The sequence below is a fragment of the Solenopsis invicta genome, chromosome 7 (assembly GCF_016802725.1).
Source record: "Solenopsis invicta isolate M01_SB chromosome 7, UNIL_Sinv_3.0, whole genome shotgun sequence".
Classification (NCBI taxonomy): Eukaryota; Metazoa; Arthropoda; class Insecta; order Hymenoptera; family Formicidae; genus Solenopsis; species Solenopsis invicta.
In genome coordinates, this window is record NC_052670.1 from 3,724,618 (window position 1) to 4,710,663 (window position 986,046).

A 986,046-nucleotide genomic window follows, 5' to 3' on the forward strand; every position below is an offset into this window, starting at 1 on the left:
ACAATGGGCCTGATCGATGAGAAAGTAGAAAAATATAGAAAATAAACATTTAAGATATCGAGTGTAATCTTCAACGTTTCTCAAAGTGTTATTTAAAATTTACTTTAATACATTTTGAGACTATATTTTTTATTCAAATCTTTCATACAGACGATTAATTTCGTGTTTCGATTCTTTTAGGATCTGTTACAATTAAAAATGTATAATGGGAAAAAGTAATTATATTTTATACTTAGACATGCAGCCAATTTTTTTAAAAAAACTTTTAATTAATACTAGTTAAAGAAAATGCAAACGGACTGTTTACTTTTTATATATAAAAGTAAAAGCTAATTTATACTTTATTTTATAGATAACAAAGAAAATTATTCTTCTAAACAATCGCCAATTCTAACATTAACGGATTCTTCGTGTTCTAACAAATCTTCGGTTTTAATTAAACTCGAAGAAAGACGAATGATAGTCTTCTACCGGTTGTAACTCTCTCCCTCTTCCTCCCTCTTCACGGAAATGAATTAAGACTTAATTAAAGTCGTTCTTTGATATGTTAATTTCTTTGCAAATATGTATTACTTTCTCCGTGGGAATTAAAATTTTCACGATATACATCTCGGATCGATGCGCTACTAGCGTATGAAAAATGCAATCTAATAAATATTAGCAGTGCTATAATAAATTACAGAAAGTCTTTCGATTGAGATGAGTAATAATAATAAATAAATAAAAATAATGAATGGATGATTTTTTAAGATCTAAGACTGGTAATTGTTAAAAATGTTTAATAAAAGATATTTTATCAAATTAAAACGCTGCAAGAAATATATTTTTTTCAATGTTATGGAATTTGTAAATTATATATCTATAAAACCATTACGCATTGAGATAAAATTATTTGAAAGTCTCGTAAACTTTGAAGTTTCATTATTTTTGATACTTACAATTAACTTTGGATAAACGAATTTATCTCTTTCGTACATGAAGGAACGTGTCTTGGATTTGAGGAGAGGATCTTGACGGTGAGAAGATAGTAAAGTATTTGCCCTTCCATTTTAATATATTATCATCGTTTGTATTTTTATTTCAATAAAGGAGGCCCTGTCTTCAAACGATATGGTACGATTAAATATGTACATCGAATTTTATTCTGTCACGAGCGGGTATATATACAAATAGACGTCCGGGAAGTGACTAACTACGTTTCTTCGTTCTCTACGAGTGTCTCGTTTGCGGACCGCGGAGGCTGATCGTCGCGAACGATCAGAATGCAAACATCCGTGAAACACGGTCTGCAAAATCGTAAGTGAGTCAAAATCGCTAATAACTACGCAAGATACATTGAATTACACAAGGAAGAGACTTATATATTTCACCAAAAATCTTTGTTACGAAAGATATGCGAAACGCACTCCTAATATAACTCACGGCGAGAGCTCAAGATTTCGAAAGAATGATACTTTATATCTTACGATTTTGCACATCGCGAATGGAATTTCACATCAGTCGTTAAACAATATGTTGGTCGGAAATGGCGTGGCGAGTCGTCCTCCGCGCTCTCTCCTGGAATTTACATACCACGATGGCGTCTAGATAATATGCACAATTCTTTTCCTTAACGTATTAATACTGCAGAATATTGTTTATGTCAAAATTCACTTTTCTCGCCTCCGCCTGCGCCTTTACCCTATATTCTACAAGAGATATTTCGCTAGTTCGCCGATCGACGATTGACGACCGCCGCCGTCGGGTTCGTGAGCGTCGCCGCCGATTCGGGAGATTTTCAGAAAACCGACCGACATCCGATTTACGCTTAACGATTTACGTTTAACCAAACGCATCGGCCACGCGTATTCTATTATGTAGGTTCGTACGCAACTTGCCTCGAGTTGCGAAGGGATATTCGGCCGACGAGCGCGAATTGGACTTCGTGAGGCGAAGTGAGTTACTCGATTTGATCGGATTTATTGATCGTTTAAGGTATCCGTGTATTCCTCTTCGCACATCACTTCGTACCGATGTCGCCTGTTACCGAGCATCCAGTATACTTACTGCTGTACACAGGATATTCGATGATAGGCATAATTGTTCAGTAAATCGACATTTCTTGTCACAAATTGGAATAAATTTGTTTTTTTTTTTATTTCTTCCTCTTTTATTGCGATATATGGTCAGAGTAACGCAGAGCGCAAGAGACAGATAAGAGACTCAATTAAAATTCCGTTTTCAATGCGGATTTAAATGTTTAGCGTACACACAGAAAAACATTGCCAAGTAAAGCGAATATTCAACTTTCTTTCTTCCGGCAAGTAATGATTATCTTTAATAAAGAATATCCTTTTTTGATAATCGTCTTGAAATGTATTCATCACAAATTTTAGAAAAAAACTCATCACTTTATTAAAAAAGAAATTTATACTGTTTCGGAGAATATTGTAAAATTGTACCAGAGAAAAATCAGAATAACAAGCAAATTAAATTTTTGTTCCAACTTTATATTTTTGATTGAAATATTAAATGAAAAGGATTTAGAATATTTCTGAATAAATTTGTGATAAGTTTGCATTTATATAAACTTATAAATTATTTTAAGTATGTAAGTAATATTTACTTATAATTCAAGTATATATTTTTCTGTGTGTACATTATATTCATTTTAAATAAATAATACTTATTGCTTGTTTCAAGTAAATGATGCATGTATTTTAAAACTATTATAAAAAAAATATTTTTTGCAAAAACTATTATCAGAAAAAAACTAAATATTAAATAAACGCTTTTCTCAGCACGAAAATGATATTTTTCTGTGTACTAGAATATCTGAATTATCACTTTATACGCACGTGGTCTAAATAAATAATTGATAAAAAGCTGTCGATTATTTCTCTAAATGGCCTACGTACGTAAGTGATAATTTAAATGTCCCACACGTAAATCAATACTAGTTCATTGACGTTTGTTCACGTATATTCGATGACCGTAAAACAATATAATTATTTTATGAAAGGTATCGTCGGCTAGTTCCCTAATTATCGCGTAGCATCGAGTAATACGGGAATGTGTTTATATGTTATGGAATATTTCACGCGGTATATACTGCTTCTCGAAATTGACACCTTGCAGTTTTACAAATTTAATCACATATTAGTAAATTAATGAAAAGTTAATAACTTATTTAGAAATAAATTAAAAAATTTGTTACACATTTACCGTTTCATGACGGTTGTCACCAGTACATTTGCACCTGCGTTATATTGCTTTATAAAATTAAATAATGTACACCTCGATCTTTTTTTTAACTATAGAGTCATGGCTATGTATACATAATTATCGACTTCGAGCCAAATCTTTGCGGTATTTAAAAATTACTTGCGTTACTTTTATGGCAATGTATATACGTCATTTTCTATTCACGGTTTAAAAAATAATTTAGTGTGAGACTCGACACACAAGTGTTTGCGATAAATGTCGTGAATAATAATGGCGAGTTGATCAAGTTGATCTTCTTTGCCTTCACTTCAGCTATGCAACAAGTTTGCGCAACACAATTCCTTTTGTCTATTGCACAATGCCGACTTGGAGCGAGTCCCGAGCAAATTTTTCACACGAGAGCAATCCGCTCGAAAATTTATCATCAGATTAAAAACGCGAGTTTTTATCCGTCAGTTGGCTATTTGGTTGCTGTCGTGGTTATTATTATCGAAAGCGTCACAAATAACACAAATGTCTAAGAAACGCCTTAATTTTATAGACGTTTTCTAGGCATATTTTATGCTTTCCGTGCTGTGTTTCAGATAAAAACTCTATTTCCGAGATTGACACCGTTTTCATAGGATTGACCTCAATAGTTAGCCCATTCTCAATCATGAACACATGCTCATTGATCATAGATACCTGCCAATTATCACATTGATAGTCTCTATAATCATCGAAAATATACCCACCGATCCGTTGACTGTTGCAATATTAATCTCTTTGATTTAACACGACACCAATGTATAATACATTAGATCGTCCATTGGTAACTGTTGATACCAAGAACAAGATCCCTTTACAATCAGGTTCACTTCCCATCACACATAAACGGACGATCGCTCGAACGGATTTTTTTTTCGCTTGCCTAGCTTCTTGTACTTTCGTCAACACACGTCCAGCACCGTCGGTGATCTTTCCCCTCTATCACGAAACGAACTCTCTCGCTCTCGTCGGTCGATGTACCGTTCGCGCTGCTCAGGCGGCGACTTCTTGCGATCCGGAGTGTCTTTGGGCGAAGGGTTGCTCGCCTGCTCGTCACGCCGACACAAGTGCGAGGTTGGCGCGGCTGGCAGCGATGCGCGCCCTTGGCGTATCATCAGTTAACCTTCAGACCATCTGCAGACCTTTAGTGATGCTCTCGACGTGCTCCTTGGCCCGCATCCTGAGCGCTTGAATGCTCGAGGTGCGAGGATCATGTCCCGGCGGACTTGGCGGCGGTGGTTGCACGTGACCGCCGGCACTTATGCTTGCCATACTGCTGGCTAGCGATCCTGCGAACAGTGCAATTTCTACTACTCGTTGGTATGCTCGTTAATCATGATGAACGCAGATGGTTAGCTCGTTAAGAATGTCTTGCATTGAGAAAATTATCGTGTACCCTTTGATATCAAAGTTTAATTTTCAATAAATACTTTTTTTTTTATTATACTTTAATTTTATGTTCTCAAGTATGTAATGTATATGTATAATATGTTATTGGTACTTTTATTATATATTATACATATTAAATTAACTCCGTTATGCTTGTCAAAAAAAGCGAGATGTATTAGAAATAATTGTTACCTGGATTGGCGCCGACATTTGGCGGTGATGGTAATCGCCTAGGAGACGTCAGATAACTAGGATATCCTGTGTGAGGCGCAGCGAGGAAACCAGGAAGCGCGCTGAGCAATCCTGGCGGCGCGAGCCAAGGATCCCCTGGCAGACCTAGTGCCGGACCGGCAACGTTCCTGAAACGTCACATCTCCATACTATTACATATTCAGTATATTATGAGGTTTTCATCATGAGAGTGGCTCTATTAATGCATCCAGACTAACCTCATATTAGCAGCGTGATGATACTCGCTCAAGCCTAGTCTCGCAGCTTCCATTTTCTCCTGCCTACGCCACTTGGCTCGCCTGTTCTGAAACCACACCTGAAACACAAGGACAATTTGTCATTATTTGATTGGAATAACTTAGAGAGAGGGGGAGACATAAATAATAAAACGAACGTACATGTGTTTCAACAGAAATTTATGATATACTTTTCAAGCTTAACCGAAGTTATCTATCGCTCTTCCAATCTTTAACTGATAAGTGACAATATTAGCTGTATTTAATATTTCGTGAACTTAATTTCGCAAATTCATTAAGCTTGCTACGACGTTTGGCTCGACGTAAATCGGGAATAATGGCGACACAAACTCTCATTAGCTGTTGAGACGCGATAATGGTAACGTGTCACTACCGTATACTTGAGGAAGAGGGCACCCTCCTTTCTTCTCATTCTTCCCGCCCTGATCTCAACACCAGACTCGATGTATCGCTTTTGACTTTGTAAAATGTTCGATCTCTGTTACATTATTAAGACTGATTTTCTTATATTACTATTGTAATCGTAGTTTTTTAAGATAAAATAATAGCTGTGATTGTTAAAACTCTTTTAACCTTTAATTAATTCCATTTTCACATGTCTGTTTCTATTTTTTTATTATAATCTTGTTTAGAAAAATTTTTATTTATGTAGCTATTCTTTAAATATTTGATTATTTTAACAGGAAGAAAGAGCTCGCAAAAAGTAGAATAATGAAAAATTTATATTGCAGAATTATTTAAAATACTTAGTGAGAAAGAGTTTTAATCTTTTTATTTTTATCGACATTAGCGTTTTTATCGTATAAATATCATTAATACAAGCGTTAAAGATTATATATAATTTTTATTAAACTGCGTTAAATTATAAATAATTTCTAAAAAAGAGTTTAGATCAATCATTCTGCAATTATTCGCATATTAATAAAGGAAAAGAAAACTTTGCACATTAAATTTTCTTATTAAAAAATGGATTTTGCCACTGCGTCTGCCATTCACAATCGTTAGAATTTTCTACTAACTTTAATATCGAAAACATAAATATGATTGATTCGGAAGAATTTCTCGAGCAAAGGTCCGCATTGCGGATTTACTCTATACATTTCTGAGGTTGACACTTTTAGTTGTATTGGACGAATTTTGGCTTAAGAAGAGCCACACTTGTTTTTTCGACAGAGACTAGTCGTCTGCAAAAATCTAACCTCAGAGAAAGCAGACGGAAATGAGCAAGATAGTAACACAGTAAGTCAGATCAAAAGTGAAAAAAGAGCGGTAAGGGAAGAGAGGAGAGATTTAGTGGGTTTGATAGAAAATGGAGTTCCTTTGGCGGGGTGCGATCATGCGGAGGGCGAGAAAAGTGGTTGCCAAGACTTTCTCCCTTTTCTACTCTCTCTTTCTCTCTCTCTCTCTCTCTCTCTCCCCTCGTCTAACTTTCTCACTCTTTCTCGCTATATCTCTCGACTTCTGCTCTAAAAGGAGGGTTGCAGAAATGTCTCTTTGGGCGGGTCTCCTAGGTCCAACCCTGAAAGCGACGTTGGCTAAGAAAAGGAGGGGGCCAAGAAGAGGGTCGGTCGGTGAGAGATCGGAGGGTGTGAGAGGAGGTCCACCCTTCCATCGGCATTAAGAGGGTAACGAGCCCGTGGGGCGAAATCGAAAGTGAACGAGCGACGCGACGTGACGCGACGCGGTGCGCCTCCAAGGTGGACCCAAGGAGGGAAGGAAACGCCGGAGGGGGCACCCCTGCTCGCCGTGACGGCTCTCGGCCATGTTGATTTCTTTATTGTAACATGGCTGCTGTTGGCAGCTCGCTTAAGTCTATTGCGTTAAGAGCCGATGCTATCGGGGTCTCGGCTTATGAATTATTCAGTCCCGATCGAGACGCGCCCGGGTATAAGGCCCACCGGACGGGTGCCCCGTCCGTGACGAATTCACACGCGGCGGTGAGACGAGCGTGAACCGTCCAGGCCGGGATCCATCGGCGATCGATGAATCTTGATTTTTACTTCGGCAGCTTTAAGATCGGATAAGTAACGCTGAGCAATCAATTCTCTACGGTAGCTGACAACGAATGTGGATAATTGTTCGTTCGTGAATCGCTCGGTTTTCCTGCTATGGTTCATCATCGATAAAGTCCCAAGGGAGTTACGAATCTAAAAATGGAAACGCATCTTAACAATGAATTAATGTCTTAACCAAGACATTTGGAAGATTACAGTTCAAACGCGCATAAGAAATAAACGTATTACTATCTAAGATCTTTTAACAGTAATAACATGGAGGTAATATAGCCATGTATCGCCGCGCACACTTTCGAGATCAGCTCGTCGCAAATTTGTTTATTATTAGACGACGCAAAAATTCTTTTGGCGCCTCCGAAATAATCGGTGACAGGATGAAGCGTCGCGTTCGAATAACGAGGCGACTAGTAAATTGAATATTACTGTCAGGAATGAGTGGCGGTGAATCGTCAGGAGAAGAAAAAGAGAGAGAGAGAGAGGAAGCAAAAGAAAGCAAGAGAGAAACACAGAGAAAAACGCGGAAACGAAGTGAAACGAAGACGGGGTTAAACGTCGGAGGCATCACCCGAGGTTTGGAGCTCAATGCAGAAGAAGGGTGGGGAGGGGGGGAAGAGGAAAGAGGGATGCGGGGGGAGTGGATATCGGAGCATTCCCGGGCTCATCAGGACGATATTCCGCTCTCGAGAACGAGAAGCAATTTTCTTTCCTGGCTCCGTGGATGAGAAAAGGCTACGGACAAGATGCCACGCCGAAATGATGGGAAAATAAGCGAATTTCCCTTCGTATCTCTTATATATCCTTTTCCATCTCGTTCCATCTTGCCTCCCTTTCCCTCCCTTTTCGTCAAGTCTCCCTCTCCCATTTTCTCCTTCTCTCTTTCTCTTTCTCTGCATCCTATGCTTCACCATAACGGTCTCTCTCCGTCTCGTTCATCGAGGACCGACTCGCGTTTAGCGGCGAGAGAACGCGGCGCGCTCTCTCGTTCTCGCTCCTCTCGCGGAAATATAAAGAACAGGGCTAACGCGGCTTAATCTTTTTAGGTCGTAAATTTATTAGAGCAGGTACTTCCACCTTTTCCGCCCGTCTCCGCCGACGTCCTCCTTCTTATCCCTTTCTCTCTCTCTCTCTCTCTTTCTCGGTTCTCTTCCTACCCGACCCGACCAGCCGGCGACGATCCTCGGCAATGATATTGCGAAGGTAAACTCGCTTAGACGGTTTAAATGCAAGAAAATTGAAATAAAATGGAAGTAATTCCGAGATTAAAATTGGACGTCGTTCCGTTGTCGCTGAGAAGCGGCGACACTTTTTCGTGATCTCTTCTCCCCCCCGACTATGCCCCGCTTCCTCCTTGGCGTGTTAGTCTCTGTGAGATTTTACCTGGCACACTCTCGCTCGAGAAACTTCGTGATGCCGGAGTTGCATAATTTGCAAGATTTTGCTGGAAGGTTGACGCGCGGATAAGAGCGCTAATTATCATTATCGCGTTAATGCACAAGTAACGTAACAGAATAACAGTTCTGACTCTTTCGCATAGAATCGTTGAATCCGATGTAATCGGTGAAGAATGCGACTGATAAACGTCAGCTGATAAAGCGCAATTTATTAAAACAGTAAATTATAAATGATACATTGCAAAAGTTATGACTGCAGTATGGAAATCTTTTCTGGAGAATGGAAAGAAAGATAATAATCTTGTCGACCCATCATAGCATCTTATAAAACGATTCCTAAAACAATCTTTAATTTAAATATATAAATAGATAAATTATTTTACAACTGCTCGCGTAGACGCCCTTTTCGTTACATAGAATTTTCTCGAAGAATTTATCAAAATTATAATAGTCTGGAACAACATGGGACTTCAAAGAATTTTACTACAATTTCAATAAAATTTAGCAAAATTTTAGCAAAGTTTAAACAAATTATTTTATATTGTGTTATATACTTTATTATTTTATATAATTATTTTATATGTTATTATTATTTCATGTAATTATTTCATATTATATAGAGATGTGAGACTTAAGCATTTGTGAGGTCGAATCTAATCGAATCGAATCTTTGATAATGTTCGAAATCAAATTGAATGGAATGTAAAATTTTCACGTTGAATCGCATTGAATCGAATCGATCTCTTTGATTCAAATACGAATTAAATTTGAATCAAATTTTCTCAGATTTACATTACATGTTAATTTAAAAATAACAAAGTATTTTCAATGACGTTGCAGATTCTTTTTAACAGATGAAAAATATAATCGCCAAAATATTAGAAAATATAATTCCACAAAATATGTGTTAAGTAAAAATTTATAACAGATACTATAGATGATAAGTGTGAGTGTATTATACCAAGCAATTTTTGTTTTAATTTTGTTCTAAATTCTATAAAATTATACAATCCTATAAAATATTGAAATAAATTTAGGAAGACGATTGTTTATCGTGTACACAAATTTTTAAATCAGTTTATAAGATTTAGAAAAATTTCAAAAATCGACAAATCAGGCACGAGAATTAGTAGGTACAAGATTGCATGGAGATGTAACTAAAACGAACAAAATACATTAACTTTTTAGAATTAAATCACGATTCGAAATTCTTGAACTATTCGCATACTTAATATAATATTTTAGGATAATTTAGTTAAATTTAATTAAAAGTATAGTAAAATTCTTCAAAGTTTATGTTGTTCCATGACGTAATTTTGAGGGTAAATTCCAAGAGAAAATTCTCTCCACGTACCAGATTGCCTAGGTGAATACTAAGTGATATCTAACATGCGATAGATGAATGTATGGATGATGTTTCCAATGACTGGACGCAACAACAGCTCTCGTTCTCTTTGGTAACATACGGTGACGAGCACTCGACGAGCAAGAAGCATATCGCGCCGAAAATCACTCCCGAACTCTATCTATCGTACGAGCTTTTTTTCTCCCCCACACATGTACCTACACGCATACGATCGCCTCTCATCCTGTCTTTCTTTTTCTCCCTGACTCTCTCTCTCTCTCTCTCTCTTTTCCGTCTCTCTGAGTGAAACGCATCGTTCCGGGACGATGGTCGCTTTATACTCGACGGCGGCTCTCGTCGAATTCGGATTAGCGCCGGCAAAAAGGTATTCGAGGTGTTCACGCCACGTCGAGTTCATTGTTGCCGACTGGAGTATTAACAGATTTCGGGCATTGTTCCCCCGTGGCGGTGGCGGCCTGTGAGGCCTCCGACAGAGTTGCGTGGACGCGCGCGAAGACGTCGCGGTTATGTCTATCTCTAGCGACGCAATGAGAATTTTCGGAGAAACGCAGATCGCGTTCAAACATTTTTCTTTCTGTAACAAATCTTTTGAAAAATCTGTCAAAGAGATTTATAAATCACATGCCATTCTTTAAAAAAAAAAATGCAATAACGCATTGTAACTAATTTTTAAAAAAAAGTAATTTGTAAAAAAAAAGAAATCTATCAATAACTGATACTGAAATATCATTAGTTACTGATATAATAATCAGGTTATTGAAACATTATATCAGTTCTTTTTTTAAGAGATATATCTGGGACTAGGAAATTGGTATTAAAACGGTAAATTTAGAACGCGTGAAAAAGCAGAATTTGAAAGAAATTTCGTTTCACAAACAAAGCTATTTATTAAATAAGAGATTAAAAGATTCATAAATTATATCAATACGTTAATCAGTAGTAAGAACAATAGATGCACGCTAATTTGTTAACATGTACAAAATATGAAGATCTTTTTCTTCTCGTAGCTAATTATCTTGTATTTTGCGTCTCTTGCTCATACGAGATCGCGGCTCGATAAAAGTCGAATGGGGTCCAAGTCGTGCGAGATGGTTATTAAAACCTTTACGATGGAGGAGATTAATGTGTCTTCCTATTAGTGCTTTGCGCAAAATCGGGATGACGTTGACGTTGATATCGACGTCTTTCCTATAGGATGCCGACAGTTCACGAACGTTTTACGGGCGCAGTGTGGGGCGGTGCCAAACATGCATGAATTATTTATTTTCTCGCACCATGGCGCGTCACGCGAGAAACTTAATTAAATTGACAATACTTCAGTGTATCAGCAAAATCATTTTCCGCGATGAGGGAGTAGTTGTTAACTTTTTCATTGAGAAAATAACATAATTTGATTTTCGGTTTTCCAAACTCATATTAAATGTTGAATTAGGTATAATAATTTGTGGAATTTTTTTTATTGAAAACGAATTATCCAACTGCATTCGATAATTTGTCATTTTCGGCGAAGAGAGATTATTAGAACGATTTTTATTATCTTTTGATCATTTTCACAGTCATTTAATGCTCATTAATATTTTCTGCCTGGAGTTTGTCAAGCAGATCAAATAAACTAGTTTCAAGAAGCTAATGTGTGTATGTGTGTGCGATGTTCATACGTGTAAAGTAATAGACATCATTATAAATGTCAACAATAGATATAGTCAGAAATATTAAGTATTCACATCGTTCTACAAAGTGACTGCTGTACATTTTATTTTATATATAAACGATATTTTAAATGTACATTTAAAACATCGTTTGTATATAAAAATTACTTGCAACGATAATTTTTTATGAAACTCGTTACGAGATGAGATGATGCGTGAAATTAGTCTCTTAATTTAACGTATATTCACAAATCTTCTTCAGAAAATATATTATTTATGAATAAAATTGTCATCGCTGTTAACTAAATTTTAACTAAAGATAAAGCGGTGTAAAAAAATGGAACTTTTATCTTAAGTTTAAAATATCTGTTGCATATGCATGTAATTATTCTTAGACATCGCAGATGTAAATGCGATTTAATTATTTTACTTGTTTTTATGGCTCTATTAGAGAGAAATAAAACTCCAGTTAAATTCCAGTTAGTTAACATTTCGCAACTGTTCCGTAGCCGATTATTTCCCATTATTCCGATTACCTTCTACCTCGTTCGAGGAATTATTCCTGGCTCTTAAAGACAACAGGCTGATAGTGGTTCGATTGTTACGCGTGCGGCACGATAGCCGCGCGTTCAACAACCGTAATCATCGATGTTAATAGCCCTAGCTAAAAAGACCAACGCTACCATTAATTCGCGAACAAGGAAAAAGACGGATGAGGTTATTTTTCTTCCGGATGTATTACAAGTCTATCAAAGCCCTATCGTCGTACACTACGACAATCGTGGATAAAGGGAGAAAGACGGAGGGGGGGAGGGGTGTAAAAAGAGCGAGAGAGAGAGAGAGAAAGAGAGAAGGAAGAGGGGACACGTTTCGAATATAAGCCTAGATTCCGGTCCATGGTACCGCGGTATGCATAGAGAAGGGAGATGTTTGGAGAGGGTTGAAGTCTATTATTCACCGCGCTTTTTATGCCCTTCATCTCCCTCTTTGCCCCTCTCTCTCTTTCCCTGTGCTATTTCCCCTTCTCTGCTTTAGCCCTGTCAAACTGTCGGCCAAATTCAATCCTATGCAGTTGTTCTCATTTCGCTCTTCTTCTTATGTGCGTAGATTCGTCCGCATTGTGGTTGAATCGTCGCTAATTGATAGTCTTACATTAACGTTAATTATGTCGGTTTACACAAATGTGAATTATGCGAAATTAATTTGCACGTTTTTTATTTTAATGTTTCCTTTTGTACACAATCTTATCGTACTCGAGCATATGAATGCTATAATATGCACACGCATAAGAATGATTGTTTTTTTTTTAATCAATACTTAAATTAAAAATAAAACTGAAAAAAAAGAAATTAATAAATATTTAATTTTTGTTGTAAATCAAATAATTGCAAGAAAGCAAGAAAAAAATATTATAAATATTACAATAGGGATCGAAAAAGTATAAAAAAATTGAGTCAATGTGAAAAAATTATTGTAATTGAAAAATTAAATCATTATTTAACTTTAACAGAAATTGTTTACGAAACAATTTCTTTTTATTTAATAATAATTTATGTATATTTATGAAATTATATTATGTATAACAATTGAAAAAACTGATGTACGGCTGAATATTGCTCGATAATTTAATTTCTTTTCAAGTGATTAAGCTGCGATTTCACACCAGGTGTATCCATTCTTATAAGTTTCAGAGAACTTTCAAGTATGATACAAGTGAGCACCGCTGACGGCATCCTCCAATAAAGCCACCCCTGTCGTTGCGTGTAATCACCCTTAAACACTCCAACGCCCCGGCCTAACCCCGTCGTACTGCGATACAATACTAATGTGTTACAAATAACATCCCAAACACGAGGCGATTTCACTTTTACAATGCGACTAAACGGCTCGTCGTAACGCCGTACACGAATCCGCTACGGATCGTTCGTTTGTTGTTCTCGAGTGGTACCTCGCGTCGCACAATGATTCGTTGGATGATCCTTAGATCACGAGAACTACGAGAGTTTTTGTCACGAAGTCACGGAAATTTCAATCATTTTCTTATTCCATACATTATATATTTGACAAATAACTGCATAGCAAAATAAAGAAATAGTATAATGCCAAGTTAGCTTTACTTAAAATTTACATGTGTAACCATAAATAACCATTAATTAATAATCATAAAAAATATTAGAGTTGGGTAATCATTTAGCGTGACACAGAATTTTATAATAAAACATTATATATCGCAATTATTAAAATCCGAGTCTTAAAGCGTCATTATAAAATTCTAATTATTTTATAAGATTCCCGTTGCAGATATTAAAAAATTCCTAATTAGCACTGCATTTCTTTAGATGAAAAATCAAGAATTTATTTTATTTTAATGAACAATGAAAAAATTTTCAAACACAACGAATTTTTCCTTTGAATTCAGGTTTGCAACAAAGTTCCAATTGTTTTAACCTATAAACTGGAGCGCGTTCACCATTTTGCAATTCTCAAAAAATTATTTACAATGCGCAGTATGCGAACAACGTACTTTCGAGCAGCGCGTGCGATCGGGAGGGTGGCGTGAATGAGAGACCGCGCAGAAATTCGACAAATTAGCCGTATGGCCCGCGTATTTTGACACCGTGCCCACATTGTCTGGCCCGGTCGTTGTATTTCCTCGCTATACACTCGCTCTCGCGGCGACGAGATCGGCTCCGAGTGAATGCATCCTTTGTGCAGGAAGCTATTTACCAGACAATATGTTTGCGCCGAAAACGAGGCTTTCAAACAGATCTCTCTGCGTATGTGCGCGAGCTTTTGTCACTTGTGCATAGTTCGGAGGAAAGCTCTGTGAAGTCGCCGATCGGAACGATGACTTTTCAGATCCTTTTTTTCTCCCGTATCCGGAATACCGCAGATACACAAATTGCATCCTTTTTAATTCCGCTGAACCAAATCCATCATTCCTACATACGTCTGCTACGTCCAATTTGCGTCGCATTTCTTTCCTTGCCGTCATATAAATTGTTGGAGTTTACGTCGTAACACGATAAATATGCATATAGCATAGGGCAAACGCGATAGTAAGAAAAGAAACATTTAGTTAACTTTGGTTAGCGTTAAGAGGGAAGTCGAAGGAATTAGACTCGAGAGAGAATTAGACCCGGGAACTCTGGATCGCGGCGCGCGCGAGCATTTAACACCATTAAGTCACGTCTGTGCATTCGAAATTACGCTGCGACGTGCATTCACAGTAGCAACGCCGTCGTTTCGCGTTTCATGGCTGTGTGTTCTGCCGCATACAATCCTGGTGACTGTACCGCAATTAAGACTGCTCGTTTATAGAGATACTCATCAGAGTCTGGCCAATGCGCCACTTTCAGCGAACCCCTCTCTCTCTCCCCTCTTTCTCACTCACCTTCTCTCTCTCTTTCTCTTTCTGTGGATTACTTTCAGTTAAATGAAATTAACATAAAATACCATTTGTACTGGATTGCAAACAACTAAATAGAATAAAATCTCGTACCTGCTATTAACTTTACCACAAGTGTAATATTTATTATTCTCTTATTGTCAGTGGCTCGGATATAACAGTGCCAATAAATAGAGCAGCAAAGACGAATGCACATGTCGCAGTAATCATTAAATTGTTAATATTTACTTTCGCGTGTGTCGTTCCCTTACAACTGTACTATATTTCTTTCAAGTTAATCTCTTGTCAGTGCAATTTTATTTTTTTCTAATAAAGTTTAGTGTTTTACGCTGCTTTGAAAAAATACCGTTTTATGACATTTGTGGCAAATGGCTCTAATTTTCATCGCCGCTTCCTTCGAAACGGGAAACAGCGGGGAAAAGCGAATTCGTGAAAACACGAGGAAGAGAGAGAGAGAGAGCGAGAGAGAAAAAAAGTCTGTCGGCGGTGGAAAAAAAAGCGAGCGAGATATAAAAGAAACACGCTCGCGACCGTAAGTGCGCTGCACGTGAAAATCCGTCGCCGATGTAATAACTCTAATAACTCGTAATAAAGCCCGGGTGGAGTCGTATTAGCGTCAGGAGCACGCGTGGGCGCACAAAGGGCGGCCGCCCTCGACAAACACTGTGACTTTTGATGATTATTAACTTCATGGGCCAGCCACGGTCGACCGGGAGATGGGTATGCAGAGGAGGAAAGGACCGGGAGTGGTGGAAAAGGACGGGAGACGGGGTGGAGGCGAAGGGTGTAGGCCGTAGACAGTAATCTGTTGCCCCGGAGGCTTTCTGGTCCTGGTTGAAGCCTCCCCTCTTTCTGTCGCTCTCTCTCCCTCCACAGCCCTTCCTTCCACCTTCCACGTGCCCGCCCTTCGTGGCTCTTCGCTCGTACTTCTGCCCCTACCTCTGGTCGACGCCTGGGAACCAAATTAATAGTTGGTTCTGCCTGGATATATCTCGAATTCGTTGTATTCCCCGGCGAGAGAGTGACCCCGAGCTTCCCTTCCTTCCTTCCTTCTCTTTACGTGAATACACGTCGCGCGTGGGCACACTGCCTGTACGTGTGTACGTGTGTGTGTTTACGTGTGCGTTTGTCGGTCTCTTCTCCGGCTGCGTTTGACATCGGTTACTCGTTAAAGGGCCGCGAGATGCCTCGATAAAGCCGGGGCTCTTTCGTAGTCGAATGGCTTTAATCAAACGGGATTTGGAAATTGATAATTGGCACGATCTCTCTACGTCAGGGTCGTTTCAGAGAGAACTTTTAACGGGATCGCGGACGCTCCGATCGCGGGCGCTCCATACCCCGAGATACAACCTTGCACCTTTCGAAGAATCGTGTGGCATGGTTACACAGTTCGTATTGAATCTACTTCGTAGATTCGCTTTCCGACGAATGTAACATAGATTATTCACGTGACAATCGACAATTTTTATTAATCGCGATCAAATTACTTGCGACTGATCGACTAAATGACAATACGAAATTACTAAAAAGAAAAATCTTCCCGAGAACCCGCTTTCTATGTCATTCTTCTAAATTTATCGTATTCCTGGCACTTTTATCTTGACAATTTCACCGTTTATAAATTGCCATTTTCCATTCTTTCGCTTCCTATCGAATCGGTAGTAGGAAGCGTCGTATCATTAATCCCTGTTTCGACGCCAGACGTGGCAACGATAAACGACGTCGAGGAACGATCCGAGATGGACATGTTTATCCGCCGGACAATTCGTCTCGTCTTTATCGCAGTATCTCCGCGCGAACACGGCAGTTTAACGTTACTAATCCCAATACGACCCAAGCGCGCTATTGCTGCGCCCGCCGTGCACGCGTGGAGGTGCACCAGGGGGACAGAGATACCTGCGAGATCCTCCACGAGACTCGAAATCTCAAACTGTTGAAACGGATATATTTTCACGGGGTGACATTCATCCCCGCCCTATGCAGAGGCTCGCCCGGGCTGCCTTTGTAAGGGATCTCACCACGGCTGCATTCTGCATCTACGCGCATGCAGCGGCGAGAAATCCGATCTTAAAGCACCGTGGAAAAAAAGAGAGACGAGCCAATAAGGTCCCCGTTGATATCCCGCCCGGGGGCGAGCGGCAAGGAGAATGCCGCCGGCTCTGAAGGTACCCGGTGGAACTGAATACGTTTGTACCTGGGCCCGCGACAATGGCCGCCGTAATTCGATTACAAGGACCGCCAGCTAATTGTTAATTGCCGGCCTCAGGACCGATAGAACGCCGACAACGGCTTCATAATGTTATACGCGATATTAAAACGAGCAGGCACGTACCGAATGTACCGTGTGTCCTATATGGAAGCTCCTCCGCCCGCTCGTGACGCAGAAAGAGTCGGCGAGTAGTCAAGGAAGCCCCTCCATGGGAAATCCTTTGCTATTTTTCTGTCTTATTAATCCTCAATTAGCGTAGTACGTCTTTCGCTACTGACGGCGCTTTTACGTCTATCCAAATCTAAAGAATTAATTGTTCTTCTCGGCAGATGCGTTTTTTTTTTTTATTTTGAATGATGCAAAAGAATGATGTAAAAGAATATATGTGCATCGTTTTTCAGTATACACTGAATTTTTAATTAGTGAGAATACCCTTCTTTTAATCGAAATGTCTGAAAGACAGTGAATGAATGATCACTGATGATTATAGTTATAAGTATAGCATTGCAAATTAGAGTGAATAGCACACTGATTCCAATTTAGAGACTACGTTTCTCAAAAATATTACATCGTATATTAATTCTAGAGCTGAATTTTCACCCAAGTGCTTATTCAAGCTTAGTATAGTTTTTGTTATTAAAATTTTAATAATTTAAAGTTTAAAATAATATTTAATAAGATTTTTTTACATTAAAATAATGTTAGTTCAGTTAGTTTAACACTTTACAATTTATAAAGAATAAAATATTTAACAAGATTCTTAAAACTTTCAAAAAATTTTTAGTTGAATATATAGATAAATTTTTACGCAAAATATTATAATTAACATAAAAAAAATATGATTTGCGCTAATTCAAGCTTAGTACAGGTTTTGTTATTAAAGTTTTGATAGTTTAAAGTTTAAAATAATATTTAACAAGATTTTTTTTATTAAAATAATGTTAGTTCAGTTAGTTTAACACCTTGCAATTTATAAAGTAGAAAATATTTAACAAGATTCTTAAAAGTTTAAAAAAATTCTTAATTAAATATATAGATAAATTTTCATCCAAAGCATTATAATATCAACATCAGAAAAATATGATTACGTTCTAGGGTAAATGTAAATTACAAAGACAATTGGTGAAAATGATGAGAGATCGATGGTGTAGCATTTATAAGAGCAAGCAGAAATTAACAATGTAATATTATGACGTCACCTATAAAGACGGTATAAAATTAACAAAGAGATAATACGTCATCTCCTTGACAAATATTCTCGATTAGATCCTTGTTCTAATCGTTTTAGTAATTTGTGCGAACAAATTGTACGGGGACCAACACGCTTTTCTCTCCAGACACTTTTCGTGCTTATCGGCGATAGCTACGGCGCGTGCACCCTTAGTGTTTAACAGCTAATCTGCCAAATGAAGTGTTTTTGTGTTTGAGCACAACACTTCGTCTCAATAGAGGAGCAAAACCGCCCTCGGGAAAAGGGTTGCTCCGACATGATTGATGCTCGAGGGGGCAGGGCGAGGGTCTCCCAACCCTTTTTAGTCAAGCGCTAAACGGAGTGCTTAATTGAGCCACAGACCTCAGAACCTTGGACAGCTAATCTCCCGAAGACATCTACGGGAACGACGGACTCCGTCTTCCGTGCCGTCGACTAACCTTCGGCTTTATTTGCCGCGAACGTTTTAAGTTTTTTGTCAAATGATCGAAAGTCGAAACACCGAAACCTCATTTGATTTTGCCGATCACCGAATACTTGATTTCGCCGATTAAACCAGCATTTCTTTTTCTATTAGTTAAGCTACTAATAAAAATTAAATAATGCGGTTTAAATATTTTTTATATGTGTGCGTGCTTTTCTTTTCTAAAATTTTTTATTTCTATATTTTTGTTTCTATATTTTAAATTACATTTGTATTAGAGACTTGTGAATCAAAGTTTTTTAACGCCAAATCAAATCGAAATGAACTAAATTAAATTGAATCGTTGAAATATAAATTTTAATTAGCAGCACAATTATTATTAAATTAAATATTATAGAGATAATAACAAAAGTTTTATATATTGTAAGAAAAATAATATAATTGTTTGTACAACATAAAGTCATTTCTAATATAATTTGATAAAATTGATAATATACTCTCTAAAATCTTTGGAGTGGAATCCCACTCTAAAAGTGTGAAAATTCTGCCAGTCTTGATAAAGAGTGGCAGGATTTTCATTCTTTTAGAGTGAAATTCCACTCTTTTAGATAAAATTCCACTCCAAAAAATTTAGAGAGTATGTAATTTGTATTCAAACTTTTTAGATGTGAAATTTTTGATTAATTCAGATTTGAATTAAAAAAATAATGTAATACAAAAAATTAAAAAAAATGCATTTCTCGGTCAAAGCTAATCGTAATAATATTTTCATATCAATTATAAAATATATTTTTCAGTTCTAGAGACTACATATGATTCTATAAACTAATATGATTTGTCAGATTTAAAATACAGTCGCAAACTGAAGCTAGAAATAATATTTCAAATTAATTTAATCGTCAAGTTTTAAATAACGATGCTATAAGCGGTTTAAAAAGATTGTAAAGAATTTATTGAGAAAAATAGCTTCCAACTAGGGTACGAACTTGGAATTCTCTTATTTCGTGACGAGTGACATACTAATTTGACTACCGTGACATGTGGTGATATTCATCGCAACAACTAGTATTAATTTGAGAGAACGTCTTTCTTTCAAGTGACGTGTACAAACAATAATAAGTTGAATATTAGATCAAGAATTAAATCCGAACCGAATCGATTGTGTATACGTACAGTTTGCGAGTGACATTTCTAATTTGTACATGTCTTGATAATTGTTATACATTTTTTTAACGTTTATATTAAAAAGTGATAATTTTATTTATTTTGTTTATAGTAATTAACAGAAAGTTGATGGAAAGCTGTTCCTCGAGACATTATATACGTGACAAACTACAGTAGCAAGTCTCACGACATTCAATCTCAGATTTCATATTACTCGCTATCTAATTTCGTCTGTGTTCCCAGATAGATTTTTCATCGCGTGTACCCTTCCCGATTGAAACCGCCCTTCGCGTCAGGCCGCAACAAGGTGGTGTGTGTACGCGCGCGCGTATGTATGTTGTGTGTGTGTGTGTGTATGCGTTGGTGTGTGTGGGCGCGTATGTATGTTGTGTGTGTGTGTGTGTATGCGTTTGTGTTTGTGTGTGTGTATGTGTATATGTATGCGAGGAACGAAAGGACGAACACTGGCCCGTAATGGAGTTTCCAAATATTCGGGGAGCCCTCGCTCAATTTCGAACAATTTGCATTTAGGGTGAAGTGCAATTAATAGAAGCGGGGTGTTGTCCCGCGCCATTCCACGCCTATTAACACTATATTCCGCGGGAGTTTAGCATATCGAGGGTGCAATATTGAGTTACGCGACAGTAATTATAATACTCGTTAGACGGCGCTGCGACAGAGTTCGTTCTCTCCGCGGTCTCTCCAAGAATCGAAGGACGCGTTTCGTCCTCCGGCTGAAGGCTTCCGACAGTCTGCTACGTAAGTCACAAACGACGCGCGCCATATTTTGTCGGCTGTACTAACGATTTCTATTTAATTACAGTCAATGTCAATACTGCGCTGCTAGCATTGTTGTTGTGCCTGTAATTCTTGTTGACACATTCTCAACTGTTGCTAAATTTCAGGGGGATTTTTGTGGTATGTCTAACAAAAATATTTATTAGCTCTATCAAAATCCATCGTCGAATTCGTTTCGCTTCTCTCATCTTCCTCCTCGAATGATAAAAATGGAAAGAATTACATCGCACTTCAATGAGAGATAATAAAAATTTTTAATACGAAATGTTCGTTTTGATTGCTATTAACTGCAACTTTAATTTTGCACGATCCACACACACGCGATAAAATTATGAAAACAATAGCGTCGTCGCTAAAGTAATTCAGCTAATTCTGATCGGATCGGCATAGCGACAGCAATCGACTGGATTAATTCGGGCTATAGATCTGTACAATTTCTGGAGCCGTCCGCAATTTCGCCCCGTCCGCCTCGGAAGCCAATCGTTTCCCGCCGTCTGATTTATTCTCACGCGTTTGTCACGGTGACTCGATTACGCGATCGCGCGACATTTCTACCGTGTGTTCCTCATCCCCGCCTCCCACCCTGCCGGGGTCCCGCCCGAAGGAACGCGCCCGTCCCTTTATTTTTTTTTCCTCTCCTTGCAGGCGCGCCCTCCGTCGTGCGCGGGGCAGGTGCCGTCGCTCCCACGATCTTCGCTATTTCCCGCCGGGCCATTTTCCCCGCTCGCGGGCTTTTCGCGCCTAGCGCCGGGCCATTATCTTATTTTCCGCCTGGAAACATCGCACCCACAAGAAAAACGATCCCGAGCGGGAGGCCGAGGGGCGCGGGGCGGACGGAAAGGCGGCCATCGGACCGGGGGAGATTGGGGGAAGTGCTTTCGCGTAATAACATTTGTATCCGCGAGCGCCTTTCCTCTCTTGATATCGAGCCGGGCGTTTTATCCCCGGCTAACGCGAGAATTCTCCCTGACCCGACCGACGCCTCGGAATTCCCCGTGTCGAGAATTAGAAAGCGCGTTATTGGCGCCATTACTAGCCCCGTCGGGCAAGAAGCAAGTCCGCCTGTCGGCCAGGCGCGATAAGGGGAGGGCGATAAAACGGGAGGCACGCTGCTTGTAACCTTTGTTGATGTAATTAGCGATGAGCACTACGAGGCTTTACGATTCCATTTCACACGTACATTCTCTCTCTCGGTGACTCTCACTTTTTTATTCAACAATTATATAACTTTTTTTTCATATATTAGAATGAGACTCGTAACTTCCTACAGTTTTTGTGAACGCTGAATGTGAATCTGGTTTTCAAATTGCTCCGTCATAGTTTTGAGAAATTTGAAATTAAAATTGCAAAAAAGGATTATTTTCACGTATTTTGTTAAGTCATCTACGATATGTGGCGTGCTAGAGAAGTTTCATTGCAATTAAATTAAGTATGTTAGGATTTTCAGTCTTAAAAAATTTTTTGTGTCGGCTATGATTAAGATATTCATGGTATGAAAAATCTCTATATAAATTTTTTAATAAAATTGAACCATAATTTAATTTTTATCGGCTATACTAACTCAATTATTTTAATTTTTAATTTGTACTCATTGTCAGTAGCATGAAGGTCTTTATAAATAAATTTTTGCGAAATTTTCAACTTTTTTAAGTTTTAACATTCGCCATATTGAATCTACTGAATTTGTCAAAATTGACAAATTCAATAAATCATTCAATTTTAACAAATTCAATAGAGTCGATATGGCGAATGTTAAAACTTTAAAAATTCCGAATTCGTGCGTAGCTTAAAAACTTTTAAATTTAAATATAGTTAGAAGAGTATTTGGTGAATCATCAATGATTTAAATTCACAGATTTTCCGCAATAAATTTTATGACTATAAATACTTTATTAATTATGGCCAGTACAAAAAATTACTTTTAATGGTTGAAAGTTCTAACAATATACTTTGATTGCAATAAAGCTTTTTCAGCACTTCGCATATTGCAATTACAATATGACAAAACGTGGAAATAGCTCTTTTTCGCAACTCTAATTGCAAATTTCTCAGAATTATGATGGAACAATTTGAAATTCGTATTTTGCACTCAAAAAATTCCAGAAAATGTTTAATCCTGTTCTGATGTTTTTTTTTGGAGTCTGCAATTATTGAAAGACAGAATTGAATTAATAATTGCGCCAACCGTTCTATTATAATTTTTGAGATGTCTGAGAAGATATTTCTATATAGTTTTTTAATGATTTTTTTTTAAAGGAAATGTTTCTTAACAATGTATTAAGCTCTTTTTATATTAATCTTTAATGCCTGCTATACATGTGATAAGAAATCGCGATTGAAAGATACGTAAAGCACATATTTCGTTTGTGTGTATTACACTTATGTTGAAAAAAGGGACAATATTTGTCTACTTTGAGCGATATGTTTGGAGATTATTGACCGGCGCGTTTACGCGAACATTAGTTTGATTTATGTATTATGGCCGGCAACAGATTCAGGTGTCATTAGTCGACCGTGACCTCGTGCGAGAATTCTCACTGCGTGCTCTGCGTGGTAAACAGGTTTATGGCGCTCACATATGGGTATTAATAACGCGGCGAAAGCTCACGGGTCTCGGTTGGTTGACTGGGCGAGGGGTACGTGAGAATCGCGCCCCCCTCCCTCCCCTCCATGTAAACCGTGGGGGATTACTTAATCCGCTTGGCGGGGTTCTCGCGAAAATTGCGGCGATTCGCTCGGAAGAGTCGGCTGTGCGCGATTCATACTGAAGTAAACGAACGGGATTCGATCAATTAAAATGTTATGAAGTTTAACGCGTTAGAGTGTGTAATAAAAATTAGCAAACAGATCGAATAAAAAAAAAAAAAAAAAAACAATAGCAACACATACGAACAATGCACGCGCGCGTCGCTTTTCGTCTTTTTTTGCCGCGTCCAATCGAAAGTAAAAGAAAAACAAATGGAGGAGAGATATCTCTCACTGCGCAAGACTTAACATTTATCGAATAACGTCAGTGATCACCGCATTTGATTTGCCAGACACGATTCTTTCCAAGCACATCGGCGTGTGTGCGTTGTTAACGTCATCGGCGCCGATAAATTCGCCATGCGGAAAAAGCGCGAGCAAACGCAAATTATTACTCGATTTTGCGAGCGCGGAGCGACAAAAAGTTTTAATTTTCATGAGGTGACATTTAACGTGGAAAAAAAAAACTAAATAAATAAGCGATCCGCCCGTCAATTTTTTAATTCTCCTCCACTCCCTCGTTCGCGGCATGTTGCATACGCAATTGCGCTCTCGCTGCGTCGCCGCGTCGCGTCGCGTCGCGTCGCGTCCCGTTACGTTGCACTGCGTTGCGTCGCGTCGCGTCGCGTCGCGCAGAGAAATTCGCGGCAGTAGCCATGGTTACGCCCGTTCGCCGACGGGTTGGGCGGAGGCGGCGTGCGTGACTAATTTGACACCCCATAGATATAGGTGCGCCCCAGACAGTCACCTGCGATTCGTGCCGGGCTCGTGTCAGCGCTAACGATCACGATTCGGCCCCTAATAATCCCGAATTAAACGCTCCGATAAGCGCTTTCGCTATCGACCGCCGGGAAAAGGATGCCGCCGAATCCGCCGCAAGATCCCGGTAGCCGTGCGAACAATCAGTTGCGCCGGTTACCTTTTAGATACTGCCACGGGTCAAATGCCAATTAATTAGCCTGCCTGTGGAAAGTAAAAATGAGACAGTCCCGAAATACTGAAGGCTGTAAAAAAGTAAAGCTGTATTTTGTACGTTCGACATTTTTGTGTCAATTATACGTATTTGAGATGCTGCTCAATTTTGATCAGTTGTTTTAGCGATTAATGCTTTCTGTCAACACAATATCTGAAATAGAAATTAATGAGATTAAAAATTTTGAGAGGATAGGTTTTCACCAATTATGACGAGCTGCATCTAAAAATAATGTCGACAACGGATAGTGAAGTTTTGTTTAAATAATAATTATATTGCGAGTGTAGGGAAAATCCTTAATTTTTGAGTAGGTGTTTGCGTTAAGTGCCGCTACATATTGCAGCATTAAACAATTTATTTGTCGAGCGTTTGTTTAGCGCAGATGCGAACGCGTGCGTCTTCGAGCGAGGTTTCCATGCCGACATGCCGGTAAATAATGTTAAACAGCGCCGTGTGAAGGGGTATATTCCATCTGCACCCCTTTATTACGTCGGCATTGCCTTGCCGTGGTATCATTTTTCTGTCGCGAGAAACCCTGGCACATTGTAACCCGCACGAGGAGCTGATGGTCACCGCCTTTGAGATACGCAGAATGCTGAAAAAGATACGCACACACACACACACACACACACCTAACCAAGCCGCAAAGAGAAAATGAGCGAGATTCTATAATGCAAATGAATAGCTTGTTTCTAAATCGAGCGAAATTACAATGTAGTTAATAACTAGACTTTACGTGTTCATTTTTGAGCAAAGTCTTCAGTCTTATTCGGTAGACGATCGTTTCGACGTCGCGTGGACATAACCAGCGGGTCGCTTAAATTATCGCATCGAGGAGAGATATTAGCAATGCTCGCGCGTTTATTGATGAAAAAACAGCGCGGTGCAACCGACACGGCCCGAATTTCCTTCCGAATAACGCAGGAAGGAACGGAAGATCGTTTTTTTAATTGCGCTTTTGAAAGCTGTTAGAAGGCCATCGGCACAACCCCGATATCAGCCTCGCGACCTCTCTTCGAGCCCGGGATTGCTATAGTTTCGCCGTCCCGCCGAATCGTTTTAAATTTTTCCGCGCCGTTGTGTGGGGCCATCGAAAAAAATTGTAATCGAATTGGAGTATTTTTCCAATTGGCAATCGTCGAGCGGCCGGACATGGAACGATGGGCATCCAACCGCGTCCTCTCTCGCTCAGCCACTCGCTTTATTCACCCTCCCCCTACCCCCTTTCCGCGACCTCCCCGCGTCCCTCCACCCCTCCCTCCTTGCTCAGTACCGAATTAGTTGGCCTACCGCGAAAAATCAATCTCTCCGTTTTTTCCGCCTGCCCGGTAGATTCGTCGACAACACCACCGTCGATTCCACTGTCCGCAGTCAAAGCAAAAATTTACAGATACCATCGACCCCCTCTCCTTCCAACCGTACGGACATATCGTCGCGTTTTACTCCCACAAAGTGTTTGGTAGCTTTACACGTTAATTTTTAGAACGATATTGTTCATAGCGATTCACGAAACTGATTAAATATGCTACACTATTATCTACAAATGATTCGGCGAAGGCAATTGACGAAAATTATCTTTTAATATCAATCCTATGACATATAAACAAATAACTATCTGTATTCTTGGAGTAGAGATTTTCGTTGGTGAATTTGAAAAAAAAATGGTGACAATGACACGATATGATTTTTAAGTTTTGCCAGTTATTGTATATATAGTAACAAAAATTTTTTATTTATTATATATACATTGAGAAAAACAAATTTTTAATGAAAAGAAACACGTTTTTTAAAAACCGTATATTCTGACGCAGGCATTTGTTTATTTAGTTTAAGTAAATATATTTTTCTTATGTGTAAAATAGACATATTATCTTAAGTGTGTAACTTTATATTTGTATATTTTTTTATATTTAAATAATGATTTTACAAATAAACTAACAATATCATTAAACTTAATTGTTTTCTTAGATTAAAAAATCTGATTATCTTGAATACAAAAGCAGTCTAAGAGTAAATATATTTTAAACTGCCAGAAAAAATAATTCATTAAAAATTATTTTTTTATTTTATTTACATAAATATTTTAATTAAAAAATGTTTTAATTGACTGCAAATAAATAACCTATTTGAATAAATAATTTTTTTGTTTTTATCTCTTAGTGTAATATAAATATTTATAATAAATCACACACAGAATACACACACACACACACACACACACACACACACACACACACACACACAAATGAGATGGACATTTAATTTTCTTTAAATTTTCTTGATTTTCAAACTTTTATTACATCAATCGACTCGTTTAGAAAGTTACAAATGTGCATTTGCGCTTTCTTCTCAATGGTACACGAGGAAATGAGAAAAAAAGCGGGATAGTCGAACGTTAAAAATAACGTTCTCCGTTGAAGAAACTCGTTATACCAATACCGAGCCGCAGGACTGTTCTTTTAAACTTCTAAAGTCTTGCGGCTGTAAGACGATAAAGCGCGGATGTCGTATTTATCAAAACGCATGCGGAACACGAATTACCAGCCGAAATAAAGTCGACACTGGCACGCGAGGTAATAATTTTCCGGTGAGAGCCGGTGCCGCTAAAGTGCAATCGACTTCATGCAATGGAAACAAAATTCTGTTTTCATTGAAAACGTCGGCAGTAAGTTTTCACCGGTGTGCACCGAGGAAAGTGCGGCTGATTTTTTCTCCTCTCTTTTTAATGCCATTAAAAAATCCTCGAGATAAAACATTATTGCGTGTAAAAAACAAAACGAAAAAAAAAGAAAAGATCTTATTTAGACGGCTATTGTTTTCCATTCGCAACAGCATTTTAATTTGTCTAGTGTAATGCACTGTACTCTATTAGTAAATAACTATAAATTAAAAAAAAACCATTTGCTAAAGTACGATCGATAATTAGGATTTTAAATGTGCACGTTCAGATCGCTTATTGGTGGAACCGTCGTTACTCCATCGACATCGCGCTCCCGCGCGTTACGTGACAAACTTTTAAAAGGTCTGCAGGTGTGCTTCCTGCCGGGGTTAATTCTGGTAAGTGTTTCCACCGAAACGCCCGGGCTCGGTATCGATTTCGGGCAAGTCGCCCGGCCGGCAAATCGCCGAATTAGTCGGCTATCGTTTATTTTTTCGACGTGGCTCTCTCGCGATCGCGTGACAGGCGAGTAATGCGCGCGGGCTCGCCCCGACAATGGGTCCATAATAATATAATAGATCGCCGTGTAGTTTCGCCGGCGTTTTGGCACACGAAAACCGATAAAAAGCGAGACTCGAAACGGAAATGACTTTTAGTGCTACGCTGAAATTAGATTATCATCGAACGAGGAGACATTATGGCTAAGGGAATATGAACGCCAGTTTCGACATTACTAACGCATCACGAGGGAAGAAAATATCACGAAATATTGAATATTAAATTAAGTCTCTTTAATTTTAACACAACGTGATAACAAAAGAATATTCCGTTTCAAAAAGAATATTCCGTTGTTGGACTTCTGTTTCCAGATCAATAAGCCAGAAAGGTCGGTGGTTAATTTTTCGCAAATCCGTCAACCATATTATTACCCTAACTGTTTCTTTCAGATTTTCGATATTTTCAATTTTGATTTTATGTAGAGAGCACAATTGCCGAGAATATAGAGGATAATGCCCGAGAATATCGTTGGCCGGATTTTATTTCGTAGAATCTACGTAAGCCACCTCGCGGGAGAGAGCGAGAGAGAGAGAGAGAGAGAGAGAGAGAGAGAGAGAGAGAGAGAGAGAGATGCTCTTTGATAAACGATCGTGACGTAAGATGTCGTGCAAGCGCAGGATTCCGGAATGAAATTTTTATTGTCGCGATAAAAGTGGAAAAGAGGTATAAGAGGCCCGTGAAGCTACGTAAACGCGGGGACTCGCCGAGGTCGTAGGGCATCGGCGGGCGCGCAGTCGAAGAATCGAAGCTACAAAACGGTTAGTAATTTACGAGCGAGCCCACGCTCGTAAATCTAACCGAGTGAAGTTGCATTACCCAATTCCATTTATCTCTTTGAAAAGATGCGGCTTCCCGTATGATTCCCCGAGCTTTTATTCCCTTTTACATTTTCTGCAATCTATTTTTCGATTTAGTACGCAAACAAACATTACGCGCGATTTAAAGCTAAACCATTTGCCTGCCCATTAATTGATTCGGGCGAAATATTTTTGTCGCAGCGTATAAAATAATGTGCTTTTAACGAATAACAAACACAGCAGGTGTTTAAACCCGTGCGCGTTACATTCTTTTAAAATCCGCCGTCCCCGTTCCATCGTGCAAAATTGAAATAAAAGCAGATCCCATTACAAATTCTACAAAAAAAAAAATGCTGGCTAAAATGTCATGCAGCAAACATATAATAATAATTGTTATTAAAGTTTTATTACACGCTGGTATATTACGTGCTGCTGTAAAACAACTTTTGTTCCAAAATCGTACGCTCTACAAGCGGTGCGCGAAGCGAGTAAGATTTTTTATCCACCGCGCGCGATAATTTAGAGACGTCGAAAATCTATCGATCCAAGATTAATTGATTGACGAGTTGTTCGCGATTCAATCTTCATAACGCTTCCGCGGGCAACGCAATTTTGCGCGTATCCCGAAAAGCGATGACGATCGTCGAGGGCGGCGTTAACTTTACGCGTGACCTGCTCGCGCACACGTGTGCATCGGATCGGGAAAAGCTGGAAAACGCGCGGCGCTTTTCCGATGACAATCAGACCGCAGCGACCGCCGACGGAATCCCGTCCGCGTTCCGCCACGCCCAATAAAAACCCCCCTTCTCCCTCCTAAATCCCGTTTTCTACCCCTGCCCTATCCCTCGTCCCTTCGAAACCATCTCGTCGAGCGGCCTAATAAATCCGACAGACGGGATTGGCGTGCGCTATCAATTAAAAATGATGAAACCGAACGGCGCGGCGCGGCGCGCGGCTCGCCGCGACCGGGCGAGCGGGCGAGCGGGCGAGCGGATAGAGCCAACCCCGCTTGCATCGCGAGCAAAGCTGATTCCACAACCGCCTTGTCCGCTCTGGCGTAATAAGCTTAAGCGATTAGGTATACCTCGGGGGCGGCCCGAGACGGTTGCGGTGCCACGGTTAGCGAGAGAGACTCGGGGGTGGTGAAAATAAATAGAGAGAACAAGACGCGCGCGGACCGGCGCGGCGGTGACGGCGGCGGCGTACGAAAAAACTGGGAAAAAGCGCTTTGCGCGAGAAGAGAGGAGCGGGACGTACGGCGCGCGAGAAGAAGACGGCGCCGGCAGCTCACGGCAGGTTTTAAACGCAATTTAAATTTTTAATTGCGAGTCCGTCGACCCCGAGGAGCGACGCCTCTCTCGTCCTCACGCGGCACGCTGACGTTTTATTCCAAAGCGCGGACCCGTGTGTTTGCTTAAAACTTTCTTTTTTTTTTCCCCTCCCGAATCTTCTTGACACTGACTGGACGCACGTCTATTCCTCTACGTACAGCGAGAGACTCGTCTATGAATGTATTTTGACGCACGACCATTAATTACGTCAATTACAACTTAATTTTTACATCGATATGCCTGTCGTTAGCGGCGAGATGAAAAGATTAGGGGTATTCTCACGAGTACATTTATTCCGATAACGCACTGCTGTTTACTGTGCACTTTTGCTGGAATAATGATTTTTTTCGAATTAACTCGTACACGGAAGGAACAATTTTATTGTATAGTATTAAAAAACTTAGCTGGATACAGATCTGTAAATAATTTCATGTTGAACTATCAAGTTAATTGTATAAAACGTTCAAGGATAATGACGCTGTTGCGAACAACTTTAATATTTTAGCATCCGGCTTAAATCCCGATATAAATTTTCCAATATAAATTTTCAACATAATCATTTTCGGATCTGTATTTCAGCAAAACTGTTCTTTCTGTGTAGAAAAGATATACTTTGCGCACACATACGCATTGTTTCTTTTTCTTCGGTATCTTTTGCTGCTGTAATTACGTCTATGTCATCTCGCTAGCACGAAATAATTTACAAAATAATTTTATCCTTATAATAAACCTTCACATTATAATTAGTCCCTTGTGTAATTTTTCCCCTGCTAATTATCTACCTATTATCTATGCGACGCAGGAAGAGTATGGGGGAGATAAATTATAGGGCAACTTTATTACTGGGGCGATGTGTACTTATCTCGCAATATAAACTGCTTGTTAATTGCGACAATGAAAGCCCTAACTTTCTAAAGAGACAGACGATTCATACCTCGGCTATTGCCGCCGTTACACCTCTTCTTGAGGCCCCATCTATAATCCACTTAAGGTGCGAAGATAATTCCTACGTTTCTCGTATTGCGTGTTTAATGGTAGCTCTAACGAGCCGAATGCCCACGACGCTACGAATTAGCGTGGTCGCCTCGATAAAACCCTAATTGCAATCGACGCGTAATCTTAACCATCGCCGGCAGGCGAGGGCCCTTCGCGGCAATGGAAACTTTAAGACGGACGCCCGGTAAAAATCAATTCCGCGTTCGAGGAGGTGGTAAGAAAAAAGCAGGTGCTCGGCTAAGGCTGCCGGCCGGAGTTATTATCCCATGTTGCCGAAAGCCCCGCCCAATAGCGTAACAAAGTGGCGATGCTAAAACGAGGCCTGTACCGAGATCTCCTCTTTTTCTGGTCTTCATCTTTTGAGCTCTTTGCCTCTTTGCACCGAAAAGAAGTCAGGAATTTGTAAAGTTATTGTTATTACTGTCTTATTGCGATTTGTAGATGTGCTAATCTGTAAATCGATTGTTCTGAGATATAGTACACGTAAGGATGTTTTGGCTGTACAGTTAAAAGTTATCAAAATTTAAAGACTGAAGACTTCTCTAGGTTTATTTTTTTTTCATAATCAACAATAAAAACTTTTAATTATGAATGTCCGAATTTTGGCCCTGAAACTAGCTAAATATAAAAAAATTGATTTATAATGGTTTTGCAACGAAAATTACTATATTTTGCTGCAGTTTTGAATAAATAACTTTTAAGCGAGTAAGCGGATCTAAATAAATTTTGGCACGAACATTTATTAAGGTTATATTAGTATATAATAATTTTGATTTAATTGGTAATGTTAAACTTCCCCATTAAATTTGCAAATAAACATTGCAAACGTAATTTTACGTAAGAATCAAAAGTAAACAAAAAATTAATCAACTTTTGAACCAATAACTGAACTTAAATTTCACACAAATTTTCAAACGTAACTATAATATTCTACAAAATTTTTGTATTTCTGGTAATGTTTTGAGATGTGACCTATCTTCAACAATTTATCTCCTTCTTCATTACTTCATACTATTTGATTATTTTCACATTACGTACAACGCGGATCTTCCAAGCTTCGCTTTTACTCGAGAGTAGGTATCTAAATTTCCGCGCAAAATTAGAGGAAAGAAGCGAGCTTAAGTAAGCAACTTGGGGATTCGCAGGATGTCTTTCGAAATTCGGACGTGATGGTCCCGTCGAATGATCGGAAGCACGGTAGCTGCGCCACTGGCCCCGGCGCGGCGTGTACACGCCGCCCGCTCGGCAAGCGTGCCCCCGGGAGCCTAATCGATGCGTCGTCGCACGCGACTGCGTGCTTTTATCGTTGTCACGCACATAATTAATTTAATTTAGTCTAATACGTCGGGCCAGCGCGCCAGGCAGCGATTGTCGTTCCGATTGTTTGCACGGAAACGCCAGCGTTAACTCCGCGGCCGGGGCTCGCCGAACACGATATTCATATCCGTCAAATTTCGGCTGAGGAAGAATAAATCCTGCTGTATCGTGCTGCGGCTCGCACGCGCGAATTTATATACTCGCCTCTGCAACTAAGTACAAGAAAAATGTTCGTACCAACGTACTTTACACTAGATTATTTGCCTACTTAATCGTAATAAATTTTCTGATATCTCGAGAGCCTTGCTTTTATATCAAAATGTATACTTTGTGTGCTATGTTTTATTGGACTACGATCTGAGATCCAACTTTTTCGCAACATTATACAAATATTTTATTATTAATTGCAGATGGGATAAAAGTGATCGTTTTAATATTAAAACTTTAAATAGGGGTTCGTTTTTGTGCGTGTACGTGAGCAGTCTATGTAAGTCCATCGAATATTCTAGGGAGGATGTAAAAAGACTTTTCACTCCACAAAAAGGAAAGATATTTTCCAATTTAAGTGTCTAAAGACCGCTTTCTCCACTCTCGGCACGTACGTTAGAAATCAGTGCGAAAGGAACTGCACGTGCTTCGATCCGCGAATTCGTTCGGCGAATGACTCACCTGAACACGAACTTCCGGGAGGTTGACCTTCATGGCGAGCTCCTCCCTGGAGTAGACGTCCGGGTAGTGGGACTTCTCGAACGCTCTCTCGAGCTCGTGCAGCTGGTAGGTCGTGAAGGTTGTCCGGTTGCGACGGTGCTTCTTCTTGCCCCCGTTGCCGTTTATGTCCTCCCCGCAGCCCGCGCCGAGCTCCTCGTCGCTGCCGCCACCGGTGGAGTTGCAGCTGTTCTCACCTGGAAGCCGCGACAGAGAGAGCGATCAGGTCTCCTCGGAAACGGTCGTTACGGGTAATAGGAGCGGTAATGGTGATCGATTTATCCGGAGTCGCAGCTATTACCCCCATTATGCGCGCATAATAGTAGCTATTAGAAGTGCTGCAACGCGTGGCCGCGCGGAATTGCGTGCCCGTGTGCGTGCGTGCGTGCGTGCGTGCGTGCGCACGGAAATGCGTTGCGTATAATGTATGAGTGAATTCGGTCGCGCACTTTAAAGCGCCATTCGCGCCTGGATTTCTTCTCTTTCTTTTTGTTTTCTTTCTTTTGCGTTTCGTGACCGAGCAAGCGCGAAATACGACGCGTTACGCTTCGTTGAATGTAAAAGAGACAACGAGGATTAATTAGAGTATTTGACGTTTAATGTATGCGATGCTTAAGGGGAACGGAAGGACGCCGGTTATGGTTCGACGGGTGGATTACTTTTCTCGGCGAGCGAGAACATATATAAAGTATCGGTTGTCACATTTCCTTTACACATAAAGGTACAATATAATCTCGCAGTGAGTTTGCAAAAATAAAATCAACGTTAACAGCACGGTGCACCATTATAGAAGCTAATAAACGTTCTTCCCATATGATTTCGCCAGATAACGAAGCGAACGAACTAAATTGCTATTTTTTCTTTCGTCAATAATTTGAAACAAATAAGAGAGAGAGAGAGAGAGAGAGAGAGAGAGAGAGAGAGAGAAACATTTCTTTTTCTTTATGATATTAATGCGAAAGTGGAAGATTGGATATTGGTTATCGAGAATAAAGTCGCCGGGAAATAATCACTTACGTCTCCAGAAATATTTATAAAGCGTAATAAAACGTTACGCGTAATTGGAAGTAGTAGCGGAAAACTGTCTTTTCCCTCTAATGGTTTTTTCAATATCAAATTAGATTTCTCAAATATCTTTTTTTTGAAACAGATGCGTGACAATACGTGGTATCTAATGAGAAAAATTATACATATGCAGTATGTGAAAGATAATGAAAAAGCAGTACGTTTTTTTTTTAAATTATAATTGTATTTAATACGATTAATATAAAACAGTTTATTAAAATGATTTATTAGAGTTTTATATTTTGCGTATGGAAATAGGTCTGCAGGATAAGTATACGTTAATGATTAAGCTATAAAGCGAGTAGTGTACGTAAGTTAAGTCGGAAACTTATATACTACTTCTCATTTCCAAGTGTTCGAAGGAAGAATGTCCCGAAGGAATCATCTAATCGTTCGCGAGACAAACGAGAGCATCGGCGTAAGTGCGCGTTGGCACGCACCCCTTTTTATACCGAGTGACATGTTGTATTTGTGTAACTAGGCTCTATCGTTTCGTCGCTCCGCTTATCCGGCGGTTTATTAAGGCGACGGCCACATCGCCGCGTCGTTATCGTCGTTAACGAAAGGGTCAACGCAACGAAAGCGACGGGGATTTATTTACGCTGCCGAACAATCACGCGATCATTTTCATTGCAAATAACGACGACGCATTCCGCCGTATTTGTGTATTTAGAAACGTGGCCACGGGTATATATTCGTGCCCGGTATTCCGGTCGAGGTCTAATCGATTTAAGCGCGGAATTAATTGTCCGACCGACTACGATATGCCGTGCCGGGCGCGCGCACTGTGCTTAATTGTTTCACTGTCAAAGCGCAGGTGCATTGTAATGAGATTTGCATTGGCGATGACAGCGCTGGCGATGACATCGTGTTTGCCGTAGTCTTGGAAAGTATAAACTTTTTTTGATACGATGCCGCATATCTTTATTTGATTTATTTAACGCAGTAAAGTAGACGTGTAATTATTTACGACTTAAACGAGTTGCACATATTTACGTAGCTAATTTAAAAATAAATTACGAAAATTTTACGAGTGGATTTTAAACTTGATTACAATAAAAAGACACATCGAAGACGGTTGCTTTATAACGTTAACTTTAAATCCATATCTACTTTTAACACGACAGAAATCTGATTTCTTCGCTCAATTACGTGGCATTCGGTTTTAAATTCAATTTTCATTTCAGTTTTGTCTCACTAGATAAAATTTTCTTCTAAAAACGAATGTTACGAGAGAAAGAAGAAAAAATAAAAATGTTGCTCGCGTGCGTTGCACGCGGTTTGGAAGATCCGTTGCTTCGAAAAGAAATGCTACTACTGTGTTCTTACACCGTGCACTTTTACCTACTTTCGTATAAATTACAATTTTCTTCGTAAATTACACGATCGTCGCCAGACCGTGCAATTTCGCGGATTAAATCATTAAGTGAGTAATCACTAGGTAATTTTCGAGCACTTTGCGTCGCTGTGAGAGAACTTAAGGCGCGTCAACACGCGGCACTTCCACCGAGCTATTACGCTATCTCTTTCGTTGGAAATTACACCTTTCGTTGAGGTTGATGATTGCTCGCGTCTGAACGCCCAATCAGGATTCACATTATTTTCATTTTCGACGTAATATCGTTCCGAAAAACGGAATTTCTCCACAATTTCCTTGTGTATTGGGTTGCTAAATAAATTTCAATCGTGCAAGGGATTTTTTTGTTATTACACCTATTAAACATGTATTATGTTAATTTGGTAAACGTTAACTGCGTATTAAGGATTTGTGCGGCATGTAAGGCGCACAGATGTCTGCGATGGACTTTATATAAGAGCTTTGAATAAAAATTGTGTGGCGAGCAATTAAGTGAAACGAATAAAAAATAAATTTGAATCTTTCGTTTCGCGGTCCCGTTTTGCAGGACAGTTCTTGATTCCGTTAAGATTAATACGACTGTACTATTACACAATGCGGAACGCGTTGAGCTCGCTGGGCGAACTATTACGCGATCATTTTCCCTGCAAATTACATCCATCCCGGGTGCTGCGGTTACTCGTCGACGAACGCCCGATCAAACCTCGCATTATTCCCGTCCCCGAGTGTAATATCGTCCAAGAAACCGAACGGTACCACCGACGAAGAGATTGATCCTGCGGGACCGCGGCAGCAAATAGGTATTTTCCATCGTGCACCCTCTCCCTCCGCCGCCGCGCCGTTCTCCCTTACTTTCGCCCTCCGCGCGTCCGCTCCCGCCGTAAATCCTAACTTCATCCCGATCCGTCCTGTAGACGTAGCGATCAAGGCAAGTTTCTCTTTCGGGCAGTACCTCCGGTGAGACTTCCCCTCCAACGTTTATATATCTATACATAACGCGGATATACATGTATCCAGGTACTCTCTCATTAACTGCATAATTAACCTTCTCTCGCGTCGCAGCGCAGCGCGTTAGATCGAATTGTGGGGGAGGGTGATCGGGTGGCTCGATGGCGGCGTTCCGCGCGCACTCGCGCGAGCGCGCGCAACCGCTCCGCACCGGCACGCATCCCACGATCAGCGCGCACGCATCTACGCCTAGCGACCACGCATTCTCGCGAGAAGCTTCGCCCGGCACCAACCAACAACCTAATAACCTCGCCTTGGCTGGCGATTGACGTGCGCTTGTACCGGCTAATTATCAACAACAATCGATAATGGTCCCCTCTCCCTCCCTCCCTGAAGAGTGCCGACGCTACCATCCCGCCTCCCCCCCCCCTATTCCTCTTCATTTTCCTCCTCTTCTTCGACCTCAGTCTCCTTCCAATCCTTTCCGTCCTCTTCGCGATTCCAACCCACGCTACCTTCTTCGACATGTATCCGCGCTTTCTTTCTTCAAGAACGATATTTATGGAACCAACGAATCATAAATTAAAGAGGACGCTCAGGCGCTGCCGCGGGATAATTTTGCATAGAAATATTTACTTGGTTCTTAAGAAGAATTTTACTTAGAGATTATTAGATATCAATAGTTTCAAGCCCGGAAGCATCGTCGCTTTTTCTCCACTTGACGGAGATTTCTATAAAGAAGTATCGCAAGTGTTGATTTTTTTTTAGATTTTAGCAGGGTTATTCAGCAAAAGAAATGTTTACTCTACTTTTCATATTTTTACTTAATTGCTTAATGCAAATTTTATATTTTCATGTGAAAGTGTTTAGAGGCTTTAAATGCAAGCGATTTCCAAACCCGAATTAATTTGTTATTTAATTTAATTAACTGCTTCGTAGAAAACGCGCTGTAATTTGATATAAGAAACTTAACAACATTATCGCGATTTTAAACTTCTCGGTAAATTTTAATTATCCAATCCGAGATTGCAAGGTAGAAATTGCGAATGTTTGCAGATTCGTGGCGGTTGAAGGTTATTAACTAATTTAATTCAGCTTTTCGAAAGACGTGCAGCCATGCGTGCACGCCAGAAGTTTATTCGTGCATCATGCTCCATGAAGTTTCGCCCGACACCCGATAGAAGTTGGAAATTTACACCTGGAAGTTGCGTGTCGTCATTCTCACTCTTAGGCATTCTCTAACAAAGATTAGTTTTAAATAAAAACATTAAAAAAAAAATTGAAATAGATTGCATCAAGTAATTTTGCAATTTATCCACATCGACCTAGGTTATTCATTATACACTGTAACAAAATATATATATAACGCGAATTAAAGATTGCTATCGATTCCTCGTAATTATTTAATATCTGCAAATAAATGAACGACATGGCACGCGAGGTGCGCCAGCCCAAGCGATTTTGTCTCAATTATTTATCTGTACATATCGAAAAATCATTAGGGGGGCGGGGAATAAGTACGAATCATCCCCACACTCGTGTTGTTTGCGCGCGACGATTGCTCCGTACGGATATTCACAGAAGCGGATTTCTGTGATACACGGGGGTAGGCATGTACACGTCTGAATAACTGGATGCCCCGTGTGTATGTGCGCGGATACGTCTGCGCAATAATTGGTTTCGGTCGGGACAGAGTAACCATCGTGATTAAATCCTACGAGGCAGCTGCAGGGTGGCGGAGCGCCGTCGCTCTTACTACTTGCCCGCCCTGTTATATCGAGGAGCACATCCCCGAGAAACGACCTGCATTTTCGTGCATTAAACGCGACACTATGCCCGGAAAGCGAAAGTTTATCACATTATCCGAGAGTCGAGATCAGAATTGGCTGAAGGCGGTTAAGAATCGAGGAGCGTCGCGCCACGAACATTTACAAAAACAAATTTGTATTATAATTTTGCGAACTTGAGTCCAAAAAAAAGTTGAGATTTGACCGGTCTATTTTTATAATACATTTTATGATATTTGTAATAAAAATTAAATTTTTTAAAAGGGAATAAATAAGACACGTACGAAAATTTGTTTTTCCTAACGCATTATAATAGATAAAGTCAATTCGTAATGATGCCAGAATTTTATGTTATGTGAAAAAATATATTTATATATGTAAGATGTAAATAAAAAAAAAATGATTCTGCTAATGTATCTAAAAATTTAGCTGATATAAATTTGAAAATAATGTTTTGTCACACCACAAATTAGTTGTGCAGAACGCTCAAGCTCATTACTAGAATGTTAACATTTTTTTGCAGCATCGTTTATCACGTTTGAACGTTCTACACAATTATATTTGGCTGTTCAACAAAATTTTCAAATACATATCTAGCTAAATTTTTAAATACTTGAACCCAAGAACCCTTCTTTTCGCGTATATAAATCATGTCGGAGCTTGTTATAAAAGAGATCCATTCGGAGCAACTGGTTATTCACATCGCTGTAAATCACAGGAATTGCACTAATGCAGTTCTCATGTTGCTTTTTATCGGATCCTTATTCTGCTACAGTGCGTGTTTCAGAGCTCGTGGAACAACGGGAACGTTTTACGTTTCCTGCGTTCTCATCGGTGCGAATATAGGTACACGTCCCGATGAGCAATTTTGTGACACGATCTCGGAGAGGGATGAACGAGACAGTCGCCGGGGTATTTCGCGGTCACGAGCGACGGGGAAGATGGTATCGCGCGGATGCAAAGCGGTCCTAGTCGGTTCTCTAGCTACTTAAGAGATTGACACGGCGAGATAGTATAATGGACGGAGCGGCCGGAGAGAGAAGAGATTCGTAGCTTCGCTCCCCGGACCGGTCACCACCGGCTCTAATGGGCCAACACTGATCGCTGATAAATTTCAAAACGCCGTGGGGGCCTTTTGATTCTTCTCGGCGGCTTAATCGAGTTAAGGCGTCGATTGAGGAGCGCGTTAGCGGCGAGTTAATGCGCCGCGCGTCATTCCCCGGAGAACGATAGCACACGCAATCGTGCCTGCGAGCGCGATATAAAATGCATGAATCGGAGCTGTGCAAGTGGCTAACGATGCTTTCACGTAGGACGATGTATCGCTTACTTATCCGAAGTTGCGTTAATAAAAATTGTTTTCGAGATTCGTGACTGTCATACATAATTTGTCTTTCCTTCAGAGATTACGCTTTGCGTGGAAATAGCGTAAATAATTAATCCCTTTGTGAAGAAGTTTTCAGTAGTGTTTCGCATCTACCAAAATGTATGTTCTAACTGTGATAGACAGCATTTTCATAAATATCCGCAGTATGAAGTTTAATATCGATATTTGGGCGAGCAAATCGCGTAACCGTGATGGAAATTAAAATTTTTCGCTCTCTGAAATTTAGCGACGCGGTCGAGCGGAAACGGGTCTTGAAAAAATCAACAGATATGTCAAAAGTTATGCATTGTTAGGTGCTTATTAAAAGCGGCTAGCTCGGGTAGTTCAGTTCGTTTCCCTGTTTGTAGTGTAAACCGCATATATCCCAAAGCGCGCGCATTTAATATATTTGAGAGCAAATGTCGCGAATGATGAATTAGAGGTAAACGAATTGATTTCAACAAATATACGAGCTTTCGCGGATCAGTCGCGGATGATGATATCTGACTGCCGGTCAAATTAATTAATGTCCCGTTGGCATTTTGTTAAAGGAAAGTCGTACTTTAGCGCATATAACGAGAAGCCGGTCAACCGCCAATCAAGTGTCAAGATGGTTGCAAACCGATGGTTGAAACCGATGAACTTTTGCGTTTTTTTAGACATCCATAATCCAATATTATTTCGCAATGACAATTTTTCCGCGCGGGTTATTAGATCAGGCAGCTGAATACGGCATCTCGAGAGATAACGATTTCGTAAAAATTTGAAATTTTTGTAATGCTGTTATATCGATAAAAATCGCTTCACGTATTCGTCGCTCTTATACGACTCGCATATCCTGAATTTGCGATCGTGAAAACGGTTAATAATATATATATACATATAAGATTGAGCGGATGATGAAAATTAATAGCCGATGGGAAAATTTTGAGCGACATGAGCGACATAAAGAAGGATAGATGCGCGATGATTTTGTAAACTCGGCGATGCCGCGCGGAATGTGTACATTAAACTCGTGCCGCGTATTTAATTGAATTTCCTGTCCAATATTGATACGACTAACGCGGTATCCATAATCAAAAACTAGATGCCCAAAATGATTAATATTTCCGATCTCGGTGGTATTTTAGTTAACTCGCCTGAGAAGAGGTGATAATCAGGATCGTTTAATCCAGCGCTAATACACCTCTAATGACCGAACACTTAATTTAAATATCACATTTTTAAAACGTAATATCTCATTCAACCCCCTACGATGCGGTTATTTATCTCGCTTATTACAAGCCTTTTTTGTCTAACAAAAGATAAAATTTGTAATCACTGAAAATGACGTTTTCTTTGTTGCTTCTCCCTGTTGATATACATAATCTCTCTCTATTTATCTGACATTCTATTACGCTAAACAAATTCCGTTTATTACGGAAAACTTTGCTATGCAGGTATTTTATTTTTTTTCTTTTTTTTTTTTTCTTTTTGATCGCTGTTGTACTCAATTGTGAATTTCTGTTACGTCTCATTGAGATGATACTTTTATTGCCAAGTAAGTTATACAAACGTCTCTTGCGTTTCTCGACACGCGCAAAATTTCTTTCGAAAAAATAGAGAGGGGAAAAAAACGAGATTTCTTTGCGGATACTGCTCGATATTCGATGCAGGATACACCACGCCGTCGTTTGTACTTAAGCACGGCTGTCGATTCGGAATCTAATTTCCTTGATCGGCGTGGGAGGAGACGGTGGCGAGATAAGGAGAGACGGAACGGGGGAGGAAATAAGAGAAAGAGGAAAGGTATGCCGTCACACAGAGGGCTTAGCTCGCCGACCAAAGAGGATTACAGAATTTGTCTTCTCGTGGACCATCACCGGTGTCGTTCCTTCACCCTCCTCTCACCCCGCTGTCTTCTGTCTTCCTCTCTTTCGGTCCCCCTCCTCCCGTCCTCCGCTCTCCCTCCCGACTCTTTCAGTTTTTATCTCCGGAACGAAACGCAATGGCCACTTTGCGCGGCACAAAGTTTCGACGGAAATTTCTTCGTAAAAGCCACTGTCACCTGTCGCGCTCTTTAATCCGACGCACGTATCGATCCTCGGGAGAGAAGTGTCTCCGCCCGCGTGCGACACGGTATCCTTTTTTGCTCGCCCGAGACACAGCGGGCGAGTGTTTTTATTACAGCAGTAGTACTTAATGCCGGCCAATACCACCCAGCAAATTTAATTTATTTAAAGCACTCACAGTCGGATCATCGGGAGCTGTTAGTCGAGTTAATTGACGGGGGATTAATAAAGCGAGCGAGAAAGGGAAAGAGCGAGTAAATTAGCGAACTGGTTTCCGATCGATATCTCCGGCGAGGTTTTTCTTCGTCGGGGTAAGCGAATGTAAAACGCGTTATCTCTCCTCCGCGAGATCGGGCCGGGTTACATTAGTACTCCCCGGTTTGCGATAAATTAAATTTCTGGATGACCGATGCCGATGCAGCGAGATAACGGTCGCGTTAATCGATAACCGAGTTAACAAAACGGCGAGTGAGTAAATTACTTCGTAAGTTGGCGCAAGTAATCGCGACAATCCTTTTTTTCGCCCTCCTCGTTGCTGTGCTGTAACACGTACATTTACACACACACACACGTACGCCATCAACTGTTCACGAAGAAAGGGCAGGCGAGCTCGCACGCGCGCGCGCGCGTTTAATCTTTATAAGATGAATATCGGGTTCGTCGATTATTCGTGTATGAGAATTATTAATTCGTCAGGCGAGCGCGCACATGTATCGCAACAACGCTCAAGGTAATGTTCTTAAGCTGTCATCGGGTTTTTGTCGCGGGGATAGAGTTTCTACCCTAAGCGAGTCAACGTGTCCGTCGGATAGAAAACTCTGAAACGACATCCAGTAAAACGCATCCGTGGAACAGTCTCGAAACGAAGCTCCAGAATGGCCGCGTACGGCATTCGGAAACATTTTTAGAGAACATCGTTAAGAATATTATATTTCAAGCGTAAATCAATCGCAAAGTGAAATTATGAAACCACGTTTGCGTTCACGGGAAGAACAATTTTACTGCAGTATCTAAAAATTTATCTTGAACGCTCAACATGCGGAATTTGCATCAAGCGTTCAAGATCACGGTGATACATCTAAAGATAATGTTAAACGTTGTCATTTTATTTTAATGTATGACCGTCGGATGGATTTTACGTTTATTTTTAGCTTCTTTTTTTTTGCACATTGAAGAAGTCTGAAACGTATACATGTATTAATATATGTATTGGAAAGAATTGAGAGTTTCTTTGCTGACTTCTCAATGCTTCTGTGTAATGAAAGAATTTACTGTTCCACCTAGAATTACAAGGCTCGTTTGTTCGGATCATTTCCTCTTTTTTGAATTGCTTTTGCACATTACGAGCTTAAAAAATTTTCAAATTGGTACATAAAACAATAAATCTTATTTTTTCTTGATTTCTGCCTCGAGTATTTAACCTAAATCTCCGTCAGATGCGTCCAATTAATTCTCAGCATTAGACAACCGCACTTGATCGACGACGTTCGTCTAATTGAGAACGAGAACGGGCGCAACGTCGGCGACCATCTGCCCGATGATGGGCGCACATCTGGGTTTTTCGATATTCCGTGGCATGCGTCGACCCGGTAATACCCGGCGAAGTTGAAATTCCGCAATTACCGCGTGCACACGGAGCACACGCAAATCTTCTCCGCCGTGACGTTATAACCCGCGCAAAATTCGCGCGATCGACCTCGCGAGACTCTCGGAGGGGGGTAGGACGCGTCGTTTCCGGATTCACGATTGCGTAGAGGTCAAGGTGGACGATGACGAGGGGGTAGAAGGTACGATTTATTTTGTTTACGTACCTTTCGCGTGGTTTATACCTCGTGACGGCGTGGGGCCTTCGTTATAATAGTAATCAACGGGCAGGCGGGCGGCCCCTCGTTATCGTTACTAGTTAATAATTTAATTGTTCGGTGGCGTGCGGGCTTTATTGGGATATCTCTGCCGACATCGCGCGCAACGCGGCGCGAGAACGTGGGCGTATACGTGTCTGCGTGCCGCTTTATGAGCCAGTCGAAAGGCCGTGCGGCTCGCGAACGCGGGCTGCACGCGTGTGATGTGCGCACGTGCACGCACGCAAGCACGCAGGCAGGCACGCACGCACGCACGCACGTATGCACGCATCGCATGTACGCACGCACGTACGCAGGCGAGCAGGTAGGTCTGGCAGGCAGGCAGGCAAGCAGGCAAGCGGAGTGACTGACTGACGGCTTGCACATACACACACACACACACATACACACACGCGCCCTGAATTATCCAGGCGTCAATATTAATCGTGGTAATGACGTACCGATTGCTAATCGCTGCACAAATTACGCCAATACTGTACCGCGCGAGCGTCTCTACTTCCGCCGTGTCTGCCAGTACATATACCCGATGCCTGCGCATCCCCCGCTCGCCGCCACCCTTCCACGTTGCTCGCTCGCCCTCTCCGTCTGCCGACGTATCCTCCTCTATATCTATGCCGATATATGCAGACTTCCGTCTCGGCGTAGTCGGCTATCGATCACGAGGCATTTCGGCATCCGAGTGCAGTAAAATAGATTCCGCGATGCCCGGTGTACGATTGATCGGCGACACACGCGCGCCAATTACCACTTGCAAGCCTTGATCGCAACGGTAATCCGGTTAAACTGGCGCGCGGAACGGCATGGTGCCGGCGCCGCGCGTTTCCATCCGCTCGCCGCTCTCGCGCAAAAGAGAATTCGTGTGTATCTAATCGTCGCTGAAATCTCGATTAGGTCAATCAGCCTTGCGACAGTTATTTCTGCGAAAATTGCATTTACGAGGCAAACAGCAAAAACATTAATTAAAACGTGTATAGAGAGGTGCGAATAATTCGAATTCGAATCGAATCACGGTGGTTTCGATTCGATTCGTTTTTCAAATCCGAATGGCTCGAATAGCTCGAGAATCCCGAATCATCGGTCATCCCGTTTCGAATCGATCTTGTATTTCTTTTTATTTTATTTATATTTCCAGCGCGACCAATCTTGTATCAGCGTGTACCAATTCTCGTGTCTGATTGTTGATTTCGAAAACTTTTCTAAATTTGTTTCTAAATCTCATACACTCGTACAAAAATTTGCGTATGCGACGGGCAATCGTCTTCGTAAATTTGTTTCAACGTTTTATTGGTTTGTTTCATGATTTTATTGAATTTAGAACAAAATTTGAAAAAAAATTTGATCCATTATATTTTTCTAATGAAGCACGCTAGAGTACTATTACTTTTCGATAGTAACATTGTAAATTATACGATGTATTCAATGCTCATTTTATCAGTATAATACCCTCACATTTATTATTTATATAGTATCTATTGGGTTATAAATGCTTACTTAGCACATCACTTTTTTGTAATTATTTTGTGAAATTCTTGCGATTAATTTTCTATTCGTCCATTAAAAAGAATCTCCAACGCCATTGAAAACACTTTATTACACTTAAATTAGCATATAATGTAAATCCGGGAAATTTGATTTGTACTCGAATCAAAGAGATTTGATTCGATTCGATTCGATTCGACGTGAAAATTTCAGATTCGATTCAATTCGATTTCGAGCACGTTATTAAAGATTCAATTTGATCTCACAAATGCTTGATTCGCACGCCTCTAAACGTGAATTAAACAATAAATTCCGCAAGAAATTTATCTAGCTGGATATTTCTTGTTGCGAAAGAAAACATTAGAGATGAAGATTATATTCAGAGAGAAATTAGTATTCGTCAGTGACTAACTGTTACATTTATTTCGCATGAACGCACTTCATCTCGGCATTAGATTGATATTTATTTATTCCATGCCTTTCAGTTTTGAAAGGATTTGCAATTCCAACAATACAGTATTCTGCACCAAGATCCTCTATCACTATAACCCAATCTGAAGTATAACAATGCTGTTTTAAACTTTTTAAACTTTAACCTACGTAATGTCTTGGATTCTCATTCTAGAAAAATTCTTTAAACTTCTTTGATTTTCTCTCTGATCTTTATTTTAATAATTTTCTTCATCCAGCTGAGATTCATTGTCCCTTCTTCGCCAGTAATTGCGCCATTTTCAGAAATAAGAAGCTGCTTCTTACGTCTATAATACAGCTGCAGTACAGTAATTCTGTAATACAGTTACAAGGTGTTCTTAGCCTTTTTATGTGACGTAGCTTATAAAGATTTTTCTCCTGTCCTCGTCAGAATTTTCTACTAACTTCCTCATTTCTGCGTTTAAATCTTGCAAATTTCTGATCATCTTTCTTTTGTTTTCTTAAATTTCAATATCCCTATTTCTTGTTATGACATCAATTACGTGCATTTGCTATTGAGAAAATTTATTTAACTTGCTGTTTATCCAGTGTCCGTAATACCGCACGATTACGTACCGAAGAGAGAAAATAGCACCGACGCGAATCTAGCGCGGTGGAGGTCAACGATTGAGTTGAACCTGTCCATTTCTTGCACGGCTGCGTCCAATTTGCGATCGGGCCGTAAGTGCGAAAAGTTTGCTGCCGAAAAAACAACGAGACCCTAGCAATAAATGGGTATAAAATTACACGTAATCGCCGATGCCCTCCTATACTCACGGTCGTACTCCCGCGTGGTGTCACGCGATCGAAATTGCTCCCCCTAACAAAGCGGCTTTTACGTGCGGCGCTCCGGCCCGACGCGACGTGACGCGATCCGCGACGCCCTTACGTTACGTCCGTAGAACCGTGATACTTTTTGCAACACGGACAGTATGCATAAGACTTGGATGCTTGAGATACGTAAATAATTTTGTTGAGACATTATCTTATAGCCATAAAAATTTTTAACGGACAGCTTCGAGAGATATTCGACACATTCGCTTGGAAAAACAGAAGATAAAGTATTAAAAAATATACAAAGAAATTGCGAAGGTTTACTTTTTTAAGACTCTTTTCTCTTCGGAGAACGTATAATAAAAGCTTACGATACTCGAATAAATGTGTAACGTTGCAAATGAGTATACATATTGATTCGTATTGTGGACGCGCTTACTGCAAAATGTAGATGTTGCATTTTAAGTTGCAGTTGTACGCTGATAAGTGCGAGTAGGTCGTATATCAGGGCCTGCGATCAGATTAGCGTCAATTTAGCGGTAAAAGCTAGGTCGTAAATATTTCCTACAAACTCGAATCAGATGGCGCGGGGTAATGCACGTACTCACACGCGCAAGTAATGAAATTGTGATAACGCGAGTCATGCCAGCCAAGAAAAGTATGCATTTTTCAAAAGGGACAGGTAAAATAAAGCAAAATGTTTATTTATTTAGTTGCGAGATAATTATTTTGCCAAAGTGTACGCATAACTTAATACTCATTTATTTCATATAATGGATACCAACGATTGTTGTCGTGACAGCAGCTTCGAACATTTATCGAAGAGTCATACAATTTGATTGTTAAACGATTGTTAAACGATTAATACTTCACTTCGAAAAGAAGCTATTTATCTTCTTACGCTGCAAGTACGTACTTAGCGTTATTTTGTTAAATTTAAAACAATAATTTATTTTCTTTTTTGAATGTTGATTAAGCTTTTTTTTTTTTAGAGGTAGTCAGTTTCGCGAACCATTTCGTGAAATAATTTATTTACCGCGAATAAAACTAGCACGTTCGAGATCGTTGCCGATGATTTGTCGTGGTAGTTTATTGTAATTAGCATGGATATTATCAGTCGCGCGCACGATTAATTATGGCTCCGTTCTCGGAAAGATGACTTGGTATCGGGGAATTGAATTAGACGGAATAATTGTGAAACTTGCGAGGCAGATGATGAAATTATGAAGCGGAAAGTTAACGACGTTAGCGCGGCGTTAAAAGGAATTAGACAATCGCTGGGGAACTCGTAACACGACGAAGAATTAATTCGAAGTGTGTTAACGTCGCCGTTCACATATGTCGCCGGATTGATCTCGCGTTCTGAAAGCGTTTTCGCATTTGTTCGACTAATACGTTGTTTAATCGGCTTATCCCGCCATTATCCATCTTACGCTTTCTATCCTTTCCATCGGTCGGGGCAATAAGCGCAAGTTGCAATATATCTTTCCAATACCGCAATATTAACGATTACGATGAATTACACGGTAAAGGCAGAGAATTATTTGCGAACAGTGAGCGCTCTGTGATTTAAATTAAAAAAAAAGGCAAGGCAATACCTCTCGCGCGTGGCAGTAATATTTGATTAACAGTTGTTGTATCACAGTGTAAATATTTTATTACACATTTCTCTTTATTCTAAGAACAATTGTTAGCTGCATACGGCATTTATCGAAATAAAGATGTGAAATATTAGTTCACAATAAACGAAAATACAGGTTATCATTATGAGAGAAAGATCGTGAAACACTGTACGAATATAGATAAATGGAGAATGTCAATTTCCGGCCAAATTTGCGTCAGTAATTTTATAAAAGACAATATTTGTTAAATATTTATGTATCGATATATTAGTTATTGTCTGTCACAAATGAGATGCGAAAAAACCCAGTTGTACAGCTCACAGAGCGCATCATATATATGAGGATAATATAGTAGCAATCATCTTGCATCAATAAATCCCGTCCGTTTCGCCGTCTAATTTCGGGGGCAATTTATGCTTAACACGATTTGATTTTATTTCGGGAGACCGGTAGCTAAAACGGTGGACTGACAAATAACCAAATTCACAAGGTAGCACGGTGACACGTGTACAAATAACGCGTATCGCGTTGGCGCGCACGACGCGACAACGGTCATTCGTTGTTCCAGCGAGTTAATTTCGATCAATCGCGGCCGCACGGTAGACGACCGATTCTCGCTGAGGATAACAGACCTGTTACCCCGTATTAAAACTACAAGAGCGATAGAAGAGGAGGACGAGGAGGAAGAAACGCGAGGAGAAAAGACGACGAGGCAGGCACGATCCATTAGTAGGCACGTCAATTCACCTCTTAAGAAGCGACTTAAAGCCGCTTCCACCTATCTCTCTCCTCTCTCCCTTCCTCATTTTTTTTTCTCCCTTTTTCTTCGTCTTTCTCGTGCTCCTCGTTTCCTCTGCTCTCCTTCGTGCTTATTAGTGGCGGCTGGCCCTCGCCTTTTACCTTTCCTTTCTTTCCGCGCGTACGGTATCATAATTAATGATAATTCGATTAGCGGGACAAGATTGGGTCTCGGCTAAGCAGCCTCCGTCTTTTTCTCAGCGCATTTCTCTCGCGGTTGGTCCATCTGGCCGTAATTTCCTTCGAAAACGATCAACGTAAATCCTCGAGAATAAACGCCGACAATTAATCCTGCGTTGAACATATTAAGCTTGACAGGCTTATTCAGCCTTGTTATAGTTTGAAATCAGATAAGAGTGACTTTATTCTATATACGTTTATTTTCCAATTCGACGTAATTTTTTTTTTATCGACGTTTTCCGATAAGATTACGAGTCATTTGCTTTATGAAATTTAATGAAAATTATTTTCTAAATAGAAATATATTCCCCGAAAAGCGAGACAATAAGCTTTTCATCGATCGAGACTGCATTATGATATTTATTAAATCATCCTCATTATATTTTGCAAAATTAAGAATTAATTATTACTTTTATCAAAATACGTTTTTAATGCAATTACGTTAAAATGTATCGCAATATGAAATTCTCTCAAACATAAAATTTTTTTGGTCAACCTTATTAATCACAAACGAGGTAAAATTATGTTAAAAGTACCGTGACGGTTGTGGCCTCGGTTATTTTAAGGCTATGACGTAAAAACGAACAACGTTCTTAGCACAATATCAATATATTTCAGTTTTTTACATTCCAAAATTTTTTTCAAGCGAGCTTATAAGCGAGCAATTTGCGATCGATTGATACGCGCTAATCGTTTTGGTATATAGCATGCGCTATGATATTCATGTCATTGTTAGTCGAAACAGAAGCTATTTTCATCGTGAGAAACAATATAACGCATCGTTGAAAATTAAGCATGGCAACAATATCGATCCACGTGGTGCTCTTGGCTATGGAAACACGAATGTGACGCTCCGCGATGACGCTAATTTATATCACTTACGGTGGTAATATCCGATAGCTGTTTGCCCATTTTTTTCGTCCGCGCACCGTACCAATAATGGTAGCGCCGGCACAAAATTGTTTTGTCGATTCCGACCCTTCCGCCGAAAGTGTTGCGTCGATAACTCGCGCTCTCGCCCCCGTTGTGTGTGCGCGCACTTTCAGAATGACACGAACGACAGTTCGCGGGCAGCGTAGGCGAGCCGAGACGAAAGTGTCTCGAAACAGGAATTATCGGATATACGTTTCATCGAGCGGAGACACGCTCTACCCCTACACGCCGACCGACCGCTCGGATCGTCACATTCGATCGCACGATTCGGTTTCGACGCTGAATTAGCGTGTCTGCCTAGTTTGGAGAACGAGATCTACGTCGCGATACTAACGATTTTCCAATTATACGCTAACGCTGCCGACGAGACGTCCATGTCGAACGCCGCCGTGTGTCGTGGAATCACACGTACAAGACAGGTGTGTAGGATCGGTTCCGCGCGGGAAATTGACGCCAAGATCTCTGTGCAATCTTAGAACGACTGGACTTTGAGCAATGTATCCTGCGGGCTTTCCAAGGCTTTATCTATTTTAATAAAACTATGATAATTGTTATTTATATTCTAATGCATTGTTGGATGAAATTGATTTCAATCCCTACAATGCCTTACCATTCTGGTATCTTGATACCTTGAACTCTGTTCAGTTTTTCACCTATTTAAAATGGTTAAAAAAATCTCATCTACATTCAGTTTTCTAGAATAAACGTTGAAACTTCACTTTAGAAAATAATAAAATTTATATTTACAGTATTAAATGTATAATTATAGTATTACAATATATAAGTATAGTAATTTAATAAGCCATCGAACTTGCGAGAAACTTGCACGAACAAGAATTGGTCATAAAATAAAACAAGAATTGGACATAAAATACCCAAGATAGTAGGGAAAGGGTTAATTTTGTGTTATATTGTTCAGATTGTACGATTTTATCGAAATATAATTATCTCGTTATAATTTAGAAAGACAAATTTTTAACAATAGTCTGTTTTAATGATTATTGTGTAATTTGTTCCTATTTTTAATTTAGTTATTTAATAAAAGATACTTTTCTCTTTTTTCTTTTGCACGTAATTATTTCAGTACTAAATAGAATAATAATAATGAAATACGTAGGACCTTACTACATTTTATGGATCGGATTTAAATGTATTAATCATTGGCCGCTATGATTAATATCATTGCGGCCAGTTATTTTCGGAAACATGTGGTTTATCAATCATCGAAATATGGATCACGGGAGATATGGTGACGCGATATAGAATTAGTTCGTTGTGACAAAAATAAGGTAACGAATGCATTGTTAGAATAAATTTTTATCATTCGCGAAAAATATAGCGTACAAATTAAATAATACGACGCATAAACGTCTCGCGAGAAGGTGAAAAAGTAGTGTGCGGTAAGTTGATTTCATCAGTACGGTAGAAAATCACGCGACGATCGTAATTATTATCTACATCTATACATACCTATCATTACACATTATTTCTTTGGATTATCCAATTTTCGTTATATATGTAAAGTGCACGTGTATAAGTGTTACATTAAAATTTTCTATTTTGGTTCGAGAAAATAACGTGCAATTAGTAATATTTCTTTTCGCTCTTACTAGAAAAGCAGTTGGTATGGAAATACTTCAGTCCCCCAAACAAAAAAATGTTGAAAGTTGTAAAACTGTTTAATGATAAACTAGTTTTACATTGTATATGAGATAAAGCATGGCAGAGGCGCTTAATTCAACAAAGCAGCGCAATGATTTTCCAATGTTAAAATCTATAATTACGCTTTTATATAAATAATATTCTAATGATTATTTAATTTTCATTGCTTTATGATAAATTGATAATCGTTGTTAATTTCATTATTGAACAATTATTGCATTGCGTCACTTATTCGAGCGACCCAAATTAACCCAATCACTTTCTTAATTTCATTACGTATACTTCTCAATTATTTTTCTTAAATTTTGCCCTCGGGCGTACAGAGGACATGTACATCGATCCCAGCGATAATTAATCGAAACTCGATCAAACTGCATTACTGGCCGTAACGCAGCTGCCAGACAGGATAGCAAAGCGAACTCACGGCGCTTGATCGTGTCTGTCCAGCAGGATGCAAGATTCAACAGACAGACAGCGAAACGGTTTAGTCTGCTAATCGAATTAGTCCGTAAATGCGAAAAAATTATCGAAGCTGGTGGAAAAAAACTACATGGGGGCCGTCGGTCAAAATTTGGGTAGGTTTTCTATCAATTACGCTATTAACGCGCTATTGATTTTTCGTTTTGGGGCAGTGATACCACAAGTTTGTATCTCAATATATCCGACTGCACATACACGTTACTTTGAAGCTTCCATTCTTAAACGCATCAAAAATTATGCAATTTTCGAGTGCTCATAAATTAAAAATTAATTTAATTAATAATTAATGAACAGATTGTAAACTGCATAATGAAATTTTAATTAAAAGCCAAGAACACGATAATGAACCGGTGATTAATGATGTGACGGCAGCTAACAAACCATAGACGGATAGTAGCGAAGAAAGTAATTGGACGGGATGGACGACCGAAGCTGCATCGCTAATGCATTTCGAAAGCATTTGTAATGGATTTTAATAGCGGAAGGTGTTTTGTAATTTAGAAATCGATGCTTTGCATGCCTCACGAGAAGAATTCGTGGGCTTAGGAAGCTAATATGAGGATTAACTCCTGCGTGCATCAATCCGACGGCTCGGGAACGCGACGAAACAAATTTGCGTCGCGGTAGTTCAAAAACTTTGGCAGAAAAAAACCGTTTTTTTTTTTTATTAATGTTATTTTTCTTATTAACGTTAGATTTGCTGAGCGATTTACGCGTATTGAATGTATGCAGTATTAGCTAGTTTTATCTCAAATTTTGTCAAATCACAAGGACATTTTCAATAGGTCTACATTTCAGTTTAAACAACGTTCATTTCATTACGAAATTTTGAAATATTGAAACACGTCGTAAATTAAAAAAAAGAGACTACTATTATTATTAGATTTTGAAGAAGAAAAATAAAAATTTAAATTAGATTCTTAGCTTCGCGTCTTTTACAAAGATATTTTCCTTGTGAAGATCAATCCTAAGGAAATATAAAAATTATTTCAGGTACCACTAATGTCATGTAATAAGATTATAATAGGAGTAAAATTGGTACCGGTATTTTCCTGCGTGTCGCGACTGGTGTCCTCCATTTCCTGATGAGTCCTTTTATGGCTGGCCAATCCTAGGATCGCGTCGATGCTGTGTCGTGGCGTACTACTGGCCGGTTTCGGTAAAACGATGTCTTGACTGTTCTGCGAGGCTGTGTCGACGAGCTGCTGGGAATCCATTGTCAGAAACTCGCACGGTGGACTCTTCCCGGAGATTGCTCTGAGTCGGATCACCACCCTCGCTGGGACGAAGATTTCGCGAGTGACTCTGCGGATGCACTAAAGCTCGACGATCGCACGGCAAAACTCTTTGGCACACGTGTCTTTCACCGTGAAGTGCATTTCGGACAACTTCACGCACTGCTTGAGAAATTTCATTCAGTCAATTCCAGATTCCAGAGCAATGTTTATAAAACTTTGAGTACCTTCGTATATCCGATTTCAACCCTACAGATTAAAATCTTCGGTACTACGGTAGTTGCCGAAGTTGACGTTTGGCCTATGTCAATCAATTAACGAGAACATGTCATCGGCTTGAACAACCACGAGATTAAATTTGATTTTAGATTCATCCCAGTGTTCAATCTCTCTCTTGCAAAATTGAACGAAACTTATTCGATATGCGAGGTTAAATTTTATTATGAGTTTTCATAGTCACATGTCACCTCTTCACAAATCATGGTACGAATCATGGCACTTTCTTCAACATCTTCTGTCGACACAGATCTGTCTCTTTTAACGATCATTTAGACAACGATAAAAGACGAATGTTCTCTCATAGAAATTTTCCAAAATGTGTGTACATCACCAATAATAATTGTCAAGAGTAATACCTTTTTATTGTTTACCAACACCAGACTATGCCGTCTAAGATCCGAGTTTCTTTAACGATTCCTTGATCCTCTTTCACCGCGATCACCTACTTAGCTCAGGAAAAGTGAAATCGTTTATGAGAGGAAGCGTATCCTCCGATTTCTCGACAGGACGTCCGACTTCGTCCTCGCTCATTCACTTTCGTAGGCGCCAGATGGCTAGATGGAATCTTTCCCGTGTTAAGGTCGAAGCTCTTGAGCGTGCGTCGTGTCAACGAGGACTAGCCGGCCGTCGTCTACCGGGGTGGCCTTTGTTGCAGCTGTACACAACTACTCCCGAAGACTACTCGCCGGTGAAAGAGGTGGTCCGGGCATGAGCCGCGCGGAGGCGTGGCCTAGATCGGCGAATTGGTGACGCCGTTCGTCGGATTCGCGACCAATCGCGGCAGGGATCCGGGAACATGGCGAGATCAGTGGTGCTCAACCGACGGGGGTTTCAGAGGTAACCCTCTCTCTTGGACGGGATAGCAGCCGCAGGGGTTGAGGAGGGCGGACGGGCTCCCATGACGCCGTACGCGCGTCTCGTCCCCACCGAAGTGTATGTACGTGTGAGCGTCACGAGGGTGCTGTTGTGTGCGCGCGTGTTCCTACGTGTGTACGAGCGAGTACGTGTAAGGGACGAACACAGGACGAGCGAGTCCGCGCGCACACGCGCACCGCGAAGGGGTGGTTCACCTAAACAGAGGTGGATGGTACACACACGCGGCCGGAGTGGGTTGATTCTTGCGGCGGATTCTGGCATCCCCTGTAATTGCCAGAAATGAGGTAAAGCTTACCGCTTACGCCAAGCCTCCTACGCTTCTGGATGCCCCGCGGATCCGCGGGACCTTACGCGCCGCTTTTGTCTGCGCGATTCACCTATGCACCTACTTGCACCGGGACAGTCGTTTCGGCTCGTAGCGACTCGTTTCTCCTCCACGAATTAAAATTGTCATGTAAATTGCAAATTTAATGAATTTAAATTTCGATGTTGGCGCATGAAAAATCAATGTTTACTCGTGACATTAGAAACCCGAGACTTTATTGAAGTTTTTGCGGGCTTTAAGCGAGGCCGAGAAAGATTCACCACGTTCGAAATGACTTTTCCGGCATCAAAGTATTTATTTCGAAACTGTTTACCGCAGTGAATTAACAAACAAAAATATTATTCCTGCGTAGATATTATTTAAAATTTAGTGCGATAGAATAAAATAAAGTCTCGTTTATTTTATTAGCTGCAGTCAGTGTGTTAGTACATTTACGTAATATCATGCATTATATTGATGATCATGTATGTATTATATATTATAACATTACACGTATACACACAATCCCAACGGCGGCTCTCACGGAAATGTCACAAGTTCAAATAAATTCTCTCGTTTAAAAACAAATATCGTGTTGGTAGATTCACAATTATTATCAGAGCCAGTGGTATTCTTATCAATTCTACAATTCAACGTTTTTATTGCTCATGATGTTAACTGTCAAAGCTATCTTGGGCCAATCTCAAACGGTCGCGTTCAATATTGTCGCAAAAAAATCGCTCGTACGATAAGACGGGAATTTATTTTTGCGAAAACAGTTTTATAGCGTTTTGAAGCGGTTTTTTTTCCGTTTTACCGTTATTTCCTTCCGCAAACTCTCGAAATTAGCTTCGCGACAAAGAGACGAGAAGTGGACGTTTTCCGGTTACCAGAATGGCGGATCCGGGTTGGAAATTGTTTCTTTTTTTTTTCGAGCGGCGTGCCGGCCGAAAACCGTGCGCACAAAACGAATCCCCGTTTCCCATTCCACGTTCGATTCCGCGTATCGTCGTTACCATTTGGCGTTTTAGCCCGGGGGGAAGTGTACGCCCACAAAACCGCGCCACAAAAGATATCCGCCTGTAGCGAAACAGTAGCTACTCAAAATCGATCCGGCTAAATCGAGGCAAATTATACGTTGCGGAGACGAGAGTGCTCGCGCCCGCGTTTTCTCTCTTCCGTTATAGAAAAGTCCCCCGCGTGCTCGTTCGCGCGCGGCTCCTGGCAGCCTCGCCGAAAATGCGCCACCGCTGTAATCGGATTGTGCATGTATGCATCGCACCTCGCGAAAAAGAACCACTCGGCGCGAGAATAAATCACAACGGTGACGGTATCGATATTGCGTTTACTCATCATTCACGGGATTACAATCACGCGTGACTTTGGAAAAAAGAAGAGAATAACTTGTGAAATGTTAAAAAATATTTATATAAAAACTCCAATTATTTCAGTGATAAAGATGTCTTTTGTCTTTTTTCTCTTCTTTTTCCTTCCCTTTCTGCGCCTTCAACAAGATCTATATTTATCTCTATCTGTATTTAATAAACAACAGGAAGAAAAAATTTTTTCCTTTATCTCGGAATTATTGTATTATAACAAAGTGACTTTTGAAAATTAAAGTTGTACTGTAATTTTAAATATGCGTAATCGTCAACTTAACTATTTAGTTGTACTTAATATATCGAAACTTCTTTGTCTTTTTTTTTATTAAATCTTACATGTAGTCAAAATCTCGCTTTGAAAAAAATTACATTGATTTATCATTAATACCGATATAGTACTGGTAACATTTTCTCAAAAATGTCCCTCCAAAAATTGAGCATGAATGAAATAGATTGGAAAGAGAAACTTGAGAAGATCGACAGATTGAGATAAATTTAATTAATTGTCGCAAATACGTCTATTCGCCTCGCGTTCCGAAGATATTCCCACGTGCTTTCTCGGGCGCATTGTGTTAGCACACGCGCGCGAATATCCCGCGAACAATTTCAACAATGTCATTTTCATCGGCGTTTAATCTCCGCTACGAATCTGTCTCGCGGCCCCTTTCGTGGGGCCCGGTCGGTCAGGCGGGCGAGGAAAGCTTTTAGGTCCCGCAGAAATCAGATCACGAGTTGCATTTAACCGGATCCCATTTACCGCGATAAATATCTCGACGAAGGAGAGCGAGGGATCGGCCCGTGTTGGATCGACGCGTTTACTCCGTGGCCGTTCTGTCCCGGCTCCCTCTTCCCCGATGCACTTAGCTCCAGTTTTAGCTAATTTTCCAGACAAAGAAAGACAGCGATCTCCTCTCCCGGTGAACTCTTAAGAGGTTCCCCGAGGTAAAGCCAGGTAGCTACACCCGTCCGTTAAACGTTTCGACTTAACCGAAGGACTGACGGCTGACTAACGATTTTTCGAAAAGAAAAACGGGAGCTGCAGCGCGTATAATTTCATGTTACAGAGAGATACAAAAGACTTTCAATCATTGAGATTTTTAAAAAGCGAGACATTTTTAATGTTTCGGTAGCGGACGTAATGTGGGAAAATCTTGCGATACCATCGGATTATATATTATAAACATCAGATCGATGTATTTTATGCTTTAAGGGGGCAGGATCTTTTGGAGGGTCAAAAAAATCGATTTTTTTAAAATTGCATTTTATGAAAGTAAATACTTTTAAGAATCAAAACCCCTATATTTTTATCAAAAAAATTGAAAAATTATAGAAGTTGTAACATTTTTTTTAAAGCGGAAAAATTTTTACATGTATTTTTTTTATTTTATTTTCCAATTAATTAATCGTTATTTTCCAATGTAATAAATACACTTTACTTTAAAGTGTCTGATTAGCAATGCTTCTATCCAGAAATTACAGAAAACTAATTTGTAAAATAATTTCTCCGCTTTCCTAAAACATAAATAACTTAAGGGGACTCTTTGGAGGATTAAAAGAAGCCTATTTTTATGAATTGTTTTACAAAAATTATATGAGCGATTGATTTGAAATTTTGCACATATATTTATCTATATTTTATTGTTAAGCAGGAATTTTTCCAAGTAAAAATAATGAAAATTGTAATAATTATACTATTGTTCGCGCGACGTGCCAGAGCGCGCATCGTCTCATGGTGACCATAAAATCGTGACACAGTTATCTTAGACAACAAATAGAAAAGGATTCTTAATCTACAGATTGATTATCGTTGGAACCAGAATTATTAAAATTGAACTATTTTTAAAATAATTATTGTGTATGTGAAAATAAATTTTAAAAAATTACTCAAAATTTTGAAAGTTTAATGTAAAAAAAATGAACCCAGTAATATAATTTAATTTCGCTAGTTCCAACGATAAAAAAAGTGTTTCGAATATATAGGTAAAAGACGAATTCAATCGGTTTATTAGTTTGTCTGAAATCATGGCCACTAGTTTGAAAAACATAGTTTTGAAAAAATGCGTTTAAAGTTTTGAGTACAATTTACTCGTATATTTTTAGTATTTAAACTTTGAGAACAATATATCCATATAATTTACTGTGATCAGTACCTTTTAAATGTTAATGACTTCTTTGTAGCATACACACTTTATATATTTCTTATAAATAATTAAAAAAAAAGATGAAAAAATTATACACGGAAAGAACGATTTTGCTGAAGTATCTAAAAATTTAGCACAGATTTGAATATAATTTTGTTGAACCATCAAAAGAATTATGCAGGACGCTCAAACACAATGAGCGAGTTTGCAAAAAGTTCTGATATTCCAGCAATTAATTTGAGTATCAATAAATACGCTAATTAAAATAAAAGTGATATAAATTTGTTAAGAAAAATTTTTTAACTTTTTGAATAAAATACATTGTAAAGATAAATTTTTGTGTATAACATTATTCATAAAGTTGCAATTAAATTTAATTTTATTCATGAAGATTAATAAATCTCTTGTTTACATTTTTTTATAATCACGTAACTTAATCAAACTTTTTTTGTAAGTCAGGCAATTATTAAGCAATTAAATTGAGTGATTACTTGATATTTTCATGTCGTCGACGGAAATCTCGTCTGCATGAGTACACAATCTTCAGAATAAAGGACACTCGACACCATGTCAAAGCGACGTTTGAAATTGTATAAAAACTCGCTATTCTCCTCCCATCATCCTCGGTCCATCGGAAGCGGATCGTACCGAAATTACCGTAAATTCGGCTTCTGTGTATCCAGATTTTCCCATTTGATACTCCTCAACTATGTCATTGTGGCGTGTCCTTAGATCCGCCATCGGCTCCTATCGGTCGTTCACAATGGCGCGTGTCCGGCCGTCGAAAGGAGCAACGTCGTGGCCTCGAATGCACGCTTCTTTCGAACTGTTTGCAAATCTGACGCGAGTGCACGGAGCGACGGAGCCACAAAGGAAGGACCGCTCCTCGTGTTCATTCTTCAACTACCGCGAGTGCAGCTGTCCGCACGGACCCGCGATGATCGAGATAAGTCTAATTTCGTTTCGGCGGCTCAAGCTTGAAAATCCGCTCCAATTTTCTCTCTTGAGATCTTCCTTTCCTCTTCGCCTCCCCCTCACCCCCACCTCCCTCTCTAGTAAAGACTCTCCTCGGAGGTGCGAATCGAGACAGAGCGCGGAATAAAAGATGAGAGACTCCAGGGTGCGGATTCGTTTCTGGAGCGAACCCCACCACAGGATTCACGGGATCTTGTCGATTCGACACGAGAGCTTGTTTGGTAGGCCACAGTAGCCGTTTTCGCTTCTATTATAAAGCGGTCAGACGGATTTCACGACAGGTTTTGGGAAAACTCGCAGCGGGTGGGCGCTCTTTGAGGTCGGATCTGCGGATTACTACCGCCTAATCCGTTGTGTACAACGGGCGCACAAGTGAGGTGCACGCTGTGCGAAGGTCTATTCGAAGATTGGCTCGTGCACGGCCTCGTCTTCGAAGGAGAGAGAGAGGCTGCTTGCTTTCCCGAAGCGAGTTGTCTTGAAAATGATTTCCCAGAGAATTGAGTAATACGCGACAATTAACACACGTATCGCGTGCAAAAGCGATTCTAGCGTTAGTTAGCTCTAGGCGCTTTTCTTTCCTCTCTATTAAGCCAAGTGTCTCGCGGCACGTACGCCCGTTCAATTACCCGAATTTCTATCGACACAAAGGGAAAATTTTGACAACTGCGTCCTATACGCCAAAAAAAAAAAGAAAAAGCGAAATATCAAATATCGCGGTGTGACAAGCAGCGTTATTATCAGCCACGGTGAGAACCGCTGGGACTGCATATCCAGAGAGCAAATTACGTTTGCAGCCCACAGGACAGAGCGGCGCATCCCTCTGTCCCTCTCTCCTTGCAGCGCGCATTTGCTTCGTCCGACCTCCGTTTTCCTCTCTCTATCTCTTTCTCTTTCTCTCTTCTTCTTTCCGTCTCTGTTCAACTTCGCTTGCTCTGCTTCCCTCTCGCTCTGCTTTCCATCCGAGCAGCTCTTCCTCCTGCTTCGTTCCTCCCTTCTCTCTCTCTCTCTCTTTCTCTCATCAATTTTCTCTCTCTTTCCTTCTCTCTCTCTCTCTCTCTCATCTATCTATCTATCTATCTCTGTCTGACTAGATTCCTCCCGCTCCTCCTCCAGCGGCTCCGCCGTGGTACTCCAGCTTAATTAACTGTGTATACACTGCAGTCAACTCCTACCGTTGTCTTGCTCCCGCCAATTGGAGCTCGGGCCCGAGTCCTCTCGTGCCTCCACACGCCCGCAACGCCGACACACGCCGGGGGTATCCTCCGTTTAATTCTCGCGGCATGATTTCATCAAGTCAACCATCTCTGTGCCATCTCGCTCGCTCCTTTTCTCTCTGTTCTTCTCCTCTCTCTCTCTCTCTCTCTCTCTCTCTCTCTTTTTCTCATCCTCCGTTTCTCCTCCTCTCCATTTCTCATTCGCACAGTAACTTCTCATTTTAGGAGCACCTCACGGCCTTCGCAGCCGTGACGAAGATTATCGTTACCGTAACGAGATAATCCAATGTGCAATTTAGCGTCGATTATTGTACATTTTATCGGCTCGCACGTGAATTAATATCTACGAAGCGACGGGGATAAATCGCAAGGACGAATGCAGCAGTCTAGAAATTTTATTAGCTCTTATACGAGTGATATACACAATTCTATCATTGGTTAGATCGACGCAGCGATCTTTTGTCCGTCGAATTAGCAGGGCTCACGAGTGAAACGGAGTGCTTGAATTTTCAATGAGCGCGGGATGTGAATTGGAATTGCGAAATTCATTGAATAAAGCCTCTACATTTCTCATTAGAGTCGTCTATGTAGATCAAAGCTTCGTTATTCCCAATTAAACAGTGGCGAATTTGTGGATAAGCGGTCTGAGAATGGGCGCGTTTACAGTCTCTATTATTATGAGAGATTCTCAAATTCTGTGAAATTAGTTTCTCGTTTCTTCTGTAAAAATTTATCGTTATCGCGCAAATTTTTGCCGATAGCAGACGGCACGGGGAATATTTTTCACAATCAAGCGAGTTAGCATAATGTGGATCAAGGGCAGAATAAAAATGGAAGCATTAAGCGCGCTCCGATTGTAACATTTAACTCTAACTAACTTTCTTTATGAGTATACGACACACAAGAGTTAATTACGGCGTCACGATCGCTGTAATGAAATATGACGTTAAAGACATTGTTATTCGAAATTGGATTATTATTTTTTAGCGATTTTTTTCAGCGATTGTTTGATTCTACAACGCGTCCTGCGAACGCGAGACGCGTTTTTAATGCCGCCTAATGAAATGTGAGTAACAACAACAAATTCGCGAACTTGGCTCGTGAAGACCCGAAGTGGGCCTAAGCGAGAAAACGGCGAGCTCCTGGCTGTCGCGAGCGAGACGCACGCGAGATGCGTGCGTGGACAGGTATTTCGGCGCACCCTGCGCCGAATTGTGCGAAGCAACGTAAAATAAATTCGCGTTAAACGACGTGGAAGCCACCACGTTGCTTCTGCGCTCTATGCCATCCTGACGCTCCATGAAAGCGCGGTGAAATCTCTTCGACGCCGGCGTCGCTCGCCCACCTCCCTGCCCTCGGTCGTTTCGTCGCGATGAAGACAGGGAGGACGCGCGGAGGTGGCGCGCGGGCACGGGAGAGAGGACGATTTGGCGTGTACAAAAAGCACAAAATTAAATTTCGCTCCCCTCGCGTACGCAATATACGAGCCTTGGTTATACGCCGGCCGGGATGGGGGGACGTGAGGTCTCTCCTCTCCAATGGCGTTTAGCGGTACGTTAACTATCATTCGGTCTCGCCCTGGGGCCAATTCGCTAACCCGTGTTTACCGATGCCCAGGGCGCTGTTAAATAAACTACGGGGACCGTGGTCCTGGGGTCAGGCAGCCGTACGCGCGATTAAAAGCGTAGCTGTCAAGAGAAAGTAATGCCGGGTGAACGGCCAAGTCGAAAGCTTGAAGAACGATCGGGGGAGAACGACCGGCAGAGATGTTCGATCATCTAAAGTCGCGAGCGCCCTGAAACTCTGAATTTACAAAAGTCTTATTTTCGGAAAGGTCGTTTTTATTAGATTAGATTAGAGTTAAATTACAAGTTTACGTGTAACACGTATTATAAGCTTGCCAAATTAATTGATGAAAGGGAAGAACGTGTCGACGTCATAAAAATGCGTTTTTCATTATACTTATAAATGCTATAATATTTATAGCAGCCGGATATGAGAAATAGAATATTTAAAAAATATAATTGCAAGGGGGTATGAAATGCAGACACCAGCAAAGCTGTTGGATATAAAGAAATCTACGTGCGCGTAGACGTTATCAGATTTAAAATCGATTACGGCTAGCCTTTATCTTAAAATCGGATCGCTGCAGATGGACCACCCTTGCGTCCTGCTGCGTACATATGCCCAGGATACATGGCAGAACTAGGTGAGGCGTGCATTGGAAGTTGCGACGTATTTATCTCTGTTGGATACCTTTGTAGCCGATACGGGAGTACCCTTTCGGGCCATGTGTCCCGTTTACTAACTTTCCTCTCACTTTCTCTCTTTCTCTCTCTCTCTCTCTCTCTCTCTCTCTTTAGCCAAAGACGTTGCTAATAACATATTAATCCCAGTCCAGAAATTAATTGCATTAGACAATGCGCTCGCAAATATTAAAAATGACTAAAAATTATATAAAATATTTCTTATTGATTAAAAAAAATGTTTGTATAATTATTGCAAAATTTTTGTGTGGGTTAATTTAAACTATAACTATTTAAAAAAATAAATTGCTTCATCAAAATAACATCAAAGGAATTTTTGTCAATCTGAACAATTCTATAATAACATTAATATCTAATAAAATATTAGATATCAAAAAAAACCTCAAACGCGTTTAATTAAAATCTATTACATATACATCGTGTTATCAGAGAAATATCGAAATATAATTTAATGTATGTTAAATGTTTAATATTAAATGTATACATCATATAATTTTATTACGTTGAAATATTCTTACATTTACTGTTAATGATTTAACTTGTAAAAGTTTCGTTTGTTCGTTATAAAAGTTTTCGAAATAAAATATTGTGTCACGCGGACCATATTGTTTCGCAATATCGAGTATTGCACAACAGTTAACTAGTAATTTAAAGTTAGTGGCTTCAACGAGGACCAATGTTTCCTCTTCAAATGACTCCTGCCTCTCAACCAAGTGTGAAAACTTCACCCCGCGGTTAGTAGTCGCTCCATCTTTTCCTTTTCCTCCCTCAATCCCCGTCGTCGCCGAGGACTCCCATCTTAAAACCCCTTTATCCAGGATACGTGGTGCATGGCTGACTCAAATCCCGGCGCAGTTGTGTATCGGGATTCGCGAAAGGTAAGACGAGGTGAGACGAGCGAGCGAGCGGGCGAGCGAGCGAGCGAGCGGGCGAGCGCCCTACGCCAGCCATGTTTGCGGGTTTATAAATTGGGTTCGGCGCTGGGGATTTTTCTATTAGGACAAAATTGGTTCTTTCAACCGCCACCAGAGCGGTCGGCCCTCCCCCGATCCCTCCCTTCCATCGATCCATGCTCTTCCATACTCGCGGCGACTCGTCGATCCTCCCTCTTTTTCCCTCTTTCTCACCCTCTCTCCCTCTCGCCCCATTCCTCCTTTTCTTCTCTCTTTCCCGATCCCGAGCACTTCCATCTTCGTCCTCCCTGTCACGTCCTCTTCGTCTCTTTTGCGCGACCGAGAACCAGGGGGATGATGGGTGATTTGCCAGGGGCTGGTGCACCGGTCCGGGAGAAGGGCAGGATACGCGGGAGGGCAGGACGCGCTACGGGGGAGGGATGCTCGTGGCAGCTCTCAAAAGTCGATATTTCCGTCACCGGTGTTATCGATGTTTCCTACATTCTGTGTCCAGCGTCACCATAAACGAGGTTACCGATCAAAGTGGTGCCGGCGTCGTCGCCATGGCGTTTCTCTTAGGTGTGCGCGGATGTTGTTACGGCGGCGACTTCGCCTCGTCGGAATTGGGATAACGCGGCACATGGATTATGTTATCTGGCTATGGTTTATGTTATCGGAACTAATAGTTCCTTCGCTCTAAAACGCAAATGCAATTTTAAAGCGCGTCGTCGTGAACGCATTAGAGGCTTCTATTCGTTACTCTGCGTTAGGCATACGCAATCAAGCGTACTAATTCATGAAATCCGATGATTAATCCGATATCGGTGATTTCGATAAGAAAGGAATCTTTTTTTGTATCTTATGTTATATACGGAAAAAATCACTTTTGACTTGCTGTCTCGTCTCGAAAAATATAAAAAATGAATAATAGGAAATGTATATCAGCTATATCAGAAGCGTCGTGGAACGACAATCTACCTCACAATGACAAATTACGCTTGAAGTATCTATAATTGGTACATTCGCGATTCTGTCAACGCGAAGAAATTTAGAATCGCAGCAGCTTAAACAACGTGTCTCGTTAATTTCGTCGCTCACACTTAGCACGAGCAGTTTCCAATAAGAAAATTTAATTAACCACGCACTCCGCTCGGGCAGGAATTAATTAGATCTCGTCGTGCAATTAATGGGACGCGATTGTTCGCGATACTCGAGCTTAAGTGACGCCTGCCACTATCCCTCTCTGTCCTCCTCGCTCGTCCCGGGGCTCTAATTAGCCATCGCCATTTTTCCATCGGGCACCCCATTATCGGCCATTGAGGCAAGAGCGGGGCAAGCCGGAATAGAAGTTTAATGAAGTTTACCGCGGCAACGAGATGATTTCACGAATACCCCCGAAATGGGAACACACCCATTTCGCGATGTCATAAACCCGATGTGACGTGCAACGACGGCCGAATCGACCGCATTTATCTCCGTAATCGGTAAAACGATTGGCGGGTCTCCGCGTAAATCACGCTCGTGTTTTCTCGAAACGATTCTTCCCAGGTAGCATTTTGCGAGCGGGTAATAACGATTCTGGTAATAGCGGTCGTCGCGGTTCCATTTGCTTCTCGTCGCGAAATTTGCGTTTGCAATTTTATCGCGCCAACGTTATATTTTTGCTTGTCCCTTTTTGCATAATTCCACGTCTTTACATATATGTCCTCTCATACTGAATACTGTATTATCTTGCATTTCTACCGCATTACGTGCATATAAATTGTACTACGATTAATTAATAAAAAAAAAACTATGGCGCGCGCTAAAACTAATAATTATTACAAAAATTATTTTATTTCATTCCAAAATTTTCACGAAGTATGAGTAAACTATTATTAAATTATTACATACAACTCTTTAAAATTTTGTAAAAAAGAAAAAAAAGAAAAACTATACATATTTAAAAGTTGCAATAGTGTAACAATTGTAAGTGAATATAAGTAAACAAGCGAACGTAAATGAAGATATTACAAACACAAATCCATAAATAAAGTTAAAGGTGAGTAAGAATGGCAATAACAAAATCAATCTATAATAGAGGGGAGAGTGGTGGTTAGCGGGAGAAGAAGAAAAGATATTCCGCGTCTATTGATGAAAATATCTATTAATTCGCCCGGAACTCGATAAGCTCCTGTAATCTCGAAAAGTTGGAGAGATCCCTGATTTTTCCGCGTCCTTCGATGCCCATACTGCTCTTTGTTCTCAACAGAGCGAGCGTAATGCGCGCGATATGCGACAGGCAGACTAAACGAAAGCGAACGATTGCGAGCTCTCCCAGGGTGAAATTATTCGATTTGCCGCGACAGCGCAGCACGAGATGTACATACGCGGTAGTATATACGTCCCGCGTTGACGAGCGGAGGGCCGCCATAAGAGGGCGACGCGGCTTGGTCATTTGGCTTGACTTCATAAGTCATTAGAATCAGCCCCGAAACGAGTCGTTTGCAGCAAAACACCCAGTACGCGCCACGGGAAGTAACGTATGCGTACTGGGTGCCCCGGAAGAACGGATCGAATTCCGACGAGAGACGATTCAAAGTCCATTACGTTTATCCATCTTCGTAAATTCGCTGTTTTTGATAAACACATTAAGATTTTAATTAGAATAATGATCTCTCGTGATTACGCGAGGCATAAAGGTAGCTGACTTTTGCGGTATGTAATGTGACTTCAGTTACTCACACGTTAAAGAATCTCGACGTCTTTTGATATTTAATTAAGCAAATATCTATCTGCAATACTGATAAAAAAAGTTCGGCTTAGAGCATCATTTGGAAGTTCCAGGACACCTTGTACAACTGGCGAAGTTTAGGCAGGAGAGGAACGCGGGGTTCGCCTAACCAAATTACATCAATCCCATTTCACATCGTTTTGACATGGCAATTGAATTGAGTCTCGCGCAACTGTTGTGTTTTTGGTCGTGCGGAGAAGAGGCTCCGAGGACAAGGGGGGGTTTGACGGGGTAGGAAAAATAGAAGGAAGCGGTAGACGTGATGTCGATTCCTTAATAAAGTGCAACTAATGATCAAATATACGGATACGTCTCTCTTTGTTTGTTTTTATTGCACATATTATATTAAATAAAATGGCACGATAAATTGCTCGTAATAACATTAGATCCAAGTTACAGGAACATTTTACAATTTATATTTATATAAATTTTTTATGTGCACTGTTAAAAATAGGCAGTAAAATTCAATGTAATGTAACAGGAGCAAATTTCAAGCAGGTTGTATTAAAAACATTTAATGTTGTCAAACGTGCATTAAATTTCATGTACATACTTTTCAGTTATAGACACATCAAATTTAATATACTTGCGCAACTTAAAAATACATTGAGTTTTTATGACATTTTTAACAATGTACATAAGCTTTTTTTACAGAACTAATATTTAAGAATTTAATACAGATGATGTTTATCCAGGATTTCTGAATATACCGAATGTAAATCGCATTTATAAACGTCTACACGGATAGAATGGCTTTGAAATAAGTTTGAAAATTTAGCTAAATGCAAATTTGAAAATAATTTTGTTGGACCATCGAAATAATTATATAGAATGCTCAAACGTGATGAACAAGGCTGCAAAAAATTTGCTACGTTCTAGCAACCAATTTGAGTGTTCTACACAATTATTTTGGTAACCCAATAAAATTACTTTTAGATCTGTACAACTAAATTTTTAGATTTTAGTAAAATTGTTCTTTTATTTTAAATGCATATCTTTGGCGTGTAAATTTTGGTAAACTGATAAATGTGTGAGCAACATATAGTCGAGCAGACTATATAAAGTGTTGCAGCAATTACTATGTAACATTAAAAATTTTAAAACAACAAGGGCTTTTTGTTCGTTATTAAAAAAATTAAAAACAAACAGTAAAATAATGAGAGGTCAAAACGAGTTGAATTGGTTATAAAAAAAATTATTTTAGTACAGCAAACATCCTGTCGACGGGACGTTTCGGCCTAACTTGATCTTTTTCAACCGTCAATAATTACAACTTTAAATTTAATTACAATTTTTTTTTTATCTAATACATTATTAAAATTTTCATCACGATCACGCATGAACATATTTACCAGGCGTCGAAATTTGACAAAGAACCTTCCTACGGTTTCCGGTGCCTCGCTACAGGTCTGAGCATCGCGCATCTTTCCTTCCTTCCTTCCGTCTTTCCGTCCTTCTTTCCGCACCCTCAACAGGGGACGACGAATAACGGCGTGCGAGGGCGAATAGTATTCGCGTATTCACCCCGGCTTCTCCGAGCCGTTACGGAGGGGGCGGCCGGTTCGGTGGATAATGGTGGCGCGAGGCAAGTGCCTTAACTTTTCCTTATCGAAAATAAGTCGTTAGCCGGCCTTTCATCTTTAAACGAGTTTTCGCGGCGCGCTGAGTTTTTACCCGACCCGAACCCTCCGTCTCTCCCCTCTCCGTGCCCGTTCCACGGCGTGCGACCCTCCTGTCGGCACTTTCGCGCACGTTGCCTCGGTTTAAGGGATTTTTCAATTTCGCCACGGCAAGCTAATTTAATTTCTGGCTGTGGCCTGCGCACCGTAAAGAGGCGGTTATTATACGCGACGTTTGCTCCGGGCCAGCATGGCCGATTGTTTTTCTCTTCCTTTTTTTCTTCTTTTTTTTATCGGCTTAATTGCTGCGGTAAACCTTCTCGAATGGACGGTTACGTAAATTTTCCAGCCGAGAAAAGAGAATTTAATTTTAATGGCGGATTGGCGGTTTAAATAATACACTGATGTTATTGGGCGGTATTGTTGTCGATTGATTACATTATTATTTCTATTACCCCGTCACTTGAACGCATCCAAGCGTAAACGTCGACAAAGATGAGAGAGAACATCGCGGATAAGAAAAATTGCATATACCGGAGTAACAATTAAAAATGCAAGTGCGTGCATAAGTATATATTATTTCTGTTGTAAACTCAATGTTTCATAGAAGCATCGCATCGCAAAGAGAGTTTATTTTGCAAAGAAAAAGTCTTTCTCGTTTTTCCTCAAATGCTCTTTGTTTCGACACTTATATACTTTTTGCTGATACCTGAAATTCGCTGCGGCAAGCACACGCCGAGGGAGATAACGAGAAACATCGCAGAGTTATCAAATAAATTAAGTAGACTGGTATCAGCAGTTTCTCGCGAATGGCAGGCTTCATCGACTGTCGTCTCTCAATGAAAGAAAAATACTCCTCTTCTGAGAGAAAATCGAGTTCGGGAGACGGGTAAGCAGGACGTTCCGGGAGCGCGTTGCTTCATTGTTACCGTCGGTTACTATACAGGGGAAGCGAGAAGTAACGGTCCCCTTCTCTTGCCGTTGTTGGTCTCGTGGTGTGGCTTAGAGGAGCACAATGCTGCAAAACCGCCGGCAATCCGCTTACAAAGTGACATCTTTACGCAATTACTAGTAATTGGTCGCTCTAGTCGTGGCAAATCCTCGTAAACCTAATTAGGATAAAGAATGCAATCGGAGACTGCTTCAAGGGGAGAACTCCGCTCCTTTCGTCATGTTTTCGCAACGGCGGGAATTTGTTTGCGTAAAAAAATATGCAAGGATCTGGGAAATCTTATTACGAATAACGAATGCGCGGACACTTGAAATTCTTAGCATTGATCGCGTAAATGCTAAATATAAGCGGAAAGATTTACATACCTTTACGAAAAGTACACCCAACTAGTGTCCCAAATAAACCTCCAACTTGAGAGTTAACACTCAATTGAGTGACATTTCGGACACTATAAGTTGGGTGTATTTCTCATAAGGGTAGTATCGTGGATTATAAATTACATTATATATACAATTATTATATTACACAATTTACAAAAAATATTATCGCACGAAGTAGTAATTGAAGAGAAATTGCGAGTATAAAAAAGTTATTGCGTTTTGATAACAATTTAATTTGTTATGTCCATCATGTTTTAACAATTTTTAGATATTTAGGATTAAATAAAATCTATCAAATGGAGTATTGCTTACAACCGCCAATGACGAAATAATAAAACAATGTAGTCAACTTGCTGGCAAAATGTGTTTATTAATAAAATGAATTCACGACGTGTCGATCTTAGATTTAGATTCTTTTCAGGTGAGTCGGTTGCAAATTAAAATAAATTTTTTAATAAAATCTCTTTGTTGTAAAAACATTGCTTTTAATGAATTGTTGGGTTTAAGACATTGGAGTTTTATAGAGCTATTAAGAAAATGTTGAATTATCTGAATTACAGGTATTATGTTGTAGCGAAACCCCATATTTTATACGATACTTTTGAATGCTGCAGTCATTTGAAGATGTAATCTAGTAATTCCGAGGAAACGAAAACGCAATCGATTTACGCTACGAACGTGATAATCGCGTTATCGAAATCGAGTAATAATCAAATGAAAGCATTTCGCCCCGACCCAGATGAGCGTCTTAACGAAGTTCATCCGAATTATCAGCAATTATCGGGCCTTCAATGTAATTCCGTTAGCGACACTGTGAAGTTGGAAAAGGCGCCGCTAAAAGCACTCCCCCCGAAAGGTCAAATCAGATTGTTGAACTGCTGACAGAAATCATTTCGAACGCAATTATATAACTTACTTCTCGAAATACGTAGCGAATAAATCTTGTCGTGAGGATCGCGATTGTAAGATTGCCGAAGATTCCGAATAACGACAGCGTGACAGTGGAATTACGGTGCAACGAGTTTGAAATTTTCAATGTAACCATTTACATAAAACAAAAATGATAGTTTGACTGATATGTGTACACTCGTGTGTGATTGCAAACAATGTAATATTAAAAAAATAAATGTTTAAACGTTTCGAATGCTTATTGTATAAATTGGTACAATCTCGGAGGTAGAGACACAAGTGGCGCGTCAATGATTCGCTCGAATAAGAAATCTCGGAACGGGGCGTCTCGTGTCTCCTGAGCTGGTGACAAAATTGCCCTCCTTCGCCTCCCTTTCTTCGAATTCGACGAACGGCAAACGGTGTTACGGCAAAATTGTCACTTATACGCCAACTTCGGAGAAGAGATAAAGAGAAAACGAGGGTGAGGGCAGGAGCACGATCGCGGATTGGGACGGGAGAGGGAGAGAGAGAGAGAGAGAGAAAGGAAGAAGAGGGAGATGAGAGGAGCGAGACGAGAATTTACCCTATACGCGAGTACACATGTTGTCGCGCATCGGGGAGGCACTTCTGGCGCAGGGTCTTTTTCTGAGGCGGCTTATACGGCGCGCCAGAACCGCCAGGTCACGGAAAACGTCTTTTACTTCTCGAAACGCGACGTGTGGCGACAATTCCATTGTGCATTTCATTCGGTCGGCCGCTTTGAGATACAAGCACGCATACCCTTTGTTCCGGAGCAGCGCGGGGATAAAGGTGGCGACGGTAGGAGAAGGGGTGGGTGAGGGGACGTACGGGGCGAGAGGCAAGAAGGGAGATTCTCTGTATAGGTGCCGGGAGGATTACGAGAGGTGAAAAAGTATTTTGACACCCCGTATAATGGACCGGCCACGGGGTGTACCCAATTAGGTGTCGTTGGGGCGTGAACGAGCGGCGCGGTTGGGAGCACGGAAAAGATACAAGACTGTCTTGTAAGTGGTTACGCGGGATCAATGGCTGTGAAGTTTGGAGCCCCCGAGTTGTGCCCCGCGTTGCGAGAATACGATCTCCGCTCGGTTTGGCTTGGACGTAGCACGAAGGAGACGAGAGCTTCGCGATTCTTGTAGTATCCTTTTGAAACGTGGCTTTTGTTCCTTCGGGAGGACGGGAGGAGGAGGGGGAGACTTGGTGAGAGAAAAACGAGTCTTATGATTCTCACATAATGGTAGTATCGCGTCTGTCTGCGCAAATGCGTCGTAGTTTGTTCAATGAAATAAGGCGAAAACGCACGGCGAAGGTCCTCCCGGGCACGCACGCCGTCAAATGGGCCGCATTTAACAGAGGAGTTCAACAGAAAGAAGTTCACAATCCGAGATTAATAAATAATTGAAGGGTGTCTTGCGAAAATCAAACAAGTTTATTTTGGTCAAAATCTGGGTTATGGCGGCGCCATATTATTCTCCGTCAGTAGCGTCACGTCGTACGAACAACTTTGTTCCGGCGAAGATCAAAGAGGAATCAAACGAAAAATATAAATGGGTAGTAAATATTGAGTTTTTTTACAAGAACTCCAGACAAATCCAAAGGTTTTTTGTTTATTTATTTTTTTTTAATAGATTTTTTTTACATATTAATTATAAATCTTTCGTACATCTATTACATTACGTTTGCAGAAAAATTACCATATTTGTACAAAGAGAAATATAAAAGGGTGTTTTTATTAACTTGTAAAATTTTGTAAATAAAAAATAAAAAATTGTTGCTTTATATTTTAAACATATATACATCCGGAGAAAAATTTGATATAATAAACGGTCTAAGAATGAGAAATTTCTTTCGTTTCCTGGAAAAATTTAACTTTCTAGACTTATTTGATTTTTATAGGAAGACTCCTCCAATTGTAATAATTATCCAAAGTGCTATAGTTAACGCGCGAATTCGATCGGATGTTAAATACGCGAACGGGAAGGAGCGCACGGAGGTATGCGCGGCGTAAAATTTCGTTCGACCTTTCGCTCGCGAGTATTCCCGGCGATAATCTCACCCTCCGGAAATTTCCCCGCACCGTATAAGACGTAAGTCCGCCGTCCGCCAGCGGGAAAATAATGAAATTTCGAAGGCTAACTGGTAGGCAATTCATAATCGCTGAATGATTTCTATTTAACGGTAACGACAGTCGAAGACGCTAAGAGAAACCACCAGAGAAATTATAGGAAGGCAATCTCCCGTGAGGAGATGGGCCGTTTTTTCTCGCCGCCGCGCCGCCGCCGCCGCCGCTGCCGTTGACGCTCGTCTCTCCGCTCCGCCGCAGAACGCGATGATCTATTTCCTATCGAACTCTTTCCTTTTTTCGCTCCGAGAAACTAACTCACCTACGACGCGGTATCTCGTCCGCCCGATCCCGCCCGTTAATTCGCCTCCGCCGTTCTTCTCCTCCGTTTCACCTGTGGGACCCGAGAGGGCTTGAAGCCTACTGTGACAAGCGGAACCAGCAAGTGGGTGGTGGAGAGGAAGGGAGCGGGGGGTGACGAAGGGGTGATTTTAGGTCGGCTAATGTCGTTTCGCTTTTAATGAACTTCTCCGTTCGTTAAGTACGTTTCTCCATCTCCGACTTGCTGCCCGCCGAATGGCACCTCCGTCGGAGATAGAGAGAACTAGAGAGAGAGAAAGAGAGAGAGAGAGAGAGAAAGACATTTTCCACTTACGATCATTTGCGTCCGTCTTTTCTGAACCGGAACTTCGTACCTTCGTGTCGCCCACGCGCGGCGCTTACGGAATAATCGCAGCTAAGATAAAACTTTACGTCAGTGTTGCGCATACACTATTTTTTACGTAACTTCGTTCTCTCTATGTTTCTCTGCTGTCACTGTTCTTATCTTTAACGAGCATATTGCACTAATAAATGTAAAAAATAACAAATGTAAAATACCTTATTATTCTATTACTTTAGACTATTTTTTTTAACGTTTTTTTTAATACTTGCATTATATGTTTCAAAAAAATGACAGTATTACATATTTTAAAATAATCGAAAAACAACAAATACAGCTTGTTTTAGCATAAGTTTATTATTTTTTTTTACAATTTTTTGTATCGCTATGTAGATATCGTCAGCACGAGAATATTTTTTTTGAAATATAATCTGAAATAAACGAAATAAAGTAAAATAAATTAACTAATTAAAGAAGATTATAGTTTCATCGGTTATGGATCTTGGTACTAATATTTATTACGTAATTTTATATACATTTTCAAGTTTTTATCAAATTGCGAATAACTTTTTCAATCTTGAAACGCAGTTGAATAATAACACAATATTAAATCGATACTTAATTTAATAATAATGATGCTAACGAGTATTTAATATTGCAATTATGATAATAAGAACAAAAATAAATTAAATAAAAACAAAATATTCTGCTATTGCAATAAAAGCAACTATCTTGTCAAAAAAACATAAAACTGTAATAAAAAACATATATTCGTGTATCATATTTACATTATCGCTTTCTTCACATTCATCTCCTTCGATGTATTCATATTTGCAAAATTTAAGGAAGAAGAGGAAAATATATTATTATTATTTTTCATGTTTATTTAATCGTAAGATTTTTCGCGACGTTGTCGAAAATATAATTTACAATGTTAGAGGAGGAGAATAATACGCGATATTATTTGCGTGACCTACGACGCATTACTCTTAATGCAATTTCTCCGTAATAGCAACTACGTTGAGGCATCTGAGGAACTTTCGTTGCATCTCGATATTACTCTACCCCACAATATTATTCTACAAGCACCGATTAACTACGTCACGACTACATCGTTACCTCGTTGTTATAGGCATACCAGCTTGTCAGCTTATACAAAATGAGTTCGGATAACCTTTGAGCACCCGTATATTAACGATTATACCCTTTCGTGCGTTTTAATTTTAATTGTTCCCGAGCATCTTTTTTTGTAACGATAAATTGTACGAACGAAATGTTTGTAAAAGTTATGAGTAATGGCAATGATAATATCTATAAACGGATACATTCAGAAGTGAAGGTTCGAAACTGTTGTGTATTCCTTAGCATTACAAATTATGATCAAATTAATTAATTCGAGAAAAACTTATTTTTAATCGAATAATTTCCCTTTGTCTTACTTGAATAAAGTTTGATTGAATAAAGACGGAGGTCGAATTTACCGTTTAGATTAAGTGAAACGGAGAAACCGACGTTGGTGATCGAAATAGAACAGAGAAGGAGAGAAAGAGGGATCTGTCGATATCTATTCGATCATGCGGAAGCAATGCGCTCGTTTAATAAAAAAAATTTTATTTCTTCAGTTGAAGCTATTGTGAGGAATTGTAAAGAACTGCAAACGTTGCAGCGTGAAAAAGGCAAACATTATAGGTAACAGCTGTGAAAATAAGAAATTAATTAATTACTAAAACGGTATTACAAACAGATGTTGGTAGAGCGATAGGGCAAATTTGCTTGATTTAGCGATTCGACACCGGGCACAAATTTCGATTTTGGAATAGGCATTTTGCATGTAACTCCGGAACGGATTAACTGTTTGTTTCTCGATTTTCTTAGTTGTGCCATATCGCTCACGTTCGTAGAAAATTTGTTGTGAAGTGGAGATAAATGAATTACACGCTCAAGATAGGATAATGAGAGCGAAAGATTCATATTTCGTGCGTAATCAGACGGTCGACTTATATTGATAGTGCGAAACAGAACTTTGTTAAGTTTTGACATTTAGATATCTCAGCACGGAGATTATTGACATTCAGATCCGACATATATAGAATCATTTAAATCGTGCAACAATGACAGATCCGAAAGAATTCCGGTGCGATTAAAGGAAATCAAATTTTCCTGGAGCGAGAGGAAAAAAAACGGTTTAATTTCGACGCGGTCAGATTTCTATAATTATCCTATAAAATATGTCTTAATCATAGTCATTATCTTTGCATATTCATAGCGTTGACAAATCAGTTCTCATTAATAAACGTCATGAGTACTTTCGAGTTTTCATTCTTAGTTTTCTTTAATATTATTGTTAAATCGTCCGTGTGTGTGCACGCGTGTGCACCGTGTCGGTTTTCATTAATTAAAGGTACCCCGTATTTTTTTTGCACACGAGCCAAAGTCTCGTTTTACGTAATTGAAAGTATCCGCTTACGTACGATATGTAGATTTTCGTAAAGAAAGCCGATAACATTATCTTTGCGCACATTCGCGATTTATCTTGTCGGTATCGAAAGGGGCGTGGTGTAAACAGTCTGTGACAATATTATATCAGTGTAAGGACGATAATTTAGTATTATTTATAAATATCGTTACTATCCCAAGACCTGATATAGTTCCCAATCGCTGGCCGCGAAGGAACGTGATAACCCGCGAAGCACTGTTATTGTCGCAGTTTCGCGTGAGAAGAAAAGTCAAACTTATTATTCCGGCACTTATCGGCGCTGACGTCTTGCTAAGTTCCGCTCAATAAAAGCAAAAAGATCGTGATGGGGTGCGAGAAAAATCACGTTTATCACATTCGCTGCTTCAATCCGTAAACGAGCTACGCTTATCAAATACTTCGAACAGCGTAAAAAAAAAAAAAATATTTAACAAGTCTCCGTCGTGTCTCATGCCGAAAGCGGAAACGCAAATTCAGATGTATTGACTTGTAAATTAGTATGCTACTATAACGGTTATGCGTAAGTAAGCCTAGGAATAGCGGCGTAAAGCACACTGGAGTAAAAATTGATAAATTTTTTTGCGTACGTACATTGTGCACAATTAATTTGTCATTGATGCATTGTTAAAAACTTTTACATGTTTATTTTTAAAATTCCTTATTGTTTTTTAAATTTCTTTGTTTTAAAATATAAACGTTCAAGTTATATACAAATTGTTACATAATAATAAATTTAAATATACAAGTTATATACAAATTGTTAATATACAAAAATATCATGAAAACATCTGTATAAATTTTATCATGAAAACATCTGTATAAATTTACAGGCCGTAATTAATGATATAACGCGCGGCCGGTTTTGTGAAAGAAGCGACGACCTGTTCGACTTGTGTTCGCGAGTTAAAATGATCCGACGAATCAGGAATTTATTATGTTTTTTTTTTTGTTTTTGTTTTGCTACACTGTTTCTGCTGTCCGGTTTCTACTGCTTTAATGCCCTCGAGGCGATACGCGAAAGACATGAAAACTTTAAGACATGTAACAAAACTGAGGTCAAGAGCTATCTAAGAGCGAAGACACCATTTTATTCGCATATCAATAATTCAATACAATAATACTATTTAAGACGTTCCTCACAATGCAGTTATCTATAACAACGATATTATGCAAAGATTGCACAAGTGGTTTAATCTATCAATATTTTCTTTAAACGAAACATAATAAAAGTTATAAAAGTATGATTTCAAATTTAACTTGTTTTGCAGAATATTTTAACAAAAATAATGGCAAGCGTATCAGAGTTGATATATTCTCCTTCGTCTCTAGTTCAAGGCAGATCTATGCAATGTCAAGTTAAATTTTAATACTTATTACAATCGGATAAAATTGATTTTTAGAAAAATAAAATCTTTTTCATAAAATTTTATTTTTCTTTTGCACGGAGCGATCACTTTTTTTAATATAACTGAAAAGACGTTTCGTCATTCTTCTGATAAGATTTTGACAATGATCCGCAACCACGCACAATCGACAGAACGTTTAAATTAATGCGGGTTCAATTTTGAATTTTCGGCGCTGCACCGGCTCGATCGTCACATCTCATACCCAAATATTCAACGCCGTTTCGTCATCTGGCTGGATGCTGCTGTTGGTTTGATGTATTGCCGTTATCGGACTTTCCAACGATTTTGCAATTGCTCGATGTCAGTTATTAACGACCGATTACGCGTGCAAACAGACGCATATCGCGTGTGTGAATACATGTCCACATTCATGCGTGGCGCACGCCTATGATTTGGGTAAGTTACATCGCTCTCGTCAATGATAAACATGTGGGAGGAGACAATCGCGAATTTCAATATCAATAATTCTAAATCGTATCAAATTATATATATAATTCTCGTTTCATCGATTGTGTATGCATTTAATAAATTGTTTTAATTAATAGAAATATTCTTATCTTTTCAATCAATGTGTGTTGCACTATTTTTGCAAACTTTGGCATCGTTGTAACAACATGTGAAAAACAATTAAAAGAGATTTAATTGAACGCAATATTTGAAATTACGCGATATATGTAATAAATATTTATGTACGTAATTATGTTATCTTAATGCGTCATGTGATCTGACGTATATACTGGAAATTAGTTACTTGAAAAAGTTTTGCGTCAAAATAGACTATTACACGCAAGAATCATTGCGATAAACATATTTTGCTTTCATCATTCTTCTCGGTTCCTCATCGTTGTATCTCAAAGTGAAAGTGACGAAGTAAATCTTAGTCGATCGTTGCATCAGAATACAGCTGATGAAATTTGAAATCATCATGAAACAACCGGGAAAGTGGTGGGGGCGAGAGTTCTTTTAAAAGATAAAACTTAGACGGAGTGGCGCAATTGAAATTTAAATAAAAATATGTAAAAGTTTGCATTTCGTATCTTATACGTCAGAGAAATTATTGCGCAAAAATAATGAAAGATCACATCTGATTGCAACATCGTTACATATTTTTTTCAAGCATGTCATAAAATGGTTAATAACGTTAAAATTTTACTTACCGAAGATACATTCTTCATGTTTAAAAAAATTACTTAAATTCTTATGATGACATCTAGCAAGACACTCGTGCTGTTTTACATCTAATGCATAAAGATAACAATGCTATGTGCATTTTTTCTCACTGACATATGGCTGGCTGGCGAATTTTGCTTGTGACAGTAGGAGAGTTTCGCTGTCGCGGGAGAAGATAAAACATTAACTTCGTAAGAGTGTCATTTGTTAGTAAATAATCCTTTCCGTAGTACGCGAGATGAGGTCGATCCCCCACGATAGCGTCTAATGACAAACTCATGAGATTGTCAACATACGGTTTCTTCATTCATTCACGTAACTAGTCATTCGATTACATCATAGTTGATTCAAGTGCACTATTGGGAAAAAATATGAGAATGTGCCGCGGCAATAATTATCACTTATTATCTTTTAATAACTTCTGATTCAGGTTATCATTGTTTTTAGCTCACATTTCGTTCGCTAGCTTAAGAATAAAATTTTATAGATAGGTATATATTTTTATTTTCTAAAAATACAATATAGACATTTTTTAATATATTTATCGTTTATAAGAATTTTTTGAATAAATCCTATCTTTATCTACCTAGAAATAGTTTATCTATTTGAAGATTTCTTTTATCGATTTTAAGATATTGTACTTGCTAGAGCGATTTTAAAAATCTTGTTTAGAAACGTATAGTAATGTTTCATTTTTATTCGATGAGAAACGAGTATGAGTATGAGAAGATTCGATGACAGATGAGAGCGATACATCAAATACAAGATAAAAAAACATTGATTTTGGCATTGATGTTAATATTGAAGAAAGTGATATTAACAAGCACATCGATTAGATACAACAAACTGTCGATGTAATTATTACAGAAAAGACACATGTATTCAGATGTTATATTGATTGATATGTTTATGTTTCTTAATTCTGTGAGTTTCATCTATGTTTGAAGATTGTCGTTTTATTGGCGCGAGGTTAAAATACTCTAGAGAAATCACGAAAACAAAGCGAATTAGGACGGAAAAGTGCGTGGTGAGAAAATTTCTAGAAAAATGTGCAATTTTCAAGTATAATCTTTATTGTACTGTTTTGCACCAATAATTTTGGTTGCGTTTGCTTAAAAGTCACAGAAGGTCGAAAAAAACTTTCAAAAACTTTTGAAAAACACTGGTAAAAGTTAAACAGAAAATAGAGAATAATTAAAATAAAAAATAGTATACAAAAAAAAATGTAAATTGTAATTTTATTATTATTTATTAATAATGTCAAACGTATTTTTAAATGCTTAAGAATTGTAAAATAAGGTATCTGAGCCAAAAAATCCAGCAGTAAGTAAAACACCCATTTTTAGATGTATCACTTAAAAATGCGCTTCACACCAAGAGCATATGGTTAAAAGATGTGACATAGTAATTAGAGGATTTAACAATAAAGAGGATTTAATTATAGAGAAATCCTATGGATTTCGTTTTCGTGATTATTATTTTAAAATTGATTTAAAAGATAACATTTAGTTTCTTTATTATTTTTAAGTTATTATTTATTTGGGCCTTATTATATTCATAAGCATATAAAACACAATAATAAAACTGAATATTAGAGTTTGAAGGAACTTTTTTTTGTTTATTTATAAATATTTTGTATGGCAGATATATTTTTATTTTTGTAAGTGATAGAAATAAAGATTTTATTTTTACTAATTTATTTTAACACTTTTATAAATAGAGCTGTTAAAAAAGAAAATTAATTAAGTGAACGTTATTCGATTCGGGATACCTTAATTCATATCTTGATATAAAAAATTGTAAAATTTTAAAAATAAATTACTGAAAAATTCATAAAAAAGAAAAATGACATAGGAACGACTGAATTGCAAAATTCAATATAATTCCTGCAATTTGTACATAGACGCAAATAAAAAAAAAAAGATAAGCAAAATGGATTTCAACATGTCAAATATAATGTTTCAATAAGTTTTAAGATTCATAAATGCATATTGTCAAAGAGTAAAGCAATTCTTTATCATGTTTTCCTCTCTATCGTATCATATAAGAAGACATTACAGATGTTTTTCCCCCATTTTCTGAATTTTTCTCAGAATTCTGCATGTTTATGGTGATTTCTCGTAATGATTAAAGCACGTGATTCCAGATATACTTCATCGTCATGGTTAAATTTACATAGTCATTTCCAATCAATAACAGGATGATCGCCACCAATCGGTAAATATAATCGGGAAGAACTATTAGCAACATTCTACTACATATAAGTTGTATTCTTTTTTTTTGTATATGGAGTGGTTTTCTGACGCAATAAACGTGTTATCGCTAAATATAAAAGCAGGCATAGCCGAGAGCGCTGTCAGTGTTGTTGAGGGTAACAGAAGCGTTCACTTTGGAAGGAGGTGTTCTTGACGAGTCTGTCTGGCCCGTGTGTTTGCTTTCCGAGAAACGATATTAATACAGAGAGAAGACGAGAGCTACGGACAAAGTGGCCATTTAGACCTTCCAAATTGTGGTTAATATCGCTGATAAATAACAACCAATTTGTTATTAATAGTACTGTGTTTAACTGTGATTTTGTGTCGGAAAGTAAACAGCAACGTCTTTGAATTTACGCGGGTGATCGATAATTCATTAATTCGAAGCTATAGATTTATCGAAGATTTATCTGACGAGTGCATACGTTAGAGCAGAAAAATGGATTATTCTTATTTTATTTCGGAAGTCGCTAAACGTAGACGACCTGCCACAACGCGGGAATTAAGTAAGTATTTTTTTTATTAATGTAAAATTTAAACATAATAATCACTAATAAACAAAGAATAAATCAATAAACGATTCGATTATCTAATCAACAATAATTACTAAGTCTTTCTTTTACAGTAGATTAATATAAAATTACCGAGCTTTTTTTTACGATAATTTACTAAAATTATTAACATAAATATTTACTCACTTAATTTGTAAGTTAACTTTATGATAATCCCATAATTAATTGCAAATATATCGATAACGGAACGTTCTGCACCGATAAGCATTAAGAGAGCATTTTATAATTAATTAAACAAATGATCGACAACGAAGATATTTCATCTGTTCTAGCTAAAATAGCGTACTCCGCGCCAAAAGACACTATTTCCTTAGCAGAAGGAATGCCGAATGAACAAATGTTCCCATTCATAGAAATCTCGACGACGCTCAGCGATGGTTCCTCTTTCGCTCTCGATAAGGACGAGTTAGCTGCTGCTCTCCAGTATATACCCACGCAAGGCTACCCTCCTCTTTTGCAGGTAGAAAAATTTCTTCATTTAATGTGATCTTTCTTCAAAAATGTCCCAGAAATTTTGAAAATAACGTATTTCTCAAAGTGCTTAAATTAATACTCACATTTCACTCTTCTGCAAGGAAAATAATAGAAAACTATATATATATATATATATATATATATATATATATATATATATATATATATATATATGTATGTATGTATGTATGTATGTATAGAGTAAATAAAGATAAGAGAAAGCGGAAGAGCGAAAAGATTTCGACGATAAGCCATTAAATTATAACGCTGTTTTGATTATGTCACATGTATACATTGTTTACGCGAGATTGCTCCTCATGTAATCGACCGTGTCGTTACACCCGAAATCTTTCATTCCCGAGATAAGGGAATCGGCTACAATGTGTCTAACAACGTCGGACATCAAATTGGTTTCAGGCCCTGAGGGAATTCCAGAGAAGGGCACACGCGCCACCCTTATGGGAGAGCCGCGACATAGTCATCGTTTCGGGGTCTCAGGACGGGCTTAGTAAGGTTCTGGAGGCTATAATCGGCATTGGTGATCCGCTTTTAGTCCCCGACCCCTTCTATCCTGGCGTCGAAGTTGTGGTTAGTGAATATAGATATGCTTTCATTAAAAAAAGAAATTTGAGAAGAACCTTTCCGGTACACGTCGCGTCGTTTTAATCCTTTTAGAGGATCGTACACCAAGTGTACGATAAATAATATAATTTGTACGATAACAGTTATAGATTTTTCTGGAAAATCTGGTAATGTCATTTTATTCATTTTTATTAGAATGATATTTTCATAGAAAATCGGCATAATAGATAGAAATGAATATCTTTTATTTTTTATATATGTACAAAAATGTTTAATATATCTTATATTTATATTAAACATATATTTATATTAGTATAATAACACTATGTTACATCTGAGTACAATTTATTTTAAAAATAAACTTGTTCTTTCTCCAAAATTATATCAAAATGCTTAGCGATTTATCTGTTACTTCAAATTTTTGTTACCCACGGTATGTGTATGTCGTTGACTTCGATTGCAGGTAGCACCTCACAAAGCGGAGCTTATAGCGATCCCGCAAGACGACGATGGCCCTATCCCGGAAATACTCCGGGAAATTTTGAGAAACCGGCTCCTTTCCGGTCAAAAAATGCCGAAAATAATGTATATAAATGCTACCGGCACGAACCCTACTGGCATCATTATTCCCCTGGAAAGACGAAAAGAGATCTACAGGATAGCCTGTGAATATAATTTCTTGATCCTTGATGACGATCCCTATCATTTCATGCATTTCGACAAGGTGAGTCACATTCATGTGCGACAAACAAATGCGTTATTTAACAGCATGTAAAGAAATTATAAGTCGACCATATAAATATGAACGCACGTTAATAAACGTATTAATAGATGTATAAATATACATGCGTTAATATTTACTACGCAAATAATTATACCGAAAATTACTTAAAAAATGGAACTCTGCAAAACGCAATAGTATTTTATAAACGGACCCGCAGAGATTACAGTGCAAATTAGATAATGTTTACTGTATGACATATCTTTGACATAATTTCGACATAATTTTGTATAAATGTAAATTAAATTTTGAATGACCCGCGCGATAACAGAAAATTTTATATCTTTTAAAAGCTGTTGTAAAATACAGTGGCCAAATATTCCAAACAAATAAAGATATCTTTTAATTATAATATACATTAAGTATTGTACTATTTAATGCAATCACGAGAAAGGTAAATTATTACAGATATTATTAAAAATTCATGCAGTAACGAATTCGCGTATCATAAATATCTTTCATCACATCCTTCATCAACATTTGAGATAGAACGCAATCTATATTTGAATTTATAATATAACTGATATATTATGCAAAATTATATATATTTATAGAATTATAAATATATATATATATATATATATATATATATATATATATATATATATAATATTTATGAAATTATACATAAAAAATAAATATTATTGAGGAGATTTCCATCATCGTAAGAATAAAAAAAAATATATAATTACTTTTAAGATAACTTGCATTTTTTTCTTAGGAAGAGCCCAAGTCCTTTTTATCGCTTGATACGGAAGGTCGAGTAATTAGGTTGGATTCATTCTCAAAAGTGATCAGTAGTGGCCTCAGAGTAGGTTTTATGACTGCCGCGGCTCCACTGGTAGCCTGCGTAGAACTCCATTTACAGAGCAGTCACCTCCATGCTCCTACTTTATCGCAGGTTGGTAGAGCTATCCTTACCCTTCGTAACTGCAGTTCACTACCCTTATTTTTTCCTGTCGCTGGTAATTGATATAAAAAAAATTATTCTCGAATATTATTTAAATTCAAACCAATATGGGAAATTTTTGTGAACCTTTTTTAATAACATTTTATTAGTTTTTTACATAAGCATCAGCAAAACAATTGAATATGTCCTCAATAAATGTTTGAACGTTTGCATTTGAATGCAAAGCGAAAGAATGGATTTATTATACTTTTTATACGTATGTGAGAAAGGGTGACAACCGTAAATCAGTATTGTTATCTGAAATAATGAAACATCTTAAAGCGTCATCGACGCACGCTTAATCAGTGCTCATAAATCAAACCGATGGTGGCGCGTGTCGGTTTCTTATCAAAATCGTAAACACTTGCCATTTTATCAGAAAAAAATTGTCTAAGTAATGGCTTTGATGCCTTCTTAGGTGATGATATACATGCTGTTGAAAACTTGGGGTTACGACGGCCTGATGAGCCATTTCACGAGATTAAGACGCTTCTATAAGAAACGAAGGGATTTTATCTCAAAGTTGGCACGCGAGCATTTGAACGGTAGGTAATAATTGCTCTCGGTATACACCTGATGATAATTTATTTTTAGTTTTATTACAACTTCTTATCTAATTAACGAATAATTTCTTATTTTAGAATACGTGTGTGTTTCATATGTTTTGCGAAAAAATATATAACAAAAAAATTATTTTACACATAAAAGAAAATAAATAATTAGTGAAGCCTGCGAGGCTCGAAATTACACAATAATTTTGCACAAAGTACATACTTTAGCTGTTGCAATTATACATATACATGTAGTACTTTATGTAACAAAAAAATTATATCAATATATTTAAAAATGTTTTACGCATAGTTGGTAAGTTGCCACAATTAAAAGATTAAAAGATACGAGTTGTTTTATAGGTCTGGTGGAATTTAGTGTACCAAGGGGTGGATTCTTTTTATGGATCAAAGTACCGGAAATCAAAAACACATGGAAGATGATAATGCAGCGGGGCATAATAGAAGGTGTTATTATGACGCCAGGAGCTGCATTTATGGTAGATCCCACGAAACCCTGTAACGCCATCAGGGCAAGTTTCACCAAAGCTTCCTACGAGGAAATGGAACTGGTATTCTTTTATATATTTTTACATATATTAAATATATTAATTTATTATACATATTATATGTTTTTATTACATATACGATAATTAATATTTTAATATAATTAATCTTCTAAAATATAAAATTAGCGAAAAATGAATAGATTTAAATTATGAAGATAAATATAATCTCAAAATAATTTAATCATAAAATTTAAAGTAAACGTTTTAAAGTCATATGTTAAAACATATCAAATTTAGTCGATTCAAATTATTGTTATTTTATCAGCATCTAATATATCGACGGTGAATAAAGTTTCATCGAAATGCTCGTCTATCGCCATACTACAAAACGAGTCAACTCTCGCATATTTACGTCTACTTCTATTTCAGGCAATGAAACGATTGGCTCAACTGATCCGGGCTGAGTTAGATCTCGAAAACTACATTGAAAATGTTGACACGTGATAGTATATATGTACATATATTATTAACAAAATAATATGTTTGTACATGACTACACGGTTCACATACTGCAGCTAACGGATATCAGTTAGTAGTAAAATAGAGAGATAAATCTGGAAAGATATTATCAATTAAGTGAAGTATTAATGCTATAAAAGAAGATCGAACAAAATATCGATAGAATTGGGCAAGTTATGTTAGATCAAAATAAATTTTATGTACCTTCATCGTTCATAGAACGTAGAACGTAGAACGTAGTCTCGAGTTTTGATAACAGAGGACATTGCATCACTAAAATACTAGTTACTTTGCGAATTAAGTTTTAATAGCAGTTAAAATTTTAAAAACTTGTAATTTTTATATAACTAGTTTTTAGAAGATATTGATATTTATAGGCATATTTTATTTTTACTGATGATAAAAAGAATGTTTCCCACGTTTTTTTTATAACAACATGCACGGTTGTAACATGGTGTGACAATAGCTCGACAGCGTGGCATTAATCTCATGAAATTTTGACAAATGCGCATTATTAAGTATATTAAATTAAAAAAATCAACGGATTAATTTAATACATTAAATCCTCTTAAATTTCTAGTACGTTGTATCGCCACATTCACAGTAAATTGCTTTTATCTTTCTATTTAAATTTTTGTAGTGAAACGAAACTAATTATTTAATAATATCTTTTGTTAATTTTTTAAACATTTTATTGTACATTAAATTTTTTCTCTCCTCAACACAAATGTGTTAATTTATTTTGTTAAGTACTAACATAAAATGTAATTGCTTAATTGGAAAACATTACTTTGTTTTTATTATTTAGAAAGACTACATAGGCTATTTAAACATTTTAAATTTGAAACTTAACTTTATTTTATAAAATATTGTACTTAAAACTCTAAATAGTGCTTGTACACATGTTTATTACATATGAATAAAAGTTCTTTTTAATTACAACCTTATTATTTACTATAATTGAAACTGAGGAAATATGCAAAATAAAAATTTAATTTACCTTTAGAAAAACTATGCATGTGATTTATTTAAATGATGAAATTGTATTTATCTGAAAGTATTAAAAGCTCGATATTAACTTTTTTTTAAATATTAAGTCATTTTTTTAAATAATAGTTTGAAAAATGTCTTTATAGACTGAATATTACTTTTATTTTTTGAATTTTTTCTAATAAAATGTAATTTGATTTTAGAATTTAATTCTATATTATCTCAAAGAAAAAAGAAATAAAACAAATTAAGGAGTAGAAAAGGGAATTGAGAAAAAGTGCAAAGGTGAACGCAGGAGTTGCACGATAAGGAATAGCAGGATAAGATTAGACAGTAAAAGTAGAAGAGAAAGGGGGAAAACTCTCACTTAACGCTAAACATTTTAACTACCAATTAATTTGCCAGAATTAATTAAATCTGTTGCAATATAAGAAGAGATCCGTTCTGCGGTTCGTTTACTTTTAGCACTTTTCTTGGCCTTTTCATTTGTTGTAGTCATATATAAGAAATCTTTTGGACACCTGCATTCTCTAATCCCGACGGTCTCATAGCTCGAATAATATCTCGCCGTTTATTTAGTTAATTAGGATACTAATAGCGCGCAACTTGTGCCGTGTAAGCATCTTATATATGATGCGTATATTCCTTAGAAGTACCTATCAAGTTTAATGAATCAAGCTAACAAGTAAAACTAGACATGCAAGAAATGTAATAGTAATTACGATTATTTTGAAAGAGACACATGGGAACATTCGTCCTTTTCCAACATTTAAAACGAAGAATTTAAATGCCAATTGCAATTAATAAATCCAGATTATAACTTTAACTATTAAGTTGTTTAACATTTATTTTATTTCTCTCGATCTCTCTATCACTTTCTCTTTTTCTTTTTCATAAACTTTTATTAAGTTTAATAATTTACCAGTTTCAATATAATTTTATTTCTTAAAAACTAATAAACTCAAGCGAATACGCGTTTATACTGTATGTGTAAGATGATTTTCACGACTGATTCGAGGGAACAAGCTCGTATCAAAACACAAATCGGTTTCTTCGTATGGTGGAAGACCATGAGGATGAACACACAGTCCCCCGAAGATATAGTGTATATTAAAAGACGTTTTGCGGCGCTGCTGGGGAGCTGCACGGATATAGCCGATCATACGAATGGCCACATTTTCGCGAGAGTGGGATTTGTGGAAAAAAAAAGAACTGGAAAATACACTTTCGTTTTTCGTACTGGCGAATCGCAGCATATTCAACGTGCTGTAATTTCCGTCGATTAACATGATCAAACTAATTTTCCTCTCTCTCGCAAATTTTTTTATAAAAATTAAATTACTCGCGATGATCATTCAGTTATGCGCAAGCACCTTTTCGTCGGCCGGATGCCTATGTTTATGCAGAGACATTTTTTTTCTATAAATTATAATAAACATGGTTGTTCAAAAATTACTTGGAAATTTTTTAATACCGTAGTGCTTTATAAACGCGAGGAAAATCTAATCTAAATTTACTTCACATAAATTTCTATTAATATATTATATAAGAATATTCCTTAACCAAAAAAAGATTAGAGCACTTTTGTTCTTTATTTATTTTTTCAAAATTTAATTGTCTTAATTACTTGTCAGGTGAACGCAACAATTAAAATATTAACAAAATAATTTCTTAATATTTTATAATTTAATTGAATAAACTTAATAAGATGTTTAAGAGCCTTCGCACATGAACTTTCGCAAGACGTTACATATTAGACTTGCGTGATGGATTGCTCTGTGCATTGGCCTAAGTTTATTTATAAGTACGGACACACAAGTTTATAATCCATACTTATTGTAACGTAACATCTTACAGATGTTTTCGTGCGAAGGCTCTAAACAACTTTGTCAAGATAAAAGTTTCACATGAAATGATATTTACATGTTAGGCTGATACTTATAGTTATAAATAGTTTTTAAACTCCGATTAAAAACGTAACAGATTTATTCATTTTTTTTTCTTTCAATCAAAGATTGATAATTATCATTTACGACTATGATCAATATAACGACGTAGGGCGACGGTGTCTCATACTGCACTATCAAGGTGTCTTTGTTACTTTCCTCTGAAAAGAGTGAGTATTTAATCAGCGGATCGTTCAAAGCACGCCTTCTTAAGTAGACTGTACTTGGTCTGTAGTGTTCACAAAGACAGCGGTCCGATGTAATGGTCCGCTATGGCAAAAAGATAGAGGCTCGGGAGCGAAGGAAGAAGGCGAGCAGAGGGCGAGAAAGAATTCTCCGGCAGCGGATCCGGCAGCGCGCCCTTAGTCGCAGCGAGTGCTCGTGGGAGCCGCTATCGTTTCCGTCTCACCGAGGTTCGCCGGCGGCGCGGCGCTCACCGCGGGAGCCGCCGCCGTCGAGGGGGTTATTCCCTGGGGGTGGGTGAGATCGGTGAGGTGACTCGGGCGGAGGCGGGAGAGAAAGCGCACCAGACTCGTGGGTCGGTCGGAGGGATCTCGTGGGGCTAGGGAGGGGCGAGAGGGTGAGAGAAACGGAGGGACGGTGAAAGAACCGGGAGAAACGGACGGGGTGGCGTGCCAGGGGGGGTGTGAGAGCAAGACGGGAGCGAGGAGGGGTCGGTAAGGGTGCGCGAGGGGTAGTGCAGTTTCGTGTTGGCATTACTCTTGATTTCCGTGGTGACGTCGCTACCTCGCCAGCCCTCTCCCTCCCTCCCTCCCTCCCTCCCTCCCGCCCGCCACCCCTTTCGCCCCGTCGCTACCCTCCTCATCCTCCTTCTCTCCTCCACCTTCGGCGGCCTCCAACTCCACCTCCCCCTCCCGCATCTCCGTGTCTTGTGTTTTGCCATTTCAGCGCGCGAAGGCCACCCACCCCTCGTACTACAGGGAAAGAGCACCCAGACTATCTGGGAGAGATAGATCCTTCCGCGCGCACGCTACCCTATATACCGTCCATGGTACGAACATATCGCGCGTCGGATGATATTTCTCCTTCTCTTGCCTTCTGCCCCGACGTGGCCGTTCGCCGACGGCCAGCCTCATGGAGGAGGACGGGCATTATGTCACGCCAAACATTCTCTCTTTCTCGGCCATTATCGGAATAATAAAAAATTAAGTGCACATCCTACGTATACCTCGAGCATGTTCAGGATTTAAGCGAGATTTAGATCGATATTGAGAAATGGAAAAAATTTAATCTCTGCGTTAATATCAAAGTTATCTCAATATTATCTCTTCCCTAGATCTCGAGTGCTTCTGATCGAAACGTAATTCTTTTCTAACAATTGCATTTATAACGATTTTGGTCCGGTCGATGCAGCGTAAACACAAAATTAAAGTAATAGTCATTCGTACTATAAGAGCAATCTTATTAAAATCTATTTAATTTCAAACAATTAAATCATTCATCGTTCAACAGTTAAATCACTTCGCTTCATTTTCATAATGTTCTTCGAATATCTCATTGAACCGTGTTAATATATATTTATATCAAATTGAAATATCTATTATTTTTTATCCGCGATCGAGAGAGATTACTTTGTGTGATTTTGACGCTCGAGTCTATGGAAGTCCACGATCGAGCAATCCCGAAGTCAGACTCGCTCGTAGGAAACAAGCGGCTGTTTTAACTTGGCGGAGACACCGCCGATATCTCACGAGCATGCGGTTTTTATTGTCCCCGGCTGGTACCTCCGTCGGCGACGTCGGCCACCGGCAGGAGGAAACCTGCATTATATCACGCCCATTATATCACGCGTAAAAATTCCTGCTTTACGAAGGCGGGAAAAGGATAACCCATCCTCGGACCGTCGTCGTCGTCGCGCGTCCCTAGAAACAACGAAGGGTGGTAGGGTACCGTACCTCTCTACCTACGAGCCCCTATCTCTTGTCCGCCACCGTCGTTCGTTTTCCTAACGTCGGCCGGAGAGGGCGGACGCGTGCTGCGAAGCTCGCTTGTTTGTCTCTCGCGGTTACATACGGTCTTCCTGTTTTTAAATCGTAGCCGATGTACGACAACGTCGGTGTCTACGCCGATTTATGCGCGGCGTGTGATCCTCCCTTCCGCCGAGATACATTGATTGGGATATAGCCTTCGAATTACCGCGCGTAAACTCGCGATAGGATATCTATCTAAGCTCGCAGTTTGACTTTGAATAAATAAATGGTACTAAACTCGTATTGGACTACGCGTTAGAAATTGAGGATTACAAATTAGAATTTGACTAGTTAGATAATTTTAGTTTTAATTCATTTCGTTCTGATTGAATTCTGGTCTCCAATGCGTAGTCCAATACCTGTTTTACAGTTTGTGCATTCGAAAATTGAAAAATGACATCAATAAACGAGATTAGAATTCTATTTCGTGCAAAAGAGTTGCAAATAGTTCAACGCGCTTGATTTTTGGGTTGTTTCTGAGTTTGTACCTTACGTAATTATTTTGATGTGATCTAATACAATTATTTTCAGATCTGTATTTAGAAAAATTTTTAGATGCTTCAACAAAACCGTTCTTTTCGTGTAAATCCGCTCTACGGATTCGAAGTAACAAAATAAATCAACACGTAATGCGTCAGTGTTTATTCATCACCCGATGACAGGGATCTTATAACGGATTATTTGTATCAGTTTTATTTTATAACTGTTAATGGACTTTGTACAGGAATATGTACGGGAACTATGCGAGATGAACGGTACGGACATGTGCATATTTTATCGAACTATCTCGCGGTCGACACTACTATACAATATGATGAAAATATCGAAGTACGAGAATTAGGATAAAACAAGCTCCGACTCGCCTAGTGTAGAACGCATTATTGGACAGAATAACGATGACACGCAATTTCGCTCGTTTTGAGAAACAAAAGGCAAGTTTATACGGGAGTCTAATTTTACATTTAATATCCAACTATTTTACCGCGCTGTGCTTCTCGCGAGATACGGTAAAAACTCGATACTTATTTTAGTCATTACATCAAACAGTCAAACGTGTGCAAACTGGCATACGTCAAATTTTATTTTTGCTGACTCTTATTGCGAAGCTGTCGAAAGACTTAATTATGTGTTGCGAGCGTCATTTGCCTCATTCTTCCTCGCGAGAGTACCTCAATGCTAGTCGACGGATTTATATCTCCCGTCCTAAAAAAGAAACCTCGATCCTGTGGATTCTCGCCGCCGGCGCAGCGGAGAGAGCGAAGTCACGGCCCTTCACTTATTCAGCGAGCTGGTAAATAAAAAAAAAAAAAAAAAAAAAAAACTCGCTGCAGCGCGCGGCGAGTGCATAAAACATTGAAACCGCTTGAAATCGATTGCGTTTCATTACATCGCCGCGAAACCACGTCACTCGGAGATTTTTTTACTTTCGCGAAGATACCGTTTTAGGTTGATTCCCGCGGGGTTCGTTGACCCGCGAGAATTCAGTCGTCATCGGAGGCCCTGCGAGAGATACGTAAAATGCGACGCCGCTTTTCATCGTTATAAATAAAACGATTGGGAACGATTAATATATATTTAAAGCGCGATGTGCAATACCAGCGCGCGCGGTGACGGTACCGCTGATGCTGCTGGTCCTTTTGGGCATCGACCCTGGAAAAACAAAATAACATGGGCCGTCGTGGAAAACGTGTAAATAGAAAAGATGAACTGCTGCGGTGAGTTATAAATTTTAATACGGGGAAAAAGTAGATATTTTCATGATCAATTCGAATTATATCGAATTATATCTCTATACGCGGCCTGCCTTATATACAACCGGTCAATATTTTATGGACTTAACTAATAGCTAAGAATGCGAATCAAACTTGTCACATTGACATCGAGTAATTGATTCGGCTATAAATGAACCAGCTATACAAGGTTCAATGAATTCTTTACATAACCGAATCAGCTACTTCTAATCCTGTGGCATCGTTACTAATGTACCATGTCCATTATCGAATAAACTTTTTGTACGTTTGGATAAAGTGGTTTTTATACATTCTAGTAGATTAAAAATAAATCGTTTTTTCAATCTGCACAATTTTTATATTCTCACTTTTTCCAGGTAAATTTTAAAATTTTTTCATTCGATCGCGTTGCTCGTAAGGCGGTCACGCGGTTCAATAGAGACACCGTGGGGATCTCTCGCGTGAGTCTTTTGTTGCCCGAGAGTCTATGAGGCCCCAATTGGGAAGCGATCAAGAAGCCCGAACTCGGAACGCCAAGAGAAGGAGGATGACGCCGTACGGTGTGGAAAGGGGTTGCTCGAGAGGGGCCGAAGGGGCGGAGGAGAGGGGGGGGGACAGAGGGGTGCAATATAGCCCAGCGATTGCCCAGTAAATATCGGGGCGAGGTTATAGCCGGCTCCGCGGCCCGTAAACCAAGACATTAAATTTTATAATATTGCGTCCCGTCTCTCGCATCCCGTCCCTCCTCGACATCCCCTTCGTTTTGTTCCCTCCCCGTCCACCCTTCCTGCTACGGCCGCCCACGCTGGTAGCCTCTCCTCGACCCATCCTTCTCTCGAACGTTGCGTGTGCGCGCGAGCGCGCACATGCCGTGCTTTTATTGGCTATTTACAGAGGAAATGGCCTCTAAATTAACTGCAGACTGCCGGATTGCTACCTATATCGAGCGGCCTCGTATAACGCCTCGTCGGTCGCGCCCGTTAAGATCGAAATCGAAGTGACAGCGCATCGGAGAACGATTAATCCCGCGTGCGCGCCGAAATGCCGCTATCGTGTGTCCCCGCGCGACGAGAGCCCACTGATGCGACGACTCCTTAATTGCGGTGCGAACCAATGCTTCGCTCTAGAGAAAATTCTAAAGTAAGAGACGGAAGAACATCTATACTTTTTTCTTCAGTATTTGATTCAGCTGCGCTTATTGAACTCGCAACGGTACTTGAACAACTTTTTATATATTATAATTAGATTTCCATACAGAGCACAGCGTAGAAAAAGCATCGCGAAATATTGCTACAATGTTTCAGCAACATTGCAGTAACATATATGTAGAATATTGTATTAACGTTGCTGCAACATTACGTATCAATATTTCTGAAGCGGACATTTTAGCGTTGCTGCAATATTGCTGAAATGTTGTAACAATGTTTTGCAATGTCCTTTCTATTCTATGCTGTACGAGTTAATAATGACTCTGTATCTTCGCGATAAAGTGTAATTCTTTCATTTCTTTTAAAGAAAAACATAAAGATGTCTCGACACTATTTATTAACATATTATTTATACCATTTACAAGATGTATGAGGAATTAAATTGAGATGATTGCGATAATGAGATAAATGCGCAATATCGCAGTATATTTGAAAATAAAATACGATATTATGGCGATCGCAAATAGCTATTGTAAAATTGAACACAACGCTCGCCCACTTGCACAAAAATATACACTTTCCATCCAAATCATAGCGATTCAATTATCTTCGACATCTAATTTCTTAGTACTTATCAGGGAACAAAGGCTGTTAATTTTATTGTTGGGAAATATCCGAACGTCATATTTGATTGATACTGTACTCATTTTACTAATTAAGCTTACCGAAAATATCAGTTCCCTGTAAAGCTTATTTCTACGCTCTCTCAATGGCAAGAATAACTTATCAATACCCATTATATTTTTAAAAATATTAGTGTTTTTGACGAGAGAGGAAATAGAAACATTATATATTATACATATATAGCGAAAGAATATGTATCATTTTGTAAGCTAATATTATCTTATAACATACATATTATATATCCAATTACATAATAAAGCAAAATTATTTCGAATGCGAGAATACTTGTTTTAGCGACATTTATTCGCCGTGCAATCTTTGTCGACTCGAAGACGATGATCGGTTCCGACCTGTGTGAGCGCCAAATAAATTTCATGTCTCAATTAATTCTTGGGGCACGTGTCGCCACGTGGCCGCCGTCAGTCCCGCTCTGCTCGTCCTCTTTCTTCATTTTCTCGCTCGGCTACAGCAGCCGTCCCGTAGACAGGACGGGGACAGGGCGTAATACAAGCGCAAGTATATTAAGTGTTGTACGCGCCACGACTTCATTTATAATGCTTGTTTATTTGAAACGGACGATATGCATCTTTCATATGATCATAAACTTGTTGACGAAATCATAACCGACAGGATGAACACGATATCGTTGATACACGCGCAAAACACATTGTTTCTTATACTCGGTCATTGTTGCGCGATCAGGTGTTCCAACAATAATCTTGAATGAAATGATGTCAATTAATGGCGTAATTGAATTAGTAGCTTAATTGTGAAAACATAGTCGCGAAGAATTTAGAAACCGCGCAACAAGTACAGCGTTCGTTTTGCCTACCGTATAATCGCGTGAACTATTCATTATAATTGATTCTACCAATAATGATCTATTTTGAGTATCCTATTGGTCATTTTTTTGGTAGAAGTAAAAACAATATTTGATCGATGAGGTAATTAATTGATTGGTGAAATCAGCTATTAAAATTAATAATTATAGTTTTATAATGTGAGAGAAGTGATTGCAGGGTCTTTATTCTTGTGAAAATTTTATACACGCAATTAAAGTTATATAAGTTTTAACAGCACCTATATACCGACCAAGCGACCATTTATCTTCAGGAAATGAAAGGGCAATCTATTCAGCTAACAACATTTGTCTGGATTTATTGTAGTCTGCGCAACGACACTATAATCTAATGCGCTTCGTCTTATTTGTACGGCGCCGCACATCTCTTATGAGGAGTCGTATTAAATCTCTGCCGTGATTATTTATCTGGAATTGATATTTCCTTTTTTATGCTGAAAAGATAAGGAGGAAGCATAAAAAAATTATTCTAATACGAGCGCTTTATATTCATCTCACTTTCGATTTGATTATCGATTTTATTCTTCTGTTAACGTATTTACAGAATATCAACAAAATGCGTTCTAATGAAGGTACATAATAGTCACAGGAAATTTAAGATATTTATGTTTTACGCTTTTTCCATACGTGAAATAGGATAATGAAAATATTCAAAATGATTTCTTTTTCTTATTTCCTTAATTAATTGTCTTCATTTATCATATTATAACAAATTATAATTATTACATGCAGATATTAAATAATAGATTTAATTAATAATTAATGGTTTTAATAAATTCTCATGTGCGAGCGATGACATGTTGCTTTTTAAATTATTTTACGTTTTTTTTTTCTTTGATTCTTTTGCAGTAAAATTCGTAGAAGTGTGTAATTGTTTGCCGTGATACTAAACCGTTTCTATTAACGGCAAGTCGAAAGGCACCGGAACATTTTAAATCAAATAAGATCTGACTTGTCCGCAAAACCATCGTCTGCATCAACACGATCATGAACGACATATGTTTGAACAGCGTGGTAATATATACATAGTTCCTCCTCGGACACATCCTCGTACAACATATTAACAGCTTAGCGAGTAAGCCTTTTATATTACATTTTTCCCTCTATGGGGTCTCCTAATCCAATGGGGTAGCTCGCCGCCCTGTAATACTAAGGGTGCACATAGCGAATTCGACCTTGCCCAATGCTTAGCCTCGCGCACGTCGAAATCAGACGACTGAAGATTGTCGAGTTAAAAGAATCTATTGGGAAAGCAATTTGCGAATAAAGGATTCGTTATTTGAAAAAATAATTATCCACACGGGGATTAAACTCACGCTGAAATACGTGCAATTTTAATTGCAAATCATTAAGACTTTAATTGAGCGCGGAAGGTACCTAATTTAAAGTATTAAAAATAGGTACTTAATTGAAGTAATAAAAATTTGGGAATTAGAGGAATTTAATGCGGAGGATATCATCTGTGTATTCTTTCATTGAAAGTTTGAAGCGTATATAAAATTTTGCAATATAAAAAGAATGCTTCAAATTTTTCACTTGCATATTTTCCTTTCTACACATGTAGAAAAACGTACAGTAATTGGTATCCAGATATTTCGTTATTCCACGGTTCTTTTATAAAAATCCGTTTGCCCTTTTCAAAATAGGAAAAATATGACACTGTCACGTGAAAGCGTCTGTGGCAAAGGTAGGAAGCGCCGTCATAAATAATATGCGGTGGACATTTCGCGTGAATGAATCGCGGGGTGAAAACTTGTAAATAGGATGCGCGCGGCCGCCGCTACCCCTAATGCTACTCCGCTTGCATTATTCGGGGCCGATATCCCATCGCGTTGCTTTCCCATGCGCACAACCGAGCCGAACGCAATGCCTCGTGCGATCCGGCGAATCGTTTTGGGCCGATAACTGCTTCCTCTGACTTGACTTTGTGAGCATTTCACGCCCGCAGCTCCAATTAACTAGAATGACTGACCGCGCTGCGCCGTCGTAAATCTGTTGCCCCGTCGATGCGCGCCGAAAGCGCATTAACGGAACGGACATAAGTTTAGCGGCAGGTTCGTGTTTGCCAGGGGCGCACCCTGACTGGGGTCGGCCCATTGTTTGCCCCGAAACGCACGCAACACGGAATCATCCCTTGACGCGTGACTTACGTGCCCGTAAAGCCAAACACAGCAGGATATATATGTGCGCGCGCGCACATATAACACCCCCCCCACACACACACACACACACACGTGCATGAGGGGGAGTGTATTTTTACCGATCGTGGAATCGTGGAGAGAACGGATTCACGGCGCCTTCCGAATTCCACCGATGGAACTTTCAGCGAAAATTTGGTCCGGGCGGTCGATCACTCGGTGCCATCGTCCGCGATTTTTTGTCCTAATCGAGGACAATATGAAAATATAACGTTTTAATCGAGAGCAACAGTTGGCGAAACGCTTATGGATTAGCGAAACTTTGTTGTCACGCATATACGTTCCCAGAGATAGCACGTGTTAGTTTACGTACGTTTTATGCACGTCTTTCGTAATGCGTGTATACTGTCGTGTATATGTTTTAGGGCTGCTTAAGAAACGTGTACGTACCTATAAATTATAAAAACTAACACGGGCTACTTGGGTTAATAAATATTATTGATGCAATAAATTTTAAACATCGATAAACTTGGATTGCAGCACGACTACATATTACATATATTTTGCTCGAACGATCGTGAAATATTTCTGATGAAAATTCAATGAGTCCCGAATCTCCCGTGAAGGGTCAGCTGTATTTTTGATCAGGGAAACGTTTATACTTTCGAGGAACATCAGAATGCAGAGCATTACATCGACGCGCTGGGATAGCAAAGACTTTGAAGATATGAAAGGGCGGTATAAATCTTTAGTCGGGACTTAAGTTCCGGAGTAAATCTTGCCACGTTTTAGCAGTAAGTCCAGAGCTCACTGCGAAAAAGGATCAAGCATACCGACTTGCCGGATAACGTCCTGCATGGCGTCCTCGTCGCCGTTACGGGCGGCTGCGTAGTCCACAAAAGGTGCTAAATCCACTTGCGACAAGTTTAAAATCGACTCTTCCGCCCATACTGATGTGTTTCGCTTTAATCCGCAAAAAATCTCAGCGGTTCACCGCGAGATTACCGTGAATTCCGATAATCTACTCGATAACTATAATTTTACGAATTATTACACTTGTGTTTAGTGTATCCTCATCTACGTGCGCCAATTTTATTTTCCTTGCTTTTTGCGTTGAGCATAGTTTTAAACATTCAAGAGTATTAGCTTCGATTAAAGATTGTATTTTCATTATTTATTATTACGTATATTATGTATGCGTTACTTATTATTATTCACGTAAAGAGACTCACGTAAATGTGGCACAAAATAATTTATCATTAATTAATTATTTGCAACGTAAATAAAAATTGAAAATTTACGAGTAACTTTCGTCTCTCTCTCTCTCTCTCTCTCTCTCTCTCTCTCTCTCTCTCTCTCGTCGTATTATGGCGGTAAACATTTGGCAAGAAAGATGCGTAAAAATATACGAGTGTTCAATAGGAAGTTGCGTGAGAGTGTCTGATGGACGGAGGGAGAGAAACTTCGGCCGGACTAGAAGAGAGAGCGGCATGATTTAGATATCGCCTTCTTGTGGTAATCAATTTCCATTAACAAAGTCTCAGCACAGTTAGAGAGAACGAGGACTGCAGGTGAGGGAATTCGAGAAGCAGAGTCTGAAAACGAAGGGAAAGAAAGCATGGGAATAAAAGACGGAATCTCGTACTATATATATATATATATATATATATATATATATATATATATAAAATGAGGTCTTGTAAATTTTTATCTTAAGAAATCATTGCCGGCAGAGAAACGGAAATTCTTTTCTTTAAATACCCTGTCAGTTTCAGTAATTGCAAGCCGTAACGAAGCAATCGCGCAACTCCACGAACAAAGGACTTGAAAGGGAATGCAGCAAGAGTGTAACAATTCTTTTAAAGATGATAAATAAAATATATAATGTCTAGGATGTTACAATGTATTTTTATATTATATGAATTATTATTGTGCAAGAGACGAGCACGTATAGTTATTGCACTGAATTTGACGTCTATGGAATAAGTCACGACAGATTTATTTATTACATTCTTTTGTTAATGGCGTTTAAAATTATATTCCATTAATGTTCTATTAAATGCTCATGCGTAATTTTTTTTTCTAAATAGCAATAAACAAATCTTAGATAAAGAAAGTGCCGGCGCGTCCCCAAGCTTTCCAAGATAAGTTCGTGAGCCGGGAAAATTGAAAAACTTCTCGATAAAATTGTCCCGCTACGACTTGCACTAAACTTAACCACCTCGTGCTCAATACATTCCAAAAACTAATTAAACTTTGGACATATACACAAGGAGTCTCCAGCGTAAGTTTCATCTGACCAATTCTGCGAGGTGGATTAAGCAACAGCGTCTTTCAAAACTAAATGCACGATAATAAATACACAAAAGAACATTGAGAAAAGTGAAGTATTGAATAATTCATTAAATAGAAACTTTTATAAGATTTGATTTAATTTGCATCAAACTTTTGATAGGGCAACTCTTGATTGTGATTTTCGTCTGATTTAAAATAAAGAACCGTCGAATAATCAAATTTATTCGACGTTAAAAACGCTAGATACGTAATGAACAAATGTCAAATAATTCCAAGAAACTGATTGATTCACACAAGTCCGATATGACAATTAGTCGTTTCGGTACGAGTCATCTTTAAATATTATTTCATAAATATTTATAAATTTATAAAAAATTATCTCTTTCTCTGTACTATGTGAGACTAAACGAGACGATACGAGAAATACATTACTCTTACGGATGAAGAAGCGAAGCAGACAGGATAAATCGGCCGAAATTCGTGGATCGCTTCGCATCGCCGGTTCGACAATTAAGCGAAAGCCGAACAGGTATCGAGTGGCAAAATATTTGCAGAAATGTGGCATCGCCGATAACGGTTGGTAACTCGTTGGCAGGCGTACTAGGAATGTGAGATATGGGTGGAACTCGATCGACATCCAAATGAAGCATGCTACAGAGTCGGCAAGTGCCTGGCTGGATATTATAGACCTGTGAACGAGGCTGAGGGGTGGTTTCGCGCTAAATTGAAACGCTCGAAGGTAACGTCTAATGAAAGCACAAGCGCGGGAGCTAATATCCACCCCACTAGAATGTAATAATTTCAGAATGGTACTTCAGAGAGAGCTGTACTTGTGCAACAAAGGTTAACCACGCGAACAGCTATTCGCGATCGCGTAGCGAGAAATCGCCGAGTCCGGCGTGGAAAAGTACCGAGGCCAGGTGCGCGATTTATCACGAGTTACCGAGCTGGATGATCCGTGTGCGCATTACGTCAGATACCTTGCCGGAAATAAGGATCATTGAGATTGGACCGGAAGATGAACTCTCGTGACCTTTGATATTAGCCATGGAGTCCTGGAGAGCGAGATAGCTGGCGAGCTGAAAGGCAAAACTCGTCAAAACTTTTAGGACGTATTACAAAACGAATGACAAACTACAAACTCTATGATCATTCAGCGTTAGCTGAATGAAACAATTTACGATGTGTCTCTAGTCAAAGAAATAATGTTTAATATATTGAGGGTTTTTATTTTATCTATATTAGCGATACTTGATTAAGATCGGAATTCAGAGTTTGCGTCATAATTGCAATTTAATTAAAATCAAGGCAAGAAACATTTCAAAATTATATTGTGTTAGAGAAAATATTTTATTAATGTATCGCAGCATATTACAATGCCACTGTTTGTGAAAGAAACAAATATTTAAAAGAAGAAAAAATTACACGCATTTAGCGGTTATTTTGTTGGATGTACAATATCATTTATTCAGAAAAAATCGAGACGTCTCCATTGCATCGAGCTCCATTGGCTCGGAAGAAAAAGCGGATTATATGATGTAACACGATGAGATTTTCAAGGAGATACTTCTTTACTTTAAATTAAAGATGTACTGAAAAACATCAAGATATATTTCTCCGGTATATATCTCTCTATCACATACACACGTATCATACACATCTACGACATTCTTCTAGGTGCAGGTAATTGCCTGGAGCGCGTGAAGAGGTTGCTTAAAACAAAAAAAAAAAAAAAAGTTGTTAGCAAATACAATGCGCCTGTTTGCAGCTGATGCAAAATTATTTACGATAAATACGTAATTTAATTATCACTTAAAAATTGTATTCTATCGCAAGTATTATATTCTATCGCAAAATTCATTACGATACAAATTTGAAGTATCGATTAATTAATTCAATCAATTGCCAACAATAAATGTAACAACGAGTTAGCGGTGCCCTCCCCGCATCGTTGCATTTTAGAAATTAAAATTTAAATATCACTTTTTACATTAGCATTAGCCGCCTGCGCGAAACAGCAAATATTAGTTAGAGCTATTACGGTACAATCAAACGGAGCTTACTCTTTTTTTGCATCGTAATATTTCATTGCAGTTAGCAATGAAGTTTTACGAGTATAGCTGCCGGATAAACCTTGATAACTGACAGTAATCTACTCTAGACGGGTCGATAGCTACGAAAGCCCGGTATAAAAATAATATCGAAGAGTCCGGCGTGTGTAAGTGCATCCGTAAAATGAATTTTGTTGGAGGACCATCTCTCTCGTAAGCGTAAACGCTTGCGCGTGCGTGCGTTGACGGGGGCGGAGGGGACGTGAGAGCATGTAGGTGCTGTAAGCACAAATTGCCACAAATTGGAGAAAATTGAATGAAGCTTACAGCTTAACGAAGGCACTAAACCCTTGCGGAACGACCTATCTCAACATGCAGCCCATTTTCGTGATAAGTGAGGAGATGTCGTGCGTTTAAAACACTCTAACCGGGACAACGCTGCGACGCTGATATTTCTACCGCAAATATTTCCCAAAGATTTCCCCCGTTTGTCGTAACGATGGCTCCTACTTGCAAGGAGATGTAGAATCGTGCGTTCGTTTCAATCACATCATGGCGCTGGATAAGAGATAATATACTTTCCACATTTTCTTGAAAAACAGAAAGTAAAATATTTAATTAGATATCTGCCTATGTATCTTACTACGATGTTTTTTATCAATAAAATTAAAAATTCTTCATTGCTTACTTGTAATTGTTATATAAAGAATTTAATTTATTATTATAATTCCCTTTGTTTTTACTTTTATATTACCATTATGTTTAATTTTTACAGTATTTTATTTGTTTGAGATATTTTGATAAAAATATATTAAAGAAATATTTGAAATTTTTTACATTTTATTCAGTATATAAAATGTAGTTGCAAAAGTAACTTTATAAACGTATTATTATGTAATTTTTTTATTTAAACTTATTTTATTTCAAGCATTCTATTATAAATTTCATATTTCATATTGTAATGTAGAATAAAGATCCGTTTTTCTTTTTTTCCATAATTAGAATTTTAAATTACAATCATAATATCGGTAAAAAAAATATATATTATTTTTGCAGTCGATAAAATTGTTCTGCCGACACTCATCGTTAGCCGATTACAAGGAGCCGTAGTCCGAACATTGAAAAGAACGAACACACTTACCCCAAACGACAAAAGATTTTGATTTTCCGATAGAAAAAGGTCGTTATTGAAGTACTTCGCCGCCGCTGAAGAACTCCGAAACGACCGTAACCGGTGGAAACTGGGAGGGAGGGTTCCAGGCACAGAACAACGAGAGAAAAAGAGACGGGATGAGGTATAGGGAGGGAAGAGAAGGACGGAAGAGGGCGAGGTTGAAGGAAAAAGAGTGGAAAAAGAGGAGGACGGCATGGCGGTTTGCAGCAAACAGAGGACAGTGACTAGAGCGAGAGGCGTGCGAGACGTGGAATATGTCTGGCGTATGTGGAGAAGCTTGTACACTCCCCCGGGATCGTTATGGGGGCATTCCGGCTTCTGGTATGTAATATCAGAAATTCCTGTCTACCTGTGTGTCGCCTGTTGCCCGTGCGCGATGTTCCAATTGGAGCGGGCGAAACGCGCGCTCGTGCGATGCGAAAGTGGTATTACTTGTGCCGGAGGTAGGGCAGGACGTAGGGCTGGCTCACCCCGACGCTCAGGAGGATAAAATTATTCCACGCGTTGAAAATTAGCTGCGCGGGAGAGTTCGATAGGAGCTACTGTTGTCTGCGTGTTTTGGCTCTCGAAATGAATACTTATCGGTGAGAGGAATATGTAACGTATATAATATTATGGATCGCGCTTAACGTACAACATTAAGAGCATCTTTTCGTTCTATGCTCTTTTGACATGGAACTAATTACAATTTTATGTACCTTTTTATTAGATTTCAAAAAAGTATATATTTTATAATCTGCCTATAAAAATGTGAGTGATAAATATTTTATTTGTTCTAATATTGTTATCAATAATTATTCTATATTATTTTAATTATATATATAATTTATAATTAATAACATTTTTTTATCAAAATACAAGCATACCATGCGTTTATATATTTATATTAATTTAAAGTAAATTAAATACTTTAACTCCTACAAACTTATGGACGGATCTTTGAAGATACACTGCAACCTTTCGAGGGTTGCAATGCATTCGAGTACATAGAGAGGATTTTGGTTTCGCAGCGTGGTAGGGTAGTTTTAGCCAGCGGCATCGGTTGTCTGCATTCGACACATTGTCAATTTGCCGCTGCTCGTCGCGTCTGTTTAAAATCGATCGTGCCAGGGCACACATACCTGCCTACCAAATACATTTTCGGTTTACGAGTGCCGTAGACGTCACTCCCGTTCTCTAACAATGCGCTAAAAAAATAGTCGCTTTGTCCGATTCCTGCCCGCCGCCAACACGTTTGGGGTCATATGTATTAATGTCTCCAATGATTTTCAAAAAATATACATATAGCGATTTCAATCCAAGTTATTTTCATCACTTTCGTGTTTATTTTATTTCATATTTTGCAGTTACGGACAAATAACTCCTTTCGCCACTGATTTCATCGACGCTTACTGATTTTCTTGAGCATATTTTCATAATGAATTTTTGTTTAATAGTAATATATGGAAGTAATTAAAACTAACTATAATAATAACAAAATCCTTGTTATTATAATAATATTGTTTAACACATATTACGTTGATTTTATTTTATTTAAAAAAAAAAGCACGAGAAGATAGAAATATTATCTATTTTTTACTTTCTTTATCAACACATGATGTTATCCGATTTTGGTTAAGCTGTTATTATAATATATATTATAATAAATTCTAAATAACTGATTTATTTTACAATTCATGGAATTTTTTTCTTCGAATTAAAACAATAAGATTGAACGATAGGAAATGATAGTAAAAGTTGAAATTTAATTTGTGCACTGCCGATAGTCAGCGATCTTGCTAGTCTGAATATCGTGATGATATCGAAAATGAGAACCACAAACGCGGTATATTTGAAGTATGATGTGACTGAGAATTCCGTACGGGCGAGCAGCGCATTCCGCGTGATATCTATTTCATTATGGGTGAGATTCCACAGTATTTTTGCAATTATATGCAGCGATCATCGCCACTGGTTACACAGGTTATACCGTTCATATTGTGTTTGCGAATATTGTCGCAATATAGTCGAAATTTCTCGGGGACGACCCTGTGATCGAATACTCGGACCAGCGACGTTAATTATCTTTAATCCAATTAGCTATGTATTTGCATATGCCGACTACGATGTTTTTGAGCATTGCCGTCTGCACTTATTAGCGCGGTGGATGCGTTCGCAAATAAACAAAAAATTTGTCCGCGCAAGAGGTGCGCATGACGCGCGCTACCTGAAAAGTATAATTAAAAATTACATCGCCATCGTATTTGCGATGCTTCTTTGCACTCTCGATAAATTGGCTTTGTATAAGCCTACTTTTGCAAATTGTCACGAATTGTTTGTTCTTCATAATTTTTCTAATTATTCAATAGCGAAGCACATAATATACATATTTGGCCGTAAATAAAAATAAGTGAAATAAAAACATTGCAAAGAATGAGACGGAAAAACTCAACAATGTGGAATAAGAAAATGTCGAATTCTATAATACAAACGTAATCTTTCTAATTAAAAGACGTGAAGCATACGCATAAGAATATTAAATTTTGTCAATTAAAATGGTGGCGCGTCAATTATGTCTAAATTAATGAGAGATCTTGAGTAGCAAAGCTACTTTATCGTGTTTATTAAATTTTTTTATTATCCTTTTGTCCCCTCTTTCGCGCAAAAAAAACTGGTGTCTATGTGACACGCGTGTCTCTTACGAACAATATAACATAAGAATATGCATATACTTCTTACAGAAATTTCTACTGACGATATTAAATTGGCCAGAAATTAACTATTCATTTTGTGACTATTAAAGTACTAACAATAGCACTTTTAATACCCAAAATAAGTAATTAATTACTGGCCAATTTTTTTAAAATACTGTCAGTATTAAATTTCTAAATAAACAGTCTATTACTCTTCCCATTACTTGTTCGTATTTTCAAAAGTGCAAAAAAAGGATACGTTTAACCAGGTACATCTCTCTGTAACAAATTTTAATAATGTTATTCTCCTACGTTTAATAACAGAACCATTTAGAATGGTTTAAAAAGATATGTTATAAGATGTTCGTTTATTTTGTCTAAAACAGCAAAAAATTTTGCGAAAGAATTTAATACAGACTATTAATTACTGTGTATATATAAATGTGTGAACACAATATATACATACATGTATAAATATTAGAAATAATATATGCGTATGTTATTCATACTACATTTTATAAAAAGAGAAATTTAAAGGTTATTAAACTACATGATTTATACATAGCATTTTAAATTTTATTTTAGATTTTTAATAAATTATTTTAATAAATTATAGAAATTATTGATATAATAAATAATAAAATAATTGCTATAATTTATTATAAAAGTTATTTTTGTTATTTGTATTTAATATTACTTTAGCAATTTATATGCTCGTTATTTTCTCTCTAGTCCTTTAGCTTTCGTCAGAGCATAGTGACCCTTCAACGTATTTCTGTGGTGTACGCTTTTTACAATTTACACAAATATGCTCGTTGCAGCGATACATTTAAAAAAAAAAACAAAGTTACCTAACTTGAGATTTCTCCTATTTGTAAAGAGTAATAATTATTACACTAGAATAACGAATTACAATACAATATTGATTGAATATTAATATATTAGCTTTGTTGTTTACAAATTGCTAATGTACATGGTGATTTGTACGAATTACTGATGAAAATGCGACTTCAAATTCATGAAAGAATTTATAATTAAAATTTGATTTAAATGAAATACTCTGTATATTAATTTGTGATATTAATAATCAATTTAATGTATATGCACTGAAAGCAGAATAGTTCACATTCATCTATGAATGTTAGTCACTTTAATAGAACTACGAAAAATATTAATGACATGGATCCACATTACAAGAAAGTTCAATTAATTAACCTTATGGAGATAAAATTAGCCAAATTTAGAGAATATATTTAGAATACGTGTTTAAACATCGAAAGTATGTATCAAAATATATCATTGAAAAGTATTAATTTTGAAAATAAATAATAATTAATTGGATGGAAAATTATATATATATATATATGTGTATATATATATATATATATATATATATATATATATATATATAAGTTAGGTAACATTATACTTTAAGTGACATTATGTATAAGCATAATATATATTAAACAGTAGTTGTTTTAGATCCAAGCGAATTTAATAATAAGTCATACGTTTTTTATACGGTGTTAATAAATAGTTGAGGCTAATATAAAATGTAACCGTTTTTATCTGCTTTTCATGAGAACTGAAAAGCAAATGTGACGACTTCGAGCGAATCTGAGATTTTAATAAAAAATTAACATGAACATTATCCGGCGTAATTACAAAACTACCGCGTTACATGCATCCCTTGTGATCGTCACAAATGGGATGGAATGCCGTTCATGTAGGATCGCGGGAATCGCGCGTTGGCGGGTCAAGCAAAGCGTTAGGAGCCATCGCGACTTTCGTTCGCGCTGCACGGGGCTGCCGCGTTATAAAAAGGGGTAGCTATTGAATTAAAAGGACGTAGAGCGAGTAAGGCGGGCCGCAGCGCGAGAAAGCGAGATCGAGACCGGCCGCGGCGCGTGGCGGCGGCGCGGGCGAGATTCCGGCGAGAGAGCGAGCGCGAGAGCGCGCGAGGGTGGAAAAGCGTGGCGCGGCAAGCGAGAGGACGCGAAACAGCGCGATGAGGGGTGCGAAGGGGGTGTGGGACGACGGGAACGGAGATAGAGTGAAACGCTCGGGTTCGGGAAGGGGGAAGAAAGGCGGAGGAAATGAGAAGAAGAGGGCTCTCTCTCGTCTCCTTCGGCCGGTCGTCTGCTCGCATCTCTCCTCTCTCCCTCGCAACGCCGCGCCGCGCCACGCCGAGCGCCCGCGCGCGCTCTTGCCGGCCATAAAAATAAAATTTCAATAAATCTCCGCCGCGCGAAAACTAGTGGGGCATCCAGAGGGCGGGCTACCCGCTCATTGGAGCTGCGTTCGCGGCGGTTACCGCCTACCACAAAGCGGAGACGGCGAAAGAGACGGTAACCTGGATAGAGTTTACCTCGGGATATGGGCAACCCTCGCATGGCTACCAACCATTGCGGCCCGGCGACGGAAAATCCGACGACGGGGTACCTCCGGCTACGTGGTTCCTCGTTGCTTCCTGAGTCCATCTCCACCTTACCTCTTTTTATTCTGACTCTTCCGAAGCTATCGTCTCGGCCTGTCTCGTCACCCCCGTGTCCTATTCGAGCGCGCACTCACTTGATCCTACCGATTAGTGACCGCGTGGTTCGGTTTAACTTTCCTACTACCGCCGATATGATCGTGGCAATTCTCAACGTAGTTCAATGAATTTACTACGAGCAAACGGCAAAAGAAGATATATAAATGTAGCAGCCTCTTCTCGAAGGAGTAAATTAATTCCGCATCATCCGAGATTCGAAATTCCACCTTATTAGCATGATCGCTATTTTTTTTTTTTTTTTTTTTTTTTTACTAGAATAGATAGTGAGCATTTCTAGAGTTCACAGTAATTTAGTATTTTGATAATTAACACTTTCTCTTGAAAATAAAGGAAGGAATAAAACTTGGCTCGCTAAGAGCGAGATATCGCAGAAAGGCGCTGTCGCGGCTAGCTACCTTCCTGAGTCCTGGTGTTGGATCTGAAGGATAGGAGCCATTTAATATCACGCCCACCAGCGGAGAACGCGAGGTGGTAGGGACACCCGCGAGCCGGTGGCGGAAGCGAGAGATCGACGGTGCGCGCTTTGACGCGAACGGGACGCCGATATGCCCGCCAAGCCGGCGTGAGTGGGGGAGTTCGGATATGGCAGTCGGCCAGTTCGCTGTTTGCCTTCCTGAGGCACGGGCCGGTCCTCAGGCTCGTCTGTACACCCAAATACTCATCCAGGAAGGCCCCGTGCGTCGCGCCGCCAGTCACAATTTTTTTTCTCGTCCTCGTGGTTCCTCGAGAGTTGAGGGTGAGGTGCTCGCGGTGTCGCGCGGATTTCCGCTTCCGCGTGCTGTATCGGAGCTACGCTCCCGCGGTTGAGCGGCATGCTCAACAATATCACCGCCGGCGGTTCCGTACACGGTATCTCCGGTAAGTACCGTACACACTTGAGTCAGAAATCCCATCCGGTACGTTGGTGTGTGTCGAGGAAACTGTGCCCGAATTAGAATTTAGCGATCTCAATAATATCTGCCGCGATTTGAAGTAACGCGCTTAGTTATGGTTAGGTCTAAACTCGAATTAGAATCCCGAAGCTGGCTGAGATTCGCAGTATTCATCGCCTTCGTTCCGCCCTACAAATCGAAGCTCTCCGATTTAAATGTCCGATTTAAATCCTTAAACTATGCTGAGAATGACACATGTTTATCAGGATAATTAAGTGTGTATTCTGAATCGATTCCAAATACAAAAGAGCGGGTGGTTAGCACGAAATTTTGGATCGTATTATTATAACACGCCTATTTTTAACTGTGAATTAAAGTCGATAAGTGCTCATCGTCCAGTACACCGTATCGATTGTTATAATTATATTTTTAGCATTGCAGAAATTAGTCACGTTTTAGTTAACCGATACGTCACTAGTGATCATGCGGACCACGCGGTATCTAATGAGTGAAACGCCATTGTCTGACTAGTTGTCAGTCACATGTAGCAAATGTATTCGATCAGAAGCATTAAGTAACTTGCAACCGGAGTTCTTCGGAAGCCATCAGATGTTTCGCCGACGGTACCACGCGAGTCGCTTCCGATTTACAATCCAGTGTTATCGAGTCTTTTTTTTTAAACCAATGTGAAAGACATCGTGAAGTGTTGGGCAGTCTGATGATCGGATCAGGTACACGTCTCCCTCAGGATTAAGTGTCAGTCACAGTCATCAATCACTCATTAATTTAATAGCAACAAACAATTTCACCTACGTCAACAGCGGTACCGGCGAAGCTACTCACTTTTTCTAATTACAATAGAAGAGTCGGGAAGAAATGTGAAAGGTTAAATAATAATAGTTATTTGATCTGTGATCGCCGCTGTCGTCGACAAGTATATTAATTATTAGCGTATGTCATCGCTCTGTCGATATTAAATGAAATATTAAAATGTCATGCTAAAATCGCTTCTGCTAATCTCGCTTTTATATCTAATGTAGAATGTGAAATGACAATAATAGCGTGATAATCATATAATAATAAATGTTAAACTTTGATACTACAGTCAAGCGCGGCGCCAAGTACCGCTGTAGCATCAGGTGTCCCATAAGAAGTGTGTTTCTTCATAGCTTTTATAGTGCGCGAGCCAGTTTATTTTAAGTTTAGCGTGTCAGCTTTTTGTTGAATCGTAACGCGGCATTACCATGTCGGTCTACCGCAATTAAAAATCACAATTGAAAGTGACGTTAATTAATCAGACATTATTACGAGTACTACGAGTATTTCCGGTCTAGCTGTAAGTGCTATTAGTATAAGATATTCAAGATGAAGTCAAATCGGTCGAAAAGAAATATCGAGCTTAATTAAATCTTTATTTAAATAGATTCGGTTATAAATTTAGTTATATATAATTTTAGATACTCCTAAATCTTTCACGTGCATTATTATAGGTCACATAGCTTCGTTAAAGTTAATTGCGTACCATTTATGGTGAAATTTATAAGAGAAATATATATATATATTATATCACGAGATGGTAATTACAACGCTAAAAGAAAGTGACATTTAAATGGCAATTACTGATAGTAAAATCGGAATCTTCAGGGCAAGATGTCTCCTGTGTAAAACAGGCGAATTATAATTTGCCATTGAATATAATTGTTATTAAAATTTGACGATTATATTTTACGCCACTTAAAACGCCGCGAACTTTGTGTTTATTCGCGAATTTCATGAAACTACTTTTTTAAAGCTTATTTTCTAATCGTATTGACATGCGATTTCGCATGTTTACAAGAAAGATAAATTCTGAATCCGGATTCCTCTTAATTTGACCCTTTCATCACCCGTCGGTTGGTGTAGGGCCTACGCGTTTTGTTCTGGCTAATCCACTGTGAATAAACTCGTCGTAACTGTAGATTACAATTAGTATAATTCACTACGAAATGTTTATTGCACTGATTGATATTCATAAAATTATATTTTTTATATCGGTATTTTATTTATTTTTGCGCATCGATGTACAATTTAATACTTCTTTAATTCATTTTCATATAAAAGATGTTTATCATTATTTTCATTTTCGTTCTCTCGGTATTCGCATGACAAAGTTATAATATAGAAATTTGCCGTAAATCTTTTACGAAGATTGTTTATTGTGTAATTAATAAAATTATTTAACTTTTACCTTCTACGTGCAAAAAATCAAGTAATTTTGTTAATTGCGTGACTTTTATTTTCTACATGGTTTTGTACTGTTTTTTTTGTACTGTTTTATTATAATAAAATCGTTAATCATGCCACTTTAGGTTTTCTCAAGTAAAGAAAATTTTTCTTTTGCAACAGATTTATTTTCTAAAATTATAAATAGAAAAATCGACATTGAACGAAATCCAGAATAAAAAATTACACGAAAGAATAGTGAGATGTGCCGGTAACACGTGACGTTGCACGTCTTCGATCTCCTCCATCTCAAGAAAGCCGCTTCTCGAGTTTGATGATCTTAATTACCTCAACACTGATTACATTACGCGAGAAGTTGAGGAACGGTTTAGAGAGTTAGAATGTTGCAGGTGGCGAGAACTGAGTAAAGCGCTACACGTTAACCGGATTAAAAGAAAGTTATAGCTCCATTTTTTTTCGCGTTAAGCGTTAAACGTTGATTTTTCTTCGTCATATTTACTCTGTCACCATGCAGTTTATACACTTGTTTCTCGTTTAATTTCGGATTAACATTATTGCGATTATCGAACATGAATTCAACACCTATGGCGATGCATACAAATGGCGAAAGGATTTTTCAAAATTATTCAGCTTCGTTAAGATCTCGATTTCATTCAAACAATTGTAATCGTCGCATGCCGTCTGCAGTGATTACATCTGAGTTTACGCGAACGTGATAGACGTCACACCGACGTCACGCTTGTTTCTCATAAATTGCACTTATCTGTCTTCCGTCAAATAAGATCAAACACATACTTAGGGCCGATCGATTCGCGACTGCATCTCGATATGTCTTCAATTATTACCCTTCAATTTATTAAAAAATGAGATTTGGCCCCCCTCGGAAAAGTTGCGCACATCTCGCCGTACTTAAAGTGTGTCTGTTAAAATTTTTTATGATATACGTTAATTGCATTTGGTGCATCGGCCATCCATTGAGACAAGGCGGGCACAGCTCGCGAACGTGACACGCGAATAAATACGTCTGTCACGACATTTCCGGATAGTAATGTGATTTATGACTTTATTATTCAGACGTTTCAAGCGCGGGCGGCTGTCAATCACGAGGTTTTCAAATGTCGATAAACGCGCGGCTGTTATAAAAATTCTGTTTTTTTTTCTACAGCCGCTTCACGCATCCTGAATTACCGCGGTACTCCATGAGCAAAAAAATATATATATATACACGTGTAGAACGAATGCCTAGCGGCATCCCACGCGATCCTTTAGTGATTAGCGTTTTAATTTGATTATGATCTTCGATAATCCGGTCAATTAATGCGGAATTAAATAATCATTCCCAATCTTTAACAAGAGGGAAAGTAGTATCTCGAAGTAATACTGATGTAATTATGCAAAGTAAATGTTAGAGAAGAAATTTCCCTTTTCGATTTTCTTCTAGGAAATGTAATATAGCACTGCGATTGTTCGAATGCGATTTTTACATCATAAAGTTTGTTATCGCTATGTGCAAAAGAATTATTACTATTATAATTATTAATTCTTTAATAATAGGAATTTCAACGTGGAAATGAAGAATCCACGTAAGAGAATCCGAATTCTCATTAAATAAAAAAAACTCATAAATATTTCTAAATTTTACAATAAAATAAAATCGCTAAAATTTTATAAATAGAAAGACGTCGTGAAATTCATTCATCTAGATATTCATTCAGTTAAGTTTTCCTACACAATAGTCCGATAAAGTTTAATATTGATTTTCGGTATCTTTCTTTATAACTTTACGATCACAAACAAAACTAGAGAATATTCAACGTAAGCTGCATTTCATTTTATTATTAGAAGTATACATATTTAAATAAAATTGTGAAATAATAAATTTTTAAAATGCAGCAAATAAATTTGTCAGGAAATCTCTTTCATACAAATAAATACCCCTGTCACGATGCTTCCGGATAATAAATAAAAATAATAAAATTAGTAAATAAAAATAGTAAATAAAAATAATACGTTTTAAATACTTAAAAGAATCTTAATTTGAATATAGAAATTTAGAAAATAAGACTTTAGGATCTTTTTGACAATGGGACAATGGTCTTTGCGCCAAATATTTAGTTTTACGAAAAATGAATCATCCTTATAAATGTCAATATTTATGTTAAAATTACTAATAACCCTTACATGGGAGTTAATTTCACGTTATTTCACTTTTCCTATTTTTCGCGCAGCTCCATCGCATTTATTCTATCGCGTAGTCGGATTACGCAGGTGGAAACTTTTAACGAATACTCTTTTCCTCCTTGGTGACGCAAAAGATGCGTCCACGTCGCGGTCGTACCTGACTAAACTAGTTTACCTCATTACGTAAGCATCTTTGACAATGCACAACGACGTGCGATACCTGCGATCTGACACACAGAGTAGTGTAGGCGTACTGATCTGAGATGGACACCCTCCGCGATACAACGATACATTCACGTATGCACATAACGTACACGATGCCACACGCTCATATACAAAAACACAAGATACGTATGTACATGTGTATACGTACACATATATGCATATACCTACTTGTGGACGAGTGCGTGGAATATCGGGACGTGTGTTTGCGCGCCTAGAAGTTCAGAGTATACGGTGACGATTCTCGCACCTCCTCGCTAAGTGGTCCGTACACCCCTCGGCCAGCTTCTGCTCCTATACAAATTTAAACTACGTAGAGCGGGCGCGTGGGGCGGGCGAGCGAGAGGCATGTGCGGAGCACGAGGAAGCCCGGCGAAAAGAAAAAAGATGGGAGAAAACTGAAGCGGCACGTCTTCTTTTTTTCTCTGCCTCTTACCTACCTCGTCGCTGCACGCACGTAGGAGCGAAGGATGCGCAAGATCTGAAGCGGTACGACAAGGAGCACGGCGTGCTGGGTGTGAATCTGGGCTCTGGTCTTTCCGCGGGTGGTGGCCTCACGCTTCATCAGGAATTGATCATGACTATGCCCGGCACAGGTACGTATGAGCTACGCCCTGAAACGTTCGCTTTCGTTGGTCGAGAATCATTGAGGAAAGGGGGCGCGGAAAACGACTAACCACGCGCAAGCTTAATCCACCATCTCTTAATCTATTACACGCATTTTACTCTAAAACGCATTTCAGGTTATCAAAAGGAGAGTGATTATATAGAAGTAGAAGAAATTCGACGATCGAGAATTCAATCGTCCCATTTTATAGGTGCTCCTTTTATTTACATTTCTAAGATAGTATTGCGAAATTGTGAACGATTTGTGATGGAATGAATGACAGATTTTATCTGTTCACTATATTGCTGGATGAGGGTAAAATGGAAAGATAAATCGCATCGATTTTCCACGAATATTACGTGAGCAATGAGCGTATGATATATTCCCTGAACGGATTGCGCGATGTTTTTCAATATGAATAAGAAGCAGACGAAATCATTTTGTTGCAAGTGTGCACTAGCGTATTTCTATATTGTTTGTGAGAAAAGTTTAAACGTGTTTAAAAATATATAAAGTGGATATCGACTTATATTTTGCAATTAATAAATTACAATAGATTGTAATAAGTGAGAATATATAGAAACCTCATGATATAAATTTGATATAATTTCAGTGGAATTAAATTAATTAATAATTTATGAATATTTAAGGCTAAAATGCAATTTTGCAAAAATATGTTTAAGAAATCTTAGTAATAAAAACTAGAACGGCATTTTTAAGATTATTGATTTTTGAAATTTTTGCTCTGGATTTAATATTAAATTGGTCACGTCATTTTTACACGTCACGTTCATATTGAAGTTACATAAATAAAATGTAAAAGCGTGCATATTAACCGTATTGCGAGTCTTTAAATTTAACTGTTGAACGATGTGCAGCACAAGTTATGGTTACAATCTATATAATTATGAAGTATTTTAATAGATAGAGATTGTCAGATATTAATATTGTATTGAAATACAAGATATTAATTTTTTTTTATTTTATTTATTTATAAACTGTACTAATTTATTAACAATCATAATTAATAAAATTGATAACTGTTGACTTGATGAGTATCTCGAGATTATACGAAGAACTTTATCAATACTATACTTGTTCTAATCGATTTCACACTTTTTCATATTCTTTTTCAATATCGATAATTTTAAATGAGTAGATTGTATATTACACGTATTTAATTTTCTATTTCTTAAAATGTGGAAAATGCGGCAGAGAATACATGACTTTTAGCTCCTAATTAGCCTTTCGATTAGCAATTCGTTTTAGAACGAAAGATAATCGATATCGGTGAAAATGCAACGCTTTACGTTTATACTATTTAACTATGGTTTTGCATTTTAGGTAGCGCGTCGGGGATCGGGCAAGGCGATGACAAGCCTGCGAAGCAAAAGCGGCATCGGACGCGTTTCACACCGGCTCAGCTTAACGAACTGGAAAGGTGTTTCGGCAAAACTCACTATCCGGACATCTTCCTGAGGGAGGAAATAGCACTAAGGATTGGCCTCACGGAAAGTCGCGTTCAGGTAGGTGTGGTCAAAATGTACACATTGCCGTTGGCACGAAATGATTAATTTCAGCGTGAGCCAGAGAACTTATCGCGTGATCTCGCGTTTATCGTTGTGCCAGAATTACATGCATGCATGTTAAAATAAAAATTGCAATTTTGAATCATTGGTTTCAACGTTTATTTAAATCGATCGCTGTGTAAAAATACAACATTGCGCAATTCGACTCTTTTTTTTTACGATTTGACTTATAAGGAAGAGTTATTAGAATTATCTGTTCCCCAGAAAATCAGATTTAATTTTTCGTAATGCGTGCACTTTTTGCAACGACCAATTTATTTGTATAATTATCTTGATTATTGTGTGGTGATTTATTATCGTTGTAAATCTTATCGTATAAATATGGAGAGGATGAAGCTCTGATACGATACATGAGTGACATAATAATATGTCAGATAACACGCAAGGTTGTATAAGAATAGACGTTTATAAAAATTTATAAATACGAAAAGATAATGTCACTGATGTGTAAAAATTTGATGGCATGTATTTGAGTGATGTTAAGACATTACGTGGTAGCATAAATTGTCGTGTGGTGACCTCTCGGTTATCCTCAGAAACGTATACCCTGACTAGTACCGGAACTCCAGCGAAATCAATTGTGTCGGCCTACCGTGGCTTTTTGGATTAAAGTGAAACTTGGAGCAGTAGCTAAGCCCTTACCCTGCGGGGTTCCGAATTTTGGTGAGTTCCACTTGGTTGTGAGGCGACCGCGAAACTTTGCGGAAGCTCGCAAGTCCTGCCTCTGGCATCAGGAATTCCGGGATCAAAGATCCAGAAATCTCGACCGCGTTTCCCCCGAAAGCTGCCCTTCGATTCTATCGATCCTTCAACAGCTGCTGTTACCGATCTTTGAAATTTTTATGTGAAGATACACGGAAAGAATGATTTTGGTAAAATATTTAAAAAAATTAAACTGCACAGATCTGAAAATATAATTTTGTTGCTCAACCTCGGTTGCGAATATCAAAACTTTTTATAGCCTTACTCATCATGCTTGAACGTCCTTCATAAGTATTTCAACGGTCCAACAAAATTATTTTCAGACCCGCATTTGGTTAAATTTTTAGAGATACTTCAGTAAACTCGTTCTTTCAGCGTATACAATTTATATTAGATTTATTATCAATTGGGATAATTATAATTCAAACTTGTGCTTACTCTGCTCAATTACCCAACATATGATCGAGGAAAAAGTTTTATTTTACAGGGAAAATATATAGAGGAATGACTTAAGAGAGGACTAATTATGTTGTATTAATACAGAGATGTAATGGATCAAAAATAGCGTATATTATTAACGACGAACATTAAAAATAGACGCGTCAACAATAAACGTCGGATCAAATTAAAAAAGACACGGTAAATCGAGGCATCTTGCGCATTATAATTTAACGAGCATAATGTGTTTTTGACAGCAAGAATACACTCGTGATTTCCGCGGTTTATCTAAATACAGAACTGACGGAAATCTCAGAATTCATGAAACGAAAAGGCTTGAATTTTCCTGTCCTATTCATCTAAGAGTTTATCGACCTTTCCGTTTGATCGCCGAACGCATTATTGGCACGTATTTCATTGAAAAATTAACTAAGGATACTTATATTCGGCTTCAATGAAAAGTTTCATGCAATGATGAAATTCGAAACGATGACGAGTGATCACTTATGTAAAGACGAGGCGCTCAAACACAAGCGCTCAACAGAGTGCGATAATAAAATTAAGATTCTGATTCCGTTATAACATACTTGCAATCCGCATCGATATTATTCCGCTTGATTGGGAAGACAGAGATTTCTCTGTATTACGTTAAAACTGATTTAAAAACGAGCTAATTAAGCTAACTTAAAAAAAAATATTGGTTTCTTAATTACACACTCTTAATCTTTACATCTCTCGACGATAATTTTACACGTCGAACTATAATATTCGAAATCAAGCCACACGAAGCAACTGAAAGTTTGTCTTTTCGATCGGATTTGACCATCGCGAAAGGGTGATTTCGGCCTCCCCGCGGGCTCTCAGCTGACAGAACTTTTTTAAGTCTCCGGGGCACGTCTAGAAAAACGGAGTTAATAGAAATTCATGAAAATTTTATTCGCAACTTGGAGGCGTCAGTCAAGCCGGGCGTTGTGCCGCATACCAAGCAGCCATGCTCCGTCCCTCTCGCGCGCGTATATAAATTCGCACATACGCCGTATTTGTTCGTTACGTAATAAAATGACTCTCCGCACTCCGCGAGAACAGCTATCCGGATATTGATGATTACATTATAATCTTCTTTCTTAATCGCGTGATAAAAAAAGGAAAACTTTTATAGAAACAACCGAGATACACTCCAGGATTCGCGGCCATTCGTGAATTTTAATTTCGTTCGCTCGTGAATTGTTTCTTTACACGTTCCATTTCGAAAGCGTTTTTTTTTTTTTTTTGATACGAATACTTTTTCCATGATATATATTTTTAAGAAGTTGATACTCCGCGATATTATCGCAACGTTTGCTGCGATTTCTGATTTTCATCGCGCGACACATTGACTCCCGGCTCGCGTCTTTCGATTGTTTAACAAGTCAGCGGTTTCAAAGTCACCAGGGGTGACATTTTTGCGTTGCACCCCGCAGTAGCGTGTGCTTGTTTCAGCGAAACGGGAAACGACGGGAGAAAGTAAAAAAAAAACACACACACAAAAAAGGAAAAGAGAAAGACGAGAGAAGAAAGAGAGGAAGAAAAGAGAACGGGAGAGAAAACGGATCGGGATTCGTGGGTCTGTCGGGCGGCAGGCTGCCTAATTGAAAGAGGTTTTCTGTGGGCGAGGGTAGACATCAGCGTGAACGAAGCGTTTCCAAGGAAACCCGGCGGCGGGCACTCGTGTGGAGAGGGCCTTCGGCACCAATGGGGCTGCGAGGGAAAGGCGCCGGCGCTCAGCATCGCTATACTATCGAGCGTCGCTATCAAAGGTTTCTTGACTTGCCATGGCGGATCCATCGTATGTGTTTTAAGGACGGCCGGAGTAATCTCTTTTTATTTTTTTTCTTTTCTTCAATTACTTCCGCGTTGCTCGGCGGTTACAGCGCCGATCGTTCGCGGTAATGAACTTGAATGGAAAAGATCCCGGATGCGCCCCCGTGCCGTAGCATGCATGCGCCACCCCCGTCATATTTCGCGGTCTCCGGAATACCAAAAATAGAATTTCGCGTTTCTCCCTAATTACGAATTTGATTACAAGTTCCGAGTATACGGCGCGCACGCGTGTCGAACTACAAATCACTGGGGACTCGAAAATCGGACTGTTTTATAAGACGCGTCTTTATTAATATTTTTTCAAGATCGTCTTACGATGATGAATATTCGCGAGAAATTAAATTTGGAATCAGAGATCGGGAGAAATCCGTTCACGAGTGATTTCACTCGTTTTTATAATCTACGCTGCATCGCAACATAAATTATGACACTCCGCATCATTGATACAGTAAGCGTAATAGCTCTGTTGTATAATCGTTGCATTAATGGGTAGAAAATTGCTCGCTACGAGTGCGTAGCACATAATAACGTGGTAGCTCATTCCTTCTCTGTTCCTCTGATAACTGTGATAGTTACAGAATTGCTCCGCTCGCTAGTCGATACACGTCGCTTATATAATCATCTTTGATCATCTCACACGTTCGCTTTTCTTATTACAACAGTTTTTTGTTAAATAATTTTTTGTCAAGTAATCTTTTACTGAATAATCCTCAAGTCTGGACACACTTTTTTTGTTCGAAAACGTCAAAATGTCAGGTGGCTCGACGTTTGCTTTATTATTAACGATAATTGAAGCATATTTCTCATTGTTATTACACAGAATGCTTTTGTATTAATTTACAAACGAAAAGAAAACTATTTGTCGTTATAACTCGTTGCACTCAAAATTCGATCGATACCGCGTGCAATAGAGATATTTCGAATGCAATCGGCGCACACGTATACGCACACGCCGCCGTACAGAGCGAACGGTCGCATGGAGAGATTAATCAGTCACCATTTTTCCCGATCGAGCACAATGCGGCGGAACAATGGGAAGCATCCCTGATTAGCAACAAAATACTTGGAATAGCGTAATGAAATATTACGGTTCATCGATTTGTAATTTATTATCGCTCGAAGAGAGGCGTAATTGCTGCTCCATCTCTAATTCCCGTTAATGAACAACTATTAAATTGCACAGGTAACGCATCGTGAGAACTGCTGTACAAACAACAATTACTTCGAAGTGGCATTATGCAGCTATTTGAAATTATGTGTAACATTTAATTAACGTCTTAATGCGATTATTGTTCCGTTGCGAACTCGTTAGCGCGACGATACGTATTGTCCTAAGATGCGTATCAGAAGGCTACGCGTTCATTTCCGTGATAGAGAACCGCGAGATTTTCACGTGTGTGTGTATAAAATATAGGGAATTACCGGTCAGCGCGTTCGCCCGAAATAAAATAATTAAGAGCCGCCGACTTTATCGCTGAAAAATGCACGGGTTTTTGGTGAGTGTTCGCTCCGCTTAATTAGCCGTAATGGACATAATGAATTTTACATTAGACCGAGTTTTATCATTTTCGAAAAAAAAAGGGGTACTCACGTACTCTCCATACAGCCCGGCGCGGCGCTCTACTCGGTTTGCGGAGCGGTGTTGCTAAGCGTAATCAACTTCACGGCTGCATCGAAATAGTTGTGTACTGTCACATTTGACGTGCGACGATCGACTGTATTTTCCATAAGCGCGGAAGCGGCATTTCAGTACCTTACGGTTAACATGATTTTTATTCTGCATCGAGAATGCAGTTACAAGCGGCAAGAGCTGCAGGGCATTCTCATAGTGTGTAAAACCTTGCAAAGTTTCAGGTATATTTTTTAATAAAATTTTTCGGGACTTCACGATGCGTTGAGAGCCTGCGGCTCGCAGTTTAAATTTTCTGTGATAGATTTCCCGGTGTAAACGGGAGAGAAGAAAAGAAAAAGAAGTATATACAAGACGTCAATGGAAATGAACAAAAAGCATTTGTTTGTTTCGCAGATCTTCCCGTCCCTCAGAGCCTCGCGATAATATTTGGAATATTATTCCTCAATGAAAGCGTCGCTCGATGGTTATGCATTATTTCGCGCGGTGGTAGCTACCACCGGGCGAAATAATGCGGGACCGCCGCAGGCCGCTCGCGGCGGGAATTCGCGATTGACGCACGGGGTCAACGGCTTTTTTTCATGCGATGTGCACGCTTTTAGAACGCGCGCGCGGCGCGTTATTCCTTACCGTCAATCATGTCCCGAATATTAATTCGCCGCGCTCGATGCTTCAAATAAAGTTTAATCATTCGAGAGACCGCTCGCGAGAGAGTTTGAGACAAAAGCTTTTTTCAGCCGGACGTTTATTACTAAGCCGACAGTTTATTTCGGGCGGCGTATCGGCACTTTACGGTTTTAATTACGCGTATTTTAATCCGCCCAGGAGACATTTTCTGTTTCGAGAGAACGGCACCGAGTAGAACGAGCTTTATTAGACTGCACACGGTCGATTTAAATTTAATCATAATGAAGAGGCGATTAAAATTGCAATCGTCCACGGAATAGAACCCATAGCGCCGGGCAGTTAACGTCTGCTAACAGGCATTTAACTTAACTGCCTCACGTAACTGCTCGTTTCTAGGCTGAAGGGTCCTTTCGATTGCCCACTGCCGGAAATTTTATGGGCCACGACCTTTCGTCGATGAGCGCGAACTTTCGGGGACCCGCAAAAAAGGACAACTTGTTTCCGCGCGCGTGATCGTTTCGTGGATTACCGTCGTTCAGCCATATCGTGTACCGCCACGTACGTCGCCGTCGAGCCGACAAACTTATCCTTCGATTCTCTCAGCTCCGCGAATCGCGATGTAAAATCATTAATGCGGAAATGGCCAGTTTCTCTAGAAACATTATGTTTTTTTATTTTTTTTTAATAATGCCGCTTTATTAACAAAAATGGAAGAAGAACAAAAATGTTTTCGGGGCGTACCGAATTCCTGACGTGAATTCCGGGATGCGCCGCGAAAATCCTGTAGCCAAACGAACCAAAATCTCATCTATCTCGCGTGCATTTTTATGATATTTATCGAATTATCAGCGTAATTAAAAGTGATTGTACAATATAAGAGCAATATGAATTTTGCACGCGTTTCTATTAGATAATCATAATTAAGAGACGAGCTATTTACATAAGATTGTAATAAATTTTCGCTAATTATATTATTATAAATTATAATTAATAAGAGACTAGGAACGAGAGAGAGGAGCGATGAATCACGATAACCGCGAGAGTCCGGATCTCTCGGAGAAGTCGATGGATAAGCGCGTGACTCTTCTCGCCTCGATATATCGCGAGTTGCAGAAGTCACATATGCCACGAGAGAGATGGTGGCTCGTCCAGCGCGGTAGCGGGTGCTAGAGTATTGCTTTCAAAGTATCCCCCGGGAACCGGATGAATGGCGATGTCATTCGGCCGTCCTTTGGGATAAGCAAGTGACTGCAGCGAGGATAAATGTAGTTCGTTATTGTCTTGCCCCGAGAAATGGGAAATGTGGTTTCGTTGCTCGCTGCGAAACGTGACGGAGAACTTACCGCGCGGCTTTTTTCGAACTTAAGAGCAACGTTTCCATATTCGCGAGTTTTATAATTATCGATAGATATCGATTTTTTAATCGTTATTATTAGATAATTGTGATGAATCGCGATTAATTATTAATTATGTACAAGCTGGCGCGATTTCTTCGTCTATTCCATTTGAGCGTGCGATTCAATAGGAGAGAAGCTTCAATGAAGCTGAATATCTCAGAAGTTGACAGCTCGATTGGAAAAGTGTTCCTTCGAAAATGTTAATTATTTATCAGGATAGACCATCCTTGTCATATCGCACGTCACTATCGATAAGCTTTTATGAAAGAGAAATTACACCCTGGAAAATATCCGATTCGAGTAATATCGTCCCGCGAAGAGTCGATAATTCCGCCGGTCGGCTGTGCGCGCGAAGGAAGCGCGAGTCCGAAGAGGTTTATTGCAAAATCAATACCTTTAACGCGGAGTTACGGTATCGCGCGTGGCGGTATCGAAAGTCGAATATGATCGAGATGCGATATTGAGCTGTAAAATTTGCGCGCGATAAACTATCACCGGTCGCATTTGCGAATGGATACACACATTCGGCGTATGGCCGGACATGTGTACGCGGCAATCGAGTGTTTTACGACGATGCATCAAACATTCGTGCGTCAAGTTACTATGCCGCGAATCACTCTCGATCATGAATGAGCGTCGCGTTAAATCATTGTCACGCTCTCGCGTGATTACGTGTCTTTTTCTAGCAACTTTTATCTCCTTTCTTCCTGTAAAAAAAAAAAAAAACAAAATTGCAACAAACATTGCGCCGAAAATCCTCGCAACTGATTAAACAGATTGTTATAGATATAAAATAAATTTATTACAACCGTCTACTGTGTTTTTTTGTCCGACATAAAATGAAATAATTCGTATTGGCATCGTAATGATATCAGTTAGAAATTGTTTGTATCGTATGATCCATTTTCGTTACACGATCCATTTTATAGCTTCGTGTTTTCAAAGTATCTCAAGCAAAGGCTGCGTCAAAATAAAATTGTAAAAATTTGGTTTTAGATTCGCTCTTTGTTAACATGATGGTAAAAATTTGAAACATTTTATGAGCGCGATGACGTTCGTAAAATTCACATCGATAAACCGATTTCATTCTTCCTTGCGTGAAATGGAACTTCGGCGAGCGATGAAAAAGCGTAAAACGCGTGCGCGAATCTCGCTTCGCCGCCGCCGCCGCTGCCGCTTCTGCCGCTTCTGCGTCGCGCTGCGAAGATCCAGCGCCTCTGCTATGCAGTGGTCTATGCATTTTAAGGGAGGGGTGATTTTTAATGCCGTATAAATATGCATAGGCCGCGATATTAGCTCTTACGTGTCGCCGCCCGAAAAATATCGCGTGTAGGGTACGGCACGAACCACGTTACACGCATACGGATGCGCGCGTGTGTAACAAGGCCGGGGAGAAAAGCATCCCCGTGTAGACGTGCGAGGTAACAGGGCCGCGGAAGGGCATTAGGGTTCTCGATGGATAAATTGTGTCGCCGCGATGACCCGAGGGAGCATCATCTAACGCCCATTTTGTTATGACGTCTGCAGCACTGAATAATTTCGAAGCAGCGAAAGTCCATTGGTTCTCTCGATTAATTAAAGAACTGAGAATTAGATGTACATACCTGAGGTACATAAAGTTCATTCTATGGGTTATTGAGAAAATGTTAAATAATTATATAGTTTGATATAGAAGAATTTGCATTATCGAGAGTAACGATACGATACGTAGCAATAATATTATTTTATTATATAATATTTTTTATTATATTTTATATATATAATATTATATTATTGCTAATAATATTACAAAGAAATTGCATACATAATTTTTAATATCCGATGATAAGAACGAAAATTATTACATTAGAGGCATATAAAATAGTTCTTGTAAAGAAACTGATTAAGGACATATTTCTGGAATAGCAGCATCGCTTGTTATCCTGTGAGAAACGAGAACAATATGAGAAGATAAGCAATTTGATATACAGTTTTAATATATTCGTTGACGAGGGAGATTATGAATGTATCTGCGAAGGATGCGATTCTGGAAAACGATTGGTATGTTGCATTTTCGTAAACGTATGGTGCCATATAGACTTTTGCGAGCGAGTTTATCCCAACAAGTAAATCCAGTTCCACGAGCAATTCGAGCTAATTTCACGACAGGTATCGTAAGCCGGCGATATTGCGCCCGTGAAATAATAATAAAGTATAAATGGATCAAGTTTATGGCCGAGGTGCATGTGAGAGCACCGAGTATGCATTTTATCGTCGTGTTTCGCGTCAAACCCTTTATGAGATTATGTGCTCTAGAGGAAACTGCCTCTGTTTCTCTTCTTGATACCATAAATTTTTCGAATCTTCTATTAAAGTTACCCCACCCTCCCGCTATTTGTGCTGATGAAACAGTTATTATTTTCTCGTTAATAATACTCGAAGTGTAAAATGTATTGTTGTTTTTACAAAATCTGCATATCTAAAATTTCCTATGAAGATGATGATAATCTTCGTATAAAGATTTAATTTGCCCGATGTATAATAGTCACATTCAATAGTCGTATGACATGATAGATTATGATAATGTAACATACCATAATGATACATCAAAGCTACTGATTTTTAATTCTACGTTAGAAGTCAGGCGATTCACTAATGGCGTAGCGAAAATCTCTCCTGACGGCGCAACGCAACATGAAACAGTGGGCGGTCCGGGTAATGCGTCTTGCCACCCTCAGACTGTCTCCCAACCACCGTCATCAATCAGGGTCACATTCTGCAAACACAACTTATGTAGTATTTATTTTCATTAAATTTATCACCACCTGGACCAGCGTGCGTTCCTTCGTTGACTCACGGGTGCACGTTGTAAAAAAAAAAAAAAAAAAATGAGAGTAATGCAAAGGAATAAAATATCCTCAATTTGAGTGTATTGACGCTCAATCAATAATTTTGCAAAGTTAAAATAATTAAAAATATATAGAAAGTATAATGAAATATATTTATTGTTGGCACAAATAAGTCTCGTACTTATATTATTAATTTTAATTTGAAAGATACCTCAATGTTAATTTTTTTATCAATCATTGATTTAAATTACATTTTTTTTTTTTTTATCAAACTCTTAATTCTCTATCAAATATATTTCACATTTGATAAAGATTGCAATTGATTATCTTTATTAAAAAAAAATAATGTACTGTAATTGTAAATTAAAAATTTGAATACTTAATTAATCAAATATTTAATTTGTGATTATATAGTTTTATCGGATTCAGGACTATTAGCTTCTTGTACCATTGCAAAATATTAATCCGGTAAATCGTCTATTTGAAACAGTGAATCAAGATTTCATCGTGGAAAGCTTTTCCCATCCCGAGCAGAATCAAGAAAGAGAAACGTTATCTCGTTTTGTGGCGATTCGAGGCGTTTTTCCGCGAAGTGAGTCGGACTATTCTTCAATGGCGTGCTGAAAGCTACTCCTATATATCTTGTGGCCTCGGGCAGATCCCGCCGCTTGCCTTGATGGCAAGCTCAATTTATATCAGCGCCTGCTGAAACCCCCTTTACGAGGTCTCGCCACCCCTTCCCTGCCCCCTAAACCTCACCCTAACCTCAAACCACCCCTGCCTGGCCAATGCTCGCTTCTTGCCACCTTTCTTGCCTCCCCTTGAAGACTCGAGGGCTCCTCCGGAGTTAAACTAAGCCATTCGCGATCGACGAAAAGAAATAGAAAAGGTCCTGAAAATCGCGATCTTCACCGTCTTCTATGATCCTTTGTCGTTGCGGAAATGCTTCTGGGAAGTATTATAGTTTGATTTGCTGAAACTACTCCCAGCCGAGACGTATGGAACATTTCAAGCATCTATTGTTCAATGAAATTGATTGTTATATGTGCAATCGTTCGAAAATTATTATTTTAAAGATATAAAATAGAAATGTTATCAATTATTAATTTTAATTAAGTAAGTTGAAATAAAATTACAAACTCTTATAAATATAATTGATAATGTCATTAATAAAAAAGCGATAAATAAAGGAACGATAAAAAAACAATCATTTATGGATTACTGATAAAAAACCACAAGTTTTTTTTTAATTTTGCAATTCTGTTGGAAATACATACGATTTGATAATGTATTATCATTATTGAAATATCGATCGTGTGTACCACCATCACATTCCAAATACGCGTTCAACGATGGAAAATAATTCATTTAACGAACGGAATTACTTTATTCCGAAATTAATGAACAGTGAATTATAAATGTAAATAGTCTGTCATGTAAATTTTGCGTAAGCCTCTCGTGTAAAAATGTTGGCGGATAAATTTATGGCAATTTTTACCATGCAAGAGCAAATGTGCACTAAACAAATAAGTGTATCGCATTCTTTCTTGATATACGTACTAAGATATTAAGATATTCTTATATTAAATATATTTCATATGAATAAAATAATATGAAAATATTTTATTTGAAATTTTTATATGATAAATTGACATATAAATAATATAATTAAATATAAGTTGGCGTTTGTATAAGAAAATATTCTTTCTTCAACAGAAAAGTAAATAATTCTTAACTTTCTTTTACTTTGAACTCATTTACTTAAATTAAATTAATTTAATTTATTCTCAATTACTAAGAGACTGTTTTCTTTTGCGATTGTTATTTTTATTTATAAAACTTTACAAAGAGTAGATTTTATGAAAAAATGAAAGAAAGCTTAGCTGTTATATGTTTCTGCGACATTACTGGAACACACGTTCGGAATGTTATTAAAACCGTATTTCGCGATACAACTAGTACAACTTGAAATGCGTCCACGATCTCGAGCAGCCGGATTACTAGGAGAGTCGATGTCGATTTTATGAAACCAGCAACGTCCGTATCCACCCTCATCCTGATCCCAGGTGCTTCCTGGGAACAGCTGCCACGGCGCACGCGCCCCCGCGCCGACGAAGCAGTGATTGATCAATTTTTAAAAAGCAATGTTCCTAATTGACCCGCCGCGCCGGTTCGCTTCTCGCCAGAGCGTTTATATCTTACGAAAAGGCGTCAGTCAGGGCATCTTAGTCATCGAAAGGTGTGTTCAACTACGATTCATGCCAGTTGTTCTTCCTCGAATACCCCTCTCGGAATATTCGCTCGTTAACAATGAAGCAGCGATATCGTCTATCATTCATCGACAAAACATCATTCATTAGCACACGAATAAGAAATATTTGAATTTATACCTTTCTTATGATGTATAAAATATTAATATTAATACTCTTGTGAAACGCTATCGTAAACAAAATTTTAATAAATTTTTTTAATAAAATTCTGGATATTCTAGCTAGTGTCATTAAAACGGGCATTGTGATATAAAGTAAACGTCCCAGTGACCGGACGTGGACCTTTATCTGGACAACCACTTATATCAATCTCAAATGCCGTCTTTATTAAGTCTTTATCTTAAATATTTAAATATTACAATTAAGCTTTAATATTATAATAAAAAAGAAATTTAAGATTAACATATCATAAGTTTTTTCGTGATTGTCTGGTTATAGGTACACGTCCGGTCACTAGAACGTTTATCTTAATTAATATAAAAAAATTAGAGCAATTGCGTTTTTATTAGTTCTAAATTTTGAAATTTCATTAATGACGTTATGAAATGAATTCGACTTATCTTTATATTATTTTAATTACATCGATTAATAGTTTTAATATAAAGCTTTCAATTTGTTGATTCCAAAAAGGAACTGTATTTGAAGCATGAACGTTCGACTGATTACAATTATAAAGATTTTATGTATTTTTGAATGCCATGATTTTTCATTTTGTTATCAATATTTCTATTGTTTTGCATCTGTTGCATTGAAATAATATTTTAATTTATCTATGGAATTGCTGCGGTATTAATTAGACATTAATAATTAATTACAAATGTAAATTTGAGCCTCTGAACACGCTCTATGACATTTTCGCATACAAACGTTCTTTGGCATGAATCTTTGATTTAGACATGAATAAAGAACTCATCGATTGCTCGGCTTTTCGGTATTAGACGCGCGCGTTGAAAGCACTCGTCCGCGCGTTGTTATTTCGTAACAGAAGTCATTAGCATCCGCCTGCGTTAATTAACGGAAGTTCTGCCATACATGTGTAGTCTCGATGCACCTGCGCACCGGATAGAAGTGTACGTGATAATGCGCGATTTGCGCATAGGCAGTCTCTCGTGCTTTTTCCCTCTTCTGGACTATATATCGGCGCGTAACGGCGGATTATCCACGGGCTTTTAGTCGCGGTTTCATCGTAATTCTACCGTGAAATCGACGTGTCGAGAGACGATTCGTCGACGGCGCGAAGACGTGGTAGCCCGGAAAAGGGCAGCTAAAAGCCTACCTTCGCCGCACGTCACGGTTGCTTTAAAATAAAATAATGGGCATATTGACGAGGAAAAAAAAATTCCATATTTTGCGAAAATTAGAAAATTTGCGGGACATCTGAGAAACAAAATATCGAAAATGTATTTGAAAGCGAAAATATTTTTCTGATATTTGTAATATTACAATATCCTCGATGATTGTATTGTCTGAAGAGATGTTATGCGTAAGTTAATTGAGAAGAAATTAACGTATTCAATTCACTTAACATTTATTAACATTTTAATTAGAAATATAAATTGAAATAACATTTTATTCAAATATGTGAATTTTTATTTACACATTCAACCTATTTATTTGATAACGAGATATACATTTTGTATACAGATAAATGGAAGAATTAAAGTAGACAAACTGAAATCTTTTTTTTTATTGTACAGAAGAAATGTTCTAAAATGAGTAAAAATAAAAAAAAAATTAAAAGTTAAATTGAAAAAACGTTTTGTATAATATATAATAGTAATTAGCAGACATAAACTTTGAATTTTAATTAGCGTAAGTGAAAATATTGAACGATTAAATAAACAACAGTAAAATTGATATTAACGACAGTAAAATTTGGTAAAATGACAAATTGAGCATGCGATCGAGTATTTATTAATTACATATTAATTAAATACGTTATATTGTATTATACAATTCTACAAATACTCGAAAACTTAAATTATCTTAGATGTTTAACAATTTTATGAGTTTTTTATCCTTATATTTGCATTTGAAGTAACAAATCCGATATCGGTGAAGAGAAATGCGCATTCACGTATGCAGAATCGTAGATATATCCACCTTTATAAGGTTGTAGTGAATTTTATGGAGATGGAGGAGAGCAGTATTCGATTCTACGCCACTGACTGATATATAGACGCTGATTCGGTCCCAATGCACTTAACACCACCCAGCTCTAATGCCATTCTCTCGTCACGAGCGTCCATCCTTGAGAGTCAAGAGACCCGCCAGCTGTTACGAACCTCCGACAAATATCACGGGACGATAAACGTTAATTTAGCCAAAAATGACATCATTGTTCGTATTCAATTAAAAATTAAGAAAGATAAGTTTATAAGGAAGGATTAAAAATAAAGATGGAGCAATAAGATTTCACATCGAGTTACTTAAAATCATCATAATCACCTAATTCCACGTAGTCGTTTATTATGTACGATGCTACGGAATTGAGTTATTATCTTACATATGTGCATAATCGCTCCGATAAAAATTAAAAAATAATAGCGAACGATTCATTTATGAACACATCAACGGCCATGAAGCTATATGACATATGTAAAGTTAATGAGTTTTATCAGTTTCGATAAGACTCGAGAGACAGTAGATGACAACAGGAGACAAGTTAAAGACACCTACATCCGGTTCATGAATCCGATCCGATTTCAAAATCTTGTGTCAAATATTAATGGACCTTTGAGCGCATAAGAATGCAACGATCGCTTCATTGCAATACCTGAGGTGTATACTGGAGCGTGTAAATCCCATATATCCAATTAGATTCGTATAATCCTCGTATGTTAGCGTAGGGTGTTCCTACCCCTCGAACCGCCACCCCTCTCGGTCTTCGCCGTGCTACTCTTCTCCGTGTGTGTCCTGTTTCTGTACGTGTGTGGTCGTATGTACGGTGCGTACGGTGGCGCAAGCGCGCATCCCGCGCTCTAATGCTAAAGTACTAATTTATGGGCACATATGAGATGGCTATAGTGCTAGCTGCCGTGCCAGAAAAGGGACTATAGTCTGCGGAGAAGGATAGGAGCAAGAGAGAGAGAGAGAGAGAAAGTGAGATAGACTGGTAGAGTAGTGGTGGTGCGCTGGTGTTGGTGGTGGTGGTGGCGAGATAGGGCGAGGGTAGGTATATCGGAGAACACAGAGGCGGGCTTTGCATGCGATATCAATAAATCAAGTCCCCGGGACCCCGGCAGCTTAGGGGGCCACTACGTGGCCAGAATCAACAGCTCATAACGTCGGCTAATAGCTACCCGCGGTGGGGTCGAAGATATTGTCGTAACACCGAGGGACATCTTACCGTCGCAATGGTTGGATTTGGTTGCGTCCTATTGAGGAAAAAAATGTTATCGCGGGAAAAAGGGCGGGCAAAGAAATGATCGGATATGCTATTTTCGATTTCGTTAGAAACAGAAAAAGAATGTCCAGTGGTAAAGATAATAGTTGGCTCGATGACTTTTTTATGCTCATCGATGATTGAGCCCTATTAATTTCTAATTACTTTTAATTTAACAAGTTAGTAAAAAATGCAAAAAGCTAAAAAGTATCGAATGAGTAATAAAAATGTAAGAATGCTTACATTACAAATGAATTTAACAAAAAGTATAAGATAATCGTAATATTTTTTTTCTTAAGATTTTAAGAATTCTTATTGTCTTTTCATCGGATTGCCGATAACGATTCTCTTACCGTGTGTCTGTAGGTATGGTTTCAAAATCGACGAGCAAAGTGGAAGAAACGCAAGAAGACGACCAATGTGTTCCGGTCCTCGGGATCGCTGCTACCGTCGCACGGCTTGCCTCCCTTCGGACCGATGACCTCCGACTTGTGCACTGGAATGTTTCATACTCCTGCGGACAGATGGGGAATGGGAACAGGTCAGATATCAATAGCTTTTATCACTATCTGTAACCAAGAAACGCAAGATAAAAAAAAAATGAAAGAAATTATCCATTTGCTTACGTTGACCAGGACAGGAAACGCGCTTTCGATTGCCTGTATTATTACTCACAAAGACTCGATATTTGTCACCGTGCATGTTTAAAAACGAGATTTATATATCAGAATTTCCTGAAATCCTTTAAAAAACCGTCTTCTCCGACAGTTATTTCCGTAGCAGCTATCAATTTCATATGTCACAATGGATCATTGATAAAATATCGATGGTACTCCGTAATGCATATAATATATATCGCAGTTTCAATACATATTGCGACTTATAGAAATATATGAAGTATTTAACTATATCAATTTTAAATGGTTTATATATTTATATAAAATTGTGTATCTCTTTTACGTTGTGTTTCTTTTTTTTTTGCCATATTTACAGATCCAGAATCATAAAAACGATGTTACATAAGCATCGGATTTCTCTAGTATAAAAAAAAACATAATATTTTAGTCTGCTTACGTATTCTTCTTATTTCTTCATTAATTTTCTAATTAGACATCTTAAATTGATCCGCTGTCTTATGAAATACTTATACAATCTATTTTGATAATACAGAAAATTATGAGGAAAGAAGCAAATCTAGTAAAGTCAATACTTACACTTTTGCAATTTAATCTCTTTCATTTTTATAAATCAAACAGTTTCGAGAGAGCATGAACATTTAATAAATAAATGGCGTAAATAAATGATTATGTTCAAGCGTCAAGTAACTTCACTTTTTCACATCGATGGTGAATGAAATTAGTGATTTTAAATTTTCTTGAAATGTTAATGACGTATATCCGAAATTCGTGATTATTTTATATAATATAATTTTATATAATCCGTACAATATTTTAACAATAATTAATCTGAATCTGTAGATTTTAGTCTCGTTGCTTTACAAACATTTATTTCTTCATATGTACGTCCGAATAAAATTAATTTTGTTTTAAAAGATAAAGCAAGTCGAGATTAGAACGCGAATGTAACGAGAACAAGGAAATTCTCAAAGAAGTAGGCGCTCTTGTTTGCGATTTAATCGAAGCGTATTATCCGTGTCTATGCAAATTGCACACAATTCGTCATGTCATTTAATGCGCGATATGATTAGCATCTCGTTCACGCGCTAACCGGAGAAGAAGCAACATGAGAAGGAAACACCAATCTCGTAGACGAAGTCGCGACGATGCTCGCCTCCTAATTTAATTTCGCCCGTCCACTGGCTGAGACAGCTGAAATTACTTACTGCGTATTATCGGTCCTACGGTTGTTCACCGATGGTTGTATCGACAATGACACCGATAACCAAACGATCCTTCCCATTTCTTTTGCGAATTTCCCCACATCACCGTAATCTTACATTAATTGCATCTCGCATATTTTAACCGCGCTCATCTGCTCCGTAGGTCTTGGACAGTTGCAAAGTGGCATGACGATGAGTGGCTTTGGGCAACTCGGTCAACAAAGCACGGGAAGTTTAGGTTCCAGCCTTAGTCTCGGCAATTCCGGACTCCCGATCAACAGCCCGTCGCAATCCGTCTATCATACCAATTATGGACTCAATTCTATCGGTAAGTTGTGAGGCGTACTAGCGAGAAACGTATACATGCCTATAGGCCAAAGTTTATTGTAGCAGATATCTGATGAACAAAATATGATTTGGTAAAATATCACTGTTCTCTATTATAATTAAGTAAAAAATAAATCGATACTTTATTGAATTGAGATCATACATACATCTTATTAGGCTTATTGTTCTCGGTGTTAGTTTGCTCATCACTGTTGTATCCCACGTCGTCTACGGTCCTCGTAAAAATAAGTTTCGGAATATGCATATTGAAAGATTGTCTGGACACGAAAAGCGTTTTACAATCGTACTTCGCTACTCCAGACGACCCGAGTGAACATAACGTTCCGACGTTTTTCATCGTTGCTTATTCAAGTAGCGTGGACCGTCACCGAGTTGGCGACATGTGCGAACGCGAATAGACACACCCAGAAGAATCTTAACGTTCGCGTCAATCCGGCCGCTTATACGTGTGCCGATAATCGTCTTGCCAAACTTTTGGAACCGTGGTCCTCTAAAAGACGACGTGCAAACAGCACCATGGAAGTCTCTTTGACGAAGTCGTTAAACGTTACGGTGCATTAAGGTTCGAAGGGGTTATGCGCCTGCACGTAAGGAATTTGAGACAGAAACATAAACCCCGTCCTCCTGTCTATTTACGCAGGCAAACTCCAAGCCCGATCTCGCACCTAGGTGCGAGATCTTTCGCTGTATGTTTACCATAACATCTCGATGCAACCTGTCTTGGTTGAGTTACGTTTTACCTCACCCGGGGACCTTGTATCCTCAAAGATATTATACTCAAGGGGATAAATCGCGTGTGAAATTTCTTCTTTCACGGAGATTGCTATTCAACGCATTCCATACCAAGATTTTATGTTAAAATGTAAAAGCGGAGATTTCATTCATAAATGCAAACATCATTTGCGAAGTATAACGCGACGTACAAAATTGTGGCGTACTCTTCAATAATCTAAAACGAATTTTAAAGGAATCTTAATACTGAGATCCGAAAAGTCTTAGCTGATAGCTATTATGATACTGTATTTTACAATATTCTGTACAATATTTGTTGTTATACGAGTAAAGTGTATTTATTGTTGAAACTCAGAATATCTACGTCGGATTGAAACATAAATCAGAGCTTCGGATAATAACCTGGCAATCTGTCTTAGATAAATCGAACCTCCAGTGCTCATGAAATGTAAGGAATAATAGATTTGCGAGATATGGGTAATAAGAAAGCCGATAATAGAGAAAAAGAAATTTTCATCCTTTTGTCTCACACAATTTTTTTTTATCTTTCTCTTCTCTTATTTTTCAGCAATTTGCAAATTACATTAAAAAAACAAAATGCTACAATGCAACACCGTTTTTACGAAATATAATTAACACACTTTATAGATTCATTCGTTTTGGTATTTGCTAAGATACATTGATACAGGTCATTAACCCAGTAGATGAATTTATTAACGCGATTACGAATTCTGTTCAGACGAGCTTATCAAAATCTTTTAACAGATAGATCATTCATGCGCGAAGGAAAAGACGAGATCTTGAAATTAATATCAAATATCCAAATTTACCAGCAAAAATTGTGTTACCACGAACTGAAATTCCTCTCTTAAAATGATATCGGATGCATTAATTATTACGTAGTTAAAAGATTTGATGCACAAATCGCAAAAGTCTGACGCCAAATCGGACTTACCCGAAGCTTACGTTAAAAATCCGGCGTAGCACAATTTCGCAAGTTAACTGTGCAGTCGCATATTTGTGCGTATGCATGCACGTAACGTTTATACGGTGCCAATTACCGAGCGTTATCGCTCGGTAGCGTTACTTGAAAAAGAAAAAAAAATCGACGTTCCACGTACGTCCTAGTGTGCGAACGCGGCCTTAAGGTGAACCCGTCCAGTCTCGGCTCGTAGCCATACGCTTTTATCCGTAGATAATACTTAGAGCAAATAGCTTTTAGACTAGAACGTTATTTTTCGGTTACCAATGATGATTAGCACCGCAATGTAACTCAACAGCGTGGTGCGGTTCCTAGTCGATCGGGGAAGTTCCATTTGCCGTCTCTCTCGCGACGATCACGCCAGACTGGCGCGAACTGGCCTCCGTAATGCGTAAATTATTACGTTTCAAAGTACTCGATTTTTAACTCGCGCGAGCGATGCGCAAGCTACGTGACAAAAAATAACACGAAAATAAAAAAATAAAAAAACGGCGTGGCTTGTGCAAAAAAAGTTGAAAGTTTTTAGTCTGATACACGCCGCGCCAATGATTTCGGTATTTATTCTCGAAAATGGAAATACACGTGTCAAATTACGCACGTTTAGTTTCATTTGGCACGGTTGTTCGTTTTGTGCATTCACAGAATCAAACTTTCATTGATCGTGCGCGGTGAATTGCGGTGGATACGCTCTTTGGCAGCACGAATCACCGACAATGGTCATAAAATCACGTACATCGTCGCCATTAGACGTTCATTCTTCCGAATGGCTTTTCAAAAGCGGCCGCTGCCATAGTCCTCTGCAAATTTGTGCTCGGCGCAGCACCGCCATAAAAAAAAAGCCCCTTTTCCTGCGTTGTCTTTCGAAGCCCACCAGCGTGGCGCGCGAGAGGAGGCGGAAACGACTTTACGACGGCCGGTAGCGCACCCCACGCGCTTTTGTCAGCCTACCGTATTAATATCCTCAGCGGAGAAACGAAAAATGTTCGCTCCCGCACCTGTGCATGGTGCCGCGCACCTGTAAATTGCCTCTCTTCTCTACCTGAGTCGTCTCGGGGATGCATTGCCTCATCCGCAGTAGTAGAGTTTGTGCTTGACTATGCGAACGATAATAAATATTTATCCTTTGTTATTTACTATTTATCAAAATACATTTATCGCTTAGCAATCATTGCAAACTGTCAGGAAACGTATCCTTACAAAGTCACGCTGGGATAGTTTGCGCCCTCGACAGCCGAGAGTCTTAAATGACTGTTTGAGTCGTCAGTAAATTCGCACCGATGTAAATAACCGAATGAAGAGAGTTTCACGTGAAGAGAAACACTCATCAGCCGATTCTCTTCTATTTATCAGGTGGTGTTCACGTGTCGGCGTCCCGAGGTTCGCCACCGGGCGGTCAGACCGGGATGGGCTCGGGTTTGAACTGCGGTCAGGGCTCACCGGGCACGACTTCCGGTGGCAGCGGCAGCGGTGGTGGCGGAGGTGGTGGCGTTTCCTGTGTAGCCGACGTGACCGCGAACGAGGGATCGGACTGGAGAGGCGCTCACAGCATCGCGGCGCTTAGGCGTCGCGCCTCGGACGCCTCGCAACAGTACAGTCCACAGCCACCGCCGCCTGGACCACCTCAGTATGGCCACGACATGGAGTACAGTCCTGTTTATCAAGGCGTCGTCTGAACCGTCTTTCCGACGTTCGGTTCCACGGAGGAAAAAACTGCCGGCCGGTAGAAGCTTACCATAATCCATGGAACGAGTACTCCTCTCTGTTCTGTCAATGGCAACCGTAAGATAGACTGCGTTTCCGCGACTGATTCTGCGAAAGAGTGAGGGACTGAGGAAGCGCGACCGACGAGATTTATCTAGTTGGCTATTGTAATTTAATGTCAAAGCTAATGTAACGAGGTCAAGATCGATGATATTAGAACGATTTATTCTAAATTCGACAAAGGTCCAAAATCGTTCACCCTTTTGAATTTAATATAAAGCCAATAAAGCATAGCAAATAACGACAGAATTAGAATGGTCAGGTAATTTTGGGTGCTTCGGCACTGAAAAAATTTAACGGAACGATAACAAGTCTTATCGATGATTATAGAAATTTAATATAACGCGCTGTATTTCTAGCATGTTTTTTTTCATGTGAACTTTTCGTTCCATCGAAAGAAACAATTATCAGGATTGTACGGAGAATCTACGAAAGGAGTACTCTTCTATAAATTAGCGCTGAGGGTAAAATCAGGGTAGAGGATCGAAATTGCTGGCATTATCGACAGTAACAATTTGCGCAATACAGATTCTCATCATCATAGCCTTCCCAGGACCATTGTGACACATGTATAACGTAGACTACGGTTTCTGCAAGTGTGTGTCCTGCTGATGCCGGGCCAACCATCGACTTGATGCCATAAATGTAAAAAAGATTGATGTATATGACGGAGCAATTAAAATTGCACGTTCGAGATTTCCTAATTAGGAACGTAATGGGTAAATATTTCCAACGTATAGTGTCTAGTCAAATACGTCTTAAATGGCAAGAGACGTAAGCGTCATTTGATATTTTGTGGAGAAAACTGAATCATTGGCATAAACCTTTTAGCTGCGCAAATCATTCATATCAGTGAATTTTTTTTTATTTACGTGATTCTCCAAGAGCTAGTTGAAAAAGTTTTGGTTCTAAATGGATTTTCAAAGTTTTACAGTATTTCAGTTAACGATGAATTATTCAGTAAAACGAAAATGGATTTTGCTCAGTATCGTTAAAAATTTATCGTATAATCATGACAGCTCCAAATATTTAATAACGGCAATGACCGATGTTTTTTATAATACCGGTTTCATTATAATATCAAGAACTTCAGTCACTAAAAACCCGTTACAATTATTATGAGTCCGAGTATTTCCGAATGTCAATGATTAAAATATGATCCGTCATAGTATGGGGGCTGTTTTTACGAGCGATGGAACGCTCTGTCCTAGTAATCTCACCGCGAGCTGTCGATAAAGGAAGGAACGAATTGTGATTTGTGCAGATTAATGATTTTCGTGACACGAAGAGTCTTAAAGAGAGAAAAATTAATAAATATGATCAGCTTCGCGAGAAAACTCTTGGGTTGGCGTTGGTAAAAAAAAGAAAATCGGGATGGTTTATTTTAAGTACGCATATATTAATGTAATTACGTCCGCGTCGGTCATTCGATCGATCCTATGTAACTGTACGCGCGTTAATTTATTTTCTTCCAAGTGAGATCAGTGAAACAATTCGATTCGATTGTCACGTTGCAGGAGTGGGGAGGGACGATTTGTCGCGGCTAAAATGCAGTCGTTAAACTCTGCTCGTTTTGCCCTCGTTAGAGGCATTTCGAGTGTCTGCGCTCGTGCTAAAGAAACGTCGATGAGATTAAGGCCTCGCTAATTGTAAATTATTTAACTGCGTTCCGATGAGGGTGACAAACTGATTAGGGCGTGGCTTTCCGCCACGTGATTTTTATTTACACCTGTCTCTTCTGCCGCCGGGGTGAACTTCCCGCTCGACGGTGAAACGCAGGGAAAAATGCACGTTGTATTTTCGAGTCATGGAGGTCAGAGAGCGGAAGGCGTGGCGAGGTGCAATGAGATGTATACGACAAGTTATCTTAGTATTATATATACACGGCATTGTGTAAATATAGTAAAAATATTGACGTGATAGGGTATATTATTGTATTATTACTGCAATTATCATTATTCGAATCGCAATTGCGACGGAGCTATCGACCGCTCTTGTTCGCAGGTCGTTCGACTTGCAACGCGTCGCAATTGCGTTTATCTGAGACTGTGCACGCAGGGGTTCATAGTTTTGCTTCGAAAACGGTATTTTTTTAAAAATAAAACTTACGGCGTTTACGTTTTCCTTCGACAGAGTTTTAAGTTTGCCCAAAAAACCGGTTTCCAAGAGTCGCGATAGGATCCTTGCGTCGCATGTTTGTCCACACTAAAACAATCGAGAAAGAATGTCTGTTTGAAAGACATAACTTTTTATCTTCTGTGCGATGGGAGATGGAAATTGCTTTTAAAATGAGCATAAATGCTGATCCCTTTCACGATGTGCATCGTTAATAACTCAATTAAAAATTCGTACAAATTTAACTCGCGGACAAAAAAAGAATTACACGATTAAAATTCGTTTGGATTTTCCGGTAATAAGACGGTGACAGAGCGACCCAATGATTCTGTTGCGGAGCAAAGAGCTACATGTTAATATGCGCAACGAAAAGCTAGTCTTTCTTGTATCGATTTTACGTTTCGGACGGAGATCATACGTGATCTCGTGTGCAGAAACGGACGTTCGTCGTAATAAATATAACAAATATAATACATATAATAATTTCTTTCGTGGGAGTGCGTTGAACGATCTTCCTTTGCTTCTTTTAATAAGTATTTAAGATAATAGGGCACATCATTCGTCGCGTTTCTCTCGATGGTAAACGTTTCGATGATGAATGCAGATTAGCATACATTCGTGTATTACATTCCTGAGGAATTTTATGGCACGCTATAAGTATACACATTGTTCCGTTGTTGTCATCGAAACGTAAGTTTTGTAAATAAAGTATACGTCTAATAACAATAATAACAATAATAATAACAATAATTATAATAATAATGATTATTATACAACGATAATAATAATATTAATATTAATAATAACAATAATAATGTAATAAGTATGATGACATCAACATTACGATCGAACGTGAGTATACATGGACATTGTGATATATTTCGGGGTGGCCGTTCACTTTTCTCTGACGGCGACATTGGTCCGCGAAAGATATTCCAAAGCGGCACCGGTGGTAGATTGCGAGCGGCTGCGAAAAGTCGACTATTCTAGTTACGAATTTACGGTAGACCTAGGTAAACCTAAACGATAAATATGGAATAACAGATAGGCAATTGTCGATGTATCACTACGAACGTATACGATTTTTAATGTACAAAAAAAAAAAATACGGGCGGTTGGTGTGGAGACGTCCCTTCTCGATTTCGTCCTGTCGTCGACGTGGGACGGAAGCAAGACCTTAAACGATGTTCGTCGGAGTGTTTGTGGTTCCTTATTTTACGAATGCTTCGTGCAATACCTCGTCGTCGAGCATGCATTCTTTTAGCGCGTAAAAGGAGAACTGTTCTATTCGGTATATTTTTATCTTGTTGCATGATTAAATTGACATATTGCTAATAATTACTGAGGTATTTGTATGAATGAATCGACAATTATAATTGGAGTTCAACTTATTTGATTATTCCTACGTAGATGTCATTCGGATAAATTATAGAAATATAAGATAGAAATTTCGGACATTACACTTCTTAATTTTCTCTCAATAAAAACGTGAAATGGTTGACGTAATTTGCGCATTTGTATAAAATATGTGTAAAATTTAAAATGAAATACATATAATATGAGAATATACTATATGGAATATATCAAGCATTCAGTTTTCATTTTAAATTTGGATCAAAAACTGAATATTTTATAAGCCAGTATTCTCCGCTAGCAATACGCCAATTTATGTTCATGCAGCCAACTGGAACGTTCCTCCCCGTTCTTAGCTCGGATCCAAATGGTACGAGAACTCCGATCGGTGTCCTTGGTGATCGTGATACCTCCCTTTAAGAACAATTCCTGTATTTATTTAATTTATCATGCGTGTGTAGATAGATTTCCGCGAGTGAAGGTTGACGTCCTTTTGATTTGTGGCAGGTGTGGACGTCACTCTTTGCAAGTGATTTGTAACATATACGACCTCTGCTGATCGTACGTTTAGATATTTCGCGCAGAAGTTAATTCGAATCGTACTGTCCGCAGACGTCACCCGATTCTTCAGATTCGCGTGAATCGGAAGAGAATCGACTGACTTTATTGCATCTCTATCACAAGTCATTATTGTCGATGACCTTAATTAGCGGTAAATAGACAGAATTTTAATTTTCATCGTTGTATAGTTGTGTATAGAGGTCAACTAAGTGTGTAAAAAATAAATCATTATCAAAATATCGAACGGTTTTGTCTTACGTCTATTATTGACCATTCCTATCGAGAAAAATTTCATAAATCTTGATTTTGACGGATCAAAATTATAAATTTTGGTCTGTGAAACAAATCTTTTCGTTGATAATTATTTATACAATAAACTAATACACTCAGTTCTATTTGAAAATATAGGTTTTTATATTTATAGATACATGATTACATATGTTCTTATCGTACAGAGGATGTTGCATTATTTCCAAAGAAAATCTGTATTAATAATTAATATTATACAATACTGAATTTATTATACATTACTAAATTTTCATTCATGGCAAAAGCAAAAATAGAAGTATATATTTTATTCGCGACTTGTAAATAATACTATGACAATGACGTTAAATTAATAAGCTATTGAAAAACAAATAAGCTTAATTTTGTAAAATGACATAGCACATATTTCAAAGATTGAAATTATTTCAGACAGTTCTTAACTTAGATTGTTTTAAGATGCACTGCCAGTATTGAAAAATCTATAGCTAACATTATGTATACTATAAATTTTTAGTACTGGTAGTGAATATTGGAATGGACATGACCTTAACAGGCTTAAATATTATTATAACAATATACTTTAAACATATAAACGTGATTAATGAAAAAGAAAAGAAAAGAAAGAGAAAGAGTTAATTAAACAGATGAAAAAATTTTTCTTGTAATATAAGCTCTCTTTCTCGCACAATTCTGTTCCTAGATTAAATATTAATATTCCGTGATATGTTGCTCCAATATATACATAAAGCATAATATAATAATCCAACATAATTTAAATTGACGTAATACAAATTAATGGATAATTTAGTCACGTTGTACATTTTATTCATTATAATCTTTGATATTAGATAAAATAATAATATGATATATTTTTACATATTTTTGCGCCATATTATAGAAAAACAATACGGAGTAATTTTTGTTAAATAAAAACTTTTGTTTTTTATTCAATAAAATATTAATTTTTGAAATTATATTGAGTTATATCTAAATTTTGATTATTTAATTTAATGTAATGTTAAACTTTCTAATTTCAATTCAACGTTTTATTATCATTACAAACAGTTTTAATAAAAGTATTCTTTTTAATTTTACAAGACATTCAATTCGTAAAAAAAACTATTTTTAAACGCTACAATTACTTAATTTGTGTTAATAAATACAATATATTGGAGTTATAGTTTCATTCAAGCTATTAATCATGATCATTACAAATATATTTTACAAATAAAATTTATTAACAATGAGAAAATAATTCCTAGAAATATAAATTGAATTAATTAATAAAAAAAGGAATCTAACGTCATTATATAATTTGTAGCGTCTAATCTCGTTATAACAAACATGTATTATTTTTTTTCTCCTGCTGTTTCCTGTTTGTATTGCCTTGCCATGAAGTTCATAGTAAAATACAATAATAATATGTTTTTAAATTACTACAATTAATTATTAATTTAAGAAACAAATTTTGCTTTTAAAATGTAATTTTACATTTAAAATATACCGTAAATAATTAACTTTTAATTGTTACTAATATAACTGTAATTAAATGTTTGTTTTTATTAATTCAAAGAATTATAGCATTATTAAATATTTGTTAATTATTAACTTGAAAGGGATAATCTCAGATACATATCTTTTTTTAGATTTATAAATCTATCGATTATATAGTTGCAATATGTAAATACGTATTTCCTGGTTGTTTGTAAAACTTTGCGAATGCAAAAATGCATTTTGGTATCAATCTTACGTATCAATCTATTTTATCAAAGTTCCATGAGTTCTAGATGTTAATTATACTCAAGATAAACAAAGCAAGATAAAGTTTACCATTTTCATACCTGATTATTATGTTACATAATTGTAACTTTTTGAATATATAAGTAATAATATTGTTAACGCTAATATTAATTTGTATGAAAATATTGATATAAATTTTATTATAATAAAATTAATTATCAAAAATTGTTTTCTTAACTGATTTTTTAAAAGATATTTTTTCTTGCATTGATTCTCTTGAGTATAAAAGATACAGTGTCACGGTGAACTTATAAGATGGTCATTAAAAATGTTGGTTGTTTAAAATTTCAATATAATAGGAATGTGTCACAGTTCATGTGGTCATTATTCCAGCAAACTTATCATTCATTGTCAATTGTTTTCAACGAATTATTTGGTGAATTAAATAGAGCTACTTCGCTTGAGCCAAACATGATCATGAACAATGCTTTGGATCAAAATGTTTAGATTTAAAAAATTTATACGCGCTTATGCATGTCGCAAACTGTACAATTTGAAGATTCAAGGTACATTGTTAACGTCGATTATCTCGATTAAAATTTCGAAAATTACGAAAATTATAGTTTAAGAAAAGCGTTCAGTGAACTTATTATTTCTTCTAAAAGCGGTCGATAAGTCCCTTGCAATTTATCTGTCTACGCAAAATCCGAGTTGAAGATGACATCTGAATTAATAATTATTTTTAGACTGATTTGTCTTTTCTTTAACAGAAAAATCTACGTAGATTTAAAATTTATGATGTTCAAAAACTAACAAGTGGTTGAAGACTGAATCTCTTTCTTTTTAACTGGATCACTTTCCAGTAAAATAAGTTTAGCTTTGTATTTTTTGGAAGGCAGAAATTATATAGGAACATTAGTATATATGCATAAGTACGGCTAACAATTATGAATCTAGTTTGTTCCTATCGCACACGAATTCTAAAAACTATTATCGTGAGTAACGACTAGTTTTTGACTAGATTATGATGACATCACTCGAAACTTAGTTTGGATCAATGATCGAGCACAAGAATATGATTTTACCTTACAAAATATATTCAAGCCCCATTAACATTACCATTTTATTCATTATCCAAAAGCGTCTTGTATAAGCAGTTTTTCAGACTTTTGTACGTTTTTTTTTATTTGATGTGCGATATTGATATTACGTAATGTGTCATTATTAAAATTTTAAATGATTTTGGAAAAATGCGAAACGACGCAATTGAACTCTTAATTGCGAGAGTTTCCGAGTACAATAAATTCGAATTAAATTTTCGATTTCTAAATTAAGTAAAAGAAATTTAATATGAGTTTGCTTTACACACTATGGCCATAATTGAGACATTTAACTATTGGAAACGTACACCGAAAAAAAACTTTTTTTGTGTTAAATATATTTATTTTATCCATCATTTCTTTTATTTAAATAAATACGAACTAATATAAAATAAATACTAAAGTATTTATTTTTAAACTTAGAAAATATTGCTTTTAGTTAAAGAAATGATGTTAAAATAAATACTTGAACATAAAAAAAATTTTTTTTTCAGAGTGTACAGTGAAGTGAGTGATTCAATGAAATCAATATTCCATTGCAGTTCGAGTTGCATATTTGACTTTATGTTAACACTTAACACACACCTTCGTTTTTCGGACGCTACTACACATGTCAGATTGTTCATGTCCATTATTAATTTTCATCATTTTTACAATATATACAAATTATTAAGTGACTCTTAGATATACTTTAGAAAATATTTCTACAGCTGTGTACTTTTAAAAATTGTATATAATTGTTATATGCAATTATAAATGTATATGAATATACAGTTCGTACGTATAATTATAAATGTATATGAATGTTACATACATTATAAATAATTGTAGCCGGCAAGATATTTTGAAGAAAAGAAATACGTAGGACACAATTGTCCCAAGGTGTGCATTAAGTATTGTAACATGGCAAGTATAGTATGGCACTTTATTTTCTTTGTTTTTTTTCTCTTTTTACTAAGTTCTCTCTATTTCAATTAGAAGACAATGTTTTCTAAATGTTTTAAAAATATTCATACTTCATTATATTTAAAAAACATTTAAGACATTGTCTGTGGATTATTTACGTATTGTTTACGTTATGTTCACATGAATCTTTTTCATATAGACAATATAATAAATGCAAATTATTAAATTGTATAACACAATACAAAAAATAAATAAATTGTAAGATTGTTAATATATCTGATTTGAGTATTAATAAAATAAAAATATATTAAAAATAAAAGAATTAAATAATTAAATATAACCTTACTACTTCTAAAAATAAAAAAATAAAAAAAACGGAATTTTCTATGATCTATAGGTAATTGTTTACATAGATGACACGTAAAATATAGTTTACGTAGTCTACGTTGTATACACGTAATATAGATTATTTATAATATACGCGTAAATGCCCAAACCTGATTAGAATGCAGATAAATGGTAATGTCAAGCAGCTGTATATTCAGTAGTCGGCAAGGTGACGACGCGACGCCATCGCGCGCGCATACCGTCGATCAAGGTTCGAGTCGATTCGGTGGCGCTCGTCAGCGCGAATATTCAGGGAATTCGAACGGATGCGCGGCATAGTTCACGTCTATCGCGCGATGCGCGTCGTGTGTCGGTGGGCAATTCGCGGCGTGACATTTTTTCCATTTCGTCTTCGTAATACTGTTTGCACGACGCCACGGCGATAGCCGGTGGCGCCTTTAGATCACTCGTGCGAGGCTGTTCTCGGGATGCTCGTCCTCCGACGTCTCCGGCTCCGTGCTCAATTTGCTGAAATCACGCGAGTTCGGCCGCTTCTCCAGGAACTTGAAGCCTCTGCCGCGGCGGTTCTCTAGCAGGCTCGACAGCTTGAAGTTCTCCCGCCTCTCGGCCTCCCAACGCATCCTCTTGCGCACCGTGATCAGGCATCCTGTATGACCAGAACGTAAAGTACATTCGATTAATTTTGTATGCGAAGGTATGGAAAACAGCAGCGGAAATCTTTCGGCCGAGCCGGTTGGGCAAGCGCCATTTTAATGTCGTTGTTAACTTTGGTTTGTCACACGTCCGTTTCTACCAATGTGTGTGTACGTTGATTTTAATCTCGACTTAATTGATCTCCTTCATAGCAAAAAGCACAACATGTGACACAACAGCATCATTGCAACACCATGGTGACGTTTTTGCTATGGGGGTCTTTATCTCTTTCTAATTCTTAGAACTAAAGAAAAGATAAAAAGTAAGTTAAACCGAAATTAAAATTAATTTATTTTGATGGAAACAGACGTATATTCCCAAAAGAGCGTTATCTTATTTTTAAATCATTAATTGAACATGCATTCTTCAACTCTAAAATTATCTTCCACGTTGATATTAATTTTCTTTGGAGCGAAATGAATAACTTATAAATTACGGAGGAATAGCCTTTTAATTTTGTTTATCTCAGTTCAAATTGATTTGATAAGGGAGATATAATTTGTCTAGATGACTAATAATTCTATACTGATCAATACTGTAATTTATTCTGTTTATACTATATTTATTCTATATAGTGATCTAATGATCAATAACAGTGGTTTAAACGATACATTAAGAAAAAGATAAAATAATTACAATCAAAATTTAAAAAAATATAATTACAAACTCTCTAAACTTTTTTAGTTAATTTCATATTTTCTAAACAAATAATTTACCGAAGTTATTCATTCAACTTCAAAAAGAAATCATATACAGCATTTTAATTATTGACACAAAGTTTTATGAAGATTTAAAAAGCTACATCAGATTAAGTATACAACAGGTATAAGTCCAAATAAAAAAAAAGAAAACAATTGGGAGAAATAGTATATAATAATTAAAGTATTAGGATAACATATATCTCTTTATCTACAAATATGAAAGTAAGTACATAAATAACAAAATAGAGAAAAAAAGATTAAGAGTACAATACATTAGAAAATTAAATATAATAATGGATAGAAGATTTGAGATAAAAAATCAAAATCCATAATATTTACAATAAAAAGCAGGCAATATGTGTGTGAGTGTGCGTGTATAAAAAATGCAAATTCATAAAATGCATGGTACTTCCTATTTAAGATGTATATAAAAAACAAAAAAATTAAAGCTTAAAAAAACTTAAATAGATAGCCTTAGATAAGTAAGCACAATTCGTATATACATAAAATAGGAACAAAATTGAAACATTACTTTACTTTTATAGATTATTTTTAACTTTTAGCAAATCACGTGAGGTATGCTAGATTCAAAATTTATTAAAGTATCAACGCTGCATTTTCGTATGGCAATAAAAAGAAAAAAAAAACAATATTGCATTTATACTGAATGTAAAGGGTTTTTATTTTAGAGTCTCATGGACTCTACGTGATTAATCTTTTGACTTTTATCCACATGTCTTGCGAAAAGTTAATGATTGAAATTTGAGATTTATAATTATTGCACGATAATAGCAATTCAATAAATTAATGATAAATATAATAGTTACTTCATCTCAAATTGCTGTTATCATGTAATAATTATTATTTCTAAATTTCAATTATTACGAATAATCTAGAATTGTAAAATAATGTTTAATAAACATAGAAAATAAATTAACACACAAGTGCACACAACAATACGGCTACAACAAAAAACAATCACAATAGAAAAAATATATTTTTTTATTCTACTAATTTAGAGAATTCAACAGCCGGTTCATCATAATGTCTTGTTCTTCTACCTCGTTTTTGACATCTCGCTACAATGGCAGCGATTGCAATGCATATTGTAATGAAAGAAACGGCCGCTGAGCCAAGGCTTAAGATCAATTTTGTCACATTAGTCTTTTCAATATCAGTATCTTGAGTATCAGGATGTATTAAGATCTTAGATTGATGCCGTTTAGCAGACTGAGAATTGTTTACTCCTAAAAAAAAGAAATTAGTACATTTAAATGAGATATCGTTGAATTATAAGTCTAAATATAAAACACAATGTTGTACCTTGTAGAAATCTATAAACTTTCCTATTATTTAATTCTACTACATATATTTCGGAACCATCTTCCGTCACATGTAGATTATGTGGGTTATCCATATTTTTCTTGGGTTCAAACATTGATAATAATTTTCCGGAATGAATATCAAGTACAAAGCCTCTCACTGGTACTGGATTATTTATAAATGGATCAGGTCCATTAATTAGATATAGTTTTTCTTGAGCGTAGGCAACGCTGTAAATTTTTGTACCAATAGCAGGATGTCTATATTCCTTATGGAATGTGCCATTGTTGGCAAAGAAGCACAATACCCTGCCATTTTCTCTATCAGCGAGATAAATAAAATTTAATTCATTTGCAAGTGCTAAAGCATGCGCGATGAGAAACGCATTTGGTGGTGGATACTGTGAATAGACAGATTCTAAAATAAAGAACGAGACTTAGTTTAGTATTTATTTAAATACTGTTCTTCGTTATTGATATCAATTGTGTTGTTATTATTACCTCTAGCACCCCAATGTCGTCCCCATTGTAAAATAAATTCACCATTTTTATTATATTTTATTATTCTAGAATTGCAATATCCATCACTGACAAAAAAGTCACCATTACTATGTACAGCAACATCAGTTGGTTTACAAAATCTCGTCTTGTCATTACCAGGGACAAAAGCCTCTCCCAAAGTTATGGATGGCTTTAGCATGCTGTTTTCAGATAATGCACTGACATGATCGTTAGGCGTATTTGTCTCTGAGCTAATCCGTGCACGTTTCAATTCTTCCATGTATCTCTTTACATCTTGAGCATCATATTTGAATACCTGATGCATCGCTACATCAGTAATCCAATAATTGCCTTGCTGATCGATAGTCAAACCATGTGGGAGATAAAACATGTTCTTCCCCCACTTCGATATCACTTTTCCACTTTTATCCAGGAGGATTATTGTATTTTGTGCTATTGGCCCATTATTTGGATCAAATCTGTTTTCATTATCAAAACTATCAGGGCCCCAAACACGATCTCCTCTGTGAAACACAGCAATATTGCCATCTGGATCCATGGAAACTGCTGATGCTTGAGTGAGTTTCAGTTGCGCACCCCATCGTGCGTCCCATACTATATCTGAAAAGTATGTAATAAATATAACAAAATATTAAAATCACAGATTTCTGAATATACGGTGCTTACTTTTATTCAAAAGATCTGATACTGCTTCCTCTCTGCCAATGCTATCAGTTTTTAAATATAAATGACCTCCTATATTTTGGTTATTTGGTTGTACTAAGGATCCTCTATCTCTATTATCGATATCAGAATATTCTTTATCATCATCAGAATACTCATTTGGACTAAACTTAGTATCCGGTAAATGCTGTAACACAAGGAATTTCTTTCACATTCATATACATTCATATACATAATTTATTAAATAATTTAAATAACGTGCAATATAAACAATGTATATAATATTTTAGTATTTATCATTTAAAAATATATAATTAACATCTTGAGTATTAAGTTTTTTCGTTTTATCCTATGAAATATCTGCATGTAATTACCTGAGTATTTAAAATATCTCTCAATGCTGCACTAGTATGTACTAAAATATGGATCAAAATTAAAATGCAACAGATAGTGTCATATCGAAGAGTCGTCATTTCGCAAAATCGTCATTAGGTGTTTCCGTAGTTCCAGTTTAACTCATCAGTATTCGAAACACCAGCGGCGTTTTGTGTTGGATATCGAAGATTTTTGTAACTTTACGAGATCACTAAAATATTTTTATAAATCAATAGAATTTTGCAAGAATTCACGTTTTACGTCACACTTCGAAGCCACGTATGATAAACTAATTTTTCTTACGTAAGCATCACTCAAAGTAGCATGCCGACTTAACGACATCTAAAACATTCGTTTGTCGCATGTATTATTGCGAAACAGTTTTGAGCACATATGTCGGCGCGTCAGGAGAACGCACATTTCCAACAAGTGGCGTTAGACATGACGCCATAATGTTTTGGAGTGTTTTATCAAAGAGAAGCCTGAAAGCTGGCCACGGCCACGGTCACGATTTAACTGTGACTTCATTTTAAAGCGCCTCTACGTTCATAAAATGTAGACCTTGAACTACGTAGTTAAAACATCGAATTTCTTGTAGAATTCTACAGGTAATGTTCACAATTTGTGGTTCTCTTCCATGCTGAATCAGGAGTGAGGTGAGTTTAATAGATGTATTCTTCAGACGTCTTTATCTATTCAATTTATCTCACTTCTTGCTTATCTGCATTGTCCTAAAGAGCCCACGTTGAAAAATTAGATGTTTTTTTTTTTTGAAAAAATATGTTTATAAAAATTATAATAACTTGTGTACTCTATTTTGATTATGTAATAGTTATTGTAAATAGTTATTTTAAAAGCTATTTTAAAACTAATTATTATGTCAATCTTGCATTGCATAATAAGATTTTGCAATCAAAGTGACAGAGTTATGCAGAAATTGGGCAAATAAAAATAGGAATATAATTGTTTAAAAATATTGTCTGTTACGTATACTATGCATTTGGTTACAGAGAATTCACTGGGGATCCAAATGTGTTCGTGAATTTACTGCGATGTTATTTATTACACATTATAACTTTTAAGTGGCTTTTTTTGAAGACTGTATTATATAGTTGGAATTTGAGGAAAATATGAATAAGCAATCTTTTCTGCTTTTACTGAAGAATATTATTGCAATGGAATATATATTTTATAAATTCTTAAACTTTACGTTTTACATTTTCCAAATTATAAATTAAATGTTCCAAATTAAATGTTAGTTTTTACTTTAGTTTTAACTAAAATTTAATCCGGTAACAACTTGTAGAGACCCTTCGTCACCCTGACTTTAATCGGCGTTCTCTTTTTATTAATGTGATATGCTTTTTTATTATTCATCATTTCTTATTATGCATAATCTAAAATAAATAATACAATTATTTAAAACAATGCATATATAACACATTTACTTTAATTATTTATATAACAATTAATAAAACAATATAATAATATATTTTTTATATTACAAAATGTACAATACAAAATTATGAAATATATTATAATTAAGTTTATACATATCTTACTAATTACTATATTACACGAAGGCCTAAATAAGCACAATGACATAAAATTTACTAATTTTTGACAAGACATCTATAATAGATTTCAAAAAATGACCTTATAAAATCATTTTATAAAGTCTTTATGTTTTGACACCTAATAAAATTTGTATTAATAAAAAGTGACAATTGCTGAAATGTGGAATTCTAAATTAATAATAATAAAATTAATAAAAATAATAATAATAAGTGCTGAATTTTCAAAGAACTATATAATAATAGATATTTATTAAATTTGTTAATTTAGTGAATTTTGTATTATTATACATATGTCGATTTGGTATAATATATGTGGCATTAATATTATATATTTTTATACAATTTTCTTACATAAATTTTTATTATAATAATTTTGTTATCATTACAATTAAAATGAACTAATATTACATAATTTTTATTTATATAATGCACATATAATTACACATATGCAAATTGTACATGGTTGTGATTTATATTTTCGAATTAGAGTACAATCTCTTATCATACCTATTATTTCTGAATATCGACATATTTCTATACCTACATATATTTTTATGTGTCTAATTACATTCGTATAAATAGTCACGATAGATTTCTTTAATAGAACTTTATTATTAATTACTAATTATTCGGCACGCATATACCGGCATAAGAATTCGGACTGCAGTGTGACGCAGACAAGACAATCAGTGTGGAAGCTGATTGAATGCAGTGCTGAAGCGCACATGGTACCGATGCACGTGTAACAGCTACCATGTCGAGACCGCACGTACAGGTCAATTTATTATCACTTGAAAATATGTCATCTTAAGAAATAAGAGAATTTATTATTCAGAAATAATACCGCGTGTTAAATCATACAAAATGTACAGTTGAAAGACACGAAATATTCAGAACAGTTTAATATAATATTTTAACATGCATTTTAACTCCAAACCCAAAAGATTTATTAATGTGAATTTATCACGAAATATTATTCGGAACAATTTAATATAACATTTTCACATTTTCACAAATGTATTTTCATATTTTATTCTGCGATTTATTTGTTGCAAATTCTTGATCACTTTGAAGCACATTGCTAAGTACACTTACAGAACACATTTCATGAAAAATATTCATGTAAATACTGATCCGTGTAATAAATTCCAATCTTAAAAGATTCTTTTAATAAATTTTAGTATCAATTATACTTTATTATTAATTACTCGGCACGCATACATAGATTTAACAAATACAAGAATTCGGAGCGCGATGCGACGCAAGTGAATCTCGCTAGCGATCGCTAGCGAGAAAGTTCATTCACCACGCTGAAGCGTAGTACGCACACGTGGCACATGCCGCGCACGCTGCCGACGACACGGGTCTTTGACCGCGCGTAGTAGGAGTACCCCCACCACGGTCGGTAGACATGCCGTAGACCGAGGGGTCTTTGACCGCCGCACGTGGAACGTCTCTACGCTGTCTGGCCCGCTCGACCATCTCCGCCGTGGCTCGACAATAATCGCCGAGCGCAGGCGCACCCGGTACCGTTGCGCCATCGCTGCTATGGCCGCATTGTTGGTTGTCGTTTCGGCGGTGGTCGGAAGCGTCGAACGCTACGTGTGTTCCAAGTTCGAGTTATACGGAGATACGATGTACCGAATATACAATAGTGGTGCACGGTACCGTCTTAACATGTGAGTGATTGTATCTGTATCGTATCTAGAAATACTCCTTTGTGATGCACGGCATCACATGCTTGTCGTGTTGCTCTAAGTTTACGCGCGCGCGTATTTGCTAGAATATCTCGAAAGGATGCAAGGGGAGGTTTTATCCTCGCAAAAAAGAGTCGTCGTTTCATGTGTGTGTGTCCGTTGTGTTTATGTAAACATTGATTCAAATGGCTCTTGTCGTTGTCTCAGACTGTGTCGCAATGCATCACATAACCTTTACGTCAGTCACTCCTACCGAGAGATTTGTTGTCGCGCTATGTTTATTTTTAATCCCCCGCTGGCCGAATGCGCCGTACTTTTCGTGTTTTTCAAATGCAAATTGTGAACAGATACGATGTCGAAAGTGGCAAGCGAATGATCGTCTTAAGTCACAACTCGTGCGTTGCGATGCGTGAAGTAATCGTGTTTGCAAGATAGTTTTTCATGCAACGTACCTGTTGCGTCGCGATAAAGTTCCTCTTGCGCATGATTCACGTTTATTTAAATTTCGTGTGTGACATGTTATTCGCGCAACGAAATTTGGGAGTGTCGAATAAAGTGTCGAACGTCATAGTGATTCGAGAACAGTAGAACGAGATGTCAGCAGTTTTTTTAGAAAAAAGACTGCAAACGTGGAGCAACTCATTGTCAATAAGCATAATTATTTTATCAAGTCTTATCATGTATTTCTTTGCGTGTTTTTGTATTCATATTTTCGCATTTTGAGTGTAAAACTAAAAATACATTTTGATTACTTTATATAAAACTTCTATTTTACGTAAAATATACAATTGCAGATGTTTCAACTTTCAACGAAGTCATCGGTGTATAGACCAATGGACAGTGAGGAATCAAGTGGTTTGTACCAGTCTCTTCTCATTGGTATTATGTCATGTCATTAAATTTTACATATGATGTAAAATTGTTATAGTATAATGTGAAGTTCTAATTGACTTCTTCATTCTGGAAGATGTTTAAGTGTGGTTGACAATTGCACATTGACAAAGTAATAGAACCAAAAATAAATAAAAAATTACTTTCAGAATGAAGGAAAGTCAGTTAAAACTTTATGTTATACCAGGACAATTTTACAACCTTCGGGAAAGTCGAAATGTCTGCAACTTTATATTTTATGTTAAATAGAAGTTTTGTATAAAGTAATTGCACTGTAATCCAGTGTGGCTTGTTAAATTCTTATTCTTTGTCATTTAATTTTGAATCTGCCAAGCCAATAATATTACTATTCTTAATTTTAGAAATACATTTTTATTTCTAAGTTTGAAAATTTATAAAATATAATATATATTTATGTAAAAATAATTCTGATGATAAGATTACAATTGCATGAGATTACGGTTGAAGTTATTGTATATATAAAATATTTTAATTAAATATGTTTATTTTTTGCTACTATAGTAATTTCTTTGGTACATTCTACATTTTAAAAAATGTTTAAAATATTTAATGTTTTAAAACTAAGAGAATACAATAAATCTATATTATATAAAAATATTTATTATTAATTCTACGCTTATAAATAAAATAAAATGGTAGCTTAATAAAAAATATTTTGTTTATGAATAATTATAATTATTATATTTTCAGAATTAATCAGAAAGGGAATGCAGTAACAATAGCAGCGGTAGCAGCAGCAGTAGCAGCATTAGCAACAGAAGCAGCAGCAACAATTGGTGAGTAAATTAATTAGACAATCTGTTTACATATAATTAACAAACTAACTGAAGTAGATATCCGTTTTAGTTACATACATAACTCAATGTCTACACGAAAAAATGATTTTGCTGAAGTACCTAGATATTTATCTGGATTCATATCTGAAAATAATTTTGTTGGTCCAAAATAATTATGACGGATGTTTAAGCATGATGAGCAATGCTGTAACAAATTTTAACATTTTAGTAATCAGTTTGAAAGTTCAACATAATTATTTATAAATATTTATCTAGATACAGAACTGAAAATAATTTTGTTGGTCTAAAATAATTATGGCGGATGCTCAAGCATGATGAGATGAGTAATACTGTAAAAAATTTTAACATTCCAGTAATCAGTTTGAAAGTCAAACATAATTATTTTAATAGTTTACAAAATTATTTTCAGATTTGTATTCAGTTAAATTTTTTACATTTTTTTAAATTTTGAAATTTATGGTATAATCCTTGGTTCTTGATCATACGAAAAAACCTACAAAATTGTGAACATTACGTGCTGGTTTCACAAAATTTTAAACAAAAACATTGTGTTTAACAGACATTGACTAATTCAATATCCACAATTTATAAATATAGAAGCGTTCCAAAATCATGACTAAATCGTACTCGTGGCTGCTCTTAGACTTTTCTCTGGTTTTTACCTATACCTCTAGCGTGTATTCTTAACTTCGATCGATAGTACAGGCTAAAACAGATTCACTACACTTGCGTATAAGGGCGCTACGTGTATCGTTTTGTCAGTTTCCGTTAACAAAGAATATAATTCTTATTGATTATTTAGTTTCTCTCTGATTATAATTTTCTAAAAGAAATTTAATAAATTGTTTTCATAATCATGGAACTTTTAGCATTTAGTATTTTTTTTATTTATTTTTAATTAAATTTTTATAAAAAAGGTAAAACAAACTCCGGTTTGAAATATTATGAAAAAACAATACTATTATTTACGTTTTTTATTATTTACATTTCATTATTCAGGTTTATAGTTATTCTTTTAAATAAAAGAGGGAAAATAATATTTGTTGTTATTATTTTACTTTATGTATTGATGTTATTCTTTGATATTATGTATTACAAATTTTTTTACAAGATAATCAATATTAGATAATTCTCGTATTTTATAGACGTTTAGGTCAAAACAGTTTGAAAAGAAAGAGATTTATAAATTGAAATAAATTTTTTATCAAAGTAGTTTTTAGTTTATAATAATTAATAGCAATATTTATTCACATAGTCATTATTTATCATTCAATTATAGATAGCTATTATAGATAATATATTTTTTGGATAAAAAGTAGAAGAGTTTATTGCTGTTATAATCTTGCATATATTATGAATCTTCTACATAGATGATCAATATTAAATAATTTTTATATTTTATGGAGATAATTCAGAAACGGTGTAAAAGAATAAAGATCCCTAAATATTGTAGGCACTATCGCTTGGTGCCTACACAAAAACTTAATTTTTGTGTAAATTTTATATTATTCAAAGAACATTTTCATTGAGATTGGAGAAATTATTATTCATGCAATTTCTCGTACTCTTACATAAAGTTATTTTATTTTATTTATAAAACTTTGCGAAAACGCAGAAAGATAACTTTCTGTTACAATCAAGGTTAAGTCAATAAAAGTTATTATAATTATTTTTGTTAGTGGTTTCTAACAGTTATTTCAATTAATTAAAATTTGTATCAAGTTTCTGTTAGTATCAAGTTTCTATTAGTTGTTTCTAATAATTGTTTCTATTAATTAAAATTTACATAAAATAACATGAAAGATTCTACATTTCAATGAGTTTAAATCACGTTTTTAAACTTTAAACGAGTATTTTAATACATTGTCGAATAATGTTTAAAAGATAATACATTATTAACCACAATTTTCTCTTTTGGCCTCTTTTTTAAATACAATTTGGACTCCAAGGTTTAGGTTCTATTAGTTTCCAATTTATTCCTGTAATTTATTTCCCCCATCTCGCAAGCTAATCCTTATACGAATGAAAAGCTTCATCGGTTGAATATTTCGAAATCCAATAGTCTGTTCGGCAGACGATGTCGCCGGAATTCGTCACGAGGATTTCTCGGCATGATCTCGTCTGGAAGGGTTGAGTTTATACTGGAATCAATGCAGTCTCGTTCGAGCATGGTTTGCATTCCTTGTCCAATCTTCTCTTCTTGCATTCCTTGTCGCTTGAATTATCTTATGACCATCCGGCTTTATTTTCATAATGCATGAGATTAAACTCGCGATTAAACTTTTTTGTCTTTAATGTGCCAAGAGTTGAAGAAGAAACTTTCTCGAATATGGTCGGAGCGGAACTTTCAAATTGCCGAGGTATCTGCAAACGAGAAAAAGCATTTTGCAGTAATGAAATGTATCCAGACTAATTAGGAAACGTGAGTTTTATTTTATTGTGTGCTGTAATGAAGCAATTAAATTTCACAGTCAATTCTTATCGATTAATTTAAATAAAAATGTAATCGATTTAAATTATTGTGGTTTAAATAAAAATTTTCGATTTTTATTTAAGCAACAATAATTTAAATCGATTACATTTTTATTTAAATTAATTAATTGATAAGAATCGACAAAGCGAACGCCGCTGTATCGCTTCATTTATTTAGTTTTATTTAAAGGTGCATTATTTCGCGCAAATGACGCAACGTCCCAAACAATTTGGTTATCGTTGAATGGTGCGTGTGTGTTGCGTGCGCCCCATTATTCATTGTACTATTCCTGTCATTTCGCGAAGTATACGTGCGCGATGCGTTCGAGTACTATCGAGGCCCAACAATAGTGGCGTCCATCCTTTCGTTAAACAGAAAGCGTCGATTTCGCATTCATCGCGTTGTCTGCATCGACGCTGAGTTTTCATCTTAAACTGCAGACGACAGTGAGTTCTTTACTATCGTGAAAGAGAGCGCGAATGTCATACGCAAATAAACATAAAGAGATGTAGGACCTTCGATGTTCCGCTGAAAAACCATGCTCGACAAGCGACGTTACGAGCCCTTCTCGTCGTAGCACGAAAGGATTTGACAATCGTTTTGTTCTTCACTTTTTTCGCTTTTGCTTCATCCCTCTCGCTTTCGTTCTCTCTCTCTCTCTCTTTATTTCGCTCTCTCTATCTTTCTCTCGCCTTTTTCTATCCGTGATTCATTTATCTTCTTTTGGGGAATACACAACAACGGGAGGGAAACTAAGCTTGTAAATCCATTTAGTGTGGTCTTCGGGAAATAAAAAAGTTTGACTGTCTCTATTTCTATGCTAAGCAGTTAGGCGTGCTATGCAAGCGTAGTCGCAACAAATTTTATACCGTGATTATATCTTGTGGTCCTTCCTTTTTTTTATTAATTTTTGTTACATCGTCTTGTGTTTTTTAAATTAAACTATATAAGTCTTTTAACCAGAGATACATAAAAAGAGATCTCTTTTTATTGAGATTTTTAATTTAAAAATATTTTTAGTGATTTTTTACTGCTAATAAATTTTATGGAATCTTTAAATTCAATAATGTAAAAGATGAGTGATTAAAAAAATAACAAAATAAAAATTAAGATTTTTTCTTTTTTTGTTAAATAATTATTCTTTATAAAGAGATATATTAAAATTATATTAATGAATAATATTAATATATTAATGGATAATCTCGTGGATAATGTTTATTTAATCATTCATGTATAATCAATCATTGTTATTGAGTATTTTTTGATTAATAAAATGAGTAAAAAATTTATAAATTCTATTTTTTATAAATATACTAACTTATAACATATCAATTCTCTCTAAAAATTAAATATTGCACAAACAAACATAGTTATTCAATTTGTATTGATACAGCAACGGTTAAAATATTTCTCTCTATTACTTTAAACATAGTTATGTATAAAAAATTACATTGATATAACTAGTTGGACTGCACAGCGTAGATACGCAGATTCTTTGACATGTTGCCGAATATCGTTATCACTTTTAACTATCTCGGTGATCTGCAAACGTCCGGATTTTGTCGATTGGCAAGAAAAATCGCCAACGAAAATGCAAACGTGCACTCGGATGCAATCCGCGGAGATTCTTTAATCTCGCCAGCCGCGTATCTGTGATGGTCGCTCGCACAGATACCGCTGCCGCGTATCGAGTTCGGTTTCACGCGCTTTAGCGTTTAAATTGCGAAGTCGGCGCCTGCCTTTGATAGTTGTGGAGGATAAACGGGACATATATGTATGTGCAACGACACGCGGGAAAGGACGAGCGGAAAATAGCAGGATGCGATTCCGCGCGTCACGGAGATGACTGGCGTTCATCAGATTGTGCATGTAAAGACCCGGAGACACACGAAGTTAACCTTTCATTTCCCGAATTTCGGCATAACCCCGATGGAGCTCTACCTTTTCGTCGAAAAACTTCGGAAATAATCTAATTTCTTTCAAAAAAAAAAGTTCTGGCAGATAAACGTAAAAAAAAATAGATTTTTGTAGATATGAAATATTAACTTTTTACATTTTCATCACATCTAGAAATTTTTAATAGAACATTTGGAACATTCTTAAAGACGAGCGTTAGATTTCCGAGAAAGATCAATCAATAACAGATCACAAAATGCACATTGAAATGCATCCGAGAGAATTAAAAGATCGCTACAGAACTCTCGCGGTACTTCTGCAACGCATTTGTATGCTACTGCATGTGATGTATGTGATCTATCATTGCGCGTGCCGAAAGGTGAGAAGATATTAAAAGAAGATTAAAAACCGAGAGAGACGGTATTATGTACATATATAGATGTATACGTATATCGAAACTCGCTGCAATCTTGGTCGACAAATTTTATTGTCGGTTTTCTGTCAAGAAAATAAGCACGCCAGATAAGTTCCAGTCTGTACTGTTAAAAGCACTACCGATCGATAACACATATAGGCGCTCGTAATAATAAATTACCTAGACGCGGAGAGCGATCAGACTGGATAACGTCAGCGGATTCGAACATTTCAAGATTGTCAAATGATTTCTATCACATATTTGATTCTTGTTCCAAGTGTTTTTATACTAATGTCCCGCATGAAACATATTTTATGTTTAAACACATTTTATGTATGCAGATTCTTATCAACTTATACGAAAGTTTAAGGGCATTTTACGTTTAGGCTCATATTCAAAATGCGCTTATAAAGAGCTTAGCTTAGCGCGCTTTTTCATCATTCTATCTTTATCGTTCATTAGATGTAAAACGAATAGAGTGACAGGAAAAGTGCGCCAACATCTTTATAAGCACGTTTTGAATACGGGCCATGGTGTCTTTTAATATTTAGTTTTATCACTGTTTCAAACTCACTGCTATTTACGCGTTGCCTGAAATCTGTTTTCTCTCTTAATAAATTACGCTGTAATACGTTTAATTGAATGCGTTAATTAAAAAAAGCTACAACATGTATCATTTGTGAAACTTGTAAATAGGAAAAAGGGGACAAAAAAAAAGACAAATTTGAGAATTATCATGGATAATCCACTAAACTTTCTACTGTACTTTCGCGCGTAAGCGTTAACGCAGATAATAAAATGTAAGCAAGGACAAAGAGTAGTGCGAACCCAAGCTAGCGTGATAACTGTGAAGGTCAGAATTTCTCCCCCGTAGGGAGATTAACAAGGTGTGCTCTTGTACCGGCGGTTATTATGTTGCGCCGTGCCGCGAAAATTAATTACAAACTCCCGTGCCCTGTTCCGCAAGGGCATGGGAAAGCGGTGAGGTGGAAGACAGAAAAAAAAGTATTATTGCGCCCGAGAAACTCTTTGCATCTGCATATGCGCGCGCATCGGAAACACCGTTGCATTGTCAGCATTGAGGTGTATTTACGGGACGGAGAGGGTTAAGGGCTTTACGCCACAACTTTTACAGCCCTATTCTTGGCTATAGCTTGTATCATTCTCTCGCGCTGCGCTGAGACTTCGATGAATAATTTGTAGACATCCCGACGGGTTTCATTCGCATCGCAGTTTACGCGTTCAGTGCAAATAAAAGTTTCAACCTGCCAAATCTTCTACTATTTTCACCACGACTGTTTACAGACAGTTTGCATTACTAATTTAATTTAAGTCTCGGTATTGTAATTATGACGATAATTATGGGCACCGTGAGTTAAAAGAAACGCAAAAGCGCATCTTCGGGTCAAATTTATTGATATGTTTTACGAGATGTAAAGATGTAAAGATATTATCAAGAACTTTTTAGTTAAGACGTAATTAAGTGAAGGTTAAATTTTATTACTCAATATGATTTGGTCAAAAAACGATCCAGTTTAAGCGAATTGTTTTAAAAAGTCGAAAAGAAATATAAAATCAATTGCAGGATGTTTGCCTTGGAATTTACATTAAGAGTTATTTTTCCCGAGCTTCTACATCTTGTTGAATACTTTTTTAACAACTTAGCAAGTTTGAAGTGGAATTAAGACAAAACTGATGCTTTGATTCAATTGTTCGTTTACAATCTTTCATATTTATTGCTCCAATAGTTACTTTTTTGTATTCTTTATATTATTACGTACAAAAAAACTTTCGACGATTTTTCTTTCTGATATCTGTAACTTTTATTGAGATGCATGTAAAGTAATATCTTGAAAGATTATATTAGCTTTTTCTTTCCCCATACATCCTATCGCGTCGTAGTGGCGAAGTAGCTGCAGAAAGGATGGTAAATGCGAGCGCGTATAGGAACGGAGAGCCCTGGCAGGAGATGCACTCTTTGTTAAATAGCTTGGCTATTAGGTTGTATTCTGTTCTGAAACAAATCGCGCACGTTTAAGAGATAGATCGCGATTACTCGGCACATTCGCTTGTGCGTTTAACGTCTCATTTAACTCTCTCAAATGCACTCGCGGGACTTTGAAAGTAACACCAGTTCATGGGAAATAAAGTAGTATTTTCTGTGCATCGATAATCACAACGAATATATTATAACTTGGAAACATACATCGTATATTTTATGCACAGCCGAGCGTGAATCTTGTGAAAGAAACGAAACGAACCATTAAACAATTGCCCGAGGATGTTTACAACTTGCGAATAAAAATGTTAGCATAGAAAAATGAAATTGATAAAAAAAAATCTGTGCTATTTTTTTTTTTTTTTTTAAATAAATTGTTTGCAAAAGTCTAATTATGACGTATATCTATTTTGTTTGACGATTCCTCTTTCACTTCGTTTCTTGAAAGTGTTTTTACCCGAGTTTGAATATCACGTGAGATATTTTCGGTGCTCCGGCGTGCAGAATTTTCGACAAATCCGCACACAATGAGGAGAGAATTCCGCAGGTACTTCTAATCAGCCTTGTGATGCTCTCTGTAACTAGATGTTACTAGGTGAGATAACATTGAACGCGTCTTGCGAGTGACACTCGCGTCAAGCGGCGACGACCGTGGAAAATGTAACATTCCGGAATGTGGGCTGTGCACTCCTATTCCCAGCGCGTCTCACCTCGGCACGCTGCAGACGTAATAGAGAGTGGCCAGGCCCGGATGAAGCTGCAGATCGTATTCATTCGTCGTCACTCAGAGACGAACCAACGGCGCGGCGGCGATCACGTTCCCGCAAACCAACCGGCGCGTGAGTAATATCATACCGAATAATATCGGTTTGGTAAAAACAATGCAATACGGGAATCTCGGACGTCAGCGCACAACGGTGAGCGATAATAAACCCGACAAATGTGATTGATTTCAAAAGGCAATCTTCACTCGCCGAGTCAGTGACAGAGAAATCGCATGGAAATTTGTATCTTCTATTTGACATTAAAATACATTTCATGACGATGCTTTCATGAAACATATTAATTAATGTTTTACGTGGTTTTATTTGTCAAGGTGATAACAAAACAAATGGGATTGAGACGTCCCGTTCTGTTAAACAATTTTGCATCTTTCTTTATGTGTTGATCGTAATATTTTTTATTTAAACTTGTATTTATATAAAATTTATATAAAAATTTATATTTATATAAAAATGTTATAAAAGTATAATGAAAAATTACGTAATATTGTGCGACAAATTGTCATAACAGCAGTAAGTTTTTCTTCGTTTGAACTTAGCAGAGCGTTAAAGTTCTATTCCTAATCCGCAAATTTCGTAATTCATTATTTTGCTAATTGCATATCTCGTGATGCAATTGTGCTACTATATTCTGACAATAAGGGAAAGTTAATTAAAGCCAGCACAATTCCGGCAAGATTATGCTCCAAATCGGGAACTTTGATCAGTGTACCTGAGAATCTTTCTCTATCCAAACTTTTCTCGACATTATGAACTATGATGCCTTTCTTCTTGGTGCGCATCGCTACATTAAATGCTCACAAGGCTCTTTATAAGACATCTTTATAAAACGTCTATATATAGATGATGATAATTTAAACCAAAGTTTATTCACAGTTCTGTAAGTTTATAGTTTGTCATACGAAAGGGGTATCTTAGACTTGCTTAATTTGATGATGTTTCTTCGTGTGTTTTTTTTTTTGGTTTTTTGTTCTTTATTTTTTAATCAATTATTGACATTTATTATTTATGTGTGTGTTCATATAAACCAAAGTGTTCAGTGTTTACCTCAATGATAATTGATGATATCATTAAAAAACAAAAGATTGTGCAAGATATACAATAATTGATTTCTTACTTAATATTTATATAATCATATTTATAAAATAAAGTATAAACTTATTTATTTAGAATATTTGTGAACTATCAAATGTATTTGTTTGAATATAAGTAGATGTTTTAAATCACACATATTTTGAAATATAATAATAATAATAATAATAATAAATCAACATTTTACGTATAGTTGATTTTGTTTTAATTATTCACTTGTAAAAAATTTGCATAAAAGAATTAAAAGAAAAATGTGGAAACGCGGATATAAATACGTTAAAATAAATACATGCTATAATGCAGATTATGTATTATATTACAATCGGACATTGACGTTGCAGTCAGTCTGCTGTGGTTCACGCTACTAAACCCTTCCGCAGGCAAAATTATTCATTAGCCATTTGCATCCTGTGTCGAGAGATAGACTCGATGGCTTATGATAATCCTGTATATATATTTTCTCAAAGACCTGAAACAATCCGTGATTATACTGTGTCAATATTATTTTTCAACCATTACCAAGGGCTATAAATGACACAAAGTTGTCAATATGTAAAATAACATCAATAACATCAAAGTAAAAGTATTTAATATTGACCGAAGCCTCGGTATTATTTTGTTCGTAAAAGGTATGCGCGATCGTACACGTGTCACGATTTCGTACAGCGTTTCCTACAATATGTTTTTCCAACCGGAAGTAACATTATGCCGAAATGTGGGTTACAGTCTCGTAAGTACAGACCATAATGCTTCACAGTCGTATTAGAACGCCCAAGGGCAACTGATGTAGGTATGGATGCTGGGATGATGGCATAGATCGGAGAGTCCATGGGACTCGCGGATAAAGGGGTGGTTTGTGAAACGTAGATGTGAGGATGGTATAGATAGAGATGGAGACGAGATCGCAGAAAAGGGAATGGCGATGGAGGAACGACTATGCCGACTATGGGATAGTGTGTCTGTATGTGTGTGTGTGTGTGTGTGTGTGTGTGTATTATATGTATATATAATACATATGCATTTGTATGTGTATATATGTATATGTGTGTATGTGTATATATACATACATACATATACATATATGTAGGAAACGACGATATGTCTGCCACCGGCTGGAGCCACGCTGTCGCTGCTGTGGCATCGATCCACCACTCGCAACGACTTTTTGTCGCGGCTCGCGCACCGAACGAGATCTTTAACCTGAAAGCTGCTACGCTATAACTGGCTTTCGGTTCAGAACGGTGAGAAATCATCTCGCTTGGATCATCCTTCGTACATCGGCGAGGCCCGAGGGCAGTCGAATTGCATGTCTGAAGGATGTCGGATAAGCTTTCGATTTTACGATTTAAATCGTGTCCTGGTGTGGGTACCGTACGTACGACACGTAAAATTCCCGAATGTGAAAATAATTTATTTTATTTATGGTACCATCGCGTAACGATGCGCCAATGGTATCGACACAATTATCAGAACAAATAATATACAAAATAAGGAATTATGCAAACAAAATTCAAGGCGAAATTGATATATACGTTTAATTATGAGTTACAACAATTACCACTGGACAAAATTGCATTATTACTTGTTATGAAATGCATTATCATCTATAACATTGTAAATATAAAAGATAATTACAGTACATTTTAAAATGATATTTGCATTGCAACATACGTGACAAAATAAATTCAAGTATTTCTTTTGCATTCCAAAAAATCTGAACATGATATACCTGCGTAATGAATCTGTATGAAAAGATCGGTAAGATAAGAATAAAATGAATGATATGCGATTCGTTTACCTGCTTAAATCAGATTATGCAGGAACATCACCGTTGGTCCCAAAACTTGATTCACTGGGTGCCATGATTGGTTCGTGCTTTGACTTCCGAGTTTACGAGACGCACGAGAGAAGCTGCTAGCTCGTACAGCGTAATGTAACACGATCCCATTTCTAGTTTATACCTGGGATTAAATGAGCTTTGATACCTAAAATGCATTTTCGATCGAAATTTATACACCGAGTTACGATTTCTTCTGATACATTAACGTTTTACCACCTATTCTTGAAAATCAGTATTTGTTTGCAATTTTTTATGTTAAAGTAAGGCATTTTTGTGTGAACAAATTAAAAGTAAATTATTTATACACAGTAAATTTTGTTTAGAATTATAGCAATTATTTATCGCGAATAATTGTTGTAATTCTAAAGGAAATTTTACTTTGCTGTTTTAATTGCCATTTATATATTTAGATTGTGTTTTCACATCTTTTATTACGCATCTTTTATCTTCTCGTGTCGTTCACTGCGGTACTTTCAGTAATAAAATTTCTCGTTGAATCCTGAGTGGTACTCCATTTTCGTGCAGGATAATTTGTCACTGGGAACTTTGTGGGGAAGTTGGAAATTAGTCCAAGACGGTGTAACCTACCGAACTTTTTGAAGTTTCCCAAAGATTTTTGTAAGTTTGCTTCATTTTATAACTTGGACACCTTTAGTAAAAATGCAATGTCAGAAGGTATTTAATATACTTATAACACCGAGTCGTTTAATATTAAAATCAAATCCCTGAAACTGCTGCAGCAATATTTAAATATCTAAAGAAATGTTAATATTGAAACGTATCGTGCTTTGGATTTTAAACATATTTATAACATTCTCCGTCGTAAGGTTCTAGAAAATCTAGATTTCAAAATTATGTTAATTTTTTACGAATTCTTCATTCGAAATAAAAAAAAGTTTTATTGTAAAAGGTATAATATTTTTATTTAATAACAACGTCTTTATCTCTCTCTTTCTCTCTCTTTCTCTCTCTCTATAAATGAATAACTAACTTGAAATAAAAAGTAAGATTTAAACAATATATATAATAGTAAGCAAATTCTGTTTAACTTAAAAAAAAAAAAATAAAATTTAAACATCCCAACTACAATTTTAATCTTTATTTGACACGCTATATTGGATTCGATGTTTTGCCACACATGGGTGTATGTCACGCGATCGTTTTCAATTGCGTATATCTTGATACGTGATAGAATTTGAATAATTTTTTTTTTTAATTGATACGCCAGAAGGTCAAGAAGAAGATTAAATAGGTGCTAAAAAAATCGAGAAGTCGAATATATTTGAAATATTTAGAAGAAAAGGAGCAAACGATTTATGAATACCAAACATTTTTGTAAACAGCCCGGGTGTACGACACCCAGTGTGTCAGCTGAGGGTTAAAAATGTATGGGGAGCTACATGCACGATTTGCTGTTCCGATCACATACACGTTACATCATGTCTGTGACGTCATTCGTTTTCGTCGAAACGCAAAATTTTCAAGTACTGTCAGCAATAATGGACACGGTCCTCATGAGAGGGTGTAGTCTGAGGAGTGACATCGCGACATCGACTGCGTTAATTAGCGAACTTCAATGTCCGCGTCCTGGTTCCTCGTTCGCGGAAAAGTCTAATCGAGAGAATGCTTTCGAGCAAAAAAAAAAATGGATGTCCTTTATTATAAACGGGTTTGCTAATGAGTCCGAGGACAGAGCAAATCCGAGGTTTGTGCCATAAATACACCGGCGTGTTACCAGGAATATTCATCTTTCTCTTTATCCAATTTTACTTTGTCGATATCGAACATTATGTGCGTCATTCGAGTAGCACTTTATGAATCAGGGTCTCGTTAACATCCCTCTATAATATAGATGCGTATAAATGCGTGATACTAAATATGGCCTTGTTCTCGTGTTTTATTTTTAAAATTTTACAATCAAATATAGAAATAAAATTTTTTGGTACTTTTATGAGTACACCTTGTTGTGAATTAATATACTTATAAAGGTATAAAATAGATGTGTTATGTAAAAAAATTAATTATAGATTTTATTGAACTTACAGAATATTTGATAAATTGCTTTAATCACTATGAAATCAGACACGTTATTTAAGTTAGCAGATTACGTTGATCGACGCCATGTAAAACGGTAATTTGAAATTCTGGATTACGTTAGGCTACGAGGAAATATTACATAATTAACTCAAGATACCTACGCGTTTGATCGCATATTACGTGTAGAACTCCCACTTTATTAACCACGAAGCGTATGTTAAATATAGACTACATACTAGTCGCTCTTCAAGGAAAATTCGCTGTGGCGAAACTTTACGAGGAACAAATTTGTCTTCTTTCTGAACTAATATTTGGCAGTTTGAATGTAACTAACTTTTGTAAAAACGCAAGACCGTTTATGCTACCTTTCATTTTAAGCGAAACGTTTTGTAAACGTCAGAAATGACCCTAGAGCTGTTACTATTCGTGGCCTCTTACGTTTCCACGTTCGCGCTATTTTTCCGGTAGAAGATAAAAGCGTGTAAAGTGGAGAGACAAAGGTGGTTGTCATTTTTACAGAGAAATTGCTTTGAATGCTTTAAAAATCTCAGTTTGTTTTATATTCGCGATGTTTTTACGCACTGAGGAAAAAAGTTATTAACTTGACTAAATTTTTCAACTTGATTAAATTTCTTCAGCTCAACTATTTGTGTATTTAACTTAAATACTTGTACTGAAGAAATTAAATCAAATTGAAATTTTGGTCAAGTTAACAACTTTTTTCTCCGTGCTTTGTTTTGTATAACCAATAAAGCCTCAATAATAAAGTTTGCGCAATATCATTGTCCTAGGGAACATTTGCAAATTTGAATACAAACATTTGCAAATTTGATTGCAAATTTGTAGAAACACATTGGGCACACGCTTTACAAAGACGTTCTACGTTTACATCGAAAAATTATCTTTTTGCATTATTATTTCTTACAATTTCTCGTAATTTCTGTAATACATATACGTTATGAGAAAGGGGTCAAGTTAATAAAAGGGACCCAATAACCGCGTTAATTTTTTCAAGGTCTCGGCTTTGCGCGAGGGTTTCTCGAAAGCCTCGTAATCTTCGAATGAGTTTACCGGCGGAAATTCACTTATCCTGCTCGTCTATGAGAAATCCGGCGCGTGCTGTCAGCAAGATACGACGAACAATAGAGTCCCTCTTCGTGTTATCCGACTGCGCGCGGTTGTACGTCGCGCGGCCGGCGTGAAGCTTCACCTATGCCGCGCGACGGGCGCACGTGCACGTCTTGTTGCACACACCGGGACACACGTTTGCGCATATAATGCCGCCGTTTATGCCGCGCACGTGTGCGGAACAGCTGCATTTTAAAATCACGGATTTCGCCGCGCGATTTGTCAGGAAACACGCGCGCGACAAGTCACCTTACCTACGCGCGCGTCGCCGACACGAATCCAAAATGTCTCCATCACATTCCCCCCGTATGTTCCGCCTCCATTGACAGCATCAATTTTATCCCGCGAGGCCAATCAATTCTTTGCATCCACCATTTTATATAAAAAAAAACTTGCTTCGGAACCAGCAGAGAGATTCGAATTGTAGATATTTGATTTATTAACTCTTTTGATGCGATTCATGCTTTGAATATATTGATTTCTAAATTTAAAATGTTATTTTTTCTCCTTCTCTTTTTCGTTGATTTGTTTTTTAAAATCCTCAGACATGCATCTATTTCTAGAGATAGACGTGTTTCATAATTATACAAATTTATCTAATAATAATAAATAAAGTTATTTTACTATGACTTTGCGATATTATAAATGTGCATTTATGAAAAATATAAATAAATTGCATATTTTTTTGCTATTTTATATAATATAAAAACCCTAAAAATTGCTGTGATTTTTAGAGCTATAGTTTCCATTGGAATGAATAATAGCAGACAATTCTCTTTTGAATGACCTACATAGAATTAAAACTGGATGATATTATGCGAAAATATGTTAAATTATTTCCAAGTGCCACTATAAATATCGCTCGATTGGCAAGAGCAGGGATTTATAAATTATGTATTACTAATTTTGCATCTCCCGCTGTAAATACAACTCGTAAGAATTCTCACCTGGGCCACTTCACGATTATTGCCTGAAGTTAAAGCTTGTCAGACCTAGCTACATTCTCGAGTGCTTGAACGTCCTCTTTAAACCGTAAACTTTTATTTGCGCATAATGTATGTCAGTGTAAACTCTGAGCGACCCATGTTTTCTTACAGATCCACTCGGCTGAATACACGCCTAAATAAGAAAGCTGTGCCAAATGCTTGTGTACCTGGTCGAGAAGATAGAATAAAGCAGGACGAATAGGTGCTCGAATATAGGAGCTTGGAGGATTGCGCTGTTAAATAGAGAGCTCATTGGTAACATGCGCTTATAAGGTAAGTCCTCCCATTTAATGTTCGTATTCAGTAGCAATGCTTTGCGTTACCGGCCAAAGATTCGGAATTTGCTCCAAGTGGAAAGCACCTTAGAGTACATCGCAATAACATGTAATCCTCTTCAATATACATATAAAGTAATTTAATCACATCGAATATTGCAACGTGCAGTCTTTGTGAATTTTAAGCTCATGATATTTATACCGATTATCGTTCTAATAGATAATATCTGACCTATGTTGGAAAATAGAAACGAGCTATTTTTACACATAAATTCAAATATCCTTTCATATATCATTTGCGAATAATTAGCGTAATCGATCGCGTGCATCTCAAGTAGACGGAATATTCCGGTATTTTTTATTTTTGAATGATAAGAATATAAAGTTGATTATATAACGCTTCTTTTACTCTACGATCGAAGTATTTCGCAATCTACGACTCATCATCATTCTTAAATAAATGGAAGGCTCTCCGCCGAACGATTTTGACGTTCTTTGAACATCCGTCGTCGGGATTTAACACAGTTGTCTCGTTTTTTCCATTCTGCTGGCGCGCGACAAACGAGTGGGTACGCCTCCATTCTGATGCTTTCCGACTTTTTGTTTCCATAAAGCGCGCTCGTCACCGTAATGCACGAGCCGTTACCGCGAGGCCTTTCATCGAAATAAATATACCGGAAGCAGCGAGACGGTTTTATACAGAATTGGCATAGGCTCCTTTTCGACTTATACCCGGCATTTATTTCACCCCTATAGTGGAGAATAGCTTGGTCTGAGAGCTTTAAGGACGTCAAAGACCTTAAAACGTTTCGATTTTTATACGTCTTCTTGCGTACGTGCAACGTGCCTTTAAAAGTTAGATAAATTCGTCCATACAGCTCTTCCCTTCATTAGGATTACGTTTGTTTATAATGATAATAGTATTTTTTATTTAACTTATATATGAATCTTTAACCACTTATTGAAACACTTTTTGTAAAAATTTGAATTATAATTATGCGCTAATGAACGTATCGATTAAACAAATAAAGAACTGAATTTCTAGTCATAACATTCAAAGATAACAATTTTTTAATAATATTTATGCGTCATTTTGTTAAAAATTACCATAATGCTCAATTGCATTATTACATATTCATATAATAAATTCATTAAAAAATATCTTTTGATCATGAAAATCCGCCGAAGGAATATTCTTTTTGAACTTATTGAAAACCATTTACTATCATTTTATATAGCAAATATTAACATGCTTACATATGCTTCTATAAAATATTACAGTATTAATTAGTGTAGGAGCAAGTGCGCATGTCAAATTTTTATATGAATGCATAAATCAAGTTTGTGCAATAAGTCTGTGAATAACAAGATTTATCTCTTATCTTGAATTTTAATAAAGCGATGCATGAATGATATTGAAAACATGTTTTCTTCGAGTATTATGCTTAAAAATATAATTATCTGAAATATATATAATTTTTTAAATGTCTGAAATATATTTAAATATATATATATAAAATTGTCTGAATGAAATAATTTTATTCATAAGCGGCGCATATTATAGCGGTAATATAAAGTATACATTAGTTGCGTAAAATAGATTTTCTTACTTCTTTGGAGAAAAGCTATTTAGCCAGTGGTTATAGTGCTTGTTTTGAAGGGTTAGAGAGTTAAAGGGTTAAAAGGTTAAAAGGATTATAATTTTGTTATAACAAAGTTTATGTAATTTTGTAAAAGCAGATAGAAAAGGGAGGAAACTTTTGAAAAAGATAAAAATGAAAATTTTATTACCACTATTTAATTCTGCACAATAAAATTGCTTTTAATCTGACATAAATCTTATATTAAGTTTATATAAATTTTATTATTACTATTTACTTCTAAAATAGAAGCAAATTTTTTTACAATAATAAAACGAGTTTATTCTTTTATTTTTATGTTTGCTATTTTATTACTTACGTTAGAGTATATAGTACTGTCCACAAGTATCTTTACGAGAGATTATTTGCTATGGAGAATGTACTGATCGAATACGTATACACTGATAGATTGGGTCAACACACATTCGATTCAACATTTCGATTAACATTCATCAAACATGAAGCACGCAGCACGCAACGCAATAACAATCCCTTGTGTCGCTTATTTTTGACATGTTGGCAACTTTTCGGATAATTGTTGTCGTTAGTTGTAGTGCGGTGGTGAATTTTCAACATCGATAAATTTCGTCCTCGTGACACGAATCCATTCGCTATTAAGCTGAGAATAAAATCCTCTCTAAAAATCGGGAATTTGGGTGCTTCAAAGTATCATATATTTATTTCATCGGGTATATTTTTCCTAATACGATAATCAGCTATGCTTACTTTTCTCAGTTGCGATGAATTTTTATAGCTATCAAGTATAAAATGTATTTTTTTTGTGAAGGCTAATAATAATAACAATAGAACTGAGGGGGCGGTCCTCACAGCTGAAGATCCGTCTGTGGCGCAGACTACAGTCCATTGTGCGTGATTTGTGAAAGCTAAGAAATTTATATATTTTTAGAACATCACAGTTTTGTCCTCGTGGATTTGTATAATTATACATTAAATGAAAAAAGTGATTAAAAACTTGGAGCTTTCAAATAGACATTTAATAAAAGATAAATATAACTTTATACGTTTGCATAATTTGAATGTCTATTTAGATATGCTTGCATTAATGTCATTACTAAATAAAATAATATTAATATATTAATAATTAATATTAATATTAATAATAAATAATAATTATTATAATTTAACAATGAAAGTATATGTAATATTTGTACATATTTAATATGAAGAAATTAATTTACTCCAATAAACGAATGTTTTACGAAATTGTGCAAAAAACTAGAATATACAAACAATTTGAATTTATTGAACAAATTTCGAAAATATACAAAATTCACATTAATTGATTGATGCAATTTTATAGTTAGTATAACTCGTTTATTTTCACCGCAATTTTTCGCTAAAATGGCAACTAAAAAAGTTTTAATATCTATTACATTTTTACTAAATCTAAATATTTTCAATGTATTGACTTACTCGCTCTCTGGTCAACGTGTTTTTATCTACCTGTTAGTGGATAAAATTTTGTGTACAGCAGTTTTTCGTTTCAAAACAGGAAAAGGAGGTTAAGGGACTAGAAAACAGTACACATATGAAATAAAATAACGTTATTTGGGATATTTTCCGCTATGGACACTTTATAAAGCTGACGAGGAACAAACCTGTCGAGAAGCATTTTCAACGCGATGTAATTTTTGTCCCTTTGCATATGTGCTTTCTGTCATACATTTATATAACATAACATAAAACAATTTTTAATATATTTAATTTTAATAAGAATTTAAGGAAGGAAATAGTATAAATTATATATTTTATACAAGTAACTTATACGTAAATACAAATACATGTAGATCTATTGCTCGCAAGAAGAAAGGTGATTTCGTTCTAATTTTCTTATTAGAGATACAAGTAAATTATAAACTGACAATAAAACGAGATTTTGTTTTTCCTCCTTTTATCTTATTTAACTTTAGACTCTACAGCGTTTCTTATTTATACCATTTTGTTTCCAACAATAAGTCTATTTAATAAGAATTAATTACGAGGAATGATTCATGTGGACATACATAGTCGCTAAAAACAATCCTTGAGATAAGTTAACCCTCCTCTTGCTGGTTTTGAAATGTACACGCGTACACATAAAGTGGACTTGAGGTTCAACCGCAATGACCGCAGGGTGATTTCGCGAACTCGCAACGCGAGCCTTCTGACGTCATAACATTCCCAATTTTCATATTTCTGGTCGTTTTGCGTATTAGTAACGTATAGTACTCACAATGTCATCCCCGAACATTGTTATACGAGGAAAGTTTGGAATATTGCCACGCTTTGAGGTTTTATTATTATAAAAGCAAACGGCATAAAGGCCGTTATTAATTATAATATATGTTGGAATGCGCGCAAAACGAAATATATAAAACAGGTATCAATAATGAGCCTTTAAGGCTCACTTTTAATCTTTTATGTTTTTTGTTTGTTAAATTTTATTATTGTATATAAAATGTATGGATAACAGCAGAGCTAAATATATTAAAGATAAAAAAAAACAGGAATATGAAAAATAAAAACAAGTACTTATTTAGATTTTATTTGTAATGTTATTTTAAAATATGATATGGCATCCATTAAAAATTTAATGTCAAAACGTAATCTCTGACTTTAAAAAATATAAAAATTTTATATATATTTACTATTTACCAATCCGCATTGCGGAAAAACAACAACAATAATTTCGATATATTCTTTACATGCTTTTTTTCAGAAAGGATTTTAATCGTCCATTCAAATTTAAATAATTATTAATTATTTTGATTGCTGCCATAATTTTTGTTATATTTGTATGTTACAGAGTTACAGGATCTGAGAGGAGGAGGAGGCCTGGGAGAGAGGCATCTGGTTTCGGCGGAGCAACTTTGGGGTAAATATTTCTTAATTATATAAAATTAATAGGTTTTTTTATTCGATTTTGTCTCAAGAAATTAAAAAATACTTAAAGGAAAAGAATTATACATAATTTTATAAAAATTGAATTTTGTGAAAGTATTTTTCGAATATGATTAAATTATTAAATATGTAATAAAGTTAATTAAAAGTTAAATTTAAAAGTTCGATATGCTTGTCACAATTATCTTTTGAAATATTGGTTATTTTAAGCGCAGTTTTAATTTTTAAATCTTATGTTTGTGTGTTACAGTAATCACCGCAGCTTCGTAGTTGATTAACTCCGCTCGTTGCGCACCTGGTCGGTGAGTCAAAAATCAATTTTTTAATTATATTTTAACGATGTGCAAATGTCCCGCGCGGGATTAAAGCTATAAATATAAGTTTAGTAAAACATAACATTAACATTTAATCTTTTAAGATCAAAAAATATAACGATTATTTTTATTTCTCTATATCTTCGTATTATATTTTATGCCCCTATGTCTAAAAATGTGGATCTCTTATGAAATAATTATAAAAGCCTCAAACACACCGCGCTTCCAATAGTTGGTTAGACAGCAAAACCACGAAAGAAACATGGTTTGCAAGCCATGACAGACGTAAATCAAATTACGTATAGAATGACGGATGATCCCAGAGTCCTTGCTGCGATTCCCGCAGAACGGGAACGGGGTGGGGAGGGGGGTATATGAAACATCACCACCAGGAAACATCGTTCGTAGCCGCAAACTGTATGCGCGATTATCATTTGATTTTATCAACAATTATCATATTTTCTTTCCACTTCTCTTGAAGGAAAAAAAAACATAAATCAGGATAGTCAAAGTATAAAAAGAGATAGCCTAGCGCATAAAAGAAAAAAAAAGCAAATTTGACGCTTGTTTGATCGTTGCAACTTTGCGGATTATACTTTCTCTTCTAGTCTCCGTCTTTTACCCCTTCGTACACTGTTCCTTCTCCTCCTCTTCCCCTCACGTCCCTTTTGCGTCGTCGCGCGGCCTTACCATCCCTCCGGGCGGCACTTTATTCCACTCTCGCCCCGACGTGAAGTGGGTGGTCGCGGGGTCGATGGGTGCACAGGGGCGAGCGCGGTGGGATGCGGTGGAACCGTGGGAGCTGAGTGTGGCGTTCTCCACGGGGGTGGCGTGGGTGGTCGCGGATAGGAAGGGAGAATGGAGACGGGAGGGGTAGCCGATCATCTCCCCTCTGCATCCCCCACCTTGCATCACGCCGCACGGGCGCCAACGTCAAGCGCTTTCGAGACGTTAAGGCCGACACTCGCGTCGCGCACCTCGGTCCGACGACATCGAACGGAAACGCAGGGACACACGTGTGGTCGAGGCGTTCTACGATTAGGCACCTCCAGAGCGAAGTGGTCACCGTTTCCGTGGACCACGCGAGCCTTTGACAATCGCCATCGAAACTTCTTTCGCCCAGATCACGTTTCGGTATCGCGTACGACTTGAACTCGTTCGTCGTTGAACCGCGCATCGCGAATCGTTTGCGACACGTGCTTCGCGTGATAGTTGTTATGTGCGTATCGCGGCGGGAAGAAGGGTGAAGTGTTCAGATAAGTATTCATAAGTGAAAGAAAGAAAAGAATTCGTAATCTGTCTCGCGGCCTGACAGGTTCCTCGATGCACCTTTTGTCAGGGGGTGATAGTTGCACGTGGTGGGAACTCGACGATCTCTGACAACAGCCCCGCGGTGAGCACAAGGAGTTGCATTTGTCAATTAACAAGTGAGAAAAGAGGGATCCGTCGTTGCCGAGGGTTCTTGCCAAGATCGTCAGGACCATGAAGAAATCTTATTTCGTCTTCGTGAGTACTAAATTCTTCATTACATCGCTCGACGCACCCGCATAGATTACGATTGTCTTTCGGTGACGAGACTTCTCTTGGCTACTTGAGCCTCTTTTTTCCTCTTTTTTCCTTTCTGTTTTCTGATCGTCGTCACTTGAGAGATGACGGCAAAACAGGTCGGACCTCCTGGGACGTATTTTATGACTCCCATCCTGACTCTTGCTTGTTTCGCGATGAAGATCAAAGGCTACGAGCATCACTTTAATCTGCCGGTGGTTGGCAGTATCTTTCTCATTTCCCTTCGGATAGCCGAACTTTTGAATGTGGTCTCCGAGAGCTAGGGCCTTCGTGTCCTTTCGGTGCGCCACCCTCGTCCTCTTCAGTCCGAGAACGGCAAAATTAACGACGTGACCACGTGACTCTCCCTCCCCCTGTCTGGGGGTTGAAGGGGAACGAGGTCAGTCGGTGCACGCGAGTCGACTAATGTCGGTTTCCAGGCTTTTCGGAGCCTTGAGATATAGAGCTACATTGGCTGCGGTTAATTTTACGAGATTTATAGATTTTGCTTCGTCTGCACGTCTCTAAAATGTTACATTTCGAAGTTATTGACGAGATTGAATTCGGAGAGTGAACATTTAAGATCGTAACTGCATATATAATTGAGAGATAATGAATGTCGCCTCATATGTGCTTTGTCAATAATTTTGGAGAAATGATTTATATTCGCATTTATTTAGATTTAATAGAAAAAAAAGTAAGAAGGCAAATTACCAGATAAAGATATTACAATATATATGTTTTTATTCATCAGTTTACAAATAAAAAATGTAATATTTTTTTTTTTAATGTTTGTCATTTATAGAGAGAGGAGATATTTTTATATTGTCTTCAAATTATTTAAGTCATTATTGTAGATATCCAAGTACAATCAACTATAGTATCTTTTGGTTATAGGTGGAAAGTAGAAATTATTTAAATAAATGAATATTTAATACATGAATACGTGTATACTAAAGTAGAAATACACCTTCTCCCCTTATTTACTTTTTGTACAATAATTTTGTTAATAATTATTATTTTAAAATGAATACTTAACAATTGCATCCGTCAATGCGTTGTTCAATCGATTCCAGATGTTATGAAATATTTAGAACGTTATTTATAAAAATATGGCGAAGTTACGTAATAAGTTAAAGAGAAACAGGGGTAATAATGGGACTCCGCACAAAAATAGATTTTAAAAATTGGTTTTCTTAAAAAAAAGAAAAAAAAAACAACGTTTTGTTATAAAATCGTATATTCATTTAAAACAAAGAAAAAATATTGCAGAATATAGGACGTATGTAAATATACATATATACACAAACTTTTCCACATATAGACTACAGTTATACTGTAAAATCCATAATACGTGTAAACTATGGATTAGTAGAAGAACTATAATAAACTTATTGAATAACTTCTTTGACTTGAAAACTTCGAGAAAAAGGCCTTTAAGCGTCAGCATGTTTAAGAAACTACATTAGCAAAATTCCATTTTGTTTAACTTTGCGTAATTTGAAATGTGTTCAACCAAAAAGACAAAGAAAATTGAATAACAAAAAGAAGCAATCAAGTGCATATGTTCATATGACAGTAAGTCCAAATTAAAAAAAATGAAGAAGTATATGTAATTAAATGCTAAAATAAACTTTGAAAAACTTTTGAAATGCAAATGTAAAAATATCTTGTAATAAATGTAAGATATTGTGTATTAGCGATGGCTAATACACAATATAACGATTATAACGATGGCTTACTAAACAAATGATTCCATAAGTAACGACTAAAATTCGTCATTTAATAATGAAGATATTACAAATAGCCATTATAACTACAAAGGCCATTATACCACTATCTCATTTTACTATTGATTAAAGTATTAATGTATACGTGTTGCGAAGGATCATATATAATAATTGATTCTAACGCGATGGCACTTTGGTAGAAATCTGTCGGGACCTATAAAGATTTCGATCGCTGTCAACAAATTCGCTGCTTGACAAAAGATAGCTTTTCCACGGGGTTCCACGAATTTTGGGGCATCCTTGTTTGATATAGCAGAAACTTTGTCGAAACTTACGAGCATGCTGCGTTGCGTACAATACAAACGAGGAGCTTCCGCGCTTCTTCAACAGCATCTCGAAAGAACTCAGAAGAGAGCGCAGAACTAAAGTAAGGAAAGCAACGGCCATATACTCGGTCGTATTTTTGGTGTTCGCGAGTTTCAGAGCAGAAGATTTATCGGGATATGCGATGCACCCATTGTTGGTTCACGGATTTATTCACGGAGCTCGTTAAATGTTTTGAACGCAACTTCTGTTTCGATTTTTTAACTATTGATAGATATTTTATTCTTATATAAATATTGTACAGATTTTCTCATTAATTATCAGCACGAATGTATATATATATATATATATATATATGTATATATATATATATATATATATATATATATATATGCATGTATGTACACACACACACACACACACACATTACATATATCAAAATAAACGTCATAACGTATTTTTTAACTGTACATTTGGCATGAAGGATTAAATCCTGCACAAAAACTTCTACATTTTCAATGAAATATTCAAAATATTGCTGCGAAATATATAACGATGATTCCCATCAACGGGAGATTTGATCAATCGCGTAGAGAAAAATCGTGTCCTTTGATCTCTGAAATCACTATTTCCACTTTTTATTTCTCACGAAAAAAGAGCAACTACTACTCCGCTTTTAAAGGAGCTCACGAGCGTTCCGTAATTCTTGAATATTTTTCTCGTGTATTTTGCATTTTTACAGGGGTCTTGTCGCGCCTCGTACAAAATTTTTCACCCTGTTTCGAGACGCGAGTAACCCGCTGAGGGAATGAAACGGAGCTTGTAATCTACGAGGTACAATGCTCGAGATCTCTTGTCATGATCTGCTCCCTCTGTCGCCAAGATCGCCTTTTCTCACCTGTCGAGAGAGATAAAGAAAAAAGGAACGATCGGGCGATCTTTCGGTATGCCTTGAATTTGCTTTATTACCTGTCGATTATACGTGGCCACCCTAAGAGCTGTTGTTATTTTGGATCCATTGTCGAATCCCGCCGCCTGGGACTTGTCGCAGTCTATCTTTCTATGTTTCTGCTCGCTTCTCTGGCTTTATACCTGTAAAGGATCTAGAAAAGACCCAAGTCAGCAAACAATGCTGGCGGGATCAGTACAAGCCAAGTACCTACAAATCTTCGTGAAAGATGGTGTTGGGAGGAGATTGGAATTATGTGGGCGCCAACATCAACAGACTAAGAGAAGATAATTATTAGAATATATTTAGCAGAATCATGAATGAGCAAAATAAATAAGAAAATATAGAAAATATTTTTCATTATTCCACTTTCAGAAATGCGTGAAACATTTATAAGTTGAATTGCATACTAAATTACGCCAATTGTCATAAGATAAATTTTAATTTTTCGATTGCACACTACATAATAATTTAAAAATTTTTTAATACCATTGTTAATTCTTGCCTGAGGAATTTTTTGTAAAAACTTTTTATATATAGCTATTTTGCACAACTCTCTTTCGCAAAATTAGCAAATTACACTTTCCGCTACAGGCTTAGAACTTTAATATTTCTGTCTACGTGGGAACCCGTGTTAGTTCTAGAATTCGCAATTCCAAGGCAGGCAGTATACTATATAAAGGAAAGGGACGATGAATATAACAGGCTACGTAATACACGTTTACGCGATACATTTCCGGCGTATTTAAAATAAAGCGCATTTACGTTTCTGTGCAATATACTTATTATATTAGTTTGCTCTTCAGCAAAACAGGTATGACAGAACAGATTTTCACAAGGCAGCTGATACGGTAATAATAAGATTAATATCCTTTTCCTGCAATTTCTATTATGAAAAAGGAATTTTCAAATTAGAGGAATTCTGAAGTGACACATCAATATGATTTAATTATTTTAAATGGCAATTTGCAGTTTGTGCGTAATGCATCGAGAAATTTTATAAAATTAGGTAAACATTGTTGAAAATATTTACAATAGAATAGAAAGAGATTTAAAGTACAGTATGAATTAATTTAATAAAAATTGCTAATTAAAATTTAAAAAAGCCTGGCTTACATTTTCTAAAAAAGGTTTCTTTGTAAACTTATTCGAATTCGTGGATTTCCATAAAGTTTCGACATCAATAATAAGCAGCTTAAATTTCATACGTTTGGAAGATTACAACTTTTTGATGAAATAGCGGCGCGCTGTAAAAACATACCACTGTTTTACCGTGCGAAGAAACAGAGAAAGAATCTATCGCGGGGATGAAAGGACAATGTACCAATAAGTGTTTAAAATGAGATAACTGAAAATAAAAATATCTTCATGTTTTATTGATGTATTTGATTCATTTTGTGGTTGCCATGTGTGTCAAATATACTGTATTAAAATTATTTATATGTTAATACTAAAATAGTACAATTAAAATGGTTTTTACATGGTATTGATTGCTTAACTGATTTCGCTTTGTTTTACAAATATGCTTTTACTACGTATACTGTGGCAGTCAACTGATAAATTAATAAGTTGATTATAAATGAACTGCAAACTGTTTAAAAAAACTAAAGAGAGGTAAAAAATCGATAATTAATTATCTTTTTCAGAAGAGAATTATTAAATATAATTATTAATTATTTAATATAAAATGTAAAAATTTAAAAGATAAAATTTATCCTTGTTTTCATTGGAAAATTAATTTATTATTACTATACATACGCATGTATTGTATTATGTTTCAAGAAGAGTGAAATTGTAATCGTGATTTCATAAATCAAGAAACTGGGTCACGTTTTTTTGCGCTAAATTAATTTTTCTGATTTATCAAAATCGCGCACATTTACATAGAGCGAATTTGATTCTTCTCGGAATATAAAAATTTGAAAAAGTAATAATAGCAAATTAAATTAGATAAGTTCTTTTTCCATCAAAGTACGGTAAAATTTTATTATATTCAAACGTTAGATTTAATACCCATTCATCAAAATTAATTTGAAATGCAAGCAACAGAATATTCGGCATAAATTTAATTTTCAGTACGTTAAATATTTCACAGTGACAAATTGACTGGCACACAGTACTTGGCGTTCTTTTTTTGTGTAAGCTTACAACATGTATATGTGTTAATTTTACTACTACTACAACGTCGGAAACGGTACATCGTTACATTAAATCGCGCGATCGCAATTCAAAATACTGAGAGACGTGACTTTCTGGGCAATTAGCGATTAATACTTGGCGCAGATAATTAATTTTCAAGGAATCATATTGAGACAACAGTTATTTATCGAGATCGCGAAGTACATAGATGTTTCGCGTGATTTATTTTCAATTGAATTGGGAATCGAAACGAGATAGGGAACGAGAATTACAAATTATTATTTTATGATATTAATGAAAAGTAATTGTTTCTTTAGCGATCTGAATCGGTATCTCTCGTGTCGTGTCGTGCTTTAAATTTTTTGTTGATTCGAATAAATTCGCTCACCGTTTACGGATTGAGTTTGCGGATACATGAATTACCGAATTGAATAAATTAAATGACGAAAAGCCGCGTAGATATTTTTATACGTTCAACGTTTACTAATAATTAATGCGCAATGTTAAGAATATAGAATATTCGCAATATCGTTATTCTACAATTTTTTAAGCTTTTGGAACGGCAATGTGTATCGACTCATAGCCTTGGTGACTGTACACGATGTATAACGTACTATGCTTACACAAGGTCGCCGCGTTATCATTCGTAACAGTGAGGCTCGAGCGGGCAGGTCGCGGTATAAATCGCTCCGCATGTTGTCTCATTATCCCACGCAATACGATCAGGTGTATCAGGAGATGCTAAATGAGATCGCTCGTTACGAAGACTCGGTTCATGAGGATATCGTGCAAAATGTTACGAAATCGTTATACTCTGGTAATTAATTCAAATTACCATCAAGCGTATTCGGTGTCCGATCGATTTTTAGTCATGGAAGTTTCTTAAAATCTCCGAGTCTTACGCTCCTTATGCTTTTCTAAAAAAAGAATTTGTCGTGGGGAAGACTCTGTGTGATGAGGCGATCAAGGTTGTCAATTTCGTGAATAAGGTCTATCAAGTTTATTTTTGAGTTGGACATCAAAGACTGATGCTTGTACTTAACGTGTCCTTTTTGTGAACAGGGAAAATTTTGTATGTATACTTTTTGAAGAATTTGGATGTCTTATATTTTCTTCAAAGCATTAAATGATATAAATAAATATTTAGCATTTTACCCGATATTAAAAAGACATTTGAAAAGAGAAAATGAACACATTTAGGTATTAACAATTTTTTCTGCAGTTTTATAGATAATAATTTATTTTTATTCAATATAAATCCGTATAATATTGGAACGTCTTCTTCAATTTTCATTTCTAAATCCTACAGTCATTTTTTTATATGCGTTTATTATAAAAATTACAATTTTTTAAAATCAAATAACTCTTCCACCTAATTTGTTATTTGTTTTTGATATAATTAAATTATACTTTACATTTTATTTTCGTCCAAAATAAAGTGACGTTAATTCTAAAAATGTGAAAATATGTTCACATGAGTTTTTAGAGATTTTCTTAAATCACTTTAAATAAATGAAAAACTGGACGGACGCGAGATATCCATGACGGTGACAAGAATATACTTTTTTCACATCTTAAGGGTTAATGCACGCGCGAGTGAATTTTCACGAGTGAGTGTTATGCTACGAAGAAGCAGCAGAAATGGAATACGAGAAGCGGAAAACGCTCGTGGAGGCATCGTGCGACGGCGGAGCAACCTAAAAGTCATTTATTAATTTTTGTTTACGTTACCTGCAATATTAATTGTTTATAATTATTTTCTGCATAATAATTATTTTCTGCAATATTAATTATTAATTATTTTGGACTTTGTTATAATTTAGGTACATTTTGTGTTTTACAGATCAACGTAAATTGCTGTGCAATAAATTGTATCGGTATTTCAATCAAATTATTTTTATTTTAATCTGAAGTAATTGATCTGTTAAAATTGTGTACCAGAAACTTTTTAAGAATATTTAACATAATATCTCTTACGGATCTATTACTTGAGATAAGTTAATATCATATAAAGTTTAATTACATAATATAAAGTTGTTATTATTAATTTTTTTTCATGACGTTCAAAAATGAAAGTTGAAGAAGACGTTTCGATATTATACGTATTTATATTGAATAGAAATAAATTATTACTTACAAAACTGCAGAAAAAACTGCTGATATCTAGGTGTGTTTATTTTCCTCTTTCAAATAACTTTTTATATCGATTAAAATGCTAATATAGAAATTTATTTACTATATATAATTTAATTTAAAGTTTTTCGCTGAAACTCTTATTCTCAAAAAAAGTTAGACGTTTCTGTAACTTATTATTTAAATACTTCAAACGCGTTGTTATAGAATTATTTAAATTCATTCGCATCGATTCGCATTGGCGGGCATTTTTTGCCTGTGAGATATCATGCACGCAAATATTAACGCGCTTGAAAACGAATCCCTTCGCGCTCTTCGAAACGTACAACGGCGAAGGTCGATTCTAATGGCACGTTTTAAACGGTCTCCCGGACGCGACCGCAAACGGCGGGCTAGACGCGGGGAACGTGCAAGCCGCACGGAAGTGTTTATGATCTATGGGCGGAGTGCCTGGAATTATGTACGAGGGAAGATTGTGCAAAGTGGATTAGTGGGATATTAGTGGCGGTCAAGCGTGCTGGCGCTTTCAAGATAAATACTTTGGCACGATATAGGCCCCGTGTCGTGTTACAAAGCGCTCGGGAATCGTTAGCCGCGTCTGCGCGTCGCGTGATTGAGTTCCGAGGTAGCTCAGGTTCAGATGGGGTATGCGTGGCCGAAGCGAAACGCTTTTAGACTCCTATTAGAAGCTGAACACGGAGAGGCATTCCTTAACACCTCGTTAATATCGCCCTGTCGTTTTAAGAATTTATCTTCGATCGGCGGCGGAGATTAAATCTGCTTTGCTGGCTACGCGATTTGGAATGGTATATAGTTGTTCTTGTTACATCGTGTTAGCTGCGAGGCGATGTAATCGAAGAAGCAGAAATAGATAAATATTCTTTCAAATGCATTTTATTTCGTTTTTTAACGCACTTATTCGCTTCTTTATTTTTCCCGTACACGGTCCTTTTTGCTGATTTATGCTCCTTCATCTAACTCGCATTGCATTCTATTTTTCTCACCGAATTTTCTTTTACATAGTGAGCCATATTTTTAACGCGAAATATCGTGTGCATATGTATGTCAACAAAACCGTTTACATATGTGGGTACATTTTACGTATTCACAAGTCCAAAGTTAGCGATGTGCTTATTAAAATAATGGAACGCGACAGATATGCAAGATGTAATTCTATGAGAATACGAGAATTGGACATTTAACAGACGTTTCATCAGTGGTCTGACACTTTAAATACAGACATTGCTGGTCATTTTTTAACTTTTGTATTAAATATCTGAGTACTGTCTCGTCTCAGTTCTGTTAAAACAAAATTTTATTATAAACTAGATTAAACAAGGTAATACTCGTATAATCGTTTGATGTTAATTAAAATAAACTAAACTGGTAACAAGTAAACAAAACGAGATTTGATTGCAATTTCGGATTTGAAAGCTTAATTAAACTCTTGTCATTCATAATTATTCGTAGATTTAAAAGTGTCCATTAAAAGGTGAAATGCATTAACTGTTAAATAAATTTTTTTATAAATTAATTTTACCAAAACAAGACGATGCGAAAGCATCGAATGATTGAAATAAATTCAGCATGTTCACGAATTAAAGGATAGCTTTACGAAAATGCATCTCGTGATGCAATTTGTACACGAAATAATAGTTTTTATTTAAAATAAAGTTTGATTATTCGAACGATAATGCGAATAACGAAACGAACTATACATTTATATGTAAAACTTTAATATTTTCGCGCAACGCCTCGGGCAATGAAAAAGAAAACTGCAAATATGCTCGAGAAAGTTTGTTCATGATCGTAACCCGGCGTACTATGTGCGGATTCGTACATTTTTAGACTGCCTGTTGTAGCGTGTAACATGCCATAATCGCGTTAGTGGTGTTGATCGCACACGTATTCACAATTTCGACGAGGCTTTCTTTAAGGGACTCGCCACTGGGTAACTTTCTCTCAACCGAGTCTCTGTCAAATAAGTTGTGCCTCATTCTCTAACGAGTGGTAAATTAGCGCTGCACGTGGTAGCGCGAACTAGTTCATACGACCTCAGTCGTCAGTTAGTAAATAATACGTAATTACAGGGCGCGATGAAATATAGTCTGTTAGTCCAGTTACTCCCAGAGATCAATATTACCTAGACTTTACCGTTGCTAAAACGGTTAACGCGTCTTGTGTGCGCTTTCATAATTATATCGATCGCTTTTAATCATAATATTTAATGTACAAACATAAAATTGAGTAAATTACTGTAACGTATTTATAATACGGCGCGATAATTATTACAAACATAAGATATTTTTGCGTCAGTGGAGCGGATAAATTAAATTATCTATCCGCACGCGCGTATTGTTAGAATGCTGGTGACAAGTTCCAAACGTATTGTTAAATTGCTCGATGATCGACGATCTATGTCGACAAAGAATCCGTTCTATTCATCCATCTATCTGTCCGTTTATCCAGTTCTATTTTGTCAGAGACTGAAATAGCTCGTAACCATTGCACATGATACTTTAAAATTGACTACTGCAAATTCAAAAGCTTTGATATCAATGAGATGTCATATTTATGGATGTCAGATTATTAAATGAGATGTCAGATTATTAAATGGCACTTTTATATACGTTAAATTTAAATGTATTTCTGATATGGAAATATGGAAGATATTTTTTTTCCACTTTTAGTACCTATGCTCGTCCTTTTATTACTAGCTGATAGAAAACTATATCATACAAGTGACTTTTAGATCACTGTAGAAATGATAATTATATCGACGACATAATGTTGTTGGTCAAAGTACGATAAAATTTCACGAGCTAACTTATCCTTAAAAGACGGGAAACTCGGTTTGCTCATGGGAAATCTGAGCGAGCGTACTAGTATGCACTGGGTTCGGGATCGCTTACAGAAGGATACAGAAACGCATGGATACTCGTGCGAGTAGTTGGTGTGAGAGTTCGGTAACGCTGTGAGAATTTCCGAGAGTCTCGCCAGATTATCGAGCTAGCCGTTCTCCCGCGCGCAGTTGATCCCAAATGCACTGCGGCCGCATCCCTTAGCTGATCGGACCTTTTGATTAAATCATTACGTGAATATAATTTTCGCGGATAATTATTTCGGCCGTTGATAATCACAATAGACGATCTCGCTGTGAGAATAATCGAATCCGGCAAATCTGAATCATAAAGTCATATTCTCGTACATATAACTGTGAATATGTATTTACAATCCTCATCTTTTCAGGGACTGGAACACGTGTGTTTCAGTTTTTCTGTAATTCTAATATTGCTGACAAAAGAAAAACGAATAATATTAGCAAATACTATTCGTTTTATTACTATTCGTGGTTACCGGAAAAATCTCCGACAAAAGGAAAAAAAATTCGTTATATCATGGCAGATATAACATTTATGTTATTTGAAATTGCGTGGTACTGAAATATTATTTTTTTAATTAAAAATTTTTTCTAGAAAATGATAAATTTTTGGTAAATCGTGCCACATGAAATTATTCATCTTGTACACGCTTTAAAAAAGTCACAATTTGTAAATATTTTCCTAATATTGCTTTTTCTGATTTTACGAATAAAATTATTTTGTTTTAATTAAAAAAGAAACTAACAATTGGTACAAATTGGCAATAGCATCGCGAATATATGACTTATTTGACTTGTAAACTCATTATAAATATTAAACTTGTTGAGAGCTCTGAAAACGAATTAAAATAAAATTTCTAAGCTTGATTATTCTTCATGGAAGTATCGTTTAAACAGTAATGCAATATTTTATCGTTAGCGAAATCGTGAAACATGATATGCATATCAGGCAGACTTATTGGCTGTAACTTCCCTCTACTTCGAATACCGCGGGATGTTTGGAGTGAAACGCGTTTAGGCACGAATCGAGGTTATTGGACGAATTTCGTGCACATTTGCGATAAAAGATGCGCTCATTACTGTAGCCGTCCTCGAGGCAATGACCGGCCCATTTCGACCGATCGGTCTTCGCTCGATCGCGGCATCGAGTTCCTCCGTTAATGGGTTAAAAGAGGCGCTCCGTTCCGGCTCTTGCAAGGCACTTTATAGATTGCCCCTCGAAGTAGTAAGCCGTTAAGTCCCGTGCTGTACTGAAAATGTTTTAAGAACTTAAGGGCTGTGGCCGGCCTAAAAGGATTATGACCGAGCCGCCAGCGTGACCACGCGCGCGAGGACTTTTAAAAGTAGAAGCGTTCGCGCTTATCTCAATAACGACCGCTCTCAGGTTTTACGGATTCCCCATTCTCCCCGCCAATCGACCAATTGGTAGTTGGTGCGCGTGCTGTCGTTGCTGCAGCCAGGAACGATCGGGAATTCGAGGATTACGGCTCGCGCATATATACGCGTCGAGCGATCGGGCAAGGTGGCGACGACACGATGTCGTTTGGACCGCTCGAGATGTCAAATACCATCCGCTCCTCGTAAATTCTTCAGCAACGTCCGGGGTATTTCGATCTCTTCGCATGTTGGACTCGCCTGGATATGGATATGTAAATGCGGACGCGCGCTGCGACGAGCATAAAAAAAAAAGTACTTTGCCTGATGGCAACGTTAGTTTCGCGTTTTACGATTTTCCGTCGCTCGCCGATTCCGTTATATATGCTCGCGAGCACGACGACGGGGAGTATCGCGACCCTTTCACGCATCGCTGTGACCATAGATAATTTTTATATCGCCCGTTACGTTGCCTCGGTAACACTCTCGGAAGTCCATTTTTAACCTAGAAGCGAAATTATCTGGTTATTTATAAGGCATTAATGATGGATAAACGTCTATCGCCTGTAGCATAACTCCGCTAATGCGGCTGGAACGGGTATTCTATCGAAAACGACAAATTACAGAGGCACGACATTGATGACGGTAGTAGTGCTGGTAGTGGTCGCCTTGTTTTACGAATTTCTCTCCGGCCAATCGATATGAGCAAGACGTTTGAGAAATTGAAGACTACTGAACCGCGTACGTCCAGTTGCTAGTCGGGATAATAGTTGTGCCAGGCACCTTTCATCATCGGGAGGCGGTAATGGACCGATACCTTCGGGATCCTTGGTACTATGTTTCCAATTCCACAGGCTTTCTACTTCGGCGATAATTTGGCATCTGGTATATACTGGAAAATTCCAAGGCACACGTAGCGCGCATCGTCGATTATTTCAGCTCCCAAAAGAGAAACGGCATGTCTTAAATAGAAAAATATGAAGAAGCGTGTCCGGTTTACCGATTTTTACAATAAGCTCTACTGACAATGATGCCAAATATTTGGACAGAATAATGTTGACGAGAGAGATTGTTCTTCTGGAAGTTATTTGTAATTTTGCTGCTTGTCAAAGTTCTGATTTTAATCAATAGTAAATATTAGCTTTCTTAAATATTAAAGAATAAATATTGAATTTAAATTTCTATTTTAATGTCGTTATAAAAATAATAGAATTATGAGAGAGAGAAAGAGAGAGAGAGAGAGAGAACAAAGAATTAAACACCTGATAATTGAATTTAATTTTGTTTCAGCTTTTTATTTCATATTGATTTATTCTAAAATAATTTTAACTTTCTCTCTTTCCCTTTGAATATTTATTTATTAATCTATTTAATACGTTTGCACATATTCTTTTCTTTTATTCTCTTAATATTATAAGTATAATAAAATTTATAAAATTAGTAATATTGCTTTTTCTATCCGTGATATGTCTATAAATTCAGTATGGATTTATGCTCAAGAATATTTCGGTAATTCTCTCGTACTATTCAAAAAACTATCTATTTGATAAGAGCGCACAAGCGTGCCAGAAAAGCAATTACTCGCTTAAACGTCGATGAGGTATCGATTGGCAGGGAGAGATGTAGCTTCAGTTACGAGCTTCTTCTAATGCGATTGATGTTCGCTTGGTTACGTTATTCGTTTGAAGCATTTCGCTTAGGTCTTACATTTTTAATTATGGGCAATTTCATTTATTAATAATATATAGAAAGCTTCTCGTGTGTCCAAAAATTTTATGATCAAATAAGATTTTGTACATATTTTGTACGATTCTAAAATTCTGAAAAAGTTTAAAAACATTAAGCAATTTATAATATAACGAAGTTATAACTACATTTTGCAATATTTATATATATATATATATATATATATATAATGTTAAAATGAAATACAGGATTTTAATAAAATTTTAATAACAATTACCTTTAGAATATTTATATTCAAAAAGCAAAACGAAATTAAATGTGAAAGTAGGAATCAATATATTTAACACTGGAATAATTTATCCCTATTATCTTTAATTTCAATCATAATCTAACTTTAGAGTAATTAAATTAAATGGCAGATACATAGTTGCTTGATAATATACATATAAATCTCGAATTTTTCCAAACAAAATATATCATATGTCTTCACAAATCTTTTCGCAATATTCGATTGTCGATGATCGATTTCGGGATGATCGGAATTGGGAATTCCATCTCACGCGACTGGTAACGAGAATGACGAGATTAGATATCGATTACGTTCGCGTCACGCGTCACGAGGAGAAACGATTTTTCGCCAAGTCGATGAGCAATTCTCGATAGAAACGGAATACTTCAAGGAACGATATGGTAATTCTCTATGCTGGATATCGGTTTTGAAGATATGCTATTTTTCAATCGATAGAAGTTCATAGGTATTATCTCGCGAAACTAAATCAAATTACATTGGATCATATTTATTTAGTTTATATGACAAGAATAAAAATATTTTTATGCACATATCAAAAATAGATATAAAAATAGGAATAATATTCACGATAAAAGTATTTGACTTGAACTTTCTGAAATCAAATAAATAATGATGATAATTAATCATGTCAACTAAAGCGAAAATTATATTATTGTGAGAGACAAAACCTTTTATTAAAAATTTTAAAATAATAGAAAAAGAGCTACGTGAACACGAGGAAAGTACTTTTTTTTAATATTATTAACAAATATTATATAACGAAATTATATCATTTATTAGGTAAAAGTTGATAGAAATTCATATCTCAATAAAAATTTCATATGTTTTTTACTATTTTTAAAATTCTCGGAAATGTGAAAATTTAATATTTGAAAAACACGCATATTTAATGATCAAGTTAGTGTATTTGCATAATGGAAACGTGATGTATCTTCAGTAAATACCACAGAAGGAATCTGCACCAAAATGACGGACAAAATGAAACAACAAATCGATAATGAATCTCAGCGAGAAATAGAAGGTGAATAGTCTTCCGTGAAACGAGGCATGTGCATGTTCAAACGTTTTCGATGACCTGGAAATTAACGGAAACCGTTAAAATCGACTTTCGTTACGCGAGCTAATTTCGAGGATTCCTCGGGGTATCGACACTAGTGAACAACGTGTGTACAGAACTTTGGAGTGTCTCTCTCTCCATTCATGTTTCAGTAGAATTGCTTCCACGAGGTACATGAACTCACTTACATTAATAACGTTAACTTAAACGTCATCGACACAATTACTTTTGGATAAATTAATTTCTTTTACTATTTAAAAATATTTTGTCACTAAAAGAAGAATAAAAAAAAAATGATGTGTAAGATATTCTGTTGTAATAGAAAATGTTTATATCTCAGAAACATCGTTCCTATCGTTGTAATCTTAACAATTAAAATTGTTGTTTCATTTATGTCATTTTCGAACTGTCGATCGATACAGTTATTTCCTTGACCATTTAAAAGAAACGTCGTTTCGCTTGTTACGCGTATTGAATCGGAAAGTCATTTCTTCGGCGTAGCTCTCGACGGTGTTTGTAACACACATATATATAGAGGGGGGAGGGAGAAGGGGCGAGACATTCAACGCGCCGTCATTAACGCTCGCCACGGGAGAGTGCGACGACCCGGGTCGCAATTAGTTCACGTACCCGGTCCGTGAACCTGGCGAAGAAACGAAATACCGCGCGCAAAGCGCATTGCGCGACCGCGCAGTCACGTCTCTTTCGTATCGTCGTGGGACGAATGTACGTATGCAGGTGCAGCATGGCCGTGCGCTAAAATGCAACACCGCGTACGCAATTATGTGGGAAACATGCAAACCCATTGACATGCCTACGCGCACGCTGTTTTCTCTACTTAGGATGCGCAATTTTCTTTTTCGTCGCGGTTCTCGCTTCTCGGTTCTCGTCGGGGGTTGTAAATATCGTTTGTGCGCGTGACTTGACACGCGCACATACGCTCTCGCACGTTTATTTACTTAGTTATTAATGATGTTTTCTCTGCAACGAAAAAAGGTATATAAAAACGAAGATATTTATAGACTAACATGTGAGTAAAACTCTCCTAATAGCAGTCAGTAATTAGTGAGCGAAAAAAATTTGGAAGAAATATGTAACAAAATTAGCATTTCAAATGATCGTGAACAAGAGAGTTGGTCTTCAGTAACAATCAAAAATAAAACATTTTTATTTATATTTTTTCGACATTTTTAATTAACGTCACTATGCTGAAAGGAGTATATGTAATAATTAATATAGCACGTACGCAGATGCACTTATATATTTATTATGCTTTCTAATATATTTTCTTAATATATATTAGCTATTATACATATATTTACCTACATACATATTTATACAAATTTATACAAATTTATATATAGTGTCCGAGCATACATATGCGCACGCTGTGGTCATTATTAATCGCGACATCGTTAACGATGCAAAAGCTTTCGTCTCTGTTGGATTTGTTTTTTCGAATTAATGCTGAGGATATCTTTAGAATCGTAAAGAACATTACAAGCTAAAGTACTGTCACAAATAGTGATTATTTATTTTATACGTGATTCAATCTTGAATTAGATCGAAAAATATATAACAGAAATCTAAGTTAAAAATAATTTTTGTTACTATCTTCTTTGCACAGTTCAGTGAAAAAATTACAAGAATATAGAAGAAATATATATTAAGTAACAGAGACGAAAAGTAATGCAAATTAAAATTTAAATGCATTTGGATGTGATTAATGTTTTTTATATTTTTTTTATAGTTATTTCTTTTTTTATATAATATTATGTTCTTTGTCAAAATATTGCCGCGATAAAAGTTCGTAACTGGTAACCGGACAATATTTTGCACGTCATCAGAACACCGTGGAAGCTGTGCTGTAGAAAATCGTCGGCTCTGTCATTGCGCGTCCATACGATAGGAAACATGAAACTATTTCCGACTCACAGTTAAGTAATATCATCGGAAAGATGAGAATGCGCTTTTAAGAGAAAACATTTTTCATGAAATAAGGCATCGTGAAATTGTGTATGTTCATTTACGATAATGTTGCGTAAAATTTTTGTTATTATAATCTTGATTTTCGAACGCTGTTCTTGTTTGGAGTACAGAATAAAAATTTAAATAAAAGTTCTAGCTTAAATAAGAAGCTTAATTGAATGTAAGATACACAAAACAATTTACATATAAATTTAATTATTTAATAACATTTTCAGACGAAATCTGTATTATACTTGATACTTCTATTTAAAAATATGTTGAAAGATACATTTTATTATTTGAAGCTGCATTTTGCTCTTTCTTTATAAAATTATAAATTTATTTATTGAATAATTTAATACTAGACTTTTGAAAAGACCATTATGTCGTATAAAAATAAAAATATAAAAATCATTTAAAGAATATAAAAAGTTGAGATTACAAGCATAGATCATCCCTTAAGATAGTGCTAAAGGATGAATAAACGTATATAGCGAATAAAATTGGATCAGGTTGTGTAAAAGCGCATTAATATATCATAAAATGAATGCTCAATCAAAACTTCCCTATAAAAATTTTATAACCCACTTCAACGCACTTGATGTCCTTGCTATACTTTCCGCCCGTGTTGTACCGTGTAATCAAGTACTGGAAGGGGCCGATCAATGAAGCTTACAAAGACCGTTCGGGAAATATTCTGGAATATTACTTAATGTATAAGGCGCATGTCGTAATTATAAGGGAAATGCCGACATTCAGCCGAACGGTGCGGCGTGAAAATATCCTAACGATTCCTTGACGCTGAATAGCAAAAAATTGAAATCTATTCCGCGGAAGACAGTGGTAGAAAGTAATTAGAAAGAGCGAGCGATTATCGCGATTAAAATCCGCCGGGTAATCTCGCGATTTAACGCGACGAGAGGTCGATTTGCATAATCCACCGTAGACAGCGAGCTAAATTCGACGTTGAGTTATTCCATCCGCCTCTGTAACAATGTAATCTTCGCGTTATTCGATCGTTTAAGAGCTCTTCCCACCAGTAATTTAGATTTAAGACTAGCGATTTTTGTTCTTTTTAAATTATTGCTTACTTTTATTACGGTTGTTAAAGTTATCTCAAGTTTCATTGATTTTGCATATATCTTATTACTTCCGTTTCTAAGAAACATAGAATTAAATGCAGCTGGTATATGTACATACGACTTTAATAATTAATTGCGAAAGAAATTTTTTAAGCGATTGTGGTAATACAGAAACAGGAAGAAAATGTGTTTCTTTGACTAAAATTAACGGTATCAGTACAATATATATTTTGAAATACAAACGAACTTCTCAAACGATTACACAATTACGTTAATTTACCCATGTTTAAGTGACAGAATATATCCTTAAACTTGTTTTTGCGATTATTTAAGGACGAAGAATTTAGTGTGACGTAATGAAAGCGATGGACAAATAATCGATTGGTCGATACTGACCTAAGGACCACGCTAAAAGACGTCCGGTGGCTTGTCGATTTTCTCACTGCGTGATGAGCAAGCCAAGTAGAAAGAAATTTCCACCCACGACTTGGTCGCAATATCGCGTTTTTATCCCTTGAAACAGAAATGACCAATCCTATGTACCGGAGCTCGAAATCGCTCGGAGAAAGAGCGAGATTGGCTTCGACCGTTTGATCGGGCCAATCTCCGCGCGAGTGTCGAAAAGATTCCCTATTCTCCACTGCCTTCTTGCGAGGCAAAATCTTCCTTGGTCATAGCCATCGCCAATATAATTTCAACTTGCACAAATTTCTCCGATATTCTTTGAGCTGATCGTCCGAGCAATTCGTACTTTTTCAGTTGAATAAAATCGAACGTGTACATAGACAGAAAGATATGGTGTGTAAAGTTGCTAAATGCTGTACAAATACGTTTCAACGTACCCACGATATTATCGTATATTCAGAAACGTACTATTAGCGTATTATTTGCCAAAGATTGATCATACATGATGCTAATGATAATGGATATGACTTGTGTTGATGTAGTAGGACTTTACCAAGAACTCGTTACTTCTTATGTTAATTTTTACAAGCTTTCATTGAGAAATAAGCGAAAGACATGAAATGTAGCTATTATTCTCACTGTACTTTATAATATGAAGATAATTTATGTGTAAACGTGCGAAATGATTGTGAGAGACATTGAAGGCACTATAAATATATAGACTTCACTCGTACATTGTCCAAGTTAGTTCGCACGGAACTCGAAATTCGGACACGTCTGGGTACGTTTGACAAATTGACGCGAACTTCAGCGAGTGACTTTTAGCTTGATGTAAGACGAGTTCTGGTTTAAGTTTGAGCGTCAAATTTATTTTCACCGCATGGATAGATGAGTGAAGTAGTTTCCCCGAAAGGCAATGTCGATTAATAACGCAGATACGAAAATACTATTTCCCTTTTATTTCCGAACCGGATGAGATCTAACACTATGTCAAAATATCCAATTTCATAACATAAATAATTCAAAGAACCCTTGTTGTTCGTGAATGTTTCTGCGTGAATCAACTGTGAAAAAAAACATTGGAGAAAAATAATAGCAAAATTCAATAAAAAATAGTTTTGATTTGGTTCTGTTAACATTTTGTGTGCGCAACTGGTCAGACAACAGCATCCGGTGTTTTAGTTCTGGAAGAAAACAAAGTATTTTACGTTATTCTTAATTGAAAACGAATACTTTAAACGTATTTTGCTCAAAAGCCGTGTATGAGCTTTTTCTGGCATCTGTGTTTTCAATTCTAGATCGTTCTTAAGAAAATCGCTCTTCAAGACCTAGGTCGTCGATTCAATTTCTCACGCGCGAGCGACAGCTCGTGATAGCTCGAACGGAACGCGGAATCGGATACGTTTCGGTACGTTTGACAAATCGACGGAAGCGAGCTCGCGGAAGTTTTTTCTGTGACGCGAAAACTCGCCGCGCCACTTTGAGCGAGTTTTTTTGATAGGGCACATGGTCGCGTCCCTTGCTCGAAAGCTCCTCAGTTATTTTTCCGCGGAAGATCGTTTCCAGTTTTTCCCGCGGCGCATAAAACAACTGAGAGAAACTAAAACTTTCTCGAGTTTTGTTTACGTTTTATTTTTTTACTTATTAAAATTTCCTTCAATTTTGATCACTCTTCATCACGATGGTTTCGTATCATAAAACGATTAAAATATTAAAATTAATCAGATAATTCATACACGATGTTCTTTCTTTTTTTTTTTAATATAAATTTATCACTTAGATATCTATTTTTAATTACATATTTTTAATCAATAAGATCAATAATTGGTCAATAATTAAAATGTTAAGGCAGTAAGAGGTTGTGATATTAATTGAGAGAGAACAATGTCATTTGATATCTTATTTTTCATACAATTATTCGGCGAAATAAATGTAAAAAATATAAATCCGCAATTGCAATTGTATTAAACGATCATAAGAGCACGGGTGAAGTAATTAAAATTGTGTATGCACAAAGTCTCGCAATGAACGTGAAATTTGAACCGATTTGGTAATATATGTGAAATGGAATTAACATTTGAGTTATGCGATTGCTAATAATTTCGGTAAATAGATTTTTGATTAATTAGAGAATTTGACAAATTTAAATGTGCTAATGTACGATGTAAAATGATGAGCATATATTAACATGTGGCACCGAAAATTACTGTAATAGTCATCATGTAATGAAAAAATATTTTTGTTATGATATGCATTTCAATAAATTTTCAAATATAATATTTGAAGTTGTGATGAAGTATTATTACATAATTGATACGAGAATATGTAAACATTTATATGATTATTAATTCTTCTATCTTGATACGTCAGAAAGAAAATTTAAACAAATTAAACGCGTTTTACACTTCATTTTATTGCGGAATGTTTAAAACGTTGCTTGTTATATTTCCGAAATTAATCGTCCATGATCAACGCAGAATATCATAATATTTTTGATAAAATTTGGTTCGCTACGTATGGTAAAATAGAGCGAGATGCGTCTCGTATTTCATTTCTCTTTTTACCGCATGCCTACGCTTTCAATCATTGTAGGTATAATGTGAATCGCGCACGCAGGTTCATAGGGTTCGGTTGAAAGTGAATGCTTTAACGTACGCACCTGCATTACAGGCCACGACATATGATGTTTCTTATTGCCAATAAATCTTATTTTCCTTTTATGCAGTTTCTGAAACATCGTTTTACAATTTTATTGCTGTTTTTCTCAATTTTTAGAATACGTAAAACATTCTCTATATTTTCTGTGTATATCTTTATTTTAATTTTTAATTGGCGTTTTGCTTACACGTAATAATTAAAATTTAATATTAGTAAAATATTTCATGTTTGTGTGTTCATGTATTAAAAAAAATATTAATAAAATATTTATACGAAAATTTTAATGAGGAAATTATCTCAGTTATCTTCGCATTCTCGTAATACTACATTTTTCGTGTATTTATTGATAATTATGAAAACATCTATATCTTCATGTCGATTTTATAGTACGAGGTGCTACTAATGGTATAATTTTTTGTTGCACATTTACTCGTGAGTTAAATTAATCGCATACATGCTGTAATATCGAATCATTAGCGTTGTTTCTCGAATAATGTGCACTATAACTTTCATATGTAGTAGACAAGGAAACCGTGAACAAAACATAATCATGTACGACGCGCTTAAATTCCGTACATGTATACGTATATATATACGTAGATAATAAAGTAGGCACTGCGATTCGTGTGTAGCGCGTATTTATATGGTAGGAGTAAATTTTCTATAGCAAATCTTTCTCAGAATTTGCGAGAAAATCGAGAGATCTGTAACGAGATACAAAGAACTGTAAGAGAAAAGATTAGTACTCTCGTCGAAAGTTAACAAAGAGTTATTAACCGAATACCTTGAATTGAAAATTTTGATGTAACAAAGTTTTTAGATTATGCTAATCCCGAAGATTTCCATATAGTTATAGATATTGAGATTTTTAATAATAAAAATTTATCTAATTGAAGTCATATGGATACACAATTAACATTCAAAGAGTTTTTCGTAAATAGTTTCAATACAAACGATATTAACTTATTACAGTTTTCATCAAATTTAATTTGTTATCAAAAGTTCAATGTGATCAAATCTGTAACACTTTTATTGCATATTCGACATTAAGCGTGCTAAAGATTTTATTTTTATATATATAATGTGAGGTGTGTTTTGCATTATATTATTATTAGACGAATTTTCTTTAAAATTAGTCATATTTACATTATCTGTATTATCGAAAGCAATTACATATTTTAATCGAATTAGCTACGACATAAAAAAATTATACTTTTTTGAAAACTTTAACGCATTAACGACTTGCTAATAGATATTGGTAATACGACTTGCTGTAGGTATGAATTATCGATAGTTTATTAAATTTAAATATTCTGCGTCGATATAATCCATGCATACTGATGACGTTTTAAATTCGGCCGCGAGCTTGGCGAAATGTTAACCCGACGAGAGAACAGGATTTATTGATCAGCCGCTATAAGCGCGTGAATACTCTCCTTCCCTCTCTCCGCGGGGGATTATAAACGGATCGCGAAGTTTCGCTGTTCCATCCTTCGCGAATTTTGCGCACGGTATTACGCAAACCAGGCTGCAACGTCTTGAATTACGCGCGAGCGCCTTCTTCTGCATGCAGACGCGGCGCGCGCCTCCGCGAACGTCTTTAATGGTACATTAACTGCTGCGGTTCTCCTAAATTATTGATATTTACTTGGTACAACCGGAGTATGCACGAACATGTTTTCTCAGTCGAGCACGTTCCTCATCGGGAAAGAGGTATCCACGTTCGCGCGAACGATTAAATTTTATATGCTCGGCTACGAGACACTTTCTCGAATTCCTTCGACAGCTTGTTAAATCATATAGAGCGCGCTTCAGACGCGATATAAATATAATTTTCTTATCTCTTTGGTGTTTTTATACGCGCAACTATTGCTCCAATTTCTGTTTATTGTATTTGAAATTTAAAAATATGTAGTAGTTTTTGTATGCGCGTTATATATCTACACGAATTTGTGTTTTTAATTTTTTAATTGAAATTCGGAAATATTCAAATAAATATTACGATAGTTGCAATGTAATAAATACAATTACTATAAAAGTACTTTAATTATTCTACATTGTAATGTAATATATTTAAAATATATCTCCGAAAAAATTGGATGAAGCAATGTAAGGAGCAAGTAGACCAGAAAACGGACAAATAGAGCGTATGTTTAAAAATAAATTTATCAACACGAACATTGCGTTAGAATGTTGTGGAATGTTTCGGCTTTATTTAGATTTTCTCAGTAATTTCAACCGTAATAAATAATAGTGATGTATAACTAAAAAAAAAATATCAATCTTGTCACGTTTCGATAGAAAACCCGTGGAATTACGTAGAGAGATTGCTAAACGCAAATAAAATTCTAAACTTATATGACAGTTGTGTTGATAGGAACACAGTTTTAGTTACCGATAACGACTGAATTTATTTTTTTATTTCTCACTTTTGCAGTTGGCTATCGCGTAGTTAAAAGCGCATGAACCGTTCCGCGCAATCTAACTCGGGATTTTTATTTGTCACTCGTTCTCTTCTCTACATCGTGAAAATAGTTTTGCGTCATGTCAATCACGTGTCGCGAGCTATGCCTTTTATAAGAGATATCGCGTCATTGACTCTTTACGTCGATATTTTTATGTTTGTTTCACCACGAGAAACATCTTCAAGACCATTTCCAGTTTCTAGATCGAGACAACTAAAATAACGACGCTTTTTCCTCAGTCGTGTTTGTTTGCTGTGTTTGAAACGTAATTGCGGATTGCTTCATCCGATAAGTTGTCTTAACCCATAAATTTGTCTGGAGCAAGATTATGGTACGAAGATGCAAATGCAATTTCGTTCGTTGATTGACGTCGCTACGGCAACCGGGACGCAGGCAGACTGACGTCATTTTAATGCTTTTTTTTGCTCGTTGGAATAAATTGCCTAGTTTGTGCAATTGTATTTTACACGTTTAAATTGAGATGAATTTTTTGCACGAATCGATACGCGAATATTTCAAGATGAATGTTTGTTCGATTAACAATCACTTCCAACGAGCGATAAGTCGACTAAACAAATTTACTTAAGGTTGTATCAATCTTGATACATAACAATATATTTCAATAATGTGTAATTCACGATTTTTAAAAGATTTTACGATTTGTTTCCGCGGAATATTTTACAAACTTTTATATTTGAAACGTCCTGTTTTCTTGCACTCTTACAATCGCTTCGGCTGTTATCTGGGATACGTTTAAAAATACTTTTCTAAATTTTTTACATGCTGCACGGTAAAAGCACATGCAATCAAAAAATTTAACAATCATGAGGGGAAAATGCAACGTGTTACATTAGCACAGCTGCCGACAGACAAAACATTCGCCAACTGACGACATTACCTACGCAAATTTGAACTAAAACGCAGTGATTTCGCTTCACATTTATTCGCGTAACCGTACACTTGCAACATGTATTTGCTCGAGCAGACGCGGAAACGAATGTTGATTCATTCAATAGAGCGTAGATACTCTACAGCGCTTCGGACTGATCGATACTTTCGCCTTTTCTCTTTCGAGCACGTTTCTTCTCTGCGATAAATCGGTAAGACTATTTTATTATTCATCACGCTAAAGAAAATTTAAACGTAGAGAAGCGAGATAAAATAATTACCTGTACACGGCGATTGTTATGGGCGATTTTATTGCTGACGGTTGTTTTCTTTCTTTCACGATTGTTTCGTCCAAAGTAGCTTCTCGCCCAACAATCGCGTTTAGTCTCTTTTCACCAGGCATTTTTTCGTCTTCGATTGCTCGTTCGCATTCTGATCGTGTTTGCAAATTCTGGTTCCACGTTGAGGCGTGCGGTAGACCGCGGAATTCAAATAAACCGTAGAATATCGATTTTTCTTCCCTTTCTTTGCGGTATGTGTGGCGCGGAACCGCTGATTTTTCGCTCTGGCTTTTACTGCGAAAAGTTGCCTTAATGTCATCCCCTAACACAAATTTGTACAACCAAAGTTCCCGTACATCAAATTTACACGTGACTCGGAATTTTTATTATTGTGACTACTTTTTCGACTGTCTGTATTTTTGAATAATACTTGCTAATAAAATATCAACCGAATACATAATTTATTAATTGTCGTAACAATTAAATGGAATATAATAATTTTAATTGATCTTTCAAATTAATTGAGACACAATCTGACGAGTCACGTAATTTGGCGCGCGTATGTAATTATTTGCGTATGTTATTCTTAAATGTGCTTCAAATCAAAAAACGTGAATCTTAAAATGTATCGGTGACGATCGGCGGATGTGCCAAGCGAGGTGGTTGAATTTACGGCCTGCGGATATACCGTGGCAGATACTCGCGGAAATTAACACGTTTCGGAGCCGTTGATTGACGCGCGGGATTGCACGTCGCGACAGCAGGAATTGCGTAAGTGTTATCGCCGAACCGTGAAGGATCGGAGGGGGAAGAGGGGTTGTTAAATGCGCGAGGACGGCGCTACAGGGGCGCCGACGAGGGATGGCAGGCAGCGTGGCGCGACGCAGCCGTGTAGGCACCCACACACCAAACTCAATTCTCACTCCCATATTTCTGGCTTGCGCCGAACTGGAAGATACATCTAGATAAATGCGGCGAAACGTGCCGCCGGCGGCGTACCGCGGCGAAAGTTTTGTCGACGCGGCACGAAATCGGCCGCGGCTTTCCCGGGGACAGGACTTTTCGGTATGAGATTTACCGCCGCGACGCCCTTCGACGTCGTATGAGTGTCGGGCGGTCTTCTATCAGGTGAGACTGGAGGTACGAGCTGCCGTAATGTCGGTTTTTCTATCGCGTCGAGGACGGTTTCTAACAATGGAAGTTTTTCGGCGAATTTCTTTGCGGAACGTCTCTCCGTCTCTTGAGTCATATGATTTCTTACGTTGGCTCATTTTTTTTTCTTCCTTTTCTGTTTCTTTTTCTTGCGCAACCTTTCTTATATCGCGCTTATCGCGGAGGCAAAATAACTTTTCCGGCGAGACACGCATTCGGCTTATATCACAAATTTCTTTCTGTAGTGATATACGTTTGTTTTATATAACGCAATTTTGTTTCCATTGTTAGATTATACTCTTTTAATAACAAGATTATTTACAATTATATTTATGTAGTCACGTAATGCCTTGCTGCGATAAAAGCGAATAAACTCTATTATAAAAATCTTCTAACATTCTCTGAAGATAAATCCATTATTTTTTTACTAAATTAAGAAAAAATACTGTCTTTCACTTATTTCTCTTAATTGCTATGAATAATTTTCCGATGTGATATCAAATGTTGATTCTTTAAATATATTTTAGTTTGCAGTGCTTTATTTGTTTGGAAAAATATGTATCTGAATCTTTTGATTATTAGAAACATGTAATTTAAAAAAAAATCTGGCAATATTCTTTAAAAACAGCGTAAACGCAACAGCAGATAAAGTGCAGACGAAATACGAAATCTCTTATATTGACGTAATTACATAAAAAAATAACAGCGTTTTTGAGCTTTGATATTTTTATAACAAGTACGAAAGCAGCAATACGGTTTTATTTTTATTGATATCGTATAAGTAGCGACTGGCTGTCGTGATATTGTGCATCCATCTTTATTGTCTCGAGACGGGTAAACGGGCAACAGTTTTCAGAGCGTGACCTGCCTAAAGGGTTGGAAAACAAGATAGGACGTGCGCGAATGTAAGCCCAATTTTTTCCTCCAGAAAATTCGATCTAGCGTTTACGGTCGTACTGCTCAAGGACTTTATCTCGACACCGGCTCTGAGGTTTTCGTTCTTTTTCTAGAACAGCAGACATCATATTTTTTATCGTCGTGAGAAATCTAATTTCGCTGCAAATTCGATCGCGCGCGTGGAGGCAACGTCCACGACTGGAAATTCAGTTTAATGCACGCACGTAATTTTGCCGAGTAGTTTAAACCAGGGGTGAGAAACGCTAAATATAATTTGCGAGAAATTGTCTCGAACTCAACCACGTACCGTATCCGTACTTTAAAATGAATGGAATACAAATATGCATGCTATCCGAAATAAATACACAATCCGAATGCAAACGGAACGTTTGCCGTTTGTACATCAGATTTTAATTATAAGTTCTAGATCCTTTGAATCTGTAATGGTCAATTTTTTTATTGATGTAATTATGACAGTTTTTGTAATATATTTCGTTTAGAAAAAAAAGTTTGTTTTGCATGAATTAAGTTTGGGAAATGATTAAAATGAATAAGTGATAGATAAATAATAGAGTCTTGCCTTTTATTTAATTTCAGTAGATTTTTTAAATAATTTATTTATTTTTTTATTTTTTGATGATATATTACAAAGGTACTTATTATATTAAAAGTATGAAAAAATTGAAATAACTAATGTATCAATTTTTGTATTTTGGATTTATCCATTCTATGCGCCGAGAGATCTCTCGCACATAATTTATATCTATTGTAGCAATGTGATATTCTCTATGTAACTTAAAATACGACTTATTATCAAAACAGTAAAAATACAGTTAGCATTGTTTCTCTTTATCCCAACGCGAATGGTAGTTGAATTGAAATGTCAAGAGACATTGCGTATTCATCTTTCGGTTGTCCCATTCGTTTCATCAGATTGCTGCGTTTGCTCCATTCGTTATTCGAAAACGCGAGAGAACGATGTTAGCGCAACACACATCGGCGCGAGCTTTTTCAGAACATTCAGGCCGTTCGTGGTTTGCAATATGTATCTGCGAAGCTGATAATAGCAACAACCGTAGGATGACAGAAAACAATCGAGAAATTTCCTTAACAAAATATATGTATTAAAAAAAAAACGTATCGCTATCTCCGTGATATGTATTGCCTAGAAATAAAAAGTTTTAATCGATTTTGTTCGACTATCTCGGCGCTTGTATATTTGTGTATCATATCGAACAAAAATTGTTCTTTTATAATGCGTGCCCTTTGACCTATATTTTGTCGATTTCATTTTACGTTAATCATCGTGAGTTGCATTCAATCGATGCGCAGTTCATTACTTTCAACAATGAATATTAACGATTTGTATTTTAATCGGATTTATTTTATGATCGATGAAGATTTATGTAACGGATTTATGGACAGATTTCACCTTCACGCGCTAACGATATTAACAAAGAAATACAATATCTTAAAATATTTTCTCTATCGTTGAATTTTTCTAAGAGAATTGTCGAGGAAAAGTGAAAAAAGTTGCACGTAATATTATACTAATTATATATTTGCACTATCGATTTTAAAAAGACTACTTTATATCGCGCGAGAACACTTCATGCAGTTTTTTCATAGAGTACCTGAAGAAATATTTGTTCTGATAGTACACTCTCTTTACAAATGAATTATTCATTTTCACAGTTAAAGTACCTTCATCGATGAATCACCATTCACTCATAAACATAACATTTACTCTCCTACGAAAACTTTCTATTATAACAGAGATGCTAATTTAAACATTAAATGCCGTCACCTTCTTGAACTATTCGTGAAAATCACTGTGACTCGAGGCAGAGGAGATTACGGGATATTTTGGATACATCGATAGTTGAAGTGCCATATGTGCCGTAATTCAATCTAAAGATGATGAAAGAGGCGCCGAAAGACCTGGGCTAGGTGAAAGCTTCACTCGGAAAGACACGCCGCGACGTCAAAGGAGCCGCCTTCGCCGTGAATTCCACGTGCGCATTTTCGATACGCTTCTCCGAAACGAGAAGTCCCCCCCCCTCCTCTTAATTTCGGAATGCATCGCACAGTACGCGTGGCACAGAATTCGCGGATGTTGACGAAGCACTTACCAGTTCGTGTCACGTTCTCCCTCGTAGCAACTTCTTCGGGGGACGTAACGGCAGTTTCGAACGTCGCGTTGCATCTTCCTCGTGCAGTAGTCTCTGATGAACCCGGCGAGAGTGCTCGTATCTGGTGGCCAATCTGCATGCCCGTCACCCGATACGAAGAAGTGCTCGATCCAATACCAAGTTCAGAGCTAGGTGACTAACCGCTATCTTTTAGAAGTTTTAGGTAATCCCAAAAGCTCCCTGTGCTTTACGCACTGCAACATCTTAAAAACTTGTTAAACAAAAATATGTCAACGATATTACAGGGAATATTAGGAATATATTAGGGAATGTAATATACGTAAATTCGAAAAACATTACGTTGCGACGAAGTGTACAGTGATTAATAAAACAGCTAATTTGCGGTAGCAGGAACATAATTGAGGCCTATGTCGTAAACTGTCTTCATACGTAAACGAATATCTTCCGCATACTCGTGTACGCATGTTCGTTTACTTAGAAAATTTACAGATGCTTGCGGAGAGTTAGTGAGAAATACAAGTCATTAACGTCAGCAGTCGCATCGATCACGTCGCGTTTCGTCGAATAAACGGCACTTTTTCTCTTTCCCTCTTTCTTCTCCCGATCCTTCTCCACCTTCGCAAGGTAACAACGGAATGAATACGGCGGATCCATTAAATAAGCTTTATCGTTTGTCCTTAATGAGAATTAAACCGGAAACGCCGGTCCTTCATTACTTACCTCCAGAAGGATTGACATTAGGATGAGCACTGAAGACTCTTCGATGGCCAACCGAATCCTAAGAGGCAACCTCGCCTCCAAGAAATATCGTCCGTTAACTGTTTTCTCGGCAGTTAAGAGGCTCCTCTCTCTCTCTCTCTTTTTTTCTTTCTCCCAGCGAGTCGAGGTCTATTGATTTCCTTGAGTATGATTACGCAGCAATAAGAACGCTGATTTATTTTGCGAGAGAAATTGAACCCGTTAAAAGGTCAGAACAAATCGAAGGATATGACGAAATGAGCTAACTTTTCCGTTACCATTATATATACGTACCCACTAGCACGTAATTAAGAGGTCGGCATAATTCTTGAGACACTCGCACACTTTTGTAGGAATAAGAAACTTATCTGGAAGGGATCCAGAATCTTTAAGAGTCGGGAAAACTTTAGAATCGTTTCACATTTTAGCTGAACCGGGCACATTTTCGACAAACGTAATTGCTGTCAAAAATCAATCTAATCCATAAATTGGAAATCCTTTTTTTTTTTTTTTAATACTGTCGTTGCGTAAACTCTTTGTCACGTGAATTAATGGTCATATCGGATTTCCTTCGCTAAATTGTGGCGGAAGAAATTGTCGATGTACATCGGCACGTGTCCCGTGCGAATTGGATCAGATACTTTCCATCTATAATGTATTCCTTCCATCGTCCTGCGCCTGAAACTCACTTAAACACGACAGCGCCGTATATTTGCGCCGATATATACGCGAAGCTACCTGTACCTTGATTATCGAATTATCTCCCGCGTTTCTGCTCCCTGTAGACGCAATCCGATGTTCGTCGCTGAATACATTCGCCGTCTCGCTGCCGGGATATCCGTGATTGGATGCTTTCGACTAGGAGTTCCGCCATGGTGCATTAAAAAAAAAAAAAGCACGCGAAAGAATACAGCGGAGTAACATATCGATCGAATTCAAGAAAAATACCGGTGGATGAAAACCGTGAAAATTGTCAAATATGTAGGAGTTAATAGAACACTATTTTAATGTATAAGCATCTCGCTCGCACGCGCGAGTGATTTATGTAATTCTTATGTAATTTTTCTCCCATTTTCCTGTAATTGCTTTTGCAAATTTCCGTTACTTCAATATCGCAGAATTATGAAATGGAAAACTTTTTTGTTGATTTTCACTTAGTCGCGACAATCGTGGAAGGTTTCATAATTTATATAGCAAGTTTTGCATCGCAAGTTTTTTTTTTTATTATTTGGATCTGGCGTCAGCTTTTATCTTGCAACACAAATTTGCCTCTTTTCAAACGGACTCCGGCCGTCCCTTTAAAGCGTGGTTAAAAAGCTTGCACACAATTTGTGCGCTTTTGTCAAGGAAACCTACTGGATCAAACCCAATAAACTCGAGAAAAGCGATAAAGCGGTTAAATCGACGGCGCGTTAACGGGAAGCCCCGATCATTGTTTCGCGAAACCCGACGGGAAAAGCGTGGCTCGTCGAAGGAGCGATGGCGCCATTGGCGGGAGTGGCGCGGTGCAGTATTGGGAAGACGTATACACTTGTGTTTCCTTCCCTTCGTGTTGCTTTTATTAGACTGAGAGGTAAATCGTCATCGATTAAGGTAATGGGTAACGACGGATACAGACAACGAAACCTGCCAAGTTTTCCATTTTGTAGATTTGGACTTTGAGAAGGAGAGAGAGAGAGAGACAATGAGTGTGTGTATATATGTGTGCCAGAGAGAGGAGCAAGTGATTACCATTACCGTTTAGTTTATCTAGCACGATATCGAGCGGCGCAGACAGCTCTCAATTTTGCATTCACTACGGCGGAAGACTCTCTAGAAAATACTCCATTTCCGCTGGGATCAGGCCGTCGGGTAATTGATGAAAAGCAAATAACGAGCTTAAAATAGTGCGCGGTCGCGCGGTTGTATGGATCCGTCTAATTGGGGGTGGTTCATCTTAATTCCGGTTGCACGAGAAGGACGCCTCTTGAGAGGCCTTTCCTAAACGTTCGACCGAGCGAGGGCCAAGTTTTCAGATGGTTAGTGGTGTGGCGTTACGGTTTCGTTTTTCAGCGCTAATGGCTTTACGTGTCCGCGTGATTGAAGTAAATGCACCGCGATAAATGGATAGTTACCGGTGATAAACGAGCCGCGGAGGGCGAAGATATTTTTTACAGCTAAAGGTATCTTCTTGGGCGCACATTACTTACCCGCAAAAATGAAGCAAACGCGGTTAAGGAAGTTTGAAATAATTAAGGGAGTGGAGATGAAGTGTTGATGAAGTTCAAGATTGATAACGGTTAGATTGGAAGCAAATTTAAACAGTGATTTCCTTGATACGGGAGCAAGCCTTCTTTGCAAATTTAAAGAATTCGTACATTACAATACCGAATCCAGTTTTTATTTCACTTTTGCTATTAAGAACGTTATTACGCGACGTGTTCTAATCAAATATAGTTCTGCTTGCACCGCGTAATCATTCTAGTTTTTTTTTCTTTTTTTTTAAGAATTCCATCTTTGCTTCTCTTGGTAGCCAATTTTTGCTCTTTCAGTAGTAATAATATCAACGTTACAGAATCTTCCTCTTCTGCTTCCCGATAATGTCGTTAATGCGTACGAATATAATTATCTTGACTTTTATTAGCAGCGTCTAATTTAATATTTCGCGAATAAATCGTAAATGGGATCGTTACGCTACGAGATAATCTTACAGCTAGTTTAATAGAGTCCTTTAATGATTTTGCTACGTTGCTTCTAATCTGTGCTTCGTAAACAGATTAACTGAATCGAGGCGTAAAAAAAAAAATCCCTCGTTAAGCTCGAACGCGTTTAGATACGAAATTATGGAATCCGTGTCAAGCGGCGAAATTAACGTTCCTGAGGAAGGCTCGCCGATTAAGGGAAGAAGATCGATTGGTGAGTAACCGGCCAGTAGATTGCGAGCGCCTCGATATTACCACGAATTCCTGAGCTACCTGATTTCATACCGTTGCTGACGTGGTGTATGCACATTTATCTTTACCGCGTAGAATTGCTGTTTCGGTTCAAGTTACGAGTCTGCAGGATCTGCAGGATGCACTGCAAATTTGACATTGCAATGTTCGCATTATCGCGCGGCAATTCATCTACGATCGTTCGAGAAATAATATTATGTAGAAAAGAAGACAGCGCAGAAACTCTTATAATTAAGAGTTAATTGCTGATCTAACGACATACGTCGTCCGCGTAGAGAAAAGCGGCAATGGTAAAGCCAGCTTCGGCGATGGCAGTGCAAAATGCAGTTCGATTCGACTTGGTTTCGAATCGAGTCGTTATTGTTTGCGTTTCGATTGAGTCATTGTAACGGTCTAAATTGACATCAGAACTATGCAACGCGATCTGAAAGCCGCGGCCGTAGCTTTTGTAGACCTAGTCATCCCCGATCGTCACATTCGCGTAACATGGCTTCAAGCATTTGTGTAGCCATGAATTGCTTGCGACCCCGTATACTGGCAATTCTACTGGTAGTGCTTCAAAATAGGAATTTTGATTGTCACCGGTTACTGATAAATTCTTTCATATTTTACAACAGAGTTTAAAAATCTTTCAAAAATTATATTGTATATATGTATGTATGTTATTATTTCACGCATTGCTTTAGCAATAAATGAAAAATATTTTGTAGAATCGTTGAAATTAAATTTAAATCCTTTAGAGAAGTATTGTCACACTTAAAAATAATTATTATACACATAAAAAATGTGTTATATAATTTTATTTTATAAAAATATAATTATTGTCTTTTTATCGTAAAGAATCATAAAATGAGAATTTTAGGCAATTTATTTCGACGATTTATCTCGTCATGAAAATTCGAATTAAATTTGTATTATATTTTCTCGATGTCTTTGCATCTCGCAAAGACAGTGGAGAAGATAGGTAGAACGTGGGGGAAGGCATCCAACAAGATGGATGGATGGGCAGATGTCCATCACTTCTGGATGCCAGCGGAAACTAGACACAAGGGACGAACCACGTTTCGAGTCGCTCAAAGGATCACAGGAATACCAAATTCAATCACGAAGTGTTGTTTATAGCATGTGAACTATTCCTATATTTTCTAGTGAATAATTCATTGTTTCGGTTTTAATTTATCTATTTATTGTAAAGTAATATTAGATTACGAATCGGATGGAAGAGTATAGATATCCCTTATATACTTAAATATTTAAATATTTTATTTATTTTCAGGGAAAAGACTGTATAATAAGTCAGCCGTACTTCAGTAGATTTAGTTCAATTCGCGAATCAATACGTTCCTAAAGTAATATTGCTAAAATAGCTTAACATTTTATTTTTCTTCCGCGTTCCATAGATCGAATATCTTGAATTTTTGTGGAAAAAGCAATTAACAACCGAAGTAACAATAGCGAGCATTGGTAAGAATGTTTTCTAGTGTCTTAAATTTGAAAAATTTCTTTCGTGGCGCACGTCTTTTTTCAACGACTTCTTCATTTTTATAGTTTATTGAAAAACCCAATTATATACTGCAGTTTTCGCTGTGTCAATATTTGAGTCTCTTGCCTTATAAAATTTAATAGAGTGGTTGCAAGGCTCTTTATTGCTAGCCTTTCTTTGATCGTGATTTGTATTTGATGCCATAGTTGCATTCTTTTTCCTCAACGTCGTCCTCGTTTCTGGATCAAATATGGCAATATCGATATCATCTCTCTTTTCCATTCCATCCCTCTATGTTACTGTATATTTTTGCCTCCCTTATTACCTATTCTCTCGATGCAGAACATTTGCCTTTGACATTCGTGCGTGTTGCATCGCGACTACAGCCATTATAATACATATCTCACGATTTCCGAATATACAATCTGCAGTTTTCTTCGATTTGACTCCTGAAATTTACAGGCATCTTTTTTTCAACTTTGTCGTTACAGTTGTTACGCGATTGAATTAGCCAGCTATAATCTGTGAGCAATTAGTTAAAGCATGTTCGCGTTGGAACTGTCTCAAGTTTTTACATCGTTTTACAAAGTTTTACAAAGAACGAGAAAAAAAAAGAAAAGAACAATTTTATACGAATTTACAGGACGTTACGCGATTATCATTCTTCTCTCGCTCAATAAGTATAACGGCCGAAACTAAATGCAGACGATTATTTTGTCAGAATTACATAAGTAATTGCGAGTCTTGACTCACCTTCATCACGAAAATATCTTTTCAATTTCGCAACTGTAATATTGCGTAATTCGTCGCTCTTATTGCCGTTCCGATATAATTGAATTCCGCGTGATCTAATCGTTTCGCTAATGGCATTGGTAAGTCGCTCGTGCCCTTGGTTTTTATTTCCGGCGGAAAGCGCTAATAAAAACGAAGCGAGACTCGTTGTCTCCGTTTCCTCTTTTTTTTTCCCTCTCTGCCCGTGGCAGTGCCTCAGAGCGACCCTTTAATTCATCTCCCCGCAGATCTACCCACCGCTCTTCCCTCCTACTTTCCCTCCTAGAGATTCTCCAGGGACGGGCCACCATCATAACAGCGTTTTCTCGCGTGCACATGGAATACAAAGCGTCGTCGAATCTACGACTCCCAAGAGCTACGACACGACTTCGTCCTACTCGAACAGGATAGTCGAGGTGCCCTATGACGATAGAGAGTTACCGCGACATGAAAAGGGCAGTAACAGCTCAATACCATCATTCGCATCGCGTTTTTGGAATGTTTCTAATCTGTCATTGTTTGCAACATATTTGTACATATTGAATTCATAGACCTATCAATGACATTTGAGAATTGAAATTGATTATAACTTCGATAATTTAGTTATCGACGCTACACTTTTAATTTTTTATTTTAAGATAATATATATTTATTATTAAACTACTTTAAGAAATGTTATATGTTATAAGCGATAAATTTGCGATGAGTTAGAATGAAAGGAACATGTCGATAATAACGTTAATAATATATTACTTTTATTATACGTTTTATATGAAACGCATTCTTCTAAAAGATTATAAGTAACTATTTGAAAAGACATTTCTCATTTATTTTAAGCTTGGAAGATTCTGGTAATAAGAAAAATTGGTTGTGAATATCCTGTACGATATATTTGTCTTTGAATTAACAATGGGGAATAGTTAGGCACGTGTATATATGTACAAGACAACATACAAGAAAGACGGAATTCATCTGACGCTATTTGTCACGCCTGAGTGTAAAGCCGACCTAAATATTTCCTTATACACATATGGTTCACCACCAAGTAATCACACTTGCGCATGCATCTTAATCTTTGCCTCTCTTGGTCTTTGACTTGACTCTCATCTATGATATTTTACGCGTCCTACCTCTGCTTCATTTAGGATCGAATATAGTAAATTCGGTGTAATTTCGTGTACCAGAGATTTATTACGGATAGTTTTTATCGCAAGATTTAAATTTTGAGCTCGTCATTGGAAATTCTTTCACGTCGCATGGTCTGTTGAAAGATTTACGCGACAGTCTATATATTTTTCTCTCTTTTTTTTTTAATAGTATTTTTGTAACAAAAATTGTTTGTGTTTGCAATTGCACATAGTGGTACCCGGACGTGCAGACTTTCAAGCGAAATTTATTTCTCGTTATTGACACGTGGAATATTTTTCTCGTTATAAGCCTGCCCGTTGCGTAGATAACACCATCGAAGATGACCGTTGTGATAGTGTCACGCGTACGATATTGGCGGCTTTTATTCGGGATTTTATTCCGGAATGCACGCGTGACTTACATCCTGCCAAGATAAGCATTCGGAAACTAGTGAAATGAAAATTGGGCTTTGTTTTGTATCCGATATCGACATGACCGATCCACAAGTCTGTCAGCCGTCAAAGTGGAATAATAACTAATGCAACATTCTTCTCAAAAACTTTTCATGCCAGTATACAACGTAACTGTATCAATTCTATTAATTGTGAAATTTTTTGAAAATATAACAACGTATAATTAAAAATAATTAATTTTGTAGGATAATAAATATTAATTTCTTAAAGAGATAAACAGGCAATAATATTTTATATATCGTTATGTATGATATTTAAATTTTGTTACTGATTCCTGCATCAATAATATTCGACCCTTTGTCTGTCAACTATAACTTCTCCTTTCTCTTTTGTAAAATTTTCGCAACATTAAAGACCAGCCTCCGTAAAATGAACATGAAAGACCGTGTCGATAACACGTCCTAGCCTTAATTAATTCGCATGATCCACAATTTGCGAAGGGAAGGTTCTTCGGTAGCCTTGAGCCATTTTTTTATCTACTGCGCGCCAAACTCAACCAACCAACCTTTTTCGAAACACCGAACTCGATTAAGCTTCTTGTTTGGGCACGCTGCGCGCGATTATTCCCAGTCAGAAATGCCAAACTAATTTAAAACTGTTTATCATTAGAAGGTATGAATGGAAGAATGTTTCTGGCAGTTTAATTTGAAGTAAAAATGGCCATTGCGGAATTTTCAATTTGGAGGTAATTAACAAACTGCGTACATTCGTCACTGCACTTGCGTGTTCATTGCAACGTACAAATAAATGAAAGTTCTCAGTAATCGCCGTCCACAATCAAGTTCTCATTAATTGAGAGATTTAAGATTTAAAAGTAATATTTTGTGTGTTCAATGAAATACAGGATAAATATTACAAATTTTTCTACACATTTGTTCTTTTAGCCAATAAGAACTATTTATCATAAAAATTATATTTGTCAACATTTTTTTTTCCTCAACAAACGCAATTTATACGTGTGTACATACACACATCGCATATATACTGACGATTTTTTTTTCTTTTGAAGAAACTTCCCATTAACATATAGAAAAATGGGAATTACTTTTTATTTAGTTTGTGTTATCTATTTAATTTTGAAAGGTAATTTGAATTGAAATGCCGGAAGCGAGTTGCGGCGGTGTCTTCATCCTCATCTCGGCCTTTTTCCGGGTAATCTGTACCAGCATCGGTGTCGAGCAGAACTGTTCAAGATGTAGGTGTGATAACGAACTAATACGGGTTACGATGTAATCTGCATAATAATGCGCGGGCGTTATTGGTCCGTGGATTTCTCTTCGGCTGCATACAGATTCAAAATTACTGAGACGCTTTCGAGCTTCTCGTCGTACACGTGATGATAGAAGTTGAATCAGTGCGCTCGGAATTTCAGGCTTCTTTCCCTACCGTCGTGGATTGCCGCTGAATTTTAATGGCTCCTAAAGACACCGGGACTTCTCCGTGGCTTTAAATTTATTCCGCCTGTTTTCTCTCGCCAGCATTACTTACAATTTAATTATGATATGTACCGAAGAAACCCCGCTAACGTTGAGTTATTTCTTCACGATCGAAAAACCGTTGGCTCAGTGCCCTCGGTAGCGACCGAAAAGATCTTGCCTAATTAAACACTAAAAATTTATTGTCAGAAAGACAATATTTTAACATCTTAATAAATTTTGAACACTTTGATTCGTACGCACAGTTACGGATCGGATTAATAATTAGAAACTTCCTCCTATTATCTACTTTCTCTATTTTAACCCACTCTACTGGCTATATCTTAGTTTTGCTATAAAGTAGTTACTCTTATGCCTCATCAATTTACTTTTCCTGCAACGTGAGCTCTCAACTTCAATCCCATTTATCATCCAATTCTATTCACCTGCCGTTCCTATATATTTATTAACTTTACTGTGAAGTATCGCATAAAGTAATTATTAAACTTAAATAGACATCATGGAAAATCAGGTTGTTCCCGAGAAAACTTACCGCCGAGATCGATTTTAATATCCTTCAGATATCGCAACTGGAATTTCCGAAGTATGCGCCAATGTGCTAGACAAACTTTATTACAAAGTTATGTCATATTCTCTATATACGGTTGAATAATTTTAATTATCAATCTGCTGAATTTCTATCATCTCATTGGGATACGGGCCGGAATATTTCGATCCGTTATTAAACGCTTTTCATCATCTGCCGCGTCGCAACGAAACGTGGCACCATACGTCAACGATTTTTTTTCAGCCAGGTTAAGCCCATTGTAGATTTACGGCAGTGCGCTAATACCACTTTGAATGTCTGATACGTTGTAATTCCAGAAACTCCGCGGTCGAGCTCCCACTTCCGTTAGCCGTTGAGAACTTTGCCGATAACACTATGTTGCGGGGAGACAACCCAACCCGACCGTCTCGACGACCATTTGATTTGCGTTTAATTTCTAGATGCTATTTCGGTTTTTACTCGATCGTCCAATACGATAAAGCTCGTGCACCGTTGCATCATGGATCAGTCCTTAATTTGCCACAGTTGTGGTATTTGTTAACTACGAGCTTTACCGTAAATTGGATTTGCCTCCGTTGCAGTTACAGACGTTTTTTTTTTCTATTTCACTATAAATAAACATGCACATTACTTTACACGCTCGAGTTACGAGAACTCAATTTCATAATTTAAAAGAAATAGAAAGACATTTATTTTTTACATACTATATTCAAAAATTCTGTACTATATGTCATGTGTGTATATTGTATTTTAATCTAGTTTGAATATTTAATTTAATCGAATGTAGTTTAATGCTTTCTCTTTGACATGTTCATTTTTCACTCAAAAAACCAAAACAGCTGGAACTTTTTAGCGTTGAAAATGTTTGTTGTTTCAACGATTATATTGCATAAAATTTTATTTCCATTATATTACTTTGTTATTACTTAAAAATTATAAGAACTGGCTTAATTTTTTATACCTTTTCATCTGCTTAATGGTACTTAAAGTTATCATACTATTATTAAGGATGCCTTCGCACTATGTAGGTGGATCTAAATGACCAGATGCTATTCTAAATTGTAATGATGATATTTTCAGCTGATTTCTTACTTTATCCTTTTGTATGTGACACGTGTAATTCGATATGTCAAGCGGATATCATGCCCACGAGTGATTAAATTTTTATCTTATCCTATTCCAAAAATATTCTTTGATCTGCGTCCATGTGTGAATACAGATATGACCGCGCGTACGATCAATCACTGTATATACAATCGCGTGTATAATCAATCACTTTATTCTCTTCTCTTTCCCTCTCCCGTGTATAAAATATAATTAAAATACATACATGAGAGAGATATTCTAATTTTACTATTGATACATAAGAGATGATACCAAAATATATGTTATAAATAATTAAACCATTTAAATCTCACTTTTCAGACGACTTCTATTTTTTATTTTATAAAATTGTGAAAACTTATGATATCGTACAGGATAAAATAGCTGGGTTTTGTTTTTAGGGGAACTTTCATAAATCTTTGACTCATTTTCAAAGTTTAATTTTTACAGTTTAATTTTTAAAGTCTTATACAAAGTTTGTATACAAAGCATTATCGGCATAGTGGACTGCCGAAAAAAGTAAGCAGTGACCTATAATATTGACGGCATTGTCGTCAGTGGTTGGGGAGTGGTGAGCTCACTTCAGAGTCGATCATGGGGTTGAGCACAAAAATTTTTGAATACTTCGGGAAAGCTTTAGAATTCTTGTGCAGGCATTGGCGTATGATAATGGGCACGCGGTAGTGTTCATAATTGCATGGCATTGCCTTAATTTTAATATAGGATTGACGGCATTGTAGGCATTGACTAACAATAAGCATTGTCGGCAGTGTACAAAAATGTCGGCAGTGTTTTACAGCAATGCCAAAAATCGGCATTGGTGTACAAAATTTTGGGTTGTGAATTCCCCCTCGATTTTAATTAATTTACAGTTTAATTTTTAAAGTCTTATACAAAGTTTTATACAAAGCTTTATCCATATTTAACTGTTATATCAATATAAATATTTTGGGAAAATTTTTTACAAAACTTCTTGTAAAATTGTAGAACATATTCGTACATACGCTTATGACATTTAAAATATCATGGAGAATATCGAAGTCATAAAAGATAGCAGAATGAATTGCTTAGTAGTTCTTGAAAAGTTTAAACCCATCGTTCGTAAAGGTTCAAACGATTAAATTTATACTATGCCATTTTTATTTTACAAGAAGATTTCTCATTGGACTGCTATTTGAAGATGCACATTTAGTTTATGCTTTGTATAAAAAGTTGATAAAAACCGTGGCGCGTAATATCAGTTTCATAATGCCAAGAAATGGCAAAAGTTAAGAAATCCGAGATCATCTGTGGAGCGAAGCGATAATACACATCCGTTCCAATACTATCTCTAGATGAATCTACAGGGTGATTATTAATGAATGTCTCCACTTTTTACCATAGGAGCGCGCATTTGTAATTTATAATATAATAATATGTTAAAAATACGTATCCGTCGGTAAATCATGCACCTATGGTAAAAAGTGGGGACATTTATTAATAATCACCCTGTATATGTGTATACGAATTTATTATTTTATTTGGTAGCAAATATAAATATAAAACAATTTGTAAAATATGTATTTTTGTATACAGAATTAGTATAAGAGAAAATATAAACTTTATATTTTAATTTTAACTTTTTTAATGTATAGTATAAATTTGCTTACATATTTTGAATATTATTGATGTTTACATTTTGCACATTTTTATCGTTTTGCTCATTTACAAATTTAAAATACTGCACTATAAAAACAAATGAACAATAAGAATCATTACACACATACATTTATTATATTTATACTTTATTAAGTTTTGATTAGATATAAATACCGGCATTTATCGGCATGAAATTAATTATTTGCGCGTTGTACGAGTAAAATATTATCCGTCAATTCTTATAAAAAAAATCCCTAAAGTATAGAAATATATTTGTTCCGCTATACATTGTACACAATACTATTGAAATGCTGCGGTATCGCGGAGGCTTGTCGACTATCGGTTATCGTTAACTCCCTTTCTCCAAAATAAACTACGTTACCCTATTTTAGAAGGATCATGCTGTCGGATTACCAATTTAATTATACAGACAAGGATCCGAAATTATTAACGAATAGAATAGTATATATCATGAAATTGAACTTTGTGTATTCAGCAGTGCAAAATCTTTCAGACATTCGCAAATTGCAATTTATAAAGTCATGCAGTCACTATTTTTTATATCTCTCATTTAACGATTTTATTTGTACATGTTATCTTGATATTATCTCAAATTTATAAGTGCATATATAATAAAATTATTAATGAGATATCTCATTTATTAACATTTGTTATTTATATGCTAATTCCATTTAATTAATAACTGATCAATTAAAAACTATTTTAATAATATTAACACCAAATATTATTAAAAGGTATATTCTATATTGTTCAATATATAATTTATATTATATATACACATTTATATTTAATATTTTCTCGGGAGGGGAGAGAGGGGAAATGGACGAGGTACACAGAGAATCGGAAAAGTCTATTGCATCGAGAATCATATTTTTACCGCAATAAGAAAGAAAGATTCTGCGGAATCTCGGGTATTCCCAAAAGCTTACCTCCAAGACTTATGATATTTAATTAAGGCCAAGCTCAAGCTGATGCAGTTCCTGCAGAGTACGGTCTCTGTTTATTGCAAGTCAGCCTAGGTATTCTCATACAGCAGCTCACGTAGCGGTCATGTAAAGAGAACACAGGTACAAAGTGATGAAAGAAAGTGCTCTCGACTGTGGAGACGCTTATTTTAACAAGTATTCGCGATAAAGTCTACCAAGATTCAACGCGATGAAGTTCCATGGTAATTCAAGTACGAACTCTATAGAGGGTAATTTATATTACGCGTGCACTATCTGCGTTTTATCTCTGTTTGTAGCCGGTTTTTTCAGCCGTTATCATCGTGTCTACCGCCTGCATCTATTGGTCGAATTTACTGACACGTTCTTGACGTATTCGTGCGTATGCGCAGATAGGATGCAGAGCTGTGCGCTAATTAAACGTCACGTAGCTTGTAAAAAGGGTCGAGAATCGCAGGGAACGCACGTGAGATGGCTTTGATTATACTTATTACGACAGCAGGTTGTGGTAGAGACAAGCCGAATGACCGGGTATTTCATCGATTTACGTGTTCAATAATTCATAATTTGCACGCTTCTCGAGCAGTACCGTTATTATTTTGAAAGCTGAAGTGGGAGTAGAGTCGCATTTCTAATTATTTTATAATTATATCGCACTATATAATTTACCATACGACGTTAGTTACATTGGTTCAGAGCAGTTATTACGCAACATCGTTAAACCAGTAATTTTTAAATCAAAATGTGGCTAGTTATTATTTTAAGAAGCAATACTCCATTTTCCATTGATTAAATATTTTATTTATATAAACATAACATTGTGTGTATAATATTGTTTATACAAACATTTTTAATATAAATATTTGAAAACTTATACTTTAAAATATAGTTACAGTAAGATGTAGAGGGTGATTGCAATTTCGAATATTATGATAGGATTTTGAATAATGAAACTGTATTGGCACACGATTGAACTGGAACAATGTGCCTCGATATAATACCATGGTAATGATACATAATTTAATGTTATAATTCGCTGGCCAATTATGGTACTGTATTAATAGTAAAATTCAATAGAACGCCGCGACAAAGTGACTTGTAATTCGCTATTATAATTTAATTCTGAGGTAACAAACGCGAATGCATGGACCTGTTAAAATCGTCTTGTGGTGTATGCAAATTAAGCAAATTTATTATTATTTAGCAATGTTAACACGAGCAAATTAATTATACAATAATTAATATAAAATTAATATATCTGTTAGTATTATCAAAAATCTCTGTATGTGAGTGATTCCATCTAATCACAGTTTACATATTTATAAGGAATATGAGGCACGTATGTCGCAATTTGTCAATTCTAGCGTTACAGAAAAAATTTGCAAGATTAATAATATGCAAGATTAATAATCAATGAATAATTTATTGGCTATTTTTTCACTGTCACATTCTTTTGTTCTATCCGTATCAGAAGTGACACGTGATAAATACATTGAATAACTTTGATATTTAAACATTACGCGCTTTTACAATTCATTACTTTTGAATTGATCACGTTGAAGAATTAATAATATCGCATAAAAATATTAGCATTAAATATATGTGTAGCATTACGTATTGATTTGATACATCACATCCACGAACGTAACAAATTTACTTTGCATCATAGATAAATGACAGATATCTAGAACCCGTTGCATGGCTACGCAACCGTGAGATTTATATACGTGGTTATTCAACTCTCACGTGCGTATGTTTACGCTTTAATGCCATCCGCGCTGCTAAATAAAATCGATTGCGTCCACAGCGCTGATTGCGCTGCGACGCGCCGTGGTTTACATTTACGGATGTACATATCATAATTAAGCTCGCAATTCTAACGCGTTCTGATGTAAGTTTAGGCTTGGCGCCGCGTGTACTCACCGGAACAGAAGATGAAGCGAGCAAATGTGCTACGTGCAATCTGTACAAACGCATGCCGCCCGTGCCCTCCCCATTCGGATTTACTGTTCGCTGTTGCTACGCACTTTTCAAAAATCGTTTTACCGAATATAACACGCGGAAATATTATAAAAAATGGAGAAACGTAAAGGTGAGAAATGCAGAGAGTTTTACACCATTTGGAATATGGAAAAAAAAAAATTGCGATCCATCTTTTATCGAAGTAATTTTTAATTGATAAATTACCATAGGGCAAACTCGAATTTTTCCATCATTAATATAAAGCCTGATAACGATTATTAAAATTACTTTTTTTTTAATAAATATATGAAAATGCAGTTTCTTTAAATTATTTAATTATTTCTATTCAATTTTTTTTTTTTTTTTTGAATAATGTGAATTACGTAACCTTGCGGGTAAATTTAGTAAAAATGACTGTTGCAAAATGGATGACCTCCCCATCATGTGACGCAGGGTCTTACCTTGCTACGTTGTTACCCTGAAAGGATATTTATAATGTAATAAAAACTATCATAAGAAGGTAAAAAATACGCGACGGGAAAAGAGTAGGAGGACTATTTTCGTTTTTCTCAGCATCTATTCACCTCGACCCACTTCCAGATGACTTTCCGATCTGGCCGTTATTTATATTTTCCGCTCTGACGCACCGGCTGTGTCCAAGGACCTGGCCGGTCCTTGCATCTAGGCGCAACCCTTTTGCGGAAGCACCGTCCATTCGTCCTCGTTTCTTTCCACGGCCACGGCGGGGTTAGACGGTATAAACACGTATGCGCGATCAACCCCAACCCCGTTGCTAAAAGAAAACTGCTACAACTGACACCGTAACCTTTGGAGATTCCCTATTGATTTGCCTACAAAGAAAAAGATATTAAACATTGATACACTTTTTATAATGCAGAATGTGCGTCATCATCTGTTTATGCATATCGAGTTTATGCATTTTTTTTCTGGAAGATCTTTATACCGAACGTTATCTTTTGCATTATTATAGGAAATAAACTTGCGGGAACATATTTTTTTTATCCGATTCTTTGATCATGCTATATGTAAAATACGTATGAAAGATTTCGTAATTATCGCCAATCATTAATGTTGTATTTTCCATCCGATAAATCCGATAGTAGTACCGCGCATATTAGAGTAATTCAATTAATTCTTCATGCGATAATGTTTACTCTGACAACTATGAGGTAGCTGCTTCCATTCGCGTTAATTGGCCTCGCAGCCAGTCTTTGATTGTTTGCATAGAATGGTTATATCTCTGTTCTAGTATTCCAGTATTATTCCATAATATTAACTTAACGTACAAGTCTTAGCCAACCAAACGGCTTTCTTTTTTTTTTCTGTATATCCCACGCCTTCGCGGTAGGTCTATTTGACCCGATGTCCTACATACATCCTTCGCGTCGCCCCGGGGGCATCTTAAATTTCCGAAGATATTCTCTCAGAATTTGCCGCGGATTTTTATGCGACCGGATATATTTGACACCAAGACACCATATCGTGCTACGTTTCTACGTGATACCTTTTTCACAAGCTACCGCTGTATATTTTCCTGCCTTTGCGAGGCACATTAGGAAGGTGAAAGCTTTTTGGGATGAAAATACACTGCCTAGAGAGTTAACTTTTGTTTTTCCAAACTGCTCGACTTTATAAATTAATTTTACGAAATCGCCTTTCAATTTGCGCAGATTGACAGAGTGAAAGTGATTATTAGTTATATTATCTTTGTCAAGTGAAGAGAATAGTATACAAATTAAAGTCTAAAAGTTAAAACTCAATATTCAAATAATATCGGTATATCGTATTACGATTATTCTCATACAAATGTACATACAATTTCTTTATTTCACTTACTGCTTAATATGATCTTGAAGTTTTTTTTCACGTTTTACGAAGATAAAGAATTAAAAATTGCTGTTTTACGATCCTTTTTTCAAAAAAATGGGATCTACACACCCGTCTGTTCAAAAACGAGAAATCCGGGTTTTAGGATCTAGAATTTGCTAGCTCAGATTGCAACGAGAACTTCTTGTTTTTCTTACGCGACGTAGATTTACACTTACGTGTCTGTTTGACCGCGTTATACTCACAATCAGAGCAATGTTCCACGTTGCGGACACTGCGGCAGCTTCCGGCTTAACTTTCCTTGAGTTATAATCATTTCAAGTGAAATTCAGAATTGAAGAAAGTTTTTCCTACGTATTGGCGAGATTTATCTTTCTAATTTAATATTGTTACAGTCGTATAAATCGATCGTATTAAAATGAAACTTTATCAGTAACTTACAGATAAAAGCACTATCTGTTCTTGCGTTTCTTTTCGCAAAATCGTAGAACATTTTTATTGGCATATTACAAACATGTTAATATTACTTACGCGCTTTATTATGTTCGCTATATAATACACGTGAGAGATTATTCTGTGTAGATTAATCACCTCAGTTCCGAACTTACGTGAGTATATTAGGATTATTCTAACGTAGCTTATTGTGTCTTAGTTACACAGATTACAATGATGTGGTACGGGTTTAATCTCCGGCGATTGAATTTAACGAAGCTAGAGATAGTCGTAGAATATTCGAAGTCGCAGTTATTTATATCGTATCGATTCGCTTCGATTACTATATGCGCTTGAATCAAGATGCGAGTTTGAAGCTTTTCTATTTAATTATTAAGAAATTTTCTTTTTTTAAATGATGGATACATCAATAAAAGTATATTTGAAGAGAAGAATTAATGAGAACGACATCTAAAAATTGCGATGTGAATACTCTGATATAAATGTTTGTTTAAAAATAAATCATTATTAGAACACAAACTTACACTGAAAAAATATTTCCTGATGTAAATATGATATTTATTTTAGTATTATTTTTTATATTTAAATAAATATTAACAAGTATAAAATAATTTTTTTTAAAACTTATAAATTATTTTTTTCATTAAAAAATAAATATTTTTACTTAATTATAAAAAATTTTTTTTCTCTATTTTTGGGACTTTAACTATGTTTCCGTCTCAGTAAAGATATTCCACGTCTATGTTCATACTACACACTCATATTTGAGAATATTCTTATTGAGGCGGCCATAGTTAAAATCTCAATGGTGCGGTTAAAAAATAAAACAAAATAATAGAATTATTTAATTATTGCTAATATCGAAACAACTGAAAGTAGACATTAAAATTTTTGCGCGTAATTTAGTTACGTGTGCAGGATGAAACTTCCATTCTTCTCCTTCAGTTCGGATCCGTGTCTTCATCCATATCTTCCCTCCATGAATCTCTACGCTTCTCTACTCCCCTAGGAAACCTGTGGCGAGTCTCGCAGCTATTATCCTTTAGGCGGTTTTCTACTTAGTTACCGCTTGCACACGAGCAGGCGGGAACGTGGAAAGTGGAAAGAAGCATCGAGCAGAACAAAGAGCAGGACACGCAAACTCTGATAAAGTCGCAAAGCGAAGAGAGGTATCCATGTCTTTGCCCTCTGGGACTGCGCGCAACGTCGAGAGGAGATGACTCCTTTCTTCCCCTCTTTTTTTTCTTTCTTTTCGCTCCGTGCTCCTCCCTCTTCAGGTCGTAATTGAGCGGACGATCTTAACGCTCGAACGGCCACGAATGGTTCACCCTGCCGGTACCTAACCGTTCGTCGTAGAAGTGTTTCACGAGCCTCGACGGGACGGCGCTTCGCAGTTTGTGGTCTGCGCGCGAGCACCAGTTTCTGGAATCTTGATAGTTCTTTCTCCGCCGACGTGACTGTCCTGGGACGCGTGTGTGGGCGAGGAATGTCCCCATTTGAGAATTCTGATACCTCACTACCAATAACTATATAAATATTACCACTAACTCAATAATCTTTGGAAACGCTACAATGTTTTGCTGTTGAAACTTTGGCGTTTAAAAGTGATCTTTTTCTTGCTATGGAAAGAAATTTTTAAGCTTTTTGTATTTTGAACACTCAGACGAAAGACGAAAGTTTCCGAGAAGTTTCTCGGTCACACACTCGGTTTTAATGATCAGCGGTGCTGAAACGACAAAACAGAAGGCAAGAGCTAAGATTTACCTATGAAAATCGAATAAAATTTAAAAAGCGGAGTTATTTTTGCGCTTTCTTTTTCCTCTTATTATTTCGAGTTTTGTGCTGACTGAAAGCTGCTGTTTTAAGATAAATTCTTTTGATCACGAGAACCGGGAGCAGTCAAATATAGCTTAGGCGGACTTGCACAATCGAAAACTTCCGTAAAAGAACTTCCCGAAAATCGGAGCTTGGAAAGATTCACGATACCGCCACGAGGATAGTTTCTTAATCGACCAAAAGAAGCCTTTCAATGAGTCGTGGAATAAAAGGACAATGGCGCGGATGGAGGTAAAGAGAACGGAAACGAGAAGCGTAGGAAGAGCCGGGATAGTCCGAGCGGGAAAGGACTCGCGGCTTGTACGACACAAATTCTGTAACCGAGACTAACTCTTTTAATAGTTCGCTGGTCGCGCTAACTTCCTTTTTTAGCGTCGTGTTCTCGTTTTCCGTTCTTGCGCCACCCGCATTAGCGAGGGAGGACGATCGCCAAACAGCTATACAGAGAAACGAGGAAGCCAGAGGGCTCCAGTAAACTCCAACTTTCCTACCGACAGCTAACTTCGATGCAGTGAACTACGTCAAGGACCAAGTTCCACCTTGGGTTCTTTTACGAACTTCGTCTTCGCCCTCATCCTGGAAGAATTCTAGGCCATCCGTGGATCCCCCGAGAGAGTCATGTAACGATTAACCATGATCTTAATTAGTGAATGCATTTAGAATCAAAATATATTTCTAGCTCATTTTGATAGACTTGGAACAAAATATTTCTGAAAACTTTACAGCTAACGATTTTTACTAATGCTTATAATATACGTAATATAATAATTGTGACTATCGGATGAAGTTGCTGACATTCTATTGAAATGAATCAAAAGCAAAGATATCGTCACTTCTGTTGAATAACTGCACTTTTCATACGTCACTTTTGTTGAATAACTACAATTTTCACTTTACTCTATACATTACAAGTAATTTTTACATAGATGTAGAAATTTCTGTAGCTAGACATTTCCGTTTAAATATTAAACTGATTATATTTATTTGATGCAGTTGTGCTTATAAAAGATATACAAATTTTTTGTTTATTCTTTTTTATGATAAATTTCAGATTCGGTAGATTTTGTTTTTCAGAGTAAATTTTCTGGAAATACTCTCCAATTAGGTACATAGAATTTTTTGAAAATCAGTCCATATACCTATTGATCTATTACTCGCTAACGTGGACTTTTTTTCATCGCCAAATTGGTCTCGCGGCTGGTAACGAAACTTCGTTAAAGCACGACGTTAATTGCATTCAAAACGTTTCCACCCGCAGATTGTCACTGCAATTGCGGTAGTTCGCGGACAACCACCGTTTAATTACAACTTGCCGAAGAATACGCCGTTCCGTAAGAGCGAGAGAAAGAGAACGAGAGACAGAGGAGGGAACGGAGGAAATGGAAATTATAATTATTAAATTCACCATCCACAAAGTTCAGAAAGAGAAATAGAAATCGAATTTCCATTTCGAAGTTTGTCGTAAAAATATAATAACTAGATTGCAGGTCAATTGTCGGTCTGGACGAATTAAAAATATCTCGTGAATCGGTTCAAATTCTTACTAATATTTCATATTTGTAGCGATACCTTTAAAAAATAGGAGGTATAATATTTTTGAATATGCAGGTGTGAATCTAACAAGACGGACGGCTTCAATTGCATGAGTTTATTTTAGCTTAATAGTTAGTCTTGTTAAACTTTTTTGACATCTAGCTTTTTATTAACTTCTTTGGTAGCCGAGGTAATGCTTCACATCTATAAATAATAAATGTTATGATTTATATAAGAACAGTTCTGCAATTATACTTTGCAAAGCGGAAAAAAGTAAGAGAATGAGAGAGAAAGAGGGAAAAGGATAGAGAGAAGAAAGTTAATTTAAAAATACCTTATAACGTAAAATTTACTTGAACAAGTTTGATACTCTTAATGGAACTAATTTCTTACGCGTCACTAAAAGAGCATTTCGGAAACACGATCTTCGCATACCACAAGGTACATAAATAAACTTTCGCGAGTTTCTTTCTTGCTTCTACTCTCTGGTTGTACATCAAAGGGAAGGTCCCTTTTGAAGTTTGAGAACGTTTCTTATCGGAGTGAGAGCGATCTCTCTTCTTCCGTGCGGAAGTCATCTGGACACATGAGCGCGGTAAAGTTGGGACTTTGATCGTAAGACGGCACCGGCGCGATCATCCGCGCGCGGATGGAAGAAAGCGACACGGCATCAATAAAGAAATGCAATTTGCAAGCAATCAGCGCCGAGAGGCAGCTAAAACTAGGTAGATACGTCCTGGAAGTTGCTCGCAAACCCGCGAATCGACCGTCGTAGTTCAGGCAAGACTGAATATCTCCTAAGGGACGCGCTGCTCGCGTCTTTACTCATGCCTGGAACTTTGCTCAGGTCTGTTCCTAATCCCCTCTTACGTCCCTTTCCTGGATTCATGTCTCTTTATTCATCCTGCAGCTCTTATCCGTACTAAAACTTGCCTCAACTCCGGGTCATTATTTCATTCCTAACGAGCTCCGATATTCTCGCTTTGTTTTGAACGATAAACTACTTTTTTTAAGAGAGTGATCGGGATAATAATAATTTAATTTTCATATTAGTATTATAATAATTCTTATTTCGGAGTTTTAGCAGCAGAAATTATTTAATCTGCCAACACGTCTTAATTTAATTGATTTGTCGATCGTAATTTAAAATTAATCGTAAACAAATTTGCCTTTGTATAAGTCATTCACATGTAGCTAAACTTGTATGGACAAAATTATTTTGAGTTACAAATAATTAAATATAAGAAGAGCTTTCCAGATCGATCATTCGGTATGCGAAAACTCAAATATTCGATACATCATGTTTCATTAAATCAAAATTAATACGTTGCAAATTATTACTTTGATATTAAGTGGGTCGCGATGACGTAACTCCACAGTTGGTACGTAGTGGAGTGCTTGTTGAGTTTCCCGCTATTTGTTTCAAAGTTGCAAGTACATTACTCAGTAGTGGCAGTTGAGAAGTAAGACTGTGTTTTGCACCTTCAGTGGGGTTTGTATTTCATTGATAACGATAGATTTCAAAGTAAATCGCACATTATAAACTTCCTTCCTTTACCTTGAAATATAAATATCGTAAAATAAAAGACGGAACTAAAATAATATAATAACGAATTAACCAATATGTAATTTATTAAATTAGTAAGATAAACGATCGTAAATTTAGGATTTATAATAGAGTTAACAATGGCACAATTTTGCTGACGGCTTCTCTATTATGTAAAATCATGCATATGCAATCAAAACTTTGTTGATAATTTCATTGTCTTATAATATGACAGTGTAAATTCATAAATTAATAAAACAATGAATATTATCGCTGCTTGAAATAAAATATTTTTAATTCTAATAATAGTTCAATTTTTTAATTGAATGTAGCACACGAGTAGGACATGTATAGGTCGGTAGGTTAATTCGTTTATTCTCCACGGGTCTCATTCGATTTCTTCAACTATTCCTGGATCATTTAGTCCCTCCTCGCTTACATTGCGACACCACTCCGTTAGGTACTTGGCACTTCCGTTACATTCGACGACGACCGCCTCTACAAAGTCAGATCGTCCCGCGGAATACTAAGCGCCATCATTTGGCACGCCGACTACGGATGCATCCAAGTTTCCTTTACCTCGTATGTACCCCTTTCAGCCCGCCCCATTCCCCTCGCGCTTTTTCTGTTTCTGTCTTTTGGCTCGAATATTTTATTTGCTCTGCAGATCTCCGAGAGGATCGGCCGCCTTCCTCTTCGCAATATTGATTTCGCGTCTTTTTGGAATTCGTGCCAGTTTCCTACCGGCGACACTGTCCCACGCTTCTCTTTCGCATTCAATTTTACAGCATCGGTTTTTAATTTAAATGAGATTTATGTTTATTCATTTTAGTACATTTTAATCATAAAACGCGACCTCTGAATTTATTAAGCGTTTATGTAGATAAGCGTTTAATAATAATTTTTTAATAAAATAATAAAATAAAGTTTGCGCATGTGTTATTTTTAAATTTTCCTAACGCATTGAAATTTTCAATCTATATTGGCACGTGATGATGAAAAATATTTTAATATATTAATTTGCGTTTAATTTAGTTGTGCTTAACATAATTGTCAAGCGCAATCGACTAAAAATTATTACAAAAATAATTTCACGGAAGCATAAAATATATGTAGTCGAGAGTGCTCGGCAACTAACCTTATCAAATTAAATTAAATATAGGTAGACATTGACTATTGATTGTGCATTTCATTAACACTGTTTGTTTGTTCTTTCTATTCTCGAAATTTCGTTATTTGTCGAGTTGATAATCAATCCTTTTATATTAACACGCGCGCTCTTACAAGTTGCGTAAGTTTTCACACTTGTATCTTGTACGGTACACGAGCTTACAATTAGTCTTTATGTTCCAATACCGCGATTACTGCTCCCTGTTGCCGCTGTGTAAGAACCACGCGTATAGGGTCGCGAGTTCATAGAGAGTTTCCGTGCTCTTAGCGCGTAAGTGTCCATGTCATTCGACGCGAAGCAACTTGAACACGGCTTTATGATCCCGCCGCGACTCTTTCCGGGAGCCACTCGAAGCACGAACGCTGCGGCGGTCCTTCGGCAAAGGCAGCTTTCTGAAACACTTACTAAGCACGACGAAATACCCCGTGTCCCTTCTGCAGTTCAATAATCTACAGTAACACGATTGTGCCTCGCGTCTCGTGCCTCCTGTCGGACATGATCGATAATTCCGGAGCGGAAAAATCGACGAGGCTCTACGACGGCGAACGCGTCGTTCTTTCTTCCCGGTTACTTTCACGATATTATTCTTTGGGATTTGTTCGCCGTAAAGTCTTTATTAAAAGTCAGGATCTCGACAGCCGCGGCAAAGTTTCAAGTTGATTTTTTCCGATATCTTCCTCATCCATTACCAACTTCCGCGTGTTACACTATACTTTTCCCCTGTGATCTGTTTCATGTTTTTTTATGCGTTTCCTCCTCCTTGTTTCCGATCCTTAAAACAATTTTAGAAATTTTATATCAAAACCTAGAGTACTGAGGGGACAACAAAACTAGAATGTTATGAGACACAAGCATCTCACGAGTAATGAAACTTTATCAAATTGCCACGCTTAAAAATTTTTATTACATTAATATTAGTGTATGTAGTTGATATTTTACTACGTAACAACAGTATTTTATGTGCGCTCAAAATTATTTTAAAAATTTACATAATTATATTAGAGAGAAAGGGAAAGAATTTATATACGTACGTATAAATTTTTGCGTTTAATTTTGATTAAAATTATGTTTGTTAATTATGAATCACTATTACTCGTAATTTACATTTTAATTACGTTTCTAGGAACAATACATGTTTGACCTTTCTTGACTGCACGTTTAAATATAATTGGATATTTGTGATCCGTCAGTAATAGTAAATGTATATTCTCGCGAACATGTTTGAATCAATAGTTGGGTTATGGTATTTAATAATAATAAGTATTGTTAATAATAATAATAAATTTTAAACGTTACGTATTTGACAATACATTTGATTACATATTACATTTTTAAATAAATAGCATTATGATTACGAACGAAGGATGAACATCAAAGTTATTTCTTCATTAAAGAAAATGTAGAAAGACAATTTAGAACATATGTTTGTTGGATTTCATCGGATATTTTTCGGCTATTTTTCGCTGTACTATTTTTCGCTGTAACCTAACTTTGGTAAGCTCCCGGCCCCAGTTTTGGCTTCCATTCTATATTCTCATTTTGTCGTTCTAGATCCTTTCTACTACTTTACGACAATCTCGGTCGAAATCTTCGAAACTTTGTGCCGGTATACGGTCGGCCACGCGAACATGAGCGGCTGCTAGTATTTTCCGCGATTATTGTTCCTATCTTTCTTTCGTCTCGTTTTCCTCTAGCACTCGCAAGTATCCGGTAACATGTGGCATCGCCATTCCCTTAACTTTGCAATAATATCGTAGTTCTCGTAATTTTATCTTAATTAAGAAGTTCTTGCGGAGAATTTAGAAAGATTGATAATTTATATGGATATATCAGTGACGCAAATCTTAGATGTCAATGCCGGAAAAGTTACGTAGTTACTTTGAATTTTAGAATATTTATTTAAAAATTTAGATTGATATTTCGGTAATATTAGTTATTATGCAAATTATTATTATTTATTATTCAATTTAATTAAGTTAAAAATTTAATAATCTTGTATTTTATAAATAATTTTATGAGTACATAATTTTTAAAAAGTGAAACGAGAGGAGGGAATACTTTGATATCGAAATATTAATTACAGAATTACTTTAAACTAAACTATATATTCAGCTTATTAAGTAATTTCATTATGGACATTATTCGCATTTTTTAAACATTATCGATGTGAAAGAGGCATTTAATTAAGTATTAAATTAAGCCGACCATATTTATGTAAAGCACTCAAATCATTAAAGTACTTTGTTTTATCAAAAAGCGTTAAAATACTTATTTAAATCTTTTTGTGTGACCAAATTATTACATTGTTGAGCATTCTTTTAGTGAGTATGCTTTATGGCTACTTGATAAAACTTTTAAGATTGCGCATGATAACTAAGGCGAATTATGAAGCTGGAAATTTGTATCTTTATTCATTTTTATGCAAGTAAATTATAAGTTTGCAGTAGCTCGTTTTGTTTGAATTATGATTACAAATTTTGTATTTTGTATTTTTTTTATTTTATTGTGTGATTTTCTACTTTACGTGTCATTAACGATTAATATTAACATTTTGTTCAAATTATTAAGTAACGATTAAAATTATTTAGACTTAATTTAATTTTTGTTTTCTTTTTATATGTACTTGATTTTTAATGAAAACGTTAATTTTGAATAACAGGTGGTATGATTGTCCGATTAATCATTATATAGAGAGCAGCTTTATTTGTAAATACACTGAATGCTTTCGAAAACCACTGCGTTGGTTTCAATCGTCGACACACACGGTAGTAACGAAGCCATATTCGTAATTATATTGCATTCATACAGGAAGCTTAATACGCTGGCATAGTTTGGCAATTTACTGACCGCTAATTGGATAATGAAGGTCTGAACTCCGTTCTTGGGAACTTTGAATGGAATAGTGCATTTGCACGTATTGGAGAAATAGAATTCAATGTTATTTTTAGTTCAGTTTTTTTCCATTATTTGCATAGTATCTATATCTTCCGTTTATTATTTTGTAAATTACGCCTTTTCTGTTACGATTGTTGTGATTGTTATTTCCATGGCACAGTATGAAAATAGCACTTTCTTTCTCTCTCTCTCTTTCTCTCTCTCTTTCTCTCTTCCCTTTCTCATATCGATTATTTTTAAATCTTTTTCACTGGTCGTTTATTTAAACTCGATTTAAAATTGGAGATGAACTGGGTATAAAACAAATTGGATATAAAAATTGGAGAAATTTTTTGAATTGGCAAATTATTCGGATGACACATTTCCTCGAGAGAAATTATTTTACAAGATTACTTTATGTGACAAGTGATTTATTCACATTGAAATTTATTTAAATTTATTTAATTATTTTGTTTATCGCACGATAAACGTTTATCGTAATTCGTGTGCTTTAATATGTTACGTCACAAAACGCACGCCGTAAATTGCCAATGCGTAATCCGTGTTTCCTTTATCATGATATTTCGAAATTATTAGGAGACACGTATAGGAATCGCTGATCCATATTATCGCGATTTTGTAATCGATATCGAAGTCATTATTCGCCAGTTTCCAAACCATAGCACGCTGCATTAAAGGGAGTTAACGCGCGCTCCAATGTAATGGCAACGTATTGGATTTGCTCCTCTCAATGCGTTGCGCGTCATTATCAGTGGTAGCGAACAGTGATAGAACCTACCGGGAGAAAATGCACAACATCATGTTACACCCGCACTTCTTGCAATCTATCAATTAGGTAATGGATATAGATCCCATTGTGAAAATTACTCGTGTAACGTGGACAGATTTGATCGATGTGTCGTTATACAGCAGCCATGCGGAAAATGTTGGCGTACATATGAAATGTCTCTCTCTATGATGAAAATTTTTCCGAGCGATAGCTCGTACCTCCGATGTGGTTCGGACCATCGGTTATTATTATTAAAAGGCATCAAACGTTTCTACTTGAATTTTGTAAAGAGCGAAGCCGGTCGTTTTCTGGCGTAATTAAAAGAGGGAGAAATTGTCGTTTCTCGTTATGGCGCACCGTTATTTAGCGCTATGTAGTTTTAATTAGATGTGAACAATAGATATTGCAAATTGCAAATGCGTACTATTAATGACAGCGAGCAGGAGAAACACGCACACACACATTTGCATTTCTTGTATATAATACATATACACACACATTTGGACGCCTGTATGTGCAGCGCTACACGTGCATATTGTGCATTTGTATTCATACAGTTTATTCCAGGCCGAGAGCATAAAACTCCGATGTACGTCTGGCGATACAAGCGGCGGGCGTTAATTAACTAACTTTCTGCGAATACACACAGCTGCAGCGGCTCCTCCTTGATGTTCGCGCTTTTATCGCAATTGGCATTTAACTCGCTTATTAGTTCATGGAGTCACGTGTGACGCGGGAAACTTGCGCGGCGCCGATCAGTGTGAAAGAAAACATTTATAACTCCGCTCGATTGACGATGCGAGCGATGCATCGATCGTTCTACAATGCATCCGTAATTTTCATGTAAATATAATAGAAGTTGCAGCCGTCCTGCTAACTAGCGCTATTCATGCTACGATTCGCATTAAACTTCGATTTTATGTTTCCCTTGCAGATTTATTTTATTGCGGCTGCCGGCGATGCAGTTAAAAATAGTTCGTCTTCTAACGTCGCGACATGTAATCTGCCGAATTAGTCTTTCAACCACAAGAACTAGACTTGCCAAATATCAAAATTATAAGTTGCATCGATAAAAAAATCTAATTTAATATTTAAAAAACTGAAGAGAACTTTTCTTTAAAGCTTTATTTCATCAAGATATTAGAAATGAATAGAACTAAAATTATAATTTTTTATAACGTATATGTTTCTATTAACATAATGAGAAAATTTTTCTCTCGAATTATCATAAAACTTATAATAAATATTGCGTTATTCATTGATTTTATTAAATTTGTAAATAATATCATATTTTCACCTGGTTATTTGGAATTCCAATTTGTTACGAGTTTTTTTTATAAAAAATGGCAAACCGTGATAGTCAAAATGAAATAATTCGTAGCTAAGAAAAATTTTGCGAATCATACACTCATATATTATTCAATTAAAATTACATCATCATTTATATGCTGTTATTTTAAGCGACGTTACGACACATTTTACGATTTGACGTTTCGAGCAACTGCAAACGATGAAAAAAATTGGTAATATCATCTCTTTATGCTTCATGCGTTTCAGTTTGCGCGACAATACGTATTTATGCGCGACTGTTAATTAAATGTGCCAAAGAACAAATTCCGTGGACGTTTTCCCTTATTCTCATCGTGCTCACCGAAACGTCGCGCGTCGGAAGCGAGGCGAAAAGGAAGCGATAAATTACCATGACCCGAGCGAATTCGATTTACGTGTCAGCCGTGCTTTCTTAAGCCAGGCACAACATCTGCTACCCCATTGTAGAAACGTCGCCTTTGTAGATGTCATTTCTCCTAGCTTGCGTAGAGATAGCGAAAGAAAGAAAGAGTTAGAGTGCGCGGGTGGATGGATTAAAACAATTTTATTATCGAGAACTGATCTTCACCGATTTTCATTTAAAAATAAGCACGTGAGTAACGGATTCTGTTAAAATAAATACTATCGTTCTTTCGACGGACATCCTTTAAAGAGTACTCGAGATCGATCGATATTATTCCCCTGAGATTGAAAAACCGCGAGAAATAATGATAGCTCCCTCAAAAGTATAGAGCCAATGAAGGATTTTGTATCGCGAAAACCACGATAGATTATTAACGATGATTTATTTGCACCGAAAAAAAAGAGTCCGGTAATAGCTATCAAGTTTCGAGTGAAATAACACCAATTAAATATTTGGTTAATATAATCAAAAATTACTTTTCTAAATATTTAGCATTGCCAAATTTAGTTTACGCTTAAAATTAAAATTGAGAGGTAAAATTATTTTGGTTATATTAAGCAAATATTTAATTGGCATTATTACACTCAACATTTGGTAGCTGTTACCAAACTTTTTTTCAGTGTCATTTGTTTAAAGTTGTTCGAGTGCATGCTTGATAGAAATGTAGGATTGTTTTCCACATCTTATTCGTTGGAGATTAATGTGCAAACGCTGTTGTTGCGGTTGGCGTTACATACGTGACAATCGATTTCATCGCACGCACGTAACTCCCACCGCGACTCATTCGTTTACATGCTTATTCTCCAACTAAATAATTAACGGCTTGTTATTGATTAATTAAGCTTTTCAGTGCATTCATACGTGTACACATTCTAATGTCAACCGTTGCACCAAATACTTTCCTACGTGAAGTTTCCGCGTATAATTTCGCGCTAATAAGTTTTTTATTATTCGATAAAATACCGTGGAAACAGGAGTGCAAGCAAAGTAAACTGTTGAGCATAAATAAAATTCAATTTGGCGATTGTATTAGTTTTTGGAATTCTGAGGGAAAAGTCCATTAACAAGAGAGTGTCGAACAAACAATACCGGACATCAGTCAAGTGGTTTCCCGGTAAACTCAGATGAATTAAATGTAGTGTAGAGAGGGGCGAGAGGGAGAGGGAGGGAGAGAGAGAGAGAGAGAGAGGAGCCTGTGGGAAAGAGAGAGAGAAGAAATAGAAACAGAGAGCTGAAACTGGAAAATTTGCACGATATCTGGTTTACGCAGTTCAGCTTCGGGCTACTCGCGAGTTTTGTATATCGCAACCGAGTTCTCGAACTGTTTCCTATAATTTTGTTTTAACAATTTATATACAAACTTTATTAATTTCTCATTATACTGTGCGCGTGCAGAAATTTCTACAAAAATTATGAACACGGTGGAGCACGGGTGAAATAGCGGGTATGCCAAACATCAGGGAATTAAAATTTTGAATTGAATTCAGCGCATGAAAAACACATTATAATAAAAATACATCGATAACAGTTAGCTGCCATTTGACCTATTCTACACAACGTGCCATGATAGCAGGCAATGATAAATTTAATATTCATACCAACCGACAATTCCTGCTGTTGAAAGTGGATTGTTGAATTAAGTAGCATGCTCTTTACACCTGATTAACTATAGATAGTTCATATGATGACTGTTAGTATTTTGGGATTTTTTGCCTTCGTGGCTATGAGTGTTGAACTAACATTTTTGTCAAAGTTTTATTTTTGGAAGAGAGAGAAAAGGTAAAGAACTCTCGCAGTACTTATTCAGGATCCTGTTCCCGATTCACTAATAATTGATCATCATAGATATTCTTATCGTTACACTCATTATTTCGAACCTCTGTTTCAGTTTATAATCCGTTTTACCGATTAAACAGAGTTCACTGAATTCAACATATACATTCTGAGATTCTCTTTCTTTTTCTCTTTGTTTCCATTTCCTTCTCTCATCCGGGAGAAATTCCAATAAATCTGACAAAACAATCCTTTCAAACGCGCTGCCTTAATCCAGTACCTAAATCAAAACGTAAATCACGATTGTCCTCGTGGGCCGTTGTCGCAAGGAACGAGAGATAAGATGGACCGTGCATTTGAGATTACAAAGTTTACAGGAAACTTTGCTTTTTAGGGTAAACGGTCCCATGACGCACGCTATTGAGTGATTATATAGACGTGATTGTATGAAACATTTTGGCATGTCTCTTATAAGAGTGTAACGCAAAATATTAACGAATCGTTATCAAATATAGAATTTTTTAAAATCTTGATTACTATTATATATTCCTTAAATTTTCATTGCTTCGATTTATATTTAGGAAACCCTTCATCTAATAAAGGAAGATATGCATCTTGCGGATTTTGGAAAGCTCTATATTAAGATAATAGAATTTGATATCACGAAAATATCATGTAACATTCAGGTGCTTAATACGAGTAGATCAAAGAGTTGGGGTTACCTTTTTTTTTCTTTACATTGATAAATATTTTTTTTCCTTAATATATTTTTTCTCGTGTTCTTTGTTTTATAATTATGAACGAAACATTTTTTTAAATTTATTTAAAAAATAAAATGGAATAAATTATTTAAAAACATGTTAAATTATTTTTGAAATATACTGTTTGAAAAGAACGAGTTCAAGAAAATTAGCACTTGGGCACTATGGCTAAACTGATTCTACATAAATCTTTGCTGTGATGTTTGTTTATTGTCCGTCATACTTGCAGTCATTCCAAAAAATCTTTAAAATCTTATAACTTTAACTCTTTGATCCATCAACGCCTGAATGTTACATATTGCTTTTACGACATCAAACTCTACATCATAATATTGAATTTTCCAAAACGCACGAGTACATATACAGCGATTTACAAATATACACTTTTTTAATGATCGATGATACATTTATTATAATTTATTCGTCGTCATTGTGCGTCACAAATATAGAAGCTAGCTTTTTTGCGATAATCGCATTAAGGAACAATTGGGGACGTCACCGATGTATATCTGATGATGTAACCGACCTCAGCCTTCACCCCAGACTACGTCGGCGTCAGAGCGCTCTTTTAGGCGCCACGATGGCTACCCTCGGGTTACACGACCTCGCAAGAAAGGTCGATATCTCTCGTTTCATAAAGCTTTATAAATAAGGGACATACATTTAAAAGATCTGTATGATTAACAATTGACAGTGCAAAATTACTAGTTGATATCAGTACAATAAATTGATTGTACGTTTCTCGATCGTAATTTATTTGTAACATGATATCGCAATGTAATATATTAATAACATACGGTATGTGAGATGTATGAATAATGATAGTCATATCGATGTGATTGTACAATTTGTTTATCAATGCGGGTTTTGGTATCATCAACGATAGCGGCGATAATGATTTCTGGAAATTGCAGTAATTGCGCGACGGAAATAACAATAATGACCGTAGCGCGGCACGTGCTATCAGTAGTTTTACTATTTTGCATAAAGAGAACGCGTGCGTATATATGGGCGTCGTGCATTCGACCGTTCCGTTAAACGTATCGTGAGCGATGGATTACGTGGGTGGTACATGTCAATGTAACGAAACGAGCATCAGCGGACATCGCGAAAAATGTTCGCGCGCTATACGGGGACATGAATATTCGCGTTTGCATATCGTGTGGCACATCTATCAGGCTATCTACCGGCACAAAAAGCGCTTTCACGCTGACGAATTGCGCCTGAGAAATTGTAAGCGATTCTCAGTCGTGATACGACAGGAGGCCGCTATTGAATATATAGAAATATACTTTCTTGCTATTGACTTGTCATCCTCCGCAATTCAATACTTATGTAATATATATCGAACTGTTTATTTGATTTTTATGATCTCACCTTGCCTCGATGTGCACGAAATAATTTAACAATCGCGATGAATGTTCTTTGTACGCTACTTAATTTTTTAAAAGCTACGTGGTTCTCGTGAAATCTCCTTTTAACACGGTGCGAAATGATTTCTGCTGACGTGTGATTTAATCATGTAATAATTCAGAACATCGTAATAATCTCGTAAAATAAAAGTCACATCGACAGATATGCTGTCGCTGTATCTCTCTCTCGTGTATGAAAATGGCACGGATAAGCTGCTGGCACGTCGTTCGCGTATTCATCTCGTTCGATCGGACACGTCGCCGTCGACGTGCCTCGTCGACGTCGTCGTCGTTGTGGTTCACGTGGGTGACACAACGGGTGAAGTAGATGAGGCGTTAGGTAGCCGCCAGCCAACCGCGCCGAAAGTGTGCGAGTAGTAATACCCGGCGATTTGTCACCGGGACGATTTGTAATCGTTTGTCAGTCCCGCTTTCTCTCTCTCTCTCTCTCTTTCTCTCTGTATACGGTAAACACAACTAACTGCCGTCTTATTCAAATGAGGAGACGAAGGCGCGCCTCTCGCACGACAATTTTCGATGCCTGTTCGCCTCGTTGTCGTTTCTTAATGCCGCTCTCGCTCCTTCGCCATCGCTCGCTCGCGACGCGACGCCCCGAAGATTCCGTACTGCATATTGTACACCACGAAAATCGTGACCCGCTCCATTAATCACGCGGTATAATTCCCGCCGCCCTTTTTTTGCACCGCGCACCGCGGCCTCGTGCACCTCGCTGCACGACGACGAACGGCCGCTTCCTTGTCGAAACGATGTAGGTCGGGACAATTACTTTCGAGATTGGCTGAGCAGCGCGGCTGGCCTTTTGAAAAAAAATTCGGTGAATTTCGTTTCTTAAATTACGACGATCGTGGAATGCGCGGATGCACATAAATCGCAAGGGTTCTCTCGAAATTTTACACGAAAAACAGTTATTTCGACTACACAATTACTTTGTAATGTAAAGAGCAAAATTAATAATTTCTCGCGGAAACGATGTATTTCCGCGTCATGCAGATTATGTAATTACTGTGATTATATTACATGCATTATTGATTCCTTGGTCGACAGAAGTAAAAGCAGATTTATCGGATGTACGCTGGTTATCGCGAATATCTACACTAATCCGGCATTATTTTATCATTCTGCGGTGTGATTTGGAGTCAGGTTGCAGTGTTGCAAAATGCATAAATATGACATTATCGGAAAAGTCTTTATCACTACAAATCGTCGATAAATGATTTCGGTCTGATATTGAGTTTCATTACCTTTCATATCTCTTCCGTGTGTTAAAACCGATTTGTATATAATCTTGTGTGACCAAACTAGTCTTTGATAGCTTCACTTTCTTAACAATAGAGTAAATTCAATATGAATAATTAGACGGAATAATTTGCCATCGAATAATCTCACGATACAGATGATTTAAAAAAAAAAAGGGAATTTGCGAAGAGAACGATAGAAATGACAACGGTGCGTTATAGTGCTTTCACGTTCGTCATCCGAGTGCTATCTCTTACGATGATGACCGTCCGTTATTTGCTGGGACAAACGGAATCTCTTTCGCGACGGCGTTTGCATTTTACAAGTTATAGACATTCCGATGTCTGGAGCACGGGACAGGGAGGAGATAGATGTAGTGTAATCGCGAGGTTAAAATTCCTGGCCGTTTGTCTTCGACGCGATTGCTCAGCATCCCGCGAGTTTATGGAAGGACAACTCCGCGCGCGCGCCGCGCACGGCCATATATAACTATATCTGCCCGAAGTCTGGCGCCGGAGCGTCTCGTCTTCGAGAGGATTGCTCCACTCCGCGGCGTGGTAGAAATAGGGAGAAAACGGAACGGAGGAATGTCACGGCGTCACGCATTCCCTGTGTTCCACTCGCGAGAGCAGGGAAAAACAATTATGCTCGGTCCGCATCTAGACGTTGAATAAAGCGAAGTGACTTGACGATTATCCGCGGGATCTGCGGCGACAGGGATCAAAAACTTATATTGTTTACGTCCAGGAGATCGTGGCTCTGATTTTAGTAATCTTGAACAGACTTTTATAAAAAGATTAATTAAAAGAACGAAAACGAGCACCGAGAGAAAAAAAAATTATAATCGATACTTTAATTCATAGTCATGTTACGGTGCAATCTATAGCTCTTAGAGTTACTACGTAATATAATACGCGAAAAATGTAAAAGAAATAGTTATAGTATTCTCTATGATCGTGATTGCATTTGCTATTAAAATGTTTGATTTATTTTTACTAATTATATCTTTTTTTTATGATAATAATAAAATTATAATTTATAGTAAAAGTTTTTTGTACTTGGTAGAAGTATAAACATAATATTATTATTACGAATAATAACTGTAAAAATATAGCTTCTAATTTATTATAATTATACACCAAACACTTTTCGCTCAGTGAGACGTATAATTTCACTGGATTGATTTTATATCAATCACATAATTAAAGTCTGCGTTCCAACGAAGCGCGTACATAAGTTGAGCGTTTTTTTTTTACAAATAAACAGATCAACATCATTAGAAGCAGAGAAGAGCAGTCGTGTAGCAATAGATGCACAACGGCGCGAATCAATACGGATTCGAGTTGCCATGCCGATAATGAGTTGGCGCTGATAATGTACATTGTCGGTCGACTTATTGCGATCTCAGTTTCCTCCCCTGGCAGGTTCAGCGACTCGAGTGAAACTCGGGGGCAAGCAACGTCTCGTAATTCAAGCACGTAGAAACGGGCTAGATTCCCTTCGTACGTGCTTTTTAAGTTGCATCGCAGTAAAAGTAGCGACGCGTCAAGAACAGCGCCGGTGTTTTTCGCGCGGAGCGAAAAACACGAACTTTCTCTCAACGGGAATGTGATGCATTTGCAGAATTGATTGTTTCTCGCCTTTGAAGCCTGCCGTTGTGCATGGAGCAATTTTACTATTTGTTGATTTATTTATCCCCTTAAATAATTTTAACTGGTATGATAAAATATTAAGGTTAAAAGACAAGTGCCTTGAGCTACTGTATCTGTCTTATAACCATTAAAACATCCGTAATTTAACATTTACTTTATCAAATAAATGTTGCCAGTTTATACGCATATTATGCTAACCTGTTTGTAAAATAATTATTTTTATTTTGTTAGTTTTATGCAAATTTATTGGAGAAAAATTATTTTAATAATAATTGCAACAATACATAAATTATGCATATTTGCACGCTATTGTTGCACGTCATTCTTTCTCATTCTGAATCGTTACTGGGAAAGCTCATCATATAAGTTTAACGTTTCAGTCTTATGTTGATCGATCCCTCTATTAGTCAATAATGACTTTCAATTAATTAACGGACAAAGGTTTCGTCTGCAGCCGTGTGACATGTGTCGGTGCGTTAATCATTCATCGATCGTTGTCGGTGCACTGAACGTCGATAGAGTCTGCTCTTAGCAGACGTCGTCTTCTGGCGATTTGAGCCTGTAGCTAATCGTGCGTTTAATTCCTGGCTGCCGTCGGTCAGTTGTGAACAGCCATGTCGCTTGTGTCACGTCTTGTTTATTACCCATTCTTGCTCGTTCTCCATATAAGATCGAGATAACGAATTTTATCCCGTTTAAATCTTTTTTATCTTTTTTTTTTAAATTATTTAAACTGAAATCATATCACGCACTTTATAAATATAAAGAAAATGATTTTCTGTTGCCTTATCGATGTCACTTCAATTTGTACAAAAGCAATTCAAGAAAATTAATCGAGTAAAATGAAGAGAGTAAAATTTGTAGATACTTTCAGGCACTAGACAAAGCATGAAAGCTCTGGTTATATGACAAACTAAAGCGTATCATTCTCTCTGCTTTGCTCTCTCTCTCTCTCTCTCTCTCTCTCTCTCTCTCTCTCTATCATTTTCTATTACTCGACGTTGGCGGGATACGCTAACTAACCGCCAGCATCTCCTGTCAATTCGGCTTTACGGATTATTGCAGCACGATTGCGTACAACCGTTTGCGCACGACGTGTCGCTAGGTACGGGGCGAGGAACGGAGGCGTTGGCACCAAGGAGCGCGACGTCTGCCGGAAATTGTAGACGTCGTCGAATCGCGTGCAGCCGGAAGGTGCGACTGACAGTGCTCGGACCCATAATACGGCGGAGGTTCCGCTGTCTTTCATGTCGTGGTTACGAACTTACGTTTCGCTTTGTATTTTCCGCGCAAACTGTGCTAGACTGTTAGTCCGAAGTTCGAAAATTGCGTGTAATTATCTTTCGAGCAATTGAGAGAATGTCTACGTTTACGAGAACCATGTAACGAATCACGATAAGGAAAAAAATAGGAAGAAACGGTGGAATGAAATAACTTTAAAGAAAAAAAAAATGATCTCATTTGGGTTTGCATATATGTATTTTGTGTGTTTTTGCTTTATATTATATTCTCAAACGCACGCATATATATATTTTTTTTTATGAATATTGGGATACTTCTGTATCTTACTTTAACTGCTGAAAGTAGTACGTGTTTTATGAAAGGCTTTTTATACGCTAGGAATTTTGCCCTGTTAGTAAGCCAGGCTATCGCGATATTAGCCTGAGGGTTGAACGAGGTGTTACGTAGCATATGCAACGGAAATTGCTATTGGCAATATTTTGATAGTACTAGAAATCGTTGTTAATACTTTTATATTCACGAAAACGTTGCCGGAACGGCGCAGTAATGATATTGGATCGGAATAATTTCGGTTGTAATAAGGAAATAGGAGAGAATAATTGATTTGCATTAAGCAGCTGGAAACACACACATACAATAGCCATCGCAATGAATTGCCGAACACAAACAGTAGCTTTATCAGCTGTATAAATATAATGCTATAATAGCTTAAATAGAATAGTTTAATTAGTAGATCCATTCCGACGAGCGATTTAATTAAGTGACGCATTTGGACAGGCGCTTTGAAATTTTTTTTATTGATTCGACACACCGACGGCGACGGTGTGTCGGTGTGACACGAGGATAGGAACTGCTCGCTGGCATAGTGTATAGACACAAATGCGTTTTATATCGCTATTTTCTAAAATTTATAAGCACGCACTCAAATCTCTGTGGAAACGTTCGTTTTCGTTTGCGCAGTAAGTAAACGTCCCCGGAGTACCATGGATCTGAAACGGTGACCTGCACATGAGTTAACAACGCGATGCATTATGGTCCACCAGTATTGTGAGAACTATTACGCGGTCCTGTATTATTACGCTTGATCAATGTCCAGGCGTATGAAAGGCCGATAGTACAATCGAGGAGCTTTGTAATTTCTACGGTTATATTATGCAATTTGGAAGAAGATATCACGTATTTTTCCTTTGCTTCGTGAATTACTGGAAACATTTGCTGCAAAATAACCAAATCATTATTTGGCTGCAAATAACAAATAATATCTAACTATTAGAGAATTATATAAAGAGAACATTCCGAGAGTAAACCGTAATAACTTTCCAAAGTCTTCAAAGAAAATTAAATAGACATATTATATTTATACGTATATACATTTATTCCAGAAACATTTTGAATATTACAATTGCGAATTGGATTTAAACGTAAAGTCCTTCCAATTTTCTTTGAATTCTATTGCGGTATTGCGGTGGCAGTGTTACAAAGAACGATATTTGCAATTTACGCTACGCTATAGCGACCGCATCATTATTATCGTCGATCGTATCATTTAATTTGAAGAGATCGAGTCGGTTTAGACTCCAAGCTACGTGGAGAAAATTTTCTCTTGTGCTAACGTACCGTCGAATTATCGGAATTGACGATCGCTTTAATAGTACGCGGCAACCTATCATTATTGGCGGTCCTCGTTATCGGCGTCGTATTTACGCCCTCGACGTGTCACTGCGACGTAAAAGCGTCTTCCAAGAGGGTGCGGGCATCTCGATACTCTCGTGTCAGGATACCGCAAATACTTGTCTACACACGACAACATGAACATTCATCCTGCCGGCTATGTAAGTCAAGTCTGAAACACGCGTGAACATCGATTCCTCCGATCGCCTCCTGGTACCAGACACCGAAACACCCTATCACGTGACCGCATGTCAGACAAGGTGAACCGAGCAATTTCCATAGCCCTCTTGATAGGCGTTCACCAATCGCCTGACTGTTTCGCGTAATAGCGTCTCTACGATATTCGATCTCTAATTTGCTCCATCCTTCCGCGACACCTGCCACAGATCTATGCATTGTAATTGTCAATCTGTACCTTTCATCTCAAAGAGAAGCACGAGAATTTTTATATGAGATGCAATGAACTACTTTATCGGGACGTACCTTTAAACTTTATCCGAGAAAAAATTATAATACCTATTTTTTTTGTCCTTGAATAATTTATTAATTTATTAATAACCTGTTAACTTTTATTTTTTTTTTTTTTACTAATATTTGAATATTAGTAAAAATATTATTATAATAAAATGTTCTGACTTATTAGTCGTACAGGTAATCGCCGAGAGTGAAATACCGTCCGGGAAATTTCGTTTTCGGGACTCCCCTCAAACAACTCGAACATCGGGCGTATCCTTGTTCGGGTACGACGGATGTACGCGGCCAACCACGGAATTACTCTGCGCGCCGTATCAGACGAACTGTCGTCGAGGGGGCAAGATCGTTGTCGTCATATGGCGGAAGGGTCACAGCCCCCAAAAGCTACCGGGATCGTTGTCGTGCGCCACCGAGGGTCGTGACACCCGAAAGAGCGTTACGACCCTTGACCGACGTACATACCGCAGATGGCTAGTCGTAGTGCTCACGCTCTTCTTCGTCCAGACCGAATTCATCCAATATCCATCTGTCTGCGAACTTGAGTCAGATTTATTTCGGTACGTCTGCGTGAAGTCATCATAAAAGTGACAGAAATAATTAAATATAATAAAATAAATAGAATGATAAGATAAAACGAAACAAAAGAAGGAATGACAAAATGTATACATCACATTTTACATAATAAATTAATAGTGTTTTTTTTTTTCGATGTCTGTGATCTGTGCTCGCGTGATTGATGTGTTACGGTAATGACGGTTTCTCTTTTGTTCTCTCTAATGGTGTTTCGAACCGTATTCTCGTCAAATGCGGCGTTTAATAGTATGAAAATTGTTTTCGTTAATGATAAAAATAGTTTCGACTGCAGAACCGTTAAATGCAGCATTTAAAGCCGCTCGAGCTCGAAATCGTCCATTAGGGCGGTATTTGCTTCCACTTCGTAGGTCGGACCGATGCCGATGTAGGGAAAGTGGTGACGTTACCCTGGCACGCTTGCCAAAGTTTAATGCACCTTCGGCTTTTGGTGGCAGCGCACGGAGGAAGTCGCCGTCGTGGCGCCGGGTATCTGTTTCTTCTTGCTATGCTCCTACCGCCTCCCACTTTCCGCTATCTTCTCATCTAGACTCCGCCACTTTTATACCTTGACGGTTCCGACATCGTCGTGCTTCTTTTGTGTCCTCCTATTCTTTTTCCTTTCGATTCGTTAGCCCGACGTTTTATCAGTTAAAGGAGTACGCATAGAGCGTAACGGATCACTCGATATCTGTTCAACGAAAAAAAATAGGATGGTCGATTGCACACTTTTAGAAGTTATTTCTATTTTGTGTGCTCTGCGATGCTTCTAGACAAATCCATATTTTTGATTATTCAAGAGTAGATGCTGAATTTGCTCAAATGCTAAAAATTGCAAAAAAAAGGAGAAATATTTTATGTATCTCGTTTGCGTCAGTTCTTATTAATCTAACGTTATTAATTACATTTAACGTTCAACAAATCGACTTTTGATGTTCTCCTCGTCAGTTATAAAGACATGCAAGGTAACAATTAGAAACCTCCATGGCTAACAAGATAACATTATTACGAAACCTTACATACTCGTAAACGCAGTGTGCGCAAGATAAAATGATTAATAATCGTTGAAAAAAAAAAAAATTGTTGGAACGAATGTAAAATGAATGATCCAGAACGATGACCCGGAATCGATTAGAAAAGTAAAGCTAGCGGCCAGTTCGCGGCAGACATGATGAATTAGTCACTTTATATGCAAATCTATTTTCCTTGCATCGCGAACGAGCTGTGTAAGCGTAATGATATGTCCAGTGGACCAAAAAGATTGTTCGCGTCCGGACAATTGGGTAGCGACTCGCGGTCGATTGCCTACCTCGACGAGAATGACCATCCTCGTTTCCTGCACCGTATTCTGTATAATACGCGTTTTATGCACCTGACGGATGACGCATAAAATTTCCTTTTCTCAACGATAGGAGGTACACACAAACGAGAAGGAAAATGGAGCTAATTAATATTCAGCTATCTTGGGAGAGCATCATAACGACGTCGAGCAATTTTATCTTTGACAAAGCTCACTCGGTCGTGTAAATAGAGTCTCATAATGTTAATTGCACATCATTTCTCGCTGTTAATTGCTTGGAAATACGGTATCCGTATACTTACGAGACGTCGGTATTTAACTCGTCACACCATTATCGTGTACATCAATGTCATGTATAATAAATCGCGAAAATATGAAGTTACGCTGATCTAAATTGGATGATTGATGCAATAACGATAACAGAATTAATCCATTAAGAAAATAAAATATTGCAAGTTTCGCTAAAGTGGCTAATTAATTATATGGACTTAATTTCCTTCTTGACTCCTAATTTTCCAGGAAACTATAAGTGAACGACTTCACGATAAACCGCTGTGTAGTACATAACATTTACGTATCAAGAACTGTCATGTCGAGTTTGTTGCACTTATGTGAGTCGTTATTTTAATTGGATTTTAATTTTCGTATTAAAGATAATACAGCAATAAAAATTATTATTAAAATTTCATTATATCTATCAGACTTAATCCAATCAATTCAATATTACATTCTGTAAGTTAGTTTTATTACATCACAAAAGAACGGAGAATCTTAAATTTTATACGCTACACACACACACACACACACACACACACACACACACACACACACACACACACACACACACACACACACACACACACTGAAAAGCGGTAGCGTTCAATAATATTTTCGCTAAGAAGTAGCCGATTCTAAATTAGTCGTGCAAATTCACTATGTAAAGCAGAAACGTACGCAACGTATGACGTCCACTGCATTTGGGTCAGCAGATAGGCTCGCGGAAACGAGTTTGTCGTGTTGAAGACCTTTCGATCCAATTGCTATCCCTTGCACACGACCTGCTCGAACGTGCATTATACGAGTGCGACATAAATAAATGATGCCATCGCGGGGGGGCAGTGGCGCGCAACGCCGCTATAACGTCGTCGGCGAGACTGGCGCAAATTCAATTGCACGCCGTAACGCGTAACGCCGGTGTGCGGAAGGTATTTCGATTGGATTCATTAAAAAATGTCGAACGATCGGGAATCTGTCATTCGATTACCAGTAGATTTATTCCGGTATCCGGCAAAGCACGGGAGATCTAGGGGGGATTTAATTTTGCCCGAGCGTCCGCCCGCGGCTGTAACAATCGGGGGAAATAAGAGGAAGGAAATGGAGAAGAAAGAAATTTCGAGGATACAGCGCTACGGGATTGCGCGCCAAGGAGTAAGGATTGTGAAGCGGATCGGCCGCGGATACTTCCGCACGTCCGCTTTAAAGGATTGACCACGGAAGCAAAGTTATCGAGGGGCTTATCCTTGTCCGTGTTCAGGGTCGTCTTCGAAATCTCGGGGAGGGTCGTGGCCTCGATACGAAAAGATCATCGTGATGATTGTGCTAGCGAAAAAAAGCTGAGGGTGCAGTGTTTAGACTGGCACGGAGGAGACTTCATTTCGTAGATGTTCAATGATAAGAGAAATTGAAACTGAAATTTCTTTTCCTACAGCGTAAATTCTTGAACTCTTGAAGTAAACTCCAGTAAGCGCCATTTATTCCATTTTTACAAAACTAATTCCGATTTCATTTTATTGTTTAAGACGGGTAATTTAATCAAAAGTTTCTGGACATTTAATAGAAACACAAATTTATTTCTAAATTTTTATTTTATTTTTTTATTTTATTTTTTGTTTTATATTTCTTTTCTTTTTGTCGTTAATCGTTCTTGTCGGACGAAGCTTTAACAATTAAGATTCAGTTAGTTATCGTTATCAAAAGCTAGTTTACTTGCATGAATGAAGAAATAATAATTGACTTGTTACTAGTAATGTAATAGTAGTTATAAATGGCCGATTACATGCAAAATTAACAGATTTTAAAATAATTGAAGGTTTCACGATCGGCCGCTTGTATGGCGCTCATGCGTAACACGGCTATATTCAAATCGACTTATCGATTCGACCTCCGGTCGACAACCGTTTCCTAGAACGACCCATTCATGTAAGCGTAGTGTTATGCTTGTATCGTAATCAGGGTCGAGCACCTACCCACCCACGCAAAATTGTTTTCCGACAAGCTAGGCTGAAGATAAACCTCAGTTTATTACACTCATTCTTCTTCCATGCTCCGTAACACGCGTGCGAGAATAAATTTCTTATTTTAATCAAAGAGGGAAAAGTGTGTTATTAATATCTCATATTCGCACGATATTATACGACATCAGGAATCTAACGTGTAATTCGTAATATATTCTCTACTGTATTTTTAATTCTGTTGCGTACTAAAGTTGTTTGTAAGAAGTAGAAAAAGATATACTGTTTACATTTGTTTTTAGAAATTTAGAAAATACGAATGATTTGTAATTTCTATTTCTCTCTTTTTCTCTTTCTCGTATTATTCATTTCAATATTCACGATCCTCTTTTTGTATTAGGTCAAAATTTTATAATCCATCGACAAAATTTATTTAATGCATCGTATTATGACCTGCAGCGATTTCGAGGATGAATTGTTAATATTTTTGTGTATATATTTATACGTATCAAAAGACTAACTTCTACATGGTTCTTTTTAATAAATTACATCGTCCGGCGACAAAAATAATAATAGTCGATCTATATTTTGTTGACCTTTCATTAACGTTAGTGTAACGCTATGTAATATAAACTTACGTCTTATAATATAAACTCATTTAAGTACTGCTAAATTCACGAGATTTATCATATCACGTTGATTTACGTTGAGTTGCGAGTATAATATAATGTATCTTCTTAAACATTTTTATCGTATAAATATATAAATGTAATGAGAACAAGACATTTATAAATTAGTATAAAAAAAAATATTTAAAAAATATGTCATCGTGTCTATCAGTTACAAATTTACAAATTACGAAACTCGTGTTTTAATAACAGCTGATTTTACAGATGCAAAACAGATAAAAATGTTCTTTTCGATCTTTCTCATCCGATATTTTACAACGAATTAATAAATCGATATCAATGACTATCCTTAATTATTCCAACCTTTAGTGCTCAAAGCCGTATACGAAGCTTACAACTGCACCGAATCGAACAGTTTGGAGGCATGTATACGTCTACTTTGAAAGTACTCTACGAGCGTACTACTATTCATGACTTTGAGAAGAGGTTACTTTGAACATCTAATGTATTCAAACGATATTAAATTTGACACGAGATTCGTCTCTTAGTAAATACCGGGGGCTTTATCAATTTCATCTTTCTGCATTGAACTTTGTAGCTTGTGAGTAAATTTTCATTTTCCTATTCCGCACTTGTGTTTATTTTGCTTTCGAAAATATTATCACACGTTTATAATTCCTACGTTTAATCAATATAAATCCCATTAAAAATGTCAAAAATTTGAATACACCGACGTGTACACAGATCTTCTTTTTTATTATTTTCTTCTTTCACTATGTTGAATTTGTCAGAATAGTACTTAACTCCTTTTTTTTTAAATGTGTGCTAATATATGTGTTAATTGGATATATTTTTTGTTATAATTATAATCGAATAAGACTCGGATAAGACTCAAATCAAAACTTCACTTAAACCGTATTAATTTTTTTACGCATAACCTATTTAAAGAATTTATCAACGAAAATGTAAAAACATGCATTTTCTTGATGCGTGACATAATTCAAAACAACTCGCGATGAATTTATTCGATAAAATTATTTTTCTCTTATGGATTGATGTCAGCATCGAAAATATATGACGGGGAGAGAAAAATATGTGAATTGCTATATGTTGTTGTCGAGATACATTGATGCGACGCACTGTATAAATAACGCGCTCTGAATGTACATTGGAAATAATATCGTAAACGCTTCATCTGAACGGCAGGGCCGTCTCCTTGATGTCTATTTGTTTTATATCCGTTGTTTCTTTGGCGTACGCGAAATCATCGCGCATCGTTTACCAATAACAGTAACTACCCGCGCGGGATTGGATTTTCAGCGTATTCATCGTGTTCGTATCGGTACAAAAAGAAGAGCCGTGTTTTGATTAGTGCATGGGACAATAACTCAATGGATGTGAGATTGCCTTTGGGACCAGAACAAGATGTTCATTTTAACGTAAAATTGACACGAAAATAATCTGTCGCTCTGACTGTTGATTTCAAAAATGATTCTTAATAGTTAAATTTGAACATTTCACGTGTTCTTGTCATTTTTTTATTTTTTTCATTCAATTTACGAATGTATTTAAGGCAAACATGTAAGATCCCAGTCTTTTATATTTAAAAAGTTTAAATGGCACTTAATGTTAAGTTGAATTAATTTTGGAGACGATCAATGACACTTTAGACTCTAATTTCGGTAAACTAATGCTAGTTTTAATAATTCCAACGCGTAACGACGTTTTAATGCGAAATTACCGCGAAAAGAATCTGTCGCTCTGATGTATAATTTCAAAAGTGGTTCGTAATCGTTAACTTGAACATTTCACCTGTTCTTATTTTTTCATTTAATTTGTCATTTACGAGTATATTTAAGACGCAAATATAAAATCCCAGTCGTATCTTTTATTTTTAAGAAATTTGAACGGCGCTTAATGTTAAATTGAATCTTGAATTAATTTCTGGAAACGATCGATGACGCTTTACTCTCTAATTTTCGGCAACTAACGCTGGTCGTGATAATTCCAACGCCGAGTAAGAACAGTTTAATCGCGGCGCGTTGGAAATGCTATCGAGACTACCGCGAAACCTAATTGTGAGATCAGGGAAACTCCTCTGTAGCCCTGGAAAATTTGTTTTCCTGGTAGGGGCATTAATTTGCAGAACACTGCAAACCGGCTTTCTTGCGCGCCGTCGTCTGGTTACGCACCATGTACAGCGCGATACAGCGTGTGCAGGCTCGTACAGCTAGATAAGAACTTCTCGAATTACTCAAAGTTAATGCTAACATAAACGCGGGAACTTTTAGTGTTATTGCAAGGTTCGCGGAAGCGCGCGCATGCGGCCCGCCGCACGCCGCGAAGATTTGCTGTGGCACGAAAAGATTTGTACGGTTCTTACATTTATTCATGTCTGGTACGCTCTTCCTTTTGCCCCGGGATAGAAAAATGGCATGCCCCTTACTAAATTATTGGGATTTGGTGAAATAAAACTCGGCCGGGAGTCTCCTAGATGGAATCGATTTTCCTGCGATTCGATAATCTTTTGCTAATTCACAATACAAGTTCGCGTACACTAACTGTAACGTGCTCTGAGTTTTCGGTTTTTACTTTTTTTTCTTTTTTTGCAATTGAATTGATTCGACGTTGATGTTGATCGCCTGCCGATAGCTTCATTGAATCTTCTCTGCAAATTGATTATGCTAAGCTACGTTTGATGAGCTTCCGCAGCACAGAATATTAAATTCTTCACCGCGCGTTAGTTGTAAACGTTTCTATCTCATGCTTTTCCGATCAATAACGATTAATATATGGAATTATTATCTTTGAGTCAAATTTAACGGCGTGTGATTAATTATGATCTCTAATTCGCATTCAGAGATTATGAGATCGGAGAGTTCTTGCTGTGTTTATGAAAATGTATGTTTGCTTTTAAATCGATGTTTTGTTCGGCGTATTTATTTGTGCGGTACCTCTCGCAGTTGTGACCATGATATGCAATGCTAAAATCGATGTTGGATTATTTTAGGGAGTATTATGGCAATTGCAATTAAATGTTTCAATAATAAATATTAATGGATGTACATATATTTTATCTGATATTTTAATAACATATTACGCAATGTATTTACGATGAATAATTTTCTTAATGGAATTGCAAAATGTTATTTCAACATGATTACATAATATTTAGGATTATTTAAAACATTATTGAATTATTTATTTTTTTATCAAATTTAGATTTTTTGCGTTATTTTTATTAATTGTATAAAAATGGAAGAAGAAAAAGAGAGAGAGGAATTTGTTTAAAAATTTTAGTGGAAAATATTTTATAAAATTTTATATATTTTAAAAGTACAATTTAGTATCGAAGTTATTCTTTTATTGAGCAATTTATTTAAAGGCATCTTTTTTTAAAATTATAATCTGTAGTAATATAAATAATAATCTGTATTAAAATAATAATCTGTAGCAATATAAATAGCTATTTGATATAGAGCAAAATTTCGGATAAATCTAGCACAAAAGGGCACATCACTTACACATCACCGTCAGACTTCGTTTTCTTTTTCTTTTCTTTGTTTGTCATGATTTGCGATCCCGCAGGGATGACTGATTTGTACAATTTGGCTTTAGCAAACTCACGGACCCGAGTTGGATACATTGCAGACATTTATACATTGCGTACACCCACATATGTACGTTTTTGTAAGCGATAGGAAGCAATGAACATTTGAGGAAAAATGAAAGCAAATTATAGCTCAATTTAAGAATAATGAGAAAAATGAAAATAATAAAATCTATATATGCATTTGATATAAGCTGAGCATGATAGCAAAGCAAGAAAGCTAAAATTCTAATGTGACCAGATATTTGCTAATTCAAAGTAACTTTGTCGTCGTTTAAGCATTTTAATTTTATCGAAATAATTTGACAAAATTTACAAAAAATTTTATTATAGAAATGTTTTGCTAAAACCGAGATATTTAATGTTTTTTTTTTTAGGGATTATGGAATGATCATTTCAAAAAAATGGAACGTCGCGTTATTTATCTCTTTTAATTAAAAAAATAATAATTTGTACTCTTTTGCTACTACAGATGCTTACCACCGCTTAACTCTTTAACGTGTTCATTCCGTATTGATCATATGGAATCCTACATATTACTAGTTATAAAATATACCTCATCATAAATTCTGATGAACCGATATGTTATATGATAATAATAAAAAAAAAAGATTTTTATGTTAGTTTCATTGTCAGAAAGGAAAACATCACATTATCAGTAAAATAAAACCATATAATAATGCTTAATTGCATTTAATAATTGAATAATGATAATAGAATAATAGGATAATTTAATTAGATAATTTAATTAATAGGATGATAATTTAATTTAACAGAAATAGAAATTTATTAAGAGATCATTGCGTAACGTTCGGCCTACGTTTTATTGGTTCGAAATTAGATTGAAGGTTGTGGTTTCACTCTAAGGAGGCCAGAGCTGCTATTAGCAACTATCCTCTTTATTTCCACTCGATTCTTCTTCTCAATCCCTCTTCTCGTGCTGTTCCCTTATCCCATTGTATCCTTAACACGCGTTTTCACGAAGGAAAGGGTCAGATGCAAATTCCCTCATTTCTCTTCCTGGAGATTCCTCCACCCACTCAAGCAACCGTGCTGGCGCCAGTTAATTCACGTAAAAAGCCTTCGGCGACTCGATGGCGATTTTGTTTTTCAGATTTACGTATCGACAGACTTCAAGCTTCGTAACGAAAGCATAGAACCTTTGAATCGCGGCTCATTAGTCCTTCTGTAAAATATGTGTTGTTCTCACGAAATACAATTGTAACTAGTAAAGATTGTTTGAATTGAAAGGAATTTTTTAGTTTCCACAAAAATATGTAAAAGTCACTTTGAATTAATTAAATGCTATCTTTTGTATATGCACAGTATAATATTTAAAACAATATATAAATAAAATTTTGGCTTACGTGAAAATAAAATAAATTTGATCCCTTATAATACTTTTTGTTATAGCATCATAGCATTCATTATTTCATAGAAGAAAAAATATAAAAGAAATAATTTTAATAAAGTTAGTCTTGATGTAAAAAGAGAAAAGTAAATGCAATATAAAAGCTAAAATAAAAATTTTTTAAAGTGGTAAATAATTTACGTTGATAAATAATATATTAAAAATAATTTATAAGATTGCCCTTAAATGGATGAGGAGAAAGAATGAGAAAATTTATGATATTAAGTCGTGCAATGTACAATATTTGTTAAATGTGACAGAATCTGTCTGTTTTCTCCCCATTACGCAAAATATCGCATTTGTACCTTCTCTCACGGACATTTACGATAATTGTATCAATAATCAGATCAGGTCAATTATCAGCGTTATCGGGAGAGGAATACGTGTGTACACCAAATTCCTTCCTAATTTATTCGCGTAACTACTTGGCACCGCGTACATAGGGCTTAATCTAATCAGACACCGTCCTCATCCGTGCTGTCGTTCGTGTCGATCGAATCGACACACACACAACCATTTGCTGTCGTACGTGAATCGTTCGTCCACGATTTCAATCTAGCCGCTCGTGCTGCCGTTCTAGGGATATCGAGCAGAGGAAAAAAGGAAGAGGTAGGTGGAAGAGAATGAAAAGACGAAAGAAAATTCGCATGCATGCTGCTCTGCATGGAAACGTCTAAATTCCGTGGACCACACGTGCTTGGAAAAATCCAAATGGTGGAGTTAACGAAATCTTGCGTTTTGACAAACCTACGGGAAAATTGTACGACTCACATAAGTAGTAAATAAAATTGTTTTGTCTCTTTTTTTTCTAAATTCACATATCAAGTTTATCTAAAAAAATTAGTAAAGGTTTTAGAATATTTTCTCTAAACAAGTGAATCTTTAAGAAATACTAACATTTTTTTTATATGTTGATTAATTCTTTTACAAAAGATTCGGAACATGGCAGTAACGGAAAAATTATGTTAATGAGAAATAATTATTTTTATTGCGATTTTATACTTTGTTCGGTGAAGCTAGAATAAAACATTTTTTTGCATTTTTTCCAACTACAACAAATATTTCTTTTTACTAGAAGTACTACATACGGCCGTTTGCATTTACATTCGACAAATGAGAACGAAAATCCTAATCGCTAGTCTCTACATCCTTTGAACTCGTTAGCTCGCTCCCTTAAACATTCCACTCGCTGCGAATGCAAGGCAACGGCGAGAAATTCCAACCTGTGGAATTTTATTTGCTACCATGAGCTACTATGTTCTAGCCGAGAATATTTGTTCGGACAGCGGTATTTAATTTAGGCACAAAGACAAGTGTATAAGTCCAAAGATATAATCTTCAACCCACGCGACATCGGTCATAGAGCGTTCTTTCACTACTGTGTTCGTAGAAAAAAAAGTTTGGATCTTTTTTTCGAAGATATTGAATCCTACCTCATCAAACTTTTTCCAAGAATAATTTTAATCTGTATTAAAAATTATTTATGGTTGGTGGTAATATCCAAACTCGCCGGAACGAGATTTAAAAATTTATATACCCTTCCAAATATGCATACTCTCGTCGTCAAACAGACGACTGCGAGGCGAACTTCTAAAGATAACGAAATAACTCGTTTTCGGGGGTGGCATTTAAACGTCCTCATTTTCAAAAGTCTTTTCCTCTCGACCCGACGGCGGGTTTGAACATTTCTACATCGCGGAGCTTACTCTCTTCTTTTATCTGTCTATTCGGCAGTCTTTTTATTTTTACATTGCTTTTTATGTATTGCTTTTTATTTCCATTTATTTGTTTCTTTTTTTTTGAATATCTATTGAAATATGTCTTATTTGTTTTTCGTGGATAAAAATTCAATTATGTGTAATATAATTGTTCATCATTTTTATCGTATTTTATTTTGTATTCATGACACTTTGTTACACGAACGACTATGAACATAATATCTGTATAAAAGTAATATATATCCAACAAAGAAAACTCGCAGTGATTTATTTTTACTTTATAAGGGGACAAAAGAAAAATGTAACAATCTTCATCGTTTTATGATTTGTTGTATTTTTAAAGTGGATATTCGAAGATGTTACAAGTCATCTTATAGTTGTTTTTTTTTAGTGCTAACAATGTGCCATTCTTCAAGCTATTACGTAAAGTTTTTTTTATTAGATGCAATAAATTGTATTTTGTCACTTGTTTATACTTCACGATAGCGGGCTCATCCATGATTCGTGATGCATATTATCGCAACAGCTTGTAGCTAGGATCATACGGGCCGACAAGCCCGTGGATAAATCAAGATATCTATCTAGCTAATCATGAGTAGTGCTTAACTTGACTCCGTGGAGCATTCTCTGCTAGCTCGCCACTTTTGCTTAGAAGCAATCCAATCTGTTCCAAACAGAGATAGAACAAGATAGAGAAAGAGAGGGTAGAGAAGACAGAAAGAGGCCGATCCGATCAACGGACGAGAGATTGCCGACCCCTCGTTTATGTTGCTCTCTCAACGTTTTGTTGGGCAAACTAACACTCTGATCGACTCGAGATTCTAGAGCTATAAGAACGCACGTGTCGAAAAAAGGATCTGGTACGAAGAAAGAATTCGGTCGATGGGAAAGAACTCGAGATGGGAATAGAAATGGACACGTTTGTAACAGAAGTCTCATTGTGTTCGCGAAACTGCTGAGTAGACGTGAAACGTTAATTGACTCTAGCAATTCAACCCAGCTGGGCGTTAAAGGTAATTATTTAGCAAATCGAAACCGATCTTGTTTCCGCTGTTTCAAAGGTCGATGCTGCCTAATGACACGTGAAAATTTTCTTTTTTGTTGCGTTATGCTATATGTGAAATCTAGCACATCAAAAAAAGATTAAATGGTTTACAAATTTTTAACGCGAATCCAAAAATTTAAAACTATTAATTTATCAGAAGGAAAAGAACAAATGATTAAGAGCGATACAATAAGAATGCAAGATTTGTGTTTAATCTGTACGTTTTCGATGTGAAGATTAAATAAAATAATTAGGGTTAATGAAATGGATGAGACAATGTAATTTTTTAACAGGGACAGAGCAAACAATTATATTAACAATATGCGTATTAACAATAATACTTGTGTCTCTATTATATAAAAAATTATAATTATAATTGCTTATTACAATTATAGAATTGTAATAAGCAATTATAATTTATAATTTTTTATATAATAGAGACACAAGTATTATTGTTAATACGTATATTGTTAATATAATTGTAATTTAATATAATAAAGACGTATATTATTGTTACATTTAATTTAAATTTAATTCAATTTTTAACACAAATAGACACGCATGCATTTAATAAGTGTAGAAAAAATGATGAAAAAATATTATTAAAACTATTAATTTTTGGAACATTTAAATTGTACTAAATCAAAAGATTAAAATTATTCTACTAATTCTGTGCATTTCATTATGTTTATCAGTGTCTGTGTTTTTGTGCACGTTTCTACTATACGTGTCCACCGTCCTACGTGCAACATCTGCTTTGCACTCCTCATACCCCTTTTACACGCTTTGAAAAGGATGTTAATCGTGGTCCGAAACCGGAGCCGTGTGCAATTCAATTGCAGGAGAGGTCAAGCGCGACAAACCGTCAGTGAATGTATGAGAGTACTAGAAAATCCCCCCCCCCTCTCTCTCTCTTTCTCTCTGTCTCTCTGTAAAAGAAATCTAAGGAGCCTGCGAGTTACTGCATATGCAGGTGCAACAATACGCCCGTACGTGTGTTCCTCTAAATAAGGACGTTAAGGGATGTTTCAGCCTTTGAGAGATGTGACATACATTCAGGATGCTGTACGTTGTTTTAGATGTGATTCAAAATTAGATTGTCCGCAATTAAATAATTATTTTGCATTAAAATTTAGATACGAATAATGCAGTGAATAAAAACGCAGTAAATAAATTACCTATCTTAAAGAATAATAAATAAGAGATAAATTATTAAATATTATTAATACATTCCTTCTTGTAGCATTCAGTTATTAGCTCGTACCTTATTTTCTCAATTATAACAACTTATCAATTGTAGCAATGTTGGAAGACTACGGCTATAAATCACTTTTCAATCGATATTTCGTTTCAAGCAGATAGCAACTTTACATCGGAAAAAAAAGCTGACACAATCCACTTTCACCAAAACTTTGCCAAATTCGATTTTAACGCGTGCTAGTTTTATCGGAGCGTGAAGAAAGAAACGAATTTACTATCGTCGTCTTTGCATATACACCCTCGCTGAGGCTTTCTCGGAACAGGCCAGCTCATCTTACCAGATTTCCCTGATGTCTTTTCCTTTTCACCGTTTACCATTCCGACTTCGTTCAACGGTGATGGAGTCGTTCAAAGGTTTCCACGGTAACTGAAGATCCTTGAAGACCCTGTATCGTACAAGATTGTATATAACCGCGAGAAAAACATTGGACAAAATTTTTCAAATTGTCGCTTTACATAAAGGAAATACTATAAGAAAAACATTCTAGGTTCACGTCAAGTACATACGTCAAATAATTGTTTTTATTTTACTTTATATAAAATTACACCTCTAACGTGTAAGAGAAATGGCTTTATATAAACAATATTTGTACGTTGTGTCGCAAATGTTCGATTAGAATTATGTCGACTAGATTTCTACGTTGTTACATTGCAATATTTTTTCGGAGCTTTTTGATATTTATTTTGTTGTTTCTCGAATAAAATCAAGTTCAGAAAGCATTGAAACCTCGAGATAAACTTAACGTTACAAGATAAGCTTCCGCGACGACGATGCATTTTTACGATAAAATCTCAATGTAGTGTACGCGAGCAAGCTCGCGTAGCGGTGGCACCCGCGATTTTTACGAGTGGTCGGACATTGTCTCGGATTTACACAAAATCGATAAAAATATAGAGCGTCTACGGCCGAGACGAGTCGAGTAGGTACCGACTTTTGCGGCACGGAGGGAGCATTGCGCCTTCCTATTATTCCAGTTTCTCGTGTGATGCACGTGCTCCCACGGTTATCCGCTTCGGTTGTGCATATGTGCACATGTGCGCACACACGGTCGCCGTCTGAGGGTACACACCGGCGCAGTTATCAATGCGAGATTATGCATATATATAGACCGCGTGTCATGATTATTGCGATAGGATATGCTCGCCGAATGCGAATCCCCGCAGTCGACTCCTCCCGTAGGTAGATATAACTTCCCGATTAATACAGAACAGCTTGCGCGCTGATTAAAAGCGCTCGCATTTGTTTTCATTTGGCAGGAATATTTTGGCGGGAAATCGCGATTTCAACGACAGCCCGAATGATTAAAATTGCAGGCTGCGGAATGCACTGAATGAACGATTAGTTCTCTAATTCCAATTATCTCATTTCGCGCTGCTTTATGTGATGAAGTACTACGTCGGTCTTTTCCAGATGTTATGCTTTATTCACAATCGGTCGAATCGCCAGTGACTAGCATTGCGAAAGATGTTTATTGCGTATTGATAACTTACGCAATAATTAGCGTTGCTACCTGCACGCCATTAACAAAAATCGTAACGCGACGATTAAGATGCGTCGTAAGGCACGCATTTACGAATAATAACGCGCGACACAAATTTTATGAGAGTTACGAAACGATCTCCGCGTCTTGACTCATTCGTACGTATCGCCAAGCCATTTCAATTTCACTGATTCTTGCACATATCTGTGCAAGTATGGCAAATCTGCGGATATACCGATATAACTCGGGGAAAACTCGCGTCGCGCAGCATTTGCCTGATTGGGTGAATTGGCTCGTATTATATCCTTCGTGAATTTGCTATCGCAATTGCACGAAACTTCTTCCTTTTCCCGTCTTCCCGTTCCACTTGTAATGCGTTCTCGAGTATACTCGCGCAATACACATGCACGCAGAATAACTGAAAAAAACCGACCAATATTTCCTTAAGTTACGAGTTCCACGATAAATTTGAAGCAGACTTTCTTTTACTCTCGGAAATTTTGTGAGCGCGCGCTACTTGTTTCAAATTTTTTCGTCTTAAGTATATCTTTACATAATTAAATCTGTTTATAATTTAACGGATATATATTTAAAACAAACAGTACGCGCTCACAAAATTTCCGAGTAATAAGAAGTCGGCTTCAAATTTATCGCGGAAATGTATAATTTCGTTTTGACGAAAAAACGAAGATTAGATAAAATTAGCAAAATTTTTGCGATCCGTTTATCGCGACTTAACTTGTTCTTTATCTTCAATTTTCAATTTGAAATGATTCGAACTATCGATTTTTCTCGTGATTGCGACACTCGTCATTTTTCCCCGGTTCATTTTCTGGTCTTCATTGAAAATTTACTTTCGACGATTTCGGTACATTTTGTACACGGAATGGAAACCCGCGCTCATCGACGAGTATCGAGCAATGGCGCGCGAGCGAATACGCGGATGGAATTTTGCCTCGATTTCTTAAAAATTATATTCGGCCCAATTTTCCGGAATTGCTGTCTTCTTCCCTCGCGCGCGCGTCGACGTACTCGCTTTACTTACGCGAGCCAGATGGTGTATTCTCGTGAGCGAAACGATTCGCAAGCTTTCGAGATTCCGGACGGCTTCCCGCCCGTCCGTTCTTTCGCCCTCGTCATTGCCGTCGCCTCTGTCGATTCTATCCGGACCGGAAATGTGCAGAACGGTGAAACGGTTGTCCTACGTGAACGATTTCCCAAATGCGCGTATGGGTTAATTTACGGCATCCTTCGACTGCTCTCCGGAGATTTTCGCCGAGATCTTCCACGTGAATGCAAGGGATTACGGAGATACGATTACTGTAAATCGCACAGGATACGCTGTAATCTCGCATTCTGTCCTCTCCCTACGCTGATACGATCTGCCATTTTCCACTATTTTTGCAAATTTTCTCACGTTAACTTCATTCGAGCACTGTACAATTTCATTTATTTTGTTGAATTATTACACGTAAGCAATAATACATGTTTACCTTGTCTTTTTATATCGATAATATATGACACGGCCAAAATCAATATTTGTTAGGCATAGATGCACGAAATATCTTTTTTTTTTAGATTTTTTTATTGTATTTGTACGTAAATTCCAATTTAGTTGCTGATTTCTTTCTCCAGGAAGGAATGCAATTCTATGAAATATTATGTTATTATTGTGGAAATAACTATTTCTATTTTGTAAGCGAGTAATTGCTTGCATTATTCTTTTCCTTATTACTTTATTATTATTATTATTTTATTATTACTAAACACGCAGCACTCGCTAGCACAAGTTAGCTATTCGTGACTTACAATATTGTGCTTGGATTTATATTCGTTACACGGATTTCCTACCAAATACGTATTCGTATACGTTTTCTCCTCCTTGGAAGAGATCTCATTTCTGATTAGATCACTAATCGAACCGGAGTTATTCACTCCAACGAGTTACTTGTAACGAAAAAGCGACCGGAACTAGATGAAAAAGTGAGAAGTCATTGCTCGAAGAACTTCGACCGCAGCAAATCTCATTATAGCTGGCGCCGTTTCAAGTAGTATTTCTAACAAGATACATGACGACAGGCGAATCTATGATCCCCAAATGCAATACGTTTATTGTTCTTTCCTTCGCTTTTCCCTTTATTCCTACTTAAAAGGGCGCCTAAAGATTTTATTTTGCTAGATACTCCTTTATATCATTACGATAAAAAGGTTTGTGATCCTAGTCGAGGTAAAGGATGAAACAACCAGTACCGAGTCTCTCGCAAAATTTAGATTCCACCCGCTTTTACGTAACTCAGCATCGTACGTTGCATAAGGGATTTCAATTTACGTTACGCTTTTTAAAAAATTGTATTAATTTTTTTTTTATCCCGTCGGATAAATAACAGCTCTTACTCAATCTCTGCTAATGATAATCGTAAAACGGGATAAATATAATCCAGCCCCCGATGGCGGCTGCGAGCTGTTTACCGCTAATTGATAATTCACACAGGGTAATGCGACGTATAAACATAATATCATGCGAAATTATTATAAATGAGTTATATAACGAGACGTCGATATGTGCTATCACCCGCGTGACCCGATTTCCGGGCGTTAATATTTTGCGCGCGCGAATACCCGCTTTCCCGGAAACATAAATACGTAACGTGCTTTCGAGTGTACTGGATGGTATCCCCCGCGCGTTTGCAAACGTTAAATCATACCCATCAACGCGACACCGCTGCCCGGATACACGCGTTCTGTAAAAAACATCTTACTGTCGTTCACCCTCGGCTCCACTTCGCAAATTGTCAACGGACAAATAAAGTAACATATTATCCGGTGCATGAAGTATTATTTTCCTCTTTCGCGTAAATGAAATGGATGTTGGCCGTAAAATTAAAATGTCCGAGTTTACGGATCCGAGCATAAATATCACGGCGAGTCGACATAAATATCTCATGCTCTTTCTTAAATTCGCATTCTCGTAATGATGAATCACGTCCGACGTTATTCCGACGCGAGAGAGAGAGAGAGAGAGAGAGAGAGAGAGAGACAGAGTTCTTTGTTTCCTCCCAACGGACGCGGGACAAGACGAAATGCAGGAGGATTAAAGACTGGTTATTGCGGAATGTACATCGTGCTTTGCACGATGTACACGTTATTGCACGGATCAACATCGATATTGGTACGCTCTTCCTCCCGTGATTCCCGTGATTAACGCGAGATCAACCCTTTCGTCACCGGGGCGCTCTTGCGTTCGGCTTAATATCAAATTTGAAACGTGTAATCGGTCAAAGCTCTTTTCGAATGCGACGATCGGAGATTCGAGCTGCTGGACGTAAGCCGCAAAGCGGGGCGCACTGATGCGATGGGAGGGAGATGTCATTATGCAAAATCGGCTGCTGTCGACGACTATCGGCGTATTAAATAGAAAAGCTGTTAGTCGCCAGCAATACCGGCAAGCCGGCGAGATCTGCCATTCATAAAGCGCGTGGAAAAAAAGAGAATTAGTTGCTTCGGTAAGCCCGAAGTCGAGACTGCATTATGCATGCCGCGCGTGCAATGTTGCCCGCCGCGCCGTTCGGACAAGCGCCACAACGACATCGCTCGTTCCGAAGCCCGCGGAATTATTCGCGTCGCCATTACCCTCTGTTGCGGCACGTAACTTTTTTATCGGTGCCATTATTTTCGGCCGAGCGAGATGAAGTGGAATCGCATATATGCGCACGTATCTCTTGTAAATTCGACAAACTCGACAAATGTATAGAATATTGACGTCGCGTTGATCATACGGCATTAGTAGAAATATTACTGAAAAGCCGCGAGTAAATGATTCAAGTTTCGATGAAACTGGCAGACTAGAATTTTAATACTGATAGACATGTGTGACCCGTTTTCTGATCTGCATTATTTCATATCGTCGAAACAAGTGACATTTATAATGATATCGCCATTTCGAGATAAATCTGTTGATACGGTTATGTCGATTATGATTACTCAATGCATTCAACTTTTTTATTCACATTTCCAGCGGATGTAAGATGATATAATTATGATTATACGATTGCGCATATGATAGCGCATATAATTATGATTATACATTCTTTAAATGATGTATTTTATATATTTTATTAAAGTTAGTAAAGTTGTATTTTTTAAAAATATTACTTGTTAGTATTACTCGTTATCGAGACGAAAAAGTAACTAGTTACTGTTACTATAATAATTACTAATTCTAAAAAGTTGTTATTTAAAAAGTAACGATACGTTAACTTTTTGTTACTCTTTTAATTAATTAAAGTGGCTAAAACAAAATCAAATTAAACATAACATTTACTATTCTCATATTTTTTGTTAAAACATTAATGAAAACAATATTATTTTGTAGTTTAAATTTGTAAGACCGCAAAAAATTTAAACAAAGATTTCAAAATGCAAATTGAAGAATTTAGGTTCTTATTAAATACATATAAATATATAACCAAATTTATACATTTCAGTTTATTAAAAATTTTAACACGATAATTTTAAACTCGAAATTATTCACAATTATTCAACATTATATATGTAGCGATATAATTCGCTTATGATATCTTAAAATGGCTGACATATTTAAGATTTTAAACAGATTACTAAGAGACTGCAAATTAAATATACATTCATAATGGAAGTTGTCACAAATAAATTCAAAGTATAAAAAGTAAGATAAAAATAACTGTTAATTAGTTATTGAAATAACGTTACTACATTTTTTTTTTTTTAAAGTAACGTCGTTAGCCATTTGTTACTAAAAAAAAGGTATCTGTGATGTTAATATCATTACATGTAAAGCGTTACTTCCCAACTCTGCATTTTATACGACATACATAACATATATTTTATACATGCTGTTGCGCTTTCATTTTTAATACGAATCGACGTGTAATGTAAATTTAGAAATTTTATATATTTGTGAGAAGATTGATATATTTGTGCAATATATACACGTACATACATACCACATTTTTCTTCATAAATATACATACATCTTGGATTTCTTATATTTAGTAATAAAAATGTTAAACGGAATAGTGGCTTGATTAAACGAACGTGAGCATTTATTGGGTATACATCGGATTGTGCGATCCAATTAAAAGCTAAAAATTGCCTCAACTTGTTTTCATCGCACAGATTGCACAAACATTACTATTTTTGCTTGCTATATGCCCTACGTTTCAACAAGAAAGCTTCAACCATCGCTCGTCCATTGTCGAGCGAAATGTCATCTAAATTAGGGCATCCAATTTTTTCATTTTAATTATTTTTCTCGTTAAACTTCAGACTGTTACTTTTTGGTACTTGTGTTTTTTTTTCCATAAAATTAATTCACGGTAATCACATGTGTCACAAAACTAGCGAGATTATCGTATGTTAAAGTAAAGAAATGTTTAAGCATTAAAATCACGTTTCTATTTTTAAATTTTATCAAAATTACAAGTAATGAGAATATTTGCTATGCTTATAATAAGTAATTTTAATCAAAAGAAGAAAAAAATATGCAATATGTTTTAGCTAAAAATACATACTGTAACTGAATAGAAATTACACGAAATCCGGTACAAAACAGTATGAACAAAACTGTCTAATGTGTCACAATTTTTCTATCCACGATGTAAAGTCGATTTGTCAATCTCAAAGTTTTGTGGCCACCTGCATCAGCACGTTTTGGGACGGTGTGTACTATAAATCAATAAGTCGATTTTTCAACACGATGAAAACCGTATAGAGACAAAACGAAGCTATCGAATCAATCGGGTAACAAAACTAGAAACAAATAATACAGTTGCGAGAACGTTTTATATTAAAGCTTTCGCAAGTAAAATATGTGTGAATTGTTTAACATTTAATGCACTTTATTATTAGTACCTTGTGGAAAGGGCATAATTATTTTATTAAAAAACAATTTATTAAAGTTGTAAAATAAAGTATGTAATTTACTATTTATATGCTTTCTTGCGTTTTTAATCTTTAAAAAAACGTAATAGCTTATTTAAATCATTAAATACTATTAGCATAAATATTAGTATATGAGTAAGTAAATACGAAAATCGATCTTTACTTACCGTAAGTTCTTTTCACTTCAATGATTATTTAATTAAGAATTTAATTAGTAATGTATGCATTTAAAAAATTCAGAAGTTACGAACTTAGCATCGAGCTCCGACATAAATTTTCGCGGAGTAAAAACGAACTCCGAATTTATCAAGAAATCACAATCTATTTATACATTCTTGCGGTCAAAAAAAATCGAGTATAATTAATTAATAAAGCAGATGTTCGAGAAAGAACGACGTTTTATCATAGCGTACTGTGGGAATAGGAGATAGAAAACTTTCAGCTTTTAAGAGGCTTTATATACATGCACCATCTACGAGGCTCTTGTGAAAGGTAGATTTTGTGGAATCTTCGAGATCGTTAAGACTTTCGACGAGCCTGTATTACGCTGCTCTTACCGAGAACTTTGCGAACGAAGGTAAAAAGGAAAAGTACAGAACAGTTGCTACAGCTGTGAGATTCTCTATAGAGAATTTTTTATGATAAAGTGATTGCTGCCCGTGGGTTACACTTTTTCTCCGTTTTTTTTAACTGTACTGGACAAAACATTGAGCTTATCTGGAATCCGATTTGAAAAATATTACACTGTTTATGTGTGTGTATGTAAGGCAGAAATGGAATGCTAAAATAATTTCGCTAACAATTCTGTACCGATGTGTCGTTTATTTCTATAAAACTAGTGGTAAAAATATTTTTTTAATTAATTGTCGACAAATATATTAAGCGTTTAATTATTATTTCAAGCACAACGTAACAGGGAAAACTGATATTGATAATAAATTTATTTTCCCATTTTCATATTGTATTTAAATGGAAAAAAATGCAAAATAATATTTAAAACATGATATTTAAAAATTTCTATAACTTATTAATATTTATGCTAAGATTACTTTTCGGCAAAAGATTTTATTTTTTTTACGTTGCCGAAAAATAATTTTTTAAATTAATTACGTAATTAAATCGATATCGAACTAATATCTGTTTTAGAGAGCTCGTTAGGTAGGTCCCACATTTCGCACACTTTTCAATCTTTCGACGATCGATACGCAATTAAAATGTTCGCTAATCTCGTAAATGTATCCGGTAGTAATATCGACAGTTCGCGCAGATGTAATTACGCTGCCGTGTCGAAACAAGCGATCCAAACGAGGATAAAGTGCTCCAACTTTTTCAGGGTTGTATTTGTGATTAATATATACCTAAATTAATAAATTTTGAGCTTTGGGTTGCCGGCAGAAAACATTGCAAAACAATTTGAGGTCCTGTTTTAATTTGCGAATATTTCTTACTTTCCTAAAATGACGTATAATAAAACAAAAAACTTGAAACAGAATAGAACTCACGTACTTTAATACCAACTCGCTTGTTTAATCTTAATTCTGTTACATTAGCGCGATATCCTTAGGAATTATTAGCTTTAGGTTCGAAAAGCCGTAATTCAGTCTCGTTTACGATTGTGACGCAAACATGGGGGGTTACGTCTTTACCGACGAATTTATTCGGGGAGAATTATCCACAATGACGCTCACAGGTGGGCCATATCGTATATGATGCATCCAAATAGTATAACACATGTGTCTACACCGCTCGACGCTTGTACATGTGTATCCGCCAGCTCCCGAAGGAGGCGTTAACGCAATCCACACAGTCCCGATCCCTCGTAAACGCGCGACGCCGTCGAGGCGATATCCTCGGATGCAATTTCAACTATTAGTATAACTTAACACCATTGCGATAGAGTATGCGAAATAATGCAGCGGGTTGGTGATGCGAGCGTAAAGTGAATATTGTACTGATACGACGCCTGATGTACCGAAATGATACTAAGGCGCAATGTATGAAGAAGGAGAACTCGTAGTGAAAGTTGAGAATATTTTACGAGTTAAGAAAACACATGAAGTATTCCTTATCTCCCCCAAGCGGACTTGAACAGAATATTAATTTTAGACTTAGCCAGTAAAGAGACATTTAATGTAAAACGTTAAAACGTGAGAAGGGGACGGTCCTATCAGAGGGATCTTTTATAAGAAAAAATCGACTCGAAATTGGTCAAAGAGTTGGTGGATGAAAGAAAGTACCCGGAGCACCCTGTATATCTTCAATAAATCACCTCTTAGTCTCAATTTCCCGTCATTCAACGTCCCCGTAGCCTCTCGCCCCGGCCCAATTAGATTGAGATCACTTCGTCAAGAATCGCGACTTTCCCCGGTGCTGCATTGCACGCGCCGCGCCGCGATCAAGATCGTCGGGCGGTGAACCCGTTCGTGCGAATATCTCACTATTCGCAAAGTCCGTTACAGGGACGGTTAACCAGGTCGAAGGGAATCAATTGCGTGTAATCGATCTGTGCGAGGCACCAAATCATCATTTGGGTTCGCCAGTGGGCCATGAGAAAAAGGGGAAAAAAAGAAATTGGACTGGGGGCAGGGGAAAAAAGCAGAAACCAACCGCAGCGAGTTCTCTAATCATGCGAGACGAGGTTGAGTAGGTGAATAGACGAGGATACACCGGGGAGGCGTGGGTCGTTGTCGCTATCGCGCGCTCGAATCGGAAACCAATTTGAAAGCAATACCGCGCTCATCGTCGCGGCTTATCTGATGAAGGGAGTTCGAACAAAACGCTCTCGGATCCTACCCCGATGATTCCGGCCGGGCCTATATACCTGACGACTTAAGCGACTTTAACGCCTCTCGGTATTTAAATCGGTTTCTCCTCTCCGACGAACCATTTCGTGACTCTCATCGTTCGCCGCCGATGATTCGCTCGTTAGGCGGTTGCGCTGCTGATGCCAAACGTTTCGAGATGATGAAACTTTCGTCCGTCATTTCTCTTGATCGGAAACTCATTTGTAAGCGATCCAATAAATTATCTTCCTCGCGGCAAGATTATTTTTTTCAAAATAATCGAAGACGGCGGTAAATTTGATCTGTGCTTCCGGCCTGCGATTTCGGCGTTAGAAACGCTTCGACGGGCGAACGCTCGCGCGGGTATCGAGGTTCAAGAATTCCCTGGGATTCGGATGAAAAGTGACAAACGAGTGGGTTATAAATTCCGAGGTCCTTTATTAACCGCTATATGGGTTTATTCGAGGAGGTTTTTTTTCCACGTACCACGCCCTCGACTCTGCCTCCCAAGAAGTTGTAAACGAAAGATGTAATGTCGTGCCCACGCGATCGTACGACTTCACACCGCCGATAAATCCGTGAAAACAAGGGAGAGGAAGTTCCACCCCGTCCGTGGCAAAGCCGAGAAAGGGAAAGAGATAGCGGCGATCAGGTTAAAAATTTGCCTAATTGGATAGTGAAACTTTTTTTTTTTTTTTTATCGAGACGAAACATCCTCTCGGAAAAACATGTACCGTTTAATTTACGAGTAGCCACTGACCGCTTTTTAGATATTAAAAATTTACGATCCTTAAATACATTCTGGACCCTTCGCTTCACGCAGCTGCTGGCCCGCAACACTCGCTCCATTATATCCTATTATTAGTGAATCGATCCCATCGGGGAATTTCTGAGCGTCCATGTGTATCCCTTACAGACGCTCCCCCCCCTCCCCTCCCCACCTAGCCCCTGCGAACTTTTACTTTACTTTTTTCCCTTCAAACTCCGAGGTAATTCAATTTGCGGGGATCTACCGTGATTAAACGGAACGCTTTCCTTTCATATCCGCGGTCAATTGCGAACACGCGCGTAGACTAGGGATGATTAAGGACCCAGGAAATATTCTTCGTGAAATGCAATCTCTCTACTCAGTCTTTGACGATCGTAAATAAGACAACTGTAAAAAGTGTCGGCCGACTGTGCCTGCCGAGCGTAATGAGTCCCTCTTATATAATCAAGCGGATTTCAATATTTTCAGAAAACTTTTTAAGTTTTATGTCAGTGCATCTCAGTACGTTGACGAATCTGAATGCAATTTTTCATTTTTACTCTTGATCACGAAGGGCATATTTGCGAAAATGAAGAAAAAAAAAGTTTTTCGATCGTCCCTAGCGCCGACATGTTTGCGCGGAAATAGCCGACTGACAGGTTGAAGGTTTGAAAAATGTGAGCGGAGGAGCAAATCGACCAGCAAGGAGCGACGAAGACACGATGTTAGCCAGCCGGTGAAATAATTTACCGTGGAAACCGCGTTCCTTCTTTTTTCGTTTTGCACGCCGCGTGAAAGAGAAACGTCGCGTTGTTGAGGAGGAAGACGAAAACAATTCGCGCGCGTTAAAAGGAATGTTGAAAGAAATGTTTAAAAAAATGTTTAAATCGTTAATGTTTCCACGGAATATCGTTGGATCTTGAACAGATCGAAGGAGTTGAAAAGATAAGATCTTATCCTGCGGAAGACATGTGTCAACCTCCCTGGATTATTTCTTTTGATCCATTCAAGATTATCCGTTGTTTTCATTCGAAATCAGATTTAAAACTTGTATAAACTCTCATTATTAATCATGATTTTATTAACAAATCTAGATTTAATAAAAAAGCAATCCATCATCAAATTATATATTAATCAAGTATTATTAAAAATTTTTTCATCCTGCAATTGTAAAGAAACAATAAAAAGCGGGCACGTGTATTATAGATAAAAAGTAGTATCGTTCTTATGCCCTTTTATTCTCGAATAACGAAGAATTTATTTGTATTCATCAAAGCATGCTTGCTATATTGCTGATAAAACGTATATCCGTGTCCAATTCCCACTATGATATATGGTTGTCAAAGGCCTTTTCCACCCTGATTTTTCATTATTACGCTTTGATATTGGACGCTTTTTCCAGTATTTTTCAAGAAAATCCAGTTTCCGAATTTTATTTCGATGCCCGGCTGTGCGCGCACTATTACACGTTCAACTCTCGTTGCACTTTCCGCGCATAACATGTACTTCTTTTGATGCCTGGCAAACGAGGATTTGCCAAACACATCGCCCCCATACGAGCGCGATACGAGCGTCGTGAACGTTAACTTCAATATCGAGAAGTTGTCAGATGTTTCCTCTTCTTTTCGTACAGCGGAGGAACGTCGTTACTAGTCATACCCAACCCTACTTCCTAACATTTTTCCATAAAGCTCGGTCGAACGTAGCCGCGGCTCGCGGCGGTTTCGTGCGGTGCGTGCAACGGCAACTATTCGCCGTACGCGAAATAAATTTTACATCAGCACGATTCCGAGAACATTGATCTAACATTAAACATATCGAACACGGCTGCTTCCAGTGGATCCAGACGCTGGAATTGTGCGAAGTTTGACAGTGAACTGACAGCGAGCCTCTACGATGCATTATTCACGTCGATCTGGGTTGCCTGACTGGAAAATTTCCGGATAGTCTGATTGCGATAGAGTTTGAAGGCAAGCGATGCTAAGCCGTGGCGTTGAACGACGACGTTGACTATTCTAACTGATTATACATGATCACACTCACGTAGTTTCGTCGCGCTGTAATGAATCTCATTATTTTTCAATCCACTTCACAATCGAATGAAAAATTCAAATAAAAAAAAGATAAAACTAACATATCGGAAAGTAATAAACTCAAAGGTTAAAATTAATGAAAATGTTTGCAAAATCTTAAAACATGAAAAAAAAAAAAATGTATTGACGGAAATTAATTGTAATCAGTGCGGAAGGAAACTTCAAACCTAGTTAAATATGAAGCGCAGTACGAAAACGGTGTCCTTTGGTGCAGGACGAATTGCGAATCGTATTCGCCAGAGAGGTTCAATTTCGTTTAATGAGTGGGTGGTGCTCTCAGATTTGCAGAGAACCATGCGAGAAAGTTTCGCGCGTACCGGTCGTAGACGAGAGAAAAACAGGGAGGTCCATAGAGATTTTATCGTCTAACCATTGGACGGTTACAGCACACGAACACCGGGTAATTCACCGTATATTAAATTAGCAGATTCGATATACCCAAGTTTTCAACTAAGCAAATTATCCGGAATAAAAAGTGACACTTTATGTCTGTAAAAATATTCGTCTCGATTCCTTCCCTAATTGTTTGCAAAAATTTAGCAGAGTTTTGCCTCAGGCAGCTTATAATTTTGCGCTGAGAAATTAATTTGCCATTAATCAGATGCCGAGAAAACGTTTTTGTGACAATCGACTTTAACTGTGCAAAAAATAAAGTTCTCAACGATATAATATTTCGATATAAAATAAATCATATATCTAAATTTTTTTTTCTTTTAATACTTCGTGTGCAATTCCTCTCGCGAATTGCACGAATTCGTCTTGGATTTCTTAAGCATATCGACAAAACTGCCAAAAAATAAAAGCTGCTGTCAATAAAATTATTAAATACTGCGCAGAACAACGCAGTCGAGGAAAAATATCTTTATAAATAATTCAACGAAATGTCTATAAATGTTCTCATGAGTTGTGAAATCGAATGATTTGACAGATATAGTATAAAGAACATATATAGCGTTTTAGAAATACTTTATACGGTGACGCTTCGAATTGGATAGAATAGAACTACAAATATTTTTATGGGATATTCCTGTATTTTGCTTGACTATGTTTGATAATTTCCGATCGCGATTGGGCACGGTTTACTGAGGTTTCTCTAAACTCGATTTAACGAGATAGGAGGAAAAAAATGCCGCGTTACCATCGTTATTCTTGCGCAATAAAATCTTGTCCTCTCTTCGATTAAACGTTCGTGCTACGTCTGATCCGTCCTGAACGATTTTCCGATTATATAGCGTCTAAACAGACTGTCGTGCCCACAGGCCATCGAAGGGCTTGACTCATGGCTTTGCTGGACTATCAGAAGCGAAGTATGATTTATGGACGCTCGTAGTCGTCGCCATAAAATCGAACTTTGTCCCAGAGCGCAGTTTGCACGTAATATCGCGATTTCGATCGTGATCGTTGATCTTATTCTACCTTTTGGTTATCTTCCCCTTCCTAGATTGAACAGTAGCGCGAAACTTTTGAGCAAATCTAGATCTTGTAATACTTTAACTAAAAAAACAGCTGCTATTTCAAGAAGTTTAACTACCTGTATTTATAATCGATAAAATTACATGACATAGATGAAAGGCAATTTATTTCTAGGATCTTCTTATACTTGGAAATTTAACTGTAGCTTTTTATAGTATAATTTAAGAATATATTTAGTAGAAAATACAAATGAGTTGAAATAAGACATTCTATATACATGAAATAATAATTTGCGTCAGACAGTAAAACCAGTAAAATCAAAGGCTTGTAATATGCAAAGGAAAATGATCGTAACATCTTATCGTATCCACTTTATCTGAAACATCGGAAAACTTTACGCATATATATTATGTATGTATAGAAAGCGACTGCATCTTCCATCCAGGATGGTTTGATCGACCCGTAACCGCCACTTTTGTCGAAACTCCTGAATAATATACCGTGTTAGGGTCCCGAAGTGCTTCTTCGAGCTAGCCGATATTGGCGAGCCCGCTTTTAAAGAACAATCTTCTTGCGAAAAGTTCTTCCGAAAATCTTTATAACGCACCATAACGATTCTAAGATTATTGGTCTACGACGATGGATTTCCATTTGCTTAAAAATTTCATCCCGACACGTGTCACTCGCTACTCCAGTGTTTGGGCTGATTATCCTCGACAGATTATTGGAATAATTCTTATCGATTTATATTTTATTATCTAATTATGTTTATTATCTAATTTACCTAGCAGTATGTGAATATTATATAAGTAAATAATATTTTGTATAATATTACAAGAATAAATAGTAAAAATAGAAACAATATAAAAATATAATTAGTTAAAAATTAAGATCGTAAAATTAAAATATAAATTAGAATGATATATCTTTTTGGAATTACTAAGCAACAAAAAAGCTTACATTTTTAAATATTTATAAATAAAACACGCACAGAATCCATGTAACTCATTAAATAATGAGAAAGTAAAAACATTGTATATATGAAAAATATCAATAATATGATGCGGTATAAATCTCTCGTACCATTCATTACCTGTATCCTACGATTCTCGAGACAGTGCGTGTTTAATGGAGATACTGTCGTGCACATTTTGAATACATATGCACGATCAATACAAAGCCTCAAGTATAAATATTCCAAGTAAATCTAGAAAATACATCGAAAGGGGAAACGAAGGGATCATTTTTCCTGACGTTCTGACTGCTTCTTTCAATTCTCGAAAACGATACAAGAACCTTGATTGTACTAAACGAACAAGTGGCTTTATAACGATTGCATTATATATTAAGATGCATTGTATGCTATCGTCGGCCGCAGGAGATTAAGGTGCTGCCTGCTCTGATCCATTTCTCATATCCGTGCTCGCGCTGTTTTCCGACATTGAACAAGTTCTGTACGTGATTACGTATGCTAGCATATTTCTTGTTATTATGCAAGTCGCAACGATAAACGTGCAACGATACACGGTAACTATAAACTAACGTCGTTCGCTGTAAACTCGTTTTACTGTCGCGTTTAACTTTTATACATTTTCCAAGATCTCTCTAAAATATTTAAAAAAAGAAGTTATTTTTTAGCCTGTAGAACATGTATGAATGTATGTAGATAGTGATATCTATAATAGTACTCGTTTAATGATCGAGTTTAGTTTTCATCAAAATTAATTTTATCAGGATAGGTGCATAATTTCACACGATAAATGCTTTATTATCATTATTATATTACGATTAACAAAAAATTTTAATAATGTAGTATGATTTTCGCAGCTGAATTTAAAATAGCAGAGAGAGAGAGAGAGAGAGAGAGAGAGAAAATGTGTAATATTTTTACAAATAGTGAAAAATATATCTACGATTTTTAACGAAAAAATTTTACTTTTTAGCAACAAAAGTGAATTCACATGAAACAGTTATGATTGATTACAACTATTATTATTAAAAATTCGTAAAGTATGTCACATTTCTTGCATTTGTATATGCACAAAATTAGAGATTTATAAAGTTTTTTTATCAGAGAAATTGAATTTTAAAATTAAATAAAACTGTTTGATGGAAGTTAAATAATAACGGAACACGAGAAAACGCCTTTCAGACGATATATCTTTTTGCTCTTAAATATGAATTTTAATTTGAGGACTTTTAAATATTTGATTTCGAATATCTGAACGCGTGAATGCACGCGCGCCGCACGCGTTACGCGTTCCCTCATAAATAAATACAGTATACTCAGATTAGGTAGGCGGAGGGTCTAATCTCGAAACACGACGGTCCTTTTAATGCAGCTTCTCGATACTCCGCCACGTGCCTTTGAAACACCTTTGTATAGTTGCGCCCGGATGCGATTTCAGTCGAAAATTAATTTTATTCACACCGTGACGTAAAGTACAATTCCGTGTTCTCCCCCTGTAAGTAGAAGCACATTCCTCTTCTTTTCATGCAGTGATGCCAAAAGGTCACGGACGAGAATAGAAATTTCTTGATAACCGGTAGACAAGGCGCGCTCGTGAATCCATTTCTCTCGGGTGATCTTAAGAGCTCGTTTGCGAGGAGATAAATATATCATAAAGAAATCTGAAATGTATACTTCCCGATTAAAAAGCTTTATACACGTAATCAGAGCTCGTAATCAGAACTCGTAATCAGAACGCGTAATCAGAACGGAATAGATATTTCACCATTAATCAGAATTAAAAATCGTTGTGTCGAATGATCAGTTTTAATTGCCATGCGATGTCGAAATGTATCTTCTGATACTATGCAATTCAGCACTAATTGCCGTATCATAAATCGTATGCGCATGTAAATTACAATGCATCGTTAAGCTGAACAGTTTACATAACAGTTTACGTATAATACGAATACTGTGTACATTACTGAAACAAGAAGCATCTAAGCAATAATTGTGCGAAACACGTTCAATTCAATTGTTCAATTGAAATAAAATTTGAATTAGTTGTAAATTATTTTTCAGAAAGAACGAATTTTTGTTTAAGTATTCTAGGTCGATAAACTTACTAGGTCGACAAAATTTTCAAATTGATCGAATCAGATTAACAGAATTACGATTGATGTCACATCAATTAAATTTACTGAATTAAATCGTAATTTCTTACTTAACATATAGAGTGTATGATATCGCGATTGCGTGTAATATTACATGTTATTTGATTAGATTATATGGTTATTACATGATTATATGATTGGACGCTGCATGGTCTAATCCTGACATATTAATTTCAGTAATTTATTCCACCAAAAGGAAATGGGCGAGAAATGAAGAAGAAATTGGTATTCTCGTTACAACGCCTCTTTAGTTGCATTATCGAGAACGTGCTAGTTTACGGTTTCGATCTTGAAGGGCTAGCCCACGTCGAACTTCCGTCGAGCGTAAGCGGGGCTAAGTTAATTACTGGTATTAATGTGGTCCGACGGCGTTAATCCGCGCGCGGCACGCGAGCCAATCAAGAGGTCAGATAAGAATTAAATGGCATCGGACCGACGCCTCGTTAGCCGCCCCGTGTCCAACATAAATTTTACGCTAAGCCCGGTTCACCGTTCGACCGAGTTCACGCCGACAGAAGAGAATCTCATGTTCACGATCGCTCCACTACAAATTGGCTACGCGTTCTTGTGCATGTGCACTGTTACTTGTGCGACTAGCGTACGTTATACAAGATGGTTTGGATTTAACGTCCATCTTTTCAGTTTTTGAAGATGCATAAGAAAATGAATGAACCGAATTGCAACGATTCCTCAATTCCTTTTTAATGAGTATTTATTAATCTCTCCAATCGATCGATTTAATGTATACGTACCGTATCGATAGATTATTTTTAGAACTTTTTTCACTTATATTTTATGTGGTAAATATAATTTGATGTTTACAAAAAATGAGAACTTAATTATATAATATTAAATAATTTTGGTACTTTAGATTAGAAAAGTATCTTTCTCAATTATTTAAATATGTACATATCTTTCGCAAGTTTCTATATTTCTCGACGAGTTCAAACGTATCGAATAAGTTTATATATCGTTAAATGTAAATTATGTCAGTGGTTAGGTTCAATATCAATTACCGTGAATTCGATCGTTGCGATTAATCCGTTCGACCGCCTTACGCCCGATCACTATAATTTTCTCGCTGTCGAGGCCATAAGAGGGACTTTGATTGCGGAGGAGCGATATAGGTGGTCGACTGAGAGGCTCGATAATTATAATTTTCCTAAGTGATAGTTAATCACATCGTGGTTTTAAAATATAGCTGTTGATTACATAACGGTTATATGTCGTCGACGCGAAAGTGATAATTACTAAAGATTTAATCGGCGGTGTAATCTTTAATAATGTTACATATTTCTCTCTACTGATATTATTATTTTTGTATTTTTATTTACCTTTTACCAGAAATAAATCCGACTAGAAAAAAATTCGAGACTTTGTAGAAAAATTTTACTGTCAACTACCAAGTTATATCTGAATGTTGAAATATTTTTTAAACGTAAAAAGTAGAAACGAGTTTTGTAAAAATAAATTGACAAATAGTTTGTATATGTATGCGCGCGTGTGTGTAGATAAATAAAAGATCAATTCCGTGTATTTTCTTCCCATACTAATTGATAATAAATATAAATTGAGAATCGTAATACAAAAGGATACGAAATCATAATGAACGGGTTTAACCCGCGATTCGATGATATCGATACGACGTTATTACAATATACGTATAATTTGACTTATGACTTTCGATTATCTTCCGTTTGTTTCAACATTTTAGTTGGAGTCGCTTAATAATGGCCAGAAAAGCATACGTTTCCGAGTACAAGGACCCGCGACGGATGATCACGCTTTCGTGTATTTCTCCGTTAATCCCGAATCTGTACGAGTTTATTTTCTAGGGACCCGAGATGCCGACCGTTTACCTTTAATTATAGGGCGGCTCAAGCCTCTAAATTTATCGCTAATAACGTTGCAGCGGACGTTAAACTCCATCGTCGACGGATCTTTACGGGTATGCACTGTGCGTATGTCACGCGCCGACACGTTAAACGAATGCGCGGCGGCGCGAATATATTCGTTCGCAGGACGTGTGCGCGAACGGTCAAATATACACATCGGTTGATTACGTCGACGATCCTTCCCTTTCGCGCGCGAAACTTTAATGAAGCACGCCGGGGAGAGAAAGTTAGCGTAACCATAAAATATATCAACGCGCTCTCGTCGTGCTGGAATCTCTTTGTGTGAGTCACGAAGGAACCGAGTATCCTAAATATCTGGGCAGCATGACGTTCTTGACATTCAATGCGTCTCGAGCAATGAGAAGAAGAAGATAGTAGCAGATGAATTTAGCGTATAAATATTCCCCACAATAAACAATAAAAATATTGTTAATTATTATGGATCTTAATACTGGTCTTGAAAAAGAGGAAATAAAATTTTTCAAAATTAATATTTTTTTATGTCTACATTTATTTTAAATATTAAAAAGAATTTCTTTATGATTGTTACGAATATTCTCGCTCTTTGAATTGATTCTGTTTGTAAAGTACGTTTTATCTCCTTTGAAACGCGATTATTGGTAGAGCGTGATCCTATGTAGTCGGAACTCAACGAGATTGAATCGTTATACGTTTTGCGAGCCCTCTCATGACTAATGCTGCTTCCGCGGCAGACAGCCGATTGTTTCAACAAAAATGTATTATGCACCGGCGGCAGCGGAGACCCCACCGTCGTAAAATATGAATCCCTCCGGTTGGGAAATTTCACCGGAACGAGCGCTACGTGCGGCTGGAAAAGGACGGTCGTTGGGACGCGCGAGTGCACGGTGGCCTGTTATAAAAGTTCCTCCTTGTACCGTAATACCAGAAAGTGGATATCCGTTTTCGGGCGGAACTCCGGCCACAATTAAATTGCTTCTTCTTGCGCGCACTCTTTTGTCTCGGCGACGACCGACCGACCGACCAGATTTACTTTGCCGTATCTCGCCGCGGCGGCGAATCGGCTCGCGGAAACGGATGGCGTCTTCCAACGATGGCCGCGCGAGCGTGCGACCCGCGCGTTTCTCTGCCGCTGCAGCTTCCGCACGAATACACGGATGGTCCAAACGACGTCCGGATTCGGCGACTAATATCCGTTTGGTATTCACCGTTTGATATTACCGCGCGCATTGGACTACGTGGCTATTTTCTCTTTCCCTCGTGCTGAAAATGCACGCCGCTTGTATTTTCTATTCGGGCTACAATCGAGATGCTGCTTTTTAACGATTACTTTTAAGAAATCACTTAATTTCCGAGATAGCTTAATTACAGAGCGATTCAACAAATGAAACGGGGTAACGCGCACATTTGCGCACACTAGTTTTGCAGTAGTTGAACACGTACGCGCTTCATCTTTTTGACGTTACAACACGTGTCGTTCTCCGACACGTGTTGTTAACCCGACTTCCTGATCTCGTGTATTATTCGAGACCACGACGACATCTGAAACCGCGGAACTTCTCATCCCTTCGGCAATCCCTGACATTAATTTTCTACGGAGTCAAGACACTCCATTGTTATATATTGTAAGAGCCGAAGCACTATATCTTATTGAGCAGAACAAATCACCGTGTTTTGTGCTCCCATTGCTCATTGAGCATGAAATATAATGGACGTCATAATATAATATTTATCTTGAGCTTCAATAATAATAATTTTAATTCAAGCGACTTTCGACGATTCTGTTGCAGATATGCCTGCTGGGCCTCGTCGTGAGCGACAACAGCACGATCGGCGACCATTCGATCACGGAGGACACTTCAGAGATCAGCAATACCAGCAACAATCTCGCGGTCGACGCCGTAGATCAGGTAAAACCTTTTTCTCCTCACCTTCACTCTTTACCGATCGCAATCGCCTCACTTCGCGGTGACGTATGCGATCGGATTTTCGAAACCGGTCCGGAAGGTAATCCTTCGTTTCCTATTGGATCGGAAACTTGAAGAATCACGGCCATGGTTCACACAGGCCAGGAGCGGTGAAAAGGGGGCAAAATGGCTCGCCCGCCGCCGCGCTCTCGATCTCGCGATCCGAATAAACGTGTTCTTACTATAGAGTGTACAAGTGCCAACCGCACGTAGGATAGAGGCGACGCGAAATTCGCGCAGGAATGAGGAATAGAAAGAGAATGGGGAAAGAGAGCCGAGGGGAAAATGTCACCGAAAGCTCCGGGAAGAATAAACATCTTTATTCACGTCGGCCGCGGACGGAAATGGGTCGCAGAAATCGGACAACTGTGTTGTCGCGCGTTCGCAAAGCATGCTTTTGCTTCGCCTCTGGGTGACTCGCCGAAGAGTTTTATGCGGTGCCTCTCCGGTGCTGCACAGTTCCGTGAGAGGAATGTTTTAAGTATTTACTATCTCCCCCGGACGTCACTGGATCTCCTTCCGATATGTCCTCGCGATATTTTTCTCGGCCTGCATTTAAATACCGATCGACGCGCGGGAGATGCGCCGATTCCTGTTGTTTCCATTGTAAGTTACTGCTATTACGCATGACGTGACATCCGGGTCGCGTGTGAATACTATGGCGAAAGACTTTCCGCTGAAATTTATGACCACAACTCTGCGAGACTGCGGTCAAACGTCTCTTTCTTTAGAATTTAACGCTCTACATAGCATCGAAAATTCTTTCCGCTGAATTTAATCCTTTTCGCAGGAGTGCCAAAAGTGACAAATACTTACAGTCGGTGAATGTCCAAGGGTCAGCATCCGTGACCGAATACATTTAACATAAAAGATTATTTTGACATCGAATTCCTCAATTCAAATCGAACAGATATCAAAATGCGAATTGCTAAAAGTTTCAAATTTTACCTGAGAATTATTAGATCTATGAATAATTTTTCTATGTTGTATAAGTTTTTACGCGATAGATAAAACAAAAGTTTTTATAAATTTTTCACGTTCTAGATAAAACATAAAACGAATAAGTTACACTTCTCTGAAATTACGGAAAAGATTTATACACCGGAAGAATAACAAAGTTAAAACATTATCTTGACAGAAAAATCATAAAATTTTTGTAGCATTCTCATTCGAGAACTTCGTGCACCAGAAGTTTCACTGTTTTATTATTAAGAGGAACAATGAAATTACCTCCCCAGAACAGTTTTCTTACTGTATTTTAATCCCTAGTAATCTTTGTTGTCATTTCATTTATTGAGACGTATCCGTTTCGGACATGTATAGAGAGTGTAATGAAAGTCGCTCGCTTAATATTATTAAAGTCGAAAAATTGCCTTCAATCCCAGTTTTGCTACGTCTCTCGGTACTGGAATGATTGATACGGGTCACGCTTTTTCGACTCTGAACCGTTCAATTAGCTCGGATCGCACGTGTCTCCTATGATGAGTCGTTTGTTGTGGATCCTCCGGTAATAGTTAAATAGCGTTTCGTCCAGTACTTTTCCTGGACAGTACTTTTCCGACGTATTCACGCGCAGATTAGCTTGAAATGTACATCGCAGTCATTCTGTTTCTCTCCACATGAAATCGTCGTCGCACTTTCACGTATGCGTATTTTATAGACATCTTTATCGCCGCCAGCGAAACTGCAAGATATCAAAATAATGTTAGCCGATCGTGTATTATCTGATTATCTTGACAGGAAGCTGATAAAACACCTGTCGAATAAATGTCGAATAAAAATGGAAAATATCAAACCGTTAATTATTTTTCAGAAAAGAAGAGAGAGAGAGAGAAAGAGAAATCTTCATATTTAAATGTATCTACAAGAGCAATCATATATCTATTATATAATCGAGCTCTCTTTAACGTAAAATCTAAAGTTTAATACAAAACTAAATCTAAAATATCGATTAGAGCGAAACGATGGCTTCTACAGTCACATATACTATGTACATTAACTGTAAATGTACTCGGTGTTCACCGGGCGAATTCTAGTCGAAACTGCCGGCGCTGTCGCGGTCTCGCTCTTTTCCCGTCGGAAGAAATAAGATTTTACCTTTCTTAAGTAGCCCGAGAGAGAGTGGAAGAGAGAACATTATTGGCGCACTTTTCGACCGTGGTAACGTGCGGCAAGAACAACGTGTGGTATCGAGCTATATACGTAGAGCTCCCTGTCCGCTAGAATCCAACCCATTCGGTGGATACGCTTAGGCGACGTTAGAGCCATACTTGCATGGATGCACTCGCGCCGTTTTCCGACGTTAAATCACTTCTACACGCGATTATATGAGCGCGCTGTATACAAGCCGACGCTGTAGTCTGGCGGAACTGCAAAGTACATGTAAATTGCCTGACGCACTTCGTAAATTCCGCTGTCTTGCGCAGTAATCGCAATCTTCCCGGAAAGCCGGGAAGGATAACGCGAAACGGGAAAGTATCTCGCTGAATCTCGTCGCGGGCCTCGAGGTAAAAGAGAAATATCTTTCATCCCCACGCCTCGCGCGTTACACCGCGCTGTAGAACTTATAGCGTACGTACGAACTGTAACTTTAAAGTTCGAAGCGATTTTCGAGCGAGCTGTTACGCTACGTTTGTAATGATTCTTCGAGGCTTTCCTCTCTGCGCGCGAAGGCTCGAATGCTTGCGTTCGAGTAACTTTATCACCGACGGTTGTTACGAAGAAAAATTCTTTTTTGCGATCACCGATGGTGATCGCAATGTACTTTGCTACGATATTACAACTTTTGGGGAAACTCTTTGAGTTTAACTTCGTTATAAACGAACATTAGATTTTCTCAAGATATAGGAATGATAGAATTATTATAAGAGCGAAAATTCTTAGAAGCTCATTATAATTGAACTATATAAATAATTTGATTGATGTAAAATCTTCAATTTTGCGAGAGATGCAAAAGTTTTCTGTGCTTGTAGCGAAGAATATCGATTCGTCGAAATCTTTTCGATCTTCATCGGTATGCTTAAAATGATCCTTTATACCCAACTGTTCCTGGCGTTTTAGCGGCGCGCGAAACGACTCTCTGTACGATTAAACCGACAAATTTCGCGCAGCCCATAATTCAAACCAGAAGGAGACTGTGCCGCAGAATGTAGCGCAAGTCCGTAAAATACAGTCGCGCGACTCGAGACGACGGAAAAATATGTGATCAGTTTTACGGCACGATCGCTGGCACTGCGATACTGGCGTACCTGAAACGCGACCGGTTGCCACCGGGTGAGAACCAACGTTTTCCCTCTCGGATGTCATTCTATTCCCGACAACCGGAAGCCGCCTGTCGCGCATAAAACTTGCAGAACTGCCAGAGGTTTCTCGTTATTCGCAACTTCCATCCCGAACAGTTTCGCACTCTTGCCGAAGCGCTTTGCGCTTCGAATAGGCTGAGAGCCGCTGATCGCTCACGTACGACAATGTCGATTCTGTGTGTTCTACCTCTCATTTTTACGATTATTTCCTTTTTCCTCGCGGGTGCGCAAACCGCGTCTTGCGAAGAGTTGAGGGATGATCGGACAAACTAATGGCTCGTTCGAATGAAAAGGGTTCTATGGGAGAATCGCTTTCTCCCAGCAAAGTGCGTTACACCTTGCGAAATTGAGTAGCTTACACTTTAAGATAAATGATTATGGATCGGCCCCTTATAAAAGTGCCATCTCGACGAAAGTATCGCGTGTAAGTGATAGACGTGGCGGTAATGAACACTTTGATTACGTAATCACTTCGAACAAAAACGCCCAGAGATTTTTCGCGCCACTGTAAAATGCACGTACTTAAATATGTATATATTTTATCGAATGAATTGAACTTGAAAAGTATCGAAAAGATGGTATAACTTTTCAGTTCTTAATTGGAGTCCTTAGAAAATCTTACAGCAAAATATTGAGGTGAAACTTTGAAAAAGCTGTTTTCTACTCAAACTTCTATATTTTCTCCCAAGATACTGCTACGCGAAAAGAACGATTTTGCTGAAATGTCTAAAAATTTAGTTGAATAGATATCAGAAAATAATTTAATTGGATCACTAAAATAATTACGAGAGGTGTTTAAGCGGAACGAGCAACGCTAAAAGAAGTTCAAGTGGTCTGGCAACCAGCTCGAGCGACATAATTATTTTAATAATTTAACCAAATTATTTTCAGATCTGCATCCAGGTAAATTTTTAGATACTATAGGTAAAACTGTTCTTTCCATGCAGCGACTCGGATGCAAAATACAAACTTATCATTTTCACGTACAAATCCATTCGATCGCATATTCGGCGATTAACGATAACTCTGTACTCTTTTGTGAGATATTCGCGATAACCGAAGCTACATCGGATAAGGAAAATAAGGTCGTATTCCGTATAGGAAATTGTGCACGATGCATACATCGTATGTACTTCCACGGGATATTTCACTGTTTCTCAGTGATTGCATTGCGGCAGCGAAACATAAAACTAACTTTGCGAATACGCCACGGCGTAGATTCCGCGTATAAGGCGGATTTGAAAAGCGAATTAGGATGTCGTGGCGGTATCGAAATATCGTTTGTTTTCGGCGTATATACGTATCGCTTGTTTTCAGGAGTTCCTCCGCATATATCTCGCGAATACTCAATGCACGTCCCGCGAAGTTTTGTCGAGCGCGGTAAAATTTGACAATAACACAGGGACCCTACCCCGGCATAATTCTCGCGAAACGGGAGAGCTTTGGGAGAGCCAGTGCCAGTAAACCGAATTATCTCGCAGAAACGGTAATGACACCGATTACAGACATTTATACGGTCGATTGGTGAATCCATTTGGCCGCCGTTATTTCCGATTGTTATATTTGCGCAGAATTCCGGCGTTGATATTGACGGGCGTGGAATTGATTCCATGTTGAAAATTAAAAAAAAAAAACAAAAAAAACATTTCACAAGTTCGACCATTTGCTGATTAGTTTAGACGAGTGCAAAAAAAAAGGGAAGGAACGAGAAGTACTCGCATCGGAGTCCGTGCCGAATAGCGACTTTCCAAGATTTTCTCGTCTCTCAAGGCGCACGAAGTTCATTGTGCGCTCGGTAGACAACGCCATTCAGTCTGTACCCGAAACCCGTGCCAACCCTTTATCTTCTAAGGAGAATAGTCGAGCTTTTATAAGAAAACGCGGAATAACCCGCGGAACGTGCTTGCCCGCACATATACGAGCGTGACCTACAGACTTCATGAATTCCTCTTCACACGCGGCCTGAAATGCAACAGTCCCGAGGACGCGTGTGCGATTTGAATCGAGAAACCTTTTATAGAATACGTTTAAATAAAAAATTAATCGAAAAGAGTATATTTCTACACGGCTTTATTTTCGCGGGTGATTAAAAATGGTAAATTGAAAATAGATTGCAACTGATAAATTTGCAGCCAGTTTCCAAGATAGACAATTTTGTACGAGTAATTGGCTGAAAAAAATCCAGTTTAATTTAAAATAAAAAATGTGTATATCTATTATATCTAGTTTTAAAATGGAGAACACATATATTCCGACATATATCTGGTCATGATGTACGTTGTTTTTATTTGTTTTTCAAACTGCGATTAATTTTACGCTGTCTTCGTGAAACGTTATGCGTTATGAAGGCGTTTACGTAAAAATAAATCGAGTAATGTTCTCTGATGATCATTTGGCGTTATAAAAAGCTCATTTGGAAAAGCATCATAAATCTTTAGAACGATAATTACCGCACCAATTAAATTTTCTTGGATGTATTAATAATTAATGCGATTTGTTCGATTATCACAGATCATAGCAGCTATGTGTAATCGACTGATAATAAATTATTTTTGGCGTCATATTGTGGATTGCCCGCGGTTATTCCCTTATATTTGTGATCCATTTTTGAACGGATGTAAATAGTCCGCTGCTATCAAATCAATTAATCAATTTATTTCGTATAATTTTAAACACATATTATTAAGCAAATTTCCTGGCTAACGTTTTATGCAAATTAGTGATCCTGCTATTTGATAAGGTTTTCGTAATACTGTTGCAATAATTTTGCTATTTATTTATACCGACACGCCACTATAAAAAAAAGGGGGAGAAGTGACATTATTGTCTACAATACAACAAATGATGCAACTTGTTTTTATTTTAAAATAATATTGACATTTTTTTATATCAAGTATTTGTATATACTTTTTTGTTTTACATGAACAAAACGATTCCAAGTACTTGAATGTGAATATAAAACTATGTAAAATGTGTACATACTATAGCAAAAAATGTATATTGTTTGAATACAAACAACGTAGGGCTTCGTAATGCGAAGCGATCGCTCGATGCTTGGCCGTGCGTGTCGTTACAATGAGCATCCGAATCTCTTTCTTCGTGCTATGGCACGGAACGTCGCCGCTCATGCCCTTCTAGTGGCACTCGCCGAGTATGAAGAGGGTAGAAAACTGTCGACGGGGCACTCGCAAGTCTACTACGCTTTAACAGCCTAATTGCATTTAACGGGTGCTCGGTTTCGAAAGTATTCTATCGCGGCTATACACGTTACGAGCGACTTAACGGACTGTCTTCGAAACGATGGTACTTGACGGCGCGCGTTTGAAACGAACTTGAGAAAGTAATATGGTTCACAATCATCGTAACTGATACTAATGACGTTACGAGCAGGTCGTGTAAGGCACGATTTCTCAGCACGTATCCGCAAGATGTTGCTCGATGAAACATGAAATATTCATGCAGGAATATATGAGCTCGTAATATCGCGGAAAGGAACCTGCGAGCTTGTGCTTTGTGTATGCATTAACTGGATAAAGATACTGATCAAAGAGCTCTATAGACTATTTTCTATCTATTTTACCCCTTGATAAATAAATAAATAAATAAATAAATATATAGTATCGATAGGATGATGGACAATTATTATAGCCACGATTATTAAGAATCAGAAATTAATCAGAAATCTTCAATTTGTTTTTATTCTATCTGTCATAAATGTTTTATAAAAATAATATTTCAGGTATTTCTCATACTCTGAATCACCGGGAAAATCATTTTTTTTAAAAACAATTTGCAAAAATTCTGTTAAAAAAAATTACTAAAAATGTGCCAATTGTTGATTTAAAAGCTCTCATACCTCAGATATACCTTTTTCATTTGAAAAGCGGTAGAAGACATGTTTTCCATCAAATCATGACCTTCGAGTAATTGGAGACATTGGAGTATTCCCGCCGCAAGATGCGCGACAAGATCGCCCGGCATACGTATCTACGGAACGCCAAGAGACATTAAAGAAGATAAACAGGCGAGAACTTGGCCTCATTCATAATTCATGCCGCTAATTTCTCAAGGTGGCGTGCAGTCCGCGTTATTGCATTATCCGGAAAATCCTTGAATAATTCTCATCCGACGAACTCGCGGCGCGAACTTTTGCCCGGTTACCGCTTTATCCGTCATCGCCCCGTAAAGCCGTCTCGTTCCGATTGCCACCGCGCGAATGCGTTTCGCGTTCCGTCTGTCACCTCGAGTCGGATCCTAGTCAATTAAACCAAATTATTTTCCAAAATCAAAACGTTATTCTGGCTAGAGCATGCTACATTAGGTTTTTTTAACTCGATGAACGGAACATGACGTTTGATAACATCGCGAAACTAGCTACCAAAATATTTAAGAATCATAAGCCCAATCAAGTCCGAAAGAAAGAAGCTGGAGAATAGTACAAGTGAAAATGTTCGTCGAGTTCCGCTTCGCTAAAACGATTGTAAATTGCCTTTACGGACCAAGAAAATGAAGTTTATTTTTTGACCGTCGCGTTTCGTAAATTTTACAAAACTTTTTTGCACTTGGGTTGTCGACATTTTCTCTTCCTTTTCTCTTCCTTAAATTTTTATAAAAATACCTGAGATCTTTCTAAATCCGTAATGGATTCGTAAACCATATTATGTCTACAATATCTAAACAGAGAAATGAGGTTGGCAATGATATATTTCGTGATTAGTCTGAAAATTTTCATCAATGACATCCAACTGGTTAATGATATTTCGACGCCGCGGCGGCAGTTATTGCTACATCCCCGCAATCTAATAATTTCATGAATCATACGGTGGTTCATACGGTGGTCGTGCCATGGACAGAATAATTGAAATTCCGCTCCAGATACTCGTATCAATTGGATGCGCATTTGTTAATTTAACGCCACTCCCCGCGAACGTCGATCTGCACACTACGATATCCGTTTTCCTTCTATTTACTGGCCAGCGACGAGCTCCGTCTAAGGTCTGAATAAATATTTCCCGTTTTGCAATCTAGCCAATATCCGTTAATCGAAGACCGATACTATTATCTGTTCTCGCGCGAGATTGATTGCGATACTAGGCAAACGAGAGCGTTGTGCTTTACAGAGGATTTTGTCTCTGTATATATAGACAGGTACATCACCGCGTTTACGATCGTTGTAATATTCATGCAGATGTTTTAATGTGGATTACGTTGTTTATTACCGAGTTGCCGTTAATACTCGACAGTCATGCAACGAGTTCCGTTTCGTTTACGTACGTATTTGATTAAAGTTAACAAAATGCTCGAGACTTATTTAATGAAATTATTCGTTGAAATTCTGGGGGAGAGAGAGGGAAAACTTTACTCAGTTTCTATTAAATTATACGATGAATTTCTTCTTTTTTTACTTTCAGCATAAAATGACGTAGCACAAAAACAATTTTTTACAAAAAAATATACTGAATGTACATTTTGATACAGGAGCAACTCTCTAAGGCTCTTTCCGAGCTTCAAATAAAATTACAACTCTCTTCCGTTACAATAGAATACATTATGCACTCGGCCCATTTGCAGTTATTAACTTATTGCAAATGTTATTTAATAGTTCATCTTATGTTACACAGGCTTTACTCGGCATGTGCCCCAGTTTTTTAAATACAATGAATGTAAAATTATAAATCATATAAATATGATGAATATTTTCGAGGCTGAAAGAACTATTGTTAATTCTAGCATTCAGCGTAGAATCACCACGTGACCACAAACAGAGAGTAACGCTTAGACAAATTAACAATCTACTTTCTGCACTGGAAAAAAAAAGACTGGTAATAACTAACAAATGTATAGTGAAATAGTATCAATTAAATATCTGATCAATGTAAGCGAAAATAATTTTCTTTTTCTAATTATTTAGTAACTTATACCAGATTTGATAATACTAAACATTTAGAAAAATAAAATTATTTTTGGTTATATTGACAAAATGTTTAATTGACGCTGTTTCAGTACGCATTTGGTGGTTGTAAACAGACTTTTTTTCACTGTGCAAAGCCCCTTAGGCAATTATTTATCAAAACGGTCTTGCGCAAAATTAAATTTCCGCTGTTTCTAATCATCCCGCAATTTCTTAGTCAGCTGGATAATCGCGGGTGGATCGTACCCCCTGGTCGTTCGTACCGGGGTTAGAAATCGGAGTACTTTGTTTCGCACGGTGCAATATAGCCGCTTGCGAGTCGGCTCGCGCAATAACAAAGCCCCGGCCATAAGTCGCGCGGGACGTAATCGCGCGAGGATCGTTGTGTCTTATAAAACTTTTGCAATTTTGAGGGAGGTGTGACTGACGTGTAATAACCTCCGTGCTGCCGCCGGCGATGGCTCCGGACGCGATTCCGGCCCCGATGCACCCCTCCCGGATTCGTCGCCGCCACCGCCACCGCCGCCGCCGCCGCCGCCGCGGATTTCATAGCCCCATATCGATTCGCGAGTTTCGTTCACAAATTAACTCGAAGTGGAATCCGTTCTTTTTTTCCTCACATCCGCGGACAAGTTAAATTAGCCATTCTGCCATTTTTCTTTTTTTTCTTTTTGCTTCATCGTTTCATCTGATACGAAAATTACGTCGGCACGCGAAAATAATATTTAGCCGCTCAACGTATCAGATTCACGTATTGAATACGAGGTTATAATTAGATAGGGATTAAGTTTATGAATAGCACTGAAGGGATGTATGTCGGAAACTCTGAATATATCTCCAAAAAGTAATAGTACAAGATCGGTTCGCGATGAAATTATATTTAACTTATTAAAATTGCAAGTTTTATATATATTACGTATTTATATTTGAACATACACCGTGGTCCGATTCACGCTCAAAGCGCTGTTTTATTTTTATCATTTTACTAAATTTGAAATAAAGGTGGAATAACGCAACAGCGCTTCACACGTGAATCGGACCGCAACCACAGAATTGTACATAATGTCTGCTTCGTTAAAAAATTCAAAGTTAATATTGATTATATAACTGTAACAAAATATTTAACCGGTTCGCGATTTCTGCTAAACTCGTGAATCCATTTTACTTCGCGCTTAGATTCTACTTGTGGAAAAAAAAAAAAAATCTGCTATTGTTCCTGCTTCCATATCCTTTTTGTCGATATTACGAGCGAGTTCTCCTATATGTGAACGAACGACGAATCTAGCACACGCGGGAATAGAAAAGTTCATTATGTTTCGTTTGGGCTAATGAATTTCCGGGAAATTAAACCCTGCGCTTTTACCCAACGTAGTAGACGTTTTGATATTTATCACGGGCACGTCGCGAAACTCGCTTAGCCATTTTAACAGCGGCGGTAACGACGGCGAAAATGTATCGAAACGGTGATTGCATTTCGTGCTGAGCTTTGATACCGTGTGCGCCATCACGGAACTATTGAAGTACTACTAATTTCGAGATGTAATACGAGTTTCCCATCGCACATAGCACAGTGAAACAGTACATACGAATACATATACGCTCGATTATGTTTTGCATGCGTCAATTGCGGCAAGTTTTTTGAAATTCTAAATCAGTTTGCTATTGATCATAACTTGAAGTGTACTCGTATACGTTCCGATGTCTATTATTAATATCACTTGTGAACGTGAAACGTTAATTATTTTACGTTACACTCGCAGATTTTATCATATTTATTTCACTTTTTTGTGTCCAAAAGTTTGTACGAAAATAATAATATGTCGACTATAACAAAAGAACTTATATGGACCAAGCCAAATACATATCTAATCGTGTTGCACAATAAAATTATCGATTATGCTAATTATAATTAAATAATCATATCGACATTACTGACCCAATTAGTAACGTATACGAGCCTCGGTAAGTATAATGCGAATGTAATGGAACTTTACAATCAAGAATTACAAAGCCTGTAAAAAATTGATGAAAGCGATTAAAATAAAAATTCTGGAATATATCACAGCGTATCTCGGCGATTGCGGAAGAGGCGAGTGTTTCTATTTAAATTTAATTTTAGAAGAAGTTATTTTCTTGTATCTCTAAAAATTTCTCCCTCGTAACATCGTTAATTCTTTAATCTTTGCAAATTATCGGGCGACAAGGTTAATGAAATCACAGGTAGAACCAAAACTCGCCGGGAGGCCGCGAATAATCATAAATATATGAAGCAATTCTTTGCCCCTCCCGCGTTATCGGAGGATATTAGAAGCCCCGATTCGCGAGTATAACGATTCCCCTCCTGGTTTTATCGTTCCATAAAGCGATTCGCCGGGGTATCATTCTGTATTTAACGTACACTCGAACGAGCCACTCGTGTTCGGTAATGCTCTGTTACGGCGAATAAAAATTTGTATTTTACGCACGGCGCACCGGCGGAAGGTGATTTCGCGATGGGCGAAACGCGAAACGCGCGGCACGCTAGACTCTCGATAGTCATTACATGCTGATTTTATCGGTTGTCGAAATGGCCGTACGGGACGATCCCGTCGGCATCGAAGACTATCACCGTGGCGCCCGCCGTGTAATACCACCGTAATTGTACGTAACGGGTATCATGATTAACAGCGACACACTCCCTTGATCGCCCGGCTTAATTAATTGCTCGCGTCGGTAATTGTTGAGTACCTCTTACTTCGCCGCAAGACGAAAATTCTGATCTCGAGGTCCCGAATTCGCGGGACGTGAGTTATCGAGCTTGATCCTTTTTCCGTCGCCAACTTGCGTTTAATTTCGTGTAATTACAACCCGACCGTAAATCTTCAGACTGCTAAGATAGTAAATCTGTTGGGACGTTAATGTTTAGAAGAGAATTCTCACTTCTGTTTTAGATGTACGGCGTCTCGCGAAAGTATTCAAATGCTGCACCGATAAACTGAATATTTTCAGTTGATACGCTTTCGTATATCATTGTATGTTCTCATATTATTGATTTTATGAATATTTACGGTTTGTATAAGATTATTGCGAACAGAACTGTATGTACAAGCCAAAATCATTAAACTTTATGACTGTGCTCTCACTCAATATACGTCAAGAGATATTAATTATAGAATAAAAAAAGACACGTGTGTGCCTTTACGCAAATATTCGTAAAATCAATAATATGAGAATATACAATGGTATACGAAAGCGTATCAATTCAAAATATTCAGTTTATCGGTGCAGCGCGCAGCGTTTGAATACTTCCGCGAGACGTCATACATCTAGAACAGAAATGAGAATTCTCTTTTAAACATTAACGTCTCAACAGATTTACCATCCTAGCAGTCTGAAAATTTTTTAATATCATGAGAAAAATGTTTATTTTTTTATACAGGAATATATATTTTTAATATAATAATAACAATGTTATTCACATTTTAAAAATAAAATTACGCATAATATAATTGACATGATAAAAAGCAAAATCCCTAACATATCGATAACTTGCTAGACTTTTCTCAGCTGTGCCATCACCGTTCTCTCAAAATGGACAGGCAACAGAGATTAATCGCATCTCGCAGCGAGCGACGCGCGACGTGGTATTAAGTGAGTGCCATTCTCAATCGAAATCTTTCCGAAAACAACGAGGGAAGGCGATTATTGGGAATGCTCGGTGACGCGCCACGAAGATACCTCTCTAAGATGCGTATCTAAGATTCGGTTGAAGTGGTTCTGGGTCTTCCATTAACAATGAGAGTAGGGAGTTTGTCAGGTAGGGGGTTTGGATTTCGAAGGAAGGGTGACAAAGGCGGACGGAGAAAGAGGGTGACCGAAGATGCGTCGTGCGACGGAGATAGAAACTGTCCCCCGCTGTTGCTTTCGATAATTTGGGAGTCTAATGTTTCGTCCTCTCTCGGCATTCGGGAGAAGCGTTTCGGGGATCCGGTTGCGGTAAGGGAGGACGAGAGGGGGAGGAAAGGCTGACGAAACGGGGCGAGAAGACGCGTAAGAGAGCGAGAGAGAGAAGACAAATTGACACCTGCACGCGAGAAGGGAATCTCGGGGCTGTGACGGGGACGAAAGCACCGCCGGAGGCGATGGTAGAGACGATTGAATAATGCAGGCGAGAAGTGAGGAATCTACTTAAAAGTCCGATCATCCACAGTCTGCGTTCCCCACAGTCAATTGTTCCTTGTTGCCTACGAGAAGGAAGATAGCCGACAATATTATCAGCGAGTACTGCGGTTGGCCGAAAATATTAAGGTATAATAAAAATTCTATTTTTTTGCGAATCTCGCGGTCACATGGGTAATTTACGACGTCGTTGAATTAGAACGCATGAGAGGAATGAGGCACGCCATACACACACCCTTAATAATAATTTCCTCTAATATGAACTTCCAGTGCACGAAGAGAAGTTTACATATTGAAGTGATTTGAGAGGCACTTATGGCACATCTCACTTATTATCGAAACATTAAAGATAATAATTCTTGATATCACTGTAATATTCATAAAAGATATATGATAACATTTTAACAGGATCTAATATGAAATTAACACTACACTTGCGGAAATACAAGTCGGATTGAATCTCTATATTATTTATATAATTATTGCGAAGGGAAATTCATCAGCATAGATAGATACGTCGAGAAATTTTATTCATAAACAAGGCCGACTGGTTACACTGATTATTATTACAGAAGTTACTTTCCATTTGTCGGTTTCCTCATTTGTGGGACGCAGATAGATTCTCGCCATGAATAAATCTCCCTTAAGTATCTATGCGCTATTCTTCGAAGGGAGTTACTATCTCACCAGTTGCAGTTTATTGTGCAAGTAGAGATTCATTAACGCCGCCGTAGTATATTATGCTGATACCGCGAAACATCTCATTTCGAGATACGGCACTTTTGCTCAGTCCCCGAGTGGAATTCCACGAGATTTATTTCGACGGGTTGCTTCTTATCCCACTTAAGACATCAGTCTTTCTAAGCCTATTACGCGGCTCTTTTAATACCATATTCCTCTTTCCTTTTGGTCGCGACGTCTCGCAGACCCGTCGGCGTTAACATATAAACGACGAAATCCGATGGCAGCTCCGTATATCATAATTTGCCGCCATAAACTTCACTTTGAAAATAGCTTTCAAATGATGTACGCACGCGAATCGGTTTATCTCGAGAACGTACTCTCCACGTTTGGAGAGCGACGCCGACTGTCGCGCATACGACACAATATAACGATAAGTAAATCTGCGATTTAACCCGCTGTCACGTCACTGGCAGCATCTCATTTCGTAAATCCTTTCACTTATTATATATTATTGCATTCACACATTGAATAAATTAAGTACAGGTTAATTCCCTTTCTCAAACGACTCAGTTATTTTAATACCTATGCGAACTGCGTTAAATCATGAGCTTTGAGGGATGTACGCATTAATGGATTATATACATTAATGGTTTATATATATTTTTTTATAATACATAGGACTATGTAATATCGACGGAAACTTTTTGTCATAAAACGCATTGCGCAATTAAAATCATAATTATTGTTTCATGCTGGAAAATTGGTTTATATAGACTGAAAAAGAATGCTGTAACACATTAAAATTAAAACGCGTAGTTTAATTCAATTAAACATCGAATTACTAATATATGCAGTTGATTCAATTACATTTTTTTTATTTAACTGTATTTGTTATTGTCTTTAATTTTTTAATTCTTTTGTTTCATTCAGTATTGTTAATTCAATACTGTTATTGAATTAACAAGATTCCAATTATATCGATGCTGTTTTTTTTTTTTCAGCAACATTTGTTCTCTGTGTAGGTATTTTTCTCGAGAAGTGAGATCCCACTTGCTAAAAATTCCGAACGAAAAATCCGGACGAAACTTGTTAATTTATATATCAACAGTAAGTCAAACTGTTAGACTAAACTGTCTTCGTCTAAAAGACGCGTCGAATGAGAGTACGTGCTTAAATGCTGTTGCTCTGGCATAACAACGTCACGGGCGACCGTCATACATCGTCCTCTCGAGCAAGAGACGCAACGAGCTCGATGCACTCCAACACCTCGCGTAAAATGATGGGCACGAAAGGCGCCGAGGCATTCATTATGCGATGCTCTTGCATACGCGCGTATGAGCGAGTTTATACGCGCGGCCTTGTTTGCGTTGCGCTCAGGGCGAGGGAAATTAAGAGACTGGGTCGCTGGTACGCGCAAGGATTACGGGGGCAGAAAATGGCGAAGCGGCACAGCGCAGCCGGGAGTTTACGGCTGTTTACGGTTGTTTCCGGGGCTGTTTACGTAGCGTCCGAAATTGAGAAAATCAAGAGGCTCCGTCAGCAGAGCTGGAAACGCCCGCCGAGAAAACTGTAGATTCTCGCGAGTGGTGCTCGATGAAAGGTGACCGACATCGACGGGTGTGCCTTGAGAAAATCAACTGCGCTAAACCGAAATCCGTGAATATCTCGTTCAGTTCTTGAGGGAAAACTAGAAAGGCGTTCCCTTTTACTGGAAATTCTATGAGGACTGACGGTAGATATTGACGTCAGCAGCAGCATAAATCAAATGCCATCGGGAAATGACTGGAAAGGCAAATGAACGGGTGAAAGAAACAATCGAACAATTCTGCGGTGAAAAAATACTCAATAGGAAATGTTCAGTAGCTATCAAGATACAAGAAAGTAATAAGAAACTTATTTATCAGAGATTTTATTAAAATATTTGTTAGATTTTTTAAAATATAAATTGCTTTTGTTTTATATTTTGATATTTTATTTTCATTTTTATTATTTTATTTGTATACACAAGCATTATTTTTAATGTTTCTCGATAAAGTACAGATCTAAGCAAAAATAATTTTTTATTTTTATTATTTTAACCTATTTTTCTGCATGCACATATTTGTATTTCCATCCTATTGAATATTGTTATTCATTTTGCATAGCTTGTTTTATATTACAATATATCGATTTACTTTTCCGTAATTTTCTGAAATTTAAAAATTTTTAACAAGATATTAAAAATTGTTTTGATTTTATCAGAGTAATTTTTTTTTAAGTTAAATAAATGAGCTATTTTTTCATTCTTATTAAATTGCATTAATTTTCGATTCGCGAAAGAGACGCGACGTAAGCTATCGAGGACAACTTGAAATTTAGGTTTGAATAAAGATAGAATAAATGAACGCGTTTAGATGTGTCTGATTTCGAAATCGAAGCAGCTGCTGGAGAAGAAAACAGCAATGTTGCGGTCGAAAAAAATCGGAACGCGAAGGCGAAACGTTCCGTGGATCACCGTGGGACGATAATGGATGAAACGTCGACAGAGAGAAGGTGAAACGTAGAAACGAAGGATTGGCGTTGGGGAAAGACAGAAGGGTGCTCCTTGGAGGGTGCTCGCGAGGCTGCCTAGTTCGACGATAGAGTTTGAATAATGCAGACTTGCACAACGCTGCTTAAAAGTGATCGGTCCACCCCCTTCCCCTCTGCTCCTTCCGTCGACCCCCTTTATCCTCTCTTCTCGTCGATTCCTTTAGAATCTCGCTCTCGGTTCGTCTAAGAGTACGAACTAAGATTGATTTTGGATTGGATGGGAATTGGGAATAGTGAGCCTGTTACTCTCTAGCTCTCTCTCTCTCTCTTTCTCTCTCTCTCTCTCTCTCTCTCGTTCCCCTCCTTCGTCGTGCCGGTCTAATTTTCTTTGCTTTTCTCTGTTTTCTTTCGATATACACATGCATTTACATAGCCGAGCACAATATATTTGTATAACTAGAGATACTGTATATTTGCAATTCCAGTTGAAATTTATTACCTTAACGATTAGAGAGAGAGTCAGGTACCATTAATTTTCGGATTATTCCGAAAACGTTCCGAAATTACTAATCACGCTATATAATTTTACGTTGCAAGGATTTTACGTTGTATCCACGGTGATGCTTTATATACATAGTTGATGATCTCGCTGCAATTTACCATTTTATTTATTTACTACTGTTTTGTATTTTTTCGCGTCGCATTTAAGAATTGTACAATGGATATTAACATTTTCATCGTCGCATTCATTTCGTATTCGCGGCTATCGCTCGCTTTCACGCTCAATTTACATATTTCGCTGCGTCTGTAATCACCGCCGGCACCGATGGAATTATGGAAAGGACGTCCTTTGTGGACGTGACCGTATATAAAAGCCTGGTCTCTGGGCGAGATTTATCCTGCCGACGATCAACCCTCCCTGGGGAGTATAAAAGTGCCAAATTAGAGTGGTACAGCGACTGGGCCAGTGCCGTGCCTATATAGGGCACGGCGAAAGCCCGCATTGCGGAATGAGAGATCGCCTATCGGGCTATCACCGCTCCCCTACTCTTCGCGATGCCAATTTGCGAGAGATCTCAATTCCAGATGATGCAAGAACATGCGAATCAAAAAAACGGTCATTTAAATTCTCATTTTAATTTCGCTCCTCATAGAACTCATTACGTTATTTTCTCAATGTCTAATATTGACGCGTCCGTCGTTCAACAAAATATGTATACCATGTTCTCGCTTATTATCCCCATTTTCCGCTTTCTCCCAGAAAAGTTCTACGTAGCGAATTTCAGCAACGGAAGTTAGTTGACAACAAAAATATCTTAAGCAGTCCGTAGTACATTCACCAGACTGTGACATGCATTTTCCAAAGACTTGGCGTTCCATGATTATTTTAAATCAAGCGCATTTCGTCTCCGTCTACTCATTTATTATTAGTGCCGTGCTACTTAAGGTAAAGTTGCATTGTCTTTCAATAATTTCACGAGAATAATCTTTTCCCGACGGTACGTTTCAAAACTCGTAAAATTAGACGCGCCTTGAACGCGCTGCGCAGAAGTAAATGTAAAATTCAACTAAAATTTTTGAATTATTTTACCTAACGTCTGCCAATGTTTACTGCCGGAGAAACCAGAACGGCGGAGAATAAATATACGATATTGATGTATCGTTGTACATACATACCACACCGTAACCGGCGATGACACCCGGGTCAGCAGCGGCGCCGGCCTGAACACCGCATTGCAGACACCCCTTCGAGACAACGCCGGTATCGGTTCTACCTTTTTTCCCGCTCGCAGACATTGCTTGTATTCGCGAAATTTACAGAACCTTACAAAATTTTTGTACCTCAGTACCTAGTATTTAATTTTTCAGAAAAATAAAATTGAGCGCAAAAATCCAGGTTTTTCCATTTTTTTTCTGAAAAATACAAGTAAAAAACGGTTGTAATAATGAGATACTAGTGTTTTTAATTTTCTGTAAAAATAAAATTAAAGAAGATAATTCTGTTTTTTTTCCAAAAAAATGCAGAAAAATACGACTGTGATAATGACAACAGACTTTATCGATGAATTACTTATAAAAGCTTTTAAATATGAAAAAATCTTAAAACCATTGACGTAGAGAACAAAGGCGACATTATCTCAAAAGAAAAGAAAAAAGAAGAATGGAAAAATACAGCGAGAAATAAATTGAAAAAGCCATTTTTTTTTTTTTTTTCAAAATTTGATCAGTAATTCTTCCAAGTTAATAACACTACGCCTTCAGAATTGTTTACTGCACAAGCCTCTTTCATTCTAAAACTTCATTTTTCATTTTCTCCTGTCATTATTTTATTTACAATATCTATTATTATCTCCTTTATTATTTTTTTAGCGATTGCACTGACATTAAATATAATATATAAATGACACTACACAAATGTCAAGCTAACTTTTAAGCGATCATTTCGCTTGTGATAATGTAACTCTTTACAAAGGAAAGTGATGCAGGAACGACGAGCGATAACGATGCTTCTATGAGATTGTTATTTTCCTGATCGATTGTTACGACTCCATCGCGAGGGCGCAACTATTTGATCGCAGATGAAAATTGTCGTGTCTCCGAGCCGGCGCAGCGGAGATAAACGGGATAACGGCCGGATAGTCTGCATTTTGAAAGTGATTCGCGCACAGCAGTGTGCGAGCGGTAATGCTATATCGAATCGGCTTCCGCGAGATCGATGCGTCAATAATTTCCTACGACGATCGTAGCTCGTTCGACTCGCCGACATTATTCATCGTGAGAAATTCCGAATAAAACAACCGATGGCGGAATCACGTTAAAAGCTTTCTGGCTTTTTCCGCCAAAACGGATTCCACGTTTCCTCTTGGATGCTATCCGTACGTCTCTCTATCTCTCTTTCTCTCTCTTCCTATTCTTATCGTCATTCTGCTCTTTCGCGCACCATCTACTCTCTTTCTCTATCCTCGTTCTTATACCCATCACTTTGGTCTCCTGTAGTCTAGTTGAAAAGAAGAAAAAACGCGAGCGTGAGCGCAACGAAAGGGATAGTGAAAGAAGGGCAAACGGATGAAACAGAAAGAAGCATCGTGGAAATAAATTTCACGGCACAGTTCATGAAGAGTGCCGGCAACCGTTAACGTAACACATCGAAATGCTCTCTCGTTCCTTCCGTGTGTGATAGTGCAGCAGAAGCTAGCACATAGGGAAGAGGGGGAGCGGGGAAGAGTAGTGTTCTCGGATAAAAAGGATTAATTGCTCCCGCTATCGTTATATCCTTTTTCTCGGCAAAAAACCGATACAACGGCTCATTATTGGGGACTTTAGGTAAGAAACGGGCGCGAATCGAGGCGGGATCGATCGAGAGAAATATTTCTGCTCATATCGCACGCTATTCCGAGGGGCAATACGTTAACGTTCGCGGTTGATATAGCCTTCTATAAATTTTAAAATTTTTAGCTCGCTCACGGTGTCCCGTACGCGTGAGGACGTTAACTGTCTCTCGGGCGTGGAAAAAGTTGAAAAATGTGAATTAGATACATTTACATATTAATATACAGCCGTTTACCCTTTCCCATAAATATAGTATTTATGCTCTCGATTTACTTCGAAAACATGGAAGCATATTATTTACTCTTATAATCTAAAAATGTGTGAATTATTACGTTTTTTAAAATTATTATGGTAAATACAATATATTGTGCACTAACGCAAGAAAGTTATCAGAAAGTGATCGAATATAATAATTGTATTCGTAACATCACGTATTGCATCACGTATTGATCTCGGGCAATTCTCTTCCCATCAAAAGTTCCGCCTATCTATAATTTTTCAGATAGTGATCGAAATCAACGTACGCGTACCATCGATTGCTTATCATAAAACGTCAGAACACGGATTCGCCGCGACGGCGACGGCTCCACGTGAGCGAAAGTGAATTTTTGAAATCTGCTTGATTCAGACGCGAAAACGTGCCGAGAATCCCGATGACTGGCTGTTGCTGGTCAAATTTTTATCACGTTTATTCGCGAACTTACTGGCCAGAATGAGACGATCGATGCACATAGGCGTCACGGCGTCTGAAACGCGTTTTACGTTGCAGAGAGAAGACCATTACAGACGCCGATTACTGCTACTAGTCGGCTCGGATGACACATTTACGAGCGAAATAAAAGTCTGACAATAGCGGACAGAGGGTTGTAATGGGGGAGGGGGACGGGGGCAATGGCACCGTGCGTTAGGAGACGAGTCAAGCTCGCGGAATAATGTCTCGTCGACAAAACGTCGTTATGAAGAAAAATCGTTTTAATATTCATTGAGATAATCGAGATAATCGAGGTCGCGCGAAAATGAGCGTACTAACGACCAAGACACGATGTACATTTTAGATAAGTAAAAGCAGGCTGTTGGAACCTGTTCTCTTTCTCTCTCTCTCTCTCTCTCTCTCTCTTTCTTTTAACTTAACTTGTTTGTCTTTCTTTTATTTACATCATGGACATGTAATAATCCAAGTCTAATATTTCTCTTGTTATATTTCAGAACGCTGGTTGGGGAGAATGGTCACCATGGTCGAAGTGGTCGCCATGTACGAGGTGAGTCATTAATCACGAAATTAATTATGAATGTTTTAATTTTATAAATTGTCAAAATGTGTCTCAGTAAATTTTATTGAATTATTATTATATAATAATCCTTTAATTATTCTCGCCGTGACTAAAAGCGAATTACGAGAATGTCGCGAATGTCGCGAATGGCAATTGCATATTCAGTTCGAGGAGACGCTAAGAAAATGATTCTTATTCGAGAACTTCCGTCCCACCATCCAACAACATTTCTTTCACGCTAACGTGTTTTGTAATAACATGCACGCGCGTTTCTGTACACATGCGAGACAAAAGTTTTTATTTCTCGATGAAGAAATTGTATTCTAGATCAAACTCTAGGACACGGAGAATGGCACATCCGGCGCACACATATTGTTTGGTGGTCGTGCGACAAAAGGACGAGCTCGGCGGTGGTCTGGCCTCCTCCGCATGCAAGGCATGATCCAATCCCGCGATTTCTCATCGCCTGTTTCGTGCGGTTCTAATATTGAGTCCTACCGGTAACACAACCAGAATGTTAAGCGTCCCGGAACTCATTTTGGCGGCCACCACCGGCAATAAGTTTGTTCTCGACTCACCCCGCTCGTTTTTCAGTTATACAGAAGTGGCCAGAACTAGGAGACGTAGCAATTTATGGCACTTACAACTTGCGAACTGCACTTGGTCGAGAAAGCTTATTGTGTGATCTACAGCACTCTACTTATTGATGTTTCTACGCCATCTGCACGTTCGCGAGCTTCCGTCTCTATTACAATTTCGACAAATTAATAAGATAGCGTGATAATAATAATTATTGACGTTACAATTGATTATTACGTTGCGTTTTATTTATTATTGTAAATAATAATACCATCCATGGGAACGGTGATTACGTAACGATATCGTCTTTATTAATTCAATTAGTGCAAAATTAATAGTATTAAACGATAGAGAATAGACTTATTGCACATTGTGTGTATTATTTATGGACGATTTAAAAATTAATCTAGCCGCAATATTATTTACGTAATTACAAAGCATCGTAATTGGGATTAATCTGTACGCATAATGTATGCTACGTATTATTATTCCAATTAACTAATTGTTTGTGCGCCGGTTATTGTTCAAAGCAGATAATTACTATCCGTGTAGAATAATGCAATCGATACCGACTTCTCTAAAATTGGAACCAAGTCGTGATCAATTCAATCGGCAGCCCATTTAATAACGATGGTTACCACGTAAATACTCAGCTAATGCGATATTTGTTTCAACGCACGAGCAAGATTCACATATATGTATGGTTAGAAATCGAGAGGGAAATAGAGAGTGAGAGACAGAGAGAGAATAACAAAGATAATTAGAATACAAATTACTTCGTAACCATTGATATTATTTGCGTAGCTTTATATCAAGGTACTCAGTTAGTTTATGCTCATTTCTCCATATTTAACAACCGTTCTTCCATTAGCTTTATTTTCTCTTATTTCTCGAGTCGTTTTAAAAACTTTCCTGGCACACACGACACATTTCAACTGTTTTTTTTATTTTATTTTATTTTAAGAATTTAATGAACAGCTCTATTTAAAGTTTTCAGAAGATCTCATACTATTTATGAGAAATATATAATTTAAAGAGTATAATTCCGAAAATGTTTATGTAAAAAGTACGTATTTTCGAACTGCACATATGGTTGAATACAAATATAAAGCTACAGTTGTCACTCAATTTTAAATTTAATAAGAAGAAATAGTTACGAATAGCTCACAAAAATCTTGCGAACTCAGCTTTCGTCGACATATTTAACGCTATTTGAGTAGAGGGCTTATATAATATATGATCATAATTGGCAAGAACACTTCATAAATGACAGTCCTATTTAAGCGTGCGAATGTATTTTGCACTCTCCCAACTTATACTTGTTGAAGTAATGCAATTTCCAGCGAATAAAGATCGCTCATGAAATTAGCGTGAAGTAGTAAATTGAATTAACTAACTGCGTCGTGACGGCACGCGGTTGGTGAAATGCAATTAAACTCTTGACGATTTCAGCGCGCCTTGATTATGAAAAGTTCATTCAATAAGCGTGCCTGGGAAAGACATCCTGGCGGGACGCGTTCGAAAAAAAAGTCATTATACTAAATTTACTGATAAATTTCCTCGCTCTTTTAGGACGTGCGGTGGCGGAATCTCGCGTCAACAGCGTCGATGCAGGCGTAGACCGTGCAAGGGGAAGGTCTGGACTACCAGATACAAAATCTGCAATCCGAAGGTGAGTATTTCCACGTCTAATTTACTCAAGTACTTATCGCGTCTTGTTTCCTGTATCACGTGAAAGGCAAATTCTCAGCTCCGTTGCACCTCCTTTTTACGTAATAAATCTTGTCACCTTGACTAAATTTATTCCGAAATAACGAATGAAATTAACAAGTGAATAACGTGAACTACTACGATATAAAAAAAAGAAAAACAGCTGTAAATAAATTTTAGTGAGCGATTATTCGAGAACTAAATTGTTTTGTCACAAACAGAACCTTGAACTAAATAGAGCAAGCAAAAGAAACAAATAGTGATAAAATATAATGTTTAGTACAATTACAAATGCACGGACGTAATCAGAGAAGATTCGACGAGTGATTCCAACAATGAAGTTAATTGCCTCTTTTTCTTAAATCAACAATTTTGTACGGTATCCGACGGTATCTTTTTAACATAAAACACGCTCGGTTCTTTAACGTGACGTGGAATATATCAGAAATATATAAAGGAAACAGCGTTTCGCTTTATACTACGTATTAGCGCATTCAAAGCGAATGTTACGGAGCAATAAAGTAGCAAACCGCTATTGATTTTCCGTTATGCAAATGTATAGGGTGTATCTTAGATCTATCTAGCCTTTTATTTAGGTATTCTTCTATACGTGGCACGTCGAAGCGCGCAGGCATAACCGACAGTATCTAAAATTCAAAATAACACGTCTACGCAGTAAAGCATCGTCGACGTAATCGCGCGTGTATATCGGAATATACATATGGAGGCGTATAATTTATAACTTCAGCCACTCTCGCGTATTAATTGCGTGTTCAATCGCGTTACGCTTAACAGTGACATCGCTGTTTTACGCTCATTACGAGTGATTACTGAAAATACCGTGGAGAGCTGATGCAGCCGCGATGATGAGCAATAATGCAAACGGATCGCGCGCCGCGATTGCGAATTAAATGACATTTATTGTCGTAAATCGTTCTTAAATATTTTAGCCCGCGCTGAACATCCTGCACCTGCATCAATGTTATACCAACCGAGATGTAAATTGGATACACGATGAATTCGATATTGGTGCATAACAGCCGACAGCGTTTCTCGTGTGTAAGCACGTTCTGCACCGCGGCTAAAACCAATACGCACGCTCTGCAGCTATCCGGGGTACCTCCAATGTTACGGTATAGATGCAGGTGACCCGACCTATATCAGTATCTGGGGCAAGTTTCGGAGAGAATGCGGCTATACGTATTAAACAGCTCCACTTTAACGCGTGTCTCGTCAGATCGATATCGCCTCTCCCCCCCCTCCCCTCCAAGTCGATATTCTTCGGTATTCTCAACTCCATTTAACTCGAATGGATTACAGCAGAGAGGCGTACTTGGAAGAATCGATATTAGTCACGAAAATCGACTGGTAACCCGATCAAGAGGTTTAACGACCTCTATCGTTATTAATTCGCGAGAAAGCAATTATGCTCGTAATCGCATAACCATATTTGCGTGCCTGTTAATAGCGTCGTTGTAAATTTCATCATATTTAGTGGCGCTGCATTTTCACGTGCGCATGTTTGCATTGTCTGTTCCCGTTTCGTTTTATTATTTAATATTTCACGTCAGGAAATACGATTTTTTACGTCCGATACTTTCAGCATCGCATTTTACATTTTTTAATTGTCAGGATAATTAAATTTGGCTTGACCTAAATTGACACAATTGAGCGGGGGGAAAAAAAACAAGAGATTGTGTCGTTGCTCCTAAGCTATTCAATTTCAGGCGAGATACCGTTCGCATCGCTCGAAATTTCGAATAAATTAAACGTCGGTCGGGGCTGACGTCAAAATCGATCGAAGATAGCACCGGCGAACTTCATTTCGCGCGTGACCATGACGTGATGGCACGGCGCGGCGACGCATCTTCCTCGGCGAGTGCATTTCAGCTTTGCGCATTAGTTTCCGCGTCACGTATCAATCAATTGCTGGAACAACGATTCAATAATACGCGTATGCAGCTATATATGTATATATAAAAAAACAAAAACAAAATCATTTTTGATAAAGTTTTCCCGCAGCGTAAGAGAAATCAAACTGTAAATTGGGACTTCCAGGCGATTTACCGCGATAAAGCAGTAAACCGCGTTAAAAAAATCGCGTTCGCGTATTGAAGTTCCCCGCCATTAGAGAGAAACCGCTCTGTATATTAAAGTTCCAGATTCATCAGAGAGCGATTAGCGACGCCACTTTTCAGACCGATTAACACGCTTGTCGCATTAACGCGACGACGCTCGACCCAAATTGACGTCGTTAACCGACTCGTTCAGCACAACGGCGCGGATCTCTCGAGAGATCGTATCCGGAGTTCCCGAGAAAGTAAAATCGTAAAAGTGCAAAGCACCGTCGGTCCCAGATGGGAAACGCCTTTGTCGCCGGGCGGCCGGGCGGCCGGGCGACCGACACGACGCGACGTGACATTCCGCCCGCGGGGCGATGTTCGCCCGACACTCTTGCATCGCGCGAGAAAATGCACTCGCCGGTGTTCGTACATGCACGGCGCGCAGCAAAGTTATCGGTGGCCGTCTGCAAAACCGCGTCAATCGTACCCGATCCTCGCGCGCGGTTTTTTCTCACCTCTTCGCACTTACTCCGCATACGTAACGCGTAATGCCTCTTCGGCACTTTAATCGGACTGACATCGCGTTTTATCGGCCCTCGCCGGCGGCGACGAGACTTTACTCATAGATTTATATTTCCGGATAACATGGAGATATCCGCGCATCGCTGCTGTAGTTCTAGGATTACGTTGGATTATATTTAGTACACGTACGTTAAACTGTTTAGTAATAGTAAACCAATTCGTTATATGGTTTTTCGTAGCGTGCTGCGAAAGATTGTGCCATTAAATATTGCTTATATTGAGTAAAAATGTAAAATATTAAAGAGGTACGTATTCAGCAACTCCTTCCTTACGTGTTGTCGCTTCTTTTCATTTTATTATTTTTCATCTCATGCGTTTTGAAAAAAAATGTTCAACAAGAATAATGCTTCATGATGTTTTTGCTGTAGCTCGCTTTATTGAGAATGTACATATAATACATACATCATGCGATAATAATAGCGTGTTTTGCTATAAAAAATTGGCACGTACATAGTGATGGCTACAATTATGCAAGAGTTTACGACACGCAATGTTATTATGCGCATGTATATATATTGTGCAATCATAAATACATCATGCGATGTACTGCAAGACAAACTTGTTGACAAATTTGCATCTCCGGCTTTGCGCGGGTATAAGAGCAGCTGCGGAAGTGACGAAGGACGAGAAGAAAAACGTGAGTCCCGGCTTCGTCAGGTATTCCGTTCGCACGATGAACGTTAGCGGCAGTAGGTTTGAGCAGATTCCACGAAATATTCTTCGCTTGCTGCATTAATCTTTCAGGATTATCCCTATGAAATGCGATAGCCTCGTAATTTTCTTACATTTCACACCGGTCCTCTGGATTTCTTGCAGCAATAACGAAGCATTTGCGAGTCCTACGCGTTTGCGTATATTTCCCTTTTTTTGTTGTTTTTTTTTTATTAAAATATATTTAAATGTGTAATATGTATTTATGATATACATTTTTTTCTGTTATTAACAAAAATAAAAATTTTTGGAACGATGCAAACAAAAAAACATTTAATTATTTTGTTTTTAATATCGTCATTTTTCTCCCGCGAATAGATGAAATTTGTTGCAAGGGTGAGATTTTTCCCGACATGTTCCTAAAATTTGTCGCATTTTTTTCCCGCGTTAAAATGACGTGGATTTTGTTCCCATCCGTGAGGCATCTCTCATTCAGGTTGATGGACAATTTTCCGTGAGCCATAAGTGCTGCCTCGCTTCTGTGCTTTTTATGATGTCACATCCAATCGACATCCATGATTGGTCAATAGCGCGCGACCCTCTGTATAAATGACCGTTCGTGATCCCGACAATTCTGATATTATCGGTGCCTTGCAGCTATTGCTATCGAAAAAGATTTGATTTATTATTGCCAGTGGCAATTTTCCACTGCAAAAGCAAAGAAACTTATGCTTACGGACGAACGAAAAAACGATTACGAGAGGAACGTTTGGGAACTTAGGCAGTGTTTGATGTTATATTATAAAAGAAATATGCGCTTCCTTCTCTCGTAGCATTAATTTACACTTTACGGAGGCTCGAAAATATTTCTCGCGCAAATTTTTGTCTCGCGCTGCTCTTAACAAAATTACTTCTTTTTTAAATTTAAAAAGTTTTTATCATTCAAGGAGCTTTTCATGTGAAACTCCCAATGGACTTTATCGGAGGCATAAGCGAAATTGCATTATTGATATAATCAGGATAAACACAGTTACCAATCCCTCGTGTATTTCAAACTTTTATCGTGATTACGTACACAACCGCGCGACGATCACGAATAGTCATATTTGCATTACCAGTGCAATTCCAGATGTATCTGCTGATTTATCGTCGATAGATGGCAAGGTAAAACTTTTAAATCGATCGTTCGCAGGTCGCGATTGTGACCCACCAGACGGTCGAGGGGGGAAATTGATAGGTTTCGTCACGGAACAAGTCTTTTCCAAGGGGTCTCTTCGCAAAGTAATCGAAGGTTACCGCGGCGAAATATTAATTGCTCGGCTCAGAGGTCTTTGCTTAACGTGCGGTCCTCGGAGAGTGGTCGGGGACAATAATTTAGAGACGGAATGTTGTAAATTTCAAGTTAAGGTCCAACTGGGAAGGAATTTACATCCGCGGAATACCTTTCCTCAACCCTTACAACCATTTATCGCAGCTTCTTTCATTTTCTCTCTGCGTACAGTGGTAGAAAAAAAAAGCGCCAAGCGAGAGCGCATACAAATGTGGATTTAAAGATTCAGTACTTCGTAAAGAGCGCTACGTAATTATTTCGTTCGTAATCAACGGTTCCCTTTGCGCGTATAAATGTTGTAATTTTTCGTACATACAATAATTACCATCGAGTAACTATACAATTTTTGGCAAGATTTATTTAATTTTGCACTAAAGCGAAGACTATCATCAAGTTTATATTACACGTTAACTATTCTCTGTTTTTCCCTTTAAAGCTGTTAATTAGAAACTAAACTGTTTCTTCTACTTACGCTTAATATGACTTAATACAAGATGAATCTGTAGAAAAAAATTTCTATTTTAAATAAATAAAGCTAATTTATGTATTATATTAATCTCAAAATTGATTAAAAAACATATAATAATTATTATATGATAATTTAAGTTATGGACTCAGATGTGTTTCTTAATAAAACGCGCTTATACCGCGAGATAAATGTATAAGCTCTTCCTGTAATATATCAAGTTTTATTTTCCCTTATAATTAACCGCATAATTTAAAACGTGTTAAATTAATCACTAGCTCTTACGTACACGATACGCGCGCGCGCATATACACACCCAAAAAGAGTTGTTTTGTACGAACGCATTATTCTAGATGGTGATTTCTATAGTGTTTGTATGTATGTATATATGGTATATATATGTATTTATATACATGTATGTATGTGTATATATATATATATATATATATATATATATATATATATATATATATATATATATTTATATATGTATGAATGTATGTATGTATGTATGTATGTATGTATGTATGTATGTATGTATGTATGTATGTATGTATGTATGTATGTATGTATGTATGTATGTATGTATGTATGTATTCTCTAAATCTGGTAGTAACTCGGATACTTTTTCAGCGAGCACCAAATAGCAGAAGCCAGAGTTCAATTTAGTTTCAACGATCAAACATGTGCTTTGACCAAGTGTATAGTGTTGCTAAATGTATCATTGTTTGCACCTGAATATCAGGATACCACGAAAAATACTGAATATTTTCATAGCTGACTGCTTAAAGTGAAATTTTTTTTTTATGTGTTTTCCAGTGTACGCCAATAGTAACATAACGTCAACGTTACACTGAGAAAAAAAATTTGTTGAAAAACTAAAATATTTAGTCCGATACGTTCAATTAAATATTGAATTAATTTTTAATTAAGAAATGTTAATGATTAACACAAATGCACTTTTTTGTACAATTGATTAATTATTGAATCAACTTAATATTTTGTTGGACGTTTGTGGCTAAATATTTTAGTTTTTTAACCATTTTTTTTCTCAGTAATTTCACCTTCGATAATGTAACTATATGTATACAGCTTGTGTTATATTACATTTATATTGTTGAATCTTTAAAATTATAACATTGATATTTACTATTAATTAGTGTTTATTAGATTAAATACCAAGAAACGCTGCTATAAGAACAAAAGAAAATAATTAATTATATAATTAATTACGATAGAATTAATTTCACATATACGTCCAGTTAAGACTAGCTAAAATAATAGTTGGATATAGATAAAAATAATTATATATTAGCAGAAACACTTTAGAACTGAACATATTTATTGTCTTTCAAAAATATAGAATAAGCAATTAATAACTATAATTGTCTCCAAATATTTTAATGAAATAAAATAAAATTAAATCCTAAATTGTATTTTTTTCAAAGTGCATACTGACGTGTATCTTCTTCAATCAATGTTTGAAACTATTTGTTGTTATAATCTGTATTGCTATGTATTGTGTATTTGCATATGTATAAAAAATAACAATTCTTACAACATGTTTGTTGAAACTTCAAATTCACTAGTTAATAAAAAGTAAAGATTAACGTTACTCTTTAGTATATTACATAAGACAATTATAAAATAATATAAGAAATATTTTAAATAGTAAATAATTTTAAAACAATGTTTTTTTTCTGAAATCAACGATCAAGAGAATTTTTATTGCTTTTAACTGTGCAAAGAATATAGATATATAATCCTATAAAAATTTCATTATATTTTCATTTAGAAGAACACGCGATGTTAAATTATATTTCCATAACTCATCTCTTAAGCTTCATTATTTTTCAAAATGTGAAAGTTCTGATATTTTTATTAGAAATAATAAATGTAGGGAATACTTGTGAAAGATAATCAGACTCGCTTTGTTCGTAGCATTTATGCGGATACATATGCGCATGGGAAAATGAAGCAATATTATTTTCAGTGAAATATTCTGAAAAGAGGCACAGCCGTAAGTTTTATAATGAAAGCTTCTGTGTTACATCTTCCAACATCTACTGCATAGAAATTGTATCTCGATGAATATAGTAAAATTAAATAGCGTACAAAAGTCTCTATCCCAAGAGAAATCGTGTACATCTCGCGCATTCTGTTCTCCATTCTAGCTACGAATTTGGAATATCATTACATATGACACTATACTTTTAAATATCATATTAAATGTGGCAGCGCACTTTTAAACATTGTCTTTCAATATTTGCGGGAAATTCTGGGAAATGGCAACTGATAGTCCGTATGTAATGACGACAATTCGCGGTTCAGGGTAAACAGAAAAGTGAATAAACCGTGAAACCGAAACGTGATTTACTCGCGACGTAGATGCGCGATCGTGTCCAAATCAGATCCGCAATGGTTAGCGCGCGCTCGCTCGCCTGCATATATTCGGATAATACAGACGGATAAAACCACATAACGCGCGTCGCACGAAAACGATACGGTTGTAACTTTTATTAGAATCACCATGACCGTAACTTTACAGAGATATTAATGTCGCGTTTGGCGTGAGTCACGCCGCGCGCCGCCCGTTGGTTACTCGTTACGCGAGATTTTTACGCGGAAACGGGACACCGGATTAATGCATAATGCGTTACAACATACATTTGTAATGTATCCCGGAAGCGACGTACTTGCCTTTTGTTTCCTTTCTGATTCGGGGACAGGCAAACTCTGAATTTGTGATAATCCTTTACGTGCTAAAAATACACAGAAATATCAAATTTTACATAGACATTCTTAATTCCGGATGCATTAGGATAGGTAATGTATCATTAATCTTTAACAGAATATTAAATTATTACTTTTCTCCAATATATTATATTGGGTTTTGATTTCATTTTGATTAATGACGATATTAATAGTCTTCAATTTATTTGATTTACTCATAGTTATAGAAAGATTTTTCTTCTTTTTTTATGTGACTTCTCGAACTGAAATATTGCGCACTATATAAAATATTATTAAATGGCAAATACGAATAACACGTGCAAAGTTTGCTTGCTGCGGATGCTAAGAAAATCCATATAAGTCGAGAAACCGGATGAGCAATCATATTGAAATATCTTGATCGTTTGCGGGGGTATTTGCTTATGCAGTCGGCGCCGTCGCAACTTTTATTGGATGCGCTCTGTAACTGCAGTTTTACAAGGCTATTAATATCGCGTTTAGTGCAAGCAGGCCAATGATGAATCCTGTTACGGCGCCGCGAAGATAAATAATAGAACTTCCTTACGAAGCTAAATACGCCGGACTCGTGCATAATGCATTACTTGCAATTCCACGATGCGCAAGTAATTGCGGACGACAGGAGTTAGGTGAATTATTATTCTCGAGATAGTGGCCGCGCCACTAGAAACTATTGACGACAGCGTTGTGAATGTTCACAGCAACAATTAACTAGTTTATATCGCAGTTACATAAATTCTTACGTGTTCGTATGCACGTCTGTACGTAAATGTAGATTTGACAGCTAAAATATCACAGTGAAACATATCTCTGACAAAATTGTCTTCCAATGTTTTCTTTATTAGGTCACGCTATAGTCTTTCACTGTTATCTCGCACCTAATGGATATGATTTTTATTAAACATTATTGTGGCTTGTTCGGAATGCGCTTCTTCTATCTTTATCGTTCAGACAACAAAGATAGATAAAGAAATAATAATATAAAAGCGCATCTCTTTATAAATGTGTTCTGAATACGAGTCTACCGTCTGTCCTTCGAATGACATACATTTCTTTTGATCGAAAATATCTTTTGGACTCTCATTTTTTTTCTATAAGTGTTTCGTTCCTTAGTTGCGATAGCTATAACAAATATTTTCAGGAACACGAAACGATATTTCATACACAGTAAAAAATAAAATGACCCAGAAAGTCCACTCAAAATTTTAAGTTAAAATAGCTCAAAAGTTAAATTAAAATAACTCTTATTTTAAGTTATTAAGTTAAAATAAGAGTTACTTTCTGGGACATACAAAAGTGTTAAATTAGCATTTTATTTTTTACAGTGTATAGTCACGGTGTAAATTAAAAAAAAAAATAAATGTTTACGATCCTAATTAAGCCGTCGCATACTTAAAACGGTTGGTAGATGACACTCGCCTTTTCGAACGTTATCGACATCGAACTCGTTAATTCGTCGCGCAATACCGTTCTCTGAATATCGGGGACCATCGTTAGTTACTCCAGCTTTTGCCGCGTTTTATTTATCGAAACTCGAAAGTTGAACGATACACAGTCGACGTTGGATTGAATTACATGTGACTGACATGTCCCAGTGGCACGACAATTCTGACACTCAGCGTTCGCTGTAGTTTGTGATGCATGCATCGCTGCGACAAGCATATGGCACGGCCAAATGGTTCCCTTTTAGGGTCACAGCGTGTAATTCACTGTACGCGGTTGCGCGACCTGACAATTCGGGAAAAATAACGATTGCACGGCGGGAGAGGCGACATGATCTCCAGATAATTAACAAATTACAAATTGTTGCATTTACTCTAGTTGACATCCACTTCCGCAAAAACCTTGTTAATCGTGAAGCGTTGCATCACTCTGCGTTTCACAATTACGCGACAATCCAAAGCGAGATTTCTCGAGTGACTTTTGACTACCGATTTTCTAATCGTTTAAAAAAGAATACAAGCTTACTTTAAACTATTGTGAAAGATTGCCATGTATTTTTACTAACAATTATTCGCGAAAGCTTCAAGTATTTATGTTAAACAAATTTTAAATAATACATTGAACATTGAAATTGAGATCTAAGCAAAGAGGTATCATAATCGTAGTTACTGTTAAGATGTATAGAGAAGGTGATATCATGGTCCTTGTAGATATAATGGTCACTCGTAATATTTCCATTATTAGATGACGAATTTTAATCAACGACATATATACATACAATAAGCTTTTCTATGTTTTTCAGTAGTGGGAGATGAAGCTGCAAATTGACAGTTTAAGTGACCGTTGAGGGTTCGTGCTATCTCATTCTAGCTCGCAGTGTATTCTTTTCAGTTGAATTTCTTACTCCGTTTACCTACTCTTGTGACTGTCAAGAGTATTTCTCGCTCTCAAAAAAGAAAGAGACGCAATGCGTCCCCTGCGACTCCTGTTAAAACTGCCACTTCCGACTTCAAGCTATGGACTGTTTGGTTTCTACGTATGTATGTCGTTGATTTTAATGATTACTTATGTAATTATTTATTTAACACGCCGTTGCGTTGTTAATAGCTATATAATATATTAAAATAATCAGTAGCTATAATACCCGGCATTTTTACTTTTTAAGCATTTCGAAACTTTTCATTCAAAGTATACACTTGAGCACGTTAACATGCAAATATATGTACATTTTTATTGTTTTTTTTTGTTATTTAATATTTTATTTTGCTATGTACAGTTGCTTAAGCATGTTGATGCCTCAACAAGCTTACGACTGACTTTTTAAAGTTTTCATATTCGAAATAGTGGTTTGATAAAATGATAGTTCCATTGTTAACTACTGTATAGTAGTTTACATTACATGTATTATAGATTTTCAATACTGTAGTCTGTATAGGAAAGAGTGTGTACGTACATACATTTGCATATAGTCTGCAGTATTTTTTCTGTATTTTGAATAAATATAAAATTTTATAACAAAAAACTGTATTTTTTAAAAAACAAAACTAATTTTTTTAAACCTAGTTTTGTGGGAGGACCATATTGCCATCTCTCTCTCTCTCTCTCTCTCTCTCTCTCTCTCTCTCTCTCTCTCTCTCTCTCTCTCTCTCTCCTCTCTCTCTCTCTCTCTCTCTCTCTCTCTCTCTCTCTCTCTCTCTCTCTGTTTTTCTTCGATCCATTATCGTCACATTTTTTTAAATAACATTCTAAGTAATAAATATTTCACAACTTTGAGTCTAAAATCGATCGAGTAACATATTGATGAATGTAATCGTGAAGTTCTCCCAATTTAAAATATATTAATTATTAACAAAGTTATTGTATAAATTGCAAACAGAGGTACCATAATGAGTATCATAACACCACCTTCTCCTCTACGATCGATTCTACGATGCAATACGATTATTTATTTACTGTCTCATTAGCGTAATTGATGTTCTAAATTAAAATAGACGCGCCAGCGATGTCAAGAACGAGTTTGCACAATTAGAAGCGATGCGAACCTCGTGCTACACACAAAATGACTCCGTGCCATATCTCAAAGAAATTACCTCTAGGTACAATCTAAAGAAGAGGTGCATACGTAGGAAACGAACCTCGTCACCCTGAGCAAATTTCTTTCCGACGTTAATTTTGCTCTCTCGCCCTCTGCGCATGCATCCAGATGTCTCGGCTAACCGCGAGCTAAAAAAATGCGCAATGCAAACGACGGGAATTGCGACGGTCCGAAGGAAGTTCGTCAACGCGCGGCCAGTTACGCGAATTACGCCGGAGCAAGCCAGCTCCGCCGATTGCGGCGGCCGGAAAGAATCACGGTGAATAAAATGAGCGAAGAAAAGGGAACACAACACCATTAGTATAACGAAACGGGGAAGCGTGCACTGAATTCAGATTCCAGTCTTCCCCCGACTGCCGTCCTCCTTCCACCGTTTACTTCGTCGGTCTCTCTGCCTGGTCCTCTTTGGTTTCCCTCGGCGCGCTCTGTTAACACTCATAATGGCACGGTGTGTATTTCACCGGGGTTGTACCCTCTACGTTTTACCAGCGACGAAAACAGAGAATTCATTTGCGGAAGCGAGACGAAAATTTCGCCGCTGTCGTCACTGCGACGCGATAACGCGGCGAGAGCTTTCGCGCCTGGTCGATAAGACGGCCGTGCCAAGTGATTAAAATTAATTTAGGGTTTCAGGATTCCAAAGGACGGAAGGAGACTAATGAAGTTGAAGTTGAGCCGTGATCTGCCATTCACGAGGCTTGAATAATTTCACAAATGTGAACACTTGTAGACGAATGGCTATAAATAAAGTTAATATAAATATAAGAGAACACATGTTTTATTTGGATTGAGCTGAGAGAGCTTGGAAATATATCTTTCATACGGAAACTTTCATATAGTTTTAAATAATTTTGATATTTTAATTAGATTTTGGAATTGGAACATGTTATGATTATACAATTTGTGTTGGGTTTATTGAATGAGAAGTATATACATTTTTTTAATAACTAACTCGATAAATTTTTGAAATTTTACAATGCGATATGATTAATAAACTTAAATTTGGGTTGAAATATATTATAAATAGATTAGATAAATTATTTATCATAAATTAGATTGCGTCAAATAATAATTTTATCTTACGTATTTTATTCATTTATATTTGTCAAGAATTCAGAAAATGTGCCAACGACGATAATACATCTCTAAATTAAAAATGATAATTTGGCAAATAATAGTTACTGATTAAAATTAAATCTACGTTTGATTTACGTAAATCAACCGTGTTTGTTTTTTGATTAAGGCAGTTTAGAAATTCTAATACAAATTTAAATTTAATTTGTTTTATTTTGATTATCTTCTATTTAATTTCAGAGGTTCGAGAAAATATAACTACATAACATAGTACAGTTATAATTTGCAAAAATATTCAAATAACCTGCGGATTTATTGAAAAGATCTTGCGCGAAATTTTAATACAAATTAAAAATATATTCCATCGTTATTAGCATAAATCAATAAATGGGAATAATGGATGTTCGTCAGCAAATATTAATGCAGAAATAGCATTGAGAATTTTCAACTTTCAGAAACAATCGTGATTGAATTTAACTAATCTCTCAAATTGACAAGTATTAAATCATTAATATAATCATCTGTATATTTTAAGCAAATTATTTTAACTTGTTTCTTTAATACGCACCCGGAGTGGATTGTAAAGTTGATTTAAATTTACATAGAGCATTATATTTCTAATGTACTTTGTAGTACAAAGAGAGTATACATTCTTTTAATAATTGTTTAACAAACATTTGATTTTCCGCTGCATTCTGCAGTGAATTAAAGTGAAGTTTGTATCTCCCCGAAAGTAATAGTTCTGTTGTCGCAAGATTACGTGGCTATAGGTATCTCAAAATCTCCATTGTGGTCCGCGACAGTTAGGAATTAAATTTAATTAATTGCATTTAATAGTCTTTTGTGTATAATATAGTGCGAAATAAATTCTGAAAGGCTGTGGCGTAACGCATCGCATAACCACGCGGTATGTTACATACATTTCCATGACTGGAACGCACACTTGTAATCTCCGTGTGTATTTATTCGAAACCTCAATGTGCTAACATAAAGCAGTCGCAAATCTCACGCAAAACAACAGCAAAATTAAATCTATGCGATTTATATAACTCCAAGTGTTTTACACACTTTGTGCTATGTCGTTTGCTTACATCGAACGAGTTTCACATTTTTTTAATTGAAAAAAATTACACAGCCCGGGAAAATTCATGAAAATTTCGACGCGTAAAATGATATTAATGCTGTCGTAATAATTCATTTGCTGCATGATATACGTCTCGTATTTAGTATTAACACGCGAGTAATTTATTCGCCAATCGTTTCATAGTGACAATATTTACCGGCTTCATTGTGATGACACGGGACGAACTTGGAGCCGGATCGACAGTTAATAATAAACTGCGATAAACATATTGATCCGCGCAACCAGTTATAATAAACGACGTGATCGTATCAACATTCCATTTACATTTCGCCGATCATTTTATTAAGCCAATTAGCGCATATTTCGTCACTTTTATCGTTAATCAATGGCCGTCTCTGATAATAACAAAGTATATTATGATACCTAAATTATCAGATTGCTTATCTTGTAGTCAATTAAAAGTTGCAATCATCGCACCGAGGGTGCGCCAACAATGAAAGCGTGTCTAAATTATCGCTAATTACTAACTTTGTTTCGCGATGATAATAATTACGATGACAAAAGAATGTTTTTGTTATACACATTGTGTATTTTATGTGAAAGGGGTATCCCCTTTCTTTTCAATGGAGCGACGTTGGCGCGCGAGCTGATACACTGGTGTCTAAATTAGCAGTTAGAATAATGGTCCAAAGCCGGAACTGTCGAGAAAAATCCGGACATGTATTCGTAATTGATGGATGCGAATGTGTTCGTTGCGTAAATAAATAAAACTAATGAATGCGATTCGCTCAAACGTAACCGATCACTCATGCTGTCTCACACTTTTTATTAAAAAAAAAAAAAAAAAGTAGTAGACGCGTGTATCGCAACATACACGTGTGAAGTACACGAGCGCAAGCAAGATGGACCATCTTGCGCGTATTGGGATATCCGCTGATAACAACATTTACGCGAACGATAAAAGGGCGGGACTGCATTCTGCGCAAGACGAGGGTAATAAAAGTGTGTAGCGTTGGCTCGGGTATTCCAGGTCGTCGCCGCGCTCTCTGCCTCAATATAGTAGAACGAAATCATTGCCAAATCCGCTGCGCGTTCGTGTTCCAGCCAGTGCATATCGTTACGTCAAGATGGAACGAAAATACGAAGCGCAGGAAACTCGGATATTGGGCGTATACGGGCGTATACAGATTTGCGTGCCTGAGGTTCGGGGAATTATCATTAAAATTTTGTTTTCTAACGAATGTCTTCGTTCGTCTTGAAACAAGAAAGATGTCGATTCTCTGGAGAAAAAGATAGGGAATTTCGATTGTACACGTTACGCGACTTTTTTCTCTTCTTTCTGTTATATGTCGTTAAAATATCCACTGCGTTGGACCAAATTTGAACTCACCGATAGTAGTCGAGAATTAATTAAGCTGCCAGAGTAGTCGCGTACAGTTTCAGAGATCGGAGCGACGCTAACTTTGTACGTAATTCGATGACCATACAGGGAACGACATTGCGCTCCGCTTTGCATTTATTTTAAAAACGATCTCAATAACACCGTTGTACAATAACAGAATACAATTTAAAATGTAAAATACTATTTTAAGAATAATTTACTAGGTTAACCTTCTTTCTATCATTGTTCGTCTAACGTATATTATACATCTATGCAGTTCTTGATATTTAAAGATAGCTGTTTCAATATCTCGTTTTTCAAATCTATTAAGAATTAGTTTTTTTTTAAACTTAAATAGAAGTGAGATAAAAGGTGAGAAAAAAATTGGTCTAATAAATCGTTCTTAAAATAGTATTTACATGTTATTATATTTTTAATTATATTTTATTATATTTTATTATATTATATTATTATTATATTTTTATTATATCTTACTAATATAAAAGATGCTGATAAAATTTCGCAAGTTTTTCTCCATGCGATATGTTATGATATTCCCTACGAATAACGTTTGTTTATATCCGTTAAAACTTAATAGAACCATTTGCTACAATAAATTAATTAAATCAAAACTGTTTACGCAATATATACAATTCGTAGATATTTAATATTAATGGAACAGTAATGATTTCGCTACGAATTGCATTAAATTGCTTCGAGATCGGCGCAGCCAAAATAGAGGACGTTTGTTATCGGAGCCACATAATTGGAATCACGAATTAAATTAAATACTAAATAAAATAAATTACGAGTTAAATATTTTAAATATTGAACAAACTAAATAAATTACTAAAAACAATTGTGTTAAATAAAATTTGATGCGATTCAATATTTAGGAGCGTTTCGAAAATTGATGGATTAATTCCGGAAAGAAGGCAATAATCTTGAATGCATTATTAATCAGGCGAATATATCATTATGTATTTCAGATCTAAACTCGTATGACTTTGGTCGTGATATAATTTACAACTGTCTCTCTATACTATTGTACCAACGAAGTCGATAGTAGCACGTTACCGAAACGTGAGATTATGATGGTTGTTACAATTATCCCTATCTTGTTCTATTATCATTAGGTTTGTATTCGGAGGAAACTTTAGACCTAAACTTAAACACAGGGGGAGAGTAGATGAATAAACCGATGACAGTTAAAAAGCAGGCCATTATCTCGTATTCTTCATATAATATCGCCTTTTGGGGCGCAAAAGAGAAAGAAAGCGAATTGACGTTAGAGTTATAAAATTCCGCGAAAATCAAGAATGTTTTCCGAACTGTAAGTTCCGTAAATCCTCAAACACCAATGCATTCAATACTCTCTAAATCTGAACAAGTGGAATCTTATTGATTTGCAGTGCTATACTTATAACTGATCATCTCTCAGCAATTATTCACTGTCCTTCAATTTTAGTTCTGATCAAGAGAGAGGGAGGGAAGAGGAGATGGGGCGTTCTCATTGATATTAGAATCACTGAAGGACAGTGCATATATCACTAATTAATTTAGTTATAAGTTTAACACTGAAATCAAGATATTCATTGTCTTTGAATGAATAATACTCTAATAGCGATGTAAAAAATAAATGAGTCTTTAAAGGGACTGTAAGATTAGACTCTCTTGCATCTGCAAGCGCGAATTCTGTCATTGAAAACGCTTATAACGAGTAATAATTGTAGAAGTGCATTCTGTCGTCCGTCGTGCAGTTTCCGCTTCAGTGAAGAACGATGCATACGTACGATACACGCGTGCACGTAACGGATGCACACTGGAAGATCGTACGCTGTCAGTGGATAATGACAATCTATGCACGAAACTGGGTCAAATTCGACGCTCGGATCAGCTAGACTAATTAGTGCAACCATGTAATGCATTATAAATTCGGATTGTAAATTACGTAGCACGTGTACAGTAAGTTATGTAGGCTTGTCTTTTGATTAGGTGCAGTAGTATGTGAGGTACGATGGAGATAACGCATGTCGTAATATCGATCTTACGTCATAATTCAAAACTCGTACTTAAATTTGAAATAAGATAATTAATAAGTAGCGTGAACGTTTTAATTGCTTTCTAAATTGGAGTCGGTGTATTTTTTTAAAGACATTAAAAAACTGAATAGCCTGATTTCACTATTATACTTATAACAAAAGTAATTTTATTATTTAAATTTTACATTGAATAGGGAATTAGAAATTGTTATGTGAATATAATTGAGATTTTTGAATCCCGTTTCACGAATGAAACTTTTATATCACAAAAGTACTTTTAACGATAATTATAATAATAATTTTAAAACATTATAATAATATTAATGACAATTATAATAATAGGTATAAAGTAATATATTTTTAAATTAAAATTTAATGATTAAATTTTTTATTGATTGCTCATTTTGCAGTCTAACGTTTTTCTAATATTTTTCTAATAAAACGTTATACAACGTATACAAGATTTTATATTGCATAATTTATTATATAAAACTAATATATCTTGCAGATAAAGAAAAAATTATATAAATAAAAAAATTTCTTAAATTTATTGTAATCGTTCTCGAATGAGCTTAGTTTCAAAGAACGCGAGTCTAATCCCGGCGAGATGCGAGATAATACCCTCAGCTTTATTCATGCGTAAGAGTGCGGCGGAAGTGGTATGAAAGCGAAAAGGTCGCTAACTGTGACAAAATTTGATGCACTTTTAGCTGGTATCAACAAAGGGAAGTTACATTCCGTGCTAGTAGCTCACATTTACGTTCGATAAACGCGTGTCAGTGCGCAGTATGCGTAATGTAACGATTGCGTAACGAAAGGCTATCTGATGCTTGCACCTGACGAAGAGAGCCATGCGAAATCAGGGCAAATTTGACGAAACCGTGGGTGATTACGACGCGGTTAGTGCCGGAGTTACACATCGTCACGTTGCAACATCTATATACCACGGTAATCCCTAAATCCACCAAGCGAGCGATATTGCTAACGAAGCTGCGATTCAATATCGGGTAGGAGAAATAGTACCCATTAAATTCGTTATAAGAATATGGAATAAATATCCTAGTTGCTTCTCGAGTGTCCTCGAGTGTAATCTATTATAAAATTCTAATTTAAATTCTAATCCTTCTATTCTGAAAATTACTTCTGGCATGATTTTGTGATAGGCCACTTGCAAGAAAAAGGAATGATTAAAACAATAAAATAAAAGAATTTAATTGGCTGTAATTAATTAATGCCTATATGTCACAAGGCAAAATTGTATCATGTGGAATATATTATTAGTTAGTTTAGGGTACATTAATTTCGGAACAAATAAATAAACTATATATGATTATGTAAATTTCTTGTGAGCATATGGATTACAATTGCATTACAATTGGATTTACAATTAGTAGCGAAAGATAAGAGAAATCTTGAACAAAATCAGATATTATATTCAATAAAACTATTACGACACGATTCGGAATGGAGTTGGATGTGTTTGCGCTGCGGTAGCTGAATACTCGCAGGAATAGGATCGAGTGAAATTTAGGTTCTGTGGAATTAAAACAGTGGAAATCTCTCTCTCCGAGCGTATTCGAAGTATGCCAACTCGTATGCGGTAACATTGGTGATTCTAGTTGTCCAAAAGATCGGTCGCTTGGATTAATGCAATTGTTTCATTAAGCGAGCGCTTAGAGAGAAAGAAAAGAATATTTATAAATTTTTTTTTATAGAAAAGGAGAAAAAGAATATCTCTATTTTATTATCGAAACTTATAACTGCGAGCGTTCAAGTATTCACTGTCTACCTGCGATTTGGATATTTATACACTGACGCTGTTTTAATCGCGTATAATAAAAGAAAAGATTTTGGCTTAAAATTCATTCTCTCTCTCTCTCTCTCTCTCTCTCGCAGAGCAAAATCCTTTCATAACTGAAAAATTATTTATACCCCGAGATTAATGTTAGAACGGGTATTTTTAATCGATTATAGTGGCACGATGAGCTATTCTGTGGAATATGAATAGTTAATCAGTCAGAAGATATTGTCTGACTCGATCCGGAATGAATTATTTGGGAACATCCCGTTCGAGTATCGTATTCGTATTCGGGAGGGGAACGTACCACTTGGTACGTAATATCGAAAATGCAAAAGGACGGAACATTAGATTCTGATCGATAGTACAGTCTCATTCTACGAAATTACACGACGCTATAAACATGTTTTCTCGTTATCTCCGATCCATTCTTTCTTAAATTCTCTGTTTTTACATTTCCAGGTTACAAAAACAATGCATATATTGCAAATATTATTGTACTATCAAATCGATACGTACATACATTTAAAAGTTACATTGTATAATTATTACATACCGTGTGGGCGTATTGAAGTAAACAATGTATCAAATCGGAAATTGCGAAATTTTGATGAATAACTTATCAAACAATGTGTTATCAAATACGCCTTCAGATATACTAATTCTAATTGAATCAACTAAAAATACGCTCAGGCGTAAACCTATGTTCAAAATAAATTGTTTTTATTATTATATACCGTAATCTCTCTTTTCAGAATTTCATTTCATTGATACCGTCGTACATGATTTAATTATTTCAACTGATCGTTTGCTTTTTGTCTGAAGAATTGCTTTGGGTTTCTCTTTGTTGTAGCAATTTCGCAACATTTCTGCAATATTGTTCCGTGCTGTACGGGAATGTTATCTGGTAACAAATGTTAAGGATAATGAAAGATGATTGCGCAATTTATTTTCGAGAGAATATTAATTATTACTCGCGCCTCGGCGCGAGCGTGATGCATTTTCACGTGGTACTCAAGAGTTCGTCTTTTCGCATGTGTAGCGTGCTCAATTAAAGCCGGTCTCCCCCCCCTCTCCCCCCCCGTTTCCACCCTCGAGAAGCAGGAAATTCGGAGTGACAGGTTTAGACGTTTGGGCGTGATCGTGGGATCCGCAAGCGCGGCTTGCTCGCTGTTTGAAGAGTCTCGCACCTGCCTCGGGCTCCATTTGACTGCATTGACGATTCGCGCGGTGTAGTTTATCGGGGTAAGTTTCCGCCCGCGCGCGCGATGTGAAACTTTCGTCGAGTAATCCGTTACGAAAGTTATCGGGCGTAACGTGCGCGGAATTTCCGTAAATACGGATAATCGAGAAACGTGCCAGCTACCGCCGCTGTTTCTCTTTCTCTCTATGCGCGCTGCATCCAGGCCTCTGCCTCGCAGCTCGCTCGCAGACGCGTTCGGGATCGAGCCACCCCTCTCAGGCCGGTCGATGCCACACGACTGCCAGTAACGATTGGCGCACGCAGAAACGCTCCGACCGATGTTGTGCGGTACGTCGCAAAATAAAATTTCACGGGGCGTTTGTCCACGAATCCGATAGGCGTTTTGTTGACTGCAGGGACTTAAAAGTGAAACGTGGCGCGAGAAACCAGGTTAACTGAAAAAAATCGGGAAACGACGCAAAGCGGTGTCGAACTTTTTCGATTTTTTTTTTAAATATTTGGTTGATATTAGTGATACGGATAAAGAGCAACATTTTTATTTGTGATGTCGATTTGCAATGTGTTATTTGTCTGAACGAGTTTTCTTGTGCATTATGTGAAAGAGTACATATTACAGACACGGGAAAAAAAGAGTTACATGCAATATAAGAGAATTAAACTCGTAGAAATATACAAATTAAGAAACGCATAGATAATTTGCTTTTTGTTACCTTAATGTATAGACATAACAACTACAAATGATCAGTTCAGCGGGTAGTAATCGTGAAATGATCTATTAAAGGATTGCGTTTAATGAATTGTCATAAGAAGAAATCGTGTGTGTTTCATTTCTCGTGCTATTCAAGTCGTTAAAGTCGTACTTAGCGAATAGGTACAATTTTAATTAAACATCGCACACGGTGCCCATCGCGCGCGCATTGTCTCGCGAGAGATACTATTCCCCTCGGAGCAGAGAACAGCCTCTCGTCCTAGACACGTTTCAGAATGTTATTTTCGCAAGCACATTTTGCTCGCGCACCTCCTCGAGCCCCTCTGTACTTCCGGTGCTCTCTCGTCCTTACCGGAATTCTTACCGGGGGGAAAAGGCCGGCGTGTTATCGTAACCGTCGACACGGTGGAAAAAGGTACCGTTGTGTTTTCCTTTATTCCGTCCACAAGGAGACGTCACTTCGCGGAAAGATGAAGAAAATGGGCTCACGTCGTTTTCGCTCGTATTACTTCTTCAAGCCGTATTCCGCGCGTCGCGACCATTACGCCACGCGGTTGTTACCCTTTTTCCCGGCCTCCCTTATCCACGGCCTCAATGAGGGGCTATTCATAGGATATTCTAACGGAGCGCGACGAATGGGACTTCTTTCAAAATCCGACCCCGAAAATGGGCGGAACGGGCAACGCATTCGCCGGCGGCACATCAAACATCAAACTCACTGTTTAGCGTTTATTACGGACAGATATTTGAGAAATGCCTCGAATAAATCACTCTGAAAATGGGAATGGAACTATATTAAAATGAAATTCTTTAACAGCATGAATTTGTTCCTCTCCGAAACTGACAAATCTTTGTTTTCACATGCACAATAATAGAATATTTATTATTTATTTACGTATTGACTATAGGCATGTACTCGTATAATGCTATTTAAGAATAAAAATGATTTTACCAAGTTTATGCAGAATCCATTGTTTAAATTATTAATGATCCTACTCATCTTTAATGCAATCAATGTTTATTATTATCGGCAAATAAATGAGCATTGATAAATTAAAATTGATACGTGCCTTCATATGTACGCTTTTACAATAATTGGACACCGACGCAATGAAAATTGCAGCATGTATATAACTATGATAAACGGATGAATTTCAATTAGAATAAATGTGATTCGGAAAAATTTATGCAATGGTATATTGTTATGCATATTTGGTAACAAGAAAAAAGAAATTTTTTTTTTAATTTGCTAATTTCACATATTCTCATTTCTTCGAAAACTTTTTATTGTGTAAAAAACAAATAACGTCCAAACAAAGAACGTCGTTAACAGCTAATTTTTTGAAGTGGATATGCAATTTATAATTATTTTAAAATATTTTATTAATAAAAAAAATTAATTTTAAATATTTCATTAACGAATATTGTAAAATAGTAGAAAAAATAATGATTGTTACATACACAGACGTACATAATAAACAGTCTCAATTTGTATCGAGATAAATTTATTTTAAACAGCAATATTTATTAAAATTATTAACAACGTATTGACGAATAATTTCGAAGGTATCTAATATCGTTCTTTTGTACCGAGTATTGAAAAAGCGCAAATAAATCAATAAATGCGCGCTTATTATACCTTCGATTATCGTGTATATCTAAGCGTAATAAATTCCAGTTAAAATAATCAACTGCTCAATTAAACATTTATGAATTGTTTTAATATTCGTTCGTGTGGACTTTTACGGACTATAATATCAACGAAAATAAACGGACAGATCGCATGCGACAAATAACATGGCACATGCACCTGTTCGTGGTTCCACGCAATTTTTATACGTTGAATAGAAACAGAACGAAAAATTCAGATAAATATAATTTAATAAATATTCATCAACTATTTGAATTACCAAATGTGCTGACTTCATATAACAAACAGGCGGTACGTCGCCCGTTCGATTTGTATATGGTTTATCGGCGCGCCGGTAAATTGGTATATTTTGTAAACATCAAAAATCGGATAATGAAATTTGTATAACCGTACGCAACGCACATACGCTCCACGCATTCTTGAATTCCTTCCAATAAAATATTGTTTGCGTTAGTAATAGACACAATGTGACACGGTGCGAAGTATATTGTGCACACATACACACGCACCGTACATTGTTTTTTTTTTATTATTCAGCGAAATGCATAAATAAGTGTGCCAGTAACTGTAGAGATTAAAATACTTTCCACAAATTGAAAAAAAATTTGATCAGCGATTAATTCACGAGTAAATTAATTAATAAACTTTATTATCAAGTAAATAAGTAGCTTTTGAAAAAAAATGAGCCTGAGACATCATTTATTATTATCATAACATTCAAATGCCAATATATACGGCACAAACTAATCCTCTCTCGAACTTAAAACTTGAAATGTTAGAGCTTTTACCGCATCCGCTCTTGTATCATCAATTTAAGGACGAAGTAAGTTGTCGCTGTGGTGTCGCGCGAAAGGTATTATCCATTGTTCCTGGAGTGCACGGGGTTTCGTAATCGGCTGAAACGTCTGGCAAATGCCCCATGGGTATCCCATCGGCACAAGAGTGTTGGATGTAGAAACGCTTTTGCGTAATGAGTAGTTGAGATTCCTTGTTAAGGAGCGCTCGAACTCCGTGCTGCGGCTTCCGCGGTTCCTAACAGATTTCGGCGCTTCGCCGAGTTTCTTCCTCCAGTCCTACTTCGTAGCCGATCCCGCGAAGGATGCATTCCGCATTGCACTCCGGAGAGCGAGTCGATTTTGGTACATGTTATTTCGAGAAGCCAACCGCGTAATTACTCCACGAATCTCCTTTCCAAGTTTAAAATCATAATACGTACATTTCTGTCTGGCATTTGAAATAATTACCAGTGTTTTAATTGAAGAATTTCATTAAATCCCCGCAGACAGCGTGTGAAACGGCGTTGTTTTGAAAAAATTCTTAAGCTTAAACTCTTATACTTTCTAAAAAAAGAAAAAAAGAATGAAATGTATGACATAATTTGAGAAGAAATATCTTTTAAGTGCGAAACTGAAAAAAAAACAATGAGAAATAAAATTGTTATTTTGTATTTTAAAAATTGTTTAAATGCATTCACCAATGCTTTAACCTCGAATATTCTTGTATCTGTTGAAGATATGATTTTATAAACAAATTAAAAATATTCTTTTCATAAGATCTAGAATATGAAAAAATAAATTTTTTTTCTGTAATAGCAAGTTAATTAAAATTATTTCGCGTAAACTAACGTTTTCTTCTAAAAGATAAAAGGAGATGTGGTTTGGGAAAATATTTTACAAGTAAAACTCTGTAAAAAAAATGATTGTTTATAATTCAATAATATTCTGGGAATATTTTGAAGATATTTAATGTTATTAACATAAACTCAAATATATTTATTTTAAGAATATCCACATTTCTATCTTTCTCTCTCATGCGTTAATGAATATATAATAATATCTGTACCCTTTATCCTCTTCCGGCTATCTCATATCGGGCAAGCTTCTGTGAATGAATAATTCGACAGAAAATTAATAATTCAGAATGCCCGGAGGTCGTGTTTACACTTGTATAGTGGAATGATGCTACTCTATGTATATTTGCGCCAGAAAAAAGATGATTAATTGCTTGGTATTATCGCTTATTCATGAGAAAGAGAGAGAGAAAAGAAAATATGAATGGAGACAATTTTTCCAGCTAAAAATATATTTAAAGTGCATTTCGCGCTCTCTTTTACTTTCCCTTTCAATAAATTATACATTCGATTGCGCATCGCACATGCAGCGAAACAAATGTTCTGTTCCACAGATTTCTCTTTTACTCTATAATACAACACCATTTTTTTGTCACTCTTTTTATCGACTGTTTTTTGGGATTATCCAAAAGTACCTCGAATACAAATCTATGTTGATCCGTGCGTATTTTCAACGCGAAACGCGATGTGCGAGCAGCTTTATGCTTAAAACGAAATTAAGCTTACTTTTTTTTTATAGACTTTTATCTTTATTATTTATATAACAATACCTAAAATAATTTCTTCAATTTAATAGATCTTTTTGTCGACAATAAAAACAATTTATACACACGTAATATATGTAATTATACCAAAAGTCATAACGACAGCTGTAATAATAAGAATGGAGCTGTCTTAGGAGGATATCCATTACTGTAAACTATTTTATAGTTTATCTCTCTATAACATGGTAAACTAAACTCGGCAAGTTGCGGAATCGTCACGTTCGTGCGAGCTAGTAGTAATCAAGACCGAAGGAAACAGTAGTAGTAATAATAGCGACAGTCTGAAATGTCTTTAGATCTCTCTTTGCGCAACATAATTTCCTGATCTGCAAGAATTCGAATTGCTGCGAATATTAATTTCACAAAATTAAATTCACGGAAGATTCTTCCGCTCCCACGTGGAACACTTAATTGTATCTGATATCGATATCATCGATAAATTAAAGAGATGAAGTTAAATATAAGTAATTGTTAAAATACTAATACATACATTGCTAGAAAGCGTTCGAAAGAGAGCATCTTATTCCGATTGCGCGAAGCCATGAAAACAATTCATCGAGTTCATTGAGTAGGTATCTTGTAGAAGCGATTACAATATGCTGCGCGTAAACTCAACATATATCGTCAGAATATACGTCGGTCGACCCAATTGAAACTGAACTCTGCGGCCGGCCGATCCGCGCTAATTAATTACTGCGCTGCCGGCAAATTCATTACAACAAACACTGTTCCTAACAATAGTAGCGGCGAATGTTTAGCTACATTATCCTCGCCGTCCGTGTCGCTCGGCTGGAGCTGCCGCTGCTGCTGCTGCTGCTGCCGGTCATATCGAACCGTACGTGCAAATTTCGCGTGGTCGGCACGCCATGCGTATTTCGCACCTGCATATTTTCCATCGAATTTGATAATTACCGCGGACAGAGTTGACGCGCCGTATGACGCTGCGAATAATTATCATACATGGCGCAGCGAAATGCGATTCGACGTTGTTTACCAAACGTTTGTCCCTGCATGTAACTGACCGCAATTAATTCTCTCGCTGAGAAGCAAAGTTAAACGCGATTATATACCCCGTAATCCTTATTCGAATATAATCTTCAGATTATTTTGAATAATGGATATCTAGAATACGAATTAAACAACAATGTAATCCTATTATTCTATGTTTCTTCATTTTCTTAAAAGATATATGATTACCGAAAAATCTTGACAAGGCTTTAGGTAAGAATTTAATTTTATAACCATCAATTTTCTACTTTATTTTCTGACGTTTTAGTGCACAAGCCGCTAAGCACAAGAATAATATATCTAATGCATAATCCGTCATTGGTCACACGTATAAACTGGCGATGCACTTTAGTATAAAAATTATTTACGTTATATTACATGAACATTATGTAACATAATTTTTGCTGTAATAATAGATATTATGTTACGATGTATCGATAATGAGTTACAGTTATGTTACAAACATGATAAATCGTGGAATAATAAAATAATTGCAGTAAAATGATATTTCGTCGTACATTCGAATTTCGTTGAATCGAATTTCGAAAATTGTATTTTTGTCACAGTGACGAAAAGCACGACGCGAATAAGATAAGTAAGAAGGCAGGGAGTTGGAGGATAATAAACGTTTCTCCATGGCGAACTTACATTGCTCGTTAACTTTACGAGAAGTGAGGTAAACTCGCGGAGGCGAAAATGTCGATAGAAATACCCCGGAGATATCGCGGTCCAACTATAGAATGGTTAATTATAACGATAATTAGCGGGCACTTTTGCGATGGTAACTTTTGGCTCTCAGGCGTCGATCCTTCACTTTGGATTCGCTATCTCAAGCTCGAGTTCGAGAAGTATAAATGGAATATGATTTTGCTCTAATTAGCTAGCCCTGGAATTGAGAAACTTTGTTCTCCATGCACTTCGATGTGAACCCATGTAACAAGATACTTTTACTATATATTAATAGAATTATCACTCGCGGCATGAGACAACATCTTTCCCCTCCTTTTTTTTGTAATGGAAAAAACTTCAGCGAAGGGCAGGGATTGAATTGGAAAGCGAATTTATTGTAATCGAAATTTTATAGGCATTATTTTGGAAATGTTGCGACAAGTTTTATTTTATATCTGAAAAACTGACAGCATGCCACATCTAGAAGAGGCAATTGCAGACACCAAATTATCTATGAACCGAGCTTGAAGCTTAAGAGCAGTATGAACAATTGAGTCTTGATGTTGAAAATTTAGATCGTTGTTTGCTGCCACAAAGCGACGGTTTCTCGCAGACATTTATAGCGACCTAACGACGTCGTAGATCGAAACGTTTAATGAGCCCGCCTGACAACGGTTTCTCTTTTCTGTGATTTCAGCCCTGTGAGAAATCGGACGATTTTCGCGCGGCACAATGCGCCGCCTTCAACAATGTGCCATACAGCGGGCAACTTCTCAAATGGTATCCCCATTACGACCCAGCTAGGCCGTGCGCTTTGATCTGCCGCGGTGAACAGACCCTCGAGAACGGCGCTACACGGTTGCGACAGGAAGTGCCGTTGGGCGAGAAGACGATGCCGCGCGATTCCACGGATAGCCTGCAATTCGACAGCGACGAGACGATAGTGGTGCAATTAGCGGATAAAGTGGAGGACGGCACGATATGTTACGCGGAGGGCACGGACGTGTGCATAAACGGCGAATGCATGGTGAGTGCGCCTTTCTTCGTATCAAGACGACTTTTGTCGAGGGATAAGTACGTCTTATAAGTTAGCGGAACAAAGTGAGCAGAATCAATTCAAACTAATTTTTGTATTTGTTGCTCATTTGCTGCTAAAAGTTGCCAAAGAAAAAAATTTGTGTGTTGCTCTATTAATTAATTTTTTTTTTTTAAATGTTTTGCTAAAGAAGTTAGCGGGACAATATCTTTATATCGCAAAAATCACACGCAAAAGCAAAATTTGTTGCTAATTTGTTGCTCACAAACTATGCTACTCTCGATATTGTTATTTACAAAATAAGTACCAATAACAATAAACAATCAAAATTAAAACTATCCCCAAAATAATCGACATGTAAAAAGTTACTTTTTATACACCCAAAAACAGATCTCTTTGAATCAAAAAACATTTGTGTAACTCAAAGAAATTTGTGTAGTGCTATACTGTTAAAAAAATTTCTTTGATTCAAAGAAATTTTATGATTGTTCCTTTTATTAGAATTAAAGAAATAGTTTGCGTTTCGATGTTACAATATCTGAGAATAAAAGGTTTTGGTGCCATAATCATGAGAGCAACAGATTATTTTCTGATTGTTATTCTTTATCTATCTGCTGAGGAGTTTTCCGCTGTCGTGTATACTTGTTGAACGATTAACGAAATCGAAACTAACATATTTTATGAGCAACAAATTTGGATGTTATTTTTATATTCAATTTCATTATTATACATATATTGTCCCGCTAACTTAATCTTCCGTTAACGGAACATTATTTAAAAAAAAAAACTAACAAAGCAACAAATTTTTTTTGGCAACTTTTTAGCAACAAATAAGCAACAAATAAAAAAAAATAGTTTCAATTGATTCTGCTCACTTTGTTTCGCTAAACTTATAAGACGTGAGATAAGTTAGTGACGTTTCATGAATTTTTGACAAGTTGTCGCAAAAATTAATAAGCAATACTCATAATTAAATATTAATCGGCATTTCTCGAGATTCTCCTCAAATAAAACGTTATCAGCACTCTAAAAGTTTGTCGGTAGTTTGAATACAATTCTGCGATAGATTGACATCAATCGCGTCTGTATTGAACTCATGTTCTGCCAACGCAGTCTGTCGACGTAATCCGACAGCAGATTGCCAACAGAAACTAAGTAAAATAGTATTTATTTAAATGAAATGTTTGCACAAAGTATTATTGAAACAATTACGAAATGACGATTTTTATAGTCAATCTGTCATAATATTCTGCTATCAAATTCTGTTGCGTTTTTATTAACAAAATATTCGCACATTTTGCAAAATTTCTTGTTAGAAGATTTGACTATATGAGATTGAATAAGAACAATTTAGAGCCGCGGATAATAGATACGTCAAGAAATCAAGATAATTAAACTTTTTTTATTTATAAAATGTATATACTTTTTATTTTTGAGTTTAATAAATTTTTTTGTTGTATTGATTAAATAATAGTAAAAAATTCAAACAGAGCGGGATTAACTAAAATAAAAATAAAAATGACGGAAATTGAAATCACCTTTTTGTGATCTATACTTTAGCATAGACAGGTGGATTGAATTGGGACCGTGACGTCAGTATTCTGCGCTTATTGTGACCCGTCATTGATCTGACGCTTGAAAACCATACTCGACTCTTTATCCCAATGCCCTCGAACGTTCATCACAATGCGGTATTATGTGGGGAAAGAGAATATAGCATCTATATATACACACTTCATAAATGGCATCGTATATTAAAGTATAAATTAGACGTATATATTCTTCTAATAAATACTATTATTACGACAAGAATAATAAAAAAAACGAGAACCTTGATAATCATATTTATTATATATTATATTGATATAAAATTAACATTAAATTATATGTATTATTATTATATTAAGATTAATTATATATTATATTAATTATATTATTTATTATTTTTTAAAACAATTTTCAAATTGAATTTCTTTAATTTACGGATAGAGTCTGAATTGTAAAAAAATTTAATACACATGAAAAGATATATATAATAATGATTTGCACCGAATACAAAAAAAGAGTAGTTAGTAATTAAGTAGTGAGTAGTAAGAGTAGTGAGTAATTAAATTATATTGGAAATTAATCTCTCTTACACTTAAAAAGAAGTTTAATTTTAATTTATTAAAATTTTTCTATTTTTATTTTTTAAATACTTAGCAATGTTTTGGTTTTAAACGGTGTTTGGATTTAAAACACTAAATGTTTAAGTCTGTTAAAAATTTCAGTTTTAAATGTTGTAGTGTTTCAAATATAAACACCGTTTAAAATTAAAAGATTTCAATATTTTATAATTAAACAGTTGTTTTTCGAGTGTAATATATCGTTCTCATTTTTTAATGTTCCAGAAGTATATTATAGTTGAAATTAGTTGAACATTACTCATAAAAGTTAATATCAAATGTGATTATCTATTCTTTGACTCTTTTGATTTTGATAAGAGAATAATTATCGATTCTTAACCGCGGCATTATCGGAAACCATGGATCTGTCATATGCAGACCGCAGTATATTAGATGCGAGGAACATTAAGCGATAGGTACAGTGCACCGCTTGTCAGTCACTATAAATTGTCGGTCGATCAACACATGAGGGCCTTTACTCGTTAATTATCTAAATATATATAGCGATACTTACATTCCATTAATTTAACCGCAATTTAGCCGTTAACGAGGTACGTTAAGGCAAGTAATTTCGATGTGATTGTTTGTATTTTTGTACACATTATTTATGTTTTATATAGGAAAGTTTTTCGGTTAATTATTGAAAAAACGATTGATTGTTAAAAATGCATATTTGCAAATAAAAAGTATAAAAGTTTGGAAAGAGTTTCAATTACTGAAAAACATCATTATGTTTTTCCACGTGTAAATGTCGAGTAGTTCGAATCGATTATTTAAATATACGGAAATGCATCCGAAACTGTGTAAATAATTCAAAATAATGATTTGACTCAAAATAACATTTTGATTTATTAATCCATTTAACTATTCGTTTGCATTGTTAAATCGATGAATCGCGATTTGCCTAGTACCTTGGGAATTTACATATTAAATTCACTATTGGTTTGGTCACCGCGTTTTGAACATCGATATAATCCGATCTGTAATTTTGATCGAATAATTACTCAATTAATTAATCAAGAGTCGCGTGTGAGCTGAGCAATATCCCCGAAACGTTGCCTGAAACAATAAATGAGAGTAGCCTTTACATGCGTATAAAAGTCATATTTGAAATTAATTATATTAACGTGAATGCAAATTATATTAAATTATTGGTAATGTTTAAAGTGAAAAGTTGATTTTAAATTAATCAAAGATCAGAGAAGCTAAAAGCAACGAGTGATAATATTGGAGAAGTTCCTACAATTCCCGGAACAATACTCGTACAAAATAAGTGGTACGTAATGCTTTCGATTTTTCCGTAATATTTTTTTTTCTTCAGCTAACTAGCTGAATATGTAGGATTGCAGAAGAATTTGACAAATTATTAATTAAGTAGATAAAAGCAGTGTTCTTAAATACTTTGACGGAGCTAGCCTTAAGCTCTGGATTAAACTAAAGGCGTTACTTAAGAATTTAACCGCAATTGCCACGTCTCTTGTCGAAACTTTGTAAGATGAAACTTCTGGAGTTAGCAGAGAGAAACTCCGGGGTCGGAGAAGAGATTCGCGCGGATGTCGGCGCGTATAGGCACATGTACCAAGGTAGTACCTTAAACGTATTCGCAACTCGTTGCTTTCTAGCATCGCTACGCCAGCACGTTTCGCGTCGTGTTGAGAAAACGCAACCTAACGAAGCTGCCAGGTCAGTCTTCTGCTAATATTTAACATGGGCGCGTCGAGAAGCCCGATCTCATCGTCCATTAACTTAATTTGATCAACGTCACATGTGTATATGCATATGGTGTATGTATGCAAACCCGTATATTACAGAAGCGTAATGTGAGATGATCATCCAGTATTATTATACAATAACGTTGCGTGTTCTCCATCAGCTCGTCTTATCTAATGCTCTAAGACGTACATAATTTTTAATAATTATTAATGAGATACCTTTTTAATGAAATGAAAAAGGTATCTTAAATGTAATATACTTGTTACTTAATTTGTACGTCCATAATTTGTACGTTTATGATTATATTATTATTATTACGCTAAGGTGTAACTTTTAAAATTATTTAATCTATCGTGTAAATTTAAATCTCGTAAAGCAAGTATACATTTTACACTTTTCTAAATTTTATGCATTTAAGAAGTAGAGCTCGTCTTGCCGCGCAAATACAGCGCGCATCCTCGACCCAGTATTAAAATCTTAATTCTTTGATCCTAAATTAAATGAGACTCGTGATACCACAAAACAACCAGAAAGAAATAGGATTAACAATAACGCTGGGAAAAAGCTCGCGCTCTCGCGGCATGCCGGGAAATAATTAACGAATTCTCATAATAGCAACGCCCGCGACGCGGTCGCGGGGACAATATCTAATCAGCAGAGAAGTCCACGTAATTAAGCATTAAGCAAACTCCGGTGAACGCAAACTGGCTTTGCGTTATTAAAAGTGCCGAGTCCCGTTTTCGTTATGGGCACGCCCGATGGACGCGTCGAGCTTTTTCATTACGTCGCGCACTCGTTAAAATGTATCTTCCGGGCGAAAAAAATTATTACGCCATTCCCCGTTGTGGTGGGAATTTTGAGAAATTACATCAATCGGAAATTGCGGCGATGACATTAGCGTTTCTCTTCCAATGTGTTTCAGGAAAACACTTATTGACACTTTGCGAGCGTCCTCCCCTTCGACATTTTTCGTCAAGTCTAAATTAAAATCTTCTCCTACAGTTTTTATTCTCGCTACAAGCAAATTTTAACTCTAATCAACTGCACAATATTTACTTGGGATTATATATATTTATTCATTGTCCATGAAATAAACAAATATTACGCACTGTAAGTTGGAGAAGATAGCCATTCTAGAAACGAGTAGCACGCAATTTTGTTGTTCTTATTAAATTGCGAAAGAAGAGAATATTTTGAACAAATAACAAAAAATGTTTTTTTTAATGCGGGAGTATCTTATTAAAGTTTGTTCTTAACTTTTGGTTAAAGTGCTATTTTCTGAAAAGATTTTGACTATGATTAATGCCGCAGAATAAAAAAAAGAAAGAGAAGAAAGTAACCATACGAGGCAAAAATTTGCTTCCCGGAGTTCTCACCCATTTCTTTCTACTTCACTTCCCAGTTTTCGCCCAGTTCCTTCTTTTCCCTTAAAACCTAATTCTCCATTTTCAGTTGCTTATCTCTGAAGTAATTGATGTTCTAAAATTGAAACGAGCCCTTTTCCTCCGGATTACCGTCGGCTATCTAAAGTTGGAAAAGAAAATGCACATTGTACAAAAGAAAATAGATGTATGATAAGTACATGTTGAATTCGAGCCGGTGTAGTTCCGGACAGGTACACAATAAATTTCATCGTGCCAGTGAAAACACGAAGGCGAATAAAGTGCCCGGGGGTTAAGCATCCCTTCCTCCACTCTGTAAATCCTATTCTCGAGAAAACTATGTTAAAAGGTAGAAACGAGTGCAAAGGAAAGGAAGGTGAGACACGATGGCGGGGAAATGTCGCTGGTGCGAGGCTAGTGGAAAAGGCTAGGTGTATCCTAATGAGATAGCGACAGTACGGGGGTGCTAAAGACCGGAAAGGTACATGGAGCATCGAATAGAATCTCGAGGGCAAATAATTGAATGCCAGTCAAATTTGCGTAACGAAATCGCTACGATATTGAAAATCGCGAGACATTAGCAATTATCGTCCGTATTACTCTCTGTGATATTTCAAGTGGAATAGAGTGTTTTGGCTCAGTAATCGATTTCAGAATAGAAGTATTTGGAGAAGTATTATCTTTTTTTTTGTGCAAATCTCTATCTTGAAAAAATTTCTTTGACGGACTTTAACGCGAGAGCAAAAGATTTTTTCTGTTCCGTCACGTTAACGTATGAAATAACTTGAATACGTTATTATCAAATGTCTGGACGATAACAGCCCACATATATGCCATGTATTTATGTAGTAATCAACTAGTGTTTAGTATACGTTTATTTCGGAAATAATAAAAGTAATAACATTAATATTTAATAACATACATGAACGCGTCAAAAAACGAAGTCTAACTATGACGGAACTGATTTTGTAAATTTTTTTACGGAAAAATAAAAAGAGAAGAGTCGGGTTTCGTTGAAAAAAATTGTTTTATTTTCTGTTTGTCATATAAATTTTATTAAGAAATAATTATAAATGACGCCGTTATTAAAGTCCTTGTGAAGCTTGTTTTTAAAAACATGGTTTGCGATTACCATTACCGTTCTCACGAAACTCATTTGAAAGCAACGACAAAAGCTTTATAAAGTTGAAACAAACCTAGTATTTGACGTAGCCGTTTTTTCGAAATATTACATTTGAACAAAATGGCAGTTGGTCAAAATCAAATAATTTACTTTTCATCAAAAATTTTGTTGGTTTTCCGGCTGCGAAAAGACAAACGAAATATTGAGAAAAAAATTCTATGTTAAAAACTAATTTTTAGTGTTCAGAAACAGTGTGTAAACTTACAAATCGATTAGTGAAGGTATCTTCAAGATATAATGGTTACGCTTTTTGAACACAAACTTTATAAGGATTTTATTAGCAATGCCATTTTTAATTATTTGTTAAAATTTATATGACAAACAGAGAAAAATACAATTTTTACAATAAAACAAACTGGATTTCTCTAACTCTTCCCATTTTCCCATAAAAAAAATTTACAAAATTAGATTTTGTTTTAAACTTCTAGGTAGTATATCCATTAAATATTATAATAATATTGATTCTCAATGAAAAATTCAATACATACCAATACAAATAATACGGTTTATGCAATTGTAATTTCTGTTTTATTTTATCCACCATTGTGAAGATAATTCATGAGAAAGAAGGAAAAGCTGGAGGAAGGGAGGATAAACGTTTACCGGATAGGACAGCTGTCATCCGGTAGACCTGGGATTTGTCGAAATTTAATTTTATATGAAAATGAATTTGTTTCGCACTTTCTCCCCGTTGTATATGATAGAAGTGTTTTAGACACATGCGTCTCTTTATACGAAAGACACGGCATGCGGGTGCGCCGACCGGATTAGGTTTACTTTGTCGCGAAAGTGGAAATCAATGATGGGATCCGATAATTGAAAGATAAGGCCATCGCAGCAACCCGTTATTTCTGTAGGTAAACAAGACGGAAGAAAACGAGAATTCCTCTGGGCGTGAGAAATGAAATATCGTGGGACTTAACGGTACTCCGCGACCCTTTTCTGGTTCCGCACAAATAACCGCTGTAATACGTGACGGCGAAAAATAATAAATGCGTTAGAGTTATTGACACTATCATTATTACGTATACAAATTGGTATTAATAGCATGTGCTATTATTCGATATTATATTGTATCTAATGTCAACGATAGAGAGTCTAATTTTAGAAGAATATTTTTAGATCACAACACTATATGAAATGAAAAGGCAATTACAATTGTATACACATTATTTTCTTTTTTTGCTATATATTGAATTTTCCATCGAAAATCAGTATTATTATATTTTGTAATATTATTTTATTCTTATTATTTCAGAAGCAATCGTGTATTAAAGACTGATTAACTAGGACACATACAGCTATCTTAAGGAAAAAAAAACATTCTCATAATTATCTTTGAAAATCGGGATACACAATAGTGTCTTGTGACAATTCTAACGTTAAAATAAATTTAAATTAGATATTACGTCAACGTATTTCTTTTATTTATGCTAGCCAGAGAATATGTCTCTCAATTTGCTTTGTCTCGGCGCCTACATGCCCTCAAAGTTTTGTTCTAGCTTTAGTGTAGCGCTTTTGATGCGTGAAGCTAGTTGCAGAACCGTGACTGTTGCAGAACCGAATCTCTCGTTTCGAAAAGCGCAGAAATAAAGTATCTACCTAAACTGACTTCTGCATTGATGCACGGAATAAAACTGCGCTCGTAACGGCCGCAATTCGCCGAATGACGATCACCGATGTTTAATGGAAGTATTTCGCAGAACGTTTGAAACTTGAACGATAATCGAGCCCGATTTCGATTCTGCAGCCAAATCGAACGGTCAATTGGCTCGGAATGGAGACCGTCGCGCCGCGTGCATGCCGTGCTGAATTTAGCGTACAATTTTCGTTTGGCAATGTCTAGCTTTCATTAAACGACACCGTTACGTATGAAATCGTAAAAGAAAATATGAATGGGTAATAGCGAATGGATAATTTTTGCGATTCGAGATTGTAACAAGCGGAATTTGTATTTCGTATGATTGTAAAAACTAAACGAAAGAAGCATGTGATTGCATCATAATACATCGATTAATTAAACAGTAAAATATCATCGTTGTTCAAGTTTAAAATTATTGTATTGATGCGCGCAAATAAATAAATTAAATCAAGATGTCAAAATAACAGAAATATAATGACTATTTGCAGACATTCGGGCGTTAGGGCAAACGGCAATCATGAATCACGCTCCGAGTTGACTTTACTATTTTCTCGTTTTCCACTCACGCGCCTCGTCGAACAGACGCACGTCTTCAGATTTGCCGACTTCCGAGGCTTAAGCTTTAAGTGTGCGTAGGTAATTGGAACGAACGATTTATTTGCGTCGCAGGTCACTACGACGAAATCTCGGATTATCTCGGCGCCACCGCAGTTGATCGTACGAGGAAGATCCCTCGTTAGGCTCACGTCTCTCTCCTTTTTACTCCCGTTCTCGCCCGTTGCTTTCTCCCAGCATCACCGAGGCGCGCCCCACTTCGCTCGCGCCTTCGGCTCTCAGTTTGCTTCCCTCTTCTCGCCCAGGATAAGGGATGAATAATGTACTCCCCGACCTCCGAGCAAACCTCCATGCAACCTGAATGACAAATCAGTTTGCCGTCCGAGCCAGGTCACGAATCGACGTGCTCTCGCCTCCTTCAGCTTTCCCAGCACCATCTTCTCCTCCTCAAAGATTCCTGAATTTTCGCGGGACGTTTCTCGTTCTCGCATGAATCCCGATGGCACGCCAGCATTCGTCAACGTTCTTAATGTACCCGGGATGCCGCCGATACTGCAAAATTCTTTCTCCGAAGCCGAAACAGAAAAATTTCCCCTCACGTAAACAGTAAATTGATATGAGTGCTACGTGACCTCTGAATCAACAATAAAATTCTGTCAAATTTTTGTATTCAGCACCGAACGTTAATTTGTTAATACTTGGAAACTTTAGCCAAAGAATTCTCTCTCTCTCTCTCTCTCTCTCTCTCTCCCCTTGTATCATCAAATTTTTATCTATGAATATTTTTTTAATTCATGGATAATAATTTTGATTTATTAATTTTTATTCCGTTTAAAATTTATCTACATTTTTAATTGCCATCGCTATGCTATTTTATCAATGACGTATCGCAAAATAACACAACAGAAATGAACGTATTTTTTAACGATTTCTAAGGCAGGATTACTTGTTTCTGACAATGTGTTAGGAAGTAATAACGACAACCGCGGCTGAAATCTATTATATGGAAGACGTGTTTCATTAATCGAGCGTGGATTTCTGTTGCAGAAGGTTGGTTGCGACCTTCGAGTTGGTAGTAACAAGAACACAGATGCGTGTGGCGTGTGCGGAGGGAATGGATCAAGCTGTCAATCGCGATACTCCTGGAGTTTGGAATCGATATCCGCCTGTTCCAAGTCCTGCGGTGGAGGTAATTACTGAATTAATTTAGCCATATTTCCCTGTATACAAACAGTTCCATGAACAAAGTAGCTTAGTGCTTATGCGAAACTTTATCGATCGTCAAAATATTATTATATCGTTGAAATATCTGCATTTATCTGTGGATCATATTGTATATAAAAATACGTTAATTTGAAAAATTGTTCTTCATGCCTTTGAAATTTTGCTCGCTATGTTCAATGATTTAAACATGTATTACGTAACGATTTATTAAACCGGCACATCGTTGTGCAAGAAGATAACGAGTGGAATTCACGAGCATCGCGGCATTATTTGCATGAAGGTCCGCCATCAAATTGGAGGGCTAATTTGCCGGTCACGTTTTTGCGCTAATAGGTTTCAAGATAGGGATGGCGGTGTGCAAATCGGCCGACGAGAGCGTTGTGGAGGACAGCTATTGCGATGCAAACAGCAAGCCTTCGGTGAAGTCCTTAATGCCGTGCAACACGCACCCCTGCACAACCAAGTGAGTACTTTCGGACAGACTGAACTATCTACGGTAGAACTGCATGCACGTTCTACGTCAAAGAAACGTCACGCCACTCTCGCGTGTGCAATTGAGAGGTACATTATAGGTATAGATATTATAGAGGGGTGCCTCACCCCGCGAATCGCACGCGCACACGATTTCGCCAGCCGAACGATAAAATATTCACAATAACAGGGGAAATTATCAATTATAAATTGCAAATGGAGAGGAGTTGCAAATAAAATATCTACTCCACTTGAGTTTAAAATGTTACCTTCTCGTATTTCATATTAATTCGCGAATAAATCGCGTATCTCGTACGAGCGATGTTTCGGGATTTTCGAGGAAGTGAGCGAGGGGCGAGCGGAAAATTGGGGAGTGTGGGAGCACTCGGTACGAAAGCGATCTTTGTTTCTACAACAATATTTCTCTTCCGTCTCGCAGAGAAGGGTTGCAAGGCAGCGGTTTAAAACCAGTTCTCGCGATGGGAATCGTCCAACAAACGACGATATACTCCATCGTCGACGGGGACTCGGACAAAAACTCCCGCCAACTATTCTCTCCGGATCCATCGGGCACGTTGGAAAGTCGTGGAATAGCGTTGAAAGTTTACCGTCCGATATACAGAATCTCTCTTCTTTGTGTTCGAATTCACGGCTCGATGTTTACGGGGTAACTGGCGACGGTCCTTGCCGATTGTCTTTCGCCGATGTACCGCAAACGACCGAGGATTACTTTTGGTTGCGACTAAAAAGTAAAGTAGAGTAACGGAGAGCATTGCTCTTTTAACAATCATCGGCCCGCGAATCTCTACTCGACAAGAAATTAGTGAGTGCTGGTACTGTAATAAGCGCCAGTTACACATTGTAAAATTGCGTTTGGGGAAAGGTATCAGGTATCGTTTCGCTGAGCGAGAACCGTTCGCCCTGTAATATATCTCACTCGATCTATTTCACGTCACTCGATCAATCGATTGGCGAGGACGCAAGAAAATTGGGATACGCGTGCCTGCGACGGCGGTGCCACTAATCGGTATCGGAATCGTATCGTTTAACGATCAAGATGGGCGGCTTGACCTCCCCCTCTGTAGCGTGACACGACGATATCGCGGACTTGCGATTACGAGCCGTTGATGAATTAGCAGTGGCATCGATTGCGCAGCAAATCGATCAATGGCTAATTAGAGTGGCCGCGAGTTTAGTTAGAATTTAGTTCGGTTTGACCGCGCGATTAAACGGTCCACCTTTCCTTCCCCAGAGAGGAACGGGACTCTCCGACCGACGTGAAAAGCCGCAACCGCGCTTTGAAGCAGCAATCCGGAAGTTATGATTTAATCGCACATTATGACTTACCCCTTAGTTATTCACCGCTAAGGTTTAAATAATCTCTATATATCCGACAGGGACTCATGACTGGTTATCAAATTTTAACTATCTCGGCTGACATTTAATCGGGAGACATTACGCGATAGCTCAGACCTCGTGCATTAAAAAAATATTACATATTACAAAAATAGTAAATAGAGATCGATTTTTACTTGTCACGTTTGCTTGTGAATAATAGAGCGCGCAGTGTAATGTATTTATGTTAAAAGACGCTAAGAGACGTGCTGTGTAATGAGTTTCATAAGCAAGCACTACGACGGCGGATGGCTTATCGGGAAAATCTGCAAGATACGGTCATGTTGACACATACATTATGGATTCATCGCAGATACTGGTAACACGTGTTAGACCGTGATTCACATGATAAAATCAAAACTAACGCGTCGAGATACGACATGGTAATTTGACGTCGAGAGCGATTTTGAAGAAAAGTATACGCGCTGTACAAGGGAAATTGATAAGACTGGAAGTAATTAATTTCAAATATCGGGAACCACTTGATGGCTTCTACCGAACCTAACCGCTCTTATGTACCCTAATGCGCGCCATTTCGCCGTCGGAAATTGAACGCATCAAAGATGACTTTGAAGATCACGTGAAAAGAATGCTGGGGGCTGCGAGATCGGCAAGGTCGGCGGTAATCGATGATCGATATCCTGCACGTAAACCCAGACACGGAGCTTGGGAGTTTACCGTTTCACTTTGTCATTTAGCGCAATCGCTCGTACACGGAACATTTTTACGGCGTCGTGCATGAAAAATACCGAGAGTGACTTTGACAGTTTCATAAAAAGCCTGTTACATCGATGGAAGGCACTCCACCCAGTTACTTGGTAAATGCCCAGCAAATCGGTATCTTCTCTCCCACACGGCTATGCGCCCGATAACGTTGGGACTGGAAATCGTCAAAGATATCGGTCGAAAGTTTTAATAGAGAAACGCTTTGGCATTTAGATTCGAAATAGCGACGTATCAAAAGCGAAGCTATTTCTATCTCTCATCCGATTAATGTGTTGATATATAAATTTTCGCAACGTATGTCAAAAATATTTCCAGTGCAATGAAAGAAACGCAAAAGTTACTTGCAGAAAAAGAGATTGAACATTTTTTGGGATAGATGTTTTCATTTTTTTTTTTTTTAATAGAAAATATAAATCTTGTAAAAACCATCTTTTATATAGACATTAAAAAATTCTTCGTTTTGTCCTCTTGTTCGGCGTATGTAAAATTAATATTGCGTCATATTGCAGAAGAAACGATTTTGCGTCGTCGAAATGTCCCCAATTTCCATGCGGAATCTGCATGGAAAATAGGAGCGAAAACTGCGCAAGATTTTGGCAATCCGCATGCAGGTCCTATTTCATGTTTTGGAACTCGACGACCCCGTGTTTCACGGAAAACCCCGAACATGAAAAATGAACGTATCCACCGTATGTAAAAGAACGAGAAACGTATCGATGAGAACGCTCGCCGCATTTTAAACGCGTTTCAAGCGGCATGTCGCACATCCCCAGATCATAAACTTTTACATCGTGGATGTTGACGGCACGTTCATTTTTTACACGGACTTTAAATAACGTAAAGGCACGCCGCCGTTTGCGACTTTTGCCACCGGCGAAGGTGGAATGTTAACGCTTTCATTAGCGCATGCAACTTTGTGCTACATGCGAACGCGACTGGAAGTAACTCTACAACAAACTTAATCTTGATATATTCCTGTGATACCACCGGCACCTTGAGCAAGCTTCCTTTCTCTATCTTTTCAGGTGGATGAACGGGGACTGGAGTGCGTGCAGCGCGAGCTGCGGTGGTGGTTCGCGAACGAGGTCCGTCTTCTGTACCGAGGAGAACGGAAACGAAACCACGAAGGTAAATTCGAGAGAAAGGCTCTTTAATAATAAAATTTTCGTTTAGTCGAGTTTTCTCCTCGGCTCTATGGATCTCGGTGGAGTTAGAGAAATTACTTATCTCTTAATAACGCGAAACGAATGGCTCAACCGCGTTTCGATATTTCATATCGTGGAACAGTCCTGGCTGTCGATATCATTGATATTTCTTATCTTAAACGTAATACACTGTCATTGTTACTTTTTTTTATTTTATTTAATGAACATTATTAGTCATCCAGTTTCTAATTAATAAAGAGTCTGTTATCGGTAGAAAGGATGAGACTTATCGTAAGATATTTACGTTCATATAAAGCATTCCAGTTTGACATATCATGATTAAATTATTTGAATTTGTTTAACGACGAGAGAAATCAATACGGTCGTGCCGGCGATAACGCGGATTTCGAAAACTCTGCGGAGTGTGTTCGCGTTTGCTTTCGGAGAGACATGTCAACGCGACTTTTTACGATGTAAAGACAAATAAATCTTTCTGGAATAAATCTGCCAAGCGCGACGGAATCAGCGTTACGCGTGCACACGATAAAACGCCACATTTTTCACATTTCGCCACTGACGTTAGACACGGCCGTAATTCCGCCGCGCTTCCGCGCGGACGGAACGTTAACCATTCCTCTCATCTCAGGGAATTTTATGCCGTACTTTCGTACTTGTCTGCGAGTCGCATTTACATACGCAGTCCTGTCCCGCTTCTCGTGACGGTCTTGGAAGATCCCACGATCCCTAACCCAGTTCGGTTCGTTTAAACTCGAGGAGCTGCTTCGCGAGTAGCAGTCGCTCACCGTAAAACCTCCCCGTCCGACATCTCCCACGCACACGTACATACATATACCCGTACGTAGGCAGTGTACGTTCATATTTCATATATGCAGGATGTCCTGCGCAGCCTACAGCCCTAGACATCTTTCGAGAATTTATGCAGCATATTTACTGACTGATTTTCCCTAACAAAATTTTTTTGTCGCAATTTTTCTAAAAATTGATATTGAAGTGTCTTGATTTTTGAAATTAAATTTCTGTCGCTGAACGATTAACTCAATTCTCTATTTATTAATTAGTGAAGACTCTTTAGTGTTGAATAATTTTGTAATCGACAATGCCCCGCCGTTCAATCACACTTCATTTTATTGACTTGCCGTTTAATATTCACGGTGAGAAAAATATCTTGAAAATTCTTGGAATGTTTCATTACTCCTTCGCGTCTAATTATTATTATTATAATATTAATGATATTAATGTAACAATGAAATATAATTAAAATATTATAATTATAATATAAATAATTATAATTATAATAATATTAATTATCAAATCTTGTAATTTCTATTTAATATAAGACATCTAAAAAAAGGAAGAGAGGGAACAAACTTTTGAACTTTTTCGGGCTTCTAATTTCCTTCCTTTCCTCGAAAGTTTCATTAGTATTTAATTTTTAGGAACAAGTTTACTCTAGCTTGTTGCCCAAACAAAATTTTAATATTAATACGAAATTCTTGTTGTTACAGCTACCCGATCACAAGTGTAGTGGCACGCATAAGCCGCGCACTCAGGAGACCTGCAACACCGTATCCTGCCCGATGTGGGAGACCGATAAATGGAGCGAGGTGAGAGTGCATGCACGATTCTACTCTCAGCAAGTAAAACTTCCTGGAATACAGGCAGAGACACGGCGGTGCCTCGCTCGTATCATTTAAGAGCGAAAACGTTAAGCCTTCCCGCCACAATCACGGATTTAGGTGCACTCGCAGGGTCCAGTCGCAAACACATAATCACACACGTACCTCAGCCACCCAGGCATACAGGCGCACACGTACAGAGAACACAACACGGTACAGCTTGCTATCTCAACTGCGAGTTTTACTACAAAACGTACTGCCTAGATGGGAAACAGGGTTAATGGTTGTGCGCGATTTGCACGCTCCCTTTACCCTCCGCGTAAATGGCTGTTACGCATATAAAATTACCAATTCGGATAACTTGTGCCTGGCAAAATGTTATGTTTTTAAATTTACCATCTGCTTGATCAATTATTACTTGCTAAAAATGTGAATTGAAAACTAGAGATGAATCACAGTTTTTTGACGCAAAACTAAATCGAATTGTCATAATTTTTTATTCCGAATTGAATCCGTTCATACTTTTTCACTCATAATTTTTAATCAATAACGTTATTGTTACACTGACTATTAGTACATAGATAATAATAACAAAATTTTTCAACATTATAAGAAAAGTTATACTGATTATATTATATAAAGTTATTTTAAATATGTTTTTAAATAGGAGAAAGGATACATTTTAAATAGGACTGTCGATGCATGTCGATACATGTGATTCGGATTCATAGAGATTCAAATCCGAATCGATTCGAACCAGATAAAATTTGATTCGATTCGTATTTGAATAGTTCACCACACATTTCTATTGAAAACTGTTTTACGTATTTAAAGTACGCAAGATTAAATCCCGAGACATTCAAGTCCAAACTTAACGAAAAAGAATTAAAAAATTATCAATGTCATATATCATTTTTATATAATTTATAAGTTGAATATCTCGAGACTTATTCTTGTATGTACATTAAATAAGTAAAAGAGTTTTCAATTTTGCAAAACCACTTCGAAGGGAAAAAAAAGTTCGAATTTATAATGTCAATAATTACACTCTAGCATCCTTTTAAGAAGTTATAATTATCGATACATTCGATTTCATCAATATACGATTTCATCAATGTTACCAATCTTTAATAATAACAAAAGTGTCAGAATGTTTTAATCTAATCATATAAGTATAATTAATATCTAATTCCGTGAAAAGGATCATTTCAGCTTCAATCTGATAATTTATCGATTTCTAAAAATAGAGGTAGCAGTGGACCGAAATAGCTTTAAACTAATAATGATGAAACCTCTAAGCAACGGCACAGTTAGCTTGAATCTAAACGATAACATTGAAGATATATTCAAAGATCTCACAATTAGCAGGTCCGATTAAAGGTACCTCGAATAATCTCGGTGGTGAGCGCGTTACTCAAAGCACGCGTTAATTTATCTGTAAATCTAGATTGTGGCATTATTACACGTTTGGGCACAAACGCGCGCAGAGGAAGGAAGCCTCTAATTATAAAACTCTGTTTCCATCCGTTGCCCTTTTCGACAAGTTACAACGTACCCGTAGCATTTAAGGGTAAAGCAAATTAACAACTGCGCGCGATTTGCACGATGTGCGTTTGTGGCGACGGATATGTCAACGCGAATTACATGAGAACGCGGCCCTCTCCTCTCTCTCTCTCTCTCTCTCTCTCTCTCTCTCTCTCTCTCTCTCTCTCTCGGCAATCGCGATTTCGCGTCCGTCGGTTTCTCTACGGAGAGAATGCGATTTTCTCGAAAAGCCGCGTGTACAACCGTCGTAATTGCACATGGGCGATGCGGACGAACCGACTAGAGATGGGTTGCGTCTGATGAGGATGATGCTCGCAAAGATCTTTATAGATAACGGTAGCAGAATTTTTCAAGTTAACTCTGTGTACGAAAAGAATGGTTCTGCTGAGGTATTTAAAACTTTAGCTGGATACCGATTTGAAAATAATTTATAATTTTATTGGACTATCAAAATAATTCTAAGGAACGAACGAAAAGCTTTTGACATTTTAATAATCAACTTAAGCGTTCTACATAATCATTTTGATAAATGATAATAAAATTATTTTCAGATATCTGTAGCCAGCTAAATTTTCAGATATCAGATACATTAGTAAAACCGTTCTCTCTGTTTATGAAAACATCATGTTTGATATTTTTGTTGCTCTTCTTCTTACTGTTCGCGATGGATCGATTAATCGTGTTGTACGAGCAAACGATCTGTTTTTGTTTCTACCAGGAATAAATTTCACCTAACATACATAATGAACTTCCATTCTTCCTCTTCATTAGGCATCGAGAAAAAACTTGATTGTTTTTAACGACTTTAAATTGCTTTAAAGCTAGTCGAAGAGTCATAAAAGTCCAAAACATTTTCGCGAAATGGTCGTTAATTATAGCGATATAATCTCTAAATAATCTGATATAGTTTTCGATATTTAATTATATTAAATAAAAATGACGGAGCAGCATGGAAATTGGATCCGAATGGAATCGGATTTAAGTATGTTATTCAAGCGTGAATTATGGATCAACTCGCAAATAATCTAGTTTACGTTTAATTCTGAGCAAACAACTCGTTTGCGTAGCATGGAATGCGATAAATTTCTCATTCTTGATTAAGGCAATTTGTTTGTTTCTACTGCTTTACGCGTCAGAGAGATGCCTTCGTTAAAATATATTTTAATCCTTTACCGACCCGCCGAAAGTTTCCACTTGTAACGCATGGATTCCTCAGCTAGATAAATTGAAATAGAGTTTCGCGAGTTGTACATACATTCCGTTACTACGTATTTTTTATTTTCTTTTTTCTGCAACATTTAAAACAAATATACGTCATTACACATGTGTGTCAAAATTAATAATATGCAATATATCAAATAACTTTGTTTGGTTTTGCTTTATATATTTGTATATTTGGTTGGCTTTAAACAAACGGAAGCAGATATTGCGATTCCAAATATCATAACACAATCCTTTAATTTGAAGCAAAGTCCTTACAATATCTTCGTAAAATAGAGGCGAAATATCTGTAAAATATATATTGGTGTCCGAGCACTAGAAAAACTATTAACTCGGCAGGAACGACTCTAATATCCGACCAAGGTGCTTTTAAAAGGAGCATCGTGACTCAATAACTGGCTCGTTACTTTTACTCCGCGCGGAGAAAATAGAAAAAGCATTTGCTCTTTTTCAAGCATAGATGGTTGTATCATGCGGCAGACGAGCTTGGATAAAACGGTACTCTCATTCGCACTGCGAATCGCCCGTCGTCATCCGCCCGACGACTAAATCGGATTTCCTCGAAGCCGAGGAATCGCGAATCGCCCGAGCGGAACATCGTCGTCCCCGTTGCCGCAGCGGCAGTGACGAATTCTCTTTCTCTCTCTCTCTCTCTCTCTCTCTCTCTCTCTCTCTCTTTCCCTCTTTCACCGATATGAAAGAGAATACTGTAACGTTCTTGCTCTCGGGGATATGGCGTAAAAATGAAGGCAGACTGTAAACTGCCTCAATTTCCACTGTATGTACGAATTACGTCTAAACCGCGCGAGTAGACGAACATACGCGAGGCTCGTCGTCTTTTTTCCCCTGCACGCGAAATGTGTCTTCTCCGAGCTACCATCGCCCAGCCCATCCAGCCATATTCTTCCTCGCGGAGCTCTTTGACGATGCTCTAGGTCACATCAGACACCAACATCAAACAGGACAATTTAGTCGCCAAATAACCGTCTCTCCGTACTCCTCGTCCTATCCCTTTTCCGACCATCCTGTGCCCCACCAAAATCCTCGGCTGGCATGGTGTGTCGCAAAGGCGACCGCGTTGCCCTTCTTTCCATAGCAAAGCCAAAGTTAACAGGGAAAGAAGGGAGATGTTGTACCGGCATGAAGAGCTTTCTTACCGTCTTGAAGGGGAAATTGAGACACTGTGATAGATGGAGAGATACAAGCAGATGTAACAAACATGGAAGATCATATAAACAGATATAGAGGTTCACACATTCATCCGGAAAAAATACTCGTCCCAGATGCAGAAACAATTTGCAAATGATTTAAAACAATTACTATTTTTATTTAAAGATACTACGTGTACAATTTATTTACTAGAGATAAATTTTTTCCGCGTTGTTTGCAGAGAAGCAAAGTACTTTTTTTTTTTTTTTTTTTTTTCGAGAATGATAACGAGAAGCGAATAACGACATTACTCGCAGATTTTAGATGAGAAAAGTGTGTGACACAGTTACTTGAGCAATTCCTTGCTTTATACTTTAACGTCGTAATACGAAGAAACAGAAAAGAGAAATAAATCGATAAATCCTCTTTTCCATATTGTTCTTCATCTAGTTCGTCGCCCTTTAAATTCTGTGTTACACGGATACAATAAAATTACCATTTTCAAGAAAGACAATATAACAAGTAACGAGTACGCACATTTGCCGACAGCATTTCTTCGAGAGCTTCTATCTTTTCGAGCGTGGCTTTGAAGAGAGACAGGGAGGAAAACGGACAGAAGAGGCACGAGAAAGCTAGAGGGAGAGGAAAAAAAAAGGAAGGTATATAACGTTTTGCCAAGAAAAAGCTCACGTGGCTCAACGAAGTTACTTGCGAAACATGCGCACGTGCATTTATAGCGTGTGTGAATGGTACACACGCTCGCGATCGACGTGGGCTCGATATCCTCGTCGATATGAGTGTCACATCGCGGATAGGTCAACGCCACCGTTGCACAGCTCGTACGCAAGAGCGAATTCGACGCCGTCTCCGAAAGCGTGCTAACGTTGCACATCGCTCGGATCTTCGTAACGAATGCGATTCAGATATCGGGGCTGCAGCACGATGCGACGTACGACTCCGCGGCGCCTATACGAACATTTCGACGCTTTTCGGTCCCTGGCACGATGTTCAGCGGACTTCAGTGGTTTCTTGCACCTACGACTGGCCGAAAATCGAGATAGTTTCTGGAGATATTCCAGAATTCGATTTCGGCGCACTCGAGATTTAACGCGCGCCCATTGCGTCTTTCGTGGTGGTCAATAACGAAATTGCGAACGCCTCTGCTCTTACGCCCGATTTGAATTTGAAATAGTTTCCACAAAGACATAAGAAATTTAAATGAAGTAACAAGAGATTTATGTTTTAGTCTATTTTTTTTTTATTTGTTAAAATTCATTTTTGTCGTTTTCTCGTCTTTCAAACGTACGAGTGTATTTTTCGTATCCACTTTTACTCTAACAAGGAACGTTTGGCAACTCGCATATTCAAAAAAAATTTTGAAACTTTGTGTACAAATAGAAGAATTGTATTCTTCCGTAATACAAAAATATTTTTTCTTTGTGTCCGTTTTTAGTTTTAGGGGGTGAAACACCCTTTTGAAAAAAATCGGTTTTTTTTCTTTCCAAGCGAATATCGTCGAAACTATAAGAGATAGAAAAAAATGTTCTTAATAAAAGTTGAATGGCTCGAAGAGTACTTTATAACAATAATTTAAACAATTTTTTTTTAATTATTGTTTATTATTATAAATCAAACAAAAATTTTTTTTTAAATTATTGTTATAAAGTACTCTTCGAGCCATTCAACTTTTATTCAGAACATTTTTTCTATCTCTTATAGTTTCGACGATATTCGCTTGGAAGGAAAAAAACTGATTTATTTCAAAAGGGTTTCACCCTCTAAAACTGAAAACGGGCACGAACAAAAAATATTTTTGTGTTACGGAAAAACTCCTCTATTTGTGAACAACGTATCAAAATTGTTTGAATATGCGGGTTGCCAAACGTTTCTTATAAGTATAAAAAACATGAAAACAAATGTTCTTATTATATAAAAGTAAAAGAGAATCAATTTGATTTAGGATTAAATTAGAGAGATTAGCAACTAGAACTATTTATCCGAAACTCGATCTATCTTATTACGGTCTGTTTCCGCGAACGAGCGGAATATATTTTCCTTGCTTTGACCTGAAAATCAGAATTAACATTGTTTTAATTGAAAAGATAATATTTCATGTCTATCAACCGCGGAATGCAGCCGGTCGGTCAGATTATGAAATACGTTCGAAGTAGAACATAAGAAAAGAGCAATGGAGAGCAGATGTGCCAGAGTCATCATAAAACGTTTACATAAAATATCGGAAGCTCGGATAAATTTATGCGGCGGTAACCGGAATGCACATATATGTTTCGTGTAGCAATGTTTCGTCGCAGCCTGCGTACGAACGCATGCAATTTAAACGGGCACGTATTGTACGCAGCGTATACGTGTATGCGATACGTATTTGAACGGGTCGGTGATGTCTATGCAAGTTTTCCGACATACTTTCTGGCATAACGATCGACAGATCGCTCTTTCTCTCTCTCTCTTTCTTCCTCTTTCTGATCCAGTTTCTTGTCGAGGTAGACACTTACTTCCTCCCCGTTCCTTGAAAATCGATACATTGCCTGGAAGCTTTCCAGAATTTTCATTGTACGAATCGTCGCGCCGTTAGTTCCTCCCAAGAGTCGCTCTGATTGCCTCAAAGTTTGCTCCGTGAAATAACCAATAGCAACGAACGCGATTCTCAAATTGAAAGAAAATCTCGTCGAAAATTAGAACGTGAAAGCTAACATTGAAAACTACATACGTTTGCTTTGTGCCACGTTTTGTAACAAACGTGAATCACGGATTAAAAACCGAACGATCTCACGACGGATGCGGGCGCTTTGGTATCTAAAACAAACTTCCCCTGTGAAGATACTTTTTGAATTGCTATCAAACGTTTTTTTTTTCACTTTCATAGAATGTTATTCAAATTTATTCCACAATAAAAAGTGTCGCGCGTCTTTACACGTCTGACAACGCGCGGTACTTATCTACTTGGAATTCGTCCAACCGTAGATGGTTGAGTGCACCTTTCGGTCCTTGAATCGCGGTGCTTTGCACGAAAAGATTCAGTTCGAGAATCGAGGTCTTTCCCAAAATGTCTTTGTTGTTTTCCAGATCGTTTACAGTTCACATTATATGAGGGCGGAATTTTTCCAAAACCGCTCACGTTGTCTGCGTTAAATTAGTGCGTAATTTTATATGTTGCTGATATATCGATAGTATTTTTAACTGTTAGAAAATATAGAAAAAGTATAAAAGAGCGCAAATGTAGGAGTATGAAAAGTCAGAAAGAAGAAAAATATTTATTTATGAAGACAAATATCTCTGTGTTAGAAGATCTCCACGAATTGTAAACTATTCGCGTCCAGTTACATATAGTATTGCGAATTCTTGCTGTGGGCAAAATAGCCTCTCATGATCTTCGAGAATGCAATCTTGTTGCATAAATAAGGACATGACGATGAACGTCCTGGAAGATAACAGTAAAGAATGGCGTTCGTACAAGTTTTCGTGAACGTTTCCCGTCTCTTGAGCGAACTAAAGTTTCTTGGCAGATACGTGAAAGGAAAAATCTCCGCAACTTCCCTGCGGAATGTAGACGTCATGCTTTATTCATGAGGTCGCTAAATGCGGCCCGTTGCACTAGATGTGTATTTATTGCGGTATCCTGCAAGACACAATATTTTACTGATCGTGTATTATACTAATATTAAATTGTTTCATGTATGAGATCTCTCCAAATTGGTTCTTCTTTTTTTTTCTCTTCGCTCTGTTTACGCAGAATAAATTTTCAAATATTCCAGAAAGTACAATGATAAATCTTCAAATCTTACTCAAATTAATTATGATATTGTTTCGTTAGAATATGCAACATATATTTTACAAGATTTATATCTACAAATTTATATTTGCAATTTATACATATATAGGTATCTACTATAGGTAAATTTTATCATACAATAATAAAATTTATCTATAATAAAAAACCTTTAACACAAAAATATATATTTGCATTTTTAATAAATCTAAGATATCGACTCTGTTTATTTGAAACTATGAGATCTTGGCCAATGTTTTTTTTTTTTTTTAAGAATACTTAGAATCAATGCGTACTCCAATGAGTATATTTGTATAATTGATATAAACGTATCGCGGCATCATATATCTCTATCTTTCGAATAATGTTGTTTGTCTCGCGCGAACAACGACTCGCTATCCCATTAAGTTCATTCGCACACAGAGCAATGAGTGCAGAATAGCAGGTAAAGTGAGCAAATTTTCCCAGTCATGTGCACGCAAAAGTGTGCGCGGTCCATGATTTACGGCACTTCATTTGTGATCGATACACAATACAGTCCGTCTCCGTCCACTCCGTCGAGAACCGAACAGCATCCCGGAATGGTGGCGCTCTTTCTGGTAGCGATACATAAAGGTTCCATGCCCGTCAGCGTGGCACGGTAATGATTTCATCCGAAGCTGCGGAGGGCGGGGAAGCGCCACTAGAAGACAGGAATTGATAGATTTCTCTCTTTTGTGAGCACCCGGGAGCCATGCAAATATTGAACTGAAAGCACAAGGCTCCTTAAAGCACTCCCCCTCGCTATCGAGACTCTTTCCAAGTTATATGGCTCCGACCGTGAAAAGCAAAGACAGACGGAGGGAGATGAAGGATGAAGAAGGGTAAAGAGCCTAGAATGAGGAACGGGATAAGAGGGGAAGAGTACGGCACCTAAGTCGAGTAGGTTTCCGTTTTTCCTTTCGTGTCACCTTTTCACCTTCCTGAACGATAGCTCTCACGTTCGAGCTCCTTCTTCATTGTCTTTCTCATCTTCGTCTTTCTCTTTCTCTGTCTTTCCTTCTTTCTAGGTTCCTTTTCTTCGATCCGTCTCTCTCGTTACTTTCTTCTTATTCCTTTCCTGCCTTTCTTTGCAGCTCTCATTGCGATCAAGAAACTTCGAGGACGAAACATGCTTCGAACGAGACTTTTCGACTTTGCTGAAATGAGAACCGAAAATGGCAATCCGGAATTTTAAATTGGGCCGCGCCTCGACATTAGCCCGCCCTGGAATGTGGTGTTTCGTGCGAAATTGCCCGTCGTTAATACACCGCGGATAGTTTCGATTGCATCTTTCCTCACTTTCGGAGTAAAGCGCAGTCTCGAATTTCTCCCTCTGATTTATCCTTGTCAAACGGACTTTTAGTACCTTATTTTTTCACCAAATCGCAGGAAACCCCAACTTACAGGAATTTACAAATTATAAAAATTTCTTATTTCGTATCTTTTATTAAATCAGAAAAAAATATTGATGAAGAATGAGTTTTAATGCAGCAACAGACAAAAATGTTTCATGTTTATATTGTTTTCACACATAACTCATTTTTTTAAATTACAATTATAATACATATTTTATATTATTACATAATAATATAATATTATTATATTATAAATTATTTCTATCAGCCCAGTCAAATAGACGTGATTGTTTAATATGTAACTTGTCCCTTCAAGTGTGAATTTCACTACTACAGTTTTCATAAGCCACGTGCATTATTCCTCGCTTTTTATCGGCCCACATTGCATCTTATTACAATTCTACGCGAAGTGTGCATTTTAACTTTTTATTTATGCAGTGCTCCGTGACCTGTGGCACCGGAATACGGACGAGGACGATCGAATGCAGAGACGGTGTTGGTGCCATCTCCAGGGACTGCGACCCCGCGGAACGCCCTCATACCGAGCAGGAATGCAAGACGAACGTCGCATGTCCCACATGTAATTGCATTATCTCCAAGTTAACTCATATTGAATCGAACGACAATTGAACGTGCTTCAAGTGACGATCTCAAAATTCATATACGCAATGTTTCCTAAACGGATTACATGAAATTACAGGCAATTCTGAAATTTAAGCTACTTTGTTAGATCGCGTAACCAAGCTAACAAACATTTTTATTTATTATACGTGATTTTTGAAAGGGATATATCATTTTTGATTATTTTGTTTTTTATACTTCAAAATAAACAAATTCAGAGTTTCAATTTTCATTTGAGTTTCCGCGGAATGGAATACTAATTTCTAAAAAATTTTTCAACATCATAATAGTTATAAAAATATTTTTTTTATTGACAACAGTTTTTTAAATTGCATTTTTAAAAAGCCTCGACATTTTGCATATATGTATTATTATAATATCTCTTTTTAAATATAGATATATTAGCAAATAAATAAAAAATCTAATTAAAAAAAATTATTTAGAATCGTTTTGGAAAGATGAAACAGTTAAAAGATTAGATTTACATGCTCTGCAAAATTTGCAAAATTCTAGAGCTTTTCGTGTTATGGAAAGTAAGTCTCCTATGTAAGATTCGACGCGCTTCATTGCGCGAAAGAAACTTGAGAAATAAAGTCCCGGCCAAACTTGAGAAATTATTGAAACACGGAGGCTGCATCTTGTGCAAAGGGAATATGCAAAAATATAGAAAATGAGATGGCATATGAAATGTTATTTAGATGGAGACGGTATGACACAACCCCTGGTGCAACCGTATCCACTATCTCCAGTGTCAGAGAAATTGATGGACCAACCGATACCTTCTGAATCGACGTAAGTACCGCTCTCATGTATCTTGTAATACATATACTGCCTATGTCTATTAGTGTCTTTAACTCGCGCCGATATATTTTACAATCGACGTTACAGATCTTGTAAATCTCATTTTAAATAATTGCAGTGTATACAATAAAAATCTGATGTAGCTTAATAATTTAATGTAATGATAACTCAATCATATATACAAAAATAAATGGAAAGAAAGTAATATATAATTAGATTAATGTAGTTAATGTCAATGTAGATATTAACTATAGCTAAATTAGAACGTAATATACACATAATAAATATAGCAGCTTTCTCTTTTATTTATAATTATATAATTGCAATTTGAAGTATTCAATTATCGATGAAATTCTATCTCAAATTTGAGGTAAATTCTCTAAAATAAGTTTGATGTGTATGCTACAAAATTATTGTACTTTCTTCCCAGATTCTCTGATAACTTTAGCACTAAATGTTTTAATCATAGCATTAACCAATAATAAAATCGATCATATGTCGGTATAATGTAATTCCTTATTTATGAACGTCCAAAATAGTATTGGCATTTCACGAATTTATCTTGATGGATACAGATAGATAATACACTTGTATTTTATTTTGCCGTGTAATCTGTGGAAAATGTAAAGAAACAAATAACTATATCTTGTTTGATCTAATTTAAAATCCAATTTAGGTAGTCCGCGAGGCGGCCACCAAACGATTAATTCATCAAGTTCTCGGCTCGTATAAACTTTCCGTTTCGCTACAATCCTCGCGGGATATGTAACATCGATCGCAATTCGAGAACAATGGCAGCGGCTTTAGAACAGCCATTACCATCGTAGCGAAATTCCATAAGATGTTAGACCTAGATTCCCTTCAGTCAGCGTTTATAACTTTCTCTCTGTGTGGTATTACCTGACAATTTTCCCGTATCTTTAACGTTCATAACGCGTTATTCTACCCTTCCGTTATCACAACGATTTCATCTGCCACAGATTTATTTTGTATTTACGAGGATAAATGAGAACAAAAATAAAATTGCGCTTACTTACACATAGTCATGATAGTCGCAATCCTCATTTAAAGAACAAAATCATAATTATATTCAATATCGAGTATTTAATTTAATTGATAAAAAAAAACAAATTTAAATTAAAAATTTACTTGATATTCAATATTAAATTTAATATATTTATTTATTGAAACTTTACCGCATTTCAAACAGTTTTTGTTTCACTTTGTTGTGAAATGTGTTTTAAATTGTTTTATGACTTATAATAGTAGGGAAAATTTAATCTTATGATTCTCACGCGAAATAACATTGTCAACGAGAGATATTAAAATCCATTTTCTAGCATTAATGAAACATTTGATTGAATTTGTGTCTAACAAATTATTAATTAACGTGAAAAATTATCTTGAAATTAATTACAATATTTGCATATTATCTGCAAAAACAACAACTAATATTATTGTATAATTAAATAATATTTATTTAATTTTGTTGACGATTGGAAGTACTTTTCAAATAAATAAAAACGTTGAAATAATAAGAATAGATTTAATTAAATAGAAATAGATTTAATTAATAAACTTTATTAATTAAATCTCCACATTCATCTGGATAATGTTAAAAAAATTTCTTTGTTATTATAGTTTTTCTCAACGAAAAAAATATTAACATATATCTAAATATTTTATTTAATCTTATTGAATGTCATCAAATATTTATCAATTAATTATAAGACTAATGTATGAATGTCTATCATATCTCTTCATTTCATTGCTTTAGTATGAATATACATATTAAATTTGATAAAATATATGTATATTGTATATTTATAAATAATACAAAATTTATATTAACTTTGGATCATTCAGCGTTCACTGAACATGGAGACAGAAAATATGTTTTTAATAAAAAGAACTTAGGCTTTTTTTACAATTGTATATCTATAAAAAAAGCTTATACATTTTAAATTTCTCTCTAGTGCGCATACTGAAAATGTATGATCAAATCTTAGGCGTCCATCGCATTTTTCTTCCGTGACCCCAAATCCCAGTTACCAGAGTTTCTGGTCGAGAGAAAGAACTCGCCTTCGCCCACCCTATTATCTTACGCGAATTCAGGATATGTTAATCGTGGGACTTGGATTTTTAGGTTTATCGCCGAGGAATGGTCCCCCTGCAGCGTTACTTGCGGCGAGGGAGTCAGGCATAGGGAGGTGCGCTGTAAAATATTCCTCGAGTTCAGCAAAACCATCGCCAAGCTACCGGACAGCCAGTGTTCTGGTCCGAAGCCGGTCGAAACGGAAAAGTGCACGATGGAGCCGTGCGGTCTGCTGGAAAACAGCCTGTCCTACAGAATCGACACGGTCGGCGATAGCGGATACGCCGAGCCAAGCCTGACGGATTCGTACAGTAGATCATCGTCCGGTAGTTCCGGCGGAAGCGGCTACGACAGCGGCATCAAGGTCGCCCCGGGTAGCGACGTTCAAACTACGTACTCGTGGAAGGAAACTGGCTACACCCCCTGCAGCGCGACTTGCTTAGGAGGTAACGGATCGGAAGACCATTGTACAGCCAAGATTGCTTTTGATAATATAAGGACGCACGGATAAGAGGCTGGGCTTTACTACATGGGCGGTCCGGGGTTTCAGGTTTCCAATCCGTCACATATGAATTTTAAATGATGAATTGCTGCCAGTGAAATTCACCTTTGATACTTGACTTTACGCTAATGAATAAATATTTTGAGAAATCATAGAATTAATTCTGGAAGTATTCTGTCGCTTTAATAACTTCTTGTTATTTATTTTTTTCAATTTTCTCCATAATATGTAAACGAGAGCGTTACAAGCAGCCTGTGCAAAGCCGATATTAATCGTTTATTGAATAGGATTAGAGAAATGAATTTAGTTCGTTGTAGCCCTTAATTAGCCTGACAAAATCATGCCGATGTCATTGTGCAATTAGCAGTGCTTAGATATAATCGTATTAAGATTATTCTGTCGATTGGTCCGATACAAAGGAGCAAAGCGTACGCTCCAGGCGGATTATCTATCGTTTATATGACAAATCGCGTACGTCGATTATACACGTACTAACTCTTTGCCTAGGTGTTCAAGATCTTATTATAAACTGTGTGCGAGACGACACCGGGAAAACGGTGATGCCGCTTTTATGCTCCGCGGAAACGAAGCCGGAAGCGAGGATAAGAGTCTGTAACGACCATCCATGTCCTCCGAGGTAAAGCGACTCTCTGATATCGATTAGTTTAATGCCTAAATTTAGAAGGATTTCACGTTACATAATGTGCGATTTGCTTAATCGCTAAGTATTCTGGGACTGCCATAGTATCTTGGTAACAGTGATGTCATTAAAACAAATATATCGTCAAATATGACGATTTGTAATTATGAGATCAAACATGTCGATTTTAATATTCTCTCGTAATAAACATTTTTCTCGTTAAATTAAACAAAATACAATGTAAATGTGTGCAATAATACGTTATAGTTATAAACACAGATTTTGGAAAAAAATTGATCGTTTTATTTGAACAGATGAAACTATTGGCTTAGCCTTTAATTCTTGTTTTTTTCTAAGCTTTGTGTTTATAATTATATTTAGAAAAATTATATTTCTAATCATGCTTAGAAAATACTTGAATAATCCGTTTATCATATCGTGTTGCACATGATTCTGATAGAATTTTGTGATTGCATATGCAAGCAATTGAGAAAGGTTTTAATTAATGTTACGACGCGAGTCTCTGTGCGATCTTTCTTGATAAATGCGTCATCGTGTGCGCCCGCAGGTGGAATTATAGCGAATTCTCCAATTGCATGAGCCCTTGCGGTATTGGTATACAGACACGTGACGTTACCTGTATCCACGAGGTGACACACGGCACCGGCAAAGCAGTGCCCGTTCCAAATTACATGTGTCCGCAACCACCACCCGCCGACAGACGATACTGCAATGTACTGGATTGTCCTGTCAAATGGAGCACGGGGGAATGGGGAAAGGTACACGTTTGTATAAGGCATCAACAATCTCGCTCTTTGTTATACACAAATTGCAAATGAGGGCAGTGTGATGTAAATCATTTTCCTCATTCGGTACAAATAACAGAAAAATCTATTTAAAGCAAAGAGCCCAAAATTTCTTATATATTTTTATAGAAAAAAAAAATAATCTCATAAAACTGAATTGTCGTTCCTGAGATATTATACATGAGCATGTATTATTGAAAGATTCAGATATTATTTTTATTAACTTTTACATTTCTTTTTTATTAATATTGTTCACAAGCGGAACAAAAAGTTATCACGACATCAAAATGGCTCTAAAATGATTATTAAAAGTCGACTAATCATGATCGATTCATTTTGACGTTATCGTGACTCGTTGTTCTGCTTGAATATATATTAAAGCTGTCCGCTTATAAAATTCCAGAATTTAAACTATAGTAGCAATAGTTTCCTAAATAACTTGATTTATATATCTATTATATTTTAGAAAGCATATTCTAATATTCCTTGAATTTCCCCGAAGGTCTGAACTAAATAACTTAATAATTCTAGTGCTCGCGAACATGCGGCGGCGGTGTGAAGAAGCGAGACGTGGTTTGCGAACAGATAATGGCGCAAGGCCGCAAGCAGAGTCGCGAGGAACGCGAATGCCCAGCTCAAAAGCCAGCTAGCGAGAAACCCTGTAACACCAGAGCTTGTCACGACTCAGATTCCCAGAGCCCTAACGTGCCGCCGATCATCACCAGCTTAAACTCTACGTACAATCAAACGGATATCAATGCGAAGGTGGACTTGAAAATTGGCGGAATTGCCAAGATTTTTCAAGGAACACCTTCCATCAAAATTCGCTGTCCCGTTCGGAAGTTTGACAAGTAAGTACAGACGCAAAATGTTTTTTTTTTTGTACAACTGCAAATAATCGGAGAAGATAATTATTCGAATCAATATTGTTCAATTATTATCAGAGCGCAGATCTTATGGACAAAAGATAAGAAGGAAATACGGAAATCAAGAAAATATAAGATCAGCAGGAAAGGAGCTTTGAAGATAATCGATATAGTTTCCTCGGACGCAGGAGTCTACGCTTGTATTGGTAAGCGATCTGTCTCGCCTGCCACACGCTCCATACTTTATCCGTATTTCGACATGTTGCTATGAAAAATGTGTTGATAATTTTTTTTAGCGGGAAATTCGCACGCAGAGACACAGTTGATAGTGAAATTTCGTTCCAAAGAGCAGATAAGTAGCGAAGAATATTTACGACTCGGCAATTCCGTTCATCTACAACGAAACGCGAATCTCGACTCTGCACCGGCGAATTCTGGCGAAAGTCCATACACTGATCATGCAGGTAAGCGTTTTTTTTATTAAAAAAGAAGTTACTTCTCGCGCAGTCTCGTTTGTAAATAATTATTATGATAAAAAACTATAAATAAATTTTTTCTACCTCAAAATATTATTTGACAAATAAAAAGTCTCGAAAACTATATGCATGAAGTTTCTTATTAACAAAATTATCAATAACATCTAATATTTAAAAATAGAATTGTAATTTTAGAATTAAAAATTCTGATAGATTTCTAATAAAATCTAATAGATATTTAACAGATTTTAAATTTCTAATTACAAAATTTTATTTTAATTAAATTTATTTGATTTTTTTAATTCTAAAATTACAAAGGCTAGATTATACAAATAATAAATGTTATTAATGATTTTTAGCTTCACACGCAACTTTGATTCTTTTTTGTAGCAGCCTACGGAAACCGTTTTGATAGCGAGGACTTCAGCCATGAACGTGCGTTTCCAAGCAAACCAACGAGAAAACCACATCAAAAGAAACAAAAGACCAGTCCTACTCCGTCAGACGCCACGATGATGCACAAAGAGCATACTGTTACTTCTCTCAACCAGGTACGCGAAAAAGCGTTTTATTGTCAAGATTGTCTCTCGCTACAATAATTCGTTGCGTATATCTTGACATTGCTTAACAAATGGTATGTGCATGAATTTCGTCAAACTAATTCTCTGGTGATGGTTCTTGTATTTCGCTTTGCACTCCTGGACTAACTTTCCTCGGTGTCGGTTATTCCATATTTCTGACTATCAATCAGCCGGGATATCACGAATCCGTGGAATCACCCGCTCCATCAAGTGCTTCTACTCTTGTACCGCACTTGAGCTACTTGATATCGAATTTGAAGGTAAGACATTAATTTGTGAATAAACTTGACGAAGTTACATAACGCGCGCCTGTCTGCCTGTAGCGTAGTTCAATTTTCAACAATTTATTCAACATAGTGTTACATGTTATAAAATCTAAATGTTACTATTATTAACGCGCTTTATGACAGGCCTATTGGCCGTTTCACAGCGAAATAACTACGAGTGATAATCGTAAAACTGCCTCCACGTCATTTGTCGAGGATGGACATAAAAAGGCCGCGACGACGAAGCATAAAATGTCTAACAGGGAAACCGACTTCATGTATCAAAGTATAGAGAATAGCTTTGACAATCTATATCGTAACACAATCATCCCGGATGAGACTTTCGGCCCAGATGAGGAACGGATATTTATCGATGTTGATCCGTACGAACTAGACGAATCTGTATTCGGGCTACAGCACGGCGGTGGCGGCGGCGGCGGCGGCGGCATCAAGTCAAACATAATGAAGAAAGTTGATACCAAGCTTACCACGAAGGCTGATATCGATTATATCGAGGAGTCGTTAAAAAATGTGAAACGACAATGGCAAGAGTCGAGAAACGAGCATCGAGATCAGTGGAGTACCACGCGCAAAAGTCACGTCCAAAGCAGAGTCACGACGGAATCTATCACGTCTTCACAAAACGATGGAATGGACGTGTATTATGTTGAAGACACGAACACAAAAAAGGAAATACTCGAGGAGGCAGGCAGTTTTACCGACGATAGTGATAAGTCCATCAATCATGGCGTTTATGGGAACTTGAGAACTGAAGATCCATCGACCGTCGCCACGACAATGATGTCTAAAAGTCTTGAAGATCGATTAAGGATACCAGAATCGGATCATCGTAGTTTGAGCCACGCGAACAGGACAATCGAGTACAGCGATGCGTTCGAGGAGGAATTGGATAAGCGGAAAATCGTGCCGTATGTGGAAAATCACACGGCGGATTATACAATCGCGCGATTTCCGACTACTAGAGACCTGGAAAATAGAGCGAGGGAAGACTCGACGTTGATAGATGATCGGAGGTCGAGCGCTGTTGGGGAGAATCCTGACGAGAACGTAAGAAACTTATCTCGAAATCGAGAGGATCACACTGGCTCCATAGAAAAGGCCTTCTCAGTTAATCTAAAAGAGGTGTTTAGAGAGGGGCAACGTTCAACCGATGGAGATAAGCCCATGAACGTTATGACCTCCACTGTAACGGGAGAGGACGAAACGACAAAGGATCCCGCTGCAGAATCACTCTCTGTCTTAGGTAAGACTGTATTCGATAATTTACATTGTCTTGATAATGTTTGAGCGGTTCAATAATTAAACAAAGGACTTATAATGCAGCTGCGGATAATGTTCTGGTGTTCGAGTGGGTTACGACCGATTGGTCGAAGTGTTCTCAAACATGCGGAGGAAGTGGATTCCAGGTAAGACCATTATTTCTGTGATTAGCTTGAATTTAGAAAATTTTCAATTTTTTTCAAGTTAATTCGACAAAAAGAATATTTTATAATTATTATCATTGTTAAGCAATTGTCTAAGAAATGTTTGAAGAAACTTTAGAAGACTTGAACGTATGCTTGATGATATATAATTGTATTCATTCATTCACTTCATCTTGATTCATTCATTTACATGATCTATTTGCTGTCATTTAAAATGTTATAAATTTTATCAGTATGAATTTATATGAAAAACAAATTAAAGAGATCGCGACACATTTTAATAAAGATATTTAAAAGACAAAATATTCTCTCTCTTTTTCATTCAATCTCATATCGAAATATATATTCTTAATAAAATATATTTCAAAATAATTATATTGTGAATTATTCGTTGCCATAGATGCGAGGTGCACAGTGTACAGTACGATCAACGAAAATGGATGGCAATTCTACGCGCGTTACGCCGAGGACGGTCATCGGTCAGACACTATGCGAGGACGCTGGATATCCGGTACCACAGAAGGTGAGACCCTGCGGAACGGGCAAGTGTCCTCAGTGGCACGCCACGGAATGGACTCCGTGCGAAACGTCAAGATGCTTCAATTGGAAGACAGCGATGCAGAAGCGGGACATTAGCTGTCGTTTGGTAAACGACGTGGAGGATGGTCGCGAGAATATCACGCTACTGGACACAAGCAAGTGCGACGAGGCCACGAAACCTCTGCAAAGACAGGAATGCTACAACGACGCCTGCAAAGGCGTCTGGAGGGTCGGCGAATGGACGGAGGTATGAATGAGCCGATTAGAAATTTTACGTGGCAATGATAGTATTTACGCTAAAGTAACACATTTTTAATACGCAGTGCACCGCGTCTTGCGAGGAAGATGGTATCAAATATAGGATTTTACAATGCGTCTGGTTTGGCACGAAGAAGCCAGCGGGAAACGCTTGTAGAGATATACCACGACCTCCTGTTATGAAAACATGCAGGGGTCCGCCTTGTCCTCTGTCTACTGGTAAGTTTTTGCGAGAGAAAGATCGTACTTGATTTTAAGTCTTTATATGCAAACTGAAACATCATAATTATTAATATGTTTCATTATTAATTCTCTCATGTAGAATAGAGCCTTATGATTAACAATAATACTTTTATTATAGCATTTGCAGAAGATTGCAAGGACCATTCGCAACTGTGCAGCAGAGTGAAAACAATGAACATATGTAAGGTGCCGCTGTACAAGAAACAGTGCTGCGCATCTTGTCGCTAGATTCAAGATATTGATTGACTCATTGAGTGACTCGTTGTGAGGATTAAACAAAATGAGCGATAATGAAGAGTGCGCGTGAGACAGAGTAAATCGTGTAAATCGTGATTAGTCGAACAATTACTTCGTGACATATATAAACGCACCCGGGATGCCTGTTGTTAGTAAATTACATAACGCACGCGGAAGACGCGTGCTCACTGTGGAATAAAATTGCACAGTATTGTACGATGTCCGATTTATAGATAAAAAAAAAATTATCCAAGAAAGGAGTTGACCAAAATCACTTCGCTGTAATAGTTTCCTCGTCGTATCTTCGCGAGAGCCGGTTTATACCTCCTCGCCTCAAGCGATTCCTCGTGTAATAAAGAAAAACCCGCCAATCTTAACAATTTCTAATTACTTAAACTATAATTTTCTAACGTATGTCACGCGTAGTTTGGCGCGATTCTTGTAAATTGCGCACGCTCATATTGCCTGTAGTTCAAAAGGAAAGAGGAAGGAAAATGTGGAAATTCGGCATTTCGTCCAAAAAAGTTAAGAGCGTTATATTGTTATAGAGTTTGATGAAAGGAAAGTAGAAATTTATTACTACGTCCTGGGAAGAAATCGTTATTGCGACATGCCGTTGAAATCGACACGTTATTAAATGTTGTCAATGTTGGTGCTTTAAGTCGCACGGAAAATGGCTTTAAACAGAATGATATTCAAATTTTAATTTAAAAAAAAAAACGCTAAGTCTGGAAAGTTGAGAAACATACGTTGTCGCAAAGCACATTAGAAAACTTTTTTTCTTAACGCTTATTTTTTTTATATCTATTTCCCGTCACGTGGTAAATACAGCAGTCTTTGTCTATTTTTGAAGCAAAAGAAAGTCATCCTTTTAAGACTGAAATGCTCTTCGATATCACTATTCTTGGGCATTAATGTAAAAAGAGATTTGTTACATTCCAAAGAATCATTTGACATTCCGTTGTAAACAGGATGAAATTATCTTCGTTTTGTATGAACGTATATTTATTGATGTTATCTCTCCCTCTCTCCTTTATGTTTATAGATTCTGATAAGTTATTACAAATGTAAAATATAAAGTTATTTAAGAATATAAGTTATCAATGAATTATTGCGCGCCTATAAGAGTCCTGTCGGGCGATCTTAAGCCAATAGATATCCAATAAGCAATAAAAAAAATACATAAGTATTGTAATATAATATTTTGTTAATAATCTCTGGCGAAAATTCGTGAACATGACCATTTCGTTGTTGGTTGAAGGGCCCGACTTTACTTATGTGCCTCTAATCACTTCTTACACTACCTAGATATTACTAGTAGTTATGAATATATTCATTTTTCGCGTATTCACTCGTAGAACTCATCTACTAGAATTCAGTGTTTTCAGTAAGAGCGAATCCCTCACGCAGATGTTGATTGTACGTGAAATGAGGATTTGGCCCTCTTGATTAATATTAAACATTTAATTATAATCATAGGCGCTGCCGAAATTCATAGGAGACATGCACACCAATGGAAATATTTTTAAAAATCTATTAAGGTGTGTATGTATGTATGTATGTGTGTATATATATATATATATATATATATATATATATATATATAAGAATATCTTTAACTCTCCTACGATTATTGTATAGTCAGTATATACAGACGGCAGATTATTATACAAATGTGTGAATGCATTCACACATTTCACATCTACAACGCGGCGCCTATGTGAATTATATGATTTGATAAGATTGTGAACAGATTTTCGCTATCAACGAATTTGCCTCGACACAGCTAAGCGGTTTGCCAAAAACGAGCTGACGTAAATGAAAAAGTAAGATATAAATTAGAATACTATTAAAGACGAAAGATAAAAAGGTATATTACGAGCTATCATAAATTACTGAGGTGCACGCATATACTTTATATGTTGGTATGAGAAAGACTAAAAAATATACAATGAATATACTGGACGCATCGAAAGCAGAGACTTTCCTTAGGTTCATTCCTTAATTGAGGAAAGATATTCGCAGCTTTCAATACATCCTATATATGATTACAGAGCTAGCAACGCGATAATATGTAACTGCCATTGGCGCGTCATGTATACTGTGTCACACATTTCAGTAAGTATTTAATCGATACTTACTTTGTAATGATATGACCCTGGCATGTTATTGATCAATGCGGTATCAAGAAACAAATTATTTTCCAATTAATTAACATGATAACACAATTCTTGAAAGGAAAACGAGTTCTGACACATACGATTTTTGTATATATCATGATGTAGGTATGTAAAATGGCTCCACACTTAGTACTGTACGTAAGCATTACTGTTCATGATATCTATGTACATATGTAACTGCCTAAATGCGAATAAAACAAGAGAATATATCACTGCACAATATCGCAGTTATTTTTCTTACAATTTTTATTTAGCAGGATTTTAATTACAAACTTCCTAATATACACATGTCGCCATCTAATTAGAAAAACATTTTTGATTACTAAAACTAATATTTTATTTGTTGAGACCATATCATATAATACCAACAAGTATTTAATAGACTCTATTAAAAGTATCACTTGTGCGAATTGAATGATTACAAAAAAACAATATCTTTTCAAGTCTTAATTACATTTTTCAGATATATCTTACACATTATTATTATGCATATAATTGAAAATATGTTATAGAATTATTGCACTCGTAATTGACCATTATCTTAGGCGACGTTTTAAAAAGACAACGTGCATAAGCAACTATAAATTCACACGTAATATAATGCTATCAAATCAAGGTAACTGCAAAATTATAGCTTTCCAAAAACAAGTAGAATTACCGTTTTTGAATTGATTTGACAGATCACAAAATCCTTTTGTAGAATAAAAATACGCACCAAGAAAAACTTGGACAAGATAGATTTTACGAGAAAATCGAAAGAAAAAAAGAAAAAGCCTAGCTAAGAGTGACCATGCCACAATTTGGATTTTAACTGATACGATTTTTCGTGATGCCATCATTGCCATCTCTACAACGTGGACATACACTACGATGCCAATATATAGGTTAGACTTCGGAAAGCACGTCACCCGCGACTGTTGGCATACCTGGCGAAAAGAGCGCCAAGTGTGCATACGCACACTTCAAATTTTTTCCTATACTAACGACTTTCGCGCAATTCATTGAGTCGTCTTGTCGCGATTTATGCGAGCGCAATCAGAACAAGACGCGAATATACTGAAATGTGAAGGCAAATAAACAGTAGATACGAATGAATTGACTCACCGTTCGCCGCTGATCACTCCATCCACCGTCCAGCTCCGTCTCGGTCGCAGCTCTCGAACGTTCGAGATCCAAGATCCTCCTCACGACGATTCGCCTTTACACTTGTCATGAACACGCGACTCTTCGTTTTCGGCACTCTCGAAACACTCCCGGTACTCGCGCGAGTCGAAAACTCGGGATACAAGGCAATGGAGAAGATGCGAAACACGGTTGAACGCGACACGACTTCGCTCTATCCATCGTATCCGACACAAGTCAACACGACGCAACGGATGCTGGCACGAATGCCCGACATCACTTCGCTTTCGACACTGCACGGCAGTCTCGAAACACTCGCTCGCGTCAACATCTCATACGGGACGACGAGGATGCGAGTTAAAAGGCGCCGCGACGCACCGCGACCTTCCGCCGTCCTGCCTAACTGCCTAACCGACTGACACTGCGTAGCACTGCGTAGCGGCGTGACGCGCGACTCACGTGACTGGCGCCTACGCGCCGCTGCGCTGCTCTACCGCCGCTACGCAGTAGCAGCAGACGGTCAGTTAGACAGGGCGGCGGAAGATCGCGGCGCGTCGTGACGCATTTCAACTCGTATTCTCGTTGTCCCGTACGAGTTTTTGACGCGAGCGAGTGTTTCGAGAGTGTCGAAAGCGAAATGGTGTCGGGCGTTTGTGCCAACATCCGTCGTATACGATGCATGGTGCGAAATCGCGTTCAATCGTGTCTGCAACTTCCCCGTGGCCTCGTATTTCGAGTTTTCTACGAGCGTGAGTACCAGGAGTGTTTCGAGAGTGCCAAAACCGAAGAATCACGCATTCATGTCGAGTGTGAATGAAGACGAATCATCGTGAGAAGGATCTTGGACGAACTCGAACGTTCGAGAACTGCGGTCGAGCCAGAGCTGGACGGATCGAGCGATCAGTGGCGAACGGTAAGTCAACCGCTTATTCGCCCCTATATTTCAGTATTTGCGCTTCGTCTCAATTGCGCTCGCATAAATCGCGACAAGACGACAAAAGAATAGGAAAAATTTGAAGTTTGTGTACGCGCATTCCAGCGCTCCGTTTGCCAGGTGTACCAACAGTCGCGGGTAATATGCATTCCGAGGTCTAACCTGTATATACATTGGCATCGTAGTGTATGTCCATGTTGTAGAGATGGCGTCTCGAAAAATCAGCTAAAATCCAAATCGTAGACATGGGCCACAGCTAGGCTTTTTCCTTTACTTCTTTTATTTCTTTATCTTCGACTTTCTTGTAAAATCTATCCTATTCAAGTTTGGTGCGTACCTTTATCCTGTAAAAAGATTTTGTGATCTGTCAAATCAATTCGAAAATTAATTTGTTTTATAATGCGATCGATATTTAAAATTCTCTTAAGAGGACAAGTAAATAATTAATCTTTTGAAAATATCTAACAATGCAGTTACTTATCAATCTAATGAAAATTATATAATTGATATATTTGATACCTCTGTTTCTTTCAATCCAATCTAATAATGACTTTATCTACTCTATCCAATTATTTGTCACAAAAACAATATAATTATTTCCAAGAATTATTACTTGTAAAAAAAGTCTATATAATAAAACATAAATACATATAATTATGTATTAAATATGCCAATGCATACGTTTTCTTTCTATTGTAATGTCTGTTATAAATGAGCAAAATAGTAAAAAGAATTTGAAAATAATTAGTTAAATAATTTTAATATTGTTTTTTTTTATAAAAAGTAAAGTTTGAAGAAATTAGAACAAATTTCCCATGTATTATAATATAAAATTGTATATATAATTATTGTATAATGTAATCGTAATTTTGAAAATATTTTTATTATTTTTTCTATATGAATACAGATAATATAAAAGAAAGAAAATATATGCTATATATATATTTAAAAAAATATATTTTTTAAATATGTATACCATATATATATATATATATATATATATATAAAACATATAGACTTCTTTTGCCAAGTAAATGAATCAATATTTATATAAAATATTTATACAAAAATGTATAATCAACGTAGTGAATAATCTACGTTATTTACTTAACTCGACAAATTGATTATTTAGGGAACAGTCAATCCCCAGGCTTGCATCACAGCCTCTTGACTCATGGGCCATAATCTTTTCAATAACAACCATCCGGTTTTTTGTGTGCTTAGCAAATACTGATTTTCGGGATCATGCAGATGCGAATAAGCGCCCATTACAAGACTCTGGCATATCCTAGCACATACACTGATTTTGAGAATTTTTTTCTCCATTTCGGTCAATTTCTTGATTTTCTCGTAACCCTCCACGACATATCTACCCATTCCAACGTCGGCTGTTTGTAAAATCATGTAGCAAAGAACTATAGCTAGTTCGAAAATGCGACAAGTCCTGTGAGAGTCACCAAAATCGATCACGGCAGCAATGTCTTTACCATCAGGAGTTACAATAATATTGTGCTCATTCAGATCACCATGTATGACCGTTTGTTCCAATTGATCTGTGACTGGCAATACCTTCTTCTGGAAATTAACGATCACATCATGCACCAACTGCTTATCGAACGAGCTTTTAATTGCATACGTGAATTGCTGCACTTGCGGCACCGAAGTCAACATCCACAGTGATTTGTGATTGTCATAGGCGGGATGATTGAAGCCCATAAGAATCTCATCGATTCTGGCAGTGAAACTGCCAAGTTTGCATAACAACTCATCGGTTATTTTCACACGAGATAGTAGCTCACCAGGACGATAAACTAGTAGTCTCACAGCGTACTTCTCCATAGTATTCTCGCTCTTTAAAGTTTCCAGAGAAAAGTATGCGCCACTCACATTCTTGACCGGTAACGAGCAGCAGATGTTTTGCTGATTAAGAAAAATCATTAGCTCTGTTTGCGCCTCAATTACGTCGGTCTTGCGAGATTCCAAAGAGTTGATCACCTTGAGGACATAACTGGTATTTTCCAAATTGATCGCGTGTGGATTTGTAGTCGTCCCGCCACACACCACGTGGTAATTGCGGTCATCATAAGCGTTCAGTTCACGCACGCTCGTCGCTCTCATCCCATAGAGTCGCTCCAGCAGAGCGATTGCCGTTTCCTCGGTCACGGGCGGACGTATATGCTGGCCTGGGATGAGCAGCGTGTCGTTGTACTCCATGCTGCCGCGTTGCACGGCGCAAAAATAGCCGCGAGTTATTAAGGGGGAAGCCGGGTCGATGAAAAAGAGAAATATATGTCCCCTGCAGAGCGAAGAGAGAGCGCGAGGGGAAGAGCGTTTGGAACGGTGAGTAAAGCCGTCGCTGGAATATCTTCTTTGTTCTCTTGTTGATTAATCGTTAAACTGTACAGATACAAGAGATATACAGTTATAGAATTCTGCATATTAGTGTGAGAGCAATTTATCAATTGATTGGGACGTCAGCAGGATAAGAAGACAAAGTGTAATTAATAAAAGTTATATCAAAGCTGATATTGTTGAAATTACAAAATAACAAAGCCCGCTATATATATTTATTTCTTCACAAGTAATAATTGGATTGTATTATTATTTTATTTTACTTACAATATATATATTAGTGTACACACACACATACACACAGATATATATATATATATATATATATATATATATATATATATATATATATATATATATACACTTTAATAATTTATAATTTTAAGTATTGAGCAAATAAAAAATTCATTAGAAAGAAATAATAAAATATTTCTACATATATATTTTACAAACTAAAATAAAAGAAAGCATTTTTTCATATGTAATTGGTTTAACAATGACAATAATAAAAAATTTTAAGTCGCTTAAACAAGAACCTGCATTATAAGCACATGCGATAGTAAGCGGATATTCGCGGTCACGAATATATATGTAAATATATCGACTCACCCGACTGAAGGACGTGTTTATTCGACCGAAGGAAGCGGCAAACTAAGTTCTCAGACGGGGACGGAGCAGTTTGCCGAGCTAGGCGAGCGATGGTGTGCGCAGCGAGCGTAGACCACGCTCAATCATCGTTGACATTCAGCACAACTGGAGGGTACAAACGCGCAATGATATTTACATCAAGAGTAATTGGGCATACAACACGATACAGCGTATTGCAGTAACTAAATGAGTCATTCAATCTTATCGAGACTGATAAAACGCCAGAGATAGCGTTTGTGGATCCAGTTATTACCTTTTGAGATTTATTAAACCCAGTGAGAGAATTTGATTTAGGAAACATTAATGGAACTGACTGCCGCTCTTTCGCAAAGGGATTGATAAGATACAAGAATACACAGAATACACATTTGTTAGATAATTGTAAATTTTTTCAAATTCATTCTTATTTCTTATAACATAATTTGTATTTATATATTTACAAATAAATTTTTTTTATTTATATATACACACATATATATATATACACATGTATATACAAAAGAGATATAAATCTTTTAAAATGTCACAGAAAGCTTTACTGCTGGACAAAAATTTAAAATAATTTCACTTTTTTTTACGTTTTTTGTTCTAAGGTGAAATGATATGGAACTTTATAAGAACTTTAAATTCTATATCGCATGCACATCTTTTAACAATTTTTGTACAGAATAAAAAAAACTACTTATAAATACCTTTTTTGTAACTTTTTTTTATATTTTCAATGCATCAGAGCTTTTCTTTACCTTTGGAATAAATTCATTCTTGCATTAGTAACTGAAAACAAGTATCAAATGTGCACAAGGTCGACGGTATTCTCTTCATTAATTTTATAATGTGCAAAGCTTCTAGTATATATTTTTGTTTTCTTAACTCGTGTACGAGTGTTTTTGCATTTTCTTCAATGCCGGTTAAAGATTCATTTATAAAAACATGTTCGATTATCTGTTTATATACAGTATGATCTGGATTGAACAATGCTGTTAAATTATTTAGGAAGAGTTTCTCCAGTACTAACGGTGGTAGCACAGTAGCCTAGAAAAATTGAATGAAAGAAAAATTATTGCGTTATATGTTTCAGGAACTATTCACATGCAAAACTAGATAGGCGATGCTGACCTGTTGTTCTTTAATGAGACTTACTGCCTCTTCATGCATCAATACGTCCTGAGAGCATAATCGAATGTAAAGGCTTTGTACAAAATTAATGTGACCTCGTTCGAGTTCCAAAAATTGTTTGAGGATCTGTATTGTAAAAGTATTTAGACAATATTTAATATAATTTAAATTATATAATATTAAATGCAACATTAATCCATAATAAAAAAAGATTATAATGTAATTAAAAATAAAAATAGAAAAAACAATGCAATTTATTACAATACCTCCTCAGACGTTAATAATCCAATGAGTTCTTCATGTTCCTGTAATACCCTTTTTTCAAAGTCAGTCATATTCGTTTTTGCAAGTTCAACTATCACTTTCATCATTTTTAAAACTGGATGATTATCTATCATAATATGATCTGGCATATTAAATTTCGGCCATTGAGATATCATTCTTTTCACTTCTTGATATTGCTCTAAGTTGTTGATTTGATTAAACAGTTTCTGAAATAATTTAAATCGATCTTTCTCCGTCGTATTTTCAGTAATGGTGTGATCGAGAGAAAGAATGGTTTCTTCTTGTGAAATTTCTTCGGACCTAATTTTGTTCTTATCACTATTTACTTCTATGTTATCATCGGAAAAATCACCCCAATCATCTGTCCACTCCACGGCATCAATATTATCTGAGATAGTCATTTTTAGATCCTCATCTGCTTTAGAATTTGATAGGATATCATTAGTATCGACACATTTTGCAGATTCTTGTTCTTCGTTTATAGTTTTTGAAATTTTCACAGAATGTACATGAGTACTACTTTGTCCCAGTTCAAACGGGCTTATATCTTTCATTTGATTTATATTAATAATTTGTGCTCCGCCGAGTAGATAACTTTGCCAATATTGTAATGCTTTAACAATGTCACATTCTTCAGACTTTTGTGCTGCAATTATCATGGTTTTCATTAAGTCCAATGGACTGTTTAAGTATAACTTTTCACAATCAGTGTACAATTTCTTATATAATTCTAATGAATAATAATAAAGCGCGGTTTGCATATACAATTCAAATTGCGGTAAATTTACAAAGATTGTTTGAGCATCCAAGATGCGATCTCTATTTAAACTCAATAGATACGCCATACCAAGTAACCAATCATCTGATATAGTGTGCTTTGCACATTCTAGAAGCACTGAAATTAAAAAAATACTTTTGTAATTTTTATTACGTATTAACGTAATTCATTTACGTATTAACGTAATTCATTTACGATTAAATTTTTGTTAAATATTTTTGATACGATACTTACAATGATTAATATCACTTATTTCTAGCCCATAGCTAGAGGATTCACTCAGTATAGTTATTCTTAAAAGCGCTCGGCAACATTTTAATTTTGTATTTTCTAAGTCTGTCATAGAATATTTATTATATCTTGTTTCGTTAACACTTATCCGACATAGTTCGTGTAAGGACTCATAATAGCATGGAAAACTTTGAAGATTAGCATCTTCCTCGTTTTGTTTCATTTCCGATTCATGTTCCGCATTAGTTTCTAAATCGTTTTTAAAATTAAGGTTTAGTCTAGATTTCCAAAAATTTGTATTACTGATATTTCTTATCAAGTTGAATGTAGATTCCTTCATGATATTAGCTGAACTTTTAACAATTCCGGTTGAAGTTTCCAACATTTTTGGAACAAATTCTTTCACTTCTATTTGTGGCTGTAAATTATATAATAACAGTTTATATTTTTTACTTTATAATTTACATTTTTATTTTATATTTTGTTATATTTTTTATCTTGCATTTTACATAAGAAAAGTATTAACGTTAATTCATTGAAATAAATTTCTTTTACCGTTGTCATAGCATCTGTAAAATCATCTTCGCTCGTATCACTTTCTTCATCCTTCAAACTTTCAAATTCCGCAGAAGGCATCCACAATTCCAAATCCTTATGTAACATTTGTATTCTTAACAAATGTGTATGTTCTAAAGCATTACCTAATATATCATTAGGGCCATTATTTATTGCGAACCATAGACACTTTTGCCTAATTTTTAAATCCTGATAATTATCACAACACCCCAAATTTAAACAAATTTCCCAAGCAGGAAGATAATTATTTTCCGCTAATTGGATACATATCGTGGCACATGTATTGTAATCTTCAGTCTGTGGAATAAAAAAATACAATAATTATACGTATTATTAATCTTTACGTTCTACTTTTCAAAACTCTGAAAAAAATGGGTTACAAAAAATTCACATAGAAAAGATATATGTATAGATATCTTACCTCGAGTGCTTTTTTAGCTATTAATTCCAAAATTTTTCCCTCGCGAAGTCTACTGTTATTTCCTTCAATTCGTAAATAAATTGCTAACGTTAACAATTTTTGTCTATTTTTATAAGCATCCCTTTGGTTATTTAAACAGTACTCGATCAAGGTTAATTTATCTACTGTTAATCTAACTTGAAGTGGTAATATATCGACATTGAATTCATTCAATATTTGGAGCGATTTAATAAGATCATATTCTTCTTTAATTTTCGTGTTATCATCTTCGATGAGATCGAGGCAAGTTCTGCAACAATTATTTATATATGTTTTAGAATAAGTTATTATATACAATTATTATGTTAATAAGTTACTTACTTAGCTAATTCCATATGTGGATCAGTAAGCGTTCTAGAACCGTTAAAATATTCTTTGGATGCTTCTAATATAAGATTAACTGCTTTCTCATAAGATACTTTTAACAAAGATTTCTCATTTCTCTTGGTTTCTATTAAAGTGGTACAATTACGGATAGTACATTTAATTCTCGAAAGTAAACGGGCTGAAACGCATATTTCGAAACAGGTTTCAACAGCAATACATGAAAAAATTAGTCCATGTATATCTAACAGATCGTTTAATAATTGCGCCCATTCTCTTTCATCTGGAGGTATCAAACTGAAATTATAAACATATCATCTCGTATGTCTATTACAAAAAATCGTTCAATTTATAAAAATTATACCTTTTATTTAAACTTCTTGCCATTTGTGTTAAAAGCGATTTAGCGATGTCAGGATCGTTTCTGTTTTTTCGTATAAAGTTTAACGTTGTTTTTACACCATATTTGCTTAAAAGTTTGACGCAGTCAAGTTCTCCTTCAGATTCTTCTAACAAGTTGCATATTGCATTTGTTCTTTTACCATCATAATCTTCTGATATCGAATCTAAAATATCTTTAGCCTTTTCATACATGTCAAGATCGTCACAGGCATATATACAATCTAAAGCTAAAGTAGCAACATCATCTATTAATTCAATTATTTCCATGTCCTGCGTCTGTTTTAAATAGTCAAAAAATTTAACCGGGAATGTCAAATCATCTTTGCTTAGAGAAATTAGATAATCACTTAGTAAGCATTTTTGAAGATCTCCACCCTATAATTTTAAACATTATTATTATGCGTATACGTATATAATTTTAGTGACTTAAAGAAGCTATACATACCAAGTATTGGTGTCTTCGTTTAATAAAAGGTAACAAAAGATTCTTTATGTTTTCAACAAAATTAACTTTATTTGATGTACTCATCAAAAGTTTGATCTTTTCCATATTACTCAATTTCTCTAATTTGTCTAATGGCATATCCTCCAAATGTACTGTATACACAAGATCATCTAAAGTTTCCAATTCTAATAACAAATCTTCTAGGCCATTAATATTATGAGACTTTCCAATTTTAATTAATTGCAAAGCATTATCTACTAAAGAGCTATTTTTTTCAATTTCATAAGCACGTGTCTTATACCATTTTTGTAATAAATCTGAAGTAAGTTGTGTATTTCTGAAAACAAAATAACAATGTGATTAGATAATATAAATACTTTAAAATGCAAATAATAATGTAACAAAGTTCTTACCTATATACTGACAACGAGGGATCCTGTTCATACAGTATTTTTGATGGATCTTCTAAATCAACACTTATTATTTCATTAAACTCATATTTTTCTGACCAATCTTTTTGTCGTAATTCACGTTGATCCAACAAAAATAATTGCCCTTCTGAATCACATTGTGGTAGCAGTTTTTGGTAATCTAATGTATTCAAAGTTTCTGGAAAGAAGCTGATAATTGCTAGCCAATGAGGTAGCAAACTTTCTCCATAATAGGTAAACATAATTTCAACAGCTCGGTAATCACTATTTTTGGCAAATCTATAATTATAAAATATTCATAACAAGATAAAAATACACATTTCATAAATTGGTAACAAAATATGTAAGTATATTAATACCTGATTGCATTTTCAATAGGTGATAACCTTCGAAACTCTTCGTAAAATTCTTTTTTATATTTGAGTGGTGACTCTAATATAATTTCATACGTAAGCAATTTATCTAAATGATTTAGAAACTTCCTCCGATACTTAATTAAATCTTTTTGAGCCTCAGATAAATTTTTTATATCTATTTTTTCAAGCATTTCATTAACTTTCTGCACCTATTAATTTGATTTCTAAATTAAATTAAGTGTACAATTTATTTGTGTATAATTTGATTTAATAATATAATGCAATACTGTGCATTTTTTATTAGATATATTGTCATAGTTGATTTTGCTTACCTGTTTTAAACTTACAGTCATTTGGTCTAGTATTTGCCAATCGTCATCTATATCGGGATTTACAAATTTGTCATTGTCGCAGATATCGATAGCTATTAAAGTTTCTAGGTTTGCGCCTCTTAATCCAAAATTCAATAATTCCCTTGCAGCTTCCAGAGTATCGGGAACGCGTACAACACATTCATTTAAAACCCAAGATCTTTTACTTATTTTACTTAAGTGTTCTGTAATAGCATTCAAAGATAATTCTGACTTTCTCCACTGTGTTTGATACACTAGATCTGTGTCCAAATTATACGTGTTCGCTAAAGCTAACGCTTCCTCATATTCCTAAAATAACCCCATAAAGCCGTTTAGTTGTTTAACATACAAAATTTCTAATTAAATTCAATAAAAATTATTTATACATACCTCAATATCTATTTTCCTGGAATAGAGCTCTTCCGGAGTCGTTCTTTTTAAGTTCAAAATTCTATACGTTCGATGTAATATTTTTGATTTTTTTCTCTTTGGTTGAAATCTTTCAATATCGGTTATTGAATACAGCGTGCTTTGAACCAAATTCGTAGTATAACTTAATATAGTAACAGGTTCCAACTCATCGTCATCCTTTTCGCTTTCAGACGATGCTTCTTCATCATAAAATAAAAACAATACTTTTATTTTTTACACATATGATAATACCTTTATTATTAATGCAGAAAGACTATATATGAAGTACAGCTAATAAATTATATATCATATATAAGACAGTTATACACAAACAAAAAAATTAATGAACTATAAACATGCCATAAACAAACCTGACAAGTGACCATCACTGGATTCTCTACTTCGTTTTTTACTTGTAATAAAGGTTTCGCAATCTAAACATAAGAATCCTTTCTCTAAATCAAGCTCGCATACTTGTGGTTGTCCTGCTAGAAATTCTGGACTAACACCTAATAGATTTTTTAAATTCCATGTGGAACAGACTGAAGTGGAGCCTGAATATCGAGCTATTATGATAGCCTGAAAAAAGAACATTTAAAAGATGTTTAACTTGTAACATCTTTTAAGTAATGCCAATTTTTTATAAAAGTAATAATATTTTTAAATGTTCATTTATAAATGATCAAGATATGTTACCTGATCAGACCACCAACCAATATCTATTGGATGGAATTCTGTAAAGCCTGGTGGAAATTTTTTAAATTTTGTTATTCCCAAAGGATTAGGTATGTTATATTCTGGCTGTTCAGACAACTTCCATTTTTTTTGTAGTATTAAATTTGGCAAACCCCATAATGAAACTGAACCATCCGTATGCAAGCATACCAGAAACTCGCCATTTGGTGAAATTTTTATTGAAAATATAATTGACTCTGATTGAAAACTAAAGATGGGAATTAAATTCCATACAGAAAACCGTGAATTACTGGTAGCGGAATCTTCAAATGTAAATGATAATTTACAGTATGGATAATCATTCAAAAGTCGCCACGAAGTTAATCCAGATTCAGACGCAGTGGACTGAAATAATATGTAAGTATATTATATTACATATGTATGATTACACAATCATGCATGTAGTTATATATATTTACCATTAATTTTTGTGTTATCATATTTCCAGCAACATAAAACAAGCTACGTTTTTCATCATAAGCTACAACGTTGATACCATTTTTGTAAAAATTGCCAAAAGAAAAGTCATAATTGGCACTAAAACCACTTGTAGAAATATAATAAGACCTGAGCAACCCACTGTATGAAATTAAAATAAACTCATAGGCCCATTTCTCACTTGTTAGCCTTGGCTTGAGGAAGAGCATGGACGCTATAGCGTCACCAGCTTCGAGAATATGAGGATTTTGTGAAATTGTCTTTGGATTTATATTAAAGATATTATTTCCTAGTGCGTTGTAAAAGGAGGTATAACCACTACTAGATGCTAATATCAAAATCATTCCATCAGGACTCCAAGCAAGCTTACGCCATTGAGGAAAAGCATCCTTTGGAGCTAGAAAATACGTCAAGACAGAACTTTATATATGAGACACAACAAAGAGGAATGAGTAACATTTATAATGTAATATCAACAGTAAATATTTTTGCGTTATTTACCAGATGCCTTCCCTACTATGGAAGAATATTCATCTTTAGCCTTTCGTATTTCAATGATATTTTCCTGTAAGATAGCAAGTACCCGACCATGATCTCCGACAGCAAACTTCCACGGTAGTGTAAGACTGATTTGCTGCGAGATACTTTCAGGTAGGGAGTACCTGTTGTTAAGGTACCTGAGAGCATTTTTTATAGTGCCAGTAGATGGGAGGATAGCTGCGTCATTCTTGCATTTCTAAAATATAGAAATATGGAACATTTTTTAGATACAGTTATGACAATGTCTCTTAACTCAGCGATTGTTCTAATAGCATGTCCTCAATGTGATATCTTGGACTTACGATCAATTCTGGTTCCTGCTTGCGTACGAAATACTCCAATAGTTCGTATAGTATAGGCTCGTTTGACGTTTCGTCCACGTTGCTCATCTTGTCACGAACACACACATAACCTAACCTAACACACTCTGAGAGACGTGACTGACATAAAAGCTCACTTCTACTGCCTGGACCCAGCTAGCAAACCTAAACGCCTAACGCCTCAATGTATACAAAACGTGCGTATTGAACTACGTAGCTATATCCACGAATATTTCCAATGGATAACACGTATATTCTTCGGTTCTACTGCACAACACAACATGGCACAATAGCGCCTCGAAAGTCGAATAGTTAAATGATTAATCGAATCGATCGATGTCAAATAGGAAGAAAATTTAACTCATATTTTAATTTATTTATATTTTTATCATTATTTAGAAGTAATTATAATCTGAGACATGTTTAAACATAAAATAATAATTTGTATCATAATGCGAAAAATAAACGCAAAGTTAAGCGCGGGACACGTGTAGTGTCGATCTTGGCGCGTGAAGTTGTCCGCGCGCGGGATCGAGACGAAGCCGCCGCTTCTCACCGTCTTTTCACTGATGGAACGCGGCGAATGCTGCACGCATCCTGCCGCGAGCGGCATTGCGACTTGTTTAATAGGTATACGAGATCGTTATTAATCTCTTAATAGTTGTTGTCGATATTGCCAGTAACGCGCTCGGCTCTGGTCACATTAATACGCCTATTCCAATCGAAACTATAAGCACGGCCGCGATGCGTAAAGTTATCCGCGCGGAAAACAAAGCCGGTTCGCCATTTTAACCTGCATTCACGTCTGATTACGGAAGACAGCAGACGCGATGCAGATCGAAACGGGAGCGAGTAGCGTTGCAAACTCGTTAATAGGTAAATCTCGCGATAATTTTAAGTTTGCTACTCGATAATATGTTGCGGAAAATGCTAATTGTAAGTTGACAAGGTAGCGTTGTCGCGGTGGCGCGAACGCAGCGTCGTGTCGCGTTGCGTCACGTCGCGTCGGTCTTGCCGCGTGAAGTTGACCGCGCGGAAACGAAGCCGCTTCGCGCCACCTTCAGTTGCATTCACGTTTCTTTTACAGAACGCAACGGACGCGGGATGGACGGGCCCCGGAACGGAGACGTTATCGCGGCTCGTTTAATAGGTGAGCGAAACCTCGCATTAATAGTCATTGCCAAAAGTTAATCCTCGCGTAACGTAGATTCGATATTCGTATGTTGCGCGGCCGCGGCGTGAACGCAGCGTCAATCTTGACGCGTAAAGTTGACCGTGCGCGAGGGAACGAAGTTCGGCTCGCCATCTTGATTCACATTTACATGTCTGATTGCAGAACGCGGCGGGTGGTGGATGGATTGGAACTGGAGCGAGGGGCGTCGCGATTCGTTTAACAAATATGCGAAATCAATCTCAATCTCAATCGCGTCAATACTATCAGTTTAACCATCGCGTAATACAAATTCTATACTCATATTGGTGATTCGTACAAACGCATATTTCGCGATAATCACTTGGTCAAAGGTATATCGCTCTACCTGTTAACGACGATACATATATTATCGGATTGCAAGTAACACGCGCGGATGTCGAGCTTATAATATTAAAATGCTTCTAACGTATAATATGAAATAACAATCGTCATAAAAGACAACATAAATTTGTTGCTTGAGACGCGGACCAGTGCATGAATATGAAGTTAAGAGCGGGATGAGTAGCGTCACTACGTCACAAATACGGCGTCGCTATGAAGTTGTCCGCGCGGGAAATGAAACCGTTTCGTCTTCTTAATTGCATTTAAGTACTTTTTATTTGCAGAACGCGGCGTATGCAAAAAGGATTAACTCCGAAACGAATGGCGTTGCGATTCATCTAATTAGTAAGCAAAGTTTACATTAACCATGCATTTATTATTAAACAACGCCTAATTATTGGTTAAAAAATAGATTTTATATTCGTTTGCGACATAGCGCGCGATTCTTGTATTTTAATAATATATTTTCATTAAAACTTTATCCTTTTATTACATATATCTATCAACATTATAAATAAAAAACGATACTTGCATGCAAGAATAATTTTTCCTTATATTTATTTTCAAAATTATTTCTATTTGAACATTTTTTTGTATTTGAATACTTTTTTGTGTTACAGATTGTATAGTATCGTATGTACTACAATTCTATTATTGCACATTGTGGGATCTGACAACTCGAAAATAAATTAGACTTAAAGGAGGTATCGGGTTTCGATGGGCAAACTTTGCGGTAAGTATTATTGCTTACATATCTACGTAAAATTAATTGTTTATTTCAATTTTTAAAAAATAATAATTAAAAGAAAAAATATTTTAATATAAATCTTTATAAATTTATTTTTATAAAGTTATTTTTTTTAAGAATGCATAATTATAATATTTTAATTTAAAAGCAATTAAAAAATTCTGCCTGTAAAAATTGTTTTTTGAATCGTTAATTATTTTAAGAGCTACTTTAATAAGAATCTTATATCTATACATATGTTACAGATTCATCATAGTGACGTGTCTGTTAACTCCACAGTTCCGTATTAATTGGTGAGTTATAAAAAAATTTATAAAAGAGGTAACAAAACTATGAATTATCGCAAGCCACTTTACTTTTTAATAATATGAAAGAAACGTTCTCTAACAAAAATGTTTAAAATAAATTGTCTCAAAAAATTGAGTTTAAATAAATAAAATTGTATTGCATCTATTATTTTAATTAATGGAATTATTATTATGTCCAGACATAACAGAATATGTAATATTTATTATGGCCATAAAATTAATTCTGTCAAGACACAACTTTAAATAGATGAATTAAAATTATGTTATGACATAACAATAATTCTATGTATTAAAATTATGTTGTGACATAATAAAAATTTTAAGAATTTAAATTATGGCGGGACATAATAATAATTCCGAATTAATATTATGTAGTGACATAATTTTAATTGAATAAATTAAAATTATTTTAAGACGTAATAATAAATTTGAATTTTTATCGTGTTTTATATATAATAATAATTTAATGAATAAAAATTGTGTTTATCAAAATGACTAGTGACAAATTGAATAATATTGAATTGAAAAAATATAAAGCTTTAGTACACACAGTATAGGTATTTTAAATAAACAGAAATAAAAAGAATTAACGCAAACATACAATTTGTTAAGCTCATTTTAAATAACCATGATATTAAAAATTTGTTTCCCTGTTTCATCCGGAATTCATGTTAGAGAATAGATGAATTGCCCACAAATGATTTATACCATAAAATATATAAATTCTAACCAGAGAGGCTATTCATGTTTCTTATTAGAACATATTAGAATCCAAATAGAAATGTACAATTAGTATTAAATTTTGTAAAGAAATATAATAGACTTGAATAAACATACTAATTGTAAGATATTTATTTGCACTTTAATAAACAAAACAATAAATTGTATTAATTTGATATAGATAATAAATAAAAATCTAATATTTAGATATAACCAAAATCAACAAAATAAAAGGAAAATTCTGCTTTTGGATTTACCAGAAACTCTCAATCATATAAGTTTTGTTAATATAGATCATTTTTTTAGAGTAAGAAAGAATATAAAATTTTTTTGAAAGATTTTATAATTTTAAACAGACATAATTTGCATTAATAAAAAATATTTTTTCTTTATGTAAGCAAATTATGTCTGTTTATAAGTTCTTCCAAATAGATTTTATATTCTCACTTATATATGAAATAATAAATTGTTAATTTGAAAATTTTAATTTTTTTTCTGTATGAATGCGTTTTGATGAAATTAGATTTTTCTGATAATTATAATAGAACTCGATATCTTATAATGAAAATGTTTTATAGACTTTATTTTAACCTGGTAATTTCTATAATACACACACACACACACACACACACACACACACACACACACACACACACACACACACACACACACACACACACACACACACACATATATATATATATATATATACACAATATATACACATATATATCTGATTTGTTCATTTTTAAACAAACATACTGGTTAACATTAAAAAAATATTTAAACAACGCAACAAGACCTTATTTTTCTAATGCATTTATATTTCTATTTAATCTTTTTCGTAGTATGCGTGCAATGCACTACGACCAATCAAAAATAATTTTCGCGTTCGATTGGGCACATGTATTATTAAAGGGTACGATTCGGTATCGGAGATCGTTGCAATGTACACTCTCTCTTTTCGTCACGTTATCGGTTCAATGAGACCATGTCTCAGTGAACTTAGCATCTAACCGGCCGATCAGCTGGATCAACCACGATTTGTGAGCATGTCGCGGGTTGACAAAGCACCCCAGAAAGTGCGTCTCCTTTAAGTGACTTGCTGCCTGCGACTATGGCTTGTAACAAATACAGGTGTCGTATGAATCGTGGTTGAGAAAACTTAGTCGACGTTAGACGTGTGTTAAACGTGGCACAAAAGGGAGAACTCATTCGCAACGAGTTCACTATCGATTCCGTATCCAACGCGTTCGAATTATTAAATCGTTCTTTTGCGAATCGCGTACAAGCAATATTTCTGCGCGTGCCACAAAGTAGATGATCACAGAAATATGAAATAATTTGTTAAAAGTAGAAATTCTTTGATTATTGGGGTATAATTTTTTTTTTTTTTTTTTTTTTTTTTAGGTTTTTGTGTACTGGGAAAAAAATTATTAAATTCTCCAAAATATTTAGTAAAATTTAGCAATTTTCTTCTATTAGCGTGGTAACTGCATTAAACATCATGATTTGTCCAAAAATTAATTTTTGCATTCGATTGGGCACATGTATTATTAAGGGGTACGATTTGATATCGGAGATCGTTGCAATGTACACTCTCTCTTCTCGTCACGTTATCGGTTCAATGAGACCATGTCTCAGTGAACTTAGCGTCTAACCGGCCGATCAGCTGGATCAACCACGATTTGTGAGCATGTCGCGGGTTGACAAAGCACCCCAGAAAGTGCGTCTCCTTTAAGTGACTTGCTGCCTGCGACTATGGCTTGTAACAAATACAGGTGTCGTATGAATCGTGGTTGAGAAAACTTAGTCGACGTTAGACGTGTGTTAAACGTGGCACAAAAGGGAGAACTCATTCGCAACGAGCTCACTATCAATCCCGTATCCAACGCGTTCGAATTATTAAATCGTTCTTTTGCGAATCGCGTACAAGCAATGTCTTTGCACGTGCCATGAAGTAGACGATCGCAGAAATATGAAATAATTTGTTAAAATTAGAAATTCTTTGATTATTAGAAATTCTTTGATAATTTTTTGTTTTTTTTTTTAGTTTTTTGTGTACTGGGAGAAAAATTATTAAATTCTCCAAAATATTTAGTAAAATTTAGCAATTTTCTTTTATCAGCGTGGTAAGTGCATTAAACATCGTGATTTGTCCAAAAATTAATTTTCGCGTTTGATTGGGCACATGTATTATTAAGGGGTACGATTCGGTATTGGAGATTTTTGCAATGTACACTCTCTTCTCGTCACGTTATCGGTTCAATGAGACCATGTCTCAGTGAACTTAGCATCTAACCGGCCGATCAGCTGGATCAACCACGATTTGTGAGCATGTCGCGGGTTGACAAAGCACCCCAGAAAGTGCGTCTCCTTTAAGTGACTTGCTGCCTGCGACTATGGCTTGTAACAAATACAGGTGTCGTATGAATCGTGGTTGAGAAAACTTAGTCGACGTTAGACGTGTGTTAAACGTGGCACAAAAGGGAGAACTCATTCGCAACGAGTTCACTATCGATTCCGTATCCAACGCGTTCGAATTATTAAATCGTTCTTTTGCGAATCGCGTACAAGCAATATTTCTGCGCGTGCCACAAAGTAGATGATCACAGAAATATGAAATAATTTGTTAAAAGTAGAAATTCTTTGATTATTGGGGTATAATTTTTTCTTTTTTTTTTTAGGTTTTTGTGTACTGGGAAAAAAATTATTAAATTCTCCAAAATATTTAGTAAAATTTAGCAATTTTCTTCTATTAGCGTGGTAACTGCATTAAACATCGTGATTTGTCCAAAAATTAATTTTTGCGTTCGATTGGGCACATGTATTATTAAGGGGTACGATTCGGTATCGGAGATCGTTGAAATGTACACTTTCTCTTCTCGTCACGTTATCGATTCAATGAGACCATGTCTCAGTGAACTTAGCGTCTAACCGGCCGATCAGCTGGATCAACCACGATTTGTGAGCATGTCGCGGGTTGACAAAGCACCCCAGAAAGTGCGTCTCCTTTAAGTGACTTGCTGCCTGCGACTATGGCTTGTAACAAATACAGGTGTCGTATGAATCGTGGTTGAGAAAACTTAGTCGACGTTAGACGTGTGTTAAACGTGGCACAAAAGGGAGAACTCATTCGCAACGAGCTCACTATCAATCCCGTATCCAACGCGTTCGAATTATTAAATCGTTCTTTTGCGAATCGCGTACAAGCAATGTTTTTGCACGTGCCATGAAGTAGACGATCGCAGAAATATGAAATAATTTGTTAAAATTAGAAATTCTTTGATTATTAGAAATTCTTTGATATATTTTTTTTTTTTTTTTTTTTTTTAGTTTTTTGTGTACTGGAAGAAAAATTATTAAATTCTCCAAAATATTTAGTAAAATTTAGCAATTTTCTTTTATCAGCGTGGTAAGTGCATTAAACATCGTGATTTGTCCAAAAATTAATTTTTGCGTTCGATTGAGCACATGTATTATTAAGGGGTACGAGTCGGTATCGGAGATTGTTGCAATGTACACTCTCTCTTCTTGTCACGTTATCGGTTCAATGAGACCATGTCTCATTGGACTTAGCGTCTAACCGGTCTATCAGCTGGATCAACCACGATTTGTGAGCATGTCGCGGGTTGACAAAGCACCCCAGAAAGTGCGTCTCCTTTAAGTGACTTGCTGCCTGCGACTATGGCTTGTAACAAATACAGGTGTCGTATGAATCGTGGTTGAGAAAGCTTAGTCGACGTTAGACGTGCGTTAAACGTGACACAAAGGAGGGTACTCATTCGCATCGAGCTTACTATCGATCCTGTATCTAACGCGTCCAAACTGTTAAATCGTTTTTTCGTGAATCGCATAACAAGCAATCTATTTCGTACGTGCCACAAAAAAGTTGCTTTAGATCTAAAGTTTATGGGTAATATCAGAAATTTGCCGAAGATGTACGGTAGAATACTAATCTTGTTATGATTTTACAGCTCAATAGTAAAAAATTAAAATTTAGTAATATAAATACAGATTATTATTACAGCTTGGTAGAGATACAGCAATATTAATAAGAAGAACATGGAAGAGATTTATTGATAATTAGTTTTTATGTAAAATTAAGAAACTTTTATTTTAAGTTGATGCTAAGAATTTTGGAATTACACGCTCAATTATTGAAAGGAATTTTAAATATGTATTGGAAATTGTAGTGCGTGCATAATCGGTTTGTAGAATATATTATCAGTATATAATTTTGGAATTTACTCTATATTTGTATTTATTATTAACTTTATCTAATTTTTAGTTATTTTTATTGTGAATATTAATAGTAATAAAAGTGAGCAAAAATTGCACTATAAAAATTATGATTATTAAATTTGTTTTTTGCGTTTGTTGGCCACTAATTTATTTGATTTAGACACACATGTTAATTTGACATTATAATTTAGTTTTACGTAAAATTTTATTTATTTTATTATGTATTGTGTATCATAATCATTTATCTAATTGTGAATATTTCTTTTTAATTTAAACTTCCAGTGTATCATATCCTTATAGGCTAGAAGTATGAATAGCTGGTCTGGTTTCACTTTTAGATATTATATAGTTCTCGGGAGAGCAGATTCCCGTACTGATTAACATGAAATTCTGAGGAAATAAATAATTGAATGAGTACTTTAAAAATCATATTTAAATTATTAATTATATCATTAAACTTAATTTTTGTAATTTTCTTTCTAGAATACACACATCTCCACAATAAATGTATTTAAAAATTTGAATTTTTTAAATTCAATCCTATTTGATTTGTTTTTAGTCGAATTATCTGGTTGACATACAGCCAGAATAGATTTGAGACAACAAAAGGTAAGACCAATCTGGTTAGAAGAAAAAAAGTAATCTATTAAAGGTAGTCGATATTGATCAAAAATTAGAGAGTCTGCATAAATACATGTATGTAAGTACACGGTTTCTTTCATATTTACATATTTTGAGTGTATACATAATTAGAAACAGAAATGCACCCGCGTAGAAACGTCATAAAAAATTAAATTGTGATTAGGATACATTTTCTTTCAAATCTCGGGTGATTGTTGGTGAAGTATTTTGTTGGAACAATCGGCAAGTAGATCTATTGTTAATTGCGGTTAATAATAACAATGATTTAGCCAATAAAAAAAAGTAAGAAAAGTGAGAAAAGTAAAAGTAAGAAAATTGAGTAATCGCATTTTCTTGCAGAATTGGTTTTATTTTGTAGATATAACGTACAAATTGTTATATTTTAAATATAACAATATTTAAATATACTATAACAGTATATTTTAAATATACTGTTTTTAAATATACACATTTAATCTATTTTTATATGCTTCAGCAAACTTATCCATGTATAAAGTTGACATACTCTCGTCGCCGATTTTAATTGAAAATAAACGAATCGTAGCCGGTTCGTCGCGTCGCGCGTTTTATATCGGTAGTGCCGTTCAAGTTATCGGATTAAAACTCTTTAAATAATTAGTCCGCGCGCGATTGTAGTATATTATCGCGAGTGTTTTTCGCGAGTGTACAACAGTAAAAAGAGGAGGAGGAGGAGGAGATCTAACAATCTGAGAGGAGGAGGAGGCCTGAGAGGCATCAGGCTCCAGAGGAGCAACTCTTGGGGTAAATATAATTTCTTATACAAAATTGATATTCTTTTTTCCTTTTATTTGATTTCATCTCAACAAATTAAAAAAAAATATTTAAATAAAATTAATATAAAATTTTATATAAATTGAATTTTGCAAAGATATTTTTCGGATATGATTATATTATTAAATATCTAATTAAAAGTCGCATTTTAAAAGTTTAATGTGCTTGTAAGAATTAACTTTTAAAATAATAGTTATTTTGATCACAGTTTTAATTATCTCTGTATGTTTTTGTATTACAGTATCATCGCAGCTTCGTGGCAGAATTACTCCTCTCGTTGCGCATCGGGTCGGTAAGTCATAAATCAATTTTATTATTTCAGTGCTGTGCAAATATTTGCCTATGCAATATATCCTATGCAAGATCAAAGAAAAGGTCACTGAAAAAAAGTTTGGTAATAGCTACCAAATGTTGGATGAAATAAAGTTAAATAATTAAATATTTGGTTACAATGTAATAAAAAATAATTTTTTTTTTTTTTTTAGTATTAAGTGTAAATGTTACTAAATTTGATAATGCTTGCTAAATATTTAGAAAAGTAAAATTATTTTTGCTTATATAATATTAATCAAATGTTTAATTGGCATTATTTTATTCAACATTTGGTAGCTATTACCAAACACGTTTTTGCAGTGGATTTAGACAATTTATCCCCTTAATTTTAAGGGGAAACCAAATACGGTTATAATCGGTCCGGGAGTGCCGTGTAAAATATCATCACGCGGTCGTAAGGTGAGTGAGTGAATGTAACGAATTGTGATGATTTAAGTGGAAAAAGAAAAGGCCTGGGAGGCATCCTTGAGGTAAGTTAAAATATTTGCAACATATACAGGATTATAATAACGTATTTAGTCTATAAATCAATGGATATTTAATTGTATATGTTAAACTTATTGATTTGATTTAAATTAGAAATTTTTATTAAAAAAAATTTATAAATTAAGAAAGCAAATTTCGCAAATTTCTTTAATTAAGAAATTTGCGAACATTTATAATGATTTCGGCTGGGACGTACCGATCGCATTAATTTAAATTAAATGAAGTCGATAAGTTAGACATCTACTATTACCTACCGAATTAATTCACTTCATTGTACATAGAGGCGACAGTGAATGGATTCCATCTAACAATAAAACGCGGGTACGTCCTACTCCAGGGAGGGCTTCTCTCTGGTATTAATGCAAAGACGGATTTCAAACATTTCAAAATACGCTGTGCTCGTACATAACCGTCGTTATTTGTGGAAAACCGTGTAAAAACCGTGCTAACATTGGCCGAGAGGAGCCCGCAAAATGTCAGACGGTGAGGATGATTTCATGTGCGAAGAGGAAGAGGATTACGGATTGGTAAGTTTTTCTACGGAGACTTACGGGACTGTCTTACAAAACGTTTCTTCCGGCTCGCAGTGAGGTTAGAATTCCTAAAGCTGTCGTGTACAGCATTTAAAAATAATCCGTAGAATACCTCGAAAGATGCTCCTCGAACGGCCCTGTCAAATCTATCGTAATTCGCGTAATAAGTCGTTCGTCCAATTAGGTTATGTTTAACAACTTGCGGTGCTGATTTAAGCGTTTTATCCTTCCGACTGGTTCTGCATCCCTAATCGTTAAATTGTTTTAGGAGTATTCTGAGGATTCCAATTCTGAACCAGACGTCGATCTAGAAAATCAATATTATAATAGTAAAGCTCTCAAAGAGGATGACCCAAAAGCTGCTTTACAAAGTTTTCAGAAAGTACTGGATCTGGAGGGTGGTGAGAAGGGAGAGTGGGGTTTTAAGGCTTTGAAACAGATGATCAAAATTAATTTTAAACTGGTACATGAAAAATCTACATTATTATACTTAAATTTGGTTAAATTTAAAGTTAAATATGACGTTTTCTTTTTAGTCAAATTATAAAGAAATGATGTCGAGGTATAAACAATTGTTAACATATATTAAAAGTGCAGTTACTAGAAATCACTCAGAAAAATCAATAAATTCCATATTGGACTATATTAGTACATCAAAGAATGTAAGTACATTCAGTGAATAAGTTATATTTAGTATCTCGATACAAATTGTTTTGTTCTTAATTTTTCTTAAGCACATTTCTTTGATATTTGAAAAAAAGTAACGTATTTTTTTCTAAAGATGGAGTTATTACAAGATTTCTATGAAACCACTTTAGATGCATTAAAAGATGCAAAGAATGATAGGTTATGGTTTAAAACAAATACAAAATTGGGAAAGTTATATTACGATCGTTCGGATTTTAATAAATTGGCAAAAATATTGAAACAGCTTCATCAAAGTTGTCAAGTGCGTATTGTGTACATACATACAATTGAATATTATTTGTGTATATGTTATTATTTAACTTGTGTATATATTTTTAGACTGATGATGGAGAAGATGATCTGAAAAAAGGAACGCAATTACTGGAAATTTATGCCTTAGAGATACAGATGTATACAGCACAAAAAAATAATAAGAAATTGAAAACGCTTTATGAACAGAGTCTTCATATTAAAAGTGCTATTCCCCATCCATTAATTATGGGTGTTATCCGAGGTAATAACTCGTTTTTCAGAAGCAGCAATATTTGTATCATTTTATGTTGTTGCAATAACAATATATATATTTAGAAAAGCAAAGTGACGAAAGTGCTTGTACTTTTTTCAGAATGTGGAGGTAAAATGCATTTAAGAGAAGGTGAGTTTGAAAGAGCCCACACTGACTTTTTCGAAGCCTTTAAAAATTATGACGAATCTGGCTCACCAAGGCGTACAACGTGTTTAAAGTACTTAGTTTTGGCCAACATGTAAGTGTGATTATCTGTTCTCTAATATTATGATTATTATCTACATTATACTAATATTAATATACACATATATGCAATTACATTACTAGGTTAATGAAGTCTGGTATTAATCCATTTGATTCACAAGAGGCAAAACCTTACAAGAATGATCCTGAAATTTTAGCAATGACGAATTTAGTTGTCAGCTATCAGAATAATGATATTAATCAGTTTGAATTAATTCTGAAACAAAATAGGAACAATATTATGGATGATCCCTTTATTAGAGAACACATTGAGGATTTATTACGGAACATACGTACACAGGTATATCTTCTACAGTTATTTATGTTAATGTTAATATTATCGCTACAAAATTTTTATTTCGTAATTTACTAAAATATTTTGAGATAATATAAACTGATATGCTATGTTTATACAGCGTATTACGATATTTTAATAATGCACATAATATATGCATTGTTTTAGGTTCTAATTAAGCTGATAAGACCATATACTAGAATTTATATCCCTTTCATAAGTAAGGAATTGAACATTGACGTTTCGGAAGTCGAAAGTCTCTTGGTATCTTGTATTTTGGACAATACTATTCACGGTCGTATAGATCAGGTGATATTTTTAGACAATTTGGAACTATGTACGCGTTCTGTACAAAATATAACTTCCTAAATTCTTTGCAGGTAAATCAGGTTCTTGAATTGGATAAGAAATCGGTATGCGCCACACGTTACAATGCTCTTGATAAATGGGCAGGTCAATTGCAGTCCTTGCATACAGCCATTGTGAACAAAATGTCTTGAATGGCATGTGTGGGGTATGCACGTGTTTCTGCAATAAAAATGATTAATTTCACTCTGTGTATAGTATATCATAAAATTCCTATACAAATATGTGAAGAAATGAAATCTATTGTGATATAATAAATTTAGCATTTTAGCACAATTTTTTAAATTTCTATTAAATAAACTTTGTTCCAAATAAATCAAAGTAGAAATCGTATTTAAAAAATATATATTTTTTAAATACGATATATATTTTTTAAATACGATTCCTATGATAATCTAAATATATCTTGATGTCTTAATCTTTGTATACATATAAAGATTAAATTGCCAGGATATTTTTAGATTAACAAATAACAACGTGAGCAAATAACTTTTTTTATTTGCTAAATTTAGCGTGGTTTCTAATATATATTACTTTTAATGTGACATTTTGAAACAATGTCTTTCAGCATACAACATTGACAATGGAATCTTGGTAATCTGGAATCCATGATTGTTGTTTATATATACGTAGATTTGTTTAAAAATTTCCGAGCAGAATCTTTTCTTTGATTTGCATAGGAAATTTTAAAATTTTAGCATAATCCATTTTTATAAATAATATAAGTATTAGAATCATGAGTTTTTAAATGAATAGATAAAATGTTTGATTTGATTAAGATGTAATCCGACTTTCTATTCATGAGATTATAATTTCTAAATTGACAATAACATATAATGAAATGGAAGGTCTCCCTTTGGACCAGATACTCTTATTGGATATCGTCTATCATCACAATTTTACGTTAAATTAACATTTTTATGCGTGTCTAAAAAGCAGTTATAAATATTTATTACTATAAAACTCTATTATACTACATTTATTTTTATTCTTCGAAATTTGGATCTAATAGAAACAGAGTTATCAAAACAACAGTGATTTTTTACTATTATTTGACAAATTAAATCGGATAACAAAAATAAAAATTTAAATAACCAGTATATTTACACAAATCACATTATAAAATTTTATATCAAGTTTGATTAAAACTAACATTTCAATATAGGATGATAATAATAAATGATAGAAAAAGAATCGATTAAACTGTTAAATATTTAGAAATATCTATTTAAAAAATATATTGCGTTTAAAACTAATTTAATAACAATTTGTATGATAAATTTTTATGTTAATTTTAATATAATTTCATCATTTTTTAATCGTATTAATAGTTAAAAATAGATATAATATATTGAAGTAAATAACGGGACAATGTTCCAAACTAACAAAGAAAAGAGTTTTTAATACAATCTCTTAAGAGATTCGAAAGAAAATAGAATTTCGAATAATAATGGAAATTATGCGTAAACGTCCATTAGATAAACGGCATTCAGTAGTCCACAAATTTTGCGAGGCATATATGTATAGAGTTTGGGCAATATCGACAATTATCAGAACTTTTGGCATGGGTGCCTCTGCTGTCATCGCAAAATTATGGGAAGTCGAGCTTGGCTTCGACTCGAGCGGGACATGGCTCGATTCAGTCGGGACAATTTAACTGACGGCGAGAATGTAGACGCTGCAGAATCCCCTGCAGAGAGAAGGATATCGTGTGAGCAGGAGGGAAGATGGGATGTATGCGAGATACCGTTGTTCTATGTTTCCCTCCTCCCTCTTCTCGTGCTCTGTCTGCCACGGTGCTGCTCGTTACCACTTCTCGCACGTTCGTACGCTTAAGTAAATCCCGAGGGAAACTAACAAACCTTGGCCCAGACGCGCGATGTATATGTATCCTTCGCAGAGTAATTCCACGCTTGGTTATCGGTGACTCGATTGCGGAACGCGACCGTAATGACGGCAATAGAATTGATTTTGAATTAAAAATACGCGATTGTATTGATGTAAGTTGTGCACAGTTAATAATAATTAAAAATAATTGAAACTTCAAAGAATATCTCTGCGAACATTTATTTTATCTGAATATTAACGATAAACACGTTTTCCTGTTTCTTTTCTTTTTTATTTTTTTTTTTTTTATAATATTTACAATTCTCACATTACATATCACAAGATTCGATTTTATTATTCTATTAAAACTTTATATTATATTTGAGACACGAGCATGTACAATATACAAAGTGTGTCTATAAAGTCTGTTCTCATTTTTTATATTACGGAAACATTTCAAAATTATGAAAAACTGCGAAAAACGATCATTTTGAAAGGTTGCTTTTTTATGAGGATTGGAGACGGAGAGTCCCTTGAAATAATCAAATATGTATTTCGCAGTTTTTCATCACCTTAAACCGTTTTCGAAATATAGGTAGCGGAAACAGACATCCTGTATAATGCAAATTATTATTTCTGACAAGAAATGTCTAACGGTAACGTTAATTCGATCACAGTTCACAATTAAGATTTCTAGTTGAGATGGCTATATAGAAGTATTTTTACACACTCAAATATAATATGAATTGCAATTTATCATCATTCACTTTATTTAATTTTTTTTTGTACGATTTGATAATTTGATATATGCGAATACCTTTGATGGTGATTTTAATAATAATTTTCATTCAATCAACCGAATAATGCAACAGTTTGTTTTGTCAATTCTGTATCAAACTTGATTTCGATTCTTATGTTTCTCGCGTCGTGTCATTGCTTTGTTTTCGAATTTGCAGTATATTCGCTGTTCGAAAACGCACGATAACTTGGTATGTACATACAATTATGCATTATTTTAAGCAAGAAATTAATTATTTGGTCAAGGAAATCTAAATGTACAGAAAATAAAATAGTAAAAATTTTGAAGAGAAATTAATTTCAAAGATTAAAATTCATACAAATTCTAATAAATTTTGTCTCTTATACATTGATTGCCAACATTTATGTAATATATTTCAAGAAATCAGTGTGTGATAAAGATATTAGCAATATAAAAGTAATTACTCAAGTTTCTAATAACAAAAATCTCAATAATTAATAAATACACACATTAAACTTTTATATTCAATCATTTTTCTCTTATAGAGTCACAATCGATAAAAGAAAGAAAACGAATTATTATATATTTCTTTATTTTGTTTTTATCATCTTTATTTGTATTCATTTATTTTTATTTCGTTATACAAGAGAGAGATCACCCTTTTAAAATTATAATTATATTACAATTTACAGCTACACGATGTAAATATAAATCATTGTTAGTGAATGGATTAGTATACATTCTTATTACATTTTAAATTACAAACTTAAAACTTAAAAGTAAATTGTGCACATTTTGTAGAAAGAAAGACGGAAAAAGTGAAAAAATTTAGACAATCTGTGCGTCATCCCAGCGTCCCCGCGTTTGTTTTGAAAGTCACACAAAACAGCAGGCAGATTAATTCCATTTTGCAAAACTCGATCGTACAACATGTGCAATCCACACATCTAAAGACGATGTCGCAAGCGAATACGGGTGGCATACGGGGCCCGCTATGAATATCGCAAAATCAGGCTATTTTGCGCTGAGCATCAGAACTGCCGACGGTGCTTCTTGCACGCACCATGTGGTGCTTAAGTGAGGGTTTACTCGCACAACCACCTCCTCTCCATATAAGTATTTTTCCAACAACCCTCCTGTACGTGCAGCCTATACTTACTTTGGTGCGCGCAAATTGTTAATTACCGACCATTAGCCTATTACAGGCGCGTTCGATTTAATTAGCTTGAGACTAATTTTATTGCTCTCTCGTTAGCATGCCGCGGTCGTATGAGGTCGACCCTTTTTCACTGCAGACCCGACCACGTACGTGCATATTACGCACGTGACGCGTGGAAGCGCGCCGTACACTCGCTAATTTATGTTGCTGCAAAACATTAAATTTCATTACATTCCTCCGTGCCGTTAGAATCTTTTTTGCATTAAATTTTCGACACAGAACGCGCCATGCGTAATTATTTTCTTTTATTTCCCGGGAATTAACGCGGGACGGAACAGCTCGTCCGAGAATTTCTCACGTCCCAATTTCCCGATTATGTAAGCCCTGCAGTTGATGCGCGTCCAGTTTTATAACGTAGATATATATATAGACCATGTAAAATTAAATGTATTTGATTTTTAATTAAATCTTGTACTTTTTCCCCGCAATTTAGTCGAATATTTTTCGTATCGAGATCGTATTCGAAATCATCTATATTTGCATTTGTATCGGCACATGCGAATATATGGTCGTTTCGCTGTAATTAAGTGCCAATCTTGAAATGGGTTTGCAATCAAGTATATTCATATAGGTTTCGCGGACAATTGTCAATGCTCGTAAACTACCTGCTAAATTTGTTTACGCCAGTCACAAATTATTTATTGCCGTTAGTTACTTTATCAAGCTCGACAGAATCGCTAACCCAAATACAGAGGATATATTCTGGCAAATAATGACACCGGCACGAGCCAAAAACGAACTAAAATGCGCATGTACAAATTATTAAATTTGTCCAAATTGACGCTTATCGGCTGAATAATAAATATCCGTTTCTGTTACTGGCAATATCATCGATACAATAGCAATTATTCAAACGACGATACGCGGGTATAATTTAATTACTGCATACGCCGGAATTAAAACAATTTTTTAACAAACATGTGATAATTAAAAAGAACAACATGAATACGGACGCTTATTGGAATATACATATCAATAAAACGTACAATATGTTAAAACAAATATAACGGATAGTGTACAAATTTTGTTAAAATCAAAATATGGAAAACAGAGAATCTTTTAGGAAAATTTGAAATTGATTTTTCTTCCACAAAAACACTGAAAGTTTAAATTATAAATAAGTAAAAATATTAAATTGGAGCTTTTAAATATAATATTTAGTTATAAAATAAAATAATATTTTTTAGTTATTTAGTTATTTTATAAATTTATAGCAACATTGAAAATTTTTGAAAATACCTTTTCGCTTAAATTGCATTTCTACATAAACATCTAAATTTAATTTCTCAAATATTTTCACTATAGTACAGTGTTGATTAAAGAATTCAAACAAACTGGAAACATAATAATAATTCGGAGATAGCCAGTGTGCAAAAATATTTTTTATTTGAAATTTACAGCACAGATTATAATATTAGTATTTAATGTGCAATGGTATATAAAGATAAAATATAGATAGAAATGTTTACTATATCCTTTACTTTCTTAAAGTCGAAAATATGATCAAAATTATATACTCAAAGAATGTAAATGAAATTATCTATTCTTCATGGACACACTGTAAATCCTGCACCTAAGCGCAGATACATACGACCGCCCTGTAGAATAGTACGGCTGGTTTCGGCTCCATTTCAAGCATTGTTATTCAGTCTACGTTTACGCCTATGTAAATGTTGGTTAAGCCCACGCAGGCTGGCAGAGTCCCTCAGGCTCGTCCTATATCATGACTGTGTGGGAGACTATAATCCCACAGCCTACGAGTAGTTTCCTCCTTGCTCATGCCACGTTTAAGACGATATCTTCCGAAGAGAGCTCACTGTCCATCTTCTTCGAAAGCTCATTTGTAGTAATGTAGAATTAAGCTTAATGCATTTAGATACACTTTGATAGTTTCTGCCATTACTAACTTAATAACAATAATCATTATATAATTAATAATAAAGATATTATAATTCGAATATGGGTGAAAAGTTAATATTTCTGAAGTAATAATTAAAATTCGTAAAATTAACTGTTTGAATTCTATATAGAGAGTAGCGTGTCCAACTTTCTAGTTATTTTACGACGCTTATATTTTTTTATTTAACTGAGCACTTCTTTAACCAAATTTTTTTTTATATAAAAAATATTCTCTCTCGTTTGGAAGTTTCTTCTTTGGGACAGAAGAAAAATAACCACACTGTTGATACGGTCTCCGTTAAAGATACTTTGAGAAGAAAAACACATTTAAGTACGAATGTAAATAATGCAACTATACATGTACTAATTAATTAATTAAAACATAGAGAAACTATACATCAAATAAGGGCAGAAAGGACGTTAAAACAAAGTTGCAACTGTCTGTAACAGTGGTGAAAAGAGCGAAATAAACCGTAACTGTGAGGTAACCTCAGGACATTTTGCATAATGGCAAAATTACGAAGGGAATACGTGGCCTTCGTCAGAGAAAGAGAAAAAGAGAAAGAGTCAGGCGAAGTCAAGCGAGAAAAAATCAAGAATATACTTAACATCTACGAAACTTCTTTCTGTCCCCCCCCCCCCTCTCTCTCTCTCTCTCTCTCTCTCTCTCTCTCTCTCTGTATACGCGCTTTCTTTCTGTCTCAATGATCCCTGCGGCTGCATCATCCAGCAAGTATACATGAAAAACGCCGCTTCACTCGGCGCAGTCGTGTTAATTTAAGAGCGAATTTTATTTTCCACGTCCCCGCTGCTGAAGCGTAGGTCCTAACTTGATGGAAAGTAGTACGGGTTAAAAAATGAAATCTCGTACTCCAAAGTTTTAAATCTTTTATGGTAGCTCGACACTGTATGTGGGTAGATAGAAAGGTCCGGTAAACACAAACAAAAAATGAGACGCTCCTTTTTGCGATGTGTTTTCTGTTTTAACGTGCCATCATGAAAAAGTATCTCGTTACAAAATTAATAAAAATTATTTCTTTGTACATACATACGTGAATTATCAAATAAAACAACAAACGATTATTTCTGCACTTGACGTACAGAAAATCAAAATGAACAATATAAAAAAACAAAGTGAAAGATATAACGTGTATATGATATATTATTGCTATTTAAAATTCAAATGAGAGAAATTTATTGTTATTACAAATAATTGAATTATTTGTTTCATTAATCTTCTCGCTCGGTTAACGAGATAATATCATCTTATATCAATCGTCTATTATCGCATTGGTATTATCTGGAAAGGAACGTACGTCCCTCAGTGGTTCGAGCAAACCGAACGATCGAGATTAATTCCGTTAATTAATCGCCGAAGAAACGTGGCGAAATGAAAAGCGTCCATTATTCGCGACAAGATCGGTGACCGGACGAGGCCGCTGCTCTCTCGCCACTCCTTCCAGTCTATAGCTCCGCCAGAGCTTCATTCATCTCAGAAAATCCCCCCGAAGTGGCCTTCTTTAAATTGAAACTCAAATACACACCCTTAAAGAGCGAGCGAAAGAGCCCTTGAGGCGCCGTTGAGCCCATTCGAGACGGTTATTTTTCACGTCGTGTGGTCGGAAAAGACTCGTCGTACCACGCTGGTGGGTGCCGCTGTACGATAAGGCAAGATAACTGTTACGGGAAATCAATTCTGCTCGCCGTTAATCGCAATAAATACGTGTAGCGTGGTTAATCACGCTCGGTGGACTGTCACTCGGGGCAACCGTACAGAATTATTTGCCTGCATGGATGTAGTTATAGATACGTAATTACAATATATTGTAAATTGTATTAAAAGAGAGAATTCGAGTAGATTTTAATTATCGTAGTTTACAATAGCATGCGAAAGCGCAGCTTTCAGGGTTATTGAGAATGATTTACGAAATAAGAAATTACTACTTCTTTATGAAATCGCAATATCTGGAACTGGCTTTCCGCTTTACGAGACAGGTTTATTACTATTGTTATTTATTACGACACGAGCGGATCATGCGCGGCATTTTTACTGACTTCTTCATATTGTTATTACCCACAAGTATTACACCCAACGGCGGGAAACGCCGCCGTCGCGCCACTCGCTCTCGTGATCCTCTTTCGTCCTATTACTTCTGATGCCTGTTTATACGAAACCCGCGACCAAGGCCCCCGCGTAATTAGGATATACCTCTCGGAAGACGTTTCACCTCTATGGCGCACCGTGAAAAATACACAGCGCATCGCCGACGATGTTCCGCCGACCTGCGCCGACCTGCACCGACCGTGGACAAAATTTTGTCACCTTAAGTGAGTTATACCTCACGTCCCCGTTTTTCCCTTAGTTTCCCTTATTTATCGTCCCACGTATCGTTACGCCTTTATTTATTTGACCGTAATGCCGGAAAACGGATGCACGCGCTCGAAACTTTCCAACCACGCGCCGCGCATGTGTGTGTGTGTGTGCCCCGTAGTGGACGTGCATAATCTGAAATTCAAATCGAGATCGACCGCCCGATCCGAGAGATGTTGTCCTTCCGATTTTTACGACGCCCGCATTCGTTCGGCGCTCGTTCATACGCCGCGCCGCGTCGCGCCGACAGCGTTGCCTGCTCTCGAATCCGATTACCGCGTTTAAGTCTCGCGCTTCGAGATACCTGCGAGATCTGCCACACCCCCGCCTTTAACGTTCATTACGCCTTGATTGCACGGTAGACGCGATGAAGCGTGTGATCAACCACGCGATGAGATTACTCGTCGGATTATGCGAATGCGACAGCGCGGCAATATGCGCGCATTAATATGTTTTGCAAAATAAACGTTCTACCTCGATAACGATGTAACACGCGAATAATATTCCGCGGCACTCGCCTGATCAACAATACCGTCAATGCTTTGCTGACGTGCACCCGGGTAAAAACTAGTCCCACAGTCTCTCGCGATACATGGGACGTTGCACCGTTGTCTTCTCATTCGACAAGTTGTCAAAGAGAGTCCCTCATCATCTCTTAAATTATATATCTTCGTCTTCGAAATTATACATCTCTATGAGATGTAATTATTTGTAAATTGTGTAAAGGGCTTTAGAGTGACTGAATTATCCAGGGCGAAATATTAATTCGTAAGAAATTAATGAACATGCTTATACAGCGAATTCGTTCTTCCCATCACCACAAGAGAAAAATATTTCTACTGAAATACAGACCTGAATATAATTATGCTGTTTAAAAAATTGTATAGGATGTTTAACTTGATTGTTAAAACATCAAAACTGCACAGAAAAAAATTAATATCAAATCACATGGTTTCATATATAAGCAAGAATATGAATTGTTGGATGAATTTGTAATCTTAAATAGACATAATTTGCTTACATGGAAAAAAATGTTTCTCTTTATGTGAGCAAATTATGTCTGTTTAACATTATAAATTCTTCCAAGAAGATTTTATATTGCAATGCTTATGTATGAAATAATGAATTATTGATACTAATTTTTTTCTGTGTGTTTACAGCAACATTATCACGCTTAGGCGTTCTACGCAATTATTTTAATGGTCCAACATAAAATTATTTTCTGAAATTTTTAAACTGCAATAGAATTGTTCTTTCCATATGGTTCTTTTCCTCCTTTCTTTTTACAACTCGCAATTTTTAAAAGACTATTAGTCTATAAAAGTACCCACGTTCTTTTAAATCTTACAACTTTACAATTTATGGCGGCAAAGTATTTTTTTTTCCTTTTTGTATCCATCGCATTCAATCGAACTCACGGAAGTTGTAACAATTTCGACTGCGGGCCCCGATAAGGGGACACAGATCAAGTTTTACCTATCCGTCGCGCGAATGTAATTTTCGCGCTACGTGAATGTAGGCCGAGGGGCTTAATTCTCTTTACGTTACAGTGAATTATTTCGAACGTGTTCTCCTCGCGTCGCCACAATAAGACGCGGATGGAATCTCTTTTGGGAGAATTATTGTCGCAGCCGCGTGGAAGCGTGCGGTCGGCAGCGCGATGACAAAGAGCGCGCTCGTTTTTCCGCTCGGCGTGACGACGCGTCGCCTAAGCGTATAATCTCTCAAGTATTGTTCGCATCTTCCGTCGATTTATCCAACTGCTAAGGTGGAAAGGTGCGCGCACGCCACCCCGTTGTCGTCCGTTTCGTACCTGAGGGTGGGAGTGTCGCACGAGGAACGAAAACACATCTGCCAGTTTTTAGCGGCTGCACCATATATCATAAATGCGAGTAAAACGTTAAGGGCGCGAGAGGGTCACCGTCTGGACCATCTATCTTGTACGACTTAACTCGGGAACGTCCGATACGTACAGGGTGTCTCGTAATACGCGACGGTCCACGTATCCGGCAGATTGGGTTGGAATGGAGGGTTGGAGGGGGAGGCGGAGGGGCAAAACGACCAACGAAGTTTCTACGGACGTACGTAACATTCTCCGGATCGGAGAACGTACCTTTGTTTCTGAGTTACCGAGCACGTTTTACGGAAGTTGGCAAGCAAGTCGACAGGAAACTTGACGACCTTCTGACTATTCATAGACACTCTCGGTTGGTACGAACCATCGAATAGTCAATTGTTTCCCCGCGCTTTGCGTATTGATTAACATCAACGCTCCTCTCGGGATAAAACAATAGCAACTGTTACTATGTATGCAATACTGGTCACTTTTTTTTGATAAATCAATATGAAATCACAAATAGAGACCTGAAGAATTTTCCAACCGTTATGAAATGGTTGTAAAATTTGTCATGCAATGTATTAAAAAATATTTTACATAATTAAATTATTTTGCACGTATAAATGTAGAGTACGTACATCGTTTGTGTGAATTTTTTTCCATTAATTCTATGGACGACCGGTCCAGGGAACACCGTGTTCAAGTACACAAAACAGTGAACGTATACATAGAAATTCAGGTAAGCGAGCGCACGTACTCGTGTTCTACGAACGTACGTACATATATCGGATACACAGATACCGCATGTTCCAATATTAAAGCCGCGACGTAACGCAATAATGTCTCGACAACGCTGATCCAAGGTGGGAGCAGTTTTTCTTGGTTACGTCGACGCGAAGGTGTTCCATCTATCCCCGCATACGAAGGTGCCGCGGCGAGCTTTGTCCCCCGACGACGACGAATCATCCGGAGATAAACGACTCTGCGCCGTCGATTTTGGCAGATCGTCTGGAAATTCGTTTTCTGAGAAAATGTTAAACGATTCATCATAAAGCTACATCGACCATCCCTTGTGACGAAAGATTAACACAATGTTAAAATGACAAATCTTTACAGAAAATTATAAAAAAAAATATATATATATATATATTAAAGAGAGAGAGAAGAGAGATAAAGAGAAATACAGAGAGAATTTTCTCGTTTAATTAGGTATTAAACAGTATTGAGTATTAAGTTAGATTAAGTATTAAACAGTATTGATCGTTCTTGCTCTCGAAGAATCAAGCCATAAAGATTGTCGGACAGAAAATTAATTGACTGTTTTTATAGTCGAATCAAATGTCTATTGTGTACACTCACTGGTTTATTGTTGTATACAAATAGGTAAGTGTATTAATTGAGCAACGCTGAGTACATACGAGGGTATCACGCTTTTTCAGAAAAAGCTATTGGTGACTGACACCGACACCGGGATTCTTCGCTTCCGCCCACGTGGACAGAAATTTTAATTTCAGGATAACACACGTCCGCGAGAGCGGAAAACGAATGGATGGCGAATTAATCCAGCCGTGAATGCGCGGCGCGGATGAAAGAGCCCCGGCGCGTATTGGTAAATTGAGAGATTCTCGTCGAGGATCGCGCGGAATTCTCGACATTTACATTTTATGATATTTGTCGAGTCCTTCGACCTTGCTCGGCCTCTCGCGCGCGAAGGGAATGGGGGAAAGATAAGAAGGAGGCGGAGGAGCGTACGAGAGCTTTAAGCCAAACCATCCCTCCGTTCCCACACAAATATTCTTACCGGGACGTTTTCTCCCTCTCCATCTCTCTGACATCCCACTGTATATTATCCGTGTGATATATGTGCCGTGAAAAAAAGTTACGAGATGCTCATTACCGAGATAAAAACCCGGCGAGGCGCATTTTCAAAATCCGCCCGTGTTTCATTTTATCCTTTGAAGCCGAGCGCGCGACTTGTACGTGGAGCTGTCGGCGGGAACATTTCACTTTTCTGTCTTAGTGTTTATTTAGACTCGTAATCTATTGTGGCGAGTATCCATTTGGAAAATTGTAGGGAATTTGTATTTCTTATTTTTTCTAAAAAAAAAAAAAAATAAATAAACGTTTAAAGCGTTCCGACATTGGTGAAGCAAATCGCAAGGAAGATTATCGTTTCGATGTAGATTAATGAAGATTCTCTGATTTTTTATTTTATTTGTAAAATATTAAATTATCTTTTGTGCTATCATTTAATGAATATTTTTCCACGAATGTTAACAGTGTACTTTTTACAATATGTACATGAAACGAACGTTTTTGCTGAAATATTTATAAATTTGGACACAGATAATCTAAAAATAATTTTATTGGATTATTAAAATAATTATGATGGATGTTCAAGCATGATACCATTTTGTAATACTGCAAATAATTTTAACATTTTAACAACTAGTCTGAACATTCTACAATTATTTTAACGATCTAACAAAATTATTGTCAGATCTGTCAGACCTAGTTAAATTTTTAGATACTTTAGCAAAACCATTCTTTCCCTGTACAATGTAGTGTAATCCTTATATTAAAAAATTTGAATTTTCATACAAATAATTAACATTTGAAGGCCGCGTTTTGTATATAACACAATTAAAGACGAGATAGGCTTATATATATATATATATATATGTATAGTACTGGAATAATATTCTTTGTGTGATTTTACATACAATATAATTTTTGATTCTTTTGAACTGTGTGTCGTTAATTTTGATCTAAAACACAGCTGTTAGGTTGAATAAGTAATATTACAGTACAGAGTTACAGTACAGACAAAAGTCAATTTATATTACTGATGCTAATATAGCTTCATTAATATGAAGATTTTCCCACTCTGAAAAAAATAAAAAAAATCTGCGAAGAATATTACCTTGGTCAGATTGAACCTGGATATCCCTATATTTCGTTCAACCACCGAGGCAATTTTTATATATGAAATATATATGATGTATATTTATATATATATGAATTTTTATATATGAAAAATTAAAATTCTGCTCTTTTCTCTGAGACCGTAATATCGTGCACAACGCTTTTTTTTCGTAAGAAGATTTTTGTGATTTGTTTACGTAATGATGTATTTCACTATAATGATATATTTACATAACTAATGCAATTGCAAAAATTTACTTAGAGAATTCGCAAGTTTGCGATGTAGTCTTTTGTAATTTAAAATATATATTAAATTGCTATCATGTCAAGCTCCCGTTAACGGGGACGGGATCGAAAATAACCAATACGGGCGAAAAAGGTCGAGATAAAATCGTTTTTTTCCCGTACACTTCGTTGAACGGGCTTCACGCGCAGCTGCGACTTTTCATTTGTTTCTCATTCAAAAGTTAAATATTATTACAAATCCAATGAAATACCGTTTCCGATATGAAAACCCGCCTTCGTCGGACTGGTCCTTTTTCCACATTCCGAATCCCCCGTAGCCGAGGCAATCCCCGCTATGACACCCCGCGACACACTCGCAAATCAAATACGACCCAATTCTGTCAGTCGCGGGGTCGAAAGTATTCGCCGTTCATGTCCAAGGGTTAATACCGAAAACCCCGGGGATGCCGGTGGACCCGTCTGGATGATAACCGATAGAGCCGAGTGAAATTCTAATCGAGCGCGGCCGCATACCGAATCGGAACGACAATTAACCGGCCTCGTCCTGAACATTCTCGCGGCGGTTTCCTTTTTTCGTTCTATCGCCCAGAATATTTCGTATCCGGACGAGAGTACGTTTGCTACCTGGCCCCATTAATCCCAAAATAATTATGCGCGCGCGCGCGCGCGCGGGCGAGAGCAAGTGGTCGTGCGCGCACGATACCGCAGTACCGGTTATTGTTCCTCTGGATATCTGGATCGCATAAATACCGCTATCCGTTGCATTCATTCGTGCCGTTATCGTTGCAACGGCGGGCATTTATTACGTCGCTGACCGAAAGGGCCGACCGTTCGCGTGGTTAATTCCATAATTGAATGGCGCCGATACACGTCCATCCTGTATGCCGCTTGTTGCAAGATTATGACACCCTCCGTGTTGCGTAATTCTGGGAAACCATTCCATCTGACGATTCGGATCTTCCTAGCCCGCCGGGCCATAAAAAAAAAAAAGAAACAGATCGAAAACGTTTTTAATAAAGCATTTTAAATATAACTCTTTCGCGTCCCACCGTTGTTTCATATAACGTAAATTTCATTAGTTCGAAAACGCGCGCTGTAAAACTCATTTTTCCTTCCGCAGTCAGATAACGCAGCGGATAAAACTGGACCTCGTGTGCCGATAACATAAATTTCCCGAAAAATCTCACAATACTAATGCAACTTCCGACGAGAGCCATACTGTAGCATCGATTGAACTGTTTTTATGTAATGGAGATCGATTGCGAGCTTAATATTTTACAGATATTTCGGCAGGAATTTCCGTATCATAAAAACACGCGTAGTACGTAAAAATTAAGCGTTATCTATTTTTATTACATAATAGTGTATACAATTAAAAGTATTAATTTTTATACTGGCCGAACAACAAACTAATTTCACGCTTCGAATTACGCGCACGCAAATTATCCTCGCGGTACAAAACACCGTAAATTTTTTTGCCCTCGGAAACATCTAGAATTTTTTTTCTATTTTTGACGTAAAAGCGCGCCGTTTTATACGCACAAAATCGTGTAAATTCTGCTACGCGCGATGCGTTAATACAACGTGTACATATTCCGAAGTGTAAACCCCTGTAGACCCGACGCGTCAACGGGAGTTTCTTTTTCGTTCAGGTCGCGCAAGAAATCGACTCGCACAGGTAGCTCGTCCTCGTTAATCCCGTTGTTAAGTCGGCAGAGCGCGAGGGACACGAAATGTCGCGCGGGGGAAGGACGTAAAGTGCGGATGATGCTTCTCCCGGTAACGAGGCGCCAGGCACGTTTTAATCATCTCCGTTTTAATAACCATCGAAGACCGCCGCGCACCGCCGAGGCGAGGCGGAGCATCGTCACTTCTATCTCCCCCCCGTGCCCAGTCTCGGTACACAGATGGACGTCCTTGCCGCGATCGTGGGAATCTCGTTCCGCTCTGGCGAACAAACTACACCGGCCGAAACGAATTTCTCATTTGCACCGGCCGGATTGACACAGCGTGCCGGACAATAACCGATTCAGCGGACTCATTTAAGGTAAACTCGACCTGCGAATCGATCCGATACGTGATTTCGGTACGGTTCGCTCAGGTTCCGAACGGGACGAATGTACACAGACGGATTATTATGAAATTATACGCGGATCAAGCGACGGCCGGTGGTGCACGACGAATTCGAAGAGCGGCCTGATAGATAATTTCAACGTCAGCGGATTCTCTCTCTTTGGCGGCAGACGCCGGCCGTGTGATGTTTCGCCCGTCCGATAATTGAAGCAGGTATGATCTCGAAATTCGCCTGGTCTGTTGATCTACGAGTATATCCGGCGAGCTTTAACGAAAATTTAAATATTATGCGATGGAACTCTACCAAACTGATCCATGTTAACGGATATTGCACGGGTGAATTAATATTACTTAGAAAATATCGAAATATTGTAGATAGCATGTCTGGCTATTTGATAATTTCATTAAATAAAAAAGGTTATACCGTATTTAATTTGCTTGATTTTATTAAAAAGTTGAATTTATATATATTTTTATGCAATCAAAAAATTTCTTTTATCCCCTTTTACTTTTCTATTAAAAATTCTATCAAAGGTGATTTTTTTAACATGTCACACAAATAATACCTATGTATAAACAATTTATTTGTTTACAAAATTTTTATCGAGGTTTTGGCAGATACACATTTTATAAGATATAGCCATCGAGCTATTTGTCTATTTCTGGATGTTTGCAGATTGTACCGTTTTAATCGAATACGAACGTGCAGGTAGAAATTATAATGAGATTATACGCGGATTAACGTCGCGGCGACACTGCTATGTGACGATTGCGAAAAGCGTTTCATAATTTCATATCGATTATTCCGGATTCGCTCGTCGCGCACGACGTTACATCCATTCGCGATAATTAACTCAATTATTAACGGGCACTGCCGTGGAAAATGATTTTTGCCACATCGGTCGCACTTTAATCTGTGGTTTTTAAAAACGTTTGCCGCTTTTGCGTCGCACAAACTTCGGAAGTGTAGCAGAATGTAGAAGGAGAATTATACCAGTGTTATTCACTTTAATCTTTTTAATCTAAACTTTGGTTTATTAAGACAACAATCTAAATTATGCATTAGTTACTTTAGCGCATAATAATAAATAGTGCTATAGGAAGTACTACACCGAGGAAAAAAATTTGTTAAAAAAAAATAAAATATTTAGTTCGATACGATCAACTAACATTGGTTTGATTTAACAGTTATTATTTAGTTGCACAAAAAAGATATAGTTTATTCATTTCAACCCCATTCAAATTTTTTAATCAATACTTAATTAAACCAACTCAATATTTAGTTGCACGTATCGGACTAAATATTTTAGTTTTTCAACAATTTTTTTTTCAATGTAAAAAGTTTTTAGATGAATCAGTTTTTAGATCTTACCTTGTATTAATTATAAATTGATCCCTATATTTTATAAATTATAAATTATAAATAACGATATTTAAAAAATTAATTAACACTTAATATTAAAAGACGCTGTGTTTGTAACGTTATGTTAGCAGAAAGTTGCCTCTAAACGTATCTCTCTATTTTTTCTTTAAAATTACGATGCATTACGGCACGAAAATTCTTGTAATGAATAAAACCAGTTGTGTTACATACAATAATTTAATAAAATTAACGATTGTAATGTAGCGGTAATAATTTTAATAATTACAATTATTAGTAATAATAACGAGAATAATAACGAACGATAATCACTTTCCACCATTCTCGTGCATCGATTTGTTCCTTATTGAAACCTTTAACATCCTACTGTCTCACATTCGCAACTCTCGAGATTGCAGGTCTTATCGCCGATATTCACGTCGTCGGGCGCAATATCGCGATGTAGGTAGTTCAGCTGCGTAACAGTTTGGTATTCGCGCCAGGTGTTAATTACGTTAAGGGTGTAGATAAGTCCGTTTACGCTAGTTCGTCCTATCACGGTTAGACGAACGTTAATCAATTACTTTAATTAGATTCACAGAATGGATCGCGCGCAAAAAGTAAGCGCCGTCGTCGTCATTGTCGTCGTCGTCGTCGTCGTCGTCGTCGTCGTCGTCGTCGTCGTCGTCGTCGTCGTCGTTGATATTACTCTGTGAATTAACTGCAGAGTGATAATTGCAGCTGCCACCACGTCCAGCCGACGACGCTACTTTAACGGTTTTGCTTGTGATTATAGAATTACGAGTATCATAAAATTGATCTAATTTAATTTTATACTTTTAAAACAAGGATTTAAGGATTTAGATAATAATAACTTGAAGATTAGCTGAAGTTTAAGAAGGCAGTTACAAGCAGGATAATAGCTTTTCTACATAACAATTAATAAGATTACGATTATCTATTTTGCCGATGCCTTGCACGATCCTCTTCCAAGATTTAACCGCGTCGCTCCTTGATGTTAGCGTGGAAATGTTGATGAACGTGTTGATCTAGACCGGTACACCTAGAAAGATGTTAATTAGCCAGCGCCAACTAACATTTCGCTCATTACATTACCCGCGTAGCAAGTGCAAAGCGGTCACGCTTTTACGTATGCTTTGACATCAATATTTTACTCTGACAGTTTCCGCTATTTATTATCCTGTTTGCTGTCCCTCGGCAAGAGCTTGGAAACATTCAAGAATATCAATTATAATATAATTAATGTTTTATGGCGACGTTAATCGGCAATATATGTGTAAAGTAGAGAAATGACTAATGATTCGTTCGTTTAATTCAATGTATAATTGACGAACACATAAATCCAAGCAATTGCTGGATAATTAACGAACAACAGAATACGTTTGAAAATGTTTATTAATGTCAAAGGTACTTTTGAATGCAAATTTTTAAGAACATTTTTAACATTTCTAGTTTTTTTTACATTGTAACATACAATTGTTTGTAATAACTTTTATATCACTATTTTTTTAGATAGAAAAGAAAATTGATAAAATAAAATGCAAATCGCTCGAGGATTAGTGTACATCTTATTGTGTTGAAATAATTATGGTAATTAGTAATACTGAAATTAATAATTGCAATCAATGTGAGATGAGTCTAAAATAGAATTTTAAATCCTTCACGCCGATGCTATTTCATTTGGATTATACGTGTTTATTTGGTACTAAGTGGATTTATTATCAATCCAGTCATATTTCCAGTTGCATGGCAAATTTTATTAATACCGGCCTAATAAAGATGAAATAAAATCTACAAACGATACGCGCCCGTAGGATCGTTTGGTGTCGCCGATAATTGATAATTTGTGTGTTTGCAGTGTTTGCACGACGTAATAGCGCGAAATTTGCGGCCCGACTTCGGACACCGTCGTTGATTGCCATTGAATATTACAACCCGCCGCTACGTAAGCTGACAGATTGCAGCTAGCTCATTGAACATTGTAATAAGTGGTAATCTCCTAATTTCGCTTCGTTATAGACAGTTCGATTATGCTCGCGTCCCGTTAATTTGACTGCAGGCAGCTCGGGAAACTGCATTCACATTAACTGCTTTGGAGTGCAGTGATGCTGCGTGACATCATATCCTACCTCTAAGCACAATCAAATTATCACTGCACACGTGACAAAACAGCCGATGCTCCCTCGCTACGACAAAACAACGACCGTCCCTGTTGGCCGTCCTCTGCTCTGCGCCTCTTGTGTCGACTAAATTAACTACTTAATTAAACTAGCAGGCAAGCGCGTGCTGCCTACTTCCAGGCTGTATACTTTTGCGTGTTGCAACGAACCGATGCAATCATACAAGTATATCTGGTATCTTTGTCAAGAGATAAACGAACTACTGCAGTAATTATGCTTCTTCCATCCTGAAAAAACAAAAAGATTTGCAGAGATATTTGAAAATGTTCTATTTTTTTTGTATTTATAATTGGAGAAATTGCAAAGGGAAAACTTTAAAATTTTACATTAAAAGTTACATATCGGGCTTCCTTTAAAATGCATAAAGTACATTAAGTACTTGCTGATTTATATTACCTCATCCGGTCTTTCCTGAAAGAAAAGGAAGAATCCGACGATGGTGGACTTATTAGTTAATTAGTGAGAATACAAAATCATAGAATTAAAATATTACGCAGCCATTGGCTTATGGAGAATTTAATGAAATACTTGTTAAAACTTTCGCATTCGAACTTAACTAGGAAGGATTCCGCGTCTCTCCATCGTCTTGACTTCTAATTAAGGGATGAACATTTCCGCGAATGAGTCGGTAATTCACGTTGATATTACCAAGGAGAAAATCCGGGATATATGAAAATATTTCGGGGATGATGTCTATGAAGTTCGTAATTATACTTGCGGAATATATTAAACGGATGCTGATCATTCACGTATCATTTTCCAACGCATATTTAAATTGCGCGGCGAGGTTCCCTTCTTTGTTTTACTAGGCTAACGAACGACAAACTACTACAATAACTAAATGCAAACGTTGGCATGCAGCAGGTGTAATTCCACATACGTATGTTGTTAAGATATTCAAGAGACGCGATTCGTTATGCAATTCATGATCGTGCATTACGCTCGCTCCGAAATTTCAAAGAAAGTCGAACGACACTCTGCTCATTGATATGAGCCGAACCAAATCTCATCCATATTTATATCTCGTTTTTTCCCCGAAATAATAATACCCTCTACCTGTCAAAATTTACATGAAGTGATCGCGTATCGCGCGGAGTTGCGATATACAAATACATTTGGTGTATAAGCTTTCATCATGAATATCGATCTTCCGACATTTTCGTTAAAATGGTTTCGATGTTTTGATAAGGAATATCATTGCTGTTCACCAATTCACCGAACGTGTAATATTCGTTTTCGCTTTGACATCGCGCGGAGGGGAGAGGGAGGGAGGGAGATTATCGCGAGCTACGTGCGCACAAAATCGCGTATCGCGAGCGGAATGAAAGAAGCGGAAAGTGCCGTGTAATGTATCGCGCGTGTAGCGGGTGAGAGAAGGAGAGGAATAAGAATGCGCGTGGGTTTTCAAAGAAGGTTTCCATGGCGGTCCCATGGGGATAACGACTACGCCATGGCGATTCCGTGGGGGCTGCGGGATATTTCAGGGCGGACCGGCGCCGCCGTTGAATCGTGCATTTTACGACGGCTCCTCACGGGCCCTACCCGGCACGCCCCTACCCGGCACGCCGATATCCTTTTTGCTGGTGGTACTCCTTGCTCGTGTCCTTTTAACATGCAGCCTGCACCATCGAGGGACGCGAACAATACAGAGCGTATATATCTGGAGCATGTATATCTTAGGAAATTTCTGGTGCGCTGGGAAAAAATGTTTGGTCTTAAGTGATGAACTTAGAACGCCGCGATATTTTGCGCTAAAAATTTTTGACAGTGGACAATCCAAAGTTTTGAGTAGTTTTAATAATTAAGCACAAGAGTTAAGCGTGCTTCTTGTAGTCATATAAAATATTTCGTTATAATTAATAAAGCTAGATAATTTTTTTTGTTAAATTTAATTTATTTAGAAACATTTTTTAATGAAAAATTAGAGAATCTCAAATATTTCTATTTGCAGATCACTTTTTGTTATAAATATTATGTAAGAAAATATATATTATTATTTGCAATATTTAATATCATTTAATATCTGATTAAAGATACAGAATATATTATAATAATATACTGTAAGAATTGAGAAATGGAAAATGTTATTTTATGAAATTTACAATAATTTCGTGTTTACTGTCTCCAAATGTGATCATTGGATTTTGAATTAGTAAAATTTGGCGTGTGAAACATGTGACTCGTTATTACCGAACGTGTCAAAGATGATTTATTAAGCTCCATTAGAGGTGGCTTGGTTTAACGAGAGTAGAACACGTCCGCCACGCTTTTCCAGCACTGACGAGGATGAATTACAAATCTCAATTGAGGACAGATCTCTGCCAAAGATTAACAGAAATTACGAGAAATCAGAAACCCGCCGAAGATATTCCACATAGCGGTAGTTTCGATTTGTCACCCGACGGAACTCACTTTTACATCATTAAGATAAATTACTGTTGAGTTCACCCACACACACACACACACACACACACACACACACACACACACACACACACACACACACACACACACACACACAAAGCATCCGTCAAACTATAAGGGAACAATTGGATCAAGGAAAAACATAAATGATAAGTTCCGAATTTTTACGGAGAGATAACAAAACGATTTTTGGGGAAGAAATGTCATTATACATATAATTCAAGAATAGGAAAATATAAAAACTTTTTATGTTTGAAATGTACCCCTGTAATAATAATTATTTTAACATTATTAATTTCAATAAACTTGGTAAAATATTAGCCATAATTATAATAAAGCTATGATTATACAATTATATAATTATACTATAATATTTTTCATGATCTGTTAAATATAAATCTTTTGTATTTAATTTATTTGGAAATATGATGTTTTTATTAAAAATTAAAGATTTTAACTTTACGGTATATTAAAATAATAACATTTTAATTAAATATAAAATGTAACGACGAAAGCAAATGCTATCCTTATATTAATTTCGTTCTCGTAAAAGCCTTATATTAATATGATAGAATAAATCTAAATGTGTGGTAGCTATTGTATCGCCGTGCTTGAATCGTGAATCATTTAGACGTCTTGCGTGCAAACTTACGTACCGAGCTCTTTGCATCTGCGAATTGTACATCTCAAAATAGGAGACAGTGACGAAGATACGTACATGGGGGTTGTAGGCTCTTGTACCGAGGTCCTCGATTGATGCTCGCATGAACACGCGTCGCTGAAAATTGTCTACACACACACACACACACACACGCACACACACACACACACACACACACACACACACACACACACATACACACACGCACGCACGCACGCACACACACACGAGCACGCACACGCACACACACACGTTCTCCTACACATGCACACAGACGTCATACACACATGTGGCCGGCACGAGCAATGTCCAACGCGAGTAACAACATCGCCGATATCGATGAAGACCACTACCACGCTGAAAACGATCGTTACCACGAGCGCAGGGGATTGTACCCGTGATTCGCTCCACAGACTATCCGGCAAGTGTATACTCGCCATATGACGACGACGCAGCCGTGTAACGGATATAAGTCGTGCGGAGGATGCGCGGGTTGTTGTACGTGCTGGGTGGACGTGTTATTAGATACGGGAAGTAATGAGCCCTTGGGTATAATTAATTATGCAATATTGTGAGCGCGCGCGCTGCATTACAACGCCCGTTCGTTCATGCGCGTTGAGGATACGCGCGCGTACACTTCACTTGTGATTTATACGAATATCCTGCCTTTTATCCATTTTCGTTCGCGCGGCGCGATGTAATTCACTTACGTTCCTCGCATGTGGAATACGAACGCATATAAATACACTTTCCCCTTATTTACATATATCCGTTAAAATGATTTACATGCTCTGTAGAATCAGATAGAATCTCGAATGCTTCTTAATAGTAAACTCGTAAATTGGACGATAAGATTTGGAAGACGCCGACCGCTCGCGTCTCCACCTGCTTACTTGTTAAGCAGACTTTATAATTCAATCGCGCGGAACTAATGCCCAAAGCTCTTTCTTTCTCGGCGGTATTTGCTGCGCACGCCCGCCAATAGCTGTCGACTCTACATTCGTGAGTAGCATAAGTGACATCTCCAACACAGGCGCGAACGAGTCTCCCGGCTGACCGCTCGCGCCGTATGTGTGCCTCAGGATCACCAAATATCAGCGTGTACGTGCGGCACAGGGCTTGGCGCGTCTCTGTAACAGAAGTCGTGCAGGTCGTACATGTCCAGCATACGGGGTTACCTCCCTACGTTCATGGCCTCTACCCTCTAGATTCTGGTCCTTCCTCCCCTGCCCTTCCCGCCAGTCTTCGTCGCCGTTCGCTCCCCGACGTCGGCGAATCTATTTAATATTGCAGCGAATCGCGCGTTACCGCTAGTTTCCGTTGCACCTAGGGATGCTTACGGAGTATCGAGTAGGCGTATCGAACTTGTTTGCAGCGAAAATTTACTCGTTACTAAATATCGACATTTGGTATCGATAGGGTGGTATCGAATGTAGAATACGGATACTTTTCAAATTAAACAAGGACCTCCAAAACACGCGTTACATTTAATAATTATTTGAATTTTTATTAATTTATTTTTGCGGTTTTTTCCCTTCTTTTTCATTTTACTTGTCTTTCTTCTTACAATTAGTTGTGTAGCATAACTGGTCACGCAACTGATTATTTTTAGAATTTATTTATTTGATTTTTCTGCATTCTGTATCGGCGGTGATTTGAAATGCATTACGATGTCCGTTCGCGTATCGGCCATTTTTTAAACTGATATAAGTAATTTAATATTTACAAGAGCGCACGTTCTGCCAGTTGTTGTTTACGATGTAAACGTTATTGCATCCATTATTTTTAATGCATTTATATAACATTTATATGCCTAATTATGTATTAGTACATTACACAGTGCAAATATTGTCTTTCATGAAATAATCAAAAATGTAGTATGATCATGAAAATGTAATAAATAAAATATGTGATTACATTAAAGAATAACGTTACTAAATATAATATATGACAACATAGATTTAATAAGTTAAATTACGTATTATTTATTATAGTTATTATAATTATAATAAATAATATGTAATTTAATCTATAATAATAAATATAATATATAATTGCATTTTAAAATATATTTATAAAAAAAACACTAACAAAAAACATGAAAATGATAAAATATTTTGAATTCTCCGTTTAATTCAGTGATACAAATACAAATTACAACTTGTTATATATTTTTACTTATTTCTGGAAAAAGTTACAAAATTAGAATATTAATATTTTGTGCTATATATTTTTAATTATTAAATATATAAAATCAATTATTTATTGCCGCGTAACATATTTATATAATATATTTTGCATTCTTAACAAATAAATGACAGAAACAAAAAATATCTTTTCTCTCTCTATCTACGTATAAATCTATCTTTTCTCTCTTATCATCTCGCTTATAGGGACCCTCACAATTCATCATACATTATGTGTACACTCGATAACACTTCATAAGCTTCATTAATTCATTGATCTTCATTTACGCGATTTAGCTCGAGTCCCGGCGTCTCCGGTGTTATTGATCGAAAGTGCAGCGATTAAATTCTCCAGAGTACCGAAATGTTGCGAATGAACTGTTCCGCCGAGTAGTATTTGCTCGGTCAGAAATGATTACGAACGGAATCGCGCTACTCTGGGGTAAACGTTGACGGTACAATATTGCGATATGTCGGCCGGCGCGCCGTCGCTGAAATATCGCCGAGCGTGCAATACCGTCAACTTTTCTCTGACTGCGCGGCGCAGCGAGGTCGATCGATTATCGGTCGACCGAATTTCTTCGCGATTCAGCGAATTTACTATTGTAATTCGATGTTGCGCAGAATCCGTTCTGTTGGCGAGGCTGAAAATTTTAAAGTTGCCGTCCCGCTTCGGCAAAGTTTCAATTTTATATGAAAAACTTTGTCCTAATTTACCTTGAGAAAAGTGAAGGTTAATTAGTCTTTGTTTATTTGCCAACGTTGTAATAATCGGATATATTACGTGTATTCAATTTTATATGAATTTATGATACATAAACGTTTGAAGGAAAACGCTCGGTAGCGTAAAATTGTGCGGCTCAGAAGTAGAAACGGAATAAGGTAGACATTTCGCGTCTAAATGTAGATGGTTGCCGTAATTCGGCATCATAACATTCTTTGTATTTCTCGGCTAACGAATATTACATTTTACATTTTACGCTATATTATGCATTGTAAAACTCTTTGCGAGGGACAACTCGCTGCGTGCGGCTTACCGATTTTTCCCTCGCGATTGTACCGTGCAGTTACGATTCCGTAACACCTGCCTACAGGCCACGTACGACGTCGACGCGGAATATTCAAAAAGCGATCTACTGAGCCGAATAAAAAGCAGGTCGCGTCTGCGGCATGGACGACTTTTTACGACGGTATGCCGGCACACATACGTAATCGGGCGGATATGTAAGTACCTATCCTTCGCACGAGCACATACGGCGGAATGAATATCCCGGGCTCGGAATCTTGGATCTCGGTGGTGTAGATATTGAATATTAAACGTGTGCTACGCGCGTGTGGGGCGTGTATTCTCGAAGATGATACCTATGTCACACAGGCAACGTCCGGAAGCGCGTCGGCAAGCAGGCAGGAAGAGTCGCTTCGGTGACACGAATTTTACAAGCTTTTTTTTCACGTGTCTACCTTTTTTCCGTAGAATCGCTTAAAAATATTTTACAGTGGCGTGAATAAGAGATGAATAAATAATTAGGGGCGGTTAAATAATAAACGAGCAAAAATTCAATTTTCACGAGTTTTGGAATGGCATGTGAAAGTTCTATATTTTTCGAGAGCTAACATTTTGCACGAATGTAACCGAAGAAACGGTTTTCAAAATAATTGGAGTTAACTTCTCCTTTTACAAAACATCTGCGGTTAAAATTGCAATCAGCCGCGATGGGGCAACATCGATCTCGATAAATTGTTGGTATCGATGTCGCCCCGCGGTATTATTGAACGAGAGATAATTCTTACAATGATGTGAAATATCATGCATAATTACAATCGTATTAATTCCGCACTCATTTATTGGTAATACAATGACACATTGTTTCCCGCGTAACATTGCTTGCATTCTATGAAGCTACGGATACGAATAAAATTTTATTCTACTTGCGTTACTGAATTATCACACTGAAAAACATTATTACATTAATCAAGATTATTGACGGTTTATTCTGGAATTATACAATAAATATTGCGTTAATTCATAACGATTGGTGCCGTAAAAATCATTGTTAATTGAGAGTGCAGATACTCTAAATTTAAATTCTTTTTTAATTTAAAAAATTAATTTTGAAAAATGTGTCGTTTTAAATCTTTTTCTTTCAAACTGAATCTATTAATTTTAAAAGTTACAGAGTTTTGTTTATGAGTTACATCAGTTTATTAGTTATTGGGAAAGAAACGATTTTGCCTTTTTTTATATTGTACATGTTTGTACATGTATCTATATTTTTATTTATAAAAGATATTAGTTTATTATTCTTTTTTTGTTTATTTTTTTTGAAAAAATAATATTTTAAATAAATTAGTTGTATTGATGTTAAAAAATATTTTCGTCAAACTGTGAAAATTTTCAAAAGATTAGAGACCGAAAATATTAACTTTCGTAAACTTTATTACATAGATTATATAGATATTTTGTATATTTGTAGCCTCTAAAAAATCTGCAATTGTCTTGTCGCGTTCCATATCGCAAAACACTATGGAGTATCAGTAAAGAACAGTTACACAATTTTCATCGTTTGACCATCGCGACTGAAATCAGCAAAATCGCCTAGAACCGCTATTAGAGTTGGCAAGTGTTTAATGGCACGATGTCGGCGTGCTGGTCGTTATAGCCACCCATAGCTATATGATTGCTCGTGATTCTCCGCTATCAAAAAATAACTCGTAACAATAATAGTGTAGAACCTTCACGAAGTTAAAAAAATTTTTTTTTAACAAACCGATTATAGTAAAATAAATTGTAGAATTTAAGTAGCAAAAATAGGAGACAACAAATAATCTGAAAGTTATGTTTAATGACATTTAAATTTAATGACACAACAAATATATATTATTACAAATTTGCAAAATACAAATTAGAAAGAAATTTTATTGAAATATTGTGTAAAATTTATTTTGCATACTATTTTTAATAAATTTTAGTAGATCAAATTGTGTTTTAAGGGGTAATTTTTAAATGTATAATTTTGTAATGATTTATTGATCAGATATTAATGTTCTTATTCGATAAAGATATATTTACTCTATGTCTTTCAATTTTTTAAAAGCTAACTCAACTTGTCACAATTTAAGAAAAATTTTCCTAAACTGTGCTATATTTCTGTCCAAGGTTGCAATTAATTGAATATAAATTCGTCTAATATAAATTGTAGATCCGCAGCATCACGAGCATCTGTAACTTCGCTCTTTCCAGTGATATGCAATTCCCAATGAAGACTTTGAACGGTTCGAGCTGCACAGCTATGCAGCTGGACATCTGAATTTATTTCGTGTACGACCGGATTTTATAGTTAATCCGCCTTTTTTTGCCGGATTCCAGGCAAATGGCCGCAATCGTGCCGGGCGTAACGGGTGTTCGGCTATCACGCATGCGGCATTATTGCGATTTAATGGTACCGTCGGCAAGCGCGATCGTTTATTATGCCACGCTACGTGTTGCTGCTTGCTGCGCCGTCGCCTATCTCGTCGGTCGCGCCTGTAAAAGCAACGGGTTATGGAGTAATAACTCGACGCTATATGACGCCGCGCCGCCGTGTAGCGACGTATTCCCGGTAAGCCAAACAACGCAAGCCGCCGCGACGCCTACGTTGGCACAAGCGTCGTCGCGGGATGGCTCTTGGTCTCTTGGCCTCTTCTCGCATAAACGCCAGTCTATCTGATGTCCCTCGCGCGCCATTTAACATTTAATGGACGGCACGCTGTCCGAAAAGTGCCGTTTATCATCCCGGCAGGCTCCAACGCGCGGTTGCCGGGAAGACAACGGCGCGGTAACTACTGATCGACGATATAGCGCGGCGGCTTTTTTCTACGGGAGAAAAAAAATATATGTATGTACAATATATATATATACGGCACGTTCGTGATGACTTTTAGGAACCTACATTGTTGAAAGATTCAAAATTGACTTCGACAGGAATGACGGTCTGAATTTTCGTCTTAACGACCCGAAAAGCATTTCATTATGGAAACGTCACTCAGCCATAAAATATTTTCGAATCAAATGAAGATTAAGCTCGAATTTAGAAATTTAATTTTACGCTAAGAATTGCAGTTAACACTAATCGACTTTTCTTATTACAACGTTAAAATTATCAAGAATATACTTTTTCAATTACCTAAGATTCCGAAATCTCACCTCGTCCCAGAACAGAAATAGATATTGGCAAATTGTATTTTGTCAGGGAGCTTAATTAACTTTGCAAAGTTCAGTGAATCGACAAAGCGTGTAGGTGCACGCGTTACAACAGTCGCCGCGCCACGCCGCGCCACGCCGATGGGCCATCGATGAGGGCGAAATGACGGGCGGCTGTAATACAGACCGTCGCTATATTTCGATGGTCCTCCTTTCGCTCTCTCCGCACGAGCACCCTCGTTAAGCGTCTACGTGTTCGCGATTCTCAATCGGTTGATCCTGGCATACCGACATTATTTTTAGACGATTGATCGGTCACGGTTTCATCGAACTCCGCCTTTAATCTTTCCGGTTTTATATCCTCGTGAGTTTTAAAGGGCGCAAGAAGTATACGTCACAGTGTCACGTAAGATTCATTATCTACGTCATGATCATCCCCCTGATTTATGTGCGATCACAAAAGGACCTGGCACATCCTTGATACAGATTTTTTGACGTTTCTTTCTCTTTCGAAGAAGAATCACTGAGTAATGAAAAAAGAAAACGATGGATATCGGAAAATCCACGACTCACCTCGCGCCGTGCACACACACGCGCGCGCGCGCGCACACACACACACACACACACACATTCATTTTTTACACACGCACAGAATGACGTGTATATGTGTCTAGCCACGCTATCGTAACCTCCGTAGATGTACGTGCCTACGACTGCCAAGAGTCACAAGAAGAGACCAACGAAAAGCGAGCGGCCGGGCTAGGTAGCTATGTACGTCACGTCTGGGTTCTGGATTACATTTATATCCCCATGCCTCGCCATGCCCGGCGAGCCCAGGGGGCCGATGCGCCAATACGTGCCTATAATCTTCCGCCTCATACTCTTTCACTCACTCGCTCGATCGGCGAAAGCCGCTCTTCATCCTCCCTCTACGGACCACGGGTCTGCCCTCCATCTCACCTAAATCGTCCGTGTGGCCGTGCACACACGTGCGAATCTTCATGCGTCCGTGTGCACGCGTTGCATAAAAGACTACCGAGTATACGTATGTGCGAGTAGTCTCGGGCAATTGCTGGCGAATAGTAACTCGCGATGGTGACTACGTTGCCGGTAGTAGATCTCCCAGCTATTACACCTGCGGGACACTTTATGTCTGAACGATGTCTCGGCCATGACTCGAAAATCCTTATCCGGCGATTTCGCGGTGCTCCGACGATGTCGGGTAACTCAGAGAATCGAAAAAGGAAACGCGTCGATGGACGTTCGATATTGACGGAGGCTCAACGAGGCTTAAGGTCGTTAAATTGTTACGACGGATGTTACGAGAGTTTGACGGAGAAATCTGGCCTTTATTCATGGTCGTATTGTTCCGAAGGATCGAATGCCAAAGAAGTTCATTTAAAATATACTACTGTTCTTGTTAAAATCACACACTTGAAAATTCTATATTTGATATATTATATTATATAAAAAAAAGATGAAGGAACTGCATTGATTTTTTCAAAAATATACTTATCAAATTTTAATTTTAAAATTCCGAGATTATAACAATAATTATCGTTAATGCTATTACTGCAGTTAATATTACGTAATGCGGTAAATTTATGCATTTGCTAATACATGGATTTGATGGTTCTGCTTTCTGAGTTTCTCTCCAATAGTATTCAATCGCTTTAAATAAAATAGAAACGATACGAGCGTTTCTCGTTATAAAAAATATCAAGCGTTTTCAAGGTACAAAAAACTTTTTATGAAGTGCTTTGTACATAAAAGAGATCGAAGGGCATAATGCGCGCTTCGGATGGTGCCTGAACGTGAAAATATTCAGTATCGATAAGCCTCAGGGAGAAAAAGCGTTCTTCAGCTTTCTTTTCTGAGGTCCGACTCGTATTCGTCGGTGGTCCTCTTTCGCTCCTACTTTTTCCCCCCCTCCTCTTTATCCCGTACAGGGGTGATTTACGAGGAAGGCTTAACACAAGCTGGTTTGTTTTTATCAATAGTTAATTCGCAATTTACATCCGTTTAAATATTCATACCGCCGTCGCCGCGAAAACCCGGAGCTTTCGGTCCCCCGCATACTTATTCACGAATCCTCGGCTTCCCCTTCTCCCTCTTTCTCTCTTTTCCTCTTTAGTATCTGTTATATCTCTGTTCTTCTTTGTTTCGCCCCTTTCTTTCTCTCTCTCTCTTTCTCATTCTCACTTTTTCTCACCTTCAACGCTTTTACAGAGAACGACAAAACCCAGTGGAATACGTTCGAATGCTTCTGCAAGCCGAAACCTCCCACGCATTAAATTCTAAAGCTGCTTTCTAGTTTCGTGACCTATCCTCTTTCTCGCGCATGATGACTTTGCAAACGAGCTTCCCGTGTCGTCAAACTTTGTCCCGGAAACATTGTGATTGCGATTACATCGGCGTTGTGATCCCGGTCGTTCTCCGCACCGTGTTGAAAAGAAAACGAAAGATACGCAGTAACTACTAGTCGTGAGTGAATTTGTGACAGTTACGAGTGATATTACAATGTAGATCTAATTAATTAAGCCCGATGTTATACCCTGGTAATTTAGATTAAATTTGCTTACCATATATGCTAAACCTAGATAGAAGCTGGTTAATTATGCGAGTGTATTTCATAAAGAGAACTATATGAAAAATAAACATTTTTAATTTACAATGAGTGATATACATGCAATGCATATGTAAAATTAATTAAAAAGGCGACGGTGCTTTTATCTAATATATTTAAATACAAAGGTTATTTTAGACCATAAATATAATTTATTAAAATGCGAAGAATTTTTGTAGTAACGTAAACGTAATATGTTTACACGAGGGGATCAGGAATTCGCAGATTAATTTAAGAAGTATATTTTAAGCCTTTTCGTCTGGCTTAAAGCTGATTTATAGTTGACGGCGTTCTAACGAAACGTGAAATACATTTCTGCATGTACGCGTTTTATAGCGTCCACGAAAACGGGGGCTCCAACTTTGTGAGTAAACACGTATATCGTACTGAATGAATAATAATTCCTGGAAATGAAATATCACAGTTGCGCATCCCCTGACGCTTGAAAACAATTCTCATTCAACACATTTGATAATTCACTTATATTTAATAAAATGTTGACGTAAAAGTCCTCGCGACGAGTCCGCGTCTGGCCCGACCAAACTTTTCTCTCAACTTGATATTGCCAGCGCATCCGGAACAATGCGCAGTGTAACCAAAGTTACCGAAACGCGTTGCTAAAGCTCCCCCCTCCCCTTCCTCTTTCTCTCTCTTTCTCTGTGAAAATCGACAGACTCGATGTCAAATTTGCAAAAGTACCATCCACGTCTCGGTTGAAACTTTGTTTTTATTCGGTTCTCAGGGCGGAATATATGCGGCATATACCGGTGGGGCCGACCTCTCCCGGTTCACATTCACGGAACCATCCTTTTTCCGAAACTTGTCAGTACGCACGCATATTTGCGTGTTTTATTCATGAAATACGTGGCTGTCTATCGTATCGGCGTGATAAGATCCGGAAATTGCATGTACGATGTTCCGCCGCGTAATCTTGTCGCCTTCGAAACGAGGCACCCTGGCAACGAAACGACGCAAACGCGACGTGTAGAATTTATCTGGCCTTGATATGACTGCTCCTCCACGATGGAAAGTTAGCTATTTTCCGCCCAGATACTGAGACCGAAGCTGTATGAAGTATCTTAGGCATTCTCCTCGCGCTCCTCAAATTTTTTCCAAATATGTATAAAATGAAAGCATCAATAACTTGCGAAGGCGTTGAAAATTTAATGATTTGAAAATTAATTGTTGAGTAAACGTAAAACTGGTACCAAAGTTAACAATTATTCTGATTGTATAATATTATTTTTCTTATATGATACTATTTAGGTGTATTGCGAAAATTTCAGTATTATATAAAATCGCTGCTTTGTAATAAAAATATACAAACTCCACATAGCACAATTATCTTACATTTGTTCGCTAAAAGAGATATACGAATTATAAAGAACAGCTTAAAAAAGCGTTACACTTTATTTGTATTAAATTTCAATTTTTCTGATAAATCGAGAATAGTGAGCAGTCGTACGGGGAAATCACGAACACTTTGATTATTATGGTTATCACAATGCGGCTCGACGGTGTAGCACATGCAGTGTAAACACCGGCTGGCAGCGTTATACGATCGCTGCAGGTGCAAGTTAAATGCTCGCTGATGCGTTTAGTTAAAGCTTATGAAGTTTATGCTCGTCATCGATGGTGACCTAGACACTTTCAGTGAGATGATCGGGTTTAATAATTGATAGGTTTACGAGAATCATTAAACTCTCGATTCTGAGAGAGCAGCCGTTCATAAAGGTGCACGCTTATTTTTCCATTTTTCACAAAATATCCATTTACTAACTAAATTGTGATAAATTAACTAACAATCATCTATTACGTATTTACGTGAAAATAGACAATAATAAATTTACCTAAAAACTTAAATAAATAATTTAATCTACGAAATGTTTAAACATAATTAAATGTAACTGAATAACAATTTGTAAAATGTTATCATAGTAGATAGTTTTCTTTTTACGCGTCTTACGTAACGTGAAAATTTCTAGGATCGCCACAGAGCAATCCGCTTTTTGATATAATGTTAGTACATAAATTGGCATCAATCAACACCGCGCACTTGGACGACGTATATGTTTATATATACGCGTACACGTCGGCGCGTGTCCGCGCGGACAATGTCACGCTCTCGTGTCCTCGCTGCTAATGACTCATTATCACGAGCAATCGCCCCCTTATACAACGGCGTCGCCGCTCTCGTCTCCTATCACGTTAAAGCGCCCTTGTCGAGCCTATCTTTCGCTCTGCCTGTGCCGCATCCGCGTCCGCTGCATACATATTCAATCCGTCACGCGATCAATTGTTAATCAATTAATTAACAGCGCGAGCGGCGCTTTAATGACAGCGCACGATACTACCACGCCTCACGAGACTCATTTAAGCACTCTGTTCATTATCCGCGCAAACGTAAACGTGCGTAATTCCCCGATAACGATGTTCCACGACAAATATTCGCGACTTCTGCGAATTTAGATATTAATTCAGAATATCCAAAATCGGGCCAATTAGCGAAGTGTGTGCTAAAAATAATTTATAATCTAAATATTATATGTATATAACACTTGTAGCATAGTTATTATTACCTTTGAGAATATTTTTTACATTTAGAAATATCTCAGCTTGTACCTTATTTTATAAATAAGCATTCTCATAAATTTGTTATAAACGATTTATTCACGAAGATTCTAAAATTAGTTTAGATATAATGATTTACAATATTATTCGCTATTAATTGCATCTTTATTCTTTATTCATTTATTATATTTGAATTTGAATAAGCATTAAAACAAAGAGATTTTTACTTGCTTTTTATGCTTAAAAGAAGGAGATTTTGAAAAATTAAATTTTACTCTATTTAATGTACAAATAAAATTTTATGAGCGAGATGATTATTTTTTAAAATATTAATTATTTTGAGCGCTGCTATAATTTTTTCTTTACTTGTATGTTACAGATTAAATCGCAGGATCTGAGAGAAGGTGACCGAGTAACTCTGCTCATAGCGCATCGGATCGGTGAGTCAAAAAACAATTCATGTTTTCTTATTTTAATACTTAAATATCCTGCGCAGGACAAAAAAGGACACCGAAAGAAAGAGTTTGATAATAGCTATCAAATGTTGGGTGAAATAAATTTAAATAATTATATGTATATTTGATTAATACAATAAAAAATAATTTTACTTTTTTAAAATATTTAGCAAGTATTATCCAATTTTAGTAATGTTTACAAAAAATTTAGAAAAGTAAAATTATTTTTGGTAATATTAAATGTTTAATTGACACTATTTCACTCAACATTTGGTAGTATTACTGACATATTACTGAACTCTTTTCTTCAGTGGATCCGAACAATTTCGAAGGGGAAACCGAGTACCCAACCGCGCGCGATCGGTCCTCGGGAGTGCCGTGTAAAGTACACTGAAAATAAAGTCTTATAATAACTACCAAATGTATAACGAAATAGTATTAATTAAATACTTGGTCAATGTAACTAAAAATAATTTTACTTTTCTAACTACTTAGTATAATTATACTAGATTTGGTAATACTTACTAAACATCAAAAAAATAAAATTATTTTTGGACATAATGACAAAATATTTAATTGATACTATTTCACTATACATTTGATAGTTGTTACCAGATTTTGTTTCAGTGTATCTTCGCGCGATCGTAACCGTATTTTCGCGAGTGAGTGAGTACGAATCCTGCTGATGATCTCGGAGGAAGAGGATGAGGCTTATGAAGCAATCTTGAGGTGAGTTCAAATATACATGACATATACACATTGAAAAGAAAGTCTGGTAATAACTACCACACGTATAGTGAAATGGTATCAATTAAATGTTTTGTGAATATAACTAAAAATAATTGTATTTTTCTAAACGTTTCGCAAGTATTATCAAATCTGATATAAGTTTACCAAATATTTAGAAAAGAAAAATTATTTTTGGTTACAATGACGATATTTAATTGATAATTATTTAATATACATTTGGTAATTATTATCAGTCTTTTCTTTCAGGGTTATAACATATCTAGCTTATCTAACAAATAAATATTATATGTTACAGATATTCCTCGAGGTAAAAAGCGCGACGAGAAGAGGACAACACCCATCGTCGCCGATTTATAATATAATAAAATAAACGAACCGCAGCCGGTTCGTCGCGTCGCGTGTTTATTCCGGGAGTGCCGTTAAATACTTATTGGAGTAAATAGACTTTTTCCATAACTCCCATTTGATAGACTCCTAGTTAGAGGGCCGGGAATCGCACCCCCGCTGCTTGGCAGTGGACATCTCCTCACTGAGGCGTTGCCGCGACGTCTCATGCCGAGTGCCCTAAGGCTTTCTTAGATCCTTGATACCTTTTTTGGATTCTTTGGATTTGGGGTTCGAGCTAGATGAATCACGTTTCATCTGACTATGCACGAGGTAATGCCGGGTCGCATGTACGACATGTTTCCTCCGTGTGCATGTTGCGCGACTGTCTGGTTGTGTGAGGCTAACACGCTCTGTCTCTGGCGATTGGTTCGGTCCTAAGCGGTAGGAGTTCGGATCGGTTGCCTTGGATTCGCGCGTTTCTCTTGCTCTCGTCCACCATCCTAAGACTTTCTTAGATCCTTGATACCCTTTTTGGATTCTTTGGATCTGGGGTTCGAGTCAGTGAATCACGTTTAATCTGACTATAAGTCAGAACTTAGTCTTGGCCGTCCAACGTGTTGAGAGGTTGGCTCTCATTTCCTGATTCGTCTATTAGAATGTTAGACGTCGGCGATGAGTACCTTCTTTTTCGTCACGTCTAAATGTCGTTGACATCGCTCGTCGTATAGACGTCTCCGGAGATTAGCTATGTCACGAGTGGTGTCACCTGGCCGCCGCTGGCTTGGCGTATGACTGAGTCAATTTTAGACGTGATTTTTGCGAAACAAGAGGGGTCGGATTCAATGCCATTGATTTCGTTTTTCTCCGCGTGGGGCTTACCCTTGTCCGGGGCGGGTACGCGTGCGTTCTACTCGTCGACTCGGGGTGCTGAATCCACGGGAATCCCTCTGAATGGGAACTCATATCATGGGTTTTATGAACCCGAAGTGCCGCAGTATTGCGCGAAAAACTTTATGGATAATTAGTCCGCGCGCATAAATTTAATATATTATTTGCGAGTGTTCCGTGTGTACAACGAGAGAAAGAGGACAACCTAGAGGACACTGAGAGGAAGAGGAGGCATCAGGCCTCAGCGGAGCAACCTTGGGGTAAACTTTTATTTATATAGATTTAATAGTCTTTCTCCCTTTTATTTGATCTTATTGCAATAAATTTAAAAAAAAGCTATTTAAAGAAAGAAAATTAATATAAAATTTTATACACACCCAGAGAAAAGTTATGTTTAAATAGATAAAATTGTTTCTTTAACATAGTTTTTTTAAGTTTAAATGAAAATATCTTTGCGGAGAATAAAAATTTATTTGATTTTATAAAATAACGTTATTAACCTTTTTAAATAAATTATTTGTTCAAATTATTTGTTTGATTCAAAACAAATAACTATTTAATCGAAAAATTTCTTCAAGTAAAAAAAATTCTTTTTAACCGTATAGCATTGTACAAATTTCATTGAGTCAAACAAATATTTTTTAACTCAAAGAAACCTTTCTTATATTGTATAAGAATTAACTTTTGAAATATTAAAATATAATTATTTTGAGCGCAGTTTTAATTTTTAAATCTTATGTTTGTGTGTGTTACAGTAATCACCGTAGCTTCGTAGCTGAGTAACTCCGCTCGTTGCGCATCGGATTGGTGAGTCAGAAATCAATTTTCCTATTATAATTCATTATTTTGCAAATGTCCTGCGCAGGATCCAAGGAAAATGTACGGAAAGAAATAGTTTTGATAAAAATTTTTATACATATTTGATAAAAATTTCTAAAAAATCTTGGAATTTTCAGAGAATGCATTTATAAATTTTTAAAGGACACTTTGTACATCTTTCTTTATTAATCTGCGAGCTGATTATATTGCACCATTAGCTGATCAAATCGTGATGCGTCCCGCACGCAATGCCTTCAGCGTTCTTCAGTATTTTGTTGAATTGAATTGGAAAAGGACCGTAATTTGATCGCTCTCACCCCAAAGATCAATCGAATAATGAAGGGACGCAAGAAGCGTTCCAGACCGTCTTTCGCGGTGAAACGTTTTTTCCCCGAAGTACGGGAACCGATACCCACGTACTCCGTACACGTATTCTCCGTACACGTATTCGCGGCCGTATCCCGGAAGGTTAAGCCGTGGATAGAAACTCCGCGATGGTCGTTTTTTCTCGCGACCTCGGAAAAACGCTCCCAGGGAAAATAAGGCCGCGCGGCGGCGCCTAGCCTGGCAACGGATTAAAACGGAGCCCTGTAAAGCGCGTGCCTGTAAAACATACCCCGTGCCCCCGCTTCCACTACCCCTTTCTCGGCCCGTCAACTCCTGCGTTGATATATCTCGAGTTTGTAGTTTGCACTACCGCTACTAAAAATACCTTATTTCTAGCTGTGTGTCGCGAAAACTAACGGGGAGGTAAGAGGGCCAGCGGCTGCTGTTGCTGCTGCTGCTGCAGCAGCAGGGTCAGACGAAACGCGCGGAGCGCGAAAGAGGTCATCGCGCGCGCACCATCTGCACCCTTCCCACGGCTTTAGCCCGTAGCGCCAGCTAGACCGACAATAAGCTGATAATTGAGCTTTTGAATAATTCCAGCTATTTAATCCGGGGTTTAATAAAGCTTCGCCCTTTCCGCCCCCTTCCCCCCTCCTCCCCCTCCCTCCTCCCCCTCCCCCTCCTCCCGTCCTACCCCACAGTCTCCCCACGAACGCCGTTTTGCCGTTTCGAAACACTCGTGAATTTCATTAGGGGCTCATCAGCGAGGGCTTGCGACATTAATGTGAGCAATTTCGTCGTAGCCTTTTTTTCTCTCGCAAGCGGGCGCCGAAAAAGACCGCGCGTAGTAGGCAAGCAATTCAGGAGGAAAGCCAAGTGGGGAAAACGTTTTCCGCTTTAGCTGCAAAGAGTCGGTACCACGTAACACACGTTTTGTTAAAGAAATTTTGCAAAAGCGCATTTTATACATGGTGAACGTTAATACAAACTCACGTACGTATAAACACGAAAATTAATCAGAAGTGAACAATTACATTTGATACATTTTTTTTTCCTTGATATTAGATGCAAGGTAATCAAATTGCATACACGTTCAGCAAACGCAGCGTGAAAACTGTTATTCTATCATTTTTTCTCAGCATTCTGTACTGCGTTAATGTTTACTCGTATATTTGAAACATCGACGCTGGATCGCGATGCCGGTCTATGCGAGGACGAGTGTTTAGTATCGCGGGATTCTTTCATCGGTAGATTAGTTAATTTCGGTACTGCTCTGCCGTGGTCCCCGGATCCCCGATGTAATTAGCTGTACAATAGGAAACAGCAGTTTCCCGTGCTCTCTATCGCATCGACGATGTAACGTCTAAACCAATCTCCGGCAGCAGACAATTATTACACCCGCATTTCGTACGTATAATTCTCCTCCTCTCGTTTCCCTGGAGGCTATGTTGCGGACAAAAGTATTCCCCAAGGTTAATGCAAACTGCATTAGGCAAGTGCCAACCGCACGTACTTCCACAAATGGTCAGTTTCAATGGTCAAACGCATTCCCTTAACGAGCGTTCATCGCACGATGCTTCTTTTTGTCTGACATTTTCATTCTGACACTTTCAAAACAATTTCATAGATTATTTTTACATTTATTGTAGACTAAATGTACCATTAGACATTTATTATAAGCTAACTCAGATAAATTAAATATATGATTTAAAAACTCTTTATAAAAGTTTACATTTATGAAATGACCTATTTGAAAGAGTTTTCAAGAATGGTAGGTGTTTTTTTTGATGATAAAACTATTTTTAAGTTAAGAATTTAAATCTTTTAGAAGATTAATTTTTAAGTACATATTATACATAATATAATGATTTTACAAGACTAAAAAGATATAAATTATAATGCAAGTATCAAATTATCAATTATTTAAATTGTTAAACACTATTATGATCTCGGTCAGTAATTAGCGGTATCATCTTACATTTTGCTGATTAGACATTGCTAGTGTAATCAAAAATATTTAATTAATCTGGTATTATTGGAATATAATCATAGGTCTAATAACAAGTGATTCTAGTAATGGGTAATTTAATAATACCACAAATCAGCAATCATCAAAACCAGGAATCTGATCGAAATTATAAATAGGCAAATAGAATAGGTTATTTGCAAAACTTCTTGTTTATTGCAAAATTCTATTATTAACATACATAAAATATCATTATGTTTCATTATTTGTAAATATTCTGTCAAAAACAGATTTTTCGATCATTTTAATTAATTTAAGAACAGATTTTGAAATTAAAGTATGTTTTACAAATCGAAAATCATATTAAAATACAATTATAGTGCCACTTGAGTTTTAAAGAAATTAAAGATACTACCACTTGGGTTCAACCCACTATCTTTTTATAAATATTTTATATTCTATTATTGAATTCCAAAAATTTGAGCATTGCAAAAATTTGAGCATTGCAAAAATTTGAGCATTGCAAAAATTCAGGCATTGCAAAAATTCGAGCATTGCAAAAATTCGGGCATTGTTACATTTATTGCATTCTTTCTTATTTCAATTGTTTTCATTGCTTTTCTTATTTAGCAGCGCTAAGTTTTTGTATATTACAAATTTTCTATTTTAATAAAATTTTCTCATTTCTGTTTCCTCTTTAATTCTTTGAGATTAAATGCTACATATTCCATTGAAACGTTTTTAAATAGAATACATCCGCTTGGATCGAAACAGAAACTAAATAATTGAACACAAATAATAAACGCGTGTAATTACAACTGATTATAAATATCTTATTAAATATAAATATTTAAACAGCAGTTTTATAAATATTGTTTATTCTGAAATATCGCGCTGTTGGTTTTTCTGATTCAAAGCTGTCTTAAACGATGAGCTTATGCTTGCTCGAGCACATGCTTGCCAAACATCGTGAATCGGTAATAGGCGCCACTTCCTCGAGTAGTCGCGGTCAGTTTATGTAGAGACTTCATGCTTCCGTAGACGGAGCACACACGCATACATTTTCACGCGTGCACACACCGGTACGCACACGTAGGACGTACGCCCCAATCTAACGTGATCATGTATGGGGGTAGCACAATCGGTTAACACAACGCCACCGTCCAATACCGATATATATAGGCATCAAAGGGAATTCCCACCTTGTGACACACAGGGCTCTCCGCAGACTCCTTGACTGTTGGCATAGTTAAAATGTCATCGTGGATGCGGTTACTGGAGCGTCGCCGCATGAGGGCTGCTTTTGATCATTCCGCTTATTGTCGATTTGTTGAACAGATAGAGATACGCGGCGATAGCGAAATGATCTCACGGATTATTCATCGACAATCCACGCTGCCAATTATAGAGTTAATATTCAAGATGAATAGACCCAGCACGTGCACATTTTTAATGATGGATGAAAAATATCTTGGATTAAGATCTTTTTTAGTCTAGATTTATTACAATATGAAGGATCATAACGAATGCGATAATACACTACGATCCATTCACAATTCGGGGTCAAACAGGACAGTTGAAAAGAAGTTAATGAGACATCGCGCAACAATTGCGCAACATAGTTACATTTTCAATGATACGATAAAAATAAATACGCTAAAAACAAAAATGTCTCAGGTATGTCCTTAGAAGGGCGAAAGGAAAGGAAGGTGGAGGGTCCTATTCCCTCCACTGTCGCCTGTCCTCTTGGTAGGAGATATAAGATTCATGAGATGTTCCATGGAAGAATACAATTTTTATGAACTAACAGAACGAGAGAGCAAGCGCTTGCATTTATATCAACGTCCTCTTTCGTTTCTTTTTTTTTCACCTCCGGATCCGTCAATCACGAATAATTGATGAAAAAAGAATGAAGTAAATTTGCGAATAGCATACGCATTTAGAATACAACGCACGTATGTATGTTATGGACAAATCATTTTTTATTTAGTTAGAAGTTGTTTTTATTCGATTACGTCACATTTGACACACATATAAAAATAGTATGTCACATAAAATGGAAAGGGAAAATAGACAAATGTGAAAGACAAAAGGACAAGAATAAGAGATCAGAATATACATACATATATAACAAGCATAACAAAACTTCAATAAAAAAACGAAAAAATATAGCACAAATAGAACATCAAATTTTATATATAATAATCTGTACATAAAAAAATATACTTCTTGTAAATTTGAGGCATCATTCATTATTAAAATATTTACACGTTAAAATAAATATTTCTCAACACAGAAATTCTTTCAAAGTTTACTAATTTCTTTAATTTAACAGTAATAATCTCTATTACATCAGTTTCATAATTTTCTCTATAATTGAAAAATTAGTTAAACGATTAATTAAACGTTTTTATTTAAAATTTATTGCTTTTTAAGATTGCTTATCTGCCAAATACTTTTTTTAACGCTTCAAGCACTTCTGAAATCTAAATTAACAACTGATGAATAATAATTGAAAGAATTAGCTCTTTAAATTAACTGTTAAGGTCTTAAAACATTATCAAAAATATAAAAATTTTATAGAATATTCTAATATTACGTTTGAGTATTTGTAAAATTTGAACGTAACTCACTTATTGATTTAAAAGTTATTTCATTTTTTGTTTACTCTCGATTCTTATGTAAAATCGCAATTTGATGGAGAAATAATATTATCAATTAAATCAAAAATTTTATATATATTAATAAAACTCTCTAATAAATATTTGTGTAAACTGATAAATATTTGTGCAAAAGTTTATTTAGATCCACTTACCGGTTTAAAAATTATTTATTTAAAACTGCAGCAAAACGTAATAATTTTCGTTGCAAAAATCATTATAAATCAAATTTTGCATTGTTTTTTTTTGCAACTAGTTTCAGAATCAAAATTTGGACATTCACGATCAAATTTTTTTTGTTAATCAAGAAAGAAAAGAATAGACCTAAAGAAGCCTTCAGTTTTTAAATTTCGATGATTTTTGGTTCGTATTGTATAGTCTAAACGTCCTTAAATAGAACAATGAATGAGGAGTTTAAGTGTCTGTGTATATACCGCATCACATATACATGTCGCTCTTATTTTACAAACGGTTCTTTTCAGGTTGATATCAGAGGCTGAAACGTTACATCTCTGTGCCATTGTTGCATCTTGTGCCGCAATGAAATGGCGGGGATGGGAAGGTGGAGGTACACGGCGCGGTTGTCGCTTATTCGATAATGCCACTGCGTCGTATCGCCCTTTTAATGTAGTGCTCGCGATAGTAAAGTTTATCCACGGCAATGTGGAAAATTACTAACTTCTTGCTTGCTCTGGTAATTCTCGTCGCGTCCCCGTTCCCATTCGCGATCTCCCTATTCGTTTCCTCGCGCTCCTTTCTCCCTTTTATCGCGGTGCCGCGTCTTCGCGGGCTCGCCGAATGCGAACGACTTAAAGCCCGTGTTAGCGTTAAACTTCGCGACGACCGTGGAACATTAAGCTCGTCCTACGCTACACACGCATGCACATTAGTGTGAGTGCGCATTAGTTTAGTAGCATGTATTTTAATGCGTCGGCATACATTTCGCGCCTACGCGTGTCAGTGCTGTAACTACTGTATATATTTTAAAGTTGCTCTTTCTCTCTCCCTTTCCTTTCCTTCCACCTCTTCTCGCTCCCTGTCTATCGGCCGATTGACGCCGATACATCCTTTATGACTGTTGGGCCATGATTATTTCAGCCGTTTAATTGATATAAACACCGAGTCGATAATTATTAATTTCATGAAATATTACTACTCCATGTACGTCCGCTTTAAATATCCAGCCGTCCACGAATAGATAATCGTCCAGTTTGAAGCGCTGCTATTACGTTACAAATACAATTTCGCATTTCTACGATGCGGGTTACAAAAAGAAATAGCCATTATTTTCTAGGTAAATTTAAATCGGTGTCTAAAAATAAGTCCAACAATGTTTAATTTTACTATCTTTGTTATCAACGATGTAACATTTTGTAGCTATTGACAAATTATATATCAATTATTACATGATAAATTTGTTATTTTCTTTTTCTATGCATACAAATGTATGTATAAAATTATAAAGTGTTCTGTTTTCAATTGAAAGAAATAAGAAAAAATTCCGTTTTTTTTGTTTGATGTCTAAGAAATCGAGCCTTGTATATTGAGAAAAAAATTAAATATTCATTAAATTTTAATAAATATTTGAATAGTTGCAATGAAATATCTACTTACGATACATAAATATTTACTTAGTAAAAAAATAGTAGTTAAATTAAATTAGTGGTTTTTGTGCTAAATAAATATTTATTTACATTTAGTAAATATTTTATAGCGACCATTCATACAAATATTTATTAAAATTTAGTAATTTTTTCTCTCGATGTATACGTAAACCAAAAAAAAAAAAAAAAATCAATTTCCTCGAATTTGACCTTTGATCAAAAATAAGTAAAAAAATGAGTCAATTATATAGAAAGATAGAAACATTCTTCTCCTTCTCCCTGTGTAATCGATACAACATATACTTTTCATTTGGCGTCCCACTTTAACTTGCCGATCGAATTTCAATTTGATTAGATATTCCGGCATCTCGGCAGGGATATATTCGCGAGGTCGTTTGATATTCAATGCCATCGAGTCTAAACGCGTATCGACGCTTAACGACATAATTCACGCGGTCCCTCGACGTCCCGAAATGTAGCCCGATTTATTCCGATCGCGCGGTTTATCATGCGATGTATTGCATTCGGTCCACCATGTCTGACGCTCATGTTATTGCTAACGCGCCATTTGAGATGAGACCGTTCCGCGAGAATGTGCCATTTGCAGCCATCGTTGCTATAGGTATGTATAGTATGTGTGTCACACGACGCGACGCCGGCAAAATAGATATAAATAGCGGTGCTCGCGGGGGTAGAACACGGGGCGCTGTCTCTCAAAACGTCTCGAAGAGTGTGCGTGACGGCGCGGCGATGGGACAAGGGACGAAGAAGAAAACGACGTCGGCACCCACGAGGACACGCCGACACGCATTTTGCATTCTCCCTTATGAATATGTTATCAGGACGTCTCTTGATGGGTTTCGCTTGCGCCGGTCACGCGCGGACAAATTTACTGTCAATATTTGTTCACCTCCATGATCTCCGGGAGAGAGAGCTCTCGGTTGAAATCTCGCACCGCGCGAAACGCACGTATATCCCGGCGCGCTCAGCGCGATGAGCCTCGCGGGACACATCGCACACACGCTCCGTCATCGGACTGTTCGCATGCGTGTCTCCAGCTCCGATTTTATTATCCGAAGCTCCAGGAGTGACGGATAGGGATAATGTCGGTGGTGTCCGCGCGCGGAATATTTCGCAGAGGAGTAGAGTAAAGTAGACGCTTAGTGCACTTGACTGTTACCAAGGCGTCTCGCAAGTATATACATCCGCGTATTTGCGATACATTTTACGCAAGAGAATATTAAACCGCGCGAACGTCGCATTAAATTTTAACGCATTCGCGGTGCCGTCGCAGGGTTGATATTTCATGTATTGTGGTTCACAGCTTAGCAAACGCTCCCCGCCTATGATGCCTCGGTATACTCAGAAAGCTTCTCAAAATCCGTCGTACACTCGCACACACGTACACCCCCCCCCACACATACACACACATATAGAATTTGTATGTATAAATAAATAAATATATATACGTATATATATGTAAAGTAGTTACAAGTCAAATATATTTATACATCTCTCGCGTGCGCATAAAGTAGCGCGAGTCGCGGTTAAAGCGACGTGTTTGGCGGTAGAAATACCGTAGAACTGCACTTGACACCTGTGCCCCGAATTCGGGATTTTCCTCCTCCCCCTTCGCTTCCGGCACCCTTCTCCCGCTGGTCCCTCCATCGCTCCTCCCGCTGCACCCTCTTGTCAACCCCACGCAGCTGGCCGGAGCCCGCGCTCGACGTTCAACCCCATTCGCCACTTTGATTCCTGCAACTGGCCCTCTGCAAAATTACCTACCTACGGCGAACTCGCGTTGAGGTTTTGCGGTGCGGCCGGCCGCGCGGTATATCAACGTTACTGCTGCAACGGCGACGTTTGCAGTGTGTTTGCTTGCGTGCGCGCGCGCGCGTGCGGCCGACTCGGCCCAATTTTACATGCAATTTCGCGGCGGTGGGCGGCGGGTTTCGTCGAGAACGCCGAGGTTTTTAATTATATCTACCTGGTCGAGCCGCTCGGCGGGATATTAACCGGAAATCACTTCGGCCGCTGCAGCGGGCCGCTCTGCTATCGACATTGTATAAACCGGCCTGTACACCCGGCAGGCTGGAACAGGACGCAGGGACAAAAATGGAACTATCCGGGTAATCATTACGAATCGTTACGAATTGTCGCGGATCTGTTTCTGTGGATAATCCAGACGAACGGAATATTTTGATGCGAACGCGTTAATCGTTATTGGTTTTAAATTTTTATACCCGCGGAACGCGAGAATCATGCGTGTTTTGAAAAAAAAAAAGATCGGTTAAGACAATTGCATTACGGGAGAAGAGAAACAAGGGACACAAAGTGCATTTTCATTCTTTCCAAACGGTAAATTAATATTATTTGTCTATTTAGTTAATATATCGTTATTCAAAAGTAAAATATCGCAAATGGATCATCCAGATTTGTTATTGTTTTCGGGAATGTGCACCTCTTCCCTCTTTATTATATTAATTCTATTATATTATTCTAGTAACTTGTGTCACGTATTTCATTGTTTTTCTTTTCAGTTGTTGCTTATATACATCGACGAAGCATAAAATAAATAATACTACAAAAGTAATTCTTTAAATCTTTAAACAAGAAAGCGCGTTTGCACATTCGCGTACAGTGGCAAAGATATTTTATTTCGGGCGCACTTGGACCGCGGCATCAGGCGCAGATGACCGTTTTGCAAGAGTATACGTTTCTCAGCGTTATGATTTATCATTGCGCGTCCGCCTGCTGCACACAGACTACGGTCCCGCGAATGTCATTAAGCGCGAATGATATCGAGACCTCAGCGTGGCTATCGTTACCGAACGCGGGACGTTTCCATTAAGTGCATCGCGGAATGAATGCGGGCGCGCGGGCGATGAGAATATGCTCTCGCCCCAAATCGTATTTCTGCCATTAACATGGCCCATTTTAAAGGAGATGCCGGCAATATGCGAAAGTGCGCGCAGTCCTTCAGCGAATAATAATTCTCGCGAGACTCTTTTTCGAATGGAAATACGACGGGCTGCTGCGAACACCATGACGCTCGAAAGCACGAGGAACATTTTTATCTTTGAAGTCCGGCTCTCTCTCGCTCTCTCCCTCTCTCTCTCTCCGGCTGCAGAGACGGCGGAAATTTATATCGCGATTCATATAAAAATTTCTCATCCAAAGAAATTTTATTTTGATCGATCGCTGCAACGCGACGCAGTATACTATATAAATAATAATTATCGCTAAATACGCATGCAGAAGTGTCTCGGTATATGAAGCACGCGCGTGCGGCGCAGCGGTATATGAAAACCCGCTGTTAACCCCATGATTAATATCGGTGACAAAAAATGCATCCACTTGGACGAAGCGACAAGCGAGCACTCAAGCTGCCACTACTCGGCTTCAACGTTGTCATAGATCCCGACAGTGGCATGTATGTGGCTCGCTCGCCGAGAGACCCTCCTCGAACGTCGCTGATATCGACAGATATCGACCGAAGTGCGCGAAGAAAAAATATTTCCGACGTTTCGTTCACGCTTCTTCCACTTCACACACGCACCCGCAAATGTCCACTCGTCCCCGGGCTCGAATCGTCCGAGCTTTTATATACGTGCCACGCGCGCGTCCAACGACCGGCGCGGCGACCGACAACGACGGCACATCAAACGCAGCCGCGAAGAAATACGTCCCGTGAATGTGATTTGTTGTCGCGTTCTCTCACACAGAGTGCATCTTCCACGTGCGCGATGGCAGAAAGGAGTAGATCGTTGAAGATTCTCCTGACCAGATTCTCGTGCAGCGAATGGTGCGCGTAAAACTAGATTTCCATTTGCCAAATATGTAATCGTTAAAATACAAAATTACTTACTATATTTATTAGCGCTAATTACTTTAATTCGTTTTAATCGAAGGCGCGGTACCCATAAAATTATTCTTACGGTATTAGCCTCGTTATCTATATCGCTCTCTGTCCGTCTTAATATAAAAAATATACACCTATAAAAATAATCAAACGTAAAAATATAGAAATAATAAAAAAGCAATAAAGTACGCGCGCGTGATGTTGATATTGAAAACCGAATAATGCAATTTATCTGGCAGCTATATAGCCGCGCCGGGAAAGGCTGGCGTTAAGCGCAATATGCGCGCAAACTTCATTCGAGGCCCGCAAGTTTCGTTCCAGATTCATGGCGTGTTGTACATACACGCGACCATGCGCGGGCTCGTTAAAAGTACGATTCGTTTCCATTAAGTGCACCAGGGGATGATCACCCCGGGGGAATCGCCCGCCTAGCTTCGTGTACGTAGCGAATTAAGTCGTTAATGTCAAACACCTTGGCCGCCGGTCGTCCGAAATTTTGGAAATTACGAAGTTTGGTTACACACCGGATGCCCGGGAGAATGGGAAGAGCTGATCCTCAGGAGCCTGCTTACGTATTCCGCTGGTAATTAGATTTGACAGCCGAATTTGCGGACGCACGTTTACCGTCCTGCAGGCAGCAACGTGCACGCTCCTGCATTACTTCGGATTGTCCTTGTGAATGGCTGCGCGAAATTGTTGCTGCCAGACATCGCAGCAGAGTTTCGCGCGCGAGTAATGCACAACGTCAGCTTTGTGTTCTCTCGACTAACCGAGGATATTTTATATTGAAAATGCCTCGGAGATGTTTCTTAGACGCGGACAATGCACTTACGCGATCTTATTCGCAAACGGTATTTTGCTTTCTTTAAATTCCATTCAGCGATCTCTGACCTGATAAAAGATTACCTGAATTGCTGCGTTTTAGTATTCACTGACGCGTTATAAATCTGGAAAATTGTCGCATTAGGCAAAGTAAACGAAAAACTTTACACTCAAAATTTTCAGTCTAAAAAACAACAGCTACTTAAAATCTGTACGTTTAGTCGAGAACGTGCTTTTTGTGATTCTAAACAAGCATATAAATGTAAAGAAGATTTCACTGACTAATTGATGTTGCATCGACTAACTCTCAGAGATAGAGTCTTCATCATTCAACAAACACACAACTCCGTAACATTTGCATTCTTTTTCTCAATAGATTTTAGTAATCGAATTATCTTAATATACTTTATACCTTTTTTTTGCAGACGTGAATCTGTGTTTTGAATAAAAATTGTTTTACAAAAAAAAAACGTGAAATTAAATTTGGCTGCGATAGCAGCATGTAAATTGGTGGCAAAAAAATGTAAAACTAAAAATATTCTGTGCGAGATGGCAACTCTTGTTATCAGTAGTTTATTATTAGTAGTTGTCAATGTATTTTTAATTGCATAACGTGTTTTTTATTACGTTTTTTTTACGCGTCGGCCATGCAAATCGCGCAGTCGTAAAATTGTTCGCGAGAGAAATGCGTTACCGCTAAAACATTTCAACCGCTTTACCGTAGTGCGGGTCAAAGTGCAGCAATGATTATCATTATCATGGCTTAGTTAATATTTAACAATATATATTTTGAGATTTACAATATTTATTTTCGTCAATTATTTTGGTCGGCATACGAGATAATCTCCTCTTTAATTTATTTTCATCAATTATTTTGAAATTTAAAATATTATTTATTGTCAATTTATATAAAATTTATAGTATTTATTTATTATCAATGCTCGTTCTCCATTTCATTGAGAAGAGAGATATTCTGACTTTATATCGCGAACGAAAAATTTTTAACGATGATGTAACGATATATCGCGAGATGTATGGCTACAATGGCTACTGTGCAACGTGAATATATTTTTAAACGTATTTTTCATGCGACCACTTTTGGTCCCGTCGAAATTGGTAATTCCTTTGAGCTACACTCTTGGAAGCGGAAGTGGAAGGAACTACCCGGAACATTATCATTTATATGAAATCCTTTGCGCGTCCTTATGCATAGTCATTATCCCGTCGCTTTTTATCGCCATCCCTTCCAAGAGGAGCTTGCGGGAGCGACAAAAACAAGAGTAGTTCGATACACGTACACGCTCGTCGAAAGGCGACAATCTTAATTAAAGGTCGCTGACTGGCCCCTGCAATTTTATTCGGCATTAATTTGAGCCAAGTTCAATTACATGCGCTTTAAGGCGACCCAGGCTTTCCGCAGTTTAACGCTTACGAGCAAATTGATTAAAAAGCTCGACTCGAAAATTGCATGTCAATTGACGCAATTTCTAATTAAACCCTGGCAAAACAATACAAAATGGATGATTCTTATGCCTGTCTTTTTTAAATAAATCGCCTTTTGCGAGCTGCAGTTCGTACGAAACTTATTCTTTGGAACTTTAACTACGTGATAATGTGCACGCGAATGAAAAATATTGCGCGTGTGTATTATCGACGCTTTATCGCACAATAATAATATTCAGTTCTCGCGGATAAAATTCGTTCACGGGAAAGATCGTATTTGGAAAAATGTAAATAAACTTGGAGTATGTTTCTAAATATATATATATACATATACTTTGCGTGCGTTTCTGTAAACATGAATATTTATGGTGAAATATAAAAATTCAGGACGCACGTGGAAAAGCGTTGAAAAATTGTAAATATGATACAACGTAATTTATAATGTTTCATTTAACGAAGAAGTATTTCGCTAATACTAAATATTATCATGTTTTCTCAGTGATAGATCTCAATTGAATAGCTGTACAAATAACACAGATATGTAAATAGTTTTTTTCCCTAGCGGGGAAAATAGCACATTTACCGATATTCCCGTAAAATATTCGCGAAACGCATCAGAGGCGCAACGCTTTATTGTAGTATAACAGCCGGACGTGAGGATAAAATTTTTCGCGAGCTTTTCTTTATTTAAGGCAACGGAAATATACTTTCTCCGGGAGAGGCTTTAATGCAACACGTAAGTATGACGACGATTTACTTCTTTCCCCGTTATATTTTTCTGCCTCGAAAGACAAAGCGCCGGTGTGAAATCTGAATATCTGAGGGTACGGAGCATAGCGTTATACGCGACGGCAGCAGCGACGGCGGCGAACGTGGGGTTATTGCATATATGAGGGGTACGCGGTGTGCTTCATCATTCTCGATCTCGTATGTAAAGCGCATGTACGGGCTATACTTACACGGAATATCCGCCTGTAATACCGAGACTTCTGCGGGAGGTACAAAGAGCGGCGCGCGTCTACGGACGGATAAGTGTATCTACGTAAGGACTTCGATCCGCGATCGTGCCGTGTAACGCGGGATAATTTCAGAGATATCAAATCGGAGCAATGGAAATGCGATATCGCGGCGGATTTGCGATCGAGCGAAATTCTGCGGCGAAAGAATGGATTTATCGCGCGCGCCTCGACAGTCGGATGGGTTCCTATTTCGCGGTAATTCGAGAACTTGGTCAAGCAACATCGGCGCACGTTGAGACGAAAATAAAAGAAAAACCGAGAGATGTGTAGCGCGCTCACGGATAATAGATTCCCACCGAGTCCCCGCTGATGCGGCTGCTATTCAGAAATAGCCTTGTATAATGCTACGTAGATTGTAAATCTAATTTCGGTGGAATATTATTCGCGCGGAGCGCTTAAAATCGGGGGAGAATTGTGGCACCCGCGAGAAATAAGTGATGAAAGCCTGTTATATTACTTGCATCGGTTGTACTTTCACGGATCGATAAACGACTTTTCATATGAATATAATTCCATTTCCCATATTTAATACCCGTATTAAAATTAATTGACATCGAAATCGTGTCAAGATGCAAATGGGTCCGCGTGCTGTTTACTTGAATAAAACCGTTGTCAAACGAGGATTTGTTCGATTAACTTATAAAATATTCCGAATAATTTTAACGGAAAGTGGATTAATTAAACGAAGAAAGTGCCGCTGTGCAGATGCTGATTAATAACAATATTCGCGATAAAGTGCATCGTGCATCGTTGATCTCCATCGAATTCATATGTGTCGAAGGCCGTTGATTTGGAGGATGTCATCGTTTCTCATTTAATGAAAATCATTGACGAGCGAAAATCGTCGATTCGACCACTGGTTGGATTGTATAAATCGACTGCGAGCCGGCGCGGCAGCGTATGATGAAGAACTCTCTATCGACCGCTCTCACGCACGCTGCGCGAGACGCGAGAGAATAATCGAGGTGCCGTAAAGGCGATTGGCAGCGATGTCTGGCGCGAGAAGACGGAAAACGAGTGAGTAGCAGTAGCTTGAGTGCGAAGAAAGCTCGGAGAGCAAGTGAAGATAGAGGAGCAGGTGGAGGAGGGGAACGATATTATTCAGATCCTTGGAAGCCGCCGTTGGGAATACCGCAACCGCCTTCAAACCAACCGGCCTCTTTAAGGTTCCCCAGACTCGTTTCGCGACGACTTCTCAAACGCGGCGCAGTCTTCTGTGTGTGCGACGAAAAAAAAGGAGCAAGCACAGCGGCTGCAGTGGGACGGAGATGGGCAAGGCGGGTAAGATGCTGGAGAGACTTGCGGTGATATAGATATATATGAACGGGATCCGTCGCGATTGAGGTGAGTCTTGCGCGACGAGGGAACGTTCGCTAAGGAGAGACAGTGGCTCCCTGTGGTACACAGGAAGGATCCTTGAATCCATTACGGCGGAAGCGGAAGACGGTGTATCTGCGATGGATCCGCGGCGGTGTATCGCGTCAAATGGAATCGGACGGCTTGATCTGGTTACCCAATGTCGAGCGTCGTGCGCGCGCGAAGAGAGGATTATACGCGATGAAGTCAATAACACGGCGCTGCGCCTATACGTCCGGTGACAAATTCAGAGCGTTTATCATGGTGTCGGCAAAACCGACATCCATCTCGGATTCATTGCAGAAAATGAAAAATCAATCGGATGAAAGTCGCACGTGTATTCGAATGACTTTCAATCGTGCGACTAAAACTAGCGCGTTAATTTAAGTTACTTTACTCGTATGTGAATGAGAATTTTTGGTTTGCAATGCGCGTCAATCTTATAACTTATAATTTGCGTTCAAAGTAGAGAATTAATTAAAAGCATCACGATACCCCGTGCCTGTAATACAACAACTTCAATATCCATTATTTTTATATTTGTCCTCGTTGGAAATTTGGTTAAAAAGGTATTTGATATCGAAACAATAACTTAAAATTATTTTACGATACTGAGTTTGTTGCATTTTGTTAAAAATATTCAACTAAATGTGATTCTTGTACAAACCTGCAAAATATGATAGTACAAATAAATAATGCAAAACGCATTCACAATGTTGTGAATTGTACAAAATAACAATGAAACAGATATTAACAAAGAGGAGCGTTTACAAATATTTTTAATCATAAATATATTTGATACGTAATCACATTTACGTATTAGTTACATTTAAACACAGTTATAATTTCATTCATAAGCATTATGCACTCTATTAGCGACAATGTCAATAATAAAGAAAAAAATATGAGCTGCATCATTATCCGGAACAGATTTAATGTTATTTAATATTCATGTTTTGCATTAATCTTGAAATAGTAATTATACATAGTTACATTTATTAAAAAGTTTATCAAAAACAGACAAACGCGCTCACCATTCGACTGATAAATATCTCGCGTAAGAGCTTAAGATATAGGTATGAGCGAAAACAGATGAGGTAACAATCGCTGCTGGAGACACAGAATTGATATGCACGTTACACGTGAAATTCAGTTTGTGGTACAAACTGGCGATTTATTAGCGGAGCATTAAATCGAGAGCGCACACCTAGTGCATTTTCACCGTTCTCGTGCTCCTCGTCTCGCCGGTGCACCCACTTGTTTTTTACGTTTCGGTATCACCCTCGCGATCCGGCGCTTCTCCAACCATTTTTATTTGTTTCGCCGTTCAAAAATTATACGTACGCGCCTGCAAATGAAATGCCATAGCCGGTACGCGGTGTGCGCTCACAGAAAGTGCCTGTGACGGTTTTGCACGGGCAGTTTGCTGGCGTAATTAGACTTTATTGCACTCACGGTAAACTGAATTAATTGGAAATGCCTGCGCGCTTTACAGCGCGATATTCGTGAGATATCGCGGCGATGATTGGCCGAATTAAAAGATTGAAAATCTCGCCACGGCGAGAAATACCTCACGCGAAGTAGAGAAAGAAAAATAAAGAAGAGATCAGCGTCGAGTCCTTTTAAATGGCATATTTTAATAGAGATACCAATAAATGCTGAAATTGAGAATATTGATCGAGTAATTATTTGCAATTAAACGTGTATTGTATTGTGTGTGTGTGTGTGTGTGTGTGTGTGTGTGTGTGTGTGTGTGTGTACACGTACATAATATAATTTTATAAATAAATTTTATATATATATAATTTATTTTATAAAATATATAATTTAAAAAATTAAAACCATAATATGCTTATTTAAGTTATGTAAGGACATAGATTAACAGACCAATACATACTTCTCTCCTTTTATTCGTACACTTCAGTTTAGATAATTTATCACAATAAGAGAAATATATCAACCATACGACGTGACGTGGATCTGACGAAAACGTATCTTTCCGAACCGAAAGTGTGGTGAGAGGGGAGAACGAGATTTAAGTAGTTATATAACTGGATTTTATTCTTAATTGACAATATTCTTTCCAAGTGATAAATGAAAGTTTCTTCGCCGTTCTGTTTTTTTTTACAAGTTAAAACACAATCTATACTTACATATTAAATGTAGCAACATTTAGATTAACACTACGTAGCGAGTTATGATGCACATTAAAAGCGAATTGCTGCTCTCACATTTCATGTGCCCTGCTTTGTTAATCCCGCCGATATAAAGGAGGGCGACTGCGATTACAACTCTGCCGTGGTTGTAATTGCAATCGTATTCGCCTTACATCTTCCCTTCGCTCGCCGAATATCAATTAGCAAACTTCAGCACTTTTTCCAAGATCTTTGTGTGATTGAATCGCGTCGAAGTAATTTTAGCATTTTCTCCTTAACTTTGTAGCGATATAACTACAAAAAAAAAAACGTGTCGTTTTCCATAGTAAAGTATATTTTTTGTTGATAACTACGTTACGAAAAGTGCGAATTTTTATTTTATTATACTCATTTAGCGCAAAACGCAGCAACATCTGGTCCAAAATTAGATTTGATAATAAAAATGTAAGTGAATACGAGGTGTTAATCGAACAGTTGCATTTAGCGCAAAATGTGCAGCGAGAGGGTACGAATCCGCGCGAGTTCACAATTCGCTTCTGTTAGAAGCGTGTCAATGAAAGTTTTTGCAACGAAACTGTGTGACAGAGTTGCTGAATGCGCACTTGGTACACCAAAACGTGATACTGCTACTAAAAATGTAAAGTTTCTCAACTACGCGGAAACTGAATGATAATGGAAACTGAACAGAGTATCGCGTCGACTGTCAGTGGACGAAGTACACCGTTTTATTATCATTCGTGTGTTAATATCGTGTTAAAGAATATTTTGGAAATTAAGAAGAAAATGCCAACGTTTCGGACAAGTGACAGACGCACGCGTAAAAGTAGCAAAACTTTTTGAAAATCGAGAAAGCAATTGTTCACTTCGCGTTTTACCTTAAGTTGAAATACGTAGAAGAGAAGAAGAAGAAGAAGAAGAAGAAGAGAGGATAGGCTGCCGCCATGTGCGAGACCTTCTTTCCTTCCGATAAATGATATTATACCTCCAATATCGATCTAAGCGGATTACACCTTCGTTTATGTATACAACTATGTACAAGAACAAAATGAGGACCGCTCAGCCGGGCCACAAAAGAAACCGGCCCCGCCAGAATCAATCGACCACTCTAATATTCTCCTTTAGTCTTTCTAATCGCGTTCAACAGTAACAATTAATAATAATATCCGCGCGCGACGCGGCCGGCTTTTGTGGCGAGCGTGCAACGGGATTTCGCTACGAGATATACGAGACTTACGACGGCGTGATAATTATTGTTTACCCCCTTACAAGCTAGGTCCTTTGTGTGAGTTTGTGTCGCTCGAGCATCGTCATTATCAGGGCTGTGAGTCGAGTCAGGGCGGTACAGAGAGAGGTTGGCATCTCGGCGAGAGGTGTATTCGCTTCCTCTCTCCACTGGATGTCTCCTTTTATGCTAAAAATGTAGGATTTTGCACGCAATGCAGCTGGAATGTAGTTTTATGTTAGGAATTTTTAACGGTATTTTTTTTTATTTTTCAACGACAAGGTTCAGCTCCGTAGAGAAAAGAATGAAGTGTCAAGATAAAAGAGAGTACATAGCAGCCATACGCCTGAATTATGCAGCTCAGGATAGCTTTATCCTATTCACGGTGACAAATCTTGCGACCCCTTTTCTTTATTTATAATCGAATCTCTCGTAACTGAAGGTCAGCAAGGCAATATGAATTACGTATGTGCGACGAATATATTTAAGGAACGATATTTTACTCAACGTCGGAAAAAAACAAACGTCTATATAATATTTATATTCCAAAGGATCCTGAAACGATTACATTATCCGCTTTTTACTTTATTTATCTCTCCCGGGAAATATGTGTGCGCGAGGATAAATGCATCCCTCTAACGCTCGTGGTATCATCGCAATAATGCATTCGCGCGTGCTAAAGCCTTTTGGCACGAAGCACCGAGTTTTAATCCACCCTGACTTTTCTACGACTACAAAATTCGACATTATCGACTAGATCCGCTGAGTAGTTAAGCGCTTCACGCTCGTCCCAAATGAGAAGCACACTGATACGCCTCTAATTCCGTTACGAGTTAATTAATAGTTTTACTGTAATTCTCTATCAATGTGTTATGCGTCCTACGATCGGTCTGCTTGTGCATGGACGAGGCGCAAACGCGAGGCGCAAGGACTTACAATTTTACACAGTTGAACCGTTTTCGTCCATCGGAATCGCGAAACGTTTTATCAAATCAAACCAACTTGCGTTTCGGTGATGCATTCGACAATGCCTTGATAATGTCAAGTCAATCGCGTCAACGTTTTGCAAAATTTACGCTCTACATTTCAATAGCGCGATTGCAGCAAGTTCGCCGCCGGTCATCGGTAAATGTGGCCGCGATTTATTCGGAATTATTATTTGGATTCAATTTCGGTATCGCTGGTACCGGTAGAGATTTCAACTCTAATTATAAAAACTCATGCGCGCGCGCGCTACGCTTTCGGAATCGAATTCGGGTATAACGTACATTAATTGTCGAATGTTGTGATTCCGCTCGGAACGTTTCTGCTAATACAAATTTGCGCGTAAATTCCGTGTCTGCGATCAATTATTTATATCTTATCACGCATACGCGGCATAATCAACGAGCGCAGTCACGTCGTAGCGTCGAGAGCGCATCCCCATGCACGCGTATTCACACTCGCACAAGCACGCACACGCATTATACATACCGACGCGCACGTACGCGTATTCATAAATTTGGCACTTATTACGCGATAAATTATGTACATGAATTTATTTCTAATCGGGAGTGAAGCACCTCTCGAGGATAGGTGATCATCGCCGAACGTCGATCGCATCGCAGGCGATCGACGCCGCGCGGATGTGCTTGAAAATGTTTATACAAATAACCGAAATGAAGATTTATACATTGAGCTATGTACACGTTGTCTCGCGGATCCTGCGCGCCGAATTTTCTCTCGTTTAATCGCTCGTAGAGGCGAAGCGTAGACGCAATCGAGATCGGGGGCAAATTCGGCGCGCGCGGTCGCGAATTAATATTAAAATTTATAAATCTTTCTCACTTTTTCTTTGAGCACCGAAAATGTTTTTATCCCATGCAATCCTTACGTAAACACTCGATACAATAATACATTAAAGTATAAGCAATAATACTTTCAACGTGTTTCACGATTCGCGCGTCGCATATACGGGCAGTGTCTGTACGCCGGATATTTGCCTTTGGCAAGTATCGTCGCGGAATCGCGCCCTTTGCGGAATTCGAGTCGATGCGGATTAGTCCCCTTGCAAAAACGTTCAAGTTCGTTGTTCCGTATTTTACGGGCTTCCGTTCTCACTGATTTCCCCTTTGAAGAACCTGCCGACAACGGTCCTCCTCTTTCGTCGATTTATCCTAATGAATCTCTTTATCTTGATATGATTTATTCAAGCTGATTTATTAATATTCAATTGTAATTAACAACGCATTCAAAGTTCTCCAATTAATATTACACTTTGTACCCAAAATTAATGATTTACTCAAGATCTTTACGCACTATTGCGCGAAAGCATCGACGAACATTTAATAAATATCGATAAGATGTTCTTTCTGTTAATGGGTAATTTAATTTTACGTCACGATATTTATGTGGGTCATAATCGCCTAATTTGTTTGAGTCACACAAGCGAGACCCGCAACTCAAGTAGAAACGATCTACGTAAAATACAACACACAGCCCCCAGATTTACATAGGAAAACACGCGGCGCGTGATACATAGGGGAGATTACGTTTTCTAAACTGCTGATAATCATCGCGCACGTCCGTTATCTCGCATACCTATAGACAGATCGATATTACGGTCGGTTAACATTTCGACCAAATCGTCCCGTGTACACATGCACGTATCTCTTGTTTTGTAGTACATGAAATTTACGCGAAAACCCGAGACAGAGCATCGAGAGTGGCTGAATTCTCTGCTCTTTAAAATCCGAAACACTTTGGTAGCAACGCTGCCACTGAACTTGTCGGTGCAACGACAAGTTACCTTGGAGGGACGACTGCGTAGGAAAGTCCGAAATTCGTCTTCGTCCGCACTTTCCGCGCTTCACCAAGACCACGATTAATTGGCATTTCCGCGCGGCATTCAACAAGGTAGTCTCGCGCTCGGCGCGTCGCGCCGTGGTGACGGCGCAATAATACTACCGCGTATCAGTATGCGATTTAATATCCACGACAAAGTACCGAGTGCCGCGAAATTTATAGCGGCATTTCCCGATAGTTGTCCGAACGGAATGACTGGGCCGACCAATTTTGTCGTACCAATCTGGCGATTATGAGGCGCCGCGGGTCGTAAAAGTGTGGACCACGGCCGCCGGGCGGCCCGCGCCTCGTGATTCAGGACAATAGGTGCCCGTCCCAGGGGGGTAGACGAAGGGGATGAGAGAAACGGGAACGCGACGCTAAATCGGGGGTCGGACAATGTTTGGCCGGCTAGGTGGTGCGCGCGGCGCGATAACCGGCAATACTTTCGCGGCCGTCATCCCATTATGAATGGGCCGTGTTAAACGAGGCGGGAAAAGCTCGCAAGTACATCGCAAAGTGATGATACAGGCTGTGTATAACAGGATCCCCTGTATATATATAACAACGCCTCGTTTCTCTCTCTCTCTCTCTCTCTCGCTCTCTCTATCTCTCTCTTGCCCTTTCCGCTTCGCCCCCTCTCGCGCTCGCCCTCTCTCTCTCTTTCACGCGACGTAACTAGCTTCCCCCGTTATTTCTCGCGCTCTCCCTGTTGCACCTGCGGTATTCTACGGTTTCACGTGCGTTGCAAGAGCGCGCGCGTTGAAGCAGCACTCTCGCTTGTGTCGCGTGGAAAATAAACACGCACGCGAAAACGGTGCACAGATAAAGATCCAGTTTAGGGGTGGGATGTTACCCGTAAGAGCGAACGATTCGCACGTGTCATCATTGTTCTATCGTTCTATCTGTTTGATGATGTACTGAAAATATCCAAATTTTGCCATGCAATAATTTAAAATAAACTTTTGTTAGCGAGAAAGTCGTTGAGACGATACGTCTTACAGATTGAACTTGTAATTATTGATTGTTACGTAGGGTCACTGCACCAGTCAACGAACAAACATAAAGTAACTTCATACAATTACATTTTCAAATAAAAAAATTATATTTTAATAAAATCTCCACGAAAATTAGATTTCAACAATATCAATTAATTGTGCGGTTTATTATTTTGAAGTCTTATTATTTTAATAGTTTTTCCAAACAGTCATTTATTGGCGACTGTTCAGCGACTGAACAGCAACGATCCTATTATAATAAACTTGAGAATACATGTTAATTCAGTTAGCAAAAAGCGATATTTTCAAAAATTAACGCAAGACTTATTCGCGTGAAATCAACATAAACTTCGGGAGATCTTGTACAACGTCTCGGTGAAAAGGAAGACTAAACAAAAGGGGAGTGAAATGCAACAGATTGCGTTCGTTTAAGGGACAACACTTTGGTGCCTTCACCCTATTACGAATGGCTTGCATTAAATGAGGCGGTGAGAGAGCCCGGCAACTACACGGCAAAGCGAAGACGCGCGCCGCGTGTAACAGGATTTTCTATTTCGTCCCCCCCTTTCGCGCGCACCCTCCTCTCCGTTATCTCAGTGTTATTCTATGATTTTGCGTGCATTGTGCTCGTTGGGTGGGGAGTAACATTGCGAAAATACGTCACGCGCCTTATACGTTGTAGATAAAAAAAAAAAAATTCAGCCTGGCAACCAATTTCACGTAGCGGCGTCGTATCACACAACCGGCGCACGTCAGCAAATTTAAGGGGCGTCTGAATCGTAAGAAATTCGGTATAACCGGTCGGGAAAACGCTACCGTATCTCGTAGCAATCACGTGAACACAATAACGTGATATCATGATACGGTCCAGTATATAGTCCAGCAAATGATCAATAAATCTATGCTTACACATTTATGACACATATAAAAACATATATAAAACTAACGTTTCTAAAAAAAAAATAAAAAAAAATAAAAATAAAAAAGCACGTAAGAATAGGTCCCTGAGAATATTTATATTTATGCATTAATCCTCCAGCGGCGTATTTGCAACGTTCACACGTAAATTTGCATTCTTATGAATATGTCAGTGAATAGTTTAATTACATTTAAAAATAGGAACATGGAAATATATGTGGCATTAATTACAAAAATATAGTGCTTTTTATTACTAAAGGGACTAGACATGAAAAGATCAAAATAAAAAAAAAATAAAAAAAAATAAAATCGATAGATTTTTTTATTTACAAGCTGTTTTTGAGTGAAATAAAACAAAAGTTTTAATGTCAACAAGACAATGCGACCACTAAAAGGTTAATATTTAAATAACGTTGGCGAGAACTGTTAGTAAAGTGGAATAGATTAAACCGATGTATGTATGATGTAAATGCTGGTAAAATCTATCTGGCTTACTGAGTTGTTATTCTCGTCACTTATAAAATATCTTACACACGCGAATTTTGTGGGTTCGCGCGAACTAGCAACACTTACAGTCAAATTTTCTGATAATAGCTTCGATAATACAGACAAACTTTCGCGTCGGCACAGTTAATCGTTCTCGAATCGTGATCGCTTTTCACGCGGAAAATTGCACTTCCGCGCGACGAACGGAGCCGTTAAAGCAGGAACAAAAGAAAATGAAAACAAAATACCAGCAGATTGAATTCATTCGGAGACAATACTTAGGCGGTCGTAACCCGTTACGGACGGATCGTAGTAAACTGGGCGTGAAATGCTTTGAGAGTGCGGAGAATTGGAATTACATTTTATCGCAGCTACGCAAATCGATATAGAGAACGTCAATCTACTGAAAATAAATATCGCTAAAGTATGAATAGATGTTGTTTTATATATACATATATGTCTAATGTCACAAACGCGATTCGTGTTGTCCGAATTTCGATATCGCGGCGCGAATACATCGGGATAAAAATGGGGGAGAGGGAGGAGTAAATGGCGCGAAGAGAGTTTTCGCTGAGCGGAACAAATATTGCAAGACGCGCGCGAGTCGTCACGGCAGAAATTACAACGTAAAGGTACTTTTACGTAATGCAGAATAAATGTTTTCGTTGGGACGAAAGGTAAATCTTCGCGGTCGCATTCGGGCAATATCGCAGGGGACGAGCTTTTCTCATGGAAATATAATACATTCCACGTTGTCGCATGTTGGATACGACGACAATCGTTTAAGCTACATTAATAGTGCCCGACGGAAGCACTGTGCATTGTGGTGAATACAACGGAGATGTTTAAAATAGCTTTAACATCCCAACAAGCAGCTGATACGTCGAAAAATTGTAACAGCGTATCAACAACGGATATGATAACGATGGTTAGGCCGGTGATTCGATAATGGTGATATGTAGTCGATAGAAAATTAATGGTGTTTAACTTTTCGATGCGCGCAATTAATCCTGCGACAAGATATTATTTGCGTTAAAGCTTGTGAGTTTTGAATATCGTTAATACGTTACGTAAATCATTTCTCTCCCGAGTGATTCGAGAATTAAAAATACCTGATGCTAATGCCGCGGTATATTAAACCCATTTGTGAACATTACTTTTCTTCGCCATTGCATAATTGCGTAATAAGGAGGATACGAAGTACATCGTAAAGTCCAACATTCGCTATTACCTTTCTTCGTTCGCTCTTTGTTCTAACAGGAAAATGTACGCGGAATAAGCTCTACATTAAGGAAAATAGATTCTAATGTCTATAATTAAAGGGAAATTAGGACATCACGAAAAAACGTGATTACATATAGAATATATGGGATATAAATTCTGGTATAGAGAGAACAGAATTAATTTAGTTTTATAAGCTCAAAAAAATTGATAAGAATTAATGTCTAATTTTTTGCTGTACGACATGATCACAATATAACAAAAATAGAAGTAAAATTTAAAAATACATTAAAACAGACGTGCGCGCAGAAATCCAGAAATCAATATTTAAATTCTGCTTGAAAAAATATCAAAGTTGATGTTCTTATTTAAACTTATTATTTCGAAATTCTACAAATACATCCAATTTCAATTAATATTATTCGAATAACAATTTCTCGTTTTAATTTGCATTATAGAATCAGTGCTTTATCGTTATTTATGAAAATGTAACTGCAATATTATTAACAGTATTAAAAGAAATATCTTAAAATATTTAAAAAATATATAAAAAATTTTTAATAAAAATAAATACGTGTTTATTAAAAATTTCTTTAATTAGAAATAGTTAGCATTATTTTTCAGTTTATTTCAACAAAGTTTAAATAATGTAATTAGAAATGTAATTAGAATTCTAATTATTTCTAACGTAAAATTGTGAAAAGTTAATTAAATTGTAACGGATGGAAATATTGTAAGAAGTTACAACCTTAATATATTAATTTTTGCTCAAATCTTGGGTAAGTTGATTCAATATATTTTTATTCCATATACTTCTGAAAATTTATAACGTTATATTCACATTGTACTTTTCTTGGAATTTATTTTGGATAAATACGTGTTTCGATCAAGAAACGTTTCAGAATTGCAAGTATAATTAAATATTGCAACGCAAGATAATGCATCGATATTTTATGCGTAGAAATATCCTGATGCGTCTTTTTTGCATAAAACGATTTCATGTATATTTCAAATTCTTTGGAACGGTTTTGATCAAGTACGGTAGGCTCTTTAGAGAAAAATTCGTATACACAGCAGCTTTTAGAAAATGATCTCACAGACCCGGGATTTTATTGCTGTCCTCTCTTGAACGAGCGAGGCTCCTTACAGGAACGTCTTTTTACTGTTGCTATAATGAATACGGACATAAATTTCCGAACGATACGGATGGCGTACCAAGCTTTCCGATTTAATACTTAACAGCCTCATAAAATGTACCTCGCTTTAAATTTGAGCAAACCTCCATAACGCAAATGCAAGCTGGTCTGAGATTCGAGGACGTTGCTTTTCTATAAAACAAGATATTGATTTATACCATTTCTAATTATAAATAGGACGTATATAGTATATAATAAAAAAATAAATAAATAAATAAGACAGATATATACATAATTTATAAATGAGACACAAGTACAAAAAAAAGTATGTATCGATAAAAAAGACGTAAGAAAATAAAGTTTTATTTACAAACGCAATCTTTGAGAGCATTCATTAATTGGAACTTTTTAAATAACATATACGTCCCAAAAGAAAATTATTAACGCAATACGTGATTGAATTAGGTACGATAACATACGTAAACCGTCAGTCGACGATTTATCTTTCATAAAAAATAAATAAATGTGCAGTAAAGACATCACCTTTTAACGGCAATTAACTTTTAACACGCTGAAAAAGTAAAATCCCGATGGAATACATCCGCGACGTGGAGCGAACACGCGGACACGCGACTCACTAACGCAGGATGGATTGTTCGCGTTGCGATTTGTTCGTGGGAAAAAAAAATCCTGTTTAACCATATCCAACCTTGCGACGAATCGCACGGGTATGCGCATCGGGATTGTCGTTTCGCGAACCGTAATATACCGCTCCAAAAACGTGTCATTCGGAATGCATACACGATGCTCGATTGTTGACAATCGACGTGGAGAACGAAAAACCGTTATATTTTCTGCTAATTAATCAATACCGTGCCCTCACGATTAATTCAGTTATTTATCTAGAGATGAGCATTTCAAACTAATACGATATTGAAACTTTAAATACTTTGAATAATATATCTTCGCTAAGGTTTGCCATTACGTTTTAGTAATGACCTGAATTCAAATTTCTTTTGAACATCATAAATCTTTAACGCATAAATCCGTATATTTGAAATGAAGAACTGAATATTACTTAAATGTCACGCGGCTAATCATAACCATTAATTATTTAATTCGAAGTCGATTTATTTTCCAAACTCCAACTTGACATTTAAATGCCAATTAAACCAAGAACTAATTTCTTGAACATTTTGGAATTGGAATTTTGGAACTTTACATCTCTCTCGACAGTGCTAACAATTCAGCAGGTGCTCGATCAATATTATCCTACAAAACGATCACTTGCAAACCACGGATCTCAAACTCAAGTTTCATTGGTATCTGGACAGATCTATCCCTGGGGACGCGTCCCTTCTGCAGACCGCGATCGCCACCACCGCGTAATGCGTCGCGCGCGCGCGTATCGTCCACGATATACAAATATACAATGCATTGGGCCATATATATATATATATATATATATATATATATATATATATATATATACCTGTGTGCGATACATAATCGCAGAGTGCGTACATAGGCGGGAGGAGAAGCGCCGCGCGTGTGCGCGAGTGTAACGACGTCACCGAGCAGTATCTCTGTTACGCCTGGATTGCCGTGGACTGTGGCCGCGCTCACGCATCGCTTAACATAATCCCCCATTCGACCGGGACTACATAGATTACGGAATGATACCTCCGACGGGCGCTGTACAATTATATCGGCGCGATATTGTATATTCCGGCGTCGCGATGCACGCGAGTTTCGCGCCACGCGCGCGTGCATTTCCGGAGAGGAATCGCGGGAATGGTAAAGGGATGGTCAAGATGTTTCGAAATCCAGATAATCCAGAAGCGAAATCCAGACGGTTCTGTTACCGGGGCGAGAAAAGGGGGGAGGGGCGGAAAATGGAGGGGCTGTTGTCGAGAGAGAAAGATCGGAATGTGTCAATGGCCTCCGTTCATACTTTCAAACCAGATCGATGGCCCATTCGACAATGAGGGCCATATTGCTACAGCAATTTCCCAAGGAAAGAAAATATGCCGTCGCGCCGCTCACATTTATTATCAGGAGAAAATGCCTTTTTTATCTTGGGAATTAAGCGTCAGGAACGCGAACCCAGTATTCTGTTAAAATACCATCGGGATCGTGCAGCCTCGCGATTCACATTCCGTTTTTCCGTGAAGGCATTCGTCGGTCGTATACACAGCCGGAGTCTTTTTTTTTAGTTTGAAATTAACACGAAATTTCCCAGCCAAATAATATTCGTCATATATATTAATCTTATTTTAAAGCTTATTATGTTCCATTTAAATGTGAATTAAATGTAATTAGTAGCTTCTGTTCGGAAAATATCGCAATTTCTAACTCCCTCATAATTGTTACACGAAAAAAAATTTGCTATACGCAATCAAAATTTAACTGAAACGTTTTAAATAAAAAAAACTGGAATTTTAAATGGCTCTAGCATAAAACAGCTACTAATGATAACTGGAATAACAATTAGCGTAAAGTACCGGAAGAACGTTGAGGTTTTGATATGTACAATGGTGCGTGTAAAGAGTAATGAATGAGAAAAGCGGAAGGCAAATTAACTGCCGCGCGGAGACTTCCGGCCAGAGAGAAATGCTATTGCGCTTCACATGTTCGTTTCTTTGTACATAACGTAATTCAATTTTACACCCGTATTAATTTAATTCCTTATTGTTGCTGCGATAGAAACCGTGTGCCTCGAGCGCGATTGTAATTGCATGAAACGATTCTTTTGTATCTATGATGATCGAAATCGTCTCGTTAACGAGTATATGGCATCCAAATGAGACTTATAATTCTTGCATAAGCAAGAAGAATCATATAAATCGCGACTTGTGATTTCAACCTCTTCGAATCTGTACACGCGAGAGTTATCTTACGCTATAATTTTTAATCCGAATCAGTTCTGTGCGTAGCATCCGTATTAAGCGGCGGCAGTGGAAATCGTTACAGGTAACATCGATATTGAGAGCGGAAGAATTTTGCAGAACATTTAATTGGCGAATAATAATGTCCCGAAGTACGATAATTAAAAATTGCCACCAACGTTTTAACAGCAAAATATATATATGTACATATATATACATATATAGATACCCTTAATTAAACGAGGAACACTTTTAATGAATATAGAGTATTCGTAAATTTTCACGAGGCAATAATATGTCGTCACGATGGATCGGATATACGAAGTTGATATAAATTTTATCGGACAATAATGTGCCCCCTGATCTGCAATAAATTTAATTTTGGTCCATATAACTGACAACACATATGCGCGCAATAAAATTCGTACAAAAGGAGCGCCCTGTTTCTTGTCATCTGTGTGACAAAAGTTCCACTTTCATAAAATGTCTGTGTGTTTTCAGGAATGCGCTGCAACGCGTGACACCTACATATTTATTTGCGCGCACGCAGCGCGATTGAGATACTTCTCAATCCTGACAAGGCATTTCACACCTCGTAATTCCACTACAATTTTATTAAAGTTTTTAATGAATTTTTGTCGAAGGCATGCGAGATTATACGCGATTTTTTTTCGGTCCACAAAAAATTCTCGATGACTCTTACGTCATTGTCGCGCTCGCTATTTCGAGGAGTCTGCAACCGCGCCCGCGTTTCATTTTTCACGTGCCGAGGCATTAATCAAATCCCCCCTTAGTTCTCTGGAGAGATGCTTGGACGCCTCTTCATTGCGTATAAACGTGTTGGTCTCTGCGTTGATTTATACGTAAATCTATACACGTTGAGAAAACGTACAATTTTGTTTGATTCAACTTTATTCTTCTTTATTATTTTCATATTACGGAACAACGATCCTTGAAATTAAAAAAAAAAAATTGTATTTATCTTGATTTTATTGGACACAGGCAATATCACGGATCTGTCGGAAACTTATTCTACGGCAAGTAATTAAACGATCTCCGTGATTTTCGAATCATATCACATGCGACATGCCTATTATATGTACTGTACATCGCGTTAATTATAAAAGAAAAGTATTTCGTGGAATCGCAAAAGATAATGACATTATATAACTCAACAAGTAAAATTTACTCGAATATTATATCATCTTTGTTTAAAATTATCTCAAATACTTTCAAATGTATCCACGCAGCCTGTCATGGTACATTAATATTTAGTTTATTGGTCGCGGCTTACCGATTAATATTATGTCGGTATCGTCCGCTCTTTCTAGCTGTCCATTTAAATTTTAAACCTTGTAGCTGAAAGCGGAGCACGGTGGCTTATCGATCCCCGCGTGTGAAAATGATTTTACAGAGAATTACACGACATCCGTAACGAAGAAGAGAACTTTATCGAGCACAGCCAGGATATTCCAGTGTATCCTCGGCGGGAGGATCATTTAATAAGAATAAAATTACGCGAAACTTCGCTGTCGCGGTAAAAATCTCTCGATCCGATTCGCGACGATCGACCATTCGATCGACGATTGGTGCATAAAACAAAATCGGAATCCATTTCAGATTGGAATAGATTAGTGTCTATCGGTCGTAAACCAGTTACCCGTTCGCGAGCACATTTCCTGTCCATCAGTGCTCCATAATCCATGCGCTCGACGCGGCTCCGCAAAAAAGCACGCTCACCGCGAAAGATACACGACGATATACTTTTAGGAACCATCGTTCCCCGTCTCCTCTCCTCGTGTCGCGGAACGTTCACTACCCTTTCCTCGGGTGAACGGCGCGACGGTGGTTCTTTTCCGGCGACGGACGTCTTAATTCGCTGTCTGCGGTACGTAGGGGGGCATGTAGGGCCCCGTGAGAATGTACTGCACCGCCACGACCATCAACTGCGGCGCACTCCATCTGATGATGTATGCGCTTCCTGAAACAGAAATGCATTTCGCGTGTTACTCGCCGTTATGCACGAGGCTTCTACGTGCGCGAGTTTATATATACGGGGTGACCCAGGTGCGCCGCGGTTCCTTTTACATGAAATGTCTCTGATTAATGTGAAGCTCGTATTTTTTTTTAATTAGGCTCGTCGGTGCGACTGTGAGTACAAATTTACGAATTCTGACGAGTTGAGTTTCAGTGCTGTTTGGTTTAAAAGACATGGTTTTTGTAAAAAAAAGAAAAAAATAAATGAATAAAAATAAAATGAGAGAAAGAACTGTTCTCAAGTCGCCATGAAATTCATGGTACTGTGATAAGGGCATCTTGCGAAGACACCCTGTATATATTAGATGATCCACCTGAGGCTGCCACCATTCTTCTTCACGCAAAGAGGAAAGCGTTGGGTGGGTCCCTATGGAAATGCCGTTTCGACCGTTTAACGCTCTCGCTCGTACGTTTCTTTCCGCCTATCTACTTTAAATCGAGAGTCCCCCCGAGCTTTTTACGTCATTTTTCAAAACAGTGCCTTCTTTATTGCAATTTTCGTGTGACAGAAATGTTTCTGCTTTCCTTCGATTCAATTTGAATTTCTGATCAGGAACTCGCTACCCGCCGAATTGGGAATCGCCAATATTCTTTATCGATCGTTCCATTTTTGCCATACGGGGAGAGGGGGGGATTCAATATAACGACACCTTCAGAGATCTATAATTCTATGACTAAAAGATGACAAGAGGAATTTTTTAGTATATCGATACCACTTTCTAACATACTGACACGTACAGGAGGGTAAGAGTAGTACGGAATACTGAACACATAACAACGATAAAGTCAATATCTATTCCTTTATATTTTTTTTATATTATAATTCCCCCCTGACGTCAAAGATTTATAAAAAGCTCACGACAACGTACGCTGTATAAGTCGACGGAATTGAGGTAATGAAGAAATATTAAATTTTAGTGATACATCTCCGATACCAATATATATTTATACGTTACAATGAATCATTCATCTTTATTAGAGGCGTTATCGGGATGTTTTGTCGTAAAGTCATCTACCCTTACTTCTATTTTCAAAACCAACTGAACGAAAATGTCATCCGCGCAAACACATCATGCCGCGTACTTGCAAAATATGTTGGCTGTAGAATACGTCGGTGTCACTCGCCGTGTACGATTTGCATATCTCTCTCTACATTCATTTACATGCTGAACGCACGAAAAGACTGTTCCTCGCTTCCCATAATATCATAATATTAACGCTTCGTGTAACATTTTAACGCGATTCGAAAAGCGTATATAACAACCGTATCGCGGGATCGGTTGGGAACGCGCACCGTAAAATATTTTCAAGACGATGCCTGAATCTACGACGTTAATTTCTACGGAGACTACGATCAGACTGTAAAATAACGAGCAATTGCGAAGGCGTACTATTAAGGTGGCGAATAATTTATACCGTGAACGCTCGGGAAATCAGTAGGGCGTCGCTAATAGCTCGCAGTTCCCGAGGGAGCTTACGATTAATCAGATTAATCAGCTCGATATGTGTCGATAATTAATCACACGCTACGTAGGATTAGATGTTTGGGTTAGATATTCTTAATGTATAGACCCCCTTAGATTGTTGAACATAGTAATCCGGACGTTCTTTTTTTCCCCAATGATTCTCGAAAATTTATCTTTCGGTAATTAATCTCTCTCTCTTTCTCCAAAGTGCATCACATGTTTTGCAAATAGGATGGGTCAAAGCATTGAAATCTCTTAAAGTGTATGGCACAAATACCGATCTTCAACCGCGTCCATACATCTCGTTTTAAAACCGTTACACTTGGTAAATTTGACTTACACCACTTGCAGAGTAAACGGCTCGCTTAATCTCTTTTTCCAGAATTCTGACCGTTTTACAAAGCTCGTTATCTCGGTAATTACGTGCGGCTGGGTTAAACGGCGGTTAGAAATTGGCCGTGCGAAACTTTAAATCCCGTTCAGAAATTTCACGGTCTATATTTTCGCAATACCTTTCGACCGGATCGACGCGCGTGTGCGAGTTCGTGAGAGAAAACTATATGCAGCTTGACTCTGCGCGTGCTACGAAAAGCGGCTGGGGTCGCGCGGCGCGCGGCATGCGGGGAAAAGAGGATGGCTGAAGGCTTCTGGATAAGCGAGAGAGACCGGAGTTTCTAGCGGAACTTTTCGTCCCAAAATCCCCCGGGTGTGTCTCGAGTGCCATCCCTGATCCTGGCCTCAGCCAAGCGAAACTACAGCGGAGAGATCTCTTTGCTTTTTCGATAGACATGCGCCATCGGGATGCACCGATGCGTTCGCCGGAATATTGCGCAACGCTCTGTCCCGGATTATCTGAGATGCTTTTCGAGTTCCAGACATAATTCTCGCGCGATTAATTGTGAAGAATCAGGACCTCCTGCGTGCGGCCTGTTTTCAGATTTAACGCTTCCATTGCATCGGGAAATATCTCTTAAATTAATTATAACTGCAAAAGAAACGAAGATGAGTTTTGTCGTTTGATCATCCCAAGTTTTACAAAGACAGAGACGTTCGCATGAATCAAATAATAACGAGGCGCTTGTAACAACACGAAATAAAGGTTATTATGTCAATAATTAAAGAAGATGTGCAAACGCGTAATTCGCGTACGGCCGATTTATCACACGACTTCACGTTCGATTCCAATTTTGGAGAATTGCTCCTGGTCAAATCAAATTTTACGACATGAAATCGTGGAGTACACACGCCGTATAAGTAAAGCAGCACATGACGCACAAAATGTATTTTATATCTGTCTCAGCTGTCTCTGCGCAATATCGACAAGAATTTTTTCCCAACTAGCGTTGCTTACGCATTTATTCGCAGGAGTGTCATATACCGTCATACATGTATCGCGTTCTCATTGTTATCACTCCCCCAAGTCAATAATAGTTCTCCGGAACAAGCTGTGCCGTGCGGATAATCTCAAATTGGCCACGAGGAAAAAAAAGGAAGGAACGGAAAAGCCGTGCGTCCCCCTTTACCCCGGAATGTTTCCATAAGATTTTATTTACGTTGCGGTCTCTGATTTATCGCCGATCCGGCCCACGCATTCGCGTTCGCGCTCCGCGCCACTATATTTCCCCGTACGAATCTGTACGGAAGTGTATGCCGGGAAATATATCGGTCGTTCCAGCGCGCCGTAGATGCAACAGGGGAGAGGGGATGGACGGAGGGTGCCGCCTGCAGGCTTCTATCGCGGACACAGGGCGGTATAACAGATTACTCCCTATCACGTCCAATATGTCAAGCCGCGCGGACGACGAGGAGTCAAGCATTATATTGCAAAATAAAATGGCATCCCCGTGCATACACGCAACGTGCCCGGCGTGAAATATCGTGGTGCACCGGTCAGGAACATGATGTGCGTATTATTGGCACTTCCGTCGAAGAATTATGTATTTTTTTTTTTTTTTTTTTTCATACGGCGACGCATCGTCAAGGGCAGAACAAGATACTGCGCGCAAATATCGCAACGCCGCCGTCGCCATCGATCGACCGTAACCAGTCGATATTTGGCGTGGTCTCGAAGATTCGACTGAATTCAAGGGCACACACGAGCGACGGTGAATTTTAACGCGGTGCGCGCGACATATTGACAGGTGTCGCGAGCTGAGCAAAGACATGGAATATCTTAAGCGATACGTTTTTGGATACATAAGACTGATCGGAGTGAAGTGTTGTCTTTCGGGCAATCGCTCAGTAAATTCGCTTGCCGATAAAGTGATACGTTCGCAGATCGAGAGACTGAACGGACAGACTTAGTGCATTAATCTAATATTAAAACGTAACGCTGCAAAACACTTCGACATTCGAGACAATATAATTGATTGTAAAATATATATTCGTGTAATAAATAAACGGCGGGCATGCAAGAGTTGTCAAAAGTATCGTTTTCCATTCGCCGAATAATGAAATATAGCCCTGTCATGGCTTAACGTCGACAATATTTATATTCATAGTGTTGCAAAACGCAACATTGTAGCACGAAAAGGTGAAATGTTTCCGTCTATAACGCCCTTTCGTCATTTCGCATCGTTAAGTTGGCGCGCGACGCGCCTTCGCACGTTGCCGCGTTATCATTTTTCTCGGCGCCGCCGCCGTCGGGCCATCAGCTTTAAGAGACGTGCCAGGGGCCGGTATAACGTTCGACGGGCGCGGAAATGAGGTCGAAGGGAATAAGGGGGTTATTGAGTTAGCGGTGTATATCGCGCGCTGAGAAGAGCTCCCCGTGAAGAGTGCTGTGATAGTCTCGTGGAATTTGCGACAGTTAAAGTTGTCGCCGACGTGGCCCATTTTCAGGACGGTTCGTATCCACACGGCGCGCATTCGCGAGAACTTGACGTACAGAAGGCTATAAAACGAAAAATTTTTATATCGGAAAAAAAATTCTATGCCCGAAGGCCCATCGATAGCGTGAAAAATGACTGTGAGAAAAATGACTGTGAGTGCCACTTACTCCGGGCACTTACGACGTTACACATTCGATTATTATTGACGTATGCCATACTTTTGACTGTTATTTATTCTCCTTTTGTTCGGGTTTTTTTTTTAAAAAGGTGCATTCACAGCTTCGAGCGATTCATCCGTGTAATTCAGCGTGTAATAAGCGAGTAAACAAGCCGTGGCGCGGCAACGGTGAATACAGAGCAATGACAATAAAATTAACAAACGGAAAACAGGCGGCATCAATTTTCAATTTAATCACGAGCCATTAAATTAATGTTGCTCGACGAGTAATGAAATAGCCCGAGGGACTGGGTCGGGTTTCGCGGAACTGTACTTTCGAGCGTTCGTCGAACGCGGATGAGACGAATTTACTCGTTGCAAATTAAGGCAGAGATAGGTTGGATGTTACGTGCAATCGACGATACACAGGAACGTCTTTGTCCTCCCGGATGCTCGAGATCAAGATATATTCGGCCTGCTTCTTCGTCTTTTCGCTTTTCCGCATCCCCTAAGGTGTCTTTAGTCTTTTCCCCGGGCGTGGCGTCGCGTTCCTCCTCACGTATCAACCGCGCATTCATTTATCAACCCGAAACCTTGTCGTCCCCTCTGTCCGCATGCGGGTGTGTACGTTTATATACTGCCGGGTCTAAAGGCGGCATTTGTATGTGGGCCGACTAAGCTCGACCCCGTGCACGCGGAGGTTAAGACCATTTGCGTCTTGGGAAATCGGAGTGAAGATACTCGACGGTTCTGTCGACTGACCCTTCTACAACGGGAACAAATTACCGGAAAGTAGAGCGGCGCGTCACTATTTTCGGCGTATCGCGTGAAAGGAGGATACATATATAACACTCTAACGATAATTGCTTGTAACAAATTACTTGTGTAAAAGAAATGAAAAAAAAATACTTGATGAATAAACTTAATAATATATATTAATTGAACAATAAATTTTGTAATGTTACTATTTCCGGCGTATCGCATGAAAGGAGGATACACATATAATACTTTAACGATAATTGCTTATAACAAATTAGCTGTGTAAAAGAAATGAAAAAAAAATACTTGATGAATAAACTTAATAATATATAGGTACTAATTGAACAATAAATTTTGTAACGTCACTATTTTCGGCGTATCGCATGAAAAGAGAATACATATATAACACTCTAATGATAATTGCTTATATCTAATTACGTGCGTAAAAGAAATTTTAAAAAAATACTTGAATAAATTTAATAATATGTACTCATTGAACAATAAATTTTGTAATGTCAATTGATATTTTACAATAATATTAATAATATTAACAGCGGGACAGCAGGAACACTTGAGAAGATTATAAAATATAGAGGAAAATTGTTAATCCATTTAGTGGTTGATCCATATTTTAAATGTATTATCGGTTTTTCGTTTATTGCAAATTTTTGTCCCGATTTTCATGCTACCGCAACGTTTCGACGTCCGCATTTTGCTTGTGGCCACTTTGCCTTTGCGCACGCAGGTAAATCCAATAATATCGTTACGTTTAATCCAATGTGACAGAAGCAATGTAACTAAATTTCGCCCAAAACAACGTCATGTAGCCTCGTTGAAAAAAAATATTGCTGCAAGAACGTGTGTGCCATACAGTCAGTGCGACTTCATTACGCGTGTGAGATGCCTTAGTGATGGGAGATTAGTTTTATGACATTTCGGGTATATAAGCGCAAACGATGTGATATATCCTGTGTGGCGTATAAGCGCTAACGCTGTCGGGATCACGGAGAGAACTGTACCTTAACAAATTTTATTCGTGATAATTTGCGACAAGGAAGACTAATATCTTGCACTTATGCGCTGGCCACACGTTCATTTATCACGCGCAACGCGACCGTATGAGTGACTAAGTGTGGCATTTGTACAGCATAAACGACCCATTATGATTAGATGAAAGAACAAATGTTTCTATCTGTTAAATGGCTATTCTTGGATGAACTTGAACCGTTCCATGTTATTCGAATAATTTGAATAATGCGGTGTATCAGAATATGTGAATAATGCGAATTGTAATATTTCGATATTTTTTCCTTAGGAATACTTTTAAAATATTTGTTCTTCCGTCAGAAGTGAGTTGCTCAAATTCGATATTCATGTCGTTTCTCGAATAGAATATATTTTTCGCTCATATTAGTTTACATTATAATCTTTTGTTATAAATTTGAGAAAAATTTAAATTTAATAAATCTAGATAATATCGTCAATTTTAAATTTTGCGGATATGAAAATAATGTACTTATTTTCTTAGTCTGCTCCTAGTGTGCCCTGAAGGGTCTGAAGACAGTATATTATATCGCGACTCGCGTCAATACAGATACATCGGATGAATAAAAAAATTTCTTCTTTTTCTCGGCTGCCCGCGCATTCTTCGCACGCAGTCGCGTGTCAAGAATCGGCAGACGACGCCGCTAAAACGTCAGAAGCCGGAAAATTTCACCGCAGCATTTTTTCGTTCTTGATCATCACTTTAAGGCCGAAAAAAAAAAAATCTTGCGGCGGGAAAACATTTTTCCGCCTTGTTGAGAGCAAACTGGGAAGGCAGAATGCGGTGGTGGGAAAGGAAAATGCAGACGAGCCAGGTAACGGGAGGAGGGTAAATCATCGTCGCATGTATGTTTCTACTCGCTCGCTTCACGCTGCGATTATTCACAAAGTGCACTTAGCTTGAGACGAACGAACGGACATGGAACGAGCAATCCTGCACTGTTGTACCACTTGACTGCCTCTAGAAGGCTAAACATCGAGGTACCATTTTCATGTGCAAGGCACGATGGTATAATGCGTATATACCTACACAGGGTGGTTGTTGAGTACTCTAAAATATTTTAAGTGGTGATTCCTCATACTAATTTAAGACGAAAGCTTCTCTCTGTTTCATATGCTCCGAAACGGCTTAGTTTCAAAGATACAGATATTTTAATGAAATTTTATGTAAGTTTGAAGGATTTGATAATCCGAATGGTTTTCGAAATTTTTGGGAAAAATCACACTTTTCCTTGAACTTGGTACCATAAATATTTTTTAAATTAAGCCATTTCAGACAGATGATCATACAAATTTTTTATCTTGAATTAGTGTGAAGAATCATCTTCTAAAATGTTTTTAGAGAACTTTAGTGACTACCCTGCATGCAGACTAAAAAAATCTTTTCTTGTTTCATTTTGATTTTTTACATTTATTATTTTATTTTTATTATTTTTTATTTATTTTTACGTAAATTCTAGAATTCTTCGCCGAGAAGAGACCTCCAATTTGATAAATGTTATTTTAAGACGTTACTTTAAAAATATCTAGGTTACACAAATTATGAAAAATTATATTTTTACAAGGAGAAATGCGTTACACAGTGAAAAGAGCTGAAATAAAAAGACAAATGTAAAACTCGCGATACACCGGTTTTGCTCGAGTAATTTTTTATAAAAATATCTCATAATAAATAAGCTTTCGCAGTTTACATCGAGATACGAATCGATGCCTCGACAACCTGAAGATACGTTTCATCTTCGCTGCACACTACCCTGATACGTGCTTACAAACTTGCGACGGCATGTAACAAAATTTGCTTCCTCGTTTCTTCGAGCGGACGACGACGCGGCTCGTTTGCCGTTACGCTCTCGTTGCCGTACCGCGTAATTCTTGTTTGATGCGGAAACGCGATCCTTCAACGAAGACCGCTTGAAACCGCTCGGTTGCGTCGTGCATTGCATACGCGCTGCGCAAATATGCAAGCGCATTATGACCGGTGATATCAGTGCGATACTATCAATCCTCTCCCTTCCTCTCTTCTTCTCTATCTTGTCTTTCTGCACTTCCTATCTCGTGCTCTCAGAATACCGCTCTTACTCGTTAGGAAATTCCGCTCATGAACAATGTAAAAGATACAAGAATAGCAGTGTGATGATGGAAAGAAGAATTGTTTTACAACCTACTTTAAAATCTGATTAATCTTTCGTTCTCAAATATAACGCTGGCATATTACCGAGCAGTTTTGGTTTAATAAAGCACTGATGCGCTCGATTAATTCTTAAATTGTACGTAATTTTGTTTTATCAACTTGTCGGCCGATACTCGCTATCGTCTCTCGCAATAGACAGTGATACGATATGGCGAGCCATCGGAAACTCTATAATTTTACGCATCGGCATCGAATTTCTTCATAGTGCTATCGCGTTTCTTGTAATAATTATTTAAATTTTACATTTTGCCCGTGTACTCCACACCTTCAAACATGATCGCGATGTAATATTTAGCGATTGAAATAACATGTTTGTAACATTTATGGTAATCATTATGACCATTTTATCACCTTTCAATGCTAACTAATTAATTGCAATTATCTGTCAATCTCGGTCGGCGAGAAAAGGTCGTTATTAATGCAATAACAGTAACGGAAAAAACGTTAATAGAGTAGTTTACGTAAGCTACCCCGGACTTGTTTAATCACCACGCCGCGCGAACGTTTCAATTGCACTCAGATGCGATGGGTCGGATGCGCGATCTTAATGCCTCGGCAAGAGCTTCATTACGAGGAAGAGTGATTTATTATCGCAACAGACGCCGTAATCCTTAACGAGGTGCGTTTATAACGCGACCGTTCGACCGCTTCGACAATCGGCCGCCGCGCCGCGAAATGGACATCGTTGATGCAAATCGCGCCGCTATTGCAGCAATCATCGACGGCGGCGATGACTGGGCGTGAGTTCGACGCGATATGCAACGGGCGCGATGCCGAGGGTAATGTAGCGTAATGCTTCACCACTCGCGAGAGTTATTGTAATCGACGTGCACGCCCATACCTGACTGCAAAGACGCGTCTTTTACGGGCACCCGCGTGCATTAACGGCCATCAAGTACTTCCCTGTAAACGTCTCATCGAAATAGCTTCCGTGCAAGTGTAAAGATTTAAAAGTCGAACGACGAACGCTATATGGAAAAGTGCTCGGTAATATTCAGCGCGTAGGAAACGAAGGTTTTTCCAAACATTCGCATAATACACGCGTATCTTACGCGATGTGATATTTATATAAAATTCTTATGTTCGATTGTGTAAAATCCAAAACATATCTTCTCAGATAGAGCCAACGTGTTATTTACTAAACTAAATCATTTTTGACACGTTTATTGCGTATATCAAACAAGAAAAATATATCACGTCTCGACCATTATTTAAGTGTACGATTCTTATGGCTTTTCGACTCATAGAATCACAGTTGGAAAATTTAAAAAAATTTTTAAATTTTAATAAATATTTATTCGAATAGTACTAATAAAATATTTATTCTATAAGAAAAAAATTATGTAATTAAATAAGTGGTTCTTGTATCGAATAAATATATAAGTATTTACATTTAGTAAATATTTCATGAGTGCTGTTCGAATAAATATTAAGGTTTAATAATTTTTTCCTCAGTGTACAAGACTTTATCATACTGCGATGATTTTTTTATTTCGCTAATATTTTTTCTATAATTACATCCCATAAATTGAAGAAAATCTGATATGTGAAGCCGCCACGCCGCGCGCCGCAGGCATTTGCTTGTAAGTAACTTCTCGATGATACGCCCATCAATTAACATCGCATCCGGGCGACCTGGAAACTTGCCGGGCGACGACGCGGCGTACCGCGGAAAAGCCGTTCGTTGCCGCACAGCTACATGAGTCACGTAACGGCCGAGGGCCTCCTCGCTCTATCATAAACAGAACCATCCCGAGAACTTTCCGCGCCCGGGGACCGTCTTCGTAAGTAAGGACATTAGCATAGCATTCACTACATTGCAGCTTACTGCATTAAGCGCATGCTGGAGCGACAGGATGCGCGAGTGGCAACGAGACCGAGACGCATTTATGCCAGGGGACCAGAAACTTAAACCCCTCCCTACCTCAGTTTTTCGAGACCCGTGCGGCAACCTCGCGTACTTGAATAATTAATATTCCCGCCTCTCGCTTCGACCGTCAAGTCCGAATCGATACGTTATTTAGTGCGCCAGAAACCTAAGTGGCAAGATTTTTTAATTTGAAAATGTCAGATTGACAGTTTAAAATCAACGTGGTCAAAGCTAAGTGTGTCTCAGTTTCAATTACCGTTATAATGCAGTCGACAGTAATTAAACGTACCGAGCGTGACGCGAATAGACTTTGGAATTTTGTAATTGTGCAATATGATAATGTAAGAATGAAAATAATGTAAAAATGGTTAACTTAACAAAAATATTTTAAAGATAAAAAAAATCTTACTCTAATTCAGTAATAATCAACTGCACAAAATGTTTATCTTGATGCATAAAATTACGTCACTTTTTAAAATTATTTACGTAATAACCGTAATCAAATAATAACACAATCAAATATGGATTTATATTATTAAGTACGCCAATAATATCGGTATTATGATTGGTCAAAGCGTTGTTTGTTATACTCAATTAGGATATTATTTATAATGTCATTATTGCTGTCAGTAATAAGCTCAATAATGCGAAATGTGAATTTACCCATTTTTGGACCGGTCGGTTTACGTTGTAACGTAAAATGCAATTTTTTTCTTTTTACATCGGATTTAAGATTACACCGTAAAGTTTTTTTCATCTCCGTTATTATCGATTACTTCTGGATGCAGTAAGCGACGAAAACAATAACGTTGACAATTATATCGGGCAGACGCTATAAACGAACGTTGGCATTGCATGAATGTAACTCGGTCAATCGGTGCCCATCGTTTACCGCGCAGACCCTACAGTTATCTGTTTGAGCTGCAAGATATATCGCCGGGGAAAAACCATCGCGTTTTCCGATCAGAAATGATTTTGCATTAACGCGATTGGAACGTTAATATTTCATGAAAGGCGCAAGCGGGATTCTGAAATTCTGCATAATTGAGAATCCAGCATCGTGCCGTAACTACGTTGTAGATCGGTTTGCGCGCGAGGCGTGCACACGTATTCATATCGATCGAGGCGAAAAATCGGTCGGCGCGTCTCGATCAATGGGGGCATTACGCTGCCGCCGAATTTCCCCGCGCTCTCTATTTTACGTTTTCCGCGGTGCATCTGTGAATGCGTCATTCGTTTCGGAGTATCGCGTCAGAAATTTTCTTGTCACTCTCCGCAAATTTTCACAAGCACATATAGTTACTTAATTAGTTAATATATTGACAATTTTAAGAAAAGTATTTTTAATTGTATTTTTAATTGTATATTATAAGTCATATAAGTATAAAAAATATTCCTATATTTTTTCAAAAAATGATCAATAACTATAATATAACAACTTCTTTTCGTTCATGCATGGAAAAAAAATTGCAGCGCTTTTATCGTATCATAAATCGTTCCGATACAATAAATATTATATTTTCTTTACGAAAAAAAATATATATTTAAAAAATGGTACATCCGATACACAATTTATAAAGAATTTTATCACATATCCTGTATAATCACAAATATATCGTAAAGTTAGTATCAGCCGTACGAACATTTTGTACATATTGATGTATAACGTTTTAGAATTTTCCGATTTTGTTTTGCAGTTCTAAAAAAAAAAAAAAAAACATACCAACCCGATATCAGTATCAAAAAAGATGTACGATGCTGATACGGCTATTCATGGATAGCGGTCGAGCGAATGATATTTTACAACTTTTCCCCGTCCAAAAGAAGCATGAACTCGAAATTCAACAAATTTGATGAGATCAAATTTTTTTTATGCCGCATTCGGCGTCATGCACGATGAAATATCTATAAAAACGAAGATAAGGTATCCAAAGCGCGGCCGTACGTGAAGCGATGGCACAGAGACGAGCGAAATATATGAAGCACGCGATGAGAATGATATACGTAGGATATGCTGTAATCCCTGATTTTAATTTCAATACGAGAATTTTTTTGGAATTGAGTTTTACCCGATTTAAATATCGTGACTGAAGTGATGTAGTCGTTCGTTCGACACATGGCGATGCAATGAGCTCGTAGCTCTTACGAACCTTGGAAAATTTTACAAATTTTCCTACCTTTCCTTCTATATATAAAGCTTACTCTTTGCGGTATATAAGTCTACGTCATTTCTGGCTTTATGAGCTTTTCAATCCAGCAGCCTTGCTGCAAACGTAATGCAAAAATCCGGGCTGCCGATAGTCACGGTGGGCATTTCTTTGACGAGATCAAAAGCGGTCGAGCGGAAGGAAAGAAAATGATCGGTCGGAAGAAAGAAAGAAAGAAAGAAAGAAAGACAGAAGGAAAGAGAGAGAGAGAGGGAGAGAGAAAGTCCCGTCGTATGGTTTTCTACTACATTTACCTTTTCCCGATCTCGTCCTCTTCCGAGCCCATTGATTTTATTCCGGGCTTCCGTACGCTTTTCCCTCATATTGACGTATTCGTAGAACAACCAGAACGTTTCACGGGGAAATTGCATGCGAGGCACGACAGTCGAAATATCCAGGGAGCGTGGCTGTGACATTGCGAGAGAGAGAGAGAGAGAGGGGGGGGGGGGGGGGGGAGGGGAAAGGTGAGAGGGGATGATGAAGTCGTCGTTTATGCTTTATATCCTATGCATGAAAATTTCGGATCCCCGAGAGTCGCTGTTATTGCGCCGGGCGAAGGAAGGAAGATCCTCGGCTCTTGGCTAGTGTGCGAGCTTACATTCTTTATGGATACAGATAGCACCGGAACCCCGGAAACCGCGGCATACCCGCGGTATGCGGCTTACATCGTGTTAAGCTCGCGCGGAAAGGACGGAGGAGGAGGATTTCAGGGCGAGGGAAGCCGAACGTAACGTTTCACGCGCGCGCCAGCGTATGTAAAGCGTAGATGCGAAGGAGGGAAAAAAAAGAGGAAGAGCCAACTGCGAGGCACAGACGAAGATGTATGTCTCGCAGACGGTTGCTCTTGGCGACACTCGGCGTATTGTGTGATTTGCGTACGAATCTGAACACGCTTGAGGTATTGTCGAATAGAATGCAAGGGCCTTTATCATCTTGTAGAAAAATGGGACTCGATTACCTCAAGAATAATGTAAATTGGCGTGATAAATCTCACGTTTCTCTGAAGATACGAGAGATATATAGAAACCATTTCGCGGGATTTAGTTACGTAGCCGACGTTCTACATAAGTTTTACATTCTAAATAAGATCGAGATTTTAAATAAGTATGTAAAACGTATGACACCGTGGAATATTAAAGAATCACCTTTTGAGAGAAAATTTTCTTCTAATTTCGCTAAAGAATATTTGGTTAACGTAAAACTCGGATATTATTATAGAATACTATCTAAACAGTACTCGATGGGTGGCTAATTAAATAAAATATCTCGTGTATTTGTAATTTATGTATTTTTTTTTCTACGTAATTCGAATTTATATTTTTTTTCGGCAGTGACCGTTTGAACTTCAAGCTGCGGAAAACAAAAATAAAATAGTACTTTTAACATATTTCGGAGGCAAATGCAGTTAATACATAATGTACGGCCGAAATGTGAATGACGGCTGCAAATCCGCGCATTTCTGTTTCAAAAGAGCAAATATCAACACATATGACTTTGTAATTTATTGTTTAGCGGAGACAACACAAATATTCCTATTGTTCTCATTATTTAATCAACAAATTGCTAAAATTTAGTTGCCATTTTAGTCAAATTGGGGCGCACCCTATTTACCATAATGATCATAATGCATTCGTAATAGGCAGAGCCACGCTCCAAGCGAAAAAACCGATACAGCATAAAAATAGCTGGTAGAAAGAGAATCCGAGAAACTTTTCGGACCATTTAGCTGTATTTTCGCTTCGCTGCGAATAACATTACCTACGTCATTTCTCGGATCCCGGTGCAAATAGGAATTCTGTTCGAATGACGGGGCCAATACCTACTATTACATTATGTAACATTCGATTCGATGGTCACGCAAGAGCGCACCAAGCGCGCGCGGGCGGGCTTCCGTGTTTCTACACCTTACCAATGTTATCGTTTACGACGCATATGATGCGTACATAGGTACGCCGCTTATTCACGATAACGCCTGTGCCTGAAATGGGGGTCCTTTTGAAAGCGTTTGGCGCCACGCCGGATATTACGTGCCGACTCAACTGTGTTACATCGCGGATTACGCTTTCGTATTTTTAGCCATTTGGTTCCCCGCCCGAAACGACATGCAATCTCGTTCGATGGATGGAAGTAGGCCGACGGAAAAACAGGATTTTAACTTTCAAACATATACCAGATATCCGTAAGATAAAAGTGTAATGTCGCGCGGCGGTACGTTCATCAAAGATGAATATCGTGTCCCAATCAGGTCAGATGTGTGGAGCCGGACTATTTAAATTAATTCCCGCGCACGAGAAGAAATTAGATCTCGCTGGTGAAAGATGATATCTTCTTTCATGCAGATTTCGTCATTAAGAAATAAACGCGCAGAGGCCGAGATGATACACGCGCGGATATATGCATTCCGGGCGCACGGATCGACACGTGTAAGTCGCATTACGAAAATTCATCTGTGTGACGTCTATGTCGTCTATGACTTAATGAGTTGCATGTTGCAGCGTTCCAAAACGACGGGCGTTAGTACTATTCCTAATTACATTTCGCGACATATGGCCTCTCACGTGTCGACACGAAAGGAACTCTGTACGTTAGACAAATGACAAAAATAAATGCGCCGGAGCGTGATGGTGATGGAGGGAAAGAGGAAGGGAGGGAGAAAGAGAAAAGTAGAAAGAGAGGGAGATTTTCTTCCTTTTTTTTAGTCTCTTATGTGTAATTGCACGCGAAGCGGCGCCGTAACACGTGGGACAAGAAGAAGAGTAATGGAGCGTTTGTGTCGCCGTTTTTACAGGCTTGACTCGTACACATAGCTCGTAAACAAAAAGGACAGCGAGACGAAAAAACGAGGCGGACTGGCGCGCGTTGGAAAAGGTACGCCCGCATCGTGACGTCAAGCTTAAGCTCCCTTACCGAATGCCGGCAGAGTGACACGGGAAGGAAAAAAAAAACATTTTTAGTTGCACGCGGACCGTGCTATCGCGAGACTGAATTTCTGATTAAATCGCATTACCAGCAAGACAGAAATATTCGGATGCGCGGATGAGCGGCGCAAAAATGACGCGTCGATTTATTCGAGGAACGAAAAAAAAAGAAAAAAAAAAGAATGCATCGCGATCGCCCAGCGAACGTTCGCGCAGCGAGAAAAATAATTCGTAAACGATAATCCGGTAAAGTGCAAATTAAAATTTCCAGTTTATTAATCTACGCATTAATTAATCTTGTTCAAAATTCAAACGTACATCCGCAGCAAATTATGCGTGTATATGTTCGCTATTAAACTAAAATTTACTCTACAGTTGTCGTGCATCTCCTGTAAAAGCGAATTGATTTGCGCTAAATTATTATACGACTACCGGAAATTCTGTAACATTCAGCTTAGACCAGCTTGTAACATCGATCGCTGTAATCCGATTATCATCATGTATTTATATTCTATGAACAGAACTATGTATAATATATACGTAATGCGTAAAAATTAATAAACCGAATCGTTAAATCTGATTTAAACAATTCGAATTGTCCCTTTGATCCGGTTCAATATTAACTGGTTACGATTACAATATTCTTTTTGCGTACACGTACAATTGCTCGCGCGTACAAGCGTGCATTTGAAAAATGTGCCATATTATTTCCGTTGCAGTCGTATCGGTATTTTTAACGATATGCGAATATTGATATTATTTTCCAGGCCTTCTTTATGCGTCGCTCGAGCGGATTGTCGATAAGCCTATCGACGATACCGCGCAACAGGTGTATTCTTCTTCGTTTGTTGCGAAAGATGATACCGCGAAGTTCAGCGGTAACATATTTTTGATAGCGCAGGCTCACAGACGCGCTTCGAACTTGTACCGCCGACGGATATTACAAACGCGCGGTGATGATAATTAAATACATTTAGCGAATTTGTTCAATGTATCGCGCGCACCAGCAAAGCGCGTGCGCTACTTTCGACGCAATTATTTCTATTTCGGAATGCTTTTTCAATTTATCGTCTGGGATTCATCATCTGGGATAAAACATTTCTATTATTGAACATTGTTTATATGAAACTTAAAGGCAGTTGAAAATCGTTGCGTGCAGTCTCGAAAAACTACAATTCGATGTTTCGATGAATGAAGTTGTTTTATAAGTAAAATATAATGCGTTTTTCGTTTGTATTCGCCGTTCGCAGCTCGAAGCGAGACAGCGGATATCTGTCTCCAGGCGGTTAGGTAACTTTATCAAGCAACAGGTATTGCATTCTTTTTCCGTCTCACTTAAATCGTGTTTGGTAAATCGAGTGAACGCGCGACGATCGATGATTCATATTGCGAGTGCGGTGTTTGCGAGAGGGGGAAAAAAAGCGCAACGGTTCAGCTGACAAAAATTGTCGAACGTTTATGGGCGCATATTAATTAGCAGCATGGGGAAGAGGCATCTATTAAGTTATTTCGCGTCATTTCAAAGTCATAGAAAATGTTATCAGTACGATTCTGTGTGCGTGCGCCGCGTGGCTGGTTTTAATTCACGTATTAATGGAACCGAATGGGAAATACCGGAAGTAATTCCGCAGCGTAGGACTTGGGCGCATCAGAAAACGTTTTAAATCGCGGTTAAATATTCCATTATCCATCCATCAGCGATCATTCTCATTCCGATCCGACGATTCGATAACAAATGCATTCACGCGTACCGTCAATACAGACGTCGAAGTTTTACGGTCTATAACCTGTGTTTGTATGAAGTATTAGCGCGCACGCGTTGTTGATCGATATATATGCGCATAATTTAGCTGTCGGACGGCGCAGCAGATTTTATGGGCCGCGTAAAGTTCCACGATGGAAGGTTAAAAGCGTTCCATCCAATTTTTAGGCATCGATCGGAGCGGATGACTTATGCATTTGCTATAACAAAAGATGTAATGGCGCATGGTTAACGGCACTCTACGGAATGTCCAAAAAGTCTTTTAAGTAAAACTCCAAAAAATTATTGCTCGATTAGAAGGCACATTACTCGTTATATAGCTTCAAAACTAATATCATAAATCTTCAATAAATGATTCTTATTATTCAAAACAAATTTAGGTTTAAAAAGATTAAGTGTCACTTCTATCTGCTGCAGACAATTATCATTCTCGAAATCAATGTATTGTTTGCTCATGTGTAATGCTACACTTATGACTGTAATCATCAGTGAGCGTTCACTGTCTTTTCAATTAAGAAGGAATTGCTCCGATAGGTATCAGTGTATTATCGTTGAAAGATAGTACATATATCAGTGATTGACATAGTTACAAGTATAGCACTGAAATCAATAAAATTTCACTGATTCCGATTTAAGAGAGAAGAGCTTCCAATTCTACGACAAATTTAAATAAGACAAATTTTCCTATATATATATTTATAAAATGGCACTAGCCCGAAAAGTAAAATTTGCCCTCAATACTTGATTTAATAGGCTTTAGACTGACGTTAAGTCTTGACGATTAGCTACACGGTAGGGCGGAGTTTAGAAACAAAGTTGAGTCCTTTGGGATAGCAAAGGATTTCCCAGGACTTTGGTCGTTTCATGGTATCAGCTTCGTTGATCGAAGATTGTTTAAACTCTCAACTCCACACCTTGTCTTTACGAGGTACGATCAGCTTTCTAAGTGTGAGAATGTCAAAAGGTATTTAATATTCACGAAAACACTCTATTATTTGTAATTTTAGTCACATGAGAAAGTTGAGAATTATTTTTCTTATATTATTTCTCGCTTATTAAATAGAAGAGAAGGTGACATTACGGACCCCATTTACATTTTGCACTTTAATATTAATAATTAATAATTAATATTTTAAATTGACAACTTAACGATTACATTCCTTAATATGTTGTTCAATTGACTGAAAATTAAATTCAAAATTATGAAATAAATATATTTATTACTTAAGATGTTAGGTATGAAAATGCGACGACACTACGTAATTAAAAGGATTAAAAAGAAATAAAAGTGATAATGTGAGTCTCCCATAAAAATAGATTTTACAAGTTGGTTTTTGTTTTAAAAATACAATATTTTGTTATAAAAAATTAGATGTTTCTTATAAAATAAAGAAAAAATAGAATATATGCAAATATATGTACGCGCACGTATACATTTAACTTGCAATACTAAGTCTGTAGTGTATGTAATGTAAAATATAAATGCAGAAAAATTACAATTAACTTATTAAATAATTATTTCAATATAAAAATTTTGCAAAAGAAGCGGTACTATGTTTTCAAGTATTATCATCTTAAACGACTGCATTAGAAAAATTCCATGCTATTGTTGAATTTTGTATAACTAAAAATACATAACGGCCATGAAATAAAATGTAACAAAAGTAAAATATAATAAAAGTTAACAAAAGAAGTACTCAAATGTATGTACATACATTTAATACGCTCAAGTTTAAAAAGAATAAGGAAGTATGTGTAATTAAATGCTAAAATGTATCTTGAAAAAGTTTAAAATATGCTCAAAAAGTAAAAATGCCTTGTAACAAATATCGGCTATTGTATAATGGCTTATTAGCACTATTGCACAAGCGATATATGTTTTTAAGTGATAATGCATGGATTCCGAACAATAAAACTACCTCTTAATCGGAATCAGTAAAAAATAATAATTAATCGCCGATAATCACAGTTATAAATACTGCAACTCTACATAAGAAAGAAAGAAAAAGTAAATCTACTTATTAAATTGTTTTTGCGCAAACAAACGCAAAGAATAATTAAAAATAGAAATCGTAGAGGAGAATGCATAATTAATTTCACGGCAAGCTGCGTAATAAAACGGATTATTATTGTATAATATATAGCGGCCTGATTAACGGGCGTTATTAAGTAGCGTCCTGTTGGCACACATTTGCAAAACAGTAATGGCGACGCGTTACGGATAATTAAATTTCGCAAAAACATAGCCACGAGATATTCCTATGTTTCTCGATTTTGCACGAGTCGGGATACGCGCTGCTTCGACCCGTGACGGTCCCCAGGAAACCTTTCGAATTACGCGAGAGATAAAGAAAGTGACAATTGGGAAATATGATGGAACGCAAGTGCAGCGTGAAACGCAGTCGAAACGATCCGGAGCTTTAATGTTTTTCGCGCTAAGCCAATTAATATTAATTGCTTATCGAACGATCTTGCCAATAACATCACACAAATATTCATACGATGAGAAATAAAAATTTAATTGCACACATTTAGAATAACATACCCGTGTTCGTTTTTTTTTTCTACATGTAATACGCTATCGTTGAGAGTGTAAGGATTGAAACGATCAAATATATATGTACGTATGAAGTTTTACTAAAAAAAAATCACCGAGATTAATGATAATATTAATAAATAATGACTTTAATGAAATGTAAATAAAAATTGAAATATATCAAGTGTTATTTGGTCGGAATATACTTTTGGAGTAAATATATGCATAAACACGTGCAGAAGCGCGTTTTAAAAGGCTATTCATGCAAACGGCGGGTATAACGGAATTCCTCGGAATCGGGAGAAACAATGTGGGACTGCTATTAACGGCATAAACTGCTCGTCAAACGGCGTTATCGAGAGAACTACAGGCGGGAATTGGAACGAAACTGTATTCGCTAGGAATGCGAGAAAATATATGCCATGCATGCGTTCGCAGCGTCCTTAATGGCTCGCTGTTTCTAAATGCAGAAATATCAAAGTTATTAGGCACAAAGCACGTCGTAATTGCAGAACTTTTAGAAACGGGCAAGAAGTATAATTAGATTTCATTTGTTCTCCCTGTATGCAACGCCGTCGTTTATTGGCGTATGGGACCGTGCGCTAGGGAAGCGCACGAAAATTTCCCGTTCTTTATGGAAAACGAGAGGAAATTTTAAGATGCAAACGCCAAGAAACGATTTTATTCGTCGTTCACGCGACTGCAGTCCCGAGGAATAATATTTTCGCGGTCGTTTCTCCGTCGTGTGCGAACAGTACTTGCGCCGGCAATACGCCTCGCGAGTCGTTTAAACAAAAGCCATTTAAATAAAATGGTTCTAATGCAAGCCATTTGTCCTTGGAGAAGCGCTTTTATCTCCCCTTTCGTTCAGTTCCCGCGCGACCCTGTTTCGCAGAGTAAAAGCTCATGACACGCATCGCACATTTAGTCCCGTTTTATGCAGCCAGACTTGACGTTGCTAAATCGTCCAATCTGCACGACGTTATTTAGAGACTTCCTGCACGAAACTACTTAATTAAAGTCTTCCTTAAAGGATGCTTTGCGTGTACGCGGAGATCCTAGATTAAGGCACGGTCGGTGCCATGCGAGCAATCTCTTTTGAACTTTCTGTCTGTGTGTATGACAAAAAAATATGTCTCGTTATTTTAACGATCAAAGATTAATTAATCAAACAAAATTTCGACGTCTCTTATCCAAGTTAATTGCAACAATTATTAAATCATTATCTTATTAAAGTTAGATTCATAAAGAAATCTCTCTTGTTTTTCATTTTTATTAAATGATATCAAAAGAATTACTAAAATAGCATTTTAAAACGGATCTTACCGCTTTTACGTTCGGTTGTGTAAAATTTGTAAAATAGTGTAGTTAAAATCATTTGCTACGGTCATAACAGCTAGGTGAGTTAACGGATGAAATTACCGAGAACTAAATACCACCGAGACACACCCAGCTCGCAGTTGTAGAAATTTCTCGGAATTCATTATCGTTTTAATAACACGTTTACAGACCTTCGTACTCGACACGTGTTGTTAATTTTTCTGAAATGCTAATGATCTTAATTTAAAGCCACGGACAGTTGCAATTTTACATTACTACGTTATATAATCATCAATTGAAACAATTTTAAACATTATGTTAAAAATTATCACCGAGAAGAATATAACATATTCGCGGAAACCGTGCAGATAAAAAAAAACTCCAACCATGCTTATTATTAAAGCTCGGTTAATTAGTGATAATTTATGGAGCATAAAATTTCATACATTAAAGGAAAATATTTTCAAAAATAAAAATTATTCTGCGAGATTCCTCGATAGCTGAACAGTAATCAAACTTAAATTTTTTTCTCGTGTACATATGGATCGTTTATGCCTGACGAACTCTCGTGCGTATCTTTGTGTGCTGGGGCGCGCTAAGCTAAAAGCACGACTACTGGCAGGTGGCTACACCCGGTAGTATGTAGTACCTGAGGATAATGCTGGGGAGGCGTGCTTAATATTAACAGGATGCTATAGAGACCGCGCGTGTTGTTCCTACGTAATTTCCTCCTAAACGTACTAAGGGATGCCCATGCATATTTCAGAACGGCAGATACGAGAGCACGAATGCGTATCCTTGTGCGAGCGTGTTGTACACAGGGTGCCCCAAGTTCTACCTTGTTTTCCACCACTTAGGCTTCCTTTCCCCTAATTACGAGTTCTGTATTTCTCGGAAACGATATTTCGTGGCTTATAAATTACTGGAAGTCTGAAGAATTTTATTTTTTTTTAATTTTATTTGGACGAATAAATAACAAAAGTTTAGTATCAAATAAGCTACTGTGAATTTGAATTTTGGAACTCGATATAAGTTAAGAACGTAATTTAAGTTATAGAGAGAGACATTTAATCGAAATATTGGTCAATAACCTTCGCTAAAGCAATATACAAAGATCTAAATTGTAGCCAGGATAATCAAAGGAAATACGTCTGGTAATCACGGCACACCCTGTAGATGACACAACGACGTCGTTAGACGACGTCGATATTGCGAGTAGATGCTTTGCTAATCACCACGAACAGTCTGATATCAGCATTTATTCAGGCTGAAATCAGAATTCCACATTCCACATCTCTGTATTTACATGTCTCTTGTCGCAAATACAGTTATTTTATTTACGATGCATATTGACGATTGACAACTGATTGGTAATTGCTTATTAGATATTGTTCGAATATTTGAATACATGTAAGAGAAGAGATCGTTTTACAGCTATAGTTCAAACAAAATCAATAAGTCAAAACATTTCGCGCGCGCAAAGCTCTCTTTAATTATATCAATGTAAAAAATTTTCTCTAAATAAAAATATAATGATAAGTACAAATAATTCTAATGTGACGAAAATCTGAGATAATATTTTTCGCAATAATTTCTTTACAGTTTTTACAGGGGTTGGGGGAGGAGGGATAATAGAGATGCGTACAAGCATAAAAAAATAATTAAATTGATTAGTAATTTAATTTCGTGATATTCAAGGTTGTTTTTGAAAATCTGTGTTTTAAGTCCGGAAAAACTATTTGGTGCGCAGTTTGAGGAATCTTGTTAGCAAATTCACATAGAAAAATGTTGAGCAATAAGAACTGCTTGTCGGTATGCTAAACTCCGGTATGCTGTTTGTCGTTAATTAAAGCAACAATAAATAGTAATATAATGATAAAGAAGTAACATACAAAGTTTTTATATTATATAAAATTTATTAAAAATTAATTATTAAAAAATAATTTATTAAAAATTACTATATAAAATTTATTATATTGAATTAATTTAAAATCACGTGTATGTTTATGTGTGTGGGTATGTTTCACATGATTTTATGTAATTGCCATAATAAATACAGATAAAATTTTCAATAGAATTTAATTATTACCTTTACCCTGAACTTTGAAATACCTTTACCCTGAACTTTGAAATACTAAAATATAGCATTATTATATGTCATTATCTCTCTGCAAGAGCATTTTACTGTAATATACATTGCACATAAATTCACATTAATTCCTGTATGAATAAAATCAGATATTAATTAATTGAGCGCCATGAATTAGTATTAAAAACTGACCCGTTCGAATTATATTATTAATAAACGATTCGTAAGACGGGTCTGGCGGAATACGGATTTTCCCGTAAAACTTCCGATACGGAATAATACTCTTACGTACGCCACGGCAAGGCATGCCGCAGTTGCAGCTGCAGCCGGTCGTAAGGAAACTGGCGCACGTGTTCCGCGGTGCTTCTGGTGTGCGGACTTATTTCACTATTTTATTAGATTAAATATTCACGACGGACGCGATAGCAACAACGGCGAGCCGTAGAAAAACACAGTGAAATACGGCGCGGGCCTCCGGCTGCGAGGGTGCGGCGTTATCGTGTAAAGAATACAGGTCATTGTTGCATCTTTAATGCGTTGTACAAAAGCGGCGCATGAATAAGTTGAACTTCGTCGCTTCAGCGTGAAACCACAGCAGCGGGGCGTTTTTATCGCTGGCATTTCTCTTTCGAATGCATCACGCGCATCGACGAATGCATCTTGATTGCAACGTTTTTATATTTATGATCGAACATAAGGATTTTTATATTGTGTTTCGCGCATTATCCTGCTAGGATTCATCGATTTTTAGCAAAGTATAGATAGTTTTACAATATTTTATATATATCTTTTTTATAATGGACCCCGTTATTATTGGAAGATTTGAAAAATGAGCGTAAAAATAATTAATACAGAGATAAAGTACATTTGAAAATTATAAACTCTCCGTTTATAAAAAAATTACTTTTTGCGTTGATTTCATATTCTTGATGTGAATATGATGTTATCTATTTGCTGTACACTTAATTTTTCCACTCCTCTGCGGTTTATCAATTCATGAACTTTGTCGAAAAAACATTTCGAAAAAAAAGAACAGCTTGCATATTCTCTAGCTAACAGAATATATTAGCCAATCACTCTAACAAATTCAAATCAACTGTCTTGTAACTTTTATGTACGAATTTTCCTGTAGGATTAAATTATGATTTTCATAACTTTACAAATTATATTTCTGGAACTTTTATATAAAGCAATATGGTTTTAAAATAATCATAAATTTTGTGCTATTATTACATAGTAAACCATGATCCATAATAAGAATCAAACAAATCAAGTTGAAACTTCCAGTTTCTCTATAATTTAAAAGAGATATATAAATTATATAATAGAGTAAAAGATAGTAATCATGCAGCTTACTACGGTGATTATATAACATTTTGATGATACTGTTGATCTTAGAAAAGTTACGACTCTTACGTCGAGATTTTTATGATTTAGCGTTTAGCCCTTGTCTTGATGCAGTAAAATATTACACCGCTAACAACCTGTAATGAATGAAAACAGATGGCAGACACACATGCAATACTTCACAGTTGACACGCATTTGCCATATAATAACACCCTACAGATTTTGTTATGGATGATGCATGCGTGGCCGTCCGTATTGCAATAACAAAGTAACAAATGTTTCAATGAAAATTGACGTTCGTTACTTGGCTTAATATATCTGCGCACGTGACGACACGTACTGCACCGCTGAATTCCGTATTGCGTGAAATCATTTTTTTTTTGCATTCACGAAATTAACTTGACGCAATTTATTTGAAAGCGTAATTAATCTCACCGAATTTAACGCAAACAACCCGTAGCGATTCTATTATAGAAATGTAAATTCGACTCGGTCTATGAATTCGTGAAGTCTTCAATTTACTCGAAGAATTATGTAAAACAGAAGAAATGAAAAAGAATTGTTTACGAAACTACTCTGCACTTTTAAAGTTATACTCGTAAAAATCGAATTGCCATAATTCTGCATTGCTTGCGCTCATTGTGATCTTATATATGAAATTATCTTATAAACAATTCTGCTTCATGAAAGAGAGAGAGAGAGAGAGAGAGAGAGAGAGAGAGAGAGAGAGTGAGAGAAAAAGTGATAAGAATAATTCTAAACAAAAGAGAATAAAATTGGGCAAATAAGCAAATTATAAGAACTGAATGTAGCGCTTTATTTACTGCTGGTTAGTATAATCACGATGCCTACATTAGTCATTAAAGAGTAAACATCTTATTAAGGGTTCCGTCCTGGCACGCTACGCTTCCAGCCTGAATTTAATAGCGGCGGAACGAAATGGCTTTTCAGGCCATTTCGCTAAAGCTCGTTATCACGTTAACGATCGGAGCGCCTATTCGTATATTTCGAGCTTTGTCACGACTGCATCTTATCACAACACCGAGAAAAGCAGAGAGAGGAAGATATATATACGGTGATAATTACTTTATGGATCTCGAATCTTTAAATGGATCTTTTGATTAGAAAGTCTTATAGATTCTACATTGTCCGAAGTATGTCGCAGCTCCATTTTTAGATGCATGAGACCTTAATTCCCTAAACACAAAAATCCTTTCATTTTTCATAGTAAATATTGTAATTTATGCTAAAAATTTGGACTACGATCGCTTTCAGATATCCAGTTTGATAAATTTGCTTTTAAAATATTTTTCTGTATATCTGGGACATCCCTATATCTCGCCAGTGTACATAAAGTGCAGTCAATATTGTCGGACAGAGATATATCTCTTTTTCAGCCCTACGAATATGGCGGACATGCACATATGAAGTAACTGCATCCTAAAAAAAAGGGCAAAGATATATCTCTATCTCTTCTTAAGCAAAGACAGATATATTTCTGTCGCAGCTACGAATTTTTCTCTGTTCGTGTTTATAATGTATTAATATTACAATCATTCTCGTTATTTCCGACATTGATAAATTTTGTGCGCTGCTCTAACGAGGTGATTTATCTCGGAATACACGTGCGGTTTATGATTTTTGCGACGGCCTGCATGTCCGGGTGCATGGTGCAGAATAGCGCATGATATCGCTTACATCTTATTTCTGAAACCAGGTTGGTGCCGCGAAAGCAGGAGGAGGTCGAATGATGCTAGGACGCGAACGAAAGAGGCGCTTAAAAGGGGCAGCCATAATTAGAAGAAGAAACGGGAAAGCAGGGAGGGCCTGGTGAGAGAATGCAAGCCTCACCTGTACTTTCGCCACCACGTAGCTTCTGCTCGGGCCTCTCGACCCTCTCCTCACTCGGTTGAGGTGGTCTCTCTGTCCTTTTCGGATAGTAGGGGTTGTACGACGAGGGCCACACGGTGGTCAGCCTTTTTGCTGGCGGTGGCGTGCTCGGTCGTCCTGAAAATAGATTAGGACCTTTCTCATCTAACCCAGGCACTCTCCTGTTTGCCTCCTTTTTTTTTACATTCGCCAATAATCCAGTCCAGTTCGTCTCCACTCTTTCTCTTTCTTCCGTGTTCCCCGTTCCTGCATTTGATTTTATCGCGTATGTGAAATATTATGCGCACTATTCTACACCATACAAGGCCGCAGTATCAAAACGCGGAATTTGACAGAAATTTTGCCGATGCGGTGTAACGCGAATTATGTATTACAAGTGAGCATAGATGTTACATAGGTTCAAACTTTTTAGACTTTAGATTAGGGTTTTAAAACTAATTCTTTTCTGTATCTCTTCATATTCTACATTTATGACCTTAAGTGCTCCATTTATATTTTTAAGTAAGTTATCACTGTGAAATACATACTTAGTTAATGTTGAATAATAAACATAAGAACTTTGAAAATAAACATATAAATTAAAACAGCCAAACTATTAACGTCTAATTACATTAACATTTACTAAAATTCTAATTTGTAATACATTTCTTCTTTCTACACGTTTATAACAAGATAGAGGAATAAAATGATCGATGTCTCCTCGATCATTTTATCCCTGTATACATGTATACGGTTGCTTCACGCTTTTTATTATTGCCACATGGTAGCTGTGCTCCTGGCCGATCCGTCATTTCTAACAAGCTAAATTTAATTTATAATAGATGCGGCAGAAAACATATGCGCGCGAGCACGTTTGATGAATTCTACGGGCTTCTTTGAAAACGAGCCAAGTTCAACTTGTTGCGTTCGATGTCGACGGACGTTCCGTTGAACAAAATGCCTTCTCACGAGAGAATCTCGCAAAAACAAGATCGTGGAAAATGCCTGTAATCTTCTACGCGTCTACTTTAACCAGTTACCGTTTAACACGGAGTTTCATTCAATCTAAATACGATTATTATATGACTCTTAAGAGTAATTTATAATATTTTTACAAGCAGATCAATTTTTTTTACTTTTGATGTTGACAGTTGCAATAATCATCTGACTTGAGCTGTTACTTCTTGAGTAAGTTTTAAGTAAATAAAAAAAAGAGATTATTTCATGGAGTAAAGTAAAGTTCGTCGACAAAATTGTAACCTGACAAAAAACGTAACAATGATACTTTCCGTTCTCAAATATTGACGTTATATTGTTAGAAGTGACAAATATTTAATTAAGATATAAACAATTGCGAACGAACCGTTACAAATTAGGACAAAAGGTATGGCTGCCGTTAATTTATTTTAGTTGTAATTACTTTGCTAAGTAATATGATTATACTTCCTTGGCGGCATAATCACATGTTTAACAAACTTCTTCCCATAAGACATTGCGTCTGCCACGTCTAATTCGATTATATTGTCAACAATATAAGATTATACTCGACGCGCCAGCGTCTTATCTTTGTAAATATGAAAGTACATCCCGGGAGAGTCGCATCCTTTGCTGGTAGTAGATTGAAACTTTACTTACACGATAATTCTGTACAATGCGTATCAACCCGGGGTGTAATTCAAGTTGATATTCACCACGGGGCCTGTATACTTCTACTGCGCGGAGACCCGTTCTCTGCGACTTAGTAGCAAGATGCTTTGACGCTTATTTCGTTCCTCATAATCGTGGAAGATTATTCAAACTACCATCGTTCGCGGTCCCATGCGCGTCGTTCTTCGATATGATCTTGAAAACTATGGCGCGAAGTCATTCGAAGTATATGAATTACATTCACGCGATTCCGGCTACTAGAAAAATTTGAGAATGTTCGATTTAGCCTCAAGTTTCATCATAAATTGTTATAAAAGTATTAATTTTACAATTTTCTTTTTTGAGACAATAATACAGATTGTTGAATAAAAATTTTATATAACGAAAACAGTAATAATTAAATATTCTCGGTATTTGTTTTATGAGATTGCGATAGTTTTGGCTACGTGGTGATACGAAACATCTCAGAAGTGTAAAAATTAGTAAGAAAAAATTAGAGGTACTAAGAAAACTGTTTAAACTCTCGGCCCGCGTACGAACGTTTCTTAATTAATTCCCTCGAGCTCTGCCTATTCTTGAGTCGCTTTCACTCGACTGAATTCTGCATTCTACTGCTACGGCGGTTAGGCTGATAATGTACCCTCCATGCACAATCCTATCTCTCCTCCACCCCCCACCCAACAGTTCTCCGTTCTCTCTCTTTCTTTCTTCGTTAAACCCTACAGTCTTTCTGGTTTGCAAACAAGCGACCTTTTAACCCAGCCAGTCTCTAAGTTGGGCACTAAAAAGTTTTCGAATAAAAGTTTAAATACGCCTCGAACAAACTTCGCTTCGCAGCTTCTTCACGACCCCGCAACAATATGGTAGCTTCTAGGTCACCTGCCGCGAAAGCACGTGGGTGCATCCTTATATTTACGTCTACGTACCGCCGCGCAATGTCCTACGAATATCTACACCCGTTAACATTCTCTTTTCCGCCGGCGAAGCAATCACAACGGGGCTCATATTTCATTCGGCCTAGCGTCCTTTTGTTGCCCTTTCGTGCGTCGCGGGCTTGTTTAGAAAGTTTCGAAATAACTCGTTGAAAATTTAAGAGTCTCTCGCGACACCTCCAAAGTGCCGCGGCAAGCGTCAAGAGAAATTTGTTTCGCGAAGACAGAAAACAGGCGAAAAGAAAGGATGGGCAGAGGAAGAAGACAGGTAAACAGATTCGCCAGTGCAGTTGAGAAAAGTAGAATGCCGAGATGGCGATATTAATAGTTTTGATCCTCGATTTATCAAAGTCGCAGTTGCACGGTTTCCTACACGTTTTCCAGAAATGACATTGCTCGTTAAATATTTTTAGAAGAATCGCATTTTTTTTCAATTGAGGAATCCTTTGCAAAATGCACTTAAAATAAAAAATAGTTGGAAGTCTTTACAACTTTGGTAAAAAGATATTTTTCTTCTTTATATATAATTTTATCTATTTTGAATTTGAAGATTTATATCGAAACGACAAAAAATCTATAACGAAGCTTTAATTAAAACATTCTCTTTGTAACTCTGCTTAACAGAGTTTGATCTGCAAATTTAATATATAAATTGTTTGTGGTACACAAAGAAATTTTCTATGACTCGATAATAAAATCGAAAGAGAAGAATTTAAAATCTATAAACAATTATATATTTTTTAATTAAAGCGTTCTCTTTGTAATTTTGCTTAACAGAGTTTGATCTGCAATTTTAATCTATAAACTGATTGTGATATACAAAGAAATTTTTTATGACTCGATAATAAATTTGAGATCTGTAAATAATTTTATTTTTTGAAATAAAACATTCTCTTTGTAACTCTGCTTAATAGAGATTGATCTGCAGTTTTAATATACAAATTGCGATACACAAAGAAATTTTCTATGATTTGATAATAAAATGGAAAAAGAAAAATTTGAGATCTGTAAATAATTTCCCTTTTTTCAATTAGATATATATCTAAATAATATATCGATATATGTACAAAATAAATTTTACCCAGAAATTTATGTTTAATAAGGAATAATTGGAAATAATTGAGGAATAATTATTTTACATTTATTTAACAAAATATAAAATTTTCTAAACATTATAAAAATATTAATAACTTCGTTCAAAAATATAATAATTTCGTAAGATATACTTTAAAATCGTATTTAAAATATATCAAAATGTATCATAACTTGCGAATTCATTATGTTCTTTTTACGATAGACATTATTTTAAAAACACCTTAAAGGAAAAGAACAAGTGACAAATTTATAATTTGTATAATACATTTTAGTATATTTTGTCTCTCAATAACCAAAAAGTGGAATTTTTATCTTTGCCTTTTTCTGAATACGATATTAACGTTTAATGCATGCAATAGTTAATTGTATTTTTTAACGGTGATCTCGTATGTAAAATATCTCATACCAAAGTGTAATACGACGTAATAATGCCAGAAATAATTTTGGTCTTACCGATCTTTAATTAATTACAATTGGCTGGATCGATAAGTGACATGTAGGTAAGATAACTGGTATACAGGAATTATTAAACATTGCATATATTCTCCATGAACTAACTTTGAACTTTTTGTTACAAGACTTATTTAATCCGAGAACAAAGGATAAGATAATTTCATATCTATTTGACATTCAACCAAGGTTACTTTAACTCGAGATGCAGATGGCTCATTATTAATTTATAAAATCAAGTCGCTTTCTCCCCTCTCTCTCTCTTTCTCTCTCTTTTTCTTTCTCTCTTTTTTTCTCTCTCTCTCTCTCTTAACGGAAATTTTCTTTATTTCCGGTACGCAAACAGAAAATGCAAAACAATATGTTGCTCAGCATTAAAATTGATAAAAAATTTTCAATATTTATTTTTATTAAAATACTAACTGTGATATTTTAACTTGTTTTCTTGCGAATATAAATTTATTTTGCGCATACGTTTTTTAAATTGTGTTTAAAAAATAAAAAAGATAAAACTAAAGATTATAAAAAGTTGCGCTTGAAGAGATCATATATACAAATAATATTACTTAATACATTTCTTGATATATCAGAAAAAAGGGATCGTATAAAAGACAATTATACTCATCAGCAGAAATAAGACTCTAAGAATCTTGAAAAGAAGTTTCGAATCGCAAATGAAAATTGTGCACCTAACAGACTGTTCAAGTGCTTTTTGGAAAATTAGATTCTTGGTATAATTTCGCGATCTTCTCTTTTTTGAGAACGGTAATGCTACTCTAGTATCTAGATCGTACCACCGCCAACAATGCAATCTCACTCTGTGCTGTGTGCATCCCACCTAGTACCTCGCAGCGACGTCAGTAATTGAATTTTAAATGCGCTTAATTAGGTCACTGGTTAAGCCACCGATGTAATATTGCAATATAAAATTAAAATCTGCGTTCTCTGATTTGAACAAGCTAGAAAAGTAAATCTTGATTTATGCCGCATATAAACGTAATGAAAATCTTGGCATAGATCAACATAATTTTTCATAATAAAATCAAATTAGTTGTATACACCGTTTAATGGTTTAATTTACTGAAAAACGCGACAAACGATTTTATAAGAGTTATTACGCTTTTCGTAAAATATTTATTGACTCCCTTATTATTTTCACTTCCCTTTTATCTACGTCTTTTACGCAAAATTACTTTTTCACTGGAATCGAATATTCAGTTCATCACCTTTTTCTCCCTCTCAGATGACTTTTGATACGTCGTCGCGTGCATTTTGCATTTCGAATCGCGGATCGTTCCGTCCAAATGGCGTAATCTTATCTGCGCAGATAAGACGAACGGCAGTCCCATTGGAAACTGCTAGGCATTTAACGTCGTGTTCGTGAGTTATTGCATACCTCGACTAGGTCATTAATAACCCCGTAGTATTAAGATTGATTCGGAGACGCGCGCGAGAGGGAGAGAGACAGAGAGAGAGAGAGAGAGAGAGAGAGAAGGGGAGAGAGAGACGCGTCCCTTGCCGATTTCGCCAAAGTTTCTCGTAATATTTAATCAGTAGTCGAGGCCATACATTATAGTGGAGGCGCTGTCTCGTCTCGCTCGCGCGAAGTATGTGCATCTACGGCTGAGAGTCGTTAATACGGTAAATTGCATTAGCCGGAGAAAATGGATACGTCGGAGTTACGACGACGCTTCCACTCGCGCGGCGAGACGTCTCCATCGGAAGAAGCGTTTTCGATTACCATTATTTGCACGTACGGTCGCGCCGCGCCCGCGCGCCGGCTCCGCAAAGAAATCGCGCGTCGGACTTACGCCTTCAACGCTCGTAAATCTCAGTTACGATCTTCCAAGCTTTTACGATCGTTGAGTCGCGAGAAAATTCAGCCGTGGCGACATCAATATCGGGAAACCGAGCAACACCGCGCCTCCTGCTCACGCGAAAATTCGCGAATAACAGTTATTCATTCGTACACGGTCAGCTTCTCCCCGTAGACGCTTCGAAATAACGATAATCCACCTAGCGGCCGGCGGTGCCGGTACGGTAAAATTGCGAAGCTTAATGGCGGTAATACCGTCGTGGCCGAGCCTTGTATGGCGTTAATAATGCAGTATATTGAGATTGGTTTCGCGAGGTTGAGAAGGGGAGGGTGGAGAACAGCGAGGCAGCAGAACCACAGGGACCTGACCTAGGCATCTGCCCAAGTTATTCGCCCCGCTTTAATAATACATAGACGCGCCAATGCGCGCCCTCTGCGAGCCTAATATAAAGGACTGTAACTCTAGAAACATTGTACTTTATTCGTATGATGCGAAACACCCGAGCAAATTCTTCGAAGAACACGATCCCTATTGCTCGACCTAAGCCTCTCAAATACATTCTTCAGGAAAATTTAAAAGGAAGATAAATATTCTCGAGTTACCGTTCTCTCAACGTATATTTAAACGATAACGTCAAAGTTCAAAGAAGTGACTTATTATTTATTCGTTACGTGATACGTCGCTTCAATTTAGATCGCCCTTTTTTCGCATCCGGTTTCCCTGGTTTACGTTACTCTTTTCTTTTTTGCAAGGTAGACGCATCCGTGGCGTCGCTTTTTCGTACGCGATTGAATATAACGAAGGAGGTGAGAAAGCACTCTAAGATTCTACGATTTGGGAATAAAATGTGGATAATGAGTTTGCCTTCGCGCGTGGGAATTGTTAGAAGATCGTCCGCCGGTAACTATCGATTTTCGAGTCGTCAGAATGCATATATTCAATAAGATTCTCTCACCTTCATTGTTGGCGCTGCTCTTGATCTCCGTTGCCTTCGGTGCTGCCGATGGCTTCGGAATAGCTGAAATAAAAATCGTTCGTCTTTAATGACGTCGTATAACTTCTTAAATATCGGCCAATAAATTTGACTCGAACTCCGCCGCCTTATTCATATTTTAACTGGGGTCATCTTATCTCCGAGCGGCGGGAATTGCACGGGGCCGGCGCGGATATAACGGGAGGATGGGCATGAGACATTTCCTCTCTCGGCGATTTAACCGTGCCGATTTACTGCTAACATCGACTCTCGGCTTTAAATAAATCTTCGACTCGGGCGAAATTAAACAAAGGCTTGAGGAATTCACGATTTATGAAAGTCGTTTCACTTTTAAATTATTCACGTCGCGAACCACGTCCGCGTCGCGCTATAATATCCCCGTATAGCAAACACAACCGTGGCGGTAGATGCATAACGATAGCGGTCAGAAAAAAATTGTTTGTCCAGACACGAACGGGGCTAGAAAATGCACGTCAGCTTACGGTATAATCTGATGGATCCCTCCGTCTCGCCGAGCGAGTTTTTGCTAATGCACCGGTAGCTACCGAAGTCACTCGCTGTCAAGTTCCTGATGGTGAGTCTCATGTGCGCGCGGTAGCTGTTCTCCATGATATTCGTGGAGTACTTCTCGTTGGAGAGAATCATCTCATCTCCCAGAAACCAGTAACTCATGGCACGGGGATAAGCTTCTGTGTGACAGTCGATCGTTACGTTGGTGCCAGTTGGCGCACCGACAAGCTGATTCGGCACGAAGATCATTGGAGAAAAGATCATTGGAGAAACTGAAACACATTAAAGAAAGATTTATTACATTTTGTTTTACGTCGGTTTTATTTATCAGTGAAAAAAATTCAAATCGATTTTCTATCCGTATTATCGTCCCATTTGAGCAAGTGTTAAAATGCATACAAAAAAGATTGTCTATTAAAAGGGTCTTAATCGATTTTAATCGTGAAAAAGATGCATTATATTATTTGTAAAAAAAGAAATAAAAAACCTAACAAATTGTATGCGAGAAACACGTAACTTTATAACAAGATGCATATACATATTTAGACATCACCGACATGAGAAATTTTGTTATTTTAAATCATTGCTACAAATACTCCCAAAAGAATAATTTTGGTAAAGCTTCTAAAAATTTAACCGAATACAGATCTAAAAATAATTATGTGGGACGATGTCAAGCTGACTGCGAGAATGTCGAAACTTTTTATGCCGTCTAAATCGGAATCGATGCACTATTCAGTTACATTTTCAGGTATTTTAGCAAAACTGTTCTTTGCGTGTATGTATAAAATATATGTGACAATCGCGTGATAATGAAACATACGCGTCTGGGTACGTAGTTTCTTAATTATTCGCAATCGTTGTGCGATGAAATTAAAGATTCCGCGATGTAACATCGAGTTTTCGCGTAATACAGACATGACGGATCAAGTTTGTACTTTCCAGGATGGCGTTCCGCAAAATGCGTCGCGGGAAAACGAGTTGGGAACAAAGTCTATTATGGTTACAAGTCTAACGCTGGCGTTAAGGTTACGCAATGAAGAGTTAAGGCCGCGCGAGACGACGACGTCGCTGCGCGATGTCGCAGCGGTTCCGTCTTTACACCCTTCGTATTCCTCGCTCGCACTGCGCGGGACCCCACCGCTCCATTCCGGACGAACAATTTTCTAACTCAGCAACTAAACCAGAAACGGCTTCTTCTTCGTTTCGAATTAATCCAACGTTGGATGCGCGCTCGTATACGCGACGACGTTGGTGGCAGGCGTGCGCTTTGGTAACGGGTTAAATTAAAGTTGCAAACTCCGCCAGCGGGTTGTATGATACAATAAGGGAATAATAATGCGTTCATAGACGGGCGTCGGTGTAAAACGACACCGAGTGTCGAGAGCTCGTTATACCCTCTAACGAGGAGAGCCATATCCAATGTGTTCCGGATAAGCCGACGATATATCGTGAATTCTTTTCGATTTTCGCCTTCTTCCTTCGCCACAGAAGATCGGCCACAGCGATCTTCGTCGAGGAAGGAAAACATTGTCGTCGAGATCGAAAGAATGTTGAACTTGGAGTTCAACTCGTACAATGCGTACGAGTGGATAACAATTTTAATAAATACTTTTAATGAAGCGACATTCGCAATTAAACCTTCCACGCTGGCCGCACTCTCCATCTGTGGACAACGCAAGGCAGAGAGATACATAGAAGCGTAACGCAGCTGAATCTGAATACGGCAGATGTAGGCGTAATCGATGGTAGGAAATAGGGAGAAGTGTGCATTAATTAAAGTCAACGGTGGCAATTTGTGGATTTGTGGTAAGCCGGGATGCAACGCCGCGGACTACGCTGATGTACAGGCATGGTCAGGTGATCATGACTCTACGAATGTACATTGTTCATCGTGCGCATCGTTGCTCGTCATCCTGCCAGGCACTTTTTGTCACTATCAATTAGACCAAGAAAGGCATTGCATATTTCAAGTTCGTGCGGAAAGCACAAACCACACCTGTGCCTCTGTTGAATATAATATTATGTAAAAAAAAAATGTTACGCATAAAATTAACTCTGCAATAAAATTGAAACAGAAAGAGATTTCTAAAATTCAACTGGAAGAAAAAAGACTGCGATTACATTTTGTCGTAATGTGATAATGAGCTTTTATTCGGCAGCCAAACAATCTTGTTTAAAAATCAAAATCATTTCTGTGCAATCTCAATCGAGTTATTGTCCATTACGATTCTCAAAGTGTTCTCGTAAATTAACTTATAATATAAAATGTTTCTCTCGAACCTTTATTAACGGGAGCAAAATTGCACAGTTTACATTTCGCGGCCATTTATTATTGCCGTACTTCGAATGCACGCAGCTTTTTATAATAGATGCAAATAGCGGGCCGTCAATTATGCTCCTATCGCGGGATCTCATCGTGACTCAGCCGCGACTCGTACTCGTAATTACACGGTCAATTGAAAAAGAAAGGATATCATATTCTCATTGCGGCAAGCGGCAGGCGCTCCCGAGTCGCTTATCACGCTCGCGCACCGGCGTGAATTGTCGCGTGTACCGAAACCGCAACGTAGGCAGAGTGAAAATGTAGGGAGTAAAAAAGTCAACTCGCTAAATCGTGCACGTCTCATCAACATGCCTGATGAAGTAGGTTACTACTTGCAGAGATGACGCATGGAAGCTCCCTGCCGCCGGTTGCAACATGCCAGCCGAATTATGTTCCCGTATCCGCAGCGTTTTCCTCCTCCCGCCGCGCCGCCCCACTATGCTTTATGCAGCGGCACAATTTTGCTCGCGTTGCAACGACCGGCACGCTGAAAACGGGCATGTGACATACGAGCCGTGTACTACACAACTGTCCGATTGTCGGCGAAAGTTTAAAAAGATCGTTGTGTCAACACGACGTCGTTGTCGCTAGATTGAATATACAGTGCCCGGGACCGTCGGGTTTATCGTCAGCGAACTCTCTTTTGAAAACTCGGAGTAAATTCTTTCCCATAGTCCCATAAACGTGAGGCTTGACCCGAGCTAAATAAGCGTTTACAGATAAAGTGCAATTTGCGAGCTGAGTTCGTGGGATATAATTTTATTGGCTCACGCAGATTTCATTTCTGTGTATATTGCGTAATCGAACTAATGAACTGCAGTATAATGATTCATATTATATACGTTAAAGCACAAATATACTCGATGTATAAATTCAGTTTGTTATCTCTTGCTCATTACGCCGCTGTTTATTTCATTTTATAATGAGCAACGTAGAAAACTGGGTAAGTGGGTATAATGTTCGACTGGTTGGAATTTATACGATGTCTCCGTCGAGAGTTTACAACGTGTTACGGCAAGTAGTTGTTAGACTTCCGATTCCGGAAAAGAACCTTGACGTATTACACTGATCGAGCGCTCTTCCCGTTTCCCCCCCCCCTCTCTCTCTCTCTCTCTCTCTCTCTTTTCTCCCTTGAAGAAAATACTTGCTTCTGAAACTCTATGCATTCTTTTCACATTACAAGAGATAAATACAAAATTTAAATGCGTAACTTATGTCGCATTCGTATATATGATAATCTTTTAATATTTAATTTTAATTGTAATTCTGGAGAGAGAAGAATAAAATTGCGGAATGTTTAATGTAACTAAACAAACAAGTGGAGCAGAAATAGGAAAATGTAGGAGAACCTCTGTATGAGAATAAGTAATGAGCACACACCACATACGGCTTTTCAACTCGAAGTAAAGTCATAATAATACTCTACATTGATTTTAAAGCATTATTCTAATATATAAAATGTACATACATATTATATAATTTCCAGATATATAAGTAATGTATACACACTACAATAGTTCTATGATAGTTCCAATTACATTTACAGATTACATTTCAATAAATAATTCCCAATATTAAATATGTCTTCAAAATGTATTCGCGTCGTATTTTCTTATTATCTTGTTTATTTAGAAGAGAAACGTGCGCAGATTTTTTTTCATAGCTATACCTATTGCAAAATCATGTAATGATTATAAACTAAAAATGAGTCCCGCGTGTATAAATTATAAGGCGCTTTTGAACAAAAAAAGAAAAGATTAATAAATCAAAGTGACAGCATCAATACAATTGATGCAACGTAGAACTATATACGTATAACTAGCGTGTACCGTGTGTGACAGTTTAAAAAATTAATATACCATCATAGATCACTCTATCATTATTGCAGGTGTATGCATATGTATAATGCTGACGGAGGTAGTGACAAAAAAAAAAAACTGTAACGTTCGCGTACCATCGATCGTTCCGGCCACAACACAAGGGGGAAAGCGAAAGAATTATGCCGTCAATCAGATCGCGTTGAAGAATTTTCCCCGTACACACTCATTACGCACGTTAAAACTTTTACAAAGCGATGCGGTGTCCCGCAAATCCCTACACACGTGTGTGACGCGGGAGAGAGGGAGAAGGCAGGAACGCTGTTGAGGGCGCAGGAAGACGATCTCTGAAGCGTCCGCTATGACCCGGAACGCGGCGCATTCGCGCGCAGAAAACCGATGTTTTATCTCGCTCGTCTAAATAAAATATGTCCCCCGCCTCCTAAATATTCACGAGATACCACCCGGGCTGCGCCGTACGTAACGTACCGTTCCTTCTTCCCTCAACAACGATGCGGGTTCAGCCCGCGCGCACGCACACCGACGTGCAGCAGCACGCGGATGCAGGCATACGAAGTGACACGAACGAATGAAACGCATAAAAGGGAAAAATGACCAGGGCCGACGGGACGGCTTGCGCGCGGCTTCCAGTATTTCCCCGGGGGCTTTCCCGACGGCGTTTTTCCCCCCGACGCCCCGCGGATCCCGCGGATCTACCCTTCCTTGCCTCTAGTTGTCTGATACGTGTATTCGGTGCAGAGCACGTGCGCCGCTGCACAGAGCGGCGGCGGCAACGTGTGCACGCGCACGTGTGCTCGCGTTGTGCAATTCGTGAAATGAAATTTAAACAATACAAGACCGACCCCCGCCGTCGGAGATCGCGTATAACGGCGCGTTTAAAATTTATTCGATAAATCGCTGTTGGATGCGGTCCAGCCGTCTGCCAGCGGAGAACCTTAATTTTCGCGGTGTCTCCGACTCGAGGAAGTAGGCGAGCACGCGCGCGCCGGTATTTATCGTATATTTTACACGTGAACAAGCTGGAAAATTAGGATACTTTATGAACATTTCGAGCTGACAATCACAGTAGTTTGCCGCATCCAATTAACATAATTTATTACAGTAATTAAGTTTCTGGAACACCTGCATTGCTCTATATTTTACGATATCGTTATCTCATAATCTTTTTAACGTTGTATTATCGCGTATACTCTTAACGTAAAACATATTATTAATTTGTCAGCATCATCACCGACACGCCACCGCGATAGTTGCATCATTAAAACCGGCGCAGGCGGAAAATAATATTATTGCAAGACCTCGCGCATTCCGACTAAACCCTTGAATTAAATATCCACATTATTAAGCGTTTATTACCGATCTAGCATGTAGCACACCGTGAAATTATAATTATCGCGTCACATTGTATCCCTCGCATTGCTGGCTGCATGCCATTCATCATGAATATGTACATATCTCATATTTGTTACGTACAAATGCGATAATAATGTGCGGTATGCTTGCAACAAACTCACATTCGACATCCACGGTGATCCTCTTGCTGACCGTGGGCGGCACACCATTGGTCGCGATGCAGAGGTAAGCGCCCATTTCGCTGCGTGTGATCCTCGTCAAGTTTAATTGCTCGCCATCATACAGGGGCACTGAAACCAGAAGCGGGAATTGATTCAGCTTGGTCGAGGGCGCAAATACAGTTCACGGAAACGGGCAGGTATGTACAGGTCCGCGTAAGCAACATTTCATCCTTGTTATCTCGTGAGCGAAACGAGGGAGACAGTTATGCAAATAGTTCGGTTTGAAATTTAGCAAGCCACAGCTTTACGCTACGCGTACAGACAGCCCTTAACGTTTAGAGTTAAAATTTGACACGCAAAGATCAAATACCTCACGACAGATGGAGTATCAAAATTTCAACTGACGATGTAATTGCTAAAAGACCCCATTACGCAAATTGAGTGCAGATGTATCGATCCCTAGCGAAATTTAATACTACGACGAAGCGATGAAGAATCCAGAATACGTTTTTATTGCTGCATGATTTATGCCCTCAAATATCTATGTTAGGCTGATACAAAGGTTTGCAGCAAGATTTGTATTTTATAAGACTGTAGTAAAATTATAAGTCACGAAATGAGAGAAATGGAGAATTAGTACTAGGAGTCTTCTCCCATTTTCTTCAAACTTATTCGCCTGTGAAGATTTTTTTTCCATTAAATTTTTTTTTTTTTTTTTTTCCCCGTTAGACCGAGTTCGTGCAAAATCGCCATGTAACTGTCGCAAATAGCCCGCGGCTATTAGGACTCGACTCGCGTGATCAGGATTTTCGATGTCATTATCGGTGAAGATGTATGTATTGACTTCGTGTCTACGTTACATCAAACAACGATTTACGAGGAAACTTCCGCTGGCTCTTTATTACAGGAGAAACAACTGGTAGAAGTTAATAGAGGACAGAGGGAAGAGAAAAAGTAAAACGATCGGCACTCCGTGACAAGAAATTGGCGGTATAAAGCTACTGTTATTACCGTTATAAGACAAAATAAATCGTTTGCATCTCGAGAAATGCTAATAAATGCAAATTAATTCGACATTATTGCTAGAGTAATAATGTTATGCGACAAACAAAAAGTTTTAATTTAAAATTTTTATTGATATGCGACATGTCTTCGTAAAATTAATAATTTAAAAAAAAGCGAATCAAACGCGAGCTTTCGCAGCTTGTGAAAATTATAATAATGATCATATTTTATCTTTGCGCGCGATAAAATTTTGTTAAATTGATGCGTGCAATCCGTAAATCCATACGCGAGATCAATAATGATATTCTATCAATGTACGCGTTGACAGGTAAACTCTGAAATGATTTACGACACTTGGTACAAGTTTCATTCGAAACACTAATCGCATTACGTAGTAAAATGCACGTAGCCCGCGTAGATTGCATCTAAGGAGGATTACTTTTTTGGTAATAAATTACTGACCGATAATGCAATTGATGGGAGAACGAAATTCGATAGACTAAGAAAGAAGTTTCCTTCCGACAGGAATCCGATAGAAAGAAGAAGAGTCCCTTCTGCTTGTTTAGACATGATATTTACTTCTTTGTATAACGTAATATTTCCTGCTAATAAATCTCAATCTCAATACGGTTTTTCTTGAAGATCGGCAACAATATGCGAATAAATAAACTTTATTTCAACAATCCGTGAAACAATTTGAGAGCCATATTATTGCAGCATAGTTTTGCTCAACTATACGTATATATCCTTCCTTTACGACTATACTTAATCTCGGGCCTCGGATTATCGCAAAAGCAATCAACGTCAATCGTACAGGCTTGGCGAATCTCCATAATGACAATTAACGAAACAGATGCAAGCCATAAGAATAGATTTGAGCCACGTGAATCGTCGGCAGCGGTATACCTCCCTCGGCGGGTGGGGGGCGCTCATAAATCTTTACCCCGGTTTACTTCGGCTTTGCTTGTCTCCTAGTCCGCGATTAACCAAGCCCCGACCATTAGAGCGGGCGGCGATGTTTCTTTCACGAGACACATGCCCTGCCAGCTCTACCTTGCCACGTGCTGCATTCACTGTAGGTCGAACGCAGCGTGCAACACCGTCGATTGGCAGGAGGGGAGCAAGGCACAGCCGATCGATCGGCGCGAATAATTGAGAGAATGCGCGAAATCCGAGAGCGGCGCGGCGGCGTGGTCCCGTGGATGCCAAGTGACATGATAACACCCGTCCGATAAACCGCCGTTGTTGCGCCGTGAGGCAAACGATCGCCACAGAGTGGCCGGATATCCGTGTGCGCGTAAAAGCGAAAAAAATATTGACGAAGGACGTAAAAACATATTTCTTTGAGTGCGATTTTCTCGCGGTTATCACGGCTACGGTAATCGCGAATCCTTATCACTTTCGTTTAATCGCTTCGGCAATTAATTACGGCATATGACCGCTGCTGCTACTGAGATGCGCGTCAAGAATCGACGTTTAATCGGATGTACGAAGAGGTCAAACTTTAGGTAGAAATAATATTATTTAATATCGCAGCACACTTTAATTCGGGAAAAATTCATAAATTTTATTTCGTTTCTTTCGACGTGGCATTTTACCTCAATTCAGCCGAGAAATTTCTCACGAAATAGCTTTTTTGTATTCTGAATTTTAATCAATGCTTTTAATCAATGGATTTAATCAATGTATCAAAAATAATTTCGCTGCTTACACCTACGCACCAACGCGTTTTAATCATGTTAAATAATTGGATACGTTCATTGTCGAAGTATTATTATACATATATACACGTACATAATACCCTCGTATTACTCGGCAAACTCGGAAAAAACAATTATGTGCAAAAAATTTTCAGAGAATAATATATATTGTATATGTAAAAAAAATTGTGTACATTCTACGCTGATTTACTGATATACAGCTGTAATGTTGAAAGCAAAAATCAGAAATACAATTTAATAATAAATTCTGAAATCGTAAAGAGAAACAAAAAAAGTGAGAAAAAAGAAGAGAAAGCGGGAGGGAAGAAATCATAAAAAACTCGATGATGATTTTATAGTTCACCAAACGTAGGAATGAAAATAAAACACGGATCAATTGATGCGCCTCAAGCAAGCCTCTTTTAGATCCCTCGGATGCAATATGTTGGATAAAATATTTGCAATGAGTTTTTGATCGTGGTGGCACCGGTCCTTTCGATACAAGTTCATTTCGCCATCAACTCATCCGATATTAATGTATTCCGCCGTTCTTCGACGAGTCCGGGAATATTTAGATAGCGGGTAGCTCAAAGCCCGGATGCAAATCGATACATCGGATTGAGCAAACACTGATAGTTATTTTTAAGGACGATTCGCAATGAAACTTTCACTCGGCCGTATAAAAGCTCGCCTACAGAGGCAGAGCATGCGAGGGGTATAAATATGTGGACTCTTGCCGATATTAATTATTGGAGGCATCTGAAAAATATTTTTTTTTGCGACACACACGCAACAGTTTCGACGGAAACTGAAATCTATCGGAATCGCCAGGCTCTGTGAAATAATATACGCCAGCGTGTATGAAAAAAAACGGTCAAAGGATTTAATAATATATAATAAAAAGTTGACGCACACGGACAGCCAAAGAATGCTTTGAATATCCGAATGCACGACTGCTCTGATCGTGTATGAAATATAGTAGTCAACTTGTGCGATACATAACGATGAAGTTCAAAGTACGACATTACCGATAAGCCATTCATTTAAATATATTTCGTCACGAAAATAATAGTAACAGACCAGGAATCGTTAAAAAACAAGAGATATGCATCTCTGAGACCGCGCGATACGCGCTTTTTGTCTCGCACTTTCCCACGCATATTTTAGAGCCCCTCGTGATACATCAGAATGTTCAAGACATAAATATTCATGGCTAAATTAGTTCTATAGTTATCACACTTTCCGCACCTGATTTCGACGCGCGAGCGCGCGTGTATGTTTCGTTAGGTAAATTTCTATTTGTTTGCTATTATAAATTTTACGTTACATTACATTTTATTTCCATGCATCTTCTCTCTATTTGCAAATATTTGCAACTATTAAAGATCTCGAGTCGTGAAAGAATCATGGAAGTACGCTGTAAAGACCGGCTTCATATTCATGTATGTCGGAATGCAATTTTATTTTCAATCACTGCAACGAGATTACACTTTGCAAGATGTATTTCTCCGCATTCGCATTCTCTTCGGTAATCGGCTTATAAGTCAGCCTTAACAACTCCATTCATCGCGGTTTATCTCCATTCAACGTCTTTCCATTCCAGGGGGTTCGCCCCTTGACACTCGACCATCGACCACGGCAACTAACGTTTCTCGTTTCTCTTGCCCAGTGCAGCAAAGTACCGGAAGCGGTCGCACGGGAAACGACGATATGACACGTATTAATAAAACGCCGAAACTAATCCGCAAAATTTTGTCACTATACCCGCGCTGATGCGAAGCGCGCAAAGGGTATTAAATAATATTACGAACTATACCAGGGCTGTGGATACGTATGCACGTGCATGCATATGTACCTACCTACCCTGCCGAAAACTTGGAGGATAGTGCGGGCGTGCGAGCGGTCCCGGTGCTCCGTCATGAATTTGTATGAAGCTTTAGAGGGGCTCAGATGCCCCGGAGCGCGGCTTTGCAGATGTTTGAACAGAAATTCCGGCCTTTTACGATCCTGTGCGGTACAGCGGTGGGAGCGGGACGACAGCCATGGACGAGCACGGGAAAAGGTGAGAAGGCGCACCGTGCGCGGAGAGGGCGCAGATGGGAGGGATATATGAAAGGCTCTCAAGTGGCCAGACCAGACGAAGACGATGTGATGAAACTGCGTGTAACAAAATAGTTAGACGGGAACATTGCGCGAGATACTCCGGGATTATGGAGTAGGCCGTGCTCTCCGACGCATGTTTGCGTTGACGCATGAGGAGTTAAGGTCCACGATTTAGGATGGAACTGAAAATATTAGCTGTTAAAGCGCACGTACCGACTAACCTGCGGATAAATGTTGGATTCTTTTTTTATTTAACTAAAATGCGGGAAATTGCATCCACTGCAATATTGAAAATGAACAAATTGCGCAACTGAGCGTAGTTTTATTTTTGTGGTTATTCGGTACAAGACATAAAATGCAATTGTTAATTCAAAATCAATGTAATATCTGCATGTATCCTCCGCTTGTAACCAATTGCATTAATTACAATTTCGAATAATGGGCCTCGCTCTCTTTGCTTGTGTTATTATTGTTATTTATAGAATAATTTTTATAGCAATAGTAAAACGAAAGAAATAATCTTTCCCAATAAAGAATAGATCTTCTAACGCAAAAGCGTCGACAAACAGATATCGCTTCTGTGATATCCGAAATGTCGAATAATTAATTGCAGACAAAGGCACTTGATTATGACATGACGCGAAAGTAATTGGTGCTAACTAACAGTCTCTTTGTCGTTATCCGACAACGTATCAACGGGATAAAATCGAGCAATTAACGCTGCAAAACAGCCCGAAGCGCTTTTACGATTCTTTTGGATCCTAGACACTCATAAAGATGTGATAATTTTGCACATAATTACGTGAAATAGTATGCAAAGACGTTCGTCAGCGGCCAGCGATGCATCATGCTAACGGAAACCATGGAAAATGTTTGCTTATCACGAATGTTTGCAATCCATCACCGAAATGCAAACGGTAAAGGACGACGTGGTTTCACTCGACACTGCAAATTGACGCGTGCTAGAGGCACGATGCTTTACGACAGCATGCTTTCAAGATGATTTAAAATCTTCCTTATCATCACTTTTCTTCACTTTGGAAACACCACGAGCGAAATATGCGAAGGCAAAAGGCACGACGGCGATGGGCCATTTGTAATATGAAAATGCACACCGATAAAATTTATTTATCTCACATTTTTAAACAAACGAAATCAGAAATCGTAAGTATATTGAATATATGTGTATCGTATGTGTATACACACACACACACACACACACACATACACATTTTCGTTGCAAGCCTCAACATACCGATAAACCCATATCACATACATAAATATCTAAAATGTATATTTACCAACGATGAAATTTCAATATTTATTCGAAAGGCAGTCTTATCGCGCGTATAACGTATACGCAGTTTATAACTGGATATTTTTCAAATGATACAGAGTTCAGGCAAACATTGAAAAATAAATAAAATTTTATATCATCGATTGTCATGCGTAAAAAATAATTTCAATTGTTAATTGGATCTTTGAAAATAAATTAAAGCGTCGGAAAGGGGGGGGGGAGAGGGAAGATAGCACTTTCCACGATTGTTTGGCCGCCCGGCACAAATAGGTTTCGGTGTTTCTATTTGGTATTCGGTAGCAGTAAACCGACATAACACATTTCGACGATTACAAGGATCGATCCGACTGCAAGACGTATCGGCTGGTGCAACAGCCGGCCGTCGACATCAGGACGTAGCCGAGGAGTAGCCGGATAGTACGATTAGCCCAAGCACGGTTATAAACCGTTCCAAGTGGCGACCGAGCGATTAATTTTCCGGCTTGCCGGCAATTGACTCTCCTTGCACGACTCAAACGCAGTCTGGGACAGCGGACTACACGTGCCACTAACTGTTTTATAACTGGATCACGCAATTGCTCGTAACAGCAATGACTCTGTTACCGAGGTGCAGCTACGAATATATGCCGCTACTATTAAAGTTAACACTATCCTAGAACGCTAATTGGTTGCACTACTAGATTGTTTAGAAGTCGGTTATGTTTCTTCGCCACAAATGTCTAAAAATAAAAGGCTGTATTTTGTTATTGAGCAAATAATATTTTTAATAACAAACTGTTACTTGATTATTTTAACGCAACTAACGCAACACACGGAAAAACCGTACGGAAAGAGGTATGTATATTCAGAAGTGTTATAGAAACTATCGAAAAGACACATTTATTTCATTTATTTCGTAAATTGATAATTGTGCAACAAATGGGCAACACTTGCAAAGCGACGCATGCGACATGTCAAATCAATATTTTTCATATTTGCAAAAATAATTACGTACAAAGAATTTATTATTATTTTTAAAAACGAAAATGTAATAAATAAACTATAAGCAAAGGGCGAATGCGCGCTTGTCCTTTTGTTTTTCGCCGAACTCGTGAAATTCAATGAATCAGCAAATTTATAGGAAAACTGACTTGAAACCACTCCGCTACTAATATTCTCTTTCTAGGGAGCGGTATTTTCACACGCGACTCCATTCAATAATCAAGCCGGAGATACGCTAGAAATTCCTGAAGGACCCCAATTTCCCCGTAAAACTCGATGGATTAAAACTAGTCCACGTAACGCCGGCGTTACGACCTGGGGGAGGATGTCGCCGTGTCCGGATGTCATCGTGTCCCAGATGGCGTCGACATTAACCCATGAGAAACGTGAGCGAGGACCAACCGCTGTGTTATGGTTAGGAAGCCACTGCGGTTTCGGTCTTCAGATCGAGATGTCTCTCCGGGTTAGCAGCATCCAGTAGCCGATGACGTTTCACAATGTCTAATTGAGTAGATTCCAGCCAAATCTCATATAACAATACTGTTTTGTTAAAGACCGCATAATAAAGATTCAATGTAAAATATTAACTGCTCGATCGTGGATCGCAGTTATTATTTTCATCGAAGTTGCTTTTATTTGGTTTTTCGAACATCGTGAGAGCAAAAATTCGCGTACTCGATTCTCCTAAAAATTTCTGCCGTTTAATTCATATTAATTTAATTATTTGTTATAATTTATTTAATTATTTATTACAATTTGATTTAATAATTTTTAATATCCTAGACTACCATTTATTTATGATCGTACGTAAACATTTTTTTCAAACTGAATATTTATGGCACGCTATCCAATTACAAAATTTTAATTAAAATGTACCTGTTGCCTCTTTTCTATTATATTATCCGTTGCGCATATATAGTTATTTAATTTCACTGAGATTAATTAGTTACGTTTCTAAAGTTTAATAATTTCTGTCATAATTTTTATCAACTTGTCAAAGTATTCTATTGACACAGTTTCAGCAGTGTGGTAGATTCACGAATTAAATTTTTATCAAGAATTTTTTTTTCTCTCCAAATTGCGGTGAAAATATTTGTGATTGGAATATCGGCCATCAAGAATTTCCAATCTGTTTTTCTTCTCTCCGATCTTGATACGAAAGTACAACTGTCACCAATCTCATCGTCACGCTTGAAGCAAGTAAACATCCACGAACAAAATCGTCCATCTGGCACATTCGGAGTTGGACGATCCCGATTGTCGGAATTCGGAGCTCAGCCGAAGCCGTACGATTCTGCCTATCAGCTCAGCAGTTCCAGCGCACATCGTGAATAACGCAGGAAGCTATGCTTCTGAGTGGAAGCCGTCGGGTAGGAACTGCTAGACCGCTATTTCGTGAAATTAATTGAATTACGCCGACGGAGCGTGCAAAGCCGAGGAACGCTGGCTCTTCTTCGTGCACCGGAGTGCCTTGTAAACAGGAAGTACGTCGAATTGCATTCCGCGCGACAAAAAGTACGATCCCGAGAGGCAGCGTGTTTCCTCGACTTCCTTGGATATCGTGAGCGCGCGCACACGTACACACGCACACGCGCGCACGTACACAAGAGAACTCGTCTCGATACTCGCCGATAGAGACGGCAATTCATGCACGCGATCTCGGAGAGCGATCTGACGGGAAAGCGCATGTAAAAAGTTGAGATTAGCCGTAGTCGAAGGAGCACGATTACGGTGGAAGTTCCCGGCCATTTACATAGTACGCTGCATCCGAAATGGCTTAATCCACGAGCTGTAAGCGGGCTGATTCTGTTTGCTTAGGTTTCGAGGTAACGACGGTTGAATGACCGTGTGCGCGTATCTTCAAAAAGAAAGTGAATGAAGAAGCGCAATCTTGCTAACAGGACACTTTAGTGGAGTCCTACTTTACTTGTGGTTTTCTTTTCACCGAGGCAATTTCCACTAATTGAAACATCCCACTCATATCCCGGCTTTCAGTTGCCAGCTGGCAAAGGTTTGAAAAGCGTGTGATATAAATAAAGTTACATGTCAATGATATTTCTCTTTTAATTAATATTTACGTAATTTTGGTTGAAGCTCGATATTTATATTTATTTTGATATTTATGCATACGAGTGGAGAGTTGATCCTTGACTTGTGTTTACGGGACATTTCGTTAAATCTTTTTTTAAAAGCAACCACATCATTTCGTTTATAACTAAATGCGCCGCTGCTAAATGCGGCCTCAAATGTTACAGTAAATGTAAAAAGGAAAACAGCGAGAGAGGACGAGTGTTTGCGAACAAGTACGCAGATGAAGCGTTCAGAGAAAAGCCATATTTTTGAACATTTCAAACATTTATAGCTGAGCTTGCCCATTGAGACGTACTCTCTCTTCTTGCACGTTTAGTATAAAATTTTATATTCAAAAAATTGTTTATTTATTTTATATTTGATAAAAGTCTCTACGAGGTTCAATGAGATTTTACAAACAAAAAGCTAGTAAAATAAACTTGCTTATTTTTTTTTGTTTTTTTAGAAAATAGTGTAAATGCCAGTTTGAAAGAGAGAAAATTTGTATCTCGATACTCTTAAAATGTCTGTTCAGTGAATTTGGCTGGCACAACGATTGGATCATACGTTTTAAACGTCAGTGTCCAATTTGTTAAAGTCATATTCATTTGTTTCAAAGGACTCTTGAATGTTTGCCATAAAAAGTTACCAGCTTTTTATGCACAATCGCGAATTGGCGCAGGAGAGCTAAAAATGTAATCAGCATGTCGGCATCGAACTGTCAATCACGCGAGGACTTGCTTGAAATTCCGGATTCAATTTATCCTTAACAATCCCATTAGGGAGCCTCCACGTCGATACCCTCCCGGTGAAGCAGGAAACTTTGGTTTTGCCTCGAGCTGGACAAAGTGCCGATATAGCTTGTCTTGTCTCTTGCTGCGACTGACACTTTGGCATGACTCGACAACGTGGAAATCACATTGTCTAGTGCGCGTAACGAGCATCCTCATACACCTAATGTAACTTTGCGTGCACTACACGCGCATACGAATACGCGTTTGAAAACGAAACAACAAAGTATGAACGTGTACATAGGCATGCGTAGAAACTCCAGTAGATACACGTAATATACATACACATTATGTTAATGAGCAAGTGTATACGTGCGAATGTATACAAGGTGTCTCGCTTGATAGACACGTTTCAACAATAATTTTTTATGGCTAGTAATATCCGCAGATCAAGAGCTTCTTTTAAATTAGGGATTCTATAGTTTTCCATCAAGAGAGAAATAATTACGGTCGTGACTAGTAAAACAAAACACAATGAACGTAACATATCCGCGTCCTTCAAATTCCAAAATGCTGCATCACTGTGCACACGGCTTATCTCGATTACTCCTCTAAAATATAATCGCTACCTTTTATAAATAATTGTTTTTAATTATAAAGGATTTTGACACAAAAAAGAGGAAAGGAAAATCCGAGTTATTATCAATGATAATGTATACAGGTGGCGTTAAACGTTTCGAACTAAACTAAAGTGCGACGGTGTTACATCCTGTGTACACATGCGTGTGAATACATGGTAGTGGAGCAGCATAGTAAAACGCGTCGTTGTCGTTGAAACGTGTGCGCGACCAAACTTGGGCGCTCGTTAAAAGTTACCGATGCGTCCCCGAAAGTTGATACGAAGTCCGATAACTCGATCTCGACGCGCAGCACGACGTCGCAACGTACGAGCTAGATAGTCGTTTCTGATCGTGACACCTCGAGGTGGCACCCTCCTCCTTCCACTCCCTTCCCGTTCACCCTGTTATTTGTTGATGGATAGGCTGCGTATTGCGATAATGTCGTCGGAAGATTTTATATCACGCAACACGTGTGGTTGTCGCAGGGTTAATTGTTCATGTACCCGTAATTCAATGATGTTTTACAAAACGCGAGGCATTCGCCTATTTATATTCGTAGAACTAGAACAGATCAGCAAGAATGAGGAGAGAGAGAAAAATGAAAAGCGTTCGGGAAATGTTAGCCAGATTTTTTTCCTTTATTTTTAGAGAAATATTAATACTGGACGTGTGCTGATGCATATGCATTAATAATATCTCATTGGAATGCACGTAGCATCCCCCTATCTGTAGATGCATACAATTTATTACAAGGGTTAGTATCTCCTAAATTATTAGCTCCATTTATTCTAAGCACGCAAAGTTAATGTTATCTCGCAAAAATGAAATGGCAAGTAAAATATATATGTACACATCTTTAAAAAGTAAAATATATACATTACATACATTTTCTTTTTAACAATGTTAAATGTAATTTTTTGATAATTACGCATTATGATGTTTACATTCTAATAACATTAGCCTTGTTGATCCCTCACATTCTGCTTTGCAGGGCTATCTCATGTTATCTCATCAAAATCATTCGAGTTACGCAGAGGCTAATTGCTGACAAGGTAAAATGAATAGCCCGAAAGCTGTTCGGAGCAATTTATAATCATGACTGGTGCGGGGCCGCCGTGGCTATTCTATGGTGCATTGCAGTGCAATGTACACGAATACAAAGAACGTGGAGTACGCCCTTAGCTCGCAATCCTTCTGATTCGCCTGAATTATACCAGTATTTAACCTATTATGCCGCCGGTATTAAGGGAATAGCAGTCTATCGTTGTTTTTTAGAAGAAAATTCACATAGGATGGGACGCGACGGGATTTTAAGCACAAAGCCAGGACGAAAGCGCGTTTAATTAGCGTAAACTTCGCTGCGTTGTTAAAAATGAATATTGCGAAGGATTATAAGATTGCAATGCGTTATAAGAAGCGTGTATGAGACCGCATACGCTATTAACGTGTATCACTCACGAACACCGACGAAGAGAGCACATAAGAGGATATATAAATAAAATATTAAACTCATTCACGAATTTAACCGTTGATTCAATTATTTCAGTCACGTCAAAAATGTTTTTCGAAAAATTTTCAAAAATTGACATAATTGCACATGTAAGTGACAGCTAATCATCACAGCTCATTACGAATAATTATGAGAAACTCGTTCCAATTATAGATCGCTTCATGTGAGAGAAACAAGAAAAATGTGTGTGCATATAAACAATAACTTTTTCTTCTCTTTTGGCTCGTCAATTAAAATTCCAATGCAGATTATTATTACATCAGAGATTTTTCGTAAACATATAAACTTCGTAAGGGGGCTTACCTAAATTTACAGAAAGTTTACTTTTTAAATTTATGGCGTAATCGACAGAGTTTCGCAAACACCTCTAATAATAATGTCCGCGTACTTTTCGCGAGCACCGAACGAGACAAAATTAACCGCGTGAAGCTTTGCCGCTTCAGTCTCTAAGCCTCTCACAGACGCGTTCTTCTGCAACAGGAACAGCAGTATTACCAGCAGTAGCAGCAGCAGCAGCAGCAGCAGCAACAACGCGAGATCCTTTTAATTCCTTGTCGGAATCACGCCGAAGGAGACCGTCGCGTATCTTTAGTAACCAGTGCATATTTCATAGACGTGCCGTGTGTGCGCATAATTTTCGAGCTACTGCTTTTACAGCAGCCTGCAGGCGCGCTTTCCACCCACGGCGCTTTCTCTACCACACGGACCCACGGCTGCTGTCCGCCCTGCTGACGGACGTTCTCTCCTCGCAGCTTGGGGTAGGAGCTGCTTGCTGTTCGCGTCCCGCTCCGCGAAGGGCTGAGAGAGAGTTGATTAATCTCTACAATATTTAAGAAGCGCCGGGTCGAGAGCAAAAAGCCTTCCGCCCGAGCTTTACGGAGATAGCTTTCCCCGTTATATAAATCCCCCTAGCTAATCCGCTGTTTGCATCGATGTACCTCTTGTGTTTTCCCTGCGGTGTCCCTGCCTTCTTGTTCCCCTCTTGGCGACGCGCGCGTGGCCACTAAATACATCACTTTAATGGATTTCTAGGTGTGCCCTCGAAAGAAGCTTCTTAAATTCGATTTTATCTGGAACGCGTTATCATGAAATATTTTTACCGGAAAATATTAACGTGATATCGTGCACGTAATATCAGAAGCTCCCCTTACAGAAAAGATGATAGACAATTAGTAGTCGGATGGAGGATAACAATCGCTATAAATCTTATTTGCATTCATTACGAGAAATATACGAGATACAAGTGATTATTATGATTGTCCGCGATAAGTTGTAGTCGATGTTTCACGATCGAACGTCAAACGAAGCGGTGTAGTTTTATACACCAGAAGAATATAGATTTTACATAGCGAAGAATATAAAATATATGCACATGGGCATAGAATTATACGATATCCGCGCGTGCAATCGCGCGCACGTAATACTTCACATTTGTAGTATCGCACGTAATTCGAAGCCCATTTCGATTGATTTGTTTTTAAACATTCGCGACGTACCGTAATTCAAATGTCTGATAGCTCTCAAGCCAATCGAGTTAATCCGCGTGTACCGAACGCGCGTACGGTATCGGTGTAAGTCCAATACGCGCAAATAACGTCACACGGTGATGGTCGCTCTTCGTTCGGTCAAATATTAATGCGAGCGTAACTCGATGAGATGCGGGATCGCGTCGCAGATTGCTAGATAGAATTGTGCGGACCCCGGCAATTGCGTTACCCGGTTTATCATATCCCGTGACGTTAACTTGCGGCCACGTGCCCGTGACGTTAACTTGCGGCCACGTGCCCACCAGGGGATTTCGGCACGGTGCGCGCATAACTCGCGCGTTTTAACAATTATGAGACCGAACATGCGGATTCAATAACGGCACGCTCCGCTCGAAGGATACTTACAATTACAAGTTACATTATTGTCGTTACTCAAACTACTCGGGCTGGTAGCAGACGCAAAGAGAGAGAGAGAGGGAGAGAGAGAGAGAGAGAGAGAGAGAGAGAGAGAGAGAGCACCATGTCGACACGGAAGGAACTGCGAAAGCAGATAATTGTATTACTAATCACGCTGCAGATGGAGCAAACCTGCAGAGTTTACTCGGCTGCAATAACTCGCAGGTTGCGGCCACTGTAAAGATTTTCCGCTGGCACGTTTTCGCGAGAGGGAAACGTAATGCGCTTAATCAATAAATCGATGGTACATTGCCAAGTACAAAAAAAAAGTTTTAACACCGCAGCAGCGCGAAGGGTTCATTTCGGAAAATGCATCATCGGTCAATTTCGCTGTCTGTCACTCTCGCGTACCTCTCGCTTCTCGAAATAGCGCGACAGAATGGAAAATAAAAAATCGCGAGTTTTAATTCGATCAATCCGAGTTAAAAAAAAAAAAAAAATCTGCGAGCAGAAGAACTAACGTTTTACGAAAAGCACGCGACCCCCGGGTGTACGGCATTATTAAATGGCGAGCGACACTATGTACGGGAATTATTAAATGGCGAACGATACCATGTACGGAATTATTAAATGGCGAAACTGTATTCCATATAGCGTAATTCTATTGCGGGCATGAAGAAAAGATATAGAGAGATCTAAAGGACGTCGCGGATGCGCCCACTGGTTGCCAGAGAGCGGGCGATAATTGCATTGCTAATAGCACGACGGTGAGTAGGTGAGGGGGGAGTCGGAGGGAGACTTGCACAGTTTATCGCACTTTATTGCTTTACCATGAGCGTCGTGCCCTCTGGGCATTCTCCGATGGCGCGTATGTAGTTTGCCCTGTTCCGTCCTGAAGCTTAACGCTCAATGTGCAAAGACGATAACGGCGTAACACGCGTGGAGACATAATGTAGATATTAGATAAACGTACGCCGCGCGCGCTTTACGAGCTATCATTGCCGTGGTTTATTGCTCCTGATGTTGAATACGGTGTCGTAACTTCCTACTTTGATCCCGTTAATTAGTTATCTCTCCTCTACGATTTATTACGTAGCGGAAGAAGAAATTACATTTCATGATATTCCGGTGCAAGTGCAACGGTTAGTACTCTTACTGCACGCTCTTTAATTAATATAACTCTTCCCGTCTAAAAATCTTCCCGCTGAACACTCGTGCAGAGCTTCCGAGTGTTCCACCAGTTAAATATAATGCAATGTTTATGTGTTAAATAGAGATCACTAATCCACCCAAATCCGGGATTATATCCGAGATAAGCCGAGATTCATAAAATAATACGATAAAGTAGTAGACATAAAAGTTAGGAGAACGTTCGCATCTACAAAGATATTATATTTACAGTCATAGCTCGATGAAACAGATAGCATCTTTTTTTGCAAGCTTTCGCTTCCATAAAGATCTTATTTGCGACATTAATCATGAAAGTAGAATCAAAAAGCCAGTTGATAACAAGAGCACGCAAGGGAGTAATTATTGAGAGCTTTAATAAAAAACTCAAGTTGATTCACGTGCGGCTGTCACGTGAGAAATATTGCTGTATGAGTGTTCTGAATTTAAATCTATCTAGGACGAAGTCTCGGAGTAAACAGGGAGAAATTCGCGACGCTACTCGATAATGTAATCACTTTTAGACCATCTACGTTAAAGATTTCACCGCGCATTTATTTATTGTCAAACGACTGACTTCATTTGAGAATTAATAAATAAATGCACGGCAGGATTGATATTTTGCATTGAGCACGATGTGCTTTATCCGTTTCGTAGAGATCCGAAATACGCGCGATTTAATAATACCAGCTGTTTTTGTCGAATAATTAAATATTTGTCCGGATATTTTCCCTCGCTAAATCTATCTGCATACGTATGTCGCGCGCTGCGACGTGATGTGATCAGACCGGTAAACTCGTCGTAAATCGGATTATCGGAGAAACACGAAATTGCTAAACCGATAAGATGCGGCTTTTTACTTTACATTTTCTAACGCACCTCTCGCGCTGGACTGACTGCCTGCGCAGGCAAGGTACCTCCACGTTCGTACGTAATTGATGAAAATTTACTTCGAATTTCTTCGATTCAACAGACGTCCGTCGATCTGTTACCTGAGAAAGACGCGTCGATGCCAGGACTCGTGGGACTTGAAGAAAAACGTACGGAGGAAGAATATCCTCGTACCAAAAATTACTTTCCGCATTGAACTTCGGCTGCATTACAAATACGCTCGTTTCACCTTGTAAAAGTACTTCAAACTTTCGACTCGCGTAGACAAGATATCCCGAGACATCGTAAGGGGAAACTCGTGTGGAATCGTTTCTAAGTTCGTATATATCAGCGAACAAAGAAAAGTCCCCGAACCCTCGAAACAAAATGTGTAACTCGGTGCAAAACGTTACATTATTAAACAATAAAATGGTAGATACATGGTACACATTTACTGCACAATGCGCGATAGAAATACGTATTAAATGGAAAAAGTAATCACGGAATAACATAAAATATTCACATTTTCTACGTAGATACTTAATTAGCAGCGGAGTTTCAATTTTGAATGGCTATTTAAGCCAATTTATTTCAATAGAATAAAAAAGCTAGCCAACAGACAAATATATCGTCCGATAAAGAAGCTAAGATAGATTAAATTTATGCAAAATCATACGTTTGCAGCTCATGACTTTTTTATCACGAGAAAACTCACAAAAAATGTCATTTCTTCGAGTTAAATTTACCGAAGCGAATAAAAGATATCAAAAAAGCCGTGTGGAAAATAGATTTTCAATATTTGACATACAAAATAAATCGAGAATGATTGGTCACATTAAAACGGTAGAGAAAATAATTAAACACAACGACGTACCTTTGTGATGTTTGTTGACACTTATTACTTGGCCATCTTCTCGTTTCCACATTAATTTCGGCGGCGGATATCCATCAGCCTTGCACGTGAGAGTAATATTCTGATGTTCTCGAACTGCCACAGTGCTCTCCGTAGAAAGGGAATCCAATATATTCGGTGGCACTGGAAGCCACATGGAAGAGCTTTTTTTATTCGGATTTAAAGCCCATAACGTTGTATGATTAACGTTCGTTAAACATTCCATTTAATGTGGATTTTACGAAGGACACGCTTATTTCGGATATTATAATGTAACGTAAAAATACTTTTTATAAATGTATCGCGACAATAAAATAAAATAAAATAAAATAATTTTAGACTGAAAAGAATATTTTGTTGCTAACATGAAATTCGCGTTATAAACTTTTATTCAGCCATTGCTTATTTTTCGTATGTTGCACGTCGCGTTGCAATGCACAATATTATATATTAGAAAATGCATGTGTAAATTAGTTTGAGCAAATTGAGTAAAATTTAATTGAGTAAAATGATAATTACCAACGACTTGAAGAAAGCCCACTTGGCTTATCATTGGATTGGTATTTACTTGGCACATATAATAACCCCGGTCGTCCTGTTGCACGCTATTAATATGAAGCAACCATGTTTTCTGATTGTCATGCGACACGGAAAACCTGGGTACTTTCACGACCACATGCTTGTGAATAGTGAGCAGCATTTGGCGGCCAACGTGGATCCACGCCACCTGAAAACAAGAGCGAAACAAATATAAGATATATTGTTAAGTCACTTAATAAATTGTACACATAGTAACTAAATATACCATGTCAGAATTTTATAATATATTTTTGAGTCAAATATTTTTAAATCGAATGATTTATATAATTTTTATAAATAATATAATGTTATTTATTTTACAGACGTTTTATTAACTCTTTTGTGTGACATTTAAGTCTCGTTTCCCTTTTTTTTCTTTCTTTCTTTCTCTATCTCTCAAGTATGTGTTACTCAAGTATTGTCAAATGTTATTGCACCATTAATATTATTATTTTATAAATAATAAAAGTAAATACGTAATATAAAGTTAATTGTTAGATTACGTGTGAAATTTAATAACGATAAACACTAGAGAACTCTCTTATGCGTTTTCTTAGTTAAAATTATTATCACAATTTATTACATTATGGTTATAAAAGTAGTACTATATTTTTTCTTGCTCATATATAACGCGGATATAAAATATTTCCATTCTACTTGCTATACAGCAAAAATTAAAATTAAAATCTAAAACTTTATAATACACTCTCGCTAGCAATTTAAACGTATACATGTACAAGTTCAAATTTAATCCTCTAAAATCCAAGATCTGACGTTGACAGCAAAGTTGAGCAACCATCACGTTGAAAATTTCAACGTGCCCGCTTAATACACCTCTAGCAGACACGAGTTCATAAAGCCAGGAGGAAGCAGCCGTCCGTTTATCGCGCCACGTTCCTGCATTGAATATTTCCATATTAGCACGTCGCGAAGTCACGCCGTCTCCGAAAGTCCGCAACTAAGCGTCCCGTCAGCGAAAAATTCTCTTCGTCTCAAGAACCACGAATATCCCCGGAACCGCCATCCGGCGAATCTGCGTGGCGCGAGTTTTACTATCGGTGTCAAACGTGTCTCTCACGTGCCGGGTTTCTTTATAACCGGCACGAACAGCATTATCGAATAGCATCACAAATAACAATATCCTCCTCAATATCCGAGATCGACGAAAGGGGAAAAGAAAAGATCGCGGCGCGGTACTCTAAATGCGGCCGCCCCGGGAATGAAGATTATTACGCCAGTATTTTACGCTCCACCGAGGTAACTCGCTTCTAACTAAGCTCATTCCGCGACAAAGCTTATGCACTTTCAAGGACTTCCGGGCCGCTTCCCAAACCTTTCTTCTCATTTCCTCTTACCACGGATTTCGAGGCAACATCCCGGGCAGCGTAACGGCGCCCAGTGTTTCTCATAAATTTTTTTTTCTCTTAACTCTTTTTTAAGTATACTTCTTCATAACTGAAGCAAAAACAGCAACGAATTCCGCCTGACTCGCTTCCTATTATCGCATTTTTCCTTCCTACGAGACGTTGTAAAGCTCTTTTTCGCTCACATAGGAGAATAACGTAAGAATCAGAATGTACCCGAATGCTTCGTAACAAAGTATTTCCAAAGAATTTATCTTAATTACAATTTCAAGTCGTATTAAAGATTACGGTTTATTATCCATTTATTGTGCAATTTCTCGTTGCACTGCAAAGGATCAAAGTCAAGTTATAATTAATATCCTTATTGTTAAATTGATCGTACCATTTCTATTAATTTTAAAATAGACGTGCACGTTTAGCTTTTGCCATAAATCGCATAAAATAAGTGACTATCAGAAGTTCTAAAGGATATTTTTTAAATTGGAGGTTAAAGGATTTTAATGTTTAACTAAACGTATTGCAATGTTCACGATTTTGCACAATGATTTACTCGCTAAATCTCGCTTCCTTTTAGATTCCGTTATTGCTGCTTGGCAACATCTGGATCCGCGGAAATGGCGCCTCTTCCGCTTTTTCCTCGCCTCTTTTTCCGGTGTATATATACTTCCTCAAATTAAGCCAGAAACAGCCCGTTCGGACAGGGTAAATTGTATCATTTCTATCCTTTCTTCTCCTTCAATCCATGCAAAAAGATTCAGCTTTTATTCGTAGCGTTATTGTTTATATGAAATATATTGTAATAATATTTTGTTAACGCACATACGCGTCATATTTCGTGGGAAACACGCGTCATATTCGAAGCTTCAAAAGAGCTACATTTTAGTAATTGTCAAGTAAAATAAATTTTCAAAAGATCGGCGCTACATTTGCCGGCGCTACATTTGCCAAACGTTACATTTGATAAACACTATGACCGAAATTCATAGTCATAAATAATAATTTTTAATAGTCAATTAAAAGCGTAATTAATTACACAGATTTATTTGTACATTCTTTTTTCTTTTTTCGATTAAAAATTGATAATTATTTACTATTGAATATTGGTCTAATTGACGATTTGTTGAAACTGCAAAGATTGATCAACTTGTCAAATTCTAGCAACGTGAACATCTGATAATTGTAATTAAACAATTACAGTAAAAATAGATTTCCTAACGGATGCTTATTGTTAGTATAAAAATTCCATGACGGAGAGAATTATTACTGTATTTATTTTGTTGTCTCCGCGGCAATTGTAGCAAGTCGTTTATGTGAGACGTGATTTTGTTTGACGTTTTACTCAGCAAACGAATTATGCTTAATCGACTTATCGCGAATCTAAATCCGACGAGACATTTACATTTAGGGGAGTTGCTGTTTCCCGTTCTACCCGAATTCTTTTCCCCTCAGGTATTTCACCTAGGAACTCGGCAACAACTCCGTCTAGAATTGTTCGCCTATATATACCGCTTTTCCTTTTCGTCGGCACTCGGGTAAGCAAAAGTTTCAGGTACGGGAAATCACAGTACATCCCGCGAAAGTTCTTTAAACAGTCAGACGCCACTGACGGCTCTCCTAACGAAGAGCTCAGAAGATGGATGGTGGCGGATCTCTGAAGCTCTTGTCTGCCAACAGGATTTGCCGGTTCCTGAGGATCTCCGAACTCGTCAGATTCTGCCTTAGCTTGCGTGTAATTCCGAAATCCGCAGCGCGAACATGCGGTCGCCTTAACTATCGGCAAGTTTCCCTACATCTCATTCACGAAGAAAAAAATTTTAAAAGAAAAGGAAAAGAAGCGAAGAAGTAGCCAGTCTCAAGTCTCAAGGTGGATAATACGAAATCACTGTCAGGACTGTCGGAAACTGTTTTAATTACTTCTCGCTGTTAGAAAGCGTTATCTCCAATAATTTACAAACAGAGGTTCCTCTTCCTCGCAGACGAAATTAAATTGACCATCGTATAATGCCGCGCGGAGCCCCGAGATTAATAAGTTTTATATTACGTACATCTCTCGGGGCAATTTTCACGACGGTTTATAAGCAAGACTTGCTGAGAAGAGCGCACCCGAGAAAGTTACCCGGGATCCCCCAGAAAAGTCACCGTAGAGCGATACGAGAAACTTTCGTAGTCACGCACTGCGGATGGCTCCTAAGTTCTAACGAAGAGGAAGCCGCTGCGACGCGCACGTGCAGGAAGATGAGCGCTCGCTTATATAAATGTGTTCGCCAGAACGTCTTGAAAATTAAATTGTTGGCAAAATACAAAATACAATGCCGATATTGCAAATAAATACACATAAATATATAATATCTGCGCTGCTGAAATGAGAATGGCAATGGTTAAAATACAACGCCGCAATGTGGCAACCTCCCTCTGCGATTTAACGAGTAAGAATGAATTTTAAAAAAGAATATTTTCTTGAGTTTTACGTAGGTATAGCTGCGGTATTATATCGGCCTTAAACGGTTTCAGAAAGACCTCCTGCTCCGGCAAGCACGATTGAAAATCCTGGCAGTGATTCAAAGCCCAGTCTGCACCGTAGGAACGATAAAATATTATCGCAAAATACATATTGCGGTGGCAAGTCGCGATTCTAACTGTGATCGTTGAAAAAATTGAATTTAATAAAATATTTTTACGCGCGACTTTAAAGGAAGGCTTTATAGAATGATGTTTGATGGTGAGCAGGTGCACATCAATATGGGCGTACGCAAAAGAGTATTGAGAAACGATCATCTAAATTATAACAAATCTAGTGATCGTGACAGGTTATATCATAGGGCGATATGGATATATATCTAGCTTTTACAATTATACCTACGTATGATTTATATAACTAGCGTGCAAAGATAGAGATTCTGTTTGCACATATCGGTATCTATTGACAGTACGATGGATGATTCGACGCAATCTAGATTCACGCGTTCATCGCTTCGATCACTTTTATGCTTAACCTCGCACCCGAGAGCTTGTTTTATATAGATTCTTTTTTTTTTTTTTGGCGATCGATTGACAGCCCGAAAGCTGATAAGAGGATACGCAATAATTAAAATATAGAAACCGTAACGTGCGCGCGCGCGCAATCTCCGTGTGCCGTAAAATAATTTCAACTTTCTGTTGAATGCAATCTGTTTCTGCGATATCGGCCGTTCCTCCATTTACGCATATAAATCCATATTTATGTGTTATTTCTAGCCAATAGTAAATTTCCAAGTCAAAACTGAAAGGAAACAAGAGCGGAATAATTCATGACAACTACAACTTAATGCGGCAACAATTCTGTAATAAGAACCTCGCCGGGTTTATAAAAAGAAGGTAACAATATTTCAGTGAAGCAGAATTACTAAGACAATTATTTTTTCTGTGATTCATAATCACAGAAAAAAATTGCTGTAAAAATTATATTATAATTTTCAAAAAAAAAAAAAAATCAATTTGCTTATACGAATTCTTATACAAAATTGCGGAATAAAAAAAAAATAATTAATACTATATTTACACAAAAGTTTATTATATTATGAATGTATTTATCTTTACAATTAATTTGCTGTTAAAACATAGCTAAAAATAGTTCCTAGCTAAAATATCTTTGCTATTAGAGCATAAATACCACTGCTCATATAGATGGATTCACAGTAATTTGCGGGCGTTATCGATGTTTACAAAAAGAATTCTCTCCACTTTTACTTCCTGCCTGTCTCTTATTATAGATAGGAGATTACTATCCATGTGCTACGGTCTCATATACGTGCGTTGAATTTTCAATTTTAAAAGTACACGAGTAAATAAAATATCCTGTCATCGTATTCGTTTTCGTTCTCCTTATGAAGAAAAACATTCGCCAATTTTGGTGGTTTGTGCAATATATTCAGTGTTGAATCAAAATCTACTAGACAACTGAGGAAGAAATTATTTCCGAAAAAATTATTTCTAAATTTATAGATTAGTAAGCATGTATTACTGTTTCTTATTCAATTGTGTAAATGTTAAACAAACCTAGTACTGCAAATGTTACTCATGGAGCTAGGAAGAATTTACAATCTTAAACAGACATAAATTTGCTTACATGAAGCAAATTTTTCTCTTCATGTAAGCAAATTATGTCTGTTTAAGGATATAAATTCTTCCAAGATTTTATATTCTTACTTATATATGAAACAAAGATTGTTGATTTGATACTAAATTTCTTTTGGGTATGCTCACACTCGAATAAAAACTAAATAGTAGTTATATTCATACAAAAATCCATAACACAACTAACGTTTTCCGCACGTAAAGTTTGTACTAATTGGGATTACTTACATTTATATTACACTAAATCTTAATTCTTATTAGTTCTTAATACGTATAATTATTATGAGATAATCTGTAATAGTAGTGCGTCGAAATCATTAGTACAATCTACATATCGCAAAAATATTCTACTCGACATTCACTTTCATTTTAACATTCACTTCCGCGAAAGAAACTCTACCGTTATACGATACTAATCTTTCAAGTGAAGTCGAATTAAACGGTTGGCACGTACGGAAATGTTACGGCAAGATGTTGAGCAGCGTTTGGCACGACCCGCAACCGGTTGTTCGTCGTTCAATTTCAATGGTTCAACTTGCTATCGCCGCGTCGAGGAATTAACGCGAAATATACTGCGAGAAACTGCGCGAAGTCAACAGAACGGAAGTTTCGAGCAAGTACCATTTTGCGAGCATATAATTCATGGGAGGGATTTCCCGCGAAAAGAAAAATATAAAATAATACAGAAAAATGATCTAATAATTCTGAGAGAGAAAGAGAGAGAGAGAGAGATTTTATGCCGATTTTATACACTACCACTTTCTGTTGTCATGTTTGAGCTGGCAACCAAGATACATTGGCTCACTGGATGAGTTTACGGTAAAAAAGCAGCCCTGACTTGTTCTTTATGAAATTATACTTTGCGTAATAAAATCAAAAAAGTTAACGTCTCGCTTCGAAGAATCCAAACAAAATTGTGACAGTAAACGATGCAAGTTTGCATGTAATTTTTCACTTACTAAACAAACAACACTGACCGAGTTTACGTACACACCCGCCAAGAGATTACCTAAGAGTTCACCGACGAATCTATCAATTATCGAAGTTTTGTACGTTACAAACGATCCCGAGTACTAACGACTTTTAATAAAGCATTACTCGCCCGGTTGGTGCACCGTTAATTAACCACTAATTAACATCAACGCCTTGTTGCTAAATTTCTTCCTCAAGTAATTGTACAGGAAAATTCACAGGGTCGTAAACGATACGCGGTTGGCCCCGCGTTCAAGTGCTATTACGGTAGTTGAGCGTGGATGCATGCGCGACGACGGCCGTGGGGCAAAATTCAAAATTGCAAAGAGGTTGCAGTTCGAAGAGCAAGACTGGAAAAGGACTGGAGAGAGAGAGAGAGAGGGGGGGGGAGAAGAAAGGAACAGAGAGTAAGGTAATAATCGAGGCGAAAGAAAGGGAGACTGGAAGATACCAAGAAAGACAAAAAAGAGAGAAAGATGAAAGCTATTCCGGGCTGATGAGAAAGAGGCCAAAGGAGGTTGAGCGAAGAGAGACGCAGAAAAAGACAGCCGAGTTATTTGAAAATATAACAAGAAGTTTAATACAGAAATCGAACAATAAAATTAAAATAAGTTATTATACAATCTCGTCCAGCTTTAATGACACGATATGTCATTGTAAATTGGTGATCACTGTTCGTTTTAATTAACTTTGCAAAAATGTTCCCGTAGGTCGCCACAACAATTATTAGGCCGATTTCCTAGAAGATCAGTCAGTCAGTCAGTTATGTATTCCTCTTGCGCTCTATGCCCCTTAGCAACAACAACTCGATCAATGATCATCGTTGTCTATTTGAATGAGTCACACAGCTAAAGCTGATTTTTGTACGAATTAATGGCCGCTATTCATAGTTTGTTCTTAAGAACTGTCTCTTTTGAGATCGTCTTAAGTAATGTCTTAAGATTCTAATACTCTAAGATTAGTTTATGATATCTTAAGGCTGTATTTAAGACAGTCTTAAAAATATAATATTAAATAAGAACTAATTATAAATACCGACTAATGTTTTTAAAATCAACGGAAGCGCAAATAGCGTATTATATTCTATAAGTTCGCTTGTTTAAAGTTAATTATTTAAAGTATTGGATTTTTCAATTCGGTCGCATCAACTTGTTTAGATTAAAATAGTACTCTGTAATAGAAGTAAATGCGTTTAAAATTTGTTTCTCCCAATATTTTTCATTAAACGTTTATCGATTTTCCTTTGTTAAATTTCTACAAATACGTGAATAATCGCTTCAATACACATTTATTGCATTTGTTAGCAATGTATCAATTAATGATGATGCATTAGCATTTACGAATAACATTGAATTGCGCATGATAACAAACGTGATTGAAAAGATATACGTTCACGTTCGAGGATTTATTAAATAAAATAATTTTAAAGAATTGCTATTAGTACAGTTAAGTGCAATGTTGCTTCTACGTGATCTATCAAAGTCTTCAAATCGATTCACAAAAAAAAACGAACAAATAATTAACTTTTTACTTTATTTTATTTAAATTTTTATTAATTAGGTACTAAATTTTCAGAAAAATCGCAACGTTATTATCGTTATATTTTACAAATAATAAAAAAATTTTAACAAATGTATCGCATATAAACGTATGCCATCAATTTTAATAAATTAATTTTAATTAATTCACCACTGACATTAAAATTTTGAATAGCTGTCAATTCTGATACTCACGTATAATAATTGTATATTAAAATTTTTTATGGGTAATTATAATTTAATTATATGAAACATTTTCATATAATTTTAAATATAATTATAAATGGTTCATATATACATTTCTTACAAAATAATTTCCTTGCGGTAATGAAATTTTCTTAGAAATCTTCTCTTACAAATTCAACGTAAACATACTATATATCTGTTTTTAATTCCTCAGAGCTTCCTGCATTACATGTAATTGCCTTTCTGAAGTTGAAGTGAGACACAAGATAAAGTAATAACATGTGGTAAATGTTCGTTAATTTAAATATTCTGTTTAATACGAAAATTATAATTTTAGAAATAATTTGGGAAACACACGCACGCACGCACGCACACAGTGCCGCGCTATCAGAAAGCTAAAGCTGAAGCTGAAATATGTATCCCTAAGAATTTTTATTACTACGTGTGAATTAACGCTTTACATTTGTTCGCAACGATTTTTCGACCGGCGCCGTGCAATTCATCTCGCGAAGGGGTCAAAGAGGCAATTTTCTCAGCATGAAAAGGTCTTCCTGGCATAATTAAATCTGGGAAAATTCGCGAAGTCGTACGGTTTCTTCGCGTTCCGCCGGGGCGGACAGAGAAGGAGAAACTTTGGCACCCCTCTGCAGATGAAATTTTCTGGCGTTTTGATCAAAGGGCTCAACCGAGAACTGCAATGCGCGGCGGCTATGCTCTCAAAATGTCGACTCTAACGAGACTCGTCGTAGACGGACTACGTGTTTTGAATACGAAGAAAAAACGATTGCGCGTCCTATCCTCGTCGGCCACGGCGCCGTGTAAACTCTCTCTAAGGCGATTCAGAATCGTAGAAAATTAGATTACCTTTCTGCGTCGTTTATACTTTACGCGAAGAACGAATACGTTTCGAATTGATTAAATGTGTTACAGAAGAAATATTTTCGCGAAGCTGCTTTAAAGCATTGACTTAAAAAAATTCTTTATATAATAATAATAATAATGAAAATGCTTAATATGTATAACGTAGCGTGATGAAATATTAATACACACGCATACGTAGTAACATTTCGTTAAAATGAAATAATTGTGTCACAATGTACTACGAATTTATTTGTTCCATGTGTGGAAGTAGATTATATATAATAAGATAATGAGCTATCACGTTCAATAATAAATTATAAACGGCTCGTATAATATAAACGTGATATAAATTCTAATTTTTACTTAGAATTGAATAAAATAAGATAAAATTAATACAGAAAATAGAGAACAAGGAGGAACCGGAAAAAGATAAGCACTAAAATGTTTACGTGACACATCTTATTTGTACTGTCGCCGGGAAAGCGCCGCGGCGAGAGATGGTGCGATTCGATATTGCGCCAGGTTCGACAGCCTGAAAACGACCGGTTGAAAAGCTGAGGCAATCCTCCCGGCTGGGCTGTACCACGCACAAGCCAAATACCTTTACAGCCACGGTAGAAACAACAACGGACGATTCGGTGGTGATCGCGGTCCGTTTCTCTGAAATCGAGCTATTGCTGTGCAACCGCGTGCATTCCTTCCAAGCCGAAATGGAAACTATTTCGCGCAACGAAGCACAGCTCGAAGGAAGCGGAATATCCGTGTTGCACAATGGTCTATTTTCGCGATCGTTAAAGAGACGGAAAATTCTTAGACTGCCTTTCGAGCATCGCGCGCGCCGCTCGGAGCAGGGGCGGAGAATCCATTTTCGAGTCGGGACGAGCGGACGGGCAATATCTCGGTAAATTTTCGACAAGCGGGATATCGAATCGGTAGTGTCGAATCGCGCGCGCGGAGCAAAGAAAGAAAAAAAAGAATTACCATTTTATTCAATATCGCGTAAGAAGTTGCGCGAGCCGTTCGCGAAGAAAGGCGCACGCTTATCGGCGCGCGACGCCGTGACGCGACGCGACGCGACGCGACGCGACGCGACGCTCGAACGACGAGCGATCGGAAAACGTTTGCTTACACACGAACATCGCCGTATCACTTTAATAGCATTCTTAATAGCCGTAGGAGAGTTCCGAAGTTGATGCAATCTCAATTTCCCGGTTCCTGCGCCTGATATATCAGTGATTTTCCACCTTTGCGTTATCGTCTGGAAAGTTCGCCGAGTCATGTGGCGGTTCCGGAGTGGTTGGTTTCGCCTAATAATCGTCTTCTGCCCAGCGCAAACTGGTCCGGGTGCACATGATTTTTCCATCTTTTCCTCGCCACCCTCTCCCCCTCCCCCACCCGCTTCTCTACTTGTAAGACGGAAGTTTTTAAGCAGAATATCCCAATTAGCGAAAAATAAACATGTCCAAAAGAATCGTACTGCATTTTTCAAAAATTCAATCTATTAATTCTTTAACTTTTTATTTTTGTTAGAATTTGTTTAAAATTGGACAGCAGTGGCTTATTATTTATCTCCATAAAAAATTTCATTTACTTTAAATAGATTTGTTGTTGTCAATAAATCGATTGTATCTGAGAAGCAATTACTTACAATTTAAATACTGCAATTAACACTTTAACATTTTTGCTAATCAAAAATCGTCTCGAGATATTCATCAAAGCGTTCGTAATAGATAGAAGAAATTCAATCTACGATAGAAAAGTAATTTTATCTCACTTTAGATCAAAGTAATTTTATCTACGAAGTAATTTCATCTGGAACATCCTGTATAGAGGCCAATGGACCTCTATATCAAGGAATATTATGGCATCACTCTTACACGATCGGTTGACGATCGGTCCCGTTTACCGCTCGAGGCTGTCCGTGAGAGACGTAATCGCGTGCTTGATGCAATTTCTGGCTAACGGTACAGCATGTCCACCCGAGTATGAATACAGCTTTCAAATAATTGCGAGCCATGAGAGAAACGAAGCGAGTGTACAACACATTTTAGATACGTTGCTTTCCGATTCAATTAATTAGCTAGAATATTGCCCGTGCAATTTGAGCTTCATCGGAATATTTGATAGCGAAAAAAAGTTGCATTTCCTTCTTTATTGAAAGTGAAAAGTTCGATACTATGCGAATAATCAATCGCGTATTATAATAATAACCAGTTAGATAATACCTTATTCATTGATGTGTGAGACTTGGATTATTCGCTGCTTTGAAACTATCATTTGTGATGGTTGTATGCGCGCGCGCATGTGTGTGTGTGTAGCTGCTTTCCATTAGCATAATAAAATCGTTAAACGATTGGATTAAATTCACATAAAAACATCACAATTTGCTTATTCATCTCACTGGTTCTCCGACGTCGGTCGGATATGGCGGCTTTGATTCCCGAACGATGAACGGAAAAATGGAAATGACGATACGATCGACAACTTTTAATGAAGTTCAAGGATTTCCTCGATTTTTCCATATATCCCTCAGAGTACAAATACCCGTTCACTTTGGAAAACTACATCGCTCGTTACGCCTGCCGATATGTTTGTTCGTGTGTAACGTTGATCGCCTGCAGGCTGCGGTATAGTGGCGTCTCGCATCCAACTCCCTGACGGGACAACTGATGCGTTTCCAATACGGTTGCCTAACAGCGGTCTTCAATGCCAGCGGGACGAAGCCACAGATCACAAAGTATACCAGATAGCGATTACGTTTCTTTTTTTTTCTTCTTACGAGACCTGTTTTTCTTTGCGTGATTTTTTTATGTGTAAGATTTTAAATAGAGACATTTAGAGTAAGAAAGACATGTATGCTTCTTATTCTATCTAGGTGTGTAATATTACGTGAGTTAATGTGTTACGTAATAAAAATATGTCTTGTTGCACGTCAAAAGAAAAATTATATAAGAGCGTGTCTGGTGCAACAGACAGCCTGTTTTTTTCCCATCTTTCGCATTACATCATGATACTCTAATTACTAAAAGAAAGATTTGTGAAAAAACATCGTGGATCTGTAAATACCGTGGTAACTATATTGCATATGCACGGAGGTAGCGTAAAACCAACCGACTTTAGATAAAATAAATATAAAGACAAAAACATTTTGCGTGCAATGTCACGAGGAAGATTAGCATTTTACCCTCGCAAATACGATTTAAAAAATGAAACTTCGTAAGAAACATCTTTTACCGAGACCATGCCGCTATAACACGCTCTTTTGTAATCCGGTTAACGAATAATTGAGGAAACTCTGTTTAGTAAAGGACGACAAGTTCCGACCGCTGGGAAAACACGCTCCTGGAGCGAAGAACAAAATTACAGGGATAAGAGGAACCGGTTGTCTGCGCGAAACTAAGAACGGAGGCGTTCAATTTAGATCGCGGCTACGTGAGGCGAGTACGCGCTTATGCAGCGTGCGAATTCAATATAGTTACCTTGTAAGTTCCGAGATTTTCGATAACACAGGGTAAGCTGACGTCCCTTCCCAGCGCCACTGTGACATTTGGTATCGGCTCGGCAAATATTGGCGGGTCGGAAAGCGCTGCAACACATAAAAATACACTGTCAGTTATACGTATTAACGCCTAGCGTAGCAATTATTAATCTTTGATTGAGCTGTTACTTTTGGATCGAGAAGTAGATCAAGAAGTTCTAAATTGTAATGAATTTTCTTAACATTTATTCGCGCAATTTTATCTTTATCAGAATATTTGATGGTAAAAACAAGGTTTTGACACTTGTATCGATTTGGGAAATTATACACGGAAAGAGGAAATTTTGCTGAAATACAGAACTGAAAATAATTATGTTGAACCAATTAAAAAAAATTATATCGGATGTTTAATTTGGCTGCTAGAACGTTAAAACTGTTTGCAGCAACATTATCATGCTTGAACGTTCTATAATTATTTTCATTACCCAGCATAAAATTATTTCCAGATTTGTATTTTAATTAAATCTTTAGATGCCGCAATAAAATTGTTCTTATTGTATAATAGTTAAATTTGAGAATATGATTTCTGACCGATTATAATAGCTAATTTCTTTACTGCTCACTCAAAGCAAGTTCGGCGAAAAATTCGATAACTTGTGCTGTGTAATGCGAATTCGCGCGATAACGTGTGGCGTGAGATATAATTGACGACCGTCGAGCTGCCATAAACAATAACGCGATTAACTTCTCTTCCTCTCGCCGATATTTTAGTATATAAAAATGTCATTGGCGGCGTCAATAAAACGATAATTGTGACTGATAAACTCCTGATGGCCAAATAGAAAATTGGCCGTATAGGCTTGTGAATTTTTCATTTTCGTACGGCCGGACTGTCCCGCCGCATTGTAATCGTCGATAAATGAGGTCCGTTCGTAGATAAATTAGCGAGAAACGATTATTCGTGATGAGGTCCGTTATCGTGTCACATCCGAAATCAGCGAGAAATCACGCCGCCGGTACGAATGGCGAAGGAATATTCGAAAAACGTTCCCGCGAACGAAATCATCTCCCAGCATTTTTCAACTGCCGCGCCGGCGGAGCCGATCGTCACGGTTTGGTGCGCCGCGCGCTATGGTGCGTGCTCGCAATTTGCATTATTTATTCAAGCCTATAAAATTATTTTAATTACAATCGACTCGTTTACATCCTTTTCCATTAGAAGTTTGCTTATTTGATTTCATGCTTCCCATACGAATGCTTATTAACGCAGAGTGCATGGATTAATTATTTATTTGCTCGAGCGAACAATCCGATTTCGCGGATTTTTATAATGCAATGAATCCTGTAATCGTATTAATATGATAGATTGCAATTATGCATATACGTATGAGCTATTCACATAACACAATATATTAATGGTATACCGTGGAAAAAAACATAATCTTTCATTAACAAACGTCGTTATTACAATAACATAACTCTGTTAGATGAGTGCAGAAATCTTGACTCTTTTTAAAAAAATGATGTTATTCTTACTCTTGTTACAGTATGTCAGCACGACAGATGTTGACGCATATATCATGTATTCTTGAGTATTCTCTAAAACTGAGCTGTCTATCAAAAAATACGCTAATGCCACTTGAGTTGTTTAAAGTGCTATTTTGTATAAGTAAAGATACATCTAAAAAAGAATATTTGGATACGATTATAATGTACGAGTTTTTGAAAATAACAAAAATGATAAAAGTTGTCAAAGACTTTAGACATTTTTCAAATTTATCACAAATGTTTTTTGTGACATTTTTTGTGACATCATTTTCATGTCGTACATTATAATCACAAATATTCTTTTTTTCAGATTTATTTTCGCTGACATAAGATAGTACTGTAAGTCATTCAAATGTAAACAACTTTTTTTTAAACGTAGCATTTTTTAATATGTCATCTTCCTGATAGAGACTTTTTCATATCTGTCAATGTTGTCACACTAACAGCAATGCGAAAAGGGATCAGGTTTTTCAATTGACCCAATATTATTAAAATTACACCAATCTGATATCGCAGATCGACAAAAATATATATACGTAATATATAAAATATAGTTGTATTTATAAATAAAGCATTTATTTTGTACATGACGTTATTCCGCCAAATATTGTCAAAGCTTACACGATATTTGTGGAATATCTCGTAATACCTGGTCCACTCGTTTGCGCGTTCGAATTTTTACGAATACACATTCGGAATACGACCAATTATCATGCAGACTGGAGCATCACGGAATTCGAGTTTAAATTTATATAGCGACGATACTTCTCGTTTAAAGCTGAACCAAAACGCATATATCGTTACAGCTGCGAGACTGAAAGTGTGCTCGTAGAATATTAAACGTACAATATTTTCATCATTATTATTCCCGTTGTGCCAACGCGAACTGGAATATTCAACCGATGCCGCCGGATAATCCCCCATATTCTTTCGCACTTTGCGTGTAACCGCAAAAACCGCAAGGTATTTGTATTTAAACAATGCAAGAGGGAGGGGGAGGGGGAGTCCACATCATGCACCAAAAATTTAAATAGCACCGCGAATCGTTTGACGAGCGGCAGAAAAAAATTTACCACCCGGTTGACAAACGTCACACTCCTGACTTTCGTTTTAATAAACGCGTCAACATTTCGGTACTCGTCAAAGGACGTTTCGTTTAAGCTCGTGAATACGCACAAAAAACCACACAAAATTTTTATCACGTATAAAATAGTATCAAATGTAGGATATCAAATAATATTTACGAGACATGCACACGTGAACCATAAGTTTCGAAAAGTTCAAACAACTTGCGCGCAGTATGTTATAAATCCTTTTAAAATAACACGTAACAATTTATTTTCCTCTTTTCTTTCCCATTCATCCCATTTATAGGCAAATTAAAGATTCTCAAACATTATAATACAATTGTGCGCATTCATAAAGAAATATTTTTAATAAATCAACGTAATAATTAAAAACGCAAAAAAGAGATAGTACTCGAGAAGCTATCAATATCGCGATAAAACGATCGTTCACAATATCCTCTCATTGTGAACGAAACACGCGTCTAATGTCGCTGTAGAAGGAAAATCGAAGGTGCTGAAAAGAAAAGGAAGGTAGTGGATACGCCGGAACGTCCGTGTCGAATGACCCTTCTGAGGAACTTTTGAAGCTGGTGCACTCGAGAGTGAAGTAGGAGGGTAGTTGGCTGGCTGCTCGACCGGAAGAAGGCAGCCGTCAATTCCGGTCGAAGACTTTGCACTGACCGGAAGTCCGTGCACACTGACGCACACCAACGTGACGCGCGACGTTCTGGTGAAAACCCGACAATCCTAACACTTCGAGTCTCGATACCGTGCTTACCGTCATGTTTCTTGAAAAACGACTCGGACGATAAACGTTCAGACGATAAACGTTCAGATCCGGATCTTTTATCTTTTTGTTTTCCCATGGAATACTCTATTATTACTCTATCATTAATGGTTGCTATTAGAGTCATCTTCGTTTATATCGTGACAAGAAAATACAATCACAGTCTGACATTTTCACAATATTAACGAACTAAATATTTTCAATGCTTATACAAATTACACGTGGCACTTTTATGTGAAACAGCAAAATACGATTTTTTTTAATATTATATATTTTTTAAATACATTTTTAAATATATTTTTTAGTATAAAAGACAAACGAGTTAATTATGAAGTAAAAAACTTTTTATGATAGTTTTTTTATCACATCTCCCATTACAAAGTATTATTTAACTCATATGTTTTATAATTATTTTAAAAGACATACACACGTTAAGTTTTTATTTTTCTATCCAAAGAATAAAAGAAATAGTAAAGCTCAAAAGAAATAAAAAGTTTTACGGTATCAACCTGCGAAAAGCCATCACACTATCCTTTTTTTTTCTAAAATGTTCTAGTGTGTAACGGAAAAAATTAATAAAAAGATATAGAACTTCAGGAAAAGGTAACGTTAGTTATTTCAATGCAAACTGAGTTTTCGAAAGCTTTGTGCATCTCCGGTAACAGGATACATCGACGACTAGCTTTATGGGATGGTGGCCAGGGAGAATTCCCCGGAGAACTTCCCGGATAGGAGACTACGGCAAGGTCGAGTTCCGAATTCAAGTTATTATTTAGTCAAGAAAGACAAATTGCCCCGACCTTTCTGGTGCTGACTACTCTGAATGCTATACAGTACTCGAGTACTTTAAGCGACGCGAAACCAATTAAAGTTACCAATTAAAAAGCTAGCGTTGCGTGAACACTCGGGCCGGGAGTTTAAATCATTTAAAAATGTTGACGTTCCATTCATAAAACGTGACATACTAAAAGTGACTCTTGAATGCTGGTGAGATAAATTAAACATTAACGACTATTTTTTATTTGAATTATTAGACGTTTTAATTTTTATTAGATTATTGGTTTTATTATTTTCTTATCGATTATACTTAAGATATATGTGAGAAACTATTCGTCACATGCTTTCAAAGAGAAGGATTTTAATCAAATTTTATTAATATTTTTAAAAATTCAATTTTTATATACGTGTATGTTAATAGAAGCTTTTAGTACGTACACATGATAAATAACATTGTATGATCAGCATATTGTAGCAAATATGAAAACTGTGTTACGGTTTCATTATTTATACACTTGCAAGTATTACATGCTTCGGAATATTATGTTTATCATAAAAATTATAGCTCCTTATTTCACGTGTACACGAATTATACGTGTATTTAGAACATGAATAAATAAATAAATAAATAAATAAATTAATGTTTAAATTAATGACTGAATAAATATATACAAATATATATAAGTTCTAAAAGATTATGTTAATTAATTAAGTAAGAGGTGAAAGAAGATCTGGAATAAAATTATATAATGCAAATAAATTAGTCGCACTAAGAATGAATACTCAATGTAAGAAAAAGTATCGAACGAGTCATAATAATAGTATGCTCTACGCTCTAAACTTTTAGCATGAAAATTTTCACTCTTAACAAGAGTGGCAAATTTATTTTAAAAGTGAATTTTTACTCCTTTACAGTTAATCAGTTTACTTTTATATTTTAAGTTTACTTTTACACTTTTATATAAAGAGTGAGTTATTTCATTCGATTAAAATTCATCAAATATTAATTTTAAAACTTTAAAATTTGATTCAAATTGACGTATACGTATATGCTCATCGTGTATAATATTTTATAAATTTTTTAAACTTATTTTTTTTTATTTTTATCTACTCCATCTAAGCCTTTTATCAATCGGTAGTATATTTCATCGCTCGTAAGTTTTAACATATAAAAAAATTTTTAAATTTATAAAATTCTTCAAAAACAAATCTTGTCTCATTGTATATCCTTTTGTCAAACACATTAATATAGTCAAACGCATTAATTAATACAGTCCAACGCATTATAAACTTAAATATCAATATGCAGACATACGATAGAAATTTACTTTCCTCACTGCTTATATAGATTCTTCACATTGTCTGGGCATTGATAAATGTCGGTGACTAATTCAAATACATCGTCGTAAAACCGTTGATCACAACAAACATACGACCGAGCGAGAAGTCGTCCAACAATACGACGAATTCAGCGTCTTTTGAGAATTTGTCTGTCGCTCTCGAGAAAGCTATCGAACTACACGTATATTATCTCATTTATAACGCTACATGCTATAGTGTATAGGAAGTAAATTGTTATTAAAGAAAATAGTTTGAGGAACGACTCGATTATCTATTTCAAGCTCGTGCAATAAATGTTAGGGTATATTTGTATGTGTACGTAAATACACACGTCAATCTGTCACACAATGTAGAACGCTGTAATTTAAATTTTTCTGTAATTGCCCACGTACTCGTGTATATATCATTTATCTGCGGGTACCTAACGTGATGTAACGTGTAGAACGATTAAACGTGTATCCACGTATTTTAAAACGTGTTTCTGATCAGGAACACTAAAAAGAACTTAAATATTTATTCAATTAATCCAATAATTTAACGTTATTAGTTTAATTTAAACATATACTCATTTAATTTATAATAAGATCAAAGTAGAAATTATTTTTTCACTATACGCATGCAGCTGCACGTTGTACGTTTAATTTGCATCGCATGCAAATATAATTGTTAGTCATTAAAAATATTCTCATTACCTTGATACATTTTAATAGTTAATGAATAGTTAATGTATTACATATCGGAGAAAAGCAGGCGGAAAAATAGATATATCTACGTAAATATATCAAATTACATTTTACATTTGCATTTTTGTCCCAAAATATATTCAAATATATCGTTAAGTTCCATTGCAACAATTATACTGCAACTACGGTAAAGGCGTCGTTATCGCATGTGACGTCCGCATATTTTAGCGATAAAGAGGATATTTCATTTGTAAAAAGAGAAAATTGCTGAGTAACGAAATATTCCAGTCTTGTGTCCATCAATTTTTTGCGAAGAAACTGATGATCTTGATAAGTCATGCTTATATTTTTTAAAAAAAGTATAAATTAATTATTTTTAAAAACTTTTCACAGCAAAACACTACAAATTTATTCCATATTGCCCAAAGTAAGCCTCAAATACATAATAAATCGCATTTAATACATTTTCGATACGTATATAAATTTTAGAATTTTGTAGGTTCATTCTGACGTGTTATTTCAATTAAATAATTTTGTATATGCATATGACGCGCAATATTTTGCGGTTTGCAAATGAAAATTTAATATCAAGATATTTTTCAAACTTTTTGTTACATTCCATTATACTATATATTCCATTTATAAAATTTCCTCTATTATTAACATAACATAAAGATCCATTAAATTTTAATTCAATTTAATTTAAATGTTTATAAAAGTGGTCACGATACATTCCATCGAAGCAGATTGTTTGTTTCGCTATGTCCAATTTTTCGGCGTATATGCATGATATCTTCATACGGATGGCCGATATGTTCTCAGAGTAATCAAGCATAAAAATGATCGCCGGCACCCGTCAGTGTACACAGATGTAACTGGTAATTATAAATTATCCGGGAATGCCGTCATAATAATTACAGAGTCGAGAACTTCTTCGCGCGTAATTTTCATTTGACGGAACGTCAGATTCTGCGAACCAATTTACTCCTACGCTACCGAGACCAGTCTGGGTTAGGTGGGATGTGTTATAGGATATCTATGCTCTGTTTAGTCAGTCGAGTTGCAACTTTCAAAGCAGCAGGTCGTACGTAGTACGGTGGCGACCGTCGCGGCATTCTTCGAAACACGAAATGCTGTTCGGAGACAGCGCACGAGTGAGATGCGTTATATTGAGATGCGATATAATTTCGTAACCACGTGCGATCGTTTGCAAAAATGCGTTTTGCGCTATAGCAATTTCTGAAATCTCATCAAGGACATGGCAACGAAAAATTTTGCCTTCATCCACGGTGCGATAGGATTGATCCAAATTAATCTGAGGGAAACACACGTAAGGTACAAACTTCTGAAAATTCATATACGTATAGTCGAGTTAAAAATACACGTACGCATTTACTTGCGAGTTAAAATAGTGTTTATGTAATCGATGACTCAACAACTTTATATTTTATTTAAATATTTTCCATTACTGTAGTATCATTAGTCATGTCGTTTCGTGAATCACTGGTATATTAATGCGAAAAAACATACGGTACTGTCAGCTTGGCTAATTACGGTTGCGGTCAATTTGACGAAAGTACTTCGAAGTATTTAATTGACCAATCGGAATGCACAAAAAATGTTACTAATTAACCAATCAAAGAATGCTTCAAAGAATTTGTGGCGTCGACTTGATCGCGTCCTAGATGTGTTAAACTTGTACAAAATGGCAATATAATTTGTCGCATCAGCATTAATGGATTGGTGTACTAGGGAAACCGTGACCTCAAATCAATGGTATGGAACTTTCCGTCCACATTCGTGACGTAATATTTATGTGAAAAAGTGTAGGCGATGATTCCAGTCACACTATAGTAAACTGACATCTAATCGATGAAAAACAGCTATAGTTAATGGCAATAAATTTATTATTGTTCCTGAAGTCTGAATAAAGTAAATACGTAAAATTTCTTAACAAAATTTACATAATCTTAATAAATTAATTAATACGCTAAAGTATAAATTCTTCAAGCTAATATGTGAATAAAATTTCAGAGAAATTTTATTCGTATATTATTTTTTTAAAACGTAGCGATCATAATTTAGAAATTGTGATAAATAATTATTATTGAAACAAGAACACACACACACACACACACACGTGTTTTCAATGTTTTATTCCGAACACACCCGCGTTCAGAATAAAACAATGATTACACATATAATAATAAAAAATTAAATAGAACGTAATGTTTGTTACAACAGACATTTATAATATTTGCAAATATTTTAATTAATTTGTAATTACAATAAATTACAATGAGAGAAATTTGTTCTATTTTAATTATGCGACTGACAAATAACCTTGTTTACGCTGTTAACAAATAATCAGAACGTAGCGTAAAATTAACCATTAACTATTTAATTCTCTGCGTTCATCATTCTAACCGCCTTCCGGCTTGGTGCAATCCTCATTATTGTCAATTAGGATTAAACGGTTCAGTTGTGTATTTGCCTATAATATTAACTCACTTACTGTGTATTAAATACTGCGTATAATCAATACGTTTATATAAATAATAATAAATTTTACATAAAGCGAATACAAAAGCTAGGATGAAATAAATACTAATCTTGATAGTAAAAATACGTCTAACATTCGATCCTATATTATAATTATATATTGTACATTATCTCTGTTATTTTCACGTATTTAATACTCGATGAGAGAGTATTTCACTTGGCGCGAGACACTACCGCTTTTGATTCGTTTGTTTGTGCTTAGCTTTCCATTACTCATAATTCACAGTGTGTACTAATTAATTCATTAGCTATCCTGCCTTTCTTAAATGTCCACTTAAAATACTATTATACTTATTGCATGCGACGCAACTACGATGAAAGATTAAAGCACACTCCAGGCTGCAAGTAGAGAAAAAAACTATTCATGCTGGATATCATAAGAGAGCAATTTTTAATCAAACGAAACCTCGTGTTCACGTTCCCCCACCGCTCTGATAACCACCTTGCCTACAGACAAAGTGAGCGGATAGAACATCTATCCCAAAAGAACATCAAACGTTTATAATCTTTTGAAAGAACTCGATTATTCATCCATGAAAATTTCTCCTGTTTCATCGGGCTCTTTCATCCCAAAAGTCGTAGTGAATTAATCGCCCGTCCTTTCGCACTAGTTGCATCTGATATTTCCTTGAAGCTTAGAATATCTTTAATATTTATATTTTTTCTATCGCTTATTTTCTACCGGTCAGATTACGTGCATGCAACATTAAATTATATACTGACAATGTTTTAAGTTTAATTAATAATGCAACTGTTATTACCTTATTAAGATCCTGCGCACAACAGAGAAATATTAAATATTAAGAATAGGAATTAGAATTTTAGAATCAAATTTCTCAATGAATAACTATAAATAAATAATAAGCTATGTTGTGTTTTGTACAACATATTTATGTTATATTTTATTAATATCCATTGATCTCTGCGCTTGTCGTCGACTAACGTTGAATTACTTGCAATACAAAATTGTTATCTCAAAACTGATAATGATTCGATTCGCCCTTTGGTCGATTCGCCTTGATTTGCTTCGCATTTTACATGAAAAATATTTTATCGCTATTATTGCTGACGAAATTCAAAATAACAAATAGACAATTTATTATATATTTGTCACATTTATAGTCAATATAAATATTTTTTTATATATTTATGTATAATTTCTATTATATAAAATAGAACATATATATATATGTATGTATATATATCTAACTTTTTAATTTTTCTAATTTTTCTTTTATACAGATATCGTGCAAAGTTGAAGGAGAATTTTCTTAATCTTTGATGCGTCATACCAATTGGGAATAAGTATCAACTTGTTCTCTCGCACGCACGAAGCGATGTAATCTATAAGAACCGGAAAACATGAACAAGGTTTCTCCAGAGTAACAATACATTAAAGAGTCTGCATATATTTCATAAAGAGAACTCTTATTATGTTAATGATAACAAAACGGTACGTGTACATGTTATCTCGAAGCGAGATATATAATTGAGTATCTTGGTCATTAAAAAAATAGAAATTCAAGAACACAATTAGATAAACAAGTAATTATCTTGGTTTTTGTCGGCTTTACTCACATTATACGTATTTAGATTGTGATTAAAATTGAAAAACTCTATGGAGTTTACTAAGGAAACTTACAAATTGTAATTTATAATACATTGTCACAACTTTCCAATCAGCAGGCAATGATTTTTAAATGACTCTTAAATATTCAGAAAACGTTTAAAAAAAACATTGTTGATTGAGTTATGCACAACTCAAACTAAAACAAAAGATAAAACAAAGTTAAGATAAAACAGAATTATGTACACTCATGCATGTACGTGCCTTGTTTTAACAACGGTAGTAAAACGTGAGCCATTTCGTCTTTCTTAAGCAATAGTTGCTGCATAAGCGATAAACACTCAAACTAAGTTGTTACAAACAAACGGGTTTTCAGTTTTAACAACTCTCGCCTTTCCTCCTGCACAAAGAGAACGGAATTCTACCAATGATATTTTATCAAACCGCATCCGCATCGCTGCTTTCTTCCGTGATTGAAGCAAGTTATTTTCTTTTTACCATCAATATGCAAAAGTTACTTGTACAAAACTTTCTCCCGTTAGAATATAGCAGTGGATACATGAAATTAACGGTAGATGCAAAACCTCATTAAACGTCTGCATGTAAATATGATTTAATAAAGTATGTTAAGACATTTGCAACAACTACACGAGATATAACTCGAAAATTTACTCTGAATATATGATACGATATATTGTGTTGAATACGTATGAGAGGATCAGTGCTGTATCTAATACAGTCATCTCAGTTAGCTTTGCAGGAAATGCAGACGGCACATTTTCAAAAGAGTGCCCCCAAAACAATGAAGAAGAAATTGTGTCTATTCATCGGTGTAATTGTGCTAATGATCACGCTCCGTTTCTACCTCTTAACCGTTTACGACTTTGAAATTCACGACATATTTTTCAAGATGATTCGTGAAAATGATTATTTTGCAAATCAAGTCGACAGAGCAAAGGCATATAGAGAGAGAGGCGTAAAAACTATTCTTCTGTGGAACACGTTGTTCGGTGATAGGAACTTTTACTTCGGAAAAGGCGACATTTTCCGCGATTGTTCCTTCAATAAGTGCAAAGTCTTTAACGATCGGGATTATTTGAATGTGGAAGATTACGACGCGATTCTTTTCCACGGTAACGAGATGAGTGTGTTTGACGTGCCGCGGAAGAGGAGGACGATGCAATTTTATGTGTACGTTAATTTGGAAAGTCCAGCCAATCGAGATATACTTCCGAAATATCGAAAGAGCTACTTCAACCTCACGATGACGTACCGACTCGATAGCGATATACCCTGGACTTACGATATCATAGAAAATGTAAAGACCGGCGAGTTCGTCGCACCTTCAAAGAATCCTGATTGGAGCGCCTTTGAAAATGACACAAGTAATATATTCTTTTGTATGCATTATATACACACACACCATTTCTTTATTCAATGTCCTCGCGTTTTGCAATTGATAAAAATATTCAGATTAAAGGCCGCATATAAATGCTACTCAATATACGGAAATTTTCATCCTTTACGTTGTAAAATGGCACAGCAGTTTTAAAGTCACAAATTAGAATATATTTTACAACTATGGCTAAGTAACTACGACTCTATTCTTTGCTGATCGTTTTTATGCCCTCCGTTATTTGCGCGTGTCTTTTATGCGAAATGTAATTAGTTTCCCTGTGACAAAAACAAACGACTCTTATGTCTACGAACGTCCCAATGACAAATTCTCGAGCGGTGTATCTTCCCCGCCGTGTAAGCTACCTCGAGTACGCGAGAACTAATCAGTTTTCGCAGGTGCAGGGGACGCGGTAGACGAAGTGCCATCTGCGATATTGGACACCGTCAGGGGTAAGAGCAAGCCGGTAACTTGGTTTGTAAGCAATTGCTATGCCAAAAGTGGCCGAATGGAATATGTGCAGGAGCTGTCGAAGCACATAGGCGTCGATATTTATGGCAAATGCGGCAAATTTAGCTGCGAGAAAAATCGAAACTGCCTTAACGACGTAGTCGAGGCCGACTACTTTTTTTATCTATCCTTCGAGAATTCCTTCTGCGACGATTACGTGACAGAGAAGCTGATGAATCCGCTCAGGTAACATAACATGACTTCAGATAGAGAGATCGTTATCTGCAGCCAGTGCGCGTAAACAAAGACAATCTAACTAGTACCTACGAGGTGTTTTCCCTGATGATAGACCCAAGTCAAGTAACGTGTGCGCCATCGTGTGTGATTTTCAATAATAAGACTGAAATGAAAATGTATTATCAACTCGCTTCCTACAGCTTTCTTATAATTCTGTTTTTCATATTTGATATTCACAACATTTTAATACGTTATTTTTATATAGTTAATAGGATTTGTTGGAAGAAAAACTTTAAACCATCTTGCGAGATAAAAAAAAATGACGTGTTAAATATTTCAGTACAACGAAAAAGTACGTGACGCTGTAGAGTTTCTCATACTTTCGTATTCAGCGAGCAAAAGTAATTAAAAATTTCTTTATCTGATTTATGTAATCAAAAAATTTTTTTATCAACTAGTTTATTAAAATATGTAGATATATGTAAAGACACTTTATTTATAAAAAATGTTACTAATGACTTATTTTTCGATTTCTTGAAATTGCCACGTTATTTTTCAAGTCAGAATTTGCAGAACAAATATTGCAGATATTTTTTCAGAAAAAAAAAACTTGGGTGATATTTTTCAACAACCGTATTATTCATATGCAATCAAGTATAGAACCTATTCAAATCGCGCGCAGACTGACTGTTACGTTACGTATTGATATTTAATGTAAATGCAATGAGCATAAAGTTGACATCAAAATTCCACGATTGTCTGGAATTGAAATATTATCGGCGCGATGATAGAATCGATACGGCAACACGTCAATAATTGAATCGAATTTATTGCTATTTGCGGATTGTGCGAAGTACAAATGGTAACGATAACGCCACGCGCGGTGTTTCTTTCTCATTTTTATTCACACGAGCTCGACAGAGCACAATGAGAACAATGCTTTAGCGATCGTTAAATATGTCCGTTTATCATTCGATATTACGAATAATCCAATTTTACGGGCGTACACCCAATATCTGATGACAAATATATTTTGATGTAAACTACATATCAAAAGACATCTGTCATTGTCATTTACGCAGGGTGTACTACCAAGGGTGCGTACTTATTGCATATCCAATCAAAACCAAAAAAATTAAATTACGTATTAAATTCCAAAGCAATATTCGTTGTTATGATTTTCAGTAAACACACGTTTGCAATCGAGTAGTTATTTCTTAATTATCGCTATTATTATCTAAAAGAGCTAATAATTTATTAATAATTATTGGCTCTTCTGGATTAATTATTATTAAAAAAGCTAATAATTGTTAGAAAAGCTAATAATTTATTAATAGTTTATTATTGACTCTTCTAGATTAATTATTATTAAAAAAGCTATTAATTTATTCGGGTTAGAGGTAGCATCTTGTTCTTAAATAATGTTTAATTGCGCGTGTATAGGTACGTAACATTAATAAATACAGAAAGCTAGTCGTTCTGTATTGTTTATTTCAATTTAGCTTGATTCCACGGTTTGTTTACCGAGTTTGTTTTTTCTACGTGTAGCTCCGCAGGTGGAATAAACGAAACTGCAAGAGGGGTATTATCAACCAATGGGATATTTTCCTATTGATATTCTTACAGGTATAATGTCGTCCCGGTAGTTTACGGAGGCGCCAACTATAGTCAGATCGCACCGCCGAATTCCTATGTGAATGCCTTGGACTTCGAGAGTCCGAAGGAGCTCGCTGCGTACTTGAAATATCTCTCTCAGGATCTGCAGCGATATCAAAGCTTCCTACAATGGAAGAAGTATTATCGAGTCAATAGCGGAACGAAGCAGGCCGTTTGTACCCTCTGCGAGGTGCTGCATAAGCAGAAAAAACCGAAAATATATTCGGATTTATCCGATTGGTACGCCAAAGATAAATGTCCTATTCAGACGCTTCTAGATAATGATAAATACGTAACGAAACGTACGCTAATGAATCACGGGTAGAAGAAGGGGGACCAGATTATAAAACTAAGACATGGAAACATTAATTAATAATGTATTCAAATAAATTGTTAAATATAAAGTATTAGATTTGGGACCTATTAAATTCAAATATTAATTGTAAATTAACATGCTCCTGGATATTTTAAGATAAATAATAATATCACATTTTTGATTCGTTATTTAAAGTTCAACTTTTATTGAACACAACTCAATTATAATATAGATGCTTTTCGAATCTATCTTGTTATTAAATTAAGCATGACTTAACGAAAATGCATCAGTATTCTTGGCTCTAATTTATCTTAATTTTGGAAACTCTGAATTTTGGAAATTCTAATTTGAATTCGTAGTTAAGCTCATGATAATAAGATATCCCTCCGTCATCCGTTATCCAATTATGTATATTGAACGTTTCTAAGTACATAACGAGATAAACGACGATGCAGCTTCGACGTTTGACTTATACATCGATAATGGGTCATTAGGCCGAGTATATAGTACATCGATATATTCGCCACTCGCTTGATTAGTTAAGATCAAAGCGGCCAAGCTCCATCGTCCTAACACTGCTATGCTTCGAGAGATTGAGTAAGACAAATGTGTGATTCACTTCACATCCATGAAGGAGAAAATAGCTTTCAAAAATTGCATATTATTGAAAATTCTAAAATATTTGATAGACTGAATGTTAATATAAAATATAATTGTATAAAAGACTGACGTTACTCCTAACATCTTACGAAAAAACTATTATATTCAATAGGACAAAAATTCCGTATCTCTAATATATTTTTTTTTATACGATTAAAGATACTTAAAAATGTTATCTTCCTAAATAGTGAAGAATAATTTACTTGTCAGCATTATTTATTCTAATCTTTTAACTTCATTCTATTTTCATTTTTGTATTAAAAGAGCGTTTAAAATAACGCAAATATAATAATAAAGGACCATTGTGTTCACGCATTTACACGTGCATAAATAAAACCAAATATAATCATTAGTGTTAATTGTTAATACATTTAGCCTATAATAACTGCTAATGCATTATCACAATTTTGTGATAATGCATTAGGATATAGGCATACGCGTACGTTTATACAAGATACATATATACATTTTTGCGCGTAGCAGTCACACAGAAGTTTTCTTTCTAAACCTTTTCTATATTTTCATCCAAATTTTAATTGTACAGTTAAAAAATTAGCAAACTAATTTAAATATAAAGAAATGTTTTAGCTTAATTTATGAAAGAGAATCAATTTAAAATAAGATAGAAAATAATTACAAAAAAATTTTAATTTTGTACAACTATTAAAATTTAGATACGTCGCTCAAGAAGCAATTATATCTGTAACATAAACCCTTCATAATTATTAATTTTTGCAAATGTAAAGTTGCAAAAATTAATTTGCGGACAGTACAAATGTACGTACAAATGATATCTACACAAAATTATGCCTGTAATAACGATGCCTATGCATAACCGTCATTGTGCGAATGTTGTACAATAACAACGATAATATATTATTGTAAAATCTATACATAAATTATGTGTTATATAAATACAAATATATTTTTTATTTCTAAATTTTTGCTTTAATTATAATCCCAGTGTTTATTTAAGAAGAAATGCAAAATCTTTGCAGTTAAATTATACTTTTAATAATTAATTAATTCTTTTATCTGATTAACGATCCAGACAACACCAAGTCTAAATCACATCGTAAGACGTCTTATAAATATTTCTAAAAAAATAGTCTTAAAAATATTTCGTATAACTCAAGATTTTGAACTTTGTGTTTATTTAAGGATTTATTCATAAAAATGCAAATTCAGAACTAAATTATTTTAATCCAACGACAATTTTGATAAGCAAATGAATACATGAACATTATCATGTCGAATAACAAGATTTTGACTAAATAACAACGATGTATGTATAAACTCAAAATTTTTGGCATATTAACATGAAAATTTTAAAAATATTTAGACATTTGAGCATTTCAATGTTTCAATTTTAGAAACAAATTTTGACCAACACTCCCTCAATTATTGATCCATGTTCATAAATGTCTTGATTGTTTATTTGACATTCCGTATGAAAGATGGTTCGCACTCGGAAGAAGGAGAAACTTTTCCCTGAGAAATAACGAGATTAAACTAGCTCACTGTTGCTGTTCGAGTTTCTTTTGCCACCTAATAAAGAAAGCTTCTATTCCTATTAGTTTCTGTCTACATGTATGGCGTCCAATTAAATTGCGATCTATTATATCCAATTTCATTGTTCCAGTTATAGTTACTTCGACACAAAAGTTTCAACAATATTTCTCAATCGCTATACTATATAAAGCAGAATAGCGCGTTTGTATTATTATTGAATTTTTAATGTAAATATTATCAAAATGTGTTTTGAAGAATTAAATGAAACTTATCGTCAAACAATGTATCGTGTCTATATTTGATTTCACAAAACGTCACTTTATTATTTCATATTTTTATTATTTAACTTTTATTTTTAACTACTACGCAAGAGTTGATTTACTCGTTTTACGGCGGATATATCGTGATGTTCTCCTTCCGTGATCATTATATATAAAGTACATATTATTTTACACATAAATCCGTGCACGGATATCAAAGCACGATCCTACGTGTTAAAGGGAAAAGGAGAGAAAACTCCTTATAAAATTCTATCAGACAAGCGAATGCCTCCGGCGAGTCATCTCAGACTTATGCGGGGTACTCTTAACGAAGGAAACTTTCCTTCCTTTGTACGTACGCCTGCACGATAAGCAATCGAATTGCAATAAACCGGACCAAGATGTCGCAAGTTACCGAGATAGATATTACCAATGATAGTTGTGTTAAAGTTACGAGAATCGTGAAAGTACTACGTACAAGTATGCCATGGTGCTCGCTAGACGGTTACACGCCACGGCACCAGCTCGCATTGTAAAAGTACTACTTGGGTGCAACTTGGAGCGTCGAACAACCATTCCAGTAGGTTGTAACAACCTCAAAGTCCTTCTCAAAGTTCATCGTGGCGGCAATTTCTTGTCGCTAATACCATAAACTCGTAGTCTCTACCCCCTACATCTCCTCCCCTTCTTCTCTTTCACCATATATTTACATGGGGCATGATAATCAGAACATACATTAGTAATAGGATTGAACCCCGTTCGAATCAGAGATTAAAACTAATAGAATTCCGAGTTCAAGGTTCAGTGCTACAGACACGTGAAAATGATATGCATGCTAATATGGAAACGGCATTCAATTATTACCATCGGTAAGAATAGATATCAAAATTGTAACAGTTTTTATGTCCAAGTTCGATTTGCATGCACGAAATTAAGAGAATTGAAAGGAGATGAAATTGTTCTATATGGTACACACAATAGCTATGATTGATTGATTGCATGCAGGCTCCACCGTTATTTGACAATGCACATCATACGGCTATTCGGAGTGTGGTGCGATAGGCAGCATGGGGAAAATAGTAACTGCTGCATTATGTCGGATCGTAAAGTTTGAAACGCGTCACCAATGATCAAACAAAGGATAATATTTCCGATATTGCTTATTAGAAAGCTGCGACGGGATACAAAGCACGCGATTAAATTTCATATTGGCATGTTTTGCGCAATACTTGCACAAAATAATGAAATACTCAAAGCTTTGTCTTTTCCAATCGAATGTTTCAGGTTTTTTTTTTTAAGTTATCAGTCTTGTTACGTAAACAGTTTGATAAGCAGTATTCCAATTAGCTACTGCATGGAATATTTAAATATTTATATAGTTTACATAAATATTTGGATTATTACGTTTACTGTCACACCATTTCTCATATTTTCGTTACAACAATGTATGTCATTTTAATTTAACCCTAGAGTGTTGCTCATATATTTCTGACATTAATACTGCACTGGATGAAAATTCATCCACATAATTAAAAATTTTTTTACACTTTTTATGTCTACTTTGTGAGTTGCAAGGTCGTAGAATAACCGAACTAATGTAAAATAAATAAATGTTTTAATGTTTAAACATTTTAATCTAATATTAAATGTTATTGTGACTTATTAAGTCTCAGACGACCTCCACGAACTTTTCTATTATATTTTAAATCTTTGTGTCTCGAGTTCTAATCAAAATTATTAGACCACAATTGGTATCGAGAAGTAAAAAAGTTGCTCTTTTCGAGAATCTAGTCGACAAAGTTGAAAATGGAAGCAAAAAGAAAATAAAATTCTTGTTTTTTTACTAACAAGTGTGTTCAACTAATGAATAATTTCGCCTTTTTAAGTAGAATAAATCGATGTAATTATTATTATAATGATATATAATAATTATACACCGATTTATTCTACTCCAAATGATATTCTAATAGATCCTTACTTTCATTGTCACAATCAGAAAAATTATCGGGGGATTCATTCAAAATTGCTGAACAGTTGCTTCTGTAAGACACACTAAAAGAGAATAATAGATGGAAACATAAAACCTCTCAGCGTAGTTATTTAATAGCAGCGAATACTTAATTTAGTTCCAGAATAAAAATTTACTCATAGTAGCACTCTAAGGTTAACATTTACGCATTTGAATCGAAGTACTTTCATTTATCTTCTTGAATAACTTATTTACGTCATTTGTCTCGCATTATCATATTTTAATACGTGCTTATAAAATTTCTCTCTCTATATATATGCTCTTTCGAATATTGCAAATTTTGTTTGTAAACGAAATCATCAATTTGAAACGAAAAGATATAGTCGATACATATTAATGTGTAATCTGAATCTTGCTTTATATTTTCGAATGAAGAGTGCGTATTGCAAATTTGCATCGGGTGGTTATTATACAAATTTCGGATGCGATCGTCAATTTTATTCGCATTAATATATTACGGGATAAAACGCTAGCAATTAAGTGAGTGCGATGATACGGCCGCAATAATTATGGATTGCAGTCACTTTATGCAGCTCGCTCGTGTGTAACATAATTAGGATATAACGGCAAAAAGCGGGCAAAAACGGTACATCATTGATTAATGATGGCTGTTCCGATCGCGTTATATTTATTTACCGATCATCAAGAAGACAATACATCATCACATTGTGATTTAATAGTATGTCTATAAAACGCTATTGTCTTCCCCAAACACGTTATTTCGTTCGATGTATCACACTCATCATTAATATTCGCACAATCCCAAACTGTTCAACAGATAACGATATTACAATGTAATGTATCTTACTGCAATTTCATGATACAGTCTTAATTCGCCTGTCTAGACTTCGAGGCTAAAATTAAACACGATAATTAATTATTGTCTTCTACAAGAAAATAATGATAGAGTCGAGAAATTTCCGTGTTTCCATTTTCTATATATAATCTATAGTTGAATGATAATCACGCGCGAATTTCGCGAGCAAAACTTTGTTTTCGATCTCTTATGGCGAGGAAATTCCGTCGCGTAATCCCTGGCAAGGTGTTAACGCCGTGAACGATAAATATGAGGGCTGAAAGTGGAAAAGCAACGGCTCGAATCGAGTCGGATGGATATAAAAAGAAATTACTGGCCTCTCAGACGCACTTGGACCTCCAAACTGGCTCTTGCCCTCTCTCTCTCTCTCTCTCTCTCTCTCTCTCTCTCTCTCGTTCGCTCTCTTTCGTTCTTAGTTTTCATCTTGCTTTCTATCTTGCGCGATACCCTCTCGCCATTTCTCTGTACGCCATTCTCTCTTTTATACCAGGTTTATCTTCTACCTCTTCCTTCTTTTCCCGAGACTGCTCCGACTATTTCCCGATTCCACTGCTCCACACTCGTAACCTGAATTATAGATGTCCTTCACAGTCTGCCGCAACTCACAGTTCTGCCTCCGTTTCCAGTTCAGCAAAGATAGCATGTTTGAGACATTATTTGCATATATAAGCAGGAACGGAAATGCCATCAGAAATTTGATTTTTTGCTACAATCTGAAGTATTCATAGGATTCGAATATAATTATTGAAGAGCAGCGCTGTAACTATCTATATCTTTCATGTACCGCTTGTACCATCGATTGAATATTCTATCCTATTAGTCCTTCAGAATTGATCAGAGCAATTATGGAAATATTCTTTAATGTAAAACCTAATTGTAGTTGTGTTGTAACGTCGTTAAAAATAGCATCAATATAATAACCGATGCAAAATTATGAAGACAAATATTGATCATATCGGTTACGTTATTAGAAAATATTTCAAATTTCATTATTTTCACATGTACGTTTAACAGCAATGATAATGCAACTATTGAAAAGTACTTATACCATATATCAGATAACAATATAAATATATCGTAAGCTAGTTAGAGCCTGCGAAAATCGGTTCAACATGACGATAAGCTATTGAAACGAGACGTTGGAAAATACAGAAGGGCAACAGCTACGGAAGTATTTACTAGACATAAAGCAGATTTAAATTTTCTTTCGTTGCTGAAACGACGCGAGATAAAATTCAGAGATAAGAGCAGCAGGAATCTTTTTATGCGACTCACAGTCCAATAATCCCAGCGTACACCAGAGAGAGAATTGATTCAAATTAAACAGTAGGAGAAATGAGGTTCGCTCGCATCCGTTGCAATTAATCAAATTATTAAGCCTGGTCGGATTGCGAGCGGCACGCGTTGTTGTTTCGCGAATATTCGAGTCTAACGATAACGATATAAACGCGTAATGGGCCTCCCTCGTGGTGCATGCATGTGAGCGCGTGTCCCAAATTATTTCTCAGGATGCAAATTGATTCGCTATATCTCTGCACTGCACGGCGTCGCATAATTATTCTTGCCGTGTTACGTGAGAGAATGTATTATCGTCGAATCCTACAAAACTATAATATTGCAGAATAAAACGTTAAATTTACATCGAGATGAGGATGAAAATAGTGTCAAAGCCAGGCGTCGGAAGGCGTCTTAAAAACGTTGTTAGCTTCGATGTTGTGTCGACGACGGCGCAGATAAACTGCAACATCTTCAGTCAGGCATTATGCCACGCACGAAGACGGGGCAGTAAACTTTATAAATTCAGCACGCAACTCTCTCGCGGCGCGTTGTCTGTTGTGCGCGTGCCGAAGTTGTATATCACGCTGAATATTTTGGGCAAATTGATATTTATAGTCCCCACGTGCGTTAGTTCCGAATTGAATTTGCGCATAAATGCTGAAAATTTCCCGGTTCCGCATGTTCCCAATTTCACGTAAGCGCAGCTGTACACGCATTCGCATACGTTATGTTTTATTTCGCAGAGCCTAAACATACCTCGCATTTCTACATATTGGAAAATTATGCATACCGGCATGCGTGCGGTATTAGCAAAGGGATAATTTTATTTAATTAAATTAGACCGACGCGTCAATAACATTGCCACCTTTGTATAATTATTCATTGATGTTCAACTAATTACGGAAATCGAAGAAAAATCAGAATTTTATCAAAATTTGAAAAATTTACGTAATCCAAAAAATATATAATAAAAAATTTAGATATAGATATTTGAATTATTTTAAAAAGATTTGAAATTCCAGCACATTTTACAATTGATTTGAAAGAATATAACACGTTACGCCTCGCCTCATACACGCGATAGCGTAACAAGGTTTAGTTTGACTTGCCAAATGGGACTTGTTAATAGGTATTTAGGATAAAGAATGAGTTTGCCTAACAGACGAGTAATAGATGAAGAGGAAGAAGGGTGACAGTGAGCCGTTCACGATGCGTCTTCGCACATTTGCGAAATTGCCAGCAGCAGAAGCTTTCGAGGATACGACGTGTCTGCATCCTGGCGACGTGCGCATCCTACGAGTTGCATCTGCAACAGATAGGAGACACTTTAGCCGATACCTTGCGCCAAGTCGCTGACGTCTCGGGGATCGATCCGTTCCTTTGGAAACGTTATTTGCGCTCCTGACACAGAGGTGCGACGAAAATAGAAATCTGCACTTGATATCGACGTCGAGAGAAACGAGATATCGAGGTAACATTAATTACGTTATAAGATCTTCATGGCACGCTTTACCATTTGCCTAAATAGGTCGCTTCAGAATAGGTCGCTTCAGAAGGGGGACTCGAGGATTATTTCTACGATGACAACTTTTTATTCACGTTTGTAATATTCTAAAATTGATCCCAAAGTCTTGTCAATATTTCATGCGTATTTTAACGTTGAAAAAATAATATAAAGCTATATATATTTAGTAACAACGATCGTTTTACCAATAAATTTTTTGTACTACAAATTCTACAGGTTTGACATAGATTATTAATATCACGATGTATATTAAAAGCATATAAAATTTATAAAAGTATCTTTGCACAAATATTAAATGACCGTCTCGCACGATCGAAGTTTAAATGATAGAGTGCTTGTTGCAAAATGTATACGCGTACTTTTCATGATATGATCGATAAATATATGAAACGGTCTATGTATTGTTTACAAGTTTCATGCTCGGTAAAAGTTACGTAAAACATGATTCAAAATGCATTTTCGATACAATTTTTTTCACATACTAGACACATTCTGTTAAATTTATTTGTTTGCACTAGTAAATAAATTAAATCGACTATTTATTACAAAAGGTACAATTTTCAGCAGTGAGAAAAATTTGTTTTTAATGTTAAATCCCTTTGCGATAATGTTACACATCATAATGCAGTTTGACATAAATGTAATTTGATGCAAGATTAAAATGTAAGAAAGAAATAGTTAATTCAATAAAATTTGAAGATAAGAAAAGTTCTCGATTGATTATTTTTTCTTTTCTTACAATGACATTTATTATCGGGCCAAGTATTGATTTTGTTATTTAATCATTATCGTGTCAAATATCGTATTAAATTTTCTCAAATGCATCAATATCGAAATCGTTTATTGAAAACGACCAATAAATTATTCGGACAAACTCGGAAGAAACGGTCAAACAATCAGGTGAGCCTCGCATAAATTCATGGGAAACGCACATATACGATTTCCAAACGTATGCAGGGGGTTTATCAGCAGTAACTTTCGCCCCTTCATATCTCGCCAATAATTCCTCCTCGAGTGCAAAACTGGCGTCGGTCTTTCTACCATCCCCCGCGGGCCGTCCGGACCGACGTTCCCCCACCCCCTTTGAGGAGATTCTTTACCGCTCTTTCCCGCGGTGCCGGGAGACGTACCGAGGACCTGGGAGAATTTATCCGACAGATAAAAATGTCTCCTGGAGTTTATATAGGGAGAGAGCGGGGAGATTTCAATAAAACCCTCGATTGTAAAGTACAGATAGAGGGAGGTCGTCCGGACGTTACACGGGTCAGTGAAGCTCAGTCGGTACCGTTTCTCCCAACTCGTTCACCTTCAATGACTGCGTATCTCAAGAGAAGGCTCTTTCTGAAAAGATATCGATGCAAAGCCTTATCTTCAAGTCCCGTACGTCTGTAAATTGGCTCTTCTTGATTGCTTTTTACATGATTATTAAAATTTTACGATTTATTTATCATTTCGTGAAGGGAAAGCGTTTCTCTCTTTCCATGCTCATTGGGAAACTCAATAATTATGATCCCTTGATTGTTTTAACAATTCATTACGCGCATGCTGTTGTTGAAAGCATTATTTAAAGAGCATTTTCGATTATAAAGAAAAGTAAAAATAAACAGAAGCTAGCAATTTAAAATACAAAATATAAATTATTACTTTTGTTCCAATACGTGTTGTACTAAACATAAAAGTCATAATATATGTTACGTAAGATAAGTTTCAGTCAGTTTGTCGCGTTATCAGTTCGTTTTACACGTTTGCTTTAAGAGCGGGCATAAACCTATATGCTTTAACATAAATCCAGCGTTACGTTATTTTGCAATAATCGTGACCTGCTTGTAGCACGATGGTTGTACTCGATCAAACGACTTGCGTAAATTGTAAAAATTTCACGGGTGCACGTAAAATTAAAAATATATAAAATCGTAATTTATAAAATTAAACGTTCGCTTTTGTGAATTAAAAGCGAAATAGATACCTCGTGCTCTTAACTTCTCGTTTACTTTCAAAGTTGATTATTCGCGATTAAAATATATATTCGCGGTCTGATATGTATACGTACGTATACGTGTGCAGGTGTGATTCTCGCACGCGTGAGTGCATACATGTCCACGTGCATACACACACACACACACACACACACACAAACACACGCGCGGAAGGCGGTCGAGCGCGAAGCGGGTAATTAGCGCGGTACGTCCCCGTGCAGTCTCACGCGGGATTAATTACGTAAGCTCGGACGCGCGTGTGTAACACCCACAAACACAAGTGTGTGTGCGCGAGTGCACACGCTCTCGCGAGCGTCGGGCCTGTGAACACTCGTGCGTACGTGATGTTGTACCCGCGGTGGGATGTTCCCGCGAGACCGACAAGTGCAAGTGTGCCAGACCCGCACGTCGCGTCGCGCCGATGCACGTTACACACGCGCATTTTCCTAAGGCGCGTCCACCGTTCACGTCGCGGTATCTACAGGGCCATACAGCGTCACGACCGACCGTGACCATGTCGGTGAGCTGGACCAGCACTTTGCGGCACAATTTATAGGGCATTAAACCAACGCGCGACTGAGCAACCCGCCGCCACTTCGTTCGAGCGAGCCGTCCGTTCCAGACTCTTTCGCGTATGTATGCACGAGAGTGCAGAAATACGCGTTTGTGGGAAATTCAATCCGGGCACAGCTATGTTTCTTCGGGGAGGGCGTCCCGTCGCGTCGCTCGTCTACTGATAAACATCAACCGTAATTTGACGTTGCTCGATGCTCGGGCATTTTTCATGAAGGAATCGATTCGTGCTGGCTCTAAGTGAAAGGAAACCAAAGATTTGAATGCTTTGGAAAAAAAACAGCTTGAAAGAAAATTTTGAAACGAACCGAAAAGCAACGAATGCATTTGTATTTCTATCAAAATTATTCAAACATAAAAGATTTATCAGTGTCGTGAAATTATTTTATTTAACAACGTCATTGTCGTATTCAAATAATTAATACTGTGTATTTGACGTTGTTAATTAATTATTTAAATAATATAACATTAAACTCAGAGAAAAGTTTTTTTGAGAAAAAAAATTGCGCATTGCTATACGATTGAAGAAAAGAATTTTTGATTTAAAAAAATTTTTTGATTGTCTCTTTTATTAGGATTAAAGAAATTTGAATGAAAGAAACATATTTTTAAAACCAGAACAACTAAAAGTATTTCTTACAAGTCTTTCTGTCAAAACTTTCTTTGAGTTAAAAAATTTGTTTAAATTAAACAAATAATTTATTTATTTAAAAAAAAAGACCTAGTAACGTTATTTCTTGAAATCAAGTAATATTTTATTTTCCTCCAAGGTATTTTCATTTCAACTTAAAGAAACCAAGTTAGAGAAAACGATTTCATCAATTTAAATCTAACTTTTCTCTGGGTGAGCGCAAAAATATTCTCCGAGGCATCTTTACATGAAAACACGACATTTTCAAGTTTACATATGAGGCAGCATTATCGTCGGTCGATTTATCTCCTCGAATTTGTAGTTTACTTCGGCAAAGCACAGACATATCCTTTATATATCCACCGCAATCACGAAGGATTTCCAGTTATGATAGCTTCGAACGTGCGTGGGGGCGTTATCAATAGAAGCTCTCTCGCTCTGTATCAATTTCAGTATCTACTCGAAATTCACAGACGTCGCGAGTGTGTAAGAGAGACAGAGAGAGAGAGAGAGAGAGAGAGAGAAGTGAGAGAGTACAGCCGATAGTTTCGATCGTTTGCGATCTACAGAAGCTCCGGCTGAGCTCGCGCTGTATTTCTTCTGGACGACTTAAGGATTTGGCGCTCTTATTCATCTAGCGATCTCAATCGGCTCGCATTGGCCGGATACGTAAGACGCGGTACGTTTTTACGATAGTCGGAAAGGTTTGGGGTCCTTTATACTTATTCGACGATCCTTATCGATTTTATCCCCCTCCCTTTTACGGTCGCGTTCGTCCTTTACAGCGTATCAGCGACGCTCATCATTACGTCGACTTTGCGGTAGATTAGAATTTTATATGTCGGAGATGCGCGCACGTGCGTGCGTGTGTACATGTATGGAAAATCGATTATTACACGAAGAAAGTCGCCAGTGGGCTTTTATGACAGCGCAGATTGAATACTTTATATATAAAAAAATCCTGAGGATATTTCTTAAATATTCTCATATTCACGATACTACGCCGCATTCAAATATCGCTGCCCTTTCATCTTACATAATTTATAATAATTATGCACAGTCAACTGTTATTTGTAACATCTCAAAACTTGTTTGAAAGGACTTAAATACTTGAAACAATTTTATCTTCTAAAATATGCTGCACAAATCGTATACCGGCATTATAAGAAGGGGATTACTGCACTTGGATGCAATATAGTCACAACTTTCAGAAAATACAATGACCGTTATCGCACCGTTGGCAGAAATTTCGGCGTTTGTTCGAATGCTAAGAACGTAAGCCGCGTTAATCAAATTTCCGACCGACCGAACTTGTCCCTCTTGCCTGGAGAAACCGTTCCTCAAACAAACAGAAAGAGACCATAAAATCCACTAATTATTTCCTGAATACACTAAATAAAGATTCAATTATTCAACAAATATATTTATAATTTTGTAAACAAATAAGATTCTAAATAAAATATCAATAATTATATATAACTAGTATCTTGTGAAATTTCCGCGACAGACTTTTTTTCAAAAAGAGCGTGGTATTAAATTAAATATAAAAGATATTTGCGGTACCGTCGGTTTGAATGAAAAATAACTGTCTTGTGCATATTTTACACAGACTACCAGCTAGGTATAGTGGTTGAAGTTTTCAAAAACTGAAAAATAAATGTTACACCTCGCATACCGAGCGTATGCATTTATAAAGAGAATTTTTCTAGTGACAGTATTACATTAAGCCTGCGAAAATGTATAATATAAGATATATACTTTATTCTTTTGTCTATCAATCTATGAAACAAATACAGCTCGAAATACATATACGTAATCGCCGATCAGAAAATTGTATTATATTTCAATGTACATAATACATGTAACAAGAATAGACTTTTCCATCCTTGTTATGGATATGATGCAAGCAATAATGAGTTGCCTGACAGAATAACGTGTTATTGTTTTCGTCGAACTTGCGAAAAAATAGCTTTGTTGTAATAGAAACTAATCTAGTGCGCATCATTTAAAATGCGCTGAAGATAAAGCGTCTCAAAAACAGATGCATTATATGCGCTAGGCAAAAAATATGTCATGAACAATAAGGAAAATTTCCGCAATGGTTAAAAATAAGCTTTTTAAGTTGTCGATTTAAATTTTGTGTTTGATCACAAGTAATTTTAATCATGTAGAAATCGATATAAACGTAAAGTATTATACAATATTTTACAACAAAATAAATATCGGCAGATTGGACGATTTGTAATTGCATTGATAAATAATGTCAGGAGCGTTGTGAAAATAAGATATTTACTCGAAGCGGAATATTTGCGACGATGCATAAAAAAATCCGCCCAGTTAAAATCGAACTGTCTAAATATGTAAATGCATTCAGGACTGGAATATAAAAATCACATTCTGAATTTCTGTCCAATCGATCCTAAGTTTTCTAGCCGGTCAGTGATTCCTCGCTAAAATTGGCAAACATTATTGTTGTAATATTCAACACTATGCTAAAACGTTCGCGTTCACTATTGGGATTTTAACTGTGGCCGCCTCAATAAGGATATTCCACATCTATGTTCATACTACTCTCAAATATGAATTCCTTATAGGCGGCCATAGTTAAACTCCCAATAAGTCAGAATATAATGAACTCGTAGGATTTATAAGAAGCACCTGTTCGCAAACTTCTAACCTCGACAGCATATTTATGTCGAAAGCGGCAAACGTAAGACAGCGATAGGCGGCTCGGACCGTCGAGGCATGCCCGTTCAGGATGGAGAGAAGCGCGAAGGGAAGAGAGATGTTGGGCAGAAGGGGGTGTGAGAGGAATGTTTCAGACTCCATTACTTGAATTGGAGTGGGAATACTGGGTGGTCCCTAAACACCCCCTCATATTTCGGACAAACGTTCGCGCCCATCGACCAGCCAGGCAAGCAGTTTCTGCGAGAAGAGTACGTAATAGCTCTTGCAGTTGCTTCCTGTGTCGACTCATTTTAAATAAGAATATCGTATTTTGAAAACTCAATTTTTTCCGACAACAACAAATGGCACATAATTTATCATCGTAATGATTAATTCGCCGTGTTCTACGAGTTAAACAATTTTTAATTATCTTAAATTATTGCAAAATCAAAATGCGCTCTATTTATCGCACAATCATTAAGAGTAAATTTTCTTCGAATAAAGAAATTATAAAGATAATAAAGGTGCTATTAAACAAATAATATTGAAAAACGTTATTTTATTTATAATGTTCTTTCGTAATATAATAGAGGAAAATTTTTGGATGTCTGACTATAACTAGATGCATTTAAAAAGAGATTACACTTCAAAATTGTATAAAATTCTTCATTTGCTGAGATTTATTTTTATCCTATCGGGAATCTAAACTGATTCTTATCTCGTTCACACTCATCCAGTGTTAATAAAGTCATTTTAGTCGATCCGCGACTTTAATGCAGAATTCAAGCCAAACAATGTGGAAATAGACACATTACTCATTCGACATGACGTAAATGTGTCACGTTTCCATACGCGTTTTAGCTCTCCCCCCGTTCGTATATGGCACATTAATTCCTGAAGCCCATCAATCACGGGGGAGTACGTACTACTCTCTTTTTTTTCCGTCCCGTATTCGGGTATATTTGACGCCGCGTCGCGTGATGGCTTCGCCGAAACTTCCATATGCCTTCCGACGATGCTTAGCTTTACATTGAACCGATACGACAACGAGTTTTGAGGACAAACACCAAAGTTAAGATGAGATAGACGGAGAATAGTCTGAGTTTACTGTATTAGTTCCTACGCGCGAACTGCGCCGCATGGATACGATGTGCCTTGTGTATTCTCAGTGGAATTGATGCTTTTACACTGTTTGCAACCACGTTACGATATAATTGCAATTAGTCAGTGATGTAAATGACGGGCATTTACATGCAAAAGAGGGATGAATAAATATGACGCATTAATTATACCAAAAGATCATTCCACGTAGCCGCGCGGATTTCAGTTACCGGCGAGAGAAGGAGAGATCTAATGAATATTACCGTGCCTCAGTTTTTATATCGAATCCCGTTACTTACATACGTTATACGGCGCAACGCTCGCATGCGCTATACTCAATATCGAATGTATTTTTTATCACAACCGAGCCAAAGCAATTTGGATTCCATCCCGTCGTTTCGATTTTTAAATTGGAGTCTCTGAATGTATTACTCCGGAATTGACGTGCGGTTCTATAACAGTTCATAGCTCACGTATATGATGACTTTATAAAATCATACCGTTTTCATGCATATCACATGCACGGACAATTGCCCCACTAAATTGTAACAAAATCCCCTTCGATGTTAAAACAAGTAACGGAGTCTGTACATCTATTTATTTTATATTAATGTGTGTTAATTTAATAAACCCAGAAATTATTTCAGTAACACTAAATGGAGCTGAAATAAATCTGCTTAAATACCTATGAAAAAATTAACAAAAAAGTCGATTAATTAAAATTATAATTAAACAAAATTATTTGCATTAGATAAAAATTGTATTTTCGTGACTGCGTTATTATTGCTAAAAGGAGAATATTACGCTTAATTATACACCGAATTAACCTTACTGGTTTAATCAGAACTAATCATGTATTATATATGCCAACCCCAAATCAATATTACACATCGCGTTTAGAGCTATCTTCAAAGCTATTTCAAATTCTATCCTTTTGCTATGTAAGTAATTCGTTTACCTCGATATAGCACGTGCATATATATTTAAAAATTTTTGATATAATAAATAAATCTCTTTCATTTTCATTTTTCGTTAATCCTTACAATCCCGGTACAATGTGAAAAAAAAGTATCTGATTGATCCAATCATGGGTATCTCCCGTCGGATCACTTTATCATCTATTTAAAGTGGTTCAAAAAATTCATGAATATATTTTCGAGTTTCTAGAATAAATATCTGTATTTCATTAAAGAAAATAAAATAAAATGTAGTGATGTGTAAAATTTAATTAAAATTTAATTAAAATTTAAATTACCTTTGAAATTTCGAGAAACTTACATGAATAGAAATCGATCGCACACGGAATATCCACGATTGGACCTTAACGATTAATTTGTTAGTATATTATAAACTATTTATTCAATGTTTTTAACTTATTTCAGTCTTTTCCGCATTTTTTCCTCTTTTTAAAGATATTGCTTAACTGACTTCCATATTCATTGATACAATAATCGATTTTACAAGAGATTCTAATTCTAATCGCTTGAAATGGGATATCGCTTCTATAAATTACTAGCAAAATTTGCCGCAAACGTGACGTTATAATTATAATTTCATTCCGCCATTTCACGTGGCCGATCAAATTAGTCGGTCGGCTCGTTATCTCGAAATTGGCGTGTACATTGCGATTGTATGTTGCCCGCTATCTTCCTTGCGTTCCTTGCGAGAGGACGTAAAGCGCAAATGAAATGGCGCGGGCGATCTCGCTAAGAAAGGTATACGCGACCGGTTCCAATTCCCCCAGACCTGTTTTCCGCTTTCTCGAATTTCAGATAGGTGTATCGAAATTGCCATGGTACAACAAGGTTCTCAAAAAAGTCAACGACGGAGAAAGGAAAGCCGAACGCAATAAGGGTCACGTAATGCTCTTGGAATAACTACATTCATATTTTCACTTGTCGGTCGTCACGGATGAACATAAGCATCAAAATTGAGACTCATCGACGTTACGTCGGTCTTAATTTGTGCTTCAGATTTAAAAAAAAAAGGATTAAAAAACGCACGTCAATCACACTTGACATGCGACGTACTCCCCGAGGATGTCAGAAAATAATCGAGACGTGAGAGATAGGATATCGATGTTACACACTGATGTGGAACAACTTTAAAGCGCGGTACGAAGCGTCGCAGATACAAAGAAAATTAGATTCCGGTCTCGGAACGGTTCTCTCTCCCCCGGGACTCTCGAATTTAAGGAAAGTATATTGCAATCGTCGACGGATCTTGCCGAAAGAGAGAAGGAAAAGAAGAAAAATCGAGTTGGTGAGTACGGTATAACCTGGATAGGCAGGTATACGTCAATAGCGAAACCATCTGCTACCGATGGAGCCAACATTGCTGTCTATTCAATAGGATACATGTCGCGCATATGTATATGTGTAATATACGTATATATACAGCACGTCAATCTTGCAGTCTTTTTCTCGGTAACATACGGCAGCTGTGCCCAATTGAAAAGCCTTATATTACCGATTTGACGACGTCGTCGGTAAGAAACGTACTTGGGGGATAATAGTTGTGAAATTCATTGATATTCTGATAAAAAGACTCCCTAAAATCAGCTACATGTTGGAAACCAGTCGAAAGAGTAAGCCAGTGTAATTATGTGATGAGAGATTTCTTCGCGAATATCTTGCATACTTTAAAAGCGAATCTGTTTAATTATTTCGTTTTTCTGTAAGATTAACCCATTCATTGTTTTAACGAATAAATCTCCGAGCGCGTGCATAGAATACTCTACCTGTCTGTAACATTCTTCAGTTTATTTATGTATTTATTTTTATTAGTTTTGCTTACTTTTGAGACCAGACGTGCTTACTCGTCCATAGCACTGAAAGAGTTAAAAATGAGTATTTCTTTAGTGAAAACTTAACGAGAAAAAAAAGTATTCAAGTAAGAAATTTAAGTACTTGTATCTTCTTTTCCAACTTCTTCCTCTATATTGTCTTGTAATTTAAAAAATAAAGATAAAATTTTTTTCTGCTTATAATTATACTTTCTAACTACGACAGGAATTTTGTGTCAGATAGCAACGAAATTTTCTCAACGAAATTACTATCTCTGCAATAAATAACAGGTATCTGGATAACTCCAAGAGTGTGTACATTGTGCTGTGTGAAGATAGATCGATTTCAACTTGCCCGTTTTTATTTTGGTTTACTGGAAGCCAGCTTTCTAATCTGTATCTGAAGCTCAGTAGTATGCACGTAACGATGGTATGCCAACAATAGCGGATAAAAAAAAGACTGAAGCAGAATAGGAAATCGAGAAACATGTGGATACATGGTGCTATATGGAGAGTTCTGTCATGGATAGATTGCCATCGTCCGCGAAATATCGGATGGATATACACGCCAGCTTATAAATGATAAACTACCGAACACACTGCACACGTAATCGAAAAAAGAAACGACAAACAAACACAAAATGGGAATACATAATGGATTGTATACAAATTCATTAATATTGAAATTAACAATAGATTAAGATAATTTTATTATATAGTGTATTAAAGAGACATTAGGAAAGAAAAAAGTCCAGTTAATTAAAAATATATCATTTTAGATATAATATATATTTGTAATTCTGATAATTACACTTATCAAAATTGCGTTATTACTAATCCACTCTCTTCTCTATTATTTTAAATAAATTCTCTAACGTTTAGTTAAGTGTAATATAGCGCATCAGTAATTTATCGTAAGAAAAGTTTTTTTTTATCTAACGTTCGTCGACCTCTATCGTTCGTCGACCTCTATAAAGCACCCGCACTATTAAAATTAGGAATAAGGCATAATTTATCGCCCTAGTCCCGAATTCATTATTATTTCTACACGTTTTGAACATTAATATTAAATATGGAGGTGCTGATAATTAACAAATAAGAATAATAAGTAATGATCAACATATAAAAAAAATAATAGTTTAATAAATAAGAGTTAGTAGTCTTAGATATATAGAAAGAACAATTTTTTGCTGAAACGGATGTGCAAAGAATTATATTGAACCTTTAAAAAATTTATATTGGACGTTTGAGTTAATTACCAGAATGTCAAAACTTTCTGCAGCAGGATGTTATGCTTGAATGTCTCATATAATTATTTTGATAGTTCAACATAACATTATTTTTTATGTATCTAGCTAAATTTTTATTTTTGATTTGTATATATATATATATGTATGTATGTATGTATGTATGTATGTATGTATGTATGTATACACGGTAAAAAATAAAATGTAATTTTAACATTTTTGTGTGTCTCAGAAAGTCCACTCTAAATTTTAAGTTAAAATAACTCTTATTTTAAATTATTTTATGGATGGACATTTTATTTTTTTACTGTGTATATAAATCTTATTTAGTCAAAATAGCTGCGTTCAATTTTTTATTCGAAAACTCTTAAAATTATGGCTGAGAAAGGAAATATATTACTGATATATCTCCTGTCTGAGAAAATATTTCAAAAGTGAAATCTGAAAGAAAAATGAAACAGAAGACTAAAAGTGGCAGAACTGTCAGATATCTAGAAGATATGATCGCATTAACTTCATTCATTGAATCAGATTTTATCGCTTCATATTTCACCGTTTCATTATTTTATGCAAATATTCTTTGTTAATCGATTATTTCACCACAATTAATAACAATTTCATATAAGCTATTTTATGCGTTATACATATAAAAAAATATCAAATCCATTTAACTTTTATCAAAGAAATCTCTAAACTATATAAGATTTGATATCGGTCGAAACGTCATTGCAAAGTTTCTGAAAAACAGACACGGTTTTTTCCTATTAAAAATAAAGAAAAAAAAAACAAGTTGAAGAAATAAAAAAATACAACTAAATAATTTTACCAAAATTTCACGATTTAAACAAACGTGTTGATATTTACACGATTTTATCTGCACATGACGTGTAACACTATTATTTTATAGATGTATCAAACATATTGAAGAACGATGTTGCCTACTCGCAAATATTGAACATATCGATACAGAATAAACCAATATTCGTGTAGATTTTGAGTGATAATAAAATTTAATAAAAAAAAAAATTGAAAATATCAAAATATTGGAAAAAAACAATCGAATACAGTCGCAGATTTAAATAAATAGAAGCCTACGTTTATCAACAAATCAAATTACGCAATAAAATAATAGACGTATCCGATCCACTTATCAATAAATTTGATTAAAACTTGCTTCTGATTCGCATACATTTGGTGTAATTATCGTACGAAATGAGAAGTGAAGCAGTGAGGGGAATAAGGAGCAAAGTCACTCTGTCAAGTGGAGCACATTAAATTCAGAGGAATCTCATTGCCGACGGCACTGGCTTCTCTATTCGCAAAACTTTTCAACGCGACTCGCATAATAGGCACTCTGGTGCTATCACACTTTAATAATAGACGAATGGTCTTTTCAGAATAGCCACTCGCGTGTAGTAAAAACGAGCGTGTTTCATCCGTGATAAATATATGTGTGTGTATGTGTGTTTACAAAAAATTGTTTATTTTTTATTAATCCTCAATATTTCACTCATAATATTAAAAAATTAAATTTAAATGCGTTTGTGAAACATGCTTAAAAAGGTGGTATAAATGTATGAGAAATGAGAATATACACGACTTGTGTTAGACAAACATTTTCTGCATAAATATCAATCGATTTCGTAGTTTGGGTTATTGACAATTCAATTTGGTTATTTTAGTGTTGCAAATTGATTAATTGGCTCAATTTGTAAGAATTTACTATGACATGGCACCTGAAGTTTCAATTCTGATTATAATAGGTCAGCTTCAAGAATCGATCAAGCTTTCATAAGTAGAAAAACGTGCTTTTAAAATAGCTATTATCCACATACGTGATCGCGCATCGCGTTCTTCGTTAGGAAAATCAAGTTATAAAAATGAATTAAATGAAGGGATAGCGGGATGAGTAAAAGTAATTTTAGAAGCGGAAAAGAATGAGAAACCTCACCGTCCATCGCCGCATGAATATAGAAAATGCAGAGAACTTCGGACCACCAGGCTACCGACCGCAAAGAGAAGAGTCCGAAATAGAAATCCCTTAAAGAGAGACGTTTATCGGATTGAAACAGAAGGGAATTCTTGCATTTTCGCAGAAAAGTTTTCCTTTCTTCGCTAACGAAAGAAAGACTTGTACTCAGAAATCATACTCGAAAAATCGCGAAAAAGTAGCCATTGTTTCGGTCGAAAAAAAAAGAAACTTTGTTTTATACCTTTGCGGACCAATTAGCATGTCACACTAACGAGCGCGTAAATTACTTGAAATTATTACGAGTTAATTGATTGAGTGGTAACATTGCTCAAAAGTTTTCAAAGACTATCTATACTAAAGAAACATCCGAAGAGACATTCGCTATTTATTTTGGACCACTTAATTTACGATTAATAATAATAATTTTTATTTTAATCAAAATTACTATTATTAATAATAATTTTTATTAATAATAATTTTGCCATATGACCAAGGGAAACTATCGTTATAACGTGTCTAATGAAAGACGTCAAAAGAGACATCGAGTTGATCGATGAAGACGTCTCGGTCGATGGCGAAGGGATAATAGCGCGTAATAGGATATTTCAAGTGGCGGGGCGGTTTCTTTTATCGAGTCTGACATTTGAATGCAAAGTATTATTCAAATAGCACTACCACAATTCTCGTTCGTTTAGAGTGTGTCCCTATTCTATCCTTTTCTGCATATCTCTCTCTCTCTCTCATGCCGTTACTCCTGTGTCTCCCATCTATGTGGTGTCGTCCATGGAGCGCCCCATGGGACAAGAGGCTTCATTTCCTGATATTCAAATGCGTTCAAACATCATACCCGGCCAACTCGTCGCCACCAATGCGCGCGCTACACGGAGGCGCTACTGCCGCGGTTTCTGCGCGGATAAGTTGTACTGGCGGTCTCGCTGCACTATCGAAACAACTTGTGCTCGCTGTATGATTACTCTTTTATCCCTCCGTTTCATCCATGGTGAATTGAAAAATGAAAAAATCGAGATAACGCCAAGGAGATTAAAAAATCATAACGATCGCAATTGATATTGAGAAAGTTTCGTTACGCCATGTTGCAACTATACACGTGTACATACTTCCTAACTATGGTAGCATTACGAAAGTGAATATTTATATTCGAAATAAACAACATGTACTGTGCGAGATGACAATAAGGAAGATGCGTTGTACAATCTGCAGAGAAAAAAATCGTAACAGTATGGCATAATATAATTATCCCTGAGATAAAATTCAGGAATGTTATAAATCTTTCATATCTCCTTTCTTATCCGATAACTGCAGCGGAAAAGATACTGAATTTGCAAGGGCGAACGATATCGCTCGGTATGCTATGCGCGTCTCGAAACTTGAATTTGCGTTCCTTTGACGATACTTGCTTGGCTCGATCATTCCCATCCTATTTTATTCTATTTTCGATACGGGAGAAAGGACCATCTGAATTAGAAATGATACGAGACTTGGAGGCGCGCATGCTTCGAGGGCCCAAAGACGTACCGCCGGTTTCCGGTCCGTCGTGCATGTCGTCACGGACCGAAAAGGCGGAAGATCCTCAGCACGATGTACAAGGAACAAATAAGATGACGTCGTGAAGAGGAGAGGAGAGGAGAGGACGATTTCCGGAAAGGAGTTTCGTCTAGGGACATTGAATCTTGGATGAGTAGGACGGACGACAAATTGCAGGATCAAAGTAACTGTTATAACATCCTTGCAGTTTTCCTTTTTACATTTATGTAACTTGATATTTTTTTTTTATATTTATATTTAAATTAAGCTCTTGAATTATTTATTGTTGATAGATTTCCGAAAGAAAGATAAACAACCGGATTCTTTTTTCTATTTGCTTCATAAACTGCATATATTCCATATAAATAATATTACTAAAGTACTCGTAATAGATATGTCCAACAGCGTATACACAATTTGATTTGAAGAATTTATACAATCAACTTTCCGATATTTTTTATCACCTCAAATTCTTGCATTCATTTATTAAAAATATGTGTTATGAAATTTGATTAAAGAATGCAGATAATTTTAAAATATTTATGTGACAAATAAATTCTTGTCAAAGGCAATTGGCATGGTAAAAAAAAATAAAGTATAACGTCTCACTGGGGAAATTAATAGACAGGATAACGGCATAATACCGTGTATTATGAAAACAATTCAACTTGTATGCGCCGAGAGCTAGAATAAACTTTTCTGTGGCGCCTCAATGAGATCGTAAAAGTGCCTATGTCTACGCAAGATAGGTCAGTAGGGTTTTGAAGCTCGTTCACGCGGCTCTGCGCGTTATGGTCTACTTTTCATACAAAACACCGTCCGCGAACATCCGGCGGTACTGATGAAAAAAAAAAAAGCCGTTACATTACAAAGCCGTCAAAAGACGGGGGCGCGAGAAAATAAGGCGGGGAAAGGGAAACACGGGCACGGAATTTCCGTCAATTTGACCTTATTAAACCCTTTCAGGGTTGCCGGGTTTCGTCGAACGTAACCTTTTTATGCGTATCGCGAAGGGAAAATTTCCTTTAACTCCACGCGCCGCGGGTAAAGCAAGGCAATGAGAAGGAAAACTTGGGAACTTTTTAAAGAAAATCTCGCAAAGCCCGTGCGGCCACGCTCTAATAAAGGTTTCTCCTATCCCCCCCCCCCCCTGTCAAGTTCTCGAGTAAATTATGTCTTGGCCCTTTCGCGCCCGTTATGCCGATCGATAGCACAACTTTCTATTCTTTCACATTCTATAAAAATACGACAGCCGTCGTGACTTGCATTTCCATTAAACGTATTCTTCATTCCGATGAATAATTTGTCTCGGGAGATTATCGCCAAGATATTTGCGATGCAAAGTTTTATAAAATTATAACGGCGTCTGCTTAATAATTAATTACGTTCATTTCCGCTTCAAAATCTTAATTGTTTATTCATTCTCAACTATCAGCTTCAACGTGCTTTAAAAAAAAAACATTAAGATAAATTTTAGTAACTTTGAAACGTCTCTTTATATTCGTGAAAAAATAAAATACCTTTAGCAACTCATTTGTTTAAAAATCAAATTTTTATTTTTATTATAACTGAAATTTTTTGTCAACGCCGCCTTTTTCATCCGTGTAGAATGTACGGGTAATACCTTTGCAAAAGTTTCTTTTTTCACATTTTTTTTCAGATCTCATATAAAAGCATAGATAAATGAAACTCGTGACAAATAGTAATACAAAACAAATCGTAATATCCTGATGCAGAAATGTTAACTGATTTTTCCTCGCCCACCTTTTTTTCCCGCGCGAAACGTTTTTTCAACTTTCAAGTGTCAAATTTTTTCCATTTTTCCATTGCAACCGCTTTATAATCGGCTTAAGGCACATCACTTTTTCGCGGGTATTAAGGTCACGGTGAGCTAAGCAAAATGCTTCATAAGAAATAACCGGCCCCGCGCGCATCCTAAGGTAAGACAAACGTTTTTCTCAGAAAATGTAATTAATAATCCCGAATGCGCATGCATTACCGTAGGTTAATGCGCGGTGGTGTAACGCTCGGGCTGCTCCCGTTTTAGGAGCTTCTCTGTAATGGAGGAGTCTCAGAAAACACGAAGCGGGTGTCACGTTGCTCCTGTATATTGTGTGTATGTGTGTGTGTGGGTGTGTGTGTGTGTGTATACATATACACATATTCCTCGTTTTCCGTGTGTACTTTTATCCAAATTGCTACACCGCGTCAGCTTTGAAACAAAATCATAACGGTATGAACAAATTATGCTTTCCGAGCGCGCATCACCCGTCATGTATTAAAGCAATTACATTTATACACCACGGTGTAGAGATAAAATAAAAGAGACACAGAGCTGCGAATAGTGACATACATAGATTAAAGCGCGTGCACAGAAGCGAATTAAGTTCGAGTACACGGAAAGAACGATTTCGCTAAAGTGTCTAAAAGTTTAGCTGAATATGGATCTGAAAATAATTTAGTTGGACCATCAAAATTATTATGATGGTTTAATGACGAGCAAAAAATTTTGGCATTTTACCAACCAGTTTGAATGGTCCAACATAATTATTTTGATGGCCTAAACTTTTAGATACTTCGGTAAAACTTTCCGTGCAGGAACATAAATAGTGACAATTTCACAACGTTTAAGAGTTGATTGGAGAAAAAAACAGTTTATCAAAACAGACAAGCGAATCCAACTTGAATATCTTATAAGGACGTGTCGAGACGACACAGTCGCTTTATACGGCTCGTTATCGATTACACGAGTCTCCCGGTGTATACCGTCTTGTGCAGATAACGCCGGTGAAGAGAGTGAATGAGCCTATTAGCGAGGAAAATAATATAAGGGGTAAAGGGGGACGAAATGAAAAGCGCACAGGCCATGCAACGGAAACGACACGGGGGTCGAAAGTGGTGCAGTAATGAGATGGGAGCAACACGAGTACGAGCGAAGGACCGCGCGAAGAACGGGGCTAAGAATGGCGAACGCTGGCGAAAAGAGAGCGCGAGAGAAGATGGGAGCGTGAAGGAGGGTGGTGGAAACGTTGAGTGCCGAGAAATAAGTTGGGGTGATAAATCGGCGAGGTTCTCGCGAGTAGTGAGAACCAGAGGCTCGCCGGAGAGAGACGTAGGAAAGGAGACGGAGAAAAGGAAGGCTGCGACGTAGATGAACGGGGGAAAATAGGGTTGTTTCGAGATTAAAAACGGAGTGGCCGCGCGCGCTCCGACTGCTTAAGTATGCAAATGAAAATAATTTATTCCGGAAATCTGCCACGGGTGACAATTTGTCTCGCACGCACTTTCCGCGCCGTCGATTTTGCGTGCGGAAATTATCTTCTATGAGAATAATAATTGCACATATATAATGGCTAATGAAAACGTGATCTTCTTATTATTAATGCTGTAATATTAATAATTTGAGCGCTTTTTAAAACGTGAAGAATGTTTTACGCGGGACCCAGTTTTAAGAAATGTAACATTTATTCCATTCGATTTTTAGGAAAATTTTTAATCTTCTTGACTGAATTTTAAAGCAACAATTCTTTATGCATTCGTGCATATCTTTCGACAATTGATGCTGCTTCGGCTGGTAAAAACTACGATTAGAGAAAGAAAAAGAAGTGACACAAAACAAGCATCAGAAAACAGATATTGTCATTGTAAAAAATATATCATCTTGATAGAAAAGTGTAAATTACAACTTCTTTTCTTGTCAAAAATTATAAGTTTTTTTTAGAGTTTATACGTGCCAAGTAGTTTAAAAAGAAGTGTCATACATAATGAACGATACTGCTGGCACTTAACAGCTCACCTGGTTCGCACTAATTAAGCATGAATATTTGAAGATAGCGAGCGACAGTAAGCGCGATTCTTCTTTGCCGTAAAGTTTTATAAAAGGTAAAAATAGACGTTTCTTTTTCGGTCAAATCGATTTCCATCGTCATTACTTTATTCCGACGTGTCAAATAATTGATAAGCGAGATAGATAAAATGTTAAATTGTCGAACGCGCACGCGAAATATTGCCCAACATTTTAGATGATAAATATCGAAAAAACTTACCATTCGCTGCTTACGTATCTCAAAATAAGTGAGTTAACGTGAATATCTCGAAATAACGTAACGCACACTCACCTGCAACATACAAAAGTATTTCCTTTATACATTATTCTGATTTACGAAGATTCTAGAAGATCAATCGTCCGCGCGAATGCGGATGGAATTAAATTCCACACTCGTGTAAACGGTGCAACTACGTTAAAACAAAATATGTACGAGTGGTATCTAACAACTCGGCATAAAAATATTGTCGGACCGAGTGTAGCGGGCGGGATATTTAGTGTGTTCTAACCTCGTGATAAATTAGTTTAATTAGTATCTTCATACGTAACATAATTCTCGTTCATTAACGAAGTAAACTGGAATTCCGCCGCTGTGTATCTACACGCAACACATACGTACGTTTCCTCGCAAAGGTAAAAGAGCCAGAAATGTGAGACGTATTTCATACGGAATAATTTCTACAAAGACCACCTATATTCTTCCTCTTTTTCCTGCATTTTCTGCGGTTTTTATACATGCGCGCGCGCTCTCATCATCATGAAACCTCATATCGCGCCATTGGTCGTGTACCTTCAAGTTTCAATCCATATTAAATGAACAGAATATTCATTTCAAGACTATTCGACTCTCAGTTTACACCTCCGTCGCTAGACGAGCGCTACAAAATTGTTGTAAAATCGATGTGTTATTAACAAAGATGGCCTGAAAAGTTACACCTTTTGCTCAAAATCAATAACATGAATTTAGACAGGAATTGATAATATTAGCAGTAACCTTAATTATACCAAAAATTATTATATCACATGAAGACTTATTAAATATAATCTTTTAGTGTCTTATATTTTTTAATTTAAAAACAAAGGATATTATTTGCATGACAAAATACGTATAATGGAAAATTATAATTTTTTTTGTATGAAATAGTATAAAATACAAAATTTTAAGATTGCCGATTATAAAAAATGTTGAAAAAATAAATAATCATATTTAATTGATTAAATAGAGTCTGACATGAATGGGAAGGATCTTACAGATTAATTTACATTCTTTTCTGTACAGGAACATCCAGAGGTGAAAAATCTAGTAGTTTTTCCTGTAGCGAAGTTAAAAATTCCCTTTTTTCCAGCTTTGTACCATCTGAGTAAAAGATATCTTAAGAAAGATGGAAAAAATAAACAGCGGCAAGCAAGCAAGATGCGCGCAAACAAACTAAGAAGAGAAAAAAGATGCACAGAGATAAAAGTAGACATGCTCCGTTAGTCAGTCAAGAATACTTTTACTCTAGTCAATCCTTTTCACATATTCACGTAAAGGACATGAAGCAAAGTATACATAGCAAAAGCAGAAATATAAATCTCAGTAAGGAACACAAACTTCGTTATGAAAATGGAACTTTTCCACGCATTCAAGATCTATAAATATTTTACCAAAAGGTAAACCACTCGATTACTTGAAACAGATAAAAAAAAAGGGAAAAATAGCAAAATAAAAATAAATATGAAAAATAGAAAGTCTGAAAACTTAATTTTTCCGAAATCGAAACTAAAACCAAATTACACATTACACGATTATATTTCTGTACTTTGTTTAATTTTATATGTATTGATTTAGTAAAAAGAAAAAAGTTTTTTTGAGATCCTGATCGTAAATCGTAATATTAATAATAAATTATTTTTTCTTGGATTTTTTTTTTTTGTTTTTCAATAGCGTGATTGCAATCTGTTAAGAATTATTAAGAGTAATACAAGAGGAAAAGTAAGAACCCCATATAAATTTCCTTTCTTTCAATAGCATTGCAGTAGCAGGTGGTATCGATGCATAAAACCGATGCTGCGCTCTTCTCCATCCAACTCACCATAAACCTCCTGTCTACCGGGCTTCACACACCGACTCTTCCTCGACTTCCGGAAAATTTATACGCAGCCGGAGTGGAAAGCCGCTATCTTTTAATTTATGCGCCGGGAATTTAATATTCTCGCAGCGTCTAAGACGCGTGCCGGGGCTGCGGCGGAAAGTTTCTGCGACGTGTAAAATTGAGAGGGATAACAGAACAGGAAAATAAAAGAAAGTAGGAAAGGGACTTGAAGTGAGACGGCTATTCATGGTGGATGGCACTCGAGGGCCCTTTTTCACTGGGACCGGTCTTTGCATTCCGAAAAGGGTTAACGACGCGAGGCGGTAACTCACGGGTTAGGCATTCCGAGACTCCATCTTCGTTTTCGTGTCTCTCTAGGAGGAAGTTTCGTATATCAATAATTTAAGCAAAGTATGCATTCTTTTCCGATTTTCTTAACAACTATGGACTACAGAATCTTTGGAATTTTACTGTAACCATCGTAAAGGAAATCAGCAGAAGGACAAAAGGAATTCCATTTTCTAGAATTTAACTTACTTTTTTAAAAACAATGTCAATAAAATCATAGTCTAATTTCTTTTTTTATCGAGTATTAAAATGATTAAAATTCTTGAAATTTTATTTCAAAAACTTTGACAAGAAGTCGTTTATTTCGTCGAAAAAATTAATATAATATATATTATATAATTCTTCAATAAATAATCGTATTTTTAAACTTATTTTTGCACTTAGAAAAATTAAAATCATGTAATGACTATTGACTAAACTTCTCTCATCGCTATCACAATTTTTATAATTAAATTAGATCTAAAGAAAATTAGATTTTAATTAATTTATCTTCCTATAGATATTCAATATGAAATGTTTCTTTTTTACTTCTTTTAAAGATAAAATCATGTCATATCGCGATTTATTCATAAAGGATTATTAAAAGGGCATTATCAGTGTGAAATGTACCTATATAATTACTCAGAGGGAATTAAACGAGGCGTCTCTACTGTCGGTGTTAAATGTCATTATGTCTTCCACTTTCTTGCTACATAGCGGAACGATTGTGCCATCTATGAAACTACTGGCATCTCTTTGAAGTCTCACTCAATGCGTTCACGACGTCGTTAATGAAATTTTGCACATTCTTCAGGGCACGATTACTCTCTCCGTGTCAGATGCAATGGGGTAATTACGTAACACAATGAAATACAAATAAATACCGTCGCTGTGTCCAACGAAATATGCCACCGGGCGCTTCTGCATGATAAATTGCATTGTCAAGAGCAAGGAAAAAGAAAAATCTGATGACCTTTAAAACACGCTGAAATTTGGCGAATGCATATCTGCGACACCATTTTATCAAAAAAATGTTTTCACGACGTTAACGCTCGAGAACAACGATCATTATTTATTTAATTTTTAAAACTATTCTAGTTATGAAGCGTAATAAATGCCTCAAGAAACTTTTGTATTTCCATAGCAAAAGTGTAATTTCAGCGTACAATTTGAAATAGAAAATGTAAATAAATTGACATAAAAAATATAAGCACTAAATTTATGCTCTGACTTTTGAAAGCACTTTTCTATTTCTACTTAATTGTATTATTCATATGATGGTCCAGACACATTTGTTACTATTCCAGTTCTGTTACTATATAATAACTTTATAATTTTTGAATAATCAATATTTAATCATTTAGTAATTACAGTGTGCTTTCATAATTATTACATAATAGCGTAATCAGGGATGGAGGTAAAGCATTACTTAATAATTTTAATATACTTTTAATTAAAAAAACAAAAAATTGTGGAAAATGATTAAGTAAAGATAAAGAAAAAAGCTAAAAGAGACTCGAAATCTTTATCAGATTTCAAATTTATATTAGATGAAAAAATGGAAATATACAGAAAGAGTGATAAAAAAGTTACAATCGTATCACAATGGTGGAGACACCAATTTGTCGATAAACGATGCATTTTAACACAATGCGATACAATGTGTCTAACTTGGATCCGAGAAAGAAACAAGAAAGGTCACCAACAATTCGCCGTATGGTAGAAAATACGAGGCAACTTCTGGAATAATGCAGTGACGAGTTATAGTAATCTTGAACAGAGAGATGATGGTGGGATAATTTGGAAGTTCTCGTGCGTTCACGGTATATATGTATGTTAATTACGTACAATTGGTCACTTTGAGAGATCTTTACGAGAAAAAGCTTTCACGGGGAAAACTTTCTTAGTGATGTTTTATGGTCCAAGTTTCACCGAACAAGGAAAGATACGACTTTTGCTTTCCGCTTCTACTTAATTCGCATTTGTGATTAATAATGCAATTAATTTTTTGCGTCAATCGCATTACAAATGAATTTGAGCAACGAAAAGTTATTTCATAAAGAAGTAAAGCGATAAAAATTATGCTCCAAAATTATGCGTCCAAAGTCATCAATATACATCGAAATATATTAAATTTTAAGCTGTGTTTAAAGTGCTACGAAAAAAAATTTTGAATTATAAGTCTTAATTTTCAATTAAAGAAGCATTAAATGTTGTGGTCACGTAAAATTGTTTCAAGTTTAATATTTTAAAGCTATTTACCTCTCTTAAAAAGTAATCAACGAGAAATTTTTCTGTAGAGATCTTTATTCATAAATTACTTTTGGAAATATCAAATCCTAAAAGTTTCGAAAATCCTACAAGTTTCTTTACTCGGAATAAAGTGGTCTTAAGGTTAATTCAATTCCAAGTTTTTAATAGAAGTAGTAAAATATTAGAAAATAAGATATAAAATTTTTATTAGAAAACCTTGTATTTCTTAAGATTCTCAGCGATTGCTTCGCACACCTACACGATTCCACTGCCACTGCTCATTAAACACGTATCCCTTGAACGAGGAGAGACAGCCGGCGAAGAAAAGCCGGGAGTCGCTCGACCAAGTGACAGATGAAATAAACGCGGCCACACGGGTTTCCTCACTTTTCACCACGACGTCAGTTACAACGTTGTTCCGCTAGACGAAGCAATTATCTCTTGCCAAAGTGCCCTTACTTCTTACGAGCACGCAGTGTAGTGCAACTGTGAGTGAATTTCGGTTAACTCGATTTTTATTATCGGCGCAACCGTACCTTTCTCTTCTACAAATTGAAAAATGTATCGAGAGCGCGCCGAATATGAGAAAAGTGGGGAACAGATTGAAGAGTGCGTACGTAAAGGAAATTCATCTAGACGATAATACAATAAAAAAATTGATTAACAATCTGGCTTTAATAATTTGTATTGAAAAATAAAAATATATATATACAAAAAACTGCGAATAATATCAATTCATATTAAAAAGAGCAAATTTTAGATACAGACAAAATAAAAAAAAATGTCAGTAAACTACTAATTTTACTACATATACTCTAAAATTAGACTCAATATTTATGTTATACGTTCACGTATTTTATAAAAAGCTTTCCTATCTGAATCTTGTCTTTGTCAAGAAATTTAATAGATCAAATTTTGTAAAATTTGATATTGTATTTTGGTAAAAATCATATTTCTAGTAATGTAACAACATTGTTTTACATTTAAACTTTTTTTTTAAACCATAAAGCAAACAAAATAAATTTCAAAAGTTTGTCATAAAAAACAAATTCGTTAATAAAATTATTCTATCATGGCATTTGTTTGAAAAAAGTAAATTTAAAAGTGCCAGGAAACCGATTATATACGTTCCTAACACACAACTCTCGTTTAATCATATTTATTAAGAAAATAGCTCAACACTGACACAGAGTAAGTCTGCAAGTTTATTTTCTAAATGTTTTTTAAAAGATCTATAAAAAAAGTAACCTTTAATGTTCGCTGGTTTTTGAAAATATAAAAAATAAATGTGTATTAGCAACGTATAAAATCAGTCAACTACTCGCTTAAAAATGTTATTTTTTACAAGTCCAATTTTCTCAAAAACGTAACAAAAATTACATTATCAGATTCACCGACGGCGACAAAAGGTGAGAATTATCTCAACCGATTTGCAGTCTAAAATCCTTGTCGGATAATATAATTCGATGTAGCATACAATTCATTAATGAATTAAATGTATAATTCTCTTCGTGATATAAAATCATCTTTTTAAAAATATTTAGTTTTTTTGCTTCTATGTAAATCCAATGAAGTGAGTCATCGCGCGACTGAGAAATTATCGGAGAGGACGTGTCAGTAACATTTTTCGCAGCTTTTACCGTAGAAATGCACTTTCGATTTGCGACGAAAGTCACGTATTTGAAGTTCTACCGTTACAACGACACATGACATGCATGTAGTACATTTATGAACGTGCTTAGTAACCTAAGAAAACAGTTACGTAAAACTGCATGAATTTCGCGCGAAAGGCGCAACGAATTCTTGGAATCGCGTTTTAATTAAAGTATTATTATTTCGATTGAAGGTAGCGACCGTCGTTAATACGTCCGAAAATTTCAACGAGATTTTAACATCAACTTTCTCTCTCTCTCTCTCTCTCTCTCTAGGTTCCTTCCTCCCTTCTTGTGCTTACAAAAACACGAAACTTTCGAGCTACTTTCATCGCCATGCAATCTCCGCCTTTACAAAGTTTACGCTCGGACAAGTTTGCCCGCAAAGTTTCGCCAGTGTTCTTTTTATTTCGTTAGTTTTAATCGATCCGTCATAATTACTGCGGACGCGCGCATTAAACTTATCAACTGGATTACCGGCGGGAAGAAAGAGAGAGAGAGAGAGAGAGAAATGCACTCGTAGGAAAGTGGTGACCGGCGGAATTCAGGCCGAAACGTTTCAGTCTTGCGCTTAAACAACCTACGAAACAGCTACCTGACAGTGATACCTTTTGCGGCTTCCGCGGCAGAAATATTTCCACTTACCGCGAAAGCCTCGTGCTTGGCATTCCTACGCTCGAACACCGGTGCATAATGCACGCGTATGAGACTCGCGCACATGCTCGCGTACACACACACACACATACACATACACATACACACACGTACACAAGTGCGAGATATAGGCGCTAAAGGCGGAAGGAAGGTGACGGCTCCTTGGGAATATCTGGATCTACGAGAGACGGAAGGAGCCGGAAGAGGAGCCGGAAGGAGAGAGCCGAAGCTACCCAAGGAAGTTGATTGGTAGGGGCATCACGCTCAGGGCATAACTGACTGACTTCTCGTGCAACCACCCATTCCAAGACGATCCAGAACGATCGCCCCGCGCACCCCCCCGGTCGCGAAGGATCGGGAAGGGTCCGGCATCCCTTATCTGTAATTTATACTTTCAATTTACTCTCGCCGGAAGATTCCAGGAAGTTCGATCGTCTGGCACGCGAGACCGATCTTCTCGGTGAGAGAAATCCAGAAGAGAAGTGTCTCGTTTTCTCCGTGGAAGTTTGGCGACTTAATGGTTTCGCGTTTCCAAACGACATCTCTTTTTTTTCCAACTTCGCACCCTCGCCAACGAGTCATTAACGTCGCGTCCTCTGTGATGTGTCTTTCGTCCCGTCGTCCGTGAATTAAATATAAGGATATCTAACGGCATAATTACTGAGAGGCGCGATACGGTGAAATTATTGGCAATGCTTTCAAAATCTGACATTCATAACGTAGAAAGGTTCTAACAAAACTGATGTTTTGAATAAAGAAGCTTAGGTCTAAGCGTCAATTATTACAAGAAATAATGACTACACTCCCAAATTGAGTCCTTAATTGCTGTATATTATATTACATATATGTATATATTTCTTTTTATAGTAATATAACAAATTTTTGCTACACGACACATCAAATCTCAAAATAACTTGGTAATAAACGATTCAAAATTTCCAGTTCATTAGCGTTTTCCGCAATTTTTCGTTTGAACGTTAGGGCAATCTCTGCCTGTATTTTTCATTACAATTACGCGTGTCTGAAACATAACAATCGGTCACTTTGAGAATTATCGAGTAGCAGGGCATCGCGTAAGCTCAGACTTCTTTATAGGAATCGACAGTAGATACTAGCAGAGCTAAGAGAAGTTTCGTGCGGATAAAATATTCAGGACACACCATCAGCTTCAACGTGGAAAATTAGATTTGTCCGGAGTTGGAAAACCTCCATTACTATTAGAAGATAAAGTAATCTGGAGATGAGATGTATACAAGATCAAGAATGCATTCCCGGCTTGTTCCTCGTGCAGCATCGGATCATTATATATTTAGCCGCTTCATAAATAAACTTGTAAACATTGTTCCGTAAACTTATCACACGTGGAGCGTTAAAACATAAATTTCGGAAATGAATCAAAATCACATATCTACAAACAACTTGCAATCTTTTCTGCAAAAGTTGATTCTCACTTACGAGAACAAATAATTTACTGAACATAATAGCAATTTTCACACATTTAATTCCAGTATGCTATTACAATAGCTGCAATTTAATTTAATCTCTTCTAAATTGTGATCAATTTAATTCTCAGTCTAAAAGAGTAATTACAATTTTATACACGTCGAACAAAATAATGCAATTGATTGGTCATTCAGCGTTAAATGCGAAAGGCCATTGCAGGACCCTTGTTTCCAGGGCTGTATTGCATTCGAGGATAGATGCATCCGAGAATTACTCTATCCCGAATTTACCTAACCGTACCGGTTACAACCAATTCATCTTAAGGACAAATCGATCGTCGCTGCGCATCGGCTCGACGTTTTCGAAGAGTGGTTACACCGAGAGGTACGACGACGAAGGGCGAGAGAAAATATTGCCCAAGTTTATGGTGGGTGTAAGGGGCATGAATTTATGGCGAGAGGTTCGAAAGCAGCCACGAAATGCGGGAAAAAAAGTGGAATTCGAAGCAGTTTCTCGTAGATACAAATAACCCCCGCCAAGATATATGATACACGAGTTAGTGCCTTCCGCATGATCTTCTGATAATGCCACTTGGCTCACATCGCTATAACTCTCAGCTCACCGCGGACTAAGTACGTCTGAGCACTCATATTATCTGCTGCTAGATACAACGGATAACAATAAGCGAAAAGTTCACTCTGTAATTTATAGCTGTTTAAAATCGCCGACGCTGCGCGCTTCGTTACATCCCTGGCTCATTTTATTCCTGGTTTAATGTATATCTTTGCCGCACTCTGTTATAAAATCATATTTATTTTCTCCTTCCGCGTTAAAGAAAATAAATTACATTCGTTGCATAACTCGCTTTTACATTTTTCCAGCTTCGTCATAATGTTCGCTCCTTTATAAAAAAATATCAAGCTTCCAGATTAGTTTCAAAAGTCGTAGGAGTATGTGGATTCTCAATCGCATCGCAGATATTCGACGTCACAGACAGTGTAGCGTATTTCTAATTTCAAATTCTCTAAAAGACAACTCGGCGTGTCTGCATTAGAGCAATCGTCAAGGTATCCTATATGCTCGATGACAAAGGGAATTTGAATGCGGGAGGAGACACGCGGATTCAGATTCAATAAGTCGGGATAGAAGCTGGTTCTCGATCGAATCTATCAGTACCGGAGAATAAAGACCCCCCGAGACAGGAGAGACGAAAGCTATAAGATCAAAGAACCTCCCGCGAAGGCCTATTTCATTACAAAGTTTCCAAATCGAAATCGGAAATGAGATCTTTTGAGCGCGTGATAATTGACTGCTTTGATCTAAAGTCTGGTCCGTTATGATTTACCGGTTAACGGTACAAGTAAACCTAATCGAATCGTTTTCCTTTACACATGCGCAACACGTCCGTTCCATCGCGTTTGCATGTTCATTTGTATTTGTTCGCTCGCTCTCTTTGAAACCTATTACAAATATTGCAACATCATCCCTGCTCCCTTAAAAAGAACAGGGTACAAAAAGATGCAATAATTACCGCGCTGTGTGTCGCGCGTATTTTTCCCCATGTAACATTTACATACGAATGCATTCGCGTTGCGCTCGCGCGTTTTTTTTTTCTTCCGGTTGCATTTTTAGAAGAATTAATCAATCCTGGAAATTACACGCAAAACTTGCCGTTCGGCAAGAAACGTCAGATGTAGGTCCCCACACGGATCATTCATTCCGACGTTTTTAATCAGCCTTTCACCGGTGACGTAACGCAACAAATTACCGTGACGCGTCGGCCGTTGTCGAGCCGTATATATTCGACGTCAGAGTAAAGGATACCAATTCGCGTTTAATTAGGACAGAAAAGAACCGGAAAAGGGACACAGAGCCGATGTAATCACGACAAGCTAACACGCCTTCCTTTCTCGCTTTCCTTCCGCCCCTCTCCACCTATTTTTATTTCATCCACCGTACGTACGCACGTACGTACGTTTTCGCCGGTGAATTCCAAGCACGCGTTATTCTCGTTATCGGATACCGGGGGTGTAGAATTTCCGAGGATTGTTTTTGAATTTACCTGCGTAACTTTTACCTCGCGGATTTTATTCGGGGACGCCGCCGCATTCCGCGACCAAAGCGCTCAACGATATTTCTGTCTCCGGTCACCATTCATTTTTCTCAACCACAGGCATTTTGCGGCCTCTGTAATTTGAATACGCTTGCGCTATATACATGCGCGCGCTAAAGTACGTTTGCAAAGCGATATCCAAAGGAACTCGGCTGAACGTTATAATTCGTCGTCATCAAGATTGCGACACATTATTTCCCTTCCTTGTAATTATTCCTGTGCGCGTTTATAGTTATCGCGATATCAACATTGTTAATTTAATCCGGATAACAACGTTAAAAATCCGACGACGTCGGAGCGGAGTTGAATTACGTCTGGATCGTTGTTCGGCTCAAGTTTTATAAGCCTCATTCTTTCATCACTTATTGCTTCGGTTATCGCAAGTCCGCCATCTGTAATCGATGACATCGGATAATTTAATCACTCTTACATCCCAGCGATTTTCAACCGTTCGAGTTTGCCCTTCGCCTCTCGTCGTCGAATCTCGGAGTTCTTTAATCTCTGGAACGGCATTCGGGTCAAAACTTTCGCTCTATCGTAGATTCCGTAACATCTTTTCCTTCCACTCACTATTAATTTCCCGCCACGTCTTCATTCATTCTCACACGCACCCCCACCCCGCCATTACCCACCCAGAAACGACTCTCGGAACCGGCTGGTCGCCTTCCGTGAACTATGTGGAAATTCGGCGACATATTTTCGTAATTCATCGCGGGTAATTTATGGTCTCACCCGTGGCGAACCGTGACGAAGTACAGGGAGGAGGATCTTGGGAGGACGCGAACCCACGTCGTCGCTGTCATCTTTCACGACTTTGCGCATCGCGGTACGTCCCGGCTCATCCTTGGCACGCATTCCCTAACTCGTGGCACACGAAGCAACTGCATTTATCTAATAAACACTATGGAAAGTTCTCGAGATGATACACGGCCACGATGAAATTACTTTAATCCGGCGTAACCGGCAGAAGCGACGACGACGACGACGCCGCCGCCGCTGCCGCCGCGCTAACGCGCTCTAACCGACCGCCCTTATATAAAATACCGTGTGCCAAGGCGTACGAAAGAAGCTACGCGGGAGATCGGCGTAATGGAATGTCTGGTATCTCGTGGCTAACGGCAATTTCGAACACCTAAACATTTCCGCTAATTAAATTTATCGCTTTCATTCCACGTCGCGTTTCTTCAGCGAAACTTCTCCAAGAGCGTGGAGATATTCACGATCGAGGTTAAAGACTTCAGTACCGTCGTTAGAGGCACGACCAAGTTCCCTGCAATAAACGATAGCTACTTGGAAAAGTTTATAACGCTCTCAACTATAAGAGTTCGAAAGTGAAACGCTTTGATTTCCATTCTCTTGCCTCTAACATTTTGAGCATAAAAGTTTTAATAGAAAGTTCTCATTTTCGAAAATTATATAAATCAACACAGAGGGCGAAGAAAGTTCTCGGAAAATTAAGAGAAATAGTTGTTTGTAAATTTTTATGTCAAAGTAGATCTTGAGATTTAAGAACTCAACTTAAAATTAATCAGTCAGAATGTACGTACAGACGATCACTTGTCATATGTTAATACTATCACATGCACAATTCACGGATTGTGAATATAATTTGTGGTTGGCCAGAGCTTTTGATCCTCACATCTCAGAAAACTACTGCTTGAAATAAAAATGTACGAATGACTATTTTAATTTTTTTTAAGAACCTTCTCGCTATAATATTTTGATTTGCAAAATTCGGGACACCCTATACAAATATCTTTCTATTATTATTAAATTATTTATGTGTTATCAAACGTAATGTTATACTTTTAATATTGACACACACTTCAAACAATAAAGTTTCTTCGGCAAAAATCTCAATTTCATTGACTCGCGCACACCAAGCAATCTGAGCTAGAATCACCTTAGGATATTCGTGATTAAAATTTCATATAAATGTGACGAAGTGTGAAAATAACGCGGGAATACGGCGACGAGAATCAGACAAAAGTTGGATGGCGCGTTGCTCCTCAAAGGAACGATAGAGGCGAGGGGTCCTACCGAGGGGAAAAGGAATTATCGCTGCGCGCCACCGCTCCACGAAGCATTAATGAATCGAATAAGTTTCGAGGGGTATTAAAGTTGAAATTTGATTTATGCCCTACCGGCGATTACCGTCGCGCGAAACTGTCGCTGTCTCGTCGGCTACAGATAAGTAAATCGCGCCGAATTCAAGGGATCTCGCGGAGAATCCTTGTGACTTATCGCAGGAAATGATATTTCTATTTTTGACGAATAATACGATCGCGCGGGGCAATACGCTTGTAAATTTCCATCCGACATTTTCCGCGCGTCTTCGAAGGGAGATGCTGCGCGTCGAGTGCCGGAAGAACGTGGAAGAGATAAACTCGAGTGTTCGAAACTCGAATCTAATCAAGACCTGTAAACGACGACGTTTGGCCACTAACGAAGAACGCCGATCGACGGCTGTTTACTTGAAATTGGTTAAACTCGTTCTGGCAGATAAGCTTCGCATCCGCGGAAATTACGGCAATCGATGGAGTAATTATGTAGCGATTACGTCTTGCGGAGCACTCGAGCAGGGAGGATATAAAGAAATCTTGCTGCAGCAAATTACTGGTAAATTAGAGAGACAGGTGTATCTTCTATCTCGCATTGCTTGTACAGAGTAATTAACTTTGCTCTATTATATTGAAATTTTTAGCAAAGAGAAATCTACTTTTACTAATAAAATATATTAACCAAAAAAAAAACACCCCATTAGGCCTAAAATGTTATTATACGTATGTCAAATCTGTGTATATATGAGATCAAAGCAAATATTATTTGCTTCGACGATGAGAATTATTGCGTGTGTATCTCGTTTTAAAAAATATTACATTGCGCAATTGATCAATCGAAGATACAATGCGCTCGGTTATACCTCATCAAACATTATTTAGAGTCAATAACACGGTAAATCATTCACAGTAATTAAGCATTAGCAGTATTATGAGTGATGTACGCTATGATTATAATTTAATCAGATCGCATAGATAAAGGAAATAATTTTGCGTATTTGTAGCGTAAACATGTGTTGCACAACCGGTTATATGAAATACGAGCGTATACACAAAGTACCGCGATATATTGATGAAATTCTACGCTTAAATGCAAAATCCATTGTTTGCAGGATGTATGCTTCACTTACAGGAATTATACGAGATAAAGGTAAAGAGAAGTAGAAATTAACGTTTAGGTTCGTCAAAGAATAGAGTACCTGCCGACAAAATATCGAGTCCAGCTTATACGAAGTTTCCTTTACCTGTTCCGCTCAATTAATACAACATTGCGTTTCTCGCAATCAGAGAAGAAACAGTCAGAGATAATTTCGAACACTTCGATTCGTTCTCTGACAACGAATGAAAAATATAGATTCTGTCCCAAAACGATGGCCGAGCTAACGAGATGCGCTCGTTTCGAGACTTGTTTGTCCAACAGTCCGCCCTCGCGATTTTTACAGCTGCAAACGAGCACGAGGAAAGAGAGAAGGGACGAAGGATACTACAAAAAGTGAATAGAGAAAGAGAGAGAGAGAGAGAGAGAGAGAGAGAGAGAGAAAGAGGGAGAAAGGGAGAAGACAGCGAAAGAGAATGGGGGAAGAGATAAAAAAAAGGAAGCAGATGGAAATCCGATTCGGCTGTTACAGAGAGAACAATAAGAGCAACTATTTCCGCGCGTTTCGCCGAGCCGTTGTCCGTCCCTGTCTAATCACCCTCAGACAAGAGGCTTAAAGAGATACAGAAATCGCGAAAATCGCATTCGCCGGAAGGCGCGTTCGTCGCGAACGACCTCATCTGTTTGATCTTTTGTGTGGAAAAACGCCATAATCATTCCAGTTTGCTCGCACCCGCCTCCACCGAGCCCCGGGGGCTAAACGCTTCCCGATGTCGTCGTCATCATCGTCGACGTCGTTGTCGACCTCGTGTCTCTCATCCGACGAGTAGTAACGAGAGAGAGAGAGAGAGAGAGTCTCCCCGAAGATTGCATCGTCGGTCGCGGGTATGTGAGATGCGGGCGCTTTTATGGAAGTCCTTTATGAGTGTCGAGCTTAATTATAGCGAGATTGCGCACGAGATCATATCGCAACGATAACCGCGATAACCGATTAAACACCACCGTCAGACGGAACAAGTACACGTTTTTACACGATTATTGTTCTAGTTTTCATCTGAAACTGGACTATCTTAAATGATCTCTCTAGCGTCTTAAGTTATCGGGTTAAATGAAGATCTGCGCGTCTGCTTCGCTAATAAATTGTCTTATTATTTCTGGCATCGATACACCCGATATCGCCGGAGTAATAATAGGTAGCAATTATATCCATCAAAGCTCCCTACTAATTGCAAATTTTGGAGGCGATTTAAAAATGCGATATTGAATCTAACGTTTATACGTCTTTAATATTCAAGAATTAAACGTTTAGATTTTTGTAATTGTATATCCAATAGAATAAAATGTTCGTGCACATTAAACTACTATTAAAGTAATATCTATTAACTCAAATTTGAGAAACTAACCTTATCCGCGTTAATTGGAAACACTATACTACATATCGATCTTCAAAACAAGTGAGTTTTCATCTAATTAGTCGAAACCTTTCAAGTTTCCATTATTAGAGACGTCCATAATTACTGATGTTTCAACGCCAAGCGGAGCAACCACCGTTTTCCCTATTCTAAATTTATCCTAATACATTTTGGAAAATACAAGTCTAGACCGGGCCATAAATTGAAGAGACTATTGTAAATTGTCACTTACAGGAACAAGCGGAGATCGTATTTCGTACCGAAAATAAGAAAGGTCGGCGGAGCGGGTCATGAGAGCCAATAAAAAAGACATCGAGCGAGTTTCTCATAGAGTAATATCGAGAGAGGGAGCGCGAGCTTATCTCTCCGGGCAGACTGATTTAAAGATCGGACGTATAGAGTCACGTATCGAGCAAGTAGAACTCCCAGGTAGCCCGGGCTCAACTTAGTACCTCGGTATAAAGTGAGCCAGCCCGCCGGCGTTCGCACTAAACCTTCATCCACGTTGGCGTACCTCGTAAATCCACGTGTCGCGTTGCGTCCTGACGGCGTACGGAAACCGTCTCGCGGCCGTGGGGAAACGATATTTGCCAGAAAACAAATTTACACGGCCATCGCGAGCCGTTACGGGCCGGTCGTTTCGCGTTTCGCGACGGCGGCGACGACGATGACGACAACGACGTCGACGACGCGAGATTCATTTCGCGCGAACGAGCAGCTGTCGCTCGGCTGCAGCCAGCGACGCCTCAAAATCGCTGGGCGTATCGTCCGGCAAGTGATAGCCCGGGGGCCGCAACGATTCACGCGATATCCATACCATGAAAACCAACAACGCCAGTCATCATATTAACACATTGAATGACACGCAAATTTTAATTAACTTTACAAAAGACCAATTAAATACTAATTATACGTCCGGGATATTATAGTAAATAACTACAATTTTCAACGAGTACACTCGCTATTCTATTTGTTAAATTCAAGCTAAATACAATTGGGACTGAATTTACGTGGACTCTAATACGATGGATGCATTTGTGTTACAATGTTGATTATCAGTAAATGCAAACTACTTAATGCAATTAGCTTCATATTTTTTTGGCAAAGAAATAGCGCTCCTCCTTTTGCGCATCTCTTCGTGAAAAAGAATGGATTAAGAGATGCCCGACTAGTGGTCAATGTCATGCGTCATCGCATTGATTGGCTGCTGTCGTAATATCGCTTGTTTTTATTTTTTGTTTCGCGCCATTTGTAACGGAATGTAATATTATAAAGCTTATATAGAACGAGAAAGAAGACGCGGGCAAATAAGAGATCGCGGTAGCGCGCACGTCTCGCAGCACAAAACTAATTTCGAAGGGCGCCAGCTTTGTAACTTCCTTCCTGCCGGATCTGGTGTCAGACGCGATGAAACGACGCGATGTTTAACGAGATTGCTGCCTCTCGGAAAACTGAGAGAAAGATATATACAATCGGTAGGCGACAAAGAATTTACGGAAATTTTGATTAATCAAAACAATACGTAATGAAATCTACCTTCTACATTAAATTTCAGCAGATTAACCAAATTATCCAATTATAAAATTTGTGTCATCAAATTAATTTAATAATTCATAAACGAGGAAAACAGGAACGATACAGATTTGCATTAATTTTACAAAATTTTTGTGTAATCGAGAGATTGCGTTTAATTCTGTCGATTTATCACCAGTCGATTCTCAATGGCGGCTGAGTGGTGATTTATAAGCAAAGAATTTCACGATGCACTTTAGTCGTGCTTTAAAGCACGGAAAATTCGCAATGTTGTACGCAAAACAAATCTCACTATCGCGGCTCGCAAACAGCTGAACAGCGTATGGCACGTGCTACATCAGCACAATTTTCTGGTATTCCGCTCTGTTTTTTCTCATTCCGTGCGCTTGCTTTCCTCTCTACGTCACACTTCGGTTATTATTTCAGGATGAAAGATTATAAACGCGATATAAACCTTCTCTCTCGTCACACCTATTGCATAGCGTAGTGTTAATATATACCCGCTGATATACCTCGCCAAGTAAATTTGTCACATAATGCTTCTCGCATTACAGAGAAATACGCGATATATCTGTGCTTTCTATCAGCAATGGAACATAGCCGTTTCAGAGAATCATGATTCGCGTGTTAAATTCGATACGACATAATTAAGGTAAAAGTATTTTGTCAAGATTATATCTAAATTCTGATAATCATATGGAAAAATGTCTCGATTATACGATGATTCTTAAAAATCAAAAAAATTTGAATGTATTTATTGTTCGAGAATGTTCTTTGTCATTTTGTTTACAAAAAATCCCGAAAAAGATATTATTTTCAAGAAAATATTATTTTTATACCTACAAACATTCAATATTTTTTTTAAATAAAATTTTTCTACGCTAAAATAAAAATCTTTGAATTAAATATTTTTTTTTAAGTAAAATTAAAATAATAGAAAAGTCTTGCCTTAACTTAAAAAAAAAAAAAAAAGAATTGTAGAATATCTTAGCTCTTTCTCCACAACGTATGATACATGATGCGCGGATAATTGCAGGATGCTACACGTGGAGCGATAGTCGGGCTATTAAACTTGGTACGTTTCGCTGCGTGTCACGACTTACAGGTTGATTTTCGACAAGCTCGGAAGGCGCGATAAGTGAAGTCGCTGCCACGATAATGATGTATCCGGCGTTTCCGGTGAGAACGAGGCTTTGTTCGCTAGAGCGGAAACGGATATCGCTCATCAAGGATCATCGACCCGGGGCGCACAATGCACGTTTTTCGTTTCCAAACGGTGATAAGACAGGAAAGAAACACAGGAATGACGGGGCGTACGTGAAACAGAAGAAGGAAGGAGTTATTCCGCTCCTTCGCCGTGCGGACGAGTATCTCGACGAGTATCTCGGTAACATTGTGCGATTAACGGCAGCAAGATCAACTTATCCTCTTTTTTATATACGCCGCGCCAATGCACTTTTTACTCTGTCCACGGCGCATTTCTCACTAACGCTGAATACTGTTGATTTTTAAATAATTTTAGCCGATATGTGTGCGCGGCGATATGCCGGGCGAATGCAAATTGAGTTCGGAAATTTCCATTTTTTGCCCGGTCGCGATACGAATATTTTTTTTATTGCCAGGCACATTATGTGCCTGACAAACGATGAACTGCATAAAAGGTCTCGATGCGCCACACGATTTTTCTCCTTCGCCCACTCGCTAGACTCTCCAGTCGGGGGTTACGACAGGTTAATAGAAAGCTATAACTCTTCATCCCGAGGAGATATTCCCTCTTGCTTTCCTTGGAGCTTTCGGAAGCTTTAGTGAATATTCTCATACATGGTAAACGCGTCATTTAAATTTTAATAAATGACGACCTTTATTAACATGTCGCATTATTAATAAATCGTATTACAATGAATTTCGCGATAATTCTAAAATACAGCTCCATTTGTAATCGTAAAAGTGGTCACGAGATTAATCGCAAATAACTTAAACCGTCGCTTAAAACCACGATCGAATCATCGCTGCAAGAAAGAAACTAAGGGTCCACGATAATCGAACGATTACTTTAAGATCCCTTTCAAAACGGCGACGTTTAAATCCGATAAAAAGTCCGCGCTCGTCTGCGATACGTCGGGAACAGTAGAGGGCGGGCGATCAGACAGATTTAATTAAAATTTAATTCGGGGGTTTCGCTAAATCCGCAAATTCCACAGACAGACCCCGGACGTGCGTATGTCTAGCGACATCTGAAGCGTGTGGACCTGTGGAGCGGTGTAATGGTTGCCCAGACCAGTCCAGGTTCATCGCCGGGGGTTGAACAGTGATTCGGGTTTGCGCGAGAGGGTTACCAACGAGAGAAGTGCGAGGAGAGCGAGGTTGGGCTGCGGGATTACCGTTAAAAGCGTACAAATCCTTCCTGGAGAACGTCGAGCGGCGAGACCGCGCTTTTGGATACGGTGAGGAACGAGGAGCGAGAAAGAGGAAACGAGCCGCGGCGGCGAGCGGAATGAAGTTGCGAGTTTAGGCTGTCGCAAGCCGCGGAAACTTTACGCTGGCTCTCGCGACGCGGGCGGGACGAGAAACTCCTGCGGGCTTCGATCGGGTCGCTTTGCACCGAGCACACTTCGTTTCCGCTCGTTTTCATCGCGGATAACAACGGTGAGTTATAAACGGTCACGCCTCGATGAGACGTAAACGCGAGCGATTCGGGAATGAACGAGTTGCTCTCTGACCTAGGAAAGTGTCAAAGTAAAAGAATGTGGAATATAAAGAGCAATTTTTCCCAAATCTAATCGATTAGATTCACAATTCTGCCATTCTATTTTTTTTGCGATATTTTTTCGAGACAGTTTATCGAATGCCCTAGAAAAGGTTTCATTTGTATTTAAAAATTCCAAAAATTCTCTGAAGCAGTCTGCTTCCGCTAGCAATACTTGAAATTTGTAACGCAATATAAACCGTATTAAAAATTTTACGTAAAACGCTGGTTGTTTACTTGATAAGACATTTTGGTAACTTTTATCAGATCTTTCTTCGTAATGCTGTTATAATCTTGGTTTTAATCCTATTATTGAGCGAAAGTTCTTGTTCTAGATCTGTCATATTATTTCATTTCGTCCTCTGGTGAAGAATAAATTAAGACAGGACCAAAATAGTTTATTTGCGGATAATTAGATAAATCTCATTAAATTATTAAAGTGATGCAAAATCTAGTTACATGCTTTTATATATAGACAATTCCTGTAGATTTTTCGTAAGAGAAATGTTAAGAATAATCTATTTGCAAAACTATTTGATAAAGCTCTAGTAAAAATAACATTAAGGTAGTTAAATATAAATATAGTATTACGAAAATTATTATGTAAAGTTACGTTAGATAAAAGAATAAGATGCAATTAAAAAAAAGAAGCAGTTTAGCAGCTTGTATAAGATCAACAATAAAGTGATGGCTAAAGTGGCGATTTATAAAATGTGTTTTTAATGTCTCAAAAATCTTCTTCCGCAACATCATTTATGTACAACAATATTATCACGCTGAAGAAGACTTTGTAGAGTCGAAACGTTCGCAATTTGGTTCATGTTTTTAAGATATTAAAAGATATATTTTAAAAATCGATATCTCATAACTATTCGCTCGTCATTTGATTGACCTACTTACCGCTTCATTATAATTTTGACAAAATAGAATGCAGTTTAGCAGCTTTAAGATCAACAATAAAATGGTGGATAAGTCAAAGTGTCTATTTATAAAATGTGTTTCTAACATCTCAAAAGTCTTGTTCAGCAACATCACTTATGTACAACAATATTTAGTTGATTATCAGCTGAAGAAGATTTTGTAGAGTCAAAACGTTCGCAGTTTTTGGTTCATGTTTTTAAGATATTAAGATTTTAAGATAAAAGACATATTTTAATAATCAATATCTTATAACTATTCGCTCGTCATTTGACCTACTTACCGCTTAATTATAATTTTGACAAAATAGAATGTAGAATATCGAATCTTCAAGATGTATAAAGGAATAATAGACTATACCTCACCGCGCAATTAATATCGGGTATTTATTAAGACGGATTGTAAGGCTAAGTTAAAATCAATGGTAAAGCGAAGAAATATCGGTAAACTTTTTGACGTTAATACCGGTTTTAATATCGTCCGTTCGTTTTGAAATATGGTTGACGCGGCGCAGCAGCACTGCCAGTCGGGGTCGATGCAGGGCTACTTCAATAAGATCTCAGCCAATAATAGCAATAGTGAAGCGTCATTGGTCAATATCTCGTACACGTGCCGCCGTAATGTATCGAGCGTCGGTGGTCGGCATCGAAAACTTTCAATATCAGACAGCTGGAACGTCTTCTTCGCTGCTAAATTGAGTTATCATTGTCCCAGTCTTGCTCGCACTAATATCTACGTTTCAGAATTTCGATAGACATCCGTCACGATCGTGACGTCATGATACAATGAGCGCGGCAGTAACGTTAAGAAAAACGGATTAATTTATTTTGAATAATTTGTATGTATACCACGCAGCCCCTTCTTTCATCCGTGCGTAAATTCACGATAGCAATTTTAGTCAATCTGAAGTTTCGTCGCGCCAGCGGTAGAAACTTATGATCTAAGTGGTTTATACAAGGGTTCGCGACGACGTCAACGTGTGTTCGCCACCGACACTCTTTCCAAATGTAACGTAAACCACCTATTCGTGAAGTATCAATTCTTCGCTAGGTGGAAAACACCAAGAATTTACAGAAGCGAGATGAAAAGAAAAAGTCCACAGGCTACGTAAGACTCGTTTTGTCCGAATTTCTGAATCACTCCGCGCTGCTTTCACCTCGAAGCAATCCGACCGGACTCTCACTACGGAAGAAGCACTGGCCAGCATCGTATCTTCCGACTCTTCCGGACGAAAGTTGTAGATCTTGAGCAGTCGCAGTGTACGTGTATACACGCCATTCCGCTAGCGCGATTCGAGATAGCGGCACGGCGAGAGCTTTTAAATGTAAAACAGGTCGACTGGATGGTGACACCTAACTCACGCTGCGATGCAGGCAACGAAAGAAAGAGAGAGGAGAGACCGGCATGTACGCTGGTACAGGTGAGCAGGAAGATGACAGGGTAAAAGAGAGAGAGAGACAACAGAAAATGAGAGAGCAGAGGAAGAAGGAAAGACATCGGGCGAGTGGCCCGATGTAGTCATCTCCCCCCTCGCGTTCTCCATTTTCCGTGACACTCCCCTTCTGCACTATGCCTGCCGAGACGAGAAAATGGAAAATACAGCCGTGTTGTCTGCCGGGATGCTTTATGAAATTTAATAAATACGAAATGAATCTGCTCCGCCGTTCGTGAGTGAGAAGGAGAATGTGTGTGAAAGATAGAATGATAGGGCGAACGAGGGAGCCATGAGGTGAAGAGAGTATGGCGAAAAGAACAGCGCCAAGTTATGCCGCCGAGATAGGCTGTTGGCCCAGTTCACCGTCGTTTTGCTCTCCCTTCTACCACCCTTTTTTCTTTCATGATCGCGCAATGTTGTCGAAGTTAGCCCACTACAGTTTAGATGAATGTGAAAAGTGGATGTAATCACGATTCTGAGTGGGTAATTATTATTTCATAAATTTATTTATAAGGAATATATATAAAAGTAAGTCTGCGAGTATTAAAAAAAAAGCATACAATTTGAATAAAATTAGAATAAAAATTCTGATGTTTTATATGTACGTATATCAAATATTTTTCCAAAATTAGGGCTCTATTTTTCTTTTTCTTTTTTTTTTAATTAATAAAGCTCATAGCATGTTATTTTTATAATGTTTAATGAAATGTAAATTATTATGAGAAAAAACAAATAAATATTAAAAATTCTGATTATTATTAAATCATCAAAATAATTTAAATAATTTAATTAATATATAAAATTATAATTAACCGATAAAACTTATTGAATCTTGATTTACAATATTTCTGTTAATACCAAATATAGATCTTTACATATTCCAATCAATATTGACCTAATTATATATGGAATAGTTGATATTATTATTAATATAATTGCTTAAATTTTACAATATCTCTCTCTCTCTTTCTCTCTTTTAATTTTTGCCTTCCTAGAAAGTGATACATGTCGAAAACTAACATATATATAATAGATATGATAAAACGTTACTCCCCTAATTTAATGTTAATGTAACAGTTGTGTTACATCTTATCTTCATTCGTTAAATTCTTCTTTCTGACGTCTCTTGAGACTTACTCTATTTTTAAATACGCATAAAAAATTGTTTCATCCGTCTCCATATCCCCGAATAAATATTTAATGAGAAAGAGCGCGAGTTTTTCTGACCGCCATTACGCGCTCTGAAAAGTTACCGAGAAGTTCCTGAGACGGTCTGTGAAAAATAATGTGCGTTCGACGGTATAAATAAGAACTTATTCGCGAGTTCTGCACAGGTGCCGGAACGTGGCTCCCACTGCAGTGGCAAGAGTTTTTCCATGAATTTATCGTCCATTTATGCTAAATTTTTTTAATAATTCTACACGAACTTTTCAACACATTTCTGTCACGAAGAAATTTTTTTTCTAATAACCATGTAGTAGATAATCAAAGGGTTTTGATAATTCCGCTTTTTTTTTGTTAACTTTTCAGAGTTATGTTTCTCCTTCCCTTTCTTTGTCCTTCCACTCTTTTCTTCCGTTTCTTTAAATACAAATGTCGAATAAAAAGCATGGTTAAATCATAGTAAAATCTTCGCGGAACGAGTAAAATCCTTTTTAACTAACGAAACCCTGTTACGGCGGAATAGAGAAGCCTACACACCCTAGACCCGTATTTCATTTGTCAGCCCGCGAATATTTCACTCCCACTCTCTCGGGATGTATAAGAGGTCTAGCGCATTACCATTAGCAGCGAGAGAGTGACGTGAGTTCCAAGACGGTGCGGCAGGCAGTGCAGCGCCGGGAATCGGAAGTGACGGTAGGAGAGGAGATTCTACCAATATTAGCATTCGCCTTGATGCCGCTATATAAGGGTATTCGCCGAAATGCTGAGATACTATGTTCGGTCATATCGCAGTTAGGAATTATCGTTAAACCTGCTTTTGAATCAACCAGACTGCACTAGACGTCTACGATTCTACGAGACGCGCTGAATATGCAAGCCTCTTCCGGTACGACGGGCTTCAGATTGTTTTGACGAGCAATTGGCGGCGTTTTGAAGCGGCGCGCGTAAATTTGCAACTCCACTTAACTCGCGATTGCGGTTTCCTCTTTACAATACTCTCAATTTACATTTCCATACTCCGGCAAACGCTACATTCATTAACGACAAAACGTAAGTGATGCTTACACATGAGCAATTTGGGAGAGCAGCGGCGGCGGTACACGAATAACAACCGTTATTTCCCTCGCTTTGAGAAGCTCCGCAAAGTTATTTGTTACAAAAATAATTTGTTACATAAAATCTATTTGCTGCCTCGTAATGCGCTTTCCCACAATTGCGATAAGAACATTACGATTTTCTATCGCTCGCGAAAGATTAATTGCACATCTGATTCCCGCCAAGATATACGCCTGACTATTATCGACTCGTACTACTATTTCGCTCGGCTTAGGCAATTGAATCGTCAACCAGCGCACATTTGACTATCGCTGGCTCCTGTCCCGCGACTTAACTTTTACTTACGTCATACATCACCTGCTCGTAGTATATTACTCTCTTAGGCGAGCCGCGTAACGTCATTAATCACGCCGACCATTAACTCGCACAACGCCTCAATGATTACAACGACGTACAGCCGTTTTTCCTTAATTATACCGTGGCTACATGCACTATAAAAGGCCAACGGCGGCATCGTATCTCGATGCTTTGTTACTTTCTTCGAGCGTGTAGCGCGCTTGAACTTCCTGTCCGCATCGAGGAACACGATGCAAGCGAGGGAGAGGAGGTATAGAGAATCGGGGGAACGAAGGATAGAGAAAACGGCACCCCCTCGTAGAAGAGGGAGAGAACGTGGTCGCCGCCTTTAACGCTCTGTTGACTTCGCTAGACGCGAAACTTCCTACTTCGCGGTTTACCGCCGATGAACTTAGAATTTCTAATGGCCGGGGACGCCGGTCGTCGCGCTGCAAGCTGCATTCGTTGCCTCGGTCGCCGCCTCTCCTTCGCCGCCCCCCGCGACCGCGTGCATTCGAATTTCGCTCGTGCGCGGGAACGGGCATGGCACAGAGAACCACGGAGGAAACGAAGGTGGAAGTTAACCGCGACTGGCGCGCAATGAAACATTTTCGTGCAGCGTTAGTCATTTACTACGACGTGGCCTGGTACCTTTCCCCGGTTGGCACGACGACGCTTTTCGAACGGTCCTCGTCGTCTTTTATTGCGAGACCGCAGCATAATGGCCCCACTATGTTTTACCATGTGCTGCAACCTGTATTGTTTTTTATCAATAAAAGCTTAAATAAGCCGCGCAGTAGAATTACGAGATATAAACAATGCGAAATGAGACTGTGATATTCATGTCAATTTCGATACGACACAAAATCTCAAGCTTTCATTTCTTATAAAATAATCGGATTTCGTTCCTATAGAAATAAATAATGAAAATTAAGCGCCACGGAGATGGCCGGAGAAAACAACTGTACGCTTTTTTTCCCGAATAAGTTACGTTGTTAAAATATCGAAAGGTATAAATAAGAAAAATTCTTGATTATATAAAAATATATTTCACGGAGAGAGGCGCACGAATGAACCCGATTGCGACATATTGACAGATTGCCTGACAGATTCCGATAGGTGCTGGATTTTTTCGTACAAATTTAATCTTTTTAACGGCACGTTCGTTCGCCGGCGTTCAGCAACGAGAATCCGACACGGCGAGCCGAGTGCGACTAGACAAAAACGGGAGAGACAAACATTCACGCTCGTTTTAGGATTCCGTTAATCCCCCCATTTTCCTGGTCCGCGGAAAAAGCCGAATTCAACAAAACCGTAATCCGTGGACGCGTTAGGACAAAGGGAAAGAAAAACGTTCGGAGTAGAATCGATCGTTCGTGCAAAGAATCGACCGTGGAAAATCAATCTCCGCACCGGGATTCTCTCCCCGTTCTCTCATCGAAGTGTTGTCCTTTCGCACCTACTCTCTTCTCTTACCCTATCTCCCTTCCTTCCTGCCTTCCTGCCTTCCTGCCTTCCTTCCTTCCTTTCCCCACCACTCTTCAATAACAATTCCCTCATTCTGCCTTTGGTGCGGAGTCCATTATTTCTGATAAAATGAAAAGTTGAGAACCTTTGACCATTCAGCCAGTTTATTGCTACACCGAAGGACTACGCGACGCGAAGCGTCGCCTGGCACAAAACCACTTCGACGCGAAACAGTCGGGCTAGGCACGATAGCTCCAGTCGTTCCTCTACTGCGTCAGACCTCCTCCTTCTTCCTCCGTTTATTGCGGGGGATACGAAAGCTATGATAGTCGACCTGTCATCTGCCTCTTTCCCTCAAGTTTATAACTGCCCGATGGAGAGTCCATCTTTTATATCTTCTTGTGATATTTGTGCGCGTAAACTCCTTTGTACATTTTTTCTTTTCAATAAAAATGTATTGCAAACGGAGATTGTTTGTACATTTATGTCATAAATTAGGAAAATTATCGCCGCAGCAGTTAAAAATAACTATTTAACTATTGAAAACTTTGGAAATTCTTAGCCCGAATAATTAATTTACATCTTTATCGCATGGATAACGTAATAAAATAATGTAAAAATGTATGATTACGTATCTAATCGTGAAAGATGAAATAAAAGACGTCGAAACGCACAGCACGCGAAATTTTTCAGAGGTAACGCTCTGATAAAGAGACAAACTTTTGTTTCTGTAAATATCATTATTAAGAATTCGCTTGATACATTTTAACCATCTTTAGAGATTTAATTACGGCTTATTACTTTGTCGCCTGCTCATAATGGTGCCGGACGGCAAGTAACAATGAATTCTTAAAACAATTACGTGAAACTTGCAAGACTGGGGAGTCTGACAATTAGCACAATAGCCCTTTCGTACATTAGTTTCATTCCAAGTTGTTTACAAGCCCATCTTTTCATCGTCGCTTGACAAAGGAGCATCGCAGCGAGACGGCGAAATCCCTTCTTGCTATGCGAAGCAGAAGAATCGATGCTAGTCAAGGACAAAAATGCAGGAATGAAAAGAAAAACGATAGGGCGAATTCACGCAGACCGTTAGCCACTCTGTCCCGCAGAAACGCTCGGGGATCGTATCATTGCAATTTCAATCGCACTTACCGCAGGTCGCGATCGTAACTGATATCTAATTGCGGAAGTTCATCTCCGCCAAGCTGCGGGATATTCATCTCGAGATGAATGATGCCAATCAACCGGGAAATTATTCTTGGATGAGCGACTGGCGGAATGTAAACCTGAGATCCAATCCTAATGCCCTGTAAAGCCGCCGAATTGGCAATTGCATCGACAATGTGTGTATCGTAATTACAAATTGTTATAAACTATGAAATCCTACATTATTTTTCAAAGATCTAACCATAAATTCGTTACAAATGAACAGTTGTGGAAAACGAAGCAAATAAATTGATTTTCCGAATGAATATTTATCGTTAGAGAGCAAATTTCCAATTTTAAACGTGCAAAGGCGAATTTATTCGTGTCTCGCTCATTTGAATATTTATTAAATTTCACGATAATAACGTAAGATAATTATACAAAACAATAATGAAAGAAAGTGATAGTGGGCAATTCGTTAAATTTTTAGCCTTTTCGCGGAGACCGCTTCATCATTTTTAATTGGAACGATATTGGGACGGAAATTAGGAATAGCGGAGAGAGAGAGAGAGAGGTAAGCGCCTTCTCCCAATGATTACAGGAAGACTTACGGTCGTTTACCCGATTCGACCCATGAAGTCGTCGTAGCGAGAATGCATCGGTAGCGCAGCGCGTAGCCTGCCGGTAGAGTTCCAGAGACCGTGCATCCTGCAATTTCTCGAGTACACACTTGCGAACACTTGAGTAATTTAGCGGTACTTTGGCGTGACGGGTTTTCGCTTCGCGGAGCGGATGATCAATCGACGCGAGTAAACGCGTGTAAATTGTAGCGCTCTCTTATGCATTTCATCTTACGATTAATTTATTTACGCAGACTGACGTTAACGGATTGCAATATATTAATTGAAAAATCGTAAACCATTGAAATTGAAAATATCTTCGATCGAATATCTTTTGCTCACGAACATACGTACTGCTCTTTTATTTTTATATATTAATGTGTGTGGGTGTGTGTGTGTGTGTGTGTGTGTGTGTGTGTGTGTGTGTGTGTGTGTGTGTGTGTGTGTGTGTGTGTGTAAAATTGTATTTCTATTAACTTTACGAATAACACAAAAGAGAAAGAGATCGAGAAGAAAGGGTATATTCCAGTAGTCCCTAAATACAGAAATCATAAATTTTCCACGCGTAATATGCACAAAATAAAATATTTAATCCCACGGATTACATATCGTGAGAAATATCGCCGGTCCCCGCATTCGTTTTCCGTAGTGCTTTAACTGCAACAGTTTGTTAACAACAAATTTACACGAGGGCTTAAAGTAAAGAGTTAAAATATCTTGACGTGCATTTGTTAAGATGTACCACGGAGCATAAGCCTCTTCTCTGTATTTGAGGAATTATAAGAGAGATCCATGGAGTAATGCTATCTTCAATTTACTAAGTCCAGACATTCGCAAACAGTCGAGTAATTTAACGCTGCTACCAGCGAAACTTAACAGTTACCTACGAGACGCAAAGTAGATTCACGTGTAATAATTTCTACATAGACCATAACATGTATCATTATCTCCAGAGGTCAAAATGCATTAATTAATATTAATCTTATGCATGGCTGGAATTGAATTTACGCAATATATGCTGACGAAGCTTATTAAGGACAGATAAAATTTTATATTAAAGGAGATTAAATATTATATCCTGATGTCTGAAGTTCGTCGCCACTAATTCATACCGTTATCTCGCAAATTATTAAGCATTAGTATATTTAAATGCATCTAAAATAAAACGCATTCTTTGTTCTAACATCTTCATTTGATTTTATCATAATTCGATAAAGTTCTTACCAAAACACGGAATGTGGTTTAAAATATATCCTTCCAATTTCTCAGATCTTCCTTGCGAGCGAGCAGTTTCTTCCTCTCTCGATAACTTAAAGTTTTAATCGAGTTACTATGCTTCTAAGAACGACAAAGATACTCATTCCCTTTTCGTATCGCGCAAACGGTGCTAATTTGTAGCCGAGCGCACCCGGGACGGAGATGAAGCGCAAGTAGTTACCGGCGGAAGTAAGAAGTAAGACGAAAGAAATGGGCATTTGGATGGCTCGAGTGCTAAGATAGAAAAAAAGGAGAGAGAAAGCGCAGCATTCGTGACGAGACGAAACTATAAAGAATTTATAGCGAAGGAACAACGGAGTTACTGCCACACATCGTCGGCCCGTACATCTTCTCAAGCTGCGCTTACAAGCCACCCGACATCGCGGTTATTGCAAGCTCGTGACGCGAAAAAAAAACTGTGCATAAAACGATGCGAACGCACCTCCGGCTTTACGCCGTCTCATAAAAGCGGAGCGGTCCACTTTACATGCAAAATGTCCACGTTTGTTCATCATTCATCAAATCCGATCGAGAAATGGCGCGATCGACTTCCAAGATGAGAAAGCTCCCCGCGTTTTCTTCACTTCATTGCAAACTTCGACGTTGCCATGATGGATAGCTTATATCTTCGATATATATACGTTTCTGTTTCGCGAATTTTCCGAATTGTAAAATTCTCATGCATCTTCACTTACGCGGGGCAAATCATTTCGTTCAAATCAAAAATAAAGCTACAATAATACAATTTGAAAATAAATACTGGAAAAATATTGCGTCGCGACAATTTCCACCAAAACTCAATATTAATCCTATTGTTTCAAAATCATTTATATATATAATATATATATACATATGTGTCAATCGTGATTTTAATTCAATTTATCTTCTCACTTCATTGTGTATAGCACAATAAAGCAGACAAATTTTATTACCAAAAAAAAGAATTTGCCGCGTGTACGATTACATTTTTCTGCTCTTGAATTTCTATATTTTATCGATCAATTTATAACCCGTTATCAAAAACAGTGTTGAAAAATCTCGAAAATGTCGGTCCTCTGTCGAATGAGAGAACTAAAACTCATCCACAGAGAATCTTTTCCACCAAAAACTCGTCGGGCAAGTTGCAAGAAAGATTAACGATATCGTTAACTCGGTAGAACTTTGTTGACGCGCGTAGACAAGCCGAGAGTACGCGCGGAAAAAAAATTGCGCGTACGATATAATAATCTTGTCCCATCTGTTCTTCGCGATGCGTTCCCGCGCGAGCAACGCGGCGTCGGTGAGAGCAGTTAGCTAACCCCAGGGATACAAATCGCGGTAAAACTATCGCGCCGAGCCAACGACAAGAGCGACGGCGACAATGCGGGCGTGATTAATCTGGAGTAATATCGCAGCGTTCCTCTCCGCGCGTCCCAACCACGCGTCTTGTAAGCGTAAGGCAAATGAAAGGGGTAGCTTAGGAAGACACCGGCTGGCAGAAACAGAGAACATCATTGAGGGGTGGATGCGCGACGACGTCGTTGGTTGCCGTTTGCCCGAGGGGGGTGAATGCGGAATCGCGATCCCTTTTGGCGACGCAACCCCCCACCCGAGTGCGAGGGGCTTTGTGTGTGCGCAGCGGCGCGTCGCTTTCGTCTCTCCCGCGATGCACACGTGGCTGAACAACGCGTGTCAATGTGAATAATAAGAGTATTTTCCAAATCTGAAAGCAAAAATCGCATCACGAGCTTGCTAATCACAGACGTTTGTGCATTTACTTACACGCCGAAACGTTAGGAACAATGCACAAAAGAGCGCAAAGAGCCAATTTCGCAATGAAACTGACGTCGTCCATTTGCGAGATAGTCACGTAGTCTCTTTTTACCTATAGAGGATTTGTTGAATTTTTGTTTGAGATTGATTTCTTTTAAACTACCGCAATATTTTTATCCCTGTAAATCGGCTTTTTTTGTCATTTGATGTTTTACATGTAAATCCTCTCAATCACTCAACACTACTCTCGGATTTTTCATATGTACCAACAACGTGCGTTCTGAATTTATTAACGCTAAAAGCTGTCAGCATTTAAACACAATGGGTTAAGCCCACAACCGTGGTTACAGAAGTAACGCAGGGTCCCGACCTCGTTATACCGCACTATGTAAATCTTTTATATTTAAATTTTGGAAAATAAATGAAAATAATTCGTTAGACACATTTTTCGAAAAAAATGAATAAAATACAAGTTTTTACAATATAAACTTATTCAGCTTCGATCGAATTAAAATCTTTCTAAAAAAAGAAAAAAAAATCGTTACCAAATTCGACAAATCACGTTCAAAATGTATCACCTCGAGTGCATGCATACTTTTTTCCTGATAACTAGAGCAGATTATACCGTAATACCGATCGAATAATACAGAATGTTTGCGGTGCTGAACGAAACAATTGGACTATTGTTTTGTTACGAAACCGAATGGCAAGTACTATTTATTTTACGCATACGCGGACGATCCAAATCGAAGAAATAGAAACTATCGCAAAGCCAAATAACGATTTGTTTTCACGAATCGCGGAAGGTAATATCCGGAAATTTGCAATTCGCGATTCGCCGTACGCATTTCATCGCACGTAAAACGATGCCCGGCCGTACCAGTCCGGCGCGATTTACGTTCCGGAACACTCACATTTTTAAACACGGGACCGCTTCGTTTTATTGCCGTTTCGTTAGCCTAACTCACACGCATGCACGCGCGTATGCATGCATCTCCTCTTCGCTCGGCTCTCTTTTTCGGAGGCGACGGAGTCACATCCCTATGTATATATTCGAAGCACGAACGAAAAATTTCCAAAAACCGGCAAATGGTAGAACATGACTGGCAGACCCGTGACTTCCATACGCAGCGTTACTCAAAAGCATGGATCATCCTTAACAGGTTGAGATGAATCGAAGCAATCAATATTTTTATGTATTAACTTTTCGCGCATTAAAAAATACAATATATTAAACAACTTGCTAATTGTAAGAAAAAAAAATACAAAGTTATGTAGAGAAAAGTTATCGATATTGTTTTTGCAATATTTTTTTTAAATAAATGTTAAAAATAAAACTTTAGAAACATAAATACACAAACAGAGAAATGCAGAAAATACCTTCTAGCAGTTTTTATAATATCGTTGCAAATTTTGTAATAATCAAGTATGATAAGATAAATTTGATAAGACAAACAAAAATAAGCGTCTGACCAAATAAGCCTGAAAGCCGACATGGTAATGTTACATTTTCTTTTAACATCAGTTGTTTGTGTAAAATGCATACACGTTAATGTGTATCCTACAAAGCTTTTCACCTTAATGTAAAATGTTTCATGTCGATTTATACAACTTTATAATATTGATGCGCAAGACACAATATGTAGTGCGGCAATATATAAAAATTTAATTAGTTATTAATTTAATAGATAGATATTATGATATAATGCTGTGCTTTTTATTCTATTTTATATAGTACATACTATCTTGCAACCTATTTATCTTACGCTGCTCCTTTATTTTATGTTTAAAACGGCATTATGAAAAAAATAAGAAAAAAGATACAAACAAAACAGTTTTAAGAAACTACAAACATGTAAAATGATCTAATGTTCAATACAGTCTCTATTATTTAAACTATGTAATTTTTAAAGGAAAATTTTATTATCATTTTTTTAAGAATTTGTTTTCAGCAGATTTTATATATTTTATAATATATATTTAAAAAACAACCCATAAATGTATAAGCTATTTTTTACTTTTTTAATTATCTAAATAAATCGTATTTTTATCAGTATTAATAAAGTGCAATATCTATATAGATTTCTGAAAAATAAAGGAGTAGGAGATAGAAACTTATATCGGGATTATCGAATTTTTTTATGCGTCGTATTCCTGCTTCATAAAATATAAGATTTAATTTTCTGTATTAAGATCAATTAGTGCTTATAATTTTATCGTAAAAACTATCGCACATTGCGTATCTTCTATCGCAAAATCTTGCCTTCTTTTCTATTTTGCGAATAATCATATTTCAAAAGAACATTATAATTTCAGTAATTTCAGTATAAATAACATTCAATTTTCTCTAATTGAATTAGTTCCACTTATCTCCTAGATTACTAGAAATGTTTCATGCTTTTGGTCGAAAGTGTACATACATGTGCAAGCACGGATGCACATGTTACGAGCAGTTATAATCGAGCTGACGCGCCGCGGTGTGCCTGCACGTGCGCATCAAACGCACTTCTGGAATTTGATGTCCGAATAGAGCCGCGGGCTTATAAGGGATAATTTCACCTATTTAGCAGATCCGTACATGTCGATGAGCAATTGAGGTTATAGGAAAGCAAATATATTCAGGAATTCCGGAATCTTTAATGAAAACTGGTAGCCGTTTAAACTTTCGCCACAATGCATGCATCTACTCGTGCATGTATGCACGCATTACGGAATTATTCATGCACGAGCGATGCAACACGAATAGTCGTCCACGTTTAGAAAAGATTTTAATAAATAACAACTTTAATTTTACGGAATTTTACTGGTGGAAAGCAATTTTTGGAAACGCTATCTCATTCCGGAAAAGATACGCGATAGTTCTTCCACGAATCTACTTAAGGCAAAACGGCATCGCATCTCCTGATTATGTTGTTCCATTTACTTAACGCTAATCTTATTTAGGTTGTGTGTAGTCGTCTAAAAGATTATGCTAGTGGATAGTAGAGATAAGTTCAACTGTTTAAGATATGAACATTTTATTAGAAGACAATTTTCAGGTCACGAAAAGGTGAATAATATTCAATATTGAATTGAAACAAAGTTCGTAGCGTTTTTTAATCTAAAAACAAATTCGACATTTGTACATGGATTTTTCAATCACATATGAATTGACACGAACTTTTGTCCTCATTTTTGAACTCAATAAATCGTGTCACATTAATTATGTATATGTTTATGAAACTACTTTTCAAATTGCACATGATAGACAAAAACAGAGAGACAGAGAAAAAGAGAAAGAAAAGCTTAAAATAAAAATTAACTAGGTTGCTTGTTATTTAATTCTACTCTATTACTCTATTGCTTTTTTTTTAATCTATGTATTTTGTAGTGAATAATTATTTTCATGCTGTCAAAAATAAATATTATTGTTGTTTAATACTTTAACGATAAATCAATTGACACGCATAATAGCTTTTAGTTATTTTACGACACGCGATGTTAAAAAGATCACAAAACCTTCCATTACAGACAATATTACAAAGTATACAAAAAAATATTTGAACGTAATTTCAAACAAATCGCTGAAAAGCTGAAGCTGACAAAAAAAAAGTTGCTAAATGGCATCACTAATGGGAGGAAAATGGAGACACATATTCATGTGTGCCATATTTTTGTGTGTTAGATACAAATAATAATTTTATAAGCTGTCTATTAAATGGATGATGAAAATAAACGCCACACCGTGCATCCGATGTTCATTTTGGTAAAATTTGATTGCGCGAATGGCAAAGGTCGCACATTTCCGATTTACGGAAATGTTATTCGAAGTGTGCCATAAAATTCGACCTTTCGCAACGTCACCGAAAAAATAGCCGGGTTTCGATAAAATCGCGAGACGGAAAGAGGCGGGAAGAGGAAATCCGTTTGAATGTGATAGATGCTTTTCCGCTCGAATCAACAGTCGATTTTTACCGTACGTCCGCCATACAAGGAAGGGCACTAATGGACAGAACTTCGTATCCTGCAAATGCATTCTTTTCTGTAGCTCACAGATGGGTGGATGTAAAGAGATGACGGAAGTGCATTTCACCTTAGTCTAATACAAACGGATAGGATTTAACTTTCAGCTGAAGAGGAGAAGAATGCGATACGCGCGCGACACATATTCAGGACGGATTTAGAAAACGCGATGCATCCTTTCTTTCAAATGTCCTCTTTAAATCGGCGGTAAGTCATCCGTTTGATTGTTCGGAATATATCACATCTTCCTTATTCGAGAGTAAAGATAAAAATTGCAAAAATATTTTTGCATAAAGATCCGTCAACGATAAAAAATCTTTACGACACTTCAAGAAATACTATTGTGCAAGGAAGCCACATAACGTCGTGCAGCAATTCATCTAATGCATTAATCCCTAAGCTCCGCTCAATGGCGAAATGCGAAGAAAGACGACTTCCTCGACTGGTTACGATACTGATGGTAGTTCTCGTTTGGCGCACATTTTCGTAGGACCAGATTCGACCGTACATCGTTCTCTCATACGATTCGAGCTATATGTATATATGCAGAGAGAAAGAGAGAGAGGGGAACGTGCGCGACACATTTCGAAGTCACTTCGATCGAATCTCTCGATTCGGCGACGTTGAATTGGAATTACCGCAGATAGAGAGAGGGACAGAAGGATTGAAAGGACGCCGAATGGGATTGGGTGGATACGGATACTCCGACAGTCGCAAAAAACTACTACAGACCATATACTTCCATCGCCGCACTATGGTTCTACTTGATATTTGAATAACCAGAAAAGTCCAACTGAAGAATCCCATCGCTCGGGTTAGTAAAAATTTCGGGAATGTTCGAACACTGTAAAAATCTACGAAAGCGCGGACTTCTCTCGCCGAGAGTTTTGCGAAAAGTTTAAATACTTAAGGCGGATCAAGATTACTCCGTTCGCGGAGTAGAGTTTAGCAAGAGTTTAAAATAGACAACGATAATCTGATCTCATATATATTTCACGACTTGCAACGTTCCAAGCATTTTCACCAATCTTGACATTTTGTACGGTGAAATTTGTTAAACTTGCAAGCGGCTTAATTAATTTTGTGGAAAATTTAAACGAAATTTGTTCATTGTAACGCATTAATCGCGGAATATGAAGCAAGCTCGATGATCGTCAAAATTTGGATGTGCACAACTATTTTATCTCATAAAGCTGTTACGTACAACAATCACGAAGATAATTGAGAATCTACCAGCAATATAATTATTATCGCAATAACTCGATTAAAGTTGTAATTCGAGATTTATTCATTACGTTCGGGAGACGTAACTCAAAGATGATCCCGGATTTAATCAAAAAGATATTACTAAATATATATTTAATTAAATAACATTAATATAATATTAAATGACGATAAAAGGCTCTAACAAGGATTTCTTAATAGATTTTATTTTAAATGTGTCAATTTCTTCTTAAAAAAAAATAAAAAAAAAAGTAATTTCCAGAACTTCGTAAGAAGATACTGCTAATATAAGAGGATTCAGTGTTTCTATTTTCACGGAATAGTCCTCTGTCTTCCAAAGCTGTACAAACAAGGGGGTCGTAGTATCACCGAGAGCATTCGCGCCGAAAATAGGAGTGCACGATCCCAACATTCACGGACAGCTCGTTAAGGATAATCTTACCGTCGATCGCTATCACGTGCGATCATGGATGGAACAATCGACGGAAGAAATTTTCGCAGTGGGTCGTACTCTTAACATGCCGCCGAAGAAAAGCTTCCGTAGGAGGGATTTCCCAGTAGAAAATAGGTAGTCTTTGAGATGTAAATAGATCGAATAAAAATTAATAAATGAAAACGTTACTCGTTATTCTTAGAGATATCTCTAATAATTCAATTTATAAATTAATGAATTAGAGTTAGAAATTAGAGATTATAAATTATTCAATCTCGCATAATGAGAAGTCAAGAAGATTGAAAACATCGCGCAGAATATTCTACGTCCCTCGCGCATTTACCAATACTTTAATAAATTTATCACATTCTTTTATAAATTTTTTTACAATTGTCAAATTTTGAACTTTTGTAAAAAAAAATTCACGTCCGTTCAAAGCTATATAAAGTTTCTATGAGACACAGAGACCTTCAGAGTGCTGTTCAACACAAAGATCTCTAATTTATACACAATCTTTCTTTCATTCTTCTCATTTCGTGTGCCAGGTTCAAGCGGAAGAAAAAAATGGGCGAAAAGGTGGAATCTGCTCACGCACCATGAATCGATCACATATGCGCGTACACATTTCACTCGAAGTTTCAATTAATTCCGGCGCTCAATTTCGTCTATTTACACGGTGACTGTGGCATTCGTATCGCCGCCGCTGCGAGATGGTCGCAGCCGATGGTCTCGTCACATCGGTGAGTTGCCTGTCGTCGATATTTCGTTAAATTTACAGCAGCCATTCTGGAGGTGAGATACCTCAACTGCATTAAATTCGAAAACGGTGTATGTACTCTCTTTGATTTTGAGCAGATGACACGCGGCGCGCAATTCATTTTGATGTGCATAATTAGCTTCGTTTTATTCAACAGAAATTAACGATAAATAATTAACGATAATAAGATAAATGAATAAATTGGAGACGGTAAAAATTAAAAATTATTATTCAGCAACTGCTAGCGACTGACGTAGGCCTGCCAGCCTTACGAATAAGTAATCACATTCGTAATAATCGCATTATGCAACTAATTTTCGAGCATCCCTTCTCATATTTGACTTTTTAACATCTCGTCGAGCCTGTTAATTTCATTCAATTAAAAAATTACGCAAAAAAAATTATTAATATGGAGTGGTGACAAGACTCGGAGTTGAGTGTTTCCAGGCGAGCGAGCGATGCGATGCGCGAAAATCCCAGAGTAGCTGAACGAATACTCGTACGTGCGCGCACACATCTCGACGGAGTTTCAATTAATTCGGGCTGGCAGTTTCGTTTGTTTACACGGCGACCGCGGCTTTCGCGTCACGGCCGTTGCAAAATAGCCGGGCCGATGATCCCGTCACGATCCACCACCAGCGAAGCGGGCGCGGGCGGCGCGGCGGCGCGAGTGCGAGTTCGCGGCGCGTCAGCTGCCGCATTCTCGCGTGATTTTCGCGGCAGCAATTACTATGTAAATACCGTAGCTCTCCTGCGCGGAAGAAAGTAATTACTGCAATTCGCCATCGGGCGCGAGCGCGCGACCGCAGATTAAATGTCGCCAAACATTATTTTATTTTTCCTCGACAGAACTTCCCGACTTTTGCCGATGCTCCTGCGCGAGTACGTCCTGCGGGTGCATCATTCTCTCTTTCTTTCAACTTCTTTGTAAAAATCGTACGTGTTTCGACTAGTAAAAAATGTTGATCGTTGCTGAATGTCGATAGAAAAATGAGTACAAAAGAGAAAGGCTTCGCGCGCTTAAAAGAAGAAATATAGTTATATGCTCTGATTTAGCTACATATGCAGCCTCACAAAATTGCCAGAAGATATGAAGCAGCATCTTATTTTAAATACACATGTTTAATCAACATGCATGTATATTAATATTAAAGTATATCGATCGATACATAAAAACTCTCATTTTGACCCGAATAACAAGTTCACCGTATGGTATGAATATGCATTTGAGATTAATTTAATATGATAAGCTTACAGAAACCGCCGAAGCGATAATAACCGACGTTGCGTTATTAACTCAATTAAAAAAATTAAAAAGTGTAAAAAATCATGTTTACTTGTATATACTTTTCAAACCAAAGACGTAAAAACAATAATAAAATCGTCATACTTGCAGCGCGCGCGTGCGCGTGTAAATTTGTGTGTGTGTGTGTGTGTAATAATTAAAATACAAAAATTTATGTAACATGTAACAAAAAAATTGCTCCAATAAATTGTATATCGATTAATAACAAAAATTCTTTTAAAATAATTACATTTTTATTATACAAATGCATTCATCTTTTGCTACTAAAGAGAAGAAATATTTTATTTCATATACGGCATAAGTATAAAAATATTACCTCTTTACATTTTAGTGCCCGCGATAACATTAAGACAATATATAGTGTTACGCCAATAATCAATAAAGCTGAGATATAGGTCGTTCACGTTATCACATCTCTGAGGTACGTTACACTCCGATATTTCCCGGAAACAGGAGACTTACCCATAATTACCACGGTTACCGGGGACTAATGACACCGTCGGATGTATTATTAGTATACACTCCCAGCGCACACCCCGATGGTCTTATCTGGGGCGAGGGGTAACGGCGACAGCCCGTAAATTGATTCGAGATAATGTTGTCGTCTTCGGGCTACCAAGTCACATCAGGAATCTGTCGTTCATGGCAAATTCGCTTTTAGTGGCTGCTTTTAGTGGCTTTTATTTTACCCTTATGAGTTCATCTCTTCGCAATCTCCTCGCTTGCCTTTTTCATCCGTCGAAACGGGGAAAACGTTTCCGCTACGAGTTTTAAGTTTACTCCATTACCGTAATTTATCTGCGTCGATGTGATGCATTTCCGAGCGCGGAGCGATAGTAAAATCATTTCTTACACAGTGATCAATATTTTCAATTTCAAATCCAACTTGATTTTTTTTCTTTTTGTTTTTAGTAAAGACATGGTGTAAACGCGCGTATTCGATTCATATTTATATATAAAATCAATGTTTTCTTAAAACTTTCCAAAAAGGAAGAAGAAGGAAGAGAAACTGTTTTATCCCCTTCTCGATACCTTGCGTAAAAATCAAAATGTTAAGAATAAATCGATTTTCTGTTACAAGCTTCTGCTTTCATCCTTCAGTCATAAAAGAAACTGAAATAAGACTGAGCTGCTTTAAAAGAGTTCAAAGATATGCTTTCCTTGTGCACAGTATCCTCTTAACTTTTTGCCATAGAGAAAATTTATAGCGGACGATAATCTTTAAACCGACTTCCGCCCTTCTAAACTTCAGCCTAAGCCCGGGAAAACAAGCACACGCATCGAGTGTTATATTTTTTTACTGCTAAATATATTCTGCTAAAAGGCTAATGTTCCGTTGATAAATAGTTAAAACGCGAACTGGTTACCCAAAAAAGCTTTTAAAGTCGTTTTTATTCAACTAACCGAAAAAAAATAACTATAATTTCTGCTCTTCGATCGAAACCGATTCAATGATGTGCACATTTTAAGCGGATTTTCGACATGTTCCATGTGTCGCACCTGCGATTATTCACTGTAGTATTGGTTCAACACGCAATATTATCATGAAAATCTCGTACAAACAATCAAGAGCTACTAAAATTATGTAATTTTCCGATCAATTTGGTAATTCATACCGTTCTGGTTTATCGGAAAATCGTTATTAAATAGTTCAACTTTTCAAATAATTAAATTATGTAAATAATTAAATGTAGAATAGTTTTGATCCCGACATATTATGCGCATGTTATAAATAAACACGATAATCATCATCATTTCTCAAAAGCATACGAATCGTGTTGTTCAATACACTTGTCGGCAATCCGGTATCGAACAGAGCCCCCATCGTTTCTCGTATGAGAAAAAAGTAAAATGAATATTTTCCGGATGTGTCATATCACATACATCGTCTTTCAACACATGTGTGATTACGCGAAAGCAGCAAACGCTATCGCACGGGAAACTGAAATATGAGAAATCGCTACACGCACACCGCTTTGCGAAACGTCACGTCCGTAAACATCCATCGGTCTTTTTGAATGTAATCGACGGTGAAAATATTTCAGGAGCGCCGACGGAACTTTATCTTCGACCCCGTTTTCAAAGACCCTATATCCTATCCCCAAAGCAGACAGGGGGCCGCCGGACGAGAAGAAGAAGAGGAGGAAGGTGAAGCGCTCAAAATGTTTGTGTATTCAGAAAAGGATCAAGCTCATATCACGAAATCCTCGAGCGTTACGCCATATAGCAGCCCCCACTCATATCTCGCATTATTAGAATCTAAGCCCTATCACATGTGGACGTGTTCGTAACAACCCCTTATCTATGCTGTTCGATCGACAGCGTCGTCGTCGTCGTCGTCGTCGTCGCCTTCGAGATTACGACGGAATCTTTGCAACACTTTTGCGTTATTTGCAATACACATTATTCCCGTCTAGACTTGCGTGTACATCCCAAAAATATTGCACTGAAAATGTAATGTGTAGATGTGTATGTAACTGACGTCAAAGTTATTCAAGTGTTTTGCCAGTGAGAATTTATTTACATATTATTTTAAGATTAAAAAATATTTTTGTACACACATTTTTGTACATACGAAGAACGTATCGTTATAAATAATTATTAATAATTCATGATCGTACGTTATATTTTTAGCGCAATATTTTTGGCGTGTACAATATCTCAGGCAGAAATAACGTGTGCCGTATACTCGTCGTTTCGCTCAAGCTGGTGATAGTAAATTAAATCGGACGGATTATGAAGCGAGTGAAGACGAATATATGCATAAGAACGGTTTACATTTGATTCGCCCGGAATATCTACCTGGCTGTTTGTATCGTTAACCAACTCCTATGCGAGAGTAAACGATTTCATAATGGAAACTCGCGGTTGATATTTCAAATGAATCGTGACGTCTGTCTCTGAAGTGGATTACATTTCAAGAACCAATCATTCCGCGCCGCGCGTATTTGTCGAGAGCTTATTAAAAAAAATCCGCGATTAGCTCGCCCGAAATACGTGATACGACAATTATGCCCAAGCAAACTGTAAACGGCACGAACGCGACTTGCTTTGTTAACAGTGCAAATATTTAAATGTCTTAATTAATATATCGATATATTCGGGCGCTTTAATACTAAATGTCTACGTCAAATAGGTTTCGTTCACTTGAAATAGTTTCGATGTACGTGTTTGTCTTTCCCGCCGCGCGCGTATCCGTAAGTTTTGCGATCGACTGCAAATTTTTAATGGACCAACGTCAACGCGCGAAATCACATGTACAACTTTCCTTGACTACTTTCGAAAAGTGTCGTAAAACAACCCTTCCTCAGTTTCGCGTTACGATCTTATTGCCTATGTAGAAGCCGGTTAGAGCCGAAAGTTGGAAGAGCCGCTATGTATTCAAAACGAAAATTCCACGGATATCTTCCGCTTAAGTGACCAGCAAGGCGCGTAAAGCCAGCAAATTCTACTTCGCCTTTCACTGCGGAAGCTGGATGCACCTTTCTCAATAGTAAAAGTAGTCGAACCATTGAAAGTTTAACGCACCGTAAGCACGTAGAGCTTCTACGTAACTGCATTGGGCACATGCAGCTTTTTCCCCGCGTCCGGCCCGAGATTGTATCGGGGATATGTGCCTTATGAGCCAGCAATAAATAAGCAGCTCTAGCTTTTACAAGTAGCAACGTCAATGCAATTCACAATGTTCAAGTTGGATTGCGTTCGTTGGATTCGATCGTCTCTCTCGATAGCTACGAAATAGGGAACTGCTAGTGAATATATGTAGAAATATGTTTGATACGTACAATGTTGTTAAGATATTTACAATCGAGAGGAGAAGAAAAATATATACATATATAAATTAATTTTTAGAACATTACGTACTTATTGTATTAAAATGATTTGATGAAATTAGATATCGTACATTATTGGTTTTGCGTCTGGTCGACATTATTGAGAATACCGAAGAATTGAATTCAACCCCTATGGAATGATATATACTATATTATATTACGATACGCTGTGGACAGTATGATGACATAGGTTCTTATATAGGCGGCAATATTTCGTAATATATTACAGAGAAAATTCTATTCCCTTTGGCATTATGTGGGAGGGATAAGTCGTTATGGGGAAACTGTAATTCCGAACACCTGGAGATATTTTCTGGTTCTTATTTTCTGCTCAGTCTCGAAGGAACGATTGCATAGAAAGTTCGGCGACAATTGTCTCGAGCATCGCTTTTTTCCTCGCTACAGATTTTTTTTCGCAAATTTAATATCGATTATTCTTTAATAAAAATGTCTAACGCGCCAACTTTTTTTTACATAATTTTTTAATTTTTTCACACGCTGAATATCTCATCGGAATTTCATTAAAATATCGAATACATGAAATAAAAATTAAAAGCAAAATTAAAATAAATAATTAATATTGCTCCGAGCAAATCCTAATTTCTCTGCAAAAGTTTTCCTTTATTATAAATCGGTTATAGAAGTAACTCGAGATGTATCAATTCCTCGATACAGCAATTTTTTACTTAATAAAGAGAATGAGTAAGAACGACATCTTGTTCTGTCATTTTAGAAACAGAGCGTAGTCTGTAATAATAATCAACATTACAGGCAAGCATTTTGGGATCAGCAATTAATTTCACATGTCCGATCTAAACGGGACAGCCCTTCGGTATAACTGATTCATCAATTAAATCACTGTAGTGATATATCATCTTTGCGATAAGTAACCGACAGAAACACGACCGTTATTGGAAACGTCTGATTTGTCTAAACTTGTTATGCTTCAAACTTAGCGTTCCAACTTATTCTGTTTGAGAAACATTATCTTTTAACTTCATCACGACTGACACTATGATATAAACAAAGTTAAATAGTATATTTAACATTACATATTTAAAAATTAAACATATCCAAATATAAATGATATAAAAAGAATTTATAACTTTTGAGTTAATATCTTTTTACTCTTTATTGCCAACCGAAAGTTATGTATTTTGAATTATATTTTTTGTATTAATTCATATTTGATAAATATATAGAAGAAAAATATATTTCTACAATCTTTTATAATTCATCTTTTTCTAAACTTTTTATAACATTCCAGTATTTAAAAAAAGGATAAAATAGAGAGCGAAAAAAAGAGAACGTTACGTTTTCACAGTTTCTGAACGTAGTAATTACGTCTATCGGCAACAATCCTAAACTTTAGTTATTAAATTCTAAAATACTTTGTGATTTATCCACTTTCGATAGTACGATGTTAAACATGACATCGATTGCACTCGTGAATCAGTGTTGGAGAATCTGAACGTTTTCCTTTTTTGCGGCTGGCTCGACGTACGCTTGAGAGTTCGAAGAATCGGCATCGGTAATTGCGCTCGATACCAATATGTCGTGTTGATTAAGACTCAGATCAATATCCAATTTGAATATATAAATGTACACGCTATAATTCTGAATACAATTGGAAGGCGATACTTTCCAGATCGATTGTGCGAAGTCCATTTGCACTTGCCGCGTACGAAGTCTTTATCGAAATAAATTTTCACGCCTCTCTAATTGATTTGCCGATTGTAATATCAAAGTTATTAAATGGCTTTAATTCTATGTTATATTTCATATTTGTAAGAAAATAATAAAAATTATTTAAGAAAGGTAAAGGTATCTCTGAAAAGCAAAATAATTACACAAACTTGAAGTTAATCATATTATTGAATCGTCGATATTTTTAATTTAATTTTTAAGCAATAACATGTTTGTTTTCATTAACTCAAGAATGGATTCTTTTTAATTCAGTATTTCCGTTCTAGTAACAGCTTGATTATGACCAAAATACAATGAGAAAAAACGAAAATTGAAATGGTAATAAATTTTCAGGAATGTAAATGAATACAGCTAAAACTGGCAGTCTATATCCGGTACATGTAATTGAATGACTAGACAAGAAGAATGTTGATTTCATATCGTAATAATGTTTTCATTGAAAGAGAACTGTGAGACCGGAAAGATATTGATATCAACCAATTTCCATCAGTAACGGCTAAACTTTAACTTACTCTTTATCTAATTTTTATTTTCTAGTTTGAAAAATTAGAAAAAGATAAAGAATAGATTAAACTGAAATTAAAGTTAATTTACATTGACAGAAATAAACAGCAACCTCATACATAATGTGAAGGATTTAATAACGAACAAAAACTTATGCATAACGAAGCAACGCCAACTAATAAATTGCAGAGTATTAATGTCACGTGATACTTCGCAAAAAATGCGAAGAATCTGTTTCACGTAGATCAACATTTGACTTTCACATTCCACGACTAGCCAAACGACAATCGGTTTATCGACGAGAAATATGAACGATTTTTGACTACCAACTATTTCAGAGCTTCCGTTCGACTCGGTTTTACGACCTCGCCCGTCCAATAAATGGAGTAAACATCGACTACGATCAAAAGAAATCAAGAACATCTGTCTATCTGAATTGTCTCTACGATATCTCACAGAGGGTTACGTTGTCAACCATATTGGTGTATCCCCCATTTTGCTATTACTACATTTCTTTCCCTGATATTTCTCTTTCCATCGCTCCTTTCATCCACTTCTTTTATTTTCTTTTTCTGCTAAAGTTGTGAATAATTTCTCTTCCGATGTTGAATAACATATGCTTCTACGTATCAATTTATCACGTTAAAGTTATCGAGACTTAAAAATTTATACAAATGTATCCAAAGATACATTCAAAAATCATTATAATTTATACTCTATATACGTGTGACAATATCTTGAGTTTACTAGAAACATAAACAGAACAGATATCAATTATCGTATTAAAGTAGATAAGGAATGTGACATTTGTATTGAATTAGACAAGAACTGTGCTTCATTCCGAAGTGCAATGCATTAACAGCCGCACCGGGTGTGCACTTGTGAGCGCATTATGCATTTGACAGTCGTCCAGAGACATATAACATCACAGCCGGAGAGTAATGTCCCTTCCCTTTGGCTCAACTTGCCAGTGTTTAAGCTAGCAGAGAACTTTCGTGCGAGTTTCGCGAAAGACATCGACCGATTTGCGAATGCTGACGCGGCCCGTTAATCATAATCCATTCTAAACAAGTTTGGCTACAACGTTAATTGCGAATCGCAATTATCTACGCCAAGAGTAATACACGACAAGCACCATCTTCACCGTACACACGCAGCAAATAATTAATTCTTGCCAATACGAGCCTGCTATTGTGTTAATGAATAATAATATTAAATGGCGATAAGGCTTTTCTTTTAACAATTAAAGCAATAAATTAATAGAGTTTGATTATCTAAATCAAAACGTCTAGAAAAAATATATTATAAAAATCAGGCTCGTATATATACAATTTTCTTCCCTCTCCCTCTCTCATTTATTATTATTTTTTTCTATGATTACTCCATAATTATTTTTTAGTCACTCATACTTATGTTATCTTTACTTTATTATGCTTTTTTTTATTTTTATTCATTTTTTTTTTATATTTTGATACATTTTTGAACGTTCTTAAAAAACTTGTCCTAAAATGACAATAAACACTTCGTCCGTTCGTTTCTCTCTTTCTCTGATGTAACAACCGCGTCATATAATATCGAAACAGTGAATGTGAACCAGATTCAATTAAGGTGACAAGATCGGCAAATTTTCAAGTCTTTCGCAGCCGGTGCGATATTCGAGAACGGCGGCCTGTCATTGTCACGAAGCGATGACCACCGTGCCATTGTCGTTCGCCGTATGTAATATCATAGCAAAGTGGAATTATTATGGCGGTGAATAATATTTCGTCTGGATTTCGGTGTGAAACGCACGCTCGTGCGGTCGGATCGCGTGACAGGCTACGTCAAAAGGACGAATTACGTGACCAAACGACGTGTATTTTCGAGACAAACGAGGCGTGTCGTTTCGCTCCCTCGCGAAACCGTCGGCTATCCGGTCACTGTGGCAACAACGGCGCGAATAATAGTAATTCCCGGCATAATGGAATCGGCCGGTTAGGTAACGAGGTTATCGAGACTGAAGTTATTCGTATGGTCCCTGGCTCTACTCAGCATTGCAATTACGTCGGCGCACCAGTTGCGTTTAAAATATAATGTTATGTAAAATGAATGCGTCGCAGAACGACTCGTTAATATTTACGAGATCGTATTTAGTAAATTATTTTATGGTAGATTTTCATGAACTCTCTCTCTCTCTCTCTCTCTCTCTCTCTCTCTCTCTCTCTCTCTCTCTCTTGCCGAAATCAAAGATTAACGATACAATTTGTTGAAAAAAAAAATGTGTCTTACAGCGCTTTCAGATGATAAGTTAAAATATGATACGATATAACCAGTGTCGTATGAATGAATATATGTTAACGACGTTCTAATTGCATATGACAATGCAAAACTCGACACATAAATGTGGCATATTTGCATGCGTCGTGCATATTCGACAAATAATCACGTCGCCTGGAACCTGTTTAATGCGAATGTCTGCATAAATTACTGCAGAATTTCTAAATCGGTATAACGCGAAATTTTGGTATCCTGAAAAAAAAAATTTATTTAAATACTTGCAATGACATAATTTATTAAATGTAAATAAATATTTATTTGATAAAGAAATGACAATTAAATTGCATTAGTGATTCTTTGGATTCTTAAACAAATATTTATTTACATTTATAATAACAAATTATATCATTGCAAGTATTCAAACAAATATTTATTAAAATTTACGAATTTTTTTCTCTCAGTGTGCATAAACGCGATAGTAAAATTAACAAAAGTATCAATGTATTTTGCAACTTAAATCCAGAATGATTTCTTTCAAGACTCTAATATAAACAGATACGGATTAAACTTCAGTTCTCCCAAAATATACATATAATACAATCATAAATTGCGTAAAATTACAAAAATCACTGATTTGATATTTTAAGAGTATCATAAAACTGCAAAAATTGATGAACGTAAAAAGATGAAAATATATATCATCACTAACAGGGGTACATACATGATATAATGAGAAAATTGTGTCCTACTGATTGTTGTATCCCTGGAGTTTATTTGATTATTGATTTTTATTAGCTGCGCGATGCCCGCAGGCTGCTCAATCCGCTGAAAAGCCGTTTCATCGAAACTGCTAATTATAATCCGATCATTATACGATTCCGATAAATTTGTCATAAAATCGCTTGCCGCTCATGCGGTAATTATGCCAATAACATTACGATGCCCAAAGAGCTGGAACTGTTTGTACATTTCGTCATTTTTTGATTATCGACCTATTTAATATTTCAATGGTCCATTACCGAGCACTTAACGCTATTTATGATAAAAGACTGAGTGTGCCGGTACTGCCGATCTAATTTTAATTCTTTTTGCTTCAGATTACTTCGTCCCAATCCATTTCCGTGATCTCAAATATTCCCTTCTCTTAACGTTAAATATTTTGGGTTACGACAACAGTGCTCGCTCTATTCACGCCATGCTATTTCATCCAATTATTATGGCAAAAGGAAACTGTTACACGCACCTCGGGCACCGGAGACGAAAGAAGCAACAAGGTAAAGAATGCGAGACAGAAATATAAAGAGGAAAAGAAATAAGGATGAAAAGAGAGCAGCCGTTGAGGCACAAACGGAGGCAACAAAAAGGAGAGAGTGCATAATGTAAATGAAACCATCTCTCCTCCCCGCGCCGTCTCGTAGATGCACCTGTGAATATTTTTCCATCTGCATCGTGAAATACAGATATTCAAGAGGCATCTGCTCCCCTCCTAACCCCTCGCAGCCTAAGACGCGACTCTCCTTATAAAACCGAACTTCGACAGTTCTGCTCTTCCCTGCCATTCTCCCTTTTCCCGGTTGCAGACTTCGGGAAAGTGGTACGTGGGCGAAATTTCGACGTGACGAGCATACAGTGTCCTGTACCTCATACCACTTCAACTGCCTCGTCCTTCGAGCCCGCATCGTTTCTTCCCTTTATATCGCCGCCCCCCTCCCCCACCCCCTCGTGCCACACAAATGGTCCAAAAAAAAAATCAAGAGTTCGTCATAATAGTAACACGCAAATTTGAAAGATATTCATCAAAATTGCAAAAATATAACATATGTAACAATAAACAATATCTGTGTAATACCAGATATGTAAAATTTCGCTTCAAGTTCATGTAATTAAATTTAAAAAATAAAATTTTAAACAAAGGTATTTTAAAATATTTGTACTTGATGGAAATAGTAACGAAAGAAGGACAATAAAAAAATAATAAAAGAAAAAAATCGTAAACAAGGAAAAAGATTAGCAACGACATATCTATATCTTTTGAAAGGACATATCTATATCTGTTGAAAAAATCGCCAAATCTCTCTTTTTCTTTTCAAAATCAGAAACTGTGAAAATCTCTTTGTATAGAAAGTCAATTATGTCAAAATTCTAAAACAAGTGGAATATTAACTTTACAGAGATGTTGCACTTGTAAAAGCAAAAATAAACGAAAGTCATCACGTTGATTGAAAAGTATTGAGCGGCAACATATATCGAACGTTGGTTTCAACGTTCGCAAAAAGATTTAAACCTTTCCTCTACGTTCCTCATTTTGCAGTCTATTAGTAACATTTTTTTAATTCATTTGCACATATGTAATGACTCTTTTAATTAACGCATTCCAAAAAAATAACTTTTACTATGTGAAACTAAACGCAAAAATTTTGTATTATATAGATAAAGTAACGTACATCTTCATAACAATGTTCTAATTGCGTATGATAATGTAACATTTGTTCGTAAAATGCGAAACACATCCAATGTACAACAAAAATATTGTTAAGAATAAAAAATTCATCCATAAAATTTTTTTAATGAAATAAACACTGTAATTCAACAAAGCCAAACTATTATAATTAAAGTCTCTAGTCCTACAAACTTTAACTGACGTTAACCATTGTACGTATCGTTATATTTTTCCTAATTCCATCTTTAAAAAGACAGAAAAATCACATTCATATTTGAGTGGGCTAATATTGATACAATCAAGCTCCTCTAAAAAAAAAAGTTTATATTCAACTAAAAAGAAAGAAAAGGGAGAAAGATGAGGGCTCAAAATAGACAACAAAGAAATGAAGCGCAGCAGGACAAAACGTTCGGTGAACTCTTGCGTAATCGAAGGTTTTGCGATGGTCATCGTTTTACTCATCGTTTTACACGACCGAATCTCCGAATAGAAGCCTGAATTGCCAAAGTGGCCGTGCTTGGAAGAGGGGCTCTGAATCGAAGATTAATTGCACGATTCACCGGGTGCTGCAACGGTACGGGATCGTCATTGCTCTAAGCAGACACGATGAGACACTTCTACCGCCGCTGCGGACAGGCCGAAGAACGCGACAACAGGTACAGACCTAAAATTGTGCAATAGAAATAAATGTCGTTTTGGTTCTCTTTGTGATCACATTCGAGTGCACAATTTCACGCAAATTTACCCGTCTATACAGACCGCGACAGTTCGGTTACCACCCTCTCCCTCCCTCCTCTCGTCCTAACCTGTTAACAATAAACGTGGCTGTCCGAACTTTTTCGCTCTCCCGATCGAGCCTACATGCATTTTTCGTTTGTGCTGAAAGTGGTGTAAACTATATTTCCAAAAGTGAATTAAGTACTTTTAGTCACACGTTACAAATCCATTATATCTTAAAATCTCATTTATCTCTCTCCCTCCCTCTCCTCTCCACCCCTTTCTCTTTCTACGATGTAAAACATTGTGCGAATTTTATTCGACGGTTAATCCCACCGGTCAAGCGATATGAATTAGGATTAGGACAAATGCGGACGCGAGAATATTTCTGTAATTAATCACTTCCCGCACTCGAAGGCGTATGACTCGGCGTCACGATAACTCTCGAAACGAAAACGAGGAGACGTAAATTATGTCGACGGGGTGCTCGATAAATTTCCACGGTAAGTATCAAAGTTCGCTGGTGCGCAAAAGAAAACGCAACACCTGTTAGCTACGTGCCGCTGCTTATGGCATTAAGGGCGTGCTTTAAAATGCTATGCATAGAGAAGCCAATTGCCGTGGCGCATTTGCAGCATATTCCACGTACCTTCCTCCAGCTACTTTGCTGCAGCTTCTTACATTCTTCCCCTGGCACGATTGAAATATCATAACAGGCGATACATATAGCGGTAGTATAATAATACAAAAATCTGTGTATTATCCAGAAATTTTTTATTAAACCATACTGTACTAATAACAGTCTATCTAAATACTATCTACGATATTATAATTTTTTTAATCGAATAAAATTAGATGTAAAAAATCAGTATTAAATGAAATTAAACAGCAAGAATACCAAATTAAATGCTAAAACTAATATTATGAGTTTAAATTAAAAAAAAAGAGAGAGTCACGATATTTTTTAGGTTTTCGTTTGACGTGTATCAGTAGGAAGGTATAAAGTTAAGTTTTTAAAGGAGAGCCAAACAGAGCAAGATCGCAGGCACTTTACGGAAGAAGAGATCAATGAGACGAGATCAGCAAACGCATGGAGAGGATCCATGAACCGGCATGTTTGCAGCGACTGTAAACATTGGGATCAATTTAAACTCAGATGTCCGCAATCAAGGGGTCGACGGATGTACTTTGAGACGACCACGCAAGGGACCGAAAAGGGAATAGAAAAGTTCATCCTGCAGGGTGTAGACATACGACGCCAAGTTGGAAGCAAGTAACCGTTCGTTATTGATCTTTCGTCCCTTTTTATTACTTTGCGCTTAGCGCCTCGTTTTTCGTGACATCCATCTGATATACTCGCTCTCGTGTCAATAACGAGATAGATAAGCATTTTTAATTATAAATTAGTACATGTCACTATTAGTAGGTACGTGTTTAAATTTGGTCTATCACATGTCCGCCGCGCGCAAATATTGCTGGTATTTCCAACGGAACAGAACCGAATGTGATTATATACAAAATTATTTTGAAACCTAAATTTTTAAAAAGTACTTTTCTTTATTTATATTTTCTCTGAAATAAGAGGAAAAGACCATTTTTCCCTAACATATATATCATAATATATTATTAAATTTAATAACGCATTTGTAATTATGAAATAGTTACAAAAAAATTATAAATAAAAGAAAAATAAAATTTTTTTTTCAATTCACCGCTTTGAATATTTCGTTAAGATATCATTTCGAAATTGAATATCATATCGCGAAAGGGTGAGAGCAACTACACGCACGTCGATTTTTCTACCCATTGTTGCTGAAATTTGTTCTCGTAATTTCCCGGTATTCTTTCTCATCGTGCCAGGTTCAGCGGCAACAACTGTTCAACAGTTGTTACAGTTGCCAGTGCGCTGATGTAGGTTCGATACTCTTTTTAAACTAGCCGCAAAAAAGAATTGGCACAAAAGCCGCCCGAAGAGGAAGCGTATTCACGCTTGCATGATTGAATCGTCCATGTACCGATACATTTCCGATATCGATCGCGGCAAAGGCAAAAATTCCGCGGCATATCGAGTATTACGGATACCCTTGTAATCATAGCCCCTTGTAGCCCTCACCAACATTCCATTTCCTATCGCCTGGGAACAAAAGAGCTAGTTCTTTGAACGAGCATTATGAAACACGACCATTAAATTTACAGACTTCTCCACTCGCAACTCGATCTTTAATGAATTTTTTTAACGATGCGGTACAATCCACTTTGGTCGAAGTGTCGATAAGAGGCGACGTTCGCCATTTTTAATAAATTCCGCTATTAACGAGATTATTCTTTACGACAATAAATATAAAATTTAAGATTATCGATGTTTCGCGAGATAACAAAATAATGCGATCAGCGTTAATCAAAATTAAAATCACCTTCGGGACACATTGTGTAATGTAATTATAAAGTATTCCGGTACACTTTTTTATAAACGCGTTTTATCAACGTTCCTATAAATAATAGGTATAAATAGAAAAAGAAACCACCTGGTAAACTGTTAAGATACCTGCGTCAATTTGCTGTCTTGCTGAAGCAATAATGTAAAATACACAAGTATCGATATCTCGCGGTAGCGATACTTACGACTAGCGAAGGGCAGTATTATAAATATGTCAATGATAAATCTCGCCATTTGCTGGCCAAGAAAGAGAGAGAGACTGAATCGATATATCGAGGCATCCACTCTCGTTGCGCAGGATCGACATCCGATACTTCGTACTGCGAGCGCATTCCGCGACACATAAATAACTATTATACACACGGTCTGCCATTACATTTCCGCACACGTAGAAGCATTCGCCCTCGTTGAATGTCTATCGCGTCGCCACGAATGTACAGTAATCCAAAGAGGTGCGACCGTCGTCGGGCGATGACGTTTAGCGCACGGAGCAGAATTTCTTATTGTCCGAGCGACGTCGGAGAACGATTTATGTGGCTATATTTCGTCTTTCGATGAAGAAACTGCCCGTCCTACCGAATCACGTTCTTTCGTGATCGATCGCGAAGGCGAATCATACCCGACGCGTTACGTGAGTTGATCTCACTCACGTATATTTTATATTTATTTGCAATAACTTTCTCTGCTATATTTTAATCTCAACATTTTTTAAAAATGTCTACGTTAAATTAAGTTTTCTCCCTGGAACCAATATTAACAATATAAATTGAAATTTTAGATCAAATATATTCATTTGTCATAATATATTGTTAAAATTGCCAAAATATTAATTGTCCCTCTTTATTTGACAAAAGTTATGTAAGAAAATGAGAAATTATATCATAACGTAATATCTTATATTAATTTAAAAGTTATTACATTATAATATATTTTTGAATGAACTTAAATTATTTCGAAATAGCGGTTGCATTAACTTGTAAAATAAATATAAAATCGATATTAATTTTATCGCGTCTTTATACATAAGCCAATATTCATAGTCGAATTTTATATTTAAGATCATCTCAAGCACTTTCTTAAGATCATGTCATCAACAAATCGCAGAACCGTATTAGCATCTTAAGACATTACTCAAGATGATCTTGAAATAAAATTCGTTTATGAAAACCAGTCTTAAATGCTCAAGACGACAGTACTTTTCCTAATAATTTTCGAGTCTCGATGATACCCTTTTTTTCTTAAACAAAGAATAAGACTACTTGACTGCGATTCGTTTCGAAAGAAAGCACAAACCGCAGAATGAAATGCAAGATTGGTTACTCGCAGACTCGATCGAACTATAATCTTCCGAATAGATAACAACTGGAGCAAGCGAGGCGATGTGATACTACGAGGAAGAAAGAAAAAAAACGTGAGGCCAAGCAAGAGAGAAAAAGAAACCCTGAGAAGGTAAAGAGTACAAAGTTAGTGAGAGAGGATCGAGACTCGGATACAACCTCCCTTCATCCTCGTTCTCTCACCTAGCACGTCCCCTCAGCTCCCTTCCGGCTCCAGCGTAACCCGCAATCGTTAGCGCGCCCCTGATAGAAGAAAAGAAGAATAAAAAGCCGTCTGTGGAAGTCGGCTGGGAACATCGGCTTTTCTACGAGTATCTAGAGGGTGTATATTTTTTACAGCGCTATCTAGCGCACTCGCGAACCGTGCACACGGGAGTAAAGTGAGGTGAATTTCTCTTATATCTGGGGTCGTAAGCAGCCTGCGAACGCTTGAAAGAACCACTGCGATGCAGTGATTAACCCTTAACTACCACAGTAAGGTTCAATCAGACTTCTGATATTTTATAAAGTATTCACTCTCTAATTTCTCTGCTCTTTCCACCATTAAAAATATTATCTAATCTTTTATTTGTAGTAAAAAAAAGGTTACTGTTGCTACTTACTTGTATAATATAGAATTTAATTCTTTTCTGTCTATTTGTTCTAGCAATAAGTAGTTTTTTTTTCAATTTGTATTTCATAATTATGAATGTCAGATTTTCGATTACTTGAAAACAATGTATCACTGTTTTGGCCATATTAATCATTAATTTAATCATTTATTATTGTGCAGTGTAACTATTGTTTCTCAAAGGCGCAATTTAGTTATTTTGCTCAAAGTTCAAAATAACAAAATTGCACCTTTGAAATTAAGTATAACTTCTACTGAAATTCGTAGAATTTTCTTTATATGAATTTAAATTGGATAATTATACTGCAGCTATTTGCCGCAATATTAATAGAGTTTTTGCAGAAAACATTGTTAATGAAAAAATAGTGCAGCGTTTAGTTTCAAATATTCCGTATAAAAATTTAAACTACTGAACTCATGATATTCAAATTTTAATCAAAACAATTAAATTATGAATTAGAAAAGCTTTACGAGCACATGTAATTATAATAATAGGCGATTAAATTATATATAATATTACACTGTAAAGCTATTATCATCGAAACAGTGATACCAATATTTTCAATTAATGAAAATCCGACATTTCATATGCACCAGCCTAATACAGCTCGATTAGTAATATATTTTATCATATTCCTATTAAATCCCATTTCCTCTTTAATCTATATCTGTAATACATAATTACTAGCTTTAATCTAGCTTCGTATTTATAACTAAATTCGATAGAGGCTTTATCTTGTAAAACGTAAAATCCGTAAATAACGCTCAAAGTAAATAATTGTCGCGCGCAAGATACGTGAGTCGAAAGAAAAAGTTTTGCGGTTGGTTTAAGGAATTTGCAATAAAATTCTACCATAATCCTATTAACTATTCCACAGTCGCGCGCAGCTTTCGGTCGATGAAGCGGCTTCCCGTATGTTCACACCATGTTCCATCCGCGACAGAACATTCATTTCCCATGTGAACCATGGCTCACCTGGTGCATTCCCTGCACCACCCATGTGTGACCTGCGGCAGCACAATGTAGATGTCCCTGTGCATGCGTATGTACGTACATGCATCCTCGCTCTTTCTCTCTCTCTCTTGCCTCGCCTGTTACGATAAATCATAACTCGCTGAGTTTCCTTTTTGCATCGGCCGAAAAGAGTCTCGGCGGACTAGAGGGTTCTTTTGAAGAAGCTGATGGGACAAAGGGGGTCGTATTTTTCCGAGGAAAATCATTTCGTCTGTCTACGTAGCTGCGCCGCTATACGAATGAAGGAATTCACGATGAAACACGGTTGAGCTATAAATATAAGATTTCGAGCACAAATCTCGTTGTTGATATTGACATTCGCGATCGAGGCCAACAATTAAACGGTTTAATTAATTTGACGGTTGATTTTTAATCCTATTACCTACAAGTAATTTTATTGTTCCTCCAGCAAATTCTCCAGTTTGTTATTAATTTTACTTACTAACTAAAATTACTTGCCAAGTAATTTTCATTATATTGTTAGTATACGTGTTTGCCGTGTATACGTCTTAATAATGAGATTGCAATACAAGTTGTTTACGTAAAATTAAAACAGGCGATAAAAGAAAAGCTGTTTTAAAACTAACGTTGCTATTCTTCTTGATAGCAAAAAAAAACTGAATTCGATTTTCTCAATAACTGATTGATGAGAAGATCTCTTTCGAACTCGCATGAAAATTAAGCGCCAAACCAAAATTAACCGCCAAAAATTGACATAGAGACGGTTAAGCAATAATGCAGCATCGAGACCAGCATCGAGATGGATAATATTCAGTTTTCAATTTACATTTCCCCGACGGCTGCATTTTGCAACCATAATGATGAACGCGAGTGTAGGCATGTCCGCGCGACTATATTCTCTTGTGCTTACGCATAACATGGTACATTCATGCATACACCTATGGAAAACCTCCTGTGGGAACAAACATGCGTGCTTGTATACTTGCCATGCATATTGGTATATATCGGCAATTGAATTAAGTACAGCGTACGCAGAGGAATGATTCGTCCGCGACGATTGTTCCCTTCCTAATTCAATCGGGAGAAAGAAGAACAGCGACGGCATAAAAATCGGATTGTGAAAAGTATTAAATTGAATTTAGCGCGGGGCGGCTTTTGCAATATTTTTATCGTCGTTATTACTATCGCGAAAGTTGTCGATAAAATAAAGCTACCTGGTACTTTGTGCTCTCAAATTGTGCCTCGAGGGCTGATTTACCAAAGAGTACTAATTTCGCAATATTGCAGAAGGGAATATCGCAATACAGGAAAGATTCCATTATGTAACGAGAAGCGTTTAATGAAAAATTTCCATTAACAATTTATATTGCCTTTTCACTAAAAAAAAATAATATCAGTGCATTCCTGCTATATCTATTAATGAAGACGCTGTACCAACAGGTGGATTTTAAGAATAAGTTGGATTAAGATGAAAATTTTCTGTCAAATTTTCATGTCCGATTTTTATACTCGCCGCTATTCTTCCTTCCGAGTGAGTCACGGAAAATATAATAACATAATAAAAATGCAAAAATTAAAATTAATTAATGTGATGAACTGAAACTAAATCAGTTGATGAAAATTCATCGCTTATGACATCTTTATATTTGTTACTATTGTATTACCATACTGTTAGTGTTCAATTAAGTGCCGGAACGACTACGTTTCTTGTCTATTAAATGAATATCACATATGGGATAATAAATTCAGTTAGAGATTGCAGACGAAATTTCAAACTTCTTTTATTATCACAAGAAACGTGTAATCGCAGGAAAGGCGCTTTATGTTGGAGCTTAGAAACGCATCGGGAGAAACTTGGCATGAAAGGCAAGAGTGAGTAGAAAGCTTTTCATTCTGCAGCCATTGGCGCTTGTAGGAATCCAATAATTGATCGAACCAGATATACATCAACATTTAGCAACTGGAAACACACTCTATACATATATCTATGTACATCTCTTCGTCTATGTTTTTCGGAAAAACAAGAGGCAGCGAAGGAGAGTACGAGAAATCGCCGTAGATTTATGAAAGCTCTAGCTATAGCTATGTATAAAGGTTGGTTTTGGTACCTTTCCCGTCAGACCGATATATTTGAAGTCGTCGATAGCCGACTGATATTTATCTTGCAGAAAATCAACGAAAAATGCTTACCAATTTCACTATGAATACTTGTAACATTCAAAGAAAATAACAATAATCTCTATATGATTCTCAATATATAAATTACAAGAATATTGCAATATATAGCCTCAATCAACAAATGAAATCAATGTATCATTTGAATAGCTGTTACAGCATACATCTATCATATATCAAACTTCTCCTAACCAAAAGTAGTTTCTTTATATATATATATATATATATATATATATATATATATATTTTATTGCGCACATTTTAAAATTATGTAAAAAAACTAAAAAAATTATGTAATTAATTTGAAAATTTTTTAATCAGAATAGATACATCTACAAATATAAATATAATTTTCAAAAAGATTATCTATCTTTCTCTTGCAATTAAAAAAAAATTTTAAACGTATTTATGAAAAGAAATAATGATATATAATAATTTGATTTAAAACGTTTGCCTACGTTATCCGACATCTAATTTCCATCTCTCTTTGTCTTCAGTCTTCTGGTTTCAGATTTCTTACATTTATCAATTTTTGGATTTTTTTTTTTGCCATTCTAATTGTGGTTTTAAATAGAAATAATTTTATTTAATAAATAATAATAAAGTTATTTTGATAAGAGCACGCGCATTAATTTTATACGCGCGAAAAGGTTTAAATCATGCGTGCAAGAGCAATCGTAAATCTCAAAACGTTATGAAGCGATAGTTTCTCTAACGAGGAGGTAGCACACGTAAACGTTCAAGCAGCCACACGTACGATCGTAGTATAGTTACGAAGCATGCTGTAAACGTCAAATGTTGCAGATAAAGAAGACATTTCGCGGCGATCACAATCGGCGACGACAATGGTATCGTTAAAGGAACAGCAAGTGCGAATCTCAGCGAGAATAGAGAATAGAGAATTTGGATCGCAAATATGTTTAACAAAATTAAAAAAAATAGGATTTAACTGAGTTATAGTAAAAACAAAATAAAAAAGCTACTAAAATATTTACAGGGTAAAACGAATGTTATAATTTATTAATAAAAGGAAACTCGTTTTAATTATTTAATATGTTAACTCAATGCTGTGTTCTCCTAATCACTAGCGATATTGTACAACTGAATTGTCAGAGAATAATATTTAGAACAATATTTATCGCATAAGAATTCTTTTAACCTATTGAGAAAAAGACAATACGGTTAAACACTCTCGTCCCAAGTGTAATGCGAGGTCCCTCCGCGGCCAATCCCACTGATAAGCGTCTTTTCGCCGAACGTCAGCAATGAATCTTGGCTCGGTGTGTTACGGCGTAGTTCTAAGATTAACATTGATTTAAATTACAAATTTAACTACCCCCGGGGTTCATCCTGGTGCGAAACACGCGCAAGCATTCTGGGTCAACTAGAAGGGTCTGGTAGATGAGACGGTTAAAACGGACGAACTACTTAAAACAGTCTCTCCCTGTCTCTCACTTCCTTACTGTCTTTCCACCTCTTCCTCTATCTAAAGGAGAGTAGTAAGTCCGTCGTGATGAGATTGTTCGAATAGCTTCCCGCAGATACGCTGAAACATTAATTCCGATAATAGCATTAACCGCGTACCTCCGCGGATCTTCGACTCACTTGCACCTTTCCTTATCTATTTTCGCAAATTTTCTAAAAAAAGAAAAAAAAACGAGCACGAGCGACGCCTCAATTTATTTCGACCGATTTGACTTTTAAAGAAGTTCGTCGAAATTTTTGCTGCTCTTTGCGGCGAGAAGACTCATGGCTATCGCCTCGGAAATCGTCTTGTGCTTAACTGGATTGAAAGATATTATATGGGTACTGATTTAATTGTATTATTCATCGCTAATTTTCGCGCACATTATTGTAAACTACTATTTTATATGTATTCTTATAATACTTCTAAAAAAAAGAAAAAAAACACGAGTTTGCTCACATATACATCATAAACATTATTTATAGATATTAAATCATAAAATATTTTTGCAAAAAAACTGGGATTAAAAACGTTAAAAATATCTTGAAAGTAAGCAATTATCAAATATTAAAAATTTAAGGTTAATTATATTTTGTAAAAGGAACTTTTACTTAGGTTTTATCGACCCTCGAGTTATATAACATGGAACATCATCAATAAACTAAATTACGTTAGTCATCAAATTAGGTTAATAAGATTTGTTAATATTTTAAGGAAAGCTTGCAAGACAAAAATAATTTAACACAATTATCCATTACTCAAAACGATTATCCATTACTCAAAAGATATATAATTATATTATCTTGCTATTGTGACAAATTAACTAAAATACGAGAAAAAAATTTCGCTGACAATATTAATACGTTACAAAATGTTTGAAGTTACTATTTAGACTACTTGGAATTTTAAATAATTCAAGTTATACAGATAGGGAAAGGTGGCGTATCTTAGACTGCAGAATTCTCTATTCGAAGACTCTTGGAATCTTTTTTCCTCTCATTAAAGAAAGAACATTAAGCATTATCTTAACTTGGGCGGATTTGGAAATATAGTCGTCATTCTGTTAATCGTGAGAATTGCTCGATAATAACCACTGCAACGTGCTTATAATCGTATCCATAGCGACGGCAGAGAGACAGAGAAAGAGAGGGGGACTGTTGAATAGCAGATGTGCTGTTTTGGTTATTATCTCGGAATTTGCTGACATATAACTACATACGTCCATCCATATGTGCGTATGCAGACGCGGGCATATACGCACGTACACACATACACACGCACATTTATCATTGTCAAAACGTACATCTGGCCTCCGATCACGTCTCGCGGTTTTACTGACATTATCGATCGTTTTCTCCATTAGATTCGCAACAACAATAAATAATTCAGCGATCTTTTGTGCTAAGGTCGCTACTAAATCAGGGAAGAGCAAGAGTATTCATATATTCAGCGTATTCAGATCAATATTACGCTTTAACGGGACAACAAAGTAAAAGACTTTTAGAACGAATTAACATCTCAAATAGAAATGTCTTAATTTGATACAATATATCGGTCTACTTAATATGATTTATTAATAAAAATTTTTTTAATATTTAATTTTTTTTATCTACGTGGCAATCATTACTATCAACGACTTGGTTGACATTTCCAATGTTCACGTAATGCCAAAATAATTGTCTATGTACGTAAATCATGAAGTATGCGAAGCTAGCGAGATACTAAATAGGAGGGCTTACCTTCACGCTTTATTCGGCACTGAGTCGTGGGGTCCAGACGACAGCGCGTAGCCGTGCGGTGGTTAATTAAGAAAAAGGGGTGGCTGTGTTGCCGAGCGTTACCACCACCGTCGCCTACGTCGCCGCCAACGACTGTGCCCGCGTCGGGGATTTAATTAAATCAACGCGCGATAAATTCGAAAGACGAATTCTCGGTGGCGACGAGAATGTATATATCCCCGTTATTCCTCCGTTCCGCAACGTGGCTTTCTTCGTGAAGCCCGTCTCGGCGCGCAGGAGATTAGAAGCGAGATTAGGGAGATCGCCGTTGGGGGTGGCGCGAAACTGGCGATAAATCCTACTTCGATCTTATCGGTGCTTTCTTTCCGCAAGGTCGAAATCGGCTGGCGTTAAAGGGCGACTTCCGACGTTCTCCGAGTGCGCGCGTTCCCAAAGTAATTACAGCCCGAACCGCGATCGCCGTAAGATGGATGTGTTAATTACTTTCGATTTTAAGACCCCGCCGTGGATACTGCGGCGAGTTCAATATTTCTATGAGACGCTTTTACACCGATGTATCACGTTTTCCCGCGAAGAATTTTGTCATTCAACCGTTTACCGCGCGCGCGACGTTCAAGTTACTTAATATATCTTTCATGGAACATAGCAGTCATCGAGTATCACATGATTATACAGTAGAGTGCCGATTACGAAATCTAATTACAGAACGGCGTAAACATTCGTGCGTGCGATTATCTACGTCAACTTCTCTACCTCCGTAGGCGAAATTCCAAGTTGGAAATTGGTCGTTTGATTCGCATGCACCCCCTCGTTCTCGTCAGAATAGCTCGATCAAAAGGATTTATGAACCAGACACAGTAGCGTGTAGAACCACAAAACCTGTTTTACAGAGAGACATTTACGAGAATATCGAACGAGGATATCGAGTCGTTGCGATTTCCCACGAGCGAAATGTGAAAATAGACGGCATTAAAAAAAAAAAAGCGTATCTCGACAGAAATCTGGTGCTACTAACGAAATAGATCGATCTTACGGACACTTGTACACACTCGCTTGAAACTCTCGCGGCAAACTGAATTAATTTACCTCCTATCGCAGAAATTATTGAGTTAAGTAAGTTTCGTCACCAACTTTCTTCCATATAATTTTAATGGACACCGAGTACAACTGTGACTAAGATTTTAGACACTGCGAACGACATATTTAGTGCTTTCCCGTAACCCCGGATGATATCCCTACGCAACACGAGCGCACCGGTCCCGTAAAATTCTTTACCCTGCACCGTGAGTTTTACTTTTTTTATTAATTCATTTTCCTTTATTCGCTCTACTATCTTTATTTCTGCTCTAGCTCAGCACAAAAGCACACAATTAAGGGTATCGTAATTTCTTCTTGAATTTCAAAGCATACCGAATTAAATTGAGAGATACCAGCGACACAGAGACACACTCGTGACTCGCGGCAAAATGAAACGCCGCGTATTATGAAAAAAAAAAGAAGCGTTCTCGTTTACATTCAGAGCGCATTCTCCGAGATCGAAACAACTCGCCGGAGAGGGTTTACGCGCGCCGCAACCGACTGCCTAAAAATAAACATAATCCGCTTTGTACGGATACGTGCGGGCGATATCGAGCGTCGGGATCGTCGATTCGCCGCGATTTCCCACGAGGTGGTGCCGAGACCGCGGGGCGGTGGCGGCGGGCAGAGGGCGGTGAGAAAAAGGATATAGCGAAGAAAAGATCGATCGCCCCGCAGATTTAGCGGATCCATCGCCAGGGATATGCAAAGCAGGCGCGAGACATGCCGTCGACCCTCGTTTCAACGGCCTCTCTGTCTCCGTTTCCTTTTCTCTCGCTCTCTGCCGTCCTCGAAAATTCTATCTCTCTCCGACATTTCGTTACTGCGTGGGCGGGCAGGTAGGTAGGTGCACTCCTGGCGGCGATTTTTGCGCGGCGGAAACCGCTATTTCAGCCCCGGCTAAGCTGAATTGCTGCTCCCGCGGGGGTGAACGAATGGCGGCGCGGGGACCGCGGTGAGCGTCGCGACATAGTTGCGAGAAGGGGGATGACGACAAGAAACGTTGGAAAACGTATTGCCCCACGGCGGAGATTCCGCCGGTGGCGAAATCGCGATGCCGCCCGGAGGGTAGCCTTGAACTTTGCCCGGAGCCGTCGTCGATCTTGCGCGAATTCTAAACCGTTTGATGGATAATGGCCCTATCGATCACAGTAGCGCGCGTTTGCCACTATGTATCATCGGCATAAACATATTACCGCATTACGTAGTCGTAGTCGTTAGTTGAGAGAAGCAGGCAACAAGAAAGGGGGATGGGGTGAAGAAACATATAGACCTGTCGTGCACAATTTGCATGTGACGCTGTTGTAACCGATCGCAATTCAAATTGACGTAACGTAAATCACGCGAACCCGATCTAATGATACAGCGGGAGTAACTCAATAACGCGATTACGGAACAACGGTAAACTGCTCAATAGGCTTAAATGGTTGGACGTTCGGTCGTTAAATACGCTGACATCGAATATCAAAGCGCATGTATTCATATTGTAAATGACACGTATCTTTATTTGTTTTCCGTTATTCGTTAAATGAATAGGGCCGAATAAAATGTATGCAAAATAGTCGATTTATTCGCCGCGGCGCTATTTAATTTTTATGCATATACGAAACGTCAAATGAAAATTGGAAATATCACTCTATTTTACGGAAAGAGGATCAAACTTTGATAATATATACACGAAATTCTTTTTCCGATCTCAAAGCGCACGACCAGCGTGATTAATTTAAATATTGAATCAATCAACCGACGGTATGAAATGCGCGTTTCGTTTCGTAGCTTGATTAATAAAAACAGCCAAAGGAATCGGATTAATTCCATGACGAAAGAATATCCCAAGCGCCAAAAACAACAGAGCACTTTTTTCAAGAGAAGATATTAGATACGCAATTCCGAATTTTACGGTCGAGCACACATCGTTTGGCATCACAATTGTAATATCATTGTGATTATAAGCTATTTCCCTCTTTTCTGATTACAACTGTGGTGACATATTTATCACGTAAAATGATTAAAGATATAAAAGAAAAATGGTAAAATTGAATTTTACTTTTATAAAAAATAATAATTTATCACTAATGGGCGAGAGCAAAATTGGCAAATTAATTTATAAACATTCATCAATTTGATAATTTCTAAATAAATTCGATAGTGAAACACTTACATGTAAAAAGACGACGTAAAATCTTTGTGTCTGATAGCCTGCTATCCGTTGTTTAAAAAAAAAACAAAGACAAAAAAAAGTAAAAGAGTAAACAGCTCGATCAGAGAATCTCGAGAGAAACTCAGTCGCGCCAGAGAGCACGTCGGTCGCGATAAAGAATTAGCTACGCCGATTCGAGTTTTACGGCCGAACGCCCGGCGATATATCCATGCGGAAAGCAGAGCGCTAAGAGCGCTGCAGTTACAACTCTATGTATCGATATCCGATATATGTCCGAAACGTCGGATCACAGGTCAGTTACCGAAGAGCATCGATCAATCCTCCCACGAATAATCTCATGCACGATAGAATTTTCAAACACGCTGCGCGATTCGTTCATATTAACTTGTACTGCGCAAACTTATATTGAAGCTTAACACATTTTTATTAATACCTATAGATTTATAACTTATCGTGATAGGATTATAAATCGAGGTGCTGTAATCCGCACTTCCCTCGCACTGCACGCGTTCACGTTATGCGATAGCCGTTGCTCGTCATATTTCCGATATTTCCGGAAATGTACATTGCCATCCATGATTCCATATATATCACGTATAATTTTACGTTAATTGACATTTAAATAAATGGCGACTATCATCCGCGTCATAGTCTTATCATTTTTTGTCATCGCACGAAGGACAGACATCTCTTATTTTAGCATTTAAAGGGGAGAAGGCGAGACATGTAAAAGCGATTACGAGCGAGGGGAGCATGGTGGCGATGGGGAATCGGAGGTCTGCCATTGCAGAGAAGGCAGATGAGATAGAGAATAGTAGTTGGTTATACGTGACTACGGTAAGCGCGGTGTGTCCATGGAAGGTCGGTGCACCGCACCTAGGCGCCGCTACTCGGAAAGTACAGTGGCAGTAATGGTCTAGTAAATCACATTATATTGTTTCTTGAGGAGTAGGGGAAGCAGTGGCGAGAGGTCTGTTGTAAGAGAACACGAAAGGACCGGGCTTTCCCTTCTCTCCTTCTCTTCCTCTCCCCCCCCTCTCTCTCTCTCTCTCTCTCTCTCTCTCGCCCTTCCTCTGTTGGAAAGCGGCACCTTCCTTTCTACTAACCGGTAGCCACGGAGATTGCGGAATAACACATATATACATATGTATATATATATATATATACACATAGATATACATTCTCGTTACAATATATAAGGCTTGTTGTATGGAATGACGTGGCTGAGACGTATTATAGTCCCCTTTTCTAGTATGCATATTATTAATACTGCTTAAGCACGGCATCTTCATTTTTAATTTTACTCATAAAGCGTAACTTAATGAAGAAATACTATAAATAGTGCATAACTAAATTCAATTATCATTGGTACGGAGTATCTTTTATTTCTTTCCAGCAATAATTTATGTCAAAATGCCTGGTTACATTTAATACGTCAATTTTGTATGGCAAACTATACTGTCCGATGGTAAATATTAGTACAAGTATACGGTTTCATAATTGCCTCTTATTTCCTAAGGACTAGTATTTAACGAAATGTTATCCCTCACTTTTGAAAAGGAACGTGACGAAATGTTCTGAAAGGATCCCACTGCTGTCACCGTAAGTGACTCAATACAAGTGCCGTACAGTCTGGTATATAAAAGAAGACTACCGGCCAACCGTAAACGTTTTCTAAGGTAAAACTACATTGTGCACCATCTTTTAAAGCAGTCTACTACTTACTCCTCTTTCTTTTGGCGTCGAGTGGCGAGCAGATTGCACCGGAAAGGGACACCGCACGTGAGGGAAGAACTGTCAATAGAAACGCGAGTAAAAAAATAAAAAAAAAGGAAAGACCAAAAAATGTGAGAGAAAAAAATCATTTGCTTTCATCAAGCAAAAATTTACGTCTTCCTTTCGACCGCGCATAAAAATGATGGAAATTCCATTACACAGAAAACTGTGGAAAATCAAATGAACCTCGAATAATACGTTTTTGAAAGGAAACAAAGATTAAGAAAGCAATAATCGTGAGAGTTAATTGTAAAATAAATAAATATATAATACATTAGAGGGATTTTGAGTCGCATAGAGAGCCATCTTCTTGAAGTTTACCAACGCTGAAGTGTTGATCATTGCAATTTGGAAAAAGCATACAGATATAACGAAAACCTCTCTGGTGGTAACGGAAACTGTACGCGTTTACCAAGATGAAGGCATTCGCTGTATACCTATTCTTAGGTGGGATAGCCAGTGTACGTTACCCTCCTACGTTGAAATGTGGTGAGCAGATTGCAAGAGAAAAGGATACCGTCGTATCCAAGAGCCGCGCAAGTCGACAGAGATAACGGCAAAAAGAGAACGAACAACGGACGGAACTGAAAGGAGTGCAGATAAGGAGGTGAAAAGGAGGAAATGTCCACCAACAAGTGGGGATGGCAAAAGGAACGAAAAACGAATGCGAAGACCACGAGGATAGGAAATGGAGGCGAAGAAGAGAACAAGATCTTGAACAGGGATATATCCCGAAAAAGGGAAAAAAGGTAAGGTCCAGTGACGTTTATCGAGCAAGTTTTGTGTGTGTGTGTGTGTGTGTGTGTGTGTGTGTGCTGTGCGTGCGCGCGCGCGCGAAAGAAAGAAGAGAAAGAGAGAATAAGGTTCCTAGAAGATAAAACAGATTTCATCCCCACGATCTTTTCTGAACTCTCATTTCATAAGAGCGAAAATATTCTGCGAAGGCGTTACTTTGGTATCGTCGGCAATAAAACGCAAAACGCCTTTGAAACGACACCAACCGCTTCCCCCGCGCCATCGGAGCACTTGGCACGGAGTGAAAGAGAACGGCAATTCCTCGATGCAATGGGGCAACCGTAAACGTTTACCAAGGTAAAGGCTCTCGTTGTAGAATCTTCTCTCGACGGTAGCGGCTACGGAACGCGTCCCATTGCTTCGGCCCCTGTTGAGTCGAGGCAAACGCGCACATCCCAGACAGAACGCAAGAAAGGAAGAAATAACACGGGATATGGATCTAATGAAAGAAGTGAGGATAAGAGGGAACACGAGTAGGCTAACATCCAGGATCGTACAAAAATGAAAGAGAGAAAGACAAAGAGATAGAGAAGCGAAGGAAGACAAATTTTAACGTAAATAATATAGAGGAAGTAGCAATTTAAAAAAAAAAAAAAGAATTGTAAACATGAGAATTTAAGATAAAAGGTAAAATAGGTAAGGAATAACACAAAATATGGACCTAATGAAAAAAGCAAAGATGACGGAGAGTTGAGTGACAACTCAGGAAAATAAACTAACTGCAAGAAAAGAAATACAATAAAGAGAAACAATAAAAAAAAAGGTTAAATAACATGGAAAAAAAGACAGGCTGGAAGATGAAAAAAGATACCGTTTGTAGAAATGAAGAGAGATAAGGTGTGACGCAAAAGAGCGAGAACATAGAATAAGGGATGGTATGATTCTCTCCATAGTCGGAAACAATCCCTCGGAAAATTGAGGTGCCTTTTGCACGAGCCTACTTTCGCTATCTCGCTCTCTCGTTTCCTGGTTATTACCTTATTACGTAACACGCGTAATGTCTATCTGAGAAGCAGTATACGTTGATACATTGTTGGCTGATAGCGAGACGCTTCCTTCACGGCTAGATCGTAAATGTTTCGTAACTTTGCAAGGGCGGTTTAGCTGTAAAGATTGCATGAAGATGTAACTACGGCTTAAATTTAACCATGAATCCATCCGCTGGGCTTTTGATGAAAATGGAAAGGAGGTGCGAAATCTCGGCGAAAAATGGAAAATCCACCGATGATTAAAAAATAACTTTCGGGGATAAAAGTGATCCGGGCTCTCTCGTCCCAATTCAGTCCGCAAGGAGTAGAAATACCTGACGATATTTGATTCGACCGAGAAACGATATCCAGTCATCTGATTACATTGGAAGTATCATGATATTGCAAAGTGCGCGCATGTCCAATATTAACGGAAATGTTGAAGAAAAGAGAACGCGATGTAATATGGACCGTACATATATGTATCCGCATTTATTCCGGACTTGTATAAACCACGTTACTTCGACGAAAATATTTTGCAACAATGTAGCTGTGCGATATGTTGCGACACAAAGAAATAAAACTTGAAATAAAAATAATAAAATACTCTAACAATATTCTCATTTATAATGCTAACGTTATTGAATAAGCTAATAGAATAGCTTGGATATAACGTGTATATCGTATATAATAGAAGGCAAATTCGACAAGTATGATTAGCACTAACTTTTTACGATTTACGTACGAAGTTTATACGCTTTGATCTTTTTAATGTGTATACGATGTATTTAATGCATAAGATCATATGGTAAAGTTAAAGAAATGTAATGTACGGTAAGAAAGTACCCCTGAGGGTATTATTCTAAAAGATAACGTTGAGTAAACTTCCAAAAGTAACTCAATTATTCAATTTAAAGTGTCTATAAGGAAAAGAGTACAAAAAAAGTACACAAAGTTACTTTTCGAGAAAGAGTACTCTCCAACTCTTTTTAACATGTTAATCCACTCGGCTTATTTATTAGGATTCATTATTTATATCTAAATCTTTCAATGAAAGAAGCGTCTAAGTTATATGCGCCATATGTGATAGTTTCCATCTTCCTTCACTGAGAAAAATGTTTGATGAAATCAACTAACGTTTGGTTGAATCAAATGAGTTTTTGATAGTTATAATTACTAAATGTACAGTTGTTTTGACCAAACAATTTGTAGCCTTAACTAAATAATTATTTTCATACAACAAATTACAAAAAGTTTTGTTAAATGTAACTAATTACAATAAAAGACACCAAAGTGTAGTACTCCCAAATTGTCAAATTAACTATTAATTAATTATTAGTAAAAAAATTAACTATTAATGAGCTAGTGAGAGTAACCGCGGTTGTTGGTGGGTAGAATTAACAATTTTATTAATTTTATTAACTATCAATGTAACTAAGTTTTTAGTATCAGTAACTACAAAATTCAATTGATCGCTATTCAACCAAACGTTAGTTGATCTTACCAAACAATTTTTCTCAGTGTTGGCTAAAAAATATTGTCATAATAAGTGATTTCAAGTTGTTTTTCAACAGAATATTTGATCGTGACTAATTCACTGTAAAATATTTTTGTTGACTGGGAAGTACATCAACGTTACATTCATGTATAAATAGCATATATAAACTAATCTTTGTTTTATTTTAACAACGTATAATCAGTTTTAAAACATGATCAAAATCAATATAAATAAATTTAAAAGAAAAGATACAAAACGTTATTTTAACAAAATTTCTGAAACTGATCCATTATCTCACTTTTAGTATATCATTCATACATTCTATTATACATTCATCCTATTATCATTTATACATTAATTCAGATTATGCAATAAAATAATTTCTTAGTTTTTTTTTAACTATAGCCTACCACTAATCCCAATTATTTATCTGTCTCTTTTCGTTTCCTATGAAATATGTATTTACGCAATAAACATATTTTCTTTTCGTCCTTATTATTATAAAAACAGTCTATACACTCTCGACTAACGCGAGAGTATTTTACAAAACGCGAAATATACTGCTATACACAAAGCGATTCCCGATATTGTCAAGGGACAGATATTTAATGGCTTCGCTTCGTTCGGGGATATATCTGATATTTAAGATTATTACTCACGCCTAGCTCATAAATTTTAAACGAGCGTTGCTTCTGCCGCAACTGCCGCAGTTACCCTGCAGTGCCTTCCCACGTGCACCTAAACCGAAGGAACTCTATGACTCCGTTTCTCTCGAGTTTCCGGCAGGCCGTGTGATCGGCGACTTGCGGACACCGAGAGCACTTTCCCAAGTTGCGGCGTAGTCTTAACGAGGCAAGATCTCCCCGCAGCCGAAACGACTCATCCAGCCATAGCTTGCGGGTTAAGACGCTCTTTACAAACTGGATTTCACACGTGCGAACGTCCGCCGGTTGGTTGAGTCGCCACAGCTGCCCCAAAGTAAACCGACTTACGAGAGACAATTTGTTTAACTGTTCGTACCTCCAAAGTACTTCTTATCCTTTGTTTTTAATTATTTAAGACGATCCATAATTATTATTCAAACTTATGATCGTTACACCACAGCAAATTTAGTTTGAGTTTTAGCATAATAGTTTACAATGAACTGTAAAACAAAACACATAAAATATTCTTAGTAAAATTAATTTACCAACCGAAAATTAGATGTTATTATGTGACTAGATTATTAAATTAAAAATTATAAAACTAAATTATGTTGATTAGATATTAAAACATATTATAATTATTTTTAATGTTTTAAATGTCAGCACTCGAGTTAGAAATTAAATTACGAGTCATAATCACGCGTAAGATAAAACGTGTTTAGAAACTTTTCCCTAATATACGCACACACAAATATCGATAGAAATGCTGTTATTAATTGTCATCAATATAACACCGCGGAGATGAAGAGATTTCGCCGTAGAAAGAATGAAACAACTTTTAGATTTTCCGCGCTCACATCGCTAAGACTTTCTTTTTTTTCCATTGCGTACAAAGGTTTATAGCTTCTCTTTATAACTTTCACACCTACCGCCATTTTACTGGCCGTTTACAGTGGAACTTTCTTCCTTCAATATCACCGTAACTCCTTCTTCGATATCGCTACATTTGTGAACCGCGTGCCGCTATGACATTGCGAGATGTTTAATTAAAAAGCTATGAGTACACACGGCGCTACATCATTGCACATTTGCGCAATGGGATTATAAAGTTTTGCAAAAACGCCATTTCGCATGCATCAAGGGAGAATTAATTACAAAACGGACGAGAAATATACGTGTCCTCTTATCTTGAAATTCGCAATTTACAGCGCGAGAAGAGTTAATTCAGTTTACTTTTAATATCTCACGAGCTCGTACTCGAGCATAATCTAAAAATATTTCGAATCCTATACGCGCGCGAATCTCGACTTTATGATACGCCCCAACAAAGCAGTTGCGTTTTTATTTACTCAGAACGTTCAACGTTTTTTCCCTCGTAGCCTTTTATTGCCTAGCCTTCTCCATTGCGCCCGTAATATCCCGTTGACGTAGCGGGAGAATGGAAAGCACGTACTAATTGTCAGAATACACAAGCTGTTTCGGAAACGTAATGTTTCACATTAAAATCTACCCCGACGCCGTTCGTCGTGTATGCCGCGCCGCGCGTATTTTTATACGCGCGATAATTATTTAAAACCGCACGCGATCGCGATCGCGAGCGAATTCTGTTTCCAATCAAAAGCTAAATTGCGCACATGGAAACGATATCGACTGCCTCCTCTAGAAACTCGCTAGGAACTCGCGGATAGAACCGATTTCACCGATCGTTCCGAGGTAATTCACGAACGCAAACGTAGACTCGCAACTTGCGTACAAAGGAAGATTTGAAATCGCGCGACTTTGCGCAATGGTATTTAGTTTAGTAGAACCGCCAAGCTTCCGATATCCTCGTTCGCAAATCCGACCGAGAAACTTGAAATTTTCTCCCGAGCGCTTCGCGGCACGCAGCAACGCAGAGGCATTCCCGAGATTCCTGCTTACCTCGCTATCGTTCGACAGGTATTTGACGGGCCCGTATTTCGTATGTTGGAATAGCTCGCCCGTGGTGATCATCATTCACGTTTCAATGTTGCCATTGATTCGCGCAATCGAAACCGAGAAACTTCGTTTCGAGCCGGAATCGAAAGAGAGCAGCTATTACCGGCGAAATTGAGACGGTGTAATTAAGCGGCGATCGCGAACCGCACTAGGTAATAGCAAAAACCACAAATCCGAGTGCACCTGTGATGCACCATCGAAGAGTACGAAATGTACTAGAAACAGCGTCGCTTTCTTCTAAATTTTTAAACTCGGGCTTTTTCCACTTTTCAGTTATACATATTTCAAACTAAATACGTATGAATATACCGCTCGTATTAATATTGTAAAATTGATTTTCCAAGATCTATTAAAGAATATCGCTCGTCATTTTGGCCCAATACTCATATTGAAATAGACTTTCCTTAAAGAATATAATACTTCTTTTCTTCAGCTTTCAGAGTATTTCCAATTTAACAAAGTTTTTGACACATTTTCTTTTCTGAACCGAGTTATATCTAACTTTTCGTTTTCTTCAATTATCCTTCGACTACTGCTCCCAAAAGTACATGGATATATACGTGATATACGTGAATGTGTAAATGTGTCTGAATATCCGCAATAGGATGAACTCGGATTCGTGGGTTTGTCAAATTCAAATGATTGAGCGGATCAGTTATTTCTGCGAAGGGGAAGGGGAGAAAGCAAATTGAAGATGAAATCTGGGTATCTATTCAATTTGAAATTCGTTGCCACAATATTATACTTCTACAAATAGATATAACGTATATATTCTATCAATTAGAAGCTCCGTGTAACCAGATGTGCCAGCGTTATAAACAGTTTACCCGTTTTTTCTACCGTACACGTTTAATGGGACAAGTAATGAATATTACAGTAGGTTAATAGCAATATTGGTCGTTGTTAACTGTATTGTCGTAATTAGAGCAACGATATTGGTATTCTGAGGAATTCCTGAAGCTTGACGCACCATACCGCGCGACATAATTTACGGAAATAGCTTTGCGATCGCGGTTAACATAGCTTTGATAATGTCATTAAACGTGCATGCTGCGGTCTAAGCACACATTGCGAATTTATTTTGCGCCACAATGCACTGTTTCTAACGGAAGGCTTTACAAAAATTCACGAGTCGCGATAGAACGGCAAGGAAATGAGGGAAGATGCAGGATTTAATTATCCTGTTTATGCATGATGCATTCGCAGAAAAATGATGCTAAGCCGCGTGAAAACCATTCTCCGCAAATAAGTTTTATGCGAGAGCTCTCCCAAGAGATATAAGGTAATGCATCTTTGGCTCTAAAAAAAATTTTATGAGGAAACAAAGCAAAAGAAAATGTGCACGAGCCGTAATAAAATTAAATAACTGACGTATTCGAGTAATGAGACAACATGACGATATCGATAATTACAACAAAATAGTAATAAATTAAAATAAACCCTTAATATTTAGTTGCATATGCCTCCTCGGTTAGTCGAATCGATAGGGCGCCCGCACGGAATGCCGGAAGATCCAGATTCGAATCCTGAGATGTTATTTTCTCGCAATAAAATTCTTTACAGTTTTTCCGGAGAGAGAAAATCTTACAGATGCTTCTGAAGCATTAATATTACATATTCTGGCTGACTGTTCTCAAGTTCGACGAATATGCGGCGCGTAGTTCGAATGGGTTGGATATTGTAAAAAATTAAAATTTTTCAGCATTAAGAACCGCTGTGTGAGGCCTATTGACCTAAAGTTTTAATATGATAATTTTTTTATTGTAATAATAGAAAAGCATTGTGCTGCTACGTTCGTTCGTCAGTTTGTGAATTGTACCACTCTATCTTACATAAATTGCCTCATCACATAAAAAAAATATCATTCCATCATTTTCATTATAATTAAACAAACGGTAATATAACGGCATTGTAGATTTTATTGGCGCAACATCGCGTCTCATCATCATTACGCGTTGTCGAGGGTAAAAAAATGTGTTACTTTACTTTTTGGAGAAAGTCTTGATGCCGTTCGCGCAAAGTATCCCGTGCGCAAACACTTTTAGTCGCGGGACTCCGGCGAACGTGAGAAGTAAAGCAATGAACGTCGCCGGAGGAGACGAAGCGGGCGGAGGAAGGTCTCGACCGAACGATAAGTATGATAAGCCATGGTGCAAATCTCACGAATTTCGACTATCGCATATAATTTAACGACCCGAACCCACCGTTCGGCGTTATCGTCGCCGATTTGCAAAGGAGTCGTCGACGAGGAAGGCGAGAGGCTGCCGCGACAACGACGTCGGCGTCACTGTGTTTTCACCCTGGAACGTACAGTCGGCATACGACTCTATAGCGATTTGAGAAAATGAAACCTTCGAAAGAAAAAAAAAATCGCTGTTATTCGTCCTTTCTATCCCTGAGAAACGCACGCCGCCCATTTGCCCTCGTCGTCGTTCCGTGCGACCTCGTTTCCCAAAGCGATTTGAACCATATTGCGAGCGAAAAGCATTGTTTTCCTATATATAAGCGCAAGCTAACCCGGCCAGCAAGAAGCATAGCTTCCCTCCCGTTACTTAACAGGATTACGTTGGAAATAAGAGGCCATGTTCTCGTACGTGCTTATTCAATTCCCGCGACGTTTTCGGTGAATATGCAGCAGTCACTCTCGTCGCATTGGTCATTACCACTTTCTAAGCGCCGGAGTTATTAAACAGCTCGCACCGAATTGCACCGACTGATCCGGATTTGTTCCCCGTTACATACCTACATATACGTACATAACGCTTTATGTAAACCGAGAAATACGTATATGCAACTTCGCCAAACGTTTAAATCATACTGTCAATATTACGGCAGTTACATACCAAGATAAAGTGTAGATTGCCAAATCAAATCTAATAAATATAAAATTAGAAAGCAAGGAAAAAAAATCATAAAAATTTAAAATCTTAATCTTGCAACCGTACGATATACTTGTACAAGTAAAATTAGTTAAGGATAATTATTACGAAACTTGCGATCATTTACGTAACAATACTTTTTTTTTAAATATTAAGTTTAAAATCTTCTCATATTTTAGATGTGCCGTGAGCAAAGGACCGTTTAAAAATCGACAAAGGCCAAGACAATAGTAGGCGTTTAATTAAGCTAAAATGGAAGATCAACTAGTATGAGCGAACCGGAGCAGAGGAGAGCAATATCTTCTCCGACTCGGCTTACGGAGCACGTAGTGTCGCAGTCAAGGCTGACCTACATGGCTGCACCACTGTCTGATCCCATGCAAACCTGCTCCACTAGTGCTGGCTTAACGCTGACTGTCAGAGCTCGCGCATTATACGGCTGGCATTTTATGTCGGTTCTCAAAAATCTTTTCAACGAATATTCGGGCAGACTAAACCATCAAAAAAATTCAATTCAAAATTCAAAGATTCTTATTTTGTATCGTTGAGAGAAGTAATACGTATTGATTTACATTCTTTGTGTTGCTTCAAAGAATACTACGAGATCGATTATATTTGGTAATCGGGTAACAAAAATAGAAATTTATATAACTCTAATTAATAACGACTAATATAAATTAATCGCAATTAATATAATAATATATAAATTAACGTAAAATATCAAAATCAACGTTTAAAATTAAATTGAATAGAATGTAAGCCTTGCACACAATTACATCCACATGATAATTGTATACAGTATATAAAAAAATCTATCGATTAACGAATAGATGATGCATTTGTTATCGCGTCAAATTTATCGATGATTGCAGCCGTCAACGATGCTCCGAAAATAAAATTTCTCTTTAAAAAGATTAAAATACTCGATATCCTCCTATTTACACAATATTGCAGCTACGCGCGGCTATTGAAAAGATATATTTAAATGAGAAAGTGGAAAGAATAAAATTGTTGCGACTCGTTGTCACGTTTTTACGATAACTCCGATGGGAATCTCGGTGATTGGCCAATCTCCGAAGACAGTCGACAGCGCGTGACTGTCGCTTATCGGATGAAAATCGTGCGAACAAAGAAATCGACATTATATGACGTTCGAGCTCAGCGAACGTTCCATCGGGGGTCTCCAAGGAATTTAATGCGAATGATCCCCGGTATCGCCGCCAGTTGGAAGGCGTCGTGTCGAGAAATAAGGTGCCGCTGATCGATATCTTATTTTTTTTCCGCCATCATAAATCGGACGTGAACTGCTCCCCGGAGAGCAACTCGATGATCGAGAAAGTTTTGCAGATTGCTCTGACGTATTTGTCCCAGTTGCTTTACGTTAAAGTTACTCCTATCTCTCCCGTGCATCCTCATACGAGAGGGAAGGATTTAGAAAAGTCACACGTAAATTTCCTTCACTGAACTTTCATTCGCAGTAAATTTCATTTAAGCAATTGTTATTTCAACACTTCGAGACTATGAATTTCATAATATTGCGTTGAGGGATACTATTGAAGAAAAAGTGGATAAATGTATATTTAGAAACGTTTCAGAGAGAAAGATAAATGGCAAATAAAAATTTTATGAAAAATTTAACGAAGAACACGCAAGTACGGCTAAAAATTTCTTCTCGCAGAGTTCGTTCTAGCGCTATGCACGATGAAAATGTATAACGGGCAAACGCGTTCCACGTATGCAAAGTTCGCGCGCACATCGATTATCGCGGCCACCGTGTCGCGGTGTGGCGATGCGAAAGTGCCTCCTGCCTCGCGACAATAACGTAAATCGTCGAAACTGTCGTAATCCCCGCGCACGAGCGAACTTTAACAATTATATTTAATACGATATAGGTCCAGCAGAGACACGGTGAGCGGTACCGCGCGAACCGCGTTGCCCGAATGGCGAGAGAGCGAGCGAGAGTCAGCGGTGTGGCGCGCGGCGTCATAAGCCATAGATACCCGGCGGTACCTATGCCAGTTCGAAACTCATACCGGCCGCGCCGGCGTTTCTCGCGGTGCGACCACCAACCCCAGGTGAAATCTACTCTTCTGCCTTCCCTCCCTCATGACCAGCTCGTTCCCGTTCCCGTTCCATTCTCGTCCACCCTCTCCGTGCCAACCCTCACCTTCCCCTATCCACGGTTCTTGTACCGCTATGCGGCAAAGTCTAATCAAATTTAATAACTTTTGTGCTGCCCGCGCTTTGCCCATCCTATGAAGCCGATCTTCCTCTTCCTCCTCCTTCTCCCTCTCTCGCTCTCTTCCCGATCTTTACTCCTCTCTTCTGCCTCTCATTCTTGTTACTCTATTTCTCATTGTCCGGCTGTCTATCTTCGTTCTATCGCCGTGTCTCCGCTATCTACTTCCCTACTGCGGTCTCTTCGTCACGTTATAAACTTGCACCTCTCGCAGCGGAACCACTGAGTACCGCAGATTTATGACGGCGACATGCCAGACCTGCTGAAACGACCCCGATCTACTCGCGACTCCATTTTCAACGACACGCTCGCTCGTCTATTCGCATTTTCCCTCTTTTTATTTTGGCCGTCTGCCGTTTCGTAAATTTTGTCGATAACGTTGACCATATCTTCTCCGCGCAGAACATTTCCAAAATTACTCGCGTCGATCTGCTCGTTTTAGTCCAAATAATAACTTATTTGGATCGTCGCCGATTTCTGTAATTATTCCACTTTTCGATTGGTATCTACTATATTTCAAGCATGTTATTCCAAGTTTGATGCAACATTCCTTGTTATTATTGAGACCAAGATTATAAAAAATGCAATCAAATTGTAACGCGTGGATGGCCCGCAATAATATTTTGAAATTTGTTAGTAACACTTGTCACCATAGCTCAATTCCTGTACAAAAAGAAAATCAGATGTATCGGAAAATTTTTTTACGGTTCCGATAGAAAATACAAATTTTAGCTATTAATAATATTTGATATCACGATTTTGCCTGCTTGTTCTTAAGTTAAGATGGATTCGTCTCAAGACTGTGTCGCACCTGGTCGCACCATAACGCATCGAAATAAATAATGACGGTCTTCTCAACCATGATGTAAGAATTCAACAATCGTGTTTGACGATTACAATCAACTTTCCCGCATATTCATAAAATATCGGAATTTTTTTTGTTTTCAACATAAAAGAATAACTGATAAAAAACGAAATTATTCTGAATAGACCTTGTTATCACACAAAAGGCAAGTAATCTAACCACGGAATAATGCAATGACCCTTGTTATAAAAAAAAATATACAATAGCGGGTATGATACTCAAGCTCGTCAAAAAAAGATGTGTCGGAAAAATTGCAGCAGTTTTTCTTAACATAATCGTATCAATTATTACGGCTTTGTTGTGATAAAAAAAAGTCTAAATGGAAAAAGCATAAATAAATCCCATATCATCCGTTGGCCTCAATCTCGATATCGTACACCTCTCTCGGAATCGAAAGCCCAGCGGAGAACGGCGACATTTAACTCGAAAGCAGAATAGCCGTATCCGGATTTCAAACGCGACCGCATGCCTATTTTGTAACAGATCAGCGGCCAAAGTCCCTCGCCTCCTCCCTTCCTCTCCTTCCACCCTTTCTCTTCTGGCCATTCTCAATCCGATCCGTGTGTTCTGCCGCTGTTTTCATCCACCCCACGAACTCACCCTCGGTGCTGTGCGACTCTGTCGCGCGGATTTACCAATAATGTTGCACCGCTACACCGACATACACCAACACGTATGCGAAGATATGGGTAGCTAAATCGACCTATCGCCCAGTAACTACAGATTAGTGTTATCAGAGCGTTACAACGCGAAAGCGTGGTTTACCTTGACACTGGGCGAAACGCAAGATCGATGGCAGCCAAGGGTTACAAAAGTCATCGCTGTGCGATCGATTTACCATTCAGCGGCCACACTAGCTCTTTCACGGCAAGCGATACTCGTATTTTTTAACAACGTGTGTTACCATATTGATTAACCCTTCTACTATTCAACAGAAAAACGAAATTGCTTTTAGAAAAATTAGCAATGCGTTTACCGTTCATCTATCAAGAACATGTCGATATAAAGAAGAGTAAGTGCAAGATTATCATGTATGTATATATCGCAATATCTATGCAGAATATTTTTTGATACACCCCCCACGTCATCAATCACCCGACGTTGTTGTCTTCGGCATTATTCATGCTTCTAAATCACGCTAACGCGTTTACTTCTATCGTAGATAAAATCAGTGGAATAGCAGAGCGGTTCTGGTACTGACAACGATGCTGCTCTTCTGATGTGAATGCGAGAACTCTGTAATGTGTCGTAAAAAGATAAAATCTATACAAAAGACCTCTACGCAAAAAACCAAGAGTTTGTAAAAAAAGAATAGCTCATTAAGGAAGTCTGAACATTTTCATAATGAGGAGCAGAATATGAGAAGGTAGTGTTATAAATACTCATTAAGGAAAGAGAAAAAGAAAGAAGGCAAAGTCTAATCTAAAAAGAAAAATTTTACTACGTTAGTATAATTCCAATGAACTAACTGTATATGAAAGCAAAAACTAATAATTGAACTTATTAAATTCTATTCCTTGTATTGCAAAATCAAAAGCATCTGATCTTTTACTTCATATCGTTTACTTTATTCATCTCATCTTCGTTTTCTTGTCTCCCATTTTCTTGTCTTTTTATATAACGTATATATTTTTCTATAAATGAATTGTAGTAGTATTTTTTTTTTTCACAAATACCCGATCATGTAAATTCCGATAACTCAACATATATGTATATCTATCCAATATGTTACCGAAATTGTAGCGTGCATGGATGACAGAATTATAATTGAGTTAGCATGCAACCTGTAAACACATTATTAGCCGATTGCTTCGCTGTGAGAAATCCATACAATCGCATTTGATATCGTATTTTCGTTATGACAACCGTCAGGCTTCTCGCGAGGATAATAATAAACAGAGCAAAATAATAGGGATAAGGGTGGTTAAACACCCACCAAAGTGTAATAAGTTTCGGCGAATTGGGGACTATCCGTTGTAAACACGGCGCGGACTACTGTGTGTAGATTTTACGCCCCTCCGAGTAAGCATAGCTTGTTGCGGAACACCGCAGTTTAATTACTGTGCCACGAACTACAAACGTACATTTAGATACAAGAATTATTTTCTTGCCCGATATAACGCGGATATTATCAGCGCGCATCGCGTTAGTTCTGAAATATCCATCATCTATTAGCAACAAAGAATAATTTAAATGACGCATATAACTAACAAATTAAATCGTAAGATTCATAATTATTTCGCCAATAAATAGCTATTTATCATCAGCGAAGTTACAGAAATCGGAAATAAAATGGCTATTGACCGAATATAAACTATTTATCATTATTAATATACGATTCATCATCATTAAAACTGACCGTACACCAGTAAGATTTATCGACATTACGTCAATATTTCAAGAGTAACGTTTGAAATATACTAAATATCGTGGCTGCCTATCGCAGAAATCTCACAGCATATCTGTAATAGATCGAAATATAGATCAGCAGTCACGAATGCAGATTGGGTATTTCCAAGGACTTTGAGCTTATACGAGCAAATTGACAGTAAATCTGTCCCCGATGGGCATTGATGGCGTCCCGACTGAGCGGTGCAAATTCATTAGTCGATTCGATTTTGACACGGAGAAATGATACGAGTGGACGCCAACGTGAGAGTTATCTTGAGAGTAAATAGATTGGAAATCCATGTCGTGTAAATTGGAAACATAACGGTTTCCGCGCCTTTGAATGAACATTCACCGAATGCGCTGCATTTTCTACATTAATGAGTAAGATAAAAGCAATCTAATGTATTCGTAAAATGTAAAAATTATCCGTAGAATTTATTTACATATTTGCGAGAGTCAGATAATTAAAAATTCAAGACAAAAAGAAAAAGAATTATTATTATTTATCTCATTTACCTATCCTATCTGAACAAGTGCATCATCGATACTCGAATTCTCAAAGTTTATTGTTGCATTTGGTTTTGTGCTGATTGGTTCTCATTCAGCGCTTACTTCGTGAACGGCTGTCATCGCGGAAATCACGAATTTTGACTATGTGTATTGAGGGACTCGAACAGTGTAATATTAAAATTGTAATTTGCATAAACTTATGTATGTAATATAAAAAAATTCAGTAGCGCGCGTTTGTTTTGTCTAGTAAAGTCAAAAGATAAATAAAGTCGAAAGATCTTTATTTTAGTCGGAAAATATTATTTATTACGAAAAGAATTTTGTAAAAAAATGTCACGAATTTGATAGTGTACTAAAAATAACGATAACTAGAAATGCTATGGCTAGGAGCAAAAATATTTCTATCTCTATATGAAAATATAGACCGAATATCGGAAATCACAAACGAAAGGTTAAACCAATTATAATCGGATTTAATAGTAAAGCTATATCCTCGGATAGCTTTTCCATACAGCTATTTTATTATTAAACTAACGATTGTTCGTACATCGAATGGCATTGAATTGCTCAAATAACATTCCTTCGCTACGCATATAAACGAACAGATATCTGAGTTTTTGTAAAAGAGTAAGACAAATATATAGAATTTTTAAAACTATCCACGATATTAGAAATTTCATTAGATTAAACCAAAAAGCAATATGTCATTCCATGATTAAAACGTCTAGAAAATGCCTGCGCGTTGATTAAAACGCTCACTTTGTTCGTGAACAGCGTAAACATTTTGAAAATTTCTAACGCCCTTTAATTATGTATATATTTACCTACTATTACGCTAAAGTAAGCGCACATAAGTTTTTACATGGCGTAACGTTGCGAGTAATATGCGTTACGTCGCGAAAAATGCGACTGTGAGCGACATATCCGATGAAGTAGAGGGCAGGTGCCTTTTTGCCGTGTTGTTCTAAACAAGTGCCAGGAAAACTGGCATGAACCGCACGACTTAACAGGAAAAAAGGGTGGTCTCGCTTGGTATACTTTTCACGACTGCACCGCGACGAAAAGCGGCTGGTTCTCGCAGCAACCGTTTAAACGGTCGTATTCGATGCGTCGCATATAAGCGCGAATAATATTTTACATATAAAAAAGAAAAGTAAAAAAAGGAAACAAGACGTAGATACCGTCGACGATATTGACGTTATATCCACGCGCGCAACTTTCAGCGTCGCCTGATGTTCCCCGTTGGGAACGACGCGGGAGTATCTACTTATTCTGGATTCTACCGACTATATCTGCCGTATCTCGTGTTACTTTCTCCCCGATAAACATTTCCTTTAACCCAGGAATTTCTCCCGATGTTACTGCGAATGTATTTTCTATCGTTATCAGGGGAGTAAATTCTTTTTACGAAAGTAAACTTTTTCGATGATTTTCCAAAGGTCCGCAATTAGTCTACAATCGCGATATTGTGACATGTATATTGTAATACTGCGACCCCTCAAAACAACGTCCGTTTCTCTTCCATTTAGCGACTACTGATATTTTTTTCTTAACAATACTTCCATCGACAGCTTTCGAGTTATAGGCAATAAAATAGTAAACTAAGTTCTAACCAAGACAAAAGAGAGACGAACAAATAGCGTAAAGCCGGAAATTGAAAAACTTTCTACTAAAATTAAATTGTTTTTCATAGCAGTCGCTTTCAAGAAACCACGGGATTTAAAAATAAAAAAAATAATTCACAGAAGCTTTAAACAAAGATTACACATTTTCGAGAAGTTGAGCAAAAGGTGAACTAGAATTTAAAGTAATCCGAGCGCGTTTATTTAAAAATGTATCCCTAGATCAACTAGAATTATACATGAAATTGCTGTAAGTTCTCACCAACGATTAAATAATTAATTCGATTTTGTATACGACCGCACGATTTCCCTTGGATAGAAACCAGAAACTTTAAGGCGTTGGTCCAATGCCAAATTAGCTTATTAAACTGTATGTTCCAGACGTGGCAGAACTTAGATCTTAGAAAACCCTAGAAGATAGATTTGATTAATTTAAGATAATTGATGCATGCAAATGTTTAAGTTAGAAGACGAAGCTTGTATTATAATAATATTGTATTAAAAATGATTTTCCCCTTTTTCACTAATAAAAATATTTAAAAAAATTATTTACGAGCGACATGAAAAAAAGCGTATTCATATCTGCTCGATACAAAACTCCAAATTGAACTAATTGTGTTATTATATGTGATTCGCGTGTCGAACAACTTTGAATAATAAAATATAAAGCTAATCTTCAAAAACACTGAAATAACAACAAAAATTTACAATCAATTTCACATTTCAAAGATTATTTAAATACAAAGGATTGAAAAAATGGTAGTGAGATCAAACAGTCCAGTACGCTTCTCGTAGTAACAAGGATGTACAATTGTGCTGCGCTCAAAAATCTCAAACATGTTCGCGGAAACGAGAAAGATGAAGCATTCATACGGATTGATATTCCATTGTATCAGTCGAATTGAGCTCCATCAATTTGCGGCAAATACAGTTGTTACGTGTATCTCGCATTTAGCGTATTACAACTAAATTCTACCGGATCCTGTTCTATCACGAGCCGTTAACAAATACTGACAAGCGAGAACGAAGCGGGCTCGGCACCCCGATATGTCGAATAGGTTTTCGATTTCCGCGCGATTGCTCGACGTACCTGTGTCGGTGGCTTGATCCGCCACTGGCGTTCGCCAGTGCCCCAATAGAAAAATCCCCGAATAAAAGTCGTAGGGCTGGTTTGATTCGGTAAATATACAGAACCGCGAATCCCCCTCGGTGTCAGCCAACCGGCTGGCTAACGCGGAAACACGCTGTGCTCAACCGCGTGTGAATCCGTCGGTGTGTACGGTTACCGGGAGTAGGAAGGAAAACTCAACGATCGTACTTCACAATGCGGAAGGAACATAACGAGAAATGAGAGAAGGAATGCCACGGGAATAAATGGAACCGCGTACAAACGTGCCGAGGAATGTGAGTGGGGGTGCTAGGAAGTAAAAGGCTCTCTCTATGTTTGCGCAAAAGTTAATCCTGCATGAAGAGTGTACGGCTGTAATCCTCGTTCTATATGTACCTTGGATTGAAAATACTATATTCCAAATGTTTTTCTATTGATATTGTAAACACACTAGCTGTCGCATACAAGCAACGTGCGCGTGGTTTGAATAAAAGATGATTGTTCGCAACAATGTCATTGTCGCGATTGAGCATCTCGAACAACTGCATTACACCTCTGTTAGAATAAATCCAACATTATGGACTGAAAAATATTTATTCTGAATAAGCTGCCGTAATAATGTCGCTTATCAGCGTTTACAGAAGTAATTGGTAATGGTAACTCGCTCGGCGAACTTTTCTTTAATTACACGTTACCTCACCAGCCTCGGAAGTGATGCAAAGTAATATGTATGCACACACAGACTACTCATGCCCGACAGACGCTGAGCACTTTGAAACCCGTGGCCCGACGATAACCGCATAATGCGTTAAGTGGAAGTAGTGTAACTTTCCACTTCCCCGACAGCTTGAATACCATCAAAGTTACATGGGCGAATCGCGCGTGCGCTAATCGAATACAACAAGTTCGTCAAATTTATTGCATCGGGTAGTTGCCACTTGCGCGTAGGACCTCGTGTAATGGCACGACGGAGAAAGATTCGCTTATCTCACGTTCAAATATAATTCGCGGAAAATTTTTACGTATCAAGTTACTCGGCTGTTCGCTAACTTTGATGTTGGTTCTCCACTAGTGACTTAATGAATTTATTTATACTGTCGACAACAAGAAATTCCTTTGTCTAATAGCTAACATTCGTACATGATATTCCGTAAAACTGACTAAAGATGAGAATATAGCGGATACCTTCTAAAAGTGGCACGATCAAACCAATAACGTAATTTACGTTCTTTCTTTTTCCTTTCTTACCAAATAGAAGAAAAAAATATCTCTTTAACTAATAATATTTAGGTTAGAAAACTTTTGTAACAGAGAAAAACATTTTAAACTTAGTACAAATATTAACTTCGACTGATATCAAGACTGTTTTAATCTGTCTTCTGTAACTTTTCCTTTAACACTTTCTATTTTCATTAAAGAATGAATGGTTGTCAATCACAAAAATCTCATTTGTGAGAGGAAGGAAAAATAAAAAAAGAAAACGTCAATCGGTATTACGGAGACGGAAATGTTTAAATTAGTATCCTGCGGCAGCAAACAAGTTTAGCATCTCGATCTAAACAAAGAGAAAACTTCGTAAACGACTAAAAGCTAAGATATTTTCAAAGAAGGTATCGATGTCTTCGCGAAACACGGATCGATGTTAGTATATATATACTTTGCCCGGTTCGCCTGGAGAAATCTAAAAATACTCTCGTTACGAGTTACTTCCAACCCATGACGATGAAGATTCCTGGCTCTTTAATTCGTTTACCGACCATTACAAGTAAAAGGAGGCACAGTGTGAAACTTTTCCATTTCATTACTTCGTCTTTCTTTTTCTTCGTCATTCTCCCCCTTCCTTCCTTTCTCCGTTGCTACCATCAACTTTATTACTTTGTCCTCTTTTGGCGGTGTAACCATAGCGAAGCGTCTGCCTTTCTAGACGGTGTTCTGGAGAGAGAGAGAGAGAGAGAGAGAGAGAGAGAGAGAGAGAGTACTCCTTAACTTTGGGGTTAAATCTTTTTCTTACCAGATCGACGTTACCCAGACACAGGCGAATCTTTATTCTCCTGTTATATGGCTTTCCCTTACATCGTATTTACCATTCTTGTTACAACTAAAGTTACGAAAAAGCTCTTTGGACTTTAAGAGAGCAAATTAAAGCATCTTACTCTCGTCTATTGTGATTAAATTTGAATAATGTATCTAGTGTAAAAAGTTAAATAATGTAAATTGATTTAACTTCTTTAGCTCACTAATTGAAATTTAATTTGTAATTTAAGATTAATAAAAACTGGATAACTTAACATTTTTTATATTGTAATATTTATAAATATTGAAAAACATTCAACAATATTTTATTGTTCACGCCGTCGTAATAGACAAAGGATAAGCTAGCATAAATACCTACATAAAGTTATAAAGATAACAGGCAAACAAATCACAATTAAAATAGAGTATCGCACATTTCCAGAAAGTTTTATAAAGTTAATACTTTATAAAACCAAAACGTGTACAGTAATAATACTTCCATCGCAATCCTACACAATTCCATACAATATCGGCTACGGACTAGATAGAGAGTAAACCAAATTTAAGAGGATAATCGCGTAAAACCGAGTATGCAGATTATTATACGTATATCCTGTCGAAAAGCTGTTAACAACTAACAATGCGAATCTAAGCTAGTTCCACGCAACCGAAATGAAGGATTAACGCTTATGTTCGTTATTACACGGGTAGGCGTGAGTCTATCCGTGCGTGCACTCGCGCCCTGTTTAGCCTGGTATACGTGAATGACGCTTCCCATAAAATATTCAAAGCGCAGCGCGATAATGGCTGTGCGTCCAAGCATATTAAACATACAGACACGTAGCCGGCCGACGTGGTGTATACAGGTGGTGATTCAACACTCACGGCGAAGTTTCAACTGCAGATATACATACAGTGTAGTGTGAACTTGACAAAATCGCACGCAAGTCCGTTTTTCTCCACGTGTATCCACAATCTGAAATCAGTTAGTTACTAACGAAAGCAATGTGAACTGAACTCGTGATCGGAATCATGGATATTTGTTGCTTTCTTTTGGAAATATTAAAGTCCCGCAAAATAGTACGCTTTTCCTCTAAACTCTCTAGAAGCACAAGTCTAATCTTGCTAGGAATATTGACGTTCCAATTTATACAGAACAAGTAATGAACTTGTGTGATTAGAAAAATAGATATTTGTTGCTTTTTTTTTAAATATTAAAATCTCGCAAAATAGTACGCTTCTCCTCTAAATACTTTAGAAGCACAAGTCTAATTTTGCTAGAAATATATTAACGTTCCACTTTATACAGAACAAGTAATGAACTCGTGTAATCAGAAACATAGATATTTGTTGCTTTTTTTTAAATATTACAATCTCGCAAAATAGTACGCTTCTCTTCTAAATACTCTAGAAGCACAAGTCTAATTTTGCTAGGAGTATATTAATGTTTCAATTTATACAGAATAATTAATGAACTCGTGTAATCGGAAACCTAGATATTTGGTGCTTTTTTTTTAAATAATAAAATCTCGCAAAATAGTACGCTTGTCCTCTAAATACTTTAGAAACACAAGTCTAATCTTGCTGAAAATATATTGACGTTTCAATTTACATGGAACAAAAAATATAGACACAAAAAATATTAGATACCAAAATCCGTTGCCGATCGATAACGATACTATCATCTTAATGTTTGACAATTTCATCGATTCTAATTTCACTTATTATTATTAATAGAAAATTTTTTCAATTACAGATTTCTTTACATATTTTCTCAAAAGTTTTATTTGCAGCTAAATTAAAGTTTTGTTAATTCTCGATTTAACAATTTCAGAGAAATCAAGATTTAAATTAAAAATTTTAGCAAAATAATGTAATGCTTATGAAAATAAGTATAAATGGGGAAATATTTTATTATTTGGTTCACATACGTACACTTACATTTATAAAATTATTTTTTAAAACTTTTTTTCTCTAGAACATGACATCAAATTTAACAAGGCATTTATTTTTACTTCCTCTATATATACATGCTCACTTATATTTAATTTCATACTTCGGATAGCTATAACGCATCAAAAGAACAATTTTATATGCATCAGCCGACAAAAGTTGCGACCAAAATTTGAATAATAAAGAAGTTAGGTATTCGTTCAAATAGCACACTAGCGAGCGAGCCCGGTAATGAAACTCTTGTAACAAAATTTCATACACGCGATACTCGGTTAGACCGAGCAATCGCTTGTAAAATTACCGGCGCTTGTTAACCACGCAACAATCTTGTTAAACAAAAGGTAAATTTTTCAGCGGATCCAATTAACCGCGAATGTATTATGCAAATCATACCCTACGCGTCAACAGGAAAGAAATTGCTTCCCGAATTTAAATAATTTAGTCAAAAAGAGATTAAATATTCCATTACGTTGTTACGTCTCCTCCATCGTTACGGAGTAGTCTCCGCCGCGAAGCAAGTTCACGCGATAATTCAACTCTCGCAACAAAGTTTCGCCGCGCACGCTATACACCCTGTGCAGCAAAGGCCCTCCAAAATTGCGCTTTATTCGACTGCACTGTTGCGCGCTTATAATTTAGATACTGGTCATGGATCGTCAAGTGAAAAGAAAAGAGGAGGCACAAGAAAGCAACCAGATAGAAGTATCGCGTAAGTGGCGAGCGGCACTACTCTCAACGAGCGAGATATGCCACAGTAATTAGACATGGACTCTACTTTTTATCTTCCTTTCACCTCTGACTCTTCCTCTCTCTTTTCATCAGATACTTTTTTCATTACTGCAGGCGACAACCATGAGCGTAACCATTAGAATCTGTTACATTTAATGTGGATATCATTGGATCTCGCATTTAAACCGAGTTGCTTCAATGTCCCGAGGCAGAACAGTAATTTCGCATCCGCATATAAGCGCCGAAGACAAAAACATGTATTGGCAGAATGAATCGTTACGCTCTCTTCTACGTGTTAAAAAATATCAGCAGTGGCAACTTGGCAATATTTAAATATAACAATGTAATCAACGTAATGTATTGTAAAAACGTAATTCTTCATTTCTTTTGAATTGCGTCGTTTAATAAATATATATCACGTTCTTTTTTTTAATATTTTAATTGCACTTATGTAGTTATATGCTCCGTTAGCTTATGCTGTAATCCAATCTTGAAATGGCAGTTTTCTTAAAAGAATAATGCATTCCCCAGTTTAACGTACCATAGCGCGAGCTAACGACTGGAAAGGTAACGAATTCATTGTAGCGCTGCAAATATTTCGCGGTTGAAAGAAACATATAGATAGCGAGGTCAAATCGTTATCTATACGTATGCTGTGTAACAGCATGCGCTTCGTTCACGATCGCGAGTTATATCGGCTGAACTTTTTAACGCCTTCTCGATGCCGAGGATCGTTAATCCGTCGTGTACGCGAAACGAATGTCCGAGGAACGGATTTATGGACTGACTAATTCTCTCTTCCACACGCTTTCTAATTCAGGATTCGCGGATGAAACATAACCGATACATCGCCTTAGGAACTTAATTTACGAGATGAGTAACTAGCTGTATAAAATATACACGTAGCTAAAGCAGCAAGAAACAGGGTGTATAAAATGTAGACCTTTATAAAATAAACGTGTATACTCCGGTTAATATCCTTGACGCCGAGATCATTTATACGAAAAACGAGAGAGAGGGAGAGAGAGAGAGAGAGAGATGATTCAATAATAAACTTGAAACTTATATACAATTTCGTTTGCACGCCCAACTATAATATACATAAATTATTTCTCATTGCATATATAGCGTATATTAATATGTATTAATAGTTTACAGTTACCTTTCACATTGACGTGATTTTTTAAAATAAAAATTGTTACAGTTTTCAAATATTTATATCAGTTAAAAAAAATAGACAATCTTGGTTCTCGCGCAATTTTTAATATTTGAATTTAATATCATATCGATACATATAAATTTCAACAAAGTTGGAAAACGTCACATTCAAATGTCGCAAACCGAAATATATAAATTTTCAATTTTTAAGTTTTTTTATTCTTGTATTTATATTGACGTATACTATATACTATACTTTTCATTCGTTTATTTTAAATGTATAATTTTTTTTAAATCACAAGTATAAATTTTTTTATCAAGAAATGTTCCTATTGATGATTATATACAAAGTCAATAATTTAAGTTTGTCATACGTTAATTATCTTTTACACATCTCTAAATTTTACACATTTCTAAATCTGCAGCGAAATGTCACTTCAAAAGAATAAAAATTAAGTTTATGCAATTTATCATCGCTCTAATAAAAGTAAAAAAAAATCACTCTATAAGAGTCCCATTCAGTCATATAGAAGTGGAATTTAACTCTTATACAGTGGCAAATCACTTAAATAATTGCACAAGCTCAATTTTCGCTGTATGAGATTTAGAGACTATAACACACATTCATAAAGATCTACCGTACATAAATTCTTGAAAGTGTTGTGTCTTAAATCATCGCCCGAATGAACAAAGATATTTTCACCGTTCACATAAAACCTTGACAGGACGTTCGAAATCTGCAGTCGCGAAATAGTACGTCGGAGATCATCCCGTTCCGCCGGGACCGATACTATTTTTCAGAATGATTTCACAACCTATTAAACTTGTCGGCGATCGGCAGGGGGGCACTCTGGCGCAATTTGTCGCGTGGCTCGGCTGTCGATAATTCGAAAATATATGTTCATGTGAACGGGTCTGGGGCAAATCGAGTTCGATGAAGTAAAAAAAATCGTGCGAAAACGATGTGGCACCTCGGATAACTTGGATATACTTTTTGGGGATTCTTAACTTTGACGAATCTCACGACGGGGATAGTAACTTATTATAGGATGTGAAATGAAAATTACGAAACGTCAACTCGAGAAAATAAGCTGACGATACGATAGGTTGGGATACTACGTGTAATTTATGCATCACTCGCAAGTTGTCAGAAAATTTACATTTGACGCGAAAAAGGTAAATTCCCAGTTATCCTATATATGAGGGAAGGAGTGTTATATGCGCAAATTCATGACTATGTCGAAGTTAGCTGGTTTTACTCAGTTGGGAAAACTTTTCACGTAATTCCTATCTTAAATTCATTATTTTAATTGTTGGAGTAATTTGCTAAAATGGCAAACAGGTGTTCAGAAGTACTTTACAATTGCAAAGAAGCCTATCAATCTGAATGAACGTAATAAAATTATTATCTATGAATAATTTTTCAATTGTATTGTCCACATTCATTTTTCTAAAGTTAAGTAATTTCCAATAATATTTTTAAATAGAGCAAGATTTTAAAGACATTTAAATATATCAACTTGTAAAAAAAAAGATTTCTAATAAATTACTGAAAAACAATGCAAATAATTGATCTCTATTTCATAAATATATAAATTTTTTAAAAACAAGCTCGACAACAGTATTTTTAACTTTTCCAAGTGCAATAATACCACGAAATTAAAATTTCAAATAAGAAAAAAACTGCTGTAATACTTTCAGTATATTGTTACAATTTGTAATATTGTTACATTTTTCTAACATAAATAAAAAATTTTTACTACAAAATTATTATAGAAATGTATTTTTCTCGAACTTATGTATTGATTATAATATTTATAATTAGTTATTACAGTTAAGAATTTATTTTAGTATAATATCATTTATATTTGTCCGTTTCGATAGTTTCTTATACGAGTATTGGACGTGAGTGCTATCCACTCTTTCTCTCTCTCTCTCTCTCTCTCTCTCTCTCTCTGCTTCTCCTAAGAGTACCTAACATCGCCTCGGTCTTAGAGGAAAACTTGTGCTTGGAAACAGCACAACAGCAACACCCTTAGATTAATCTAAGACTCTCTTGCGTTCCCGCTAAGGTTTCGCAGCTACATACACTACTGAAACTCCCAGTATCAGCGAGCGCAACTTGCCACCATCGCGCGAACAGCCCAAATTAGTATTTACTGCACTGTTATTCAAATTACCGCGCAAAAGTTCTAAAACATCAATGTTGACTTCTTTCGCGTCTCTTACTCTTAAACACGCCGACTTTCCCGAGAGTTGGCCCATTCGACGCAGTTCCCGCAGGTCTCACGACATTACTATTCGTATTTACTTACACAAGTGTAAGTACGAAGTAGGTACGAGGTCTTGTAGCATGCGCCGACAATTTATATTAATTATGCATATTATCGATCAAAAAAAGTATCTTGGTGTATACGAACGTTGTTCTTTTTATATGACTTAGAATCAAGATTGATTGTGTGCTGTATTATTAAACCGGTGCTCTAGAACGGTACTCCAATAACTGTCACGCGAAGGCTATCTATTTTACTCTTTGCTAGACCAACATTTTATTAAAGTCACCGAATCTTTACGGAGTGGGCCTGTGTATTATTTATCGTCTCTTGTTACCTACATAATTTTATTCAAACGATTTTCGCGTTTACACGTTCCACTTCTTTCAATGTCACCAATTCTGATGTTTATTTCGCTAATCAAATGTAATACGTGAATACAATTGTTTTATAAATAGCAATATGTCAAAGCAAAAAGTAAATTCCATTAAAAAAAAAAAAAGTAATAATCAGTACCGTTTAAATCTAAATTCGGCGAGGATTCCCTTTATCGTGAAATACGTTCGAATAATGACGCACGCAGTGCATTTTCGGCAGCATGCGCTCGGGTAAAAAGCCCTTTTATAGAGTCGATCTGGCCGACCAGCCGGTATGCCAATATAGTGTGGGCGGTCAAAGAATCATATACGGTATTATTGGTACAAAGGCTGCCGTTACAAGCTACAAATTACCCGCGAGCATCGCGCCAGAGGCAGCGGCCGAAGTAATAGCGCCACGGCATTCGACAGTAAGCCGGCTTAGAGGACCCTCTGCCACGATACCGGCGCACCTTCGGCGTTATGCTAACTGACACTATGAGCTACTTTGCATTAATCGTCCCAGAGAAGTTGCCGCGAATACGGGGCATTAAGCTCGGCTTTTCCCATGAGGCCACGCCGTTCAGTCAAACGCAAATGCCGCCGCAGTGGAAAAGGATGGTTACCGGATCATCTCTTATCCGATCCGACGGGACAAATTGAGAATTTGGAAAATATAGAAATTTTTTTACTAATTTTCCAAAATTCACTGTTAAAGCATTGTATGGCCGTCCGTAAAAAATATGAATACATTTATACGTAATTGAGCTCACGGTTCTTCCCTCGGTATATTCAGAGATTCAAAATAAATTTTTACTTTTAATATTTTCAAACATTTAATATAAATATTTTTTGAATATAGAACATCTACTTAATATTCAAAATTTCACGTATACTAATATAATAAGATGATAAATTTGGCGCAAATAAATTTATAAGTTATTTAATTTAATAAAAATTAATTGTGCTGACAAATAAATTCGAATATAATTTCCTTGTCTTATTTCAGGGAGTAAATCTTTGAATATCGCTGGCGCGGCTGGACAGATTCCATGAAGAAATCAATGGAGAGATCTATGGAAATTCCTTTTCTTGGCTCGACTCCGCGGGAATGGGAAGAACAATGCGCCGGTCTGGGAACATCTTTTATACAATTATAGTTTTTACGCGACGCGATCCGCCCGGAAATATGGGCGGATGGAGGGGGGAGGGGATGGGGACGGGCTCGTGGCAGAGGTGGCACAAGGCAGCGAAGAAGGAACGACAGAGAAAAGACGATGGGAGAGAGCGAAAGAGGGTAGATAATAGCCAGGATAGAATTGTTCCAAGAGCAAAAAACCGATCCATCCCGAAGTGTTATCGGATGGCAGAGACGCTCGCGAGCCGAGTACCGCGCTCCGCACCTTCTTTCTGAAAATGCCTCTAGGAGAAAATTGCTTTATTCGCGCGGCGTACACATGGCAGTACCAACTGCTGCACCTCGACATCCGTGATAAGCACCGCACACAATTAATCCATTAACAGTGAAAATTATTTTTACAAACTAAAATGGCAGTTTCTGTTTTCATCAAATCTTCAAATCCGTAAAAAAAAAGATCAAAATATTCAAAGACGAAAAAAATCTTTCATAATTTAGGAATAAAACTATTTTTGTAGATCACCGGTTTAATTCTACAAAATGTGCAAAATAAATATAAATATCGTCGTAATATAATATTAATATATCAGTTGATGTCAGAGTGGTAAAAAGAGTATAATTCGTTCAATGCAAGACGTCTCTGAAAATATGACGAATGTACGAAGCTTCCAGATAGGGAGCTGTAATCGTGTCTAACTCCAGCACGATAATAATTGCAAAGCTGGCGTTGTAATGCTTTCAAATCAGAGACAAATGCTTTTTCGTCTCATTCCCGAGAGACGAGTGTCCTTCGCGTGGTACTACAGCCGGATAAGTACAGGCGAAAAGGAGAAGAAGAGAATGGGATGGATGAAACTACAATTAAACATCGCGTGTCCGTTCGTCCCGTTATAACTACAGATACCTGGCCTAAATTTATCACATAACGAATCTACTTTCCCTTTCAAGTTTTTCGCAATTATTTCCTTGCGACGGAAAAGCATCGACAAATATATTGGCAATAATCAAATTCGATATCATCGAGAAAAATTGCATTTAAATTATATTTAAATAAAAATTGTATTTAAATTATATCTCAAATATTTCGACATTATATTTGTACTATGTAAAATTTCAAACCGTAATTGAATTTTATAAATATAACATTATAAATATAACAGTTGTTATGATAAAATTCATTTTGCGATATTTCGGTCGTAGTTGTCTGGCCCTTGGTAAATAAAACGTTGTAAAAATATTATTTATCCTATTTTTAAAAAAAATTATCTACAGAATTAATTTCAGTCAATCAGACGCAATTTAAAAAATGTAATATAAAAAAATTTGACATAAAGTAATCAAGTAATTTTTTATGTTGCGTTTTTATGTTACGTGTAAATAGGATTACTGGTTGATGGTTCGAAAACAAGACCGCAACTGATGAAGTGAGCAGTCCAGCTTGGGAAATAGTTGGGAAACGTTGGAAATACTTTGCGCGCAGAGTCCTTCCGCGGCGATATTGCATTTCAACGTGAAAAGCAGAAAGACGAAATTAGACGCCTTAATGCTCCCGTGCATTAAGGGGTTTCCCACTCAACCTCGTCGACATTTCCAGCATCCGCAATCGACGATAACCGTCGTGATTTTTCAGCTCTAGGAAACTTTAAAGAAAAAAAATTTCTCGCCTTCTCGACGTTGAATAGTAATAACATTTTCCATAACATGTGTACCTCGCTGCAATGTAATGAGCATAATAGAGGCATGTCGAAAGAAACATTTTTCATTATCATCATGCATATTTTAATACGTAAACCATTAATGCAAATTGTTTACTTTAAATGAGACTGTAGTGAAAAAATTATTCTTAGATAGTATAATTATTCTTTCTAATAAAAAAAAATTATCAGAAGGATAAATTATATTTATCACGCTTTCTTATAATGTTATTAATTTTACAGATACTTAAGAATCTTGAAACTTTTTAATATATAACTTTTAATGCATTGACAGAGACGAAATAAATGCTCTTCGCTGCTCAAAATGTGATATGTAACAAACGTCTTGCGACGCAATATTTTTGCACTGGAAACGTAATAATACGCTTTTCAAAAGAAACGTCAAACGTTAGACGCGCGAACATCAAAAGTTATAAAGTTGCTGAATAAAAGGCGATAATGCAAGTGAATAAGTTTACGATTCTCTTTTACGTGTATATTCAGGCGGGTTTTTCTTTTGCCTTTCAGTTCCCTTCAAAATGTATTAATATTTAGAAAAATTGCATATTTGCTCCAGGCAGCATTATAGCCTGCTACATACGTTAAATCTCGTTGCTCGCGCGAGAGCGATCCGCGCCGTTTCGCTGGATAAAAGGCGCAAAATTCGCGCGCGTAAGTAAAGAAGCGAAGAGAATGCCGTAGCAGAAACACGACTGCGAGGAAGATGAATGACCGCGTGGCGGGCATGTAACACGTCTGTAACCTGCAACGCCACCGGACGTTTTTACAGCGTTAGCTCGGTTACGTATCGTCAGAGAAGACGGGACTAGAGCGGAGAAGGGAACGAAACAGTAAACACGGGACGAAACTGCAGTCTGCGTACTGCAGTAACCAACCCACTCGTTCGCTATCTCTCTTTTTCTTTATTATATAGATATATATATATATATATATATATATATACCTAACTATATGTCAATGTAATTTTTGTAAAAGCAAACAACCGGTATTACTTCGCTTGTCGGCGCAGTCTTGTGATTACATTCATAAATTGAAAAGCACGAAAATTTCATTTTTTTTTATTACAAAAAAATGTGTTCGTCCTGGTTCTCTATGGCGAAACAAATATGAAATATGAGATTCGATATAAAAAGAGAAAATAGTATAAACATATTTTTATGATCTCTCGTTAGTGCTTCAAATAAAGATATCACATATTGATATTTAATTGATATTAAATCTACTCAAGGCAATTTGGAAAGAATTTTTAAACGATAATTACAATTATCTTTAAAAATATAGCATTTTAAAACAATTAAAGAATCATAATTACTGGGCAACGTGTGATTTACACACGCACGAGAATGCGAATAGATCGGTCGACCTGTCGACGAGGTTACGCTTTCTGCGTTCTCGCGAATGGCACTTTTATCGGTCTCGCAAAGTAGGCCGAAAAGCAGCGGCGTCTTCCGCAGACACTTTTAGAATACGATAGCGTATGCGGATACACGAATTCAACGTCTTGGAATTTAATATTTCCCTTTCTGGGAGCACGGAAATGCCATTAAACGGTCCGCGAGGAACCACGAAGTCATGTTCATCGAATCGAAAGTTTACACAGGCCTGCCGGCTCCGACGCACATATGTACGCGCGCGCGTCTCGAATTCGAGATGAAAGTCAGTTTCTATCTAGCAAGATCGAAGTAAGTGTGTATATACATCATGCAAAACATTCACGTATATCTCATGTCTTAAATATGTATATACTGATTTACACCAGAAGCAAATTGTCAAGGAAGATTGATATCGATACACTGATGTGTATGTACACGTATAGAAGCATATTGTAAAATCTTAAAATTGTCAAATACGTTGATGGCTTTATGCTGAACAATCTATTTGTTGCAAAAAGAAATCGTCATAATAATCGTAACTTTAATTTATAACAATGAAAAGAATTTATCACGTCATTTAATATCACGTATTAAAGATATAAAACTTATATTAAATTAGGGTAACTCTTTCTGTAGCGTTAGACTTTTTACTTGTGTTTTTTTCTGACTATGTGGCTCTTAATTAATTATAACTTCAAAAAATAAAGATAAATTTTACGTTATGATAAAATTATAGCAATGAAAGAGATGCTGGTTCGACAGCTGCATGAAATAAGGTGTACATGCCTTATTTTTTATTAGTTTCTTAGATTGGAATCTTAACTTATTTTAATAGTTTTTGTCAAGACTAACACAGCATACACATGAAAAGAACAGTTTTACTGAAATATCTAAAAATTTAGCTAGATACAGATCTGAAAATGATTTCATTGGATCATGAAAATAAATATAGACGTTCAAGCATGATGAGCAAGACTGTAAAATGTTTTAACATTTTAGCAACTAATTTGACTGTCCAATGTAATTATTTTCATGACCCAACAAAAGTATTTTCAGATCTGTATCCACAGTTGAATTTTTAAATGTTTCAATAAAAACGTTCTTTCCATACATTGATTCTTCGAGAGACGAAATACTGAATGATCGACAATACTTGAACAAAAACGATGATCAAGTTTACAAATTAGAAGTCAAGAGCAGAATAAATTCCCCTTATCAATGAATATACAAGAACAGTTTATTTTCGTATGTACAGCACAGCACATTCCTATGCTATTCTCGATCCGCGGTCTTGTTCTGTTCCGCTAAAAAGTCGTTCGCTCGTTAACGGCAGTCACAGTCTGCAATCATGGAAAGAACAATTGTAGTAGCTAACGCAGAAGAAATTTTAGCGTACGAAAAGCTTTTTCATCTGCGTTCTCTAATTCTTGCCATGTCTGTCATCCGAATCGAAAGTACACAATAGAAGAGTGAAAAATACAAGTTAAATATCGCAAATTATATTCTAAATTGTAATAAAAGAACGTTTTAAATTTTATATTTTTTAAACTACGAAACGCTTAGTATTCTCAATTTTATTATTTAAAAATTAGTTTAATAATTTCAGAGCAGATTAATTAAATATTTAATTAAGGAAATGGAAAACTTAAAATATAGATTTATTCCATCTCTAAGTTCTATTCTAAAATGTTATTATTAATACACGTAATAAATACATTATTTTCACTCTTCAATTATGCGAAATTTTTCTTTGCACAAGTTATGCTCGTTTAATGATACCTCATATAGGACAATCACGCAAGAGGACAAATAATGCTCCGGCGCACAAGAGCGCTCTCTCTAAAGTTTGACAATAGCATTTTGCCGTCATAACACTATACGACACAAACGAAGTGATATACGTGCGGACAGAAACGGTACGATAAAAAGTATACCCATAATGTACCAACAGTTCTATTTTTTCATCACGACAAAACACTCAACGACAGTCGACAACGTTCATCTGCTTTTGCTGTTTTCAAAGTGACTTTTATGTTTCTGCAACACGGCTGGCGAGTATTTTGCATTCTCCACGTATGTATCAAATGTTAGTAAAACTGTATTGAGTAAAAAAAATAGCAGCGGCAGCGTATTAATAAAAGAAACTTAAGCAGGATTTGGCCTCAATTTTTATTTTTGTCCCTGCTAATAATAGAAACGTAAGACAAAAAGTATCTTATTTTTAGTGCTTCTAAGAATATGATTAACGTACATGAAAATTGTATTTGCATAAGTTTTATGAACTTTCAATTTCTCGCTTTCATAGAATAAGTACTCTAATTCCCTTTGTGTTTTGAAAAACATATAAAAATAAAAAATTGCATCTCTCTCTTTGCTTCCTAATTAATTTTTCTAACTTAAATAAATTTATTTTACCTCATAAAATTCGCAAAAATTTCTAATAATAAACGGATAATAAAAATTTTTTTTAAAAAGCATACGTATGTAAAAATATTTTATTATTTTATAACTATGTGTAAATAGTGAACATTATTAACATTTTAATTATTCTATAAATAAAAACACGTATCTTTTAAGAGACTCTTCTTCGAAAGACTTTATCAATATGTGACTACGCTATTGACTTTTAGTACCTTCATCTATTCATACGTATTTAAAAGTAAAAAAAATGTACATTACACTTTGAAACTTTTTACATATCTAGTATATATGTATTACATATTTATTTATATTTCACGTGGAAAATTTCTCGTATTATTATGTGAGCCGAGAGGCACCGTAGAGCAAAAGAATCGCTCGAGCATGAATGCATATACATGTATAAAGTGGCTTGGGGGTTAAGTGGCGAGTACGGAAGCGCATAACGGCACTAATGTACATTTAATGTCTTAACTTTGAATGCGGCTCGCGGCCCACCGTGAGATAACATTTTAAATATGTTTTTGCATTTATGCGGCCGACCGGCCCTCGCGCCGACACGTCGCGAGAAAGGAGCGAGCTCGGCTGAACGAGGCGAAGGAAAAAAGAAAGTTTTTAACGCAACGATTGCGAGCTCGACTATGTTCCTCTGCCCTTCCCAAGGCGCAGCAGCTAAGGTACTTTTTCCAAGGGATTTCCTTCTGCCTTTCCTCTATTTCTCTTTCTTTAGTAGAAAGGCTGCATCAAGAATCTACGATCTTACTGTCGACCGGGGAATACCAGAAGTTTTTCCATTCGCCACAACGACAAAAGAAACGAAGTGGCGCAGGAAACGCCCTTATTTGACTCTAACATGATGAACGAATTTTAGTGAATTCCATGAGAACTTGTCAGTGATCGGCAATCACAATTTCCGAATATTTATTGTAAATGTAAATATTGCTTTATAATAATTTCAGTGAGTTAAAATGGAGTATTTATTAATAAAAAGGTGAATAAAAATGTATCGTAAAAAAATATTTTATAATAAAGATTCTTCCCCCTCCATTCCATCGAATAATCATCTCCTGTCAATTACAATTTTATATTCACAAATATTTATTTATGTGTCCAAACAAAAAAGATTTGCGATCAATTTCGAAATTAAACTTGAGACCCTTTCTTTCCCTCTTGAAAATATTGACCGAATCGTATTTACGAATTGAGAAACTTTTCTCGAAACGAGATGTGACGTACAGAGAAATCTATTACGTAATACAGGAAAGTGTATATACGAGCGATCAACTTGTCTTGTTACTAGCATCATCTTTCATAGCATTGTTCTGCACGAAAGAAATCTCGGTTTTTACGAATAAACAAGCATAACTTAAACGAAACTACAAAAAGCTCGTATTCACAAAAACAACATGTAGTATCATCTTTATGAAGCATATTTTAACAGTTTTTTTTAGCTATAAAAAAATATAAATAGCTATTGCGAAAATTTTATTCAATGACGTGACTCCTGCAAACAAATTATTTTAGTATCATAAAAAATTGTTTTTATTTTAAAAAATTGTGTAAAAAAATGTAACACTAAAATAATTATCCTTTATCATGTTTTGAACACAGTATTTTATAGTCCTTTTTTTTTAAATCTGTTAAGAATATGACACTAAAATAATTTGTTCTTAGATAAGACGACATCGAATGGAATTATTAGAACGATTGATGTATTGCTGTAAGAATTTGTAGAAGAATGCTCATGGAAAATGTCACGGATCGAAAGTACTCGCAGATATATTTGTTTCCTTTCACTTATTCTGTATCTCGTAGAAGTTACCATTTGCAATTTATCATTCGCGATCGTTGCGAAGTAGACTTTTATTACTAAATCGGAAATCTTTCAAGTTGTCACTTTGTAGTTCGCTTCATTCAGTCAATAGTTTCACGCTCAGATCAGTAAATGTCAGCTCTTAATGTAATGCAAAGACAACAATGCATCACAGAATTTCCATGTTATTGTGTTTGAGAATACATGTAGTTGCAAATTTCGGCTACATTAATATACATTTTGCATTTTTAATTCATTTCTCGTATTTCAAACAATTACTTGAAACTATTGTTATAATTTCACAATATATAAGAAAAATCTACGTTTATGCCTATTTCCACCAACGCAGATTAACTTTAATCTCAGTTTAACTTACTCTTTATCTTTCTTTAGTTCTAAGAATTGGAAAAAGGTAAGGAGTAAGTTAAACTGAGATCAAAGTTAATCTACATTGGTGAAAATGGACATTAATCTTTTTTTTAAAAAATTTTGATACGTGTAATTTTCTCATTTTTCTTTTATTTTTCAAATCAAGCCAAATTATATATATATATATTTTCTCCTTTAAAGAAAGCTTCAAGATTATTTCAAAGTTATTATAAATTTATTCTCAATAAATACTTTAGACCTGTGTTATGTGATACAAAAAAAGCCTAATAGACGCAAAAGTAATATGTTCTCTAAATGAGTGGTATCTCACGATGAATTCCGTGCCGTAACGCGCACTATCATGTTATTCAGTCTCATTGCTTCATTCAGGGCCGCGCCTGCTAAACTGACATTATTGCGCGTAACGCGAGTGCCGGCATATTCGAATTTATTCGGTGTGCAAGCCGTCGACAGGTTAGTTCGTATGCATAGACCAGCATGTTGATTGGCTGGCACGCAAAGTCGTGCTCTCACGCCGGCAAAGTCCGCCGTCCGTGGCTGCTCTGTGTCCCGCGCCGCTCCGGGCGGATATTGCATACACGCGTTGTATTAATATGTATTTAAATTAGTGCCTCAAAGCGATACGAAATTACGGCGCTTGCTCGTATAGAGACGGCTGCAGACGAATTACACACGCATTGCTTAGGCCGATCTCGAATAACGCGATGTCCCCGTAATATCAAAATCCCAAGAGCTTTTGCACCTCTAGGATCATCGTATGGTAAATTTAGCGTAAGCTTACTGTAAAAATTCAAAATTATAACTTCCGTTTCCGTTTTCTACGTGAAGGCAGAAAAGTAAGAGAAAGAAAAGTCAAACGTATCGAACCAGTGAAACGAGAAGAGATATTCGGAACATTTTATCGGAGCGGAAAGAATTTTCAATCAGAAAATGCGTAAAGCGTGTCGGGTATGCAAGTGATATAATACATAATTGCCAGCACAAACGCGCGTCATAAACATTATTTATATAAAAGTGAACATTTATTAATAGAAAATTGCCGCAAACCTTTATAAAATCTGGCGATAAAATTACGTGCGCGAGCTCGATTTTGACTATTCCTGCATATATTATTTTCTGTATTCATTATACTTTTCGTTAATTAATAATATAAAGGCAAAAAATATAATGGCCTATATCGAGATTGCAGATATCACTCTGTGGCTATAAACGGAAATGTAAAGCAAAATATGTATTACATAGTATTAGCTATTATAAAGATAAATCAATATGCAACCGAATAAAAAGAAGTTTTAAACCCGCAATTTTAGCCCGTAATCTTTAATCTTGCATGAATCTTGCATCAAGAAATATCTTAAAATTTGATTTTGTGATATGGATGGTTTCTTCATTAATTATTTTTGAATCATTTTTAGAAATCAATTAAGAATACAGTTATTTTTGTGAAGGGTAGAACAAATATTTCAGTAAAAACTTGATGTCATTAAAATTATATTTCTCTTGTGAGATGCAAATATAAAAGTTTGCAATATATATAAAAGAGTTAAATCTCATATTAAATGTTGTTATTTTAAGATATAAAATTAAATTATTAATAAAGATGGATAAGTTATAAAAAATTAGAAAATAAAATTTATTAATATATTTATTGTAAAAACAAATATGTCTATCATTAGCATTAATTTTTGTTGAAAAAAATAAGTTAAAATATTTGATTAAAATTAATTGAAGTGTCAATCTGACAGTAAAATATTCGTTTCCTAGTTACGTTTATAAAATATTTATCAAAAAAATCTCTAAATATTGATTTCTTGTATATTAGATTATATAATATTTTATCTTGAAAACATGTAGAAAACAAACGCAATCACAAGATATTTGGAAGAAGGAAAGCATAAAACAATTAATTAAATTAAAAATTTTTCTTTAATGTATTTTTATATTTTCTTATTTCACATAAATACATACACATTTTATTTCAATTTTCATTATTCATTACAAACAGAACGAAGAAATTTAAATAAAAGTCATACATTTTATAAATTTAAATAAAAATTTTTAAATTTAATTTTCTAAAAATGTCAGTGCTTTATTTGTTAATTTTTTGAGTTACGATTGTTTCTTTTTTCTTTCTTTTTATTTTATCATTTGTGAGCAACAAATGCAAAACCTGATTTATTTAATAACAAAATATTTTTTAATTAAAATTATTAATATTTTCATAATGTTTTCCTAATTATGAGTTGTCTAAAAATTTTTTTCCTTTTTTCATTGTCAGACTCATTTGTTGCGTAACACTCAAAAACTCGGTCGCACATATTAATTATCAGAATTGGATAACCATGTGTACTCTCGGGATTAATCATACGCGACATGCGTTTTTCTATTGTAAATTGTATAAAACCAACACGAAAAAAGTACCAAAGCTCTATAATCCTCAATAATCGTTCGACAATTCGAACTCTTAATTTAAAAATGTCGAACAAATTACAATTTATGTCAATAAAAAATTTAAAACGCACAGAGTGAGATGTACATTTAACGAATTTCAAAATAAATCCGTTAAAAAAGATTAACTGCATTGCCGATACAAGCAAAACAAGCAATTTATAATTCCCGTCTCTTGTCGCTTCGATTTCTTCGATCCCGTGTACCGAAACCCGCGCGAAACACCTGCTTCGATAAATAGCCGACGCATTTACGTAGTCGTTAATCGCAGTAGTTAATTAAACGCGCGGGGGTGTATAGCTATTAATTGTTCGTAGAAAGTAATCGCGATTTAATGGATATTACGGCGATTCACGGAGCGGCTTCCGTTGCTACATGCCGGCTCGCGTAAAGTCGCGCAATTGACGAAGCACGATCTCATCGTGTACGCGCCACAAAACAAACGACAAGATCGCGTATCGAACGATCACGAAATATTTAAGTTGTAAATGTGGAGTATGAAGAATAATCTTTTCCTTGCGACTTAATGTAATTTCAGCACATTAGCTGTAATCGCAGATTTTGCATTTCATTTTACGTATAATATTATATCTGAGATTCTTTTTAAGTAGAACTTGGAGCAGATACGGTCTTAGAATCTTCCCTCGTATCGTCATATTATCTTTCAAAATCTTTTCGTATTTCAGTCATTTTCTACGATAACAAGTTGTTAATTCGCGTAATTAAACATTCGTAAACGTTTCAAAGCGACAATTGCTTATCAAATCATTTCGTTGGCGTATTTTAGTGTAATTTGTTCATTTAAAATAAAATTAAAAATAGTAAGAAACGCAAATCATAAATTATTGCATTGATATGTAGCAAAACGGAATATCCGATGTGTATATTTTATTTCATGAAACATGTTTCGAAAAAACGAGATAAACTAATTTGCAATCGATATTTTTTTTGTTTCGCAGAGCTCACCTTCGATTTAAATGTGTGATTTACTTATTATCTTGAGTGTGATGATATTGTGCGAAATATTGTCTAAATCACCGAATTGAATCATTCGGACAATGAGAAGTGTTATATTGATTTAGTATTATTGACGATTAATTTGAAAAAAAAAACAAAATATTTAAAGTATAATTATAATAATTTTTAACACGTTAGATATTCCCGGTGGTGCAGCTGACTCTCGTGCAATCTTGATGTTTATTTTGATAACGGGGCGCTAAGGCACGACGCGTAAAGCGACCGTCGCGTGCCGTGTTATCATTCGCACTGCGACAGTCGAGTCAGCATGGAGCGGCGAGAGCCACTCTGTGTGTCGTGAATTACTCTCGCAACGTGAGAACAAGTGCTGCAAGATACTAAATAGTACCATGTTACAGTTATTAAGGTAAATGGTTAATAATTAAGAATTCAGTAAAGGCGACAAAGCAACGACGTTTCAATCTAACTATACGCAGCAGAGTATTTTGTCAAAATTAAATTTCGAGTAACATCTCTATTCCAAAATTACATTTAAGCCAAAAATTGGAAGTGCAAGAATTCAAAATGTAATTCAAAATTTATTTAATTAAGTCAAACTAACAAGATTATTAATGTCGTGAAATAGTAATTTTAAATTCTTGTCTAATGAGCATATTCCTGTTTCAAATGAATAAATGATATGAAATATCGTCGACGATGTGATTCGATAAATAATCATCGCTTCGACGTTTATAAATAATTGTGTACAAATTATTGGCAAATTATTGCCAATCATTTGCACAATTTTTTTTTTTTTAATGTCTTTTGAAATAATTAATATTAATTATTTTGTTTAAAAAAATTATTAGTTTTTTGTACAAGAAAAATTAAAATCTTATTAAATTGAAAGTATCGGATTAAGTTGACGTAGAAAACATTGTAACTTATTCTTTTTCTGAATTTATTGCAATTACGCAATTTTATTGCTTAAAACGTACAAAAAAAAATCTTTCAAAATTAAAAAAAAAATTTTAAAATAAACAATAATAGACTAATTCCCATAATACTTTTTTTTATCAAATCAAGGTAAATAATAGCATATATAATATTATGAAATTGTTCAGAATAGATTCTGATCGAAATTATTTTGTTTTTCTCTTGAAAACACAATAGAAATTTATAGTAAGTGAATAATTTCGATCGGAATCCATTATGAATAGTTCCATAATACGTGCTCTAAATCTTAAAACAAATAATCAAATGAATTTATATTACTTTATTACCGCTCTACATTTTCATATAAAATTTTAGAAAAAATTGGTTTAAAATAAGTGCACATCGCTACTTTAAATCTGTATGCAATGTATTTAAAAAATGATTATTCGACATTATCTCTTAGAATAAAAAAATGTTATAATAAAAATGCTATAATAAAAAAAAATATATTTTTAAAATGTTATTTGTATATTAGAATAGTATATAATTATTTTATTATGTTGTATTATTGCATACAATAGGAAAATTACAATAGGAAATATTTGTTTAATAGCTTAGTTCGCGCCATCATTTAAAAGATATTAGTTTACATCACAAAAATTCGTTTCTTTGACAACAATCTGGAATACTGAGATGAAAGTAAACAATAAACGTTACAGTATAATCCTAAACTCCCATTATCGTTGCTCTTGAACCGAATAAGCGTTTGCCTGAAGTGAAAAGCGAACTGATGTAACAAGTTACGCAACTTTGCATAAATGTGGCTACACCATAACCGTCAATGGAAATGATATATGCAAGTGATAATACGGAAAATATTTTCATTTTTTTTCGACTATTTTAAAAAGCACGCAAAAAATCTCAATAAACTTGGTGTACAGTAAACAAAAATCACAAAATCGTTGAATGAAAAAAATACGTCGCTTTCATCTTGAGATTGATAGAAAGCCGCGCAATACATCACGCAACTGCGAAACAGCAAACCTTTAATCGCAAAATCAGGAATTATTACGAAACTAGTGAACAATATCGTACATTGTTCAAATATTCTATCGTATAATTTTAACTGACTGTATCTATATACGTTACAGAAGAAAACATCAGAAATTTAAGAAAAAGGAATTAAATTTTATTACCATCTCTGTGCTATAACTCATCCTTTGTTTAATATACATACATGGAAAAAATATTAAATATAAAAGCTATTTCTGTGCAGTAGAGTATACTGTGTATATTGTAAGAGCAAGCAGAAGGAAAAGAATAGTACCGCGAAACTCATTACAAGAACGTTGTATTCTTAATTAGAATATTACAAAGTTATGCCAGCAGGTGTAGATCCAATTTAACACAGATATTCGCTGCCAGTTCTAGTAAGACACGGAACCCAAAGCGATTTTACTATTCTTTATTTTTTTTTTTCTTTGTCCCTCTCCTTTTTTCTTTCCTTTTTCGTTTTATATTTCAGCGGCCCTTTATTTCATGCCTTTCTTTGTTCTATCTCATTTCCTCATTTTTAGTCATTCTCTCTTTCATTTTCTCCGACGAAGCGTTACCATCGAAGTAAAGTAGATATTGTTGCGTCAAATCGTTTAAAACTTAGAGAATAGCCACTAAAGCAAAGCAAAGTTTACTCCTGAGCTCTTTAATATATCTTATTAGAGAAGGTGTGGAACAGACTAGCTTATTATTTAACGATAATTAAGCTTCTAAAGGAAGATTCAAAGATATCCTCAACTTCACTTCCATTGAACGAACGAAAAGCGATAACGCGGAGAGATATTGCACGCTGAACTGAAGATTGATTAACGTCGGACTGAAGATGCGCAATGTGCAGTAGCTCTGTGAGAGAGCGTACGATTTTCTTAAATAGATATTCTATTCATTTTTTTTAACTCTAAAAGATATATCGTACCAAATTACAAAATGTCAAAGACATTGCATGAATTTAAATAACGATATGAAATGTAGATTTTTGTGCTATATCTTGTAAAACCATCTTCAACTTTGCGCCCATTCGCGTAATAAAATTCTTCAATCTAAGATCAAAGAGTAGCACGCATGTATAACGAATAAATCTCAATGGACGTAGCTAAAGATCGTGACGGAAACATCAAATTTTCGCAATTAACTATCGCAGTGAGCAGCTAACTTAGGATTTAAGGAACAATAGTGCGCAATACAATATTCTATTGTGTTGGAACGATTCTAGCAGATGCCGCAATAATCGCCTTACACGTTCATACGTGACAAACCCGTGTAATTAGTATATATGCATGCTGCTCCGCGTAGTTCCACGAGTGTTATGAATGATCGTTACAATTCTAATTGCAACACAATCGCGCCTTATCAAGCTATACTAACGTTTCGACAATGTGTGTTAGGACCTCGCTAATTAAATTCATCCTTAGCAGCAGACGAGATAATTGCTGAAAGTAAAGCCTCATGTCACATTCAAAATTACCGAAAATAATGATAGTGATTCTGAATTGCACACGAATCCGATACCATGATATTCGTGTAGAGAAATCGAAATACAAATACGAAACTAAATTCATGATATTTGTCACTGTGTAAATATATTGTAAATCGGAAAATTAAATTCACTAGAAACGTATAGATATATTCGAACATTTATGCCCGATAGCAAATTTAATCGTGTTATATTGTATCATGTATTGTATTATTATCGCGAGTATTCTATGAACGTCCGAAAATGTCTCCCGGTTTAAATTTCAATATTATTAAGCATGCTGAAATGTAATCCACATACCTTGGCACATTATTGTAATAATGTGCAGTATACTAATGGTCAGATATCGACTCCTTCTCTGTCGGTCCGCCATTTTTCCGTCGATATTCACTTCAAGTTCCGAAGCTAATCTGTAATAATAAAAAATTCAGTCAGTTGTGAAAAAGAAATTAATGATCAAAAAAAATTCCATTAAATATATTTTTTTTTTTTATTACAATAATACTCCTGCTATAAATTTATTTAGATTGTTTTTTTTAATAAAACAAGTCAAGCCAAGCATAAAAATAAAAAAAGTACGTAAAAGCGATCGGATAAGCAACGTATTTATTATTAATAGTGCAGTTTGCCGTTATCCGCTGCTCGTATCCGTGAGATCATAGATTATTAGTGGTACAGATTATTAGTGGTCTTTAGCAAATAACTCTATTCTATCATTAAAGGCCTGATATAAATCTAGCACAATACACGAGCGCGGGAAACATATGTACACGTCAATCTGGCATAATGTGTACGATTGAATGCACATTGCAATGTTGCAATATGCCGATTGGTCGGAAACGCACACAACCATGAAATCATTAACGCACGGCTAAGTCAGTAATACACAAGGATACAGTAATTAACGAACGTCCAATGTTAATCAGACTTATCGACTTGAAATATGCGCATATCGTTTAACAAGATGTAAACTACTAGTTATGGTCCAAATTCGTTATCGATACATTTCTAATGATTATTGATAGTATAATGATTATATTAGCTAAGGACGATTCGATGAATCAAGCTGGGCAATAGTTTTATATAGAAATACATATATAGAATGTTATTCAAAATATAGATAAATAGAGGCTCTGAGTGATGACGAGTCGTTTTTATCTAAATCTATACGCGTGCCAGGCTTTCATTTAAAATATGTCCCGACATATAGAACCATCTATTCATCTACCGTCCTACTATTTACATAAATCTAAATTAATGCGTGCGTACAACACACACATGTTTCATATCTATCATTTCTTCTTACGTTATGAATTCCGTGATTTGCTTTCTCCTTAGCAAAGATGTTATTGACGCTCCTTTCTCTTTCTAATATTAATATTATTATCATGGATATCTTTTAGATAAAGCTCGTATTGAAAGTTTTTACAGACTATTATAATTTAAAGTGTAAAGAGCCTTCTAATATTACGCGCGTAATGCGCAATTCATAATGTTATCACGAGTTTTACTAGATATATAACGGGGGATTTCCATAACGATGCTACGTTGATACTCGAGTAAAATGGCCTGCGTCGCCACAATCCTGAATTCACTTCTACTATCGTGCTCGCTCCATAATTAGCAAACTCAGTTACGTAACACCGTTATAGTAACGCTCGCGTTCCTTTATCTATTTTTCTCGTAAACTTGTTCGTGACAGGCTCATGGAAAAATGCTTCGCATGGATAGCTTCGGGCGGTTCTCTGTTGATGTTGTTTCTTATATTTGCGGTAATATATAACAATATAACCGTTGATAATTAAAAATAGTAAAATATAGTCTAAGAAAATCGCTTAAAACAAGTTAAATGTAATAATGTTGATATCCCAAAAAGATAAAATAAAATGTACCGCAAAAAATATGATTAAAATATCAAGAGTTTTCATCAATTATTTAAATTTTACTCGCAAAACATTTACGAATTCACAACTTTGTATCGAATAGATGCAAATAGTTTGAACAAAAATTCATTTTGATATATCGCAACTTCACGTATTTCTAAAAAAAGAAAATGTAAACGGAAAATTATATACAGTTGCCAAATGTTGAGATACCCGACACCTTGATTATATGCAAATACATAAGCGTGTCACGCAAGGAGTCACGTAGTTTAGGTATCTTCGTGTTATGTCACGTCTACTCGGTGAAGACCGCAGTTAGTGCATGCTAAACTTTGAAGGCATACATAGCTATGTTTACGCTCGAGAAACGAGCATCCGAGAGACCGAACGCCGAATAGTTATGAGATGCATACTGAAGCTGAGGCAAAATTTTGATATTAATTCTTTAAGGAAACTTTTCTTAATAAAATCGAATATGGATATTAGAGTATATCATTTTTTTAATAAAATCAAATAGTTTTAAAAACGTTGTCTTTCCGTTGCACTCATTGCTATTATTAACTACGTACAATTATGAAACGCGATTATTATATTTTGAGGGCTTCGACAAATTCATAAACACACAAGGTTAAATATTTAAACAAGTCAAATACATTGTGCATTTAGTTTCAAACAAACCAGAGAAACATTATTTATATATTATGTATTGTATATATGAATAAAATATTGCATTTAATATTGAACTAATATCGCAGCGTAACAAAAGAGCGAGCATCCTATCCTAGCACACGTAACATATCTATCCTCATTTTTACTTTCTCACTACAGAACAGTATCGTCATTTTAGTTTTCGAACATTACGTAGCAAATATAATAGATGACAAATCGATTCTTAATATATCATTAATTAATATTGCGGTAATGCTGTATGTCCGGGCGCTAATAATGATTGTACGGCGCTAAGGCAATAGCGCGATTGATATGGCACCGTTTGGTAATTGGACCAATTAGAAATTGGGCCAATTACTAAACGGTGCCATATCAATCGCGTTATTGATCCAGCGCCATAACAATCATTACATTGCCCCGTCGCGCTGTTTACAGTTGCTGTAATGCCAGTTGATCTCTTTTTAACGGCGCGTCGATAGTTTAATGCAATTGGTCTGGCTACCCGGTTAGTAGTACAAGTAGAGATTCGCCGCGACGCGGTGCGTCGCGCCGCTGCGTCGCTCCCGGCTGCGACGGTCGAGATTTACGAGGCGATTTACAAATTGGCGGTTATTGTGCCCCGCTTCGGAATGAAACTGTCCCCTAAATCAAAACGTCTGCCGGCGTTCATTAAACGTCAGGCCAATCCGGGAAATCGGCCGCTCGCGATGCTTCCGGCTGCGCCACCGACGTCCGTTACCACTGCCTCCTCCTTCGTCTGGCCCAACCTAGCGCTTCCACCATCGTCATCGGCTTCCGTTATAATGCGTCTGCAATCCCATTGCGCCGTGACGGTGCGACATGCTCCGAATTTGTCGGATCTGTCGTCGATAAGCGTAAATCGGACGACGGCGTTGTTTTCCCAAAACAACGCCAAAAAACTGGTGAGGAGTAAACACGCGATGTCAAAAGTAGTTAAATTTTCGCAAGACCGTAACGTCCGCGTGTACGCGACCTAGTCAGCCCGTCAACTTAAATCACGCCTCGCTTTAATTAATTGACGCATCGCCGTGATTTTCCACTTTATTTTTCAAATTGATTAAACTAAATTTCTGCGTCACTGTTTCCGAGATAGTAAGAAATCAGATGGACGAACTTGTTTCTAAACTAATGTCAACCAGAAACATTATGTATACATGAATTAATTGAAAAATCAAATCAAGATTAATACTTTTCATGAATGTGAACTTTTTTTTCATGATTATGATACTTAATTTATGACACTGATAATAAACTAACGCTATACTATGAATGATTAAGACGAGGAAAAGAAGGAAGAAAAAATGCTGATATATACAAACCAATCAAGAATATTAACAAGCAGGGTTGGGTAAGTTAATACATTTTTTTAACTAAATTAAGTTAAAGTTAATGGTTCATAAAATTAATTAAGTTACGTTAAAAGTTACATAAACAAACAACTATATAGTTAAAAGTTACATTAAGAGTAAATTAACTTGAGTTAAATTAGAAATTAATTTTGAAAAACATTACTCATACAAAATTGTAATTTTTTAAAGTTAAATTAATCAAAACAATTATAATATGGATCAATCAACAAACTTAATATTTTATTTGTAAATTAAGTTTGTATAATATAACAAAGAAATCTTATTTTTTATATAGGGATGTATTTTTTTCTTACAATTTTTTTTCTTATACGTCGATAAATTTTTAACTTGGGAAAAAAATTAATAAATTAAAGTTAATACGATTCAAAAATAACTAAAGCTAAAATTATAAATAAGCTAAAATTAAAAATTAAATCATTAAAAATTAACTTTTAAAAAAAACTTTATTAATTAACTTTTAACTCTTTAACTACCCAACCTTGTTAATAAGTAATTAAGAATATCTACAAAAAAAATTAATAAAATAATAAGAAGCACATGTATACACAGAAAAAAACGTTTTGAGTATATTATAATAATAAGACAATATGATAGAACGTATTTTGATAAGACCAAACAAAATTTCTGATTATCATGCTCGATCTCGATATTTTATTGTTAAAACATTTGATAAATTGAATTATCAGGATTTAATTAATATTTTCCGATTGATTTTATAAAGTTTCTAATTATATGCACTATAGATACTTCCGTCACTAATTATATGAAATTACATTGACTTAAATAAATTTAATCTCATTATCAAGAATTCTGATAGGAGAAAATAAGCCATCAGGTAATCTAGTAAGAACAATTTTGATTCGTTTAATTTTTCAACAAACATACTGTTGAATCTACTAGATCTTCAAATTATGTGTTCAGAGTATAACATTTTATTATTAAATTATTACAACGATTTTCTATCATTTTCGATATTAGGTATTTAGCAAACGTTAATAAAGTCGGCTAAAATACGAAATTAACTCGTATATCGTAAACATAAAAGCAACCGAAAACGTCGACACAATTGCCTTTGTAAGCCGAGAGACAGGTCCGGTCATAGCGAGCCCGCGATGTTCGATACAGGACGGCATCTCTATTTTCTTTACGACGGGCATTACTTTTATTATCCATCGTCATAAAAGCACGGGTGAGAAAAACAGCCGGTGCAGAAGAAACGTTACAACGACTTCTTGCTGTACGACGCGGACGATCGCCAATACCCAACTTGGTATACTCGTCTACAAAAGCGTCTTTTTTTTGTTTATCTGGCGATTAGCGACTATGACATAATCGATGAAAAAGCCGGACGAACGTGGTATCAAACTTCAATTGGCTATTTTATACACCAACAACAGGACAACAATTTCTTGTAAGTACACAGCGCGGTAGAATATTCCTCTTTCGAGAATTAAACATTTTTCGAGGATTAAAGTTATGTTTACGATTGGCAATCAATGAAAAAAGAGTGCTCAATTCAATTTGTATAAAGAAAATGTCTAGAGATTGCTATCGAGAAAATATTCGCAGATGAAAGCAAAATGTACAACACGTTCTCTGTATCATGTTGTATAGGCAGCTAAATTGATATTTCAATCGGCCAACTTTTGCATCCAATAACATTACGGTCGAGTAAAAAGTTGTCAAAACTTGTACGATTGTACATCATCGAAATTTTTCTATAGCCGTCAGGCGTGTAGAGAGCAAGGATAGTATCGAGTCGATTGAAAGTTTGCGAGGTGAGGAAAGTCCGGTCTTTCGATAAACGTCTATCGGGAAGTGACTTGCAATAAACGCGGCCGCAGAAAATAAACCTCCCGGTAAAGTTGCAGGAGCGCCATCGCCGATGCGATAAATCTCATTAATTCGCACGATTTAAGCGTGTAAAAATGTACGATACATGGCAGATAATGTCAACCGATTAATAAAACGTTACGCAATTTTAAAAGCGTTAGCTTGTAACAAGGTAAACCGTATTTCGAAGCATATATCGCATACATGATGCATCAATTTTCTACCAAAATGTAATCTTTGATTTTTTATCTTTGTGTCACATTGATCTCAATTTGACATCAAAGATATTTATTTTATATAAAATGTGTACTTCCATTTAGTCTATCCCAGATCAAATATTTTAATGAATAGATCTGAAATTACGTCGAAATATCAATGTTTTTAAAATCTAACACGATGCAGTATAATGGAAAAAATTTCACGTTTTATTTAATAAGATTATCCGACAAATCCATATTTAATTATCGAATTAATTCTCGAATTTTTGCGGTATTGAACATCCGCGCGCATGAAACGCGCATCCCTCTTCCCCCTCCCTCTCTCTTGCCGCAGAAATAACGATGTCTCGGGGCTAATAATAAATTCGCGGTTACGGACAAGGGAGGTATAATTGCATACGTTAACGCTCTCGATATCAGTGTCTCTCTGCAATCCCGTATCACGGCGCGGCGACGTGGATCCGTGGACGTGCAAAACTCCACGACAAATCGCAAACGCAAACGCAAACGCGCCGAGCCGAGCGCAGAACGCGCGACAAAACATTCGTAATTGCATTCCGGAAGTGAGCAGGTTGAAAAGCGGCGAGGCACGTATTCTCGGTATCGTTTTGTAGCCTCGAATAATTGCTGACACGCGATCCGGACCACCGTTGTGGCGTGCGTGCACCTGCATAGCCACATATGAAATTATCACCGTGCCGCCGCGCCATCGGTACGTACGTACGCACGGCTGCGACGTACGACGTACGTACACGCAATGAAATTAAAAGTCTCGTCCCTTTCTCTCCTTCAATTTCACAATAACGATAGTCTCGCAAGTTGGACATTAATAACCCAAGGTTGAGAAATGTTAAAACGAGATATGGTCAAGAACGTTTGTAGAACGGAACGGATAAGAGAAGCTGTCAAAAGAAATATTTAATTTTTTAAGCATTTGTCATTATATTTCCGTAAGACGTAAATCTTTCTTTATACACTCTCCTTCGGATATATAATATTCATCTTTCCATTAAGCGAAACATCTAGTTTCACTACGGGATTGTATTTCTTTCCAGAATTTTTCCCGCAAAAATGATTGGGAACTCAGTCGCACCTCGAACAAGTCTCGGGGACAATCGCAGCTCAGCTCATTTATCTATTATTAAAAGTTTTTAACTACCGGCGTCGAGCGGCGACTGCAGACCACGTTAAGGCGGCGAAGACGAGAAAGGCGGAAAAACGATAAGAAAAGCATAAGAAAAAAAAACAAAAAAAAGAAAACCTGCAAAGAGGAGATGAAACTCTTTCACAGGAGTTTCTTCCGAATACAGCGAACAACCGTAAGAATGAGCTCATTCAGATCAGCATTTCTTAACGAGGAAAGTTGCAGTTACTAACGGGGTTTGTGTACACTGCGACAAACAGGATCTCGAGATTACGGAAACTCGACGACCGTAGGCGTGTTTTGTGTAAGCCAAATGAATAGCACGCCGCATTATACGTGACAATCCATATTGAAAGTTGAAGAACGCGAAAAACCCGCTCAGTGTGTTAAGGAATTGATAAGCGCATCCGTGTGCTTATTTTTGGGGCAATACGAGAATGCACGAATACACTACTCGTTCGACAGCACATGTGTCTTTGTAATTGTAAGAGAGCTTCCGAAGTGCCAAAGTACTCAACCAAGTACCAACGAGAACTGCTTGAAGTCATCAAGAGAAAGTCTGAGTAGCGCAAAGAGAAAAAGAAAAACAGAAGATGTCAGCGAAATTAGAATATCACTGACATTACGTTGCCACTCTCCAAGTGCGAGCTAATGACATTTTTCGCGCGAAGAATGATAAATCAAAATATGTCGAATCTGAAGGGTCTGATTTTAGTGACTGATGAGCGTCCAAGCAATCGGCCTAATCGATGGTACGTTAATGATATTTTATTAAAACGGCATCGTATAATATAAAATAATGATAAACAGAGTGTTCGTATATACGTACGCGCGCGCAATACGTAAATCTTGTTAATTTATCGTCGTAGATGTGGGTAAGAACGTTGTAAGTTATTTAATCGTGACATTTTGACTAAACGCGCTACTAAAACTAAAAGTGGTTGTACGGAGTAAAGCCGGAAGGTAGTAATCGAACGAACGGAAGGGAATATAGTAACGGCAATAGTACTCCATAACGCTCGACTAAATTTAATAAATAGGCACTTCCGAATTACACGATCGGATTGGTCTATAACTCTTTCCGGTCGCAGCTCCAAATCGCCGATACGTTAACCCCGTACATCCCACGAGAGATAATACGTACTCTTTCACGGAAGTCCGTGGATTTCCGGGGACATATCGACGACGATCTTCGAATCACCTTTGACCGCGCCTCAACTATCGATGAGCCGACGGTGCTACCAGCGCAATGTCCGGATGTCCATGAAACATTTGTTTCGCTGCACTTTTGCGACGGTCCTCTCGTCGAATTACAAAATCGCGTAGAAAATCACCGTTGTCGTCGACCGTTGTTGTTTGCACCGTGCCGAAATGGATCGGCGCCGGGGCACTCGTGCGTTATTTTGCTCTCTGGTATTTTTCAATTATGTTTACGGACGGCGACGGGTTTCGGACAGAATGAGTGATTAGCGCCAATAGCGCCGACGGTGCAGCCGCGTGATTTCTTAGGTTCTCGATAGACAGAGCTGAATATACATTTACTTTATTTGAAAAATCTATATGTAAATTCTATAAAAAAAAAAAAAAATATTTTTAAATTTAAAATGTTTCCTCCAATCTTTTCTGAAATTGAAATCCAATTCGTTATGAATAGACAGAAATAAAAATTCGATTTTTGTTCTTAATTTAAAAGAAAAAAATTAGACTTAATCGTATTTTATCTAAATGGAAATAAATTATAACGGAATGTGCGCAACAGTTCATAAGTTTATTCCAACAATCATCTCAGAAATATTTTTAATGACTCCGTCACTGTCACTGTTCTAATATTTAATAATATATTCTTGGATCCGTCAAAAATATTTAAATTTTGTCGCTTCTCTTTTGAATAGAAGAATATCTCTGCTCCTGTCCTTTGTACCAAGCGGCAAAGATTTATCGGCGTAATCACGCGTACGGTACACGCCGGTGACAACACGATTATTCGTGGCTTCTGATCGGCGCGACGTACGATCGATTCGGAAATATTATACTTCCGGGACAAGCGGTCGCCGAGCAAACGATCATCAATGTACGTCATAAATCTATCGAACGATCCGCATGCCGCCGGATTTCGTACGAATTCATGCTTGAGCCAAACGGGTGCCGAATCGTTAATCAATGCCGAAAAAGAGAACGCGCGTTTCTTTTATCGCATAAGAATTACGTGCATCAAACGTTATTAACGCGATAGCGTAATAGTATAAAGTATACGCTCTGCTATTTAGTGATATAAAAAATACCGAGTTGGCAGAGAATGGTAAACATTATGATGGCAACATTAAGTCAAACCGGAGCGAATTACGTTCGATAAATCAATAAATAATCATTGAAATTACCAGCGATCGCGTAGGTTATTCTGAAAGTGATACAGATCCAAGAAATTGCTAAAACGACGATACAGACCGTTCCAGTTCTCGAATATAAATATCAAAGAAAATAATATTTAAATAGTATAATATCTTATACCACGAAAGCGTTACACAAATTTATCGATAGAAACTTTTATAACATCGTCGCAATAAATCTCAAACTTGAAATATAATTAATTTGTGTTATTTTCAAAAAAAACTAATAGAATTTTTTTCAAGCATCATCGAAGACACGAAAAAAAAGAGCTAACAAATAAGCAACTTTACGTTCTCGGTCGCGAGAAATCTCAACCATAGTATAACTGTAAGATCATCGATGCGTTAGCACGTTACGCACGAACGCATTGATCAAGATTACGAATTCGGAATCGAACGTCCGTCAAGAAAACTTCGAGATCACGTGACCCGCCAACCCTCGCCGTCGTTAGTTTCAAGTTGTCCAATCTTCCTCTACACGTTGCTCGACATGTAAGACGAGAACATACCCGACCAATGGACCGATCCCGAACTTCTTTTTACCTTCGGAGCGACAATCGTTCTAGAGAACAAGAACGAAGAAAGCAAAAACTCGTGCTGCAACTTGTCCCGACTGATCACGCGCGAACTTACAACAAGATCCCTCGTTGGATCCTTTTCGAAGAAGAAGAATCGAAAATCGCGCACCTACGGAACTCTGGGTATGAGAAACAGAACCCTCGATCTCGATGCTCTCGGGTCCCACTCGACGAGGACTCGACTTCGGAAAGTTCGCCACTACATCGAGTCAGGCCGGTTTTCCGTCGCGGTGAAGCGCGAAGCACCAGCACCAGGCATTTCGAGGATACAACGCGTACCGGCCGACGACGATTAACACGACACTCCACGACGAACTTTAACACATCGGCATCCCGAAAAAACCCCCTTCGGCCACGTCGCGGTACTGCTGCTGAATGCTGGCTGGTGCTGATGGTGGTGCCGGTGCTACTGCTCCACACCGCGTATATACCGCACGATGAACACGGACACGCGCGCTCAAGCCTGCGCGAGCGCAATGCCGACGACGATTCCGGCAGTAGGGGGTTGTTTGATGCCTGCCCCTTCGGAAGAGATACTTTTACCGGCGGCGCGTTTCGTTCGTGCGCAAGAAGGCACGTAAGAATTGGCTGCCGACCCATCTTACAACACAAGAATCGTCAACAATAAAGAAGATAAGAATATAGCAGGAGGGAGGACCTTATTTACGGGGTTACTTTACGCCTGCGAGAATAACTGTGCGTCGTAATAAAATAAGTGTTATGAAAGTACTTGCCAGGTATATCCAATCAAGAATGGATCGATATCTAGGAAAGTATTTCATAACTTCTAAAATTATTAACGTCGAAATTTTGCGTTGAGCATTGATTACTTTTTAGATAATATTTAAATCATTTTTATATAATATAAAAAACATAATTCTGACAAGAATAAGAAAGATCTAAATAAAAATTATCAATTATTATAATTGGCGGACAATATTAATCTTGCCAATGATACAATGACGTTTTCATTATTTGATTAAAGGTAAAAGCTTAAAGTTAGATAGACGTTACACCTAATTTATGTATATATATATATATATGTTGTTATTTCTTTGAGTTCGTTGCAAGAATGTATTTATTACAGAATAATACAGTATTTATGCCTCTTACAACTGCGCAACGAAAAGCTTGGTTCGATTAGAACTTAACGTACAAGAGCGTATGTGCAACAGAACGAGCGAACTTAGAAAACGAAAAACTGATAGATGTCACTCACACACATACTACTGGACTTTTATGCAGTACAAGAAAAGAAAACGATCGCAGCGCACCGAGCATGGAATGCATAACATACTTAGAATATAATATAAACACAAGGAGATAAATGCGATAATAAGACAAGATCAATAAAACTCTTAATATGTAACAATATATATATATATATATATATATATATATATATATATATATATACATTTGAAAATTTAATATATTCAGGATGTTCGAATATCGACATATCAAAATTTTCAGCGACACTTAAATAAAATATTGCAAATATGCGAGAAGTCAGTCAATCTTTATTAAAGTATCCCGCTTTTATCTAAAAGATATTTTATAATTATTTAAATGCTAAACGTGTCATTATTTTAAAAAAGCAAACAATCTGTTTTTACTTGTGTCAGCATTCGTTAAATTAATTTCCTACATTTCCTATTTATTTTTAATGATCATCATAGTTAAATAGAGAAAAATTGAATCAAAAATGCGGATCAAAGATTAATACGAATTTTCCATTCACGTATGCATACATGTATACAGATAGTGTAAGTTCTATTAATTATTATCGTAGTTATAATTAAGTCGATAACACTGATAAAGTAATAGTACTTTCGGATATTAAAAATAATGAAATTTAAATGTTCATATTACAATTATTAAGTATAATAAATTGAATTACAAATATCAGTGTTATAAAATTGTGTATTCTATATAAAGTACGTTTGTTTTCCGCTTATATTCTTATTAGGCTCCCAAATTAGCATTAGATGTGTTAGAAAGTCACCATCCCCTAATCATTTCCGAGGTCTCGATAGCGTTAAATAAAGGAAAGTACGAAGAGCAAGGGGTAAAACGTAAGACAACGCCGCCGTGACGAGTATCGGCAAAGAAGCGGAAGAATTCCAAGAAACAAAAACGTCCGACAGGCGTCGGTAGCAGCAAGTTGTTCGCCGCGTGTAAAACCAAAGCGAGATCAAACGCATTCACACAGCCCCCGGTTTCGTTTGACGTCCATCGTCTGGAAAACGCTTTCCTGGAAAACGCTTTCGCTACGGGGGCTGCCGCGGAATCCGCGTCTTGACGTCCCCTCCGAGCGGTGCGGGGCCGCAGCAATATCTTTCGGCGTGTAACATGCAGCGCGGTGGTGGCTGCTGCAACGTTGTCGGACGCACGTTTTGCCGCTCAGTTTGTACACCCACGTCAACACCCCCCTTTCCCCTCATCCAGAATCAAGCGTTACTCAGTCGTGAGGAATTCTTTGATACCTACCTACCTACCAACCTACCTATCTACCTACCTACCTACCTACCTACCTACCTACCTATCTACCTACCTACCTCGCGGGGAAATGTTTCGCCAACCACCATTCGCGAAATTCCGCGAGATACCTCCGGGACGTGTATACGCGTATGTATACCTACTCGGCGCGCTAAACGTGCGTTTATCGCATTCGGAGGTCTTTACTGTAAACAGAACCAATAAGCGCAAGTATGCACCACAATCCAGCTGTAATAACAGGGAATGAGATTACGGAGTTATTTATACAACGACAAAAGAGAAGCGACGTCAGCAGCAATAAAGACGATACGATCGCGTATATACTTGATCCATGTAGGCAGAGTCCTTTTATCGCCTGGACTTACGAGACTATAAAACTTAGGACTCGATTTTTAGAGAGAAGCAACTTTTTAAAAGATTAACTTTTAACTTTTTTTTTTAATTAAATTGTGAAAATTGTAGGATGATTTAATAGATCTTTCATATATATTTATATTTTGTAGACCTGTACGTGTTTTAATGGAATTATATACTCTGATCAATGCTACATAGCATATTCATAAGTAAGCGCCTTTGGTCGAAATCCCGCTTGAAAGAAATATATTATCCATAAGAAAGGAGTGAATTACGTGTAAATTCCAAGGGGCAACGATTATCCAAGTTGAAAGAGACTCGAGATCGAATACATTGTTGCCACCATTTCTGACATCCCGTATACGAAATGTGCGGGTCTTTTACAACGGTCAGTGGCACTCTATTTACTCGGGATTCTCCTCAACGGCGCTATACTCGGGAAAAGGAATTTGTGTCGTACCCGCAGAATGACTGGACGTGTAGCAACCGTTTCCGTATACGATGGCGGATTTATTCGTTGTGCACGAGGGATCTCCTTGCGTGGGAAGTTTAGGTGAACGCGCGACCAATAAGGTAAATCTACCCGCAAATTGAACACCTAAATTCAACGAAACGTTCCTTTAACCTTTTTACATCGCGCGACATAATCGAAGAATTTAATTTTACACCATGAAAGTCTCGCAGACTCTTGGTAGACCCTTTAATATATTTGTAAAAAAAATAGTTCGATCAATAATCAATTAAAAGAAACACGAGCGAGTTGCAGCGAATTACGAAAAAAATAACAATTTTTCTTTGATCGGACGCCGATGCAGCGATGATTTCATGAGTGAAACGAGTTTTTCCTCATCGAATAATCCTAGCCGATGTTGTTAAATCCGCGCGACTTTATCGGGACGGTAAATTCTCTAGCGTGACAGATTTCTTAAAATATTTTCAATATCGTCGAAGCAATATATATATATATATATATATATATATATATATATATATATATATATGTACTTATATACATGTACATAACTGTATATAGTACATAAGCAATGCCTCTCAAACGCTTCCAGGACACCCCGCCGCGTAAAGTTGAATTTTCCGAGGATCGACACCGGCGATCGAGTTCACTCGCTCACATGGACGTTCGATAATGTATCTATCCGAGTTCCGTGTCAAAACGGTTCTCGCGGGACCTCCGAGCAACGATGTCTTCTTTGTATACGGATACTGCTTGGACAAATTGGGAATGTAGACGTACTTAGCGCAGCGCACTCACCAACGGAAGATAGAAAGTTCAGGTAGGGAAAAAATTCAAGAAAATTCGCAACTTTAATTGGAAGATGAAGATTCCACTCGCGCGTCTTGCCGCGAAAAAAATATGATGCTTTTTGTAAACTGCGTTTTAACTAGTTAAACAGCGTTAACTATTCATCCAGAATAACGCCGCGATAACTTTGCGTAATGAGGAGATGCGCGAACTTTGCTTTCTTTCGCGCGATGAAAAAAATGCTACACTCAAGACTCCGAGTGCAAAGAAATTGTACTTAGAACGACGCGGCGATGGTTGAAATATAAGCAAAATGAACCTTCCACCTTTCAGCGTTTCATCCGTGAAAACCTTAAAACGGTGGCGAATTCGGTTGTGTTAGCCGGTCTAACTGATTGCAATTATTTCCTTACAAAGCAAATTGCCTGTCACGAAATCGTGTTAGAACTTACTACATAGAATCGCATCAGGTATGCTAGAAGCACTTCGAGACACTTCCTTCGAAATGCCGCGTGCACACCTGTCTCTATGTCTATGTTCGCAATGCTAGGTAATACCAATTTGTGACACGTAATCCTTGGTTGCTGTGCGTATCGCGTGCACACGCGCACAGATACAAACATCTCCGGCACGCATACACGCGCGCGACAACGGAAGATAGAAAAGCAGAAATCGTGCTCGCGTGTGTAGATACGTTACGTGGACTACTGTGTACGTTCATGTGTGAAACGAAGCTTTCAATTCGACCAGCAGAGCACATAGACCGTAGTAACGAACACCGGGCGAGGCTTCGTCACGGGGTCGCAATTAAATTCCGAAAGTACGCCCTACTCCAGGATGCACGTACGCGTATGTGAACCGAAAACAATTGACATGAGACAAGGAATAAGGAAATGAGAAGCGATGAGAAAATAGCCGTAGGTGTAAGCCACATCTAGATAAATGTTGCGTTTTCTCTACAAACCTCTCTTGACCGGATATTAATACTGCGTAAATTATACAAGAATAAGGAATATTCAACTAGATATGCAATAAATAAATTAATAATTAAAATATTGTGCTTCAAAATTTTTAATAGTCTTATCAGATTTATCTTTTATATAAATACTATACAAATATTAAAAGAAATAAGTTCAATTGTTATCGAAACATATTTCGTAAAGTTAACGTCTACCTATTTATCCAAGTTCACATTAGTTATGAAAATTAACATTGTTAATAATCTTTACAATTTACAATAAAATTTTCAAGTTTTTGATTCTATAAATTTGAAAGAAATTTATTTTATAAGAAGAGAGAGTGTTTCTGATTAAATTTTACAATCTTTGCATCTCTTTATGAAATCGTCATACTTGCATAAATAAAATTGAAGAGAAAATAATCTCTCTTGATCTAAAATTTTATTTGTACAAGTATAACGACTATCGCATTATCCCATTCACCATTTTAGCGATTCTACCATCTCCGTTACATTCAAAGATATATTTGCAACCTCAAATCCGGAAAATCTGCTTAGCATTTTGATTTAAAAACGTGTCGCATACGCTACGTTTTTTTCTTTTTACGCGTACAATCTCGTTCGCGAATTTATTCCTTTTCTTTCCGATCTACGTAGAGCGCGCAATTTAAATCGATTTAATGCTTTCAATGGACAAGAATCGCTCATTGTAGCTCGTTTCTCATCTCTGGCCAATACTCAATGGCCACATTCAGCGCGGTTAAAATCTTTACCGGTGAATGAACTATCATTACCGAGAGATCCACCTTCTCTGACTATGGGCTTTCATTTTCTCTGTTCCTCAGACACATTTTCAATTCTGTTCCTCATCTCATTTACGTGTACTTCCCCATTCATCCAATCGTGAATGACGGGATTTTAGGAAGATCGTCTGCCGAGTAGCAAATTTAACTCAAGTACGTACGATTATTTAAGGAATATCATTAGTAATAGCACAGTCTTAATCGTATTAAACAGTATTCACACATATGTCATAGAGCACATTCTTCAATAAAAGTAACGATTTTCACGTTTTATTGTCAAATTACAGATAAATATTGATTTAATTTAATGAAATTTAATTCAATTTAATTTTCGAGAATTCATAAATTATGCATTAGTGAATTTTTTAAAAGCGTCGAATTTAAATAATCAATATTCAATATCATTACATGATTGACGTAATAAATTTCGAAAATCGCGTTAATAATTAAAAGATATATTGTGCTCTCGACAAGTTTCTGAACAGTCAAAACTTGACTGTTGGCAATGGCATCCTGATTCTTCTGAAGCACATCGCGCGCCATCATTAGACTTAAAGGTGCTAATAACTACCCTTGCGATTAAGATTATCATGTATTCTAAGAAAGTATTTACGTCGCCTACGTGAACGTACTCGTGACTGTCTTATGAGCGAGATTAGCGCCATTTCACAGTGGTATTAATAACTGAGAACCATTTTAACGTCGAGTTAACACAGCGAACAATTATGATTTTCGTCTGACTTCGCTTTCCTAGAAGCTTCTCTTAACCCTGCTCCCTGCACCCTCCCGGCAACTATTTCCTACTCTCCCCATGAAGCGCTTATCTTCCACAATGCATCTTTCATAAGCATAGCTATTGGCTGTGTTAGTAGCAAATGCGCAGCTTAAAACGTGTATGTTGGCATTAAGAAAAGCGCACGATAATTGCCCGGCATTAACCTTTCTGTTGTGTATAAGTCTGCCTGACCCCGTTTTACCTTCCGAACAATATGTTAAATGTATATTGAAAAAGAAAATTTATTTACGTTTTTAGACATTTTTGTAGACGATCTAAACCGTTCCAAAAAAAGAAACTTGTTCTTCGGGAAGCTTAATCGTCTTGTTTTACATCTCAATTTGAATTTATACGATAATGTGTTTTTTAGCAGCCATTCATTATTTTTTAATTATTGTAAATATCCAGACCAATATTCAATCTTAAAGTCATAAGGAAATTAAAGAAATTATTATTAGAAATTTCGTTTTACGATGATTTAATGTACAATATGTTTACACAACTATCACGTCTTCGTCTTACTATGCAAATGCGGAAATAAAAAAAGCTCTGTGAAAATAATATTTCATTAGTATCAACATCGGCAAAAAAGAAGTAATATAATGTCGAGTCAACGGCATAATGAGGAAACAAAACAAAACGGGGCAAAAACGGAATTCGTTACGTGTAAATTACATAATGTGCAAGGCGAACCTGAGAACAATCTGTGCGTATTATATCCTTGGCGTTGCTAGCAATTAACACCGAACAACAACTCGCCGGCGACATTATTACATAAAATCAGTAGCGTTGCAAATGAATACTTTACTATAAAGCATCCCGCGCACGGAAAAAAAACTGCACGAAACGATTTTCGCAACCTGTTCGGGCTGCATCCACCGGAAGACGCGAGTCGAGAATATTTGGACCGTCTAGGTAGCCTCGACGAGCCGACTTAAACTGGATCCGACGGGACAATAATTCTCCCATGAAATAATTAGCTGATATGATCTGAAGAGATAGGCTGTCCCGCCGAGACAAAAGAATGTTAAGGCGTTCCATTACGCGCGGGCTCTTCTGTTTAAACCATTATTTTTTATATCACCTCGTAAATCGTTTCTTCATTGTAGAAATTTCTTAAGAAGCATACCCCGCTTCTGAAGACGAACTCGCTAGAGAAGAGATGAGATCGGCGACATCTAATTCTACATATGCTCAGCAGGATTTTCTTATCCGTTAATTATCATTTTATTCTTTCGTATAAATTTAATACACATGCTCATGTTTGACAATAGTCGTAACAACATTGATCCGCGCATGTACATCTCGAGACTTATCAGTTTCTAAATTGAAATAATATTATAAATTTTTAAATATATATATATATATATATATATATATATATATATATATATATATATATATATATATACATATATACACATTTTTTTGCGAAATTGAAAAATGTGTCTGATGTCTGAATAGGAGAACAGCTTCTTTACGAAACAGATCTAACGCACCGAGCATGATCCCGATATAGACAGTTGAAGCTAATAATGTGAATTAAGATTCAACGCGCATGCCTTCGAAGTGAAGCACGATCATACACTCTAACACGAGCTACCCAGCCACGTTGAAACCTGACGCCCCTACTAAAATCCGTGGCTAATTTCAAACGACCCCTTTACCTTACCCGCGTCTGTTCGTTACTACCGTGGTCATCTAAAATTTCAGAAGTGATATCCTACAACGGAAGCGTGGATTAAGGACATTGCCTACAAAGCTGTGCATATAAATGCGATAATCTAAGGCGGATTGTCAGTCGTACAAATTTTAGAAGCAAAACAGCGACATGTTTTTGTTAACGAGAATAAAATATGTACTAAATAACTTTACTTACAATATATTAAATTATTTAGTATTTTTAATGATGTTTCTAACGATTTTTACTTTCATCATTGTGGAATATTTACGTTTATTGTATTACATTTATTTGCACTATAAAATAAAGAATGAATATTCTTCTCTCATATTGTCTTCGCATCAGGATCATTCTAATTAAATTTTTTAAATTTGATTAAAACTAATTGCTGCTAATATTTTATAAAAATTATACAATGCAATTTGTGTGGCGTACGTCAGATGCCGACCATACAAATTGCATTGTATAAGAACGATAGTTTTAGAACCTATTCAATAAAACTGAAAGGCATTAAAGAGACAAAGGCAAACGCGATTGCGAAGAATTGGGAAAATATCAGAAATGCGATAGATATCGACAGACAAACTTTTTACTAGAACTCTAAAGCCCCGCTCTGATGCCCGCCATCGTACATGTCCAGAAACGTAACGAGTTTTACGCATCACCATGATCGCGAGCAATATCGCTTAATAGGCAGATCCTGGCTGGAATGTTAACGATGGCAGGAGCAACGTTCGTTAATTATTTACAAGTTTACCGATGCATCGAGTTCAGAGCAGCGTAAAGTAAAATTGACGCGATACGGGGTATATAATTAGCGAGTATGGCACGGGCCAATTTCTTCGTTACGAAACGATGATTTATCGATCCAGGAGACGAACGTTATAAAAAGTCGAACTAAAAAAAAACACCCGCAGATTCTAAAGGAAAGCATCGCGTTTAGATAAAGATTTGTAGTATGCGCTTCATGACAAATTCGATATTCTTATTTAATTATGAATTTCAAAGGAAAAATATGTATATTACTTTTTCTCGTCATTTTATGGGTATAAAATTAGCTATATAAAAGTTTACTAAACAATGCACGAAAAATATTCACGTGGTTAAAAATTCGTCAATCTATAAAAGTATCCGTTATAGTAGGAAATACTACAAGTCGATTTTAATTTAATCCGTGAGCTTCAAAGATCTCGGAGAAACAGGATTCATACAGTGTGGTGCATCATTGAATGAAGAGTCTGTGATTCGTAAGGAAGAAGTTTCTTGTGACTCCTCTCGAAGTTTCCGGATTAAAATCGATTCTTATTTATCATATTAATATTTGCAATTTTACTAATGTTATAGGTCGATGAACTACAAATGGCGAAGATACAGATAAGGCATTGAGATTTTCCAAACAGAATAAGATAGGATATGTCATGTCTTTTTCACGCTTTTGCACTTTGTGATTTGTAAATTAGTGTAAAATTTATAACGGATTATTTTTATAGAATACGTAGATAAGCAATATAAAAATCAATTTTGAATTTACGAACAATAAACAACGCTGGTAGATGTGAATACTGTGACATAAACAACAAGAAGATCTTGAAATCTCACAGTGAAATATCACATGATAAAAAGACTAACGACGGCAAAGCCTAGGATTTTTTCAAAGAGAGTTTAATTTGGAGAAAATGCGAGAAAGAGGTTTTCGTGCCGCAAATGTCAAGAAATTGATTAATTAATTAATCTATATTTAAGCATCTTAATTTTTAAAAACGGTAAGACTATGCTATAACCTCAATGTAAAATATAAATTTTTTAAAACAAAGTTTTTTTATCATCTCCATCTCAAAATTTCTTCACTCACAATCCTTTAAATTTTTCAATCAATCTATAAAACCGAAGCAAATATATGAATGAGAGATTGGAATCGAACCCGGGACTCGTCGACTACTGCTTTCATACGGAGCCAAGCATCATATATAAAAACGACAATGTGAAACGATGTTTAAAAAAAACATATATATGTATACATATATATATATATATATATATATATATATATATATATATGTATGTATGTATGTATATATATGTACCATACGTCTCATTCTTTTATCCTTTTACGTAAGCTATATGTGAAAGTGAAATTGAAGCAACTGTAGGTGTCGCTGCGAAACAAAAAAAAAATAAAGTCAAAAATGCACAGCACTGCAGGTTGTGACGTAGTGCTGAGGTAGTCTTCAAAACTAAAAGGCTGTGGTGGCTGCTGACGGTGTTCTAAGTAACAGATAGGTCTGGGTAATTGCTTCACTTAACGAGAAACACGTTCGATCCTTGCGCTCGTTCCCTCCGACAGAATCCAATATTAACCGTCGTGCCGTTTGATATAGTTCAGTATATTCCGCGCCGCGTGCATTTTGCAGGCTCTTTCGACCCCCTCGTTTGTCTGTCGTGTGCCCTTCGTCGGCGTTCAAGGGCCTCCCCTAACGACGTTCAAGAAATGCCTCAGCGGGCAAGCACTTTTCACCGCGAATGTAGCACAATTTTTGAATATTTTACGTGGCTCACCAAAAAAAAGAAAAACCTATTTTTCCACGACGCGTAACGTCTAGAATAACTGTGTGACGGGAGCATTGTATCAGATGCATATCACGTACATTTCTCTTCAACTTTCATACAGATACCCGTTATATATTTGAAATATATTACTTGTGACTTTATTTAATGCCGTTACTCGAAAAATGAACCAACAAATTGGATGCCATAAGTTAATTTAATGACGGATATGTCAATGCCTTTTTTTATTAATCATTAATAATAAAAGCTAGAAAATTATCGTATGGTAAATTAATCAGCACAAGAATTTAAAGAAAATGAGTTTCGATTCAATATGTAGAAAGAAGGGAGATTTAAAATACGATATTTAATTCAATACTCCATAAGAACGAAGTAATAGTACGGCGGGGCAGGTGAAGGAAGACCAGTTCCTGATAGAACGAAAGCGATCTTCGAAAGCACTAGCACTTTTTCCTCAAACATAGTAAATACTGAAAGTGGAGACTACCGCAGGGACTTCGGTTGGTACTCCAGCGAGTTGCTCCAAAGCCCTTCGCCATCTTTTTTTCCTCCATCGCCGTCGTTCTCGTGCGCGACCACGAAGGAGTCAAGAAAAGATTTTACACTCGGACGGAAAGTAGAAAGCAACGCCGGTTTCGTACGTTGGTTTTGTTGAACCAACGGAATCCTTCTGTTAGCACTTCTTTCACCTTCCGATACGTGTTACGAGCAAAAACATTCGAGGGTTACATTCGTGTGCTACTACCTCGTATCACGAACAATGATCGATGCTATAATAGAAACAACGGTGAATAAGTGTACAATAATATAAATAATAATTTGCATATTGATTTGTTTTGCCTAATGATGTCTGATCCTCCTTCACCTGCTTTGCCATATAAGTTCATTTTTTTAAAAATATAGAATTAAATATCATATTTTAAATCTCACTTTTATACGTGAAGTCAAAGTTCATTCTATTGTAATTGCATGCATATGTATATACTATATATAACATCTTTATATGTATATATAAAGTATGTTGTGATTAAAGTTGTAGAAAATGCTTGGATTTGTGTTCGAAAAACACGTACTTATCAGCACATCAATTTTCTTACAAGGAAGCAACTTTACATTCTATAGTAGAGTATAAAAGTAAGCAAGGTAAGAGAGAGAAAAAGACAGTAAAGATTACGAGTTAATCCTCATTCTCGTTTAATGGCATCCAATGTATATGCCTATACGTGTGGCCAATGGCAGGCGCATCCATCGCAATTTACGTCTCTATGTACGTGTTCATTAAAATTCTAACAGCGCGGCGACCTAGCGCGATAGATCACCGTAAACGATCGAAATTTGTGTATCCTTACGTGTACTTGCCGCACGATCGGACGCGTGGACGTGCGCGTTCACATACGGGACTCTGGACGCGAAACGCAGCCGCTGGTCTGTGTATACCTACGAAGAAGATGAACAAGGGAAGCACAGAATTACGAAACGAGGATAAAGCGACGTGGGGTTACGGTTGGAGGGCAGGAGAAAACAGTGGCCCCGATACGAAACGGGAGTTCAAAGCTTCGACCCCCGCAACAACGCGTCTAATTACTTGCTTCCTGCCTAGTGCGCGGCACGACGAATTTACATCTTGTTTGTTCAAGCAGCAGTAGCGGTGTAAACGCCTCCGTTACCATCACCGTCCAATGTAGATTGGATACTGCCTATAAACAGGCGATTGCCTTTGACTCGGACAGTCCGGTCTCAACGAGCAGCAATATCTCGCGCGAAGAGGATCATGTCGTATTCAGTAGATTACCTTGCGGACAGCGGTATAAATATTCCAATGTAAGATGGAGTAAAAATTTCAGACACTAGAATTTTCTTTCTTTCAGAAAAGTGAGAAAGTTCAACAGTGCTCGTTTTAATTTAGTTTCGCATCAAAATACACGCGAAATATTGGCATTGAATAAATTTTAAAAAAATAATAGAAATGTATAAAAGCTTTTAAAAAATTGTGTAATAACCGTTCAAACTCAAAAACCAATTTATAATTTTATTTTTATGTAACGTAGAACTACACGAGAATATAGATTACGCGAGAGAACTTGGAGATCTTAATTGGAATCCTAAGCGGCCGCTTATAGACCCTTTACTGCGCTCAATAAAAATGCGTAGCTGCGCTTCCAAGACATCGCCACTCTGTCCCAGGATAGCTAAAGTCGTGCCCGACAACCTTCTCCGTGCTCGTATTAAGGATAGGTTTACCTCGAACTATGTGCGCTTTCGGCATTGGATACCGACGTGAGTCGAATACATTTAACTCGTGAAATAAAACGAAGAAGCAGTCGGATAAAGATTTCTTTTCATATTTTTTAAATTGATTAAGAAACGATTAGTCGTTTAGAATTAACTAACGAATTAATTGATTATCAACGTGCTGAAGAGAAGCTTTGAAATTGTCATTTGTGCGTTCTCTCTCATTCTTCATACATTATAGCTCGTAAAGAGCAACAATAAATATTTTATCAATACAACACATATCGGGAAATATTATCAGCAGGCGCAATGACATGGATATTGTATATGCTCTGTAACGCGTTCAATAATGAAAGTCCATTAAGTGTTTGTATACAATAGGTGTTTATGTAATCCGTATCTTGAAAATGTTTCTGATGGCTTTCACATCGTCGAGTTATAATTACCTTGTGGTATTATTATGATTTTTTAGCAAAATGGAAAATATCTCAAACATATAGGCGCTTACAGTAAATTATTTATTAACGTCAGTAAATTCATTACCTTCACTTTGTCGAATGTACTACAATATATTGCAATAAATATTATCTTTAAGATGTTAAAAATATTTTAAAACGTGCGTTTTAACAAGAATAAATAATCTCGAATTCATTACTTCTACCTAATTTACAAAATTCAATTTATGTTTAATTGTTTGAAAAATGGTAAAATAACAATAAGAACAAGTAGGTATACACACTGAAAAAAATACATGGATTTTTTCGGTGTATTTTTCAAAATACATAGAGTTATATCAATCTGAAAAAAAAAAAAATACTTTTGCATTACTTTATATAAAACTATAAGTTATTCCAAATTAAGTAAAAATGAATTTCGTAACAAAGAATATCGAGAATATTGTCATTAGCAATACTATAAATTTGTTGATAATTAAAAATAACAATAAATGCTGTTAACAACATATTCAGCACGATGACTATCGAAACGAATACGTCTGGACGAATCGTTACGACGCTTCCAGCGTCTGCCAGACGTATATATATCACAGATAAGTGTACAGAATTCATCACCTTTACATCAGGCGGCGTTTTTTATTCACGGCTACGCGTTTTACTCCGGACCTTTCCAATCCTTAAAGACATTGGACGCTCTTAACAGATGCAACGCCAGTAAGATTGCGCGCTCAAATGCGAGTGCCTTCATTTTTGCCCCCTTTTTGCCCTTTTGCCAATGCGAGGCACACACCTAAAGAAATACTTTCTTTCCCCCTACTCTCCCTCTTCCCAACTACTTCGATGGATCATATGCATTATTGTTATCACCGTCTCGCAAGCGTATTACAATAGACATAAACAACTGCACGTAATGTTTGATAGATCTCGAATATGTCACGTATAATCAGCGACACAAAAATTACCACGCATATTTGTTCTCGATATTCTTCACTATAAAATTGCATTTTTATTCGATTTATGCGAGATATCTTACAGTTTTATGTAACGTAATGCAAAGGTATACTCTAGACTGATATTCTCTCAAAGGACTCCTGGCTAAGCCAGAAGAAATAAGTAGCGAAGCTCTGCACCAACCGTGTAATCAGGATAAAAAGTTCCGTCGTTTTACAAAGACACTCCTTGTATATTTAATGCAGTCCATGCTTAATTGCACGAGCGTAAGAATCTGACGTTCGGCAAATTAACGAGGAGTTATAACAGTAAAATGTAAATCGTTAAATGTTTATTATGTTTCATATTTCAAACTATTTTAAGCCCCTTATTTTGTACTTTCAACGGGATTAAATTCTTATACGCGGAAATTTTTAGATTCGAGGTATCTCGCGAGCGAACTTTACCACACAATTTTTCAGAGAGTTGCAAAGCTTGATGAATTAATCCAGACAGAAATGACACTGGACACAATTGGAATAATACGTTGACATGATTTTCATACGTGATACATAAATTAGGATTAATCAGTTTAATGTCACGTCTTTCTCGCTTCCTGAACGCAGCAGTCGCGATATCACTCCGCAATATTCCACGTACATAACACAGAAATCAATTTAAATAATACCCGACACGGCACACATTCTCACACACAATATCCTCATTATTATCTAATTCAGCGATATTCGAACATAACAATGCATGATGCACGCGGAAACGAATTCGCGAAACAATTTCACACTGGCGAGAGCCTGCGATGGTCGATCGATACAAACCGCGCGTTCGCACACGCGCGATTTATAGGATCCGCGTTGAATTGAAACGAACACGGTGCAGCTCCAATAATGTTATGAACGTTTATCGACATCGCGACAGTTCGTATAGCTCAGCCACGATGGCTTTAACGGTAACTTTTCTGATTTCCCAGTAGCAAACAGGTCGACGGTCTTAAATCACGCCAGAAATTGGCAAACAGTTAATACTCGATTCACCTTTCGCCTCTGGGAGAAGCGGTTGTTAAATAACGAGAGGAAAAAGACAGAGAACCGCAATACGCGCAATACCATAACTTTTTTTGATCGACAAATGCAATCCGAGGCTCTTTCAATTATCGAGCTACATGGAAGCGCTGTTTACCGAAGATGTTTGACAGAATGGGAAAAAATGTGTTTTCAGACAGAAAAATACGTGCTAAAAAATTGTTATTACTGGCACGTACTACCTTTAATACAATGTCGTCTATGTCAATAGTTTGACTGACAACTAATCTGAATACTAATCCGTTTCTTACGATTTAACAGAGATATTCAACTTTTTAAATTTTATGTCAAACTAAGATAAGATGCTAGAGAATGTTTTTTTTGTTTTTACTCCTAATTTCAAAAATTTTATTAATTATCAAACTTATATATATTTTATCAAAAAATATATTAAATTTTATGATATAAGACATCTTTCAAATTCATATAAATTGAGAAAAGAGAAATTAACTATATAAAAAAAACTTATTTTAAAAATGCACTTAGTACATACTAATATAATATCATTATATACATACTTTGCATAAATAATATCAGTCATTGTGTTTATGTTAATGTTAATTTACCAAATTTGCTAGTAATCTAATTTTTGTTGTTCAGTAATAGTAGCATTGCATTATACGTCTGTTAACATCATTTCCAATTAATGTTTGTTAATTAAGTTCTGTGAATTATGATTTATTCACTTGTTTAATTATCAATGTGGAAATATTATCAATCAACGGATAAAACAAAATTCAATAAAAGATTTGTGAGTAAACATTGGACTGTAAATAGTCCTGTTATACTATAAATTACATTATGCATATTAATTACATAAAGTTACACAAAAAATGAATTCTTAAAAAAATGCATATATGCTTTAATCTAAAAATATATTATGCTTAGAATAGCGTCAAGAATAAATAATCTTTGATCAAGAATAAATTATTCTTAATATAAAGCGAAAAGATATTCTTAACTAAAAACAAATTTTACTTTATTTAAAGAATAGAATTGCGCCTGTTTAATATGAAATATGCTTGTATTAAGTTTTTTTTGCGGATAGGTTTGCTGCTGCGGATTCATTGGACATTTCACTCATGTTGTTTGTGGATAGCAGATCCGCCTGTGTGTACAGGCCACTGGCGTTTATCTATCGCTATGACAAAATCGGCCGTTGTCTGTTAATTATGGACATAGGTTAGGTAGAGCGAGCTAAACATTTTACTTATCTTTGAAAGTTTAAATCACGTTTTGAAGACATACTCTGTGAATATAATACTTCACTTACGAAACTATTCTCACTTATTTCATAATCATTGATAATCATTGATATCTGTTCGAAAGTGGGTTTGGTTGTTACTAGTCAAAATAATGCAGTTGGCAAAAGTGAAAATTACTGGCGTTGAGTTTCTTCCACCAGTAAAACCAGTAGATGATCTTAAATACCCTTTGTTCGAAAATAAGTTTAGTTATTACAAGTAAAAATAATGCAATTGGCAGAAGTAAAAATTATTGGTGATGCGTTTCGTTTCTTCCACCAATGAAACAATAGACCGATCCCAAATAGTCCAAAATATCGTAAAGATTTTCAGGTTTAAAATTACGGACATTTCAACGTTACCGCAAGCTTGTAGTAACATTGCAGAAATCTTTTGTAAGTTCTATATAATATTACAATGTTTCAATGCAAGGGTTATACAATGTTTCTTTAATCTTTCAATCCTGGGTTATGATTCTAACCTTCACTTTTTACAGGGTTAATGATTAATAATTATTAAAATATGAATTTTTTTATTTTAAACTTTTACTCTTCTTTTTTTCATTTTTTCTCTTCATCATCTTTTTTCTGTATTTAAAAACTTCTTTCTTTCTTCTCCTTTCATTTTTCATTATTTTATATCATTTTCTTTTTATATCCAACATTTTATAATATCTATCCGTTACATGTGATTTTTCCGGAAAAACAGAAAAGAAAATAATATTTTATTAAATAATTTTTATTTCTATGTACATACATCAAAATTTCAAAATATTACACCTAATCTAACAGTTATTAAAAATGTCTATTATTCTGTTGTATATATTCGCTCTCCTATGTCCTTTTTCCTCCATTCTTTATTTTAAACGCTTTATTTCTCTTCTTTGTTCTCCTTCGTTTAAAAATTTTTATTTTACAACTTCTTTTTACACAAATAAATTTTTAATTTTGCTAAAAATTTAATAAATTAAAATTCAGGTGTTTAAAAAATAACTAGAGAAAGTTAAAAATTAAATCATTTAAAATTAATTTAAATTATGTTAAAAGTTATTAAATTTATTATTTAAATTTTAATTTTTTAATTATTTAACCGCAAATACGTTACGAGAGTATGTAATGCAATGCGATGCAAGAAGATCTCTCTAAAAATCGTAGCGATAATTTCGCGCAGCGAAAAAAACTCCGCCAAAAACAGGAAGTGGCATCTTTTCACCGGAAACAGGAAGTGGCGTTTTTTCCGCCGGAAACAAAAAGTAGCATTTTTTTGCCGGAAACAGAAAATGGCGGTTTTTTCACCGGAAACAGGAAGTGGCTTTTTTTGCCGGAAACAAGAAGTGGCGTTTTTTGCCGGAAACAGGAAATGACTTTTTTCGCCGGAAACAGGAAGTGGCGTTTTTTTTGCCGGAAACAGGAAATGATATTTTTCACCGGAAACAGAAAATAGCGGTTTTTTTTGTCGAAAACAGGAAGTAACTTTTTTCGCCAAAAACAGGAAGCGATGTTTTTTTTGTCAAAAACAGGAAGTGAAGTTTTTTCCGCCGGAAACAAAAAGTGGCGTTTTTTTCACCAAAAACAGAAAATGGCGTTTTTTTCGCCGGAAACAGAAAGTGGTGTTATTTTGCCAGAAACAGGAAGTGGCGGTTTTTCTGCCGGAAACAGGAAGTGGCGTTTTTTTGCCAGAAACGGGAAATAACTTTTTTTGCCAGAAACAGGAAGCAATGCTTTTTTTCCAAAAACAGGAAGTGGTGTTTTTTTCACCAAAAACAGAAAATGCCGTTTTTTTCGCCGGAAACAGAAAGTGGCGTTTTTTTTGCCGGAAACAGGAAGTAGCGGTTTTTCTGCCGGAAACAAGAAGTGGCATTTTTTTGCCGAAAACAAGAAGTGGTGTTTTTTTTTTTTTGTCAAAAACAGGAAGTGGCAGCGCCTGTCTGCGAAACCGTGTACGGTCAATGACCCAAGTAGGGAGGTGTTAACCGGCGTACACGCGCGCCTTAGTTAATTTTTTAAATAAAATATTATTTTTCTTTGTCTTTCAAAAATAATCACATGTAATACTCGAATAGATGTTATAAGAGAAAGAGTTTAAAATTTCGATAAAACTTTTGACTATCAAAAGTTCTCAAGAAAATGCTACTCAGATAAAATAGATTTTATATTTTTCTTTATATTTTTTTATTTCACTTTTCTTGATCGGTTTATATCGCTGTAAAATTAAAGCTTTTCTCATATATGTGTTAAATATTATGTTGAAAATATGACAAGTACTTGATAAAATGCGCCACAAATAGCTTCAACGCTTTTCTTAATATTTGATAAAATGAACATTCAGCTGGTTTCTGCGTTCGAGTCTTTAATTGAAATATCTGACACAGTCAAGGGGTACGATCGGCAAGCGTGGTTATCGCAAGGATGCGACATTTCCTTTTCCATCAGGGTGCTCCGTATAATCCTCCAGTTTTCGTTTGGTGGATTTCAACGTGGAAAACGACATGCGAACGCGTCTGCAAGTTTCTTCCGCAAACTTCAGAATTGGAATTAAGACGTTATAGAAATGGATTAAGGAGTTTAATTAAGTTGATTCAACGCTCGCGCCACAAAATTTTGCAGCTCTCTCTCTGGACTTGCGGATTGCCCTTTATCGTTGATTCTTCCCTGAATCTAGTTTCTAATTTCCAAGTTCACGTTGTATAAATTTTACAAGCTTCCTAAATCTTATGCAATTGGCAAAAGCAAATAATTATATGTACTCTGTATACTCTGTAAACGTACTCAATCGATACACTACAATACCGGACAATTATTTTAATTCTTTTATTTTGATCAACTTTATAATTAATATTTAAAACGCTGAAGTTTATAAACTTACTATCTTCTTCTTCTAATAAAATAATTTTTATATGCATTTATAACAATCGGGCATACCGCTCAATATTACTTCTGTAGCCTCGTTCAATTTTTTTACAGCAGTATCAGAATTTCAATATCATATGAGGATCGCAAACTTGTCTTGCTTCTCGCGCGGCGAACACAATCTAATCGTTTGACCGAATCTAATCTAAAAACGATGGCGGTACTCAACGTAACGGCTCCGGATTTTCTTCGCCTGTACGACACACTAGCCTCTTTGTTTCTCTCTATTCTCCGTCGTCTCTCTCTTTGAACGATTTCATTTTATATCGAGCGAGATTAGGAAACCTCTGTCCCTGACCATTTCATTATTCATCTTATATGCACTTCAAGATTATACATCTGTCTTTCTTTTTTTCACCTCGCCCTTCCTCTTCTTTGCCTCCGCATTCGCCCAGCTCTTTTTATATTCTCCAGCCCACTTTGTCCCCTGTCGGCCCTCACCTTCCACTGTTGGGCGACTTCGCAATATTGTAATGTGAAGCACAATACGGTGCTCTCTAAAAGATGCGCTACCGTAAAGAGAAGGATGCGCTGAGCGTAGAAAAAGATTAAAAAAAGAAGTAATGCGTCTCGCGGCAGAAAAAAAAACACGTGATGAGTATACGTGCGTGTTTTCTAGTATGCGGAAAACTAAACAATTTCTCCTTAAACATAAGAAAAAATTGCCCACATTGTTAGGACACTATTTATATTTTTCCACTTGAGATCGTCTGAACTCGTCACAAAATTAGAATTTCTTTCATTTTAATTATACATCTACAATTTAATATAATTCAGTAAAATTTAATAACGTTTAATGACATTAGTTATTTCTTTCTCAAAATAATATTGTACTAAATTGAATAGTCTTAAGTAGCTGGAAATATATATTTCTATATTTCTATATTCTATATTCTATATTCTATTTCTATATTTCTATATTTTGTGCAAACGAGCAAAATAATTTAATTGAGAAAAATGGTGACGAAGAAAAAGTTCCACGATCTAAACTTATTTTAATGCGCACGAACGATCGATAGAGACCAGAAGATAGGCGGACCGTACGGAATAACGTCTGTTGTTTCCAATAACGTCGCTTTTGCATAAAGGATTCTACGGTAATGAAAATATTATGTCGACAGAGGCCCATGACAATAACTATTTGAAACGGCAGATGCGAGAGCGCGTCTTAAATTACAAAGTTCAGTTCTGCCGACATCTCCAAGGAGCAGTTATCGTTTGCTCGGAGACTCCTATCTCTGCTCACGAAATCGTCTCGACTACGTAGAATCCAGTTAGGTGTCCATATAGGCGTATACACTGCTATATACTCTCACATACTCCATTGGTTTCTTATTGTCACCTGCGCCGAAAGCTCATCCCGTAAATGGATCAAGTGCGCGAAACGTACTTCCGATGGAGTCCCGATAGATACTCGCGTATCGATCGAGGCGACTGTGATCGTGCAAAATACATTTCCGCAACAGCTTTAACTCTTATCAATGACACATGTTACATTGCGAACTTTGAGCAATTGTAATTATTGACAGCCTGAGCGTATATATAAAATTGACATTAACTGAACTATTTTTTTTTTAATATTTTGAAATTTTCAAAGAGTATGACATTTAAGCAAATATCGTGTATAAATTAAACATCTATTTGCTACTAATTACCTTTTAATATATGTCAAATTTTTAGATGACTTACAAACAGAAAACCGAGATCGCGAAGTATTATAATAAATCATCGTCTTTTCAGAAGAAGTGAGATAAGAGTGAAAGATTAAGATAATCAAGGCTACTTTTCATTGCAATATAACGCAAAATATTCTGCAAATGCATGGTATCTTATAGCGAATTACACGCTGGATAAAAATTCCATAATGCGTAACGGAGTGCTCGTAAATATTTATTTTTTTCCAACTTAACGTTATGCTTAAGTTTGCGCGAGAAAAGCAACGAGATCTGTGAAACCCTTTCGTGAAACTCGGAATAACCCTTGACGCAACTTAGAAATGCAGCAGAGTTCTCTACTCTAATGCTCAGTGACCAGAAATAATCTCATTACCCGTAAATTCATTTAGAAATTGCAAAGAATCCTTGGTTGAAATATGTACTTATGCGTAATAATCATGTGAGGTGCGCTTTGAGTCAGTTATTAATTCTAGAAAAATTTCTATCACAAAATTTATGGACTTTCTCAATCTTATTATCGAAACAAATAAATAAATAAACGAAAGACGCGTACACACTTTCTAATCGATTTGAAGTCAGTTTCTTCTTAATGAAATTATTGGGGCACTAATAATCTCAACGGATAATATGCGCTAATCTCTAATTGCGTTCGCGTTGTCTGCAGCTTCAAAAATGATTTAATCAGAAGAAACGCCTGTCAGGACCTTGAAGAGATACATTAAACTCGTAGGTATTTCATGCTACATAGAACGCAGTAATGACAAAATCAGCCGTACCTTATGCGATCTAGAACAAAACATTAGAGGGCGGCGGGGATTCACGAACCGCGCGCCATATGGCGGAAGATTTCCGTGCAGGAAACTCGCTAGGGTCCGCGAAATTAGCCGCAGATACCCGGGATTTCGCTTGCATAAGCGACGTCGCAAAAACTCAGAATTCGTGAGAAGGATGGCTCGCGTGAGGTAGGGGAATTATAGCGACAGATTTGCAAGTGGGTGGTATACAAGTGTACAGGGGCGGATGTAGATTTTTCGAAGCTTCAAGCTACCAATCTTTGGGAATGAGAAGTCCGTAATAGACTCATAATTAAGCAAACATGCCGAAGAAAATGAAATCTCTACGTAATGTATTATTTAACTTGAAAAAACAATTCATATTTCTGAAAATTTCAAGAGAAATCCAATAATTCGGAGATAAGTTTTAAATTTGATTTTCTCAAGGAGAAGTGTTCAATAGAAACTAGCCAATTAAATAAAGGAGAGAACGCGTTTCCTTATTTTATACAATAAACAGCTTTACGAAAATTTACTAAATATTTCCTTGTATACAAAATATTCTGCAAAATATTCTTTCGTTAATTCTGCTCTAAGTAGTGCCCTTAAAAACTTAAATTTTAGCACTTTTCACATAAATCCTCCGTCCCTGTAACTATGCCGCTGTAACTATGGAATATGACACGAGAGAAAGGGATACGAAACAGCAAAGAGGGAGGTAGCGAGGGGTGGAGTAGCGAGAAAAGAGAGGAGAAGCGGGTAGTAAGGCTCTTGCAAAACATACGCGGCTGAATCTGACACATCCTCTGGCAGTCTGTTGGGTTTTCCAGGATGGCGAGGGGGCGTACAAATCTAGACGGTTACTTACTGACACACACAGCATTTTGCTATCGTACCGAACTTTCTCGCTTGCACTCGCGCCCGCGAGTGTAACCTCCTCGCCAGCTCTCTTCCTCCCGGCTCACTACCTCTCATCTCCACCCTCTCGACAGTATTGTATTGTATTAAAGCCGCGGCTCGTGTTGCGGCTTGACAAAAGCAGGCGCACGACCTACCCCGGCGCGCGCTCGGTCTCCTCATCCTTTCTCTCTCTCTTTCCCCCTTCATCCCTCTTCCCCTAGTAGTCCAAACCTCCCGCCACCCTGCACGCGCAGTACCCCGCGCGGTACTACAGAGTCCAGAATACGCTGCATTATTCACGGAGTAATATAAACCGCAAATGACAGATATCCTAAATGTCCTTCTAGCCCGTCCGATCGACCATTCGGATCCAGCCAAGCTTGGCTCCTGTCATCTTGTCATGCGCGACAGCCGCAACAGGCGGATTAACGCTCGCACGAGGCTTGCGGAAAATACGTACAGTATAAATACGAGTAAATTTGTAATCGTCATGAGACCAGTCGAATTTGATTACTGATGCAAATTATTCTCGATATATTAATAACGTTGATACTTCACTATTTCGTAAAATTGTTTTAAGCACATTATCACGTTATAATTAATATATGTATATCTTATTTTTAGATGTTTTAATATTCCTATATCTGCAAAATGAAACGCCTTTACATTTACGTAAAATTACACTTTTAAATGAGATAAAATATTCAACAATATTTCACGTCACAAGTAATGCAAACAATATAATGAATTACACATACACGGTCCTTCTCTTCCAAGAATGAGAAAAAAAATTAAAGAAAAAGATTGTAGAAAAAAAATTAAAAATTATATTCATTGAAACAGGTTCTAATCACTTTAATTACAAAATGATAGGTAGTAAGTATCCATTTTCTACCCGATGGTTTGGCGAAGTTCTCATCACACCTTCCTTATTCCTGCCCTGTCTTCAAGTTTCAAGATGAACCTCAACCGCGACTCCATCAAAAGTGCTTTCAACCCTTATCAGACGCATCTGACTCTGACACGTGATTCGAATTTGCCGCCTACGCTGCGGTGTCAGCGGTCCTCTTTAAAGTTATACTGTAGCTTTAGAAGATTCGCGCAAAATTACTTTAAGAAATATGTAAAATGATAATATTCTCAAGCATAAAAGCGGCAAGATATGATGAAATACTGGTTCTATCAAATATGAAACACTTCATAAAAATTAATGCAATTTTGTTAAAATACACGTTACACGTTAATAAATGTAAATTAACAATTTTGACGTCAACATGGAATGTGCAGAAATGCTCCATTCACGTGTAATATGAAAACATGCTCGTACGTAACAGTTTCAAAAAGCGCCCCTTGAAAATTATTCTTAGTAAATTTCACGCGAGGAAAGCGTAGCCCATCCGGTGAAAAGCAACTTTTCGCGACTTTTCTGGTAGACAACATTCACGATGCGCCATTCTTGGCTTTTGCATCAAGGCGACATGCACGAGAGCTTGAATTAACGAGAGGCTTTTCGTATCTCGGCGTTATTACAGCTCTAAGTAATGCGCTGTGCTTAAACCCATATTTACGACAGCCATGCAAAAACCTTTTGTCTTCGCGGACCGAAATATTTCTCTCCGCCGATCGATGGCGTAACATCAGAAATTTTTAACATATATCTCTTCTTCAACGACAGAGACGCAAGCAATTGGGTGCGATTTTATTTGGTCTATAAAACTGCGCAGTACAGTATAAGAAAAAGCGTAAAAATTTTTTATCGTGTTTCTAAATTTATCGAAAACGCCCGTCACTAAAGCTTCGCAAACGAACAAACAACTTGTTTTTAAGAAACATTTTACGTATTATTGTTTTTTTTTTATTTATAACTACGCGTTGACATTCAATATTGGTGAACACTTCTCGCTTAAAAATGTAATTTTGAAGTATAAATTACTTTTAAATCTTTTTTACAAATTAACATGTTTGATATGACGTACCGAGTATATATATCTCTCTCTTTTCAGAGAATTACAAGAAGTTATAGATTGTACGGATCGTACAATAAAAAAGGATTATTAAGTATAATTCAAAAGTAAATAGGGTTTTTAAGGATAAAAATTTTCCTTCAAGATGGGGCAACGATATTTTTTCGTTTCCCCTAACAGTATTATCTTTTACGCTCAACTTAGAACCTTTTCTCCTCGTAACGAGAAGAAGAAGAGCGAGTCATATGTCGAAGGTAATGGTGCGTCAGTGAGTGATTTGTCTCCACCTAGCTATTTTTCCGTGCATTTATATTTTTTCGTCTTCTACACCCTTTCTGTCTTACATATAATATTTGAATATTTTATATCTTAAAGAAAAAGATGTGGCACAATATTAATTCTGTGCACGTGGTTGTGCGTATCAATTTTGCAGAGAAATACCAACTACATCAATTATTACATATCCAAATGTAATAATATAATATGAAAAATACGATAAGAAATTGGATCCAGCGTAATTGAATTTATGCAGTTCGATGAGTGTAGTTAAATTCTTTCTCAATCATGTCTACAAATTCTATTATCGCGTCTGTAAATCCTGTTATCAATTTGGCTATTTTGTTAGCTTTACTTTGTTAGATTGATATGATATCACATTTTGCTACCGTATCTCAATTGGCTATCTCAAATTACTGTTATCCACTCTTCATCGACGTCCATCGACATGATGTAATGCTTTAATGTTGACAATAAAATTATAACGATGCCCGATTATCCCTACTCTTATCGAGAGATAACTATATGGATATATATCTCGAAATATACTACTCCTATGAATACCGCCTTTGTATTCCCGACGAATATAAAAATAGGGTCCGTGCACACGAGGCCTGAATTATTTCTTCCGCAAAGCTGAGTGAGAAGCACCCGACCAATGGACATCCCGTTCACTTATTTACCGTGGCCCCAAGCAAACTGATCGTGGAACATGTATTGAATTTTTCATACGAACCGCCTCGTCTTTTTTCCGTCGCTCGGGTTCTTTTTAAAAATTCCTGCGAGAGACCGGTAGTCTCGATTCTTCCGTGAAAGATTGAACGGCCGTTTCGCATCCACGAACGAAAGTGTTCTGTGCCCAAAATGCGCGTCGTGACACTCGTATTGCTATCAATTTCGCTATTCTGTACTTTCCAACACAGCCGCGGATACAACATTCTGGGTATTTGCCCGAGCGCAAGTTACAGCCACCAACAATCTTTTCAAGCATTGATGAAAGCACTGGCGGATCGTGGTCATAAGGTTACCGTTTTATCAACAGTTCCCTTAAAGGTAAGTAACATTTTTTTTCATATATTTTTCGCTCCTTTCCCTTCATTGCAACACGTGTCATTTATCTAAATATTATATCGCACAATTTCTTTAATTAAATAAAAATTATCACATGGAGATATTAAGAAGCTTCATATTTCGAATATTTTGGATATAATATAAAAGCTAAAATTCCGTTTGTAAATGAGACAACTGGAAAATCTTTGCAGCAATTTTTATTTTTAATTTCTTAAATTGCGTTAGTTAAAGTAATAGATGATTTGGCATTAGCGGTCATTATGTTTGAAATATGTTACTGCACAATTAATTTGCTCACCCTTTTCACCCATCGTTATCGTTACGATTCAACGCTTGCCTATCGTTGCTTGCGAGAATTACCGCCAACAAAGCCGCCTTATGCTCACTAAGGACTTAAGGCGTTATACTGTTCACAGTTATTTTCGTTTAATCTCGATAAACTTTAACCGCATTCCGAATACTTTTTGTAGCCGCTAACCGTTTGTTTTATATCGTCAAACTGAAACTATTACAACTAATTATTCGCACACCGCTCATTTGCTAAAATAATAATGTAACTCAAAAAACAAGTTTTTTAAAAATAAATTTAAACGTTTTGAATAATTAAAATATCAAATCGTTAAAATGATAAAAATATTATTTTTAAATGCAATTTTGCTATAATATTTAGTTGTAGTGGAATAAAAAGATCATTAGTTCTTCATTCAATGTGTTGAGTTCTCATCTATAATAAAAATAAATCCTTATAAAAACAACCTTTTTTTTACTTATGGTTTCTTTGATAAAGAATTTTCTTTTTTCATTTTTTTTAATTTTAAAAGCTCAATTAGGTAATTCTACTAGTAATAAAAACTCCAAAGATTCATTTTTTCTTACACACAACTAGAAAAAAAATACAAATTTTTATATCATTATCCTAACAAATGAGCGATACGTTTTACGCAATTTTTTGCTCTTAAATGTGAATAAATCATTATACACAACAAATTCTAATTGATAACAACAAAAAATTTACAGTCTAATAAATAGTTATTTAACTCTTTGGTCCTTTTTCAAGTCTTTTTTTCTGCCATTTCACTTTCTCCATTTCTATTCGCTTTTTCTCTGGCATTCTTCCGTCCTAGGTTCTCTTAGATCGTTCGTCAGACGTCTCACTCCTTTCCATCTACTGTCTCGCGTAATCTTCCCTTCGCTTCCTCCTTTCTCTATCTCTTTCTCTCTCTTTCTAAACTCGAGTTCAAAGTTACGCAAACTTCGTTTAGCTTCAATTTACTTCTACTAACATTTCTCTTTGCTGAATGTGTCTTCTCACGGCTTGATGGCCCTGTTTCTTTCGCGGCAAAATTAGAGATTAAATTGTTCACGTAAACTGGATAAAACCTAACTAACGAAAACATAATTGCCTTGCACACAAACTATCATGGTACTTTATTGCTTTTTTTTCTTAAATTCACAACAATTATTGATCCATCATTTCAATCTTTTCGATTCTTCTTGAATTTTATTGATTTATCGGGAGCTCTAATAAAAATGTCATTTGATATTTTTTGTAATCAAACATACAAATCGGAAAACATGGTCATATTTCAAACAACAATTTGGCACGTGCCGGGTAATGAGATAATTAAAAATTTAAATCACAGCATCCTATATCGAATGAGATGCATTTAATAACTAGCAGTAAACCGAGGGAGAACAAATAAATCGAATCGACGTCGATTAAACGTCGATGGTATCTAATAGATATCTGATAGATGTCCATCAGACGTCTATTATTTGTTATTTCTCCCTGGGAATAACTCAATTTCTTCTAAAAATATTCAGTTTTTATTGTTTTAGTTGCAAAAGCGAGTAAAATAGTGGATCACTTTAACCATTTAAATGTTGCAAAGACCGCCCTAATGGAAAAACAATTATTTCTCGTTATAAATAATTACGAGTGCGTTATGTTATATATTAATAATTACTGTCGAGTGAAAAACTACAACTCACATTTATATAACTATAATTTTGTGTTTAGTGGAATTTTGCAATATAGAATTGCAAAATTTTGTTTTCTTGCCGAACCATATTTGCTTATCTTCTCTTTTAATAGAATTAGTCTACTGAGCCACTTAAAAAAAACGCATCAACAAGAACACCTCATAAATGATTATGGAAAGCTATGATTAAAATTCTATAATTCTTCTTGAATTCTATTGATTTTATCGTTTATAACATTTAAAATTTTACTTTTATATCACAATCTATGATTTTGCTTTTACATAAAAATATAATTATAAAAATTTCTAATATATTCTTCCAGCACTTTAAATACTTTCTCTGATTTTTCCTATTTTACAGAATCCTCCACCGAATTACGAGAACGTTGACTTATCATTTTCATATATAAAAATGAATTGCACAGGATTAAGGTATACATTTATACAAATAGATCGTTTCACATTTAATAAACTAATAATCTTAAATTTTATCTTTAACAGGCATATGGGCGCCTACGCGTTTCTACATCAAAACTTGTGGGGAGCGAATATCATATGCGAACGTCAATTATTTAATCCTGTTATTGACAAGCTTATAGCGTAAGTTTAATGCAACAACGATTAACCATATTGGAAACATTAGTGGAAATATCAGTCTCAATTTAAAAACATTAGTAATCTCTATTTTTTATCTTGACCTATAGCTAATTTCAAAATTAAATAATCAAAACTCTGTTCTCAGATATTAAATAAATCAAAATACTAATAGTCGCAGATTGCAATGTAAAATTAACAACGCGATTCTTTCTCCATCCATGTAAATACAGAGATGAAAATCGCGACGACTTTAATACGTCTTACGAATAACATGCTAAAACAAATCCAATTCGAATTTGCTTGTTACAGGAGCAACAAGACATTCGACGCAATCATTATAGAACAATTGTGGTTCCAATGTTATTACGCTCTCGTAAAGCACTACAATTTCCCTGTGCTGATTGGATTTTTGAGCGTGGGCAACTTGCCCTACGTAATGGATTCCGTAGGTGAGCATGTCGTGCATGTCGAATAACTCCCGCGATTTCGTCGGCCTAGCAATTTTTATTGTTTGCAAAGGTCCATCCAGCCCAGGTAACGACTGGGGAGTGCGGGCCTGGTTCGAACGTTCGTTCCGCAATGTCTTTTTCTACTAGGTTCGCACCCACCCCCAAGTTGGCATCGGCAACGAACGTCGTTACTGCACGCGGAAATTGACGTAAATTGTCGTTAAAGCAGAAAGTGCGAGCAATCGGAGACCGGGTCTTCGTGGAAAAGGATAGATTACTCGGTAGTGCTTTAACTTGTACCGGTCTGACCCGAAGAGCCGTCGGAGAAAAGGTGGCGAGGGACGACGCGCCAGCTCGCCGCCATTCGATTTCTTTACCTCGACGTAATTGAAGATACCCGAAAGTACTCTTCCGGATGAACGTAATAGACCGTGAAATGGATCGCCGTGGCTGCTACTGAAATATTTCAATTAAAGCCGGGCGAGTTTTGCGAAGGCGGACCGCGTATTGAAGCAGTAACGTTCCTCATTGATCTGACCCAATCACCGAGTTTTCCAAAAGATAGATACTCGACTATAACACATCACGTTTCTTTCTCTTGACTTACGAAAAAAACTTACCGTGTAAGAAACGCGTTTCTCTACACGTTCCAATAGAAACAATAAAGGTAATTGTAAAGCAAAATTTAAGGAACGCGTCGCGCAATAGAGTACTGTTTGCAACACGCAACTCGCAAGTATATTTCTGAAAAATTCGAGGTTACATTTAACACTTTTACATTTCACGATTAAATATGCCGTGTATTTAAGCGACATATCTGTATGAGGCTAGTTTTCAAAACTATTTTATTCAAAAAAAATATCATTACGTTGCTTATGATTGACAGGAAATCCAGATGATCCTAGCTTTAATCCAGACATGACGTATCCATTTACGGATAGAATGGCAATCAACGAGCGTATAGTGAATATCCTTTACACAACATACACAAGATTGTATTACCGATACTGGCATTTACCAAGGGCTCAACGTATGGCCAGCGAACGAATACCCGGTACATCCGTTTACGACATCGATAAAAATTTCAGTTTAGTCATTCTGGGCAACAATCATGTGTTCGGATACCCGAAGCCATTATTGCCACATGTGATCGAAGTTCATAGCTTGCATATTTCAGAAAACCCCGGTCTCTTGCCTGAGGTAAGCAATTACATTAAAAAAAAAAATTGGTAATAATAATCAAGCTTTTGTGAAATAATTTTAATTAAATGTTTGATTAATATAATCAAATATTTAGTAATATTTATATTATATTAATTATATCAATAATAACCAAGCACAGTGATAGTGACCAATTGATCACTAAACGGTTACCAAACTAAACATTACTAAATATTTAATTATGTTATAAATATTTGATTGAAACTTTTACCTTACCAAAACTGACACTAAAAAAAATTTTTACATAAATATACTTATTTTAAAATAAATCTTATTTTAATTTCCTTGATTTAAATAAATATTAGGTAGTATAAAATATTTTATTTTTAAATTTAGAAAATATTTTTTTAAAACAAGAAAATAATGTTAAAATAAATATACCTAGACACAACAACGCGTGTCTAAAAAACGTCTTACAATTAAACGTCTTACACGCGAGTTGTTTGGATATTTACTAAAACGTAACATTTTTTTCAGTGTAATAACTATCATTTACGCTCAATTATTATTACCACACTTTTTTCAGTACAATTATATTTAAAAGAGAGACAATTATCGTGATGCGCATAAGAGTATTTTGGACATTGCACTTTTACTCCAAGCTTCTTTTAATTCTACACCTACAGTAAAAGGCAGTTGGATAAAGTGAAATTAAATAATTTATCGAGTTAAACATCGAACATTTCTTCTGAGTAGCGTCCGAGAGTTGATATTTTTACGTCGATTAAACCTTCTCGTAGTTCTAAGTACATTTCCGAAAGGCGAAATTGTGTGTCGTACGAGAATGATTTCTCCCGGGGAAATACATACCATTCTCACAGGTGACCAATAATAGTCAGTCGGTAGAAGTTTACCAACGACTCAGCGTAGCGACGTAAAGGTAAACGTCATTGCTATTTACCGCGAACCGTTCTAAGTCTTCTCCCAAGGGTCGACAAGAAAAATATTATTGGAAGAGTATTTCGCTGAAGATCCTTCACATAGAAAAAATAACCGCGGAATCGCTTCTACATAATATTACAATAGCTGTTTGCGTTTCTCAGCGTCAATCTAGGACTACACTCAAAAAAGATCGTTTGTACTTACTGTTTAATTTTAACATGGCTGATTAATAAACTATAAACTATATAATTAAACTAATAATTATTTAATCATAAAAATTGTATCTCTCTTTTTTTAACTTAAAATTAGACTAAAGTTTTATACACTAGACGTAAATTAAAAATTAAAAATTTGATTAAAAAACAGCCACATATTATTAACTTACATTTTGAATTTACTATAAGAATGAGAGAGATTGAAAAATTTATAAAAAAAAATATAAAAAATAAAATATATAAATTATTCGATATAAAATTGAAGTAATTAAATATTCATAACTATCCTTTTTGATTTCACTAAAATTAGTTTTTCATAAATTTACCTGATTGCCACTATAAAGAACAATGCGCAAAGATAACTGCAGTTACCACGTGATCCCGAACGATGTCGAGAACGGAACGTGACCGCGGCAATGTGTGATCGTCTTTACACACATACACTCGAGAGAATGTATCGAAATCCATGAACAGCTGTAATTAATAGGACAAAGCCTTCGGCTACACATTGTGCATATGGAACCACCGTCGCCATGTCTGCCATAAAAGCTAGCGCAGGTTTCGCAATTAACAAAGGAAGTTGCATTATCAGTAATATCAGTCGCATTAATAGCACAATCGGTTCCATTTGTGTCCTATCACAACAGTTGCTAATGCAATTTTGAAAATACGAAGATTACATGGCGAATAAATGCATTTTATAAAACAATAACGCCTGATAAAATGGCATTTCAATTATTGAAATTGCAATGTAACGCCTGATCTATTAGTAATAAATAAATATATATATACATATATATATATAAAAGTTGTGCTTTACGTGTTAAATTTCGTGGTACCTTTAATTTAAAAATCGGCAATTCTATTGAATAAGTGCATTTATATTTTAATAAAGAATCGTGCCAAAATACACTATTATTTTAATCCAACAATTATAAAAACAAAACCCTTCCAATTTTCGCTATGTACACATACTTATCACTTGTCGTTGGAGATACTCCAATCAAAATATATCGTATCTATCACCGTGTCTGTGTCTCACACTTTCTAGTTTTCATTACATATAAACGCAATTGTCACTATTCCAGGACATTCGCGAATTTCTAGACAACGCTCAAAATGGTGCTATTTATTTCTCCCTGGGCTCAAATCTGCAAACTGACCAACTACCCGCTGAACCTTTGACCGCATTGTGCAACGCCCTAGGCTCGCTCAAGCAAAGAGTTCTATGGAAACATGACGGTAACATGGCTATTCATCCAACCAACATCAAATTTGTGAAGTGGGTGCCTCAACAAGCGGTCCTCGGTAAGGTTGCCCAAGGCTAAACTGACCAACTCTTTACCTCGTTTTCTTCGAAAGAAGCGGATCAACCGCCGCGAGATATGCACTTATAAAATGGTTCGATGAGAAGCATTCTGTGCTGAAATTTCTTTGTACTTGAAGATGAGGAATCGATAAAATTATAAAAAGAATAGACCGTGTAAGAAAGAAAAAGAGAAAGAGGGACACAAGGAGAGAGAGAAAGAATTTACTTTGCAACCTCATTTCAATTTTATGTAGCTATGATCCTTATCGTATTTACAATACGATATACAATACTTGCTTCTAATAATAATAGATTCTATAGTTATATATTTTTTTAGAGAAAATACTAATAAATATGAAAAAACTATTGCAACATTTTAAATTTAAAAATATTTAGTAATAGCGACACAAAGCTATATAAAATAAAATAACGTATATAACGAATGATCTTAATGAATGATTTCTTAGAAGATTTGCTATAGATTTAATTATTTAATTTAATTGCGTTTACGTAACTCAAAAATTTAATGCTTTAGCATTAAGATATTTTCTCAAAGAATCAACCCAAAATTAATTAAAAATTATTAAAATTAAGAAATTATAAATTGCACATATTCTGCTTAAAAGCAAAATTTGTCGTTTCCGAGTTAAAACTGTAAATGTCGTTATTTTATTAATCAATCTAGATTTCATTGACCGCGTTAGTAATGATTACTAAAGAAGGCAATTTTACTAAACTTGCTTTATATAAGTATGTACTAAAACTTTCTCAGCTCGCGAACAAAATGTAATATTCCGACTTAATTGTCCGATAATGATCTCATAAGAGTCTCATATATTACCAAAGTACTTTAACTGCTTGTTCGCCATTACCATAAATGAGTTGGAAAACTTATACCTGGACTTTAACAATTACATTCTTATTTTGTTAGCGTGTACAATTCACCGGATTCGTTAAACGAAATTCAGTGTAAGAGAGAAACGACGACGACGATGACGACGGCAACGACTACAAGGACGTATCAACCATTACACGCAGATATTCAAGAAACTCTTGCGACTTTAGAGAGTATTACTTTCATCTACAAAAGACATTAATTTTCCCTGACTAGACGCAGCATTCTTTGAACTAGTAATCTTCTTCGCGGTCCGGAATCTCTAAACGATTCGAACTTACTTATACAGTTATAACGCTATTTTTCGGCGCCGCTTGTAACCGCCAGAAATGAAGCGAGTTTTCCTTTATACCGAGAGGCACGCGGCTGAATTTCAACCGAACAAAGTCCCGAACAATCGGAACTCGTGGCATCACTGCCACGTTTCGAAATGATCATCAAAGCTGTCTCCCGATCGAGATCGCGTTACTCGGATGTTTGAATTCGACCAACGTTTGCTTCGCTCTCTCGCGTCACATCAAAGAGAAAAGTAACGTAGAATATAAGAAAGGCCGATGCACACGTCGATACCAGGCCCTTTCCCGCCATTCGAACGGTTGAAACGAATATTTTTGCGAAAGTCGCTTAAGGGTAAGTATTGGAATAAAAAAAAAAAAAAAATTTGCCAACAACACTACCGCGACGAAGGAAAATACAGCCACGGACTGGTATAGCGGAATGAAGTGAAACGATAACTCATGACGCATGCGGCGGTGAAATTCTCGCGGGAAATTCTGACAAACAACTCCTGTTGGCAGTAACGCAACTGGCTCGATGCAAATGCACAAGCGTGCACAAAGTTTTATGCACGTTGATAGACAGGCAGCGGTTGCCTGCACGAGGAACGTATTAGTGTTGGGAATACGAATAATGACTAGAAGAAACGACACAATTATATCGAAACTTCGGGATTATCGATGTATCACGGCTCGTTATATAATACCTTTCGGCCTGCGTGCCCGTATTTCATATCTACTCTCTATATTCATTTTACCTTCGATATTCACATAGCACGTGACACCGCAAAAATATTCCCATGCAAGTTTTATTTTGATAACAAACTTCTTTATTTAAAGTAAACAATGAAATTTTGTTATATATTTGAAAATTATATTGAGAAAAAAATGCTTTAAAAAAAATCTTTCAATTCAATATAAAAAATTTCAATATAAAAAAAGTATAAATATATATTTAAAAATTAAAAAAAAAAGAACTAACGTGCCTAATAACTACTGCAGAATTTTTCCAGGTAAAATACGTTCTCAATTGAGAAGTGCATCGTTGTTACGATATAATGAAAAAATATCTCATTCCCCGGCATTCGTGTGACGGTAAAAAATGCACATCGAGCAGAATTTCGTTGGAAAATTCCACGCGCGTTAATACTCGAATACGATCAATCGGCCGTAAAGAGCGACGCGAAAAAATAAATACGACAACGCAGACATTTTTATGAAATCTCGCGTTGCATCTCTCGGTTACTTGCGATCAACGCTACGACTTCGCTTCTACCTCTCATCCTTCTCTCTCTCTCTCTCTCTCTCTCTCTCTCTCTCTCTCTCTCTCTCTCTTCTCTTTACATTTCTCTTTTTTTCACCGCGTTTTTTTATCACTGTCCCGCACGCACTAATCCCTCCGTAATTCTCAAAAGCAAATAATCCGTAAAGCATCATTTTACGGTGCTTCATGTACTTAGGCCTCTTTTATATATGCAGCGCATCCCAAGGTGATAGCATACATGATGCAGGGCGGATTGCAGTCGTTGCAAGAGGCGGTGCACTATGCCGTGCCCGTAGTCGCAATACCCTTTTTTGGGGATCAGTACTTCAACGCACGTAAAATCCTAGACGCCGGTATCGGACTGACACTGGACATCGACACCATAACCGAAAACTCCATCGTACAAACGCTGACGGAGATTGTAGAAAATAAAGCGTGAGTATGACCTGGTTCTAATACAGAATCGCGCCGGTAGCGTGACCTTTCAAAAAATTAATCCTGACGCTATTTTACCCTTTCGATCGCTATTCTTGAATCGTGCTCGTTTATAAAAAATACGTCTAAACAGAGCTAAATGCGATTTACAGTCTTTTTCTGTCAAATTACGTCTCGTTTGAACTAGCACATATATGTTACAATCCTGCATTTCTCAATTGCATAATAGTTATGTAATAATATAATTATTTTGGATTTAACACAATGATAATTTTAAATAATTTTAAATAATTTTAAATAGAATTAATTGAAATTCATGAAAATCACGAAATAATCGTCAGCCATGATAGAAAAATAACTGATTAGTTGTAATCTTTGAAAATTTATCAATGTCTACATTAATATTTTTTTTTAATGCTGATTATAATCGGCAGTAAACGGATTTGAATACTAATTAAACAGAATACCATTTCGACACGCCATATCATGCTAAAATTGCGATTACAGGTATTCAAACAATATCAAAACGATGTCGGCGATCGTGCGGGACGAATTGGTGAAACCTATAGACAGAGCAGTGTGGCATGTGGAACACGTACTGAAATTTCCAAACTCGAAACATTTACGGTATCATGGACACGATATGCCATGGATACATTATTACGCAGCGTACCTATGCATAGGTATATGTTTCGCTTTATTATTATATATCAGTTACGTGTTATGCAATGGAACTGTTGATGCTTTTATAAAAATCAGAAACAACTTAAAACGATGGATAAATAACTTAAAACGAAAGCTCGATTGATGTAAAATTATACGATACGGAATAATGAAACAAAAATTGATTATATGCAATATAAATGGTGAAAAAAAGAGAGTTTCGCTATATGAGTATTACTCCTGCGTAATGCTTGTAATAAAGAAATGAATGATATATCGCTGATAATAGAAAGAGATATATATATAATTTTTTTTATACTTTTGTGTTGCATCATTATATTTTTCATTTATTCAAAATAGTTTTTCGAACATTTGAAAAATGTCGAGAAATATTTCGTAAGCTTGGAAATTCGTATTCATTACATCACAATTGTATGATTGAAGAGTAAATTGAAATGTATGAATGAGAAATCAATAAAAGAAAGAATATCCCAATTGAATACCATTTTTCTTAGATTCGTTACATTTTCGATGAACAATAAGCGATTGAAAGAAGTCCCGAATTTATCGACAAAAGCTATGCTTAGTTATTATTATCTATAAAAGATAATTCAGAAAGACGCTGTACATATACTTGCAGCTTACATGCCGACGTCTGGTTATTTTACATTGCATTGTTATATCAAGTAGTTAAAATCTCTGTATCTATTTGACAATACAATATAATATAAATATAATATAATATAATATAATATAAAAAATAAGATTTATATGTATATGTGCAACAAGAAATAAAACTGTCAATTATTTTCCTTTTTGTCCTTTTTTTCAAATTACGTTTTTACGTATGTAATAATCAGAGGAAAGAAATTAAGTTGATACGTCTTTTAGATTTGTGAAACAAAAAAGAAACACCAATAATCAAATATCTCATTTTAATTAAAGCTTGTGTCACATAGAAAAACTTAAGCAATAAAACGTAGGCAGTAAAAAGGCAATATGCTTGATATGTTACTGTTTATGTTACTGCCTTACACATTTCGACTGTAATTAGCCAATTTGTTTACTGAATCCACTGAAAAAATCAAAATATTAACAAACGAACGTTACTTGTGACGTTTTCTTCGATATTTATTGATTATAAAAAAAATATTATAGGGATAACACAAAATATACATTTTTGCGAAATATACCTTATTTTTGTTGTTAATTATTCTTATTAATTAATAAATTAATTTCTTATTCATTGGCTTATTTGCCAGAAGTAAAATTTTACTTCGCCGTATTTAAATAAAAATTTAAATATTTTATTAAAATAAATTTATATCCTTTAAATAAATTTTTAAACATCTTTTTCTCAGTACGCTTAGGTTTTTCTATATATCACCACACTCTGAGAAAAAGATACTTGAAAAATTATTTGTGGAATATAAATTTATTAAAATAAATCTTTGAATACGGCAAAATAAAATTTTATCTCTAATAAATAAATCAATTAATAAGAAAAATGATATATATTTTAGAGAAATATATATTTCCTTATCACAATCAAATTTTTTTACTAATAAATGTCAAAGAAAAGTCATACTTACATAAGATTCACTTATGAATATTTCAACTTTGTTTTCTCAGTGTAGCATTATTCATATACACGTAACTCGCTGCATATTTATGTTTAATATTCATCATTCTCTTCGATTAAAAAAGATACCATCTCCAGATTCGATTTTTCACTCTTTTTCATTTTCTTTTATTTGATACTATTTTTAAGCGGTCGACTAATATAAAATCTCCTGATTAATAATAACAAAAATACACTGAGGGAAAAATTACTAAATTTTAATAAAATATTTATTCGAGAATAGTACTAATAAAATATTTACTAAATGTAAATATTTATTTATTTAGTACAAGAACCACTAATTTGATGCAAATATAATTTTTTCTTAGAGTAAATATTTATGTAAGTAAATATTTTATTAGTACTATTCAAATAAATTTATTAAAATTTAGAAATCTTTTCTCAGTATATTCTGGCATTTTTTTGTGTGCAAAGGTGACAGTGAACAAGTTGCAAGTTAATGCAGATCAGCTTAAATTAACATTAGCCCAAACAAACATATAGACAGGCCAAATAATTTTTTAAATCTAGTACTCACCATCCTGACGAACTGCAATCGAGCTCCACCTACGATTTCCATCTCCGCAAAGTTTCCCTCGGAGATCAACACACACTCGCGGCGCGATATTTATTTCGCAACGGAATTTAACGGGGGCGAGTTACACGTCGCGACACCGTGATTAAACTGTTAGGAAGCCGTTCGTGAACCTATCGCAAAAGACGAAACCGCGAAACTGTTCGCGGATGATTTTAACACGCTGCTTCATTCGCCACGAAGATTCCCGGCAGTGACTCCGTTTACCGTTCCGCGCGTGCAACTCAGATTACAAATATGGCGGCGCTTTCCGAGGCGCCTCGAATCACAAAGCGCGCGAATCGAGAACCGGCGCGATGCGACGAGAGGATCGCGAAGATTATGCGTGCACGCGCGTCCGCGCGATACGACAACGAAATCTTCTGCAAGGAGTTCCTCGCTTCGCAACATTCTCGACGATTTCGCGAAAAGCTCGGGAGGAACGGCACGCGAAACTCAACTCGATGCGCAAACGATGGGCAACGAATTAGTTCTTGTTGAAAAATAAAGTCTCGTTGCGCGGAGCTACAGGAATTCGATTCATTTGTTCCTTACGATCTCTCTCGAGGTGCACACGCCACACTCTCGACGTGATTTAATACGAACGTTTTATAAGGATCAACGAGCACTCACCCTCGCACGATGTTTACAACGACGCTGCGCTCTCGCGTTGAATCGTGATTCTGCACATGCGCGCGAGAGGGTGCGAGCGGTTGCGTGACATGGTGGCGACAACTGTGCGTCATGATCGTAATTTAAAATGACCATTAAGGCCGCAGCACAGATTTTTGCATAGCTGCATAAGCGTATGCATAAGGAAATTGATTGGTCCATTTTCTTATGCATGTGCTAATGGACCAATCAATTTCCTTATCTATACGATTATGAATAAGGCTGTGCTGCGGCCTTCGCACTTACCAGCACTTACTGGCTATCACTTTCTTTATACAAAGAGTGCGAGGATATTTTTGTTCTTATATAATCAAGAAATTTTTACGAGATTAGTCGAGTGCTTAAAAACAGCATGAATAAAAAAAATTGAATAAAAAATATTGATGGTTCAAATATGAAGATATGTATCTTTTATTTCTTGATATAAAAAATATTTTATCATTTTATTAATTATTATTATAAATTATTAAAATAAATAAACAAATTTTATCTACAGGATTCGTATTCATTTTGGCTGCGTAGTTCAATGTCCATACTTTGGATATAGTAGGCGCTTTAAAATCAAGTCACATTATGTGCAAGTCCTCCAAATTTTGGCAGTTTCGCAAATTTTCACGTAGGATGAACCATCTTCAATAGCGCTCGGTCGATGCTTTACGAATGCGCACCGTCGCTTTTTACGATTCGCAGATTTTCGATGACGTTCAGTTGATTTCGACCATTCGGACGCAGAACGTATTTGATTGCATTTAATCGCGTCGTGCTCCACGTATTTATTGTGTATTGTGTATTGAACAAAAAGTGTCCGGGATACGAATTGAACGAGTATTCTTTCGCAGTTTGTCTGTGCAATTGAATGAGATACTTTACTCTGATTAATTTCCTTTAAAAATGTTGACGTAAAGTGTATTTTAAGATGAAAATTCGGATCAACGCGTAGTGTTTTCTTCTCTCAAATTTCTTATTGGAAAATACAATTGGAAATAACAGTCACAATAAATTCTCATACGCACAATGACTACATTAAGCGGATTTATAGAATTCTTCCAGAAAGGCAAGGTAAAAACTGCTATTGGCTTTTATTAGATTTTATGATAGACTAACCTAGAATTGACTTTTGTTTAAGACCTGTAATAACTTGCCTCTCTCATAATTTCTTTTATAATATTGTTTGAAAATATATATAATATATTGTGTAATGTTGTAAAAATCTGTATTCTTGTTTCTTATAATTATTAAAAAAGTACATAGTTGCATCCATATATATTGTAATTGCAGACTTTTAGACCGAAAAAAAAGTTTGCTCATGGAACATTGCGTTATTCTTTATACAAACAAGCTCAAGCTTCTCTTAATTCTGGGATCAATCTGAGATCTGTCGTCAAATTACCTCCTGGAGAAGATATGAATGATTGGATTGCTGTTCATGGTATATGAAATATTTAGTGACAATATAAAATTATGTAATTGTTTTATTAAAAATATCTTGCTATATAATTGTTGATTTTTTATTTTTTTATTATATTTAATAAGAAAAATATTTTGAATATTTTAATTCTCTTTAATAAGCATCTTGTCTACATAAAAAGAATTTGATAATAATATATATACATTTTTTTTTATTTAGTTGTAGATTTTTTTAACAGAATAAATCTTATATATGGTACTGTATCTGAATACTGCGATTCGGCATCTTGTCCAGCGATGAGCGGTGGAGCACGTTTCGAATATTTGTGGGCAGATGGTGAAAAGTATAAAAAGCCAACAGCGTTACCAGCTCCACAATATGTTGCTCTTCTTATGGATTGGATTGAAGCTCAAATAAATAATGAAACAGTTTTTCCAGTATCAACAGGTTTTGCATCTATTTTTGTTATTTAATGTAAAGTAATCCTGTTCTAATAGGATATGTAATTAAGTATTTTATTGCAGATGTGCCATTTCCCAAAACATTTGTGCCACTATGTAGAAAAATTTTGACACGTCTTTTTAGAGTCTTTGTTCATGTGTATATCCATCATTTTGATCGCATTGTAGCAATAGGAGCAGTAAGTATCAATTTGAGTATTTTTAGTATATTTTATTACATTACAGAGATCTTTGAATAAGTACATTATTATTTTAGGAAGCACATGTGAATACATGTTACAAGCATTTCTACTATTTTGTAACAGAATTTGATTTAATTAATCCTAAAGAATTAGAACCTTTAGCTGAAATGACTGCCAAAGTTTGTAAGGATAGTGTGTCTCCTACTCAAAGTACAGCACCATCAAGCAACCAAAGCAGATAGTTATTTTGCAGCCACATTTGACAAAACTGATAATTGCTATTTCTAAGAAAATAACAGAACTTTCAGAGAAACAGATCATAGAAAAAATTGTAAGTCCGTTTCATATAAAGATAAGATATAGTTTGTAACATTTTACTGGATGCTTTCCAGTAACGTACACAGACGGCATTGTAACACAGTGTACAATTTAGTGCTTTTGAACTGTAACACAACTCAACGTACTTGTATACATTCATACAAGATACTCTTATAATAATAGTATCAACTGAAATGATATCCCTTTTTTATAATATTAAGATTTGTACTCTAGTCCATAGATATGACCAATATTTTGGCAATGAGATATAATGGTGAAATAAAAACTAAGCAACATTTTAGCTACATTATGTATCACATAGTGTATTATTGCTGGAAAGCACACCCACTATCCCAGCAAACAAAATAATAAAAAAATAAAACAACATCAATAAGACATTTGATGTCTCCTTATATTTTCTGGAATATTTTTTTAAGATAAATAACTGCAGAAGATATTATTTGTGTTACAAATATGTTTCCTACGCATTATCTTATTGCTAAAATTGTTTTAATATTTGTAAATATAAACAATTATTTTTACTTTAATACACACGCTTAAGAGAATTAGCGACGTTAGTTTTACCATTTAAATTGGGCTACGTATGCGTGCGATATTGATATCGCAGTAACTATAAACTAAATTGTTAACGCATATATTATTTTTTTTGTGTTATCCTGAATTAAAACTATGTTTGTTTTAGACGTACAAAATATAAAACTTTTATTATATAAAGCAAACGTATTGTGTGTATGTTCACAAGTAAGTTCCAGACTTCAAAACTACAATTTTCCAATTTTTTTTCGTTTTTCATAAAATTTTCTTATCTTCTATGTTATTATTTATACTTTAATTGTGGAAAGAGATTTATAATTTTGTGTGATCAACAAAAAGCATAATCATAGGTGCAATATTTAATAATTTGTCATTATATACGTAAATTATTTCCAAAATTAACAATTAATATTTATATACTCAATATTTATACTATTTATTGTAACATAAAGAAGTTGAATTTCTCAAAATTTTTTTATTATAAGATATTAAGCATTTAACTTTTAGTTTAAAAATATTTGTTGAATCTCAAACATTTTATTTCTTCTAATTCTTTCTTGCATCCTAAGATATTATATTAAATAAATATATAATATAACATGGTACTGTTTTAAAAATTAATTATACAATTATCTCATTTCTTATGTCATTTTTTACATAGACCTTATTTGAATTATCAGTTATATATAAAAATATCCTATAAAGTAATAAAACAATAAACTCAACCGAAATGATAAATATTAATTATGTAATGAAATAAATAATTGTGAAAAATTTAATGATTACAAAATAATAGTGAATTTGTAATGTAGTTAACAATTAATGTTCAAGCATTTATTCACTCCAAATATTGATCTTAGGCTGAAATATAAAATTAATAAAATTTGCACGCACAATAAAAAATAATAAAATTAAGAGAATGTTATTGTTCATCTCCTATTACTAGATTATATTTAGACAATATTTAAATATTTTGTCTGCATTTGAGAAGTATATTAGATAAATCAGCATTGTCCAATTTTTTATAAATAACTAAAAATTATTTTTTCTTCTATATTTAAATATACATTTTAATTTCAATATTTTTATTTTATAAAACTATTTACATGATTTAATGTTAACAACGTTTTAATATAGAATTAACAAAATAAAAAATTTGTATCTTATAATCTATACAGTTATACATAAGTATAAAAAAAAAGATCAATTTCAAATTTTTGCACAGTGTTATACATACCAAAGATTATTACGCTGAAAATAAATTACAATTAATTTTTTAATATTATACATTGACAGATAAATGTAAATGTTACATAATTTTACAATTTAACTCTTAAGTACAGACACACAGTTTTTTTAATTTGATCTTCATATTCTATTTTGTTTTTTAATGGCTTAATATTAATCATATATATTTATTTCTATATTTGTTAAATAAATAAATAATTCCTCAATTGAATAGATCTGCAAAGTTTATTGAACTATTTACTGCAATTTAAGTCTGTACTTAAGATTTAAAATTCATTTTAAGCATATTTAAAATTATCATAGTATTATTTATATATTATGATAAATACAATTTAACCACAGTCCAAAAAAGTACAAATATCAATTGAAATATTCTGCTTCCTTTGTATTTACACTGCTAGATAATTCATAACTGCATAAATTGTATGTGTATTGTGTAAATAAAAATATATTATCTATTTACTGTTTATACACATCATTTTCATAGATGAAATAAAAAATGGCTTTTATATATAAATTTTTACCATAAGTGCTTCGGTGGTTGAATTTAACACACCCAACTCGGATAGGGGAATCCAGATTCGAATCCTGGCCAAGGTAATATTTTTTGCAACAAATTTTTTACTTTCTTCGAGGTGGGTAGATTTTAGAGATGCTAGTTAGTATCGGTAGTATTAAAATTGATTTTCAATTTAATTATGATAATATTGTTATAGTATATTTACAAGAATTATGTTTGAATAGAAAGCAACGGCACGCAGTTCAAATGAATTAAAAGCTGTATGTAAAAATCACATGAAATCATATAAAAATTGTTTCAGCACCAAGATCTTACTTATGTCCGTCTTAGCCTATCTTTTATTCAATTTGTTGTATACAAATCACGGTCTTGAATCTGTATTATATTTTTATTTTGTTATTATTGTCTTTTGTAATTGTGCATTTCAAGATAATAATTTTTTTATCATTTTTCTCAGTGCACATCATGGACGTAGGAAATATATATATATGTATAGTGTACATTGGAACACAGTCTATTTTATAGTACACAAACATGTAACATTTTGAATATATTAAAAAATAAATTTACAGATAAAAAAATCTGTTCCCGTATTAATGATTAAATACACACATATAATATGAAGAACCCAAAATGTTTTCGACTATGTTTATTTTCACCAAACAGCATACATTGATGAACATTTGCTTGGTTAATACGTGGTAAAATAAAACTACAATCTCATATAGGGAAAGACACCATTTTTATATTGTTAGAAATTGTATTTATTAATATTAACGAGATTTACACGGATATTTTATCAGGGGTAGACATATGCGTATTGTAGTTTTATTTTATTTCCAATATACTAAAATTTATTAATGATTCATGGGTTGATGATTACACCCTGAGCCAATACATAGCTCCACGAATATTATTGTAATCTGGTAAATTTTCAACAGGACCAACTGCCGCGATCACTGGACAGTGATCAAAAATATATTTCATACCAACATTTTGAATGGTTTCAGCAGTTACACTCTGAAAAATTAAATTATATAATTATACATTAAAATATCTTCTAAATATCTTTTTAAAAAAATAAAATTTTGTTATAAATCCTGTTACTCTTTTTGTACTGAATTTTGTGCTTTGATATACCTTACATAAATGCAAAAAAATTTCCTTATAAAATAAATTTTCTTACACGACGATATTTTAAAATTAGTTCAATAGAAACTACATACATCTATCCTCATCTCGAGCTCATGAAGTGGAATACGGCGATTATAACATAACATTTGACGGCCAATATCTTCACAAACAGCAGTAGTTCCATCCAACTGTAAGAACATATTGGTTTTAAGAATATTTTTTGCACGTGCCACATCTTTCTCAGTAACCAACGTGCATAGCTTCATCCATTCATGTTGAATATGCGATGTCATATCTTCACATTGCATAGGATCGCAAACGAAATATATTCCCCAGAGTCCTGTGTCCTACAAAATTTAAAAAATGATGATTCACTGATTTGATACCTATATAAATTGTTATAACAATGTTTTATAATACATACTTTGTAACATGTATTAAAACTCTGATAACTATGGCATAAGCCTTGTTCTGCACAAGCTTTAGCTAAACTGCTTGCGTTGTTTACTCCTCCTCCTTGACTACGATCCCATCCTCCTATGAGGGTATTTGCAACCATCAGAGGAATATTATCTGCCTCAGCCCATCCAGCACCTATGGTCAACACATTTATTAATGATTCCATAAAAAATTATTAAAATTAATTCATTTAAATTATTAATTTTCAATACCTTCAACAGCAATCGCAACATGGGCGAGAGGAATCGTATCATCACGTACTCTTATTTCAGAGCCGGTATAGCGACAAGATTTAATATAATCTGGAATTTCATCATATTCCGGTCCTGTCATTTTGCCGAAATGCTTATTGGCAAGTTCAATTAATTGACTGTGATCCACACCGCCAGCACCAGCTAGTACAAATCTAAAGAAATTGATATTTAATTTTTTCAATCATCAATAATAAATTTCTATATATCAATGATCAAAATTGACAAAAATCTTACCTAGGTGGTCCATAGTGATTTTTCACATATTTAATAAGATCATCTCGCGAAATACTTTTGATATTTTTCGTAGGCCCTAATATTGTCCGTCCTAAGGATGTGCCTTGATATGCAGCGGCATGCAAATGATCAAATACGACTTCCTGCAAATTTGTTTCAACCTCCTGCATTTCACGCAAGATAACACCACGCTCCCTTTCAATCTCATTTTCACCCAGCTTAGAATTTTGTATAATATCGCTGAGAATCTCAATGGCTTTTGGTACATCCTGCGATAAACATTTTGCATAAAACACTGTTTGTTCTCGACTTGTATAGGCATTCAGATGTGCCCCCATATTCTCTATTTCCAATTCTAAATCAGTTTGAGATCGTTTAGCAGTACCCTGTAAAAAAGATTCTAGTATTAATTCAAATAACATTAAAGGATTTATTAAAAAATTAAACATAATTTTATTAGGCATATAATTTTATTATTCAAAATTCAATCATTCTGATTTGATCACAGGCATATTACAGATAAATAATTACAAAGAATTCTTAAAAGAACATATAAAAAGTCATAATTAAATATTATTTTTCATCAAATTTAATTACTATTTAATGATATTACTTAGTTTACCTTAAAAGCCATATGTTCCATGAAATGAGCAACACCATTGTTGTCATCTGTTTCATATCGACTACCAGAGTCTATCCAAAGACCGACAGTAGCTGTTGCAGCTCCACTATCTTCGCTGGCAACTCTCATTCCACTATCCAAAGTTGTAACTCTTGTAGCTGGTTGATTGATAAGCGTTTCTTTCAGAGAAGCAGCAGTTGATTGCCATTGTTTTGATACCTATGAAAATATCGTTCAAAGCTTAACATAACATATATATCCCATTAAAAATATTCAGTTTATAACAAAATTAGAAATCCTTTATTAACAATCTAAATTTTTTAACACATTAAATTTTTACTAAATCTGATTCTATTAAAATTGATTCAAACGTTAATCAAACGTTTTGCTAAGCAACATTTATAGAGTGGTATAAGATATTACAGGAATCTTAAATTTCAATAAATGTCACTTATTACATTCTGTTAATATTTTTAGTTAATTAATGACATGTTGAATACATGTATTATTAAATGTTTTTAATGCATAAGGAATGCATTAATCACATCTGTCAAAAGAAAATAAGACTGTCAACATGAGAGAACATTTCTTGATAAAGTAAGGTTAGATGCGTATTTGAATGCACATTGAACTTTTTTCTCTATTGAATCTCATAACAAAATAATATAAACTATCCATTCAGAGAGTAGTGTTGTTTTTGTACATTATAAACCCTAAAATCATTTTTTTTTTTTCTTATTACGTAAGGAGAGGCTGCGAAGGGGACGAATCTCTAGATTGACCCGAACGCAATTACAAATGGATTGTAACTGTGAAGCTAAAATTGCTATATTACAATATGATGATCGGACAACATAAAACGTAATCGGTTTTACCTTTACAAGGCTAGTTTTGTTGGAATATGTACGCAGCGCGCTGCTAATTTTTAGCAGACGAGTGGCCATTTTTCCGATTAATCGAGCTGACGAACGGTGAGGACGGCACCACGGCACGATGGAGAACGCGATGAAGGATTGATGTACCACGGTGTGCTATAAGATGGCGCTATGTTCCACTCTGAAGTTGTCCCGAACATGGATGTGCATAGACGTACCGAATAACGTGAAATTGCTCCAATTGCGAACATATTCGAGATGATTGTATTTAAAATATTTATGCATTATAATTGTATATTTATATAATTATGTAATAATTTGCTTATGTATACGTAAATAACGAAAAAATTTAGTCTAAATAAAAATCTTAGCAAATTCTTGAAAATAGAGAATAAAAGAAATGTAATTATATAAGAGCATTAATAAAAATTTCACGAATTTAATTAAAATTCTAAATCTGATGATTTAAATTGCAAAAGTTTAATCTTTAAAAATTTAATTATTTAAGTATTAGGATGATTTAAAAAAAATTAATCATTTAAAAAATAAAATTTTAAATTCAATTTTATTTAAAAAAATAAAAAATTTTTAATATTTAAGAAAATTTAAATAAAAAGTAATACAAATCATAATTGAGAATATTGCAATATTAAAAGTTTTATTTATTAGAACAACCTTAATTAAAATAATTTTAATTGTTAATTAAACTTATAAGATATTTTTTATCTTGACTATTATTATTATATATATTATATATATTGCACTAATATAAAAACTAACGAAAAGTAGAATTGCATTAAAATGAGTAAATTATTAATTTGTTAATTGTTTGTTGTATAGCAAAAAACATTAAATTAAAAACAATGCGTTATATATTAGATATTTTATTTTCGGTAATTTTAGCGGTTTGCGCAGCGGCCAATTAACTTCTCGTTTTTCATGCTTCAGTAAAAACGTAGCGAAAGACGATTGGTTACTGCAAAAGAGCCAATAAGCAATTGCCAAGACGAGATATTATAAAGGCCGTCAACCCTGGACAAATTTTTGTGACAAAAAGACGCAGCGATAATTGTAGAGTGATGACATTATCGACTATGGATAGAAATTTGTGATTTATTTATAAATAAATATGCATACTTTATATAATGTTGTAACATTATGTACTTTATTAATTGCTGCAGAATTACAATATTTTTCTTGATTTATCATCTTTGTGGATAATTAAACTTGAACGGTAACATTAAAATTACAATTTTTTAAATAAAAATCAAATATTATCCAGTTCTAAATATATATAATGTATATAATCTATGAAATATCAAGTTAATAATAAATCAAAATAAATATATTATCAAATTTTTTATTCTTAATCACTTAAATTTTAGTAGTCACACAAATTCTATATCTTTGGTCTCGTCGGTGACCGAAATTATTATTATTACTAGAATGAGATTGTAGAGACTCGTAACTCTATAATTCATGTAATCGAAGCTTGAAGTACACGTAATGACGACTCGTCTTTGCAGAGCCGCCATATTTTGCGGATCGAAGAGTCTGACAACGCCATTGTGTGCGCATCACGATAATTTTCCGTTTGCCCTGAAGCAACGTGCATCGCAGCGTTGCTCATCATCAATTCCGAATTTAGTTTATCACGCGTAAACGAGGAATAACGGCATTGCAGCAGATACGAGCGGGTAAGATTTATTCATCGAAGCCGTGAGACATCCACACACTCGCGACTGGAATTTCGCATCTTGGCTGGCTTCGTCAGAATATCGAATTCAAGCCGCGTATTTCTCGAGACGCATCGCGAACGTTCGATTACTCCACACGTTGTCGGGCTGTTTTTGCTTATTCTAAAATATTCGCACTGGGTGTAAAGAGCGTTGCCGTCACAGTACGTGTAAAAAACTGCTGCGTCAAATCGATTTCTACTTTTTTTTCCTTGTTTTCCTTTTTTTTAATTCTTTAAGCATTCAAAAGTTTCAGACGAAGAATCTGAAAATATAAAGATATGTGAGTGATATAAATATATAAACGAATTAAAACGCGAAATTTTGAATATATTATGTTGCTTGATAAAATATGTATTTTATTATTTAAGATACATGTACTTTATTTTTATATTTAGTTCAATGTACAACAGCTTTAATTAATATTCACCAGACTGCATTAATGCAGTCCAATTGAATTCACTATTAATAATGTATTGAATGTGATTGCCAGAATAACATTTATAATTCCCTGTTTGAATTAATGTAAACGCTACAGTATGTTTCCATTGTTTTTCGTTACTGCTGAGTATTTGCATTTCAATACTACTTGAAATATTCAAGTACATTTTTATTTTTTAAATTACTTAAAGAATGTATGAAGGAAGTTTATATGAAAACATATCTGAACACAATATATATTTTAATAATACAACTTGGAAATGTAAAAAAAAAATATATATATATATTATAAATACATAATTTACATTTTTATTCTTTTATATTCTAATATATTGGAATATATATTTGTAATTATGTGTGTGTATACATATACATACACATATTATATTCCAGTATACTAAAATTACACACACACACACACACACACACACACAAAAACTTAAGAGTAAAATTAGAATTAATATTTTATCTTTTTTTTTATCTTGTTAACTAGATATAGAATTATTAATTATTATTTTATGTTATTTTGTTTGAAATATATTCTGTATAATTTATATATGTATATACAATCAGAATTTTCTTTATTATAGATATAAAGGAATAATTTTTATTTTGTTTTTTTTCCAGGAGTTAAATAAATGTGCAAGCAGCATGTATAGCAATAACATTGATCCTTGGGAGCCTGGCTATGGGCCAGAACGAAGAAGTCACAATTCCGACTATGACTACCGTAGTGATTATGGAAACAACAGATCGCCGGAGTATTCGGAGCACCGTGACGTTGATCATCGAGATAGGGACCATCGCAGTCCAGATTACAGAAATCATCGTGGGAGAGACAGAGATCGCGAAAGAGATCGTTCGAGGGATAGGAGAGACCGTAGCAGGGATGATCGTGACCGCAGTTATAGGGATCGCGAAGATCGTTATGGTAGACAAAGAGATAGAGACTCTGTAGAAAGGGACAGGGATAGGGATAGAGACCGGGATAGAGATAGGGACCGTTCCAGACGCGACAGGGATCGGGATAGAGATAGGGATCGTAGGGGGAAACGGGAGGATCGCGATCGCGATCGCGACGACGATCACAGTCGAGAGAGTTTGGACTTTGAACATGACCATGGCCGTGCCTATGGCTCGTCCATGGAAGGGATCCACTACAAATCGCAATCGCCCAACAACACCATAATGATACGTGGGCTCGCTCAGCATATTACTGAAAATGACGTAGGTTGTCAACTTTGTGGCCTGACATAGTGGCCACTCGTGAGCCAGCGTGGCATCAAGCATAGCATCACTGTTATTATCTTGATGTGTGTATCACAGGTGCGGCAAGACATCCTCAACTGTGGTCTTATGCCAAAGGACATCAGGCTGATTCGAAAAAAAGATACAGGTAATTATTACTATGTTAAAAACTTTGACATCCTTGCGATGTAAATTATGCATATCAACTGAATTGTTACTTGTAACATATTGTTGTGTATCGCTAGGCTTAGACAATCATTAGCGTTTATCAAATTGCGGAAACAGAAAAACGGAACAAAAATCGTATCGTACACGAGGGTTTTTAAGAATTTCTTACAAATTGCTTTATTTAAACTTTCAAGAATTTTTATCATATTTCTTGATATCAAACATATTTCTCAAAATTGGTTTGCTATTGATTCTTAATTTATTATTCTTGATATATTCCTGGTAAAAGATAAATATATATAGAAGAGAAAAAAAGACTTAATTTACTTGAAACAACTCAATAAAAGTTTTATTAAATTTTTTTAATTATACAATTATCTGCAAAAAAATTTTGCGTTTTTATAAATTTTAATGGCAGGCTCTTAACTGTTTTTCAAGTAGGATAATACAACTTATATTTATAATTATAGGAACATATCACAATTCTTCAGTTAGACCATTCTTTTACATGTGAAGACATTATTTTAGTAATAATGCAACTATTCTTTTTGTTTAGCTTGTAATATGAAGTTTTAAACAAACTTGAAAGATGAATGTTTTAAAATATTTAAAAAATTTTTTATTAACTTCTGCTAGTTAATTTTTAAACAAATATTTAAGCTTGAATTTTTTTGAGTCACCTTTTAAAATTTAATTTCAAATGAAAATATTATAAATTATTAAAATAATGTCTTTTATTGATCTACAAATTGAACTACTACACACTACAGATTACAAAAAGAAAATATAAACGATTAATACAAGTTTGGGATCGATTTTTGTTACCGGTATCTATTTATTCGCAAAAGTCGTTACGTCGTTTTCGTCCGTTTGCGTGATAGAAGGGTAAAAGAGAAGGCTAAAAAATTTTTGTCTCGGCTAGGCTCGGCGTTTGAAAAAAAAAAAAAAAAAAAAATCCGTAACTTTAAATTACACACCGTCCTGTTCACGTATATATCGGTGAACTGCGGTTTCTCGCACGGAATTCGTTCTACTGAAATTTAGGTAAATGGAAAATGAAAGCAAGCGACGAAGCGAAGAGACACTTCGTTTGAAACTCAGTCTGTCAATGGTCGGTGCTGTGATTGCCTGCCCTCTCAGAGTAGAGAAACCCAGGCAAAAACGTGGATTAACTCTGGATATGTGTGTATTTGCTCTGTATAGGTGCTTCGCGAGGTTTCGCATTCGTCGAGTTTAACGCGACTCAGGAGGCCGCACGATGGATGGAGATGAAACAGGTAGAAAGAAGTTCGGTCCAGATACCCAACCGATGCGTTGTTGCACGCGTGCCACCGACTGCCCCGTGGCGGCAAGGCACGGTAACGCAGCCCTCTGGCCCTCCCCGTGGCCACGGCTGTGCACCTATAAAAAATTATTTCAATCTACCGTATCTAATTATTTATCTAGGAAACCCCAAATATTTTACAGACTTTTCTTAACTCGCTCGTAATATTCGTGCAATATTATTGAATTAAGTTTGCGATTGATCGAGATTTCGCCGCGTCGCGTGCTTATCATAAAAGTTCGTGGACTAACAACGAAGCTCGGAGGAGGGTCATTCCAGTCGTTTTGATTATGTATTTTCTATATTTGGCAGTTATTCCGAGCTACGATTTTTGCTATTTGCGTAATTCGCTTTTCTATTGTACTATTTATGCCTTTGCTTCTTTCGTTTCGCTTAATTTTTAATGCAATTACTTGCGACATTCAAAATCTCTTTGAAGATTATGCACGAAAAAATTTTTTATTCACATGAAAATTTCTATGCGCAAGCAATTCTCGTATTGCTTGCCTTGCACTTTTTCTTACGGAAATTTAAATTGCGTTTATCTACATAAAGTCGCGCATGAACAAATCGGTCTGCAAGCGGTGTGGAATGGCCCATGTTAATAAGCCCACGAGGCTTTATTCGCTGTTTGTTCGAGACAGAAAGCTATGAAGTAGAAAACTATAATTTCGTCAACCAAGAAGAAAGTTTACGGGAAAGACAAGAGGCCTTAGGAAGACGTTGGACGGGATAACACTGAAATTCTCTGTTTCAGGGAGTGCTGATGCTGCAGGATCAATATCGCGCATTGATGCAGTACAGTATACCAAAAGAGTGTCATGTGGATAAGCCACCGGCGAAGAATACGCAGGATTGGCACTGTGTTAAGGTTCGTATCACGTATTTGCTCCTTCATACGGAATACCACGTTCATGAATAATTTATCACATGCTATATTCTATTTGCAGTGTGGAGCACACAATTTCAAACGGCGTGAGACTTGCTTCAAGTGTTCCGCCTCGCGAGCGGAAAGCGAGGAAGGCGGGGAAGGCAGCGACGAGATTAGCCCGCATCCCACGAACACCGTGCTTTTACGGGGATTAGACGTATTAACGACTGAAGATTCGGTTCTGCAAGCGATGAAGAATCTGTCGTCGATGCCAATACGTAGTATTCGAATCGGTCGCGATTCCCTCACGAATACGTCCAGGGGAGTATGCTACCTGGAGATGGGCAACGTAGTAGACGCCATGTACTTGCATACCGCGCTCACGAAACAAGGATTGGTGGTCGATGGCAGGAAGGTAGAGATAACGTACTGTAAACTTCATCAAATTAACAATACGAATGCGTGGAAGTCGAACGAGACTCAGCCACAAAGGTATACTTTGGACGACGTCGCTCAATTGGCTGAATACAGTGCCAATTTGTATGCCAAAACGCCTGCACAGAAGGCCCATTACCTTCAGTATTACACGCAATACTATCAAAATCAGATAATGCAGGGCTCCGCGATCACATTACCGTCCTTGAATCAGACGGACAGAGTAAACGCGGCCGCGGCGGTAGCGCAATCCGCTATACAACAATTACAGGCATCTAGAAAGCTAGGAAGTGAAACCGACGATGTGAAAGGACGACCAACGCCTACAGCACCGTCGAGTACAACGTTAGCGAGCGGAAGAGTTCCAGCACACTCCAGCGATGGGAAAGTATACTGTAAGTTTTTATGCAATGTACTTAAGTTAAATTTATTTTAGATAATCTCGATTTTAAAGCTATTCTCTATATTTGTTTTAGCTGTACCAGACGTCAGCACTTATCATTATGACGAATCATCCGGCTACTATTATGATCCTAGCACAGGATTATATTACGATCCAAATTCGCAATATTATTATAACAGTCATACGCAACAGTTTCTTTATTGGGACGCTGAATCATTCTCTTATCAACCAGCTAAGGTAGTTAAAATTGAATCTTATATGGAAATATCAATCTGTTTAAAAATATCACTAGGAAAAACATTTTTATATCTCTTGTTCATAGACAACTACAAATACGACACAGGGAGCTACAAGCACGATAACAGCAACAGCAAGTAGCACAGATTCCGCGAACACAATTAGCAATCAAGCTACAACTTTGTCGACTGCTAATGCGGCTCAGGAGGCATCCAAAGAGGATGAGAATAAGAAAAAGGACAGCAAACAGGACAAAGTGAAAGTAGCAAAGAAAATAGCGAAAGACATGGAACGTTGGGCAAAAACCTTGAATCAAAAGAAGGAGAATGCTAAGAGTAATTGGAATTCTGAATTTGCTGGTATGGACGGTAATCAGGGTGTTGGAAGCGGTGCGGCAGATGCAGGATATGCTATCTTGGAAAAGAAAACTATCACGAATCCTTACCACGAGGACGAGGATCAAAGTGGTAATGGATTGGTAGCTGCTTATGGAGGCGGTAGTGATACGGAGGAAGAGATAGAAGACGTGCAACAGGAAGAGAAACAGCATACAGATTGGAGTAAGCTGGCATGCTTACTCTGCAAACGACAGTTTCCAAGCAAAGAGGGATTACTTCGTCATCAACAGTTATCTGATCTCCACAAACAAAATTTGGAAAACTGGTATCAAGTACGCGGACTGGATCCCAATGATCCACAACAGAGAAATAATAAATACAGAGATCGTGCCAAGGAAAGGAGGGCCAAGTACGGTGAGCCTGAGCCACCACAGCCTAACAAATTAAAAGAGAAATATTTAAAGACAAGAGTGGAAGAAATGTCGGTATCTTATGAGGAGCCTACGAGAGCTGGTATCGGATCCGACAATGTCGGTAATAAATTACTGCAAAAAATGGGTTGGAGCGAAGGAATGGGATTAGGAAAATCTAATCAGGGTAGAACGAGTATTATCGAAGCTGAGAGACGTGTTCCTACAGCCGGCTTAGGAGCGAAGACTTCGTCGTACAGCGCTTTACCGGGTGACACCTATAAGGACTGCGTGAAAAAAATGATGTACGCGCGATACCAAGAATTGTCTGACACGTAGGATACATTTAAGATAGATTTTATATATACATATAAGTTCTTGTACTCCATTTTCCATAGACACGTAATTACACGCTCGTATAGTTATTCGAATAACGTAATAGCAATTTACTGGTAACTGCACAGTGATAGCCAATTCTTTGGGGGACTATTGCATTACTATGCAATACGCATTTTATACATTCTCGTGCAAAGTCCCGTTATCGTATGCTTCAATGATATTCTACACATAATAAATTTCTTTTTTTTTCTGTAATATATATGGTCACGAAAATACAATATATTGTCAAAGTACACACGTACATACCTTCTTATTTATATAACAGCAATGTTACTCGTGAACCGAAAACAAATCTTAGATTATATGTCTGGTTCTTTTAAAGATGCATTTTACGTTTGGAATCACACTTTTTAGATAAATATGATTATCGTATCATTGTGCAATGCAATATTTGCCTAATAAATTTATATACAATTTAATAATAGTAAAAAAACTCAAAGCAAATGGTATGATCATGTTAAAAATTTTCTTCGACTTGTATATGCATAAGGCAGGATAAATTATTTGGATTATAAAATGTTTGATGACTTAATAAGTTAGATAAAATTGTATTAAAAATAAATATCACTACGAACATTGTATTATCTTATGCAGAAATTTGCTAGTATTTTTTTAATACTATCTATATAAATTATCACATCATCACAAAAAAATTTAGTAGTGGGTCGATTTCATAATTTCATTGATGTGTTTTATTCATTATCTAATTCGATATATTGTTTTTATACATAATGGCGCATCTTATATTTATTATATCACCGAAATGCGAATTTCACATTTAAACTAATCAAACTGGACATGAAGATGTTCAGGTTTGTTTATCTCATACACATATTAAATATACATTTATTTTTCTTTTTTATTATTATTTTTCTCATATTTTGGAGGTAATGCATATATATCGCTGTATACATTTCTCTAACATCATTGTTATATTTACTCTTATTTTTCTAAAATCATCGTGCAACATTCATGTATTAAATAATAGATCAGAAAAAAAATTAATAAATGTACATGCAAAGCTATTGCTTGCATATTAAGAACTTGTGATTTTTTTGTAACAGATAAACTTTACAAACTTGTCTTAATATTGAATATCCTAGAATATCCTAAAATTCTTGTTCTTATTTCAAAAATAATTTCATTATTAAATGTTAATAATATGATATTGACAAAAAGAAATACAAACTAATGCTAAAATTTTTTCAAATTATAAAAAAAATTATTAACACTTAAAAGAATAATCTAAAAATATAAATATACATCATAATACAAGTGTGTGTAATTTTTACATATATAATTTATTTTATTCTTATTAGATAACAATATCCTTGCCGGATATTCTTTAGGACTGTTTATATAAATTTTGGATATGAGAATATATTTGAAATATAGATACACTTGTATAATACACAATAATATATCTCCAAAATTTAAAAAATTTGAGTTTAGAATGTGCTAGAATACATTTTGAGTTTCATTTTTTTTTTTTTTTTTCAATAATGTAAAATATTAGAAAGTTGGTATTACATTTTTTAAATGTATTTCTTGAATAATAAACATTATTTTAAATATTCACAAAGTGTGTGTGTGCGCGCGCGCGTGTGCGTGTGTGTGTATATGTGTCTATGCCTATAATTTTTGCTTATTTTTCTACAATTCAACATTTTCATTGTTACGTTCTTTTCATCATTATATATTTCATTGTTTTACAATATATTTAAATTATTAATATTGTTCGATCGCTGAGAAATATTTTTTGTTATATTTAAAGATATAAAGGAACAAAATATTACATCTATATTTTATCTACAATTCATAGGAAATCAGATATGTAATAAGTTGGTATTAAGCATTAGGCTGAGCAATGATAGTCTTTTTAATTCATTCATACTTAAAAATATACAATACTACATTAAATCTTATAACAAAAGTTTTATTATCTAAAATACCTAAAAACAATCAATATGAAGAACACACTGAGCTTTTATTTTAACTTAAAACATAAAAGGACCAGAATTTCTTTGGATATGAGGTAAGTATCATTGATCAGAGATTACAACAATAGTTTCTATGTATCTAAAGTAGATTTGTACATTAAATAGCTTTTACATGGCAAATATCACAAAATTATGAAATTAAATAATATAATGTTGTGACAGATATTTAGATTTTACGTGTCTAAATGACATAGCTTTTTCTTATTTTGAGCTAAAATAAGAAATGCATCTAATGATTACAGTCTTTAACTCTTATCAATAACATAACTATACATTACATATTATTTTTTATATATACATACACATACCAACAGTAAACTGATTATCACTGTTGTTGTCATTGCTATCAATGTTGTTGAAAAAATGTGTTTAAGTTTATGTATGAGGAAATACTTGTTGCAAGCTTAACTGTAAACTCTCTTAACACATAGAAATAGAATGGATATTATTACAATCGTTAAAAAAATACCCTTGCAAGATTTAATCATAGTGCTCTATCACAGCATGCTAAAACAATGATATTTGTTCGTTGAATTTCTAATATATTTTGTGTAAGATAAAATTTTTCAAAACTTCTAGAAAATATGTAATGTGCTATATAATAACTTACATGATCAACGTCAATTTAAAAAAGATATTTGCTAATACTAGATAAAAAACTTGTAAATTATACGTCAGCTAAAATCCAAGAATATAACGGTCGTAATTGATGATTTAATACTCTGTATTCCAAATTGCTAAGTCCATCGGTATCATATCTACGAGCGCCATTTTCCAAATTTACGAATCTTGTAGTACTGGGAGGTTCCTTCTTATGTGTCAGCATATAGTACTGTGCTACATTAGGTCCAAAACGTGTGATCTGTGAAATAAAATCAATTAAGTAACTTAAATAAATGAGCGTTGTATTAATACTGACTTATATTAACCAAACCTGAAAACCTCTGGACTGTAAACGACTGTAGAAATCATCGTCTTCTCCACCCCAGCCATAGAAAACATTGGAAAATCCATTTACTCTTTCAAATTGTTTTCTTGTCAATGCTATTGCTCCTCCAAACAGGCCAGTATAGGGTAGATTATATCGAAAAGTATTTACACTAGAGCTCATGTGCCTAGGCATTTTGGTGCATGCATAGATATTGTCAGGATTCTGCGGTATCAAGTCTATGTCTTGGAAAATAAAACAATGAAAATCATTGATCTTAGTGGCCTCGGCGTAGCCGACGTTAAAGAGCTTGGCGCGATTGAACTCGCGCATTGGACTCTGCTCGATCACGAATATCCGGTAATCCAGGTTCTGCGACTGCAGGAAAGGATGTATGTAATTCATGAATATGGCGAGTTGACTCTGCCGATTGCGGTAGGGTAGAATAATGGCCACGTTAAAGAGAGGATGGCAATTGAGAGGTTTCCACTGACCACCCGGTAGGATACCGAGTCGACGTGCCATCGCCACCGGGTCCTCCCTAGGATGCTCCTCCGGGTAGAGTAGTTGAGAGGACCGTCTACCGCTGATAGAGATCACGCAGGAATTGTCCCTTGGCGGGTATGATTTCTCCATCTCATCGTAGATATTCTCAGTCTTGATGAAGGTGTAGTGAGAAGCGAATCGCGCCGGATGAAGACAGTAGCATAGTAAGAGAGTGATCGTCACGGTGTAGGATAGCCCGCGCGCGTGATTCAGGAAGAGTATTTTCAAAATACCAATGAGGTTCTTCATTTTGCTAACCTATGCGGTCGATCGCCAGTAAACATACCAGTCGAAGGGGGCGATTTTTCGAAGGAATCACGTTAGAATCTGGCGCTACGTGCTTTCTATAATTATCGCACGGACATTTTCACGTGCGTTCCTACCTGCCGACCAAGGACGTTCTTAGAGGAACTTTCGCATCTTTCCCGGAGAACCTTGCAGAACCTGGAGCACTTGGAGCAAAGGTGATACGTGATATGGTGATAGCTGCAGGCGACAGAGAGAGCGGACGAGATGCACAAGTGCGCGTGCGCCAATAATCGTACAAAATGTACTCGTATATTACATAGGTATTTAATTTATAATTTTAATTAAGATTTTTCAAGTCTTTTCTTTCGAGAATATATGATAGCACAGTGAAAATTTATGATTATATTGTAAATTAGTTCTATATAGTCATATATTTTTCCAAAATTTATTTTTTATTATAATCCTTAGTAGCATTTTTGCAGAGCAAATAATTGTCTGAGTACAGTGAGTTTGTTGTAGCAGAATCGAGTTAGATATGCAACAATTATTCTCAATACAGCCCTGCTGGTAGTAGTCTGCTTGCAAGATTCATGCACTGTACATGCAAATACATTATTTGCAGATACTGCTGCAAACAGTTCATTTGCATATCAGTGCCTGAAAATCGAGCTATTTGGAAGCAGCTTCTTCTTGTAACTGCAGTTTATAAATAGTCAGTTTATGTCAGTCTGCTAGTAGTCTGTTAGCAGACTGACATAAGACTCTTTCAACAGAAGTGACGTTCAGAATCTTTTGCAAAACTTGAGCAAATTGAGAAAGCAGATTATAATATCCTGCTGACAGAAACTGTCCAAATCTGCTGCAAGATTTACAGCAATCTTGCAACAAATTGCTACTAGGAATTACAATAAAAATAAGTTTTCAAAATAAAATGCCATTTTTTGATGAAAAAATAATTGTAGCTACTCTTATGGTCATATATCATATGCTGAGAAATAGCTTTGTTTCAAATAATAATATAATATTATAGTTATTTTCATTATGGTAGTTTTGAAGTAATGATGAGAGGAAAAAATACAAAAGTTTAATTCGTAACTTACCAACACTTTATTTAAATCTCTGTTAATTGTTAACTTCGATAATATAGAGATTTATACATTCATATATATATAATTCAATATGTTGTTGGATTACAATAGATAAACGGCTAGATAAATAAATATATTATCTATACACTGATAGAGGTTTTATTTGTACGATAATTTCCATACAGCACATTTTGTCCGAGGGATGTCCTGGCCTTTGAACGTCCTCTGGTCGTCTTTAGAACAGCTTCTTGGAGGTTTGTGCTGTACGAGTCATTTGTAAAATTATATATACATTCGTCAATGAACCAGGATAGCACGCGGCGCATCGTTCGGTTTAGCTATTTTAGATATATTCAATTGATGAAAAACATCCATCATGTCTCGCGTGAATTTATCCATCATGGTCTGAGTATGTTTTGGTGTTGGTGCTAATCTTAATTTCTCCTCGCCCTTCGGAACGGTAGGATAATTTATAGCTTGCACATAGTGTCCTTTGTCCCTTAATAAGTGGTCCGCTATTTGACTACACACAAATGGATCTCCTATCTAAAAAAGAATATATTATTTTATATATTAATAATTATTGTTTAGCTCTATATATATATGATGACCAATTAATTAAATCAACTGGCTGTAACTCACCTTTATCGGAATAATGTGAGAAGGCGATGGTTCTAATGGAAGACCAGCGGCAGTAAGAATAGACTTCATATAGGCTACATTTTTCTTATGATTCGCCCTCAACGACCTACCCTCGTCCGATGCCAATATCTCGACTGATGTCAAGGCCCCGTACAGCACAGTGGGCGGTAGCGAGGTAGTAAAAATAAAGCCGGCCGCGTAACTTCTTATCATATCTATCAGTTTCGTAGAGCCGACTATATAACCGCCCACGTTCCCAAAAGCCTTTCCCAAAGTGCCGGATATAATATCCATCTTGTGAAGTACGCAATCTCTCTCGCCGATGCCGGCGCCGGAGAAGCCGTACAGTCCGACCGCGTGGACCTCATCGACAAATGTTATTGCACCATATTTGTGGGCGACGTCGCACAGCTCCTCCAATGGACAGATATCCCCGGTCATGGAATGCACCGTCTCGAACGCCACGATCTTCGGCACGCTCTTATCCATCTTCGACAGAAGCTCTTCCAGATGGTCCACGTCGTTATGCCGGAATATGTGCTTCGGCACGCCGCTGTTTCTTATGCCCTGTATCATGGAAGCGTGATTCCCGGCGTCGGAGAATACGTGACAACCTGGCAGTATCCTTGCCAATGTAAACAAGGTAGAGTCGTTGGCAACGAAACAGGAAGTGAAGAGCAAACCGGCCTCCTTCTGATGCAGCATCGCCAGTCGCCTCTCCAACATCTCGTGACCCATGGAATTCCCTGAAATGTTTCTCGTGCCTCCAGCACCGGCGCCAAACTTGTCCAACGCTTCTCGGGCCGCGCCAGTCACCGCGGGATGACGTGACATTCCCAGGTAATCGTTGGAGCACCATACAGTTATGGATTTCTCGCCCCATGAATACTCCATAGCCACTGGAAAATCCTCAGCCAGACGATTTACCTTCTTGAACACCCGGTACGAATGATCCTTCTTCTTTTTCATAATTTGTTCATGGAAAAATTCCTCGTAAGGGAACTGTGTCTCTTCCTTCTGTTCCATAGCGCCCAAATTGATGACGTCCTCCTCCATCGCTGGGCTAGCCTTCTTGATGGCGTCCCGCTCTCTGGACAAGAAGGGACACTGATTTTGAATAGGCTCTGGAATCGGCTGCGACTCTTCCGACTCTGCCATTGTGCTGAACAATCTCGACATTACTGGACAATGTTGCCGATAGTTCATTATCAGGGATGATCCATAATTGCGAACGTAGTTTGCAGACAAACGTGTCAAGAAGGGGCATGGCATTGTTTTCAGAAGATCTGTAAGAATATATTGATTGTGTATATGACATATCATATTGTCAAGATGAAGAATGATCAGCAAGTATGTCGTAACGTTCTTTAAATATGCTTTAACAATAATCTATAATTAATTATACTAAATAAAAAAAACTGAAAGATGTATACATCTTAAATAACAGGTGATACCAAATGCAAATAGTACTTGAAAAAGCCAATGGTAGCATGACAGTGCAATCAGAAAATTATCTCAATTCAATAATCGCGAATGTCCACTCTCCTGGGAATTGCATAATTCGCGTGAGAGGAAACGGGTGAAGGAAGGGGAACGATGACATTAGATAACGGCCTGTCAACTTGGACTCCGAGGCTCGGAGTCCTCGCAGAAAAAAAGCAAGGGAAAGAAACGGAACTGCAATCATCGACAACTACGTGCAAAACGGGACGAGGAAAAAGGAGAAAGTGACGAGGTGACGCAGCACCTGTTACCAGATTCCGCTCTCTGTCTGTATATGCAAGTATCGCGGATACGTTACCTTTTGCAACGTCAATTGCAGGACGAATGCTGGCACCGCGTCGGATGTATTGTCGGACGAGCTGAAAACGGAAATATAACTTGAGTTGACTGAAAGTTGTGAAAGCTGGCCAGGGCGGAAGGAGGAAAATCCAAGTGGCTATGTGAGAAGACGAGAAAATCTCTGCAACCACTCAGGTCCGCAGCGAACGCACTACTGACTCAACTGACTGACGCACGACGCATGCGGCGATCACGACGCGACGGTACGGCGCGTGTACATACTAGCATTTATGAAAACGTCGAATGGGAGAAACGGGCGATTTCGATCGAAGCCTCGTTCTCAGTTTCGAAATGAAATTAAGTCGACAAAAAACGCCATGATGTAAAAGCCTGAACGTGTCGCTCACGCCTGTTACATTTGCGTTCAGAAAAATCAATATATGAACTGAAACTCAACCCAGGAGTACGTGTACCCAGCAAACGGAAATGGATTCAAAAAATGAAAAACGGATAGAAATATGGATTCAAAAAATCAAGAATTTGGATTTGGCAATGACCACACGAATCCATTTTTATTCAATTAAAATTTAAGAATTCCTTGAACCCATTTTAATCTGTGAAGCAAGATTGAAATGCGAGATTTCTATTTTTTGTTTCTTTTTTTTTTTTTTTTTAATTTAAAAAAGTTATGCGGGCCACATAATCCATTTTAATCTATAAAACAGGATTAAAATAAAGTGATTCCAATTTTTTCAGTGCAAAAAACGTTTTCGCAGGTCACGCAATCCATTTTAATCGCTAACATATATAGGATTGAAATGATTTAATTGTTGTCTTTAATTAATCCAAATTGTATTTAAATGAATTAAAATAAATTACAATTTTTCAATCTATTTCCGTTTACTGGGTTGATTTGTATATATTTTATATGTTTCCTAATTGTTTTTAATTAGACAGCACATAAATTTAAAATTGGGACATAAAACGTTTTAACTAGAATATGTTTTATAATCGTTTAGGAAACGTACGTAAAATCAACTTGTGCTACTTTGAAACGATGTAGAGACGCATAAAGTAATTAATTATATCACAATGACTTTTTACTTTTTGCGCGTGACGCAAAACATAAAAAATTCATGATATGTTTTTAGTATCTTTGTTGGTGCAAATATCATGTCGTTAAATTATTGGTTCGAAATTTTCGTAAATAATTATAGTTTCCTTCATCTTTGAAATATGCATGAATAAGAAATTAAAAGAATATCTGAACGTTAAATTAAATCGAAATGTCACGTCACAGCACATTAATATTAAATATAATATAATGAATTTATAAAAATTGTATGGATGTAATTAAAAATTTTTAAGTAATTTTTTTAACTTAAATGCATTATTGTTTTAATTATATGCTATAATTAATTAAAAATATTTTTTATAATTCTTGTTTTTTTAATTGATTATGTAAATTCTTTACACAATTTTTATTATGCATTTCTAAAAGTGCCTGCATGTATTTTTTAAGTAACATTTTTTAATTAGAAGCTAAATATACAAATAATAAATAACGTCTGTCAACAATATCGCGCATTTTTTGTTTCTTTCTGTATTACGAAAATGCTTTATAGAAAAAAATAATAAATGTACGTGACCGAATAATTTTGATATTAGCTGTTAAAAACTTATAATATTTTCTTATCATACCTGACAACTGAGCGTATATGTGCGTTTCTTCTCGAAACTTCATATTTACATAATTTATTCCAAGGGCATTGTTCACATTGACTTGAAAAAAAAAATCAGCACGTTTATCGTGAATAGAATTTTTTAAACGTGTAAAGTCCCGAAGGAATATTTTTTTTTATCGATTAACTTGATCAATGATTTATTCAACACACATACAACACAGAAGATTCTAGCAATATTGCTAAAGTGTATTGTATTATGTGCTGTATGGGCAAACAGAATTGCTCAATGCGAATATAATGCGTTGCTTTTCCGTACCTTTTTGTGTTAAACAAATAAATGTAATGTTAACAGGATTGTATAAGTTAATATAATTTTTTAACTAAGTTAAATTAAAGTATAATGACTTATAAAATTAATTTAATTATGTTAAAAGTTACTTGAACAAAAAAGGAATTAAAAGTTATGTTAAAATTAAATTAACTTAAGTTAAATTAAAAGTAAATTTTAAAAAGCATTTTATTCATATTAAATTAAAAATTCATAAGTTTTTAAAATTAAATGATTTTTCAAAACAATTATAGTATGGATTATCAAAGAAATTTAATATTTTATTTGTAAATAAAGTTTATATAAAATAACAATGTATTATTTTTTATGTAGGAATGTATTTATTTATAATTTTTTTTTTACGCAAATAAATTTTTAACGTAGAAAATAAGTTAATAGATTATAGTTTAAAAGTTATTAACTTTTTAACTAATTACTACCTAATTCTAAATATCTATTTTTATCTATTAATATACATAGAAAAAAGTTAGTATCAAATTACTAATTATATTTTTATGTAATTACAAATTTTTTTATGTAAACAAATTATGCCTGTTCATAAGATTATCAAATTTTTTCAAAAAGATTTTATACTCCTTGCTTATATATGAGAATACATCTTTAACATATTGTAATTCTGTCACATCGTCGAATTATGTATGAATATAATTGTCATTTTCGATTAATCGCAATTTGGTCGAAATCGATGAGCGATGTTGGCAATGCCGCCAAAATTTGAATTTCAAATCAGTGATGACACTCACCATGTTTTGATGGTCAGAAGATAGATTTGCAAGCAGAGTTGGCGGTTGGAGTTTTTTTTCTGATTTTTTTTCGAACCAGCGGGATCTCTTAAAATTCTCTAACTGTTTTTTTACGGTCTTTTAAATTCCGGTTTCCAAAGAAATTTTCGCAACAACTTCGAACCGCGTAAAAAATACGTAAAAAAAAGAGATTTGAACGGACGCACAATGTGCAGCGAAGATGCATCGACGCGACTAAGTTTGTATAAACTAGTTTTCAGTACGGTTCGTAGCTTTATAAGAGAGCGGACAAAACGTCACCGCGCTTTTCCTTATTTCTACAATGTCATCGTCGCTAAACATGCGTCGCCGAGTATCCAATCGCGAATCGTTATTATATTTACACATGTGGTGTTTCATTAATGTTTAAAGTTTGTAATTATTTACTGAAACCATTTGGATTATGACATCAGAAGTAATAAAAACACATAGAGAAAATCACACAAAATATATTAAAATATAAATTTTTTAATAAAACAACTTTTGTAATCAACAAAATAGATTAGTAAAATATACCAAAAACTTTTCTTGTATTCCGATAAACAATAAATAATTTATATCTGAATTGTTCTTAATTAATAAACGAAAAAACTATGACAGCTGTCGAAATAACATAAATACACTTCTATTCCATTAAAAAAAATTTTATTTTGAACTTTCAATATATTTTAAATATATCGAATTGTTCTATTAAACGCAAATATTGTTTTATTGAAAATTTTTATTTCAGTATGTTTTGCAAAAATTTTTATTATGTGTCTTCTTACTATTGTGACATCATTAATTTAAATATACATGATGAATTAATTACGAATTTAACTTTAATAATATGCACGATTTGCTTGCCGGGCGATTATACAAGGGTCGTTTGAAAAGTCCGTGCAAAAATAAAAACTACTTAATTGTTTGGGGTAAACTTTTTTTATTTTTCAACATAGTCTCCTTTTAGGCTTATACACTTTGCCCAACGCTGCTCTAGTTTGTTGCTCCCTTCCGAATAATAGGATTTGTCCAAGTCTGAAAAATAGCCATTTGTTTTTGCAATCACCTCCTCGTTTGAATAAAATCTTTTTCCCGCCAGCCATTTCTTCAAATTGGGGAACAAATAGTAGTCCGAGGGAGCCAAGTCTGGAGAATAGGAGAGATGTGAAACGAATTGGAACCCTATTTCCATTAATTTTGCGACCACAACTGCTGAGGCGTGAGCTGGTGTGTTGTCGTGATGGAAGAGGACTTTTTTGTGGGCCAATCGTGGGCGTTTTTTTGCAGCTCGGTTTTCAAACGGTCCAATAACGATGAATAATATGCACCTGTAATAGTTTTATCCTTTTCCAGATAGTCGATGAGGATTATTCCTTGCGAATCCCAAAAGACAGTTGCCATAATCTTTCCGGCCGAAGGAACGGTCTTCGCCTTTTTTGGCGCAGATTCCTCCTTGGTACCCCATTGTTTAGATTGTTCTTTGGTTTCAAGAGTGTAGTAATGTATCCATGTTTCATCCACAGTGACGAAACGACGCTTAAAGTCCTGCGGATTCTTCTGGAACAGCTGCAAACCGTCCTTGCAACACTTCACACGATTTCGTTTTTGGTCTAGCGTGAGCAATCGCGGCACCCATCTTGCGGATAGCTTTGACATGTCCAAATGTTGATGCAAAATATTATGTACCCGTTCACTCGAGATGCCCACAGCACTAGCAATCTCACGCACCTTCACTCTTCTGTCATCCATCATGGATTTTATCAATGATTTCTGGAGTAGTAACCCCAACAGGGCGTCCAGAACGTTCAGCGTCACTTGTGCCCATATGGCCACTCCGAAAATTTTGAAACCACTTATAAACTGTTCTAATCGAAGGTGCAGAGTCACCATAATGTTTATCAAGCTTCTCTTTAATCTCCCGAGGCGTTTTGCCTTTCATAAAGTAATGTTTAATCAATACACGAAATTCTTTTTCGTCCATTTTTTGAAAATCATTCGACTTCCTCGATTCAAACGAATGCCAAACACAAAGAAATAGACCGATCTGGCTGAAACTTGGTGTGTGTTCTTCCAAGAGATGCTACTAACTAAACATAATCTCGATACGCGCCAGTAGTGCCATTTCTCTAACTTTGCACGGACTTTTCAAACGACCCTCGTATTTGAATCGTGAAACACGACTTGATTTAACTTCGTCAGAAAAAGAAAAATGACAGATGCGAAACTTCTGTCTTATCGAGACGCTTTTGCAGAATTCATCATTTCGAGTTTTCTTAAGCCTGTTCTACAATAACCGTAACGTAAAGTCGTAAAATTGTAAAGCATGGTTGTAAGAGCATCCCAAGTCCCAAGCAGAACAAGAAGTTATCACGACGTCAAAGTGACTGCAAAATGATCATTAAAAGTCACCTTTCGATCAATTACGATTTACTTTGGTATCATTTTGACATAATTGTGAATCACTTTGATATCATTTTGATTTGTTGTTCTGCTTGGGTATAAGCAAATGAATAACATTTATTTTTTACGTTATAACTTTATGGTTTTATGTATATGGCTATTGTAGAATGAGCTTTATTAACGACTTGTTTTGCAACCAGATGCTGTTTCGTAATGCTACCATAATAACTTCATATTTTACGAGTCAGTTTACTCACAGAAGATTATAGATCTATTTTTTTTTTTTTTTCTTTTAGATGAAACGATTCTTATACCGTTCATCTTTTTTCTTCTCTAAAAAAAAAGAAAAGAAGAAAGGTAAAAGTGCAAAAAGTTCAGCTAAAGAAACATTTAGCTGAACTTTTTTGTGAGCTCTTTTTTGTGAGCTCATATAATGAAGCTAGTATTGTCTCAGCTAAGCAAATCATATGACAATTTTGATAGATTTGATCAACTAGCTCGAATTCTTTTTTTTTCTATTTTTTTCTTATGATTTTTTTTTATAATTTGGCTACAATGTATTTATTTCTCTAGTATCCGATTTTTTTATACTTCCTGATAGCTGCTATCTTCCAGTTTGATATTCGTCAATTAACTAATAATTCGTTTTCTTCACTGAAATCTCTGGTTACATATCTAACGAGTAACTATTATTCTGCTAACTTTCGATACAAAATGTACTAAAATTTTATTAGAATTTTATTACCATGTTTTCTGGGAAATATTTTATGGACAAAGTTATAAAAAGGTGAAAAAATTGGACATAAATCCCGTAGTTCCAATCAATTGCTTTGAACACGTGGAAGATTAAATAAGAAAATATCTTGAAGAATTTGACTGATATGTGTAAATAATTATATTAATTATTAAAGTAAAAGTTGATCGTGTAAACTTTCAGTAAATTTGAGATTTTTTTAAAGATTTCTTTTATCTATTTAATAATGTTACGAATTGTGAAAAACAAAGTATTTGTTTAGAATTTTGCTATTTTGTACATTTTTTTCTCGCAGCATCATACGTGAGAAGTTACATGGAAATAAAAATAGCTTGAGGTCGTAATGTTTATTAAAGAACGCAAGCAGCATTATTAGAAACGTTCAATTCAAGGAAACGAGGAAATTTAAACAAATAAGATAACCTTCTAAGAAAACAGTTTTTCCCCTTTAGATCTGGGAATTTTAACTTACGTAATGATTCGAGAGATTATTCATATATTATGTGCCGAACATTTGTGACGCCCAAAAATTCAGATTACCAAAATTGTAGATCTTAAATGACGGTTTGCAAATAAAAGTAATAGGCGCACGATTGAAAAAAATAGAATTTTGAAGAAATAAATGAGATGGTTGTTATTTAAAGTTAATAACTATAACTATAACTAGTTAATAACTATAACTATAACTTTGATCAAACTTGGATTAATTTTCTCTTATTAACTTTATCGAAAAAAGATCAAATTAAGAACCACGAATCATATAGCTTGAAATTTTGTTTCTGGTAATTTTGTCGGTTGAATTAAACGGAGTTTGAAGTCAAAGAATTCTTACAATTATAGAATGTTATTGCGATTATTTTTGTTAAAAGAAATGTAGAAATTTTGACAAATATGTTTTATGAATATTGTAAGAATAAATGTTTTAAAAATATTTGACACTCTTATTGACTGCATATCGTCCGCAAACGATACAAATCTGTATAGCTTTAAATAATATATTTATATCACATATCGAGATTCAAGAGAGAATTGATGTAATTTTGCAATTTATACTTTCTTTACATCTACACGTAATACCTACGAATAAAAATACACTATAACGTAAATGTAAAAATATAATGAACGAGCAAATTCCTTTGCATGCAACGTGGATAAAATATTAATAAATGTTAATAAGACATTGTTGACTTAATTGATTATTCCGAAGAACAGTATGATAACTATGATTCAAAATGTTCAAACAAAAAAACTTTGTTTTTTGAGTTGTATGATCATTGCAACAGACGATGTGGAGTCAGAAGCGAAACTGATTGACTCCATTTTTCGTAATTTTGTTTAAATTTTTGTATCAGAAAATATATAATTAGTTTATAAGCTTTAATTTTTGTATTTATTTTCTTTTATTTTTATTTTACAGTCAATTGACCCTGATATCTAAGAAAATCATATAACATTGAATATTGTTTATAATAATTCTATCTAATATAAAATATCATCGCAACCTAAAAGCCCCGTGCGGTAAGTTTCAAAATAATGTTAACACACGAATTATTTATGTATCATTTACATTAAGTTTACACGAATCTTTTTTATGTAAACAATAATATAAACATTGTAAACATTTTACGCGTAAACGTTCAATTCTGGTTACGACTTTTCTCGCGCTTTATAAAAAACGTCGTTGCGATTTCTATCATGATTAATAATTGAAGCTTTCTTATCTCGGTTACCGCTGCATGACGTACTTTTCTTAGGATGCCGTCTAATGGCATAACGCGTAATATATGTAATCAGAGGCATTGCGCAAAATTTATTTCCATATGAAATGTATTACAAATTTACATAATCATTGAATTGCGATTTTTGCTATATCTGTTAAAAACAGTCTGAAAGAACATAAAGATAATGATATCGTATGATTAGTTATCAATTTTTTTTTTGGTGTTTTATGAAACATGAAAATGATTAAGTTTTACGTAACAGGAAACGCGTAACTATTTCACAGTAGTAATGTAAATGTAGTTATAAATGGTTGTAAGGTGCAATTGTACATCCATTTCTATCAATTAATGTAATTTAGTTTTGATCTCTTTTAATTTTCTTTTAATTTTTTTTTTATCTTTTTCTAGTTTTGAAGAAGTGAGAAGAATTGAGATTAAAGTTAATTAATGTGAATTTAAAAAAATAAACAACTGCGCTTTATAATATTTTAAAATCATTTATAAATAATATGTAATATAAAAGCTTTAGATTGGTTACGCAAAAAATTTATGTTATGGAACGGTATCTTTATTTATTGTATACCAATTAGAAAGAAAAAGCGGGAGAGATAATCGAGACGCGCCACTTTATCGCAAATATTCTTGATATAATTGAATGTAATGTTTCCTGCAATCCGAGAGCTTTAATCGAAACATATGAATGACTAATAATTTACAGCGCATTAAAACTACGTATTTGTACGTTAAGCTGTGCGCATAATTGAGGAATATTTGATATTAGAAATAGGAATTAAAACTTTAGAATCAGTTTCCTGAATAGTTCTGAGTATTCTAAGAATGTTATTTAATGTACATTTTCACATCATTGAAATATTATATGTTAATGTTATATGTTCACTTTATATTTTTGATGTATTATTTTAATATTCGTGGAATATTATAAAAATATTCTAATTTGGATGCGCTAAAAGTTTCTCACGAGAAATTTGTAAATTTGACGAGTTTTTTAAATGTACCGCGCAATGCGCGCGCGCGCGTGCGCGTGAATCCTGGTCGCGTGCACTCTATGCGCACGGCGCACACGCGGCGAAACGTCATCGCGTGGCGCGTGCACGCTTCGCGTGAGGTTATGTTAAACTATGTTTATCACCCTGCGGATATACGCGAGTGTCGCGAAAAACACAACAATGTGACCTTTGGCCGAACGAACGCGCAATTTATTTCCCCGGTCGTGTACGGTGCAATGTCCCGCGCTGCACGCGCGTCGCGATGATTTAGTTTCGATCCAACATGTTGATGACCTGCTGGCGAGTTCGATGGTTTTAGTAATAATGATAGACTGATAGAACGTGTGGGCAAAAAATTTATCATGGCCAGCGCGAGGAACGAGGTAAGACCCCATTAATCGCGTTGCAATAGCTTTCCTCGTCTCTAATCTCCAACGACGCGAACGGACATAACCTCTTTCTGCGCCTAGATATCTGTCAATGTAGTGACAACAACGTGAAGTTTCTAACAAAATGTATTTTCCGATAATATTTTTATGATGTACTTTACAATTTTCAACATTTTCAACTAAACGTGGTATTTTTTATCATGTTATCTAAAGTAATATTCCGTAAATAAGTGGGGCATTTAAAAAACAGAATTATTAGATTTGTTTTTTATTACTGCACTGAACTACACTAAAGTTTCTTTTCTCTCTTTTGCCAAATCTTAAACATATCTATTTCACTTCAAATATAGAGAGTGTACGATAGATCAATTATAAAAAAGCAACAGATCTACTGCAGTAATTACTACTCTTATTAACTGTAGTTTTTTTTTTGTACAGGATAGAACTGTGTTAGAAGCAGAGACTATCTTCCTGTTAATGAAGAAAGGCTTTCCCATCTCTCGCAATGTGAGAGCTCAATGGCTACTGGAGCATTTGGATTCTGTGATAAGTATACAATGTCCGAGTATAAAGAGTAAGGAGGAACCAGAACTGGAAGTAGTGTCAGTGCTGCCGAAGGATAAGCCTGTCTCATGGTCTATAGATACAAGCTACCAATTCCTTTATAAAGTTGTTTCGACGACATCGATTATATTCCTAGCGCATAAATATAGGATGGTCTTTAGCTTAGATTTAAGTCCATCACTTGCCACTGTTGTAAGTGTATTAATTATTTAATTAATTATTTTGTTATTAACTTTTTCAGTGTTTGTTATGTAGTAAAATAAATGTCATTTTAGGATGTACAAAGTGGAGAGATTGTCATTGATGAGGTGTACCTGGCAACAAAACGGTGTCTTGAGGGCATAACCAGACCCGTGAGTATCCTATTCTTGATACGTTAAAAATACATGTGAGAAAAGAATAATTTTTAATTCACTGTATGTCTGTAGTTTACGATACCAGGCAGCAGACGTATGATGCAGCCTGAAATTTATGTGACTGTGATAGCTCATACGCCGTTCTTTACAAGTCCGGCGCAACAAGTACTAGTACAAGGATGGTTGATCACTGCGGATAACGTGAACTCTCTGACACAATATATAGAGAAACAGTTGTACCTGTTAGAGGAGAGAGTAGCGGCAGTCACAGCCATAGCTAATCAGCAGTTAGAAAATTTAAGAGCGGAGAGCGAGCGTTTGGTAGGCAGGCTTTTTGAGGAAAGTAGCAACTGCTTGAACAAAAATAACTGTAATATCTCCATAGTTTCGCCAGAAGCCAGTTTTGTAAATATGTTAAGATATGGAATGCTGGCTCTGACACTTTTACCTGAACACAGCTGTGCGCGTAAGTTTGTAGTTTATGATTATATTTGACAGATTATTTAATGTGTATGATATATGCAAGACAATCGTATTACGGACAATAAAGACTATAGGGAAAGAAACATTTTTCAGATATGGTAATTGTTACGGATGGTATCGTCGGAATTAAAAATGCTCACACTTTGGATTCTATCATACAGCAATTACGAGCGACAACAGTCGCGTGTAGTTTTTTGCGTGTAGGCAGTGCGTATGATCCACATTGCGCAGATGGTTTAGTATCATATCAAGATCTGCTGTATTTTATCGCCGCGGCTACGCTCGGTAGTTATATGTCCTTCAATTCATATATGGTGCGTAGATTTATAATCTATATCGCTACGCCTGACTACTTAGCAGTAACATTAATTGCAATGTAACTATCTTTATCTACAGATACCTGAGCATGGAACAGATATGAATCTTTATCATAAACATTTTTTATGCTGGCAATTGTACCGAGACTTATCGAACGATGATACATGGGATCGTCTCTGCTGGAGAACTGAAAATAATTACTTTCATGAGTATAAAAGTGGTCAACTCTTGAAGAAAAAGCAAATTGACGACAAAGTTACTTGTACCTTAAGCAGTCTGCTGTGTTGTCGTCTGAGAGAAGGCTACTTGATAAAAAAAGCTAGTATACGAGACGACATTCTTGAAATAAGTTTCGTGCTATTATGGAAAACCAATGTTTTCTTAGAATATTTAGTATCATGTCCTTGGTCTTCAAAATCATTATCTCTATCTAATGTGATACAATATACCATTACCATAGAAGGTAGAAAATATATAATTTGAGACTTTGAGTAACGTAATTACACGTTTATATGTAGTTCCAACTAAAATTAGCTTTTATTTCAGCGCCATATGAATTTTTACATGACATTACATGCCTCTCAAAGAAACCATTGAACTCGCCTTATCGTCAAGGTGTCATCTCTCGTTTTTGGACGGCGTTAACATCATTAACCGAAAGTGACAATATGTTGGCGCACTTTAGCTGGTTTCCAGGCTCTGGATGGACTTGGTACAGTGTACCAGACACCATCAGAAGCGGAATGCCTGTGTTTTATTTGTCGTCCTATCCATCACCAAGTACAGTACAACTTAGGTATATTTATTTGCTTATATAAACGATATCAATGTGATACAGGTATGATTGACAGAGTTGTTCAAGATAAAGAAAGAAAAAAAATTATAATTTAACTTAACTATATTATCATTTTATAGTGATGCTGCCTGCCCACAATTTGGACAAATATGGCAACCAGTTGTCTCTTTGGATCCACTTCAGTGGGCACGTTGGATGCACACGCAGAGGATCACATTGATCCTAGCTTACGATAGACCATTACCAAGGCATCTTCATCAAGCAAACCAAAGCGGTCGTTTTCAATGTGTTCAGAGCCGACAAGCGGCGGCCGTACTGTATGCTATGTTGAAAAATTGGGCGACTTTTGTACTAGTCGAGAATCATACGTACGTCCAATTCATATACAGAGAGGCGGAAAAGCCGCCGGTATCATTCTCATTGATTCGCATTAATTGCAAAGCGCTCTGCGTCGTACTGAATATAGCGTTTGCCGGTGGCACCGAAGGTGTCGTTCGCCATAATGTAGTTGTAGATCTCGTGGATAGATTATCTAAACTCACTTTGCCAAATAGGCCGACGGAGCAACGTGAGATTCCATGTTGTACAATAATACATAAATCACTCGAGCGAATTCTCGTAAGATACGAGCGTATACCGAGCAATCTTAGTATGGTGGTGTTTCCTGATGGAACTCAGCCAACCTGCACCAGGACCGCATTGGGATTATTAGGAGGTAGTATAACAACTACCTTGTCTAGATATTTATATCACAATCGTTGGTTGTGGCACGTAAAACGGCCGTTCGTTCAGACCATCCCAGGAATTACATTATCCAGACTTAATATTACTGCGATCGCAAGAATACTCTCTACAATTACAAAGTAAATACATTTGCACAGTGATGTATTATGGGAATTACAAGAATGATAGTAAGATATCTGATCTATTTGCAGAATACGTCTAGGAGAGGGTTTTAATTTCGCGTATTCGGCAGCTGGTATCACAAACATGGTGTTAGAAGTACAAATGCAAGACTTCGGAAATGATGAGAATTCTTATCCGTGTATTATTCAATACGTTTTGTTTCCGCCACATGTTGTGCCAAATGCAGCATTAGAACGCGATAGTGGTACCGATGAAGACACAGAAGAAGGTAGGAAGATTTATCAAATAAGAGGATTATTTTTATGACAAACAAGTGATTTTATATGTCAGGTATCACTGAAGCGGAAGTGTGGACTGAAGATTCTGAAGGATACAGCGATTTTCAAATTGTTACGGAAGTTTGGATTGAACCACAATGCGGCTATGTACAAATGCCTACGCAGTCGATTGCTATGTACATGCATCCTCTGCAGTATTATCAACTACCAGATGCAGTAAGTACAATAATGATATTAATAAACAATTTTAGTTATGAGTCACCAAATGATAAAAATTATTCAACTACAGTATGCTGATTAGTGTGTTTCTGAACATAAATTAAAAATTAGAATATAAATTAGAACATAAATGTTGAGACTTTATGATCCATTTGACACAGTTTAATTTAATCGTAAAAAATATCTATATATTTCTAGTCCATCCATTTTAATAAAGTTTTAATCTACAGTAAACACATCTATGAGCTTGCTTAAATTGATAAGACGCGATTAATTCCTTGAACGTCTCGAGAGTGATAAGATAGCTTCATTCGATACTTCTGCGATATACTTACAATATATATACGTAATTTATAAAGCAATGAAAATATTAAAAATTGTAATACTAATCATTGATATTTATTGCGTTATCGCGTAATCTTTGATGATATCCGCAATCGTAAATAATATTCCAAGAAAATTCTGTGCCTGATATCTTGCATACTTGTTTTCCTTGGTTGTTGCAACGCATAAACAACCATTTGTAAATCTTGAAAATTATTTATACACATATTCATATTAAATATTGCATGTATAGAACTAGTAATACATAATCATGATAATTCTATTTTAATTTCACAAGTTTCTGAGACGGACGATCACTTTCCGGCATTAACTCCTATCCTTCTTATCTTGAGCTAACTTGATAATGCGTGTGTAGTAACAAGAAAAATTATTCTGACATACAATTGTCTAAAGTGTTTTATTTTGTTAGGTATTGAATTTATTTTATAGTAAATATCACTCAGCGATAGCTGATGATGTATTCTGCTTCTAATTTGAATTGTCATCTTTTACAGCATGTAAATGTATTATGTGTATGTGTGTTTATGTATGTGTGTATGTACGCCCATCCGCATTCTCGAAGTTTCGGCGGAAACGTGTTCTTGTTTAATTCCTATCTTTTAAAACGTTAGAAACGTCTAAAGGAAATCTTGTTGATTTAGCGATTACATATAGGTTTCTTTTGATTTCGTAACACATGTTTACACGAATAGTTCATATCACAATTCATAGTATTTTGCAATGTAGAATGTTATATAATTTTTATATCTAGTATTGAAAAGATGAAATATTATACATAGATGAACATTGAACAAACGGCTGTGATAAAAGAGAAAACATTAAACTAATAATTTAATTGAAAGCAATACGATAGAACGAATCGCGTAAATATCTTAACTTCATGGCATGTAATGTAGCTTTATCTTCAATCTTATCTTTCTTCCAATTCTGATAGAGATGCTTATAAAATCCATGTATGCACTGTCATTTCACGATGAAGGACGATAAGGATAAAGATATTTATGCTTTCTATCATCGCAATACGATTTTATTGCAATTTTTTCCACACAATTACAGAGAAGAAAGTGAGATTTTACACGTTATATAAATTTTTGCAATTTTGTTAAGTAGTATTTTCCTTAATTCGTCTACTTTTATCATTGTGGTTTATAAACTAATTGAGAGTTAATGTATTTTGACATAAATCTTACACAAATAACAAAATTATTACAGCTGTTTAAGTATGATTCATTAATTTATATTACATTATTTAAATCTTGAAATTTTGGAAATTTGATTATAAATTAATTAATGTAATTCTTTATTTTAATACAAAAAGAAATAAATTTTTTATAAATATAATTTGAATTATAATTTGTATCATATTTTTGTAATACGAATATAATTCCCGTATAAGTTCACGTTAACTAGATAACCGTTATCTGATTCACTCGTTACCCGGAGAACGTGCTAATCAGAAGACCAAACTTCAAGATACGCCAACATTGATACATTCTGTATATTATATTTTATTCATACAAATAATCTAGTTGATTAATTATTTTATTTTTCTAAAAAAAATCTTTAACAAAGCGTAATTTTTATTTCTCAACTAATTAGCATGTGTGTTCTCAGCACATTCATTGACTTTGCAAATTATACGCAGCTCTAACATTGGCTCTAACATTATAATTAATCGGATTGAATTAAAATGAAAATGAATGCGCTTATTTTACGAATTGGATTTACATGGTGACATTGCGTATATCGCCTCTGAATTTCGGAGTTCTTGTAGATCTTTTTGATTGAATCTAAGGGTCATGTCCGATAATCGTGCGGGAAAGGACTACACGTGGAACATAGACTCTCTCTGATTATCTTTCCCCATCGAATCTACGGATAAAAACTAATGGTGGAACAGTGTCAGTCATCAGAAATCATTATCGTCGTATCACGAATAACGCAAACATTTAATTATCTGCGTTTCCACACAAGAACGTAACCGTAAGAAAGTTTATTCTTCCTCGTAATTTTTTTCCATCTCCAATTTATATCATATTTCTTGTTGAAAGAAGATTAGAATTCGAGATTCCTGTTGTTACGTTGGACTTTTTACGTGCGTCTCTCTCAGAAAGACATCACCGAGGAAGAGACGCTGTTTAATCTTGAAAGACGCAAAGTCTCATTTTCGACTCGCGTTTCCGGCCTGTGAAATGGAGAACAGGGAACGTAAAAGTGTCTATCACTACGTATCGTTATCGTTATCGGGGTGTGGCTTCGATATCGATGAGGGTCCTCGGAATGAGGTTTTCCTATCAGTTGCTTCAGGTATATATAGAGCCCAATACGCGCCCTGCGCTCACTAGTGATCGGATTATCTTTTTCGCATAATTTTACAATACCGCACCTTCTCGATTTACCTCAGCACGGTTATATGTGCTCCCAAGTCTCTTATCACCGAATCTCCGATGACGACTCTTTATCACGTTTTGCACGCAGATTGGAAGTGATCACGGTTTCCGTTACACGATCAAATCGTAGCATGGCCTTCGCGCGGACGTCGTCCTTGAGTCGCGAGCTTGATCATCCGGTTTTGGTGATGAATTTCATTCGTAATCCTCTCTCGAGAAGATGGTCCAACTGGATTTCCGCTCACCTGTGCGAAGAGCTTCGCGGGATAAAGTCTTTGTCTCGTCTTATCATCAGGTGACTTCGCACGAGATTAAGGCCAGAGAACATAGTCAATCGTCTCTGGGACAGGCACGTGGATCCTCTAACATCGTCTGCTCTCCGTGTATTCTTCAGAATCCTCGTATTCGCGCGACTCTCAGTTGGAAGTGAGGATCTAGGCAGTGAGCGACCAGTAGGTCTTCATAACTTGTCAGATCTAACTCTTCCAGCTCAGAGTTACGCGGCTTCACGTCGTCTCGCAGTCGTAGGTCACAGTGTTGTTCCACCGGTGAAATCTTTTACGCCAAAGTCGATTCGAGATACGTTGGTGTCTAGCGGGTGTCATGGTTCAAGTGGAGAAGTGGTCTCTGCGCTTTGTATGAAAGTGAGATTCAACTCCTCCAACTTATTCCTGATTCCCCGTGATCATCGAAATTGACATTTGATCCTGTGCGACTCAATCACCTGCTTGAAGATATTCACCTATCGCGAGCTTGAATGTGATTATCCGTTAATCGCTGAGCGACTGAATGCTGTTTGGCAAATAGAATATAATTTGTTCAAGAACTTTGTTTCTCGTAATTGTATATTAATACTTAATTATATGCTTGATGAATTTAAAATTGCAAGCACAATGATGATTTTTATATCTCTAATTTGCGCTACGTTTTTAAATTGCGTGTAAAACTATGATGTCTCTATGGTCATACCTTTATTGATTCTACTATGTATATTTATTACATTTCTTTATAAATATAGTATAAATATATTTTCTGTTATGAAAAAGAGAGAGAAAGGAGAGAGAAAAACTTATTATAATATTGAATATGTGATAGCTATTATATCCGGCACACAATTTTTCCAGTATGTTACTTATACACATAAGTTTATTTGTATTTATATTGCATGTAATATTAAAATGATTTTTATAAATTGAATATATTTTGTTTTTTGTCGCATTAGATTGCCCGAATAGACGAGGAGTGTATTAACGCTCTATTGACCCTAGAATACTTGAGTCTCTTGTGCCAAGTAACACCAGTGGAAAAAGATACCGAGATTGTGTTCGGACAAGCGCATCAAGGAATCAAATATCATGGTGTGGGCACGTCTACAGATCGTATTGCAGAATATCCAAATCCAACTGAGCCCTTCGAGGCGACGCCGATTATTGACGAGAGGATACATCCTATGTACTTTTCGTTCGATACTCTGAGCATTTTATCAAAATGTCAGCAGGCGGAACTCCTGTTCTCTATGTTTGCCGATGGTTAGGAACTTATTTTCTAAAAGCAACGAGTAGGAAAGGGAAACGAAAAGAAGTAATCGATCCTATTTTGTCAGATCCTGTACGTGTCAATGAAGATAGGGATAGTGCAAATAGGATTCTTATGGGAAACTTCCTGGAACATATGAAACAATTGCACAATAAAGAACTATTGCTTACGTCGGCGGAATCGCAAAGGTTCACTAGAATGCTTCTTAACAGACCACGCGAGAATATTCCACCGTTACCTTTCTTTATGCAAAGAGGTACAATATTAGACTCTTCAACTAACATATTACGACATTAATAAATATTTTATATTTATTGTAATACACTTTTTATTTTTTTACAATTAATATTCTAAAGCGTTTTAAAATTATTTTGTATCGTATAACATCTATTTTAGAGAAAAATTGTAGAGATGACACATCAGACATTTATCCGAGGTGGAAATGTTTCGTTAAAGGAATTAGCACGACACACGTCATTATCACAATATTACCAGCAACTGAAAAAGATGTTCGCCTGATAATGTACACAGGCGATAATTACACAAGTAACAATTCCGAGAAGAATTGCGATTCTGATATTTTCGACCTAGATATGAATGAAAAGGTATCGTCTCCAACATTGTGTCCAGAAAACTTACCTGACTTTATGACATTGGAACGCAGGGAGTCAAAAATTTCTAGTCAATCTATCACTGCGAATAGCACGTCGAAAGCTAATGTAGATCATAATTTTGATAACGCCGACAATGAGGGGAGCCTTATTATACCTGTATACGTATATGATTGCTCATTAGCATTATTAATTGATGCGTTGGTCGGTCAATTGCAAACACCTCAGAATAAAGATATTTATCAGGATCATACCTTTAAGATCGGAGAGCAAATTTCCGAGGATTTTATAAGTTTGAAATCAGAAAGCAACACAAAACCTTCATCCCCGGAACCGAAGAGCGAAGATTCTGACAATATTTCTAGCGGTAAACACATTTTTTTGAGATATAACGTTAACAATGTAGAAGAAATATACAATTAAAAAATATTTACTAACATTGCCTTATTGCATTATTCAAAGTTAAAAATTAATATTGATAATTATATCTATTTCTAAAAAGATTGATTTTTTACGGTAGATCAACGAAGTTTGATGGAACATTGCAAATTGTTAAGCTTAGCGCATTGTCATTGTTATGTGGTCGCAGTTTATAAGTCACTTGCATTGCAACAGTCATTAAGCTACGAGGATATGGAAGCAGCTGTAGCACAATGCGAGGAAAATCTGATTGAGATTAATATTACAAATTATTTACGATCGGTGTGCAGACATTTGAGCATGTTGCCAAAAGGTGATCTGTTGAATCAATTAAAAATCTCCGCGTGCAACGATGTTAAACCATTACACAGTTTGATCAAAAATAAATTTAAGAGGATTATGGCAGTCGCGTTTAGGCCTGTACCCGCGCATCCAGAATTTTATTACTGTTTGCCATCGTGGATGTCAGAAAAAATGGTTTGTTTTTTTTTTTTTTGTATATTTTACAGTATTATACGACTGATAATATACGAACTTTATAATTTTACAAAGATTGTGTTATTCTTAGGAAGTGGTGTCACAGAGAACAGATAGCGACGACGATTTAGACGAGTTTACTTGTCATTCTGAAATGCCAGCTCCAAAAACAGATAATTCTTCTAATCAAGGTAGATAATAAAATATATATTCCATTATAAAAAGAAAAACTTATATTGTAGAACATATCCAAAATATATATTATTATTTGTTAGTAAGTCAAGCTGTCAATATTACATGGCCGGTTACAAATTTACATAATGAGAAGCTGTCTAATTCCAACTCCAAGGACTCGCTTATCAGCGATTTTGATGAAGAAAATACATGGAATACGAAAGATCAGCCGCTTTTCCTACACTTAAGCTGCTCGATTCGTTTCCGCTCCGAACTTTCCAGTATACCTGTTAAACTGATGCCTACTTGCTTTACCGAGATTATTCAAAGGATTAATGATGGCAAAGAAAGAAATCTTGCTGAATTAAGCCTGGATGATCTGAAAGTTACTTTGGATATTATTTGTTTGAACCTTCCAAGAGAAGTATTGGAAGTATCATTAGAACGTTATCCCTCGTTGAGAACGACATCTTACTGCAGCGCTTCGACATTTGGTAGTATGCCGAGCGGTAGCAGTCCCGGTACAAATACGAAGTCTGAATTAGCGCAGGAAAGAATTCAACCGCAATTGCCTCAGCATCACGCGGTAATCAGCTTAAGGGATGAGATCGAGTGGTTATTGCGAGACGAAACTGCGACAGCATTTCTGGATCACCCTTCGCCGAATGCAGATACGTTAAAGTTTATAGCGCAGCACGTATCAGAATCTACCGGAAGATCCAGTTGCTTGATGGATAAAGTACCTTTACATTTTGTCTTCCCCTCGGAGAGCAGCGCGCCAAAATTTTTAAAAGAGTTAAAAAATCTTGAGATTGACAAGTACTGTATTTGTCAAGAGGCCGATTTATTTTACTTCGTTAAAAAACTAGAAACAATAGTATGTGATATGGAAGCGGATACAATACACGTAGATATAGAGGAACAACCATCAAAGAACGGTAAATGATTTTGTATTACCTGTAACTAGACTTATTGATTATAATGTAAAGTGTACATATTTCTTTTAAGAAGATATCAATATGTCACTTATTTAAACATACTGAATATTTTTAAATAAACTTAAAACAATTTTTATTTATTACACATTTTTAATTACAGACGAGAACGTTGAAAATGTAGAGGAAGAAGAAATATCTAATACTATTATTCAAATAAATGGACAAGATTCTGGAGATGCGCCAGGCTATTACTCTGAAATATCAAGTCTTGCCGAAGGGAAACACGGGACGGATGACGGATATGAAGGCGATAGCAGTAATTCTGAGGATGATTATCAGTGGTTGACAGATCTTGATAAACGTAGAGATTGTTTACCCAATTTCTGGTTAATCATGAGCGTTGAAAGTAGTCATGTTAATGTCTATTTTCACTGCAGGTTGGTAAATTAAAAGTTCATATAGCAATTGTTCATATAATAGCAATTACATATAGTATAGGCGAGAAAGAAGTTTATAACATTACAATTTTATTATATAGATTTTTGGAACTGTCTTCGCCAGAAGTGGGTTGTTATTTGCAAATACAGAAGATGCTACTTGTTCAAATTAAAGCTATATGTCGGCGAGTAAATCAATATTTACTGTTACAAAATCTGCATGATACTCGCATATGCGATTCACTATTGGAACCAGAATCCACCGAAGATTATAATACCTGGAAAGAAACTGGTGGTGAATCAGGAAATATTTTTCAAAATCATAGTTCGTCAACCTTGAATGTTACACCAGGTATGTTTAGATGCCCTGTTATTTGGGAGGAGCCCTTCAATCTACATCCCCGCTTAAAGACCGGACCCGGAAGATCTGGATTGTCGAGAGGAATCAAAGCGTTACACGGTGTGCTTAATAGACTTTCGGTTAATAATCGAAATAATATGTTCGTATACCAAGAAAATAATGAGAATGTATTTTATCTGCGGCTTCATGAACAAACGAACGATGTTAAACCTTTGCAGAACAAATTGTCCGAGAGCGATGAGAAATTAGTTGTTTCGCGCAGCAACAGCGTCGCGTCTCTATCGCAAGCTAAAGGCATCGGGCAGATGAACGATCATGTGATAGCGAACGACACGAGACCTAGAGTTCGTTCGTTTGGCGAAAAAGAATCCGATATTTTGAACAGAACTGGCGATTCGATTGTACTGATGGTACATGGGATATCGGAAGCCGGTCCGGAAGTCAAACGGGATTTAGTGCAAGTGTTGCAAAATCGTCTGGATGATGCGGTGCTAGAAGTGTTGTCTGTAATGTTGTCACGTAATCCAATGTGTAAGCTGACACCAGCGGATGTGCATTTCATACAAAAACCATACAAATCTCCTGAGTGTATAGTGCAATTATCGGTGCAGCCACATTGCTTACAGTATATGAATGCCTTAGGATATTACTTACGACAAAATATATTGCAATTTTTGTATACACCGAAATATACGGACCTCGGCGCGCACTATCATTTTCAAGATTACACCCCATTAGATGGTACCAGAAAGAGAGTATCAGAATCTGACATTTTCTTGTACAATCAAAGCCACTCGAGTGGTAATAAAGGTATAGCTTGCATCGCGTTAGCTATCACTGATAGCAAAGGAGAATCTTCAGCATATTCAAGAGATTCAAATGACAAATCAAACTTTCCTAAATTGTTGACAGTTGAGAATTTCGAGAGCATCGTCTCAACCAATGTTTATGATCATAAAAGTGATTCTAAACCAAGTGCGCAGACATTGATCGAATTTCGAATTTGGAAGCAAGGTAGAGTCAACCTGGAATCTTTAATTTTGAAATTGTCATCTGCCGTGAAACATGGTACTTGGGACCTGGTCACGGAGTATAATCTTCTAGCGACTCCCTTAACGGAGCCAATAGTTATTAATCCTTTAGCAACGACAGGTGAAGAAGTTTTAGTAGAAGACAAAGACGTTCAGACACCCGTAAAGATATCACAGTCACAAAAAATTTCTGACAATTTAACAATTAATCAATATGAGCTCGACGAGAAAGGAAAATTGAATGAAACTTATCACACTACGCTAGCACGCTGGTTTCAGTTTGCGCTAGAAATGAATGTTCCCGCCGTCAAAAAACACGAGGTGATCATTCACCATAGGCATGCGATTCCCGTAATCGTGAGAGAATTGCAAAATCTCATACGTAATCAGGATCCAGACACATCTAGTAAAGTTTTCGTTTTGCAAGATCGACAACCATTCCTAAATCAATTTGTCGTTTCATATAAAGCTGGATCTGCGCCAAAGTGGTCTGATAGTATTCGGAACAATTCCGATCAATCTTTGGCAGAAAATGCGATGGAAAACGCAAATTCGCCTGTATATGTGCCGCATGAGTTTAATAAAGATGAACAAACTACTTACATTAAATGTATTTTAATCGCGAGGAATTTTCATCAATGGAAAGCGTCTTTGAGTAAAGAAATAGATCCGGAACTGCTTGCTCCTAAAGGTCAGTTAAGTTTAACAATTCTTAACTTAATCTCACATATTCCATTATTAATTCTTTTCCATTTTATGTTATAGATCAAAAGCAATTGCAAAAATTTAATCCCCTAATATCGGAATCGAATTTTGTACCTAGGCAGAGGATATTGTTAGCTGAAATATTAAGTGACAATGTTAGTATTTATTATACACGTAACTATAATAAATAATTATAACATTTGCGAACAAATGAAAAACTTTACATTATATTCAACTTTATATTACATTTTCAGATAATCATTTATATGTACAACTGGTCTAAGGAAAAATCAGAAAAATTGATCAAACAAACGATAAGTTTAGGTACATGGCTTTCCTCTAGATCGAGTCTGTATACCAGCATAATCATGCAAAAATTGGGTATATTCCATCACAAGCTCACCCGAGAACCTCAGCAAAGAGAGCACAGTTCTCAATATTATCAAATTAATGATATGGAAAGTCTAGCGAAATTTCCAAATCAATTGAATACCGATAGTAAGGACTGGACGCGATCGAGCAATCGAGCGCAATCGATGAAGAATAACGCATTTTCATGGGTTCAAGTGGTCGGTCAGGCGATGCGTGATGCAAAATCAAGTGCCACGCATCCTCATAATACGACAGACGCAATCGTAAAAGCCGCTTATGATTTGCAGGATCTGCGACATCGTGAAAAGAAAATCAAAGGTAACGCATTAAATTATCTACACTAAAATGATTACGATAACATAATAGGAATGTATCTTTGAAACTTGTAGAGGACCTGGACAAACTGTATGCGATGTGGCAGAGCCGCACATCCAACATACCGATTTCGCTGAACGCTTTGAACACGTTCAAGCAACACTCACGTTTAATACATTTCTGCCACACGCCCCTTCTCTTTTTGCCGGCTTGGCGTTTACAGTGCGCCGCCACGAGGGATCATTCGTTAACGCCTCCACAGTCATCTCACTTTGGCTTGAACAGTAACGAACAGTCGTCGCAAGCAGTGCAATCGAAACAGGAAGCGACGAGCGCGATTATGATTAAGTGGCATCAAGAGCTCTGCAAGTCAATGTTGTCCGAATATAAGCAATACCTACAAATTCTGGGCTTCAATCCGATCCAAGTGGAGCCACTGCATAAAACGTTTGTTTGAATTCATTCAGCATTAGATTTTAATTTAATTTAACACGTTTATATATAAGTGAATGGTGTTTTTCTTTTACAGAGACGAGCACGCGCAACAGCAGTCTTATTATCTCAAGAAATCGATGCTGGGAGGTATTTTGCTGTTTGAAGTTCACTTGTCGCAACCTTTTTTCATCGTAAAGTTACATATCATTGAATGCAATCGCTTGCAGACAAAGACGAGTAGTGGTATGATGAACCAGGTAAGATTACTTTGAATTTGCATGCATATATGTATAAATATATGTAAGATGGTTTAAAAATGGATTTGTTACAGTTTGTTCTGAGCTTTGTCGACGTTTGTGACAAGATTCAAATCAACATGCATCTGCATTCGTTCACATATGATTTTCATTTGCGTTGTATTCTGTCTTACATCGCTGGAACTGGATTATGGTCCTTGCAACAAGGCTACCACCTCACTCACTTTATGGATGATTTCATCAAATACTACAGCAAGGCACCAAATTATGCCAGAAATCTAATATACAGCGGTAAGCTTCAATCGTGTTCATCTATTTCGTAACACGATATTTATTTGACATTGTTGTTTCAGACATAATAACGATACGCGACATAGCGATACCCGCACGCACATTATATTCCTATTTGCTTTCACACGAGAAAGTATATAATATGCGTGTGTTCGTAATGTCCGGTGAACTTCAGGAATCTCATGATAACGAATATGTCTTAATTAAATTGCAAAGTACTCCCTCGGTTAGTTATTGCGATGCCCACGATACGAAGTGTATAGATGACTTCGACGTAGCGTTGATCGTGTCGCGCATGGAACAATTGCCGCAAATCGAGAAGACCGAAATCACTTTAAAATATTATCTAATGTTGACGAGCAAGAGAGAATTATATCCAAAAAGAGAGGTAGAGAATAACAAGCTGGGCAAGTTTAGAACCGTATATAGCGTTGGAAAGCCCGTCACCAGTTCTCATACAGAGAGCCCGGTGAAGTCTAGTTCTGTCTCACCTACACCACCGTTTGTGAGAGGCAATTCCAAGACGGAAATGTTAAACGCCGATCAACAGGAAAAGAGTCTCGATTCCTCAAGCGATGTGATCACTAAAGATCTCGGTGTCAAAACGGCGAGTTATAACGTTCATAATAGTTCGGCCCCAACGCCTCCACCGGTTCCAAACTCCCCTCTAGCACAAAATTCCAACATCCCGAGCGCAGTCTCAAATGCATCATCCTCATCGTCGCCACACTTGGTGCAGATTCGCCAGGAATCGGTGAACTATCTCGGATATTACTCGTCGCACGAGCAGCTCATGCAACAGATGATCATGGCTCAAGCAAAAGCTGCTCGTCAACATATAACAAACATGGTGGAGCGCGGCGCGTTGCAGTGCCGAACGCATTTACTTTGGGATAAACTACTGGAGAACAAGACTTCGATGACGTACATTGAGTTCAAAGAACTTTGCTCGTTAGCGCACATCGAACCTCTTTCGAACTTGGATCCTAGGCTCGGTCCGCTTGTTAACCAGCCAGTTTCGTGGTATCAAACATTGTCCAAAGTGTTACAAAATAAATACCAGGAGCATCACAAGCAATTTATTACCACTGACGGGAATATCACCCATCATCTTATACTACATCCGACTCTTCTTCAAGCATTCATGATGTTGACTATCGATATGCACACATCGAGAGGAGTGAGTAGAGCGCACATATCCAAAATTTAGAATATAGACAAGGCGAAAAGTCATTGCAAAAAATTAATATTAATGTTTGTTTTAGGATTTATGCGCCGTTTATCGGAAATCCACGGAGATTAACATGCCGATGAACATGGAAGATGTCTATGCTTTAGTCGAAGGTTTCGTTAATGCTTGTTGCTTCCACTTATGGATGGGCCTTTGCAGCCAGTGATAACATTCCGGACGTGCAATGGCATATTGCTTGTAAAAATTTTGACGTACTTACAAAAATTGTTATATGCAGTGTTGTATCTAGAACTATCTTGTGAACGTCGCGAATCACAGTGCTATAATTGCTAATATGGATATTACACTTATACGACTTTGTAAATATGAAATATATATTTTCATGTTACATACATTAATTCTCATGTAATTAATCGAACAATAATTTATTCGGTAATACATAAAGTTAAGCTATCTTTAAAGGGAGACTAAAAATCGTCATATTATACGCAGCATTATTGATATCTGTCTACTCAGGAAACTCGGAAGTTAGCAATTAAGGACTCTGTGCAATAACAAAAGAATGAGACTGCTTTTTTTTATAAGAAATACAACATTCACTTTATTCTGCGATCCCTAATCAATAATTCCCTAACAATTTCGTAAGGAGTTCCGTAATAACTATAACGGTGCCTGTGCGGTGTTTCACTAATTTGTTCCGTTCGATGTGTTTATGAAGTAACGTCTGTTCAACTGTAAACTTTATTTCGTTAGATTTCAAGAAAAAGAAATTACACTTGTTTAACATCACATTTCGAATGATTAATATTAAAATGATATTTAATGATCATTACTATAATTAAGAATTAGTTATAATTATTAATACTAATAGTGTGTACAACCATACAGTTTTTAGGGAAGGACAGCATTCGTATTGTGAAATCTTTTAATTAGGCTCAGTATCTCTCGATTAAATTCTCTCTCGCTCTTTCTGTATGCTCTCGTTTTCTCTCTCATTCACTTTTATCTTTCTCTCTATTTCTCTTTCATTCGCATAAACATTCATCCACTTATACTTTTGCTGCTTTTTTTTTATCTGGTGAAGAACCAGGCTACCGTTACCATCGCTGTATCTCTATTCAAACTATCGAACCGACTCAGTTAAAACATATCGCTGACTTTAAAGTGCAGTATATTACATTTTTTTTCATCCTATATTATTTCTTATGACAAACTAATCTAACTATTACAGTTACGTGTGTGAATCTTATCTTTAGCTTATCTTTATCATAAAACTGAACTCTAATCTCTCCTTATCATTCCTTGTTGGGAATTATCGTTAAGCTCAGCATCTTCTTCCAAGATCTTCCTCAACAAAATAAACCCCTACCTTCGGGTATCATTGACAATTATTCTCACGTAATTACATCAAAATTAGTTATATGTATATACATATCCGTGCATCTTATATGTATATATCGAGTTAAACGAGTTTTTCATTAGATCTTGAATGAAGACCAAGCGTGTCATTAGAATGTCATCGATTGGACGCATGAACGCGTAATTATACAGGAGCGAATTTTTTACTCTGAACAGGCAGGACAACACATGTATGATAAACTGCTACACAAGATACGACAATAGCGTTCCAACAAGCTTATGCAAATCCAAATCCTTCGCTGCATTCGTGAATCGCCTTGAGTAAATTTGTACGGAGTTTATCGTACGTCTCGTACACTGGCAGATCCAGTTGATTGAAACTGCAATTAGAGAATAGTCTTAGCCCCGTAATTTTGAAACAATTTAATTTCAGCTTATAGGCGCATATGAAAAAAAGATTAAAAATATTTCTTTTTTCGTATATTTACCAAGTATGTGCAGATGGAAGCCTGTCTGTTGACCTATCTTCTCTATGAATTTGGAACTTTTGTACGCCATTCATGCCTTCTAACGCGGCAAAACCTTGTAACGGTACTTTGGACGTACCAGTAACGAATTGTAAGAACTTCGCACGATCCGCTTGATCAAAACCTCGTAATGCACGCCAGAACCATTGAATCTGAATGGAAAAAAAAAATAAACAGATATAGTATAATTCAATTTTTTCAACTTAAGATAATAAAAAATATCAAAATGTACCTGTAAAGACGTAGCAGTGTATTTATGATACTCAGTATTTGCTTTAAGATCCTCGATATCTACATTAGGCAAGCCGCTGATCAATAACTCAAGTTCTTGTTCATTAAATATGGAGATCAGTCGTTTAGGTATAATATCATAAAAGCCTTCCAAGAATGCATTTAACCTGTAGCGAGAAAGATTTAAAATATAAAAATAAGAACGTAGATCGTAAAAACGTAATTAAACAAATAGTTAAAGCAAACAATATCTACTCGATTTTGTAAAATTCACTTACTGCTTACGAATTGCTCCAGTCATTTTCATTTGACATACGAGCCTAATATATTCGAGTTTTGTTTCTTCTGTAACCACTATATTACGTCCATTTGGTATTAAATCTCGAACATCATTGACGCCAAATTCATTTACCTAGAAACAACGCAAATATTTAATTAGCAAAAATATATATACGTATATATAAAGCCAAAGATTACACTAAAATAATTGTTTTTTACCTCCGTAGAGAATGTTAGCTCATATCCTAAATCAGAAATATTATGTTCCGTAAGATAAACGAGTCCTTTGTAAAAACTATAATCCTCGCTTTCCATGTCCGTATGTTTCACAAGTATGCCAAGTATATGCTTATAGAAGCTACGCGTGAAGTAGCATTCTAATAATTTGTTGTCATAGATAGCCTTAGCTGCAAAAATAATACAAGTTAAAATATAGTAGAATCGTTTTTTGTATGTGTAATGAAACACCTTTATTAAAAGAATCAAACCAAATGCTTACCAATAACTCGACCCACAAATTTATAATAACACAAATGATTAGGATTACAGTGCGAAGATGAATTTATCATGTATGTTACTCGATCACCAGGGCTGACAGTGAACAAGGCGTACATCGGGTTAAAGATCTCCCTCGAAATTATGACATACCATTCTCGCAGTAGTCCTCCGGCGTCTTGTCCTTCCTCACCTTTTAAAATTAAAAAATAAATATTTAGTATCCACATTTACGAAGCTCGTATAAACTTATCAAAATAAATATAGGAATCTATACCTTCAAAGACAATGTAAAAACGATTTTTCCATTCATCGGCATTTCTTCGATGAAGCTCTCTAAATGAATCTTCGAAAACATGACTCCTACGAACATGGACTGCCAATTCTTCCCGACGTATACCCTCGTCCATTCGTTCTAACTCCGTTCTGAAATAACGTCTCTTCACATCAAAGTCTAACACTCTTGTGTGATCCACCAATACGGAAAATGGCCCGTCTGCTAGATGTGTAGTTGTTTGTCGTAGAATTTGGTTGAGCACAGTTCTGTGCGTTTCTGTATAAATAATACATGTTATATTAAATTGATAAAAGCAGCTATGGTTTTTATTCATCTTTAGTTAATACTCACCAGCAAATTTGAGGAACTTTAATTGATCTGGTGGCAATGTTTTCTGCGTCGGCGGCGGTGTGATATCCCAGGAAGCATTAGCGGGTGTTTCCGATTGAGAAGTACCTTCATTGTCCGAATATATTGGAGAGACTGGTGCTAAATCTGGTACAACTTCTCGATTCTCGCTAGTTGCATTAAGACGACTGTCTCGATCTCGAGACGTACTTGAAGAGGAATGCACCAAAAAGAACGCTTCTACCGCCGGCTGCAATGTTTGTAAACAAATAATGTAATAATAATTAGTATGAATAAAATAATTCAATGAGAGAGAGAGAGAGAGAGAAAGAGAGAGAGGAGGGGAAAAAGGACAAAGGGAAGGAGAGAGGGGAGAGAGAGATATCTTTTAATTTAATAAATGTAAATTTACCTGTAAAACAAGGACGGCATGATGATCAGGAGTATATTCTAATTCAAGTAAGCAAGCACTAAGAGTTTCCCATAAGCTATCTAACACTAAACTCTCACTCAGCAATGGAAGTACGGTTTTCTCTTCGTCTAAAAACAAACAAAAAAATATATAAGTATCTTTAGATATTATAGTAAAAGTATTATAGCAAAAATAATCGTCAATATGCTCAACTTACCATTGCGAGAAGAGGATGATTTTGAGTTATCAAGGATCAAAGTATTTGCTTGCGTTGTATCCATAGGAACATCAGTGTCCGTATTATCTGTGACTGTAACAATAATAATACATTTATATATATTAATTTTAATACATTTTTAATATATTTTAATATTAATTTTCAATATGAATATTAATGTAGAACAAATTATAGAAAAATAAGAAAAAAGCATAAAAATACCTGTTTCTGATGCATTACTCGTTGTGCCTGTATCCATGGCTGTCTCTGTTGTTTGATTAGCTTAAAAAAGAAATTTTTATTTGTAAATAGAGTCACTGCACCAGTCAATAAACAAATAAGAAATTGAACCAGTCAATGAACAAACATAAAATAACTTAATACAATTAAATCTTAAAATAAAAAATTACATTTTAATAAAATCTCAATGAAAATTAGATTTCAACAATATTAAATAACTTTGCAGTTTATTATTTTAAAGTCTTATTATTTTAATAATTTTTCTAAACAAACATTTATTAGCGACTGTTCAGCGACTGGTGCAACCCTGTTGCAAGTTAATGTGAATAACAAAATATTAAAAATTTATCGCAAGATAAGGTTTTAATGACGTATGTATCATACTTGTTTTCTTGGTGTTTGCTAAGCGCACAGCTTCCCTTATCTGCACAATAACTTTAAGTATTCTCAAAAAGAATGCCTGACTAGAAGTTTTACTGACAAGAGCAGCCATCGATGGTAATTGAAGGTCACTTCCGGCTTTAACTTTACTCGGTGCTGTGACAACTACATTTTCATTAGTAAATCTGAAAAAAAAAACATGAAGCGTACAGATTTGGCAAACTTTGATATTTAATTACATGTTACTAGAATATTTTACCTATCTAACAAAATTCCTCGTCCATTTCCGCTACTGGTCGATGGTTGGTCCTCCAAGGAATTTCTTCGACTTAATTCACGATTTAGAACTTTTAATTCCATCATCAAATCATTGATATGTTCGCACACCATATTTGCCAATTCCATCGCACCTTCCAGAAGTAATTTTAATATCTAGAAAAAGATACAGATGATGGCATATTAATACTTTATCATTATTAATATATTTATATAACGTCGTTTATATTAATATAGATAAGAATACATACCAGTTGTCTAGTAGGATCAGGACAGTGAGATAAATTAAGAAGTAACGCAGTTGCATCTTCAAGTCCGTCTTCGGAACAACTTTTACTTGTCAAAACCTGAACGGCTAACTTAAGATGCCCTTCTGGTGCAGCAACGCTCTGATCCTTATTGACTTCAGTCTTCTTGTTCTTTGCGCCACCTTCTTGCCGCCGATAAGGATTTACTTCCGTCAAGCCGATGGAGATTAAGGATAAAAGTCGCAACAACTTATCTGTCAACTGACTGCTTCGCTTGATTACAGACCAATTGAGCATTGAGATAAGTTGACCAAATGCAGAAGCTTCAAATGTCGTTGTGCCATGTTCTGGCTCACTTCCTAAATTCGTATTTGAATGTGTCCTCGCGACCGATTTTCCCTTTTTAGACGCACACGAATCCAATTTCAGAAGCAAATCCCAGAAATCTGGAAGATCGCTCCTTCCCACTTTGGATGCCGATTTGTTCTTCGCTGCGCCTTCTTCTTTACTGCCACTTACGTCTTTCTCCTTAATGTTATCTTTATCGTCCGTATCCTTAGATTTGATTGGCACAAAATATCCAGGAAAACTCTTGGCCAAAGATATCAACAATTCTAAAGTATGCCTGTAATTCAATGAAACAAAATCCAAGATGTCATTAAAAATTTAATAAAAGAAAGCATTTTTTAACAGTTTTTATTTCGACTTAAATATTTTTAAGTTAATATACACTGACCTGCAGACAGTAGGTGCTGCCTGTGGATGAATTGCAATAATATTACCACCTTGTCTTTCAGATTTCTTTCCAGCATGACGTACTATGTGGAATACATTTGCTCTACAGCCAAGTGCAGCATCAATACTAATATTTAGCCACGATTGCGTGTTATTTCTTTGGTCAAAAATCTTTGGGGAACTGAAATAAATTAAACTTTAGTAATACAATATTACATTGTTAGAATCAATCCAAGTAATGAAAATCTTACCATAAATCCATAGCAGCGTTTAATAATCCCTTTCTCTTAAATTTCCCACCAAAATCTGCCATGATATCTTTATTTTCGTCGTTACTTCTTTCCATGATGCTTAGTAATGCTTTCACTATCCACTCTCTCGTGCTGCCATGATAACAAAGATTTCTAATCACTCTATGAAGCCTAAGTGTATTAATTTTTGGCTCGTCGACAAATAACAGCACAAGCAAGCACGCCATTGATTCATGATCGAGTAATTGTCGGCCTCTTAATCGTAAGCCAGCACCTTGGTGAGCCATATTTGTATCGCGAGGACCCCAGGAATTCCATTGAGATCTTTGTGGTACTGCGTGAATGGCGTAGCGAGTACCACCTCCACGAGCTACAAATATATTGCGATTTTTGTATAAAAGCGACTCATCTAATTACACTAATTATATGTAATCATTATACTTTTTTACGCACTAGCATAATTTAAACTGTAACAAGAAGAAATTTACCTCTACCAGAATTTCTTAATATACTAGAAAGAGCAGTGTTATTTTGAGTAACATGATTAAGGAATCTCTCCTGCATCATGTGTCGATTACGTGCTTCCCATTCTCTCCTTAAATTTTGAGCTTCTTGAGCTAAATCCGGTGGAAGGACGGATATTTGGGACTCCTCCATATCAGTTAGAATCTAGAGATAAACGTCAACGTTGTAAGCAGCAATAAAACATCACTGTTGAAGAAAACAATAAATTTGTTTGAGGTATACTAACAGCTTGTCGAAGAGAAGGTTGTAGATTTTGGAAAAAGGCGGCGGCATCCACGGGATCCTCCGGATTAGCCGAGGCGGCCGCGTGTCGTTGCTGCTCCATGCGTTGTTGCGCCAAGACTTCCTCCTGTATTGCCGGTGGTAAAGCAGCCAGGAATTCTGGATTCACCTCAACTGGTCCGCTGAGTTCCTCGACTACAGAAGCCTGCGCGCGCTGCCTCATACGTTGCAGCCTATTGACACATTATTACTTATTATTTACATATCGTTACCTCAATGTATGAAAATAAATAAGATTATCAATTAACCTGAGCTGCTCGGCAATGACTTCGTCGCGCATATCTTCAGGTAAAGCAGCCAGGAACGACGGGTCTACACCATCTGGCAATTGTTGTTCCTGATTACTCGACTGCTGTTGTGGTTGTTGTTGCGACGGTTGCTGCGACGATTGTTCCGATGTCCCTGCTGCGGTAGTAGCCTCAGTTGTGATTGAAGACGTCGAATCTTGATTAACGATGTTAGCACTACAATGATATTCATGTTAATATCGCTGCAATCTGCACTCACATGATGTACAATACTTACTTTCGTTCAACACGCCGTAAGTCAATGTCACTCGCTCGACATTGACCGTCGTCCGTCAAAAGTCTGCGGATCCAATCGGCTGAATCACTGCTTTCCCTCGACAGATCCTCACTAGTTTCTTGACCGAAATCTACTACTAATGGACCAGCGATGATGCGATTAGACGATGATTCGGCAACATTTGTCGTTTCTGTACTACTTCGCCCAGACTGCCCTGTTGGAGTAAGATGTGTAGATTCGTCATTAGACACGTGTACGTCTAATGACGGAAGAATATTAGTATAGAATCTGAATAACTTAACGATAAGGACAGTTAACCGGTCTAAATAAAAGATTCTGATTTTGATTTTTGAAGTAATTGCTCGTGTTCGATTGACATAGAACACGAAAATAAGAAATACGTTTATGTATAATAGTATTTTAAACGACAAGTTTTAATCATTTTTAAAATAATAAGTATATTACTTAATCTAATAGTTGCTTCAGATGTGCATGGTCCAAGTACAGAATCGACGATACTTTCAGCCAGTTCTAATGTGGGATTTCGATTTGCCGTGCGAGGATCACGACTATCAGACGTAGATTGCTCCTCCGGCGGCGGTGGAGGTGGTCGCTCCTCATCCTCTTGAACCGTCACTTCCATTTCACCTGTTACATCTAGTATGTAAAAAATACGTAGAAACACGCGTATAAAACATTTATTAAAAATAAATATAAAAAAATGGTTTCGCGTTGTAGCTATACCGATTATATCCTCCTCCGGGGTGCGTTCTTGCCTTGTAGTTTCTACCGCTGTCTCTTCTCCGGCTACAAGCGGAGTGACGTCGGTTCTCTGTGAGGTTGATGCAGATGGTCGTTGTTCATCCAATGTTAAACTTGGCAATGTGGCTAAAGTATTAAACGCAATTAAAAAAATCATGTCACATATATCGTTTTAATGTATGCATATTTGTGTATATGTGAAATGTTTGTATATAGTAAAAAATATATAAAAGTATATTTACATTCTGCATTGTTTGTACGTTCTTTTTCTTCTTTATTATCCTTTTCACTTTCCTTCTCAGATCCATGTTGTTTTTTACGTTTCTCCTTGCGCTCGGCAAGCTCGGCATTCCTGTGTTTTTCTAGTCCAGGTACCAACTTGTGGACAACACCTTTTCAACGAAAAAAGTAAATTAATAAAATTAAATTATGCATAAAGATACACAATTAATGTAAATTCCTTCGTCCTTACCAACGCAACAATCTGGTTGAGAATCTCCGTCCAACTGCTTGCTCTCTTCGATCCACCAGTGCAACGCGGTTGGTATATTATTCAAAGTTGCGGCAAGGCTCGGACCAAAGAGATAGCCAGACTGATCCTAATAATGTTTAATATTTGAGAATAATTACAATTCTTTTTGTTTGTATACATTTTTGTATTATACAATATACATACGACATAATCGATTTGCTCCTCTTCTTGGTTAGTGAATATTCCCAATCCATTATCCATTACAACTACACGCGTGTCTCTAAAACTCGATGCCAAAACTTGACTGGCGGACAAAGGAAGGGTCTGGGCAGCTGGGCCTAAGAGTCTATATTATATGTATTAAATAATTAGATGTACTATTTATTTTAATATTTACGAAATATATACACGAAATTTTACTAACATATACCTTTGTAATATTACAGGCGGATTTGAACTACGTGGATTGGATAATTGGAGGTATTGATACCGTCTGTGTCGCAGAGCACGTTGTGTTCTAGTACTTGCTGTATCCAAACTTCCTTGCGATATTAACAGTGGGTGAGTACTGATGCCTGCATTAAAATTGTTACAATTATATTCTTACAATCATGCAAGAAGCTAATTAAAAGACAAAAAAAGAAAAAAAGGAGAGAAAAAAAAACACAGTCGAATGTTCATATCAACACCCCTATTCTCGACCAGCCTTCGTAAACTGAGATTACGGGGACACGTATGGATAAGATTAATGCTTTCATTCTATGTGAAAACAATTCTTTTGTAATATAAATGAAAACTGAGGGGGAAACTGAAGTCGAGAATAGAGAAGTAGCTCGGTCCCTCGGATTAGTCAAGAATAAGAGAATTTCCGACTGTAATTATCTATTTTCGCTCCTATTTACCGTTGTTCTCAGAACCTGCAGGGGGCTCTTCAAACAGACCTAATGGTAACGGGAATGTGGTATTCCATGGAAGACTAGGTCGCGTATTAACCGGCGTTGACGTATTCGCGATGTCCTGATTTTCAATGTTGTGTTGTATCATTACAACATTACCACCATCGCGTTCGGAAGAGGGAAACATACGAAAAACGCCGCCCTCTCCAGCGTCTTCATAAAATTCTATTCCATCCTCCTCATAATTGGACGATCCTTCCTCCTCTTCTTCCTCTTCCTCTTCATTTTCTTCACCTATAATAATCACATATATGAGGATAAAAGATATGATCTTTCTACTTCAGTTGCTGATTATGATGTATCAAGTTAGATTATCTACCATCATCTTCCTCTTCCTCCTCTTCGTCCTCATCATCCTGCACCTCGTCCTCATTATCATCGGATGGATTGCTATCGGAGTCAGAGTCGGAGCTCATTAAGTCCTCCTAAAATAAAATTCATTGTAAATTCAGAAAATAAAACGGAAAGTGCTAATTACATGAGAAAAAATGAAAAAAGCGACGTTACTCTTACTGTAGTATCTCGAGTCGGATCAAAATCGCCCTCTGCGTCGCGCATCGCGAGACTTTCATCATCAATGTCCATTGGCCTGTGCGCGCGAGAAGATTGCTCTTCCGCCACGGCCGAAACATCCCTGGAAAACAGTACACTACTTGATTATAAGTACTGTAGCTTTCATAAACTTAAAAAACTATTAAACAAATAAAAAGATTCGCGAACGTGTGCAACACATAAACAGAAGGCAAAAACACACATAAACAGCCAGGAAAAAATGCATATCATGCTTAAAATAAAGTATATGTAACCGACTGATAAATTGTATGATTATATGTGTCACAAACAAAATCGCGTAAAATACAATCTGTGCAAAAAAAGTACTTTGCTAACATCTGTTAAGACATTTGAAAAATATTGTTACTATGCGATATCTGTACCACATATGAGCATACTTTATATATAAAATTGTACCGGACATTTTTTCACACAATAATATTCAGTAATATTTATTTTTATCTGCCATGTTGTCATTGCTGTGTAGATACCTCTTAATCAATACAGAGAAATCAATTTTACACTTTGTTTGAATTGCATAACGTTCATCGAAATCTGATTCTAATCATTAATTTACATCTCGCTACCTTTCGAGAAGTTGATCCATAATATCCTCCAGTGCAGCCTCGTCTCCTTCTTCGTGTACCTGGCTCTCCGAAGTTGGTTCCAAGCTTTCTGCAGTCACAGAGATATCGTGTTCAGTGTTCTCTGCGTCCTCGTTCGCTTCCTCGCCCACAGCATGTGTAGCTTCAGAGGTCGTAGTGCCCGTCTGTTCTCCAATCGGTTCTTCCTGGACAGTTCTATTTTTCGGCTTCGTAAACTTGTTATTGACCGCACCTGGCATCGGTTGATTGATAATGCGCGACAAAGTCTCTAGCGGTTTCAACGCAGCGTTAATAGTGCCGGCCATGTTCGGACTCGATAAATCGAGACTGTGCGGTATTTTGGCCAGATCGGTGATTATACCCTTTCTCAGCATTATTCTGACAATGTAATTGACGTTGTTATATTGATGGGCCCTCAAGGAGGCTCTCAGTTGAGTATGTGACATATTTGATGGACAACTGTCGATCATGGTAGAGATCAATCCAATTAGTAACTGAAGCTGTGCATGCTTCTCGGAACTTTCTGGAAGTGCAAGCGTCCTCGTCAAAGCCGCCTTCACTTCCGTTACTAAGGTCGTCTGTACATCTGGCGAGTGATTGCAAGAAGCTATGGCAGCGATTAACATCCTTGCCATACTGCTGCACGTTCGATCGCTCGAATTTTCCGGCGACATCGGCAAAAGTTTATCTAGTAAGAATGCTAAAGCTGTCGTGTCTTCGGATACCATTTCACTTTGTCCAGCTCTGTACGTATGTTCGGTAATAAGACTAGCTACAGCCCCGTAAGATCTCACAGCCTCTGCTAATATCTTCAATATCGCAGATTTTGTCAGGATAGGTTTTTTTGCCTCCTCTGGTTCCACTTTGCTGTTATTACCAATGTCAGTGTAAATCTTTAAAGGAATAATTTGTGATACTTGATCGTCGTCGTCCAAGGGATCGTTGGTTGTCGTTGCATTATTTCTCAATCCATCTCGTCGTGAAGACGTCGACGATGACACGTTACCAATCGATGAGGTTGTCGCGTGTGAGGTCTTCTTTTCAGGGCTTGTTGGGGTTGCTGATCCGTCATCCGATGACACTGGCATTGGTTTAATTAGCGCATTCAACATATCACGAATAACACCTACGGATACCTCTTCCACCATCGGTAATGCTGGAGAGTGACTAGGAGGTAAGGCTTTGACGACTAGCCTATTGTCAACGTCATCTTCTGTAAAACGATAAAGATATAATTAGGAAATAAAATCACCAAAAGTGTGATCGCTATTTCACGTTAATAGATCCAAAGTACCAAATAAATAAATTGAAACTTACTTTTTAAGCAACTTATGTCAACTCTAAGAATATTTTCGCACACTTCTTTATATACTTCAGGATTACGGCAAACGGCGCTGCTGATTTGTCGCGTCATAAAAAGTATCTCTTTATACGCGGGAGGTATGTTGCTCTGCGTGCGCGCACGAATTACCTGGAAACAAGAAAATGCATTGTTACATCAATGGATGGTTACAGCAAAACTGCATCACAAAAATATCATATCACAATATAGTACCTTCTCCATCGCAAGACGAAGCGTGCGCGGCTCTTCAAGAGTATGTCGTATAAGCAATGTACATAGATTGATGCAGCCGGTGAAACTACACATCTGTGTCATTTCAAGAAGCAATTTAACACCACCCTCACGCGCGAACACCTCCGCATTTCGATAATCTCTCGTCAGCCGTAAACACACTTTCAATACAGCATGTAACGCATCTCGATCAACTGGGATTGCCAAAAATTTTACACACGCGCTGTAACATAAACAATATTTATAAAATATTTATCAGGCTCTTATATAGTAAATTTAATTTCATACAGGAAATATTTTCATAAAAATGCACGATGACAAAAAAACATTACGAAAAACAAAACTGAATTTGCGTTAATGTTTATTGATAATGTAACAACCTAGAAATTAATATTGTGCAATTTTCTTTTTTTCAAGGTCTAAGTGTATTCACATTAAATATTATCTATCATATTAATGTATAGATATTTATCTCTTACCGTACAATACTTGGAGCTATACTGGGATCCAATCCTTGTACCACTGTATTTCGTCTTTCCTCTCCTACCGGACTCTCGTCGGTATCCATATTCGAATCGGAACCCGAACCACCATCCTCTTTCTCTGTGTTCAACTTAAAACCCATTGTGATGGGCCGTCTGTTATCACTGTCCTCGTTTACCTGAGTCATACAGGAGAAGGTAATGAGATATCGTCGTCGACTACACGATATCCGTACACTGGACTCGCCTGCCCAATACGCATCGTTAATGATTCGATTGTTCATAGGTGAATAGAGGGTCCATTTCCCTGTGCTTAAATCGAACCACTTCCACGCTCTGGTCGTGATCTTGTGCATTATCTGTTTTCGTTGTGTAAGTGTGGCTACCTTCTCCAGGCGATCAATGAGCAGTAACAAAGGCGCTAACCACTTAGGTGTTTTCATGCTCAACACAGCGCTGGTATCTTTGCAGTCTTTAGCAATTCTATTTTTGTTCGCCGTGAGCGGAGCCTCGCTCACCACCAACAACCGTACAAGTTTGTCCAGTATTGCGCATTCCTCTACTATAAGCGCACATGGCACTCTCATCTCTTGAAAAGAACCTTCAAAGAAGAGAGTGTAGAGGTAAAGGCGGCCGGACAGCTTGTTTGCCTCTTCACACTCCACCAATCGGGCACCAGCATTTTCATCCTGACTTTCGGCGATGTCGATTAAATAGTCCACCAAACGACCAACCTCGCGAATCAACTGTCGTAAAGTATCATCCCGCCATTCGTCACCATTTCTTTTTGTGATAGTCACTAGTAAATCGCAAATCCTATACACCGTGTCTGGCATGAGATCTAACAGATTGAGGCACTGCCCAAGCGCACTACGCGTGAACTCGTCTATACTCTCGGTGATGGTTGTTTCGCGAGAGGGAGTCTCCTCGATACCCGAAATCTTGCGCGTATCTGTATCACCAAGCGACATAGCAATAGCGTGCATTATTTGATCATCGTCCGCCAATTCCAAATCCATAATCAAACCTTGACCACTGGCATCGCTTACTGGAGCATCAGGTCTACGTAGAGTTGCGGGATTTGTTAAAAGATAATCAGTCGCCTGTTCTACGGTCATCGTGTGCAGTAACGCTTCTATACAATGCGCTCGACTGAAACCCATGTCCATCAATTGTCTCAGATATTCTGGATTCACATCTGCCTCTGGTTCATCTCTACGATCAGACGCGCTGCTTCTACCAACACCGCTCGCACCACTACCGCTAGCTATCGCGCTGTCTCCGCTCTCCTCTTTTTCGGTGCGTTCCTTGATGATCTTTTCTCCACGTAGAATATGTCGTAAAATCGATAAAATAGACTCTGTCATGCGAGCTCCATAGTTTTTAAGCGGTTTTTTGCCCCACATCAGCATCACCGCCTCGAAGGCTTTTTTGTGAATATCGATAAGGTATCTTATTGGATCGAATGTTTCGCATACTTTATATATTCCTGTACACTTTGATGAGACCACGTGGGGTGAGTCCAAGATGGCTTTAGGATTGACCATTTTCTCCAACAGCATTAGCCAGGCGTCCAGGAATTCACCAGTTCCGTCGGGTAAATTAGGATGTTCCAGTCCCTCAGATAAGGCAAATTGACCTCCACCTGACAATGCCCAATGAAAAGTAGAGAAAAATGCATTTTGACCGTTCAATTTGACAAATTTCTGAAGCATTAGGTGGTAAGGATGCCTCTTCTCGTCAAAGAGCATCGGCGAGGTGAATCCCACTGAACATATGAGAAAGGTAAGCTTAAATTTGGGAATTGGTGACGGGGGCAATTTATCCCATGATAAACCGCGCGTCAATAAGCAGTTCAACGCGGTGGCGACACTACGCGCTGCTTGAGAGGGCATCGTGGGCGTTAAGGGCATTTGTTGTCCTCTACGTTGTCTTACGGGAGAACCCATGCAAAGCTTGACAAGTAGACCAAATAATTCTGAAAGTGCCCTGCCAAGCCTCGAAGAAGCGCCGAGTAATGGTTTGATATACTTCAATTGATAGTTGTTCGGTCTGTCAGTATTTGTACTTGGTTTATCGTCTACCTCCATCGGTACAGGCGGAGGATCTGTACTCAGAGCTTCCATGGCCGTGGTCATCCCATTACTTCCCATGTCTGAGGATACGGTAGCGGACCAAGAGGACGAAGGTTCGCCCTCGGTCTTTAACTCGGGCGGCATCAACTTATCCATATCCTCTTTGCCAAATTCGCAACCAGCTGGGATAATATCTTCGCTACATAACGCGAGCAGTAATGTACTTTCCCAAACAAGAGACATATAAAGCTCTGATAAACCTTTGAGAACGGTCAAGCCCAACTCGGAACCCCAGTGATTCATAGAAAGATTTCGGATATCACTTTGGCTGGTACGACAAACATGAACAAACATTACTACGTATCCATGAGCTGCATTCATGGCATGTAGTAAAGGTGTAGCTGTGTCGCTTGTAAATGCAGTTTCCAGATTTGGTGCCGATGCAAGTTCATGTAACAAAACAGAGCCACCAGGAGATTCCATATTACTATGAAGCGGTTTTAACAAATTTAGCACTTCATTTAATTGTGACAAGCCAGTTTTGAGTACCAATGGTTCATGTGCCAAGTTCTGTAAAGATCAAATTACATTTGTAAAATAGTTACATTAAAAACATGTTTGAAAAAGTAATTATGTAAAAATCAAATACATACCAAAATACTCTTGCATACTGAAGCAACAGATTGAGCCGCTTGTGCGACAGGATAATCGACAGGTAAATTAGGTAAACCAAGAATCGATAATAACGGAACAAGTCCTTTTTGAGCAACAAATTCTCTGCAGTGATCATCAGTTGAATTGTTGCTTAGTATAGCATCCACAAATTTCATAACGTTGTGAATATATTCTACTAAAGCAATGGGAGTCTTTTCTCTTGGTTGAGGTGGTGGTCCAGGTTGCGGAGGTGACATGCTAGGTTGTTCCTCTCTTTGAGGATGTGAACTCGTACTTGCTTCCTCCTCATCTTCCTCTTCTTCATCACTACTGCTGCCGCCACCTCCTCCACCGCCGCCACCAGAGTCTCCCACTCCAACACCGACTGACTGACCAGATGTTTGACGATTTCCAGAGGCCGTGTTCGATGGTGAATTCTCCGATTTACTAGCGGCACGCCAGCATATGTATCGTGGATCACAGCCCAATACACACAATTCCTCGAGTAACTAGTAAATAATAAGCATGTAAATAAATAAGCTTGTAAAAATAAATAAGCATGTAAATATGATAAAAATACAAAAGAAGTTATTAAAAAATGAAATTTGTTTGTAAGTACCTTAATAATTGCCGCAATAGCGTCAACTTTTAAGCTTGGTTGATGCCTCATCAGTTCATCCATGGCGTTGCCTAAATTTGAAGCTGTATCGCCCAGTGGATCGGCGCTTCGTCGTCGTCGCATTGCCGAAAGATAAACAGGTGAGAGAAGTACTTTAAATAAGCGTTCGAATGGTCGTCGCTTCACAAAAGATTCAAGACCGCGTTGGTTTAAACACAAAGCGCTGAACACATTAGGTAAAGAGCCCAATACTTCTCTAGTGGCAGGAACCTAATATATTACACAATTATTATAAAAACGTTTTTAATATTACATAAAAAAATATTCTGCGAGTCTATAAATTATTTGCACTCACTTCTTTTATGAGTAAAGCATGAAGCACAACATCAGTCAAGCCGTTGTCTTGTAAAGACGATAGTAACGATGGTTCTTGAAAAACGTATACAGTCACAACGTCCGTAGCAAGTAAAAACAATGAAGGACCGTAGTACTCTGAATTGCTTATAATATGCTTAAGAGAAGATGGTAATGTACCCTCCATAACATGTCGTATACTGTCAGAAAATGCTGGATCCTGGATTGCTTTCTTCAAAAAATTTAGCATAGATTTCAAGAGTGCTGCTCGTTGTGGTAAGCAAGTTTTGCCGGTTTTAGCAGCAGAATAATCTGGCTGCTGTTCGCTCTTTTCGTCTACTTTTGTAACCGTATTTTCATCTTCTGATATTTCCATAGGATTAGACGATTCTTCTCGTTCATCGAAAGTTTCGTGTTCACGGCGCGATGTGGAAGATCCTTCCTCTCTTTCCACTGATCTTTCACGTGAGGTTTGTGGAGCATCCTGATAGAGCACTGGCTCTATTTCAAACGGTTGTTCTTTCCTACATACATTAACTTCCATATCTAAACGGTTGATGAAGCTCGCTAAACCATTGTGAGTTTGAAAACCTTGCATATCTATGTTTGTTATTAAATCTATGACGCGCACTGCTCTTGTTACAAACTGAAAAAGAAAAGAAATAAATAGAAGATTAAATCTATTTTACAAATGAGTAAAAAATAATTTCATGAATTGTAATATCTTTTAATTATTAATACCAAATTATAAAAAACTTTGTTTTATTAAATAGTGTTCTATTGAATAGTACCGTTATATGCTCCAATTCACTTCCTGGCCAATTGATGACTTTCAAAAGACTCTCCATCATGCCACAACTTACGAGAGCCTCTCCACCCGCCTCGTAACTTGCAAGATGATACAAAAAACTAAACAAGGCTGTCGCAAGTGGGAGAGGAAATGGTTGCCCATCCGGTTGTGGCGAGGTTAACGTTGTTATACAAGTACGAACCAAAACAGGCAGAAACCCGTGATACGAGCTAGCTCCAGTAACATCGATAATCATATTTAATCGTGAACCTGGTTTTCTGAAATCATATTTAAAAAAAAAGAATTAGTATATCACATAGGATATCAAAAATTTGTATGAGATAAAAAAAATCTATACTCACTTAGGGAAGTGTGGATTCCGATCTAAATGTATAATGCTTGTAAGAGTGCGCAATGCTGCCGCACGAATCTCGACGAGATGAGTATGCGGTAATTCCAACAATTCAACCAACTCTTCAAGAAGTCCTGCATGGAGAAGACTATGCGCATTTTCTTGTAGCGCGTTGCTGTACACAAGCACGGATAACGCCTGAAGCCGGGCTTGCACGCACTGTAATCGTCTTCGATAATCCGAAAAACTATGCGCTAGTCTTATATGCGTCAATAGAGCCATCTAAAAATAACAGGTTTGCGTTAAAGAATTCTTCGTATATATCGCGTCATTTACACAAAGAAATTGACGTCTATACATCCTTACCTGTCGTTCCTGAGGTACGTTATAAACTTTCAACAGATCGTTCATGATCTGTGCTGGGGTTTTTCCAAGTTTATCAACATTTTCTATATGTATATATGTTACAAGATTCATTTGACCAACTTTCTTTGTACTAGAGAGTGATGTACCAGTCGCCGATGGTTCCGCTACAGTCGGATTTTCCGCATAAAATTCAAAATGTAATGTTGTAGCACTCGCTGGAAATGGCTGTAAAATAAAAGTATAATACATATCATTTATAAAACATAATCATTTATAAAACTACGCTATATCGGGCATTGTTATACAATAATTACATGCTTACTTTTTCTGGAAATTCCTTGCAGCAGTCCGCTAAACCAAAACCGTTTTCCTTTCCTCCCCAACTCTGTAAAAGGATATTATTTAATACAAGTTGTAACAATTTAAATTATATTAAAATCAATTATTATTAAAATTATATTAAAATAAAATTAAGTTACTAACCTCCGCTAGATGAATAAGCCTGCTAAGCAAAGCTTGCCGTTTGTCACTATTTAAACGTGTAATAAAATTACTGCGTTTACTAAACATATACAGAAGATTTAATACACCAAGGACTACGTTCATATTACAACTTGAAAGTAAAGTAACCAAGTGTTCCATACTGTTGTACAAATGCCGTGAAAATGAATGCTCAATTAACAACGTTGTGAAATGGAGAACCCAGAGAAGCAGTTCTTTTGCCTGTCAAGTTGATATAACCATATTAAGTTATCTTTTTAATCTGCTAGATTTTAAAGCTACATATTTAATTAATGCTAATAAAGATAAATCGCATTAAACAAACCTCTCTATTTTGAGGAAGATCACATGCTAATTCCCATGGATTATCCGGACTCCTTGCTGCAGCTTCTTCTAAAATACTGTCACTGAGATCTAAGACATCAATCCAATGAAATAATTCACATTTTCCAAATGTCCACGCATCTATCTGCTTTAGTTCTTCTAGCAGCTCTGCATGAGAGCAGGAGCGTAGTTTGCTTATGAGTGCCTGACATTCCGCTGGCTAAACATTACGCATATAATTAATTTTAATATCAATATTAAATCTAAATAAAGTTTGTATGTTTCAAGCTTTTGTACTCTAAGAAACAATGTGCAACCAAAATTAGTTTACAAACTAAAATTACATGAAAATTTTTATTGTTTATATTATATCTGGTAAATTGAAATAATTATGTTTGTCATATATGCATCCAAAAAAATAGCAGATAAAATTATCTAATCTATCCAAAGACATTGAATTTAATATATAATTACATAATTTAATAAAAATAAAATAACATTTATGTTATCAAAAGTAATGTAAGTTTAACTGATAATGTTTAAACATTAACGTTTTTGTTCACATAAAAACTGTAAAATACTTACCACTTCAGAAGTGCACTTTTTCAATCTACTGCGATCGATTTTCATTTTGGTGTGTTAATGTGTCCTTCCCAAAATTAATGTCTAAAATAAAAACAGATATCACATTATAAACTTTATAACGGTATTTATTCAATATTAATAATATTGTTATAACATTTAATATACCAAATTCTTAAGATAATAAAATATAACACCGTCTATCACATCATTATGTACTTAATGCTTAATTAATATAAAATGTGATTAATAATTTAAGGAAAAAAAAAAAATAATATAAAAAAACAAAAATTATTTTTTCTATTTATTTAAAAAATATGAACAAAACACAATTAGTCATATTATCCCAAGACTGCTGCATTCCACAGATACCATATCACAATGGCTTAATTATAAGATATAAAAACTCTAAGTAACAAATTACTCAGTGTGCATTTCTATTTCAACAAATACAAGTATTGTAAAATATTCCTAAATGCATCTAACACTAATTATACTATAACAATATACTATAACAATATACTATAACAATACTATAACACTCAATAATACTCTAAAAATTTCTAAAAAGCAAGATTTTCCTCTGTATAAAAGACTAATTAATATCACATAATCAGCAACAAATTTCTAAAGGCACATGTACATATTTATTAACAGGTAACTTATTTACGAGGGTGCATGGATCTCGAGAATTGGTGGAATAACGAATTTCTGTAACCCGCACATATATATTAGGATATATATAAAAAAATTATAAATAAAACATAAAATATATAAAAATTGATATATCTAGCAAAATTTTAAAATGTTTACCAGTCATATTTTCTAATTACACAGCTAAGAAAATTTGAGGTCAGAAGTCTGGAGTTTTCCGACAGAAAAATCTAGAACTATTCCTAAGATTATTTTCATTTTTTGTAATTTTGAATTTCTGTACGTTGAATCGTTCAGTATTTGCCTTTATACAGCAAGGCGCTCAGCAACGATTAGAAATATGAGTGTGCACGTGTGCGAGACAATTAGAGAGAGATAGCGAATTGGACTACATGACGAAATCGGCGTTTCGGCTTTATATATCTCGTGATTTCTAAGAATTGATATACAATCGCACAACGACCCAATGTAACATTATGAAACATATCGCGACATGAGGCAAATTTTTTTTCTTCAACGCTTGATTCTGGGTCGTGTCTCTTACCCTTTTGTGCCACGCATCGGGCATCCCTCGGTCCGGACGTTCGCTCGTTTCCTTTCGCAGGGTCAGTCGCGCGCGACGCGAGAAAGCGGATCGCGCGTGGGTTTTCGGCGAGAGGCAGGATCACGCTTTAATCTGCACAGTCATCAGCGACACGGGGGAGAGAATCTAACCTATTCCGCGCGGCGCAGAGACAATGGTGAACTTGACAACACACCGAGATCGAGTGACAACACCCTGGCGGCGATCGGTCACACTGCCAACGTTCGGGAGATCCGTGCGCCCTCGTAAATAAAGTTTGAAGGTGAAAAGAGGCGATGATTTCGAATGTGGCGACGGTTGGACGCGGGGAAAGAGTTTCCCTCTGGAGTCTGGACTGGTCTGAACTGGACGCCGAAAGAGAAGAGACGACCGAAGAGAGAGAAAAGGAAGGGAAAAAAATAACGAGAAAGAGAGAGAAACGCGCTCACGGATGACGAGGAAGAAGAGCGAGAGAGAGACGTGCCTCACTTCCTCTTTTTTTCTTTTTCCCTCTCTCTCTCTCTCTCTTTCTCTCACCTGGCGATGAACCGTCGTACTTCCGTGCCTCCAACTTCTCTCTGTGATAATGTAGCGTTGCCACCACTGGTAGCCTCTTCCGTCGATGTGCTCGAGTTCCGTCCGATGTGCTTCTTCACGTCAGGAGCGTGGCGATGCGGCACGGGCATTGCGGTCGCGTCGAACCCGCGAGCTACCCGAGACCACTTATCGAGACCGCTGCTGCCGATGCTGCCAGCGTTCCGTGATTCTCGTCAGCTTTTTCGCGCATTAACGCGCGCACCTCTCGTGGCCGTCGCGGCACGTTGATAGTCGGCCGCGACTACGCTCCGCGAGACGGAGACGGCGAGAATGCGACCGGAACACGATGGACAAGGAAGAGACGAGAACTGGCGATAAGGAAGGAAACGGTAGATGGGACGGACAGAAAGAGAAAGAGAGAGACTAAGAGGGGCGGGAGGAGAGAGGGCCGGTGATCGGGGGTGCGCGGAACGAAGGGCCGATAATGCTCCGTGTGCTCGCGGCACGACTGTGTCAAAACATAAACCGCGAACAAGCGCGGCCGCGAAGGCGGTCGTCCCTCTTTTCCCCCTCTTTCTTTTTTTTTATTCTCTTTTCTTTCACCTGCTCTTTTTCTTCCTATCGGCCGACGACGGTACCGATCACCGCCATTTTAGCGAAGCATCCCGCACGACGGTGTCGTCTTTTCCGTCTTCTTTAACCTTGACGAGTAGACGGGATTCGCGCACACCACACTTGGGACCCTTGGAGCTCGATCGTCGTCGATGCTTCTCGAACAACACGTACGTGTCTCTCTCGCTCTCGCTCTTTTCCACGCTCGTTCACTTGCTCGCGTGCTGAAGCGAGTTCGCGACCTCCTCGTCGTCGCGGCACGGTCACTCGTCTCACCCAACGTTGTCGTCGTATGCGCGAGAATTCGCGCTATCGTCTCTTTCAACCGTTATATATATATGTATGTATATATATTATTGCGCACAGAGAGAAAAAGAGCTAACTCGGCCGTATCACATACACATACGTGCACACGCAGAGGCACATATACAAGCGCGCGCGCGCGCTCACTCGCTCGCGCCGCGTCGAACACAACCTCCTTACCGCGAGAACGTTTCACCTCGCTCGCTCCAGCTCGGATTCGCTCGCGAAAACACGACGACGAGATCGCCGATACGCAATTCGCACGCACGTCCGCTCGTCCCTCACGGTTCACCTCACACACGCGCGCGTGCCCCTTTTTTTTTTATCTTCTTTTTCTCCTTAACAAGATGCGGCGCACACACAACAGGCCGATCCTCACATTGCGTGTCACTCGCCTCTCGAACGGGACACGCGACCCGCGGCGCGGCGCTTCTCGCGAGCGGAGCGAGTACACGAGCGAGCGCGAATCGCTGTGATGCGGGCGCGGCGTAAACTCGCTGACGAATCCACGAAAGCCACCACCACTCGCCGTCGATACATCGAATCGGGACCTAAAACTCCGCTCCGATTTTCTCGATTGCGCGCGAGATAAATTACATATTAGAAGCACGCCACCACGCAGCAATCAAGATAATTCACTAATCATAAAATTCTTTATAACTATCCTATACAATACATATAATTATAAATTAAAATGGTATACATCCATGTATGATGGTCATAAAGAATTTTGAAAATATAAATTTATAATTATATTAAAACTATATAATTATTATAAGTTTTATTTGCTCTTCAGTATTTTCTAGTGCTCGATTTTGGAATTTGTAAGCTGTAAATAGGAGATTTATAATATGTAAAAGAATGTTTCTTTTTAGCACAGCTAAAGTTTATTTTTTGTTTACAAAATAAACGAGATTTAATAAATTAATTCCTCTTTTTTACTTCATATTGCAAACATTCGACAATAAGATCAAGTATTGAAATATCGTTTCCCATTATGTAACGTGACTCTTTATGTATTGTCAGCGAGTTATTGGTTTCCGCATCATGTATAGTACAATGTATTTGATCTAAATAAGAATCTATTTTAGTCGCATAATGTGAGCCCATTGTTTCATATTTTAATATGCTCGGATCGACTTGCTCAATTAAACGATTTAAATACCGTGCTATATTTACCAGCCCTAAAATTTTATACATTCCTGGCAACACCATAATGGGATCCTTCCCAACAGTTTTCCAAATTACAGTAAGTGATATATCCACATTTGCGTTCTTAGCGAAATACGGCGAGCAAAAGTCAACAAGATGGTCAGGCAACTTTGTCACCGTGGAATGAACGTGTGTTGATACAGAAACATGAAAATGCGGTGATATAAATTTCAAGAAAACTTCGATGAAATATAATGGATGCTTCGGATCGCAGAAAATAACAAGTTGTTGCTTTAGAAATTTTGACTTTTCTGACGGATGTTTCGTCACTCGCTTGATCTTTATCTCCTGATTTGATTGCGTCTCAACCGACTTCTCTTCTTGCTGTCGCGTTTTCCATTGAGAACGAGTCATTCTACAAACAGAAATAACAAACTTAATATTTAGATATTAACAATAATTTTCACTTTATTAGCTTCCAAATTTTACTACCAAAGAGATATAAATAACATAACTAACATAAATACCTTAATAAGGATTAGAATTTGATATTTACTTTTCTAATCGACATAAAGGATTGTTATGAACCATTGCCATGTCCACTTTTGTCCCAACCAGATCACGTATATTGTTCAAACCATATTTAATCATTGTTGGCCTAAGTTAAAAATAAAATACATTATTTTATTTTTTTATATTAAATTAATGTATCGTGCAAGTTATATTTATTTTCATTATATTATTACCTTTCCAACGACAAACCCCATCCAAGGACATTCACGTCGGGAGGTAGATTCATTGGTAGTAACATTTCAGGCCTAAACATACCACTATTGCCAATCTCAATCCACTTCCCCAGGCCATTATGAAAACAGAATATTTCCATACTCGGCTCGGTGTATGGATTATATGCAGGTTTAAATTGAAGCTGAGTAATGCCAAGTTTACCAAAGAATTCATACAAAATGCCAATAAGATTACCCAATGTAACATTGTGTCCAGCTATGACACCCTCAACCTGATGAAACTCAGCAAGATGCGTCGCATCTAGAGTTTCATTGCGGAATACTCTATCAATACTGAAATACTTGACTGGCTTAAACTTCCCCTGTAAAACATTTTTAATAATGTTTCACTCTTAGAAGAGCAACTGGCATACTTCTCCTTTGAATACATACATCCTTTACAAGTTTATACAACATCCGTGCGCTATTGGCTGTTGTATGAGTGCGCAGCAAATTTTTTTGTGCTTCTTCCAACTTCCAATCATATCTGTAACCTTGAGATCCATATGCTCCTACACTATGAACAGTTTTGACTCTTTCAAGATATTCCATAGGAAACTTAGTGCTATTACGTGGTTCTAAAAGATAAAAGTAATTATGTTTTTTTCCATGCTTTTCTAGCATTGTTTCATATGTGATGAAATACCAGAGATAAAAAAGGTGTCGTGTGCATCGCGAGCGGGATGTTGTTGTGGCTGGAAAAGAGCATCAAAATTCCAGAAAGAACTTTCTACATAATTATTCGTTGGCATTTCCGTAAATCTGAAATAGAATAATTTTTGAAATAAAACTTCTACATAACAATAATAATAAGATATATAAAATCTGAATTTTCAAAACAATATAAATTTTGATAAGATTAATGTTTACCCCATTTCCAGGAAGATTTTCCTGAACTCATGACGAACTTTTAACAATGGATGTAAATATCCAATTTGAAGCGATGCACCCATTGCTTCAAAATTATATGGTTTGAATTTCTTATTCTTCCAAGCACCGTTTACCAATAAATCTGCTGTCAAGTCCGCCTCTAATTTTTCTAATTTTGTAGAAAAATTTGGTCCCTTTTCAAGCTGCATAATTTTAATTATCCTGTTGAAAAGAAATATTGAATATACAGGATAAGAAAAATATCTAAAATATTTTACTTTAGTCACTTACACCTCTTGCAGAAGCTTCCTCTTCTTGTACTCTGCTTTAACATTTTCTGGGACATTTGCAAGATTCTTTAGATGTGCCTGTATGATATCTACAATGGACGGTACCCTCTTTCGTACAATAGGAACGTCTCCACTCTTATCGAGTTCGATCCATCCAGCAACCATCGCCTTAGAGAAACCGACTTTAGCATAAGGGCTAGACTTGATGAGCTTCGACTGAGGTATCCCATTGTCAGGGACGGCATTGTAAATGACAGCTTCGTGGCTACCATGCTCTATTATGTGTTTTCCTTCGTCGGTAAGTTCCCATTTCTTCTTGGAAATCGGCTTTACTGTGATCAACTGTAATTAGGTTAGTGTCAATTAACATAATTCTTAATTGATACGATTAGAGCAACGATTCTACAGATGAGAGAACTTTTCATCACATACACTTGGTTAGTGTTAATCTCGTGATTAATTTAATCGATCGTGTAAAAACAATTGAAAACATTATCGAAACAAACTCACGTCATCGACCGTCTCGAGACTCTTGATCGCGCCCACGACTTTTTGATGATCCTCCTGAAACTCGTCCGCCAAATCCAACGAATTCGTTTCGCCATGCGCGTCCAAATATTCTAAAATTCGGTCTGTCAACTGTCTTGCCATTTTGCACCGCTAGCGCTTCCACCAGCTTCCACGCAAACGTGTCGTACGTACCCAAATTTGTCGTAACCGGTACAAAACCACGTGGTACGTAAGTCTACACACAATAGGCGAAATGATGAATGATGACATTCAATTCAGTTTCATTGATTTAAATAGTTCCCATATGTTCCCGTATTACTTAATAGATTAACGAGTGATAGAATCAGTTTAGAAAAAACGAAGAACATATTATAATAAGAACATAATAGCAATTAATCGTATCAGCAATTTACAAAAAATATTTCAGGATAAAACATGTTTAAACATGTTCACGCCTCACGATCTCGACAAGATAAAAAAAATTATAATAATTCGTGTACCTGTAAGGGTCATAAAAAATAACATACGAAGAAAAATTTAAACAATAAGGTCCATGGCAAACAAAAAATATTTTCGCGAAAATACCAATTATTAGGCGACTTGGACAATATATATTACGCAGCCAATCGAAACATGCGACAGGCTTCTCGTATAAAAACTCCAAAATATTTACACTTGAAACGAGATGAACAAACTTAAATATGTATTCGGTAATTGGAGAAAAAGAAAGCGAAGATTCAAAGTGCAAAAAGTGCAAGCAACTCGAATAGTCGTGAATATCAACAGAAACATCGCACAAGCTTCGCCAAATATCGCAGAGGTCGCATTGAGACTCGCATTGCATTCAAAACTACGCGAGATTGTTATATGGCATATGGAGTCTGGTGATCACAAATTATTCTCTAATGTTTCTTTTTTCATGAAGAACTTGTGTCAGTTGAATCGAGTCGTGTGTAAAATACCTTTGCAATACTTAATTTTCAAGAAGAATTTCCATACATGTTAAGAACATGTAGTAAAGGTGACCACGTGAATCACACAAATGTCGGAAATATTCAGGAACATTCGGAAATCGTCAAAGCTGCGATCATATGATCGCTATCAGCATTTCTCTCGAATAAACATTCATTTTTTTTTTTAAATTAACGCTGATTATGTTGATAAGTCATCGTCGCCGATCTATCGGGTCTATCCCTGGAGCGCGTAGATTGAACGAGATTCCTCGGAAATGGAATCGCAAAGTATTATCTCGCAAAATACTATCTCGCGAGATCCGGAGACCAAGGGATTCGATCTGTCGGCCGGAAACACTTGGATATACCCGGAAAATTATCCGGTTCGCCAGTACCAGTATAACATAGTTAAATCTGCTTTGGATCGCAATACTATGGTCTGCTTACCCACTGGTGAGAAGATTTCTTATTTGCGATAATGCATATCACTATCAGATGTAAAAGTATTTTTGTTTTCAATTTCACTGCAGGTTTGGGAAAGACCTTCATCGCCGCCGTTGTAATGTACAATTTCTGGAGATGGTATCCATATGGAAAGATTATCTTTCTAGCACCAACAAAGCCTTTAGTTGCCCAGCAGATTGAGGCATGCTATGAAGTTATGGGGATTCCGAGCGCTGATATGATAGAATTGACAGGTTTTAACATTCATTTAATAGTATATAAACTTGTATATTTTGGAGTATGCACATCTAATGTAAGCTAATAAAAATATATCACTTAATCTATAGGTGCTATAACTCAGAAGAATCGTGATATAGCTTGGCTTAAGAAGAGAATAATATTTGCAACTCCTCAAGTGTTTCATAATGATCTTGAAAGATCAATCATTCCAAGTCATTTAATCAAATGCATCGTTGTGGATGAAGCTCATAAGGCTTTGGGCAAACATTCGTATTGTGAGGTAAAAAGAAATATGGAAAAAGATATATAATAGAATTGCAAATTATTACAATAAACTAATAAGATTTGGAACTCTTAGTGTATCAGAATATTATCTGGGAAGAATCAATACTTTAGGGTATTAGCGCTTTCCGCAACACCTGGAAATAAAATAGATAATGTTCATGAAGTGAGTAAACTCAATGCTGTAAATATTTAATTGTATTTTGATATAAAATTGATTTGAAAAAGTATTTTAATATTTTAATGGATGTTTTGTTGCGCATAGGTAATACAGAATTTAAATATCTCCCATTTGGAATTGAGAGATGAGAACTCAATAGACATAATACCGTATATAAATAAAAGGAAGGTAGATATTATTTTGGTACCGCTCAGTAATGAATTAGCTGCATTCAAAGAAAGATATATTACTATCATGGATCGTCACGTCAAGTTTCTTATGCAATGTAATGTATTGCGAGGTCATACTGCAAATATATCTAAAGGAAGGGTAACTAAATTCTATTTACAAATATTTTATGATTATTGACGTACACAATTTTAATGTGTGTGTTTACTCCATTTGTTAGATATTCCATATATTAAAAGATTTCAAAACGAAGACAGATAAATCTGGAAATTATGGACAAATTATAAAGACATTGAATATATTGTTCACTATGTATCACGCTTATGAACTTATGATCAGGCATGGATTGCGTGCTTTCTGCAAATTTTATGAAAGTATGTTACAAGTAATTTATAAACTATATTGCAATTAATCTTATAAAAGATAATTTTCTACATGTTTATCAATACGACTTTTTAAAAAAAATTTCGTTTTTAGCTCATTCAGATAAAAAATTTTGGATGCCCAATGAAGACCGGTTACAAGATTTACTTCATGATATAGGAACTTATCTCGGGCCGTTTCCAGAGTTGTATCCTAATGGAGAAGTATCTGAGGTTATTATCAATTATTTTAATAATAAAATTCTAAAAGCCTATAATATAATATGAAAATGGAATAATTATTTCAGATATCAACAGATATCATATTTGGACACAATAAATTTTATAAATTGAAAGAGTTGCTTGAACATCATTTCAACAATAGCAATGACGAGCGAAAGGACACAAGAGCTATAGTTTTCGTCGAAGTTTGTATTTCAGATTGTCTTGTCTATATACACTATAACATATATTATTCATTTAAAACTTTTGGAAATTACATTGTAAAAAATTTAATATATATTCAGAAAATTTAATGTTACTTTATTTGAATCTTCAGTACAGAGAGATAGTCAATGAGGTCTATATTTTGCTCTTGCAATCAAAACCGACAATTAGGCCACAGATGTTTGTTGGCCAAGCTGGTCAGAAGCAGAAGCAACAAATAAAAGCGTTGGAAGATTTTCGAAGTAATCGCGTGAATGTGCTGATTTCGACAAGTATAGGTGCATGGCAAAATAGTGATATTAATTATCATACATATACTATGCTATACTTTATATGACTTTTATCTGTTTATATATTAATTCTTTGATGTATGATACAGGTGAAGAAGGATTGGATGTCGGAGAAGTAGACCTGATAATATGTTTTGATGTATCACAACACTCCCCGACACGATTGGTTCAAAGAATGGGTAGAACAGGACGCAAACGAGATGGTCATATAATTGTTCTTGTTACAGACGGAAAAGAACATGAGGTAACTAAAGACTACAATATTTTTTTTCTCTTCTTTAATTAACAGAAATACTTTGCAGAATTTGAAGTCTACGCTTTCCAAAAGGGATTCCTTGAACAATAAAATATTAAATACGAGCAACATATCTTCTTCCTTGTACAATAATAATCCTAGAATGATACCAAATCAATTTACTCCGGAATGTCATAAGATACATATTACAGTATTACCAAAGACACCACTTGTAAAAGATAAAAGGAAGAGGAAAAATATCAGTAAACTGAATGACGCATTCAGTATGAAACAGAAAGAAAGTGAGTTTTATGAATAATTCAATTTTTTTATCAACTGTTTTATATGTATCATAATAGCGGACATATTAAAAAAAAAATTTTTTTAATATATATTTGTTTCACAGACTTATCTAAAAAAGAAATTCCAAATCAATCGTCAATGATGAAGTTTCTTGACGATGGTAAATGTAATGAACAAAATCGGGATAACACATGCAATATTCTCACTCAGTTAACAACGCAAAAAAACAAGTATAATAATACGATAAATCCTAATAATGTTAAACTATTAACTGACGACAACGCGGGAATCGATTTCTTGACATTATGCGCCCTAAAGAGATCAGAGGAAGAGATATCTTCAGAAGTTGTGTCTCAAATGGATACGACTTACATCCCCGCACCAAAATCGATTGAAAATTTGTTCAGTTTTATAGTGCCTAACATAGAAATTATTAATTGTTCTTTTTTAGATAATTTAACGGTAGATAATTTAACGCAATGTAAAGATGAAAATAATTCATTAACACAATGTAAAAACAATGAAGATGACAATATTCATGATAATAATGATTACATCAATGTCGATAACGATAACTTTTGGGGCACTATCCGAAATGAGAGGAGTGTCATTAATAATGATGAAATAAGATTCGAAGATATACTTGATGAGAGCTCTGATTCAGATGAAACAGCAATTTCACATCTAAACCAACAAATCACAGATATGGAGATAGATACTGAACCTTTTACATCTGACATGAATGAGGATAATAAAATTATAACTGACGTAAGAGCCGAATTATCAACTAATACATTAGATGACCTGGAACCTTCTATATTTGAGGATATATTAAATGAGTCATTCAGTTCAATCGAAGAAGGTTTAGAAGATAAGGATGATACGTCATTGCAAAATACGATATCACCGAATCATTTAAATGTTTTCGCTAAAACTGTAGGAGAAATCAACGCAACACATAAAACTGATATAAACACTTTGCATAATAAAGATAATGTGTCTAAAACTAATCAAAATCTGTCAGCATCTATAAAATTTACTAAACCTCTTCAAACGAATAGATTTGTTAGTATTATAGATGAAATGGAAGATGTGGATTTTAATAGTGACGTTGATCTAAACGAATTTATTAAGTACGATTCTAATAAAAATGATTCAAAATGTCAGAATAAGTCAATACGTCAAAACAAATTAATGTGTAATTCCAAAGCTGAAGAAAGTTTATTATCTATAACACAAGCCATTAGTGAAATAGCACGAGTGAAAAAAAAAGTAGAAACATCAAGGGGATCTTCTGTAAGTAAAGAAAAATCGATTAACGAAGATAGTATTGACTGGATTTCGGTCAATATTAAAAATGATATTAAAGGTGGGAAAGGTGACACGAATTCAAGGACAGATAATATATTATCAAATACTCATTGCAATTCTGCTGCTAAATCACATAATGTTAAACAACCTTTCGATTTCCTAGATGATTCCGATGAAGATAGTATTGACTGGATTTCGGTCAATATTAAAAATGATATTAAAGGTGAGAAAGGTGACACGAATTCGAGGACAGATAATATATTATCAAATACTCATTGCAATTCTGCTGCTAAATCACATAATGTTAAACAACCTCTCGATTTCCTAGATGATTTCGATGAAGATAGTATTGACTGGATTTCGGTCAATATTAAAAATGATATTAAAGGTGGGAAAGGTGACACGAATTCGAGGACAGATAATATATTACCAAATACTCATTGCAATTCTGCTGCTAAATCACATAATGTTAAACAACCTCTCGATTTCCTAGATGATTCCGATGAAGATTTTTTGATTACAGAAGTTAACGCTAAAAAATTTAATGAGCTTGAAAGCAGTTATTTTCGTAATTTATCAAAAGATTTCAAAGATGATATTATCTGCATGCCCAGTACATCGAAAAACTCAGGAATTATAAACGATTATTTTGATAATGAATCGAAAAATTTGAATACTAAGGATAATTATTCCGATAATACATCGAGAAGTTTAAAACCGTGTGGCCAATCAACGCCGAAACGTGATATACGATCGAAATTATCTTTAAGACGAAATAAGGCCCAACAAGGTTCGGATACGACAGAATTGAGTGTCTTCAAAAAGTCTAATAAATACGTCAACAATGCAACGGACAAAAGCATTTTTAAATCTAATTCTGCTAACTCTGATGCGCAAAAGCAGATGGCCCAACAAAGTTCGGATACGATAGATTTGAGTGTTTTCAGAGCGCCTAATAAATACGTCAACAACGTAACGGATAGAAATATTTTAAAATCTGATACGCGAAAACAGAGCTTTCCTTCAAATGAAAATCTCGCACAGAAAAAAAGCAAGCATAAGTTCAAACGCGAGAACATTGCCAAAAATGAGTTTATAGATGATGAAGTAAAAGTAGATTCCGATGTCAGTTCGGATGAAGACGTCATTACAGATGACGAAGATCTTAAGGATTTCGTGAGCTATACACAATTTTCACAAGATCAAGACGATATGCATGCGCATTATCTGCGAACTATCAAGAGCCCAATAAAGAGACCAGGTGCTTTCCATTTCAGGGAACCTCGGTCACCCGATCCTGATATACAGATCTATTCGCAGTTGTCGCCACTAAAAGAAGATTCGTATGTTAATGTATGTATACTATTGAATGTATTATGATTATTTTATCTATCTTGAATTGGTATAGTGTTGCACTTAGATAACATAAATTATATGTAAATATATCTTAATTAAAACAAAGATTTAATTTTAAATTTATATAAAAGATAAAATTATACATATTTTATCTAAATAATTTGAAGATAATATCGCTATTGAGTGATGATATTTAGCTGGAACAAAAGTTTATAGTGTGTTTTAATTGAAATTCAAAAGCAATGTTTTGATATTTGTACATAAATTTATTCAATCATATATATGCTACGTTGTTCCAATCTAATACATTCTAATAATTTTAAATAAAAATAAAGCCCTTTCTTATAATATATAGATAACTGCAGATACTGCAAATAATTGATCCGTTTTTTGTATATAAATTAATGAAATGTGTTTCATTTTGATTTTAGGATTCATTTTGCGTTGCTGGAGATGCTGAGCCAAGCACACTTGTCCATAATGATTCGCTACTAGATAAAATGGAAAGGGAATTGGAACAAAACAGACGGAAACGTCATTGTACCAACAAGGATACAAAACATATCAAAAAGAAAAAGACGAATATCTTAAATTACTCTGTGAGCAGCGAAGATGAGATCGAACAGCTACGTATACAAGTGCAGGACTGACTCAAGTGAAAAAATTAAAAATGTAAAATCGAGCTGTGATGAGTTAATAATAAGTTATGAAGCGTAATAAGAAATTTATTTTCATATGTACAGAATGTGAATACTCGTTAATTGTCCATATGTATTTTTATATAGCAATGTATTTGTAATAAAATTATGTACAGATTTATCTTTAATCAGATAACACAATGATTTATGAACAACAATTTTTCCGTATTCTCCGTTCACGCGAAACGCGTGATTTCCCATCCAAAATACGTTTTACTTCATCATTTGAAAAATCTTTTAATGATACTTTTATTACACATAATGATACTTTTATTACACATTTTCCAATAATTTTTACCATTTATTGATTTATGATGAATTTATTATGGATTTATCAATAACACTTGCTTTAAATTAATCACAATCAATATATTATTTTTAATAGTAACATACAAGTTGCGCATGCAATAATTACAATATGAAATGTATTGTTATTCGGTTTAATCATATCTCTGTTACTTCTAGTGTTCGAAAATATGTCTATTGTCAAATTCCATATTTACCTGAAAATGCCAGTGTACAGATACCGATAATATAGGATAATCAGCAAGCTATTATTATGTCATGAGTATAGAATGCGTAAAATTTCTTTTTAGATACGAGGATAAAAACCATTAGCAAATCTATAGAAAAGTTATCAGTAAAGAGATTCCGTGTACAGGTACAACGTATATAAAAAGCTGAGCGCAAGCTCCTCGAAACTTAGTTCCAAATTTCTGTTCAGAAGTACCTCCAGATCGTTGAAGAAGCAACCTACCTCTTATAAGTATGAAATTTTACAAAATTGAGTGTGAATAACTAAATAACTAACAGTTAAATAATTGAGAAATAACGTTGCGTTGCAAATACAACTTAAGTGTTAAATAATAACTGATCAGTGACTCAGTTTATTTATAAATTTTTCTTTTAAGTAAATCTCTAAAACGTTCTTACGAAATTTTTACAGATCCAATTTTATAAGTAAGAAAAGATGTATCGTACGGTGATCATTTGTTTGATTGTTATTGGATGTGTGGGAGCAATCAGCCCATATCACGACAGGATAGTCAGAGAGGCTCAAGAACCGACGCCGGCTGAATTTATCTATCCTACCTATCCGGAATATACGACAGAAGTAATGAGACCCAACAGGGAAATCGAGGAAAAAGTTGAAGACAAGAAGGCTCCCGCAACCACGTCAAAGTTCTTCGATAACTTGCGTTATTACGGCAGTTATGCACTACAAGGCATGGCAGTTATTCTTATGTCTTCCTCCGTTGCGTACCTGATTTGCGGCTACACAACGGTTTGCGACTCTATAAAATCAATGCTGGTAAGACAGAAAACATTTATTTATTTCTTTTCCTTCACACATTTTGAAGCGCTTTTAAAAATTTGCCATCCATCTTTATCCTAGTGAATAAATTTTAATTAGAATTTAACTTATACATTTAAATATACGTTTATCTTTCCGAGAAATACTGTCGACTTTTGCTAAGTAAATAATATTAATATTAATTACTTAGCATGAGATTTGTTGACCAAGTTTGCGCGAGCTATTTTATTGAATTTATAAACTCTTCGAAATAATTGTTTTTTTTCCAAAATCTCATCCCGTTCAACAATGAAAGTAATAATAAAAGTAAAATTGCGATACTTATCTCATTTCAATTCCAGCAAATGTTTGATCAATTAATCAATTTATTTTTATATTTCTTATATGCTTACGGTTCACTAATTATACAGAGTGATTTGTAATTCTAATGCATAACCGCAAATGAACACACGGTATTTTGTATTTGTATGAATAATATGCATGTATGAAGTTCAACGTTAATTTATTTAATTATAATTTTGTACTTATAAGGAGTTCAATAAAACTGCACTAGTGCATATTTAAATCGTTATACACTGATCTAATTTAAATGTAAAAGTGACATGAAGATATGATAAAATACATATTTTCCAAAACCGCAATAAAGTATATTGAGAATTTCGCGGTATAATCCGTTTATATATTTATATTAATTAACATATATCTTTACATCAATTTGTGTATGACGGCTTTAATGTGCGCCAATTCATTTAATCGAATTTGCTATTAATAATTTGATTGTTTGCGCAGTCAAAAGAAGAAGCTGCCCGTGCATTCGCAAATCAGCCCTATCTTGAAGATTTAGCCAGCAAGGTCTATGCAGCAATGGAGAAATATTCTATGAACAAGGATGAATGAAGATGATACTGCGATTAAACTTTGATACTTTTTATGTATTTTATTAATCAAATTTTTTCATTAGATTTCTTGCATCTAGCGTTTGACTTTTTCATCATTATTTTGTATACTTTTCATGTAGTATTTTTTGTGTTTTGCGAATACATATTACATGTTAGATCTTCGATGTCTGTACTTGGAAACGTTTTAATATAAGTGATGAAGCATTTCTCTACTCGATTTACATTTTTACCCGTCATCAAAATGTTTAACATCCCTATTGTTTCCACTTCCTTCACTCGTCGCTTACGAAGTATGATATCATACCAGGATTTTTTGTTTACTTTAAAAAACGTCGGTTGTTTCCCATGCGGTCACATGCATGGTCACGCTTGATTATACTTATCAGATAATCTCGTCAGGTAGTAAAAAAGTTCTAAGTATTCTGACGCCGGTAAAAATATGAATGTCACATAAGTCAACGTTAAACGTTCCTTGCTTTGTGTTTTAAAGGAAAATGTTAAGGAGTAACATCGATAATTAAATTTTTGTATTAGAGAGTTAAATACTGATAATGTACATTTTTTCTTGTGAATATATTTGATAAAATGTCGTTGCAATTTTTTATACGTATATTTCTCAATAATTTTTAATTTTTTTACATATGTCTAGTGTAACAATTTTTCTTAAAACTTTATATGAATTGGAACACTTTTAAAAAAATATTGAGAAAATCCATACTTAGAATTTTTCATTTGTATGAATTCTGAAATATCATTAAATTTCCAAGATTTCTTATCTTATAACTTCTAAAAAATATTTTAAACTCTTTTAGCTTTATTAAGATTTCAAAAAGAAATCTTAATAAAACTAGAAATAATACAAAATCTTAAAAATCTTAGAATATTTCAAAATTCATATGTGTGGTGTACGTGTGTGTACACAAATATAAAGAATTCTAAAAAAGATATAAAATTTCTCAACATCTTTGAAAAGTATTCCAATTTGTGTGTGTGAAGCTGGCACATTATTTAGTGAAAACTCATTAAACATTGACAGTTCTGAGTTTATTTTCAATAGTTCTACAGTTCCTGATAGATAAAACAAATAGTTCTGGCCTTTAAAGCGAAAAAAAGCGCATAGGACAAAGTGAAATGCCAGGTTCATGCAGCGTCTCAGTTTGTCATTTTCCAGACCAAATTCTTGTAGGATTTTAAAAGATCTGTAGTTCTAAATGAGTTCTAGAAAAAGTTCTAGCGTTTAACATAGTATATTTAATTAAAAAAAAAAATATTATAAAATATTTATTTTATAATATTACATAATAAAGCTCCGTGTACAAAAAAATATTTTCAATACACGAATTCGTGTATTTTAAAAATTCTAAAAATATAACAAAAAAATTAAAAAACAAAAATCCCCCCAAAAAATAAGAAAAGCAAAAAAGGAACCGTAATCTCGTCACGTCCACGTCAGTGGTTCCGGGTTACGCTGAGAACGAAAAAAGCCAGTGTCCATATAACAATACATCTGCCAGTATACATATAACAATAAATAGCAGCTATATCAGAAAATAAAAATTATTTAACAAATAATTAATAATGCTGTCGAACTCTATGAAACATTGTTAAAAAAGTTCAGACCTACAAAAAAAAAATTTTTTTATGCACAGAACTCTAAACAACCGATCAGCGTCTCACCCATATACGCGAATATACGTCTTTCGCGGAAGATAACAATTTTTTTCTAATGAATAAATGAATCAACCGGAACTCTTCGGAAGACGCTTTAATACGTTAAGAACTATTGGTAAAATATATTTTGGTACATAGAACTCTTCATAATAAACCAGCGTCTGACCCATATGCGCGAATATACGACTTTCGCGGAAGATAACAATTTTTTTCTAATTAATAAATAATTGAATCGACCGGAACTCTTTAAAAGGTAAAAAGACCTGCAGAACTAGAGAAAAAATATTTTTTTATACACAGAACTCTATTATGTAATGTTATAAAATAAATATTTTATAATTTTTTTTTTTTTAATTAAATAAACTATGTTAAACGCTAGAATTCTTTCTAAAACTCATCTAGAACTACAGATTTTTTAAAATCCTACAAGAGTTGGGTCTGGAAAATGACGCAGGACGCGTGAACCTGGCGTCTCACTTTGTCCTATGCGTTTTTTTTTTGCTTTAAAGGCCAGAACTATTTGTTTTATCTATCAAGAACTGTAAAACTATTGAAAATAAACTAAGAACTATCAATGTTTAGTGAGTTTCCATCAAATGATATGCCAGCTTTACACACACACTTCCAATTTGCATAAAACATCTAAAAAATTTTCTAAAAAGTTATAAAATTATACAAAAACTCTGAAATTTCTAAAAAATTCTGTTTCTCAGTAAAAATGTACTCAATTTTATTGCGATTGTATTTTCATAGTTGCAACGGAAACTTTTCAACTTATTATTATTATTTATTATATTCGTATATATATTATTATTTAATGCTTTTAAAATTTTTATTTTGATGATAATTTATTGTGGATTCGCGGAACATGAAATTTCCCGCGCAAGTTCCTCTTCCCACTTTTACATGATACTACAGATGTTTTTATATGACCAGTGTTATCGATAAGTGATTTAACACGTGACATTTAGCAGAATCGTTCTTGACCACCTCCTGTTTCCTCCTCCTGTTTGCGATTTCCCCGCACGTCTCTCCGCATGTTACCACTACTCTTTCTTGCGGATAGGCTCTATAATCCACTGGATCGTCAGCGTCTGACCGGTTTTGATCTTTACAGTATACTGGTCGCGTTGTAAGCGTTGGTCTGATCGTCACGAGCGTTAAAAATAAAAAATCACGTTAATTTGTAAAGCTGCTATCCGAGGCTAACAAGTCTTGATATTGTGCAGAGACTTGCTGATCATGCGGCTTCAACTGGGTAAGTAATATCTTTTTTCCGTAAATTTTTAGAAATTTATTCTTATCAATTTTTTCTGAACTCCTTAAGTAATAACTAAATTATAAAGATTGATTATGGAGATCTAATTTGATTAAACTGTTATTAATTTGTCTGAACTATTGTAACTAATTGCCTGAAGCAATAACGTTTTATGCTGTTATTCATGCTTTTTAAATCTGTCGAATTTAAAAATCTCTACTGCGACTAAAAAAATATAGTCTTAAAATGAGTCATGAAGTGATTAAATTCTAGTTCGTTATTGAATTTACAAGAAAAAATTATATTTTTTCGGATAAAACTTCGCAGGAAAAATGTGAAAGCGGAGTATCACGATGCAGTAGACTCGAAGGTCAATATTAAAATTCTTTAACTTTTTTTCGTCATATACTATAAAAAATTCCAAGGTCTTATTTGTCAACGAGGTTGCTGACCGCCAACAAAAATGCGGTTTCCGTTCGGATAAGCATTTATGTGGTCATTGTTATCGAAACACATCTAGAAATGTGTGTCGAGATTGTGAATTATATAAAATACAAATTGTACATGTACAATAAACGTTTAAAACAGGAAATTTATTATCAGGCAATAATGATAAAGAACCCTTGAAAATAAATTTATTTTTAAAACACAGAAAGAAAATCATTAAAATCATTAAAATCATTAAAAGAAAGAATTGTGTTACTGTATAATAAAACATTTAATAAAATTTAAAAAAACCAGTGTGAAATGTAATTATTCGCTTTATACAATACTAACAACATAAATTTTTATTTATAATTTTTAATTTTTATAATTTATTTAAAATTAATTTGATATAATTTGCTATTTTCTTAATAAAAATTTAATTGTATTATAAGAACGTTATCTTTTTTCATTTTTTTAAATTTAATTTTTTATTTTTTGTAAAATGTGTTAACGTAATTAAATAAAGAATTCAAATTTCCAAGTAGCAAATTGACAATGTTATCAAATGTTAAAAATGTCATCAAAGGCGTTATTTTTACGTTAAAATAACGACAAATAACATCAGCTTGCTTTGAGTTCTGTTAAAGCATTTACTTAAAATTAAATAACTAAAAAAATCATATACGCTATACACACACACACACACACATTCCTTCATTTCCAAGGATTCTTAATAAAAACATGGTAAATATTTCGTTGAATCTTTCTGTTAAGTAAAGATCGATTTTAAATTGAGCAGATAACCACCGTCAGGAGAATCTATGATTGATAATAAAATTCTCTACAATATGTAAATTATAAGTAAAGAAATTTCTTAATTATAGGATATTTACTATGCCTCTCAATCGCGGTGGGTTTTATAAAAGAAGATGTGTGCGCCATGACGCCAAGCCCCACACGGACGAACACTTCACAAATGAATCCTCAAGTTGAAGACGATGAAGATTTTGTACCCTATCAAGGCGAACGCTTCACCATATTTGATTGGATGTTATTTAGGGTATTATTTATGTTTATAAAATGTTCCTTTTGTGCAAATTTATCAATAATGATTAACTGATTTAAACATCTAAAAAATTAAAATTAATTATTATAATTAAATGTGCAGGATATGTAAGAGGTCTTTTAAATCTAGAGATTTCTTAGACTCCTTTTGAATTGCTTTTAAGCTTTTAATTAAAATTAAACGTTAATTTCGTCTGACTAAATTTATTAGTTGATCTGTTAACGCTGACATTCAAGTTTTAACGTTTCTTCAGAATCTGGGCAAAGCGAATGGAGGAAATGTACTACTGTCACCGATATCCATAAAATTAGCGTTAGTGCTCCTTTATGAGGGAGCACAGGACCAAACTGCATATGAACTCGCCGGAGTCATGTCACTTCCAGTCAGCATATTGGCTACTCGAGAAAAGTTTACCAATATCCTGAGATCTTTAGAGGTAAATTATACAATTGATTTATATACATGTAGAAAATAATATTATTATGACAATAGTAATATTTTTATGCATATAATTTATTTAAATTAATAAAACGATAATTTACAGACTCCATCTCCTGCGTACACTTTAAATCTAGGTTCGCGCATTTATATCGATAATAATGTGCTGATCAGACAACGCTACGCAGCAACGGTAAAAACCTTTTACAATACCGACGTGATCAACGCTAATTTGTCCGACGCTCACGCAGTCGCGACCAAAGTTAATTCTTGGGTCAATAATATTACGAATGGATATATCGAAAAAATGATAGACGATGGTAGGTTTGCCTGAAAATATCTCGACTTATTGATTCACGTTTTAACTCAAGCTTGATGATATAGTCTGTAAAAATTAAGAATCTATATAATCGAATTAAACAAATCTTCATGTTTAATATTATATAATAATCCAGACATGTGGTATGTGTGAGCACAATCTGATATCTGTCAAATAATTTTTCGTCTCTCGATAAAAGAGGAGACCCTCGTTGAAATTTTAACTGTTGAGATTTAGGAGTATTCACTTATTATTTCACATTCTAGAAAAGGGTTTAAAGGACTCGGTGATGCTGATTGTGAATGGATTATTCTTCAAAGGCTCTTGGCGCCGTAAATACTTTGCGCCTGAAAATACTCGAATTTCTAAATTTCACGTAAGCGTTAACGAGAGCGTAGATGTGCCGTACATGCACACCACAGGTCGATTTTATCACGTCGAATCGTCCAGGCTCGATGCAAAAATTCTGCGAATTCCGTACGACGTACGTAATAGCCTACTTTAGTGAGCTGAATAAATTGTTGTTAATTACGCAGAATTTATGAAATGTAAAATTTTTCAGGGCTCAAAATTCGCTATGTACATTATACTGCCGCACACACTGACAGGCGTAGATCACGTTATTAAAGAGATTAATCCGTTTATATTGGCGAGAGATATGTGGGCTATGCAGGAACTGCCTCTCGACATTTGGATCCCGAAGTTTAAGTTCGAGTTTACGAGCCACCTGGAAAACACCTTGCGTGAAGTAATTTGTTCACATATGTTTCCCTATATTTTCAAATGCATCAAAGTTTTATATAAAAAGCACTTAATATAAACAAATTATTACATATTGTTTAATAAAAACTCAAAAAATGCATTAGAGCTGAAGACTGGCGAAATTAGAATTACAATTTCTCCTGTGTATAAAATTTGCATTTTTTTTTTAGCAATCTCACATTTTTGTTAGAAATAATTATTGTAATTATGTGGATGTGGTAATATGTTTATCTTTGTATAATAGCTTGGCATCCGTGATATCTTCGACGATACCGCGCTGCTCACGGGTATAGCAAAAACGAGACGAGCTTCCAGACATTTGCAAGTGTCCGATGTAGTGCACAAAGCTGGAATAGAGGTGAATGAAAATGGGACAACTGCTTATGCCGCATCAGGTATATTGCTTAATGAATTACATGTATAAATAAATAATTAACCGAGGTAAATTAGGCAACGATAAATATCTATGCAAGATATACAGTACGATATTACTCTTCTCAAATAATTTCCTCGAATTATTTAACCAAAATCTTTTTTGTTATTATAAGATCAATATAAATGTTAATAATTTATTTACTACATATTAATCAATTTTATCAAAGAGGTACAAGTAATTTTATATATTTTCTTTATTTCAAAAATATTCTGATAATAAAAAAAATATATAATAGTTTCTACAGTTATTTTAATCTAGTCCGGAGGAAAAAAATGTTATAAAAAAATGTTATCTGTTTTTTCCCCCCTACATTCTTACATAAATCTTTGGGCATACATTTTCTCCTTTTGCTACAGAGATACAGATTGGAAATAAAATAGAAGAGAGCACGTTCCACGCCAATCATCCATTCGTGTTTTATATCGAGGACGAGACCACCGGCACCATTCTTTACGTAGGCAAAGTTCAGAATCCCATGAGTGCGTCTGGAACTACTGGGAAAGTGCAGCAGGAGTTTCCGTCGCGATTTAATCCGGATACGGCGACTATAACTCCTACATCCGGTAAATTACCGTAAAGTTCTGATAACTAAGGAAATAGTGCTTGTGGTGTAGTGGTGATAAGTAGAATGTAACTTAGATGCAATCCTACTCTGGTTTAATGTTTCTTTTTCTCAAATATAATTTTGCATTGGCTCTTTTAACTGTATGAAGTAAGATCATGGTTAGAATATATTATTTTGAGTTTCTTTTCCTAACAAAAATGTTTGTTACACAAATTATGCAGGATGCATTGCCTCAAATTTGAATGTAACTATCTATATCTATATCTTAAAACACAGAAAGAAAGAAAAGATAAGGAAAAAAAATTTTCTAGAAAATTTTTTCTACATGACATTTTTTCCTACTCCGTGGTTCTTGAAGATAAAAGGTGGAACTCAAAATCTGAGGTAAAACATCCTAAACATGTAGAATGTATTTTAGATTTAACAAAAGGAAATACTAGATAGAATAATTAGTATACTATTAACACATTGCATGATGCTCTATAGTAGTATTATAATAATAGATAATTATAAATGTGATTTAATAAATTAAGAACCCAATGCAAGTGGCTTAATTGAATGTCATTCGCTTTGTACGCATTTATACATTGAATTACATAGGCAATAATTCTCAAGTTACTTTAATCCAATAATTTATAAACGACAAAAATATAATTTGAATACAGCATCGCTCTAAAAAACTGTGCAGAAAGAACAGTTTTGATGAATTTAAAAATTTAGCTAGATACAGATCTAAAAGTAGTTTTGTTAGACCTTCAAAATAGTTATGTAAGATGCTTAGACTGATTGTTAAAATGTCAAAACTTTATTCAGCATTTATCGCCATTGTTGAACATCCTACATAAATTATTTTGATGATCTAAGAAAATTATTTTCAAATTTATATTTTCAGCCGAATTTTTGGATAGGTATTTCAATAAAATTATTCTTTTCATATTTACCGTTACAGTTAAATATTCTGCAATAACAATCCTACAACAAGATATACATTATTATCATTATTATTATTATTATTATTATTATTATTATATGTTATTATATATACTCGGTGCAAATGTTACAAAATTTCATAAATTTTTTGAATCTACGCTCGATATTTGATGTAACTTTATCGAATGACAATATACCAAAGATAAATAAAAACATTTATACTATAAATTAGAATATTAAATTAGAAATAATAAAACCTTTCATACGTGTACTGAACATTGATACACTTTAAATAAACTTATAATTTTTTTAATTGATATATTGAACAATTTTATTAATTGAAATATATGAATATAAATACAAAAAAGATACCTTTTTTATTTATTTATGACACTAAATAAAATATATTATTTTTACATTAATTTTATCTAATTCATTTATTATTATCTTCAGAAATTATATTTTATGATTTACTAAAAGATTCAATTAATCAATTATTACTAATAAAATATTACTAATAAGACTAATTATTACTAAAAACTAATTTTCTAAGAATTGATAACTCTGGGTTTTCCCTCGTTGTTTGGGTAAACAAAAAAATTATCATCATGTATAATTGCATCTAGTGCTAGTGAACTGTTACAATCATTGATGTCATTGCTATATAAATCACACTCTATTTGCTTTATATTTATATCATCGATATTGTGGTTTCGCACATTGTTTGTTTTAATTCATTTTGATGAAGGGTTGTGCTTTATCGTAGCGGTACCGCAACAGTTATCATAAACAAGTTTTTAGTGGGATATTCCAGTGACGCTTGTGAACGGAAATAGCAAGCGGAAACTCCAAGACAAAAGCATTTTTATGAGCTTCTTACCGGCTATATGATTTTATTGTTCCCTTGTTCATTATATTCATGTTCATTCATCTTTTGTTAATCCTTATTTTATATACTAAAATGAATTATTATTATATATTACCATTACGCATTAAATTTTTTTGCTGCATTTTTTCCTCTAACATTATCGAAGTTTTTACCAAAGATACCATAATATATATGTATAAGTATTTCATTTAAAAAAATCTATTCAAATATATTTTGTTTGTGCAAGTTCAAGATAAAATACATCGAACTTTATTCGATGGGATAATCACGTAATCAATTATTATTTTACTTTTCAAATTTAACGTTTCTCTTTCCTGTTTATATTCTCTTTAATTCTCTTTGTATTATTTTATTTTACATGTATTATACGTTTACTTCATTTGACATCCTTATTTACATTCTCTTTAGTTATTTTCTTCTACGTCCAATTCTCACGTTCATTGCTCTCACGCAGCAACATCAGTTCCGCTCATTTGTAAGAGAGTTTCTATTTTCATAATATCAATCTCATTTGAAAATTGCGTCAGTAGCTAAGTAAAGCTCGATTCGGAAAGATAATTCGTTACCACTATTTTTACTTTATTCTCCGACTGGTTTTCATTTCATTCCAATTATATCATCCTCGCGTATCCCAACGTTACGCGAATTTACCTTGTACGCGAACACAGTGATTTATCGGCGCGTCAGAGCCTAGTGATGTTTACATCACGATGAGAAGATAATGAGGCAGGATTCTCAGTCATAAAGTGGGGATGACTGCCTGCCGGAAATTTAGCCTTTAGCTATTAGCACTTGATGTCGATCGTATTTCCGTTACATTCATGTTCATCTGCTCGTGAAAGAATACACGTGGAACACACGGACATTATAGTTAAACGCTGCGCGTCGGGTTTTAAATCGAGAAAATGTCTTCACTGCCGTTGTGGATCTCCTGGTGTCTCCTCACAGGTATCGTTTTATAAACAATAGAAAGAAACGAGTTTTACACGTCTTCTACGAATATTTGAGGGTTATAATATCTTCTTTAACTATCTCTTTAAGCATTCATATGTTGCTCGAGGCTTCATGACTATATGTATGTGATCATTGAAAGATTCGTAGATTATCGAAAAATATGATTCGATCTTGGAATCTTTACGCCATTTTCTCATCTTTTATATTCAACTTTAGGATTATCCTCTGTCGAATCCTCTTTTCATTCTTGCTCTTCCGGCAATATTTCATTTGCACGCAATAGAACAATAGAATATTTCAAGCCTAGACGCCGTCCGTGCCATGACTCCATCATAAATCAAAATCGTCCGTAACTATCGGGCCACATTTTTTACGATTACATCATCGCTCGCAAGGTGAAGCATTAAAGTTACTCATCGCCTTTCGCGATTAGTTATCCTCGACTTTATCGTCCTTATCATTATTTTTTTGTTCGAATGCAAATGGAAGCGGAGCATTCCTGTCGAGTCGTTCAGCTTGTCAGCAGACAAGGAAAATTCTTTTCCATACGTATATGTCAAGTCACGTGACGATTGTTACGTATATATTTTTTCATGGCTATTTCAACACCATTCTCCGCACTCGCAGTTCACGCGTGACTAATCGGCACGTGAGCGATTAATATTCGTTTCCGATCAAACATCAATCAAACAGTAATCAACAATAAATCGTATTCTAATGTACTATTGAAGAACTGCGACTATGAGAAACGTAGCGCGTCTAAAATAATGGCTGTAATATACGATTTCATATAATGCATGTACGATTTTAATCTTACAATGAATCGCGCATTATTCATTTATGTAAAATATTCCCAACAGTTGTTCCAACTGCACTTAGTACCGAGGACCGATATGCATTCTTCAACATCGATCTCCTGCAGGTGAGAAATGTTTTTACAAAAATGCAAACGATGGAAAAGACGCAAGATACTTCACATTATTTCGGAAAAAAATTATTCAATTAAAATTGAAACAGAATAGCGTGGATTAAAATATGACACTAAATTTTTTTAAATTTGTAGCAAACTTCTTGACTTGTATCTTTTACATCAACGTAATATTTTTTTGTTTCAGTTATACTTATATTTTAATTTCTATAATAAAAAATAATTTTTTTTTATCAAATTAAAGTACACGTGTAAGTATGTAAAAACGGTTCTTATGTTCATAAAAATTTCATAATGATGGCTATAGAGAGTAAATGAGAACATCGAGGGTAATCTGATACTGTCTCCCGCCAGCGCGAAAGTCGCCCTTACGAGTCTGGTGGAAGGCACAGGTGGTCAAACACGTCATGAGCTTCTCGCAGCTCTGAGATTACCGCCGGAGGAATACATCATCAGAAGAACAGCGAGGCGTGCCCTTCTATCTCTAAAAGTATGTTGAAGTTATCAGCATAAATTTGATTTAAACTTACTGAAATCAGTATAATTTTGGTAATTGCAATAACAAATTATATTTGTTTGCGATAATGAAATACAAATGATTTTAAACTTTTATGGAAAATTTGTCAAAAATGCATCGATCAACGCATCTTTTTCTACCGTCAAAAATTTGTTCGGCTTCTTTCTTCACATTACTTTCGCATTATTTTTCAGAGTAATCAAAATGGTACGGAAATCGATGTAGCGACACGTTTGTGGATCAATCCGGCTTTCACAGCATCTAATAATTATATGACTGCCTTATCTGATCATTATGGAACCGACATTCGACAGTTGAATTTCAAGAATACAAACGACGCGGCCAATTCTATCAACACTTGGGTTCGCGAGAAAACGCGGAATAACATCCTATCGATCATTCAGCCTGGTATTTAACTTAAATTCTATTGAGAATAGCAGAAGATACTTTCTCCTCAAATACAAGTAATTTTGAGTTTTCGGATTTTGGAGAAACTGGAGAAACGTTTTCTTCAGCTTCAACGCTATAGATGCTGATTCTTCCAGTTTGAAGGCATTTTATCGACGTTGTTTCAGGCACTCTGAGCGCCGATACTCAGATGTTGTTAACTTCAGTCTTGTACTTCAAAGGACGGTGGTTGAAGTCCTTTGACAAAGGTGCCACGCGCATACGGTGCTTCCATGTTCCTCAGAGTGGTTGCCAAAACGTTTATATGATGGAGAACACTTCCACGTATCGATATGCTTATATAGCTTCTCTTGATGCTGATGTAGTGGAAATTCCGTACTCGGTAAGATTTGATACTTACATCATCTGTTAGCACGAAAGAAACTTTGACGTTTTTATAAAAAAATAACTCACGCAACGTATTACATCATCTTATCTAATACATTTTTATAAATTCAAAATACTTCGTAGAATGTCCATTAAATCTTTCTAAAAATTTACTTCTCCTAATATTTTTAACAAAAATTAATTTAGGAATTAGAGGTGTGCAAATAATTCAAATTCGAATCGAATCGAATTATAACCAATTTGACATGAAAATTTCAGATTTCATGCCATTTCAAACATGCTATCAAAAATTCGATTCAACCTAATAAATTGATTCGCACACCTCTGTGAATCAATTATATATATTAATATATGAATTGTCATTACCTTATTTTGTAAAAATGTTTTACGGGAATCACTGAATATAAATCAATGCGTTTTCAAAGTAATGTTACTTTTGTTCAAAAGATATTTGAAATAAAAAAAGCAAATTTTTTAACACATTATTATAAGAAATATACATATAAAGCATAATTTTTTTTTCATTTTAATTCATTATAGAGGGGATTTTATTTTTGAAAACTTTCTTCAATTAAAAATATATTAACAAATTAAATATAAATATTATAATACTGTTTTAATGTTAAATACTATTTTTAAGAATCTTTATTATGTGAGGCTCGTTCATATGAAATTGATATTTTAGAATGGCAGGACATCTATGCTAATATTCCTCCCATCACACATGGAGAGCGATCCACATCTCCAGATTCTATCGAAGGATCTGTCATATGTACCAATAAAAATGCTGCTCTCTAGTCTCAATGAAACTGACCTGATACTTGCTATTCCACGATTTAGCATCGAAAGCAATTTAGATTTGCGTTCACCCTTGATAAACGTAAGTATTAATAAAATTTAATATTACTAACATTTATTAAAATATAATATAAATAATTTTTTATCTGCTTTCTATGTGTACATTATAGTTATTGTTTTTATGATATTAATTGTAGCTATTATTAATTATTTTTTATAATAGATAATTGTATTATAGGTAACATTAGTTTCACTGTGTGTGTAATTGGAGAGTTAAAAAAATTAAAAAAAAAACATTTATTGTTTTAGATGGGCATAAAGGACATTTTCAGTCCGACAGCAAATTTCACAGGAATCGTAGCTAATGAGTATTTACGAATAGGAAACATAATTCAAAATGCTAAGATAGAAGTTGACGAGGAGGGAACCATTGCTGCCGCGGCGACCGGTAATTATTAGTGTAATTTATATTATTTCTTTCAAGGTATTGCAGCTTACGAAGTACTAATGCTCATTAAATGCTCATTGCAGAATTTGCAATTGTACCTCTCATGGGTAACATGGTGCCAACTGTCATAGCAAACAGACCATTTATCTTTGCTATTGTTGATCTGGTAACAAGCGAGACTCTCTTTGCTGGTCGTTTCTTGGGTCCTAAAGAGGACAACTCTAGAAAATCCATTCAGAAATAAGCCTAATACTCATCAACTATCGTTTTTATATTAAAAAAATAATGCTTAAGATATAAAGGCCTACCTACATTTAGGTATAATATCTACCACTTTTATAACAAAAATGACGTTTCTGTTACTACAGAATAAAACTGTAGAAACTGCAGAATAATTGTTTACTTTTTTATATACAAACAATTGCAATAAATATAAATTAGTGCTATCCAAAATTTGTAATTCTGGGGAATTGTGTGTCGACTATGTTTCTTGTTTTTCTTTTTCTTAGTGAAGAAAAATTAATAAATAATTATTATCTTTTGCACGAATGCCAACACATATCAAGTCAATATTCAGAATTGCACATCTTGGATAGTATTTGAATAGATGTGAACATATATTGTGACAATATATGAAATAAAAATCTATTATATAGAAACTGAATAAGTTTGCCAGGGTCAATTCACATAAATTGTTATTTATTTACATACCCAGAGGTAGAACATATATTTAGATCTAACACATATTGTCCCTAAAATATTCAATTCTCGTACTTGTGCTTGATGTCCTTCCATTGTTTCTGAAAGAAGCAGATCACCTGTTATGTAACCAGTGTCGTATTTCCTTCATATATCATAACATAAATTAAAACGTGTCACTTCCTATGCTATTTCTCACTTGCTATTTGTCGATTTACTAATTAACATATACGACGCAAATTTCTTTATCATCCAAGATTCTTTTTTGCAAAATGTCATTACGTTTCATCGTTCCATGACATAACCTGATTTCTACTTGTTAACCTCAATAGGAGAAATCGACATTCGGAGGATGCAACATAAAAAAAAAAAAAAAAAATAAAGATAACAAAAAGCGCAGGTGGACACTCACTCCTTTGTTAATAGAGTCGAAAATCTTCTCGGAGGCCATATCAAACGCTCTTTCGAAAACGAAGGCGGAAGCTATGACGGCTACCGTGAACGTGGACGTACGTTTGAGAACGAGTCTGTACAACGTACCACCGAGTGCCATTTTTTTATATTTTACTTTTTAGTCTCTGTAGAATCTGGTAGAATCCTCGCTTAAATAAAAGTCGCGAGGCAGTCCAGGGTAGTCGGAACAGAAAACCGACGTGTTCTAAGTGATATTTTTGCGACGATACAACACAGTACAATCAGAGAGAAGCGAGAATGGCCCTTCAAGACGCCATGTTACGCCATCTCTACAACGTAGACATATACTACGATGCCAATGTACAGGTTAGGGAAAGCACATCACCCGCACGACTGTTGGCACACCTGGCGAAGAAAACGTTGCTCGAGCGCGCGTATGTATGTATATTCACAAATATGTCAACTTCGACTATTCCTAACCGCTTTCGCGCGACCGATTCATTCGTCTCGTCGCACCATGCCAACGATAATTTACGCGAACGCAATAGGGACGAGGTAAACGTACTGATTTAGAGGGATGAATACAAGTACAAATTGACTCACCGTTCGCCGTTGGTCCCTCCGTCTCGGCCGCAGGTGTCGAACGTATGTACGATCCAAGATCCACCTCACGACGATTCGTCTTGATTCACACTTGACACGAACGCACGATCATTCGTTTTTGGCATTTTCTAAACATTGACTCGCATCAAAAACTCATACCGAACGACGAAGATGCGAGTTGAAATGCGCGTCGCGACATCGCGCCATCGCGCCATCCTGCTAGACCTACCGACTGACCGACCGCTGTCGTACTGCATAATACTGCGTAGTGGCGCGAGTCGCGCCTGCGTCGCAGCGCCGCTACGCAGTACGGCAGCGGCCCGTCGGTTGGCCGATCAGGCAGGTCAGGCAGGACGGTGCGTAGTCGCGGCGTCTACGTCGCAGCGCATTTCAACTCGCATCTTTGTCGTCCCATTCAAGTTTTTGATGCGAGCGAGTATTGGCGAGTGTTTCGCGAGTGCCAAAAGTGAAGTAAAGTGTCGGGCGTTCGTGCCAACATCCGTCGTATCGAATACGACGCATGGTGCGAAGTCGTGTCGCGTTCAATCGTGCTTCGCATCTTCTCCGTTGCCTCGTATTCAGAGTTTCCGACGCGTATGAGGGAATACTGAAAACGATGCGTCGTATTTGCGTGTCAATCAGGACGAATCGTAATGTGTCAAGGTGGCGATTCGGCGAATGCTCGTATTCGGTCGCAATGTCACCTTTGGCGCCATAGCTTTCGTTTGAATGCGTTCGCGAGGACGCCATATCACTTTAATCGTCGCGTCAGGCGACACTGGCGACCCTGGCGACAGTGCGAAGTGCGAAGTCGCGCTGCGCGTTTAATCGCGTTTTCTCCCCCTTGCTCCGTTTCCTATATCTCGCATTTTCGACACGCGTGAGTACCGTGAAAGTGAAGTGTCGCGCGTTCGTGCCAAGTGTGAATCAAGACGAATCATTGTGAGAAGGATCTTAGATTCTCCGTGTCGTTTAGACGGCAATGATCAATCGGGACAGAACGGCGCGAGATCGCGTCGCGCGTTTAATCGCGTCTTCTCCGTTGCTCCGTATCTCGAGTTTTCCACGGGCGTGAGTACCGGGAGTGTTCGTGCTAAATGTGAATCAAGAGGAGAAGGATTGTCGTGAGGAGGATCTTGGATCTCGTTCGAGAGCCTACAGCCGAGACGGAGCTGGACGAAGCTGGACGGAGTGGGACGGAGCGACCAGCGGCGAAAGGTGAGTCAATTCATTTGTATTTACTGTTTATTCGCCCCTAAGATTCAATATTTACGTTTTCGTTCCGATTCGACGCTCGCATAAATTGCGACAAGACGACCCAGTGAATCGCGCGAAGCCGTTGGGAAAAATTTGAAGTTTGTGTACGCGTGTTCGGCGCTCCCTTCACCAGGTCTGCCAATAGTCGCGGGTGACGATGCTTTCCGAGGTCACCGACGAGGTACATACTTATCTCGAAGTCTAACTTGTACATTGGCATCGTAGTGTATGTCCACGTTATAGAGATGGCGTCTCGATTGTATCGGCTAAAATTAAATCGTGGGCATGGTTACTATCACGTTTCTCTGTTATCGTGCGAACAGAAGCGATGTTCCACGGGCGACAAGTTCGAGAAGCACGTGACAGTTCGAGCGCGTTTCAAAAATTCTAAGCATCTGCATAGAGAAGATTAATGGTTTTCCGCGAGAGTTAGCTAAAAAAATTCACGATTATTGTAATCGCATTCACAATGGCATTATATTTCTCTACTTTAAATCTAATAAATATAATACATTTAATAATTTTAATATAAAACATTTTTTTAATCAAAAAGTTATTTTAATATTTAGTCAAGATATATCAATATTTGCCATTATTCGATATTGGCCCTCTTTTCTTTATGCTTAACACTTTCATCTTTCCTAATCTTATTATTGTTAATAATGAGATAATATAATATCTATAGAAATATAATGTCTAACTACAAAACTAATATTATTAAATATAAAATCTTACCAAAATTATTTAATTTAATTTAAGGTATTATACAGCTAGGGAAAATATATAAAGGTGTCAAAACGACTTTCTAATTTTGTAATTTTTTGTGTGGAAAAACGGAAAAAGATAAAAACTTGTGTTTATTCCGCTACAAAGATTATAATTTTCTGTATTTAACATTTAAATTTTAAAGAATAATACGAAATGACGTTGCTATTCAAATTTTCCTAAATCATGTTTTCAAAATTACGTCATGACCATTACACTATGTACATAAATGTGTTATTGCTTATCTTGAAAATGGTTCAAACAATTTTTATTAACAATTTCATACACTTTTTTTCTAGGTTCTAAAGACTAGTGCTTATCATGGATTTTTAAAAGCTTTAAAGCGTTTATTAATTTTTCTGTCTTAAAAATGAGTAAAACATATAAGTAAAAAAATTGCTATATTAAGTTTGACCAGCTATTACTTTGTTTAAACGCAATATTTCAAGAAACGCGAGTTCGTTAACAATCATTAGATCTATATTATACTTTAATTTTATGAAACATATGCCATTTTGCTTTTTAATAAGTTTTGTGGGAGCAATATAATGTTTGCTATAAACTTTGTTTTTGTAAAATATGATTTAAAAAACTTGAAGAACAACAATGCTATTTTATATTATTTTTTAATAAAATTTAACTGTTAAATACAGAAAATTTAAGAGCAACTTATTCTCATTATAATTGGAGCAAGTTAAAGGTTTTATACGTTTTCTTTTTTTTATAAATACACATTTAGGTTGAATATAATTAAATTACACAATTTTCAAATATTATTTATTTTTTAAGTAAATTTTGTTTAAACGAAAATGTGAATTTAGGTTGATCGAAGGCTGTAATAATTTCTTAATTGCTTATTGCGCGTTTATGCACGCGTCCTGCTGGCTAAACGTTTCGTCAGCGTACAATATATTAAATGTGTATTTAGTATGCTTGAAATGAAGCAACTGACGTCTCTGCGATGTCATAATCCATTGACAATCAGCCGTTTCAGCGAGTTTCCATTGTTATTTGGCGGTCTCTTTTAATCGTCAAAAAGTCACTCGCCTGACCTCGAACGTTTATTTTTATCTTTGATAATAAAAACGCGATATTGTGACATCGAAATCATCGGAACAGGGAAGAACAGAAATTAGGGATGCGCACTAAGAACGCTCACATACTTCTATATGTATATACAAATATCTTTATTTTACAAAATCTTATACGTGAACTTATAATAAGAGATATTTTGCAACAATAACGACTATATGATACTATCAAGACGCTCGCATACTCGCTATACACATCTCTCTGATCTTTCTCGCACACTTCCCATCGAGTGTATCCCATTCAAATTGAAACTCAATTGAATTATGTTATGCATATACATATTGTCTAGAAACGAGAGGAAAAAAATACAAAAAATGATTATTTTATCCGTTTTATCTCGGCCATTGAATTAATAAGGCGAACACGATTGTTTAATTAATTCACAATATTTATTTTGTTTTCATTCTTACGTGAATACTTTGATCAAGAGATCATACGTCTTCGAAAGGAATTACTTTGCAACTGTTCAACGTCTGGCCCATTAGCTCAGTTGGTTAGAGCGTCGTGCTAATAACGCGAAGGTCGCGGGTTCGATCCCCTCATGGGCCAAACTTATCTTTTTTTATTCTAATTTCCTCCACGATCTGATTGATTTTTGCGATCTCAGCATTCTGTCGGAGAATCGTAATAGGTAATTACCTTGCACTCTCACACTCACGTTCCTCGACATTGTTGAATCGAAGAGCGTCATTAATATTTTTTATTGGGAACGACGTCTCTGTTTTCTGTATTCTTACATTATTTTAATATTACCAACCCGGTAGAAAACAGAGACGTAAGAATGAAAACAAAATAAATATTGTGAATTAATTAAACAATCGTGTTCGCCTTATTAATTCAATGGCCGAGATAAAACGGATAAAATAATCATTTTTTGTATTTTTTTCCTCTCGTTTCTAGACAATATGTATATGCATGATTTGATTCGTTGATAAAATTCCGCCAGACTTTATACAGCTAAGCCGACTAGTCGCGGCGCTTCGAAATCCGAGCCTTTCCAAGTTAACGTCCGTTAACGACTAACGTATTCGCGTTCGCAACGAATTATACTTAAATAGCCGTCGCATCTCGATCTGTTCATTATGCATCGCCACATACCCACAACATTGCCATAATACGGACGAGCACGCTGGCACGCATAATCGCGCGCACGCATATATGTGTGCGTCTGCACGCCGCAACTGTCAACAAAGTACGCTTTCTCTCAGCTGTGTGAGAGCCCTTTGGTTCGTTCATAATTCATAGTGCATGTCTAAGTATCTAACAGTAAAAACAAAAGTACGGTTATCAGGCATAAATTATCGAGTTTAAAGTATAATCTTTTCTGTTTTTATTATCTTCTCGCGAAACATTACGTACTCATTTCTTTCTTCGCCTTCGCCGAAATGCCGATCCTTCGCGCGCACTACTAAATGCTGATTCGTAAAATAAGTGAACAATTAAGCGACGACGGGTGAGCATGATCGTGGATTTGATCGGATTGCATAAAGCCGTATAACGTAAAGAGAAGTTTGCACATCGACTTTGACTCACTTTCGCTTTTGTGTGGTAATGTTGTGGTAGTGTTGTGTGGATTTTTCTGGCCGTCGCGAAAAACAGTTCTTTGTTCAATTGTTATTCTGTCGAAATCGAAACTGTGTGACGCATAATTAGTGAGAGTTGACGCTTAAACATTCGGGGAAATTAAAATTAAAATTCAGTTTATTTAAATAGATTAATTGTTCACTTATTTCACGAATCAGCATTTAGTAGTGCGCGCGAAGGATCGGCATTTCGGCGAAGGCGAAGAACGAAATGAGTACGTAATGTTTCGCGAGAAGATAATAAAAACAGAAAAGATTATACTTTAAACTCGATAATTTTTGCCTGATAACCGTACTTTTGTTTTTACTGTTAGATACTTAGACATGCACTATGAATTATGAACGAACCAAAGGGCTCTCACACAGCTGAGAGAAAGAACAATAATTTATCGTCTATTTTGTCTACGACATTTAAATTCATTGAAACATTTACACTCTCGAGATTTAAATGCTGTCGTTAAAATATTACTATTAATTATAGATAACTTTCATCAATTTATCAAGATAGATAAAACGGCTCCTAGATGCCCCAATATCCGGGAAAAAAGTTTTTATATATAAAACATGTATAATTATACATAGTTATATATAAATGTGTATAAAAATTATATATTAATTATATATAATTACATATACAAAAATTTTTCCCGAATATTATTGAAATCCTGTAATTAGTAATCCTGTAATAGTAATATTTTAACGACAGCATTTAAATCTCGAGAGTGTAAATGTTTCAATGAATTTAAATGTCGTAGACAAAATAGACAATAAATTATTGTTCTTTCGCCTATTTAAATAAACTAAATTTTAATTTTAATTTCCATTTCGCAATAATCTGTATACAGGGTTACGACATAGCTCTTTTCTAATTCTTCCATATCTTTTGACGAAGTTTCAACGCTTCTCTGAGAGTCCAGTCACGCCTCTTCCTTAAAAAACACAAGATATCGCCCTCCACCGTTCAATTCTGTACCTCCAAGATGTATATCCTGAATTTCGGATCATTTTATCGCATTCGCTCATTGCTGTCACAGTTTTTGATAAAGAACATCAAAAAGTATAGACAAGGCCGTCCAGGAGAACCTCATGCCAATGTAGGCCAGTATGAGTTTCAACGCTTGATGGCTCCAATATAATCTATAATAGAAATAATTTTCTATAATTGTTTTTATAACTAAATAATAAAATCAGATTTTATAATAATTTCAAGACAAGTTTAATACAAAATTCTAAAATAAAACATTTCCAATTTTAAGCATATTTTATAGAAAAGAAGGAAAGAAATAAAAAAATATAAGAGTGGAAATTTAAAAAGTGTGCTGGTTCGAGTGTGCTATTTTTCTCTTATAATTTGAAAACTAAAAATTTTCAAATCATAAGAGAAAATATGACAAAGTTTAAGATGCAAGAAAAAAAAATAAAAATACAAGATATATCTCACTACACAGTTTAGATCAAAGATAAATTAAATTCAAGGTATCATCGAACATATGTGACATTTGTAAACGATCTTTTAAAATTAATATTTAGGTATAAACAAATGTTCAAATGTTAAAGATTAAGCAAATACGAAATTAAGCGAAATTTTTTACGAAAACAAATTTTGTTACTAAAACACGTAGGATTAGAAAAGTAAAAATATTAAAGATATTTTCATACCTTTGCCATTTGACGCGTGCCTGCGGCAAGGTATCTAAGGGATCCTTAATGAGATACACCCTTATTCCGCGAATATACGTCTCGAAGTAAGTATTCCAATCAACATTACGTATATCGCAATAGAACTGCTCACGATCTTTGAACGTAAGTTTCGTTATCAGCGCTTGTAATCGGTTATTAGTGAATTTCCATTCTTGCGTGGCGAAGTAATTCAACACATCCATAAATCTGTGTATCTTCTTGTAAACCTTAAGCAACCTTCAACATACAATCTGCATTAAACGGTGATTTACATAAATGTGAAGTTATGAATAGTATAGTAAAAAAGAATTGGCTCTTTTACGAATCATCCTAAACATACTTGGAATTAATTTATATTAAACTATACGTTGTTTACAGTTTAAAACTACCTTTTACTAGATAACACATTTTAAAAAAAAAATTTAATTTTTTAGACATATATGGAATATTCATTATTCATTCTCTCTTTCTCTCCTTGATTTTTATATCGATTATTTGTTACCTCGGCTGTCTTCCTATGCAAACAGTTGCGGTGTCAACCAGTAAAGCTGGAAACAGATGCCAGAAATAGACGAAGAAGAGATGGACTATCCTGTGTTTATTGTTTCTAAAGCTGTAATACCAAACCGCTCTGCTGGAGGGAATTTCTAGCCCATATTTCGCTGACATTTCCTTCAGTTCGTCATAAGTTATTGGATTGTCCGTTGACACGTAATTATAAATCGGAATGTCGTTACGCGATTTGTTGTTTGTTCTAAAACGAAAATGCAACGTGATATGATATATGTGTATTTATGTTTACATCATCGCGAAATTGTTTATATTTTTTTAACTTACATTTCTAACTTTATATATTTTTATAGCTGTTATAACAAACACACAAAGTGTATATACAATTGTATTTCTGATTTAAAAATTTTTTTACTTGAAATTAAACGCAGAGTTATCACTGATAAAAAAGAAAGTTGAAATATTAGAAGCAAATGTTACTTGTTTCCTTTGACATTTATTGATTATAAAAATATTTGATTGTGATGGTGGAATATGTACATTTCTGTGAAATATATCTCATATTTTAGCTAATATTTTAATTAATATTAGCTGATTAGAAGTAAAAGTTTATTTTTGCGTTTAAAGATTTATTTCAAAATTCATATCCCACAAATAAGTTTCTAAATATCTTTTTCTCAGTGTACTCTATGAAACAACATGCGAATTATAAATCGTCAGAAAGCTTTGAATAATAAGAGTACGTATTCTATACACGTTTAGTGCTCTTAACGATAATTGTCGGTGTCGTTGCGCAGATATTTTATATGGCAAGAAAGCTGCGCAACGACACCGGCAACTATCGTTAAAAACAAAAAGCGTGTACAGAATAAATGCCCAAGTACATGTAACTTTTTTTCATATCAATAATGTCAAGTATCTAAAAAAGAAGAGTATCGCAATTCAATCGCGATATTTTAAATATATATTGTTCTGTATTGTATGTGTAGAGGGGTGATGGGGAGATAAAAAAAATGGTAGTTCTCACTTTTGATCGTTCGCTACGTCCCATGCACATGCGATTAGAGCGTTAACCGTTAAATCGGCAGGTACCACGTTTGCGTGTACTGAGCCGTCGCAATGAATCGATCGCAGCAATCCAGTTCCAGCACCGGCTGCAACTCCCGTTGGACCGTACAAGTTGTCGATCCAACCTCGCATCGGTTCCTGATACGTTGAGATCACTGAAAACAAAATCTTTAATTACAAAGCTTGAACAATATTATGCAATATTATGCAATTAAAATTTATTAGGCCGCCAATTTTGCATGCGTTATTATTATTACAATTAATTATCTAGTATTATTGTAACTAATTATTATGCTTATACACAATTATAAATTATTAATATTACTATATTATCTTTCTTTAGAAAGAGAAACAGTTTTACAGATTTTAATTTTTATATACAGAAATTTGTCGTAACTCGTTAAAAATTCTTATTGTGCATCTTTATAAAGTAAGATACAATTTTAAATTTCTTAAAATTTTGTAGAGTAAAAAATCACTCGAAAAACTGCACTGATTCAATTGTCACTTGTAGGAGTGAATTTTCACTCTACACGAATAAATTTTTATTCTTATTAGAGTAAAAAATCACTCGAAAAATGACACTAGCTCAATTGTCACTGTCTTAGAGTGACGTTTCACTCTATGAGATTTACAGAACATATACATATATAGTGCTTTTAATAAAATAATATTATAAGAATATTCTAATTTTGATTATTATAAATAAAAGTAAATTATACGAACCAATAGCGGGACGAAAGATGCCGGCCGGCAAATCGCCAGCTTGTTTTCTAATCACGTTCTCAGCAACTGCTTTCGTGAAAGTATAGGTGTTTGGCCATTTTCCTAATAATCTGTAAAAAAAAATTATTAATAAAATTTTTTTGTTGTCTCCCGAGTAAGTTAAAAGAATTCAATCGAGAATGAATTTTACGTACTGCGGAGTAATATCTTCAGCCAACTTATCTTCCACGCATTCCATCAACGCGATTAATTTGTCTGAATCCATTGGAGGCTCATAAAATTTCTCCTCGATTAGGCTTTGAGGACAATTTGCATATGCAGTTGACACATGTATGAAAGACTGGAAAAATTACATAAAACGACGTCTTTTAAATTAAACGCGAACGTATGAACAATCGTACGTGTATTAGATAAAGGTAAATAAAATGGAATAAGCTGTTAATGTGGAATAGAGATTTATTAAAAAAAAAGTACTTTAGCAGTATTTATGTATCAATTGTTGAAAGGTTTTGCTGTGTTACAAAAACATAATATAATGAACGGAAAATCTTGTGCAATCATGGTTTTTTTTAAAACAAGTTTTTATAATATTTTTTTATATATTAATTATCTTCAGAAGCAATAAAAAAAAAAGTTATATACTTCAAGGAGAGGATATAGAAATATTATATAATCTTTATATAATATAACGATGTGTATTTTGTATCTAAAGATATAATTTGTCTCATAAATTTGTTATATTTTTAATTTACTTTTCATATGTACAATGATTTATACTTTATACAAACTGTCACTTCATATTATTCAAATACAAAAATATAAATGTTTTTATTCTTGTTGTGTTTAGACAATAATGTTTATTTTGCATAAAATTTAATAATTAAAAATTTAAATTTACTTAAATAAAAATTCATTTTTAGTTTTTTGTATTCATGCGCGCAATAATGTTATTTTATTTTCTATGTTCCATTGTACAGTAAAGATTTGAATTGCTGTATTTCTATCAGTTTACATAAACAAGTTTACACTTAATTTATTATGATATTTATTACTGTTTTTAAAATTTAACCCATATTATGTTTCCTATATCATTCCATATTATATAAAATATATATTATATTTTCTAGATCTTCATTTTCACACTTTTTATATTTTATTTTTTTGTTAATGTTAAAGTTAAATTAAAATTTTGGAAGCTTTCATTAATTGAACATTATAGGTAACATGTATCGTAAAGTTCTACATAAATTAAAAGTCTTATAATATTCATTTACAATGAAATAATATTAATTTAAAAACACGTATTCCATATTACTTGTCTTTACCTTATGTCAAGGAAACCCAACCAGTAGGAATTCTTGACTTTGTTAGTTAAATTAACTCATCGATTTACGAGTAATAAAAATCTAAAAATCTAAATATCCAAAAATATTTTCCGAGCATATTGTTGGAAAACAATAAAACACTTGGATTTCGCCTTGATACCTTCAAGTTTGTGATTTCTTTACAAAGATTTACAACGTCTCTCGTGCTTCTGACGTTAATGGGTACTGCTAATTTCAACTTCTCGTCGAATCTGACCGTAGCCGCGACGTGGAAAACGATCGAAACTTCTCGAATGAGAGTGGCCCGATCTTGCGCGGACATTCCGAGATTCGGTTGACTACAGTCTCCTGCTATGGCAACGATCTGATGCCGGAATTTAGGCAGTTCGTCTCTAAGCTTCATAAATACCTGCATAAATTAAAATTAAACTAAAATTGATATGTAATTAATTAAATTTGTAAAGGTTATTATATCATTATTATCTATTTTCAATATAACAATAAAAACTATCAGTATCAAACAATTTCGTTTAAAAAGTGAAGGAAAAAATCCAAACAGAGATAATTATTCAAATAAAATATTGAAAGAAGTGATCTCTTCTAAAAGCGTTGACGCCAAAGGATTTTACGTCGATGACGCACGTATTATACGTGGAACTTTGAATAGCATACGTAATGTGGATAAAGGAAATGTTTGATTTCTTATCATTATTGTATTTCAATGTTAATGAATGGAATTATAGAAATTATTATCATTAATGCCACTCGTCAAGGCAAGAGATTTCGATGAGATTCGAAACGTAACCGTTAAAAAGATTTCCAAATACTTCGAGGGCAAAATTTACTTGTCCCTAAAGACTCACCGCATCGTCGAAGATCTCTTCGGTGCGCTGGTGTACGTCCTTGCCCTTTTTCGGACGCACCAGAAGGTAGATCGACGTCACTCCGGGACACGTTCTGAGGATCTTTTCGATGAGTAGCTTGCCCATGAAACCAGTGCCGCCGGTGATAAAAATAGTTTGGCCATAATAAAACTCCTGTATTGGCGATAACTTCTCGTTTACCGGCGAATTTTCCGGCGACGATTCGGGTATGCAGTCCGACTCAACGATAGTAACCTCCTGGCCGTCGATTCGATCCAAAAGCACCTCCACCATCTCTTTTGTGCGTTTGTACCTACAAGCGAAGTATCAAGTTGTTTTTACCAGCACCTTATATCCAATTCGTATTCGCAGTTTGCCGCGTAACGAGCTGCCACGTCGAATTTAAAGAAGATCTTCCTTTTTAGTGAGTTGACCGATTAGCCGACTTGCGTCGCGTCTTGCCTTGTTCATTATCGTTCAAATTAAAATATAGAGGAAGGAGGGGGGTGGTGGAACATCACGTTGTTTTTTAAAATAACTCAATAAGTAAATATTAACGTGATACAATTTTTACAACATCAATTTTTTAGCCATAGAGTTCTACCAATCACTTTATAGATAGAGTTTATCGGATATATGTATACAATGAACATAATTTATAATTTACTAAAGAGAGAAAAAAGATACATTTGTGAAATAAAAAGAGGGTCAATATAACCAATTAATACCAATTAATGTCATCAAAGGCACTTTAAATTAAAAAAATCACAAATTAATAATCCTTCGCAGATCTTACGCATTAATAAGTGCTACAAAACAAGCATTGAAAACTATTTTATAAAATATATTTTATTTAAAAAAGAAAAAAGATTTTTAAAAATAATTTCTTTGCTGCTAGTAAGCATTATGTAACGTCTACTATGAGCTTGAAAATTCACTATCCTATGTAATAAAATGTAAAATTTATAACGGTGCTACAATCAGAACGTTATAGCATAAAATTAATAGAAATTTACATGTATGGACGGAGAGTCGGAGAGTGATTGTATCGAACCAAAGTCAAAGATCTTATGAACAATCGATAACAGTTTAATATACATAACATAAATAACAAAGATGTCTATGTTATTTTTCAAATTTAAACCGTGTTTTCGTTTATGTATCATAAACTTGCTAATTATCAGTTGTACGTGAACGAGGCGAATTCCCGTACGTCAACATCGCCCACGTGATAGGCGAATACGTGATGAATGCCGTTCGATGTTGCAATTTCTTTATCGTGTAAATTCATGTATTATCGTGAATTAACTTATCCTGTCACGAATTTCTGTTATCAGATTGTCTTTTTAAACTTTGTAGCCCGAGATTTTTTGGATTCACACGAGGTTTCGCTTCATCATCTGATTATGAATCAAAAGGCATAATTTTGAAATTTAAAACAGCTAATCCAATAAAACAAGTTTCAAAACAATGAGATAGAAACTTTTTTTTTTTTGTTTTGATCCAAATTAAGATTGGTTCCATAGAAGCACAGATCGACAGGAATCTATTTCTCACTAAATATCAAATAAAGATTGAATAAATCCTGTGATAATTTATAACACTGTACTAGAAAATTTTACCTTGAAAACAAAATATTCATCACGCTACATAGAAAATAGATATCATGATTCATTCTTGATAGATCGACGTTACGTGTTCCAAGAATAGATTAAAAGGATACAGTTCTCTTTTTTTTTCTCTCTCGAAGTGTTCGTTCTGAAGATATGTTTACTGCAAGATTACAGCTAAAACGAATAAGCTGCATACTCATAAGTAACATTTAAAAGCTTAATACTATCACGTAAAATTTCATTTCTTTATTTTAAGAACAAACCTTTTGCAATGGATATTAAGAAAATAGTACAGCAAGAAACGTTGTAATTGAAAAAAATTTAGTTGAAATTTTATTAATCATTTGATCTTAATTCCTTTCATTCCTTTACAGATAACTAATTTGACTTATATTTTGCCTTGATGGAGGTAAAAGTAAACTCTCTTTGAGTAACTATCAGTGAAAATAAAGTTTGAAAAAATCAAGTCTTTTTTTAGAAATCTTATAAACGGATGTACAAAAAGATTGTAAAATTATTAAGTAATTTGTACTACACTGTGCTGCCTAATAAATATTTATCGAAGAAAAACAGGATAAAAAAGAACAATGCTTATTTTTGTGTCTACAATCTTGCATCTAATGAATTATTTAATTTTCGAGACCTAATGAGAAATAGGATCAAATTGACGTCGACTTTTGTTATCATTTTTAATGACCAACACAAGGATAGTCGCGTGTGCATGCAAATTTATTATATCCAAAAAAATTCAACCTTTTTGGTTTCAGACATCTTCAGTATCAATTCAAAGAAAATACAATTTGCATTGAATAAATTTGAAAGGATTATACGGAAATCATTGTATGAGATGAAGAAGCGATGCTTCGTTAATTAAATTTCAATGATTACACTTTGTGCCGCTTGTAGGAATCCAATAACAAAATTGTGTGAATCAAATAAAATTTAATAAATAACCGACAGTTAACTTAAATCTTAAATAATTATGTGTCAAAGATGTTAAATATTTGCAACGCAGAGTAACGTTCTTATGAGAGTATAATTATCGAATACATGTTGCATATTTATCCTTAACAAATGAAGAAGAGAGGAAGTCTCAAGTTCTCATGAACAATTCAGAATGTACTAGGAATTCCGTGTTATTTTATAAATTTAAATGTCTAATGAATAGACAATGTTTAAAGAATATAAATAACTTTGTAAAAGTCCTTTTGGAGAATTATTAAGCAAAAGAAAAAGAAAATAAACATTCTAAAAGAATTGGTGTTATTTACATGGAATTATTGCATCTTATTATTGCATCTCTATATACGCGATATTTTTTTATCTCGCTCAATAAAGAATTTACAAAAATGACAGGTATTTCTCATTTTTCGAAATATCTGGATGAACATACACTGAAGAAAGAGAGTTTTGTTGTATTAATTAGAAATCTAGATTCAACTAGGACGTCTCTACAAAAACAGACGAATAAAAAATCATGGAGAAATTACCGAATTATAATCCGTTAAACGTTTAATTATAAAATTTTGAGTTTTATTGTAATAACCAAAAATTCTGCTTGGTTTCACCAAAACGCAATCATGTATATTGATATAATAAAATCATATTTTTTAGTAGGATTTCTTCTTTCATCTGAGAAGAAATTATACATTTTGGAATGCGATTGTTAGACTTCTTTTCAATTTGATGAGTCATTTGTTTCGAAATCTGCATTCAGCAGAAAAAGCAGCTTTACAATTGTAAGAATCATCAATACGATTGGTTTTTGCCGTCAGTACCTTCACAATTTGAATGTATAAATTAGTCATGTTAAAGATTCTTATAATTGCAAAATTGTTTTTTTTTGCTGAATGCATCCGATGCATTCAGAATATTGGTCACTAATGTCAATTTCATTTATTCAGCAGCGAGATTTTGTAGTTCGTAACGGCAGTATTGGTATTGTTATATTATCGTTACGCAGATATTATATAATTTATATATTGTAAAAAAGTGCGCAACGATACTGTAACGATACCGATACTATCGTTAAAAGTTACAGAATTCCGCTACTGAAGAATTTAAGACAATTTGTGGAAAATCTTATTTTCTCACTACGTAACTCTTACGTAACAACTCATCGCTTTCTAGCATAAATCCGGGAAACATTTTTTATATGTATAATTATATAATGAATCAAATATGTTCTTATATATATATATATATATATATATATATATATATGGACGCGAATTAGAAATAGAAAAATAAGCTTATATGGAATATTCCAGTGTTGAAACATTCCATATAAGCTTGTTCTAATTCGCGCACTGCAATATTGCTGCAAAATCTTCAACGTTTTTGCAATATTGCTGAAATACTTTGCAGGAAAAAAGTTTTTGTATATAATTATGTATAATTATATATATATATATATATATATATATATATTTGTATATAATTATGTACAATTATTTATATATAATTGTATTTTTTCCCACAAAGTATTTCAGCAATATTGCAAAAACATTGAAGATTTTGCAGCAATACTGCAGTGCGCGAATTAGAACAAGCTTATATGGAATGTTTCAACACTGGAATATTCCATATAAGCTTATTTTTCTATTTCTAATTCGCATACTGCAGCAATCGAAGTTAGGAGAGAAAACGCTCACTAATTGATAATGACTCTTGCTCAGTTACGACATTCCAGATCAGTTCCCACTTAACCACTGATCAACTTCTAGCCTTGAGAAATACTCAGAGAAAACCCTGTCTACCTCGAAGATAAAGAGACTGTTTAGAGCCTTGTTGACGGCCCGGCTAATATTACTAATTGGGAAATCTCGTACAATTTTTTTATAGATACTGACTACAATCATTTAAACACTACAAATGCTTTAAAGCGTTTGATTAACTAAGTAGAACACAAAATTTTACAAATTGACCAATCAAAAGATGTTTCAAATGATGCATTTGCAGCCTCAAATTGACCGTACCCACTATTCAGACACCTGGCACGTCATGACAGGTCATGACGTCATTCTACTTGGGGAAACGCTCACTAATGGGTAATGACTCTGACGTACTCTGCTATATACGATGCTGGAAGGGATAAGAAAAGGCAACATAAAAGAAAGAAAGACTATAATTATCAATTATGAAACGTTGAGATTAAAGAGAATCTTTTTGTGAGAGACTGTTAGGAGAGACACATTTTATTTATAAGAACAGACAGAACTTTAGGACCTGAGCAAGATGGCTGTAATAGAGTCGTAGTTATAATCGTAAATCCAACGTACAAACAATTAATCGTCAATTGTATCGATGCCATATAATTGACAATTAACGTCAATTATTTTCGTATGACAACGACATAATTGACGATTAACGTCAATTGTATGTACGTTGGACTTACAACCATCTCAGATTTACGACTAACCTTACTTATTTTGATTGTTCGGAATGCTTGCGTTTCTTCTTTCCATTTCAGTAAGTTTAAAATGAAATTTGAACTAAAATAAAATTTGAATTTGCTTTGAAACTTGTTGTTTATATTCTAGACGCAGGGAAATTATATCAATATTCAAACCGAATCGTTTGTATTCTCACGAATTAATTCATTTTCTTTTTTTCTTCTGGTAGCGATCTGTGGATTTCCCCATTACAAATCGAAATACTACGTGATCAAATTTCTATCACCGGACTTCCAAGAATTCAAAGTCCAACCGTATTATTTAAAAGACGGTTTCTTGAGAGTGACTCAGAGGACGGCAATAGCCGCAGGAGATTTAGGAGAAAAAAAAAATTCCCAAGATCTAAATTCAACAACAAAAAGAAAGCAACTAGTTGAAATCTAAATTATTTGACAGTAGACAATTTCTTTAATAAATTTAAAAATGCTTGACAATATTTTAAATTATTTAAGATATATTTAATAAAGAACGGTTCCTATAATTTTTTCTTCAATTAAAAAATTTATTAATTTCAGATATTTGAAGTTTCCTTGAAAAGATTTTACACTGTAAAGAAAAGAAATAAACAAGAGACCAAAAATGTTATAAATATTTTACAAATTCAAGAATCAAATATTAGAATTTTGCAATACAAGTTTAATATGTTTAAAAAAAAAGCAGCAGCGCTTATCAGGTTTTATTAGAGTTGCATGAATTATTTATTAAAGTTTATGAGTATAATACTTGGAGAGAGTTACCATATGCTTCTGCATACTGGACGCTGCAACGTTTATCGCGCGATAAGAAGCGACATAACAACATTAGGCAATCGAATATTTGCTACGAAATGTTTCGCGTGGAAAATGTTAAACCTAATTCAACTTTGATTGCTTACTTTCGCTGCGTTATTGCATCCAGTGCAAAAGAAGCTGTAAGTGGCGCGTGGTAAAAAAAAAAAAATTGCAACGGATGTAATATTTCAAATGTGCGTACTTTATAGGTGTGAAAAAAAATATTGTATAGTTATCTTTGCAGTAAAGAAATAGCAATACGGTCGTACGCTCCTCTGCGCGAGGAGCAATCCATTAAAAAGAAAAGCCGTCTCCCAAATATTTCGCCGAGTGAGAAAAAGGTAAATATCTTCTCGACGAAGGACGCCGTTCGTCGAAGTGGATCCGGTACGTAACGTTTGAACAAGACTCGCGGCACGGCTCACGCTCTCATCGACGGCAATACGCATATTTACGCGGTATGTACAGAACGTCTTCTCGCCAGAAAGCGATGTTTGCCGAGTCCGCTTTTTCAAGAGCTTCTTCCGATACGTAGCGGAGTGCATGCAAAGTCGGTTACCGCGGTGATGCATGCGAAGCTGCGTCGCGTCATCCGTGATTAGCGTAAACGAGCGACAATGTTTGTTACGCATGAAACATTAACGCAGGTTACACCTGCGAAGGAGTCATTTTTTATTGCATTACGATCGAACAAAAAGTCTTCTCGCAGCACACCCACCTGTCGCGCGAAGCGGCACGCGGACGGACGAGGACTCTGCGTTTGCAGAACGAAGAGAGCCGGGACGGGAAAATCGTTGCACTCGTACCATTAATCTCCTGTCGGTTCTCTCCGTCCGTTTCTCGGTTTTTTGCTTTCGCGATTTACCGCCCACGTTTATTCCTCGCGTGAATAATGCATAACCGAAACGTTGCTCTCTACCTCAATCTCTGGAATGTCTTTCTACATACATATATCATCGCAATAAAAAAAAAAAATTGTTTCATGAAAGGAATAACAGGGCATTTCTCTCATGTTTTATGAATATTATTTAAAAGCATCGGATTTTTTTTTGTTCGGGGATTTATAAGCGAGCGGTTTATCGCCAAAAAGTCGCTTATATTATAAGAACAGAATAGATAAATCTATTTTTAGTTCACATGCTAACTATTTTTTTAAAAGTTGCATTAAATTTAATAAGATTTAGATCGAGAGCAATCTTTTGTAAGCACGGCCAATATTTGTTGAAGATGGCTCGATAGATGAACCGAAACGTTCGATTTATCGTCCAATACATCGTTGTGTAATTATTCAATTATATTTTGTGTTATTTTTTGCGGTATTTTTACTGCGTTTGATTCGTATCTGATGCTTTATTTTCTTATTTTTATTGGCATTATCACGAGTCTTATGTCTTATGTCTTATATCAGAATTGTCCAGGATTTGTACTTTTGGAATTGAAATAGAAATGTGTAGATGTTTATGCCTATTGCCGTTCCTATTTCTCACTTCATTGCTGTTTTGTCATTTGTTCAGTGATATATACATATATGTTTTTTAGTCACGATACACTAATTTGGTTAGTGACTACATCCTTCTTAATTAGAATCAATGAAAAATAGTGAATAGTCTCTAATAACGCAATTATATGTATAGTATTACAACTTGCAATCAGTAAAATTCCACTAATTCAAATATAGCAGATAATGCGGAAAACTACTTAATTCGTGCATATAGATTATTATCTCATAAATAATTGGAAAATCTCCTAACAAAGATAACATAAATTATATATTCCGTCACGCACAAGATACATAAGAATTATATAAGTATGTAGTTCCTACTTATATTGTGATTCCATTCTGTAATTTATGTATCAATACCAATCATATAAGTGTATATTTAAAATAGTCATATAAAATTGTACTTTTTGTTATACCTACTAATACATATATATATAATTCATGGATAATATTGTTTATAGTTAAATATATTATAAATAATATTTTATGAATCGTATCAGTGTAAGATAATCGCGCTCTTTGGCAAAACAGCAATGAAGTGAGGAATAGGAACGGTAATAGGTATAAACACCTACACATTTTTAATTTCAATCCCAAAAGTACAAATCCTGGACCACTTTGTTTTATATTAAAAAAAAACATCCATATACACTTTAACTTTTTATATAGTCGTTGAATAGTTATAATTTTTTTTTTTTAATATAAACTTGGAATAAAAATTCGGAAAAAATTATGTAAGTTTAATTGGATTAAAATAAATATTTTTTTTTACTTTTGCACATTTTTAAAAATTAATAGTTTTTGAGATAAAAAATGTTTAAACTTGAAAAATAACTATTTTTATGATTTTTTTCTCATAAACTAATCAGTATAAATAAAAAACAAAAATGATTTAAAACGTAAACGAATCGAGTACAATTATTTTTAGCCACTAAAACGTTGATTGATCGGTTAATGAACGAAGGTTGGAATAAATTGCTCGTTTATTAGATTTTCCATACAAATCCTACAATCATCTTTTTCTCAGCCAATTTTAGATTTCATGACGCAAAAGCAGCTATTATTTTATATCAAGAAACAGATTCAGTTGTATAAATGTATACTTAATAGAAAATACCTTTCTGCACCCATTCTCTAAATCTAAATTAGTGGAATTTTATTGATTTGCAGTGTTATACTTATAACTATGATGAATAATCATCAGTGACTATTCACTGTTTTTCAGTGATTCTGATTAAGAAGGGGGTATTCCGAGGGGAAATTCACAGCCGGCATTGGTGTACAAAATTTCGGCAGTGGACTGCCGAAAAAAGTAAGCAGTGACCTATAATATTGACGGCATTGTCGTCAGTGGTTGGGGAATGGTGAGCTCACTTCAGAGTCGGTTTTTCGATCATGGGGTTGAGCACAAAAATTTTTTCTTGCATATTCCGAAAGTACATAAATAAAAGAATATTTTAAGCCTATAATCAATTTCATAATTGCTTTCTTTCTGGTAGTTTACTCTTGTACCTGAACGGTGGGGTGCTCACTTCAGGGTCGGTTTTTCGATCACGTGGTTGAGCACAAAAATCTGGTCTTGCATATTTCGAAAGCACATAAATAGGAGAATATTTTAAGCTTATAATCAGTTTCAGAATTGCTTTCTTTCTGGTACTTTACTCTTGTACCGTTAATGTGTATTCGTACTTTCGGGACGATTTTCTGGTCGAAGAGATTGAGTACGAATATTTATTTATATATCGTTGGAAAGCACATAAAAAGCACTTAATTCTAGTGTATTTATTTTTTTATTTTATTAATTATTTATATGAGTTGGTGCTGGCTTAACGTTAAACTGGCACCCCCACCTTCAATCTCATTTTCCTGCTAAACCGCTCGAGCACAAAAATTTCAAATAGGGTACATAATTAGCACATAAAAAGCACTTAATTTTGGCATAAGTGGCGTTTCGATTTTTTGTGGTGGGGGTGCTAACTTAACAGACATTGTTATTTTTAGTATTCTATTGTTTGAAGTTAGGTATACCTATGCATAAGACATCACATAATAATGTGCAATTACAGTAAAATGTATAGAATTTTTAAAGAATGTTTAAAATTTATTTTGATTACAAACAAATACAATATCAAGGTCATTATTTTGATTATTTTTATTATTATTTTTAGTGTTCCATTGTTTGAAGTTATATGCATAAGACAGCACATAATAATGTGCAATTACATTAAAATGTATAGATACAGTTCGTAAATAAAATTTTTGGAAGTTTTTTGTATAATTGTGTAGAATACTTCGGGAAAGCTTTAGAATTCTTGTGCAGGCATTGGCGTATGATAATGGGCACGCGGTAGTGTTCATAATTGCATGGCATTGCCTTAATTTTAATATAGGATTGACGGCATTGTAGGCATTGACTAACAATAAGCATTGTCGGCAGTGTACAAAAATGTCGACAGTGTTTTACAGCAATGCCAAAAATCGGCATTGGTGTACAAAATTTTGGGTTGTGAATTCCCCCTCGGGGTATTCTCACCGAATCAATGTCACTAAAAAACAGTGCATATATCACTGAATAAAATAGTTATAAGTGTATCACCGAAAACAGACTATTCACTGTCTTTCAGTGAATAATATTGATTTCAATTTAGAGAGTAGGATTTAACCCATCTCAATATCTGTACGATTAGTCAAGCGTTTCTCATCCTATTCAAATAGTATCATGGTTAAAGAGAGATCACACCGTAAAAAATTATGCTCACGAGCCACATGATGACAGCATCGAGCGAAAGAGATTTACGTCCGTTCTACACAATAAATCGACTGTTTCTGTAAAGAAGTAACAGTCATTATATAATAGTAGCCTTAAAAACTAGCTCCTGTATTGATTTTTAAATTAAGTGGCTGAATATCGCCCCATGCGTCAAATTTACAATATGACGTTCATCATTCACGCTTTCGTGCATTAACATCTCTTTTACATATGTATTGAAATGTCCATTATTTATCATAAATGATGAAAGTCTCATCAGTGTAACGGCTGACTGAAATCACCAGAATAACATCTGTCAAAGCAAATTTAAATTTTACTTCTAATCCAAATTTAAATTTATTGAAGCTCACTCGATAAGATTAGATTTTTTGCACAAAATGATACGTTAGATTTACAAACAGTTGTTTGTAATGTATTTCTTGTTTTACATTTCATTAATTATCACGTAACTGAAAAAACTTATTTGTTCATATCTTTTAATCAAATGAAGCTTTTAATAAAGAATAAATTTTCTGTTTAAGATTATATAATACTCAAGATATTTACATAAGTGCGAGAAATTATGTAAAAAATATGGAAGACATAAATAATGAAATACAATTTGAATAGGTATTTGTAATTTTTGTATACTGTGATTAAACAATTAAAGCTAACAGTATTAATGATATATCACGATAAAAGCAGACAATTATTCAAATATCGTTGCTTTAAATATTCATTTTAAAACGAGTGCTTTTTTTACTTTTTACTTTTTCTTACCGTGTTTCACTTATGTTTCATGATATTAAGGGTACTTTCATTTAGTAATACAAATCCACACAAGCATCGTTCTGTCTCTCTTTGTTACCCCTAGTGTCATCTTACGTAAATAAATGGAAAGATTAATAATAAAAAGACTCCAACATAACATGTGTGTTTGTATGTGTGTATGTACAGTGGATAGACAAAATGTCTACACTTAAGAAATACGCTATTTATTTTATTATTATAATAAGAAGTTGGCTTTCATCATCATTATCTTGCTTTTAAAATTACAGAGTTTATCCTCGTTTGAAATAAGGCTATATAACGCTCAGCCATCAATGTTATACCAGTGTTCTTGTAAAATTTTCCAAATATATTGGAAGAGAAAATCTGTTTTTTACTATACTCTTTAAAATTGCTCACAATGATATTTATATTAGGTAATTACATTAGTAGGGAAAAAGTTTGTTGAAGTTTTGAAGAACAAAGGATATTTTTGGAAAATAGTATGAGAAGCATATTTCTTCCTCTATTTATATAATCAATCAAGCATTTACGATGTTCTATTAAAAGAATAGTATGACATTCCATTCATGACTATTCAAGCATCTTATTCCAGACAAAGATAAAATTTGTATTAAAGACAATTATTGGATTAAAATCTCTTATTAATAAAGAAGAAAGTGTATTTTCTGGGTGTTCACATTATTTAGTCTGTTTTCTATACATATCGTAGAGTAAAAAGAAATCGTAAAGAAGTTTTTAAAAAAGGAATTTTGTACGATAATATTTCCTCTTTAAAATGCATTTTAGAAACTTTTCTACGATTTTTTTTTACCGAGATATTTAACTTTTTGTAAGATGCAAAGTTATAAAGTATAATGTACACAGAGAAAAAATTTTGTTTCATCAACAGCATCAGTCCAATTGAAAATATATTGTTAATTCTATAACAGTAGTAATGAAACAAAATAGTTAAAAGTAAAAACAATATTAAACATAGTTTAATGAATAAAATTTGAATCAATTATATATAACAATTTGTGATTCGGCGTTTAATTAAAACATGTTTTAATTCATACGTTAAAGTATTTTTTAGTGTATAAATCTAGCAGCTTTGTTAATATTTAAATTCGTTAATATTTAAATTTCTAGAATTAGGGTCTTTAGCCTTAATAGATCCTTGATGTGCCAATTAAGATGATACTAATTAATTCTATCAAACTAATTATCAGGGAATGGAAAGTTACTTTTCAAAAGTAACTTGTTATCGTTACTCGTTACCGAATCAAAAAAGTAACTAGTTACCGTTACTCGTTACTGACTCAAAAGTAACTCGTTATCGTTACCGTTACATAAGTAGTAACGATTCGTTACTTTGTCGTTACTTTTTTAATTTTAAAATAAAATTAGATTATGTTTCAAAATTTTCATATAATTCTAAACCTACAATTCATAAAATAAATAAAACTACAAAAATTATATAGGATTTTCTGAATAGGATTCATATAGAATTTGTTAAATATAAACTACATACATTTTTTATCGATATTTTAAATAGGAAGTTAAATAATTACGTCACAAAGATTTGACTTTTGTCTGAAGGTTTTACTTAATTTGTAATGTAATGTAAAAATTAAACCGTCAAAATGTTTTACTTTATATAGTATTACATTTTTATCGGTATTAATTTACTATTTACTTTTAACAAAAGTTGACATCTGTAAAGTTCGTTTTTATGATAATACAATTCTGTGATTGGTTTATTTTTGGGAACTATTCTTCAAAACGATCTTAAATATAATATAATACAACAAACTATAAATATTGATTGAATAATAAACATTAAAAATTATATTATAAATTAAAAAGTAACGATAAAGTAACTATTAAATTCGTTACCGTTACTAAAAGAATGTAACTACGTTACCGTTACAGTTACAAAAAATAAAAATTAACGCCGTTACTAATTCGTTACCAAAAAAAGTAACTGTAACGGTAACGCCGTTACAAGTAACTCATTACTTCGAATCCCTGCTAATTATAATATAAGCAAATTCGGTGGAGAGTGAAGGACAAATTTTGTACGCATACCAAAAACGCGATCGGGTGAAAGTCGATCGTGAACTTCGACGTTTCTTTCCTATTGAATAAAAGTCTGAATGAGACAGCCGTCTTTAATGTGTCGAGTTGTATAGGTGTAATGACGAAACGAAAAGAAAGCACAAGCGAAAAGGTGCAGACGCGTACCATGGGACTCTGGAAATTAGAAATCTTTTCGCTGTATTGTATGATTGTAATTTAAATTTTTCTTAATATAAAATATTCAATAACATTATTGTAAATAAATAATACAATATTTAATCAAATTATTTTAATTATTTGCGAAACTGCAATTCAGTAAAGATACAAAAATACAATATACAAATTAGAGTTGAAATGCGATAGTCTAAACTTTAAAAAACTCATTTCTATTTCAATAACTGGATTTCAGGTAAACAAAATTATGAAAAGAAGATCTCGTAGAGAATTTCTCTTTATATATTATTCTGCAAACGGTATATGATACTGTGTTAATTATTTTTACATATAACAAACAGGTGATCTGTGTCGTTTTTCTTTCATCTTCGAGTTCGCAGAAATGGGATGTATATATATTTTGCAATAATTTATGCCAGATATTCAAACATGTAACTAGTTATGTTACATCTGGAATAGAAAGAGCTTGGGCGCGGACAGTTTTGACGGATATACGCAGCTCCTTACTTTCTCCGACTAGAAGTGGCCATCAGACTCCGGGAATCCGGATGAGGAAGTTCAACCTGTTCTCACGTGTATAAATTTGCATTAAGTAGTATGGACGAACTAATATAGCCATGTGCGAAATCTCGTTTCTATAAAGCGTTTCAGAATCGCCGGTTTCGAATAGTATTATAATATTAAGTCGATGCTGGAGTCGTCAGTTTTACCGATAAACTCGACTTACACACGTACAATTTACAATACATACGTACGATTTACGTGAAACATCAATAGATCCTTACGTACTACTACATTGAGATCTTACGTAACATACGCACAATTTGTTAAACATTCTAGTCTCTTAAATTAGGTTTCGCGACTTAATTTTAACGATTCATCACTATTCATTCGTTTATTCTACACCTGACTGTGCCTTTATTTTGCACAAATAATGTGCATTAAAGTTGATAAGAAAATCTGTAATTTAAAATTGTTTTTCTGTTTTTGGCAAAAAATGGACCAGAGCCGTACACATTAGCTTGTGTATTTTAATTCTGTAAAATCAATCATATGAGGTATAACTTATTCAACAAAATGGTATTTTGGTCGGTATTAATACAGACGATTCCAGCATCATTTTAAATATCTGATCAAGAATTATGTCCCATCTATTTTGATTACAGGCCACTGAATATACTTTTAGTACTTTGGACATTTTATCGTTGCTTAAAGATTTTACTTTAGTAGAATTTTAACTTGAAACTGCTTCACTAGAATTAAAATTTTGCTTTAAAAAGAATTATTCAAAATTTTGACGTGCAATAAAATTTCTGTTAGTGCCAAGCTAGCTAAGAGATTTTTTTATTTCCAATAATGATAGTTCTAAGCAGTCAGCTTCTAACGCGTTAATGAATGTTTTTCGTGACACTGATGCGCAATTCTTTTTCCAAGATGGACCAGCGTTAATTACTTGCAAAAACGCTTCGTGTTTTCCCACTTAACCAAATATTACGTTAATAATCACAACTTGAATATTGAATAATGATTTAAATAATACATGACGAATTGCTAACCTGATATGCATAACATAAAATTACTATTCTACTGCAGTCTGTCTCATTTTTAGTGTCTTTAAATTTAAAGTTATAATTAAAACTCCGTTTTTTTTCCAACATAATGTAAGAATTAAAAAGTTTTATTATTTTATAATTTATTAGAATTTAATAGATACATCAATATAATCAAAAATATAATTTAATAAACTTGCACCTTCAATAAATAAATCTTGTAAATAATAATTTCTTATCACACACATACACACACACATAACATCTATCTGCTATTGCTGAATAAAAATTTTCTTTTTATCACTATAAATAAAATCTTTAAAAACAATTTTGTTTATAACAGGTGATTGAAAAATTAGGTACAAGTATAATACACGAGAGACAGCAATTAAACCGAGATGGTCGAAGCAATTGTTGGGCTTGTGGCATACAAACTTTCGAGAAAGAAAGAATCACTATGCATATATTAGTCATTGCAAATATTAACTTTTTAATTTTGAAGACAATTTCAACCGGCTATTTATCATTCGTCCGAGAATCGTTGCAGCAGCGATGTTCCGCTGTCTTCTCGTCGATCGTCGGTTTAACAGCTCACTTTCGAAGTAAGGAAGGAGGTCACAGGTGTGAGAGTAACCCCAAAAATATATTTGCACAACTCACATCGGATGAGTGAAGCCGGATGACGAGAAAGAAAGAAATTCTCGTCTACTCTCGTCCCGTACTCATTTTCGTTTTCGCTTCTACCATTTTTCCCCCTTCCCCCCTCTTCGAAAAATTTGATCGGCTCTCCCGTACGCAGGATACACTTCCGCGTCGAGGCGACTATTCCAATACGAGTTAGGCGTCGAGTTCATTACGAGCCAACGCGGAAGACTTGACACGATGGTGGCGGACGGCGCGGTGCGGCGCGGCGCGGCGCGGCGCGACGCGGCGTAACATTACGCAAACTCACAAGAAAGATTCCACTTGCACAACACCCGGCGCGTTATTACGCTCACGTAACTTTATACGTACGACGCGAGACGTCACGTCGTTACTTTTATAGCAATATCGCTTAATCGCTCGTTAAGGAGTCGCAAAACTTTATTTCGCGGCCGCGTCCTCGTGGAATGTAGAGAAGTCGCTTCCGGAACGAGAACAACCGGGTACGCGCTACGCGGACCGGAATGATACTTTCAAGGTTCCGCGGAAAGAAATAAACTGACTGATCATTGAAACGATAAAGTCATCTGCGTAGAATCGTTCACGATTTTTTAACTTTACGTAAAATGCGCGAAATTCTTTTCCATATGGTCAAAAATAATCCTGTAAGTTTAGAAATTAAGCAAAATAAATCGAGAATTTTATCTAAAATGAAGTCACGAAAAAGTAAGATAATGCACTATATCTTCTCTTTCAACATGAGGAAATACGTGTTCATTAAATATCATATTAATTAGCATCATTAAATATGATTATATTAATTGAGAATCACAAGAATGACTATAATTAAAAATATGATCTTCTCTAAATAAGTAACGAAGAATACTTATCTTAATAGGATTAACAACATGTAAACTTAATTATTGACATTTTTTTCGAAATTTTGAGATTTCATAAATTAAACATAAATAACAGAAAAAATTATAAATTGATGCTTAAATAATTGTAACTTCGTTATTGTTAAGCACATGTATAGGAAAGCCATTATCCGCATACCACTTTGGTTTTTGGATAATATCTCTTGAAACAAAATCTGAAAGAAAAACTTTAAAAACAAACTAGAAAGTGTCTTCTATTGGATGGTGTAGCAGTTTCTATAATAGTTTCGTATTTTTTGTAATAATTAATGTTTTTGTAACATAATCCAAAAAGAGCGTTTGAGAAATTGACTTTTATAATTAGTCTCTAAAAATTTATGTTTCCTTCTTTTGTCGATTTATAAATTATCTTGTCTTGAATATGTTGTTCTGCAAATTACTCACGGTTTATTTTTTTAGGAAATGAGATTTCGGTCGACAATCCGAAAACGGTGCATTGAAGGTTAGGGTGAATCTAGATGAAGGTATCACATCTGTGATCTATAATCTACTCTCACGAATAATTACTTTAAACTGTGCGATTTTACATTGTAATCCGCATTATGAAGAAGATATAAAAGAGAAAAATAAAATAGAAACAAAACAATTTTAAGATACTATAAGCGTGTAAAGTGATATAATATTATCGATAATATATTCACTATTTAAACTACACAATTTGCAAGAAAAAATTGTGCAAATTTTATTTTCACTTTTCAGGAATTCATTTTTAACAGATTTTATATAAAAAAAAAAAAAAAAAAATTACAAATGCATGGACTATGTATTTTTGTTCATAGTTATATTATATTACTTATTTCTTTAATTATCTAACCGGATCATGTTTGTATCAGTATTAATACAGTGTAATGTTTAGTTTCTGAGAAATAAAGAGGTACCGCTATAGGAGACTATACCAGTATTTACAATTTTTTCTTAGATAACGCGTTATTTTTGCCTTGAAGACTTACATCTCAATTATGTGCAACAATTATACTATTATTTGCGATTACCATTTATCTTGGACAAGTATCGCTCCACGGAAGAATATTTAATAATTATTTAACGAGCTTTAAACAGCATCTTTATCATTGTAACTAATGGCAGCGATGTTAATACGTAATCGTAATTGGATGGTACAAGCCCTTGGCTGGTCTCGCCAATTTCGTTAAATGATTTATTAATGACTACAATTCGTTATGATTGTCAGAAAAATCAACAGTTCCGCATTCGTGTCATAAATGTCTGCAATAACACTTTTTCATCCTACTCTGTGCACTTATTTACATTAACGACCGTTTTATCTCGCATATAACTATTAATAATGTGCGCTAACATAAATTATGAATATATAGCATATATGTGCAATATGAAACAAAAGAATTGATATAAAAATTTAATAAATATTAAATTATGTTAATCTTGATTATGAAAACAACTCCTTTTTGCAGAATTTCCTTTTATAAATTTAATTACTTTGCAAATCAAAATTATTATTAATTATACACTTTTTTAACAAACATTTTATGCACCGGTATATTATTTTATGATTACATTTAATATTACAAATAGATCTAATTTTCTCAATAAATGTTTAAACTTTCTAATTAGCAAGCTTGTATAATATTTAAAAATAAAATAAGGGATAAAAATTAAAGCAAGTTGTAATTTGTAAGTTGATAAATAAAAAGTAAATCAGTATCGGAGCACTACAAAACTGAACAATGTTAAAGTTATCTAATAATTTCATTATTTCATAAGCAAACGGATAAAAATTTTTTTTCGAAAAGTGACTAAAAAAAATAATTTAAGAGAACAAAAAATTTTTTACATTAAAAAATCAAATTTCTCATTTTTCTGAGAAAGAACGGCGCAGAAGTTATATGTCCAATTGTCCGAGAAAACCAGCTACTTTTATAAATCAACGCATTTCGCCAGCCATGCGCCACTGGCATAACGGTACGGATGCTGTGAATGTTCGTTGATCCCCTAACGGTACGACCTATTTTTCTTCTTGCCATAGATACAGTTCGTTTATGATTCGTCGAGCGGCACGGACGTTTCGGGCTTTGCTTAATGACGTTTGCATGGAACAAAACCATGTGCATTTAGGACGTCGAGAAAGTACGTGAAAGTGCAATCGAGCGAAAAATTATTGCGTGTTGACTGCTTAAACATTGTATGTTTATTTTTGCATCATTCGTAGAGGATTCGAAGCGCTGACGTGGAAAAGGTAGACGCACAATTGAAAGATAAAGAATTATGTAGAAAATTTATCATTTTTTTCTATAAATTTTGAGCAAATAAAAAATCCGCGCTTACGGTAAGCTGAATTGTACTTTTATTAAAACAATCGGGAAGTTTTATGATTGTATTACATAAAATTGAAGGAACTTTTATTATAAATAAATATATACAAATTATAATATTTAGTACATATAAATAGGAGGTTTTAGATCTCAAAACCTCAATACTTTAATGATTCTGACGTCCTTGCATTAATTACAAGAAGAAACATTCTTAATTTTCTTTCTTTAAAATTAAAACTAATTTAAAGTTAATTAATACAAATAATTCTAAGAATTGTTTCAGTTTACTGTAAATTTACACTTTAACTATCTGTTCAAGATCTTTAGAAAAGAACCGAGTCCCATTATACACATCGCAAGATCATATTGATGTCAAAACGTTACTCTTATTTTGACGATAAAATGGCAAGAAATAAAGTCAGCTTGCTTCCTGAGCAATAATAATTTACGTTTTCCTTCAAATTTTAACGTAGTTTCTTTCAAATCATTTATCTGATCTGTTACAATTGCGAATCAATTTACGTCTTGTAGCAAAGTTGTAAAATCAATCGAAACAAAATGGGAATCACGTTTTTCCTTTTAGGACATTTATTTTAGATAACTGCTGCAAGTATCGTATATAATAAGCTGAAATATTTAACATAATAAATAATAAATTGTTCTAAAAAGAACATTTGTGAGGAACGTATTGATTTTTGCTAAAGCTTCATAATGCCATTTTATCCTCTTTATCATAATTCAAAATTTGTTATGAGTGATTATCGACCTGTCGATCGCAAGAAATCGAACGTGGTTTTACATAGTGCAATTAGCATAACGACGATGAATAGTAATCACTTGGAGCAACACTAGGAGCAACGCAATCGTCTTGAATATCCCCTTATGTAAATCGCAGATCCGGTCGATTTCTCGTCGTGGCCAATGCAAAGAAAGAAGAGAAAGAGGCATGTCGAACGTGTCTCCTGTAGTAGATGTTATCGTCGAATTATTAGATTTTCTATGTCTCGTTGAGATTTGACCGTTAAATACGCTAAATGATTTCTTTCATAGAGTAAATTTTTACAAAAAAAAAAAATCTATATTTACTAACAATAAGTTAAATCAACGAGAGATAAATTTTATCTATTTTTTAATAATTAATCTCTCTTTCGTTATTTTCTTTTCCCATTTTTGGAATGTAAAAGATGTTGATCACTTTCAGCTATCATTTTCAGCTATCACTTTTGGCAAAATTTAGCATTTTAGCAAAATCGATAACTATTATAAAAATATACTGTCCACTAATAATTTTAACTACTAAAAAAGCCATTATTTCTTGCGAGTTTTCAAATGTTAATATTAACGAATTTATTATTCAATGTATAATTCTTGCTTTATTGTTTAAATTTATAATTAATTATAGTAATGTATGAATACTATTGTCACAGTTGTAGAAGTGTACATGCCTTGTAAATTATTAACCGAATTTTAAAGCTAATAAATTCAGTCGACTAAACTTTATAAATAATACAAGAGACATGCACAATTAGCAAAATCATTATATGTATCGCATTTGAGCAATATTAAAAGTAACGTCACCGTCTCTTTATATATGTATGTGTGTCTTATATTTAATGCATGTGGTTACTCATGTATAAAACAAAGCTTACTTACTAATTAGAAAGATTACTTTAATATAGAAATACATATGTAATAAAAAAAAGTTGTATGAAATATTTATGGAATTGCTTATCTGTAAGCACGATAATGCTCGAACAAAGATAGAAAAGTAAAATCAATATTACTAAATGTTCGCAAGAAATAAAGAATAGATTACAATGAAAATAGTTTTGTTTTATTTTTTTAACAAACGGTACGAAAAATACATATTTACAATGATAAAAAATTTATAAGGTTCGAGTTGTACGTTAATACATTTTGTACACAACTATATACGGAATGGAACTTGTTTTGGTAAAAAAGTGTTAATCAAATATTATACTTGCCGCTAAAAAATTGCGATAGTGTGTAAAGTCTATATAGAAAAATCCCATATTTCCTAGTATAAATTTTAAATTACTAAATAGTGATATTTTTAAAATTTGCGCTGCTACTCAAACAAAATAATACAGTTAAAATAATTTATTATAAATTACAAATATGTTATTGGACCGATAGTGTAACAACGCAATGATAGTAAGAAAGCCTTCTTCGGTAAGAAAGCCTATACTTCTCCGAACTCAACCAGAATGTGCGCCGAATTAATTTTCGGTCATAACACAGCATGTCGAATAAGAATTAGCAATATCACTATTTATATTAAATTAATTAATTTAATATAAATAGTCACTATTATATTATATAAATAATCACTATTTATATTAAGTTAATTAATTTAATATAAATAGTCACTATTATATTATATAAATAATCACTATTTATATTAAATTAATTAATTTAATATAAATAGTGATATTGCTAATTCTTATTCGACATGCTGTGTGTTATGACCGAAAATTAATTCGGCGCACATTCTGGTTGAGTTCGGAGAAGTATATAAAATCACATAAATAAATATAAGCACTAAGATCTAGCTACGACCGAAGAAGACTTTCTTAAAACAATTCAAATTTGAATTCGTCAAATACATTTTAATTTTCTTTTCTTTTTATTATTATTTAAGCGTTGAATTTAATACCAATTCTTTGAGACTTTTAAAAACAATTTTTTTCATCACGGCTATTTTATTTTAATCTTTTGAGCTCTTAAAAAAAGTTAATTATCCCAAACAAATTTTTTCGGCCACGGAAAAAAATTGTTAAAGTGAGAAACCATTCAGATAATTTTACTTTTTATTTCATATTCTCGAGTGTATAACGCGGCTCTCTGTGCCGAGAAAAACATTTTTTTTTTTTTTAATAAATGCGTTCGAGCATATAGTTTTTAAATAAGAGCAATTAAAACATAACCAGCAAGCATTATAAATTATAAAGGTAACGTGTGCTTGACGCTGTTTTATTATTTCTTTAAAGGTTTTATAACCGCTCTGTACGATATTTAAATATCGCCACTTGAAATACTACTTGCTTAATAAGAGAAAATCTTCTAACTGATATAACGGCTGAAAGTAGACGTGAATAGTGATCCAGCTTGCATAAGAAAGTTTTACTCATAGAACAAATATGCATATACAAATGGAAAGTTTGCATTTTGAGTATCTGTTTTAATATTTATGATCGGACTTTTTGATCCATCTTTAGACGTTGAAGAGCAATATTTGGCATCTAATTCATTTCTGCTTCTACGCTAAGAGAAAAAATTATTAAATTTTAATAGACAATTGTTCGAATACTTGCAATGAAATATTTACTAAATGTAAATAAATATTTATTTAGTACAAGAACCATTAATTAATTTAATTATCGTTTCTGTATTAAGTAAACATTTGTGTACCATAAATAAATATGTTATTGCAAGTATTCAAAGAAATATTTATTAAAATTTAGTGATTTTTTTCTCAGTATAATCATTGTTTTAAAGGTATGGGTTAAAAAAATTTTCTAACTTTTTTTCAAGGTCTTGATCAATAAAACAGAAAATAGTTATGTTAAAGAGTAATTTTTCTAAAATTTATAACTAGTAACAAAAAGTAAGATGTAACGCAAAATTACACCAGAATTTAATAAATATTAACGGATTAACTTGTATGTGTAAATTTCCGCGTGCGATATTGCGTCGTTGCTCGTAATTATCATTCTTGTTGTGCTTAGTTGCCTTACAGTTTCAGCATTAGCAACTTTATTACAGAGCACTGGAATCGCCACAGGTGATTGCTCATTATGCGAAAAGTAACCGTTGTTCAATGATACATAGTGTAAAAAAAGTCTAAGTAATATGAGAAAAACGGAGAAGCAGGGATACGAATAGGTAAAATTCCAGCAATATATGAGCAAGAAAATGGTAACAAAATGCCAAAATTTGCGAATGCCAAGCGAATAGCGTGACTGTACAAAGGGGATCGTTATCGCAATGATGTGAGATACGATTATTACAACCTTTCGCACGTCGCGTTCGTGATTGAAGTCGTACGATTGAGGATGGTTGTCGAAACGTTATGTGTGCTAACTGCATTCGTCAAAGTCAAGACACTTGCAAATTCGTAGACGTTGCGAAACTGAAAGGTTTCTCAACCGTTCGGGACAATTAAACTGTCAATGTTGGGTAAAGCACGTTCCATATCTGCCGATCCATATACGCCCATCTCAAATTCCATAAATATGCCGCCTAAGCGACGTTTATTTATTCTATAATATTTGCGTTTATTATATTGGCAAGAACTAACTGCGTAAGACAACGTAGAGAAAACGAAGATAATCAATATCGAGAAAAGAAAGTGGATACCGGCATAAAGGCGCGTGCAAGAGAGAAATCAAATACAAAAACTGTACAAATAAGTAGAATGGTACGATGTAAATACTTGAACTTTTTTTTATTTGGAAAGGAGAAAAGGCAACTATTTTGTAACTGGTAGTGAAAAGATTTACTGCCATGCCTTGAATTTCCGTTCAATACTTTTCTTCTGGACTCACGAGTTTTAGTCGAGAAAAATCCGTTGAATTCACTTTAAAGTTCACCGTCAGCAAGAAAAATTTAATCTACTTTTACTGAAAAGTGGATTAAGCAGATCTCTTAATATCAAAGTGTTTAAATTGTAGAACATGTCAGGCGCGCGCAAAAGTGAAATTTAATCGCACGAAATATAATCGACACGATATTCATGTAACCAGATAAGCTTTAGGAACAATATACCGCACATTCGTGCGGTATAAGATTGCGAGTTTTGCGAGATATACATTTTATATTCTAAAGTCAAATATAGAACATCGACCCGAATGTGAAAAGACAACATGAAACAAAACGCATTATAGATCATAGCTAGATCTTTGTGCTGATATTTATTGCGTGATTCTATATACATTTTCAAGTTCACGGAAACTGTACGCCAAATAATGTTTCGGTCTTAAAACACGGTCCTAGATTGAAGAATTAGTAATGTCACGATATTAAATTGAAAATCAATTTGATAATAACCGATTTTAACAAATATATTCTAAAATCTGTCAAATTCAATCGAGCAAACAAGGTCTCCTCGAGTCTGTTAAAGGGGTGCGTTTCAATGAGACTTACGTCGCCATCAGCAGATGAGTTTCAATCGCCTTGTATCCTCGCGGAAGTAAGGAAGTCGACTGGAGAACGATTCGATCGAGGTAACATAATAAACAAAGCTATGACTAGAAAAAATCGCGTGTCGCGGATACGTTGCGAGATAGATGTTTGCGCGAACGTGTCTCGCGTATCGATCAGCGATGTTAATCTTCCACTGACCTTATTGAATGGCGAGAGATGATAAAGAAAAAGAATCCGTGCTCGGATCGTAGCGGCGATGACAGCGGACAGGCAGGCAGGCAGTCAGTCAGTCAGTCAAGCGAGCAGGCACAGGCCAGGTAGGCAGGCAGCCAAGACGAGCGAACGCGCTGGCAGGTGCTCAGGCAAATAGGTAGGCAATCAGACGGACGTGAATACCGGTAGGTATATATGTAATAACTTTCTCCTCGCGCGCGTGGATCTATCGATCCTCTTTTCTACCTCGGCGACTTGTCGCGAGTAAAACAGCTCGCATTTTGTCACTCCCGCTGAACCGACGCGGTCCTACTTTTCCCACCTCCACTTTCGTACCCCTTCTTCAGTGGCACCATGTCCTACCTTCGGCTTGTCTTCCTCCGCGTCCACCACCTGCGTCAGCACTCGTCATATGGAATAAAGGAAAGGATGAACCGGAGGTACATATCCTAAAAAATTTTAAAAATCTCATTGTCAGAGCAAATGTGTCTTTTCTGCGTCGTTATTTCAGATCTCACGGTTTGTCAAAAAATTAATATACAAATTTATCTTTATTTAGTTCCTAAAGAACTTCAATGAGAATAAAGTTCTCTGTTGAAATATGATTTATAGTACAGATGATTTCGAATTTCGATTCTATTTATATCGCATTTATACACAGACATTACCTATTTTTCGCGAAGCGCTGCTTCCTCCGAGATATGCCCTGCGACGAACACGCGAGGGTGAAGAAATCGTGTAGAAAAGCTCGGATGTTATTGGTTATTATTAATTAGCTGTCACAGCGTTGCATCATTTGGAATGACAGAAATAAAGTCGGAATGCGGAAGCATTTATCGTCGCATTATAAAGTTGTATATTGTATCTTGATGATTAACTTGTTTCGTAATGTGTAAACTTTACAAAAATAACTTCGTACATTAGTTGAAAATCTTGCCGGAATATTGTAAATTAGTGTTATCGCTTATCATGGAAAATGTAAGTAACAATTGCGAACTCAAAAGACTTTTACAGCATGTTAATTTAATTTTACATTAAATTTAACATTTTTTTTTCTAGAGAAAAAAAATAAGTAATGATTACTCGTAATAAACTAAAACAGAAGCCGTGAGTTACATAGATATCATTTATCCTTCGAAATTAATTTTATTGTACAGTTTCTCTCGCAGAGGCAAATTTATTATTTCTATTGGATTATTCTCTATTTTATTACTCTACTATACTTAATATAACGTTATTTAAATTTAAATTAAAAATCTCAAAAACTCTCAGAACAAATGTGATATTTTTTTTGCGACGTTAATTCAGATCACACGGTCTGTCAAAAAACCCGTCTAAATTTAAAAGTAATTCTAGACTTTAATGAAAATAATGTTCTCTATTGAAACATGATTTACAGCACATATGATTCCGCATTTCTATTCTATTTATTCCGCAATTATGCACAGACATCACATATATATTATAGCTGATTAAGCTGAGTAAAATCGTATTTTAATCTTCGAAGCACAGCCTTAGGGGATTTTTAAATCTCGACTCTTTGAAACGTAGAATAGACGGGATATCCTACGAATTAATGATTATCAATGTAGATGGAGTTTTTTTTTTTTTTTTAAATTCTTTGAGCGAAAAAGACTTATTGCGTTACCGGAATCGCGCAGACCGGTTCCATGGATATTTTAAACCGATTAATAGCGGTTACTCGGACAAGACGTTGCGTTGTGGAGGGGATCAGATCCGTTCGCGGGTGCGCAAAAACATCTTCACACTTAAGAGGATGCTAAAGTACCATTACCGACATTTACAGTGCATTAAATATTTTTGGATTGGCTTTACAGAATCACAAAAACTTTTTTTAGAATTGAAATACGCGTAAAAAGAAAGGGTGCTCAGGTCAATTTTATAAGAAAATCGAACAAAAATTTAATAAATCATTAAAAATTCACTCGTATAGCCGTCATCTGAGGTTAACTTTACCTTAATACAGAAGTTGTGTAGCTCGTGCGTACAAAATGATAGTAGAGCACCCTTCAGAAAACATGCACGAATAACACTGACCTTGCAAAGTTACGATTGAACGCCTAACAAAAAAGATACGCTAATGTGCTTTTACCACGCGCATATTTCGCTCAGCGAAGCTGAACTGTCATAAACAGAGCAATATGGAGCCCAACAGTAGTTGATAGGACTTTTCGCAGAAATAATCAAAAAACAAAGACAGATCTATGCAATGGACAAAGAGCAATAGCCTGGTCTTGCTCGAAAAATAATCTACAGTGATCTGTAGGACCGACGTCGAGGAAGTTCTTCTGTTACTTTAGCATCCTCTTAAGAGGTCTCAGCCAGAACTAGGTGGCCTAACTGCGATTCCAAGCTAGCTGGGCAACATACCGTTTCTTGAGAAGGTTCTGAGAAGATGTAGTAAAATGAAATATCACTTCACTAAATATTCATATAAATAAAAACGATGACAAGTTAATGAAATTTACTTTAGATAGATTCTAGGTATATATTAATATATAATATTCATTTTCAAAACGGTGTATGCATAAACGTATTTATGAATTATACATTATTATGGTTTCTTACGAAGATTCACGAAAACATGCGGCACATCAAACTTTATATCAAAAAATGATTGAAAAAGTTACAAAGATATTAATATTTTAATTAAAAAAAAAAATTGTAAGGTTCCAGAAATAAATGAGCATGGAAATATACGGTGATATGTATGCAGACATTAAAACGTCATAGATTAGCTGTAAAATTGTACAGTCAGATCCGATATTTTTAAAAGTAAAATTAGAACATGCATAAACAATATATAAGATGTTATTAAACGTTATCAAAAACATTTCATTAATTTAATTTTACGCGGTTAAAGCCAAGTAGGTTACATGGAATCCAAATGCGTGCTAAAATGAAAAACATCATATTCTCATTAAGAAAAGTCTTTTTGCTGAGATTGTATAACCAATACATGCTTAGTATTGCTAATCCGATTAGCATTTTATCGTATATTTCACATGTCTTGAGTCATCAATTTTCATTTTATTTGTTTATTACTGGTGTTACGATATTTTGCATCTTCAGAATCGATCAATTCAAACAGCGAGATTTGATTAATATTTACTGTTTTATAAATTAATTTAATAGACAAATTTTTCATTATCAAAAATAAATGAGCGTGTGATTTAAACAGGTATGATAACTATAAATTCATTTTTCAATTATATTGACGGACCAATTACATAATCCAAATTTCTTCAGAAATTGATTGACGCAGGAGACACGTGACAGAATAAGTAAATAAAACATGTAAACTTTCCAATCAAATATTAATACAAATATAAGGAATATATTAATGTTTTCTGGTTTTTATTATTTGGTAATATTACAATTTGCATTAGAGATACATAGTAAATATATTTTTTTTATTGCAATAATTAGTTTCATTAAAATTTATTGAAATTTATAGGACAGATTAAGCCATAAAAATTGACCAATCACAGTCAAATGTGAAGATCATATTCGACTGTGATTAATCAATTCTTATGGCTTATGACTTGTGACTTACCCACTAATAGCTTATTGTAGAAAGGCCTTGAAAGATAAAGGTAAAATTTATCATAATATATCCCTAAGAGCTTATTAAAGAAAAGAAAACAAGAAATTATGTATCCTTTCTGAAAAAATCCGTGTTAAATCGATAGTCGCAGTCTCTCGAAGTTTATTGTTGCCGCTTTTCCAAAATGCTCATTGGTTCTCGCGTTGTGCTTACTTCGTGAGCTGCTGTCATCGTGGAGATTGCATTTTGACAGTTATAGTTTTAACTACGTTATAGCTGCGCGCGCGCGCGTGTGTGTATGTGTGTGTGTGCGCGCGCGCGTGCGTGTGTGCGTGTGTACGTGTATAATACTAAATATACTAAATTAAAAATGGGAAAAAATGTCCATGTAATCATGTAGATTTATTATAAAAAATATATATTTAGTTAAAAGTATAAATATTTTAATAAATTGGTAAATAGATATGGTAATTGGTGCACACAAATAAAAAAAAATTTTTTAATTTTATAAAAAGTTTGAAAATTTTATAAATTTTTTCACATTTTTTATATTATATAAATTTGTACTCATTTCTTTTATACTTTACCTGTTTATATCATTACTATTATTTTTATTTTATCTCCCTTTTTTAAATTTTAGTCATCATAATCTTCTGTATCGAAGTTTGATACGTGAACTTCCAATTTGTATCTTCCGTCAGTTATTGAACCGCAACCTATCTTTTTATTTAACTTATTATTATATAATGTTACAAAATTTGTTTTGATATAACCTTCTATCACTATAATAATTATTTATTGTTAAAGAAGAATTTTATTTTATATTAAAATGTTAATGTGATGCATTAAAAAATGTGATGTATTGTATAATTAATTTTTGTTAGTATTGTCGACTTTCTTTATTTATATAATAAATTGATAAACCTGAGAAACTTACTGAATCTTGTTGTTGTATTCAAAATTTCCGAAAAATTAACTTCTTCCGGTTCTGGCAGATTTAATGTGTTTTCAAATTTATATTTTCCTAAACAGGAAACTCGGGTACTTGATAAGATTTGTAATTCATAATTAACATTTCCATTATTAAATTGAATTGCTTTTGGTGGACGAGAATGTGCACCGTCTAAATAAATAATCTGTTAAAAAATGATCAAAATAATTTATTAATTATGCGACATTTGTAATATACGTATGTCGTACATGTATGTATACATACATGTATATATAAAGAGAATAAAGTACATGATGAAAACACCTACATAATTTGATTTTATGTGAGATTCCACCTGGTCAGTTTTGTCATTCCAATGCAAGATATAACTTATTGTTAGACACGGAAGTGTTGCAATCTTTTAGCTCCTAACTGTACATACTTGTATGTAGTTTTATTAGGCCAGTATTACATTTATTTTACAAATCTTTCTAATGTATTGAATGGTTACAAAAAGAGGAAAGTCTCAAATTTATAAAAATCTATTATTTTGCAATCAAGCAACAACTTAGAAAATCTGTTCTATATAAATGTAACAAAACTATAAAGGATAAATAAAACATATTTAATTTCAAATGTATTTTATTATAATTGTTAATATTTTAAACATATGATTGATTCTGAAAAAAGAAAGGATAACAATTGTTATTTTAATCCTGTGAGTTAAAATGGATTATGTAACCTATAAAAACTTCTTTTGAATTGAAAGAATAAGAACCACTTTATTTCAATCCAGATATTTTAATTAAAAATTAAAAATGTTCGTATTATTTTCATTAATTTAATCAAACATTTTTTCAGATTTACAAATATATTTTAAATATTTTAATTATTTTAATATATTTAAATATATTTTAAATATATTTTAATATATTTAAATGTGCTAAATTAATATGTTTCAAATACGCTCTGATTTTAAATAGTAAGAAATATGTAGAAAATATTTTCAATTAATTTACAAGTATATATGTAAAAAAGTACATTTGGATTTAAAGTAAAATTTTTATTAAGTAAAAAGTCTTATCATATAACCAATTAAAATTAAAATTTTATCTAATACTTCTACAAGCATGCGATGGGTCTCTGCAGCAGTTTTTTTAAGCTTGAAACAAAACTTGATGCAGGTTCTTTGCTCAGAAATTCCCTTCCCTACAGGGAAAACCATGTAAAAAAAAACGCGCCTTATATTCTACCTCGAAGGTGGTGTGGAAACAAATGTATTGCTATTAGTGTTCTGCGGACACTTTGTTGGCCGTATAACGTGAAAACGGTTGTTTGTACATGAAAAATGTATAGAACATTTGTTGTAGAGAACAGTTCAATCTACAATTTTTATAATAACCATAATTGACGTACGATTAATAGAAAGCGATATATTCACAAAAAATCAATTTTTGTGACCTTTGACCTCGAATAACTTTTGAAGCTAACACGATATCGATGGGGACTTTTTGCACCTTGTTTATAATGTCTAAATAAAGGTGTGTGCAAAAATTTAGCTAGGTGGCATTTTTTCCGAAGTAAAATCCTAAAATTCCTGGGCTAATAACCTGATGCTGAAGTTCATCTATATACGCTGATAAGCTCTGCGCATTTGTATACATAATTATTTCTTCTTTCTTCTGTAGTTGCTATTTTGTATCCTCCCAACCTGCTCTCCTTTTCTCTTTTTGTAACGCCCTTTTAAAAGTAGGACATTCTTGACTGATGGCTTTATGGTCGTCATTTAGATTGTATGTTCTATTTTTGAACATACAATTCACACATTTGCTCTCCGTCGCTGTGCAAACACGCGAGCTATGATTCCCTGCGCATTTGCAGCATGTTTCTTCTCTCGTACAATTTTTAGCAATGTGGAAGTACCCCCAGCATTTAAAACATCTTTAGACACTGATGTGTTTAAATACAGGACATTTCTTCCATTCTATATTTAGTTTTGATTTCTTCAATATCAGCTCGTGCGTCTCTTCATCTACTTCCATTATTATTGATCCTTCGTCATTTCCTCTTCTTTGATTGTTACTCTTTTCTTTAATCATTCTCTTCTTTTCTTTAACCATTCACAATTCGCATATTTACTGTATCTATTTTATTCTGCTTCTTAATTGTATTTATAAGTTTATTATCATCTAAGTTCATCTCTTCTAAATTTATGTTAACAATTTTTACTTTTGGTTTCGATTGAGACGACTCGAGCACTTTATAGCGCTCGCGTAGCGCGCGCTTGTTTTGTTCTAGTACATTAAAAGAATCATGTATTCTTGTATTTGTTTTCTTCTCGAATAAAATTATATCCGAAATGATATTAGCGTCATTTTTGTGAACAGACAAACATACATAAGTAAACAAATTCAAAAATTTTCATATGTATATAAAAGAATTTTTGAACGTATACAGACATTACACATAATAATATTTCTAAGAATGGCATTCATTTAATCATATATTTGATAATGCTTTAAATACAATCTCGAAATACTATGCGATTATTTAAAATGACTATATGGAATCTTAACATCATCTGAAATCAGATTTGAAACAATCTTAAGTATAAGATTAGATCCTGTGAATCAAACCGGTCAATGGGGGCAAAATTGTAATATGAAGCAGATAAGACGAGTATGTGTTTGTGGGGAGGGAGAGGAAGAGTACGTGACTTCGTATGTTGGGAGTTTTCATATTACTTACAGAATGGAGATAAAGCCGTTAAAATGTTTGTGATCTTTTTTATGTGGTTACAAGAATAATTATTGAAGCAAGGCACGAATATAGCACAGAAAAATCTTTATGTATAATTTATGTATTCTTCATTGTTTGCGCGCGCAGTCACAATAAATTTATAAAGCAATTCATTAATAATCGTTGTTTACAATTGGTACGCAAAATATAGCGGATACAATTTCATACAGTGTATAATGTCCCTTAATGCCTCTTATTTTAAAGTTCCTTACGTTTTTAGAAATTAATGGCTTGTGTTTTTATATACCTTCTATTAAGAAATCGATTAATTGCTGTGAAATAATTAAACGTAATTTTTTGAAGGCATATGTCGGCATATACTTGTGTTAGTTTACTTTAAACCTATACCTTAAACCTCTTTTTCTCTCCATTAATTCCGCAAGTAGTGGAAGGTAAATTGCAGATTGTCACGATACTAACATTTCCATCGATAATAGTAACTTTCAGTAACATTTAACGTTTGTTTCACTCTTTTTACACTTCATTAAAAATTTAAACATGCATTTTACATTTAAATATTATTATATAATTACACTGTATAGTGCTTAAGATATAATGAAAATTCATTGAAGTTTCAACAATGTCATTAGTCTTTTTCTGTCTTATTTTATTTTTCCAGTGACGAAGAGAGTTAATTAAATATGATATTATAAAATAACTGTGCACGAAGATGAATGGATTATATTTAATCAATCCCCGCTAAAAATAATTAATCGATCGATATCGATTCGACCAATCGTTTCTGATTAGGAATGTAACATTCAAGCGATAATCGTAGCCATTTACAAACCATCCAACTTTTTTTCCTAATCATTTTACTATTTTTTTTCATACTTATCAAGACATTAATAATCAGGTCCCATTTTTACATATACTAGTGAACAACACAAGTAACAAACGGATAAGTTCTAGAGAAGTCAAGCTTACATGGAAGAACACAGAGTCGATGCATTTCTCGAATATAGATTAATATTGCCGTGCTCTTATCGCAGAGACAATGTCTGTAAGGCACGTTTTTACCCTTCTTTTTTCCTTATTAAACGATATGCTTGTTTTATTAAACGATATTTAGCGAACGTTAGCACGATGTAGATAATGAAAATCGTGAGATAACGAGAGATCAGTGTAAAGGAAGAACTGATATCTATTGTTTTAATCAACAGAATTTTTGAAGATTTCAGAGAGAGAAAATTAAATTTTGAAGGCAAGAATTTGGAGAGAAACTTAATTACTAAAAAATGTGTAAAAATACTATGTATTAAATAAACAACATATAAGCCTGATCAAATTAGTATTGCTTTTGTAAACTGAATTCTTAATTCTAAATTAGTTCACGGTCAAAAATATAATAATTATTAAAAAATATTCATATAAAAACGCAATATTAATTTACATATCAGACATGTTAAATTTAATAAAGTTAGCGCTGCAATAATTGTAACGCTACAAAATCTCACGTAATTTAATTTCTTAAAAATCACTAGATAGCTTCATATTACGTCACGTAAAATAGACCTTATAAATAGACAGCAATGTATATATATCTATGTAACGATAAATATTACAACGATTTACTGTTTGCGTATAGTTGCAAGATTTACGAAAATTTTAGAAAGTATTTACAAAAATATTCAAAAACGAAGAGAGCATATGCTCAAAGTGTAATAAGAAAATTTTACTTACCGAAAATTAAAATAAACTCTTTTCGATCAATTCAATACGATAAATGTTTCATGATTAAAAATGACCGCTGTGTATGCGATTACCATAATTATGCATGTATATAAGGTTCATATGATGAATGTTGATATGAATTTCTCTGTAAATTCCATGAGTTTTCAGAAGAGGCCTCGCTTATATTTAGCGGAAAAGAATAGTCTGAATACCAATCACGGTGGAAGATATTTTCCAATTGTTGCCTTATGTTATCGTTATTTTGATGGCCAACGCTTTCAAATACAGTACCGATACCTGAAATAAACATTTGCATTAAAATATGTCTGTATAAGAAAGATACAATATATTTTAAATTTCTCTACAAAAATGACATATAAGTATATCTAAATATTATTATTATTTAACTTGGTTTATTTTCGTGAAAGTCAAATGCATGAGTAACTCACCAGCCGTATCAATAAAGTAATCACCCGACCAATTGCTCGTTCCTACATAGGCTGCTATATCGGTGACCATGTATTTATTATGATTTACTCTCCCGTATGGTATTTTGTTCAAGGACGTGTTGGTGGGTACAATGAATCTTCTCTGTTGAAAAAAAATTCGACAATTCAACGTTACCAGAAAAATACGTACATAGGCAATAACTTCTAAAGGGAATACTCACCACTTCTATTTTAACTTTAGGATAACTGTTCGTTAAATCTTGCAGTGATTTAAGAAAATACGATTCGGACGATCTCGAATGCTGCCATTTGGAGATCAAAAGACGCACTTCTACTTTACGCTCAATCGCCGCCGCCCTTAGAGCATTATCTATTACAGGCCAATATCTGCAAATATAGACGTGAAGTTCTTAAGTTATTAGAAAAAATAAAATAACAGATAGAAGATGCTGTATTATACAAATTATAATAACTTATATTTTTATGTCTATTGACTGTATTTTCTATGCAATTATATTTATATATTTTATACATACTTTATTTGTGGAGTGTATATCGTTAACGGGAAATAATCCATTACAGAGATATAAATGAACTTTTCCGCTTTAGCAATACAGTGCACAATCGCGTCTAGATCGCTGCTTCTACCTTTTGGTGAAAATGGCGGAGGTGAGCTCTGTAACATTTTAATACATATATTTTTTACAATTTGAAAAAATAACTGCCACAACGCAATATGTTTATTTTAAACCATACTAACCGCGATAAATAATTTGTACTTATTACCCATGTTTGTAAAATTCATAGGATTATCTATGTTTATCTTTGTGCTAAGGAAATCTGGCCATGTGGAAGGCACTTTACCGTCTTCGCCTAACTTCCAGTATACCTGCAAAATAGAAAAAAAAATCAATTGTATAAATTTTTAATTGAAAGATAACGAACGTAGTCGAAATGTACTACGTATCAATCTTATAAACTCATTCATTTCTTACATCGAATATTTTGGCGTAATCGTTCGCTAAACAGGAACAATTCAAGGCTATCAAACCGAGTTCTTTCACTTGCGAAAGAGATCTCCAATCCATATTCGCTGAACCAACATATATATGAGTACGATCGATGAGCCACAGTTTTGTGTGAAGTACACCGCCGCCTAACAATCCAGCGAAATTTAAACTTTTCACCTAAATTCGAAAAAATATATTATTTTTAAAAATGACGCACAGCAAAAAAGGTCACATCTATCGACGTACTTTTAACAACGACGAAAATACATTCTATGTCGATAAAATTTTAATGAATTATTAAATTAGTATTTAATAATTATTAGTATAAAAGATTAATTTAATGGATAATGCCTAATTTGCATAAATAATGCTTATCATTAAATTAATTAAATATTTAAAAAATCATAAAATTCACAAGATAATTTTTAAAAATAAATTTAGGCATCTCCACCTCATCAAAATGTACATGACGCTACCTGTGCGTTAGCCTTTTTGGCCAAAATTTGCGTATCGATATTCGGAGACAAGCGGGACGGAAGATTCTGTGCAATTTTTAGTGTGATTTGTCTGTCTTTTCCGGCTTCCAGTAGTGATTGGAACACCTGTTCTCCCTGCAACGATACAATTTATTAAACGGATGATGTCAACTCTTGTGTGTTCTATGATATCGCTACATTACGCAGTATTTACCATCTTAGCACTGTGATCGGGTATCACATCGTCCCCTAACATTGTCCAATAAAGCGACGCGATTTCGATAGTATTCTGTGCCATTCCAATGAGATCCATCCAAGAATCGTAGGTGCTTTCGTGCTGCGCCGTGTTATTGTTATAATTCAAGCCCACCGGTATAGTTTCCACCAGGGATATATTGCAATGCTCCATACATGTCGATTCCAAATTCAACGCGGTGGCATTTAACGAGTACTTGTCCGCCGCGTGGTCCAACAGTGGCAAAAGCACGACCAGGACAATCAGAATCAGTATGATGCTTATCGGTATGCAACTGGGCCTGCACCAACCCTGTTTGCCCCACCTTTGACGTGAAATTGTATGCGTTGACTATACGATGCAATCACAATAACAATAGAGTCACAATTTTCTTGAACAGTAAAAAGTTTTTAAATCTTAAGTAATTTTTTTTTAACGCTATTTATTCTAATTAGTAAAAAAAGACTATATTATAAGACAAGAATAATGAGCTCTTGTTCTACTTGAAGCAATAATTTATTCAAGAGAATATAGCTAAAGAGTGGAGATTTCATAACATTAAGTTATATTATTTTCACATAATTGATGAAATAATGAAAAATATTTACATTATTTTCTAAAAACCATTGTCATAAATTCTTCTCTCTAATATTAAAAATTGGACTATTACGTACTTTCCATTCGTAAGATGATCGTCTACGTCGGTTCTCAACATAAATCCAGTCTGGTCCCATAACTCTAAATCGTCATCTCCCGGAGAATTCACATCCAGCCGAGCGTTTTCGGACACGGTCTGCAACAAAGTATATCACTTGTGCAATTTTCACGCAGTCATGTTGCAAATGTGTTGCGCAATATCGTTGCATAGTATCGTTGATATAGTACACTTTGTAAAAATGCTGCAGAAATTCAATACGAAGAAAGGAAGTATGCTTTACTGGTTCTTACCACCATCTTTAAATGCATGTCTTTAATCGAAAAAGACCACATGACTTAATGATATCTCATTAATATGATAAAGAGCGCGCGGGATTTGCCGTCCGTTCGGATGGATTCGTGACGAGAAAATTAATTCGCTCGTGATTCATTAGAAAAATTAATGAGTTTGAAGATTAATCTCGGGGTTTTTTTCTGACGGAGAAACAAAGTAGTCTCGAGAAAAAGTTATTATTTGACGTATATCGCGTTTTTTTTCTAAGATTAGAGAACAAAATCAAAGCAGCAATTCTATTTTGCAACTCTTAACAATAGTTTCGTTATTATTGTAACATCGTTGTGTATAATTAAGGTTGGGTTAATAATTAGTTAAAAAGTTAATATCTTATCTTAACTTAGTTAATTTTAAATAATTTAGTTTTTTAACATTAACTATAGTTATTTTTAATTTAAGTAAAAAAAATATATTAACTCACTCAGCCTTGCGTATAATATAACGATAAAAAAGCTACGCAACGTTATAATAATAATGAAACTGTCATTAACCGTTACAGAATAGGCCTTGCAGATTTGCAAGCAAACGATCAATGATAAAACTAACGACTTGTTAATCAAAATTGTTAATCAAATTGTCAGCCTTTATAAATTACGTGAGTTGCATGCATTCTTGAGCCTTTCACACAACAGCGATATGAGTTCTAGATGTATGTCTGAGCGTGTAACGATATGAAAACTTACCGATAATTTGTGCTTGAGTCGCGGTGCTCTGTTCTTGCGATGTGGTAACAACACCACCACATCCTGGTCCTTGTTAGGACCCTTGTTGTATTGCTCCGCGTACTTTGGATACGCTTTGGCAGCGGTCGCCCCTTTCGTCGACGACGATGTCGTCGATGTGGTCGTACCGCCGGCCGTAGAATACTTCGAATACGCGATGTTATTCACATTATTGCTACCTCCGTAAGAAACGTTGTGCGTATTGTTCACCTTGACGGAAAGAAAACGATATATTTTTTATCGCTCCGACACAGACTTTGTTTCCCCGATCGATTGTTCAAGAAGGGTAATTGGAAGTGATGCTACTTATAAAGCGAAATCCTTCGATAAACTTTAAAGTTGGTATCGTTTTAACTTGAGGCTTAGCAAAATCTTTTGTGCAAATGTTTAAAGTGAAATATTGAGAAACCGGAAGATGCAAATTTGGATAATAAATAATGCATTGAATGGATAAATAAATTTTTAATTCGTAATCTCGTAAGTACGAAGAAGTGCGAGATACATCCTGATGACTTCTACTGCATCATGCAAGTATAATTAATTCTTGGTTTGTCTGTTAAAAGAAAAAAAAAAAGGAAGAGTTCTAAAGAACAATGTAAAAACGTAAAAGGAAGAAATCCTCTTGAAGAACAAAGTATGCGTGAATAATGAGAGATACATTAGAATCGATTGAAATTACAATACACGTTGCATCAAACGTTACTATTACGTTTCGTGATTCATGAATCAATCATGGAAAGATAATGTGTGTTGTGTATGTCAGTTTTTTTCCGGATTGTACAATGTACAGAATGCTGTAAATTATATTCACTCTTTTTTCGCATCTTATGTAACACGACGGATTATATGATTGATGATGAACGTCAAGAATAAAAATAACAGTAGTTCAGCCTATTCAATTACCAGCAAAGTGTTGAAGTTTAACACGATAATTGAATTATTTTTAATTTTCAGTACTATTTTCGATGTTGTTTTCTAATATTTTTTTAATAATAGTAAAATGAAAGTCTCAGATCTTGTAATACTTTCAACAGATATCTGAAATACTGTCTTCAATATCATGTTATATCCGATACTGCATCGGGTAATATCTCATCGAAAACTAATCGCAAACGTCTCCATGCAGAGATCGACTCACTTGCACTAGGATGTGACAGGCCTGCGATGCGATTTGAAAAAGGCCGTCCTGCAAATTATGACCGGTATGCTCGGAAGCCCCGCCGGCCCCGCCGCCGCCACCACCACCCATTTTCCATCCGAAAAACGACATTTCGATTGCGTCTTACGCTCATCCGCAAACGGATAATATCCTTCTAATACGTCAAGGTCGTGGCGAACGACGCGTCGTCGATCGAATTCGCGTGCACGCGGAGACCGGCTTCGCCGACGGCGTCGCTTCCGTTGTCCGACTTCTGCACCATGTTCGACATCCACATCGATATCTGTCGGCAGACAAGACAAGAGAAATGTCATCCGTGTCTACGTCTGTGCCGGCGCACGTGTATGCGTTGGCGTGGCATTGATTCCGGCAGCGTGTTTAAAATTTAACGCGCGCGAGGGTCGAGAGATCAGCCTTTAATCAAAGTTCCGTAATGCTCCTATACCAGTAATAAAATGTTACGTACGGCGACATGCTATTTTTGTACCTTACTGCCTTATACTTAAAAGTAAGAACTAATTTAGCACAGCGAAAGATACAAAAGTTTTCCAGCAAACGTTTAGAATATGTAATATATGTATACGCGCGTAAGTAATAAGCTTCTTTATCATTATTTTGACATCAAGATGACGTTTTAAAGTTAAAATGACGAGAGAAATAGCGTCAGCTTGCTACCTAGGTAACAAATAGTGTCGATTTTTTTAATTAAAAAAGTACCACTTGATAATAAGTAACGTGTGCAAATCCCAGAATAGAAATATTTAAAACGATAAATTCCCTAAAATATTTCTTGCAAAGGAAACTTAAACAGATTCTGCAACACAAAAATAATATCATACACAAAAGAAAACATTTCGTATTTATGTTAAAACCGGTCCTTTTTTGTGTCAAAATTTTAACATATCCAAGTATTAACATAATGTGATATTATTATTTAAACATTTTGTCGTAAAATGACGCGCAATTTATGAGCAAATAAATAACATAAAAATGAGTTAGTTTTAAAACATAAAATAATTGAATAAAATGTATATATCAACATATATTACAAATCTTAATTTTACTGACGAAATGTGTTTCCGTATTTCGTTTGCAAGCTGTGTCGAAGTGCTACATTTATTTGTGTTAATTTTTTTACACAATGTTCATGTTACTTTCTAACATATTCATATTTTGTTAAATTAACATAAAAATTTGAACGGATCGTTTGGAACATTAAATTTAACACAAATTTTGCAACTGTGTACGTAAAACGTAATGTTTCTTTTACTCTTTGTAACGCCAGTCTTTTATACGTTTTTCCGTCGAATTGTTAAATATATTTTTAGATTTCGGTCGGAGGGACTAAATAGGATAAGGATAACCAAAGAATTTTTCTCCAGAAAGGATCTTTACAGCTCGCCCAGAAGATTTCTTTTGTTAGACTATCGGATTAGTGAGTCTCGCGAGGAACCTCGCGCGCATTTCCCATCGCTTTGATAGTTTTTATTCCCGTCGGGCAGAAAGAGAGAGAGAGAGAGAGAGAGAGAGAGAGAGAGAGAGAGAGAGAGAAAGAAAGAGACTGACAATGAAAATGGTTCCGGCATTAATCTCGACAAATGGAACATTCTCAATTGTAATACAGCGCTTGATTCTGTTAGCCACCCCGGTCCTGTCTTTCTTGTCAGTCGGATATCAAATCATCGGTCGAAGAAACGAGCAAGCTTATGTCGCGACTCTATACGTATACATCACGGATGGACGGTCAATAATAAAACGATTAACGCCTCTTTGACTCATTCCCGATGACTCGCTCGTTGACATTTAATTCGCGAACGCCCACATCGAAACCTGCAGACGCATTGTTTTTTCCATTTGTTTTTCCTACTTTATCAAGATCGATTCAATCGCGCGCGGTCACCGAGACAACGGCGGCGATCTACATCGGGACACAGGGCGGATGACATACACCTTTCCCAGCCGAGGACGAAACGATCGAAAAGCCTCACATGCCGCAGCGAGCACCTGCGCAGAAGACGTCCTTGTGGCCTCGATAACACTCCCGATTGATAAAAAGACCCGGTTAACCCATTTTTGATTTGTGAATTTTTAACGGAAGGATATTCGCGTGTCTTTTACATTATTTTAAATGCGAGCAATGAAATGTAAAAAAAGAAAAATATAATTATTTAAAATTAATTCTTCGAAAAGGACTTTGTGATTGTATTAACAATTAGCATTATTAAATTATATAAAATCAATTATAATCCATTAGTATATTAAAATTATATAATATTAATTATTATCCATTAGTATATTAATGGATAACACGGGCTTGCTGAGGGATCAAGTTTCTTATTAAGTACTTTTGCGCGCTGAATCCGAACGAAAAAATGTTTCTGGCCATTTTCATGTGTTAAAAAATCACCAAAGCTTCATCAAAATTTTTACCAACGTCATCGTTTAATGTGCAACATTTAATGTATGTGTTTATACCTTTTAATTCCGCGGTTTGAAAATGTTTTAATTTCAATCGGATATATTTCAGAATAAAAATATCGTACGCTGTCAAAAAATTTTGAAGAGAAAAAATAGTATTTTACGATGATGATAAAAATTTTGATGAAGCTTAATTTTTAATACAGCTATGAAAATGCCTAAAATGTCGTTTTTCGACATAAAATTCAATTTGTCGCGGAAAAACGCGCTACGTAAATTCTATGACCGCATTCGGATTCAACGCGCAAAAATATATATAAGTTAGTCACTAATATATTTTTAAAAAAATCTTGCAGGCCTGTGTAATTAAAATAAATTAATTATATGTATTATATCAAAATTAATAGTAAAAACTATGTGCGAGATGTGTTAAATGTGTACTAAGGAATCTAAATGTTTTTTTTGTAACAATTACTTGCATTGTATGTTTGTATTGTTTTTGTATATAAGGATTGGTTGTCTCATCTTTGAATAAACTATGTGGTAAATTACCTAATAGCTAAATGTCTATGTCCACTAATATCCATTACATGTTTGCCCTTCAAAAAGTGTTTCAATACACTGACTATATCAGTAATGATGATATTTCATCAATTAATTAGTGAGATATCGTCGGTTATTGATATAATAATCAGTTTACTGGAACACTATCAATTCTTTTTTTTTCTAGCGTATGTGTAGACATTTATCCATTAAATAATTCAGCACACAGTTTATTTAGACATAGAGCAATCGTCCCTATGTAAAGAAAACAATATATAACACATGTGTACAATCAATGCAAATATACACATATACAGAATCGATAAATATCATCCAAAAGCTTCATGTTACTTAAAAGTAACATGTAATAAAGTGGTAATTAGCGATAATTATGCTTATGCGACTCGATTGGTGGTAATAAGTGTAAATACAAAACAAAGACTTTATTAGCTTAATTCGGTTATCACGTATGTGCATAATGCGTTGAGAAAAAGAATTTGTAAAACTAAAATATTTAGTCCGATACGTTCAACTAAACACTGGCGTTATTCAGCAATTATTTAGTTGCACCAAAAAAATATAATTTATTCGTATCAATCGTTTACATTTTTTAATCATGAATCAATTAAACGAACTCAACATTTAGTTGAACGTATCGAACTAAATATTTTAGTTTTCCAATAACTTTTTTTCCCAGTGTAATAAAATTACAAGCATGTAACTCTGCAGACCGTATGTTCCCGTGTTACACCAGCGACGTTGATCGGCATTTCAAATCGTAAAATAAATATCGCTCGTGACGCCGAACAAACGGACGTGATGCCATATGCTTTGGATGATCGGAGGCTGCGGTATCTCATTCAATTACCGTCTCGCGATCATCTTCGTCCGGGACGATTCTCAACAAGTGAAGCGCCGATGCACGTGCTGTTTAAGTGTCGCAGTACGGAATATCGCTGCGGACTCGTGCGTATTATAGCGACGCTTATTACCGAGCGCATCGACCGATCGAGAGGCGGTCGCAAGGAGTCCGAGCGTGAAGACGACGACAGATGTACAGAAAAGACGATTGCACGGAGTAAGTGAGGCAGAAAAAGAGAGAGAGAGAGAGAGAGAGAGAGAGAGAGAGAGAGAGAGTGAAACGTACGTGCGACACGAATCGGTCAAGCCAAATCAAACGGCAGGAAACAGGGATCGGACTCGCGCGCGCGCCGCGAAACACTTTCGACGGCGACTGCTCGTTCGATCTGTCATCGCGAAGGAAACGTCCGCGGTGTGCATGCGCGCGGAGCATCCTTCGGCGGTCAGGTCGGCAGAAATATTCAGCGGAAGAGAGTGAAACGTTTCGCGTCGATATATACGCAAACTCTCTCTTCCACCCCTCCGGCTATCGATCACCGTCGCAGGCTATCGTTCCCGCCGTCTCGGTGCACCCTCGCACGTGGTGTCCTCGTGCCCGAGATCCGCGCGCTGATAACCAATCTTCCTTCTGGGCCACTGTTGTTAAGAATTAGAGCACATGCCACTGGCGCTGTTACCGCGCCCTGCGCTATTCCCTACTCCCTCGATTTACGACAGATTTCCTGAACAAGAGAAAACTAAAACCTCCTGCCTGACTGAGGACAAGTCGAAGGATAAATCTAAAAGAGAAAAAGAAAATCGATCATGTACCTTCCTATGATTGTTTCAACTCGTAAAATACACTTCTCCCTGCTCGCTTTGTATTTCTGCGAATTTTTTGACCCGGCCATGAAATCCAGTCTTTTTTTAGTTATTACTTCTCGAAGCACAAAGAAATGTACAAAAATTCGCAAAATTTAGTATTATTAGGCGTGACCAAAACGCCGATATTTATTTCTGTGCTATACACATATCGGTCGCTACACTGAGAGAATAATAATATTTTTTTACTTTAAAGGCGTGTAAAATAATTATGATCATAAGGACCTTCATTTTTATAGTTATTACTGTTGTAATGTTTAGTAGTAATAACTTCATGTTTGACTTTCTGCCATAAAAGAAAAATTTATTGTGAATTATAATTTTAAATGTTCATATAGTAAAATATTAAGATATGAATGACAAAAACAAAATGAACATTTTTATAAATGCAATTATGATGAATATAATTTTATAATATTTGCTATTTGCATAGTAATAGTAACCGATAGCTATAATATGTATGATTAAAACAATATACCATCGAAATGATGATCGGTATGTCATCGAAATGAATTTGAAACTATCATAATTTAACTGTTAATTCATAATAGACTTGAAATTATCACAATTTAACTATAATTCATAGTTAACCGAAAAGATTTATGAATTATTAATTGAAATTATCATACTTTAACTATAATTCATATAGTTAGTCGAAAAAATTGATTATGAATTATAGTTAAATTATGTTAATTTCAATCTTTTTTTTCTCAGTGTATTTATTCATATTATAAAAATCCATATAAAAGGTCATCGACATCTTTCTTTCTCAATTTTTGCGTCGCGTTCCTATTCGCGCGTTACGAGAATAAGATGTCGCATGTATCCTCGATCCTATGAATCGAGTCTATCCAGGAAATCCTCGGCAATTCCGCTTTTTCTCTCTTTTTCCCCCGATGACGTTCAACTTTTTACTCCAGTTTCGAAACTTTTTTTAAAAAATTGCCGTAGCTGATAGACACATTTCGTGTATCGTCAGGCTGCGTCGAGCACAATAGAAATGCCATGTACACGGGATGAGCTATGGCGTGATCCATTGGCTTCTCTCGCCCTATTTTTTTTACAGATTTTTTTCCTCCCTCATTCTTTATACGCATAATACGTCTGGATCGTTTCAATCCGAATAACAAATGTGAAAGCAACTAAAAAGACCGGATCTCACGACTGGGGCGAAAAGTTTGCAAAAATGTAGAGCAGGCAGGCAGAAATGTAGTTTATGAGCTGAGACAATTACACACGGGGATACATGCTCGACTTTCTCTTTCTCTTTTGGATTTTTTTTAGAGCACTCTCAACTTTCTAGGCAGGGGGTTTTACCTTTTTTTTTTTTTGTTTGGTTCTAATAAACGCACGCTGAAAAAACTAACAAGAGGACATTCAGGTATGTATTTCACGAATTTTGAAAAGTTTCGATATTAAGATGTAAAATCGTAAGAATGGATGAATATTTATTTACCTTCAGCATATACTATAAAATTGTAAGGTAATATCGTAAAGGTAGCATGTAATATTCAGGTGCCAATGGATGAAATGGTTGGAGTCACAAGATTTTTAAGTTTGGAATGACCGCACACTCATGACAAATATCATAATGAAGCTTCGCAGAATCGGTCTAGCCTAATAGGGACAGAATCAACAAACACTGATAATATATGGTTAATATTGATATAGAATATTGATGCAAATGTTTTTCTGCTGTCGAGTATTAGTTATCACTGTTTGGTAGAACAGGTTGACAATGATAATGTGTGAAGAAGACGCGTTAGTTTTCGCCAATATAGTCCTACAATCGTAGATGACATAATCGCAGAAATAATCTTGTAAGAATATTAATGCGTACTGTCAGTCACTGATTCAATATTAGAGGAGAAGGTGATAATGTAGCTAGGTATTATGACCATTCGTAAGATTTCCATTATTAGTTGAAAAAGTCTAGCGATCATGCTTATAAAATCATTTGCTTAATAACCGGTCGTTAAAAAGTGACGCTAATATAACAATATACAACAATCGACATTTGTTACGAGACATTTTTATTTTTGAGCATTGGAAACTTTTTCAAAATATATATTTTAGCGTTGATTTATATATACTTCTTCATTCTTTATAATCTTGAGCGTATTATCACGTATATATATTTGAATGCTTTTTTTGATGTTTAACATTTTATTTAGTCACATGCATTTCGAGTTATGCAAAATTAAACAGTATAGGATTTTACTAATACAATGTGCTGACATTTTAATGCGTCAAACACGGATTCGGAAATTCTTGGAATTCATTGAATTCTCTGAATACACCCGAGTAGTTTTTTATTTAACATTTTATTGAGTTATACGCACTTTGAAATATGCAAAATCAAATAACAGTATAGGATGTTACTAATATAGCGTGCTGATGTTTCAATACGTCTAACATAAATTTTTTTTGAAATTTTTTTATCAAAGTAGTTATTTGATAAGTTTAAATTAATTACAGTTCTCCTGTTAATCTATAGTTTATATAACATATGGAGGAGAAGATGCTATTATGGCACTGTAAGCATAAATAATCAATGGAAATTATCTTCAACTTTAAATGCAATTTTCTAAATATTTTTTTAACTATTCGCAATGATATCTCAAAAATTAAGCATCATATTGATTTGAAAATTGAAAGCAATATTGTTTATATATCTGATTTATGTAAAGTATGTATTACTCTACATGATACCGTCGTAATATAGTTTACATTACATGTATTAAAGATCTTTTCAGTATATTCTGAAAATATAAAAATATTTATATAGTTTTGACATTTGACATTTAACAAACATTTCTTGAAATATATTACAATAAAATTATTAATAATGAATGGCACTGTGTTTAAACTCCATTTTTGTACAAATTTAATTTTGCTTTAAAAAAAACATATCTATATTAATAGTTTAGGAATTACTTAATATTGCAACCTATATACGTACGTACATTTGCACATATTCTGCAATATTTTTTCTTTAATTTTGAATAAATATATATTTTTATAACAAAAAACTGTGTCTTTTAAAACCAAATTTTTATTCTTGTCGATGAGCCGTATTACTATCTCTGTTAATGTTTAGCCTATTACGCAGTATCGCTATATTTGTATAATAATATTCGATATAATACATAAATACGTCATAACTTTGAGTCTAGACTTTATTGAAGAATATAATAGTTCAATGAATATAATAGTTGAGCTTTTAAAATATTGAAAAGTGCAGGATAGTAATAAAAAAATGTAATGTCAAATTGAACTTACTAGATAATTAAGTCTTTAGGGAAGTTCTCATAAAAACTGAACAAGATCGCGTAGACGTTGTTTTAATGCGATGCAGCACATAGAAACAGCTGCCAAGACTGCGGTGCTACATATGTAGAGCAGACCAAGAGACTACTAAGAACTAGAGTAAAAGTACATTATAGGACATTGAAAAAAAAAAACCACAGGCTTCCCTTCAGTGATCACGGCCCAATGAAAAAAGAAAAGGATCATGAATTTAATTGGAATAACATGCAAGTGCTGGATAATGAATCTTCACTGATAAAAAGATCGGTGTCATAAACGATTCACATAAAACCAACAACACGGCCTAAATAAACAGAGCGACACGGATTTATTACAGGAGTTATTTACCTACTGTGAATTCGGACGCCCCTTTCAATTTATAATCCGCTTTTAATTTCTCCTATCTCACGCAGTACCGAGACACCGACAATATTCCGTTAGTAGAAAGAATATCACTCTACATAATATCGTCAAAATTGTAATAGCGTTATAATTGTTTTATCTTCGAAAAACACATTGAGCACATTTTGTCAATCCACATCTTGTCAATCCATAGATACTGTATTTATTTCCATATTTTCTCATTATTTATTACTGAATGCGTATAATTTATTAACAAAAAATGACTAAAAGTTACAAATTAATAGTATATAAAAGAACTTAAATTTCACTTGATGATGATTCGCAGATTCGCACAATATATATTAGGAACAATTATAACATTAATATAGATAGTCTTGAAAAATTTTTATTAATATAATGCAGTACCAATTGCAATACAAATTGAATAATGCACACAAGCAAAGGCAATAAATTTTTCTTCATTTTGATTAAATAAATAATTTTATGATAAAATATTATTTTTTAAACAAAACTAATTTTTTTAATTTATACTATCTCAGTTCCTCTTCGATTCATTATGCAGTGTCGTTACACTTTTATAAATAACATCTTAAGTAATAGAAAGAAATAAACATTGAGAAAGCTTGTAACTTGTAACTCCAAATCATTGGCACCTGAATGTTACATATTATTTTTATGACTTGTACCTCGAAGTAGCACATGCCTAAAAAAAGTTTCTAAGATATCTTTAGATATTTTTAAGATGCCTTTCCCTATAAATGTTTATTATTATTTAAAATTAAGTAATTCCTAAACTATCAATATAGATGAGCGTGAAGCTGGCAGCCAGACCTAGCAGCCAGCCAGGGACGAATAGGGTGCCGGGGCCCCGTAAATAAAAAGTGATTAGAATTACAAAAAAACAATTGTTAGCCAATGTTACGCTCAAAGTAATAACAGATACGCCATTATTTCAAAGACAAACCATTGTATTAGTAATAAAATAAAATAAACTAATTATTTAACAGTTAGATATGATAACAGTAAATACCAAAGACAAACGCATACCCGTAGAGAGTCAAAAAAAATCACAGACACATCTCTCAATGAGCATCTTTCAATGTGTCTGTGATTTTTTTCAACTCTCTACGGATATGCGTACGCCTTGGCTGCTACTTGAGTGATATTTTTAAATAATTTTTTAAATAAACAATAAGAGCCGTCATCGCTTCGGTCGCTACTCCGTCGTTTTATGCTCATTGAGAGATGTGTCTGTGATTTTTTTTGATTCTCTACGGGTATGCGTTTGTCTTTGGTATTTACTGTTATCATATCTAACTGTTAAATAATTAGTTTATTTTATTTTATTACTAATACAATGGTTTGTCTTTGAAATAATGGCGTATCTGTTATTACTTTGAGCGTAACATTGGCTAACAATTGTTTTTTTGTAATTCTAATCACTTTTTATTTACGGGGCCCCGGTACCCTATTCGTCCCTGGCTGGCTGCTAGGTCTGGCTGCCAGCTTCACGCTCATTCAATATAGATATATTTTTTTCTAAAAGCGAAATTAAATTTGTGCAAAAAAATGGAGTTTAAACACAGTGCCATTCATTATTAATAATTTTATTGTAATATATTTCAAGAAATGTTTGTTAAACGTCAAATGTCAAATTGAACTATATAAATATTTTTATATTTTCGGAATATTTATAGTAATATTATTTTAATTTTTATTTCATTTAATATTCTAAGAATATTGCCTATAGGATTTAGACATGTGTGCTATCTGAAATATCTTAATACCAAACTTTCCAAAACTCGCGAAATGCATACCTGCATACTTCTCTCCCTTGCGTATTTGTCTTTGTTAAGGCACTTTTTGTATCAATAAATCTACGACAAATATGCAAACGGTCCCTTATTTTTGATTCGCGAGCTTCGAGCTTCCACTTTAAATCTTCCAAGTCTCTCTTTAAATCTTTCGCGCGTCATAAAAATGGAGGCCGCGCGTCACGTTTTTCGAGAGGCACTGTCAGTCTCGTGACGCATCTTCACAACACGAGATCGTTCTGGTTTTACATGCTCTTGAGATTCTATGTGGCACAATCGCCCTAGCTTCTCGAGATCGCATTTAAGATAAATAAGATCTTAAATAAGATCGGACCACGTTGTACATAAACATCGCTCGAGTTTCTCTGAATTTTCCACTAGTTTTCATTGACAACTGATCTCTCTTTTAGTTCGTGACACGAACATTGGAGCACGTGCTCCACGAGTTCCACATTAATTTCCGCGTTACTATTATTCTACTCGCTTCTTCACGATCAATTACAAATTACTTTATTGCCGATTAACATTTTCGTTTTCACAATTGCGCATTTTCGAATCGCGCGTCAGCGCATCGCGGCATTTTTCGCCGTGTTCGTTCCACAAGGCACAACGAGACGCCGAGAATGCGACGCGTCGTCCAGCGTCGTCGCGTCGAGAGCCTCGTGCGAGATGCGTGGCACACGGTGCGTACGTACCGTTGGAACGCGCAGCGACGCTGCGACGCTTGATCGGGCCGTTGTTCCACTCGCGATAAACAACGACCGCCCGGTGCGATTTTGCTTATCGGACACGGTTATCCCGGCACCACGTCGACTTCGATCGCACAAGTAGTCACGCACGAAAGCGGAGCGAAGCGATGGTCGCGATGAATGGCGTTACCGTGCGAAACCGACCATGCACCACCGACAACGCCGATCAGCCGACCGTCGCGTCGTCGCCGTCGTCGCCGTCGTCGTTGTCGCCGGTGGTATATCGACCGCGCGTCCAATTTTGCGCGGACGGCGAAAAAGGATGAAACCCAACACCCGTATAAAACGTTATAGGCGCGAGTAACGAAACCTCGCCTGTCGAGTCGACGCCGGCTTCCAAGTGGCTGACACAGCACGCCGCGATTTCGCCGAATTGTATGATGAGTGAGCGTGAGAGATTCACGCAAGCTGCTCAGCTGATACGACGCTTAAAAAGTACTTTGTGATTAGGAAATTTAATGTTGAATTTTTATTCAATTTTGTGGTGATTAATTTATGATTAGATTTCACAAATTTTTCTGGAACTTTAAATTATGGAATTATTTTGTTATTATTATTATTATTATTATTATTATTATTACTGTTCTTTTTCTTTCTCTCTTTTGGACGGAAATAAAACTCCAGCGAGACCGTCGTCTCATGAGATATTTACAAAGCTCGAATCTCGCGAGACGGTCGGATTCACTCGTCTCTTAATATTTAACGCATATTACGAAAAAGGTGTTGCAACAAAAATTGAACCGCCAAGTTAACAGACTATGATGCTGGTACTCTCTTATGAATCTTTTAGTGGCTATATTATCGAACGAATGAAAAAGGTCATAAACAATTTATATGTAAATTGCCTTAAACCATCATCTTAATTATATTTGGAACTGTTATTTTAAATCTATTATAAGTTACCTAATCTATTATGCTGACGTATTATCAATTAATTACTTAATGTATTATAAATTGCTGACCTACACAGAGAAAAATTAAATCAGCAATCATATTCTCATATGTAAGCAAGAGTATAAAATCTTGGAAGAATTTGATAACTTTAAACAGATATAATCTGTTTAAACAAATTTTCTTCATGTAAACTAGTTACGTCTGTTTAAGATTGTCAAATTTTTTCAAGATTTTTACTCTTGCTTCTCTTGTAGAAATGTAATAAATTGGCGAGTAATTTAAGTAACATATTACTTATTTTGAGTATTAAAACTACTAACAACAATGTTTTTTAAAATTACTTAAAATAATTCTTAAATTACTTGCCAACTTATTATATCAATATTACATTTCTATAAAAATTATTTACGAAAACATGACTGTTAATTTGAGAATTATGACTAAATGGTGATTTATTATGAATTGAACGTTAAAAATTATCCTTAAAATAATAATTAAAACATAATAAATTAAGTGATGCTTTATCATTATGAATTACCTAAATAGCAAACAGTGTTTTAAAAAATATTGTTTTAATAATAACTTTTACCATTTAGGAAATGTTTATTTTATACCCCAAAAAATATATCAAATAAATGTTTTTAAAGCATTTAAAAAATATTTGATATTAAAGGACACATTTTTTATTTAAATAATAAAATAACAATCGTTTTTCAAACGTTGAGTTATTCTATAATTTAAATAAGCCTTTTTATAACAAAATAAAGAAGACTTATTATTTTTAACATTTCTAAAAATGTTTTTTCAAATGTTTTAAAAATATGTTTAAACTTATGGTTTGCTGGGACAGACCGTAAGGGTGTAACATGTGCAATAAACACTGATCATTTTGTTGACGCATAATATTTTCTTGGCTTATAATAACATTCTCTCTGCTTAATAATAATGTGAAGTAGACATCTTCGGTGCGTGCCTGATTCGATATACAAAAGCGTAACACGAGAACCAATTGTTTTTCCGCTCCGAGAGACCTGCCTTTCCCGCTGTCGCCCTCTCGCGAGTGCGCGGAACGGACAGCAAAGGAAGCATTCGTTCGCCGGACGCGTCGGTACTCCAAAAACGGCGGCTCCTTTAATTTATCGCTCCAATAAAGAACGTCCCGTGATTCAAACGTAAGGACGTGAGCGCGATGCGAATTAACGGTGACTGACGTTCGTTTCGGGTCGCTAAAAAAAAAAACATTACTTAACAGTAACTCTCGTCGGGAGCCCTACAAACATTTCTAAATACGGCGAAATACGGGAGTCATAAAGTATTCCGGAGGTAGCGGGGACCAGGGAACAAAGGGAGAGCCGAAGATTCCTGCCGGTGCGAGGGGGAGGGAGACAAAACCGTTGCGGGAGGACGTTTCGTTGCAAAAAAAAAAAAAAGAATGCAAAGAGGCGGTCTCCGCCGGGATTGGCGAAAAATTTGCCTGGAGCGCCGTAGGCCTTCCTCTTCGTTTGATCGGCTCTGAATGGACAGAAAGGACATCGTAACTCATCGTAAGCTCCTCTCCACCGAGGGAGCGTACGGCAACAACAATCGCGCCGCCTCGTCGCGACATCTAGCGGCGGCGCTCCCCCCTCCCTCTCGGTCAGTCCGGAGCACGTCGTGCTCCGCCATTGTTACCCTGCCTCACTACTGTGCCGCCGTCGCCGCCACCACTCCGCTCCGTCGCCGGAGACGACGTCGACGACGACGACGACGACGACGACGACGACGATTACGACGACAACTACGACGACTACGCACGGGCGTACCGTCGTGTCACCGAACCCGTTCGGTCGCTCGCGCTCGAGAGATCGCCGAACGCGTAACGTCGCGGGCGCGATCGAGACAGGCGTTCCCCTTCTCTGCCCCCTTGCCCCTCGTGTGCCACTGGTGTGTCGCGCTCGCGTTCGCCGTATTCGCGAGATCGCCTCGTTACGGTCCCGTGCACCTCGACGCCGCCGTCGGAACACCTTGTCTGGAGGGCGGGAGCGAAACGAAGCGAGGAAGGAAGAAAGGGAGCGAAAGGGAGACGAGGACGGAGAGAGAAAGAGAAAGGAAGGACAGAAGGGGACAGAGAAGCGCCCTGGCCGCTCGCGAAGGATCGTCCTGCACGACGTTCCCTGCTGTCACTTTCGTGCCGAGGCCGATACGGATCGCGCGGCGGCGTCCCGACCGATGCCCCGTCGACGGATTCAACCCGGTAACGGTGCGGCGGCCGTGCTGTGCGTTCGTTGTTAGTGCATCATGTGATTGCTTCCACGGAGTTATACTCTCTTCGCCACGGTGACGGATACTAGCCAGCGTGAAGGTTAGTATCGCTGCTGCACACTTTTTTTTTTTTTTTTTTTTTTCCTCGTCCAGTCTCTTTGCGAGGATCGCGTCGATCGGCATTCCTCCTGGCCCACCTTCGTCTCGCGAGCCTCGTTAGCCCTTTTCGAAGTTCCGTTTTAATTAGCTGCGCTTTCCTACATTTTTTTCCTAGCTAGCACCGAAACCGGTGCACGACGTTGCGTTTTCAAAAGGAGAAGAACGAAAGAAGAAAGTTTTTTTTTTTTTTCCGAGACTCCACTAGTGAATATGCAGATGCCTTCTATCCGCCCTTAGGGCACATGATCCCTTGTTCTCGAGAAAAAAGAAAGTCCGGCTAGAAAGAAACTTTTTTTTTTTATGTATTTTTAGTCAGAGTTCGGTTCTTCTCTATGTGATCTCGCTTTACCTCTGGCGTCAAAAGGGGCAAAAAAAGAGAGAGAGAGAGAGCATCGGATTGCAGCGGTCAACCCTGACTTAGCAAGTTCGCGAACCGCTATTATCGCTACAGTCCTGCCTACGGTATAGTATAGACGATGAAAGAAAGTTCGGCTGAACTAAGGACACCCTTTAGTGCGGTGGAGTGAATTCAATCTTTGTTCGAGACACACCGCGCAGTGATTTTGGAACGCAGGTATTTCTACAAAGGCTTTACAAATTTGACAATTTACTGTTATTGTTGGAAATAACGGGACCATTCTTAAACAGTTGCGAAGAGGTCATTCATCGGTAGGGTGATGTTTTCGAATACACAATTCGGATGATACTCGGCAAAACGTTGGCACAATTAGCTTTACAGCAAGAATGTAATAACCGAATATCGTTGTTACATAAGTAAAGGTGATAACTAATTAATACACTAACTTCTTTAGTTGCATTTATATTTTTTGCCTTTGTACAATAAATAAAATTAGTAATGTCTAAACTTTTCTTAATTTATACAATAGAAAACAAATTTTTCATAATTTTACAGTCTCTGATTAATTTGGAGTTGATATTTTCATTAAAAAATGTCTGTAGTACCGATCATAATTTTAAGATGACTCTGAAAATTCTAAGACATTAATTAATACGAAGTAATTTATAAAAGTAAAAACTGATGACGAAGTCTTATATCTTTCTACCTTAATGAAATTGTATTACGAAGTTTTGTTACAAAGATGTTTAATGAATATGAAAATGTTGCGAGAAAAATAATTTAATCAAATTTTCACTGAAAAAGAAGAGAGGTTTTCCAGATTTATGAAGAATAAAAAATGCAAAACTTAAGAAGGGAAAATTCTACATGAAAATTCTACATAGAGAACGCGTCTAAATACAACTAATAAAAAAAGAATCTACATTGAGAACAACGTTGTTAACTTGATTAAATTTTTCAACTTGTTTAACACAATATAAACAAAGTGTTTTATCGGTCATAGCTAGATCTTAGTGCTGATATTTACTGCGTGATTTTGTATACTTTTTCCAAGTTCATGAAACTGTCGCGCGTCGAATAAATTTTCCGGTCTTAAAATACAGTTCTAAGTTGACTTTTAATTTAAAAATGTAATAGTACTATTTTCTTGTTCAAGAAAAAAAAATCAATTTAATAAGAAATGATGCTACTAAGCATCTTTAAATGTGAGACCTTTTCCTCTAAAAATCTGAAAAGAATTTATTGCGAAAAATAACAACTCAACTAGAAAAAGACCGGAAAATTTATTCAGCGTACAGTTTCGTGAACTTGAAAAAGTATATAAAATCACACGATAAATGAGATTTAGCTATGAGCGATAAGGCATTTTGTTTATATTGTGTCTTCACATTTCGATTAAAGTTCTCTATCCAACTTGATTAAATTTCTTCAGTTCGAGTATTTATGTTTTAAAGTTAAATATATAAGTGTTTAAATTGAAGTTTAATACAAAAAATTTAATCGAGTTGAAAAATTAATAAACTTTTTTCCTCCGTGTGTAATTAATAATTCTATCGACTAATAGACGTTATTCCTCTCATCAGCATTTTTTATACTTTTTATCCTCAACTTTCTTTCTGCAACAGATTCACATCCATAAGTGAAAGAACAAGGAGGGTGTTAAACTTGTAACTAAGAAGAACAGATTTAGTGTCGTAAAGTACAAGCGTCCCACGGGGTTGATCAGCCGTATCGATCGCTTTGATTGGCTATTCAATCGGCCAGCGATATCCTCTTTCCCCCTATTACACACAATCCTCATCGTACAATCGCAACTATAATAAAGATACAGAGGAGAGATTAAAGGCTAACCGACGTCGGTGCAACCGGCTCGACTCCGTGGTTGCCTTTTGTCCCGTTTCAGATGGTAGTCGACGGTTTTCCCTTCCCGACCTGTTCCTGAATCATTCTCAGGGTACCCGGAGGTACCTGAGATCATCGAAACATTCGTCCTGTGATATCTTCTTCTTTTTTATTTTTCATTACGCTGCGAAGATTCGAAGAATTATGACTAATTTTCTGATGCGGGCGTAATTTATCGCACTGTATGCCTGTGGATTTAAATATCTTATATAAGCTATAACCGGCGTGAGACTTCTCACGAAATGGATTGCTAATACAGTTAATTACGCATCTGCGGGATATTATCGAAGTTAATTAATCGTTATACGGCAGAAGCGAAAAATGTTTTTACAAATGTATTTCGTTAAACATTTTCCTAAAAACGTATTCCATTCGCTTTTCCGAAAGCTCGTTATTACAAACTACTATTATATGCCGTAACCGTCAATTATCATTGTGATTATTGTTTGATTTAATTAATTAATTTATATTGTAATTTCTATCGCCGATATTTGGATTATCTAATTAGTTAAATTATATCGTAATTATTATTTCTATCAATAATTGAGTAGCTACTTTGGGATGACATTTCACAAAATGTACCAAACAGCGAGCAGAGTGCCACGTAAAATTTTGAATGTCAAAGGTCATCATCGATCGTACCCTAATTGAAATCTAATGCGACCGTGACTGGGGGAAGCTATTTGATATGATAAATGATCGTCACTGCTATACCTAGAATCGAAAGCACGATTCGTACACATATCGAGCAATAAAGGCGCACATTAATGGCAGCAACTGTGACAGAGCGATTTTAACGAAGAAATAATGTCTGGCTTTTTCCAACAACTCGAGATTCGAGGCAAACCCCGTCGTTCGTCATTCTCTCTTCTTGTTCGAGACACATGAGACTTGCTAAACGCCGCTGATTTCGAGTCACGACCGTGAATCAGCGTGATAAAGAGGGAACGGGTGATATTTCACCTGGGATAATCGTCAGCATTACGTCAGTAAGAAACTGGAGCGGCTCGTCTGGCATTTATTTACTTTACCGTTTATTTATTCAGCGCTCAGTCGCGGCAACCTTAGAGATCAATAAACGGATTGCATTTAAGATAAATATAATGGTTCCACCGTGCAATGTGAGTATTCGTATGAGCCGAACAAAAGAAGGAAACTTGACTCGCATATACTTGCATGTGGTAAAACATGCGTCTCGAAGAAAGCTACGCAACATTATCACGTTACGCAATATCCATTCGCGACGCAGTAATTTTTTTTCTTTTTTTTTAATGGCAGTCACATTTCAGACACTTGCACATGTAAAATGATGATTAACATATAAAACAACAAAATATCAAAAATATTATACTAAAATTATGTGAAATAATATTTAATATTATACTAAAATAATTAAGGCCAAGTAAGGCCGAAATTAGTTTTGGGATTATTAAAAAATTCAGTTGGATAAAACGTAGATCTGAAAATAATTTTTTCGACCATTAAAATAATTTTGAAAGCAATGCTGTAAAAAGTTTTGATGTTCTAGCAACCAGCAACGTACGGTACAATAACGAGCAGAATATTAATATTTAAAATAATTAATATGTAATATTAAAATAATGTTAAAATATACTTAACTTAAATGTAAAAATTTTTTTCAGTGTATCTGTAACAGGATGTAATCGAATACGTACATCATTTGTTTTTAAGCTTAATTGTAAACTGATAATTTTAATTTTCAGTAATCAGCGATTTATTCGCATAGGGTTTTATCGTACAGGGAAAGAAAAGAACGGTTTTACTGAAGCATCTAAAATTTCAAGCATTAAAAATTTAGGTGGATACAGATCTGAAAATAATTTTATTGTACCATAAAAATAATTACGTAGGACGCTCAAGCTGCTTGCTAAAACGTTAAAACTTTTTACAGTATTATTTTCATAATTATTTTAATGGTCGAACAAAATTATTTTTAGATCTGTTATCCTGCCAAATTTTGTTATACTTAAACAAAAGTCTCTTTTCTCCTTGTAGGTCACGCTATATTGACCATTTTAGTACTCGATGAAAATAGGTCTCCTTCATAAAAATCTGATTATATCACGACGCACCACGATAGTACGCGACGTACAAAAACATTTGGGGAAGAAAGTAGATTTGTCCGTTTGTAAATAAGTCTCCCGCGTGCTGTTAACACAAGTGCCCAATCATGCTGATAGCTCGGGTTGAATAAGTATGGTTAGCGATTCGTTTTATCCCTTTCAGAATTATAGTCCTACCTGTAATACAGGTTCTCCGCTATCGAGTGTCGTTTCAGCCGCGGTCGCTTTAGGACGGGCAAGAATAATGGCGATTGCTTCGATGCTGAGACACTGGTAGTTACGGAATAATTCAATACCGAAAGGACGTCATTGTAATTTAAAGAGTTTCGCGAATGGAACTTTTGAGATAATGAAGAATAGAAGACACCGTTTCCCGATAGGCATTAAGTAAATGTCGTCGGAATGAAAATTAGAGTTTTTTTTTTGCGACTCGTTTGTTAAAATATTTGAACTAGTTTCTGAAAAAGCATTTAAGTCCAGTGTTTTTCTTCTCTTCAGAATGAAAATAATTGCTTTGTTTTATGTTGAAACAAATTATGTTAGCCCATTATTAGGTCCCGGGAGGCATCTACGCACTTTTCTGTTTTAATTTCTTGTAAGTTGGGTTCTAATCCAAAGTTTTAGACCGCAATTAGTATTTAGAAGTAAAAAGAGTCGTAAGTGAAGGTAAAGAAAGCAAGAGATCCCTGCCTTTATTATTGACTTTAATTATTATTTGAGTGATCTATAAATTATATTAAATTCTTCTACTTAAAAAAAACAAGCGAAATCATTTATTCGTTGAATATTGACCAGGCAAGGATCTCTTACATGTTTACTTTCAACCTTTATTTTTCTTTTTCAGATATTCTATGTCATCGCTGATTAGATTTTTGGATAGAACAGATATCCTTTTACTTCTAAATACTAATTGCGGTTTAAAAATTTTGATTAGGCTCCGAGTTACAAGCATTTAACAGAAGAGCGTGTAGTGTCCTCCTGACTTAATCAATTAAATTGTTGCACTAAACAATTGAAAAAGAAGAGAAGACCTCCACATTATCGAATCATAATACGTATCGATAATGTACATTATTCGAATTATACTCAATTAATTTTTTTACATATAGGTCGCTATTGCTTCTACTCAATATGTTATTAATTTAATTAAAATAATAAAATTAAATTTATATACACGTTGCTTACTTTGAAACTAAACAATTTATAGAAATAAGTTGATTAAATGAGGTCGTCATTTTAACGTTCGTCGTCACGTTTTACATTAAAACAATGAATTTTTATACCCGAAAGTTAAAAATAACAAAATGTTATTTGACTCAAGGAATTGGTTTAAATTTTATTGTTTAACAGTGCAGACACCTTTTTATCGGTTCGAAGTGCAAACAAAAGTTGGAAAGACTCGCGACGAAAGAACGTGTCTTCGTTGCTCGAAACTTCCGGCGTGAAATGCCGGAATAGATCAACCGATCGGCATTGAGTGATGATTGAGTGCGTAAAACGCATTACGTTCGAATATAGGGCTACGATGACGCTTCACACGCATCTCGGACGCGATGCCGAGCGGAGGAAGTGAGCTTACGCGCCGTATCGCATCGCCACCGCCGCGCCGTATAACAAAGCAGAGCGGTACACGTGTACCCTGTTAAATAATGCAAGTGTCGTTCTTTCCATTCACGTGGCGATACGTACGTGGACGCTCGTCGTCGCGTCTCTAGCGTCCGCCGCCGCGAGATGCTCGTCGCTCCTATAGCCGACGGCGATCGCCGACCAGCCCCCCGCGACTCGTTCCCATTCCGGCGCGATCGACGGCGGGCGGTGCACTTCGCGCTTTCGTCGCGTCGCTCCCCTTTTCCCGCTCTGGATTTTTCGCTTCCGGAAAACCCGCGAACGTAAGGGGTACCGTCGGTAGACGGAGAAGAAGCCCCGCGAGCGTTTCGGTTGCCTTCTCTTCTCGATCGTCCATGACGAGACAGCGCGGCTACAGCCGACCTTCCTCGTTGCGATCGTGAGGTAAATTCTCGACCCCTCGTGGAATCGACGCGCTCGAAAGAGGAAGAGGAAATGCGTGGATATGACAATGCGTTTGGATTTTTTGTGGGACTGTTCTTCTACTGTGTCTCGCTAGACTTTTTCGGAGTCTAGTGCGTACATGTCGGTGTACGTGTATTATAGTGAAAGTGGTGATTGATTGGTGTTTTTTTAAAAAATCATCGGTTACATCTTGGGACTACAAAACTTTCAAATCGAGCTTGCAGGTGATTTTCAATTAGCGCGTTTAGTTTTCTCACGTTTACTTTCACGAAATTACACAAGTTCACGGAAAAAAAAAACGGTTTTGCTGAAGTATCTAAAAATTTAGCCGGATGCAAATCTGAAAATAATTTTGTTAATACTATCAAAATGATTATGTTGGACTCAATTGATTAGCGGAATCAAAACTTTTTGCAGTATTGCTCCTCATCATGCGTAGACAAAAAATTAATATCAAATCAACAATCATTGTTTTATATATAAGCAAGAATATAAATCTTCTTCGAAAAATTTATAATCTTAAACAGACACGATTGAAGAGAAAAATTTTCTTGATGCACACAAATTATGTCTGTTTGAGATTATAAATTTTTCCAAGAAGATTTTATATTCTTGCTTATATACGAAACAGAGATTGTTGATTTGATACTAAATTTGTTTTCTGTGTGAACATAATTATTTTGACGGTCCAATAAAATTATTTTCAAATCTGTATCCTGCTAAATTTTTAGATTCTTCAGTGCGAAATCGTCCTATCCGTGTTGTCACACATCTTAGAGTTTCTTAGACTCATCGTGTTTTCATTTCGACAGTATTTTTGTTCAGCGATAGGACGCGGAATCTTTAATCTGCAAGTCACAGAAACGTGATTAGTTGTTCTCGTTCCAACGTATTGATCTTACCCGGCAATTGATTAAGTTTCGATACCCATGAGCGTATAGCGTGACGTAGTCAGCTTTACCAGACGTAAGGGAGATTTCCCAAAGCGTGGAACGAAAACAATTACGCGAAGAAATGTATGCACGTCCCCACACGACACATGTCTCTTTAATTCACGGAAAGCCGACTGGTCGCTCCGTTTTCGAGATATTGATTTTATCGAGCACATGATTCATTTACGACGATAGCGAGGATGTAGCACGTTGCGCAGCGACACCTTCTATACGTGTCGTCATGTCGTTAACTTTTTGGTACCAGAATAACCCGACGTTATTCCGTGAATTTGAAACATAGAGCTAAGCGAAGCATACGGAGAAATATCGCGAGCATTTCGATGTAGGAAATAACGTTGCCCTTGTTCCGAGACATTAAATAAAGCGAATCATATCTCAGCTAATTTGATGAAATGAATATAACAGATGCAAAATAATTCAGAAGAACTGTGCCGAAAAAATCAATATATCAAATTAATTAATTGAGCGCGCGGTAACTTGGTTATCTGCTTAAAGCACTCGTTAAATAATACTTATTAAAAAAATTTTTTTTTTAAATCTAATTGTCTAATATCAATTCAAGGCATTATTCTTCTAGATTTATATCTATTATCATTTATTTTCTATTTTTTTCCCACAGAATTATTAATTTATATTTATTTCTTCTTTGTTATTATTTCACTGAAAATCAATATTATGTCGATATACTGTCTATGTATTATTTTTAGTTATTCACCTCCCTTTCTTTTTTTTAAGTATTTACTTTGAGAGGTAAATAAACCTAATCTATTTATCTTATCTCCTTTATACATCCGGTTATCTATCACCTTTTTCCACTCCCCACTGTTCGCGCTTCGTGCTTTATCGTCACGAAGACACGTGGTTCGTACTACTTACGTGCCGATCTACTTTCAATACTCGCGCGATGTCACTCGCGGTTATTACTACGTCGGATTAATCTCACATTTCTTAAATATCATATTCAATATCGTATTCCATTGCATGTAAAATGCGTATTGTCCGCTAAATTTCACACGCAATTATGACTCATAAAATAAATAATTGCAAAAGATTCTAATATATCATCGCTCGATCAAATGCAAACAAATGTGAACTAGAACTAAAAAAGGAAATTACAGTTCATCCCTATGTTTTACGATTATTTAACAATGACATTTATAATCCGTTCAAATCTAATTTGCGAGCATATTATTTTTTGTGTTACGGAGAAGAAAAATAATTATTAACGCTAGTATTTCTTCTATTAATTTTATACACTTATAACTTTCTGTTTGTTGATTTATTAATATAATTTTAGCCTCCCTGCTTTAAAAAAAAATGTTATATTAATACACCGAAAGGAAGATTGACGGTACAAATTAATTCTGAACTGACATTTAATGTAATTTTGTCTGACTAACAATACTTTTTTTCGCTTCTGAATTAAGAAACAATTGTGGAACGCTTTACTTCTTCGGAATTTTTTCTGTCATGAAGGACATCAATTTTTCCAATTCGGTTTTCGCTTATAAACGTTTTGTATTCATCATGATCTAGTTTTCGTATTTACGTCATCATTTTATTGGCGTTTCATCCATGACGTAGCTTTTTACATTTTTTCATTTTTGTTCTTTATTTTTATATTTATTTGCTATCTAATGATATGTTTAAACAGTTTTCGTTGACCCCATACATAATACTGTTTTTCATTTTAGCTCTTATATCGATTAATAAATTATATTTTTAATTCATTTTTTTTTTGAATAATGTATAGTCAGTAAATTGAGATATTGATAGAATTGACTAAGGATGACTAATTGTAAGTTAAGTTCTAATTTATGATGATTTTAAATAAACAATGAATCTAACATATTTAATACGATACATTTTATTATTGCTTATTAATGACCTATCTAAAATATTTTCTATAATAAATTTGAATTTAAACATGTCGACATCGAGTGCATAAAATATCTGACGTCTTGAATATATAAGATTTTATACAGACTGTCATTTACAATTATACTCGATGATTAATAGCTTAAACTTTAAGAAAAAACAAAACGTCTCGTCACCCGCGATTCGGAAATTCGCGCACAAACCGCCGTGCACAATTTAATGTCAATATATAATGAAAATGTGTGTATATTTTCCAGGATGCAGGAACTGACATTCCCGCGTCGAAAAGGGATCCTCACCCCAGTATCGGTGTTGGTGCTGCTGATACTACCATTGGTCGATTTACCCTCGGCAAACGGTGAGTCACCTACGAATGGGTCGTAAGTTCGTCTGCGTGCAAGTACATATATATACGTACGATCGTCGGGCGCGCTCGTGTACGGCTCACCGTCTTCGATAATGCGCGAACAATGAGGCAACAGCAAATAATTACGTCTATTCGTTCATACGAGCGCCCTTGAGCGTCACTTTACCATCTTCTACACCTCGTATGCCGGGCGTATCTGGCGTGATGTTTGCTGTCACCTCAAAGAATGTTAAAGGCCTTTCTCTGTGTGAAGATCTGTTGCAACGTTGTTAAGTGTGCGATGTTATCGAGTGAAGTCATCAAAGTCAGCGGGATGATATGTAGCGTCAATTCCCAACGCCGCGCCGCGCCAACTAGAATTGTTAATGTTAATAGAGACTACAATGCATCTTTACTACTTTATCTTTCTTTTAGAGCTAACATGTCAAAGGTAGAAAACGGACTAAAACATGAAAACTAAAGATAAAGATGCATGGGTTAAAACCTGACGGCTACATATCGGAGATAGACATGCGTGGACTAAAACTTGAAAATTCACGAAAGTTATTTAGATAAGCTGGACCGTGCTCCGAAATAAATTCATATTAATTCGGAATTCGAACGCTTTATTGCTTATATTTTTATTGCCTTTTTCGATATGATAAAAAAATATGAAATATTAATCAATTGGAATGTTTTCATTAATTTTGCTTGTGTAAAAATGTCACGGGAAATTTCACAAATATTTCAGAAATAAACGCATTTGATGAATAGGAAGTATTTTTTGTTTAAGAGCGAAACGATGTATTTCCTACTAAATTTAATTTCGGCATTTTATCGAACGGCGATGTTCTGTCGTCATTTAGCTTGTGAGATTTTAAATAGCATGATAATTCATTTTTTAAAATTTGCCAAGATAAAGTTATCTTAAAACTAATCAAGAAATAGCGAATAAATAGGAAAATTGCGTCATTTATTTAAAAAAGAGGAAATGATCCAAACAAACGAGTCTTTTAAATAGAACAATAAAATTTTTTATTACATGAAAATATTGAGATACATTTCAGACTTGGCTGGCCTGTCCTCAATGTGCAAAAAAAAAAAAAAACTAGACATCTATCTAACAGATATACATTAAAATACATTAACGACATTTAACATAGTCTTTAGAGATATTATCATCGTAATCTTGAACGCTTGATCCAAATTCCACTCACTAACAACAATTAAAAACAATAACGTAAATTAGACTATTTACATGAGTAATGATTATCATCATTGATATTTTGATTTGCTGTTTTCAAATTATTCATTATTCTCTGAAATTAATCCATGCTTCAATTTTTTTGCTTTCTTGCTCGTTTGTTTGAATCAATTTGTTTTTTAAATTGCTTTTGTTTTTACATTACGAGCTTTAAAATTTTTAAATTGTTATTTATTTATCCTCGAGGAGAGTATCGCGCAAAAAAGAAAACTCCCTTTTCCTTAATAACGTGTCGCAGCTCGAGAATGTACCTCGACATTCTCGTTAAGGGGGTAGTCATCTCGGTTTCACAAAGAAGCCGTTACCACGTGCACGAGAAGAGTGCATTTAACACATTGTATAAAAGGAATATATTTAAATGCGGACTTGGACACTCCATTTCCGCTACGAGGAAGCCCATTCGTCATGTTTCCCCGGGATGTTAAGTCGTCCTCTTGGCTTTCCTCGCGTCTCACGCGTCTCCATCCGATTTGGACGCTCCGGCGCTCCTCGCGCGCGCGAGACAGACTTCGCGTCGCGCGGACGTACTCGCGCGCTCGTTAGCTCGTTAACGAGTGGGTCGTCTTCCCCCCGCTTTTCTACGTCTTCTTCGCGCCCTGCCCGCGGGCCTCTTTCAAAAAGAGCTGTTAAAGAGCGGAGACGCACAAAATCGCCGCCGTCGCCGCCGCATGTCGAGCGGCTGTCCGCGCGCCTGCGGTATCTGTCGCCGCTTCTTCTCGTTGCCAAAGACGATCGCGCGATAAAGACAGAAAGAGAGGAAACGAGAGAGAAAAAGACGCCACCCTCTCTTCCCCTTCTCCCGAGGCCACGTCGAGATAAATGATGTTTCTTCGACGAAAGATGCGTGTCTAAAACGGTCGACGCTCCGCTTCGCCCTTCCTCCTTTTCGCCTTCTGCCAAGCGTTCCACGTTGCTGTTGGCTCTGCTCGGTACGCGCGCGGTGCACGTGCGCGTACCGCTTAGCATACAAGGTGTCCGGAGAACCCCCGCCGGACTCGAGCTAAATCAAGCGGGGAAGGAAAAGGGTGATAACTCCCGCGTTACAGGTTCTGTCTTAGTCGCGAAGGCTTGCCTTTTTCACAAATTGAAGAGTCGGGTAATCGGTATGGTTCAACGTTTACTCGAAGGTTCAAGCAACCGTTGCCTTCCCGGCGTCTGAACACTTTAGAACTCTAATTAGAGATGACTTATGTCGACTGTTACGGGTAATGGCCTCCTACGAAACATCCCCCTCGGGAAACACCGACTCCATTTTCGTCGACGTGCCCGTCATTAATATTAAAGGCATGGATCGGTTCTGGGACACCCCGTAGACGCTGTCGCGTGTGTATCCCATTTCCCTTCGCGCACCCTCCGTTCCTCCGCCCTCTTCCCGGCTATTTCTGACGTTCGCCATCGCTCGCGCCGCCGAGCAAGCAACCACCCCGAAATGTACGCACGTTCGATCGAACGCACTAAACATCGCGAGCCAGTAAATATACGCACTGTCGAACGCGTTCGGACCTTAACCCTTCGTTCCAAGGGCGTTTATCGCTCAGCCTCGAGGGATCCCACGCACGACCTATAAGAATATTTTATAAGAATTTTCCCTGTACGCCAACTCGACAAATTTTATTTTATGAAATTGATCCATTCACGAAAGTATAATGATTGATTTTACATTTGTATCCCACGTTTCGCTAGGCATGATTGATTGATCTCTGGAATGCATTATAACCATGCGATACGCCTAGCGTCACAGCGCGCCCGTTGTTTATTTCGCCAAAACGTTCTAAGAAATAAGTATGTTGTTTCATCGAGACGAAACTGTCTCAACAGATTAAAGCGCTTAAAAAGTTTAATGATATTCTTTTGCCATTTATAAACCCTCGAAACGAAGGTATTCGATCATCCACGCCGAGTTTGTGTTCCATTCTGCCTCATACGTCTGAAAACTTTCCGGCTAGAGCATTCTCGTCCTGTCTGGCAACTTTTCATTAGAACTCGCTAAATAGCGTCGGCTTGGCGGCCGGTGACTAAGATAAACAGGCGACGAAGGCTGGGAAAATGACGGGTAAACGCGGCCCGCGTGTCGTTAACTTTTTCTTTTCTTCTTTTTTTTTCCTAACTCGCGCGTTCCGAGCATTGCTCGTCGTCGCTACGCCACGCACACGCAACGCAACGCAACGCAACGCAACGCAACGCAAAGCACGCCAGTCCCCTTTCTTCATCCTGACTCTCACGCCCCGACCGCAGTAATCGTGTTGTATTGGGCTCGATAGCAATTTTCTAATCGTCCGCATCTCTTAATGAAAGCCCCCGACCACGTGGAGCCTCTTAATTCTCCCAATCAAGCGAGCCTTCGCTTTCGGATACTTCACCTGAATGAATGTAGACTTTGATTAAAAAGGAACTGATCTCCTTTTGTCGAAGGAGAATCCATTCAACGAACGAGCCAACAATCGGGCTGTTTTCACATTCCTGAATAAATAGAAAATAAAATGTAATAAAATAATGGTGAGACCTCTATGTTCTCACGCTTCTCTTATATCCAGAGATATACATTTATAATTCATGAAATTTATGTTGCAATATATAAAATGTTTTGATAATTAATAATAGACAATTAACGATAGAGAAAAAAATATATATAACATAAAAACTCATTCTTTAATTTTTAATCAATTAATTATGTCTTTAATAGAATTTTAAAATTTGTAAGGATTATTTCAGATTACATTAATTATTCAAAATCTAAAATCTCTCATTAAAAATTTTTTTTTACAAAGAAGAAACATAATTTATCAAAAATTTTTCATTTATTTATTATATTAAAGAATTTATCATTAAAATTGAGTGCGATTAACATATCGCGTAATCATAGAAATCATTGGCTAGAGTATATTACATATCATCGTAAAATATATTAAAAGATTCCTTATATTTCAGGATCTTGCGAGTTTCCATCGAATTGGTCGGGAGAATGGTATCAGTATGGCAAACCCACACCAGTCGTTATAAATACAACCGTTCTCGGGGAACGAGCATGCATCGAAAGAATGGACGACAAATACGTCGTATAGTAAGTTATCTGCTCAGCTAAATCAAAAAGAATATTAAATGACCGTGCTCGCGCGTTTCATCGCTACTACTCGATTTGCGATCGATAATGAAAACTTTGTTTATCGTTATAGCGGCGAAAATTGTTATCACTGTATGATCATCAACGGACGCCATGAGAATGTTATTCAGTTTCGCGAAGGTATGTTGACATTGTATCTGTGAATTCATCAATGTTAAGATTTACTATAAAGTAAACGACATTCAGGAAATAGATCGGTTAAAAACTGATCCGACAATCTTTTTTCCCAGGCTGGTGCAATCCGGAGCGAACGAGCTTGGAAGAGATGTGCACGATGATTACCTCGGACGACACGCTCTATTCGATATTTCGTGTGAACTCAAAACCGATATCTTGCCCATTTAGCGGGGCGTCGTTTCAATTCACGTACAATCGAGGTTACGGCGAATGTATTCAGCCTATAAGTCTCGCGGAGAAGTGTACCGACGAGAGCAAACTCCTCCTCAAATACCAGGCCTGTCCGGATGTTGCGGGGACCGAAAGCAACAGTAAGTTGACTGCTGTAAAAGTATCTACGTAGATCGACTTAATTTATCGTGCTTAATATATTATAATAGAATTACACCGTATTTCTATAGTACGTGTATGAAATACTACAACTTATTAATGTTACGAGTAACAATATATGTATGTTATCAAGAATCTTTATCTCTATATTTTTATGATTAGAGATTTTATAAATATGTTTTAATTTTTTATGTGATATACAAGCAGTATTATCATTATAAGTAGTTTAATAAGATAATTAAAATCTGTGTAATATAATTAAATTTGTATATAATTCGAAATATATATTTTAAATTTTTATTGATTATTTGCAGCCGAGGAGCTACAATGTCTTGCCATTTGGAACGATGGTCGAAATAAGTATTTGGTGGGAACCTTGAAAGAGAGAAGCGCACTGACGGGTGACGCAAGAACTTACAGGTGAAACATATTATTTTTAATTTCATATAACGTATTATCCAAAGTCCGTGACGGCACTGGCTTTTGTTGCGATTTTGTCGCGGTATGCTTATACTGTACGCATCAAGTTGCTTATTTATGCCCATTGCACCTGTACGCCAGATGTTCCGGTATTGCGGTTTTAGCATGTCACTTTTCGTATCATGGTGTTTATGGCATAAAAAGACTAGCCGGACTAGTAAGGTGAAAAGATGGTTAACCGCTCATTTGTCATCTTTCACATAGCTATTATAATAATTATTATATATAGCTTTCTTCTTTTTCTCCGTGAAGCGTACATATGTTCCCCAATGGAAACGCGATGACTAACCGCGATGATTACACGAACAAGAAAAATAAGAAAAATCTTTGAATAATTTATGACTATTATCGAATAACTTCGAATATCGTTTTCTGTTTGATAGGTGTTTCCTATACGAAGAAAAATCTCATCATCAAGGGAAGATGATTTATTTACTTGCACAGTCTGGTGACCCGACTTGCAACGGCCTAACCACAGTTTCCGAAGGTTCACCCACCATAAAACTTACAAAAGTTGACAAAGAGCACAGTAGATGCAAATATCCAGCTTGGGTAACTCAACATCACGACTGGCACTCTCTCAATGGTTCGAAAAGTTATCACTTTACAAACAAGAATGCCACGCTGAGAGTAAAAATGCAAGAGAATACTGACGGCGAAACCGTCCATGAGGAAAAAATCGTTTGCCACAACTTGGAGAAGCTGTATCCGAATGACAATATGCAAGGGAATAAAGTGAAACTGGTTGCTCACGTCACTAGCGGTTGGTAAGTGATTCTTCAATTCTTTTGTAATTTTTAATATCATACAGCACATTTTATCTCAGGGACATTCTGGACATTCTTAGAACGTCCTCTGGTCGTCTTTAGAGATGATATTCCTTGAAGGTCTGTGCTGTATGTGATGTATGCATCACAGTTGTGAATCTATTTTTATTTATGATTACAGCGATATTGGTTACGTTTGCATGATATTTCACAAAAGAGACAGTCATATCATCGAGATACAGCAGTCAGGTAAGTACACTCTGCATGCGGCATTAAAAATCGACGTTACGCAATACATATTAAATGGTTTTTCTTCTTTAATTGCAGCTCAAAAAGCCATTATGCCAGAAGAGGCGTGCTCAATCTCGGATCCCTCTATGATGCCATATACGACTTTAATAAGTAAGTGCTAATCCACGTTACGTCATGGCTCATACATATTGATATAGGAAATCTGTGCGCTTCGTTATGGTATAGCAGGTTGGTGGGCGAGCAACAGAATGTATGCAAATTATGTCTATTTTCGTTCTACAGCTTCGTTCTTGCATCAGAGAAGATGTCCTAATTTAGGACGATATAAGATTTTGGATTTTGCTCCGTCGCATGCATTGTCGACTGCCGTATCGAGACGGCAGCTACGTGGTGAGATATCCAGGACGACCAAGAGGCGAACTTGGCCAGAGAACATCGAAGATGAAGAATGCAGAAGTACGGATGTTCAAGTAGGCTGCACTTCGCCCGATCAAGCCGAAATAATGATCGGTAACACGTGCGAACATGAGAAGATTGGTAAGTACATTGAATGAATATTTGCCATGTTTTATAATTCATAAGAAAAAAAGAAACTAAAAATTCGATATATTTTTGCAGCCTATTTTTGTCACGGCAGCTGGGAAGAGAAAGGAATGTGGTATACGATAGCGTCGCAACGAAATTCCGAAATTCCAGGCAGTCTGGGGCAAACCTTTTGTTTTTCCATGCTTCTTGAAGGCGTCAGAGACAGAGGCGGTAGGCAGAAGCAAGAAAAAGAGTTATGGTTGTCGAGACCATCGCGTACTTGTCAAAGAGAAGCCAAGGATGACTGGACGTACAGACTGTCTAATGAAGGTAATTACAATGATATAATATTTTCATATGATTAAAAATAATCGAAAAATTACTAACATTTCTTTTTATGTAAAGAACACTAGATCAGGAAAATTTATTTTGTTATCAAAATTTATCACATTTGTACTAAATGTTAGATGCAACTTAATGAAAATAATGTCACAAATAGAGAAAGATGTTTGGAAAAATTAATTAGATAATAATAATGTTTAAAGTAATAGAGCAGTATCTCTGATTCGAATAATTTTTCATTGAAATAGCGAGATAATTACGATACTTTTACTGTAGTTTGCCAGTTTCAGAATGTATTACATTATATTGGGTTTATATAAATGCATACTAAGTAAGCATGTCATAAATATTCAACATTTACATTCTGTGTTACAGGAGTGTGCGAGGAATTAACGAAGGCTTCAAACGCAGCGTCTGATCCGTCGTTGTCCGAGCTTCATGGACTGCTTATTTTAATGATAGCAGTTGTTGCTGTTCTTGATACCCTAAACGTATTAGTTTCGAGATGATCTGCAGCTATTATGTAAGACTGTCAAAGTACTGTAATTTCCAGCACGAATTCTCAGGTATTGCGTGTTTCTGGAAGTGTATATAGTTCTAACAGTTTGATAGCTATTGATCGATAAGCTGTCAATACGTAAGTAAGAGGTGGGAAATGTGCAGCTAAACCGTTATTACTGACGTTATTACTGACAATATTAATTTCCGTTTCGTTGAAACAGCCTAATTATATAAATCGATGATTACGATCGTTTCCAATTAGGAATGAAGCGATTTATAGGCGTTTGCAAATTATTTTTTTATACGTACAATACTTATTGTATTTTATCACAAACTAGTGTTCTAAACGAGTGACCAAACTCTAGATTACTAGTATTTCCGATATAACGTTCGTTAGCTATTATACTGCCTGAATTGTTGATCAATTATAATAGTTCTCCGGATAATTTTTGATTGCTCATATGTTTTTCGTTCAGTTTTATGCAAAGGAGAGAACCGAGATGACATATTCAGGACTAGACAAAGACATCGTAGATATGTATTTCAAATACAAAAGTATTCTATGAAAACTATATATTTCAAATATTAAATACTGTTGAAAATGTGGTTTAAAAAAAAAATACAAAAGATATTCTTGAAAAGTTTGTTTTGGGATGTAAGATAACGAAATAATATTTCGTATCTCAAACATTGCACCACATATACATGTTTGAAATATTACCTAGTCCTGATATAATGCTTCTGAAATTACGAAGGTGTGTGTATGTGTGTGTGTAATTTACGAGACAGCCTCGAATCACGACCACTTCTGAGTATTTAACTCGAAGACTCATGTACATTATTAAGTACTATCGCGCTATTGTAAATATGACCAGGGTATAAATAATCGAGATTTTAATTGGATTATTTTCGAGTAAAGATTGGGATATTACTATGTAATTACAATTCGGCAGATTGAACTCATACTCGGATATAACGTAATATATATAGCACATAGGTTCTATCTTTTAGCTAGTATATATTTGTACATAATACAATTGAGATATTGTATAAAGACTGTTTCTAAAAGAGTATAACAATTATATCGCTCACAATATTGCATTTTGTCACTGGAAGTGCGTGCATTTTCAAGGATATTTTCAAGTTCGGCCTCGCAATAGGAGATCCGCAAGAGTATGACACTTGTACTACACCCTAGCGTATACATATTTATAAATTAAAATAAATTCAAAGAAAAAGATAAACAGATTGAAAGAAACATCTTACGACAATTTCTAATAAAAATTGGCAATGGAACTACTGCGAACATTTAAGATTTCTAATAATAAAATTTAAATAATAGTAAGAAAACATTGACCGAATAAAAATTTATATATCTCATTAGTAAAATAAAATGTAAATTTCAAACTTTTAACTTTGTTAAAAAATACACAGAATAAGTTTATTAAAAATGTCTCTTTTCAAAGTTTTATGGAAAAGAGAATAGACAAGTTTACCTTGACATCTTCAAAAGTTACTAACACTTGTCTCTAAAATTACATTTTTGAAGAATAATAACTTTACTGCATTTTTTGGAAGATTCAAGACAAAAATTACTGTTACACTCATAAACTTATCATATAACACTGTACATCAGTATTTCTCTTAATCAGTACATAAGAGATTTTTGATAGGCCTAACGCAAAGGTGGACGAGTGTGGTATATCTGCGGACGCATTAAGACTTGTACTAGTTGCGCGTGAGTAGTGCTTTTGCATTTCTAGCATAGAGTTAGTGGATGTCGGAATAAATCGATCACGCATCTCGTTCTTGTCATCGATGATATATACAGTTTGATGTGTGTATCGAATTCGGATATGCGCGGTATTGGTACTTTTCGGTGCACGCTGAATATGTATATCACGATGAGGGGACTTTCTCTGAATAACGAGTGATACATTTTCGGCAGTGATTCGCGTGCGATCTCTAGGGCGAGATTTATGCGCGCTGTACAAATACTGGCAGTTAAGACTTGAGTATTTCGCATATTTTTTTTCTTCATTTTCATGAATTAGCGTAACGAAGATACTTACGACTTGGCGATAAATTATACCGTGTTAATCGGTTGATTCCGAGAACGTTATTGTAACCGTACTTCCCCAAAAGTTTTGATTTCCCGGTAGCTGGATCGCTAGCATTTAAGCTATTCTACAATAAGCTATTAGTCGGTGTCATAAGTCGTAAGTTGTAAGAATTGATCAATCACAGTTGAATATTCTCTTCACATTCGACTGTGATTGATCAATTCTTATGGCTTACAATTTATGCCATCGATTATAATAGCTTATTGTAGAATGGGCTTTATGGTTAGAACTAGAGCGGTAGAGAACGTTATTTGTATCATCATCCTATCTCTGCATTCCGTATTATGTACTTCAATATACAAACTCGGTACAAGAACTTCATCGCGAAGATGCGCTTTACTTGGTGTTTCGAAATATTTATTTTAGAAATAATTAAACGTTATTAAAATACCGTGGGTTTTCATTCCCAACTTTATTATTTTGGAAAATAATAAAGCGTTGAAATTTAAAGATGCTAGTCCGTATCGCAGAATATTTTGGCAACGTTAGAACAACGGTTAGCTTCGTGAAAGTGTAGTAGCAAAGGCATTCGAGATTATCAACTAGAACGCATCTTGATACGTGCACGTCCACAAAATTTGTACCGACTTGAGTATCAAGTAGAGATAATAGCGTAATAAGCCTACAATAATATCACGAACGGGGAAGGGAAACTGAAAATACGGTCCATCGCGCGAACCTCAATAGTTTTATATTTTTCTCAAATGAACACACACTGAAATATGTACATATACAAAGTTTTATTGATTATACATGTGTGTGTGTGTGTGTGTGTGTGTATGTGTGTATATATGCACACACAGACATGTACTTGCATACATTATGCCATATGCTCGCGTAATTAAGAGAAACAGTATAGAAAAGAGCAGCGTATAAAGGATGTATTTACGCGGTCACACACATTTTATTACTACATTTTAGTCGGATCTACATCCATTAACTCTGTGATATCCATCACATTTAGGCGAAAACGTGACAGCCAAAAGAAAAAAAAAGAAAAAAAAATAAGAAGAAAGAAACGAACGAAGCTGAGCTCTAAAGGCATTTTTTTACTGTATATATCATATATTTTCTAAATAATGGACTGTTCCGGAATTCAGGAGGTTTGTTGATGTGCGAAAGTGTATGGATTCGAATTATTAAATATTTGAGCATTTAAATAACGAAGACAGATTCTTATTTTTGTACAGATAGGACGACCCGTCGCGATATCCTGTTCCCCCGCACACACGGAAGCTCTCACACGCTAAGCGAAAACGTAGTCATATACATGCGAAATATATTTTACGTAAGTTTTGTAACTATCGCATTATAGGTATACCGTTAGCGTCATCTCCGAAAGCAGGAAGCAATTCTCGACTTTAGACGCCTAGTTCATTGCCGTTATTTTTATCGTCGTTACCGATACTGTCAGCGTACTAGCGTTCTGTTATATTGTACAATTATTATTTTATGCGCTACTTAAGACGAGATCTAATAGTAGCGATGTATAGTACAGGCCTTGTTACTTTACGCGCGTTTGAATGCGAAACAGAAACGACAACCGATGCCTTATACAATTTCTAATGCCTTATGCGAATCACAAAAGTACGAACGGTCGCGGTTACTTTCCATTCCCAGAGTGTCCCTCGTACATCGATTTCCTTTGGCAAAATTCGACTGCTACACACTGTGCGTGCGTATATTAAATTGTCACCCCTACAGCGCGAACACGCGCGATGATCCCCCGTGTGGTCATATGCGGCTATATTGAATTCCGGAAACAGATATTACACGATGTAACTTTAATACTTCTAAAGTAAGCTGTAACTTGTAAGGCGTGGAAGCTGCGTGATCGGTCGCGAGAGACGACCGGGTTGGAAGAAAGAGAGAGAGAGAGAGAGAGAGAGAAAGAAAGGGGAGCGAGAGATACGAGCCGACAGAGACGATAACTCACGAGTTTTTGTACATCCACATGCGCACACGTATATTTTGTTTATTGCTGTGATGAATTACATTATAAATATTAGCGTGTAAGGCGGTTTTGAATGCGGCTTTTCTTGCCATTCTAATATAATTGCAAGCATTAGTCACACTCCCCGTTCGGATGTAAGCCTCTTAAAAACCGTACGGTTATGGAACGACGACCTATTTATCCTCGATGTATTTAAATTGTACGATATTTACACGACGGCATCCTTGTAAAGCGCCTTGGATAAACGACTCGTCCAGAGAAGGCGACTCGCCGCAACGACAATTTCGTACAGAGATGAAAAATGAAAGAAAGAAGATATCCGATTTATTTTGCTACGCGCGTGCGGAAATATGCGAGAACAAACTACGCCGAGATATTGTTTATCCTCGCGCGAAACTGACACGGTACTTACTCAACGACGCTAATATAACAGGGAGACTTTTCTTAATAAATAAAAAGATTATTGCCAACACCTGCGTCAACGAAGCCTCAACTTTACTGCCTTCACTTCTTTGATGCTTCTAACTTTAACTGCGTAATCGATAGCGTTGCACGTCATATAATCGTTATCGCCAAATCATTTCTCTCTCGCCGAATACAGTTTTATAATTAGTATCACAAAACGCTTGAGATATATTAAACCATTAAAGGTCGGCACCGACTATGTCGGTCACCGTATCAACGTCTAATTCTTTGTTAGACTTCTCTATTGATCTTCTAACTGTCAGTTAACGTAGCTTGAGATTAATGTGAATCGTATTTGAGTGCAACTTTGACGGAAGGGTCGAAGGGGATTCGCGTTATCTCATCTCTCGAAGCAAGTTGCTAAGAAACCGAAACCTCAAAGAAACAAACGTCATTCATACGTGTTTGCATATCTATGACGTGAATAATTCGTAAGAAATGGGAGGGATCCGGATAACCCAGGAATAATTGGAGGCAACTTACATCGGAAGGAACGCAGGTGTAATGGAATTATAACTACGGCCGCGCGCGACCGTATATGAAAAAAGAAATGTGATATTTGTATCTCGCGCATTTTAATGGAGGCTAATTTTTGCGCAGGCTGATTTATTCCGCGAAAGAAATAGTAACTCATTCGAGCCGATCTCGGCACGTAACGGCGATTCGCGTGACTACAGCGAATTCATTTTCTTCGCGCATGCAAGATTCCAGATGATTTAAAGTCTGCCGGTTTAGCGACTATAACAATGTCGGTTAGTGTTAACCCCGATAAATTAAACTTTCTTCAAGATAAGTTGTTAAATGGAGATATGTTCTCATAATTAACTGATTTACAACCGTTGAGAAAAAAAATCCGCTTCACGAATATTTCATCGATTAATCTTGCGAGCTAAATTTGCTACACGATTTTTCTGATTGCTTCATCCCTTTGGTTCTAATCGCCCGTGATTGATTATATTTCTTTTTCGTGTTACGAGTGGCTTGGATAACAAAATGGCCGATGAGACAAATTAAGCTAAGCAAGATTTTCAATCTTATTAAATTTTTTATTCATTTATATTTACGAAAAAGCAAAAATCTATCTATAGAAAATTTCAACGTAGTTTTCATCGTTAGAATATGTTTACGAGCTAAGACAAGAATACTTCAAAGATAATGTATCTCATGTGAAAGAAAGTGATACATCCACGATTGGATATCGCTGAAGCGAAAGATTCAGAAAAGTGGACAGAACACGAGATTCTTTTTTATCCTCTCTGTGACTTCGTTCAATCGTAGAAGTGGTAATACCTTAGGGACTTGAATCCCGTCACGACAGCCGTGATAAACGATATCGACAGAATTTCGTCCACCGCCATTTTCGTACAATATTAACGATATCGGTAAGTGTCTTAAACTAAAAAGAGGCATCATACAAAATGTAACTATATCAAGAGAGCGAGCAAGAGAGAGAGAGAAATCATTGAGATAAAAAAAGCTTTTTTATCTCACTGACTTTGCGTCTTCAGAACCTTTACTTTTGTCTTAGAAAAAGAAAAGGTGGGGTAGCGAGATTTCAATTGTTCGAAATGGGATCGCGTCTCTTGACCCTAACGATTATCAGAGGTGATAACTTCCAACTATTTAAAGCACCGGCAGCGATATTATGTCGCGAGCGGAAAATATGGAATACCGCGTAACACGATGCACCCCCTGGGACGTGCAGCTGATAGCCGCGGCGGCGTCTCGGCGGAGCGTGGTTGTTCCTCGCGCGGCGCGGCGCGGCGCGACGCGACGGCAGCGGGATCCTTATCGGCCCCGTAAAAGCACCGATAAACATGCGCCGAGCGAACGGCTGGTGCCCCCCTCCCCCCCGCGATAGGGCGTAGGGCCGCGCGCATACTGGCCTAGTCGAAGGCAGGCACCACGTGCTGCCGCTGCCAGACGTATAATCGATAGTGCACTGCGCTCTCTGTGCCACCGGCGGTCAATCAACCCTCGCGCGTTCGGGGCCGGCCGGATGTGATGCGCTTCGATGCAACGTAAGGTGCGACCTGTCGAAGAAATCGCGGTCACCGCTCTCGATCGTCCGCTTGTTCGAAAATGACGGACGTGTGTCCGTCCATCCGCACGTCGTCGCATCGGCTACCCGTAAGTTCTGGAGAACATCGAGACCTACGCGAACGTTTTTCTGAATTCTAACGTATCCGCCTTTTTTTGTTTTCTTTTTTTTTCCTGGTTCTCTTGCTCGCGCAGTCATTTGGATTTACGGTTCGTTAAACACTCACGTAAAATTCTAGCCGTTTCGACGTGAACGTAGAGACGACCTTTCGCTCGCTGCAATTTGGTGATTAGCATAACTGCAGTCATCAATGTTAAATATCTTGGCTCAAAGTGAAATTTCTCTCGACGTAAGAGCAACTTGGAGAAATTTGATTAGTGAGGACCTTTATTTGCAATAGTCCGTGACTTTTATTTATAATAAGATGAGACTTCCTGAAATTGTTGTTGTATTAGATCGACGTTAAATTCATTAAAGATTCTCAGAAGTAGAAACGAACCATTTGTGTGTACTATCAGCTGCGATCTATATTGTAGTTCGTGTTCGGGAAGAAGATTACAGTCTTTTGAAACAAAGGCGGCTTGACTGGTGAAAAATTTTTAGTTTGCAGCGTTTTAAAGGTAAAACGAGCACCTTGTAAAGCGAGACTTTCCTTGGAATTGTTATCGTAGATCAACATTCAATTCATTAAAGATTCTCATTGTGGAGACGATACGTCGTGTGTATTATTAGCTACAATACATACATACATATATATATATATATATATATATAGCTACAATACATACATACATATATATATATATATATATATATATATATTGCAGAGTTCGCATTAGAAAGGGAATTACTACGGTTAATTAAGCTAAGCTGTCGCTGCTGTCGTAATTACTCGGATAGCACGGTGACACTTTCCTTGTTTCGAGCAATCGGGTGGTACGCTTATCGCGAGCCGAAGATACATGGCCGTCACAATGTTTCCAGCGAGATGTGTAACTGTTGCAATTAGTACAGCTAACGCGGTATAAAATAATCGCGCTTGCACCAAATGCTTTTGAAGAATATTAGAAGTAATATTTTTAAAGTGACTACGGACGATCGATAATGTTGTATAGTAATATTCTGCAATATTTTTCTAGACAATTTAAAATAAACTCACCGCCCCTAGATCAATAATATTGTGCAATATTCAAATATTGTACAATAATATTGGGCGTTTAGAAGGCGCGCTTAATGTGAAAACATTCACGTGGCGAAAACATGCTGCTCAGTAGAAAACATTTTGTATTTATATTAAAACTGGTCCATGTTGAAAGTTTTGTGTTCAACTTTTAATATATTCAAGTGTTAATTTAACATGACGTGATTATGTTATTTGAACATTTTGTGTTAAGTTGATATTTAACATTTCTTAGTGCTAAAGTGACACAAAATTTATGAGCGAATAAACAAATAACAATAAAAATAATGTAGTTTTAGAACATAAAGTCTAAGATGAATGAATAAAATGTACGTATCAACTTATTATAAATTAATTTTACTGAAGAAATATATTGCTAGAAGAAATATATTTCGTTTCCAAATTGTGTCGAAGTGTTATATATTTTTTTTGTTTTAATTTTTTACAAAATATTTATGTTACTTTCTAACGTATTCATCTTGTGTTAAATTAACATAAAAATTTGAGTGGACTGTTTGGGACATGCGATACATGTTAAACTTGACACAAATTTTCCAACAATATGTGCTATCTCGGTAAATCAAGAATATTTCGAAATACACGCACCTTCTTCAGATTTGAATTTGCTTCACGACCGTCGAACAGTAACGAATTGAGTAGCAAATTGAGTAATATGATTCGACTAGCTCCGAGCGACGTTGCAGGTCGGTCGTATTACGTCGATGCACGACGCAGTTCAAAGAAAAGAGTCTCACAAGTCTCTCGCAAAGTTATTTTGCAGCGAGGTAACTGCGCGAGATCCCGAAGAGAACAGTGGCCACGGGAGAAGCGTCACGTTTGTAGCGATTTATTGCTCGAGTTTAAACTTTAACTAACGGTCAAGGTAACGCGAATATTGCATGCACGTGTGCATTAATTTTGTTACGCAATGAAATCAATGATCTCGAAAAAGGCGCGAGTTAATTTGCAATATATTAAAATTGTCTACAACGTAAAATAATGTCACTAAGAAATTGGTTCACATTTACAAAGATTCTATTGATATGTACTGAGAGCTACGAAAATTAAATGTCGGAACGTTTTTTATTGATTTCTTTCAATACACTCAACACACCGTGAAAAGGGTAATGATATTCCTCGTTCACGGTCTTTTTCAAACCAACGATTTATTTGTTATTCACGCTCATATTGATATACTTTACAATATTGGAAAACAATAAAGCTTTACTTTTGCAAATATGCGATACTTATTTTTTATTCAATTATCTCTTTTTATTGTTTCTTATGTTATATCATCAATTACGTGAATTATATAAATATTAGGCGCATTACAGTATCATTGTGAGGACGATTCATAGTTTAAAAAGTTACGTATTGAGAGCCACGAAAACCAAGCATCGAACGATTTTTATCGATTTCCTGAAAAGATAATAAGATTTTTAATACACTCTAAAACTTTTTCCAAACCAGTGATTCATTTGTTATGTTCGCGCATGTGATATAATATAATTTGAGAAACAATAAAATTTCATATTTGTATGTAATATTTATTTTTTATTCAATTATTACTTCATTGTTTCTTGTGTTATTACATTTTTATAATAAATTACATTTTTTTTTTTTTTTTATAATTTACACCGCGACCTTTTCGTCGTAATTTTAAAAATTCTACTGAATATAATTCCAATTTTAATCTTATGCTATCTTCGACGTTAACTAATGTTGAGGAAATCAATAAAGAAATTTTTAACAAATAGAGAATTAGACATTGACACGTCGACCGACATACTAGACCTTTAAAGGTTTTGTAATAATAATTATAAGGCTATATTCTGTAGAGAACGATTTAATAATATTAATTTTCCAGAAATATCCGTTTCTCACATTCGGAGTATTCATTATGGAACTGTTCGGAACGAATTCTAATCGAAATTATTCCGTAGGAAACACAATAGAACTCTAGGAAATAATTGAATAATTCCAATCGGAATCTATTCCGAAAAGTTCCATAATACATAATATGCAGCACGCGGTAATCTACGAGCCTCTCAATTATGCAATCAATATAGATTTATTTATAATTTATTTATAATGTTTATACATGCGTGGATTATAAATCAATAAATTAATAAAGTAGTTATATAAGGTAGTTTTATGTCACGTAATTTAGTGAGGATATAAGAGGAGTTTTATATCATATTACGTAGGATAACAAGGAGGAGCTGACCGGGACGTACGACGTACCTCACCGATACGTCTAATGAAGGGCTTTATCAATCTCTCGGATTAAATGTAGGTCGCGCGCACATTTCGCGAGTCGACGCGTACTTTTCGACGCATCGAGCGGCGGATCAAAACAGCCGATGTAGGGCAGAACCGTCACGGGGTGAACGGCACAAGCTCTCTCCCTCACGCTTGGTAAGATATCGCGCATCTGCGCAAACGTCGCGAGTGTTTGCCAGCGAAGCTCAATAATTTGCCGCTAACGCAGCGAAACTTCTCCCCCGAGCCGATGCCGAACCGATCGGGATTGCAAGACGCGGCCGATCGCGGCCATTAAGTCGTCGCTCAAGCAACAAAGTCGATTAACCTTCGGAACGGGGAAACTTACGTGTGCCCCGCACAAGGCGCTATTAATATATCAGCGGTGCAACCTATATACCTTTAGATTTTCTCCCCCTTACATCATTGTTTAGCTCTAGTACTTGGCGTCGGTATAATTAATTGTGATATACTATGTTTACTGACGAACGCTAATGTTCTTTGCTTGTGATGTTTTACGTATAAGTAATTGCTTTAAGCACATCCGCTTGTAATAATGATTACCCTTACAACGATTGTCTTTAATAACAGTTCGATTTCTCTTCTTAATCTCTTATCCTTTCTGTTATTTATCTTTCTTCATTGCGTGTTTGCTTTTTTGTGCTGAGTGCCTTAAAAGAACGTATGATTCGCAATATTTTATTCTACTCTACTTTACTCTGACTCGTAATCTTAGACAACAACCATCTGTTAACTTTAAAAGCTATAGACTCTCTCTCTCTCTCTATGTAATCCATTTAATCTATTCTATCAAGTCCATATATTTCGAGAATTAATCGGCCTCGAGCAAACTCAAAGTTCGTCTCGTCGATTGCGGTTCGTAGAAACACGAGCACTTCCGAAGTCGATTCGCCTCATCTTTCGATCGGCAAGAAGTTGCGAGCGTAACAGGCTGAAATAATTTCTACGACGAACGGAGTCCGGAGATAAACCGGGTCGCGCGATCGTTGTATTCGATCGCGGAGAAGAACCAAGTCTTCGAGGTAATTGTGTATTCCGTCGGAAAATGCTGTTGTAAACATACCCGGTATCAAGACAGCCGACGTAAGGCGAGGAGGAGACACGCAGGAGAGCTTCCAGCGTCTATCGGAGATGTATATTAAGCTTGGGATGTATTCTCGTTGAAAAGCGTGCCGCGATCGCTCGCAGCACCGCCCGTGGTATCTCAGCTGGCTAATTAGCCGGTCGATCGTATTTTACCATACGCGCTACGCGCACGCATGATCGACACGGTAGACGGAGAGAAAAAAAAATAAGTAAGGGGTCGCGCGCACGAAAGGAGGAATATCGGTGGTCTATCGATCGAGCGGATAATTATACGCGGTCGATGTTAAGAATTCCTCAGAGACATAATAATACCTAATACCCTGAACATTACGCTCTACCAATGCAGCGTGGCAGTCGTGGCACTAGGCCAAAGCAATGTCATCAGTGACGGATTTAAGAAACGCCGAGCACATTCGCCGGAGTGTGCGGAAAATCATTAAGCGAGAAGAATCGCATTATGTCTCAATAATTAAATGGGGAAGGATGCGATCTCGCGTTGATGCATCGTCTGTAATTATAATAACGAACGAGTGCAATCGAAGGCAAGATTATAAATTACGGTATTAACGGAAGAAAACAACAATTATGCGATTATAATTGTTATTGCATGATATCACGCTCCGTCATATACACACGACGCTTTGATGAATAAATCGTTTTATTTATTCAGTTTGTTTGACGCGCACACGCAATGTACAGCCATTGTAAAATCCCCCTGCTGAATGTCATCCCCCCGACTTATGCGCAGAAAATATTGAAAGAAGAAAATATTGCGCGTTCACGTACAGATGTTTGGACGGCTTTCTCGCGAGGGCTTTCATAAAAGCATAAAAGGGAACAAAACTCCTTCTCTGTAGCGAGTCTGTGAAATAAACTTTCATACTTCTTTTTTTCCCCTCGCACGAAAGAATGCGAAATGGTTCTACCTGATACGACTTGTTTTCAAGATATTAACTCGTGAATACTTTGTTAGCAAACGTCGCAAAGACCAACCTCTATTTTACATTTTTGGTTTTCCCCCCTCGCGTAATTACGCCAATTTATCGTTGACCCATAAACAAACTCGTGAAATATTCACGTCTTTCGTGTTGATTTTTCCTGCCCACACACACACACACACACACACACACACACACACACACACACACACACAAACACGTGCGCGCCATATGAATACACCAAATAACAAAATACGCATTTCGCTTTACGTGCCACGTTTCCACGCTACGTCTGGCTCAAGACGGAGGTTGTTCTAAGCTTCGGTCAGTCACCTTTACCCCAAATACGCAGCCTCGCTGTCGATAGATGATGATACGAAATCGCGCAGCTATAAACTTGGGCACTTGGGCGATGCTCGCGAGCCTTCGAACCGAAACTCGTCATGGCCCCAAAAGAAAAATGCCAAAAGAGAGATTCCTCGTTACATTAAAAACAACATTTCTACCGGCAACACGATCGATCGCGTGTACAAATTGTATCTTTATTGAAATGTGTTTCTTAAAACACTTTTCTGGAAATATACACTTTTCACTTTTCTAGCGCGCGTTTTATTTGGTTATCTGTATTTATCTAACGTCAAACGAAATTTTGTTCGACCTTTGCTATTGGACATATTAACGCAATTCAAATTCAGTAATGAATTGAAGTATCTACTTTAATTTTTTTTCTTTTTTATATGAGATTTAATGGAAGTGCGTTGGAAGCTAATTTGGAGAGCCAATTTGAAAGTGTCCTCTTTTAATGCTCTCCCTGATTTAGAAATGTACTTTTTCTATACGTGGAACCGTCGTTCTTCGTCGCTGTCGGAAATCGAAGAGTTAATTGTGTATGAGACATTGAAATCATTGTATCTTCCTCCGTTTAAGAATTAAAGCGGATAGCGACGGCATCGGCCATTGTCGTCTTTCCGTTAAGAGCGTACAATGTGGAACGTCGAACGGCTATCGTTTTAGTGCAACGCGTACCTTCCTTTCTCCCAATCGTGTATCGCGAACTCCCTTATCTTACGGCAAGATATTAGAACGCAAAATCGAAACGGCGAATCGACCAAAGGGGGATGCTCTCGAGGGTGAGAGGGAGAAAGAGAGAGTGAGAGAGCTAGAAAGAGAGACGGAGGCAGCGACGGAGGCAGCAACAACAACAGCGAGGGTTTAACTTTAACCCGCGCGCGGTGGAAGAGGCGAGAGAAAGAGAAAGAAAGAGGGTGAGAGAGAGAGAGAGAGAGAGAGAGAGAGAAACTGAGGTGGTGGAGGTTGCGAAGCGCAGGCGTTCGCACGCTCCTGCGCATCGTTACCGTTGCTGCTGTATGCCGCGATGCGACAGTCATACGTGAAGCGCGAGAGCAGGAGGTGCTCTCTCCCTCTCCCAGAGTCTCTCAGTATCGTTTTTTCTGGGGAAGCTTTTAGGTATTGCGTGCAAGCCCGCGCGTCACAGATTCGACGATCGTTTCACGAATCTGCACGATCGTTTCGCGTGTCGCACCCCTCCTAATAGCCGCACGAGCGTTTAGCAGATACCCCCCTCGCGCTCGTGCATGTGCATGTGCATGTGCATAAATCCCCCGTGTACACGTGTATACACATACGTGTGCGCGCGCGCGCTCGCGCGTTCGTGTGAACGTTCGTTACCGTTCGCGAGCAACGCTCCGCGCGCGGGGTTCATCCGCACGATACGAACCTCGAATTCCCTTCCAACCCTTCGACGCCGAGACGCTCTCGGCTCCCCCCTCGGAGCGTCTCGGAGCGTCTTGGCGCGAAGTCTCGGAACGAAATTTCGATTTTTCGGGGATTTCCCCGCCGCGCCGCGAGCGAGGCGAGACGCGCGATCGCGTGAACCGCGCGCGATTCAACGCGGACCACGGACCGAAACGCGTTGGCGCGTGTCCTCACGAGGGTGAGGAGTTGTTGTTTCCGGAGCTGTGTGACGTCGCGTCGCGCGTTCCCCTCGCGAACCGGTCGGTGCACCGCATCCGACGCACGCATCGAACGCATCGAGGGGATGCATCGCAGCGTGCCGCGAATGACGTCTCTCGGCCGTCGCGACGGACCGACGCGAAACGTTTCTTAAGAGCTGGATTGAAACTGGTAGAAAAAAAGGTAGGAATACAAGATAAACGAGGGAAACTTGCGACTTGCGACTTGCGACCACCCCCGAGCTGTCTCGTAGGGCATTTTAGAGGATCTCTACGCATGTGTCATGACCAATATAATTTATGTCCGTATTATGAACGTTATTGGGGTGATATGCGTAGAGAAGTAGATTATATTTATATTATATTTATACGGTATACTGCTGCGAGAGACGCGGATTATGTAGATGTGGATCTCGTGCCAGGACGAATTTTTACTAGTACCAGCGAAATTGAGCTAAAGCCGTTTACAAAGCGTTGTGGGTATCTCATATTTCTACCTTTTTCTCCATCTCGGGCAAAGGTCCAGATTTTCGAAGCTAAATACACGACAAACAGATCCCGATGCTCTCATTCGTGACAATTGGACCGCGAGGGACGGAATCCTAAAGCTCTAAAGTCCGCAGTTTCGAAAATTGATCTTACCGCGGTTACATCGGTTTCAATTCCCGGTTACTAACCGCGTGAGCTTGTTGTCGAACGCGGTGACCGATCGAATGTAGGTCGGGACAGTGCGATACGTGCCTCGGCGGTCTCTCGGTGGAGCCGAGCTTTTAGCTTCGTCACGATCGTTGCGCCCCTTTCTCCAGCCGGAACTTAGATCGAATGTCCAATTTTCTTTCGAATTCGAAGCGAAAATGCCGCCCGCATTGTACGTCTTTGGCGTATCGAGGGAGTCCGACAACCTTCGCCCGACAGTCAACGATCTTGTGAACTGAGGTGCGGATGAATGGACCAGTGCCGGATTCGGCGATTTTTTTTTTCCGGAAAGTCGAACGAAAACTCCGTAATACAGTGATGAAAAACGGAATCGCTCCGCGATTTCCCAAAGGCGCGCTGGATCACAGCCATATTTTCAACGCTTTAAACGCGGAACGAAAATACCTTTCGACTGCGAGAATCCAATGAATTTGAGACCAACCGTTAAATGAGCTCAAGAAAAAGTCATTAGAAGACGTTGCGGTGTCGTTTTACGTCGACGTTACAATTATCCTCGTACTAACCTTTTTCTAATAGATTTTGAAAGCGTCGTTAGAAATTCTTTTACTTTTTAACGTTTCAATAAATGCGTGTAAACATTAACTGTTTCGCGAATAATTCTTAAAATGTGTTAAAAATAAAAAATCTGTTTTTTTTTATACAATGAGGAAAAAATAGCATTTTTTAAACTGATTTTTTTATAATTCATGTTTGCAACGTTCATTCATAAGTTGTGCATACCGTTTAAACGACCGCTTTAGAATAGAAATTTGAACACAAAGGAAGGTCAATTTTGATCGATCGTCCCTGTCATTATCTATTTTAATGACATTAAATACGAAAATAACGAAAAAGAGACGAAATCTGTACGAGATCAAAATATATGAGTTTCGATTTAACGTACGTTTAAAACGATCTATTCGATTATTTCGATTAATTGAATCTGGCACATTTTTTCTCTCTTTTACTCTCTTCTTCCCACTTTTCGCCCTTCTTTGCACTTCTCTCTTTAACGCCCCTATTTGCGTTCTCGATTATACTTGCTTTAGCGCAAACGCATTTGACGTTCAATTTATATGTAATGCATTTCTGTTTGACTCTCGAAAAGGACTCATTTCGCAGAACATAATATCTCTGTCGCCTCTGTTTCCTGTCCGATAAATATCTCCCTCAATTCTCACTCATTCTCTAATATACATCTCTCTTCCTTGCCCTCTTGACTCTCTTCGCTTTAATAGATATTCTTCTCTAAGCTCGTCTCGTACTTACTCTCTCATTCTCTCCCGTCGCAATGCGATTAAATGCATTTGAACTTCAAACCAACCGTCCGACGTAGTGCAGCCTCTGTAACCTGAATTAATTAGAGCAACAAGCGTACGTGGTATTCGTGATGTTTGAATTGCTGAATTCTGATACTTAAACGAACAAAAACGTGCAATGATATTAGTAAGCGAGATAATGCTCATAGCGCGCAAACAGGTTGTTCAAAAATTAAAGACAGAGGTTGCAATATCCAATATTCCACAATTTTTATATTTATTATATAATAAATATGTATGCTCGCCAAGTACGAGTGAGAGTGAGCGAGAGGGAGAGGGAGAGACTCGTAGCATTTTTGAAATATAGCGTGCATTTTTCATTGTGAAAACTAGAAACTTATGCAACCCCTTTCCTCCCTTCTGTCACTTTTAACGTTATATGTCTGCCTGCAAGTAAATGTCGCGCGAGTCAAATATCAAGAGTGACTTGCATTTGTACACTGCTTATTTATCACAGTTAGTCCGTTTATATGTATTCATCTTAATCTTTCTGTAAACTCTCTGCCAGTTAAACAGAGCATAAGAACTGTCGCGAAATATCTTTCAACTGATGTACCTCGTATCTTCACTTTTCACCATTTACATTTACATCGTCCACTAAATGTCAAAATTTTTATTCATCACCTTTACAGTGATTCGGAGGATAGGAAAACATTTCAGTTACGACGTAAAAATATTCAGAAAATGGATTGCGTACCGCAAATTGTCTCTGAAAAACTTTGTCCTTTAAAATACGTGACGGTTACGGATTAGGCCCAATTTTTCACCTCTAGATAACTATAGATAACTTTATTCATAAGATACCTTCCAGAGAATATGGTAATTTCTATTACAATTTTAGTATATTTTGTGTCGAAAGCTAGTAGTATGAAGAACAGCTATCCAGACGCGTAATCAGAAATTTCAGTGAAAAAAACGAATTTTTAATTAATTGACAAATATCTTTACCTAGAAGATAACTATCGCGAGATGTGAAGAAATCGGGTATCAGTCAAACTGTTCAACATGGATCGCGATAGATTGTTTTAAATTTTAGTGCAGAGTCTATCTTTGGAATATTTCGATCATCGTCTGCCCCAGTAAACTAACTAAGATTTAAGATAAAGAAATGATGTGTTTAGCGTTGGAAGCAAGATGGTTTCACCACGCAATTTCCGTTCTTATCTGTGAACTCCTTGAAATTATAGAACCTAGGCACGTGCATCCTTACGAGTAGTTCGCGTAGGTGTAAAACAAGCTGCATGTATATACTCGAGAAAAAGTTGCTATACTATCGATGAAGTTCGGATTATTGGAGCTTGTGCTTATTTACGTTTCGATGATAGGAGAATAGAGAGTAGGTCATTGCAACGATTCAGTTGTCGGATACGCCAGGAGAAAGAATCCTATGACCCGTTTCGATGATAAAGAATCATCGGTTTGCGGAGGCGTGCTATTGCGTTTTGTCAGGTGGCCAATTAACGAGGTGATTTTTTTACACTGCGTTATTTTATACGTACGTATTACGTCAACACTAGTGTCGGAACGTTCGGTGCGAAGCAACTGTGATTTATTATAGTAATTTTCATCCTTTAGCACGATTTCGATAAATTAAAGTTAGCTAAAATTAACTGGGAGTTAAAGTTTTTAAGAATAGAAGAAAAGGAAAGAAAAAAAAAGATAAATTAAAAAATTTAAGAGGCTCGGTGAAGAAGAATGAGCTAAGTCTGTCACTGCAACGTTTTACTTTAAACATGAACCCGCGTATATAAAGTGAGTCCGACATATTGTTGACTTATACTCCTCACAGTGAATTCTTCGTCTAGTTTTAACTAACGTATACGGAAACAGTACTTAATGGCGGCTGCATTAATATCTTTCAGAATTAAACTAGGAATTGGACTTGAATTAAACTTGTGAATAAATTCTCTTCTATTTACATTACAAATTACAACTGCGCTGCGATCTAAAAAGATACAGCAAATTACTAAACCAAGCTTTATTAAATTCATATTAACAACTTTAAATTTATGCACACGCATGTATGTAATTTAATACGTTATATTACAGCATATGGAAAACGGATTAAAATCGATTTAATTTCAATGAATTTAACTTCTCGTGTAGAAACAAGACAAAAAAAAATAAATGTTACATCCGAGCCGTCACGATTCTGTTATATTATACGAACAAACATAGAGATTATTTTCACTCCTCTCCAGCAGCATGATCCGAGGCACGATCTCACCAATTTCAATCTCCGATTTGTAACACACCATGTTACCAAGAAATCTTCATTTTGCCTCGGTTCCAATCATCGTTCGAGCAATACGCTTCTCCTCGTGAGGAGGGTTGGTTACTCAGTTCAACGTAGCGAAAACATTTGACCGTCCAAGTCGTTGGCGCCAACGTGCACAGAGTTTTCCACCTGGCCGATAGAGAGAGAAAATGGAAATTATCCAGAAAAGGGAGAGAGAGAGAGAGAGAGAGAGAGAGAGAGAGAATCGGATAAAGTTTCTTCTTTGTGACGTGAGAACGCCGAACCGAGAACGAAGGGGGTACGAAGGGAAAGAGGCACCCCTTCTTCCTTCTCCTCCTCCTCTCTCTTCCCCTCTTTATGTAGGTTAACCAGGTCGATCGGCCTACGTTCCCTCGTACCATATCCTGCATCACCTCGACCTCCCCCCTATTCGTCGTCGTAACTTCTCTTGCACACCATCATCCCCGTTGTTCTCTCCAACTAGCGGATTTATTGATATGCAGTATAAACACTAGTTTAGATACCGATTGTGTTACATTCATATAAATTGTTATAATAATTTATTGATGTTTCATTGATTTATTCTAATGATTGGTATTATTGTTATTTTATAATATTGCAACGTATATATTGCAGCTTATTATGTTATATGTGTGTGTATACATATATTGATATCGTATAATATTAATTATTTATGAAAGTTAATTTTTTATTGATATTTAAACGTAATCCATTTCTACTTTTTAAATCAGTTCAGTATACCTTTATTAAAATATTTTATTGTTTTATTTTATTTTGTTTTATTATCAAAATATTTGGAGAAAAACGCTTTATATTCGTTTTTAGAACGATTTATACCTACATTTGTATTTACTATAAATTGATATTTACAGTGTTTCTACACCTATTCATATTTGTATATTAATCCATAGTTACACAACACGCACACATACACGCACACAATATATTTATTTTCATTTCTTAGACAAATGTTAAAAGTTATTTTGTAACCATTCCAAACTTATTTGAAAATTATTTTAATTGCAAATTAGTACGAAAAAAAATCACTTTTTGAAATTCGAAGACCAATTCGTTAAAAAACAATGAACCTTGTTTAATAATAGATTGATGATTTTTTTATTTTTGCAATTGAAAAGGTCACGTCAATTACATATTATACACTTTCAATACGTTGGATGACGTTGCGGTTATCGGTGTGACCAATGCCGCAATACTGATTTATCACATTGAAATACATGTAAAATACGATATACTATTTAGAGAGAGAGTCGCATGAACTACTATTAGACAGTTAATTAAATGAGGTAATAGTTTCATTTACGTTATATACTGCAACAGTGCGCGATGTCCAGTTAGATTTCCGCAAAGTTAATTGAAATTCCCACGTCAATCCGAACGTGTTAGATGAGGTCTCTTGGAACCCCTAAGCCTCCCAAATTCGCCCTTGCGCTCGACGACCTAATCGCTCTCTCGACTTCCATCACTCGTAGCTCCGAGAGATATTCTGTCGTGATGTAATTTTCGTCGCGCAAACGATCGGTCTCGATATTAATCCACCGATTAATCGTCGCTACCTACGGAAGTTAATTGCCAGATTTGTCACGTTCGACGTTCTCTCGTGTAGGTCGCCATCCGGCGGAATCGGACCGTCACTCGAGAGCGCTCGACCGAGAGAAGTTTGCATTTGAAAAATGAACCGAGTCGTTTCTCGTGAATGTGCTGGCGCGTTCATCGAAACCGTTCGATTAACAAGTCCAAAAATACAATACGGTCAAATGTCTACGAACATCGTCCATGTGCAATGCTTAATGTTATGTCGTCCCCCTTTCCGTGAAGTTCTATTTTCGACAACAACTTGTAAGTTTCTGTTTGAGTAAAATACAATTTCGTAATATCTCTTAAAATTCGCACACGATCGTTTACAGCCAATTAAGATGCAAATTTACCTCCGGTTGGAGGAATGATAATTATTCTTAAAATGACAAAGGGTAATAGTTACTCTTTCTCATTAAAATTACCAAGAAAGATGATGATAAATTTTATTATTGAAATACTGCAGTATTAAATTTATAAGCTGTCACAGTAATTGTGATACATGGACCGTTGATGCGGCGCGGGAGTAAAGAAGGCTTATAAAGGAGGAACAATGAAATGGATTCGCATATTAGCAAAAAAAAAAAAAAACAAAACGAAATTTAATTAAAAACTTCGTTCTATTCTCGTCATTATTCGATATAAAATCCATGTGAATTTTGCGATAATTTAAAAACATTTATTGAAGGACATTATTATATAATCGTTTTAGTTTTCAATGATTATAAATTGTAATGAGGTGTGAATATAAGCTCGTTCCATTGGCAGTATCACAATATGGAGATTTATATAGCTCGCAGCTCACTTCCATTTACAAGTTTCTCGACCAATTTGCAGTCGATTTTGTATAATTAACGTATTCCGGATATATCATATATTATTTGCGTTCTATTACATATTATACAATATGTTTATGCATTTCTCTCTTCCGCGTCTCTTTCGACCGATAACGTTATACGTTCGACCACTTTATGCGCATTTATCACGACGTGAAACGAGCCTGTAGCTATGAGAAATCCGTCATTCTCGAGGAAGCGTTTTCAGAGAAAACCGGGCCGCATTGTAATTAATCGATGCGTTTACTCGCGCGGACTCCGGCGTCGGACGTGGGGAAAGGTGATGCGATTGTGTGGGTACGTGTGTACGCAGCATTGCACTTCGTGCGATTGTAATATCCGGAAAAGCTAATTCGCCGTTTATATGACAAATGGCGCTGAAAATATTTCCGCGCTTTTAGGCGCATTTAACGCGTATCCGATATAGGCTCGGCAGATACAAAGCCGGGTATTAACGGGAAAATATAACGCGGCCCGTTAACTCTACCAAACAGTTAACAGTTAACACATTAATTCTTTATGGCGCGAAATAATTTCAACAGCTGACCCCGAAAATAGGATCGCACGACGGGCGCGGATTAAAGCGCCGCGCGTTCGCAAACACGCGCCCGTCGTCCTTTTTTCCCCCGCTGAAGTCTGAACAATAAACGTTTCGGGGTTCCATCGACAGTTGAAAAAACTTTTATAAAACAATAGCCGCCGTAATTACCTCGGCTACACATTTTCAGAATTCTGTGTTAAAGTGGTTTCCACATTGTTACGAAACGAAATAGCGAGTGTTTTGTTTTACCTTCAATGTTGCCAAACATTGTCCGACGTATAATCGGACAATGTAATGATTAATCCGCATTGCGTGCCGTCTTGCACAATGCTCCGTGAAATGTGTATTTATTTCTATGAATTCCTTCGTACGTTCCGCGCGTTTGTGAAAAAAAAAAAATGCGTGCCACCGTTGCGAATCACCTGTCAAAACTGTCTACAATTTGAACGGGGGGAAGAGGACAGAGGCTCTCATATATTCGCATCTATATGTGCAATCCTCGTTAAATGTTCCGAAGTGAATATTACCGAGATGCTACTGTCGAAAGGTACTTCATCGCGCGCGAAGAGCCGTAATGATAATAAATCCAAACGTGATTTCGAAAACTAGGTGCGGAATCGATTCTCCTTTACTCGGAGCACAAATTTGCGGATACCTTAGTTCTCCATTCTCAATAGAGGGTTAACAGATATGTCTTTCCCCCTCAATTTATGAGCGTAATACGTTTCCAGCACGCTTGATTTACGAGCGCAATTTTTTTTCCCCCCGAGGCACGCGTCATCGCGCGCCGCGCGCGCACACAGTTTTCGTCCTGTCGAGATTTTCGATCGTCAGATGAGCGGAGAGAGTCGGGTCGAAATTAAATTAAAAATCGAACCGAGACTTACGTCAAACGTATACGTAAAGCGTACGTACGTAAACTACAAACGCGTTCCCCTTTGTATCTCTCCGCTCGTCCCTTCGTCCCCCGTCTCACCTCACCTGGTCCCTTTGTGCTGGCTTTTACAGACGTTCGAAATTTTACGAAAAGGGACAGCGTGACGATGCTACGGGAGCGCAAGAATATTTTGCAACAGAATAACGGGCTTCATGTACGGCCGAGAGATTGATGGGTGATATATAAGGTAATAGGGGAAGTTCACAGGACAGCTTACTGCTCGGTAAACGACAGGCGTTCCGAGTTCGGTGAAAACTAACTTTACGATCTCTTCGCATGTTAAACGTAATCATAACGCGCATATTTTTATAAGGGAGTCAAGACCTCGTCATTCTCCGTGAGTTATTTATTTAGTTGGACTCCTGTAGAGATAAAAAAGAAACTGTTATTAAAAAATAAACAAAGTTGAAGTATATTTGAAAATGACAAGACTATCTTCAATGCATCGATATACAGCGGATACTGTCTTGACAAATTTGAAGATTTTTATATAAAATTCTGTTTAGCTTTTGCTTTGAAGACGTTATACACGAAAGGTAGAAGTAAAGCATGTAAAAATTTTATGAGTCGTCTTATGGAAATTCCCGCTTTTACTACTAATACTAATTCACGTATTAATATTCAACACCGACTGTTTTAATTACCATAATTTTTACGCTCGGCGTTAATTTATAATATTATGCACAAGCACTAATCATTATGATACTTTTGATACTGAGAAATCCTATAAAAAAGATCACCGGAAGAATCGTCGGAAGTTACAATGGCAAAGTACTATACATTAATTCGGAGTATTTCGTCAGACTATGTAGAGACGACGAAGTTTTTCACGCAAAAAAAATCTCGAAGAATCACGGATCGAATTTAAATTACTATTCAGCGTGTGCACGCGACTTCGATGTTTACTTTATTCAAGGCACGCCATTGCGAGAGCTCGTTAATAGAAACTTTTTGCAGCTGCTGCTTCCGATATGATAAATACTAATATTGCGTTGAATCGCGTGTACGGTAACTGATGTGAATCTAAAATGAACACTGCCGCGACAGCTCGCCACTGTTGTCTCGCATCGTATATGAGACTTTGTGTTTACCGTCCTGGGGACACATTGCTGCAAAAACTCTTGCGTTTTGTCCAGCGTGTAGGCTTCAAATATTCCCTCGTGGCACGTGTTTTGAATCCTCGTTCGAGATCTGCCATTAAATCGCAGAGAAGAATTACTGTTTACGTCCTCGCGGAGAGTTTTCCAAATATCGGAAAATAATTATTCTTTCGATGATTAGCACTTGATTAATAGATACCTTGCCATCTAATATCTCATGGACGAATAAAACGTAAATAGCTTCCTACCGTACTTCTACTACATCATCGATAAATAAAACGTAAACGACGGAAGCGCATAGTTAATGAATATTTTAATAAAAGATAATATAAAATCAGCTAAAAACGAGGTATTAATAGAGTGATTATGATTAAAATAAATATTAATAATCGTCAATTAAAATTATCACTATTAATTACAAATATTTGTAATTATAAATTATTAATCGTTAATTAATAGTAAAATAAAAAACTTATTTGTTGCATTCATATTTCGCGATAAACAATATTTTCACGCGTAATAATTGCCATAATTGAAAAATTATTTTTATATACAACAATGACAGAAATTCATCAGAATAATGTGGATTATTAATATGAATGGAAAAAAAATACAAGTTATATTGAGAATAATTTTAAATCTCTATCTCTCTCTCTTTCACATAATACACGACTAATATAAAACTTTTCATTTATAACTAATAAAAATTTTATTAAAAAATTTTTAATGTGAAAAATAATTTATTAATATAAATCTCTCTCTCTCTCTCTCTTTCTTTCTTTCTCTCTATGTCTTAACGAGTTTATCCTTTTTTGATTAAAGATTGTCATGCTCTATAATTGTTTTAACTTTAATCATTTTCATTATTTATGGCTAATAATTGTTAATGATCGTAATAATGATCGTAAATTTAAACGACTTAGCAATTTGTACTCTCTCTCTCTCCCTCTCTCTCTCTCTCTCTCTCTCTCTCTCTCTCTCTTGTAGTGATTGATTTTATTACACTTTACCTAACTCTGTGTCTTTAGGTAAGGGAAGGAAGATAAACGGGGTAAAGAGGAGACTCGGAGGGCTCTGTAAGGGCGGAGGAAGTGTGCAATGGTGAATGTGGTGGTTGATAAGTGGCGCGGGACACAATCAGCGGCACGAGGCAGCGGATTGGTGAATCTCACGACTCCCTCGCGGACCATCATACTACCCGTGGCGACCGACGAAGAGTGGATTTCGAGCACCCTGCTGAGGGATCATAAGAAGAACGTGACTCCTACGAGAAGAAGGCGTCACGCGAGGGGGTGGACCAAGGAGGCGACGCGGGGGGCAGCAGCGAAAAATCGGAAGCAATAAAAGGTCCTCGTGACGGAGGGGCTTCGCACGGCCCTGGCGCGACTGCGGCACTGTACCCCTGCGGGGGGCTCGCTGCCGAACACACCGAATCCACCGTCCACCCCGGAACACAAGTCCCAAGTGAGCGCGACTCAGAGATGCTATAATTCCTCGATTAAACTTTACTTTACTTACTATTCTTCGCGTAAAAAAAATCAACATTTCTCATATAGCAACAAGAGTATACTGAAAGAAAAATTATTTTTAATAAATATTTGTTTGAATATCTACAATAAATTATTTACTAATAGTTAAATTAAATAATAGTTAAATTATATTAGTGATTCTTGTATTAAATAAATATTTATTTAAATATTTTATTGCAAGTATTCAAACAAATGCTTATTACAATTTTCTCTCAGTGTATGAAAATTTTGAAAAAATTTGCTTACACGAAGAAACAAATGTAAGCGATGAAAAAATAAAAGAGATTTGAATTCGAGATTCCTAATTTTGACAATGAGAACGCTTCTTGTCACATTACTGATGCCCCACTGCTTTCAAAGTATTTTTGCTCGCCTAAACACTTACGGATCTTGCTATGACCTTAAATTTCCTACACAAATTTCTTCATGTAAACAACAAGTTATGTTTGTTTAAGATTATCAGATACATTCAAGAAGATTTCACACTCTTGCTTATATATGAAAATATGATTGTTGATTTGATAATAATTTTTTTTTTCTGTATGTGTGCATAACGCTATTCATTGATTTTCTGATAATCATAATCATTCAACTGTCTTAAGTAAACTCCAGGAAAGCAAAGTGGCAGAATAAACAGGGAGCTCCTCTTTAAATTCTTCACAGAAAGGATAATTTTGCTGAAATACAGATCTGAAGATAATTTTGTTGGACCATTAAAAAATTTATATTGAACGTTTAAGCTGATTGCTCTTTGATCAAAACTGTTTGCAATAATTATACTTGAACGTCTTATATAATTATTTTGATAATCTAATATAAAGTTATTTTCTGTATCTAGCTAAATTTTTAGACGCTACAGTACAGTTGTTCTTTCCGTATTCTTTTTTGCATCGTTATATTGGCGAATTTCGAAGAATTCGATTGATTTCCGCGTGACAATTGCTGGTTGACGAGGGTCGCGCGCGAATCCGTAATTCGGACTGTTGCAGGGGTGTTCGAGCAGGAATCGCGAGTCGGCAACCAGATGTGGCAGTTTGGGGAGTGGTGCGTGTGACACGGGGGATACATCGCAGTCGCAGCCATCGCGAGGACAGCATGGAGCCGACGGCAACGGCGGGCGGGACGGCGATCTTCTGTCGTCCGCGATCCGACGGTTTAATTTTAAATCGGCCGGCGGCAGCCGTAGCTGCCGCACGGTACCAAAAGTCGTGGTTATGGGCTCCAGCACGGCGTCCGAGACCACGATCAACACGAGTACCGACAGCGCCAACACCATGCTCACCATGGTAGGTAGGATAATGTGTAACAAGTATGAAGTAAACGTGTGTTTCATCCAGCAGCGTTGGCGGTGTACGGCGAGCAAATTTGATCGGACGTGGGTGGTCTATGCCAGCATAAATACTGTAGAATGCACACAATTTGTATACACCGACAGTATTATTTTAATAAACGTTATTAATTAAAAACTAAAATTAAAATTCCGAAATTAGAATCGATATTAAAGTTAAATTCGTGTCCATTCGTGCAACATCGAGATTCGACTCGAATTGACTAATCTGCACTGAAAAAAGTTTCTTATATTCTTATATTCAAATCATTTCCTTGAAATAGGTATTAGCTGGTATAAAATAAAGTATTTTTAAACTTTGGAGAAATTTTGTTAATCAAGAAAATAATAGAAAATTGAAACAAATATATTTATTCCGATATAAAAAACTTTTTTGAGTGTACCTACAAAATGTATATTATTTATTTATATTATTTATATTGCTGTACATCTCTATAAGATTTGTACTAGTAATACAAAGCGATAATATCGCTATATCATTATATTATCAATATTAACATTAGCACTGAACTACATTGCATGCTTTTACGTAGCAATGTTAAAGTCAAACACAAACTTCAGTTACGAGTTTCATAAGCATTAAATATTATTACGCGATATTAAATGATAATTAAGTATGTTAATTGATAAAGCGCGCGTGCCCCGCGATATTCCATCGCAGTTCCGAAGAAAGTTAGTAAATTATTCACCGATATCGATGAAATGTACTTCCATGTTTGCTATTTAACGAAACCACACCGAGGAAAGTGTGTTCTTCGCGTTAGGATTTAATGGGCACCTTTGCGTGATTAGTATTCATATTTCAGTGTGCAGTTAAGTATAAAACCAACGTGCGAACCTTGTCATATATCCTTTTCGCTCGGAACATGGTACTTTAAATTAATTTTTAATGAATTAACAAATACGGCCAAATTAAATAAATAATTACGAGAACTGGGTTTTTTCCTCATAGGGCGAAACTGAAGAGGGTGATTAATGCGTCTGGATTCGTGAAGTAACGAGCAAATATCTCGAAGCAATTTCAGATATCAAACAATGCTTTTAGATTATCAACCGTTTCAAAGACATTCATTCATTAATTTCTGCAAACTCGGATACATCAATTAATTTCGTGAGTGATAAGTGCTTAATAAGGAAATAATCTGTTCCGCGCGGAAAACCTTAAGCGTTGCACGCGAGGCGGTAATCTGATAAATACAGAAAATCTGAAATATCTTAGAAAGTAAAAAGAAAGGAAGAAAGAAAGAGAAAATTAGTTTCGTTCGTGAAATATTGTACAAGTTTTTTAATGACGAGATTTTATAACGAACTTAAAATCGATTTCTTTTTAATGTAATTATCAAGAAAAATTGTTTATCGCAACTTTTCAATTCTTGTAGTATTACATATCATATATTTTTATTCTAAATTAGAACATTATTTTTGTTAAAATATTATATTTCAGTATATTTTGATCACTAAATTTTAATCTTTAAATTATTATACACTTTTACTTTAAATTTTAAATTATTTTATAACTTTGTTAAAATTTATTGAAAATTAATTAAAACACGACTGTTTATCTGTTTATATTGCATCTCAGAAATTTAATTTCTCAAAATCTGTTCGCTTGTTTCATAGTTTAAGAACTATTTATATCTCGATATAATATATTCTCGGTAAGGAAGAATTATTTTGAGATCTTAAACACGAAATATCGCTGTCAATTACAAACTTAATACAAGTATCTATCTTTGAGTACGATTATATATAATCAAAATAATTTTAATACTTCTTAAACTATGAAACAAGTGAGCATATTATATATACATATCTCTCTCTGTAAAAAAAAGAACATAAAAAATATCAGAAATTTTAACATATCGTTGGTACGATTTCATTTCGTTCTCCAGGTAACGACGACAGACGGGGAGCAGCCAGACGACAGTTTCGATCTAATCGACGTGCCGGCCGAAATGTCGCCTCCCGCTACGGCCCCGTCGTCGCAGCAATCATCCATCCATCCCGCTGGTCATCGGGGACATCCCGAGGACATGATCGGGGGCAGTCATACCTCATCGCCGGCGACGCCGACGTCACCGATCTCCGTCGCGGCGCCGGCGAATCAAACTACACCGCCGTTACCACTTCCGTCGTCGCCTACGACCCCGCTATGCGCCTTCGACGGGACCGAGGTCGCCGGGCCCTCGGGTCGTTGCATGCGCTCGAGACTCGATTCGGGTCAGCCTGACGGTAACAATAAGACGAACACCGGTTCCTCTACCAGTCAGAAACACAACGCAAGTAACGGCACCGAGGGCACGACGACACCCACGCCGATAGTTTCCGCGCATCAGGAGATCAGGTTCACCTTCGGCGGTAGCGGTAGAACCCCACCTCTTCCGGATCTCAGAGCCACGGATTTCTTTAGGTAAATTTAATTGATTTTTCCGATGAATAACGACCCCAGTGAAACGCGCGATTAGGCGAGAGGTAGCAAATGGCATCGCTGTAAAACTTAACGTTAGTATAAGAGAAAATTTAGCTAAAAGAACTTTGGCTGATTGATGTTTTGAATGCGAAATATGTAGATCGATGCTACAATATGATAAAATTTATTTTAAAAAGTTTAAAAATCAAGATCAGAAATATTAAAATGTCTAAAGGGTGCACGAAACGTTCGAAAGGCTTTTCTGTCTTGAAATTAAAAGAAGACTTTCAGGAGGATTTAAAAAAGAATTATAAAATTATATTGCCTACAAGCACTACGTAGAGTATCAGTTATATTTCCCTTTTCTCGATTTTAAATCGCTATCTCGTGCAATAATTTCCAGATTAAAGATCTTCACTTCTGCTTCGGGCAAAACTGAGATTTCTTAAGGGAATTAATGTATCTCTTACTTCCGCTATCTTTTCCCTTCGGGGCACAAAGTTTACAGCTAAGTTACGAGTTGCAGAGAAATTTTTGAATTGACCTCCTGGGCTAAATTTTATTCCAAGTTTGGGATAGAGTTAGTGGACAGTTCTCTTCGATTCGGCTGCGAAACCGTCAGCCGCTGCCACTTGCGTAATCGCGACGAGAGTGCATCCTATAATCTCGTTTGCATTTAGCACTCCCGTGAGGGGTTCGGTGGACGCGGGCCAGCCCGGTTCGGCCGACACGCGCTCCTCGATTCGAAATCTGGTGGCTGCCCAGGAAAAGCAGAACGCCAGGATGGGATATCAGATCGATTACGCGGCCGGCGGAAAAGCCAACTCGATTCAGGCGAACGCGCTGGACAAGGGCACGAGCGAGCACAGGCGAAGCCAGAAGAGGCCCAACATCAATGTGACAACCAATCCGCTCGATATATCGCTCATAGGCACGACTCAGCCATGCAACACCCAGGGCTGTAACCTTCAGAGTAGCGCGAGTACGAAATCGCGAAGCGGACGTTCAACGGGTGAGTCTCTCAAAAATCTTTTTCCTGCTTTCTGCGAAATAGAAAACCCCAAACATTACGTTGTTGGGTAATTTCTTAAATGCGACGTCAAGACACTCGACCACGTCGCGACCCTCGTCGACGATAAAAGGAAGAAAGAAAAAAGAATTCTCAAGCGTTTCATTGACCCTTTTCCCCTCCCCCTCTACCCAGCGACCTCATTGTCTCAAATTTCTAGGCGCGAATATATTTCTTTCCCTTTCGAACTGTCTATCTCTCTTCCTGCCTATCCTCTTTCATTCTGATTGCCAAATTCATAGTAATTTACTTGATGAACTTGGATCCTACTAATGGTGATCGATCGCTCGTTCGCGGTTATCATTATGAATTAAAAGGCAGAAAACCGGCAACCTCGGTTAGCATTGATCGTGAATCACTGATTTTACTCTGTAGCTGCGTGTTACTTAGCCGGGACTGTCGACCGCTCTAACCAGTTAACCAAGACTATCGACCGATTCTGCAGTCGAGTTGTTTAAGTAATGCCAGTTAGGAATTCACTGTCCCTACATTGTATGGAAGCTATACACTCTATGACACTTACGATCTTGTCTATAATACAGAATGTCCGTGAAAAGGTCTGGTCAAACACGAAATATTTTTATATGTTCTTATGAAAATTAATTGAACGTTGTCAATTTAATTAAATTGAGATGTCATAACCGTATTGTTAGAATATCAACACGAAACACTTATTAAAATTAATTGAAAGCTGTCAAAATTAATTAAATGGAAATGACGATTATTATCATATAAGAGTTATCACTGCGTTGTCTCCTTTATGAGAAAATGTAAATTGCTATGCTTTTAATCATATTAAATAGAGAACATTGACCCATATGTGAAAACACAAATATTAAACGAAAAGCCTTATAGTCCGAAGCTAGATCTCGATGCTAATATTTATTGTGTGAGAATGGTATATAAAATCACACAATAAATATTAGCACCAAGATCTAGCTCTGACCTATAAGGCTTTTCGTTTAATACTTTTGTTTTTACCTTGCGCCTTTGTGTCAACTTGAACGACATTTGCACGAATCGAAGAGGTAAAATATACCTAATCAGAGTTAGAGTGCTAATCGACGTGAATCGATCCCGTCGTGTGTTTATAGATATATGTACGTACGCGTGTATGTGTAATAACGCGTGCGTGAAGTAGAGGAAACGAGGGGAGACGAGAAAAAATGGACGGTAGCTCTAAGGAAATGAATTGATGTTCTTTTCTTTCAGAATCTCATCCACTCGTTTCAGCCATTCATTCATGGGTCAGGCTCTTTTTCCCGTTTTGCGCAATAGGTATTACATAGTCCGGCGAATAGACGATATAGTCATTCTCGTATCCACACCGGGGCGACCGTCGAAAGCACATGAGACTTACGCAATGACGATGATGACACTACGACGATGACGATGACGACAACAACGATAACGACGAGGATAATGACGATGACGTTGATAATAACAATGATGACGGGACGATAACGAGTTGACGGTGACGCTGATGATGATGATGATGATGATGATGATGATGATGATGATGATGATGATGTTGATGATGATGATGATAATGATGTGTGTGAATGAGTGAGAGCGGTGGGGCGCGACTTCATAAAGCTTGCTATCATTCGGCGGCCGCCCTTTATAACGATACGACATGTGGATACGATACGACAACACAAATGCGACTATGCGAATGCGCTTGGGCTTCTTCTCTTTTGTTCTCCATCTCTTGATTTCGCGCTGCGTCTCTCTGTCCTTTCTCTATCTCTCTCTCTTTCTCTCTCTCTCGCTCTTCTTGCATTGTCAATCAACTGCTTGCGCCTCTTTCGCGCGAATCTCAGACAGCAACGGCAACGAGTAACGACGACATTTATCGATCCTATGGGAGAAAGTAGAAAAAAAGCACGAGAATGGATATTCCGTTCTTGACGAAAGTCATTCTTCGCGAGATAATCTTTGTGAGACATTCTTGATGTCGTAGCTCGTTTCCGTGAAGTCTGCGATGGTAATCGGTGCTGTAGCCGAGGAAAATGCCGTCGTCGATGCTTTGATCGTTACTTGAAAATCCGTTGCGTGTGCAAAATACACTGATCGGCTTAGTGTAGTATCTGTCGCCGTTGTATAGACCGTTCGCATAAACACTAGTTTTAAATTTACGGAGGATTAAAAAGAAATATTCTTTTTATAAGAAAAGATATACAAAAAATAACAGAGAATCAATTAAACCTCCACTAATCTTATTCAATGTTTATGGGAACGATTCATGAAGAGGAGGTAGGAGAACATGAGATATTCATTATATTAATCTGTAAAAATTAAACGTGATTTTTTTTTCTAAATTTACTTTACTTGTTACATTCGTATTTTGATTTTTACGCGTCTCCAGAAACACAAATTGAAATTATATCTATTATATTGTTTATTGTAATAAAAAATGTCTTTTCTTTCTAAAAAAAAATTACATATCTCATTACCTAAAATTTCTACCTTCTCTTTCTCTCTCCGTCTTTCTGCTTTCTCTGGTACTGTATATGTATTACAAAATGTGAAGTTTGTCGTTAAATAGATGAATAGAGATAGATGTAGATTCATCGATGATCCCACGATATTAAAAATTAAAATCAGTATAATTTCATCGAGTTCGTATGTTGAATGCTACAAATATAGAAAAATACATTTTGCTAGGATTAGCAGGTAGCGTTTTCGATTCGCAAAATTTATACCGTAGTGAATACAATTAAGACTAATTTTTAGGTCGAGTTCAATTAAAAATATATTTCATACGTGAAAAGGCTATCATTAAACATTTTATATGTAGCTGTATTAAAAAGTAAAAAGTATAGTTTATATTATATTTAAGTCATTTTCTCTCTGTGATGAAAGTACTTCATATATTTAATTATATTCTTATCTTTCTCTCTTTTCAAGTTTTAATCAATTCTTAAAAAAAATATTATTCTTAAAAAAATATTCGGACGCGAGCACGCGTTCCGAAAAAAAGTGAGAGTTCAAGAAAATTAAATCTAATTTTATCTCAACCGAGGGTCTATGTCGAACACGCAAAATCACTCAAGAGCACGCAAGACTAAAATCATTTTTGTATATTTGTAGCTTTGAGATCCGGAAACTCGTCGAAATTACGCCAGTTTTAATTCACACGCGATATCGATCTTTGCAATGCGATCGGCTACGCCACGCCGATTAGCAGCGCGAAAGGGAAGACTTGGGAATGCCGCTTTTGCGACTCCTGCTAATGAATCACGCTTTGTCGTTTACCTGTTTGTTTCTATTCACTAGTATCACCGCGATGCCTGTGGAATCGCCGTCTTCGCTAACCACAATCCCCGTTATTATTCCATCCGTCACGTCGACAGTGTCGGATGAAATCTCGGTAATTGCAATTGCGCGAGACTCGAGCTCGTAGATTGCGGAACTTTTGTTTAAACTAGAGGGTTTTCACGTCTTAAAGGTACCCGTCGACCTCTGCACAGGCTGGGCTAAAAATTACTACGCCGAAAGGATGCTCGGATGAGAAAAGTTTACGAGAGAATCACAACTGTCTCTATATAAAAGAATTGCTGAGACGATCTTTTTTTTATTACCATTGGTTTCAAATTTTATTTCGTGAAGAAATTATTGAAATTTTGAAGTGTAAATTCATCGATAGATTCATCGACGATAAATTTCTTCGCGTTCTATTTTTTTAACATTTCAAAGGTCACGTGCATCTCATTTAACCAAAATTCTAATAATAATAGCCTACGCGTTTTATCTAAAAAAAAGTAATCGCTATATTATGCATGGAAATTTTTATCGTTCACGCATTTTCTCGCTTTTTACCTTTGCACCTTCGAAGAAGAATCGCGTGATCGATTCTGAAGACAAGTTTCCTAACGATACTATTGCGAGACATAAAGGTGCAATCAATTTCGAGCGTCAACTTTAAATTCAAACAAGTTGTATGTGTTACAACGAGATTTATATATTACTAAAATATAACGGTATACATATGGTATACACTGAAAAAAATTCTAGTTATAACTACTAAATGTATAGTAAATAATATTAATTAAATATTTTGTCAATATAACCAAAAATAATTTTGTGTTTCTAAATGTTTAGTAAGTATTATCAAATCTGGTGTAAGTTATTGAATATTTGAAAAAGTAAAATTATTTTTGCTTACATTAGCCAAATATTTAATTGATATTATTTCACTATACATTTGGTAGTTATTACTTTTTTTTCAGTGTACTCGACATGTCTAAATTATCAAGTTTTGACATTAAATTTTCTTGTCAAGCGAAATTAATATTTCTTGTTAAAGTAAATATCAAAATTAATTTCATAACGAGTTTCGCTTTCACTTCTCATTTTCAATCTCATTTTCAGTCGCTAAGAGTTAAGTAACTATTCTTAGCATTTCTCTTTTTGAGATGATATTGATTCTAAATATTCCATAGAAATTCTAAAAATGGAAGCAACAATCGATTCGACGTGCTTTATACATCAACTATACGTGAAATAAGATAAAGATAAGAAAATAAAATGGCAAACGGAAAAGCGTGTAATTCTTTCGTTTTATCGCAATCATACTATCTCTCTTTGCATTTTATCCAAGCTAAAAGTGAGAAATCTTGCAGGGTAGCGAACCCTTAACCCAGTCTGTACACTCGATGGGTAAATACACTCAAAAACTTTTTCCATAATGTCAACTCTATTGACATTCCACCCTTGTGTCGAAAGGATTATCGACGAAATATTATCGGCAGATTGATTTACGAGTGACGGCGATTCTGTCAGGAGGACCGCGGATGCGCCCCGTCAGGCACGCATCTCGCGTAAGCATACCCTCCTCGGCTATTTTGCCGAGGAAGGGAATCGAAGAAGGGTAGCCTAAAGACCCCAGAAACGCATTCCGCGAAAGCGGAATGAAAGGAGATACGGGAACGAGGACGCGGAGGACGAGAAGACGCCTCTCTCTATTTCTCTCTCTCTCTTTCTCCCGCCGATTCGTGACCCGCAAGATCAACGAGCTCGAGAACGAGATAACACGGACAGTAAATTTTTCATATCCGAAAGGCGGAAGTGCCGGTGGCGGCAGCAAGCGATCGACCCAGGCGACGATCGTAGTGCAACAGCCGTCCTTGTCACTGGACGGTGCGCCGGCGGCGACGATTCTGCTGCACCCAGACAACGATGTCAGGCGACGCGAGGAGAACATGCGGCAGCTGCTAGACGTTGCCAACACCCTCACCCTGCAGGAGATACACGACTTCGAGATGAGGTAAGCAGATATCGACCATTGCTGCGGTACTTGTGGTTTCACGATATAGGAAACAATACGATCAATATATCGGTGATACAATCCTCATAAAGATTTGAAAGGAATCACACAATGCTTTGGTAAAACAGCCCTCGTATTTTAAAGTTCTTTACTTCTCTCTTCTATATGATTTCCATAATATGATTACACTTCAATACACTGAAAATAAAGTTCTTCTTTATGTTCAAGTAAATATATTTATTTTGATACCATTTCCTTAATTTAAATAAATATCAGCTAGTATGAGATAAGTTGATTTTAAACTTGGGAATCACTTGTTTTTCAATCGAGGAAATTATGTTAAAATAAATATATTCACTTGAACATAGTTTTTTTTCAGTGTATATTTTACATAAAAATTTTTTTAAAAGCGAGATAGAGAGAGAGGTAATTTTCTGATTGGAGCCTAAACGACATTATTATCGATGCGTAGTAATAGGGTATTACTATCTTATTCATTTTTAATATTTCACGGCACTTTTAATAAAATACCTTTTGATAACATTTGAACAACAAGATATTAAGATATTTAAAAATGTTAAATATAAAAACGTAAAAAACCGCTCTGCGCGCCTCTAATACGCAGTGAATTTAATAAACATTTTTCTTTCATGTATTTCAAGTAATTTAGTATACTCTCGGTCGCGATAAAAAGAAGTTTGCCCGGAAATTTTGTCAGAAGTTTTAGCCAGGGATATTCAATATTTACAGATTTATACAGAGCGTCACACAGAAGGAAAAATCCATACTTCGAAAGAGCATCAAGCACTATAGATAGAAAGATTTATATATATACACGTAGATGCCCAATTCTAAATGTTCCAGAACTACATTGATTTGAATCTAAATAGAGAAAAAAATTTATTATAATTTATAAAGCGATACATATTTTATTAACATCAATGTTAATAACAAAAATTATTGATTCCAATATTTTTAATATATATTTAATAACAATACTTTTTATAAATACTACAACTAGTTCGTTTTTAATCCAAATATATTATATATTCTTCATAGTTTTATAACATATAACATTCATATTAATAATTATCAACATTCTTATAGCGATTTAATGAAATTAATTAAAAATTGTATTTTAAAAATTTCAAAATATTAATTATGTATATTACCGTAAAAAAAAAGATATTTATTGTATCTCTTCAATAACATGAAAAGATATCATATACTGTTACATTATATTATAAAATTTTATAAAAGCTTGTTTAATTTTAATTTCAATTATTTTATTTGCAAGTATAAATTTTTCCTTCTGAGAACTGTTCTGCATAGTTAGTATTCAGATAGTGACGATCGGATAACCCGCAGATACGGAAGCCCGCACCATAGCCGATCACAGTCGGTGAAGGCTCCCGGGAGTCGTTCTTCCGGTCGGCCGAATTACCTGTGTCTTCCGCAACAGAGATCGCGAGTGGCGAGTATGCCTAACACCGGCGTGGAGGAGGAGTACTACAGATTACGGCATTTTAGCATCACGGGCAAGGGAGTGGTAAACCGGGGCGATTCCCTAAAGAGCCGTAGATCGCGCTCTAACAACAGCGTGGCGTCCAGCAACTCCAGGTGAGTTCGAGCATAGTTAATAGGTGGGCAAGTGATATAATTTGACGAACATTCTTGTGAGGTGGCGGGTACTATGTGTTCCAATTCTAAGACGCTTGAATGTTAGAAATTCCCAACGTTCGGATGGCGCAGATAGTTCGCCAACGCCAATTCCATAACATTTTTATTTAAATAAAATATGAAAACTCCGTGATACTTTTAAGCACCTGATCAATTACATTTTAGTTTCATGTTAACTATTGATAAAATATAACTGGTCGTATATTTCTGAGCTTTCTATTATTGCTGCCGAAAAATAGCAATTTTCACTGAACGTTCTCGCGTTATATTCTTTATACTTCTGTAATGTATAGAAATTTTACTGCAATACTGACAAGAATGTATTTTTGTTAACGCGGTGTCAATAGCAGTAACGATATCGACACAATCGACAGTTGCACTTATTACTCTACGATCGAACGCTGATATTCGCAATTGTACTACTTCGTCCGTTCTGGAAGGAGCGTACCACGGAATATTTCCGTTCTTCTTTATCTCCGATTCGCCTTCTCGTCGCAGCGGCGAGTTGGACCATCGCTCTAGATCGAACGCGTGAGTTTACGTGTGGCGTTGAAGTTACGTAGACACGCGCGTTGGACCTTAGAGCGTGGTCTTCAGACATCATGCAAATATAATATACCAGGGAATGGACAAGGTATTTCAAGCGCAGTTGGCATAAGGAAACTTCTAGAGATATAAAATATTATATTCCGTATTCGGTTCTCGGAAAATTCGTATTTTGCATTCCAAAATAATATATTTTCCACATGAGATATTCCCCGCAAAGTACATACCAAAATTATGTATTTTATACTTGAATTATTTTTTTCATAGTACCTTTCTACCTCGTACAATATATTGGTATTCGAAATCAGAATTCCTTAAAACGCTTAAATTTCACATAATGCTAGACAGATTCTTTCAGAAATCTATTATGCTCGTCATAAAAAACAAATTATTTCTTTAGTCAATTAATTTAAAAAATGTAATGAACGTTAGAAACATATGAAATTAATAAATTCAGTTTTTGTTACGTTTAATGGTTATAAATTACATTTCCTGCATATTCTTTTATTGGAATAAAAAAAATGTTATCTGATATTATATTTAATTTCTGTGTATAATACTAGTATTTCAGAATATGTATATAACAGAGTACATTTAATAAAGAATATAAAGAGAGACGTAATATCTCTTTTGCAGGGACGTATTTCTGCATTATATATATAGGGTGGCCTTTAAGTATTCTAAAAGATTTTAGGGCTGATTTCTCACACTAATTCAAGATGAAAACTTTATATGAGCTTTCCATATATCTGAAATAGCTTAGTTTTAAAAAGATATAAGGTTAAAGTTGAAGGAAACATTTCGTTTTCTTCCAAAGATTTCGAAAACCGCTCGAATTATTTTGATGAAATTCTATGTTTTAAGAATATGAAAATTCTTTTGGGGTTATATATTATTTTTTGATTCAATTAGAAGCGAACTTAAGAACAAGCGAAGATTTCTTTTACAAAAAATCGATACGTTACTGTTTTTTTTCAAATTTAAAACTTTTTTTATAAATAAGATTAGTAGAAAAACATTTCTTTATTATTGTTGATAAAATAATTATCTTCAAGAAAAAAAAATAAAATTTTGTTCAACTTTGACACCTTGTATCTTTGAAATGAAACCATTTCAAATATATGGTCATATTAAAAATTGCGTTTTGAATTAATAATGAATCACTTTTTAAAATCTTTTAGAATAATTAAAGACCACCCTATATATGTGTATGTGTTGGTTATGTATATATGTATACTTGGTACGAGACGTCTTATTGCGTCTCTTTGTAATATAATATGAACAATACAGTAATATTTTTTGTAAAATTTATTTTTATTCAATTTGTCTATTATTTATTTATTTATATTTAATTTAAATATATTTTTTAATTTATATTGTATTTATAATAATGTCGTATCTTTGTATTCTTAAAGAAAATTAAAAGTATCTTTTATGAAAAAGTAAGACAAATGGAAGTCTAAATGCTCGAGAAATTTACGAAAAAATGAAAAGATATCTGAATTCACAGCATAAAAAAAATAACTCATCTAAACTATGAACTGTGTTAAAATAGTTTTAACGTCCATAATTATTATATATTAAATCGATATAAATTATTAGTATTCATAGATTATATAATAGTCTTGATTTCTTTAAAAAAAAAAAATTATATTTGGCATAATATAGCATCTAAAGAAACAATAAGAGAGCGCTGTTAGATACAAATATTTTACATAATATATTATATAACAGCTCTTAATTATTGAACTAATAATAAGTGAATAAATGAAATGCAGAGTATCAATGCGTCAGGTCGTGTCATTGTAAGCGCTAATCTTATTACTCAGATTCTACCGACCAAAGTGTGAAACGTTGAATATTCACGCGCAATTGAATAAACCTGTTACGATACTTTTTCCCTTTCGAGACACGAGTCCCGAGTTTGATATCGATATATAAACCAACGAGCAACTATCGCACGGAAGACATTTCCAGTGTACAATATGCAGAGTATTTTTTAAAAGTTTATATCGAATTGCAGGAGCGTGCTCGGTGACAAAATCGTAGTTGACCTTTTTTCAGTGAAAATTTAAAGCGAGACGTAATTTCGAGTACACTTAACAGAGATACTAAAGGACTTTAGAAAATAAAGCCTCGAAACTTAATGTATAATTCTATTTCTCAGTTAATTTCAAGTGGAATTTAACAAGATTTTATGTTAAAGCTCACTCGCTCGAATTATTTAACGTAGAAAATTCGGAAGTATTTGTTGCACGAAGGATCATACGACCAATAAAATTTCCGCCAAAATAAAATCAGTTTATATCTTCGTAGAACACGTTCTCGAAATTTAACACGAATCTCACGAGACGTCTCCTATGGCGATACGTCGACACATTTAAATTTATTACTTATTTGAGGTCATGACGAAAGGTTTGGTGCATTATACTGTATTAGATAACATACATGTATGTACATGTACAAGACATGACTGTATTTTAATGTTTACAATTAGTACAAATAATAATACTAAATCAATTTGGAAGCTGAAATGGACGTTACATTTCCTAAGGGTAAAGGTTATTATATTTTAATTTCCATATAAATATCAATTTGATTAAAATAATGTTCATTTTTTAATATTATGAAAGCATTTTTAGTTTAAAGAGATATTTTGATGGAACTGAGAGATGCATGAAATACAAGAATTTCTCATGGAATATATTCGCCTTAAGGAAACAGCTTCTTTTTTTATCTGATCCGGATTACTTGTGTCATGTAAAACTAAGTAGCTTCCACAAGCATTCATGATTTTTCTCGTCATATCTGTTTTTCTTTTGAGAGATTATAATGCAACTTCAGTCTTTCCATAATTTCTTTTTTATATTGCGCCTAAATCACATAATCTACCTAAGTCAGTTTAAGAAAGATAATACTGCAGCGGATGAAAAATCACTTTGATTTGTGATAATAAAATGACATTGTATAAACTCATATTTTATAATTTCTTTAATGACTAAAACATGCAAAATAAATATATTTCTACATAATAATGATAAGAAAATAAAAATACATCTTTTCAATTTTTCGTCAAGATACATGATGTTTTGTTTTTCATTCGACTGTAGTATTGTTATAAAAATTATAACGTTTTAGATAACTGAATGTCTTCTGTTATTTTTGCGTCCAAGTCCCCCACCCTCCCCAAAATCGTCGAAAATTCAAAATTAGAAAATCAAGATGTGCATAGTTTCTTTTCTATTTTCTCGGTTCTCGAACCTTTTTACAAATTGAGTTTGACTTTGATATAAATCGACGATGTAACTTTGTCCTGTGCTAATCTCAACACGCGCCTAGCCTTTCTTCTATTCGACGCAGCACGGAACACCTGACTGCCTCGTACCCAGGATCGGCGAGAAATTCGGCGGCGGGCTCGTTGGCGAGTTCGAGGGAGAGCAGCGCGTCCCAAGGTCCGGCGCCTTATCGCGTCCTTATGCTGGGGGCCCCCGCCGTTGGCAAGAGCTCACTGGTGTCTCAATTTATGACTTCCGAGTACCTGCACGCCTATGACACTTCGATCGGTGAGTCGACCAAGTTACCCGTCATCGTGACCGGAAAATCCACGGTCCTCCATCCGTTCCCCGTTCGGCCACGATACGTCACCGATCGATCGCACGCGAGAATCCCTCGTAAGAATCACAAAAGTCGGCCAGATAGAAGCGGAAATGAACCGGAACGAAAAACAGGATACTCCATTCGAGCTTGGAGCGTGATGTAATTGTTTTGTCCGAATAGTCACGGAAAAATCCATCCGAGCGACTCGAAGCGGCCGCCGCGGCGTGGAATGGCTCGGAATAAAAGGAACTCGGTGTTTTTCCCGCTGTTCGATCCGCCGCCGCGCCGTGTGCATGAACCGAAACAATTCCGATTTAAATGCTGACACTCTATCATTTCGGATTACTTCACTTTTTATTTAAAGACTTGACACCGCACAAAATACGTTTCCATTTGCCTTAAAAATAAATCTTCATTCGTGCAATTGAAGCGAAGTTGTACGAGTGCGAGTAATGTCGCGTCGGTTTCGCGAATTATCAACAAACTCGGTCCAAAACCGATGAGGATATTTGAATTTGACCTGATTTGCACTTTACAAGTACGTGCATATTCCTATTCTCTGAATTGAATGCAGAATGAAGGACGCATCTGGAGTGACACTTGACTCTCAGGCGTTTGTCTCTAGAGTTCTAGCTTTATTTGTTAATTAATTGATTAGTTATTTAACACTTCACTTGTTCACTTCGCTTGTTCAGAGTTTAACTGCGTACTTGAAAACCTGGCTCTATTCTCCTTTACATTGCAGACGACGAGTCTGGCGAAAAGACTGTCAGCGTGCTCTTGGCTGGCGAGGAATCGGAATTGACTTTTATCGATCACTCTTGTGCCGAAATGACGGTAAGTTTAGTAGCGGCTCATATGTCAAAGTAGAAGCTATCGTATACTAGTCTATCTATATGTACCATCAGGCTGATGCGAATTTCGTTAATGTTGACATTTGCGAGATAGAAGAACAGAATGCTATCGGCTTTAGTATCGAGTAATAAATTTAAATGAAATGTTTACCGAGCAGAAATTTATTTCAGGTGTTTCATTTCACTAAAATGATTGAAATAAAATATCTGAAATAGATTTCTGCTCGGTGAGAATTTCAATAAATTTTTTTTTTTTTTTTTTTTTTTTTTTATACATATGACATATAAGGAAATAGAGATATAAAATACATTCACAATTTCATCGAGAGAAAAGCAGAATGTAGGTGAAACGATGAAAGCCAACACGAGTGACGTCGAGTTCACAATAAGTCACAGAATTTTTCATAGCCAATTGATCACTGGGACGCGTGCGATAATGTCGCTAATTTTCCGTGCCCCCGAGCTAATCATTTTTGCCGCAAGCTCGATCTCCATTAGCCAGCCAGCCAGCCAGCCAGTCAGCCAGCCAGTCTCCGCTCGTTTTCGTCGAACAAACGGATGGGGACCGCGCCTTAAACCCCGGCGGTGGCGGAGTACTCTTACGACGACGACGACGACGACGACGACGACGATGACAACGATGACGACGACGACGACGACGACGACGATGACGACGACGGGGACGACGTAATCGAGTTAACACGGGGATGACGGGGGTGGGCAGGTTGAAAGGACGGTCCAGGAGGGGCACGCGCGGTGTGTGCTTTTGTACCGCGGGAATTAAATTAAAATCCATTTTCCACGGTGGGCGAGCTGGCGCGCTGGCGCGACGATACTCGCGTACACTGTAAATGTGGAACCTGCCGTGATATACGTACACAGTAGCCAACAGTCGGAAGGGGGTTGGTTGACTGCGGAACAGAGGGAAGGAGGGAGAGGAACGAGGGGATAGAACTGCCGCCACGCTTCGCCAGACAATTTCAATCGAATTTACCCTTTAATTAAAACGTACGTTCGCCAGCCGTTCGCGTACAACGCGGCTGTGTATCGCGCGGTCGACCGCTCCGCCGATACGCGGCTGATCTTCGCGTGTGTCGACGAAAACGTAGTGAACGATTGCACCGGGCTGACCAATGGCAGTCGAACTCTCTCGAGTTCCAAACTCCCAAGCTCGAGTTCCGCGGATTTCCGGCGAACGAAGGCTGCTGCCGCCGCCGTACTCGGGACGGTCCGCGCGCTCCGTCGTTATTCTTGGTACCAAAAGTCAAGGCTGACCTCTAATCACGTTAGGCCGCGAGGCCGCGATCCTGATTTCCGTTGATAGTCCTGGAATTATATTAGGTCAGACTCTACTAAGCTAATGCGTATTTATTACGCAGATAAACTTGTTGAGATAGCAATCTCTAACACAGATGGAATAAAAAATTAACGAGATGGCATGCCTCTAATTGTGCACTGAGGAAAGACAATTTTTCCTTGATTAAAAAGCGAGCTATGTTCTATTTATCTGGTTCTTTGTTCTTTCATGATTTCGTAAAAATGTGTTTCTTGAATTTTGAAGCAACGCCATTTTCATACAAAAGAAAGCGATACAATTTCGAGTTCAGATTGCTACGGTCCTATCTGACGTGTCCTAGATCTAGCGAGTCAATTTCATCAATGTACCCTTCAATCAATTCGAGATAACTTTTATCCTGACAAGAATGTCAAGAAATCGATAGTCCTTGTGAGATAGGCAATTAGAAATGAAACAGTTTTCAAGCCGTGAAACAAACAGCAGTGAAATCTGAGTTTTTTGTAATTTAATTTCAAGTAAAATTTACTAACAAAATTTTAATTTATAAAACACAATTATTTAAGTAAATTAATTATAAAATTGTGAGAGAGGAAGCGCGACAAAATTTTTGTTAAGAAAAAAATGTAACTTTGTATTGTTCAAAGAAACTTGTGAAGCGAACAAAGTAACGAGTTTTAAAGCAGCTATATCATTTTTATTACGAAACTCAACTAAAAATTGCACTGTTGTTGCTCTGTCAGATATGTCATGTAAATAAAGTTGCACTAATATATTTATGAAGATAGATTACTAAAAAATGTATATATTGATGAAATAATATTGTGTATAAACATTGTAATTTCATCGTCAGCGGTTTGCGGTTGTAATATGCATCCATAATTTATAATGTTAAACATATATTAAATATATATGACCTATTAACTACATATAGCTGCTATTAAATGCATATGATTACTTTATTAATATCTCGAAATAATGTTACATTGTGTGCAATATGTCATAATTAGTAGGCGCCAGTTAAAATTTTTTTTTTAATTGAGTTGTTTAACTAATTTTAAGTGAATTTTACCTTAATGTCGTTCTAACTCGCAATTTAGTTGGCCAAAGTGATTAATGTTGAAAATGGAATTGCAAGAATGATAGCATCTAATAAAATTCTCATTAAAGAAGATTGATTAAATAAACGTAAATGTGAGTGATGATAATTCATAGATGTCTTATATAAATAGGTATTTTTAAAAATACAATAAAACTCATTTTTCCTCTCGGATTAATGTTTCAAATTGAGAAATCGAGAAAGAAATCAAAAAGGTCTCGAAGGATCTCGTACGAAATCAAATTTTAGCTAAAGAAACATTCTCTCTTCCACTCTCTAAATTTAAAAAAGCAAGACAGAAATAGAGATAGAGAGAGAAAGAGTGAGAGAGAGAGAGGGGGTGGGGGGAGTTTAGAGAGTAGTCTCGTATTTATTTTGCATTTACGCGAATTCATTAACAAAGTTTATCAACAAAGTTAAGCGCAAATGGGGCAACACTTGACCCTACGTTGTGGTTTCAGAGTCAAACGCCTCCACATGTTTTATTTAATCAATGTAAATATATGAATTACGCGCGCGCGATGCATCCGGGAGCGGTGTTACCTTTCGCGTGTAATTATTTCTTAGAAATTAAATTGCTCAAGTTATTGTACGTATAATTTTAATTTTTATCATCTTGTGCGTAGGTACCTGTGAAAGAAACGATATTAACACGCAATTATTGATTTTCCGTGTGCTATTAATACAAATTCTCTTCTTTTATGGAACTAAATTTAAACATAATTAATAGATTGAATCACACATCTCATACGCTTTGAGAAAGAAGCATTTGTCAGATAAGATTAAAATAAATTGATATTTATTTTTATAACAAATTTATATTCCATAGCGAAAAGAAATTGTTAGAAATCTTGACAGTTCTCCAACAATCTACAAACATATGATTTTTATAATCGTAAAATGTATATGAATATAAAATCGTGATATATCCTTTCCAAATTAACATCGCAATTATTGTGGTAACATTACTTCTCGCGTTAGTAGTACGGGCACGCGCTATGAGAAAATTTCCATTTAGACCAAATTCCCATTGAGATCAGTGTTATCCAGGCTTGTGGCCCGTCTGGCATCTAAATGCGGCGCGACAGTCCGATTTGTGGTTTTTGTGTAACCGATCAAGTAAGAGTTACCGCGTGACAACGAGCTAACCGTAAGTCCCCGCGCGAGCTTGGAGAGGTATAAGAAAAAGGACCTGAGAGAGTAACGAAGCGTTCCTCGTTCTCTCCTGCCACCGTTCAACCAGGCGTGCCGCGAGTCATTGACGAGCATCGAGCCATGCCGCGCGTTCGACCGTTAAACGCTCGATCCCTAGATATATTCGATATCACGAGGCGCAGCGCGCCTTTGATACGGTTCAAGGTAATTCTTTCGTATAATCGTTCGCAAAATCACAGAACCCGTTCCCGCTGCGATCTTAACCTTTAACGAATGGATGCGCTAACGTGATTAACAGCTAAACCTCTTAGCCGGACAGGCTGGACTTTTATTTTTGTCAATAAAAAAAAAAACAACAATTAGATTTACTTGCATTCAGTGTTTTACCATCGCTTTCTGTGTATTTCATGATATCGTTATAAATCATTGGAAGATATTTATAAACGTTTCGAGTAATCGTGTATGAATATCGCGTTTGCTTTTATAAAAAGAGTAGAATAACTGAATGAGTAAGTATATCTGAATAAATCAGTTTTGTATGCGTTTCTGTTTATATTAAACAGATATTTAGGTCAGACAGATTACGGGCACAAACCACTAAGCCAGATTTAGATATAGCCGGGATTATCGTTTCGACTTAGCCTCTGACTATTATATTCCGTATTATTTTCCGAAGCTGCATTGCGAAATATAATTTAGGCCCTCACGATGATTTTAAGCTGATCTCCCTTTCCGTTTTTGAACTAGATTTTATTTCGATTGGACTTTCATTATAGAAACCTTGGTTACGGAATATAGCGGAAAAGATCGATAGGAAATTAATTTTTTATTACCTAACGTTCTGTGAATGGGTGTTATAATAACGCTGCGAATGCAATTATACGTTCCAGGAACCTCTACATCATTCGAGCGAATAATAATGACCAGCGAAATTTGATTGCATTTTGTAAACAAAAGATAGATCTTGTTTAATAAAAATTCTCATAAATGCATCGATTTTTCACAATTTTCAATTCTACTTACACCAAACATTGCAGCACTAACAATTCCAAGTTTAATTAAAATTATGTGATTTACGAATCAAGTAAAATTCACTCGTCAAAGTTTATTGTTTTATTATATTTGATGTAATCCGGAATAATTTTTATTTTGTTATATTTTCTCTCCGATGCATAAAAATTAACTATGTCGATTTTTTAGTAAAAATTAACAAGTATGAAAAATATTTCCAGAGAGAGAGAGAGAGAATATAAAACAAAAAAATTCAAAAACTGAAGAATTAACACACACACATTTAAGTTTTGATTGTGAACGTCCGACATGCTAAGCTTCAGGGTATCAAATGCTGACATAATTAATAACGTTATCCCCTTTCCATCCCCTCCGTTTAACTCTTTTCGGTCTACCGATTTCAATCGGAAACATCATATATTATCTCTCGCAAATTTATGTTATCCATTGTGACATCAGAACGTTTTCGCTCTCGATTGATATTAAACGATAAGAACAATGAGACTTTGAAATGTTCAAGCATCATTAATTATAATTCTATACTACAAAGTAAATTTTATTTCAACTTGTTTATCCGATTTTATTCCATGCCGTCGTCACGATTATATGCAATAGAGGATCTATAGATACATATATATTCCTTTTAAATTATAAGTTATGTCTAAAGCGTAATAGCAAACTTCTCCAGCTTGCTTTTGTAATGCTGTATTCTGCAAAAGTTTTCTTTTATAATATCTATACAAAAGACGCGTTTCTTCATAATACATCTAGTCGAAGGAAACCTTAGTTTCGTTGGGTTAAAAGAAAATAAAGAATATTTCGTCATTTGTAATGCGGTAAAAGTAACGTGAAATGACGACAGTTGCAACCTTTATTGGATTCGTTGGACGGACTGGATTGACAAAATATGTTTGGAATGCTGAAGAAATGTGCTTTACATATGCAACATTAAAATTAATATAACTAAAATGATATAAATAATTACTATTGAATAACTTCTCTCTGCAAATTATGCGAATTTTGTTGATATAAAATTGCCGTTTCATGCACAAGTATCATAAATTGGAAATAGAGACGGCAAAGCTCCATTATGACTATTAATGTTAATATCCGTCATGATTAATATCTACAGCCGGAAAATTGCATCGCGTGTTTAAAGTTTTGAAAAACTAGATCATGTTCCGCATGATATCCGCACATACGGTTTTTTTTTACATATTTTCATATTAACGCGACGAAAGAATTTTTCATATGCGGTATCGTTAAATTGGCTTTTCGCTACAAGAATGTAATTAAAAACGCGATTTTAATTGCACGAATAATTGATTTGTATGAAAATTATTCGAAGATGTCGATGCGGAACGGCTGTTGCGTCGGCAGTTCGTGTATGCCAATTAATACGCTTCATAAATTGGAAATGGAGACAGATAAGCTCGATCGTGGTCATTAGTGTTAATCTGTCTCCGTCATGATTAATGTTTGCAGCCGGAAAATTGCATCTCGACGTACGAGCCGCACGCATACTGCGTCGTCTACTCTGTGACCGATCGGCCGTCGGTGCGCGTTGCCGAAGCGGTTCTCCAATCCTTATGGCGGAGCGATCACGTATCCGCGAGGGCGGTTATCCTCGTGGGAAACAAGGTCGACCTCGTCCGCAGCCGAATGGTATCGACCGAAGGTAATTTTTTGTTCAGATTGCCCCGAATAATCAGCACACTCTTCCCTCTTTTTTCCTCCGCCCCGAAAGTCACTTATCCCAAATCGGATAGCTCGGCGGAGACACGCGAAAATGGAAATCGGCGCGCGTTAGGAGCGTGCTCAAGAAACGAAGGCGTCTATCTATCATTGAGGTGGCATTTAACGCGAAACGCTGATGTAGGGCAACCGTAGATAACGCAACGTACGTAAATGCACTGACGCAGCGCCTCGGTTTGCCCCGATGCAAATTCTCCGAAGGCAGTGGTGCGAGAAAAAGTCATTTAACCCCATCCCCTCCCCGAACGAATGCGACGATGCATAGAATACGCCTTCTTCCTTATACCGTTAAACGTGACTAGATTAATAGCGTCGTTTTCGCAATTATGCATTTCTTTTCTATAATACTGCATTTATAACGCCATTTATAAGATGTCCCACAATAACGTCATACAATAACGATGTATTTTCGCGGATAAATTAGACTTGAAAGTTTCAATAGCGCCGAGATTGCAATGAATCTAAGGCAAAGTTGTTGAATGCGTATCGGTCTTCTAAAGCGTACCTCTTTAATATTTTATATTTTTACTTTATATAAGAAATATTTAGTGACAAGAATAAAAAGTAAATAGGAAATAAGTAATATAGATTGAAATTTTACAACGTTTATTTTGTTTTGTTTATGCCATCAACATTTTAGAAAATTAGATACATCTCATCATACGTAAATTTTTCATCAATTTATATAACTTGTAATAATGTAATTATGCAATTTTATCTTGAATTATTATATTTTTATAAAAAAAGGCTTGACGTGAAATATTTTACATTTGTTGTATGTACATATTAGAATTATAACAAAAATTAAATCGATATTTTTATAATTTCAAAGTTTGATTTGCATCCAAAATAGCACCAAATGCAAAATTATAATAAAAAACAGCTCGAGTGATATGCATTTGGCAACTCTCCCCTATTTATTCGTATAATATTTTCCGACTTTTATTTTTGGTACATTCGCATATATCTATATACTGAGTGTGAGAGAAAAAACTTTGTTGAAAAACCAAAATATTTAGTCCGATACGCTCAACTGACATTGAGTTGATTTAATAATTATTTAGTTGCACAACAAAAAAGGCACAGTTCATTAGTGACAATCATTCAAATTTTTTTACCCAAGAATTAATTAAACAAACTCAATATTTAGTTGCGCATATCGAATTAAATATTGTAGTTTTTTAACAAAAAATTTTTTTCTCAGCGCGTACATATATCTGTAAAATTCCATAAATTCACTGCATCTTGAATTAAAATAAAATTAAAAATTTCACTCACCATCACGATGCGCAGCAGCGGAGTCATAACATGAACCGCGTTGAACTATAAAACACAAACGTATTCAAAATTACGGCATCGTTCAAGATATATAATTCGATATTTCAAAATGTAAACGCTGTAAAATAATTGCGAATGATAAATTTGGCAAATAAAATAATGAGTTACTCACCCCATGGTTGCTCCGCCGGCACCCGACGCCTCTCAGGCCTTCTCCTCCTCTCTCGTTCCCTCGTCGTTGCTCCTCCATAGCACTCACGCAACGCTCGTACATGAAAACAGTTAATTACGGTTGTACGCGCACTAATCGTTAAAGTACGATAAACGATCGTACGGCACTTTGCATGACACTCCCGACATTAATCGCACGCGACCCGCACTTCAGTACTTTGCGTGGGAAGAACGACGATCGAGAGAAATATACGTACTGTTAGCACGATCCGCGATGATTTCCACAAATTAACGAAATGGGACAACGCGGAAACTTTAATAAAAGTATAATTGTGCCGAATTTGTACTACACGGCTGACGAAATGCGTGGTTAATTGCGACTGTGCTTGCTAATTAAACGCGTCCGCGATGCCGCTCCATTTTATATGCCGCGATTCGTTAATGACCAAAATTCGCAAATATTGGCAACGTCATTCGGATTCCGCACGATAAGATATATATATAAATGATAAAGTCAAATTAATGGTTAATTAAGACGCAATGAAAATACATAATCGCAATGCAGTTTTGCACGTGTAATCCGACATAAATCGTATAAATCACACGAAATAGATGGATTATTATCAAACGATGAATACATACCACGGCTTGCTATTACTTGAATTCGACGAATCGCAGTTGGAGAAAACGAGATTACTTTCTGCATGAACAATTAACGATTATTACCCCGCGCTTTCAATCCGAAAAATCATAAGCAAATCTCGTTCGAATATGCGAAAAAATTAATGTTCGATATGCGAGAGATACATCTGAATTGGAGTAATTAAAGAAGTAATTACCGCGCGTATAAATGTTACAACGAAATGATAATGTTTCGAACGCGCGAGATATCTGTCTCGTCGAACAGCTTTTTGATACATACGTTTACGAATCGTCAAATGCGAAAGTTAATTAATTGTTTGCGTACGCGGAATACGAGTACGTTTTCATCCGATACTTATCGCGTTTGCGTCTCGAGAGATAACGAGAACACACGGTGCATCTCGTGCCGCCGTTGCCTTTTCACCGCTCACCTGCGAAAAATAACAAAACGACCTCGCTTGTAAACAATAATATTCTTCATGTGACAAAACTGTGCGCTGTGCGTCAGTCATTTCGTCGCGAAATGATTAATTGCAGTGTAAAATAATAGATTACGATTATTATTACGTTCTTTCCATTTCGAATCAATCGTTAATAAACGATCGATTTACCTATCGCTTATTTTTTGTATCCTCGAATCACTCGGTCCGGAGTCTCGTATATTATTCCACACACACACACACACGCGCGCACACACATACACACACACACACACACACACACTTTCTATTTGAAAACGGCGAGAGAATTACGTTTAAATTGATGAAAAATTCAAAGGACGAGATATATTCGAATACGAGTGTTAAATAAATAATTACCTCGCGCGAATATCGCGAAACAATCATTCCCGTTTTCTATCATCGCAAATCCTGTTCAAAAAAAATAAATCGCATGTCATCGAGCAATTGTGGCCTCGATACGTCTGCGAAATGCTGTTCGCGAGAATTACTTATTAATCCTTAGTTTAGAAACAGGCAAGGGGGAGAGTTACTCACTCACGAAATCAATCAAGCATCCTTCATTGAAACCGGTATAAAATTAATTTGAAAACAGAAATCACTTGAAATCATACGAAATCGTTTGAAATCATTTCAACTTTATAAAAAAAAGTGAAATCGCTTTAAAACTACGTTGAAATTTCATGAAATCACTAGAAATCGGAAATCAAGCACTCTATTCGTGAATAAGTAATCCCTTGAAAAAAAGTATATAAAAGGAATGCAGATGTATGTACGCATAAGCATAAATAGCTCATTCCACGTCAATCGGCACATCTGAAACATTTTTAATTTTTTTTTAATTTACTAATATATTCAAAGAAAAACATGAGACACGCGTTTGACGAAAGAAATGAGATTTTTTTACGAAACACGCGTTTCATGTTTTTTTTTTGTAGAATATGCCAGCAAATAAAAAAAACTTAAAAATGACGATGTTTCAAAGATGCCCGGTTTGATTTAGAAAGAGCGAAATATACACGTATACACGTATACTAAGAATTTTATACAAAGTATATAGGTACCACTTCGGTAGCTATAAGTCATTTAGAATGTAGATTCTTCCATAAAGTAAGGATTAATCGCGTAAACTATGCGAGCAGTACGTAAGCCTCCATTTAGACAATAATGGCATTTTGATACGTCGCCGCGTCGCCGCGATCACATTCTGAGAGATAACAACGCGATGAAGTACAGAGCAGCACGCGCGATCACCTCTTCCCTCGAGTCCCGCCGCGAAAATGATAGCACGGCGCGCGGCGACCTTGCGTGCGTCGCGTCGTATGTGTGTACGCAATACAACAAACTTCAAGGTTGCGCGCCAATCAAGCACCCTTCTTCGAAATGTTCAACGCTCGCTGGTGCATATGTTGTTTGATTCGACGTATACACAGTCACCGGTATTGTCACTCGCGCAGCGAGACTCGAACGAACAGATAGCAGCTCGGTGCGTTATCTCGTATTATCTCGTGCAGCGCGATTGTACCAAGTGCGAGGAGAAACCGCGAGAATATTCCGCGTGGTTGATTAGTGATTATTATAGCTTACGTAGTTGAGTAATTCTTGCGAATGATATTTTCATTTCTTCAAATAAATTTCGATTAAACGGTATATCATAAGTTCGAACGTTTTCGTATATTTTTCTAAAATTAAAATTTTATATTTAGTTATGTTAAAAATATAATTTGCAAACACACACACGATAATACGAAATAAATACAATGTTTTATATTGAAAATAAATTTAATGTAGAATTTGCTATTTTATTTTTATCATTAATATTTAGATCATTAATTTTATATTTAGTCAAAAATCGCATAAATAGTTAGATGACTTTGAATTATTTTATAGCATTAATTAATTTAAACAAATAATAATTCGAAAACGACGACTGCAACGAGAAACAGAACGAGAATGGTAGAGCTTAATTCCACGTTAATTTTAACAATAATTATGTTTTAAACAAATCTGAATCACAATACATATTTTAATCTTGCTTGATTTTCTTCAGTCGTAGAAAATATAATTAAGCCCTGCCATACTCGCTCTACTGCTCCATGTGATCAATTTGTTATTTATTTTTATATTGACGAGCTTGTATATTTTTATGAGTAATTCAAAGTTGAAGTATATTTATCTTATTACGTATACACACTTTATTTTGCATTTTCTAAGTAACACACGCGATATATCGCGTGCCCATTGACGAAAGATTAACGGAGCGCGCGGTACCATCTCGGGTTTAATCGATTTTATCGTTATAGAAGGTAAATCCATGGCGACGTCCTACGACTGCAAGTTCATCGAGACGTCCGTCGGAATTAATCACAACGTCGACGAATTGCTGGTCGGCCTGCTCACGCAAATTCGCCTGAAGCTGGAGAATCCCGAGAGGACGAGGGAGATGTTCCGGAAGAGATCGCGAAAGAACCGCAGCAAGTCGCCGCTGGGTTCGTGCTCGGAGAACAACTCGCCTAAGAAGTATCGCGGCAGTCGGACCAGCACCAGCCTGAAGGTGCGCAATTTGCTCGACAAGGTCTGGGCGCGCGACAGCAAGTCGAAGAGCTGCGAGAATCTGCACGTTCTGTAAAACTCGAGGGAGCCGGGTCGGCACCCTCGATATCGTCTCGATCCAGAATGATCTGGAGCAGCGGGCAGACTTCCATTGAAACGTCTTACGCTTTCGGAGCAGTCTTCAAACACGGGAGGAGGGTCAATGAGGCGACTCCTCTCGTCGGAGAAGAGGCCAAGTATCGACCGCACACCGGTATTCTCAACTTCACGGGAGAAGAGGAGGCACGTGCGTATCGCTTTGTAATGAAGTAGCGACCTTTCCGGCCGCGTTTTTCGACGTCGACGTGCGTTTGTTATAGCTCTCTGCGATGAACTTTTTATATTTCCGACGAGGTACGCAGCGTCCGATTAATCAATGCCAACGTAAAGCATTTTCATTTCGCGCTCTCGCAACTTTAAACATTTCAACATTATATATTCCGAAGAGTTAGTCTTAGCTTATTTCCCATTGGGTATACACCGTTGTTTTGATTACCTCCCGATTATTTATGCGCTGCGAAAATTCGAGATCAAGCCAGCGTTTCCTTTGCGATCTAATCAAGTATTTTAAAGAGATTGATCGTTTAGACCTTTCATAGCCCCTATAAATTCCGGCCGTAAATGATAAAATGTTTTTAATCCCAAAGTGAGTATATACAATCTTCGTGATTATCGTAAAGCGTAAATATGGGCCACAGAGGATTGGCTCAGCGTGTATCTCGTGAAAAAGCGTAGGCGTCGTTAACGCGAAGAATACGTTCGCGCCTGAAGAAGTCGTAAAATAAAATGCCTGTGAGGTAAAGTGAAACGCGACACCGAGGGCAGCAATCAGCGTAAATTACTACAGGCGAACTCGTTATCGTACATACATAACCGTTGGGAGAAATGGAATCGCATCGATCTTTATCACCAGCTCCGGCCATGAGGTTTCGTTGTCGCAGCCTAAATACGAGCGACGAAAAAGCGCTCCGAAAGATCGAAGGATCTGCTTTAAAGGCTAATAAATTTATAAGGGAGCGCTGGTGCGCGCTCCCCCGCACGTTGTATTGCTCTTGCAGTTTTTCATAATAACAGAACAAGCGCGCGCAATTATATTTACACTGATGTTTTGCATTTCAATTTTGTACGAAAATGGCTTTCTGCCGAATCGAAGCGGAGATCGGGCGATCTTCAGCTGTGCTTCAGCGAGTCGATGGCTTGTTGACCCTTTCGCGCTCGCCAATTTTGACTAAAATCTCGTATATACCGGATTCCGAGATAGATAGCAATACAGACAGAGAGATAGCTTTCCATTGTGGTTCCTCTAGTATTCGTTGGATCAGTGATTCTCAAATTTTTTTCACTGATAATACGGTGGCGAATTTTGCGCGAGAAATTACGGCGCGTTCAACGTTTATCGATTAATTCGATGTTATGTGTTGGATAAATAAAATTTACATTAAGTAAACTGCGGAAAACGGTAGAGACGAGAGATAGAGTGGAAATTTGAGACTTTGGATGTGATTTTAATTCATTTTTAGAGAAGTAGAGAACCTTTGACTGTCATAATTTATATAATTCGTGTTTGCCATTAGAATATGTGTAAAATTTCTTAGCGCTTTATTTGTAAGTGTTTAATTATGTGGATTAAATCTATTTTGTAGAGTAAATTATTAAAATGGAAAATATAATGTGATTATCTTATTGATAATATGATTAATGATAATATGATTATCTTATTCTTATCATCTTCGTCGTACAAAATTATTTAGAAATTATCTACGTTGAAATATTAACGAGTTTATGGCATAAAACAACAATTAACGTAAATTTACGGTGTTAATAATCACTACGTTGAAGCAATATGGTATGTAGGATAGTTAGTAGAATGTTACGTTCGTATTTCAAAATTTCCGCTCTATTCAACCTTATTAAAAGCTCATTAAAATGATTTTACTAATCATTTTATTATTATTTATTTTAATAGCTTTGTATTTACCAGAAGCAACTTTACTTAATCCAAGGCTGAAACACCTTCAACTTTTGTTTATCGGTTAAGCAATAACTATTAAAGGAAAATTGAACATATCTCTGATCGTCATATTCAGATTAATGGAACTAGATTGCGTAAAACGAAACGAGCGCGATCTCTAAGCAGAATCGCAGATCCGGAATGATTTGTCTCTAATAAAAGGGTCGCCATAAATCGTTATCACGGTGATCCGAGGGATGAGATCAAATGCAACGAACAGCGTAAATCAATGATTTATTAGCTGAGAACCTTTTAGCCTTCCGACAGTCGCGCATCTGTATGTACGAAGTGCACGAGTATCGGTTTATGATAAACGGGAGTACCTTGTGTTTATATTAATAATAAACGAGCAATTTCCTTCATTTGAAAATATTTACTTTGTATAATTGAGCATTATACTCCCGTTAGATAAGAACTTGAATCATATATCGTCTCCCGCGTTACCCGCGTCACCCGCGAAAATGCACAACTGTCGGAGAGTTAAACGACGCGACGTATGCGTCGTCGTGAAATACGCGAGGTCGTGTGAGATAAGTGGGTCGGCCACCCCGCGATTGCCGTACGTTCGCCGAATTAAAGGGTTCTGATACCAGGCAGCGAAATGCAACGTAACACGACGCCGGCAGGCGAATCGAATTGGCCCGCCGCAAAAGGTCGACCTCGTGCGACAAGCAATTAATTTCCAAACGATCTCGATACCGTTCTCGGAACTCGCAGCGCGGAACGTTAACACTGGGGGAAAAAGGATCGATCCACGCTGAGTTCGCATTCGCGAACGAGTGAGGAGGGGAAAAAAAGAAAGATCTCTGTGGCTGAGAACTTACTATTATACACGAATAAGAGTTCCCTTCCAGTGGATATATAGGAGAAGGTGGAGCGAGACTGGGTGGCAGGGTATAACGGGATATCCCCTGAATCACGCGATTCGAACGCAATAATCACAATCGATATATTATACGCGTCAGATGTGACCCCTTGGTCGTTGAAAGTTACCCGCACAGAAAAAACTTAGTATCAAATCGATAATTCATTACATCATATAAGCAAGAATATAACATCTTCTTGAAAGAATTTATAACAGATAATTGCTTTCACGAAGAGACAAATTTTCTTTATTTAAGCAAATTATGTTTGTTTAACATGATAAATTTTTCCAAGAAAATTTTATATTCTTACTTGTAGATGAAACAATGAATCGTTGATTTAATTCTAATTTTTTGTTTGCGCACGAGCCAGCGAAGTGGACAATTACTTTATTGAGTTAGACCGTAATTATATATTTTTGTGATTTTCTTATGATTTTATCTCACTCTTTCACCTGCGACATTATTATTAAATTATAGTATACTTTTAAAGTATATTATATCCCATTTTGCTCACGAGGATATCCCGTCTTATTCCACCCGTGAGAGAAATACATTTAAAAAAATTTTTTTTTAAATAAAATTTATAATTCTCTAAAAATTTTATTTAACGATAGTTATATTGGAAGATTGATATTCAAAGAATATTTAAGAAGTAAAGATAATTCGTTGATTATGAAAATTTAGCTAGCTTTTCTTCATCATCAAACCTTAACTATCCTATCTTGCCTTACCTTCCTCTATAAGTGAGAATTCGTATAAGCGACGTTAAACTGATATAATACTGACAGTGTCCAAAATCCCACACCTTGTTTTAGTCTACGAATATTTTCGGGGAATTTAAAGTTATTTTTTTCTCTCAATATTTTTATGCTATATTTCAAACTCGTATTACGCGTAACGCGTAATTTTAGCTTTTTTCCTTGCAGCGAGTGCGTCTCGGTAAACAAGATTCAAACTGAAATTTAATATAATCTCATTTTAAATTCATTAACCAGGAATTAGATTCCGCGACTGCTGCTACGGCTGTTATAGGCGTGATAAAAAAAGATTTTATATCATATTGCAATAATGCTAATGCTCCGGCGTGAATAAAACGGAATACCGTTCCCTTTTTTATCTCGACGCCGTATCCATATTTGCGGGCGAATATATACGCAACGCGTATACGCGGGATGCGCGAGAGACACTCTGCAAGATAACGTAGTTATTAGGTCTTTCCGCATTCCGCGTAAATCCTCTGGCGTCGCGCCTGCCTGTCGTTGCCCACTTTAATTAGCTAAATTACACGGAGATACGCTAAGGTGCGCCCACAGAGAATCGAGCTGTATGCGCCGCATATATAGTTGCGACATATCCGCGCGTTGGAATTTTTTTCGCAACTGTAATTTTCATTCCGCAACATTTGACAATCTCGCGGCTAAACACTGCTGTGTCATACTATTCGTGCATTCGTACCTTATAATAAATTTACATTAAATCCGATCTCTCTCTCTCTCTCTCTCTCTCTCTCTCTCTCTCTCTCTATCTGCTTCTCTTTGTTTCCCTTTGAGTTTCTCGACTCCACATACGGACGTATATGCATCTAGATTCGTGTACATACAATAAGAAGCTCGATATTTCTGCTTAAAATAACTCGTAAGAAACACACATCCGTGGAAAAATGGAAACATATCGTAGTTATTGGATTTGCTTGACGTTTCAAATTTATCATAAGATAAATTGAATGATAAACCGTATTAAGAAATATAGTTTCAATTTGGATTCCGTATACCTCGAAATATTATTACAAGCGAAACGTAACAGCGGATTTTTAGTATCTATCTTTAATTGAGTAAAGTTGTTACGTGTTACAGCCGTCCATTGAATTTAACTCCTGTTGAATTTAATTTCTACGAAGTTTCTTTTTTTTTATGCTACGTATAAGTATAAAGTGTAACATACAGTACACATTCTTTCGATACATTTCTCTCGCCGCTAAAAACTTTTAAATTAATTATGTCGCTATTCCACGCGTAATATCCGTCCTGTTTATTACCGTTAATGGTGACATTTCTTTTGCGGTAATTAAGTACAGCTACGATTGCTGAAAATTATTATGCATTTCCGAGAAGTTTAAAAATAACGAACTTCTAATTAATGTAACTGTACGTGATAAACTTCGTAATGTAAACCCCAGTGATTTGACGTTTCAAGTGATAAAAAAATTCTTACTTTGTTTCTTTTTATAACAAAGAGTAAACACGTTTATGATATTAAGCATTATTATCGAACAATTTTTTTCTTCTATTTATTAACTAATTGTTTTTGAGAAATCGTCAATATTAAAAAGAATCAAGAAATAAATATTAGTTGGTCTAAAAATATCTTTTTAAAGAATCTTGTTTCAAATTTTTTATTAAAAAAAATTGATTTACATTGACTTCTGCTAAATTTATTTCTTTGGCTTCCTCACTTTCTCTCTGTCTCTCTCTCTCTCTCTCTCTCTCTCTCTCTCTCTCTCTCTAGCTCTTTCTCCCTCTCTCTTTTCTCTCCTGTCGTCGTTTAAAATAAAAATCCCAAGTTTTAAATTTAAAATTTTATCAAATCGAAAGATGTTATTATTGATAAGTGCATGTAGACATTTATTCGCAGAAAAGCGAATCAAATGCTTGCGGGAAATACAGTTGCGAGAAATTCATACGTTCCAATTCATACGTTACTTCCGCTCTATTTTTCAGCTTAGCCGTCGCGAAGCTGTTGCTTTGAAAAGACTTTACAATACTGTGTTTTCGATGCGATAAACGATAAAATTGCATCAAGTCAGTGAACGGCGTAAGTGTAAGATAAAAATTAACGCGGTGATTCATTGTTGCCGCGTCCAATACGAAACTAAAACATTGCTTGTATTCAAAGTGTGTTATTACAGAAGCATTTTTTTTTCACACGAGACGAATCTATTTGATCATATCCGAACGATTATAAGAGTCGATCGGGGACTCGACCGACGGCCAAAGAGAAAATCATTGTTCACGTCGCCATCTTAGCGACAACGGGGAATTCGGGGCCAATTTGTCGATCGTCCTTGCTCGCTAACCGACTGACAGACGGTCGTTTGTAACTTTTGACACGCGAAACTCACGAATAACTTTCTTGCTCGTGGCCAGTTATGTACATAATTTCTACGGCGTTATTGTGAACTGAATACAAAAACATACACGTGTTTCTGCGCATTAAGGAATTGACAGAGTGGGAGACAGACTTGCAAAAAAAAATGGTCCAAGTAATTTAAACTTAATTAAAATGAAAAAAACGGAATTTATATGTAACTCGTGCGTACGTTAAATAAACGGCAAGACTTTTGACATCGCTCGCATTTTAAGATTGTGTAAGGGTACGCGGTTTTTACAGACACAGGTCTTCCATCGATTATCAGTCAAAAGTATACTAACAACAAGCTGACAGCTGCGTCGTAGCGCAGAAACGCGAACGGTAGTACGGTGTGATAATGTCGAAAGGAACGAGTCGAGTGATGATAAAAGTTTTTAAACCAATGACGCAGTTAAAAGGATTGTTCTTCTTGTTAAAAGGCTCGCAAACTTTCGGCGATGAGGCGTGGATAGCTACTACTATCGTCGGCTTCTCGGCAATTTAACGGCCACGTTAATACTGTACCAAGGCGACGGGTTTAAGGCAGGTTAATAATTTAATACGAGCGCGTTATCTCGCGTGACTCGCGCACAGTTCATAATAGCGTAATATATTGCTGCTCGTAATATCGTCGCACTCTCGGGTGCTCCTCCTCGAGAATCGTCGTGGTACAACGGAGGAATCGATAGCACGCTTATATTCGTTTTCTATCGACGGCCCATTGTTAGCGACACCGAAGCAAATTCGAGTACACCGATCGATGGCTTCGTGTCATCGAGCGCACGAGAATGTCGATTTTCCAGTTTTTTTTTTTTTTTTTGTTTTGGTTAATCACGTGGTCAGCCTCATTTCGATAATGGGATCTTTCAGCTTGTAATCGTAATTGTAATTACATGTTGTAAATCGTAATAGCAAACTCTTGAAGACTCGATCCAATCGGTCCGATGGAATCATTAGCGAGCATTTACCGTGCAAAGCCGTTCGGTGAGTGTTTTTTTTTCAATAATTTTTTGTTAGAAAAAAAAACAGAAGGTAACGCCATTGAAAAAATATTTATCGCGAGTGTTGGCAGAACAAGTCAAAATATCGCGTAAAAATATATTTCAAACGCACGAAGTTATTGAAAATATGAACCAAAATACAAATTGCTCTGAGCAATTTGATACATAAAATAAAGGATATTATTTTACTTTTCGGAAACAAAATATTTATGTCAAACGCACGGATTTGAAATATTACAACGCTGCAGATGTGCGTACATACGCGAAGTGTGCCCCGTATATTATTATGGTTATAAAGGATATACGATAAAATCTTTTAAACTTTGCGTTTAAACTTTCGCATTTATACTTCATAACGCTCTACTTCGTTCGTTAAAACATGCAAATATCGAGGATTTCACCGATCGACGTTGCACAGTCGCTTGTTCAATAGAAACTAACCTTAATCCCTTAACGTCAATATCTTTTCGCCATGGACGCAGAGAAGAAAACGATAAATAAACCTGAATAAAACGCTTGTTATCTCTGTATCAACGGAGGCATAAGGGTCAAAAGGGTCGTACAAATGCAATTGCTGGATTTGAATTGGAGCATTATAAGAAGCGATATACACAACTAATTTATTCTTTTCGTAGTGTATTCCGATAGAATCCTAACTTGGAAGACTTGCAGCGAATTTAAATGTACGTCGTGTTCTTGATCGCAAGTTACGCACGCGCGAACAATACGCGACGGCAAAACTCCTTACTTCGCATGACTCAATTTTTTTACTGCACCCGGTTTCATTAATGTACACTGAAAAAAAAAAATTTGATAATCGTTACCAAATTTGATAATGATTGCCAAATTCCTTTTTTTCGCTGTAACTCGCGTTCTTAATCTCGACGAGATGAAGCATCACTGTGTCAGCGGAGATTCGTCGGGCCTGGCACGACGTCTCGATAATTTCAGTTTTCGATATAGCCGATATAACGCTTATCTCCACCGCTTATGCGAAAACAACGAAAACGCGAAGTGCGACGCGAGATGCATTTTGCCGCGGGCACATCATGATGAAACTAAACTACCCGTCGAAGTAACGCCGGTTTCAATTTCCGCGCACTGGCGACGCATTTGCATGCTTACATGTAGCGTGCAATTTACGATTGATACACGATAGCTCGTTAGCGCACTCCGATTGTCGATTTAGAGCATACGAATACATTTCTCTCTCTCTCTCTCTCTCTCTCTCTCTGTCTCTCTCTGGCTTTCTCACTCTCCCTCTCAGAGTAGCAAAGAGAAGAGAACCGCGGCGCATTGCCCGTAACTATTGATTGCCGTTTGCCGATTGGGATATTGTCGCCTTGTATTAGGAGACGGTGAGTGGATCAAATAGCATGTATACCTTTATTAATTCGAAGCCCCGCCGCGCATGGGAAAGGCGCACGCGATATTTATTTTTATAATGCTATATATACACATATACATATATATGCATATACACACACATTTTCTTCCTACGCTACATCGCGTTATCTTGATGTCTATTCGCGTTTATTCACGTCAGTCGCTTTATATTCCATTTACATAGCCGAGTCTATGCGCGTAATTCGCGATTTACCGTGCTTTTCCATGACGGACGAACGATAAATAGCGATCTCCAGCCTGAGAAAACGAAAGTACGAAAGAAAGTTTTTCTCGGCTCAAGAATAGCTCGCGTTCGCCGCTATTTGCATTTAAAATCACACGATCCGGTTGGAGGTGCATGTGGCTATACGCAAAGAGTTTTGTTCGCAACTTCGCCTGGATTTCTATTTTTATTTATCTCTTTACTTTTACAGAGCTTGTTTATGCGATAGCCATTCAAATAACTGCTGGCAGATACAGCTAGGGTTCATTTCACGATACATATCCATGAAAAGAGATTCGAATAGCGCGAAACTATTTGAATTTTTGGTTGGCGCTCGGAATGATGGACGCACAAGAGTATCAATTTTTTAGATCGTCACAATTCGGCGTGACGAAATTTCTGTGACTTCAAAATCAATCAATCGGCGTAGAGCGAGATAACTCGAGAAGCGTTGGGAAAGACTTACCAATGTCGGAATAGATTTCAAAGAGCGGATTTGCGGTATTTCGCAATAGTGACCGCGATTACATATGGGGATCAATGCATCGGTACGTGTTGTCGCATCGCCGGACGAAACTATCGACAACCTGCGATCGGAAATGCCAGTCGTAATTACTGTCATACTAGATTACTAATTGGTGTCGGCATTAAACCCGACGGCTTAACATTTAATGTCGGCATTACTTCGGGTAGCCTCGAACGACGACCGTTTTCGCTGCCGAGCTCATATATTTATACTTAAAAGCATGTTTAAACGAGTTATGAGGTAACGGAATACAGTAAACGTCCCAGACATGTATGTACACCACACATCCGGACACTTACGCAAAAACTCGTTCATTAATCTCAAATGCTTTTCTTACAGTTCTTCTCCTTATATTAAAGTTTAATTGTAATTTTCAAAGATTTCAATGTTACAACTAGACTTTAATATTACAATAGAACCAGTTTTCGTGCAAAAGTCCGGATATACGTGCATGTCCGGTCACTGGGACGCTTTGCCCTACGTTTGTGGTAAATTGTCAAAGGCAATTTTGTGGCTGTCTATCGTTTGGAAATTGTTCGTATTGTTGAAGAGAGTATGAAGCAATAATAATATAATAATGTTCGAATTTGCGGGACGATATTTCGACACTTAAAACCGGGAAACAGGAGAAACAGATCACAGGGTGATAAAGGAGATAATTAAAGGGCGTACATGAGTGCAGTGCCGAAGCGATTTAACGAGTGGCGAAAATTCGGTAAATGCGTATCGCTCGATTCTGATTCTATCAATGGCGATTAATCTACGTAATGTTACGAGTGCTTCGCAGTGGAACGTGGATTGCGTATCGCTACGTATTACCGTGAATATGTGATGTCGACATGCGTTAGCCCTCTCAAAATGTGGCTACACGAGAAAAAGTATGAAATGATGCGAATTTTCTTTTTCCTTCAAATTAATTCACAATAAGCTAAGATATTCGCGCCGCGAGAGAGCGATCGAGGAGTTAAGAATTTCCGAAATAATTGTTTCTGACTTGAGCGCATTGAGGAATTTCTTACATTGTTAAGTGCTAAATAATAATAATAAGAAATACTTGAACAAATTGTTTCTTTTCCGATACTCTTGGATTAAGGAGATTAAGGAGAATGATCCTCTCCTAAAAACCGCCGAGAAAAAGAGAGATCACTTTTGTGAGAAAAAAATGCGCAATTGTGAAAACTTTACGCGCCGATTTGCGTTGAGTTTTAGAGGTACATAAATAGAGCACGTACTAACGAATTAAGCGATTAATCGATTAACATGTCCAAAATGCGTACGACTGATTGTTAAGCGTCTACCTTGGGCACACTCGCTGGGATTTAATTAAGACAGCCGAATCATAATCGCCATAATCGCAAAAAAAAGATGTTCCTCGGATATCCGCGTGATCGTTGTCGTTAAATGACCGATAATAATTTGTCGTGTAACAATTTCGCAATCAGTGATGCAACCATCGCGATATCACTCGTTGCGTCAACATGCTGGCATGCATGTAACGTTAATTTTTGTTTTATCGCCATCGCGCGCGCAATGCGATAATATGTCGAAAATATGTCGAGGAACGTTAACAGTGCTTTTGCAATAAAAGAAAAGCGGTCTGGTTTATTCCGAGAAAACAATCAAAGGGCTTAAAAAAATAATATAAATATGAATATGAGAGTTCGCAAACTAGATAAATAAAAAATTACTGAATCTACATTCAATTCCGACTGAACGCAAAAGTTAAATATGAAATAACGAGGCAAACGTAACTCCTTTCATCATATATTATTTGAACTATTTCATCAATAAAATTATTGAAGAGAGTCATTTAGCGACGGCAAAACATGCTGGATCTTCGTAAAAATTTTTCCCCTTATTTGTAGATTTAGATATTTAATTGTACAAAACTACATTTAATTACGGTTCTCTAGTTTTTCTTTTGTACATTTTATAATTAATACAGAGACGCAATTGGCCCCAAAATGCGTGGGATCCAAATCCACGTATATTCTTCCAATTAGTGTCTTTGGAAACCCGCATTGATTTAGACCGTTTTTAATTGAAAACGCTGAACAATAACGCTGTGCGGAGTGTACGTATCAAAATGTGCCATCTCGGAGCAATTTTCAGTGTATATTCTATAAATTTAAATAGAGAGAGAGATCACAGAGAGCTCTAATGGAAGTTTTATAAGAGACGTATTTATTTTGTGAATTATTAATAAGAAACAGCCCTTAAGCTCATAAGGATCGCTCGCCCGTGGGAGATACAAATATCGAGGTCCCGTCGCCAGCCCTCGTTTCTCCATTGTTCGTTATCCTCGGGGGCGTAAATAATGGTGCTATTTACGTGTTTTAACCCTTTCCTTCCTAGTAACCTTATATAAACAAACTTGTAGCGAAAAACCAATTAAAGTTTCTTCATTATTTCACAACTCTCATACAATTTATGTTTTTATGTATTCGTCTATATGTTAAATATAATTATTTATAATTATCATAAATTTATTATATATAAATTAAAGAGATTTTACACAATATTTAGTGAACGGATCAGCTTTAAGACTGAAAGCTTTAACGCTGATGTAATCAATAAAATAAGTACTCGTAAGAGATTTGATATACATTCATGGCCGTACTACTTTTCATAACTAAAATGCAATAATCTAAGATGAAAAATAAAAGTAAAAGAAATATGCGAGAGTTTTGCGGGAACTTTCTTATTATCGTCGCGAATTGTTTCATTACTTATTACTTTATTTTGTTTTTAATTACAATTGCTGAAATTACTTGAATTCTAATTTAAAATGTGTCATCAAAAAAACGATATATTAAGATTTTAAGATTTCATTTATTGTACTTGCATAATAATAATGGAAAGAGAAAGGAGCTCTTGATTCCAGTTGTCAATATCAATACTACTAATGTAATTAATATGTGCGTGTAAGTGTGAAATAATTTCAGCTATTGACAAAATATATTTGTCGGCAAAAGACGCTTAGGAGATAACGATGCGTATGGGAAACGAGACGAACTCGACGAGATAATTACAAATAATGATTTTCCGTCCGTCCAATGTACGATTTTAACGAGGACGATTGCAACGCGGACGATCACGTTCCAGCGAAATTGTGCGCGAGTATCGTGTATGCTCGATACACCCCTTTTACTGACTTCCACCAGAGGATATCCCAGCAAAGTGCCGCGTCAAGGTACGACGATAAAAAAAAAGAAACAACAAAACAAAATTGCCATGCACGATGGCCCTTGCATCTACGATGTCGTTCCGGGCGATTCTTTATTTCAGACAATAATTACTTAACATACACGAAATAGTGATATTTTATCAATCGAGCTTAATACACCCTCTGATTTTCCACAAAGTGAATCGCTTAATTAAATCTGAAATAACACCCGCTGACAAAAACTGAAGTGTTTGTTGTACGGCTTAATAATGCATATCACGAGTAATATTATCAAATATAAGCGCATTGAAGGAATATAATAACCACTCAGCAATTTTAATTCGATAAAGAAAAATGTAAAAAGTTTTCAGGCTATAAAATAAAGTGGTTTACACTGAGGGAAAAAAAGTTGACTTGACTAAATTTTTTTAACTCTATCAAATTTCTTCATTTAAAACATTTATATATTTAAGTTCAACATACGAGTATAAATGCTTGAATTAAAACAAAAAAATTTAATTTAACTTAACTACGTAAATACTTGAAGAAATTTAATCAAAAACTGAACTAACAATTTTTTTCTCAGTGTATCCTTACATAGACTGCAACTTAATATTATAACATTCTTTATATCTTACAGTTAGTTTTTATACATTTTTTTCCTTTAGCAGTATCAATTAAAATTGTTTCATGGTGTACGATATAAATTTTATAAAAGACATACAGATTGTAACAGCTAATATTTCGGTATTCCAGTTTGAAACAGTTAAATGAATCGCAATGCATTGATTTGCGATCGCATGACTATGATTGATGTTATTTTGATACGTCAAAAATTTGATACACAGCCAAATACTCTGCATGCTAAGCATATTTTCCTCCTGTCTCATCATTTAGTCATAATTCAATCGTACAATAATGCTGTCTGCATAAACTACATTTTACACTGTGGAAACTCTCGTTAATTTGGATGATAATAAAGAATCACCCGCTGTGTGTGTATAATCGTTAGACTGGGATGAATATTATAATTAACCATAATGAATGAAAATGCCAATGAGTGTTTTAATCGTATGCACAATTATTTACAGTTACCGATAAGTACGTACAATTGCAATTAATATTGCTTTCGTCCTGCGATAATACATATAATCGGCAACATTTTCGTCGACGGAGAATTTGCGCGAAGCCGTCTTGCGCAAAACCCGAGATAAAATCGCAGTCGGTGGAGAACGATTGAAGACGCAAGGGGCGTCTCGCGCGTGCACGAATTACCTATATATAGATTTAGGTTTAGGAAACGCTGATTGCCAGGTACGCCGTATGCTAATGCAGGACACGACGGAGAAGGCGGTGTTCGCGCGTACCGGCGCCACTGACGAATATATTGCGGACCATAGCCTAGCGATTAGGCGATTTCACAAATCGATGTTATGTATCTGTACCTGTACACGTAAGAAGTAAAAAGAAAAAAGAAAAAGAAGAAAAAAAGAACACCGGCCCCGGGGTCGGGCGAAAATTTTCTTGTCTCTTTCCATGAATGTATCGTACTTGTACCAATATGTCCCGACACAACATAGCGATTTAAATAGCAATTAACTAATATAATACACCGATCAAGCGAGAGTACGGCATCCGTATTCCGTTATTTTTCTCTTGAGGCAACGGTTTTCAAAGCTGCAGCAGCACCATCATCCCTCCTTACACGCAAAGGAAAATGAAATAAACGTTCGTGAATTTTCTACGGATTTTCCACGAATTTTTTCACAAAGAAGAAATTCCCATTCCCTCCTTTTGTAAGATAATTTACGCAAATATTTATCATATACTACTTGTTCTATTCGACCAAGCATATGGCGATCGTTGTTCGAGAACTGGCTTATGCTCCTCGCTCGGGAGCGAAATGCCGGCCTTTGGAAAACGCTGCCTTAAGACGGCTTTAGACGTACGTGCGACTACAAGGGACTATTTCGTGCCGGAAAGTTTTCGGGATCGATTAAGTACCATCGACGTGCCGTCCCGTCCTTCTCGTGATTCACTTTTGGGAACGATTCGTGGACATATTGCCTTGTCGTATTAATAATAAGTACGTGAGAAAATATATTTCGAGCGAATAAAGCGAATTGTAAAAACGCCGAACCTCACGACCAAGTTATGATATCGTGCGAATAAGCGTCAAGAGAAATCGCGAGCGAATTAATAGATGTCCTAGATCATCAAGTACTCCGTTTAATGTTCAACGTTTAACACGCAGTGTAATTATATATGTAATATATAAAAGGAATTTTCATGGAGAAAATCAAAAGTAGTAAGTAAAGTAACACGTGATAAATAAAGACGATTTGATTAAAGTAATATAGAGTTTTACAAGAAATATTGATATATCCAAAAAGTATATACCCCCATGCATTATGTTGAAAGGTTTTAACTCGTTCTTTCCTGTTTTACAAAAGCTAATAAGCTAATATTTATAGCCGGGAAAAAATTTTTTACATCTAATTATACATAATTATATATTGTATAAAATGTAATTATCTATAAAATATGTATAATTATATATATTTTTTAATATATATGCACATATTTTATGTATAATTACATATAAATATATATGAAAATTATATGATTATAAAATGTAAAAAGTTGTTCCCGAGTAATACATTTTTTTATCAAAGATTCTATTTACTTGCAAAAAAGCGTTTTTCCTAGAAATCCTACGTAGATATTAAAAACTGTATTTATCGCTAAAGTCTCTATTAACCCCAGAAATCGTTCAGCTGTTGACATTTACAGCAATTATATTTTGTGCATTACAAAATTTCCATTTTTGAACGAGTGTTCTATTTTGCCATGCGTACGCCTCGTGCGTTTTAGGTATAACACGTTCTATAACTTACCGTAATTTCTTCTCATATCTGGTCGAAATGTCCACGAATCGTCGACGCATCCGGAAGCTCCGTTGCGACCTGTCGTCCTTTCCGTCACTAACATCGAAACGACGGACTTGAAGCCTGCAAAGAGCGCGCGTGCTTATGAAATTGCATGAAGGGACGATTGTTCTTTCGACGACAGAGAAATAGAATAAAAAAAGGGGGGAGAAGAGAAAATTATCCGACGGTGCTCCGCTATTGCGAATATTTGAGGGAAATGCGAAAAAAAGTTCAATTTTCGGACACCAAGTGGAGGACATCCACGTGATTCCATTGACTACGAGAAATAATTCGACGTGTTAGTTTCTTACGATGTTTTTATCCCGTGTATTAGATCTTTATATATACAGACACATACATACACACACGTACAGATACACACATGTAAAACTCCCCGGAAAAAATTTTTCATATGTAGTTATATACAATTTTATATCAAATATGTCCATGTATAAATATATGTGTACATAATATATATTTTATAATATATGGACATATTTGATGAATAATTTTATATAATTATATATAAAAAATTTTTTTCGGGGTCATAACACTAGCTACGTCCCCGTATAGCGTGTAACGAGACGTATTTATGTGAATTTTGTCATTTTACTAAGAACGAATGTATTTGCCGTATAATTAAAGAGGAAAAGAATTCAACTTACTAAAATAATGCCGCATATATATAATACATACATCTAGTTCCCGCGCATGGCGTTTTATTTCACGAGATATTACCGAACTTTTTCAAATTATCACGACCCAGTAAAGAATGTAATTGTAAAGTGTAATCAATAAAGAAATTTTGCCTAATAATCCAAGAACATTTGTCACCCGGTTATAATATCGATGTTTGCATCTTCTCGACAATGCTGACCGACTTCTAATTTATAGTTAAAGCGAGCGGAAAGTTTATTTCATTTTTATTGACTTCCAATATATTATTAGATTCTAAAATAATAATTACTATATAATTATAGAAGGACGAAGGTTAAAGTCCCGAAAATAATTTAATACGATTTAATGGACCGCATGCATCAGTTTAAGTTAAATAGTATTAAAAAATATGAATTTGTTATGTGTATACCATATTTGATTTTAATATTTAAAAATTCATGAGAAAACATTGTATTTTTGATGAAATTTTTTTTATAATTTCTTACCTAATTTCTTTATGAGTTCTGAATTTTGAAATATTCTAAAATTTCTTATTCTATAATTTTTAAATAAAACTTATAAAAACTGAAGAAATTTAAGGTATTTTTAAAAGAAATCTTTATAAATTTTTTCACATAATTAAAATATAAAAGTTAAAGTATGGAAAAAAATCTTAATAGTATTATAAGAATTTTTTCCACAAAAGTGTTTCTCGATGTAAAGATAAAGAAAAGAAAAAAAAATCCGCACGTGCAGAAATGTAATTAATTTTTTTTTATTTTGCTCTAATTTTTGTTATCACTACCCAGTGAAATAGTTCCTCGAAACGATGTCGTTTCGACGTCAATAAGTTGTCGATTCGAAAATTGCGTCGAAATTCCAATATTTTCAAATAACAAAAAATTATATATATAGAGGGTATAATGAGAGTTTAATACATTCTTTTATGTTTTTTGATGTACATATGTAATATAATCTTATCAATATCTCTCCAATATCGTTTTGGAAGATTGATTCGAGATTTTGCTTCCAAAATTTGAAAATTAGACTCCAAATTACAGTAAAAAATTTCAAATCAAAATCAACAAAACTTTCAAAAATTTTCGATTTATTTTCTTATATTGAGACGTCTTTTCGCAAAACTGTTTTCGATTAGACAAAATTCAATATTTGCCATTATCAATAAAAAATTATCTAGGTGAAAAAATGGTTTTATTTAGATCGCTGGAACTTATTTTTTTCATCTTTATTTTAGATAAAAAAAGAAATGTTATTTTTTCAAATTATTTAAGTTAATATAAACGAGTATGAAATATTATTATCTAAGCAGCAAATATTGTTTCTAAAAATATTTTTGAAACTCTTGAAAATTGTTTGTAAAAATGTTAAAAATAATGGATTAAATCTCCTTTATTTCGTTAAAAAACATTTATTTTATTACTTAAAAAAAAATGTGTTCTTTGATATGGTATAAAATATTTCCTCTAATATAAAAATATTTTAAAAACATTTATTTGTATTAAAAGATGTGTTTTTTCAAGTGTTGAACAAAACGTCTTCCAAACGTTAAAAATTATCATAAAAACAATTACTCTTTTTAAAGAGAAATAAAGGAATAAAATATTTTCAAAAACTTTGCTGCTTAAGTAACTTTAACCTCCAAATTACCATTTATTCGAACAAGAGCTTTTTTTTAAATAATAACAATAGATTACAGATTATTTGTTATTAAAATATAAATTATACAGTTTTCCAATATTTTTCAAATTTGATTTTCCTTTGCATATTCAAATTTAAAAAATATTTTTTGTCACATTGAATTATTTAAAAAAACTCTTGTTTTAAAAAAATAAATATTTATGAATACAAATATAAGTATATTATTTTTATATTCTAGTTTGCTCAACAGCAATCTTAAAATTATCTGGCTAAAACAACATATAATTTTATTTTTTATAAATAAGTTTTGTTTATGCTCCTCTCACCCCTCCCCCCACCCCCCTACATTCGACTTACGCTCCGAGTATAATTTTAGACAAGACAGGTTAGAGAGAAACCAGCACGAAGAGCGCAAGTTGGCAATTGGCATTACGTTCCGTTTTTATGTATTTGTAACAAGAGAAATAGAAAAATTATCGCAAAATATCTCTTGCATTGTAAACATAATACAATATTTTGCGATAATTTTCTATTATTTACAGCCGGGATGCAATGCCAAGTTGTCCTTTGTGCCAACTAGCTCCTTGTGCCAGCTAGCCCCGGGTCTCCCCTACTTCCCATGAACATTATCAAGGTCGATTTGGAAATGTACGTTATTCTCGGTAGTAATAAATACATCAACGAAAGAACTGATCATGAAATGACGATATGTATACGTACCTAACGGTCGCGCGCGATCGACGCTTTCGCACCGGGAAGACGGTTCGGAGTGCGCGAGGATGATTTCGATCGATTTCCCGGGCCGAAACGAAAATCGCGAACACGATGTGTAACAGCGATTGTGCGCGCTGCTCACGTTACGACGAACGACTCTGCGAGACGCCTCCACGACGACTTTACGCGAAAAAAATCACGAGAAAAACGCGAGCAGCCTCGGTAGGCGATCCACCATTTGTCGCGACTGATCGCGATTCGAAATCTATCGATACGCAATGTTGCGATTCTCGAAAGATCAAAATGGCCGAAGCAGCGAGAACTGATATCGAATTCGGAGCTGCATTTCCTAAAAATATAAAACTCCAAATCTGGATATTGAAATATTAATCGATACAGAATCGCTTGCGATAAGTTGTTTCAGAAATAATTTTCAATATTAAAAAGATAATATTCAGTTAAAATATCGATGTACATTATACATATATGTATATAAAAAGTTATTGTGTGCGTAAAAGCTCGCGTTGACAAATAGAGCATCCAGAACGGTAATAAACATTTCGAACAGAGAGATGCGACCAAAAAATCAAAGTTTTGGTTGACGCGGAACTACGAGATACGTGCCTTACTTCTGATTTTTGCAATTCGACGGAAAAACGGCAAAATTTTGCTCGTTGGATCGAAGGTGAAGAGCGGTCGAAAATCTCGTCGTGAAAGGCCGGCAGGTGGGGCCAGTGTGGTGGGGAAGTCGTGGAGACGATCTGGTTCACTGGTCTCCTGTGCGCATGCGTCAATCACCTATCAGCCAATCGTAGGCTGTGATGTTCTCGATGCATGCGCACTAGCGACCGAAGGGACAAAATCATCGCACGATTTTCCACACTGGTGGCGGCATCTACCGTGCGAGCGGTTCGTCAAACAATGCGATATGTTATAAATAAAGAGTAGATGATAATTTTTTTTTTCGCAACCGCCCGTGCGAATATACCGTTTTCGTTGCGTGGATCGAAATCATCTATGTAAATTGAGTACACTAATGATGCACTGCTGTCCGCAACGGTAACAAGTGGTGGCTCAATCGAGCGAGAAAGGTGGCCCTTTCTCTTCCCAGCTGATCCGAGCCGATCGATTCACAAATGTAACCTGCAAAACGCTACTTCCAGATGCTTTGCGTAAAACACGGAAGGAGGCACGTCGTACCGTTGCTGTTCACTTTGATCCCGCGAGCTCTTTATTCACGTCGCAGCGACAGAAGCACGAGTTCCTACAAGATCATCAAGTCCAATGGCGACTCCCTGGACGGTGAGTGATCTCTTGACCTCCGCTCGCTCGTCGTGTTATCGACAATGTCACAATAACAAAATGTCAATACCTTGCGTATAAATTCGCTATTTTTTTTCCGAAATTGTTAAAGGTCGCTTGTGTAAGTCGAGTACATGTAATTGTTTATAGTTGCCCCGAATGTTGATTTATAAAGCTGTATAGGTAGTGCGTTTCGTAAAGTTAATTTTAACCATGATTAGATTAGGAAAGAAAGTTAAAGGATGCAGTTACTCGTATATAACATTCGTTGGGTGATGCAATAAGTGACATTTAGCTTAATTATTGCAGCATTGTTGTATTGCATCATAACCTCTTGCTGTCATTACTCTTGTTGTCATAAAGCTGAACTCTGTTCTTTCCATCCAATACTCTATCTAATTATATACCTGTTTCTTTTTAAATATAAAAAAATATGGCATGGTGAAACTATAAAAAACTGACCTATAACTAGAATTTACACCCACTGCAAAACCTTTAAAGTTGCTTTTTTTAAATTTTATATGAGTTATTAAAAGTATACTTTTTACATATAAATTTGTTAAGTTACATTTATTATTTATTGATTTTATTGTAAAAAATAGATATTGACAACAGCGTTTTGGGTATCAATTCTAACTGGGAGCTGCTAACGCCGAGAGGCTTTAGATTTTATCTTCCTGGAAGCGTAGGACCCGCTTGGCAAGATGCTACAACCACTGCCCAAGTTAAAGCTCAATTTGTCAAAGATGTATATGACGAAGAAGAATTTATGGAATCTTTAAACAATGAAAGTAGATATAAAAAAAATATAGAAAATTGGAAAGCCATACGGCCCACATTGGACTGTGTGGCACAAGAATGTCCTATTCTTCTGAGGAAGAGCATAGAGGAATTGTTTCCAGGATGCTTAGACGTGACTATGTCACATCTCACTATTATAACTATTAGTCAGAAGGCAAATCTCAAGTCGATGAGATGGCATAAGGAAGCAGAAACAGAAAAACTTGCCAAATATGTAAGTTATGTATTGCATAATACTTGTTTGTGAATCTAAATATATTATATATTTTATATATATATATATATATATATATATATATATATATATATATTAGATTTAAACATGAACACACACTCATCTCTCTCTTTCTCTATTTTTTTATATACATATATATAAAGTACATTTATACATTATTACTCTATTAGTTTGTTCTAGCAGCCTCCGACATATGTACAAAACTTAAAATGATCGGTTACTGGGCAGACTTTATTAATCCTTTTAGTGGACAACCCTACTTGAGTCCACTAAAGGGTGCTAATCTATATGAAACTGACGAACGATTTCGCTCCATAGGATTTAAAGTGCAACAGAGGAACAATTGCAGAATTATTATGTCCGATAATAATCTACAAAATTTTATTGGTGCGTAAACAAATATATATGAACATATAAAGCATGCACCTGACTAATAATATCTACAGCAATTGAGATACAATTATTTAATTACACAAAGACATTTGTAGTACCTGATTTTACAGCAGCCTTCTCAATTTCAGGAAGTCTTTATACCACGGCGCCGGCAAGCACAGAGTTTTTAAAACAAATAATAACTGTTGATAATGAGGATCAATTAAAATGTGTATAAATATGTTCAATATTTGAAGAATATCATTTCTTAATAGTCATAGGTAAAATATTTTTTTATTTAAATGCAATATTGAATTTTAATAACATCAGTATAAATTGAATTGCTTATAAAACTGTTATTTTTATCACACGTCATATTCTTTCGTCAAGCTAATAAACATTAAACAAAATATATAAAGTATATTCAAGCTTATGTATTTTATATAAATTCAGCACAAACTATAACTGACATCTATCTTCCGTAAATATCATGATCATCATATGTATGTATGTATGTGTGTGTGTGTGTATATATATATATATATATATATATATATATATATATAATCGTGTTGGAAAAATCAAATCAAAATCACATTGTGCATTCAATGCATATTAAAGAACAACACAAACTACAGTAGCGATTCGAGCAACAATATAATAAACTAAATATATCTCTCGGTAATTATTGTGTATAATTATGCTTTATGAATTCATGGGAAAATATTTTGTCAAATCGCAGTTTCATTATTCACTAAACATAACAAGTAATATTATAAGACATACATAACAAACATAACAAACATTACAAATTAACGTTGTCATATATTTGCCTAACATCTCGAATATGCAAAACATTCGTTCATTAAAATAACGCGTTAGCGAGTGCATATTTTTTAATTGTAAATAAATGTGTTCTATTGCAACAGCGAGGGATAATAAAATCCATTTTAGATGATCTACAATCCATGTCAAAATTCAGAAAAATAACTGAAAAATTAGAAAATACAAAACGTGCGGCATAAAAAATTATACAAAGAAACGCACTAAATTTTTACCCTGAAATCTAACACGAATTATAGATCATTTAAAATATAAGAGCGTGTCAAGTCGCAATTTATCTTAATCAAAATAATGACTTATAAATCATAGGTAACTTGGTACCACCAGTGGAACGAGTATTAACTCGTATGCTTTACGGAATCTTAACTATTACAAAGAAAACTTATGTACAAGATAATGGATACTATTCACGCATAATATTTCGAGGTATTATCATATCAAAATAAATTCTCTTATTTTGTTTAATCTGATTGTATTACAACGTTACTGAATATTACCCATAATTAAATTTTTTTGTCCTTTATACCGTAACCAAGATTTAGAAAGAAACAATTAAGAATAACTAATAAAAATCAGTTAACTAACAATAAGATTATCAATACATTTATAAATCGTTTGTATGATCGTTTAACCTGCTCGCGATTTCTATATCATAATAATATATTTCTACAGTTCTTTTTGGTAAAATAATTGTTTATACGTGTAATCACATAATCAAAAAATAACTGTTTAAATGAGGTGCTGGCAATATAAGATTGTAGAATCATAGAGATAAATGTTGTTAGTCGACCTCTAATTTTCGGAACGAACCGCATATTCCGGCAAATTCTTCGTTAGCTTCTTGGTAATCTTTCGGTGATATTTCAATGTACATGTCGTCGAGGGCCTTGAGTTCATCTTTCTTTTGTTTTAGCACCTTTTTAAATTCATCTAAAAGATAAATATTGCGTTAAGGTAGAAAAGAATTTGAGTCTATTCGAGAAACGCGAAAAAATTGCAAAGTGGATCCTCCATACCGATCATTTCAGAAAGCGGGACTTCCCCGCCGTATTCCTTCGGCAGTATCTTCAGATCCACTGCTTCTTGCAGTTCCTGTACATTTCTATGTATCTACAAACATTACGAACGTGATTTGTCGAACATAAATTTGCACGCAGTCATATTTACTATAATGAAATTTATGATTTTGCGATATTTACCATAATGCGGGACTTCAACTTGTCGCTTAGTAAAGATATGCCGAATTCAATTATCCTTGCCACGCTGCTGGGAATATTTATGATATGAGTCTCCTTGTGACGCATCGGCGTGCTATTCTGTATGCACCTCAACATATTGCGAATATCCGTGAAAGACCACGTGCTGAAATGGCTCATGGTCAATCCTGCCTCGTCGTTGAGGTACGTGTAACCGTGGACCTGACTTTTTTCATCGTCCATCAAAGTCTCTACCACGAGACTGTGCACCCGGCACATATGTGCCGATGTGAATTTTTGAGCGTCGAAACGCCCTGAAAAGCAATAAAAATAAAATAGATATCTAATATGCTCAGCAATTAACTGCAATCATGAAGCAGAAATATTGGAGACTTAATAATATCAAGAACAACATAATTAAGGAAAAACTGAATGATTTGATGAAATAAGTTATATATCAGCGATTGGAAACATGAAAATGTACTGTAATCTACCAAACGTCGTGGGATCATTACCTGCACACGACATTATCACTTTTCGACCATGCTGATCTCGCTTCGGCAATGGTACCAAATAGCCGTTATCAATAATGGCATCGAGATCCGGATCGTCAACATCGAGTTTCTGGAACCAATGAGGATAGAGTTGCCTGATAGTGAGATAACGTTCCAACATTTCCTGCGCCAGCGGTAGACTGAACTTCTTAGTCCTGAGAAATCTCAGCAGGAACAACGAATCAGTCCTACATTTCTTAATCGTAGGATGTTTCTCGATCCAGTGGCGAAATTGCTCCAGCGCCTGCTCCCTCGTGTTGTCATCCTCGCGGAGCTCCAGTCTAGCCGTCTCCAGCGTCTCTGCATCCAGTGTGATCTTATACTCGTCACATTTCTGCTCTCCTTCCGTCACCATCTGAGGTAATTCAAGCATGTATCTTATCTCGATATAAAGTTCAAGTCATTTGAATAACATGATTCTTACATCTCGGAAAAAAAGCGATTACATATTAATTTACACACGATTGTAATAAATTGAATACAACACAGTTGTAATAAATTGAATTGATTAAAATATTTATAATTCATAGAAGCGAGACTTGGCTGACATTGTAATATGTAGATTGATCGAATATCGTTATAATACATCATACATACTATTATACTATTATTGAAAATTTGCTTAATTATTATTTTTTTTTTTTTGTAAAATTAAAATGTCGGTTCTTGTAGACATTAAATGTTTTATTGAATTTGTAATATTGAATTAATAACAGAACAAAGAATAATGTAGCTGCCATGTAAAAGAGCACTGAGAGATGAAGAAATCAAATTAGGTCTCGTCTCTAGGCGACTCGTCAAATTATTCCGATTCGCTAGCAGCTAATATGATATGGAGCGTAAAGAGAAAGCATTGCGTAGAGTATTGAGATATTACAACGTCTAGTCGGATAGAGAATTATTAATATAACGAAGATAACAAACATGAACAATATTTATTTAAAGCGATAATATTTTCTTTTCTCTCTAATATATTTTAATAAAATGAGAATGCATGTCTTATGCGCGATAATCATTTTGCCATACTGACATAAAGAACTTTCCCTGTGGAAAAAATTATAAAAATATGAAAAAATTATATTAGAAGAACTGAAATTCTTAAATATTTTACTAAAGTAAAGTTTTTCGTATTTTTGTAGTTTCTTTCGTAAAAGTTTTTATTCCTCCCTGTATTGATACATTAAATTAATTACATCCCATAAATAATACAGTCAATTAGTATTAGGTTGGCAAAAAAGTCATGTCGTTCTTCCTTTGTAATGTAAATGAAAGGCATTTTTTCATACAAAGCAAAAACTTTTATTTAAGCACATAGAAAACAAAACAACATGACCTTTTGCTAACCAATGAAAATTTTACTGCAATTTCATTGTAAAAAAAAAGATGAATAAAGATTTAGCATAACTTTTTTTATCGACTTTTATCGACTACTTATATTAAAGAAACCAATAAAAAAAATAAAAGATAAATTATATTTTATAATAAGCTTAGTATCTGATTTAATATTGTAATGATATAATAACGTAAAAATATTAAAAGTAACGTAGAAGTATTAAAATTACGTTTTAATGAAAATAATTTGGAGACTAGTGCACAATTTTAATATCAATTTAAAATCAATTGCATCTAGAGAGAACATTTTTATACGTGTGTACTATAAATTATATAAGAATCACGCGTATTCTATAAATTATATAAGACGATTTGATTAACTTCCGCTAAATTAAACTTCTTACGTAATTTAACTTGAAGAAAGAGACAGAAGATCCTTTGTTGATTTTAATCAACATAGGAAATACTGAAGTGTTCCTTCAAAAAGTGTTGACTTTTAGTTTCTTTTCCCGATTTCGGGAACCTTTTGAAAGCTATTAGCCAATGACAATTACATGTAATTCCCCGCGGTGCCCAAACAACTCGTGAAACGAAAGTGAGACATCGGGAGGAAGTTAGTAAAGGGGCCTCACCGCGCTGCGCACACAACGGGAACGCGCGCGTTTCGCATCGTGCTATATTCACCGAGCGCTCGGATCCGACTTTCTATCCTATCACGACACCCAGAGCGCAATATCGTAAACGCGATATCGTTGCTATCCAAGAGCCAACACCGCGAGAGAATGGTGTTGCAATCCCGTGGCATTGACGAGTTTTTTTGTAGAATACGCTAAATTCCAGACTTTCCTATGTTTCGCTGATACGACTGCTAGTCAGCGCGAAAAGTTTTACATCTGTTACACCATTGTTCGACGCGATATGTTTACCGGAACGAAATTCATTACTGCGTACCGTATATATCTGCTGACGAAGGGAGAGACAGCACTATCGTGAGGATATTATCGCGTGAATTTGATAGACGAGTTACATTGATCCACTTTTACCACTCGTGCTCACCGAACACTTTTGCAGACGGATATAACGAGAGTTAATTCTCCATCTCCGCGAGAAGAATCTCTAAATTGCGCCTTGTATAAGTCATATAATTCAATCCTCCGATTAAACGATCAATTTCATAGATCCGGTCTTTTGCTCTCGAGCTTTTCAATGTACGCTTTCTCTTTATTCTCTCCCTTCGAGCGTTTTCCTTTCCGTCCCGTGTTCAATTCGCACTTAAATAGATACTATTGCTTTTCGATTAATCTCCATTTAGGAAGACACGCTCGTTTCAAAAGTGTAAGCCCTCACTTTCATTTAGATATTTTCATTTAGATATTTTGTGTCTGAAAATCTTTGCCTTTAATTTTGCCATCACGTTCATCCCGAGTTTTGCACATAATTTCAATTGACGATAGCTTTTTTAAATTAAAATTTATTATCCACTTATTAACAAACTAGCAATTAATACTTGATTAACATTCAATTTACTGTTTCGAGTCTCTTCTTCCTTCCCGACGATTGATCCGTTCCCTTTTTCTCTTTTCGCGTTTCTCCAGGAAGCTTCAGTTGTGGTTTAGTTGAATTGTTTTAAGTTAAAGTCGTCTAGTTGATTGAAACTTTTAGATGGTCAACGTTGCACTATTTTAATTTCTCTCGGTGACTCGGTTTGAAGAACGAATCTATTCGCGACGTTGGAGATGCGAACACCGAATTTCAACACGCGGTCACCAGATCCGAAACGAGAAAGACGTCGACTGTCGGACGGTATACGCCAAAGTAACCCGGTTGCTCGGCTGGTTGGTCAATTTAAGTAGGGATCGTCGTGGTGGTGCTAACTCTCGACGTGGACGGACTCTTAGGACCTTCACCTACATCTTGAATACGTTCTTCGTCTCTCAAAAGCGAGAGATAGTATTCGCGGGAAGTATGCTCGCTCGTATTGTATCGCCGCCTACAAATACTCGTGAATAAATTTTAAAATACCTATAAATGGACGAGTTGCCAAAAAGACCCGGAAAGAAAGTCCCGCGTTTACTGATTTCATTAAAAGGAGAATAACTGATCAGTTCATGCTTGATAAAATTGAAGTCAACTTTTCTCCTTGTATCTAATTACGTATACAATTGATATTTTCACAGAAACATGTTTTTAGCATATTTTTGAAATGCTTTCGAAACGTGTTTTTATAGAAATCGATTTTATTTGTTCGATTTGACTTTGCGCGATAGCGATTTAAAATCGAGTGCATTTCCATCGGAATACATTACTCTCTTCAAATTTTTTTTTTTTCAATATAATGCAAATTCTGATGAAAGTTATGATCGAAAAAACTATTTTTAACTTTTCGAATTTATTTGATATCTTACTAATAAAAAATCAAATAGAAATATTCGGTTTCGAAAAAATTCTCATTAAATATACTTCATGGAATGTTATGTAGAATAGTCATTATTATTATTCATAAGGAAGAGATGATATCCGACATAAGATATAATATCCACGATGATCACCACATAATATCTTGAAGCTGAGTCAAGTGTTGTTCCTTGTCAAATGTAAACTGTCAATTATTAAATTTTCAATCATTTATATAGCGCTCATATAACGTTAATCGTGCATATCTTCATACTTTGAATGTAATTGTAAAAACATCAGTTAATTACAAAAATGAGTAAAAAAACCATTTTAGAGCCAAGCGAATATGTAATAAATATAAATGCTATTTTTAATCTTATAACATGTACGTAGAGATTTTCGAATATAAAGTATCTCTATGAAATAATACCTCTACAAATGTGTTTACACTTTCTCAAAAATATCTAACGAGAAAACGGACTCGAGTGTCCAGTTTTTTACGAAATTTTATTAATACCAAGTAAAAGTAAAAATATATATTAAAGTTAAAAATAATAGATAGAAATTTTTTTTAATACTTACATCTTCTTATTGACTTGCAGTGAATAATAACTATCAATAGACGGAACTTTTGTACTGAATTTAATTCTGTTAAAGCTTTTATAATTTATCTCACGATGCGCAAAGTAGCGAATATAATTATGCTAATGCGTTGAATGCATTTATTAATTCTTACACCACCATTATATTTAATCAATAAACCTGTTCCTTTTTTAAATTTTAAATCAACTTTAATTTAATTTATAATAGTTTTGTTTAAAACATTCTTTTATATTTTTTATTATTTCAATGACGCGTAGTATATATAAAAACATAAAAATGTACTTTTATGAAGTGCTGCTTCATCTTTTTCA

At 36.4% G+C, this 986,046-nt stretch overlaps 29 protein-coding genes, 1 long non-coding RNA gene and 1 other non-coding gene across 88 annotated transcripts; 17 read left to right on the plus strand and 14 right to left on the minus strand.

Annotated features, from left to right (window-relative positions):
- Positions 1-2,707: 2,707 nt before the first annotated feature.
- LOC105199936 (retinal homeobox protein Rx1) lies at positions 2,708-53,868 on the minus strand. Of its 2 annotated transcripts, none has more exons than XM_011167270.3 (5): positions 52,702-53,868; positions 32,789-33,021; positions 5,070-5,167; positions 4,813-4,979; positions 2,708-4,520 (listed from the first exon to the last, which is right to left on the minus strand). In XM_011167270.3, the coding sequence occupies exons 1-5, from the start codon at positions 52,874-52,876 to the stop codon at positions 4,357-4,359; spliced, it is 837 nt and encodes a 278-aa protein (XP_011165572.1). In that variant the 5' UTR covers positions 52,877-53,868; the 3' UTR covers positions 2,708-4,356. The 2 variants fall into 2 exon arrangements, with proteins under 2 accessions (XP_011165572.1, XP_025986244.1); XM_026130459.2 differs by having other exon boundaries at positions 2,708-4,538.
- A 26,105-nt stretch (positions 53,869-79,973) lies between these two features.
- On the plus strand, positions 79,974-85,549 carry LOC105199937 (kynurenine/alpha-aminoadipate aminotransferase, mitochondrial). Its single transcript, XM_011167271.3, has 8 exons — positions 79,974-80,397; positions 80,736-80,923; positions 81,355-81,525; positions 81,983-82,243; positions 83,022-83,201; positions 83,668-83,794; positions 84,161-84,369; positions 84,736-85,549. Exons 1-8 carry the CDS (start codon positions 80,331-80,333, stop codon positions 84,808-84,810), a joined length of 1,278 nt encoding a protein of 425 aa, XP_011165573.1. The 5' UTR covers positions 79,974-80,330; the 3' UTR covers positions 84,811-85,549.
- A 22,078-nt stretch (positions 85,550-107,627) lies between these two features.
- LOC105199938 (homeobox protein orthopedia) lies at positions 107,628-139,824 on the plus strand. Of its 5 annotated transcripts, none has more exons than XM_039451648.1 (7): positions 107,628-107,915; positions 112,873-113,151; positions 113,299-113,373; positions 114,507-114,688; positions 130,255-130,429; positions 131,892-132,056; positions 135,141-139,824. In XM_039451648.1, exons 1-7 carry the CDS (start codon positions 107,870-107,872, stop codon positions 135,461-135,463), a joined length of 1,245 nt encoding a protein of 414 aa, XP_039307582.1. In that variant the 5' UTR covers positions 107,628-107,869; the 3' UTR covers positions 135,464-139,824. The 5 variants fall into 5 exon arrangements, with proteins under 5 accessions (XP_039307582.1, XP_039307583.1, XP_039307584.1 ...); XM_039451650.1 differs by having other exon boundaries at positions 107,631-107,915; positions 113,017-113,151; XM_039451649.1 differs by lacking the exon at positions 113,299-113,373 and having other exon boundaries at positions 107,630-107,915.
- Positions 139,825-140,936: 1,112 nt separating this feature from the next.
- On the minus strand, positions 140,937-148,743 carry LOC105199939 (peptidyl-alpha-hydroxyglycine alpha-amidating lyase 1). Of its 3 annotated transcripts, XM_011167273.3 has the most exons (7): positions 148,521-148,743; positions 148,217-148,428; positions 147,846-148,029; positions 147,159-147,779; positions 146,659-147,075; positions 146,397-146,582; positions 140,937-144,587 (listed from the first exon to the last, which is right to left on the minus strand). In XM_011167273.3, the coding sequence occupies exons 2-7, from the start codon at positions 148,313-148,315 to the stop codon at positions 144,379-144,381; spliced, it is 1,716 nt and encodes a 571-aa protein (XP_011165575.1). In that variant the 5' UTR covers positions 148,316-148,428; positions 148,521-148,743; the 3' UTR covers positions 140,937-144,378. The 3 variants fall into 3 exon arrangements, with proteins under 3 accessions (XP_011165575.1, XP_025986175.1, XP_039307566.1); XM_026130390.2 differs by having other exon boundaries at positions 148,217-148,743; XM_039451632.1 differs by lacking the exon at positions 140,937-144,587 and having other exon boundaries at positions 145,520-146,582; positions 148,521-148,742.
- A 25,173-nt stretch (positions 148,744-173,916) lies between these two features.
- Positions 173,917-365,410, plus strand: LOC105199941 (protein madd-4). 3 transcript variants are annotated; one of them, XM_011167274.3, is made up of 24 exons: positions 173,917-174,484; positions 277,257-277,376; positions 298,536-298,588; positions 300,752-300,851; positions 327,982-328,311; positions 338,008-338,149; positions 338,518-338,647; positions 341,802-341,904; positions 343,448-343,546; positions 353,075-353,216; positions 353,956-354,049; positions 356,205-356,599; positions 357,163-357,292; positions 357,864-358,074; positions 358,633-358,952; positions 359,046-359,173; positions 359,264-359,431; positions 359,834-359,994; positions 360,195-360,284; positions 360,435-361,554; positions 361,635-361,717; positions 362,136-362,522; positions 362,599-362,752; positions 362,895-365,410. In XM_011167274.3, the coding sequence occupies exons 1-24, from the start codon at positions 174,461-174,463 to the stop codon at positions 363,002-363,004; spliced, it is 4,794 nt and encodes a 1,597-aa protein (XP_011165576.3). In that variant the 5' UTR covers positions 173,917-174,460; the 3' UTR covers positions 363,005-365,410. The 3 variants fall into 3 exon arrangements, with proteins under 3 accessions (XP_011165576.3, XP_039307564.1, XP_039307565.1); XM_039451630.1 differs by lacking the exon at positions 360,195-360,284; XM_039451631.1 differs by lacking the exons at positions 360,195-360,284; positions 360,435-361,554; positions 361,635-361,717.
- An 11-nt stretch (positions 365,411-365,421) lies between these two features.
- LOC105199942 (hydroxylysine kinase) lies at positions 365,422-369,512 on the minus strand. Its single transcript, XM_039451652.1, has one exon. It carries the CDS (start codon positions 369,461-369,463, stop codon positions 368,378-368,380), a length of 1,086 nt encoding a protein of 361 aa, XP_039307586.1. The 5' UTR covers positions 369,464-369,512; the 3' UTR covers positions 365,422-368,377.
- LOC105199947 lies at positions 366,775-666,467 on the plus strand. Of its 3 annotated transcripts, none has more exons than XR_003268223.2 (9): positions 366,775-367,228; positions 379,538-379,600; positions 380,269-380,329; positions 380,605-380,717; positions 380,978-381,025; positions 387,123-387,409; positions 387,681-387,731; positions 424,654-424,714; positions 661,096-666,467. It is a non-coding gene; the product is annotated as an uncharacterized LOC105199947 (long non-coding RNA). The 3 variants fall into 3 exon arrangements; XR_850945.3 differs by lacking the exon at positions 366,775-367,228 and adding an exon at positions 379,022-379,080; XR_005575185.1 differs by lacking the exons at positions 366,775-367,228; positions 661,096-666,467 and adding exons at positions 379,022-379,080; positions 643,049-651,632.
- On the minus strand, positions 370,827-378,899 carry LOC105199943 (neuroblastoma-amplified sequence). 2 transcript variants are annotated; one of them, XM_011167276.3, is made up of 18 exons: positions 378,433-378,742; positions 378,092-378,326; positions 377,572-377,987; positions 377,114-377,497; positions 376,789-376,996; positions 376,397-376,617; positions 375,986-376,315; positions 375,657-375,862; positions 375,280-375,576; positions 374,867-375,203; positions 374,384-374,796; positions 374,017-374,316; positions 373,657-373,945; positions 373,215-373,532; positions 372,663-373,077; positions 371,632-372,545; positions 371,366-371,491; positions 370,827-371,281 (listed from the first exon to the last, which is right to left on the minus strand). In XM_011167276.3, exons 1-18 carry the CDS (start codon positions 378,517-378,519, stop codon positions 371,006-371,008), a joined length of 5,772 nt encoding a protein of 1,923 aa, XP_011165578.1. In that variant the 5' UTR covers positions 378,520-378,742; the 3' UTR covers positions 370,827-371,005. The 2 variants fall into 2 exon arrangements, with proteins under 2 accessions (XP_011165578.1, XP_039307563.1); XM_039451629.1 differs by having other exon boundaries at positions 371,006-371,281; positions 376,397-376,614; positions 378,433-378,899.
- On the plus strand, positions 388,550-391,184 carry LOC105199946 (COP9 signalosome complex subunit 2). 2 transcript variants are annotated; one of them, XM_011167281.3, is made up of 9 exons: positions 388,550-388,785; positions 389,060-389,254; positions 389,328-389,453; positions 389,573-389,740; positions 389,818-389,992; positions 390,104-390,242; positions 390,332-390,548; positions 390,711-390,851; positions 390,923-391,184. In XM_011167281.3, exons 1-9 carry the CDS (start codon positions 388,732-388,734, stop codon positions 391,040-391,042), a joined length of 1,335 nt encoding a protein of 444 aa, XP_011165583.1. In that variant the 5' UTR covers positions 388,550-388,731; the 3' UTR covers positions 391,043-391,184. The 2 variants fall into 2 exon arrangements, with proteins under 2 accessions (XP_011165583.1, XP_039307567.1); XM_039451633.1 differs by lacking the exons at positions 389,328-389,453; positions 389,573-389,740.
- On the minus strand, positions 455,738-725,346 carry LOC105199945 (lachesin). 12 transcript variants are annotated; one of them, XM_039451642.1, is made up of 12 exons: positions 685,963-686,096; positions 685,873-685,891; positions 684,087-684,352; positions 676,105-676,214; positions 527,869-527,975; positions 515,296-515,503; positions 514,759-514,920; positions 497,948-498,076; positions 492,242-492,541; positions 491,721-491,783; positions 484,807-484,962; positions 455,738-458,401 (listed from the first exon to the last, which is right to left on the minus strand). In XM_039451642.1, exons 4-12 carry the CDS (start codon positions 676,175-676,177, stop codon positions 458,292-458,294), a joined length of 1,308 nt encoding a protein of 435 aa, XP_039307576.1. In that variant the 5' UTR covers positions 676,178-676,214; positions 684,087-684,352; positions 685,873-685,891; positions 685,963-686,096; the 3' UTR covers positions 455,738-458,291. The 12 variants fall into 12 exon arrangements, with proteins under 12 accessions (XP_039307576.1, XP_039307573.1, XP_039307571.1 ...); XM_039451639.1 differs by having other exon boundaries at positions 685,839-685,891; XM_039451637.1 differs by having other exon boundaries at positions 684,087-684,468; positions 685,839-685,891.
- LOC105199944 (alpha-(1,3)-fucosyltransferase C) lies at positions 535,098-543,854 on the plus strand. Of its 3 annotated transcripts, none has more exons than XM_026130512.2 (4): positions 535,098-535,405; positions 537,875-539,584; positions 539,991-540,291; positions 541,909-543,854. In XM_026130512.2, exons 2-4 carry the CDS (start codon positions 538,909-538,911, stop codon positions 542,261-542,263), a joined length of 1,332 nt encoding a protein of 443 aa, XP_025986297.1. In that variant the 5' UTR covers positions 535,098-535,405; positions 537,875-538,908; the 3' UTR covers positions 542,264-543,854. The 3 variants fall into 3 exon arrangements, with proteins under 3 accessions (XP_025986297.1, XP_025986298.1, XP_039307568.1); XM_026130513.2 differs by having other exon boundaries at positions 535,098-535,400; XM_039451634.1 differs by having other exon boundaries at positions 535,102-535,405; positions 539,994-540,291.
- On the plus strand, positions 711,093-723,020 carry LOC105204703 (UDP-glucosyltransferase 2). The gene is made up of 8 exons (XM_011173925.3): positions 711,093-712,315; positions 714,677-714,747; positions 714,817-714,915; positions 715,222-715,361; positions 716,248-716,561; positions 718,768-718,987; positions 721,638-721,857; positions 722,365-723,020. The coding sequence occupies exons 1-8, from the start codon at positions 712,127-712,129 to the stop codon at positions 722,663-722,665; spliced, it is 1,554 nt and encodes a 517-aa protein (XP_011172227.1). The 5' UTR covers positions 711,093-712,126; the 3' UTR covers positions 722,666-723,020.
- A 682-nt stretch (positions 725,347-726,028) lies between the features above and the next one.
- Positions 726,029-728,491, plus strand: LOC105204889 (MOB kinase activator-like 3). 2 transcript variants are annotated; one of them, XM_011174184.3, is made up of 5 exons: positions 726,029-726,446; positions 726,666-726,816; positions 727,015-727,242; positions 727,320-727,435; positions 727,513-728,491. In XM_011174184.3, exons 1-5 carry the CDS (start codon positions 726,402-726,404, stop codon positions 727,678-727,680), a joined length of 708 nt encoding a protein of 235 aa, XP_011172486.1. In that variant the 5' UTR covers positions 726,029-726,401; the 3' UTR covers positions 727,681-728,491. The 2 variants fall into 2 exon arrangements, with proteins under 2 accessions (XP_011172486.1, XP_039307588.1); XM_039451654.1 differs by lacking the exon at positions 726,029-726,446 and having other exon boundaries at positions 726,715-726,850.
- Positions 728,492-730,713: 2,222 nt separating this feature from the next.
- On the minus strand, positions 730,714-733,811 carry LOC105204623 (mitochondrial-processing peptidase subunit beta). The gene is made up of 7 exons (XM_011173810.3): positions 733,658-733,811; positions 732,783-733,001; positions 732,161-732,546; positions 731,885-732,078; positions 731,638-731,807; positions 731,306-731,560; positions 730,714-731,099 (listed from the first exon to the last, which is right to left on the minus strand). The coding sequence occupies exons 1-7, from the start codon at positions 733,724-733,726 to the stop codon at positions 730,959-730,961; spliced, it is 1,434 nt and encodes a 477-aa protein (XP_011172112.1). The 5' UTR covers positions 733,727-733,811; the 3' UTR covers positions 730,714-730,958.
- Positions 733,812-735,151: 1,340 nt separating this feature from the next.
- LOC105204548 (RNA-binding protein 5) lies at positions 735,152-742,710 on the plus strand. Its single transcript, XM_026130524.2, has 8 exons — positions 735,152-735,354; positions 736,462-737,061; positions 737,161-737,230; positions 738,454-738,527; positions 739,332-739,445; positions 739,525-740,275; positions 740,357-740,520; positions 740,606-742,710. The coding sequence occupies exons 2-8, from the start codon at positions 736,486-736,488 to the stop codon at positions 741,605-741,607; spliced, it is 2,751 nt and encodes a 916-aa protein (XP_025986309.2). The 5' UTR covers positions 735,152-735,354; positions 736,462-736,485; the 3' UTR covers positions 741,608-742,710.
- An 812-nt stretch (positions 742,711-743,522) lies between these two features.
- Positions 743,523-745,659, minus strand: LOC105204470 (beta-1,4-galactosyltransferase 1). Of its 2 annotated transcripts, none has more exons than XM_011173582.3 (2): positions 744,602-745,647; positions 743,523-744,529 (listed from the first exon to the last, which is right to left on the minus strand). In XM_011173582.3, the coding sequence occupies exons 1-2, from the start codon at positions 745,388-745,390 to the stop codon at positions 744,335-744,337; spliced, it is 984 nt and encodes a 327-aa protein (XP_011171884.1). In that variant the 5' UTR covers positions 745,391-745,647; the 3' UTR covers positions 743,523-744,334. The 2 variants fall into 2 exon arrangements, with proteins under 2 accessions (XP_011171884.1, XP_025986310.1); XM_026130525.2 differs by having other exon boundaries at positions 744,346-744,529; positions 744,597-745,659.
- An 814-nt stretch (positions 745,660-746,473) lies between these two features.
- LOC105204395 (5-aminolevulinate synthase, erythroid-specific, mitochondrial) lies at positions 746,474-751,932 on the minus strand. Its single transcript, XM_011173491.3, has 4 exons — positions 751,680-751,932; positions 748,922-748,982; positions 747,121-748,406; positions 746,474-747,024 (listed from the first exon to the last, which is right to left on the minus strand). The coding sequence occupies exons 1-4, from the start codon at positions 751,680-751,682 to the stop codon at positions 746,776-746,778; spliced, it is 1,599 nt and encodes a 532-aa protein (XP_011171793.1). The 5' UTR covers positions 751,683-751,932; the 3' UTR covers positions 746,474-746,775.
- Positions 751,933-757,657: 5,725 nt separating this feature from the next.
- On the plus strand, positions 757,658-774,537 carry LOC105204237 (KICSTOR complex protein SZT2). Its single transcript, XM_011173325.3, has 25 exons — positions 757,658-757,965; positions 758,410-758,727; positions 758,811-758,888; positions 758,964-759,357; positions 759,468-759,688; positions 759,771-760,155; positions 760,239-760,488; positions 760,608-761,351; positions 761,424-761,623; positions 761,686-761,849; positions 765,810-766,116; positions 766,191-766,379; positions 766,520-767,101; positions 767,255-767,631; positions 767,723-767,822; positions 767,907-768,743; positions 768,904-769,180; positions 769,282-771,263; positions 771,338-771,432; positions 771,532-771,967; positions 772,039-772,411; positions 772,494-772,656; positions 772,731-772,947; positions 773,010-774,127; positions 774,213-774,537. Exons 1-25 carry the CDS (start codon positions 757,945-757,947, stop codon positions 774,342-774,344), a joined length of 9,960 nt encoding a protein of 3,319 aa, XP_011171627.1. The 5' UTR covers positions 757,658-757,944; the 3' UTR covers positions 774,345-774,537.
- A 174-nt stretch (positions 774,538-774,711) lies between these two features.
- Positions 774,712-796,863, minus strand: LOC105204321 (E3 ubiquitin-protein ligase HUWE1). Of its 12 annotated transcripts, none has more exons than XM_039452225.1 (44): positions 796,123-796,863; positions 793,770-793,850; positions 793,186-793,404; positions 792,843-793,082; positions 792,682-792,744; positions 792,360-792,584; positions 792,004-792,275; positions 791,643-791,919; positions 790,853-791,497; positions 790,498-790,767; positions 789,878-790,387; positions 787,147-789,794; positions 786,650-786,890; positions 786,412-786,565; positions 785,077-786,307; positions 784,445-784,586; positions 784,257-784,362; positions 783,884-784,171; positions 783,406-783,556; positions 783,186-783,327; positions 782,982-783,108; positions 782,752-782,901; positions 782,492-782,635; positions 782,213-782,404; positions 781,748-782,006; positions 781,471-781,686; positions 781,167-781,395; positions 780,904-781,084; positions 780,416-780,785; positions 780,166-780,345; positions 779,433-780,054; positions 779,165-779,337; positions 778,909-779,090; positions 778,507-778,566; positions 778,285-778,377; positions 778,068-778,195; positions 777,659-777,905; positions 777,308-777,583; positions 777,035-777,223; positions 776,755-776,942; positions 776,535-776,668; positions 776,258-776,423; positions 775,987-776,177; positions 774,712-775,878 (listed from the first exon to the last, which is right to left on the minus strand). In XM_039452225.1, exons 2-44 carry the CDS (start codon positions 793,812-793,814, stop codon positions 775,776-775,778), a joined length of 12,669 nt encoding a protein of 4,222 aa, XP_039308159.1. In that variant the 5' UTR covers positions 793,815-793,850; positions 796,123-796,863; the 3' UTR covers positions 774,712-775,775. The 12 variants fall into 12 exon arrangements, with proteins under 12 accessions (XP_039308159.1, XP_025986255.1, XP_025986256.1 ...); XM_026130470.2 differs by having other exon boundaries at positions 795,520-796,863; XM_026130471.2 differs by lacking the exon at positions 796,123-796,863 and adding an exon at positions 794,965-795,451.
- A 435-nt stretch (positions 796,864-797,298) lies between these two features.
- Positions 797,299-800,594, minus strand: LOC105204103 (phenylalanine--tRNA ligase alpha subunit). 2 transcript variants are annotated; one of them, XM_011173191.3, is made up of 8 exons: positions 800,042-800,594; positions 799,533-799,873; positions 799,242-799,463; positions 799,018-799,133; positions 798,765-798,949; positions 798,333-798,694; positions 798,143-798,244; positions 797,299-798,001 (listed from the first exon to the last, which is right to left on the minus strand). In XM_011173191.3, the coding sequence occupies exons 1-8, from the start codon at positions 800,180-800,182 to the stop codon at positions 797,359-797,361; spliced, it is 2,112 nt and encodes a 703-aa protein (XP_011171493.2). In that variant the 5' UTR covers positions 800,183-800,594; the 3' UTR covers positions 797,299-797,358. The 2 variants fall into 2 exon arrangements, with proteins under 2 accessions (XP_011171493.2, XP_011171541.1); XM_011173239.3 differs by having other exon boundaries at positions 797,642-798,001; positions 798,114-798,244.
- A 195-nt stretch (positions 800,595-800,789) lies between these two features.
- On the plus strand, positions 800,790-807,439 carry LOC105204032 (Fanconi anemia group M protein). 2 transcript variants are annotated; one of them, XM_026130375.2, is made up of 14 exons: positions 800,790-801,447; positions 801,525-801,692; positions 801,786-801,958; positions 802,037-802,126; positions 802,226-802,450; positions 802,530-802,683; positions 802,787-802,905; positions 802,980-803,099; positions 803,231-803,396; positions 803,498-803,652; positions 803,711-803,945; positions 804,050-805,585; positions 805,751-806,610; positions 807,045-807,439. In XM_026130375.2, the coding sequence occupies exons 1-14, from the start codon at positions 801,270-801,272 to the stop codon at positions 807,261-807,263; spliced, it is 4,398 nt and encodes a 1,465-aa protein (XP_025986160.1). In that variant the 5' UTR covers positions 800,790-801,269; the 3' UTR covers positions 807,264-807,439. The 2 variants fall into 2 exon arrangements, with proteins under 2 accessions (XP_025986160.1, XP_011171377.2); XM_011173075.3 differs by having other exon boundaries at positions 804,050-806,610.
- A 358-nt stretch (positions 807,440-807,797) lies between these two features.
- LOC105203959 lies at positions 807,798-809,731 on the plus strand. The gene is made up of 3 exons (XM_011172954.3): positions 807,798-808,077; positions 808,258-808,623; positions 809,416-809,731. The coding sequence occupies exons 2-3, from the start codon at positions 808,282-808,284 to the stop codon at positions 809,521-809,523; spliced, it is 450 nt and encodes a 149-aa protein (XP_011171256.1). The 5' UTR covers positions 807,798-808,077; positions 808,258-808,281; the 3' UTR covers positions 809,524-809,731.
- A 2,529-nt stretch (positions 809,732-812,260) lies between these two features.
- On the plus strand, positions 812,261-823,384 carry LOC105203897. The gene is made up of 15 exons (XM_011172849.3): positions 812,261-812,454; positions 813,765-813,940; positions 814,200-814,382; positions 814,491-814,704; positions 814,970-815,187; positions 815,266-815,451; positions 815,710-815,860; positions 816,258-816,464; positions 820,100-820,161; positions 820,475-820,657; positions 820,879-821,092; positions 821,260-821,474; positions 822,165-822,359; positions 822,587-822,725; positions 822,809-823,384. Exons 1-15 carry the CDS (start codon positions 812,439-812,441, stop codon positions 822,967-822,969), a joined length of 2,520 nt encoding a protein of 839 aa, XP_011171151.1. The 5' UTR covers positions 812,261-812,438; the 3' UTR covers positions 822,970-823,384.
- Positions 822,690-824,197, minus strand: LOC105203806 (cytochrome b-c1 complex subunit 9). Of its 2 annotated transcripts, XR_005575176.1 has the most exons (3): positions 823,837-824,184; positions 823,437-823,525; positions 822,690-822,946 (listed from the first exon to the last, which is right to left on the minus strand). XR_005575176.1 is itself a non-coding variant. In XM_011172757.3 (2 exons), the coding sequence occupies exons 1-2, from the start codon at positions 823,975-823,977 to the stop codon at positions 823,487-823,489; spliced, it is 180 nt and encodes a 59-aa protein (XP_011171059.1). In that variant the 5' UTR covers positions 823,978-824,197; the 3' UTR covers positions 823,408-823,486. The 2 variants fall into 2 exon arrangements, 1 of the variants encoding a protein (XP_011171059.1); XM_011172757.3 differs by lacking the exon at positions 822,690-822,946 and having other exon boundaries at positions 823,408-823,525; positions 823,837-824,197.
- A 612-nt stretch (positions 824,198-824,809) lies between these two features.
- LOC105203275 lies at positions 824,810-909,303 on the plus strand. 3 transcript variants are annotated; one of them, XM_011172150.3, is made up of 12 exons: positions 824,810-825,659; positions 896,909-897,009; positions 901,190-901,322; positions 901,435-901,502; positions 901,613-901,870; positions 902,204-902,309; positions 902,753-903,136; positions 903,318-903,385; positions 903,464-903,538; positions 903,671-903,925; positions 904,007-904,243; positions 904,631-909,303. In XM_011172150.3, the coding sequence occupies exons 2-12, from the start codon at positions 896,910-896,912 to the stop codon at positions 904,762-904,764; spliced, it is 1,818 nt and encodes a 605-aa protein (XP_011170452.1). In that variant the 5' UTR covers positions 824,810-825,659; position 896,909; the 3' UTR covers positions 904,765-909,303. The 3 variants fall into 3 exon arrangements, with proteins under 3 accessions (XP_011170452.1, XP_011170384.1, XP_025986099.1); XM_011172082.3 differs by lacking the exon at positions 824,810-825,659 and adding an exon at positions 886,726-887,386; XM_026130314.2 differs by lacking the exon at positions 824,810-825,659 and adding an exon at positions 893,022-894,044.
- LOC105203111 (fatty acyl-CoA reductase wat) lies at positions 827,624-859,810 on the minus strand. 2 transcript variants are annotated; one of them, XM_026130316.2, is made up of 9 exons: positions 859,205-859,810; positions 835,311-835,623; positions 834,608-834,856; positions 833,317-833,462; positions 833,123-833,232; positions 832,356-832,551; positions 831,321-831,572; positions 830,798-831,055; positions 827,624-830,275 (listed from the first exon to the last, which is right to left on the minus strand). In XM_026130316.2, the coding sequence occupies exons 2-9, from the start codon at positions 835,602-835,604 to the stop codon at positions 830,167-830,169; spliced, it is 1,614 nt and encodes a 537-aa protein (XP_025986101.1). In that variant the 5' UTR covers positions 835,605-835,623; positions 859,205-859,810; the 3' UTR covers positions 827,624-830,166. The 2 variants fall into 2 exon arrangements, with proteins under 2 accessions (XP_025986101.1, XP_025986100.1); XM_026130315.2 differs by lacking the exon at positions 859,205-859,810 and adding an exon at positions 859,007-859,198.
- On the plus strand, positions 828,031-828,104 carry Trnai-aau. Its single transcript has one exon. It is a non-coding gene; the product is annotated as a tRNA-Ile (tRNA).
- On the minus strand, positions 866,491-955,416 carry LOC105203187 (5'-3' exonuclease PLD3). Of its 4 annotated transcripts, XM_026130312.2 has the most exons (13): positions 954,148-955,416; positions 953,976-954,020; positions 873,213-873,516; positions 872,036-872,284; positions 871,036-871,154; positions 870,341-870,686; positions 870,127-870,261; positions 869,636-869,827; positions 869,401-869,529; positions 869,177-869,316; positions 868,862-869,027; positions 868,641-868,782; positions 868,289-868,488 (listed from the first exon to the last, which is right to left on the minus strand). In XM_026130312.2, the coding sequence occupies exons 3-13, from the start codon at positions 873,342-873,344 to the stop codon at positions 868,289-868,291; spliced, it is 1,950 nt and encodes a 649-aa protein (XP_025986097.1). In that variant the 5' UTR covers positions 873,345-873,516; positions 953,976-954,020; positions 954,148-955,416. The 4 variants fall into 4 exon arrangements, with proteins under 4 accessions (XP_011170291.1, XP_025986097.1, XP_025986096.1 ...); XM_026130311.2 differs by lacking the exons at positions 953,976-954,020; positions 954,148-955,416 and adding an exon at positions 884,098-884,487; XM_026130313.2 differs by lacking the exons at positions 953,976-954,020; positions 954,148-955,416 and adding an exon at positions 877,342-877,985.
- Positions 909,452-962,225, plus strand: LOC105203411. 7 transcript variants are annotated; one of them, XM_039451504.1, is made up of 13 exons: positions 917,569-918,293; positions 922,140-922,279; positions 929,110-929,545; positions 930,600-930,896; positions 932,851-933,368; positions 934,049-934,380; positions 935,650-935,715; positions 939,502-939,706; positions 941,075-941,326; positions 945,272-945,495; positions 946,275-946,366; positions 952,428-952,620; positions 957,550-962,225. In XM_039451504.1, the coding sequence occupies exons 4-13, from the start codon at positions 930,825-930,827 to the stop codon at positions 957,873-957,875; spliced, it is 2,280 nt and encodes a 759-aa protein (XP_039307438.1). In that variant the 5' UTR covers positions 917,569-918,293; positions 922,140-922,279; positions 929,110-929,545; positions 930,600-930,824; the 3' UTR covers positions 957,876-962,225. The 7 variants fall into 7 exon arrangements, with proteins under 7 accessions (XP_039307436.1, XP_039307439.1, XP_039307438.1 ...); XM_039451503.1 differs by lacking the exon at positions 922,140-922,279 and adding an exon at positions 927,053-927,168; XM_039451502.1 differs by lacking the exons at positions 917,569-918,293; positions 922,140-922,279 and adding an exon at positions 909,452-911,428 and having other exon boundaries at positions 957,550-962,201.
- A 14,700-nt stretch (positions 962,226-976,925) lies between these two features.
- On the plus strand, positions 976,926-980,121 carry LOC105203487 (cobalamin trafficking protein CblD). 3 transcript variants are annotated; one of them, XM_011172376.3, is made up of 6 exons: positions 976,930-977,194; positions 977,267-977,405; positions 978,008-978,420; positions 978,612-978,828; positions 978,963-979,094; positions 979,966-980,121. In XM_011172376.3, exons 2-5 carry the CDS (start codon positions 977,267-977,269, stop codon positions 979,049-979,051), a joined length of 858 nt encoding a protein of 285 aa, XP_011170678.1. In that variant the 5' UTR covers positions 976,930-977,194; the 3' UTR covers positions 979,052-979,094; positions 979,966-980,121. The 3 variants fall into 3 exon arrangements, with proteins under 3 accessions (XP_011170755.1, XP_011170678.1, XP_011170618.1); XM_011172453.3 differs by lacking the exon at positions 979,966-980,121 and having other exon boundaries at positions 976,926-977,162; positions 978,963-979,234; XM_011172316.3 differs by lacking the exon at positions 979,966-980,121 and having other exon boundaries at positions 978,963-979,234.
- Positions 978,962-984,566, minus strand: LOC105203719 (clavesin-1). Of its 2 annotated transcripts, none has more exons than XM_011172637.3 (5): positions 984,266-984,566; positions 981,368-981,761; positions 980,856-981,166; positions 980,673-980,766; positions 978,962-980,586 (listed from the first exon to the last, which is right to left on the minus strand). In XM_011172637.3, exons 2-5 carry the CDS (start codon positions 981,759-981,761, stop codon positions 980,438-980,440), a joined length of 948 nt encoding a protein of 315 aa, XP_011170939.1. In that variant the 5' UTR covers positions 984,266-984,566; the 3' UTR covers positions 978,962-980,437. The 2 variants fall into 2 exon arrangements, with proteins under 2 accessions (XP_011170939.1, XP_039307445.1); XM_039451511.1 differs by lacking the exon at positions 984,266-984,566 and adding an exon at positions 983,690-984,245.
- Between the last annotated feature and the right edge of the window lie 1,480 nt (positions 984,567-986,046).

Excerpts from the sequence above, each read along its gene's own strand:
- LOC105199936 (XM_026130459.2), bottom strand. The coding sequence starts at position 52,876 with ATGGATTCCCAGCAGCTCGTCGACACAGCCTCGCAGAACAGTCAAGAC. Across the intron at positions 5,168-32,788 it reads TCCCGGAAGTTCGTGTTCAG|GTGTGGTTTCAGAACAGGCG; the intron begins GTGAGTCATTCG and ends CTTGTGTTTCAG. Across the intron at positions 4,980-5,069 it reads CATCACGCTGCTAATATGAG|GAACGTTGCCGGTCCGGCAC; the intron begins GTTAGTCTGGAT and ends GTGACGTTTCAG.
- LOC105199937 (XM_011167271.3), top strand. The coding sequence starts at position 80,331 with ATGGATTATTCTTATTTTATTTCGGAAGTCGCTAAACGTAGACGACCT. Across the intron at positions 81,526-81,982 it reads ATCCTGGCGTCGAAGTTGTG|GTAGCACCTCACAAAGCGGA; the intron begins GTTAGTGAATAT and ends CTTCGATTGCAG. Across the intron at positions 83,795-84,160 it reads GGCACGCGAGCATTTGAACG|GTCTGGTGGAATTTAGTGTA; the intron begins GTAGGTAATAAT and ends GTTGTTTTATAG.
- LOC105199938 (XM_039451648.1), top strand. The coding sequence starts at position 107,870 with ATGCTCAACAATATCACCGCCGGCGGTTCCGTACACGGTATCTCCG. Across the intron at positions 113,152-113,298 it reads CATGACTATGCCCGGCACAG|GTTATCAAAAGGAGAGTGAT; the intron begins GTACGTATGAGC and ends AACGCATTTCAG. Across the intron at positions 132,057-135,140 it reads TTATGGACTCAATTCTATCG|GTGGTGTTCACGTGTCGGCG; the intron begins GTAAGTTGTGAG and ends TCTATTTATCAG.
- LOC105199939 (XM_011167273.3), bottom strand. The coding sequence starts at position 148,315 with ATGACGACTCTTCGATATGACACTATCTGTTGCATTTTAATTTTGATC. Across the intron at positions 147,780-147,845 it reads ATCAGATCTTTTGAATAAAA|ATATAGTATGGGACGCACGA; the intron begins GTAAGCACCGTA and ends CATACTTTTCAG. Across the intron at positions 144,588-146,396 it reads AGCGAGATGTCAAAAACGAG|GATGCCTGATCACGGTGCGC; the intron begins GTAGAAGAACAA and ends CTGGTCATACAG.
- LOC105199941 (XM_011167274.3), top strand. The coding sequence starts at position 174,461 with ATGAAGAAATCTTATTTCGTCTTC. Across the intron at positions 338,648-341,801 it reads ACGCACCCCTGCACAACCAA|GTGGATGAACGGGGACTGGA; the intron begins GTGAGTACTTTC and ends CTATCTTTTCAG. Across the intron at positions 358,075-358,632 it reads GCACGGGGGAATGGGGAAAG|TGCTCGCGAACATGCGGCGG; the intron begins GTACACGTTTGT and ends TAATAATTCTAG.
- LOC105199942 (XM_039451652.1), bottom strand. The coding sequence starts at position 369,463 with ATGGAGTACAACGACACGCTGCTCATCCCAGGCCAGCATATACGTCCG.
- LOC105199943 (XM_011167276.3), bottom strand. The coding sequence starts at position 378,519 with ATGAGCAACGTGGACGAAACGTCAAACGAGCCTATACTATACGAACTA. Across the intron at positions 373,946-374,016 it reads CCACATATGGAATTAGCTAA|AACTTGCCTCGATCTCATCG; the intron begins GTAAGTAACTTA and ends TAATTGTTGCAG. Across the intron at positions 371,492-371,631 it reads GATTATTAACGTCTGAGGAG|ATCCTCAAACAATTTTTGGA; the intron begins GTATTGTAATAA and ends TTTACAATACAG.
- LOC105199946 (XM_011167281.3), top strand. The coding sequence starts at position 388,732 with ATGTCAGACGGTGAGGATGATTTCATGTGCGAAGAGGAAGAGGATTAC. Across the intron at positions 389,993-390,103 it reads AATTATGGGTGTTATCCGAG|AATGTGGAGGTAAAATGCAT; the intron begins GTAATAACTCGT and ends TACTTTTTTCAG. Across the intron at positions 390,549-390,710 it reads TACGGAACATACGTACACAG|GTTCTAATTAAGCTGATAAG; the intron begins GTATATCTTCTA and ends GCATTGTTTTAG.
- LOC105199944 (XM_026130512.2), top strand. The coding sequence starts at position 538,909 with ATGAGAGGATCAGTGCTGTATCTAATACAGTCATCTCAGTTAGCTTTG. Across the intron at positions 539,585-539,990 it reads CGCCTTTGAAAATGACACAA|CAGGTGCAGGGGACGCGGTA; the intron begins GTAATATATTCT and ends AATCAGTTTTCG. Across the intron at positions 540,292-541,908 it reads AAGCTGATGAATCCGCTCAG|GTATAATGTCGTCCCGGTAG; the intron begins GTAACATAACAT and ends ATATTCTTACAG.
- LOC105199945 (XM_039451646.1), bottom strand. The coding sequence starts at position 676,177 with ATGGCGGACCGACAGAGAAGGAGTCGATATCTGACCATTAGTATACTG. Across the intron at positions 492,542-497,947 it reads GATCACCGTGGATGTCGAAT|TTTCTCCAATGATCTTTTCT; the intron begins GTGAGTTTGTTG and ends AATGTGTTTCAG. Across the intron at positions 491,784-492,241 it reads GGGATCCATCAGATTATACC|CTATTCCGAAGCCATCGGCA; the intron begins GTAAGCTGACGT and ends TTTTTATTTCAG.
- LOC105204703 (XM_011173925.3), top strand. The coding sequence starts at position 712,127 with ATGCGCGTCGTGACACTCGTATTGCTATCAATTTCGCTATTCTGTACT. Across the intron at positions 716,562-718,767 it reads ACCCCGGTCTCTTGCCTGAG|GACATTCGCGAATTTCTAGA; the intron begins GTAAGCAATTAC and ends TCACTATTCCAG. Across the intron at positions 721,858-722,364 it reads GAGATTGTAGAAAATAAAGC|GTATTCAAACAATATCAAAA; the intron begins GTGAGTATGACC and ends TTGCGATTACAG.
- LOC105204889 (XM_011174184.3), top strand. The coding sequence starts at position 726,402 with ATGACTACATTAAGCGGATTTATAGAATTCTTCCAGAAAGGCAAG. Across the intron at positions 727,243-727,319 it reads AGTTTTTCCAGTATCAACAG|ATGTGCCATTTCCCAAAACA; the intron begins GTTTTGCATCTA and ends ATTTTATTGCAG. Across the intron at positions 727,436-727,512 it reads GCATTGTAGCAATAGGAGCA|GAAGCACATGTGAATACATG; the intron begins GTAAGTATCAAT and ends TTATTATTTTAG.
- LOC105204623 (XM_011173810.3), bottom strand. The coding sequence starts at position 733,726 with ATGGCCACTCGTCTGCTAAAAATTAGCAGCGCGCTGCGTACATATTCC. Across the intron at positions 733,002-733,657 it reads ACAAAACTAGCCTTGTAAAG|GTATCAAAACAATGGCAATC; the intron begins GTAAAACCGATT and ends ATATTTTCATAG. Across the intron at positions 731,561-731,637 it reads GTTTTAATACATGTTACAAA|GACACAGGACTCTGGGGAAT; the intron begins GTATGTATTATA and ends TAAATTTTGTAG.
- LOC105204548 (XM_026130524.2), top strand. The coding sequence starts at position 736,486 with ATGTATAGCAATAACATTGATCCTTGGGAGCCTGGCTATGGGCCAGAA. Across the intron at positions 737,062-737,160 it reads AGCATATTACTGAAAATGAC|GTGCGGCAAGACATCCTCAA; the intron begins GTAGGTTGTCAA and ends TGTGTATCACAG. Across the intron at positions 740,521-740,605 it reads TCTCTTATCAACCAGCTAAG|ACAACTACAAATACGACACA; the intron begins GTAGTTAAAATT and ends TCTTGTTCATAG.
- LOC105204470 (XM_011173582.3), bottom strand. The coding sequence starts at position 745,390 with ATGAAGAACCTCATTGGTATTTTGAAAATACTCTTCCTGAATCACGCG. Across the intron at positions 744,530-744,601 it reads TACAGTCCAGAGGTTTTCAG|ATCACACGTTTTGGACCTAA; the intron begins GTTTGGTTAATA and ends TTTATTTCACAG.
- LOC105204395 (XM_011173491.3), bottom strand. Across the intron at positions 748,407-748,921 it reads TGCAATTGACGTTGCAAAAG|ATCTTCTGAAAACAATGCCA; the intron begins GTAACGTATCCG and ends ATATTCTTACAG. Across the intron at positions 747,025-747,120 it reads CTCACATTATTCCGATAAAG|ATAGGAGATCCATTTGTGTG; the intron begins GTGAGTTACAGC and ends ATTCTTTTTTAG.
- LOC105204237 (XM_011173325.3), top strand. The coding sequence starts at position 757,945 with ATGGCCAGCGCGAGGAACGAG. Across the intron at positions 758,889-758,963 it reads TTGAGGGCATAACCAGACCC|TTTACGATACCAGGCAGCAG; the intron begins GTGAGTATCCTA and ends GTATGTCTGTAG. Across the intron at positions 767,632-767,722 it reads CGTGGATGTCAGAAAAAATG|GAAGTGGTGTCACAGAGAAC; the intron begins GTTTGTTTTTTT and ends TGTTATTCTTAG.
- LOC105204321 (XM_039452225.1), bottom strand. The coding sequence starts at position 793,814 with ATGAAAATCGATCGCAGTAGATTGAAAAAGTGCACTTCTGAAGTG. Across the intron at positions 792,276-792,359 it reads ACGTACCTCAGGAACGACAG|ATGGCTCTATTGACGCATAT; the intron begins GTAAGGATGTAT and ends TGTTATTTTTAG. Across the intron at positions 783,328-783,405 it reads GTAATATTACAAAGGTATAT|ACTCTTAGGCCCAGCTGCCC; the intron begins GTTAGTAAAATT and ends CATATAATATAG.
- LOC105204103 (XM_011173191.3), bottom strand. The coding sequence starts at position 800,182 with ATGGCAAGACAGTTGACAGACCGAATTTTAGAATATTTGGACGCGCAT. Across the intron at positions 799,464-799,532 it reads AGGAAGCTTCTGCAAGAGGT|GATAATTAAAATTATGCAGC; the intron begins GTAAGTGACTAA and ends TCTTTTCAACAG. Across the intron at positions 798,695-798,764 it reads TGTATAAACTTGTAAAGGAT|GGGAAGTTTAAGCCAGTCAA; the intron begins GTATGTATTCAA and ends AATGTTTTACAG.
- LOC105204032 (XM_011173075.3), top strand. The coding sequence starts at position 801,270 with ATGGAATCGCAAAGTATTATCTCGCAAAATACTATCTCGCGAGATCCG. Across the intron at positions 801,693-801,785 it reads TGATATGATAGAATTGACAG|GTGCTATAACTCAGAAGAAT; the intron begins GTTTTAACATTC and ends CTTAATCTATAG. Across the intron at positions 803,397-803,497 it reads GCTGATTTCGACAAGTATAG|GTGAAGAAGGATTGGATGTC; the intron begins GTGCATGGCAAA and ends TGTATGATACAG.
- LOC105203959 (XM_011172954.3), top strand. The coding sequence starts at position 808,282 with ATGTATCGTACGGTGATCATTTGTTTGATTGTTATTGGATGTGTGGGA. Across the intron at positions 808,624-809,415 it reads ACTCTATAAAATCAATGCTG|TCAAAAGAAGAAGCTGCCCG; the intron begins GTAAGACAGAAA and ends TTGTTTGCGCAG.
- LOC105203897 (XM_011172849.3), top strand. Across the intron at positions 821,475-822,164 it reads TAGTGGAAATTCCGTACTCG|AATGGCAGGACATCTATGCT; the intron begins GTAAGATTTGAT and ends TTGATATTTTAG. Across the intron at positions 822,360-822,586 it reads TGCGTTCACCCTTGATAAAC|ATGGGCATAAAGGACATTTT; the intron begins GTAAGTATTAAT and ends TTATTGTTTTAG.
- LOC105203806 (XM_011172757.3), bottom strand. The coding sequence starts at position 823,977 with ATGGCACTCGGTGGTACGTTGTACAGACTCGTTCTCAAACGTACGTCC. Across the intron at positions 823,526-823,836 it reads TCGACTCTATTAACAAAGGA|AAACAATGGAAGGACATCAA; the intron begins GTGAGTGTCCAC and ends TGCTTCTTTCAG.
- LOC105203111 (XM_026130315.2), bottom strand. Across the intron at positions 833,463-834,607 it reads AAGAAATCACAAACTTGAAG|TCTTTCATACATGTGTCAAC; the intron begins GTATCAAGGCGA and ends TAATTTTTCCAG. Across the intron at positions 832,552-833,122 it reads CATCTTTCGTCCCGCTATTG|TGATCTCAACGTATCAGGAA; the intron begins GTTCGTATAATT and ends TTTTGTTTTCAG.
- LOC105203187 (XM_011171989.3), bottom strand. The coding sequence starts at position 873,344 with ATGTCGTTTTTCGGATGGAAAATGGGTGGTGGTGGCGGCGGCGGGGCC. Across the intron at positions 870,262-870,340 it reads CCGATCACAGTGCTAAGATG|GGAGAACAGGTGTTCCAATC; the intron begins GTAAATACTGCG and ends GTATCGTTGCAG. Across the intron at positions 869,828-870,126 it reads CCAAAAAGGCTAACGCACAG|GTGAAAAGTTTAAATTTCGC; the intron begins GTAGCGTCATGT and ends TTTCGAATTTAG.
- LOC105203275 (XM_011172150.3), top strand. The coding sequence starts at position 896,910 with ATGCAGGAACTGACATTCCCGCGTCGAAAAGGGATCCTCACCCCAGTA. Across the intron at positions 901,871-902,203 it reads TGCGGGGACCGAAAGCAACA|CCGAGGAGCTACAATGTCTT; the intron begins GTAAGTTGACTG and ends GATTATTTGCAG. Across the intron at positions 903,386-903,463 it reads CATCGAGATACAGCAGTCAG|CTCAAAAAGCCATTATGCCA; the intron begins GTAAGTACACTC and ends CTTTAATTGCAG.
- LOC105203411 (XM_039451502.1), top strand. The coding sequence starts at position 930,825 with ATGGGCTCCAGCACGGCGTCCGAGACCACGATCAACACGAGTACCGAC. Across the intron at positions 933,369-934,048 it reads AGAGCCACGGATTTCTTTAG|CACTCCCGTGAGGGGTTCGG; the intron begins GTAAATTTAATT and ends GTTTGCATTTAG. Across the intron at positions 952,621-957,549 it reads CCGAATGGTATCGACCGAAG|AAGGTAAATCCATGGCGACG; the intron begins GTAATTTTTTGT and ends TTATCGTTATAG.
- LOC105203487 (XM_011172453.3), top strand. The coding sequence starts at position 977,267 with ATGCTTTGCGTAAAACACGGAAGGAGGCACGTCGTACCGTTGCTGTTC. Across the intron at positions 977,406-978,007 it reads CAATGGCGACTCCCTGGACG|ATATTGACAACAGCGTTTTG; the intron begins GTGAGTGATCTC and ends TGTAAAAAATAG. Across the intron at positions 978,829-978,962 it reads TAATCTACAAAATTTTATTG|GAAGTCTTTATACCACGGCG; the intron begins GTGCGTAAACAA and ends TCTCAATTTCAG.
- LOC105203719 (XM_011172637.3), bottom strand. The coding sequence starts at position 981,761 with ATGGTGACGGAAGGAGAGCAGAAATGTGACGAGTATAAGATCACACTG. Across the intron at positions 980,767-980,855 it reads AGTTGAAGTCCCGCATTATG|ATACATAGAAATGTACAGGA; the intron begins GTAAATATCGCA and ends TAATGTTTGTAG. Across the intron at positions 980,587-980,672 it reads CCCGCTTTCTGAAATGATCG|ATGAATTTAAAAAGGTGCTA; the intron begins GTATGGAGGATC and ends TTTATCTTTTAG.